Source organism: Cavia porcellus, unplaced genomic scaffold (assembly GCF_034190915.1).
Source record: "Cavia porcellus strain 051 isolate PalLab524CR breed Dunkin Hartley unplaced genomic scaffold, mCavPor4.1 scaffold_6, whole genome shotgun sequence".
In the NCBI taxonomy this organism is placed as follows: Eukaryota; Metazoa; Chordata; class Mammalia; order Rodentia; family Caviidae; genus Cavia; species Cavia porcellus.
This window is the reverse complement of record NW_026947489.1, coordinates 2,537,090-3,575,000: the sequence shown is the minus strand read 5'-3', so window position 1 is coordinate 3,575,000 and position 1,037,911 is coordinate 2,537,090. Positions and strand designations below refer to the sequence as shown.

Sequence of the window (1,037,911 nt, the reverse complement as noted above, 5' to 3'; positions counted from 1 at the left end):
GACCTCGCCGTGTGTTTTCAGCTGAGCGGGCTCTTCCCTAACGGGGACTTCCATGGACAGAATCAAAGTCCTTAGTTTTATGCAAGATGCTTCTTTTAGCTTCTCTGTACGTTTTTCTTTACATTTCCAAGATGAGACGCAGGCCTCATACACACCAGGCAAGCGCTCTACCACTAAACTGGTCCCCAGCCTCTGTTCCCTATTTCTCCTGCCTCCTTCAAGGCATTCAGAAGGGCAGGGCTGGCAACAGTGTTGACGCCAGAGACAGGAAGGCTCTTCTGCCCTTAATGAAGCCCCTGCTGGCTGACAGGTTCCCCTCTTAGGACTTCTCTGCCTTAGCCCACTCCAGTCATGAATATTGAAGTGATACAAATAATACAAATATTGCTCATTTATTTACAATAATAACTCTGTACCTCTTCTCGTTCCCTGAATCTTAGCGTGTGTTTTTATCGGAGCCTTTCCAAAGCCAGCTGGGGGAACACAGGCCAGGAGGCCATGGCTCAGCCTCTTCTTGCCTTCCTCAAACGTGGAGATGCTACTTGGCCATTTCCTGAGTTTTAGGGATGAAGCCTGAATTCAGTTCAAACCCCTGAATCTCTAGAGCTCCTGAGAAAGACGAAATATGGAGCAGTTTTCCTCATACATTCTAAGGAAGGAGAAAGAAAAATAATTTACAGTAAATCAAACAGAATCGCAGCAGGGCATTAATACCTAGTACCATTTTGAGCTCTTTGTCCTAAATTCTTGCTTATTTACTTTGAAGTTGACTCATGAAACGGCTCAATAATTAATAGCTGGTGTTTCTTTCTTAGGGGCTATGATGATGTTCTCATAAGAATTTGGAAGTCAGGGAAATACCATTCCCCTCCCAATTTCACCCCTCTCAGCACATACGAGGCCAACAATGGTACCAGAAAAGCAGCCACCAGTCTAAACCACCATTGCAAATGATGGTTTTCCAGGAGCCAGGGATACAGCTCAGGGGCACAGCGCCTGCCTGGCAGGCGTGAGGTCGTGAGTTCAATTCCCGCTACCAAAGGGGGGAAAAAAAAAAAAAAAGAATTGATTTTCCAGTTAAGCACTAGGAGATATCATGGTGCAAAAACTAGGCTGGGTGAGCACCTTAGCAAATTGATTAGTGCTCATGACAAATCCAAAGAGAGAGACAAAGAGGCCAGCACCAGAGAGAAGAAGTCCGAAATACAAGCAGAATCAGGAGAGGGCTGGAATGGGCGGGCTCTCCAGCCCTCCCAAGCAGTCTTCACAAGACCACTCCATCCCTTTTGATCTCTCCTCTCACTCATCAGATAACACTCTCATCCTGGTCTGCTTCTCGGGAGGAGGATTACAGAGGGGACAAGCTGGCCATGTGGACGGCTCTGCCTTCTCTGCCGACAAGCTCTTCCCTTAAGTTAATCAGTTCACATCCCGATACCTCCTTCAGGCCCCTGGAATGAGGGTTCCCAGCACTGAGCAAGCAGAGTGTGCACAATAAACCCAACTGCAGAGTGGAGGGACATTGTGGCAATGTCCTGCCCAAGTCCCTGCCCTTCCTGCTCTTTGGAAACTTATTTTACAAGATAGTAAGACAGCAAGTGAGTGAGACAGACAAGCCAGCATGCAGAGACTGCGGAGAAAAAGCCAGAAAGAGAATAAAGAGACAAAACCAGAGGGAGAAACTGTGAGAGAGAGAGACAGAGACAGAGAGAGACAGAGAGACAGAGAGAGACAAGAGACAGAGACAGAGACAGAGACAGAGAAAGAAAGGCATGGGGCTGGAGGAGGGAAACAGACTTTACAGAGAGAAAAGAGAGACGGGAGGATTTGAAGAGAAATATCTAGGCATCACCCCCAAGGTGGCTGTGGCCCTCAGTCCCATCCGGAAGGCAGACTCGGAGGCAGGACCCAGACGTGCCCTTGGGCTAACCACCTCTCCTGAACCCTGGGTGCTGCAGGCAAAGGGGCAGCTGGCCTGGTGTGCCTCCTCCCCGATGAAGCTGAAGCTCGCAGGACTGGACTCAGTGGGAGAGGCCTGTGCCTGGAATTCCTTTCAGGGGAAGCCCAGGGGCGTTCACAGGCTTCTCCTCGAAGAATGAGACAGTCTCATGAGGAAGGCCAGCAGTGTGGGTCCGCGGAGGCTGCCTGTGGGGTGTTCGTGGGGTGGTCTTCCCAGGAGAGGTGGGAACCAGCCGCAGAGCTCCAGCATTCACCACCGCAGTCTCTGGGAATGCAACAAACCTTCCACCTGGCCCCACGGGACGTGGGAGCGTCTTCTGACATGTTCTAAATAACAAAAGTACAAATACAAACTCTTTTCCAAGGGGATGTTTTACTCTAAATCGCTCCTGAGGCCCCACCCATGGGCCAAAGTGGTTACGCTGTCCACTAACATGTTTTGCTCTGACCCCACTGGGATAAGAGCTGGCTGACATCTGTGCTTCTAAAACATCCTCCTAAACTTTCCAAACAAAACAGCGAGAAGGCAGTGAGCCTTCCAGTAGGCGCTCACCTACTCCTGAGAATTCACAAGTGCAGAACAGCGTTTTGCTCTGCTGGGGTGAGCCCTGTGATGTGCTGTCTGTTATGCGTTCACCCTGTCTGTCCTCACCTCGCTCCTCCTCCCCACTTTTAAATTTAGGTTTGACCCATTTATGCTATTTGCATGTTGGGTCCACTTCAATTTTTTTTTTTTTTTTTTTGGAAAGAAATACCTGGAATTGGTGATGAGCACACAAGTTTAAGACACATAACAATTTAAACAAGCAGGGTCCAAGACCACCCAGAGCTAGAAGGCATTCTGTCCATGGGTCCCCAGCTTTCAGGAATGGGGATGAGTGAGCAGCCCAGCCCCTGACTGAGGTCATCGCTTTCCCCGCCAGGCTGGGTCCCCACTTGGGGCTGACTGCAAGCTTCCCGCCCCCTTCACATCCAGAAAATTAACCCCCATCATAGCCAGGTCCACTTCCTCAGCCTCCTCCCTCTCTGCCTTCCACAACACAGTGTGAGTTTATTTCATGCGCCCACTTAGTCAGAGGATGGCTGGTCCGGATGCTGGTGGGAGGACAGTCTTTGAACAGGACGAGCTGTTGAACCACAGAACTGAGCACAGCAGACTATGTTCCATACGGTAGAGGGGCCTTGCCCAATCACTGAAGACATCAAAAGGAAAGGCTGGAGTACCCTAAAGAGGAGACTGCTTCGTGCCCAGAAAGAGGTCGCCTTTGGACTCAGGCTACGGCATCATTTTCCCCTGGTCTCAGCCTGCCAGCCTTCAGAATTTAGGCCTGCCAGCCTCCACAGTCATATGAGCCAACTCCTTAAAAACCTGCCCATCTTAGTCTCTCTCTGTCTCTTCCTCTTTCCTTCCTTCCCCCCTCCCTTTCTCTCCCTCTCTCTCCATATCTGTCTCAATACAGCTGACTCCTCCCAAGAATCAACCGCTTACACGCTACCACCCCGTGCCACAGCTGCCTTCCAGCCTGGTCCCATAATTAACTGATCCTTCTATACGTAGCAGTTGGATTTGGGTGTATATCAAAAACCACACCTGGGTACACTGACACTCACTGCTTAACAGGTCATCTGTCATGGAAGATGCTGGCTTTTCATGGAAAACACACCCGCACTGGCACGGTGATTACAAGGCAAGTTTAGGTGGTTATGTTAATGGCACACCAAGTCATTGAGGGGCAGCTCACTTACGTCACAGACTCCACATGACCCAAATTCTTCCTAAAACCAGTCATGCAAATATTCAGCAAGGAGGCAGGACTCTTCTCACCAGCAACAGCTCCACTGCAGTTCTCTCCTCTGCAGCTGGCAGGCAGGCAGGGGAGGCTGACTCCTCCTTGCTGAGACCCCCTGGGAGGGTCCTCATCACACCAGACTCCCAAACAGGACACTCGCCTCCAGCCACAGTCCCATCTTATCCCTCATGGTGCTTGCTAGGAAGGTAGAGTCAAACCCATGTCTTTTCTCTTAATAGCCATCAATGCATTTTTATAAAAGTTAACCTTCCTTATGATTTCAAGTTGCCTTTTTAAATGCCTGCTTTCCTGCAGACCTGATTTCAAATCTCTTTCCTAGTACTCATTGCATATGTCTGTAAGATGCCTTATATATTTTGGATGCAAATCTACCATCCACCGGCATACCTAATATTAGATGTCTTGGGTCTAATTATCCTGGGTTCATCCTTTATTTGGTTCAGAACTTTGACTTAAAATGAATTAAGATAAAAGAATGATATATTTGCCTCCTGTGTCCTTACTCAAATAGAAAAATCAATATAAGTTTCTAAATGCCTATTATTCCTCTCAAAATTGAATTGTTAAAAACATAAATAATATCTAACTTGATGTGCTGCCTTCCCTGTATGGTTAAAGGAGCACATTGTCACATCCAAGTGGCTGCACCCTACCGTAAGCTGTGTCCTGTTGACTCTGGACCTGTGTTAAGCAAATGTGACGTCAGAAGCTCCGAGAAGTCATTTTGGTCCCAACTCTCATAAAGCATAGATTAATGCCCTCGTTTATGTCTTCCAGAAGCAGGATGCACAAAAGTTTTCACATTCAGAAGCAGAAACCACAATCTTATATTAGTTCTAATTAGCATTAAACATCTCCGGACTTGCAACCTTGGAAACATCTCGATGATGTAAAAAAATATTTTTTATAAAATTATCGTATCATTGGAGAAATAACCTCAAAATGACTTGCTACCTTTCTTCTGTCCTCCCTGAACACTTTCCAAGTCTGCTTTTCCTGAGGAAGCTTACTAAGTTGTTGATTCTAATTTCTTACCCTTACTTTGTCCTTTTATCGTCTGGTACCAGCGTCTGATCTTTAGTTTCCTCCACTTCCCTGCCATCTTGCTGCAGCAGTAGTGACTCAGCAGAATGAAAGGCAACTTTCACACTCACATTCACGACATCCGGGTGAGTGTTTCAGTATGTCCTCCTCCCTCCCACTCCCAGGGCAACTGTCCCCTCTCGCGGTTATTTTGGGGAAACGAGTCCAGGCAGGTTTCCATAAGCTTCTCCGTCAGTTGCTGGCAAACAGAGCAACTCTGGTCATGGGGAAGGATAGCGTAAAGGCACCATGGAGGAGATTAGTGCCTGTGACCTGCTTCTGCTGAGTACCACACCAGAACTCCCCAGAAGGGAAGGAACAGAAACCCAGAGCCCAGAAATGCAGGTAAACAGTCCCAGCCGGTCCCCTTATGGGTCACATCCCTTAAGGCTTTGTGTATTTGAGAAAACAACGTATTTTATCCATAAGAGGTCATGTTCCCTGATGCCTGAGGGGCCAGAAATGTTGCCAGTGAGTGGGAGGACACAGTACAGAGGGGCTGCCACTGTCCAGTCAGAGCCATCCTCTCCCAGAAGCACCTGCAGGGACCCTGGGGAGATGGGACACCAGCCTGCACCCTGCTGAGCAGCTCTCAGCATGGTGCTACCAACACCTGATGATGTAACCTGTGAGCTGGTCTTTGATGTGGTTTTGACAGACTCAGTCAGGCAGCAAAGTGCAGCACTGCTGGGCCCTGCAAGCCCCCAGGCAGTAGGCTTGCTGTGTGCTAGGTGTGAGGCCTGCAATTCTGCCTCTGATTCAGAAAAGCCTTCCAGGCCAGCATGGGGAAAGCTGCTGAAATAGTCCCCTTGGTTGGCCAGCAACACCTTACTCCCGTCTGAGCCTCCTCTGCCAAGAGGGCCACTCTACAATACAGTAAACACAGTGGTACATGTGAGCAAAGCCTTTCTCAGACACCTGAGGGCTGGTTTTCGTTCAAGATCAAGTTCCTACCCAGAGTTTCTGAGCTCCCCTTGTCACTGAGTGTCTTGTTCACTTATCTTCCACTGATGAGACAAAACCCCAAACCCCAAAGTTAAAGGAGGAAAGGTTTACTTAGCTCACATTTTATAGAGGTTTCTGTCCACAATCAGCTGGCCTAAGGAGGGGTGATGTGGCAGAGGGACAACTGGTCATAGTGGCAGAGGACAGCAAAATCAGTCCCTAGGGCTGGTGTAGTACTCACATACTTAATCCCAGCATTGGACCATGAATTAATCACAGGCTCTAGATTCAGTCTCATCAGAAAAACCTGCCTTCCATGACCACATGAGGCTTTCTTTGGGGGAGACATCCAGACACAAACCATAACATTGGGTTTCCCAGTAGGAAACAGCACCCTGAGGTGAATGGGGGAAAGGTTGCACGAAGCTTCTGTTAAATTAGTCTCCCCCCCACCGTGGTCTTCATCAGCCTCTAGCCCATTTCTGTTACATCCTACCTACTTCAATCACTGGGTCAAATGGACAAGGCTGGAAACTTCCCATTGACCTCTAAACACAAAATTGGTTGCCACAGGAGAGAAGTCTGAAGTCTGGTCTATATGAAATGTCCTCCTGCTATATCCCCTGGGGCCAAGGAAACAAGGAAGCCAGATACACAACATGTACTTAGACTCCAGGAAAAAATCTTTACTAGCCTCTCCACCAAACACCTGAAAGCCGTGACAAAGCTACTTGAAGTTGCACATTCATGTAACAATGAGCATGCTGCATGTCACCTGTGGACAGCTCTAGAAAGGCAGGGACAGTGCTGTGACACTTTCATGGGGCCACAGCCTTTATGACTGAGGTTTAGGGCGGGGTGTGTAGTTCAGGGGCAAAGTTCATGCACAGGGACCTAGGTTCAACTCCTATTACTGCAGGGGGGGGGGGAGGAAGACTTAGAAAATGTCTCAGTGAGACATTCAAGTTTAAATTATATAGCTATTTATTGAGTGAGTGGCTTCAAGCTCTCTGAATCCTTCATAAAGACTATATAGGAGGCTCAACCTGCCTAACAGGATGAAAACCGACACTAAACAGAAAATCTGAGGCCTCCACACTGTCACCCACATCTGGTCTGGTGGTCATGGGGTAGGAACAGACAGATGCAGCTAGAGACATACAAGGAATTATCATTGATGGGAAGACAAAGGCAGCAGGACTTCTGTCCTCCCATCTTTGTGTCACGGTCTTCAATTCCTCTCTCATCAGTCCACCCAGTCTCACAGATCTGCACACCACATGGTTTCCAGTCACTTTCCTCTCCTTCCCACCATGGGTCATATGGGTTGTTCTCATCATCCCTGTGTGGATGAGCGCATGCCACTTCCTGACCAATCCATCCTCCTCATGTGTTGGGACTTTTTATCTAGGGCACATATCACTTTTAGAGTTCCACATTTCCTACAGAAAACTACAAACACATTTAGATGTGTACTGGGTATTACTTGGTGTCTCCAGAGAAATGAAACCACATACCAGAGACAGATGCACACAAAGATATTTATTATGAGGCACTGGCTCACAGGATTACAGAACCTGAGAAACTCTAAGATCTATAGTTGATGATATTACTCCAGACTGAATCCAAAGGCTTCAGCAGCAGAAAGTCAATAGTGTGATTTTCACTGCACAAGGTAGAGGCTTAAGACCCAGTATTTTAAGGAGCACCAGTATTTTAAGACAGCAGACCCATGTCTCAGCTCAAGCAGTGAGGCAAGAGCACCCTCTCACTAACAGGATGGAGTCAGAATTCCTGCTCTGTTCGGGCCTGCAACTGACTGAATGAGGGTCGGCCATCCTGTGGGGCAGAGAGGAGAACAGGGAAGGGTGTGTTCTGCTTTATGCAGTCTACTATTCAAATGTTTGCGGAGTCTCAAATGACCCTTACAGGCCAAGGCAGAATAAAGTATGACCAAATACCTGGTCACCCCATGGCCCAGTCAAACTGACACATAAAATCCACCCTCGCTGCAGGATTCATAAGAACTCTTACAATTTGCCCCAAATATAATGTTCTTCTATCAGACCAAATACACAACTTATAAGAGGACATTGAAAATTAAAGTACAAGAGGCCATGTTCAAAAATTATTATAAATTTTTAAGCCATAAAGCACAGAATATCAACCCAAGTGTAGGTGTGCTTCCAAACGTGGCTGCACACCCTTAAGGATGGCACTTTTATTCAGTCTTACCAATGCACTGCTCCAATTACGACAAAAACTTGGTCACCATTAGCACCATCTCTCTCTCACACACACCGATGTCGGTTCTGCAGTGCTCTCCACACATTGTTATTCCTCAGCCCGCCGGGCTCCAAGGCTGACGGGCTCTGCAAAGCTGTGACCACCCCTCGGTACCCAGGGCCTCCACGAGGACGGCACTCCCCGCTCAGAGAATTCGGGGCTTACCCACTCCCCATCCCCACACTGGGCTCCCAATGTGTGGGGCTCTTCATTTTTCCACTAAACTTCAAGCTTCCTGGGCACAGAGACCCTGATTTATTCAGTAGGGTGTCCTGGTACTTCACAAGCTAGCCTGTATTACCATTCATAAATAGGTTCTGCTGTGTGTGTGTGTGTGTGTGTGTGTGTGTGTGTGTGTGTGTGTGTAGTACTGGGGACTGGGGATTAAACCCAAGACCTGTGCACTGAGCAATGTCCCCCAATTTTTAATTTTTATTTTTGGAATCAAGATTTCTTAAATCACTAACTTCCCCAGGCTGGTTAGAATTTAGGGTCCTCCTGACTCAGCCTTACAGAAGTACAGTTCATGTATCAGCCAACATAGGATTTCATGGCAAACAATGGTAACTAGTAGAGAGCTTTGTCATGGGTCTGGCAGCTTGTTCAAAGTATGCTGAACTCAGTGATGACTTATGTCCTCAACAACCATCCATAACCAGCCGGCCAGTGCCTGACTGAAGTCCTATATGACCTCCCCCGAATGCAACAATTTCTTCACCATTCCCCCTGAGATCACAGTCTCTCTTGGTGGTGAGGGGATTGATAAGGGGATCTTCCACAACCTCCCTGCCTGTGTCACTTCCCCTCTTCTCTGCCCGTGTCCAGGGTCCTCCTGCAAAAAGGAGGATCTGAGGTGCTCCTCTTGGGGCTGCTTCCGAGAGCTGAACTCAGACAATGAACATCAGGGCTGCAGAACCTGGAGATGCAGGGAAGCTGACTAATCCCCCGAGAAACAGTGATGAATGGAGGAAGGCGTGAGTGACTGATGAGTGGAGCAGCACAAGGTTCGGGAATATGATCCCCATTTATGCAATTTGCAAGAAAACATAAATTTTGACCTATTTTCTTTATTTATGAAAACATTTTATTATGCGACACCATATATATAAGTTTAGAGCATATAATTTAGAAGGACCACTAGGCAATATTTAGTAACAAACAGCTGAGATTATGTTAAATTCTTCAGAGGAAGGATTGGGACACAAATCCAACCTGGGCAAACTCAGTGATTTAGTGAGACTCCACTTACAATTAAAAACTAAAGGCAGGCTGGTGCTTCAGCTCAGTGCAAAGGCCCTAGGTTCAACAGCCACGACCACCCAGGTCTTAAATTATAAAAGGCAGCTAGTGACAGTAGGAGCAGATGTCTACTTTGGCAAAATTCCTCTTCTGAATGATCCACAAGGTTCTGCTGGTGGCCAGGTACAGGACAGGGTTCACCGTGATCTCCGAAAGTACGGTGGTCCTTGGGTTTCTAAAATAAGAATGATTGCCCCCCAAAAGAAAGAACATCAGCTACTTTGAAAGAAAGGAAGCACAAGCAGAAGTTTTCACCAAGTGAGACGCAGGCATCACCGGTGTTTTCCAGGGTTCCTTACCTCTGCTGCAGCTGAGAACACCCAGGCTCATCTGGAAAAGTGCCTGCACCAGCACACAGCACAGCACAAACTCTGCTCCAGCAGCAAGCGGCTCCAAAGCCCACACAGCCACCATCAGAAGGCAAAAGTAGATGTGGACAGCTTCAAAACCTTCAGAAGCTCACGCTTGGGCTTCAGTGTTTTTTTTTTCTGTATGCTGGAACAGAACCAGCACCTTGAGATGCATCCCCTTCACCAGGGTAACCGGAGAGCCTCATCATCCAGGAGTTCACTGGAAATCGACCCCAAAGCAAAGGGTTGTCACAAAGTTAGGGCCACGCACAGCAGCTGTGCTGAACCCTGGCTCTGCCTGGGTTGTGCCCAGGAAAGGAACTGACCCCCAGAGCAACAGCCTCATTCTGTGCCACACTGGCACCATACCGAGGTAGCATAGCCAGGCCTGCGATCCCCAAGCTGGCGGAAGAGTCCCAATTCTCACAAAGTCTGCTCTGCGAAGGACCATCTTGTAAAGCTGTCTGAGGGCTGTGCTTCTCCAGGAAGCCCGAGTCCTTGCATCAACAGGAGCTGCGTCATGGCAAGTGCAGTGGTGCAACCAGCTGCTCAGCACCAGAGGCACAGTCCTGATGAGCACGCTGCTCTCCGCCTGCTCTGCACACCACGCCACCCTGCCCAAGGGGCGCAGCGCGACCTCGCACTGCTCTCAGACTCTGTCCGGGACCCTGTCCTGACCCTCGTCCTTCACCCGGTCCCTCCGCCTCCCCCTGCACTCTGATGAGAATGGAAGGCACGGGGACATGCTGTGCTTTGTCCTCCACACTAACATTCATAGTGTGGACAGGACAGGTATCACAGCCAGATCTCGAGATAAGATGACAGGTGTATGTGGGATTTGGAATTCAGTGAAGACTGCTCAATGGCAAAGTGCCTTATGAACTCAAGAGCTCCATCACAGGAGTAGCTACCTGCTTTGTTATAAAGAAAAAAAATCCCTGTTCCTCCAAGGGGAAAAGCTAACAGGGACAGTTTAGCAGAAGGCCCCAAACTCAGAGAAGAGGCCGCTGTCGGCATCACGGATCTTCACTCCGTTTTCTTTAGCCTCGTCCGCTCCGCTGCCTCCACCTCCCCCATCCTCCCTCCTCTCCCCTTCCCCCGCCTCCTTTCTTCCCCAGTATTTCTCAGAATGACGAAAAGTTACACCACGTGAAATACACATAATCACTGCATCCTGCTTTCCTTGATTTTACTTTTCATCTACTTGTAAAAGTCTGACTGACAAGAGAAAACTATGTCACACTCGCATTTTTCACTCTGACGTGCTTTTGGGGCCCTGCAGGACGTCTGATCCTGTGTAAGTACACCTGCTGGTTGAGCACTTTAATACATTTTTCTGTGACGAATTTTTTCCTCATCATTAGAGTGTGTACTTAAATAGAAGCCATGCTTCAAACCAAGGAAATACCTAGAATAAACATACATTATTTTAATTTTTAATGGGTCAAAAATTACTGAATCTTAACAAGAACTTTCATCATTTCAACAAATTATTTCTTTGTTCAGTGGCCTGATCCATTACTGAGAAAGATGTCTTGCCTGTAAGACATACTTTCTTTGGTCAGAAAGTAAAACTGAACTGGAAACACCATTTTTCTCTATTATGTAATGACTACAAGGCTGGTAATTTGAATAGAAAGCACAGACTTGGTGATTAATTATCAAATACTAAAACAGGGTATCATTTAAAAGCAAAGGCGAATGTGTCCAGTGCTTACTTTTTCTCTTATGCTCCCAGTTATCCAAGTGTTGGCTGGGCTTTACCTCGGCCCGCCGGCCACACACTCACCTAGAGAGGTGAAACGGATGTTGGTCATACCCTAAGCACTGCCGTGCCCCCTGGCCATCCACCACTCACCAGCTCTGCAGACCCAGCCCTTCCCACGCCAAGCCTCAGTCCGCACGTGGTGCTCATGTAAAGTGCTGGCTTAAAACCACGCAGGGATCCTTTCATGGAATAAGCTACTGTGATTCTAAGCCCATGCTGGGCCCACTGTAGTTTGTTTTCATTTTGTGCATCTTTGGTTGGGGTGGAGCATGAAAAAACCAGAGATGTGAAAGACTCTTCAGTCTTAAAAAGCCAGTAAATAGTGAGAGCCTTAAAATGTGCCACTGAGCTCATTTGTGGAGTTTCTGGGATCCAGTTCCCCAGTTACTGCTCGTTTTGGTCACAATGTAACCACATCACAAACATTCACCACACCCATTCTATGGGTTGGTAATGGTGCCGTTACTTACTAAGAAATTCTGACACGTAAATTGAGGCCCTGAGGGTTGGTACAGCTGCAGACCTTGTTAATGTAAAGAATCCTAAGATGGTTATAGTGACCTTTAAACTGTCTTGCTATCCACTACCTTAGGGTCTGATGAAGTTAAAGTTAAAACGATTGTAAAACTTCAGTCATAAAAACGGGACTCACTGAAGTCCCATTTCTGGTGTCAGTTCTAAAGCAGGAATTGCACTTCTATTATCATGTTTCTTTTAAAATTATCATAGGGGTTTTCAACTCATATTTGCTCTCACAACACACCTATCCAGGAGGAGAAAGTACCGAACTCCATGCCGCAGGTTCAGTGGCTTTAACTGCCGCACTGATCCAGGACGGCTCATGCCAGAAGCAAGCTCTTTTGGGCTCCGGGTGGCCCAGTCTCGGTCTCTGCCGCCTTGACTTCCCACGATCTCCAGCCCAGACTTATCATGACGCCTCATGATGGAAAACAGGAGACCAAGCACGTGTCCAGCCTCAGCACTCTGCACACTGAACCTCCCCTAGCAGTGCTCAACACAGTCTAACATGGAGCAGCACCACAGCCCTGCGATGTGGTTCTTCTTTGTACCAAGCTGAGAAACGAGAGGGTAAACGCAAGTTCTTACAGAAAATGAAAGGGGAAACTGAACGTGTCATGCAAAGGTATTTATAAAGACTTAGGGACAAAGGCACTGGGGAGAAAAACTAACAGCTTCAATCTACACGAGTAAAAAGACACTGACCTCTTAAACATCACGAAGGCTACATCATGAACCAAGTGCAAATTATCCTCAACCCTGGCATGTTGACATGCCCTAAGCTTTGGGACAAAATTGTGACCAGGGGGAGACAAACAAAGAAGAGAGATAAAAGGAACAGGAATTCTGATTTCTGGTATGGAGAGTTACACAAAACCCATTATGCAAACAGGCATGACTGCCCCAGAACCAACACAAGGGTTCCGGCCAAGGTGCTGGCCAGCCGTGTTTGCTCTAAAGACCTCTATCTGCCTCTGCCTCTCTCTGTCTCTGTCTCTGTCTCTGTTTCTGATTCTCTCTGTCTCTGACTCTCTCTGTCTCTGTCTTTCTGTTTCTGACTCTGTCTCTGACTCTCTCTGTCTCTCTCTGTCTCTGTCTTTCTCTGTCTCTGACTCTGTCTCTCTGTCTCTGTCTTTCTCTGTTTATGACTCTCTCTGTCTCTGTCTCTCTCTGTCTCTGTCTCTGCCTTTCTCTGTTTATGACTCTCTCTGTCTCTGTCTTTCTCTGTTTCTGACTCTGTCTCTGACTCTCTCTGTCTCTCTCTGTCTCTGTCTTTCTCTGTCTCTGACTCTGTCTCTCTGTCTCTGTCTTTCTCTGTTTATGACTCTCTCTGTCTCTGTCTCTCTCTGTCTCTGTCTCTGTCTCTGTTTCTGATTCTCTCTGTCTCTGACTCTCTCTGTCTCTGTCTTTCTGTTTCTGACTCTGTCTCTGACTCTCTCTGTCTCTCTCTGTCTCTGTCTTTCTCTGTCTCTGACTCTGTCTCTCTGTCTCTGTCTTTCTCTGTTTATGACTCTCTCTGTCTCTGTCTCTCTCTGTCTCTGTCTCTGCCTTTCTCTGTTTATGACTCTCTCTGTCTCTGTCTTTCTCTGTTTCTGACTCTGTCTCTGACTCTCTCTGTCTCTCTCTGTCTCTGTCTTTCTCTGTCTCTGACTCTGTCTCTCTGTCTCTGTCTTTCTCTGTTTATGACTCTCTCTGTCTCTGTCTCTCTCTGTCTCTGTCTCTGCCTTTCTCTGTTTATGACTCTCTCTGTCTCTGTCTCTCTGTCTCTGACTCTCTCTGTCTCTGTCTTTCTCTGTTTCTGACTCTGTCTCTGACTCTCTCTGTCTCTCTCTGTCTCTGTCTTTCTCTGTCTCTGACTCTGTCTCTCTGTCTCTGTCTTTCTCTGTTTATGACTCTCTCTGTATTTGTCTCTCTCTGTCTCTGACTCTGTCTCTGTCTTTCTCTGTTTCTGACTCTGTCTCTGACTCTCTCTGTCTCTCTCTGTCTCTGTCTTTCTCTGTCTCTGACTCTGTCTCTCTGTCTCTGTCTTTCTCTGTTTATGACTCTCTCTGTCTCTGTCTCTCTCTGTCTCTGTCTCTGCCTTTCTCTGTTTATGACTCTCTCTGTCTCTGTCTCTCTGTCTCTGACTCTCTCTGTCTCTGACTCTCTCTGTCTCTGTCTCTCTGTCTCTGACTCTCTCTGTCTCTGTCTTTCTCTGTCTCTGACTCTGTCTCTCTGTCTCTGTCTTTCTCTGTTTATGACTCTCTCTGTCTCTGTCTCTCTCTGTCTCTTTCTCTGTCTCTGACTCTCTCTGTCTCTGTCTCTCTCTGTCTCTATCTCTGTCTCTCCGTCTGTCTCTGTCTTTGACTCTCTCTGTCCCTCTCTCTCTCCTTCTGTCTCTGGACTTCAGCAGGGCCCAGCCCCTCTGCCCCATCTACCATCATCCTCCTGCCCTCTTCGTTGTCTTTCCCCAGGTGCCCTCCTCCCCACACTCCCTACCCTTTCGCTTTCTCTTCCATCCTTTTTCAGAATGTTTTCAGCACTGATTAAACAGCAGCCTCCTCAGCAGACACCGAGGCGCTCTCGATCACGCCATCTTGACCCTCTCCCTCTTGTGTCCTCTCACACCGCCTTGGGGTTCTCTTGCACTCATCCACTTGTCCTTATTTTCTCCTCTAGTTTTATTAATATTCCGCTCTGTCAGGGTTCATATCCAGGGTTCCTGTGATCTATCACCAACTTTCATCCCTAGCCCTGTTTTTACTTTTAATCGACAAATATCTGTATGTATTTATGGGATAGAATCTGATTATTTGATACATGTAAACCATGTGTAATGATCAAATTAGAATCATTGCCTTCTCAAACATTTATTTCTGTGCATCAGCCCCCTTCAAACTCTTCTCTTGAACTTATTTTGAAACAGATAATAAGCTTTTGGAGACTGTAATTGCCTAACTACACAATACCATTGTATCTCCTTGCCGTTGTTATAATAAATACTTGAGATGGGTCAGTTTATAGGGAGGAAAGGTTATTTCGGCTCATTCTTTGGTGGATTCAATCCAAGATCCAATAAGGATCACACCAAGGAGGAAACACAAGTGGAAACAAAACTCAGGCTGGGAAGAGAAACAGAAATGCAAGAAACCAGAATGCCACTGTCCCCTTGGAGCCCATGCCACCCATGATCTAAGCACCTCTCGCTAGGTCCTACTCCCTTAAAAAGTTTCCATTACCTGCAAAGAGCACAAGCCAGGAGCCAAGCTTGTCATACAAGGACCTTGTAGAAACACTGGAAATGCAAACCATAGAAGACAACAGCATGAAGGCTTCCTGTCTATCTGTACCTTGATGCCCTTTATCCAAAACCCTGAATTTATCGCCCTTCACCCTCATCCCAGGCTCGAGTTAGCTCCACTTCTACGGAATCTGCTTTTCATTTTATGCAAGTTTTGCCACAGCGTGGAGTCAAGCTGATTTAGATACCTATGTTACCAATGGGGCAGCAGAGAGCAAAGCACAAAGCCACAGAAGGGGAGAGGAACAAAAAGTCAGAACAATCAAAGTGAAAAGGATTAGGGGACTTGGAGTGGAGTGGTGGGATCCCAAAAACAAAGCCACCCCAGGCACAGTGGCCCCAGCAGGGATCACTTCCATTCCCCACATCCGCTGTGCACACAGCAATAGCCTCAGCCAGGCCAGCAAGCACTCAGGCTGCAGAGGAGAGATCAGGAGTAAATGACCCGTGGCTAAGAGACTGCTTCAGGTTCTTCAGGGGAAGGGATGAAGGAAGCGGAATCTAATCACAGTTTGTTTAATGACCTAATCTCTATGAAAATGGAATTACAAGGAATCAGGTTACTTATCTCTTTTTCCCTTGGAGTTCTGCTCCTCTACTTAATTAATTTCCCGCAGGCTGATATCAAGACCCAATTTTTAGGATGAAGGCCTTTTGAAATTCTCAACAAGTTGAAAGAGGAAACAAATAAACTGGCCTTGCTAGTGACCTGAAATCTTCCCCACAACACTCCTCCTTAGGTGAATACTGTCATCCACCAGTGACAGCATCTCTGTCCCGCAAACACTTGGGTACATCCTTCAGTTTTAGCATCTTTAATAAAAATGTATTGCATGTGCCATATTTATTATAAGTAACCTGCTTGTTGGTGCCACACACACAAGGTCACGTATTGCTTTAAGTGGCTTTGATTAGAACTTACTGATTCTTCTAATAGTTTCTGTAAGTCAGTTCATGGTAAGTTGGGTTAAAGGGAACATAATCATAAAAAATTGGAGTTGGAAATGAGCCAAAGAAACACTGATTGCAGCCTCCAGTCTCTGCTGGAATAGCATCTACAAGGGTCTATTCCATATCCACCAGCTTCACGTCCCAAGTGTCTTGTTTGCCTTCCAGACACAAATCAATCTAGGGAGGAGATCTCCTCCTCTCAGAGACAATTTCTCCTCTAGATAGGAGACAATCTGGATAACATACATAAGCACGGGTGCCAGGCCACAGGGAGCGAGCACAAGAGGAAGACAATAGCAGATAAGTGACCTCCTCCTTCGTGGCAGTGGAAGCCTTTGCCAATACACAGTTCCTTGAGACACCGTGGAGCTCTCCTTATGTTTCTGTGAAACCCATAAGTGTTTTATAAAAGGATAATTCCTCCTAATAAAAGTTTGTTTCCTGGCCCTCCAAACTGTAGCCCACTCAGAAAAGTCAAGTGTCTCACTCTACTTTGGAGGTAGAGACAGCACCAAGTCACAAGGACCGGGTCTGTAACTTTTGCACTCAAAGCTCCTAAAGGCTTATGCTTCACATCATCTACAGCAACTATTATGGGGGGGGGTCCATGAATATTTATGCACTTCCCGGGTTTATGTACAACAATATGAGCAGCTTTTTCGAAGAAGGCAGAAAAAGAAGCCGGCTGGTCTCTCCGTGGTGTTTACATCTCTGTAATGCAATAGTATAAATGCAAATAATTTCAGGTGCTTCAAGAGTCACAGCCAGATGTGATCAAGGGAAGAAATCCCATTTTAATTAAACTATTTCTAATGTTTCCAACTGAGTAAAGGTCACTTGTTAGGAGAGAGAACAAAAAACAGGAGAGGAGACTACAGAGATGTGGAGGATCCGGGCATGAGAGGAGACGGGAAGCAGGAGGGGGAGGGGAAGTGTAAAAGATCAAGACTGGGTGAGTGTGTGTACTGCTCCTCATAGGGAACACATTTATTATGTGTTCAGAAGCATATGCTAATAAAAAGGGGGAACGTTCTTCCTCTGCAGGTCAAAGAATTCACAGTAACACCTTGGTTCATAAGTGGTTTTGTTTGCGATCAATGTGGTTTGCAAATGAAAGCAGTTGTGTTTGTTTCTGTTTGCAGCATTGGCTGACCAGCAGGGCCACCACCATCCTTCCTGCAAAAACCCAGGCATCACCATCTTTCCCCAAACCATGGACCATATGAAGTTCTTATCCACAGTAGATATTAACTTTAAGAGCCGTAGCTCCCGTGATGACTCGGAGGGGAACACAGTAGGTTCTCTCTGCCCCTGCAGGTTCTACATCCTTGGATTCAACAGATCACAGATGGAAATCAGTTGGAAAAAAAAAATGTGTCTGTAAAGAACATTGACAGCCCTTTTTTTTTTTCATTGCTTCTTATCCAGTATAAAAACTATTTACATTGTGGTTGGTCTTGTAAGTATCCTAGAGGTAGATGTGTATGGTGGGTCTACGCAAACACTGTAGGACTTTACATGTGGGACTTGAGATTCCATAGATGTTGGTATCTCTGGAGGAGGCCAGGAACCAATTCTTGGTAGACACTGCAGGAGGAAATTTGCATGCAAAATTGAGAGTTCAACAAGATCATAACTATAAAAGGAGGCATCGTTTGAGCTCCCTGGCTCCCATGCCTTTCAAATTTTAAGGAATTAATGTCACTTGCACCTGACCAAAATGAATCAGTGCAGAGAAACTAGTGGGAATGGGTGTTCTGCTGGAAACAGCGTTTGTACATTGTTTGATTTGATGCTCATCACAATCGGGAGAAGAACACAGGCGTCAGGAACTGTGTTCCAAGGTGAGCAAACCCGAGGCAGCGACGATTGAGTCCTGATTCCGAGTTGATAATGCAGAGCCCCATGTGGTCCCAGGGTCCAGCACAGTCTCAGACACTTTCAGGAGTTTGAAACAGGAATAAGAAGTGTGAAAATGAGATAGAAATAAGCTGATCCTGCGAGAACATGCTGAACACACAGGCACTCTGGGTGCCCTGGTTAGTCCGGGATTCCTATCACAAGAGAGCTGTGCTTCATGATCCTGGAGGAAGACAGCCCAAAACCTGCCAGGGACTTCTGTAAAGACAGAGCTTGAAAGCAAACACTTCTGTTCTCCCAAGAAAAACAGCAGGATGAATAAAAAACCAATAATTCCTATCAGTTCCAACCAAAAACTAAGGCCATAGGACGAACCACTGCCCTGAAACCTGGAGAGAGAGACAGCTGGATACAGAGAGTCTTAGCTTAGTAATGGCAGAAACTGCTCAGGAACCAGAAACTGCCTGGAACATCAAATGGTGGTGACTTATTGCTGGAGGTTGGCCATGGCCTCCCCAAGAGTTAAGAGCTTCTGGGGAGCAGCCTTCAGAGAGCCCCACCCCAGCAAGGCGTGCAACTGCCAGAGGACCCCTCAAGTCCTCAGGTATGAAAAAGGCACCATTAGTATCCCGTGCTGTCAGCAGGCAGAGGGACGTACACCGAGGGTGGCCTCGACCCCTTAATGAAGGCCATTCAGCAAAGACGAGTACTTTACCAGAGCCTAACCGATAGGCGGGGACGGAAGCACCCAACTGCAAAACCCTCGCACCTTCCTGTCTCCCTAAGAAGCACTGCTCCGGTGACACCAGTCCACACCCTAGCAGGGCTGCTGTGTGACAGTGGGGTCTGCCACACGTCTGGGACTCCATTTAGGAAGCAACCTGCCAAGCAGGCAGCACACAGGACAGTCCAGCCAGGCAGGTGGGAGTAAGAGAATTTCTTTATCTCACCTGGGAAAAACAGCAAGACTCTGTTTAAAAAATGATTAGGGAAATAAAAAGAGCTGAGGAGACAAAAGCAGGGGCACTGGATATCTATTCTGGTATCTATAACTGCAGCAAACAGTAAACACAGCTGAATCCAAGTCAGAAAAACACAGAATCTCACCGGCAGGCTGGTTTATGTTCATTCCTTTTACTTGGCCATGTCTGGCTTTCAACCCAAAATTACAAGACACACTGAAAGGTACAAGGCACAGGCTTCAGGAACAAACCAAGTGTCAGAATCAGATGCAGCAGAAATACTGGAATTATGACAGGGAATTTAAAATAACTATGATTAAATGCTGAGGATACTAATGGAAAAACTGGAAAACATTCAAGAAGAAGATTGGAAATATGAGCCTAGAAATGGAAAGTCCACATAAGAATCAAAATTCCAGAAACCAAAAATACCTTAATAGAGATAAAGACTGCCTTTGATAGGCTTCCATTCTAGACACAGTAGGAGAATGAAACAGCAAGTTTTAAAATGTGTCAGTAGAAATTTTCAGACAGAAAAAGAAGTAGAAAATGAATGAAGCACTTCAAGAACCACTGAACAATTACAAAAGGTTTGATATATGTGTAATGGTAATACCAGAAGAAAGAAACGAACTTTAGAAATACTGAACGTAATCATGGCTCAGAATTTTTCAAAATTAATGACACTGAACTAGAGAAAGAGGACACTCAGAGAAAACCAAGCAGAATAAACAGTAAATAACAGTAACATCTAGGCAGTATGTCATACTGCAAGGGCAGAAAACCAAGAACTAGAAAAGATCTTGAAAGAAGGGGGAAATCACCTAATCTATGGAGGGAAAATGATGAGAATTTAGATGACAATTTTGTCTTCAGAAACCATGAGAACAAAAAAATGTTAAAAGAAGTATCTGAAGCATTTGAATTATTAAAAGAATCGATAACCTAGAATTCCCTACTCAGCAAAAATGTCCTTCAGCACCAAAGGAGAAGCAGACTTTCACAACAAACAGACACTGACCAAATTTGCCAGGAGACCTGTTTAGCAAGAAACGTGAAAGAAATCCTTTAGGGAGGAAATACAGATCAGCAACTGAGACCTACAGAGAGAAAAAAGCATTACAAAGCAATTACATGATAACCTAAAACGTTGTATTTTATTTTTATTTTACTTACCCAATGGCTATCTGTTCAAAACAATAAAAGCATTGGAAGATGTAGCAAAGGCAGCTTGTGAGATAAGTGAAATAAACACCACCTCCTGGATGCTCTGTCTGAATCCTGGGAACAGCAGACCGCAGAGACCCTTCTTCTTGATATTGAGACAATAAATCTAAAGGACCCGTCTCCGGGCACTGAAAAGCAATTTTATCTTTTCTCAATGCTTATGGAGACGCCTTAAAAAGTACTGTAGTAATGCTATATGAGAAATTGAAAAACAGAACAATGTTAATTATTTTTCCCCAAAGAAGAAATTTTGGACTCTGTGACAGTGAGTTTCTTGCAGAACTTGGTGGACTGTAAAGTTACAGATGACTTCTCTCTCTCTCTCTGTCCCTGCTCCAATTCCTCTCTGAAGTAAACGGTGCAGTAGCCAGCGCTCTGACACGGGTCACTCATCTCAACTATTTTATTGACAGTCAACAATTTTCATGCTTTCTGTTCAGCATTTTATACACCTCTTCCCCATGCGAACTTCACATGCCCTGTTGCACTATTACAGTTATTAGTGCCATTTGAACAATGAGTAAACTCAGGCTGAAGGGTATGGGGCTAGAAAGATGCAAGCTCCCACCCCAGTCTTCAGGACCTGCAATCCTTTGTCCCTTAGAGGCAAAGGTACTATGCATGGTACCTCACCTCACGTGCAGCCAAACGGGTGTAGGTGCAGCACACCTGCACACACTCTGACCTTTAGCCCCTATCAGCAGTCACCTGAGGCCACACAAGGTTTATCATACACAGTGCTGGGCAACCTCCTCTCCTCTCCTCTCAGCAGCAGCCAGCACCTGCATTACCTCAGCAGCAGCCTGCATTACCAGTGTACCACCTGCTCACTGGGCACACTGAAGGGGACCCTGGCAAAGTAACCTGGGGCACACACAGAGCCACTGGGAGGACCTGAATGTGACCGTGGGCAGGAGACATGGATGTCAAGACTAGCTGGCTGACGTCCACTGGATTGTCTCTGACACCACACAGCTGCGCTCAGACAGGAGCCAACGGGCCCTGAATTTAAGGGGACATTGCTGAAAGTGATAAAATTAAACTGGGGACATACAGCAAAAGAGTGTGAGATGAGACTGGATCACATGGGTAAAGCACGTTCATATCCAAACCCACTCCCTGTGACGTGCAATATATTCTGGCTACTTCTAGCTCCACGTAGTCCCGAGGTCCTCAGACCCCAGATATTCCGGAAGGCACCAATGCATGGGAAGCAACACTTCACTCTCTTTCAAGCAACAGGGTGGGAAAGGATTTCCAGAGAAGTAGATTCTGAGGCTTCCATGATGGAAAATGCTAGAAGTGTAAGCTTTTCCTGACTCTTAATAAAATTTCCCTTTTAAATTCCTTGGAAATTCACATGCTTTTTAAAAAGTCACACTAATATATTTCTACTTGACAACAAACACTTAGAAAAGAGGAACCACCTGTTCAGTAGCCAGTGTCTCAACCCTAAGGACCTTCCTGCCCTGTGGATAGCGACCTTTCCTCTCCTCACCCCTACCCTGGTCTTCCAAGCACTTCTCACCTGGGGAAGCGAGGTCAGTCCTTGGACAGCACCAGCAGCAGGCCCACCTACACTGGCCTCACTTGCTTCTACCCAGGATGTCCCTGTTTCTCTAGCCCAGTTTCTGACAGGTATATGCTGAGAGTCTCTTTCCTAGGGTTAGAAAAGGAGAGGGATATCTCAGAACAAACATTTTTTTGAGTCATCAGCCTAAAGATCATAGGAGCCCGAGCAGAAGAGAACCAAGCCGAACTGCAGGCTTGAGAATCACACACGTGCAACTCAACATCACTGTTTCTCCAAGCACGGCTCAGGGCCTTTCCCATTTGAGGTGTCATCAAATGTTTTTATTTTTCCCAAGATCTAAGAAAGAATTTAGAAATCATCTGGCATTGTGACTCACGCCACCTCCTGCGATCCCTTGGAGCTGACGGAGGATCCCAGGCTCCTCGGCTCAGCAGCCTTCATGAATCACCTTCAGCAAAAGAAACCCAACAGCCCTTCATAGTCTGCAGAAAAGACAGATGCGAAGGAAGCTGCCAGGTTAACCTCTCCAGCTGCCAAAGAAATGTCAACTGATTACGCCCCTGGAGGAAAGGGGGACAGATGGACTGACATGACTGATGGCATTAGCCCATTTGCCATTAGGAATCAGAAGCCAGGGGCACTGCAACGGTACAGACCTCATGATACACAGTATCAGCGTTGGGTGGTATTTCAGCTTGTTTCCTGCTGGAAGACGCATTTAGTCTTTACTGCATATTCTCCATGCTTCTGTGCCCTTCCAGTGATACCCAAGCAAACTCTATTAGAACTCAGCTGATCACACACTGTACATCTCAGTTGGGGACTCACATTAGAACATGTGTGTGGGTCCCTGCATGCTGATATAAAATGACTTCGTGATGAGGTGCCTAGAACAAGGAAAGCAGGAGGGAGTCTTGCAATGTCAGAAGGATAAAAATAGGGCAAAATATGAAAAAAATGACAGAAAAGTGCATATCTGAGAGAGGAGATGAAATAAAATGTAAAGAGAGGCATCGGCAGAGGAGCAGAGGGGGCAGGAGAAGAGAGCCTGTCTGGGAGCATCATCATCTTTCCCCTGGGGCCCCCCAGGGCCCTTCCTGCTTGCTCTTGTGAAACTTCATCTGTTAAAATGCTAGTTTTGAGGACTGAAAGAAACAAAGCTGATACAGCAAACGATTCAACAGCCGCAACAATTAAAAAAAAAATGATGTCTTTTAGTGAGCTCTGTTGAACCTCTAAGTATATGGCATGATTGTCAAATTTAGATTAAGTGATTAGAACTTCAGTGAAACTATGAGAAAAAGGTATGCCACTCCCCACATAGTGTGATGCACTTCTGAGTTTACATTAAGCCAGTATTTCATGAGTGGAAAAAATAGACACAAAAGTCAATTATGAAGCCAAAATGAAGGTACTGAGGAGTATTTTTCAGCTTAAAATGAAACTTCCGGGGATGGCAAAGATACTGTCCTGACCATAACAGGGCTCACAGGCAGGAGGCAGAGCACACGGCAGTCCCTGACTCAGAGACAGGCAGGAAACGAACCTCTGCTGGGCCAAGCCCCATCCCTACCCATCACCAGGAGTGATCTACACGGGAAGAGGGTTTCTAAGACCCTCCACTGTGCCCCAAAACAAAGCATGCGAGCACTTACAGGACAAAGATGCCTAGCACACAGCAAGTGAAAGTTACAATGTCTGGCGTCCAAACAGAGATTGCAAAGCATATGAAGAAGCACAAAGATGCAATGCAAGATAAAGAAATGTACCAGCAAATTAGAATGGACCCAATACTCCAGAACTTCAGAAAATGTTAGAGGTTAGCAGACATGGAAATTTGAAAAGTTAGCACAAACTCTGTCCTTTGTGCTCAAAAAGTTGCTAGAAGCATAAAAGGTATTTTGAAAATATTAGGATTGGATTACTAGAAATGAAAACTCCAGTGTCTGAGATGACGAATACACAGGATGATGGATGCAGCTCACTGTAGAGCAGTGCCACTGAATTCTCAGCACTACAAAGACAGGGACGGGGAAAGAGACAGAAAAAAGGAAAGGAAAGAAAGGGGAACTAAAAAGGGAGAGAGAAAGGAAGGGAAGGAGAACACAGAAGGAGCCACCGAAGTTTAGACATTGCAGGAGAAAAGATCAGCACATTTGAAGACAGAGCAATAAAACCACACAAAACAAAACGGCAGAAATGGAGAGAAAAAGGCAAAAAGAAAATGGGCTATGTGAACTGAATGAAAACGGAAACACGTGTCAAAATTGTGGACTATTACTAAAGAAGAAAATTTATAATTACTGATGGGCTTTTATAGTAAAGAAAGTTAAATTAATGTTCTTAGCTACTATCTTATAAAAGTGGAAAAAAACAAAGTTGGAGAAAAGGGTAAAATTATACACAAACTAAGTAGAAGAAAGAAAATAATAAAGGTCAGGCTAGAAATCAATAAAATAAGAAACAAAAGCAATATAGGAAAATCAATGAAACTAAAAGTCGGTTCTTTGGAAAGATCAATAAAACTTTACCATTCTGAAAAAGGGGGAAAAAGACGACAAAGTTACCGACTCCAGGAATAAGAGAAGTGACATCACAGTGTCCTTGTATTAAAAAGGAAACAAAGAAAATGCTAACTTTAGGCTGATGCTCTCTCCAGTGCCAGGCAATGGACAAATTCTTCAATGACAGGAGACACTGACCGTAGCCAAGAGGCCTTCCCAACCAGCCAGCTTTCCAGGCAGGAGAAAGACGGAGAGGAAAGGGTAGGAGGGAAGAGGAGGGGGACACCCAGGACAGGAAAAGATAACAGTCTCTTTATTTACAGACCACACACAAAGCCAAGGGATCTATAAAAAGCTACTAGAAAATAAACACGTTTAACAAGATTGCAGTATACAAGATCAATGCACAAAAACCAATTTTATTTCTATATACTAGCAATAAACACTGAGAAAAAACCAATGGGATCTACAAAAAAAAAAAAAGCCGCATGAACCAGTAAATAAATTTTAAAAGACTGGAAGATACAAATTCAATAATAAAGACTAACTTTATTTCTATATTCCTTTGATGAACAAATAAAAATTACCATTCACACAATCCATTTAGGACAGCACACAGAAGTAAACAGAGATGACCATGACAAAAGATGTAGAAAACCTAAACAATGCAAACTACCAAATATTTCTGAGAGAAATGCTAACAGATACAATGAATCAGAAGCACAACATGTTCCTGAGCTGGAAAACTCAGTATTGTTAAAATGTCAATTCCACTTCTACTTCAAAATGATTCCAGTGAAAAATCATAATAGGCTTTAAAAATAGAGAAATGGACACACATATCCTAAAATTCAGATTTAAATGAAAAGGGTCTAAAGAACCAAAATAACTCTTTAGAAACGATAAAACTGTAAGACTAATACTGCTTCTCCTCAAAAATTATTCTAAAGCTACAGTAATTATGATATTGTGGGCACTGGCATAAAAATAAACAGAGCAATGAACAGAATTGGGTCTGCAAATAGACCTGAGCTCATATCAACATCTGATTTTGACAAAGGTAATTAAATGGAGAAGGAACTTTTTAAGAAACAGTGTCAGAATACTTCAACGTCCATATATGCGCTGACAAAATAATTTGTACACAAAAGAATATTTTCAATTTATACATTCTATTATATACAAACAAGAGTTAAAATATGTGAAGACAGATTTTGACCAATTGTGAACATTAAAAGTATAAAATGTCATACGTAAATGTAGGAGAAAAGCTCTATGACTTTAGATTGCACAAAATTTTCTTTGATAAAATAGCAAAGTTTAAAAACCCCATTTTTAAAAAAACTGACTTCACTTCATCATAATGAAAACCTTCAGTCTGCTGGAATATACTAGTACATTGCTTCAGGATGGGAGAAAATGTTTTTGCAAAGCCTGTTTCTCATAAAGAGCTTAAATCCAAATATGGAAGGAACTCTTTAAATTTCAATGATAAAACAAACAGCTCCATCAGGTAATAGGCTAATGGTGTGAGCAGATTTCACCGAAGACAACACACATGTCAGGGCTACACCTGTGCATGGTGGAAGGTATGTTCAGCATGCAGGAGGCACCACAATAAAATAGATCAGTGGAATTTTAAAACACATTCAGCAAATAATCACTTCTGGAAATGGCCTGTCTTGGCCACCCAGTTTGCTACATTAAAATACTACAAACTCTGTCCTTAGAAATGCAGACATTTATCCCTTGCAGTTCTGGAGGGTAAGAATTTCAAAATCAAGGCTCCAGCAGACTCAGTGTCTCTGCGAGAACACTTCCTCAGCCTCAGAGGGCCATCTTGGTGCTGTAACATCACACTGTGTAAGGCGAGGAGATCTCTCTTGGACAGGGGCACCAAGTCTACCCAAAGGCAAAGCCTCTTGGCACCATCACACTGGAGGTTAAGATCTCACAAGTCAACTTCAAAGAGTCACACACATATCCTTCATCAGATAAATGGATAAACTAACTCTGGTAAACTCATACAGTGGAACACTATTTAGCAATGAACATAGTGAATCGTTGATACACACTCAAACATGTACAAATCTCTAAAAGGACACAGCAAAAAATCCAGAGAGAAACAAGAATGCACTTTACCTGATTTTACACACACGCAACATTCTAGAACACTCCCAGCAATGCAGAGGAGATGCAGGAGGGAGCTGGGAGCAGTAGGAGGAAACTCTGGAAATCATGGACAGATTCATTTCTTTGATCGTGGCAATCCCCACAGTGTATACATGAAAACTCCCATGTTATCATTTAAACATATGTAGTGCAGATACATCCACAGTGTCTCTAACAAGTTGTTGAAAACACAAAAGAATACTTACGTTTGTTTTTACATTTAAGGTGTTAAGCAGAGAATGCCTCATTTCACTCAATATTAGTGGATTTCAACAAAAGGCAGTTCCAGTGCTGCCAAACTTTATTAAGACAGTCTTGGCAAAACAAAAAACAAAAAAAGTGAGCCAGGCACCACCCCTGAAGCAACATCCTCTATTGGGAGAAGCATTGGTTTGTGAGATATGACAGTGTACAACTGTAATTGAAGCCCTCTGGGAGGCTGAGGCAGGAAGATCACAAGTTTGAGGCCTGTCTGGGCAACTTGGAAACTTAGCAACACTATCTCAAAATATATGAATAAAGGAATACATAAGAAAAAAACTTCCTCGTAAAAGTCTTACAAAAGCCTAAAATAACTTCTTAGAAATTCATACTTAGCTGTTTTTATCAAAAACCAAGTAACATTTATTATCCAGGGCCTTGGAATTCAACTTCAGTTTGGTGCTGTTTTCTGTTTCTCCTTATTTCATGGCATGATACGCTTCGTTAGTGTGACTGTGAGGGGTAGAAGTGTGGAGGGAGAGGAGGAATCCAGCCTGAGAAGCCGTGCTGAAACATAAACGTGCTAGACGGAGGAAACACCAGGACAGGTGGAGATGGGGGTTCCTCCTTAGAAACATCCACAGACTGAAGGCGAAACAAGAAGTGGGGTGCACAATGGCACAAGTGTGAAAAGATTCCAACGGAACTGTTCAGGATGCCACAGGATCGCAGGGTGGTCTCTGCTGAGGTCAGGGAGGCTTTGTGGAGAAGGAGACATGCACAGACTGCAGATGGGGTTTCCCAAAAGAAACAAAGTGTCCTCCAACTTCTCTTCAATTACTGTCTCAGTCAGTTTTCTATCACTATAACAAAATACCTGAGACTAGGTAATTTATAAATAACAGAGATTTATTTAGCTCACACTTCCAGAGACTGGGAAACCCAAGTGTACGGTGCCTACAACAGACAAAAGCCATCTTCCTGCACTGACCAGGGTGCTGCAGAGGGCATCACACAGAGGAAGTGAGCCAGCTTGTGTTCCTTTTCTTCTTTGCTAAATCCACCAATGCCATCATGGGATCCCCACTCTCATGATCTCATCTACTCCTAACCTCATCAAAGCCTCGCGTTCGAGTCTCATTCAAATGGCTTTGGAGATCCTGTATCTAACATCTGAACGTTGGGTAGTCACATGCAAACCACAGCAGGGAGCTTTGCGGTTGGTCCTGAAGAGAGATTATATTGTTGGTGGGGAAGCTAGATGGTGAGAGCAGAACCAGCAAACTAGTTGGGACACATTCCAAAGGTCCAGGTAAGAAACGGCATGGAGCTGAATTAAAACAGTGGCTTTTAGGATGGAAAAGAGGGTAGAAACTTCAGAAGTATTTAGGACACTGAGTCACTCAGAGTGAATGGCCATTCTCAGTCCAGGCTGAGAAATAGCCAGAGTCCAAGGATGAGACTGGGCTTCTGCCTCAGAAACTCCGTGGTTCCAGGAAGGAGGCGATGCCTTTCCAATGAGAAACCATCGGTTTGAAATGTTCAGGGCACTGACCACCAGACCAGTGCTCTTACCTTCGGGGCCCCTGCCACGAACTAACATTGCAATGTTGCAAGGAGGTCCCACACAGCACAAAGGTTGCCGCACGGAGCAACAGGTGGCCTTGGGGGACTTCAGCATGAGGAGTTTCATCTTAAGGTTTAAGACAGAAGTTACATGGGAAAGTCAAAGAGGAAAGTAAGAAAAATGACAGAATGCATAAGCACACTAGAACATTCGAGAAAATTCTTAGAACACCAAGTTTCTTCCTGAAAGTGCTCTGAGAAAAGAGATGGCTGTGTCCTTCCAGAATGTTCATCTAAACAGGGAGAACAACAGACAGTTCCCTGTGACAGGTCCAAAACACATAGCAGCCTTTGAGATGCACACATCATGGGTCGTGGCTCAGCTGGCTCCTTAAGAAAGGACAATGCCTAAAGAAATAAGGGACCTACAGATGGCTCTGACTAACTACCATACAGAAGGCTTGTTTGCTAATTCCTACTAACACAAGTGCAGATCCGCACTGGAAAAGCCTTGATGTAGAAGAGAACACAACACATCCATGTGTGTGATCCTGCCAGTAATTTCTGGCCAAACTAAAGAGGTGGCTGGGTTTCAAATTCCAACTCCACCTTACGCAATTAAAACTTGCTACCACTGGTATTACATATTTTGATGGTTTGTTCTATGTTCCTAAGTAAAATTAAACTACTGACCATTCTCTTTTCTGACAGAAGTAAAAGATCACATGGAACTCATTGAGTTTCATAAAACAACTTAAAGAGTTTACATATAAAAAGTTAGTTTATATATTAAAAATAATCCATTCTAAGAATACTATTAGGGGCTGGAGATTTAGCTCAGCAGCATAAGCACCTGCTTTGCAAGCAGGCAGTCGTGAGTTCGATCCCCAGTACTGATAAAAAGGAAAAAGACAAAAAAAAAAAAAAAAAAAAAAGAATACTATTAAATTTTTTTTTACTAAACATATAGTCAAGCAACCATCATCACCACAAACCAATGTTAGGAAATTTCCAGAATCCCAACAATTCCCTTCATGCATATTTGCCTTTCTCAACTGCGTCAACTGTCAACCCAGAACCAGGCAAGTCCCGATCTGCTATCTCTATATAGACATTCGCCTTTTCTATAAAAATGGAATCATAGGAAATGTAGGCTTTTGTGTCTGTCTTCTTTCACTTAGCACAATGTTCCCAGGGTCCTTCAGTGAACTGCTTGTGTATCCTTTTGTTGCCAAAGAGCATAATGTCATACATAGAAACCACGTGCTGTTTGCCCATCCATCGGCTGAAGGGCGTGTGGTTGCTTCCAGATTTGGGCAGTTACAAACAATGCTTCTGTGAACACAGGCCTGCCTTTGAGTGGACATAATGTCTTCACTTCTAGAGAGAAAATACTTACAAGTGGAAATGCTCCGTCCGATGGCGACGCCACACGTAAACTCCAGGGCATTGCTGAGCTGCTGTCCACCGTGTCTACTGTTTTACCCTCCTGCCAACAGCACAGGGAGTTCAAGGTTTCCAGCTGTCTGTCCACCAGTGGTGTCGCCAAGCTTTTGGGGGGCATCCAATGCCAACGGTTTACTTGCTCCTCCACCGGGTTACTGGTTTTATCATCCTGAGCTGTGAGTGTCCCCTCCACATAAATTCTTTATCAGACATAAACTTTTAAGTATTTTCTCCCAGATGATGATGGCAGCCCTCATACTTCAGAGACTGAGTCACGAAGACTGCACACTCAAGGCCAACCCCGGGCAACTTAGAGTCCCTTTCTCAAAATAGAAATTAAAAAGAAAGACCAGGGATATGGCCAGCATGCCCGGGCCTTCGTCCCCTGAACTGGGGGTTGAATGACACTTTCTCTGTTAGATTTCTGCCTCTTAGTAAGTGACACTTTGATTTTCCTTGCATTCCTCAGCTCTCCTGGGAGACATTTCCTGTCATCCCCTTTCATCTAAAGTGGAATTATGTTTCAAGAGCTCTGGTCATAGCCTGGAAGTATCTTATAACTTTTGGTGTATTCTATTAAGTTCAAGGAAATCTATTCCGGAACAAATCTAAATCATCACAGAGTTACTATCTCTCACAAATGCATTGCACTATGCATGCATCTGGAATGATGCTATCCTACTACTTTAAATGCGAAAGGCCAAAAAAAGTATCCTTTTTTATTTTAAAGATGTTTTTGAGCATATTCTGTACATGGAATAAAAACCTCCTTTATCATACAAATGTTCACAGATGTTGGGACTAGAAACACCCATACATTCCCTGAGCAACAGATTTTATTTCCTTAAGATATCACAGCACATCATGATGCTTCCCTTGTCTGCTGAGTCCCTGACCTCTGGAATGATGCTAATATGCAGTCATTTTTACGGCTACCTGAAAGATGTTCTAACTCCGAGGTTGCCTCTCATCAATTTTCGACTCACTTCAGTTTCCTTAGGATGAAGAAGTTCCACTGTGTTTGCTTGAAAGAACTTTGGTTCTTATCCAATTTGCTAATACTACCTCCCACACCTCACGCCCTCCACATCCTTCCAGGCTGTGAGGCGCAGAGCCGCTGAACACCACAGTGCCTGCCAGAGGAGCCATGAGGGATGCAGAGAAACCCTAAGCTCCATTCTTGAACTATTCAAGCTGCCACGAGCACAGAGACTGTCTCTCCTTCCTGCGGTGGCAGTGAGCGACATGAACCTCCTGCTCTGCTGAATTTCTAGTAAGGGAAAGCATAGCTCAAAAGTAAACAAATTGATTAAATAATGCAATCTTAGCATTTGTCAGTTGAAGAAAATAACAGCAAAATGAGGAGTAGTTCAGGGTGGGGGAGCAGCTGACTTTAAAGAGGAGGTATGTGAATATGGAGGCAGGTGGGTTGGAACAGGGACAGACTGTGCTGGAGCCCAGAAGTGAAAGACCTCGGGACAGACACATCTGCACACAGTGCAACTGCAGAAAGAGTGGCAGCCTGGAGAAGCCCAGGAGGAGCCCAGCAGAGGCCGAGGCCAGGGCAGTGGGAGCAGAACGAGGGACATGCAGGCTGGGAGGACATTCTAGTCCAACAGTATCCTAAAAGGAACAGAACTGTGGGCTTCAGCGGCCACAAGAGAGGCAAGAAGACAAGTTAGAGGGGCCCAGAAGACAGAAGGGCCGTGGTAAGGACAGAAGAGGCAGCAGCAGGAGAGGACCTGATCTATCCAGACACCATGAGCAGAGCTCCGTAGGGTACCCCGAGGACACAGACTACCAGAAGGAGGGCAGAAGCCAGCAGCTCTCCAGTGGTGTGCTCGCCATGTTATACTTGTGCTCACTGAGTCTCCAAACTGTAAATCTGGCCCCCAGGAGACTGTCATGTGCCCCACTAATGGCCACGTGACTTTCTGTCACCATAACAGAACACCTGACATACAGGATTTGGAAGAGAGGTGTCCTCTGGCTGGCAGTTTCACGGGTTTCAGAGCATTGCTGGCTGGGTCCGCTGTTACGGGTGCACTGGAGCACAGAGGGCAGTGGACAGGAAAGCTGCTTACTTTATGGTGACCGGAACGTAGTGCTGCTGAGCTTTCTCTATCCTCCATTCTTATTCTTCCAGGGTAGGTGTCTCCCCTCATCCACTGGCCCCCACCAACCAGCTCCGCAAACTTCTTCACAGACACACTCTAGCACCTCAGACATGCCCCACAGTGCACCGGACTAGGTTCTGAGGCATCACTAACCAGCCAAGCGGACGGTCAAGAGTAACCACCTGTGAGCTGCTGTCGTCAGCATGCAGATGGTACCGAAAGACAGGAGGGGTAGAGAGAAACCAGGCATCATGGACACTGCGCCCATACATTGGCCTTGGGCCACAGTGCAGCACCATCGCCAACCGCTCAGCAGCACAGGGCGAGCCCTGCAGCTGGGCCAGGATGTGACTGAGGGTAGGTGAAGACTGCAGGCTGGTGCTGACATCCCAAGCCATGCCAGGGCACAGGGGAGGCCAGAGAAAGGGACAAGGCCCTGAGGGGAGCCAGGAGTCCACTGGGGAGCTCCAGGGATGGCTAGAGACCAAGAAAAGGCTGCTCCTTAGGAAGCTGGAGTAGGCACCATGGGCCACGGTGAACCAATCCTGAGGGCAGAAGCTGGAAAAACTCGCATCCACTCGGCACTGGTTTATGTGCTGGGCAGAGCAGCGACGTGTGAGAGGGTTGGGATGGCAGGAGTGTGCAAAGGAAGGGGTGGTGGTGAGCGACAGCGCAGTGGCCATCCATTGCAAACCTCTGACTCCTTCACGATGGAAAGTGTAAGGCCATCTGCAGAGAATATAGCACAGAGAAAACAGCGATGCTCCAGGTAGCCAGGTGGGACAGCGCAGAGATATGCAGGGTGTGGACTGGGGGGGCCTGACCAGCAGTGCTGGTGGCCTGCCGCTGTGCAAAGTTAGTGACATCTGCTGGCTCCAAAATGTCAGGGTCAGAATAAAGGCACGAGGTGGGTCACTGGAATGATCTGCCTGGGCACTGTGGGGGGCTGCAGAAGATGTCAGAGTGCACATCCAAAAGGGTCAGTGAGACCAGCCAGCATGGAGTCTTGGCCACTTCAGGGCAGGGGACACGGGCACCAGACAATGAGAGGGCCTGGGAGAGGCTGGCCATGTTCTGACTCCACAGGAGTCCGGGTGGAGAGCTACACACACCCCTGCTAGACCTGAGCGCCAGCTGTTGGATCCTCCTGCTAGGGGCCATTATCATGGGTACTGTGGCCTCTGCACAGCAGGTCAGCTGGGCCAGAACAGAAGGGAGGGAGGGAGGGAGGGAGAGGCAGAAGATGGAAGGGAAGTTCACCTGGGAGAGCCTCACAGCAGGGGAGCCTGGGACCCACGTGACAAGGTGACAAGGTGGGAAGGGCTTCCTGAGGTCATCTGCTTTGGGGGGGCGGGTGAGCTGACCACTCTGCCAGAGGATCTGGCCAGAGGGAAACTTCAGCAAAGACCAGGAGAGCAGACTTGGCATTCCGTTCCAGCAGGTGGAGAAGTCAGTGGTGGAGGATGTGTGGAATCACTAGGTGTCACCGGGAAAAATGGTGAATGTTCAAAGTTGTTTCTAATTTGTTACAATCAAAGACTCAGTGCTGTGACTGCCCTAACGCACGTCTCTCACTCCGAGCACATTCATCCTCACTGGTGTTGCTTTCTGCAGCACTTCTGGAAGGCACTTTTGTATTGTCAGGTGCGCTGACCTAGCTGTCCTTCTGTCCTGAATTAACACAAAACATTTACTTTTCATGATGCTTCTGGCTTTGGGGAAGAGCCAGAAGTTGCAGGGTGCCAGGTCCAGTGGATAAGGTGCACAAAAACACTGCGATGTTTTTACGAGCCTGCTTTTGGTTAGGTGTCACTCACGGCAGCTTTCACTGAAATATCTGTATCCTACCTCATAAAGATATTCACGAAACAGGACGCCTGAGATGGCATCAGAAAGCTGTGAGGATGATGGGACAAGTGTATGCTGAATGGGGAGGGAGGTTTGGAAGGAAATTTTTAACAACATATGTGTCTTTCACTGTAATAAATTCTTTTTGTTTAGACACACACTGTATATTCTGATCACACCTCATACCTAGCTGTGTAACCTACCACTTACTTAAGCCCCAAAGCTTTAGTTTTCCCTATTGTGTAAAGAGAATCAGGAAAGTCCCAAACTTTAGGGTTGTGAGAAGGGAGGAAAATGATACATCTAAACTGCTTAGTACACTCGCTGAAAAACAATCCCCCCCCCTTTTTTTTTTATTGATACTGGGGATCGAACTCACGACCACATGCTTGCAAGGCAGGCGCTTATGCCGCTGAGCTAAATTCCCAGCCCCAGCAATCCCTCTTTAATTTAATATCATCGTTATCACCTTTATAATTACTAGACATGAACTGAGGACTGTCATTAACACATGGAAGTTTGATAAACACTAGTTGGATGCAAATCTGAATCTTGCAGAACACTAAGTTCTGAGAGGACACACCAAGAACAGAGAAAAGAAGCTGCCGTCTGCCTCACGGTGATAAAACACACCACTAAGAAGCAGACTGCGAGCTTGACCTGATGGCGCAGGACAGAACTCCCAGCTACTCAGGAGGCTGCAGTAGGAGGATCACAAGTCCAAAGCCTGTCTGAGTAAGTGAGATCCTGTCTAAAACACAAAACTTTTTAAAAGGCTAAAGGAGTGGCCCTGTGGGAGAAGGCTGTCCCAGCATCATGCATAAGGACCTGGGTTCTGACCCCAGGTTTCAACCCACCATGCATCACAGCCACATTCAACTAGCTCAGAAGTACAACCTCATGCCCCTATTGCATCACAGAAAAGCAAGGAGCATGTGAGAAATGTACAAAGCCACATAGCAACTAAGCACACAAAGCAAAGTACCAGATAGATACACAGGCGTACGTGCCAAGTGCTTGTGCCCAGGGCAGAGACAAGAGAGCAGATGGGCCAATGCAAGGCTGACGGGAGGTCCCTTGGAGAGTCAGTGGCAGCCAGCCTGAGGGTGTGGCACATAATAGCTGGGGGAGAGTTTCGCTATGCTGGACCAGCAGAGTTCCACTATGGTCGCATCATCTGACACAGACAGGATGCAGAGGTGGGAACCAGGCTGGTTATAGAAGGTATCAGAAAAGTCTGAAAAAGGCAAAAAAAAAAAAAAAACAGTCGTTTGAGGGGAAGAGCCAGAAGTTGCTGGATGCAACTGATAAGTCAGCCTCGCATATCTGCAGTGTTCTGGAAAGGCTCTCTAAGAACCAAGCAGGAACCGAGCAGCAAACAGGAGGGTTAGCAGAGAACTTTTCCTTCCCGGAGATGTGTGTGGGATGTGCTACATCCCCAAAGACAGAGGCAAGAAGCCCACACAATGTAATAAGACTTGCACGAAGATGCCAAGTTATGACCATAAGTCCTCAAGTGCCAAGTCAGGAACTAGGAGGATATGACTTAGACTTTGGTAATTATGTTGAACAAATTATGAAATAAGACCCAGTTATACCTCAATTCTCCTAGCAGTCCAACACACACAGAATGAGTTCTTGAGATAAAAAATATAAACATCAAAATGATAGAAATGCTACTCTTGTCCAGGGGGTGGTTGTTGAGTCCAATGATGAGATAATGTACCTAACGGTAAACAGGTTACTCTGCTGTCTTTGTTGCATACATTCTCTGATGCCTCCTGTGCAGAACTGGCTTCTTTCTTAACAAACCACTAAACACCAGCTCGGCATTTGGACATTCTTTACTACAACTCATTTATAATGTATAGAATTTAATCTCGACATTCCACAGACTAACTTTCCACACTGGCTACTTCTTTTAGATACAAAAATCAAAATGTGCAGGGAACAAACCACAGTAAAAACACAAACCACAATAAAACCAGACACTGGGTTTGCAATGGGATGGAAAGCTGAACTGTGTAGGAATTTCCCACATCTCCTAAGTGAACACGCCTGACTCAGACTACGCAGCAGCTAATCAATATCCTGACTTATGGGGAGGAAACTGTAAAGTCTCAGATTAAAAATCTTACTTTGTTACTTCTCTCTGATTTCTGTGACAAAGTACCTGACACCCAAAATTAAGGAAGGAAAGGTTTATTTAGCTCACAGTGTGTGGAGTTTTCAGTCCATACTCGGCTGGCTCCAAGGCAGAGTGGCGCAGGGCTGAGGGCAACGCTCATGGTGTTCAGTAAAGAACAAAAGCAAGAAGAGTAAAAAGGGGGGAGCATGCAGAGAACTCTCTGTCCCTTATATTATATGTAGGCCACTTGCCCTATGGTGGGTACAGCACTCACATCCATGTTCCCAGTATTGGACCATGTATCAATTGCAAATTCTATAAGCCTGCTCCCAAGACTCTTATGAGGCTTTGGGGGGACATCCAGACACAAATCATAACAAACATGTTAAGACTGGCCAGGTGCAGTGGCACACAGCTGTAATCTCAGCATTCAGGAGGCTGAGGCAGGAGGATCATTGCAAGTTCCAGAACCACCTAGGCTACAAAGTTGCTCAAGGCCAACCTGAACTACATAGTGAAACCTTGCCTCAAAAAGACAGAAGGCCCAGAGGGAACCAACTGCAAAATTGCTTTCAGCAGCTTCACAAAAGATAGTCATCTCTTTCCATGGAGAGTGGTTATTGGATATGAGGGACTATGTGCCCGGGCTGCAGGTAGAACCTGCCATGAATAATGAAAAGAGCATGACCATCACAGCAGGGAAGAGAATGACCTCAGTAACACTGATGATGCCACACTTACAGCCCCACTCCTAGTCAGCCTGTCTCCAGCTGCTCTCCCACTCGTCCATCTACCTCCAAGTAGCCCCCAAAACTAAGGCCTCCTGTCTCCATTTTACCATGCAGGAACTAACCTAGCCACTCACCACTCAGATTTCTATGTTGGTTGGTGTGAATACACTGTGATGCTTCCTTCATAAGAGAATCACCCCACAGCACATTTCTCAGAACTGCAATTCGTTATTAAGTGGCGCATGACAACACTTCATCCTCATAACTGCCAAGGAAGAATTTTTGCTCAGGAACTTGAGCAACTATGTGTCCAAGGTCCCCAAGTAGATGAGATGAAATCACCCCTCCAATGTCTAAGTCCGGAATCTGCAAACCATCTCTGCTGCTTCTCACAGCCCACCCCACAGCAACAGGCAGATCTCTTCTTCCCTGAGGCTTCTTGCTGAGCTCCCTGCCACCTTGTGATCATCAAGATTATCCAGCTGTCTGGAAGACCAGCCCTCCTCCCTCTCTCCATCCACCCGGCTCACTGGGACAGGCCAGCTGTGAAGGCACCCACTCCAGTCTTTGAAGCTCCTGATGACTCCGCAGTGTGGGTCAGAAGCAAAGCTCCGACCACACAGCCTTGCTTGCTGGTTACTGCTCATGCCCATTCTAGTAACAAACGGGGAACTCCAAGGTGTAATGCTGTCATAATCTGCTTCCTGTTACCATGACCCAGATGCCAGAGACTGGAAATTTATAGGGAATAGGAGTTCATTTAGCTCACAGTTCTGGAGGCTGGGGAGTCCAAGGGCAGGGCATCAGCATTGGCTAAGCCACCAGGGAGGGCTTTCCTGCTGCATCGTGCCATGACAGAGGGCATCACCAGTGAGCAGTGCTCGTGTGCTCAATGGGCCGGGCTTCTGACTTAAAGCCCCAGTGACACCATGAGGCCTCCACTGTTGGGACTCATCAGATCCTAATGACCTCATGAAAGTGCCTCCTTCAAATACTATTGACATATAAACTCAAGACTTAGCCACAAACTTTTAGGGACACACAAACCACAGCAGATGCCACCCCAATTTTTCCTTTGTTTAAATCATGTCTACTCAATAGGGCTTAAAGATGGCCTTTCAGATCTGCTACTTGAAAGCACTCTTACCCTACAGAAAAGCCCAGCTCCCTTGTACACCATGCCTTAGGCTTCTCCTTTGACCCCTATCTTGTTTTCCCCATTTTAATTGCTTTCTCCTGTTAGAGCACTGATGCGCTGCATCTGACTATCACCAGCGTTTGTCCTTTCCCAATGAGAACCCAACAGACTTCCACAGAATCTCCACATTCAGATCAAATATCTTAAAGCAATTTGCATCTCAGATCTTTACACTTCTAGCGATGCTCATAAGACCCACATCAACAGTGCAAACAGCTTTCCAACCAAAGATCAATATGGTGCTCGATATTAGGGTTTACTTTTTCATTAATATATTTATCTACACAGACTCTCCAGCTGTTAGAAATAATCTACTTTTCTTTCTTGGCAGGAGCCTTTGGATGCTTGTAGCTACCTCAAATATTCAGAACACAACCTACCATCTGTTACCTCCATGAGGCAGCCAGAGTGATTCCAGAAAACTCCACCTTGATCCCATCACTCCTGAAGCTGGACACCTCAGAGCTTCTCCTGAGTGCACTCCTGGGTGTGACTCACAACCCGATGTGACCTGGTCTGGCATGTATCTCCCAGCATCCCGACCTATGCGACAGCTGCCTGCCCACTTTTACCCTTGAGCAGCCCGCACAAACTCTGCACTGCCTGAGATGCCCTCTCTATCCCTCGGTCATCTCGTTGTGGCCCTCATCCTAAAGCATGGCGCGAGCACATCCTGAGCTCTGGATGGACACCTACACCCTATCAGACCTAATCTGAGCTTTTCCTGCTGCATTCACAATAGTACAGGGTCTCTCCTGCCTTTCCTCTGTGTGGGAGTCATTTGGTACAAGCTAGGAACATGCTAGGACTCCACGGGATTTTGGTGCACAGAGGAAGGACCAACCAAAGAGCGGAGGAATAATTCCATTCACAGTGGACCATTCCAGAAAGCCACACTCCCTCACAGGTATGTCTTTCTTTCCAGAAAGTTATGTTGGTATCCTCGCAAACAGAATGTGCTCCATTTAAATTTCACACTTCAAATTAGGCATAAATCATTATATGAAAAATCTATGGCATGATGGTTCAAATATTGGTCAAAATGAAGATTTTAATACTCAAATTTTATTCACCCTTTAATATAGTCCATTTTGGAACATCTGTGTATAAAAGCAGAGTTTTAAATATTCAGCTCCAAATGACTGACAGCAAAGTGAGCAGATACTGATCATCATCCTAACACAGCGTTTTAAAATGTCTCAACGTGTGGACACACTAACTCCTGCACTGTGAGTTACTGCCCCATATCAACTGTTGTTCTGTCCTGAGTGACACCCAGCCCTCAGTGTGGAGGCAGCTCCTCCCTGATGGTTAGCTTCAACTACGAAACTCACAAAGCAACCCAAAGGAAGGGAAAGGTTTAAATCTAAAAATTAGCCAAATAGTTGATACAATGACCAAAACTGCCACTTCCCCATTCTGACTGATCACTAGAATCTGGATCGGCTTCTACTGGTCTTTCTTTTTCTCCTGGCTACATGGTCAGACTCCCTTCTTACAGCATGGCAGACCCTGGTCTGAAATGACAGTGGGCTGGAGATTCAAGGGCACTGTGGCCGAGAAAGACGTTGTCATCTCAGAGACTCCCGACACCGCAAGAGAGGTCAGTAAATACAACACTGTCTGATACCCTCTCCACTCCCCACCAAACGAATGAGACTGTACTTAAACCACAGTCTTTTCTCTTGAGACATGAGGCATTCTTGCATTCATGAACTATCACATTATTCCTTTTCAAACCTTCTTTACACACACACACACACACACACACACACACACACACACACAGTATCTGAGGTCCTCCCAGTTACTATCAAAGGATGAAAGAATCCTCAGCATGGAAACTGGAATAGAAAATTCTTGGGGGAAACACACATGAGCCCCAGCATAGGGAAACTCATTTGATGAACCATGTCTGCTTATCAAAAGTATTAAAAGTGGGGCTGGGGGTTTAGCTCAGCGGCATAAGTGCCTGCCTTGCAAGCAGGCAGTCGTGAGTTCGATCCCTGGTACCTATAAAAACAAAAAAGACCAAAAAAAAGTATTAAAAGCATTTAATCACTGAACCAAATAGAGCACTCAGAAGTACATACACACAAGATCCCAGCATGGGAAAAACAACCCAACATTTCAAATGTGAGTCACCACCACGACATTCTACAAAGCTTTCATTCCCCCATCCACCCTAAGGCCTTGGCACCTGGCCTTAGGGTGGACTCCCAGGCACCTGGAGGTGCTCCAGCTGCAGGATGGGAAGGTGCTGCTGGACTCAGAGGGGAAGACCAGAGAGGCCAGGCCTCTGTAAGAGAGCAGAATTCACCACTGTGAAGTACGCCTCATTAACAATAGGATGGTTACTTTGAGAAACTGCAGATGCAGAAGTTTTGGGAACAGAGCAGAAGTGACCTTATCCTATGGGAAACTAAAATCTACAACAACCACCACCACATCACCAAAAACCCATTTGAGGGTGTCTCCCTCCAGATCGGGAAGACAGGAGGATTCTACATCACAAGGGGCTCTCGCTATGGGAGGGCACCAGCTTAAACCTTTGTAACACAGCTTACTTTTCCACAAGTGCCCCCAGCACCCTTCCTGACAATTAGTTGGTGATGGTGCCCAAGCCTAAATTCCAAGGCCTCACTGCAAGCCTTACCCGGTCTTCTGATCACTGCCCTCTTGTGCATGAGGTATACACACTATGAAACCTCCGCTTTTCTTGTTTGTCTTCTGTCACAGGGCTCTATCAAAACTAAGAACTATAAAAACAGAAATTATTTTGCCTTTCTGGTATTTCTGACCTAGGGAAAAAAGCTTGCAACATCAAAATAAAGAGCTGGGCATGCTGTTGTGTAGGATTCAAATCCCAGCACTCTGGGAGGCTGAGGTAGGATGACTGTAAGCCAAACCCAGCCTAGGCAATTTAGCACTTTAGTGAGACTCAATCTGACAAAACTGTTTTTGTTAAAGGCTGGGGTATATAGCTCGGTGTGAAGAAGGCCTTGGGTTCAATCAGCAGGACCACAAAATAAATTTTTAAAATACGCCCCTTACTCAAGCATCCGCCTGCCGGCTGCCATCAGCCTGATTACATGAGGCTCCCAGGTCACTGAGCGCTTCCTGATGCAGTCCTGCACCGATTTTCTAACTGTAGCCCCCCCCAACCTGTTTTTCATCTCTCCAATGCTGCTTAGAAAAGAGCTTTGCTTCCTTACGTTTTTAAGCAGTCGCCACCTCTCTTATGCAAATAACCCCACATCCCTCACCTCACTTAATTCCGCTTTCTTTGTCCCTGTGCTCCGACAGTCTGCTCCAACTAGAACAGAAATCTTCAGTGCAGACAGCTCAAAAGAATTACCCAGATAGCTTCTGAACAGGTTGGAGCCTATTCAGCTGGGCTGGAGTCTGTGTTACTGGAATTCCCCCCTTAGAGCGTTTTGGGAACTGAGAAACTAACCAACAGAGTACCACTGTAATGTCAGGGCCACTGTTTAGGTTGCTAATATCAAGGAAAACAAAAGTAAAACAGAGCAGCATTGTGTCTCAGTTATTTTTTTCTCATTGCTGAGACAAAATACTCAAAGTCACAAGAGGAAAGGATTGTTGTAGCTCATACGTGCAGAGCTCCCAGTTGGCTAGCTCACGGCAGGGTGGGGTGGCAGAGGTGACCACAGAGGAACAACAGCTTGTGACCTAGCAGCCTGGCAGAAAGCAGCCAGTGCGAAGCAGCAAGCAGCCTCTGGCGTCCCTCACATACTTCTCAGGCTATAGATCCTTAGCGAGGGCAGCATTCACCCCCGACGTGGGCTTTCCAGTGTCCACACCTAGAACCAGCCAGCCAATCAGTGGACTAATTCAATTACCACACACACTTAATCCCAGTGTCACCTTCTCCGAATGCAACCATCTCTGAAAAGCCCCACCAATGCCCACAGAGGCCTTGAGAGGTCTCGCAGATGCCCGGTTCTGAGCATTCAAAATAAGAAACTTCACCTGCAATCCTTAGCCACAGCCTACCTGAATTCAGCTGACCCGAACTGGGTTGAGCACTCAGTCACCTCCACTGACAGCTGCTCTTTGGGACACACTACTCCCTGCTACACTCCTGCACAACAGACCAGTTCCCCAAATACCAGGAGACGCAAGCTGTACCCAGCCTGTTCTTCCAAGACACTTGGACGTTCACCAGCACAGGCAGGACAAAAATTCCTAACAAGTGTGCAATTCCACCCCCCTTGGGATTTGAGGCTGTAAATACAGCCAGCGCTTTGTGAACCCTGGAGCACATTTTTACTTGAATGTGTTTTCTCAGATTGCAGTCCTCATTAGCTCCAAAGAAATGTGGCTTCCTTTATTCTCTACTACGTCGGTTTTTATTTGGGGGGAATGTTTACAAGAGACAAAATCTGAGAAGCCTTTGTGGACCCTGAGGCATTCCAGCTGGTGATTCTTCGGGCTGAGGTCTTGGTGAAACAGGACACAGGTAGAAAATAAATCAGGTAATGTGCTGTGGAAGAGCCAAGCTGGCCTCCCCAGATTTATTTGTGATTTCAGTTGAAAGGGAAAATCCCAAGGGCGTCTATTCACTGAGTTTCCATTAACTGTCCCTCCCCTGATCTAGCAGAACTTCCATGGGGCAGCCATCATCATCTCGCCATACTGCTCATCAACACGCTTGATTTGCAAAGGGCAAAGGAAGACCCAAGGCAAAGAGGTCCACTCAGGAATGCGATGTCCACCTGCAGAAAGTTGCAAGACCCAAGGTCCTGGACTTCTCCTAATAACTCTTCTGTACACTCAGATTCCGATCCACTGGACCCAAAAGGCTCACCTGGGATGCTGTGAGCCAATTAGCCCCGTGGACCCTCCAGTTCCCTCAGTGGTGTCTGCTCACCAGCCATGGTTACTGCCTTTAAGTGGCTCATCTTTGCCGCAGGGACTTCATCCTGTGTGGTACTTTATCATTCTTCTCCCAGGACAGCGGCTTCATTTTCATAATAACACAAAAGCTCTGGAACTAAAACAGAGTAGCTTCCAAAACATAACTCACAAGGACCTATGTCCTTCCCTTGAGGTTCCAGTTCCCTGCCCATGACAGGGAAGGGATACAGGGAAGTGAGAGGAAGTCCACAGAGAGCAGAGAAAGCGTCTAGGACAATTCTCCTCCCTTGCAGAAGAAATCTGTCCAGCTAATGTTATCATTGTGATCTTCTCAAAAGCACAGTAAAAAATTAGGTGAGCTTTGACCAATCCTAAGCATCTGTTTAACCTCCTTATCGAGCCTTTTCAATGCCGTGTCCCACTTTGCTGTAGACCTTCCCCTCAATCCACCCCACGAAGCACGGGCCGTCTTAGAATCCACCCCCTCCAGGTGGCTATTTTCACACCAAGAAATTCCACGTTTTGAAACTCATCTGCCATAATTTTGCCACAGAGTGGCTACTCCGATTTAATTTAAGCAAATAATTACCTCCCCGCAGAGCAACAAGGACAGCATGTATCTGTGCATGAAGAATCTGAGTTGCACTCTTATGGTGTGAAGCAGAGTGTGCAGATGTGGACACAATCCTGGGCTTAACTATTGTCACTGTGCCCATGAAGTCTCCTAGACGTTCCAATTCACTGACCACAGCGGTCTGAAATGTTGGCCGGAGACCTTTGAGATTTAGCTGGGAAAGTGATGTAGGTCACCAGGAGCAGGAGGAGCACACCACTAAACATAGAAGCCTGTGTGGGGAGAGCGGTGTCGCTGCTGACTCATGCCAGCATTTATTTCCTGATGCTCCATGGATTTTTCTTTTTGCAGAGAAAAGAAATTGCTCAAAAGACTGATATAAAACTATTGGACTTTTCCTGAATTTCTTTTCAATAAAGAAGAATGTCACAACACCTTGTTAAACTCTTGCACCCTTGAAAAATGACTAAATCCTATGGCAGGGTTCCTGGGCACCTTGGACACCCCCATCCCATCTCATCTGCTGCTACAGCGCACAAGCCATCACCCTGATAGCCAACAAGTTGTGCGCCCTATATTCCTTGTATTCCCTTTTCTGTATGTATGCAAAGGTCTTCATGTGGAACACACTTCTGCCAAGAAACATTCTACCTTCTGCCTGGGAATATTCTCATTTTCCTAAAATGCCACCCACTCCAAAATCCCACCCTTACCATGCCAAATAAAATTCACACTAAAATGGCCCCTCACCATCTAAGCTAGCATGGTCTGCTGGGGCTCGTGTCTAGATGTCGCCCCAAACCCTTATGCTGGGACTAATTCACGGTGCAGTGCCAGGAATAAGGCCATGAGTGCTACCTGCACTAACGGCAGAGGCTTGTCACTTGCCTGCTGCCTTTGCTGTCTCCCTGCCATGACTGTTTCTTCTCTGTGATACCCACTGCCTGCCACCCTGCCTTGGAGCCAGCTAAGTATAGACTGAAACCTCGGCAAATTGTGAGCTAAATAAACCTTTCCTCCTTTAACTCTGGGCACCAGATATTTTGTCTCGGCAACAAGGCAGCTAACTACAAAGTGGTCCGTGGTATGCTTAACCATGTGATGCACATACTATGCTGAGCTGAGCCGAGCTTGCCGTGACCTGCCCACTGCAGTCAGCGGAGGACAGAGGCACCTTCTCCTCTTTTGTGGCTACTGTGCTTCTCACTGTGTCTAGCGGGAGAATCCAGCAGGTATCTGCACAAAAAGTCGGTTCATGGGAAAAGTCACCTTCTTCCCTCAGACACATGCAAGTAAATCATAAGCTGGTGAGGAGTTTCAACCCAGCAGGGACTTTCCAGAGAAGCTGAAGAAGTCTTTACTTCAACTGCTGTTCCAAGCCTGATGGAAGTTGTTCAGAAAAAAGCTCACCATACCAAAGAAAATAAAGGCAAGTTTTCACCTCACAGCAACGTTGGTAATTATTCTCACATATGAATTCTAATTTATTTTTTAACTCTTTATTTTGAAATAATTTCAGGCTTAGGAAAATAGTGTAAGGACTTCCCATGTATCAGTGGGTCTGGATCTGCAAATGTTAGCAACCTATACACACTGCAATAAAATGATCAAAACCAACAAACTGAAAAAACCACTCTATTATTAAGAAACTTACAGATCTTACTCAAATTCGTCTGTCAGTCTACGTTCCCTTTTTAGACCACAATCCAAACTGGGATCACACATCTAATAACCTTTTTGAATCGTGGACATCTCCTTAGTGGTTCTTTGACTGTAATGATCTTGACACTTTTGAAGATTACAGGCAAGGTATCTTGTGAAATAGCCACAATCTGGGTTGATCTAAAAATATTACATGGAAAATTCTAGAAAGAATTCCAAAGCTTTAAACTGCTTTTTCTTACAATACTCTTACAATCGCTCTACTCTGTCACTAAGCATGGCTGCTAGTCTCTAGCTGTCTAACATATAAACTGGGATTTACCACAGGTATACAGTCATGCACAGGAGAAAGCAGAGTCTAAACAGGGCTCAGCACTGTGGCTGTGGCACCCACCGTGGTCCTGGAGGACATCCCTGCATCTTCAGACTGCCCTGACCCCCAGGCTAGAGCCTGGTCACTGTGACAGCCTCCAACGGGCCTTTGGCTTGGTGTGTGGGCAGCAAGCCTTGGTACCCTCGTTCTTACGCCTCTGCCCTCTGCTCTGGTCTCACTTTCTCTCACACCTCCCTCCTTGGGGACCTGCAGACCTGCCAAGACCAGGAAGCACCACAGAGCACTTCGTGATCACCCGTGCACCTCCACCCACCCACCGTCCTTCGCACACCGTGCTGGACAGAGGCATTAATGGTTGCGGTCCTTGGTTGCCACAGCCCTTCACACAACTGCTATAGGAGAAACCATCAGACCAGCTAACACAGGAGTTCTTCAAGCCTTCAGCCAGGCCCTATGATCCCCTGCGTGTGGCAGGGCACACTTTCTGCTTTCTCCAGATGTCTCTTCTCCCACACATGGGGCACTCAGCCCCTGCTCACACTGGACACAAGCCCTCCACCGAGCCGCACTCCCGGCCCCACGCCCTCTCCTCCTGTGCTCTCCCCACCCTCCCTCCAGGGTCTGTGTGGCTTAGCCCCTCCTGGCCCCCACAGCACTGCTCAGCTCTCACTGCCAGCAGGGCTCCCCTGACTACGCTGGGCCTCATCCCTCCTGCTCCACTGCCCACACCACTGCTCAGCAGGCTCAGGAAACGAGCTGTGTGCTTGCAGTATGGGTCTCCCCAGACCGCCAGCTCTGCCATGGCAGGAGTGCCCTGCTGTGCACAAAAAGACTTCAGCACCTAGAACCAGCGTGCTGCACGGGTGCTCACTGGGCACTGTCAAATGGGTGCTGGACACACAAATGGCAGAAGTATTGTCTCCATTCAGTGTCAGCCCCTTTGTCCAGTTTCGCCTTACACAGTTTCAGTTACTTGTGGTCAACAGGGCTCTGAAAATACTAAATGGTAAACTTCAGAAATAAACAGTTTATAAATGTTTTGTTTTGCTGTGTTGTAGTTTGGGGTTTGGTTTTGGTTTTGGCTTTGTTATTTTGAGAGAGGGTCTCATATGTAGCCCAGATTCAGGGAGTCCTTGAACTTAATTGGTAGTCCAGGCTGGCTTTGAACTTGGAATCCTCCTACCTCAGCCTCCTAACTGCTAGGATTAAGGTACAAATCAAAGTCTTCCAAAATTTGTAAATTTTAATCTACAATCCACTCTGAGTCACATGAAAACCATCTTACATCATCTTAATGCATCCAGCCTGAGACGTAAATCACCCTCTGTCCAGCGTATCCACACTCTATATACCATCCACCCAGTGTTAGTCACTAGTCAACTATCTTGGTCATCACATTAAGTAGGACAGTGGCTGGGCGTTCCTGTTCAAGTACCCTTCATTTTATTCACTGATGACTTTAAAACATGAGAGCAGTGACACCAGCAATTCAAACAGTATACCAAGGAGCAGCCATGAAATTTCTTTAAGGCTGAGCATGGGGCACATGCCTATAATGCCAGCACTCTGGGAGGCTGAGGCAGGGAGATCTTTAGTTTGAACCCAGCGTGGGCAATTTAGAGACTTATTTGAAAAACTGTCTTAAAATAAAAAAGAGGTAGGGATTAAACTCAGTGCTAAGAGCCTGGGTTAGATCTTCAGTACCACATAAAGAGACAACAAGAGAAAAAGAACATGAGAGAAAGAGGAGAGAGAGAGAGAGAGAGAGAGAGAGAGAGAGAGAGAGAGAGAGACAGAGACAGAGAGAGAGAGACAGAGACAGAGACAGAGAGACAGAGAGAGACAGAGGGAGAGAGACAGAGAGAGAGAAAGAGAGAGGCCATCCATCTACCTTTTGCTGGCTGTGCACTATGGAACAAATTACCCCCTCAAGTCTCAGCTTCCTCATCTATAAAACAGTATTGCTACTAAAACAATTTTTTCCTAGGCAAAAAAAATAGCTTCACATATCCAGGTGCTTATAAATAATAAATAAATAAATTTTATCAAGAAAATAAGAAAAACCTAGGCTCAACTTTTAGCCTGCTGACTCTAATCCTTGCATCTGCTGTTGTGAAATCTCTTTTATTTTCAGCAATGTGAATTAATACAATCTCGCTCGCTCTCTCACAACCAAATCAATGACACTCTTTCCACTCAGAGGTTATGCGTGTAATTGACATTGATTTCACAGTTTTATGTGTTAAAAATGAGACCACTTGCTGGACATATGTGACTATTAAATAAAGTGAAGGAAATCACCAAGAATAAAGGTAAAAGACGTGAGGAAAACAAACCAGCAGACACATACAAACAAGTACTACTTACTGCAATGAACACTTCAACTGAAATGTTTAAGACTTTTCTCCCACCAGTGAAAGAATTACGTGCACCTGTTGGGATACCCTTAACGAAACCTAGAGTTGAAAATCCCTTTGGAAACCTGGCTGGCTCCTCAGGCGTCAGTCTCAGTGCATGCAGAGGGGTTTGGGCTCACTGGCTCCTGCTGGGGGCAGATTAGGAAGCAGGGACTGGGGCACCAACGCACATGAGTGTGCAAGCCAGTGCCCCCTGGGGGTCAAAACCAGGCCTGCTCTGGATCCTCCTTGGAAACTCAGTAGAGGCCAGGACACAGAACATCTAAGGTAATGTATGCATTCCGTAAGTTTGTATTTGTAGTTTAGGGTAGTAACCACAAAGCGTTGGTCAACATTTGGCAAACAAACACCAGAGAGACACACGGGAGACAATGAACAGGAAACACAGACACGGGCATGCTTACTTCTAAAAGATGAAACAAAGTTCTTTGCCTCCTCAATCAAGGGGGCTAAAATGAGGGATTAATGATGTTGTGTATTAACTATGTAATCAAAATCATGCAATAAATCTCCTGATTCTAAAGAGTAACATCAAGTTTAACAGTGCATAAGATAAAATCAAGTTTTGCTGGATCGACCAGTTGACAGACAGAGTGATGAGTGGATGGGAAGAGAGACACATATACACACACACATATACATACATACACACATACACATACAGACATACATACACACATGCAGACATTCACACATACAGACAGACATATACATAGATACATACATACATATACATAGATACACACATACACATACATTCACACATACATACACACACATACATATATACACATATATATATTCACACATGCAGACATACATACACATACACACATACACACATGCAGATATACACATATACACACATATACACACATACACACTCACATGCAGACATTCACATATACATACATAGACACACATATACACATCTTCACATGCACACAGACATATACATACACAGATACACATGCACACATACACACATATACATATATACACATATACACACTACATACATGCACACAAATATCAAACCCATGGTTCTTTCTAAAATTCAACTTCGAGAATAATTTTTTATAATTCAATTTCCTGAATTATTCAGTAACACAGATAATTTCATCATCTTTGCAGATCTTTTAAAAATTGTACAAGTTACTTAATGAAAGGTATGTGCAGAAAACTTAGCAAGGGTCACATCCATGGTGAAAACTTTTCATCTAAAGTGGGAGCCAGACAAGAACTCACGGCACGGCCACACCCACCCAACACGGCACTGCAGGTTCCAGCCAGAACAAGGAACATTTCTTTCCCCAGAAAAATAAATAAATAATAAATGGCATCCAAATTTGAAAGGAAGAGGTAAAAGTATCACAGCTAGCAGACCTTGAACAGAGAAAATCTCAAAGAATACACACACATACAGTCTATTAAAATTAATCAAGGAACTCACCCATGTGCCAAAATACAAAGTTAACACACACACACACAAAAACAGGTGACTTTCTAGGAATTAGCAGTGAATAATCTGAGTAAAGAATTATAGTCATAACTTCATTTACAACATCAATAATACTTGGAAATGAACCAAGAAGTGAAAGACTTTGCAAAATAAAAACAATGGCTCATTGCTAGAAAAAAACTTAAGGGACACATCAGTGGAGAGAGCTCTCATCCTGATGGAGCAGAAGACTTGTTATTGCTAAGATGTAACTTGTTATTACTTCCGATGTAACCCACAGTTCAGAGCAGTCCCTGGCAAAGTCACAAAGACAATTTTTGCAGAAATAGAAAATACCTCCTAAAAATTCATATTAATTCCCAAGGGACTTCAAATAAGCAAAACACATTTGATAAAGAGGAAAAGTAGACTCACATCTCTTGCTTTCAAAATTTCCTACAAAGAAACAATAATTAAAACAACAGGGAACTGCCATACAGCAGACATACAAAGCAGTGTAAGAGGGGCTTAGACATGGACCCTGGTTTACATGGCCAAATGGTTTTTGACAAGGTTGCCAAGATCATTCAATGGGGAAAAGATGGGATTCTTCAACAAATATTGCTGGGGAAACCGAATAGCCACATGCAGCAGGATATAGATAGCCTCTCATCAACAACATATACTTGAAAAGTCATTCAAAATGGACCCAGGATCACAATGTGTAGACCTATACCATGACACTCAGAGAAAACAGCAGGAGATCTCTGTATCCCACACTTGTAGCAACATCACTGACAGTCACTAACATATTAAAGTGATCCAGTGTCCATCAAAAGATGAACAGGTAGATACAGCCAGGCTGTGCAGTGCAATATTCAACCTTAAAGAGGGAAGACATTCTGATGCAGGTTGTAACATGCATGAGTCTTAAGGACATCGAGCTAAATAAAAAAAAAAAAAAAAAAAAAAAAAACAAGTCCTAGAAAATATGCCTGCATGTAGATGAGAAACCTAGAGGACTCAAAATCACACTAAACAGGAGAACAGTGGTTTCTACGAGCTGGGAGAGGAGAACAGAAGTTATTACTGAATAGGTACAGAGACTGTTTCATAAGATGAAAAGCGCTAACTACATAAATGCACAGTGTTATGAATGTGTTTAATACCACTGAACTGCACGCTTAAAAATGGTCAACATGATAAATTTTACACTTTATCAACTTAAAAAACCTTCTGAAAATAAGCCACTTATATAAGGCAGTATCTTCGGTGAAATTACATAAAGTTATTCTCCTAGAAGCATAAAAGAGGAATGTACTTTTCCAAAACCATGACAAAATTATGTCATAATTTATGGTTCTTTTTTTTAATCTGAGTGAAGGGAATTTCTCTTTCCCATCAGCCTGTAGGGGAGGAAATAATAAAACATGATAGAAACTGCTGTCCTGAAGTCCTCTACGGGCGCCTTTCATGTGCAGCCCAGCGTCACCCTGGAGCCTCTGCATGGTGAGACCCTGAGCAGGGGAGGCTAGTGCTGGCTATCATGTGGTGGGCCGCTGAGGGCCGCACTGGGCCAGGTGCACAGGGCAGTTTTGTGACCCACAGCAAGACAGTGATTAAGCTGCTCAAGGGTCTCTCCCATGAGCACCCTTGTTATTTGCGGGCTGTGCTGGCAGGATGGGTCTGCGGGTGAGTCCAACGTGTCTCTACATCTGTGTTACAGGATGGGGCTCTGGAGGGGAAGGGCAGCCAGCAAGCCAGCAGAGAATGCAGACCCGACAAATGCATAGAGAAAGGAGAACAGACGTTGGAGGGGAGGAGGACAGGCCTCGAGATGCCGCGTGGAGGGGGCGCATATCAAACACAGACACCCTGTCGGGTTCCATCTGTGTCTCCAGGAAGGATGGCAACGGGCAAAGAGCAGCCTTTCCCTTGGGGCTTAACACGCTTGATTTTCTCTTAGCCTCTTGAGTCACCACTGGACCTCCAAGGACAACACTGCCCTCTGCAAAGCCCAGACCCACTCCCAGGCAGGAGAGAAGCCCTGCATGTCTGCTCCCACCAACACAGCTCGGCCCTGAGCCCGCCCCTGGTGATGCTGTGCAGAGCACTGACTGCAGCACATCCTCTGTCTGTGCGGCTCTGAGCCTCCAAAAGGCTGCTCTCTCCTGCCTGCCTGCCGAGAAGACTCCACCCAAAGCAGAAGGCAGCACGAAGCAGGGCCAAGCACAACGTGGCAAAGGAGAGGGGTGCAAAGTTAGTCACTGCAGTTATTTGGAATGAGATGAGCTGGGTTTCTTTGGCTATGCACATGAAAATATTTTCTTCAAAATAAAAACTAAAGCTAAAAGTGAATTCTGCAAGCCAAAAGGACAAGATTCTTCTGGTTGGTTCTTATGTCCTGCTAATGTGTGCTTAATAAGTGGATGCTACACAGGAGGTGGGGAAAAGACTGTGGAAAGTCAGAAAAGTAACAAAGTAAACCACACACACACAAAAAAGAACTGGACTTTTCTATACTCTACTCCTGTGAAAGTCAGTATTTTTATTTATTGCACGTTTTCTTGTATGGATGGATGGGTGAGTGGAATGAGTGGATGTGTGGATGAATGAATGGACGGGTGGATGTGTGGATGGATGGGTGGAAGAATGGATAGATAGGTGGATGGATGGATGAATGGGTGGATAGATGGGTGGGTGGATGGATGGATGGATGGATGGATGGATGGATGGATGGATGGGTGGATGGGTGGGTGGGTGTATGGATGAGTGTATGGATGGGCATATGGGTGGACAGATGAGAGGACATATGGGTGGACAGGTGGGTAGATGAACAGGTGGGTAGGTGGACGGATGGATGGATGGACAGATGGATGGGTGAATAGATGAGTGGATACATGGGTGGATGGATGGGTGGGTAGGTGTATTGGTGTATGGGTGGGTGGACAGATGGATGGATAGACATAGACGGGTGGGTGGGTGGACAGGTGGATGGGTGGATGGATATGTTACAGGTATACAGTAAGTAAGGTGTATGGATGGGCGGATGGGTGGATGGATGGGAGGACAGATGGGTGGACAGGTAGGTAGGTGGACAGATGGATGGATGGATGGATGGGTGAGTAGATGAGTGGATAGATGGGTGGATGGATGGATAGATGGGTAGATGGATGGATGGGTTGGTGGATGGATGGGTGGGTAGGTGTATGGGTGGATGGGTGGGTGGACAGGTGGATGGGTGGATGGATATGTTACAGGTATACAGTAAGTCTCTGGCTTACTAATATTCCAGCTGCCAACTTTCACAGATGTACTTTGTAAGACTCACTTTGTCAGACTTAGGAACAAACGTGACTTACGAACACTCTCCCAGAAAACGTGTTTGTAAATTGGGGGGTTATTATATCCTAATATTATTATAAAATCATTTTCATATGTAATGTTCATACAATTTGATATCCTAAATTTTACTTACCACTATATGATCAGTCTCTCATTAGGAAATAGTTCTTAAGATATTAACTTTATTGCCATATAATATTCTACATTTCAATTTGTACATTATTTATCGTCCACTTAAGTTTGTTGCTACCTTTTTGCTACTTAAATGATAAGACGTGCGCGTGAGTCTTTGCTAAGCTTCTGCACACTTCGTTGTGTAGACTCCAAAAAGAGAAATCACTAGACAAAGGAAGGTAACTTTTTAAGTTACTGACAAATTGTACAGATCTGTCATTCTACTATGATGGGGAGAGAGTTGTCCCTGCCCCTCGTCTCCACTGAGAATTCCAATTCCTTTTCAAGCCCAAATTTAAAAAAAATACATGATATAAAAGGTTGGCAGGGAACGAGCACTAAGCCTGCAGCCAGTCTGACCCTGTCCCCCTCCCTCCCTGACCCTGGCTGGGCTTAGTGTCCCCACCTTCTGTCCCTCCTGTAGAATTCCTCCCCAGCAGCATGGAACTGGACGGCTACAAGCTGAATCTCGGTCCCAAGCGACAGATGCTCGCTGGATCTCTGCCATTTCCTGACTCTGCTGATCACACCTAAGAGTTCAATGTGTTTACTCACAGAGCGGTTAGCTGTGCCCTTTAATAGTGCACAGCAGATGATGTAATAGAGGAGAGGACAGGTCCTGCCATACCTGACCCATCAATAGCCAACAAGGGGAGGCAGAGCCTAGGACATGTTGGCAATACCTCCCTGATAATATGCCTTACTTAGTTGGCTTTTCTTTTTCTTTGTTTGTTTTGAGATGGTGTATTGTTACATTGCCCAAGCTAGACTTGAATTCTTAGGCTCAAGGAATCCTCTTGCCTCAGCTTTCTCTACAACAGGGAACCATAGGCACAGGCTTTATTTGAATTTTAACAGCACTTTGTCAGGTAATTATTACAGATCTGAGATCAAGGAAGTGACACAAAGGCCAAAGGACACTCAGCTCATCAGCGTCCAGTGTCATTTGCTTCACCTGTCCCAGCACGGCTGAGGCTGGCAGGCAGACAGGGCACGTCCATCCAGCCCTACCCAACCAGCACCATCCTGTGCCTTGGGGTCTCTCACCACTCCGCATCACACATCTATGTAGCACCCACAGACACCTACAGAGCGGTCCTCGAACAGCTACAGTGCTCGCCACAGAAGTCGGACTCTGCACAAGGGATTCTGGTGTCTGCTTGTGACAGAAAGTGTAGGTTTTTAAACATCAAGACGACTGTATCCTGACTGACAGAATCACGTACCTACTGAAGCTGGTTCATCTGATATTGCTGGTACAGAATAGAAATCTATTAGAAGTCAGTAGGAGTTCAATCAATATTTGCTGAATGAATTAATGCATTAATGAATTCTCTTTTCTGTCCAAAGAGATTGTCAGGTTACAATGACGAGCTCAAGTTTTTCTCTGTGCCCAGGTATTTTTAGGTACTCAATACTTGGTTTGCCTAGATAGTAAGTTTGGGAAACTAAAATACAGTAAATTATTTATCAGGAGAAGACCGAAAGGAATTTATAAGGGTTGGGTATCGCTCAGTTATAGGACACTTGCCAAGTACATGTAAAGCCATGGGTTTGATTCCCTGTACATAATTAAAAGAAAGAAGGAAGGAAGGAGGGATGGACAGAGGGAAGGAGGGAGGGAGAGGAAAGGAAAGAAAGAGGGAAGGAGGGAGGAAAGGATTATAAAATAGAAATAAGCAAAATGGGACAAAAATAGAAATTATCTCTTCAGAAAGTAAAGGGGACACATAGAGCTGTCTTCTAAGCCAACACTAATCCACACCGTGTGCCCTCTCCCCTCGCTTGCAAGACTGCTCATTTGTCTCGGTCTCCACGATTTCCTCTTATTTTTAACCGTCTTCCTGGCAGTCTGTTTTGGTGGCTTCATTCTTGCTCAAACACCACCCAGAACTTCCTCGGGCGGCCGATGCTTCCCATGCCCTGTCTTGCCGTCCCCACTCGAGCGGGTCCCAGGTTGAGCTGGTGAGAGGGGAGTCACAGGTGGGCTCCACTGTGCAGTAGCGGGCAGCCCAGCAGCAGAACACACCCAGGGGGCCCTGACAGAGCCATGAGGGGAGAGTTAATACGAATGTGGGGCTCAGGGCCAAAAAGGGCAGGAGGAGCCCCCAGGGGCGGCACAGTGCAGGAAGACAGGCGATCTCAAGCAAAGGATGGGCGCTGGGGAGGAGACCTGATTCCTGGCAGGAGAGCGGACCCAAGGTGAGGTAGGAGCAGGCTGAGTGTGACTCCCACAGCAGCCCCAAACTGCAGTCCCCTCCTCAGTCCGTGTCCCAGTGCCCTGTGGTACCCAGGTTCTAGACACACCCTGCTGTGCCCACGTCCCCCCAAGACTGGAGTTCTGCTTCCCCGTGTTTGAGCCCCAGGGAGCTGAGCTGCACCTGTGGAGCGCACGTGCTCTCTCAGACAAGAGGACACGCCTAGTTGGTGGTGGCTCTGTGTGGTGTCACCACACCTGCCCGGCTCACTGCCGCTCTCCCTGGCATGGCGCTAGCACCACTCTGATGCTCAGATTCTCCTGGTCATGTTCCTAGGCTCCCCAACATACACGGGTGTCCTCAGAAGTCCCGAGAAGCAGGACAGCAGCAGTGGACAGAACCAAGGTGAAACAGATTCCAGGTCTGAGTTCCAGGTAGGACAACAACACTAACAGTGCCTCGGTTTGTTCACCCATAAACTGGGATGACGATGTTGACACTTACCCCTGAGGACAGGGGTGGGGCCGGGCGATGGGGAGGGCATCTGCAGGTGAACTCCTACCTCACACAAGTACCCTGCGCACTGTACACCGCAAAGCTTTTATGGCTTATTTCTTCATCTTTTATTCACTGCAGTATAAAGACCAATGTCAGAGTGGAAAATATTCAGATCTTCAGGGAGTTGAACTGAGTTTCCTTATCCATGATGTACGCTTGCTTTCAGTGATTTCTGCATATTCTTTATAAAGAAAGAAAAGGTGGAGCATGGCAGCCTTGCCCTGAGCAGAAGTGCTATCACTGAGTATCTACAAGCACAAGGCCCACTGCTATCCACTGTCCAGTATTTCTCTCTGTTAGAAAGTGAGCTCCTCTTAGCTGACCCTCTAATAGATACATGCATATATTTCTGTGTATATTAGTGTCCTGAATCCTATCCCCTCTGGTCAACCCCAGAAGAGTTAAGTCACACACACAGCATAAATCTGTGATGGGCAGCCTTCCTGGCCTTTTCCAACTCCCGTGCTATATTTCCCCATGTGCAGTTTACATCCACAGTCTGCTCAGTGTTCTCCAAACACATACAGACCTAGACCGCCTCACATGCATGTAAAGAGCTTGCTCTTTGGTCTCACCGTACCCCACTCTCTGAAAGCACCTTTGCTTATTTAACCTGCCTCCCGTACCACCGGGATTTGGGTAACTTTCTCTCTAGTTACGCGCCATAGTAATTATTGTTTTTGTTTCTGTTGTGTAAAAGTTTACCAAAGCTCTATAGATCTAAATTCTGGGGTTAAGCGTTTTTAATATGAGCTATCTGCTGCACTAAACCGACTCCTACAGACTGCACCGTCCTCCGTGCCCACGAGGTATTTTTCAGCAGCAGGACTGCCTGTAGCTTTACCAGTGCAGGTGAAAGTGTCAGTCCTCATGCTTGCACTGGTGTTTCTCTGAGCACATCACCAACACTAATGCCCTTCTGCCACCACTACCGATGTTTCTCCCTGGTTTGCCTATGGGGCTTTCAACAGGACAAGATCAGCTTTTTACTATGTGTGTATTGACCCATTGCTGTAGATGCTGACCACTTTAACCAAATTTTTAATTTCAACTGTTCTTTTTATACTCTCTGATCTTGGTCAATTGTTTAAAAATGCTTCATCTTCTATTCTAGGGTTATAGATATTCACAAAAGGGTCCAAATAGTCTCCTATATTTTCCCATGAGCCCTTTTACAATGCATAAAACCTTCATCTGTTGAGTATTTACTTCAAATAGACTATTCTTTTATCTCAGAGTTTGAAACACAGTATTTGTTAACTACCTAAATTCCTATACCAGAGAGAGAGAGAGAGAGAGAGAGAGAGAGAGAGAGAGAGAGAGAGAGAGAGTAAGTGTTCCCGGACTCTCTTCCACTGATTTGCCCCATCCCTGCTGTGAAATATCTGCTGTCATTTTTAATACTTCTTTTAACATAGCTCCAAGGAGAATTCATCAGTAAACCTTTTCTCCCAAGGATTAATTGTTATTCTCATTCATTTATTATGCCACGTAATCTTTATCACTTTATCAAGTTCCTGTCACATGGTAGGGTTCCAGTTCGGACTATATTTTAGTTATATAGATTAATTTGGGGGTGATGAACATTAGACAATGTTAAGCCTTCTGTTCAGTCCTTTTATTGTCCCTGAACTTTATGTTCCTCATGAAAACAGGACATTGGAAGAGGATGGTCTCAGTTTCTTTTGCCTCTCTACTCAGCCCGTAGTCCTCTGTCCACAGCTCCCAAATCTAGTGCAGAATTTTCAGGCTTGAGTTGAAACTGAACCCAGATACGACATGATCTGGAGCGATCGGCATGATCCAGCTCTTCGGTGAGGTGCAGCCAGTGCTGTTCAAACGTGTAAGCCCTCCCTATATACATGCTTGGTTATTGGGATGTCCTAACATAAACATTTTCTAATTCAGAAGGGTGATGAGTACACCTAGGTGTTCCCATAAGTCTTCAGATCAGCGAACAGTCTATGCTGAAACAATGGAAATCTAAAATATGGCAGAGTGAGCATTATACCAGTTTTTTGTCTGTTTTGTACTGAGCAAACATGTGGCACAACACTCTTGGCAGGAGAAGGTCATTTCCTGGCACAACAGTGATCCCCTCACCCCATCTGTCAGACTCGCTCTCTGGATAAACATTTACACGTCTCACTCGCACTTCTGTGATCCAAAAGGCGACCAACTCCGAGTCCAACGGGGCAGACCCTAGCACTGGTGAGCGCTCACACAGGCACCCACAGCATTTGTGCACTGTGGGCATTCGTCCTGAAGAAGCACTCTCGTGTTTCTCTAATACAAATTCCCTTCTCTCTCTCTCTACTGAAGAGAAGAAAGAATAAATCTCTAGATGGGGAAGCTGGGGGGAGCGGGTGAGTCCAGTCACTAAAAAGTAAAGTCCTATGCTCTTAATTCCCTTCCTAGAGTGACTGGGGCTATTTCATCCACCAAAATACGAGCTTATGCTGATAACCTAAACAGAAGCTATTTTTTACAGGTTGACGTTTCCTGAATGCACAATCTAGATGAGTTGCTATGAAATTCAGTACATATCAGGGCTTCTTAAGTCAAGTAACTACATTGATACTAACACCAAACATAAAATTCTCAGATATCCCACTGATATTATTAGATGACTCATATGGTTATTTAACTGTTTTTGTAACTACCATTTCTTTTCTCCTTCTTTTTGTGCTTTTTAATTTAAATCATCTTTCCTTTCAGAAATAAATATAGTGGTAAATTACAGTGAAAATTATTTTCAACTTATCAATAAAAACAAAAACTTTCATTAAAACAATATCAGATTCATGGCAGTAAAGCTCTTATTTCCAAATTACATCTTCTTGCTAAATTTCACTTTCTATTTACATGTGCATGTTTGTAAATGTGTGTAAATATGTCTTCAGGATCATTACTTTTTATTTTGAAACAAAAATAGTTTCAGGGGAAGTCATGAAATAAACACACAGGGAGGGTTCAGGGACCCTTCACTTAGACACCCCACGTAGAGACATATTGCATCATTTAAGTACAGAAAAACTGTACTTAAGAAACTGACACTGGTGCCTCATTCAGATTTTATCAGCTTCACTCATGTTTGTTTGTGTGTATGTCAGAGGTGGGGTATAGAATCCCATAACTATAATCAAGCCTCCCTCCTACAACTCTGCATACTCACACCCACCACCACACTTGCCCCTGGTAGTCTAACCACTGAAGATCAGAAATTTGTCTTCTCTATCCATGTAGCTTCGTAATTGCTCTGGAAACAAAATGCAGTGCATAAACTTTTGAGATTTGGCTTTCACTAAGACATTTCCATGACATCCATCATGGCTGATGCATGCATCAGTGTTCCCTGCTCTCTAGGTTGAAAGGTGAGGAGGTACCACAGGTGCTTAACAATTCCTCTCCTCCAGGGCATATGGCTTAGCTTCAAGTTGTGACTAGTAAAAGTGAAGAGGCTATGAACATTCACTTACAGCATTCATCGTTATGTTGTTTTCAGTCCTTAGGCCAAAATGCAATTTTATAAAAATCTACCAATTTATCTTCCAGAGTAACCATGCCATTTTACAATTACACCAACTATTCAATTCAGCAGTGTATAGATTGATACAATTTCTCCACGTTCTAGCCAGCATTGGTCAGTGTATTTTTTTTATTATAATCACCCTGACAGATGTTCAGCACTACAGTATCTCACTGTGGATTGATCTGCATTTTCCTAATCGAACTCATGTTAAACAGCTCACGTGTTTATTTGCCATCAGCATGGACACTTATCTAGAAAATGTCAGCTAACATTTTCTGACCATTTTCTCCTGCTTATCTTCAACTCAAACTCCTCAGGACTGAGTATCAAAATCAAGGCCTTGCAAACGCTCGCCGAGTGCTCTACCACTGAGCTACATCCCCAGCCCTCCCTGCCCACTGGCTGCTTGGACCGTTTATTACTGCTGAATTTTGATATTTGTTCATATAAGCCAGGACAGCTTTGTGATCCACAGGTACTTTTTCCTGAGTAAATAGCTCATTATTTTATCTTCTTCAAAATCTTGTGCAAATTTTGCATGAAATGTTTTGATTCTAATGAGATCCAACCTATCAGTTTTCTTTTATGACACCTCCTTTTGATGTTAAAGCTAAAAATTCTTTTTTCTGTCTCCACCATGCAATGATATCCTTTTATGTTTTCTTCCACTTTTATATATATTTTTAAATTTTTAAAATTTATTTAGTAGAAAAAAGATATAGAAAAGAAAAATAAAAGCAAGAGTCAAACAACAACAAACCCAAAACAGTAACAGTAAAATTTTATAGATTTTCAAAACAAGATGATAGGAATTTAACAATGGTTGTAATGTTGCATATGCTTATCTTCAAAAAGATTGCTCAGATTACCAGATATAGACATGTAAAACTGATCTGATCATAAAATGAACTGTTATTTTCCAAGAACTAATACAATTAGTAGTACAGAGAAAGACATAAATTTGTATACATAAGTAGCTAAAATGACTACTTTTATATTTTATACTGCCGTCCACCTGTGTATGTCTGAGACTTTGGTCAAAGTTCCTTTGCTTCCTCACTAGTGTTGAAAAGACTAACTTATGCTCTACTGAACTGCTTTGCAATCTTTGTTAAAAATGGGGTGGGCCAAGCTGGGGATGCAGCTCAGTGGTGGAGTGCTTGCCTTACACTAGGTTCACTCTCTAGTATCCCAAAAATTTTTTAAAAAGGAAAAAAGGAGGAAATTGGCAGGGCCTATTTGCGCAGGTCTGTTTGTGGATTCACTGTCCTCTTCTGTTCTCTGGACCCATCCCTCCCTCAATAACACACTGTCTTGATTTCTCTGACCCCATGGAGCAGAAGCACTGGGGAGGGTCCCCACACACTGTATTCCTTCCTGGAGATCAGATCACACTAGCCGCACCTGTGACCTTCCATGTAAGTTTTAGAATATTTTTGCCAAAGTCTACAAAATACCTGGTGGCATTTTTCATAAGCTTTTGCATAAAACTGCTAAATTAACTGAGGAAGAACTGAGACCTTAACAACGACCAGTCTCCCAATTGGTCCCAATGGGAGATTTCTCCTTTTAGTTAGATCATTTGCCATTTCTTTCACTGGTATTTTGTAATTTTCAGTACACAAGTTCTGTATCGATTTTATTAATTTATACCTAAATATTTCATTTGTTTGAGTTATTAGCAATGTTTTTTCAGGTATCTATATTTGTGTTAACATATAGATGTGGCTGGTTATTCTGTTGATGTTGGATCTTATAATCTTGCTGACTTCACTTATTTTAGGAATGTTATATAAATTCTTTGAGATACTCTGTGTTGATGATTATCTGCAAATAATTCTTCTTTCCCAGTCTGAATGCCCTTTAATTATTTTTCTCGCTTTTCCAAAGGAGCTAAAGTAAAAAGGTAAGGGTGGAGATCTCTGTCTCCCAAACGATCTTAGGGGAAAGTAGCCAGTCATGCTCAGGTAAGCCTGGCGATAGCTACCAGGTTTGGGCAGATTCCTTTTATAAGTTGAAGAAATTATATTAGCTTGCTGAGAACATTCATCACGAATGGGTACGGCCTTTTCTGTTTCTGCGATCTTTCTTCTTTATGGGTATCAGGGAGATACACTGTTTGGTTTTCACTTGCTGACCCAGCCTTGCATGCCTGGTGTAAGTCACGTTGGGTCAGAGTCCATGCCTCTGCTGAGATGGCACTGAGTGTGGTCCACACGTGCTTTTGTTCAGGATTTTGGGGTCAGAGTTCTTAGGAGATTCTGTTCCTTGGTTTCCTTTCGGGAACTATCTGCTTATGAGTTTCCTATCGATGTGATACTGTTTCATAAAACGAGTGGGAAACTGCCTCCTTCTCCTCTGTTTTCTAGAGAGATTGCATATAACTAGTGCTAATTCTTTAGATGTAGTTTAGAATTCTCCAGTGAAATTATCTGGGCCCAGAGATTTCTTTTTTGGGGAACTTCTAATTACAAATTCAATTTCTTCAGTCATTAATGGATTGTTTTGATTATCTATTTTATGTTGGGGAGTATTTTAGCAATTTGTGATTTTTAAGGAATCACAAGTTCCTGAATTACATGTGTAAAGTTCTTCATGGCATGCTCTTATTGTCTTCAAATCATTCTATCTCATGACAGTTCCTGTTCCTTCCATATATCTGGCAATTTCTATCTTCTTTTTGGCATTTTTATACAAAATTTATCAAGCTAACTTTTATCTGGTTGACGTTCTCTGCTTTTCTTGCTTCTTTCACGTGTGTCTGTGTCTGTGTGTCTGTGTGCTCTGCCAAGCAATAGCCCCAAGCCCCCCAATTCCACTTATCCCTCCTCTTAGCTTTACCATATCCTTACATTTTCTTGGTTTCTGTTTATTTTCTTCTTTGCTTTCCAGTCTTTGAAAACTCACATTTGAGTTTCTGTTTTTTATATAAGCATTTACAGCCGTAGTTTCCTCATTAGCAGGGATAACCCATATCCCTCCAATTCTCATAGGCTGTATTCTTATTTTTGTGGAGTATTACAGATCTTTTATTTTCTCTGGGAACTCCTCTCTGACCCATACATCATTTAAATGTTCATTATTTAGTTTCCACATATGGAAATCTTTCCAATTGTCTTCCTGCTATTGATTTCTAAGTTCATCCTTTTCTGGTTGGAAAACAAACCACATGATATTAAGTCTTTTAAACGTAAAGAGGTTTGTTTAATGACTCAGAGCATGGCTCCTCTTGAGGAATCCTTTAAGACAACTGCAAAAGAACTGTGTGCTGCTGTGATTGTGCGGGGTGCTCTGATTCGGTCAGCTGATCACAGAGGTCAGCTCTTCTCTGTCTTGGGGGTACACCCTCCTGCTTCCACTGTGTGGAGGGTGAGAGGTCAGCTCCTGGCCTGTCCTTGCTGAAATCTCTAGGAAGCATTAGCTGGAACTCTTTATTATTGGCCAGAATAAAAAATTCATTTAAAACGTTTTGTAAGTTACTATCAATTTTTATTTTCCATCTTCTTTTCTCCTCTGTCTCTGTGTTTTTAAATTTATTCCTATTAGCATCTTCACCAGAAAGAAGGCAGAGAAATAGAAAGAAAATTCAAATCAGCCCATTTCACTACTCACTAGCAGCTCTGGAAGATGTTCAATGAAGGAAAAAGTGAAGCTACTTACTAAAACGAGGTTTTCAATAACTCTAGGGTGTTAATTATCTATTCAACCCAAACCCTCAATTAGCAGGCAGGGAACACTGAGATGCTGAACTCACTATATTGCCCAGGCAGGCCTTGAACTTGCAGCAATCCTCCTGCAACAGCCTCCCACGTGCTGGGATTACAGGCATGTTCCACCACATACAGCAAACTATTGATTTCAGATTGAAAAGTTAACACAAAGAGCTCATTCATAATAAAATGGCTCTACTACATTGAAAAAAACCAGGTTTCTGCTGGAGTTAGTTTTGTGAACTGGTGCACTCCGAGGGCAGATATACAGTAACCCATGAAAGCCAGCAACGCGGGCGGGAGAACGACAGGGTCAAAGTGATGCGGTTCTAACAAGTGAGTAAGGAAAGCACACTTTGCTCACAATTAGGACTATTAGAACTCAGAACTATCAAGCATTGAAAAGTCTACTGGGCTGGTTCCAGTGGTACACACCTAGATCCAGCCCGCTAAGAGGCAGAGGCAAAAGCAATAGAAATTTGAGCTCAGTCTGGGCAGTTTGGGCAATTTAACAACAGCAAGACCGTGTCTTAAATAATGAAAAAAGGACTAGGGATGTGGCTGACTGCTTAGACTCGGAGTTCAGTCTCCAGGCCCACACACACAAAAGGAAAGTTATAAAATGGAAAAAGCTTATTTATTTCAAATTTAATCATGATACTGACTTATGATATAAACATATATTTATTTTCCTTAAGCTTCTCAAAAAACAACATAGCACTAGGGCCTTTTTCAGCTCTAAAATTATGTGCTATAAAATGCACTTAGCATCTAGAATAGTGCAAGCTTTAGATTTTCTTAATCTTTCTGGATTATAAAAGATTCAAGAACCACAACTGATGCTGCTCATACAATGCGTTTTCCCAAGAGTTCTCCATAATCTGAGCTTTTGTATTTTTTTATTTTATGGTGCTTAGGGGCAAAAACGGTTTGCAAGTGATCTAGAATTCATAGGATTCCTTTCTTTAACAAAGCACACTTTACAATTCATATTAATCAAATATTTAAAATAAAATAACCTTTTAAACAGCAACTGGCAAGAATCTCATTGTGGAAATTCGAACCAGGAATGCACAGGAATGTGTCCAGTGTATGGAAGCTGCAGTGTTCCAAAGTCTGTGGTCTCCAAACCTTGGCCCCGGTCCCGACAGTAATAACACAGCAGCCATCTGATTGCCTTCCATTCAAAAAAGAGCTCTCCAGACAGGTCGTGAGAGCAAGGATCTTCCACTAACCACCTCCGGCTCCTCCTCCTCCTCCTGATTTGGAGGGTGTTTGACTCTGAATTTTCATGCTATTCCAATATTTTCTGAGCGGAAAGTATCATATTTTTGGGTGCCCTGTGCTGCTGCTGAGTCAGCACTGGAGCAGATGAATTTTGGCCAGAGCACAAATCCTACCCATCCTGGTCTGGTGTATTCTTTTTCTTGCTCCTTTCAGATCTTTATTTTTCAGGAATCAAAGCTAAGCTCTTGCACCACAGTCAACTACAAATCCTGTCTCCATTCCTAATTTTCATAAGGCTACAGGACATGACTTCCAGCGACTCTGTACGGCAAAAAGGAGCAGGGGATGCAATGAATAGGCGCGGTTAGCTGAGATGCCACCCAGCTCCTCCCAAGAGATAAGTGCCTTTTGAAAGTGTGCTTTGGAACATCTTCTTTTACAAACTTGGAAGCTTAGTATTACTGACCTCGCAGGAGACCCTTTTCTGAAGCCGGCTCTTATCCTGCCTTTCTGCTTTTGCTTTCGAGAGGGTTGCACAAGGCACAGCGAGCGGTCCCTGGACAGCTTCCTGCCAACTTGAGGCAACTGCACATGCATGCTACCATCACCTACTCTCTGCGAGGAAGGGATTTTACTTATATATTTTTAAACTGACATATAAAAATTGTCAATAAATCACTACTTAAAATCTATGCTGAACTGGTTCCAGTACCCAGTTAGTTTTGCTAGTTTTGCTATGAGGATCCCCATAGCAAAATCTTCAGATGTGCAATCACTTGTGTAAGAGGGTGAGTGTTTGCACAAAAGTTACGCACACCCTCCTAGATCCTCTAGGTCAACTCTGGATGACTCACCATACCTAGCATGGTGTCCATGCAATGGAAATACAGTAGTTGTTAAATTATATTGGCTTTTGTTTGTATCCTTTTTTTATTCTTATACTCACTTCTACAAAACTTTTTTGAGTATTTCCAATCCATACCTTTGAATCTGCCCATGCACAGCTGTGGATAAGGAGAACCAACTCCATTTACAATGTATAGCATTATATCTTGAGGTATGTGCAAAATGTGAAGTGCCTAAATAAAGCTAATAATGCATCTATCACCTCACACTCTATTTTTGGGTGAGGACGTGTAAAATCACTCCTGGCAGTTGTTAAATGTACAGCATATTATTACTAACCACAATCACCACGAGGTACAATGGGCCTCCAGGAAAGCTGTCTAACTGATACTGCACTCTGGGCCAATCCCAGCTAGATGCACTATTTCTCTGGGTGATGATTTCCTTGGCAACTTGGTCTTTTTCAGCTTCTGACTATCTCTTCCAGCACAATATCATCATTCTTAATACTCAGTGCTTAAAGTATCTATTTTGTTGTTGTTGTGGTTGTTTTTCTGGCATTTTCTCTAAAGGAAACCTGAATCTCCCTTGTATGGTGAATACTCTGCTGCCTGCTGAGAATCTCAGTCTTCTCTGCTCTCAGCTAAATTGTGAGTCATGTAGGCAGTAGAGCTGGATGCACTGTTCCATAGTCAAAGGGCATGTTTCCCGGACTGCTGAGCTGGTTCTTATCTGTGGGGGACCACCCAGATGACTCTCCTCGAACACAGGGCAGTTACCTCCACTTGGGCTAAACCGGGCCCTGTCTCCATGTAGTGGTGTGTACAGAGCTGGCTGAGCCATGTCCTTTGCCCTTCAATTCACTCTAAGCAGTGTAATAGGGCTGGCTGAGCTGATGTGTAACCTTTGAAGCTAAGCAACAGTTGCCGTTTCCCTGCCCCATGACTTCCAAAACATGGTTGAGCAGGACAGGCTGAAGGACCATGGCTCCAAGGCTGTCAACCTGGACCAGCCTTGGGAATGAGGCTATGACTTCCCAGAGCAGAAGAGCTGCACATCAGAGCAGAAGCACTGGCCCCAAAACATGGTGCTACCTCAGGTGTGTTATGCAGGTCGGTCTTTCTGTACATCCTTCTCTCTGCACATTGCAGAGGCGCTTGTAGGCCTCCTACCAGCCTGGCTCATGGTACTCACATAATTCCTGCCATTCCCACAGGCTCACATCCTCACTCGATCCATTCACCTCTTCACAAATTAATAAAATCCAGATTAGGCCCTGGGTCAGGCCTTTGGTTCCAGTGAACACTCAGCTGGGTCGGACCTAGGCCCCCTTGGCTCCCCATAACTATAAATATGTCTTAGTGTCTTTTTCTCATCTTGGGTTGCACTGGAAGTTGTAAATTGGGATTAGTTTACTACAATTCCAATAAAGTTTCCATGGCATTAAAAATACAAAACTCCCAGATGGAGTTTTTGCCATGTTTATGCCAGTTTCTGGGCATTAATGCCCACTACATGACTATATTGCCCATCAAACATGGCACATCAAGCAGGCACTACAGAGCTGTCAGAGGCACCTGTCCTGGAAGCAGGACAAGAAATGAAGTGGCAATAATGTGGACGAGAAACCAGAGCACAGGAGAACCACAGATAAAAGACAGGTGATGTGTCACTGCACTAGAGGGCTCCAAACTAGGGCAATGGAGAAAACAGATGAGATTTCAGTGCATGGTCAAAACGACTGGGCAAGCCTGGGTGAATGATTTAGGTGGAAAAAAGAAATGAAAATCATTTTTGAAATGAATGACAAGGGAAGGCACAGGTGAACAACCAGGGCAACAGGGAAGGTAAAGGCAAGGGCTGCAGGTGGGTGTCCGTCCCAGGAAGTGTCTAGAAATGCAGGGCTTGGGAAGGTGGCGGTGGAAAGGAACTCAACAGCTAAGGGCAGTGGGCCTTGATAATGTCTCCTTAGCACAGTTACTTCCTGCTTTCCACGTCAAAACCAAAGAAAGGGACCTAATGCAGACCAAGGCAAGAGGTGAAGCGGGCAGAGAAAAGCAAAAGTACAGAGGACAGACAAGAGGAAGGAAATCAGAGAGCAGGAAAAGGAAATCTCTGCCCAGGCTGGGGCAAGTCAGGATATAAGGTGGAGAAGGGAGCCAGCGCTTTGAACCTTCTGAGAAAACGAAACCTGAGTTCAACAACTATCCAGAGAGATCCAAGCTGGGGATTTAGCTCAGCGGCATAAGCACCTGCCATGCAAGGCACGGTCATCCAGGTTACCCATTAAAAAAAAAAAAAAGTAAGATCCAAAGTTACAGCAGAGGCTTTAAAGACTGACAAATTCTGCATGGTAAAGACAATGAGATGAAGCGATACCTTTACAGTGGGTGCTCTCTGCGGTCAAGGATCACCATTTCCTAGCAGGTGGGTGGGCAATTCCTCCCACCAGGCTTCCTCTGAAGCCTGGAAGAGCTTCCTAGGCCATGCCTCTGGGGCTAGTGAACCCGAAAATGGGCTTTTTTCTGTGTTCAGGATAAGAGATGGAGCCAGCTGCTGAGGATGAGTTGAACTAAAACTTACAACAGAGCTGAAGGAACAGTAAGGGCGGACAAAGAGAAACAGATGAGCACCCTAGAAAAAAGGGTCTTCTGGAGCAGAACAGCACTGTCGGCTCACAGGGTGGCCTAGATGTAAAGTAGAAAGGAGGGGGGATGGGAGGGTGCTGTTGCTGGGCACGATGGAAGGGTTAAGATCCCAGGTAGCGAGGAAAAGGGCTGCCCATTCATCTCATAATCAATGTGGAAAAATCCAGCTCCATCCAAATTCCCTTTCCAATTAAATGTTAACAGCCACTTAACATTTTTCTCTCTGCATCAGTAGACCAAATTCTGGATCATATTAAAGGATGTCTGACTTTTTATTTTCTAATTAACTACATGGAAAATTGTCCCTTAAAATGTTATTCATGTAGGCAAAGGAAGCTACTGGTTCATTAAATAATACCTCCCATTAACCAGGAGTCTCACTTGAGTCACTCTCCCTGCACGTGACAAGGACCGTGATAATGAGACCACCCTAACCCTTTGCCCTTCCGAGGTGACTTAATGGTAGCAGGCTCCTCTCAGCGCCAGGCCCAGGTCCTCGTCTCTCTGCATCTTCACCATCTGTCCCTGCCTACCCCAACACCCAGAGACTCGGGGCTCAGCCAAATTGCTGAGATTAAGTACAATAATAAATTGAAATTACGAGGTCTTGGTGGATTCTGGTCATCCAGCTAAAAATGACCTGTTGGGCCTCAGAACTCCTAATAATATTCTTTTCCAACTTCTTAGGCCTGATGTCAGAGGAAATGCTCATCTTCTTGTGTAAAATGTATCTGGGGAATTGGCATTAATTCTAGTTCATACAAAACAGTGACTTCTGCCTGTGAATTCTTTTGCTTACACTTAGCTGAATACCAAACATAAAGTAAAATACAGTCAATTTTAATACAGAGCCAAATCAAATTTTCTTATTGTCAATGAGACTGTGTTAGACAAAGGAAAATCAGTAATACTTTGGGAGGCTTGGCGTGGTGGCACACTCCTGTGATCATAACAGTCTGGGAAGCTAAGGCAGAAAGATGACAGGCTGGCCTCAAAATTTAAAAACCTAACATCCTGGGGATAGAACTCAGGGCAAAGGCCTTGGCTTCAATTGCTGTACCTCAAAAAAACAAAAACAAAAACAAAACAAAACAAAAAGAACAGTTTGTGGTTTAATTCTTTTTGGCTTTAAATGCTATTTTGTATACTACAGTTCTCTATTTGCCAAGAAAAAATTCATTCTAGAACTATAGAACATTTTTCGACAATCCAGTAGAAACCCACAAGGTGAAAGGTGTTTTCTTGAAAGATTCTTAGTTACATGTTTCCAAACTGTGAAAATTCATACCATTTCCTTTAGTAATTCTATATAATTAAAAATATCTCAAGGAAATGAACGATACTAGTACAATGATTTTTACACAAGGACATTCATTCAAATATTACGCAGTCTATCAAATCACAGCAATGAGCTACATATCCAACAGCAGAAAAATACTAGGTAGAACATTTTGCTTCTCCATTCAAGAGAGTACTGTGAAGCTCTTAAAATATCTTTAAAGTATATTTAATAGCCTAGGAAGATCCTATCCTATATAGCTACACTAGAAAGTGTGAATGACAGCAACTTGCATACGTAGTACACGAATAATGGTACACACATATTACACATGCATGGAAAACTAAAAGAAATATATCCAAGGGTACTTTTCTACATATATTCTAAAATTTTCTTGGTGGGAAATCTTTTTAAAATTTTGGTGAATAATAAACACACTTTTATAAAAGTTTTAGGGTGCAACAATGTGCAAAGTTAATAAGCAGTCCAGTCAGGTGGAGCTTGTTTTCCTAATCCAGCCCTCAGAGTCCAGTCCTCAGCATCCAGTCCTCAATGTCCAGCCCTCAGAGTCCAGTCCTCAGCATCCAGTCCTCAATGTCCAGCCCTCAGAGTCCAGTCCTCAGCGCCCAGTCCTCAGTGTCCAGTGCTCCACGCCCAGTCCTCACAGAGAAGTTTCTACAGCTGATTCCACGCTATGGGATCTGGGAATCTATTGTATCTGTGTAAAGACCCACAGACATGCTGACTGCTCAGCTTAAAGCCCAGTTAGACAGCACCTCTGCCTCCCTCCCTCCTGATTTCCCTCCTTGCATGACACCTGAAGCAAGCACACTCCAAGGCACCCTGCACTGTCAGGGAACATCCAGGCATTTCAGCACAAGGGCCACACAGACCTCATTCCTTGCAGGATCCTGTGTACCTGAATTGGCTGTCAGCGGGATGGTGGAGTCGGGTGGGCTCCATCTTAGGCAGCCAAATGCCCCCAGGAGTTCCGTTTGTGTCTAAGGTAGCCATAAGAAGAACAGAACCAAACAGAATCGAACCCTATGCATAGCACAAATGCATTCGATCAGCCTTGTGTGACCACCAGACCTGTATCTGTGGACTCATTCAAACATGGATGGAAAATACTGAGGAAGAAAACACATCTGTAACCAAACAGGTAGAGACTTTCCTCCTGCCATTATTTTATAAACACTACAGTATAACAAGTATTTGTGGGCCACCTGCACTATTTTGGACATGATAGGTAATCTAAGCAAGAGAAGGATGTGTCCAGGGTAGAGACACATTACATGGTTTAACACCACAGGTGTTGGTATCTGCAGGGCATTGGAGCTAATGCCCCATCACACTGATGTACAACTCTGCGTCCATTTTCTCATTAATGCATGGCAAGATACCCCGGGATTCCAAGTATTAAGTAAACAAAACTTTTAATTGTGATGATTTTACCTTTCTCCCCCGTTTTTCCCCCCAGTATTAGGGTCTGAGTGTGGGTGAGCTTCTTCCACAGGTTGATACATGCGTACTGAGAGATGTGGGGTCTTGAGAGGTGACCAGGTCCCTAGTGGGTGGAATCACGCCCTTGGATCAGGTCCCTCCCCCATGTGCAGACACAGACAGAAGGCTCCATCTGTAAGCCAGATGGAATCTGGCACCAGAATAGAATGTGCCAGTGCTTTGATCTGACTCCTTTGCCTCTAGACCTGTGAGAAATAAATTTCTGCTGTTTAAAAGCCACTCAGTTGATGGTGTTTTCTTACAGCAGCCTACATGGACAAAGAGAAAGCCCCATTCATTTTTCTCTCAAACTGCTTTTCAGAACACTGTCAACAACGACGGAAGATGCAAGCATCCACCAGCTGCCTGGCAGCTTCTCCCCCTTATTCATCCGACTATCACTACAGCCATGGCCGCGTCTGCCACGAGCCGATAAGGACTCTGCACGCTTTCCTTGGCCACCCACTCGTTGCTCACTCAGACCGGGGCCATCACGACTTTCTTTAGTCGGAGGTGACAGAAGCACGGGGTGAACCCCTGTGCTTAAACACAGCAACATGGAAACCCCAGGCTGGACTCTCGATGCAGGGCATTCCCCTGCTCACAAGCGCAGTCCCACTACCCTGGTGATGACAAACCTTTCAGAAACCAGTGCCCAAACTGCGAAGTGCCCACACTGCAATGAAACCTGAATACTGAGGGTTTAGCCTAGAAAAACAAAACCCATGCATTAGTGGCTCTTGTGTTAAAAAGAAACCAACATGCGTGCCAGAGGTGCATCACCCCTGAGCTCGTCAGTCTCTCAAGTCTACCTGTTCAGAATGAAAGACAGCAGCAGCACCAGAGCACAGGCGTCTGCACAGAGCAAAGTATCCAAAGAGCTGTGTCCTAAAGATGCCAAGAGATAATTTCCAAGTATATGAGTTATTTTGAAATTCAGAAAAAGTGCATCTCTTTGTCTCCTTTTAGCTAGTTCCAATGTTAATCAAGATGAAGCCTAGAATTTTAAAAATTGAAGCATATTCCCAATTTTGAACTAAGCCAGTTAGAATAAATATAAATCACTAAGATTTCACTCTGAAGCACCGAAAACAATGTCTTTCATATACATTCTCAAACCCTTATACACCCGTTTTCTATCTTCCCAACAGACTCTACTATTAAAAGAATGGAATTCTGTCCTGTTTTGTTGTATTTCTTAGTTTTGTCTTATGACCAGTATTGATTTCATAATTTGCATTATAATGGAGGTAGCTACACAAGACTTCTCCGCGGACTTGCGATCCAGAAACATTCACACTTATCAGATAAAAGACACTGAAATAGTTCATTAACAGGGAGCCTGACTGCTGCTCCCGCGGTTGGCTGAGTGGCAGCTTCTATTTATACTGCAGCGTGAGTTCTCCGCTGCACGGTATTGCATAACCGAGTGTAGACTTGGGCAGAGGTGGCCGATGAGGAAACTGGGTGTCAGTTAACAGACGCCTGCTTTCCTCGCGGGCTCTGCTTACAAGTTCCATCTATTTTCTTCTCAAGGATGTAGAAAAAGAAAAGTTACCTTTAATTGTTTTAGGACGAGAGGATAAAAGGAAACAAATGCTGAAGCCAGCCGTCCTGTGAGGTATCCCATGGAGAGAGAAGCTAGTAGGTAAAACTATCCTCTCTCATCTCCTGATGGGAGGTAAATGTCATCCAGGGTGTCCTGTGAGGAACCAGCAGGGCGTCTGTCCCTCACTGACCTTTCCTCTTATCTCAGTGAACCAGCTCTGGCCTGTGATCTCTCCCTCTCACTGACTCCCAGACAGTGCTCTGCGTGGATGGGCTAACTCAGTCTCCATGGAAAAGATTTCCTTTGTCAATGTCTAAATGTTGCACACAGTAGCCGCATCCCTTGTGCTTCTGAGGGAAACAGGAACCTTGATTAATATATATGTGTGACTACCATGGCAGACAAATTATTTCAAGTATTAAATTAGTGAATTAGTTATTTACTCTCATTAGGCTGCTAAATATTCCTCCAACCAGCTATTAAACGCCATTGTTATCAGGATTTTATCTACAGTAGGAAAGAAAAATATGAGCTAAACACTCTGAAAATTATTATTATTACTACTACTACTACAAGGGATCACTGACTGCTTCTAAATTTAGGGTACACTATACATTTTGACCAATATCATCTTGTGTAGGCTGTTCCCTAATTATGTAAGAATTTGCTTATCCACATTTTCTTCCTAGAATAAAACTAAACAATTTTACTTTTCTATTTGCATATTGTTAGTACAGGCACACTAAAATCCTCACCCCAAGAGCCCACAGTGGTTAACTTGCTTGATTTTATGTATATGAAATTCTTTTTCACTAAGACTAAGAATCAACAAAAAAGGAATAGTGTGTTAAAACTTAATTTTTTTGTAGAAATGCTACAAGTTGCAAACTCTAAAATCTAAGCTTGTGATTATCCTCTTTAATTGCAGATTTTTCATTCCAAATTAGCCAAATATGACAATATAATGACAACGACTAAGATTATATCTTCCCATTTGAACGGGGTTATGAATTCAATGTTAGAATCATGCAATTTCATGAAAATACTGAAATGCCATGGAAGATTCAAAATGGTTCATGAATAAAATTTTATAGAATTTTTAAACCTCTGAATATGTACAGCTTGGTATCCACCAACATTAACTCAGATATCTCCAGGGTAAGTGGGTCTCCCCAAGTGGTTAGGGAAAGACTGTGCTCTGAATCCCAAAGAAGTATTGTAATACTTCAACGCAGGTTTCACTCATCCGTTAATAATCCCACATTCACATGAAAAAAAAAGCACTATTGTTTGCAACCTGCATGTCAATGAACATGGGTGAATATTTAAATTCCGGTTGATCATGCACTGTGGGGCTCACAATAAATGGCACAGGTAGGCTGAGAAAACACTGGGTTCCGGTTCCATGTTGGCCGTGATTTGAGTGCCAGATCAGAGTGGCTCAGAGCCACTGACCAACACTTGGATAATTAATTAAGCCACAGGCAGTGTCAAATGACAAAAACCAGCAGTCTGTGGAAGGCCAAGGGAAGGGCCCCTTATGTCTCAAAATGCTCTGTGAGTCTGAGAAACCCAGAAATCTAAACCAGAAGGCAACTTAGAGAACATCCACTTCAACGCCCTTAATCAAAGACAGTCGAATGGAGACCACAGAGAACGAATGACGTACCAAGTCCATAGAAACCTGTCCCTGCAATCTAGGACTCTGACAACCAACTTTCCACTGCAGAAAGCAATCTTGTAAGTTAACCTCTCTGGTCTCTAAGGACAAAAATGCCCCGCAGTACAGAGAAATTTGCCTACGTAATTAAAATTTCAAACAATGCATGATGATAAAGTAAAATATCAAGCATGGAGAGTCACTTTTTAATAATAAAATAACGATAAGCTTGATAGCAATATCGTCTAATGCTAACCAAGCATGCATAGGAGAAAAGGGAAGAGATCAATTAGACAGAAGAGCCTGAAACCTTCCTTTGCTCCTCCTCCCCACCCCAGTGGTACCGCTGACATCAAGACGTTCTAGCCCTGAGTCAACTCTCTAGGTTCTAAATCTGCCTTTTCAAATTTTTCTGTGTTTCTTAATGCCCAAAACAAACAGAGAGCTATCACAGTCAGTCACAATTCCTAAATCTGTTTGCCTTTCTAAGCCCACTTTGCTGTACTTACTTATAATTTCACAGGTCTGCAGGGGGCCTCCGAGCAGTCCTGGGCCAGCACCACGCTTTCCAGAATGGAGCAGAAAACGCACATCTGTCCTCTGAGCTCCTGTTACTGCACATGGTCTTCACGGAATCGCACATGAACGCGCTCTTCATAGAATCCCACGGAATCACTCATACGAGGAATTTTGAGGTAAGTTTCTCCAGGAGATGTTCAGTATTTTTCCTGCAAGGAGGCTTCATCCAAACAGCATGGGATGTCACACATAAATATTATAAATGATGGCATATATTACCTCCATCCATGTTGTGCTGCTGTTGCAAAATACCTGAGACTCAGTGAAGTACACAGAACAAAGAGCTTTTCCTGCAGTTGTGGCAGCTTGAAAATCCAAGAATGAGGGAAGCTGCGGCTCGATGTGTTGCATTTAGGGGGAAAAGCAAGGGAGGGAGGAGGAGGAGAGAGGAGAGGATTGCAGGGGAGGAGAGCAGGTACGCAGCACTGGAATATGCCTGCTAGCCTCACTCAGCCCCAAGAAGGACTCCCCAGGCTTCCAAGGCAGCTAGCTAGAAACACTGGTCAAGCCCAGCACCCTCAAGGAGCCACATTCCTCACAATCAATCTGTTGGTGCGGAGGCGTAGCTCAGGGCAAAGAGCTTGCACTGGGCTCTGGGTTCAGTCTCCAGCTCGGTGAGTAATAATTATATTAATCTGTTCTTGGCCAGGAGTCTTGTTCACCCTCTCCTCCTCAGCACACGTATCTTTGTCACTGTATAAATTATTCTTGTAATACAAGAAAAGGAGACTTAAAACACACAGACCTCCCCTTAATGATACAGTCTGCTACTGTAAAGCAGAATCTTTGCACGTTTTAAAATCAGTCTACTACAAATGCCTAATTTTTACTTTCAGAAAGTATCACCCACCCCAATGTCAACTAGGAGATTATCAAACTTTCACTTTCTATACTGTCAGTATTGTCATTAAAAGAGGATTTACTATCCAGCGATTTTTTTCAATTTATTATAATTTTCAGAAACTGGAGAAGCTAAAGACCACTCTGCCTCAGTATTTGAGGCCTGCATTATTTCTAAACTGTGCTCTCCAGGTAACCTGATTAAGAAACAGAGGTAAAGCTCGGTGGTAGAGCACTTAGCTTTCATGCACAAGCACTGGTTCAATCCTCAGTATCACACACACACACACACACACACACACACACACACACACACACCCATAAATAGGTATACAGACAGATATGTACTCCCCATAGCCCAAACAATCTCCAATCAAATATATCTGAAAATAGTGAGTTATTCAACATTTTCCTATGAAGATTTATAAATCCATGAACATATTAAAGGGTTTGACAATTCTTGCACTCAGGAAACATTTTCTGTGTTCAGCATGATAGCCAATATCACTTCGGCATAAGTACTATGATTATGGCACCACACCAACACTGTAGATCGCTTCTTTTATGTAAGCACTGTTTTACTAGCCTGTGCTATAAGAACTGGCATTCTCTTGGAGAATTTTGTACCCATGGCCAAAACCAAAACAACAAAAAGATGATTTAGAAATGAAAACTCATTCAATGGCACCATCAAATAACCCCTGCACCGTAATTTATCTGTACAGTGTTTAAGAGTATTGAAAACAAATTTCGCACATGAGCCCTGGTCATCTGGTGGTGGTCTCCAGCCTTTTCCATGTGCTGCTTTGGAAGGGCAAAGCAGTTAGCAGGCTCACCAGGTATCTGCAGATCCTGTGCTTCTCAACAAACAACAGTGAGAAATGACGGACAGCTCTGTGGCTTCCAAGAACTCCAACACCCTGAGAGGAGTTCTCTGTCCACAGTTTTGGAGCCATAGATCTAGACAATAGCGATGACTCTTTCTGCCATAACTTGGAATTTTCTTCTGTGATGAAGTCAGAGGATAGTCATGTTTAAAGTTATGATTACTTTTAAAAGCTAAACCCAAATAAGGGAATCACGGCAATAAAATAAGTCAAAAACACACCTTTAACACAAGAATCACTCATTCCACAATTCATTTACTGAATCTTTATCAGCATGTCCTCCATGGCAAGCACTGAGCTTGGTGAACATTCTAGTCTACCTTTACCATGATACAGAGACTTTTCTCTCAGTTGGTTATTTAGAGTCAGTATGGCTGGCAAAAATCAATAATGTTACAAGAAATTACCCAAAAGACTGTTGCTTACTCTCTTTTCAGTTTGGATACATTCACTTGTAAAAACACACACACACACACACACACACACACACACACAATGCACACACACACACACAATGGAATGATGGGTGAAATGGAATATTCATTTCTTCTAGTCAACTGTGAAGTAATACTCAAAAAATTAAGTTTTAAAAGAACAAATGTCACTACAGACATGTATCAAACACAATCAGAGCTATGTATCTTTAAACCAACAACTTTCCCATCCTTTCAAGCCAATTATTTTTCATGTCATGAGTCATAGCATATGAATTTTGCAAACATTTTACACAAAAGGAATTCTATTACTGTAGAACTGTGGTAAAATATGAAGATGATGTAATCAACAGAATATATATGCCCTTTCAAACTAAATAAAATATAAATTGGAGTTTTAATAAAGTATGGCATTCTTATGTCCTAATTTTGCTATTCATTTGAGTAAAAATGTTAGGATCACACATATTAAACTTTCAATTGTTTGAATGCTTTTGTGTGATGCTCAATTAGGTGGAAACATACAAAGGAATGCAACAGTTATGTTTACAAATGGACTATGTTTCTTGATGTGGTTCCCTAGCTACCATGGAATAAGGAAAATACAGAGGCTAACACTGTCTTGAATCGATGACACAGAGCAAATCACCAAGAAATCTTAAACTTGTTTTGCCAAATTTTGCAGCTCGATAATTTTAACTGCCAACATAAATGGTACGGTGTCCTGGAAAACTGGCAAATAACTGGCTGTTACCACAGTGTCACTGCTGAGTGGCCAGTGGAAAGGGGAGTGTGGACCCTAATGAATCTATACAAAAAGAGCAACAAGACTTGCCTCTAAGAGAGATCTTCCACAAACGAGAAGGGGATGGAAAGCTGGAGGAAGGGGGAAGGAGGACAGGAGGGGGGGTGTAAAAACATATGTGATGCACACGTACCAGTCACTAACAGTGAACATTGTCATCATGTCCGGCAAACTTGTACTAATAAAACGAAACAAAAACTCCCCCATACTGCAGTATGGAAAGGCTCAACCCACATATGCTTTACAAACTGATGCAAAACCTTAAGTGTAAAAACACACCAAGTACTTGTGTTAGAATATCCACACCAAGCCTTACACAGGCTGAATTTTCTCAGGGCTGCAATCTTTTACTCTTCTCTCTGTTTTGAAATTCAGCATAAAACCTCCCCAGTGAAGGAGATGACGGCTACAGAATATTTTACAGCTGATGGCATTATAGTGGCTACAATTATACAAATGCTGATTGAACTACGTAAGTCTTCTGAGGTAAAAAACTATAGACACCATTTTTAGCCAGTAAGATTTTTTCCCAGTAACAAGTCCAAACTCTGAGTTATAAAAATATCGCATTGCAAATTTATGTATCTGTTTATATACTTACATATACATTTATCTTTGCTTTATGTTTCTTTTTCAAGAAATACCTGTAGGCACCTACTAAGTATTACAAAAAGTTACAAGGACTGTTCACTGACACTGCTGTGCCTTATGGAACATCTAGTCTAACTGGGACAGAGCAGAGGTAAGTCTGAGCAAACAAACATGCCCAAACAGTATTTCAAACTGTGATGGGCATTATAAGGAAACATTAAATTCCATGGAAAAGTAGAAATGGAAGATATAACTTACAGAGTGATGATCATAGAAAAAGATAAAAACCCTTGAATCTCTCACACAGCATCCTTGTCAGACTCTAGAGAGACAAGGTGCGAAGATCAAAAACAGCCCGAGTCCCAGCCTCGTCATCTACGGAGTGAGAGCATCGCGCTATTTCTGACTCTTGTTTTCTCATCTGAGAAGCACAGATGCAGTTAGTGCCTGTAATACGTACTTCCCCAGGCTGAATATCCGGCTTGATGATGAAGTAGGGCATAATACTTGAAACATGTTAAAAATTACAAGATGGTGTAAAATTCTGTTATTAACTGCCTACATTTCACTTGAATATGCATGATAAAACAATTTAAAAGATTTCAAATGTTTGGTAGGTTTCATTTGGTACTTGATTCTAAACATTTGGTATTTTTCCAAATCCAATAGGCAGCATGCATAATAAGACACAGAATCACACGCCCACAAGGATCCTGACACCCAAAGCAGAAGACCTGTCACAGTCACCAGACTACAGAAAAATCTAAATAATGAATCCATATTGCTTTACTTGTAAAAATCGTGAAACCTACAGTCCTAGATCTGAAGCTTTCCAAGACAGACAACCAGGAATATCACACACTGGCCATTGACATCTCTGCATTTCTTAAGTGTCTGCACCCAAGTAATTAAAATAAAACCACTCCCTGCATTAACATCTTTGCTACTATTCATTTAAACAAGCATCAGATTTACAATGTCCCTTCATTTGACAAGTGACCCAAGAAGCAACAGCTATTTTTGTAACTTCTTTTAATTACAGTCATCTAAGGAAATATAAACAGTGTATTTTGCCTTTGGAAAAAACAAACGTTGGAGCTAAAGAAAGAAGCTGGTAGTAACTTATCAGCTGAAACTGAATTTCCTACGAGATGTGATTATTCTTTAACCATAGATAAGTAAGGAAATTTGCACCATTAAATCAGACTAAATTCTTACTGAGTATCTTCTATATACAACATACCATACTGCAATATCCCTGAGCCTGAACACACTCAGGGAAGAAGCCATTCACAACAGAACAATGAGCATAAGTTCCATTTTTTAAAACATGTAACAACATAAGCTTTCTAACCTCCCTACGGGGAAAGGCAAAAAGCACTTGCTTTAGGCTCTCTGTACCATTTGTTCTAATATTAAACACAAGGCTCTCTTCATAAAGAGTGTATTATGTAAGGTATTATGGTGATCCATCTCTGAACTTCATTATATGCTTTTTTTATCAGTGCCCTCATTGATGCCTGATCATAACTTATGCATGAAACGTACTGCCAGTGAAAAGTAATGTCCTCAATAAACAGCCTTCGCTCCCCCATGCAGCAGCCTGGAACCCCACACTGACACACTGTGTTTTAGACTTTTATCCCTAGTGCCTCCTGTGCAAGCAGTTCTCCAACCCCCAACTAGGTCAGCAAAACAGTCTTCCTTTCTGCTGAGTCATCCCCCAACTTGCTTAGTAATACAAAACATGAGCACATTTTCTACCTTTAAAACTGCTAATCACAATTCGTGTGCAGACTCTGCGTACAGCCCATGCCTCCCTGGAACTAATGGGCGGAGGATGGCTCAGTGCGTTTACCGCAATCTTCTAGAGCTGAACGTTGTGGGATGAGGCTTTGCCATTAGTCTGTGCACACACCATGAGCAACTGAGACCCTGCAACTGATTACTGAGGATTAAGTGACTTGTAGAAGGACAGATGCTACTACAGACTAGGAAACAGAACCCACAGACTCCAGTGCAAGGCTCTTTTTGAGGGCACTCTCTGGTCTCCTGGGATCTGCTTTTCCTGCCTGGAAACTTAGCAGGGTCGAGGGCATGCCCTGGGGCCCCGATCATGCACTGATGGCAAAGAAGCCTCTGGACTCTACATGGAGCATGGAGCAAGGGAGTTTGATTGGCGCTTTTTTATTTAAGCCTAAAAGATGAATTCTCCAGCCTCTGATCCTATTTAGAATTACTCTATTTAGAATCACTGCTCTTTCCCTGTCTTCTGAAAAGACAAGCTATAGCACAAATGCATGTGTGCATAGTTTGTGCATGAATAAGTTTGTATCCATACAACAATGATGCACCTCCAGGCTGATTCTCAAAGTGACTAAACCGTCTACACACCATGCCTACTTCACACCTATACATAAAAAGTGGGATCTGTGAGAATAAAGTGTAACAAACCAGAAAGGAACACAACAGAACCAATGCAATGCGTGGATAATAGCTATAATAACTAACAGTATTACACTTTACACAAAATAATGCTAATAGAGCAAAACAGTTAATAATTTATGATTTACATGCATGAAATCGAGAAAAAGTAATCCTATAGTTACATTTTCCTCAGTATTGAGTTAATTTTAATGGAGTAATTAAATATAAAGTAATAGCAAAGTGCAACTTAAATCACAGGAATTAGTATTAACATTATTAGGGTTTAAATCTAGTTTTATGTCCTCAATACTTTATAATTAATGAAGAAAAAAGTAAGTATGTGTTTTTTCTGCTCTGAATTAACAAATCAAATGACTCACTCTAATAAGGAAAAAAGAGCTCATTTTGAAATACTGTTTAAGTTTTTATTTTTAAGTATTTCTTATGCTTCCTACATTTTCCTTAATTTTTATACCTTTATCCATCTCCGTCAGCATGTCTTACATATCGAGACCACGACCAACCACCAACATTATGACTCAAATACTAATTTTCAGCAGATAACATCCTCGTATGTATACAGTCTCACTTAATCTATGAAATAAATTTCCTTAGTTGAAAAACTCTTCATAATTTTAAAATATTAGCTTAAATTTGAAAACAAGAACTACGGAAACAAGAAGTTATATACAATAAAAAGGTTTTTTTAAAAAAATTGCTGTCAGGTAAACCAACTGAAAAGGAGCACATGAGAAAAACTTGTAAGATTTAGAAAACAATGGAAATGCAGTAGAGCTGCACTATCCATGAAGCAAACCATGCCAAAAGCAGTGTTATATGCAGTGTTACGATATTCAACTCCGTTCTTAGTTTCTAGAGAACATCAGGAGAAGGAATGTGGTACACATGCATATGCATGATTTATCTATTTTCTACTGGAAGTCAGAAGCACTCTGTAGAATGTTACATGCACTATCAACAGATAAACATTGCACCTTATGGCTGCATACAGAAAAAGCAGCAGTTGGTTGTAGTGTCTGCTCCTGTCCTTCAGCCATCCCCCCACCACACAGAAGTCTCAAGAAGCATACGTGTATTTCCCCTGAACTAGATACACTTTCAACATGTCGCTTTCAAAGTTGTGTGAATTTATTTTTAATTTCACTCAATGTATACTTAATCTCAAAATTGTATCTGTGCATACTACAATTGAAGCCCAGTGGTAATCGGTTTGCCCCAATGCAAGCAAAAGACACTGTGCTCAATCCTCAGCACAGACATAAAAGGAAAAGCGTGTGTGAGTGTGTGTGTGTGTGTGTGTGTGTGTGTGTGAATGTGTGTGCGTGCATGCATGTGTGTCTGCAAACTTTAGAAGAAAATTTCAAGGCATGACCTTCCATGATCATTTATTTCCAATTTTCTTCTCTTAAACTTAGCCCTCGGGCTGGGGGTTTAGCTCATAAGTGTCTGATGGGCAAGTGCAAGGTCATGAGTTTGATCCTCGGCATGGAAAACAAACAAACGTTAGCCATCTTGATTCTTGCCATTATTTCTCTGCCTACGTTTTGGCTGAAAATTTCATCCTAAAGCATGTCTCAAATCTTGTCAATCACATGCTTAAAAACATTTGCCATTTACTACAGGATCTTTGTTTTCTAGAAGCTAGTGCCTGAGGTCTTTGGCACCATGGAGGAGAGTCTAAATGTTCATGCTTCACATTCTGATCCACCCATCCATGTAGCTATACGTTTGCTGTTTTCTTTAACTCATAGTGATGCCTTCCACATATGGCAGAATTCTCTTTCATCCAACTTAAATATACTCCCTTTATGAAGCTTTCTATAACAAAATCACTCCTCCCCCACTCTGGCTTCTCCCCTGCACTCTCCCTCTCCCCGCCCCTCCTGTGCGCTCTTTACTCTGCTCCCCTCACGCGACTTCCCCTGTTCTACCTTTGGGTATGGCCATTTGACACATCTCTGCTAATACTTACAATGCCCTTTAAGCAAGACCGCATCTTAGATAGTAACTACTCCTGTATTGGTAACTGACAACACTCAGTTTTATGGAGTGGTGAAGTATTAAGGAAGCTCCTCTATGACGTTTATTATATTCAAACGACACGGTCCAATGGTGGCTCTAACCTGACACTCAAGTTTTCTATGCTTTTCCTAAAGAATATGACCCTGAAAGTGATACTTAATGATGAATACATTTGGGTTTCCTTCAATAATAGGCCAAATCTTGTATCTATTATTGCAAACAAATATATTAAGGAGAATCTGAGTTTTCTAGAGCATGATCTGTTGACTAATCTATTTCTGGAATCAAGAGGACATTTTAAATGGCGGTCAGCCACATTTGTCCAAAAGCCTTCAATCTCCAGTTCTATTAATTCCCAATTTTTATTTATAATAAATTATGTTTAGAGAGCCAGAAAAATACTACCACAAGAGCTTAAAAGTGCATACAAGCATAGCATGGCTATTTCATGTGTGGTTACGATGAGGGTATATACTTAAAGACTGATCAACCATGACCTGAATCTTTAAGTTTTCTCTCTATTATTCAGTCCAGAAAAAAAGTGTGACATCTTAACTCATAGCTCTTGAACTATTGCAAGTATTGAAAAAGATGTTATATGTACTGACTAAATGATGTCAAAATAATGATACTAAATTAAAAGTAAACAAAATATACAATGGTCTACAATAACACCTCTCTCTTCTCTTGGTTATATTAATACTGCACAGAATTCTTAAAGAGCTACTCATATACTTTCTCTTCCATTTAACACCCAATGTACTGATTTTTTGATGTAAGAACTCGCTAATCATTTAGCTTCTTTATTAAATTGTCTTCTCCAGAGAATCTGAAGTTCCAATTGAGAAAAATTACAGACAACAAATCTTGACTATATTAACCAGTTCTCTTAAGGCCATGAAACATGCCCTAATGTGGGCAAAATTATTTTTATAAAATGATAAGTGAAACAGACCTCATTTTACTTTTTAATGTAAGGTAATATTGCATTATTTCTGTGTTTCTTGCTAATACTTTTACTGTTACACAACCTTGCTACAGAAAGATCTAAAGTGATACATTTTAAAAGTATATTTAAAAAATTCACAAGTTGTATAAGTTTTAGGTCAGGGATAAAATATTATGAAAATACCTTGGTGTGATCAACGGTTTCTTCCAGCAAAATTTCTTCCAGCAATATATATATATATATATATATATATATATATATATATATATAACTGTGATATAAGAACTAAACTCTAGCTTATTTGTGTATGTCTGTATTTGTATAACTTGTTCCAACATTTCTTAAAATACTATCCACAAAATACTTGATTCAAAACAGTTTGAAACACCATTTATATACGAAGGCCTCAAGAGTCCACTTCAACCCAGTTGGTTCCGAATCCCTGACCGTGAAACATCAGAGAGCAGGCGTTTAGAACAAGTTTGCCCACGTGATTCTGATGCACCCCACAGTTGAGAAATCAACCAACCGTATGTATCTGAAAACCATACCTCATTGTGCTGTTAATGCTGTATGTTCAAAAGAAGTCACCAAATGATTCCTTCCAAAAAATACGGATTCCAAATGCTCATCCTCAGTGGAAAAGTCAAATCTGTTTCTAAATCTCCTGCTAATTCAGCTCAATTAACAATAAAGAGGTCCATTATCTCGTTTTTTCAGGAGCCCTAAAAGGCTGACAGCAAATGAGCGCGGCACCCTGTCCGCACCTCGAGCTCCTGACCTCCGCCCTCCACGGGTCGGCATATGGAACCCCAACAGCACTCACAGGAGCCCCAAGTGACACTCAGCGCGGGCCCTGGACTCTCCAGCCCAGGGGACCGCCTGCAGAGCTGCCCTCCAGCCCCGAGCCGCGCGGTCCCGTCAGCACCTCGGACAGCGCCCGCCGGAAAGCGGGGCGCGGAATCTGGGAACCCCGGGCGCCGCGGAAACGGACCGAGACGCCTCGGAAGGCACAGGCCAGCGCACCCCGGTCCCCCTCCAGCTGCCAGCGTCTCTTTCCAAATTGCAGCCAAAGAAACCGCAAGGCCCTCTTACCTGGAACGGAGACCCACCCCACCGCTCGCCTCTCTCGGCTCCGGCGCCTGTTGCTAGGGCGGCGAGACCGCGCTCGGGAGCCTGGGGACCTGGGGACGCCACGGAAGAGCCGCGGACGCGGGCGGCGGGGCAGCGGCGGGGCGGCCCGGGACCTCGGGGGGCGCGCGCCCTGCGCCCCGCGGCGGGGAGGAGGGGGCGGCGCGCCGAGGCCAGTCCGGGCGCTCCGCGCTGCGGCCCGAGGCCCGGCGCCTTCCAAGGCCTCGGCGCGGTGCACGCTCGCGAGCCGGCGCGGGGCGGGGGCGCGGGGCCGGGAGGGCAGCACTCACCATGTTGACTTCGGAGACCATGTCGATGCTGGCGATGTCGATGTTCATCCCCACGCAGACCGGGGGACCTGCGGAGCACACCGCACGGGGTCAGCGGGCCCCGCGCCCCCGCCCGCCGCCGCCGCCGCAGCCCGGACGCGGCCCGCTCCCTCCTCCGCCCAGGCCGCCGGCGCCGCGGGGCGCGGAGCCCGCAGCGGCCGCGCGCACCCCACTCACCCCCGAAGTCGGGTCTCAGGCGGATGTCGTAGCCTTTCAGCAGCTTGTCCACCGTCTCCTTCACGAAGGACATGTTCCCGGGGTCGTTCACGCTGGGGAGGGCAGGCGCGAAGCGGGTCAGGTGCGGCTCGCCCCGCGCCCCTCGCCGCGCGCCCCTCACCGCGCGCCCCGCGCCCGCCCGGCCGCCCACCCGCGACCCTACCTCTGGGCGCAGCACACCACCGCCACCAGCACCGGGGCCGAGAAGATGCCGAAAAGCCTCCCTCCCGCAAAGCCCCACATCCCTCCGCCGCGCCCCGGCACGGGGGAGGGGGCGCCCCGCCGCCGTCGCGACCCGCAGCCGCGGCTGCTCCTGGTGCTCCCGCCGCCGCCGCCGCCGCGCTGGCCCGGAGCGGAGGGGGAGGGGCGAGGGAGGGCGGCCGGGGCGGAGCCAGCGCGCACCCCGCCTCCTCCGGCCCCGACTCAGCCTCGGCCCCGAGCGCGGAGGCCGCTGCGGCGGGCCGGCACACTGCGGGCCGAGGCCGGGCTGCGAGCTCGGCTCCGGGGTCCCGCGCCGACGGAGAGACTGGGCTGCGGCCGGCGGCGGTGCGGGGGGACACAGCGAGCCCCGAGCCGGGCCGAGCCTCCCGGCGCCCGACCCCCGCCCAGCCCCGCGCAGCCCGAGCCCGCCGGGGACCGCGCTGCGCCGCGCGCCCCAGAGTCCTCGCCTTACCTGCGGGGACTCGAGCCCCGGGTCCCCAGGGCCCAGCACAGCCAGATGGGCAGCAGAAAGGCCGGGAGCCCCGAGCACATGGCGCCGGCTGCGGCTCCGGCCTGGCCTGGGTGGGATCTGTTCCTCCCCCGCAGCAGCGAGCGTTCAAATGGCGATGTGGGGATCCCCGCCCCCACCCCACACGCACCCGGGGCTTCCCCGCGGACCCAGCCTCCAGCCCCTGCGTGGCTGCCCCATTATTTATTCATAAATATGACCGTGGAAGAAAATGGGCTCCTGAAACTATTCCTCTCCTGCCATCCTTTCTGCTTATATAAATACAGCTGCAGTTCGTGATGAAGACACAGCCGAGACTGCACGTTGTTATCAATAAACCCGCGTCCAAATCAGACGCAGAGACGTCGTTCTGGGAAGGAGAAGGCCCCTTTCTGGAGAGCTGGAACTGTCCGTGGTCCTTAAAAAGGCACAGATCTTCGTGTTCCTAGGACAGGCCTGCGTCCTTCGGACTTAACGGAAGCTCACTGGCTTGCTGGGCCAGAAACCGACCGGTGCGCATCGATGCCCACCACTCCCTGCGTGTCCGTGGTGCGCCAGGATCCGCCTTCTCACCCACGGCCACAGGTTGTATATTTTTTTAGTGGCTGAACCTTACTGAAATTCTCTGTACTTAAGACTTTTATCAGCCAGGGTGATGGTTATGCAATACTACTGTAATCATCCAACAGAACTCAAAAATCAAACTAATTTTCAAGTTTTATAGACTTCTTCAGGACTTACTGAATGGTTAATGATAGATGACTTTTCAGGGTCCACTCGTTTTTTTAAACAAACCTTTCTCTCATAGAGACCTTATACAGGTAAAAAGCTAAATTTAGATCTTTATTATCAAACTATCATGTTTATGTGCATTCATTTTAAGTATCTTTGCCTTTTCTAAAAATCAGCAATTTTATTTTCGGAACAGTAAATGTGACTGCAGTGCCTAAAAGGTTGAGAGATAAATATAACTCCCTAATTATTTTCTGGAAAAGTCTATTCATGACTGCTTTGAAGTCTGCATCCTGTTAATGTACAATGGAAGTGTCAGTGAAGTGATATCTCTATTCTCTCTCTCTCTCTCTCTCTCTCTCTCTCTCTCTCTCTCTCTCTCTCACACACACACACACACACACCAACACAGGGGCCATAATGTAATCTGTTTCTCCCACTTCTTTGAGAGAAATGCCCTGTGGGGCATCCTGGCTATCAAGAATAAGGCATTTGAATAAAGCCAACAAAGTGGCCAGAATTTCCCCCCTGCTACTATTTCACATGTTCTAAAACCTGAAAGAACACACTACACTGTCCTATCATTGTCCAGCAGGCACACCTAAATGTCCACCTCTCCTGGGCATTTAGTCTGTCTTTTCCCCATGGTACTGAGGATCAAATCCAGGGCCTTCATACTGAGTTATATTCCAACCTTTTTTTTTTTTTTTAACTTTGAGATAGGCTCCCAATAAGTTGCCTAGGTTGGGCTTAATCTTACAACCCTGCCTCCGCCTCCTAGAGTTTTGGGGTCACAGGTGTGCACCTTGGCCTTTCTTATTACCCAGCTGCCACCCCACACCCATTTCTCCAAGAGCCTGACCAGCACTGCATGGGAACAGTCCTCCTCCCTGCCCACTGCCCAGGCTGTTTGCCCCTCACTTCCCACTTGCAGCCTCTCATCTGAAAAAGAGATGGACCCTGCCAGAGAGCAAGCTTAGTAACCACACACGTGGAATGTTAAGTCTTCCGGACAAGAAAAATCCACAGTAAGTCCGTGGATGGACAGCTCTCCTTTGATGGCCTCCTGAGAAACGTTCCAGGATGCAGTAGTTGCTGGACTGTCCAGGATAGCCCTGTAAGGTGGGTCCATCGGGGATGTCCGTGCTCAGCTTTGGCCTACAAGTCACAAGCATTCCGATCTGCTCTTTCCCTACCTCAGTCCATTTCTGCTTCAGTCTCCTTTTCATATTACTCAAGAGTGTCATCTGCGTTGCCTCAGGATACGTTTTCTAGGTACCATAGGCTAAAAAAGTCTCACTTAAAGCCAGTCCTCCTTAAACAGAAAAGCAAAATAAAAGAGAAGGACTCACATATGCATACTGCCTATCCTACGCCAACACCTCAACAAAGGCTAGACCTGGAGCGCGTCTCCTTCCAGCGCACAGCCCCTCGCAGTGTGACACAAACCTCGGCTACTTGCCTGTCTTCATAGGTGGTGATATGCAGTCACTAATTCAACAGGAAATTACTACTTCAGTTCTTGTTTTCACCAGAAAAACTCTACCATGGATACACTTTCACCACACCAAAAAAATGAGATAAACACCATTTTCTTGGTCATAGAATGGTTTTGTGTAGGGGCTCTGGCTAGTTCTCCAGAAATACAGTAATTGGTATTAAAGACCGAGACCAGGCTGGCCCTGTAACAAAGGCCTGTGATCTCAACTACTTAGTAGGCTGAGCCTGGAGGATCACAAGTTCAAGGCCAGCTGGGGTAGCTTATGGAGAACCTATCTCAAACTGAAAGGGGCTGGGGCTGGGGTGCAGATGTAGAGCGACTGCTTAACCTGCAAAGGCCCTGAGTTTGCTCCCCAGTGCCCATGATAGAAGGTGAGCCCAGCCCTCCTCCTGGTCCAGCTTCCTGTGTGCCACACAAGCCTTTCCTCATACATTCTGTCCTTGTTCTGATGCCATCCATCCGAGATTCTCGCCAGAGCTGAGCCAACAACAGTGTCTTGGCTTCTCCAGAATGCTGAGCAAGGTAAGCCTTTTTTCTGCATAAAGGATTCCAAGGGCGTTTGTAATAGTGGCAGAAAATGGACTAACACAGGAGCTCCAAAGTAGGGGGAGGAAGGAAACAGCAGGAGTCACCACGTGGTCTTGTTTCCCAGCCCGTGTTTGTCCACTTGGGCTGGCCCAAATGCCTGTCACCGAACTGGGACTTGTTTAATTATGGTTGCCTCTCACACACTCCTTTGTGACACTCTGCTCCTGTGTCACCTCCAGTTCCAGGTAGACGCTGACCTACACTCTTTTATTATAGATAGATCTGAGTTTCTGCCTGCATTATTCACTCCACATGGTAGAATTGAGCAATGTGTACTATGTTGCAAATGGCTTCTTTGATTCAGGCAAGTTCCGAGACTTCACTGTGTCACTGCAGAGCCATTGTCTTCATTTCACTGCTGAGCCGTGATCTATCATATGGTTATTCCCTAAATCATTTATCCATCCACTCACTAATGCATTTCCCTAGTTAAACGATTACAGGCAGAGGTATGTATGTTATTATCTTTGTATAGGCAAATGATTTCTCTTTTCTTGGTAGATACCAAGGAGACATCTGGCTGAATAAACATTTCAAAATAGTTGGAAGATTTCACATTTCACCAGCAGTGACGTCAAATGCTGTCTGCCCTCTGCCCTCTCTCCCCACTGTGAAATGCAATATCTCAATATGGTTTCATTTGCATTCACCTGTGACATGGAGGCAAGCCAGTGAGGGTGCATCACTGGTAAACTGGCTACTCATCTGCTCTTCTGGAAGATGTAATATTTTTTGCACATTGTTAGTTACATTATCTATGGTTTTATTAGATGCAAATATTTATTTGTATATTTATTAGATGCAAATATTCTATATTTGGAATAAAAGTCCTGTGTTCAGAAACATATGATGGAATACTTTCTCCAAATCTGTAGCTTCCCTGTTTCATTCTCTAAATAATTTCAAAGAAAACAAAAGTTTAACTTTTTCTTTTGGGTTAAAGTTTTGTTATTCTATCAAAAAAATCTTTGCCTAATCAGAAGTTGAGATTTTTTTCATGCTTTTGCTCAAAATCAGCCTCCATATTTAGATTTGTGATCTACTTTAGCTCTTACTGTGAGTCTGGATCAAGGATCTTTTCTTCCATGTGGATGCCTAGCTGCTGAAGCGTGATGTATTGAAGGTATTTTTCTCTTCTCCACTGAGTTATCCTTACAGTGTTTTGAAAATCTATTGATCTTTTATGTGTGGGTGTATTTTTATACTATTTATTATTTTCCATTGTCCTATATTTATATCTTTGCACTAATTCATACTGCTTTGATTAATACAAGTATAAATAAACATTAAAGTTAAATAACATAATTCATATAACTGCTCTTTTAAAAAATCACTTTGACTATTGAAAATTGTTTTTGCATTTTATATATAGTTTAGAATAACTATTTTGGTTTCTCTGAGAAAACATGTTGGGGCTGTAAGTTATGTTATATTTGCTCTATAAATTAATTTAGGAGAAATTAACAATATTGAACCTTCCAAGTTACAAAAATTCCATATCCCTCCATTAATTTATATCATCTTTAATTCTTTTCAGATATATTACATAGTTTTCAGTGTAGAGATTCTGCATTAGACTCACTACATTGTAATCCTGTTTTAAGTGCTGTTTTCAATATTTCATTTTCAAATTGTATTTGCTAATGTATAGAACTATGACTGATATATATTGTCATTGCATCCTACAAATTTGTTTGGTGGGCTTATTACCTTTATAGAATTATGCCTTATCCAAGAGACTTCAAGGTGTCTTTAGAGATAGCTAGTTTTATTTCCTTGTCACCTAATTCTCTGAGTTTTTCAAATTTTTTTTTCTTTATTCACAGTTCTGGTTGGAACTTCCAGTGCTATAGAGAGTACAAGTCACCAGAGTGGCGATTTTCCTTGTTTCAATTTTAGGGAAAATGGCACACTTTCCTTTCCTGTCTTTAATAGCTAAACCCAATGCTAACATCTCCCTCTTAATATTTTTCTCTGCTCTCTTTCCTCTTTACTTTTCCCATTTTTTCACCTCCTGGAAAAATTTAGTCCTGAAACAAGACAGTAAATGAAATACTTGGCATGACGCACGGAATGTCAGCGCTCTGGCTCTGGCGTGGGGGTTCAGGAGCCACAGAAAGTGGCAGGAGATGGAGCTTCACATGGAGTTGGAGGGCGTAGGAAGGCTGCATGTTGGGTGAAAGGCTTGGTTGAAAGTCACAGCCAAAGAGAAGCAAGGCGGAAGGGAAAGGAAGGCCCAACACAAGTGTCAGAGCCCGCAGGAAGTGAGGTCAGCATTGATGAGGGCAGAGACACCTGGTGAGAAATCAGAGTTAAAGTGAAGAGGATGCGGGTGCAGGCCAAAAAATCAGAGTTTCCGAAGATAAAGAGAGCGTCAGTGTGTGGAAGCCTGAAAATCCACCGCTGAGAAGACTGAGCCCAAGCAAGTGGAGGAGGAAGAAGAGCAAGAGGAGGCAGAGGGACAGAGGAGAACTAAGGCAAATGCTTCTTGGCCAGGGCGCATCCACCTGGAATGTGAGGATGGAGCCAGGCCACATCAGAAAGGCACCCGCCGATGGGCCCAGAGGGGCCCTGTAATGGAAGCATGAGGGTGCGTCCCGATGGCACAGCACCTGCCCAGGAAGAAGAAGCTCAAGGAAAGAGGCGGGAATTCATGCGCTAAGGAGGCCAGAGTGGGGAGTCAGAGCCTGGGGAGGGGAAAGAAAGACTGCAGGGAACGCGGTGGGATAGCAAGAAGAGGCGGGGTATGTGATGGAGGACTGGTCAAAGAAGTAAACACATGTGTTGAGGGTAATGAAAACTAGTTTCTCTCTATTGCAAATGAGTGTCACACAAAGGACTTATATCCAGAACACATAAAGAACTGAAAAACATCAGGCCCCTCAAATTCAAAGACCCGCTCCAAAAATGGGCATCTCAGATGAACACACAGTTCTCAGATGAAGGTACACAAATAGCAAATAAATACGTGGAGAAATGTTCACTATCACTGGGCATTCGAGAAATGCAAATTAAAACAGCATTGAGATTTCATCTCACCCTGGAAAGAATAGCCACCATCAAGAAATCAGCTGATAACAAATGTTGGCAAGGCTGCAGGGAAAAAGGACACTGCTCCACTGTTGGCGGGAGTGTAGACTGGTGCAGCCACGGTGGAAATCAGTGTGGAGATTCCTCAGAAGACTAGGGTTGGAAGTTCCATTCAGTCCAGCTATTCCCTCCTGGATGTTTTCCCAGAAAAACTGAAAAGATCATGTCACAGTGATATATATGCACCCGTGTTCACAGCAGCACAACTTGTAATAGCTAAATCTTGGAAACAACCAAGATGCCCATCAACCCTGCAGAGTGGATGAAAAAGATGTGGTATTTTATACAATGGAATATTACTCAGCTATAAAAAGGATGCTCTTGAGGCCTTCATGGGTAAATGGAGACAACCCGAGACTCTCCTCATTAGTGAAATAAATAAGAATCACATTTGTAAATATCACATTGTCTCTTTAGTATAAAAAAGTAATGAAAACTGAAGGAGTAATAAGATCTGAAATGTGTAATAGCTATTGTAAAAACAAAAGAGAAGGAAAGTGCTCTAAAGGCTAGAACTGCATGTATGTGTAAGTGTGTAAGATAGCCAACATATTAGTAAGTTTGTGTTGGATCACTGAACAGGACGGTTTGCACTCTCATTACTTGACTGTCCACTTTCTATGCTTTAATTTTGCAATTTGAACAATTATTTCTAAGATGACAATATGTAACTTGTCAACTAGTGATTTCTTAGCCTTTTGTCTGTTTTGCTTTTTTTCTTTCAATAAAAAAATGAGTGTCATAAATATGAAAAGAGAAAATAATTCCTGTGGTATGAGAGTGTGATTTAATGTATCAGTGTGATGTTTGCAAAACATATTCATGTATGTAAATATGCACATACATATATATATGCATGCATACGTGTGTGCGTGTGCATACAATCACCCCATGTTGTCAGGAAGTTAGTTTCAGGGCCTTGGATGGTACCAAAATCTCTAGACGCTCAAGTCCCTCATATGAAAAGTTTAGTATTTGAAGCTATGCCCTATACATTCTCCATATACTTTAAATCTTTTTGAAATTATTTAATGTCTAACACAATGCAAATGCTATGAAAATGAGTGATATTCCATAATGTTTAAGAAGTAGTGATAACCGTTTCATATAAATCAATCTTTAAAAATGTTTCTATATGAAATAATGCATATCAGAGCTGAAATAAGTGAGGAAGTAGAAGACTAATGCAGAGAATCAATGAAACAGCTTTCGCACTTTGAAAAGGTAAGCAGAGCAGATAAACCGTCAGCCAAACCAAACCAAATAAGGGGCCAGGAGACTCTGCTAACTAAGTTACAGCTGGAGAGGGGAGGGGAAAAGAGTCCCCGGAGATCTAGCCAGTCAGTAGGGACTATTTTGAAAACGTAGCACAATAAATTAGAAAATCTGGAAGAAATGGAGAAATTCTTAGACACTTACGACCTACCAAAATTGAGCGAGGAGAATATTTATATTTTAAAGGTAAATAAAATGTTTATTAAAAGATACGTTACAAAATATTCTGTTTTTCTCTTCCAAGTCGACATGATATCAGAAATATCCCTGGAATACACTTATATTAATGAATTCAGACCAGCTTCTGATGATTACCATTTTCTTCAGTAAATATTTTTCTTCGAAGTGTCTTTTTAACAACACAGTTGAGAATTTTAGAAGTTCATCAGCTTATGGTTTCCAGAATATAGTTTTATTTTATTTAAGAGGAAAAAACACAGAAAAGAAAAACAAAAAGCAAAAGAGATAAATAATAACAACAACAGGAAACTCAAAACAGTAACAGTATAGGTTCAAGAGGGTATTTTCCAAAACAGATTAATAACAACAATGACTAAAAAGTGTCCCAAACAGAAAACCCAGCACTGGGACAAATTTACTGATGAAGTTTGTGGGACATTTAAAGAAGAATTAGAACAAATTTTCTTCAACTATTCCATGAAACAGAAGGAAGGTCTAAACTCAATCTATGAAGCTAGTATCAAAAGCCTGACACAAAATCCAGATCAAGATTAAAATACAAACATTCCTACCGTCCAATATCATTGGTGAACATAGATGCAAAAAGCCTCAATAGTTTCTTTTTTTTTTTTTTTTTCATTTTATTAGTACAAGTTGGCAGCCCATGCAGTTTGCAAGCATCTTGGGGCGTGGGCTCCTGTACAGACCACAGCTTGTTCCCTTTTAAATCCCTCTTTCCCTTTGCCCCCCTCCCCTTGCTCTGCCAATTCCCCTCCCATGTTTCTCTGTCTCATGCTATGGCATGTAACGTGTGCACCAACTGTGGCTCTGGGGCTCCTGGAGACACATGTGTTTATTCTACTTACTTGCCCTTCCCTCCTCACATCCTGCCCTTTTTCTCTTGGGCCACTTTCTTATTATAAAAGATCCACCCTCTTTTATTCATCCTTTATTATTCCTTTTGCTTGTATTTTGCCTTGCTCGAGTGGAGGACACCATACAGTATTTCAGCTTGTGTGTCTGGTTCATTTCTCTTCCATAGAGAGAAAATTCAGCCACACATTTAAAGGACCACATATCACTATCAAATATCAAATGGATTTCATTCCAAGGATGAGGTGGTTCAACATACACAAGTGAAACTTACTAAGCCACATAAATGAAATAAAAAATAACAATCATGTGATCATTTCAGTCGATGCAGAAAAAATATTCAGCAAAATTCAACATTACTTCATTTAAGAAAAAAGCCTTGACAAAATTATGTAGAGAAAATTCTTACTACAATATTACAGGGGCTATTTATAGCAAACTCACATTCAACATCATACTAAATGTGAAAAACTTGAAGGCATTTCCTGTAAAATCAAGAACATTGTTCAATGTATTATTTGAAGGTTTAGCCTGACCAGTTAGGCAGGAAGAAGAAATAAAAGGATACAAATATGAAAGCAAACAGTCAAATCATGCCTGTTTTAGAAGATCATAAAAACTCCACCAGAACATTTTTGGATCTGATAAACAAAATCAGCAAATTGACAGGATACAAAATTAACATGAAACTCAACAGCTCTTCGATCTACGAACAATGAACTTACTGAGAAATACATCAGGAAAACAATTCTACTCTGACTCACTTCAAGAAATACCTAAAAGTAAACATAATCAAGAAGGAAAAGATTTCTACAGTAAGAATTACAGAACTCTGAAGAAAGAAAATAGTAAGACAGTAGAAGACAGAAAGGACTCCCATGTGAGAAGAAAATTGTGTTAACTGTCATATTACCACAAGCATTCTACAGGTCTAGTGCAGTCCCATGAAAATACGGAAGACACTGTTCAAAGAACCAGGAAAAAAGTCCTAACATTCCTAAGGAAACACAAATCCATAAAAGTGGAAGGAATTCTAACAAAAATAGCAACACTAGAGGCATCGCAACTGTGGGTTTCAGAATTACTACTTAACCACAGTACCCAAAGCAAAATGATTATTCATTACGCATTGAAAAATGTTTTAAAAGTTAATTAATTAGTAGAAAAGTTAATTAGTTAATTAGTAAAGTTAATTAATTAATTAGTTAATTGGTACCTGTGTGAAAACACGTGTATAGACCAATAGAGTAAAAAAGGTAACAAACCCACACATCTACAGCCATTTAATTCATGGCAAACATGCAAAAAACATACATTGGAGAAACATTCCCAGCGTAGCTCCCCCTCTCCACACTGCTTTGCAGAACAAGAGAACAGTCATCTAGCTGAGCCCCCATGTCCTCCCTCCCCCACTCTTCCCACTCTCCGTAACAACTATCAAACGTTCTGGTCAACACTCTCTAAAATTGCACACATGACAAAGAACGGATGACATGTGTCTCTCTTGCTGACTTATTTCCCTAAATCTAATATCCTCCAGCTCCATCCGGTTGGCTGCAGATGACAGGAAAATATTCATTTGTAGTGGAGCGATAGTCCAAAATTTTATATACACGCCACATCTCCTCTCTCTGTCCACCCACTGACGGACATCTATGCTAACTCCATAGCACAGCCATTGTGGGTGCTACAGCAAGAAATAGGAACACGCAGGTGTCTTTCACGGTCTTTTCTTTTCTTTCCTTTTTATTTTATTATTTGCTTACTTTTGGTGGTGCTGGAATTGAACCTGGGAACCTTGTCCTGAGCAGTATTCCAAGCCTCCTGTTTCCTTTATGTTGAGAAACAGTTTCACTAAGCTGCCCCTTTGAGACTTGAATGTGTGACCCCTTGCCTCAGTTTCCCTGAGGCGATGCTGGGTGACAAGGGGCACGACCTTGCCTGCTGCGGCTGGCTTTTCTGCTAAGCTGGCATCACCTCCTCTGCGTGCATACCAGAAGCCGTGCAGCTGTGTCCTTTTAGAACTATTCCCGATTCCCTGAGAAGCCTCGCAGTGGTCCCTGCGGTGGCCTTGCTAATTTATATTAGCTCAGTCAGGGACAGCTCCCTCTCCCCGCATCTCCCACAGCGATACTTAGACTTTGCCTTTCCCTTGTTGATTTTCTGTTTATTGTGCCATCAGTTACCGAGACAGGAGCGCTGAGGTCCTTGCATAGCATGGTATTTGTCTGTTCTGTGAGCTTTGGCTACCTATCTATTGTATGTTTGTGCAGGGTTACTATAACATACAGGATCATTATATCTTTCTCATGAATGGTCTCTGTTGTTATTTTGAAATGTCTTTGTTCCTTGCTGATGGTGTTCCTTGCCTGAAGTTTGTTTTTCTTATTTTAAAATAAATACCCAGCTCTTTTCTGATAACATGTTCTTTTGCTGCCAACTATCTGCTCATAATTCAAATCTTTCTTGTGAATTAATTTAGTCAGCTCATTCTTTACTTAGTCTGAGAGTGTTTGCCTTTTAACTGGAATGCTTAATTCAAAATTGTTTAGCAGATATTTAACATAATCCACACATTTAGTTCTTTTAAAATTTCCGATGACTATGACAAAAAGTTCAGTGGAAACATCCAGGATTCATTTCAGTTTATTTAAATACAGTTTATTTACCCCAATATATCCAAATTGTATTTCAGTTTGTAACCAGTATAGAAACAGGAGTTAAAATTTCTCACGCTTCACATTCAAAATCGACTACTGTATTCTTGACATATGTACCTCTTAATTTGGGACAAGAGCATTTCAGAAAATCAATTTTTCATCACATTCAATTTTTTCATTATTATGGGATTACCAAGAACACCTTTTGAAAAGTATTTACCGAATGGCTTACAGCATTCATCTCTAAGTAGCCAATTTACGGTCAAATGCTATAATACCACTTATTAGTGGAGGTAAATACCTGACAGCAGAACAATTCCAGCATCCCTAAAATGTGTGACATTTCCTCAGTTCATATTTGCACACTGTAAATACCGTGATGCATTGGGATCGCTATAAATTCCCCTTAAGCAACGCTTTAACAGGCAGAAGCTACCACAGATTTGCCATTTCTAGCACTCATCACTCTAGGAAAATCTACATTTCTCTCTGGGTATCGCTTTTGTTTTGCCTAAGAAACTATCACCGTCTTCTAGTGCATGTCTGTTGGTCACAAACTGTCTGACCTTTGATTGTCTAAAACTCTTTAGTTACGAGGTTTTTTGGGCCAGATATTAAAAGCTAAATTAACATTTTTGGTTTCATACTTTAAAAACAGTACTGCATTGTTTTCTGGTTTACGTATTCCAATGGGAAGTTAGCAAAGTTTCTTATCTTTGTTCTCATGTGAACAATATCTTTACATGCACTTCTCAGTTTCTTCCAAAGTTCCCACCTGTATCACGCTCACCTTCAAGATCATTAGGCTGTTTCCAGGTGCAATTTTCTTTTGCTTTATCCTTACGATTCAGCGAGGTTCAAACCTATGTGTCTATTGCTTTTATCTTATTTAAATAGATTTTCAATAACAGTTTAAAAAATATTTTCATCCCCTCTTCTGGGATTCCAGTTGCAAACACGCTTGCTACTCTCATATGCTCGTGGAGCCCTGAATTTCTCTGTCTCTGTTTCTATCTCTGTCTCTGTCTCTCTGTCTCTCTGTCTCTCTGTCTCTCTGTCTCTGTCTCTCTGTCTCTCTCTCTCTCTCTCTCTCTCTCTCTCTCTCTCTCTCTCTCTCCCCCCCAATCCCTCCTTGTGTCTCTCTCCCATGTTCCCACTGTGTTTAGTTTGGATCATTTGTGTTATCACGTTTTTAACTTTTCTTGTATGTTCATCTGAAACGTCTAATTTGCTTTTATTGATGTCAATAGAATTATCACTTTGCAAATAGTATTTCAGTTCCAAAAATATCATTTTTCATATATTTCATTATTCCCTTCATTGTGTTCATTTTTCTTTAAATTCTTGAGCTATTAGGGTCTTTTACATTTTCTTGTATATTTATTTAACCTAACTCCAGTTTGTGGGATGATTTATGATTTGTGGGGTGAGGTTTAGGGCAATTTTTCCTTATTCATGGCATACTAGTAATTCTTGTGTGGATTCTAAAGGCTGTGAATTCTTTGGTATTTGGTGTTAGATTTTGTTACATTGTTTTAAAGAATTTTTGTCTTCATTCTATCAGATATGTCCTGTGCATTTTATCTTTTCAAGGGTACTTTAAAAACTTCCCTAAGGAAAGATCTGAAGTAGCATTTAATGAACAGCTAGTTTAGCCATAGTACTAAGAATTACCTTTCTAGGGCACCTATAACCTAACTACCACCAGTGCTTGAGAAATACCCCCTTAACTCTGGACTGTCACCAGGTGCTGGCTAAGATCTGAAAATCATACAGCTCGCAGGTCCCCGGTAGCTCTTTGTTTATCTCTATGGATACGCAGCCTGCACACATAGTACAGCTGGGCACCATCAGTACCTGCAAGGAAGAACATGCTCCTGAAGCTCTCCTTGCAGAGCACCCTCCTCCCTCCTTCTATTATCTCAAATCTAAGTTGCTATAATTTCTAAGATCTCTCTCTCTCTCTCTCTCTCTCTCTCTCTCTCTCTCTCTCTCTCTTTCTTTCTCGGGTGTTAGTAAATGTCTATAAAATCAGAACTCTAAGAGGCTGAGACAGGAGGGTCCCAGTGTGAGCAGTGTAGTGGGTTAATGAGACCATGCCTCCACATCAAACAGAAACAAAATCTAGAGACGCAGCTCCGCGCAGTGCATCGGGTTCAGTCCCCAGGACAGCCATGGAGAGAGGCGAGGCACTGCTACCTCAGTGCACACGTAAGTTTACTAACAAAATATTTCCACAGCAGAAATACATTTAAACTCATAGTAAAATCCCCACAAAAAACTGTTATAAAATTTTGTCCTAGGGAGCCTGAGGATATACCTTAGCAGAAGAACACATGCTAAGCTTTGAGTTCACTCCCCAACAGCAAAATTAACTAATTGAAATAATCTTGTCGAAGACTAGTATTTCCTAGATGTCAGTGGAAAAACAGTATAACAATGACATATTGAAATTAATTTTTGATTAACTGAAGAAACAGACACAAGACTTGCAGGAGCACAAAACATTTTTTAGCCAATAAATAAATTATTATCTTCCTAAACTTGAAATCTTTTGCTACTAAAGGATACCAGAAGGGTGATTAAGGTTTTAATTTTATCAGAAATGCTAAATGGACAGATTTTAAGTTGATAATGATATAATATGTATTTCCAAGATATTATTTTAGATTGTAACATATTCAGTAACAATGGTCTTAAAATCTATCAATCAACCCTTTATTTTAAAATCATTGTTAATTTCTTTTAAGATTGATATCATGGTCCTCTTTTTTTTCCTCTTATATCTTTCTTTTAATGAATTGTCTTCCTAACCTGGTTGCATAACAGGGATAAACAGACCTAGATTAGATTAGATGACTGAAAACTCCTATGAATCAGGTACAATGAGAGACATAGATCAAATTAAAATTTCTGTCTTAATGTTTTAAGACAATATGGATACGATATTGATACCTATCCAGGTACAAACCCAATGTAGGGTTGTATTTCAATGAGTAAAAGAAATTACAACCAGAGGTAAAAATGGGAATAACCAGAATGATCTCAACACGTGGGAACTCAAGAGTAGGAGCAGCCTGCAGACTCTCCCTGTGGAGCTCACTGAAATATATGTTATAACATATTACACATGTATCTCAAGTATATGATGCAGAGTTTAATACATAAATTATAAACACTGGAGTTCCACATTACACAACGCAGTACTAATGTATTGTGAAAGATGGAACTTTTTATAGGTTCTTAATATATGTATACACAGGTGCAGTTTAATTCATCATACATATATGATCGAACTGTTCTCCTAAGCTTCACAATTCATTATTCTTAATATATATAGTATGGAACGTTAAAGTACATGTATATACTATATAGGCAAATACTTTTTATGTAATGTGTAGTTTTTATTTAGAAGCAAGTCTGAAGATTTATGTCAGATTTTTCTCCTCTTTGGATTTTACATATCCATGGAAGTAGAGCAATTGATTTTTGAAGACTATCTAATGCTAGACACAGGTCCCCTAAGTAGAGAAGTGCAGCGTGAATTTGTGGTTCAGCATGTGAAATTGCACCTCTTTCCCTTCGGGGTGCGAGGTTTCTGGTGAGAAGTGCACTCTAGCTCTTACCCTCGGGGAAGGTATCTCCTTGCCGATTTCCCTCCACGTGCTGCTGTTTGAGATTTTTCTGTTTCTCGTTCTCTGATATTTGAACATGCTACTTTAGGTATAGTTGATGAGGTTTTTGTCTGGTTTTGGTTTTATCATTTTACTTTTATTTATCCTCCGAGCCTCCTGGATCAGTTATCTGGGCCCATCATTAATTTTGGAAACTTCTCAGACATTTTTAAATATTTCTTCTGCTTTCTTCTCTTTTTCATTTTGTCCCGGTTTTGAATTGTGCACGTGTCACGAGTTGGGATAAAACTCAGGTAAAATCTTTCTCTCCGGAGAGGGCTTGTTAAAGAGAAACCTCGGAGTATGTCATCATAATTAATTTTTCCCTTCTCTTGCTAGACCAGCGGGGAATGCGTCTGCTCCATGAGACCCTAGTGGCAATTTTGTAGATAAAATCCACGAAAGCGCGGGCCACCTCCAAGGACTGCCGTCGCTGGGCCTTTGCTCTCCTCACAGCCTCCCTCTCCCGCAAACTTTGGGTTGATGGCTCTGAGCACCTGCACTGGCCAGCGCATCTCCATCAGCACTCTGTCCCTTTTTCTCCAGATGACTGGGTGACTCGCTCTTGACCACAGATGCCTGCTGGACCTAAAACAGGTGAGATTTTCTTGTTGGATACACACCTGCCATGACTCCTTGACATGCCAGGGATTGTCTCCGTGACTTCTTTCCTGATTGTCCTCTATGACTGACAGGAAGAGAGATTTGGCTCGGGGTCTTAACCCAGTGATCTGTCTCCAAAGGACACAGCACAGGGGACAGGGGAGGAAAAGCTGCTCATCTCACGGGGCCAGAGAGAGAAGTGAAGCCAGGAGCTGCACGTCATGGGCCAGGCCACGGGCACCGCCTCAGAACCGCGGGTCAGCCACTGGCTCTGGATCCAGCCCCCTTCTGTGAGCCCCAAATCTGATCATGCGAGGCCTTGGGGAGATGGTCCGGATCCCAGCCATGACGGGGCTACCTCAGAAGCTTTAAGATACCGTTCAGAGACATCTATCACTTGGCTTGTATTCCCTTAAAGTAGGCTTCTTACATTTTTATATAGTAATGTAGTTTCAAGTCAAGCTCATAATTAAAATTTTTGATACAAATCATTTATCTAGAAGCATGTATTGCTGTGTTTGGGGGTGTGTCATTAAAACTAAGCTTCCAAAATATGCTATATCACTATGATTATTTAGTGTTTCTACAAAGTGTCCATTATGTACTGTTTCAGTGATCTATGCATGATTGAATTTTAAAATCTTTGCCATCTTACTATAACTGAAACACAAGAAATACAATTGAAGGGCTAGGATTTAGTCAGTGGGGCTTAGTCTAGCATGTGTGAGGTCCTGGGTATGATCTGAAGCACTATAAAATACGTACATATATACATACACATGTAAGTAAGAAATGAGGGCAGAATATTGTATATGAAAACCAGTTATTACCAATGTATACTGTTCCTCTATCTTATACAGTCTTTCCCTTATTTAATGTTTTGTGCTTGAAAAATCATAAGTATCGTTGTGGAAAATTTAAAAAAAGAATATAAGACTGTCTTCATTTCCAACACAAAATAATGGCACTATCATTTTAGTGAATATCCTTGATTTTGAAAAAATATGTAGTATTCTTAATAAAACATGATTTTATAATGATTTGGGAATATGGGGTTTTGTAATTGGCTTCATCACAAACTAAAGAATATAATGTTAACGTATCTCTAAGAACGAATGCACTTCAGAACCATGACTGATACTCACGTAGTAACCCTTGAACAGCAATGTGCTTGCCTGACTCTCACAGTTAGATTTACCATCCATTCAGGTTTTTCCCTGTAGCAGACACCGTGGTGTCATGACTGTGTTACTTTTGTCTCGTATACTTGTTTGCTTGAGATGAAGTTTTGAAAGTGGCACGGTGAGTTCAAGTTCAAAGGATCCTCCTCTTGCTGGCGCTCAGAACACACTGACAACACTCCAAGGATGCTGACAGCTGCCCCTCTCCAGGCAGTATGCGTGTGGGTATTTTGTGCACCCTGGAACCACAGGCTGGATCCAATGAGAGGACACTTTTTATCAGTGTATACCTGTGTCTCAATACGCTTACATAGCCATGTACTGTCAGGAGAATGTGTTTGTACTTTCTATATTCTTTTTAAATTGTACTTTTAACTTCTTTTGTTAATTATATTAATTTATCCATTCATTTAAGCATTTATTATTGCATGAATTTTACACAAACATTTCTCCACATACTCATATTCTATTTATATTTAGTTTGTGAATTGCTATTCACGTGCTCATATTTCTGTTGATGAGTTTGTATTGCCTACTGATTTGTAAGAACCTTTTAAGACAGTTCAGTCCTTATAGTACAGTAGCTGAATAGCTCATGGGAGATGCTAATATTTTACTATGCTGGTCCTGATGTCCAGCACTGACTGGTTCCTCTCTCCGCGGCCTGCTGTGACCCCTCCTACATCCACTACCACTGCACTTAGGGAGTACCTTGCTAACTCCAGGCAGCACATGCCGAAAATGAGATTAACAGGGGTGACATTGGGGTGCCCACTGAATTCCTTAAAAGTGGTTCTCCTCATCGCTGAAGTACACCTTTTTCTCTGATGCTCAGTATCTGAAATATTTATATTCATGCTCTCATCACGCAGTTTATCTGGACTGAAGTAACTGCTTTGAGACAGAGTCCTGGCCCTGTTCAGGCTGACCTCAAACTCGTGGCGACTGTAGTGTTACAAGTGATGTTATTCCAAGTAACCCACTCTGTTTTGCAATCTGCTTTTCACTGTTTTTATTTTGGATAATTGTATGCATTATTTCCAAGATCATTCATTGTTTATCTAAAAAATAACAAATATATAGACATTTTGGAAATCAGTAATCCACAGCATATTATTATAGTTCTGATTTCTGTTTTGCTTCTCTGATAATGATGACATAGTGTTATATTGCTTGCTTTTTCCTTTTATAAGTACTGGGGATCGAACTCACAGACACGCACTTGCAAGCACTGGTGTTATGCTGCTGAGCTAAATCCCTAGCCCCTGATGTAGTGTTATAAAGATAAATAATAATGTAAGGAGAAATTGACACACCCACACAATTTGGGAGATTACTCATACATCTATCAGAATAATTAAGAATTTAGGCCATTTAAAATAACTAATATATTTTGGAGAGTAAAAACCCTAATATAATCATATATATAAGTTACTTACATGTATGTAAGTGACATAATACTTACAAATACCCACAGACCAATTACAGAGATTGGCTATGTATTATGCAAAAGGATATATACTAATTTTTAGGAAGAGAAATAAATAAATGTGCACTAACCAATGTGCATTATAGATTAACAACTAAATGACAGCCAAAATAGCTCTCCACCTAAAAATTTAATCACTGGATGATACAAAAACTAAAATAATCAAATATTAATTTAAAAAGACACTGTCAGAAAATTTCACTCTCAAACAACCTCACTTACATGACAATTTTTGAATTTAATCCATTCATTGGACAAAGATGACGGTATGAAATTTGAGGACTAAGGAAGTATTCAGGTCACACTGTTTTGCATTGGCAAGTTGCTTTCCAAAGTGATTGTGCCTACTTATACAACATAATTCATTACACATTGCTTATGATAATCTACCCTAACTTTGCCCAGGTCACGTGCTCTCCAGTACCACAGACAGTTTCCCGGTGACTTTCATCACTGTCACTCACGGCATCAGCGGAATTTAATTTTTACAAACACACTGTATTGGAATGAGTAACACATTACTGTTCGGTGTGCACACATTTTAGCATTTATTAAATGCAATAACTCATACATGCTTGTTAAGATTTTTAAAATGTTTTGTGGACTGACAATTTATATCTTTGCCCATTTTGATACAAAAGGAAATTGTGTTTGTGGGTATGTATTTTATATACTTTTATTTATGGCTTACTGAAGGCTGCACGTACTTATAATTGGGGCTTATGTTTCCACAGTTTTCATACAGACATTGTACTTTTCAGTGCAGCAAATACATCAGTCTTCTCTTTTATAGTGTGTGCTTCTTTTTTCACAGATCTGCTTTAAGAAACTCACCTTTTCTTTGTTATCAAGACATTCTCATGCAGTTTGCGTTTTGTTCATGAACTCTCTGCCTATCCCTATGTCCCCAAGAGTTCTACCAACCTTGTTCTCCAGTAAATTTAGTGTTTCTGTTCTAATATTTATATCTGCGATCCATTTAGACTTTAGTTTTGTGCATGGTGATAGGCACGGGTCTAGTTTCAGTCTTCGGCATGTCAAGAGCCAGTTTTTCCAACACAACTTATTGAAGAGGCTGTCCTTCTTTCAGTGACTATGTTTAGTACCTTTGTCAAATGTCAGGTGGCTGAGTGTCTTTGTAGTTGTACTTGCGTCTTCTAACCTGTTCCATTGATCTTCAGGTCTATTTCTTTACCAGTACCATGCTGATTTTATCACAATGGCTTTGTAGTACAATTTCAAGTCAGGAACTGAGATGTCTCTTGTCTTGCTTTTGTTGCCCAAAATCATCTTTGCTATTATAGGTCTCTTCTGGTTCCAAATGAATTTTAGGAGTGTTTTCTCTAGTTAATGGTATTTTGATTGAGATTGCATTAAATCTGTGTAACAGTTTTGGGAGTATGGCCATTTTCACAATGTTGGTTCTTCCTAGCCAAGAGCAAAGAATATCCTTTCTAATATTTTTTTCTAATATCCTCTTCAATATCCTTTTTTAGTGCAGCATAATTTACAGCATATAGGTCTTTTACAATCTTGGTTAGGTTGATTCCTAAGTATCTCATTTTTCAGATGCTATTGTGAAAGGCGATATTTCCATAATTTCTCTCTTAGGGAGTTTTTTGTTTGTGTACAGGAATGCTATTTATTTTTGAATGTTGACTTTGTATCCAGCTACATTGCTGAATTTGTTTATTACCTCAGGTAGTCTTTTAATGGAGTTTTTTGGGTGTTCTATATAGTGTATCATGCCAACTGAAAATTGATAATTTAATTTCTTTCTTTCCTATCTTTATTCCTTTTATGTTTGTCTCTTGTCTGATTTCCTTGGCTAGTATTTACAGAACTATATTGAATAGGAGTGGTGATAGTGGACATCCTGGTCTTCCCCCTGATTTTAGAGTGAAAGCTTTCAGTTTTTGTCCATTTAGTATAATGTTGGCTGTTGTTCTGTTATAAATGGCCTTTATGAAATTGAGGTAGATATTGTGTATTCTAAGTTTCTGAAGGGTTTTTATGATAAATGCAAACTGCATGGGAAACACTTTAAAGAATCAACAACTGGGACCTTATATTTTTAAAATGTTTTTGCACTTCCAAAGAAATCACCAACACAGTGAAAAGAAAACACACAGAATGGGAAAAAATTTTAACCAGCAACCCCTCAGGCAAAGGACTTATACCCAAAACATATAAAGAATTTAAAAACCATCAGGCCCCTCAAATTCAAAGACTCTCTCCAAAAATGGGCATCTGAGAAGAACATACAGTTCTCAGATGAAGATACACAAATGGCAAATAAATACATGAAATGTTCACCATCACTGGTCATTTGAGAAATACAAATTAAAACAGCACTGAGATTTCATCTCACTCCAGAAAGAATGCCTGTCATCAAGAAATCAACTGATAACAAGTGTTGGTGAGGCTGTGGGGAAAAAAAGAACACTGCTACTCTGTTGGTGGGAGTGCAGACTGGTGCAACCACTGTGAAAATCAGTATGGATATTCCTCAACTAGGATTAGAAGTTCCATTCAACCCAGCTGTTCCCTTCCTAGGTATTTTCCCAGAAAAACTTAAAAGGTCATGTTACAGAGATATATATGTTTATGGCAGAACAATTTATAATAGCTAAATCTTGGAAACAACCAAAATGCCCATCAACCGCAGAGTGAAAAAGATGTGGTACTTTATACAATAAAATATTACTCAGCTATAAAAAGGATGATATTGAGGCCTTTATAGGTAAATGGAGGCAACTGGAAACTATCATCATAAGTACAATAAATAAGAATCATATTTATAAATTCACATGTGTCTCTAGTGTAAAAAGTAAAACCGTAGGAGTGATAAAACCCAAAATGTATAATTGCTATTGTAAAAAAGAAAGGGAAGTGCTCTAAAGGATGTAACTGCGTGTATCTTTAAGTGTGTAAGATAGATGAGCACATTACTAAGTTTTTGTTGGATCATTGAACAGAATTGTTTGCGTTCTCACTGTTTGATTGTCCACTTTCTGTGCTTTAATTTTGTAACTTGAACAACTATTTTTAAGATGACAGAATGTAATTTATCAACTACTGATTTCTTAGCATTAATTTCTTTTGAAATTCTGTGTTGCTTCTATTCTTTTTTCTGTTTTGCTTTTTTTCTTTAAATAAAAAAATAAAAAAATAAAAAGAGACATTCTGCTTTGTTTTTGTGCATTTAGGTTTTACAGCTTATTTCCTCATTTTATCCCTGTGATCCATCTAGTGCTAATTCTGTGCAACTGTGTGAGATCATGCTCAACATCCGGGTTCTCCTTGTCTATTGAGAGTTGTTCTGATTCATGTGCCAGTAAATCTAAATTTCCTATCTGTTTTGTAACTGTAGCTTTAATTTTTTTCTGATTTTTTGTTGCTAGGGAATTAAAATATTCTGGAGCTAGAATTCTCAAGTTTGAATCACCGAAGCTTGCTTGCTATTATTAATGCATCAGTTTATACATAAGAGTTTTAATTCATCATCTTATTTCCCTTTTTCTTGAATTTCTGTCCATTATCTTATTGTGCAAGGTAGGAAATCTACTAATTTGCAAAATACAAGTACTGGTCAAATTCTACGTTTTTTTATTTAAAGAGAATAAAACGGAAAAAAGGGGTAGAAATAATACAGAATTTCAGAAAAATAAACAGTAGGAAATCACTAGTTGATAAGTTACATATTGTCATCTTAGAACTAGTCATTCAAGTTAAAAAATTAAAGCATACAAATTGATATTCAAATAAAGACACTGCAAGCAGTTCTGCTCAGTGATCCAACAAAGACTTAGTAATATGGTTATCAGTCCTACACACTTTTTTTTTATCTTAAAGAGGGTAAGATTAAACATGTCAAAACAGAACAAAACAGTTCATAATGAAACAATTTAAAGAAACACAGATTTCGAAGCAAGTCCACTGGAGATCTTCACTGTGTATCTTATTGTTTCTAGTTTTCTTCCAAATAGTTGTCCCCATCTTCACACACTGTGAATATATACTGAACATTATAGAACTAATCAAATCATTACAGGATGATGAAGACGTTTTAGGTCTTCAAGACTGACATTGGGGAAGTCAGTAACGACTACCATAATGTCTCTCATCACTTCGTAGTAGCTGTCCTTATCTTTACGTATGCTGAAACTGAACATAACAGGCTAGACTAATACCACTCTGAACAGTGAATAATAGTATTGCTAGATTTTAATTCATAATGCTACAGAATTAACATTGGGTTTCTTAGTGTCTCTTCTTCTTTAGAGTATCTGTTCATTACATTTTGAGCTGTAGCTTTGCCATTGTCCCGTGGAGACTGGTGTAAATTTGTTCTGGTTAGATTCAGTGGGTAAATGTGATGCCTTCACTACCAACTTTTAAGTTTGTTTCAGGATGAAGTTAATTGGATTTTCTCCTAGGTCTTGTTGAGCTTCATTATTGAGAGATATTTCTGGGGTCTATGAAACACCTCATGTATTCAAAGCATCTTCTTCACTCTGGATTTTGGAAACTCAAATTGTTGTTGCTCCTGTGTGATCTTGAAGGGTTTGTCTTTGCCTAAGTGCACAGATTCGTGCCCCATCCATGTGTGGACTGACATCAGCCCAAGACCCGCATACCGCTGAGCCATACTTCTGGAGCTCTGATTATGTGCCTGGTCAGAGCATCCGCTCCCTGCCCCCGAGCTCACAAGCCATCGCAGTCACTTTAGATCCCTTTCTGGAAGATCGCTTTGTGCAGAAAGCTCAGTGATCACAGGGTCCTCTCTTGAGCCATGGCTCCCCCAAGATCATAGAGGCCCTCAGTGGACTGTGCAGACAGCTGCTCCTGGGCTGGGAGCGCCCCCTGCACATCCGCCACATGCTCCTGAGTGACTGTGTGGGCTGACACAGGGAGACTGGATGCAGACTCTCAGCACATGCCATGTGCCGCTGTGGCTCGCTTCCCAATGTTCTTAAGTAGGACTAATTCTGGACTAAACAGAACTGATATTTTCAAACTTCCTGCTCCAAAATCTATAGGTGAACAAGTGGAGAAAAAAAATACAATAATCACAAATGTTTTTGCTTCACCCGAACGGCATATGCATATGAACACTGGAATTAGAAGGAAGCAGATACTTTGAGAGTAAAATGCACTTCTGGAGAGCTGGGACCAGACTCTCCTGGGCCTTGTCATGATGTGTCAGACACAGACAAGCTATGAATGGAGGAAAGGCTGTTTTTCTCACGGCTGCAGTTTCTCGGTTTGAGGAAACTGCAGCTTTTCTCATTCCAGGATCTTGGTAAGGGAAACTGCCAGGAGTGTGGTACCAGGGGGCAACAGCAACAATAAAGGTGCATAAGCTGAAAGTCACCTGATGTCCTTCCTTTCCAGTTAGTGCAAAAAGACGCAGGTGACGGGCGCATGGCTGAGCATCTCCCCTGCAGGAGCGCTCACTAAAATGCCCGTTTCTGTCTTCTCCTGGTGGCCCTCTGCACTGTGCCCCACTGCAACCCTAGGAGAAATGACCAGGCAGAACCTTCCCGGACCAGTCACTCTGCTGTGGTTGCTGCTGGACACAGATGACGCGGAAGCACTGGACAGGAGAAGCGTAAATGCAAAGTTCTGCGAGTCTGTGCTAGGGTTTATAACTATCATGCATACATTTACTTCTTCCAACTAAATGCAAGCACCAGTATCTGATATTGACTCCTTCAGTCCAGGTGGTATAATATGAAAGTTATATGTTCTTCATTTCTGCTCTGGGCACAACTAACTGGAATTACACCACAATAAATTAAAATTCTACCCTTATGTGGATAGAGGTTTTGCAACAGATACCAATGTGTCTTAAGAACCAAAGATATATGGCATTGTGTGACAGGTTTTGAAGGCAAAGAAATTCAATGTAAGCTCAAGATCTATTTGGTTTTCTCTCTGGATACATTGGTTCTCTAGGTATTCCACTTCAGCTCGGAGCTGTTCATTAACATTCTGCTTACAAGGCTTAGTTAAGCTCTGTAATTGGATTCTGTCCTGGGGAAGCTGGTTCAGCGATTGTGTTCTTAGGAACTTGGCACACATGAGTCCCTTTGCCTGTTGTCACTTTCGTTTTGAAGATTGGCATTGCCCATTCCTGCCATGGCATTCCTTCGGTCACAGTGCCTTTGGGTTTCCTGATATCTGGCTTTTTTCTTATTTTATGAATGGTTTTTATGTGAAGTCATTAGGATTGTCCCCAGAGAGAGGGAATTAGACTATTTTGATAGTAATAAAAGCCACAATAACAACTTATCTGTAAGAATGCATTTTATGAAGAGCACAGTGTGCAGAGCAGCTATGTGGAATATTGTAACATCAGTGTAGGCACTAAAAGTGTGGCAACAATTGAATCACCAAATTCCTCCTCCTCAATCCACATTTCCTGAGCATGACACGGTGACAACTGCCATCTTCTGTACAGTGGCTTCTGACCATGATCTCCAGAATTGTTTACCTTCAATCCTTGAGCTACGGTCTACTGCTGGGCGTGCTCGGTGCTGACAGCACTGTGCTAGGTGGACCCCGACCTGCCCAGGGAGCAGCAAAGCAGCTAAAGGAGGACTTGCTGAGACACCAAGTAAAGACGTGCATTGACACTTGTCACCCAGCAGAAGACCTGTCGCGATGCAAACACTGCTTTAGTGAGCATGAACCTTGACACTGATGGCCATACCCAAAAGGGAAACTGAGCTCTCAGCAAATTAGAGGCCAGGCTCTTGCAGCAACAGGGCACTTCTGTGGTCTGGAATCAAGCCCAAGAGCATTAAAATTCTGCAAGCTCAAACAATACCGAGCAGGGTGAAGTCTTCCTCTTCTTAGCATTTTCCATTTAGTTCTCAAAGTAATTCCATCAATGAACCATGTGGAAGGATGATATTGGACAAGTTTCACTCTTTCATTAATTTTTTACACACAATCACACACAAGAAAATAAAAAGCACAGCATGAGCCCTTTATTACTGGAAAGAACACATGTCAGTATATCACTCAAATCTGGAAACAGCTTCCTAGTGGACCCACATTTGTTAAAAATAGCTAGATGGTCTTCTAAGAAAGCCTTAATTTAACTGATACCAATCAGATAATAGTTATCCAAATCCCAAATCAATAAAAAGCTATTTTAGTATCCAGACACATAAATCATTCAGTAAAATACTTTTAGTATTCAAAATATAGCAGCCTACTTTTCCACTGTCAGCTATGAATGAGCTTTCAGGAGACCAATCCTCCTACTTAGAGCATGCAGAGAAGAGAAAATGTATGTGTGTGTGTGTGTGTGTGTGTGTCTGTGTGCACTCATGTGTGTGAGCATGCATGCGTGTGTGTGTGTGTGTGTGTGTGTGTGTGTGTGTGTGTGTGTGTGCATGTGTTTGAAGAGCTATTATTATGTCTAGGACTTCAGGGTCCAAAACCCTCAAAAGTGAATGAAGGAATCTGCAGAGCCTACAGTCTATGCGAGATTTTTCTGTTTCATTCATAGGTATTTCTTTAGGTCTGGGGCTGAACCCAGACCTTTTACTGAGCTATAACCTCAGCTCTTTCTTTCTTTCTTTCTTTCTTTCTTTCTTTCTTTCTTTCTTTCTTTCTTTCTTTCTTTTTCTTTCTTTCTTTCTTTCTTTCTTTCTTTCTTTCTTTCTTTCTTCCTTCCTTTCTTTCTTTTCTTTCAATTTTGAGACAGTCTCCCTAAGTTGCTAAGATTCCAGGTTGGATTTGCGTCTGTAATCCTCCTACCTCAGCCTCCTGAGTAAGTGGACCACAGCCACATTCTGCTATGCCTGGTCTGTCCACCGTTGGGCATGGCCCCAGGAAACTTCCAAATGCCTGGATATGCATCTTGATGTCAATAAATAAAGGGCTCAGGGGACATTAGAATGTTGTCCGAAGTGTTAGCAGGCTATTCATGGGGTGAGGGTGTGGCAAATACTGCCTGCATTTTTCTCAAAGCTAATCTTGGGAGCTGTTATGAAAATATTCAGTTCCTCAATTATTGGACGCAACGCATCTAGGATACCTGCCATGCTCTGTATTCCACAGTTTCCCTGGAGTTCTCAGGCCCAGTTAGCTACTGTGGTAACTGACAATGATATAAATTTTATTAGCTACTTTGCTTGTCATCACCAGTGCCCCTTGCATCCTCCAAATACATTACTTTTACCCTGATGTTTATCCCACTGTCTGCTTTAAGGCTGCCTAGTGGACGATTCATATGCTCTAGGAGGCAAAGGCTGCGGAGGTGAACAGAAAGCTGCTGCTGGGGGGCTGCAAAGAGCTCCCAGACATCGCACGGGGCTAATGAGATTTAAATAACTTGAGGGTCAGGATGACAAAGCAGCCAGCACCTGAGAGGCCAAGAGGGCTCGAGAACAGGAGAAGCACAGAAAAGTGATTCCAAGGACTTGGCCTGTTATTCACCTGCAGCACTCAGCGGTTCCCATGCAGGACAGGCCAAGAGGCAGAGAAACCACGCACAGAGCAAGTCCTGACAGGCTGAAGGCTAGGGAGAGCTGCCAGGGCTCTTAGTGCCCCAGGAGACAACATGGTGAGGGCGGAGCCAGGGAGAGGTGGAGATGCCCAGATCAGTGCGCTTGCGTTCACTGATGACCCTGGAGGAATGCAAACCAACAGAAAAGGAGACCCAGAAAGAGCAAAGACAAGGGAACTCAGCTGCGAGCTTGATTGTGGGAGCTGGATGGGAGGCTGTATGCTACCCTCCCGCTTCCTGCAGCAATCTAACAGATAGCCTCTGTGGTAGAAGCAATGTCAAATAGAAAATTTGCCACATTTAACACATTTACATTGTCTTCTTCCTAGGCAGAAGATTTTATCTAGTGTTGTGCTAACATGTTAGCCACAAGCCACATACGATCATTTATGTTTCAATATGTTGAAAGTCAATAAAATTAAACATTTGCATGTATCTAGTAGCTACCACATTAGACAGCATACATACTGAGATCTCCATTATCATGGAAAGTTTTATTGAACAAAATTGATCTGAAAATTTTACATTTAAAGAAACGTATCTAGCATTATCCAAAATTAGAAGCCATTCCAAGACCTATAACCAGTAAAAATAGTGATGAAAATGTGACAGTGGTGAACCTATGTAGGAGTTTAAGTCAAACAAACTTTAATATGCTGAAAGCATAGATTGATAAAGTAGAGAAGGATTTCAGAGAATTGAAATGTATACAAGAGAATTCAGTGGAAATTCAGGAACTGAAGAATTACAAAGATAAGTTAAGAATGCTAAATATGGGTCAAATAGCAGATGGAATGAAACGAAGAGGGAAATAGTTGCCAAGAAAATGCATCCGGAGGAAGGAGCCAGATGGGAGCACTGAGGGAAAAAACACAAGTACGAGAAAAGCAGAACAGACAAGACGTAAGACCAGGGCAAGATGGACGTCAGGGATGGTAACTGGGTCCTAGACACAGGAGAAACATGACTGTGGGGAGGCAGTGCGTGAGGAGGTGACGGCTGAAACCTTTCCAGAATCAGAAAAGAACTAAGCCATAGAATCACAAAATCTATAAAGGTCAATCAAAACAAAAGGCAAGCATACTGAGGCTTCAGAGTAAAACTTCTGGAAGTCAGACCGAAGAAAAACCTGCAAACACACCCTCAGAATGGACCGATCACAAAGGAGCAGTGAGACTGAGGGCGATTCTCATCAGGAACAGGGAAAAAAAGTGAAGAGACATCTTTAAAATAACGAACGGAGAGGCCAGAGATGTAGCTCCGTGGGGCCGCACCTACCTGGAGACCATGAGGTTCTGAGTTCAATTCCTAGGACTCAGAAAGAAAGAAAGAAAGAAAGAAAGAAAGAAAGAAAGAAAGAAAGAAAGAAAGAAAGAAAGAAAGAGAGTGCCAACAATGAAGTCTACACTCATGGGAAAATTCTTCACGTTGAGGAAAATCAAAATATATCAGACTATAACAAAAATAAAACTTAGAGAAATTGCACTAAGAGTTGTAATAAAAAGATCTTTCAGCAGACAGAAAATAACTGTTAAAAGAAACATGTTCATAGGAAAGAATTAAGAACCTCATCAATGGTAGATACGTTAAACCAAACGTGTACGGAATGCATAAAACATACTAATAAAACTAACACAATAATTTATGAAATTTAAGATGTAGATTTAAAATTAATGATAATTGCCTAGGAAGTAGAAAATAATATTTTGTATTAGATTATAAAGAATTTCTATTGTCATTTTTATGATAATAAAAGAATAGTATAACTGAATACCTATTTGATCATTTGCATAATGATGAAGTAGAGATAAATCCAATACATTTTTCGTATTTATTTTTTATTTTTCTCTTTATATTTTGACTTTCTCATATAAAATGTATTATGTTCAAGCTTGTGTATCTCATTAATTTCACTTAACTTTATATCAAAGTGCATCTGTTTTCCTACAAACAACTCAAATTTATTCTTCTTTATGGCAAAGTAGGATTCCAATGTGCACAAATACCACATTTCTTTTTCATCTGTTGATGGACACAGAGTTCACTTCCAAGATTTAGCTCTTATGAAACGTGCTACTATAAACACTATGATATAATGTCTCAATCTAACAAATCAATATTTAGAAGAGCTACTGGAGGAAAACTACAAAATTACAACTTTGATGAAATACCAAAGAAGATCTCACTAAGTGGAGATTGTCTTACAAACAGGAAAATTGTCAAGATGTTATTTAGAGCTATAGATTCAACAAAATACTAACCAAAATCTTAGCAGGTTATTTTATAAATATTGAGAAACTTGAAGACTACTTGGAGAGGAAAAGGAGAGGAGCACAATCAGAGGACCAACAGTGAGAACTTTGAATCCACAGAAATCAAGACTGTAGCTTTGGAGGGAAAATAGATTAAGTAGATACAGGGAACAGAATATAAAATAGGCTATAAATAGACCCACTCAAATGAGCAAGTGTGGTCCACTGATTTTTAATTAAAGAGCAAAGATATTTCAATGGAAAAACATAGTCTTTTCCATAAATGCTGCTGAAATAATTGACATTCGCATGCAAAACATAATTCTTACACCTTTGCAAACATTAACTCAGAATGGATCATAGATCTAAATGTGTAATGAAAATATACAAACTTCTACAAGAGAGGAAGAAGTATAGAAGACCTGATATTTAGTGTGGACTTTTTAGCTATACACAAAAAGCACACTCCATGAAGAAGAAAAATGTAATTTGGATTTCACTGAAGTTAAATGCTTCAGGCCCATGAAAGACATTGCTAAGAAAATGAAAAGACACAGCACAAATTGAGAAAAAAAAATCTTTGCAAAAGTGTATTTTGTAAAGTTCCGATATCCATAATATTAAAATGTCTTTAATTTCAAAAGCAGGAAAATAAATGCCCAATGAAACATGGGCAAAAGTCTTGCACAGCTGTCTCACCAAAGAAGATATACAGATAGCAGCTAAGCACATTAAAAGGTGTTCAGTGCTAAGTATTCTCAGAGAATTGTAAATTAAAATGATAATGAGTGGTCACTGCAGATCTCCTAGGGTGGTGAGATCCAAACCCTGAGAACCCTCAGTGCTGGCAGCACATGGGCCAGCAGAAGCTCTGGCTCGTGACAGGTTGAAATGTGCAGTAGTCCTGTCATGGTGGGAGACAGATTGGTTGGTTTGTTTTTTTTTTTACAAAACAGAACATAATCTTATCACTGTAGCCAGCAGTCACTTTCTTTTGAGTTCTGAACTTAGGACCATGCAAAATTCTGCACAAGAACATATATGGTAGCTTTCTCCATAACTACCAAAGCTTGAAAGCAGCTAAGATGCCCTTTACTGTGTGAATGCCTAAAACAAGCGGGTATATCCGTATGACGGAAGGGTATTCAGAGGTAAAAAGGGATGAGAAGCCATGGTAGAAAAAGACACGTGACACCTTAAAGCTCAGGGAACGAACCCAGTCTAAGTGGTAAAAACCGCAATTCAGAGTACAGGCGAATGACATTCTGAAACAGGCAACACGATTAAAGTAGTAAAAAGACCAGTTTGTTTGACAGGGTCAGAGAGGGAGAAGGACAGATGAGGAGAACTGGGATGCGCAATGGTTACTCACTACGCTAAGAGTGGTAGACAGAGGTCAATCCACATTTGTCAAAACTCGTAAAATAGATGACCACGAAGCGAACCCTGATGCAAACTGAGGACTTCGGTCAGTAATCAGTAATAAAACCCAGAGCAACATCATGAGTGCACAGAGAGGGGACATTTGCTCCACCAAGCGTGTTACTGACATCAGTGCACGTAAACAGTGGCCTGGGCACTCTGGGATCCTTTCATCAAGGAACGAGCTGGCTGAAGGCAGATGTGGGTACTGACAGGCACTGGCCTGCCTCAGTGTAAGAAGAGGCATCCAGTCCGACCTTCATCTCTGGATTAGCAGTGAAGTATTTCCTGATATTCACATGCCAAATTTTAACAGTCTGTTAGCAACAAGAGAGAGTCTTGGTCATCTCGTCCTGCTAAGGCACAGCCTCTTCTAGAGAGGAGCAGTGAGAAATGCAGATCATTCACATTGATCACAGCCTCTAGAATAACTGCAGCTGGAGGGGGTGACTTGACCAAACATCCCTTGTGGTGCATCTCCCCAGAGGTCGTGGTCATTAAGGATCCTCCAGAGCCTAAGCTAGACTCGATTTAGTGGGAGAAGCAAGTGGGGCTCTGTGGTGCAGAACACAGCTGCGGGTGTAACTGGCACTGCTGGTCCTTGGTGCTCAGGTGCAGCTGGGAACAGGTGCGGCCTTCAGAAGCCTGCACAGGTGCTACTGTCCTGCAAGTTCCCGGGCCACTGCGCCCCTCACCAGGCAGGCCGTGGTGCAGCTGTGTCTCCTTGGTTCTAGGTGGGTGCTTTTCAGCCTGCAGTTCACGTCACAGAGCCCGCTGGACCGGTAGAGCCATCCTGGAAACACGCTTTTTGTCATCTTCCTCGCCTGTGGCTTCCTGCTCCTTCACCCTCCCAGCCTTCATCTTGGGAAGAGTCTGGCTTCTGGGACCCATCCAGGGAGGCTGGGGAGGGGAGTCTGCTGTGGGGTGAGGAAAAGCTCCCGCGGTGACCTAACACTGGAATTCTGAGCTGGCTAGTGATTTCGTGGGTTGTTTAGTTGGGATACTGGTGCACTGTAATTATGACTGCACAAATTTTAATAAAGTACAGGTTTAATTGCACCCATGTCCTTTCATCATAAGAACTTGCGCTAAGCAACTATTTAAACGAGTAAATAAAATTATATATATGCTGTAAATAATGAAGTAGGTTTAAAATCTATTTGATAATGTATTTATTGAATTATGATTAATATAAATTATTTTATTGTTGGATTGTTCAGTTAGCTATAGATTATATAACAGATTATTATTATAGATTATTAATTTTACAAAAGATATGAAATTATTACTTCAGTTTATAATGCAATAATTAGAATCTAAGTATATGGAAAAGTGAGAGAGAGGAAAGGAAGGAAAAAGAGAAGGAAAAAAGAAAGAAAATGCTTAGCACTTTACAGAGAAGTTTCAAACATTAACGAATAGACCAGCAGAGGACGAACTTTGTCTTATATGCAAACTGATTGGTTCAAAAACTGGGCATGGTTCAAAAGCTGGAGAAGCAACATTTGAGAGGCTGTGTTGTAACTTAGTCTTTTAAAATTAAACAGAATTGTTAGATGGTTAGTTTCCTTTAAAAAATGTGACTTCAGAAGATTTGCTGCAAGATTTTGTTGTCGGAGTCATTTCTTGCCCAGAGAATATCAGTTTGAAAACATGATTTTATACATAGCGCACTATGTAGCTATTTCCCCCGACAATCTACAGTGGGTGGAGACCTGTAGTAAATGTAAATAATGTGTATTTTCTTTTCCCAAGTCCTCTACTGAGCATTTGTGTAATAACGGAAACCTAAAATGTCTGGGATAGATGTCTTTCCAAATATGTAAAACATCCTGAGGCTTCTTCCAGTGCCAAACTACTCAGAGGAAGACAGAGGAAGTCCAGCATCAGAGGCCCAGTTAGACTCAATAAAAATTTCATTTTAAATTATGGAAAAATATAAGCTAAGCTAAGGTGACACTTACACAATTATTATGTTTATTTTCTACATAACCCTTACAATGATTTTGACAGATGTTTGAAATACACATAAAAAAGGGGAAGTTAAATTAGAAGGTCACATTATAATGACAATACTTTTAGCATTGGTAAAAGACATAAATATTAATCAGAAAATACAGGTGTATCACAGACTCACCTAGTTTCATAAATAGCATAAAGTTTTCCATGTTCCTTGACTGCATTCCTGAAAAACATGCAAAGAAGGATAAAAAGTAAGCATCAAAATTATAGTTAAGTTCTGAAATTCCTTTGATAACCATATTGCCAAGTTGTGTTTATTTGATAAAATACTAAATACTTCCACTAGAATTTTACCAAATCCAAAACACAATATTAAAGAAATGTGCACACAGTTTTGAAATTAACACATATAACATGTAGACTCTGGTTCCTGCTTCGAGTGGAACTAAACTTGTACTGAACCACTGGTTAAATTCTAGGGAACAAGACAGAAAAACAAATAATAAAGAGGCATAATTCAAACAGTGACAGAGTCAGTGAAAAAATAAATTTATTTCCTTGTATATCTCTTTGCTTGATTTTATTTTTGATCTTTTGTTGAAATTTGCCATTGAGACTCTGCTAGATTATTTTAGCTAATTTTCTCTCCACTATTCAGACTGAATATACAGATGTCAACCATCTACCATGTATCAAAGCCCATTTTTGCAGATTTAAGTTATTTTAAGTATTTTACTCTGTGATGCTATTATAAATGGAATTTAAATTTCATTTTAAATTGTTCATTTTTATAGCACAGAGTTACAATTGATTTTTATCTTGTTTCTTGCAACCTTACTAAACTGGTTTACTAGTTCTAATCTGTTTTAGTCATAATCTGCATAATTGTATATATAATTATAATCTGTAATATATAATTTAATTAACACATATACTATCGTCTCATCTACAAATTGAGTTTATTTGGGTACTCTCCGATCTGTGTGCCCTGTGTTTCTTTTCCTGGCGTATTGCTGTCACTTGGACCATGCTTGAGTAGAAGTGTCAATAGCAGATATTCTTGTTTTACTTCTAATCCTAGAGTAAAGATGAACAATCTTTCATCATTAAATATGATGTTATCTGTAACACTTGTAAATTTTCTTTGTCAAGTTCAAAATTTGGCTGATATTACTGTTTTGTAAAGGTTTGTTTAAATCATGAAAGTGTGTTGAATTTCTTCACATGCTTTTTCTGCAACTATTGAGATGATTAAATGTGTTTTGTGCCTAATTCTGTTAATGTTATATATTAAGTGGATAAAGTTTCTGTGACAAACACAAATGCACTCTGGTGTATGATTCTTTTCCTATGTTGTATTGGGTTTGCTAGCATTTGATTGAGGACCTTCACTTCTATGTTTATATGGGATTTTCATTTATAGTTTTTTCCTCATGCTAAATCTTATCTGGTTTTTATATCAGGTTAACACCGATTTCATTGCATGAATTGGGAAGTGTTCTCTTATTGTGTGTGTGTGTGTGTGTGTGTGTGTGTGTGTAAGGTATTGTGAAAGATTGGTGTAAATTAGAAAAAATTTACTTACAGTCTCTTGATTCTTAACTGATAATTTCGATTACTGATTCAATGTCTTTATGTGTATAGATATAATCAGATTTTATGTTTCTTCTTAAATTGGTCTTGATGGTTCGTGTCTATACAGGACTTTTCATCTCTTCTAACTTGCCAACATACTGATCTTCCCAAGATTCCCTTAATGATCATTTTTGTTTGTGTAAGGTCAGGACTACTTTCCTTACTTTCATTCCCAACTTTAGCAATTTTAATCTTTTATTTAGGGGCCATCTGAGTAAAGTTTTACCATTTTGTTGGACTTTTTAAAGAACCAGCATTTGGTCTCATTGATTTTTCTTCACAGTTTTTCCATTCTTTCTTCATTTAATTGTTATTATTTCCTTCCATCTGCTTGTTGTGAATTTGGTTATTTCTTTCTTGTTTCTTAAGGCTAAAGGTCATCTTACTGGTTTGTCTTTCTTTTCTAAGATACTTTTACCTTTAGATCTTCCTCTCTACTGGTCCATATATTTTATCATGTTTTTTCATTTACATTTGTTTATTGTATTCTTGTTATTTTTTCTTTGACTTTGACCCATTGGCTATTTAGATATATATATATATATATATATATATATATATATATATATATATTTCTAAATAAATGGCTTAACTTCCAATATGTGTTAATTTACAAATTTCCTCCTGGTTTGAGTCCCTATTTTATTTTAGCTAGACTCTTCATGTAATTTTAAACTTCTCAAATTCTTGTTTTGGTTTGTGAGCTAATGTGTGGTTTATCCTGCAAAAATGCTGTTCACTACAGTGTGTCCCACATTTATTGAGTGAAGCATCTTATAGCTCTCTGCTAAGGCTAGATGGCTTATTCTGATGTCTAAACTTCCATTCCCTTAGTGATGTTTCTAGCCCTATTATCAGTTACGGAGAGGAAGGTATTGAAGTCTTTGTCAGTTATTACTGAATTTCATGTTACTAAATCTTTTTTACTTTTATTAGTCCACATTTGCTGTACATAATGATTACAGCCACGGTAGGAGATTGGTACATGTACACGACACATTTCAATATCCCTCTCAGCCCTACCGCTCTTTATTTTTCTTCATCAAATTCATTCATTTACCTTATAAGAACTTATAAAGAACTTACCATGTACACAGATTGAAAACCAGGCTAGTAGGCCTAAAAACACATAAAACATGCAAAACAATTGCACTGGATTAAGGTTCACTTTCAGAAACATTATCCCCACTGAATGACACTAACTTTTTTCTTTTGCTTTTTTCCCTAGTATCTGTCTTTTATTTCATCTATATCCATATATGTATATCTATCTTTGAGAGAGTGTGTGTGTGTGTTTCTCATAAAAGAGAAAATGTGATTTTTAAGCTTGAGTCCCTGAGTTATTCCACTTAACAGTATAGTTTCAAAGGTACATATGTTTTTCGACAAATGACTCACATATATCTTTTTTATGACAGAACATTACTCCATGGAATGATGATCCCCAAAAATGATACACACTCCAGGAAAAGAAAAACTTGTATAAATACTTCAATCCTAAATGTACTGGGGATAAAATGAGATTAATACAAGGTGTTTCTGCCCTCTACAATTACAGAGGTGCGCAAAGTGTTAGGGTGTTTGGGTGTCTCAGTTACTTTTCTTGTTGCTGAGACAAAATACTCAACACCCCACAAGTTAATGGAGGAAAGGTTTATTTGACTCCATTTTATAGAGGTTTCGGTCTATAATTATCTGGCCCCAAGGCGGTGTGGCTTCATAGAGAACAGCTCCTGCCAGCCAGAAGGGAGCAAAACAAACAAGGAAGAGGAAAGACAGCCTCTTTCTGTGTCTTATATTTCACAAAGGCCACCTGAATTAGGGAGGGGCCAAACCAACCTGATTAGTAATCACCCACCCCTAGTCCTAGCACTGCATCATGAAGCAGTCACAGTCTAGATTGAGTCACCTCTGAAAACTCCATTAATGACTGCATGAGACTGTGGGGGACATCTAGAGACAAATCATAACATCAGGTCACCTTGGTCAAAGTGTCCACTGAGTTTGCTGCACATGCATCTTCAATTTCTTCTCTAAGAGCCAGCAGTGAGTATTCTGCAATATGTGACATCCCTAGGGTCCCCACAGATAAAATTCAGCAGGTGTTAAATCAGGGGAACATGCAAGGAACTCAACTACAGCAAGGGACTTAGACATTAGTCACTTGTGTTGCTACTACAGCAAATGGCATAAACCTCAGTCTCAAGAGGTACAATTAACCACTAAGGAACGTAAGAGCATTTTAATGTGACATCTCCAATTTGAGGATATCAGTTAATAAACTATGATGGAGACGTGAGTTTGGAACAGAATCTCTCTGACAGTTTCACGAATCCATGATAAGTTTGAGAAATACGGCTGCACGCATAGTATACATCATAGAAAATCTGGTAAACCTCGCACAGCCACAAATACTGCTTTCTCCACGCTAGGGCTGGAACAGTTGCCACCCACACTCACCACAGAAGTTGGCCGCACAATGTGCGAGAGACACAGGCACAAACAGGACAAGCACAGAGCGCATTCCTAAGAGACCTAAGTGGGACGTTGACATCCCAGGATTGCTCCGTGCAATCGGTGAAGACGATTCTGACTGAAGAATCCAGCTTTGTGAGTGTGGGATGCAAATGTGAGGAATTTGTGAGGAGGAGTGTGATCTGATAAAGTGGAATATAAGCTAAATGAACAGTGAACCAGCACAACTGTGTTTACAGGGCTCCAAGAAATCCTAACACACGTATAGACAGGGCAGTCAGCTCAGCAAGCATTCATGTCTGCTGTGGAACCTCAGTAAGAAGCGTAACGGGACAATTTTCTTTGCAGGTACCGTTAAACATCAAGCATATCTAGACATGCTGCACACGTCCATCTTACACATGCCTGCCATGAACTTTATGGAAACGATGAACTTTTCTTTCACCAAGAAGGTACACACCCCACGGTCATGAAGCTGTGTGAGCTTATCCGGAGGAGAGTTTGCAAGATGCAGTGAGGATGAGGAGGGGCAGTTAGTCCCTGCTCATTCCCCTGATCTAACACCCGCTGCCCTTCATCTGTGGAAGACGCTAAGGGACACTGTGTACTACACTGCCTGCCCTTAGAAAACAAAACGAAAATGCCTGTGCAGCAATCTCAGTGGACACTGAGACCAAGGTTCCCAGGCACCAGTTTGCAGTACTAATAAAGGACTGGAAGCTAATTTGTATTAATCTCATGATGCCTCAGTAAATTTAGTATTAAAATATTTATACAACTCCTTCCTTTCCTGCAGTGTGTATACATTTTTTGACAGATTCTGTATATAAATACTACATTTTTAATCCATTCATCTGTTGACGGACACACAGGTTGTTTCCAAGATTCAGCTATTGTGAACTGCATGGCTATAAAGGCAAATGTGCATACTGGAAGATGAATAGAAGAGCAATAAGTGGGCCAAATGGAATCTCTGCTTTTGGATTTATGAATGAGCTCCATAGTGATTTCCATAGTGGTTGTATCCATTTGCAGTCCTGCGAACAATGGAGAAGTGTTCCTTCTCTCCACAGCCTCACCAGCATTTGTTGTTGTTGACTTTTTAATTGTAGTCTTTCCTTCTGGAATGAGAAGGAATCTCAGCGTTTTTGGATTTTCAATTCTCAAATGGTGTTGAACATTTTTCCATGTATTTATTGGCCATTTGTATTTCTTTCTCTAAGACTTGTCTATTCATTTCAGATGTCCATTTTTAACTGTCTTTAATTTTTTTAATTTTTTATATATTCTGCATGTTAATCCTTTGTCTGAGAAGCAGTTGGCAAGAACTTTTTCCTGTTCTGTAGGTTGTTTTTCACTATTTTAGTGGTTTCCTTTGCTATGAAAGAAATTTTGTTTTAGATGCAATTACATTAATAATGTTTTATCTTTTGAATTACTTGGCTCACTTACAAAACATCTTATTCCAAATGTTTCCCTTAAATGTCTGTTTTCCTGATGCTCTATTTTTTTTACTGATTACATTTTACATCATGTATGTTTTTTATGCTTTTGGTTTCAAATGAATCCTTTATTTCCAAGAAGTTTCTCTTAATAGACAACAGGTAGTTGACTCACATTTATCTGTCCTGCCAAGCCTGAGTTTTCTTTGGGGTGTGCATCCGTGAATATCTGTGCAGTGCTTGCCGCAGTGGGATTTACCTCTGCCTTTTGCTATTTTTTATGACTTTTACACCAGTTATTTTTTGTTCTGGTTTTACACCAGTTTTAAACCAATAACTGGTTTTACACCAATAACTGGTTTTATTTTTTGAATGCAGGCTTGTGTAGTGTATAAACACTTGAGTGTAGCACTTGAATTTTCTTTTCCTTTGTTTTCATTTTTCAAATTAAAATTTTTGCAGCTTCAGAATTAATGTACAACTGTCTTACCTAGATTGAATTAATATCAACTTAATTGTAATAATATTTTTAAAATAAATCTCCATAACTGCATTTCCTCCTTCTTCTTTTGTCCTACTTTTGTTATTCAAATGATTTCTTACATATTTTGTGTTCTTTATTATAGATTTATAATCATTGCTTAATGCAATTTTAAAAGCCAGGCCACAAAATGTGTACAAGAAAAGTTTATATCGCCTTTCGTACACATGTGTATATGTCTTATGTTACTAATATTCATTTCCTCAGATTTTTAATTACTTTCTAATGTTCTTTCATTTAATTCTATGAAATTAGCTTTCATGTCTTTTGTAGCATGGGTTTGCCACTGATAGGGTTTCTCAATTTTAATTTTTTTGAGATGTTTTAATTTTTCTTCATATCTGAAAGGTATGCTAGATATTGAACCCTTGAGATTCCTTTCTTTGATTCTGTTGAAAATGTCACCCCATTTCCTCGTAACCTTCATGGCTTCTGATGATAAAGCAGCTATTAATTTTACCAACTTTCCTTCGAACAGTATGTGTTCTGTTCCTTTCACTACTTTCAACATTCACTTGTTGGACGTGATTCCTTTACAGATGATGGCGATGAATTTAGGTGTGGAACTTTTCGAGTTTATTCTACTTAATTTGTTGAACTTTTTGTATGTATTAATACCTTAAAGTGAAATTGTGAAGTCTTATGCCATTATTTCTTCATACTTTCTACTCTTTTTTATTTCTTCTTCCGAGATTCCAGTTCTGCGTCTGTTGGTACCCTTGATTAGGTCTTATGTATCTTCCACATTGTTTTCCTTTGTCGCCAGTGTTTTCCTTCTTGTTCCTTACAGCAGTTGTCTTAGAGACTTTTTTCTTTCCTGAGACAAAATACATGACACTAAAGTAAAAGCCGGAAAGGTTTACATAGCTCACAGTTTGTGGTAGTTTCAGTCCTTAATCGGCTGGCTCCAAGCAGGGTGGATGGAAGGCAGGAATCACAGAGAAGAAACAGGAGGCAGCAAAACCAGGGGCCTTAACAGCATCTCCTGCCCCTTTTATATTACCCAGGCTACTTAGGGCAGGTGGCACTCACGGCCTTGATCCTGGTGCCCGTGAGTCTAGCACTGCACCATGAATCAATCCGTGTCACACAATCGAGATCCAGCCACCTCTGAAAACGTCCCACCTATGACTCATGATGCTTCGGGAGGACTTCTACACTTACAAGTCATAATAATGATTAACCTCGGTTGCTTTATCGTCAAGTTTGATAACCCTTAAACTCAAATGTATAGTCAATTTTTTCAATTGTACTTTTGGATTCAAAATTTTGTTTATTAAATGTATAGTACATTTTTCAGTTGCACTTTTTGACTTTTAAGGACTAATTCCTACATCTGTACTTTATCAGATGGGACATAGTTCTCATACTTTCTTTTACTATTTTCAAAGGTATTTCCATTAGTTCTATGAACATATTTTAAAGGACTTTGTAGTAAGTCCTGCTCCTCTAACTTTGACATATCTTTTTCAGGGAAAAACTTTTAACTATTTCTTTTTCTTGTATATTGTACACATGTTTTGTTTACTTCTTATCTTTTTTAAATTTTTCAAAAGTGGCTATTTAAATAATGTAGTATGTAACATCTAGATATCATATTTTTCACTTCACCACAATTTTATGTTATTTTTCTTTGTCTTAGCGAATTATCAAACCATAAAGTCTATTTTCTGTGGCCAGTGCAATCCCTACTGAGTTAAATCAATGATTAGTTAAACCTTACGGAGACATTTATTAAAATTCCTGGAATGAAACATTTCCTGTTTTTCCCAAGTGACTTTGTGTCTTAGGCTCTTCTTCCACCAACATATGGTGTTGTACTTTGCATTTCCTGAAAGCGAGTCAGAAGCAAAGCGTACCCAGGGCTGGGGGATCCCTGTAGAAGCCAGCCCTGAGCACGCTCGCACACTTGTGCATAAATGCAATCTTCATTTTTCCAGGAACACACCAGAGCTTTCTAGAATTCTTATGGGCACCCCATTCCCCAGTTCTTTTACTCTAAGTTTTTAGGTTAACCTCATATTTTCCCCACAGTAACAAGTAGTGATGGAGTAACTTAATTCCCTATAACTTTTCCACAAAATCCCTCAGCGAAAAGGGGTCTTCCTGGACCCCCACTATCCACAGCCTTCCCAGAAGGTTCTTCCGGAGAACCCCAAATTGGTCAGAATACGCTGTTACTTTTCCTTTGCTGTCACGGAATATATGACATAAATGAACCTTAAGGAGAAGCTTCATCTCACCACTGGCTGACTACTGCTTCCTGCGCATGGCGAGGCTGACACTTCAGGGCAGGGGAAGGCTGCACACTCTGTGGTGTCCAGGAGGAGTGGAGGGGACCGGGGCCTAGCAAACCCCTTCCACTCATGCTCCCAGCCTCCTGCTTGCTCCACCACCAGGCTGCAACCCTAGGGGCCCACCGGGTATGTGGTCAGTGAGTCAGTGGGTGAAACCATTGATCAAGTTAGCACCGGTGGTCCAGTCTCCTGTTAAAAGCCCACCTCTGCACATAGCAGCCTTTACAAATTTTGGGCCCAAAATTTAGCAAGCGTTTATCTGGGAAGAAGACGCTGGACAAGTTCAAACCTCACTCCTGCTCTTCAGCTGCCTGCTGGGCTCTTTGCTTCCCAGGGTGCCGCAGGGCTGAAGAGCCTGAGGTGAAAACTGAGCACGCCAGAGTGCCACACCCTGTGCTGCTCCTCCCCGTGTTCTGCTGTGTTTCCTCAATCAGTGCTCGCAGAATCGCTGTTCTCGGTCATCTTACAGAGCTCTGAACAAGCTGATCCTGAGCATTTCCCATTTGGTCACTGCTTTGATCAAGAGATCATTTTTGGACATCCTTACGTTGCCAGTTTCACTGATGTCGCCCCAGTGATAGTGAAGGATGCTACAAAAGCAATCAATTACATGAAGATTCGGTCTTTAAGTTAGGGCCGTCTGGTTTGTTATGTGGTCTGTTCTTTTGTCTGAAAAATAATCGGCTAAAATTTTTCCCACTCTTTATTATGTTGATCATTTTCTTTGCTGTGCAAAAGCTTTTTAATAACATGACACCCAAATTGTTGAATCTTTGTAATATTTCCTGAAAGATCAGGGTTTTATTCATGAAGTCTTTGCCTACACCTCTGACTTCAACAATTCTACCTATTCTCTATTCCATCAGATTTAGTGTTTCAGTTTTAATACTTAGATCTTTGATTCCTTTTGATTTTAGTTTAGTGCATGGTGACAGACATGAGTCTAGTTTTAGCCTTCAGAATGCGGAAAGACAGTTTTTCCAGCGCTATTTATTAAAGAGGCTGTCTTTCTTCTGAAATGAATACACACTTCGCAGATGAGGAAATTGAAACAGCAAATAAATATATGAAAAAAATTTGAACATCACTGTTCATTCTAGAGATGCAAATTAAAACAATGCTGAGATTCCATCTCACTGCAGAAATTATCAAAAAAATCAATTAATAATAAATCTGGTGGGGCTGTGGCAGGGCGGGGTAGGAACCTTTCTCCACGTCGGTAGGACTGTAGACTGCTGCAACCACTGGAAATCAGTGTGGAGAGTCCTCAAAAAAACCCCTAAAACTAGCACAACTATTCCCTTGTTGGTGTCTTCACAGAAGAAGTAACGGTATCATACCAAAGCAATGTATGTTCCTTCCATATTTACAGCAGCACAGTGTATAACAGCTAAGTCTTGGAAGCAACTCAAATGTCCATCAACCAATTAATGGACAAAAAAAGATTTTTTAAATTACACAATTGGTACTACACAGCCATAAAAGAGGATAAGCTTGAGATATTTACAGCTAAATGGACCTTAACACCATGCTCTTCACTGAAAGAAATGTGGACACACATGTGTAAATATCACATTGCTTCTTTGGTGTGAGAAACAGAAAGTGGAAACAAGAAGCAAAGTGCTCAAAGTGTTCAAACAGGAAGGGGAACTAGGGAGGAGGAGGGAAGAAGGAAGGAATGGAAAAGGAAAAAATGAGAAATAAAGGGTAAAATGGAAGCAAAGTATTGTAAATAAGGAAGGGAAGAGAGGTTGAAGGGAGGGGAGGAAAATGGGGAAAAGGGAGGAATCAATATACATTAGCACAAACTCCCAGTGATGAATGTGATCATTACGTATGTCTAAACTGTATCAACAAACTTTTTAAAAAGCAATTAAATGAATGAATGATGATTTTTAGCAAATGGTGCTGCAGCAATTGGAGTTCCAGGAACGCAAGAAATAAATATTGCCTGACTTTCTAGCATGTTATAAATAAGAGCGGGTCATTAACTTGGGTTTCAAATACAGGGCAATAAACCCTTTGGAAGAAAACCTATCGGATCCTAGGAATCTACTGCGATGAGATGGCTACTGGATAGGACAAAAAAGGCACAGCCCAGACCAGGAGGCTCTGCTGGGTTGGTTTGTGTCAGGATTGAAAGTTCTTGACCACTACGGCCCCAGCTGGGATGGGGAGCTGATGGAAGACAGGCTACAGATGGGGTGGGGCACAGCGCTGCCAACCTCCAGTCTGCTGGACTCTGACACCTGCTCTGAGTGGAAAACTCGCAGGACTCAGCAGGACAGATTTCACCAGTGCAGTGAGATGGCCGGAGACAGGAAGTGACGTTTTGCTAAGCAGGACGGGTCCCCGAGTGACAAGTGTGCCCCGGAATATGCTGGAGATGACTGGTGGGAGAGAGGCAGAGTGGAATTACAATGGAAAGGGAGCACTGATCAGAGCAGCTGAAGGAGAAACCTGACAGCATCAGAGTCTGGAAAAGATGCCAAGAAGCTTGAGCACTCAGGCACTTGTGACGGAAATGTACTAAAATTTGGTCCCAGAAAACATGTTGGGAGTTTATAAAACATGAAAATGGGTACCTACCCTAGAGTCTGGCGGTTGTACTTTGAGGGGTTTACTGCAGAGTGGCCAGGGTCTGCACACAACATTTAGAGCAAACTTACTCATTTAGGAAATTAAAATGATCTAAAAGCTCTTCAATACATGAATGTTTAAAGAAACTTCAGGTAATCCATGCCGTGGAATATTACCCAGCAAAAGGAAAGGATGAACTACTTAGATACGCACTTCTGAAGTGTGCTGGAAAACTGGTAGGTGTGAATTTAGTTATTTACTAGTTTATTATGTGATAGACACATTTTTATTTACTATAGAAATAAGCAAAATACTATAAATCAATATAAATTCATAAAAATAGTATAGGCAAACAAAACAGATCTAAACTTTATATTATATGAAGTCATAGAAAATATAAAATAATATGATATTTCCATGAACCAACTTGAAAACATTTTAATTATTGTTGCTAAATGTTTGGTAATATAAACATTTAATGCATTATGGTGATAAATGTCAACTTTTACATGCCTATTTTAGCCTCAAGAAGTTTTATGCACTTTAAACCAGTCATTACAAATGCAAGGACCCATTTGCAAAAACGCTATGAAGTAATTTCCAATCATAAAACACCATAATGATATTTATTTAATTTTTTTACTAATAGAATATTAGAAATAGTGTGTGTCCAACGATGCTGAATTGGTTAAGCTATAGTAACAGACTACAGGGGAACATTAAGAAAGCAAGCATCTAATTTATTTGAATAACATTGATAGCATAAGAATGCCCGGGATATTGTGCTAAATTACATCATAATACAAAACTCTGCCCACATATGTTCAGTAAATAGGTAAAATTTACACAGTGTACACACTTTGTATTGAAAACAGAAGTCGAATTTTGTAGTACCCAAATACATATACCATTTCTTCGTAACGAGTGGAGGACAAACTATAGATGTATGTTCAAAGTGAAGTTATCTTTCAGAAGTTAAAACATACTCATAACTGTAAATATAATGCAAACTCAGAAAAATAAAAACAAGGGGATATGTGCTATACCATAGCGATATAAAATAAAGTGAGTATAGCCCAAAGCAAGCATCTCAGCAGTCCCGCTGCTATTTATTTTTCTTGGAACCTGTGGCATCTTTAGTGGTATGGGACAATCAACTGTGATTTCAGAACGAACAGATCTCAAGGACTGCCATAAAATTGCCCTGAAGTAATGTAGCTTCTGATCCTCAGACTGGTTTCCTTTTGTATTTCCCTTTGAGGCTCTGAAACTTTCTTAATCTTCTCCGTGATGAGGAACCTTTTTTCTTTCTTCCTTTTTTTTTCTTGCTAGGAAAAATATCTTTGGAGTAAATGGCTGGCAAATTGAATTTCTCTGCCTAGCAAAGTCCTTTCCGTGCAATCAACTGTGATGTAAGGGGAGCTGCCTGAAAAGTCCAGCATCACCAGCAATAGTCACAGAAAAGACATGGGATCCATCTTGGAATAGAAATATTTGTTGTAAAATCAAATGAGAGCTGATTGCAAGGAAATTGCTGTGGTCAATCAAATGCGTATGCATGTGCTTTGACTCATGTAAAGTCCCTGCTGCTACCCTCCACCGTGAGAGGCCTCCCTCTACAAGACCTTTGTTTTTAAGATCACTAACTCGGTGGAGTTCAGTGTACACTTAGCATGTATGAATTTTACAGTAATGGTCCAGCCTGCAAATCTAATTGTATTTGTTTCAAATCAACGTTTCACCCTAAGGCCCTGCCTGTCCACAAATGCTTTCCCCTGTCTCCATGATCTCCTCTGTGAGCAACACATGGCAGAGCTACTTTCTTTGCATCAGCACCAGGAGCTGGTAGTTTGTTGGTTTTCCTCAGTTTTTGTTTTTGTTTTAATTTTAGCCAATCTAATAGATGTGCAATCATGCCCATTGTACGTCACCGTGTACTTCTGTAATGACTGATGATGTGGACCCCTTTCATGTATCTTCACAGGCAGAATGTCAGTTCAGATTATTTGCAGATTTTAAAAAATGTGGTTGTTTTCATATATATAACTCTCAGAAATTCTTTACATGTTTTGATACACACTGTATAATAACTTCTTGTGCCTGACATGTGATTTTATAATATTTCGTCCTACTTTATGGCTTGTCTTATTTTCATGATGACTTTGCCTGAGCAAGCATATTTTTACTGAATGTCAATTTATCAATTTTTCTTTTATAAATCTTGCTTTTAATATTTTATTTAAAATTTGTATTTTCCCAAAACCAAATTCACACAGGTTTTCTTCTCCCTCCTAAAAATTTAATGTTTTACCTTTACACCCATGATCAGTTGAATTAATTTGGTGCACAGTATGAATATATCAAAGTTTTTAATACAGCGGTGCATCGGTTTATACATGCTTTGGCTTGTGAACAATTTGGTTTGCAAATTAGAGTGTTTGGCAAAATTTTGCTTTTGCTTGCACACGCTACATGGAGTGAAAAACAAAGCCCAGGCCCCCTTTCTTACCAAACACCAAATCAAACCAACCAACCAAACATGGCCCTCTTTCCCAAAATCATGGAACAAGTACCGCTATATATGTATAAATACATATACCATACATGTATATGAAAAAGTTAATATTTGTAGTATCCAAATCCATATACCATTCCTTCATAATGAATGTGTATTATATATTTACTGGACTGTATATGTACACATATACAGTATTCTATTACAGCACTATTTTTGGAAAATGCTATTCTTCCGCAGTTGAATTCTTTCCACATTTTTCTCATAGATGAATTGATCTGACTTGTGTTAATGTATTTCTAGACTCTCTATTCTATTTTGTTGATCTATGTGCAGAAACTTTTCTTGATTCCACACTTTCGATTATCATAGCTTTATTGTAAACCTTGTAATCAAGTGAATTTCCAAATTTGATCTGTATAAAAATAATATATATTGGCCTTTTTTATAAGATCATTCTAAATTCTTTCTGAGAACTTCTGTGTGGATCTCTTTGAACTGCACATAGTTTATCACATGGTACAGAAAGGGTTTGTTTTTATTCATGTAGCATTAGTCTTGGTGTGTTAGTGATTCCACGACAACATAAATAAAGGTAATGGGAAGGGACTTCTCAGCTGCGTTTCTGTTTTGGGGTAGAAACAGTCCGTTTGCCCTTGAGATTGTTGGTAGCTACTATTCTTTTTTAAATAACCTGGTAGGATGAAGGAAGTGCTCTCCTGTCATTAGTTGGCTAAGAGTTGTCTGCTTGTTTGTTTTATGCATATATAATTCATGGAACAGAAATCAAGCTGATATTAGCTGGGGCTTTTCACAGACACCTTGATCAAGGTGAAGAAGTTTCCATCCAAGCTGAATTTGTTTTTAAAACATGAATGTTGAATTTTTAAAAAGATTTAGTTATAACTATCGAGATGAACATGTGCTTTTTCTTGTTCATTATTTGTAATGTTTTATTAAATCCATTAAATTTTGCTGTCTTTATTGTCAATGCTTTTCAACTTTGTCTAATGTTTTCTTTCTGCATCTGAGATGACTGTATGATTTTCTCTCTATCCTATTAATACACAAATTTCATTTATTGATATTTAAATGTTGAACTAGATTCTGTCATTGGGGTAAAAAACAATAAGATGGGAACAAAAAATGGTTTTCAATCATCCTTGATTTTATTTTCTAATATTTTCTGAAAATTTTCATATTTAAACTATTTGGAGATAGGACTCCATGATTTTCTTTTAGTACTATTACTTGGCTTTTGTATATTGCATTCTGGCATGAAATTAATGTGATTTGGAAAGTATTTCCTTTTCTATTTACTAGCAAAAGATTTGTGAAGTTGTTTATTTAGTCCTTAAATGTTTGTAGACTCTGCCAATGAAAATATCAGGCCCTGGATTTTTTTTTTTTTAACTTAAGGATTTGAACTAAGGAATCAATTTCTCGAATTGAGACAGAACTACTTTTGTATACATTTCTCTTTGAGCATGCTTTGATGCTTTTATCATTATAATAATTATTTAATTTAACCTGGTCTGGTGAGTTGATGAACATAAAGCTATTACTGCCATTCTCTGTTATTCATCTAGTATCTGCAGAGAAAAAACAGCCCCCTGCATCTGCTATCATTGGTTATTGGTTGTTAGTGTTCCATAGACAGTGATTCAGCCAAGTTGTTTGATAGCGTTAATTAAATTCCTAAAAATCTTCTATTTTGTTGTTTTACGCAAAGAAGAGCACTGAAGTCACAGGTACAATTGTAGATGTGCTTCTGTCACTTTTGTCCTATCAGCTGGGCTTCATGTGCTTTGATTCTCAACAGTAGGCACACACACATTGTTAGGATTGCTGTAGCTGCTTGGAGACATGTGTATCCCTCTTGATTTAAGCGTGCATCTGTTTATCCTTAACAAGCTCCTAATTCTTGCATCTTGCTGTTAACATAGCTAGTACGGATTTCCTTCAGTTAATAATTACATAGGATAGCTTGCACGGTTCTTTAGCTTTTTATCTGTATATACCTATGTAGGCACACAGATGTGTCATGCTTTATTTTGATGTGGTCTGAATCTATTTCTTTTAATGTTGTGTTTAAGTCATCAAAGCTTACTATGATTATTGCTATGGCCCATTTAAAGCCCATATTTGCTAGTGTTTCCTATTTCTTCTCATTTTTTGTCTACATGTTCTGCCTTTTCTCTTGTTTTTGATCATGTTAATATTTATTGTATCTTCTTTATTGATGATATTTATACCTGTTCTAAATTTTTATAACTTACTCTAGAGTTTTCCATACATATTTTAATGCCCATGGTACCTCTGCGTCTGGTACCCGTTACACATTTACAATATATTTCCAATTTGGTTTTCACATCCCTCACGTTATTACTGCTTAAATTTTTACTTTTTTCATAGGCTCTACACATTCTACATATTTAACTTTGCTTGATTTAAGCAATCATTCACCTTCTAGAACAATTTGAAAAGCAGAATACAATTATAGTCTTATGTCACTTTCATTTATTTCCAGGACTCCTAATTTATTTGTGCATATTAATTTCTGTCTGGTATTAGATTCCTGTGCCTGACAAACTTTCTTACATTTCTTTCAATTGCTCTGTCTGTAGTAAACTTTTGTATTTTTTATTTATCCAAAAAGTCTTTGTAGTTATGACTATTTTAATATTTTTCTTCAGTACACAATAGTTGACTAGTTTTCCTTTGTCCATCTTTTCTTTTGTTCTTCTCTCCTCCATTTTCTCTTCCTGCATTTCTTTCTCTCTTTCTCTCTCTCATTTGTTCTTGCTTTTTGCTTTGCTTTGCTGTCTTTTCTTCCTTCCTCTTCTTTCACTTTGAAGTGTCCCTCCATCTTCCTTTAGCTGCCGTCTCCGACGTTTACGCTGCCTAATCTTTGTTCCTCTGAATCTGACTTTTTTCCTAAAACTTTTAAAGACGTTCTTCTTAATCTATTTCGCTTGTTACTTTGCTTTTAATAGGCATGGTTGTTTGCTTTTATTTTATTTCCACCTAACAATCGCTGCGCTTCTGAGTTCTTCATTTTGGTGTTTTTCTTTTTCTATTTTAAAAAGAAAAAAAAAGATGCTCTCTCTTCTATACTGTAATTTTCTGTAGTATGTTGGATTCATTACAGATGAAAGCAGAAAATGTGGGAGGATATTATCATATCGTAATTAGTGTTTGCTCATCTATTTGGACATAGCAAATTAAAATTTATGAAAATTAAAATAACTTCATTTCCACTCAGCTACATATTTCTGTTTTTATTTAGTTCTTCTTTTATATATACATCATTCCATGAATTCTGATTATATTCATAAGCATCCTTAAACTTACAGAGTGCTAATGTTTACTGTCTTCCTAATTATATGCTAATGTGAAGATTATTCCGTTTATACTTTTACCTGTTCCTGATGGTTTATAAGACTATTATTACAACACATGTTAATGAAATCTACAGCCATGCTTGTAAACTGCAAAATTAAATTCCAGTATTTACTTCAGCTTACATTTTTAGACTATATATACAAATGTGTGTGTGAGAAAATACAGCAGTTGAAAATATATTTTTACTTGAAAATAATGATAACCTTTCATTTTTTTCCTGACTGATTGCTTAGGCAATAGCATTCAAAATAATACTAAAGGACCTGAGGACACCTTTCATGGGGAAATATGAAAACGTCAATTTCAGCCAGGCCTGGGCATGGACCTGTAATCACGGCTCCCTGAGACACTGAGGCATATCACAAATTTGAGCCAAGCCTGGACAGTTAGGTAACATAGCCAGTCCATGTCAGAAAATAAAAAGTTGAGCTGGAGATCTTTCTACTTTCTGATATCTTCTTCTGTCGCCTTCTTCAGAGTACTGTCATTTTCAGTGGAGAGTTCTTTTACTTCCTTTGTTAGGCTGATTCTTAACTATTCCAATTTTTAATGGCATTGTAAAAGGTGTTGCTTCCCTAATTTCTTTCTCAGTGAGTCTGTTATTTGTGTACACGAATGCTATTGATTCTTGAGTGCTGACTTTGAATCCTGCTACACTATTGAATTTGGTTATTAAATCTAGAATTCTCTTGGTGGAGTTTTGGGGGTCTTCTATGTAAAGTGCCGTATCATCTACAAATAAAGATAATTTCATTGTTTCTTTGTCTGTTTTTATTCTTTTTATTTCTTTCTGTTTAATTACTCTGAATAACATTTCTTGAACTATACTGAATAGTGGTGATAGTTGACCCTCTTCTCTCATTTCTGATTTTACAGTGAAGGTTTTCAGTTTTTTACTATTTAGTGCAATGTTGCCTGTTGGTTTTTCATCTATGTCTGTTATCAGATTGAAAAAAGACCTATTGTAGTTTTGTGTCAAGTTCTTATCATGAATGGGTGCCAGATTGTATCAGATGCTTTTTCTGCATCTATTGAGATGATTATGTTATATTATCCTTGGATCTGTTAATATGGTGTATTACATTTATTGATTTGCATACGTTGAACTATTTCTGCATACCTGGGACAAATCCCACTTGATTATATTATGTAATCTTCTTGATGGTTTGCTGCACCCTGTTTGCCGGTATCTTATTGGGGATTTTTGCATCTACGTTTATTAGAGATTGGTCTGTAGATCTCTTGTTTTAGCTGATTTCCTCTCTGGTTTTGTTATCAGGGTATTGCTTGCTTCCATGAATGACTTTGGGAGTACTGTTTCCCTTTTGATTCATTAAAGAGTTTGAGGAATACTGGCATTAGATCTTCTCAAGATATTCCTCAGTCTGGGGTAGGAAGAATAAACAGTGAAAATGGCCATACTCCCAAAATTGTTTTACAGACTTAATGCGATCCCAATCAAAATATCAAAATATTAGACATTAGGGAAGACATCCTAAAGCTTGTTCATGACCAGAAAGGATTTAGAAAAGCAAAAGTAATTCTGACCAACAAACGAAAAGCAGAAGTATCACAGTTCCTGATTTTAAATTATACTGCAAAGTTACTGTGAGAAGGAAAAAGCCTGACATGGTACTGGCAGAAGAAGAAAGAGGAGGAGGAGGATAAGGAGGAGGAAGAAGAGGAAGAGGAAGAGGAGGAGGAAGAAGAGGAGGGTGGAGGGGAGAGGAAAGGAAAGGGGCAGGGGAAAGAAAAGCAGAAAGTGAGGGGGAAGGAGAAGGAAAAAAACAGACCCAAGGATCAAAAGAACAGAAAATGAAGAAAGAACTCCCTGCGCACTCAGCCGCCTTACCCTTGACAAGGGGCCAGACATCCTCACGGGAAGAAAGACAGCCTCTTTAATAAACGGCGCTGGGAAAATTGGCTGTTTATATATGGGGACTAAAACTAGACCAGTGTTTCTCACCATGCACTAAGCTAAGATCAAAAGGGATCAAAGATCTAAACATTAAAACAGAAACACCAAATATGCTGAAAGAGACAATAGGCAGAACTCTTGAAGACATGGGTGTGAGCAGAGACTTCATAAACAAAAGCCTGACCTCACTGAAAATACTATAAAGAATCAATAATTAGATTCTTGTCTTATTAAAAAGTTTTGCACAGCAAAAGCAAACATCAAGAGACAAAGAGACAACCCACAGAGTAGGAAAAGGTTTTAGCCAATTGTTCCTCGAAGAATTAATATTTAGATCCTATAAAGAACTGAAAAAATTAGGCCTTCCTCATTTAAAGAACTGATACAAAAATGAGCATCTGAAATGAATACACACTTCTCACATGAAGAAGTATGAATGGCAAATAGATGTATGAAAATGTGTTCAACATCACTGGTCATTCAAGAGATGTAGACTGAAACGTGGCTGAGATTTCATCTCACTCCAGAAAGAAAGGCTGTTATTAAGAAACCGATAATGAATGCTGGTGGAGCTGTGGGGAAAAACCCTTCTCCTCTGTGGCTGGAAGTGTAGACTGGTTCCAAGACTGTGAAAATCCCTTTAGAGGTTCCTCAAAAAAGTAAACTGGATCACATGTTTAAGTATCACATTGTTTCTCTTGTGTGTGAAACGGAATGAACCAAATAGGTAACAGATACTGGAAATTAGGAAGAAAACGTTCAAATGTGACGGGGACATAGGCGGGAGTAGGTGAAAGGCAACGGAGGAAAAAGGGAAAAAAGAACAGAGAAAAAAGGAAAAATAAAAGTATAGAAGGAAAAAATGGAAACAAAACTTGAGGAAGAAGGGCTGAAGGGCAGGTAGAGGAATGGGGAGAAGAGTCAAACTATGTCACGTCCAGTTACAAACTCCCGAAGATGCATGTAATCAGCATAGATTGGAAGTGTATGTAGAAGATTAATTTTAAAAAGAAGAAGAGCCAGATTTACTCTTGTCATTAAAACTCAATTCTCTCAAGAACCACATTAATTCCTCCTGAGGATGGGGCCCAGGGCCCTTTCACCTCTCTCGGGTTCCCAGCATCACCACGATGGGGCAAAGCTTCTGGCCCTGGGCCTTTGGGGAGCACCATGACATCTGAACCACAGCCCTGGATAACAGTGCCGGCATGGAAAGACACCTCGATCCAATAAAAACTGATGTGGTGGCACACATGCTGCAGGCCAGGCCCTGACCAGGAGCGGAAGCCAACGTGGAGCCCAGAAGACACTGTCCTTTGTTTAGCACTGGGCAGTGGTGGCTATTTCTGGGCAGTGGTGCCAGGACACCACTCTGCAGGATGCTCAGGCCTTGTGAAGCACCGCAGAGAAATCCTGCAGAGGAATTTCGTGACATGAGTGTGAAATTCAGCCTCCTGGAAAGAAAAAAGCCAGCAGCTTTGGGTGACGAGTGGTGTTAAGGAGAAGAGCATTGGCTTATTTTTGCCCTCAATTGTCACGGTCAAAACAGGAGCAAATGTTCTGCCTGCAGTCACTTCCCAGGAAGTTTATGCTTTAGGAGAATCAGTATCTTGTTGACAGTCATCACTTTTGGGGTGACCTGCAGAGTTTAGCGAGGTCAAGGGGTTAGGTCAAGGGTTGCTTGCCAGACACGTCAAGCCCAGAAGCGTAAGTTAATTCCTCAGTGAAATGATGTAAAACTTGTAACACTCAAATCCGAATTCCTCCCCAGATTCCCCTGCTGACTCTGAGCTCCCCCAATGTGGTCTTCTACGGTGATGCCATGAGCCCCATGGCCCCCTGACTGAGAGAGCCATGACAGTTTACAAAAAAAAGTACCAGAAAAATTGTAATAAAATCTCTTTCTGGGAGGAAGCAAGCTGATGAGTAGAGCAGAGGAACAGTTTTGTTACAGAAACAGATGCTGGATGGGATCTAAGACCTATTTGTGAGATCTTAAAAAATCAATAAAGTTCTTTCATTGATCAAAGAAAGACCTCTTACATATTCATATGGAACCTACAGTATGTTGCAGCAAGGTTTTTAAAAATATACCACGTAACTCTAAGCCAAGTCAGAATGGAGTAAGCACTACAAAAGAAGTGTGCATGCCAAGGGAATGCAGTCTCCTGCTAAATTTGTTCATTTTTAGTTAAACAGTTCACAGTCATAGGCTGTAGAGCTGTACTTGCTAACTATGGTTAAAATCCCCAGTTTGTCACTGTCGTGGAGATATCCGCAGTTTGAGCACTTCTACAGCACACCCTGCCCTTCTCCAAGGAGACTTACCACCCGTTACCTTTGTTAGCTTTGGGTTCTGTTTGGATTGGATGCTTTCCAGACTTCAGGATTTTGAATTACTGTCATCTTTTGAAATAATGTGATGCAAATTAAAACACCAGCATAAATTAAAGTGCTTCTTAAATGCTTAGCAAAAATTAACATCTAAGAGCCAAAGCTAAAAGGAAACATAATGATTCCTCCTAACACAAGTAAAGAAGCCTTCTATTACACACTCAACGTATGAGACTGCCTTAAAGCAACTATAATAAGACTCTCCAATCAGATTCTTCAGAACCTTCTGCCAGAAACAGACTTGGCTTTTGGGAGCGAATTGGGCACACGCTGAGAGATTAGGTAGGTTTGGGTCCCAGCCTTGACAGTTACTTTAGTAGTTGAGTGATAACAGGCTTTTGATTTAGGCTTTTGAACCTTTCACCTCTAAATGTCAGCACCTCAGAGCAAAAGGCGGGAAGTCAGGGAGACAATGTATGAAGCTCCGTGGTGTGTGAAGACAGCTTCCTGCACAGCACGTGTGCCTGGCAACTGACACTGTGGCCTGGCCACCCTTTTCCTTTTAATTTTGAACTTTGGTCATTTAGTGGGCTGGGGTCCCTCAGCAGGGCTCCCCTGCATGATGCCCTAACTCACGGTCGACCACACACACAGTCCAGAGGGGAAAGGGCCACGCTGCAGTGTGCTGATGCTAGACTGCTGGGTTTGATGGGTCAGGTATGCATCGTGGGGTTTTATTTATGGTGCTTTACACTTACGGTAGTTTCTAGGAAGTGCCCCAGCAGAGGCTGAGGCAACTATGAGGCTTTCTCAAAAGTGAAGAAAGTGTAAGTAGGGTTGACAGAAATGAAGGCGGAGAAGAAGACAGCCACTGAAGAGCACGGCCAGAGAGTGCTTCTGTCTACCTGGAGCTTAACCTTCTGGGAACTCAGGAATCCAGGGTGAAGGTATTCTGGAATGTTCTACCCAGGGCGGGTCTGGGCGAGGTATTTATGAGAGCCGCTCAATGAGGGGTGATTCTAACTCACCTCCACCCGACCTGAGAGCTCAAGAGTAGGGCTTGTGACCGGGACATGTCCTCAGGCAAAGCCACCGGGCAGCTGTTGGTGAGAACAGCCTGGAGCAGGGCAGGACGCTCCCAGCATCAACTACAGATTTCCTTCTTACGTTTCTTTGTAACATGGCTTTCTAGTAGGTCTTCTACTACTTAGGAGACTTACCACCTTTTTTAGGATGCTAGTCGGTTCATATAAACATTTTTCCCAAGCCCTGTGTATGAGCAGCAGAAAGTCCAATGTAGTCAATTTCTGAACCTTCTTTTTCCTGGGATCTCACGAGGCTCAATTTGGGCTTTGTTGCTGCCTGTCCTTGTTGGTGTGGATCCTTGTCCTTTGGAAAGGAGATCTTCTTCGGGGATCCCAGCATGGTTTAGTACTGTACCCCTATTAATGTCCCTGCATAAATCATACCCCTCTCTTCTGCATTTGTCAAGCCCTCTGCGTTGGTAACGTTTCCTTGCTTTACTAAATTCCTGACACACAGGTTAAAGGAGGAGAGGTTTTTTGCCTGGCAGCATTAGCGGTTTCAGTTCATAGTTGTCTGGTTCCAAGACAGAGCAGAAACTTCACGAGGAGTGAGGAAGGAAGCAAAGAGGGTCAGGGAAGAAGAAGGATTTGTCTTTTCAGTCCTGACCACAGTGGCCCGGTGCTTCCCTCTAGGCTTCACTTGCCAATGTCACACCTGGCTGTAAACCCGTGAGTAGACTAATCCAGTGGCCTCCCAAAAGTTCCATCACCTCCTGTGGTCCTGTCCCCTCCCCAGAGGCCCATCCAGGAGCAGTGAGGCTTTGGGGAGCATCTGCATTCAGACCATCGCGCCCTCCCTGCTGGGAGTCTCAGGAAGGCCTCCACAGGCTCTGCTGAAAATGTTTCCAGGGACTGCTCTACCCCCATCCACACCCTGGCTGTCTCACTTGCTTTATTTGGTTTTCAGGACTGTTCTTGGGGAGATAAAGAGCACAAATAACAAAAGCAGCAAACCCACGAAACTAGTGTGCTTTTATTACCACAAGCTCCCTGTTTGGGGGCTTATTTCGGTAAGATTCATTTTTTACTGGAGAGTGTTCATTGACATTTTCATGAATTTTTATAACTTCTTCATTTTGTAGTGCTCCTGCAGTGGCTCTGATATGCCCGTGTTCTGTTCTTAATATTGATTATGTTTCTTGTTTTTTCAGTCTTGTTGGAATCTCACCAAAAATGTTATGATTTTTTGACTGTTTCTTGAAGAAGCAATTTCTGACTTTGTTAATTACTTTTATGTGTTTGTTTTATATTTATTTAATGTTATTATATTTTTAATATTCATGCGTTCTGCTTCTTAAAAGTGTATTTTTCTTTGTCTAATTTCTTGGGATGAATATTTGATACATGACTTCTCAGGCACTTTTCCAGTATAAGTATTTATGCATACACATTTTCACCTAATAATTTTTAGGTTTTATTATATACTTGCTTCAAATTTTTAAAAAATATGATTTCTTCTTTGGTCAATGGTTTAATATTCAATCTGACAGAAATTAATTTTATATTCATCTTTTCTAGTTGGTTTTGAAATGAATTGCATTTTGGTTAAGGGGCATATTTTGTATTAGTTTAGTCCTTTGAAATTCATTAAGGTAAATTTCAGTATTCAAATATAATAATCAGGTAATGGAATGTTGTAAATATTTTACATGACCTTGCAAAGAGCATGTGTTCCACAAATGTTCTATATTTGATCGTAAAGCACATCTCATTAATCATCATGCTTACATTTTCTATGGTCCCCCTGAAAAAAAATTTTAAAGACAAATAAATAACAATAAAATAAAGTTTCAAAATAGGTTGGTAGGAGACTAACAATAACTAATACATAGCATATTGTTGTCTTCTAGTAGTTGTTCAGAGTACAAGATTACAGGCATGCTATCTTGTGCAAACAACATTAGCTCAAACATTTCTTTTGAATGAACTAAGGGAAACTAGCTGTATAACTATCTTCACTATGTTGTGTGTAAATACGTATATTTTTTCTTCTTTCCTTTCTCCTTCTCCATCACAGTTTGTCTTTCCTTTTGAACAGTTTCTTCCCAATTCATAATATCTGTTGTATATTTTGGATCTAGTTTACTTGTTCAGTTGCTCACACCAGGGAGACAACATGATGTTTACACACATGAGTGATTTATTTCACTTACAAGTGTGGTCCCAAGTTACATCCATTTACCTATAACACCCTCCAGTTTATGCTGCTTTATGTCAGAAAAGGATCTCATTATAAATAAAACAAATCGTCACATCTTTTTTATTCATTCCTCGGTTGATGGCATTTGGGTTGTTTGCAAGATTTAGCTGTTACAAATCATGCTGCTATAAACAAGAGTACATATATTTTGATGTGGTACAGTGTCTTTAATACTTAGAAAATACCCAGAAGGGAGATAACTGGGTCAGATGAGACCACTAATCCTACTTTGTTGAGGAATGTCTACACTGATTTCCATCAGTCTACACTCCCACCACCAGTACCATAGATAATGTGTCTGAATGTGTTTGGAGTTCTTTCTACATCTTCTAATCCATTCTGTTGATCCTTGGGTCTGTGTATTTTGCCACTGCCATGCTGGGTATGTTTATCATAGTACCTTTGTAGTATAATTTCAGATCAAGGATGATGATGTCTTCTGCCTTATCTTTGTTGGCCAGAATTCCTTTTGCTACTCAAATAGCTTCTAGGACTGTTTTCTCAAGATCTGTGAGGTATGCTGCTGGTGTGTCGATCAGGATTGCATTCAATCTGTATAATGGTTTTGAAGTGTGGCCAATTTCAATAAATAGGTTCTGCCTACCCAAGAACAAGGAATTTCTTTCCATTTTCTGATATCCTCTTCAATTTTCTTTTTCTGCTTATTACAGTTTTCACTGTAAGGGTTTTTACTTCTTACTTAGATTGATTCTTAAGTATTCCATTTTTCTTGATATTATTGTGAAAGTTCTGAATTTCTTGCTCGGTTTGATATTAACGTACCATTCATGATGCTATTGCTTCTTGAGTGCTGACTTTGTATCCAGCTATACTACTGAATTTGGTTATTGAATCTAGAACTGTTTTGGTGGAGTTTTTGGAGTCTTCCATGTAGAATATCATTTCATCCACAAACAAAGATTATTTCACTTTTTCTTTTCCTATCTTTATTCTGTTGCTTTCTCTTGTGTAAGTATCCTGGATAACAATTTCAGAGCTGTACTGAACTATATTTCTCTTGTTCCTGATTTTACATTCAAAGTCTTTAGTTTTTGACCACTTATTATGATGTTGGATGCTGGTTTTTCATCTATGGCTTTTATCAGATTGAGATAAAGATCTTCTATTCCAATTTTCTGTTGGGTTCTTATCATGAATGGGTGTTGGACTGTATTGTATGTTTTTTCTGCATCTTTTGAGATGATCATGTGATTTTTGTCTTTGGCTCTGTTGATGAGGTGCTTTACATTTATTGATTTGCACAAATCAAAGCATTCCTGCTTTGGAATGGATCCTACTTAGTTGTGGTGCATAATCTTCTTGATGATTTGCTGCATCCTGTTTGCCAGTGTCTTATCAGGATCTTTATATCTATTTTTAATAAGGAGGTTGGCCTTTAGTTCCATTTGTTGGCTAGAGCCTAGTTTTGGTATCAGGGCAATGTATACTTCCAGGGCAATGTTTGCTTCCCTTTCAATTTCCTTGAAGAGTTTGAGAAGTTATGGCATTAGTTTTTCTCTGAATTTATTATAAAATTTAGCAGTGAATCTGTCAGGACATGGGTTTTTCTTTGCTGGTAGTTTTTAAATACTTTAATTAATTAGTTTGTTGATAGTTTTTAATTGATTTAATTGATGCTGGGTTATTTAGAAGTTTTGTATCTTTTTGGTTCAGCTTTGGTAATTCACAGGTATCTAGGGATCTGTCCATGTTTTCAGTGTTTTCCATTTATTAGAGTACAAGTTCTCAAATTGATAATCTGGATTTCTGCAAGGTCTCTTACAATTTTACCTTTTTAATTCCTAATTGCATGGATTTAAGACCCTATCCTTTTTGATCAGGTTGGATATGGGTTTGTCCATTTAACCTTTAAAAGAACTAACTTTTTGTTGTGTTTTTGAGCAGGGCCTTGCTACATAGTTCAGGCTGGCCTTGCATCCCCTGTGATCCTCCTGCCACTGCATTCTGGGATACAGGCATGCACTAAATGCTAAGAACTAAGTTCTGATTTATTGATTCTTTGCATTGTTTTCTTACCTCAATAAGTTAACTTCTACTCTGATATTCAGAATGTCCTCTTTTATATGTGCTTTGGGTTTAACTTGGTCTTCTTTTTCTAAAAGCTTGAGTTCAACATAAGTTTATATATTTGAGCTCATCTGTTTTTCTGATGTGACACTCTCTCACAGTGAATTTCCCTGTAAGTTTCTCTCATAAAACTGCGTTCATTGCATCCAGTATGTTGCATTGGCAATATTGTTTAATTGCAAAAACTGTCTAATTTCTTTTTTATCTGTGACCCTCATTAGTTGGTAAGAAAGGCGTTATTTAAATTCCATGTGTTCGTGCAGTTTTTGTGATTTCTTTTCCCATTGATGTCCAATTTCCTTGCACTATGATCTAATAATATGCATTGGATAATTTCAGATCATTTGCATTTACTTAAGCACGTTCTATGAGCCAGTATGCAGTCTATCCTGGAGAAAGTTCTGTGTGCAGCTGAGAAGAATATGTATTGTATTGTTTTAGGGTGGAACATTTGTTCAAAGATTTGATTCAGCTATAATATTTCTTTGTTGACTTTTTGTCTAGTTGATCTTTTTGTGACTGTGGGATATTGAAGGCACTTATTACAATTGTTTTAGTGTGTATTTGATTTTCACATCCCTCAGTGTTTGTTTTATATAGTTGAGTATGCAGGTATTTGCTGTATATGTATTTATGATTATTATTTCTTCTTCTTCTTGGATTGATCCCGTAACAAGTAGATAGTGACCTTCTTTTTCTCTCTTTTTTGGTCTTGACTTGACATCCAATTTGTCTGCAAATAGAATAGCCACCCTGCTTTCTTCTGCTTTCCTGCCACATGAAATATTGTTTTCTATCCTTTTATTTCAGTGTGTAAATTACTGTTTTAATTAACTGTGTTTCTTGTGTGCAGCATGTTGTTGGATCTTGTTTCTTGGTCCATTCTTCCAGGCTTTCTTTTGATTGGTGAATTGAGGCCATTGCTTTGGTGGTTATGACTGATATCATTGACACCCTTGTCATGTTGTTTTCCTGTTGTTGGATCCCTTTCATTCCCCTCTGTTTAATTGCTTTCCTTGTCTGATGGACTCATGGAATTGTTGTCTTCATGGTGTCCTTCTAGCAGAGCCTTCCAAACTTTTTGGAGTGTTTGTTTGGTGGTAGTGAATGTCTTCAGGTGTTCTTTATCATGCAAGTATCATGTTTCTCCAATTTTGAAAGACAGTTTTATAAGGAACATAAATCTGGGTTGGAGGTTATTTTCTTTTAAGTCTTAAAATACTTCAATCCAAACTCCCCTTGACTTAACAGTTTGTGTTGAGTAGTCTCTTGTGTTTCTGATAGGGTTTCCTTTGTAGGTTATTTGTTTCTTTTCTCTAACAACAGTTTTGTTTTGTTTTGTTTTGCTTGAGATAGGATTTCACTATGTAATCCAGGCTGGTCTTGAACTCATGGAAATCCTCCTGCCTCAGCCTCTGGAATGCAGAGATTACAGATGTGCACCTCCATCTAGTAGTTTTTAACATACAGTTCTTGCATTGAATTTCTGGAATTTTGATTATTTTATGCCCTGTGGTAGATTTTGTTTTTCTGAATGTGGCTTATTGGAAATCTGTATGCCTCACTTATCTATATGTCAGAGTCTTTTTTCATGCTTGGGAAGTTTTTATGTCATTACTTCTGGGAACATGTTTTTTTTTTTTTTTTTTTTAAATATCTTTTTTGCTGTCTTCTGATTTTGCAGTGATTCTGATAAATCTTATGTTGCTTTGCTTTGGATCATCTAGCAGCCAATGAATTGATTTTTCATGGTACCTTGCTATTTTGAAGAAGTCTTTCATTTATGATCACTAACAACAAACCTGTCTTCTAGATCTGATATTCTGTCCTCACATTTGTTGAATCTGCGGCGCATACTTTCAATAGAATTTTAAATCATCTGGCTATTTTTTAATACGTTTCATAGAAGCTAGTCTATTATTCTGAGTATTCATAGTTTTCATTAATTTCCTATTCTACTCTATTTGTATCAATATCTACTAGAAAGTCACTAGCCATGCCCTTTATGGTGGGCATAATCTATCTGTGAAATTATTTCACAGATTTGTTTGTTTCTAGAGACACATTTACCTGCTTTGTTACTTCTAATGATACCATTTCAGAAAGTTCAGCTGGATGGCTTTTGATTTTTCCACCTCCAGGCCCTCTAGATTTGCTTTAGGTGAGCTGGAGGCCTGGGGATGCATCTTGCTTTTGTGTCTTCTCATTTCTTTCTTTTTTAAAATTTGTATTCTGCATTGGTGCTTGTATATTGCTTATGGAAAAGTAGCTTTCTCAGTATATTGAGACCTCCTTAAGAAATGACTAATTTTTTAAAATGTCTTCTTGACGTAGATGGCTTTTGGCTTTGGAGTTGATCCCAATATCCTGCCTCTCCAATTTACTAGGGATGAAAATTGCTGCCTATTTAGCCTAACACCCAGTTATTTGTACTGGACTATGATATTGTCTATAACCCCAGACACTCTTTTTATTGGTATATAAAGAAAAACACTGATCACAACATCGGTGTCATCTTAATGAAGAAGTATAGTCAATAATAACAATAGCATCGATCACAGTCTAGAGAACCACAAACTATGATAACTGTTAATTTACCACCTATAAGTGTAGGTACAAGAGTCATAGTTATATAAATCTAAACCAAAGCAGAAAATTATATACTGTAGAAGTCCCTTCAACAGAGTAATTTTGTCTGCGTGGGAAAAATTTTAAATGGATAAGAGAAAAAGAATAGAGAAACAAAAGAAGAGGAAGAGATTAGAGGCAAAACTGAAGGATGAAGGAAACCTTACCCAAAATTTGGGAAAATGATGAAGAAGACAAGAAAGAAAGAAAGAAAGAAAGAAAGAAAGAAAGAAAGAAAGAACAAGAACTAAACAAAACAAAAACAATGTTTGCACTTATGAGAGAAAAAATATGACCAAGAAAAACAAGATAATGAGAGTTGAGAGAAAAAGAAGTCTATAGCTTTCTTTTGGGATATACAGTCTTACGGTAGTGTCCAGGTCAGCCTCTGTCTCTGCTGTCACCGGTAAATAAAGGAGGCAGGCAGAGCCCAGATCTGTGCTGGATGACCACAGCCAGCCTGCAGTGGTATTAGTGCAGTGCTCATTCTGGGCACTCAACCCCACAGACATTCAGTCTGCAACACCCTGGGTGTCTCTGGCTGTCCTGAGCTCAGCTCCCTGACCTGTCTGTGTTCTGCAATTGTGCCTCAACCAGTCACTGGGACCCTTGAGATGAAGCCCCATGGCTGCTCCGAGTCCCAGGTTCATACCCTCTGCTGGGAACCAAAGTCGCTCATGTTGGAGCTGACAGCATTCACTGCTCCATTCTTCTTGTACCATTCCCCCTGAAGCCTCTGGACTCACCCTCTCCTACCGTGCCTCTGTGGATTTAACCTCTTCTCTCATGCTCCACACTGAGTCAGAGAGAAAGTGCACTTTATTCCCTCCTTTATTGAGCTGAAGTCTCTTCACCTTCCCTGTGGGCTGCAAGTCTCCCTTCTGATCCTCCCTCGGTCACAGGGATCCACCTCCATCCTTTTCTTCCCCAAATTGTTTATTCCAGTGTCTGGATTTCAAATCTCAGAGAGGCTGATTTGCTGCTGTTCACCACTCTAAGATCTTTCTAGAAGTCTCTACTTCTTCTTTATAGAATGTCCAGCTCCAGGTATGTTTTTGTAGCCACAGAAAATGAACTAACTCTCACTTAACTATTTCTTTAGCTACATTAAACTATTTCTCTGTGTGTGTGTGTGTGTGTGTGTGTGTGTGTGTAAATGCATACTCTACTAGACCTGGATATTTAATTCCCCTATTATTCACTCTGTTTTATAATTGCCCTGAAACCTTGTTCACCTTGCTCACCTGTGTTATCTGTGAAATTATACATGTCTTCACTTCTTTGCAATGACTAGTTTCACCTATCGAAAGTGACTTATAATGTCTTCAGGAAGTGTTCCTGGCCACTTATTTGACCTTGATGCTTTTTTATTCTTTACACCCTTTAGTTTTGCTAACACTATTAACACCATAGTTGTGTTAGTTTCCCATGTCTGAGACACAATACCTGACACCCACAACTTAACATAGGAGATACTCAATTTGGCTAATGTTTCAGGAGGTTTGGTCCTTGTTTGCCTGGTTCTAAGGGAGAAATGTCATGCCAAAGGGGCCCCATTACATTCATGGCAGTCAGTAAACAGAAAAAGAGAAGTCTGAGACAAAAAGAAGCCTGGCATCATAGCTGATATGCAAGATCATGTGACCCACTTGAAGGCAGGAAGAAGTGTCCTTTTTTGGTTGTTTTGTTTTGTTTTGATACAGGGTCTCATTATGTAGTCCAGGCTTCCCTTCAACTCACTATGGAGTGTGGGCTGGCCTCAAACTCAGAGCAATCCTCCTGTCTCAGCCTCCCTAGTGCAGAGCAGCTGTGGGCCACTATGTCCAGCAGGCAAAACGTATTTTATTAGTGCCTTGGGAATTTCTTCAGCCAGTCAAGCTGATGCAATTAAGATTAACTGCAACAATATAGCACAACATTTTATCCTGCATCGCTTCCTGGATTACACGTAGGAAGAGCCTCACTGTTCCCATCATGATGTCTATGTGAATATACATAAAACCTGAAAATCTGACCCGATGACAGTAAAAATTCAGTGCATCACACACGATGGTGACTATTCCATCGTGAAGGAAGGAGATCCTGTGATTGGGTGATTTGAGGAAGAATGGCTGGAGGGAAAATAAGCCAGACACAGAACAGGCAAATACTGCACGTTGTCTCTCAGAGCTTAGTGCTGAAACAGTTATTCTCAAAGTAGACAAGAGCAGTGTCGTAATTACCAGCAATTGGTGGAGGGAAGGGGTGGGGCATGCGATAACAGGTACCAAGCACAGACAGGAGGAGTAAGTTCTGCTTCCATGCATCACAGCGCGCTGACTGTAGCTTACAACAGCCTACTGTGTACTTTAGGACTCCATGAAGAGGGGAGCTAGAAGGCTCCAAGTATTCATAAATTTTAGGGATTAATAAATGGAAATGCAAATCATCTTGATTTGATCAGTATACACACACGTGCATAAAGGTTTTTTCTTTTGCAATAAGACTAATCAATGGGTCTGTGCTCACTTATATCCTAAATGTGTATTTTTTAGCTTGAAAACCCTTAATCCATGCATTCTTTCTCTGTAAAAGTTATCTTCACATTATAGGAAGTAGGGGCTGGAGATTTAGCTCACTGGCATAAGCGCCTGCCTTGGAAGCAGGCAGTCGTGAGTTTGATCCCTGGTACCGATAAAAACGAAAAAGACAAAAAAAAAAAAAAAAAAAAAGCAAAACAAAACATTACAGGAAGTAAGTCTTACAAATATGTAATTTCACAACTTTATGTAATTCATGAGTGAAAAATGAACTCTTGCAGGAAAATTTCAGCTTAATGCTAATCCTTGACCTCTCTAGGATTCATACCTGGGCACTTCTAAAGTTTAAATCAGGCAAGGGCTGCTGTGTGCCCTTCTTTCCAGGCAACACGGAATCCCATGAAGTATGTCATGTGAAGAACAGAGTGACAAAGTTGGGTGGCGGTCACAGGCTCATTGCCTTTAGACCCTACTTCTCTGACCACAAGCCTGAGCACACAAGATGTGTACCAAGTATGCCCAAGAGTGGACCTCGGGGCCATGCACTATCAGAACGTCCCTGGCATGGAGGAGGCAGGGTGACTTCACAGACTGGGCACCAGTGAGTGCTGGAAATGAGCCAAGACGGAATCAGAGAGGGCCGCGCCAGGACGAGGGTGGAAAATGCCAGTGATGTGCTTGGGAGGGGACCATGCAAGTCTCCAGACTGAGGACACCAGGGTTCACGTCCACAGTCAGAGCTCAGTTCTTGGTGAAGTTCTCTGGGACACTGCTGTGCTGCCGAGTGGGAGGAGCTTGTAGACATGTGGAGGGCGGCTTGCATTCTTGCAGTGATATGTCTTTATTGTGACTTTTCACTTTTTCGAGAACATACAAGTAAGCATTCATTTTAGTTAGTTCCCTCTATATTATTAACATCTTACTATTTACATATTATTAATATTATATTACATTATAAGGCATTACTACTTCTAATCATAAGAGTGTAAATAAAAGTTCGCCAAGAGAAAATAGATTACTAAATAGAAGCTTAATTAAATGCCAAGCTACTGTAAGTGTGGTCAGTATCGTGTTGTCTTTTCCTCTAACCTGTCTCATAGCCTTGGAGTCTATACTTTATTTCAGCATTCCATTTCCTTTACAGCATGGGGCTAGCAATGTCCCCCAAACAGCAATACCCTGGCCAACCAGTGGACGTTCCAAACAATTGCTACTGCAACCTCTGGTCTCATAATTTTATGAAAACCGTTATATTTTCCAGCAGATAACTTCATGGCTTCTTCAAGATTATGGTCATATGTAATTATTTTCAATCTTAAGTAAATGAATGGATAGCTTTTCAAAGAAAAGAATAAAGAAGAATTAAAACAATGATGCAACCACGTTTTCACATGAAGCGTGCTCTTTTTGAGCCTCCCAACCAGATAACCAGCCTTTGTCTGTCTATGTGAAGCGTTTGCAAATTGCAATATTCCGAGCGCTATGGTTTTCAAACACACTTAGTCACCAGCTGGCTTACATAGAGAGGAGGGGGCCATGTCTTAGACCACAGGGAATGTCCACAGACACTGAGAGCCACGGCCAGCCTACTTCAAGAGGCGTTCTAACAAAGCAGAGTGACCTAGAAGACCCACAGGACTCTGACCCATTCTCCCCGCTGAGGCACTCACCACCAGGGGCCACCACCGTTTTCTCATTTCATTGTTGATTTTGTGCCCTTTCTCACTGGCTCTTTGTTTGTTTTTATGCCTTCGTCATTTCACCAAAAACTTTGAGATGACCACATTAGGCCCTGAATTCTCATATAAATTCACATCTAAAGTTGACTATCTTTACTTCAGAAGTAAACATTTTAACACTATGTCACTGTGCTCACAATGTGCACTCTCTTTACCTGACCTGATTGATTAGGTTTTTCCAGATAAAAACAAATGAACATTGGAAAATAAAGAACCTTTAAACAGACGGGTAACATAAATGGAGCACACATGTATATTGTATGTACATTTGCAGAGGCAAATTTCTGGGAAAGGCAGCTAATTATGCAGTGAAAACACATGTCGAAAGCCAAGCTGATACTTTGCATTTGTTCAAAACTCTCCTAACCCTTTTATTGTCCTCTATTTTTTCTATCTCGGAAGTATTTACAAGATGTATGGGAATTTGGAAATTTTCCTAATCACCATTGCACATGGTTTGCAATTTTAAAATATTTTTCCATGGAACAGAAAGTAGTCCTTTACAGAGTAGTCATTAAATAAAATATGTATTTTCATTCATAAGCTAAATATTTTATAACATATTTACTCATTTTTGTTGCAATTATATTAAAGGAGTTATGTTAGAATTATAGTTTCCTACAATTCTGTGACCTCTGATCCAATCCAAGATATATCTAGATCAAGTATTCCTTGGCTGAAACCCGTGGGATGAGAAGTGCACTGGATTTTGACTTTTGTTTTTTAGATTTTGGAATATTTCCATATACATAAGGAGTTATCTTGAGGATAATATTCAAGTCTACACAAATTCATTTGTTTAATATATACCTATTTAACATATACATATCTTGAGGATTTTTACAAAATGTTTTAACAATTTTGCACACAAAATTAAGTTTTATCACACAGAACTTCCTACCTGTGTATGTCTGTGCTCAGACAATATTGAATCTTGGATTTCAGATTTTCGCTTTTCAGATACTCATCATGCTAACACCTATATAATTCTTTGACAGAACAGACAGTCTGTGTCTAGGAATAGCACCAAAGAAAATGTTGATCTCTGTATAAAGTAGAAACTTAGAGGTGTTTGGGTTTTTTCAATGTCTCTTTTCCTAATTTAAATTAATGTATGTTTTAGTCCAACCAGAAGCAAATTGAATCTGTGTGCTATCGGTGAACTGTCGGGTCAAAGTAGGGTGAAAAATTGCAGTGGGTTTGGGGCAGGCCAGACTGCACACAGCAGAGCGGGTCTGGGGGTCACAGCTGCAGAACACACGAGCCTGGCGTCTGTCACCGGTCTCAGGGCTTGTTGGGTATTCTTTTTTTTTTATTATTTTATTTAAAGAAAGACTGAACAAAATAGAAAATGGGTAGAAATAATACATACTTTCAAAGAAAAATTAAACAGTAAAAAATCACCTTTGATGTTTACATATTGTCCTCTTACAAATAGTTGTTCAAAGGGGCTGAGGATTTAGCTCAGCGGCATAAGCGCCTGCCTTGCAAGCAGGCAGTCGTGAGTTCGATCCCTGGTACCGATAAAAATGAAAAAGACAAAAAAAAATTGTTGTTCAAGATACAAAAGTAGAACACAGAAAGTGGGATTGTTGGGTGATCTTAAGACTTGGAGTGTTGAGACAGCATTAAACTACAACGAAACAGCAAGTTATCGGAGCTCATTCTTGTTAGCCAATGCCTAGATCCACAAAGGTTTTATTACCCTGAATCCTAACACAAGTCCTCCGTTGTAAAAATTTCTACGTACTCCAAGATGAAACGATCACTGGGTGTGAACAGGCTGTTTGTAAGAATGTCCTCACATTCATGTACTGCTTTGTATCTGTCAAAAGGCTTTCTTATTTATCTAACTACATTTTATCCTCTAGCCAGTTTTGATGATCAGATCTGCCTTCTATTTTCACAGAGCAGGTAGTGAAGCTTTAGGGACACCAAGGTTCTGAGATTAATTATAGGGTAGGAGGAGAGTTCCACTTAAAATCTAGGTTACTGCTTGCAAATTCGCACCTGTGCCTCACCCCAATGACTTCTTTGAACTGCATGTAATACAACGCTACCTAATTTTTTGTTTGAGACTGAATCTTGCTGTGTTACCCAGGCTGACCTCGGCCTTCTGGGTAGCATATGTCACCATGCCTGGCTTAATGTCACCTAAAATAACATACCTCCCAGGCTCCTGATATCCAAAATACATCCTACATTTTCAGGTACTTCAAATAAACTAGTAAAAATAAATACTGAACATTTTATAGAAACTATGAGTATTGTCAAAGCTCTGTCGGTTTGTCAAGGTCTGTAAATCCTTGTCTACCTCATCTGTTGAGACTCAGGCTGACTCCCATCCCACAGTCCTGTAGATAGATTTTTCTTTTTGTACCAGGGATTGAACTCATGACCTTGTGCTTGCCAGGTAGATGCTTGTGCTGCTGAGCTAAATCCCCAGCTCTAGATTTCATTTGTTTTAATTTTGTAGTTTATTACTTCAGTGGGTCTGTTAGTTGGACTTTGTTGAAAAGCAACAAGATTCAGTGCCACCAGATGTATTTTCTTTAATGCAACAGTAAAGAAAGTGTTCGGGTCTATTTCCCTAGAGCATAATCTTCATGAATGTGGTTCCTGCCTTTGAAATTGCCTTCCCGAGGTAATCAGAGGCAGCTTACCCTATCTTCCCATGGCAATTCAGGTAAATGGCATATTTTACACATCTCCAGGCAGGAGGTAGACAGGACAAATTCCGGGGAGGAGGCCCCAAGGCCAGAGAGAAAAAGAGGAAGCTTGCTCTCCATAAACCACAGAGTGCCTGTTTCTGTCACCACAGCCAGGAAAAACAAGAGGGCGTGTGTGCTGTAGGCCTTTTGGGAGAAGGTACCAAGAGAAGATAGATCTCCAGGAACCAGAGAACCTCTGAGGATTAAGCCATGTCTGGAAATTCGTGCATGATAGAAGGTCCTAAACAGCCAAAGTGACCCCAACTCAGCTCCTCGTTCACCCTGTGGTTTTGACCCCTCTTCAGCTGTGAGCCCCATGACATCCTCAGAGATTCACATAGGAACAAAATCTACTCCTCCAAGAGAAAGGAGGAAGCTTGTCCCTGAGGACTGAAACACAGTGCTGCCCCCCTGCAGAGATCAGGGTAGGCGGCCTGACACCTGGCGAAGAGTCTGCTGACCTTGAACTTTGCTGGTAAGTCTGCTCTTTCCCTTCTCCTTCTGTCTATCCTGCTCCATTCTTTTCTCTGGATACCAAGCACCTAGGACAGTTACCACAAGCAGAAGTCTCACACACGTGCTGTGTTGCAGCACAGGCTGCCTGGTTTCACACCTGAAATGCTAACTGCAAGCGTTAAAAAGATAAAGCTAGAATTTAAGTGGGGCTTACCTGGGCTCCAGTGTGTTTAGCCCTTAAGGCACCAGCGGCTGAAATGTAAAGAGCCAACCAGCCAGTGAGGAGAAGCAGAAGAGGGTCAGACCGCGGAGCCCCAAGCAGTTCCCAGGCTCTGGCAGCCCCTGTGTTTGCTCTCCTTTCCTGCCCTTGTCCCTGCAGCACAAACAAGACTCTTGTCCCTACGGCAAGTTCAGACTCTGAAACCCAAGCGTGCTGGCTTCAGACAGAAAATGGGAGGCTTTGAGAAAGTTTTGGGGCTCTTTGGGGAAGAACCAGCGATCGGCCCAAGGATGTAGACGTGGACTGCACATTAGGTCTGGATGCACTTAAGAACAGAGATCTCTCCACATGGCATTTTTCAGCTCAAAGTTTTAATGGTCTGTTCCGCCCTACTTTTTCTTATCATTCTTACATATTTATGTGACTATTTTTTGAACGTAGCAGTGGAATCCACTGGAGAATGCAGAAGCAGAAGTGGCTGCTAGCACTAACCTCTGTAAGATAAGAGGCACAGGCTGGGGAGAAGCCGCCTGCAGTAGACATTCACAGATGTAGAAGAATGCCGTGAGCAACACGGAAGTGCTTGTTAAACAGTCATAAGCGTTCATATGGATGTAAAGTCACAGGGCTGCACACGGCACAAACCCTAAGTGTACACGGGGATGCTGCGCAGCTAGCAACGCAAATATTCCTGGCGGTGGCTGTGTTCCTCCCCATCACTAATGCGTTCACCTCAAAAGAGACCTCTGTGGTGATATGTAAAATTCCATGGCATTATGCTTGTTTCTAACTTTATATAAGTGATATGAAATAGTAAATTTTTTGTGCCTCACATTTGTTTAGATTTTTGCAGGTTGTTACCAGATAGTCATCCATTAATTTTCAAATGCTCTATAGTATTTCATTGGATGAAAATGTAATGTATTAATCCATCTGATTATGAGTGGCTATTTAAATTGATAACAGATTAAGAACAGAGTGGTACTTGGTTCACTCAGTTCTATGATTCTGTTCACAAACTGCACTGGACAAAATCAAGTCAAATTTCCCCCAAATGTCAACACTGAATCAAATGAATTTGATTCTGTTCTCATCCAACTGAGTCTGTGACCAGAATTGTGGAAAAAATCAGTCCTTTGGGGTACATGAGTATGGGGTTATACCACACACCTAGTATGGAAAATCCAGGTTCATAGTATATATGCTTTTGCAACCTTAGTGGATAACTAATTAAGATACTCTTCAAGTGGCTTCACAAATTTATATTCCATGAACAAATAAGAATACCAATTGTTCTGCACCCTTGCCAATACTTAGGATGAGCAGTCCAGTCATTCTCCTGGATATGAGATAATTCTTAGCAGCTATGGTGGCACACACATGTAATCCCAGCACTTGAGAGGCTGAGGCAGGAAAATCACTGTGAGTTTGAGTCCAGCCTGGGGTACAAAGTAAGTTCAAGGCCAGCCTGAACTGTGTATAGTGAGACCTTTACCTCAAATGAGAAAAAGAAAAGAAATATTCTCACTGTACTATAACGTGTGTTTCTAGTAGCACAACCTGAATTATTTTTCCATTTATTTATAACCCTATTCATAAGGTAAACTGTCCAGGACTTTGTCTTCTAATTTTCAGTTAGGCTTTGTATCAGTTTGTCCTCATAAAATTTTGAAAGTGATATTTTTTTCATATTGGAGATTGGATCCAGGGACTTTACACTGAAATACATCCTCGGCCCTCAGAATCTTTATTTTATTTTGAGACAAGGTCTTACTAGTTCACTAAATTGTCTTGGCTGGGTGTGAACTATTACTGATCCTCCTGCCTCTGCCTTGCAGAGTGCTGAGATTACAGGTGCATAACACCACACCTGGCCACCAAGGAACTCTTAATGTTCCCTGGAAGATCATAAAATACCTGTTTTATGTCTTCCTAAAATATTTGGCAGAATTTAGGCCTAGAGTTTTCTTTGTCAGTTTTAATTATGGATTCCGTTGTGCTATTAGTAATGAATTCAATATTTATCATTTTAATATATCAGTTATGGGAAGTATGCTTTTTAAGGGACTTGTCACATAATAATCAAATTTTGTCATATAATTGCTCACTTAACTGTCAAGTTTTGGCATACAATTTTTATAATGTTCTCTTATGATGTTTTAATGATTACCCTTTCTCTTAATAATACCAATTCATTGTATCTTTGCTTCATTTCATGATCAGTCTTGTCAGAGGTGGATCATTTTTATTTTTCGTCTCACATCTTTTGACTTTATTGACTTTTACTACTGGACATTTTAGAATTATTTCTCCTCTTTTTAATATGCACTTTTAAACTCTCTTTGTGTTTAATTTGCCCTGGTTTTTAGCCCTTCTTGATTTTCAGGATTTTTTCTGTTTTTATATAATTTTAAATCCTCAAAGCACAGTTTCAGGAGTCTGCTAACATATGGGTGTGGCAGTTTTAAAAAATCATTTAAAATGGCCCTGGGAGTGTTTGCTGGCTTAGGAATTGTTGAGACTGTTTTATCTTGCTTGGCCTTGTTTTTCAGGGTTTGTTTTGTTTTGTTTTGTTTTCATTAGTAGGTATTAGACCTTCACACTCAGATACAGCACCAGTGCACTTTAATATTTTATTTTGGTACAACGTTTCTCTAAGTCGCTGAGTTGTCCAGGCTGGCTGGAACTCACCATTCCTCTGCCTCAGCCTCCTTGATGGCTGGGTTTGCAGGTTCCAGCCACCATCCCAATGCTACAAGTATGTTTTCAAGTTTCCACATATTATTTTAGGTGGGACAATGATTGTAGAATTTCATTTTCTTTTTAGTTTCAAAGATTTTGATAATTTATGCATCAGTTGTGTTATTAGTAATGCAGTTAATGTTTATCTTTTTAATGTATCAGTTATGGAAAATATTCTCTTTAAAGAACCTGTCACATGATAATTAAATGTGGGCATACAACTTGAGTTAAATTTTTAAAGACAGCCTTAATTTAGAATGATTATATCTTCTTAGTAAATTATGAGATGTCTCTTTTTAGCTCCAGAAATACTTTGCTTAAAAGCCCACTTTATCTGATATGAATATAGCTACAAGATTTTCTTTTGGTTAGTGTCTATATGGCCTCTCTTTTTAATTTTATGAGTTCTTATTTCTAGAATTTCATTGAAATGACAAAGGAGAAAGGAAGAACCATACAGGATGATACAGTTTATTCTCTGGGACTGACAGATAGTCCTCAGCTGCAAATGGTCATTTTCTTACTTCTGCTTCTAAATTACATATTGAGTGTGGTAGGAAGCTTAAACACCATTGCTCTCACCTGCTGGGTTCCCATCTCAAGACCCCAGTGTATTTCCTCCTTTGTAATTTCTCCTCCTTTGAAATTGCATCCACAACTGCTTGCATTCCCAGATTCCTCCTCACCAGAGAAAAGACAATTTCCTATAATGATTGTGCATCTCAAGGTTTTTTAAAAACATATTCTTGGAAGTACAGAATTTTTCTTTTGCCTGTTGTGTCCATGACTGCTGTGTTGCCATCTGCAAACCTCTGCATTATTCATTCAGCATGAGCAGCAAAGTTTCCACCAGCTGGTCCTGAGTTCCTGGGGAACCGGATTCCCTCCGCTGATGCTGGGTCTCAACTTGGATTTCTGTGCTTCAAATATCAATATTTCAGTTGTGATGTTTCTCTAGTCCTACAGCTTTGTTTTTTTTTTTAAGAGAAAAAAATAAAATAAAACAACGATAAGGAACTTCACTGACAATATATAGAAAATTAACAATGATTAATATATTGCATATTGTTGTCCTCAAAGTAGTTGCTCAGATTACAAGATACAGGCATGCAAAAGTGATCAAACAATATGAGCACAAATCATTCTCTCCAATGAACTAAAAGAAATTAGTAGTATACCTATCTTAACTATTTCTTTTCCCTTCCTTTTTTTTCTCCTTTCCCTCATTCCAATTGTTCTTTCCTTTTGAGCAATTTGTCTTTCCCAATATCTGCTGTAGATCTGGGATCTTACTTACTCTTTCCATTTCTTACAAAAGGGATTAATATGATTACATATGCAAGTCTCATTTACTCAGAAGGGGAATAGCTGGGTCAAAAGGAACCTCTAATCCTAGTTTTTTGAGGAATCTGCATACTGATTTCCACAGTGATTCTGAATGCCCACCAACTGTGAAGAAGGGTCCTTTTACCCCACAACCCCTCCAGCACTTGTCATTGGTTGATTTCCTGATGGTAGTCTTTTTTCTGGGGCGAGGTGGACTCTCAGTGCTGTTTCAATTTGCATTTCTTGAATGAGCAGTGATGTTGAACATATGTTCATATATTTATTTTCCATTTGTATTTCTTCATCTGGGAAGTGTGTATTTATCTCAGATGCCCATTTTTGGATTGGATCTTGGAATTTGAGGGACCTGATTTACTTTCAATTATTTATATTCTAGGTAGAAGTCCTTTCTATGAGGTACAGTTAGCTAAATTTTTCCCAACTTGTGAGATTTTTTTCACTCTGTTGATGGTATCTTTTGATGTGTAAAAATCTTTTAATAATATGAGACCTCAATTGTTGATTCTTTGATGGACTTCTCATGCAGTTTGGTTTTCGTTCATGAAGTATCTACCTACCTGTGTCTTCAAGATTTCTACCTATTTTGTCTTCTAGTAGATTTAGTGTTTCTGTTTTAATATTACAGTATTTGATCAATTTTGCATGGTGATAGACATGGATCTACCTTTAGTCTTTGGCATGTGGAAAGCAAGTTTTTCCAGGCTATTTATTAAAGAGGCTCTCTTTATTCTTCTGAACATGTTTGGCCCCTTTGTCAAAGACAAAATGACAGCGTATCTTTATAGTTGTGTCTGCATCTTCTAATCCATTCCACTGAACCTCAGGTCTGCTTTTTGTCAGTGCCACGCTGATTCTATCACAGTGGCTTTGCAGTATAATTTCAAGTCATGGATTGTGATGACTCTGCCTTATCTTTGTTGCTCAGGATTGCCTTTGCTAGTCTATGTCTCTTATGTTTCCAAAAGAATTTTATGAATATTTTCTCTAGATGTGTGAGATATGCTAATGGTATTTTGATTTGGGGTTGCATTAAATCTGCATAACAATTTTGGGAGTATGGCCATTTTTACAATGTTGGTTCTTCCTCTCCATGAACAAGGAACATCTTTCCATTTTCTGAAAGCCTCTTGATCTCTTTTTTCAGCTTACTGCAGTTTTCAATGTGTAGATCTCTTACTTACTTTCTTTGTTAGATTGATTCCTAAGTATTTCATTTTTTAGGTGCTATCAGGAAGGATATGTTTTCCCTAATTTCTCTCTCAGTGAGTTTGTTGTTTGTGTACAGGAATGCTATTGATTTTTTGTGTTAACTTTGTATTCAGCTATGTGACTGAATATGGTTATAAATGCTAGAAGTATCTTGGTGTAGTTTTGGGGATATTCTATGTAGAGTATCATACTGTCTACAAATAATGATAATTTAACTTCTTCCTTTTCTATCCTTATTCCTTTTATTTTGCTCTCTTTAATTGCTCTGGCTAATATTTCCTGAACCACATTGAATAGGAGTGGTGATAGTGGACATCCTTGTGTTTTTCGTGATTTTAGAGTGAAAGCTTGCAGTGTTTGTCCCTTTAGTATGATATCAGCTGTTGGTTTTTCAACACTGGCTTTTACCAGGTTGAGGTAATGACCATTTATTCAGATTTTCTCTAGCGTTTTTATCATGAATGGATGCTGGACTGTAATAGATGCTTTTTCTGCATCTATGAGATGATTGTGTGGTTTTTGTCTTTGGATCTGTTGATATGGTATACTACATTTATGGATTTGCATATGTTGAAGCATTCCTGCATACCTGGGATGGATTCTACTTGGTTATGGTGTATAATCCTCTTAATGACTTGCTGTACCCAGTCTCAATTGCATTAATGTCTGCTTTGATCTTTATAATTTCCTACCTTGCATGGGCTTTGGGCTTGACTTGCTCTTCTTTCTTTAGAATCTTGAGGCGCAGCATTAGGTTGTTTATTGTGCTCATTCTATTCTCCTGATGTGAGAATTCACTGCTCTAAATTTCCTTCTTAGGACTGTTTTCATTGCACCCCATAAAATGCAGCAAGCTGTGTTTGCATTTTTATTGTAGATATTTTAAAATTTCTTTCTTAATTCTGTGACCCATCAGTTGTTCAGAAAAATCTTACTTAATTTTCATGTATTTATGGAGTTTTTGCAGTTTCTTTTGACATTTATTTCCAATTTCATTGCACTATGCTCTGATAATATGCATGGGATAATTCCAATTCCTTTGCGTTTACTTAAACATGTTCTGTGGGCTAATATATGGTCTATTTTAGAGATGATCCATGCACAGCTGAGAAGAATGTGTATTCTGATGTTAGGTAGAACACTGTACACAACTTCTAAGTCCACTAATTCATGGCTTTAGTTCTATTCTATTATTTCTTTGCTAATTGTTTTGTCTAGTTGATTTAACTCTTTGTGACAATGGGATAGTAACGTTCCCTGTTACAACTGTGTTATTGCTTATTTGATTTTTCATGTCTATTAATATTTATCTTATATAGTTGGGTGCTCTCATATTTGGTGCATAATGTTTATGATCGCTATCTCTTCCTCTTGAAGTTTTCCCCTAACAAGCCTGTGTGACCTGAGAGAGAGAGGGGCAGAGACTCACACAGCTCTTGCCAGCCACACCATCCATGTGACCTCTTTTGATCTTTTGACCTCTTTTGATCATTCTTGGTTTGAAGTTCACATTGTCTTCCAACAGAATAACTACCCTGCTTTTTCTAGGTTTCTGTGCATGGAGTATTGTTTTACATTCTTTGACTTTTACTCTGTGAATTTCTTTTTTAGTTGAAAGTGTTTCTTGTATGTGGCATATTGTTGGATCTTATTTCTTGTTTCATTCTGCCAGTCTGTTACTTTCAATTGGTGAACTGAGGCCATTTACATTAATAGTTATTACTGATATGCTTTGATTTATCTTTGTCTTACTACTTTTGTGCTATTGGTTCCATACTTTTTCACTCTATTTAATTACTTGCCCTGCTTGATGATTTGTTTCTGTTATTGTTCTTGGAATTGTAATTTTTATCACTGTCTTGAATATCTTTCATCCTTTGTGGTGTTAGTTTGGTGGTTATGAATTTTTTCAGTTGTTCTTTGTTATGGATATCTTGTTTCTCCATCAATTTTGAAAGACTGCTTTGAAGGTTACATCAATCTGGATTGGAAATTGTTTTCTTTTAGGACTTTAAATACTTCACTCCAACATCTTCTTGACTTGAGGGTTTGAGTTGAGCAGTCTACCATGAATCTGATGGGCTTACCTTTATAGGTAATATGTTTCTTTTCTCTAACAGATTTTAATATTCTGTTCTTGTGCTGAATTTATGGGACCTTGATTATTATATATCTGGGTGCAGATTTATCTTGGTTATGGCTAATTGAACTTCAACATGCTTTACTTATCTGTATGTCAGGTTCTTTTACCATGTTTGGGAAATTTTCTATTACTGCTGCAAATAGTGTTTTTATATAATTTGGGTTGATTCCTGTTTTTTTATTGACACCAATTATTATAGTATTACTTTTCTTTGTGTTACCTTGCAGCTGCTAAATTGTTATTTCCTGATGCTATCTTATTTTCAAGAGAGTTTTCATGATTGCTAGCTGTGATGCTGTCTTCAAGGTCTAAAAGTCTGTCGTTAGCTTCATTCAAGTGATTTTGTTAGCTTTCAATGGAATGTTTAACTTGCTGGATGTCTATATGAACCCATTTCATGCGTTCTATTTTTCCCTATATTGATGATTCCTGGTTTCAATCCTCTTCCTATCACCGTCTGTTTTTTATCCTCTCTGCCTTACATTTGCTGAGCGATTCCTTTGTAACTGTTAATGTTTCTTTTTTTTCCCAAGAAATTATTTCTGATCTGATTTTTCTACAGCCTCATGGATTTGTTTCTTTACTTCAGTTGCTATCATTTCAGATATTTCAAGTGTTTCCAACTTCTTCTTCTGTGTCAGTGCTTCCTGAACTTGTTCTGGGTGGGCTGGAAGTCTGATACTGCATTTTGCTTCTTTGTCTTGTCATTTTCTATTTAAAAATTTGTTTTGTTTTATGTTTCTTGTTTTTGTAATAGGTAGCTGTATCGGTAGTATCAAGGCTTCTTTAGGAAACATCTGTTCTTCAGAAATGTCTTCCATGTATAGGATTCACGTCTGTCCCAAGATCCTACCTTCCCAATTAATTAGAAGTGGATGTCAGTATCTGTTTGACTCAGGCCCCAGTCTTTTGTAGACTGTGATGAAGTTATTACCCTGAGATGCCTAGTATTGTTACAGAAGGGAGAACAACTAGTTACAACAGGTATGACATCCTAGTTAAACTAGTAAAATTAACAATAACAACAGCATCAAGTACAACTTAGTAACTTACAAACTTGTAGTTACTGATTTTTTACTTTAGACAACAGGAGCAAAGTCTATAGTTATGTAACAGAACCGATCATAAATTAGGAGTTTTCATGCAAAATACTTCCACTTAGTAGAGTGGTTTTACCCTGTGGGGGGGAAATTTAGGGAGGATAGTGTACGAAACAAAGACAACCGGCAAGGAAGGAGAAGCAGGGTGGAGGACAAAGGATGGTTATGCAACTTTTCGGAAACAGAGAAGGAGGTAGTCAAGGTAGAGTGATGGAATATTTAAGGGGTTTCTGACCTTGGTCTCTGGGTTTGGGGTTGGGATTAGTCCTCTGTGGCTGGAGTTCTCCCTAGTCATTTAGGGAAAAAGGGAAAAGAGAAAGGGAAACAAATAAAAAAGGAAAAAGAGAAAGAACCGATGGCTGTTCCTGCAGTGAGCGGGAGAGGCCAGATGCCTGAATCAGCTCTGGATCCCTCTGGCAGGGATTCAGTGTTGCACGGAATATTTGCATGCCTGTAGGTCCGCCTTTCTGTCATGTGTGCCTTATCCAGGGTCCTATTGTGTCCCTGTCATTTCCACAGGTCTCTGGGCTACTCCTGTCCCCCGCAGCGCTGTCCAAGGTCAATGGAGGGAGAGAGGGGCAGAGACTCACACAGCTCTTGCCGGCCACACCATCCATGTGACCTCTCTTTATCCATCCTTTCAAATTTCTAGATCCTTGTTTATGTTGTGTATTTCTTTTGACAGGATACATGGAAGTTATCCTTAGTTTCTCTGGTGTGTTAGTTGATTTCCATGTGTCCTAAAGTACTAAGTTTAAAACAAGAAATAATTTTTACTATTTTCCAGACAAACATTGATAAATTTAAGATCTGAATATCACTCTTTCCCCCTCAAGTCAGCTATGACCCTTTTTTGGTTGTTTTTGTTTTGTTTCTTGTTTTTTTGGGGGGGCAGACTTTTGGGGTGGCTGAGTCAAGGTCTTGCTATGTAGTTCAGGCTGTCCTTGAGCCCACTATGAAGACCAGGCTGGCCTTCACTTCAAAGCAATCCTCCTGCCTCAGACTCCCTAGTGCTAGAAGTGTAGGAGTGCACCACCACACCCAGCGACCTACGACCAGGAAATGTGATCCCCATCCATAATTATTCCTTTCAATTTGTAAAAATATAGACATATGATATAATAAGCAACATGACTTGCATTTGAATATGATCATGGCTCTGCTTCTACCCTGCTTTCTCTTGAGTTATATGAGTTTCTTGCATTTCTACTTCATAGCTAAAACCTGATCGTTCACAAACTTTACATAGTAACAACTAGTTGGAGCTCATAAAACCCAGCTGATTTGGTATAAATTCCTGGCTCAGTGTTAAAATACGGATACATGTATTAAACACCAGGTTTTGTCTTTGTTAATTTTATAACAGCAAAAAGAGAAAAAGTAAATTCATAGCGCAATCACCATTAAAAAATATGAATCTAAAATAAACACTTCTGTTTCAGAAGTATGATCGAGTTTTATAAATGACTACCTGAAAAATGAAAGTAAATCAAGGACCAAGTATCACAAGCCAGGTTAGGTAGGTAAGAAACTACATAGGTAAGTTAGAAAGTAAGTGAAATTCTAACGTATCACGAGAGCCAGTGAACTACAAGAGATGAGTTGTTACTTAGAACAACACAATGGACCCAAGGCAGGTGGGGGCTCAACACGACATTCCGAGATGGACTGAGAGTGTAAGCATCCGCAAACTTAATGATAAGAGGCCCGAATGAGGCTTCTTTCCAGCAGAGGAAAGGTTTGCGAAAATCGTTTTCGCAGTATCTTCTGGAGAAAAACAATAACTGTCCTAAAAGAGAGGAAGAGGGGGAGAAGAGGAGGAGCAAGCAAAGAAAAAGAAAGAGGAGGAGGCAGTCAGGAGTAATAAGAAGCATAATTTATTATGAAAATGGGCCGTATGACTGCTCTGAAGTTTGGTCAACTTTCCCCTACCTCTTGATAATAAAAATAAAACCCAAAACTACAAAAAATCAGGATAATGTAAACACAATCTGGTAACTCCAACATATTCAGGGAAAAAAAGCAAATCCTCACTTGTAAATGGCATTCTCAGCTACAGCCTGAAGGGCTTAACAAGATAAACACACAATTATTCAACCCAAGAAAATCTGAAACCGTGAGAGAGACACTCACTGAGAGAAGAGGCAGACCCAGCAGAAGCTTAGATATTAGACTACTCAGACAGGTGTATAAAGTCACCATGCAAGAATAACTATGTACTCTGAAATAAAAACCATGTAGGAAGATATGTATTCAGTGATAGAATAAAAAATCAGAAAGGGATTATCAAAGTGACAAAGCAGATTTATCAAGGAAACCAAACACAACTTTTAGAAAATAAATGTCTTGGTTAAAACTAAATTCTTATGCATGACTTAAATAAATGAAATAGCAAGAGGGAACATTAGCAACTGACAAATAAAAATAAATGTCCCGCAGGAAAGCAAGTAGTAGAAATTATGCAGGTTTAAGAAAAATGGATGGCAGACTGAGAAGTCATAATCTTCGCTCATTAATATTCTGAAACAAAAAAATCAGATAGAACAAGGGAGAGGCATAGATTTTTCTAAGTTTATTTCAAAACACAAAAGTTATTGATAAAAGCAAAACCATAGAACACATTCTATATAGAAAAAATTCTATATTCTTAACAGCTTTTAATTACTAAGAAAATCATTGAAATAGGTGAGGAGGAGAGGAACTTAAAACAAAATAAAGAGGAAGTTAACACCGAACCCTAGAAAGGGTGGAAAACCCTCTCAAAACAGCAGCTATGCCTTTTCTATGCCTAGGATCTAACATGTCTTCTGAAGTCTCATTCTGTTGAATGCTTGGTCCCAGTGAAGCAAGGTTCAAAGATGGGGATTCTGGTAGGTGATGAGATTGTAGAGTGTCTAATATCCTCAGGAACTAACTTTTGATGGCCTTGTAATTTGGTGTCATGATTGCAGGAGGCAGAAACTTAGGAAGCAGGACCAGCTGTAAGGTAGGGACAGTGGCTGGGTGACTTGGGCTACTGTATCATGACTTGTCCCTGGTCCCTTCCTTTCTGGCTCTTCTTGGTTCTTTGCTGCCATCAGGCGAGACGCTTTACTCCGCCAGGCCCCCCTTTCATGATGCTTCTGCTTGACCACAGGCCTAAAGCAGTGGAGCCAACCGTGGGCTGACACCTCTGACACTACACGCCTACATGTGTCTTTCCTCCAGTCAGCTGAGTTATGTTTCATTGTCACAGCAAACAAGAATGAGCACAGACCCCAACTAAAGCTAATTTTCAACAAGTGCTCACCTAAGGGATTTTACAGATTGGAAGAAACCTCCAAGCCAAGCAAAAATAGAGACTCTTTCACTTCAGCCGTACATGTGCAGGCTAGGAAGTCAAAAGACTGAATTTTATAAGAGAAAAGAAATATAAAATGTAAAAAGTTTGTGAGGACAAAATAGTGAGAACGTTTTTAAAGAATTTGTATAAAAATTGCAATAACAGTCTAAATCACAGTATTATTAAAGTGAAAGATTTAAAAACAATGAATAGAAATGGCATGTATGTCTCACAGACAGTGACAGGTACTTACATTTCAAAAAGCACTTAATTTGAGAAAGGGTTGGATTTTGATTAAATTCCTTTAAAATTTGAATGGAAAAGCACATAAAGAATAGAGAGAACTTCTTCAAAGCATTAGGCAAAAGTATATCTAATCAGGGAAAAGGAAGAAAGGAAGAAAAAATGCATAAAAGCAGAACAAGTAAACACACCAAAATGAGAAAAAAATATAAAAATAAATTCAAATACATAGCTAGCCATTATCACTGCAAGTAAAGTAATAATCGGTTGTCAGAGAAATACTTCTGCAAAAAGTTACAGAGAAATATCTTAGACTTTATAGGAAATTTTCTGTCCTATTCATGCAAATTTTCCATGCAAGAAAAGTCCATCCACAGACAATACAAATTAATGGTTGTCTTCCAGCAACACTGAGCCATAAAGTAAGCATTAGTGTAGATTCAGACACTGGGCTGCGACTGGCTGGCTCCTGGCCCAAGCTCACAACTAAAGAGGCTGGGGGCGAGGCGGGTGTATTTTCCTTCACCAGGCAGATTTAACAGCCCACTGAAAACCCGCACTAGTTAACTGAGACGGAAGAAAGAAAGAAAGAAAGAAAGAAAGAAAGAAAGAAAGAAAGAAAGAAGAAAGAAAGAAAGAAAGAAAGAAAGAAAGAAAGAAAGAAAGAGAAAGAGAGCGAAACCTATACAGATTGCGAAGAAAAACCTCTTTATTAAAATGTGATGCGGCTCACACCTTTTTTATTGTCAGTAGTACAGATTGAGCAACCCCAATACAAAAATCACAAATTCCAACATCTGAAACATTTGAGCACACACCTTGACAATATAAGCAGAAAATTCCACAGCCTAAGACATTTTTCATGTATAAAATTATTATTTAAAATGCACATATATGAATTGTGCTTCATAGTAGGTGTTTGTGTCTCTCTCTTGTTTTTTTTAATCGGTACCAGGGATCGAACTCATGACCATATACTTGTAAGGCAGGCACTTACGCCGCTGAGCTAAGTCCCCAGCCCTAATTGTGTATGAAATATAAACGAATTTTAGGTTTATCGTGGGAAGTTTTCCACATCCACATCCCCAAGACATCTATATTCTCTTAAAAAATACAGATCTTAAATATTTCTGTCCACTGCATTTTGGATAAGAGACAATCTACCTGTGTTCTACGGTATGGTAGTGCTAATGGTTTAATATCTGAAGTATGTTAGAGCTGTTTCTAGATTCAGTTATTATACTTTTTGTGAAAATTTCTGATCTGTTCGTGGGCATATTTCTGAATTCTCTACACTGTTCTGGTCACCTACTTGGCTGCTTTTCCACCAAAGCCACTTTGCCCTGTTACCATACCCTTACGGTAGGTCTTAAAATTATACTACAAACATTCCCTTTTTAGTTTTTCTTTGAAACTTGTTTTAGCTATTTAAATGTTTCTGCTTTTCCATGTGTATTTTTTCCAGATTTGAAATTTTTAAAATTAATTAATTTTATTGGTACAGTTTAGGTATAATGATTATCTTCATCATAGGGAACTTGCACCTGTGCATGATAGATCCTGATTCTCCTTTTTTCCCACTCTCCTCCCTTCAGCCCCGCTTCCCCTCCTGATTTACTAGCTGTTTTCACCTCCCCCTTTTCTTCTTTTCTTTTCCTCCTTTCCCCCCTCCTTGTGCATTTTAGGGTAAGTTTATCTACTTCTACAAAAATCTTTCTGGTTATTTTTAAATTGCACTATGCCTTGTATCAGTTTGAGAATGACATATCTGGTACATGGACACATATCTCTTTCTGATGTATCGGTGGTTTGTTCTTTTCATCATGCAATTCCTAGGTATTTGTTAGAGTTTTACACATGTAATTCATTTTTCTTTAGTGGTTGCAAATGGTACTAAGTATATTTTTAGTTTGGTTTTCCACATATTCATTGTTAGAACATAAAAATACCTTGTGAACACATTGCCTATTATTAGGGATACATTCTTGAGGATTCCTTGTCATTTTCCATGTTGGTGGTACTCACATCACGTGGGCATGTATGGAGAGTCTTATTCTTTTCAATTTGTACTTTTTTTCTTTTCTTGCCTTATTACTCTTACTATAATTACTAGTGTTACATTTTTGTTGAATAATTGGTGAGCTAGATATCCTGCCTTTTTACTGCTCTTAAGGGTAAGAATTCTGTCTTTAAACATTAATCATGATATTATATATGGGGGATTTTCTTTGCTGTTAAGTCTTTATAAAGTTGCAGAAGTTTTCTTCTATCCTCACTTTGCTAAGAATACCTGAATGGACATTGAGTTGATCAATAGACTAACAGGACATGAAAAGTTTATTGATATGTACTCAGATTCCACACTGTAACTGGTATATAAGAAATTACCAATTATACACTGGGAAAATATGTGATGAGAACATTTAAAATACAGAAGGTACCTAATGATGATTAGCTTGTCTTAACGTTTCACAGTGTGTATTATACCAAATGTCACACTGTATACTTTACATGTACTGCTTCTTGCTTGTGAGTTATACCTTAAGAAATCTAGGCGGGGGGGAGAAACTACCAGCTGGGGTGTTTTGGTATAGCATTCAAGAACACTGACATGTAGCTTATTACAATCTTCCTTCTTTTCCAACTGTGTATTTGTGTACAGCTGTCTTGGGGTCTGTGCCTAGATCCTCAATCTCCAAACGGGTGCACAGCGAAGGCCCAAAGGAATGAGACAAGTGACATGATCTTCAGGGCTCCAGGAGGACTAAAATCCTCTGCAGAGCTTCTAACTGCTGGCCTGCTGACCAACTGACCCTGGGCAGCCCGTATTTAATCAGAACAAGCAAGGAGTTGAGTGGAAACTCAGAACGCAGGAAACCTGAGCAGGATTTTGGGAGAAGGTCAAGGACTCCTTCCGTGCTAATTAAGGAAAACTATCCCAGGAGTCTCCAGGTGGCCTCAGTTGTGGCCTATCTTGCCCTCTGAGGTCTGCTTGTTCTCAGGTCAGCGATGCCCGGGCCAGGCCACAGCCCTGCACATGTATTCAGCTTCAAAGGCTTTGGCACAGCTGGATGATTTTAAACAACTGAAAGAACACTTTGCAGCATATCGAATGCAGTAGATATGTAAGTCCAGCTCTTTTCTATTAGATTTCCTTTTATGAAAGTTTCAAAAATGTAAAATAGTATCATTTGTCTAAGATTCACAATAACAATAACACAATATTTTGCAATAATATAATTGCAAAAGCATAATCGATCATTTTTAGACAAAAATTTTTAAACTTTGATTTTAATTTCTAATATATTTAACTTAAGCTAGATACTTTACAAAGAAAGAAGGCTTCATTCCTTCGTAGTTCTGTAAATTGAAAAGCACGCTGCTTAACTTCTGTTCAACTGTGCCGAGACTCTTCTGGCTGCATCGTAACAGGCTGGCTGGTGTCACAATGATGGAGCGAGGAGAAACGACCCTTCAGGAGCCAGGCTTGAGCTTTTGGAAAGAACCTGCTCCTAGGGGAATTAGAGGCCCACAAGAAGCACATTAACTCCTTCTGGGTGTGCCGCAAAGACTGCTCCCCTTCCACTGGGCCCCCTTCTTAAAGGCCCCACCACCTCTCCAGTCACACACTGAGCACAGGTTTCCCACAGGCGACCCCGGGGAGGAACCTGAGGCTATATCTAAATCACCATGGCTCATTCACCTCATTGCCATTATTTTCTTGCAATCATGTTTGTTTTATTTATTTTGCAAGTTTTCATATTATATTCACCTAAATAAAAAAAACATGAGAAGCATTGAGGACATAAATATTAGCAATACATGTGAAAACATCATGTTAAAAAGTAACAAATGCTTGAGAGGACAGAGCTGGGAGACTGGGACAGCAAGCCAGTGCACCGTAACTAATGACCCTGTGTCAAGGAAAGAGAGGAGAACGGAAGCCAGTTACTGCACAATAAAGGAGAAGTGGGAGGTGGGCGGAAAGGAGGCTGAGAGAGAGCTGTATGACCAAAATATGTAATAGCCACATATGATAATGTCACAATGAAGTCCAGTATTTCATAAAATTAATATGCATTTATACAAATGCATAATAAGATTTCTTTTGTGATTCAGCTCACTGAAAATAATGATTCATCACAGTCAAACAAGACAAATGCAGGAGATTTTCCTGAATATCAAAGGTAAATGAAGTGGTGGGCAGTTATCTATAGTGGGGGAAATAAGGTTTTATACAGATTTCCCTGTTGTAAAAGGTCCAGTACAGAAGACGAGTGAAGCATACTTGTAAAATTAAAAATATGGGCTCGTCATGGCGGGAATCAGCCATCCCTTTATAAATAACTAAACACTGTGCAAACAGTTTGCAGAAACATGGTCTCTGTGAGCAGAAAACCTAGAAAGTGGGCCTGATGTTCATTCCCAACTTCTGCAGAGAAGTGGAACGCCACTGACTGCCTGGAATGAAGGACCAATGTCAGGGTCGGGAAACGTAAGACACATGGGTCACCAGACAAAAGGGGCAGTGTACCTAGCAACTGCAGAAATCTTCACCGACGCGCCCAACACCGCTGATGAAAACAAAGTCAATCTCCTCCTGGAGCTGAGTAAAGACAAGCAGGGAGCTGAGATGAACAGTTCCCAAAGCTCGCCCTGCTGGGAGACACCTCTTTGTTGAACACCTTGGCTACCCAATGGAGGCACCCGAGGGAACAGGATCTTTGTAGTGGGTTAACCTAGTCCTACAGTAAAGCTAGGCTAAGCCTGGATAAGCTTGAAAACAAGCCTCAAAAGCAACATTTTAATCCTGGCTAATTTAAATTCCTGCCAGCACTAGAATACAATATTCTTTGAAGAAAGACAACCAAATGCAGACACTCAATAACAGGAAATTTATTGAGATATAACGTGAGGCAAAAGATTAGCAGATGTGACCAGAAGCAGAAAACCGTAAGCCTCAGTCTGAAGAAAAACCAGCTGCACAATAGAAACAAAGTCAGAAAGTGATACAATCAGCAGAGAAAGAGTTTAAGACAGGTACGGTAAATAAGGTCTTAGATTTAAATGAATATTAAAATGAGAAGGTCAGAAAAGACAAAAAGAGGCATTTCTGGAGGTGGAAAATGTGGTGTCTGAAGTTAAAGGTACACTGAGTAAGGCCGCACCCTCCCATACACTGCCAATAACAGTGAGGAGAAGACAGATGAGAGGGCCCGGAAGGAAGCCTGGAGAACACCAGGTGAACCAGACGAAGCGACAGGGCCGCCGGAACAGAAGAGGGATAAAGTAACATTTAAAGAAATCATGAATAAAATTTGATGAAAACTATAAGCCAACATACCCAAGGCTCAAAAAAATCCAATATAAATGGGGAGAAAAAACTATCAATGTATATAGAATTTAAATGTCAAAAACTTGTGATAGAGAAAATCTTAAAATCAGACAGGGAAAAAAGATGTACAGAGAAGTAGAGACAACAGGATTCTTGTTATTAGAAACAAGTCAGAAGACAGTGCTAAAAATGCAGTAAATGTTTGCAGCACATCTGCAAAAATATCTGTCCATCTAGAAAGATAAAGCAATACATCTTCCCAAAATGAAGATAAATAAGAACTTTCTAGCGAAACAAAAGGTTATAATATTTATTACAAATGACCTGTGATTTAAGACTGATAAACCAATTCTGCAAACAGAATTAAAATGATACCCAGTGGAAAGCTTCTCTCATTTTGAAAGTCTATTTAAGAAATAATTAATCATTACAGTAAAAAGTAATTGATGAATTTAGTTGGCATGTGACAACAGCAAATAGGACCTGAAAGAACAATGCAAGTACCTCACTGTAAGATTCATACATTACACTTCATAATAGAATTTATAATTGCAGTCTATGCTTGTGTATTTGTATTCTCTACATATTGAAATCTAAAACCATGTTATAGTAGCTACTTTGAAGTTCTTGTTAGTTTCAGCATGCCGTGCACAAAACAGTACACTGCTAATTAAAGGTAGACTATAGGATGTCTATGTTAAACACAAGTCATCTTTAAAGGAAATAAAAAAGGTATAACTAATTGGCTGATAATGGAGATAAAGTGGAATCCAAAAATATTTTAAATCTTTTAAAAGTCTCGATTGTCTGCAATTTTCAAGTTACACAAAAATGAGGTTCGGCATAGACTACATTGTTCTGAGGAGCCCAGGCCCAGTATAACTGGGTGAGGGTTAGGCAAGAGGTTTGAATCTGTGTGTCTGTCTGTCTGTCTGTCTGTCTCTTTCTGTGCATGTGGATGCACCCATGCCTGCATTTAAAGAACATCCTGAAATGTGGCAACAATCACTCACCCCTGCGTTTAGGTAGAATTGTTTTCAAATCTGTTTCTTTTAAAATAATGTCAGTCATTACAGCACGTTTGTCAGCTGGGCACAGTGATGCAGACCTATAATCCCAGCATTCTAAAGGACGAGGTGGGGATGCAGTATGGTGCCAGTAGGTCTCATTCCTGGGTCTGTCATCTCTATGTAAACTCTAATTTGTGACTAATTTGACAGCTTTAATTTAAATATCAGGAAAATTAAAGGCACAGTTGTGACATTAAAACATCCATAGTGTACTTTTGTTAACAGCATGTGTTTTATGAACAGAGCTTAGTGTACCTTGTACCTTCCTGCCTTTGTTCCAAATCTTGCTGCCAACTTTTCAGGTATTTTCTGGACACGTCATTTTTTTCAGGGTCTAAATTCACTGCCATGTTTTCCTGGAATTCTCCCAGTGCTTCCAGTCAGACTGGGCCTTTCTTTTTAAGAACTGAGCCCTTCTTTTTTTTCCATCTGGGCAGAACACAAGTGCTTTGAATGCATGTGAATTAATAGTTACTCATTTATCAATTTATCATTAATGAAGTAACTCGCTTACTGAATGTCTACAGTGGGCTGGCCGCAGGTGTGCCTGTGAGGTCCACCTCGACTTTCAGTTTAGCTCTCCTCCGGCCGGATGCCAGGAAGGTTCTTCTCCAGATGCCAAATCTGTTTGTTCCGGGTTCCCTACCTCTCACCTGCGGAGCTCCATCTCCTGATTCCACATTTCCTGGCTTCCCACCTGGGCCCCCACACCTGGCTCACTTTATCTCTTGCCACGTTCACTTTGTACTTGATTTCTTCCTAAATACAAAACTACACCAGACCCTCGAATGTGCTTCCCTCTGCACGTGTGTACGCTCAGCTTAGAACACCTTGGGCCAGGGTCTCAGGGAGAATGCTGCCCCCTTTTTCCTTCTGAGGTATAACTGGCAAGTCAAATGTCCACCTTGATAGACACACCTGTGTGTAACACGCTCATTGCCTCGTGCAGTTACTATCATTTTTGTGCATGTAATGAGTGCTCTTAAAATCAACCATCTTGGCAAATTGCAAGCATTCGGTACAGCATTGTTAATTATAGTCACAGTGCAATACCCTGCTCCCCAGAACTCGGACATCCTGCATGACTGAAAATTTGTATTCTTTGTCTAACATCGCCCCTTTTCACCCTGATTCCAACCTCCAGCCAGCAACTACCACGTGATCTCATTTGGAAGAATGGCCGTAGCTCTAGCTATGCACAGATACAGATACACATGCAGGCACACACACACACTGGTATCTTTTCACGGTGTGCACGCTACCACTGAACTACTGAGCTGCATGCCCTGTTCCCACTTCTGAAAATATATCTAAAGGAAATAAAATCCCCGTGGTCACATATGCAAGCTGTGAAAGCCACCGACCCTTCCGTTGATGTCTGAAGGGGTGAAGACAGCATGTGCATTGGAGTGTTATTTAGCCTTAGCAAGAAGAAAGTCCTGCCATTGCAAGGACGAGTGCAGGCCGGAGGGTACTGAGCTTGGTGAGCCGAGCCGAGCTCCAGAGCAGAGACCACAGGGCCCCATTGACGCGAGGACTGCGGAGCGTCCGCGCTCTCCCTCCCTTCCCAGCCTCCCCGGCCACCTGAGCCTTCCAGCTGGAAAGGAAACGGTCTTGACTGGTCCGGCGCTGGGGTTTTGTGGAGCTGGGGCGCCCTCTACTGTTTCCCCGCATTACAACTACGTCGCTTAATTTCATTCAATAAAAGTGAAAATGCTAATGGCGCAAAAGGGAATTCCGCGGCTAGACCATGATTTCTCAGCACAGAGAGGGAATTCCACATCTAAGCAAGAACGCCCGAAGCGGCAGCGGCGTGGTTTTAGCAATGCGCGCTTCCAGAAGGTTCAGGGCTGCACTGTTTCTCCGCCCCTCGGTCAGTCCGTCTACGTCCACCTTGAGGCTGGATTATAGGTTACATAAACATTATGAGGCGACCCTGGGATACCACTTCATGCTTCAACACAGTTTTAAAGAATCAACTTGTTAAGGGGGGAAAGAGGGAGGCATACAAAGAATTCAGGCGTTCTATGTACTATGCATGTGTCAGCTCCTCAAGAAATGTAACCATTGCGTGCTGCAAACAAGCACTAATAAAAATAAAAACAAAAGCTTCGTTTTTATTTGTAAGATAAAGTGTTAACATGAGGCTGTTAAAATTGAAAAATAAAAATTTAAAAGTAATCTGTCAAAAGGATATATTTACTTACCAGTATTTTCCCATTAAAATTAACATCCATAACTCGCACAAATGCGAAAGTGATTCCTTTTTTCCCGCAAAAATCGGTGCTAGATGATTTTGTGCAACAATCTGTAAAGCTTTAAATTCACTATTTGAATCTTTTAATTCATACTGTGCTGTTTAGCCCAAAAAGGCCAGCTATATTTAGTGTTTCTGAGATTCCAACATCCAATAGGTGCAAAGCAGATGAAGCCCATCACAAAATCATCCATTCTTTCTACTGTAATGCTTCTGACTGTTACGTTACTTATGCACCACAGTGACAATACACCTGACATAAACAATTCATAAAAAAGGCAGTTCGGGAAGTGGCTTGGTCTTGATGCCACTGGGCCAGTGATGAGTACATGGCAGTGCGTAATTTGCTCACCTAACCGCCACCCAGAAGCAGACAGATAGAGAGAAGGGGCAAGGTCCACTGTTCCCTTCCAGGGCACAGGCCAGTCACCACTAGCGCCCCCACATGGGTTCGATACTTGCAAAACCCCAAACTGTGAAGGACTCCATCTTCCTGATGCATCTTTTGGGAATGCAGATAATAAAGTGTGTCAGTGTATCAATCTGGAGCCAGAGGCCTCGCACACCGACATCTTATTAACAGTCCACAAAGAACCACTAGAATCCGGATTATTTAATACTACAGCCAAAAGTATAGCCGGGGTAACAGTTCCTGTATATTAGCACAGTTACACAGATGCATGTCCTGTTTCTAGAATACATTACAATTTCTTACTGGGGGAAAATTTCAAAATCTCTGGAATGTGCCAAAATACCAGTAGGTAGTTTAGATGCAGAATACTCTGCGTTAGACATCACTGGAAAACGGGGGGGCTTTGTACACCTGAAAAATAAGTATCTTTGCTAGAGGGGTGTTGGCGATTTGGCTTCCCTCGTCTTCGCTGTTACAAAGACACCACAAGCAGTGTGGGCTCCCAAAAGGTGTGGGGCGACGGTATAAGGATCAAGTTCTCCGGAACGTTTCCCCTGGTGTTGCCACCACCAGCCAGAGCACCCCTCAGGTGAGCCACAGCACAACACTGACATGAAGGGATGTTGTGCGTGCGTTGGCATCCGTTTCTCTAGAGTTTGCAGGGGACCTCGCTTATACCCAGGTGTCCCTAGCCGCTCCCTCCCCCCCTCAGGAAGGACACCACTGACAGAGGAGACAGACGTGGTGACAAATGAAACCCTCTGTGCATTCCGGTAACTGGAGGCAGTGTTAGGACTCTGGGACGCACTGAGGGACCCCCACCCTGGACCCCAAACTTACTTCCAGGTCTGCAAACCCCACTGGCCCCGGGCCACCACTGACACCACGCCTTCTGGCCAACACTCAAATTTCGGAAGAGCCCACCGCGTGCTGCAGCTGGGGAAGGGCTCCCTCCTAGGCTCCAGCTCTACGCTGCCTTTTCCTCTCAAAACAGTGGATTAGTGGCCACTCGGGAGCCAAACAGAAAGGCTTTCCCCACGTGAGCTTCTCCCTGAGAAGAGTAAGAGCCTCGGGCACCCCGGGGTGCTGCGAGGGCACCGGTACTGCGGGCACCTGGCCGCCCTAGGAACGCAGTGCTCTCCACGCTGCCAGGCCTGCGTCTCTGTCGCGGGCTGCTGCCTGCGGGCGCAACCCTGCCCTCTCTGCCCCAGAGTGGGTGCGTGGTGACCCCAAAGCGCACCGAATATGCGTCCGGGGCCCTGGAGAAACTTCAGCTGCAGCACCGGGGTGGGCTGAGCCGCAGGCCTGCGCGCTCCCCCGCGCCCAGCCAGGCCGCGGCGGCTCGGTGCGCATCTGGCGGCCCCTGCTGGAGCTGCGCTGCAGAGCTGCGCCGCGCGGCCGGCCACGTGCGCCTGGGTGAGAGCCAGCGCGCCCGCGGGGTCTGCGGCGGGGCGGGGGGCGTGGGGCGGGGGCCGCGGGGCGGGGCGCGGGGCGCGGGGCTGCGGGGCGCGGCCGGAGCTCCCCACCCGGCGCAGCGAGTCCGCGCCCGGGCGTGGGGCGGTGACGCGAGCGGGCGCGGGGAGGAGGAGGCGCCTCGCCGACGGCTCGGCCGCGGTCGGCGCGGGGACCTCGCGGGTCCACGCTGCTCGGGCGCCCGGGCCCGGGGCGCACCGCCACCGAGCGGCAGCCGCAGCGCAAACTTTCCCCGGCGACTGCGGGAGCGGCCACGGCGGAGGGCGGGAGACCTGGAGCGCAGCCCTGCGGGGCAGGGCACGGCGGACCCCGCGGCACCGGTAGGAGTCGGCTGGGAGCTCTGCCGCTGCCGCGCGGGGCGGGAGCGGTCGCCCCCCAGAGGATCCGTGCCCGCGCGGGGTCCCGGCGGCGCTCGCGGGTGGGCGCGGGCCCGCCGGGGTGTCGCGCGCGTGTCGCGCGGGCAGCTCGAGGCCAGGGACTCGGAGGTGTCGCTGCACCGCACGCTGGCGGCCGCGGAGGAGGTGCCACCCGGCGGTCCAGGACCGGCTCGGCGCGGCGAGAACGGTGTGGCGAGGGGCGCGGGAGGGCGGCGGCCCGGGCCGCGCGCCGTGGGCAGGGCAGGTGCGGGCCGGCTGCGGCTCCGCAGTGCCACCGCGCCCCACCTGCCTGGCGCTGGCCTGGCCTCCGAGCCACAGCGCGGTCGGTCCCGGGACCCTGGGCTCGTGGCCGGCCCTGCGGGTCACCGCTTGGCTGGGGGGCGGCAGGCGCAGGGCTCCTGCAGGCAGCGCCGCGTGCTCGCCACCCCGGTCCGGGGACGAGCCCGGGGAGCGCTGGCGAGCACCGCATGGCAGGCGCGCTGCCCTGCTCCGGAGTTGCGGAGGTCCCCGGCTTGGGAGGGGGGAGTACCTGTTGTGTGTGTCCCCCGTCTGGAGTTTTGGGGGGTGTCCCCTGAAAAACGTTGGCTTGCGAACTCCCGGTGGTTGTGTATCCGGAGCACCTCTCTGAGTTATGCGCACGTTGAGGAATATGTGTCTGCTCTAAGCTTAGAGACCAGGATGGTGTCTGCCTGAATTTCAGATGCTTTCATTAGGGCCCAGCCCAGAACCAGGAGCTTCCCAAAAGCCGTGGTTCAGTCGCTGGGTCCTGGAGGCAGGACGCGGAGAGTGTGCTCAGCCAAGGCAGCTGTTCTGTGCGCGCGATCCTGTGTAAGACGTGTTTCTCAAACGTGCCTTTTTCTCTCTCTTTCCACCTGCTTTCTCGCAACACCTTGCAGCACAAGAGATAGCGTGTTGGCAGTGAACGAGGGGCACATACTTCAGAAAGGTAAATTGATTCCACTTGTGGATTTGACACACACAAAATACAGCTGCTCAGATAAGGTCGGGCATTTATTTTAATAATTGGTCTAATGGGTCATTTAATAATGTACTAAAAAGTGAAATACTGTCTGAGACCTGGGGGAAAAAATCCGAATGATTCTGCACTCTGAGTAAATGTAAAATCGAGCTGGAGGGTAACTTTAGTTACACCCCATCTTACAGCCCCAGGAGGTGGTAGAAAACACCGGGTATGGTATGTGTCCCTGCCAGGCAGCGGTAACCAGCTGCCTTGTCTTTGTTAACTGTCTCCTAGTAGCAGTGTGACTTCATTCCGGTGTAGCGACACAAAAACGTTCAGGTTCATAGACTGTCCCCCCTTGTGTGCTTTCCAGCTTCCAGATTAAGTTGGACAGAGGAACAGTGATTCTGCCACATTCATCTGCCTCGACTCTCATTCTTACTGGGAATGGACAATGGAATGTTCTCTAGCTTTATCATGATCAAACATCTCCTCCTCTTTTGTATTTCCATGAACTTATCCAGTCACTTTGGGTAAGTTTGCCTCTGTGCTTTTATTTTACAATTTAGGGTTCCTGGTGCCTTTGCGAAACTTGAGGGAGCAAACCATCAATTCGGAGAGCCCCTGCTGGCACTCTGCAGACCGTGCCCTCGTGTTGGTTGTAAATGAGTGATGTTGTCTTGCTTGTGACCCTCACTTTTTTCCTGACGAAGGCTGCTTCTGGTGTGGGGTCTCTGGTATGAGCTGGAGAGAAGAGGCAGATTGTGTTTTCAGAAACATATCCGGGAGGCACTTCAGAGCCAGCTGCGTTTCTCCTGTGTGGGTTAAAACAAACTTTGGGAGTTTGCTGGCACAAAGGGTACCCGCTGTTGGTTGACAGGGTGGTGTGCAGCATTCTGAGAGCCCTCCTCGGTTCCCCTGGGTGGTGAATTTGCTTTTAAAGTCAGGTTCATGTTATGCACATGCCACTGAAGAGGACTGGGCAGCCAAGGGAATGGAACTGTCCAGCTAAGCACAGATGCAGGGATCAGCTACACACACCCAAGGGTCTGCGGACACCCCTGGGGTGCTGGTGTTGCTGTTTCCATTAACTCCTTCCATTTTGGCCTTTAGTATCCATGTGCGGGGCCTAACCGCTCCCCTCCCCTGAACAAACCGGGGATAAACAGCATTCTGTGTACAGTTCTTCAGAGGCTGACACTCTTCTGCTTCCCTTCTCTCCCACTTGTTCTGGAAAATCAAAAGATTGAAATTCGAAACTAAGGGAATATAGTGAAAGAATTCAATTCCAGGACCCAAGTTGCCAGATTCTTCGTTCTGTAAAGACAGGTGTCGGGTGGTGCGGTGCCACCTGCTTGGCAGTGAGTCACAAGGGCTGGAGAACAGACAGTGGTTCTGGTATGGCCTGGCGAGGCCCTTCCATCTTGAAAGCAGAAGCAACCCTTCCCCATGGAGGCGCTGATGTTTTTGATCTGTCATAGGGACACTTCTGACACTTCCAGATTTGAGCAAGGGAAGAGAGACTGTGTGTGTGTGTGTGTGTGTGTGTGTGTGTGTGTGTGTGTGTATGTGGGCGCGCGCATGCGTGCGTATGTGTGTGTGTGATGTAGGACTTCCCAGAGTGGCCAGAGAGCACAAGCGTGAGCCCCTAGGGGCACTGTGTCCAGCAGATGTAAGGACCATGCCTGTCCCTCACCGTCATGAGCCAGTCTGTGAGATGCATGGGGCATCCCCTGAGTACTCCTTGGATTGGATGTTCCCAGCTTGCCTGCCATTTCTTTATCAACTGAAGGTCTCCCTTTCCTCGTTTTCTCCAGCCATTAAATCCTGTAAGTGACGGTGTTCGCTGTGTTCTGATTGGAAGCTGTGTGTGTTAGTGCCATCCCACAGGGTAGTGGGGTTGCAGACTAATGTGTTGCCTAGTACGTTTGTTTACTGATACGCTGGGTGTGTTTAGTGATGCTCCAGCAGTGAGGAAGGTGCTAGGAGTGCAGACATGCAACTCTTTATGATACTTTAGTGAGCATACATTATTGTGCATTTACATGGAATAGGCAAGAAACTGTGACACTTTGTGGTAGACACAAGTCTAAAATCAGAGTGACGGATGAGGGAGGTGTAACCACAAAGGACAGTTGTTGCACTTTACTTCTTATTTAATCCTGTAGCCTTCTGAAGTCCTGTTCAGCATGTGGAGAAAATTGTTAGTCTCTGGAAGAAAACACTGAGCAAGTGGTAGGGGACCCATCACTCTTTCCAGAAAGTTAATGTTGTAGCTGTAAATATTTAGGTATGGAAATTTTAGTTTTTATAGCCCAACATAACGCAGTACCTACTGACTGTAAAAACTATGTGGTATTCAGTAAAATGTATGACAAAAAAAACGCATTTAATGCTACAAAGGTATCCATCCTCCAGGACTTGCAGTTTGCCTTTCCCTGTTCTGTGCATGTTTGTACTATCTACTCGCTCTGTCATTGAACCTTTAGCATCACAAACTCTCCCATCTGTATGATTTCAAAACAGACGTCTTATTAGAGACGTGAATGGATTTTTATTTGCTGTTTTCCTAATTTGAGGCATTTGTGACGTTTGTGATTGTATGCTACAAGTTTTCTGGTTGTGAACATGCGTGGCCTTCAGAGAGTTAAAGTGTGTGAGGCTATTTCTGTAAAAAGATTCTGCTATAAGTGGAATTTCACGTCAGAAGCTTTGAGTGCTTTGAAACTCTTGATCCTGCATTCCAGCTGCTTCTGATAAAGCAGTTTTAGTAACGTGAGAAGCCAAGCTGCACACACTGCCCAGCTGAGCCTGCTTCTTCACAGCCACAAAAGACTCATGAACGATATCAAGTCTCCTCTCTTTCTCTTCCTGTGTGAGGCTCTTCCCATTTGAACATTGCCTAAACATACATTAGAATAATTTTGTCAAAGCCTAAAGCAAGTGTCATAACATTAGTTACCACAACTCAGGGTACCTAATTTTATACTACGTGTTTTAGGTTAATTAGAACACAAACCTATGAGCTGGGCACTATCAGCCACGTTTTCCAGCTGGGGCAAGTGGGATTGGGTGAATAGCTAACTTGAGAGGTTGACAAGTTGAACAGCTGCTCGGATTCATTACTCAGCAGACTCAACCCTGTCACACTGCCTGGTTATTTCTTACCCTCCCTTATTCAAGTAAAATCGGTTTTCAGTAGATGAACCAACATTTGGGAAGGGTATGATGAGATTGTTTTTAAATGGATGAAAGATCTTTATTTCTGAGAATGGGATACAAAAGGCAGAGGAGGAAGAGGGGAAGAGAAAGGGTGAGAATGGGCTGGGGCTGATGCCAGCTCAGGGGCCCCAGATACCAATTAGCAAAGTCCAGACAGGGGACGGGACGAGAAGAGAAAGCCCCCCAACTAGGAAGAGCAGAAAAGGAGGGCTGTGCGCGTCCCCGCCCCAGCCAGGTGCCAGCTCCTGACGGTGTGATTTTGAAAGGTGTTTCCTGCTTCAGGGTAGAGAGAATTTTTTTCTACTCTTGAGATTAGAGAGGATAAAGGGATTCAGTAAGTCCTAATTTTTTTCTCTTAAAGGAGAGTGACAGAGGCCCTAACTTGAACATGAGGGTATTACTGGAGTAGCACCTGTGGTACCAGAGACCAGAGAGCCCACTGCAGGGGGAATGGAGAGCTGAGTAACTGCAGGGGGATGCCGCTTACTAGAAGTGAGGTAGGAAAAGAAGAAAGTGGCCGTGGGTCAGCTCTGGGACGTGTTTAAGTTGAAGTGCAGTGTTGGTGGACGGTGTGTGTTTGGCAGCCAGGAAATGCGTTTGTGACAAGGTGCAATTGCTTTAAAATTTTTTTTAAATCTCAAATCATACTGTTACATTCTGAGGCCACAATGGAATAAAACCAGAAATCAATAATAAGAGAAATTATAAAAATGTGGAAATAGAACAACATGTTTTGAATGGCCAATGAGTAATTAAACAAAATTAAAAGGCAAAAAGTTCTTCAATGCAAAATAGTAATGAGTATTTCAAAATGTGTGAGATGCAGCATAAATTGCTTTAAAATATTGTAAGGATTGTCTTTTCTTTCTCCCAGTCTTGTTCTAAATTTGATCAGTAACTAAAGGTACTATTGATACCTTTAAAATTTTACTATTGAACTTGAATTACGGAACGGAGCATGAGTCAAGCATCCCGCAGAACACAGGGTTATTTTGACAGCCAGCCTCGTGGAATGGTCCACTTGGAGATGTAAGATGATTTAAGTCATTATTATTTTAATGAAACCAGTAAACCAAAGTACCTGTGGAGCAAAGCTAGCTCAGGAATAATATTGGAATCAATGTAATATCCAAATATATAATTAGAAGTTTAAATGGGATTAATTTGTCATTCAGAAAGTCACACATTACCAGGCTTGATGGATCAGTACTCATTTCAGGATATATCAAGTCTAGCAGAAGTTAAAGTCTGATTCCATTCATTTCAATGTACTAGAGATTTATGTTGAGAAAAATGTGTGTTGGGCTTGGATTACATGAGGGCCATAATTCGAATAGGCTTTGGAAAACAGCATTTTGTCACTGGCAGTTAGGAGAAGCATGTTCTCGTGGAAGTCGCTTGCGAATGTGCACAGGGAAGGTTATTCTGTGTTTACAGAGTGTGCCAGCTGGGGCTCAGGTGTCTTTAGGGAGCCCTTTTCATACATGAACTCAAGGACAGTTGCCTTCTCTTAACTGGAGCAGAGAGTACATTGTGTCTGAATCACGCAGGCACTCACCGTGCCTTAAATGGGAGGTTCTCTCTTGTGTCCCCACAGGACAAATTCTTCCTACTCTTAGCTGCAGGGTCAGGAGGCCCAGGACATAGAGTCATTATGGCAATTATGAAAACACTCCGAAGCTGCACTGAAGCAGTTAGCAAGGACAGGAGCGATGGCTTATCTAGATCCAGGCTTTAGCGACAGTCACAGATCGCGGAACAGCATGTAGGTGACCACCTTTTTTAAAGGCTGTAAAGTACTTCCGCTGTGTGCTTCAGGAGGGAAACTTTCAGTGTGTCCATCACGCCAGTGGACATGAGCGTTGCTCAGAGGGGTGGCAGTTGAGCACAGCTCTTGGGAGCATCGACTGGCAACCAGCTCTGAGATGAGTCACTGCCTCACTTCAAGGGGGAGAAGAATGTGAGCTTCCAGCTTTTACAAAGATTCAGCAGCGTCAGATGCCTGTTTTAATTGGTGTTGAGTTTCAGAGGAAAAGAGTAGCACTAAAGCAAAAAGGTATCTCATCCTAAAACTCATGGCAACACGAATTAGCAGCAGGCACGTGGTGCATCCCTGTAACTTTCAGAATGCATTTTTAAATGTAGTTTTCAACTTTCACAAAGTTCTTTCATTTTGTGCATTTAAAAACCACTAATTAAAATTAAACCTCTAATTAAAAAGCCTGTCCAACTTCAGCCATCAGAAAGTAGTAGAATCAGGAATCCACTTCAGGGGTGCCAAACAGGGCTAATGTTTCTACAGCAAAGCATTCTCCAGAATGCCTTAATATTTGTGGACCTCTACAATTGGAAGCATGGGAGAAATCTATGTTTTGGAAACAAAATAATACATTAATCTAGATAACACTACCATGGAAATAGTCTGAATAAAACCAAGATGTGGTTTATGAAATATGAACCAGAGGGAAGGATTCATAGCCTTGGCCAAGTAAGACCTGTTATGAAGCAGGCTTAGACGTTCAATGAAATCTCCATTCTACATGCATTTAGTTATTTACTTTAAAATCAGAAGATGGAATCTAAAAGTTCTTGCAGCACAGGACCAGTTAATTTGCAGTGGGAACAGAACTGTGGCCATCACCCCACACACAGTTGGTTCCTGTTTCAAGACTGCTGGGGGATTCTTGGGTGGTGTGAGTGTTACTTTGACAGAGGTGAGCCAGCCTCGACTCTGTTGCTATGTGCTCTGTGTGTGATGTAGAAGCTACTGAACATAGCTGCTGCTCCATTTCTCGATCTCAGAATGGGATAATGGTGGGTCCTAGGGCACAGGGCTAGTGTGGGCATCCATTACTCGACCATGCTAGTGCTTAAAGAGGCTCAGGAGTATATGTGGGGTAGTGACGGTGTGCTCCTGTGTGTGCTGAGAACGTATCAGTCATCTTTCTGAGAGTTATGACCAAGAGACCCCTTGATGTGTACTAGAGCCTAGCAGTGTCCATAATTTGAACCACATCTGCCAAGTGTCCTTTGCATGGACATCAGGGGGATATTGTCCTCCTGGCACTGCAGCATGTTTGGAGTCTTTGTCATGTGCTGTCCTAAGTGCTGAGGCTCCACCAGGCAGAATGGATGGAGCCTGCCTTCGAGAAGATACATCCTTGTGTGCAAGAGACAGTAGCAAACACCTAAGTACTGAGTTGTGCCGATTGCTATGAAGTATAATCCAGGGTAGGAGACAGTGAATGGGCTGGCGGGAGATGCTGTTGCAGGAACCCGAGGGAAGTGAGGATGTGGAGCATCAGCGTTCACAGAGAAGACTCGCCAGGCAGGAGAAGTGCCAGGGGGTGTGCAGTGCTGTGTGAGGGGTTATGGGGCTGTCAGGGAGGGAGTCAGGGATGACAGTCGAGGGGAGATGGATGGGTAGCATAAACACAGAGAAAAGAGTGCAGTGGCTTGGATGGTGAAGGACCTCGAAGCCATTCTTGGTAGTCTCAGCTGACTCTTGTCTTGAAAGCAGAAGAGGCCTACTGAGTGGTATCTCGTTGTTTTTGACACTGCGTCTTGCCCTTTTGCCCAGGCTGTTCTTGAACTTCCAAAGTCAAGCAGTCATTTGACTCAGCCTCCTGAGTAGCTGAGCCTCCTCAGGACTGCATCACTTCGTGAGGCCAGGCTCACAGAGTGGTTCTGAGTGTAGTAGGAGTAACGGGATTCAGTTTTTTTAGGGAGGGGGTTCCATTTTGCTGCAGCAGTGATGCGGCTTATCTTTTAGTGCTCGTGTTGCATGCGGAGTGAGTAGAATTGAATGGAATCTGGGGAAGGTAGAGAGGGCAATGGGAGCAGCAGTGCAGTGAAGCAGTCTCCAGCAGAAATTGTTGATGGGTGGATATGGACATGAGCAAAAAAGATAAACCAAGAATGACCCCCAGATTCCACCGAGTACTTCACCTTAAAACCTGGGGGGTTTGATTATCTATCATGAAGCTAGAGAAAACAGTAGGAAAAAGAGATTTAGGAAGAGAAGATCATGAGTGCATTATGAGCATGGTGAGTCCTTTGAGGTGTCAGCTATGTGAAGGGGGCAGCCAGCCAGGTCTGTGTCCGAGGGACCGCAGAGGCCTGGAGGTCAGAAAGAGACTGGGCTGGATGCCTGGACTTGAGATTCTTCCATGGTGGGTGGGAAATCCTGAAAGCCCCCAGGTGAGTGCAGATAGAAAGGAAAAGAGGTCCCTGAACTGTGCTCTGGGTCAGGAAGACGAGAGGGGAGCAAGATGAGAGAGAGAGAGAGAGAGAGAGAGAGAGAGAGACAGAGAGAGAGAGACAGAGAGAGAGAGACAGAGAGACAGAGACAGAGAGACAGAGACAGAGACAGAGAGACAGAGACAGAGACAAAGACAGAGAGGAGAGACAGACAGACAGAGAGGCGGCTGAGGGAACAAGCAGCAGAGCCCTGAGGCCAAGTGGGGAACAGTCGCCTCACAGATCCATTCAGAGGAGGCTGCAGGACTGACCTTTGGATCTGGCAGTGTGGAGTTCATTGGGGCCTCCACAAAAGAGATTTGTTTCAGATGGAGGGATTAGGAGCTGGGCAGGAGCAGAAGGGAGAGGATGGAGGCGAGGCAGCAGAGATTTCTAACATAGGTAATTCTTCCAATGGGTTTTGACGGGCAGAGGAGCAAAGAGAACAGCATAACTGGAGGAGAATATGGGGAGAATTCAAGAATTGTGAAGACTGGAGCTGTTACAGCAGATGCATCTGTTAACGCTGTGACAGAGAAATTAGGGACACCATCGGAAGAAGATCAGGACAGTGCAGGCACTGCGCCATCACGTATGGGGAGGGCCACCCACTGTGGCTGGGGAGAGGGAAGGGACTGAGCCTGTGAACCTGGGCAGGCAAGATGGGGGAATATGGCCACAGGACCAGAGGACTGGGGTTCTATCCTGTGGTCTACAAGTTCTAGGTCAGGTACCAATGTCGACGTGGGGAACCTGCATGAAAGCCGCAATCCGAAATAGACTTGAGCTTGATCTGGCCAACTGGAGAGCAGGAAATGGGGAACCTCAATATGGGGCCCAAGAGAATGGGAGGAGTCTGAGAGCTCTGCCTGAACACTTCCTGTCCAGGACTTTAGCCATATATAACATGTTTCAAATTCATGTCTCCATCTAAGTGGGTCCTCATTTGGAAAGTTGGGATCGATATTCGTTGTCCAGGTAATGACCATCATGTTTTTTTTTTATGTGCTGTTGTTCATTTAAACATGGCTTACAGAAGCACTTGAGGAAAAAATTACAAAATGGTGCCATTTATTTTATTTGTTTTTTACAGTGGTGCCAGTTAGAGAGACCTCTGTAATGACCTTAAGTAACAAACAAATAAAATCAAGATACATTTCTCAGAAGGAATCCAATAGCCAGGAAAGAATGCACTTTCAAAACACAGAGCAGGAGGATGGAACCAATCCTGTTGCCTCCCTAAAGTAATTTCACATTGACACTGTCTGCAGTTGCCTTTATTGATTCCATTTTAGGTAAACCAAGAATGGTTGTTGATGTCAGCAGAGATTATATCACAAATAAATTCATCATGCCCTGTCTTCACTAGTGAGTGCCAAGTGTGGGGAAACTGTATCTAGAAGATTTTCCTTCCCCAGAAATGAGATAACTTGTACCATTCAAATACCATAATAAGTGATATCGTGCCACTACTTAGTAGAGTCAAACAGGCTTAAAGATGGAATCTACAATCTACTACAACACTTATTACAGATCAGAACCTTCGTGGGTAAATAGATGACCAGTGTAGAATCTACACCAATAGATAGTTGGTGCTCGATAAGTTGCTCAAGAAGAATGATACCTTTAGATCTTACAACTCCTTGGAACTCCTCTCTCAGAGTGCATTTGGGCCTTGTCATCCAAGGAACATTGGTTCTAGGAGTCCCTCTCCTTATCAGGCCACAATGCTGAAGTCACTTTTATAAAACAGTACAGTGCTTGCTTGAAACTTGGGCTTGTCCTCCTACACACTTTGTGCCATCTCTAGATTGCTCATGTGACTCTATGGAAATAGTCACTATACTGTGTTGGTCTGGAGAGTAGTGATGAGGAAAAACAGCCTGAATCGTTTTAGTAGAGATGCCCTTGCTTTGTGGAATCTTTTCTGTCAGTGGTTGGTTGAATCTGAAGACGGAGAATCTGCAGATCCAGAGGGCCAGTGGTAATGAATTAAGTCTACAACAGGGCTCGTCCTGTGTGGGTAACTGACTGATTTTGGAGTTAGTTTCCTCTGAATTTCCTCTTACAGTATACTGAATTCTCTCCTTCCTTTTCATCCCTCCGCATGTGGCACACACCTGGGAGATAGAGGTGGCAAGATCACTGGGGTCTAGGAGTTCGAGGCCAAACTGGGTAACACACTGATACCACATTTTAGGGAGAGAGAAGCAGAGGGCCAGAAGGAGACTCAGCCAGTGCCATCCACCCACCCCGCATCCTACACCATCTATTGCAACCTGAGTAACTGATTCCTGTTACTCCACCTTGGCCTCTCCCAAACCTACCATTCACTAGTGATCTGAGGGTCTCAGGAAAGGGTTTGAGGGTCCCCGTTAGCTTCAGGGATAGTCTAAAATCATAACACAACATGCAGAACCTCTTATGGCTTGATCTTTGCCTCTCTGCACCAGCACATGTTGTGATGCTGAGCTCAAATCCAGGGCTGTCACGTGTGGGGCAAATGGCTGACCTCCCCTGCCCTGTGTTGTCCTTTTCACCAGTCTCCTGCATCGTCCACAAACAACACAGTTTCCTGGGTCAGGCCTCTGTTCACAACAGCCTTCAGCACCCCTTTCTTTGACCTGACACCCAGTCTTCATGTTGGAAAACTCTGGTTAGTGCTTTTTTCCTCTGAACCCAGGAAAAGCTCAAGTTTTCTCCCTTTTGGGGTTAGATAGTGTTTTGCACAGTGACACTGGATTCATGCGCCTACCATGTTGTATTGAAATTTTCTGGAAACACAACTGACACTGGCAGAAGGCAGTCATGTCTTAGTGGGGACATCTTTGCTGCCTCATCCTCCTTGTTCTCACCTTGGGACTAGACTGGGAGTTCCCAGTATAAGCTCTGAGCCTAACGCTAGGGCCATTTTGCAAATGGCGGAGAGGGGCCCTGGGAGGCACGCTGGAGAGTGGCTCTCTGGGCTGACTTTTCTTTTCCAGCTCAACCCTGAGCTTGTACTTTCCAAGACAGTGGCACTGGAAGGTTAATAGAGAGCATGGGTGGGGTTTAAAACTGGACTTCCTTCCCCTCCCACCACCCAGATCAATGAAAACCAAGTTCAGAAATCAGGAAGAGGCCAAGTGCTGGACATGGACCTACAGGATTTAATGTTTGCCCTGGAGGGTTTCAGTCCTGCTTTGGTTCCATTTGTTTCTATCCTATTTCTATTCCTTTATAGCTCTCTATTTCTCCCTTTAGGAATGTTGATCCTGTTCCATTGTAGATCAACAGTATTTACAATTGCTAATTTTTCAGGGACACACATGTAAGAGTTTGCTTTGAGTCACAGAGGAGACTTTGGACTTAGACTTTTCAGTAATGTTGAAAGTGTTAAGACTTTGGCAACTCCTAAAGGTGAACTAAATGCTTTTTGTAGAGGGATAGGCATGTCTTTTGGGACTCAGGAAGGGAAAGTTCAGTTTAGAGCTCGAATGCCTCACAAAAGATTTACGTGTTCAAAGGTGGGGTTTTGGAAGGTGATGATATCATTGGGATCTAGAAATTCATAGCTGCCATAGGGCCTCCCTCACTCTGTTTCCTGGCTGCGCCAGCATACGCAGCTTTCCTCACTGTCCCCTTCTGTCGTGTTGTTCAGCAGGCTGCAGACTGAAGCCTCCAAAAACTGCGAGCTCAAATAGACCTCTCCTCCTTTGAATTGTGGGTGTTGGATGTTTTGTTCCAGCTTTGAGAAAGTGATCAATACAAAGGCTGTTGTCAGTAATGCCTGATCGAGTCTCAGCTCACAAAATTCCACTCCCAGAGAGCCGAGCCTTGAGTTCGTCTTTGAAGCAGGGAGCTGAAGGCAGGCAGAGCTCCTGGCAGTCCTCTGTAGGGTTTAGAGGAGCTGGGTGGTAGTGAGTGTGTGTTCCAGGAGGAGAAGGCCTTTTTAGTTCCTCCAGGAGCGCTCATATTTTCTCAGTCAGGGTGGTCCAGTGTGTCACATGCTTTGCAAGTGCTTGTGATGAGACAGACAGGCTTTACCTCAGAGACAAACCTGAAGGGTGGTGCCCTGTGACAGGCACTGCAAGGTCCCCTGACATTTGTGGGGTCCTCTGAAGGGAGGCTCTACCGGGGGCTAAAGAAACATAGCACTGTGTTCTGTGATAAAGCAAGAGTCTTCTTCCTGGTGCCTGTAATGGGGATGTATTTCATAGCCACACTGCAGATGTATTATTTTGGAAGTTGATCCATGGATGTGGAGCGCTTTGTAGAAAAAAAAAAATTTTGCGCATTGTTGTGGAATCTGTTCCTTCCTTCTTAGTGCCTAACTACAGTCAGCACGATAAAGAAAACACTGTAGAACCCCAGCCATGGCCTCTATCATACAGGGGCCCACAGAAAAACAAAAAAGGCTCCAATGGCAGGACAGGGTCGATGTGGAAATTTCTCCATAAACAGTGTGTTTATGTGCAAATAGTTGCAGATGTGTTTAGTCTCTTTAAAAGTCAACACTAAGTGGAAGCTGAGCTTTGAGATGCTTCAGCGTTGCCCAGCCCATTGCCATCAGAGAGGATTGGCGTGTTTGTGAAGGGGGATTCAGAACCAAGTGGGACTGTGACGCTGGGAGCTAGCGGAGCAGGGAGCCTTTGTCTTCACTCTCAGAAACAGTAAAAAGCGGGGTACAGAGACACCATTTAACCGTGGTCCATAGGGTCAGTAAGCCTGGGTCTTCTAATACCAAGAATGTGCAGATCAAATGTAATGTAAGAACATTTTCACAACAGATAATGGAATAGCTTAGAAAATGTTCCTTGAAACATTAAGATATGGTAGTGCTGTACTAACCACAAGGGATATATTCTAGATCTCCAGGAGATTCCTAAAATGATGAATAATATCAAGTCCCTTGAATTCAGTGTCTTTCCCGATACATAATTCCCATGACAAAGTTTAATTTATAAATTAGATACACTCAGGTAGAGGTTCCAAACTTTTTGAGCATTAGGAATAGCTTTTTGGAAGACAATTTTTCATGCACCAAGGAGGCAATGCATTACATTCATTGTATACTTTATTGCTGTTAGTATTACATTTGGATATGTAATGAACTACACCTCACTGTAAAGCAGAATCAGTAGAAACCTTGAGGTTATTTTCCTGAAACCAAGTAGTCCCATCTGAGGGTGATGAGAGCCAGTGACACTAGAAGTGTTTGTTTAGTCTACTTCATAATCATGTTTCTGGTTGCTGTCACTGCACAAAACATTGCTTTACAAAGACAGGAAGCTGTAAATGGAAGCAGGCTCTTCAGTGCATTTGTGGCAATCTCTGTATTCCACCTTGATTTTATCCCAGAATAGATGGTACAGGAGGTTATCGCAAACAAACTTTGAAGACTAGTGCCATTCTCAAACTTAAGCAGTCAATCCTCTTTTTGTACAGTGTTTGGTAAAAATGGATTGGTCACAGATCCATTCCTTCTCAGTTCAGAGGTCTTTTGTGTTTGGAAAGTAGTGCTCAGATTTTTAGAAAGCTGGTATAGGTGATCATGAACCAGCTGGGAGAAAGCAGTGTTTCAAAAATCTGCTAATACTTGAAATTGGCTAAAATCCTGGTATTCATTCATCACCCCATAATTCCAGTTTGGCACTAAATGCGGCCACTTTAGCTACCAACTTGAACACAGCTGTTATTCTCCCCTGAGATGACAGATTGAGCTCGCTGAACATGTTGAATGTGTCACATAAGCAAGGTTGGTGACCCATTCTGTGTTACTGAAACGTGCTGGCAGTAGTGAGAGTGTTCGTAAAGGTATCTGTGGAGTCTCTGCCATGATCCACCTTTAGAAACCCACCTCACCTCTGTGTATAAGTGATGTGCGTTGCTCTGCATCCATCTCCCACAGTGCTGCACACACACAGGAGGAGTTAAGAACAGATATTTAATATGACTTGTAATTTAACTTATGTCCTGCAAAACATTGTTAAGTTTAGGTGGCATTTCATGGCTAGGCAGAATTTCTCTTTGTGTGACACAGTGCATAGACTCACATTCAGATGTAACCTCATTAACCTGAGCAGTGAATCCAGAAAGATGCCCCTTCACCACAGCCACTCTATCCAGAAACATCAGCACAGAATGACCAGTTCCATTTTCCTGATATATAATCATTCAAAGACTTGAATAGTTCTGTAGCTCTGGTGTGTGTTGACAACAGAAGGGCATAGAACGTGTCCCAATGCCTGTCTGCCTGAAAAATACGTCACACAGAAAGAAGCCTCTTGCCTTTTTGCTGATGCTGGTAAACTCAACCTAGGTTGCATACCGTAGTTTCTCCTTAGTCCTCTCTAACAAGTGTGCCACAGTATCTCCTGCTCTTTTAGACACTTTTGGTGATAGCCAGAGGGGAACATGTGCCATCTTTTGAACATCAGCATCTCCTAAAAGTTCATGACAAATATCCTTGGCAGCAGGTAGGACCAACGCTTTTCCAATGACAAAGGGCTTCTTAGCTTTAACAATCCAGTTAGCCACTAAGAAGGATGCTATCACTGCAGGCACAGTTGATGAAGTGTTGGCCTTTTGTAACTACTTCTGTTCTTCACATTCATTTGCTTTTCCTCTGACAAAATCCAAAGGCTTGGTTTTTAGTGCAGGGCTTTTGGTCTACACACGGCAAAGCAATCTGAAGGTTTTGTGGCTGCACTGAATAGCTGATGGTCACTTGGTACACTCGGACAGCTTAGAGGATGTGAATCCCCTGTTACAGCAAACTGATGTGCATAGGACACTTGGTGTATTCTTTTAAATGCAGCTTTCTTTTTGTTGCTAGTATTAGAGTTTTCTGCTTTTCATGATTGGGTCTTTCCCCCTTTTCAAAGCTTTCCAGTGACATTTGCTCTTTACTCATTTTGGCTCGGGTTAGCTGGTGGGCTGCCAAACAGTGACTGCGACAGTGTGGGAAAGAGGCCCAAACTGAAGTGGGAAATACAATGATGGTAGGAAATGTGGAGACTAAAGTAAGTGTTGAATGCTGACTGAAAACCTGTCATCAGATGTAGCTTCTCACTTGTTACTGGTAAAATTCTGCAAGCCATTGATTTTTATGACTAAGGCAGTCAAACCTCTCCATCAAGGTTAAGCTGTATCTGCCACTGCTCCCTAGTGCTAACATCACTGCCTCCGCTCCACCTCAGATGTCCAGGCCTTGGATCCTCATAAGGAGTGCACAACCCACATCTTTCACATGTACAGTTCACAGCAAGATTTGTGCTCTACGAGAACCCATGGGCCCTGCTGATCTGCCAGGAAGTGGAGCTCAGGCAGGGATGCACAGTCTATGAAAACAACTGTAAATACAGACACTTGTTTCCCCATCTGTCATCTCTACCTGCAGGGCTTAAGACTAACAACCACAGTAATAAAACAGAAAAATTATAGCCATATACTATAATAATATAATACTATAATAAGATGTCACTTCTCTTGAACTTTGGGATAGAATATTCTGTAAATAAAGTTCCTTGAAGACAGCACTGTGATCCATGCCCACCTGTCTAATAATTTAGAAAGCAACAGAGGGACTCACGGACAGGTAGTATATAAAGTACGGAAACACTGGACAAGGGGCGGCTCATATCCTGTGGACAGGTCTGTGTCAGATTTCATAACACTTAATAACACAAAACTTAAACCATTTAAATCATTTATTTCTAGAATTTTCCATGTAATCTTTTTGTAGAACAGTTGCTCTAGATAACTGAAACACCAAAAACTGAAGCCATACGTAAAGGACTACTCTGATTTTTCTACTAGTGTGTGTTCTTTCATCTCCATTTCTAAGTTAAAGAGGCAGCAAAGACCTTCCAAAAATTAGGCATCCGGACATGACCTTAAATTGGGTAATGAAACTCTTGGCCATTGTGAACACCATGAGAAAAGCTCCACAAGGCCAGACTTGGTTTATCCATCGATACACAACTGAGCAAGCACAGATTTAATGTTCTCTCGTATGTGGCCCTCGATGGTACCAAGGTTGTGTGAGGTTTAGTTCTTTTTCTTTCTGAAGGGTAAAACAAAAAAAGGATTTTAAATAAAATCGTATGTCTGTGGACCCTGAACCCAGGACTGAATTTCGGCTTGTTAGAGTTTCCACTTTATGGGTTTTAATGGCAATGTGAAATTAGATCAAAAGAAATTTATCCCCTCTCGCCCAAAAGACAGTCGCTTTAGGCCAGTAAAGAATTGATGTGTTTAGATGCAATCAATAAAAATGACCAATTTTCAAGAACTGGGTGGAGTAGGGACACATCAATTCTGACCTCAGCATCCCACAGCGGATGGATGGAGAGCAGCTCTCGGCTCTGATTTCACCCCTGAAGAGAAAGTGCTTAAGCAGATCTGGACTTCACAACCAGGCAGTTCAAGAAGGCACCAAGAATCACTTGTTCTCTCCGAGCGCCAAAGAGCTGGCTTTCTTGGAAGCCACAGTTGGCTTTCCGTGCAGGAAGTCTTCCTTGAGCCCCTGCAGCCAAGCCCAGTTTATAGGTCAAGAGACGTTTGCCAGTGAGGGTGTCTGCAAGGAGCAGAGGTTGGTTTTGTGCTCTTCAGCTGTGTCCCTGCCTTCTGGGCTGGTAAATCTCCCTTCAACAGCTTTCTGTGTTCTCATCTGCTCAGTGCAGATGTTAAGGTGAGGAACAGGGTGTGCCTGCTGCCCCACCCCACTCTCAGGTCTTGGAATTGGTCATTTTCTTTGAGTGCATCTAGCAGACAAGTCTGCTTTCCAGCTACTCCATCTTTAGTAAGCTTTTGCAGCCTGCATAACTTCACTCTATTGAATACGCTCGGGATATTCTTCTGGTTTCTTTCCTAAACTTTCAGTCAGTCTGCTCTTCCAAGTGCTTATACGGTGACTGTGACATGTTGGTCACACAGAACGTGGTCATCAGCTGTCAGAGAAGGATGCCCGAAGACATGACACTCTGATAAGTTATAATCATCTCTTCCTAAAAAAAGGCTTCCATTCCAGCTAAGGGTACAAAGGGTTGGAGCACATGGCCTTACTTTTAACTTAGGCAAAGACTTTCCCTATTTCTCTTCACACTGCAGCCCCACTACAGGTGGGTCCCTTGTGACGTGCAGATTGGGCTTTCCTAAAGTCTCCTGGGAGTGGGTTAGACTCTGCTAGTTCATGTGCTGTGGCTACCTCGTTTCAAAAACAATAAAACATTCATAATAAATAGTTACCTTGTCATAGATTATAATACTGTCGAAATCAAGACTTTCTAGTGACTTAGAATGCTGAGGTAGAGTGGATTACTTTACCCAAACAATATATGTTTATTTTAATTTTTAAAAAAACCTTTTGAAATATCAAGCTAATAAAATCCTGATGGCTTTGCAAAATATAAAAAACTAAACAGTTCTCAGAATCAGGGGGTGGACAGATTTTGAGTGGGAGATTTGAGGTGGGTTGGTGAACATTTGGCCTGGAGCAGAGCTGAGACTGTTCAAGCTCTAAGGCTGGTGGAGGCACAGGGTGACCTGGCAGTCTAGGGGTCCCTTGCCCTCCCCCTAAGACGAGTCTCTGTGTGATTCCCAGTTTCATGTCCTAGGAAGAATTTCGAGGAAGCAAAGCAGGTTTAACTCTTCTTTTGTTTCCCTTCCACAAAGCTTGTCACAGATGCCAACCAGTTCTGGAAAAGACGAGACCAATGACAACATCACCATATTCACCAGGATCCTGGACGGGCTGCTGGATGGCTACGACAACAGGCTGCGGCCCGGGCTGGGTGGTGAGTGTCTCCCCAGCCCAGACAGCGGGAGCCAGGGCTCTCGGATGCCGTGACTCAGACCTCCCTGGAAGGGCTGTGCCGCCAGGACGAGGAGCTGCTGCCGCTCCGTGCCTGGCACGAGCCCTGCATCCTTCACCATTTTCCCATGGCAGTGAGCTTGGGGGAAGTGGTCTCCCTAAAGTATCCCAAATAATGCAACACCCAAATAATCTTGACATCGGTTCTGGCTCATTTACAGAGGAACCAGCTCTTAGGCAGATTAGAGCTGATAGTACGCAATGTTAGGGGGTAATATGGAATTAATCTTATATTGTTGTATTCACGCAGATCATTTCTTAGATGGGCATGGTTTGATGCCACAGTCCTTTGTACCTGTAACAGTCATGGTTAACTTTCCGCTATGGCCACAGATGCACTGAGTACAGTAGTCAGCCTTTAGCTGCAGGGGCTGTGCAGGTGTCATGCACAAATCTACCTTTGCTATTTTGTCTTCTACATGCCCAACGATGATAAACCCTACTTTATAAACCAGGCACAGCAAGCGACTAACAATAATTAACAGTAAAGTAGAAAAATTCTAACACCACAGGGTAAATCTCTGGCTTAACACGAGTTCCATTCCAGGAGAATATTCCTAAATCTGATTCATTCCTAAGACCAGCAAAGTGAGTCTGATAAATCTTTGACACAAGTATATAAAGTAAAGCACCAAGAGGCCAAACACACACAAATGCTGTAAATAAGCAATTGTTATAAGCGCAGTAAGCACCAGCAGCACAACTGTGACAGTGTCTGGCAGGCACAGAAGCACAGATGCACATCTGCCAACATTCCCAATGCGAGGTCTGCTCCCACCTGTGAAATATTGCCACTCACATGTTCCTAAGCCAGGGACTTCCTGTACTGTAAGACAGCTTTGAACTAATGACTTCTAGAATTTTCAGTGGAATATTTTCAGGGCTTGCTCACAGTGAGTAAAAAGGGTGATGGAGAAAGGGCAGCAAAGCCCACTGTCCTTGTGGAAGTTGATAAAAAATAAATGATAGGGGCTGGGGATTTAGCTCAGCAGCATAAGTGCCTGCCTTCCGTGCAAGTGTGCGGTCATGAGTTCGATCCCTGGTACCAATAAAAACAAAAAAAAAAAAAAAAAGTGGGAAAATAAACTGATGGAGCTGGTGCTTGCAGAGCACAGCAGGCAGGTGTGGCTTACCTTGGTGCTGCAAGCTCCGTGAGCTCCAGGGTGCAGTGTAGGTATGGAGCGTTTGACCTGCCTCGCAAATACAGGTCAAGTGATTTTCTTATGTTTGCATTTTTAACACAGTGGTTCTTTTACAGCACAAATTGCCATTCTGTGTCTTTCAGCCAGAACAGTTCCCCTAGGCTCCTCAGCACGCCTCACTCCCCCCTCCCACTATTCCTGTTTGCAGATGTGCACACAGAAGGGTCCTGGTGTGGGGGTCTGCCTCGCTCTCACACACTCCTGTCACGCAGGGAGCTGCCTCACAGCCCTGTGATACAGCAGACAGCCTGCTGGGCACCCGCATCGCAGGGCTCCCAGAGCCCACCACAGCAGACACATGGCTTCAGGTGTACAGACATGCCCGGGGCAGGTTAGACAGTGGCCCCACGGGAGGCTCCAGGACATGAGACTGGCTGAGTGCTGTGCCCAGGACACCACCAGCAGGTGGCTCAGGGTCACTCAGTGTAGCTGTCCCTATATTCTGGAGATGGTCTCTACACAAGAACACAAAGAGTTCCGAGACTTCAATGATGTCCAACAAAATTTCCCTCACCTGAAGTATTGGCCACTTTTACCTTTTATATATTTCTAGTAATTTGAATTCAAATAGCAGTCTCCCATAATAGCAATTTCTAACAGCTTAAAATGACATAACGGAGAAGAGGCTCTTTCTTCTCCACCACTCCTAAAGCACACACACTGAGGACATGTTTTTAAGGGTTCTTTCCCAGAGGACACACAGAATCACCAGGTTTTGGTTTTGCTTTTTGGTGTGTTGGGAATTGGACCCAGCACCATATGCGTGCTAGGTAACCATGCAGTCACCAAGCCACATCCCAGCCCCGTGACTGCAGTTCTGTTATAGACCCTCCCACATGGGCCTCTCTCATCCTGAGCTGTCCACCTCTTCCAGGCCTGTTTGTGGGAGGGCACAGCTGAGCACGGTAGGCTGGCAGAGAGGGAAGCTGAAGCTTGGCCGGGGGTATAGCTCAGCGGCATGAGCACCTGCCTGGCAAGCACCAGGTCTAAGTTCCACTCACAGTGCAAAAGAAAACCTGAAGCTTGGCTGTTCTTCCCATGGCCAGCACTGACTCAAGCCTAGAGGGAGCCTCGTCTCTTTCCTTAACTGACCGTGCTTTATGTAGGTTATAGGTGGAGCAGCTTGGTTCCACTGGGTTCGGGATCAAGTCCTCCAAACTTATCAGGCCCATCCCAGTGCCCCAGCTGGCTGGTGGCCTAAGCATGTCGCAGGCACGTGGTAACCAGTGCGTGTGTTTCAGAGCGGATCACGCAGGTGCGGACGGACATCTACGTCACCAGCTTCGGCCCGGTGTCAGACACAGAGATGGTAGGTGCTGGGTGGCCCACGGGAATCACTCCAAAAGGCCATTCGGCGTGGCCACGGGCCCTCCGACTCAGGTGTTGCCTCCCTGTGCGTTAGGAATACACCATCGACGTGTTCTTCCGGCAGAGCTGGAAGGACGAGAGGCTGCGGTTCAAGGGCCCCATGCAGCGCCTCCCCCTCAACAACCTGCTTGCCAGCAAGATCTGGACCCCGGACACCTTCTTCCACAACGGGAAGAAGTCTATCGCGCACAACATGACCACACCCAACAAGCTGCTGCGGCTGGAGGACGATGGCACGCTGCTCTACACCATGCGGTGAGTGAGCCCGGGCTGGCGCTGGGGCTGGGCAGGCGTGAGGCCACAGGACGGACTGGGACCTGGCTGGCCCCAGGGGCCTAGGGACACGCTGGTCCTGAGATGGGTTCAGAAATAAGTGTGTGTGCATATGTGCATGCGTGTGCACCTGTGTGCCCTGTGACCTCTGCACTGCTGCTCCTATAGAGTCGTCCCTTGGGTTGCCGTAAAAGCACAGGTGTTAGTTTAGTTATGTGCACTTTTGGAGTTAGTGATCATGCAATATAGGGAAAACTTACTTTACAAAAATGTCTTTTTGGGAAACTGAGAAGAACCTTCTTTGTTGGAGTTATACAAGGTTTTCAAGTTTTAAAACCCATTTTTATATACTTTGAGTACGTTTCAGGGCTGAGGTTAAATTTTATATTTCAAATCTAAAATATTCATTAGTCAGTTTTTCTCTGAATTATTCATTGTTCTTTAGTAAATCGATACATTGACCAAGGAGAAAGGCTCCTTTATAGCTTTTCAAAGTTTCCATGGTGGGCTTCAGTAGGCTTCAGAAAAATATTTTCAAAATTATTTAAAACCCACTAAAATCAACTTCTTTTAAAAAGCACATGCATTTATGTAGGTATTAATGGAATTTCTCTTGCTACAGTTTTTCACAGTAAATTTTACATTTCAAAGATAAAATCATAGTGGACCTAACACCAATGCCTTCTCCTTTGGAGATTGTGTACCTAACACGTGTCCTGGAGGACACTGTGGCATGTGCTGTCCCAGACTCGCCTTTAAGCAGGAGCCAGGGTGAGCGAGCCCCTCCCACAGGCAGCACCACAAGGAGTTCCTCGTGCCTGGCTTCCCCTTCTGGGGAGCCTCAGCGAGTTTTCCCCGTGGACTGACTCGTGGACATGGGATCGGTGTCCTCGAGCTGTGCCCTCTCAGGCAGGGAAACGTGGGAAAGCTGGGAGACGGTGCCAGAGTTGACAGTACCACCCCGGCCATGGTGGTGCAAGAGGAAACGTTAAGAAACCATGTGTGTCTCGGCCCCCTGTAAGACAGAGGCTCAGGCCCTGAAGCATCCTGGGGACCCAACGGCTGGCGCCCTTTACTGACACAGTTACTGTCCGAATCTATCTTGCTCATAAGATAAAAACCTGGTCCCCAGTGGATTGTGGTCCTGATTATTATCACCAAGGGATCCTGGTTAGGCCCCACAACCTAAAGATACAATGTGAAGCATGCAGTTTTATTTCTAGAAGGCACAAGAGCGCCAACCTCTGGTGCATCCCTGCTGCAGAGGAGTCAGGAGCAGGATCATTGTTTAGAACTGAGAGGAGCGGGGTGTGGGGCAAGCTCAGTGCTGGAGTGCTTCCCTAACACTGGTGAGGCCCCGGGCTCAATCGCAGGACTGCAAAAAGAAAAAAGAACTAAAGATGAAAACAAACCAGAATAGGAGTAGGTAGGAGAGAGGCCTCTGCCAAGCACAGACATGAACTTCAGTCCTCCCCCGGCCCTGCCAGACAGGTGGCACCATGACCACAAACGCCCAGCAAGAGGCGGCGCTGTGGCTTCATAGCCCAGATCCACGGCTAGCACAGGGGCAGCAGCCAGAGCTGAGTTCCGAGCCCAGTGATGTGCTGGTTGAATATATTGGACTTAGACACTGGAAGACAGGCAGTTACACTGCAGTAGCCTTTTTAGTGTCTTTCCTGAGTGTCCTGCCCACCCGAAAGGAAGCCCTGAGAGATGAGAGGTGAGAACAAGAGCGATTTGTCGGCACCCATGGGTGTTTGAGAAGAAGTTGCTAATGAGTTTCTTCTTCAGTCGGTACAACATTTGGGAAGTAAAAGAGAGTTGCTCTGCAAAATTGGATGAATTTCAATGAGATAGAGCTATCGCTCAAGGCAGCAGCATTGTATTGATTTAGCAAAGATGGGAAAAGAGCAGTTCCAACTCCTGGAGAAACCACAGTCACACGCGAGTGGTGTTCTGATGCCGTACCCCATCGTGGGGCATTTTGGTGGCACTGGGCCACTCCAGTCAAGCCTGGTGCTGTTGGGAGCGTGAGTGTCCCCCGGCCTCACGTGGGGAAGGCTCACATGTCTTGCCGTGGCACCTGCGGCCCCGTGGAAAGTCTCCAGCCCGCTGCCAGCGTGCCCTTGGAGAAGACTGGGCCCCAGTCTGCCCTTTTTATCTCTTTTGTTCCCTGGCCATGAGCTGAGCTGTTTAACTCTGTCACATGTCTGGACTCCTCATGCAGCCAAAGCAGTGGGGCCAGCTGCCCATGCACATGAGACCTCCAGGGTGTGACCTTGAAAATGCTTTTCTCTGTAAGGGTTTTTTTTTTTTTCTTTCAGGTATTTGTTATAGTAATTGAAAACTGACAACTTACAAACCACTGTAAATGTTGATCCAGTAATTCTTAGGTGTCATCTGTCTTAAGGAAATCTCTAGGAAAAATTAACTCTTTTTAGGCACAAAGGTGCCTAAGACCTTATCTTATGATGCCAAACCTTGGAAGAAATATAAAAAATTGATAAAGTTTTCAAGTAGCTTGTATTCTTTTTTAGCTTTGTGCCTAATTAAAACGATGAAGGTACAAAGTTTGGAACTAGGATTTAAAATTGAACAAACACCTGGAAATGCTTGAAAACACTTTAGTCACTATTATTTTTTAATAACTTCAAACACAATCTTAAAAGGTAAAAACAAAAAGTAACTCCAAAGAAGTGATTGTGTCAGGTAGAATTTTTAATATAAAATCCTCATCGAGGCCCAGAAACCCTTTAAATTAATACTGATAGGTGCATACTTTGGCCGGTGGGCCTCTTTCTGTGGGTGACTCAGAAGCTGAGAGCAGTGAGCAGGTGATGCCATGTGTCCCCCAGATGTTAGTACACTGTCTGGCACATTCTGGACCCAATCAAGAATACTAGTTTCTGGAACTCCCTGGTACCATGGAGTCATCCTTGCTAAGACTTAGGGATAAAATTCAGGACTTCTCAGGGGGAGCTTGAAGCTGACCCCAAACATTTCCCACTGGGTCCTGGGGAGATGGCATTTGGGGCTGGGTGTGACTCAGTGAAAAAGCACAGGCCCTCCAGGGACTCCTGCACTGACAAGAGGTAACATCTGTGCACACCACTGTGAGCTGTAACTGCCTGTCCCGAGGACTCTGGCTCGGCACCCCTATTTCTCTCAGAGTCGGGGGCTGCTGCTGCTTAGCCTTGCCAGAGAGGGTCAGACTGCGTTTTGCTGCCCTGGGGAAGGGCTGAATCCAAAAGTCCAGGTGTAGTTTCTGCACAATATCTGTCCCTTTCACATCGAGGTAAAGTCAAGCACCAGGAGGCAGGGATATCTGACTGAACACACTCTCCGAGCAGAGTCTGAGCGAGCAGAACAATCCTTCTACACAGGCATTCTGGGGCCTGTTAGGAGGGTGGTCCGGTCACTTCTACAGGAGCCTCAGCACAGCAACCTTCCCTGGCCAGGCCTCCTTTCCAGAGGTGTAAAGGAAGAGGTGCTGATGGGCTTTAGTCGCCAGTTTCTCCACTGCAGCAGAACACACAGCGTGGGGTAGGGCAGTAGCAGGTCCTGGATGAATGCATGACTGTCTCCGTGGCCAGCATTCACAACTGTTTTTGTTCTGAGTAAACCTATTGGTAATCCTTGCACAGCAGTCGGTCCTGATTCCCAGCCAAAAAGCGCCTGCAGTGCATGGTGGGCCACACCTCTCCGGGGGCATGCCAACTCTTGTGAGATACTGGCCTTTCTGAGCAAGTGAGCCAGGAGGCAGCAGCACCCCCCCCCCAGTGGTGACATGGTGAGCACTGCCATAGGGCACATTTCCCAACGCTGGACCCTGGCAGGGGAGCAGGTCCCTTCTCAGTGGGAAGGAATGTTAGCTTTTCTGTCACTGGAACACTCACCACTTAAAGGAGGCTTAGTTTGGCTCATGACTTCGGAGGGTTCAGTCAGCAGCCTGCTGGGTCCAAGGTGGGGCATCGTGGTGGAAGGGCATGGTGAAACAAAGCTCCCTGGCAACGGAGAAGCAGAGCAGGGAGACAGTTCCAGAGCAGAAGGGAGCAGGAACCAGATACCAAGATCATACCCAGAGGGCCAGTGAAGTTGACAGAAGGGCTGGAAGTCATAACTCGCAAGCAGGGACCTAGAGAAGGCAGTCTGTGCTGCAACCACCCACTTCTCCTGTCTCAGGAAACCTGGTGGCACTTCCACCTTCCATCCCTTCATCCCTGCCTGTGTGACACAGAGAACGGGAAACGCATCTTAGAGTGTCACTGGGTCAGTCATCAGTCACTAGAGAAGCAGGTGTAACGTAAGGTGTAAATACACGAGAATTCGTAAGGTAGGCGTACTGTGCCGCCTGCAGAGTTGGGCGTGGTAGAGGGCTGTTCTCACACTGGAGATCCGAAGGATCCAGTCAGGAGTCAAAGGCTGGAACTCACTGCAGTCCTTTTTGCGTCCGTCACAGGAGGTTGCAGGGACTGTGATGGAAGTCCGAGGAAGGGTTCTGCCGGGAGCCAGGAGACAGACTTCCAAGGCAAAGGAAGACACTAGCTCCTCCAAGCACAGAAGCAAGCCTTCCTTGTTGTGCCCTTTTAAAAATACATTCGGGCTACAAGCCCAACAGTGGGTGCCACTCACACCCCAGGTTGGTCTGTCTTTAGTAAATCATTCAGTGTCCAGCCCAGAACTGTGCCAATCCTATCACTTGGGCATTTCTTACTCCAGTTGACATGACAGTCACCTGTCACAGTTTCTCCACGGTAACAGAGCGCACAGCATGGCGCACAGTGGCAGAAGACAGGACGGGGCACAGACCTGCTCTCCACCACTTCGCCCCGTGCTTGTGCCCTGTGCTGAGTCATGTTGAGAAAGGCAGGTCTTGTGGCCACTCTGTTCAGAGTTTCACCACGAGGTAGAAATGTCCTGCTTTGCGCTGAGGAACCAGCGTGGTGGAGATGGGCAGACATGGGGCCAGCCTGACTCAGGCTCAGCCTCTCGGTGCTGGTTAGCAGTCAGGAGTCCTTGATCGTTTACATTAATCTCCTTTGTTGTTTATTTTTTCCTTTTCTTTCAAAGCAGTAGAGCTGTAGTTTTGAAGACATTCACCTGCTACTAAATGCACACATATTCCTAGAAGGGCCGCTGGAGGGCAGAAAGGGCATGGTTTTGTACGGTGACTGGCTCCATTCCTTAAATGACTGCATTGGAGGAAGTTTTATGTCTTGTATATTTGATTTATAGATCGTTGGACTTGAAGGAAACAATACACACATGCGTAGCAGTTTTCACTAGATACGAGTGGGCCTATAGAGACACAAGCATATCTGTCCATACTTACACATACCAGTGTCTAATTGAAAACTACCTTCATAAACCCGGCAGATCCACTCCTCAATTTGTACGTTAGCACTTCTTTTCTAATGACAGGAAATAAAATGTACTTTAAATTTGGAAACCTGGTAAGTCATAAAGTATAATATCCAGAAAGTGATCAGCATTAATCTTTTGATGTGGATCATGTGTATGTGTCTGTTTGTACATGTAAATAAGCACATATATGTATTTTTGCATCTCAAAAATAAAAATTAAGAAGTGCTGGGGATGTAGTTCCATGAGAAGAGCTTAGTTTCGCCTTCCTGTACTGCAAGGAAAGTGTACAGGAGAATGCAGATGTGTTGCTTATACATCCAGTGCCACTTCACGTGAGGGACCGAGCTCACATCTGCAGATTCTGGGGTCCACAGGGCAACCTGGAACCAGGGTCTGCAGACACTGGCAGGGACAGAGCTTCATGCAGTCCCAAAGCAGCCATTCAAGACAGCGGGCAGAAAGGAAGCCCTTTCCCTAGCCAGGCCATCTCTCCGCTCCTGGACCTCCGCTGGAGGGGTTTGAAGGGAGACCTCGAATCTCTCCTTCACAGGCGTGCTCAGTGCTGTGGTTCCGGCCAGCTTTATACAGATTCACCTCCCCAGACTGCGCGTGCAGGGTGTGCGTGAGGCTTTGAAACCCACGGCTCTCACGTTTGGCTGGAAAGCATGGCGGGCATTGCTGGGGGTCTGTTGAGAGGGCACCCCTTCTGCAGAGCTGACCTCCGTTTCAGTCTCATCCGTACATTTGAACTGCTGGGCGCACATCTCACAAAGGGCCACCTTGTCCTCAGGGATGAGAGGATTCCAGCGAGTTTTGCTTTCTAAGGTCCTGGCCCCTCAAAGGATGTGACCCCCCAAACGCACACACACAGTCCCAGGTTAGGAAGAAGCAGGACTCCTGCTGTTACTCCTGTTTAGCTGGCATCTTGGCTTTTCTGCTCAGGCAGGGACCTTCTTAGAGAGGGACACCCATATGCAAAGGGCCACCTTCAGAGTTCTTGGTGGTCTCAGAACAGGGGGCGATGAGAAACCCAGGGTGCTTGAGCCTCAGTTGTAGGTGTCCAGTTTCAGTTGCAGGTGCTCAGCCTTGAGCCACATACACAGCATAAAGTCCAGGCACTCAGTTATGTCTAAAGGGAAATCACTTGACTGACCTCCCAAGTAGCTTGCATAAACATAATTGGCCCTTATTACGTAACAGGTGTCTCAGAAGTAGAAATTCATTGATGCTGCAGAATTGCACAACATCCTGAGAAACTGTTACCATTATTACTCTGACTCATAGACGAGACCATTGAAGTAGGTGAAACTGAATACACAGCAAGTCATCCATTAATAAAACCCACATGCCCGCATGCACCAGCCTGTCCCTTTAATAAAACCCCCAGTGAACCCACAACAGGAAGCCTAGCACGGTTTAAATAGTCACCACTAGGAGGCAGCAGCCCCGCTCTCAAGGAAGGAAACAGCCCAGAGAGGTAAGGAGCACCTTGCTGAAGCCCAGCACTTTCAGGAAAAATGAGGTGCTGAGTTTTTGGAGAGCTCCTGGGAGCCCATGGAAGCCTGTCCTTAGTCCAAGCCCTCTCAGGCGTGATGACAGCTGGCGTCTGCCCCCAGGCCTGGACCCCAGGCTGCGATGCACCTTCACTGGCTGCAGAGAAAGTTCCCCCTGCCTTCCTGTGCAGGGCAGCACAGAAGCTGCCTTGTGGTCCCACTGAGAATGCGGCCTCTGACAGCGGAGAGGATCGCCTGTCCTATGCACGCGCTGCATCTGCGAGGCTGGATGACCCTCACCACCAGCCAGTGCTGGAGAACAGGAAATGCAGAGGAGCCTCTGTCTCTCAGTAGCTGGCCGGGGAGTGGGCTGCCTGTGTTCACCCCTGCAGAATGAGGAGGCATTCTCCTGACACTGATGAAGAGAGAAGACCCCACAGTGTCCTCAGGCCTCAGCTGCTCCCTGAGCAGGCTGGAATCCTGAGGTGGTTGTCACTGGCCTTTTTCTCATAATCTTGCTGTCTGACATAGTAGCTAGACATCAGTAAGGTTAAAAATTACAGGAAGTTGGTAGCTCAGTCCCCAGGTTACTCGCTGTGTTTTCAGCAGTCATGTAACTAGCTGTGTATGGTCGCTTCCACATGGGATAGCACATTTACAGGACATTGATGTCACCGCACAAAGTTCATCTGAAACTCCAGCCTGATCTCAGGGTCAGCAGCACTGCTTCAGGGCTCCATTTTTCCTGTACCAACCCCGGAGAAGAGTTAGCCACACGCACTCACACTGACCAGCAGTAGCCAGCCCTGGGTGGCCTGGCCGCGTCACACAGGAGCTCCCCCAGAGGTGATGGTTAGAAAGCTGCATCTTTCAATTTGACTGAAGTTCTACAGTATTTGCAGGAAAGTTAATTCGCAGGTTCCACAATCTTAATGATGGCGATTATCTTAGAAGTGCGAGTGATTATTACCAAGACGTATAATATACATCAGTGTTGAGCTTTGCTTTTCCAGTGGAGGTCAGTCTTCCCCCACAGTGCTTCCCACAGTATTAATAAGGTCAGTTGATTATATATATTAATGGTTTTCCCCTGAGCATTAACACATGGAGAAGACAGAGAGCATGGGTAGACTAATAGAGGGGCCCTCAAGTTATGAGGGGTCAGAAAATGTTTCTCGGAAAAACTTGCTTTGTCTGCATAGTGGGACGGTCGCGGTGACATTGGCCAGGTAAGGGAGAGGTTGCTTGAGTGTCCAAGGGGGTAAGAAGCTGGTGTGGAGTGAAGTATGTCCTCATGGACTGAGTTTGGACCGAGGAATCTGCCACCTTAGGAGCAGTGGCCTGGAGGAATCCAGGTTGCAGGAGGAGTATCAAGCGCTCAGGGTGAAGACCTCCTCCAGCAAGAGAGGACCGGATGCCCGGGGCTGGCGGGCAGGAACCAAGTCCGCTCTGCGACACCTTGGAGCATGCCTGACTGGACTTGTTGGCTCAGGTGTGTGTGACAGGTGTCGTAACAGTCCTCATGTCTTCTCGCAAAGGGCACCTCTCCCTAAGAGAATGACTCCAAGGAGTGGTGGGTGAGCGGGAACTTCTGGGAGGCGCCAGGGCTTTCCTGAGAGCATGGGCGAAAAGCTGACTTCTGCTTTAAGCATGTCACACCTCTGTGGGCTCTGAAATAGCTACATGAAGGTATCACGCATGGACAAAGCTACAGTCCAGCTGGACACTGAGACCCCACTCTTGGCCACTGCATGTACTGCTCAGCCTCCTGCTGGTCAGTTGCAGAGTTGAGCAGTGGCATCTGCAGGTGATCTGCTGCCCACGCAGCAGCAGGGTACACTCCTGTCTTTCCTGGCAGTATGGTGGTGAGTGCACTCTTAGGGACGTCCTGTGTCCACTGTACTCTGTCAGCCCCCAGTACATGACAGGTTTTCCCTTCTCATACCCAGCCTGTCCCCTCACTTGGACCTGTGGTTGAAATTGAGAGTCATGCTTGAGGACACTGGTGGTAGGGTAGGTGCTCTGTGTAAGACAGTGTGCATTTGTGTGTGTAGCTGTGTGAGTGCGTGTGGGGAGCCATTATGTGTATAGGTGTGTGTGTAGCTGACTGCATGTGTGAATGGGTTGCTAGTCACGTGTATGACCCACACAGACGTGGGTGTTAGTGTGAGAGCCCGCGGCTTGAGTAACGTCTGTTGGGAATCAGCTGCTGATCTTACCTGAGCTCCTCCCTGCACGATGAGTTATGGTGCTTCTGTCTTGCTGCTTTCAGGCTTCTCTCCACTGTTGGCTTCTGACTGTTTTGATTGTAGTTTACCTCCATGTGAATCTTAGATGTTAGATTCACCTCCCGCCTAACATTTGGCACATGGGCAAGCCATTCATGTTGTCCAGGTTCCTGCTGGTTACAGGATACCTTACGCCTGGAACTTAGAGAGGAGGTTCAGTATGGCTCACAGATCTGGGTCTCTCACTTTGTAACCAGCCAGCTCCAAGGTGACAAAATCACAGAGGAATGGTAGAGCAAAGTCCACTGGACAGAGAGCGTGGTAAGGAGGGACCTGGAGGTAAACACCCCCGGGGACGGTGCGGTGACTGCCTTCTCCATCCAGCCCCGCCTCTTAACAGCACATTCTGTGCAATCCACCAGTAAGTGTTATCATCCCCTTGATCTGATCACCTCTGGAAGAGTCTTCATCCAGGAAAGGTGACAAGGCTGAGTCGCCCAGATCATGTCTTCAAAAATCCCTTCACGTCTTTCTCCTTTCTCTGACATCCTGGGACTCTCATTAGACTTCATTTGGTGCTATTGTTGATTTCCTAGAAGTTTCTTACAGTTATTTCATTTTTATTCATTCTTGTGCTTCCTGTGCCTCAGACTGAATCATTTTCTTTGAATTACTGTCACATCTAATGGCTTTTTGTTTCAATCTTCTATTGAAAGTCTTTCGAAAAATTTTGGCTACAGTTGATTCTTTTACTCTAGAATTTCTCTTTGGTTTTTTTCCTCCTCTAAATTCTCTCCCTTTATTGATTTTCTGTGTTTGTTGAGACCTTTCCCCTAGATTCCCTTGCTTTCTGTATCGACTTACTGTGTTTTCTAGGAAGTACAGTGTCTACCAGTTTTTGTTTTTTTTTTTTTTTTTTTGAAAATGCCCTTCTTAATTTTGAACTTAAAGTAGACATTTTGATGATTATAACGTGACTCTTTGGAAATTCTGTCCTCCCCGTCTGATGCTTGCTGTGAGTGTCATATACTGAGTTGATCTTGTAAGTACTGAGGTGCTGATCGTGGGCCACTGTTTCTTTAGCTTAGTGGTCAGCGAGTTATCTGACGGATTTTAAATGCTTTAAGCCAACACTCACCCCCCAGAAACCTCATCCAAAAATCCATGTTTGCCTTCACAGTCCGTGCTCAGGGCGAGCTCCTCGGCGCTCACCCGGACAGTGTGCAGCCCTGGCATGCATTCCACTTCCTGCTGCTGTGCACTCTGTGACCATTCCGAGACTGAGGACCTTGGCTTTCTGGGGTCTTTTCTCCATATGCGTCCAGGCTTTTACAATTCCTTGGAATTCAGGGCGCTCTGCAGCCCTCATCTCCCCCAGATCTTTTTCTCCAGTCTCTGCTCTTTCCTTGCTTCTTCGGCCTGTTGATGGCTCACCCCAGCTCTGGCTGGCTGTGACAATACATTTACCCTTAACCAAATCGAACGCATTGTGGTAAATTTCCAATGCAAGTAAACCATAGGTAAGCCCTTGAAGTAAGCCTTCAGGCCCCAGACGGTCACAGGAAGTAGTGAGCAGTCTTTGAGAATAAGATCTGTGCTGGTCCCAGTACCAGCCACGCGCACAAGGAATGGGATCATCATTGCCAGATGATGGGGAGCTGGGGGTGGTGACAGGGGAGGGTGAGCTGCCACAGGCGGCTCTTACTGAAATTAAGAGGTTTTTTGCCTTTTTAGCATCCCACTAGTTTTTGTAAAGTTTTTAACAGATTCTCGAATGCCAGAAGATGTTGATGAGGATCATTTTTGCCAGTTGGTCTATTCTCATGGATGGTCAGACTTTTAGAGTTCTCTAATCTACCAATTTTGTGGACACCTTTACTTCTGCCCTACAAATTTTAAAACATCTACAGTGTGCCTCAGTTTTACTATATATCTTATTCTAGTGTTTCAATACATAAAGCAATACTGTAAGATGAATTTAATAAGCTCTTTAATAAGGAATTCTGGGCACCAGAATTTTAAGTAATAGAAGCCGGATCTGTTTGATTTTGCTAAGTCGACGATCTGGCTTCCTCCGCATTATATTACTGGTCACCTTGTACTCTATACTTAAAGAAATGCTTGAGCTTCTTAAACTTTGAATTTCATTTTAAGAAAGAAATTCCTTAGCATCTGTGTACTGTCCTCTTTTGCAGTAATTTTTTTATCATTCAGGCTTACGTTTATTTTTCCACATTGATCTCTTTATGTTTATCACTGGGTATATGAACACACATAAAAATATTCTTTGTATCCATCATTACAGTGTCTTCTTTATAAAAGTGAGTGTTAAAAAGAATAGATCAGTAAACTTTAGAGCCTAGGAATATGATCTAAACTTTAATTAAAAATTATCAGATTTAAGTGACTTCCCCAACATAAATACAGACTGCTGACATCTTTCCCACAGCTGAAGGAGAATAAAAATACTAATAAACAGTACTAAGTTTAGGGAAAATTTTAGTCAAGTATAATTCTGTTGTGTTCATGTGTGTCTTCATTTTACTCAAGCATACAAATGAATAAATTAGCTGTCAAACAACTCATGAAATCTGGAACTGTAACTTTTAAAACTTGAAATGATTTCTAAAAGGAAGACAGTTATCTCAGTAAAAGATTTTCAGCATAATAGTTTATACTTTTATAAACTAAACAATCATTTTAATGTAACTGCATTGGAAAGACGTTAAAATGTCAGGTTATACCCTATTTCTTTTAGTTTTGCAAGGTTGCCCTCCATTCACTGAATTTAAGTCCTATTATTGTAAAAAAGGTCAGTGTGCGTTTGCTTCCTCAGCTCTCTGTTGCTCACCAGCCCCCCCACCCCACTGCAGAGCCCCTGCTGTATGTAGTCTCATCTCCTCTTTATCACAGACCGACCGAAGCCCTGCTGGGGTTTGGCTGGGGCCAGGGTTAATTTGAAGGTAAAGAGCTAGGCCTGCAGCTCTGATCTGGATCAGACAACTACGGGGACCCAGAGCTGTTGCTGAACACACCCCGTGTACCCCACAATCAGCAGAGACAGGAGTCCGGCAGCCTTGAGAGGCCCCTCTTCTTTACTCAGCAGTGGAGAGTCAGCAAAGCTGGGCTCTGTGTGGTTGACTGAACTTTAGAATCATGTTTTGCTCAATGTTGCAAATTGTAGTTTCCCTGGACAGTGGGCACTGCCTAACAGGTACACAAGTAAGGACATGGCACAGTATGTTAGTGATTGCTTACGAGGAAATATATACACTAGGCTTCTTGTCTTCAGAGAGTAAGCGGAGATGTCTCCCCTGAATGTAGGAGTACAGAGGAGAAATTCCAGGATTCAAATGTTGGCATCAGAAAGAACTCCGGGAGAGATTTCCAGAGGAGGAGCAGAGCTAAGTGTATTCCTAGCAGTAGTGATTTATATCTTATGCACAACTAAGTCAGTCTCTGTCTGTCTGTCTCTCTCTGTATCATAAGAAGTAGAAAGAAACTCTAGCATGTCTCAAGTTCATCATTGCACCAGTTTTCTATTTTTGCTCTAACAGATTATTATCAGACGTGTGCTGGTGTGAAACAACACAGTTATTCACAAAGTTATTAAAATGAGGAGGCCATGAACCCAGCAAATCCACACTGCCTGGAGAAGATCTAGCCGTGAACACATTCCCGTCTAGAGCAGCAGGTCTGGGTTCCTTGGACCCGGGCTCCTACCTGCGGCTTCAGGCTAGCAGCAGAGGCTAGCCGCCCTCTGTTTGCATCACCTTCTGATCCTGTGTTTAATCGGAGTTCTTTTCTTTCATATAAAAACCCTTGTTGCATTTGGTGACCTCCCCTTGCTAAGACTCTTATTAGAAACTACAATGACCTTTTTTCTGAGTAAGATACCACTAGAGGGAGCCATTGTATTTTTGCGGGCCATGGCTTAGACTCTGCTGTGGTCTGTAGGATTTACCATTATTATTCCATATAACTGTAGACACAGTTCAGCCAAGCCTTCTGTCACTGTATGGCAGAGAGCTTCTCTTCTGCAGCTCTCAGGTCCTTGCTGTGCATCTGTGTATCACCAGCAGGACCTTCAGTGTCCATATTCCTGCTCCGGTGTGGCTCTGGGCGTTTCCCTGCTCCCTGAGATAATCTAGGGTTTTCCTTCCTCTCCCTCACTTCCTTGGGAGCCCTCACCCTTAAGTCATCACTAGCACCCATGTTTCTGTTAACGGTGTGTTTGGGCTACTGTTCACTGCCAGAGACAAAGCCATTTCCACATTTTCAGGAATTTGTCATAATCAGACTTCTCTTCAAGGGGCCAAATTTATATTCATTTCTATTGGTGCTATAGCAGATCGTTACAGACTTAGCAGAGTTTCTTTTGTCTTATAGTTCTGGGGTCAGGAACACAAAACAGGTCTCAGAGGCTGAGCTCAATCATGCCAGAAGCCTCCTCTTTAATCTCCAGAGGAGAAACCTTTCCTGCGTACTCCAGTCTGTAGAGGACCCTGCACCCCCCGATTCACAGCCTCCTCCTGCTTATGATGATAGAGCCTCTTCTCCATCATTAGCGCTGCATCTGACAACCCTTGCCTTTTTTTTTTTTTACAAGGACTCTTATTAAAATCTTGGATCCACACGGATAACCCAAGGTTATCACCCCATTTTGGAAATCTTAATTTTTAAGTCACATCTGCAAAGCCTGTTTGACACAGAACTAACATAATCACAGGTTTGGGAGCTTCCTTGATGAGTTCACTGATGGGCTTTTAGCTGACTGTGATAGTGGGAGTGAAGCCCGCTGTGAAGAGGTGGCTCACTGGAAGTGTAGCCCCCAGGGGGGCACCGTTACAGTCTTCCTCCTCCCCTGAGCCTCCTCTACTTCCTGCCTGCCCTGCCACGAGCATTTTCTCCTTCTGGCTCTACGTCCTGCCTTGGAGCCAGCCGATTGGACTGGATCCTCTACAAAGCCAAAGTAAGCCTTTGCTCCTTAGAGTTGTGTGTGTCAGGTATTGAACCTCAGCAGCAAGAGAAGTAGCTCGCACATTTATGAGGCTGTTCCCTTGTCTGCCACCGTCACACTTCCCATGGCATTGCTGCAGTTTTGTGGGGTAGTAAGGAAGTCTCAAATCTGAAGAGAACGTTGACTAGAAACACTCAGACTTTAATTAATTACCTCACAGCCTCTGCATGAGAACATCTAGGGCTATTTACCTCTTTTCTCCATACATACCATATTTTTAGACCATAAAGACAATTGTGATCATTTTTCTGTTTCAAGTGGAAACACTGGGCCACACAACTGGGTGAAAGTTTATGAAGATCACACAATAAATGGCAAAGCTATTGTAGAATTTGGTTGTTTGAACTATTCAGCATCTTTTCTACCTGTGAGCCACTGCTTTTGGTCAAGCAGAGTCTTCTAATGAGTTTAAGATTCTAAAACTTAATTAGGGTGATTCAAACCCTTTTTAGAGTACTGATCTTACCACGGTTTCTTTGTTTGTTTGTTTGGTTTGGTTTGGTATCAGGAAGTGAACTCAGGACCTCGCACTTGCCAGGCAGCACTTTGAAACTGAACTCTATGCCCGTTCCTCATGTTCTTTACCCTAATATGGAGAAGTTGATCAGAAATGGGGCATTATAGCCTAATAAGTTAATGGTTTGTCTCAACAGAAATTGAAAGTAGAACATAAATTGGAATCTCAGAAAGATACCCCTGTATCTGCCATGACTTCAGTGAACTGCTGCCAGAGGCAAGATTCCGAACCTTTTGGGCTTCCCTTTCTTTATCTATTTAAAGGTAGAGGTTCTCAGTGGACGGCCAGGGCTGGCTCTGTGAGCTGTGACGGTCCACCATCCCTGAGGGCTTTGAGCTCCAGTCTGTGTGAAGGAAGTGGGTTGCACATCAGTGCACTCTGCATTTCAAAGACCAAAGGGCCCCTCTTATCTAGAGACATCAGCACAGGCCTTTGTTAGGATATTTAAAGGCATCAAAAGTTTAAATTTTATTACTGAGGCTGAAACATTTGCTATTGTGGGATTTATCTGAGTATTTCTTTCATTTCCTACAGAGGAGACGCTATCATAGATGAAATGTACCTATCTGCCATGTGTAACTGGAATTCCAAAGAACTCTATAGAAACGAAGGATTACCAGTGGGGTTCTAGTGCTAACATGTATTGAGATGCTAAGTATAGAAATCTGTTTTCCCATGTTTGTACTGGAATCCTTTTTAGTCTTTTTTGTAGCTCCAACTAAGAGCTGTGTCGTTGGTGTTGCACATTGTCCAGGCCCCGTTCCTCCTCTCTGCACATCACACACACACACACACACACACACACACAGAGACACACGCACACTCCCATGATATGCCAAAAGCAGACTCCTTAGTGTAGAATTCTGTCGGAACGTTTACCTTTACACATTAGTGCAAAGATTTTCCAGAGTCAGGAAACTGCCTATCTGAACAGTCACAATGAAGTCCACCCTAGGAGGTGGGGCCCTGGTACCCTTACAAATGCACAGTCTTGGCCAAAAAAGGGGAGAGAAACTGAGGCTGCATATGGTGCCCAAGGAAGAGGACCAGGCTTTCCGCATGGGGCGTCACTCTGCACAAGCAAGGGAAGTTCTGAGTCAGATGTCACAGTGGCTGTGTGGGCAGAGTCCTGAGGGAGGAAATCAAAGAGGACATCAGAAGATAGAAAGACAGGGCCTGTCTCTGGTTAGGTCACACTCCTCAAACTGGTATATAGATTTAATGCAACTCCCAGAAAAACACCAACAACATCCCTCACAGGACTATAGCAAACTATGTCGGAGTTCAGCTGGAACCGAAGAGACCCCAGAACAGCAAAAGCAAACCTGAGTTATGAGAACAAACTAGGAAACACCACAAACCTGGACTTCCAGTCATGGACATAGCTGTGGTGATAAAACAGTGTGATATTGGCACAAAAACAGATATGCCCACAAATAGGGCAAAATAGAGGTGACAGGAACAACCCAGACACATTCAGCTGTAGGATATTTGACAAAGGGGCCAAAAAAGTTGTAGTGGGGGAAAAGATTGCCTCTTTAATACATGGTAAAGAGCAAACTGGTTCTCCACCTGCAGAAGATCCAAGCTAGAACCATGTGTCTCCCTGTGTGCTACACTAAAGTCAAAATGGTCCAGAGATGTAATAGAAACAGAAACATTTAACCTTATAAAAGATAAAATAGGCAAAACTCTCGAAAATGTAGGTAGAGGCACCGACTTAATGAGCAGAATCCCCAGCTGATTCTGTTGGAGTATAAACCACATAGTGGAGTACAGGCACTATGGAAATCAGTGCAGAGATTCCTTACAAAGCTGGAACTAGAAATATCATTCCATCCAGCTACCCCTCTGCTCCCTGAAGTTCGTTTGGCTGGAGAGCCTCCTCCATGACCTCAGTACAGCATGGTCTGGCCAGTGCAGCCCAGTGGCCGTGGAGTTGCGATGGTCAGGGTCAGTAACTCTTAGGTGGGTGTACAGAATCTCACACCACCTCCCTACCATCTGGCCATTTAGGTGTCGCCTTACAGTGCATTCATGTCAGTACTGAATGTGGTACTCTGTCACACCGTCAGTTCTTGTGTTGCATTCAGTTTCTGCCATCAGGAGAGCTGTAACTGCAGGCTCTCACAAGCAGGGTGGCCAGCCCCAGGGACAGAGTTGCCTTGTTTGGAGAGGCATGCACCAGCAGTGCCACACCCCCAACATCAGGGTTAAACACCCACTGCTGGGTCGGTACTGCTGTGGGCTTGTGTCTGGAAGTCCCAGCCTGGTGCTTTGCTGAGGGCCTGTTTGATCTCCTTGAAAGCATTTTGTTATTCTTGTTCCCATAATAGAGGATCTTGTCACTCTCTCCCACCTTGGTGACTTCATAAAGGGATTCTACCAAAACTGAGAAATTAGGTGTCCAAATTCTACACAAGCCTGTGGCCCCAAGGAGCTGCGGGATCTGGCCTTGAGGTGCTGGTACAGGGCCTGAGCAAGCTGCCTACCTCCCCTCCGCCTCTCAGATCCAGGTGGATTAGAGCCTCTTTGACAATATTTTCTTTTCCTCTGGAAGAAACATCAGCGTCAGGGTGCACCTCTAACTGTTGTAACTTTTTCTTTCTCTCCTGGTCTTAGACCCTTACAGCTCTGATCTTGACTGGCTGCCAACAGGCTTTCTAGCAACTTGACTCTATTCTTAGCAGCAGCAGAAAACAGAGAGGAGCAGGTTAACCCTGTGATTGTAGCATAAACATTTACTATCCTTAAGCAATATTTTAAGTCTATTAATGCAACAAAAATACCAATTTAAATTGGAAGCCACAAGTAAATTTATCCATTAGCTAAGCTTTGTAACCTGATTTTTCTTCTCCTCCCCCAAGAGAACTTTTCTCAAGAGATGGAGGGACTGAGCTCCCGCTTTAGTCTTTGGGGTAAACAGCAGGTTTTGAACACCTTTTTGGCACCTTTTTCATCTTCTCCTTGTGTAGCTTCCCCTGCTGCTCCAGGACCCAGGTCCTCCTCGACTGACCCCAGCTCCTAGTGAGCAGAACCGCAGGTCCCGGGGTGCTGGGGCCTGCAGGCTGGGGGCAGGAGCCCCAGAGGCTCCTGTGTGGAGGAGGGGACTGGAGGTGAATACTTCTGTTTCTTACTAAGCCTCTGAGTTTTCAGGGGAAAGAGGATCATGGGTCCTTGTTGCCAATTTAGGGAGTCACTTATATCCTCTTGAGACCAGGGTCTTTATCAGTAACAAATTTAATTCAGTAAAGCTTGTCTTCATCGGGTCTGAACTTTGACCAGAAGACAGAGCAAGGATGGATGTCAAGATCAAGTGAAACAAGAATACTTTATCCTTGGGGCTGTCCTTTTGTCGGGTTGTCATTCTGAATCCTTCAGTCTGAGAGAACAGTCAGGATAGTTTGCTCCCGAAGCCCCTTAATTCCCTCAGACTGGGAGCCATATTCATTTCTCCATCTGTTAGTCCCAAAGCGCAGTCTCCGAGGTGTGCCAGGATACCTTGCCTGTGGTTGCTTCTGATTTCACCCGAAATCATCTCAGCCTCCCCCAAGGTTGCAGTCTCACCCAAGACCGTTCTGGGACAGGGGCAGAATAACTCAGTCACCACAGCGGCGGCTTTTATCACCCTGTTCCTGCACGGGGTTGCCTGGTCATCCAGTACCCTTTGCCTCTTTCAGACCCTTTCCTTGGGGAAGCCTCTCTGTTGCCCGTCTCGTTCATAGGCAGTCCCTCAGCGATACCAGCCTGCTGCTCGGACCCAGCTCCCAGTGCCCAGCACCTTAAATTACAATTTTGCTTTTAAGGAACCTTACTGGGGCAACTCTAACCCTGGAAGGTTATCCAACTCCCCTCCTGCCTCTTGGGGGCAGGGTTACCAGAATGAACACAGTCTGACAGCCTGTGCTCCCCATGCCAGTTCCTGAGCCTCATGAGGGTCTGCTGTGCATCGGAGTTTTGCCTGGCTTGCTGGGAGTGCCCGTCTCCTGCTGAATCAAACAGCCCACTTTTGCTGGGCAGGTTTGCATCTCTGAGGCTGTGAGGTCACACCCAGGTGACAAAGGAAGTGGACTGCACCGTCTCTGACTACTCTCTAGGTCCTGAACAAGAACCTAAACTGTGGTACGATTTGGGCAGAGAGAGGCGGGACATAGAGGACTTTCCTGGGAAGTAAGGTTTATTTTGCTGCTGTGGGGCTCTGTGGGTTACCAATAGCCTGAACCTGAGCGTGGCAGGCCTGTGCCTGTTACACAATTTTAGTGTCTTCACGAAATCACGCTGTCATACTATAGCTTGGTTCGGTACAAGCTGTGTTACAGAACAGTGCCCGCACCACCCAGTGCACAAGTGGGAACTAACTGAGCCATGCTGTCCTTTTTGATTCTAGGAAGGCTCCTCCCTCGATGCATTCCCGCGGCAGAGGCCTGGCCTCTCTCCTCCAGGGAAAGGCTCGCCTCAAGTCCACTAAGTGTCTTCTGCTAGGCTCCGGCCCTTAATGGCCCTGTCAGTCCCATACTCCACACTGGGGACCAGTCTCCTAGCACATGGACCTCTGGGGCCAACACCCAAGGCCCTGCAGCCTGTGGCAGCACCCCCGTGTGGCCACTGCACAAGTGCACTTGCTTCTTACAGTGCATGGCCCCAGCTGTGTGCCCAGCAGCAGATCCTGTGGGACCCTCTGCCGCCATGGGCCTGGCAGCCTGGGCTGCATTGCCAGCTCCACTGCAGTCTGAGCCTGATTCCTCACTCAGAGCCCGGCTTTCCTGCTCCCTCGCCTGGGGCGGTCAGACCTTGCTGTGCCTCTGTGCATGTGTCAGTGCAGCCCCTGTCACCTTCCTACTGTGCTTGGTAATGATGAGGGGAGGTGACCCGTGCTATTATTATTCGAATTAAAAACTATTAAGTTTGAGCCAGTGCACTGGCTGTTGTCAAACAGACTGGCTCTTCAGTTTCACATCAGCCTTACACAGTGAGTATAGCCAGGTTCTGATAAAATTTTCACATTTACCCTACATTTATAGACTATAGAGCCTGTGTTACAGACTATAGAGCTTACATTACAGACTATACATTGCAGACTTACATTACAGACTATAGAACCTACGTTATAGACTATAGAGCTTGTAGACTATGTGAGGACATGCATGTCTTTTTAGCTTTTTTAGCTTTTTAGATGATGGTTAAAAGTCAGGCAACAAAAAATAAATTAACTTGACTGGCATCTGAGATAGTTTCCTAAGCAGTAATCTGTGTCCGGGCACGCGCAGGTCAAACCACAGATCTCCAGAGTGTTTCTGGCTGTTAGCCCCACATCTCAGTGACACTCTTCTCCTGTGTAGAAGCTTCGTGGAATTGAGTCCCAGTGTTCTAGGAAATTTGGGGTAATTAGTTACAGTAAGTATTGACATGGCTTTCAGGGACAAGATGGTTGCTCGGCAGATGGCCAGTCAGTAAGTCACCTAAAGATCTCCTGTTTTTCAGCTTGACGATCTCCGCTGAGTGTCCCATGCAACTTGAAGACTTTCCGATGGATGCCCACGCTTGCCCCCTGAAATTCGGCAGCTGTAAGTTATCTTCCCAAGGAACACAGGCTGTTCTTTGGGGATCAGTTCCACATTGTTTCAGGAGAATTTGCTTCGTATGATGTGATGCAACCTCTTTGAGAAGCCTGGGGAGTGGTTTGTCCTCCCCTCACTGGGGTCTTTGTGTCTAAAATGATAGCAGGAGTGCCTGCTTGGTGTGAATCACAGATCAAGAGAGACCGAAATGATGCACAGGAGCCCCAGAATAATCTAGAATGCTCCCCTGTTGAGGGTTTCTCCTCAGATCCTCACCCGCCAAGTCTCCCCTTTTTCTCACAGCTCAGAAGACCTGCGGGTCTCTGCAGTCCTCTCCACCTTGTGGTCCCCCAATTTTCTATACAGACTGAGCCCATATCTACCTCTGCTGCATTGCAGTCATCAGGGTGTTGACTCACTTCTTCTAGAATGTGACAGATGACCTTGTCTGTCATGTTCGTGGTCACGCTTATCCAGAACATTCAGCACATGAAAAGCTTGTGTCCCTTGGGCAGATTGTTCACATCAAAGCACATGAAGTATTCACTCACCCTGTCCTAGTGCCACCCCTGGATTTCAGCCACCCCAGGCAGAGGTGGTCACAGCGCCCCGGGGAGTGTTGGTGCATTATCTTCCTGGGGATTTTTTGTTTGGAGAAGGATTGTGATTGGTCTTTTCTTCTTTCTTTCCTATTTATTTTTTTTTTCATGCTGTATTACCCTGCCTTTCCTCCCCTCTGCTTCCAGGACCTCAGCACTCTAGGCAGGTACCCTATCACGGATCTACATTCCCCACGCTTTTTATTTTGTATTTTGAGGCAGAACTCACAAAGTCACCTAGGCTGGATTTCAATTTGCGATCCTCTTCCCTTGCCCTCTCACATAGCTGAGATTACAAGCTGAAGTTGTCATTTTGAAAAATAAAATGCATTTTTGAATTAAGCATGAGCTCAACGTAGGTCTGAATCCTGGCTATCCTGTTCCTTCACTGAGCAACTTTGGGCAAGGTAGTTAGCCTCTGAAAGCTTCTTTGAAAAGTTTGAAAATATTCTCCCACTTCCTGCTGGCCTGCAGGGTTTCTGATTAAAAATCCACTGTGGTCCTTCAGACATGCGTATAACTGAACAAGTCATTTTTCTCTTGCACTTTTCAGATTTCCCTCTTTGTCTTTGAAATTTGATAATTTGTTTATAATGTGTCTCGGTGTGAATTTCTTTGAGCTTTGCTTCTTTTGGATCCTGTCTGGATGTGATTGTGCATTTCCTTCTCCATCCAGAAATTTTCAGCTGCTGTTGGATTCATTCATTAAAATTGTCAGTTTAGTTGTTACTGATCACCATTATATCTGTTTAGTTTTCCACATTTTTGTTGAAGTTTCAGTTTTCTTGGGCTCCCCAGACTTCTGAGCACCTTTACAGTGGTTATCTTGAATAGGGGGTCAGATGAACTCCAAGACTACCGTGACTCTTCAGTTTATAAACTTGATTCTGTCCACATTTGCCAGCATACGAGATTTACCTATATTTTGGAGATGTATTTGCTTGTTTCCTTGTTTTCAGTAAGAAAAAAAGATGTTACAACCCAATTTTTCTACATTAAACTATCTTGACTTAAATCCACAGCAAGCTGCAGTTAAATCATTTGTCACATTCAAAGCGAAGATGCTCATCCAATTGGATTTCCTCACTTTCTACACTCAGATATGAAATGAGACTGATACCGTATAAATCAGCAGGAACACTTCCGCAGTTCCATAGAGATTTTGAGCTGTCATACCAAATTTCTGTGTGCCTGCTTGATATTTTAATGATGGGTTTGATTCAATTCTGATGTCGATTATTGATGAATATTTGCTTTTAGTATCATTGCTGTAATATTCAAAATCACTAGAGGAATTTTCTTTATATATTATGCTTGTATACCATTTTCTAAGAACTAGAAAACTATACAGATCTTGCTTTTTTTTCAATTTCCATGATTCTTTTCAGGGTAGATTAATTTTAAGAGAAGAAATACTATTCAACTACATGCTTTTCTTTCTTCTTTTAATTTTTGTATTTACTAAAAATAGAAGTTTGACCAACTTGTTCACTTACACCTTCGGCATCTGAGCACACAGGCCAAGTGCAGTAGTATAATGAGTTTGAAATCACACCGTTCCACAGTTCTCTGCTCTTAGGAGACCAAGGAATGCAATTATGTGTCCTGATTCTCATGCCCCACATACTCTGGTTTTGTCGATGCAGAAGTGAATTAACAGACATTCTTATTATTGTGGCCTCCCTGCTCAAGAATTTTCAAGTGAATGTTGGAATTGCCCCTAATTTATTGAGGATATTTACTAATCTAAGAGGAAATTCCTTAAAAATAATGACGTGGCTTCTGTATGGAAGTAAGTGATTAAGAACATCAAAACTGTTTGGAAAAGAAAGAAAATTAGACTTCCTTTTTTCATTTACTTGTGAGGCCATTCATTCATTACTAGATAAGACATGAGGTTACATCTGTGTTCGTGAAAATGTCCCAGGTGGCGGCTTCCTGGTGGGCTTCCAGCGGGAGGCCCTGCAGGCACCAGAGGTCAGGGCCATCGCAGTGAGTGGCCAGTCCAGTCGGACTTGGGCAGCTGTGACTCTGCTGCTGCAGTCTTCGTTCCAAGACTCTCAGTGGCTCAGCACGAGCACAGCCAATGCGGGGCCCAGGTCACTGAGAGCCTGAAGCGCCTGTGTCACCTTCCGTGACACCACAGAAACAGCGCAGGTTTCTCTGTGCTGTGCCTGAGTTCAGATTGTCCCAGAGGCACTGATGACTCAGGTGACTTTGCTTCACATCCCGCCTCCATCTCTCATGTGTTGAAGTCTGGGCCAAAGGTTTCTGTGTGGGGAGCTGCAGCCTTTGGGTGCCTGGGCCTTACAATAGAGGCCTCGAGTGGCATCAGTGCCCTTAGAAGAGGACCCGAAGAGCTTCCTGTTCCTCGGGAGGACCCTAGTGCGCTATGATGATGACTATTTAAGACGCTTTGAGTGTTGTCTTAGTCTGTTTGGACTGCTAAAGCAGAGCACCATAAATTAGGTTATTTAGAAGCAACATCTAGTTTTCCTCACAGTTTTGGGATCTGTGCCAGGTTGAAGTGCCAGCATGTTCTGTGTCCATCGGAGACCATCTTTCTTCTCATGGAGGACTGGTGTGGTGCTGTCATTTCAAATGCAAGTCACCTCCCGGACCTTTTTATAAAGGCACTCATTCCACATTCCTGATTCCCTCCACAAGGCTCACTTCTTAACACCCTCACAGAGGGATCAAGTTTCCACCCTGGTTCTAGAGGGCTCTGTCCACAGCAGATGTGCCAAGCTCCGAGAGCCCTGTGCTGTAGCTCAAGCCGTGATCTCCCACAGAGCTCGTGATGCACACAGCCAGTCACTGAGCTGCCTCTGTTTGGGTAGCTAACATCCCCTTTGATTCACAAACCAGCAACCTCATCAGGAGGTTATGTTCAGAACTGAAACTGGTAAGGTCCCAGTGGAAGGAATCATGAATAGAAATGACGGCAAAACATGAAGGAATAATGGTTTGTTAGTCAAGGTGCTGAACAAAATGGGCCACTGAAACGAGCCAGTCTCAGAAACACTGCTGCTGTCTGTAACCTGCAAACGGGCAAAGGGAGACGTTGGTAAGAGTGTGCATCGCTTCAGTCTAACCCAGGGCTGAGAGTCCATGGGGTGCTGTACTTCCTGGTCTCTACAGTGTAGTCAGATTGTGCACTGTGTTTCACATTGCCAAAATTGCCGTTTATTGTCCTCATCACAAAAAAATTACAAGTTAGTGAGATGATAGATGTATTAATTATCTTGATTCTTTCTTTAAAGGACACATAAGGGGAAGCTTCACATCCTTTTCCATACATTTACACAATTATTCTCTGTCTGTTAGAAATACATTTTTAAAAAGAGGAAGCCTGGTTTAGGGAATGGCAGGATGGCATTAGAAAGTACAAGGCAGAGTGGGCGATGCTTTTGGAACACAAGGCAGATTACTGAAATACAGCGAGTGGAGGTGACACCAGGAGCGTGGACCCCATCAGACCAGGGGAAGAGAGGAGCTGAGAGCGGTGGGGCCAGATGCACAGGGTGAAAAAAGAGAGCACTCACAGGCATCCGTGATTTTGAGCCTGTGTAACTGGGAAATTCCGTCTCCAGGAGGACTTTGGAGTAACCCAAAGGAGGAGCTGCTGGTTTGAAGGTCGATCAGTGAACCGGGGTTAGGAAATGAAGGACGGGGTTTCCGTGCGCGGTGGGCGCCTGCCTTGCTTCCGCTCCTGTTAGGAGGCAGAACAGCCTTCAGCCTTTCTGCTGAACGCAGGACAGCCCTTTCCTTCTTCTCCAGTCAGGCCTCACTAAAGTCCAGAAACATGCAAGGCACCAGCGCTTTGAGTCTTTTCCGTAGGTTCCCTGTGATTCACCTGGGCCTGCGCTGAGGGCTGCAGATGGGCCTCGTGCTGGCAGATTTGAATCCGCTGCTGTAATTGTTAAGAGGACAGACGTGGTGTCCTTTCATCTACCTCCGATGGCTCACTTGTCTCTCAGTGCTTTCTGGACAAAGCCAAGGGAGTGCCAAGCCCTCTCAATCTGCTGTTACCTGTTGAACTTAGAGCAGGGATGCTGGCACCCAGGAGACCATGTGAGATGCCTTATCTATAGAAAGGCATCAGGCAGAGCTTTCTTATCTGTATTGTGCAGTTGATGTGTCGGGTATTGACTTACTTTCCAGCCCACGGTCACAAAGGTGATGTGTGATAGGTCTCCTGAGATAGTTACCGTGCTGGCTCCTGGTTTTCGAAGGGAAAGGCTAGAGATGCCTTTAGAGGAACTTAAATCCTCGTACATTTTCCAGCCATAGCTACCCTGATTGCTGCTACATTCTAGTCTGTGCTTCTTCAATGTCATATGCAGTTAACACCTACTAAAGTGACCCGACAGCTGGCAGTTCTCATGTGTCCCTGCACTGCCTGAGAGAGGAAACTAATCACCATTTTCACAGACTGGATCTGCTTTAGACCAATAATTAAAACAGGAGTTCAAGCTGCAGATGAAGGGCAGAAGGAGAGTGCAGGCTTAGCCTGTGCCAGGATCTGTGTTTCATGCCCAGATCCAGAAAGGAAGACAGAAAGTAAATTCTAGTAGGAAAGTCTTTCATATTGTGCTCACTGAGACACTTGGATGTGGGTGCTATTTCCCCAAGTTACAGAGGGCAAAATAGAGGCTCAAAGAGCTAAGAGGTTGGTCTAGGTTGCTCTGGTAGTAAATGTTGGAATCATTTCAGTCATCGACTCTGAATGGCCATGAAACTAAGGGCTTGTTTCCCCTGTCCCCAACCTCCTCCTGAGGATTTGCAAGCCTGGAAGAGATCAGTGTCAGTACAGGGCAAGTGGTCTCGAGGGAAAGGGTGATGAATCCCAGACAGTCAGAGTGACAAGTGTCCAGCCTTCTCTTTGGCCCTGCTATTGGATGGTCAGAGGCAGCTAGGTGTTCTGCTTTATAGAGCTCCAAATCAGGCAGAAGGTAGCACGGTAAGCAGCTGCAGGAAGCAGGAGGGTTTCCTGCTGCGGGGAAGGGGAGCTGGGAAGACACAGAGCAGGTGCACAGGGCCTGGGCCACGCAGCAGAAGTGGGGGCGTCTCCCCTGCCCCCAGAGGACGAGGCCTTGTCCCTTCCTGCCTGCTGGCTCCACACTCCCAGCCTGGCCGGGCTCCAGGGTGGCTGCTCTGCACAGAGCCGCGTCTGAGTTACCCAAGCCGTGCATCACTCAGGGTTCTGAAGCATTACATGGGTGGAAGGAAAGATCTCAGTGTCACTGACATGGACCTGGGGAGCAGGAGAGGACCAGAGTGTGCCCGCTGGTACCGGTGGCCACAGGATCAGAAAGCCGCTTGCTGGGGTAAAGCGGGGTAAAACCATGTCACTCCATGGTGCCTTCGCCCCAGAGACATTCAGGGAAGGGGATCTCTACGGGATGCACTCATCAGGGCAGAGCCGGTGTTGCACATGTGAAGTGCGTTTCTGTCTCACCTCACACTTGAAAACAGAAGGGAGGGGCGGAAAGTCACTCCATGTCCTCTCATAAGTACGACTTCCAGGGCCCCTCAGCAGCTGCTGTCACAGGAGCCGCCCCACTCCTATCTGTTAGCATCTCATTCAGGGGCAGATCAATTGGGGTCTTACTGCTAATTTTCATGCTTCTGACCCCATCTGGACTCAGGTTCTAAGTTGATGTCCACGTGGCCATGTCTTGGGACAAGATACACTGTTTCTGAAAGAGCGTCATACATCTGAGTAGGGAGTGTCTGCCAACAGTTGGTTACCATGGTTTGGGTCTTGATTGTTCCCAAGGACCCATGTGTGAAGACTTGGTTTCCAGCCCTGCGCTATTGAGGAGTGCTCGAACTTGTATGAGGTGGATCCTGCAGAAAGGAGGGGCCCTCGCCGGGGCCTGCCTGAAGGGAGATTAGAGCAGACTGCTCTGTGTCTCTGCTTCCCGGCTACTGAGAGGTTAAAGTCCTGGCACCTGCTCCCACTGTGATGCACTGTGCCGCCACAGGCCCCAGCAACCCTGGGTGGACACTTCGGAAACCACGAGCAAAAGCAGGCCTGTATTCCTGGTTCACGGTTACCTCATGGATTTGGTCACAGTGACTGCTGACGGATTAACACAGTGTGCATGATGCTTGTGGGGGATCTGATTTTGCCTTATTGGAAGATAGTTCCACACAGAGGACTGGAACGTGAGGAGACCATCGTGTCCGTGGGAAGAAGACTGGTTGAATGTTGTGCCTCCCCAGTCTACAGCCTATGTCTGTAGGTCGACTGGTTTCCAACAGAAATCTCATAAAGCTTTAAAATAAAGTAAAAGAATCCTAAGAACTGGACTCTAACCTGCATGAACAAAGGGCCAAGTGCAGCCAGGAGCCCTGCAGAGGAGAAGGTGCCCCTCACTGCTCTGGCTGTGGATGGTCTGACGCCGTCTTTACACTGAAGATGGGCAGAGGGGCCAGGGGAGAGGGCGGCATTCATGATGCGCCCTTACCTGGCCTGCCTGGGAGCTGGGTGGGCAACCTGAGGCTACTGTGGTCGCACCGAGTGTGGGAAATTGACATAGGAGCCATAAATACAGAGACACGCTTGAGGTCCAGGTGACTGAGACCACAGCTGTGAAACACAGCGAGTTAAAATTCGTGCGGCTCACGTGTCCTAGAGAATTGGGCGTGAGTCTGAAAGTCCGGTAGATACATCAGTATTAAAGTTACCGTTTATCTCTGTCCCCAGTAGCACCGTAATGAAACATTTGAAGCAGATATTTATAACACATACAGCAAAACACTGTACCTATAATCTATAATGGATCAGAATCTGTAACAGAAACACACCAATCTGACAGGTGTAAAAAACACAAACAGGTTTTGCAGAGAGGAAAATAAGCAAAGACAAACAATAGATTGCTCAGTGATGCCTGCCCAGGATACGAAACCAGAAAGCAACACAGTTAGGTGCCACCGTGGAAGGGGAGGTGGAGAGCTTTGGGTGAGCTGTGCACTGGCGGGGGGGGGGGGGCTCCCTATATACTGCTTATTTTATTGCTTTTCAGCTGTTACGAACACTTATCATAGAACAAGAATTCAAGTAGCAATGTAGTAAAGCTCTTGGTTGCTCCTGTGGTCGTTTTTCTGGTTTCTTCCTGCTGAGACCCGGGATGCACAGGAGCTGTGGGTTTCCCTCTGACACCAGAGCCTGGCTGCAGTAGGTGCTGTCCCTAGCGTGGGCTGGCCCCGCTCCCTCAGAGGCCCAGAGCAGCTGTCTCCTGAGGAACAGTGTCCCGGAGCCTGTCTCTCGCAGGTTGATTTCTACTCGGTGGTGGGACATAGGCTTCAGTAATCTCGAGTCAGTGTCTGCCCCCCTCCAGCGTGGTGGGTGAGCTCTCAGGGGAAACTGAGGACAGGACCTGAGGGACAGCTGGACAGCGGGATCCTAGGGAACTATACTTGTATAAGTGGCCTGGCTGGATCCTCTGGCCAACCCGTGGCCGCTATCTGCAGCCTGTGACACGGCCTCCAGGAGAGCACATTTCTTCTGCCCACTCACTGCATGTGACTATCCTCCGCTGTTCCTTTCTCATCTCTTTAAACTCTGGAGGACCCTGCAGCACCCTGGGAAGCCATGCCCCATCCTCTTCCCTGGCACTCAAGAGGAGATGTCACAGCCTGTTTCTCAGGTGGCCCAGGTGTGCAGGGCCCTCCCTGTGACCAGGGTCTTTGTAGCCTCTGCCTGCCCAGCCTCTCTGAGCAGACTGCCAACTTCTCCCCTCTGACACAGGACTGCTGCTGTGTCACCAGAAGCCAAACCCCGGGCCCTGGCCACCCTACTCAGTGTAAGATCCTGCATTCTTCCTTGTCGGATGAACTTGAAAACAGAAATGTACCCTTGAGTTCTCTTCTCCACCTCTGCCCACCATCCCATCTTCCATTTCTGGCCCTTTTCCATCTCTGTTTTCTGTCCCACCTAGCCAGGGTGCTTCTTTGATGGCTGCCTTAGAATAGGTCCTCGGTTGCTTATACCCTCAATTGCTGTCTGAGTCTCAGAGGAGAAGTCACAGACCTCCAGCATCTTCAGGCCAGATTTTCTCTGACCTTTATCCCAGCCATCCCCAGCACATCCCTGCCGGGACCTTTGTGCCTGCAGCTCCCTCTGTGAGATCAGCTTTCTTTTGAGGGCCACACGGCCTGTGCCTGCACACCGTGATAGATCACTGACTCAGACCTCCTGAGCGAGGCCTTCTTGGAAATGTGTCTCTTGCCCTTCTTGGCTGACATTTTTTCATTGTGCTGCCACCATATTTATTTTGTTTCTAGTGTGATAGCTGTTTCTTCTCTCGAATGTGGATTTCTTGTGACTCCTGCTTGTCCTGCATCCTGCCTGTTCTAGTTCTCTGTTCCGACAGTGACAACTTTTCCAAATCTACCTGCTGATTTGCTTCTGCTGTCTCTCAGTTCTAACAGCTCGGAGTCAGGGGGCCTGGCTGAGTTCTCAGGTCCATGGCTTGAGAGACAGATCATAGTGGTCTGGGCTGCATGGGCTGCGTTCTGCTCGCTCCACGGGCTCGGGGTGAATCTCCCCAGGCTCATGCATGTTTGGCCTGGGTTTCAGTTCCATGCACTTCCAGAGTAGGGTGTTTGTTATGCCCTTGTGGCTGTCGCCTGGGGATGTCTCACCTCTGGGAAGCCAGCCACTCTCCTGGGCTCCTGACTCCTTTCCCCAGCCTCCGCAGCCAGCCCCTGCCAGTCAGGTTCTTTTCCTGTGCTTTAAATCACTGCAGCTCCTCCAGCTGGAGCGAGATCTTTGTGATTAGATCGGGTCCACTGGGATAATCCCGGATAATCTTAGGGTTTTAAGGGAGGACACCTACATCCCATCTGCAGTCCTTTGCCACAGAAGGCAACAATTTCACAGTTGTGACGCCAGGGGGCGCAGGTACTCCCACCCCGTCACCCTCCAGCTGGACAGCTCTGCCAGCTGCAGAGGTTCTTTAGACTCCAGACTTCCCAGACAGCTGGTACTGTGCCCCGCCCCGGGTCATAACCATTCACATGGTTACGTGATTGTGAGCCAGTTGCTTGTGGGTGGACTGCGTGGGCAGTGAGGGAACGAGGCGCTGATGCGTTAGTCTCACAAAACAAGGTCCAATACCCACTGGTTTTGTTTCTGTCTTTTTAGGTGTCATAATAAAACACTTTGAAAATAAAGGCATTTTTTGTTACAAATATATTATACGACATCATTTATGTGGTTCCCAAGACAGTTCCTTACTGTGCAGCATGGTCCAGGCCAGCCGTAAAGCGAGACCCCCATGGATACAGTGATGACCTTGGTCAGCACTCCACACAGATGTGTCACTGTGAATAACACTGGGTCATGGCAGGGCCCTTGGTGTCGCATTCACAGGAAAGAGCAGGGCACAGACCGTAAGTGGCTTGCAGAGTCAGAGCTGACGGAGCAGGCATGCTGGGCTCAGAACAGGGCTTTCCCCAGCTGTGCTGACAGAGAAAACCCCCCGCAGCACAGAGACAGGCTCCTGCGTCCAGACCATTTCTGGGGGAAGGGCCGGAACTGCAGCGGCCTCTGTCCTGGCCTGACCCCGCACGCACTTGACTTTCCAAACTTCCCCTCCACACGTGTGGGTCTTCCGGGCCCACACTGACTCCTGCCTGTGCCCTTTCCGCCCCTCCCGGCAGATGCATACCCTAACTCCGAAGTCGTCTACGTCTGGACCAACGGCTCCACCAAGTCTGTGGTGGTGGCCGAAGACGGCTCCAGACTGAACCAGTACCACCTCATGGGGCAGACGGTGGGTACCGAGAACATCAGCACCAGCACGGGTAAGCACCTACATGGGCAGGGGCCCTTGGGGGACTCGGGCTCCATGTCCCCTGGCGGAGGGGACACTGGCCACAGACAGAGCACGCTGGCCAGCTGCAGTCCCTTAGCGGTGCAGCTGCCGTGCTTCGGGGCTGTCCGTGCAGCTGCTCACAAAGCTACCAGCTGCAGCTGCCGGGAGTCCAAGGGGGAGGCCCTGTTTCGTCTGCAGAGCATCTGCAGCATTAGGAACAGGCCCTGCCCCAGGCCTGTGAGCTGCTTATGTAACTGTCTGCCCACTCACAGGGGGGCCAGGCCAGCTCTGCAGGAAAGCAGCTGCTCTCAGGTTGGCATTCAGAGTCTTCCTGGGGCTGACTTTGGAAAGCACCTCTGAGCAGCATGGAAAGAGTAGCTGAGTCAGTACAGAGAAAGAAGCCGGCGCTCGCGGTCCCAAACATGGGGCAGCCTGAACCCAGAAGGGCGCCACAAGCCTGGCTTGCCTGATCAGTGCCAGGGCTCCCAGGGCGCAGCATGCATTGACCTCTGGGGCCTTCAGGCTGTGTGATCAGACATTTCCTGGCTGCTGGTCACCAGGTGGTGGGAGTGAGGCTCTAGGCTGCAAAAGTTTTCAGTTGTAGCAGGGCAGAAAAGCCTAGAGGGATAGAGGGAGCCCTGATTGCAGAGTGAGACCTAAGCCTCGGAGGGCATCATCCTCAGGGAGCTGCTGGTGGGAAACGTTCACCCTGGCAGCCGGCAGGATGCGCATTTGCTCAGGGCACAGCTTGCTCTGCAGGTACAGAGTGTGGAGCTGCAGGGTCAGGCCCTGCCCAGCTGTGCGCCCTGTGCACTGGGCATCCTGTGGGCCATCAGAGAGCCTGGGGGATGGGGTCAGCAGCGGGCCACACTGCTGCATGGAAAGGAAGCAGAAACTGGCCTGGTTTTATGGAAATGAGTGGAAATGCTTTAGGGCAAAAGTCTGGAGTGAAGAATTTGGTGGCCACAGTACGGCACTGTGGGCAGTTACTTTTTTGGGGCTCTTTTGGAGGTTTCCATGCCTGTTTACACCCTAAGAACACCTGTTCCAAACATTATCTGATTTCCTAGTTCCATTTCCAGAGGAGCGCAGGAAGAATGGAGAGAATGGTTTGGGGCCCACCTGTGAGGCAGTAGCCTGGTGTTTCACACTTCCCAGCGTTAAAGAGGGCAGTGTTGGTTCATCCTTAAAGATCTGATTGTTGGTATGGAGCCACTGGGGCCTGTTTCTCCCTGCCCCACTGGAGCCTTCTGGGAACCACTCCCATCGCTCTGTCCTGCCCAGGGGTATGCTAAACACCCCCATCCCCACCCCACACCGCCTCTCAGGCCTGCTGAGAATGTGGGATTCCTTTTGCAAAAAGGCAGGCTTTTCCACCCAGGCTCACAGCTTCTTGGACTCTGATGTGTGACATGTGGTAAGCGAAGATACACAGGGGCATCCGCAGCCAACCTTGCTGAGCTGTGAACTTTAACGGCACTGGGGCTGTCGTCAGCCTCCAGAGGCCCAGCGCTGTCCATGCAGCGGTAGACCACTCCCACCTGAGGTCTGCCTTACTGAAAACCCCAAGCTGCTTCTCCCCAGCTTGGCTACAGTGCACACAGGACAGAGCTGAGGAGCGCTGTCCTGACATCAGAGCAGCCTTGTCATTTCCCCAGGGAGGTGCACCTCCCAGCAGCAGGGAGATGCCAGCAGGCCTCGCCCCATCACACCAGCAGCCTGCCCGCCCAGCTCCTTACCAGTTAACCATCAGGACAGCGTTGTTCTCAGCAAAGAACGGGAGGTCTCCACTCGCCTTCCACACGGCCAGGCAAATCCAGAGAAGGCACTGGGACATGGCCAGGAGCTGTCCCAATTGTAGACACTAGAGAGTGCCTTCTCTGCTGGGCAGCCGCTGGATGGGCTGCCAGTGTTAGGGTCCTGTGCTGCTGTTTCTCACCCTCCGATGGGCAGGACAAGAGCAGATCTCAGGGTGCGGGGCCGCCCCACTGCCCTGGAGCTTCCCCCACTGGGCAATAGGAAGGAGCTCTCCACTCACAACAGAGCACTGAGGTATTCTGAGTTCTGTGTGCGAAGATAAATCCTGAAATCCTGATTGCAGAGCAGGCAGGGGGCACAGAGATTGTGAGCAGGGATTAGCCAACACACAAATCTGATTTTCCCTGAGAAGAGCAGCCATCAGGGAGGCTCTAAGAGACTGTCCAGAGACTCACAAAGGGATGGTTGAGAAATTCACGCGTCTTGCTCTGTCCTTTCTCTAACTAACATAATTCAAATAAGGGCGTGTGTGAAGGATAGGCGATGCCTCCTCTGCCTGGAGCAGGACTCCGGAGACACGGGGCCCTGACATGTGTTGCTGGCTTGTCTGCAGGCGAATACACGATTATGACGGCTCATTTTCACCTGAAGCGGAAGATCGGCTACTTCGTCATCCAGACATACCTCCCCTGCATAATGACAGTGATCTTGTCCCAGGTGTCCTTTTGGCTAAACAGAGAATCTGTCCCGGCCAGAACAGTTTTTGGTGAGTGTCCCCAACCCAGGCCCAGACAGCGGTGTTTCGTGATTGATCCTAATCACACACAAAGTGATAAAGCTCGTTGCCACACTGCAGTGCAGACCTTAAATGTCCAGGAGACTTCTGCATTAGAGGCTTGATCTCCAGCTCTGGGGACTGTTGTTTTGTCTTGTGTTTTGAAACAGAGCCTCGCTGTGTAATGCAGGCTGGCCTTTAACTCGCTTACAGAGCCCAGGTGGCCTTGAACCCATGGCGATCCTCCTGTCTCAGTCTCCCAAGTGCTGGGAGAGCGCTGGGGATTTTGAAAGATGGGAGGACCTCTAGGATGTAGAGCAGAAACAGTTAGATTGCCAGGTTTGCCACTGAAAGGGGCACTGGGATCTGGGCCTCTCCTCTTTCTGTCACACGAGGGCGGGCAGCTTGCTGCTCCACAGGCCACCTGCCAGGCAGTGCTGCCTCGAGGCTCAGAAGCACAGGGTCAACTTGCTTGGTCTGAGACCCACAAAAGAGTGAGACAAAATAAACCTCTCTTGTTCTCAAGTTGTTTGCCTCAGCTAATTTACTACAGTGACAAAAACCTGCCTAATGCAGTCATCAGCTCCCAGTGGTGCCTACCCATTTTTTGATGTGGGAACCAAATTAACCAGTTAGTTAAACATTTAAATTTTGGAGTAGGAGATAGGATTTTACCCTGAATGAGCACTGGGAATGCTGTGCGGTTTACTTGATAATTCTCTCCATTCTGAAAACCTTTCCCTGGGAATCTTTCTTGTAAGGTTTGAAATTGCCGACACATGCTTGTCTTATGTGAGATTTCACTAAAGTACTTTTGCAATGCTTGTAGCTACTTTGAAAGTGGTGCAGTGGTTTTTTTGGGAAATGTGTGTATCACTTGAAAATTAACTACCAAATAGCAGTCAGTACATTGTATAGGATAATGTTGAATTAAATACCTACACAGTCACCCCTGTATCCACAAGTTCTGCATCCTCAGATTCCACCAACCCACACTGGCTGAAAAAATTGAATTTGTAATGAAATGTACAGACCATTGTTCTTGTCACTATTGCTTAAGGTCCATTATAGGCAATACATTATTGCCTATAATAAGTATTTTCATGGCATTTGCATTGTTTTAGATGTTATAAGTCATGCAGAGATGATTTATGTTGAACAATAGAATGCATATAAATTATATGCAAATAATCTTTGCTATTTTTATACTTGATCATCCATAGGTTTTAGATTCCATGGGGTTCCTGGAACCAATCTCCATGGACTGTGAAGGGCAAGCGCATGTACTGAGACCCTGGAACAACATTACTTATGCCCCTCAGATACTAATTCCAGAAAACTCTTAACTTTGAGGGCATCTGGGCATGGGGAAGTGGACGTGATGTGGTTGGGCATCATTGACCTTCTTACATGTACTGCTTTAGTCAGCTTTCCCTTACTATAACAAAATACCTGAGACAACTGATTAAAAAGACAAAATGCTTGTCTTAACCCATGGTTTGAAGCTTTCAGTTTAAGGTCAGTTGTTCTTGTTACCTTGAGACCTGTGGTGAGGCAGCACAATATGGTGGGAATATTTAGGAAAACTCTTCACCCCGTGGCCAAGAAGAGACAAAAAGGGAGAGATGGGGATGGGAGGCAGGGTCCTAATATCCCTCCAGGAGCAGGTCCCCAGTGACTGCGAGCATGTCCTGGAGGTCCCACCACCTCCCAGCAGCACCGTGGTCAGGGCCGGCCCTCCAACGTTCAGCCAAACCACAGTGCTCATCCATTCAGCTCAGAAGGAGATGGAAAGGCTGCAGCTCAGTGTGGATCCTCTCAGCTTCCTGTGCCATAGCTCTTCTTATTGCAGTTTTCTCTCTAAAGGAGGGAGACATTTGCATGCATTTCATTTTAAAAATTCCCCACAGTGTGCAAGAAGCCCCAAAAGACTGGGACTTTATAGGTGAAGGCTGGGAGCCTCCACTACCAACAACACGCCCACCCCACATGCCCCCAATTGGACTCCAGGACTCTTAGGAAGATGTGGACATTGGCTCAGGGCAGAGAAGTCCCTGCTAATGAAGGACCTCATACAATGTTCAGGGGGATTTACTGGGCAAGTGATATATTATAGCCAGGGTTCCCAAGGGAAGCAAGTTAATACAGGACTTCTATAGGATTATTTGATAATAGTCACCCAAAGAAGCAAATGCAGAAGAGTGAAGGAGATTTGTCACATGCTAGAGGCCCAAAGAATCCAGCGGAGGGCCTGGATCCCATACCAATGTCCCACACAAGTCCAGCTTAAGACCTAGAGCTCACAGCAGTGTCCTCCATGAGACCAGCTGGAGACCTAGAGCCTATGACAATGTCTCATGCAAGTCTGTATCAAGCATTTTCACTGGGCAGGCACAAAGGTCAGTGGTGGAAGCTAGAAAGTCTCCACCAGCCAGGTGAAGGGTTTGTGCAGACAGGAGGAGAGATCTGCACTGGAACCGACACTCAGGGAATAGATCAGGGCTCCTCCAAAAAACTGCAGCCATCCTCAGGGACCACGTGGTCCAGAGCTCCGCTGCTGATGAGAACAGCCAAGCTCATGCCAGGAAAGCCACAACAACAAGCTTCTCCAGGAGAGTCAACAGCACCAACCCTTCCTCTCCAGGTTCTCGTTTTGTTTTTGCCAGCAGTCCTTGGGTGGGCCTTCCACACCCAGCACCATGCTTACTCAGTTCAGCTGGGGTTACAGGGTGACTGTTAGTTAATCCACCACATGGTGGAAAATATATGAAAATTGTGTTATAGTCTGTTTCCTGTTGGAGGTCGTGGTGCATGTTAGGCTGTTAAGGACCCAAGAAGATGGGAGAGGCCTATTTAAGGTCATGACAGAACTCACATGCACAGTGATGGCTGGATTCCTGAACAACAAAACAAAACCAACCAAATCACATTGTGAACTGATGGCTCCTCAAGTCTTAATTCCACACACGGTTCCATGTTCAGTGAGCGTATACAAATGCATTTGAAGGATGGGATGGCATGAAAGCTGTGGCCTGGTGATGTCCCATCCTTTGGTTCTATACTGTGGCTTTCATAATAGAATCCCTCTTCCAGGGCGTCCTAGACAGCAGAAGTTTATGGCTCGCAGTTTGGAAGGCTGGGAGTCCAAGATCAGGATGCAGGAAGCAAAGCTCCTCCTGAGGGCTGAGGGGAATGTGGTCCTGGCCCCTCTCCGTGGTGCTGACACCTCTCTGGCTCTTGCCTGAATAACTCTAGTACTTACATATGTTGACCTGTGTGTAAGACTTTCTCCAGATTTCCCCCTTTTTGAAGAACAGTAATCCTATGATGGCTTACCACACAGTGGCTTCATTTTAACTCAAATACTTGTGTAAAAGAGTCCACAGTGTGAGGCTAAGAATTCAGTATATGCACATTCAGTACGTTCTCCTTCCCAGCTGACCCACCGTGGGTGTGTGACACCCACATGCCCCGCACGGGTGCACGGGTAGAGACAGAATGATGGGTGAAGAGGCAGCGTGCCCACCAGGGAGCTGACTGGACTAAGAGTCCAGGGACCTGACTCCAAAGATGCTTGTCCCCTCTAGCATGGGGTGGATGCTTGCTAAGCATCTTTAAATCCTCGAACTCCTTTCTGAAAAAGAACACACTTCAAAACGCAACTTAGGTCAAAGCCTGACAGTTAGTAGATGCCCCAGAAGTGGCCCATAACCTCCAGTGCTAAGGCGGCATCCCTCCCCCAAAAACCTGACCTTTCTTTGTGGCCACTGCAGCATTTCCATGGCGGCACAGCTGCCCAGCAGGCTGGGTTAAAGTAAGCGGGCCTCTCTGTGTCTCATCTGCTCTGCTGAGGGTGTTGCACTGGGACCCAGGGCTCTCTTGACCATTGCCCCTCTCCACCCCTCCCTGTTTGCACTTGCAGGGGTGACCACAGTGCTGACCATGACAACACTCAGCATCAGCGCTCGCAACTCCCTGCCCAAAGTGGCCTATGCCACCGCCATGGACTGGTTCATCGCTGTGTGCTATGCGTTCGTGTTCTCTGCTCTGATTGAGTTTGCCACAGTCAACTATTTCACGAAGAGAGGCTGGGCTTGGGATGGCAAGAAGGCCTTGGAGGCAGCCAAGATTAAGGTACTGGCCTTATTTTTCTCCTTTTTTCTTTCTGGTTCCCTTGCCTGAGAAAATGCACCTGATTCTGTGTCCACATAGGAGACAAAGATTCCTCCCTCCTGTCTCTCCCCAGTCTCAGAGTGATCCCTTCCCTTATAATGGAGGTTATCATAGGTGCTTAATTACAACAGGTCGCTCATGTAGTTTATTTTTAGTTACCAACTTCATTCAAGCGAAAGGTCTGCTGCTGTGTGAATGGCCTGAGCTTGTTTACATTCAAAGCTATTATTTTTGCATGCATAATTCCTACTTACTCAGGGATGACTTAACCAGGGTTTTAGTCATGGTTTCCTGTCCTGCACATTCAGTGCCACCTCCTTATGCAGTATGTCCTCTATGGGGCAGCACTCGTCGCTATGAGAACACAGGGTTCACTGGACGCCTTCCACCAGCAAAGCCACCTTGTCTGCTAAGTGATCTGGCTCACTTTGTCAAGAATTATTTGTCAGGTGTTTGTCACATGATTTGTGGCCAGATAGATCTAACATTTGAGGCCAAAAGAGTTGTACAAGATTCCAACCTGAAACATTTCTTTAGGGAAGTGCTCACTTAATCACCCCCATCTGGATCTGATGTGCCTGTCTCAGGGTCTGATGCTTGCAGTGCATAGATCCTGTCTGGGGGTGTTTTGGGAAGCTGGGGAAACACGAATGACCCAACTAGAAGTGGACAACTTATGGCACTGTGGGCAGACATTTGTGGGGAAAAGGTGCTCTCAGACTGTCAGGATGCTCCCCTGAAGGACATGGACTTGGTCTTGCAGACAGGAAACCAAGGGGGGATATTTATAGGAAGGAGAAAGCGCGTTGTCTGGGGCAACAGGCTTCCCAGCACCCAGCTGAGTGTTGCTGGATGGGAAATGCTAGGCATTGCTTTAATCTTCTGTGGCCTCCTGATGGTAGAGATGATCAAACCTGAAGCAGGAGAGCTGCTGCGAAGTCACTGGGCTGACTGAAGCTGCCAGGAGTGTGCGTGCCTGGGAGTCTAGGAGGGAAGGGAAGCCCAGGGTGAATGGAGACGTGGAAATGCTGCTGGACGGTGTTTCTGGGCACTGTTGTTGGCAGTGTCGCCATTACTGCCACCTTCACACTCAGTTTGCAGTTGTTGCTGTCTGAAGACCCTCAATCTGAAAGGAGCCCGGGATCAGAAGGAGGTGCTGCTCTGTTTCCTGGAAGGCTGAGGGCAACACAGTCTGTCGCTCATGGGCAGTCGGTGTGAATGAGTGAACCTCCTCTTAATGTGCTTATGTGCTCATTAAAGGACCACGAATCAGAAGTAGGAAGAACTTGAAATCTAGACTGTGTTCGCCACTTTTCCATGTTAGGATTTTCAAAAGAACTGCCTTCACTGTGTCTGTGGTAGGAGCAGTTTTGGGAGCCAGCACTTGGGGGAGCGAAGGGCTAGGAAGCCAGGTCAGACAGGGGAAGATGTTGCACAGTGAGCGGGTTCCCAGGAGGTCTCAGCAAGCCTCTGGGGCTGTGGCCGGGTTGTGCTGCTCTGCCTCACTGGCCCTCACTGGCCCTCACTGGCCCTCACTGGTCCAGCTTTCCAAGAAGGATGCAGACAGGAGCAGGAAACACTCTGGAGCAAGGCTGACCCTGCAGGAGGTGACAGCCGGCTTCACGGCTGAGCAGCGGCCCCTTTCTGGAAAGGGTCCAGGGACATGGACTCATGTCCTCTGTGGGGCATAAGATTGCCTGAGCCCTGTGTTTCTGGCTGCTGCTCCTCATTCCCAATGGAAAACCCTGTTATGGCCAGGTCATGCCGTCAGCTCCCTGTATCTATGGGTTCCCTCTCCTTGGATTCAACCTTCTCTGGAGCAAAATTACTTTAGAATCAAAACTGCCATCTGTGCTAAACACATAACAGCCTTTGTGTTATCATGGTTTCCTAAACAATTCAGTAGAACAACTGTTTACATGGCACAGACCTTCATGGAGAGATGATGGAATACAGGAAGGTGTGTAGCGGTTGTAGACAAATGCTCCTCTGATTTCTAGACGGGACGTGGGTTTTTGAGGTGCTCAGAGCCAGTTCCTCAGAGACACTGATGGACCACAGTGTCTTCTGAGCCTCTTTCCCTGGCTGCTACCAGAGAAGGAAACTTCTCACAGACCCAGGTCTTGTGTATTTCTTTTTTCTGGCCGAAGGCACAGGGCTCGTGTGATGTCAAGTGTTGCTAACGGGCACCTGCTTCTGATGTGTGCTCTGACCTCCTTCCTGAGACCCCAGAGGTTCCCATGTTCCCCACACCTGGACCAGCATTTCCTCCACCTCTCTCCACCTGAGGCCCCTCACACCTTCGCTTATCCTGTCATTTCCAAAGTTTGAATGGTTGGTGTGTTTTCTTTCCATTACATATTTTTCAAATTTTATTGGTGAGATTATATTTCTTTGTTAGTGAAACAGAGTTTTTCCAAACATTTGGTTGGAACTATTTTCAAAACATGTAACAGTGTTTAATTACTTTTTACAGTGAGCACCTATCCATAGTGAGCATTTTACTACGGTTACACTGTCACCCTCTATCTGTCATCTCCATCATCCATCCGTCTTGTCCCACTCAGCAATCCAGCTTAGGGTTTTTTTTTTATTTTAAAGGGAATAAAACAACAATAACATGAAACAAAATGTCGAGAACTCAATATTGGATTTCAGAACTAAGAGAGCAGGAACTCTACTATGTTACTATATTGTATATTGTTATCCTCGAAATAGATGCTTAGATTACTGGCTTTAGACTTTCCAAGTCAATCAAACAGTACAAGTTTTAGGATGTTTCTTTACTTCCGTTGATAGCATCTCGGTCTGTGTTCCTCCTAGTCAGCTGGGGAGGAGGTTGCCCCCTCTCCCAGTCTGCACCCCAGCTGGCTCATGGGCATGGAAGGGCCTCCCTCCTGGCTCTCCCCTGCAGGCAGCTGGGCCTCCACTGGTTTCCATCTTATTTTTTGAAGCATTTCAAAATGAATTCCAGATGGCAGTATTCCTGTGAAATGGATATATCAAATAGAATTTAACATTAGTTTACTGTTTTACTTTCCTGAAGTAACATTTATAGAGCGTGAAATGTGCAAATATTCTGGCTCCTGTTGCTGTATTTGGCAAAAATGTATACCTGTGTGCACTAAATATTCATCAAGCTAGAGAACATCATCCAGAAAGCTTATTAAGCTTTCTCCCACCCAACTGCTGCCCTCAGATCTCCAAATGTAACTGCTGTTCCCATTTTTCCCGTTATAAATTGTCTTGCCTGTTGTAGCATTTTGTAGTCATGAAAAATAAAAACATGTGTTTTCAAAAAACAAGAATGTTCGTAACTGCCAAACCCGTAACAGTGCAGCATGAGACAATCCAGGTGTCCTTTAAGAGGATATGAGTGTCAATGCCTTGGTGAGCAAAGCACAGTCACCCACGAAGGGCGTGAGGGCCTGGTGCCATCCAGAGCACAGACAATTTGTAAAGACACCCTGCTACAAACCGGTGATAGTGTGGGATTCTTTTTCTCGTTCCTGGGAACTGAACCCAGGGCCTTCAGGGTGAGCTACATTCTCTATTGTAAGACAAGGTTTCCCTTCTTTGACCCAACCTGGGGAGGCAGTCACCTGTCCTCTCCCAGGTCTGAGCTGAGGTTTATCTCTTTTGAGAGGTGGATTTTTAGATCTCTGAAGCAACTGGGGCGTTGCTCTCACATCACATTCTTATTACATTTTGCAGAAAAAGGAGCGTGAACTCAAACTAAATAAATATAATGCTTATACCACTGGGAAGATGACGCACCCTCCAAACATCCCAAAGGAGCAGACCCCAGCAGGGACCGCAAATGCGTCCGCTGTCCCCGTCAAGTCTTCCGAAGAGAAGACGCCTGAGAGCAAAAAGACTTACAACAGCATCAGCAAGATCGACAAAATGTCCCGAATTGTGTTTCCAGTCTTGTTTGGCACTTTCAACCTAGTTTACTGGGCAACGTATCTGAACAGGGAGCCGGTGATCAAAGGGGCTGCCTCTTCCAAGTAGGCCACTGGCGGCCCCGCAGGAGGAGAGGCTGAGTGCAGAAGGACTCTCCAGACCTGGGCACTTTCTTTCAGCAAAGTTTTTGCATGTTTACTAATACATACCAATAATACTGACTTGATGTTTGTACGTGTGACTCCAGGTGTTTCCCAGATGTCCCCTTGATAAATAAAGCAAAGGACTTTATAGAAAACCCGGAGGCTGTGACACTGACACTCCGATGTTCAGAATCCTGACACCGATAGTTTACAAACAAGATATGTCTATTTTTAACTGTTCAAAGTGTTGCCTAATGATGTTTTTATACTTTGAATGTCATTTCATACAGAGTTTCCCAGCAGATCAATATTTTACAAAATGCTCCACGAGTATTCCTTGACCAACTACTGTAGGAAACAAAGATCAGAGAGAGCACATTTTTCATTCAAAGGAAACAATGGACATTTATATCCAATATCAATTGCCTTTGATAATTCTTACTATTCTGAAGTCAGAAAAGTACCGTATGAACTGACATTAAGACATAGAATGGGCTGCATTTATGGGGACATTAATAGCAGATCTACATAGTATATTAGAGTAGCGCATCAAGTATTTTTCCCAAGGAACAATTTAATTGCTTCAAAATTCTTTCCTTTTTTGGGAAAATAAATTTATTTCCCACCCACCCTAACCCTTGCACTAACTGAACAGTGTCCAAGGAAGAAAAGAAGTTGTTAAAACAGCACCGATTTCATGCCCTTCGCAGCCCCTGGCTGCTGGGCCTCTGTCCCTGGAACCTTGGGCCCCTCTTGCTGCCTCCGGCTAGTAGAGCTTCAGTGGTGAGAAATTGCAACTCAGTTCTTCTCCATTTGATTTCTTCATATGTATTTCATTGTTGACTTACTGCTCTGTTAGCTTTTGTATATGAATCTTTAATGTTCATTAAAAAATAAACAATGGATTGATCTTCAGAGTATACATCATTTTCTGAAATTCAGATTTTAGTGGACGCATTTCCTAAACTGCTGCAAAGGAAAAGTGTTGTGAAGTTGTTTGAGGAAAGAATTAAAACATTCTGGGTTCTTATCTCCTGTGGAAAACTCCTGCAGAGACCACAGCGCAGGCTCGGGTCCACTCAGATGCTCTCCATCATGTTCCGCCTGGGCTGGCTGGGCTCCTCTCCTCAGAGAAGTCCTCCCTGTGTGTGTGCCCAGGAGGTGCTGGCACTGCCTGCTTGGAGCTCTGTTACCCTCTGCTAGCTGTTTGTGATCAGTAATGCAGAGTACTGAAATTGGGTCATCAGTTTCTTGTCTGAATAAAAAAATGTGAAAGAAACAGACCCTGCCCCTTTGTAGCTCACTTGAATTCCAGATTCACACTGGGAGTCATGACTGTTCAGCAGCAGTGCCAAAACTAGGCCTGTCTAGGTTGGCCAGGTGCGAGAATTCCATTGTCCCCGCTGGAACTGGCTTTGGGGTCTCACAGACAGCACAGTGAACTGAGAGGGTGCTCTGAAGTGCTTCACAGGAAGCATTTTCCTCTGGGGATACAGATGGATTTGTAGAACACACTGTGTGTGCTGTATTGCGCCTCCACATAAAAGTCACCAAAACAAAAGGGAAACCGAGGGCTCCATAGGAAGCTCTGCTCTCACGTCTCTTGTGCATCTTCGTGGTTTAGCTTTGCCAGGTAGTGTGAAGCCAAAGATACTGCACGCTGAGCCCCAGCGGAACACGCATAACACCCTCCGGGACATCGCTGTCTTGATGGAACGTGACACCTTCCTCATTGGGGCGGGACTTGACATGTTCTAGCTTTTGCTACAGAAAGTCTTCGCTAAGCCCCAGTTTGGAGACATTGCCCCCTGAATTACCATGCAATGAAAATTTTAATCTGGGGAACATATTGCAAAAAATATCTCTCGTCTCTGCTGATTTTGTATTGCAGCTACATCAGTGCTGGCTGTTTATAATGAAAATATAGTAATCACCACAGAGAACATGAGAACAAGGAAAATTAAAAATTCCAAAAATATTTTTAAAAGAGAAGTTGGGCACACGTGCATGGGGTAGGTCTTCTGACAGTCTCTGAACAAGTCTCTGACATTCTGGGTTGTGCTTCCAAGGTCAGGTGGGGTGATGGGTTCACTTCTCCAGGAGCCTTGGCACAGCGACCTGCCCCCAGCCAGGCTTCCTGTCTAGGGGTGCAAAGGACGAGATGCCGGACCCCCAGATGGGCTTCTTCTCTGAGTATAACTCTCAGTGCTGCTTGTACAGCAGGTGGTCCCAACGCCCCGCCAACCAGCTGTGTCTCGGGGAGTGCACCACAGTGCACAGCACACTGGTGGGCAGCTGAGCAGGAGATGCTGGCAGCCTTTCCCTTCCCTCTCTCACGCAGTGAGATCACGGGTTGAGCACCACCTTGGGGGATTCTCCTGGCCTGGAGGCCCCTGCAGGGGGGCAAGCCCCTCTTAGGGAGCGCAGTAGAAACCACAGCAGGTGAGTAAGAACTTGCCAGAGGCAGGCTCCACGGGAACCCTCAGTTCTGCCTCTTCCATCCCTGTCCCTCTGCTCGTGCCCCTGTGGTAGAAAGAGCCGGAGCACATCCCACAATGGCGCCACGGTCTGCATCGCAGCAGAAGAGCGGAACACAGTGGGGAACGTGGCACCCACTCTGCCTCTGAGCTCTGTGCTGGGTCTCTCTGAGGAAGGCAGGTCTCAGGTGGCAGGAAGTGGCCCTCCCACAGTGCGCTTCGGTGTCTGTCAGTTGCCCAGGTGACCTCTACTTTACCTCTGTGCCTGCTGCAGTTCCTGGTACTTCTGTCCCTTAGAAACGCTCAGTCACTGTGGCGCACAGCTGGTCACTGAGATGCACATCGTAAGGACCCATCAAAGAGAGCCAGGTACGCTGGTGCTGGTTCTTGCTTACAAAGCCCCTACAATCTCCCCCGCTGAGCCTTTGGGGCCAGTGCTCATGGCCATTAAATAAATCTGCCTCCTAATCCTGGGTGATGGCTCAGTGTTTCTGTTTGCTGCTGCACTTATGATGGTTACCACTCCATTTAGAGTCTCACCATGAACTTGGGAAGTACTGCTTTGAATTGAAGAAATTTGTGCTGAAAACAGGGGCTTTTAAAGTCTTATTTAAGTTTGAATACTATCAGTAATCAAAAGTTCTTGGTCATTTTACATTCATCTCGTACAACATTTCCTGGTTTTTGTTGGTTTGGTTTGGATTTTTTGTGTTGTTTTTATTTTATTTATTGTTTTCCTATGGTGGTAGTGCTGTGGATAAAAATGTTCTTTTTAAGAACTGTAAATATGCAGTTTCCGTGAATGACTACTGGACGGCAGCAATACCTCGTTTTTATTCAGTGTTGGTTGGATTCTTTCCTCGAGTGCACCTTAAAAATTTACATGAAAGAAATTATGTATGTCATACAGTTTCAATTTATGGATAATTGTACTTGAAAATAATGCACATCTAGAAGTTGGGACTCAGAGGTGTGTGTGTGTGTGTGTACAAGGACATTTATCAATACATACACACAATCATTTCCTGTTAAAAAATTAACTAACAGACCTGTTCTTTCTGTTTTTGAGGTAATGCTTATCTTACAATGAAAAGAAACAAAATAGTAAAAATTTGGAAACGTGGGAAACCACATAGTGTAATATCAGATAAAGAGAATCAGTATTTTCTGCCAGTTCTCTGGTAACATCATACCAGTTCCAGCCCACTGGGGTGAATGCTGAGATCGTGTCTGCTCCTTCTTCCTCACACTTTGTACATGAACATGAATTATCAGCCCATGCTCTTCAGCGAGCTGCAATTAGCTGCTCGTGAGTGGTAACAGTATGTGTAACTGACTTCATGTCAGCTCTGTCCTTCCCCTAGGGCAAAGGCTTCCAAGTCCCCTTGTTACCTATTCAGTTGGAGCAGGACACGGGGCCACCCTGCACCCCACTGCCCTTGGCTCAGTGCCACGCTCACTCTCCCTCGTCTCCGCACTGTCCACCCAGACTCTCCCGGGGTGCCCCTTGCATCTGCCTCCCCCGGCTTGCCACCTTCTGTCTTGGTTCTCCGTCCTCTGGTCTTCCCAACACCATGAGATGGTCTCGATCCGAGCATTTGCAGATGACACCTGATCTTCTAGTACTCCTTGATCAGTGTCCAGGGAAAGGCACCGTGACTTGATCTTGGATTCTGTGTCAGCCTACAGCAATCAGCTGGATTCCACACCCTTGCATTCCAGCAAAGTCTGATCAAAAATAGTCTTTAAGTTGCATCTGTGTTGACTATGTCTTGGTTACTTTTTTCTTGCTGCTGGGACAAAATACCCTCAAAATTAGGGAAGGAAAGCTTTAGTTAGCTTGTAGTTTTTGGAGTTCTCTGTATACTCAGTTGGTTTCAAGGCAGAGTGGCGTGGCTAATGGGCAACAGTTTATGCTGGCTGCAAGGGACGAGTGAAAAGGCAAAACGGTGGAAAGCCCACCTCCTTCCCTGCCTTACGTGCGGGCTCCCCGCCCCTGGGTGGGTGCAGCACTCACACCACCAATCCCAGTGCTAGACAACACACCAATCACAAACGCTAGATTCAGCCGCCTCCATGACTGCATGAGCCTGGGGGACACCCAGACGCAAACCATAACAGGTATGTAGAGACATCTTGTCATTATTCCCTAAACAATGCAGTGCAACACTTATGCCAGAGTATTTACACTGTGTTAGGAATTAGAAGTCATTTACGGTTGATTTCAAGTAGATGGGAGAATGGTGAAAGGCCGTGTGCAAATTCTATGCCATTTCACCTGAGGGACCAAGCACACGTCTGCAGATTCTGGGGTCCACAGGGCATCCTGGAACCAGTCTCTGCAGACACTGGCAGGGACGGAGCTCCACGCAGTCCCAAAGCAGCCACTCAAGGGAGCAGGCTGTGCAGCAGTGGAAGACAGAGGCGGAAAGGAAGCCCTTTCCCTAGCCAGGCCATTTCCCTGCTCCTCGACCTCCGCTGGAGGGGTTTGAAGGGAGACCCCAAATCTCTCCTTCACAGGGGTGCTCAGTGCCACGGTTCCTGCCAGCTTTATACAGACTCACCTCCCAAACAGCGTGTGCAGGGTGTGTGTGAGGCTTTGAAACCCACGGCTCTGCACATTTGGCTGGAAAGCATGGCCGGCATTGCTGGGGGTCTGTGGGGAAGGCTCCTCTTCTGCAGAGCTGGCCGTTGTGTCAGTCTCATCTGTCTGGACATGTGAACTGCTGGGCACACATCTCACAAAGGGCCGCCTCGTCCTCAGGGATGAGACGATTCCAGCGCAGTTTTGTTTACTTACGCCCTGAAGCTTTAAATACTGTGACTGTCTTTTATCTTGCTGAACAAGTGTTCAGGTTCTTTCAGGGAAGTTAGCACTTTCCTCCCTGGCATCTTGAGACTCCCCTCCCCCCAGGCCTGTGTGCAAAGAGTTGCAAAGTTCTTCAAGGTTCTGGGACTCTGGGATGAGAGGGAGGACATTGCTGACGGCCCCAGGATGTTTGAGTCTCAGCTGCAGCTGTTTCCAGCCATTAGCTGCACGCATAACAAAGACTCTGTCCGGCCTGAGTGACCTGCCAAAAGCATATTTTGGCCATTGTTACTTCAAAAGTAGAAACTCATTGACAGGCCAAAAAAATTGCTGCCTTTATTATCCAGATTCATAGATGATCCCAGTGAAAGCGAAACTGAATATGCAGGAAATCATCAGTAAAGTCCAAAATTTCATAAAACCCCCAGTGAACCCACAACAGGAAGCTGGGCATCCTTTTCAGCCAAGCGCGGTTTAAATAGTCACCACTAGGTGGCAGCAGCCCCGCTCTCAAGGAAGGAAACATCTCAGAGGGCAGGAGCACCTTGCTGAAGCCCAGGCTTCACCCAGCACTTTCAGGAAAAAACGGGGTACTGAAGAGCTCCTGGGAGCCCATGGAAGCCCGTCCTTAGTCCAAGCCCTCTCAGGTGTGATGACAGCTGGCATCTGCCCCCAGGCCTGGAGCCCAGGCTGCGATGCACCTTCACGGGCTGCGGGGAAAGTCCCCCCCTGCCTTCCTGTGCAGGCAAGCACAGAAGCAGCCCTGTGGTCTCACTGAGAATGCGGCCTGTGACAGCGGAGAGGATCGCCTGTCCTGTGCACACGCGCTGCATCTGCGAGGCTGGATGACCCTCACCACCAGCCCAGTGCTGGAGAACAGGAAATGCAGAGGAGCCTCTGTCTCTCAGTAGCTGGCCGGGGAGTGGGCTGCCTGTGTTCACCCCTGCAGAATGAGGAGGCATTCTCCTGACACTGATGGAGAGAGAAGACCCCGCAGTGTCCTCAGGCCTCAGCTGCTCCCTGAGCAGGCAGAATCCTGAGGTGTTGTCACTGGCCTTTTTGTCTTCTAATCTTGCTGTCTGACATAGTAGCCACTAGACATCGACAACATTTAAAAAGTGAAATTTAAAAAGTTGAATAGCTTGGTCAGCCGGCAATACCCGGGCATGTCCTGCCTTCTGGTCACCCAGCATCTCTGCCTGCCTTTACCTGTGTTTTAGCGGTGGCTGGTTGGATGTCTGTTCCCGCGTAGGTGCTCTGAGAGTGTGTATATGCGTGTAGTTGTGTCTGTTGAGAGACGTATGTGGTGTAGGCATAGGAGTGTGAGTGCGTGTATACGAGTGTGAGTTTGTAGATACATATCCGTGTGAGTGTAACTGTGTGAAATATACATAGAAGTGTGGACGTGCTAGTGAATGTGGGAGAGTGGCGTGTGTGTGTGTGTGTGTGGGTGCACGTGTGGGGTGAGACATGGACTTTATTTTTCTGACTAAAATGCTTTGTTTGATGAGAAATCTGGCTGAGGGCGGGGATCTGTGGAAGCAGCCCTCCCTATGTGTCCATTTCTTTATGGAAGTCGAGGTCTTGGGGTTCGGGCTGCATTAGCTGCCCCCCAACACTCAGCTCTCTGCTCCCTCCTTCATTCATTACAGGCCCAGGCATAAAGCTTGCGTTGGCTTCCCTCTGTGGAACTAAACCCTGTTTGACCCCGGGTTCACAGAGACAGTGGAGGCACCTTGGAAACGCAGGGCTGGTGAGGGCAAGGAGACACGTGCTCTGGAAGTGATGCCAAGCAGAGACTGGCGGAGGTAGGGAAGCTGGGGGGGCTGCCACGGTGCTCTGGACGCAGGACCAACACATGCAGAACTGTCCTTAGGAACCGTCTGGAGTCAGGAGCATGCACTGGAGTCGCCTGTGGGCTGGACAGGGCCCTAGTAGGTGGACAAGGAGGAATTCTGTGTCAAAGCTACTGACTGTTTGGAATTGTAGGAAAGTCCCTGAGGCTGTTCTGACCACCCTGCTAGGCCACACAGTGCCCTACACAGGTGGACCTCTGCCTCGGCCACCTACCTATTTGGGGGCTGGAATCACAGGGTCAGAGGGCAGAGTCCCGCTGTCCTGAGGGGCAGGCAGCGCAGGGCCCGAAACAGGGAAGAGGTGCATGGAGGACAGAGAGCCCTACTTGTCACAGCTAAGGTGTTCACCAGAAGAAGGCAGACAGAAGCCGTGTGGGGCAGGTCTGGAAGCTCTGGAAGCCTGATTGCCTGAACACGTTTGAGTCTGTTTAGTCTGCAGTAGGGATGGAGCCTGGATCACATACCTGCTGGGCAAGGCTCTGCCATGCAGCCAACCGCATCCCCGGCCCAGAGCGCATGCATGTCCTCCCGAAAGGCCAGCGGAGCTTCTGGGACATAGACCCTTCCACATGGCTGACCCCTAGTTCTGCCCCTGGGCAGCTGATGTCTCCACGTATAGCCTCTACCCTCACCCACACAATGAGGGTGGCCACTGTCGGCGTCTCTTTGAGCTGGTGGAGGCTTTGGAGTCGGTCAGGTGAACCCCTGTGTGACCCCCAGGATGCCTGTTTCCTGCACCCCCATACACTCAGCACCACGTGACCCTCTCACCGCCTCAGAAGGCCGTACCCTCTTTGCCACCTGTTTATAAAGGCCAGTCCGACACTATCCAGGACCCTCTGCACAGGCTCGGTTTCCTTCAAAGTCCCTGAAACCCTGGCCTTCATCACTGTCAGTTACTTAAACTAATTTCTGCACACTCTGGTCAGCAGGCTCCTTTCTCTCTCTTTGGCAATGTTATTCTTAATCTTTCAGAGGAATGGATCCTGGGTTCCCCCCTAAAAAGGATGTGGGGCACAGGTTTTTGCCCTGTTTTGCAGAGGGTTAGACTGAGACCCAGGGCTTCTCCCAAGCCCTGTAGACACTGAGGCACAGCTGGTTCAAAGTGCTTTGCCTCTGAGTGTCAGGCACGGGCTCCTTTTGGAGAAACCCTTCGTCTCCATGGGTCATGTCTCTGTATTTTCCTGTGCAGCAGTCTTCTTCCCGGGAGACCGGCCACCAGCATCCTCCGGCTCGGTCACCCCAGCCTCCAGTTTTTGTCTACAGCTCACTTTGTTTTGCATCATCCAGGGGCCTAAGGCTGATCTGAAGGTATTTTTCTTCTCTTTTAGAATGCTGGCTTGTCCCTGGGTACCTGTGTTCGTGTTGCCCCTGAAGAACTAAAACTGTGTTGGTTTCTCTGCCCAGGAACTAGGAAAAAAGGTGACTTATTAAAGCTACCTTTTTAAATGCATCTGATGACGTAGATAAAATAGGAGTTTTTTCTTGTGAATTTAAATTTTCTAATATTTTAAATATCACTGTGCAACAATCACAGTCTAGTGGGAACTCCTGGACTCACTGTTCACTTGTTTGTTTGTCATTTTGGGTCAGAGCCCAAAGCCTCCAGGTGAGGCGCATGTGAAGCAGATTGTTGTTTATGACTGAATTCTGTTGAGTACAAACTCCTAAATCCGAAGCCCTTAGCACCACAGAATGTGTCTGCATCTGGAAATAGGGCTTTCAAGAGTACTTCAGTAAACCTGAGGTCTTAGGAGTGGGCCCTTATCGAGCTCACCTAACGCCCTCCTATGAGGGGGACCAGGACACAGACACACACAAACGGGCACCACGAGTGGGGCTCAGGGTGCAGCAGCCACACAGAGTCCTTGGATAAACCAAGCCTGCAGATGCCTGCGCCACAGCGCTTCTGCTCCAGAACTGCGCATGTGGAGTTCAGAGCTGCAAACCACTCACTCTGACCATGGGAGCTTGTCACAGAAACCCCAGGTAACACACCGGTACCAAAGAGAACCTACAGTGCGGCTCAGAACAGGAGCCGTAGCCCAGGAGGGTGGGTTGGATCTGCTTCATATCCAAGGTGCCGTTCCATGTCCTTACAAACCTGATGGGAGCCCAGGTCGCTGGTGGGTAAAGCTGAAGTTTCAGAGTGCATGTGTCTGATTTGTTGGTGGTGTGTAAATGGAGCCCCGCTCCTCTCAGGCTACTGCCCCCACATCCTCAGCCTCTAAGTCCTTAATGCTAAGGAGAGCGCTGCCCAGTGCTGCTGTCGCGTCTGCCCTGTGCTCAGTTCCTCCTCTGCAAGTGTCCAGTTCTTTGATGCACTAACTCGCCTGGCCTGGAGCAGTCAGCACTGTTTGTAAAACGTGGACACTGTCCTCGGGATCAGCTGACCCACAGAGGGGCTTTTTGATGCCCCTTTCATCACACTGTTTTCTAAAAAACCATGCAGCTCCTCTGGATTGGGAGCCTTTGGGCCCTGTACTCTGAGCTCTGTAATTTAAAGAATGTACTTCTTCCGCAGAAAATCTGCATAGTTCTAGAATATTTGCCCACTAACTTGGTGGGGAAGATAGACTGTTACAGTGAACTCTCAGTAGAAAAGAGAGCATGTTATGGATTTAAAACTGCTGGTCAGCTTAACACCTGAATTAGATCAGCATGGTGCTGAGTATAGATGGCCCACCTGAGGAAAGTTGCCAGCATAAATAGAGACATGGAGAGGAAGAGCTGGGTGTTGTAAGTTCTCCTACATGTTGCTGTTTCCAGCCATTGATTCTCCTGCTAACTTCGGAATCCAGCCATTATCTCTGGAGGAGCTTGGGACCTTGTCAGTGACTATAGCTGTGTTCACTTTGGGGGAGCTCTGGTCCTTGCTTTGAGCATCATTTCCTAGCTCTGGAGGGGAAGATGTGTGCCATTTAATGTCCAGGAAAAGCTTGTCATGCTGGCTTTCTGGCATGTACTCGACTGTTCTCATTGTCAGAGGAGCTCAGGACCTCTGTGTCACTGAGGATGGCTGTGGTACTTTTCAGGATAGCCCTGGTCTTTGCTGTGAGTGTGACTTCTCAGCTCCAGTGTAGAACCCTCATCCCACCAGCACAGCTCCTTCACCCCACTGGCATAGACTTTCTAGCTTCCACCGCTGACCTTTGGGCCTTCCCAGTGCGGATCTGTAAAGGAGAGTGGTGTGAGTCCTTCTCATGGGCTCTAGACCTCCAGCTGGACTCGTGGGAGGCACTGTCATGGGCTCTAGGCCTTCATCTGGACTCATGCAGGACATTGCTGTGGGATCCAGGCCCTTGGCTGAACGTTCTGGGTCTTTAGTGTTGTGGATAGATTTCCACACTCTTTGTGTTTAACTCTGGGTGACTGTCTTGGTTATTTTTTAGTTGTTGCTGATACAAAATACCTGAAGCCCAAAGTAGAGAAAGGAAAGGTTTATTTCTTACAGTTTTTGGAGGTTTCAGTCCACACTCAGTTGGCTCTAAGACAGGCAGGCATGGCTGGGCTGCAGTTCATGGCAGCCGTAAACAGCAAGCAGGAACCAGCAAAGAGCAAGACACACCTTCTTCCTGCCATTACATCACATCCTGGCTCCACCCATTTGTGGGTTGAGCACTAACACCATTAATCCAAGCACTAAACAATGAACGAATAGCAAATGCACAATTCAAACTCATGAGGCCTGGGGGACACAGACATAAACCATGACAGTGAGCATCATAAGTAATATTGTAAATCCTGGGTCCTGCTTGTCATTGTTCTCCTCACAGCCCCTGACTTCAGCAGAGCACTGTGAAATGTGCAGTGGAAAGAGGAGTACGGTGGGCCCACAGTAGTGAAAGGTGAAAGGGATGGTCCTGCTTGGCAGAGAGGCACAAAGGCGAGGTCCAGTCTGAGTACAGACAACCGTCTCCTCTGCCGGTGAGTCCAGTCCATCAGAAGAGGCACCCTGGCCTGTGGGGACCCGGAGCAGCGCCCTGAGGAGGCCGGCCCTGGCTGTTCTCTGGGCATCTCTTAGCACACTGCAAGTTCTGTTTCTCCCCCACATCTGTCCACACACCCTTTCTAGGAACCCCTAAGGAAGAACGTGAGGCCAGCATTTGAAAGATCCTGGGTTCTTAAAGAAAAACTCACGAAGAAGAGTGATAAATAACAATCCCACATGGGTGTGTCCTTCAGGTCGCTCAGAAGTCTGGGAGAAGGGACTCGGAGATGTCTCTTTCATCAAATGCCAGCTGGTTACATTTTGTCGGTCCATTTCTTGACTCTGTTTTCTCCAGTTGATCTGTTGTGTCAGCAGTTTTATACCATCTGATTACTGTGACTTTGTAAGAAGACGGGAAATTTGATACTGTCAGTTGTACAGTTTTGTTCTCCTTTAATATTGTGGTAGATATTCAGGGTCTTTTTCCTCTCCAGAAACTCTTACAAAGATTTTCTAAAACAGCTTGTTTCAATTTGGGAGGGACTGGTAGTATCTAACCTTCCTGTAGGTGAACATTGAATTTTTCTTCATTACCTTAGTTCGTTGATTTCTTTCATCAGTGTTTCCTTCCACTCAGGTATATCAGGTCCATCTTTGGTTAGATTTAAACTTAGACATGTCACACTTGAATGCTAATACAAGTGGTTTTGTGTCTAACTTAAAATTGATTTTTAAAGTATCTATATATAAAAAAGTGAGTGATTTTCATATATCAATCTTGTATCTACCAAAGTTACTTTATTTGGTTAGTAGTTTCAGAAGTTTTAAAAATTGTTGATTATTGTTTTTCATTTCCTACTTCATCATTTTGCCTCTGTTAGGGACAATTTTATTTATTTCCCCTCAATCTATATTTCTTTTAATTCTTTTTTCTATCCTTTGCATTATCCAGGTTTTCTAGTATGATTTGAAAAATACTGAAGGTGCTGAAGGTGCTTTGTACCAGATCTGAGTAAGCAAATTTTGAATTTATCCCAGTTAAGTATATACACTAGCTATAAAATAGTCATATATTTTTTTTCATCAAATGGAAGAAACTCCCCTAAAATTTTTTTATTAGCGTAAGTTTCTGTGAAACAAGGAACAACTTCTGGGTGGTGTCCTATTTCCCCCTCACACATTGATATGGTCCTATAGTTTGTCTTCTTTAGCCTCCAGTCCTGTGGTCTATTGTATTGTAAACCCGAATAATTAGTTCAGTCATCCACGTACTGCAATCCTCTTTTTAGTTTTCCTCACAATCCAAAAGGTTATATTTGTAATCCCATTGAGACGTCATTGGAATCCCAGACCGTCAATTCCAATCTACCACCACTAATGCAGCCCATGGCAAGAATAAAAATACCAAGACATGTTCCAAGTTAAGGGCAGCCAAGGGGACCTAAGTCCAATCCGTGAGAGGACATGCGGACAAAGGCCTTGATCCTAGGCCTCTCCCAGAATTTATTATCTTGTGAAGAAGCGGGGTGGCTCAGGGGTGAGTGACAGCGAGGATGTTGGGAATTACTGAGTAACTTGAGATGGCTGGCCTGGTATAAGATTGGCATCTCTGCAAATTGCAGGAATAAAGATATGCAGAAGGATCAATTTACATAATTCAGTTAAGGAAGCAGTGGAATTGTTTTGGAGGGCTAGCTCTTCAGTTTCTAATAGCCAAACTCTTGTGCCCTGCGGAGTCATAGCCTCTTATCTTGAGGCTCATACCCATTTGACATTCCTGGAGCTATTTGCTCTAACATCTCCCCAGCTCAATCCTGTCCTGTGGAGAGCACCATGCGAGGAAACAGGACTGTCTGTTGGCTACAGAGATTGCATATTAGCACCTCGGCTAGCCTTATTTGCAATGCTTAGAGCCAATTGAAGAGAGAAGGAAATACCCTAGCCAGCCTTTTACATATCAGCGTAAGGAAATGAGTCCCAGATAATCAAAGTCACAATAATTGTTTTGGATTCAAAGAGAGTCACTGGAGTTGTCTCCCACACTATTGTATTTACTTTGAATGCTTCTTGAGTGATTGTTTATTTTGGCTTCCTTTTTTGGGGGGAGGGAGGTGTACCAGGGATCGAACTCACGACTTTGTGCTTACCAGGCAAGTACTTATGCCGCTGAGCTAAATCCCCAGTCCTTAGTGACTGTCTATTTTGAATATATTAATTTCTCATTGATTTTGAAGGAGAGTTCTACTAAAAGTAGAAACTGAAGGTTGGTAGGTTTTTTTTTTTTCCTTGCGATGTGTTTACAACTGAATTCCACTGTCCCTGGCTCCAGTAATCTTTGGTGGAAATCAGATGTTCATCTTGTCCAAGCTCCTTCTTGCACAGTTACTTTTGTGTTCCTGCTGTCAGGATCCTGTCTTCATGTTTGGGTTTTGACTAGTCAATAGGTGTACTTTAGCCTGACTCTCTGGGTTTAATCCTAGTAGGAATTAATTGAGCATATTAGATTTGAGATTTACCTCTTCCTCTTAACCAAGGCCAGGGACAATTAAGATGAGCAGGCCCAGCATTTCTGTTCACTACATCTCTGCTTCTTTACCCTTTTTCACCTGTTCTGGGGCGTGCACTATGCTCCTCCGACTGGACAATTTCATGTGACTTGACAATTTTTTTCAATCTGATATTGAAATCATCCAATATTTAACTTTATTGTTTAACCTATAGAGTTAATATATGACTCTTGTAATTTCTGTCACTTTATTGGTATTTTGTTTATTGAGACATTGTGCTACAGGCTTTCTCTAACTTTGTGCATGATTTACTTTAGCACTTTGGTGTTTGAGATAGCTGATATAATGCATTTTAGAAGAAGGCTAAAGTGTCTGCATCCCTCAGGGACAGTTTCTGTTATTTCTCTCTTGTTTACCTTATATGTGGTATTGTTTTTCATTGCATGCATCTTATTTTTTAATTAAAACTTAAAATACAATTATGTGATAATTTTGGAAATTATATCCTCTTATTTTCAGAGTGTTTATTGTTGTACACTTGTTTTAGATGCTTTTTTAAAGAAAAAACAAAATCAAGAAGCAAACAATTAAAAACAATAACAAAAGCAAAATGATGACAACAACAACAAAAACAATGGTGATCTAGGATTTCAAAACAAGATGATAGGAATTTAACAATGTTGTTATAGTGCATATTGTTATCCTTACAGTAATTGCCCAGGCCACCAGACACAAGCATGCAAGATGATCAAATAATATAATTTTTTTGAGTAGTTTCTTTCCCTTTTACTATATCTATGTTAGTTTTGGATCCTATTTATTCTTTCAGTTTCTTACACTAGCAAGAAAATATGGTGCTTATACATACAAGTGTGTTTATTTCACTTAAGAGTATGGTTTCTGTTGCATCCATTTACCTACAAAAGCCTTGAGTTTATCATTATTTATAGCTGAGTAGTACTTCATTATAAAAATGCCAGTTTGTTATCCATTCATCAGTTGATGAGCATTTTGGCTGTTTCCAAGATTTAACTGTTACAAATTGTGTCACTACAAACATGGGTGCACATGTATCGCAGTGATACCTTTAATTATTTTGGGAAAATACCAATAAGAGAAATAGTTGGATTAAATGGAACCCACAGTCCTAGTTTTTTGAGGAATCTGCACACTGATTTCCACAGTGGTTGTCCCAGTCTACATTCCACCAACAATGGAGAAGTGTTCCTTTTTCCCCACAGCCCCATCAATGTATATTATTGTTTAATTTCTTGATGTTAGCCATTTTCTCTGATGTGAGATGGTATCTAATTTGCATTTGTCTAATGACTAATGATGTTGAACATTTTTTCATATATTTATTTGCCATTTGTATTTCTTCATCAAAGAATTGCATATTCAGCTCAGATACCCATTTTTGGATGGAGTCTTTAAATTTGGGAAGGGGGGCTAATTTTTTTTTTAATTCTTTCTACAATCTAGATAAGAGTCCTTTGAGAGACAACTAAAAAAGTCGTTTCCAATCTATGGGTATTCTTTTCACTCTGTTGATAATTTCTTTTGATGTGAAAAAACTTTAATAAGATGATGCAGTTGTTCATTCTTTGAAGTACGTCCCCTGCGGTTTGGTTTTTGTTCATGATTTCTACCTACTTTGTTTTCCAGTAGGTTTAGTGTTTTTTTCCTTAATACTTAATCTTTGATCCATTTTGACTTTAATTTAATGCATGGTGATAGACGTGGGTTTAGTTTAAGTCATTGGCACGTAGAAAGCCAATTTTTCTAACACCACCTATTAAAAAGGACTTCCAGTTAAAATGTTTGGCCTGTTTGTTAAATATAAGGTGGTGAGTGTGTTTGTAGTTGTGTCTGTATCTTCTGTTCTGTTGCATTGACTCTCAGGTCTATTTTTTTCCAGTACCATGCTGATTTTATTATAGCAACTTTGTAGTATAATTTCACATCTGAGATTATGATGCTTCCTGCCTTGCCTTTGTTACCCAGGATTGCCTTTGCTATTCTAGAATAAAATAGAAATAAATCTCTTATGATTAAATAGAAATCTCTTAGGATTAAAATAGAAAAAAATCTCTTATGATTGTCTTATGATTCCATGTGAGTTTTATGAATGTTTTCCCTAGATATGTGAGGTATGCTAACAATATTTTGATGGAATTGCATTAAATCTATATAACAATTTGGGGAGTACAGCCATTTTCACAATGTTGGTTGTCTCTATCCATGATCGAGGGATATCTTTCCATTTTCTGAATTCTTCTTCAATTTCTTTTTTCAGAGTACTGTAATTTTCAATGTATAAATCTTTTACTTCCTTTGTTAACTTGATTCCTAATTATTTCATTTTTTAAATGCTATTGTGAAGAGTGTGGTTTCCCTAATTGGTCTTTCAGTGAGCTTGTTATTTGTGTACAGGAATGCTATTGATTTTTAGTATTGAATTTATACCCAGATATGCTGCTGAATTTGCCTATTTATCCTAGAAATCTATTGGTGTAGTTTTTGCGGTCTCCTATGTAGACTATCATGTCATCTGCAAATGATGATAATTTAACTTCCTCCTTTCTTATCTTTATTCCTTTTATTTCTCTCTCTTGTCCAATTGCTCTGGCTAATATTTCCAAAACTATATCAAACAGGAGTGTTGATCGTAGGCATCCTTGTCTTGTTCTTGATTTTAGAGTGAAAGCTTTCAGGTTTTAAGCATTTAGCATGATATGGGCTGTTGGTTTGTCATAGATGGCTCTTACCAGATTAAGGCAAAAAACATATATTCTGATTTTCTCTAGGGCTTTTACTATGAATGAGTGTTGGACTTTATCAAAAGCTTTTTAAGTGAAATAAATCAGACTCACATTTGTAAGTATCATATTGTCTCCTTAGTGTAAAAAATACTGAAAAAATAATAAGATCTAAAATGTACAATAGATAGTGTAATAATGAGAGGGAAAGAAAGTGCTCAAAAGGAAAGAACAACTGGTCAGGGGAAAGGAGAAAAGGAATAGGGAGAAGATTGTATGTATATAGGTGTGTATATGTATATATATATATATTCACACACACATATATATGATAGATAGCTATACTGCTAATCTGTTAGTTCATCTAAAAGAACAGTTTGTGCTTTCATTGTTTGATTGTCCATTTTTTATGTCTAAATCTTATAACCTGAACAATTACTTCTAAGATAACAATATGCAATATATTGGTGATAATTTCCTATTGTTTGAAACTCTGTACCATTTCTATCCTCTTTTCTATTTTGATTTTTTAAAATAAAAAAAATCTGAAAAATATTTTTCTGTATCTATTGAGATGATCATGTGATTTTTGTCTTTTGTTCTGTTAATATGATGTATTACATTTATTGATTTGCCTATGTGGAACCATCCCTGCATTCCTGGGGTGAATCTCACTTGGTCGTGGTATGTGGTTTTCTTGGTGATTTGCTGCATTCTGTTTGCTAATATTTTGTTGAGGATTTTTGCATCTATGTTCATTAGAAACACTGGCCTGTAATTGTCTTTTTTGTTGGATCTTTCTCTGGTTTTGGCATCAGGGCAATATTTCCCTCCCAAATGAATTAGGGATAGTTACTTCCCTTTTAATTTTATTAAAGATGTGGAGGAATATTGGTATTACATCACCTCTAAATTCTTTTATAAATCAGGTGTGAATCCATCATGACCTGGAGGTTTTTTGTTGGTAAGTTTTTAATTACATTTTCAATTTCATAAACTGATTTTAGGTTATTCAGAAGTTTTGTATCTTCTTGATCCAGTTTTGGTAATTCATATGTTTCTAGAAACCTATCCATTTGTTCTGTGTTTTCAATCCTATGAGAGTAAAAGTTTTCAAAGTAGGCATTCATGATAGTCTGAGTTTTCACAGGATCTATAGTGATTTCACCACTTTTATTCTTTATTGCATGAATTTCAGCTTTTTGTTTCCTTTTTTAATAAGGTTGTCTAGGAGTTTATCAATAGTATTTATTCTTCCAAAGAACAAACTTTTCAATTAATTCTTTGTATTGTTTTCTTAATCTCAATTGCATTAATTTCTGCTCTGCTCTTCTTTATAATTTCCTCTCTTCTTTAGACTTTGACTTTTGCTTATTGTTCTTTTTCTAGAAGTTGGAAGTGCAGCATTAGGTTGTTTATTTGTGCTCTTTTGTTTTCCTGATATGAGTCTTTACCAGTATAAATTTCCCTCTGAGGACTGCTTTCATTGCATCCCACAGGTTCTGCTAAGTTGTATTTGCATTTCCTTTTGATTGTATATACTGTTTAATTTCTTCTTTAATTTCCTCTGTGACTCACTGGTTGTTGTGTATGATGCTTTTCTAAATTCCCATGTGTTTATGGAGCTTTTGCTGATTCTTTTGTCATTAATTTCCAATTTCATTGCACTGTGGTCGGATAATATAATTTCAATTCCTTTTCATTTACTTAAGCATATTCTGTGGGTTAGTATGTGATTCATTTTAGAGAATGTCCCATGCACAGCTGGGAAGAATGTGTATTCTGATGATGTTGGGTAGAATAATCTGTACATGTACTAAGACCATTGTTCGTAAGTTTGATTCAGTTTTGTTGTTTCTTTGATGATTTTTTGTCTAGTTGATCTGTCTGTTTGTGACGGTAGGGTGGTAAGGTCCCCCATTATAGTTGTGTTATTACTTATTTGATTTTTCATGTCTATTAATATTTGTCTTATATAGTTGTATGCTCTCATTTTTGATGCATATATGTTTCTTACCTCTTCCTTTTGAAGTTTTCCCCTAACAAGTATGTAGTGACCTTCTTTATCTCTTTTGATCATTCTTGGTTTGAAGTTCACCTTGTCTGCAAACAGAAAAGCTGCCCCTGCATTTTTCTAGGTTCCTGCCACACACAGTATGGTTTTCCATCCTTTGACTTTCAGGCTACAAATTTCCTTTTGAGTTAAATTTTATTCTTGTATACAGAATATTGCTGGATTTTGCTTTTTGACCCACTCTGCCAGTCTGTTTCTTTTGATTGGCGAATTGAGGCCATTTATGTTAATAATTATAACTGACATGTATTGGCTTATCTTTGTTATGTTACCTTTCTGCTGTTGGTTCTCTACCTTTCCCCTCTGTTTAATTGGTTGTCCTGATTGCTGGCTTCTTTCTGTTGTTGTTCTTGAAATTGTGGTCATTTTATCTCTTTCTAGAATCCCTCTCAGTCCTTTTTGTAGGGTTGGTTGGGTGGTCACAGAGTTCTTTTGTTGTTTGTCATGAAAGTATCTTATTTCTCCATTGATTCTGAAAGACAATTTTTGCAGAGTACATCAGTCTGGGTTGGAAGTTGTTTTCTTTTAGGATTTGAAACACTTCGTTTGAAACTCTTTCTGACATGAAGGTTTGTGTTGAGAAGTCCACCATGATTCTGATAGATTTTCTTTTATCTACCAGCCTCTAATATGCTGTTCTTGTGCTGAATTTCTGGCATGTTGATTATTATATGTCTGGGTATAGATGTATTTTGGTTATGGCTATTTGAAGTTTATATGCCTTGCTGACCTATTTGTTAGGTTCTTTTGCTGTGTTTGGGAAGTTTTCTTCTATTATTTGTGCAAACAGTCTTTTTATGTCATTTGTGTTGTGTACTTTTTCATTGATTTTTCATTGATTTTCATCAGATTTATATTGTTTCTCTCTGCATCATCCTGCAACTGTTGAATTGTATATCCTGATTCCTTGGTTTTTTTTTTTTTTTTTTTTTGTCTTTTTCCTTTTTATCGGTATTGGGGATCGAACTCACGACTGCCTGCTTGCAAGGCAGGCAGTTATGCCGCTGAGGTAAATCCCCAGCCCCCTATTCCTTGTTATTTTTAAGAGATCTTTCCTTTCATGGTCACTAGCCACAATCTTGTCTTTAAAGTCTGTCTTCAATTTCATTTATGCAGTTTTGCCAGCATTCAATGAAACTTTTGATTTGCCGGATATTTCCTTCAATCTGTTTCCTATATTCTAATTGTTTCCTGTATTATTCATGCAAAGTTTCCATTGTTTTCCTCTGCTCTTATATTTCTTTATCTATGTCTTCTTTGGATATACTCACCAGTTCTTTCATTATGTTTATTATTTGTGTTTTTACTTGAGAGATTATATCTGATCTGATTTTCTTTACAGTTTCCTGGAGTGTTTCTTACTTCTGTTGCTATCATTTCAGAAATTTCAGGTGTTTGATTTCCAAATTTATCCATGTTTATATTTCTGGCAGTTGATCTGAATGGGTTGGAAGTTTGAGATGGTTCTTTTGCTTTGGCATTTTCCTGTATTACTCTGATCACCTGATTGCCAAGTCCTACTTGCTTCCTGCACTGGCAGCCACCTGGCAGCTAGCCTCACTGAGGGCTGCTGATGGCTACTGGTCTCTGGGCTCAGACTCCCAGTCCTTATCAGCTTCAGAGGTGGTTTATGCATGTAGGCAGGTCACTGGATGTACCTTCTCAGTCCCAATGAGCCTCACCTATAGTTCTGGGTGTGAGTGGGTCACATGGCATAACTTTCCAGTCCCTGAGGGTCTCACTGTGGGATTGCAGATAACTGTGAGTCCCTGTGCACAGACTCCTGGTCCCCAAAGGCAGCCGAGATCTTGTTTTAGATGTTAATATGTGCATGGTTGATGAGACTTTAAAGCTAATTTTGCAAGTTCCATACTTTGTCACACTAGCCACTGTTTCTTTTGCTTAGTGGTTAGCTAGGTATCTAACAGAGTGTGAAATGCTTTGAATAGAAATCAGACTAACTCTACCCCATAAAAACTGAAAAACCAAATCAAACTTTGTCCCTATTTTTGTAGGTAGTCCGTGTGCATGTTGAACACTCCTTCAGCATTTGCCCAAGTAGCTAACAGCTTTGCACGGACTTCACTTCCTGCCTGAGTAGCTCTGAAGGCTATAAACACATGAGAGTTTTGGTCTTCTTAGGTCTTGTCTTAGATGGCACTCAGTGTTCTTAAATCCCCTGTAATACATGGGAATTCGATAGCCCTCACTCTTTGGTGGATCTTTTCTGTACTGTCTTCTTTCCTCACTGGATCTGTCTATTGTTTGTTTATCACATGCTGCAGGGGACTGTGGGAAACACATTTGCCTCTAGCCGTTTCAAATAAATACCACTAGGAAACCACCTCCGCATGGGAAGCCTTTGATACGAGAAAAACACGGGTACATCTGTGAGGTGATCGCTTAGAGACAACGCTCAGACACATCAGAATAACTGATGACCATTCTTTGAGGATAAGGACGTCATCAGTCATTTTCTCGCCCCTGGCACTAGGAATGTGACTGTCAGTGTCAAGGCTTATGGTAGAACTGGTGAGCGGGGAATGGAAACAGGCCATTCTTACTGAAATTCAGACACATACTCGTTTATTTAGCAACCAGTATTATTTGTAAAATTTTTAAATGACTCCAAAATTCCAAAAAGAAAGTCAGATGATAATTTTGCTAAATCATCATTGTTTCATGAACAGACAGACATTCGGAGTTCTCTAACTTACCAGTTTTGCTGATACCACCTTTACTACTTTGCCTGGCACGACTGTGTTAGAATTTTTAAAACCTGTGTGTTTTTACTACGAATGTTATGTTGGTATGCCAGTTCCTACGACAGTGCAGCAGGTTATGCTTTCTAGTCTCCTGCACAGGGAAATCGTAACTTTAGAGTTTTGAGTACTGACACTGAGTCTGTTTGATTCCCCCGACTTCTCCATCCACTTTCCTGTACATTACACTCACGACTCTTCATGCTTTCTGTTTACAGAAATAGCTGAATCTCTGTAGATAAACTTTGAACTTCTTTTTAACAAAGAACTATTTTGTATATGTGTGTTGCTTTTCTTTTGCATAAATTTAGTATTGTTCTGTTACGTGTTTATGTTTCCACATTTGATCTACTAAGGTTTAATCATTTCATAGTATTGTAGTCAGGAGTTGTGAGAACAATTAGAATCAGGACATGGAGGTTATATTATTGTTTTATGATGATCACCCAGAGTTAACACAAGAAAATGCAGGAAATCTGTCCACAATACCAAAGACATAGAATATTCAGCCAAGGGCCTGAATCCCACAGCAATGTCCCATATGAGTTCAAATGAAAACCCAAGCCCATGACAATGCCTCCCACGAGTCCAACTGGAGGTCCAGAGCCCACAAGAAGGACTCCCGCCAGTCTCTTTTATGGATCTATCCTGGGAAGGCCCAAAGATCAGTGGTGGAGGCCAGAAAGTCTATGCCAGCTGGGTGAAGGAGCTGTGCTGGTGGGATGAGGGCTCTAGTCTGGAGCTGAGAAGTGACACAGCTAAGACCAGGGCTGTTCTGAAAAGCACCACAGCCATCCTCAGCAACATGGAAGCCCCAAGCTCTTCCTCCAACAAGCACAGCCGAGTACATGCCAGGAAGCCAGTGTGACGAGTTCATTCTGCAGACTGAGCACATGTCTTCCTCTCCAGAGCCAGGAAGCAATGCTCGATGTGAGGACCAGAGCTTCTCCAGGAGAACCAATGGCTCAGACAGCAACATGCAGGAGAACCCACAATGCGTCAACACATTGATGCTTCAACACATCTCCTTCTCTTTTCACGTCTCCACCTATGCTGGAAGCTTTCCTCAGGTGGAGCATCTGTGCTCAGTGCCATGCTGATGTAATCTAGCTGGTGTTAAGTTGACTACTAGTTCTTAATCCATAACACTTGGTATATGAATACACATTAGAAACTGAATAAAATATTTCCACAAAATATGTTTGGATTCAATGTACACTGCTTATGACTTAGCAACATTTATATTCAACAAAGTTTTGTTTTATGTAGTTAATTGGGCTTTAGAATGCATTTTTCTTCACATCATAATGGTATTTTCTTGAGAAAAGTGAACATTATAAAAACAAAGTCATATTCATGAAAAAAGATCAATAAAGTTTATGCTCTTTGGATTAAGAAATATGCAAGTTTTTCAAAATTGTCGAATTTATGCTGGAGTTTTTAGCTTAAAAAGGAATTACTAACATTTTCTTTCCACAGCTAATGGGGAGTAAAAACAATAATCAGTAGTGGAAAACTTGGTGAAAAATTTTAGCTCAGAATAATTTTGTGATTGATCATTACATTTCAGCATCAAAGTGGATCAGTTAAACTTAAAAACTTACAAATCCTTTAACTGAAGCTTGAATAAGATATAAAACTTAATTCAGTTTTAAAAGGAGGCGAGTTATGTTATCTCTGTAAGAGATTTTAAACGGCATTGAGTTCTACAATTGCATAAACTAAAACATAAATAATTTTAATATAACTGCATTGGAAAGTGTCCTGGCCTGCAGGTAAGTCCGTGGAGACCCTAGAGGGGAAGTGGCGGTGAAAGGGAACAAGAGGGGCAAAGAATGGAGACAAGTCAGAAGCCCGATCTAGTCTCGTTTATTTAAGGAAAGAGTAAGAAATATATAAGGTATTGGGGAGGAGGGAGTTGGGTTCTGAGAAGTCAGCAGGTAACTTAGCAACTGGCAAGACTGGTTATAGGTTAAATCAAATTTTCAGATTTCCTGCACACCGGCTGATTAACATAATCCCTGACTAGGACACACAAGCTAGGCAAGGCGCTGCTTAACTACCAAACTTAACTGCTGGAGGGAGTTAAGATGGTGCAGCCTGCAGATATAAGGTGGCAGCCAATTACAGGGCTTCCCACAGGAAAGACTTTAAATTTTCGGATTACGCCCTGTGCTCTGTTGTTTTTACAAAGTGCCCTTTACTGAGTTTAAGTCCTGTTGTGTTTAAATAGGTCAGTGTGCATTTGATTCCTCCAGCTCTCCACTGCTTCCCCCCACAGCCCCACTGCAGAGGCCTGCTGAATTTAATGTCTCATCTTTTCTTTATCACAGACAAATTGGATTTGGTGGGCACCAAGGTTAATTCAAAGTTTGAGGTCCCCTACTAAACAGGGGAAGAGGTAGGCCTGCAGCTCTGGTCTAGATCAAACACAACTGCAGGGGATCCAGAGCTGTCACAGCAAAACACACCTGTGCACCCACAGTCAGCAGAGGGGCGGGAACCTGCCTGGCCAGCAGAGGCACTGGGCTCCAGGAGGCCTGTTCCTGCCTTATCACACTCAACAGAGTTTAAGTTTTATGTAGTTAGTTGACTTTTAGAAGGTATTTTTCTTCAAAATATCATTGTGAGTTATAGTTAGGATTCCAGGAAAGTTGTCAGTGCCTGGCAGTTACACAAATGAAGCACATGACACTGCAGGTTCATGATTGTTTATAAGACAATAAATGCACTTATGCCTTGTCTTCAATGCACAACTTGAGGTATTTTGTTTTTGTGTCTGTTTTCCAAGAGTAGAAGAATAGAGGTGAAAGTAGCAACAGGTTAGGATTTTGCCATCAGGCAGAATGAGGGGAGCTCTGCAGATACCCAAATCCTTGGGCACTCGAGTCTTTTATATAAAATGACATAGCAATGCATATAACATGCACAAAATCCTTTCCTATTCTTCAAGCACTTCTAGATCACCTCTAAAATGAAATAAAATGCAAACACTCTGCTGATATCAGGCTCTAAACTACAGGTTTAAGAGAAAAGACTGATTCAGAGGAAGAATTAATCCAGATGCCAGCCCTCACACTGCCCAGCTTCCCTGCTCAATACTTTCCTATTAAGAGAAACATTGCATAATCTGACTTTTAATGAATAAGCACCTTTAATTAATTAGACATGTAAGGGAAATGTTTATGATTCCAGTACTGTAATATGCTCAGGTAGCTGTGGGAAGGTGAGGACCACCCAGCTGTGCGGTGGATGGCGGCCACCAGAGGCACCTTGTGGGGGAGAGGGACAGTTTTTCCAGAGCTATAGAGATGCTGGCCAGAGCCTGCTGTCGCTCCAGCACTGTCTCGCTTCTCTAACTCTGCTCAGTTGCCACACATCAATATCAATATATATACATCTATATTCAAAACTATTCAAGGCCTCTTCCACATGTTCAGCAATTTGTTACAGCTGTACCTCCCTTAAAGGGACTGAAATCTCACCACAAGTACCTCTGAGTTCCTGGACAGAGTCCTCTGGTGAGTTTAGGGTTCTAAATCTTAATTAGGATTATACCAAAGCATCTTGCATTGTTGCGTTTAATTACAACACATCCTCTTCCCTATCCTAAAATTAGGATGTTGTTCAGAGTGGGACATTATCCTCCAAAATTGGAAGCGAAACTAAAACTTCAGACAAATACCCCCGTATCTGCCATGACTTCAGTGAACTGTTGCCAGAGGCAGGTTTCCCAGCCTTTTGGGCTTCCCTTTCTTTACCTAAAGGTGCAGGTCCTCAGTGGATGACCCGGCTGGCTCTCTGAGCTGTGACAGTCCACCATCCCCGAGGGCTCTGAGCTCAGGTCTGTGTGAAGGAAGTGGGTTGCACATCAGTGCACTCTGCATTTCAAAGACCTGTGGATAGAAGGGCCCCTCTCATCTAGAGACATCAGCACAGCCTTTGTTGGGATATTTAAAGGCATCAAAAGTTTATATTTCTGAGGCTGAAACATTTGCTATTGTGGGATTTATCTGAGTAATTCTTTCATTTCCTAGAGAAGAGACACTACCACAGGTAAAATGTACTTTTCTGAAGTTTGGAAATTTATTCTAAAGAGCTCTATAGAAATGAAGAATAATCAGTGTGGCTCTTTATTGTGATGGTAATTGTTGAAATCACTGTCTTTGTAATGGTTTTACAAGAACTGTTTCTAGTCTTTTTTCTGCAGATCCAGCTAAGTGCTGTCTACCCTTTTCTTTTTTTTTTTTTTTTTTTTTTTTTTTTTTTTTTTTTTTTTTTTTTGCATATTTCCACTCACCACATGACAAAGACACAGGTGCGCACACACACACACACACACACACACACTTCCAGAATATGCCAAACACAGACTCCTTGCCACATGCTTCTGTCAGAAGGCCAACTTTACATGTTGTTGGTGCAGGGATTTTGCAAAGATCTGCAACTTCCAGGTCTCGGTGAAACCCACCATATCGGATGGGTGCTCCGATCTGATCACAGACTCATGGAAGAAACCAGGAAAGGACAGAGTGCCAACGCGTGGGTTTTCCTGGTGGGAGACATCACTTTGATGAGGTGACTATGTGGACTGAAGCAGAATATCAGTCCAGAAGAAAGGATAGAGGAGGTCCCCATGATTCACCAGTGCCAGGAACTCTGGGCAGAGCTGGGTTCCAGGCAGCTGACAGAACCAGCAGCAAGCAGTGTTTTCTGAGGGCAGGAGCAGCAGTTCGGGAAGCTGGCAGATGAGAGCGTTGGAGAGCAGGCCTTCCGCTGGAGGCACCGTCCCCTGGTGATGGGAAGGGAAACTCATCCTGAGGGCGGTGATGGAGCCCATCGCTGACTGGGGACATCAGTGTGGCCGCTGGCTCCGGCAGGGTGACTGAGCCTTCTCTCTCCCTCACACCCCTGACTGCTCTGGGATCAGCTCTGGAGTGTTCCGGCTGTGCCTGAGTCCTTAAACTCAGGATTTGGGACAGAAACCCACACAAGGGACTCCTGGCAGACTTTTCCATATGCTGATTTTCACATTTATAATCTGGTTCTCCTCCCGTAGCTTTGCATATGGCTCCTATTTCTCTATTAAAATTTTGTTTCTTATACACAATCTAGGTATTCTGAGCTCAAAATGTGATTTTGTCCTCTAGAACATATTTGAGTTATTTAAATTCTCTGTTCATTATCCTTTTGTTTAACAAATTGGTGAAGTGGACTAAAACCGTACAAAGTCAGATTTTCTTTGTTTTGGCTACTACTAGTCTCAGACTGCTTTTTCACCCTCTCTTTCTTTCCTTTGCATCAAAGGATCAACCCCCCAGGCCCTGTGCTACTGAAACAGGTTCCCGGCCCCATTACATAATAACAGGACCCTGATATGCTCCCCAGGTGGGACTGGAACTTGAAATCTTTTGCCTCAGCCCCCTAAAGTGCAGGTGGTGCAGGTGCATGGCATTGTACCTGGCTGGGTGTGGTTTTGAGTCCTTATTTTCCTAATTATGACCTACAACTCTCTGTGCTCCTTACTCATTTCATATCTCTTAAAATATGCTTTGTTGTTTCATGATTTTAGACATCTCCTGCAGATTATTAATGCTATAAAACATGTAACATAATAATGGCTCGCTGCTTGTTACCGTAGAGATACCTACAACCATGACAGAGTTTAAAATTAAGCCTCTCAAAGTCATAACTGTGTAGAGATTTTCATGGTGGGGAAAGTGCCTCTGCTCTAATACTTGATAAAACATGGAGTGCATATTATACGTGAAAAATGAAAGTACATGTACAGGTAGGAAACACTACACTGAACGTATGAAGTGTGTCATGAGTGGGATGGTGCCTGTCTGCCATTTTCTTCTTCAGCTTTTTCTCCATTTATAATACTGTATGCGTTACGTCGAACACCGTTTAGAAACCATCTCCCTGCATACACTGACACGCACTGGTCCATCCGCGTGCTCAGGCCTCTGTGACTCCCAGCCCTCGGCCCCTGTCCCTGGAGCAGAGCCAGCGGAGCTTCCTCTCCTTGGTTTGCACATGTCTTCATCCCACCGATATGCATTTCAGCTTCACCCGGAGAACATGGACGGTGACGACTCTCACCGCCCAACGTAATAGCAGCAGAGTTCCCTGTTTCAACAGGAGGACGTGGTGAGGCAAAAGTGAATGTGTTTGCATCTTGGCTCTCACCCTGGGTCCGCGGGCAACACTGGACTTAACATAAGGAGGTGCTGACAGTGGCAGCGTTATGACTCTGGGCGATTGGCTGTGAAACTAGAATTACAGCATCCGTTGGAAGTATAACGTTTTATGTAGCTTCATTTTGTTTTAAAGAATGGAAAGAAAAAGAAGAAACAAAAGATTCACGTTATTGTTTCTATCTCTGTGTCGCAATCCTCACGTGCTCATGGCTGGGCATGTGGGACGGTGACCTAGTCACAGTAGGGCTGCTGGGGAGAGACGGGTCTGGTCCGAAGAGCTGCGTCACATCACGGCAGAGGGACAGGAAGGGCTGCGTCCCTCCCCACTGCTTCGCTTTGCTGGCTGCCTGCTGGCTGCCATGCCCCGCAGCTTTCCTCTGCCCAGAGTCCCTGCCATCCTGTCCCCTCCCAAGTCTGCTGAATGTGGACAGAGGCATGTGAACCACGAGCCAAAGTGCACCTCTCTGCTCCTTCAAGGTGAAGGTTTCAGGTATTTTGTCCCAGCAACCAGCAAAGTGACTAAGACAGCCGATTGTAAAGTTAGAAGTTTACCTACTTAGTGATGTGCCTGCAGAGACATGCGAGCTGGAGCTCATCTGAGTCCTTCTTCTGTCTCTGTGACAAAGCCCCAGGCAGCCCAGCCTGCCCGGCCTCGGGGAGGTCTCATGACCACGGCATCTTAGCGGCCCCAGCACATGTGGGGTGAGAAGATCACTTGTTGAGGTGGAAACCAAGAGAATCAGAGTCAGCCCTGCTTTGTTTGTTTGTTTGTTTGTTTGTTTGTTTGTTTTGATGACTGCCTCTCTTGTGGGAATTAAGAGGAATCCAGGATAACTATGTTCACCTTTCCTGAAGGTGGTGTTCAGGTCTAAGTGTCTTCTGCTAGGCTCCGGGCCTTAATGACCCAGTCAGTCACATACTCCACACTGGGGACCAGTCTCCTAGCACATGGACCTCTGGGGCCAACACCCAAGGCCCTGCAGCCTGCGGCAGCACCCCAGTGTGGCCACTGCACAAGTGCACTTGCTTCTTACAATGCGTGGCCCCAGCTGTGTGCCCAGCAGCGGATCCTGTGGGACCCTCTGCAGCCGTGGGCCTGGCAGCCTGGGCTGCATTGCCAGCTCCACTGCAGTCTGAGCCTGATTCCTCACTCAGAGCCCGGCTTTCCTGCTCCCTCGCCTGGGGCGGTCAGGACAGCAGACCTCGCTGTGCCTCTGTGCGTGTGTGAGTCACTGCAGGTGAAGCACTCGGTGAGCCCCTGTCACCTTCCTACTGTGCTTGGTAATGATGAGGGGGAGGTGACCCATGCTGCTATTATTTAGAAGACTAGGCTTGAATTAAAAAGTAATAATAAGGAACCCTTGTACACATCTGGTAAGAATGTGAACTAGTACCACTATAATGGAGACCAGTATGGCAAGTTCTCAAAGACCTAAAATTAGAAATTTCATCCAGCTGTCCTCTTTCTGAATGTCTTTTCCAAAGGGCTTTAAATGTCATACTACAGAGATACGTCCATACCAATGTTTATAGCTGCACAGCTAGTAATACCTAAGTCCTGGCAGCAGCCATGTGTGCATCAATAGACAATTGAATAAAGGAAGATAGTAGGAGAGAGAAAGAGGGAGAATGGAATACTACTCAGCTATAAAGAAGGACAGAAGAAGACGTGCAGTATAGTGCATGCACCTGAGAGATGCAATGCTGCATTAAATAAGCCATAAACAACGTAAGTGTGTATGATATCTCTCATATGAGTAAGGCATGGGTACAAACAGTTTAATAAAGGGCGGTTAGAACGAGACAGGAGAATGGCTCTCTTGAAAATAGGAAAGGGGGTTGGACCGAGCCGCAGGACCCCACTCCAGCCTTGCTGACCACCCTGTCTCACCGAAAGGGCACACCGCAGCTGCCCGCCTGGAAGAGTGAGTTGGGCTGAGCCACAGGACCCCATTCCGGCCTTGCCTGCAACCTTCTTTTGACCTGGAGAGCACCATCACTACTGCCACCACCTGGAGGACGGAGCAGCCCTGCTGAGGAGGTTTGAGCCATATGCCTGAAATACCTGAAATAATAGTAACCAAAATAAAGAAGCAACTCTAGGAAGTCTTAAAGGAATTCAAACTAGAAATAATCTCTCAGGTAAAAGAAGAAATGAAGGAGATGCTGAACATATCTAAAGAAGACACAGTTAAAAAAATGGAGGAACTAAACAAAAAGATAGAATCCCGGGATGAACAGTATAAGAAACAAACAGGATACATAAAGCATATGCAAAGACATATACAAGAAATCAAAAATTCCATTGAAAGCTGTAAAAACCACCGCAATGAATGTGAAGATAGAATTTCAGACCTCAAAGACAAGATTGCAGTCAGTAAACAGGAAAGATCTTTTAAAAATAACAAGAAATCAGGAAATAACAATTCAACACCTGCAAGATGACACAAAGAAAAACAACATAAGGTTGATAGGGATAAGTGAAAAAAAGGGGACAACATAAAGGACGTCAAGAGGATATTTAGAGAAGTAATAGCTGAAAATTTCCCAGACATGAGATTGTAAACTGATATCAGGATTAATGTAGCATAAAGAACTCCAAATAGCCATAACCAAAATAAAACTACACCCAGACATATAATAATCACCATTCCACAAATCAAACAACAGAATAGAATATTAAAAGCTGTCAGAGAGAAAAGACAGATCACCTATAAAGAAAAACCTATCAGAATCACAGCAGACTTCTCAGCACAAACAATAAAGTCAAGAAGAACATGGAGTGAAGTATTTTAGATTCTAAAGGAAAATGATTTCCAACCTAGACTGATGTACCCTGCAAAACTGTCCTTCAAAATCGATGGAGAAATAAGATACTTCCATGACAAAGAACAGCTGAAGAACTTCATGATCACCAAGCCAACCCTGCAAAGAATACTGAAAGAGAGTTTAGATACACTTAGGAAAAAATGACTAAACAAAGCAGACAATTAAACAGAACAGAAAGATAAAGATGCAACAGCAGAAAGATCAACATGTCAACAATAAACCAACATATAAGTTATAACCACTAATGTAAATGGTCTCCATGCACCAATTAAAAGAAACACACTGGCAGAATAGATCAAGAAACAAAATACAACCATATGCGGTCTACAAGAAACCTATCTAACCCAAAACGATACTCACAGACTGAAAGTCAAAGGATGGAAAACAACACTTCATGCAACAGGAACCTGAAAAAAACAGTGGGGGCAGCTATTCTGTTTGCAAACAATATGAACTTCAAACCAATAAAGGTCAAAAGACACAAAGAAGGTCACTACACACTGGTTAGGGGAAAACTTCAAGAGGAAGAGATAACTATCTTAAATAATATGCACCAAATTCCAGAGCACCCAGTTATATAAAACAAGTATTAACAGAAATGAAAAACCAAATTAGTAGTAATGCAATTATAACAGGAGACTTTAATACACCATTGACACCAATGGACAGATCAATCAGACAGAAAATCAGCAAAGAAACAAAGGAACTGAATCACACCTGTGAACAAACGGGCTTGATAGTCCCAACAACAACAGAATACACATTCTTTTCAGCAGTATAGGGGTCATTCTCTATAATAGATGATATATTAACTCACAGAATATATTTAAATAAATGCAAAAGAGTTGATACTATCCCTTGCATGTTATTGGATCATAGCACTATGAAATTAGAAATTAATGATAAAAGATACTGCAAAAATCCCACAAACACTTGGAAACTGAATAATACAGTCTTGAGTAATCAGTGGGTCACAGGGGAAATTAAAGAAGAAATTAAACAATACCTACAAACAAATGAAAACACAAATACAACTTACTGGAATCTGTGGGATGCAATGAAAGCTGTCAGAGGGAAATTTATTGCACTGAGTTCCCACATCAGGAAAACAGAACGAATACAAATAAACAACCTGATGTTACACCTCAAACATCTAGAAAAAGAAGAGCAAGTCAAGCCCAAAGCCAAAAGAGAGGAAATTATAAAAATCAGAGCCGAAATTATAAAAATCAGTGCAACAGAGACTAAGAAAACAATCCAAAAAATCAATGAACCAAAGAGTTGGTTCTTTGAAAGAATAAATAAAATCGATAAGCCCCTAGCCAACCTTATTAAGGGAAGAAAAAGCTCAAATTCATGCAATAAGAAATGAAAAAGATGAAATCACTACAAACACTATAGAAATACAGAAGATCATCAACACTTGTTTTGAAAACCTCTACTCTCAAAGGTTTGATAACACAGAAGAAATAGATTCCTAGAAGCATACGAAGTACCAAAGCTAGGTCAAGAAGATGTAAAACTGCTGAATAACCCAATTTCTATTAATGAAATTGAAAATATAATTAAGTCCTTATTACAAAGAAGAGCCCAGGCCCAGATGGATTCACTGCAGAATTCTACAAGAAATACAAAGAAAACCTAATGCCGACACTCCTCAAACTCTTCAATGAAATTGAAAGGGAAGCAATCCTTCCTAAGTCATTCCTGGAAGCAAATATTACTCCAGTACCAAAACCTGAGAAGGACCCAACTGAAAAAGAGAACTACAGACGAATCTCTCTAATGAATACAGATGTAAAAATACTCAATATAATATTGGCAAATAGGATGGCAGCAAATCATCAAGAAGATTATACACTATGACCAAGTGGGATTCATTCCAGGCATACAGGCATGGTTCAACATATGTAAATCAATAAATGCAATCCACCACATCAATAGAGCCAAAATAAGAATCACATGATCATTTCTATAGATGCAGAAAAAGCTTTTGATAAGATCCAACATTCATTTATGATAAGAATCTTGCAGAAAATTGGAATAGATGTTCTTTACCTCAATATAATAAAGGCTGTCTATGACAAACCAACAGCCAGTATCATACTAAATGGCCAAAAATTGAAGGCCTTTACTTTAAAATCAGGCACAAGACAAGGATGTCCCTTATCACCACTCCTATATAGTACTGGAAATACTAGCCAGAGCAATTGGACAAGAGAGAGAAATAAAAGGGGTAAAGATAGGAAAAGAAGAAGTTAAATTGTCATTATTTGCAGATGACATGATACTCTACATAGAAGACCCCCAAGACTCCATTGAAAGACTCTTAGATATAATAAATAAATACAGCAAACTGGTTGGATACAAAATCAATACTCAAAAATCAATAACATTCCTCTACACTAACAACAAAATCACAAAGAGAGAAATAAGAGAAGCCACACTCTTCATACTAGCAACCAAAAAAATGAAATATTTATGAATTACTCTCACGAAAGAAGTGAAAGACCTATACAGGGAAAATTATAATACACTGAAAAAATAAATTGAAGATGATCTCAGAAAATGGAAAGACATCCCTTGCTCATGGATAGGAAGAATAAATATTGTGAAAATGGCCATTCTCCCAAAAATGTTATACAGATTCAAAGCAATCCCAATAAAAACACCATCAACATACCTCATAGATATCGAGAAATCACTCCTAAAATTCATCTGAAGCATGAAAAGACCTAGAATAGCAAAGACAGTTCTAAGCAGCAAAGGCAAGGCAGGAGGCATAACAATCCCTGACTTGAAGTTACATTACAAAGCAACTGTAGTAAAATCAACATGGTACTGGAATCAAAACAGAGCCAAATATCAATGGAATAGATTAGAAGATACAACCACAACTACAAACACACTCAATCACCTTATCTTTGATAAAGGGGCCAAATAGGTTCACTGGAAGAACAACAGACTCTTTAATAAATGTTGTTGGAAAAACTGGCTCTCCTTATGCCAAAAACTAAAATTAGACCCATGCTTATCACCGTATACTAAATTAAAATCTAAATGGATCAAAGATCTGAATATTAAAACAGAAACACTTAATCTATTGGAAGACAAATTGGGTAAAAACCTTGAAGACATAGGGGTAGGTAGAGAATTCATGAACAGGACTCAAACCACACGGGAAATACTTCCCAGAATCAATAATTGGGATTACCTCTTATTAAAAAGTTTCTGCACATCAAAAGAAATCTCCAGCATAGTGAAAAGAAAACCCACAAACTGGGAAAAAATCTTAGTGAGCTGCCCCTCAGACAAAGGACTTCTGTCTAAAACATATAAAGAACTAAAAACAATCAGACCCCCAAAATTCAAAGGTCAGAACATTTTTGGACCCCCCAATCCAAAAATGGGCATCTGAGATGAATACACACTTCTCAGATGAAGAAATACAAATGGCAAATAAATACATGAAAAAATGTTCATCATCATTAGTCATTAGAGAAATGCAAATTAAAACCACACTGAGATTTCATCTCACTCCTGAAAGAATGGCCAAGATCAAGAAAACCACCAACAACAAATGCTGGAGAGGCTGTGGGGGAAAAGGAACTCTCCTACACTGTTGGTGGGAGTGTAGACTAGTGCAACCAATGTGGAGGTCAGTCTGGAGATTTCTCAGAAAGCTGGGATTGGAATCCCCATTTGACCCAGCTATTCCACTTCTAGGCGTATTCTCAGAAGAATTGAAAGACTCATACCACAGGGATATATGTACACCCATGTTAATAGCAGCACAATTTGTAATAGCCAGAACTTGGAATCAACCAAAGTGTCCATCAACTGAGGAATGGATAAAAAAGTTGTGGTATTTTTATACAATGGAGTATTACTCAGCTATAAAGAAGGATCACATTGAGACATTTATAAATAAATGGACGCAGCTTGAGACCATACTCATAAGTGAAATAAATCAAACTCACATGTATAAATACCGAAGTTTCCCTAGTGTAAGAAATGATAAGGGTACATAAAAGTATGTGGTAATCATGATTCCCAATTATATTGGTTTGAAGCCATATAATGTTTTCATTCATTAATAGGAATGGTTTTAATCTGGGTTGTTCGATTTCATTGTGTGTGATAGTACAAATAGCTATTTTGAAGAAAACTAGACATCATAATAGCTAGTGCTGATTTAATATCATCTGGTTTTGAAGTCCCATCAAGCTATTGTTCATCTGTTTCCATTGGTTTTAACATGTTGTATCTTATTGTATTTTAATATATGTGATAGTATAAACAAAAATTTTTATAGGCAAAGAGATAATATAGAAACTGTTGTTCATTTTCTGTTAGCTGGTTCTAAATACCCTGTAATACTTTCATTCTCTTGAATGGTTTCACACTGTCTTGATATGTTTGATGCTATAGTATACAAAGTTAGACTCAAATATTTCAAGGAAAGAGACACTATGGTAATACTATTATGTCAGGTTATCTGGTGGTGAAACACAATGATGCTTAAATTGTTCTGTTCTGACCTGTGTTGTTCTGTTGTTATGTCCTCTTTTATCTCAATCTCCCCTTTTTTTCCTTTTTTAAAAAAAATTAATTTTTTATTATTTTTTAATTAAGGGAAAAATAAATTAAGAAATAGTGGTATATATTATAGTAACTTTTTTGTTTTCCTATAACCTGATTTGAACCTCTGTATTGCTCTCCCCATCTTGTTTTGACTGATTTTACTCTATTCTGTTTTGTTTGATAGTATCAGGTTTGAGCGTGTAGGCAACCACTTTGAAGGCAATAAGATTCACTATGATGACCATTATGGTTTGACTATTATCTTCTTTTGAGGTCCTGTAAGATCTCCGATGTTTAGGTTTTATTGGTTTTGTTCTGTACTGTTTTGTTCAATTCTATTATACCTGATGATATAGGCAAGTCTTTTTAAGATAGCAAGAAGCATAATGGTAACCATTGTTGATCACCTGTTATTTTGTTTTTACATCATGTACTATGTCCATCCTTTTGTTCTAACTGACTCTGTTTTGTTATGTCACATTTGGTGTTATTCTCGTCAAAAAAAGTAATAAGAACTGTGGGAGTATTAAAACCCAAAATGTGTAATTGTTATTGTAAAATAGAGGAAAAAAAGTGATCTAAAGGATATAACTGCATGTATATTTAAGTGTGTAAGATAGAAAACCATATTATTAATTTTTTGTTGGGTCATTGAACAGAACTGTTTGCAGTCTCACTGTTGGAATGTCTACTTTATATGCTTTAATTTCGTAATTTGAACAACTATCTCTAAGATTACAATATGTAATCTATTAACTAGTAATTTGTTACTGTATTTTTTTCTTGAAATTCTGTATTACTTGTACCCTTTTACTGTTTTGTTTTTTTCTCTTTAAATAAAAAAAATACATTTTAATTTATAAAAAAAAGAAAATGGGAAAGGGTTCAAGGGCCTGAGGGTGAGGGGTGAGAAGGAAAGAAGGTGAAGTCATGGGGTAAAAATATTCCGTGTACGTCAGCCTGATTACCTCAGTGAATATAAACATACGCCACAAAGATGAGCTGAGATTGCTATCCACAAGGATAATGAGGAGCAAAGGTGAGTTAGAGAAACAGGGCAGGGACAGAAGTAAGGAAGGGGATTATAAAAAGGTACAGCTGTATTATGTGCACGCGCTGTCTTCCAAGGATGACTTTAAACTGCGTGCACTGCAGACTTGTGCTCATAAGATAAGGGTTTGAAACCTCGGAGGAAATGCCAGGCCTGCACGGCTCGCTGGCTCCTGGAACTCAGGCTGCTTCCTCCAGTTTCACATCGGGCCACAGCAGTCACTGCAGCCAGCTTCCGGTGAAGACTGCACATTGGCCTGACATTTACATTTCTGGGCTTACAAACCTCTTTAGAATATGCGTGTACTTTCAGCCTTGATGTCAAGGAAAGTTGATTAGGTGGTGAGCAAGGGACAGGAATCAAAGCCTAAATAACTTGAAAGGTGTCCTAAATAGTTTTTCATGTAGTGACATATAAACATACACACACACACTCACACCCCTACAGAGTGGATCCAACTTTAGCCTTGTTTATGAAGGATACTCATCCACCCCACCAACTTACAGAATTTAATCAAAGCATTTTAGGCAATTTTGCAAATTCTAAATGACTCATTGACTGGCTAGCAAAAAACTTTGTTCCAGAAAGCTTGACAGTTTCATCTCCAGTTTTCCAGCCTGACAATCTCTGCTTAGCACCCCACGCAACCTGAAGACTTCCTGATGGGCGCCATGCTTGCCCTCTGAAATTTGGCAGCTTTAAGTTATTTTCCCAAGTTCATGGATATTCTTTGGGAATCAATGCCATGTTCGTTAGAAGATCTCGGGCTCTGTCTATAAATAAGTGTGCCTTGGTTATTATTCTCTTTTCTGCAACAAAACCCTGATGCCCAAAATTAAGGGAGGAAACATTATTTAGCTCCCAGTTTGTGGAGGTTTCAGTGCATAGTCAGCTGGCGCCCAGGCAGGGTGACAGAAGACAGAGAAAGCAACAAGAGCAAAACGGGGAGAATGAGCCTGGTTTCCTCTCTTACACTGTATGCAGGCTGCCCGCCCTGGGGCAGGTGCAGCATGCACACCATCGCTGTGCCCTGCTCTTGCACACGCTCAGGGTGTTTACAAATGGAGGGCCCTGGCCCCCGGCTGAGTCACTTAAACTGTGGTCTATACCTGAGGGTGCAGAACTGCTGAGTTAGTGGCTTGGTTAAACTTCTAACCTTCTCACGTTGACACAGTGAATCTACTATAACAAAGCATAATTGTTGTCCTGGCTTATTGTGAGCTTCCTCACAATGGGCATTCTGAACACGCTTTCAGATAAATCACGTCGTTCTGTTTCACTAGGGTAAGTTTGGAGGGATTTATTTTTTTCCTTATTTTCAAACATATTTTCTGTCTTTATGTTCCACTCATTGTATTGGTGTTCCTGTATAAGAAAGTATCTCCTCTGTGTTAGTCAGCCTTCTGTTACCATAAGAAAATGCCCAAGATAATTAACTTATAAACAGAAAAGGTTAACTTTGGCTCACACTTCCGGAAGTTCCTGTTTACAACTGGATCACTTTGTGATTCTGCTATTGCAGTGAGGGAACACAAGGTGGCAGCAGTGTGCAGCAAAGCAAAACAAACAAACAAAAAAAACGATTACTATCATAAGGCAGAGGAAACAAAAAAGGACGTGACTGATCTCACAATCTCTTTGAGGGTTCATCCTAGTGACCTGAGGACCTTCGAACCAGCCCCGCTTCTCAAATTTCCCATTACTTCCGGTCCCCCATGCTGTGCACCAAGCCTTTAGAACACCCACTGAGATGGGGCTGGGATTGTTGGACAGGACTCCGGGGGATGAACAGGAAAGCAGCTGGCTGGTGACGTTTCTTGACCTGTCCTTGTTCACTGATTGGTGGCCCTAGTGATCTCTATAGCCTTATGGGAGACGCACCAGCTAAAGTTATAAAGTATTATGTGTTTACATTGGCCATTATCAAAAGAAACAACTCAGTAAGTAAGATGTTGGTTTGAAGATGCCTGTGCAGATGTTTATGTGGCTATGACAGTTGATTGTTATCAGCTTCATGGTCTCTTGGATCTATTCATGGCTCCAGATGCCTGGTCTCCCAGGTTGTAAAATGGGGATTACTTACGGTAACAATAGACTTCTGTTCAGACCTCTGTTGGTACTAGAAACTTGTGGGAGTCACATTGCACTAAAGGTCAATAAGTTGGATAGAAGCTTCTTGTGCATTAGATAAGGGTGATTGACTAAAGAGGGTATTTTATTCAAAGTGGAAATTCAGATTATTGCAAGAATGTCATGATTGTCACGATACAATAATATGTATGATTAAGCTTGATTCCTGATTTACTGTGTAAACTATGTAACTGTTAACACTCTGTAGGTATTCAAATGTTAAAGCATCCACAGACAGTAGAAAATAGGTTTCATTTAATGTTCTAAGGTGCTTCATGTTTGGACAAGATGGTAATGTTAAGCTCACTGTCTCTCATACACGTATTGTTATCAGTCTTTTCTTCAGGATGTTCAACCACTGAGGTTTGAGACCAAATATTAGACAGATGGATGGCCAAAAGGAAAGCCAATATTTTGGCCCCAGCCCTTCAAGGTCAGTGGGGACCCAGGACATAAAGAACCTCTGCTTGGTCATCCTGAGACACTCAGTGAGTCCCTGGACTTCTGATCAAGAAGACTGAGACCACAGAGGAAAATGATTTTTGATGTATGGTGTGCCTACGGGAGTCACTAGGAGAAAAATCTCGCAAGCTTTCATGAAGAGCAACTTGGTCGGGCAGTGGCCGTGACTCCTCCAGATGGCTGATGCTGAGAAAAGAGCCAAGAGGTGCTGTGCACGGTTCTAAGATAACCCCTGAGGAGCCCTGACTGACCTCAACAGGAAGTAAGAACCTGATTCTGTTTAATGCAGGTCTCACCTTAGCTTGGTCTTGAACCTCCTGCAGAAAACTGTGGCCTCCACAGGTACAGTGCCGTGTAAACTGTGGCTGTGGGGGAAGCTGGGATCACTGACACCCTCTGACGATCGCTGGCCATGCTGGTGACTGATACTGTTACTCCGAGTTTAAATTGTGGGAGTTCTCCTAACACAGCTCCTCCAGCTTCAGCTGGCCACCCATCCTGCATATCAACAAAACAAAAAAGAGGGATATATTGGGGCCTTTGAAGCAGAGCTGTGATGTGGCCCAGCATGGCTGACCTGAGAATGAGGAGACACCTCAGGGGGCAGGACAGGCCCCAGAGGAGGCCACCTGGAAGCCTTTCTGCATAGTTTCCCTTAATTCGCATCATCTGCTGTTCTGAGGGGTCCTTGAACCCCTCCCAAGGCCCTGACCAGGTTTCCTATGTTTTCCACTCAACTCCTTGCTGTTCTGATTAAACACGGGCTGCCCAGGATCAGTCATTAGGCCGGCCAGCAGAGGCACAAGCTCTGCAGAGGATTTTCGTCCTCCTGGAGCCCTAAAGACCAAGCCAGGGGCTTGTCTCGTTCCTTTGGGAGTTCTCGGTGCACCTGTCTGGGGGATTGGGGATCCAGGCACAGACCCAGGTGGTAAGTAGTGTAATGGAAAGGGGCACTTGTTCCCATGGGTGACTATGGCATTATTTCTTGGGATAAAGAATCAGCTACATATCCCTAAGGATTGTTACTTGGGAATTACTGGCTCACATCCATTTGTTTGTTTGTCTTTTTTGAGACAGGGTCTCTCTATGCAGTTCAGGCTGGCCTTGGGTTCACTTTGTAGTCCAGGCTGGTCTTGAACTCGCAACGATCCTCCTGCCTCAGCTTCATGAGCGCTGGGATAACAGGAGTGAACCAATCACACTCTCCTTGGCTCACATTCTTGAAGGAAGATTAGTTATTAATATCTCCAGAATGAAATTAATTGTACAATTTAAAAGTATGCCTTTTTAAATAAGTTTTGCTTTGATTTGACGCTGAAATTCAGAGTTTTTATTTTTTTTTTCATACTATGGGGCTTCTGTGGTCACTGGTTACATACGTTTCCATTGATGTGATGATGTGATATCTAGATTTAATGTAAATGGTGTTCAGGGAAGGCAGTTCAAAAAGCAATTTCCATAAAGAAAAATATGTGATAACCTAATTTTTTTCATTAAATTATCTTCACTTGACAGCCACAACCAACTACAGTTAAATCATTTTGTACATTCAAGTTTAAAATACTCGGCTGATAGAATCTCTTCCCTTTCTACATTCAGTGACACTAAAAACTCAGTATTATATAAACAAAGTAAAACCACGGGGAGCATTTGTTGAACTCAGTACAAATTTTGAGCTGTCATGTCAGATTTCTTTTCACATGGCAGCCCGATTATTGGAAGATGGGTTTGATTTGGTTCATATGTGGATCACTTAGGAATATTTGCTGCTAATTTCATTACAATAACAGTCAAACCATTGGAAAGATGTCATTTATATGAATATTTGTAGACGCTTGACCAAGAGCTGCAGAACTTACGGTAATCACCTTTTTCCTTTTTTCTTTGTTCGATTGACTCAGGTCGGGACATACTGAGTTTAAGACAAGACACGCTCAGACACTACATGCTCCGGTTTCTTGTCTTTCAGTTTTTAGATTTGCTAAAAATAGATGCTTGGGCCACTTGTTCTCTTACACTGTGGGCCTCTGAGCACACAGAGGCCAAATGTGATAGCGTAATGAGTTTCAAATTACCCAATTTAACAGTTCTCTGCGGTTAGGAGACAAAGGGATGCACATACGTGCCGTTATTCTAGCGCACTGCATGCTCTGGTTTCTCCAATGCAGAACTAAATTAGCAGATATTTGTCTTATTGCTGCCTCCACTTTCAAGAATTCGAACGAACATCAAAATTAGTTTTAGCTTATGAGGAACGTTTCCTAAGCTATGAAGAAATTTCTTAAAGTGTGACTTCTATTTGAAATCTAGTACATGAAAACATCAAAACTATATGAAAAAGAAAAAAATTTCTAGGTTTATATTTGTTTCATTTGTGACATGCTGCATTAAATATTAAATTCAGTGAAGAGCTAATATCGGAACTTATGGAAATACATAACAAATTAAACTTAGAGCCAAGAGACCTCTTAGGAGCTTTTTATAGGGGCAGTGATCACCTTTGTGTGCGCTCCGTCCACAAGGCTAAATCAACTCCTAAAAGGTCATTTCTTAAAGCTCTGACACATAGGATCAGGTTTCCATGCACGAGTGTTGTAGAAATGTCCACATTCAGTCCACAGCAGCTGGGCCACACCAAGAGCTGTGATCTTCCATGGAACTGATGACGGATACATCTGGATAGCTGGGCTAAATATCTTTGTGTAGCTGGAATCCACTGGGTTCACAGACAAGAAAACTCAACACTGGCCACTAGAGAAGTGCACATTAAAGCACTGAGATACCATCTTCTCCAGACAGAATGGCCACCATCAAGAGATTGGCCAGTAACAAACTCCAGTGAGGATGTGGGATGGCGAGGAGCCTTCTACACGGTGGGAGTGTAAACTGGCACAGCCACCGTGGAAATCGGTGTGGAGAGGCTATATAAAATTATAAATAGAAATTCCTTTTGATCCCCTTCTATGCATCTTCCTGAAGGTGCTAACGGCCTCATATTATAGTGATAACTGCACACCCATGTTTATAGCACACAGTTCATCATAGCTAACTCTTGAAATGGTCTATCAGCAGATGAATACATAAAGAAAATGGGACACACACACACACACACACACACACACACACAAAGGAGTACTACGCTGCTAGAAAGAAAATAGACTTGAGGCATCTGTAGGCAAATGAACGCATCTTGAAATAAATCACAGACGTAAGTTTCTCTTATGTGAGAAACTCAAATTATGAATGAAGAGACAAAAACCAGCAGGAACCAAGGAGATCTTTCTCAGATGAGAAGGGGAGAATGAGATGGCAGGAAGGAAGATAAAGATGATAGTGAAAAAGGCAAAAAAATGGAAATAGAACTTTTGCAAATTATCAGGGCATCAAAAGTTAGAAGTGCAGGAAGGGGCGGTGGGTAGCCGTGTTACACACATGTACACACTCCCACCATGGTATGATCGCACTGTACTGCAGCCCGTAATAAATCAGTGGGAAGAACACTCATCATGGGGCCAGTGTTTTAAACTGAACCTGATAGAATCTGAAGAGAAAAAGGCACCGTGGGAACAAGGGCGCGCTGTAAGGACTTATATTTAGTCAAAGTGCTGAACAGTAAGAGAAGCCTCCCAGGAATAAGCCAGTCTCAGGATAACCAGTGGTGTCTGCCCTCACTTACAGCGTGGGTTCCCATGGAAATGAGGAGGGTTTGTGCGGAGGCTGCCGGTCAACAGGGAGGAGCAGGGCACGGGAGAGGTTGGCTACAGGGCACAAAGCATCAGTCACAGGACGAAGTTATGGTCTGCCGCTGGCATGGGGTGCACTGTTGGTCATGAAGGGTGTTTCACAGTTGCCAAAATGGATTTTACCATTTTCGTCATAAGAGATGTAACCTGAGATGTTGTACTGTGTCTTTCTACAACGTGCACATAAATTAAAGCAGTATATTATATTTCACATATATGCAGCATTACCTGTCAATTACGAATACACTTTAGGGTTCTGCTGTACCCTTTGTCTTGCCCTATTGTTGTGATTTTGCCAGCTGGATTTAAAAGAAGCGTACTGAATTGGGGCACAGTGGTACATTACTGTAATCCCAGCGCTCTGGGAAACTCAGGCAGGAGGTCCAGGCGTTTGAGCTCAGCTCAGGGGACATGTTGACTTAGCAAGAAACTAAAATATAAAATATTTTTTTAAAGGTACTGAGGATGTAGCTCAGTATGGGGCATGTGGGTCCCAGGGAAAAGCAGAACTCTGTTTCAAAATAAAATATTTTTTTAAAGGTACTGAGGATGTAGCTCAGTATGAGGGCCTGGTATTCAATCCCAAGTACTAAAAGTAAATAAATAGTAAACTAAAAATTGTGACCGGAATATTGGGTACCTAATAGGCCATCAGAGATGCCAGGCCTGCAGAAGTGTGCTTCGCACAGGTGTCTAATCTGTATCATGTCATTCATGTGTCAGGCGTTGTTCTCTAGCCCAGGAGACGGCAGATGGTCACACAGGGGATGTGTGGCAGGTCATCGCCCAGGCGATGTGTGATAATTATTGTGCTGGTTTCCATCCTGGTTTGGAAAAGAGAAGGCTAGAGATTGCAAAGTTCTCAGATCGCAGAGGGTCCAAGTGCCTTTTCCATTCCAAACTGCACTTCTTAGACGTCACATGCAGCGCAGCGGAGAACTCAGACCTTATCCTGAGCAGTGGCCGTTCCTGCGCAGTGTTGTTGCGCAGTCTGTCAGGTAAGGCTGACCACCATCTTCAAAAATTGGCTCTGCTTTAGAATAAAAAGCTAAACATGAGTAACATGAGTTTCAGGCTGGAGATGTTGCTTACAGATAGAGTGTGTGATTACCATGTAAAAAGCAACAAATACAAGTGGGGGGATGTTTTCCGGAGATTGAATATAACACCCCAAATCCTCCTCAACCTGTAGACATAATTATTATAGCTGCTATTTTTCAAGCACCTAGTGTGTGCAGAATATATATTGAATTCTTAATATTTGTGTAAATTCTTTGACCTCATGAAACAGGTGTGATTTTCAACAAATCATGGAGGACAAAGTGGAGGCTTAGAGCGCTGAGAGACTGGGACAGGTGGCCCTGATACTGAACGTCAGAACCATTTTTCATTTCACTTCTGGCCCCTTAGCTAAGGGCCTGCTTCCCCTCACCCCTCCGCCTAAGGATTTGAAGGGTAGGAGAGGAGAGACAGTGTCACTCAGGAGACGCGGTCTCAGGGGAGGCGGTGTGAATCCCAAATCAGTGTGAGCCACGTGTGTCCGGCCTTCTTCCTGGCTTTGCTGAGATGGTCAGGGAAAGCGGGGCAGAACCTGGTTTCCCTGTTCTGCTGCCCCAGCTAAAACGCTGAACGCACCATCACTGACACAAAGTGGGGTTTAGCGCTGATCAGTGAATGCCCAGGCTGAAGCAGTCAGGAGCCGCAACTTCTTCCCGTCCTTAAACTGACAGAGAGCAGAGCTCAGCGGTGTGAACTGAGGCTCCAGAGGTGCTAGAGGCCACCTTGCCTTTCCTTTTCTTCCTTAGCAGATTTCTCACTGAGTGGTCAGTGCATGAGTGAAGCGCCGTTGCCTGTCCCATGCCCCCTTAGCGGAACGCACTGATGCCCAGGCTCTGTAGCAACTGGAGCTGTGCCATCATGATGACTCTGGGCCCCCACCTCTGAGTTCCTCTGTGAGTCTCCGGATTCATCTTCTGCACCTGGTCATATTCCAAGGGTTGCAGGGCCCCTGTTACTTCTCCTGGCCAAAGCTGGCTCCCAGGCCTGTGGGGACAGGGAAGTGGAAAGGGGGTTGTTTGTGACCCCTGCAGCCCCTCCTTTGGGGACACTGCCCACTGTGAAGCAGCTGCAGGAAGCAGAGGGTTCCCTGCTGCAGGGAAGGGGAGCTGGGAAGACACAGAGCAGGGGCACAGGGCCTGGGCCATGCAGCAGGAAGTGGGGGCGTCTCCTCCCCCCACCAGAGGACAAGGCCTTGTCCCTTCCCCTCTGCTGGCTCCACACTCCCAGCCTGGCTGGGCTCCAGGGTGGTGCTCTGCACAGAGCCCTGTCTGAGTTACCCTTGCGGCACAGCACTCGACGTTTTGAAGCACTACACTAGTGGAAGGAAAAATCTCGGTGTCACTGACATGGACCTGGGGATCAGGAGAGGACCAGAGTGTTCCCCGTGGATATCCGTGACCACAGGAGCAGAAAGCCGCTTGCCAGGGTAAGGCCGCGTCACTCCATGGTGCCCCCCCCCCCCCCGACACGTGGCTCCCCAAGGGAGGAGATCTAAGCAGAGATACTTGCTATGGTTTTCAGGTCTGCTTTGCTTTGTTTTGCTTTGTAGTGGGTATGAGCCGAGGTCCTCCATCCCTGACTTGATTCAGGTCTGGAAGGTTCCCCAACCACACATGCATGAAGGCTCTTTTTCCAGAGGTGGGGCCTGGTGGAGGCAGTAGGTCAGTTGGGTACGTTCCTGGACATACCCTGAGGATTCTGACTGTGACTCCTGGCCTTCACGGGGTGAAATTATTCTATCACTGCTCCCATTGTGCTGCCACAGCCCCCAGAAGAACCAAGACAACATGGAATAGCTCCTCTGAGACCATTAGCAGAAATGAGTGTTCGTCCTGACGCAATGGTAGATTGACTGTGTCAGCTTGAGTTTAGAAGATTAACTAAACTGGCTCAGCAGTTTTACACCACACCCTAAGGCATGGAAGACCCGTCCTCGGCAGCTCATCACCTGGATGGTGCACAGGGAGCTGGAGGACACATCTGCTTCTGCTCTTGGAAGAGCTCCAGGCTTACTCTCCCGGCTTCCGAGGCAGACTCCTCGGCTTCCACTGTGGACTCCATAGCAGACCCATCGGCCTCCTGACAGGGACCTGCATGGGACACTGCGGTGAGCTCCAGACCTCGGACTGAACCCCTCGGCCTCCGGTTTGCAGGCCCCTCTACCCACTCTTCTTCCAACCCTGGAGCTGACCAGCACAAGCCAATCTTGTCATTTCTTACACATTTGTATATCTTGTGTTATATCTATTTTCTCTAGTAAACCACTACTGATACCCCCAGTAAGTTGCCTGTCTCAGGGATTTGGTCACAGTGACTGAAAGCTGACTGACATAACGTTCAAGATGCTGATGTAGGATACAATACTACCTTATTAGAGATATTTCAATACAAAGACTTAAACACATGAAGAGGCACAGCATCTCATGGTGAAACACTCAGTCTTCCCAGTCCACCACCTACATCTGTAGACCCACTGGTTTCCAATAGAAATCTCAGAACAGTTGAAAAAGAAAATCCTCAAACTTGTGTTCTTATATGTATCTGGATGAACAAAGGGCCAAGTGCAGCCAGGAGCCCTGCAGAGGAGAAGGTGCCCCTCACTGCTCTGGCTGTGGATGTTCTGACGCCGTCTTTACACTGAAGATGGGCAGAGGGGCCAGGGGAGAGGGCGGCATTCATGATGCGCCCTTACCTGGCCCTGCCTGGGAGCCGGGTGGGCAACCTGAGGCTACTGTGGTCACACCGAGTGTGGGAAATTGACATAGGAGCCATAAATACAGAGACGCACTTGAGCTCCAGGTGACTGAGACCACAGCTGTGAAACACAGTGAGTTAAAATTCGTGCGGCTCACGTGTCCTAGGGAATTGGGCGTGAGTCTGAAAGTCCGGTAGATACATCAGTATTAAAGTTACCGTTTATCTCTGTCCCCAGTAGCACCGTAATGAAACATTTGAAGCAGATATTTATAACACATACAGCAAAACACTGTACCTATAATCTATAATGGATCAGAATCTGTAACAGAAACATAACAATCGAAAGGGTGTAAAAAACACAAACAGATTTTGCAGAGAGGAAAATAAGCAAAGACAAAGAATAGATTGCTCAGTGATGCCTGCCCAGGATACAAAACTAGAAAGCAACACAATGAGGTGCCACCGTGGAAGGGGAAGTGGAGAGCTTTGGGTGAGCTGTGCACGGGGGGGGGGGGGGCTCCCTATATACTGCTTATTTCATTGCTTGTCAGTCGTTGTGAGTACTTGCTTCTTGTCAAACAAGAATGAGAGCAGTAAAGTGCTTTAGCCAAGTAACCACAGTTTGTCCTACTGCTCTTCCTTCTTCCTGTGATCCTTTCCCAGGCTTCTCTCTGGTGGCACTAGGCACCGTCCCCAGAGGTGCCCAGAGCACGTGTCCTCCCGAGCGACACTTCCCTGAGCCCCTGTTCTCTGCCCAGCCCTCTCCCTGATGGTTGGCTTCTCTCAGGGGTGGTGAGTGCTCTTACCAACCTGGATTCCAGTTGCTCTTTGGAGCTGCTCTTCTGCCGGTGTCCCAGGCTGCTGTGTGGCAGGTGCAGGCTCGCAGGGCAAACCGTGGGCATGTGCCTGTCTCCCTGCAGGACCTAAAGGGACAGCTGCAGCACACAGGCCTGTGGAACTTCTGCTGCCTCAGCGGCCTGGTTGGGTCTCTGGCCAGCCCTTGGCTGACAGAGCCCTCCCCGCAGCTGCTCACAGAGCTGCCAGCTGAAGCTTCCAGGGGCTTCAAGAAGAAGGCCAGGCTTCATCTGCAGTGCATCTGCCACCTTGGGTACAGGCGCTGCCCCAGGCCTGTGACCTGCTTATGTAACACCCTGCCCACTCGCAGAGATGCCAGGCTGGCTCTGCAGGTGAAGCAGACGCTTCCTGCACATCGTCTCGGCTGCCTACCCCCGGCATCCTGCTCTGCATATTCAAAGCTCTCCCTGGGGCTGGATCTGGGAAAACACCACTGAGTGGCACAGAGGGAGGAGCTGAATTGGTACAGAGAAGGAAGCAGATGCTCTGAATCCCAAACTAGGGGCTGCCTGAGCCTGGCTTTCCTGATACAGCACATGGGGTTCCAGGGCACAGCACGTGTTTGACCTCTGGGGCCTCAGGCTGTGTGATCAGACATCGCCTGCCTGGTGGTCACCAGTTAGCAGGACTGAGGACTTAAGGCTGCAAACGTTTTCCACGGCAGCAGAGGAGGAAAGCCTGCAGGGCTGGAGGGAGCCCTGATTGCGGAGTGAGCCCTAAGCCTCCGAGGGCGTGCTCGGGGGAGGCCTTGGTCACATCGTTATTGTGAGAAACGTTCACCCTGGCAGCTGGCAGGATGCACGTGAGGCTCGGGGCACAGCCTGCTGTGTGTGCACGGATGCCCAGATCGGGCAGGACCTGCACATTCAGTGCCACTTCACGGTGAAGTGTGTCCTCTGCAGGGTGGCACTCATGTTGTTATGAGAACACAGGACTCACTGGGCATGGTCCATCAGTCACACCCACCCAATCCGCTGACCGACCTGGCTCACTCAAGCCGGTGCGTGAACCACAGTGGGAAGCATTGCTGTGTCCGAAACGATTCTTCAACAGTGTTTAGCAGGTGATTTGTGCCCAAATCTAAGGGAACACATGAGGCCAAAAGAGTTGCAGAAGTGTAGAAGCTGAATGTTTCTTTTCTTTTGGGAAATGATAATGATGCATGTGAACGGAAAATAAGCCTATGATGCATTGCTGATCACAGAACAAATAAGCAAATCGTGAGCTGACCTCACAACAGTAAAGACTGGAAACAGCCCTGCTATCCATGAATAGGGGACACACAGTGATGCAGGATCACAAATGCCACTGAGCAGTAAAAGGAATGGGTTCTGATAGTCCTTTCTCCCTTCCTCCTGGGACTCTTCCCAGGGCTGCTCTCGAGAGGCCCTTATGGATAGATATATTGTGCTCTCTATCAGTGCATTTAAAGGTAAATAAATTAAGATTGCTCCCTCAGGGAAGGGAAATCTTACTGCATCTACTCTAAGTTCTTGCAAAATGTGAAGCATTACTATCAATAATGACCCTGGATCAGGTCATGTTCCCTGTCTGCTAGCTCTGTGGACTTCTAGACTTAGAAGTTTGTGGAGATGGTAAACCTCCTCTTCTGGGGGTGATCTGGGTTTCTCTGTCCCTGATATGTGGTACAGCTTCAGGCATCTAAAGTGACCAAACCATTGTCTGCACATGGGATGTCTTAGCGTTCTTATTATAATTTGCAGTAAGAGGAATCTAAGCTCATACTAAGTCAACAAGTACTTTTAGTACTGGGAAGATGACCCATCTGCCAACCATTCCAAAGAAACAGATCATAGCAGGGACCCCAAGTGCATCTTCTGTCTCTGTGATTCCTTCGGAAGAGAAGGTTTCTGAAGGTAGAGAGACTTAAGGCAGCATTAGCAAAACCGACAAAACATCCACATTTTCTCTGACAAGTTCGGGGTAGTTTACCAGGCAGCTTATCTGAGTAGGGAGCTGATGTTTAGAGTAGCTGCCTCTCCCTAGTAGGCCTCTGTCCTCCCACACTTCAAAGCAGCCGCCTTCCAGCGAAATGGTACTAGGAAGAGACTGAGTCCAGACCTCCATGTGTTTGGGCCCTATCCCTGAGGCAATGTTGCACGTTTCACCATATGTGCCAACAATATTGCCTTGATGTTTCTTTATGCGAATTTAGGTAGTTCAAAGATGTCCCACAGATTAAAAAGCAAACAACTTTATAGAAAACCAGAGGGCAGTGACTCTGATGCTCAGATGGTCCTTGACTTAGCACTGAGAGCTTACAAGCAAGACAGTACATTTTTAACTGTTACTTTGTAACGTTTTTAATACTTTGAATGTTATTTCATACACATTTGCTGTTATGGTTTGTGTCTGGATGTTCCCCAAAGCCTCATGGGGGAGGCTTTTCAGAGGAGGCTGAGTCCAGGGTTTGTGACTGGCTCATTGTCTGTTGCTGGAATTGTGATGTGGGTGCTGCACCTGCTCCAGAGTGGGCAGCCTGCAGGCAGTGTAAAGCTGGGAAGGGGACTTCCTTCCCTATTGCTCTTGTTGGTTTTGCTGTCCTCTGATGCCATGAACTGTTGCCCTGTGCCATGCCACCCTGCCTGGGACTGAAACCTCTACAAGCTGTGAACTAAATAAGCTGTTCCTTCCTTATTTTTGAGGTTGTGTATTTTGTCTCAGCAATGAGACAAAAGTAACCAACACAGTTGCCCACCAGTTAAACGTTTTAGGAAATATTCCATGAGTTTTAGTTGATCAAAAATTGCAAAAAACAAACAGAGACAACACATTTCTCAATAAAAGGAAACTGGACACATGTCTAAAATTAATTGTATTTGATAATGCTTACTATTTTGAAGTTATAAAAATAATGTATGAAGTGACATGAAGAAATAGAATGTGCAGACCCTCAAGGAGACAAATTTATTAACAGGAGCATATGGCATGTGAGATTGGCAGATCAATATTTCCCTAACAAAAATGTTAGTTGCTTAAACAATTTTTTAGAAAAAGAAATTTATTTCCTTCCCCTCGAACTGAATAATGATCAAGAAAAGAAAGAAACATTAAAAAGTTATTTGATTACATTCTCAGCCCTTGGCCCACACATTCCTCCCTTGGAAACCCCGACCACACTTCTTGCCACCAACCAAAGACATTCAGTGATGAGAAATGTAATTCAATTATTGTCCTTTCTACTTCTCATAGGTTTGTCATGATTGTTTTATAGTTCTCCTAGCTTTGGCATATGAATCTTGAATTTTCATTAAAAATAAAAGATGAACTGACCTTGTGGGCATGTATTATTTTTAATTCATATTTTGGTAGGCCTATTTTCTAAAATGACACAAAGGAAACCTATTATGAAATTATAAAACAACAACAAAAAAAAAGCAATGACACTTTTACTCTGAGTCTCCTTCTGCTCCAATCCAATGCAGTAGAGTAGAACTTGAAGATGAAGTTTTTTCAGAACACAGTGAGGGTACACAGGTTCAATCAGAAACTCCTCCAATCATGTGCCTCATCGTGTGATAGCTTTGTCTCTACTTGATGGAATCTTCTCTGAGCATATGTCCAAGTGAGTGTGGCCATGGGCTTGGTGACTGCTCGGTCCAATCTCCATTACTTTTCCTTAGCTGTGTCTGGTATATCCATGAAAGGCACTTCAGTTGGGTTATTTACTAGTGTTTGAGTAAACATCACTGTATATGACAGGAACAAGTTCTGCCCCTGCAAGACTCATGTGGAATTAATTCCAGACGCGGAACAGGAGACTTACGACTGTTGCCCTACAATATCTTAGTTATGCCTGTCTAAATTGGCCATGTACCCTGGTTCTCTTCAAGCGTAAGGATTCCACCACTCCCACAAATACAGGAAACAACAAAATACCTGTGCACAGAATGTCATGTGTGTGCTCTGTCACACCAAAAGATAAGTCACCAAAACAGAGCACACTGAAGCTCCTACTACTGTTTACTGTTTTCTTTTAGTCTTTACAGTTCAGCTTTTCACTGTAGTTTGGAGGAAAACATGTTTATAGTTGTTGTCCCAGTGACCGTATATATGAGCACCCATCTTGAACCTCTCTGTCCTGACTGAAAATGATGCCTTCATTATGAGATTCTAGTGATTTTCACGTCAGGCTCTAGTTTTTGTTACAGGAAATCCTCCCTGCATCCAGTTTGGAGATACGCCTACTAGGTTACCATAATATTGAACCTTTAATGAGGTGAATATTTAGCAAAAATGATCCTGTTCATTATTTTCCTCTCTAATTTTGTATTGCAAATTAGTGTTTGCTATTTTCAATGCAAACATAATAAAGAATCATCTTGGGGAAAATGATTACAAGTAAAGAAATAAAATTCTGAAAATAATTAGAATGGTAGTGCCCTACATTTGGAGTCATTGTATTTAATGTATCTTTGGATATCTGCACAAATAGAATATTCTCAGTGTAACTTCTGTACTTAGGTAGGAATCTAAGGGCCTATCTAGTGTGAGCCTTGGCTAACATTGGCCTAACAGTGTGTGTCTGCACACAGTAATTAGTTTCAGATGCTGCTGGAGTAACTCTGAATAACAGTCAGTATTCTCTCTTTAGGACTGGAAAGAGGTTGGAAATCTTTTGACCTATTGCCATGTAAATGCCTTTGAAATAGTGGTTTAGATCACCGATGGGACCAGTTATGGGAATTAGATACAGTAAGTGGGGAAACTATTTTACAAATAAAAATATGGCAACTCACAGAGGTTGATCCACTGGCTCAAAATTTTATCACAAGCTTGCAAAAAAGATGGACTCTGGACTCAGGGCTCATAGCTTCTGAGTGAGAGTATACAACACCGTGCAGTCACTTCCTGATGAATTTTACCCAGAGCAGACAGTAACCTGACACAGAAAATCCTGCCTCTAAGACTTGGTTGAATGATTATCTATTAAGAATGCCCTAGAGAAAAAACTCTTGCACTGAGAACATGACCTTTAATGTCATCTCCTCTTGAGTAAAATCTGTGCTTCTGTAAGGGTGATCTTGGAAAGCAGTGTTGATAGGAAGAACTGTGCCAGGTTGCACTCTCTTCCATCAGAGAGAGGCTGGGGAGGGCCTGCTGGACTGGAACCCAGTGTGCTGACGTGACTGCCCTTTCGAGAGAATGGATGTGGGTGATTATAGTGGCTGAGTCCGAGGGATACACCTCCGGGGAAACCCTAATGGACTATGACACTGAGTCTTTAATCAACATTAACTTGTATTGTAAGAAATAGTTTCATATCCAAGAGAATCTTGTCTGGAAGAAATTGGAAATGCCACGATTTTCTCCATCAAAACTGTATTTGAAATATTTAAAAATAAGTCTTTACATCTTTCTGTACAAGACCAGCACATCTGATAGAATCAATTTCACTAGCAAACATGGTATTTGATTATGAATTTCTCCGACACTCCAGATATTTACTAGATTTTCAGGATGGAAGCAAATGATTTTGAAGTGTGCAGAAAGGTTCATTGTGTTGAAGTTTGTATGATTATCTGTTTTTCACTGTCATTTTCAATGCCTATTTCAACTCTCAACTGTATTTTTTGAAATAAGTATAGGTTCTTTATGGAAACTTGCGATTCAAACATATTTACTGTCCAGAATTTCTATGATATAAAAATTGGAAGGAGTATTCAGAAAAAAAAGTATTCTGAAGAAATGAGTTCACTTAGCTTTTCTGAGTTCAACGTGAAAGACAAAGAATCCAAGGATCAGACATTGTACTCTGCAATGTGAGAATTGAAAAAGAAACTCTGAAATGAGCTCTAATTGACCCAATACACCAGTTTAAACTCCGTCAGTACTACCTCCTTACCATGCTGCTGCCACTGCCTCCCTAGCGGGCCAAAAGGCAGGCGCTCCCTGGACTAAGCAGCTGGAGAGTGAGAAATGGGGGGGGGGGGGCTCGGCATGGTGCAACCCGTCAAGTATGGATTCCGGTGATACTTCATCCTAGTCCAAGAAAGTATCTTAAGCGCAATACAATATAAGTGCCAGAGATTTTTAAAAAAATAAACAACCATAGTTGACCTAGCAGTGGGAACATAATCTTACCAGGCCTCTGTAAGGTGTGAACCTTGAACCAGGGTCACCACACACACTGTCACCCAGCTGAGACTGAGACCCTCAGCAAGTCTTTCCCCACAAGAAGTCATCAAAACATGGCAAGACTGGTGACAGTAACCATTTTAGAACTCTTAGAATGTAATGGAAAGGATGAAACACATTGTTTATTGAAAAAACTCTATATTGACTACACGAAGGACACTGAAGCCTATATCATTTTAAGTTGGAGATGCTGTACTGTCATCTGCTTATTTGACACAGTGTTATGGAGACCAGAAGCCTTGCTCCATCAGAAGGAACTAATTTGATCTGGAAACCTGAAAAAAGAAGAATATATATATATATATATATATATATATATATATATATATATATGAGAGAGAGAGAGAGAGAGAGAGAGAGAGAGAGAGAGCGCTTCAAAATCTTGTCACTCTGTGGCCTGATTTGAAATTCTATGGAATAAGCTTATTCCTAGGATATGCTGATAATAATTGCAATCAGCATCAACCACAGAAGTCACTACTTCAGCAGCTCATGCATTGATACCAGTTGGGGCAAGAGAGACGGAGGCCAGCCAGAACGGTAAAAGGAACACTTAGGGAGTCAGACCTAGTCTGTAGCGGGCTGTGAAAGCCTCTAAGGTGCCTCTGTGGATCTGGAAGTCTGTGTGAACGTGCAAGGCAGTGGAGATAAGGGTCCCTAACTGGGGCTGACTAAGCAAGCCTGGACCCTGCAGGGAAGCCGAGAGAAGGAGACCTGCAGGATCCGGTGGGATCTCTCTCCTTCTCCCCTTTCTCCAGCTATTCCCCTCCCACTCCCCTCCCCTCCCCCTCCCCCTCCCCTGCCCCTCCCCCGTCCCCCTCCCCTCCCCTCCCTCTCTGTATCACTCTGGAAAGCCTCATTTCCGCTTTGAAAACCTTCTGCAAAACTGAGTCAGGCCAACAAAGGCAACCTCCTCCATTGTAAGTTAACAGACTATTTACTTCTGCAAGTTCCTTTCTTAGCAACACTTAAATTAGTGTTTAATTGAGTAATTGGGGCCTGCATCCGAGCCAAATGACAAATCAATACAGCAATCTACCCCTCACCAGCTTGGCACCCACACACGTATCCTTAATCTGTCTCCAAATGAAGACGATAATTAAATCAGAGTTTTGCTAACATTTTACGAATGACATACCAAAAGCAAGCTAGCGTGTTTCTAAGAGGGGAGCACAGCGCCTCTGAGGACGGCTGTTCTTTATTGTTGCAGTGTGTACTGTTTACGTCCCTGGTGTGGTGTTGCTGTGTGCCCTGGCTCTTCTGGATTCTTTTCCATCCCCTTTCCTCCCTCCTTCCCTGTCCTTCAGCCTCTAGATGCACTTGGTTTGGTGTCTGAGAGAGGGTCTCACTGGCCTGGAACTGGGGATCCTCTTGCCTCAGCCTCCTGAGTACTAGGATTATGGTATGAGCCACCATACCTGGCTGGTGACATTCATTTTTATTCTTTGATATGTTGTAATTTAAACACTAGCTCTAAACATCATTACCGTGCTTTACACTAGATGATAGGATGAGAGAAGAAAATAATAGTTTCTGAATACACAAACATTCTATGCCAAAATAATGAGAATATTCTTATCATTATTCCAACCTCATTTCTGACACCGGCCCCCAGGTCGAGGCCAGATAATGGGAGACTTTCTTTCTCTCATCACATGATATTTCCTTTGTGTCCGCAAGCTTTTCAGCTGCTCATGGTTCTTTACCTGATGGGATGAACCAAAGTTCTATTCCTGAAAAGTACGGATGATAAGTAGTCCTGCCCGACTCCAGTGTTCCTGATTGCAGCGTTCCAGTGGCTTTAATCAGAGGATAGGAAAATGCTGAGCCGCTAAACGTTTCCTGCATTTCACGCGGTGGCTCTCTTCTCCCTTCTGTGGCTGCCTTGTTTTTCCGTGGTGTCAGGAAGAACCACCCAGTGACCACTGATTTAGGCCATGGGAAGCCCAGGTGGCTGGGCAGGCAGAGTATGAGGGTGACAGGATGGCAGTGCTAGTGACACGCTGACGTGGGAAGAAGTGTGTGGCCAGGTGTGTCAGATACGTGTGTCCTTGTGACTGCTCAGTAATAGGTGACTTTAGCAGGGAAGGATTTTTGTAATTAAGTAGGCAGGATGATCTATTCCGTGGCCTCTCCTCAGGCCGTTTCCTCAGGAGCCACTGTTCTTGACGAGTGGGTTCATGAGCAAAGTGGTCATGGTGGCGGGGCAAGAGATCATCGAGTCCCAGCTCTGCAGATCTCCATTGCCAACATCGGCCTGGCTGCGGTCACTGCTGAGTGCCTGATCCACCAGCAGCAGGGACCAGCAAGGTGCCAAATGTCTCTATTGTATAAAAATACAAATTCCTTAACTTTGAGGACAAAATATAAATATATGACAGAAAAATCTGCAAAGGATATAGAAATATAATTAGCTAAAATCTAAAATGATCCTAAAACATCTTGAATATTCTATATTACTCATAATAAACATGCAAATTAAGACTACCTTGAAATATCATTTCTCAGTGCTTATTTTAAAATTTAAAACATAAATGTAGGTTACCCACAACATAACAGTGTATGACATTTAAAATTTAATACAGAATGAACTTGAAATCTTACCTATTGACAAAGCTATGGAAAAATATCATCTTTTATTGATAATGAGAATGGAAAATGGAGAACGTTTTCCTTGGAAAGCAAATTTGGCATCTTGTGCCTTAACCACACAAGTACCCTTTGCCCTAAGAACCCCACGTCTAGCACTTTACCTTGAACACATCTCCAACAGTGTGAAACTAGGCATGCCCGTGTTATATGATACAGCATGATATGAATTTGCAGCATACAGGGACTCCTGAAATGCCTCAATTCAGTGAGATGCTTTAAAAATTATGCTTATACAAAATAGAGCGTTATGTACTCTTGCAAAAATAATCATGGCTGTATTGATGGGTGCATTTCTGAGACACATTTGAAAAAATGAGAGCAACAGTATGCAAATTTCCATATAGAATGCAAGATTTTATATCAGAGTAAAAGAAAAATGAAAAACTGTAAAAGGAAAATGAAGAAATTATTGGAATTTATTATATAGAGAAGGGGTGTGTGTGTGTGTGTGTGTGTGTGTGTGTGTGTGTGTGTTTTAGAAAAAAGTGGAAGAGGTGTAATGGAATGAAGCTTCAAGTGTTACTCCATTTTGTCAATTTGAAATTGAGCCAGTATTTTATGTATTCAAAATAAAATTATAAATCTAAGTAATGGAGGAAACTCATAAAACTGAATGCAAATAGAAAAAAATGAAGTTAGCTTCAATTTCAACTAACAGCATCACCCTACTTGAGAAGAAAAAGAAAGCTTAAATTAAGTCAAGTAACCTTGGGGCACAGTATTTTAATAATCTTTTGTATTCTTAGACCAAAGAGGAAAATGAAGAATCTGAAAAAAATATCCTGAACTCAGTGTTGAGGTCTTGAAATTTTCACTGTGTCACATTCACTTAAATCTGCACATTGTATGCATTGGAGGCTTGGAAAACAACATTAATTTCACTGAGAACTGGCAATTTCGCTGTAGCAGGCAGTTACAAACAGGAAACCTGCAAAATCATAAAAGCAATCCCGTAGATAGTATCATAGCAGTAATTATCACATGTATAATCTACTTCTGTTTTCCAAAAAGTCTTTAGTCGGTCAATGATGCTTCAGAGCAATAAAATCGTGTTCTCCAAATATTATGCTTTGTAATAATAAACCAGCAAAAGGTTTTGAATTCAAGGGCTGAGCAAAAGAATTTCTGAGTGAGTGTGAGAAATCACACTCGGGAAACAGTGGGTTGGGAACTCTGGATGAAGGGCGCGCTAACCGGGTCCTGGTAATCACGTCACAGTTTATGTACGCTCATTAAATCACCACATTATGTCCTTTAAATAAATGGTTTTATTTGTGTGTTCCACCTCAAATAAAACTGAAAATATTTTACATTTTTAAAGAATTTTAAAAACTGAAAAAAAATCTCAAAAATATCGTAAAAGCAGAAGAACCTCCCACGGTCTACACCTTGATGACTTGAGGATAACATTAAATAACTGCATTAGAATAAACAATGTGGAATCATTTATCAGAGAATAACATGCACCAAAAATAGAAGGACGTCCTCTGTCTCTTGATAGGGTGATCAACATTGCTAAAATCACCACGTTACCAATATTTATTACAAGCTCTATTAATAGATCAACAGCATTCTTCATTGAACAAAAACAACGACAAAAAGGCCTACACACGTGCGCACACACATAAGCACACACGCACACCCCATGCAGGAGGGCGCTGCACAGGGGCACACACTGCCCCACACACTGCTCACCCGGTATGCTGGGCAGGGAAGAGGCAGCTGTTTTTCCCTGGGTCTGGCAAGGTTGCTCTGGGCAATAGTCCAGCAGCTGGCAGAGGCACTTCTGCTCCCAAAAGCCAGAGGCAGGCGCGTGGTGCCTTGTCCGGCCTGCTCCGCTGCTTTCAGTTTCTCTGAATTCTGGGTCACACCTCTCCTGCTGCGCCTGGTGGGGATTCACCTCTGCCTGGGCCCACTGCCTCTCTTTAGCACCAATTCAGTGATGCCAACCCAGGCAGCATCTTCTCTCTTGCTGTTTGATGATTGTTGTCATTTTCTGTCTCCCTGGAGCCTGGGGTGTCCCTAGGTTCTGTGGACGTGGCTGAGACATAAAGACATCTGCGGGAGAGGTGATGAACACCTCTGCGCTGGCGGCCTTCTGGTCACGTATTAGCATAGGAAAGCCAGCGGAGAGAAGGTGTGAACACAGCCATATCGCTTACCCCAGGTCCGCTCAGGCTGTGAGGTGCACAGAGGTCTGCAGGGGTGTCTGCCCAGCCACAGCCTGCGGGCAGGACACTGGTGTGAAGGGCGAGATGGCCTCATGGCCCCGGCAGGCCCTGCACCCCGGGGGAAAACCTTGAGTTCTCAGAGTCAGACCGTGACCCACATGGAGGGGAGCTGCAGAGATGTTCTGGGTTCATCCTGTAACGACTCTGTGAAGGTTTTATTTCTATTTTTATTTGGATTTTGTGGTTTTTGATTCCTTGTTTCTTTGCTTGATTTGGGTCATCTTTGCTGTGATGGGTTTTTTCTGCTTTCATTTTTAAAATTCCTTTTTCTGGTTGTTGCTTCTTTATTGGTATTGTTTTGTTACTATACTTCATTCTTCAAGGTTTTCTCCTTTGACTCGTTCCTTTTTTACTGCTGAGTTTCTATGTTGTTTACTCCATTTCTCCCTAATTTTTCTCCTCTCCCTCACCTCTCACCTTCTTGCCTTTCCCCGCCTCCTCTCTAGCTATCTAAGAGCACAGAGGGACCTGTATAAATGTAGTAGAGGAGCAGAGTTAACCAGGGCTCTAACTCGATGGTATGATTCAAGGGCATGCCACAGTGAACCTTAACAAAACACACTTAGGAGACCCAAACAAGACTGCCTATAAATGTATTAACAGGTTCCCAGAATTTCACAACCTCGTCAATCCGACCGTACTTCCACCCATTGCACGTCTCCTCCTGCCTACACAAATATTTTCTTATACCCCTGAAAACTAGACCTTTTCCCCAGCTGTAAAAATAATCTCAGCAGAGTCCAGCTTCCTGACTAACATTTGTCTCGCTCTTTTCTAACTGATGGACCCCGATCTTTGCCTCTTCCTCTCTCCCTTCCCAACCTCTTCACACCCCAGAAACCACAGTGAGCAGTGCAGTATGATTGTAAGGGATATTGACAGAAAGGTGACGTTATCAAAGCATGTTTTAATGTCTGTGATGATTGATGTGTGTTGGATCTATTGATGCTGTTAACACCAATAGAAATTTTTCTCCTCATAGCACAGTGACCGGTTCCAACCCACTTAACCTGAATAGGCTGAAGTGGCAAATAATACCTCATGATCAAGAAAGCTAAGAACACAACAGCGGTAAACAAAAGTTAACTAAAAAGTCCTCATACGAGCTACAAGTTCTCTTCACTATATTTGATTTCAAACCTCATTGTGTACACACACACACACACACACACACACACACACACACACACACACAGAGCCTGAAAAACCAACAAAACAATGCAGCAAAATGCCTCTGAAGATTTCTTCCCAAGCGGATCCCAGGAGTTTCTATGGAGAATAAATCAAACACCAGAAAGCACAATTGTGCTAAATGATCAAAGGTTAAGCTAAGAAACAACTCAGTTAGATCAAAGATAGCATAACCTGAAAGTTAGCAAGCAAACTGATCCATATGTTTAAGGGAGAAAGAACCAAAAGGAAAACCTTGGAAAAGCTGACTAAAGGGTTCAAAATGTGCATGACAAATCTACCAAAGTAACAGGCTCCATGAAAAGGTCCCAAACAGAAATACTGGAGATAAAGAATTCTACTGAGTTAATAAGAAGCAGAATGACCAATGTGAAGATAAGTTTTCAAAATTCAAGAACAAAATGGAATCACATAATATACTCAGAGAAATCCTAAGAGAAAAAAAAATGTATCTAGCAACTATCAAATGATGCTAAGAATACTAACTTAAGGATAACTGGAGTTAGAGAGAAATTAGAGGACAACACACACAAAATTTTAAAAAAATATGTTTACAGAAATCATAAAGAAGACTTTCCAAGTATGGAACAACAACTCAGCATACAGGTAAGTGAGGCTTATAGAACACCAAATGGCTATGATGCAAAAGGTTCTCCCCACGACGTATCAGAGTGAAAATTCCAGAAGTCCAGTGCAGACAAAGAATCTTAAAAGCTCTCAGAGAAAGCAAAGCATCACGTATAAAGGTAAACCCATTAGGATCACAGTAGACTTCTCAACACACACTTAAAGGACGGAAGAGCATTAGCCGAAGTGTTTCAAACCTTAAGAAAAAGCAGCTTCCAAATAACACTCAGATATCCTGCAAAACTGTCTTTCAAAACTGATGGAGAAATACAGTCTTTCCACAATAAAGAACACCTTCTTAGATTCTGATCACCAAACCAACACTCAGTAAAATACTCAGTAATATTGTAGGAAGAGACAATGAAGCCAACAAACTCAAAAAGTCAGAACGAATACATCAAGGAAGTTGAGTAAACAAAGAAAAACAAACAAATGAATGAAAAATGGAAAAAATAAAGGGGTCAACAATAGAAAGAAAGCTCAAAGACAATGACAAATCAATGACTTCCAGTAACAACTCCCAGCTCAGCGGGGAGCAGCTGAGTGGTACAAGTGCCTGTCTGGCAAGTACAAGGTGCTGAGTTTGATTTCCGGTACCAAAAACTAAAAATCTATGCATGTAACTTCGAATGTGATGACCTCAACCCCTCATTTAAAGACAAATGTTGGCAGTCTGGTTCAAAAAGCAAAACTCAGCAAGCTGCGGCACTCGGGAGATCTACTCCCAAAGGAAATTCACAGACTTAAAAATCAAAGGATGAAAAACAAAGTCCAGCACTAGGACTGTGAATGCAAGCAGGAGTAACAAAGTTAACTTCTTACTTTCTCAGACAAAGCAAACATTAAGGTAAAATTGATCAGGGAACACAAATGAGGCCACTACATATTGATGAAGAGAAAAATTCAATAGGAAAAGGTGATTGTAAAGATACACACACTAAATATTGTGCACCTAACATCATAAAAATTATTGGACATAAAAGGAAAGGAAGAAGCCAAATGATCATTGTTTGCAAATGATCTTTTAAATAGAACACCTAAAGTTTTCACTAAAAGATTCCTGGAATTAACAGTCAAATTTAGCAATGTAGCAAGATAAAAATCAGCACACAAGTATCAATAACCTCCCCTACACCCATAATGAACCCATCATTCACAAGAAAATTTAAATACATAGGGATTAACCTATCAAAGAAATAAAAGATTCTTACATATAAAACAGTATCCTGAAAAGGAGCCCAGAGAGGACATCAGAAAATAGAAAGACATCTTCTGTCCTACTAGGCAGAATCAACATTGTCAAATGGCTAAATATCCTTAAGTGACACATAGATTTAAAGCAGTCACACTCAAAATGCAACAGAAGTCCTCACAAAACTAGAGAAAACTCATTTGGAACCACAAAAGGCCCTAAACACCAAAAGTAATATTGGACAACAACAGTAAAGCAAGAAACATCAAAATCTCAGATTTAAAGTTATAGTACAAGGCTACAGTAATGAAACAGCATAGCAGTGGCATACATCAGACAATGCAGGAGAACAGAAGACAGAAAAATTACCTTAGGCGCATTTAGCTTTCTGATCTTTGACCAAAGGGCCTGAAACATATACTAGAGGTAACAGCCATATAGAAGAGTCAAACTAGATCCATGTCCTTCACTGTGCACTAAACTAAAATCAAAATGGATCAAGCATCTAAACATTAGAAGAGAAACAATCTGCTAGAAGATAAAGTAGGTAAAACTCAAGATGTGGGGTATGCAAGGACTTTCTGAACAGATTCCCAGTTGCACAAGAAATAGCAAGAACTGAGAAAGGAGGTTATATCAAATTAAAAAGCTTCTGCACAGCAAAGGAAGCAATGAACAGAGTAGAGAGACAACCTACAGAATGGGAAAATATTTCACTGGACAGAGGGCTAATCTCTAGACTATATAAAGAATTCAAAAAAACCAGATTTCCCAAAATATAAGGATCAGTCAGAAATGAATAGCACTTCCCAAAAGAGGTATAAATACTTGAAGAAATGTTCAACCTCTCTATTAAAGAAATGTAAATTAAAACAACAATGAGATTTCATCTTACTTCAGAAAGAATGGCCATTATCAAAATACTAAATAGTAAAAATGTTTGCATGGATGTTAGGGAAAATGTAAGCTACATTATTAGTAGAAATGTAAATTAGTAAAGCCACTATGAAAATCAGTATGGATGGTCCTCAAAAAAATATAAATTATACTTAAGTCAGCTATTCCTCTTGGAAGTATCTTTTTGAAAGAGTAAAAGTCATCATATTACAATGATACATGCACATCCATGCACAATTCGTAATAGCTAAATCTTGGAAGCACCTGTATTTCCATTAACTATGAATGGATAAAGAAAGTGTGGTGTTATAGGTCATGAATTACTGTTTTTCCATAAAGAAGGATAAATTGAGGCATCTGAAGGAAAGTGGATGCACCTTGAGACCATAATAATGAAATAAATCAGACACACAAGCTTAAATTTTGAACAGTATCTCTTACATGGGAAATAAGAGGTATAAATAAAGACTGAAATAAGAGCTAATAGGAAACAGGTTGATAGACCTTTTGCAAATGAGACAGGGATCAAGAGATGGAGGAAGAGGATGAGAGTAAAGGGACCTAAAAATAATCAATAGGTGTCACATCCATGTACCAGATTCCCACGATAAATGTAATCATTATGTACCAAAGTATGTTCTATTAAAAAAGAATCAATAAGAAGGATAGTATCTAATTAAAAAGCTTTTGCACTGCAATGAAAACCATCAACAGGGGAAACATCAGAATGGGAAAATATTTTTGCCAAGTACTCCTGATAGAGGACTAGTACCTTGTATATATAAAAAACTAAAAACATTACCCCCGCAAACAAATGACCTAGTTGTAAAAGGGACAAATGAACTGAATAGATACTTCTCAAAAAGAAAAGGTGAAAAGGGCCCATGAAACATGGTGAAGGGTTTGGTGCCACTGGTAATTAGGGAAATTCAAATCAAAACAAAATCTGAGACTCCATCTTATTCTAGTCATGATGGAATAATTACTCAGGAACACAAAGAGCTAGAGTAGGAGGTTCAGGTCTGTAATGCCAGCGCTATGGTAGACATGACAGGAGGGCTCCAAATTTTAGCCCAGTCTAGCCACTCACTGAGTTTGTAAGAGTTTGTCTCAGAATAAAAAGTAAAAAGGGCTGTCAGTGTAGGTCAGTAAGGAGGCTTGGGTTCATCTCTCAGTACCACAAAAAGCAGAATACACAAAACAGAAAAAGCTTATGAAGATACAGGGAAAGAGGAACCCTTCTGCACTGTTGGGAAGGTAAGAATTACAGTGACTGTGGAGATCGGAAGGACGGGGTCTCCTCAAATAACCAAAAATTAAAGTTTCCTCTCTCTCCTGGGTATGTTTGTTGAAAAACTTGAAAGACGTCATGTCACAGGGATCCATGTTTACCCACGTTAGCAGCAGCATAATTCACAAAAGCCACTCTCTAGAAGCAGACTAGATGCCGATCAATAGATGGATGGATAAAGAAAAATTAAGCATCAACGTAATGAACACCAGTGTTATTTAACTATCGAGAAGAATAAAACTATATCATTTATAACAAACTAGGCTCCTTTGCTGTCATAGGGAACTTGGGAATAACTATAAATAATTGTGCAAATATAAATTATACAGAATAAACATGCACCAAATAATATGCAATCAATAAATATTTAAAATCCGCTGGATAAAACAATAAACCATGAGTCCACACTGAATATAACACCAGGAAGAGGTAATGCGCCTTTTCAGGACGAAGCAACTAATTAATGCAGGGGAACATTAGATGTAGAAAATCACCATTGTACAGACAGCGGGCGAGAACTACCACTGCACTTTAAAACTAAAATAGGTAAGCATTCTCAAATAATTTCTCCAAAGAGTAGTTAACAGCTTCCACATTAAAAAAGTGACTGTAAAGGAGAGAGCTGGCAGATTCCAACTCAACTAAAGGCTCAGTGTGACCCAAGACGGGGCCAATCAACATTGTGCACACTCTAGTGTGATTTGCAGACCAAAGCAGAGTCACGTTTAAGTCACGTTTCTGCCAAAAATCCCAACCCGGACCCAAGAATGAGAAGATGGCTGACAAACTCTACGGAGGTCCATTCCATAGAAAACTGTACACGGACACTGCTGCTGTGCAGAGGACCACGGAAGGGCTCCACACTAGAAACAGAATCCGGGGACACAGCAGCTAATGAGCTGTTTGACCTGGGTGGAATCTTGAAATGGATGAAGGTGTATCTGGAATAATATGGAAATCCGTGCTGTCAGCTGTGCATTATCTGAAGTTTGTGGTAATTACTCACAAATGTCTTTGAAAGCTTATGAGTAGCTATGACAGAATAGTTAAAATTTTGTGCAAAGAACAGCAAAAACATGACTTGTTAAATTTAAAATACTAATAATGTTATATGTTAAGAACGATTAAGACCATAGGAATTTTGAAGTATTGTGTTAATTCAAGTGTAGACAATTAGGAAAAAAAGAACCAAATCCCAGAAAAAGATGCAGTCATATTGGGTCACCTGTCAATTCAGTAGTCACAGGATAGTGACCACTATAATTTTAAATAATCATGCTAGATCACTTCATTATCTTTATGAAAACAACCACTGACTTATATTCAAATAATATACTAAAACCACTTACAAACTGGACTTAGTCTTAAAATTTTGGAAGAAAATATAACAGACATAGACTATTATGAGACCTTTGGATAGGCAGTGGCTGGCTAAATAGGACCAGAGCAGTAGTGCTCATCAAACACACTACTGGGAGAAGACCAGGAGTCACAGTTTGGACCGGAGCATCCCCAAAGGCCCCCGTGTCACAGCTGGTGGAGCCAGGGTGAGGTTTTAGGTCACTGGGACTCTGTCTCAAGAGGACCCTGGAGCAGCGACCCTCCCTTTCTGCACCTCTGGGCCACACCTAGGGAGCAGATTTGCTCATCAGCTTTTCCCTTCCTGACATGCACAGCAGTGGGGTCCATGGACCATGGATGGGACCTTGACACTGTGCCAATGTCAACCTTTTATACCTGATTCATCTCTGGTATTTGTCACAGTAGCAGAAAGCCAAGTAACACACAGGGCAAACAACTTACCGAAAGAAGATACTCATCAGAGGCACATTGAAGGGACTCACATCAAAATGCACAAAGAGTTTCTCCAAATAAAAGGCAGGTAGACTAAGCAGGCAAAGGTAAAAATTCACTTGCACATTGAGTGTAGCTTACGGGAAGGCAGGAAAAGACTTAAATGACCCTTTATGTAAGACACTATGGCGCTTGGCTGGTAAGAATTTGAAAGCAGTCTGCTGAAATCTAAATGAGAATGGATACCAGAGTGACTGTTACTGGAAGAAATGGCCAGGACACATTTTATCAAGGCTGTTTGTGGAACTCAGACACAGCCGCAGCGCGGCTCTGAGATGAGGATGCTTGGGAAATCGCCTTGGCAATATTATGAAGGAACATACGTGCTCCTTGTGACTTCCAGCCTGATAAGCAAGACAAATGAGCACATATGCCCACGAAACACACACACATGTGCATGTTCATGCCAGCACTATTCGTAAGATGTCAAAGTTTCAAACAAGAAAACATCCACTGGCAAAAAGGTTAGTGTTGAGTAATGCACTCAACTGACTAAAAAGTGCATCAATAAACAAATAACAAACACCTACTCTAGGAGCATTGTGTGTACCCTTGACGTGTGTACTACTGGGGAAGAAAAACCCATAAAGTAGCACATGCTGTGTACTCTTCTGCATTTGCTAAGGTGGCAGAGCGGGCGGAATCAGTGTGTTATGGGAAAAGACGGAATAGTAGTTCCATTATGCCAGGACCGATTTCGAAGATTGCCCAGCCAAGGGGAGGGGCCCAGGGAAAGAGTTCAGTGTCACAACCCAGATGACACACACATTCTCCTCACATATTTATTGTACACATCTGTAGAAACAATCATTGGACCATACTTTGAAGATTTCTGTATGTGTCTGATCCCTCTGTAATGATTTTTTTATTACAGGTACGAAAAGGTGCTTTTAAAAAATACATAAAAGTATAAAACCTGATAATTCAGAAGTAGAGTTCTTGGAGTGGGGAAGATTTTATAAAACTGAAGTTGAGAAAGTCGGCTGAGGTGATGGTGCAGTTCGCTGAGCACCGGGGCTGTTCCACTGCTCTGCCTGTAGGAGGTGACAGGGGCTCTGAGAGGCATTCTGAGAGAGATTTCCCCGGGAATCCACAGAGGATCCCAGGGCCCGCATGCCAATCTCCTGGCTCCAGGGCCGTTCCCCGTGGCCTGCAGAAATCCGGCTCAGCGACTTGGGCAGCCTGGTGTGCCCAGGCCTTGCAGGAAGGTCTAGCACACACTCGGAGCGCATGCAGCATGCTCAGTCTGAAGTGTAAGTGCTCTCAGGTGGTCCCCCAACACTTCTCTCTTACACTTAGGCACCAACCCGTGGTCTGCTCCTTTTCACTGCATTTTATTTTCCTTTCTGCACTGCACAGCAGGGAGCTTGGGACCCATGACCCCAGCGCAGCCCGCAACTTCCCTGGCACAGTACTCAAGGTGGAGAGAGGCAGAAGGGAGGCTGGGCACTGCTCCTGTTTGGCAGAGCATCCCGTAGGTCAACCTGGGCGAGGAAGGAAACATCAAAGCCTGGTAGCTTCTCCTTTGAAGATTCTGACCTTGAATTTTGCTTTCACACTTATGCCCAGAAAGCTAGCTTTGAGTCAGTAAGCTCAAACAGGAAAATCTTTTTCCAGACTGCACTATGGGGAGGGGGCTTCCTAAGGTAAACCGTGTAGGTCTACCATGCTGCCAGCTAAGTCCATAAGTGCGGCAAAGCATTCCAAGTCCTGAAGGAGGTCATGCCGCATCCTACGTAATCAGAGCATGTTGAACTGTACAAGAAAGGAAAGGCGACAACACAGAGATGTAAAAAGGTATCCATCTGCTTTTCTATTGACTGGGACGTGAAAGGTAAATAATAAAAAATACCAGGACACTTCACATTACACTGATATTTCACAAAAGCACTCAAGTCCCAGTCCGTTTCTATTATAAACAACTTGTAAGTATTTATACTCACTCAGAAAATAGGGACAGCGAGGAGCAGTGTAAGATTTTGCTTAAAGAACCAATGAATGGCTGCAGACCTCACTCAGAGATACCACACGTCACAGTGGGTGAGACTGAGACTCAGGCTGACAGCCGGGGGTTTCCTCCAGTCCTCAGTGGGCCGGCAGTGTGATCATTCACCGGTAAAATGGGAATATGTTGACAGTGAAACTCTGGGAAGCTGAAACAAGAGGATCACAGGTTCAAGTCCCATCTCAGCAGCTTAGCAAGACCCTGTCTCAAAATTAGAAAACAGAGCTTTGCATAGAGCGGGGAGGAGTAGCATTAGTCTTGACCCCTCTTACAGGATTACTGTCTGGTGGTGACTTTTACCTGTGTTCCTATGACCATGTTAAATGTGGAAGCACAAAGGAATTCTGTGCTTGCAGGTTTCTCACAGTGCAATGAAAACATATGTGGGATTTGACATCCAAGGTGCCCTCCATTCCTGTGGGCTCTGCCTCCTCAGAACCAACTAACCCTCAATGGGAAGGGTTTTCCTAAAAAAAATGCTTCTCTGTTGTCTCCTAATGATACAATTACTGACACAGCATTTACATTGCATTCAATGTTGCATGTGACCCCAAAGTGATCTAAAGTGCCGGGGAGGAAGTTTGCAGAAACAAGAGCCATTTTATACAAGACCCTTTAATTTAGGTGTCCCCAGGATACCGCAACAGGTCCCTTAGAGGACACTGAGGCTGACTGTATGTGTTGGCTGCTTTTCGCTCATTGCTAATACAAAATACCCAACACCTGAAGTTAAAGGGAGAAAGGCTTATTTCACTCCCAGTTTGTGGAGGTTTCAGTCCATAATCTTCTGGCTCCAGGGCAGGGTGGCTCAGCAGAGGGCCATCAGTCAGTGCCAAACAGAAGGTACCAAAGGAACAAGGGGAAGACACATCTCTTTCTGTCCCTTTCATGTATCCAGTCTACCCAGAATAGGGCGGTGCCAATCCACTCAGAAGACTGATGTAGCAATCACTCACCCTTAACCCTAGCACCTTTTACCCTAGAATTGCACCTTGAAACAATCACACAGTCTAGAGTCAGCCTCCTCTGAAAAAGCCCCACCTAGACTTCAAGAGGCTTTGGGCAGACATCTAGACACAAGCCAAGCTCCCTGTTACTACAAGCAATAAAGAAACACCCAACTGAGGCTCGCAGTGCTGAGTTCTATGGTGAGAAGAATGAGAAACTGTGGAAGGCCCCAGTCTCCTGAAGCTTGAGGTGCGTCTCCATAGCTGACTCGGCCTGTGCCCAGAAGCAGGAGACCGTGGGTTAGGAGGAGGTCCTCCACAGAACCTCACAGAAGGGCTGTGACCATTCTGAGTAGGTAACCTGTCCATGAGGGAAAGGACGGTGAGAGACAGGCACATCCCCTTCTTAGGGAGCGGGCACAATCTCCCCTCTGCTACCTGGGCTCCTCCTGCACCTTCAGTGAAATGATTGTTACCTGGCACCACACCACCCCAACAGCAGTGCTCCAGGACAGAGTGGAGCTCTCCCTCCCCCTGCGCTGGGCACCACAGCTTCCATTCTGAAGAAGCCCCCCCCCCACCTTCCAGAACACTCCCTGCCCCCCCTAGACTGCTCTGCAGCCCTGTAGCAATCAGGGGCCCTGTGCTTGGACCAATGCAGGGCCTGGAGCCCATATACAAGCAGTCCTGAGTGCCCTGTGCTGTGGCATACACTCTGATCAGGCTGGGGGTTTAGCTCAGCGACTCAAGCACTTGCCTGGTTAAGCCCGAGTTCATGATTTCGATCCCGGGACCCCCCCCCCCCAAAAAAAAAGTCCACCTCAGTGTTCTTACTGACTTGCTCCTGATTTATTTCCCAAGTAGTGTGGGTTCCAAATGTCCCATAGAGGTCTACAGGACCTCCTGGTGGTGCTTACCGCCAGTCTTGGCCAGAGTGGTGGGGCTGTTCACACCGAGGGCAGCGGGCAGCGGCTAAGCCCGGGCATCCCCAGCTGTGAACAGCAGGGCTGCTCCATGGCCACCTTGGTGCTGGGGGATTCCACAGTAGGGGGAACACCGGAGAGCCCAGGCTTCTGTTCCGGGTATTTTATGAACAAAGGGACAGTATTAAAGCAACAGTGGTCCCGCTTCTCTACGATTGCATTAATAGTGAAAATATTACCTATTTTTTAAAGAAATATTTTTTGTCTAGAAAAGGAAACTTCCAGCCAACTGCCTGTGTTGCTAGTGTAATATTTTCAGCTCTCTGGAGGACCTTGAGGAGCAGGTACAGGTGTCCTATCTAGTGCCCTGGACACCCCGATGAACGCCAGGGCCAGGTCTCCTTCTTCCCATGTCCCCTCTCCTCCATCCCCGCCCTTCCCCTCCCTCCTCGCCGTGTCTCCATCTCTTTCTCTCTTTCTGACTGTGGATCTTTCCCTCCTTCCTTTAACGCTGATTTTCTCCCCGCTGCTGATTGCTCTTAGTTTCTCCCTTCCGGAGAGGAAAACACGGAGGGCGCTCGCTGGGCCCGCCGGCGCCTTTCCGGCGCGGATCTGCGTGGCGGCGCCCCGCGGCCCCCGCTGCACCCCGCGTCCCCTGCTGCTGCCCTGCGGGCCGAGGGGCGCCCGCCCGGGCGGGGCGCTGCCGCGCGGGGCCGGCAGGAGGCGCGCGCGCTCCGGGCTGGCGGGGAAGTTCGAACCGGGCTGGCCGCGGCTCCCGCGGGATCCCCAGCCCCCGCCCGAGCCCCGCCCCCGGCTCCCCCTCCGAGCCCGTTCGGCTCTCGGCGCGGCCCGCGCTCGCGCTCGCGGTCGCGCGTGGGACCCGCGTCTCCTCGCCGCCCGCCGGACGCCGCGCCCCGCCCGCGGTGGGCGCTGCCGGCGGGGGAGCGCGCGTGGGCGCGGGCTGCGCGTCGGGGTCCCCCGAGCCCGGCCCCTCCGTGGACACGCGCGGCGCGGTGCGGGGGAGCCGCAGACGCGGCCCTCGGGGCGCGGGGCGCACGTGGGGCTCCGGGGCTCCGAGCGGCTGTGCGGCCGGCGGCGCCCCTCGGCGGGGTCGCGGGAAGCCGGGACGAGGCGCCCCCGGCGCGGCGCCGCGCTGCAGGACCATGGCCCCGAAGCTGCTGCTCCTGCTGTGCCTCCTCTCGGGCTTGCACGCGCGGTGAGTGGCGCAGGGGCCCCGCGGGAGGCCGGAGCCCAGAGGGCGGCGGGCGCTGTCCGCCCCGCGGTCCCGAGCCGAGCAGGGGTGGGCACCGGGAGCACAGGCTTCCCGCTCACCTGCACCCGGGCTCCCGCCTAAGGGACAGACAGACAGGGCCCCACCTGTGCTAGGGGAGGCTGCAGCCTCCCTGCGGTGGGGGGGGGGGGCGGGCGCGGGGCTCTGAGAGGGGTGGTGGGCTCTCCTGACACTTCAGGACCCGGTGGGTTTACGAAGGGCTGAAAATCATGAATGTAGGGTAGTGGCTGTATTTCATGTTTCCTGAACAGTCTCTTACTTACACCCCAGAAGTTACACACACGCACACACAGACACACACACACTCACACACACCGATCGATCTACATCTCCATGGAATCCATCTCTGGCTATTCCCAGGACCCAGGCATCCTGGTTTCCCAGCTGCTCAGTTGAGACCAGATCAAAGAATAGCCCGGGCTGGAGGCAGCAGAGGGAGTTGGGGGAGGTGAATATCCTGCTTCCCTGAAAGGACTCTGACCCCAGATCTTACACACACACACACACACACACACACACCCTGCGACCAGCCTCTTCACATGAACACACACACATCTGACCCCACGAGGCAAGCATGCTAACAGGGCTAGTCAGGCTCCTGCCCTGGGAGAGGGCATGGTGGTGATGGTGCACATCTGTGAGGTCAGTGCTTTGGGCAGCCGAGAAAGAGGACCAAAGTCAAGTCCTCCTGGACAACTGACTCAGACCAAGACTGTCACGAGATACAGAAAAGGGGCTGGTGGTGGAGCCCAGTGGTCTACTCTCCCCCCTGCCCCCCGCATTTCTTCCTGGTAAGAAATGATGTCACCCTTTAGGACCTTAACCTTCTTCTCAAACAGTAGCAACCTCAGACTTAGAAGCCTCCAGGAGCCGTGGAAAGGGCCCTGGAGGACAGAAGGGCAAGAAGGGTTAAAACCTGTTGCTCTCAACACCACTGGAGGTTCCTGGGATGCTTAGTTCCAGCTCACAGGCCAGACCTCTGGCTGGAGCTTGCCTGCTGCCCTGGTGAAGCAGATTAATTACCTCCAAGCTTTCTGCCCCTACCCCAGCGGAACCTCAGCACACCCCTGTCCTCCGCATGTGGCCCCCTTTCCTGGGTCTGGGAATCTGAGCATAAGGGAGCATCCCCATGGGCAGGGAGCCCTGCGGCTGTCCAGAGGTCTTTGTTTGCGTTCCTATTGTAAAACACCAAAGAGCTAAGAAGACCCACTACCAAAGGCCAGGACCTGTGGCTGGGTCCCCTGCTCCTACTGTATCTGACACTAGTGCTTCTAAGGAAGAAAACCCTGGGCCTCCCCTCCACGCCACGCGGCTTTGCTGAGTTGATAGTGTGAAAGCCAGTTGTGCTGGTGACTCAGAGATGGTTCTGAATGAGGCAGGGCCACTGGGCCCAGCAGCCAGAGTTTCTGCCTGTGAGGGAGGGAGCTGGTAGAAAGATGGGAGTGTGTGTTTTGAGCTTGCTGGAGCCTGAGGTAGCTGTGTTAGGAAGCAGGCAGCACGGGCAGGAGGTCCAGCCTGGGGTCACGGTTTGTGTGAACTTTCTCTTGCTGCTAACTGCATGGAGGAGCCTGCAGTTTAGGGTTAATCACCTCTGTAGATCTGTGTTTACTGAGGTTCTCAAAGGATGCTCCACGGGAAGATGTTGCAGTGTCTCCCTGGAAGAGGTCAGCTTGTGGTCAAGTTTGTGGGATTCCCCAGTGGACGTAAAGTCTCCTCAGCAAAGGCAGATGTGCCCATTTTAATATGCTCTCTCTCCAGGGTCCGAGCTGTGGAAATCATGGTTGTATACCAGCTGAAAAAATGCAGACGTTATAGTAATGGGAAAGTCTTTGTTCTTTGAATGGGTTTGAGAGAAGTGTGAAATCATCTGACGCCCAGTTTCATCTCTGAGAACTGTTACTCACTCTGAGAGGCCTCTCAGTTCATTCTGGAATGCTGTCCTGGCGGACAAGAGCCTTGGAAAAGCTCTTCCAGTTAGGGCTTGTGGGTAACTTACTCCCATTGGAGTGAGGGGCTTCCCCCCCAGACACCCAGAGAAATGCTTCCCCTCAAGTCACACTTGGGTATTTTTGATGGATTAAAGATGCTCAGCTACTTTCTGAGATTTATTAGCTTCTTTAATGTTTGAAACGTCAGACTTTATCTCTTTCTGGATGAAGAAGAGGCATAGAGCATGAAAATAGTGTCTGAGATTTGAGCAGTTGTTTGACAGTGACAATACATCACTGGTTTATTTTTAAGAAAAAGCTAATTGCAGTAATAGTGCCTAGGACACAACAATACAAGCAACAGAATGCTCCCAGCGATTCTGTGTAACCCACGTAGGATTTAGGAGAAGAGAAGAATCCGTTTTAGCATCTTCCTTTGCTTCCCGAGGGAGAATTCACTTTCCTTGTTGTATGGATCTTCCTGTGGGGCTGATGTCTGGTGCTAGCAATGCAAGCCTTCTGATGCATCTTCACAGCATAGTGAGAAACACAGAGCCTGCAGCTGAGAGGCAGGAATATCCCTGCCTCCCTGTGCCCGTGGTCCACCCCTCAGTGACAGAGTGGGGGCTGGGTACTCTCTACAGGGGCACAGAAAACCTGTCACTTTTTCTGTCTCTGTTTTCCCTCCTCACCTCCTGCCCTGGGTGCTCAGGAGGGAGGGAGTGCGATTTCAGGAAAATGCTCACCACTAGAGGGAGAATTAGACCCAGTGTAAACAATGCCTGGGATTGGACCAGCTCAAAGTAATTTTTAGAATCTAAGGCTGTGCCTAGAGAGGATGGCAGGCATCAGTGAGTGTGCCCACCCTGTGCACATGTGGCTCTTGGGGCAAGAGAAAGTCACAGGGCCTGGGACTATGGTCTGGTTCCCTGGTGCTCGGGAGCAGAGGTCAAGAAAAGGGGCAGAGAGGGGAAGAGGAGGAAAGAAGGAAGAGAGGAGGGAGAGAAACTGAGGCCAGAGGGAGGGAGAGCGTGGGGGACCGCGAGGGTGCTGGAGCATGGTGGCTGAGTTGGTCACCACAATCTTATGGCAGCTGGAAAAATGCAAATGTTATGGTACTTGTATTGCTGTGTCTTTCTCCTCTGAAAAAGGCTTTGTTCTTTGAAGGAGTTTTGCAGAAGTGTGAGACAATCTGATTTCCAGTTTCATCTTTCAGAAGTGTTACTCGTTCTGAGAGGTATCCTGAGATTGAAGATTTCCCCGGTCCTGGGCAATGCTTGGTCCCCAGTCATTTATCAAAATGCTTCAAACACCTGTGTTCTTCGTTTTTGTAAGGTGGCAATACTAACATTCCTGATGCTGCTCCTGCTAACATATTTTAGAGCAGTGTCTACAATTTTGTTATTTGTAAAAATTCAGTTTTACAAATAGTGAATTCAGCAAATCACTTATTGAACGTATAACTCACATTTGTTTATGGATTTCTACTGATGGTAAATGGTCTGTGTGAATAGAAGCCACAGGAATGTGTAGTCGCTGTGGATGATTAATTTGACCTCCTAGTTGAGACACACTGAATAAATAGAATTACAGCTTAGCAGCAGCCTGGGACGAAAAGCCCCAGTGGAGAAGTCAATCTGCAGGCCTGTGCTCTGCACTCACGGTGACAGTGTCATGTACATGTCACAGCCAGACCTCCACACCTGTGGGTTCTGCATTTGCAGATTCTACCAACTGTGCAAAGAAATACCTGGAAAAATTGTGCCGAACACGAACAGACTTTTTTTCTTGTTGTTGTTCTTCAGGTAGTATTGTGTGATGACGCTGTGTGTAGCATTTACAGTGTACCAGGTACCAGGCATCTAAAGATGGGTTAATGTGTCCATGAAGGTCAAAAAGGAAATGCTCAGTCATTTCATTTGGTTGACTTCAGCGTCTTCAGGTTTTGGTACCCGTGAAAGTGGGTTGTGGAACCAAGTAAGCAAAGAGAACTGTATTTAATCCAGGTTTAGACTGTTTGACCACTGCTCTCTCTAGTCCGTGTTACAGCTGGTATATGTATGTCCATAGTGTATATATATATATATATACTATATGTATATATAGTATATCATATACATATACTATGTAACATATGAGGAGGTGCACATAAATATATATACGTGCTTCTGACAATTTAAATGAAGTGTGTGGACTGAACTTTAAAATGCTTGTATAATTTTATCAATTTTATGCTCATTATATCTCATTTAGAGAATCCCCAAAACTACCTTTAGAAAACATATGTCCCGGGGCACAGATTTGCTGACATGGCCCTGACATTTTGGCTCCTGTTTGGGAATTTGGATATAAATGACCTCACGTCTGTTCCGCACAAATAGTACCATTTTTGATTCTTGTTTTCCTTCTGTGAAAAGAGTGTCCTAAAGTCCTGCACACTGACAAGCTAGAATGGAGGTGTTTGGTTTGGTTTGTGACTTTCTTGCCTGGCCAATGGTGATCCACCTGCAAGTAGATTCTTCTTCCAGAAAGCAGGACACTCTGTTTTCTAGGCCTGACAGACTGTGGGTCACCTCCAGGCTCTCCAGTGAAACACTCCTGTCTGTGAGTGTCACTAGCAGGGCCCGTTCTGTATTCAGCAATGCGTGAAACCTTTTTCGAGATGTCCAAGCTTTCACTGGGACCTGCTTATTAAAAACCTAAAAGCTAGTTTGAGGCCAGTCTAGAACATAGTGAGACTCTGTCTCAAGAAGAAACAAAAACACCCCCCAAATCAAAACTGCTCTGTTAAGAGTATACTAAAGAGATTTTAGGTCTTAATGACCATATTGGCCTTCAACAGGTGAATCCAGCAGTGTTGACTCAGCCGGTGAAATTGCCACAGGGTGTTCCCCAGTCACAGCTACCACCTTCACCGATGTCCTGTGCATGAGTGCGGGTCAAGCAGGCATCCTGAGAATGTCCATGTCTGTGTGCACCCCCAGACTCCACTCTGCAGGAGGCACGGGTTAGACCCAGACATTTCCAGTGAGTCCATTCTGCAAATTCTGCTGTCACCTTCAGCTAGGGAGCGGGAACAACAGGAGAAAGTAAACCGTGGCAAACCCCTAGAAGGCGTGTGCCTCCATCCCGGTGGTTTCCAGGGTGTACCCAGAGTGGCTCTCTGATCTGACGAGGATTTCCGTGTCCCAGGGTTCTGTGGCTTAACTTGCTCAGGGAATGATCTGTGACAATGAATGAAAACATTACACCACGGTTGTGGCAGCTTCATTCTTCCTGCCTGGTTCTTCTTGAGTGTTTCGTTTTATTTTTAAATTTTAGATTCAAAGCATGTAGATTTGTGCTTAGGGTCACGGGAACTTTCTGCTCATTTCAGGGCTTCTCCCGTGGCTGCTCCAGGGCCATCGCTGCATCTTTATGTCGCTTTCTGTGTCGTGATACAGGTCCAGCAAGGTGGAAGAGGATGAATATGAAGATTCTTCATCGAATCAGAAGTGGGTCTTGGCTCCAAAATCTCAAGACACCGATGTGACCCTTATTCTCAACAAACTGCTCAGAGAATACGATAAAAAGCTGCGGCCGGATATTGGAAGTGAGTGTGGCTCGTTATTCCAGTAGAAAAAATGTTATGGTGATATATTTTTGAAGTATTTGTTTTTAAATAATTATGAATTTAGAAAGTCTTGCAATGATAGAGCAGAGACACAGCTCCTAGCTTCAGTATGGTGGTGAATCCAGGAGGTTGAGTGGGTATGGGGTGTGTGTGTGTGCAGTGGTGTCACCTTTTGTCGCTTGTGAGCTGGTGTGATATCTACAGTGAAGGTCCTCAGCTATTTTATGCTCCTAGAGATCCCTCTGGCCGTCTTCTTCCAGTCACAGTGATTCTCTTCCCCAGCTTCCTGACATCGCCCTGGTCTGCTCACTCTGCCATGTAGAGAACATTACGTGTGGAATCCTCCACTGTGGAAAGCCACGGCTTTTCATTTAGCAGAGTGGGGTAGAGGGTCAGAGAGGCCATGTGTGTGCCGGTGGTGTTTCTCAGGTTGAAGTTTTCATGTGCACACGTAGCCCAGCTCATCACTCACCTGTCAGGGGCATCTTGGTTGTTTCCACCTTTGCCTGTACACATAACATGATGATATTCACATGTGTACAGGTATTTCTGTGTCTGCATAAAATTTTCTTCTCCAGGATATATGCCCAGGACTACCACTGCTAGAATGGATGTTTCAAAGTTTTGTTTTCCAAGATCTTTTTTGTAAATATAAAAGTCCAAACTGAGGTAATTTGTGGGGTGATGGGATGTTTCAATGTGTGTATATATTACATGATGTTTAAAGCAGAGTCAATTTACCTTTATCTTCATTTATTTTTTCTTCATGGTGAGAATATTCAAAGACCTTTATTCCAAACTGGGCGTGGTGGCATGCGCCTGTGATTCCAGCACCCAGGAGGATGAGGCAGGAGGATCACTGAGGCCAGCCTGGGCTACGTAGTGAGCTCAAGGCCGGTTTGGCCTACATAGCGAGACCCTATCTCAAAAAAAATTACTTCTTGTAAAATCCTTTCAAAATATATGGCAGATCGTTTTTATCTCTTCCCACTCACCTTCTCTCTGCCATCTCCAGCCGTACCGTCTTTTCTCTCCCCTACTGTGTATCACCATTCTGCTCTCAACTTGTTTTTTCAGGGAACTGTCAAACTCTTTTCTAAGTGCCTGTAACATTTTCTATTTGCAGCCAGCAATTTCTGAGCAGCTCAGTTCTCTCTGTTCTCACCAGCTATTGGTAGAATCATTATGCTTTTATGTTAGCAACTGTAATTAGTAAATGCTTAATAGACTGACAGCATATGGTACTGCCCTGATAGTGGTAGTGATACTCTTTATTGTTTGTCATCAGTATATCCTTGTCATTGAAACATCTCTACCCTAGTGACTTTTCTCTTGTTGCTGAGACAAAATACCCAAGTCCTGAAATGAAGGGAGGAAAGGTCTACTTCGTTCTCAGTTTGTGGAGGTTTCAGTCTGTAATCAGCTGGCTCCAAGGCAGGGTGGTGTGGCCCAAGGGCAACCCTCCCAGGAAGCAGGGGACAGCAAAGCAACAGGAGCAAAAGGGCTGGAGATCAAGCTGCTTACCCTCCCTAATATTGTAAGCAGGCTCTGAGCCTTCAGGCGAGTCAGCGCTTGCAGTGTCTCTGTGCCCTCCTCTTGCACAGGCTGAGGGCCCTGGCCCTGTCTGAGTCCCCTAGTTAAACTTGTGACCTTCTCAGATCAACACAGTGAACAACACGGTGGAGAGGTATGGACTTCTTTACAGCCAGGATGCAGAGTGCTGAACTACTTAGTTAAGACTGTGGACTTCTCAAGTTGTCTCAATGAACCAGCCATAACAACCTCTCTATGTTATGAGCCCTTCCACAAGTTGGATTGCTTTGTTTGTCTTGTTTCATATTTTACTGCTCAGTATGACGAATTTGCTGTACATTCTGGATGAGTCTTTGTCAGGTCTCTAGCTTGTCAGTTTATCCTTTCAATAAGAGCTTTCACAGGGAAAGTTTTTATTACTGATGAAGACCAGTTACTTATTTTCCTTTTATGGAGGATGGTTTTGGTGTAATCTCTAAGAACATTTTAAGGCATTCTAATTTCTGGTGATTTTCTTCTAAAAGTTTCATAACTTTATATTTTACATTCTAAATCACCATGAAGTTAATTTTATATAAAATCAGAGTGTGGGAATTGTGATCCATATTCCTTCCCCCATTTCCAAGTCCATCCCCACAAGCTACTGAAGTGAAAAAGTCCTCTATTGAATTCTGTTTATTTAGTTTTCAGAAATTCATTATCTTGACTAACATGGGGTACTCTTGATTCTGTGTCATTTGTCTGTGTGTCCATCTCTCTGTCTCTATTCCATTTGATTACTGTAGCTATATATAATTCTTGAAATTAGAGTTATTGAGGATCCTTATTCTTCTTAACTCTTAGTTCATTGTTTTCATATATAAATTTTAGAAAAATGTTATCTGTGTCTAAAAGGAGAAAATCTTAGCCAGGCATGGTGGTGTGTGCCTGTAATCACAGGTTTTGGGAGACTAAGGCAGGAGGACGGCCAGGAGTTTGAGGCCTGCCTAGACTACATACTTAATGAGTTCAAGACCATCTTGGACCATACAGCGAGACCCTGTCTCAGAAGATGACAAATCAATAGATAAAACCTTGTGGGGACATTGGTGGGAATGATATTATCGCTATGTCAGTTTGGAAAGAACTGGACATATATACTATGTTGATTTTGCCAATCCATGGACATAATATGTCTCTCATATATTTAGAGATTTCTTTAATGTCTTACGTAAGTAACTTCTAGCGGTTAACATTTGAATCCTGAAAATATTTCGAAGTATTATCATTTGAATGGTACTTTTTTTTTTTTTTTTTTTGGTTGTTGTTTTGTTTTGTACCTGGAATTGAACTCAGGATCTAGCTACTCACCAGGCAGGCACTATGCCACTGAGCTATATTCCTGGTCTGGTACTGTATTTTTAATTTTTTTTTAAATCAGTACCGGGAATCGAACTCACAAGCATGCACTTGCAAGTGCAGGTGCTGAGCTAAATCCCCAGCCCATGTATTTTAGTTTTCATGTGTTCACTGTTATTATACAGAGACAGAATTGACTTTTGTGTGCCGATGTGTTTTTTGACTAGGAATTTTAATAGTTTTGGAAGTATTTTTTTTTCAGATAGATTTCTGAAGATATTTTGTGTTTAGCATCATGTCACCTACGAAAAGGAGAACTGTATTTCTTCCTTTCTGATTTTTTCTTCTCTCTCCTAGTGCAGTGGCTAGCCTGCTGGCGAGGGGCAGTGGTGTGAGTGAACATCTTTGTTTTGTTTGGATCTACAGACAGGGTGTTCTGTGTTCCATCATAAGGATGATGTGAGCTGGAGGTGTTCTGCATAGATTTTTATTCTTGTGGAAAACTTGCTTTCATTTCTAGTTTCTAAGGGACTTCTTAAAATCACCCATAAGCACTGAATTCTGCCAAATATTTTACTGCATCAATTGGTATAATTATGAGGTTTTTTTCTTTTGCTTAATATGGTTAATTGCATTGATGTATGTTTTGCATATTGAACCCCAGTCTTGTCCCTAGTGTTAACTCTACTTGATTGTGTCTACCAATGTGTGTTTTTAAAAATTGTCTTTTATTTATTGCAGAATTCACTTTGTGAGTACTTTGCTAAAGATTTTTTTTTTTTTGTATCTGTACATGAGGACTACTAGACTAACATTTTCTTTTCCTTTTCTTTCTTCTCTGTTCTTTTCCCACTGTCTTTTTTTTGGTATTGGTGTCAGGTACCACCAGCATCGTAAGATGAGCTAGGAAGTGCCCCTTCATCTTTTGTTTTATGAACCAGAACATGGATTGTATGAGAATTGTGTGACTTCTTCAAATGTTTGATGGAATTATCCAGTGATACCTTCTGGGCCAGGAGTTTCCTTTTTGGGGGAGTTCTTGAAAATTACAAACTCATTGGTCTAATGAATATAGATGTACTCAAAGGATCAATTTCATATTAAGTAAATTGTGATTTTTTTGTTTTTCAAAGAATTATTCCATGTCTCTTAAGTGGTCAAATTTGTGCATGTAGAGTTGTGACAGCCCCTTACAATCTTTTGAAAATCTGCAGGGCCTTTAGTAACCCCCTTGTTTTACTTGTGATGCTGGGACTGTGGGTCATCTGCCTTTTTACTTTATTAGTCTTGTTAGAGGGTTATTACTCTAATCTTCTCAAACACCAACTTTTTGCTTCATTATTTTTCTCCACTGATTTTTGGTATCAGTTCCACTGTGTTTGGATCTCTTTATCATCTTTTTTGTTTTCTTTGCTTTGGCTTTATTTTGGGTTTCTTCCTGCAGTAGAATTTAGATTCTTGATTGGAGACTATTTTTGTGGAAGCATTTGGTGCTCTGAATTGCCCTCTCGGCACGTTTTAACTCCATCCCACAAATTTTGATCTGCCCTGTTTCTATTTCCATTTAGTTTAATGTATTTTTTTGTTTCCCTTAAGATTTTTTTCATTAACCCTTGGATTATTGAGAAGTATATTTTTCATTTTCAAGTGGCTGGAAATTTTCTTTTTCCTGCTTTTGATTTCTAGTTTCCTGATGTTGTGATTCAAGAACATACTGTTTGTCAGTTAAGCTCTTGCAGCTTGGGAATGTCTGATTGATAGCCCTGGATAGTGTCAGGTTTAGGAGGTGTCCAGGGGCCTTTGAAAAGAAAGTCTATCCTTGTGCTGTTGGGTGGATGAGAGCCTCTCATTTGTTAGTGTAGCTGAGTTCTTTATATCCTGTTGTTTCTTGCCTAGATTTCTCGTTTGTCTTAACGGATTGACAATGGATACACTGAAAATAGATTTTGATCCAAGGCAAGAGTGGTGTGCCTGGCGGGGACAGGGGTGTTACAGTTGTGGGTACAGGCCTGCTCTGTGCTCACAGGAATGGTAAGAGGATATGGGGGCAGCGCAGGCGTGGGGTTTTCCATAGGATGCCCCCAGACTACGGTTTGCTTCTTTGCCTTTGAGCTCTGCTAAATATGTAGCCCAGCTGCTTGACAACCTTCAGCCTGCCTCACCCGCACTGTTTCTAGGTGCCCATTTACCTGTTGGAGATCTACCCAGCAGGCTTAGAATTTCAAAGTCCTGTGGTTAGAGTGGAGGAGTTTATAGATGTACTTCCAGTGTAGGGCTCAGAGATCATGTTATCTTTCTCTGCCTTAGTTGTTGCTTCTGTGCAGTGAATGAGAGGGCCACATGACTGCTCAGGTCCCTTCGGATTTAAGGTATTTATTCTGTAAGGGTACATTTAAATGACCATTGCACAAGGTTCATAGATGTAATTGTCACCCATTTGCCCCATGATAATTAGATGAGTCTGTTCAGCATGAAGAGTTTGAAGCAGTTGTGTAATTACATGGAAAAAGATGGCTTAGAAAATACTGCTGATTTCCTTACTGTTAGATACTCTGGTGGACCTTAAAAATAATAAGAATGGCTCTTTTTGCTTGTGAGCAAATTTAGCCCAGGGGGGGACTTTGCATGTCAAGGGCTAGGATTCAGTGAAGCATCTTCCATTCTGGGGTCATCACGTTTGACCTCTGTGCTGTGAAACTGGACTTGGATAGAAAGTTGGATGACCTCAGCCTCTACATCATATGTCTCTGCCCTATAGTGTGATCACTAACCACTGTGCTATTTATAGAAAATGCAAGACAAGCCTATTAAAATCAGAGCAAACCCCTCTGTATGTATGTATGTATGTATGTATGCATACATACAACAGAACACTTGGACTGTGGTGTACCAGTGTTCTGTCAAGTACAGCAAGCAAACTGGATTCATAGTGCAAAATTATAGTGACACCCCCTTTTCATAGGGAAGATATTCCAAGGCCCCCAATGGGTACCTAAAACAAGGCATAGTACTAAACTTAGAATGTTCTATGCTTTTTCTTCTACATATATATACCTAAGGTATTAAACTTTATGTATAAATTAAGACACAGAGATTGACGGTAATAGTATACACTTATAGAAATATATTGTAATAAAATTAATGTGAATGTATCTAGTTATTTTCACACTGACTGACCACAGGTGGCTGAAACTTGTGAAAGGCAAATCATTGGTTAATGGAGGTCTATGTATTTTCCCATTGTGTACATAAAGAACTGGGTTTCCAAATAAATTAACACATGTGCCCACTAAGCATGTATGTTTGTTTTGAAATAGGAAGCTCTTCCAGAGCATCCTGTCCCTTGGTCCTCAAAAGTCATGTTCTCACAGGAAAAGAATTTTGTGCTTTCTGAGTGAAGTGATTTTTTAAAAAAATTAGATAAAAGCTCTGACTTTACACATTCCATTCTGGACATTGGCATGAAACCTGAGATGGCTCAAGATGGGTATTTCTGTGATATTTAAACACTAGATAGAGTTTGGCAGAATCTAGTAACTTGGTGATACTCAAGTAGAGAACAGTAACTGTCTAAGAATAGTAACCTGGTAAAACACTGAATTAGACACTGTTTTCTTTCATGGCTCAGAAGAATTCTGCTTTAAAGTGAATTTGCCTGAAAAATCTGAATTCTTTAAGAAAATCTGGCCTACTTCCATAATCCTTTTGAGTTCTGTATCAGTCAGTGCTACCTAGAGAAGCCCATTCAATGCAAGATCTACAAATATATAAGAATTTACAAGGTAGCTTTACAGTGGCTGCCCACAGAGTCAGATGTGGAAGAGTGCAGAAATTCTGTCTGTTCACTGGGGAGCTGAAGGGTCTGGGGGAGCCCTGGAAGACAGTGCAGGGTCCTGTGTGAGTCCATATCTGGAGGCTGCAGTGTCTGCTTGAAGGCCAGAGTCTGTGCTGGAAGCCAGGAGACAATGTCCAAGGTGAAGGCAAAGGCAGGAGCTCCTCCAGTGAAACAGAAGTGACTTCCTCCTTCATTCCCCTTGTATGCCATTCTGGCAGCAGTCCTGCCCAGAGTGGGTCTTCCAAACTCAGAACTATGCGGAGCCTATCTAAACGGGCTTTTCATACTCAAAGTAATGCAGCCAATTACCTTTTTTTTTTTTTTTTTTTTTTTTGTCTTTTTCATTTTTGTCGGTACCAGGGATCGAACTCACGACTGCCTGCTTGCAAGGCAGGCACTTATGCCACTGAGCTAAATACCCAGCCCCTCGCAGCCAATTACCTGTGACAGGTCCCCATTGAGGTACAGTGCGGTGAAGTTTATTCAGGTGCAGCACAAGCATTTACCATGGCTTTATAGCTCCTGTGGGTTTGTTTGGTCACAGCCTCCCCACTTCCTCCCACGGCTGGCGAGTCAGCCAGTGCATCCTGGTTGTTCGTTCTGCACCGGTCCTGAGCTGGCTTCTAGTAAAGCTGGGAGTCACACTTGGGTTTGCTGATGGCGAGGGACAGGAAGAGGTGATCTCCAGACAGCATTTGAGAGTGGATGTTGGAAATCCCTTTGGGGCAGACTGAGGTTATTCACGTGAAATCTGTGAGCATTCTGGGATAAAGTCATGGCCCCTTAGAATGATACAGAGAGGCAAGCCATTATTTTGACCTGGCCTTTTTCTGAACTTCTCTTCCACACATTCTGAATCAAATCTAGGAGACCGCAGCTCCTGATTTTGTTGCAGTTGTGGTGGGTTTGGCCTTTTCCTCCCACTTCCACAGTGAGCTCTCCGGCACCTTCTCCAAGCCTACATGTGATCTTTCAGGAGGATCCTTCCATCCTGGCATTTTCTTCCCTCCCTTCCCAACAGAGTGAATCTTATGTGTCTCTCCAGCAGTAGTCATTTCACCTTTAAAACAGGACTGGAAAATTTTGCAGAATTGCCTTGAGTGTGATGTGAGCACAGAAGGGTGTCTGCTATGTTATTGCTTATTTTCCACAGTCCACAGCTGAGAAAAGGTCCTCTCTTTACTCATGGACAGTCCCCACTTCCTAACCTTACGTGTATGCGTGTGTGTTGCAGTCTTCCAGCACATGTGGTCCAACTATAGCCTCAAGATCGAACATAAAAAATGCATTAAATATCTCCCCGTGGTTACTGGTAACAACAAGCAGATGGAACTGCACTGACTGCTTATGTTATGTGGAAGAAATGTATCTGTATGGGATCCACTAGTTTCCATTCTACAAATTGCGATAATTATGTTTTAAAAATTCAGACTCCTTTCTTAGCTAGTATCTTCCTTCGACTTGTAAGTTGTGAATGTTTCTCTTTTAGTTCTCTGCAATTATGCATTACTTTAAGGAATTCTGAAGCCATATCCATTTGTGTTTCAGGGCTGTGCTGGATGTCGTTTTTCTCCGGAATAGGTCTTGTGATCTAGGAAAGGCTGAGTGAGGATAAAGTTTTAAATTAAGAGGCTCAGAGAAAAGAGCAGAAATGGCCAAAGTGTTTTCCTCTCCTGTCAGTGTTTCAAGAATTTTGAACCACTCTCCTGAATATAGATTATTAAATCCTGAATAAGGATTATTACTATAGATTATAGACTCCTTCCTTGTCATCTGCAAAGTCGTACATGACCTTGTTGGGGAAAAATACAAAGTGATGGGTTGATTTTTAAAGGTGAATGGACATTCTGATGACATGGATGGAAGCCTAGAAATGATGGATGGATTCGTTTAATTCAGGAAAATGTCTGAGTGATCTTCTCTTGGCTCTCTCCGTGGGAGAGGACTCAATACTCTGCTCGCCCTCTCCAGGTGTTCCCACATCTGAGCCTATTTCCCAGGAAAGAGATAGAGGGTCATAGCTGGGTCCTGTTGTCTTTCCACACATACTTTTTTTGGGGTATGCTGAGTCCTGTCCCCTCTCTGCGACTGGATGGGGTCAGTCAGTGAATGGTACAGTGTCTACCTTATGTCTTTATCCATTCCAGCAGCTTGTAAGGTTTGAGCCCCCCATGTGCCCAGAATCGCTGCCTGTGGGTTTGTGAGGTATCTCTTGCTTCAGAGCCCTGTTTGTCCATTCGCCCTGGGCCATGGCAATGTATAAACTGAGGCACATCCCTTATCCCCTTGGCGGATGGGGAAAGCAAATCGATCACTGAGCTCTGTTGACAGTAGGCAGCAGAAGGGGTGCCGGGCAGCCCACTGGCCTTAATGCCAGCTCTTTCAGGCCCAGCCCCCTCAGAAAACCATGGGAGACTGTCCTGGCTTCTTTTAGTGAGTGGAACTGCCTTGTCCTTCCTGGCCTGAGGCCACCACTGCTTTGACTTCTCAGAGGATCTCTAACTAGTTATCCCAGAAACCTTGAAGTATAGTTGTTCTTAACTTCTGATTCATGCAGCAGCTCAGTCTTACACGATTGACATCTTCCCCAAGTGACTCCTGATTAACCATTCAAATACGGTAGGTGCCACTCTGGATTTCTTCTCAAACTGCAGCTGCGGTACGGAAGGAGGCACTTTCAGGGGAACATCTTGCACTATGTTTGCAGTTTACAACAGTCGTGGGCTTTTCTCGAGGCTAACAGTGCTGGCCCAGGTTGTGTTTTCTCTCTGTGTCTACTGAGCCTCTGCAGGCTTGCCTTGTGTTCGTGGAGACAGGACCCAGCCCCGGGAACTGGGGTTCACTTTTCAGACGTTTCCAAACCTTTCTGTGCATGGCCTGCAGTTTCTCCAGGTCCTCTGTGATTTCTAGTTTTCTTGTAGCTCTCTGTTGATTCCTGGGGCTTCTTCCTTGTCTCTTTGCTAAGTGGTTGCTTTCCTGGTGTCTCACCTCCAGCTCCTGGAGCGACTGTGATATACTTTAACTCTCTGAATTCACTGCTTTTTAAAGGAAAAGCCCACATTTGCAGAATCTTCTGGCAAGGAAACTCTGTGGAGATTGTATTTATCCAGAGATTTGGGTGCTTTAAGGTCATTTCTGATGGCAGCTATTGGGGTTCTATATGCCTTGTTTGCTACTGAGCAAATTCTCTTCCTAAACTTGGAAAATTTTTATGCAATGATTTTTGTCAGTACAGTTTGAATACTTTTTGTGCTGTCTTTTGATATTTCTTCAATTCCTGTAATTCTTAGCTTAGTTTTCTTTGAGTCAGCTAGCAACTGTTGTCTCTACTTTCCATGGTCTCTTGCTTTCAAGATATTCCTCAGCATGGTGTGTGTTCTCCTGTACCAGCCCCCTCTTCTGGTTCTGAAACTCTCTCCTCATACTGGTCATTTTTGCTGACTACAGTTTCAGACCAAATTTTTCTGTCCTGTGTTACTCTTTGCTATCTTCTCATGGGTAGCCAGTTCTTTGGTCAAATGGTCATTCGTGTCTCACGTCATTTTTGTTAGTCATCCAATGCTTTTTGATTTGTGTGTCCTCTAAAAGCTCACTGCCTGCTGTATCAGTTGACTTCCTTATCTGTTTCATTACATCATCTTTGAACTTGTGGGACTGCTTATTGGTCTGTTTGTTGTGTTTCTGTTGTACCCCTTCATACATTTCAGCTGTTTGTTCTGATTTTTTCTCTCTCTCCATCAGTTCCAGTGGGATCAGCTTCTTGCAGGTAAGAATTTTTGGAGGCAGAAAGTTTTATTGCCCTGTTTCCTCCTTTCTATTTCTGTGGTGTGTGTGTGTGTGTGTGTGTGTGTGTGTGTGTGTGTGTGTGTGTGTTCGGAGTGTGCACATGGCATGCTGAGGGGTGAGGATCAATGAGAGTAGGAAATCTCTGTCACCATTACAGACATGTCTTTAGTAAATGTCTGCTTCTAGATGATGACATTGGCTTGTGTTATGGCTTACATCTGCTGTCTCCCCATAGCCTCATGGCCTGGTAGGTGGGGTTTTAGGAGTGACTGGATCATGAGTGATACTGGTTTAGTTCACTGATTGGTTAATGTAGCTCTGGGTATGGATGATGGATTTACTGAGGAGGGAAGACCCGCCCTGGTGTAGGTGGTATCGACCAATAGGCTCGTGGCCTAGATGAATGAAAAGGGAAAGGAAAAGGAAGTGTAGCTTCCTGGCTGCCATGGTCTCTGCCTTCTGCTCTGCCTTGGAACCAGCTGACTATGGACTGAAACATGTACAAACTCTGGGGCAAACTAAAACTTTCCTCCTTTAAATTGTGGTATCAGGTATTGTGTCTCAGCAGTGAGAAAGGAACTGAGGTGGCTTTGGTTGTGTTTTGGTAGTTGTACCTGTCTTAACTTACTCAGCATGGTAGGATTAGACCTGGTTGCCGTGTTTCAGGGAGAGAACCAATAACAATTTGTCAGCATTTACAGAGCCTGCCATGTATCAACCATGTAATTAAACCTGTTTTAACAACTTCACCCTTTTTTCAATGACTCGGAAAGACTCTGTATGTTACAACTGGCAGGCAGATGGATTGTTTAGGGTGGTGGGAGGAAAAGGAAGAGGGTAGATCAGAAAGAAGAGAAGGGAAAAAGAGATGATGAAAGAGAGAAAAGAGAGTGAACTTTGCTGGTAATGTTTTCATAGCCAGCTTACAGGACTCCCGGAGCAGAGATTTGAGAGAATACTTGTGGGAGGCGTGGAGGGGACAGGGAGGGAGGGAGGGGAGTATAATCGGAGATTAAAGGAAGCTGAAAGGAGGTTGGAACCTATTCGTATGCTGGCAGTGAGCTTGTGTTTGAGTCCTCTGCACACAGTGAGGGTTCCCCGGACTCACTCATGAAAGGTGCTATGTGGATTGACTGATTCACATTCTACTTTTGCGTATACAGACATTCCCCATAGGTGTGTAAAAAAACAAAGAGCTAAGTTCCTAAAACACCAGTTTAAAGCATCTTCTCAGTTCTGTTTAATCTTCAGTCTTGATTCAACCAGTGAGTTCTTCCCCCTCCATTACATGGAGAAAGTGATTCATACAGGGGTCTCCCCGCCCCACAGGAAGTCACCGACAGAGTCCAAAGGTGCCTTTCTCCTCCTTTCCCAGCTCACCGAGCCATCCTCCTCCAGGATGATTCATTCTCTTGCTGGGCAGTGAATGAAGGAGCTTCAGGGTGGATAACCTCTGAGCACTCCTGTCCCTGTGCTGAGTGCCAGGCTGGGCACACCTTCAGGTGGCCCCTGTGGGCATGGCTAGTGGAGGCTTTGGCTTTCAGTTGAGTCAGAGGGGGAGCGTGCGGGAGTTGGGGCTGTACCCAGGGTTTTGCTGGAAGGGCCTTTTGATCTCTCCTCTTTTCCTCTTTCCACAGTGCCTGCGCCTCTGTGCCCTTTTCTCTGAGGCTCTGGCCAGTGCAGTGGCTGCCCTCTGGCTAAGCTGTGTCACCCTAGCTCTTTCTTCCACCGCCCACTCTGCACTCCACACAGCTCCCTTTCCTGTGCGAGTGCTGGTGCCTGACACGTGTGTGCTTCCCAGTGTTTGGCTGAGGGCATGGGGAGCCGTGGGTGACTGGTGGGCAGGGTGCTCTGACGACAGCCAGTGCCTGCCCTGGTTCTGCTGCACCTGCTTTTCTCCCTGCTTTCCTGGGCCCACCTCATGACCCCTTGTGCCACCCTTCTCTGATGTCCACCTCTGGGTCCCCAGTCAGTGCCTTGCCTTTATTCTGTGCACTTCCAAAGGTCGATGATGTTCACTGCCTCTGTCCTTGGGGTGATGCCCTGACTTCCAGTTTCTCGGGTGCCCTGGTCTGTGAGTGTTGAGCTCCCTGGGCTCCCTCTGTGAGGAGACAAAGACTGGGCGCAGAGCCTGTTCCAGGGTGTGGCTTGTGCTGCATTTGGGCTTCCCCCTAAGAAGGCTGAGTCCAGTCTGGGTGGTGGGTTCACAACCCCTGAAGTTCAGTAAGGCAAGGGGTGCTGTGCTGCTTCCCTTTCTGACCCTGACACTGGCCTTGTTCCGCTGAGTTCCCCTCAGGAGGGTTTTCCATATCTGCTTCCCGGGGGCCTCCTCTGCACTCCCATCCGCACGTCTCCCTCCTCAAGCATCTGTAGTCAATCTCCCTTCAGCTCAGTGTGGAGTGCGAAGACCAGGGAAGGCGGGACAGTGTGTAACTGCAGTCCCCCGGGGCAGAGGACTGGGACCTGGGCCTCCTGGTCGGCTGTGGGTGCCCACACCTGCCCCACTGGGACACAGGAAGAGGGCCACAGAGCTTCTTGTCCTCAGGCTTATTGGAATGGGCATGACACTGGGCACTAACTTAAATGCATTCAGGTGACATGGACGCACGTCCAATAGGCAGGGTGGGAGGCGTTCCCTCCCACTCCAGGTCCTGTTCCCAGATGCGTAAGGGAGAGAGAAAATACCCTGCCACTGGGATCATGACTGCCACTTTTAGTAGGTCAGGGGTAAGGTTTCTTGCAGATAATATATGCAAAACAGCAGAGAACACTAACAAATACATGTTAAAGTTTTTTTCATTGTTATTTCTATTTTGTTTCCAGAGAAAGGATCTTATTATATATGTTAGGCTGGCCAAGAACTTGAGATCATCCTGCCTCAGCCTCCTGAGTAGCTGGGAATATACAGCCACCTATTTTAAATTTTTAAGTGGGAACATAAACATTATATTTATTTTTTGGAGTTACTGTGTGCTGTTTTGATGCATATGCACACCATGTAGTATACAAATCATGGTAAACATATGTCTCTTCAGATGTTTATCATTTCTTTGTGGGAAAAAGTATTTACAAATCTTTCTTTTAGTTTTCTGAAATCTATAGTCACTATTTTATCTCCTGATGTATCACAGCGTTGGGAAATTACTTCTAAGTGTGACTTAGTAAGTACCCACTGGTCACCTTTCCCCAGCCCTTCCCCACTGCTCTCCCTGGCCACTGGTAACCTCCATTCTGTTCCCAACCTCCCTGAGGTCAGTGTTTTCACATCCCGTGTATCGGTGAGGTATGGTCTTCAAGCATTTCGCTTGCTGTGGCTGTTTGATGTCTTTTGGTAGAAAATTCTAACCCATTGGTGCTGCCACGGAACTGTAGGATGAACATTTATGGACTGCAGGTCACAGGTGTGACACAAGAGAGAGGACTGGATTACAGTGGCCACAGCTGGTCCTGGTGTCTGTCAGTGTCTTACTGCAGGGGTTTGAGAGTTCCAGTTGAACCCTCCATTTAGATATTACCGTGTGTTAAGGAAGGACTGTCCGAATACTCAAATGTACTAAGTATTATGATTGATAATGAATATGGACTACTGTCCCTCCTCCTGATTGTTCCTGCATTTTAAGGATCTGTGTCCAAAGAAGAGGGAGTTGGAAATGGCGCATGGGGCGTTGGCATCCTTCAGTCCAGGGCTCACCGTCTATCTGCTCCAGGACTGCTCACAATGGTCGGCTGATCTCTGCCTACCTGTCCTAGTCACTTTCTTTGTCACTGTGATAAACTATCTGACACCCACAACTTAGTGGAAATGTTTATTTTGGCAAACAGTTTTGGAGGATTCAGTTCGTAATCTGCTGGCTGCGAGTCAGAAAGAGCCTGCTGGAAGGTCCTGGCTGAGGACAGCTGTTCACCCACATCAGCCAGGAAGCAGAGACTGAAGGGAGGAGGAGGAGGACACACACCCTTCCGGTCACCGCTCCAGTGGTGACCATGTTATCTCACTGACCTCATTTCTAATGGCACATTCCACTCTGAACCCGTCGGTGGATTAGTCCACTCATGAGCAGAGCACTGTTATGGTTGTGACTAGATGTCCCCCCAAAGCCTCAAGCCATCATCAGGAGGTGGCTGGATCTAGAGTGTGCAATGCCAGGATTAAGGGTGCTGGGATTAAAGGTGTGGACTAAGGGTGTGACCTGCTGGGTCAGTTCACTGACTGGGCTGGCACCATTCTAACACCAGCAATCTGTGTACGGAAAAAGAAACAGGGTTGTTGGCCCCTTTTTGCTCTTGCTGTTTTTGCTGTCTTCTGCCTGAACTAGTGCCCCTCTGCCCTGTGTCACCCTGCCTTGGGGCAGTCGGTTATGGACTGAAACCTCTACACACTGTGAGTGAAATAAATCTTTTCTCTTTTAAATTGGGTGTTGGAGATTTTGTCTCAGGAATGAGAAAAGGAAATACCTCCCCCACAAAATCACTTTACAAAACCCAGGCTTTGAACACATGAGCCTTTTTTAGGTGCATTCTAGATCTAACCATAACGCTATGCCAATTCCAAACAACCTTTGTTTTCTCAATACACGTTAGGTGACCCTGTACCTGTAGCTTAGCCTCTCTAGTCTTCCCCCAGATCCACAGTGTAGCGGGCAGACCAGTGAGTTGTCTCTATCCAGAAATTACAATAGATCCAGAAAATAATTCAAATGTATTCACTTTACACTCAGAACAGATGTAGGAGGAGAGGAAACAGACATTCTTAATTGCTGTGCTTGAAGTAAAAGCTATTACTGTGGAGGTAGTTAACTGATTCTCCCACAAAGTTAATTCAAATGCAGAAGGGAGGTGGAGAACAAATTTTGTGGAGAAATTATATGTCTCCTCTAAAGAGACTAATTAGGCATTCAGGGCCTCAAGGCTAAGATCTGAGCTCCAGGCTTGTTGTCAGGTGACCCTTCCCCCACCCATGTCCTCACCTCTGCGGGGGAGCCCTGGGGTCTTACTGTGGTCTGCACCCCTGCTGACAAGGCTTTGGCGGAGCCTCCAGCAGTGCAGATCCCTCCGAATCTGTGTGGGATGTTTTTCTTACAAGGATGTATGAGGCGGTTTCAATGCACAAGGCCCCTGCATCTGTATCCATCGCTATCTGTGTATCTATAGCTCTATCTTGGTAAATCACTGAAACCACATGACCCCTAGGTATGATCTAGTGGCTGGTCTGACTCGAATGTTCCCTTAAGTTCTTGGAATAACAAATGATTGGTTTCCCATGTTTATCTCTTACTCCTCCAGGAATTAAGGAAAATAGCTGAGAGTGTATTACAGTGTTTTGGGGAGCAAGGGTCCAGTCTCAAATAACAGGGTTTTTTACCCATTACAAGCAGTTTTACTGGGAAAAGCCCTAGGTGTCTAACCCGCACCCCAGCCCTGTTGTAAAAATCACACGCACAGCTGATGGCTCCAGCCCGCAGCGAGGTGGAGGCTGGTCAGGAGCCTTCCTGCTGCTCTCCAGACCTCAGTGTTGTGGCTTCTGCTCCGTGTGGCTCACGTGAGCTGGACGTGTGCCTCAGCTGCTCCGCTGTCACAAGCATTGATTGTATCTTCTCCTGAGCTTTTGGCCCAGCTGTCTGCATCTCCTCACTGTGTGATTAACACGTGGGTGTACAGTACCTCACTGCACACAGGGTTCAGGTGTTTGTTCTCCTAATCACTGAAGAGGGACCAGTGCAGATGCTGGCATTGTGGTTCCTGGAATGCTGTGTTTGGAGGACCCTAAGGGGAATTTACACCCGCAGCTCACACGCTTGGCACTGCATCAGAATGGCCTGGCTGCTTTTTAAAATTCAGAACCCAGGGCCAAACACCAAGCCCTAGTGCTTTGGAATGTGTATTATTTTTTCCAATTTACCGATTTTCACTGTGGTGGATTTTATTATCATTGTTCTTCTTACTTTTGGGCTTAATTTGCTCTTCTTCCTTTTTTGTAAGAGAGAAGATGAAGTTATTGACTTGAGACTTTAGTTTCTAACTTTAGTGTAGTATTGATGTCCTTTATGCTTTTACTTTAGTAGCAATTCACAGATTTCAGTGTATTTCTTTCACTTGCATGAACTGAAAACTACTATTTACTTTTTTATTTCTGTTTTTGGCTCCTGGGTTACTTAGATGTGTGCTATTCATTTATCTAACATTGAAGGGTATATCAGATGTCTTTATGTTTTTTGATTTTTAATTTGATAATGCTGTGGTCAGAGAACATACTTTTGATCAATTGAATACTTATAAATATATTGAGATCTGTTTTATGTCAGAGTATGACTTACTATGGTAGACACTAGAGAAGAATGTGCATTTTATTGCTGTTACTTGGGGTGTTCCATAAAGCAGAACCAGTAGGTAAGTTTGTTCCCATTTTCTTTTCATCCTTCTGTTAGAGCATCCTTGCTGCATTTGTCATGTATTTGATTAGTTTTTGAGAATGAGCTATTCAAATTTCTGGCTATAACTGTGCTCTGGTTTTTCCTTTTTTCCTGGAACTGTTCGAGTCATTAATTGTGAAGTATTGTTACTGGGGGTAAATGCATCTGGGATTTTGATTGTCTGACCGCTTTATCATTGTAAAATGAATGTCTTTATTCCTGGCAGTATTCTGTGCTGAAAATCAGTTTTCTTTGTTCTGGCTTTCTCCTGACTAGTGTTAGTATGATGTAGGTCTTTCCATCTTTTTGCCTTAAGCCTATGTTGCCGTTATATTTGAAGTGTGTTTCTGTGAGGACCATCTGCCTTTACATGGGCGTCTCTAAACCATTTGCATTTGCTGTGATTATTGATGTAGTATAGTTTGCATCTTGTCACTTTGTTTTCTCCCGGTCATGTCTCTTTGTTGTTCCTTTTTTCTTTTTATGGTTCCACTTTATTATGTGGTAGCAAAATTTTATTACTAATTTTTATTAGCAATAATGTGTAATTTTGTTATTTTAGCGGTGATATTAAAGATTTATTATATACATCTTTACCCTATTACACTTGCCTTTGAATAATGTTATGTCATTTCATTCAAACATAAAAACATTGCAAATGTGTGTTCCTGTGTCTTCCTGCCTTCCCTGAGATACTGGTCCTTTATATGACTAAAATAATCGCAGATCCTATATTCTGTTGGTCTTGATTTTGTTTAGTACCTTCAAGGATGCATACATATTATATGCACGTGTACATATTTTAAGGATACATAGGGATACACATATGTGCGTATATAAAGGTATACACACGTGCATCGTTCCCATCTCTGCTGCTTCCTTCCTATATAGAAATCTACATTTCCATTTTATCATTTCCATCTACCCAGAAGAATTCTTCTAAATTTTTTTGGGATTGTCCATGTTGGTTATTTCAGTGTTCGTATGTCTGAAAATATTTTGCTTCCTTTTTTTAACATCCTCATCAAAATATAATTAATGCATCATTAAATGCATCCAGCCAGCATACAGATCAGGATTTTCCGTGTACTCACAAAGCTGTACAGTTAGAGTGTTTCTGTCACCCTGAAAGGAGATTAGTTCTGCTTAGCTAGCGGTCATGCTCTGTTGTTCTGACCCCCCCCCCCTTTCTGGCCTTTGGTAATGAATAATCTAACGTCTGTCTCTGTAGATTTGCCTGTTCTGGATTTTGCATGTAGATGGAAACATGGCAAACATGGATTTTTGTGAATGATGTCTCTTACTTAACATCATGTGTTCAAGATTCACCTATGTGATAGAATGGTTCAGCGCATCATTCTTTTTTATTGCCAAGTAATACTCTGTTGTATGGCCGTCTGTTCTGTGCCTTCATCAGTTGATAGTGAAATTCAGTCAGACATGTTGATTATTTTCACCTTTGCGTGTTCTGACTAATACTGGGAATATGCGTGTATCAGTTTTGTGTGTATGGTGCTTTCATTTACCTTCAGTGTGCACGTAGTTATAGAATTGTTCTTATTTAGAAGTGTGTTGGTTATTCTCCACATATTTGTTGATTTCCCAAATTTGGGGATTTTTTTTGAAAAACAATCTAATTTCTTTAATGATTATACGAGTTAATTTCTTTTAATATTTGTAGCTTTCTGCTACTTTTAGTTCTATTAATTTTAAGTTATTTTAGCTTAATTTCAACTCAGTGTAGAAATTTACTCTGAACAGCTCTATTACCGTATCCCCTTGTGTGCTGCTGTACGTGTTACAATTATGCGTTGTAGACCTAAACATTTCTTTATGACTATTATTTTATACAATCATGTGGTACTTGCCATTTAAGTGACGTGCTTGTTGATCATTTCTAGTTCCTGTCGTTCTTCTTTTGAGGGAACAGTTAGGGCCGCTGTCTCCTGCGGTGTTCTCTGTCCTCACCTACCTCCTTTGAGCTCTAGCTGGTAAATACATTATTTGCAGTTTTGCTATTGGTAGGCATATTTAATTAAATATATTTTATTAACTATTATTACAGGGTCCAGAATGCAATTGCATACATAGTTTTATATAATTGCTTTTCAGACTGGTTAAAAAGGAAAGGGATGGGTTATGGCTTGGTGGCTAAGTGAGTGTGTTCTTAGCATGCAGAGGGCAATGGCTTTGGTCCACAGCACCCCAACAAAAAGACAACAAACAAGGCAAGAGAAGACACATGCGATTATACTATGCTTTGTAAGTACCTACTTGGTTGTCTTAATTAAGGCTCTTTGAGTTTTCGTTGTTTTTTATTTGATCAACTGTCTGTGACCTCTTCCTTTAACCTAAAGAACTGTGCTTTCATGAAAGGTGGGTCTGGTGCAGTAAATCTCTCCATTCTTGTTTGTCTGGAATCTGTATTTTACCCTTGTTTTTGATTCGTTACTGTGAATATGCTGGCCTTTTTGTTCCTGATTAAATCAGTTGTTAATCTAATTAAGATTACTTTGTTCATAATAAATTGTGTCTCTTGTTTGCAAGATTTTTTTCTTTGTATTTGAATTTTATCATTTGGGTATCATTTGGGTAGACAGTTGTGTCTACATGTGAATTCTTTTGTTTCCTCCTATCTGGAGTTTGATATGTTTCTTAAATCTACAGGTTAATGTTTTTCATCTAGTTTTATTTCCTTGAGTATATTTTCTACCTCTTTTCCTAACTCGTTTATTTCTGGTATACCCATGATGCACAGATTGATACTTTAATGATACATTCAATCTCTAAAAATCTGTTAATGTTCCTCATTATTTTCCTTCTTCAGGTTGCATTTCTCCATTGGTTATTTGATACTTCATAAATTTTTTATTCTACTGGCTCAAAATCTACTGTTGAGCCTGCCCTGTTTTCTTTTTTTCATTGTGCTTTTCCACACTATATTTCCTGTTTGGCTCTTTGCTTTGATTCCTATCACTATTGATAGTGTTTGTTTTATAGCACTTTATTACCGTACCTTCCCTTAGCATGTTAGATGTGGTTTTCTTGGGTTATTTAATTTGTAGTGAGTTTCTTGAAGTCTTTATCTTTTAAGGCCAACATGGGGTAACTCACAGGTTGTTTCTTTTGCCTCCTATTTTTTAAAATTTATTTGTATTTCATATACACATATAAATATATTTATTTCAATTTCATATATATGTTCCATGGATATATTTTCATTAACACCATCATACATAATGATAATGTGTTAGCTTTGCTGAAGTAGAAAACACTATGAGAATTGCAAAAGCCTCTTTCTGGGTAGGTCTCTGAGGCATGATCCTGGTCTCTGCCCTTGCACTGTGGCACTGTCCCCTGCTTGCTTCCCAGCCGTCGTGACTAACATCTTTGCTATGCCGCGCCGCCCTTCTGCCATGCGGACCGTAGGCCCAATGTCTACCCCTGGTGCATTAAATGTGGGTGTCAGGTATTTTGGGAAAGCTTACTAACACAGAAACCTGGCGCCAGAGAAATGCGGCTGTTGCTGGGATTGTACTTAACACGTGATTTAAGCCTTTGGAACTGGTTTGCAGCAGGTTGGAACGATTTGGCAGAGTAAACTAAAGAGGTGCTAGAGTGCTGTACAGAGAGCCTGATGGGTGATTCTGGTCAGAGTTTAGAGGACCAGACTGCTGACAAATTTAGACAGTACAAACTGGGGTCAGGAGGTTCTACTTGGGAATGAAGATTCTGTTGGCAAATGGATCAGGGGCCATGCATGTTACATATTGGCAAGCAAAACAAAACAAAACAAAACACTTTTACATTTTGTCCGTATCCTGGGATTTTGTGGGAATCTGAGATTAAGGAAAACGGAATAATTAATCTAGTGGAAGACTTTTCAAGCCAGCCCGGAATGCAGGCAGTGGGATGATAACTGCTGGCTTCTTTGAGCCAGATTCATAATGCAAATTGAGCAAAACATAGAGCAGAGATCATTGAAAAACTGCAATTTTATTCCCAAAGGAGCCATTTATAAAATTGTGGCCCAAAGCACTGTGCATTTCTGCTTTCAGGATGGGGACCATTAGAAAGATATAAGTATTTTGAAATGCGGCAAGAGAGATGTTTGAGAGCATTTTAGGTATATAAAGACCCCACCCATCCGAGGCTCAAGAGTGCAGGAATGCAGATGTGTCACCTGAGAAGGATTCCCTGCTTGAGAAGAGCTTCCTGGGAATAGGTTCCCTGGGACTCACTGTGCTTATCTCCCAGGTACTCATCCCTGCCACCAGGATCCGAGGGAAACTGGCCTGTACTTCCAATGACAACAGACACTGTCGTCATCTACCTGATGCTGGTTTTACCAGGATGTGGAGTTCGTGTATTATAGGCTCACGGAGGAGTCCATCAGATTTCAAATGAAGGCCTAGGAGGCTAGAAGGAGACACTGAGAGGACACTGGGTAATGCTGTGGAGATGAAGCCCAGGGTGCACTGGAGACTCCAGGAGGCTGGAGAGTACCAGGAACACGCAACATGTGCCAAAAAAGCTGCAGGCCACGCGTGGATCCAGCTGTGAGAGGCTACGTATGGGCCACACCACCAAGTGTGTGGGCTACAGCCAGCATGTCCATGGTGGCCGGGCTGCCTGCGCCCTCTGAAATTCCCATCTCATCACTCTGTCCCTGAAGGCCAGAAATGGAGCTATAGAACTTCATGTGTGCTCTGCTGTATTTTAGTTCTGTTCTTCTCTAGGCCCCATTTCTACCTTTTAGAATGGTAAGGTTACCTTGTGCCATTGTATTTGGGATTAGATAGCTTCTTGTTTTTATGGAGGTTCACAGCTAAGATTTTTCTTTGAGTCTCAGAAGAGAATGACTTAGAGTTTTGAAAACTATTGGAACTCTTGAAGGATCGAATAGAGAATTAGTGTATTTCTACTAATTGTGTGCCTACTAGTTGTGTACAAGGGAGTTGTAACATTATTTGAAATGTGAACTTGATACTGTTTTTGTTTGGAGATCAGGTACGGCTTGAGGTGGTATGTGTAACTGTCAAGCTGTAAGGGGTGCACTGTGACCATCAATTGTGACACGTCAACTGTCTGGATCAAGAAGTGCCTAGGGAATTAGCAAAGCCTCTGTCTGCATAGAGGAGGCCTTGCCTATGGTACTGGGTGTGGTTCTGGCTCCTTCCACCCTGCTGTTTTTCTCCTTTGCTTCCCAGCCACTGAAACTAAGAATGTTTGTTCCACCAGCACTTGTGCTGTAATCTTTCTGCCTTGGAGTCAGCCACCCACGGGCTTAATCTTCTAACGCTGTGAGCCACATTGAGCCTCTCCTTTAAACTCTGGGTTTCTCAGTGTTGGGAAAAGGTATAGATACATAAAATACAGCCTACATGTGTGTGCACGTGTGTATTTTTTTCAACTTGGCACATCAGTAATAATATCATGGTAACTCTAGATAACAGTTTTCTACTCTCATAGAATTCATGTTGCTTTTACTTGGTCTCTCTTTTATTATTTTTAAATTTATTTGACCACCTCTAGAGAAGTTTACTTCCAAGTAGGGAACCGCTAATATCTCTGTTCATATTTTTTACCCTTCTGTTGTCTTTCAGCATAGCTAATGCTATGCCTAGCATGATCTGCTTACTGGTGAATGCATGTCTTTAGTCCCCTTAACCACTTAGATTTTTCCCTCCATCCAGGTGTGTGTGTGTGTTTCAGAGTCTACCATCGCAGTTCATTAATTTTACATTTTCTCCATGTTCAGCAGGGACCAGTTGCTTCCGTGTTGCTTCTCTGTCACTCTTAGACTGGTGTAGCCCTGGTCACACACATCTTCTTAGATTACAAGGCTTCAAGTGCTTTTGTTTAAGGCCTTTTATCCTGAGAAGTTGCTGCTTGGTTAGAGTTATTTAACTTTCAGCTACATTTCAGACTGTCAGCTTCATCTCATTAATTCAGGGAATCAACTAACTCTTCCCGGGTGACTTGCTGTGAGCCTCAGGTGAGAACTGGGGCAGTTGTTAATTTGACTTGTTTCCATCCCTGGTAGTTCCTAGTCTCAATTCCAGTATGCTGAAACCCATAATTTCCGATATTTCCTTGCATTTTGTTTAGTTTCATATGAAGAACCAAGTCTGGCTCTGGTTACTCCACCTTGGGTGGGAACACAAGTAGTCATCTTGCTAGCTAAATTTGATGTTGGAAGCTAATTCTCTGTAGGCTCACTTTTGTAGACATTGGATTTCTTCTGGACACTTGGTTTCAGTAGCTACCAATTAATTTAGCAATGTCTTTTTAGCCAGATTTTACTGGAACGCTGTTAAGTCATATTGCAAGCAGGGATCTGTACTTAACAGTGCTACTTATACTAGCTTGATTTTCGCATCTTTGCATCCCAAAATGAAATGTGAACAGAAGAGCAGAGCTTCACACAACCTGCAGGCTGCAGATGGCTTGGGTAAGAATCATTCTTCTTCTTGAGAAGTAATTATTCAGACAACTCCATAGAGAGTAATCGTTTCTTAATGTATTTGTTTTTTATTTTGGAGTTTTATTTGCTTACATCTGTTCAGTAACATTTTACTCTGCACTTTTATGTCTGACACCTATATATGTCTACCATGAATTTATGTCTAACACTAAGAGAAAAAGCATCTTCTGTGTAGCTATACAGTTACAAAATTATCTTAGCACATGTTTCTTGCATTGGCATACCTCGGGCTTTTCTTGAGCTCCTGAAACTTTCAGATCCTCTTTGTGAGCAGTATTACGGTTAGTTACTGGAATGCTGGAAAATTCTAGGTGGAAGTCACAGGGGGCAGTGGAGGATGCCAAAGAAGGGTGGTCATCTGCATGTGATAAGGACTAAGCCAGGCACTTTCTTGGGGGAGGTCATGGGAGGAGAGTAGACTCTTCCACGGAGGTCATCCCAGTCTGGAACCTGACTCACAGAGATGAGTTTGCTGGGTGGGGCACTGTGCAAAATTCCTCCAGCAAGAAGCAGGAGGTCAGCATGTGTGATTGGACTGGTGGCCAAGGGCAGCAGTGCTACGGAGTCCCTGGATGTGGAGAGGGTGGCACACTGGGAAGTGCTGCAGACTCACATGGCCCGAGTCTTGAAGACATGGTGGAGGTTTGGGTCTTGTCCTTAGCTTTTCTTGGAACAGATGCTGGCCTTTGAGAAGTGTGAGCACCAGTACTGTTGAGATACATGAAGCTATATTAGTACAAATCTCAGACAATCTCAAGTCAACTCTTATTTCCCTATTTAAATTTAGAAAAAAAACCATCACAGTGACCAGCTACTGGTGACTCTGATGGTTAAGCTCAGCTGATTGGCCTGGAAGCCATCCAGGGGACTGGTAAAGCACACTCGTGAGTGGGCCATGAAGGCATGACTTTGGGTCCTGTGTCTGATGCCTGGCCCTGCCTGCGTGGGCTGCTACCCTGCTGTCCTTCCTGGTCACCACAAACTGTGCAATTTTACCTGTCCATGTCCTTCTTCTATGAGGTTTCTGCCTTGGAGCCAGTTGCTGGGACCAGGACCCCTGAAACTGTGGCGGATAAGCCATGTCCTTAAGTTGGGAGTGTTCAGTATTTGGTTTCAGCCATGGGCAAGCTACCAAATACAGTGATGCACAGGTGATATTAGGCTTTTAAAAATCATAAACTCTAGGCCTTCCACGTCTCTCCATTCCTCAGAGATTTGTTTACACAGTAGCAGTGAATTTGGTTGATACCAAGTTCTTGTTCAGAAGTCATACAGTGTCACCTCTATCATAGTCTTCCTTAAACCAAGTCACAAGGTCGATGTGGATCAAGTAGACTGCTGATGGGTGTTGTGGCGACCGTCAGTGTACCAACATAGGTTTCCTAATTTGGATTTGATCAATGAATGGAAACTTCCCATACAAGCTGCCTTCTACCAGCACATTATGAGAATGAGCATCTCCAGAAACCTACCAGCTATTTCCATTTTTAGTTCAAAACCTTGAGTGTAATAAGCAGGAGTAGCAGTGAGAGAGGATGACATTTGGTCTTCTAAATAGTAACCGGTCTTTCCAAATAAGTGATTTTGAGTTTTATACAGAGATGCATTTTCAAAAGGAAAAATCTTGGAAAAGGTTTGTTCAGTAAATGATATCCATTGTTTGTAATTTATTTCTGGAGAGTAATGGAAAGTATCTCTAAACATAGCACAGCTATGTGACACTTTTAGCAATTTGAAGTTAGCCTCAGGTAATCCCAGAATATGAACCATTTAAAGGTAATTTAGCTAAATAATTATATTTTAAGTACATTAACAGAAAAATTGCACCCAGAATCAGACTAAAAGTGCACGAGTAAGTTTCAACTTGTTAGAATACATTATAGCATCTATATGTGCTTCGGTGTTTAGCCTCTGTGTGTTCTGCGGTTGGATAAATGTGCATGCTAGAAAACAGTGACTAAGTTGTTTTTCTGCATTGAAGTTTAATTCACTTACCACAAAATATATCATGTTAAATTAGATAATTCAGTGGTGTTTTAGTATAATCAAAATTTGTGCAAACATCACCACCATCAAATTGTACAACATCTGTATAAGTCTGAGGGGAAATCTACTAGAAGTCACTTCCTATTTTTCTATTGCTGTTACCTCTGGCAACCACTAATCAACCCTCTGTCACTATAAATTTGTCTGTTCTCCACACTTAATATAAATGAGATATGTAATTTGATATGTGGACATCTCTTCCATAGTGAGTTCATAATTTCATATTCTGAAAATTTGGATTAAACATTCAGGGAAATCATTGTAATTGCTCAAAGAACATGCACATATGCTAAATTTGAATTCCAAAGACACAATAAATTTGTTTTTTCAAATACTGATGACATAATAATTTTGGAATTATTATCATTCAGAGGCTAGTCAAGAGGAATCTGGTATCCAGTGGCCTCGATTCATCTGTGCTAGTTTTGGCAGGCCTTGCTGGTGTCTATAAATAAAAACAATTAATCTGATTGTTTAGTTAAATTATCATATTAATTGCCTGATTCTTGGGTGGTGGCAGCTTTTATTTCATTTTTTATTTTTTCATTTCTCTTTTTTGAATTCTTCTTTCGCCACATCCTATCAATCATTTGCAAAGAGGCACACACAGATTTTTCTCACGTTGGAAGGAAAAGAAAGGAGGAAAATTAATGCAAGAAATGTTATCAGTAGAGCAGTATCTTGTTGACTTTCAGGTGTTGCTCTGAGCTGATGATACTGGCATCACTGCTCAGTGGTGACACTCAGATGATGGCATCATGAGTTCCAGCTGGCCTTTCCAGCAGCATTTGGCAAAAAGTTGGATCACAGGAAAATCTAGGATCAGTTTCTGTTCTCAGTGCAGCTATGGATCCCTTGGTATGTGGAACACTCCCAAAACAGAGAGGTGGGACTGGAAGGGAGGAGAATCAAGTTATAACCAAAACTGCTCACAGAAGATCCCTTCTCATAGGTCACTCTTGAGCTGCCTTGGGCATCTCCACTCAGACACCCACTGACTGGTGTGAGGCTACTGTAGGTTGGCACAAACAGCCCATAATTTTAGAGACCGAATACTGATAGAAAACCTTAAGAAATGTTCCATCAGTGTTGCCAGAGGTAGTGTTGGTTTACTTTTGGAGTCTATTCTCTTTTTCTGTCTGGGTTTTACTCCTTCCTAAGATAGATATGTAAATCAAAATGTACTAGTTATGTGATTCTATTTGTGTTTCTTCAAGGCATCAGGAAGACCAAAAAAATTATTGGGTTCAATAAGTATGTACATGTGTACACACTATTGACCCTCTGCATCTAATGGTTCAGCATTTCTAGATTCAACCAAGCATAGATTGAGAATTTGAGAAAACAATTATTTCTGTGGTAAACAAACATACAGTTTGAGAAAACAGTTATTTCTGTGGTAAACAAATACAAGTTTTTTTTTCTCATTGTTACTTGCTTATAACATATTGACATACCATTTACATTATTTCATGTATTATAAATTATCTAGAGATGATTTAAAGTATATAGGAGTATTTGTGTAAGTTATATGAAACTATTATGCCATTTGTGTAAAGGACTTGAAGTTTTGAAGATGTTAGTATTTATAGCAGGTCTAGAAACTAATACTCTTCCTATAAATGAGGAAAATACATATTTACATATGTAAGTATATAAATACACAAAAATTGTAGCCATATAGATGAACAAATTTGGGGAAGCCAATGAAGGATATAGTATGTATTTCAACTTCTATGTGCTTTGGTGTTATGGATTAAAAACTGGTGGTCAATTTAGTATTTGAATTAAATCAGCATGGTGCTGAGCGTAGATGTTCCACGTGAGAAAAGTTACTAGCATAAATAGAGATGTAGAGAAGGAGAAGCGAGGCATTGTGGTTTCTCCCATGTGTTACTATTTGAGCCATTGGTTTTCCTGGTGGAGCTTGTCATGACTAGCTTCCTCAGTGTGAGTCAACCATTGTCATTGGATGAGCTCGGGATCTTGTTGGTGAGAGTGGCTGTGATTCACTTTGGGGGAGCTCTGGTCCTTACATTGAGCATTGCTTCCTGGCTCTGGAGGGGAAGATGGGTGCCTTTTAATCTCCAGGACAAACTTGTCATGCTGGCTTTGTGGCATGTACTCAACTATTCTTATCATTGGAGGAGCTCAGGGTCTCTGTGTCTGTGCTGAGGATGGCTGTGGTGCTTTTCAGGACAGCCCTGGTCTTTGTTTTGAACATGACTTCTTGGCTCCAGTGTAGAACCCTCATCTTACCAGCACAGCTCCTTCCACCTGATGGCATAGAGTTTCTAGCTTTCACCACTGACCTTTGGGCTTTCTGGGCACAGATCCGTAAAAGAGACTGGTGTGAGTCCTTTTTATGGGCTCTGGACCTCCAGTTGGACTCGTGGGTGGCATTGTCATGGGCTCTGGGTCTTTAGTTGGACTCATGTAAGATATTGCTGTGGGCTTCAGGCCCTTGGCTAAATATTCTATGTCTTCAGTGTTATGGACATATTTCCTGCATTTTCTTGTGTTAAACTCTGGGTGACCATCATAAAATAATATTATAAATTCTGTGTCCTGATTCTAATTGTTCTCCTTACAACCCCCAACTACAATTGATTTGCCTATGACTTCATTTAGTGAACCTACTGCTAAGACCATCATCATGTTATAAATGTCAGTAAATACTAATTGGTATTGATCTTGAAATTAAGACAGTCCCCATCCAAAAGGCAAAGTGCATGGTCTAACAATCAAGACAAGTCCCATTTTAAGACTCTTATGTTCCAAACATGCATCATGTGTTTAGAATTGGAGCTAGATCAGAAAGGGCAATCATGAAGGGTTGGTCATGCCCCACTGATTTATTACAGGCATGCACTCACACAGAATTAAACATTTCCCTGGATATATACCTCATTTTTAGGATGGGGGTCCTATATTTTCCTTCTGACACCATGAATTGTCCCTCTACCTTCCTGTTCTGTTTTGGAGCCAGCTGATTATGGACTGAAACCTCCACAAGCTGTGAGCTAAATATAGCTTTCCTTCCTTAACTTTGAGGATTGGGTATTTTGTCTCAACAAGGAGAAAAAAGTAACTAAAATAGTATTTAGTACTAGGAGTGGGGTCATTGCTGTGACTATAGGTGACTGTGTGGTTTAAGAGTCTTTAGAAATGGCTTGTGGGAAGCAATTGGAAAGGTTCAGACATGCCAGCTGAAAGAGTAGAGCTTGTACATCTTAGACTGTAGGGAAGATTATAGTCAAATGTCAGAAGACCAATAGGCTGATACAAATCTGGCAGGTAAAGACCAAGTTCAGGAGGTCTCTGGTAGGATGGAGGACTTTATTTGCTGTTAGCCTTCAAATGATGTATATTATGGCTTGGCAGAAAGTTTTTCTGTATTTTTCTTGTGTCCAGAGATGTTGTCTGAGACTGAGATTATAGATAATGGACTAGTTAAATTGGCAGAAGAAATTTCAAGGAAGTCATATTGATGGCTATTGTTATGGGCTTTTAGTCAGATTTATGTTGAGAATAAAAAGAAAAGAGCACAGCAGAATGATTTAAAACCTGACTTTTGCTAAAAAGGAAGCTCTAGTACCATTGTGGACTGCAAAGGTAGAGCAGAAAAGATCTTTATTGCTAAGAAAGAATATAAATGATGGCCTGGGGGTATCATAAGGAGCAGCACTATTCTAAAATAGCCTCAAAATTGCAAAAGTGAAAGACTAATTTGAGAAGAAAGCCATGGAGCACCATATTCCAAAATGGTGGTGAGTGCACCCAATTTCCAAAATGGTGACAGCATAGAGAATTTATTACTCAGAATTAGATTCTGAACAGTCATAAATCCTACTGGAATCCTACTCCCAAGAGAGAAGAAAGCCTGAGAGCAGACCTTTGTGTCATCAATATGACACAGGTTTTAGTTACATGAAGAATGCAAGTGTTGTGGGATCAGCCAAGCATCCACCCAGATTTTAGAAGAAAGCCGGGGAGGCTACACAGTGTGTCCCTAAGAGGGCAGTGTGTGAAGCTGTGAGGGTGAAGCTAGTGGTGATGTGGAGACAACAGAAGTTTGGAAGAGCCAGGAAAATGGATCCTCTGAGGAAAACTGCAAGGAGGGAGCAGAACAGGCCCAAGAGAGAAGCTGTGGGAGCTACAAGCACCAAATGTACCATAGGAGTGGAGCCATTCAAGCTCTTTGGAGTTCACTGCTTTCCACAGATTACGATGCTGCACATGAAACTACAGGATTTAATGTTTGTCCTGTTAGATTTTGGACTTGCTTATGTCCCCTTCCTTTGTAACTTTTAGAATGGAAATATTTATCTTGTGTCACTGAATGCTGGAAGTGTTTAACTTTCTTTTCTTTGTGCAGAGGCTCACAACTAAGAGTTTACCTTACATCTTGGAGGAGACTTGGGACTTGTACTTTTCAGCAATGTTGAAACTGTTAGGACTCTGGTAACTCTTAGAGATGGACTAAATGCCTTTCACATAAAGTAATGTGCATGATTCTTTGGAGGGCCAGGGGTGGACTGCTATGGTTTGTATCTGGTTGTCCCTCCAAATCCCCATGTGGTCACGGGGGTCAGTCTTTTTGGAGGCAGTGAATCTAATGTTTGTGACTATTTCATTGTCTAGTGCTAGGATTGTATGTGTGACTGCTATGTCAGTCCTAGGGCATGTGGCCTGCATATACTATAAGGGAGAAAAAGAAGCTTCCTCTGCCTTCTTTGTGCTTGTTGCTTCTGCCACCATGAACTGTTGCCCCTCTACTGTGCCATCTGGCCTTGGAGCCAGCTGATTATGGACTAAAACCTCCACAAACTGTGAGCTAAATGAACCTTTCCTTCTTCAACTTTGGATGTTGAATATTTTGTCTCAGAAATGAGAGAAAAGTAACTAAGCCTGCATTTTTCCCATGCATACACAGTATCAATTAATCAAAATCAAAGAAGCCACCTCATGCTAGTTGTATTACACAGCTGCTCTTGCTTTCTAACTTACTGAGCTGCCTGCTTCTTAATTTTTATTAGTTCTCAGTTCAAAAACACATTTGATGCACTAATCTTTTTCTGAAAAATGCTCTATAACAATGTGTAGTTTTAGTGAGTGTATCAGTTTTTACTTTGTTCTGTACTCAAACTTACCTGTTTTATTTTCTTTCCTTCACTTGAGGAGTCTCTTAAGCAGCATATACAATTTCTGTGTTTTCCCTAATATGATAGCTTATTGTAGTATGTATGTCCATAATGATCTATTTGAAATAGTGACTGATACCTGCATATACCACTTCTTTTTACATTCTTCTCTCCTTGGAAATCTAGGCTTTTATATAGTATCATTTATTAATGATTTGAAGAATTTCCTTGATTAATTTTTATAGTAGAAATCTGATAGAGATGAAGTCCAAGTTTTATTGTGTCTGAATATATTTATTTCATCTTGATTTTTGAAGGACTTTTTTGAGTGTAAAGTTGGAGGCTAGTATTTTTTCAACATTTAAAAAATCTTGCATCATTGGTTTTTGATCTCTGTTTTTTAGTGAGTTATTAGATATCATTTTGATCGTTTTCTTTTTTATGCTGTGTAGCTTTTGGGCTATTCTTAAGGTTTTTTTTTTATCACTTTGATAATTATATACCCATATGTGGTTTTGTTTATGTTTATTCTTAGAATTTAAAGAATTACTTGCTCTGTACTTTATGTCTTCCATTAGTTCTTGACTATTATTACTTCAAAATTTTTTATTTCAATATCTGTTTTTCTGACTCAAATTAAACTTTATAACTTATAGATGTAACTGAAACATATGCTTATTCAAAAGCAATTACAGACAACTTTTAAAAATACAGGGTAGAATGGCTCTATTGTAGTGGACTCTTTTATCCAAGGTAGGCGTCTGTTTATACTATCCTCACTTTTTAGCTCAGTATTGGTATTACTTCTTCATACCATCACTCTCAAAACTTGTTTGATATCTGTTTCACCCATTATTACTTAAGCTCTACGAAAGTCGGGATCTCATAGCTGGATTGTGATCTTTTTCAGACACCTGAACTCTGGCTATCTCCATAGTCATCTGCTAAATTATGTGTTGAGTGATTGAAGATTAACAAGTGGGAAGGAAAGGATAAAGTTTACCACCTTTAGAAAGGAGGTGCACTAGTCAGCTTTCTGTTACTATAACAAATGCCTGAGGCAGTCAACTTGTAAGAGCAAAGTTTTATTTTGGCTTCTGGCTTTAGTGGTTCTAGCTTATGATCAGGTGACCTGCTGCTTTTAGGCCTCTAGTAGGGTGCTGGATGGCAGTGGTGGGCAGTATATGATGGAACAAAAGTGCTCACCTTATGGGTGAACACAGCGAGAGAGAGAGAGGGGAAGAGACCTCTCTAGTGCATGGTTAGCACTGCCCCATTGAACTAAAGATCTTTAATTTGGCTCCACCTCTAAAGTTTCCACCTCCAGCATTATTCCAAGCTGGGGACCAAGACTAAACACATGGGTCATGGGGGAGATCTAAGGTGCAAATGTCAGCATGAGGCTGTTAAAAGGCAAAGATTAATAAGACTCATCAATTAGATAGTAAGTTTAATAATTGTATGAAAATACCGTATCTCTCTTATCCATTCTGTGATAAATGGGAAAGTTATGCCTGCTTTTTTTATGGTTTCCTGTTGCATGTAATATTGGCTAGTTGAAGTGTTGAAGTTTTGTATGGCACACTTATCTGCATGTAAGGTCATTTTCCCATGCCTGGGAATTTCTCTGTTATTACTTCTGTAAATAGTCTCTATGTCGTTTGTTTTGACTTCTGCTTTCGATTTTTTTTTTTAAATCGGTACCAGGGATGGAACTTGCGACTGCCTGCTTACAAGACAGGTGCTTATGCCGCTGAGCTAAATCCCCAGCCCCCTTTTTAATTTTTTTTTTAATTTTTAAAAAATTTTTATTTTTTTGACTCTTGTTTTCTTGCTGACACCTATTAGTCTTAAATTATTTTTCTTTGTGTCATCTTGTAGCTGTTGAATTATTTCCTGGTTCCTTGTTATTTTTAAGAGATCTTTCCTTTCAGGACTTCTAGCTGCTATCCTGTCTGTAAGGTCTGAAAGTCTATCTTCAGTCTCTTTCAAGTGATTTTGTCAGCTTTCAATGGAGTTTTTAATTTCCTGGATATCTTTTTGAATCTGTTTCATGCATTGTAATTCTTTCCTGTGTTGTTCATTGAAGGTTTCCATCATTTTCCTGTGCTCTTCTTTTTTTTTTAAATCTGTGTCTTTGTTAGATATGCTCAAGCAATTCTTTTATTATGTTTGTCAATTCTGCTTTTACCTGAGGTATTTCTGACTTGATTTCTTTTAAGTCTCATGAAGTTGTTTCTTCACTTTAGCTGCTGTCCTTTCAGAGATCTGAGGTGTGTGACTTCCATTTTCTTCCATGTTGCTGTTTCCCAGCCTTGTTCTGTTTGGGCTGAGATCTGACATTGCCTTTTGCTCCTTTGACTTGACTCAACACATCAGTTCTAAGGCACTTCCCACACTGGCTCCCCTCTGCAGTGTATGGCAATGGGCCAGGCACCTGGGTTTCTCTGAATCCAGGTTCCCAGGGAGGCAGTGGGCCCTGGGACAAGACTCCCCAGAGCTGCATGCCTACACTGAGGCTTCCCTGATGGCCATGGGTGTGTGATGTGGGGCTGCTTCTTCTGTCAACCTGTGTGTGTACATGAGGGCCTCCCCGTAGTGGCAGGCACACAGGGGTGTGTCTGCATGGTTCTCCCAACCCAAGCTGGTTGTGTGGGGGAAGCAAGTGCGTCTGATGGCCTGTGGGTGCACAGGGCATATCTGTCTGTTTCTCCCCATCCATGCTAGTTACTTGACGGAAGCAAGCCTCCTGATGGCAGTGTAGGCACAGGAGAGCATCTGGCTGTTCCTCCCTGCCCAGTTGTTTATCTGAGGGAAATAAGCATCCAGATAGTAGCAGGCATGCAGGGGCTCATCTGGCTGTTTCTCCCTGCTCACCTGGCTGCCCACAGGAGGCAAGCCTTCTGATTAAACTGACAATATCTTGAATTCAGTTGCATATAATAGCTCAATTCATATAAAAGTGTTCCCTACATTTTATGCTATTTATAATGTAAATGATCTGTTTGTCAACATAGTTTAATAGGTATTTTTTGTGCTTTTGTTTCTTAAAATTTTATACTTACTTTAAAGGTGATTTGTATACCTGTATTACAGCCCTGTGATACTCAACATTTATCTATGTACTAACCTTGAAGGAGTTTTGTGTCTTTATTTGGTCTCTTACTGCTGTTCAGTGTCATGCTGCTTCTGTTTGAAGGATTCTTTTCAGTGTATGGGTCTAGTGTCCTTAGTGGTGAAGTCCATTAAGATTTGTTTACCTGTGAGTAGCTCTTAATTTTTGAAGGACAGATCTTACTGGTTACAATGTACTCAGTCAGGGGTGGGAATATAGCTCAGTAACACAGTGCCTTCCTGGAAAGTGTGAGATTGTGAATTTGATTCCTGGTACAAAAAACAAACAGAAAACCCAAGGACGTGTGCCTTAGCACCTCTGTCTTAGTGCACTGGATCAGGATGTTGTCTTTCAGTACTTTGAATATATCATCGAGCTGTGTGTCAACTGTTTCAGCCACAGTTTCTGCTCCGCAATTCACTGACAAGCTGAAAGGTACCCTTGGTACACAGTGGATCATTTTTTCTTTCATCTTTCAAGCTTCTCTTTATGACTTTTTACACTTTCTTTATGACATGTCTCTTTAGGTTTCTTTAGGTGGGCCTTATTCACAGCTTTTTAATCTTCCAAAGACTGAGCATGCCCATTTCTGGGCTCATGTAAGTAAGTTTTCAGCCCGGTCCTCACCTAAGCTCCTGCTAGCTTCCTCCTTTTCTTCCTCTTCCGCAGTGCCCTGTGATGTGCTGTTCATCCTGACACTGTCCTGTAGGTCCCTTAGGCTGCTGTCACTCTTTTCATTCTATCTTTTAGCACCTTATATTGGTAATTTCAAAGTGCTGTCTTTGAATTTGCTGATTCTTTCTTCTGCCTGGTTCAATCAACTTCTGGTGAATCTCTCCACTTTGTTATTGTATTTTGCAGCTCCAGTATTTCTCTTTGCTTTTGATTCTTAGTTCTTGCGTCTTTTCTGATACTGTGATTTTCCTGATTTCATTTGCTTTTCTGTGCTTTTCTAAATGGTAACTGATGATCCTTATCGCAGTTATTTTGGATATTTTTCCTTGTAACTTACATACCCCCGTTTCTTTAGAACCAGCTTAGGACGTTCAGTTTATTCACTTGATTACACCATGTTTCTTTGTATGTCTTGTTATCTTTTTCTGGAAATATGGCATTTGAAGAAAATCAGTGATGGAGTTTTTGTGGGCTCTTTTATACAGGAAAGACTTTGTTAGGGCTGAATATTGAATCTTTGCATTATAAGCTGTGATCTTATGACCCTTCTCCCTCCCAGGCACCACTGTAAGATCATTTGCCGAGTGCTTCATTGACATTAACATAATTCACCTAAAAGAGAATCTACCAAAAAGGTTAATTTTCCTTTGTTCCCTGGCAGGCCAGGGATTTAGCTCAGTGGCATAAGTGCCTACCTGGCAAACACATGGTTGAGAGTTCAATCCCTGGTTCTGCAAAAAAAAAATAAAATAAAATAAAAAAGAATCCTTTGTTCCTGTGTGTGTGTGTGTGTGTGTGTGTGTGTGTGTGATTGTGTGTGTGATTGTGTGTATTCTAAACTTCTAACTCTTAAGCTCTTTTTGTTTCAATGCATTTTGTACTTTCCACTTCAGGTAGTTAAAGCTTTCTTTTTGTATGTTCTTTTAATTTAATGAGATTTAAGAGCTCTAGCTGCCAAAAGTCTAATATATCCTGCAGAACATCCTGAAAAGTTCCTTGGAAAAGTAGGTGCCTAAGTGGCTGGCTTTACAAAGCCTTCTGTGTGGCATAATCACAGGTTTTGCAGTGTCTGGAGGCAGAACATGTTGTTAAATCCAGTGAAGCTAAAAAATGATGCTAAAGAATGAGCTGAAGTGTCATAGATGTTAGTAAAGCTTAGTCTAAAAGGAATACTGCTCTTAGGAGATTCAGGTACTATGCGTATAGTGTGTAGAATTGTGTTCGGGTCTTTTCCAAAGTGCAACAGCTCTTTGAAGCTCACATGACTTAGCTGTTCTGACACAGGTTAGGGGAGTTGATTCAAGTCAAAGTCATTGCTTAGGTTTTAGGTGACTGAATACACAATTTTCAAGGGGATGGAGTGCTTAGAGCACAATTCATAGTTCCACACGAAGAGGGTGGAGTCCATTTGTGAATGGTCAGTCATTTAGCAAAGCTGAAGGTGGCTCCCTTGAAATGACTGCAGATGCAACTCTCGTTTGCATAGAAACTCTTACGGTTTTGTTTATATTCCTCCCCGACAGAAATAGTCTGACATTGGCTCTTTCCTCTCTTCTGTTGGCTCCTGAGTGGTGATAAAGGGAATGTCCTTTTCTCAGAGGGCATCAGCTCTCTGGCTTGTGAACTGCCTGATTGCTAGTTCTGATCATTTCTTCCAAAAATGGATAAACTGATTTCTTTGAAAGATAAGTGAGCCTGTTTAACAAACACTGCACAATGCAGCCAGCACAACGTCTGACTGTGTAAGTGTTATACCCTGTACTTGAGATAGTAATTCCTTAAATGAAGGATTCACCACCACTAGGCTATGGACTGCAGCAGGAAGCCTTTCCCTGGATTTATAGCTGCTCCCCAGCATGCACATCAGCAGCCTGAATTCCAACTCCTGTCAGATCCTGGTGGCATTACAGATTCTCATAGGAGCACGAACCCTCCTGGGAACTGTGTGTGCCAGGAATCTCAGTTGCATTTCTTGTGAGAATAGGAGTAACAAATCTTACCAAAATGCAATAATAATACAGATAATGGGCACAATATACGCAATGCACTCGAATCATCCTGAAAACACTCCCTCTCCTCCATTTGTGGAAAAATTGTCTTCCATGAAACTCATCCCTGGTGTCCAAAAAGATGGAGATTGCTCTTTTGACTCACTGGACTGCATTCTGAGTCACAGGATTTTAACTCTGTGATGTATGTGTGTATTTGTGTCTTCAAGTCATAGTAAAAATAAGGAGAAGTGTTTCTTATTTTCCTTTGGAGCATCAGCTCACTAGAATCTTGCTTTTAGTTGCTTTGATTTGGCACCATAGCTAGACAGGCATCTCAGGGACATCAGTGATGTTGCTCATCACACATTTAGATTTATAGCCAAAATTTGACATTAAATGATTGAGGCGGTGTTTATATTTTCTCTCATATTTTTGCCATAAAATAAATTTAACTGTTACAAACTATCTTTAGAGTCATTTGCCATTAGCAATGTGCATTGGATAAATTTTCCTAGAAGTTCATGCAATTAAAGATATTTCATCCTTTGGGGATTTTGAAAGTAAGTCAAGCCCAGTTTCCACCACGTGTAGACATCCCAGGAGAAATTCCCGCTACCTCCCAAGCAAGATTTCAGGTGTGGTGCGTGAGTCATTAAGTAGGGCCCTGAACTACGTTCTCTCTGTCTGTCTGGCAGAGTATTAACACACCTGTTTCTGTCTCCACAGTAAAACCAACTGTAATTGACGTGGACATTTACGTTAACAGCATTGGGCCTGTGTCATCCATCAACATGGTAAGGAGCTGCTTTATTTTCTACTCTGATGGTTGGTGCACCCCTTCTCGCCTCCGTTCTCACTGTGGATTTCTATAGGCCCGAAGCTCACAGTTCACTTCTTACACTGCAGCACTTGTTGGTAGTGAAGTGGTCCTTAAAATGAAGAGGTAAAGCTTGTGACAGAACAGTGTGAAATTCTTTTGGTGGCTAAGAACTGTCCTGACCCCACCTTCTCCTCATGGGTGTTCATAGCACTTAGGTTTCGGAGACAGGATTGTGGGCAGTTGATTTTCCCTGACCTTGTTATTAGGAATGAATGTCAGTGACAGTTTGCTATTTTTAGTTCTTTTATTCAAATCCAAGAGATGTACTTTTAGTGTTTCTTAGAAAAGGATTCAAGATTTCCCGGCTTCTACATTTGTCTTCTGTTTGAACTCTGAGGGTAAATCCATTGCAACTTTTTGCTTCTGGAAAAATATAGAAACAAATACATGCCTTCCCTGAATCTGAGTGTTTCCGCAGGCTTAAAGACAGTTTAAACTTTAGAATTACTTTAGTGAGAAAGACTTCGTTCCTATGGCAGGTGCTTTGCTCCCAAGCCAGCGGTAGCGTGTTGGCCTGGGACCTCCATGCGATGGTGCATCTTGCTGTGAGGAGCCCCGGATTCCCAGGTTCCCCAGCAGGGGCTGTCACGAGTGCTGCTCCTACCACAGCGGCCTCCCTTTCCCTCACTGCTGTGTTTCACACGTGAGTTTGGGGAATGTGTGAGAACAAGTAGGAAACTGCCAAAATGCTAACTTGTGTGTCTTCTTTTTAGTGATCCGTGGATGGAAATATCCTCTCCAAAATTAGTAGCAGAATCATTTCTTTTCACTGCCAGACTTCAAAAGTTGTCTTTCTTTCCGTTTGATGCTATGAGAATTCCATGTAGGGGTAAAAGATATTTATGAGTGACTGTGTTAAAAACAACCATCTCAAGGGTGGGCGTGTCTACCTTAGTGACAGAGCGTATGCTTAGCATATGCAGGTCCATGGTTTGAGCACCCCAAAACCAACACCACCAAAAGCCCACTGTCTGCATGGCATTCACACTCTGGGATGCAGGGGTGAAATGAACAGAGGAGCAGAACTTCGCACAACCTGCAGGCTGCAGATAGCTTGTGTGAGAATCACTCCTTTTCTTGAGAAGTAATTATTCAGACGACTCCTTAGAGAGTAATCGTTTCTTAATGTATTTGTTTTTTATTTTGGAGTTTTATTTGCTTACATCTGTTCTGTAACATTTTACTCTGCACTTTTATGTCTGACACCAATATATGTCTACCATTCATTTATGTCTAACACTAAGAGAAGCTGTATAGTTACAAAATTATCTTAGCACATGTTTCTTGCATTGGCATACCTCGGGCTTTCTTGAGCTCCTGAAACTTACAGATCCTCTTTGTGAGCAGTATTACGGTTAGTTACTGGAATGCTGGAAAATTCTAGGTGGAAGTCAGAGGGGGCTGTGGTGGGTGCCAAGGAAGAGTGGTCATCCACAGGTGATAAGCCAGGCACTTTCTTGGGGGAGGTCATGGGAGGAGAATAGACTCTTCCACGGAGGTCATCCCAGTCTGGAACCTGACTCACAGAGTGGAGTTTGCTGGGTGGGGCAGTGTGCAAAATTCCCCCAGCAAGAAGCAGGAGGTCAGCATGTGTGCTTGGACTGGTGGCCAAGGGCAGCAGTGCTACGGAGTCCCTGGATGTGGAGAGGGGGCACACTGGGAAGTGCTGCAGACTCACATGGCCCGAGTCTTGAAGACATGGTGGAGGTTTGGGTCTTCTCCTTAGCTTTTCTTGGAACAGATGCTGGCCTTTGAGAAGTGTGAGCACCAGTACTGTTGAGATACATGAAGCTATATTAGTACAAATCTCAGACAATCTCAAGTCAACTCTTCTTCCCCTGCTTAAATCTAGAAAAAACCATCACAGTGACCAGCTACTGGTGACTCTGATGGTTAAGCTCAGCTGATTGGCCTGGAAGCCATCCAGGGGACTGGTAAAGCACACTTGTGAGTGGGCCATGGAGGCATGACTTTGGGTCCTGTGTCTGATGCCTGGCCCTACCTGCGTGGGCTGTTACCCTCTGTCCTTCCTGGTCACCACAAACTGTGCAGTTTTGCCTGTCCATGCCCTTCTTCTATGAGGTTTCTGCCTTGGAGCCTGTTGCTGGGACCAGGACCCCTGAAACTGTGGCGGATAAGCCATGTCCTTAAGTTGGGAGTGTTCAGTATTTGGTTTCAGCCATGGGCAAGCTACCAAATACAGTGATGCACAGGTGATATTAGGCTTTTAAAAATCATAAACACCGGCCCTTCCAACAAATGGCAAGGAGTGACTTTAATCCAAATGGCCTGAGGCACTGTAAGCCCTTCAGCACCAAAGAATATTCTGTGAGCTTCTGATGCACACACATCCAAAGCAGATGCAGCAAGTCATCAGGGCTGGGTTTTTAAATAGAGATTGGAGCATGAAAGTTTCAATTAAAATACTTATTTAAAAAGAAATTAGGTTGAAGGTCCTGAAATTCCATTTAGCTCCAATGTTTTACTTCCCAGACTCTTTCTCTATGATGGGGAAAGAGTGGGCCAGTCAACGTGCTTGCCTATTGTGAGGCTGAAGTAGCTGTTTGGGAAACACCAGATCAGCATAGCAGCTTGGTTCCTTTCAGGAGTGACACGTTATCATCAGTTTTCAGCAGAGCTGAAGTTGTTCTAGGTCCATTCTGTGTCTAGTTTCATGAGGAAAAGAATACATATACTAATCTTATTCAGCTTAGAGTAACAAAGCGGCGTGAAGGGGCTTGTTTAAAGGAATAAACACACATTTAATAAATAATTCCTATGTTCTTTGTGGGTGACTCTGTCTCTCTTCGTTCATCCACAAAATATGCTGTCAGACACTGGGCTGTGTGAGGCCGAGACACCCTGAACTGTGTGGTGTTCTGGTCTGGAGACGCAGCTCCACGGATGCATCAGATGTCTAGAGCTCAGTGCTGCACAGAGCTGTCCAGCCCCGACAGGGAGGATCTTGGGGACGCTCTGGGAGGTCCCCAGAACTGCAGAGGCACAGACCTCCGTACTGCTGTTGAAGGCTGAGGATTTCTTACCTCTGTGCTCAGAAGTCAGAATGTTAGAGGGCTGCTCACAGTGCTGGGCTTTTCACATGCACCCACTGTGGCTGTGAAGCCAAATGACACAGTTTAAGAAATGTAAATCATCAAAAGTGAAGCTTGGACCTTACAACAACAGAGAAAGAATTCAAAAGTCAAGGGCTGACTGTAAGTGGGTATTGGGATTGGATGAGCTATGAAAAACAAACAAACCAAAAAGAATGAAAGAATAAATTACTGTGTGAAGAATATATTATAGAAACAAGCACCTTTTAGAGATGAGGTGATTTTTATTGGGTTTTGGCCATAAAGCTAGTATCTCATAAGATTCTATTTCTCCCCAAACAGCCAATTAACAATCAATAAATGAGGAAAGCCAATGGCCATTTCCTCATATTCCCTCTCTATCCCAGCTTTTTATTGACATCATTAATCCTGAAGATTCAGTTTTAGACCTTCTTCATGTTAAATGAAAATGGAATTGCATTTCAATCCACTGTGTCATAGATTGACTTTGTTTTCTTCACCTTTAGTGCTTTGCAGTAATTTTAGTTACCCAGGCACGGGCCAGATGGGATATAGAGGACAGTCATTTACAGAAAGCTTTACTATCATTCTCCGTCGGCATCTTTGTGACATACCTATGTGTTCAGAGCTCCCGTAGAAATCCTCCATGGTTTGTTTCAGGGTGGCACAGACTGCTTGCAGGTTAGCTCAGAACTTTGTCCTTTAAATATTTACTTTAATCTGTCTTTTAGGAAAGGAAAGAAAAAAATTATGCTCCAGTACTAATTCTGTGCTGTCAACCTCATCTAATTTTTGTGAGATTCTAGTGGCGAATGTATTAGTTGTTGCTCGTGTTTATGGCAGGTTAACTGACGCTTGCTGAGATCTCGGAATGAAGATTCTTGCATGACCCTTTCCCTTGGTGGCACACTGGGCCTTGGAGCCCAGTCCGTGTGCGGTATAGCAGCTGGATGTATCAGCAGAGCTGCTGCTCTTGCTAAGCATTTGAGATGGAAAGACCAGCATGAGGCCAGTGTTGGGATTGCTGTGCATTAACAATTTAGTGAACTAATAGATTTCATTTGATGAGTCTTTAAGTTGGAACAGAAAGTACAGAGGATTTGTCTGCCTTTCTTCTCCATATGTGTGACATGCACACACACACTTTCCCCTTTTTAGCATCTTTGCATTTATGTGATGTTTCTGTTACGATCAGTAAACCTGCCTTTACACATCATTGACCTGGAAGCTCATAGTTTACATTGGAATACTTTCATGGTGTTAGGAATTCTGTGTGTTTGACAAATATAAAGGACATGTGTCCACCACTATAGTGTCATATGGTATGGTCCCCTGTCCTGGAAACCTAGACAGATGCCAAGCAGCCATGTCCCGATTAAGGCCTGGAGAACCGTGGAATGTCAACTTCACTCCAGAAAGGCTGGTGATTTCTGGAGGAGATCTTTTGCTGTGTAGAACTTTCCTGATGGCACCTAAGCAGTTTTGGTTGTCTTTGCATTTGTTCTGCCTAAGGTTCATTGCAACTTTTGTATTTTGATTACATGTATTATGTTTGAAAAATGTTGTTCATTTCATTTCTTTTTGATGGACTTATAATAATTATATATATTTATGAGGTACAATGAGGTGGTATATTCATGTATACATTGTGGAACTATCAAAGAAGGGTAACTAGTGTATCTGTGACCTTAAATGTTTATGGCGAGCACATTCGTAGTAGTCAGGATATGGAATCAACTTCAATTAGCCTGAGTGTCCATCAGTGGATGAACACATAAGAAAACATGGTATACATGTACACTAGAGTAGTATTCAGCACAAAAAGGATGAAATTCAATCGTTTGTGAGAACATAAAGCTGGTGGACCTGATGTGAAGTGAAATAAGCCAGGAACAGAAAGACACATACCGCCTGCCTACATTGTTAGGTGGAATTTTGAAAGGTTAATCCTTTTTTATCAGTACATTTGCAGCAAATAATGATTGCAGTATTGTGGCAGGCAGATGCTTGCAGTACATCTTAATTCTTTTTCTTCCTTTATTTTTATCACTACATTTTTCCTTCTTCCTTCAAACCATTGGTCCTCTTCCCACTTGTAAAAGCCATATTTATCATTTTTTCATCTCCTTCCCCCCATATTCATATATGTATCAGTTTCTCATATAAAAAATTATGTAGTACTTAAGCTTGGGTGGCTGACCTGTTTCCTGCAACATTATGGTCTCAGGTTGTATCCATTTACACATGAATGGCTCAGGGTTGTCTTTATTTCTTTATGGCAAAGTAGTACGCCACTGTGTATAGACACTACATTTCCTTTTTTCATCTCTTGATGTGCATATCGGCTGTTTTGAGCATTTAGCTATTATGACTTAAGTTGCAATAAACATGTACTATTTAAGGAAGATAGGAAAAATTGATTTTGTAGGATAGCAGTTGCCAGGACTGAGAGGAGAGAAGGGAAGGGAAGGGTGATAGCTCCCCAACAGGCACAGGACACAGGTCAGTAAGAAGACTGAGCTCTGGCTTTTTGCTGCACAGCAGGGTGCAAACTGAAATAATGCATCGTACCTTTCACAATAGTTGAAAGAAGGAACTTTGAATGTTCTCATCACAGAGAAATGGCTATTATTTCTTATATTGCTTCCATATCATTTTCTCTCTTGTTCACTCCAGGCCAGGAAGGTCTGCCTCATTTTTAAGCTTAGATAGAAAAAAACCATTTTATTCTAAGAATGCAAGGAAGTAAATGGGGGTAGACACCCAGATAAATTTTCCTGGGAGATCTTTTGCTCTCAGAAATTCCCTAATTTCCTTTAGATCGCTGAAGATGAAAGAGCTTCCTGGAGCCCATCATTTCCAGTTTTTCCTTAAGAATTATGAGACTTTGGGCTTGCTTCCCTCAGGGAACCAGCATGGGCAAGGACAAACAGCCAGCCATGCTGGCACCTGCAGCTGATGCTTGTTTCCTGCAGGCAGCCACTGTGGGCCAGGGGAATCTGACGAACACATCCCTATACACCTTCCACCACTGGGGAAGTCCCAGGTGTAGCCACACAGGCTGAGAAAAGAAGCAGCCCCGCCACCATGCAACCATGGCCACTGGAGAAACTTTGGTGTAGCCTCATGGGTGTGGAGAAACCAAGCCCATGCCCTACTTCATCCCTGCGAACAGAGAATCCCAGGTTGCAGGCCCACTCCCTGCACTGTGGATGGGTAGCCAGCATGGGAAGCACCTGGGACCCCACAACCCACTCATGCAGAAGAACCCAGGAAAATGTCAAGATGAAGGGGCAAAAGACAATCTCTGGGCTCCAGCCCACACAGAACAAGTCCAGAAGACTTAGACACGGAAGACAGTGGAAGTCACACCCTGAGATTCCTGGGATGATGGCCGCTGAAGTAGGAAAACTACTTCACGAGGCTGTAAAATAAATCAGAGCAGAAATAACACCGCAAGTCAAAGAAGTGATAAACATAAGAAAAGGGTTGCTGAGCAATCCAAAGACTAGATTTAAACAATAGGAGCATAGGAGAATGAGGGAAATCTTGAATGAACATGTATAGAAGACTTGGAATGCATGAAACAGACTCAGAGACATATCTAGGAAATTAAAAGCCCCATTGAATGGTGGTAAAACTGCTTGACAGAGACTTTCAGGTCTTGAAGACAGGATGACAGGTAGAGATCATGAAAGGAAAGATCTCTTAAAAATAACAAGGAGCCAGGAAATAACAATTCAGTGGCAGCAAGATGACACAAAGAAAATAACTTAAGAGTAATTGTTGTCACCAAAAAGCAGGAGTCAACACAAATGACATCAAGAGACAATTTACAGAAGTAATAGCAGAGAACTTCCCAGGTATGGGAAAAGGGAATGAAATACAGGTAAGGGAGGCATGGAAAACTCCAAATAACCAGAACCAAAATAAATCTACACCTAAATATATAATAATCAAGATCCCAGAAATTCAGCACCAGAACAGAATATTAAAAGCTGTTAGAGAAAAGAGACAGATCATCTATAAATGAAAACCAATCAGAATCACAGCAGACTTGTCAACACAAACCATCAAGTCAAGAAGAGTTTGGAGTTAAGTGATTCAAATCCTGAAAGAAAACCACTTCCATCCCAGATTGATCTACCCTGCAAAAATGTTTTTCAAAACTGATGGAAAAATAAGATACTTCCATGATAAAGAACGGCTAGAGGAATTCATGAATACCAAACCAACCCAACAAAGACCACTGAAAGATATTCTAGAGAGACATAGTTCCAGGAAGAGCAGCAGAGGGAGATGCCAAACAGGGCAGACAGTTGAATGAAGGGCAGAAGTGAGGGGTTCAACAGCAGGAGGACGGCACTGCAGAGATGAACCAGTGCATCCTGGTTGTAACTATTAATGTAGATGACTTCAGCTCACCAATCAAAAGAAACATAAGGAGAACAGATCAAGAAATGTGATGCATCTATATGATGTATACAAGAAACACATCAGAAAGAAATTCACAGACTGAAAATCAAAGGAGAGAAAACAATGTTACATGCAACAGGAAACTAGAAATAAGCAGGAATAGCTTGCTTATCAACTGCAGAATAGATAAGAGAGATACAATATTTTCATATAATGGAAAATCACTCAGCTATAAACAGGGAAAGTCTCAAGGCTCTTACAGATATATGGATGCAACTTGAGATGATGCTCATGGGTGAAATGGGTCAGGCTCATATGGGTGAAGATCGGTTCATCTCCTAGTGTAAAAACTGAAGGCATTAGTGGGATCCAAAATGTACAATAGATACTATGAAAGTGATAAGGGAGGAAACATTTAAAAAGGGAAATTGCTAACCATTGTTAATTTCTTATTATCTTGTTTGAATTCCTGTATCATTTTCATTGTTTTGTTAGGCTTTTGTTCTGTCATGCTTTGATTTCAGTAGTCTAAGAACACTGAAGTACGTGTGATAATAACACAGGAGACCTTCGTTAGCAGCCTCCCTTCAGTTGCATGAGTAGCTTATTTTTCTTTGCATCTTGAACCTTTCCACTTCAGCTGGGTTTGTCACAACCCATTTTTCACAGCACCAGCAGTATTATGCGCCTCCGGAAAGGACTTCTTTCTGTTGCATAAAGGAGACCTTTTTCTTTTTTTTAAATTTTTAAAAAATTTTATTTAAAGAGAAAAAACAGAAAAAGGGTAGAAATAATACATAATTTTAAAAAATAAACTAAAAATCCCTAGTTGATAAATTACATATTGTGCTCTTAGAAATAGCTGTTCAAGTTACAGAAATAAAGCACACAAAGTGGACATTCAAACAGTGAGACTGCAAACCGTTCTGTTCAATGATCCAACAAAAACTTAGTAATATGGTCATCAATCCTGCACACTTAAACATACATGCAGTTATATCCTTTAGAGCACTTTCTTTTCCTCTCTTTTTTATAGTAGCAATTACACATTTTGGGTTTTATTATTCCTACAGTTCTTATTACTTTTTACACTAGAGATACAATGTGATATTTATAAATATGATTCTTATTTATTTCAGTAATGAGGATTGTCTCAAGTTGTCTCCATTTGCCTATGAAGGCCTCAAGATTATCCTTTTTATAGCTGGGCAATATTCTATTGTATAAAAATACCACATCTTTTTCATCCACTCTGTGGTTGATGGGCATTTTGGTTGTTTCCAAGATTTAGCTATTACAAATTGTGCTGCTATGAACATGGGTGCACATGTATCACTGTGATATAACCTTTTCAGGTTTTCTGGGAAAATACCCAGGAGAGGAACAGCTGGGTTGAATTGTACTTCCAATCCTAGTCTTCTAAGAATTCTCCCTACCGATTTCTATAGTGGTTGCACCAGTCTACACTCCCACCAACAGAGGAGCACTGTTCCTTTTTCCCCGAAGTCTCACCAACATTTACTAGCAGTTGATTTCTTGTTGGTAGCCATTCTTTCTGGATTGAGATGAAATCTCAATGCTGTTTTAATTTGCATTTCTTGAATGATCAGTGATGATGAATATTTCTTCGTGTATTTATTTGCCATTTGTATATCTTCATTTGAGAACTGTGTGTTCATCTCAGATGCCCATTTTTGGAGAGGTTCTTTGAATTTGGGGGGCTTGATATTTTCAATTCTCTGTATGTTCTGGTTGTAAGTACTTTGTCTGAGGGGTTGCTAGCTAAAATTCTTTCCCATTCTGTGGGGTTTTTTTTTTTTCACTCTGTTGGTGATTTCTTTTGAAGTGCAGAAACTTTTTCAATAATATGAGATCCCAGTTGTTGATTCTTTGAAATGTTTCCTGTTCAGTTTGCATTTTGTTCATGAATTCCCTGCCTACCCCTATGTCTCCAAGATTTCTACCTACCGTGTCCTCCAGTAGATTTAGTGTTTCTGTTTCAGTATTTAGGTCTTTGAACCATTTAGACTTTAGTTTTGTGCATGGTGATAGGCATGGGTCTAGTTTCAGTCTCTGGCATGTGGAAAGCCAAATTTTCCAACACCATTAGCAAAGAGACTATCCTTCTTCCAGTGAACATGTTTAACCCCTTTGTCTAATATCAGCTGGCTGAGTGATTCCTTTTTCTTGAAGGTAAGTTGGATTAGGACTTCCTGTTGAAATGTCTGTAGACTCTCTTCTCTCTCATGCTTGCAGAGACTGGCTTGCACAGAGGCAGAGTCAAGCATGGTTTTCTCTGCCCAGAGTGCTCAGCAGCTGTGGGAATAGGGCAAGGAAGCTTGAGTGAACATGCCAAGGCTTTGCTGTAGGGGCTGAGACACTGTGACAGGGGCTTGCGGATGACAGGTCATGTGTACCTTTTCGAGAAATCTCTATAGTAGCAGCGCTGAGGGTGAAAGTGGAGGGTGGCGGGAGGCACAGAGGAAGTCGTGAAATTTCTGGGCCAGAGTTGGAGAGCTCCACTTCTAAACAATGGTGAAGATTTGAGAAATGTGACTGCCAAGACACAAATGCCTGTACACATTAAGAAGGAGAGAAGTCAAGGGTGACTCACTTCCTAAGAGTGTCTTTTAGTCCAGTATATATTATTAAGCCCTCACTGTATGTCAGATGGTGAATTGCGTGATGGGAACACAGTAGTGAACAGACCATAAAAGGTCAGCGTATTTATGAGATCTCAGCACTTGTGGGGTAAGAGAAGCAATAAGCAAACATGCACAACATTATGTGGATGGTTCCAGGAAGAAACTAAACATGAGGCTGTGATCGCACCATAAAGATTTCCTTATGGGATTTGGAGAAGGGAGGAGAGGGGAGGGAACCTTGATGAAAATTCATATGTGTCAGAACCCACAAGGACTTCATAGACCACAGAATGTGACTGCGTTTTACTCTCAGTTCAAGAGGAAACCCGGAGAAGGTGTTAACAGGTAGTTTGTGCAGTGTGCTTTAGACTTAAAGTAACACCGCCCCTGACTATGCAAAGGACTGAAACTCCGGCCTTGCCCCAGGTCCTGCAAGGCAGCAGACTGCATCTGTGAATCCTATGGATGAAATATTTTATAGTTTGGGTTCTGCCCCCCAATCCCAGTTCATATGTTGAAATCAAATTCTTCCGTATCTTAGAATGTAACTTTATCTGGAAATAGGATTGTGACAGATGTAATTTAATTAAGATGAGGTCATACTGGGGTTGAGTAGGCGTCCACTCAGTGTGACCAAGTGTCCTTATGAAAGAGGGCAGTCCAGACCCAGGTATGCACAGTGGAAGGGTGAAGAGTGGGAGCATGGGTGAAGACCTTGGGGAGCAGCATCCAAGAGACAGGGAACCCAAAGATGGCCTGCAAACTGCCAGGCGCTGGGGGAGGGCCTGGGCAGATTCTCCCTCACCGTGCTCATGATACCTTGGTCTTGCGCTGTGGTCTGGAACCTTGGTCTGGAACTGTGAGCCATGTATTTATTACCGCAGTCCTGGTACTAATAGCCCTGTATTTGCAAGGTGTGCCGAGTTCGAGAAGGCTGCTGCTTCGTGCACGTAACTGCCTCACTGCTGGCCTGGGAGGCTGCAGCTGCCTCCCCACATTTCCTTCTCAGGACCCAGGGTCGAAGCTGGACTAGGTGCTGCAGAGCAGCATGTGGTGTCTGTTTGTGGAGCTGCTTGGAGGTTTCATGAGCTCTCAGTTGAATTCTAGTTCATGCTGTATGTCCTAGTTTCATGATTATCTCAGATCAGTTCAGAGAATTATGACGAAATATCTCAGATTGGGAATGGCATAGGTAGCAGACATGCATCACTTACAGTTCTGGAGTCCACGGTCAGGGAGCTGGCACATTCAGCCTCAGGTGAGGACCTGCGCTCTGTCTTAATCCAGTGCCTTCCAAGTGTTCTTGTACAGTAGGAAAGGCAAAGCAGCTCCGTCACCTTGACAGGAAGGGCAGTCATAGCATTCATGAGTGGGGAGGCCTCATAACCTAGTCACTTCCAAAAGACCCTGCCTCTTACCAGAGTCCTACTAAGAATTAGGATCCAACCTATGAGTATTGGGGTGGCACTAACACCGGACCACAGCAGACTCTGAGTTGGGGACTATGGTCACACCTTATGGTTAGGAGCCTAAGAAATGCCTCCGCAACATCTGCTGAAGGAGGACTTGAAGCCAGGGCCCAAGTCTATCACCATCTGGCCCAACAGTACAGGCGTCTGAGATGCAGCTCCATTCACCTGCTCTGCCGATCTCTGGAGGTACAGGGATGACAGGGCGAGACACCAGGTGCAGCTGTGGTTAAGAGCGGGGAGAAGGCAGCGTGAATGTGCCTCCCAGGAGGAGCCACTGGTGGTCACTCTGCGCCCTGTTTCATCTTAAAGTGAGGTCTTTGAGGATCATGTGTCCCCCATGATGTCCCCCATGTCACAGAAAGCAGCATGCATTACAGTACCCTAAACTGTTGTGGTGGGCTGAAAAGGACACTCCCATTTGGTCTGTAACCTCTGCCTTCCGATCCGTGTGTTCCACAGAATTTAGTCTCTCTCAGTCCTCAGTCTGCACAGATGTGTGATTTAAGACTGGCTTCCAGGAATGGGGTGGATGGTGTGAAGCGCCTAAAAAGCTGAGCAGCTTTACGGAATTGAAGTGGGGTGACCCTTGCTAGGGGTGTAAGTTGGAGGGCAGGAGTGTCGCCACCTCTGACACCAACACATCCTGCCATCTGAACAGCTCCAGGCACATAGCAGTGTCCACACAGGCTGCTAGAAGCTCCCGCCTGTGCCCTGTGAGTGTAGCTTTGAGAAGCCCAGAGGCTCACACCGCTGTTCAGTCTTGGTCCCTCTGGTAATAGCTGCTATCGGTCAGGCTGGACACATGCCCCTCATAACAGGGCTCAGTAGGTGCTTGTGTATACACGTGTCCTCCTCACCTCACCGTGTGGTTTGGAGGGAGACTCAACAATGCAGGCAAGAAAACAGAAGGAAATACAGGCACCTGGCGCTCTGTTCTCACCCACTGAATCCCTTCAGGCTGCTAGAATAAGTTTCTGGAAATGATGCCACAGTTGAGTACGTGTCAGTTAAATATGGAATTTTTCTCTCAGAGCTGCTTTGCTGTGACTAAAGATTATTTTTCTGCCGAAGCATCTGATATCTTGGCATTTAGGGGTAGAAATGATCACAAACAATTTCAGTTACGGGTTATGGGTATAAGTTATATTAGGTTGTGTTGGGGTCTGTGCCTGATCCCCAAGCCCCCAAATGGGTGCATGGCAAAGGCCCAAAGGAACCAGACAAGCAGCACAGTCTTTAGTGCTCCAGGAGGACTAAAATCCTCTGCAGAGCTTGTAACTCTGCTGGCCAACTGACTGACTGATCCTGGGCAGCCCGTGTTTAATCAGAACAAGCAAGGAGTTGAGTGAAAATGCAGGAAACCTGAGCAGGATCTTGGGAGGGGTTCAGGGACCCCTCAAAGCAACAGATGATGCTAATTAAGGAAAACTATGCAGAAAGTGTCCAGGTGGCCTCAGCTGTGGCCTGTCTCGCCCCTGACGTCTCCTGGTTCTCAGGTCAGCAGTGCCTGGCCCTGCCCATGTATTCAGCTTCAACGGCTCCAACAAGGTCTTATAGGAATTTTCCCTGTTAAACAGAATCCACTAAGCATGGTATAAATAAGAGTTATTTTATTTATTTGTGGTACTGGGGATCGAACTGATAACCTCACACTTGCCAGGCAGGTGCTCAAGTAAGAGTTACTTGCTCAAGGATTCATACTCAGTTCCGGTGTCCTGTGGCAAGGCTTGTCCCTCCCCCCACTGATGTTTGGCCAAGCACAGAATCCTTGCTGCACTGAGCTTGAGATGTGGGAGCTGGGCTGTGGGGTTGCCTGATCCCTACACACTGGGAGTCTTTCACTAAATAAGTGAACAGAAGAGCAGACGACCAGACAGCCAGGCAACAGCTGTCTTGCTGCCCAGCACCATGCTCAGCAGGTATGGGCCAGGGACCACTGCAGGGGAAAGCTGAATCCAATGACCTGGATTCCATGAAAGAGGGAGATGTTGGATAGATGTCAAAAGGACCAAATCTACTGTGTAGCTCAACTTAAGTTAAATGTGGTGTTTAGTCACACACACACACACACACACACACACACACACACACACACCTCCAGGAAGCGCTGGATGTCCTGTGTCAGCTGTTTGTAGACTAAAGGAGGCAAAAGTACACTCTCAATGCCTGTTTTAAAGTCAGTGTCAGGTCTTGTCGGGAGGGGACACTGCCATCACATTTACCTCCAGGAGCCCCGATTGTGAGGCCTGGGGTCCAAGCTGTCACGGAATCTGATAGTGGAGCCCGTTAGACTTATTCAGCCACGTGTGTGTCCAGTCTTCCCGGGAAGTTCTTCCTCACAGAGACACTGGCTTCTCTTTCCGCTTCGCAGTCCTCACTCTGTTCCCGTGGTTCTCCTTCCCTTGTCTTTGCCAGTTTTGCTTTGATCTTCCATTGGCCCCACTGCCCCACGTCTTCACGCCGAGAGCTGTCCTGCGGCTCGGCATGGCGGAGCAGGGCTGGCCCAGGAAGAGGAGGCGCTTACCTTGGCAGGAGCAATCCTGTGGATGCAGCTGCATCTGTTGCATTTCATGCCACTGAAGGGTCCTTGCAATTGTGCTAGGAGACAGAGCTGGGCGGATTTACTGCCTGGACCTTTGCTGTCCTGAGGCAGAGCTGACTACTGTGGGGTCACTTGCGGCTGTTTGAGGAGACTGAGGTGCGGGGTGGGGCTGGGATTGCTGGAGAGGAGAAACACGCCCCTGTTCTAGAACCTCTCCCCTCTTCCAGGCAGACTGTCCTGTGATTGCATGAGCCCTTAACACAAAAGGGAAATGCCATTTCCTAATGCCGAAGAAACACTTTTAAAATTTTCTAATGACAATTAATTTTGCCAATGATTTGCAATCACTCACCTTGTTTCTTGACTCTCTAATCAGCTGAAGCCTTCCCTTTCTGAATACTGCTGTCTAAAGATGGATTCATCCTTGGAGGTAGATAGGGAAATGAAAAAGAATTGGAATTATCAAAGAAAGTATTAAAATACTGTTTTTCTTTTTTCGTCTGTAAAGTTACAAGTTAGAAATCTTAAAAGTATTTGAATAAAGAAAGCTATTAAAGTTTAAATACTGAAAAGTAATTTGCATGAGATAAAAATGTGGCCATGTGAAGTCAGTTCCCCTTTCTTTATCTAAAATTGTTTTGAATAACTGTTCTCATGAGTGTGACCCTGTTTCTGTGAGGAGTGGGCCTTTCCCTTCTCTCTACGAGGGTCTTGTGGGTGACACTTCAGACGCCCTGTAGTTCTCCCAATATGGAATATTCAAGCAGCACTTGAAGGCTGTACTTACTGAACCTCCCTTTACCCCTACCAACTGGCGATGATGAATAGGCTAACGCTGCTGGCATAAAAGGAAGCTCTTATGTATGTCATTCACAATACTCCTGAGTTAAAACGTGCTATAATTTTGGGAACAGCATTGTAATGCAGTGGTAGAGATTTGCCTGGCATGTGTGAGGTCCTAGGTTCAATCTTCAGCGTGAAAAAGAAGGAAAGAAATTGGAAAATTCCATAATTTTAGCATCTTTTGAGTTTTTGAATGTGTGCTTGTTAATCTACACTGTTTCACCCTAAGCTGTCCACTTCTCTCTGCATTCTTTCTAGAGCTTTTGTGTCTATCAGGAAACAGTCACAAATTAACTGAGTGTCACAAGTCACTTAAGTAAACTTTCCCTTCTGGATTTTCCTCTTTTAACATTATTTTTTAACAAAGCAGCATCACAAACATGTACAGGTGCGCTTTCCGCCACTGTAACAAATAGCTGAGAAGTTTCTCTTATAGAAGGAAAGATTTGTTTTGGTTCACAGTTTCAGAGGTCTCAGCCCACAGTCATTTTGCTCTGTGGCTTCTGGGCTTGGTGAGGAGGCCCAGGGTACAGCACTGGGCTCCACCTCCTAGCGGCCAAGAAGTAAAGTGAGAGTGAGGAAGGGGCTGAGCCAGTGTCCTCCTCTGGGACCTGGCTCTCATGACCTCTTGTTCTCTCACCAGACCCCATCTCTTTAAAGGCTGCATCTCCTCTCAGTAGTGCCATAAGTTGGTGGCCAAACACCCAACACATAGCCTTTGGGGGACATTTTGGATCCAAATCAAAATATCTTATAAATATTGTATGTTGATCCAAAATAAGGTTAATAAAAACAAATGAACCAAGTGACGGTCATTTGGAATTATCTTTGATGGACTGCCTTTACTTTCCACAAATGTTTCATTAGCAAGTGTATTGGCTAATGAATTTTAATCTGCATCCATTTTTTACTCTAATTTGATCCCTAACTTCCCATAAAGACAGCAACACATGAAGTCCTATGAATGTGGATCCCAGCAGAGAGGCCGTTACTGCCCCCTTCCTGGTGGGGTGTCCTGGTACCCAAATTGGGAAGGAATGACTTTGACAGGTCTTCATAGGAATGAAGGAAGGACCACATCCCTCAGAGCTGCCTTAGTGAAGGAGCTACTTTGAAGACCACATGTGTGAGGAGACATAGCACAGTGATGACCCAACTTGACATGGGGCATTTTCCAAATGGGTCCACTCTGTGCTCCACGGTCATCATCTCTCCATTGGATGAGACAGTTTCAGCATAGACCCTCTATCCCATCCCTGCTGTCAGCTCTAAAACTTACAATAGACTCAAGTATTCAAAGCAGATGAATGTCGAAGCTTCGCTGATGCAAGCTGGAGTAGGGAGCTGGAACTTTGTCTGGACACCTTGGGGAGCCTTTAGCTCCTAGGTCTTTGGCATGGGACCTAGTCTGCCGACCTCTGACCAGCATACACTCCCTGACTGCCAGTATATGTCCATCCTGCCTTGACATGGCTGCTTGGCCACTTTCTAGAGAGGGTGAAGGGAACCTGTCAGCCCTCTGGTCAAAATACTATGAGGAAGCCTCATTGTCCCTTTGGTAAGGCCCTGTGGCTTCAGCTGCCGCACTCTCCCTGGACATCATCCCTAGATCCTCTTCTTCCTCACCTTGTGTCTGTCACATCCCAAGTCTTCCCCACCGTGGGACTCCTCCTCATGGCTGCTGCTCACACCTTTAGTGCTCCTGGTGTTTCCAGGCAAGGCTCCAAAGCCCATGTCGTGTGTATCATTACCTCAGCAGCACACTTGGAACTTTGTCTCTTGGCTGGTGTCCATCTGTTTGTCTGGATAGCTCTTGTGGGCCTCGAGTTCTCAATCAGACACTCTCTTGAGAGACTTTCTCATTGGCCTAGCTTGAGATCCTCACCCAGCATCACCATGAGGCCTTGTGCAGACATGTTCTAGACACTCAGCAGGTGTCAGTGCCCCGTGATGGTTTCTAGGCTTTGTGTTGTGTTAGATTGGCTAGGAAGCTGTGCAGGGCAAGGACCCTGCACTTGTTTGCCAGTTACTGGCTCAAAGATTAGCCCCAGGCAGTCGTTCTTGACTACATTTTATTTTAGCTGAACATATCTAACTTTCTCCTGATCCATTTTCTCTCTGAAAGCTCTTCCCCACGTGGAAAAATTATTTCCATCTTTCCAGCCTAGTAGGTCTCTACTGAGAAGCCCTGGCAAGAGTTTTCATTCGATTAATTTTGGTGGGGCACTCATTGCTTTACAGGATTTTCTCTGTTGCTTTGATGTCAGTGTGTATTTGTCAGTCTGATTAGAGTATGCACTTAAGTTTTGTTGTAGACATGGTATCTGCCCCATGCCCTGAAAGACCACACCAAACCAAAATGGAGTCACTAATTTTCCGTGTAATCAAACTGAACTCTGAAATGAGCTAGTTTCCAAAAGACAGCACATTTACGGGCGCCCAGTCGGAAGGGTTTACTTGGCTTGACTGACTCCTGCCCTTTGGGGACTTGGCGGCTTGGAGCCAAGACTGACCCTGTGGTTATCTCATGACCTGCATGGGAGTGTTTGCAGGATCTCTCCCATGGCTGTTGCCGAGATTCATTACTGGGCTACTAAACTAAGAGCTACAGTTCCTAGCAGGACTTTCCTGACCTCCCTAACTTGTCTCCTGCCGTGTGGGCCTCCCCAAGGGAATATCTGGTTTTGTCACAGAGAGGGAGGGAGATAAGGAAGTGTCTTAGACTGTTTTATGTTACCTCATCAGAGACTGGGTTATTTACATGGACCAGAGGTTTATTTCTCATAGTTCTGAAGGATGGAGAGTCTGTTGTCAAGGGACCTGTGTGTGGCAAGGGGCCTTTCTTGTTAAATCATCCCATGACAGCAGATGGAAGGTGGAAGCACAAAAATGTCTTTCTACTTGGCAGAAGGGGAGAGAAGGAAGGGTAAAGAGGGAAACAAGTTTGTCCTTTTATCAGGAACTCACTCTGTTTCCATTCCCCACATCCCAAGAGAAAGGGTGAAGGCCATGCCCTCATGACCTAAGTACTTTTTAATGGTCCCAGCTTTCAACATTGTTTCATTGGAAATGCCAAATCCTGCAGTTTAGTTTATTTTGGCTAATGGTTTGGTCTACACTTTTCTAATCCTGAGCCATAAATGATATATCAGAAAGGAATAGAGAGAAGAGGGATTGGGGACCAGAATATATCCTTTCAAGTCATCCCCCCCATTGACGTGTCCCTTCCAGCCAGGCCCCACCTCTGAACACAGACTTTGAGGAGAAAGTTTCATAAAAATTTCATGCTGCTAAAAGGCCCATTGCCGTCTCCTGAAAATTGGATTTAGTTCATCTCTGAGAGTCACCGAGGTCTCAACAGTTTCAGCCTTGCTGAAGTCAAAGTCCTCTGTGAGATGGAAGGCAAATTCTAAGCTATAAGCTCCAAAGCAAGAATGAAATTCTGCAGTGCAAACATTAAATTCTGTAGCTGCATCTCTTGCCCCCCAGGCATGTTGTGTAAGACCTGAATTCCAAATGGTTCAGACAGCTTTAACCCAGTGGTCTTGATGGTTGCAGCCTACCTGGCTTCTCTCTTGGCTGGGATCTGCTCATTGCTTGTGGCTGCTCTCTGTGAATAATGTACATTTCTGGCATCTTTAGCTTTATTCTCATCATCACATATTACCCTCTCAGGAGCACATTTCCTCGCCTCCCAGGCTTCCCTTTTAAGTCTGGATACAAACCTCCATGACTCCACAACTCTTTGCGTGCTTGAAAAACCATCTCACTTCAATGATAGTAGGATGTGCTGCCACCTTGAGCGGTAGTCTGTTCCCCTTGGATCATGACTGCAGAGGCCTCTGAGTGCCTTGATGGCTAAGTGCAGTGAAATGAATTCCAAAAAATCAATTCCCTAGGTGGCCTTTTTGAAGCAAAAGATTCTGAGTTTCAGTTCTCAAATTACCAGCTTACATTTTGTATCTCTGAGCCTGTGAAGGGTGGGATCTTGAAGATTACTAAGATGCCTTCAAGCTATTTTTTCCTTTGTTTTGATGCCAAGTACTTGACTTTTTAAAAACCACTGACAATTTACCCAGCATCATTTGGGCAGCATGCTTGTTTACATACTGGCTATCCCAGTGTCACTTGGGCAGATGTTTTAACTCGTTGATTGTTTTAGTAGATAAACTTGGTAAAATTGTCATTTTATATTTCCTCTCATCTTATAAAAATTAACAAAAAATATGAAATACGTAGTCATCAGGATTTAAATTTTTAGATGTCATGGTTTATACATTTAGCGATTATCTAACACATGAACATTGCAAAGGTCACAGTCAAACCCTAGCAGCGATATTTTATAATCTAATTTGGGACCTGGTATCTCATTATTTTGGCCCTACTCTTTCTGTGAGGAGCATAGAGATACAGCCACACATGATGAAAGCATCCTGGTACTCGTTCCAGGAGAGGTGGAGATATATTCTTTTTTCTAGTTTCTTTTTTTGGGGCAAAAATCAGACATGGTCTCTGGAAACATGGTGGTAAAGCTGTGAAGCTAAGAATCACAATCACTGAAGTGGATTATTATAGAAGTTGAGGTGGGCCAGGTATGGTGATGCACACCTATAACCCAGAAACTGAGGTAGGAAGATCACAAATTTGAACTCAACTTGAGCAACTTAACTAACTTACAAAACCCTTTCTTAGATTTAAAAAGATGGGGGAAGTAACTCATGAGGAGGATCTAGGGTTCAGTTCCCAGTATTGCCAATAACAAAAAGAAGGAGAGGGAGGTAGAGAAAAGTAACTAGAAAAAATGAGTTATTTGTAGAAATGGAACAAGAAGTCTTGGAGTATGTTATCTGGAACTTTAGATTCAGTCAGAAGGAATTGGGGTCTGTACCTACACTCCCAAGCCCCCAGATGGTGCACAGCAAAGGCTCAAAGGAATAAGACACAAGGCATGGTCTTTAGGGCTGCAGGAGGACTGAGATCCTCTGCAGAGCTCATAACTCTGCTAGCCGGCCTATCTACTGATTCTGGGTGGCCTGTATTTAATCAGAATAAGCAAGGAGTTTAATGGAAAACACAGGAAACCTGAGCAGGATCTTGGGAAGGGTTCAATGACCCCTCAGAGCAACAAACGAAGCTAATTAAGGAAAACTATCCAGAAAGTCTCCAGGTGGCCTCAGCTGAGGCCTATCTTGTCCCCTGAGGTCTCCTCATTCTCAGGTCAGCCATGCCCAGGTCACGCCACAGCTCTGCATGTGTATTCAGCTTCAACGGATCCAACACAGAGGCCCTTTCTGGATCTGTTGGTGAACCTGTGCATATTGCAGGGGTGAGCAGAGGTTAGCTTGGGGTCTGCCGTGCAGGAGAGAAGGGGAGGTACAAAGGGTTTGTGGTACATGCTGCTTGGCCCAGTTTGTGCTGGGGCTGCTTGAGACCCCAGAAACCAAGACAAGGATGAAATGCCCCCTGGCTGTGACCAGGATAATGGATTCAAGAAAGCAGGTTTCTTACGCTCCATCTTTATTGATTTGCACACTAATAGGGTCACTTCAGCCCTCTTCTGTCTCTGGAGTGTATCTAGTGTCTACTGTGAGACACACTGTCTAGAATAAATGAAATGATATATGCTTTGGCAACAATCAATTTAAGCAGCTTTCAGCTATGGCAGAAAACCATAAATCTGTGGAAGTTGCTGGATATCAGTGGGGTCAGCAACTGTGCTGTTTTGCTCTATTAAATGCAGATATGCAGGGCTGGGGATTTTGCTGTGGTGCAGCACCTGCCTGGTAAGCCTGAGGTCCTGAGTTCAGTTTCTGGTGACCTGTCCCTGCACCCCAAATGGAGATACACATTCTGTGAAGGACAAAGAGAAAGGCCCCGAGGACCTAGTGAGTTCCCCATTATGCCAATATACACATAATTATCTCACAAAGCCATGATGTCAGTGTTTCCACCATATTTTCAGAGACAGGGAATCAAGTGCAGTGAGCCAGCGCCCCAGATTTATTGTGGGTCTCTTGGCTCAAAAGGCAGTGTATTTTCTTTGAGGGGCTTCATTTATTTTGCAACAAAAATGAGGGTACTGTTGTGGATTGTTTAAATGTCCCCTCAAAGCCTCACGCAGTCATGGAGGTGGCTGAGTCTAGGGTTTGTGATTGGTTCTGTGTCTACTGCTAGGATTGGTGGTGTGGGTACTGCACCTGCCCAGAGGCGGGGAGCCAGCTTATGATCTAAGGGAGGAAAAGAGGTGTCTTTCCCCTTCTTTTGCCCTTTCACTGTTGTTGCTTATGGCCATCATGAATGATTGCCCCTCAACCATGGTGCCCTGCCTTGGAGCCAGCTAAGTGTGGACTGAAACCTTCAAATAAACTGTCAGATAAATAAACCTTTCCTTGATTCACTTTGGACATCAGGTATTTTGTCTCAACAATGATAGAAAACTAGCCAAGACAGAATTTGGGATCAGTGGATTAGGGTTGTTGCTGACTGTACCTGACCGTGTGGTTCAGGAGCCTTTGGGAATGGCTTGTAGGACAGGTTTGGGAAGGTTTGGAGACGTCACCCGAAAGAGTTGTGCTGGAACACCTTAGAGCTATTCTGCATGGGAGATTATGGTCACAACTCAGAAGATCAGAAGGTTAGTAGAAAGCGTGCTAGTAAAGACCAGGCTCTAGAGGTTTCTTCTTGGAAGAAAAACCTGCAAGGATTGAGCAGAGTGGGCCTAAGAGAGAAGCCCTGAGGGCTAAAACCCCCAGAAATGCCACGGGGGTGGAGTCACTCAAGGCTTTTGGAGCTCACAACCAGATTGCTTCAGAGGCTAACTCCAGGACTTGATGTACATGAGTGTTTGGGGGGCCAGGGGTGGAATGTTGTGGTTTATTTAAATGCCCCTACACACAGCCTCATGCAGTCATGGAGGTGGCTGAGTCTAGCGTTTGTGATTGGTTCTTTGTCTAGTGCTGAGATTGGCAATGTGGGTGCTGTACCCGCCTAGGAGCAGGGAGCCAGCATGTGACACAAGGCAGGGAAGGAGGCATGCTTTTCTCTTTTGCCTTTTTTGCTCATGTTGCTTGCACCTACATGAACGGCTGCCCCTCAGCCATGCCACCCTCCCTGGGAGTCAGCTAAGTGTGGACTGAAACCTCCAAAAACCTTTCATGCTTCACTGTGGGAGTCAGATAAAAGTAACCAAGACAGGTACTGATGGACTAGTCACCTCCACGTGAGTGGAGAAGTACTGGCTTATGTTTGCTGTGCCGGAGAAGGCGGTGGGTGTGGGGTGGGCACTGAAGAGAGTTCCTGCTTCAGAGGAAGATGTTCTGAGAGTGTGAAGGGAGCAGGAAGCTTACCTCTGAGTCCTTAGACCTTTCAGTTTATTCGGTCTCCTTCCTCATTCTTGCGTTCTCTAGCAACATGAAAACAGCCAGGAATCTTCCCTCCCTGTGTTCAATCTCTGTGCTCACCGAGCAGTCTTATCATCCAAATGTGTGTGCCTCCTGCTTCTCCCAACTTTTCTTCTTCCTTTGCAGGAGAATGTGGATTTGTCACACTTCTTTTGACTTTTAATATATTGGTAGAAAATTATTTGTATTCCGATTTTTCAAATTCCTGGTGTGTTGGTGTTTCGTCGCTCTCGGAAATGTAGTGTAGTGTTTGGAGTTCTGAAAATAGCCACATGCCTTTAAAATAGCACGCCAGCCTCGGAGTGGAGAGCTCTGTGTCTCTCGGCTTCCTCTTTGTGGAGGTAGAATGTGATGAGGCATATCTACAAACACAGAGTAATTTGATGTTTACAGGCAAAATAGTGGCCCTGTGAGAGTGCCACTGTGGCCATCCATCATTTCTGTTCTGTCTGTTTATCACTTATTTAAAGTCTTTTTTGGCAACTCTCTTCTTTAATACTAGAGACAATGAAAGATGGTGTTGGATGGGGTCTGCAGTGGGACCATATGGCATCAGCTGCTTACTCATCTTGCTGTTGCATAATTTTTCATGTTCGCTTCCTCTCCAGAGGTGAACCCCACCACATGCACTTTAAATCCAACGTGGTTATTATCTTGGGGCTGCTGTGTCCAGAGGGAATGTTCTGATTAAGGGTTTTGTATGCAGTGAGACTTCCCTGTCGATTGTTACTTTTTGGCATTATTGAGAAATAAAAAGTCTTGGGATTCGCTTATGTCTGGTTTTGTAAGCACTGCGTGTCAGTCTCCCAGGACTCCTCATTATCTGTGGAATCACTGAAGTCCGTGTCTGCCTTCATTACCGGGATTCTTGGCCCCAACTGTCATTCTCATTTAAAAAGCCGGGCCTACAGCATGGCGTAGAGGGAATCCGAAGTTCATATCATAATTAATTACAATTTTAAATATGTGCTCGTGAATCTCAGCTCTCATATCTACTGGGTAAACTTCAGCCAAAACACAAGATCCTTTTGTGTCAATGTTCTGTTTATTGAATAGGGCAAAGGAATTTTATATTATTTACACATTTCTGACAAAGCACAGTTTTAGTTTTTCACATTTGCACTTTGAAAGCCTGTGTGAAATGGTCAGTTTTCGGTTCCTGAGGGTGATGTTAAGGCTGTGCTGATGACACTCGATGGAGGTGGTACTGCCCTTGCTCTTGAGAGAGGCGCCTTGAGTCGGTTTCTGAGCTAAGAGCAGAGTCAGAATGCATTATTTCTGTCTGGGGGACAATCCTTAATTGTGCACTTTATCTTTATTTCAGTCTATTAGTTTATAATTGGAGGTCATTTCTCTAAATGTTTTGAGACCAGATGAGGATTTAATTTGTGAAATAACTGAATTACAGAAAATGAGAAAATGGGGTGAGGAGGGGTCTGAGAAAACTTGTGAAGAAAAGCTTGTTTATGTCTTGTAAAATTTTCTGACATGCAGCCCATGAGGAAGGCAGCTGTGGCTCAGGGATTGGGAGAGGGGCTCCTCTGTCTGCTGTAGCCTGGGAGGAGGCTCAGTGAAAGCCCCCATGGAGGAAGGGACAGAGGCATCATGCCCTGCCACTGTCCCCAGAAGTCGGGTTTAGGTCCTGGGAGGGCATGGATGTCCACTTTCTCTCTACCTAGGAGATACCACTAACCTGTTTCCCAGGCCACCTCACTCTCTGATCTTGAACGTCTGGCCCTACACCAGTAGGTACTGCAATCACTTGAGGAACATTCTTTGATTCCAGGTACCAGGATGTAGCAGACTTGTGAGCAGATGCCTAGGCATGATATGTCCCAAGATGGGGCTCATATGGTCCTTGCTGGGCAACTGGGCTGAGAGCCGAGGAGCCTTCAGCCCCAGAAGCTAGGCCTCATTCCCTCCAGGGAGGCTGCAATGAAGGCAGTTGGAGTTCTCACTTCTCTCTAATTTTTGACCTAGTCTTTGAGGGATTTTGCTGTCTGAGGAACATGCAGATTTCAGTTTCCTGAGCTGACCATTCTCTCTAATCATACAAAATTATGGAATTCTAATATTTCTGTAATGGAATTATACCCTCCCTCCCCATGGGAGGAAAGGCATTGTAATTCTTCTCTACAGAGAAATCATATAAAGACTATCTTTTGGCCCTCTCGATTGAGTCCCTTTTATAACGATTGAGCCCTATGACAGACAAGTCAAGTGTGGGTTAATGAGACAACACTTCAGGAGCTGCTGTGTGTCCCCATGTGTGTTAGAGAAGACATGGGCTTCTCCTCCCTATCCTGAAATGGGCTGGAAATGGAAAGGAAGCAAGTCTTTTTGGTAGAAAAAGTTTTAAATTTAATGTGTGACATAGTTAACTATGATGCCTATATATGTGGAGTTGTTTAATTGAGATGTAGTCTCTTTGGTGAATATGGATCCAGATGGTACCCATTTGTTCTCTGATGACACTTATTAGCTCTAATGGAAAATCATATTATTTCCTAGATGAAAGAATGGGTTTGCTTTGAGCTGTTTCCCTCTTATTCTGATTTCACACCTGGAAATCTGCCCCTTGGCCCTAGATCCATGACAGTGACCCCACACCATTTGTACCTCTGCTGCCTTCAGTGAGACCGGCTTGTCCTCTGAGGGCACAGCTGTAACCTTTCATGGTCCAGCTGACCACAGCTTGCTCTCTTTACCTTGCTGTGAAGACCCCTTCTTCTGGGCGACATCTTTCCGGCCTCTTGATAGAGGATGAAACGGCATCTGAGATGGCTCAGAAACACATCTGTGGGTTTCCCCAGTAGTAAAACTGTCACTGGACAAAGAGAACTAGATTTCCTCCAACAATTAAGTACAGTAATATGGGCACAGCTTCATTACAGCTCCAAGATCTGGGCTTCCTGGAGTTTGTTATTTTCATATTAAGGTATATTATTTCTAAATGGACAACATTACATTATTTTATAAGATTTTTCTATTTATAACTTTTTATTTTATATACTATCTTGTTGCTTATTTTAATGTTATAAACCTATTTATAATTACAATGGAATTACTTATAATTGTAATACACTATTGCTATTAATTATATGTATTAAGTGTTACAGTTGATTCCTATTGGTTTTACCTAACTAGTATGCTTACAATGTAATATTCAGTATAATGGTTTTACTCTTATAAATTTAATTCATTATGAATAGATTCAATGAATTTTAAACTTATGTGAGGAAACTGAGAGATCACCCACCATATATGGTGAGAAGAACATAAATGCTGTCGAATTTGTGTGTTTAGCTGTTGAGTGACTTTTGCATATAAATGTGCAAACTTGATTTGAAACGGAGCACACTGAGTGGTCAGGTGCAGCGTGGAATTGTGTGTGTCAGTTATGTGAAATTAAGGACTTAAGCATGTGGCCTGTGTGTCGGTTTTTGTTGAAATTATGCCCCCCTAAAATAATCTGTCCATAAATATTCATCAAAAGATAAACTATCATGAATTACTTTTTAAAAATGAGTTAGGACAAACGCTGTTTTCTTTCTGTGTGTGTGGTGCTGGGATCAGGCCTGGATGCTATTCATGTTAAGCAGGTGCTCTGCCTCTGAGCTGCACCCCAGCCCTATTGCCCCGAGTAGTGAGTGCTCCTCCAGACTTGTGTGTGAGATCCTAACCAGGATGACGTTAGCGTGTGGGTCATCTTACAAGATGATTAAGTCTGAAGGTGGCACTCTCAGGAGCCGGAATCCTGAAGACTCCAGAGAGTGGTCTTGTCCTTCTCACCGAATGCAGACACAGCAGGAGGAAGCATCCATGAGCCGTAAGTCCTCTTCTGACACTGTAGCTGTTGCCAGCTTGGTAGTGGACTGCCTGGCCTCCAGAACCATATGGAATCAGTTTCTGTTGTCACTAAGCCATCCAGTTTATGGTACTATGTCTGAGAGGCCTGAAAACCCTGAGGTGTATGTCATTTAACCTGAGGTCCCTTGCTAAGAGAGGTGAGGACAGATAGAAATGACGCATTGTTTCCCTGACCCATGGTTGTGAAGCTCCTGACCTGAACCATTCCTACTGTGTCTCCGGAAAGCTCTGAGTTGTGCTGATCACAGTGCTGCTGTCTGTCTCCTTTTTTTGGTACCGGGAATCCACCTCAGAACCTTATGCTTGCCAGGTAGGCGCTGTGCCACCACGCTATATCCCTGGCCCCTGGTTGTCTCCAGAGGAAGTATCTCTCTTCCGTGCCTCACATAGAGAACAGATCATGAAGAAAGGATTCAGCCTTCACTCGGTGGCACTGAGAACACGGAGGCCTTGTGATGTGGACAGAGGGAAAACAGTTTGGCGTGGTGTGATCCAGTTGGGAACCTGTTTAGTCTCAGAGGACTTAAGCATGTGGCCTGTCATTCTTCCTGGGACCTCTGGATAAAGCATCCAGTGCCTGTCTTGCTAATGGGAGACCGTGCCCCTTTGCTGCTTATGCAGTGTTAGAAATCTAATATCCAGACAAAATTAGGAGGCCAAGAAGACTCAGAAAAGGATTAGAAAATGAGGAAAATATCAGTGACTACCTATGGTGATAATTTAGAATGTCTAGATAAATTTGGCAACTTGAGGAAAAGATGAATTACAAAACTTAGATCAGGAGAAGAGGTAAATGACAATATGGGGAAAGTCACAAGGTTATCAAGAACTTCCCCCTTAGAAAGGTGTTGGAACCAAGTTTCAGAGTTTCCTCGGGATGGGTTCTCCTGGGGCTGTGAAGCTTGGTGCGGCGCTGCAGGGAGGGCGGCCGTGTCTCCGCTGTCCTGTGGAGCTATCGTGACGGATCCTGAAGCCCAGCAAGAACGGCCAAGCACTGTGGATGGTCTAATGCATGAACCAGAGCGGTCTCAATTTGAAAGGTGCTGAGAAGTTCTCTGAGGATGTCAGGAATTATATAAGGGTTTCAGTGGAAGGAGAAGGGGTGGCCTGCGACCCATGACGGTGGTGAGACCAAGGAGGAATCACGCAGTGATTGAGATCAGCTCTTAAATCCCAGGCCCCAGCCCTGTCCAGGGCGACCTGAGAGCCTCCCTGGTGGGGTGAGCGTCCACCTAAAAGCAGCAGCCTCAAACCTGAGAATGAGGCTGAAAAGTTACAGCTCAGGGGCCAAAGGCAGTGGGGGCTTGGGTTTTTAAAATCATCTTTCAATTCTGAATCTTATTTTTAAAGTACCATTCAAAAACTGCAATACTAGCATGACAGGTCCTGACAGGTCCCCTAAAATAAAACTCATGACAGAGAAAATGTGTCTCAGGAAGCCCCCGTACTTCCTCTGTGCCCCCACAGGGGCGAGCTCGCTGGCCCTTGCTGCAGAGGCACACCCAGCGCCTGCCTGTGTAGCAGAGCATCTCCCTGGGTGCTAAGGGCACTCGCTGAACAAAGAATTGTAAACCTTAGGAAACTCAGTTTTAAAGAACTTGCTATGTTACTGTATTATTTAGGAAGCTGAATGGAGACAGTGAAAAGCTTAGATAATGCCACAGGTTATCAAAAGTTGAGCACAGAAGGCTGGGGATTTAGCCTGCCTGGCAAGTGTGACTTTGCAAGTTCGATTCCCGGTACCAAAAAAAGGAAAAAAGAAGAATAAATTAAGCAGAAGTAAAAAATTCTTAACTGTAAAGGGAAAAAGAAGAAGGGGAAAGAGATGCAGAGGAGGAGAAAGACAGAAAGCAGGAGAAAGAGGAAAAAGAAAACCACTGATCCCACAAACACAGAACAATGAAAGTTTTAAAAGAGGACAAGGAAAAAAATCACAACTACAAAATGAACATAGAAAGTAATGATCAAACCAGTGATCAAAGACCATCATTCATTTAAAACTATGAAGGGCGCTCTCTGTGGGCCGGTGGTGGTAAGCACTGCACTGAGAATTAACATCAGAAGTTCAGCCTGCGGGTTGGTTAAGGAGCTTTGGAAGTATGGGGCATCACAAGGAGGTTGTGGGGAGTGGGAGGTGTCTGCCAGCCCGGGCAGGGGATCGGTGGTATGTGGAGATCCCTTTTTGGATAGACGCTGTTTCTGGGAAGCCTCTAGGTCCTGCCCCTTAGCACTTCCTGTCTGGGATAAGCAGGAAGTCGTGAAAGCCCAGCGCAGGGCACCTACTGCACACAGAAACCACAGGCCACGCGGTGGCAGAGGCGGTGGGTGAGAGATTTCACCAGAGCTGTCACTGATTTCACAGCAGATGAAACTCGTGGTGCAGCAGGTTTTCAGGTGTGGTTCTGGAACATTCTTCTGGACTTCTTTGATTTCCCCTAAGACCCAGACTTCAGCCTGAGAGAGCCTTGTACCTGTCACCCATTCCTCTGTGTGCAGTGTGTGTTCACACCTCGTTAGGAAAACATGTTACAGTAATGATGTCTGATCCCCTTTTCTGAACGTGCTACAGTAATGATGTCTGGTCCCCCTTTCTGGCCTCTGTGCCTTTCTTCCCTTCTTGTCTCAAGGTTGGAATGAAGAGGCAGCATTTTGAACAGACATTGTGCTCATTGTCTACGTAGAAAACAAACCCGCCAACAAGTGTCTGGAAGTCCTCCGGTGTAATACTTGATTCATTTCATTCTCTTTTTGTGTGTGATCAGGGGTTTTTCTCTTGCAGTCCAGGGTATTGAAACTCCTGCTTGGGCATCATACTTGCCAGGCAGGTACTCTGCCATTGGGTCTCATCCCTTACCCCAAATACCCATTTTTAGCTTGTCCTAAGGGTGCTTGTTCCCACTTAGGAACACCAAACCAAATCCTTCAGGCTATGGTACTCCAAGTGGCCAGGACCTTCAGTGAAGATATTTACTAACTGGGCCCTTTGCTGTAGTCTGGTCAGGACCGATGTTCTAAGCCACATGGTCTTATAAAGATTCAAACATTTCTGCTTTTGTAACTTCAGTAGATGATGTTTTAAATCCAGTTAACATGATGGCTTCAATGACTGTGGTTTGTTATGCTTTCGGTTTTTAAGAGAAAACAGCAAATGACCTATAAGTGCAGTGATACCTCAGGTGACAAACTTAATCCTTTCCATGATTCTGGTCACAAACCAAATCAAATTTGATGGTTAGATTGTGTTGACCTCATGTGGAAATTTGATTTGGTTCAGGATCAATTCAGTTTGCTACCAGAAACAGAAAGAATTAGGTTCATGAGCTGAGCTATTACTGAGCGTCTGTTATTTATTAAAACAAAAGGGATTTAAGGCATCTTAGAGTCATCTGAGGTTTGTTCAATTCCCTTTGCCATGGGGCTTCTGTGTGGCTGTCCAGTCTTAGATATTGGGTCTGCAATTACTGTAAATCCTTGGGCAGAAAGCCCTGGAGGTGGAGAAGGTGCTTATTGGTCCTGAGATCACCTCAGGTGTCTCTCTGCACACGCCCTTCACTCCCTTCCGTGTGTAAAATGTGTCACTTAAGATGAAGGTCCCATGTTCTTATCAGTGGGAAACTTACTGGGTGGTCAGGTAATAGCATCCATATCATTCAGGACGTTTGCCTTTCAGTCTAAACATTGTAGAGCCAAGATTACTTGCTCACAGGTTCCAGAGATGAAGGAACAAAGGAAGTCTTTTTAGAACAACAGTCCTTGCCCTCAGCAACCCCCCCCACCCCCCACCCCCCGTAGCACCAGAGGGCTTTTGCTCTGGCCTGTGTAGTGCGATTTGTTGCATAATACAAGACTGCGGGCATCTACTGTCAATCGGTTTACTTATTTATGCTTATGGAGAATATTTCTCCAAGCAGAAGGGGCATGCCGGTTTTCACAAGCAGTTGCACGGCAAGGCCATGGGCTTCCTGCCAAGCAGCAGCTAACTGTCCGGTGTGTGTAGCCCGCCTTTGAATTTGAAATCCTGCCTTTGGTTTCCCATGATGACTCACCATGATAAGACCTCCAACCGTGCAGATCTTAGATATGCAGAAATGGAATGAGAGAAATGCTGATTTCTCCCAGGAAGTCCAGGTGTACAGGTTGCACCTGCCCCTGAGCGTGGTGCCCATGCCAGGGAGTCCATGCCCAGCTTTCTCTACAGTGCTGTGCTCAGTAGAATGACTGGTGGCAGTGACTTAGCAATATGACGGAGGGGAGAGACCTCTGAGCGTGCTTTTGTCTTTCAGTTTCGGAGGCTCGGATTTCAAAACCTGATGGGTGAAATCGCAGTGTTCTCAGTCATTGGCGTCTTGTCCCACCGTGCCCAGCCTGTCCAGGAGCAAAAACCTGTTGAGCGGAAAGCGCTGTGTCATGCTCACCCTGAAGACACAGAGTGTCTGGAGTTTGGGAAATTAATTTACAGATCCCCTCCTTCTCCCTACTTGTCGGATGCTGGCTGTTGTGTTGATGTATTGCAGTCTGTGAAAGAACTTTCATATCCAAAAGGAGTGAGATCAGTGTGTGGAAGAGACAGGCACCCTGCCCTGCTTGCTGTAGGGCAGTCCTAGTGCCCAGACTGGGAAATCAACTTGTGTGTCAGGCAGCTCCTGAGTGGATAAAGGTGTGTGACCGTGTACCTGTGGGGTTCCACTCAGCCGAGAAAGGACAGCATTCTCTCACGTTCTGCAATATGGACCCAGAGGATATTAAGTTAGGTGGAATAAGCCAAGACCCGAAAGACACATGCCACATGATCTCACTTAAATGTGGAATCTTAAAACAACTGAAAAGTACATTTTAAAATTCAAATTGCCATGTTAGAAACTAATACCATTTTGTAAACATAGGGAGATTAGAGATGCTCTGTCCAAATGTTCTGAAGTTCTTATGACGAATGCAATCATTTAGAATATAGAACCGCTGTTGACCTCATCAGAAATGGTGATTACAACCAGGCAGGGTAGTACATGGCTGTCATCCAGAGCTCCTGTAGCAGGACGTGGTCATGCTGAGTACCTCTGAAGAAAGATAATGTTTTCTTCTAGCTTTTACCTCTAGAATATGAGTAAACAGATAATGTCATGTTAATTGTATACTCCCAGCACTCCTGTAGCTCAAGCAGGAAAATCATTACGTTTGAGTGCAGGTTGGACTTTGTCTAAAAAAAAAAGGTAGAGGTCTGGATATGTGGATTAGAAACTTGTGGTTAGCATTCAGCCATACTATACCTATACCATTTTGGGTAAAGTAAATTACCTCTTTAGCTGCTTTTATACTGGTACATATTTTTGGAAACTTTTATAGGCTACGTGCAACTATTGTAATACACACACACACATCCAGATTTACAAAGTGTCCATACAAAGGATTGTTGGACTGTGTGGACACTATAAAAAGGACTTCTAGCCCTAGACTGGAAAATTAGGAAATGATAACCTGCTATATAATGAGAGGCTCAAAATAATTCAGGGATTTAAAGAGTATAGAAATTCCTTATGTGGAAACTCAGAAGTGGATGGTCCTGGGTGCTAGGCTTTTCTGATCTCCTCTGCCATGAAGGACACAGGCTGCAGGAGGCACTGTCCTTTCCACTGTGGGGCTGCAAAGATTACTGGGTTGCCAGGAAGGAACTGCAAGCGTGGTTTCCTGCCCCAGGCCTGGAGGATGCACCCTGGAAGAACTGAGTGGAGGTCACAGCCAGCTGCTGGGGGTTCCTAGCAGACCAGAGTCCTGTGTGGAAGTGCCTCCTTCTCCCTGGCAACCCTACTGTTACGGGAAAATGGAATTTGGTGTCAGAGTGGAGTCTCCATCACTGTCGGGTTATTTTATAGGCCACATCCAAGTTATGAGAATACTGTGTTGACCTTTAGTTTCTAAATTGCCACTGATAACTGTGAACAAATGAAGCTTTACTGCCATTTGAAAACTTTGGCCAGTAAACATAGAATCAGACACTTGTTTCCAAACCAATATGGAACACTGTTTTGCAACAATTCCTATACCCAGGTTTCCCAGCACCCCTTCACCTGCTGTCTGCACACGTGGCGATGCTGTTCCCGAGGTGACAGTGCAGAGTCCAAGTGCCACCCCACCTGGAAGGGCTGAATCCCTGCATGTCTTCCTTGGCAGTGTTCACATGCTGTCCAGGTATTTAGAGCTATGACACGAAAATATGGTGGCTATTTTCAGACCACCCAGATCTCTTTGGAAGGTGACCCTGACAGAGAATCTTCCCAGCAAACCCTCCATGTCTTTGGTTTGGCTGAAGGAGTCAGCTGGCTGCTTATGTTACTATGAGTCCTCAGAAGATGAAAATTCTCTGATGTCAATCAGCATCTGGATAACAACTGCATCCTTCATTTGCCCAGTTAGGAAATTGAAAGCACTTTTCAGATGCCCTTTTCTACTCCTAACTTAAGTCCCCGAGAGAGAAGACCTGTGTTTCAACACAGTGTGGTCCGGTAAATGACCAAGAGGGAGAGAATTGGCAGCCACTTGCCCTTGAGACGCTGTGTAAAGGTGACGTTAGATTAGTGGACCACTAGGTGGTGCCACGGAGAATATTACCAGATAGCTATGCCCAGTCACCAGGACTTTGCAGAGATTGGCACCTTGCTTAAGTGGCACCTGGGCTTCATTGTAGCAAGACGGTGTCATGCTGAGTACCTTCGAAGAAAAATAATGTTTTCTTCTGGCTTTTATCTCTGGGATATGAGTAAACAGATAATGTCATATTAATTACAACTTTTAAGTCGTAACATTATCAGCAATATGACCATAAACCAAGAGGTGAAAAAATGGCAGAAACATTGTCTTTTAACGTGTACTTTATGTGCTCTTAAGGGGGATTTAAAATTCAGGTGGTTTGTAAATGCCTTTATCAAATCACTTGTGGCCAGCAGCTTTCCCGGGAAGCAGACCGTGTGTCCGCCTCGTGCCCTCCACACACAGAAGGCCTCTTCTTTCTGGCACTAGAGACGTGGGTGGCACCTGTTTGAATTCATAATGCGGCCTGTCGGTGTCACTGCTCAAGGTCAGCCCGGCCCCCGAGCAGGGCTGAGGCTGCACTGTGCCTGCTGGTGCATTAGCCACGGCCTACTCCTCAGGAAGAGGTCCTGAGACCGATTAGGATGCGGACTGTGTCTTGCCATGTGTTACAAAACCGTCCCTTCCCGTGAGGTCTCTCTTCACTCTGCCTCTGAAGGTTCATGAGACAGACTTCTGCGGTGCCAGTGGGCACAGTTTCAATAGCTGGTATAACGTGGCTCATTTGAGTGCGTGGTGGAAGGAGGATGATAGAGAACACACGTGCTGAGTCCTTCACCCCAAAGTAGCAGGCGTCCTGTGCTGAGAAGCACTGGTCTGTGCTGCGGGCTTCGAGGAAGGAGCTGAGTCTTTCTCGGCTGCTCTGCTCTGCCGGTGCCTCTGAATATTCTGTGTGACTGGCAATCGCTGTGGAGCCTTCTCTTCTCTGAGGAGAGGACGGCAGCATAAATCTAGTTTTTATATTTCTCTGGGGCTCTTCTGTAGCTTCCTGGCAGTTGTTATTATGGTTGCATTGTCTCTTCTGTTTGGTACTAAGAGGACTTTGTGTTTCTAGGGAAACCGCTGAAAACCATGGAATGCTCTGTATTTTTCTCAATAAGGCGATATGCACAGCCTCTGTGCAGCTCAAAGGACTGAAATCCTGAATAGAACATTCCGGATTTAACGGATGAGAAGGTTGTAACATGAAGGAGGAGTGTACTAAGGGTGGGGAACTTGCCATGGCTCTCCTGTGTTTAACATTTTCTTCTCTCAGTAAAGGCAGATATATAGAAAATACGTCTACGTGGGCAGGAAGTGAACCACCAATTTGCCGAGCCCTTGCTGGGTGTGTTTAGGGATGATGAGAGCTCTCACCGGCTGCGTGTTTGTGTGTTACTGGGATGGGGCTCAGTTTATTCCTTCATTAAGGAAGTGCAGTGGTTTGGTCTCACCCATAGGTTCAGTTGGGTGGATTCTGAACACGGCTCAGCAAGCTGATCAGACTTTTTAATGTGTTGTGACAAAACCATGATCCACTATGGTGATATTCTTTTCCTTTTTTGGTTAAAATTAAATGTCAGATTTTGCCATTTAATTAGAAAACAAACTTCTCAGCTGGATAAATACCCTTCAGATTACGATCATAATTCTTGCGGGTTCAGTCCAGCACTTATTAGTAATGTTCTTACATGCCAGGCAGAAGCATAAAGATTTATGATCAGTGCCTGTTTCACTGAAAGTGCTCAAGTTGATTTATAGAACCAGAGTCTTTATCTCCTTCTGTCCTTCTCCACCCAAACCAAAACAAAACAAAACAAAAAACAATCAACCCCCTTCCTGCCACCTAAAATGCCAGCTCTGACCCTGGCTTAGTCGATAACCTGGAATAAATTGCATTCCTGCAGCAAGCCAGTTTCTGAAGTGGATCTCAGCCTGGAGGAAGCCGCACACAGTTCTGCCCCTTGTGAGAAGTCTCACTGCACGTCTCTGAGAAGCGTCACCTGCTTCTGCTTCGGCATCTCTATTTTGTCTTATCCTTGTTACAGAACTTTCCTCTCAGGAGGCTGGACTTTGCCTCCATTGTGTCTCTGCCCACTCTGTATTTTGTCTCCTGGTTTCTTGTGAACCAAATCGAGTCCATTCCTGGCAGACTGCTGTGGAAGTTAATTGTCACGATCCCTGAGTCCTGCTTTCTTCTGTGCCCTTCCAGGTGTGCTCAGACCCTCATCATGGGAGAAGCTTTAATTTCTGTCCCTAAGGGGAGACTGAAGTGCCACAGTAGGGGTTCTTGCATGCTCTCTGTGAGGCACGTGTTATTACCTTTGTAATATGCAGTAACTGGTGCCTGTTTTTCCCTGTGGTTTCCAGAGGAAAATTCTCTTATGGCTGTGTGCTTTGTACTTGGCAAATGGAAAGGTTTAACAAGTGAGTGAATGGGTGTTACTTGGGGAAGGAATGGAGGCACGCCTTTGGTTCTTCTTTATTAACCATACGACACAGTTCTCAGAAAGACCTTGGCTTTGCTTTTCAGTTGGAGATTTGAGCTAATACACAGTGGAGAGTGGATCCATCAAAAACCTTCTTCTAGACGTGCATCTATCCTGAACTCATAGGAAGCCGCTCAGTTATTATTGTGGGAATGGCGGCATTCTTAGAATTTCTAAGAATATGTGAGTTTTCTCTGGTTGGTTGGACCTGGTGAGAATCCATTTCCTTTCATTTTCTAGGTCCCCTGAAAAGCAGTTTTCAGTAACAGATGGGTGTTTCCTCCTTCCATTCATGTCTTTCTATGAGTTTGAGCAAACCATTTTACCAGGAAACTGAGGACAACTGAGATCATCTTTATCCATTTTGTGTGATTTTATTAGATACAAGGTTTTTATTTCCAAAGAAGTCACAAGAAAAGAGGGCAAAACAGAACCTAGCTGTCTTCCCAGCAGTAATCCGGAGTCTCTGGGGTCTGCTTGTCGCTGTTTCCAGCCAAAATTGCCCCAGTAGGCTACAGTGCTTTGCGTGCTTCTTTTAGAAAACATTAGAAAAATAACCTCCACCTTCTTTTAGCTTTTATCTCCACTGGATTCTTCTGTGGGGAATTTAACTAGAGAGCCACAACCTTGTATGGACTTCAGTTTTCATAGAGAGAAAATTCTGGTCAATTTAGATATGTCACCTCAGGTTTATGCTTTAAAAGGAAAGAATGTTCTGTGCAGGGTAGTGGCATTTGCCTCCTGTTTCCAGAAAATGATGAATTTTGCGGGATCGTACTCCTGTATTATTGCTCAACAGTAGCTGACATAAATGAGCTGACGTGGCATTGGCTATTTGCAGGGATTAAAAAATTAGATGGCTTAAACATCCTTTGTTTATTCATATTCATATTTCAAGTATTCCCAGGAATTTCCTTTCCTTTTCTCTAAGCCCTGACAGGGTTAGCGTCTCTTACTGTGACCCACAGCTATGTTTACACAAACCTTGTTTAGCACCTACCATGCATCTTGTGAACACCGAGATGCTGCTGGTTTGGGATTCCACCTCCCGCATGTCTGTGGGACCCAGGTGGAGTCTGACGGGTGTGTGTGAGTGCTGAGGTGGACCACTGCTCGGCAGCTGCTACCGAATGATCTAAAGGGACAATTGTGTCAAACCGAGGTGAAAGACAAAAGGGAGAGGGGCAAAGGGAGGAAAAGGAAAGAAGAAGAAAATCCCCTCGCTGATATTTTGAAATAATTGGAATTGTTTGTGGGATGCTAAGTCATGCTTTATGTGACACACTGCCTCACTCTGCTTTGCACTCTGCTGCTGAATGCATGCAGGGTGTGTCTCACCTGAGCACTGCTGGCTGGGGAAGCCGGTCCGCCCATCCTGACATGCTGCCGTAGCTTGGAACACTTTGCAGTGCTGAGTCCAGGGTGCGATTGGATTTCATTGACAAACACACTGCACACTGCTGGCCTTTGCCTCTCTTTTCTAGGTTAGGGTGTGTTTTTCTTCCCATGACAAGGTGAGGGGCATGCTAGTTATACTGAATGCCTATTTTCTAGATATATCAATGCTGTCACACATATAGCCAGATATAGATATTTACTCTGAGCTTTGGCTGTTATGGGTATCCTAGAATTCATATGTTTTATTCAGGAATCTGAGAGAGGTTTTCCGGTGAGCAGTGATAACTTTTTCTTTTGGAATTGTGGAAATAAAGAAAAGCAGTCTCAATATTTCTTTCTGGTGTTTTTTTTTTCCTCACACCAGTGCAAGCTCACAAGTTCTTTTCTGTCCATTGATCAGCCATTGGGGCTGGGAGGCAAACCAGGTCATGTCCTACAAAACCAGGACAGTATTCAGTGCTGCAAGAGATGGTATGAAGTGGGCATTAAAAAGAATTTACCAAGATTACAATAAGGAGAGACAAGTTTATTCAGATCAGAGTACACTGTCATGGAGACAGTGGGCAGGTTTCAAAAGAGGATTACGTACCCTGGGGAAGGCAGGAAGCCTTTATGGGCTTCTTTTGAGCCTAAATATAGCTGAGGAGCACAGGCATGTGAAGAGAATGTTAGAGAAGCTGGCCCCAGGTGATCTTTCTTCTTCCAGCCAGTGAGGTAAGTCAGCCTAGCAACAGGGCTGGTGATGCATGTGGGTGTTCACCCAAGACCCAGGTGAGGAAAGACCCAAGGTAAGACCCACGTGACTGTGGCTCTCACGCCTGTCTACCTGGCCACTGACCCGAGGGCCTCAGTTTGGTACTAATCACGGGCAGAGTCTTCTGGACAGGCTTGCTTAACAAGGCCAGTTGTTTCACCAGAGTCAGTAAGGGAGCAAGTGACCTGTGACATACTGTCATCCTGTCCCTCTCCTATGTGTTGTTGGGTAGAAGCAAGGGCCAGACCCTGCCACTCTAAGGGAAGCTGTCATACAATATGTGTAGACTGAGAGCTAGGTGTGATTTCAGCATTTCTCTTAAGACTTCCTGTGTATGACTGTGTGACTTTTTACGTGTGACTTTTTACAACAGTGATTATTATCCTTGTCCCATAGACAAAAATAAAATTCAGATCAATTAGTAACTGGTATAGAACAAGTTCTAGTTTAGTGTCTGGTGTGATGAGTTTAGGAGTGTGTGTGGGGTGGTGTGTGGGAGTAAATGAGAGGATACTTAAAAGGTGAGTCGGAGGAGGTAAACCTGAAGGACAGGCTGTGGTGGGCTTGCAGGATGCTCCAGGGTGCTGCTGAAGCTTTATTCTGCGGTCACTAGAGAAGGTGCAGGGAGAAGGACTGAGAACAGCACTTACCTTCCCCAGCGTGTCCACAGTGATGGTCTCGTCACACCTCATGGCTTGTGTTCAGAGCTGAAGTAGAAGAATAATTTGCAAATACCAGCATATAGGCCTGAAATATAAACTTCAAGTGAAATATGAAGACGATTTTTGAAAAATATTTTAAAAGTTCGCTTACATGTTATCACCTTCTATTTTTTAGAGCAATGTAACTAACCATTAAGAATTCTTTAAATTATGTGAAAGTTATTTTTGCAGAGAGGCTTTCCACCATCAAGCAAAACATTTCACAGTGTTAGTGAGGTCTATTTATACGAATTTTAAAGCATGTTAAAACACTTTAAACAAATCCTGTTTACTTCTAAGTGGTGAGGTGTGCAGGCTGTTTCTTTTTTTATTTTTATTTTGAAGGTAGTGTAGGCTATTTCTTGATGGAGATATGCATCCATCAAGAGGAAAGAAACAGAATGTGGGTTGTTTTGCGGTTCAGCACCAAGGACAGCGCCCACCTCATTGTAAGCTCTCACTACTGGGATGGTGGAGTAAGTAAGTTACAAGGGTCCCCAGTCTAGTGCAAAGGTGAAGGCAGACTCTGAGAGATGGAAACCTTGGGAAGCCAGCAGAGAATGTTTTCTGTAGTATCCTGTGAGAAATCCATTCCATTGGAATAATTCGTTAGACCTGAGTGAATGAAATAATAGAAAACAAACTACAAAGATGTTTCAAGTCATGTTTTGAAGAAGTTTCTGTAAAGCAATGTAACAGGGAAAAGTGAGCTCTCCTGGAAGGGTTTTTAGGAAGAGGTGCATATTCTGTGGAAGTGCCAGCATGGTTTCCTGGTAGTGGTGATGGTTGTGCCCCGAAGGACAGGTCTTCTGCTGCATTGTGAGGGTGTCAGGGGTTGCAGTGCAGAACAAGAAGATGCAGATCCTTCTGCAGGCAGCTGATGCTAGATGTGTACACTCTCGTCTGTCATCTGCTGGGACCTTTGACAGGAACAGGAACGAGTCTCCGAGGAGAAGCCCCCTTAGTGTTTCCTCACGTGTCGAGTTTCTCTGCGTTCCTGAAGATTTATTTTTGGTCTTGAAGACCTCTTCATGGCCTGAGCTTGCTGGTTTCCAGGTCCCATGTGGCTCACAGCTTGTGTTCAGTTTTCTTGTCATTGCCTTCAGCAGCAGCACTGGAACTGACCACATTGCTTTCCTCGATCACAGGATGTGCCTTGTAGACTTTCTTCATCCAGTCCTCTGGGGGAGGCACAAAAGTGGTGCCCCCAGAACATCTCTTTCCAATGCCTGAAAACTGAGGATGCTAATGTATTTATGAAGGGACCTTTGCTGATGGAATTTAGTAATAGCCCTTGACCATCCTGGATTATATGTGGGCCCTAAATCCAATGGTAAGTATGCTTATAAAAGAGAGGCAGAGGGGGATTTAGGCAGACAAAAAGGAGTTTATGATAGAGTGTAAAGTGACATTAGCAGCTACCAAAGGCTGAAAGAAGGCAGGAAGCATCGTCACCTCAAGCCTTAGGAGAGAGAATGGCCTTGCCAACAACCTGCTTGAGGACCATATGGGTCTAGCAGAACTGTGAAGAAGAAAAAGTTGTTGCTTTTAGTCGCTGACTTTGTGGTATTTTGTCATGGCTGCCACAGGAAGCTAAAGTACCTTCCGTATTGATGAATGAAAAAACTGGTTCCCAAGAGCCCAGGTGGCCTTCTCAGTCCTGAGGCTCCCCATGGGTAGTCCGCAAGAAGCCCCTTGAGCTTCGAAGAATCAGCTGCAGCTCTGCATCCGTGGAATTTATCTTCCTCTTCCTTTTCCCAGAGCAGGTCATGGCTGAGTCAAAGCAGCAGGAGGTTTTAGCCTGGCGGTGTCTGGGCGTGAGAAGAGCAGCCTCCCTGGAGCAAGAGTTGCTGGAAGGCACCCTCATCCCCAGCCTCCACAGCCACCCCTGGGTGCTGCTGGGTTTGGGGTGTGGATTTCCGTGCTGTGAGTTTCTAATTGTACTGGTATCTCTGTTTTATAAGCCCCATCTTCCGATAACAATGAAGACCAAAGACGCATGTGACCCATGGTCTCACGGAGCCGCACACTGGTTACTGAGATCCTTCCACCCTGTGCATTTTCCAGAGCAGTTGGACTTCGATTCTTTCATTATTTTTTTCTCTTCTCTCCTGTCCTATTCCAGGGCACATTATCGTTTGAAATCCAAGACCAATGGGAACTAATTTGCAAACACTCTTGTGGCTTAATTGATTGCTTCCTGTGCTGACCTTTGTGGGAAGGAGGCAGCCAGCAGGAAAACGAGCATCCTTTCCAGATCCTCCCCAAGACGCCTTTGCCATCACCCTGTCAATTTCTAGGATGTGTTGAGAAAATTGGGTAAAAATTGAAGAAACCGCATTCTGTGATGGCAAGTGATTTTCCAGCCTCTGTAATGACCACCTGCGTTCTCCTCTTACTCAGTTGTGAATCACTTCAGAAATCAAAGGAAAGCATTTTTCTGTCTGCTCTTACATAGAGTTTAAGGCTGAGTCTGGCAAGGATGGAACAGAAGGAAAACCTTCAGTACAGGGCAGGGTAGACAGCAGTTCCAGCGTCTGGCAGTCCTGCAGACCCTGGGGTGGGCCCAGAAGAACTGGGCACGCCCACCTCTGCACAGGCTGGTGAGGCCTCCCCTCTCGGTAGTGAGGTGGGGTCGTTTCTGGGGCTGACATGTGTGATATGTGCCACTTTCATATTTCCTTGAGAATTCCTCGATCCAGGCCTGGCCCCATGGCTTTTCCTTGTCTGATCATCACTTTTGCGTGCCTGCCCGCCTGGGCCCATTCCTTGTATACCTGTCTGGTGTTCTGCAGCTTTGATCTACACTGCTCTTCCAGGAGGCCTATGGCACTGTTGGGAGACAGTGTAGGGAGACAGGAGGTGGGGCCTGGTGGAAGGTTTTAGGTCCTTTGGCCAGTGCCCTTGTTAAAGGGGCCTTAGCAATCCCTGTCTCTTGTGCTCACTCTGCCACAGCCCTGTGATGAGAGGAATGGGTTAGCTGTTAGCTGCCACCATGACAGGCTGCCACCATGACAGGGTCCAGAAGCAGCAGAGACCACGGTCACAGATGGAGACCTCTGAAGCCGGGAGCCAAAATGAGCCTTTCCCCTTTATAAGGAGATGAGCTCAGCTACCTGGGCTCCATTATTGTCATAGCAATGGGACGCGACCTGGCAACTGTTTCTCGGTGAGACTGACATCTGGATCAGCTGAGTAAAGAAGCTGCTCTTCCCCTGTGAGTGGGCACATCCTGTAAGCTGAGCTCTTGCCTGGAACAAAAGGCTGGCCCCGCCCCAGGCTGCTCCTCTCCCAAGATTCAGCTGTGTGGGTTCTCAGGCATTAGAAACCAGACTGGAATGCACCACCAGCTCGCCTGGGTCTGCTGGTTTGCTGCCCTTCCTAAGTGTGTGAGGCACCTTTCTGTGATCTCTGTCTCTCTGTCTCTCTCAATCTCTGTCTCTGTCTCTGTCTTTCTGTCCATCTGTCTCTGTATGTCTCTGTCTGTCTGTCTGTCTCTCTGTCTCTGTCTCTGTCTGTCTGTCTCTCTCTGTCTCTCTGTCTGTCTCTGTCTCTGTCTCTGTCTCTCTCTCTCCATCTTCCTGGTTCTGCTTCTCTGGAAAGCCCTAGCACACTGTATTTCGCCTTCTCTTGGAGCTTTGTCCTTTACCTACTGCCGTCACCTGCTTTGTGTTGCTCTAACCGAGTAGCTGCCAATCAGTGATCTGTGACGTACAGTGATTTCTTCTGCTGCCCAGGGGGAAGCCCAGGAGCGTGGCGCCAGCCTCTGGCAAGGGTCTTTGATTACACCACCGCCTGGCAGGTGGCAGCTAGGAAGCTACCACCTGAGGGAGAAACATGGGCCCAGCTCACCTTTCCACAGAGGTCTCCCCCAAGACAGCGAACCTGCCCATGTTTGCCTTAACCAGCGCTCCAGGGTGGTGGCCTCGGGTTTTTCTGTGCCTTAGAGATCACACCTTACAGTGGCCATTATATGTCAATGCGAGTATTTGAGAGAGCATTCAAACTGTAGCACAGACTTTTCCCAGTATTTCTCGCTTCAGAAAATCCAGCTCTTCTCAACATATTTTTATAAAAGGAAAAGTATACTGTAACCAAGTCATCTTAAACAGAGGGTGAAAACCGCGGTGGGGAGACTAGAATGCATGGCATGCGTTGAATTCCGGGCACCGCCCGGGGTCTGGTCACCTGTGTGGGAGAGGACAGTAGCAGTGTCTGAGAGATCACTGCTGCCAGCCTGCAAGGTGGTTATGGTTGAGTGTCTCTTCCTTGAGGCACATAATGAGGCCTCACATGAGCTGGTCGTATAAAGAGGGTGGGTAGAAAAAAGTCCTCTAAAGATGTCCATTCCCGAATCTCAGAATGTGACCTTATTTAGAAATCGGGGCATCATTGAAATAACTGGATATGGTGAGGTCACACTGTGTGAACCATTAACCCATTGTGGTTTGTGTCCCGATAAGAAGGGGAGACGAGACAGAGTCAGACTGGGGTGAACACCCTACATCAGTAGAGGGGAAGAGAAGGTTGCTGGGAACACCAGGCCTACGAGAAAGGCGTGGCCCACTTCTCACACGCGCCCCTGAAAGTTCGGGCCCACAAACACCTTGATTTTAGCCACAGGCAAGGCCAGGTGTGACCATAGCCCTGGCCGTGGTCAGGGGTGTGTTCAGGGGTACCTGCCGTGAACAGTGAGGTGTTCTTCAGCCCAGAGCTGGTAGCTGCTAAAAGAAATTGCAAGTGTGAGAGCAGAAAAGGAAGCTCTTACAAAGGAAAGACACAACAAAACTAAACAAAGGAAGCAGTTCTCAGAGACTTCGAAAGCCAACAGATACTTACGAAAATTAAGTGGATGTACAGTACAGTGGGAGCTGGGTAGCAAGGAGTGTGGACAAGCAGGCTGTCCTTATGAGGTCTGCACAGAAGCTGTAAAGAGGGGAGCCAGGAGGTGCCCAGTAGGCTGTGTGCTGTGACTTCACTGCAGGGCTGGCCTGACTGTTCGAAGCCGCTGAGATGAATGGGGGCAGAAGGGTAGTGGATCTATTTCATGAAGGGACTGTAAGAGACCTTGGCAGCGAGCTCCATGTCTCAGCAGTGAGATTCAGCCTTGGCCACTGCTATTCCTAGTCATTATTTCCAAGAAGGAACATTGCCATCATCTTGTTTAAAAGCAAGATAAATTGATTGTAGAGCCCCCAACACTGTCTTTAATCAGCCCAAGAAATGGTTCATGCAGCCTCAGAAAAAGCATTGCAAAGACTGGAATGGCAAGGGAGAATTAAATAAAAACCACCTCATCCTCTCTGGTTACTACTCTTCTCTTGATCCTGTTTTCTGAAAATAATTTCTGGTTCACCATTAGCATGCAAAAATGGAGCTTTTGAGAGGCTGGCTTTAGGCTAAGCATCAAACCCTAGGATCAGATGAAACGCCAGTTGGGATGTCAGCAATTTAAAGGAATCAAGTCATTCTAGAAGAAAGCGGTCCTTCTGTGAATAAAGGGATCGTCTCTGAAAGCTTGACAACTCCCTGGCAGCCTACGTGCTACACAAGTAACCAGGAAGCATTATCATTTCTTACTGTTGGGGAATGTCCAGTTCTCCTCTTGTGGTTCTCTATCAAATGTATGACAAATTATTGTAAACTGTAGTCACCCTGCCATGCTGTAGGATACTAGTACTTATTCTGTCTGATAGTGTTTGGAACCTGTTCACCAACCTCGCTATTCACTTCCCCTCCCCTCCTAGTCTCTAGTGGCCTGATTCTGTTCTCTTCTTCTGTGGAATCAACTTTTTTCACCTGCACATACCAGTGGGATCACGCAGTTCCTTGGTTATTTACCATAATTTCCTCTATTTCCATCTTTTTTGGCACAGAGGATTTCCTTCTTTTATACTAATATTCCATTGTGTGTTTGTATCATGTTTTCTCTATATGTTCATTTGAAATGATAGAATATTAAAGGTTGGTTGCTAACCACATTAGCCACAATTGTGCTCTTTTGTGTGTCTGCATCCATTATAGGGTGACTTTTTAAAAATTCTCTCATTGGAGAAGAGAGTCTCTTATCCACTCTTTGGCATTCAGCATGGCTTTTGTGACCAACAGGAAGAGGTGGTAGTTACCACCGTTAACCGGAGAGGCCAAAGGTCTTGTGATTTCCATTTTGCTTGCTTGAAGCCCTGCTCAACGGTCATGGGAACCAGGCCTGCTGGCCTGCTGGAGGAGCCTGCAACCTCATGGAGCCCCGAGGGCTGTCCCAGTCTGGCTGCCCCACGTGGGGGCTGGAGGCACACAGCTAAGTGGGCTCAGCTGAGATGAGCTGGCCTGACTCATACCAGCAGGTCCACCCTTGACCTGTGGATTCAAGAGCAGTCATGAATGGTACTGTTTAAGCCTCTAAGTGTTGGTTACAGCAGGCCTGACAGATACGGGTGCTTTTCCGATGACCATGTACTTGCAAACTGTGAGACAGGCCCAGAAGGTGAGAAGGGTGTGGGGCACATAGTGACGCAACCGCGGTCTCTTTCCTCTGATGTATGGTTGGAGGATTGAACTGCCTGGTCAGGCTGCTTTGTAGCATCCTGGTAGAATCGGTGGTTTCCTTAACTATGAGATATTTATTAAGAATTCATTTTGGACGGGGGATGTAGCTCACTGGTAAAGCATCTGGGTAGTATGCACGGGGCTGTGGTTCAGTCCTCAGCACTGCCAAATAAAATGCATTTTAAATGAATTGCATAGTAAATCATTTACTCTAATATACACATTACAAATATATTTATTGATCCAGAACCATACTCACTAGTGTTTTTGGCCACCACAACTCTGCCGTATGAAGGGGCCAGGAAAGGCTCCCTCCTGGGTGAATATCAGTACTCAGAGAATATCCATCCATCGCAGGAAAGCCTTCTGCTCTGTGGACTGAGAGGGAAAGAAATTGGAGTACACCCGAGTGACGGGGCAGCACCAGGGTCCTCCCCATCGTGCTGTGGTACCAACAGAACTGTTTCCCAGGGCCAGTGTCTCATAGCCTGTGACTGAATTCACGTGCTAGGGCCATGACCCCACTTACCTGGGGAGACATTTTTCCAATGTTTATAGCTTCACTGCATGTGTTAAGTAGATTTTTAATACTAAAGAAGGCCCTTGGAACTACATTTGCTGGTATGGTAGGTTCCTCCGGTGGCCCTTAACTGGGTACCTTCCATTGAATCACTGTCTAATCGCCAGTGAGTGTTCTCTTGGAGAGCTAGAGAGTGCTGACATTAGAGACTTCATCTGAACGCATTCTGGTAGCTGTCAGTGGTCAGGTGAGGCAGGCACTTCACACAGACACCGAGCTGTCCTCGCATGAGATGCTCAGCTCTCTCCGTTTTAACGACTGTGAAAATCCTTTGAGTCCCATGCTGGCTGAGCCCAGCCCTGACAGGGCTCTGTGCTGCTGCCTAGCCCTCCTCTAGGATGGCAGGAGAGACCTCTCTGCCCACACAGGTAAAGTGCAGCGACACAAAACACTGAGAAAATAAAGTAGGGCATTTGACCTCTAGCCTGAAATCCTGATAACTTTTCAAATGGAGTTTGGGACCTTACCCTGCTTCTAGTCAAAGGAGACAAAAAAGTTACAGGTCTAATTATAAAAGAAAGACTCGGGTCTATTTGGGTATCTGACCTATGATGCATCTGAGGATGCATGACCAAATTTCCCGAATAATGAAACAAAAAATTTTTACGGGCAAAGTTTCAGGTCGCGAATATTTAAGAGGAACCCTAATGAATGGGTGCCTTGCATTAAAAGGAGCGGATATGAAGGCCCTGGCACAGGGCAAGTACAGCCCCTGCTGGGGCCCTGGAGTGCAGAAATGTGTCCTAGGGAATTTACATCAAGGCAAGGCAGAGCCGCAGGGCCGTTACTTTGTGGGCAGAAAATGTGATTTATGTGGACTGGATAAGAAAGAAATGTTTATTTAGCTTTTAGGCCACATGATGAGAAATAATTCTCAGAAGCCAAAAGATGCCTTACAAAGTTTTCTGCAATAAAAACTATAGTAGACCTTGGGCTTGGAGCCAAAAGACCTGTTCCTTGTCCTCTGTTTCTTGTAAGTTCTCCCCTGTAGGATCTGAGTTGCTCTGAGCTCCCTGCATCTCTGGTCTCTTTGAAACAAGCTCCTCACTGCTGTAGGTTTTCTCCATTAATCATTTTTCATGCTGTGAAAAGACCATGTGTGTGTGTGTGTGTGTGTTATAGTGTTCTTTAGATTTTATTATTATAATTTATGGTATTAGGTAAGATCAAACCAGCCTAAGCCAACTGAAATCTACTTTTTGTGTTTTTGATGTACTTTAACAAAGTGAGCTTGTTAACATAATATAAACAAGGCAGAAAGCATGGAGGACAGATGCTATTACTAGAATAACCACATGAGCAAATCAACTTCCCCGTAAACAGTTGCTAAGACCATTTCTCCTGAAATTATTCAGAAAGGAAACTTCATGAGCTACAACATTTTAGTTGTCTGAACTCAGGGGTGCTAAAATTTGATTCACTGAAAAATAAGAGCCGCTGACCATTTTCAAGAAATTCTTACCCCAAGTAAATATGTAGACGTGAAAGGGTCTATCTTCCAATAGATTACAGAGTTTCAGGTCTCATGCACAAGATCAGTTTACGCTGTATGCGGCATATGCACTTTCAGGATCTGTGAGCAGAGGTTGAGTGTTTGTTTCTACACTTACTTTTCATGATATCTGTTTAACAGTCATCAGTATTTAACACAGTGTGAAAGCAAGCTGCAGTCTTTAAATGTTCACAATCCATCTACGGTTGAAAATCTTTTATCTAAAATGCTAGTGATCAGAAGCATTTTGGATTTCAGACTTTTTGGATTTTGGAATACTTGCACATACATAATCTGATAACTGTGAGGTATCTTTGTGTTGGAACCCGAGCCAATTCATACGTATCTTGTACGTATTGTGCCCTACACCGGAATGTGAAGGTAATTTTATGCTTTCACACATTTTAAATGACTGTGTTTCATTTTACAGTGTAGAATTTTCCACTTGCATCATCCTGTTGGCATTCGATATGTTTTGCACTTTGGAGCATTTCATCTTCGTGATTTTGGGATTAGTGATGCATAAACTGTACTAATTACTTGTATGTTATATTGATTACAGCAAAGATAGGTGGACATGAATTTTGTTCGCTACCTGGGCTGAGAGTGTTAATGGAGAGGCCGAGCTGTCCCCCAGCCCTGGGTTCCAGTAAGAGCATATTTTATCCCACCAGTTCCCAGCTCTTCTTCAACTGAAAACTGTCCAGATAAACTTACCTTGCTGAAGATTCTTCTTCTCTAAGTTCAAACTCAACTGTTATCTCGTGCGTGCCCTTTTTGGATTATCCTCTATGTTTATAAGTTCCTAGGGGCCGCTGTGCCTTTCTTAGACCTTTGGTTGCAACTTGCTCTCTTTTCCTTAGTTTTCCAGGAATGATTCTCATTTTCTGAACAGGATGAAATGCTGCGTGTCTGGCCTGCACTGCGCCTAGCTGTGTCTCCCGAGTCTGACTGGGAAAGGAGGTCCATGCTGCCCTGACCCTGTGTTGAGACAGTGGCATACAATCCAGGGTACCTTGGCCTGCAGTTTGTCATGAGAAAAACAAGCAGACCCCTAGCAGCCTGGGTCAGTGCACTAGATGCAGGTGCTGCAGGGGAGCCTGGGCCTGGCTGACATGAGATTCCCAGAGAGGCTTCCGTGGAGCATAAGTTTCACCTGATAAATGCACATCGGTCAGTTAAATATGTCTGCCTTAGATTATAGAAGCCAGAAGCAGAGGGTCCCTCACTCAGTGAAGCTGTGTCCTGACAGACCTCTTCTCAATTGAAAACCCTGTATTTTGAAAATATGTTTGCTAACCCTGACCTCCGGAGTGTCGCAGCTCAGCAGCCATGTGCTGGCAGGGTAGTGGTCATTGTTCCTGATGGCTGTGCAAGTACCCGGGGCTGCTACTCGTGGGCATGGTCCAGCACCCTGAACACACTGTGGACCTCATAGGGCTTATCTAGGAAATTCAGAGGGTGGGCCCCACTGAAAGCCTCTGAGTTCCTACTCACACTGTCATAAAGTAAGCAAAAAAGTAAATTTAAACCTCAGAAGTCAGGGGGCATCTGTAATTTTGAGCACAGTGGAAGAGAGCAAGCCTTCGTCACTGGAGCAGATGCTGAGCTGATATTGGCTGGACACCCCCACCGTTTGTGGAGCATGAGGCAGGAGCACCTCCAAAATGCTGCCATTGCTTGCTCTGCAGAGTGCGAATGACCCGGAATGTGACTCCTGACGCAGGGCCAATGTCTTTTCAATTGTTCGTTTCATTACACAGAACTTGGAGCCTCTAACCTGTCTGGTACTTTTATGATAATTGAAGGATCGTTAATCTCAGCTATTCATAGAAGTGATTTTTGGCAGAATTTGTCAAGAACAGTTTCAAGGTTATTTCCTGTCCTGCAGGTGCAATTTTGGCTGAGGATAGGACACGCCACACCAGTGATTTCATTTGTAGTCTGGATTGAGCGTGGTCAGTACCACATTTTCCTGGGAGCCAAAGGCAGCCCTGGGGATGAGACTGGTCCATCCCCGTGGGTGTCGTGGCTCTGCACTGTAAACTTGTTAGGTTTGTTTGCCTCAGATGGTTTTAAGGCTGGTTTGGTTCTGCAAGACCTTAGATCTCCTTTTGTGTAAGGTTAATCGATCCGCCTGACTCTGCTTCACTGATGCAGAACGTCCTGTAGCAAGGGTATTCGTGCTGGGTTTTAGCTAGTATATTATTAATTGTGTTCCTTGTTATTGAGCAAAAATCAGTTGGAAATGAACATACTTACGCATCTACCCTCGTGTACACATCTCTGTAGGTGACAGTACATAGAAAGGCACCTGCCAATTTCTAGGTCAGGACATTTACATTTGTACTGTCAAATCCAGTTGAAGGTACTGAAAAGTTGTCTCTTGAGTTTCTCCCATTACAGACATTGCTGTTTTCCTCTCACTGGTTTACAAATCTCACCTTGGAGTTTACAACTCCAAATGGTACCAGATACTCTGACATCTTTTACACAGGGAGATTTTGTCAGTCTGTGAGAGCAGTCTTCAGGCCGAGAAGTGGTGGAGCGTGGTGGTGCAGACTCCCGTGATGTGATCAGAGCGCATTCCACCAGCTCATGAGCGAGAACGTAGCCTCTTTCATCCCCATCCTTCCTCACTTAAAAATAAAAATAATAGTCCATTCCTCCATGATTGTTCTGATAACTAAAATTCACTCCTATATGAAAGTCACATAGCAGAGTGCTCGGCATATGACTACATGCATGATTAACATTAGGTTCAGTACAGGTCTTTGTTAAGATCCCCACTCTGGCTTTCTGTTAAGGACCTCAGACCTCTGCCCTTTCTGTTTATAGTGAGGGGAGGGCCAATGACAGTTCTCACAGCTGCAAGGGTTAGTGCTGATTCCTCATTGTTCCTTTGAAACCCAGCCCCTGAGATCACAAGAGCATGACCAAAGTGTTGTGGAGGAAAATGATATTTCAAGCGAGGGCTGTTGGGGTCTAAAGATTTCATAGCACCAACCATCTTCTTAGACAGCAGACTTCTCTCATATTTGCAAGTTGCTTGCTCTAGACAGCAGTGTTTTCCAGACCCAACCGGGGTAATAGAGGATAGTGCTGTGGTGTATTTGTGGTGTGACCACACGGGTGGAACTGGCCTTCCATAGTTCTAAGATAAATTTTCTGGCTCTGGGGAGAAGCAGCCCAGGTACTTGGGACTCAGAGAGCACAAGTGCGTGGAAGGAGTTTTGCAGTGCATAAAGAGCCTGCTCATCATGATGGAGCTGAGCTAAATTCATTCATCACTCTGGGTTTAGTTCTGTACTCAAAAAGTAATTTAAAATCCAGCATGAAGGTTGTTTCCTGATCACAAGAGTAGCAAATGTTTATTTTTGATAAGACTCTTACATATCACTATTTATATATTTATGACAACGCATACACAAAACGCACACACACACCTATCCACACCAGTATACATGGTTCAGCGCACTTCTGCTTAAGACACTCATCAGTAGCTTTGAGAGTACCCCTGTAGCCGTTTCTTTTCCCTTTTTATGACCACATGTGAGAGCTTCAGCCTGTTTGTGATCTCTGTGTAGTCATCTCTGATCTGCATATTTTCTTCTATCACCAGGGCAAGTTGTTGGAATCAAATTTACACCCAAATCACATCTGCATCTGAGCCTCAAGGTTCACGTGCATAGTTTCTTGCCACAGATTTGGGAGATACAGGCTTTCTCCTTTAAAATGATTTTAAGTATTTGGTGATGTGCTCCTGCATGATGGTGTCCCACAGTGGACATCTTTCCTTCTGGAAACATGTTTGGCATCTCTCACAGTTTAATGATTTGTGAGACCTTTCTGCAATTCTCATCTCGATGGCTTTACTCATCTCTTTCTAGCAGAGACCAGTGCCAGTGCAGGAGGAGGGGAACATGGATCACCTCATCTGCTTCTCATCCTCTTGCTAAGCTCAGGGTTTTGAGCCTCATGCAACTACTGTTTGGGAATTCAGCCTCCTTCCTGTGGGTCCTCCAGGGCTTGCCCAGGGGAAGAGACCCCAGCACCCTGCAGCCTGCCCTTACCAGCTCCTCCTGACACCAGGGCCGCCAGCCAGGAAGGACATGTATTCCTCTCAGCTCTGTCTCTTCTGTCATCTTCCATCTGCATCTCTACCAGCCCCAGCTTTCAGACAAGCTGCTGCTACCTGCTCTGCATTCTGAGACCGAGCTCCTTCTAGGCTTAAGCTTTTCCTACTGGCCCTATGTGTCCTTTTTAGGTGCCCATGACAGCTCTTCAATTTTCAGCAATTCAGGTTGACCTGGATTATCACGTCTGATAAACAGCCACCATATGGTCAGCTTAGCAGGCTGTAGATCCTTATATTCAGAAATGCTCCAATTCATTACATACGCTTCCCAGCAAAATACCAACAAGCAGCTCCTGCTGAATTATGACAAATCGTTTCTGTTATTTCACAGTCAGCAGTAGACATCATCCTGTAAAGCGGGGTTCTGGTTTCCGTGTGTTTTTCCTTCATGTTTGTTGTGCAGTTGACCAAATGCTTATGGAGCCCGGCCTTGTGGAAGCTCTGGGCTCAGTGCTACCCTTCAGCAGTTCCTAGTCTGGCAGGGAGCTAAGATGCGCTCAGCAGCATCTGGTGAGCCAGGAAGTCATTGTGCTGGTGTTGCTTTTGGGAGGTGGGCAGTAATTGGCTCTTTCTGTGGGGAGATTCAGGGTGGCTACTCACCTTTGTTCACACAGTTTTTGACGACTTGTGCTTGGGGCCTGGTGTTCCTGGGCTGTGAGCCCAAACTGTCCAAAGACGAGGATTCACAGACCAGGTGTGAAATTAAAATGGCTTTTAGGCTTTGATTGTCAGGAGCTGACAGATTACTATGAGATGCGAATTGCTCTTTGTAATTGTGCTTCTGAATTATGGGCCCACTTTGCCAGCTATCAGCACATTGAACAAGTGTTAGATGCTCTCCGCCTCCTTGGGGTATTTGTTTTTTACTTTGGGTCCCTCTTTGTTCTCTCTCTGGATTAGAACACTTAGAATCTTCACGCTAGTATGCTTTTTGTGTAAACCTGAGGACTCCAACCTCCTACCAGTACATAAAGATGGAAATGCAGGAGGCTCGGGAAGGCCAGAGTAGTGGGGGAAATGGCTCTAGCAAAGTCACGGGGGAGGAAAGAAAGAGGAGGGGGAGGAGCCTGAGGACCAGCTCCCTTCTTTCACGGTTTACTGCAAAGAACAGAAAGCTGTTATGCTGTTACTTTCCCTCCCTCCTCCTCTTCCTCCCTTTATTTTCTCCTCTCTGTCTCGCTGTCTCTGTCCCTCTCTCCCACCCTCCCTCTCTCTGTATCTCACTTTCCTTCTGTCCTTTACTCTTCCTGCATTCTTTCTTTCCTTCAGATCTCTACTTTAAATTAAAAACTCCTCTGCACGCCCTGTTCATCTTACAGCAGGGATTCTTAACTGAAGCTCCCCGCCCCGCCCCGCCCCACCGCCCCTCTAAGTTCTGGACATGTGGCCCCATCTGGAGACATTTGGGTGTTGCAGCCTGGGGAAGGGCATCATGGCAGAAGCCAGGCAAGTGGCCACACATCCCGCAGTGTGCAGGAAAGGTCCCCTGTGAACACGAGAGTTACCTGGCCCCACATGACAACAGCATCAAGATGTTTTGGAATGCTGCTCCGGAAATAAGGACACTCTGGAGAAAGGGCATCTCGATAATACGGCAATGTATTCTTCTATGAGCTAAACATTCTTTCCTTCTCAGCGCTCTAATTTTTCAAATCAGACATGTAATAAGGCATGGGATTTTAAAAAGAAAGAGAAAAAGTCTTAAGTGACAAGAGGAAAAGGTTAGGTTTCAGTAATTTGGAGTGGTCACAGTTTTAGCATTTCAAATCTTTTCTGAAATATTGTCTGTCAATAAGAGAAGATTTAATCTTTGAAACAGTAGCGAGTGTTAAAATGCTAGGCCTAGTTGTGAAGACACTCTCCTTCCCCGTCTTTAACCTGACTTAGCCACCTGCAAGAGCAGCTACTCTGTTTTTAAATAGGAAACTGCAGCATTGCAGCCTCCTTTGCACTCTGGGTCCTGCCTGTGTTCACAGGTAGTCACGCTATTGACAAGCCCAGGAGAAACCAGTGAAACCGCCTTTGATAATGACGCAGAACTATTTCTGGCGAACGTTTCCTTTCATTGTTTTGGATTTTTTTGAGAACTTTAAAACCTTGGTCCTGTGAGTGGGTTTATGCAGGAAATCTTACTCATATTTCTAATTCCTCCTCCTCCTCAGCAAATTGGAGAGATTTAAAGCCACTCAGATGCACTGCGTGACCGTAGCCCTGGGTGATTCACCCCACAGTGCCCTGCATGCTCTCCGGGAGTCTCAGAGCCTCGCTGCCCGCCTCTCCGTGATGTATCATACCTGTGCCCACACTGCCCTGGCTCGACAACCCTCATCTCAGGACGCTCTCCCCTTTCCTCTCGTGCTCGTAAAGTCACTTAAGGTGGATTTATTGCTTGCTGGTTAAGTCCTTTACAGCCAGAGGCCTCACGGCACTCGGGCATAGTTAAAGTAGGAGCATCTGGACTGCGGCCCTGGGCACTCCTCTGCCTGTTGGCACAGACCAGGCGGGGGTGGCCCTGCAGCAGAGTGAAGAGGCCGCAGAGCCGTGGCGATAAATGCCAGTGCACAGGGAGCCTGGAGGATACGGGAAAACGAATTGCTTCTCTTTAGGCCTTTATTTCTGTACTTTTGTGTAATTTTTACACATTCTTTGTAAGAACTGTACAATAAAACACTGTATTAAAGCCAGTTAATGTCCCCTTCCATTCTCTGTTCCGTTCCACCCACCTGAGGTGGCCAATAGCTAGAGCGTGGGGTGTACTCACCCACAGTTGTCTACTTGCTCTTATAAAAATCTTCAAATATAGCATTATACCCATGTTAAATGATTACCTTTTGAAAGACTTTTAAATATCTGTTTCCCACGGTGAGAACTTTCTATAACGACTAGTGGGAAGGTAAACGAATACTTAGGTTATGACAAAGGCCAGCACAGCCAGAGCCCTGTGGAGCTGCACTGCCCTGTATTTGAAAATTTGAGAGTTTAGGTAATTTTTGCAATATTATACACAGAACTAGAGGCCACCAGAAATGAAATGTCCATTGCCTCATGGTGGCTAAAGAAGAGACTCTTCTAAAGAAACGTGAACTCACTGGAGAAATAACTTATGTTAGCTACCATTTATAGGATATGTAGGTTATATCTGTTCTACCTAACAATGACTCCAGTAATATTAGATTCGTGGGATAGCACATTTTCTATTTTGTCGCTCATGGTAATTGATTAAATCAGAGGTGGAGATGAAAATATACTAATCGGAGCTGGCAAAGCACTACTGCTTTCCAGAAGCTTTGCAGAATCAACAGGGAGGGGGGAGAAACAAAGGAGGAAAAATGTTGGAAATACGTTATGAACACGTACCAATTTCCTACAGTGCATGCAATCTTTATATACTATATACATGTACTAATGAGAGTTTTAAAAAACAGAAAAAAGAAAGAATTATAAGTAAAACTCAGTAGTGGCCCGGTGATTTCTTAAGGGATCAAAGGTAGAGCTCTCATATTCCATGACACTCTCTTATGGAAATACACTCAAAGGACCTGAGATCAGCGCCTCATGAAGATGCTTGCACTCTATTGATTGCGGCAGCAGTCACAGTGGACGCGACGAGGAGGCGGCACGACGGGTCCATCACTGGACGAGTGCAGAAAGGAATTGTACCTCTTGCCTACACAGCAGAATATCACCGACTCTTACAGGAAAGAGACTTTGCCATTCGTCACAAGTTGTATAGCCTGGAAGACAATTTGCTAAGTGAGATAAGCCAGGCTCAGAAAGAAAAAAATCACCTAATTTATCCATGTAATCTAAAAATAAAAGCCAAATATATAGAAGCAGAGAATAAAGTAATCATTACCAGGGAAACAATACTAAATGCAAGAGCAGAGCTAGGTCCAACTGGAGATGGAAAACACAGAGAAAAGTAGTAAAACAAAATTCATAATTAAACAAAATCAGTACAGTTGATAAGCCTTTGCAGATACAGTCAAAAAGAGATCATGATGGAAACTGCCATTTTCAGTAGTGAAATGAGGGAATTCCAATATTAATCTGCAACTGTTGAGGCCATCAGAAAGCACTGTAGACATATTTATGCTCATAAATTCAACAAAGTGAAGAAATGGGCCAGTTCCGCTAAAAGTACCAGCCCTTAAGACTCCACCAGAGTTAAATAGAGAAACAAACGCCCCAGAGCCATTAAGAAAATTTGATTTGTAATTACATTCTTCCCCCAAAAGAGATAGCCTCCATCAGCTATGGCACATGCTTTAGAGACTGAGTGCCTAGACCGCACCCCAGAACCCACTTATTTCTTGCCAAGGACCAGCACTGCCCCTGTATGCACATTATCTCACATCAGGCTGCTGGGGCGATGCTGGGGTGATGCTGGGGCGACCTGAGTCCTGCGATGACAAAGGGCTCTGCATGCCGCAGGTTCGCCACCACTGGCCTAAAATGACTTCACTGCAAAGTTCTGTACAGGCTCTTCAACTTCTTACAGATTTTCTAGAACATACAAGTACTGTCATATTATCTCCAGCGATTTTGTAAGAGACATTTAATTTTGGGAAAGGCTAGATTTACAAAAAAGGCACAAGAATAGTACAGTCAGTTTGCTCCTATTTACTGCATACCTGGTTTCTCCTGTTGCTAACCTCTGTTGATGTGAACAGGACATCTTTTTCACAAGAAATGAGGCAGCATTGATATATTACTAACTCAGGTCTAAGCATTCTATCCCCTTACGGAATACAGAAAGCAGTGAGCTATGCTGTTTTGTGTTCTGGGATTCATTTAGGCGGCTACAGAATGTTTAGTTGTCATGTCTCTCTTGTGAGTTAGTTTGTTTCTTTTTAATTTTTTCTTGTCCTTCATTGCTGGCACTACATGAAGCTCCAGGATTATTTTGTGTACTCCCTAACCCTACCCTGGAAACCCCCTCCCCACTGTTTTTCTGAGGAGTTACGGCTCATTTAGCTGGAGAAAGGTATTCAAAAACAGTATCTGCTGTGAGGTGTGGTCATTGCGAAGTGAGTGTCACTGCTTTAGGTTTTCTCAGCTGAAAGATGGAAGAAATTGTGTGTGCATAGTGACCTGTGCATCCAGCCCTCTCTTACATGGACATCTACACGCGTACCTGTGTGTGTCTACCTAGGAGGATGTTTGACCTTGTGTATTACTGTTGGGTCTTGCAGCCTGATTATATTTGTTTATTTATTTCAAGAAATGTTTTTGTAGAGTTTGTAAATTCAAGACTTTTTTTTTTACGTAAACATTAATTTTGTAAACTGCAAATAAAGACAGGTATTCTTCCCTTCCTACCTGTATAACTTTTGTTCCTTTTGTTGTCCTGTTTTGCTGGGTCTTCCAGTAAAAGGAAGTGAGAAGTTACATCCTTTCCTTGTTCTCATTTTTTGGGGGAAAACATTTCAAGCTTTACCATTAAATTTGATTTGGGGTATATGTTTTTCATATTTCTTTTATTAAAAATGTTCCTATTTCTAATTTCTTATCGCTTTTATCATGAATGGGTATTCTGTATAGACAGTTGTTTTCCCTGCATCAATGGATAGAATAATATTTTTTCTTTCTTTATCTGTTCGTATGGTGAGTATCTTTGATTTTTGACTGCTGGACCAACTTTACATTTTAAGAATGACTTTCACTTGGGTGTGATGACATTTAATTATTCCTGGATATAATTTGTTAAGATTTAAAAAATATTTTAGGGTCTGTCTTTATGAAAACCGTGGACTTCTAATTTTATTGCAGTTGCTTCATTAGGTTTGGGAAGGAGAGGAATGCTGGCCTCAAAAAATGAGTTGTAAATGTTCCCTGTTTCCATTTACTGAAAGAGTTGAGAGCGTTTGTGTGATTTCTCCTTTATGAATTGGTGGGATTGCCAAGGAAATAATCTGGGCTTGGTTTCTTTTGTGGGTGGTGTTTAAGGTGGTGCTTAGTTATTAACTCCAATTGTATCATAAACTTAGGACTATTTAGATTGTCTGTTTCTCACTGAGTACTGCAATGGTAGTTAATAACATCAGAAGCATTGCCTCAGTTCATCAGTTACCAAGTCATGGATAGTGAACTTCACATAACAGTCTTGGTTCTGAGGCACTGATCCTCCCTTCAGTTCTGATATTATTAATTCAGGTCTTCTCTTCTTTATTCTTTGTGGAATTGATTAGAAATTCATCAGTTTTATTCAATTTTTCAAAGAATAAAGTTTCACTAACGTTGATTTTCTCTGTGACTTGATTTCATTAGTTTCTGCTCTGATTCCTCAGCTCCTTCCATTGCTTGCTTTAGACCTGGTTTTTTCTTCAATCACTAACTCGCCAATGTGGGCTGTTTTGCTTTTAGCCTTACTGGAGCTATTACTTTTTGGCAAATTTTAGTTTGCTTTCACTAGTTACATTACTTTTAAATTTCCCTCAAGATCTTTTCTGTGAGCCATGGTTTTTTGCAAAGTAATTGTTTAATTTGGAAATATTTGGGGATTTCTCAATTATCTTTCAGTTCCTGATTTCTAGTTGAATTCCACCACCACTGAGAACAGGCTTTTCCTGATTTCTGTTTTTGCAAATGTGTCAGTGGTGCACTGTGGTCCAGGGCAGGGTCGGTTGTGGAGAACATTGTGTGAGATTCAGAAGAATGCTGTGTTTAATGTTGAATGCCACATTCCATGACTGTGAATCAGATCACACTGATGGGTGGCGCTGTCCCAGTCTTTCATAGCCTTTCTGTGTTCTACTGTATGATCTGCTGATTTATCATGAGGAGCTGGAATTAGGATTGAATCCAACCATAACAGTGGATTTGTGTATTTTCCTTTATTTCTTTCAGTTTTTCCCTTATGTATTTTAACACTTTCTATTTCGTTTTCTGCACATTTAAGATTTTTATGTTCTATAGAAGACTGAGTTTTTACCACAATGGATTGACTCCTTTTATTTCTAATAATCTATTTTTCCTGAAACCTGATTTTCTGAAATTAAAGGAGCAACTGTAGCTTCCGTGTGATTAATGTTAGCATGGTATGTATTTTATGTATGTATTTAATGCTAGCATGGTATGTATTTAATGTTATGTATATATTTAATGTTAGCATGGTATGTATTTAATGTTAGCATGGTATGTATTTAATGTTAGCATGGTATGTATTTAATGTTAGCATGGTATGTATTTTAAATAGTGTAAGAGAAAGCTCATAAGGAGTTCATTAGTTTTTTTTCTCTGCCAGATTTTTTCACTTATTACAAATATTTTCCTATGCAATTATTTTTCTTATAAAACATTTGTCTTCATATGAGCACAAAATTGCATTGTACTTACATAATGGACTTTATTTAAATACTTTGGTTAGGCATTTAGATTTCTGAAAATTAAGGTTGAAGAGGATAGACTTTTTCAGAAGTCTATCTTGGGAATATGTATGTTTTTTTTTTGTCTTTTTGAGACAGGGTCTCACTAAGCAGTTCAGGCTGGCCTTGAGCTCACTTTGTAGCCCAGGCTGGTTTTGAACTCGCAATGATTCTCCTGCCTCAGCCTCTGAGTGCTGGGACGACAGGTGTGAGCCACCACGCCCAGTTTGGGAATATGTATTTTTTTCTTAGTTAATGTATTTTTTTTTGTCTTTTTCATTTTTTATAGGTACTGGGGATCGAACTCATGACTGCCTGCTTGCAAGGCAGGTGCTTATGCTGCTGAGTTAAATCCCCAGCCCCCAGTTAATGTATTTTTAATAGTCAGGTTTCTAGAAGAAAATACAGTGTTGACATTTATTCTTTCTTTCACTAAGTACATTTTCCTATGTTATTAATATCTTAAGGTCTAGTTCATTTGCTACCATTCATAAAGCAATATTGATATATTTTCTTATCTAAATTTATAGTTTATATTGGGGTCATTCTTTATATTGTGTAGTCGATGAATTTCATCAAGGACATGACAACAGTTGTGCACCTCTGTTACGGTGTTAACAGAATAGTTTTATTGCTACCAAAATCTTCTCCACCTTTTTTCTCTACTCTCCCTCTACACTCCTGGGAGCCACTGTTCTTTTTTATTGTCGTCTTCATTTTGTGTTCATTTGAATTTTTATTGCACTGAGTCCTTATAGTTATATAATGTTTTTCTTATAGACAACATTTAGTGGGGATTTTCTGTTTTAATATCCATTTGACCATTTCAGTCTATTGATTATTGTGCCTATAGAACATTGACATTTAAAGTGATTGTTGACGTGCTGGATGTACATCTATCTTTTAAGTTTTCTATTATTGCATTTGCTACCTGTTATGGTTTGTGTTTGGATGTCTCCCTCAAAGCCTCATGCAGTCATGGAGGTGACTGAACCTAACATTTGTGATTGGCTCATTGTCTGGCCTGGGATTGCTGATGTGAGTGCTGCACCCTCCCAGGAGTGGGTAGCTGGCATAAATTTAAGGGAGGGAAGGAGGTGCGCTTTCTCTCTTTGTTTTGCTCTTGGTGTATACTCCAGTTGCCATGAAGGGCTGCCCTTTAGCCATACCACCCTGCTTTGGAGCCAGCTGAGTATGGACTGAAACCTCCACAAGCTGTAAGCTAAATAAACTTTTCCTTCCTTCATTTTGGTTGTTGGGAATTTTGTCCCAACAATTAGAGAAAAGTAACCAAGACACTACCCTTTCTGCCTTCTTTCACCTAAGTAAACATTTTATAAGATTTCTATTTATCTCCTTTTTTGTGGTACTGGGGATTGAACTTGGAACCTCATGCTTGTCAGCCACTTGTATAGGCGCTTACACCACTGAGCTACAACCTCAGCCCTTATCTCCTTCTTATATATCATTTGTACTTATTTCTAGTATTTAATAGTTGCCCTCGTATTTACAATGAACATTTCTAAATAATGTAAATGTGACAGTACTTCAAACATATACCAGATACCTAATAATAGAACATTCAAGTTTTACCTTCCTAGGCCTCATAGTGTCATTAATTTTCTGTATGCTAAACATTATTACTCGGTGCATTATTTTTTCAAAGTTATATATTAGAATAATTAAAATAATGAAAACATTATTTGTATTCATGATTGTTACCTGATTGTGTCACCTTGAGTAAGCAAACCCAACTGAACTGGACCAGCATAGCTCTGGATGTGGAAGACCAGCCCTCTGGAAGAATGGTATGACAGGGAAATGAAGAGGAAGGATTGATTGTGTTTCTTCAGGGGAGCTCCAGGCTTCGCCTTCACCTTGGATGTTGTTTCCTGGTTTCCAACCCAGAGCTGTCAACCTTCTGGCACCAGCTCCTTGGCCTCCTGATGCAGACTTGTGTGGGACACTGCAGTGGGCTTCAGGCCTTCAACTGGGTCCTTCGGCTGTTGAGTGTGCAGATGGCCCTTGCACACCCTTCTACATCTGACTCTGGGTGTCCATTGCAAGCCAATCTTGTAAATCTTTATATAATTATGTGTGTGTGTGTGTGTGTGTGTGTGTATCTTGCATTAAGTCTGTTTCTCTAATAAGTAGTAACTGGTACAGTATTTTACCTATAGGTGCTTCTTTAAGGCTCTCCTTTGATTATCTAGATCTGAATTTCTGACCTATATAACTTGTTTACCTGTGAAGTTTTTAAAAATGTTTCTTGTAGAGAAGATGTGCTGGCAATAAATTCCTTTATTTTTTGTTCAGCTGTAAAGTATTGTTTCATCACTTTGAAAAGATAATTTCATTGGACCTACACTTTTATGCGATAAGACTATTATTTTCTTTCAGTACTTGAAATATTTCACTTAAGTCTCTTCTTATTTGCATGGTTCCTAATGCACTGTGATTCTCTACTCCTCTCTAGGTGTGTTATGTTCGCCTCCACCCACTAGTCTTGACTTTTTCCAGTATTTTCCATTTGCCTTTGGTTTTTGCAGTTTTGGGAGGAATGTCAAGGTTTGCCTTTTGGTATTTGTCCTGCTTGGCCTTCATTGAACTTCCTAGATCTGTGATTTTGTGTTTTTCACTAATTTCTAGAGGGTGTTTTTGCCATTATTTAAATATTCTTTGTGCTTTGTTCTCTCTCCTAATGTTCAAGTAATACTTGTATTATATTGATAAATGGTATTACCTCATGTTTCTTGGATATTGTCCTCAGGGTTTTCATCTACCCTTCCACCAGTCTGTACTTACCTGTGTTCCACTTCACTGATCTTTCCTCCCTCGTGGAACTATTCTAAGAGGTTTTCAAAGAATTCTTAATTCTTTTATTTGTGTGGGGACCCCTGCCTTGAAGTTACTTTTGACTCATTTTTAGTGCTTCCATTTTGCGTATAGTCTTGCGTTTTGTCTGCTTTTCCCATTGGGTCCTTAACATGTTAATCACAGTGATTTCAGATTCCCTCGTTCTCAGGGGATACTTTCCAAGACCCCCACTGGGCGCCTGACATCATGAATAGTACCAAAGTCTGTATGTGCTGTGTTTTTATATGTATCTGCATAACTATGAGAAAGCATAACTTATGTTAGGCTCAATAAGTGACGAGCAATAATAAATAATAATAAAATACAGCTTGTATAACTGTACGCTGTAGTAGAAGTTATGTAGATGTCTCTCTCTGTTTCTCTCCCTCACTGCTTCTCTCTCTCTCTCTCTCCCACTCTCTCTCTCTCTCTCATTACATACACCTCCTTCTGGGAGACTGTGGGATGATTCAGTGCCTGTGTGATAACATGCACTGAGGTGAGTGGTGTAGGAATTGTAACAGTGTAAGGCTACTACCTAAGGATTACTTGAACACAAGCACTGGGATTCTTGGACAGTTGGGACAGTGGATCCAATGACTAAAACAGCTACTAAATGACTGTCTTTTATGTGCGTAGCATAAATAGTAGCTACCTATTGGATCATGGATGATAGATAACTCGTGGTGGGGAGGGGTCAGGTCAAGTTTTTGTCATGCAACTAAAATGGCCTAGTATGTAAAATTTATGAATTGTTTATCTCTTAGTTACTTTTTACTCATTGCTGATACAAAATACCTGATGCCAAAAGTTGGGAAAGGAAGGGTTTATTTCTTACAGTTTTTGGAGATTTCAGTCCATACTCGGTTGGCTCCAGTGGCATGGCAGGGCTGCAGCTCATGGTGGCTGCAAACAGCAAGGCAGAAACCGGCAAAAAAGTGAGACGCGCCTTCTTCCGGCCATTACATCACTTCCTGGCTCCACCCCTAGGCCAGTGTAGCACTCACACCCCCAATCCAAGTGCTAGACAATGAACCAATCACAGATGCATAATGCATGAGGCCTGGGGGCCACCTACATAAACCATGACAGTTTACTTCTGGAATTTTCTGTTGCTTTTTTTGGACCACTTTTTACCAAGGATAACAGCTGTTGAGAGGGCGAGAGGGAGTGTCACAACCAGAGCTTGAAGCCCTCAAGTGTCCCTGTTTTACTGTCCTCTTTGGCTGGGGCCCTGCTGTGCGCTGCCCTAGGGAGGCGTCTTCTTTCCTGTGCTGTTTCCATCTTTAGGCTGGGGCTGTCTCCAGGGGAATTCTGTGTGGGGTTACAGAGTGTGTGGTATGCGTTTGATTTCTTCTTCTCCTTAAAACTGGCCGTTGGGTCCTTGCCCCAGCTCCCCTGTGGTGGTCGCCCCACTGGTTTCCCTGTGCTGTCCTGCCATCATCTGGCAGAGCAGGCTCTGTGACAGGCTCGCTCTGTGCACACCCCTGGGGATCCAGAGAGGGGTTGGTGTGGTGTCTTTACCCTGGGAATCTGGCGAGGCTCCTAGCAGAAGCCTGCGATGCCTGGGGTGTCTTGCCTGGCACGAATGCCTCTTACACCCTCACACTTACAGGCTCCTGGGCTTTCTCCTTCCCAAGCCAGCCCACAGTGGCCTCCTGCAAAGCACAGGCCACGGCTTCTGCATTTCCTGGCCTCTGTGGCCTCTCTCCATGCACACAGGTTCTCTTGATAGTACTCTCAGGATGTCCCCACACCTCTGAGTCTTAGGGTGACAGCTTTGCCTATGGCCTACTCCTGATGGATCCAAGAAAGGTGTTCATTGTGAGTTTGTCCTGGTTTTCTTTATTGTAAAACAGGACTAACAATTCCAAATATCTCCAATAAGTGCAAAATATCAGTGTCCGTTTTCAGTTAAAAACCTTTTGGCTACCTCGTGTAATTAGCATTTTCTTCTATCATGCACTTTTTATGAGAACAGAGATTTGACTTTTTTTTTGTGGGCTTCTTACCAATTAGTTAACTGAACCCCTGTGAGCAATTAGTTAACTCATGTACTAGTTCAGATCATTATGGTTTATGTGAGAGCTTTTTTATTACTCTACTTTATTTATAGTCAGTAATCCCCGACAACATGGACTCTCTGTCCTTTAGTGCTAAGATTAAAGCCTTGAAATATCTTTTTGATATGTTTTCTCTGACTTTACATACTTGACTTTCTACAATCCAGATAACTTCTAGAGGGAATCTTTATGTGAGAATATTTTCTCTAGTATTTATCAGCTCTTTGTTTTCATAATCATTGATTTTATATTCCTCAGCTTTATCATTCATTCTGTTGGGACTGCTGTCATTTTAATGTGTCCCTCAAAAGTTCTTGTGAAAGAATTTACTGCTCAAATTCTTATGTCAGTGGTATGGAGGTTAATGAGGTCTACTTGAGCTTCTGAGCTGCACCCACCATGGTGCTAGCGGCTTTGTGAGAAGAGGAAGCACGAGCTAGGACATTTGTTCTGTCTCCTTGAGTGGCATCATCAGCTGGGGAAGAATACTGCCAGAAGGCTGTACCACATGGATGGGGTTTGAGCTCCAGAGCTGTGAGCTGAATAAATGTCTGTCTAGTAAATTACCCATTCTGTGGTCTTTAGTTCTAATAGCAGGACACAGACAAAGATATGGACTATCTGATTTTTTTCTTGATATAATATTTTATGCCTCTAAGATTATTAATGATAGTTTATTTTGTGGGATTTCTCTGTGCATTGATTATGTTTTCTCCAAGATCTCTTTTCCTCCTGCTTGTTTTGATTTGTTTTCTTTTTGTGCATGTTAATTTTTGTTGTTGTTTTTAAATTCTCTGGTGACCCCTTCTGGTCTCCTTATAGTCCGTGTGTCAAATGTATGCAAGTCATATCATTGCTGACAGCACCAAGCCGGAGATCCTAGGAAGTGCATGGAGGAACCACAGACAAGTGTGCCTGTGCCAAGTGGAGGCTGGGTGTTCCTGCTGCGACCCAGCAGTTTTTGAGCCTTGCCCCCTTGGACTCCTGCTTCCCACTCTGACAAAGGAGTCCCTCTGGTACTCATTTTCAAGTGGAGACAGTTTATTAAGATTGAAGTCTGATCTGGGATATAGTAATCTACATTATTGAAACACAGTAACAGAGGATATGATACTTCTATAAAATTCTTTTAATTATTTGCTTTGATATCCTGACATACAATTCGTAGATGGATAAATGCTTGTTTTTCTCACTTTATTTATCATTTTGAAAGATGATAAGAAAGGAACTTCTTATTTTTCAAAGATAAAGTATACATTTAAAATATCTTTCTAAGAATAAGAGATAAGTATACGTGATATATTTCAATTCATTGCATTTATTTTTGGAAAAACACCCTTTAGTTGATTGAAGATCTTCAAATTTTCTTCTAAGATTTTGTTAATAGATTCTTTGCATTCTGTTATGCCAAGATGTTCTGGGCTTATCTTGTACATTTATTTTTGTACAAATAGAATGATAATTTACAAATGTGCTTGGTTTCCTTCATTGGTAAATCTAGAGGCTACTATGTGGACTTTAGGGTGACTCATTCCCACTACATTGTACATTATTTCTAACATTTTCAGTAAAATGATCTGGTGATATGTATTTTTAAGGTAAATGCATCATAAATTCACAGTTAGAACTATTCAGTGTCTCTTAACATGGTCAAATTTATGCTGTAATTCTCTCTCTCCCGTGGTGAAAGACCTCAATCTCTGACTTAATTCTTCATTTGCTTTATTCACAACATATATAACAGTATCCATAAACAGAACCAAGAAATAGTTTTCTTTTTTATTTTGAAGAGTTTTTCAGTTTTCTAAAATCATTATTTATTAAGTTTATTGTATAATTTAGTTATGTGTGGTGATCACATTTGTCATGTGAAGCTTGTATTTCCACATGATATATCTTAGTCTTTTTTTCCCATCCCCCTCCCCTCCCTTCAATCTCTCTTTCTCTCCTTGTTTACAAAGCTTTGTTTCCATTTTATCCTTTTTTTTTTTGTCTTTTTCATTTTTACCGGTACCAGGGATCGAACTCACGACTGCCTGCTTGCAAGGCAGGCGCTTATGCCGCTGAGCTAAATCTCCAGCCACTCATTTTATCCTTTTTTCCCTCGTTTTTTCTTTCCCCTTCCTCTCGGCCCATTCACCGTTTCTTTTTTTTTTTTTTTTTCCTTCACCTTTTCTTTTTAACAATTTCTTCCTGTTTCACAATCATTATTTTAGTTCTTATTACATTTTCAGTTTCTCACACTAGAGGAGCAATGCAGTATTTACAGGTCTGTTTTATTTATTTCACTTCAGTATATGGTTTCAAGGTGTATTCATTTACCTAGAAAGGTCCCAGGTTTATCCTTTATGGCTGAGTGTACTCCACTCCGGTGTATGAAAACACCACATCTGGGGCTGGGGATTTAGCTCAGCGGCATAAGCGCCTGCCTTGCGAGCAGGCAGTCGTGAGTTTGATCCCTGGTACCGATAAAAAGGAAAAAGACAAAAAACAAACAAACAAACAAACAAAAACACCACATCTTTTTAAAATCCAGTCATTGTTTGGTGGGCATTTGGGTTATTTCCAGGATTTAGCTGTTATCAACTGTGTCGCTATAAATATGGGTGCACATATATTGCTGTGATATGATGCTTTTAATTCTTTTGGAAAGATAACCAGAAGGGGAATAGCTGGGTCAAATGGAAGCTGTCATTTCGGTCTTTTGAGGAATCTCTACACTGATTTCCACACTGGTTGCACCAGTCTGTACTCCCACCAGCAGTGGAGAAGGCTTCTGTTATCCCCACATCCTCTCCAGCATTTGTTAGGGTTGTTTTCTTGATGGCAGCCATTCTTTCTGGAATGAGATGGAATCTCAGTGTTGTTTTAATTTGTATCTCTTGAATGATCAGCCAGTTGTTCTTCAGACAAAAGACTAATATCTAGGGCATATAAAGATTTGAAAGGTAAATTTTAATTTTAAATATAGCTATAAAATTAGCTGAGAATATGATCAGTAATTCTGTTATAAACTTCTAGAATAGCTTTACCTCAGGATTGAAGATAATGATTAAAAATTGAAAGCAGATGATAAAGTTAATTGAACACTAAAAAGTACGTAGTTTTTAAGGGAATATTTATACAAAACTATCACTCTGTCAATGAAAATGTACCATCACACAGAAAGCACAGATGTAATTAACATTCACAGGTTTCATTGTAGAGAAATTTATTATCAACATTATACTAGATGAGTACATTATTGTTTCTTTGAATCCTGGAAATTTTTTTTAATAAGTGCCAGTAACTTCCCTGATGTTAAAATTTGTCTTTCATTTGCTTCTTTATCACAACCAGAACATATGGTAGTACTTTGGTTCATGATCTTAATTCTCTCCTTGATTCTGTTTGCAATTTGAATCATGGGACAAATTCTGTAGCCAGAATTATGGAAGGAATTAAGTCATTAATGGAGGTAGCAACAAGCCGAAAAAAAAATGAGCTAACCTGGTCTGTTACTTTTTGCAAGTAGACTGCACTTTTTTACTATAGTGCTAGTTAGGCAGGATTCTCTTGCCAAGAACCCTCAGAGAACCCACAATATCCAAGCTTACAAAACTATAGGTTATTGCAGGAATGGGATTCAATAGAACAAAAACACTAAAGAAATAATATCTGTTGCAGTCTGCTCACAGGTCCAGTGCAAGTCCCATTTGACATATGGAACAAGTCCTCAGATCAGGAACCCCTGGGGTACACAGAACTCTTGGGACCACGGGGATCCAGAAGAGAAGTTGGTCAGGATTGTTTTTGTTTTTTTCATGTTTATAGTCATATGAGCATTCTCAAACATCCAACCCCAATAGCAGATATTTAATTTCTCACTTTTGTAATTTGCAGCTCATCAGTCTCATCAATGAACAATACTGAAAGATCAGTTCACGCCACCCTAAACCTTTCTGATCTGTGTTTACAGTTTCCTTTATCAATCATCATGGTGCATTCTTTGATGACACGTTAATGTTATGAATGAACATTTCTTCTTTCAGAGAAGTGTCTAGGGATAATGTTAAAATCAATCTCTACAACATACTTCTGGATTTCATTTTATTCCACCATGTCTTCTAGAAAACATTTATTTTAATCAGTATTTCAAAAAATATTTCACACATTTATAAACAGAATACAACTTTCAAAATTCTCTATATTTATTTCAAAGCAATGATATAAAAATCTTAAAAACAGGATTTGGTGATATTTTTCAACAAAAACTAAATGTGGATAATTACATGATAAAGAAAAGACTTGCTAAGGACCTGTCATAGTAGCAAAAAATAGACCAGGGCACAGTTGTGCTTTTAAATATGAAGTGTCCCAAAAGACTTCTCTATTGAGGGCTGGGTCCACAGTGCTGCAGTGGCAGCACTAAAAGAGAAAATGGGACCACGAGGCCACTGATTCTCATTAGCTCAGTGGGCCATGCAGAGGAAGAACCTGGTTGGCACAAGCGGGTCACTGGGGACATTGTCTCCAAGGTTTATCTGTTCTTGGGTGTTTTCCTTTTTGTACTGCATTCTGGATTTGGGGAGGTACACAGTTGTCCTCTACCACCCTCTTCTGCCATGGTGTTTCTGTCTTGTAACCAGCTGACCATGAACTGGACCCATAGAAGTGTGAGCCAAATACAGCTTACATATTTTATCATAAAAAAACTAGCAAAACAGAACTGAGCCCACCTCCAAATATAACAAGGGAAAGCAGAATTCTATAGCCAAAGAGCAACGACGAGGGGATCAACAGATGGAAAAATAAGAGGCAGTCTGTGGGTTAAGGCAAATTGTGTTAGGCTGACCTAACAGGTTTTTCCTGAAATCTGGTCAAGGTGCTCACAATCATCCAGTGGGTAGTGAAAGATGAGGGGTTGGTATGGCTATTAAACAAAGGTGGTGGACACTGGGCTATCTGATTTACCAACATTTGTGCTAAATTGGGCTTTTTGAAGACATGCTTAAAAACTGAGGTTAAACACTAGCTGGAATTTGGTTCAAAAAGAGAATCTGTTGCTATTCTTTATTCCCCCTTCACGTTTACAGTATGCTAGGCACTGTTTTCCTCGTGTATGCCCAGGATGTGTTGTGCATCACTGGTCACTGCTCCTTGGTGGGCAGATGCACCAGAGAGGGAGATGGTGTCCGGAGCACAGCCTCAAAGGTGCTGCTGCTTTGATCTTCAGCATCTCAGCTCTATGAGAAACAAGTTTCTATCACTTATAGATTTCTCAGTCTCGAGCACTTTGTTGTAGAAGCACAAATAGACTAAGATGCTCTTTAATCCCCACCATGACTCAATGGGACACATGCTGTTATTATTCTGATTTGTGAGAAAAACCAGTGGTTGAAGGAAGTTAAGCTTAGCTGAAGGTCACAAAATCATAAAGGAAATAGAATTTAAACCAAGATGGTTTGGCTCTAGAGCCCAAAGTCATTGCTTTCCACCTTGAACTTCCTTGGTTTGGGGAATCTTACGTTATTGAAGTGTTTTCCTTGAAACTTTATCCTTTCTAATTCTTACATTTGCAATATCTTTCCCTTCCCTTTCTGCTGTGAGTTTAAGCTTTGGGTTCTAGAATTAGAATTTTCTGTGAATCATAACAGCAATCAAGATTTCTTAGATGCAAATACCAGAAGACCCTGGAGAAGTGGGGTCTCTCTCCATGCTGAGTTGTTTGTTTCATCCTTGCTTTTCTCCAGGGTGCAGAGAATGGACCCGCGACCATTTTGTGGCGGGATTAGGCCCAAGAAACTCTTTGAATTGCTCAGTAATTGAAACCAAGGTGTTCACACATGAACTCCTTCTAAAAAAAAATCATAGACTTGTTTGCAGATTTCTTAGAGGGGAAGCTTTCTTTGCTTAAAAACAATCCATTTTATGTCCAGGGCTACTCAGATGATTAGAAAGATTTATTGATCCACTAATGTCATTTGTGACCTCTGGAATGATTCAGACTAAGCCTAATTCTTTATTAGCTCTCTCATTAATAAAAGGCAATCTTATGATACCTGATAAGTACTACTGTTTGCCCTGTTTAGGGTCTAAGGAAGCTGCTCTGAATGTGTGTCTGAGCTATGTCCTCATGTGGAGGCTCAGCTCCTGAAGAGTGTGCTTCTAAAACCACTGTTTACTAACAGAATCCCCAGCCTCATGGTTTCTTGATTGAGGCTCTTGGCTTCTTGCTACATGTCAACTGGAGACTGCCCACAGCTCCCGTAGGATGCCTTAGTTCCCAGAGTTGCCCGATCCCTAGAGGACCCTCAGTTCCTTGTCACTTGGAGAATCACTAGCGCCCGACTGCCAGTAAAGCAGAATCTTACGGGATGGAATGGAATTATGAAAGAGACATCCATCACTGTGTCGTGTTTTACTGGTGGGACGCGAGCCACAGACAGGTTCTGTTCCTACCAAGAAGAGTACGGGTCTGTGAATACCAGAAGGTGGTGCCCTGGAGGAGGGAGGGCTGCCTGTGAGTGTACTTGTGAAACTTAATGTTTAAACACGCGAATTCATTTCTACCATTTAAATATTAGGACGTGTTACTGAAAATGTCTGTTTCTATAAGAATGCGTCACCCCAGGTTTGTGTTTCTGTGGTGAGGATCAGTGTGGCCGAAGAATAGCCACCGCTTTGAATGAGCCAGTGGCTTCTCAGTCCCTCGGAGTCCTTTCATGCTGTTACTGTGTGTTGCCAGTTATCCTGAAGGTGCTGCTTGTCGCTTTTCCTGTGCTTAGGTGGTTGAATCCTGGTTGCCAGCCTCTTGGCGTTGGAGTTTTGTGACTTCTGACATACGTGTGAGAGGCTACTTCATTCCTTTCTTCAGTGTTCCCTGTCCTCTCTCTCTGCTGTCAGTACTTGTAGGATTCTGGGCAACAGGTGTGTCAACAGTTGTGTAGGAAATACTGAGGTATTTGATCTTTGGCCACTGGAAGCAGGGTCCAGCTGCCCTGTTAATTGCTGCTTGTTAGTTGGTGTCCTTATAGTGGCTCTCTGTGGCCAGGCTGCCTGTTGTCATACTAGGTTGGTTAACGCTCACTTCTAAAGGAATGTATTCAGGTGGATTGAGTTCTAGGAACTTGCTTAAAGTCTCAAGCTTGTTTGTATGTGTTTAATACGTATAAATAGACACTCACTGTGGTCAAAGTTGGCATGAACTTTTAACTTCACATGAAATGTGGCATAGCAGGACTGGGGATTTAGCTCATTGGCATAAGCACCTGCCGGACAGGCTGAGGTCTTGAGTTCAGTCCCCATTACCCCCTCCCCCCAAAAGTGGTTTAGGATCATCTGTTGTCAATGTCTCAGTACTTGTGGAAAGCTCTGCTCCTTTGTAAAACTGCCTTTTTTCTCAAGCTGTGTCAACCTTGGTTGATTTTAAATAGCAGAGTAAATAATTTGGTGCCTTGATTAGTGAAATTCGGACAGTGCTTCCATGGGGAAAGAATGTCACTAGTTTTTGTAGTAAATTTTCACTTTACTCATGGTCTCTAGCTAGCAAAACTCTTTTAGGGTGGCATTCATACCACATCATACTGTCCCGTTGCAATGCAGACTTGAACTTCGTGCTAACAGCTGGATAAGAACTCTAATGTCTGCTTACCGTAAGGGCTGGTTAACTTTCTTAAACTACCAAATGGATTTCCATGTTTAGCTCCACTTTGGATTTCCTGTGTTTCCATTTCATCTTTGAATCTGAAATGAGATGTTCATGATAGCTTTAAAGTAGATGTTCTTAGATTCCAGACACTTTTCTCCATGGAGGCTGCTGAGATTTGTCTCTTGGCTTCCAAGTCAGAATGATAAAGGCTGGCTCAGCTTTCCTTTGGAGATGCTTGTTGGAGTTACATCATCTCTAATTTCCCTTTAAGCAGATGGCACTTAAGTTATTTATTCAGTAGCTATAGACATAACTACTGAAAAGATCTAGGGTTGTGACTGTAAAGCCACCCATGCCGTAGCAGTGTGCACCACGGTAAGCACGGGGCCACCTACTGTTCTGTGTCCTCTGTGTGTCTAGGAAGGTGATACAGCTTGCCCATGCGCACGAAGCCAGGACTTAGTTTATCCAGGATCTGAAGCGAGGTAGTTTGAATTCACTCTGGTATTTCTGTAACTTTAAAATGTACAGAATAAAGACCTGCCTTAGCTATATGCTATTGCACCAACACTATGTGCCAGAAACCTTACTGTTTTGTATGTGGTACTCAGTATGACCGTAAGAACAGTGACTAAAATAAAATGTTTATTACTGTCGTCTTCAGTGGGTGAAGAAATTGAAGCACAGGCAGGCCATGTGACTTGTTCAAGGTCCCACTGGGAGAAGTGGGTTCAAACCCAGCATTTGCACTGTTAACCACAGTACTCTCACTCATTTACTGTGTAGGGGAGTTTACTCATTCATATGACCCTACTCAGATTTAGTCTAAAAGAAAATCAATACAGAAAGAAAGCAAAAATGAGATCATTTCAGGGAATGTTTTCTCTTACAGTGTGCAGACGCAGACAGCCTGTGGCCCGAACAGGGCTGCTCTATGCATGACAGGCTGATTTAACTACCCGGGGAAAAGCTCAGTACCGAGTGTCAGGGGCCTTGGTGCTGAAAGGTGGCTGTCTGGCAGCAGGTGGGTATAACAAGGCTCAGAGGAGGCAGTGGGAGAAGCCAAGGGCTGTGCTGTGGATATTGTGTCCCTCACAGCCCATGGGTTGGAGGCCCCATCTGTGGCCACACTGGGAAGGGAAGCAGTGGCCTGGAGGGAGGGAGTTAGGTCCCTGGGCATTTCCTTCAGGGGAAAGTGGGCCCAGCCCCTCCTTCTGCCTCTGCTTCCTTTTATCTGACGTTCAGTGAGCAGCTTCCTCCCCCACTGCTTTCCCATTCTGTGCTGCTTCATCACGGCCCCAAAAGCCACCTGACCGAGAGCTACAGCCCATGAATCTGCGAGTCAAAGCTAAATGTTCTGTTTTTACTGTGGATTGTTTCAGTATTTCTTTTTACAGAAAAAAAAAAAAAAAGCCTAGCACAGAGGGGTCATTGTGGGATGACGGAGGTCCCTGTGGCACTGAAGAAGTTACGGGAGGTGTTCTTTGACCTTTCATCTATCCACCCATTCATTCATTCACCTGCCGTTAACACAGCTTGGCTGAAGCTTCCCTGTTGACGGACATAAAGCGCCTTAGGAAACATTTTCACTGGCATGAATTAAAATCCAGGCTGCTATCGGTGGCATATTTGAGATATTTAAAGCATCAGTGAGTAAACTACCCCTCAGCAGTTTGACTCACATAAGACCATAGTGAAATGCCCTGTTTTTATGTATTTTATGAGCTTTGGAATAAATCATGAAGTCCAGTGATTTCTACTGAGATGCCATCCACACTTTTGGATGCTATAAAGCTGTAGATTTCATATTAAACACAAAATGGGATCATTGACCTAACCGTGGTACGAAATCACATTCCCTCACTTGTGTCTAGTTTGCCAGAGCTTCATCTCCAGGGATCCTCCGCAGCCTTGTGAGGTCTCAGGACATTCATTTCTTCCCTCAGGATGGGAGGTTGTGGTTAGAATGGACCGAAATCCTGGAACCTTGTTTTCTGGCTCCACATCAAAGCTGCACCTGGCTAGACTGGATCTGGAGCAAAGCCATTTTTCCATGCAACAAGATCAATAGCCTTGCTGCATGATGTGATCCGGGCTATGGAGGGAGAAATGGGCCTAACCCGATATCACCTTAACCCATTCATTGCTAAAGTCTTGTCATTCCTGATTAATTATCATGGGCTGTTCTCTCTGACTGAAAGGAACCTTTCTCAGAACCGTGGTAATCTATTAGCCTTCCAGTATGTACTAAGCCTCTGGGTGTCTCGGTTGACAGCCCTGGTAGTGAAGAAGGGTAGAGAGAAAGCACCAGGAAGCATGAGGTAGGAACAGTTTGGGGGGGATTCACTGGATAAACTTGGGTCCCAGCACCAGCCTCCTGCTTGCCCAGGGGGATCTGGGAGCTCTGCCCCTGCCTCGGAAAAGCTGTTTGTATTCCTGTGAAAGAATGTATTGTGTTTGAAAGTTTTCTGGACCCTTTTTTCTCTTTTTCAGCAGTGCTGCTAAGATTACCTGTTTGATGCTTTCTAATTACATTTTCATTCTAATTATAAGTATCCCTGTCTAAAAATCTCAATGCATTCCAGAAGTAGTCTTCATGCTTGCTTACTGCTCAGTGTGGGCTTATTTTCCACAAATGTTCATAAGATACGCGCTTTTAATGACAGCAGCCAGCTATATTTCCAAAAACGCTCCACTTGATTGTTACCTTTTTCATCCCAGTGAGATTCAGTGTGGTGATACTCCAAAGCAGTTTTTAGGGGAATAAAAAGAAATGAATGAAATTTGCCACTCATTTTTACAGCCATTGTTTGACAAGAAAAGGGGATTCAAAGAGAGGTGAAGAAATAGCCTTGTTAGCTGGAGTGCTGTGCTCCTGAGAAAGAAGCTGAGTCTCTGTAAAGCATGGTGACAGTGGACATCATCACACTGCGTGGGTCTTACAGCTGTGAGGCTGGGCCGGGTGCCGTGTCCTGGGGCCTGCTAAGGACCGCCGTGTGCACCAAATGCAGCCTCAGCCTCTTCTTCCAGTTGGATGGTCCTTCACAGAATGAAGGTAAGTCGTGATAAAATATTTTAGGAGCCTCAAAATGTGTGTTAGAATAAAAGAAAGAAGCGCTATAAACATGCAGAAGTTATAATTAGAGTCTAGAGTGAAATTAGATGGAACTTCTCTTAGGACAGATCCATTAAAATACTATCACATAGGTACAGCAACCAGCAACTTGATGTAGGGCCAATGAATAGAAAATTAGGAGAATAAAGCTTGTTAGCTCATATTAAATTTACTATATATGTAAAAGATCTTGTTGGATCTGCATAAATATCTTAGAGATAAATATTACTGTACAATCTACAGATGAGAAAACTACGCCAGAGAGGCTACATGACTAATTCACAGACAGAGGGTTCTCAATCAGGCCTTGTCTGAGTTGGTGAATCCACCTTAACATTTAACTTAAAATCCACTGAAGTACATTTACTCATCAAACTTTCATGTTGATTATTGTAGTAATTCTGTTATTATTTTCAGAGTACTTCCCAGGCCTCCAATTTCTGACCACTTTTAGGATTACACTTCCCGACTCTGGTTGGATCTGACTGGGCGTGGCCACCTAGAGGAGGAGTTCCATAGAAAGGATGGCACTCAGCCATAGGCCCAAGCACTGAGTGGATCATGAGGTCTTTGTAAGCTATCTTGCTTTCTGCCACAGTGAGTCTTCTTTCCACGGTGAAACCAGTCCGCAGTAAGGATAGCAGCGCTGAAACCTTACCCACCTGCTGTGAATACCCCAGAGGCATGTTCAAACAACAGTGATTGTTTTAGGTCACTGAAACTGTGCACTGTCTTTGCTGTAACCTAACCTAGCCCATTGTGACAGATTCAGAAATCAGCACTAGGAGTGGATGACATAATAAGTAAGAAGTGAATGTGCCTTTATTTTAGGGCTGACAGTTTCAGTGAGGAGAGAAGCTGCGGACACTGTGGTTGAGTACAGTGATGGGTGATTCAGATTTGATGTCGATAACTCTGAATGGATATCAGACACCTGCCGGCCTCCTGGATGGGGAAAGGCTGGAGAGCATGGTCCTAGGCTATGTCTCTTAGGATTAGCTGCTGCTAACAGACTATTGAAAGAAAAACAAACTCTCTTTGTTTCCACAGATGTGAGAAACCTAGAGCAGTCCAATTCATGGAGATAGCAGAATGGTCGTTTCCAGGGACTGAGAGAAGGGACGATAATGTTTAGTGGACAGAAACGTTTCAGTCTGGAAAAATGAAAAAGCTTTAGGATGGATGATGGTGATAGATGTGTAATGTTATGGTTTATATTTAAAATGCCTCCCCAAAAGATGGTGTGATCAGCGGGGGGTGGGGGGGTGTGGCGCCTTTCCGGTGGGAACGGGATTAGATCTGAGGGGTTCTGATTTCATCTGTGGATTCATCCACTGTTGGACTCCTTGTTTGATGTCATTATTGTGAAGCATAGAAACTTTAAATAGTAAATTTTTCTTTTTGGCACCAGGGATCAAACTCATGACCTCACACTTGCCAGGAGGCACTTACATCACTGAGCTAAATTCCCAGCCCCTAGATAGTAAATTTAGGGTAATTTCAATTAAAAAGACCATGAAGGGAGAACAGATAGCTGGTAACTTACTTTTTCTCCTCTCTGCTCTCTAGCATGTGACAAGGCAAGTTGCTGGCCACACGCAAACTAGGACGTGTGCACCCTTGTAGACAGCAAAACATTTGCTGGCACCTTGATCTTGAGCTTCCAGTGAGCAATGTTTATTTTTTAAGCAATAAGACGAAGAGAAATATGCGGAGGAGAAAAAGAAAGGCTTAAACTGCTACAGCACAAAATTAAAATGTCTTTACTCCAAAGTAAAACAAGCAGTTATTTGTAAGTAAAGTATAAGGCAGGCTAGAGATTCCAGAGTTGAAGAGCTTGACTTTTGAATTGGTGCCATGCACGGGCAGCTGTGGGACATCCAGGCCCCCCAGCCTTTCTGTGGGAGAAGAGAACAAGAAGCCGCCAAGAAGCCAGCCCTTCCTGTGCATCGGTGCCTTGCATGGCCACTAGGGGCAGCCAGATGCCAGCTCCTTCTGGTGCCAGGCTGGGAAACAAGAGCTACTGCCTCCCTCCCCCTGCCTTAAGTGACTGACTGATCTGGAGAAACACAGTCTGTGATGATGGCTGTTGAGGCGGAGTACAATTTAATGCTCATAGTGTTTAGTGTTTCACTGACTTTGCAGGTCTAAAGCCAGAGTTCTCATCATCTATTCAGAACTATGTGCAGCGTAGGGAAATAGCTAGGAGAGATCTCCTTTGGAGGGCCCTGGCCATTGTTGATTCCCTGTTGTCTTGTTTAAAATCTTGTATCATTTTCATTGTTTTGTTAGGTTGGGTTTTGTTTTGTCATGTTTTCGTACCCAGGGGCCTGGGCAGCTATTTCAAAGATAAGATAGAGTATGGCAGCCATCTTGGACTTACCGATATCTTGTTTTAAAGTCCTTTACTGCACTCATTGTTTTGTTTTTATTGGTTCTATTCTGTTCTGTTTGTTTGATTTTTACTATGTCTGAAGGTATCTGCAGCTATTTTGAAGACCGCAGGAGGCATTATGATAACCATTGTTGATTTCTTATTGTTTTGAAGTCCTGTGTCACTTACACTGGTTTGTTTTGTTTGGCTTTATTCTGTTTTGTTTTGCTTGGTTTTATTCTCTTTAAAATAAAATATAAAATAAAAGATTCAGAAAACTTCTCTGCACAGGGAGAGGACTAGGAAAGCTGCCCAGACTCTGTGTTGCTCAATTCAGAAGGACCAAGAAAGATAATGGAAAAACATGCTCCCTACCTTTAAGGACAGAGAGGAGACCCATGCACTCTGGACAGGGACCCTAACAGAAGCAGTAGGCCTTCGCAGTGTGAGCCGTTCTCAGGGCAGGGCACACACCAATCACCACCACCTGCCTGAATTCACTGTAGCTGCCCCGTTGGCGAACACAGGGCAGGTGACTGGTGTGCTTAGCGCTGAGTGTCCCAATGCAGACAGACCTCGTCTGGGACCTGGAGACTGCTCAGCATTGTAGAGAAGTGTTGCAGCTCTGAGGTTGAAACAGGAGCTACAGCTCTGGGCCGCCTCCTCTGGGCAGGAGGATGAGTGTGTTTTCCCTGCACGACATAAGGAAGCCCCTGGTAAAGTGTCATTGTCTCTCTCTCTTCTGAGTCCATGGCAGGATTCTGTTTCTTGGATTCATACTGCATTAGGGTCCATGTGGTCAAACCACAATGGATGCCGCCTGTGCAGGTCTTTTTTGGTTGTCCGCTCCTCACAGCCTACTTTTCCTTTGCTCTGGGAAGCAGCCTGCAAGCTGGTGGTGCCCAGGCAGTGTGGACCCCAGAGGTGAACACGTGTGCAACCAGGCAGGTCCTGCAGAGAGATGCGGGCAAGAGGAGGCCTGGGCAGCTGGGCAGCCTGGTGTGCAGCATCCCTGGCCCTGGCAGCCGTCGTCCACCATGCGCATTCCCCCAGTGTAGGGTACGTGGGAAGGTAGGTCTCCTTTCTGCCAGAAGCCACAGCTTCTATGAGTGGGAAGCTTGCTGGAGTCACTTAGACAGTGGCTTCTGTCTGTAACTGGATGTTTCACTCAGCGTACCGTCATCCATGTTGTCCAGGGCCTGGAAATTCTTTCCGTGTTTAATGGTTCTTCTGAATGTCTGAATCACATACTTTTTGTACGCATTCTGCTGTCCTGGGACACTTGAGCGGCTCCTCTCCTGACTTTTGTTCCTGTGGATAAGTCTGCTCACTGACACATGAGCTCAAAGATCTGCCTGCTCTCAGGGTGCTTTCTATCAGTTCTTTTGCGTGGAAATGATAAATCCTATGGTAGCTTTATTTTGCAGTGTTGAGAAATCTCTCTGCTGTTTTCTGTAGTCTCCGTGGCATCTTACATTTCTATCAACAGCCTGAAAAGGGTTCAGTTGCTCCACATTTTGCCCTCAGATCTTTCTTCATAATAACTATCCTAATGGGCACAAAGTGCTATCTATTTGTGCTGTGATTTCTATTACCTTTATAACTAGCAGTGCTAAGTAATTGTATATTTATTTACTGGCCATGTGAAGAAATACTTTTCCAAGTCCTTTGCCTGCTGTGCTTTTTGTGTGTGATCAGTTATAGTTTTTAAATATTTTGGATGTTAATTCATTGTCATGTATATGTTATTGTGACTTACAAATATTTTCTCTTCCTCTGTAGCTAGCCCTTTGATTCTGATAGTGTTCTTGAGTGTTTTGGGGTCTGTGTGAGTGTGTGTGTTAGGCATCGAACCCAGGGCTTTACTCTTAGCTACATTCTCAGCCCGCCTATTTATTTGCTTGTTTATTTGTTTATTTACTTAATATTGAAACAAAGTCTTGCTGAGTTGCTCAGGATGGGCTCAAATTTGCAAACTTCCTGCTTTGGAGCTCCAGAGTGCTAGGACTGCAGTGTGTCCCACCACACCTAGTTTAATAATATATTTCGATGCGCAAACATCTTTAATTTTGGCGTAGTTCAGTGTACGCATCTTTTCCCTTGTGGATGTCTATGCTACCTTGTCATGTTCCAGACAGTATTGTCTAGTCCAGTGTCATGAAGCCACTTCTCATGTTTTTAGTGGTTTCAGCACATACTGTGTTGTTAGTTCTGATTATGTGTTTGTCATCTTTAGAGCATTTTAAAGTGTAAGTTCATGTTATCTATGAAAAGAGAATTTTGTTCTTTCCTTTTTAGGTTGTGTGCTTCCTAAACAAGTGATTGTCTCTTGTTCTTCACCCTTTTTCGTTGGTCAGGCTGGACAGTTGGTTTCATTTTGGCAGATCCATGTATGGACGAGGTATATTTTGATCATTTTTACCCCACTGCTCTTACCATCCCCCCTGCCCTCCCTGCGGTCCCCATCAGCAGGGTTCAGTGTGTGACACCCTTGGCTCATATCCGCCCTTCCGCTCCCGTCCTGTGCACGGCCCCTCTCACCCCCTTCTTGGTCTTCAGCCTTTTCCCTTCTCCTTTCTTGTCAGCTGTTGTGGACTCTCGGCCTTCAGGTACAGGTGCAGTGGTTCCTTTCTAAATCCGGCCGGTTTTGCTCAGCCCCACAGTCTTCACATCTGCCCATTTCCTTGCAGGCACAGAGATGGGTTCTGATGGCCGAACCCCATTGTCTGTATTTACCACTTTTCCTTTTCTGTTCGTCTGTTGATGAGCATCCAGGTTGGTTCTACCACTTGGCTGCTGTGAACTTTGCCACAGCACGTGTGGGTAAGCAGGCACCTGTACTGTATGTGGACTTCAGTTGTTTGGGTGTGTACCAAGGAGCAGTGCAGCTGAGTGTGGTGGAGCTCTGTCAGGGTTGAGGAACCTCAGTGCTGATCTGGTGTACCAGTTAGCATTCCCACAGGCAGTGCAGGAGTGTTCCTATCCCCTTTGCCAGAATTTATTGGTTTATTGTTTCCTGTCCTCAATGATAACCATTGAGAATGGAATCCTATTGTAGTTCTGTTTTGCATTTTCCCTTGTATGCATTCTGCATTCTTTTCTTTAATAGTTTCTTTGGCTGAAAATTCTGGCACTGTAGTGAGCAGAATCAGGGAAGTGGGCATCCTTGTCTTGTTAATGATCTTAGAGGAAATGTGTCCAACTCCATTTGAAATAGGCATCTTCATCCTGAGATTTTATGTGTTTTTGTCATAATGTGTTTTGTGTCCAATTCCATTTGATATAAGATGTGTCCAATTCCATTTGAAGTAGGCATCTTCATTCTGAGATTTTAAGTGTTTTTGTCATGATGTATTGATTTGAGTCAAGTGCTTTTGCTGAATCAATAGAAATAGTCATGGACGATTTTCCCTAGTTTTGTTAATGTGGTGTATTACATTGATGGATTTTTATATGCTGATTGTTCCTAACTTTCTAGGAATAAATCTTATTTGCTTATGATCTGTAATGTATTGTTGTAGGCTGTTTTATTAGGATTTCCTTCAGGAGTTTTGCATCAATGTTCATAAACAATATTGGTTTGTAGTTTTCTTTTCTTGCAGGCTCTTTGTATATTTTTGGTATCAGAATAATCATGGCCTAATATAATGAGTTTGGAAGTGTTCCTTCCTCTGGTATTTTAGGGATTGTGAAGAAGATTGATGTAAAATAGATTTTAATGTCTCCTTTTTTACTTCTTATTTTAGTTATTTGTGTTTTCTTTATGTGTAAATCAATGTAGGTAAAAGTTGATTGATTCGGTCGATCTTTTTGAAGAACCAACTCTTAGTGCTGTTGACGTTCTGCTTTAAAAATGTTTTTATTCTGTTTATTTCTACACCGGCCTTCATTGTTTCCTATTTGTTTGTTCAAGGTTCAGTTTGCTTTTCCACGTTCTGGTTACTTAAAGTGTAAACTTAAGTTGTTGATTTATTTTTCTGTTTTGTAATGTGTTTAGAACTAAATTTTTTCTTACTACTGCTTTCTCTGTGTTCCTTAGTATTTTGTATATGATGTTTTCATTTTTATTTGTCTCAACATATTTCCTAATTGTTTTCTTTGACCCACTGGTGATTAGTTTAAAAGTATGGTGCTTAATGTCTGGATTGTTGCGAATTTTTCTGTTTTGTTTCTTTTTTGATTTCTAGTTTTATCTCATTGTTGGGACATTCCCCCCAAAGTAGAAGAATATAAAAATCAATATCGCCATGCTCTAATCATAAAGTCAACCATGTATTATTCCGGAAGATCCTCCAATGATTTACCACATTTATTTTTCCATGGTTCTGGGGATTGAACCCAGGGCCTCCTTGAATTCTAGGCAAGTGCTCTACCTCTGAACTACATTTCCAGTCTCTGCACTCCTATTTATGAGTCCTGGGGTGGTTTCCTGTCGGGAAAGGGTTTTTATTATCCTGATCCTAAGCCAGAAATTACCCATTTCATTTTCCCTTCTAATTAAATATCTTCAGACTAACAAGGGCTATTTGCTTTGCTTACAAATACAAAAAATTCCTTCTGAAATCCAAATACATACCTTCCTAGGGAGAGCTTTGTATATTAATTCCTGTGGCAATGGAATTTTGTTTGTCGGGATTTTTCCTCGACTAGACAATTTGTCACTTTCAAAGGCTGATAGCAAATTGTCACAAGCTAGCAATACAGTTGGCCCTTAACTTGCATATGTTAAGTGATTTTTATTGATGTAAAAATTTAGGCTCTTCTCGTAACACCACTACTTCTTTAGTCGTGAGTCAAGGGGATGATTGCACAGTAACACTTGCTCCTGAGTTTTTGTAATGAACTACTGTACTTCAGTGGGTACCACTGGCTTCCTAAGGAAAATCCATTTCCATCTGTCTGAGCTTGTCCCGGACATCCATTTATTCTTTCAGGAATGTCAAGAGTTGGAAAATGGCTGGGGCTGTGAACTTCATGGTTGGTGTGAGGCCAGAGTTGAAAGGGAACAGCATCAACTTCACGGTCTACCTAATGTCGATGGCAGTGCCACAGGCAGGCTCAGTCTCAGACTTGGGTGGGAGTGAGGGTTCTTTGTCTTTGAAGTATACCAGTGTAGTGGTTGATGGGTTGTGTCAAGTGGAGAAGCTTAGAAGCTTAACTTAATCGGCTCAGCACTCTACACCCCGGGGTGTAGAGGACCCACCCTAAAGTGGCTCCTTGCCTGGGTGGTATAAAAGGGATCAAGGAAGGATGGACTGGCTTCTGTTTTTCGGACTGGCTCCAATCTCCATCTTCAGCTTGGACTTCGTCTCCTGGTTCCAGTGAGGACTTTGGCTTCCACCTTGGGTCCTTGAACCTTCTGGTGTTGACTTGTCAGCCTTCTGTCTCAGAGTCATGGCTTCCTGATATGGGCTTGCATGGGCACTGCAGTGAGCTCCAGATGTGACTGAATCCTTCGGCCTCCAGCGTGCAGACGCCTGCCACACGCTTCCTCATCTGACTCTGGGTGGCTGCCATAAGCCAATCGTAGTCTCTTACGCACTTGTATACATTGTATTGTGTCTGTTCCTTTATTAAAACCTTGTCTAATACAACACTTTTTTGTACTACATTGAAAGGATCTCACCCATCTCTAGTCCTTTGCCCAAGGAGTGCCCCAAGTCACCCTTTCTTGGTCGGGACTGCCAACAGTGACTGTCTGCCAGCTCAGCACTAACCTTTGTTGCTCCATTGCTCTGCTCCTGGACCATGCAAGGTGGTGCCCAGCGACCTGCTCTGGTGCCCACTGCTCATCCCCTTGCCACCTGAGGCTCTAGCTGTGTCTCACTTCTGCTTGGCTTCTCCCTTCGCCTCCCTCCCCTGCAAGAACACAGTGTCCTCCCGAGGCTGACCAGGATGCGCATCATCTTGGTTTTGAAGGCCTCTGCTTCCTGTGGCTCCGGGACTTCTGCTGCTCGTGCTGGCTTCGTCTTCCATGAGGTGTAACTGCACCCCTCGTTCACACTGTTCACTCCAAAACTGTTTTCCAGAAGCTTGTGTACACAACAAAAGACCCATGTTCTGTAAAAAATCACAACTTTATAGGAGCTACAGATTGTTCTGAGGCTTGTGTTACACTTCTAAAACTGGACTTCACGAGTATGTTAATAAAGTCCCTTTCTTGTATCTTACTGGATTTTATTATATGTGATAGTATAAACAAAATTTTTTATGGACAAGGAGATAATATATAAACCATTGTTCATTTTCTGTTAGTTGGTTCTAAATAGCCTGTAATACTTCCATTCTCTTGAATGGTTTTACACTGTCATGTTGTGTTTGACGCTATAATATACGAAGTTATACTCAAATATTTCAAGGAAAGAGACATTACGGTAGCTACTGTTATGTCGGGTTATTTTGTGGTGAAACACTATGTTGCTTAAATTGTTCTGTTCTGATCTGTGTTATTATATTGCTGTGTCATTTTTTATCTTAATCTCCTTCTTTTTAAAATTTTTTAATTAAAAAAATAAAGTCTCCACATGAGAGTTAACGTTCAAGGTGTGTTGAGGATAGCAGTGACCATGAGGAATAAACAAACACCACACATAGCTGGGCAGGACCCTCCTTTGACAGGTTTTCATCTAAAGCTGAGTCATCTTGGTCTGCTTAGCACTACACACACACACACACACACACACACACACACACAGAGAGAGAGAGAGAGAGAGAGAGAGAGAGAGAGAGAGAGACAGTGTGTAGTACCAGCTGCCCAGAGCTTAGACACACTTGAGGATCGTTTGGATGAATCAGATGGTCCATGTGTCACAGCACACTAGTTGTGTAAGTCAGGGCACATGTTAGTTACTTCTCAGCAGAACTTCAGTTTTTTTTTTTTTAGGGGGGGGGGTTAAAGAGCTGAAGGACTGAAGTTCCATTCTGTACCCAGAGCCGATGCTCAGTGAGCCTCATTTCCTCTCTTTTCGGTAGGTGTGAGTTGTGAAGAGCTGGTAGCACCCTGGGGTGGGTTGCAGGGAGTCTACAAACATCTAACATTCTGAAGCACTAGCCATGGGCTTCTCCGCTCCTTATCCTCCTCCATTCTGTGTGGAAAGGATGCTGTGATCATGGGCTACACATGAACATGGTGATCATAGCCTACCCTTCTTAAAGGTGTGCAAAGTTGTTTTTGTCAGAATGACTTGGCGCCAGAGAATCATTTAGACTGGTCAAGAGGCAAAGTTAGGAAATGGGTTGGAATGTGATATGAAGCTGAGATGTACACGCTTCTGACGAGTGGTTTTCAGAACTGTTCTACTGTGTGTTCTAATAGCCGTGAACTGTACTGCGCACACCTCTGAGCGGCTTCAGAGAAAGTGTAGCTGTTAATTTTATGGACTTGGATGTGACTGAACTTAACCTATGTGTTGCATTTGCATCACTAGCTTTTGGCTCATGTGTGGGAGCCCCGGTGCTGGTGCTCACAGGCTGGGGTCAGCTGTGACGGTGCTAACAGCTCCTCAGATACATGACCTGTTGTTTAGTGATCACTGCAAAACCGACTCATTTGGATGGGGACAGATGGCTGTAGATTCTTTAAAATATTTTAAATTGGCATTTTCCAATTGGCTTTAAGAAGTTTCCTGAATTTCTGAAATTTTATTGTAAGGATGAATTTTTTCTTCTTCTTTTTCTTTTTTTTTTTTTTTTTTTCACTAGTGGTCTGGAGTATTTTAGGGAATCTTTTGTATATTACATACCGTATTAGTCAAGATTCTCTAGACAGAAACTAATTGATACATATCCGAGGGCAGACAGACAAGGAAGTGGGATGGAGGGAAGATACAAGGTTTTAAGGCAAGCACAGAGTCATGGAGGGTGAGAAATCCTGTACTAGGTCACCTTGGCTTGAAGATCCAGGGAAGCAGGGCATGTAGCTTGGTCCAAGTTTGCAGGCATCAGCATGAACGAAGCTGATGGTGTCACTTTGAGTCTGAGACTGACAGCCTGAGAACATGGTGGAGTGGGGCAGTGAGGAGGCACCAAAGGATGCAGAATTATGTCCAAGGACAGGAGTGGTGGCCCGGCTTCTGGAGAAAGAGGAGGAGGAAGAAGAGGAGGAGGAGCAGGTGGAGGAGGAGGAGGAGGAGGAAGAGGAGGAGGAGGAAGAGGAGGAGAAGGAAGAGAGGAAGAGGAGAAGGAGGAGGAGGAGGAAGAGGAGGAGGAGCAGGAGGAGGAGGAAGAGGTGGAGGAGGAAGAGGAGGAGAAGGAAGAGAGAAAGAGGAGGAGGAGGAGGAGGAGGAGGAGGAGGAGGAGGAGGAGGAGGAGGAGGAGAGGGGGAGAGAATGGATTTGCTTTTCCTCTGCCTTTTGTTCTGTCCACTTCGGCTGATTAGATGGTGCCCTATCATAAGTGGTGGAGATGCGTCTTCCCCACAGAAATTATGTTTATTCAAGTATTGTTTAATCCATCACTCTGAAATTAATTATCACAGCAACTTATTGTTCTGGAGACTCTTTGTGTTAATATCCCATTATGTTTTGACCTCCCTTTCTAGTACTGACATTCACTGAGAATTGGCCCAACCCACTAATTGCTTTAGCTTTTCCTTTTTGTTTTAACACCTGGGAAATTTTCCCAACTTTAATTTTCAAATTTGTACTAAACTTTTATAGTTTTTTCTTATTCTGTCAAATAAATCATTCTCTTCTTAGCATATGTTCTTTTAAAATGTGTCTTCCTGTTTCATGGATGCACCACTTATCTCTTTAAGGATGTTAAGAATAGTCATTTCAGAATTTTTCCATGGGTCATGTTATTTGCTCAGCTGTTTCTGTTTTGTTGTTCTGGTTCCCTGTTCAAAGAGCGAGGCATTAAAATGCCTGTGTGCTTGTAGGAGAGAAGAGCAGACCATAGTGTTTTACCGTAGGCGGCTGGGGCGCAGTTATAATGTAGACACTCACTCACGAGGTGGTAAACATAGATATTTCAGGATCAGTAGAGGCCTCTGACCAAGCTGCTGTTCTGCTGTTTGACCCCGACAGTTGTCTACAGCCGGGCTGCAGATGAGCCCTGAGTCAGAGAAACTGGCTCTGCCTTAAGGCACCCTGGGCCAGTTCACGCTCATTCCCTGCAGGCCCGCTCTGCAGAGCCTTCCTGTATTCTGGTAACGCCCTGAACTGTGCTCACTCAGCACAGGCCCTCTCCCAAGAACCCTTTATACTACGGGAATTCCCTGGACTGTGCTTCTGGTGTGAGAGCCCCCTCCCTGGCTCCTGGAGTTTTGCTATTCTTTCAGGACTGGCCTGTCTGTCCATGTGTGACTCAGTGTATGTAACCAGTATGTAACATTTGGTCATTGCTTTGTACCTCCCGCTTCTGATTCCATGTAGACTAAACTCCTTCCTGATTCAGGACTGTTGCTTGAGAGGAATCTTCCCTGCAACAGTCCACTGGCATGAAAATCCAACATTCCGCTGGTGTAAGGATTAAATGCTTCTTATTTCTCCAGTCCAAAGTCTTCCTTTTGCTTTGGTTTGGCTTGGCTTGGTTTGGGAAATTTCCCGCAACAAGGTCTTTGGGGTTCCGTCACATCTTTTCACTGGGACCTCAAACTGTAAGCATTTGTACGATTACTTTCCTTGGTGTTGCTTGGTTGTTCTGTATCCAGAGAAATGTAGGCTTAGGCATCCTGCCTTGGGAGAGTGTCTTGTGGACCGGTAGTGGGTATGCATTTTGCTTCTCATATCTAAGGTTGTGAAGGAATGTACTTCTGTAGTTTTTATTGGTCCTGTAAAACGTTCTACTCTGAGTTGCAGCTCTCTTACATGCAGTATAAATTTGGATCCTAGCTCTTTGTCTAGTAAATTACTGTGCTCTGAATGGATGATAAGAAACCTCTTATCTTCATATAGACAATTATAAATGGTTGCATCCCAGACTAGACAGTAGGTTAAGTGGTAGGACACCAGGAGACCAGGTTGTCTGCCTTCCTAGGCGTTTAAGTTGGAAGGGGGAATGAACCAGAGGCATTCAGGACATCTCCAGGGCTCTCTGGCTTCTTGAAAATTGTGTTCCATACCAAAAGACTGGAGCTGGGGACTGGGGATTTAGCTCAGCGGCACAAGCGCCTGCCTTTCAAGCAGGCAGTCATGAGTTCCATCCCCAGTACTGATAAAAAAGAAAAAGACAAAAAAAAAAAAAAAAAAAAGATTGGAGCTGAGATTCAGGTGTACTGCGTATGTGAAAAGACTTTTTCAGAAGGTGTGCAGGCCACTACCTCCTTTCTGTTTATCAGCAGAGAAAAAGAATTTTCCTTGTTCCTCCTTGATCAGGTATCGAGCACTCAATGAAAGCACAGTTCGAAAAGGGTACAGTAGAGTCATAACTCGCTGTGAAGCATTTAATAAGAAAGCTGTCTCTGATCCTGAACAACAGGGTGTGCACCCCATAAAGAGACGGGGATACTTCAGCGGAAACCTGTATTCCTCTCCTAAGACCAGCTTTCACCAATCTGCAGCCTGCCATGAGCTAGCTTATTCCTTCTGCTCCATATTCGGCCATCCCTTATCCACTTTTACCATTTCATTCTGTCTTCAACATTTGAATACGGTTAAGATATCTCTGGCTTCCTTAGAGTTTGTAATCTCATTTCTTTTCTTGATAGTTTTTGAGGAAGGAAGTGAATAATTTGAACTTATGATCAGTATTCTGCAATTTATAATCTCATAAGAAATTTCTAGATGCTGAGTTCATTGTATAAAATCCGTATGGCTTTCTTATTTCTTGGTGATTCATTACTCATTAGTTTTCTCCCCTGATAAACATTCTGTCATATGTGAGTCACGTCATGGACAACTCAAGTGCCTCTGTTGCCTGTGACTTCCCACCTGGATCATCGGACCCATGTGTGGGTGCTCAGTGTTCCAGGTGAGCCCGTCTGTCCTGCAGACTCGTGTGTGTGATCACTTCCCTCACTGTTTCATGGCCTCAGAAAAGGTTAATTGGTTTTCACAGGAAGAAGCAACAACAGTGCCTTCAGTCATGACTAGTCGTCAGTTATTCTCACAGGTTAAAATTCTTTTTATTTATCAAAAGAATTTTATTAAAGAGCCTTTCATGCTGTTAGATAAGAGCTGAGGAAATGATACATCCTGGTGACAGCGTGATATTTCACTACGGCATTTGGATAATGGCATGAAAAGCTATGAGTGCATCTCTTCTGTAGACCTGAGAAAAGACTGGTGTGTTAAGGCTTGAAGACTGCTTTGGGGAGAGTGACCATAACAGTGATGTAAAAGGCTAAATGACTCACTGTGAAATAGCTGCACCTAGGAAAACAATTCAGTAGGGGACTTAGGCTAGACTGATTCATGCCCCTCCCTTCCTTTCCCTCCGCGTCTCCGGTCCCTTCCCTTCTCTCCCCCTCCCCTCCCTTCCCTTCCCCTCCTTCCTCTCCCTCTCTCTGTCCCGCTCACTACTTCACAGGACTGCGGATGGAGCTCAGGGCTTCATGCATGCTAGGCAACTGCTCTCCATCCACTGCCTCCCCAGTCCCCCTGACTTTATTTGATGGCTTGGAGACACGGTCTCACTAAGTGGTTCAAACTAAGCTTGAACTTGCGCTGCTCTTGTCCCAGCTGCCAAGTAGCCGGACTTCCAGATGTGTTTCACTGTGTCTGGCTTGAAGTTAGATTCTTTTTAAAACACATTGATGAGGTGCCTCGCTCTTAGTTAATTCATAAATGTATTGAATTTAAACTTTGCTGTGATGAAATATATAGAACTCCATCATGTGGAGAAATAACTAAAGAAGGGAAAAATTATTTCCTAAAAGAATCTGCAATTTACATTTCAATATGACCTGGAGGCATGCCACTAACAGGGCTTTTGGAATATTAAGATCTCTAAAATATTGTAGGGAGAATGGTGAAATAAGGACCTTCAAAATTATATTCCTCCATAAACCATTGGAAATACTGACAAAACTGTCTACTCTGATTCTTCAGAAATACAGAGAAATTAGCCAGAATTTTATGATAACGTGATTAACATTCACTCAAGTAAAATGGCCCAGTCTTGATAAGTACCCCAAGACTGTGGCATTATAACTTGCTCTGGTCTCATTTTTCCCTCTCTAGCAGTGTGATATCCTCAAGCCCTCCTCCCCCAAATCATGGTGAAAATCAACAGCTTAGTAGCTATTAAAGGAGACAGATGCATTTGCAGTTACTTTAAAGATTCCCAGGGAATTGTCATAATTCTAACTCTGGTAGTTCCTAAGAAGCTATTGTTCACAGTGCATGGCTTTATTTTACCTACTTTAGGGCTTTTCCAGGGCAAATATCCAATTTTATAACAGTATTTATTTAAAAACTGTTGTTTGACATAGTACCTGCCTGAGATCAATCAAAAGATGGGGCAAACAAATCTACTGAAATGTTTAAAATCAAGAGAATGAGATGTCCATAAAGAAGCTTTGCACAAAGAGAGCCTATTCTTGGGAATATAGAAGGTTATACGTAGATATGGATATTTGCAGGGGTTTGAGAATGCTCAGTGCTGTATGCGTGAAATGCTCTAAGATGGCCCTGCACTCTCACCTGAGGCTGGCCTTGGGTCTCTCTCTACCTGTGCAGACGGAAGTGGAGGTGACATTGTAACCTGTGACATAGAACGATGCCGCCAGCGTGCCTGCAAGCACTATGGCAAGGGCTTTGTGGACCTTCCTGTCCAGACACTGCACAGAGACATGTCAGTGGTCAACCAGGGCAAAGAAAATAAACTTTATGGAATTAGTTCAGGAAAGCCACTAAGCAAACAGCAGTAAACACAGCAATGAAACATAGATACACAAACCATGGAAAGAAAGAGTCTGCTTCCCAGATTTGGTGCATTATATTTTTTTAAATATCCTGTTTCAAACAACTAATTATAAGACAAATAAAGTCCTATTCAAGGAAAAAAATCAGTCATGGAAATAAATGGTTTTGGAGGAAGTCCAGGAAGTAGGCTTTAAATAAGCTGCTTTAAAATTTGTTCAAAAATAAAAAACCTAAAAGAAAGCATGTAGAAAGATCTAAGTAATGTCAAAAAGGTGCTAAAGTGTATCAAAAAAGAATAAAAACAAAACTCTGAAGTTGGAAAATATATTTGTAACGGAAAATTCACTGAAAGCATTCAACAGCAAATTTAACTGGCAGAAGGCATCAATAAACATAAAAATAAGCCAATCAAGATTATACAGCCCGAGCTTTAAAGAAAGAAAATAAAGTCTCAGTAATCTGTGACACAGCACATACACCTAACAGGAATACCAGAAAAAGAAATACAAACCTGCATGGCTTCACTCATGAAACTACTGAACGCTCAAAGAAGAATTACACATGATTGTTTCAGAAGCTCTTCCAAAAGCTTGACGAGAAGGGAGAAGTGCTTCTACTCACCCCAAACGGCAGTGTTGTCTTGACAACAGAACTAGACAAAGACACTAGAAGAAAGGGAAACAGCAGATTAATTCGGTCCCCCATGAATTTGTCAGCTTTCCGTTGCTGGGCACAATGCCTGAGAGCCACAGTTAAGGGAAGACAAGTTTGATTGGTTCCTGGTTTAGTCCATGATCTGTTGCTTTAAGGCAGAAATATCATGGAGTAAGTGTGCAGTGGAACAAGGATGGTTCACGGTGATCAAGAAGCAGAGCGAGACTGCGGCCCTTGGTGGGGGGGGGGAACCAGCAGCAGCTCCTGAGATCTGCGCCATGTTGGAACTTAGGACGCTGTAAAACCAAACAGCCAGCCTGCCTCCCTGCTAAGCAGTAGTGAACCTACTGATGCACGGCCTAGAGTCAAACATCCCACCTACCCTACTCCCTTTTTCTGTCCCCCCACTTTAGTAAATGGGAACCAGAAATCTGAGCGTCTCCTGGGAGGTTGACCATAGCAAATAAGACGGACATCCTTCTACCATCTCTTTGAAGGCAAATATTTTTATTACTGTTTTGCTCTATTCTGCTTAATGGTTCTACTCTATTAAAAATTCTGTTTTGATAAGTTCTATAATGTTCTGTATTTCGTCTCATTTTGATATACATGATTGAAAGAAAAACTATTATAAAGATAACGAAATATACTGTGATACCTATTATTGTTATTCCGGTAACCTGCTGTGAAATTCTGTACCAGTGATCTTAGATGGCTTTATTCTGTCTTGTTCTGTTGTATTTTACCACTTTCAAAATAAAATTAAAAAAAAAAAAAAAAAAAGAAGAAGCAGAACGAGAGGAGTTCCAGAAAGAAGGAAGCTGCAAAGGACCAGGCATAGACACTGTCTTAGTTACTTTTTACTTGTTGCTGAGACAAAATACCTGAAGCCCAAAGTTGGGAAAGGAAAGGTTTATTTCTTACGGCTTTTGGAGGTTTCAGTCCACACTCAGTTGGCTCCAAGGCAGGCGGGCATGGCTGGGCCGCAGTTCATGGCTACTGCAAACAGCAAGCAGGAACCGGCAAAGAGCAAGACACACCTTCTTCCTGCCATTACATCACATCCTGCTCTACCCCTATGTGGGTGTAGCACTCACACCCCCAATCCAAGCCCTGGACGACGATCAACCATCACAAATGCATAATGCAACCGCATGAGGCCTGGGGGCCACAGACATAAACCATGACAGAGTGGAGGCCACATACCTCCACAGCCCCCCACCCCCAGCCGGAAGTGTGCTCTGTCAGTGCCTGCTGTGTGCCCCAAGGCCAACCAAGGTGAAGCTGCACCCTGACTCCCATGCCTTTTGAATATCTGTGCAGATATCTCAACAAAGTCTTAACAGTTTGAATGCAGCAAAATTCAGATTAATTATATAGTATCTACTAATGATCAAGCAGGATTCATTTTAACAATGGAAGAATGGCTCAATATATAAAACATTTTATGTAATATTCCATCTCCAAAGAATAAAGACAAAAACCCCATTATTATCTCATTATATGCAGAAAAGGAATTTTACAATACAAGCATTCTTAGATTTTTTAAAAGTCCAACAAATTAGGAACAGAAGAAACATTCTTTTTAAAATGTTTAATGTAATGCAAGTAGATGTTGATAGAAAAATATAAAACACTTTTCTTAACTACAATGAAAAATAAAATTTCATAACAAAATACTTGCAGGATAACTAGTTAATATACTGTGTATCATGATCCAAGAGTTGTCACAATGTTACTTAGAGTACAAATCATAAAAAAGTCGATTCTGTCTTACAAAGAAACAAATAAAGACCAAAACTCTTTTCAGTGAACCAGAGAAACTAGCAGTATAAATGAACAAATTAGCATTTATTTTAAGTTTTTAAAACAGTGGAATAGTTAATTTGGGGAGTTATTTGAGCTTCTACCAACTTCTTCATTTATTCTCTCTGTCTCTCATTTTCTCTCCCTCTACAGAGAGTGAGAGAGTTTCTCATGAAAGATAAACCACACAGTATTTAAGCTTGTGTGTCTGACTTAATTCACCTAACATGTTCTAAGTTGTATCCATTTGCCAATAAATGCCTTGTTTCTTTTTTTTTTATGGCAGAGTACTCCATTATTAGTACCACAGCTTTGTATCTGTTTATCTGTTGATGAAAAGATACACTGTTTCCAAGATTTAGCTATTATAAATTGTGCTGCTGTCAACATGGGTGTGCATGTTTCTCTGTAATGTGATGACTTTAACTCCTTTGGGAAGATATTTAGAAGGGGAATAGCTGGGTCAAATAGAACTTGTGTTTCTGGTGTTTTGAGGCAGTGCACACTGATTCCCGCGGTGGTTGTACCAGCTTCCATTCCTCCCAGCTGTGTAAAAGAGTTCCTTTCCCCACATCCTTGCCGACATTTATTATGACTTGATTTTTTCAGTGATAGTTACTCTGTGGGTTAAGGTGCTATCTCAGTGTAGTTTTAATTTTCATTTCTGTAATGGCCAACGATGCTGAAGGTTTTTTCATGTGTTCATTTGTACTTCTTCTGAGCAGTGTGTTTTCATTCAGTGGCCCATTTTTTGACTGGCTCTTTTATTTTGGGGACCCTAATTATTGTAGTTCTTGGTCTAGTCTCAGTGTTAGTCCTTTGTCTAATGAATAGCTTGCAAAATTTTTTTCTTCTACTCTGTAGATTGCATTTTTACGCTGTTGATTGTTTCCTATAGGATTCAGTAGCTTTTTACTTTCGTATGCTCCCATTTGTTGATTCTTGGTATTATTTTTTTTAATACTGGGGTTCTGTTCTGAAAGTCCTTGCCTGTGTCTTCAAGGGTTTTATCTATTTTATCTTCCAGCAGATTGTTTCTGCTTTACCATTTAGATCTTTGATCCATTTTAATTTTAGCCTACACTAAGTCTTCTGAATGTGGGTAGCCAATTTTCCCAGGACCATTTACCATGATTTGTTTGTTTGGTAGGGGGGATTGAACTCATGACCTTGTGCTTACCAGACAGGCACTTGTCCCACTGACCTAAATCCATGGTACCTCAGCATCATTTGTTAAAGAGGTCGTATTTCCTCTAGTATGCATCTGTCACCCCTTGTCAGAGATCAAATAGCTGAACGTGCCTGGGATTGTTTCTGCTTCCTCTCTTCTGGGGATGGACAAGGAACTCTTAAACCCAATAATATTCTTTGTGATAAAACAGTGAGAGCTACACCCTGACATCAGGAGCCATTTATATTCCACATTATGTAGATACTGATGAGTACAATTTGACATTTATTTATAACAAAAATAAAGCAAGGCATATCAGTCAAAGAAAGGAAACAATATTTAATTGCATGTGATGTGCTTTTGTGTAGAAAATCCAAGGAATCAACTAGGAGAAAAATCAGAACTAAGGAGTTCCCCAAAGTGGTAGACTACAGGAGGTACAGGGGTACCTCGGTTCACCATCTTACTTGTTCACAACTCTGACCACAAATTGAACTGGTCGTATATGAAATCAAATTTCCCCTAAGGCTCAATGTAAATAAGGTGATTCCAAGTCTGAAACACCTATAATTTTTAACTACAAAAATGTGGAACAAAATACTTTTCAGTATGAAAAAAAGAGCACTAACCTTGATTGAGGCAGCTTCTGGCGTGGAAGACAGGAAGGAGGGCAGGGAGGAAGAGTCCTCCTCCAGGAGGACGTCAGGGAGCTAGCTCTTAGCTGCAGGAAAAATTCTAATGAAAAATCCCTCCAGTCACTTTGTTTTCTTGTGCTGCATAACAGAATGAGAGACCACATTATGTGTGGGTCATCAGATCAAACACTATTCGTCGTTACAGTTATGTGGGGATGGTGCGTCTCAAGGAAGCCCCTGCACTCATTCTGTTTTCCGTAACGGATCTGATCACATCCCTGCTAGCCTCCTCACACCCTCCTCTTCCTCGGTGCCTGCTCCTCCAGCACTTCCTGCTGCTCTCTCTGGAGTTCAGCGAGTTCTTCCATCATCAGCTCCTCCTTATGGCCCTCAACAAGCTCCCCTGTGTCTGCACCTTCAATGTCCAGGCCTGTACTCTTGCCCAGGGACACAGTTTCCTGCATCACCTGTGCACGGGACCCTTCAAAGTCCTGTTCAGTGACACAGTCTGGCACTGTTTCCTCCAGGCTGAGCTTAAGGTCTGATAGGTGACATCTCCCTCGGCTTTGTCAGTGAGCTTGATGCAGTGGAGGACACTGAAGTGTTTCTTCCAGAACTCGTCAGAGTCGAGGGTGTCTCTTCAGTGATACTGAAACACCTGGTGAAGGGCACCTTTGCGAACAGCTTCTTGAAGTGGCAGGTTGCTTGCTGGTCCGTGGGCTGCAGAAGAGGCGTCATGTTGTGCGGGAAGGAACTTGGCCTCTCTGAAGTCACACTCAACGTCCATATCATCCACTGAGGCTGGTGGGTGTGCTAGGCTAGTGTCCATGAGAAGAAGGCACACTTCAGGCAGGGGGTTATCAGAAAGGTATTTCTTAATGGTGGGTACAAACACCTTTTGTACCCATTCTATGCCTTGTGACTCAGACTTCTGCACTGACCCTCCATGCGACAGGCCTTTGTCTTTGTCCACTTTCTGTTCCTTGAGTACATGAGAGGTCTGGGAGTGATATACCGGTTGTAGCTTAATCTTCAGATCAGTGCTTGTGTCTGTGCATAGAGAAAGGGTCGATCTGACCTCTAGGGTGTGCCCCCGCCATGCCTTTTCCCACTGAATGGTACAGGTTATGCTCAGCATCTTCTTCCAGGAGAGCCCTGTTTCTTCACAACTCAACACTTTTGCCAGTGTATCCTCTGCCTTCATGAATTCTTAGAATTGTTGCTTGGGGACTTCTGCATTGACCTATCTAGGACTGAAAGCTTCACCACATCTTCTTATACTGTGGATGCCACTTCTTTTGTCGAATTTATCAAACCACTGTCCACCGGTTTTAAATCTGTCACTTGTTGTGCTTGTAGAGGGCTTTCCCTGGGGTAGAGCACCGTGCACTATTCACACATCATAGTTTCCCTAGGGCTATCGCCTGCCAGCCGTTTCTCATTTAAACACACTGACAGACGGTCTTCCACTTCCTCCAGCACTTGTGCGCCCTGCTTAGTTACCACTGTTACTCCTATGCCACATCAGCTTTTAGACAGCATCTTTGTTCTTCCAAAAGTCAAGATTTTCAGCTTCTCCATCTTGTACTCTGAGGTCAGATCAGTCACATAAATACTGTGTTCACACTTTTCTGCAGTTTTCTTCTTGAATTCAATATTTATTTTCTTTCTCTTTTTAAAAATTTTATTTAAAAGGAAAAAGAGAAAAAACAAAACAAAACAAAGCAGTGTAAGGGTACAAGTAATACAGAACTACAGAAAAAAAAAACAGTAAGAAATCACCAGTTAATAGATTACATATTATCATCTTAGAGATAGTTGCTCAAATCACAGTATCAAAGCATACAAAGTGGACATTCAAACAGTGAGACTGCAAACAGTTGTGTTCAATGATCCAACCAAAAACATTAATATGGTCAGCTATTTAACACCTCTAAACACACTTGCTGTTGTATCTTTTAGAGCACTTTTTTTCCTTCTCTTTTTTTACAACAAAATTTACACATTTTGGGTTTTATTACTCCTTAGTTCTTATTACTTTTTTGGCGGGGGAGAGAATAAAGTCAAATATGGCAAAACAAAGCTGTCAGTCAAAACCAAGGATAGACATAGCACATGATATAAAAACAGAGTACAAGCTTATCAACAATGGTTACCATAATGTCTCTTGTTTCCTTAAAAAGAATTGTCTATCTCATTAGGTATTATAAAGTTGAACAAAACAGTAGAGAACAAGACCAATAAAACTTAAGCATTGTAAACATTACAGGACTTCCAAAGGAGACAATAGTCAAACCAGAATGGGCATCTTAGTGAATCTTATTGCCTTCAAAGTAGTTGCCTATACCCTCAAACTTGATATTATCACACAGAATGGAACAGAGTCTAATCAGTCAAAACAAGGTAGTGGGAGTATTACAGGACTTCAAAACAAGTTAATAGGAAATCAAAAAAAGTTACTATTATATATCCTGCTAATTTTTTAAAATTTTCCCCTTAATTAAAAAAACCATAAAAATAACTAAATAATTTTTTTAATGAATAAGGGAGCGATTGAGATAAAAGAGGACATAACAATATAACAATACAGGTCAAAGCATGACCGTTTCAGCAACCTAGGGCATCACCACCAAATAACCCGACTTAAGCTATAAAGAAGGATCACATTGAGATATTTATCAATAAATGGGTGCAGCTTGAGACCATACTCATAAGTGAAATAAATCAATCTCGCATGTGTGAATACTGAATAATTTCCCTAATGTAAGTAATGATTCAAATGTATAAAAATATGTGGTAATCATGATTCCCCATTATGTGGCCTTGAAGCCTTATAAAGTCTTCATTTATTAATTAGAAAGGCTTTATTCTGGGTTTCTTGATATGGAAATATTTGAAGCTATAGTATATGAAGTTTTATTCAAATATTTAAAGGAAAAAGATAGACACTATTTATTTTCTTTCAAACCTTCTTGTTAATTGTTATGGTTTGTGTCTAGGTGACCCCCCAAGCCTCAGGTAGTCATGGAGGTGGCTGAATCTAGCATTTGTGATTGGTTTGTTATCTAGCACTAGGATTGGTGGTGTGAATGCTGCACCCGCCCAGGGCAGGGCTGGCATGCAATGTAAGGGTGGGGAGAAGGCATGTGTTTTGCTCTTTTGCCCTTTTAGCTCTTGTGGTTTGGGGCCACAGTGAACAGCTGCCCCTCAACCACACCACCCTGCCTTGGAGCCAGCTGAGTATGGGCTGAAACCTCCAAAACTGTAAGAAATAAACCTTTTCTTCCCTAAGTTTGGGTGTCAGGTATTTTTGTCTCAGCAACAAGAAAAAAGTAACAAGATGTTACCTTTTTACTTTACCCTGTTTACTTTCCTTGTTGCTCTGCACATTCTTATCACCTTCATTACTACGCTGTATTTTCTTTTTATCATCACTCTTGCTCTGCACTTAACCATGCTGGATTTTATAATACTACACAGTACAGTGTGTGTTAAAAATATTTGCAGAAAGTTTGCACAGGTCTGCAGCGTGATCTCAACTAGAGGAAGCCACAACTGCGTGTCAGAGCAAGGAAAATGGCCCCGCTCATGTTCACGCAGGAAAGTGGGGGCTCTGGTCATGTTCATCATCTGATGTAAGTTCCGCAAATGGAAGCAAATTTTACTGACTACTTCTGTTGATGGACCAAGTTGTTTGTGAACAGAAGTGCTCATGAACTGAGGAATTACTTTTTCTGAAAGTGCATTTTCGATGAACAATCTGAAATTAAGAAAATAATTTCATTTTACAATATTTTCAAATATAATTAGGAATAAATTTAACACAAATGGAATCATTTTTGCTGTGAACTGTGAAATATTATAAAACTTTAAAGTTATAAATAAATAGAATGGAAATGTACCAAAAATCAACCTTTGAACCGAATGTAACCATGATTAACCTCTTACTTTATTTTTTTTTCCTTGAGAAATTAACGAGCTGCTACAAAAATTTGCAGGGAAATCTAAGCACTTCAGAACACTGAGGACGTTCTTTATAAGAAGAAAGTTAGAGGACTTCCAATATCACTTCTTCTGAATCTACTGCACAACTGCAGTAATTAGGACAGTGTGGCCCAGAGACAGGATTGACATGTATGTAATTGGAATAGGACTGAGCATCTAGAAATAAATTCTTGCATTTTTAGCCAGCTGGGTTTTTTGTAGTTCATTATGTAGGGTTAGGGTAAACTATCATCTTTCTATCCTATCGTTAAAGAATATTTTTAGGGGGCTATTACAAACTTAAATTTATAAAGTTACTTTCCAAGCCCAGAAAGCAGGCACAAATTTGCTGCCTACCTCCATAAATACATAAGAAATTTTGATGTGTAAATTGAATTCCAGCACAAAATTATGCTACATTATACAAAAATATAATTGCTAGGTCATTGATGTAAATCTAAAATATGAAAAATTTTTAATTTGTGCTTTTTTGCCTTTTAAAATATAGGTGAAATATTGATTTGCATGCTTTTTCAATACTTTGGAGAACTGAGGCTTCCAGATATCTCCAGTGTAAGTGTAAATAGATAACTAAATTTTCTAATATATTTTCATAATATGCAGTTATTTTTAAAAATTTTGTTATGAAAGATACATTTTAGCAATGACCCATCTCTAGATGATAATATTATTAGGCATTCTTGCTTATTTTCCTTATGTACCTGTTCTAATTTTTATTTTATTGATACATGTTGTAAACATGTACAGTACATGTACTATAAGTACATAATGATTACATTCACGTGGAGAGCTGGTACATGTAAATAACACACCCTAATTCTTTACAGTCACTTTTCCCTTTTTTACCCTTCCTGCTTCCCTCTCTCCTACACATTGTAAAGGCTTTAATCTATGTCAAAATTCTACGACTTTTATCACATGTTTCAATAGTACATATTAGTTATCAACAGTGAGTTTCTTTCTGGTGGATTTATGCATGCATCTATACGTTCATTATTCTCACCCTCATCACCTTCCTTTGTCTTTTATTCTATTTCCACCTGGTCCCCTTCTACAGTGGACTCCCTTTACCTTTTTTGTTACAGCTAAATAATATTCACGTATACAGTATATAAAATATATGTGTGTATGTACAGTATATGTCACATTTTTAATCCACTCACCTGTTGATAGGCACCTAGACTGTTTATGTAGCTTAGCTGTATCAATTGTACTAAACATGCACTCATCCCTGCAGTGAATGTCCAGTTTCCTGCAAGGTTTTATGGTGCACAGAAAAAAAGGGAGAGCAAGAGACAAAATGGCAATGTAATGGGGAACTGGGGTGAACGTTGTTCATGGGGAGCAAGAGGCCACGAGGCAGCCAGAATCTTGGCATCTACTGATTGAGGAAAAAAAGTGATGGGGGAAAGGTGATTGGAGGCTCAGAGGGTGGTGACAGCCTTATGCTAATCAGGGTTTTATGTTGATGTGGACAGTGGGAGAAATGACAGGTTATTAGGGAGTTTCCACATACCAGTCTGGCTCAAAGGGCAGGACAAAGATGATGTCAGACATCCCCTAGACTCAGTTTATAATCTGTGGTTCCCGACATTTTCGCCTTTCTGTTTTTGTAAATGCAGCAGTTTAAACATTGTGATTTGAGATTGGCCAGGTCTAGGTGTTATTAGGGTTAGTGCCCCCTGAGGCAGGCTAAGAACATAAATGAAAGACAAAGCATGATGATATAATCAATCCAGTGCAGAATGCAAGATGAACCTCGTGGGCGCAGTCTTCTCGGTGGGTCTGGAGATTACCTTGCTCTAAGGCCATCCACGCAGGTCTTTTATGACCTGTTAATATACAAGCATGTCCTCATGCCCCTGTTATTAATTGTATGGGCCATCTCGTTTTCTTTTTGGACATCTTTTTATAGGTTTTGTGTCCTAGCTAAGCTCGTCAACTTGCCCTTTTGCTAGTGAGGCTTTGATAGAGTGTGTTTACTTCTTGCAAGTGGGTTTTTAAAAAACATTGTTTGGAAGCATGATAATATCTAATTTTTTTCTGAGTAGCTGTATTCTACCTTTTTGTTTTTATAATTTCACTTTGAAAGAAAGGTGAATATGTAGATATAGTTTCTTGTTTGTTTTGTTTGTTTTGAAAACTGGACTTTTAGTGTCCAATTATAGTCTTTGACTATAACTGTCTTTTGTGTTGGACTGTACAACACAGCCCTGTCTAATTGTGCACAATGTCTATAACTAACTTAGTTGCCTATAATATATTTTCCTCTGAACAGCTGTCCCTGGCTGTGGGTTAGGGGAGAATGGGTGTAGATTCCATCTTAACTGCTTTGAACTGAGAGGGGTCAGTGGAAGTGAAGACCCCGGTCAGGAGCCTTCTCCAGAGAGTTGACCTTTTGGGCCTCAGATAGAAATCATGTTGTACTTTAGCAGTTATAAACTTTTACAGATTTTATTGTACTTTATTCTTAATAACGCTTAACAGTGGTCAATTACTGGTATAGCTGTGAACTGACAGAAGGAATTAGTAATTGGAGTCCCCTCCTATATCTATTTTATTATTATGATTTTATTTTATATATAGCTTGGTTATACTCTTCCGATGGATGTTCAAGACCAACTTAAACTGAGACCCATATTAATTAAAATTAATCCCTTGCTATTTATCAAAGTCTGTTAAGTTTATCTTAGAGCCACATGTGGAGCCTCTCAGTTCTGTCAGCATCAGCAATCAGGATGCATCCTGGCCTTTGGGTGACCAGTTGCTTTCTATGAATGCACGGGAGATTTTTCCCTCTAGTGACCCTCCTTTGATAACTGTTTGCTGTGTTCCTAGCGGGGCCAGAGATTTCCTTGGTGAGGAAGTTGGGTGACTCACCAGAGTTGTAGAATGTCACAGAGAAGGTACCTTCATGTCCTGCATCCTCGATGATCCTGCGGGCCCAGGGCCAGGACATTGGCTGTCCTGTTAGCTCAGTTACCTTTCTAGCTCTGTTGCTGAACTTCAGTTCAATCTCAGTTGTTGAGCACTGAGAAGAGAAGATCAGTGACATTAGTATTGCATTGGAGTGAGCTCCATTATTATAATTTTATCTCGATATCAAGCATTTAAAAATATGTAGTGTAACCAGAAGACTGGTGTTTCTTACCAACCGTTGTCCTAGGTGAATCCCTAATTTGTTATCCTTTAATGGGATGTCATTGAAGAAATTTGTGCTGTTGTCTAGACTGTTTAATGTCTAAGCATCTCTAAGTGTAGTAACACATGTGTAACGAAAGCATCACAGAAGCCTGTTTCTAAAACATTATTTTTTGACAGGTGGTTGCATGTTGATGTGACATATCTCTTATTATAAGTAGCTGGGGCACAAGAGAAAGGCTTAACCTAAAAAAACCTAGAAGAAAAAACTTACCACTAAAAGCAATCCCAGTTTTAAACTTAAGATCTGTATATCTGGAAGGCATCAATACATTTACTAAACCACAAGATTAGCAGTAATGAATTATCATTGCCATATGAAAACTTTTGTTTCTTAATTTAGTTTTGTACCAAGAAAATTTTTTAATGAGAAAACCATATTTTTTTATTTATAGAAAATTTATTCTTTTGATGATGGCCAATGGAAACAGATCACAATAATTTTTAACAAGTTTATGGATGTATCTCTGTCCCCCAAGGCTGTGGGAACTGCAGGTACCCCTCTTCATGAACAAGGGCTGGAATAAGTTTTTCCAGGCAGCTGCTGCCTTTTTCAGCAAGGGGGCTCCCCAACCCAAGGGGTCTCTATTTAACTCTCTCAACAATTTTTGATGACCTATGGGAACCAGATCGTATCAATTAACAAATTATTTTTACCACTGAAAGATTCTCAAGTCATTGTACACAGACAACAATGTGCATTACATTCATAAAACCAGTGTTAACACCATTTTGGCCAGGTGGCAACTTGGGTGGAAGCATGACTTTGATTTTGATTGTGTTCATCTATATACAAATTACAGACAAATGTTTCAAAAATCCAAAAATGCAAGAAGAAGAAAAAAAATTTGAGCTCAAATACATCAGCTTCTTACAGTTTAGACAAACAGATAAACAGATATGCTTGAGACAATTGATTTAAAATCAAAATGCACTCAAGCAGATTTGGCAATTTGAATTATAATAATTATTTTTACAGTTTTTAGTTTGTAATTATAAATAGACTAGTCAGAACTTTCTGTAGGTCAGTTAGCAGAGATCTCCTATAATAAGAATAAGAAGGAATAAAAACCTTTTATTATCAGTCTGCTTGGCAATGCATTATATTTGTATTTTATTTTGTCTGTTAGGAGTTTTGTCATTTCTGTGCCCTCTTCCTTCAGAGCCTCTGGCTCTGTCATCTCCATACCTTCTGTCACCTATTTGGATGTTTGTATTCTTCTAACAGCATTTGTGGGACCCCTCTCTGTAAAACTTAACATAGTTTGGGCTAATGTTGACTCCAGATATCCCAGTGGAAGGGATCCCAGTGTTAAGCGTTTCTCCACCGCTGCCTCTCCTGTAGCTGGGATGCAGCTGTGCACCACCATGCCCAGTCCAGCTGAAGGAAGGAGGGAAGGGAAGCTGCTTCCCTACAACTCAGCTTGTCACTAGCCTACTGCAGCAGGCACAGGTCTCACACTGTTACCACCTCTGTTGCTGCTGCCTCTAAAGACAATTATGCCATCGTCTTGGGCATGCTGTGTCAGTTTGTAAAAATTCTGGAGGTATGGGCCAAGAAAGAACATCTCCTCGAGTCTCATTAGTATATTGTTTGCTGTACTATATCTGCAAAGGTCCCTGCTGGAAGCAAATGTGTTAACTGCATCCATATCCTGTGGCAGTCTCCATTTGCCTGACTTCTTAGGAATTATGAACACAGAGGAATTTCATGGGCTAGCAGTGTTTTCGGTATCTCTTTTTATTTGTTTTGACACCAGTGATTTTAATATTTGTAAGTTTCCCTTATCTGGAGACCACTGATTAACCCATACTGACTCAGTAACTTTGCATTGAGTTTCTTTTTCCTAGTCTTCTCATGCCCTAACAAGTGCAACAAAACCAAAACCAGCTTTTCCTTATTAGTTGTTTTTTTCTGTGGCTGGTTTCAGATTAATAGTCTGATGGCTAGACTGCAAGGGGATCATCAGAAAGTGAACAAGATTTCAGGAAGAAAATCTGTTGGGAGTGATAAATTCTCCCCTACCCTGCATGGTATGGAGGTTTTTACCCACACATTTACAGACTTCTAGGTCTAGAGTTCCTGCCTGCAGCAACCAAGGATTGTACTTAATTATATCTTGGAGCATTTTGATGGCACTACTACTGAGTAATGTGTATTTTGGATTTTTGAAAAGAGATTTTAAAGAAAGATATTGACCCACGTTTTAATCTCAGTGAATTTTTCTACTCCTGTTGAGAGGTTTTACCTTGGCTCCGTGTTGGAAGTTTCTGAAATCCTGACATCAGGTTGATTCTAACACTCCCAGTAAATCCATCAAGCAGCCCAGAACACTGTGGATTACACTGTAGTTATTGGGGGCCCCTGCAGAGAGTCCCCAGTTTCCTACAAGATGTGATGGTGCACGACAAAGAGAAAGAGTAAGAGGCAAAATGGTGATATAACAGGGAAGGGGCGAGCAGTTGTTCGTGGGGAAAGAGAGGCGTGAGGCACTCAGAACCTCGGCATCTGTTTGCTGGTGAATACTGAGGGATAATTAGATGGCTCAGGTGTAGGTGATCGTTTTACACTAATGAGGGTCTTTATGTTGATGAGGACGTAGGGAGAGGTGGCAGGTTACCAGAGCTTACACTTTCCAGTCTGGATCAAAGGGCAGGGCGAGGATGACTTTAGACAGCCCCTAGACTCAGCTTATGATCTGTGGCCCCTAAGACGTATGTAAGGATCCCAGTATGACATGGACTTTCATTCTTTGGGGGATGTACTGAGGTCGGCGTGGCTGAGTCAGATGGTGCCCCACCTTTAGGTTTGTGATGGACTTCCAGACTGATTCCCATAACGCCAGGTGTTTGTTGACAGAAGTCCAAGCCAGTTCAATGGAGTAGAGAATTACTTGGCTTCAGTCTTCTTTGAAGAGAATAGTAGCAGAACGTGCCCTATAGGTTGGCATGAGGCCCTAACGTGTATCCTCAGCGGTCACCCAGTTTGTTACTGACGGAGTGCAGGTGAGCGACCTGAGTTTCTCAACCTATTCTTCCACCTCAGCCCATTTCTCCGAGCGTCTCTTCAGTAGCACAGCAATGAAGTCAGTGCTGGCTTGGAACAGGCATGCAAGACAAGCTGGGTTTTAGTCACGCTGTTGAATCACCTGCAGGTCTCAGAAGGAAAAGCTTAGCAGTGACTTTTTCTGGGATTTAGGTGATGATTAAGAAAGCCTGCAAAGCATCACACAGTCTTACTGGCTTTCTCAACATTCTTGAGATGGATTTTCCAGTTCAGTTTTTTTGCTTAAGTGTAATTATGGGTCATTATGTGATGGTAAGAGATAATTCTGAGAGATTCCTGTACGTTTGCCCACTTTGTCTGTAAAGTAAGATCTTATAAATGGCACCACCAGGATACTGACATTGATGCAGGAAAGTTGTATTTCATTCCCTCTACCACAGACGCCCTCACATTGCCTCTGCTAGTCCCTGCTTAACAGACCACTAATCTCTATTTTGTATCTGTAATTTTGTCCATTCCGCAGTATTTTTCAAAGGGGTGACACTGAATGCCATCCTTTGAGTTTCTCTTTCCACTCAACATAATTTTCTGGAGATTGATGCAGATTCCTGTATATGTATGTTTTGTTTTATTGATGGGTGGGAGACCATGTTATTATAATCAAAATAATAGCTCCCCTTAAAAAGATGTTCATTTCCTAACCGCTGAGCCTTTTAATACCTTTATTTCACATGGCAAAGACGGATTTCAAACCGTGATTAAACTAAGATGGGGAGAAGTTGGTAGATGACCTGCAGTGATGTATGTAATCGGAGGTCCTTCCAAAGCCAAGAAGCTGACGCGGTGAAGGAGGAGATGGGAAAAATCCAACGGAGCGGGAGGGACTGTGTGTGAGGAGGACTCCGCCTGCGGCTGCTGTCTTTGAAGCCTGAGAGCGAAGACTAGCATTCAGTGAATTCCGAGGGCTTCGAAAAGCGGAAGACTTTGGAGTGTTTGTTGGTATTTACTGTTGGGTTTATGTTCGTCCATGCTGAGCGTGGACGGTGAGCAGACAGCTCTGGATTCAGATCGGTTTGGCCATCACTTCCTGTGTGACACTGGGTGTTTGCTTCTGATTTAGTTTTGTTGCTGTCATGAAATAATCGAGGCAGGTGAACTCACTGTTTTGGAGGAAGTCCAAACAGCGTGGTGAGGCTCTGTGTGGATACGATATCAGAAATGCTGGAGAAAGGGTGACGTTTCAAAACGGGAAAGCAGAGGAGGGCCAGACTCAGACTTTTATACAACTTGCTCTTGTAAGAACTCACTGCAGGACACCAGTATTCTCTTCCTGGGCAGTGACCCCAGAGACCAAAGACCTCTCACTAGAGTCCATCCTTGTAGGTTTTGTCAAGGCCACATCACACTGGAAACCAAGCTCCCAGTGCATCACCCTTTGGGGAGAGATCATATCCAAACTGTACCCCTGGGTGGGTCCTATAATTTACTACATTCCCATGTCCTTACACACAAACTGGGGACAATAATATAGCCTTTCCTGCTTTATAATAGCACCTGTTCTTAGGCAGGCATATTATGGGGTGAGAGTATGTGTACTTACCTTTTTAATCATAGTGGAGTATCACAACACACAAGGTTGAATATATAACGATGTATTGGGATATAAGAATTCCTCATGTTTGATGATGACCCCCCTGATTTTCTGCAATAAACTATCTTACTAAATATAAATGACATTATCTGCTTCTTCCATGTGTGGTCACCCACAGTGCATGGAGTCCCTTCTACTCTTTGCTGAATAAAACAGGAGTTCATCTCACCAGCACTTACTAAGCATCTGCCTTGAGCAAGCAGGCTGTGACTTCTCTGCCTTCTGAGTGTGTCTCTGTCATGGTGATTCTTGAGGTCTGCAGGCAGGCAGGAGTGTCAAGAGGCAGGTGAAATGGGAAATACAGCCATGAAGAGGAAGACCAAGGTTCCCGTTCCATTTGGGGCTGCCTGGAGAGAAGCAGAAGGAAAATACACTGAAGCCACAAATGAAACACTCGAGGTACTGTAGAGTGGGAGAAGGGTCTCAGGGAGCAGTGGCTTCTCACCTCTGCCGCTGCAGACTGAGTACATGTGAATCCCCCTGAAAGTATTGTGCAATTTAACATTTTCATGTAGGGGGATACCCCTAATAGTAATCTGCTTGGAGGATGGCCTTTTGTTTCTGACTAATTTGAATGGCATTGTTCTTACCCATATATTCTTCCTCCACACAGTGCCCAAAACACTTTACGTCCTCAAATAGAAGGTCATGTTGGTCTTGAACTCACCTGTGGTTTCCCTTTAAAGTTTCCAGTTTTCTTATGACACCTGCCACAGACTTTCTTCATTTAATTTCCCATTGTTTTCCTTCTTCCCCTCTTTCTCTTCTTCGTCCTTCTCTTCTGGGTCCTGTTCTTTCTCTCCCTCTCCTCCTTTCCACTTTTGGGACCCGTGTTCTTCACAGTAATTTAATTGTCATAATTTAAAGAAAAACAACCTAGACATGCTGGTACATTCCTGTAACCCTGTGTCTTGGGAGGCTGAGGCAGGAGGATTGCTGTGAGTTGGAGGCCAACCTGGACTAGTGAGACCCTGTCTCAAAACAAGTCAACAAACAAATACACAAACAAACTACACTAAAAGAGTTAAAAAGAAATTTGGGCTGCATAGTGCTGCAGGCTGCCTGGACCTGAGTCTACTCCACCCCTTCACAAATTCCCGCCTCTTCTCCCCACATTCCTAGTATGTGAAAACCTCTTAGTTATTTATGGTGGAACATGTAGATGCCCAAGGAGAAACTCGGAATTTAGTTCTCTAACATGATTCACTCTCCTTCAAGTCCTCACGCCCTCCTTCTTCCCAGTTATAAAACGACATTTTGTTAAATGTATGGTCCTTGCTTAACAAAACGTTATAATTATGGAATTACGGAAGCCCACAGAATAGCTGAATGCTTGCATTTAGGAGGACAGAGGTCTGAGTTGTTTGGCCAGAAGGTGATTACATTAGATTTTTAAAGATCAATGATTGACACCCCGCGCTGCTGGGTTCCGGTGGAGACTGGCAGAGCCGTGACGTCCTCTCCATGAGTCTAACCACTTCTGGTGCCTGCTGTGCTGAGTCTTCAGGGCTTTCCCTCTGCCACCTCCGAGCGCTTCCTGCCCAGGGGCTGCAGCCCTGGAGGTGCCCCCACCAGCAGTCACCTGGGCCCACCCTTCTGTCCTGTGTCCCCGTGCTGCTCCCTGGGTCTGGTCTTCTCGGCCTCAGTCTTTCTGTTTCAGTGGGGCTCCCTGATGAATTTCGCATGCAGGGATGTTTTTGAAACCTCAGATGTGTTCCTTTTGCCCTCCTTGGTTGGAAATGATTTCCCCACGAACTGCACAAACGTTTACCTACTTCTGGTACAGATTTATGCTTTGCTTGTGGACCAGCTCTCTGCTGTTCTTACTTAGGTGCCTTTGGGACCATCTCTTGCTGAGTTCCTGTGATTTTTCACTACAATTAAGCGAGCATAATATCTTCTAGCATGCTGTGATGAGGGTTTCTTGTTCTGTTTTGCTTTGCTTTGCTTGGTGCTAGGGACTGAATGCAGTGACTACTGCATGCGGAGCACATGCTCTGCTGTGGAGCCATGCACTCAGCCCAGAGAAGCTGTGCATTTGTGGTTTTGTGCTGCTGGGGCTCAAAGCAGGGCCTTGCGTGTGCTAGGTAAGCCCTGTCTGCTTAGCTGTATCCCCAGCCCTCAATGCATTTCATTTCATTCTAGTTTAGTTTTTATTCTGAGGCAGAGTTCCAGGTTATGGCTGTGTATCATCACACCCCATCTCTTAAACATTTAAATAGTTACGGCCTCTTAACCTTCTCATCCCTCCTGACAGCCCAGCTATTGGACCTGTGTTTGGAAGGTGAGAGAGCGCTCACGGGGCTACATGGGGGCTGTGAGGTTCCCTATGATCTCAGCAAGTTCCAAGCCCTGTGCTAGAGTCACCCAGGTCACCTTTTTCACCACGCCTGGTCTCCAATGAGCTCTGCTGAACACCACCTCCTTCCCTGGGAGACGCACTCTGCCCCTAAATTAAACACAAGCTCACCCCCATCCCTGTTCCCTTCCACACCCCACCCCACTACTGCCTTATTCTGTAGCCAAACTGAAGAACGTTAGTTTTCCAAATATCTCGGATTTTGCAAACCTGTGTTGCCATCTGTGTGAAGGCAAACTTTGCCTAGTAAGTGGCCTTGTTCTCTTGCCCTGCCCATGAGGAGCAGAGCTCATGGCCGGCTGCACCCTGGAGGCCTCTGGTTGCGTCTTTTGCCCAGGGTGCTCCCCCGTGGGGAAGGGACTGGCCCCTTCCTTCCTTCCTTACGGCACCTGCCTAGCTACTTGGCAACGCTTCAGGTGTGAGCTGCTCTTCGATGCAGTCCCTGGAGGAACAGAAAGAAGGAAACACCAGGAGGAGCCACATTCGTGCCACCAAGCAAAGTTTGTTGTCTCTGAGCATAGAAGAAATCAAGTAGTTTGACTTGCCAATATCCCAAAATGAGTTTCCATTTTGAACATTTGCAAAAGTAAAGAAAAACTGAAAGAATAGTAAAATATACATCAATTAACCCTTCACCTAGTTTAACTAATTGTGGTCGGTGTTTTTTTTTTTTTTTTTTTTTTTGCAAAACACCAGTTCCATATTTATGTTCACATATAACATAACTTTAAGATGAAATATACTTATGTTTTAATAAGCCAGTCATCTCTTTTGCTCTGAACACACACACACACACACACTCACCTGATTTGGTAATTCTTTGAAACTGCAGATATCATAAAAAGCCAGCCCAGAATATTTCGCATGTGCCATCTAAGGGGGAAAACATTTTCTTAGGTACTCATTATACCAATAAATCAAAGTTATCATTTAGTGTCCAGTCTTTCTCCATTATATTTGAAATGCCTTTTATAGCTGTGTTCCCGTAATCCAGGAATCAAAGGTTACACTTTGATGTTTTACTTACATCTTTTCATGGCTTTGATCTAAGTTGGCACCTTCCTCTTTGATTCATGAATTTATTTTTGAGGATTCTAGGCCTGTTATTTGACAGAATGATCCCACATTCTGGAATACCTTGACTAGATTTGTGTTGGACATTTTTGGGGTGAAAATTTAGTTTGAACGTAAATATCAAATGTTGCATTGGTTGCTCTTGTGAAGGAGTCTTGGCATCACACTGTTTATGCATTCGTTATCTCCTTGTAGAGGATGGGAGCGGCAGTAACATATGTGGGCCTCTTTCTCTGAATGGGAAGTGACATCTCTATGTCACATGTGAAGTGTCAGAAACACAGTCGTCACTCAAGGTAGAAATTACTTTAGGCCATGACTTTCTTCAGACTGTTCTTGCGTATTTCCTTCAAAGACGCCTAGAATGGCAAAAGTGCTTCTTAGTATTTTCTCTACAACACTTTACAAAGTAGAATTCAGAGTTTGAGGAAGTAGAAACCAGTGCTGTTGAGCTAAGTCATTAGGGGAAACTAACTTCCTCTTAGGTGATTATTTTCTCCTGTCTGGTATGAGGCAGGTGGAGTGGGGCTTAATAATATGACTGATAGCATTTTTGTCTACAACCAGACTCTCAGTGTTCTCTCTCCGGTAACGGGATCTAGCTTCTTTTTCATTTTCCTCCGTTTTTGTTGTAGTAGTGCACGTTTGTAGTTCATGATGCTCGCAGACCTTGTGGAGAGTTGGTACAGGGACACAACACGTCTTCTTTTTCCATTCCCTTCCCCACCCCTGTCTTCATCCATCTGTTCCTCTTCCCATCTGAAAAAGGTCTGGCCCTGTCATCTGTCTTTTATTTTGGGTTTGGCTCCCCAGTTGTCTGCCGAGAGCCGTCCTGAGCGCCCCCCGCCCCCGCAGCACAGTTGTCTCCTTTGTGAGGGCTTCATGACCATAGCACCCCTGGCCCCGCACCTGTGCACATTCTGTGCTCTCACATTTCTCCATGTTTGAGTATAACAGCCCAGATTCTAATCTGTTATGCTTTTCCACCATAATAATCTTCAGATATTTGAAGACAATTCTGTGTCTGGAGGGTTTCTTCTCCAGTTTTAATATCGTAAGCTTTTTCTATTCCTCCCCTTTCCCCTGAGTTCGTTCTTTCTGCTTGCTTTCTTCTGAAAATGTACGCTCCCATATTCCTGTCTCTGTCTCTCAGTTTTTTTCACAGATAATGATGTAGGTTACCAACACACAATGGACAAGTGAAAACCAAGGCAGGTTGCTTATCACTCAGTCAGCAAGATGAGGACAGGATGGTCCAGGATGACCAACCCAGGGAGATGGTGGCACATCTGCCACGCCTACTGCAAGGGAGGTGTTTGGAAGACCCAGAGAACAAAAAGGCAGCTTGGTAGTGGAGGAATGAGCATTTTCTAGGGAGGATGAGCAGGGCATAAGTCCATGTGTGAGGAACTGTAAGAAAACCCTCAAAGCTACAGAATTGAAAAATGTAGTATGGCAGGAGACCAGGATGGAGAAGGCAGAGAGGGAACAGTGTGGGTCTTATGAGTCTGTCTGTATGGTTCAGTCATGTCTGCAGGCAGTGGAAAGCTTCCAGAATGCTGCTTTCAAAAGGTGCTTCATGAGAAATGTTCTTTCTACGTAGAATGTAGGGATCTACATAGGATGTAGTGCACATTCTCAACCAATAGTCACACATATTGAAGTGGGAAAAAATCAAATTGAAGTAAATTTCGCTTTCTTTCAGCTCTTTCTTTTCTGAAAGTTTAGCTGACTGCAAGATATTAGTAATTCCATTTTACCATTGCTTTTTCTCTTTTAAAAAATCTTAAGAAACGTCCTAACATTGGCAGTCCTGTCTTGGAGCTTTAGAGCCATGAGCAGGAAGAGTAAAGGCCTGTCTGTCTCCTCCATCCAGGCAGGAACTATCTTTGGAGGCTTTCTTGAGGGCAAGACAAGAGCCTGCAGGGGGCTCCCTACTTGCCTCCTGGCATGGTCTATGCCTTGGGTCATTGTGAGGGATGATATCTCTCAGCTCCGTGCACTGCATTCACCCAAGGCACCAGCCAGCCCTGGCCGTGCCTGCGATACCTCAGAACCCTGATGGGTGCTGATATTGGAGTGCTAAAGCACAGGACTCCTGCCATGTCTTGGGGAATGAAGATACTCAACCAATAGATCATGTAAATAAAGTTATATTTTTATCCAGTGCAGCAAAGAAAGCCCTTATGCTCAGGGTGTGCACCTCAGGGTGAAGACAAGGAACTGCTTTCCTCAGCATGTTTTTAAAAGCGAGGCAGGGTGACTCTCAGCCTGAAAGCCATTCCCATAGCACCTGTTGGGACCGACAGTGGAAGCTACTCTGTGCAGGAAGTCTAACTCAAAGGAAGCTTCATTCTCTGATGGCTTCCCTAACCCAGGGAGCATAACACAGTTTCTTATCATAAAGTTTCATAAACATGGATGTGTCCAACCCATTTGTACTACTTAGAATATTTCTATTGATGAATGACTCATGTTAATTTTATGAGTTTATCATCTTAAATAATAAGCATTTAATAGGATATCACAAAATAAACTACAACGTTTTTAATGTTTTTGTTTATTAAAAAAACCAAAATTCTCAACACTGACTGGTTTTTGGTGTACAAAGTCTAAAAAGAACAGAAATTTTTATATGAACTACAGTGAAGACACCAATGGTGCTCTACCAAAAAACCCTGTCTTCAGTGAGCACACCTGAGGCAGCCTTCACACTTGGCAAGAGCACATTCCATACATGTGTGTTGCTCATACTGACAGCATGGGTTTTGCTTTCCTGGCATTTCTGTGGGACATACTTGACATTTCACTGGTCTCACTGTTCTGTCAAGAGGTTCTTATTACATTATGCAATCTTTAGTTAATAGGAACATAAAAATCACAGTATTAACTTAATTATATGTCTTGTGCATTTAGAATAAACATCAACATTTTCACATCACCTGTGTACTTGCTCACAAAACCTAAGCAATAACATTAGAAATAAAAACCTATGTGAGCTACAGTGCAAACATAGAAACTACCACAGAAATAATCTTTGCTTCACTTGTCACATCCCAGGCACTCTTCACCCATGAAAACTACATGTTCCATGCACATGTCTCATGTACACTGACAGCATGTGTGCTTATCTTTCCTTTACTGTGTGGCAGGCTATTCTTGTTACCTCTCTTTTTCTGTTTTGTTAGGAACTTCCTACTATGTTTCATAACTTGCATTTAGCAGAGAAATAAAAATCAATAAAATAAAATATCAAAAATGTAATGAGTGCTTAGAATAGACATCAGCATTTTCACATGAGAAGTGTACCTAAATGATAACATCAGAAATAAAAACTTACGTAAACTACAATGAAAATACAAATCAAACCCTACAACAAAATGCTCTTCACTTCACTTGTCACATCCAAGGCAATCTTCACACATGAAAATTGCATGTTCCTTACAGATGTATTGCTTACATAGATAGCACACATGTTTTATTTTCCTGCCTTTCTGGTAGGGCACAGTTGACATCTGTGTTGTTTTCCTTTTGTCATAGTAGGTCTTTGGGATACTGTGCCCACCTGTTTATATGTCAGTTCGCCAAAGTGGTCCAGTTTTTTGCGTAGTACCTGGACAGAAACATTTTGTTTTTCCTCTGCTGCAAATGATCTTCTGTGAGCCCCAGTCCCAATACTTCAACAGTGTGGTATTTTGCACTTGCTACTTTCATTGTAAACTATCAAAACTTTGGCCAATGCTTTGTGTTTTGAGTAACATCCTAGTTGCTGCATAACTCACCAACATCTACTCCAGCTCTGGTATTGTTGTAGACAGTTCCTATCTCAGACTTCTGCTTTGTAGAGGTTTCCCGTGAGTGTTTCTATCATGGTGCAGCATCAACATCAGCAGTACCAGTTTGTGTTTCTTTGCCATATGCAAGGCGAAAGTAAATACTTCTGAAATCCAGAGATTGTATTATACAATCCTCTACTTTGAAGTTGCAACATTTCATTTGGAATTATGCTTTGTTCCTGTGTACAGTTCCTGCTCTAGTCAACTTGTGCTGTTAGCAAACATAACGTCAGTTGGAAACTGGTAAACCAATTATTCAATGTCACATTCTGATAAGCAGCAAATCTGTTCACAGTATCACTGTTTTTACTGTGCAAGTAAAGATCTGCTGGCTGAGTTCCAAGATAGATTTCCAAGCTGAAAGCATAATAAGTCTACAGATCTACAAGGGCCTAAATTTTTATGCCATATTGTGACCAATTACTTTCCCATAATTCTTCTACATTCCTGTGGTTACCATGAGAAAACCCTGCTAAGTGCATCGGACCTATGAATGCTTTCAGTTCAGCTAGTCAGGTGTCATAACAAATATATTTTTGAATATGACCATTGGTCCATAGAAAACACTTTACTTGTATTTCAGCCATTATGTATTTCACTTTGCAGCATTTGTCTGTTACAATTTCCAGCACTGATTGACAGTGCTGGCATTTTGTCTAATACATTTCACCTCTGCCAAGACCCTCACTACATTTTTGGACCTAGTTCTAACATTAGGTCATTCCATTTGGTTGCATGGCAATTTCACAACATTTCAGGTAGTCAATACCTACTTACATTGCTGTTTGCTTCACCATCTGAATCAAAGTCTGCATTTCCTGTGTCTATATCAATTGATTCTTGTTCCATTTCACTGCTATAGGAACTTCAGCTTATGTGGCCAATGGCAAAGTCATCATCATCATCATCATCCACCCACATCACTCTGCAGTTATGAAAACATGTACTTTACTGGAATGGGTCATCTTTAGCATTCATGCATGAGTAATTTGATGATTCACTTTTGATCTCCTGCAAATCTGGTTTTTCATTTGCCATTGTACTGAAATTTTTTCTATCAGAAAAAAATTTTTAAAAAACCTTTTTAAAAACAAATCTTAGAATGATGTGGGTATATAATAGCATCTGTGATTCTCAGGTGAACAGACACCAAACCTGTTTGATGGAGCACCATTGCAGTGAAAATCCTTGCTGTACACTTCTGCAAACTTGCACACCTTTGCCTTTCATTGTAGCAAGTGGGTAAATACAGAGATCGCTTCCTGTATCCCTCAGGCAAAGGTACTAAGATACACATCCAGCTACTATTATGCTAAACACACACAGTAGAAAAATAATGTGTTTTTGCAGCGCAGTGTTACACTCTTTGGGGTAGGTCAGTATGAGCTGCATGAATTCTGCTACATGTAGTATTATAGTTATATAAAAAAGTTGAACAGCATGCATGCACACTCATGTTTTGAGATCTGTCAGGTCCTGGCCTAGATCCCCAATCTCCAAAACAAGTGTACAGCGAAGGCTTAAATAAAATGAGACAAGTGGTATGACTTTAGGGCCCCAGGAGGGTCAAAACCCTTTAGCTGAGCTCGAGACTCTGAGGGCTAAAGCAAAGACTTTTCTGGACCGCCCATATTTATTAGGTCCAAAACAAAGGGTGGGGAAACTGACGAAAGCATGGGAAATGAGCTGGATCTTGGGAGTCATTTCAAAGACTTCTCCAAGTAGTAAATTACACCAATTTAGGAGAACTGTCTTATCTACAGGATGGCATTTATGGTAGGATGGAGACTGCAGGAGTGAGATGCCTGCAGCTGCAGTCTCTATTTACTTAATTAGTGTTGGAGCCTAGGTGCCTTCAGCAGTGGCCTTAACTTGCCCTTTGAGGTATCTATGGCCTCACAGGCCACTATAGGCCTCAGACAGGACCAATAATTCATAGAGATTCACTTACTATGAATCAGCTCCCATCCCCAGACAAGGGGCTGAGGCCCTGGACAGACTCACAAATAAGCATAGAGAGCCAATTACTTAATTTTATATCCTGCTCAGAGCTGCTTCATAATGGTCTCCAACAGAGATCTGTGTCAGTATATTGCCCAGGGTGGCCCAAGTGACCCTGTAGCCTCAGCTTCCCGAGTTGCTAAGGTTGCAGGTGGACACCATGACACGTAGCTTGCTCAGCTCAGGTCTTCTGCATCAATTCTTCATTCATGCCAAGCAACTGCTGTCTTCTTAGTTTTCTTTACAAGACCTTGTATAATTTGCAGCTCTGCTGCTATGTTTAATTGCAGCTGGCAGGGAAAGCATCTGTCTACAGACACCATTCTGTGACCATTGTGTCTCTCTCTGTCTTGCTGTATTGCTGAAGTAAGATCCACAGCTATCCCTCAGAAGATTCTAGGATCCATGGGGATTGGTTAAAGGACTCCCATGGATCCTAGAATCTTCTGATGCTGAAGTCCCTCATATGGAATGCTGTCATATTTGCACAGCCTCCTCATACAGCTCCAAAAGCATGGTGGTGGCCATGCTCAGCGCAGAGCCACAGTGCATACACCGTGCGTGTAATGCACATGGTGTGGGCTGGCACCAACCTGCTCTAGGTAAGCCAACAAGTGAGGCTGGCTGGCCACGAGCATACAGTGACAGCAGGTAGTTATGAATGGCCTGGTCAGTCTCCTCAAGGACATTCACACAGAACTCCATGTAGTGGATGGCCTGGCTTACCTGCTGGGCCTCACCACCCTGGCCATAGTTCACCAAAGCGGGGATGAGCTGCAGGGCATCCAGCTGCCTGCCCATCTCGATCCAGGCATCTACCAGCTGGCGAGGGATGTGACGGATGAGGATGGGTGAGAACTTGTAGAAGAGCTGGGGGTTACGGTGGTGGGCAAGCATGGCCAAGGCTTCCTCAGAGGCCTCATGCTGGCAGTGGCATGCCACCACCTGTTCATAGTTCTGCATGATCACAGCAAGGTCCACCTAGATATGATATGTCATTCTAGCAGCCTGAATGGACTAGAACCACCTGTATGCTCTCCTCTATGGCTGTTAAAGAGAACAATGCAGCTACAACTTCCTTTGTATTATGGCTTCAAGTACTTACTGCCCCTTATTAATGTGTCCATTGCATTCAGTATGTTGAGTACCCAGATCTCATAAAATATAATCCATCAGCAAATGATAATGGTAAAACATTGCATGCCAGTAAGGGGCAGGTTCATGATTTTAAAGCAAGAACTGGGGTTCATAGCGTAATGAAGCACGGTGAAGCAATCAGTGCTGATAAAAGAACTACTGAAAAGTATCCTACTCAGAGCAGTAACTCAGAGAAATAACTTTTGCTCTCTGTGATGAAACTGCCTTTTTCTGGAAGAAAATGCCCAAGAGAACATACATTACCCAGAAAGAGAAGAAAACGTCAGACCACAAGCCTACGAACCATAGCTAACCTTATTGTTATACGCCAATGCGAGTGGTGACCTCAGGATAAAGCCTCTGTTTATCCCTCTGAGACCCCTAAGAAAACCTAAAGTCATGAAGGATAGGTTAGAGTCATGTGAGATGTAACACAAAAGCCTGGGTTATAGGAGTACTTCTTGAGCGGATCAGGGAGGCTTTCTGTCCTACTGTTAAGAAACACCTAAAGGACAGGGGTTTACCATTCAAGCCTCTCCTCAACATGGACCTTGGTCCTGCTCACTCACAGAACTTGGGAGAAGAGCTGGCTGAAGAATTCCCAGGGCTCTCAGTTGAGTGTCTCCCACCTAATACAACTCCTGTACTGCGCCCATGGACCGGCAGGTTAGAGCTAAATTTAAGAAGCTGTGCATCAAGGATCTGCTCCTGAAGTGCTGCCAGATCATCTCAGATACACATGAAACCCTTAAAGAGCGCTGGAGGATCATCACAACACCCTTTCCTGCATGGGTTGAGAAATCCTGGTACAGTGTCTCTCTGAGGACACTGAAATTTGCCTGGAAGAAAGTGTCGCCTAGACTTGCACAGGACAGAGACTGAGAAAGCTGTGCGGAGGAGCCTGAGCCTTCAGGGGACCCTGGGGTTGATGACACGGTCCCTACAGCAGAGTCACAGGCCTGCAGTGGTGCTGTTGAGGCAAAGGAACTGTCTACAGAGGAGCTTCCTCAACTTCTGGCTGAGTAACAGAGAATGGCAGCTGAGGCCCCTGGCGTAGTGGTGCGTGCTGCGGTCACAGTGCTCCTGAGGCTGAGGCAGGAGGTCTTAAATTTAAGAGCAGCCTTGGCTGCCAATCGAGACCTCTCACAAACAAACAGGGAAGTGTGCTGTTAGATGTACCTAGAGAGGTAGGCTGCGGACACATTTTCCAGGGCTGATGGATCTAAGTGTTATGGGAAACCATTGGAAGGAGGGACCTTGTAGTGGAGATTTGGCGGAAGTTGTGCGCCAGATTCCTTCCACTTGGGCATTGTTCACTAGAGACACTGAAGCTGGTGTCCCGAGTTGCACGTGCCTCCTTTGATAGCCCTTCTCCCCTCTAGCCTGTCTTGGTGATTCTGCCATAGCGAACACTGCAGACTGGGCAGCTTGACGAACAGACATTTATTTTAGTTCTGGAGACCTAAGAAAATCACAAATTATTGAAATGGGAGATAATTTTAAACCTTGAAATCAGTTAAGATAGTGCATAGATATACATAGAGGCTAAGGTAGTATATAGAGGACTGTGCACAAAATATGACAGTGTATGGGATAATGTTGGTCAACATGCGTAGACTTCTCACAGAGATAATAATAAACTGCAGAACAACAGGACAACATCTTTGAAGTACTGTGGTATAAAAGAGGAGAAAAGCATCTTAATAATTACAAAATTCTGTCCAGGGAAAACATCTTTTAGAAATGAAGAGAAATTCAGTTCAAGCTAACAGAAAAGTGTGCCACCTGAAAGCCATCTACAGAAGTATCACAAAACTCAGGCACTGCTGTGACTTTCTCCCACTTTAACTTTTTTTCAAAATACAGTTGTCTGTTTAAAGAAAAAATAACAACAAGCTATGTGGCGTTTATGACCAAATGAAAAAACTTGACAACGATAGGACAGAAGCTGGAGGAGAATCAAAGGTATGCTGTTGCAAGCTTTCTATATAATACAGTGCGCAGATTCTCCCAAAAGTCATCATTAAACATAACAGAAACATAAAGCTTACTAAAATTCAGTGGAGGGCTGATACTAGCCCGTCAGTACCAAGCATGCACAAGGCCCTGGCTTTGCTCCTAAACACCACAAAATGCATACGCACAATGGAATATCAAAAAAAAACATTGATCCAAGTGAAGAAAAAATATGACAGGGAATAAAAGACAGATGAAACAACAAAATAAATAAGATGAAGGGCAAACAGAAACACATTGGTAATCACATCAAGTTCACATGGACCAATGCTGCAATAAGAAATGCCAACACATCAGGTTTTCGGTGGAGGTATTAGTATTCTTCATGGAAATGCTACAGTGGAGGTGTATTACCTCAATTAGGCAAAGAAAGTGACAACATGTATGCAAGAAACATGATCTCACTTTGAAACTGTTAGCATTTTTCTTAGTTATGCGAGTGTTTAAAATGAGAAGACTGATGTAAAAATGTGCCAATTACAAGTGTATTATTTATGTGTCCCCAAATAGATTTGAATCTCTCATCTCAGGCAATTTTCACATTGAAAATACATAATTACTACTTTCAAGTCTGTCCCTTCCAGATTAGGCTTTTAGCTGTGCTCCTTAGCTGACTCAGACCACTTGTCGAGTGCCAGGGCAGCAGGGAGTGGGGTACCCTCCCGTGCTGGGGAGAGGGAAGATGGGAGACAAGGGCCAGAGTGCTGAGGCCTTCATGCTTGGTTGTCACACAGCTCCGTGGCGGAGGCTTGATGTCAGAGCCAGGGCATCAACACTTCTGCTGAAACCGAGTTCACATCATGGTCTTAGAATCCAAGACACTGGCTTTGAGTATCTGCTTCACATTTTAACTCAGGAAGCCTTTTCAGTTAATGACCCATTTACAATGAAATGGAAATCATTTTTCTTTCCCATAGGCTGCAAGTGTAAAAGGAACAGCCCGCACGTAGGTGTTCCAGTCCGGCCCCCACTGCCAGCAGAAATGCTCGGCGCTGTGTGATGCCCTCGCTTTTCCCCCCAGCTGTGTGTGTACACTGTGTATAGAGAGAGAAGGGCGGGACAGAGGTAGACAGAGCACATCAACCATTACTACGTAATGCAAAGAAAACCTTTATTGCTTTCTAGTCCAGCAACTTTTTTGGGGGTGAGTTTGTGTGCTTAGTCTTAGATACTTTGCTGTGGTTTTTAGGTCAACCAAAGTACTTGTGTCTTAACAGTACTTGAGACAGGCACTGTTATTTTGGGTACAGTGAGGAAATGAATATAAACCAGAACCTTCCCTTCCAGTGAGTCCAGAGGAGAAGCATGTGTAAAGTCCGTGCCGAATAAAATAAAAACATGATGTGGACGTGTAGGGCCGTGCAGATAGGGCTGTGAGAAAAGACTGGTGCCAAGTGTCCCTGGGGTCCTGGGACTGAGCAGTGCTTGGAAAATCCTGTATGGCTCCTTAGTTCTCAGCATGATTGTCACCCGGGGCTTCCTTGGCTCTAGGGTCTCTCTGGCATGTTGGGGTTGGGTTACACACTGACCCCCATGGTCCTCTCCTACTTTGAAACCTGTTGCTCGGGTCTCTTAGCATCCTGTGTGTGACTTAAATTATTCATTTCCATATCATCATCCTGCACTTTTGCATATTAAACTTTTCTCTGATATGCTCCTCTTGATGGCTTTCACTCATCCATTCCGAAAATTATTCACTGACCTTCCCCGTTCTCTGGCTATGCTGACAGGCTGGACTTCACTGTCTGCATGAAACCTTCAGACATCCATCTGCAGACCCAATTCAGGCAGGCCAGAGCCCTAACTGCATCCTTTCTATTCCAGTTCATGGTGACTGCAACTCCATTTCCCCAGGCAGAGTTTAACCCTACTCATTTCTGGGTGCCGCCTGCTTTCCTGGAACCTGGGGATGTCCATGGTACTCCAAACCTTAGACTTAGTGGTAGCAGCAGCACCCAGGTCTGCACCTGGAAGGAGGTGGGGGACACAGGCTTTGTTTAGTCAAACTGTGGTCTCGGGACTGACCATAGTACAGCAACATTAGACAATGCATGCAGCCACCCTGCATGCACCATGATGCCAGACTGTCAGCTGTTATTTGTACTCCAGCATTGTTGGTGTGTGTGTGTGTGTGTGCGTGCACGTGTGTGTATGCATGCTGCATTTTACTCGTCCATCTGTGAATACACCTCAAGAAACCCACTTTCTCCTTGTAAAATTCACCCTGCAATGAGGAGAGCAACCCTCCATCAAATGGTCAGGTCATCTCTGTGACAGGGCCTCTTAGCACTCCATCCTGAATGTCTGTAATCATTTTCTGGCTCTAAAGTTGATATGGCAGGGCTTCCTTCTTGCTGCGTTTAACCACCTATTTAATTTCAAAATGCTCTCAAGTTCATCCTGTTTATTGATGCAGGGAAATGTTGTTCGCAATTAGGCTACCATTTGCAGCACAAGAGAACTGTCTGCATTCTAGCAGGGCTGCAGTGCTGGGAGGGATGACCCAAATCTGCGTATCCATTATACACATTGCTCAGTTGACAGTTCCAAGTCATGGGGTTATGGTTAGATATACATTTACTGAGATATGATATATACATAAATATAAAATACATATACACATGTTATATATACATGTATGTATATCTGAGAGAGAGTGAATGAGAGAGAGAGAGAAGAGAGAGGGGAGCTTGGTTGGAATTTTAAATAGCAAGTAGCTTGCCTTGCTCCAAAGTTCAGTTTATTTTTACTTGTAGTTAATTATAAATATGTGTATTTGATGGCTTTTTTCTAACAATAACATTAATCAATAGTTCATTATGTAAAAACACATTCAACACCAAAGATGACGATATGATAGAACCCTTGTGTAATAAACTACTGAAATATTTTAGAATAGGGCCATTACCCAATTCAGTACTTGGAAGATTTCTCACATTCTTTGTTATTTTGCATGGTGAAATACTTTAATGTGACTCCAACTCTTCATTATTTTGCCTCTAAATATCTGAGAATCCATTGTTAAAAATAATGGACTTTCAAAGTCTAACAACAATACTACTATGTAAACAACAAAAGTAATAGTACTTTTCTGTCACCTTGCAAGAGCAGTCCACCTGCATAGTTGTGTAGTGGTTTTGTGCAGATCTGGTCACGTGGTTTGTTTAAGCCATTTCCACATGTCTGCAGTTGTCTTTGATTTAGGGGCTTTGACTGACTGAAATCATTTTTCTGCATTGTTTCTCTTAGTGTCTTACATGTAACTTACCTGTGTCCCGCATTTCCTCCATCTCCTTTATTGAATTCCATTACAGTATGTTTCTCCCTCTTTTAATAGCCAGAGATCTTTATTACAAGTCGACTTTTCCTCTCCAGTTCGAGCTATTTGCATTAGCTGAGACACTGCTGCATAGGAAAGGGACAGTAGGTGCTGAAATCTCTCCATTAATTGACAAATCACACAACAGATGGTGCTCTGGAAACCTCTAATACTCTCTGCTCCCTCACTGAATATCATTACAGACTCATGGATCCTTATACATTTGATGCATTTCAATCAACTTTAGCCACTCTCGATTCTTCTCTGAGAATCAGACTTTACTGTCTTTCACAAGGCAGCCTCCCATGAATTTTGACATAAGTTTCTTGGTCCTCAGGTATCAAATCCTGTTGTAGGATCTCTTTAAATTTCTTTCCTAAGTCCTGCAGTTGTTCAGTCCCCAAAGGATCTCTGCCCAGTCTATGGACATTAGCTTTTAGGAAGTTCCATCTAGTATAGGGATTGCTATTAGGTTGCCATGGTTTCTAGAGTCTTCTGTTGTTCAGAGCTCGGAAATACAGAGTTTAAAGAAAACAATCTAAACCAAGCCCATAAAAATGGGAAATTAGCTTATTCATAATTTGGCCATATTCAGAGGGCAGCTACTTCATCCCCATGGGAAGCACAGATGCACTCCAGCCTGGAGAAGAAGTAGAAGAAAAGCCAGGAAATATCCAGACACGGATGTGGCCAGGGTTGGCCCCCCGGCTGGGATGGCAGACCTCTTCCTGAGTCACTCATTCTCTCTAGACCGCTGGGGCTCATACACTCAGGCTCCTCTGCTTGCTGCTGACCAAACCAAAGGAAAAGAATTCACTCAAGAATTCACTCGAAGCTGGTTCCAAGGAGATGGAGAGGCCCATTTTCTGGAAACCACCACTTTATTGTGTACAAGATGTGTTAGGGTTTTTATAGCAAGGAGCACTGGGGCGGGGGACACAGTGAGACAGTAGACATGTCCAGACACATTGTGTCCCTTCCTGGACCCATACCTTCTCTTCCCTGTGGAAATGGAGCCAGACCTTGACCCTCTGGTGCCGGTGGGGTGGCAGTGACATAGGACCTCCAAATACTGTAAGGGGAATATTTTAACTCTGAGCTTGCTAGATGTCTGATCTGCCACATTTGTGTTCCCCCAAGTTGAAGAATGAATTCTAAGGGACAAAGGAGCTTAAGAGTAGGAAATATTTACTGATAGGGAGAGAAACAGTTCCTGAGAGGCAGACAGGGTCTTGAGAGTATTGTGGAGGACCTCACTTTTCAGGGGAAGTATTATAGAGCATGTAGGGGTAACTATGTGGGTACAACCTGGATTAAAGTTATAATCAGTTAATAGGATTTTAAGTCTAGTTCCTTAGGTAACGTGGATGCAGTGGGGGAAACAAGTCATGTAACAAGTCCGTGTGGAAAGAACAAAGAGCCCTTCAGGAAGGGATGAGTCTGAGTCTTAATTACTCACTGGGGTGACTCATGTCCCACTACACTTTGTTAGACCAGGTGTCACCACTACTTTAGGCCCGGTCATTTTGACTTTATCTTGATGCCTGGCCTCCTGCAGATGTGCCTCTGACCATAGTTTGAGTTTTCATGTCTGCCCTGACTCTCTTGAGATCCCAGCCCTATCTGCCTGCCTATAATATTTCTACCTACCTTAGCTGTCTGCAGTGCCAGCATCTGAGTATTCTGCCTGGACTTGGAGAAATAGGTGGCCTTTTGTGCCCCAAGACTGAAGAAGCTTGGAGGAATCACTCATCTATTAAGGAAAAAGTCATTTTTAAAAATTACATGTTGTGGTGCTGGTTGCACAGGCAGCAGGAGGAAGCTGGAGCGGTGCCCTGGGTTGGGGTAGAGGAGAGGAGCATGTCTCGTTGGAGGCTGTGGGCCTGCACTGAAAGCCCAGAGATGGATGCCAAGGCAGTGGAGGAGCCGAGCTCCTCTGAAGAAGGAGAAGCCGACTTGACTTTGCTTTCTTTTGCTATCAGGCCACAAGCCTGTTGGGTTTTTCCACCTACACACAGGGTGGGTCCAGTGAGTGCATCTTTCTGACATACCTACAACTCTGCAAAACTAATGATCCAGGAGTTTCCTATCAACACAGTAGTTAACTGTTACTCAGGCCATCTCCAAAAGTCAATCCTATTTTTGAAGATCTTCCCCAGTTTTGTGCTGTGCAGCCTCCATCTGCAGTGTGGAATCCACAAGGACTTCCCCAAAGCTTGCTGTTCATTCTGATCCCTTGCCTGGTGTGGGGGGCAGATATTTATGGGGCACCATGCTCCAGCTTGCTTGCCTACCACCCAGATGCTCTGAGGGTAATCCCTTAGGGCTTAGTGTAAGTCCTGGAGCCACAGCATCAACATGTTGTGTTGTGTTAGGGATGAGAGATTCCCTGACTTCTTTGGTTTTTGTTGTTTTGCTTTCGTTGGGTTTTGCTACTGTCCAAGGATTGTAGGATCCCTTCTCCTGTGTTGAATTTGCAGTAGAAATTTGGGGAATTCCAGAAAAGTTGTAGCTATCCTGATTCCACTTTTCAGTAATACCTTTAAAAAGCACCCAAGATTAATTACAAACTAGAAATAAACCTGTCATGGAAACATTACAGGAATGTCAATAAAATAGAGAAAATAAAACAAAGGAAATGGCAGAAAACTGTGCCGGGGTCTTGACAGTTCGGGTTCCCTCTGGGGATTGTCCTTTGGGCTTTATTCTTCTTTCTTCACAATCTGTTCTACCCTTTATGCTCAGAATAACTCTTTTGTCGCTTTAACCTTTGCTGCTTCACCTGGAACTACTACTTACAGTGGAAGAAAAGAGTCCTTGTCCCTTGTGCTAAGCGGCCTGCAGAGCCTCTCCGGCTGGCCTGGCGCAGGCTGCCTGGGGTACGTTATTCACCAGAGAAGACTTGCAGAGTCTACTGTGCGTACTGAAAAGGCGTGGGCATCCAGCTGGTGCAGGAGCACTCATTCTGGTGTACTGAAAACAGCAATCAGCAAAAAATGCATTTTGAAATGTTTAACTGTAAATTAGTATTATTTCTATTTATTTTTTAACTTGAAGAGTTCATACAACCTGGACCACTTCACTATGTTTTATAAATTGCTCATAGAAAGAAGTAGAGTCAGCATTTCCCAAGCTCGCTGGACCACTCAGCACCCCCACTCTTTAACTTCCATTTTGAGAATTTCACGTCTTGCTCGGTTTATGTCCCAAAGGACCGCTAAGGCAGTGCTGGAGAAAAGGCGGCTTGACTAATCTAGCACAAGATCTTTGGGTTTATTATTTTAGGCTTGAAAAGTCCTCTTTCAGTTGAGTGTTAGTTCATTTATTGAATTGTTCTGATTTCTACCTACAAAAGTCCTGATTTCTGACCTCATGACACGGAGAATGAAAGTTGAGGTTTTGAATCCAAATGTAATCTATTTAATAAATAGTTTTCTATAAAATCTGTATCTCAACATTTAAAGCTTAAAAGTTTTGTCTATGATTGATATATAATATTTGTGCAGTTTCAGGTATAAAAGTTTATGTTTAGGTTTACTAGACATTGTATAATGGTCAAATTATTATAGACAGGTAAGTTAGATAAAAAATTATAGGCATTCAGACAAGGCTAGGCACTTGAGGGGGACAGTACAGGGGACATTACACCTGTGGCTAGAGGCTCATCTGTTGAAGACCAGATGAACGTCAAGATACAGACAGAATGACCAGGCTTACAAGCCTCCCTAGGTGACAAGATAGGTGGTGTTACCTGGTCTAATAAAGTCGACATAAACATCAGTCACCGTGGTGCATTCCAGGACCTGAGGTCTTTATTCTTTTCATGTACACTTGCTATGTAACCTCCTTCCCCATTGGATCAACATTACTTACAGGGCTATACTTGTGACCTTATTGATCAGTTTTGACCCTCGTTATACCCACCTCATGATTTTATAACCAGTTTGTTGCGGTTTTAATCTGTAAAACTTTCTCTGTGAAGTGAGGGAGGGTGGGGGGCAACCCATGTTTAGGTCCCCTCCTGTCTGTCAGGAGCTATCTCTCAACTAACTTTTCCTACTCAATGTTCTTGTTCCTTAGAATTCATTCTTCGATTTTGGGGAACACGAACTCAGAATATCTGACATCTAGCAAGTTGGGAGTTGTGTTATTTCCCCTGTATCAAAATCATAGCAATTAGCATACCCAACATGCCAGTCATTTCTCACTTCTTTGGGGTGGGAACATTCAGAAATCTCTCTCTTCTGGCTGTTTTAAAATACATAAGACATTATTATTAACCTTACTCATTCTGTGCAAAAGAGCAATAGACCTTACTTGTCCGAACAGTAAGACCTTACTTGTCCGAAACTTTGTACCTGTTGCAGTTGGGGTTGGAGACAGTTTGAGCAGACTCCCGCTAAGACAGCCTGCACACCTAGGTCACCTGGCCAGTGAAGACCAACCAAGAGATACTGTCTTCAGAGAATCTAGAAACAGTGTTCCTCGTGCTATCCAATGTCAAATGCCCAAAATCCTTCATTTTAGATTTACCCCCCACCCAGGGAGAGAAAAACAGGAAATGGTTCTCTTACCTAATATCCCCTTGTTTCCTGAAAGGTGCATCTAGAATCTTGTTTGGGGAAAGATCTGTGTAACAGAGGTATTTTCATGTCAATGGCTACACTGTAACCCATGAGGGGGAAGCCCATGTTCCAGATGTGTGGTCATCATGCTTAAGGGATCATGCAGATGCTATAACTCACTAAGATTTTTGTCTCGGTGTCTAATTCTGTTCCTTGTGTGCTGATGCACTGTCACGTGTACGCAGTACATGTGATAGCAACGTGCAGCTTACCGCATCTATCTGGAGGTAGCAGTTCTTTTTTCCTGATGTATGGTGCATCAGTGGAAACTGGTCATTAATTCACATAACACATACTTTTTAAGTATGTACCTGCTGTGTGTAAGTATTGTTTCAAGTGTTTAGTAAAATGCATTGTACCAAAAATGATTGTTTTTTAGGTAAATAGCAGGTTGCTCCCCCCAATACAAAACCATGAGTGTTGGGGAGATCCAGAAATACACAGTTCATCCTGGAGGAGTGAAAGGGGAGGAATAGTCTTAAAAAAACAGCAGAAGATATAGCTAATAGTGTATCAGAAATTAAAACCCTTATTATTTGCATCACTCTGCTTGGATGGAACTTGATGTGTCCTGGTTTGTAAACAAGCACAAGATCTGAGGGCACAGACAGCTGTCCTGAAGATATCAGGACATAGCACAGTGGTCATCTTCAGTTTCCTATTAACTCAATCAGGATCCCTGTATGACTTACACTGTTGTATCATGACTGATCTTAGTTAAATCTGACTTGTTTGATTGCTGCTTATTATTGACAGATTTTATTCAAAACTGTTAGGTTGCTGGTATCAAGTTGAGGAGTATAGACCACTATACTGAAAATGACAGTGATTCACTATGATATCCATTCTGATTTGATTACTACTCTACACTATCTACAAAGTTGTATTTCTATTAATTCTGTTATGTACTGATATATTCAATTATACTTTATCTGATATAACCAATTCTGTTGATGATAACAAGAAGCAGCACAGTGACCATGGTAGAACTCCTTATATAGCAGTTTTATATGTCTTTTTAGTTTTATGTGTCTATAGGAATATATTTAGTTCTGTCCTGCTTTGTTCTATTTCTCCTTCTAATATAGAAAGGATAGAAATACATGTTAAGACTCATGTTTGCATAAAACCTGTAAACAGTTTATGAGAACTGATATGATGGCACATGATGAAATGAACAAACACTCTGAAGGAAAGAAAGGGACACTGCAGTACCCAGTGCTGATTCTAGAGTGTTATGATGTGAAACCCAGCAATATTATTAATCTTTGTTCAGAAGGATTTTAATCTAATAACTTTTGTTTGGCCTCAACGTAAATGAAGATATGGATAAATGCGTACATGTCGAAGTGTATAGGATTGATAGCCATATTACTTAGTTTTCATTGGATAGTTGAACAGAACTGTTTGTGGTCTCCCTGGTTAAATTCCCATTTATATGTTCCACTTTTGTATCTTGAACAACTATTTGTGGGGGGACAATATGTATACATTAACTAGTGATTTATTACTGTTTATTTCTTTTCTTTGAAAGTATGTACTATTTCTGCCCATTTTGTATTTTGTTTAAATAATAAAAATGATAGTTTTAAAATCATAAAGGCATATCGGAGATATCTCTAGATATTTTTGTTTACTGCCCAACTTGGCCAGATACTTTGCAGTCTTCCCATCCAGCGTTATACATAACAAACCATAGTGCATTTCCCAAAATTACCAAAGTGTTCCCTAGTACAGTGTTTCCACTGTAAAATGCAGTTGAATGCAGTGAAAAATAAGTAGCTCCTATGAAGAGCAGGAAGCAGAAAACAACAAGGTAATGTGGACAGGTGTTAGAATGTTTGAAGGAGCAGGAAGTACGGGCACCAAGGCTTGCTCTGTCACATGTTACCTCTGCTCAGTTCTCCAGTTGATTTTTTTTTTTTTTTTTTTTTGTCTTTTTCGGTACCAGGGATTCATGAATTCATGACTGCCTGCTTGTGAGGCAGGCGCTTATGTCTGCTGAGCTAAATCCCCAGCCCCTTCTCTAGTTGATTTTTGTGCTGGATGCTTTGTGCTAGAACACAGACTGCTGCCTGGAGAGGAAGGGGATGGGGATGGGATGTATATCCTCGTCTTAATCATAGCAGGCTGCTAGTTCAGTTTTTAGGTTTCAAAGTTACAGAATGTCAGATGCTGTGGACCCTAGAAGTTATCCCCAGATACTCCAAAACTTGACAGTCTGGTCTGTAAATTATGCAGGTTTGCCTGAGCTGTATTATTTTTCTTAGATAACATTTAGGAGCAAGTACCCAGGAATCAAACAAATCTTGCTTGAATCTGGCTGTTCCAAGTGAAAGCTGACAGTCTTCGGCTGAAACATCCCTGGGCTTCTGTTCCGGTCTCTGTAGTGAAGTAGGGATTCCTGCTCCCAGGGTGGGCCTGGGAGTTGGATGAGGTATCACCAAAGGGGCACTTAGCTGAAGGCTGTACTTAGAAGAGCAGCCCATATGACTGCCAGCAAAAGACATTTGTGGTAATGTCAAGTGGCCCCTTGGACACGCTGTACGCCAGCTAAATGAGCAGCTGCTGGGAATCAGAAGGGTCCTGCTGGCGCCGGGCAGTATGAGAGCTCAGGAGCCTAACAAATAGAGTGTCCACTTGGTGGAAAGGAGCTGCTGCCAGCTCAGGTGGCTGTGAGCGCTAGTGTTTACTGGAAACCTACAAAATCATGCTTTGTTAGCTAGAGATGTGCTCCTAGGGTCAGGTCGAGCTGCACAGAGTGAAACTTGATCAAGAAAATACAGCTTTTATGGGTTTTTTAAAAAGTTTTTAATAAATTATGAATTCATTCTCTCAGGAAGAGCCTTGGGTGTGGTTTCCTTTAAATGCTCCATGTCTGCCTTCTGAAATAATCCATAGAAGACCATGTTTTCTATCTTTTTCTTTGCTGACAATCAGCTGAGGGAGGAGTTAGACTTTTTAATGGATGACAAACAGGATGCATTTTCCCCTAGCCTATATCTGACCATGTTTCTGGTTTATGTTTCTGAATGATAAGAAATTTAAAAACAAAGTTGTCTGACCCCTCTTGGGGCCCCAGACAGACAGGAGGAGAAGGGGAACTGAAGCGGCGGGCGGGGCTCTTCAGGTCTCCTCCAGACGTGCCGGTGGGGAGAGGACAGGGGAGTGCAGGAAGGAGCCATTGAGCCCTGCACCTGAGGACAATGTGGTGGTGGGCGGTGAGGGGAAGCCAGCAGGCAGGGACACAGACTCCAGGCTCACATCCATTCACACGTGTCATCAACGCAGGCTTTATCCTGAAGTAAGGGAAGAAGGGTTAGAAATGGCTCCGCCCTTAGGAAACAGTTGAAGTGTGTTTTGTTTGACTACTGGTGCATATATTACTTTATTCTTCGGTTTCCTTACAGCACAAATGCTGGAGATTCAAAGTAGTGCATGAACATATTTCCAGGGCAGAGGCTTCCTGCTCAAAAGGGAGGAGTTCTCCCGTCAGCCACCTGCGGCATCCTGCTGCTGTCCATGCCAGCTCAGATAAGAACTGGGGTATCAGCGAGGTGATGTCAATGCGAGCTTCATGAATGTGTTTTGTGTGCATGTATGTGTATTTTACTCTGCAGTCTTCCGAGAGACTTCCCTATGCATGGTTATTCATTTACCTGCCATTCATTGCTCTATGTCAGGCTCTTTGTCATTGTAGGGGGGAATATTTTTTTTCTGTCCATCTTTGAAGCTCTCTGCTGCTCGCTGTGGACGCTAACAGGAGACAAGTTAACAGGAGAAAAACAAACACAAGCTCATGTAATCACATACTCCATGTATGTCTGGGTGATACACAGGGAGTGGTTTCTCCAAAAAATGACCCCAGTTTAAAGGTTTATTTTGAGGCAGACCTTTGAGTCGCAGGTCCAGTTTACTTATTGGTTATAGGACTATTTCCATGTTGACTTAGTGAAGGTTAATTTTGGCAGTTTACAGAATTTGAGGAACTAGTCCATATCCCTTCCTTTCCTGCAGTGGTCAGATTTCTGTTACTGTGGCAAACTAAGATGAGGAGTGCAAGAGGAGGAGTAATGTAATTCCATTCATGCTTTCAGAGCAGTGATCGCTTGGTTCTGCTGGGCACGGAATGCATGGAGAGTGAAGCTGCCACCTCATGGTGGCTGGAAGCAAAGACAGAGAGAAGAGGGGAACTTGGGCCCTTAGGGTCCTTCAAGGGCATCACCCTATGGACCAAATTTCTATCCAGTAAGCCTGGGCTCCTGAAGTTGCTGCACGAGGCTACTGACCAAGCCTTTAGTACATGACATTTACTGAGAACCCAGTAAGTGAAATGAGTTTCATGGTCTCCTCTTATTAGGTGCAAGATCTATAGGAACAGCTTCCATTTTATTCCTGGTATTAGCGATGGGTGCTTTCTCTTTTTCATCATCATTAGTAGAGATAAGGTATTTGTATTTCTGTTGATACAAAGAACCAATTTTGGTGTTTACTCTTTTATCTGTTATTCTCCTGTTTTTTTAACTTCCTCTTTTTGTCTGATTTTGTTTGTTTTGCTTGTTTTGAGTTAATGTTGTTACCCTTTTCCAAGTTTCTTGATTAAGCAATTTAGCTTGTTTATTTGAGTCATTTCTTTTCTGTATTTAGTGCTATGAATTTTCATCTCAGTGCAGCTTTAGCTGAATCTCGTATACTTTGACATGTTGTATTTTGATTTCACTGATTCTGCTCTCTTTATTTTTAATTCTTCAGAAGGGCTGGGGTATTGCTCAGTGGTAGAATTCCTGCATAGCATCAGCAGGCCTTGCATTCAAACCTCAACACTATTGTCTTTCCCCCAAGCAGTCCCACCTCTGTGTGTCTGCTCTCTGCCCAATCTGCTCACCTGTGGCCCCCAAGAACCCCAGCCTGGATGGACCCAAGGTATAGTGCTGACCTTGGTGCTTCTGTGCCTGAACTGCATGATGTCTACTGTATTTGTGTAAGCTCCTTCCTGGGAAACAAAGGGCTCTTGTTTCTGATATGTGCATCACATTGCCTCTCATTTTTTCTCTTTTTAAAGCGAAAATTATTGTATTCAGAGAAAGTCTGATTATTTTACTTAATAGTAATTCTTACCAGACTCCTCTCTGCAAGGCTCTGTGTTATGTCCTGAAATACATGAATCAGAGAGGCCAGAGACACATAAAGAAGATCAGTCCCTGGGCTCTGCTTGTGTCTGCCCTGGGGTCAAATCTCAGCACTTCAGGGTCCTGGGGCTCTGGGTCAGAGTTCCTCATCCTGAAATGTGGACGGAATGCTGAGGATTGTGAGAAGCCTGAAGGTCATAGGTAGGTGTGTTCCTTGTGAAGCACTGAGCACAGCAGGCATAAAAATATGGTTGCTGCTGCTGCTGCTGCTGCTGCTGCTGCTGCTGGGTTTTTAGTGTAAGTGTGGTTTTAAAAAGTGAGACTCGGGAAGTTGAGATGTGCATCCTGAGAGCATGCAGCTATTAAATAGTAAAAATGTGAGTCAGAGTCTCCAACGCTGGCCATTCAGGTTGGGAGAGCAGGAGGTAGGATGATCTTCTGGGTTCTCCCAGACATCCGCTTACATGAAAACTCTAGAGAGACAGCCATGCACGTCCCACTTAAGCCTCTGAGTGTGAGCTGCCTGCTTCCACCTGATCAGTTTTCAGGAGGAAAGTTGCTGCTTTGATCACTGTGTGAGCAAGCGGTGAATTTCTTAGAAAAACTTCATGAGAAGAGTACCAGTGACGTTCTTGGGAGTGAATAAGCAGCCTCTCTGTTTACTTTGGCTGCTGTTGATCTCGAAGTGAGTTTCCATGATCTCTAAGTGCCATGCCAGAGAGGGAGGGAGTGCACATCAAGGCCACTGCCACTGGGAAACAGAACCACTTGGGCTTGGGGAGGCATCAGCCACATAGGAGTACACATCAAACGTGCACTGTTTGTAAAATTTCACAAAAGAAGTTCCAGGATAAACAGAGCCAGAGGGTGTTGGAACAAACTATGGAGCTGGAGAACACAACTAATGTTCCCTAAATGTCAGAGAGATGAACAAGCAAATATTCCATATGAGCATCGATAGGCCACTGGCAGAGTTCCCTGTGAGATGGCCAGTGGAGTGTAGGGAGTGTTCCTCAGGTAGGACAGGATGAGTAGGAGGGAGAAAATAGAGAGAGAGAGAGAGAGAGAGAGAGAGAGAGAGAGAGAGAGAGAGAAAAGAAGGGGAAAAAGCAAGCAAGCAGCAAGCAGAGAAGAAAAGACAGGAAGAGAACAAAGAGAAGGATTGAGAGCGAAATCAGAAGAGGTAGAGAAAGAGAAGGAGGAAGAAAAGAAGAGGACCTTAAGAAAATGAAAGGATGGCGGGAACAAAGGAGATAAGGGAAGAAAACAAGAGGGGGGAACAGGAATGTAGTGATGAGAAGAATGGAAGGCTCCACAAAGGACTCTAACCTCATACTGTGAGAGATGCCTTTGGCTGTAAAGCAAGGATCAGTGTGTTTCTGCCGCTGTGTGACCTGGGAGTTCCCTGGCCCAGGACCAGGGGCTGAGCACAAGGCCTGTGGCTTTGTGGTCTGTCGTCCCTCCCTCTAAAGTGGTGTCTGGAACCTAGCAGGCCAAATAGCTATTTGTTGAGTGAGAAAATTAATGTGTGGTGCAGGGAACTTGAATTTAATCTTGAGGTCATTTGGAAGTCACAGAACAAGGAAGCTAATGCTGTCTGATTGGGCATTTTAGGGATAACTCAGAGGGGTGCTGGCCTAATACACATCACCCATTTGTAGACAAAATAAACTGATCATGATGGAGCACGGAACATAATCCCAGCGCTGGGAGGCAAGAGCATCCTAAGTTCATCTGGGGCAATTTAGAGACTTAGCAAGATACTGTCCCAGAAAGGAAGGAAGGCAAAAGTGAGGCATGGAGAAGATAAGAAATCCACCCCAGGCTTGTAGTTCGGTGCTTGAGCCTGTTTTTATCATGCGTGTACCCCAGGACCTATCCCCTAAAATGAAATGCACCCTAAGCCACAGAGCCATGGCATCCTTAGGCCTGCCTGACCTCCGTGTTGCCAATGCAGATGGAAGCCCAGTGTTTTGGGTTGGGACACACTGTGCTAGCTGTGACTAGAACAGAGATCTCTGCCCCTTTGGGATTTAGGGACCATGTCTGTTACAGATCTGGCCCATTTTCCCTCGCCCACCCACAGTCTCCACATGCTCTCTAAAACAGGTGGAGAATGAGTTTTGGGGAACACAGCAGTGTGGTGACGTGAAGGATGAGGAGCAGCCAGTGCAGGGGAGCAGTCTTCCTCCTGTTCCCAGGCTCAGGGACACCTGTAGTTCCCTTAGAAATGTCCTCTTCCAGTTCAAGCCACATACAGAGGCTCTGTGAAACGAATGGGAAGAAAAGTTCATTACTCTTAAAAGAGTAATACTCACGAACACATTTTCCCACGCAGGAGACCTTGACCTTTTGAAAACCCATGAGTGTGCACACGTGCTCTTCACTAATCCTGACACAGTAACAGAGTCGCAGTTCCACAGCATTGTGCACTGTGACAGAGGCCACTTATGCTTCCCCGATGACAGCAAAGGAGGGGGTCCATGCCAGACTTAGTGCTGGCTCTGGAGAATACACCATCACCAATGGGAAGCCCACAGGTGATAACAGGTGGCACATTGAACTCCTGGTGTTTCAGAACTCAGGGCTCAGCTGGGAGGAACACCCGATGTAGACCCAGAAGAGACTCTTGTGGGACTCAGCATCATTGCCAAGAAACTGTGTTGTGGCCCTGCATGGTGGGGCCAATACAGGGTCCAGAGTGAGGCTTCAGGAGTATTTTTTCCTTTTTCCGCTCCACACCAGTCTCCAAATTCCAAAGACACAATTAAGCCACCTCCTTAAGGATCATTTCCCTGTTTGCCAGAAAGCAGCAACAAAAGAAGGGCTGGAAAGATAACAGAACCTGTCTTAACAAAGAAAGGAAGACTTTGTTGTTGCTTTGGGAGCTGCAGATGGAGAAGTTACGGAGGTAGGCGAGCCAGGAGGACAAACAGTAGCCAAACAGGGCTGGGATGCCTGGAAGACTGATAGTTTACAAGTAGCAGTGTCCGAGGGGACCTCTGGGATGTAACTGTGTCACAGCTCTGTTTACCACATTGTGTGAGTCAGTTTTCATCACTGAGACCACATACGTGAGAAATCAACCCCAAAGTGTATTTGGCTTACGGTTTCAGAGGCTTCAGTGCATGGTTATTGGAGTCCATTGCTGGGACGGAGATTGAGACAGTGATCATGGCAGAAGGATGTGTGGAGGAGTGATCCTTACCTCCCAGCATCCAGAAGGCAGCGGGAAATCCAGCTGATGGGTGGGCAGGCAGGGAATGTGGTCTCCAAGATCATGCAACCATGACCCACACCCTTCTGTGGGGGTCTCCCGCCATGCCGTGCCATCACATTGTGATCTCATCAGTGGCTTCATGAGTGAAGCCAGTCATCTTCTGAATACTTCATGAGACACAAGAGGCATTTTACATGTAAGTCATGACACATACTTTGTATCTTTCTTCTTCTTTCATTGTTTTGTGACCATTTAAAATGATCTCTTTAAAATCACTTTATAATTTTTTTAATCTGTATTTTAATGCTGTTGGGCAGGGAAATTGACTTTTTGAACCTGATGTGTGGCGAAGTTATATGTCTGGCTTGAAGACTTGAGTCAGGAATCCCTATGGAGGAGGCTTCTGAAGCTTCTCAGAATCAACAGGAAGGGACCTAGAACAGCCGTTACAGAACAGAACAGAGCAGGAGGTGATGCCATTTGTTTCCACACACTCATCTTTTATCACATAGATGCATCCTACAAGAGCATGTCATGTGTTTTCTATTTTGGTGCTGAAGGCTGCACCCAGGATTTCGGCCTGCTGTGCACACACCTCGCCTCTGAGATGCACCCAAGACTGTCCTTTAAAAATATGCCATAGCATTTATTCTTCAAAAATTTCCCAGACAGATTTGACCATGAATCCAGCTCAAGTCCGATTCAAATCCAGTCACACCCTGGTTTTTGTTTTGCTTATTTTTGTGGAAAGTACCTGGCTCTTGATTGTACAGCTTCTGAAAACCTTGGTCGCTGACGTTGAGCCATCACTGAGGAGCTGTGAAAGGGTTCACAGGCTTTGCAGGTGAGGGGAGACCCTTGCCCTCTCTACAAAGGCTGGGAAAGTTCGTTGAGAACTTCAGAGAGACCAGAGCTCCTTCTTTGCCCATCCTTGCTATGAGGAGGAGAAAAAGTGAGAACTTTAAAGTCCAGATGCTGCAGTGAGATGCTGGAGAATTGTGTTGCTCCCCATCTATACTAGTAACACTGATATTGTAGGTAAATAGGTACTCCCAGGTAGATGGACAGATGTCAAGTTTGTGTTTTGTGTTTATTCTTTGTTTTCTTTTTGTCCTAGATAACTCTACTAGGTTTGTAGCAAATTCTTAGTCCATGTCAGCTTCCTCCAATATGCTTTTTAAAGGAAGAGCTGACAATTTTACACAGCTCCTTGCAGGGAGAGGTCAGGAGCTTGCAAGTCTCTTGGCAAGGTGACAAGGGACCCTGGCACATGGTGACCTTGAATCTCTGGTTTCCCCTGCTCAAGCTCATTGCAAACTGCTCCTTCTGACTTTGCTGCCATCATAAATGCTACTGCAAGCTGGGCAGGACCCTGGCAGGACTGAACCTGAAAGAGTGGTACCTCAGTTTACCTCATCCTGCCCTTTCCGTTTACTGTTGTCCTTGTCTTAGGGAAGGCCAGTCCTTGTGAACTTCACAGTATATTCCTTAATACCAGGGTTAGAGGGAGCGGTTGGTCACCCCCTGAAGAGCCATCCTTGCCTTCCAACCGTCCTTGTGCTTTCACGTGATTGGAGTTCCTTGTGTCCTATGGTTCATTGTAAAAGAGTCTTCTAATCTCTTTCTGTACATCTCTTTCTGCACGAATTTTAAGCACGCCCATTATTATTAAAAGGTTCTGTTCTTTTCTTACGTGTCCTCATGTTGTAGCACACATTTGTGCCCTACATGGTGATGCACATCTGTAATCTCCATACTTGGGAAGCTGAGGCAGGAGGACTGCTGTGAGTTCATACACAGTGAGTTCAAGGCTGACCTGAACTACAGAGTGAGAACCTGTTTCCAAAAAACAAATCAAAACAAAACAACAATGATGACAACAAAACACATTTGCATAATTCACATGGGAGAATGGGAAGAGTCATCACGGTGTGACTCAGGCGGCAAAGACCAAGGATTCTGAGTCACTTGGGTCAAGTGTAGGGCTCAGTGAATGGCCTGTGACCAACACAGAGAGCAGTGAGGAGCTCTCTGCAGGAGCAGAACCTGCTGTTTCTCTCGCCTGGGCAGAGGCTCTGTTGAGCCAGTCCCCCTCCAGCTGCTCTTTGGCACTGGTGAATATCACATGTCTTTGCATAGGATTAGCCGTGCAAATTAAAAAAGATTTGTGTTTATTCTGAGCAGAGCTAAGGGCCCCGGAGGACATGAGACCATGGCCTCGGCTGCTTTTCCATGTTGCTTAGTGAGCGGAGGGACCCGGCTGGGAAAAGCCTGTGCTACATCCAGGAGATTATGAGCCGGTCTTTGCCACACTGTTGCTCCAGTGGGACGTTTCTCATTGGCAGCAAGGTGCCAGTCACATCGACTGAAGCCGGCTGCCCTGTGAGTGGCGAGGGCAGGAGGCCGGGGCTGACTCTGAGAGCACTGCAGGTGAGGGGGTGCCGGCCCCTCTGCACGAGCTGGTTGAAATGCAAAGCTGTGGAGTCTGTTATCCATTATGGACAAAGATTAAACTGAACTAAATTTTAAGAGAGAAAGAGAAGGTTCTCCAGCAAGCTGAAATCCTCAAGACAGTAAACAGCAGAGCGAAGCTGCAAGTCCAGGCCTGCCTCCGCAGAGCACAAGGGCTGTCCTGCAGTCACTTGGAGTCAGAGGGAGGAGGTGTCATAGCTCCGTCCATCTGTAAGGCAGAGTCACTGCCTAGTGTGGGCCAAGTGGGGGCTCCTTGATGTCCGGGGCTCCCGCACTGTGTTTGATGTTACCCCATCCGTGCATATTCAGAGCAAACCCGCCTCACGCCTCCAGAATATCCTTCTGAGGCTCGATTCTGGGCTCCAGTTTGCCAAGGGCGTTAAGGTTGAGCTCTTGCTATCAGTGACACCTCTTGTGTTTCCACCCGCGTGCCCTTCTAGTCATTACGCTTGCAATGCTCTTTGCCCATTCATTTTAGTGAAGGAATTTTTAAGTACCTGCTCTGGCTCTCAGCGACATTATCAGTAAGCAGATTGAACTCAGTCACTCAGCGATGTGAGAGGCTGAAGCCCAGTTCCGCTTACCCACCCATGAGCATCATGATCTGAGCCGCAGGGCCCCTGCTGGGGGCTCCCGGCCCTACCCAAGACCATGATGGCCCTCCTGGGTAGACTCTTGTTTGTGTAAACTGAAGAGCTCATCCCGCCCAACTGGGAGCCTCCTAGAAGCCAACTCCAGGAAGAGACTTGGCAAAGTGTTGCATGTAGTATCTGCCTAGAGCACGTGGCGCTTGTATCTGTAGAAGAGTTACACACACCAGGTGTCATGGTATCTTTGCGCTCTGACTTGATAGTCAGTGTCACACTTAGTTTCCATTATTATCACAGAATACCTGAGATAATGCAAAAGAAAGTGAAACAGGTTTTTTGGCTCAGGGTGTTGTAGATTTCAGCCTGTGGTCTGTTGGCCACACTGCCTTTGGCCTGTGTTGAGTTGGTTCATGATGGCAGAGAGCACCTGCTCTAAAAGCTGCTCATCTCATGCGGCCTGGAAGTGCCAGACTGAAAGCAGAAGAGGCCTGGTTGGCACTAACCCTCCTAGGAGGACATAGCCCCTGACCCCTAACTCTACCCCGCCGGGCCTCGCCTCCCAAAGCTTCCGCAGGCCTCCAGTGGTGTCACCCAGGGATCCATCCACCTGTATGAGTGATGAAAGAGAAAGCCAGGCTTTTTGTTCCATATACATATGGATTCGTTATGCAGGGAGAAGACCCAGATGGCTTTCTTTTCCTGACGTGATCTACGGGGCACTCCCTCTGGGGCATTCGCTATAGGACAGACTCTGAGTGCATCACCGAGAGGCTTCTCCTCCCAGTAGGCAGAGTGACTCTGCCTCTCCCGTGCGGGTGCTGGGAAGAGGATGAGCAGTGGATGCACCCCATGATGTGGGGGAGAGTGGGGTGCCAGGGCCCGGGCCAGCTCTTAGGAGTGAACTGCACAGGGGCGTTCACCACTCTTCGGCTGTCCTGGACTCTGTGACAGGCAGCCTGGCCTCTTCCTCGTCCTGGGAGCAGGAAGCCCTTCGGTCTCCAGTCAGGGCAGTGATGGGGCCCTGCAGTTTGAGCAATAAAAGGCAGATGCAGAGCAGAAGCTCTGGGAGTCTTCTGCCTCCCCTTGGTTTGTAAAGCACTTCCTTCCGGTGGATATTACCAACTGAAAAGGAGGTTGAGAACGCCTTCCAGGGTATCAGTCTTTACTAACTCTGACTGAACGTAGGGACTTTCCTGGCTGCTCACCAGCACTGGAGGGATTCCGTCAGAGAGGATGAGTACTTTTGCCTGTGGTCAAACGAGTGGCAGTACCTTGCATGTGAGACATCTTCTAAGCTTTCTCTTGGGTGAACCTCAATATTTTTCCTTTTCTCTCTTTTTTCGTCATATTTTACTGAACAAATATTGAGGTGTACTTAATGAATCTCATCCATGGAGAAAAATTGCTCAGGCTTACAGGATTAAGGAGAATCAGAAAGTGTCATAACTGAGGTGGTCTTTCATTAAATAGATGACTTAAAATCACACACGGTGTGTGAGGGACTGAGGGAGATCTGCCTCCTGAGCCATGCACAAGTCCGAGGGTCCCTCCTTCAGCTGCTGTGGCCCCTGAGCTCCACAGTGGGCTTGGCCTGCTTGAAGAAGGACTCGCCCTGTTGCTGTTTGCCCAGGAAAGTCTGAAGTGCTGTCAGTTTCTGGTGCATTGTTAGTTTATGTTACTTCACCTTGCGTCTTTCCCTCACAAAGCAGATCAGTGACCACGTGACTGTAAAGAGAGTGAGGAAATGAGAAACAAAAACAAACACACGGAGTGTGGTGTGGCTGTTCACTTTTAGGCTCGAGTCCACAGAAATTAGCTATTTTAAATGATACTTTTCTTAGGGTGACCTCTCAGAAGGCCCCGGAGGGCACAGAGACTCCCCATCTGTGCAGGGTTGCTGGGAGGCGGAGGGGATGGGCCCCCACGTACTCAGCTGCCAAACCTTCCACGGAAATCACATTTCCCGTTGCCTCTGTAATTTTCACTTTGTTTCAGCCAGGTACTTCTTTTCTCAAATGCTTAGATGAACCTTAATCATTCTTCTGGTGGCTGGACAGAGGTAGAGTTTCAGTCTCCGGAAAATGGTTCTTTTCCCGAATTCTCAAGCTCTGAGGACAGCAAAATGACCTTGCCTTCCAGATGGCCATTAAGGCCGAGGAAAGCAGTGTCTGTTTCCAGCTTCTTTTGTGAGGAAGGCCGTGCGCTAGGAGTTGTTTTCTTTCTTTCTTTTTAATGATTGTACCCAAATGGAATTCATGACTTAAAATCCATTGTCTTTGGGGGTAGCAGGTAGTGTGGTTTTCCTGTTACAGGTGGATCTGTGCATTCTTTTAAAAAAATACCCGTAATATAACCTTTTGGTCCTTAAATGCAGATTTCCCTCAAGCTCTCTCACTTGCTCATTTTTTTCTTGGAGCGCTTAGCTAATCCCAAGTATCCAGCACAAACTTCACCCACATTCTTCCCAGACTGCTCTCGCTTTTTGAGTGCTGCACTGGGAACACACTTCCTTCCAACTGTGGGAGGTGGTAGTCCAGTCCACCTGCACATCCTTGGTACTGGCCTTGCCTTTTCCTGGCCGTGTTAGCCGTGTTGAGGCAGTGGTGCACACATGTAAGGTGGTAGTAACAGAGGAAGCTGTTTCAGAAATTATACCCAAAGTACTTAGAGGGATCTTTGAGGCTGGGTGTGGTGGCGCACTCCTGTAATCCTGCACTCAGGTAGCTCACAAGTGCAAGGCCAGCCTGGATATATAGTGAGACTGTGTCTTTAAAAAAGACAAAAAAGAAGGGGCTGGGGATTTAGCTCAGCGGCATATGCACCTGCCTTGCAAGCAGGCGGTCGTGAGTTCGATCCCCGGTACCGATAAAATAAAAAAAAATTTAAAAAATTAAAAAGAGTACCTGGAAGATCATTAATCCCACATAGGTATAAGCTCTAATTATCGTTGACGTGATTCGTACCAGACTCAGCTCTTTCTTTGGTTGTCAATGCTGGAACTCCCTACAAAAAGATTTGAAAGCAAATCCTTTATTTCTAAAGGTGAATTAGCAGAGGATGTGGTCTTTACAGCTTGAGAACTTGGATTCAGTACATGAGACATGGGTGTCTGCTGAGTTCTTGAGGGTAAAACCATGAACTGAAAACAGTTGTCAAAGGAAGGAATACTCAAACCGAAAGGACAGAAGCGCTCTGCCTCTGAGTGTGGAGGATGGGAAGGCCCTCGCGAAGTGCTGGATTCTTGTGTTGAGTCCCACGCTCCCTATGAACTGGACAAGTCAGCGCCTGAAGTTCCCTGGTGCTGGTTGTGGCCTGAGTGCTGTTGCTGGGGAGCTGCTTGGCTGAAGCCCAGGGCACTGACCGTGGGGGCTGCCCTGGTCACACAGAGTGGCCTGGAGGCACTTCTCTATACAGCCTCATTTCAGGTTACTTGGTTACTTAAGAGCTAGCAGCAACCAAGCTGAAAGACTTTTTCTCCGCTCTCTTCACCATCTTGTTCTTATTTACTTTCTTGAGCTTAGGATTGAAGTAACTGAAATTCATGATTCATTCTTTTTAAAAGCCTGAAAAGTGAGGCTGTGAATAATTTAAACAAGCAACTTCCATTTGTACATTCATAGCACTTTTTATAATCCAATATTAATGTGGGTGGACTTTATAAAATTCTGTTACGAACAATGAAGTTGTTTTATTTATTCTGTGAAAACTTGAGAGCAGTTCATAGCTAAAATACCTTTTCGTACTAAAGTGATAGAAATGAATTACATAAAATTGGACTGCGGTAAATAACTTTAAAAAGTTCATAGTCTTACTCCCATAATACAGCTCTTTTGGCATGGTAGTTTTAAATATTTTAAATTTTTATTGCCACATGGTAATTGCACAAATTCATGATGGACAGTGGTGATGCTCAGTACACGGGCACATTGTGTAGTGACCCAGTCAGGCTTTGGTGAGCACACTCCTCACCTCAAACGTTTGCCGTTGCTTTGTGGCGGTAACATCTTCAGGCCACCTTGCAGTAGGTCATCTAGTAGTATTAACGGTGACCCTGTTGTGTCAGAGAACACTAGAACGCATTCTCCTGTCTCACTGTGGCTTTGGGCCATTGGCTCGTCTCCTCCCTGCCTCCTCTCAGCCTTCCCAGCCTTCAGTAAGCACTGTTCTCGCCCCTGAGATCATCTTTTCCAGATTTCACATACAAGACATCCTGCTGTACTTGTCTTGTGCCTGGCTTATTTTGCCCAGTGTAATATCCTCCAGGCTTATTCATGTTGCAATGAACGGCAGCATTTCCTTTTTCATGGCAGAATCATATTCCATATATATATATATATGTGTGTGTGTATATATCATATTTCTTTATCCATTCATCGTGTGATAGACCTTTAGGTCAATTCTGTCTCCTGGCTGTTGTGAACAGTGCTGCACAATCGTGGGAATGCAACTCTCTCTAACATATTGATTTATTTGCTGTTGGATACATACGTACCCAGAAGGGGCAGTGCTGGATCATATTGTGGTTCCATTTTTGATTTTTGAATAATCTCTATACTGTTTTCCAGAATGTCTTTAGTAAATTACATTGTCACCAGTTGTGTTCAAGGACTCTTTTCTCCTCACTTCTTTGCCAGCATTTATTTTTTACCTATATAATGTTTACATACTACTAAATGTATGTGTGTGTATCTGTATAGAGAAAGAGACAGAGAGAGATCAAGATTGAGAGAGACACACACACAAAAACTTAGATCAGCTGATTTATCGATCTGCAGGTAGGCATCTTATGGTTTGAGTTTTAAGTCTCCCAGACTAACCGCTCGGTTGCTAACTGGCTTATGGAAGTGTCTGGATTGCTGGATTAATTATGGTGAGGTCATAACTTGGCAGGGTTATAGGTGACAGGCACGGGGACGGCCTGGCCAGGGGTGGCTCAGTCGGTGACCTTGGGGCCTGGTCTGGTTCGCACCGCTGTACTGACTCCTTCCCTGCTCACTGGCTGCCGTGAGGAGGTGGGCACCTTTCCTCCCCACGCACATCCCTGAGCCCACGGCAAGAGTGCCCCTGACTGTGGGGTGAAACGGCCAAAACTGTGGGCCAGAATAAGCCTCCCTCCCTGAGGTGCTTTCTCACAGATTTTGTCACATGGACAACATGACCCGCACAGGAAGAGACACTCAGTAAATTACCGTGAGCCTCGGGGTCTGGCTGCCTCCTCACGCTAGGCGCCGAGTGGGACCTGTGGGACCCACGCCCTCCTTCAGAGCAGTCCTCCTGCTTTCTTCCCAGGTTACAGGACTCCTGCCACCATCGTTTCCACGTGAGATCTGTGTCCTTAGACAAAGGCCCAGCACCTACCTGAGTTTAGAACTAAACTGTTCTTAAAACTTGACATCTGCTCAGGTCTATTCCATGCCCCAATGTTGCTGGACGTGGGAGGGCGCAGGGGAGAAGCACAGCGTCCTGGAGCTACACTCGCTCAGGGCACCGCCCCCTTTGGCTTGTCCCCACTGGCAGCATGGGGCATGGTTACCATGGCACTGGCTGAGGAAAGGATCTGGCCTCCTGTGTTTGCTTCTCTTGGTGGTGTGTGTGTTTGCTGAAACCTAGAGAATAAAAGAAAAAAATCAGGTTGTGTCCAAGGTGTTAAACTCACATCTGTATCTTAACTTATGTAAGTGCAGGTTCACTGTCGTAAGAACCTGAGGTTCTCAGTACTGTTAACCCATTGAAAGTGGCTATTAAATCCTGTAAATTAGGCACAGTTTTCCTGCTGCTAGCAGCCACCTAAGGAGTGGGCACGGTGAGCTTCCTTTCCCCTGTCCCACCGCTCAGTGCTCGCCAGTTGTAGCACTGCATTGCGGTGTCAGAGCTCAGAGTGACACCGCGTGAGGACGGTGCTTCCCTGTCTCGGTCGCCCTGCCTGAATGTGACTGGACTAGGTTTTAACAGTGCTTTATTCTGAAGCCCTTTCTGGCCCCGGCAAGCATCCACATAAAAATGGTTTATGGTAAGAATACATTTGATCCCTTTAGGTATTCAGTGTGAAAAGAAACTGTTAAGAAAACTGACAGCCTCAGTGAGTTTTCAGTACCTAGAAGGGAAACATCCTCCCATGCCGTGGATTTAGGGTGGTTTTTAGCGTATTCCACATAGCGTTTTAACAGTGCTGTTCACTGCTCATCCAGTCTCTTTGGCCATTCGTGGGGCAGAGCCTTCCATAACCCTTTTGATGGAAGGCTGTTCAGCTGACCCTGTTTCCTTCCAGTGAAGCTGTGAATCACCAGCTGCCTGTGGCCTGAGCTCCTTGTGAGAATGATAAGGTCAGTCTTTGTCCCCTAGGAAGTCCTCTCACTCTTCCGCCTTAATGAAGAACAAGGCTTCTTCTGCTTCAAGGCTGTGTTCACCCTCCCTGCTATAGTTTGGGTCTTCCATGTTCCCCAAAGGCCCATGTGTGAAAGACTTGGTCCCCAGCCTGTGACGCCACAGGAGGACATAGAAGCCTTCAGTGCAGGGCCTGCGGGGAGGAAGTCAGGTCACTAAGTGTGTGTGCGTGAGGGTATATGGAGACAGCGGCCCCAAGCCCCAACTGTCTGACCACCAGAGTGAGCAGCTTTGCTGCCATGCTGTGCTGGCTCGCCACAGGCCCAAACCTAGCCAGCCATGAACTAAACATCTGAAGCCGTGAGCCACAAGAAATCTTTCCCTGTATAAGTGATTTATCTCAGGTATTTTGTCACCATGACACAAAGCTTGCAAACCCAATTATATTTGCTTATTTATTCATAATCCAGTGTTTTATTTTCCTGACCAGAAGGTCTTAATTTGGTTATTCTCAGTTCTCACACCTAGTCTGCAGACTTTTATGGTTTTAGTTCAGAACAACAGGTTTGTGTGAAAGCCCTCTCTTTCTTCCCTCTCCTGACAGCAGGCCCATACTCTGTAGTTCACGTGGTGGCTTCCAGGACACCGCTCTGGGGACAGCAAAGTTAAAGTCAAAGGCTCTATTTGGAGAAGAAGCTTCTCTGGTCTTGTATTTTAGTTTTCTTCTATTATCAGATTACGTAGTCTGAAAATTGTGCCTGTAATGCCTAAACTAATTTACTTCTAGTTGAAGATCATTGTGAAATTAGTTTCTCACTTGTGTCCTAGTAATCAAAACCATGACCCTGATTTGAAAGTGGTCCCATCCCTCACCCTTCAACCTGTGTCCCATCCCAAAGGCTGAAGATGCCCCTGTGGGAGCCTCCGTTTGTTACCCACTGCCCTGCGAGAGGGCTGATTCTACTTCATAACACGCCACAAAGGCTGTGCTGCAGTTTTGCAATGTGTCACGGGAAACGCATTTGGAGTCGCCAATTGCACACTGACAGGTGTGATCCTCCTGCTCTGGTCATGTAGACATTCTTCACCAGAAAATGTGTCCAGAGGAACTTGGTGCTTGCTAAGAAGAGGGTGAGGGACTTTTTGGGTCGGAAGGACCTTCTGCATGAGAAAACTCCAGTGGCTGCAGCTTCTAGGCCAATAGGAACACAGCTAAGAGATCCAGAATTTGCAACATGGCTGGCCAGTTGGGTGCAAGATGTGGAATTTGTGACCACTTTTATGGTTTATTCAGGACCTGGAAACAAATACTGGAAGAGCAGCACAGACACGGTTAGTTCTGGGTCCGTGCCCAGTGGGTAGAGTCTAAGAGGACAGGAGATGGGTGATGCTGGGGGACAGTGGGTGGGTGGGGTGTCCTGAGAGGAGGACAGGGGGCCAGAAGGTGTGTCCACAAAGGCGCACCACAGGAGGCGCACATCAGGGTGCACATCAGAGCCACTCGTTCACACATGTGGGGTGTTAGGGAAGGTCCTGCAGTGTCACAGAGGTGGATGACTTGTGCTTATGTGCTCAGGCAAGGTAATGTGGGATCACGGTGAGTTTGATCACTGCAGCCTTGGCATCCAGCTGCCCAGGCGTAGCCTCAGTGAACTTACTCACAGCCTGTCGGGGAGTGGGGTCCATGCTGACACGGGAAAGGCGTGCCCTCGGTGAGCTGGCTGCGTGCAGGAGGGTGAGTCCACGTACTGCTGTTGCTGAGCCGAGCCACTGCATCAGCACGGACGGTATAGACTGTCCTCCGGATGTGCTCCCTGGGAGACACTGGCTGTTGCTTCCTGTATAGGGCCCTGTGCAGGGCACTTTGGTTCCATTTCAGACAGGATGAAGTCTGCAATTTATGGAGAGACAGAGCTGTTATAGTTTTCTCTCACAGTGGTCTCTGCCTCCATCCTATGTGAGGACAGAAGGATTCTCACAGATACATGGCCAAGCCATTTCTCTTGCCCTTTTGGTCATTGCACCTATTCTTTTTTTTTTTTAATTCCTTAGAAAAAACAGGGCCCAGAGAGAGTTGGTCTGGGACCCACAGTTACTCAGTACCACAGAAGATCCTAGAACCAAGGCCTCTGCTTCCTAAAGCAGCGCTGTTTATCCCCTAAGACCTTCTCATTCTGCTTTAATGAACATCAGTTCCAAAATGGAAAGAAAGAAAGGAAGGAAGGAAGGAAAAGAAGTAAAGAGAAAGGAAGGGAGGAGAGGGGAGGGGAGAAAGGAAGGAAAGAAGGATAGAAAAAAGCAAGCAAGAGAGGAAGGAAGGTAGGACAAAGAAAGACACAGACAGACAGACAGACAGTGAGGGAAAAGAAGAAAGTTGCATTTAAGGTGCTTGTTAGCTTCTGTAAGGTGTTGGTTTCAGTCTCAGGTATCAAGTTCATCAAGAGAAATTAGCAAAAATTAGTAATCATGTAAGTAAGAGATTAAAATACCCATATAATTGTCTAGAAAACTCAATTACTATTTCACAAGGAAATAAGTGTATTCAATTTTATCAAATATTTGCTAGAGAAACCTTGTATCTCAGCTTTTTTTGAAAAATCAATGTATCATGCTGAGACAACTATTTGAGTTCTGTCCTAATTATGTTCTCATTGGTAGCACAAAATATGCGTCACCCACAGGTTGAAGGAGGAAAGGTTTATTTTGGCTTACAGTTTGTGGAGGTTTCAGTCCATAGTTGGCTGGCTCCAAGGCAGGGTGGCATGGCAGAGGGGCACTGCAGATAGGCAGCAGGCAGCGGAGCAGGAGGCTTCACTTCCCTTTTACTGCATGCAAGCTACAGGCTATTGTTTGGTACCACCCACACCCAGTGTGGCACTTTCACACCCAGAACTACACTAAACCTATTTAGTGGGCAATCTGGTTATCACATACCCCTAATCCAGTGTCAGGTGCGCACAATCTAGCCCATCTCCCGAAGTGCGTGTGAGGCTGTAAGGGCACATCTAGATAGATGCCATGGTGCCAGCCTGTCGGACTGTTATTCCTCATAACCTTGGTAGATCAGACGGAGCTGCTGGCTTTTTTCACTTGCAAATGTATTTGGTTCAAGTATGTTTCATTCTCTAACTATGTGCTGTGAAGCGTTGAGCACTTAGAAATGTTAACGGAAATAGGTTCAGTGTCCTTCACAGATAACTGAAACCTTTGGGACAAATTAAATGTCTATTGTTGTGTGGAATTCTGACTTTGCTAGGGATCAAATGGGACCTATAGAATGGATCAGAAAGCTGGTGTAATGCTAACTGTCTGAATTTGCTAGCCTACACATCACAGCTTATTTGCACACATTTGGGTTATCTGCTATCAGAATGTTGCTGTAGACTAGAGAAAGGGCATGGAGAAAGCAGCCTGTATGTGTTCAGTGTCCACTATGTGCAGTAATTCAGAGCCACCCTTCGGACTTGCTGTCTTTGGACATTGATTTTTTATTGTAGTATTTTTCCTCCAGAAATACTCATTTCACATAGAAAATGAAGTGTATTTATAGCTTCTATATATTCGTTTAGTTTCATGTGCTCTCTTCTGTGCTATTTGCTGAAAATTTTTGGTAAATGGGTTTCCTCTGCTTCATTTTTCCCTTTAATAGTGAAGAAAATTGTCATCGTACACTTTTTGAAATAGCTGCCATTTGAGGATGGGAAATGCTTCCATCTGTGGTCTTCTTATTAACTCATTTCTGCCTTTGCTATTAAACCACCAAATGGCTTAACTCTGAAAAAAAAGTCTTAAAAGTGCCCTACAAGTAAGTTTTAGCCATGCGTGGTAGTGTTCACCTGTGGTTGCACACTTTGGGGGGCTTAGGCAGGAGGAGCACGAGTTTGAGTGTGGCTCCCAACTTGAGTAACTCAGGGAGACCCTGTCTCAAAATGAGGGGAAAAACCAAAAGCCTTGGGGATGTAGCCTAAGGTGGAGGCCTTGGGTGCAACTAGCACCTCAGTTAGTAAAGCCACAAGTTACACAGCTGCTTGTGTCAGGTCACTGGTGCAGGACGCAGCCTTAGCGTCTGTCTTCAGTGTGCTAGGCAGCAGGGGCTGAGTGGTGACCCTCTTGGTCTGTATTGGTCCTCTGAAGAGTGAATATGGCCTTTTAAGTATATGTTTAGCGACTGGGCCAAATTTAAAACATTAAACATATGTATATTTTTCTGTAATATTAATGAGAACTCAAGAAAATATGTATATTGTACATTTTAATGTTCTCTATGAAATACCAAATGTCTAAGGCTCAGACTTATGTTTTTGAGTTCGTAAACAATGATGTGTACATGTATTTGTATGAATGAGCTAGGAATGTTAAAAGTTATTCTTATGTTTTAAAATATCTTCCTAAGTTTATATTTTCTTCTCATTTTACATCTTCAAAGACAGTGCTGTACTATAAAATGATACTCTGTAGTTCAATGCTACCGATATTCAGTAGAATAATATCTGTCATGGTTTATGTCTGTGTCCCCCAGGCCTCATGAGTTTGCAAGGTGTATTTGTGATTGGTTCTTTGTCTAGTGCTTGGATTGATGATGTCAGTGCTCCACCCACCTGGGGGTGGAGCCAGGATGTGATGTAATGGCAGGAAGAAGGTGTATCTCGCTCTTTGCCAGTTCCCGTTTGCTGTTTGCAGCCACCATGAACTGCAGCCCAGCCATGCCCACCTGCCTTGGAGCCAACTGAGTGTGGACTGAAACCTCCAAAAACTGTAAGAAATAAACCTTTCCTTTCCCAGCTTGGGCATCAAGTATTTTGTCTCAGCGATGAGTAAAAAGTAACTAAGACAATATCATTATTGTGAATAATGATCTTTGATTCTTTGTGATCATGGATTCTTTGAAAAGTCTTACCCAGAGGTGTCCAGAACCAGAAAGCAGGATCCTTTCTTGGTAACTTTGGAGATTCCTTGACCAGCAAATTTTTTTTCTTTTCTTTTCTTTCTGAAACATTCTTTGAGACTCATCTGCTACAAGTTTTGTGGAATGGTGAGAGAGAGGAGGAAGACTTGGTGCAATTCCAGGATTTTAGATTTTAAGAATGTTAGCAGCCAGATTCTAAATGTTACTGAATTAGCTGCTATAATTCTTGAATGTGAGTTTGAAAACCCAAATGTGATAACTTTTTTTCCCAAATGTCTTTCATAGAAAACAATCAGAGGCTCGTCATTTTTGCCATCCTCACATATCACTAATATTCTGGCTGTGGACACGAAAATAGGAGGTTTAAGCTTAATGTGATGTTTGTTTTTCTTAATTAATTTCTTGATATGATACTACTTCTGCCTTGGGTGGCAGGCACAGTCAGCATTGTATTCACTCTTCCATAGTTATGTGAAGAAACTCGTGAGCTTTGCAAAGTATATTGCATTTTTAAAACTCAGGATAAATTCTTTGTATGTCTAAACCCATCTAAATCACAGATAGGAGAACTGTAATGCTACTCTTGGTTTCCTGAGGTGCCTAAAAGTTCCTCATAAGAAATGTAATTTTTATTCAGGTAAATAATAAAGCTAACTGCATGATAAATTGTGTTAGACCTTTATAGTTCACAGAGGTAAATTTTTAATATGTGAAAATGATCTATGGGAAGCGGGAAATGTTAAATATTTTATTCTAATAATTGCACTATATTAAGTACAGTAAAATCTACTTTCATTGAAGGAAAAAAGTATGCCATAATTCAAGCTTTGCTGTTAGAACTTGTGCCTAGCTACCGTTCGCAAAATTAAGATAATTCATTAAAATAAAGGAGGGGGTCTGACTCCTATTGAGTCCAACGGACCTGTGAGTGTTCTGAGCCCAGCATTTTTTCCGGGCATTCACCTAATCCGTTAGCAGCTTCTTCTGGGCAGAACTGGAGAACCAATGTTCACCTTTTGCTTGATGTCTGTGCTGTTAGTTTTAGGCGTCCCCTTTAAGTTTCTGAGGATTTTATTTAACCAAAATTCCTCTGCAAGAGAAAGACAAGTGTGTCAGTCGGTCTGTCAGTTTTCATACCATAGCTGGATGCTGCATGGACTGCACGGCTTGTACAACAAGCATGCATTTTTCACAGTACTGGAGTCTAAAAATCCAAGTCCAGGGCATCCACATGGTCGGGTTCCTGATGGGGGCTCGCTTACAGATTTCTAGATGATTGCCTGTTACATTTCCACGTGGAAGACAGATCACCAGGAGATGTCTCCTTGCTCTTACGAGGCATTAATCTTAGCATGAGCACCCCCCCCCCTTACCTAATGATGGCCCTGGATCCCCACCTCTAGGTCCTCTCGTTTTCATAGTGTGTATATGTGCTATTTATGTTCTTAGATGCTACAAGTTGAATTCAGGGATTTAGATGTGCTAAGCACACTTGGTACCATTGGGCCGTATACCCAGCCAACATGCAAATTGTAGTGGGCACGTGACATTCACAGAGTACGTGTGAATGAGGGAACTCACTTCCCCGTCATCTTGGTGTGCAATACGTCATACGCCTATACAAACCAACAGGGAGCCTGGACCAAGTGGCTAATTAAAAGAGAACAGATTTTAGGGCTGCGGGTGTAGCTCACAGTAGATCACTCGCCTCGCACAAAAGAAGGAGTTCCAGGATTCACTCCCCACTACCACAAAAAGTCAAATGAGCAAAACAAAACAGGTTTGACGTCCCCACTCAGGTCTTTTCTGTTTGCTACAACTCGTGAAGCTGTCAGATACAGCGGGAAGTTTGGGTTCTGTGTCGACTGTCACATTTTACACCTGCTGCCGATGAGTAAAGTTATTTCAATTTACAATATGACTTCTTTCTCTTACCAACCAAACTTTGAAAATAAGCACACGGGGTGTGAGGAAGAGCTCCAGTTTTCTTTGCTTTATTCCCATTTAGTCCAGCGAGATTCAGATCAAAATTTTTAATTGGGTAAAAGGGCAGCCAAAGGTCATTGAGAACCAGCAACTTCTGTTCTGGCTAATTCTACTCTCCTTTGTTCTGTCAGTTTTGTGTGACATTTGACTAATGGAATAATGGATTGAAAAATTAGTACTTTAAAAAGTGAACTAAAACAAACCTGTAGGCACAGAACCAGTTGCCACCTTCTGCCCAGGTGACGCCCCGCTGCATGCTTAGTGGGCCAGCAGGTGCTTCTGCAGCCACAGGAGCCAAGCGGGTCCCAGCCCTGCCATTCATTATGCTGAGTGAGCTCTGGATCTGTCCTGAGCCTTTCTGGCCCTGGGCCCTCTCGTCTGTAAAGCAGACATGGTATTAACCCAGTACCTCCTTCCTAGGCATATGGTGATAGTGCAGTGTTTTAGTGGGTGTTACGCTTAGTCCCCTGGCTGAGGCGGCTGTGAGGGTTCATTTCTATCACTGTCCTCTCTCTCTTCCTCCTTTTGCCCCCATTCCACCCTCAAACTTCTTCGCTGACATTAATATGGGGAGGGAGGAACTGCATCCCGAATGCGTCGGAGCTCGGAGCTCTGAGGTGCTGGTCCTGGGCCCACATGCTCGAGATAAGTATCTTTTGGCTACTGAATCAGTGTGAATTTTAGAGGACTTAAAAATATGGTCAGTTGTGACTTCACTGCATTGAGCTGTGGTAGCATCTCTTGCTTATTTCTGACCTGTGTGCAGGGGACCTCTCTTGGGTGATGCCATGACTGAGCAGCACAGGTGTGCATCTGAGTAATCGATGCATGGTCAAGGAGTTCACCCAAGAATCTGAAAGGCACTCTCTTGATTCCGGGAGACCAGCACACGGAGCATCTACAAGAGCAGCATGACTCAGCCCTCATCCCTGACCCCCAAGCAGCAGCCGAGGCGACCCACACAAGTAGGGAGTACTGTCTGGTCTGTTGGGAGGCTGAAACGCTCTGCTCTGAGGGTGCACCTTTCAAATGATGCTCTTCTTGCCTGTTTGCTGGACAGGGAGCCTGTTTTGGTCCCCTCCCTAACTGTCCAATGGAGTAGGAAACGCCCTTCATAGCCTTCAGGAATGTGTTCTGAGAGGGCTCTGCTGGAGGGCCCAAGCATTCTTGAAGTTTTTTGTTGTTTATTTCATCTTAGAAACTTACAAAAACATTCAGTTCTAGTTTAAACTCTTTGTGCATCTGTCATAAGAAGTAAAATGCAATGTCTCCTAGACACCAGTGTAATAACTCTTAGATCTTAGAAAGTTTGATGCTCTGGAAATAGGTGTACCTGTCGCTTCTGCCCCTGTGCGGGAGCCCTGCTTGTTCATTCTTGAAAGACATGAATGCAGAGATGGGCTTTCACAGCCCAGCTGCAACTCTGCAGATTCCCTGAGATGGCCAGGGGTGATTGCTAGGTTATCATTCTGTGATCCTGGCATTTATCCCCCAGGACTCAGTGTATTTGTGAGATTATGTACTTATCTTTATAAATCAGAGTTCAATTTAGACTGGCTTCTTAAAGCCAATGTGTGGGAAGTTGGGGTGTGGGTGGAAGTTTTGTCTTCCTGAAGCTGGCTTTGGAGGAAAAAATAACACAGTCATTTACATGGATTGTGTGTGGCAAGGGAAAACAGCAGGGTGAAGATTTCGTCAGTTCTATATCTCTCTGGATTAATGTAAATAGCCAAAGAAGGAAGAGAGAGTTTAGTCATTAATTAGCACAAAGACAAAGAGCTGGAAACTCCGACCTTTGGTAGCTTTGGAAAGCAGTATCGACGAGCATTTCTCACACACCACATGCTCCAGTGTCCGTGTGCGTACACTTAGATGGGAAGTCCCTCTGGGGTCGTGTGGGATGTATGCTTGCACTCAGGCCCTCTTGGATGACCCTACTTTGCCTCATCTCATGGCATTTCTTGGTGTTTATCTTACATTTTCTGTGAATCGCTTTAAGGCTCCTTTGGACTAACCATAAAGCATATCCTAGATGCAGGGTAAGGCTCAGCTTATGTCAGGCATGAAGCTGTGGAGAAGAGAAAACTTTCTCTCTGCTCTCTGGAGATTCCATAACTGAGTCCAAAGAATACATGGACAATAGACAGATGAACAGAAGAAAAACCATTTTAACTACTTGTTCAAGCAGTTCCTACTTTTCCGGTTTTCTGTAATGTTGAGATGCTATGTCTTGGGGGTAGCAGATCCTGAATCTTATGTTGGATTCAGGTTTGGATCATTGCTAAAATTTTTTACCAGTGTAAGTTTGCAATACATAATAAATACCTTCACTATGGGGAAGTCACTGTGACATCTTGGTCCTTTTTTACTTCCCTTTACCCCCCCCCCCATCTCCCTTCAGGGTTGTTAAATGTTCCCTTCGGCCCTTGTGCTAATAATGGCTTTGTCACCACTGATGCATGGTGCTCTTGGGAAGTGGTGGGACCTTTAGGATGTAGGGCCTGGTGAGGGAAATTCAGTCATCTGGCGAGCCTTCTAAGGAGATACTGGGACCCTGGCCTTCCCACTTGTGCTGAGTCCTGGCCACCATGAGATGCATAGGTCTCCTCCACCATGCTCTCCTGCCATGACCTGCTGTAACCAGGGTACGCGGTCAACCCCCCATGGACTGAAACCTCGAAACCATTGAGCTTAGGCTGGCTGGATCTTGTCTGATGGGATAACTGGGAGCACACAAATTGCATTTCTTGAATTAGAATTTTAGTGTAATAAATAAGATGTTTAGCCTCAAAATTTCAATGACCCAACCCATACAAAACCTTTCCCTTAGGTTGTGAGCTTAAGTTGTAGCAAGTAGATGTTGCCCAGTTCATTTCTCTCTGCCTCTGAGACCAGCTCTCTCAAATTATCCCTCGTAAGCACTGCTGGTCCTTCTGATAAGCTGTTTGTCTGTAAATGGGAATAATTTGCCACAAGTCAGCACCCTAATTCCTGACCTCTGGGTTCTGCCCTATGAAAACAAGGTACAGTTCATGGGCTAATTGGAAAGGAACAGAGGACGCAGGTATTTTACCTCTCTGAAAATCCTAGTGTTTCCTGTTATGCTATCTCCTTATCTTGACATGAAGAGAAGAGCAGCAGTGCTCGATTAACCAAACGGGGAATATTTCTAGTGTTATGTAAACCCTGATTCCCAACGAGTGGGAGGCCGCCTGACCAGGCAAAGAGGCTCCTGCAGGTTTTCGCAAGCATCATGCCCTGAAGAACAGTAACAGGAGGGTCACCCTTCAAATGCCCTTCACATCAGGATGCATTTGGAGAACTGCAGGAACTTTCACAGGGAAGGGAAGGAAAGAAAATGGAAGGAACAGAGAACAAAGAAGAAAGGCTGTGGAAGGGATCAGCGCTCAGGCTCACGGACTCTACAACCTCGTGTGGAGGTGTCCTTTGAGCATCAGCGTGTTAGCCCTTCATAGTGGGGTGCCCCCTCCCCACCCCGCCCCAACCACTTAAATGTCACCCAGCCAAACCTTTGTCTGAGGTGCCTCACCCTTCAAAGAAAACAAGGTCTGGCGTTTGGAAACAAAATGAAGCCTGAAGAACCACAGCGTGTCCCTCTTCCTCCATTTCCCCTCTTGCGCTGTGGGCTGGTACAGGGATAAACAGCCCACCTCAGAAACTCCCCGAGGGGTCTGAAAACTTGGGCATTTCATGATAGAGGAAACTCTCAGAATTGGATTAACAGTTTCTGTGTCCTTTCTCAATGTCTATCCAGTCTCGTGGAGTCTTTTTGTTGTTGTTGTGGATAACTTACCTTTCCATCTGTTCCATGGCTGCCCTTCATTTTGCTAATTTCTAGACCTGTAATGCAGTGTTTTCATGGAATCATGGACTTCCCAGTGGAAATGCAGGCCTTTTGGGTCAATGCAGGTGATGTTGGTCCTTGTGGTCGAGGATTAGTAGCTCGGAATACTTATGCAGATGTCATCATCTGTATCTTAAATGTCCCTCAAATAATTACATATTGGAAGAATCATCCCCAGGCTGTGGTGCTCTTGGAGGAGGTGAGACCCCATTTTGCTTCTCTATTGCCACTGAGGGGTACAGACCTCTTCTATATTCTCCTGCTATGATGAATGTTGTCACCATAGACCTAAAACAGCAGAGCCCTCTAACTATGGACTGCAGCTCCCAAAACCATGAGCCAGATAAACCTTTTTACTTATCACAGGCCTTTTGTCGTAGTAATAGAAAACTGACTTACAGGGGAATTTCTTCTGTGTGTGTTCTATTTTTCCTGCCGTACCCTCCATGAATATGCATACACTTTACCACAGCACACATAGTCCCTTTGCAAGGTTCCTCCCAAATAGGCTCTTGATTTTGGGAGAATGTCTGTTATATAAAATTGACAGTGTAATGTTGCATTTTTTAAAAGGTGGAAGTTAAGTGTTTTAAAAGCAAATGTTTATCACAAAGCTTCCTAAAGAGTTCATGGCTACAGGTGCAGCCACAGCTCTAAGCCGTGGTATGTGGGTTCTCCTGGTACCCCGAGATGCTGGCAGCCAGTCCCCCCCCCTCGTTCCCACACAGGGTTGCACTTCTGCTCCGTTCCTGCTCTCGCCTTACTGGTGAGCTGAAGGGAGGGGAGGGTGGAAAAGCTCTTCTCTGCCAGGGCATCTGCTCTTACGAGGCTTCCTACTGTAGTATGTTCTGAGAATTTCCTGAGAAGTAACAGAAATGTCTTCCTCTGAATTAAAAGGAAGCTGGCAAACCAAAGAATGACTCAGACTAGTCGGCTTGGTGAATCACTGAGTTGCTAAGGGCTTGTTACAGAGCAGGGCATGGCTTCCGGGAGGCTGCATTCTGAAGTCACTCTCCTCTGCCTGCCCAGCTACGGTTTAAATATGCCTGCAAGCTAAACACTAAAAACTGAAGGAAAAACAAAGAATTCATGGGGAAAATTATGAGGTATGTGGACTTCATTCCCATCCTTATCAGGAATGCCACCCATCTCAGCAAGCACTATCAACCGGCAGTGACAGATGACCTCAGTCTGTTGTAGCCTGGCATGCAGCTGGCCAGGGTCTGCCTCAGAACTGAACAGCAGACGGCGTACAGTGGTGGCGCTCTGTCTCTGGTTGGAGAATTGTTCTCCCCATAAAAGAGCAAGAGGAAAAGCACCCTTCATCCTTCGAAGGTTCACCAAACTGAATTGGCAAAGGGTGGGTTACTAGGATAAAAAGGTACAGTATATAACTGTATTAATGTGCACAGTACTAACAGTCGCAGCGCTGTAGCCACACAGGAAGTAGAGTCTCTCGAAGGACCCAGTGAGTGAGGCTTAAATAATTCTCAGTTCCAGAGGAGTAGAGACCTGGGTACGCAGAAATACCTTGGAGCACGGTAAAGTCAAGCTCTGGGAGCGGTGGCAGGAAGAATGCCTGCTGGCACAAAGCTTGTCATTACACAGAGTAAGTCTTTCAAGGTAGCCTCTCAGGGAGTTTCCAAGAAGAATACATGAAAATTCCATCCTGAGCATGGAGACTTGTAGTCTATTAACCTTTCCTAGTCATTTGATGATATTTCTAGGGAGAGGTATTTAAGATAATTTCCTCTGCTTTGGAAGAAGCTTTTCTTTCTTTTTTTTTAGTATGAACTCAAAAAATCTTTAATGCAGCAAAGAATATGGAATGCTTCATGAATTTGCGTATCATCCTTGCTCAGGGGCCACGCTGATCTTCTCTGTATCGTTCCAACTGTAATATATGTGCTGCTGAAGCAAACACAAAGCTTTTATTAAAGAAGTCAGAAATGGGAATTCCCTGAGAGTGAGAGACAGAAACAAGTCAAGGTCTGAGGGGCCCTGATTCTGGGGCGGCTTCCAAGCCCTCTCACCATGTCCCAGCTCCAGGCTTTGGGGCATCCTCTTCTGAGTTCCAGCTCTCAAGTCTTCTTATGCAAATTGTATGTTAAATGACAGCTGACACTGTGTTTATCTAGCAGTTCATAGCCCGAGTAGCTTCTGCCACGTAGAAGGTGCTCCCCAAGTATGTAATAGACTGGATAATTGCTAAGCTGAATGATTTTGCAGGCTTTTCAGAAGAGTTATAAACCGACATATATCAGGAAAGCTAATGATACACTGAAATACCGCATTGCACAGTGAGAGTTGACACCTTCCTAATGATAGCACTGGGTGTAAAGGGGCACCATTCAAATGCACACAGCCCTTCCTGGCTCTAGTCCTGCACGGTGGAGGATGGAGGGACCCTGATCTAGAGGGGAGAAACAATTTTACTCTCCACTGTTCACAAGCTCTTAGCTAGGACTGCCTGTAATGAGAGGATAAAATGAAAGCCTCTCAACGTATCTACCTCATGTATACATGGGCAGCAAAGTGGAGAAGCGTGATCTCAAGGAGATTGCAAAGAAATGTAGATTTCAGACTTCAGGACCATTGTCCTGTCCTATGAAACAAAAAAGAGTGACATTGGAAGGCTGGCTAGGATGAGGACACCAGGAGAAAGGTGGACACAAGGAAGGTTTTGCTCTGCAGATTTAACTTAGTCCTTTTCTTTGATGTGAATTTCTAAACATTTAGTCCTCTGTCTGTTCTTGATACAAAGAAGGATAATCTGGCCAGGGAGACTTCCTTTATAGATGTGAATTTCGCTTAGAGTAGGGTAACTTTTCAGGGCTTTCCCTATGTCTACAATGGCTCAAAGTAATCCTCATGTGGAAAAGTCATGTTTGGCATAAAATGCTGGTCTCCTCCAGTCATACTTTGGGATGCTGTACCCTTAGCCCTGTCAGCTTATGGTGAAAACTCAGAAGACTTCTCTGTAAACCACTTCTTGTGTTCACAGACGCCTCTCAGCAGAAAGCATGCTGATTTCTGTGGGGGCTCCAGTGTCCTTAGCTGCAGGAAGCAAGTCTCCTAGTCCTCAGGGTCTCTGCTTAATATTTTTATATACAACCACAGCAATGGCAATGATGACCGTGAAGCAGGATCAGGTGCCTCTGATGCATTTCCCCAAGTTTACATTCCAATTTCATTGTTTCATCAACTGAATGCAAATGAGGAAAATTCCAGGGAAAGCCTAGAGATGCCAGGAGCGGTGAGCCTCTTTCACATGTTTATCACGTCTCGCAAGAGGCATTAAGAGATGTGCTGTTTAAATTCCTAGTAAATGCTAGCAACGTTTCAGGACACTGTTATGAATGAGAATTTAAAGAGGTCAGATAGGTGACTTCAAATTTTTAAAAATAGCAAACTTATTCCTGAAGTCCTGCAAATTATAACTGGGGAAACATCTCTCTTATTTCTCTAAAGCTTTAAAAACATCTTAACCTTGGCCTGGCAGGATCAAGGTATCACCCAGATTAGGAATTTAGCTGGGCCTTGCAGCCAGAGGTAGAGGGGCCTTAATCTGCCCCAGAAATGCAAGGAAAACACCCCCCCCCCAATGAGAGGCAGCAACATGAATATGATAGCAAAAATCATTCGGAGTTCAAGAAGCAAATTGTGTCACAGAATAAGTATAAAGTAATATACTGATGCCTTAAGTATAGTTTTAATCACTGTTAACAAATTACTTTATAGACACGTATCCATAACATAGAACTCTGATATGGTATCTCACAGTAAGGGTCAGCATGGGTGACCACTTGGCCGATACTTTTTCTGTGTTTGTACTTAGGACACCAGTACCTGTTCTGCTGATTTTTCAACCAAGGAGATGCATTGTGCATCTACAAAGTCAGAGCCACAATAGCACCTCATTTATAGAGTGTCTGTAAGGATTAGGAAAAGTGTATGGGTCTACAAATGTCTCATTACATTTAGGCTCACTCTGCTTATGTTGTGCAGGACCAATGGGATGCAGCCACACTGCTGTTCTGTCCTACAGGAAAGAAGGAAGGGTGTAAGAAGAGTTAACTGGCAACCTAGACCAGTGCAATGCGGGGCCCTACTGTGACAGGAGCACCCCAAAGATCTGGGCCCAGCAGTGGTGGTAGATTTGCTATCTTTCCTTCATGTTAATTCTGTATGGCACTTGTGATAGGTGAGAATCCAGGGATTAAGATTTGTGCTTTGAAAGGGAGTTGTAACAGAACCTACCACTGTGTGACATCTGAAGTTGATAGAGGCTGGGAGAGACTGCTGTCTGACCATGGGCTGCAGAATGTCACGGCTCACAGCAATGGCGGCTCCTTCCGCTGCCCAGGTCTCCCGTCCGCCTCCCCTCAGCGTGCCCAGGCTGGAGACCCTGGCAGCAGTAGCTCCTCCTCACACCTGTTCGTTTATGTTAGGGAGGCGACGTGGGGTGATATGGAAGATACTGTGAGGTCACAAACGTTTGAATGAGGATCTGACTGCTTCTGTGAGTTTCCCTTTCTTTATCTAATCAGGGAAAAAGCAAGGGAAAAGAGTAAAGGCCTGAACCCTTTGATGTGTTCTCTTTCTTAATTGCAGGTCGTTTGGACATTTTTTAATCACCACAGTGTTAGTTTCCCATGGCTAGGCAAACTCTTTCCTCGAATTAACAGCTGTGTGCCTCGTTTACCTGAACTTTGGAGAGACTCTGTATGACTGCTGTGCTCTCCCGCTTGGGTTAGGGGTGCTGCAGGTCCTTCTCCATGTCGTCATTGTCAAGATCATAATCCCCAGACAAAAGCTACCATTTGGAATGTAGAGGAATAGTAACTAAGTGTTGATTCTTTCGAAAGAACATGAGATTATCAGTAAAATCCCATTTTGTTTCAGTGAGCACATAGTACACCAGCAGTGGAGGTGTGGCCTTCCCCACAAAGGGCAAGTATTTTCTGAAGGGTCAGGAAGGTCTCGCGAGCCCAGAGAAATGTCCTGTCCAGGTTCCTGTCGGTGTCGCTCCCGGCCGGCAGGAAGAACACACGACAAGATCTGGCAGTGGCTGGGCTTTCTTTATTTTCCCTCTCCGTACAGTCTGCCCCGGGATTCTTCCCGGCCGAAGCCTCTACCGGTCCGCTCCCCGCGGCTCCTTTCCTGCTTCTCTCTCTACAGTCTGTCCCGAAGCCTCTACCGGTCCGCTCTCCGTGGCTCCTTTCGTGCTTCTCTCTCTACAGTCTGTCCTGAAGCCTCTACCGGTCCGCTCTCCGTGGCTCCTTCCGTGCTTCTTCTCTTGTGGCGGGAGAGGCACTCACTTTTATAGGGTTACAGTGGCCAATCAGTTCAAAGCGCGCGATGCGGGCTGATTGGCTAACATCAGTTGTTGCTAGGCAGACTATCTTACAGAGCGGGTTGTTTACCAAGCAGGAAGCAGGAGATAAGCGCCATCTTAGCACACTCGATGGGAGGGGTAATCTAGCTCAGGCTTTGCTCCTTCTTACAGGCATCACGTCCGCCAAGTAAGGCGACCGGGCTCGGCTGCGGCTCCCAACAGGTTCCCAGTCCGGTCTGCCTGCCATGAGAGATGCAGTCTTTGCTCCTGATTGGTTGATTGCAGGTCATGGATCATGGGCGGACTCACTGGTGAACGGGGCTACATATTTCTAAGCCTTTGAAAGAAGATCTGCCTGTGCAAGGGGTGTGAGAGTTTAGTTGGTTCTTCTAGAACCAGAGAACACTCACCCACAGTCAGCAGATGGCCACTGGGCTCCATTTTGTACATAAGCTCAGTGATTCACTAGATCTTTGTTAAAGTTTCTGAGTTCTTCAGCAATGAAAGAACTTTATAAAGTTTAGGACCACCTTTGCATCTTTGAGCTTCATATATTAAAACACTTGTATATTTTTAAACATGGTTAAATTTATTGGCTACTTAAAAATGTTTGTCTAACAGTAATGTAAAGCATTTATTTAAATAATGAGTATTACACATTCATAATATTTTTCAAGACTCACATATCTTAAGAGAAAAATTTTACACAGTTGTATAGAACACTTTTTAAGTCTGAAGGATGAAAAATATACTCATCTGCTTAAGTATATGCATTTTTTACCAGTTTTCTAAAGATGTTCTCAGTTCTCTTTAAAAACTAAATGATAGTTTAGTTTCTTTTATATAAGAATCTTCAGTGCCTCCTGGTTTCACACAGATGTGTATCTACGATCGCTTAATATTGTGAAGTAGCACTGTTGTATGTGCTTGAGCGTACAGCTAATTGTACTGTGATAAATTACCAGAGCATTATCATTCTGCGAATGATGGTTATGCAGTCAGTGTTGAATTTAATCATTTAGCAACAAGGCTTTGAAAGTGTGTGAGATGCCTGATAAAGTAGTGCTATCAATTGTTTAATAAAGTTCCTGAGGTTTAAACTCAGAGCAGCCCCTGGGGCCTCCGGTTTGCTGTCACCTTGTGCCCCTGCTGCCCATCCTTGCTTTTGTTATCCATACGGCCATTCCGTAATGTTAAAAGGTGAACTGGCACATCTTCTTGCTGGCAAGACCCAGGGGCGGAGCTGCTGCACGTGGGACCTCAGATCGCCTGAGAAGGACGCAGGCTCCCGGGTCCCCAGTGCCAGAGGCTAGGCGTGGTGATACAGATGACAAGAACCTTTTTTCTTATGAAATTTTTCAAGTGACTATTTCAATCTATAACAAGTTATATGATCTGAGGAAATTATTTCATTATTAGTTAATATAAAACATTTCATGCCATTTTGTACAATGTGTATGAAATGTTGCTGTTTTCTTCAAAATTATTTAAATAAATCATTTCTAATATTCCTGACTGTGTAGTACCCTCTGTTTATCTGAGGTTTGGCTTTGCACAGTTTTGTTACTCATGATCAACTGTGGTCTGGAAATTTTAAATGGATTAAATTTCCAGAAATAAATAACTTGTCAGTTTTTACAAGTTTCCATTATAGTATTTCATAATATAAAAGTTCTATTTCATTACTAGTTATTAAACTCCTACTGTGTGTACTGTACAGATTGGACTTTATCATAGGTAGGAATATATAGAAAAGTAGGAGACAGGGATGTAGCTCAGTGGCGGAGTGCTTACCTAGTTTTAATCCTTGATGGCCCTGGTCTCATTCCTTAATACTCCAGAAAATAGATAGAAAGAAAGACAGAAAGAGAGAGGGGGAGAGAGGGGAGGGGAAGGAGGGGAAGGAGGAGGAGAGAAGAGGAGAGGCGAGGGAGATGGAGACTGGGGGTGGGGAGAGAGAGAGCGCGCTACGATAAAAGTGCATGCAGGATCACTCCATGTACGCTGAGGTCTTAGAATGTATTCCTCAAAGACCAGAGAGTCACTGTATTCTCAGTATTTTAAAATGTAAAAGTGAATTATGACTTAATTATATCAATGATGAACAATGCATATGAGTCTACTCTTAGGTGCCAAATACTTTCCAGGTAGATCCTCCCATTTTAAATATCTCTTTTAGATCTGGTGAATAATTTTAAGGACTATATAAGCATATTTATGCTGTTTTCATAAAATAATATGTAAAGATCGTGTTTCAGCACCACATGAAACATGGTTAATTGACATTTTGGTATCAGTGTGAGTTTCCCAGATAATGGTGATTTATTTATTTTGTTTTATTTTATTTTATTTGTTTTGTTTTTATCGCTTTTGTCCCTAGTGATTTAACCAAAGGCCTGAAGTGGGGACACCTTGCCCCCTTTAACCTATTCACTGTAGATAATGAAACCTTTCATCAGGTAAAGTTTTTACTTGTATTCTGCTAAAAGCTGAGATGTTCTTAGTCTTGCTGTAATTGATCCGAGCTCAGTGGAGCTCTATGCCCTTGCATCTCCATCAAATCCTGCCTGCCTCCTCCTCCTCCCTCCTCAGGTGGCCTTTTAGGTCACTACAGACATCCTAGGCATCTATAGGAAATGATGCGAAAATAAGCTTTACTTTTGGTGCTAGGAATTGGAACCCGGATTTTTGTGCATTCCAGGCAAGTGCCATATTGATGAGCTATACCCTAACCACTAAAATATTTTTTTCATCACACAGTAAAATAATTGGATTAGCTATTCCTAAACAGACAAAGATGAATTGCTTTTAAAAGTCTTTTCAAGATCAACAAATGCATGCATATTAAACTTAAGTGGAAGTTGGAGTCATAAGAGGTCATTTGTGAGGAGGCTTTTGTATCAGTATGAGCCTGAGTTGGAATTCTTAATCTGCTGCATAGAAAGATGGCATTCCTGTGTTTCCTCCTGTCTTGTTACAACCTTTTCTTGTCAAGCTTAGACTTTCAGCAACACTTTCCAGAAGCTACAGACAGTAGTAAGAGATTTATAGCAATAATGAACTTATTTCCGCCCTTATTTGGATAAAGAAATAATACCGCTTTACAGAAAGTGTGCTGTCTGTGTGATTGAATGTCATACAATCTCCAGTGACAGGTAGGAATTTATGAATTTCCTCACATCTTCTCATTGGCAAGTGAACTAGGTGTTTGGTGCCAGAAACGCATTTTAGTTAAGAAGGTTTGGATGCTGCATCCGAAGAGCTCACTTTCCATGTAAATGTTTTCTTTTCTGTACTATTTAATTCTTGACATGCTTCAGCCACTCTTCTCCTGCATAGCTGGTGTTCCACAAACACCCCCAGATTAAATTAGACATCTGTCTTTCTCGGGGTGGTTAATCTAGGAAATTCATATTTCTTTTCCCTCCCATCTATGTGCTTTAAATTCCTTTTATTTTCATTTTTCCTTACAAGTATAATTGAATTGTTAAACATTTTAAAAAAGGCCACATATGGGGCTAGGGATTTAGCTCAGCGGCATAAGCACCTGCCTTGCAAATGTGCAGTCGTGAGTTCAACCCCCGGTACAAAAAAGAAAAGAAGCCACGTAATTGTGCATGTTTATGGATGCCATGTGGTTTCCATACGTGTATATTAAGGTCTCCTTTCGGCAGGAGCTGAAACTGATTCATACTAGCGCTAGCCATTCTCTGCACCCATTAGAGATGACTTTGGACAGTAGCAACAGAGGCTTGGGGCATAATGACACGAGATGTGACTCTCCTGGGGAGCTTGCGGTTCAGAGTCGGTTCAGAGCCAGCAGGGCAGCTTCATCAGTTCAGTAGAGTCACAGGGTCCCCACTGCAGTTTTGCTCTACCATGAGTTGCTTCCATTTTTCCAGCGGAAGAGCTGTGCCTTGCCTGAGTGAACTGCCCCCCAGCAGGACAGGTACCGTGAGCCTGGAAGACTAGGAGAATGACTTATTGACTCCTAAGAGTCCTGCACTTAGACTAAGCCAAGCAGCAGAGGTGACCAGGAAGCGCCGCTGTCTCAGTTCCACATATTTGGTAGGGTTCCCCAAAAGGGAACTGGGGGAAGAAGATGAACGAGAGCCAATTGCCTGTCTTGTTTTTTGAGAAGTTAGTTTAATTGCTTTGAGCTTAGAATAATGCATAATTTTTTAAAAATCTTCATATTGTGATTAAGATAAGTTGTCTCTAGCCAATATATTAATTAACTCTGTAATCCATTGAGGTCTTACCTGGGTGGTCCCTAATTTACATAGAAATTAAAATTTACTTTGGTTTAAGAAAGGCACTCAAGGACTGGAGCTGTAGCTCAGCAGTGCAGCGCCTGTTTGGCAAGCATGAGGCCCAGGTTTGTTTACGGGTACCATATTAAAAAAAAGAACAACAAGAAGAAAAGAAATGTAGTGTAGAAATGCACTCAAAATCTCATTTCCTGTGAAAGGATTTATTGCTAGTAATCCCAATCAGACCAGAGATACTTTGAGAGTCTACTGTATTTGTCAAACCAATGTTCAGATTACTTCCTGTTCAGTTAAAACGGAATGTTGATGTATGTCAGATCTTCATTTGCAGAACAGGATTATTACCAGTGCAGTTAGCCTAACATTTCCTAAGAAGCACAGAAAGTGTCTCAATAGAAAAAAATGCCTGGATGACGAATATTTAATTTGGTATAATTTTCTCTTTGATAACTACCACATTACTCTCAGTAATTAAAAATGAGCAATCTTACAAGTCTCTCAGAGACCTTAGCACATAAATATTGGTTGGGTTATAAATATTAATTAAAAGAATCAATGAATGAATTGAGGCACTTCAAACTGGTGTTTAATTTATTTATGACTATATTACTATTTCTCCTCAACATCCATTAAGAAATGATAGTCAGCTGTGCGATTCCTTGGAGGAGCGAGCGGGGAAAACTGTGGTGAATGGAGGCATTTTGAACTCTGCTGGCAAGGACAGGCATCAGTGCCAATCACATCATCTCCACAAGCGTTTCCTGTATCTGGGATGAGTTGTATCCATGGGAAAATTCTAGTCTTGCAGGTAATAGAGGAGTAAACACCCCATAAGCTGAGTGTATGTTTTCTATTCAGATGCAAGAAGAGTAAGCACCCTAAGTCACTGTTGTTCAAAATAGAATCAAAAGTGTTGTTTTTAATTTGGACTTCACCTTATCAAAGGGAGATTTGTGTTTGTGGAGAAAAGGGAGGCTTCAGTGGTCCCTGGATCGGAGGCTCTTGCTGTGCTGTCACTCACTAGAAGCAGCTTACTAAAATCTGGTGACTGTTATGGCTTATGTTTGAATGGCCCCTCAAGCCTCATACAGTCATGGAGGCGGCTAAATCTAGCGTTTGTGATTGGTTGGTTGTCTAGTGCTGGGATTGATGGTGTAAGTCTGCACCCACCCAGAGGTGGTAGCTGGCATTCTGTAAAAGAGAGGGAAGCAGGGATGATTTGCCCTTATTACCCTTTTCGGTCTCGTCACTTGCGACTGCCATGAATAGCTGCCCCTTAACCACGCCACCCTGCCTTGGAACCAGCTGAGTATGGACTGAAACCTCCAAAAACTGTAAGCTATATAAACTTTTCCTTTCATCATTTTGGGCATCAGATATTTTGTCTGAACAATGAGAGAAAAGTAAACAAGGCAGTGATTGGTTAGGAGAACATATTTGGCTTTAACTAGTTGTTCTTCAGTTAAAATTAGAGGCCAAAACATGGAATCTGGCCATTGTGATTTTTGCAGTGCTGAGAATGAAACCTGTGTCTCACGCGTACCACGCACGCACTCTAAGACGCCAGGTTGCATCCTTATCCTCAGCACTGGCAGTTTTCCCCAACAGTTGTGCAAACAGCTTGGGCTGGTTGTGCACAGGTTGGGATTTGGCTGAATGGGAGATGGTTCTGCAAAGATGATGGATCACAGCTCTGTTTTTATATGCGCTCATACCTTTAATATCATTTATTTAAAAAATCTTATATCTTCTGAAATATCTCGCCAAATAATTTTATGGAAAAAAGAACCCCAATTATAGATTCGTAAGTGGAAGTTTGTGAATCTCACACACTTGACATTTATTTGCTATGAGTATTTATTTATTTGACTTTGTTTAATCTGACAGTGATAGATGGGGTAAGGTAATTGGAAAGAAAAACATGTGTCGTAGTGATTGTGTGTGGGGAATTTGAATATGGCTTTGGGTGCGGGACATTTAAAATCCAAAGTGTCACACAGGAAGAAGCTAGAAGAAGCTGAGTGCAAAGACAAGATGAAGTCACCAGGGCCCCACGCGGTGGCCGGCTGGAGCTGACCCTGAGCTCCTGAGGTCTGGGATGTTCGTCCAGCTGAGCCCCACATGGAGAATGTGGAGGAGCTGAGGACACGAGAGCCTCTGTAACTTGACTTAGCCGTAGCGTAGATGGGTCTGCCGCGTTCCCCCCTGGGTGCCAAGCTACTTTGCTGAAGATGTACAAACAGATTGTAATGTCTGTAATGTTACTGAGCTAGAATCCTTTAAAGAAGTGCTACCCTGTCAGTTCGTCTGTCAAAGTGAAGTTATGTTATCATTTTTCTACGTTAGTGTGTGTGTGTGTGTGTGTGTGTGTGTGTGTGTGTGTGTGTGTGTGTTTTAGAACTTCCACAGGCTCGTTGCTCCCTTGGAGAAGTCATGTAAAATCTGGGGACTTTTCGTCCTCCGTAGTACCTGCCATCTGTCATGTGAGAAAGGACAAATGAGTCTGCTCCTCAGTCCATTGGCACATGCAGGAAGACACTGCGTGCTCCGCAGAGCAGAGGCCCGCACAGGCGAACTCTCCTGCTCCTTTGCCATGGTGTAGATGACAAGGAGCGGGACCATGGGGAGGTGAGACCTGGACCGAAGTGCGTCAGCTACAGGCTGGGAGCAGGTTCCCAGAAGGAAGAGCCACAAGGTGGTGATGAGGTCAGGCGAGTGGAAGGCATTTGTAGCTGTAGCCAGCTTGGGGGGCTGAAGCAGGAGGGTCACCTGAGCCCAGGAGTTCCAGGCTAGACTGGGAAACATGAGACCCTGGATCAAGATGAAAGGAAGGAAAGAGAAAGAAGGAGGGAGGGAGGAGAGGGGAGAAAAGAAGCAGAAAACAGAACAACAAATGGTCACCAGACCTTCCTAACTGACATTTTCCAAGGGGCCGCTTTCTCACTTACCAAAGTCTTCATCAGACAGTGTGATCTAAATGAAGTAACACTGATGTGAACTGTACCAAAAACCCCTAGTGTTAACTGTCATTGACTGGTCTGGCTTATATGAGCAAATATACTGATTAATTTTGATATTCTTGAAAATCATTAAATGAAAATTGTATCTTCCTAGAAGTTGTCTCCCAAAGACTGCCAAATATGCACTGGCTAGCCAAGGATCAGATGCTCTGATGGCTTCTCTCTCTCTCTCTCTCCCTCTCTCTCTCTCTGTCTGTCTGTCTTTCTCTCTCTCTCCTTCCCTCCCTCCCTTCTTCCCCCCTTTCTTTCCCTCTGTCTCTTTCCCTGTCATAAATATATAAATATATTTAGGAAAGTTTAACTCAAAGGTGATGTGTTAAACCCTTTAAAAAAATGAGGCGGAATACATAGAAATATTGATGATGTAATCTTTGCAAGAAGTTGCTCTTTACATACATGCCTATTTGGCTTCCAAATCGAAATCGATGTCCAAGACACACAGACTCACCTAGTATAAACTCACTGTGATTTTCTAATGACTACCTTTTGTTTGCTGATGTAGAACTCACTAATATATTTTTTGACAGAAGGTTTCTTTGAGGAAGGCTGCCTAGAGAGGCTTCCTTAGCTTTTGTGTGTGTACAAAAGTAGTGTACACATCACTTTTTAGAAGCTTGGTTGAAGTGATACCCAGTTTCAGCAAATGTTCTAATACAGGCATAACTCTGGCTCTTATCCTCAGGATTTCTAACCTAGCATTATTAGTTGCCTTGAATTAAGATAACTACAGAGCTAATTAGATAAATATGGTGATTATCATGATCTTATCATTAAGCAGCAATTTTCAAAGGCCTTCCATGAAAGCAAATTTCTTCTGGTTTTATAAATATTGAAAGACAGCAATATGACAAAACTGTGTGATCTGAGTATAAGAATCTAGCCAGCAGTACAGTACTGGGATTTACAAATATTCCTTTTGCATGTGATTGGCTTCCGTGTATGTATTTGTCTCAGTTCATTTTCGGCTGCTATAATCATGTCTTCCAACCTGCAAAATTCATAAGGAACAGAAAGTCGTCACCCCATAATTGTGGGGGTTGGGAAGCTCAAGATAATGGGACCGAAGTCTGGGGAGGGTCTTGTTCCTGCATGGTGACTCGGGAGAAGGCAGAAGGGCCAGCGAAGGAGAGGAGAAGCAAAGGAAGGGGCTAGACACGCGGTGCTTAAGGCGCCCGCCCGGTTCCCCAGCAGCTGCTGTGGCTGCAGTCGTCTGGACATGAAGGCAGAACCCCTGACCCAGACGCCTCGCACTGAGTCCCTCCCTCCCAGCATTATCTCCCTAGTTACCACTTCCAGCATGTGCGCTTGGGCGACATAGAGCACAGCAATACTTACTTGAAAACGGACGTCATCCATGCGTACTCCACTCCGCGGTCTTAGAGTATCTCACAGGCACCATCTTCCGCCAGTGCTGGAGCCGCCCCACTCGCACCCTCCACCCCTCTACGTGGTGGTCTGGGGATCGAATCACCCCCACAGCTCCACGTCCCCAGCGTGCGAGCCCTGCTCAGGCTGCTGCTGCTGGTTGCATTGTCCCTCTGCCTTTCTAGGACTCTTTTCTTTAAATCATGCCTGGCTCTGGTGTGGATTCGGCCGTGTTGTCTGGACACTGCTGCTGGCCTCTGTGTATCCCCCAGTGACCCAGAAGGCTCAGTCTTAGCCTTAAGCCCTTGGTAGGGTGGGGCCTGGTGGGAGGAAGTTGGGTCAAGGGGAGTATCCTCAAGGGGAGTGTGGGGGTGCCGGCCCTCTTCTCACTTCCTCTTTGGTGTGAGCTCCTCCATGACGGGCTGTGTGGTCTCAGGCCCAGAGTGGCAGAGGCGGGCAATCACAGACAGGAGCCATGTGCCAAAGTCGAGTTCTTTCTGTGCTAAGTTGGTCTCAGACAGTTTGCACAGTGAAGGGAAACTAGTGTACCACATACTGCAAAAAAAACCACCACCTTCCTTCTTGTCCTGAGGAGAATTCTGCTGCAGCTCCACCAGGAGAAGGAGAAAAGTATGTATTTTTACAGGTAGAAAAGAACCACCCGAAAGCCTTCGTAGCAGAATATAAGCCCATGACCAGTGACAGCGTCTGACTCAGGGAGGAAGCAGAGACCGCAGTGACCGAGCTGTTTCCACCCACTTGCTTCCCATTCACTGCGGAAGGGGTCTCCAGACGTTTGGGAAGCAGCTGCGGCCTCAGTTTCTGGCTCTCGATCATCACTGTGGTCCTCCAGGCAGCACCTGAGTCATCCGCAGGCACCCTCTCCACACACAGGTGCAGCTCCAAATTCTATTTCTGTGTCCCTACTTTGAAATTCTGCCTGTTCCTCAAGAAGCAGGTGCCTTGGAAGGGCTCCCTGACGGTCCCATTTCCGTGGGGTCCCTGGTACCCTCTCTGTTCATCACCACGGGTTTGTTTCCAGTGTGACTCTAGGCTGGTGGCCCAGCTCGCCCTCGGGTGGGTCTGGGCTCCTACCCAGCCGTGACCCTCGTGTGAAGACCTTAGTAAATGCTGTGCAGGGATTGGATTATTGCTCATTCCGCTGGTATAAAATGAGTGAGGCAAAACATTCCAGAAAGTAGTGTATACATCAAATAAAGAGTATAACAAAAAATCACACGTAATTCTCAACATACATAGTGATGTAAGATGAATAGTGTCAGACACAGCTATGCTACCAAGTCTCTGTTAGTTCATCAAAAAGAGCAGTTTGTGCTGTCATGGTTTGATTGTTTGATCATTTTTCATGCCTAGATCTTGTAACCTGAACAATGATTTCTAAGATAACAATATGCAATATACTGTCAATTTTTTTACTATTTCTTAAATTCTACATTATTTCCAAAATTTTTTCTGTTTTGCTTTTTTAATAAAGATGAAGTCTCTGAAATGGGCACTTGAGATAGTGTGTGGCCTTTGTAACACTAAGAATAAGTTAAAATACACCAGTGACCCGTGGAGCATTTGGTGATTCTAAGAATGACGTGAACATTGAAGTCCTTTTTCCCGGTGCTAGGGATGGAACGTGTAAGCCTGTTTCTGTGTCAGGCAGGCGCTCTCTCACTGAGTTACCCCTCAGACCTGAAAGGGAACTGTTCTAAGTGGAAGAAAGTAAGGAAGGACGGGGCTTCTGCAGCTCAGGAGGAAAGGAGAGGCATGGTCCTGAGGCACCTTGCTTTGTGGCCGTGAAGGAGGGTGTCACATAGGAGGGCTTCTGGACCTACACCTGAGGGCTGAAGGAAAGTCCAGGTCTGTGAGGCGGTCAGGGAAGGAGGACAGCGTTTGCGTAGGTGGTTCTAACACTGCATGCTGTTAACCCACAGGGGACAGTCAGCACACATGACAAATGTGAGGGCTGGAAAAATGACAAGACTCAGAAAATCTTTCATGTAACACACCCTGAGAGTGGGCCACGAGAAACACGTGACTGGGGGTGTCCTGGTCTAGAGAGACTCCTGCATCCAACCCTGGCTTCTTTGGGGTCACAGCCAGCCTCCTGGAGACTTCTGCTCAGTGCCTCAGGCTCGGGAGAGCCCCAGGGACCTGTACCAGGCCACCTTGACAAAACTCAGACCACAGCAGCATGAACGCATCACAGTTGAGTTGCTTTCACGGAGGTGGATGCGCCCACATTTCTGTACGTGGTCCAGCTCAAGGTTGTTCATACCACAGCCCCAGCGCCTGTCCTGCTCATGGCCTCGTCTCTCCTATCCCAGCTCTTGTGGGCCAGTAGGCAGAGTGGCCAGGCCTCAGGTCACAGGGAAGTCTTCTGCCTGCCATCCACCTTAGTGCCTTAAGCCAGGTTAGCCTGGCCGTGGAAACTGCATCCTCATCTGAAGTTTCATGCCCAAAGCAGGGCACAGCCTCTGAGTGCCCGTTAGTGGGGCTGGACATGGAGAAAGGCTTGACCCGCAAGGCAGGTGTTCTTGACAGAGAATGAAGTGGCTCTGGGACCTGATTTGTGGTGGTAGCAGGCAGGTGACAGAAAGCCACTCACCTGCGGAGAGGCAGTGCGTGTAGCTTTTGCAGCCTGCTTTTGTCTCTTTCCTCACAGTTCAAGTCAAGCGCAAGGTGGTGTCTTAGGTGACCCTTGACTCTCACATGAGACCGGGTCAGTTTCATCAGTGGAACTCGGGCACCACTTCAGACCTCCAGGGAGCCCAGTGTCCCCTGATGCGGGCAGCTGCCCCCACATGGAGCACCTGCACTGCAGGGCTGAGTGTTGCGTGCTTCACTGCCACACACATGAGGTGGCTTTTCTGTGTCTTTGTCCCTGGCTGGGTTAGGGAAGGAGATGCTGTGTCCAGAGCCCCTTCAGCAGGGTGGAGAGGGAGCCCAGTCTTGCATGTGGGCTAACAAGGGAAAGACCTATCTAATAAATGGAAGAAGAGGCTTGGAAGAACATGGCTTGCTTCAAATCACCCCAGCCCCGTCAATCCAAGCTTCAAACCCTCTTCTCACACACTAGAGGGGAGACAGCAGAAGGAAATCAGTGGTGTTTCCCTTAGCAAGTTGTCCAGCAAAGAGCTTCTTCATAATTTGACTGGGTCTATTAAAAAATTGTATTTTCATAATTTGTGGCCCGGCGTGTTGGTGTGTTGGGAGCCGCGTCTGTGATAGCTCGCCTTGCGCGGCGGACGTGCGGCCTGTGGTAAAGAGCAAAGCCTGAGGTAGATTGCCCCTCCCATCGAGCACGTTAGTTTCCTGCTTACCGCGTAAACAACCCGCTCAACAATATAGTCTGCCTGGCAACTGATGATGTTAGCCAATCAGCTTGCCTTGCTTACTTTAACATGATTGGACACTGTACCCATATATATACCGGTGCCACCCCTGGGCGGAAGTAGAAGCCAGGTAGAAGCCCAGAAGTAAAAGCCCAAAAGGAGCCGCGGAGAGCGGACCGGTAGAGGCTTTGGGGCAGACTGAAGCACAAAAGGAGCCGCGGGGAGCGGACCAGAGGAGGCTTCAGCTGGGAGAACCCAGGGCAGGCTGTACGGAGAAGGAAAATAAAAAAAAAAGGTTGTCCACTACCAGACTTTGTCGTGTGTCCTTCCTGCCGGCCGGGAGCGGACATCGACATTGGTGCATGCCTATAATCCCAGCACTCAGGAGACTGAAGCAGGAGGATCACCTGCTCTGAGTTCCAGGTCAGGCAGGGTTATATGGCAAGACCTTGTCTCAAACAAAACAAAAACAAAATGAAACAAAACAAAACAAAACAAAACAACCAACATAATTTGTGAAGGTTGATTGAGTGGTGTGTTGCAGGTGAGAAAGTGGGTGCCTCACGCCTCATCTCTTGGTTTATGGGACCCTCAAAGGTGCTGAAGACGGCAGGTTGGCGGGGGCAGCTACCTGGCATATACACCCTGGGGCAGGTGTAGGAGGTGTCTGCCTGTGCACATTTCTGTCCTTTTTTGAATCCCCCACTGCATGGCTCTGTCCTTGCTCCCAGAAAGAGCACCTGTGGGAGAGATGCATGGTTCTTTAAAATGACACATGCTCTCTCCGTCCCCCAACACCTGTGTCTCCACTGTGTGCTCTCCGTGGCTATATGGGGTGGTTAGGAATAGGCAGAGAGAGGCCACAGTACCCACTGGGTCTTGCCTTTGGTCTCCTCTGCTTTCTGCCTTATCTTCCACCCTCTGATGTGGTCCACTCTGGGCAGCATTACAGCAAGGACACTGTACTGCCCACTGAGCTGGCCTGGAGAGCCAGGGCTCTGTGCTGGGCCCCTCGCTCTGCAGAGCTGCAGTCCACACTGACTGTCTTTGGCTGGCTCCCCAGCCCTGGCCTTGGGCTGGCAGTCGTTCTGTGCCGCTGCCAGCTCCTTGTCTCCACGCTGGGCTGTTCCCATCTGGGCTGTGGTGATTGCTGTGCCTAGTGTAGGCTGTGCGTCCTATGAATTGTCATTGCCTGGGTTGGTCAGGCTGTACCTGCTCTCATCCTGTCCCTTGCCAGGGAGCACTGCTGACATCCACGTCCAAGGCAAACGTGTTGGGCCTCTGAGGCCTCTGTACATCACCTCTGAATGCCAGGATTCTGTCCTGAGACAGATTGCAGACACCTACAGGGCTGCCTGGGCCTTCCCCGTGGATGGGAAGTGGTGCTCTGGGAGGGAAGGGACCGCCACACCACAGGGGTTGTCCTGGGCAGAGTCAGGTAGATACTAAGTCTGAGAGAGCTTTCAGAGATGGATCAAACTCATCATCTTGTAGATCAGGGGACTCAGGACTGGGAAATGTCTATGAGCTTTTTAAAATAAATGATAGCACAGCATCCTGATCAGTGGTTTAAGTTTTTAAACTGTAAAAGTTGATTTGTCTCCAAAAATGGTTTTGTCTTTCTCTGACGATGTTTACGTGACCTGTGACAATGCGCTATGCATCCGCCTGCTTTTACTGAAGAGAAGAGCCCTGGCCCAACCCGAATGTGGTTATTCAGATGATTTCCAGGTGGGGACAGGTGGCATCTCCTCCTCAGGCCTCAGCCTGTGTGGACACACACATGCCGAATGCCTGCCATGGCAGGCTCACTGAACCAGCATGGAGGTGCTGAGGTGCTCTCTGTGGAGCTGGCAGGTTCTGGAGATACTTGTGGAGGCTGTGACGGCATCAGGCAGAGACTCCCAAGGAGAAGCTGGAGTAAAGGCTCATTCCAAACTCCAGGTCCGGTCTTTTACAGAGTGACAGCTTGCGGCATTTATGGAAACTGATTCACCACAGAGCAGACTTCTCAGAGCAGCGCCCTGCAGGGAGCCGCTTGGCTCTGGGATCTGAGAGGCTAAATTGCACTGTAGTTTTGCCCCTGCCCTGCCGGATCTTCTGTCCTTGAGAGGGAAGCTTCCTCTACTTCCCTCCCCTCGCTCCCCACCTGCTGGTGGATCTGTCTGTTACCAGCTTTGAGAGTCTGAAAGCCGAAGAGGGAGAAATCTCAGTGGGGTGAAGCTTGCACGGGGGTTTCTGTCACCCTGAGGACTTATCAGTTGTGCTCTTTGCTGTAAAGTGGGCTTTTGAAGGCAGGCGCCTCCCTCTGGCTTGAGCCTTCTCTGGGAAGTTCCCAGCACAAGGGGAGAGTAGCCCCTTGGGGCTTAGTGCAGCAAGAGTCCTGTCTGCTGGCAGTTCCCAGGAGGTGGCCTCAAGTGAAAGACCAGAAACTTCAGTTTTGGTTTTGAGGACAAACCTGTGACTTGGGACTGAATCATCCCAAGCCATGAGTTTCATTCAACCTTTCCTCCTTGAAATATTGTAGCTGTTGGGAGTTGTGTTGAACAACAAGAAAGCTAAAAACTACAAGCGCCCAGGATGGACCAACAGCAGATTTGCCCTGCCAGGCTTCTGTGCCAGTAGTGAAGAGGAGAACCTTGTTGCCAGGATGTGGCACTGTCATCCACATGGCTCATCATCTGAACAGGCCTTGGACAGCAGACACCTGCAGATGTAACCCTGCCTTACTCCTCCCAGAGCTGACTCACCCTCAGGAATGTCCTGTGAAACACACAGTCCTGAGCTCTGTGCTACAGAGGATATATTTTACTCATATCACTGATTCTCCAGTAGACTTTCAGTCTTTCGAAAATGCAGGCAAACAAAGAATCAGATTCTCTAAAGAATAATTTTTGGAGGAGGCAAAATAGTAGAACATGACAGTGAAAACACACATGCTGTAATAAACTATGAGCATATTCAAGGATGCTGCCTGCACGGGAAGGAGCCGTGAACGTGGGGGTGCAGATAGCTCCTTTCTTTTCCTTTGTTCATGTAATCTAGTGGTGGGATTGGTGAACACCACAGCAGTGTTTTGAAAGTTTTAAGGGTCTTCCATACTGTTTCCCGTAAGTCTGTACTAATTTATATTCTCACAAGCAGTGTGCATGTCTCTCTCCTCCCACATCCCCTCCAACACTTGCCATCCTTTGTCTTTTCGATTCTAGGCATTCTAACAGATGTGCACTGATAGTTCATTGTGACTTCAATTTGCGTTCCTTGATGATTGGTGATAGCAAGCATTTTTCATATAGCTTTGACCCTGTGCAAGTTTCCCTGGAGTACTGTCTGGGAAGTCAAATCATTGAATTTTTTCTGCTGTTGAGATTTTCTTGTATTGCATATAGATATATTCTTATCAGATGTATTGCCAATATTTTCTACCATTTCATAGGTTGTCTCTTCACTGTTTTGATTTTCTCCTGGATTCCCTAGAAGCATTTTAGGTTGATCAATCCCATTTGTCTGTCTTCACTTTTGATGGGGTTGTTTGCTAGGTCTGTCATAACATAGTGCCCCAGACCAGGTAGTTAAGTAATGGAAAGTTATTGTCTCAATGCTGGAAGCTGGAAGTCCAAGATTAAACTGTCTACAAGGTTGGTTTCCCCGGGCCCACTCCCAGGGCTTTGGATGGCTGCCTTTTCATTGTGTCTTCCCTGGCTGCTTCTCTGGGCAGGTACTCCTGGTTTCTCTTCCTCTTCTTAAAAGTACACCAGTCCTGTCGGGACAGGGCCCCACCATTATGATTTCACTTAACATTAATTATCTCTTCAAAAGCAGTTTTTTGTCACATTGGGAGTTAGGGCTTCAACATACAGATTTTTTGAGGGGAAAACAATCCATATCATGTGAAGATAAAAGAAAGTTATGCACAGTTTTCCTCTTTCTGGTGAAGAAAAAGTGAAATAAATCAAATTGTAAGAACAGCCATGACTCCAGAGAATAGGGAAAATGATGCAGGATGTGGTGATTAGGGATCCAAGGTGACCCTGAGTGGCAGGGCAGGAAGCAGCCAGTCCACTGGAGCACGGTCGTAAAGGCAGAGCCAGGGCTTTCAGATTCTTTCCTCTCCACACTTCCCATGTTACAGTAGCAGACAACGATCCAGGTTCCAACTGTTCGCATCTCTGCTTGAGTAATGAGGACAGTGTGTGTCCTCAAGGGTAGACAAAGGTCATATGCATCCGATGAGAGGAGCTGAGCACCGCAGGTTTAAAGGGGCCCTCTCAGTAGCTGTCATCTGGTTTTGCTATTGAAGGTCAGAGTTGGAGGTGGTGGCTCCTTTCCCAGTGGCCCTGGGTGTATTTATCAAGAGCAGTCTCCATGTGGCTGGGTGTTAAGAATGCTACTTTCAAAGCAAGGATGGAACTGGAGATCCTGATCCTTACTGGGTCTTGGGGATTCCACTGTATGGCTCCTCATCCCGTTTTAAGTGAGTGGTTTCTTTTCCAATCTAGTTGGACAGTTTTGAAGCACTACCTGGCAACCTTTCTCGTGACCTCCCCCAGTCGTCTCACCCGTCTCCCCTCTGAGTCCCTAAGAGGTTTGCAGGTTTACATGCTCCCTTGTTAACTTCCTGAAGCGGGATGCTGTCTTTACTTGAGGTAGATACTGTCTTTAACAGTTTAGGAACTGAGAACTCATACATGAAGCAAAAGATAATCTGTGGTGTAGAATAAATCTACTCAGTAAAGGTTCTTTTGAACTTTAAATTTGCAATTTTTTTTAAAAATTTAAAATCTCCAAAGTTACAATATGAGAAAATCACTTCCAGTTTGTAGGCTCTTTCTCTTGATGCTGCCTAGTGCCATCTTCTACACAAAAGAAATTTGTTTTCTGGACTGATCACTGTATCTGGCACCCATGAGAGCCTCTAGTTTTAAATGAGCTGAACTCTCATTCCCATCCTAGTGAAGGATAAATAAATTCCTTTTTGGAAATGGAAACATCAGAACCCACTCCTCTCAGAAACAGAGGCTGTCACACATACTGCAAAAAGGCTTTGTCTCAGCAGCAATGATAAAGTGACACCCATCATAAACTTTTCCAAAAGAATATCAATGGGAAATTTACTGCCACAAAGGAATGAAAGTGATGTGAATTCAGCACTGAAATGCAGTGTCATACCCGAGTCCTATTTTCCCGAGTTGAGTGACACATTCATCTCAGTCCCAGCGTTCAGTCATCTGTAAACTGTTAAGATCCAGGAACATTAACCTACTGTACAGGCACTGTTTTGCTGAAATCACCAAGTCCTAATTCCCTGTAGCCATTCATTCTAGACAAAAGCGATGCTGCGACTGATACTGGGTATTCCCCACATGAGAGATCTGAACTTGTCAAATCCTTCCTCAAACAAGCAGATGACGCCTGTAGTTAGTCATTTTAGGAGCAGATGGGAATGTCTGATTCACAGATGGAACCCAAAATATTTAAAATGTTCATTGTTTTCTATTGATTTGTGGGAATAATTTTTATTTTAAACTTATAACCCCAAACTGCTATGCCTCAGACTTGATCTCTGCTAAGTTAATTTTGTTCTGATAGGGTTTTAGGTGCATGTTTGTGAATCCTTTTCCTGGGTGGTCCATGCTAGGTGCTGAGAGAGTGGGCTGCATCCCCCGTGAGCAGCGAGGTGGTGGAGATACTGTCGTTTAGAGAGCTGCATTTTAAAAAGGGGCTGGAAGGACGAGCCCCGTGTTCTGAGGATACACAACAGGACGAGTTCCCATGAAGTGGCAGGAAGAGTGAGTCTCCTCAAACACTTAGAAGCCAGGAACAGAGGATGGGCGGAGCTCCACTCAGGAAGAAGGAAGATCTAGAGGCGGTGACATAGGCACCAGGGATCTGCGGACACCACCTACTGCTTCTAGAGCCGAGCTGACACCTATTCCTAGGGCCAGGCAGAAAGGCCCGAGGTACGTGAGGTTGAGGAGTCATCAAGCGAGGCTCGGGAGCTGTGCCCGGAGGAGGGAAGGCTGGGAGCTGTAGATGGGCGGTCCATGAACACCTGTGCAGAGTGGCACAGCGGAAGCCTGCTGGGCTCACGAACACCTGTGCATTTTATGGAGCAAAGACTGAGAGAAGAGGAGTGGTGAGCACAAGTCCATTCTCAGGTGCACGCATAGCAAATGTTTCACCCTGGTCCGAAGCTTTCCTTGGCCCCTCTAGCTGTGCCTTCTGCAGAGCAGCACCTTTGACTTTAAGGAAGTGTGGTGTGTGTGTTTTTACTGTGTCTATCCATTTCACATGGATCTCCTTGAAACCCATCTCAGAATCCACGCTCAGGAAGGTGTTCTCCTGTGTTATTTTCTGGGAGCTTTAGAAGTTATGTACTTTGGTGAGAAGTCCATTTGGGGGTAATTTGTATGTGTTGTGATCTTTCTTTCTTTCTGGGTCTGGATAGCCAAACACAACACCATTTGTTGAAAATATTATACACCATTTTTGGATCTTTTGGCAAAACAATCAGTGATGCAGATTCTCTGTCTTGTTCTGTTGTCCAGTTTGTCGGGCTTCACCACACTGTCTGGATTACTGTAGCTTTCCAGTGAACCTTGAAACTAGATAACTCTTGAACTTGCCTTTCTTCTTTTAAACTTATTTTGGTCACTATAAGTGCTTTACATTTCCACTTGAATTTTAGAAACAATTTGTCAAATGTATGCACATGGCACTGTGGATCAAACCCAGGGGAGCACTAAGGCTGAGCTGCCCCAGACCCCTACTTGAAACAGGGTCTTCTCCCTAAGTTATCCAGATGTGAATTGAACTTGTGATGCTTCTGCCTCAGCCTCCCACAGTGCTGAAATGACAAGTGTGTGCCTTTGGACACAACTCTGTTGTCACTTTCTCAAGGATGTACTGCCGGGGTTTAGATTAGGATGCATCAAGTCTACTGGCGTGGAGAAATAACACCTGAATCTTGTTTATAACACACAGACATACCTCATTTATTTCTTCATTTATTCAGATTTTTAAAATCTCTATCTGGAAGGTTTTTGTACTGTCAGTGTAATTGTATTTCACTTATATCTGAGATATAATGTGTTGCAGTACTGGGGACTGAAGCTAGAGGCTTCTCACTGACTACAGCCCTAGCTTTTTAAAATTTATTTTTATTTTGACACAGGTCTCACTAGGTCACCAAGTTGCCTTGATGGGCTCGGATTGTCCTCCCGCCTCAGTATCCCAGGGCTCAGAAATTATAAGTATACAGCACAATTTCTGGCTGTATTTCGTATTTTTAAGTGGCTAGTATACCAAAATACAATTTCCTTTTCAGATTGACCTTACATCATGCAATCTTGCCAGTGCTCTTTTACAAAGGCTTCTGCAGTTTCTGCCCAGTTGTGTATCTTCCGTACCTCGGATGGTTATTGTAATCACTGGAACTTGCAGTACACAAGTTCAACAGAAACAGTGTGATTGGCTGCCTTTGTATCCTTCCTGAGGTGAGAAGGGAAGCATCTAGATTTTGGCCATGAAGCGTGGGGTTAGCTCATAGTTTTATGGATAACACTTATCTAATTAAAGAATTATATTTGTAGTTTACTGAGAGGGTTTTTAAAATTCAGGAATAGATAGCTTTTGGCAAATTTTTTATGTGCATCTGCTGATATGATTATATGATCTGTTTTGAGGCTTAAAATACAGAAATATCTCTAACAAAACGTAAAGACCTTGAAAGAGATGCATGTGGATGCCTGGCAATTGAATTCTTTTCTCTCTCCTTAAAATGTGAATGCTGATTGAGTCTGGGGCGTCCCTGCCCCAGCTTTTTTCCGCAGAGCCTGTTGGCATTGGTCATGAAGTCTTCATTACCCTACACAGAAACCACAGCCAGACAGACTGAGGAAGTGGACCCTTTAGGGAGGACACACTTTGCAGTCCCTGCCCAATACTGGAGCTTGTAAGGGGGTGCAGTACCTCAGATTGATCTTCTGAAAAGGTCGGAGGCCAGGAGCCCTACCTAGAAAAAATGGCAGAGGAAATGCAAGAGGTGGGTTGACAGTCACCGGTGAGGAGGAATTCTGTTATAGACACCTAGGTACGGGGAAGTGGTAGCCTGTGGGAACTCGGTTCTGTCCGTCCTCTTGCCTGGGGAGCAGAGCAGACCAGAGAACAGAAGGGAAAGTCTCTTCCGGAAGGTCAGAGCCCTGCCCCCGGCCCTGCCCATTGCAGCTGCTTCCAATGACTTCCCTTCCTGAATGGGTCTCCAGCCTTTGGGGTTTTACCTGCTCTACCAGAACTGCCTGTGTCTCCTCATCTCTCCCTCCTGTAATCTGCTCCAGTGCATTCACTGCTTGTGGCTGGTGACCATCAGAGAGCCAGAGTGGAGGGTTCTGAGGCCCAGGCACATCCTCCTGAAGGCCTCTGCACAAGGGAAGGTGGGAAGCAGGGAGGAGAAGGCCAGGTCTGTGCAGCAGGGAAGGAACTCGAAATACTACTGCAGCCTTCTGGGACCCGCTGAGCAGGGAGTGCGTGTGTGCATCTGGGGGTGCAGCGGAAGCATGCACCCTTACGGTGTGTAGTGGGGTCACCAGCATCTAAAAGATCAAGAGCTGGCAGAGGGCAGGGGACATGCATGCAGGCACGAGGGATGCTCAGGGAGCTGTTGTATGTTTAGGCTTGTCAACAGAAACTGGTCCTTTCCATCACATAACCACTTTTGAGGTATACATCTAGTGTTACTAAGGGTGCTGCATTCATGTAAGGATCCTGTGTGCAATGTGTTCAGACTGAACCTCTAAACTCCTGAAAGGAGTGGTTTGGTTTTGGTTTTGTAAGTCCTGATACTAACTCAGGGCTGAATCATCCACCTTAACACTGGAGCACTGCAGACCACAAGAAGCCCTCACCCCAGCCACCCCAATGGAGGGGAACTGGGGCCCTGGAGGAGGGGTGCTTCACAGAGATTGCATCTTTCCTCTTGCTCAAGAAGTTACACAGAAAGTTTCTCAAAAACATCTGTGATAGTTCTGCTGCTCAGAGATCCAAAATAGAATAAGAGCAAGTAGATTTTAGACACTGCACGTTTGGGGTGGGTGGGGTAATTTCTCTGTATTAACTCAGGGCCTTCACACTGAGCTATATTTCCTGCCCTTTTTATTTGGAGACAGGAGGGTCACCCTAAGTTGCTAAATTGCCCAGGTTGGGCTGCAATTTGCAATTCTCCTGCCTCCACCTCTCAGCAGAGTGCTGGGATTACAGGTATGTGTCACCACGCACTTCTGACATTTCAGTTTTTGATCATGAACTAATAATAATAAAGCAATTTAACAAAGTAACTACCGAAATGAATATTCTATAAAATCTGTTGAAAGATTTGTCTCAAGGACCAGGTAGTGAGTATTTGATTCATCTCAGCTACTGACCTCTGACTGCAGGTACCGAAGCAGCGGAGACCACATGCAGCCATGCGTGTGGCTTCCCCTAGAAATCTGTTTATAGAAACTGGCAGTGAGATAGGTTTGACCCTCAGGCCACAGTCTGCCGATTCTTGTTCTACAACAATGATGAAAATCTGATAAAGAATGAGAATGGGAGACTGATAGAGTATTATGTCTTCTGTCTGAAAATGGAATTTTCTTGGGATGCTTGTTTGATATGTGGAAGCTTTGTTGCTTTATTAACTGTAGATACTTTAGTAAATTGTACTTCACATACATCCTTTGTTGATGTAAATTGGATAACAAGGTGTAACTTACACTGCCATAATGAAATCCAATCTTCAGGAACTCAGCAGTGGGTTTTTATTTCCTTTCATGTAGTGGTCCTGACTTGAACTGTCAGGTCTGTGGGTTGACTGTTCCTCACTGTCACTCCAACACTCAGTTTCCTTCTGTGCTTTGATTCTTTAGACCTAAGAACATTGTCACATACTACTTAGTGAAGCTAGGCCACGTCTTTCTGTGCCTCTGGTGGTAGCAGAAGAAAGGGGCGGTGGCTCCTGGCACAGGGTTGCACAGTTTCGATCCTTCTCCATGGCGGGACTCAGGTAGTCTGCACACACTCCCGGCCGAGAAACAGGAAGTGGAGTCAGTCTGGAACCGGCTGCAGGTGCAGTCACTGCAGAGAGTGGGTGTTCTCAAGGGTCACGGCGAACCTGCCAAGAGAGAACACTGAGGGCCACTTAAACCTAGGGCCAGTGTCTACCTGGCTGCCTGCTGCACCTTGGTGCCCGGCTCACAGGAGCAGTGCGGTGCACATGCTCCATTCAGTGATGAGCATTGCCCCAGACAACCCTAATGCTACGTTCTCCAGGTTCAGCTGTTTAGTGGGTTTGTTGTCTGCTGATGTGTAAGAGCAACAGCTGACAGCAACAAACACATAAGATCTTAGTTTCTGAGGGGCAGGGATTCATGAGGAGCTAAATGGGGTGACTGTAGCTCAGCATTAGTCCAGGGACTGCAGTTGAATTCCTGCTGGAGATCAGCTGACGAGGAGCCTCATCCAGGCTCCCTCAGTGCTTGTTGGTAGGAAGCCTCGGGTCTTCACCACGTGTTCCCCTCTGTGGTCACCTGAGCTCCTCAGGTGGTGGCAGCCTGCTTGCTCTAGTAGGAGCAGTCCTAGAGAGAGCGAGTTTGAGATGGGAGCTGCAGTCTTGTGACCTAGTCTTGGGAGAGGCATGCATCACGGCTGCAGTGGTCTACCAGACACCTCGACCAGGCTTGTTACAATGGGGGAGGTGCCGTAAGGCATCAGGTGATAAAAGACAGTGACCACTGAGGCCATCTCAGTTTCTACCAGATGCTCCTGGTCACATGTCAAAAGCGCCACACCTCACCTCGGGTCCCGAAGACCCGATAAATACCGTGCTATTCCTTGGGTCAGACATATGGAGTGTGAGGAACATTTGCATGCAAAAATATTTGTGAAGCAGTGACTTGAAATATTGATGTTTGTCATACGATTTTAGCACTTCTTGAGGTCTTTGATACACTCACATTCCTTGTGAATCTCAGTGTGATAGGAGCTTGTGATGGGCCTTATACCCTAGTGTTATTAGATCATAGGACACCTTTCTCATGAAACCTCTATTGATGGTTCATAGATGTTATTTTACAGAGGAATGCTGCTCTAGATGAAGATAATGAACACTACAGAACACAAGCCCACCAAGTGTATAAAGTTGAGGGCATAGTAATTATCAGCAGTGAAAAATCACATGCCATTATGTGATGTATGTGTTGTGGCCCTGGCCTTCAAATGCTCCCACACTCTTCCAGTGGAGCGTTTCCAACAGTGCCTTTCTTACCGTCCTCCCTTCATATAAGTGCATGATACTTTACTCTTAACGTCTGAACAAAAATAATTTGTCTTACCTAGCACAGCACTGTAATTACTCATGACAAATAGCATTTCATTAAAATACAAATTAGCCTTAAAGGTCTCTCACATAAATATTATACTTTGCATGTACACCTTTGAATAAAATTAGAAGGCTTGTGGCAGACGTGAGGGGAAGAACCATGGAATTGCCCTGTGTTTATGAACTGAAGTCTAAGGAGGGCAGAAGGATGAATTAGAGCTTTAACAAGCTTACCATTTCCTGAGCATCAAGCCATAATGTGCGACAGCAACATAGCGAATATGTTTAACCGTGACCCCTGGAATTAGGGACAGTAAACCATATGACGGTGCCGATGATGTGTGCATAAGGATTTCAGCCATGCATGTTACTGTCAGACACCAGCCAGAGTTATAGTCTATTATGTGTTCCCAGATTGTCCATCAGTAACTAAGTTTTTTATTTATGTTCATGTTTCTTTGCAAATCTGCCAATTATTTCTTTGAGTTACAGCAGCAATTTTACCCACTTTGGATGGTGAGACCAGCTTTCATGTAACAAATGCTTTAAATATCCTAAAATAACCAAATTTTTAGTATCTCAACTGTTTTGTGAGGTAGGCCTTGGTCACTGATCCTACTAAGACAGGACCTACATGAACTACGTGGAGAAAGTGATTTTATGCGCAGTATTCAGAATAGTGCAGCTCCTTGCTTGGGATAACTGCTTTCCAAAGCCTAGTTCTTCCTACCAGCTCACTCAAGTCTTTTCCCACTGGCCCGGGGCTGGATATCTGGTAGTTTCCAGTTGTGGTAGTCAGGGATTGTGTGGAGAAAAACTAGAACAATTAGAATTAGAAATTAGGACACAGAATTTATAATACTATTTTACAATGATCACCCAGAGTTAAATACTGAAAGTGCAGGAAATCTGTCCACAACACTAAAGACCCAGAATATTCAACCAAAGGCCTAGATCCCATAGCCATGTCCTACGTGAGTCCAGATGAAGACCTAGAGCCCATGACAATGCTTCCCAGAAGTCCAACTGGAGGTCTAGAGCCCACAACAAGCACTCACACCAGTCTGTTTTGCAGATACATGCTGGGAAGGCCCAAAGGTCAGCAGTGGAAGCTAGAAAGTCTATGCCAGTGGGGTGAAGGAGCTGTGCTGGTAGCTTGAGGGTTCTACACTGGAGCCGAGAAGTCACGCTCATAAGTCATGCTCATAAAGCCCAGGGTTGTCCTGAAAAGCACCACAGCAATCCTCAGTGACATGGAGGTCCCAAGCTCCTCTGATTATTACCACAGTGGAGTACAAGCCAGAAAGCCAGCATGACGAGTTTGTATTAGAGATTAAACGGCACATATCTCCCCCTCTTGAGCCAGGAACCGATGCTCGATGTAAGGATCAGAGCTCCCCCAAGTGAACAACAACCACTTTCACCAATAAGGTCCCAGCTCCTCTGATGACAATGGTGGAACTCACACTGGGGAAGTTAGTCATGACAAGCTCCTCCAGGAGAACCAGCAGCTCAACAGTAGCACATAGGAGAACCCACAACACCTCACTCCGCCATGTCTCTATTTATGCTGGCAACTTTCCTCAGGTGGAACATCTACGTGTAGCACCATGCTGATTTAATTCAGCTGGTGCTAAGTGGACCACCAGTTTTTAGTCCATAACACCAGTGTTCACCAGTCTTCCATCTTTTTTTTTTTAGTTAATAGATTACATATTGTCATCTTAGAAACAGTTGTCCAAATTACAAAATTAAAGCATACAAAGTGGACATTCATATAGTGAGACTGCAGACAGTTCTGTTCAATGATCCAGCAAAAACTCAGTAATATGATCTTCTGTCCTACACACTTAAATATACATGCAGTTGTATCCTTTAGACCCCTTTCTTTTCCTCTCTTTTTTACAATAACAATTACACTTTTTGGGTTTTATTACTCCCACAGTTCTTATTACGTTTTTTGGAAGAGAATAAAACCAAATGTGACAAAACAAAACACAGTCAGTTAGAACAGAAGGATGGACAAGTACATGATGCAAAAATAGAATACCAGGTGATCAAAAGTGGTTACCATTATGCCTCTTGCTATCTTAAAAAGAGTTGCCTATATCATCAGGTATAATAGAATTGAACAAAATAGTACAGAACAAGACCTACAAAACCTACACCAGTCTTCCATCTTTTGAAGCAGATGAAAATTGAAAACGTGTATTCTTATAAAAGCTGTCAGGCTAATGAGCTACTTGCCAGGTGTTGGCATCCTTTCTTGACAAATGGATAAACCTTGATCAATCAAAATAAGGTCACCAAGAGAAAAGTGATAATTAGCTGCTGATTTCTGAAAGGAAGGCTGTTCAGGAGGCTTCTGATGTCATTTAATAATGAAAACAAATGGCAGTGAGGGCAGAGGTGTGGGAGGAAGAAGAGAGACTAGGACTGGAGTGGTGGAGACCTTAAACTGATTGACAGTGACCTTGAGCATTTTGCGTTTTATTACTCCCACATTTCTTATTAATTTTTTTTTGAAGAGAATAAAACCAAATGTGACAAAACAAAACAGAGTCAGTTAGAACAGAAGGATGGACATAGTACATGATGTAAAAACAGAATACCAGGTGATCAACAGTAGTTACTATAATACCTCTTGCTACCTTAAAAAGAATTGCCTATATCATCAGGTATAATAAAATTGAACAAAACAGTACAGAACAAAATTGATGGACTGCAAAAGAAGATAATAGTCAAACCAGAATGGGCATCATAGTGAATCTTATTGCCTTCAAAGTAGTTGCCTATACCCTCAAACTTGATACTATCAAACAATACAGAATAGAGTAAAATCAGGTGAGAGCAATACAGGGCTTCAAATCAAGTTAATAGGAGGAAATTTTAAAAATTACTATAATATATCCTATTAATTTATTTTTCCCTTAATTAAAAAATAATTAAATAAATTTTTTAAAAGTGGAGAATGAGATAAAAGAGGACATAACAACACAGGTCAGAACAGAACAATTTAAGCAGCATAGTGTTTTACCACAAGATAGCCCGACATAACAGTAGTTACCATAGTGTCTCTTTCCTTGAAAAATTTGAGTATAACTTCGTATACTATAGCATCAAACATATCAAGACAGGGTAAAACCATTCAAGAGAATGAAAGTATTACAGGGTATTTAGAACCAGCTAACAGAAAACAAACAATGGTTTCTAAGGAAGTTTAAATTGTTCACCAAGTGCTCACTGCTCTGGACCCGTGCAGAGGGGATGGAGTGGGTCCCCCGACCATCTGAAGCAGGACTGTGACTCCTGGGTGTGTTGTCATCACCTGTTATACATTTGCTTTTCATTCTAGGAGATTTTATAGATTATATAATCTCTAAATTTTACCTATTGATGGCAAATCTTCTCAGTAGACACTCATTTTGAACTCTCAAGATGTAAGCAAGGCTAGGCTGATGTACCAAGAAATATAATGTGAGAGCAGAAAAGTCCGATCTAGGAATTATCTTCTGCAACACTGACTCAGTGAGAGCAGTGTGATGCTGTCTTAATCACAGCATCTTGACAAGGGAAGCACAGCTTACACAGTGGGTGAGCATTTCGGATGAGCAAAAAGACAAAGGCTCATAATTGGGGCTGTGAGCCCTGTTTTATTCTGCCTGTGTAGATGTCATTGGAATCATGTGTTTCAGTGGGGTGGAGGAAGTATTTCCATCCTATGCCATTTTTCTTCATAACCAAAACAGAAACAGAAGTTTGGTTGATTGGTTGTCTAGGAAGTTTGTTTTCTGTTAAGAGGAAAGAGAAGGAAGAAAAGATTGCAGCTCAAAAATGAATGATGCTCTGGGTGGGGAAGGCCAGGGCATAGCAGAAAGAGCTGGGCTGGCATCTTCAACTCTCAGGAAGGAGACGTCTTTAGAAAGGCTGAGGGAGATAACAGTCCCCTGTGGGCCACGCAAGAAACCAGAGAAGAGTCTTGCAATTTTTGTCTTACTTTTCCTTGATGAAGTCTAAAGAAGAGTTCACTGAGAAAGAAGCAGAGAAAATGGAACCTTTCTGAAGATTTCTGTCATACAAAAGAGTGACAAGTGACCACCTGTTGTTTTCCAGTCTTCTTGTCTGTATCCGCGTTGTGTTTCTTCCTAATCACCGTGTGACATTGCAGGGCCCCGTGGACATTCAGATACAAACTGATTTGTGTTGTGCAATTATGAAGACAGAGACTATAATTAGTTACCCTAAATTCCTTGATGACTTCTGAGAATCAATGGTGCCTAAGTGGAGGAGATTAATAGCCGTAATTAGTGGAATCAGTACAGAACTATTCCTGGACTTTCATTGTTCTAGGACACAAAACATATAATCATAGAATGATCCACTGATAGCTGGACATTGGTTCCTGTAATGGATTTGGCCTTTCTTCCTGCCTTTTCTCATTTTCTGCTTCATAACAGATTACCATATACTTTGACCTTATTTTAGACTACCGTGATTTTGAATAATTGCATTTTAAATTTACTTTTGTAAAAAATAAAGAGGGAGAAACTTAGAGGTCATTGAACCGTCATTTTTATTTTGACTGTTTATTTTGAGATACTAGAGATTAAGAGAGAACTGCCCGAGTGGAACAGGCCTTCCTGGGTAACATTTAACCCTCTCCACTGGGAACAATGTCTAGCATAACTAGTACAATATCAAAGTCAGGCCATTGACACTGGTGCCATTTAAAAACCTGATTCAGATTTTCCCAGTTCTTTGTGCATTCACTGTGTGCCTGGGTGTCAACGATGCATTTTTATGATGCATGTTGGCTCTTGGAGCCACCATATTGAAGGCACAAAACTACTCCACTGACTGGAAGATCTAGGAGGAGCAGCCCCTAAACTGATTGTTGATAGCCACACCTATCCCTCCTGCAGCCTTAACACCTGAAAACCATTACCGTGTTGTTTGAGAATATTTTATGAATCAAAGCATGCTGTATCTATTACCTTTTGAGAGTGCCTAACTTCACTCAGACTAATTCTCTTGAGATCTATCCAAGTGGTTTATATCAGTGGTTTATTCTTTTTTTAATTTCTGAACTGTATTTCTTGGTATAAATATACATGGTTTGGTTAACCATTCACTCCTCCATAGGTATTTGGATTACCGTATTTTTGATCATGAGAAAGAAAAGCTTCCTGCACAGTTTTGCATAGGCATTGGTTTAAATTTCTCTGACAAAAGCCCAAGAGTGTGACTGCGGGATAATATGTCAAGGGAATGTTTAGTTTAATTGTTTAGAAGAAACTAGCAAACTCCTACAAGGCTGTACCGTCCTATGTCCTCAGGAGCAAAGCTCAAGGCGTGTGTTTTCCTGGCAGGATCTTGATGCTTGTATTGTTTTTTATTTTAGCTTCTGTAGTAGGTTTCTTGGTGTCTCATTGTTGCTTTAGTTTACCATTCTTTTAGGTAAATTAAGTCCAATGTCTCTGTATATTATCTATTTGTACTTCCTCTTCTGGGAAATCTCTGTCTGTTTGACCCATTAGCTGAGTAGTTTTTCACTCTTAAATTTCCAGAGTTCTTCCTGTGTTTGTAAATACGCATTCTTTTTCAAATCCATAAATATGTCTTTTCAGTTTGTAGGTTGTCTTTTCTTTCTTTTTAAAATCATTAGGGTTTCTTGTTTGTTTGTTTTGTTTTGAGGCTGGGTCTTGCTGTGTCTGTCGGGCTGACTTTGGAGCCTCTGTGCAGCCTAGGTGGCCTCCCACTAGTGAGGATCCTCCTGCCTCACTTTCCGAAATCCTGAGATGACACATGTGCACCTTAATATGTATTTTTTAAATCTTTAATAGAGTTCTGAAGAGCAAAACTTTCAATTTTGAAGTATAATGCATTGACTTTTAGATGGATTGGAATGTTTTCCCTATTGGAGATTGAACCCAGGGCTTCTCGGCACTGAGTTGCTCTCCAGACCTTTTCACTTTGACATGGGGCCTTGTCGAGTCGCCCGGGCTGGGCTGGAACTTGGATCTTCCTGCCCCATCCTCCCAGGGGACCACTGGCTGGATTTGTGTGCATGGGTCATGAATAAGAGCTCTGACATTACTTTACATTTTGAAGGATTTCTTCTAAAATTTTTCTCAGTTTTAGGGGTTTGCTTTTTTAAAAATGTGAGATTAATGTCCGTTTTCCCCAGGGATATTCTACTGCTCCACCAACATAAACTGAGGACTGTCCTTCCTCAAGTGACTAGCATACATGCGATCAAAAATCAGCCTCCTTTTATGTTGCTTTCTGGATTCTCTATTCGGCTCCACTGATCTGTTTTTCTGCTACTTTACCAGGTACACACTACACTCAGCTGATTGCTGTAGTCACATAGTAACAGAGTGATTCCACTTTATTTTTCATTTTTAAAAATTGCTGTAGCTATTATGGCTTGGCTTTCCTTATACACTTAGAATAAGTGTTTTTATGCCCGTGGAATTTTTATGGCCACTGCATTAAACATGCAAGCCAAGTTGGAGAACACTGGTGTCTGAGCCATGGAGTAGCCTGTGTGAATGTAACGTGTCTCCTGCGTCTTCAGGTCTTTGACCTTCTCAGCCTTGTGAGGGTTGGCTCTGGAGTCTCCCTCGAGACTCCTGTGCTCAGAGGAGAGCTCTGGGTGGTGACGGGTCATGGGAGCTGCATTCCTCCATGCATTCGCCTGCCTGCTGACACATTCTTAGCGGACTTGCTTTCAGGAGCAGGGTCTGGTCAGAGGCATCACTGGGGTGACTTGGGGGGTGCATCTTCCTTCTGACTCCTCCCTTCTCTCTCTGCCTACTGGCAGCCCTGAGTAGCTCTCCTGCCCGGTTGCCCTTCTGCCATGCCCTTCCTGACTGCTGTGGGCTGTGGCGTAAGCCAAAATAGACCTCTGTCCTTTAAGATGTGCTGTTACATATTGTGTGTCAGCAATGTCTAAAGTGTCTTATGCCCTCAGCATACGGGTCTTATGGCTAGGTTTATGTTGTATGTTTTATATTGCACAATGATTAGGAATTATACTGTGTGTATGATTTGTACCACTTTCTTGAAAAAAGAATTATCCTGGTCCATGGTGCATAATTCTTTTTAAATATTCCTGATTTGCTTGGTTCATATTTTATTATTTTTGCATTGTGATTATGAAGGAGATTGGTGTTTCCCTTTTGTACTGCCCTGCACGGATTTGCAGTCAGGCAACACGTAGTTTGTAAGTGTTCTGTCCACTTCTGTTATCCTGAATCGATAAAATAAAACTTGACTCTAGCCTTTTAAGGGTCAGGCAGAATTTCCTGAAACACATAAGCCTGGAGATTTTTTTGCTGAGGAAATTTAGGCTTCAGATTCTAGTATTTGTGATTATAAGGCCACTTGATTGCTTTAACACAGGCTGGGTTTTGGCAGTGTGCTTTTGGAAGAAACCATCCATTTCCATAGATCGTTGAGTTTATGTGCGTGGCGTTCTTTATGCTTGTGCCTTATTATCCTCTATAATGACACAAATATTTCAGTCCTGGTATGGGTAATTTGTGTCCTATTGCTTCTTTTGTTGGTTTTCTTTGTTATTTTTCAATTTTATTGATTTTCTTCAAAGAATAACAATTTTCCTCTAACGATTTTCTCTATTGCTTTTTTTCTGATTTCATAGATTTCTGCTATTATCTTTACTTACTTTTTTGGAAATATTTTGCTAGTCTTTTGTTAATTTCTTAGATGGATACACCTTTTCTCTTTAATCTAAATATTTTATGCTATTACCTTTTCAGACTGCTTCAGCTTCATCCCACAAATTTTGACATTATCTTTTATTTTAACGCAGCTGAATGTGGTTTGGATTTTTCTTTGTTCTTTACTTTGACCCACGATTATTTCAATGTATGTTTTATACTTTCTACAATCAGAAGGTTTTTCGCTCTTTCTGGTATTGCATTTGAAGGCCGGGGACCTCTTTCCCCAGGCACAGTGCCTGCCTGGTATTGCTTTTCAGTTTAAATCTGCTAAGCTCAGAAAGAAGACTGTATGATGTCAAACATTTTGAATTTGCTAAAGTTTGTTTTATGGTTGAGGAGATGATTTAGGTAGGTGAAAGTTTGATAACTGCTTGAAAAAAACTTCTTCTCTTGGTGGTGGCAGAGAGTTCTGCAAATTCCAGGTCAACTCTTTTGGGTGATCGTGGTGTTTAATCTTTTTTATGTCCTTATCTTTGATTAATTCTTCTGTCGACATTGAAGAGTGAGTAGGAAAGCCTGCACTGTAATGTGGGTTAATCCCTTTCTCCTTTCAGTTTGGTCATTGTTTGGTCTCAATTTAAACTCTATTTCGCTTGTACTGTGTACACACTTAAGGTGCTGGGCCTCCTTGATAGGCTGGACATTTTATCAGTCAGTAATGTTCCTGTCTCTCATAGGTTTCTTTGCTCCGAATGTGCTTGTTTTTGATGGTCCTAGGGAGTGAACCCAAACCCAGATTCTTTGCACTGAACTGTCTATCCCGGCGGTTTAGTTTTCTTTTTCTTTTCTTTTCTTTTTTTTTTTTTTTTTTTTTTTTTTTTTTTTTTTGAGACAGGGCCCTACTAAGTCACTAGTTCTCAGCTGGGCTTGAACTTGTGCTCCTCCTGTCTCAGCCTCTCCAGGTACTGGGATTACAGGTGTGTATCACGTGGCCAGCTTGCTTCGATCACTGTGCCTACCTTATAGCAAAACTGAAAGGGAAGTCATGTCTGTTATATTTGCCCATGGGACCCCACACAGAGGAGGTGTTTCGTATTATTGAGCAGCAGTGGAAATCGGGGTTCCAGCCCTCACCGACACCATCCTGGTGGGGTACAGGGACTTGCTATGATTTTGAATATGTCCACGAAGTTTCACCTGTAGGAAACTTAGTTCCCAATGCAAGTGTTGAAAGGGGGGACACTCAGAAGATACACAGGTGAGTGCTGTTGCCACAGGAACGTTTGGCAAGTGGGTTCCTGCTAAATGGGCATTGAGTACCCTCTGGTCATTCTGCCTTTGGCCATCAGATGGTGTGACACAAAGGCCCTGATCTTTCTGGCCACCAGAGCTATAGAATGTGCAACCCCATCTTTACAAATCACCTGGTCACGGGTGGTCCGTGGCCACAGCAAGGTAGGCCAGGACAGACCGCTCTGCCTACTGGGACTCCCACTTGGCCTCTGCTGGCACACGGAAGGGACGGGGGCACTTTTCTCCATCAGATGCTGGTGAATGTGTTGGGCAGGGAATTCGACTTTCCCTTTCTCAGCTTGGAGGTCCAATATTTTTTAACTGTATTTAGTAAGAGAGATAAAGAAGAGAAGTACTTTTCATCCTGTTCAGAACTAGAAGTTCTCTGTCACACCGATTTTGTGGTCTCAGAAAATTAGAAGCCAGATTAAGCAGGGCACATGAATAGAAGCACAAAGATTCTCCTGGTGTTAGCTGCTGGGTTTGTGGAACGTCAGCCACTTTATTTAATGCTGTGATTTATGTAAACACATTTAGAAACAAGCTTAGGATGTGCTTCCTTGGGAATTAATATTTGTCAAAATCTAGCATTGAAGTTTAATATTCTCAAATATTTGCCAAGTAGCCCTACAAATAGAATTGCACTCAAGTTTGTTCATGTACATGAAAAGATAAGGAAATAAAGGTAAAGTAGTCTGCGTGTACTATGTATATACTAGCAGCCTCTGGATGTTTCTCTCTCTTTCTGCCTGTCTCTCTCTCTCTCTCTCTCTCTCTCTGTCTCTCTCTTTCTCTCTCTCTCTGTCTTTTGTCTCTCTCTCTCTCTCACACACATATAAGCACATACCAGGCAGTGCCAGAGGAAAAAGCACCTTTTCTCTTTCTCTGTTGGGAGATTGTGGGCAGAGTGGGTAGCACAAAACAAACTAGCAACTTGGAAAAAGCTGGAAAATCTCCAGCCATCACCTACCTTTGGCAGGAGTTTCTGTGGGGACAGCATGGTGCTCATCGCTGGCCTCCAGACTGTAGAATCTGACTAATGATGTGCAGGAAGGGGGCTACTCTCTCTCTCTATGGTGCTGCAGTCCAGAATGGAGACTGCTCAGGAAAGAATCAGTTGTTATGGAAATCACAAAGACAGTGAGTGTGTTTGTTTTCCTGCTCAGTAGGTAACCTCCACGTGTTGAAAGCAGGGTTACATGTAGTTAGGGAGGAATCGCAGTCCTTTTATTCTGAAGTCTTCATGCTTTTCTTGTGTTTGCTCTCATGGCTTCTTTTACTCTGCTGACAATGGAGAGTCTTTGTATTAATTCTTAAAGTACTGGGAGCTGTAGTTGCCTTCAAGATTTTTGTCATGGGTAAATGACAGGGTAAATTGACCCGTTTCTCTCTACCCAACTCTGTCCAGGTAAATTCGCGAATTTTACAAGACAAAAATTGTTTTAGAATGTATTTGCTATAATGTGATAGCTGTGTTTTCCAACTTCTTTGCACAAATGTGTGTGTGTTTCTTGTTTGCCCAACAGAATCACCTTATCTCTAATACCGTGCAAAAGGGATAAGGCAGGAGACAGACTTTGTATCTTGTATCAGGAAACAGCAGAGAAAGCACTAAACTTCCTAATACTTCATTGTTACACCAGAAAAATGGTGTTACATCTTCCTGACAAAATGTCGCAGCTTATTGGAATTTTTTAAATGTCTAAAATTCTAACATCGTGCTTTGAATTGTGAGAGGCATTTACTAAACTGGGAGCTGCGGTGAAGCTCAGCGATAGCCCACCTCTGTACTCGTACTGGGGTCGGCGCTCAGGACGGCCACCACCACCACTGCCAGCACCATAAGGGACACTGACAGCAGCAACACAGGATGGAGCAAGTAAGGAAGCCAAGTACGCCATGGCCTGGTGAGCCTGTGAGCCTCACGGTGACGCAGTACCGCGATCTGTCCCCTAATCCTGATCGGCGGCTCCCCTTCTGATGCCAGAGGCAGTGCCCTTCGGAAGGAGCAGGCCTGCAGCCCTCTTTTCCTGGTCCTGCTTATGACTACAAAGCTTTCCCTCGTTGGGAAAAGTGATGGAGTTTCAAGGCAGGTGGATGCCTTCATCCCGACCCCCGTACGCCAGGCGGGTCACACCTGGCAGGAGGTGACTTGTGTCAGGGGCTCCGCCTCACTTCTTAAGAGCAGTTCTGACCTCTCCACGGCTGCGTCTACTGTGTCACTGTGCTGGACCTGTCTGCGGGCAGCCTGCAGTACTCAGAACGCAGCTGGTTCGGCTTCCTAGCAGTTACCCAGTGCTCGGGCCATGGTCGGTTCAGGATGAATTAATAAAGTAGGTTGGGGTTTTAGTTGGCTTAGGACTCATTCACTAAAATAAGTACTCCAAAGAGACCAGAGAGAATAAAACTAATTTTCTATTTACAAATCAGGTAAAAGGGCAGGGTGAAATCAGTTTTTTACATTCAGCTTTCATGCATTCACTCATCAAGCATTTCCTGAAAGTTCCATGAAATAAGATGGATGCAGCATTGATTTCTTGTATCCAGAGCATGATTTAACTTGCTTTTGGGGGGTTAAGTCTTTGCTGAAGGTCGTTATCTCTAGACCATTTTTTTTCTCCATGTCTGACTGCTCTGTTCTATTTGGGGAACTTTTGACAGCTTCATAATTCTCCACGCAAGAGTGGGTACAGGAACACGGCTTCTTCAGACTGGGCCTGCAGATGGGGACAGCGACAAAGGGAAGTCTGTCCAGTGTGGGGAGGAAATAGTGTTAGCAGAGAGCATCTGCTTAGTAGTGGGGAAGAGTCATGTTGGAACTGAATCACTCTGCTAATTAGAGGAATCAAACACCAGTGATTCTGGGTAGAAGCAGTACAGTTTGTATTTTCAGTGTTTGGGAAATTTTACCAGAAACATCAGTCACTGCAGTCCTGAGAGTTTCAATGCTTTTGGTAGAAGCTCTGAAATAACTAATGAAAAATATAAAACCTCATGTCACATCAAGTATTAACTATATTATAAGGAGCACCTTACCTTGCAAAGAGCAGGAATGCGTCACACTGCCTTTTAACCAGGGCTCAGTTATCCACAGAAGGCCAGTCCTGCCTCTTTGGCTTACCCTGCCCACCCGCCGCCCCACCTTGCCGCTGTCTTAGTGAATTCCAGGTCTGGTCCTCTTTTCCCTGGACAACAGCTCCTGGCTTCAGACCCAGGTGCTCTCGCCCACACACTCATTCCTCTGTGACAATCCAGACCGCAGATGGAACAGAACGCAGACTGCACTGCTCCACGGCGGAGAAGCCCTGAGCAGAACGTTCCACTGTGTAAAGCAGGCTTTCTAGAAATGGATTAAGTCTTCCAGGTCGAGGGAATTGTGCACCACTTCTGTATCTCCATGATCTTTCTGCCTGTGGAGTCCACCAACTTCTGAATCCCCCATCGTGACGGGAGAGGTTGCTGTGCACCCGTCCGCCCTCCTCTGTGTATGCTTCACCCTGTCTGCTCCTTGCATATTTCACGCCATGGCCTTCTTGGCGGCAGATTAGTCCCCTTTATCCAGGTGTAGTAGCCATTTTGTTCCTGATAATTGTCTTTGTGGTGGAGTCTGTCTTATCCTGCACTAAGGAAAGATGTTCAGTCTCTCTATTTAGTTGCCTTGCGGCAAAGCTGGATACTTCTTCAAGGAAGCTGCCATTTGAACCTGTGCTCTGGGGAGGCTATAGAGCCTTGTCGTGAAGTGGTGCTCATTGCTGCAGCTGCCACAGCTCCCTCTGCAGGCCTGTCTTAGAGACGGTGCGGGCTTGCCAGGGCTCACTGTGAGTGCTCAGTGTGCATGTCAGGGACCCAAAGCCCGCCCCTCTGACCCTGCAACTCCCAGGGCCCTCTCTGTGCCTCAAGCCCAGCAGTGTGAACTGAAGCGGCCAAAGCTGAGTACCTTCACCTGCTCCAAGTGTTACAGAGATGAATCTGGAAGCTGGCAAGGGGGTGCTGAGAATGCCACCCACCTGGTGGCAGGGGTAATGCATGTTACAGGCTTTGCCCGATGCCTCCAGGAGAAGTGGCTGCTTCAGCCATCACTGACTTTGTCATCTCTTGAAGTAGTGTTGTTTTAAGTTATATGATGCAATTGTCCATGGATTAAGAAACCATGAAAGTGAATCAATAGGCAAAGACAGGAAGAATGTATTGCAGAAAAGTGTTAGGAGGATAAAAAACTGTTTTCCCATATCAAAAATTAAAAATATTATTCTCATCAAATATAAATAAATGAGAAATTGAATCCAGTAAAATAATTTTATTTCTGGGCTGGGGATCAAACCTAGGTCCTTGTAGTTGCTATGCAAATGCTCTACCACTGAGCTCCCTGAGCCTCAGGCTTGCAAACTCGAATTTTAAATAGCACTTATGAGTGTTTTAGGCTGAGAAATTTTAATCCTGAAGTGAGGAAAAATGTTTTTAGAAGGATCATGGGTTAGACTGAATATAGTCATCAATAAACAGCTTTTTGTTCTATTAATGATCCAACACAGAGCCAGGGTCTGGAGGTAAATTTATATGATTTCACAGAGTTCTTGACCCTAGAAATTCAAATTACTTCTTCCTGTGAGTAACAGAAAATAGTTTAACCCTGTCTCTAGAAATTGCTGTTCGGGAGATTTATTATATTAAAAATAGAGTGAAAATCTGGTTAGCTGACATGTATGGGAAATATTTACAAAACTTGTGTTTAATATGTTACTGGTAAAAATAGAATTATTGAGTCAACACAGTTAGAAAAAAGATTTGGTTAAAAAGTCTTTGTCACCAATTTATTTGAATATATAAACAGCGGGGTATAGTTTTAAGGTTGTAACCAGCACAGGACAGGGAAGAAAATGGGGTCTCCGTGGGTGGAGGACAGGGACCACGGGTGCTAAGGGCAGAGTTAGAGAAGGCCCTTCACCTGATCTTTTAGTGATTTTGCGTCTGGAACACCTCTGATAAAATGGTTCAAAGTCAGGGGACACCAGGGTAAGTATCTTAGTTGTTTTTTTCTCTATAAAGATTTTGGTGATACGCTGTAAATAGAGTCATTAAGTCTCTTACTCCTTATTGAAACTAATACCCCATTTAACTTTGAACAAATACACACTTTCAGATTTGTTTGAGCATCAATAAAATGATGTGTTCTTTCCTATGACATGCATTTTTCATTTTTTTTTTTTTCACTTTTAGAACACTCTCCCATCTGAGCTTCTTGGTCTGATACAGAGATTTCACAACTTTTGTGTTCACCTGCTGCTGAAATGAAACGTCAGGGAGTTAGTAAGAGCCTCTCTGTACCAGCTTTTCTGGTGTCCCCAGGAGCTGCTGCTCAGGATTAAACGTGCCACGGGCCACCAGTGAGGGCTCCCCCTACCCACAGGCCCTGGTGACCATTCACACAGTGTGTTGCATTTGTAAATCAAATAATACACAAAAGATCATCTCAGAAGTCACTGATGCTGGCTCAGCCATAGTGAGGCCAGTTTGACAACTTCAGTTAAACACTGACTATTTTCGAAACTCATTTCCAAGAGTTTTGTGATAGAAATGAAAGTTTGCTCTACCAGGAGCTTTATGACTGCGTATGCCTTCATCTTATCAGGCTGAGAAGTTTTCTCTCCAAATAGGTTCTCAAAAACAAGAGGAAGGTTAATCTATAAGGTGGAAAATAGTAAAAAGAAATGTTAAATGATGTAGAATACTAAAGAAAATTACTAGGGGAAGATGCATAAAAACAGACATGCCTAGATTTCCTAGAAGGAAGCAAAACTGACAAATTACTTTGGAGAACAATCAGGTAGAAATCATTTTGAAATAAACTAAATATTTATATTTTATCCTTTTACAACTGCACTTTCAATTGCTGAAATGTTTTAAATTTTGATTTGCCTTAATATGTACTAGGAATGAGGAAGGATTCTTACTTCAACTGAGGATAGCCCTGTTTTTCTGCCTTACGATGTTGATTTGAATCCTGAGTCAACCTCACATTCCTGGTTTAATATCGGTTTGTTCAGGAGATTTGTTGTTTGTATCAATGTTTGCATCTTTGTCTGTGGATGGCGGGATAATCTACCCCACTTCCCACGTACACAGCCTCATATACAGAATGTGTGAATATGCTACTTTGCCTAAAAATAAAGGTGTCTGTGGAGCCGATGAAAGATTTTGAGGTGCAATCATCCAGGGTGTCTCTAAACTAATCAAACCATCCTTGTCCGAGGGGGAGGCAGAGGTTCTAAGTCAGAGCAGAGCTGATGAGAGAAGGGGCAGTTGAGCGTTTTGGAGAGAGGCGCCGAGAATGGATCTCTAGAAACTCCAGGAGACAAGGAAGTGGCTTCCCCCAAACCACAGGAGCACGGCTCTGCTATCCTCTTTAGTAGATTTGTATTGTTTTACACCACTGAGTTTGCAGCATTGGCTACCACAACCATAAAAATTAACTCAGTATTTTCAACTGTATTGGCACTTTTTGTGCGTTTTCTTTGTTTTGTTTATTGGTAGCATTTCAGGGAGTTTAAAGTCGGAGGACTTTCTGAGTATTTTTTCTTTTCTTTCATGAGTACACGCATTTTATGGTCCCCTTGGAAATTGGTGCATATATTTAACAGTTTGTTTCCTTTTTAATGCCCTCCCCTCCCCTTCCTCTTTCTCAAGTTCCCCCTTCCCCCTTTTTCACTCCTGTCGATATTATTGATCTTAGTTCATGTTGATGGCATGTAACGTCCACATTCACTGAGGCTCTTGGGACCCCAGGCGTGGCGTATCTTCACTCTGTGTATTTCCCCATTCCTTCCCCCTCCCCCTCGCCCTTGGTCCCCTGGATGCCTTCCGTCTGCAAGAGTCTTTTTTCCCTGTGTCTTTTTTCCCCTTCTATCCATCCTTTGCTTTCTGTTAGTTTGTATGGTAAGAGACTAGGATTCAGTTTCAATCTTCGGCACACAGATAGCCAGTCTTCCCAGCACCACTGCGGTGCTTTTTTCCAGTCATGCTTTTGACTCTTTTGTCAAAGATGAAATAGCTGAATGTGTCCGGTGATGTTTATGGATGTTTACGTCTTTTCTATTCCACTGATCACATACCTGGTTTTGTTCCAGAACCATGCCGTTTTTATCTCTGTTGATTCTTAGTATTGCTTGAAGTCTGGTATCGTACAGTTTCATGCTTTGCTCTTCTTGCCCCAAATTGCTTTTGCTATCTGGGTGTCTTCTGGCTCCATATGAATTTTAAGATTGTTTTTTGTTTTTGCTTTTCATTGATTTTTTTTTTTTTTTTTGATGCCTGGTATTGAACTCACAACCTTGCACTTGCCAGGCAAGTGCTTGTGCTGCTGAGCTAAACCCCCATCCCGTAGGACTGTTTTCTTTAGTTCTGTAGTATGCTGTTAGTATTTTGATTGGGATTGCATTGCACATATTTAACAGTTTTGGGGATATGGCCATTTTGAAAGTGTTGGTTTTAATGATCCAGGAGCAAGGCAAATCTTTCCGTTCTCTGATGTCCTCTTGTCTTGTGACTCGGTTTCAGCAGAAATTTATCTATACTAATTATCAGTAAAGAGTGTCTTACAACTAGCTGGGCCCATATGTGTGTTTTTCCTTCAGGTGAGGATAAGGGAGGGGAAGGCAAAAATTAGATGTTTTATGACAATGTTAGGTTTTTTAGTTTAAAGTAGTGGCTTCATGGTTTTAATTTATTCTTACATCAGGTTGATCACTAAGTTTTGCGGGAATTTACCATTTCACCTGAAACTTTAAACTGACCCTCGCTAGACGGTACTCTCACATGCTTCTGTTTGGCTTAACACACACACTGTGGCTACACTCCTTTCCCTTCCCTGCATTGTGTTTTTTCCATGCCTCTTGGTCTGTCAGTCTTCTTGAAGCTATTTTAGTTTTACTGGGTACCTTTTAAAATCTGCTCTGTCTTTTCTCTAGCTTTAAGTATAATTTATACACAGTAAAATTTGCTGTTACTGAGTATGCAGTTTATCAATCTTTAAACAACCATGCATTCATGCACCTACCATCATAAGCATAATGCTGTGGATTTCCAGTGCTTGAATATTTCCATCATTCTGGAAAATATTCTTGTCGTTTGTATAGTCAGTTTCCTCCACTGACCCCTGTGGTAACCAGTGATGTGCTTTTGACTGCATATTTGGGCTTTTTCCAGAATTTCATCTTAATGGAATAATGCAGTATATATATAGTAATTTATACTAGACAGGTTTTATCTCATGTCATGTTTGAAGACTTACTCATGTTGTTGTGGATGCCAATAGTCAACTTCTTTTTATTTTTAACACTTCATGATATATACTATAACTTGTTTATCCACTCACCACTTGTATATTCTGATTAATTTTAGTGTTGGGTTATTATAATTAATGATTCTTGAAGATGTGCAAACAGCTTTTTATGAACATACTTTTATTTGAAGAAAGGTGGGTGAATACCTAGGTTTAAATAATACTGAGCTTACATAAGAAGTATAAAGTCAACTTAAGACACCAACAAATTATTTCCTAGTTGAATGTACCCTTTGGTATCTGTAGTAGCAACATCGAAGATTTCTAGCTGCTCCGTGTCTTCAGTAACTGTTATTCTCATCAGTCTTTTAGTCTTAGTCATTCTTGTAAGTTTGGAGTAGATCTTGGTTTGAGTTTTCTGTTTCCCTCATAAATAATGGCTTTGAACGCACGCATGCATGTGAGTGTATGTGTGTGTATAAGGGAGTACTAAGTTATATTCCTAGACATTTTAATTCTATTTAGCAACAGAGACTCACTAAGTGGCCTGGTCTGGCCTCAAATGTGTGATTCCGCTGCTTCAGTGTCCTGAGGAGCTGACAGTGTAGGCATGTGATATGGTGCCTGGTTACTTTGAGTATCTTTGATAGATGTGGGCATAAGTTGGCAATTTTGATTTTTTTTGTAATTCCTTTTGAAATTCGTTCACATTTTTTTACTTTGGGTGATAGTTTTAGTATTATTAAACTATAACTTTATTTTTAACTGTTTTATGAATAATAATTTGTAATATTACGCTGTTGGATCCAGAAATTAAACTATGTATTCAGAAATTTTTGTATCTACTTTCAGTTAATGTTGTATTGCTCATGCAAAATATAAAACCTTAGAAATGTATATGCTCTTATACTTCTCTCCTATGATTTATGCTTTAGTTCTGATATGTAGTAAACCTGTATAGATAGTATATATGTAGAGGTATAATTTTTGTTGAAATATGTTATATGTTTTTAAAGAAATTATGCAGAAAACTTTAAAATGTAAGTGAATTCATTTACACAACTTCTTACAAGCTCTTCCAAGTTTTCATGTAATATGTTCCTTAAGCTTGTTAATTTATCATTTCTTATAATCCAATTCTGTTCATGGTAATCATTTTATTATCTGAAAAGTTCTTTGTTATGCACTAATTTTTAAGGATACTTTCATTACATGTAGAATTCATGGGCGACAGCTTTCTCTCAGCACTTGAAAGATATCCCGCCATCTTCTTGGGTCCATATGCTTGAGGTTAAATCAGTATCTTTTATTTTTAATGTGTGGTATCTTTTATTTTTTGCTGTGTTCAATGTTTTTATTCATATCTTTTTTTAAATCTTACTTCCTAATACTTTAAAAGATGGGGTCTTCCATGCTGCCAGTGCTGGCTCCACACTGTTAGGCTGAAGTCACTTCCTGCCTGTCCTCCCAGGTCGTTGGGACAGCAGGTAGATGGTAAACTTTTTATCTGTGTGCTTTGCAGGTTGATACTGACGTGGCTACACAGGGTCTTCTCTGCATTTGTCGCATGTGGGCTTTCCTGTGCGTGTTTAAATCTGTGACATTTCCCCTTGATTCAGTATTGAGGATATGTGTACACTGCCTTGAAACTTTTTGTCCCATTCTGCCTCTCCTTGTATCCTGAGACTCCAGTTGTATAATGGTGAGGGTATAACAAGGCTGAGAGTCTTACATTTTTACTTGACTTTCTTCGAGTGGAGTATTCTGTCTTCAAGCTTACTTTACCTTGTGTGTTACTCCCTTAAGCCTCTGTTCAGTGCAGAATCTCACAAAACAATTGTAGCACAAATGTATGGAGCGTGGTCAATGACACTCAAGATGAAAATAAATAATAATAACTGTTCATAAGCATGGTGCACAATTTGATAAAGTTGTATCACCTAGAAGTAGGCTGTCATGCCACTGTAGCACATACTAGAATCAATCAAATAAGTGAATGAGTGGTAGAGGGTAGAAGTAAAGCTTTTCCTGGTTGGGGTGAAAATTTACCAGTAAATGAAGGGAGGAGACTGGGATCGTCTGTATGGTAATGATTTGGATGAGGCGATATCATATGAATTTATGTTCAGCTTCACATAGATACAGATGCTTACAAATTGATGTGTGTGTGTGTGTGTGTGTGTGTGTGTGTGTGTCTCTGTCTGTCTGTCTGTGTGTGTGATCCTGATAGTAGAACCAACAGATAGATGGTGGACACTTGTGCACGGCAAGAAAACACCTCCAAGTGTAAGTCCAATAGTAAAAGACACAGTGGCTGTATCTATTGAAGATAACAAGAGTATCTGCCCAGGAGAGGTCCCTGCCCACTGAACCGGAACATGGCATGCACACAAAAGTAGTGTTAGGATAACAGGAAAATAAAAACACACAGATAACTCAGCTTTTAAAAGAAGTGCACCCCAATTTGGGTGCCTCCCATCAAGTCTCTAGATAAGATTGATGGAAATGATTGACGGGGTGCTGAGTTGTCTCGGGGGCTTTATATGCACATGCCTGTTCCAGAATCCACTGACCAAACTTTTATACATGAGAGTCATTCTATGTATAGATGTATCAGGTGAGGCAAAGATCACTGCAGGTGATAGCACAAGATCTAAACCAAGAATATGCTCTGGCCTGACACTGCATGATATTTTCAGGTTCTTTATTATTAATTGTTTCTCTTAATTTGTTTTATTTTTGTTTTTTTAAGACAGGATCTCTATTTGCAGATTAGTCTGGCCTTGAACTTGTGGCAGTCCTCCTTCCTCAGCATCTTGAGTGCTGGGATACACATGAATTCTTCTTCTTTTAGAACAATGCCCAAACTCAGGTGGGCAGATGAGGCAATTGTACTGCCTGTACTATATGTACAGGCCTAGTCCCCACACTAAGATAATTTCTTTGTTCTTTTAGCGCAAATGACTTGGAAAGTGACAATGCAGAAGCGATAACATACTCAGTATTCACATATTAATTTACTGTACTAGTTTTCAATAATGAGAACCAGGGATCCTTGGAGAAGTGGCTGCTTCTACCTATGGGAGTATGGAGTACTATGTAGTTCTGAAGACAAGGAAGTACAAAAACAAATGAGGAAATACCGTGATAGACGACTGCAGAGCTAACTTAAATAGCTCCTAATTGCCGAAGTGGAACAATTTGAGCCACAAAATAAATACAGAATGTTGAAGTGTATGAGCCAAGATATAAAGTAATTAATGACCGTGTATCTTTATAAATAAAAGATAGATTAAAGAAGTATGAAGAAGAGGCACATCTTCCTTGGAGAAGAGTTCTGCATATCTTGCATAGGTAGTCTGGCTATGGAGCTTAAGTGGCTCCTCCCCTCCAACAACACACACATTTAAATGTGGGGTGAACAGTAAAGTTTTCATCCAAGGAAATTACACATAAAAGAGGCAAAAAGTAAGTGTAGAGTGGGGAACCAGAAAATAGATTCTCATCCAGGTATCAAGACTAACGTCATCAGTGAGCAGTCCTGTGGCCAGTGTGTACCTTTCACATGACATCGGTGACGGTGGCCTTGACCTCTGTGTCTTCCCTCTCCAATCCTCACCATCCATATAATCATGAGGAAAACAGCGGTGACGCTGATGGTGGTGGTGGGGTGGGTGGGTGGGTGGAATACACCGGAAGCTAATTCCACAAAACTTCATCATTTGTACTTCCATAAACCATTAAAGTCATGAAAAACATGAAATCTGAGGAAATTATCACAAGGAGGAGGAACTTAAGGGGGTATGAAGACTCTAAAACTGCTTTAAAACTTTTAAAAATATTTATGTGCTAATAAAATAAAATTTAAAACATTTTTAAAACCTTGTGCAGTGAAATACATGAGTCCTTACAACAACACGCATTTCTCTGTTTCCTTGTAACAGGTCATTATTTGCAGGCAATTTTATACATGAGATTTAAAAGTGTACATATATTTTATGTTTGTATCCCACATGTATACATAGACATTTTAACCAAGCTATTTGTACTAAAAATTGCTAAGATATACAAGAATTTTCATAACTGACTGTTTTAAAGTTACACATAACTCGTGCTTATGAAGGTAAAATAGTAATTTTAAAGAGCTTGCATTCCTGGGTAGTATGACTTTGTATGAAACTACATATTATTTATATTTTAGGGGGTTAGTTTTAATTCACTATAGGTTGTTATGAATCTTAATGCTTTGCATGTTAAATATCTATGCTACACTTGGATAAAAATTAGTGTAACTTTTACTTTTATGCTAAACATTAATCATTAAAACCATCTTTTTCTATGTTTTCTCCCCCCATGTGATTGGTTCCCAATGAAATCCACCAATATGGTGGAAGATCTACTTAATTTAAAACCAATTTTGTGATGATTTGTGTCTGAATGTCCCTCCAAAGCCTCATGCAGTCATGGAGCATGGGCGTTTTGGATGCAGCTGACTGTATAGGTTTGGATTTTTTTCATGGTCCAGTGCTGGGATTAAGGCTGTGAGCCCCACACTGGTCCTAGGGCAGGTAGCCTGCACACAATGTAAGGGACAGAAAGAGGTTTGTCTATCTCCTCTCGTTCAATGGTTTTGCTGTCTTCTGCCCACCATGAATTGTTGTCTTCTGTGAAGCCATTCTGCTTTGGAGCCAGCAAATTATGGACAGAAACTTCTACAAATGGTGAGCCAGATAAACTTTTCGTCTTTTAATTGTGGGTGTGGGTATTATAGGTGTTGGGTATTTTGTCTCAGCAATGAGAAAAGTAATTAAGACAAGTTTTCATTTAATTTCAAAGATGAAAAAACTGAACTAAAATAGCATATCCGCTTTCCGAAAGTTTCTTACTGAATAGAAACATTTCACAAAAAGTATCTAATCATTATTCAGTGTACTCAATTTTTGCCAAAATCACTGAGCTATTTTGAAATGAATTGAAGTACAAACAAATGTCATTTCATTTGACTGATTAATGTGTACCCACTCTCCGTTAAACCAGCCCCACTGAGGGACAAGCCTGGTGTTTTTCTGCTTTGTTGCAGAAGTAGAATAAGATGTGTGTAAGAGACAGGCTTGGAGTGGTGCTGCGAGGCCACCAGCCTTCAGATGGAGCTGGCTACATGACTTTGTTTTCCCAGTAATCATCACGTCAGTTAGCCACAAGAAGGAGCGTGTCCTGAGAAGCAGAGATGGGAGGAAGCCACAGTGTGGAAGCAACTTTCCTCGAGTTGTTACCATGACTACGCGACACAGACTATTTCTATCTCAGCAGCAAATAGAAGTGCTTTCAGAAAGGGGACAAAGGGAAATCAGACTATTTCCATAGCAACAGAAGGATCTGCTGTGGAGAGGCTACACTTTTTTTCTACGTAGTAATATTGATATTAGGCATTAATTTTTCGGGAGTAGATCTAGAAAACCCTGACCCTGAATCAGTGACTTAAAGGATAAGACATAAAAAAAAATGCCTTCACTGGACATTCCTCTGGGGTTCGGGGTTGGTGGTGTGAATTTGGATGGCTGCCACTTTTTGAAGTGAAGGGATTACTGGCTGCTACTAATTTGCCATTTATTCACTGCAGAATTCAGAAGAAATTTCCTCGGCTTGCTTCTGCCAAAGACAGTGTCAGGTTAATGGGTGTGTGACACAGAATAAGTGTACATTAAAGAAGCAGTGTGGGAGGAACTGGATTCCGAGCGTGTTAAAGGAGTCTGGATAGAAATGCAACACTGCGTAGCAAAGATGTACTTAATTGAAAAGACCAGCTTTAAATTACATAAACGATGCTGAAGTGGAGGCATGTTTATGGGGAGCAGACTTTGGAAAGAACAGGGAGAAAGGAGCAAAGAGAGGGTAAAATTAGAGTTTAAAGGTAATTTAGGGTTATACCTAATACTCAGTTTGCAAATGAAGTGTTGTAAGATGTTCATTCCTGTACATGCTACTATTATGCCAGGTACTTCTCCAAGTACTTGAAACACATCATCTATTTACACAAACAAAAGTCCCTGTGTGGGGGACTGCATTCTCAAGGGAAACCACACCGAATGAAAAGTAAAGACAGTAAGAATATGTGAGGGAGACCAGTGCTTATAATAAAGCAAAGCAAGTGGGATTTAAGGCTGGTGAGTGAGATTGCTATTCACAATAAGGTGTTTTACTAGAGAAACCGACATAACCCAGAATATAGAAATGTTTAAGAACTTACAAAATTGGCTTTAGTGGCCATCCACAGAGTCAGATGAGAAAAGTGCAGAAAGCGTCTGCACACTGGAGATAAAGGGTTCAGAACAATCTGGAGCTCACTGCAGTGTGCCCCATGAGTCTGTGGCAGGAGGCCAGTGGGTGCTAGAAGCCTGAAGAGTTTATGCTGAAAGACTGAAGGATCTGCCCCTGAACCCAGAGTCTGCACTGGAAGCCAGAAGAGGACGTCCAAGGTGAAGGGAGAGCTCGAGCTCCTCTGAAGAAACAGAAGCAGATCTGTCCTTCGTTTCCCCTTTATACCATCCAGGCAACAGGCTGCCCTAGGATGGGTTCCCTACGGTGTGGAATCGCAGAGCCGGTTAAGCTTCCCTTAACTAAACTTCTCAAGTTGGCACAATCACTCAGCCATCACACAGGGAATCAGAGGGGAGCTGTGAGGCAGGCAAATTTCCAGGGAGTCAGAAGTGCCAAAATTTGGAAGATGTGCATCCCAGTGGAAGGAAGACTATCTTTGGCAAAAATCTTGTGGCCAGATCGTAGAACGCCCAGATGGAAACCGGACCCTGTGCTCAGATGCTGTGGCCTGCTTTGTCTTCCACCTCAACGTAGTTGCCTTCCAACCTACTTTTCCTGCTCAAGGACTTGTGCTTGGACAGTGTGACCTTCAGCCTGAACTTGGAACTTAGAAATTTAAATTCTCTGGATCTATCTGAGACTCACTGGGTCAGCACACTGGAGGTGTGGACAATATTGCCTCTGATTAACAGGTCCCTCGGGCCTGTTTTGAGACTTCCTTCTGTCAACACAGAGCACATTTCCTTCAGTGATCTCCCTCACTTCTGATTCAGGGGTATAAAATCTCTCCTAAGGAGCCCAAGTTTGCCAATCACTCTTCCAGCCTGCCTGTCACCCAGTTGGGTTGTTCACCAGAATGTAATATGCACAAGTGATTGTGAGGGGTGTGCCCCCAAGAGTCCAATTAAACCAGGATGACTGACCGGAGATGAAGATTTTGCAGGTGCAGGTCCTGGGACATCAGCTTACCCAGTGTCAAGGCAACTGACAGAAGGGTGTCCCAATTGCAGTGAAACAGGATTTTCTAGAACCAGTCTGAAAGCAGAGTCCACCGGTAAGAGACTCACCCAGTGCCAGAGTCTTGGGTCAGTTTTCATGCAAATGGGGGGAAGAATAAGTTTTAATTTACATTTTATTACTGTGTTTTCCTGTTCATTTCTTAGCCTTAGATTTACACTTCATACTGGTGTGAGTAAGCACCTCGATCCCTGTCTTTCTAGTTCCCTCACTTTCTTGGTCTGAAACCTCATCAGCTGTCTTTAAAAGATTTTGACCCATACTGAACCGTGAATCTGTTTTCCATATCCATTTTGAAAACAAGTGCTGGACTTCTGATAACAGTGACTAAGAGCAGAATTAGAACTCCCTGGGAGTAACCACAAAGACTATGCCAAAATATGAAAATTCTACCTGAGACGAGAGAGTTAGCACCATGTGGTTTTGGAAGAGCTGCTAATAGACTGATACCATGAAAGAAACCCCAGATATCCTCATAGAGAAAGAGGAGATTTTTGAAATAGAGGTCTAGGCCCTCTCCTTTTGTATTTGGTAAAACATGAAAACTTTGCTCGGCTGGGAACACCTGGGACACCTGTAGCCTGACTGAGCCACCTCAGACTGCTGCTACTGGGCCCGCCCCTTGGCCCTACATGCCTGGATCACCTGGAACTGCCACTGCCAGCCTGTCCCTCGGCTCAGAATGTCTGGGATGCTCCTGACCACCTCCGCAGGCCCATCCCTTAGGGGAACCCACCCGCCTCCTAGACCTAGTACTGCAGTTGATCTTTGGATCCAACCCCTTCTCCTAGAACCTTGGATTAGAGTGGATTACCGTGCTGGCTGGATGGCAGACTCAGGAACCCCGCACCCAAACAGAATACCTCAGCAGACTCCAGTCAGTGTGGTGAGTTTACCCCTAAAATTGAGGTCTGCAGTGTGTAAATAGGAGTGGAAGAGAAGCTCCCTCCAACTGTAGGACCTTGGCAAGCCTGGTAAGAGAGTAGATAATCCCTCCTCCACACAGAGAACATCAGACAGGTTGAGGAACATGCCAGTAAGACCGCCACCAACTTGGAGAAAATTAAAAGAGCTTATGAGGTCCCCAGTAACACAGAAGGGTCTCAGCTGACACAAACACTATAGACAGGGAGATCTGGGGGCCTGCAACAACCTGAAGACATAGCAACAGCAGGAAATAAGAGTTGACCTACATCAATACTTGTAGGCTAGTTAGCCCAGAGAGAATATAGGACCCACCCAACAGGCCCTGTAGGAGGAATTCAGGTGACTAGCTCTCCTCTTCATTGTGGTACCCAGCAGTTGGTCAAACATCAACCACACATTAGGACCTCAAAATTCACACTACAAACAGTTGAGACTGTTGGGATTGAAAGACCAGATATTTACCCAAAAGGTGAAAATGACAAACAAAAATGCAAAATGCAATCTCAAGCATCTAGTCCATTAGGAGCAAGCACAGGCAACATTGAAATAGAGGACTTTAAAAGTCATACACCAGAAATCTCTGAAAAGATAGCAAATGAAGTAAAGAAACAAATCCATGAGGCTATAGAGGGACTCAAATTAGAAATAATGCCTTACATAAAAACAGAAATAACAACTTTAGTAAATCAGTTGTTCAACATAGCTAGAGAAGAAATAGTTGAAAAAAATTCAGGAGCATGGGAAATTGATTGAAACTTTGGAACAATGCAGAAAACAAGCAGAATCCATGAAAGAAATTCAAAGAGATATCCAAGAAACAAAACAATTCTATGGAAAGCTGGCAGAACCATTTAAATGAAGCTGAGGATAGAATTTCAGACCTTGAGGACAGTATTGCAGATAGCAATCATGAAAAGGTAGAACTTACAAAATAACAAAGCAGCATGAAATGACAATCCAGAAGCTTCAAGATGATGCCAAGAGAAACAATATAATACTAATAGACATCTGTGAAGGTGCAGGAGACAATGCAAATGATACAGGTAAACTATTCACAGAAATAATGGCAGAAAATTTCCCACAAATAGGGAAAAAATCTGATATGCAAATAAGTGAGGCATACCGAATGCCAAACAGTCCCAAACAATATAAATATACACCCAGATATATAATAATTAAGATACCAGACATACAGCATAAAAACAGAATACTAAAAGCTGTTAGAGAAAAGACTCAACTCACCTAGCAAGGAAAGCCTATTATGATCACAGCAGACTTTTCAGCACAAACCTTTCCAGCACAAAACAAGCTTGGAGTGAAATATTTCAAGCCCTAAAAGAGAACAGCTTTCAACCCAGACTGATGTACCCAGAAAAACTGTCTTTCAAATTTAATGGAGAAACAAGACACTACCATTACAAAGAACAATTGTAGGAATTTATGTCCACCAAACCAACCCTAGAAAAAATACTGAGAGACATGCTAGATAGAGATAAAAATGATTACAGTCTCCAGAACAACAACAGAAAGAAACCACCAGGCTGGACAAGAAATTAAGCAAGGGAGAAAACCAGGAAAGCAACATTAGGAACACAACATGGCAAAGTCAAGCCAGTACGTATCAGTGACATCCATAAATGTAAATGGGCTCAATTCACCTATCAAAAGAAACAAGTTGACAGATTGAATCAAGAAACAGGATCCCACAATATGCTGCATACAAGAAACACCTCTGACTCAAAAAGAAACTGACAGATTAAAAGTCCAAGGGTAGAAAACAGTATTCTATGCAACAGGAACCCAGAAAAAAAAAGTGTAGATATTCTGTTTGCAGACAAAGTGAATTTAAAACCTAAAAGGATTAAAAGACATAAACAAGGCCACTATATACTTGTAAGTGGAAAACTACAAGAGGAAGAACTAACAATTATAAATATATATGCACCAAATACAGGAGCACCCAACTATATAAGACCAATACTAATGGACATGAAAAACCAAATACACAAGAACATAATTGTAATAGGAGACCTTAACACCCCACTGTCACAAAGAGATAGATCAACTAGACAAAAAGTCAGCAAAGAACAGAACTGAATCATATCGGTGAATGAATGCACTTAGTGGATGTTTACAGTGTTCCACCTAACTACATCAGAATTTACATTCTTCTCAGCTGCACATGGGACATTCTCCAAAATAGACCATATATTAACCCATGAAGCATTCTTAACGAAATGCAAAGGGACTGAAATTATCCCATGCATGATATCTGATCATAGTGCACTAAAATTGGAAATCAATGGCAAAAAACCTACAAACCATGCATGAAAATTAAATGACAACCGTCTGAATAACCAGTGGGTTAGAGATCAAATTAAAGAAGAGATAAAACAATGTCTACAATACAATGAAAATGCAGATACAGCATACCATAACCTATGGGACACAATGAAAGCAGTCCTAAGAGGGAAATATATGGTAAGAAATAGTCACATCAAAAAAATGTAATGAACATAAATAAATAACCTAATGCTATATCTCAAGCTTCTAGAAAAGGAAGAGCAAGTCAAACCCAAAGCTCATAGAGGAAATTGTAAAGATTACAGCAAAAATTAATGCAATTGAAACAAAAAATACAAAGAATTAACAAATCAAAGAGCTGGTTTTTTGACAGAATAAACAAAACTGATAAACCTCTAGCCAACCTCAACAACAAAAAGAAAGAAAAAATGCATATTCATTCAATAAGGACTGAAAAGAGGGAAATACTTCAGATTTCATGGAAATTCAAAGATCCTGAAGACCTACTTTGAAAATCTCTATACACATAGTGTGGAAAACACAGAAGAAATGGGCAGATTTCTGGAAACATATGAACTTCCAAAGCTCAATCAAGAAAATATAACAATTTTGAATAACCCAATATCAGCCACTGAAATTGAAAATGTGATTTAAAACTTACCAACAAAGAAAAGCCCAGGTCCTGATGGATTCACAGCCGAATTCTACAAGAAATTTAGAGAAGAGTTGTCTCCAGTACTCCTTAAACTCTTCAGTGAAATTGAAAGAGAAGCAGTCCTGCCTAACTCATTCTTGGAGGAAAGTATCACTCTGATACCAAAACCAGAGGAAGACCCAACCAAAAAGGAGAACTATAGACCAGCTTCACTAATGGACATGGATACAAAGATTCTCAATTGTCGGTGTCGCTCCCGGCCGGCAGGAAAGACACACGACAAAGTCTGGCGGTGTGCAACCTTGTCTTTATTTGTCTCCGCGTGGGCCCCGCGAGGCCTCCACTCTGCCACCAGCCCTTTCTCGCCGGTGGACTTTCTCTATCTCTCTCTGTGCTTCTCTCTCGTGGCGGGAGAGGCATTCACTTTTATAGGGTAACAGTGGCCAATCAGTTCAAAGCGCGCGATGCGGGCTGATTGGCTAACATCAGTTGTTGCTAGGCAGACTATTCTATTGCGCGGGCTGCTTACGTCGCCAGGGCAATCAGGGGGCAGGAAGCAGGCGCCAACTTGGCTCACTCGATGGGAGGGGTAATCTAGCTCAGGCTTTGCTCTTACTTACAGGCCTCACGTCCGCCAAGTAAGGCGACCGGGCTGGGCCGCGGCTCCCAACATCTCCCCCTATTTTATTTATTTTGAATGAATGTACGCATCACAGCCCGCCCTGGATTGAGTGCAGAGGCTTAAGCCCTGTGTTGAGGCCCACCGTAGGCCCTTGGCTTGGACCCTGGTCGGCCGTCCCTGGGTCCGCCAAGGCCTTGAGACCCTCGTCCTTTTTCCAGGGCCAGGAGTGAACTGGACGGAACCTGGATGCACATAGGCATGCACTCATGCCCCTCCGTGCGATCCCCTCGGAGAGGCATCTAGATCTGGGCAGATTCTAGTAATCCAGCAGCTTTCGTGCAGTATGGGGTAGGGCCTGGCTTAGGTCGAGTCGTGCTGGGGAGGCACGCTCTTACCCGTCATTGACTCACCCACCCTGCTGTGTGGTGTCAATAGGGAAAGAATGCGGAAGACCCGCCACATCTAGACCCGGTCGTAGGCCAGTCGAGCGAGCCATGTGTAGGCCTGGGGGTCATTGTGCCCATCACGGGCTGCTGCCAGGGCCGCATGGGCAACCAGGCGTACTTGATGCCAGGCCGCCGCAAGGCGCCCATTAATAAATGATGTGACCCATCGGAGCAAGCATGGTCCTATAAGCAGGAGCAAGAACAAGGAGCATAGAGGGCCTAACAAGGGTAGCACATAGGGGAGCAAGTCGTTCCAGGCCCCCAGAAAGGGATTGTCCTGCAGTTCTTTTAGGGCTCATCTTGTTGTTGGGTCTGCGGTTGGCCTCTGGTGGAACAGGCCTGATCTTCAGTTGAGGGACTTGTCGCGTCAACCTCTCTGGGACCCACAGTGGTTCTCATCCCGGTTCCTGCGGAAAAACACAAACCGCGCCTCGGTTCCAGCTAATTACCGGATCCGGGCCCATCCATTGTAATGCCATAGATAACCGCGCCTTTGGAGGCAGGCCTTGGCTTACTCCCCTTTTTTTTTTTTTTTTTTTTATCGGTACCAGGGATCGAACTCGCGATTGCCTGCTTACAAGGCAGGCGCTTATGCCGCTGAGCTAAATCCCCAACCCCTGTTTCCTCGACCGGCATTTCTCTCAGCCTGCTCGGCAGAGAACTCTGCGTACCATGCTCGCCAATCAAGATAACTACCCGAAGGAAGGCACGCCTTGGCCAGCTGCATCCAGTCACCCGGTGTAAGAGGCTGAGAGGCAAGATTCTCTAGCATAGCTATGGTATAAGGAGCTGTGGGCCCGAAGGTCGTGACAGCGCTTTTTAATTCTCTGATCTGTTTTATTTCAAACGGTTCCCAAACATTGCGCCCTTTGCCTGGGGCCATTTGCACAGGGTATACTCCATAAGGACCGTAATCTAGTCCTTGCATCGGTGGATCCCCTCCGGACCATCGTTCACCCCTCCATAGCCACCCATGAAAATACCGTCCGCCCCGCAGCGCGACGTCATAGGATGGCGGCCGCGACAGAGTGGAACGGGGCGTCACTTCCTGTGCCGGCTGAGAGAAGGGAGGGTCCCCTGTAGCAGCCTCTCGGCGGGGAACCGCTTCTGGAAAAGAACTCCAGGGCGGAGCGGATGGCTCTCTATCTCCTCCCCGCCAGAGAGCGCTCGGGGGTCCTTTCTCCTCTCTCTGCTTTTCTCAGGCGGCGCACGCACACAATTCGCGGCGCAACTCGGCATAGGGGTTTTGGGCCTCTCGGCTTCCTGCCCCACCTTCTAGTTCCTCCTCGCTATCTGAGTCGGAGGACTCTAGAGCTTGGGTGTCCTCTATCTTTCCCTGGATCTTCTCCCCCTGGATGGATCCCTCCCGAGAGCATTTCGATTTTGCCTGCTCAAAAGCCTTGCGTGCGTCCATGATTTCCGCGTCTTTAACTGCCGACGGGAACCCCTTCCCCTCCCCTTCAAGGCACGCATGTATCATTTCCCACAGGGGGCGAATAGCCAGCGAAATATCGCCTCCCAATTTTGCCGAGGCGAGGTCCCCGCCTAACTTCTCCCATGACGGCAGGTTTAAATGCCCTGTGGGTAAAAACCAGGGAGCCACCCTATCTACCTCCGCTATGAATAGTTCCAATGTTTTTTGACCTACCCTGAGGTCCCTAGATTTTAAAAGCTTCTTAAGGGCCTTTACCAAGGGCCGCGCCTCCGCGCTCGGTAAATTACCCATCCTTAACCTCCGAGGGTTGTTACTCACCGCGTGTGACTTAGAGAACCCGTCACCTACGCGTGAGCCTGAGGGGAGTCTAAAAGCCCTGTAGGTGCGCGCCACCCAGAGCCCAGGCTTATCCCCCACTCACCTGTCCGGCAGCACCACGCTGGAGCGTTGCACACCACCGAGGGGAGTGATCAGTTCCCTGTATGGGCCACCAGATGTCGGTGTCGCTCCCGGCCGGCAGGAAAGACACACGACAAAGTCTGGCGGTGTGCAACCTTGTCTTTATTTGTCTCCGCGTGGGCCCCGCGAGGCCTCCGCTCTGCCACCAGCCCTTTCTCGCCGGTGGACTTTCTCTATCTCTCTCTGTGCTTCTCTCTCGTGGCGGGAGAGGCATTCACTTTTATAGGGTAACAGTGGCCAATCAGTTCAAAGCGCGCGATGCGGGCTGATTGGCTAACATCAGTTGTTGCTAGGCAGACTATTCTATTGCGCGGGCTGCTTACGTCGCCAGGGCAATCAGGGGGCAGGAAGCAGGCGCCAACTTGGCTCACTCGATGGGAGGGGTAATCTAGCTCAGGCTTTGCTCTTACTTACAGGCCTCACGTCCGCCAAGTAAGGCGACCGGGCTGGGCCGCGGCTCCCAACATCTCCCCCTATTTTATTTATTTTGAATGAATGTACGCATCACAGCCCGCCCTGGATTGAGTGCAGAGGCTTAAGCCCTGTGTTGAGGCCCACCGTAGGCCCTTGGCTTGGACCCTGGTCGGCCGTCCCTGGGTCCGCCAAGGCCTTGAGACCCTCGTCCTTTTTCCAGGGCCAGGAGTGAACTGGACGGAACCTGGATGCACATAGGCATGCACTCATGCCCCTCCGTGCGATCCCCTCGGAGAGGCATCTAGATCTGGGCAGATTCTAGTAATCCAGCAGCTTTCGTGCAGTATGGGGTAGGGCCTGGCTTAGGTCGAGTTGTGCTGGGGAGGCACGCTCTTACCCGTCATTGACTCACCCACCCTGCTGTGTGGTGTCAATAGGGAAAGAATGCGGAAGACCCGCCACATCTAGACCCGGTCGTAGGCCAGTCGAGCGAGCCATGTGTAGGCCTGGGGGTCATTGTGCCCATCACGGGCTGCTGCCAGGGCCGCATGGGCAACCAGGCGTACTTGATGCCAGGCCGCCGCAAGGCGCCCATTAATAAATGATGTGACCCATCGGAGCAAGCATGGTCCTATAAGCAGGAGCAAGAACAAGGAGCATAGAGGGCCTAACAAGGGTAGCACATAGGGGAGCAAGTCGTTCCAGGCCCCCAGAAAGGGATTGTCCTGCAGTTCTTTTAGGGCTCATCTTGTTGTTGGGTCTGCGGTTGGCCTCTGGTGGAACAGGCCTGATCTTCAGTTGAGGGACTTGTCGCGTCAACCTCTCTGGGACCCACAGTGGTTCTCATCCCGGTTCCTGCGGAAAAACACAAACCGCGCCTCGGTTCCAGCTAATTACCGGATCCGGGCCCATCCATTGTAATGCCATAGATAACCGCGCCTTTGGAGGCAGGCCTTGGCTTACTCCCCTTTTTTTTTTTTTTTTTTTTATCGGTACCAGGGATCGAACTCGCGATTGCCTGCTTACAAGGCAGGCGCTTATGCCGCTGAGCTAAATCCCCAACCCCTGTTTCCTCGACCGGCATTTCTCTCAGCCTGCTCGGCAGAGAACTCTGCGTACCATGCTCGCCAATCAAGATAACTACCCGAAGGAAGGCACGCCTTGGCCAGCTGCATCCAGTCACCCGGTGTAAGAGGCTGAGAGGCAAGATTCTCTAGCATAGCTATGGTATAAGGAGCTGTGGGCCCGAAGGTCGTGACAGCGCTTTTTAATTCTCTGATCTGTTTTATTTCAAACGGTTCCCAAACATTGCGCCCTTTGCCTGGGGCCATTTGCACAGGGTATACTCCATAAGGACCGTAATCTAGTCCTTGCATCGGTGGATCCCCTCCGGACCATCGTTCACCCCTCCATAGCCACCCATGAAAATACCGTCCGCCCCGCAGCGCGACGTCATAGGATGGCGGCCGCGACAGAGTGGAACGGGGCGTCACTTCCTGTGCCGGCTGAGAGAAGGGAGGGTCCCCTGTAGCAGCCTCTCGGCGGGGAACCGCTTCTGGAAAAGAACTCCAGGGCGGAGCGGATGGCTCTCTATCTCCTCCCCGCCAGAGAGCGCTCGGGGGTCCTTTCTCCTCTCTCTGCTTTTCTCAGGCGGCGCACGCACACAATTCGCGGCGCAACTCGGCATAGGGGTTTTGGGCCTCTCGGCTTCCTGCCCCACCTTCTAGTTCCTCCTCGCTATCTGAGTCGGAGGACTCTAGAGCTTGGGTGTCCTCTATCTTTCCCTGGATCTTCTCCCCCTGGATGGATCCCTCCCGAGAGCATTTCGATTTTGCCTGCTCAAAAGCCTTGCGTGCGTCCATGATTTCCGCGTCTTTAACTGCCGACGGGAACCCCTTCCCCTCCCCTTCAAGGCACGCATGTATCATTTCCCACAGGGGGCGAATAGCCAGCGAAATATCGCCTCCCAATTTTGCCGAGGCGAGGTCCCCGCCTAACTTCTCCCATGACGGCAGGTTTAAATGCCCTGTGGGTAAAAACCAGGGAGCCACCCTATCTACCTCCGCTATGAATAGTTCCAATGTTTTTTGACCTACCCTGAGGTCCCTAGATTTTAAAAGCTTCTTAAGGGCCTTTACCAAGGGCCGCGCCTCCGCGCTCGGTAAATTACCCATCCTTAACCTCCGAGGGTTGTTACTCACCGCGTGTGACTTAGAGAACCCGTCACCTACGCGTGAGCCTGAGGGGAGTCTAAAAGCCCTGTAGGTGCGCGCCACCCAGAGCCCAGGCTTATCCCCCACTCACCTGTCCGGCAGCACCACGCTGGAGCGTTGCACACCACCGAGGGGAGTGATCAGTTCCCTGTATGGGCCACCAGATGTCGGTGTCGCTCCCGGCCGGCAGGAAAGACACACGACAAAGTCTGGCGGTGTGCAACCTTGTCTTTATTTGTCTCCGCGTGGGCCCCGCGAGGCCTCCGCTCTGCCACCAGCCCTTTCTCGCCGGTGGACTTTCTCTATCTCTCTCTGTGCTTCTCTCTCGTGGCGGGAGAGGCATTCACTTTTATAGGGTAACAGTGGCCAATCAGTTCAAAGCGCGCGATGCGGGCTGATTGGCTAACATCAGTTGTTGCTAGGCAGACTATTCTATTGCGCGGGCTGCTTACGTCGCCAGGGCAATCAGGGGGCAGGAAGCAGGCGCCAACTTGGCTCACTCGATGGGAGGGGTAATCTAGCTCAGGCTTTGCTCTTACTTACAGGCCTCACGTCCGCCAAGTAAGGCGACCGGGCTGGGCCGCGGCTCCCAACACTCAATAAAATATTGGCAAAAAGAATGTAGCAAATTATCAAGAAGATTGTACACCATGATCACATGGGATTTATTCCAGGAATGCAGGGATTGTTCATCATATACAAATCAATAAATGTAATACACCACATCAACAGAGCCAAAAATAAAATCACATGATCATCTCAAGAGATGCAGAAAAAGCTTTTGATAAAATTCAGTACCTTTACATAATAAAAGCCCTACAGAAACTCATAATAGATGGTGTGTACCTCAATCTCATAAAGGCCATCTATGATAAACCAACAGCCAACATTATACTAAATGGACAAAAACTGAAAACCTTCACTCTAAAATCAGGAACAAGACAAAAATGTCCACTATCACCACTCCTATTCAATATAGTTCTGGAAATATTAGCTATAGCAGTCAGACAAGAGGGAGAAATAAAAGGAATAAAAATAGGAAAAGAAGAAGTTAAATTATCATTATATGCAGATAACATGATACTGTACATACAACTCCCCAAAACCTCCATTAAAAGACTATGAGAAGTAATAAACAAATTCAGCAGCATAGCTGGATACAAAGTCAACACTCAAAAATCAATAGCATTCCTGTAAGCAAACAAAAAACTCCCTGAGAGAGAAATTATGGAAATATCACCCTTCACAGTAGCAATTAAAAAAATTAAATACCTAGGAATCAACCTAACCAAAAATGTAAAAGTCCTATATGTTGAAAATTATACTACTCTAGAAAGGGAGATCAAAGAGAATATTAGGAAATGGAAGGTTATTCCTTGCTCTTGGTTAGGAAGAACCAACACTGTGAAAATGGCCATACTCCCATACTATATCTGTTATACAATCAAAACAACGCAATACCAATCAAAATACCATTAACATACCTTACAGATCTAGAAAAAATATTCCTAAAATTCATCTTGAAACAGAAAAAACCTAGAATAGCAAAGGCAATTCTGGGCAACAAAGACAAGACAAGCGGCATCTCAATTCCTAACTTGTAACTATACTACAAAGCCACAGTAATAAAATCAGGATGATACTGGTAAAGAAATAGACCTGAGGACCAATGGAACAGATTAGAAGATAAAAACACTACTACAAAGACACGCAGCCTCCTTATATTTGACAAAGGGGCGAAACATTTTCACTGGAAGGATAACCTCTTTAATAAATGGTGTTGAAAAAATTGGCTTTCCATGTGACAAAGACTAAAACTAGACCATGCCTTTCACCATACACTAAACTAAAGTCAAAATGGATCAAAGATCTAAGTATTAAAATAGAAACACCAAATCTACTGGAGGACAAAGTAGGTAAAAATCTTGGAGACACAGGGGTAGTCAGAAAGTTCATGAATAAAACTCAAACCTCATAGAAAGTACTTCAAAGTATCAGCAACTGGAATCTCATATTATTAAAAAGTTTTTGCACTTCAAAAGAAATCACCAACAAAGTGAAAAGAAAACCCACGGAATGGGAAAGAATTTTACCCAAAGGACTTATATCCAGAACATATAAAGAACTGAAAAACGTCAAGCCCCCAAATTCAAAGACCCTCTCCAAAAATGGGCATCTTAGATGAACACACAGTTCTCAGATGAATACATAAAAATGGCAAATAAATATATGAGGAAGTGTTTACCATTTCATGGTCATTCGTGAAATACAAATAAAACCAGCATTGAGATTTCATGTCACCCCAGAAAGAATGGCTAGCATCAAGAAAACAACTGATAACAAATTTTGGTGAGAATGTGGGGAGAAAGGAACACTGCTCCACAGTTGGTTGGAATGCAGACTGGTGCAACCACTGTGGAAATCAATATAGAGATTCCTCACAAACTAGGATTGGAAGTTCCATTGAACCCAGCTATTCCCTTCCTGGGTATTTTCCCAGAAAAATTGAAAAGATCATGTCACAGTGATATATGTGCAGCCATGCTCATAGCAGCAAAATTTGTGATAGCTAAATTTTGGAAACAACCAAAATGCCCATCAACCACAGAGTGAATGAAAAAAATGTGGTATTTTTATACAATGGAATGCTACTCAGCTATGGATGATCTTGAGGCCTTTATTGGTAAGTGGAGGCAACTTGAGACTATCATCATTAGTGAAATAAACAAGACTCACATTGTCTCTCTAGTGTAAAAAATAATAAAAACTGATGGAATAATGGGATCCAAAGCATATAACAGATATTGTAAAAATGAAAGGGAAGGAAAGTGTTCTAAAGGATATAATGGTATGTGTAGTGTGTAAGACAGATGACCATATTACTGAATTTCTATTAGATCACTGAACATAAGATATTGCACTGTCAATGTTTGAGCGTCTGGCCAGTTTTTATGTTTTGATTTTGTAACTTTAACAACTGTTGTTAAGATGACAATATATAATGTATCAACTAGTGATTTATGATGTTAATTTCTTTTGAAAAAAAAAAACATGAAAACTTCGAGATCCATCCCCTAAAGTCTACAGACAAGGATGAAAGTAGAACAGAATCGGATCTACCCAATACCTAAAAGTAGAATATATAAATGTTGGGAAAAATCAAATACATCTATGGCTATTTCCAGATAAAATAAATGGCTTTTATCTGAAGATTCTGCATTTACAGATTCAGTTAATCTCCTATTAAAAATATTGGGGGAAAATCACATTGTATGATAATAGTATACTTTACATAAGGTATATCAATTCATCTAGATATGGCAAAGCAGACAGGAGCACTGCATAAATTGGATGGGAATACCATGGCATTTTCTGTAAGGGAATTGACTTCGGTAACTGTGAGGGCTCTGTCCCCATGATTACTGGGACAACTGTAACTGTAGATGTAGAGTGGCTCTTGGAATATTCTCTGGGAAGTCCAGCACACTTTCTTCCTGACCATGGACCTGATGGAATGTGGCCTGACAGAATAATCGTTTGATTGAAGGAAATGATACGTTGCATGTGTGTGCATGTGCACACACACACACACACACACACACACACACATGCACACACACTCCTTTAAAGTCTACAAATCTTGTTCAGATGGAGATTCTGCAAATAGAGAATTGTTGATTGTAGAAAACGTGGGCAGTCTGAGTAAAAACAGGTGTCCCTAGTATTTGAGCCACTCTTGTCATTCTTTGTCCGTGCTTCTCCATTCTCATCTTAGGGAAGCCTTACTCAAGGTACGGTGTGCTTAGGAACTCGGACAAGGGTGCTCCTCCTTCTTCAGATGTCAGCTGAGCTTTGCAGTCCAGTGGGGAGGGCTGGCTGCTGATAAGCCTCAGGCAGAGGTGTGGAGAGCTTCGGGGGTTGGTCTGCCTCTGCCTTGGGCAGATCATCTGCAAGTCACAGGATCTGGGGTGCAGACCAGGTCCTCTGCTTCTTCCAAAGCAACTCTGCTTTGTGAGCCAGCACTGGGTTGGGGGCCACCCTGCAGTGTTTGAGGTCCCATGTTCCCTATCGGCAGGCTGTGGCAGCAATGATGAGGCACCAGGATTCAGCCTGCAGTGCCCTGTGAGCAGGGGCTGGTCAGACACACCCTCTGACCTCTCCATTGCTCCCACCTGGAAGATCTGCCTTTCAGGAATACTCAGGACGGTATGTCTTTATGGCTGGAAGTTAGTGACTCTAGAGTAATTCAAATCCACATGGAAAAAAAGCACAAGAACCAGCAAATGCAAATATGTTAATTATAATAATTGAATATTTTTTCTCATTTTCTCTTCATATGCTTAAAAGCAAGTACATAAACAATATGATTATAATGGTGTTATTGTGCTCATAGCATATAGAAATTACTGTAACAATAATAGGACAAAGGATATAGGAGGGAACCAAATTGTATAAGATTCTAAACATTAGTGATGACTTCACTCCCTTGGGGAACAAAAAGAAGCAGAAATGGTGAATAAAATGGTCAATATAGCATATTTTGTGAATACAAATATATAATTGTTTTCTGTTCATCATTTAGATATGAAAAAAGTGAACCTTGGGGTCATCACCTAAATCATCACCATTGGTTTAAACAAACAAGCAGACACATCACTAAAGAAGATATAAAGGAAGCAAAGAGACACCATAAAAGATACTTAGTACCCTCACTAGGTTAGCAAAATGCAGATTAAAACCATAATGAATTACTTTGATCCAAGTATTTAAAATATTTTTATATGGGCTAGTTAAAAAATACTTGCAGCAGCAAAGACAGATAATGATGTGGACTGGTGAAACTTTCTATTTTTAATGAAAATGCAAAATTTTATAACATACTGGGAAACAGTTTGACAGCTTTTTGCAGATTTAAATATGTTCTAAAGTATGACCCAAAGGTCTAATTCTAGATTTTTATGCTAAAAAGATGAAAATTTATTTCCACATAACTCTTGCACATGAATATTTATATATACTTTACTCATAACTGTTAAAAACAATACTACTCAAATGTCCTTCAGTTGGCGAATGGATAACAAACTCTGCTATGTCTCTACACTGAAGTAGAATTTATAAGAACTCTTCGTTCGCATTACTACTTGGACAAATCTCAAATGGAAAAAGCAAAATTCAAAAGGTCACATATCGTATAATACCATTTGCATGATTTTCTCAAATAATGCAAAAAGAAAATCTTGAAAATTACAAGGCTGGGGGCTGGAGATTTAGCTCAGCGGCATAAGCGCCTGCCCTGCAAGTAGGCAGTCGTGAGTTCGATCCCCAGTACCGATAAAAAGGAAAAAGACAAAAAAAAAAAAAAAAATTACAAGACTGGAGAATTTATCAGTGATTGCCAGAAATTATGGGGAGTGTTATGGTTTGTATCTGGGTGTAACCCCAAAGCCTCATGCAGTCATGGGAGCAGGCTTCTGGAGTTTGTGATTGATTGGTGGTCCCGGGCTAAGATTATGGGTGTGAGTGCTACGTCACTCTAAGGTGGGTGTGGCTATATACAATATAAAGAAGCAAGAGGCTTGCAGTGTCTTCCCTCCTCCTTTTGCTCCTGGTGCTTTTGACGTCTTCTGTTGCTATGAACTCTTGCCCCTCTGCCATGTGCCGCTCAGCATTGGAGCAGCTGATTATGTACTGAAACCTCCTCAAACCATGAGCTAAATAAACTTTTGCTTCCTTAATTTTGAGTGTCAGGGACTTTGTCTCAGCAATGAGAGAAAAGTAACCAAGCGAGGTGTGGAAGAAGATGACTACAAAATGACAGGGGAGTTCTTTTCAGTGGTAGAACTATTTTGTGTACTGATTAGGTTGATAATTACACAGATATATACACTTGTTTGATAAAATTCATATACCCTTGTGGGGGAAGATGTAAGTGTATGATAAACATGAAATTTCAAAGAATATTATTTTCAATAGCATCAAAAATATTGAATGCCTAAAAATACCATCTGAATACTATTTCCCTGAAAATTAGACCTGACATCCTTGAGAACTATAGGTCAAAAATGCCCACCACAATAATCCTGTCATCACCTTTCCTGCCATCATAGAGTGGTCACAGAGCAAGAGAATAAATAGTGAGAGGGCTCTTCTGCATGATATTGACCATCACCATGGTGACAACCAACCAGGGTTCACTCAGCTTTATTTTCAGAGAAACATGGTAGTTAACTACAAGCTATTGTTGAGAGAAATTAAAATAAACCTAAACGTTGGTATATTCCATGTTCATGGATTGACTATATTGGAAGGTAATTACCGATGAACTGATTTGACAAGTCAGTGCGATCCTAGGAGAGAAAAAGATGAAGATACAGAATTTATAAGCTGATTCTAAAATGTAATACGCTCACATAACCAGAAGTGGCCTACTGTAATTTTCAGTAAAAATAATGATCACGTAGGACTTGCTTCACTGGACGTGAATATTTATGAGAAAGCGGAAATGGTGAAGACGGGAATTTGTTCAGGGGAATTTGACAAGTCAGTGGAATCTATCAGAGAGCCTAGAGAAGACCCAGGTGGAGCCATGACAGTGGGTTTGTACAGGCAGGGCACTGCAGGGCATGAGGAAACTCCAGCCCCTCAGTAAATGCTGATGGAATCAGTGAGTATCCACAAGAGAAGACAGGAGGATCAGGTCCCCAGTTCACAAAAAACCCAGCTGTCATGAGTCACAGGTTCAAATATGAAAGTCAAAATAGTAGAAATTCTGAACTTCAAACAATGGAGCTATCTCCATAGATTCTGACAGGTAAGATTATTTTATGCCAATAGAAAAAATACTAAAATTCATAGAGAATTATGAAACACAATGATAACCTACACACTCTTGAAAAAAGAAAGCAGTACACTTCCTGATTTAAAAATGTATTATAAAGCAACAACAATTAAAATAGTATAACACTGGCATAAAAACAGACATAGAATAAAAAGCCCAGAAATCAGTCCATACATACATGTAGCAAGCTGACCTTCACTAAGAGTACCAGGAATACAGGGGGGATGAAAGAACCCTTATTTTATTTACACTGTGCACAAACATCAACTCCAAATAGATTACAGTCTTAAATATAAGACCTGAAAATGTAAAAATCCCATAAAAATCTTCCTGACTGGTCTTGGCAGTGATTTCATGCATGTAACACAAAAGCACCAGCAATAGAAGCAAAAGTGGACAAGTAGCATTATATCAAACTAAAAAGTTTCCTCAACAAATCACACATGAAGTGGGGGGAAATATTTCCAACTGTCTATAATAAACTCCTTTAACTCAGTAGCGTAACACAGCTTTTTTTTGCTTATTAGTATGTGTGTATAGTACATAACATTTTGATACATGAATGTAGCGCATTTTAATTCCCCTTTTTATCCCTTATCGTTTCCTTCCCTCCCTTTCCACATTTGATCCTCTCCTTTGAGAAGGATCTGTCTCCCTGCTTCCTATTATCTATCATTTATTTTGCTTTTCATTTTTAATCTGGGCTTTCTGTTTAAGAGAAAGATGTGATATTTAAACTTGTTTGTCTGATTTATTTCACTTAACTTTATAGTCGCAAGGTGCATCCATTTTCCTACAAGTGATTCAAGTGTATCTCTCTTTATGGCACAGTCGTGCTCCATGTGTGTAAACAGCACACTTTATTTGCCTCTTCGTGCCATTGGAGTGCTTCTGATATTTAGCTATTATGGATATTGATGCTATAAACATGGTTATGCATGAATCTCTACAGTACGATGTCTTTGACTTCTTTGTAAAGATACCTAGGAAAGGAATAGCTGGATCAAGTGGAATTTCTAGTTTTAGATTTTGAGAAATCTCCATCGTAATTTCCATAGTGGCTGTACTGTTCACATCCCACCAGCAAGGCTGAAGGGTTCCTTTTCCTCCTCAAAGCATCTCTAGCATTTGTCACTGATTTCTTGATGATGGACATTCTTTCTGGAGTAAGATGGAATCTTGGTTTAATTTGCGTTTCTCGAATGACCAGCAGTGTTGAGCATTTCTTAATGTGTTTATTAACCATTTGTGTTTCTGTGAAGTGTCTTCATTGAGCTTGCCCATCTTTGAGTATTTATTTTAGGGATTTATTCTTTAAAACTTCTTTAAGTATTCTACATACGAGTCCTCTGAATCAGTGGCAAAAAATTTTACCCACTCTGTAGGTTGTCATTTCACTCTGTTGGTGGTTTCTTTTGCCACGCAGAAGCTTTTAAATTTAATCTAATCCCATTTGTTCTTTCTTGGAACTATTTCCTGTGCATCTAGGATTCTGTTCAGAAAGTACTTGCATATGCCTGTGATTTCAAGAGTTTTACCTATCTTTTCTTCCAGCAAGTTAAGTGTTTCTGGTTTAATGTTTAGTTCTTTGATCCATTCTGATTTTAGTTTAGTACATGGGGAGAGATATATTCTACATGCAGTCTGACATATGGACAGCCATTTTTCATGGCATTTAATAAAAAGGCTGTCTTTCCTGCAGTGTGTTTTTGGCCCTTTTGTCAAAGATTAAATAGTGGAACGAACCTGGAGTTGTTTCTCATCCTCTCATCCTCTGTTCTGTTCCGCAGATCTTCATGCGTGTTTTTGTGCTGATTGCATGTTGTTTTGTCACATGACTTTGTAATAGGACTTCGAGTCTGGGATTGTAATGATTTCCGCTTTGGTCTCTTTACCCAGGATTGCTCTTTCTATTCTGATTCTTTTCTGGTTCCATGTGAATTGTAGAATTTGCTTATTTTTCATGTATATGTGACCATTTCAGGAGGAAGACATGGCTTACCACACGCTGGTTTATTTGGAGACATTTGAAAAAATTATTATACAGAGATATAAGCATTGTCATTAGTGTTTTAGTCCTCAGCAGTGGGAAAATTGGAACCTGAGTGGCATTCTTCCTCTTGTGGTAAGAGATACAAACAACATTACTTATATGTCCACTGAAGAAATCCTACACTGCAAAAAAAAATGGTAATACTTATCATTTTGTAGGATGTATTCAGATATATGTTAGCCTTTCTTAGATGTATGTGATTTTCTGTGAAGTCCATATGTAGGCTTTGAAAGTGTGTGTTTACTCTGAGCTCTGTTTTCCCAGGCCTGCTCTTTTGCAGTTCGTATTACTTTACTGCACACTTTGGAAACCTTTAAGTCCTGATTTTTGTGCATGTAGCATTTCACAGTCTTACATATCAACTGTGGTGAGTTCTTATTGAAAATGTTTGCTTAATACACCTTGACAACGTCAAGTATTATTCTTCTGTTATAATTGTAAAGTACATTCCATTATTCTACTTTGTAATCAAATGGTATTTTTGACAAAAATTTTAAAATGTGGAAATGGTCCGGGGCTGTCTTCTAGCTGAATGGAATGTGAACCTTTTCACTGACATCATTTCATTTTCCCCCATTTGGGTAGAAAATGGGGAGGCTAACTCACAAGACTGACAGGTTAAAGAAAGGATACTTGGAAATCAGTAAGTGCACAATAAATGTGGACTGCTTATGTTTTTAGATACCTAATATTGCAATCCAGTATTGCATTTTTGTTTTTCAGTCGTGTAATATTTTTTGAGAAAGATTGTCTCTGTCACTTTCCCTGTCCCTGGGATAAAATAACCAACACCCACAGCTTCAAGGAGTATAATTTGCCTCACAGTTACAGTTCCTGATCAGCCAGCTCCAAGGCAGAAATGCCTGATAGGAGGACCCGCCTGGGAGGACATCATAGTGTCAAGCGGAGGGAGAAGGGAGCCCTCGGGAGGTGGGTACCCCATGACCTACCTCCATGCAGACCATCCCCTAACACAAGGGTTTTAGGCAGGCGTAGTATCTAGCATGACATACGATTTCCATATACACAGACAATCAAACGAGGACTGTGGTTTTATGAAATGATGTTTTTCATCTCTACTATTTTATATGAGAAAGTGTGAATTTTATTAGACTTTTTTATTCAAGTTAATAGCCTTTCTTAAATATGTTTGGGAAACCTGAAAATTTTAACTAGAACAAAATTAACAGTTATAGAAATACATTCCTATGATGTGAAATGTAGTTTGCACACCAAGCATATCCTCTTGCTGCTGACTTTCAGCCCTCAGTTCATACAGTTTATGTAGTCTTGATTTATTTTCTGTGAACTTTCTAGCTCGCAGAAATGAATTTTGGAGCATTTCTGAACCTCTCTTCATTTTTATAATTACTGTCCTGGTCTTTTTCTCCTGTTTCTGCTGTCCTCTTTTTAGTAAGGGCCAGCTCACGTTCTTTCTGTGTTCTTAGCCCTGCATTGTGACCCTGGTCCTTCCCCCTTCATAGGGGTCTACGTAAGAGGTCTTGTCTTTAGAGCTTTTGCAGAGAGTTTGTGCCACCTGCAGTGCTCCACTGGGAGCTGGCTTTGTAAGCTGGAGTGACAGCCTTAGCTCCCCCTCTGCAGAAGTGCCTCAAGCTATTGCTGTTTGTATCTGCATGTTCTTGTACTGTCAGAGTACCCAGTCTACTGTCTACTGCAAGTCTCCTGTCACCGTTCCCAGAGTCAACAGGTGTTTGTTTCTTTCTCCATTTCATTGGCCAAACTCAGCCAAACTTCTTCACAGTCACATTGTGCTCTCCAAGAAGCCTCACAAAGTCCTTTCGACAACTGGCCAGTGTCACAAGACAAAGCCAAGGACCCCTGTGTTCAGCCCAGCTGTTTAACAAAGGAACATTTTAATCCAAAGCAAAAATATGATTTGGCAATAACTACAATAGGGTATGATCACCAAATGTGACATTTCATACTGGCATCCATCGTAAAACAAAGAATTTGATAAAAGCTTAAATTATTTTCTCCTGAAAAGCTCAAACAGAACTTAAAAGAAAGTGATTGAAAAGTCTTCTCAAGAAATCACGCATAATATTCCTGATTTAGAGACTGGGCATGAAGGGAGTCCATGGGCATTTCTTGTCATGTTTTTTGCTCAGAGCATTAAACCTAGCAATATTAAATCTGATAACACAGAATCCAGAAATGTAACTCAGCAGAGTGCAACTTTGGCCTGTGCAAGAACCTAGATTCAGTCCTTGGAACAAAACAAAACAAGACAAAGCCTCGCAATGTGTCTAACACTCTCCATGTTAAGACAACAAAAAAGAGAAAGAAAACAATACACAGTATGAAATCCTTGGCAAACAGAAAGAGCTCAAGCCAATTTTCTTGTCACCAGGACAAAATTCCTAATATCCACAGGAGCCAATTTTCCTATTCAAAAACAGCAAATAACACAATAAAAATCATGCTTATATAAAGCTTACCTAATGCAAGTTCCTTTACCAAGCACTATTAAAGCACCAGACCTTCTGAAACTCTCCTGATTTCTTTTGGAGGAGTAGATGTTGCCGGTTAAGCACAGGTGGTAATGTGTTCGTGGTCCCTGGAGGGTAGACAGCTGGAGCCCAGGTTTCACTTCTTATTGTAGGTTTTGTGTCATATCACAGCCGCTCCTTGGACCATGCTGTATTCTTTGAAATGCGGTTTAGAAACCAAGTAATTTCTAGAGGGTTTTATTGGAACTAAATATTCTTAATGTTCTTGCCTTGGCTGTTGGGGCTTCTTCCTTCTGAGTCCTGTGAATGTATCTGGGGATATCTGTGGCGGTGTAAGCAGATGGCATTAGTGTGGACAGGAAGGGACTCGTACAAAGAAAATCAGTTACTGTTCTGAGTATGAGTGGAATCCATCTCATGGGAAAAATAATCGTGAAAGTTGTCTCCTACTGACATTTTGTTTCCTTGAACTTCTCAGAACTTGTATTTCATGAAAAACATGCCATAAAAAGGTTTTATTTTGGAAGGAGGATATACTAGCAAAGAGATGAATAATTCTTTGAGAAGAAATTTTTAATGGTTGACACATGTGTCAACTTGAGAAATTTAGAAGTTTAAGTGACTCAGCAGGGAGCCAGGGTCCCTACTTTTAAACATCCTCAGCCTGTGCAAGGGGAGGGCAGGGAGATGGTGTCAGTGCTGCACCAGCCCCAGGGGAGGCAGCCTGCTTGCAGTGTAAGGGAAGGAGGAGGCTTGCTCTCCAGCCCTTTTTGCTTATCTTGATTTTGCTGTCTGTCTTCTGCCGCCCTGAGCCGTTGCCCCTCATTACGTCACCCCGCCTTGGAGCAGATGATTACGGACTGAAACCTCCACAAACTGAGCTAAACCTTTCCTTCCTGTTGAGTGTTGGGTATTTCTGTTCCTGGAAATAGAACAAAGAACAGTGTTTGTGTAATGGAAGCCTGTGTCTCAGCAACAAGAGAAAAGTAACCAAGACAGAATCCCTGTACTGTATTAAACAAATAACTAAGGAATATGTATAATACACATAGATACACGTGTGCAGATATCTCTAAGTGTATGTAAATAAACTTTCAAGTTGATCTTTAAATGATGACTTTATGAGGACTAAATAATTTCTTAAAGATAAATGTAAACTAGAAGATAGGGATTTAGCTCAGTGGCATAAGTGCCTGCCTGGCAAGTGCGAGGTCATGAGTTCAATCCCCAGTACCAAAAAAAAAAAAAAAAAAAAAAGGTAAACTAGAGTTTGGAATATAATTGAGAATGAATAATTATTTTTCCCACAAATTTGCCCTGAAAACATTTGACATGGGTAGGTTTTTGGCTTCTGTTTTTTCATTTCTTCTTTTTAAAATCAAAACCACAGATGCTATACCCCTGATCTGCATCTCTAACCCTTTCTAATTGTTTTTTTTATTTATTTTGAGACCAGAGTCTAAGTTGCCCCGTCTGACCTCCAACCTGTGATCTGCCTGCCTTAGCTTTTCGACGTTCTCCACCCAGGCCTGGTGCATACAGCATTGTGAAAACATCCGGATTTTCATCACCCGTGGATGGTGAGGCTGCTCAGGGCCCAGGCAGCCTGACTCCGGGGCTGAGTTTCAGCTGTGATACAAAGAGAGAGAAAGCCCAAGGAAGAGCAGGCGCAGCGAACTCTGGAGCTCTTCTTTGGGAAAAAGAACACAAGTGCAGCCAACTTTCCGGGGGCGATCGGACCAGAGCCCGAGGCTCTTTGGGCGCCTTGAGCTTTTGCTTGTGCCATGGCCTTTGCAGAATGCTGGTCACCAAAGGGAAGTAGCTTTCGAAGCACTTCCTCCTCTTTCCAGTTGTTCCAGGTTTGCCACGCTTGGAGAGCTCCTGGAGAATCCCTCAGTCCTGATCTTTAAAAGCTTTTTTTGAGTACCGGAGTCACAGTCAAGGGCAGTCACTGCACATGCTGCTTCTATTATCTGGTGGAGCAGGGGACTCTGTAGCCCTCTTTTGAGATTTTCTTTAAAGATAAGAGTGCCTGCTTGGTATATAGTGGCCAAGGGATAGGAAATGAAAATCACTTCTTTACCATTCTCTTTTCATTCACGTTTGACACAAGACCATTAACCGCCTAGCAGGTGTTTGTGGTCTCTTTCAGTGAGGACATGGTTATATTTTTTGCTGTGACTGCATTCTCTTAGGCTTGTTTCCACCATAACCCCGACTACTTTAAGCAGAGATTCTTTCCCAGTGACATTTTTCTCTTTTGAATCTGATCTGTTCCTGGAAGTAGAACAAAGAACAGTGTTTGGGTAATGGAAGCCTGTGTTCTCTCAAGTGGGACTAATGATGCTCTTCCAGTCCATTCAGGAACCTCAAACAATTTTGCTAAATACCAGTAAAACCCTTAGACATTTATGTAAGAATCCAACAGGAGTATCTCAGTATTCTGGTGGGTATGAATTACATTTTTCTTTCACCATGAAAATAAAAAAGTGCCATAAAGGAGATGAATTGAGAGCTAATATTTGTTTGCAGTGCTGAGGATGCAGTGCAGGGCCTTGTGCATGTTAGGTGAGCTCTTTATCACTGATTATTGTGTCCCAGCCTCCTAATAGATGCTATTTAAAGAACAGTGTAGACACTACCTCAGTTGTACCTAGGTTTGCAATACACTTAAACAGTAGGTTAAGGATGTGAAAGTCACAAACCATGACACTCGAATGCTGCAGGAAAGGGAGGCAGAGATGAAAGCCACGTAGCATATGCAACGCCTGCTGCGTAGTGTGACCACTTCGCTTGCTGCATCCTGCCCTGGGGTTTGTGTCATTCTTTAGGATTATGAGCAGACAGAGCAGTCACCTGGGGTCTCTGAACTGGGATGATTCTATGAGGGTGACTTCACTCATTTGTCTGGAAATGGGCTTGGAATCAGCTCAGCTTGGGCTGTAATCTTGACGGTGCTGTCTCCTACAGTCTGGGTTAATCTTCATTTTGGTTGTTGGATCATGGTTTTCAGGAACATGAAGCTCTGTCCCTGTCATGCTGCTGTTAAATTTGCTGCTCAGTTGCATGGCCATGTGTAGAGTCTCTGCAAGGGTTTAGCCAAAGCCATGGACAGAGGAAGGAGAAACATTATGGCTATTTTAGAGCTAACTTGTCAGAGCATGCTGCACACTTTAATGCAGGATCGCCCGCCACTCAAAAGTGCAACTGATGTGCACATTGAGATTCTGTATAGCAGATTTCCACTTGTAGTATATTTGAAATAGATAAGTTTTTGAGACAGTTTAGTGACTATCCAGACAGTGAAAGTTTCGGCAGCAAGAACAGGCAAATTTTGAAATGAAAAAACTTGAAAGTACAGACGAACTATATTTGAGGACAAATGTCATGAAAGGTTTGGATCACTTTGTACTTTATCTGTGATATGTTCAACCTGCTTTCTTCAGACTTTTCCTTCAATGTGATGTAAAGTGTTTTTTTTAATTAGAAAAAATAAGCAAAATAAAACAAAATAAAGCCAATCAAAGCAAGGCAGTGTAAGTGACACAGGATTTCAAAACAAGTTAATAGGAAATCAACAAAGGCTATGCCATAATGCCTCTTGCTGCCTTCAAAATAGCTACCCATACCATCAGACATGTTAAAATCAAACAGAACAGAATAGAACCAATAAAGACAAAACAATGAATGTATTACAGGTCTTAAATCCAAAATGGCCACCATAATATGTCCTGTTATCTTTGAAATAGCTGCCCATGCCATCAAATATAGCAAAATCAAACAAGATAAAACCCAACCAAAAAGACCCAATGCGAATAATACCAGATTTTGAAACAGTGGGGAATTAACAATGGCCACCACCTTCAGAAGGAGATCCCCCATAGATGCTACACTGCATATTGTTATCCTTTAAACAGATGACCAGACTGTGGGCTTTAGGCCTGAAAAGTGAATGAAATACTAAACACTACAGCATTAAGTTGCATTTTCCTCAACAGCTATCCCCTCAGCCTGTGTTTCTCCACATCAGCTGGTCATTTATGGGGTTAGTGGTGAGGATAAATGTGGGCTCTTCTCATCTCTCTGCCCACGTGCTGGAAGGGGCTAGCCCTCCCCAATCAGCTGCACATGGTGCCAACTCACAGCAGGTGTTGGCTTCTTGTGCACTTCTTGTTCTCCTCCCTACAGTGTACAAATGGCGCCAACTCACAGGAGAAGGCTGCTGTCTGCCTATCCCCCAGTCAGCCCGCGCATGGTGCCGACTCACAGGAGGTCTATTGGTCTCTCCTTGGGCTGCCTTAAAATTACTACAGACCGCGTTGCTTATGCAACAGACATTCCTTTTCTTATGGTTTGAAACTGGAAGTCTGAGATCAATGTGTTGGTAAAGTTGGTTTTGGGGTCTTCAGCCCTTGGCTGGTAGATGCCCATAATTTTTTGTGTTTTCACATGGTCTGTTCTCTGTCTCTGTCTCTGTCTCTTGTTTCTCTCTCTCTCTCTCTCTCTCTCTCTCTCTCTCTCTCTCTCTCTCTCTGTGTGTGTGTGTGTGTGTGTGTGTAAATTTGTTCTTATATGGACAATTAGGTTAGATTAGGACCAAATCCAGTGGCCTTATTTTAATTTAATTATCCTTTCAAAACCTGATTTCCACAATCCAGTCACATTCTGACACACTGGGCAGTGGGGCACCAACATATAAATTTTAGGGGGACATGATTCAGCCAATTACTAGCCAGCTGGGCTTTCCTGCACCCTTTTCTGCCTGCATATTGCTGATGAACCAGCTCTTTCTGGTTGGAGGGGAACTGGGGACACAGATTTTTCCCTTTGACTAAATGAGCATTCATACAGCAGACAGACTCCAGAAGCAGGAATGAATCAGAAATGAGTTCATGGTGGCCCTCACTATCCACAGGAATGCGTAGGTTTGCTTTCCAGAGTGAGCAAAGAAACTATGAGTGGACACAGAGTAGAGTTCCAGAAATGTGCTGGTTCCGGGGAGCCAGGCTCTTTCTGACTTGGAAGAGGAGGCCCAGCAGTGTCATCATGTCACTGGTCAGGCAGTGCCCATGGCTCTGAGCCAGCTGTCCAGAGGGCTGAGTTCTGTGCATTGGGGTGCACATCCTTTGGTAGTGCTCAGAGCTTCCACACACGGGTCAGGGCCATCATTTAAAAGCATTAGGCAGACAGCAAGTTCCTCCTTTCCGTTGTGTAAGAAGAATCAGCTCTCAGTCAGACTACAGAATCATGGGTTATCACAGGCTGCTTTGTAGTGAAAGTGTGTGATCTTGGTTCATCAGTGGGCACTTTTGTGTCTGTGGAAATTGAGTGTGCTTAGCCAGAGTAGATTTCTTGATAGAGACCAAAAGGAGAGTTTGCACCAGAAGAGGAATCATAGTCCATGTTACCATTCTCTATCCTGAAGATATTAATTGTGAGACACATCAAATAGAAAAATAGGGCCCCGGCAGATGGAGAACAGTAGTGTTTAAACACTGCATAAAGAGGGAAGGCTGTGGGAGGTTACACAGACGCCTCAGGAAGACGGGAGGAGGACAGGCAGGCTGCACAAAGCGACTCTTGGTGAGAGGGCTGCATGGTGTGGTGAGAGGGCTGCATGGCACAGAGGAGCAGGCAGGACAACGCTGTGTGCAGGGGCATACCATGTGTGCCACACCGTGGCTGAGGTCTCAGGTTTGCTTGTGGGACGGTGGGATGGACAGGCTATAAAGCCAGATCCTTGGTGACCTGCGTATCCGTGTGAAGAAGTTTAAGCCTGTGTTAATACTCAGAGTAGCCTTTATGCCTTTCCTTTCTGAGGGACTGGTGGTGGTGAAACCCAGACATAGACAGCATCACTGACCGACACCCCAGTTCCCCCAGCCCCATTACACTTTTTACATCCAGGGGAACTTTGACCATGTGCGCTGAATCGCTTAGTCCTGATCTGAAGAATTTAAAGTGGAAGCCACCAGTGAGGGTGAATACCAGAGAAAGGACAGCTGCTCAAGGGAGAGAACACTGAGAAGGGAGATGGTCAAGGAGGGTGGACGGTCCCCAGGCTGGCCCGCCTGTCCTTGCATGGATCCACTCCCGCCTCTGCCTCTGCAGCCACCCACCACGGAGGCTGTCCCCACAGCCTTTCCAAGGACTTGGGGTGGACGGAGCTGAGGGAGAGGGGAGATGTGGCCTTCTCACTCCAGCAAGGTCTCCGTTTTGTTTTATTTTGAAACTGACCTTGAACTCAGTTCTAGCCTCAGATTGCTGGTGATCTTTCTGCCTCGGCCTCCCAAGTGCTGGGATTACAGGCATTAGGAACCATGGCCGGCCAATAGCTATAATTTTTAGACTTTCCTCATGGGTCCTGCGGTGACCTTTGCCCGGTGACAGATCCCTGGCCAGCCCTGGAGCAGTGTGCCCACTGTGGCAGAAGGAGGCCCTGGTTCCTGCCGCGTCCAGGCAGCAGTCACTGGTTCCTCACAACCTGCTCATCTCAAAGGGGCCTCTCCTTTCTACTGGCTGAGAGACGCACCCTCCCCTCTCACCTTCTAGCTGCTGTGTGAGTGTCTAACGCACCAAGCTGCCCCTTGCACTAAGCCCAGGTGCTGGGCCCCAGGCTCCCAAGTCTGTTGTTTCTTTGCTATGGTGAGAATCAAAACAATGGCCTTGAGCAAATTTATTTATTTATTTATTTATTTATTTTTTTTATTTAAGGAGAAAAGAAAAGAAAGAAAAAAAAAAACAGTGAAGGGGTACAAGTTACACAGATTTACAGAAGAAAAAAATGCGCAGTAGGAAATCACTAGTTAATGGATTACATATTGCCATCTTAGAAATAATTGTTCCAGTCACAAAATTAAAGCTTGTAGAGTGGACATTCCAACAATGATACTGCAAATTTAGCAAGCTCCTGTCACTGTTAGATCTTAGCCCGATTTCGAAATTTCAGTTTGGAGACAGGATCTGAGTAAATGGACCAGATTGGCCTCAGTTTGTGGCCCTGGCCCTCCTGCTTCTGCCTTCCGCTGGGATTACAGAAGTGGCCTACACATGGTTCCCAGCCTTATCCCTACCCAGGGATAAGGGCCCGGGGGAGAGTGGGTTGGGGAACCTCAGGGAGGCAGGAGCCTTGGAGCCTGGTGGAAGGTTCCCTGGGAGCAGCCAGCAGGAAAACCCAGGATGTCCAGTGTGGCCGTCCCAGGCCCCAGGAAGACTGTGGGGCCACTGTGAAAGCCTTGTCGCCTAGGACTGATTTTAGGAAATTACAGATCTGAGGAGAGAAAGCCATAAACAAAACTAGATAATGCTTTCCGATTTCATGAGGAAGGAATTACAGACCTTGGCCATATTTAATGGGCACGAGTGTTTGACTATGTTTTTTATATAAAGAATTATTAACTGCAGCGTTTTTTGTTTTTGAGATGGAGTGAGGGCCTGACCCTGGCCACCTGTGTGCTGGGCCTGCCCTTCCCTGGCGAGCCGCCCCTCAGCTGTGGGCTTCCATTACATCTGACCCTAGCGGTGCGCTGCAGAGCCAGGACCAGAGGGCCGAGCTGTGTCCCCCAGGCATCTGTGTCTCCAGCGGCCCAGACTCCAAACCCTGCAGTAATCTGTTATTTTTTTCCTGCTTGGCCCTCTTTGGCAATGGAAGGGAGAAAAGTGTGAGGAACTAATTTTCAGATTTTTAGAGTTAACATGAGTATTATTATTAAGAAGCTCGGTTCTTGCTCCGTCTTGTCAGAATGCTCTGCAGCAATCCCTGGCGTCTTTAGGGAAACGAAGCTTTCCTGTGACTAACAGGGCTGCAGCCTGTCACCAGCATGGCTGTGGAATGGGGTGTGCAGCCCTGCACATTTTTCACCTGTTACATTTATTAGCCTTTCAGACACACTAATTTCATTGCCATTTATGAGTTATATAAAATGTTGTTTATTTTTAGACAGACATTGTGAGAGTGACTTTTTTTCCTTCTGCAGAAAAGGATGATTAATGCCATTACAAAAAAAAGTTGATGAGAGAAAGGAAATTATTTCCCTGTGGGTGGGAAGTGTTTCTCTAACATTAGTCAGGGTAGACACAACAGAACATCCACACACTGCGTGGTCTCAGGTTTCTGACCACGGTATCTGAGGCAGGCTGTCTGATCTGTGGGGAGCAGACTCCCCTGCCTGGGGCACCGCAGGACGCTCCCCTCTGTCTCAGGAAAGTGGGACAACTCCTGCCCCCGCAGCCTTGCTCTGAGGCACTTCCCAGCTGCTTCATGCAGGTGTCAAGCACGGTAACTTCCTTGCAGTGGTGGAAGGTGGAACACACGGAGGGGTCAGCCAGTCGTGTCCTTGGAAAACTAAGACACAGAAACGAGATGGAAATGAGTCGGTTTCAACAGTGGAAGGCTCACTCCAGGCAGGAGTAAGGAAACATCCTTGCATTCAACCCAACAAGTGCTCCTTTTGCAGATGAGGAAGCTGAGGCCAAGAAGGGAAACTCAGTGTCACAGGGCTTGCACACAGGGTTCCCCATGTCCAGTGGCCTCCTTTCTTTCCCCTGTAGTGAAATCAGACCCTGGGTTTCAGCTGCAGCCCCTCCCAGCCACACCCAAGAGGTAGATTCTGACTGCAGAAGTTAGAACAACTGGAACCGAATAGCTTCGTCAGTGACTGGAAGGAAAGGGCAGGAAGGTGCAGGACATGCAGGAAGGAGAGCGAAGGGCGCTGCTGGCCTCAGGCAGCCTTTCCTGCGGGAAGCCTTTGGGTGGCCGCGTTCCCTCTGCTGGGGAGGGGGTGTCGTGCCTGTTTCTAGACCTCGGTCTCCCTGCTGTGAGGAAGAGCCAGGACTCTGTCTCCACGGTCCCAGTGTCTGGGCAGAAGGTGCTGTGCCTTCCAGAAGCCGTGGGCAATGCATCCTACTTGGTTATCCCAATTCCAACCTCCATTTTTCAGGAGAGGCACAAATGGTACCTTCACGGAGACCAGAAGGAGAAGAAAAGGCAAAGAGGATGCAGCACTGCTGTCACTGTGTCTGTTATTTACAGGTGAAAGGACTTATCTCACCGGTCAGGTTTTAGTTAGGATCCCAGAATTCAGAATAGTTAAGCATATTGAGAAACTTTGGCAAAATTCATCTAATTTTCTGAGCTTCTATTTTCCTGGTATAATACTGAGGTTCAACAGACAGATTGGGAAAAGTTGAACAACTTTCGATGGTTCCTATAGTGCACTGATTAGGGTGTTTTCATTCCCTGATGCCACTGATCTCATTGGCAAGGCTCAGACATGCGTCGGGCCACACTGTCACCCTTTTATGGTTGCTTATCCAGAAAACAAGTGTGAGCGGAGAAGAATGAACTCTTCTAAATAGCCATGTATGCTACCTTAACAGTCTCACACACCGAATTTTATTAAAAGTGCTGGGTTTTGACAAATAAATCATCACTGTTATGCCAAATCCTGCCATTAGGATGGAAGAGGGATGACGCATGCCTGTAACTCCGGCTCTTGGGAGGCCAAGGTGGAAAGGTTGTGAATTCTAAGGCAGCTTCGGAGACAGTGAGTTTCAGGCTGCTATGGACAGTGTGGTCCATAATACCATGTATCAAAGGGGAAAGAAGGAGAAGAAGGATGCGGCTATGATGGGGCCCCTGGGAGGCAGATGCAGGAGGATTACCATCTCCAGGGCAGCCTGAACTACATGCGGATGTGCTGTCAGAGAGAGACGGACAGACAGACAGAGGGACAGAGAGGATGGAGGAGGAGCAGGACAAGGAAGAGGAAGAGGAGAAATGGCTGCTGGCCTTACCAAGTCCTTTCTACAGGCAGGTGCTGTGCTCGCCTGTGGCTGCTAGCATGGCTCCCTCTGCCTCACCGCACACACGTCATGTTCTAAGATTTCCTGTCTCTTGAGCCCCCGTTCTGCAGTTTCCTCCTTCCCCATCTGTCACCACACCAGTGGGACAGGCTGGGATCGCAGCCACTCCAGGTAACAGGGCCAGGCCGTGGGTCTAGTGTGTGTTGTCAGGGACTCTGCTCCACATAGGCGGTCTCATCACAAAAAGCGCAAGTGAGTTCCACTCCAGCTCTTTGTAATCCCTGCCACACGTACGCACACTCTTCTCCTTGTTGTTCACCTTATTAATGGGGTGCTCACATCCGGAACAGAGTGATTCTAGCAGGTGCCTGCAAGGAGAGCTGCGAGACTCAGCATCAGCTCCAGTGACCACCATGATCCAAACCAGCTCCTAAATAGCATCTCCTTTTCCCTCATCAAGAAAATGTTTCTCGGGGCTGGGAATTTAGCTCAGCGGCATAAGTGCCTGCCTTGCAAGTATGCGGTCGTGAGTTCGATCCCTGGTACCAATAAAAACTAAAAAGACAAGAAAGAAAATGTTTTTCTCTTCTTGAAGGAGAGGCAACTCAGAAAGTCACCCTATCCTAGCCTCAAGGTCAGGGTAGTGTACAAATGCATACACAGTTGGGCTTCTCTATCCGTGGTTTCCCCGCTCCAGTTTCGACCATCTGTTATGGAGCAAATACATGGGAACCATCCCAGGAAGTTCCAGAAGAAACAAAATTTGCACTTCCTGTACACTAACCATGATGCCACACCCACACAGGGAAGCGATCTGTGGATGGAATCTGCCCTGGCCTCTGTGGGCCTTAGTATCTCCAGACTTGTTCAAACAGAGTTGTTCATCCGGGTTCATTCGTCTATTGTATGGTTAAGCGTGTGATTGCTGGATCTTTACAGAACATGGCAGATGTTTTTGACCATTCCATAAACAATAAAATGCAGCAAATATTTACATACCATTCCATTGCACTTAGTATCATGGGGTATCCGTGAAGTTTAGGGAAGGATTTCGGTAGCCTGTGCCATTTTATATAAGGAGGTAGAGCATCTGCACATTTTGGCAATTGTTGGGATTCTGGAACCAGTCCCTGGGTTTACTGGAGGATGACCACACATGCCCACATGCCTTGATCAAAACACCGTCTGTACATGACTCCCTGCGTTCTGCTGACCTGTACCCTCCGAGGAACAGGTAACTACACCCCTGTCCTCCCTCCATGTGCTGTGTGTACCTAGGCTGGGATGGAGTTGGGGTGCACTGTCGCTGGTTTTAACAGCTGTGGTACCTGGGAAGATCCTGAGTGGGCTCCCACAGTAATTCTGTTTCCTAGGCAAGTCTTCTGTTCCCTCTCTGACTCCTAACAATAAACAATTTTGGTATTTTAAGAGGGCATTGGAAAATCAGCCTCCTTTGGAGGCAGGGTGTTGTTTATCAAAGACACAGCAGAGTCTCATGTCCTCCCTTGTCCTTCTGACCTACGGTTCTGTCCATCTGCAGCTGTCTTCTCAGCGTGACTCTGAGTTCCTGTACCTGTCTTTGCTGTTGTAGGTGCCCGCACCCTGCTTTCACCTTCCCTGTTTCTCTCTTAAACAAAAGGGGCCATTGTTTCCAGGATCCTGTCCAAGACCAACCTCAGCAGATTCCCGGCTTCCATATGTAAATGGCTGAGTGTTTGCCTGAGAACTCTGCAGTCTCCCATGTAGAACGTACGTTCTGTATAAGTTGTTATACTGTGTTGTTTAGGGGATAATGACAAGCAAAAGTCTGTACATATTCAGCACAGATCTAATTTTTTAAAATACATTTTCCATCTGGAGTTGGTTGACTCCATTGATGTAGACCCTGAGGATCAGAGAGCTGACTGCATGGGAAACTTGGCCCTGCCAGCTTTGATGGGACTGCAGCACCTTCATTTTTTTCTTGAGTGCTACTTTCATAATTAAAGATTTTATAGGGTGATAGCTTAATCCATTTACAGGTTGGTGATGGCTGACTTTTTTCTGCAGAGCTGCTGAAATAGGCGTTGGGCACTGCTGGCAGCTCTAATAAGCCTTTCCTGATGGGATGACAAGGCTTTGCCTCTCCCAACCCTCTCGGGCTCCGAGTTGGATTTCTCTTTCTCTTTTCTTTTATAATTGCTTTCAAAGTGCCTAATTCCATTATGAGAAATTTCTTTCCTTGATAACTTTCCAAGCGCAGCCATTAGCAGTCAGCACATTGCTAGTTAACATTCCTTTTCAGTTTCTGCTGAAAGAGCTCCATGCTCGTTTGACATATGTTCTGCCTTGTCACAGGTGTTGGGTTTGCCGAGCCTTTCACCATGCATGACACCAGCCTGCAGGCCAGTTGTGTGTCCATCAGTAAATGCAGAGTTGAGTAACAGAGAATGAGGTCTGTGGACCTGAACACACGTGTGTCTGCACGCACACACCAACACACAGTTCTTCTCAGACCCTCCTTCTAGGTGTAGCTGTAGTTTTGGAGTCAATTAAGGAGAGGTACATACACATTTTGGAAGACACTCGAAGAACAGAAACCACTAATCTGCAAATTTGAACTTCTGAGGTGGCCGCTGTGGTGATATCTTTCTTATCACTGAGACACAATACCGGATGCCCACACGTTTAAGGTTGGAAAGGTTTATTTTGGCTCACAGTTTGTGGAGGTTTCAGTCCATAATCCATTGGCTGCAAAACAAAGCAGCATGGCAGAGGGAAAGCAGCACATGGACTGTCAGCAGAAAACAGAGAAGGATAAAAAGAGAAAGGAAGGTGACAGCCCTTCCAGGCCATGCAGCAGTGACACCTCCTGCAACCAGGCTTCACCTCCAACCCCACAGTATAACCTCGCCAGGGGAGGAATCCACTGCTTAGTGTCACACCCCATGAGCATCCTCCTGTGAGCACATGAGACTTCAGGGGGTCATCCAGGCAGAAACCCTAACAGCTGAGTATCACACACCTCTCTATATGGGGAAGAGCCACACTGATTCCAGGCGTGGATAGAAGTTCTTGGGTAACCTGCTCCCTGAGATGACCCCCGGGTTGCTCTCTCCCTGGCTACTCAAATACTTGTGCAACATCAGCTTCTCGGCACCACAGTTTCTCTTCCACTGAATACTTGAATGCTATCTTAGTTCAGTTCCTTTAGCCATAATACAGTACTTGAGACTAGGTCACTCAAAATTAGATCAGAGTTTTCTTTGGCTCACAGTTCTGGAGCCATCTAGGCCAAGAGGTGGTGGTGCTGGCACCCTCTCAGCCCCACCCTTAACTGTAGTTAGCACCCAAAGGCCCCAACTTTGAATGTGCACAGTATATGAATTTGGGTTCCTAGCTCATGCAGCTTTATGAGTAGCTGCCTTTTGTTCTCTTAAACAGAGCCCTAAGTGATAAGTTAGCCATATTTTCTGCATAATGCATGTGACTTCTGGACCCCATCTATTTCTGAGCTATCTGTTTCTGCAAGGCCTTTCTTCCCTGGCTAGAATGCAAGCTCTGTGAGGCCAAGAGTTTTCTTTCTCACATGCTGCTGAGCTGCTGCTGGTTTGCAGGCCCTGGCAGAGTCAGTGCAATAAACAACAATGAGTGAACCCATCAGTAAAACAGTGCGAGTTGCATCATAAATCTGTCTGTTGTAATACTTAGGAAGGTTCTTTAACTGGAAACTCAGCAATAAGGAAGTTGATGGGAATTCCCGATCGTTCCTGAATTCTGTAATCCTGAAGTATCTCACACGTAGTGGGAGCTATGAAAATATTAGAAATACTGAAGTCTCTAGGGATCAGTCTCTCCATTCTTCGTATCCTGGATAATCCTTTACACTGAGGTGAGAGAGTAGTCTCAGAGGTGGGCCCATCTGGAGATAGTCTCTAGGTCCTTCTGTGATATCAACCATTATCTGATGGCCACTGCAGTGTCCTCTTGGCACTGCAGGCCTGTAGCCTTCAGGGCTATGCTTTTGCCTCTGTCACTGGAAGGCCTGCACCTGTCTGTGGGGTCAGCAGCTGGCTGGAGCACTGTCCTCTCTGTACCGCGGTTCTGTGCTCTTGCTTGATTTACTGACTTTTCTGGTATTTGGTTGTATTATTTGCGCTCTTCTGAATAACAATAACTATTATTATATAAGCTACTATTATAGATCACTGTGCTCATGCTATATAGTAGAGTTTGGTGTTTAATTACTTCCCTTTGCTTGATAACACATTAGGAGGTAGACGTGATTTCCCTGGTTTTACAGAGCACAGGCGCTCACAGACTGCACTGCTCATCAGGGCTGGCACTGGGGGGGAACAGTCTGCTGCCTCATTCAGCTCCTCCTCCTGCTTTCTGGAACCTAGCATTATATTCCATTGCATGTTTTTAAACTGCTGACCTAGCATGTTGGCTCTCATCTGTGTCACACCAGGCAGCGTCTCAATCCCTAACAACAGGAGGAGTGACAGGTGGGCGTGCAAACACGGAGGAACCCAGACTTGGGACAAAGAAAATGAAGTGTGTGGAAGGAACTCACTAATAGAACTGCCGTGCCTCTTCTTTGCTGTGTTTCAGGAATACCAAATCGATATATTTTTTGCTCAGACCTGGACTGACAGTCGCCTTCGGTTCAACAGCACCATGAAAATACTTACTCTGAATAGCAACATGGTGGGCTTGATATGGATCCCAGACACAATCTTCCGCAATTCTAAAACTGCAGAGGCCCACTGGATCACCACCCCCAATCAGCTCCTCCGAATCTGGAACGATGGGAAAATTCTTTACACTTTAAGGTAAGATGCCACATGGTGGTTCTTTAAAAGTTTTAATCGACATATAACATTTATGCATGCCTACCAAGTGCAGTGTGAGGACACAGTGCATGGACACAATGCATATTGATCAGAGCAGGATGGTTGGTGTTTGTATGTCCACCAGTGGCTCTCATTTCCACATGATGTTTGGAATTTTTGGACTCCTCTAGTAATTTTGAAATGCATCATAAATTATAGACTATTACACTATAAAACGAATTCCTGCTGTGTATGTGGCTCTTTATTATGGTCTAATTTTAGATCCTTAATTTAAATTACTATTGCCATGAGACCCTAGTTTTAGCTCAAAGTTATACCCTTTTTCGTGTTTGACATACTAGATAGCATCCTAAAAGCATTTGTTCTGGTGCCACCTGTGTGAAAATGAAAGCAGGTAGATAATCTGTGACAAGTGCGAAACCATCCGTTGGTCAGAATTTATTTCTGCAGGAAGACAGTTTTGAAGTCATCTTTCTTATATTTTATATATTTAGCCCCTTGTGTCCACTCAGCTGGGAACACAGAGAAGGGCTTGAGTCTGATCTAACATATGAGCAATTGTCAAACTGACATTGTCCAGCATGCACAAGACCCTGAATTTCATCCCTAGTGCTGCAAAAGGGATGTAAAACAAATCTGAGATCACAGGGGCAGCAGGTGCAATGGGCACATCCCTAGCTGAAGTGGGACTGCTGTGCAGGTCCCCCTGAAGGTGGGGTGGTCCTCGCAGAAACCCAAGGAAGTGGCAAATTGTGCTTCAGAGGAATCGCTTGAGTTACCAGAATCCCTGCAGCGGATTGGCGGGAGCAGAGCTCCCCACCTAGCTGAACCTTGGCAGCCTAACTGAGCGGAAGCACACTGCACACTGCACCGCACCACTGATCCTCCTCTCTGGAAGCCATGCCACCTGTCCAGTGCCAGGCCCAGGATGGCGTCCAGTGGCATGGAACTCCAGAGAGCACTTCCCGGCTCACCCCAAAGCGCTGTGCGCTGCCTGTCTGTGTTCCTGTCTCCAGAGGCACATGCACCCTCCCTTGCCTTGAGGCTGCGTGTCCCCATCCTGCCCTTTCTGCCTGCACCTGGCCTCTGTCACGTCCCATTTTCCCCTTGGTGAGGCTCATCCATCCCTGGGACTCAAGGGCAGACTCCTGTGTGCCAGAAAAGCCTTCTAAACTCCAGGTTCCTGGAGCTGCATTCCTGTTCCTGCAGGCTGAGAGGCGTTTTGAACTCAGCCTGGCTCAGGGGCTGTCACACTTCCTTGCTTCTGCTCAGTGTCCTCCCAGCTCCTGGAGGCCCCCCAAGCTCCCTGCAGCGCTCTTTTTTCCTCATCCCACACACAGGGCCAAGAATTTTTAATTACAGGCGCTCATGGTCCTGAGCAATCTGTGGCTCCCCATGTCCAGCAAGTGTCCAGAGCATTAATGTAAATACAGACACCGTCAAAATCAGCCAAGCTAGGAGAACAGTAAAGTTCAGGGAAATAATAATTTTGCCCACAGGGAACAACAACAATAATAATAATTTTTTAAAAGCTACAGCAGGGAGGTTGGCCGTGAAATACACTGAGTGAGCTGGGATCTGTGACAGGTGTGTCACTGGTCCTAGAGCAACCAAAACAAGATTCTGAAGTGAAGCTGACCTCACAAAACCTGCGTGAAGAACAGAGATGCAGCTGGTCCTGGGATTCTCAGTAGGAATCCTGTCTCTAGCTTTGGAAGGGTACAGTGGACTCACTTAGTAGGGCCATGGCCTGCTGCTCGAAGGCCAGGGCATTGTCCAAGCAGGACGTCCCTTACCCCATCCAAGTGGGTTGATTTTGGCATAACACCCATTTAGACAAACATGCCAGTTTCAAAGGGAGGAATATTTCATTAAACAGATTGAAAACAACAACTTATTAAACAACAGTTGGTTTATTTCCTCCTCTCTGACTTGGCTTGGATTTTAGGCACAGTTGGAATTTTACTAATTGGAGTTCTGTCTACTACTGATAGTTAAAAGCAACACAAAATAAACAATTGAAAAGCAACCAAGTGGCCGCACTGAGTTAAGGCGGTGCCCAGGACGGACCCAGCTTCCGGGCCTGCCTGCCCTCCCACTTGCTGCCTTGCGGGACCTTAGCCACCCTGCGGCCCGCCCAGGTGCCTAGGCCGCGCTGTTGTCCCCGGAGTGACTGTGGCTCTCCTGCAGGCTCACCATCAATGCCGAGTGCCAGCTGCAGCTGCACAACTTCCCCATGGACGAGCACTCCTGCCCGCTGATCTTCTCCAGCTGTGAGTACCAGCCTGGGGTCCAATGCTGGGTGGGGTCCACGGCCCTGCGCTGGCTGCTGGGAGAATCACCTGATGGGAGATGGTGGCGCTAAACAGCCACCATGGTTTTAGAGTTGGTGACCTGGGTACTTTTACACTAGAGTTTGTTACATAGGCCTCGTGTTTCACACAGCTGTGGCAGAATGCTCAGCAGCTTAGCTGTGCACGGTAATGCGCACAAAGTCAGAAATTCATGATCACTTGATGAGCTAAAGGCTTCCGTGCTAATGAGCCCTAAATATTTGGAAGTACACAAAAATCATTTTGTGTATTTTTATGTTTATTATTTTAAGGACAGATGATCTGTCTTCTATACAAGAAGATAAAACATTTCCCTTTAAGTAGATTATATTGTCTCATGGAATTATTCCAAGATAAAATTTTTACAGTATTTTATCTTCAAATGTTTTATTACCAATAAATTATTAAATTTATCATAGCTAGCAATCTTCTGTAAATTCTTAAAGAGAATATCTAATATTAAATGCAAGAGTAGGTATAAAGTGCAATATCAAATATCAAATTTATTTGCCTAGAAAGCTTTCAGTAAAGGTCAGTATGGAAATATATCTGTTGAATTGAAAAAGGTTCATTTAAATGTATTAATCACAAGTACTTCCGAATGAGACATAAAAATTCAATTAACTTTACTCGGTCTTTTAAAAATTATGTGCAGAACATTAGAAATAAACTTAGTGAAAGTCAGACATCTTTATGAAACAAGGAATGACCACATGTGACAGCTCACTCTAGGTTAAGAAAGAACACAATGGAAAGCAAAATGTCACTTGCTGATCTAGCCGAGGTAAAAATATTCTTATATACAGAACAGTTTAATTACTTGAATCTTATATATGTTGACAGCACCAATGGTGAATAACTATCAAGGGGACACAAGTGTCGCTAAACTTTTATGTGGAGTCAATTGATCTGGGTTTTCTTTCTTTATTTAAAAGTTACACAACTAGCTAGGGATTTAGCTCAGCAGCATAAGCACCTGCCTGGCAAGTGCGAGGTCATGAGTTTGATCCCTGGTACACAAAAAAGTTATACAACTGACCGTCTTATCTAGTGTTTTGTGTGTTAGTTTGGGGTGTGTGTGCAGGATGTTTTTGACTCATTTGTACATTCATAGTTCATTGATGAATCCGAGTAGTTCATTGGTTACCCAAGTTACTGAGTGTGTAGCTTCGGTGATTGGAATTTCGTTATTGGATATTTAGTTCTGTTGCTTTTCTAATCTTTAATGCAATCTTGCCAGTCACCATATTTCCAATGACATCTTTTATTTAAATGTTCAGAAATACTGATGTCTTTGCGGGAAGGATCTGCACAATTCGTTGCTCAGCTACTCACTAGTTTGACCTCATGTTTCCTGAGACTTCCTTCTGGCTGAGTCTCACATCTAAGGGAACTTCTTAGAATAGCTTGTTCTACCCCTCCTGATGACTGTTATCACCTCATTATTGTTTTTTTTATTCTAATTTATCAAACTAAGTAGCGCTAACAGTTTACCAGAGCCACTGCCACAGTACCTGGAGTTTCAACTCACTGATACTCAGTGTGAAGTTGATGCATTAATTTCTTTTTAAATCCCCATTATTGAAGTATAAATGTTATGCAGTAAAATTCAGTGAATCCAATGAAGAAAGTTCAATGAACATTGCATATGCCTGTGTAAACAGCAGTACATGCAAGACTTAGACGGTGCCCATCACCTCTAGATTGCTCTCTTCTGCAGCTTTTTTGAGGAAAGATCCTGGGGACGGAACGCAAGGCCTGGCATGTCCTAAGCACCCCTTCTACCCCTGAGCTACACCCCTAGTCCCTCTGTCACATCTCTGCAAGCAATTACCATACCCTTTGTCATGGTAATCGCTGATTTCTCTCTGTTACCACAGATTAATGGTGTCTTTTAGAATTCTGCATTTCATGCCTGACTTCCCTCACTGAGCAGAATGTCTTGAGATTCACTCCTGTTGGCACACATACCAGTAGTTGATTTTTCTATCACTTTAAATGAAAGTCTACGCCTGGAACCTGGGCCATATAGATGGTGTGAATTTCAGCTACATCCGTGCCTTTGTGACACAGCTTGGTGGTTACACACTCTTAGGGTGGAAAAGTAATATTTTGCCTTTACATTGTCTCCATAGCCAAGGCTGATCAGGGCATCTCCTTTTAAGGAGAGCTTCTTATCAATACCGCCATCCTAGGAACCAGGCCTGGTCCTCGTCCTATGCTTTGCTTGTGGGGATGCTTATGGGGAGCCAAGGCTCGGCAGCAGAGCCTGGCACAGCCCTTGTGTGCCAATGCAGATGCCCTGCTTGAAATTCTTACCTCTTCAGCCCTGATGGTTTCCTTCACTCCATCATAATTTAAAAATATGCTTAAATATTTCACAACCCCTTTTAAGTTCTCTGTTCTTGACACTGATTAGCTGCATGTGAGATGTGCAATCTTGCTCTAAAGAAAAGAGATTGTAAATTTGAGAATTTAAAGTAATTTAAATCCTTAAAGAGAACTCATATAACAAGCATCAGTGAGGTAAATACTACCTAAAATCGTAGCTATCAATAATGCCTTTCTGGACTTGGTTGGCTTTAGCGTGGAATCTAATCTTAGGAAAATGGTCTGTGAGAAAAAGTTCACTTACATCCACACCTCTGGTGTGCTATGGTAGTAGGGTTAGCACAGTGAATGTAAAACCCAGGTCAGAAAGAGTCTCATATACAGTGTCAAAGGGGGCACTTTTAACTACATGCAAACCTAAGCTCAGTTGTCTGGAAATCAGATAATACAGTAATCACAGATTTTTGGCAAAAACATAAAAGAAGTATTGTAAGAGCAAAGCTGGATATTGGCCACCACCCACCACTAGATGGGTCAAAATTGCAAACACTGAAAACTTCACATCTGTGAGCCTGTGGGACCACGGGACTTCTCATTCATTACTGCTGGGAATGAGAAATAGTATAGCTACTGTGAAGGCCCCCTGGGTAATTTCTGACAAAATTAAATGTATTTTCACCTTATGAATCAGAATTTTGATTCACTCTTTGGTGTTTCTCCAAATGAACTAAATTTATACAGAAACCTGTTGTAGCAGCTTTCTTCATAAATGCCCACATTTGGAAGCAACCATGATGTCCCCTGTAAGCGACTGAGTCATTTTCCTCATGGCTGGGACAAAAGCTGCTGCACTTGAAGGAGTAGCGGTTCATGTTAGAGACTGGGTCGTCGGCTGGCTGCAGGGCAGAAGCTGCCTGGGGAAAGGGCCTGCCTTACGGGCAGGGGATGATCACACATCACAGTGGTCAGGAGGCAGAGAGGGAGGGAGGGACTGGGCAGGGAGGTCCACTCTTGGAGGTCACGCCCTCAGTGACAGCCTCCATCCACCAGGGCCTGCTCCTCACAGCACCGTTAGCCTCTCAGTGATCCATTCAGCTTTAAAGGCCTTGTCCCTGGGCTCGTGAGGCTCTTGGGGGACGTCTAATATAAGCCTGGACGGCAGGTGACTGGAGGAGTGAACTGTGGGAGTCTAGCTATGCCAATATTATTTAGCACTGAAAATGAGCTATGAAACCACATGGAGGGAACTTCTGTGCATATTCTAAGTCAAAGAAATCGAACTGAAAAGTCAACATACTTTGGATTCCAACTTCAGGACATTCTGAAGGGGACAAAAGTGAGGATACAGTAAAGAAATTGGTGACTTTTAGGAGTTAAGGCAGGGAGAGGTGAACAAGTGGGAAATAGAAGGTCTTTAAGAGAGTAAAGGTACTCTTCCTGGTGCTGGAGTCATGGATGTGTGACCCTGTGTATTTATTTGGGTGGTGTGAGGGACGCACCAAGCATGAGCCCTAATGTAAACCACGGGCAAAGGCTGGACGATGTGTCTAAGTGGGGTCACTGAGTATGGTGATCACACTGCTCTCGTGGGGCTGTGGACAGCTGGGAAGGCTGTGAATGGAAGAAGGAAAGGTGCATGGGAACTCTGTGCTTTCTGCTCAAACTTCACAGTGTGCCTAGAGCAGCTTTTAAAGAATCCAGTCAAAAAAATCTTGCAGTAGAGCAGTACGAGTCTATTCAAGTCATAACTGAGAATGCCCTGCGGAGCCATTCTATGAAATAAAAATTAACTGGGAATCCCCAAGTATAACACTGTGCATTAAAATATGAATTTACCAAGCTACTTTACATGTATGAAATTCATTCATCTGTGTAGGATTATCTTTTTAATAAATGAGAATAATGGCACTTTATGAAAACATGTCTTTATAATTTAGAGCTATGAAGCACAATTATATCTGTATCAGCTCAATGTGTAATTTGTGTCTACACTGTGGATTTGTGTTATCAGGAAAATGCTGGTCATGATACTGATGAGCAATTGAGAATGCAGTGGAGTTTCTGTCTTGCATGGTACTTTTTAGTTAAATATAATCAGAAGCTTATGTTTTTCCATTTAAAAATTGAAACAATGCAAAATTGAACAACTATTTTCTGTCATACAAATAAAAGCTGGGGAAACTTCCCAGCATGTATAGAAAGATTTAGCATGATCACTGAAGTGATGGTAACATCTTTTTACTTCATAGACAGCTATTTCTCAGGGTAAAAGCTTCACACAATGAGCTAGGATTAAATGTCATTTTTGTGCAAATGTGTGTGGTAGTAAATTCCCTAGCAGAATGCTTTTACCTGAGTAGGCTGACTGTCTGGCAGAGTTGCACAAGCAAATATCTCAAACAATGAAAAATACATAAAATTTTCCAGTATATGCACATATGCACAGTGATAAGGTGATGACATTTGCTATGTAGCATGTTTGTTATTATTGTTAATTAATTGGTTTTGGACCTGGAGATCAAACCCAGGCTTTGCTTGAGAAATTGCCTACAATTCATGTGTGTGTGTGTGTGTGTGTGTGTGTGTGTGTGTAAAATTTCTGATTTATTTGATAACTCTTAATTGAATTCTTTGGAAAACAAAGTATTTTCGATAGCCACACAATTTTATATTCCTAGTTTTTCACCATCTTCATCAAAACTTGGTCTTTTTTCCTTTTTATTGCTAATCGCCATCTTAATGGCTATGATGCTGTATCTTGTGCTTTTGAGGAGTGTTTCCTTAATACTAAGGTTGTTCTAATACTTGCAACTGCAAAGATATTCTCATGCATAGCGTGACTTTAGATACATCATGCTAATTGAAATAAGCTTTCTTTAAAAAAGAAGACAAACCAGAGAAGATACCCATATAGCAAAAGCAAACCTGGGCAACAAGGGCAAAGGAGGAGAAATCACAGTCTTCAATTTCAAGTAATATTGCAAAGCCACAGTGATAAAACAGCGTAAACACTAGGCGTGCAGGTCAGTGCAGTGGAGCAGAGGAAGCAGAAACAGCCCCAGGCACATTCAATCACGTGGTCTTCCACAAAGAGACAAAAACCGCTCACCCAGGAAGTATAACCTCGGTAATAAACGTTGCTGGGAAAACTGGCTGTGCACATGCAGAAGATTAAATCTAGACCCACGTATCTCACTACCACTAAAATAAAGTCAAAGTGGATGACAGACCTGGGTACTAAGATGAAACAGTCTGATGGAATATAAAATAGGTGAAATTTTTGAGAACACAGGCACAGGAAAGGACTTTTTGAACAGAATCTCAGTTGCAGAGGAAGTAACATCAAGAATCAACAATGAAATCATATCAGATTCAAAGATTTAATTTTAGTTTTTATAGGAGTCCCATTTGGAAAAGTATAAACAGAATATCAATTTTACCATTATATATAATGCCATCTGCCCAGCACATGATCATTTCAGTATGGAATTAATATGAGAAGGTACTTGAAATATCGTACAAGTAGGTCCTGTCATAGCATTTGTGCTATTTATAGCCGTGAACACCCGCAATCCACATGCCTGCTCCCTGCCAGGCGGCTCAGCAAGGTGCAGCTGGTGTCGCAGGCTGGCCGCGAGGGCCGTCTGCGGGGAGCCCTGTGCGCTGTTCTTCACATTGAGGGCACTTTCCACGTGGTGTGCCCGCGTGTGGTTTGCTCAGTCATCTGTCTTTAGCTCATGCCACTGTCGGGAAAGTCTGGACCTTCAAACAAGCCGCCCAGCTTCAAATCTGTGCTTCTTTTGACACCAGTGACATCTGTAATTCCTCTTTTCCCATTGTTTTGCTTTATTTTGACACCTTTCTTTTTCTTAATTAAGTTTATTGGTACATTTTAGATACACATAGGGATCACATTCGTGGTGGAGAATTTGTGTCTGTACATGACAATCTTGATTCTTCTTGTATGCCCCTTTCTCTCCACTGCTGTCAACACCTTCCCCTCATTTACAGGAGGTTGTTTCCAGTTTCCCCTCCTTTTCTCATTTTCTTTCTTTTCCCTTCCTTCCTTCCTTTCCCCTCCCCCTTCTCCAGTTCCCTTTCCGTTTGAACGCTTTCTTCATTTTTTCATAATATCTATTAAAATTTTTGTTATTTACACTTTCTCACACTAGAAAAACAATGAGATATTTACACATGTATGTCCAATATGTTACACTTAGAGTATGGTCTCAGAGTGCCTCCATTTACCTAGAAATGTCTCAAGTTTATGCTTCTTTATGGCTGGATAATACTCTATTACATATTTTTTAAAAACACGTCTTCTTTATCTATTCATTGGTTGATGGGCATTTGGGCTGTTTCCAAGATTCAGCTATTACAAACTGTGCCATGATAAACATGGGTGGCATATGTCACACCCATGTGTGGTACTGTACTTTTACTTCTTTAGGAAAAATACCAAGAAGGGTAATAGCTGGGTGAAATGGGACCTCTAGTTTTGGATTTTTGAGGAATCTCTGCACTGATTTACACAGGGGTTGCACTCAGCTATGCTCCCATCAACAGTGGAAAAGTGTTCCTTGTCCCACAACCCCGCCAACATTAGTGTTTGGTTGCTGAGTTGGTGGTAGCCATTCTTTCTGGACCAAGATGGGATCTTAGTGTTGTTTTAATTTTCATTTCTTGAATGAACAGAGTTGTTGAAGAACATTTTTTCATATATTTATTTACTGTTTTTATTTCTTCATCTGGGAAGTGTCTATTCATTTCAGATGTTTATTTTTGGATTGGGGAGTATCTGATTGGGGGTGTCTGATTTTTTAAAATTTCTTTATGACCATGTTGGAACTTAGGACACTGGGAAACCAAGCAACCAACTCAGCTGCCTGGTAAGTGGCTGTGGTGTGGCAGGCTGTGGCCCCTCCAGGGAGAGAACCACCAGCATCTCCTGAGATCCATGCCCTGTTGGAACTTAGAGCACCGGGAAACCAAGCAACCAGCCCGCCTCCCCGCTAAGCAGTAGTGAACCTACCGGTGCACAGGCTGAGAGTCAAACATCCCACTTCCTCTGCCCCTCGTTAGCAGGTGGAAACCAGAGATCTGAGCATCTCTTGGGAGGTTGACCATATGCAATACAGCAAAGAAGGGGGATTTCCTTCTACCATCTCTTTGAAGGCAAATATTTTACTGCTCTTTTGCTTTATTCTGATTAATGGTACTGCTGTATTCAATATTCTGTTTTGATAAGTTCTATAATGTTCTGTATTTCATTTTATTTTGCTATACGTGATTGAAAGAACAACTATTGTGAAGATAACAAGATACACTGTGATACTTATTACTGTTATCCCGGTAACCTGCTGTGAAGTTCTGTACCAATTTCACTACACTGTCTCAATCGGCTTTGTTCTGTCTTGTTCTGTTGTATTTTACTACCTTCAAAAGAAAAAAAAACTGTAAAATTTCTTTATATATTCTAGATATTAGTCCTTTGTCCGAGGAACAGCTGGCAAAAATGTTTTCCACTGTGTGGGTTATCTCTTTATTCTTTTTGTGATTTATTTTGCTATGCAAATCTTTTTTAATAAGGTAAAATCCTAGTTTTTGATTTTTTGTAATGCTTCTCATGTGATCAGGGTTTTGTTCATAAAATCTTTGCCTACTCCTACATCAAGAGTTCTATCTATTTTTTCTTCCAGCATATCGTTTCCATTTTAATATTTAGATGTTTGATCCATTTCTATTTTAGCTTAGTGCACTGAGAGAGATGGACCTAGTTTTAATCTTTTGCTTATAGAGAGCCAGTTTTCCAGCACCATTTATTAAAGAGGCTGTCTTTCTCCCAGTGAAGGTGTTTGGCCCCTTTGTCAAAGATCAGGTGGCTGAGTGTGTTTGGAGTTGTTTCTGCATCTGCTAATCTGTTTCCGTGGTCTGCAGATCTGTTTTTTGGGTCAATGCCTTGTTTTTATCACAGTAGCTTAAATTACCTGTATATGAAGGTGATATTATACTCTACCCAGAAGACCCAAAACTCCACCAAAATACCTCTAGATTTAATGGCCAAGTTTAGTTGTGGAGCTGGGTAAAATTCAACACTGAGAAATCAATAGCACTCCTATACATAAATAACAAACTCACTGAGAAAGAAAGTAAGAAAACTGTGTCCTTAATAGCACTGATAAAAAAATGAAATATTTAGCAATCAGTCTAACAAGGAAGTAATAGATCTTTATATAGAAATCTCCAGTACTCTGAAAGAAGAGATTGAAGAAGATATCAGAAAAGAGAAAGACATCCTTTGTTTTTGGGTAGAAAGAACCAACACTGAACATGGCCATACTCCCCAAATTGTAGACTTAATGCAATCCCAATAAACTTACCAATGGTATATATCACAGAAGTAGATGGAACAATCCTAAATTTCATTTGGAACCAGAAGACACCTAGAATAGCAAAACAATTTTGGGCAACAAAGGCAAGGCAAAAGGCATCATAATTCCTGAAATTGAAATACAAAACTATTGCTTTAACAGCCAACACCTTTCCTGATAGTTGCCCTATACCTTTATTCTCTCAGCCCTACATCTGAAACACAGCCATCTGACCAATCTTGACTTTTAAAAGTCTACAGATGTTGACAGAAATGTGCACATGATATGCATATGTGCAACTAAATCTCATACACAGAAAATAAACCTCATGATTCATACAGCTCCAAATTACCCAGATGCCTTTGTGAAGCCTCTGCCTATATATTTTTAAGAACACAGGCTAAAGGCTTTTGGGAAATTGTGTCCTAGTGTAATAGTATGTTTTTATGTTCTCTGCATCATAAAGAGGAAGATACTTTATGTGATCTTAAGGTACTAATTAGAGTCATCCATCTTCTCCAGTGGGTGGATTCTAAGACTTCCCTGCTTCCCACATGAAAATCTGTGTATTTGTAAGCACCTTACATAGCATGCTATGTATAGTGTCTGCATCTAACCTGTGTGCGTCTTCCTTTAGACTTTGAATTCTCTCTGCAGTAATTTTAATTCCTAGTACATTGCCTACCCGTGGCTTTATTCACATGGATTCAGCCTAGTGCTCAGTAGAAGGCAAATTCAACTTGTGCTTTTTGAAACTTTCTAGAATTTCTGTTTTCCAAACATTTTTGAATTGCTGTTGCTGAATCTGCAGTGGTAGAACCCTGGAGATGTAACCCGTAGACAGACATGTCAGACCACCTATAATTTAGCACAACATAGAATGAGGGAGAATTAAAACTAAGCGTCATTCATTGTTTTCTGATCCTCATGGAGATCATGCACTTCTACCCGCACTGCTCAGGCTTGCCGTGTCTGCCACGCAAGCTTCACTCGCTGGTGAGGACACTCAGAGGCTGAGCCCTGTCTGTGGTGAGGAAGGGCAATCAGACGCCAGTTGCTTTTACTGCTTGTGTTCCAAGATGTTCCTGAAACTCAGTGTGCAGACAACGTAGCACACAGTGGAGAGACTCTGGTCGTTTGCTTATTTCTCCTTCGGGGTTGCCCCAAGAGTATCCTTTATTTCTCTTTTAAAACACATTTGCCACCCTGAGATACCAGCCCAAATGTAAGATGATCAGGTTTTCCCACTGTGACAGCTCTGTGGCCTCAAGTTGAGGGCATTCTTGCTGACCTTGAGTTGGGCCCTGGATCACCATATTCTCAGCTCTCCATGGCCACAGGAATGTCTTGAGGAATGTTAAAACGATACTTGACCCCCCCCCCAGGAGGGTCATAGTCCAGATTACATGCCCAGGGATGACAGAAAGGGACCAGCTGTGTTTCATGGTCAGTTTTGTCCCCTCAAGGCAGGGAGGCAGGCTGAAGAGGACAGGAAGCCAGGGTTCAGCCTGGAACCGGGCTCCAGCAACGACCCTATTCCCTGTGCGGAGATGCAAGCAAACCAGCTAAGGTTTATTTCTAGGAGCCACTAATTCCTGTCTTCTCCTCGTGTGTACTAAGCCAAATGTTTTCAGACCTGGAGAGAGAAAGAACTAAGGGCCCCTGATTCGTTGAGATGCTTTATAACAGAACTTTTGAGTTGAACCCAGCCCAGGGAAAAACCTTCTTGTTCCCTGCTGCTGCCCCAGTGCGTCCACCTGCCAAGCGGAGCTTAGCCAGGGGCCTCTGCCCACACCTTTTCCCTGTAAGAAGAGGAACACAGTGCTCCTTGAAAGTCCTTTGTCCCTTTTAGAGCAAAAGGGTGCTGAGGAACCAGTGGCCCGTGTTCCCCTGAAGCAAATATTCAGGCGTGAGACTTCCAAAAGGAAGCCCACCTTCCAAGGAGAGGCAAAGCCACCGTCCCTGCCTGCCCGACTCAGGAGCTCCAAAGCCCCAGCTGCTCACGAGTCTCTTGCATTCCATGTTTCAGAGGCTGCTGGAGTGAGCTTTTCAGCGGGCAAGGAGACAGCCAAAGCCCACATCCTGGACTTGCAGGGGAGAGTGAAGATGGTTCCAGGTTTCCCCGTGCCCTCTCCCTGTCTGTCTGTCTGTCTGTCTGTCTGTCTGTGTCTCTGTATCTCTGCCTCTGTCTTTTCTCTCTGCCTCTCTCTCTCTGTCTCTGTCTGTATGTCTGTCTGTCTGTCTCTCTCTCTCTCTCCTCCTCTCTCTGTCTGTCTCTCTGCCTCTCTCCTGTCTCTCTGTCTCTGCGTCTCTGTCTCTCTCTCTCTCTCTCTCTCTCTGTCTGTCTCTCTCTCTCTCTCTCTCTCTCTCTCTCTCTGCCTCTTTGTCTCTCTCTCTGTCTTTCTGACATGGAAAGATGAAGTGCAGTCAGAGAAGATCAGTGCAAAGTGAAAGTACTTTATCATGGATATCGCATGGGTATCATGAGCATGTGGCTCAAAGCCACTCTTTGTACAGTGCAGGAACACAGCTGAGTCTGAGCTGTGGTCCTGTTTTGTGGGGCAGAGGTCAACCCTAGACTGAGTGGATATTGGGCTTGTTGCTGAGGGTGTGGTCTTGTGGGCTGCTAGGGGAAGTTGGGTAGGCACAGACATGGCAACCTGCACCTGGAGAGGTGGTGCCATTTGCACAGAGATGGGTGTCAGCTTTGAGCCAAAACTGCTTGAGAACTTCTTGCTTGTATCCAGGCAGAGGCTGGTTTTTCTACTTTGTACAAAGGGCCCAGGTCTTTACATTAACCCTGCCTAAGATCCCATCTGTCCCTACCTTGGCCCATGCCTTGCCCATCTGGTATGGGACTGCCAGATATAGGGGGCGAAGCTGGACAGCTGCGTATGATCCCCTCTGTGAGCAGCACTAGAGTTGACAGCAGAAAGGACCAGGTGAGCTGAGGATCAGTGGAACAGAATAGACAATGCAGAAATAACTCAAACACATTCAGCCACCTGACCTTTGACAAAGGGACCAAGCACTTCACTGGAATTAAAAGGAAGGCTCGTTAGTACATGGTGCTGCGAAAACTGGCTTTCTGTATGCCATATCTGTATCTAACCATCGCCATGCGCTAAACTAAGGTAGAAGCAGATTAAAGATCTAATATTAAAACAGAGACATTTAACATGATGGAAGATAAATGGGTAAAATAGGCAAAGACTTTATGAACAAAACCACGACCCCATGGGAAATATTGCAGCTGTGATCTCATGAGACTAAAATGCCAACAGTGAAGAAACAACCCACAGAATGGGAAAAAAATTTTTTTACCAGCTTTCCTCAAGGACCAATATCTAAAATATAGGAAAAACTAAGAAAAAAAATCAGACCCCTCAAATTTAAAGACCCAATACAAAATGGATATTTGAAATGGATGGATACTTTTCAAATGAAGAAGTACAAATAGCAAGAAAATATGTGAAAAAATGTTTAACATTACTGGTCATTTGAGAAATGCAAATTAAAACAATGCTAAGATGTCATCTCACTTCAGAAATCAGCCAAAAACAAATACTGGCAGGGCCGTGGGGAGGGAATATAAATTTTTCCGCTGTTAGTGGTAGTATAAACTGGTTGAACCGATACAGAAATGAGCATGGAGATTACTCAGAAATCTAAAACTAGAGTTTCATTTGATCCAGCTATTCCACTTCTTGGTATGTTGTTCCCCAAAGAATTAAAAGCATCACATTACAGAGATATATGGATGCCAGAATTCATAGCAGCACAAATTGTAATAGATAAATCTTGTAAACTGCCCAGATGCCCATTAAGGGATGAATGGATTAAAAAATGTGGTATCTATACAATTAGATACTTTCCAGCCTTAAAAAAAGACAAACGAGACATTTCTAGATACATGGACGTACCTTGAGACCATACTTTCAAGTGACATAAAGCAGACATGCATGTGTAAATATCACATTGTTTCTCTGTGTAAGAAGCCAAAAGTGTAAAAAAGGACCAACACATACAACAGGATGGTTGACGGATGCTAGGAAGTAGGAAGAAAATGTTCAGTGAGAAGGGGACTGAGTGGGTGGGGGGAGGAAGAAATGGACGCACAGCTTTTGTAAATAAGCAGGAGAAGGGCAGGGGGAAAAAAGACTCAAGATAATTATGTCCAGGTACAAATTCTTGGTAATGAATGTGATCATTATTTATACCAAAAAGAGTACAATAAAATTAATTTTTAAAAAAAGGAAAATAAAGGCCCAGGTGGGGTTTGGGATCCTTTCCCACAGCAGCTCTCATTCTCACATTGGCTGGAAATTATTTAAATGCTGAACCACTGCTACACAGGACTGCGCTGACGCCTTCTGCCCCGTCCTGCAGGTGCTGCGTTTCATTCCGGCATCGGGAGAAGTAATGTGCTCAGACAGGTTACAAGCCTGGTCTTGCTAAGAGAGGCAAAGTGCAGCAAAGACTGCGAACCCCGCTCTGCACTGCTGAGCCAGCCCTGGGCGTGCTGTAATGACTGCTGCCTGTGAGCATCCTGCCCCTTCCTTCAGCGCCCCACACGATGGGGGGTGGGAGGACACTGCCAGGCAGGATGGAGGTGACTCGGAAGGGCGCCCTTGCAGCATTCCTAGTGTTATCACACAGCAACTGAGCGGGCCGCTAGGACGAAGAACATTCTCCACTTCTGTAAATCCTCCAGCCGTGCTCTCCACATTTGCAAGTGGGACATGGCAGCAAGTTAGACACGATGGAGGGGGCTCCAGGCTCGCCCTCTGTAGAGTCCAGCTCCGGGGAGTCAGGGGTGCAGCCATCATGGCTGCACGGGCAGGGGGCCTGGGGAGAGGGGTACAGATCTCTGAATCCCAGGGCAGTGCTGTGCTGCAGCAGCCACACTGCCCAAGGAGGGACTTCTGGGGTAGAGAAAACAGGGGGGCTCATTGACCCTTCGGGAAATGTGCTCCCCTTCAGGAGAATCTGCTCCGGGAGAGTCTGCTCTGCAGCAGGCCTGTGACTACAGTGTAAGCCTTCCGTGTAAACACCAAGGGTGGGGGGTGGAAAATGAAAGAGGGGTGTGGCCAGGACCCCATAAGACGCAGGATTTGAAAGAGCCACTGGTGGTTCCTGGAATTACTAAACCGTATTATAAATATTACAAGATTAACAAGCTCAGGAAACCTTCGTGGCACTTACACCATGAGACTTGTATGCGTGATCTCTGTCTTTGCTGAGGTGCGGGGAGTTGTGCCTTTCTGATTTTCTCTTGACTGAGAAAGGGGGGATCTTTCTTCTCTTGTGTGGCTGCCATCACGGCACCGGGAGTTGGGCCCTCCTTGGCCAGTGCCAGCTCCGGTGGAGGTGGAGCCATGGGTCCAGGGTGTCGGGATTCTAGACTGAAGCAGCTATGCTGTGTGGAGGAGGGGACTGGAGGTGAATCCTCTTTTCTTGTTAAGGCCTCAGGTTTTTAGGGGAAAGGGGGCAACTGGTCTCAGTCACCAGCACAGGGTGTGATCTATCTCCTCCTGGGATCCCGGCCAAGCATTATTAACAGATCTACAGCTGACGTACCCAGTTCCTGAGCTGTCCGAGCTTCGTCCAGATGGATGGGGCAAGGATGGGGCTTTGTACTTCACCACATTAGCTTTTGGGTTTCATCTGTGGGGTGTCACCCCACATCCTTAAGATCAATCCAAGGCAACTATCAGGGATATTTTGTTTTGTTCCCTGAGCCCTGGGTCCCCTAACGTCCTAAGTGGGAAACACATTTGTTTTCCGCTCTGTCTGTCCCAAAAGCCCAAGGCTGAATCTCCAGTGCACAGAGATGACTGCCAACAGTCAGTGTAAGGAAGTTGGCTAGGATGCCTGGGATCCCTGCAGCAACCCCAAGCTCTTGGCTAACTGTCTCCTCATCTAGTGAGCCCTCAGAAGGCCATCCCTCCCCAAACGCTGTCCAATCTCTGTTACAGAAGAGCTGGGGTTTTCTGGGAGTCAGTTTAGCACCATAAGCGCCTGAATGTCCTTTTCAAACATGCCCTGGAGGGGAACTGGTTCACTCTGCTTCCCACCTGTTTCCTGCCTCTCACAGACAACTTGCACACACAAGAGAAGGAAGAAGGAGGAGGGGTTTAGTGGGAAGAAGGGCCTCACGCTGGCTTCTTCCATCTCAGCGCTCTCTCTTTGTGGAGATATTTCGTGCACCCCTGGGCGCCCAGGGGCCTGTGTTCCCCCTTAGTGTACGAGGGCTGCTGCAGAACTTGTGGATCACGGCTTGGCACTGGCCTCGGCCTTGCCCCTTCATGCTGTCCGCCTCGTTGTCATGCAAACACAGAACACCAACGCCTGGCCAGTGCCGTGGGGTGCAGCTCTCTACCTTGCGGGCCTGCTCAGACAACTCTGGCACTGCAGTCCGCCACCCAGTTCCTGAGAGCTGTGGTCTCAGTTCCAGGGAAACTCACTCAGGAGGTGATCAGTCTCCCTTCTGCCTCTTTAAAGGCAAACTGTCGAACTGAACTTGGGTCTTACCAGTCTGGTAAGGGGTGACACTCCCTGCACTGCTTCCCGGGCTTGTTGGTTCTGCTGGGCATCTGGAGCTCTTGTTCTGGTACATTGGGAAGGGCCAACCTCCCCATGGGTCAAACAGTCCTCAGGAGCCAGGCGAGATGGCATCTCCCTGCACTCCGAGGTTCACACTCCAGTGACAAAGGAGGTGGAAACACACTGTTACCAAATCACAGCTAGAAGCCTCCAGAAACGCTGCCGGATTTTCCTGTAGAGACGTGGATACCATACCGAGGCCTTTTTCCCAGAAAGCAGATTTATTCACGCTGGCACTGACTCAGCATATTCTTACCAAAAGCCTGAGCGCCAAACGTGGCATAGTGGCACCTTTTATACCATGTCCGTGTCTTTATCTCCCTTATATGGGCACACACTAGCATTTGACAGCCTGGTGGACCTACACTAGCATTCTACAGTCTGGGTATTGTTTATATGACAGAGGTGCATCAAAACCACACATGCATGCACATCACTACATTGTCCAAGTTTCCACCTCAGCACTTCAGGGAAAGCCCTACCACACTACTTTAAATTTTTTCATGGAAAAGTGTTTTTTGACTTTCTAATTCTTTATTTTTATTGTTTTCTGTTTGCCCTGCTGTAAGTCTTGATAGCAAGCATTATTTTGTGAAGTAAAAGTAGGTGAACTCCAGCTGTGTTGTGTGTTTTTGTTTTTTGCTATAAATAGTACATGCATAGAATAAAAGTTTTTAAAGCTTTAAAAACCAAACTGACGCTGGGAACCTAGACCCCCTCTCCACGGGGGACTGCTCGGGGAGCTCCGTGCTGGAAGTGAAGGGTCCTAACTCTCTCACATGCATTCGGGACACCCCAGGCACTGCTCATCCCACACAGCCACACAACCATGAGCTCGTTTGCTTCTAAAAGTGATGTTGGAGTCTGACATTTTCCCCAACAGCTTTCCTAGCTGAGAAAACTGAACGGAGATGTGAGGTCATCCACTAGTCTCATCCAGGACAAGGACAGCACCTGGGTTTGCACAGACAGAGTGATCCTTGACTCCGCTCTTGATAAATTCAGCACAGTGCTCCTACAAGGCTCTTGATTATTATTATCACCATTATTGTTATCATCGCTGGAAGAGGACGACTGAAGCAAAAATTAAAACCCGCCTCTCTTGCCACAAAATAACGCATTTTATTGGGGCACAGCTCTGCTTCGGTAAGCCATTTGGGATGAAAATTTTAAAAATATGTGGGACAGTTTATCTCTGACAGCTTTGTCAGCTGAAACCATGTTGGAGCTGGAGAAATTCTTAGGCAAGTGTCACTGCCATCGCAGTGATGTTAGAGATGTCTGAAAGCTGGCTGGTTTGCAGTTTGAAAGGCAATCCTCCATTTTCCCAAGGTAATTACATAATTTGGAAGAAGCGTAAATGCCAGTTAGCAGATCTCGGTGTCAGCACACCCGGTTATACTGAGCACATTAAACCAGATCCCCACCCTCATCTCCATCACTCAGCGTGATGCAGACCCAGTGCTGTGTGGGAGCCAGGGTGAGAGGAGGGTCCCTATTCTGTGCATGCACTTGTAGTCAATCTCCCAGAAGCCCCCTCCCCATTCTTTCCCCCACTTAGCAGCCCTTTTAGCAGATGCAAAAAGTGAGACTTAACAGAATGTTCTAGTGTCCTGTGTACTGTTCTAGTGTCTAGTGCCCTGGTAAGTGACAGTAGGAACTCAGCTCTTGCTTGTCAGAGTTTCTGTTCATTATGCAGCCTGTATCTGAGGACAAGTGCTAGCCAAGGAGAACAAGTGTCAAAGCAAATGACCTCTTCTAGACTTTTCTAAACATGTGTTCTTTACAGTCTCTAGCCATACTCTGGCCATATCCCCTCCACAGAATGGATGAGAATCAAGGGCCAGCGTGCAGGACAGCTCACTGCCTTCCTGAGGGCACAGGCTCTGCAAATTCTCAGAGGTAACTAAGGGTACGATGCACAGGTCAGAAGAGGAGCCTGCACATTGTCCCTCCAAGCGTTGTGGCTGTGGTTTGTAAGCAGTGTATTAAATGACATCTTTTGAATGTGCTTTACCCTATTCTTTGTCCTTTCTCATGGGTGAGCCATGGTGCAGAGGCCACTTCCTGAATCCTAACTCACAAGGTTCTGCCTGAACAAATGAGCCCTGGATATGGACATTTGGTTTGCTCTGCCCTGGAATCTGAGCTCTTGAGCAGGCTCGCCTAGCAATACCATACACACCAGTCTGGGATTGCTTGAGAAAAGCAGTGCGCACAGGAGCGTAACCCAGTGTTGAGAGTCACCTGTCAGCGCAGAATCTACACAAACACTTCTAAAACCCCGCCTGTCTCCTCCAGCACCTCTCCTTGCTTCACAGCTGCTCCAGGGATACTGGATTTCTGGGGCCCCTAGCTGGCCTGACCTTGCGGTGGATGGGGGAATGAAGGGAGGGGCTGAGAGCTGAGAGCTTAGCTTTCCGTGATTCGGGGAAACCACAGTACACGCTGTTTCATTGGGGTGAGAAAGTCACGGAGGGTGGAGGACCCCATGTCTGTCTTGCAGGGCTTGGGGTCTCACAGTGAACAAAAGCCTCTCAGGGGTGCTTCTTGCTGTCGGTTTCACAGCATGAAGTGATGGAAATCTGTAAACCAGATAGTTTCCCCGCTGGGCTGTTGAAGCCATAATATAATCAGAAAGAATGTCTATCAATGCATTTTGACTATAAATAGCTCTCTGTCTTGTACACTTAATCAATAGTTTTGAAAATTTTGGTCTTCCTGCTCTTTGGAGCTTTGGGAGCTTGCCTTCTGTGGACTCCTACATTTCTTGCTCACCGTAGGTCCTCAGTAGATATTTACTCTGTGTTGGTGGCTAGGGGAGATCATCGTACTAGGAGCTGAAGGTCAGGCAGCTCACACTGTGCCTCCTTTTGACGACTGCCATCCGAATAAGCAGATCTTCAGCTCATTAAGAGAACGGTGCTGTGACTGACTTGGAATGCCACACAACTACAGGCTCCTGAGTCACATCTCAAAGGACGCACCGGAGTGAAAAATAACAAAGACCTGGCTGAGGTTCAGTTTGGGTTGTTGGCAGTCTCTGGGAATAGAGTCCCCATGGCTTCGCGACAGGGTGTTGCCCGGACAGGGTGTACAGGAGACACAGGCAGTGTTCACATTTGCCCAGTAGCCCCCTATCACATTTTAGACACATGTCCTCTCTTTAAGTGACCAAGTTTTGGAAAAAATAATCGTACAACCTATTTTTTTTTTTTTAAACTATGCCAGCAAGAGATAGGGTGCGACTTCAGAAAGTACAAACTTTAGAGCTTAAATAAAAGTAAAGGTTGCTGATCATGGTGAGTACTTTATTCCAAAGTTCTATAAGTGTACTGGACACATATTTCATATTACTGGGAATGTATTTTCAGAGAAAAGCTGAAGAGCATGAGGGTTTTAGGGCATCATGCTAGAAATCACAGGATCTGTTCTGGTAGCCTGAGAGCATCATGAATTTCTCCAGTAGGTGGACTTGCTCTGAATGAATATGCATATGTGTGCTGGTATATACGGGTGATGGAGATCGTGAAGCCAATGCCCAGGCCTTCTTTAAGTGAAGAATTTCCACAATAATCTTAATTTTTAGCAAGCCAGATGGATGACTTGTTTTTCATTTTTATAGTTATGGTACAGACTGTGAAAGTCAGTACAATAAGTTTTGCTGTTTGGTGTGTCTCTTACCAGGCCCATTCTGTTATCCAGACTTCTAAGGTGTTTTATTGTAGCGAAAGCTAGGTATTGGTCTGAGCTGAGTAGTTTAAACCCCCTTTCAATTTAGCTCTGTTAAACGCTGTGAAGCTTTATTAGCACATATAATATTTATAATGAGGTTATTTGGACCATTACATCAGCTTCTTAAGCATTTATTAAACAAGTTCAAACACATGTTGGGGTACTACTTTATAGTGCAGGCTTATTAATTAAATAGAAAGTTGAGGCATCTGGGTGTGGCAGTGCACAGCTGTAATCCCGGCAGTTGGAAGGCTGAGGCCAGAGGATTCGTTGTGAGTTCGAGGCCACCCTAGGCTATATAGTGAAACCCTTTCCTAAAGAAGGAAAATAAAACAAAACTAAAAAAAAAAAAAAAAAAAAAAAAAATGAGGGTTGAAAACTCATTCTTCTTAAATTCGAATTTGAATCTTGGGTTTACCATTTCATAGCTGAGAAAATACGTTCACTGAGCAAGATGACAAAGTCTCCGTAAACCTTGGATTCATGTTTCTCTCCTCATTTCTTCCAACTCTGCCCCTGTGTTCGCTGTTCCTTTGCTGGCTATAGACGTGTTACGGATGGTTTTGTCTTCCTGGAGGATGAACACTGCTCTCACTGTGTAGTGTCACTATCTACCCTGAGCAAGTCCTTGTTCTGGTGTCTGCTTGGTGTGAAGCTAACAGAGCTACTCTGATTTAATGTTAATTAATGCTAATGTGGTGTGTTGCTCTCCATCCTTCCCATTTTAATGAGTGTTTGCATTTGAAGTGAGTTTCTTGAAAACATCATAGAGTTGCAACTCCTTGTTTTAAACTCACCCAGCCAATCTCTTTTATTTGTGCATTTAGAGCATTTACCTTAACAGGATTACTGGTGTGGATGAGTGAATGTCTGTCACATTTGTAATTGTTTTATATTAGTTGAATCTGTTTGTTTCCTCTCCTTTTTATCTGTATTCTCTGATTTCAGTGGAGCATTTTATGTGATTTGATCTTAATTTCTCTTAGTGTATAAATTATACTTTTTTAAAAAAAGTTAAACACTATGGCACATGGCTGTAGTCTCATCACTGTGGGAGGCTGAGGCAGGAGAACTCAAAGTTCAGTTCTCTCTTGGGCAATTTACTGAGACTGTCTCAGAATAAAAACACAGATCATGAACCTCGGACACAGCTCAGTGATAGAGCACCCTCTGGTTTGATCTCCAGTCCCACAAAAATAGGGGAAGCTTCTTTAAAATTCATGCTTTATGTTTTTAACAAAACAAAATCCACTACAAATAATAACACACTGCTTCAAGTGCAACATAGGAACCTAAACAGAGAATTTCTGATTCTTTTATCCCGACCCTTTTCAATGTCGCTGTTCTCAGTTCTGCATTCTTTATGTTATGGTCATGTTGTTACCTTCACTTCTTTAAACAACAACCTTTTATAATACGTAAGAAAAACAAAACAAAACAAAAGATATTTTCAGTTTCTTCTCTAGGGTGCGCCTTCCTGTATGGGATCTGAGCTTCTGACTGATTATTTTTCTTCTGCCTTGTTTCAGCATTTCTTGTAACATTTTCTGTTATGGCTTGTTTGTAGAAGAACTGCTTGTCCTTCAGTGTTAAAGGATAACTTCTCTGGATTCTGAATTCCAGGTTGCTGTCTTACTTTTTCTCTGAGTGCTTCACTTATTCTGCAGCCCGGTGCTCTCCTCCTCCACGGAGTTTCCTGACCAGAAGTGTTTCTAAAAGGTTGACATTTACTCCCTCTATGTCCTAGCTTTTCCCGAAACTGACTGTCTCGGGCTGTTCTGCAGCTGGATATAACTTTTGTATGTGGCATTTTAAAATGTTTTTATATTTCTGTTCATTTGTTTCCACCCTTGTGTTCTCGGAACTTTGTTTTGTGGTTTCCTGTGTTTAATGCTGGAAGAGGCTTACCGTTAATTTCCCGCTTCAGCTTGTCCCTTTTCTCTCCCCCTTTTGATACCTGAATTATGTGTATGTTGCATATTTCGTAACTTCCCTATGGCTCTCGGTGTGCTGACCCTTATGTTTGTTCCTCCTTGCCATTTGCTCACCAAGTTTGCGCTGACCCTTGGGTGCTCCCCAGTCTTCCCTTAGCTCCGACAGGTCTCTGCTGAGCCCGGCCAAGTATTCCTCAGTCCCCTGCAGCATGTTTCGTTAGCATTATTTTCATTTAACTCCTTGCTATTTGCAGTTCCCTGCTTACATTGTCTACCTATTCTTGCACATCATCTCTGCTTCCCATTAGGACCCTTGACGTATTAAGTGTAAGTATTTTAGATTCCTTACCTGATAATTACAACATCTGTGGCATAAGTAACATTATTCCAATGATGGCTTTGTCATGTTGATTATTTTTATTTGTGTTTTTTCTTGTGTCATGCTTCATGTATTTTCCTTGATTGTATTATTTTAACGGTAATAGTTATTATATTTATGAGGTATGATCTGATATTTTGATCTGTGTATACATTATAGAATGGTTCAGTCAAGTTTGTTGACACTACATCAAGTCACTAAGCAATCTTGGTGGTGTAGTGAAAGCATTAAAAATTATAGCTGTAGCAATTTTGAGATATACATTCCATTATTACTATGACCTGTGGCCACTGTGCAATTAGGTCTTTTGAAAAGTGTTGGTTAATAGGTACCAAGGTGAGTAGCTCTTGGGTATGAAAATACACATTGACCTGGCTGGGAGTTGGGCTTTGTTTAATGTTTGCTGTATCTTTAGCCGCTAGAGGCTCAAAATTCCTCCCCCGTACTCCCTCTTGACTCCCTGTGGAAATGGGCGTCCCAAGCACTCCTCCAAGACAGTCTACGCCTTGCAGCTCTTTTGGCTTTAATCTGCGTTATTAGACCAGAGCCCTGCTCAGATAATGGCTAAGGGTCGGCCATGAGACGCTTTGTAGAATCTTAGGATTACAGTAGTCTGTTGATATTCACAGGTCGTGGATTCGAGGAAGCCCATGGGTACCAAGATTTGAAGATGCTCCAGTCCTGTGTGTCTAATGGTGCAGTATTTGCACAGAACCCATGCAGTTCTCTCCCATCCCCTAAATTATCTCTAGAGCTCGTCTCTAGAATGGTCATTATATGCTTGTTATGATGGAAATACCACAAATGTAGCTGTTATGTCCATATTTAGGAGATAATTAAAAGGAAGATCAGTACAGATGCACTATTTGAAAGTATTTTCTTTCTGTTGTGGCTGACCCTGTGGATGTGGAGCCCCTGGTGCTGTGGGCTAACTGCACACCTCAGTGTTGCAGTGGGGCTGTTCCCTGGGCTCCAGCGTGTTCCTCCAGATTCCATCCTTTTCTTCCTTTATCCCTATCTCCTTCCATGGCTGGATGCCCATCCCGTTTCCTGGAATCCCTGATCCCTGTCCTCTGTCCCTTTCAGAGGCAGAAAGGTAGAGAAAGGGGGATAAGGTCTGACAAAATCTGTTCCCTTGTCGTTGGGTCTCTGTTATGACAGGCGCTCTGGGTATGTTTCATAGTGATGAATGTCAGCCTAAAACAGAGAAAGGAACTTTCTTGGATGTTCACTTTGAGAGCCTTTTAGGGTTCCTGGGCATAAAGTCTGTGAAGGTGATAAGGGACCCCCTGAAGATATCACACTAGAAGTTGGTCACTGTCTTCTTAGCCCCCAGAAATTCATCCACATTATTATTTCAGTTTTCCAGCTACTTTTTAATTCGTGCAGCTTCTGCTCCAGGTGGCTGCTTCTCCACTGTGACCTCCTCTGGAGGGCAGTCTCTTCAGTGTTCAGGGTGGCAGTTTGCTCCAGGATCACCTTATGAGTGCAACACAAGTGACCTCATCGTCAGTCCAGATTTTTGCCTTCTAAGGACCAGCAGGACCACGTTGAGGGCTTCTCACTTTGGAGTGAACATCAGAAGTCCTTTGCATGCTGCCTTATCATTGATGCTTAAGAGGTGGGAGGTTTCAGTGGCATGTGTAACTGAAACGGGTAACCAGGGAGGTCAAGAGATGTCCTGTGCTATGTCACTGCTGGACAGAGTGGTCTCCATGCTGGTCTGGTGGAAGTTTCAGATTGTGTTATGGGTTAGGCATAAAATACCCTCCAAAAGTCTTGAGTGGTCCGAGGTGGGGCTTTGGGGAGGTGATCTGACCATGGGGGTGCGGTGCTCATCAGTGGGTGAATCCATCAATATGCTCACGTGCCTTAGAAGATGGACCTGACTGGATGTTTTGAGAAAGATTAATAAGTAGCAGAATTCAGGGAGAACTGGGGAGGAAAGTGTCTGAGTGCAGTCCTCTATTCTGGGAGAACACTTTCAACCAGGTAATTTATAAACAGTTCTGGGAACTCAGAAATTTAAGATCAAGGAACTTGTGGGCCTGGTGCTTATGAGAGCTTTGTGCGATTCAGAGGTTGTGTCTTCTTTGCAGTGTCCTCACATAGCTGGTGACAAACAAAGCTGAGACAGTTTTTAAAACTCCCTCAGACCTCTTTCTGAGAGCAGTCATCCCATTCTGGAGGGCTGGCTTTAAAGGCAGCCGCCGGTGCCAAGCTTTGCTTCCTCACCCACAGCGCTGAGTGGAGGCCACCGCCTGGATTTCAGAGGTGCACACGTTCAGATCACGGTGAGGGAGCCGCGCTGGGCAGGCTGGGCACAGGGTTAGTGTCTGCCGTGGGAGTGGAGGGGAACAGTGTGCGGAGAACTGTGAGGAACAGTGAACAGGGAGGGAGGACGCTGAGGAAGAGGAAGGAGCTGAAATGCACCCAGCATGCCAAGTGTGTGTGACTGGAGGATAGTGAGAGATTGCTGATGACCAGATGTTACACACACACGTGCACACGCGCACACACACACAGTTGTGGAAGGGTGCATCTCCCTCCCTTGCTGCTTCATCCTTCCCTGCTTCCTGGCTGCCGTGCATGAGCCACTGTCCTTTGCTGAGGCTTTCCACCATGCTGTTTCTGCCCTGGGGACAAGCTGGCTGTGGACTGAACTGTGAGCTAAAATAAATCCCTCCTGCTTTGAGTTCAGGTGCCGGTATTGTGTCTCAGCAGCAAGATAAAATCTAGGAAGAATGTATTTAACTCACACAGAGTAAGCCATAGCATGCAGTCCTCAGCTAGCCTTTCCAACAGGACATCCTCAAAGCTGTCAGGTAGGCCACCTGCTTGAAGTCGCCCAGCCTGGGGCCCCCCTGCTGAGGCCTGTGACCCGCTTTCTCCTTAGCAGCCTCCCCAGGGCATTTCTCATTGTGTGCCTGGGATAATAACAGAGTCCTGCCTGCGTCCACAGCCATGTGAAAAGCTTTCTGCAGCTCACTGTTTATCAGGTAAGAGAGAAAAGGACTGAGAGAATCAGAAGGTTGTGAATTGTAGGTACACACATTTCAGCAGCCCAGTAATGCTGCTTCTTCCTCTGGGACACCTGTTCTTTTGGACTCTCCGCATCATTACAAACCATGTTTATCCCTCTATGTGTACATAACTGAATTTTTTGTGAACTTAATTTCTTTTTAGTCTTTTTTTTTATTTTTTATTTTTTTTGGTACTGGGGATCGACTCACGATGTCATGCTTGCCGGGCAGGAGCTTATCCCACTGAGCTAAATCCCCAGCCCCTTAATTTCTTTCTTTCAGGGACTACAAAAACAAAACAATATGAAATAGTCTTTTCCTTAGTACTTTAGGCAACATAAACAGTAACTGAAAGACTGGACTGGGATTGCAATGTTACCCTTTGTACACAAAAGCCACAGAAATGACCGTGCACTCCGTACACTTCCCCACACACTCACGTGCCCATCATATAGGGCTTCCAGGTCTATCTGCATCCCAGGCAGTTAAAGGTTTCAGGCCCGAAGGCATCTTGCAGGCCACCTCATCCAAGAATTTCATTCCATGTGTGAGGACACGAGGCCCAGGGCTGTTCCGTGTCCCTCTGTGGAGCTGAGGTGGGAACTACAGCCTCTGACTTCCGGCCCCACATCGTTTCCACGGTTTGCCTTTACACCAGAGGAAAACCCGTACCAATAAGCATTGAAAGGGAACCCAGCAACTCTCAGTACGATTCTGCTGAAAATGGATTGCCAATAACTAAGACTGAAAACATCAAATGTAAGTTGACACAAGGATCCTGCCTACCTGGAGGTTGAGTGCAGTAGGAGACGGGACATTGTCATGGTTTGAGCAGGTCTGCTCCCTGCTAAGCTCATATCTAAATCTGACTCCCAAAGTCGTGTGCTGAGAGGTGTTTGGGAGGTATTAGTGCAGCTCTCACGGACCTGGGTCGGGTCTGTCAGTGTGAGTCCCTGCTGTCTTGGGAGAAGATGAGTTATGTGCGTGGGCTGTTACAGGGTGAAGCTGCTCCTCCCGTCCTGTCTCTCCTTCTTCCTACCATGTTGTGGTGCAGTGTGAGGCCCTCATCGGCAGCAGGCCAGTGGCGGTACATGCCGTGATCTTGGATCTCTGTCACTTACAAATCACTTCATCTTGTGTGCTCATTATGGCAGCAGAAAATGAACTAAGACCGACAGATACGTCAAGATGGGAAAGAGGTGACTGGCTGCCCAGTGAATTGTAGGAACCCCATCATGCCCACACTGAGGGTCTCTGGAGGCAGATTTTGTCCACTCACATGTTAACAACATCTCCAGGTGGAGCCGCACAGCCTCCGGAGAGAAAGGACAGACAGATAAGGAAGGATACAGCGCCCGTCAAGGGCTGGGGGGAACTCTGCAACCAGCAGACACCAGAGACTTCTCCTGGGGAGGTGCTAGGTGGGAGGGTTCAGCTTTATGGCATCAAGTGGGCAGAGTCCCCACAGGAGTTTACATGCCCCCGCCCAACTCTGGGGCTGAAACACACGGGTAGTGACAAGCCAGGTGTCCATTCTTGTGTGTTTGTGTTTTTTACCGTAGATCTTTTCAGGACTCTGGCTACAGAGGGACTCTTCCAAACTGTCCAACCATCTCCGTCTCATTGCCTCTCTTCCTGCTGTAACTCAAGGCAGACGGAAAAAGACAGCTAAAGACGGATGTGTTCATGTTTGACGCCCTTACTGCTGTGTATGGGGAACTCCTTCCCAATTTTTCTTACTCATTTAGCTGAAATTAAGAAAAATGATTCTTGAAGTCCCACAAAACTGTAAATCTAAGGTGAGCCAACCAGCCTGATCATCTTCTAATTAGTAATAAAACTCCAAGAATGAGAAGTTGAGGTGACGGTGAATGTGGTTTGGATCAGGAGCTGGGCCACCTGCTGTTCTTATGGTTCACTGTGGGCCCACAAGCCTGAGAATCTGTGCCCACTTGCAGTGACCATGAGGGTCTTGCTGAGGCCGGCCATTCACATCTTCCAGCAAATGCTGGCCCATGCCTCTTGTCATCACCTGGGCTCGTGCGCCAGAGTGCTCGGCTATGTCCCAGTGCTCACCCTCCGCTGCACTGATCACATAAGTCAAATGCCTTTTATGGCCTGCAAAGCTTCTTGCCTCCTTCCAGACACTCTTGGTTCCTCTGGGGCCCCACCATGCTGCACCCTCGGGCCATACACACACCAAGCGCCCCACCACAGAAGCTTGCCGCAGCTCTTCTCTTCCCCCAGATGGAAACGTAGTTTTTTCACTGTCTTCAGGTCTTTGCTGCAAAGCCACCATATACAAGGGGACTGTGCAGCTTATGCTAGGCAGGTTGATGGCTGTCCCCCGCCCAGTCAGACTTTCCTTCCCTTCCTCTGAGACACCATTCGTGTCCTTATGCTGTGTCCTTTCTCACCTCGCCACCCCACAGACACCAGGAGGGCCAGAGGGTTTTCTCTCTGTACTGCACTTTGGACCCCAGGGCAGGTCCTAGCACTTTCAACAGGAGAAGGGAGGGAGAGAGGAGAAGATGCCTGATGACGCTGAAGTTAGGTTGCTCTGGCTCACTCCAGATCCTGTGTGACTGTGGATAGTTCTCTGAATCTTTCCAAAGCTTAGTTTCATGACCTTAGAAATAAGGGAGCTCACAGGTTCACTAAGTCTTATAGAATGGTGAGCTAGCTCTTGAAATCTAGGCGTGGCTTATTTTTCTGCAGTTATCACAATAACGGGAACAACTCAAATCCCTGCCTATCACTTTTTTCTCCTCAGAAAAGCAAAAGGAATCCATTGGAAAGCTATGGTCACCATAACCTGCCTCCTTTCTAATTATGGAAGGCAAATCGTTTCCAAATATTCTGACTGCAGTTCACGAATCTGCCTTTGCCCAGGACTTACACTGCTTTGGAGCAGCAAGAATGCTTTGAAACCACAGAATTAGGTGGAAGGGACCGTGTGCCACCGCGTGTAAACACCTCTTTGCGGCCAGATACTCCCCAAGGGTCCAAAGAAGGACAGAGGCAATTATCTGTGCCAGAAAGAGTCTTTAAAAATGTTGATGCCTTTTCTCATATACCGTGGGTGTGAGCAGCAGTGTGCCCAAGTCGAGGCTCTGTTGTGGAAATTTAACACCCAGGGTTACTGTGGGGCTCTGGCCTGTGTGTGAGTGTCACACATGCATTTATGAGGCGATCTCGATATCTACTGTAGTTTTATGGAAAGTCTAACTCTTGGACACGGTTTCCAAGGGTCAGTGGCGGCAGCTGCTGTAGAGGCACCATGTATGTAGTGCGGGGCCCAGGTAACACATATCCACATTGCAGGACTTTCTGGAATGAACTTTTTTTTTTTTTTTTTTTTTTGGTACCAGGGATTGAACTCAAGACTTCGCATTTGCCAAGCAGGCACTTACTAAAACCCTGGCCCTTGGAATGAAGTTTCAGTGCTGGGATACTCTGTGTCTGTACCCAGGCCTTTTGTGGTGTGTTGTTTCTGATTCTAATCAGAACATCTTTGAGACAGAAAGAACATGGCTCACAATGGGGCAGGACAGCGGAACACAGTGTCAGGTGGCCAGCGTTTGGCCACCTTACACAGGGAAGACTGTCTCTGCTGGCTAAACTGACAGCAGCCTCTTTGTCTCCCGAGCTGTGTCTCATATCCCACACCAGCTGGGAGGAAGCTGCTTCATGACCCCGAGTCTCTGGTAAATTGGACCTGTCTCTGGTACACAAATGAGCAGGCCTCAGGCAGAGGAAGAGCCGCAGAGAATGTGTGTACAGCTCAGCAGCGGACCCCTCCCTTCTGTTAGGCTTGGCTCTGTTTATCCTGGTTTTCCAAGACCCTGAGAGGTATCGCTAGGTTATTTGCGATTTCTCATTTTTTTAATGTAGGCCCTCATAGCTATAAACTTTCTTGTTAGAACTACCAAGAATTCTGGTGTGTTGTATTTCCATTTTCCTTTGATTTTATAATTTTCAAAAATCTCTTCCTGGTATCTTCAATGAGCCACAAGTAGTTCAGAAATAATTTGCTTAATCTCCACGTGTCCGTATAGTTTCTGTCATTTCTCTTACTATTGATTTCTACCTTTATTCCATTATAGTCTGATAAAATGCAAAGTTATTTCATTTTTTGGTATTTGGTAAGCCTCCTTTGTAACCCCCCATATAATCCATTTTGTAAAACTTTCAATTTACTTCTGAGAAGAATGTGTGTTCAGTAGTAGTTGTATTAATTATTGAATATTCTGGGGCTGGGGATTTAGCTCAGTGGCATAAGCACCTGCCTTGCAAGCAGGTGGTCATGAGTTCAATCCCCGGTACCGATAAAAAACATTATTGAATATTCTGCATACATCAGGTAAATCCACTTGATTGATGGTGTACTTTGTTGATTTTTTTCTCTCATTTTTATCTATTGGTGAGTGTGGCATGTTCACTATCTTTGTTTTGGGATCTACATGCTCCTTTTTATGGAGTAGCATTTGTTTTATGAAATTGTGTGCACCAACACTCAGGATCTGTGTTCACAATTTTGTAACCTCTTGGTGGCTTACTCCCTTTACCAGTGGCTTTTTTTGTTGGTCTCATCTTACAAATTTTATCTTGAAGTCTGTTTTGTCAGGTAGGATGATAGTGACTTCTCCTTTCATGTCTGGATTCCATTTGCACAAGCTTTTGTCTTCTATGCTTTCCTTTTTCAGTCTGTGCACACCTTTACTAATAAGGTGTGCTTTTTGAAAGAGCACAGAATTGGGTCCTATGTTTTAACCCAATATTTCAGTCTATCATTTAATTGGAGAATTGAGACCATCCAGAGTTATTACAGAAAAGGAGGTACTAATTTCTGCATTTTGCTGTTTTTCTAATGCTTGATTCTTTCCTAATTCTCAATAGTGCATCTTTGCTTCCTCTCTGTGCAGAGGATTTCTGTAAGTATCTTCTGCAATGCTGGCATACTAGTCATGAATTTCTTCAGTTTATTCTTACCTTTGAAGGTTTTTATTTCTTCAGTTTTGAAGGGTAACTTTGCTGGATACAGCCATCTAGATTGGTACTATTTTCTTTTAGGACTTGAAGTACACTGTTTAATGGCCTTCTGGGCTCCAGGATTTCTGTAGTGAAGTCTAAAGTTATTCTGGTGGGTTTGCCTTTGTATGTAACCTTGTACTCCCCTCACATGGCTCTCATTTCTCTTCTCCTGTTCTGTACTCTTGCCATTTTTTAACTACAGTATGATGTGAGGAGGTTTATCCTGGTTCCTTACTGACTGTTGCTCTAACGGCCTCCTGTATCTAGTACAATGTAAACTGTCAGTGGGTATTAGAATTTTCATGATAAAGTCCTTTCTTTTCTTGGAAGTTTAAAATTGCCATAATAAAATGTAAAAACAAATGATCCCAAGAGGAAAATGTTACCTCGTATTTTAGATTTCTTTCTGTAGGGGATTCCATTGGGATTCACTCTTACAAAAACTGCTACCTTTCATTGTGTTCATGTGCATTCTGTTCTCAGGTGAAGCTGTCTCTTAATGTACACTCCTAATCATGCATTTCTGTTGAGCAATTCAATCTCTTAAAGTACCTTGGTCGTCAATGGAATATACACTAGCATCTATCTTGGTTAATTTTTTCTCATTGCTGAGACAAAATACCTGGCACCCAAAATGAAGGAAGGAAAGATTTATTTAATTCACAGTTTGTTGAGGTTTCAGTCCATAATCAGCTGGCTCCAAGGAAGGGTTAGCCCAGCACAGGGTTAAACTTCAAGCTACCAAAAGACAGCAGCAAAAGCATAAAGGGAGTGAACAGGCCTCCTTTGCTCCCTTATATTGCAGACAGGCTGCCCCGCACCCGTAACCAGGATAGATGTAGCACGCACAGCACCTGGGGCCTCCTCTTGCACAGACTGATGATGTTTCCAAAATAAGAATCCTGGTTCCTTGCTGAATCACTTTGTTAAACTTCTAAACTCCTCAAATTGGCACAATGTATCAACCATAACAACCTCCATGAAATACGAATATGTAAACTGACATAAAATATAGAGCTTTCAGTCCAGGAATGTACAAACACAGCAAAAATACTCTCTTATTCAAGCCACTTAAAATTTTTGAACTCCCCCAAATTTTAATTATGTAGGTTACCACTTTCCATACTTATTATAGTATTAGAAATTGAAATTTATGCACTGAAATATACATGTGTTCATTTAAAATAATGTAAAGCTTATTTGAGTAAGCTGTCTATAAAATAGGTATTTAAAAATAATTTGGTGAGAACGGTGACACAAATTTATGTTTTGCAAATATCTTTGATGTGTGGTTCAATCAAGGGCATGATTTTGCTTGGTCTGTTCCACACCTGTTCTGTCATGCTATTTAATTTTGGCAGAAGAAATCCGGCCGGAGACAGATAAGCAGTTTGGAAATGGGTGAGCATATTACATTTTTCAGATAATAGTGACCACTGTTTCTTAACATGACACCAAACTTACTAGTTGCTTCTTAAATTTTAGTTACAATGTGGACCGTGGTATCACATTTATTCATACTTTGCTTTCTTGCAATCCATTCATCTGTCCAACACTTGGACTATATCTTTACCCCTGCCTGACTTTGTGACATAGTGCCATGGTCCTTTGAAAAAAATATTAGTTTACCGAATTATGTGCATCATTTAACTGTGGACAGAAGTTGGCATTTGTTAATATCTTCACCAATCTTCTTAACTAGGGGTTTAAGGACTAGGAGTCCATGAAGCCTGTGACGATGAGGGTAAGTTCTACAGGCTCCCTGTTTCCTCTTAACGTCTCTGATCTTACTATTGGCAACAACAGAAGTGACAGATTTCATTTGTTTTCTAGAAAATCCAAGTCTGAAAATAACCGTAGCTTACTACTCTTACAAGTAGAAATCCTATTTCACGAGGAAACCTCTGTCCTTCAGTCCCCTGGCTCAGGGACGGTGCTCGGCTGCCTTAGTCCCGTGCCACGTAGTGCTCTGAGTGGCTCTCTCAGGAGACCTGCGGTGAGGTCATGCTCCAGGAGTTCGTTTCTCATAGTTCTGGAGTCTTCAGGTCCAAGATACGGCCTGCATCTGGGGAAGACCTTTTTAATGCATCTGCCCATGGCAGAAGGTAGGAGGAGAACAGGTGACTGACCCGGCAGCCAGCCCTTGGTATTGGCATTAATCCGTTCCAGAGAACCTAAGCACCTTTTCACGTCCGCTTCCCGACACTGTTGCTTGGGGGATGAAGTCTCAGGCACGTTTTGGGGGGCAGGGAAACATGTGAACTGCAGCAAACATGGGTTCATTCTAAGCCATTTGATGAGGCTGTCTGAGAGCTGTGCTGTAGGAGGGACTGTCTTCCTGGCTCTGAAATATATTTCAGTAAAACACTCAATAAAGGTAGAGAAGTCTACTAAGAAACAGCGGGAAGAGGGCAGTTAGGCCGCGGAGAGACTAGACATGACACCCTTATCTTTTCTGCCTGGAGGTCTAACACAGCTCCTTTATCCTATTATTCCCAGCAAGTTCCACCAAAATCCAGAAAGGAAAACAGAGCAGGAGTGCAGGGTCTGTGATAAATGAGAGGCGGATGAGTATTTAAAGATTGCCATGCGAAAGGATTTGACCCCTGCTCCAACAAATGTCTCGTTACATCACAGTGGGGGGAATAGAAATTAACTTGCAAATCTGATAAACATAGGGAACCATCGTAGCTGTTGATAAGCATGTGATGTTTACTTGCGTTTAGTCTGTCTTAGTTGGGGATGCATACGGAAGAACATGTGAATGCAGTAGCATTGTATTTGGAGTTTGCAAGGATGGCAGGTGGGCAGCATGCAGCTAAAGCAAGGCTGGCCGCGAGCTGGTGGCTGAGAAGCTGGATGACCGTGCACAGAGGACATGGGGACCTGGCTGCGCCACTCTCTCTGCTTTGGGAGGTAGTTGAAGACTTGCGTATTGCAGTGTGTTTATCACAGACAAACAGACACCGCGTGTATCTCAAGGGCTACTGTCAGGAAGTATTGGGAGACACATAAGCCGGGATTCTGATTTCCCTCTTGACGCACACGGTGGCTTAGGAGGGCTGAGATGCTGCTTGCTGCGGGAACTTGCTGGTTTGAGCAGCCCAGCATTTTGGGCTGGCAGCATGCAGGGCAGCTTCTCTCACCTGACATGATTGCAAAATCTAGATGTCCTGGAGTTGAAATCTGCTTTGAATGGGCTGAGGCAGGCGGGGTAGAAACCTCTGTGGTGGTTAGGTTAAGGATTGCAGTAAGGGCCCGGGATAGACCTGAGCGGCACAAGCTTCTGCCTGGCAAACACAAGGTCCTGAGTTCAATTTCTAGTACAACAAACCAAACAAAAAGAGCACTACAGCAACAACCTTTGGTGGCAGGCGTGCCCTGCAGGCTCCTTGTGTGGACACTGATATTTGGAGGTGAGGACCCAGTATGTACAGCCTGCAGGGGGAAAGCTGAGGTGTCCTCCTCATGGTGCCCTAGCCAGCTGGTGCAGAGCTGGGTGGGATTGGGTCAGCTGTGGGGTCACCTGCCCAGAGGGTCACCTGTGCTGTGAGCATTCAGCTTGCTCACAGGCAGAACTGCCTTCTGTAAAGGGCCATGGCCTTAAAAGCATGACGCATTGCTTACTTTGCTCACTGTTCCATGGGCCCTCAAGCTGTTGCTACTGTTGTGTGTATTTAGGGATTTTTTGGTCTTTTTTCCCCAGTATGTTCACTTTTCATCAGATTTCAGTATTTTCCATAATAACCTGTAACTGAAGTTTCAATTAATGAGAAGAGTTCAGTTACTTTTTGAAAATCACCAAATTAAACATAAAAGAAAGCTAGGATAAAACAATAAAATTATAGCAGCCAGGTATTCTAAACTCTGATCTGAATCTGAGAAACAAATATTTGCAATACTCTCATGGCTGAAAGCATAATAAAACAAAATCTAGAGTAAAGCGCCTCTGTGGTAGACACAGTGAGTAAACCTGTTCCAGTCTAAATGTTGCTGCGAAACTTTCTATGAAGTTTCAGTAGGCAAATAGCATGTTGGAGATTTTGAACATTTAATAGATATGTTCCATCTTCATGCATTTTAAACCACATCCAAGTCTTTCTTTTCTGTAACGCGGTTTCAAAACAAAAGTGTATGTAAACTAGAGAATCAGGGCAAGATTATCTGAACATCTTTTTAAACCGGCAAGCTCTTGCTTAGCTCTGAATCATATTATTTTCATATGTGTTCTTCTTGAAACTTATATTTTCCTTTTTTTTTTTTTTTTTTTTGAGTGATGACTGCATGCCAGACCATTTGCTGAGGTCTGGGGATGAAGTTAAGCTGTAGATCTTCTGGGAATGGGGCGTTTCCAGGACCTAGTGTGCTGGTTCAAAAGTGCTGCATCTTGGGGAACAAATGCTGAGGTGCAGGCAGACAGTAAGAACAGGGAGAGCTGAGTCCATCTCTCGGCAGAGGCAGCCTTGGCCAGAGCAGGGAGCTTCTCCAAGTGCCTCATCAGAGGCAGCCCGTGGAAAACCCACTGAAATCCACTCGCGGTTGACAGGACTCAGCAGACCTTGGGAGTGGTGCTGCTCTGTCTGGGGAGTTGGCTCCAAGAATAAACAGAAAGGAGAAGTCCTAGCATGTCATTGTCTCAAACCAGAAGAGCTTGCATTTCTTCACCTAAATACTAAGTGGCCCTGGACTCAGCGCCCCGTCCATCAGCTGGGAGATATTTCACCTAGGAACCCCCAAGCCAGCAGAAACACTGTTTTAGTCTATTTTCTGGTGCCAAGAACAGCATGCCACCAACTAGGCGAGTTCTAAGAAGGAAGGATTGTTCAGGCTCAGTTGGGAAGGTCGGGGTTCTCATCTGGTAATGACCTTTGACTGACAGAGACCCAAGATAACAGAGGGCACCACAGGGCAAGAGATAGTGTGTGTGTGTGTGTGTGTGTGTGTGTGTTTAATCTCCTCTGGTCTCTCTCTCTCTCTCTCTCTCTCTCTCTCTCTCTCTCTCTCTCTCTCTCTCTCTGTTATAAAGCCTTCCGAATACAGTCATGCAGACCTCATCCTCAGGATATTGTTGAAGCCCAATCACCTCCACAAGGCCTCATCCAAACACCACAATCAGATCAAGTTTCTGCCCTCTTACCACCTCACAATGGGGATTGAAGTTCAATACGTGAAACATGGTCCTAGTGTAGCGGTCACCCTGGGCAGGGTGTGGTCTTGCTTTGATGAGCCCGTATGAGACCCAGACCTGGATGAGATACCCTTCACCCCTAACCTTCCACGCTGTATCTGGGATATTGCCTTGTGCGCGTCTCGTGGGAAGAATGCAGTACCACGCACATACACGTGTGCACACACACTCACCCTCCACCATTCCCACGGCAGTGGCAATGTAAGCTGTGGCAGAAATCCTTTCCTGCTGACACGGGACCCCTGCTGCAGACGACCCCCCCAGAGTCCACAGGTTTCTGCAGCAGTGCTAACATCTTGTCTGGTTCTGGCTGCTGTGTGGGCCATGGGTTAGGAGACTGCAGTTCCAGCATGCAAAGACTTAGTTTTCTTGTTGAGGCTGATGTCACTGGCACTGTGTGACTGTGACATTAAATCACTATGGAAATGCCAGAGCGCAGTGCTTGGCGAAGAATGAGATTTAGTGCTCGTGGTTGGGTATGACTGTGGCCTGCAGCCTTCTCGGCTGACAGGAGCACTTGAAAGCAGGGTCCTTCCTGCCCACTGGCCAGGCTGCAGGGCTTTGAAAGAGTATGTCTATGGGGCCCCAGCCAATGGGTTCATTAGAACACCTGGGGGCAACCCCGTCCACTGGCCCCAGGAGATCTTTCCAGGTGTCCTCCATCGCTGGTACAGGTAACTGTTCTGGTCTGGCTGTGGTTCATGTGCCAGAAGTGTGGCTCCCAGGAGAGTGACATTGGTAGAGTGGAACTGCTCAGAGGTGGGGCTAATGTACAGGGTGTGGAGGCACCGTCTGCAGGATGGGTGAACGTATCATCATGTAGTGCCTGGTTAATTTCTAAGTGACTGTCATATAAAGTGAGTTGTCATATAAAGCACGAGCCTGACCGAGTCCCTCTAGTCTTCTGTCTCACCATGTACTCTTGCCCGTGTGCCCTGTCGCCACTGCAGTGCCCTCTCCTGTTAGACCCTGACCAGAGGCTCAACAGATGGGGCCACATAACTGGACTTTCAGCCTCTAAAATGGTGGTAAGTGAATCTCCTGTTCATACAGTATTCAGTATTGGGTCCTTTATTACAGCGACATAAGGTGAACTAATGTAGTCCCTCAGGGTGTGACTGGACACCTGGACAGTACAGTGTCTTGAGATTTTGAATAACATCCTTGCCGGGCAATGCTAACTCTCTGAAACCTGGGACTGGCTCAGGGTTCTGTCCAAATACCACACTACTCACAAGGAGAGGATGGAAGGGGTATCATGGTTTTTCAGGGTGAATTTCTATAAAATGAGTTTAGCAACCAGTAAATTTAGTGTGTAAACTATTTGGTCTGCTTATCACCCCTGCAGCTCCCCTGCAGAAGACAGAGTTCATCTTCAGGCTGAGAGCCAGTGTCTGTCTGTACGTATGGGGGAAAGGGTCGCAGGAAGACGCGCCATCCTTTGGGAGTGAGTGATCAGCAGTGTGCAGGGCTGAGCTGCTTCTCGGCCTTTTGGCTAAGATCAAGTGTAGTATCTGCTCTTATCAGTTTAATATCTGATACGTCCTCTATCCGAGGGTAGCATGTTAAATGGATTTTTGGAGCTGGGAGATGGAACAGGGACTTGCTCCATCCACTCCATGCATCATCCTGATACTGCAGTACCTCCACGAGTGAAAAACAATACGCAAGGCTGAGAGTGCTGCATGTCCTCCAGCTAACTGTTCTCACAGGAGTGCCACTCGCTTTGGGTTGTGTTTCTGAATCCAGCTATCAGCAAAAATCAGGCTAACCGAAGATGATGTGTCAATTAGGCCACTTTCCGGGGCACCCATTCAATCTGACATTTTAACATTTCAAGAATCCTTGTCTTTAAACATTAAGACTTACTTACACTGATGTTCAGTAACTCCTTGGAGGATAATCTGACAACATACATTTTACCCACTGAGAGAAAAGACCAAGTTCAAAAAATGAATATGCATCCAGATGTTTTACACACACACACACACACACACACACACACACACGCACGCACGCACCATTTTCTGATTCTGCCCTCCCTGTTTTTGGTGATGGTGCCCCTGCATGTTAACCATTTTAAATGACTTACTACTTGTCAGGTAACTTTAGTGCTGGCTCAGATGATCTTCCATGCTACTGACTGCCTGTCAGGACCTCAAACTGGCTCAGTTAAAATATACAGACTACTGTAAGCACGGGAGCAAAAAAGTGAAATTGCACGCTGCTATCATCCTTCTCTTGTTCTCCTTCATCAGCAGTACCTACAAACTGATGTTGTGATAGTGACAGAATTAGGTTACCACGTGGAATCTAGAAGGCCGTTTACACCAGGAAGAATTTTTGTACCCCACAAGTACCTAGCAGGATTCACCTCTGAGGTTCAAGCATAGAAATAAAGATAACATTGAGGTTTGAATCAGGCCCTGATGTTATCCTTTGGAAAATATAAAAAGTGAAAATAAAAATGTGACCTCATAAATCTGCAAAAGCAGAGACTTTCAAAAGACTAATTTTTGGCTAAGAAGCAAGTATAAATTGATTAATGCTTCTCTTAATTGTTACCTTTCTTGTGTTCTTCATTAATACATGTTTTCCAGGCATGATTATATTCATCTTAATTCATGTTTTTTGCATTAAGAGTGTACCATTTTGAGTTTTTCTAGTATTTTAAAACACAAAACGTGTATGTGTGGCTTCCCTTTTTGGAAATTCACCACATAGCAGGCAGTGGGATTTGCACCACGGACACCTTGCTCTGCATGCCATGACATCTGCTGGAGGCTCTGACTTAATACCAACATCATGTGAGGTTTAAATTGTCACTTTCCACCAGCTGGAGCTCACCCATCCACGTGGACTCTACAGTTAGACATCAGGGCTTCAGATGAGCCTCTCTCCAAGCAGTGCAGAAGCCATTCGAAGCTGCTAAGCTCCCACACATTACACGCTGGTGTTCAGGACTTCCAGGTACAGGAACTACACAGGAGGAAAACAAGTGATCATACTGATCAGACAACAGCTTCGCAAAATAACGTGACACTGCGTAGTTCTACGAATTTTAGAAAACATTTGCAGTGACTTCAGCTCAAAGGGCTGATGAACCAGTACACAACACACTGGCAGTCTGTGTCTTCCTGAGCTCCTGGTGCTAATTCCAGCCACCACCACCACTTCTTTACCTTTGCCTTATTTGAGGGAAGATAACCCCACACCATCATTCTTTGAAACTTCACAATCAAGGGCATCATTTCATCTGACATGGGGACCCTGGCCGCCTCCTCACAGGATAAAGTCAATAGGGAGACTCTAGGATCTCCTAGAAAATCTGGATAGGATGCCTGCATATCAGAAGGTGGGGAACATTCAGGGAGGCAGTTGTCTTCTACCAAGAAGTCCTGTGCAATAAGATCACAAGTCCAGTTCAGGCACAGGGCATCACCAAAGTTCAAAACTATAGCCAAAAGGACGGAGCATATGCAGAGGGAAAGAAACTACTTGGCAATCTCTGAAAGTGGACTGTGCGGGAGAGCTCCCTGGAGACCATGCTGGAGATTGATCTCAGGAGTTCATCACCCCTCAGGGCACTGAGCAAGGCAGGATTAGGCAGAGCAGAAGCCAGGAACAGTGACAGCCCAGAGTCAAGGCAGTGAGGCCAGCTCTTAGTAACCTCATGGGCAGGTCATGGGTGCAGGGGCCTGATCGACCTAACTAACCCTAACTGTGGATGAGCCTTTCAGAAAGGCACAGGTCAGCCATGAGGTCTCTGACAGATCTGGCTCAGCCCGTTTCTAAGACCTGTGTCTGCTTTGACATGAACTCATCCAGGCGGGCAGCTCCTAGATGGGAGGGAAGACTTTCTATGGGTGTCCATTGTGATGAAACAGGTGGTCTGACTGGGAGCCAGGCAGGCCAGGCAGAGATGGCCATCCCCTCCGGTGCTGCAGGAAGTCCCTAAGCAGTGTCTGTAAAGGTGCCTGTGAATACCCATGCAACACATGAAGAAGGCGCTTCGGAAGAGCCGTGTGACAAAAGCAGAGGCAGCCAAACTAGAAGAGGGGTAGATGGTGAAACTTTCCATAGACAGAGATGAAAGTAACCCAAGGCTTCTTACCTGAGAGTGGTCATTGCCAAAGCAGTGGTCTGGAAAGATGGGTCATCTTCTGTTCCTGGAGTTTGTTCAGATCTGAGAGTGATGGAGGAGGAGCTAGCATCACTCACTAGGCAGGGGTGACCTCCTGCAATCACGCTGTGACAACTTGATCAAGTGGCGAACAAGACAGCTAGTAGCAAAGCCAAAATCACAGTGTTTAGAAAAAGACAGAAAAGAGAGGATGTCTGCGGAAGGCTGAGATGGGGAGGGCTCCAGCAGCAGACTCACAGGGCGTGTTTAGTTATCACCCCCACCCCGTGACCGAGTCCTGACTCTGAGCCAATCACAGGGCTCCGGGTGTGCTGCCAGAGGCCTTGCACCCTGGCAGGACAGGCACGCTGCTGGGGCTGTCTGCGCTCTCTGCCTGACCGAGCCCCCGTCTCCCGGGGAAGCACTCACTGTCCCCTTCCCTTCCTTAACCAGTCTCCCTCCTGGAAATGGCATTTTCTTCTATCTCTGCCACTTCAGTAACTGTGCAGCTCTCAGTAATCCTTGTAGGCATTAAACCCCTGACATGACTGAAGTAGGGGAAGTTACTCTGTCTTTGAAATTTGAGACACAAGCAAATGCAGGAGACCCGAAAGACTGGGGTGGTGTTTGTCTTCAGGGTCATCCCTTTTGGCCCGGAGGTATCCGAACTGATGGGTACAGAGATAGTGACTCCATGACCCACACTGGTATTTCTTTAGAAGACCGGAGAATCAATGTTTACAGCCAAAAGGGAATTGAACAGTGGTAGGTGGCAGTCCCCACCTAAGCACAACAATGAAGTCACTGTGTCAACCTTAATAATAAATAATAATAATACAAATAATAAATCAGGGAGGTTAGGGGAGCCAGTTCTCACACGGGATGCCTGATGGTATCTATCACAAAGATTGCCAGGATCACAGTTTTGTACAAAGACCCCCAGAACCTTACAAAAAGTCCTCCTCCTGCCTGGAGACTGTTCAACCTCAAATTGATGTCACCGGCCCGTATTATGTCACTGGCTGTGTTTGACATCAGCTCTGTTGCTGCAACAAAATCCCTGAGAAAAATAACTCACAAGAGGAGGGGTTCATTCCGGCTTATGATTTCAGATGTCTCCATCTGTGGTCTGCTGGCTCCATTGTTTCAGGGCGTCATGGCGGAAGGGCAGGGTACAGCAGAGATGCTGTCCTTATGGAGCCGAGGGCCAGGTGGAGATGGGAAGAGAAGATGAGAGAGAAGGAGTGAGAGGAGGAGTAGAAAAAGAGAAAGACAGGCTGACGGGCTGGCTGGAGAGCCTAGGGATCAGGGGTAAAACGCAGCCCCCAAGGATCTGCGACCTGCTCCCTTCCATGGAGCCTCACTTCCTATCAACCCCCCAAAGCCCATAACATTACGAACCACAATGGATTGACCCACAGGTGCTGTCAGAATCCACATGGTCTCTTCTTTCCCCAAAAGCCTGCCTGTGTGTGGCAGCTCTGGGACACGAGTCCCAGCACCTAAGTCTCTGGGGAACGTGCCACAGAGACACTGCAGTGGCCAAGGGCCGGTGACATCATTGAGGTTGAACAGTCTCCAGGCAGGAGGAGGAGGAGGACTTTTTGTAAGATTCTGGGGGTTTTTGTACAAAACTGTGATCCTGGCAGTCTTTGTGATAGATACCATCAGGCATCCTGTGTGAGAACTGGTCCCCCTGACCTCCCAGGTTTATTATTTTTATTATTATTATTTATTATTAAGGTTGACACAGTGACACAGTTTCAGAATGCCTCATTTTTGCTTTTAAACATTTCCCCTTGCCGTAACCTTTCATGATGTGTTCATCATTTACTTTGGCCTGTGTACTCCTATCATATTCTGCCATCGAATGCCTGCAAATATCATCATTCTCTGGAGAAATTCTCTGGTAGCGTTGGCCACGGCGGAATCACAGTGTGTGTACACAGTTGGGCATGAAGTTTGTCCACAGTGGTCTCTTGGGCATTTTAGAAACCAGGTTTTTCTCTCATATTAAGCTTGCGTTGTGGAAAAGGTCTTTTGGTTTTAAGTAGACCAAGACAGAAACTAAACGCAAAAAGTTGCTTCAAATCAGAGGAATCGGGTTTTTGCCTCTGAAATTTAGCTCGCAGGCACATGGGTAAATGATGCGCCCACTGGGTTGGCTGTGCTGCCTGGGGCATGAACACGACCTCCAAGTGCAGCTCGAAGGCCTGTGGTCCCGAGGTGGCGCAGTCTGACTCTGGTTAATGACGGGAAACTGTGACCTGCCTGGACAGTAGGTGTCCAGTCACAGGAGGTAACAGTGTGCTCTGGAGACACAACAGGTATAGCACACTGAGATGCACTGGGAATGGAGATGCTGTTCAGGCACATGCGGAAAGTTACGGCTTCATTCAGATAAGGCGTTGCATGCATGGTCCCTGTTGGATGAGGTGTGTGGATTTCCTATCCACGGTTCAGCGTTAACACTAAGAACTGTTTCCTCACCAATTGCAAAAAAGCAGCAGCGAGATGGAGCTCGGAATGTTTGCAGAAGTTTTTGGTCAGTTTTCCTGGAGTGTGATTTGGTTTGAGTAGAGTTTTTTTTTTTTTCCCATGTAAATTTTTTTAAAATTTTATTTTAAAGGGAATAAAACTAAACATAACAAAACATCAAAGCAGATCAGAAGAAAACAATGTAAGTGACACGGATTTCAAAGCAAGCCAACAAGAGATCATCACTGGCTATCACATTGTCTCTTGTTTTCTTCTAAATAGTTGTCCATATTCACTGTATTTATTGAGTATTTTGTGTCTTATGTACTCTTACCATTTCTTACACTAGGAAGACTACATGGTATTTACAAATGTGAGTTTGATTTACTTCACTTATGAGTATGGTATCAAGCTGCACCCATTTATTTATAAGTATCTCAGTGTGATCATTCTTTATAGCTGAGTAATACTCCATTGTATAAAAATACCACATCTTTTTTATCCAATCTTCACTTGAGAGGCACTTAGGTTGTTTCCAAGATATGGCTGTTAAAAATTGTGCTGGCTATTGGTTTGTCATAGATGGCTTTTATCATATTGAGGTAAAGACCATCTGTTCCAATTTTCTGTAAGTTTCTTATCCTGAAAAAGTGTTGGACCTTATCAAAAGATTTTTCTGCATCTATAGAAATGATCATGTTCTTATTTTTGGCTGTGTTGATATGGTGGATTACATTTATTGATTTGTGTATGTTGAACCATCTCTGCATTCCTGGGATGAATCCCACTTGCTCATGGTGTATAATCTTCTTGATGATTTGCTGCATTCTGTTTGCCAATATTTTATTGAGAATTTTTGCATCTATGTTCATTAAAGAGACTGGCCACTGGCCTGTAGTTCTTTTTTTTTTTTTTTTTTTTGGTTGGGTCTTTCTCAGCTTTTGGTATTAGAGTAATATTTGCTTCCAGGAATGAGTTAGGGAGAATTGCTTCCCTTTCAATTTCATTGAAGAGATTGAGGAGTATCAGAATTAAATCTTCTTTGTATTTCTTGAAGAATTCTATAGTGAATCCGTCTGAACCTGGGCTTTTCTTTGTTGGTAAAGATTTAATTATGTTTTCAATTTGTTAATTGAAATTGGGTTATTCAGCAGTTTTACATCTTCTTGACCCAGCTTTGGTAATTCATATGTTTCTAGGAATCTGTCCATTTCTTCTGTGTTATCAAGCTTATGAGAGTGGAGGTTTTCAAAATATGTATTGATGATCTTTTGTGTTTCCACAGGGTCTGTATTGATGTCACCCTTTTCATTCCTTATTGCATGAATTTGAGTTTTTTCTTTCCTTTTTGTGTAGGATTGGCTAGAGACTTGTCCATTTTATTTATTCTTTCAAAGAACCAACTCTGATGGATTGATTCTTTGTATTGTTTTCTTGGTCTATATTGCATTGATTTCTGCTTTAACCTTTATAATTTCCTCCCTTCTTTTGGCTTTGGGCTTGACTTGCTCTTCTTTTTCTAGATGTTTGAAGTATAGCATCAGGTTGTTTGTGTTCATTCTATTTTCCTGATGTGGAAATTCATCACAATAAATTTTTTTCTGAGGACTGCTTTCATTGTGTCCTACAGGTTCTGGTAAGATGTATTTGTATTTTCGTTTGCTTGTAGATATTGTTGAATTTCTTCTTTAATTTCCTCTGTGACCACTGATTGCTCAGGAGTGTATTACTAAATTTACATGTATTTATGGGGTTTTTGTAGTTTCTTTTGTCATTAGTTTCTAGTTTCATGGCACTATGATCTGATAACATGCATGGGATAATTTCAGTTCTTTTACCTTTACTTAAGCTTATTCTGTGGGCTCATATACGGTCTATTTTAGAGGGCTCATATACAGTCTATTTTAGAGACTGTTCGATGTGCTGCTGAGAAGAATGTATATTCTGATGTTGGATGAAGCACTCTGTATATGTCCACTTGTCCACAGGTGTTCAGTTCTGTTATTTCTTTGCTGATTTTCTGTCTAATTGTCTGTCCCTTTGTGTCAATGGTGTGTTGAGGTCTCCTGTTATAATTGTGTTATCGCTTATTTGATTTTTCATTTCTGTTAATATTTGTTTTGTATAACTGTGTGCTCCTGAATTTGGTGCATATATATTCAAGATTGTTATCTTTCCTCTTGGAGTTTTCCCCTAACTAGTATGTAGTGACCTTATTTTTCTCTCTGGATAGTTCTTGGTTTGAAGTTCACATTGTCTGCAAACAGATTAACTACCCCAGCTTTTTTGAGGGAGAGGGATCCTGTTGCATGAAGTATTATTTTCTATCCTTAGACTTTCAGTCTGTGAGTTTCCTTTTGAGTTAGATGGGTTTCTTGTATACAGCATATGGTTGGATGTTGTTTCTTGATCCATTCTGCCAGTCTGTTTCTTTTAATTGGTGAATTGAGGCCATTTACATTAATGGTTATAACTGATATATATTGGTTTACTTTTGACATGTTATCTATCTGCTGTTGATTCTTTACCTTTCCACTCAGTTTAGTTGTTTGCCTTGCTTAGTGGTTTTTTCCTATATGTATCTAGAATGTCTTTCAGTATTCTTTGCAGGGTTGGTTTGATGATCATGAAGTTCTTAAACTGTTCTTTGTCACGGAAGTATCTTATTTCTCCATCTGTTTTGAAGGACAGTTTTGCAGGGCACATCAGTCTGGGTTGGAAGTCATTTCCTTGAGGATCTGAAATACTTCACTCCATGCTCTTCTTGACTAAATTGTTTGTGTTGAGAAGTCTGCTGTGATTCTGATAGGCTTTCCTTTATAAGTAAACTGTCTCTTTTCTCTAGCAGCTTTTAGTATTCTATTATTATGTTGGATTTCAAGGATGTTGATATTATATTTGTAGGTATAGTTTTATTTTGGCTATGGTTATTTGGACTTCTATATGCTTCACTGATCTGTATTTCAGTTTCCATTCTCATGTTTGGGAAATTTTCAGCTATTACTTCTGTAAATAGCCTCTTGCTATCATTTGTGTTGGCACCTTCCTTTTCAATCTTATATTGCTTTTCTTTGCATCATCTTGCAGCTGTTGAATTACTTCCTGATTCCTTGTTATTTTTAAAAGATCTTTCCTTTCACATTCACTAGCTGCATCTTGTCCTTGATGTCTGAAATTCTGTCTTCACTTTTGTTGAGGTGGTTTTGCCGCCTTTCAATGGAATTTTGGATTTCTTGTATATCTCTTTGAATCTGCTTCATGCATTCTGTTTGTTTCTTGTATTGTTCATTCAAGGTTTCCATATTTTTGCATTGTTTTGCTAATTTTTAAACTATGTCTTCAGCATTTCTTTCATACCATTTATCATTTCTTCTTTTACCTGGGAGATTATTTCTGATCTGAGTTCTTTTATAGCTTCCCAGAGTTTTTTTTTTTTTTTTTTTACTTCCTTTGTTATAATTTCAGGCATTTTAGATGTATGGCTTACATTTTCTTCTCTGTCCACGTCTCCTAGGCTTGCTTGGATTGGGCTGAAAGTTTGAGATTGCATCTTGCTCTTTTGTTTTGTTATTTTCCTGTATTTCTGGATTTCAAGCGATGTTCCAAAGCTTCCCCATGTGCTGGGAATTACCTGGCCCACTTTTGGCTCCTGGGGCAGACTGCAGGCAACTGCTAGCCACTTGCAGGTCACTGGGCATGGCTCATTTAGGCCTTCGGGGACCTCTCATATGTCCTCTGGTGATTTGGGATGCGGGGTGTGGTCTTACTGGCCAGGAGCAAAGTTCCAAAGCCTACCCTGCACTGGGAATCAACTTGCACACATTCAGCTCCCCAGACTGAATGGAGGTCCCTCTTGAGTAGAGTTTGAAGGCGATCTTTTTTACAACATGACCATAGCAAAGTCATTTAGCGTATTTTTAGTACGTTCACCAATCTACGCAAAGGTAACCATAATATAGTAACATAGCTGGCAAAAAATAGCCAGCAGAGGATAAACAAAATGTGAATATTTTCCTGGGAATATTGCTGTTTATGACACAGGTATTACCACTTTTATCTTTTATTTTGTATTAATTTCACACTTAAAGGAAAATTGTAACACTAGGACAAAGAATTTCTGTACCCTTTTAAGATATTTTACCACATTTCCTAAATTGTTCTCTCGTTTTCATTCTGCAGACACAGAGACACAAAGTTTTTGTTTTTGTTTTGCTGTCCATATGAGAGGAAGATGAACATACATTTCATATTTCTACTTCCCCTTAAATACTTCAATATTTATTTTCCAAAAGCCGGAACATTATTTTATGTAATCATAGTATACTTAAAACAATAGGGAAATTATATTGATAGGATACAATATCTAATCGATAAGCCATATTTAAATTCTACTGTTCACCTTAGTGGTGACATTTATAGCTAAGACCTGCAAGTACGCAGGAATTACTTTCTCTGGTTCAAGATCCAGCAGAGGTCAACAGCAGTATTTTGCTATTCCTTTGAGTGACCTTCACTATGCACTGGTTTTTCGGTCGTGTTAAGTTGCAGGTGTTTCTGCAGTGAAAAGCTGAGTTGTTTGTGGTAGGTGCCAGTGGTGCTGCTCTCGGTCAGAGTTTGGCTACACGCACTGAGTAGGGGCACCGCAGAGGAGATGTTCACCTCTGGACCCCTGGCCATGGCCTGCCTCTAACTGGCCATGTTAGCTCTGATGGCTTGTTCAGACAAGCTGCCAATTGCCTTCCACTGTAAGTTAATGGAAGATCACACAGGAGGAGCCCCAGGACTCAGGGAGGACAGACAGGGAGACAGTGAAGCCTTGCTGTGACTGTAGACAGTCCCGAGATTCTGCCCTCGGCTAGAGTGAAACCTAGAACCCACCCTCCATCCCGCCCTCACTGCCTTGACCATGACTCGGTCCTCATCCTGTGTATCTGCAGCCCCTCTGCTTATGTGATGCCTCTGCCTCCAAACTGGGAGAGCTCCTTGGCTGGCCACTGTCAGCCAGATTGCCTGCCCCATAGTGGGGGGACTGAGGGTGCCCTGAGGGGACCAAGGGGGACCCCACGTGTGTCCCCCTGCCTACTTGGCAGAAACCTCACATCTGTAGCTTCTGTTCCCCCTTCATGATGTAGTGAGGCCCCTGCCTTTGGACTGCTGTCCCTGTGTGGGCTTCCCAACCTTGGCCTGGAAATCTCTTCCCCCACCCAGGGCTCTGTGCGACCTCCTTCCTCCACAAGGACACCCTGTGGCCTTCCCATCCAATAGCCACATTGCTGCATCTTCCTCTCACCACCCTTAGGAGCTACTTGTTCCAGATTTTTGTTTTAGTCATCTGAATGGAAGACACTGACCTCCCTGCTCCACCTCCAGGACAGTATTCTTAACCTATCCTGGATGGACAAAAGGCTGAGAACAGGAAGCCAGTATACCAGTAAAGTGTGTGGTGTCCACCATTCAGAAACAGTAGCTCCATTTATTCAAGATAATTGACTAGCGTTTGCTGGAAGTGCTCATGCGCTTTTCTTCTGAAAAGGTGTCTTTGAGGGTCTATAACTCTTACACTTCTCTTCACACATTGCCTGGGTCCTTGCACAGGAAGATGGAGGCAGAAACAAGACAGACACAGAGAGGGGAAGAGAGACGAGCTCAGGATCACAGGATCAGAGAGAAACTGTACTTCCAAACATCCTTTGAAAAGCTCTAAAAATATCATGGCAAAACTATAATTTTATATACTAATGTAGGGCTACTTTTCTAAATTTGACATGGCTCATCAGTATGTAAATGTCAGCAGCTAATCATGCCTTATTCATACTACCTTCCGTGTGCTGTGTGACCCTCACCAGTTAACCGTGGTGCACTGCCACGGTTTTTTCTCCTATTTACTCACGCAAAGAAGTCCAGGTGATGAGTGAGTAAACAGCTCTGCCCTGTAATGAGGATGTTTTCATGGGAGGAGAGGAGAAGGGGGAGCAGATCTCAGGGCAGGCCCTTCTATTAGATCTCCTCTCTTCTCCTCCTTCTCCCCACCTCTTCCCTCCCCTCTACACCCCTCTTCTTTCTCTCTCTCTTCCCTCTTTCCCTCATTCTGTCCCAGCCCCCCCCCGTCCTGCTTGAGGTCATGCGGGGTGAGCCCAGGCCCACTCTGCGACAGATGCATCCCCTCTCAGTCACTGTAAATGACCAACAGGAACACAGGAGAGGGAACACACGTGACTGTTTCAGTGTCTGGGAGCTTTACAGGAGGGACACTGAGTATGGCCTCAGTGGGAGGGCCCCAGGAGAATCTGCTTTGTTGGGGCCTGAAAGGTCCCTAAAGGCCGTGTTACAGCTCAGTCCCCAGCAGGGCACTCTTGGGAAACAGTGGAAACGGTAAGCGGGGGGCCTCCTGGGAGGCCTTTTGGTCCCTGAGGCCGTGCCCTCGATGGGGTCTGTGGGGCGCCCCTCTTTCCACTGCCTCTAAGCTGAGTGGGTTTTCTCTGTCACTAGCTACCTGCTCTAATGGCCGCCTAATCATAGGCTTGGCCCTGCTGCTGATCAGTGCTGACACTTCAAAACTCTGAGACAAAAGAAATCTCTTCTCTCCAGGAAATCTTTCTTTTTAAATCAGGAATCCAAATCAGGACCTTGCCCTTGCCAGGCAGGCGCTGTGCAGCTGAGTGAAATCCCTGGCTGATCTCTTCCCTTTATAAATCGACCTTCTCTGATGTCTTTGTAGAGATAGAAAGCTAACACAGGGACAGAGGAGAAGACACGGAGTGGAAGGCTCCCTGAGAGGTGAACTGAGTGCTCCACTGGTGAAGCACAAGATTGTGGGAGCCCAAAATAACACAGTGACCTTTGATAGGCAGACACAGTTCAGTTAATAAATATCTGTGTCTCCTGAGCTTTTAGTTCATATTCTTTTCTTTAAAAATATTTTATGTTTGCTTCCCTCTGGCATTAATTTTTTTATTATATTTTTCCTTGCTTATGTATAATATTAAAAATTGACTAAATATCTTAATCTTATAATAAGGGCTCCAAAGTTTTCTAAATTGTATGAAGTTTTAGGGCTCATTTTATCTGACATCAAGTAGCTCTACACCATAAACATGCAGAGTATCAGTTAACAGAAAGTTCTTGATAAACCAGATTTGTTCAGCAAAGTAACCTGGTGCTAAAAGAATACAAGACAAGGAGATTTCCCAGTCCAGGGTCACAAGTAAAAGCTTTAAGTCAGTAAGTTTAAGGAGCATAACCAGGAAGGTTGCCCAGCAAAAGGCTCTGGTGGGAGGTGGGCTAACACCTGTGTAAAAGTTGCCAGTGTGGCCAGTTGTGCCTCAAGGGGATAGTGTAGCTCTTCTGCCCATCGAGAGGGAGTCTAGGAGTAGCTCTGAGGGCAGAGCGTGCGCCCTCCAAATGTGAAGCTGCTACAGAACATGAGGAAAACTTGTTAGGAGTTGATATTGGAAACATCTCCGGTTCTCTTCTGATGCCATGGGAAGCCCCAGTGGGCCAATCCCTCTGCCTCTTCCCCTTCAGAGAGGCTGTTAGATGCTGCATGGAAATGTAGGGGGCAGTGGCTGCATTTCCTCTGAGCACCTCCTCGCCTGAATGCTCTCATGGAATTCAGCATCAGGTGCCTTGGAGGAACTAAACGTTGAGGTTTAGTTAATGCTGCTGATCACTTCAGGCCCCCACCTCCGCGTCTTTGAGCCTGAGTGATCTCGAGGTGTGTTGAGCTTTGGTGCTCATTTAAGATCAAATGAGGCGTTTAGCAAAGTGAAGAGGGAATCTGCTAAGTAGAAACAATGCACGGTCTTCCAGACGCGCTCTGGCCAGACGGACAGGCTCTGCACTGTCCTCAGACAGCATGGTGCGTCATAAACGTTCTGCACGGGTTTTCCTCGTTTGTGCTGTCCAAATCTTAAAGGATTTTTGTCGTTTCTCTTCCAATACCAGCAGCACAGCCTAAGACCGCGGACCACACTGTGTCCAGGACAGTCAGGCTGATGGCCACAGGAGGCGCTGTGATGTGGGCCTGTTTCTGCCTCAGGATCCCTGGAAATCACTTAGAAGAGGACTAGGTGTCTCCCGCTTCATTAGCAGCTTGTTAATGCAGGCACGGGGTCTTCCATCAGCTGTGTTTCAACCAAGCAGGCTCACGGGTAATTATAATCCCATGGATAGTGATTGGGAAAGGCAGTGGAGTGGGCACAAGGCACATTATTTCCTGACACATTTGATAATGTCGCTGTCTGGTTTCCCAAGCACTGAGATGCTGGCAGTGTTTATTGGAACTGCACAGGTTGTTTTCACAGGACTCACAAAACTGGGTGCAGATCCACGTCTACACTACGTGAACAGGTTAATTCTCCCCACTGCAGAGCCACACTGCTGCTCTCCTGTGCTGCTTCTCAACCAAGAGGTCAGATAATAGAGAAAATCACATATACAAACACAACGCTGTCTGCTTTTGAGTTCTGGGTGACTCAGTGGCTTCATTTGTCTACACAATTGCATGATTCTCTCATATTAACCAGCTTTTATGGCTGGTCAACCACGATTTATCATGTTCTATAAAACTCTAACAGAACTAGAAACACAGGATTTTTTTGTGGAATAATATTCTAACTGGTCCACAGTAGTCAATGTGTTTGACCCAGGACTAAGATAAACCAGTAACCATTAGTAAAAATATGTCACTATTTTTCTGTCTCTCTTTCCCTGAGACAGTGACCATTTTAGAAAATAGTGTCACTTTTTACAATTATATCTACAGTTTCCCAGTTGTGAATTACTCACTGGGCTCTTTTATCCTATGTAGGAAGATACATGTAAATTCATAACATTCTGGGTAGTAGTCTACAAAGCAAGTGTAACTTAAAAAATAAATCAGATCTTTTAAAAGAAAAATCTGAACCTCATCTTACTCTATTCTTTGTAGGTTATTGTAACGGTAGTGGTGATATAACATTGATAATAATGCAAATAGGCTGGGGAATTAGCTCAGCAGCACAAGTGCCTGCCTGGCAAGTGTGAGGTTGAGAGTTTGATCCCCAGTACTATTACTACTAATAATAATAATGATAAGGCAAATCCCAACAGAAGGCACCGCTTATCGCTAAGATGAACCAACTCCTCAGAGCAGTAACTATTAGGTGTGAGAGGCGAGCTGTGAGGGAGACTTTCCTTTGGGATTTCTCACCGTTTTGTTTATGTCCAGTATGTTTGTGTATTTGTGAGGACACATGGAGGGATGACCTATTTCCCTAAGTCTTAGTTCATAAGGTTGCTTAAAGTGAGCTTGTATAATAACATTTTACTGCAAAATATTTTCAAGACATGCAAAATAAGGCTAAACACACCAGAGTATCACACTGATACCTTAAAAGAGTGGGGAACAAATGTGATGGGGAATGTGAAATTTAATAATAGACATCTCGATGGTTAAGAGGATCATTTCGCTCCAGATCATTTTTTAACCAGGAGAAAGTGGTTCAGTGTCTCAGTGTGGATAATAATGGCTTTTCAGCATATGCCACTCAGCTTTAATATTGTAGTTAACCTGGAACATGTCAGTTATATTTTATTGTTAATAATAACCTAAACTGTTGTACAAAGTTGTCTTCAAATATTAGCTCAAAGATGAGCTTTTATGGAAAACATACTGATATTAATTAGAGTTGATTTTTTTATTTTAAGAAAAATCATTAGCTAAAATAATACCAAGATTTTAGCTAGAAAATGATGTTTTTAATGTGTTTTTCCTTCTTCTATCCTTATAACCTACTTTGATCGACAACCACACTTTATTCATAAAATGAGTTTCTTACATCCTTTGTCTACATCCTAAGATGTGCTTCTTACTTTTACTTTTATTAGCTGATTGACAAAAACTTAAAAATTGTATATATTGCTGGGGTAGTATATAATGTTTTGACATGCATAACCAACTTGAAATATATGCTTCTGAATTATATATTTTTAAAGTATTTCAAAAAGTTAAAGAATGATTCGTAAGAATAAAATACACCTACTAGAAAGTTTAACCAACTCATTGAAGAACTAAGTGATCAATAAGATACCAACTGCAGGTGTAAGGTCATTTGAAGAACTAGTCATTTATAGAACATTTTATAAAGAAACATTAGAAAACATTTTGGATGCAAAATTAGTAAATTACTACAGGAAAATAAATTATGTTCTCAGGGTTATCTTCTTTTATCAATCAGAAGTTATTTACATCTTAACAAAAAGAAAACATGGTAGTAGTCACTTCCCTATGGCTACTGAGACCCTGATCAGTCACCGTGGCAGCGTTTGTCAAAAGGGGCTTCAACCCTAAGCTGCTGTGAATCAGTACTCACAGTGAGCAGTTACACAAATGCTCATTCAGTAACTAAATTGCATCGGAACCTGAGCGTTTTCAGCTGCTAGCATTTTATTCGGTGTTTGTTTTTGTTAACTTTTGGTATTAGCAAAAAAATAATGTCTCTGTCATAGGAATTTATGATTAAAACGTGGGTAGCTTTATGTATAAACTCAAATCACAATGAACACATCAGGAAAAGCAAACCTCATCACCAGCATCCCCCTCCTGGCCAGGTCAGCTCATTCTTTTGATTTTTTTCTTAAATGTGATCATGTGCTGAACACGTCTCTGGGTGACATTAATATGCTTCCATCTAATGTCTTCTCATTTGTTTTCATGTCTCTGATGAGTAATCCAGAGCCTCTTGCGTGCCTCAGAATCCATGAAGGCATTGTAGTTATCCTTGTTGAAAAGAGCTCAATCTGCTGTAGTATACACTTGTGTATCAGTACACAGATGCCTCTTGATTTACTACGGAAGCTTGGTAAACCCGTCTTAGGTTCAGAACCCTGCATGTTGAATGTAGGGTATGCAACCTACATATGAATGCCATCCCCCGCTGACTGCGGCGTTGTCTGAAAACTGTGGCTTTCTGCTATTGCTGGGCCTCAAGAGGTTACACTGTACCCCTTAGGGCTAGCTCCAGGAAAAAGGCTTGAACTCAAGCATGGTTCTGCTGAATGTGCATCATCTTCGCAGCACTATAAAGTTGAAAAATCATCAATTTATGACCATCTGTCTTTGTTTTTTCAAATTTAAGGGCCCATCTAACTAACATTGCTTAATATTTGCCTGATTTTAAGTTTATTCCTGTTGATAAGCAGTTTACTCACACAGCGCAGTTATATTGACTTATGTATTATGTGGTCCTAGGGTGGGTTTGCCCAGGAGCAGGAACCAGGTATGAAAAAAGAGCTTTTGACTTAAATTTTCTTACTGTAAGGGTGGGGCTGAAGACTTCCACGCTCATACATACAGACCAGACACAGGAAATCATGCCTCTTATTTTTCCTGACACATTCTGATGAGGATTCAAGCTAGTGATTTCAGCTTTTTCTCCCCAAAACACATGTAACTAGATGTAATCGGTGAGAGAAAGGAAGTTTGAGATCTCTTTCAGAGTTTGGAATTTGTGTGGAGAAGTGTGATTTGTTTATGATTTTCTAATTGGGTATATTTGGCTTCCTGTCCCTCTGCATCCCAATTAAAAGAGTATGAAGAAGTGTTTGATATTTTAGAGCATAGTTTATCAGATATCTGTTGTAGTTATTATGACTGCATCTGTATTCTCCATTGAAACTTGGGTTGCTTTGATAAAACTTTCTTAAAAATTAAACAACTGTTAGCTGGGACCTTGTGACGCCTCGATGTTCCACGCCATGTCAGTTGTTCGGTGCCTCCCATGGGATAGACACACTTCCAGGGGCTGGAAATGCAACATGAAAATGTCTGCATTTTCAATATGTTCGTGCCATATTCCATGTTAAAAAATACTCAGTAGACAAGCATTTACAGTATGGACTAAGCTCACAGAGACCAGACAGATGTACAGAAATCAGGTAATGCAAATAGAGATATCAGTGAAAGGACGGTGACTTGTATAAATGAGGGCAGTAACAGGAGCCCTCAAGGTACAGGAAAAAACAAGGGTAATGACCTTAAGGCAGGACATACTCAGAATATTAAAAAGCTAGATGCACCATGTGTCTTTCACTTAGACTAAGGCGGAAGATGTTGGAGAGTTTTTAGCAGAACAGAAGCATCCTCTGCTTCAGGCTTTAGCAGCCTTTCCCAGAGAGTGGCATGGAAAATAAGATGGAGGACACATGCAGGGAGACTGAGAGAAGGAAGAGGTGATGGCTGTTGTGTTTAGTGTGTATCAACACGACGAGGTACACTTTGGAGTTAATGTGGAGGGTCGCAGTCAAAGCACAAGCACATTGAAATATTTTATAAATTATCCTCAGCCTATGTGTTTAAGATGTGTATTCACAGGACTTGATCTAGCCCCAGGGTATCTCATTATGTACATGCTAATATTCCAAAAATATGAAATCCAAAACACATTCAGTTCTTCAAATTGATTAAGAGACACTCAACTCACATACATCTAAAGTGTGGGACCTAAAGTCTAGTCATCCAGCAATGGGAAACACCCAGTACACAGGAATCCACTGCACGTAGCACAGACAAGGGCTCAGACTTCCGGAATCTGCAGGTTTTCTTGACTGATGCAAATAAGATGTCACAGACCGCAAGTCTCTAAGAATGTTTGGATCTAGCATAAGCACAGGAAATGAGACCCAGTGATGGCATTAAATAAGATGAGTCAAACATCAGTCTCACAAAACCCACCTATGGAAGGAAAAAGTAAAAGAGAACATTTGAATAAGAGGAATTTTACAAGCACTAAAAGAAAAGTGAAATTCACACACACACACACACACACACACACACACACACACACCTAAGAAAAGGAAGAAAAAAGAAGGAATTTGCCCAGAACAGTAGTTTAATTCATATTTTAGGTGAATGAACTGAATGTTTAGAAGAAGTCACAGTGCCCTGATGCCTGGCTCTAATTAATTATTTAGCAATGTTCTGTGCTTCCCATCATCAGCGCAAGTTTGAATTTTGGATTAATGTTCTATACTCAGAAATGAAGGAGAATAAAGAAGTCTTATTGGCAATACATGTTACAGAAATACCTCTTAATTTTTTTAACCTTTACTATGTACCAAACTCTGCCCTGGAAACTTTCTGTAGGTGCCATGTGATCCTAATATTAACTTTAAACACAGGGCCCATTTTCATTTTTTATATTAATGTATTAGATTACTTCTGTTAGTTTTTAAGAGTTTAATTATATATTCTGATTGAAATAAAACTGCTATGCCATAAAATTCACAGATCTTAAGTATTCAGTTTAATATATTTTGACACATGCATGTCTTTGTAAGAAATATTTAAAATATACAGAATATTCCTATTTTGCCCAAAATGCTCCCCCTGCCCCTTTATGAACCAAACATATCATTTTATTCTGCTAGTTTGATATCTCGAAGCCTTGCTGACATTGGAAGGAACTTGACCTTCCTGCCCCCCATTAATTAGCCCATTCCTACGAAACCAGCCCCTCAAAAACAGCCTTTCTGAGAATGTGGAGAAAAAGAAAATTGTCCGTTGCTGCTAGGGACATAAATTAGTGCAACGACGAGCAGTGTGGAGGGTCCTGAAACACTGAGGACAGATCCTGTGGGAGGAAATCGCCGTGTCCACAGACACCTGTCCCGCACATGTTCAGTGCAGCATGTTCACTCGTTACATCCACACATGGCTGAGGGTGTATCCAGCCAGAGGATCCTGAAACAACGCCATGGGTGGTCAAATGGATGGCATTAAAGGACATCATGTGGAGGGAGAAAAGCCAGACACAGCTGGACCACATGACCTCTCTCATACGTGAAATAAAAAAAAATGTCAACCTGGAAATAGAATGGTGATTCCTAAAGAGAGTGTCCATGCAATGTGGGATTGGCAGAAAAAGGGAGATTTACTCGAGTTTTATATATATATATATATATATATATATATATATATATATGACAAAATATATATAAGACTATATATATATATATATATATATATATATATATATATGAGACAAAACACCTGATGTCCAAAGTTGAGAAAGGAAAGGTTTATTTCTTACAGTTTTTGGAGGTTTCAGTCCATACTCAGTTGGCTCCAAGGCAGGGTGGCATGGCGGGGCCGGAGTTCATGGTGGCTGCAAACAACAAGGTGGAAACCAACAAGAGCAAGACACACCTTCTTCCTGCCATTACCTGGTATGCTGGCTTCACTCCTAGGTAGGTGTAGCACTGACACCATCAATCCAAGCTAGACAATGCACCAGTCACAGATGCATAATGCAAACACATGGCTTGAGGGGTCACTGACATAAACCATGACAATGTGCCTTTCAGAAGTAAGCCAACCAATCTGCAGTCCGCCGACTATTCTTTTATAAATCCTGTAGCCTCTTCTGTACCCCTAATCCCCTCAGAACCAGCTTACAACAAACCACTGACAGCGCTTTGCCGCAGGATCTGCTGCGAGTAATGAAACTATCCATCCTAGAAGTGCTTCTCCTGCCTCGCCTGGTTCTTCCTAGGAAACCACAGTAAGGACTGTTGCCTACATCACCAAGCCTACCTCTACTTCCTGCTTCTCTGTGGGCCCCCAGGGGGTGGCATCCCCTCCTCTTGGGAATCAAGATGAACAAAATGTGTGTACAGTGACAGTCTCCTCCCAGTTGGCCTCTGAATAACAATAATATTTGCACTTTATGCTCAAATCCCTCCAAGCTCAAGGCAACCACATTGTGCTAACACCATGAATGACCGTTTCCTCTGTCTCTGTAACAATCTGACAGCCAAGTGTGTAGCTGCAGATCTCTCTCTGTTTGCCCTAAGGGGTTTGTTAAATGTGAACATACAGATTAAAGTTTCCATCAAATTTTGCAGGTTTTAAACCGCTATTTTTCAAAGATGTTTTCTGTTCTACCATTCCAAGTATGTTGGAGTGATAAATGAGATCTAGGCCTCTGAGGCTGTTTATTCTTCTCCGTTCTTTTTTCCCCTGGTGTCTTTAAGATGGATCGTCTTTATTAAATTGTCATTCAGTTCATTGATTCCTTCTTCTGCCAGTTTAAGTCTGCTTCTGAGTCCCTCTTGTGAATTTTGTATTACATTTCTTTTCCTTTCCAATACAGAATTTCCCTGTGGCATATTTTTATAGTTTGGTTGCATATTAATGTGCTGTAGTTGAGATACCATCAGCAGTGTACTTCCCTTTAATTCTGTAAATGTAATTTCCTTATTTTCTTTAAGCACACTGATTACATCTTTGTACTCTTCATCTGCTAAGTCTGATATCTGGATCTACAAAAAGTGTTTCTGTTGACTGATGTTTCCCTGTGTGCGAATCACACATTCCTGTTTCTCTTAAAGTTTTATAAATTGTTTCAACAACTCGAAGTTTAGGAAATAAGGTACAGCAAGTCTGCTCTGATCCCCCAGGTTTTATTGCCATGGCAGCTTTCACTTGTTAACTTTCCAGGGATGGCTTTGTGGCATCAGGTAGCCGGCACACACAACAGCTCATTTCCCCTTACTTTTCCCCTCAAGTTTTCTTCCTTTTATTTCTAAGTTGTATGTTGGTTTAAATGCCTGGAGCAAGTCAGGTTTAAGTCTTTTACTTTTGGATATTTTAAACTGAGGCAGTCCAGACATCCGCCTTGAGTTCAGCCAGAAACTGGTCTTTCCCGTGACCCTTGCAGCATGTTCTGAGGGGTTGCTGAGCTACGAGAATCTCAGCAGGACCCTCTTCTTGCTGTCTCTTTCCATAGATCTCAGATTATAAATTCCTGCATGGTCTGCTAATCTCACAGAAATGTTGCCCTTTCATGAATTTTTGTCACTATACACTAAAACTATACACTATTTCTTTTTTCAGAAGTAGACCAAGTTTAATATATACTGTTTTGTATTTATGTCCTGCCTTCTTCAAGATAAACTATATAGTTTTTTCAAAGGCTTTTGAGAATTAATTTTTTGAGCCCACACTGTAGCCCACTATGTAGCCACTATGTAGCCCACACTGGCCTCGAACTCATGGCAGTCCTCCTGGCTCAACCTCCAAAGTGCTGTTATCACAGGTGGTATGTACCACCATGCCCAGCTTCTTGAGATTTTTACGTGAGATTTTTTAAGAAATTCTTTTCAATGAGATTTTCCCAAACTCTGTTTCCAAAAAAACACTGGTACTAATGGAATGTCCCACTGTCAGGGCAGAACTTAAATGTGTGTCATTCATGGAGCGGGGGCTGTGTATGAGCCAGCCTGGCCTATACCAACACTCAAAAGATGATCCAGAAAAAACCCCTCTCAGCTTCTCCTGTGTCCTTTGGACAACATCTACACACTTATAGCTTTTTAAAACTTCATTAGTTTATCATTGCTTTGTTGAGAAAGGGCTGACCAAGATCCACATCCACAGATTATTTTGTTCTTAGAGTTAAGAAAAATAGGTTCATGTAGTCTGTATGTATGTGTCTGTGTGTGTGCGTGTGTGCATGAGTGTGTGTGTGTGTGTGTGTGTGTGTGTGTGTGTATCAGCATCTCTGGCCATTAGAGAAAAGCAAATTAAAACAATGCTGAGGTTTCGTCTTCAGAAAGAATGGCAATCATTAAGAAATTAAACAATAACAAACCCTGGCAGGGCTGTAGTGAAAAAGGAACCCTCCTACCTTAGCGGCAGGAATATAACTAGTCCCGCTGTTATGGAAATCAGCATGGAGAATCCACCAAGAACTGAAATGAGAAATTCCACATGGCTCAGATGATCTCCCCAGTCCTCCTCAAAGAGTTTAAGGCCATACTGCAGTGAAGCAATGCATACCAGTGTTTATAGCCGTACAGCTTTAATAGATAAGTCCTGGAAACAGCCTGTACTCCAATCAACAGATTGTTGGATAAACTACTGTGCTATACGGAGTGGCAGATGAGAGACTGGGCATGGTGACGCATGCCTGTAATTCCAACACTCAGAAGGCTGAGGCAGGAGGATTGCCAATGGTTCAAGGCCAGCCTGGGCTACCTAGTGAGGTCAAGGTCAGCCTGAACTACACAGCAAAACCTTGTCTCAAAACAAAACAAAATTGAAAAAGACAGAGGGGAAACCTGACAAACTTGATACATTTATAGGAAAATGGATGCATTTTCAGTATATTTTCTGGAAAATATGATGTTGAGTGAAATACACCAAACATCCAGGCTTAAATACCATGTGATACCTCTCATTTGATGCAAAGTACAAAAAGGGAATAATAAAGCATGGATAGGAGGGGATGAGGGGTGACTCTCTTACAGTAGGGAAGTGGTCCAGGGGGTAAGTGTGAGGGTGAGGAGGGGAAGGGAAATGGGGAGAACAGTAGGCCGCGCACAGGGACCTCGTGACCCCAATTAACATGTGCTACAATTAGCCGGGCGTGGTGGAGGCTGAGGGAGGAGGATCATTGCGAGTTCAAGACCAGCCTGGGCTACAAAGTGAGCTCAAGGCCAGCCTGAACTGCATAGCGAGACCCTGTCTCAAAAAGACCAAAAAAAAAAGAGCTACAATTAATGATAACAGTAATGAAAGATGGGATAGGGGGTTTGGAGGAGGAGTGAGGGCCAGGGAGTGGAGGGGAGAGAATTTTAGAAATGAGAAACAAGGTATGGTCTGTACCTGTACCTACTTCCCCAGATGATTGTAAACTGCATAAACTGCAAACATGTACTAAAGAAATAAAAAATAAAATCAAGTAAAAATGAACTTGAGAAAAATCTACCCTGTGGATACACTCATGTCACTTCTCCATGACAAATCCATAGCCTTGTTCTCCATTCCAGATGAAAGACCCTGGTGTCACAGTTCATAGTCAGGTAACTCCCTTAGATCTGTGCCATCAGGGCCGTATATTGACATCGGTCACTATCATTTTATCCTTTTAAGAATTATATATCCCTCCTCCTTTTGAAGAGTAATACATAAGTATAACCACAGAACGTAAAGTCTGTTGCAGTGGCTTTTATCCACTCTGAATGAACGCCAGGCATTTGCCATCACACCAGGGTTGCTTCCTTTGGTTAGCTGAGTGGGCTGCTGCTCATGGATTGATTGTGGTTTTTATGTCCTTTGACTCATTGGATGCACTTTGTTTCTTTCAGTTTTTAGCTAATACAAGGAAAGCTGCTGGGAAAATATGTACACAAGGCTTCATTTACTGTGCGTTCCTCCGTGATACATATTGAGTTGTTGAGTCGTACTATGTAGAGTATGTTTAATTTTATAAGAAACTGCCAGATAACCTTTAGCTGAGTCTCTTTACAGTCTTCCTTTCCTAAAGGCAAATGTGCACTTGTTCTGTATCCTTCTGGACGTGGTGTCCCCTACTGTTTTGAAACATGGTCGTCGTTTTAATTTCAGTTTCCCTGATGACTAGTTCTATTAGTGTGTGCCTGCTACTTACCCACCCTGCATACATCTTATTTGATATGTTTGTCTAATTTCTAAGTACACTTCTTACTATTGAGTGTGGAGATTTCTTTACATATTTTGGCTACAAATAATTTGTTCTATATATGATTTGCAAATATTTTCTTTCTCTCAATCTCAAGATTACATTTTCTTTCTGATAGTTTTTCACAGGAACGAAATTTTAAATTTTGGTTAAATCCAGTCTGTCATTTTAAAAATGGTTTGCATCAAACCTAAGAACCCTCCAGTTAACTCTGTCACGAAGATTTGTTTCCTGTACTCTTTCATGAAATTGCTATAGTTTTATGTTTTACAGATAAACTTATTTCACTGAATTATTTTTGCATCTTGATGTGAAATCAGCAGGCCACACCTGTGTAGCCTGTTCAGCGCCCTTCTAGTCCGCCCTACTTGGTTCCCCCACGAGAACACCTGAGTGATCAGGGATTGCGCACATTCTAGTTCACTTCCCAGCGCTCTTCTGTTCTTCTGGCCGCCTCCCTCCTGTGCCATTTGGCTGTGTCTAGGACTCCGTGTACAGAGGTACAGCATTTATTCTCCAATTTCCTCTTAGAGTAGAGGAAGTCATGAATCAAGTTTGCACGGTTGCTTGCTTTGTGTCCCCTGGGTCCTCTACCAGCTCCTGTGCCCATTGCCACACACGTCAGTGGGGAATGAGCCGCCCTCTGCTAGAGGTAGTGTGGGGTTGGTGGTCTCTTCCTGTGCAATGCGCCGCTCACGTCCCTGCAGACACTGTGGGAAGGTGAGGAGCATGGCTTTGTTCATGGTTTTTGCCCGCAAGAATAGGCCAAAGGTTTCCATTCTGCAAGACTGCCCTCTTCATTGGCTTTTGAACAGGCGATACACTGCATGTGTGTGCACGCACGTGTGTCTGTATATCTGTGTGTATATCTGTGTGTATATCTGTGTTTATGTATCTGTGTCACTTGCATTTCCAAGTTATAGGCTGCTTGATTTTCCATGCGACGTATATCAATGTATATCAATCATAAGTCTTTTCCTACAGATGAACATTTAGACTGTCTTCAGTTCCAATTTTTAAACTATCATGAGATAATAAAATAACATTATTGTGATTTTTAGATCATGTATTTCCCTTTTTCATATGTAAATTCCTAACGTAAACTCTGGATCACAGGGTATCTATGTCTTGTTGGAAGATACGTATTTGATTTTACAAACAGTTGAAAGTTTATTTGACATTTATGTCCATATCTCTATGGATATCTGTCTGTTGTCTGCCTGTCTATCTGGCTGTATGCAGTATAGTGCATTTATTTTCTATGAGTTTCCTTGAGCTCAGGGAAGATCTCAAAAAAGCCTCCACACCTCCACGCACTCCAGAGCAGAGCCAGCGCTCGGCAGTGCCTGGGAGAATGGACTGCAGTCACCAAGGGCTGAGTGTTCTGGGAAGCTGTGCTAACACCTCAGCCTGAGACGGGTGGCTGTGATTTCTTTCAGCACCTGAAACTTGGATAATGGGGATGCAGGAAGGGACAACCAGCAAACATGGAGTCCAGAAAACGCCATCGCCTGCATGTGAGGATTCCGAGAACATATACTTGTGCACACACCAGAGGGCCTGAGAATATTCAGTAGCTCTCGGGAAGACTTGACAGGTTATTCCATCCCTAAGTCAACAGTGGGTTGTATAAAAAGAAGAAAGCAAATGCCTGGAGAATTAAATATATTATGCTTTATATTAAAATAATACATATTTTCAAAGCTAAGAGTCATTGAAAGGACAAATTAGCGATTAGACAAATTATGATGCAGTCTGGTATGTTGGGCTGAAGAATGCTTGCAAAACTCAGAGAAACAAAGGAAGGCCAGTGAAAGAGACAGGAAATACAGACTGTGATGGGTTTGGGGAGAAACTGGACTCGGGTTTGACATTTGCCCCCGTATGAAGGACAAGGTACAGGATGCAGTAAAGAGTAGGAGCTCAGTGGGCAGGAGACACGGGCCTGTAAGGGGAGCCGAGGCAGGAGGGTGGCCCCAAGTTCAAGGCCAATCAGGGCTACAGTGTGTTCAAGGCCAGCCTGAACTACACAGTGAGACCTCATCTCAGAAAAAATAAAGTGCTCTCATACATCATTATTAAAAACACAAATAGAAAAAGGGTAAAAAGATGTGTTGGCTTGCTTTCCTTCACTATAACAAGTGTCTTTAATTTCATAACAAATAAACTTTAAAAAGATTTTGGCTCCTAATTTCAGAGGTTCCAGTTCATGGTTGCTTTGCCCTATTGCACATGGTGGTGGGGTGTGCGTGGCAGAGGAAGCTGCTCACCTCATAGTGTCTGGAAAGCAAGCAAAAGAGAAGCAGCATGGGTCCACCCGCAGTGGCTACCGTTTCCCATTAGGCCCTGGCCCCACAGGCTGGGAGCCAGGCTTTGAACACATGGCCCTTTGGAGAACGCCTGCCCAACCCACAGCAAAGGACATGCTAGGCCCATCTTTGCTCGGCGGTGTTATTCACGGTCATAGCACAAAGGCTAAGTGGTGTTTTCTGTGCAGAATGCTGCAGAATGATTCATCTTACCACATAAGGTATTTACATAAGCAGCCTGCACTTCCAAAGATTCCGTGTCTGCCTTCAGCCCCGTGTGGAAAGTGGTTCCCGCTTGGAGGAGAGTGGAGGTGACAAGGGAAGGAAAGAAGGGAGGCAGGAACAGAAGAGGAGAAAGGGACACTCTGGGCTTCATCTTCTCCTCCACCTGGCTCGGATTTTTCCAGTTACATAGTCTCATAAACTCTCTTAAATTTTTGCTCAGTTTTTTAATTTGATTTTATGATTTATAACTGAAAGAATTCTAACATAGCTCTTAGACAGTGCAGTCCCAGTAGTCAGTACCCAAAACATAAACACACATTAGAGTAGGGAAGTGTGCTTGTGATGTGAGCAAGATATCCACACCAAGGACTAAACAAGTCTGTAGAAAACATAGAAGTTCAGTTCACCTTGATTTCTTTCAAAACCGAAGATGTTGATGGAAACAGCAGAGAATTGTTGTTTTAAAGTATAAGATTAGCAAAAATTAAATTGGCGAACATATGTCAAAAAGCTTTGCAATGCCATTTGGCAGTCATTTGAAAGTAACTTGGAATTGAGTGCAAGTTTAATTTAAGCCTGCAATCCCATTTTAGTGAGAAAGTTTTCCTTGTACAACAGAGAACAGGTCAGATGCTCATATAAATAAAACCACATTCAGCCAAATCTCATCTATTTTCTGTCAGAAGGGTTATTTTAATACACAATGTGTGTTATTGGTATGAATGTACCCACAGAAAAATGGTCCCCGTTGCCTAAATTCCATCGCTGAATATATGTGCCTGATCTTGTAAAGTAATGCCCTCTTTCTTCTGACCTGCCCCACAATCTACCTCTGACTAGAAAATTATGGGTATCAATAGCACATTACAGAATAATAATTAGCCACATATACCCAGAGCAAGCTGCTCAAGCTACACCTCAGGCTAGCAGATCAAATTATATTTGGTGCAAAAATGCTCAACAACCAGCAAAATGCTTCTTTTCCTTTAACAAACATAAAATAGTGAAATAATTGAAAAGAACATGTTTTGATATATTCTCTGTTATGTTTGAATTTAAAGGCAATATAAAATACGGAGGCATAAAACTGCCTGCTGGGCATAAAATTGTCATAAAGTTAAGGAAATAAGCAAATAATTATTAGAGAACAAAGAATGTGATCTATTGCTCTTCTTATACTAACTTTTTATGTGCCGGGAATCTATTAAAGAATGTGTACAAATATAAATGTCAGTGTTCGAGGAATAAATTTACAGTGATGCTCCCACTGAGACATTTGCTATCTTTATTGTTTTAACTTTTTAAAAATCAAATGCACATCTTAGTAAGATCAAATAAGAAAAAAAATATTAAGCAATAAATTCTTCAGTAAAATAATACTTTGGGAATATTAATATCTTGCTTCTTTGGTATAGCATTGAAAACTGGGGAAACAAGCCACTATTGTTTAACATTAGTTGCCCTGTAGAGATTAAATTTGACCTCACCAGAAATACATTATAATTTGGAATATACTATATGTGTTAAAAATGAATAAACCACAAAATGAAGTTTGATACATGATTTTACTTGGATTGATCTAATAGATATTCTTAGTAGAATACTATCTAACAGTTTGTTGCTCACCACAAGTACAATGAATCCATAGTGACCTACAGTGAAGATGTAGCTCAATGACTGTGCTCCTCCCTGGCAGTCCTCATGCTGACCCCAGGGAGCCCTGGTGACCCTGCTGGAACTTTGCTGTGTCCCGGTACCTCCCTACCCCTTTGCTCCTTTCTGCTGGTGTCCTGGGGTGAGTGAGGTCTCAATCTTTTGCCTTTTGGACATTCCAATAAAATGAGCTGATTCCCACGGCAGACATCTGGGGACAATCTGAAGAGTCTTCACCACTTCTAGAAAGTCTATGGTATTCTGCCCAAAGGACATAGTCAGAAGTCCTCCAGGTAGCAAAAGATCCAGTACAGAAGTGCAACTGTGTGGTCACAGAATTTCTCAGCAGCCTTTGTAGACTGAGGATCGTGTGAGGATCCTTATGTGCCAGATCTCCAGGATACCTATTAACGCTTTACACGTAACGTTACACATTTATCAAAGTCCATAAACCAGTACCGATATATATTTATTATAGCACCCACACATTATCCAGAATTCAGTGGTTTTTACCTTTTGAGCTCTCTGTGCTCTGTGATTCCATCCATGACCACATGACATTCCATTCCCTGCTGGCTAATTTCTTAGCCTATGTATTTTTGATGTAGAATGTACCACCAGGGGAAAGTGGAAAATATTTTCCAATCATGTTTACCAGTGCATTAATGTGTTTTTAGGATTATAACTGGATGTATTTTTTCTTGATTTTTAAGGAGAAAATTCAGGGCTGTGTTTAATCTCACATCTTAATAATAAAGGAATGTGCCCCATATGAAGTAAGGTGGTAGGTGGTCTGGCTGTCCACACCCCCTAGATCTAGTCCTTGTAGGAATGGGATGGATATATTCAGGAAGTAACGACATCAAGTTGTATCGCTTGAGTTTCATGTCCAGTAACTTTGTGTACTACTTTACTTGGTTTTGGTTTCTGGGCTTTATATCTATTAACAACAGGAGCAAGTGAGTGATGGCCTGTCCATACACGTTATAGACAATGAAATGTCCCAAGAAATCGAAGTCTTGACTAATGACAGTGTGACTCAGTGATGAGCATGTGGGACCTGGAGCCACCAAGCATCACCTGCTCACGTTGCCATGGCATTTTTCTGATCACTGCTTTCACAGTCAGATTAGAGAAACTCAAGGAGAAAACAAGTCCTGTTTAGTCAGAGAATGGGATAGTAGTTACATGAATTTAATGTTAAACGATTTTTGTGTGTTTTCTCCCAAATTTTCTCTGGGATTTAACAGCTTTCTTTGAAACTTCTCTGATTATTCAGTTTAGGTATTTCATACATTTTTCTAAAGGAATTTTTTTCTTTACTTTCTCACAGTGTATCTGCAAGAATCATTTAGGCTAAGGAACACAGAAATTCCAAGTAAATACTTCTATTTTTTAATTCTGTTTTTAATTGGAGAAGGCAAATGCTTTTTAAAAAATAAAAAATGTCAATGAAAATAAAATGGCGAATGTTTTCTCATCTCTTTTCCAAACTTCCTGGAGGGACAGCAGGCACAGAGCAGACTACCACAGTAAGACCAGTGTCTATCTTTCCTGTTCTGCAGGATATGTGTGTGCTGACCCTTTACATCCAGAATCAAAACTAGCTTTAAAATTTTGACTCAGAAGTTACTTATTTCACTAATTTATGCATTTATTTCATACATCCAGTGAACACTATGGAAGAAGTACATGAAAGCTATCTTAATGATATTAGTCATCAAAAATCTCAATTTCTAGAGTATGAATGGCTTGTGTCTTGGTGACTTTTCTTGCTACTAAGACAAAATATCCAACACCCAGAGTTAAAGAGAGAAAGTTGTATTTGGCCCACAGTTTGTGGAGGTTTCAGTTCATAATCAACTGGCTCCAAGGCAGGGTGTCACATGGCAAAGGGGCACCAGATCAGGGCAGCAAAAGACAGAAAAAACAAGGGAGAGAGAGACAAGCATCTTCCATCCCCTTGTATTGTGCGAGGCTTCCCCCTCTAGAGTGGGGGGCAGCACTCATACCCTTCACCAAGCACCCTTAATCCCAGAATTGCACTATGAATCAATCACACGCTCTAGATTCAGCTGCCACCAACAAATCTATGACTGCATGGGGCTTTGGAGGGACATCTAGGCACAAATCATAACAGCATGTTCAACACAGAACAAAAAAATAAGGATGTATGTGTAGATGACATGTGAATCCATGTCATTTCAATTTTGAGTGCTAGTCCTCCACAGTGGCAAAATAATCTATTCTTCACTGAGTACTTAGCACACACTTGCTGCAGAACAGGGGGAATACATTGTCCACTCGAAGCCTATACCATACAGTGTGAAGTGCACTAAAAAAATAGCAAAATTATTTATGCCCCAGATTTCCATTAAATGTTTTGTAATTTGGTTAAAAGAACTTGGTCCCAAGTGCAGTTTTGCTAATAAGCTGTTAAATTATAAGAATTTAAGTGAATCAATAAGAGACAACCCTTGGTTTTTTACCTAAAGATACAAAAGATGAGAAAACACTCATCAGGTTTGGAAATATATGAACTGAGCTTGGATGGAATTTCATCAGCTATCATGTTTATTACACGCACATATGAGTTTATCAGCCGAGTTTTATTTACAACAGTGACGTTTCCTTTGTTTGACCTGAAATTCATTTGAACAATCTAGATTTCAAGTTTACTCTCCCTCGCACTGTCTCTGATTTTATCACTAGGGGAAGCTAGGGGAAAACTAGCTTGTCCATGATGATAATTTTATAATACTTTGATTTTCTCACTTGAAGACGTGAACAGTGCTCTGGAAATAGATTTTGAGGGATTATTAAAACCCAAACATACCCACAATGGCATGGCTCTACCATCTTACAAAATCACTTGCAACTGTCTCCTAAACTTCAATGTGTACCTGCACTATAATCCAGCACTCCTATGCCTGCCTTTTGAAGAGAAATGAGTACAAATGCCTACCAAGAATGCTCAAGAAAATTCAGTGCATTTTGTTTAAAGTACTTAATGACCATCAGTAGAAAAATGATCATAATAAATTCATATAATTAAATACTTTTGGACAATAAAAAAGCTTGAAGTACTGATAAATGCAACCGCATGATAGATTACACAGACAAAGACCACATAAACAAAGGAGAGAGGGAAGTGTGGTGACAAAGATAATGTCCACTGGACCTATCTACCAGGTCGTATGTAATTCTGGTTTCAGAAAAGTCTTTTTGTTTCAAGGTAAATGTGAAACATAGCAAGTATATTGGATTTTTGGTTTATTTCCTAGCTCGTTAATATTTTAAATTTTCTATTATTGTTTAAATTTGCAAAGGTTCACAGAATTAACTTCCTCTATGAGTTTGTGTTCTGTCTTCAACTTCTTCCTTCAGTAGCTTTTTTTAAAACAAAATTTCCAATGTATTGCTGTGTAGGAATTACATGAAATTTCCTTTATATTAAGGAAGACATTTGCTAAGATTACTGCTTCTCAGGTGCCTATTTTATCTTCTGGTTTTCAAAAAATAGCTTGCAAATATCATTAGCCAAAAGCTACATTTTTCATCTAACTGTTGAGAAAGCTCTCACATGAAAACATTTGTTCTAATACAGTTTTTAAAAATCTTCAGCAGTATTTCCTAAGCTCACCAATATTTACTGACAAGGAAATGCACTTTAATTTGTTGCCAAGTGGTGTTCCAGAAATTACAACAGCTATTTCACAGAAGCAGAAAGAACAAGTTTTCCAAAACAGCATGGTGCATGTTTTATTCCATGAGGATCGCTTTTATACCAGACAGCCGTAGTTTGGATTCTTGCAGCCCTTCCTTCCTTTATTCTGCCCACTTTAAGGATCTCGATTCTAGCATGGTCCCCCATGATAACACTCTTCGGGTATTTTCTTATAAAATTCAACAGAGATCACAGTATGTGAAGTGACATTTGTATAGCAGGTGTTAACTAGCCCGAAACCATATTGGTTTCACTAACAAGGGGATGAAAGGTGTCTTTTTAAAAGATTGTATTTAGTCAAACATACAGTAAAAGATAGACATCATAAATAGGTAAGCTGATGGACTTTCGTATATAGTCTCCATTCGTGTATTCATATATTTTCTGAGCTAAACTCAGATTAAGCTATGAAATCCTGCTCGCACCCAAGGGAACTGCCTGATCCCCGCCCAGCCCACGCATCCTTTCTGCACTGCCCTTCATCCCTAGGTAACAAGCGTTCTGACTTCTGCCATCCTTCATGACTTTTACCTGTTGTTAAAGTTTTTACCTATTGTACCATTTTTTATTTCCTATTTCTGATACTTTCTGTCTTAGGCAGATCAAGCTGCTGTAACAAAATACCCTGGATTGGCCTGCCTAACTTGCTATTTATTGCTCCCTGTCTGTAGCCTGTAGAGCCAATATCAAGGCACCAACTGCCTATGATCCTGGAAGAGTCTGCTTTCTGGTCCAGTTTTCTAGCTGTACCTTTCCATGTCACAGAGGGAGACCTACCATGCCTTGCCTTCCTGAGCCAAGAATTCCATCATGAGGGCTCTAGTGTAATGATTTAAAGAATCCATCTCTATCACAGTGGAGATTAGGGCTTCAGCTTAGGAATAGGAAGGCAGGGGTCACAGATATTCAATTCATAGCATTCTGGACATTATGAATTGAAATATTGCTTCCACAAATCTGTTGTTCCATTCTCCATGTAAGATACATTTTACCTTAGTGGTTGGTTATTTGTCCCAGTCATGAAGAAACAGGTTTATTGCTACAATACTGCCTGACCATGTGATTCAGAAGCCTTTGGAAATGATTTGTGGGAAATTTTTGAGAAGGTTTGAAAGTGCCTGCTGGTTAAGCTGCCCTAGAATGTTGTAAGCTCAGTTTGATCAGGGATTCTGGAAAGAGGTCAGAAGACCAATAATGCTTATAAAAAGACAGATGATAAAAGTCAAGCTCAGAATGTCAGGCAGAAATTTCATCTGTGTTTTGCTGCAGAGAACCTGAGACTTTGCAGGAGACTGAGATTAGGGGTCACAGACTTGTGTCAGAGTGGAAATTTCAGGGAAGCCCACTGTTGGGTCTGTAGCTTGGTATTGTTGATGTATTTTAGCTAAATCTATATGGAGAATCACGAGCAAATGGCAAAGCTGAGTGATTTTGAAAGCTTTCAGTTTCCCCAGAAAAGGAGGATTTGCCAAGTTGAAGCAGAGGAGAGCTTAATTCCTGAAAAGATTAACATTAAAAAGAAATCATGCACTTCACATCAGAACAATAAGAAAAATGACTCAAATTCATGTCACAAATCCTTGAGTCCCCACATATCACAGGCTCAAGGGTACAAGGCTCTCATTTGAGAAGTGAGCCCCAGGGTGCCATCCCCAAGAAGGGCCCCCTAAGCACTTGGTTCCCTGAGATTCCACTGTGAGTGCTTAGCTGTCTAAGCCTCAGAGCGCTCTGCAGCCGCGATGCAAAAGCTGCTGGCACTTGCTAGAGCTGGATCGAGCCCTGACTCCGTCCACACGGCACTGGTTTTATGAGTGTGTAGAATGTGTGACTTGTGGAGTCATGAAGGCTCCTATACATTTCAGGAAAAGTTTTGGGAGGCCAGGAAGTGCGTGAATGGAGACTCTAGGGAGTTGGAGTAGCCTGGAACGTGGGTCATCTGAGAAAAGCTGCAGGGCTCCAGCAGAGCTACCCTGGAAGCACAGCCATATGAGCTGTGAGCCCTGGCACTGCCACCGGGGAGGGCCACCCAAGCCATGTGGCCCTGCTGGGTTTCACTCTCACTCGGGTTCCACACCTTTCTATCCCCTGTTCCTCCCTTTTGGATTTCAGGGCTGAAACTGTTACATCTTTGATGAGTCTTAGAGATGAACTAAAAATGTATTTTCTATAAAAATATGTCATGAGGTTTTATGAGGTTGGGGAAAATTTTATGGTTTGTACGTAGATGTCTCCCCAGAGCCTCATGCAGTCATATGCAAGACTGTTGAATGGTGATTGAGCCGTGGGGGTGCTATCCTAAATGAGATGTGAGGTGTGGGCTGGTTGGAGTGGGCATGACCCTGGGGTGGTGGTCAGGAAGAGTGTCTCACCCCCCAGCTCCTCCTTTCTCTTTCTCCTTCTTGGCCTTGAGGCGAGCAGCCTTCTTGAGGTGAGCAGCCTTCTTCTGCCAAGTCCCTTCCACTATGTCACTGACCATGCAAGGACGCAGGGTATAAAACGCTAGCCAAAATAAACCTGTCCTCTTGTAAGCCGAGTTTATTAAGTGTTGGTCCAAGTGGTTAGAAAACTAACTGCATTACTTCGTGCAGAAAGATAGTTCAATTAAGCTATCAGAAATGTAAATTCTTCTTGTTCTTTATTCTGCCAGCTAATGTTTATTGTTGAGCACCTTTTGTGTATAATTTATATCTCTGTTTTGTGAGTCTCCATTTAATGAGACCTGGGAACTTTTAGATACTTGCAAACTCATTCTGAAATTTAGATGAAAAAGAAGTGTATCTAATGTGATTTTGGGAAATAAGATATAAAGATGTCAAATATTCATAAGAAAATATGCCCCAAATAAGCATTAGAGAATTACAAAGTGAAACTACTTTGAGATACTAATATACACAGATCAGAATGCTTTTTGAATAATGACATACCAAGCATTTGGGAGGATCTGGAATAACTAGCACTCTTATATGTTTCCCATGTCATGAAAAATGCTACAGCTACTTTGGAAAACTTTATCAGTTTACATGAAAGTAAGAAAAAGCCAATCATGTTACCAACTTTGCACTTCTAGGAAATAAAAATGTATAAAACTTGTATTCATACACACATACACACATGCATGCACGCACACACTCACAAACTTGTACCTGAAAAAGTTAAAGCTGTTTTATTAATTTGAAAGCAACCCATATTTTCTTCAACTGTTTAACAAACTAATGTATGTCCGTGTACAGAGTCAGGGACTTTTAACAAAGCATAAGCTGATGTTTCATGCAATAAAATACTCAAATCTTGAGGAAAAGGAAGTTCGATCAAAAGGCTACCTATTTTAAGATTTTAGTTATATTATTTTGAGAAAGGGATAATAGTGAGATGAGAGAAGAGATTCCTGGTTCCCCGGGGTTGGGACGTGATGGACGAGGGTGAGAATTCGGTTGATAGAATGGTAGCAAAGGGGAGTTTGGAGTTTGGAGTTTGTTGTAATTGTGGGTGCAGGACTATGCATTTGTGACTTTCAGTAGAATTGTGCACTCAAAGGTATATTCTCACCAAATACAATTTTTAAAAACTGAACCATGATGTAGGAGGAAAAGTGAAATTCATATATGACAAATGGATCCAAACTAGTGCAAGTGAGGCGTACACCCAGGCTGACAGAGCCCGGGAGCCCGCATGCGGCCTGACCAGTGCTGACCATGCTGTGTGGCCACGCGCAGTAAGCAGAAGACGCAGGCGGCCGCAGGTTCACTGTTGGTCATCACGGTGGCCATTATAGCTTCTAAGAAAACGATGACCACAAAAACGCTGTGACAGCGTTACCACACCTAGATCTTATTTCCTGTGTATCTTCCGATTCATCACGCCTGGTAGCTTTCAGACAACATTCACCAACATTCGGTTGTACCCTACGTCGTTAATGTTGTTGTAGACTGTCTTACAACCTCTCTGTCTCGTTCCCCTCTGTTCCGATCTTTTGCATCACGCTGCACTTCCCCTGACATGGAGAAGATACTTTCCTCTGATTTGTCAACCTGTCTTGCTCTTAAAATTTTCTCTGCTGTTGCTCATCGATGTCCTTTCCTCTTCCTGCACTGTCTTCCGTCTCCTGCCTTAACTGACAGGGATTGGCAAGTACGTAATTAAAGTAGATGTTCGTGCAGGTATTTGCTTTTGGTATTTGCAGTATCAAACTTAATCCTCACCTAAGTATCAAAGGTTCTTGTTTTTCTGAAAATTTACTATTTGGTTACCTTTCCTTTATCAAAATAAAATAACTGAGGCTGCTCACTTTCCAAATAAAAAAGGTTTACTTAGGTCCTAGTTTTGCTTTTCAAGGGCAGAGTGATACTTTCTGCTAAGCAAAAGGAGAGCCTCCTGGCAAATGGCATCGGCATGGGAGGACCATGTGCAAGAGAGGTTGTCACAGAGCAGGACAGGAGGCGGACAGTGCTCCCCTTCCGGCCTCACGCTCTCCCTTTGCGTCCGTGTGCACGTGCAGTGCGGGACAGTTCCGCTCCCCCGGGAAGTGCCTGTGTGCATCACATCTGGGTCGCTGTCATCCCTCGACCTCTTCCGCCTTCCCCTCCCCTCCTCCTCCCACTAGTCTTCTTCCCCGTCTCCAAAACATCGGCCTTCCTGTTTTCCCCATCTCTGTTTTACTCTTTGTTTACCTTTTGGCTTCTCAAATCAGGACAAGCGTGCAGCATTTTCTGTGTCTGGCTCATTTAACTTAAAATTATGGCCTCCAGATCCCTCCATTTTCCTGCAAATGACATGATTTCTTTCATTCTGGCTGAATAAAATTCTATTTATACTGTATCCATTCATCTATTGATGGACATCTAGACTGTGTCCAGGGCTTAGCTGCTGTGAATTGCACTGCTATAAAAATGAGTCCCCATGTCTCATTTTTTAAATTTTTATTTTTTATTAGTGCATGTTTGGCCCACATAATGGTCATATTCATCATAGAAAACTTGTACATGTGTAAATATGTCATAACTCTTCTTTTTCTCCCATTCCTCTCTCCTTCCTCCAACCCTTCATCCCTTCCCCATTTTAGTATGATGTTTCTGACTATTTTGAGAATAAACTCAGAGAGTAGCTGGGTCAGTGGGATTTCTAATTTCAGTATTTTGAGGGCTCTCTAGTGTTTTCATGGTGGTTACTGGTCTGCACTCCCACCACCAGTGCAAGGGGCTTCTTGTTTACTTACACCCTTGCCAACATTTGTTTTTTGACTCCTGAATAATGGGAATTCTTACTTGAGTAAGATGGAATCTCAGTGTTGTTTTGATTTGCATTTATCTAATGGCTAAAGATAATAAGCATTTTTCCATGTACTTATTGGCCACTTGTACTTCTTTTGAGAAGTATCTATTATTTTCCCACTTATGATTGGGTCATTTTTTAGCAGGTTATTTTTTTTTAGTTCTTTGTATATACTGGATATTAGCCCTCTATCAGAAGAACAGTAAAAATGTTCTCCCATTCTGTAGGTCGTGTCTTGCTTGTGTTGTTTCCTTTGCTGTGCAGAAGCTTTCAATTAGATTTTAAGTATCATTCCTTGTACTAATGTTCTGTTCAGGATGGCACTACCTGTACCTATAACTTCAAGTGTTTATGTTATCCTCAAAGTTTCTGTTTTTATATCTCAGTCCTTGATCATTTTTATTTGATTGGAATACAAGGTGAGAGATACAGATCTAGTTTCCTTCTTCTGCACATGAATAACCAGTTTTCCCAGAACCTTTTGTTGAAGAGGCTGTCTTTTCTCCAGCATGTATTTTTGGCCCTTTTTAAAAAGCAGACTATTAAAGGTTCTTCTTCTGTGAGAATTTACTGGGATCCCATGAGAACTACTTTTCCCTTTCTAATGGCAACGTCTGCTGTGATCTCCCATTGTGTGTTCCGCCCCAGCACCTCACGGAGAACCATGCTTCCAGCGCTTGAACCTGAGAAAAACCACACCTAACAGTTCTGCTGGATTTATCGCTTATAAATGGGGTACAGAGCCTTTGTATCTGTGTCATTCTTAAGGACCAGTCAAAGCATTTAGAGAGGTGCCTGGGACTGACCACTCGAAGGACAGCAGTTTCTGAAAGGCAGCGCATCTGTAGTACCTGGAAGTTAAGATGGAATGTTCTGCCTTAGTTTATAAAGTCTTAGGGGAACGTGTTTGCAGTACATCATGGTTATTCTCGTGGTGCTGAGCAGGTACAGGCACATAGCACCTCTTAGCTCCTCCCTCCCCTTTCACCCCTCCACCCCTTCCCCTTCCCCGTCCCGGCATGTTTTAGAAATTTGTAATTTAAGATGATGTTTCAAGTCATATTATAATTTTTTAGAGGCTGGAGTTGAAGAAATAGGTATTGTTTTATTGGCCTCCCAAACTATACTGGTTTATTTTTATATGAAATGTGACATTTTAATGTGTATTTATTGAACAGCTGCCATCTTGAATATATATATTTATTTATACATATTTGTATGTGTATATTTGAGTGCATATTATGGTTAAAATAAACAGCAAAGGAAATATATACATATATATGTATATATATATATATATATATATATATATATATATATATTTTATATATACATCTTGATTTTTAGGAAAGAATTTGGTCTGAAAAATTCTAAACAGTTGCTGATTTCCTCCAGCACAGAATGGCAGCAGGGTGTAAGATAAAGCCTCAGGATCTGAGAAGCATACCTGTGTGTCTGGGAAGGGAAAAGACACGTGTGCATATGTGCCATCATGCACTCTCTGAGGCACTGTGTAAGCAGGCTGTGAGCAGCGGTGGCCTGCCAGGGTGGGCCTGACTGCAGGCTCTCAGAGGAGGGGCCGAGGAGCCACAGTAATGACGGCGGTGCCTGTGAGGTCAGAGGTGGGTCAGAAAGGCAGGCAGGCCCAGAAGCGCTGCAGGGCAGAGCCTGCGAACAGGCGGCAGGATGGTTAGGCAGGGCCTGGCCCTTCACCTGCCAGCAAGGCAGGCACCTGCTGCTGCCTCCGAGAGCTGGACCTTCCCGTTTGACGCTGGCCTTTCCTGCCGTTACAGAACTCTGTGTCTATACAGGAATGCGCTCAATAGCTGCACGGATGACATGGGCTCTGCTTTGCCACACTTTATTATTGATTACCTGACGCTTCAGGAAGCTGAGTTAACAGCAGTGGCTTTCTACCTGTCACTTCCACTGCGGCCATTTCTGAAGTTCAGGAAGAGCCTGAGACCAAGGTGGCTGTGATTACGCTAAGGTGGAGAACAGTGGACGTCAGTCCGGTGCCCTGAAATACAGGAAAGCAGAGGAGAGGCCCTGGAGTGGTTGCAGAAAGGACAAGTGCCGTGCCTGCCCGAGTGAGTCGCCACTGTGCTTAATGCGCCTGATGATGGTTTCCACTCTGCGTGGTTAATCAGTATTCAAGGCCCTTTGTCAATCACATAGCAACGGTCTCTTTGTAATCCCTTCAGTTCCTCTAGGTATACCTAGCAACCTTTGTTCAAACACAGTGCATTTTCAATTAATATATCAGAAGACGCAGCTTAAGCTCTGACATTTGCCGAAGCCTTTCACAGGAAGCATTGTGTCTGGAGAGACTGCCTCCTGCACTTGACCTCAGGACCCACGGAGAAAGGAGGAGGGAGAGCCTTTTATTTCAGAGTTGACTTAAGCTTGACTCTGTTCTTCCTGCTTGGCAGGCTGGCTCTGTGCGTTTGGTCCATTTTCTTAAATGTCCTCAATTTTCTACGTCAAGACTATTAAAGTTATTTCCTCCGGGTGATGACAGTGGGCCACATCATCGTCGCACAGAGACAGGAAAGGTCGGAAGTGAGTCAGAAGTCAAATACCCTGCACCACTCACAAGACCCTTGTGACCCTTGTGCAGAACAGCGGCTGTGGCTGGCTGTCTGGTGAAACAGCTGCTCGGTCACACCTTCACACCTGACCTTCCTGTAGGTGGCGACACCAGTGGCTGTTACTTATGTACTCCATAGTTTCAAGGATACATGTAAAATTTGCATCGCATCGTTTTATTAGTGGAATGTTTTTCTTTTTTAAAAAATTTTATTTAAAAGGAAAAAGAGAAAAAACAAAACAAAGCAGTGTAAGGGTACAATTAATACAGAACTACAAAAAAAAGTAAGAAATCACCAGTTAATAGATTACAATTATCATCTTAGAGTCAGTTGCTCAAATCACAGTTATCAAAGCATACAAAGTGGACATTCAAACAGTGAGACTGCAAACAGTTGTGCTCAATGATCCAACCAAAAACATTAATATGGGCATCTATTTAACACCCCCTAAACACACTTGCAGTTGTATACTTTAGAGCACTTTTTTTCCTCTCTTTTTTACAACAAAATTTACACATTTTGGGTTTTACTACTCCTTAGTTCTTATTACTTTTTTTGGAAGAGATTAAAGTCAAATATGGCAAAACAAAGCTGTCAGTCAAAACCAAGGATAGACATAGCACATGATGCAAAAACAGAGTACAACTTTATCGACAATGGTTACCATAATGCCTCTTGCTTCCTTAAAAAGAATTGTCTATCTCATTAGGTATTATAAAGTTGAACAAAACAGTAGAGAACAAGACCAATAAAACCTAAACCTTGTAAACACTGCAGGACTTCCAAAGAAGATAATAGTCAAACCAGAATGGGCGTCATAGTGTGTCTTATTGCCTTCAAAGTAGTTGCCTATACCTTCAAAATTGATACTATCATACAGAATGGAACAGAGTCTAATCAGTCAAAACAAGATAGTGGGAGTATTACAGGACTTCAAATCAAGTTAATAGGAAATCAAATAAGTTACTATAATATATCCTGCTAATTTTTTTATTTTTCCCTTAATTAAAAAAATCATAAAAAATAACTAAATAATTTTTTTAATGAATAAGGAAGAGATTGAGATAAAAGAGGACATAACATCTTAACAGTACAGGTCAAAGCATGACAGTTTCAGCAACCTAGTGCTTCACCACCAAATAACCCGGTTTACTAGTAGTTACCATAGTGTCTTTTTCCTTGAAATATGTGAACATAACTTCATATACTATAGCTTCAAACATATCAAGTCAGTGTAAAACCATTCAAGTGGATGAAAGCATTGTAGGGCTTTTAGAACCAACTAACAGAAAATAAACAATGGTTTCTATATTATCTCTTTGCCTATAACAATTTTTGTTTGTACTATTACATATAATAAAATCCAGCAAGATACATCATGATAAACCAATGGAGACAGAAGAGTCATAGTTTGGTGGGGCTTCAAAACAAGATGATAGTAAATCAGCACTAGCTATCATGATGACTTATTTTCTTCAAAATAGCTGTTCATTTCATCACAGGCAATAATATCAAGCAGCCCAGAATAAAGCCTTTCCAATTAATAAGTGAAAACTTTATAAGGCTTCAAGGCCACATAATGGGGAATCATGATTACCACATACTTTTATATATTTGAGTCATTACTTACATTAGGGAAACTATTCGGTATTCACACATACGAGATTGATTTATTTCACTTATGAGTATGGTCTCAAGCTGCGCCCATTTATTGATAAATATCTCAATGTGATCCTTCTTTATAGCTGAGTAACACTCCATTGTATAAAAATACCACACAGTTTTTATCCATTCCTCAATTGATGGACACTTCGGTTGTTTCCAAGATCTAGTGATTACAAATTGTGCTGCTATAAACATGGGTGCACATAGATCACTGTGGTATGATGCTTTCAGTTCTTCTGGGAATATGCCTAGAAGTAGAATAGCTGGAACAAATGGGACTTCCAATCTCAGCTTTTTGAGAAATCTCCAGACTGACCTCCACAATGGTTGCACCAGTCTACACTCCCACCAACAGTGCAGGAGAGTTCGTTTTTCCCCACAGCCTCTCCAGCCTTTGTTGTAGATGGTTTTCTTGATCCTGGCCATTCTTTCAGGAGTGAGATGGAATCTCAGTGTGGTTTTAATTTGCATTTCTCTAATGAGTAATGATGATGAATATTTTTTCATGTACTTATTTGCCATTTGTATTTCTTCATCGGAGAAGTGTGTATTCATCTCAGATGCCCATTTTTGGATTGGATCTTTGAATTTTGGGGGTCTGATTTTTTTAATTCTTTGTATATTTTAGACCAAAGTCTTGGTTTGAGGAGCAGTTCACTAAGATTTTTTCCAGTTTGTGGGTTTTCTTTTCACTATGCTGGGGATTTCTTTTGACATGCAGAAACTTTTTTTTTTCTTTTTATTTTATTTTTTTTATTTAAGAGGAAAAAGAGAAAAACACAAAACAAACCAAAGCGGCGTAAGGGTACACGCAATACAGAACTACAAAACAAAACAAAACGAAACAAAACAAAAAACCATAACAGTAAGAAATTACCTGCTAGTAGATTACACACTATTTTCTTGAAAATAGTTCCTCAAATCACAGTTTCAAAGAACACAAGGTAGACATTCAAACAGGGAGACTGCAAACAGCTGTGTTCAATGTTCCAAAAACATTGATAAAGTCAGCTATTTAACACCCCCAAACACACTTGCTGTTATATCTGTTAGAGCTCTTTTTCTTTTTTTTTTTTCCCTCTCTTTTTTACAACAAAATTTACACATCTTGGATTTTATTACTCCTTAGTGCTTATTACTTTCTTTGGGGGGGGTAAGAATACAGTCAAATATGGCAAAACAAATCTGTCAGTCAATACCAAGGATAGACATAGCACATGGTGTAGAACAGAGTACAAGTTTATCAACAATGGTTATCAACGTTGTCCCTTGTTTCCTTAAAAAGAATTGTCTATCTTATTAGATATTATAAAGTTGGACAAAACAGTAGAGAACAAGACCAATAAAACTTAGGCATTGTAAACATTACAGGACTTCCAAAGAAGACAATAGTCAAACCAGAATGGGTATCTTAGTGAATCTTATTGTCTTCAAAGTAGTTGCCTATGTCTTCAAACTTGATACTATCATATAGAATGGAACAGAGTCTAATCAGTCAAAACAAGATCGTGGGAGTACTACAGGACTTCAAAACAAGTTAATAGGAAATCGAAAAGAGTTACTATTTATATATCCTAATTTTTTGGAATTTTTTCTTTAATTAAGACAAACATAAGAAATGACTAAATAATTTTTTTGAAACAATAAGGGGGAGATTGAGATAAAACAGGACATAACAATATAACAATAGAGGTCACAGCATGACTGTTTCAATAACCTAGTACTTCACCACCTTATAACCTGACTTAATAGTAGTTACCATAGTGTCTTTTTCCTTGAAATATTTGGGTAAAACTTCATATACTCTAGCTTCAAATATTTTCATATCAAGAAGCCCAGAATAAAGCCTTTCTAATTAATGAGTGAAAACTTTATAAGGCTTCAAGGCCACCATGATCCCAGTTATTTATTCTGGGAAGTATTTCTCGTGTGGTTTGATTCCTGTTCATGAATTCTCTACCTACTCCTATGTCTTCAAGGTTTCTAACCCAATTTGTCTTCCAATATATGTAGTATTTCTGTTTTAATATTCAGATCTTGGATCCATTTAGATTTTAATTTAGTACACGGTGATAGGCATGGGTCTAGCTTTAGTTTTTGGCGTATGGAGAGCCAGTGTTTCCAACACCATTTATTAAAGAGACTGTCATTCTTCCAGTGAACCTCTTTGGCTCCTTTATCAAAGATAAGGTGGTTGAGTGGGTTTGTAGTTGTGGTTATATCTTCTAATCTATTCCATTGATCTTTGGCTCTGTTTTGATTCCAGTACCATGTTGATTTTACTACAGTTGCTTTGTAGTATAACTTCAGGTCAGGGATTGTGATGCCTCCTGCTTTGTGTTTGTTGTTTAGAACTGTCTTTGCTATTCTAGGTCTCTTCTTGCTCCAGATGAATTTTAGGAGTGATTTCTCTAGATCTATGAGAGATGTTGATGGGATTGCATTGAATCTATAAGAGTTTTGGGAGAATGGCCATTTTCACAATATTTATTCTTCCTATCCATGAGCAAAGGATGTCTTTTCATTTTCTGAGATCATCTTTAAGTGTATTATAATTTTCCCTGTATAGGTCTTTCACTTCTTTCATAAGAGTAATTCCTAAATATTTCTTTTTTTTTTTTTTTGGTTGCTAGTGTGAAGGGTGTGGTTTCGCTTATTTCTCTCTCTGTGATTTTGTTGTTAGTGTATAGGAATGCTATTGATTTTTGAGTATTTATTTTGTATCAAGCTACATTACTGAATTTATTTATTATATCAGTGAAGTTTGGAGGGTCTTCTATGTAGAGTATCATGTCATCTGCAAACAATGATAATTTAACTTCTTCTTTTCCTGTCTTTACCCCTTTTATTTCCCTCTCTTGTCTAATTGTTCTGGCTAGTATTTCTAGTACTATATTAAATAGGAGTGGTGATAAAGAACATTCTTGTCTTGTGCCTGATTTTAAAGTAAAGGCCTTCAATTTTTGGCCATTTAGTATGATACTGGCTGTATGATACTGGCTGTTGGTTTGTCGTAGATGGATTATATTGAGGTAGATGTCGTAGATTATATTGAGGTAAAGACCATCTATTCCAATTTTTTGTAAAGTTCTTATGATGAATGAATGTTGGACCTTATCAAAAGCTTTTTCTGCGTCTATAGAAATGATCATGTGATTCTTACTTTTGGCTTTATTGATATGATGGATTACATTTATTGATTTATGTATGTTGGGATTAATCCCTGCATGCCTGGGATTAATCCCACTTGGTCATGGTGTATAATCTTCTTGATGATTTGCTGCATCCTATTTGCCAATATTTTAGTGAGGATTTTTGCATCTCTGTTCATTAGGGAGATTGGCCTGTATTTCTCTTTTTTTAATTGGGTCTTTCTGAGGTTTTGGTACTAGAGTAATATTTGCTTCCAGGAATGACTTAGGAAGGGTTGCTTCCCTTTCAAGTTCATTGAAAGTTTGAGTAGTGTCAGCATTAGGTCTTCTTTGTATTTCTTGTAGAATACTGCAGTGAATCCGTCTCGGCCTGGGTTCTTCTTTGTAGGTAAGGACTTAATTACATTTTCAATTTCATTAATAGAAATTGGGTTAGTCAGCAGTTTTACATCCTCTTGACCTAGCTTTGGTACTTCATATGTTTCTAGGAATCTGTCGATTTCTTCTGTGTTATCAAACCTTTGAGAGTAGAGGTTTTCAAAATAGGTGTTGATAATCTTCTGTATTTCTATAGAGTCTGTAGTGATTTCACCTTTTTCATTTCTTATTGCATGGATTTGAGCCTTTTCTTCCCTTTTTTAATGATGTTCACTAGGGGCTTATCAATTTTATTTATTCTTTTAAAGAACCAATTCTTTGATTCATTGATTCTTTGGATTGTTTTCTTAGTCTCTATTGCATTGATTTCTGCTGATTTTTATATTTTCCTCTCTTCTTTTGGCTTTGGGCTTGACTTGTTCTTCTTTTTCTAGATGTTTGAGGTGTAGCATCAGGTTATTTATTTGTATTCGTTCTGTTTTCCTGATGTGGGAACTCAGTGCAATAAATTTTCCTCTGAGGACAGCTTTCATTGCATCCCACAGATTCCAGTAAGTTGTATTTATATTTTCATTTTCTTGTAGGTATTGTTTAATTTCTTCTTTAATTTCCCCCTGTCACCCACTGATTACTTAAGAGTGTGTTATTCAGTTTCCATGTGTTTGTGGTTTTTTTGCAGTATCATTTATCATTAATTTCTAATTTCAAAGTGCTATGATCCGATAACATGCATGGGATAATTTCAACTCTTTTACATTTATTTGAATATGTTCTGTTAGCTAATAATATGCTCTATTTTAGAGAATGACCCATGTACTGCTGAGAAGAATGTACATTCTGATATTGTTGGATGGAACACTCCGTATATGTCTATCAAGTCCATTTGTTCACATGTGTGATTCAGTTCTGTTATTTCTTTGCTGATTTTCTGTCTGGTTGATCTGTCCCTTGGTTTAAATGGTGTGTTAAAGTCTCCTGTTACAATTGTGTTACTGATAATTTGATTTTTCATTTCTGTTAATACTTTTTTTATATAACTGGGTGCTCTGGAATTTGGTGCATGTATATTTAAGATAGTTATGTCTTCCTCTTGAAATTTTCCCCTAATGAGTATGTAGTGACCTTCTTTGTCTCTTCTGATCATTATTGGTTTAAAGTTCACATTGTCTGCAAACAGAATGGCTACTCCTTTTTTTGAGGGGTTCCTGTTGTGTGAAGTATTGTTTTCCATCCTTTGACTTTCAGTCTGTGAGTATCCTTTTGGGTTAGATGGGTTTCTTGTAGACAGCATATGGTTGGATTTTGTTTCTTGATCCATTCTCCCAGTCTGTTTCTTTTAATTGGTGCACTGAGACCATTTACATTAATGGTTGTAACTGTTATATGTTGGTTTATTGTTGACATGTTATCTTTCTGCTGTTGCATCTTTATCTTTCTGTTCTGTTTAATTATCTGCTATGCTTAGTGGTTTTTCCCTAAGTGTATCTAAACTGTCTTTCAATAATTTTTGCAGGGTTGGCTTGGTGATCCTGAAGTTCTTCAGCTGTTCTTTGTCATGGAAGTATATTTCACCATTGATTTTGAAGAACAATTTTGCAGGGTACATCAGTCTACATTGGAAATCATTTTCCTTTAGAATCTGGAATACTTCACTCCATGCTCTTCTTGACTTCATTGTTTGTGCTGAGAAGTCTACTGTGATTCTGATAGGTTTTCCTTTATAAGTGATTAGTCTTTATCTCTCTGACAGCTTTTAATAATCTATTCTTGTGTTGGATTTCTGGTATGATTATTATATGTCTGGGTGTAGTTTTATTTTGGTTATGACTATTTGGAGTTCTATATGCTTCACTGATCCTGATGTCGGTTTCTGATCTCATGTTTGGGAAATTTTCAGCTATTACTTCTTTAAATATGCTCTTGGTGTCCTTTATATCATCCCCTTCTTTTTCATTAATCCCTATCAATCCTATGTTGTTTTTCTTTGTGTCATCTTGCAGTTGTTGAATTATTTCCTGATTCTTGGTTGTTTTTAAAAGATCTTTCCTTTCCTGTTCACTAGCTGCAATCTTGTCTTCAAGGTCTGAAATTCTATCTTCACTTTCATTGAGGTGGTTTTTACAGCTTTCAGTGGAATTTTTGATTTCTTGTATATCTCTGTTGCATCTGCTTTATGTATTGTGTTTGTTTCTTATATTGCTCATCCAGGGGTTCTATCTTTTTGTTTAGTTCCTCCATTTTTTTAACTGTGTTTTCTTTAGATATATTCAGCATCTCTTTCATTTCTTTTATCATTTCTTCTTTTACCTGGGTGATTATGTCTAGTTTGAATTCCTTTGAAGCTTTCCAGAGTTGCTTGTTTATTTTAGTTGCTATTATGTCTGATGCTTAAGGTTTATGGCATATATTTTCTTTTATATACATCGCTCCTAAGGTTTCTTGGGATGGGCTCGAGATTTGAGATTGTAATTTGGTCTTTCGTTTTGTCATTTTCCTATATTTCTGTGTTTCAAGTGTTATTCTAAGGCTTCCTCAGGGTCTGTTGGAAATCCTCTTCTATGCCTTCAGCTCTTGGGACTCTGGCTCCCAGTTCCCCCAGGCTGCTGGACCTCTGGAACCAGTGGCGCTTGCCTGCTTGCTTAGAACTCCACAATCCTCCAAGCACAACCAGGAACCAGGAGGTGGATGCAGGTGCCCCAGACCCACTGAGCTGTTCCAGTGCACCCAGAAAGTGCGAGCGTCCCAAAGAAGCTGAACTTGGGGGAAAGTGTGTGGGGCACTTACCCCAGGCCACCGGGCCTCTGGAACCGGTGGCGCTGACCTGCTTGCTTAAAACTCCATAGTCTTCCAAGCACGTGGGGAGGTGGATACAGGCGCCCCAGACCTGCCTAGCTGTTCCAGTGCACCTGGAAGGTGCGAGGGTCCCAAACAAGCTGGACTCAGGGGAAAGTGCACAGGGCACTTACCCCAGGACACTGGGCCTCTGGAACCAGTTAAAACATAAGCTTTAAAGAGCAACCTGAAGTTTTACTACTATTAATGTAAGTTTATCAAGTTTGAAATTGGTGACCTTTAAATAGGTATCAATCTGAGTTTTCTTCTATTTTCTTTTGTAATTTTTTTTTCATTGTTTATTTGTAGATTTTAGATTACCAGCACAGTTTGTAATAGTTAAATCTTGGAGACAACCCAAATTCCCATCAGCCAATGAATGGTAAAGATGTGTTTTTTGTTAATGCAATGGAGTACTACTCTTCATTACTGGAGACTTTCATGGGTGAATGAGTGTAACTTGAGACCATGTTCTTAAGTGAAATAAATCGGACTCATGTGTGAATGGTACATCATCTCCCTTGTGTGAGAAACTGAAAAAGTAAATGGGAGCCAAAATGCACGATGTATATTGTGAAATGGGAAGAAAGTGTTCAAAAGGAAAGGGGAACTAAGGTGGGGGAAGAGGGATGGAAGGGAAAAGGAAATAAAAATGATTAAAAACAGGATAAAATGGGATCAAACTGTTTTTAAATGTACAATACAGAGTTCTACACAATTTTAGTAAATATTAGTAAAACTGGTGATGTGTATCTCTGATGACCAAACAACTCTGTTGTTAGACAAATAAGAGAAAAATCTTTCATTTATGTACCAAAGATAGATTTTTATAAATTGCTTATTGTAGTACTTCTTGTACCACCAAAGAATTGATAGTAACATAAATATCCATTTATAGGGAATGGACAACGTTGATTTTACTTAGGGTGTATGTATTGTGTCTGACTTTTACTGTTTCATATATTAACATTTCAATTCCAATCAAACAACATTCAGGTGTATGTACACTGTATGCACATAGATACATGGACATGGATGTACAGGGAAATAGCGCTTTCTGCCAGGAAGTCCTGGAAACAGGGGCACCCAGCAGGAAGGAGCACAACCAGACCTTGATCTTGTTCTCTAAACTTAAAAAATATTAAATCTACAAATTAAATTATATAACCTTGATAAATATGAGTAAGAGAGTACATAAAATACAAATTATAAGAGTTTGTATTTATCGATCAATATTAAATCAATTTTTTAAAATAAAAAATGCAAGTATCCATTGAGAAACACACGATTCTAGGATTGAGCCAAGGGAGATTCAAAAGCATCCTGGAACATCTTATAATAATCTAAAGTGAAAAGCTCCTAATAACCTAAATTCTTGGGAGCCAATTGGAAAAGTTCCTAATTACTAACCAGTTTAAACAATGAAATAAATAATAGAATTTATTGATTTTTTTGGTCCACATAATAGTATAGACATGAGTCCCTCCTGATATAAGTGGTTGAATTCTTAAGTAAATGTGGAAGGGACCATTTCTTCTTTATTACAGATGCATTCAGAATAACTTAGATGGGTTTCCTTGCCCAGAAGTGGGTATTGATCCCATCCTGACTCCGTTGCTGAGACACAATGCATGACACCCAAAATCAAAGGAGAGGTTTACTTTGGCTCATGTTTTTAGTCCACAGTTATCTGGGTGTAAGGCAGGACAGTGGAAGCAACTGGGAAAAGGAAAGCTGTTGATGCCGTCCGTGGCAGCCAGATGCGGAGAGAAGCGGGGCCAGGCAGAGATCCACTCTTACAGGCCAGGCTCCCGCTGACGCACCCCCAGCCAGGCCCTACTTCCTAACAGCTCCCCATTACCTGTTCACCTTCCAAAAGCCCTGCCTTTCAATGCATGAGGCTTGGGGGAAACATTTCAAATCTAAACCGTACCATTCTGCCCTGTGACCCCAAAAGACTCACGTCTACCTCTTTATGCAAATTGTATTGAGTTCAACTCTTTAAGAGTTGCCAGAATTTTTATAGTCCGGCATTGCTGAAAACTCCAGGTCCAAAGTCTCCTGAAGACATGACCCAAACTCTTATTCTTAGTCTCTGTAACTTTGGAGGTAATGTACTTCATATCAGGGAAAACTGGGACTTCAAATGGCTTTTTGCTCCTGATTTTTAATGTGAACCTGGCTAGCTAACACCCACCAACAGAACCCTTGCCACAGCCTCAACTTAGGCTGTAATGTTCTCCACCACATTAGTTAGTCTTCTACCTTCACTTCAGTCTCATACAAAGTCTCAGAACATGAACAAAGTGTACAGAATGTTTCCTAGTGCATGAAGCACATGGTTTAAAGTCCCACTGCCAGTGTAGTCCATGCTCCCAAGTGAAACCTCAGGCTGACCCTTACCTTCTGCATTTCTGGCAGCATGCAGAGCTCAGATAAGTACTGCGCATCATGGTCAGCTCACACATGAAGCTTTGAGAAGCCATTCCAGATGTAAACCACACCACCAACCGTGCGTGAGCGCAGACTGGACATGTCTTTCTTCCAAACAATGTAATAGGGTGAAGTGGAAATAACTACCATGGGGAAACCTAACAAACATTACAGTGGACCCGGACTTAGGAACTCAATCCGATTGTGAGGGCTGTTTGTAACTCAAGTTGGTTATAAGTCAAGACTATTTTTCCGTAAGAAATAATAGAAATGCCACGCGATGTGTCCCGAGCCTTCCAAGGCACCACTCAGCTAACCTTTTCACAGTAAAACGGTTGTATGATACACAGAATTTATCAGAAACGTGAATAATTTTCCTAGTGTATTCACCACACAGTTACAAAATATTCCTGGTTTATCAGAAAAGACAATTTCATACTGTGCTCACCTCTCCAGTTGACATCTTTGGCTTGCAGGAAGGGAGGGTAAACTAGAAGCTGGTTATTGTTTGGAGGGAGAGTCCCCTCCCATGAGGACATCAGGACTCCGGCTCTCTGGTGCCCTTTCCCTTCTAGGGAGTCTGCAGCCTGCCAGTACCTGCTTCTGGCTCACCAGGTCTCAGCCTTTTCAGAATCAAAATCTGCTCTGAGGTTGACTGTTTCTGTCTTTTATTTACCACTGTTTGTTTCTATTGTGATTGCTTTTTTATCTTCCCTGTCTTCCTTAGCTTCTTTTCTAACTTTGTAGGGGCCATTTTGATAGCAGTAATGATAACAATAAAGCATTGACAGACTCACTTCCACAAACCGCTTTTCCGGGCTGAGACTGATGCTTACATACACTTACATCTGCTTTTCTGGCATCATCTTTGTTTACAACTTCACAAGCAGCCAGGGTTTGGTTTGTAACTCAGGACAGGTCGTTAAAACTAAAGTCCCGTCACAGCGATGACCGGTCATCACTTGAGGTTCCACTTGTGTGTCAAGGTCTATTAAATTGTATTTCCAGTAGTAAGTCCCACTGATCACAGGATGGGATGTGTTTGTAGTGTGATCCCCAATAATCATCCCAATTTAACCATTAAAAAGTTACTGGGCAAAACAAAATTGAGTGATAATTAATGAAACAACTGAGAAGTATCTTCAAAACGTTCAAGGTCATCACAGCGAACAAAGACTAAGAAATTGATACAAATCACAGGAAACCAAGAGGCATTATATAATGGCATCCTGGAGAGTATTCTGGAGCAGACAGTGGGCAGGAGATGAAAACCAGGTAAATCTGGAGTAGTAAATAATAGTGGACCAGAGTAGCTCCTTCCTCTTCCCAGGGTACTGTTACAAGATTAACAACAGGAGAAGAAGAACAAGGGCTGTATGGAAATATTCTGTATTTGAAACTTTTCTGTAAATGTAAACTTATTCTAAAGAAAATGTTTGTCTTAGTTACTCTTTTCTCGCTGAGACAAAATACCAAATACCCAAAATTAAAGAAGGAAAGGTTTACTTAATTCACAGTTTGCAGAAGTTTCAGTTCATAATCAGCTGGCTCCAAGGCAGGGTGTGCAGCAGAGTGGCAGCAGTGGAAGACAGAAAGAATGGCAGGAGCAAAAAGGGGTAAGAACGAGCCTCTTTTCCTCCTTTATATTCCTTTATATTTTATGCAGGCTGCTCAACCTACAGGAAGTGTAACATTCACCACATTATCTAGATGCCTCCTCTTGCACAGGCTGAGGATGTTCACAAGGTGAGGACCTTCGGCTCCCAGTTGAGTCACTTAGTTAAACTTCCAAACTTCGCAAGTTGACACAATGAATCAACTATTACAGTGTTTATTATTAAGTCATGTGTTACCTTCCACAGTCATTAAAACAGCCACGTCTAGAACACTGACCACAGCACTGAGGATGTGGAACAGCTGGGGCACTCACTGGTTGCCACACTCACTGGTGGCTGGAGGGAGTGTAAAATGGCACAGCCACTTTGGGGACAGTTGGCAGTTTCTAACAAAACTAAACATATTCTTACAGTACATCCAGAATTTTTATGCCTTGCTTTATCCAAAACTTAAAACAGAGGTGCACAAAAACTTGAACAGAGGTGGGTATAGCAGCTTTCTTTATAATTTTCAAATTTTGAAAGTTACCTAGGTAGGTTTTCTCAGTAAATAAATGAGTAAACTGTCATAGATCGGGAGAGTAAAGCCAATAGTATTAACTTTTTGTTCCGCCATTAAAAAATACGCACTAGCAAGAGCTGGGAAGCCGTGGAGAAACTATAGAAACGTAAAGAAGGCAGTTCCCGAAGGCTGTATGAAGTTTGTTTCCAACTCTGACATTTTAGAAAAGGCAAAACTAGAGACAGTAAAAAGATCAGTGTTTTGAAGGGGTCAGAGGAGGAAACGATGAATTTCAATCCTGCGCGGTTACTCTGTGTGTTATGATGGGTGCCGGGTATTATGAGTTTGTCCAAGCCATCTAATGTACACACCCCAGAATGTGACTACAGACTTTAGTGATAATGGTGTGTCAGTGAGGGTCCAAAGGTCCCAATTTACTGGGAGATCTTGATAATAGGGAAGCTATGCTTTAGTTGGTGAAAGGGGCTGCTAAGGAGGAACAGCGATTTTTCTTCCCTACGATAAAACCGTAAGACACTTTTAGGTTTCATAAATCAGACGGCTTCTCAGAGCAGAACCTGAGTTATTAAGATAATTAAATGAACTTCCCCACAATGGGAACTTTTCCAGACGGCACTCCCAAAGGGCCTTTGTCTGTGCAGTGGGCAGGCTTTGTCTCTCCTTCAGATGGATGCCTCCCTTGGCGTCCAGACCACTGGTCTCTCCTTGGTTTCTCCCCCTTCCTGCAGTGATAGTGGCTTCCCCTGGCTCTTTCTCGGGCTCTCTACTCTCTCACTTCCTCTCATGGGCCCCTTACTGCTCAGCTAGCTGGGGCACGCTTTGTGAGAACACAGTCAGCTCATGTCTTTCCTATATAAACGTACACTATGTGCTCAGCTCGTGCCCACACCTGCATTTCCACTGCAGCTCCACTCATCCCATGTGAGTAAACCCTGGGGGTGCCTCCAAATCAACACAGCTGGAACCTCACTCATGAGTACCGGCCACCCTCCAGCCTTGGCCCCCTCCCGAAAATCCTCCTCTGCCCCTGCCCCTCATCTCTGCAAGAACACCCTCCATACTCACTTCCAGATGATTATCCATCCTGTGGTTCCTACTGCCACACTTTCTGGGCTGTTGCAGCCCTGAAAATGAGACATTTCAGCTGTGGGCGTAATGAGGCAGGGCACTGAGAGAGCTCTGACAGAACCGACAGGACTCACGGAGTGGTAGACACAGATCCCCCCAGTGATCAGTGTCCACTTGTATATTGTTTCAGTCCATGGGGCAGGTTTTTGTTGGACAAGGAAAAGCTACAGAAGCAAAAGCAATGGTCCAAAAGGAGGCATAAACTTCACACAGGCCTTTCCAAGTTCTCTGTGCTTCCCTGATGCTTGTGTCACAGCTGAACCCGCCCGTGGCTGGGTTAAAACCATCAGTCCATTTAGGGGCTCAGCTACTATCAGCTTCCCAAAGCAGTTTGGCGGTGCAGTAGTCCAGCTTCATCCAGGAGGTGGGCCCTCCCTCCATAACACTGACCCTTGGGATAGACAAAAGGCAGAACTTCCTTACTTCCAGTTCAGTGATAGAATCCTGCAATGCGGACCAGCCAGAGAATGCCTGTGGTCACGTGCCGCAAGCTGGAGTTTTAAAGACAAGGGGATGGGATTAGCTGGGTGTTACTATTTTACTCATTCCTTTGATGCACAGGTGCTGCCCTAGGCTGTCTCTAACCCTAACCCTAACCCTAACCCTCCAGGGAAATTAGGGTGGATACATTGTGGCTCAAGAGGTTTTGAGGATCCAATAAAGGAAGTGTTTTTGGTTTAGCAGCTGCTTAAGAAGGAAACTGGTTGACTTCTAGCCAGAGCCTTGAATTTGTGCCCAGATAGCATTGTTTTAATCTTCTTTTTTTATTTTAAAACAAAACAAAAATAGAAATAATACAGAATTTCAAAAGAAAGTAATAAATTCACTGTAGGTAATACATTGTTCATTTAGAAGTAGTTGTTGAGATTACAAGATTTAGGCATGAAACAAATGATTAGTCCAACAATGAAAGCACAAACTGCTCTTTTTGAGGAACTTCGACATTAGTAGCTTTATACATGTGCACCTATATACAGATAATCCTTTCCCTTCTTCCTTGTCTCCTCTCCCTTACCCCAGCTGTTCTCTCCTTATGAGCTCTTTCTTTCCCTTTCATGCTCACTATCAATCATACATTTTGGATCTTATTACTCTTTCATTTTTTTACACTACACATTTTTTATACTACTTTTTTTACACTAGGGAGACAATACAATATTTACACATGCTACTTTGATTTATTTCACTCATAATTATGGTCCCAAGTTGCATCCATTTACCTAGGAAAGCCTCATTTATTCTTCTTTATAACTGAGTAATATACTCCACTGTATAAAAATACCGCATCTTTTTTATCCATTCCACAGTTAATGGGCATTTGGGTTGATTCCAAGATTTAGCTATTACAAATATGTGCTGCTATAAACATGGGTGCACATGTATCACTGTGGTATCAAGCTTTTAATTCTAGAAAGATACCCAGAAGGGGAGTAGCTGGGTCAAATGGGAACTCTAATCCTATCTTTTTGAGGGTTGCACCAGGTTGCACAGTGTTTGCACTGGGCTACACTCCCACCAACAGTGGGGAAGGGTTCCTTTCTCCCCACGGCCCCTCCAGCATTTGTCATTTGGTTGACTTCTTGATAATGGCCAATTTTTCTGGAGATGAAATCTCTGGGTTTTTTTTTTTTTTTTCAACTTGCAACTCTCAAAAGACCAGTTATGTTGAACATATTTTATATGTCATTTGTATTTCTTTATCTGAGACATGTATTCATCTCAGATGCCAGTTTTTGGATTGGATCATTGAATTAGGGGAAATCTGAAATTTTCAGTTCTTTATATGTTCTAGATAGAAGTGCTTTGTCTGAGGGACAATTGGCTAAAGCGTTTTGCTACCCTGTGGGTTGTGTTTCCACTCCGTTGATTTCTTTTGATTTACAAAGTTTTTTAATCAGATGAAATCCAAGTGGTACTTGTGCCACTGAGCTAAACCCCCAACTCTCCTTTCCAATTAATTAAGAATGAGATGTTGGTTTCAGTTTGGCTCAGTCCCCAGTCCTTTGGTGTTGGAGTGTGTGAAGTTATTGCCCCAGAACTTCCCAGTATTGTTACAGAAGTCAAAACTTTAACTGATTACAACAGATACGACATCCTAGCTAAAGTACTATAATTAGCACTGACAATAGCATCAAACACATTTTAGAGACTCGCAAACTGAAACCTATTCATTTTGTATCTTTAACCATGTAAGCAAAATGTACAGTTACGTAACACAACCAATCATAAATGGGGAGCTTGTATACAAAGTGTTTCCCATTGGTAAAGAGGTTTTACCCTGTGATGGGCAAGGTTAAGAAGGATAGTAGGTAGAACAGAGATAACCGAAAAGAAGTAAAATAGAAGCCAATCTGGAAGAAGAAGGATGATGACACGAGATTTGGGGAACTACGGAAGAGTGCAGAAGAGAAAGAATGAAGGAGGAAGCAAGAGATTATTGAACAGAAAAACTGGAAAAGCGATTCTCTCATATGAAAACGTAATCAAGTGTAGAGAGGTAAATTGAGGAAAGGGGAAAAGAAGATGAATAGATTAGAACAAAAACAGGTAAAAGACAAAAATTGGAAAGCAACCTATCGAAAAAAAGAAGAAAAGTAAAATAAAATTTGGAAAAAGCTTTTGGAGTCCAGCTGGAGTCCAGAACTACTGGATAACGCTGCCGGGCTGTCGTGGTGTTTGTACTGGATTGGGGCTGACCTTGGCCTCCTGATGCGGGCTGGGGCGGTCTTCAGCCAGTGAGTGCTCTCTGTGTGTCCCTGGGCAGCCTGTTTCCCAGCGTGGCCTGTGTCTCGGCGTCACTCCCCAGGTGCTGTGCTGTTTTCAGACCGAGACGGGCTGTTCCCGTGCCGTGCACCTTTCACTCCTCCTGGTCCTTGCTCGGCCTTCTGCGTTCCTCCTCCACCCGCAGGTCTCTGTCCTCTCGGGTCACCTGCTGCAGGTGGGGTGGGAAGCTGTGATGTGGTCTGGTCCTCTGCTCCTGCTGCTGCAGTCCCAGGCTGCTCAGTCCCAATTCTGCCTCCTCTGCTTGGGTGGGGAGCTAACTATTCATTTGTTGCTTTACAAATTCCCCTGCCACTGTCCCCTCCTATGCCATAGCCTGTGATTTCCTCAGGTAAGATGGGGTGCCGTGGGGTGCCTTTCTGCTCTCACTCCGGACAGCATGGAGACAGCTCAGAGGTGCACAGTCCTGAGGTGCAGGGCTGTTTAATGCCCCACACATCTCTAACTTTAGGTCACGAGGGACGAGTACACTGTCTCGGTTGCTACACATCCTGGAGTGTTTAATCCTGTTCCTGGCAGTTTCAGTGAGCCCTTTGGTGCAACCTAATGCAGGGATGTTCTAGCTTGATAGCACTGACTAAAACTTTGTATACGAGGTGAATTAAGAGTTGTAAGAATAGATATCCTTCCTTTGTTTCTGATATTGGTAAGAAGGCATTTATTGTTTTACATTAAAGTTGTAGATGAAGCATTCTGTAAATGTTGTTTATTAAGATGTGGATGGCTTTTTCTGTTCCTAATGTTGCAAAAATTTTTGTGACAACTCAGTGGGTGTTACTTTTTGTCAAAAGCATTTATTTTCTGAATTAATTGGTATGATAATGTGTTTTTTCTCTCAGCTAATTTAAAAATGTAGATAATCCTGGTTGGTTTTGAAATGGTGAACTGTTGCTAGAATAAACCGACTTTGTTGTATTGTATGTTTCTTTTGACGTGTTTCTTGATTTAGTTTGCTAATCAAATCACTTGACATTTCTGTTCATGAAAAATATTTTGTATTTTCCATTTTTTTGTATAGGTTTTCATTTGGCTTAGTATTTAAATGATACTGACCTTATAAAATACCTACCTTAATATATTTTCTGAAAGATATTATTAGAATTGGTCCTAATGCTTGATAATATTCCATTAAATTCATCAGATGATGGTAAGGGTTTTTTTTCGAAATGCTTTCAAAATTATGAGTTTAATTGAAGTAAAAAAAAGTGGCATTCAAATTACTTATTGGCTGAGTGTTGACAGTTTTTTCTTGCAAATTCAAGACACTGTCTAGTATCCTTTTATTGAAACTAGACTATAATATTTCTTGTGGAGAGGTTTGTGGTGACATATTCTCTCAACTTTATACAGGAGTGATTCACTTTTACTTTATGTTTCCAAGATATTTTGCTGACTATAGCTTTCCTGGTTGGCAGTGTTTGTCTTCTGCGTTTCGAACATGCCGCCCTTTCATGCTGGCCACCATAGCGTCTGCGGGGAAGTCAGCTGTTCATCGCAATTTGATTTTCGTCTGCTCTTTTCAAGAATTGCTCTTAGGTCTTTACCTTTCACCGGTTTGACTTCAACAAGTTAAGGTCTCTTTGGATTTATTCGTTTATCCTCCTTGGGGTTCACTGAACTTCGGGGATGTCAGTTAAGACTGTGTCAAGGAAGTTTTTGATTTTTGTTCCTTTGCATAGTTTCACCATTTCTTCTCTCATTTTGGAGTTCAGCATATACACATGGTTTTACATATGAGAGTGCCCTGGAAGTCTCTGGCTTCATTTTCCCACATACTTTTTGAAATCATCTTCAGATTGAATAATCTTACTACATTTATTAAATTCACCTGCTTCTTCCACAAGCTTCAATCTTTTCTGAGATTCATGTTGCTTTTTAAAGGAGCCTGTCTTACAGACTCCAAGACCATGTCCACTTTACCAAAGTCTCATTCTCCCTGGTATTCTCTCCAGGATATTCGTTAGCCTCTGGTATCAAGTCATGTCACACTTCAGCAGCAGGCACATGAAGTCAGGTGTGTCGAGGTGTTTTGGAGAAACACTGTGAATAGGCCAGTTTTTACTGAGCAAAGTCTGTGTCAAGTAAAGAAAGACCCTGCACACCCCGAAATGGAGCTTCCATGGAGTCCCTGACACATTAAACAGGCAGGCGATTCTTTGGAGACTTTAACACACCCGGCTCCTGCTGCTTGTTGCTAGACTGCTGCTGGATTGCATAGTTGCCGTGGTTGTTCACTTTCAGATTAAGAATGAAGAATGAGGATTTGTCAATTTAAAAAAGAAACTGCCGTTTGCTTGTGCTCCTGAGATTCAGCCGTGTTTTTCTTGAATGAACACTGCTTGGATTGTTGCAAGTCTCTAGTTCATGTTAAGAGTTCATAGTATTCCCACTTGAATATTTTGTGGGTGCTGGTACCAGTAATCTTCATGCTTTCATTCGGAAGCAGGTTTGGGGAGGTTTTTTACTTAGCTGTTGCAGAACCAAACCAGTCGCCAAACCCTTCATTTTTAACCAATATGAGTCTATATTTATAGGAAGTTTCTTCTACAACATGTAGTTATAACTGTGTATTTTTAAAATACACTCACACAATCTCTGCTTTTCAACTGGTGGGCTTAGAATCTTTTAAAGTGATTTTATATAGTTTAACACATAACACCATCTAGACTTTTTATCATTTTTTGTTGATTTTTCTTTCTTACCTCTTTTCTGCCCTAGTTTTAACGTAACCTTTTATTTTTTCCCACTTAGCATGTAGTGTCTCCTTGCTTCTTCAGTTTTTAGGTGGTTTCCATGTAATTAACAATACATTAGTAGGTAAACTAAGTTCACTCAGAGATGACATCAAGCCACGTAACATATAATGAATATGCCTTTTAACAGAATAGTCTCAATGTCTCTCTCCTCTTCCTTATACCTCTGATATCTAATTACCCAGTACTTTATTTCTTTAGCTGCTTTAGACCATTTTTTTGTATCTGCGAAGAATAATAAATTAAATTTTTATTTATTGGTCATTTATTATTTTTCCAGTGCTTTTTATTTATGTAAATTCAATCTTGCCAATACCATTTTCTTTTATTTAAAGAACTTCTAACATTTTTCTGGGCAGTCTTGCTAGGTCTGTATCTCTAGGTTTTTGCTTGTGAATCAATGTTTCTTCTTCACTTTTTTGTCATATAATTTTTAACTAGTTTTTTTTTATTTGAGATTACTTTAGATTCAGACACAGCTATAGAAAATCGTATGCAGAGTCTCCGTGCACCTGTTCCTCATTTTCCCCAGTGTGAAGCGTACAGCAGCATCACACAGCACCAAGCCACTGACTCTATATCAGGGTTCAGAGGTGCCCATCATCACAGGAACCCTGGTGCTGTTCCTGCTGATCCACGTTTGCTTCCAGCTGTTCTTAACCCTGGCAAGCCCTGAGTTCTTCTTTATTTCTACAGTTTTGCCATTTAAAAGATACATAAATGATACGTATAGAATGCAGTTGTTTTAGATTACTGTCGATCCGCGTAATTATCTGATATGCATACAAATTTTTGTGTGATTCTGCCTAAAGTATGTATTACCATTTGTGCAGCACATGCAGTGAGCTGAGCTCCTGAGCTGATGTAGGTTGTTTAGATGAGGAGGGGAAAGCATTCGATTCTCTTTGAGCCTCTCACATGCTTGAATGGGGAAAGGGAAGGAATGAGCTCTGGGGTGCAGGGTAGACATCCTTGAGCAAATCACTTCTCCAGTGCTCTGGGTTGGCTTTAGCTTCCTTCATGTGTACAGCTCGGTTAAGGACGAGGATTTTGTACCATGAATCTTTCTCAAAGGTAAAGGCAAATTGTGACCTCCCTTAAGGAAACAAAATTAAAGTGTCCTTTTTCATAGTATATATTACTCTAAATTCAAACTTGCATGTCCAGTTACAAATTATATATTTGCACCCTTTGCAAAAGAATCTCACAGAAGGGAAAGCATTTTCTTTGAATCCTGTTCATTGCAAGTCGCTGTGAAAATGAACATAATTAACTGGTGTTATTTTTAATGTTTTGTCCAAATTTGTTTTGTATTAATGTTTTCAAGTCGAGGCAAAGTGAAAACATTCGTGATCCCTTGAGACAAATAGCAAATGAGCCAATATATACCTTAGAAATCATACCTTGCCCATCTTTGCAAAAGTGTTTTAGATAATATTGTACACTTATAGGAGATTTGTGTTTACAATAATTGATGATTGAAGTATCCTCATTAAAGTAATTAGAATGAGCCCATCATATCATTTTATGTTAGTCCTATAGTCCTCATATTTGCTATTAATTGAGGCAAAAATTCTAGGTGAGTGATGGCTCTCAAAACAACCTAGAAGGAATTCTTCTGAGGAACATTTCCTTCCAAGTCTAAAAAAGACCCACACGTTGCCTTTCCTAATGCTTCGTGTGAGAGGAACTTGATATGTTTTAACACATGTTTAGAGATGTGGAGGCCAGTGGAAATTTAGGGATTGGAGAAATGTTGGTAGAGAGGAAGGGAGTTATTCGTCCTAGCCCATTACAACCCTGAAATTCTTTGGCCTGCTCTGCATTGTACTAATTGCTTAGCATTAGTTGCTAATTGCTTAGCGGCACGTTTGTGCCGCGTCTGTTTGGCTTCATAGAGAGAAGACTCGTGAGAAGGCAGGAGCTGCGTCAGAGGGTGATCACCCACTACTCCGATGGGTGGCTTAGACGTGCTCAAGTCCAGATCCTGTGTTTTCAGATCATTTTCCTGCCTCACGTTTTTCAAAAGCTTGTGCATCCTCTCCAACTGAACCCTCTCCCCGCAGCATTTGAAAATAGGTAGCAAAATCTTCAAAATGACAGCAGTTCCCCTTTTTTTACTTCATTCAAGATTTTTCTTTGTCTTTGATTTTCTGCAGTTGGAAAACGATATATCTACATATAATTTGTCTTGGCATTTATTCTACTCGGGGCTCTCTGAACTTCCTGGGTTTGGGTGGGATGTTTGAAGATGGCTGTCCTCTCCACAGTGCATGTTGGAGCTCATTCCCCATCATAGTTATTGAGAGGGCAGAAATTTAACCTGCTCTAAGGCTTAACAGCATCACAGCAGATTAAGTTTGGGAGTGATTAAGATTAGACAAACTCATCATTCTGGAGACCCCTAGATGGACTCCTGGTGGCCTTCAAGGAGAGAGAACTGCAGGGTCCATTCTGGTAGAGAGCTGGGTGGGAATGGGATGCAGATTCCTGTGCTCCTCTGGGCCTGTCAGCCCCTGTTCCAAGAGTGAAGTACAAGGACACCAGGACAGAGCACAGCTGGTGCCCTAAAGACCTATGTAGCTCTCACTGCAGCTGCCCACTGGACAAGCCCAGGCCTTGGAGCACTGGAGAACTGTGCTCTTTCTGCACTTGGATGATTTGATGGCTGGGCTTCCGCTCCTGAGCCTCTGCTCTGCTAGCTGACAGCCTCCAGATATAACCCTTCCACCTAACCAAAGTCCTCACTAGGCCACTGAGGACCTGTAGCAGGCATGACATGGTGAAAAGAAAGGCAACCCCAGAACACCGAGAAGAGCCATTGCCTCAAGAACCTGACAGCCCTGGTCTAGGCAGAAAAGTTAGGCCACCACACACACACACACACACACACACACACACACACACACACACTGTCCCCATCTCTTGCCATGTGATGCCTTGTATTACCTTGTTATTTTGCCAGCAAGATGGGCATCACCTGATGTAGTCCCTGGATCTTGCATCTCTAGAACTGTGTGGCACAATTAACCTTATTTCTTTATAGCACCAAGTCTGAGGTTTCTGCTATTAGCAAGAGACTGTATTGTGTCTAGTATTAATTTTAGAGAAATGCTCAGTCATTATTGCTTAAAGTATTTCTTCTTTTCCTGTTTCTTTGCATAGTCTCACTATATGTAAACTTTTGCAGCAACCCAGTAGTTTCTAGACATTCTATTAGATTATTAGTATTGTTTTCTCTTTGCTTTTCAGATTTGGAATTTTCTATATGGAAGCTGAGCTTTTATTCCTCAATTATGTCCATTCTACTAATGAGCCAATTAAAGGCATTCATTTCTGTTACAGCATCTAAATCATATATATATATATATATATATATATATATATATGTATATATATACACTTTACATGTGTTATATGTGTATTATATGTATATATAATGTGTATTATATGTGTATGTAATTTATATGTATAAATTATGTATATGTATATATAATTTATATGTGTATAATTTGGTTCTTTCTTGGACTTTCCATCTTCTGCCTGTAAGGCCCCTTTGTTCTTCCATGTTGTCCAATAGAATCCTTAGCAAGTAATCAGAGTTGTTCTAAAGTCCTTGTCTAATAGTCCCAACCCCCTGCTATCTGTGTCTTTACAAGCTTTTCCTTCTCATCGGTGTGCCTTGTAACTTTTTCCTGGTAGCCAGATCTGATGAACCGGATAAAAGGCACTGGCAGTGGGCTTTTTGCAGTGTGGTGGTAAGGCGGGTTCTCTAGTCTTGTGGTTAGGAATTAATCTTTCTGTTTGCCGCTCCTAATATGATCTTAATGTGAGCTCCACTCATCCCTTTCCGGTGCACAGCAGAGCTGTATGTGAGCGTGAGTTAGATGCTTCCCTTTCTCTCAAATCAGGGGTTCCCCTAAAGCCCCCAGGGCTAGGCAGTGCTCACCCTCTCTGAAGACAGGCTTGTTAGGAAGAACAGTGCTTTAGCCTACTTCTCTATGGCTCCCTTTCTTCTCCTGCCCAACGTAGGAAGGCTTTTCACTCACATTCACGGTAATAATTTGGCTGAACTTCTGCAGGCAAAACTCAAAACGATGAGGACTCCCCAGCGATCATGTCCCTTGGGATTTTTATCTTTCAGAACCTTCCACGCCGAGCCTCAGTGGATTCCGTCAATTATAGCTCAGTTTTCTCTACCCTAGTGCAGATCCCTGCAGAAGGTCAAATTTTTTCTTTTCTTTTCTAGTACATCATGATTCTCTGTATTTAAGAGTTAGTCTCTCCATTTGGGGAGGCAGCAGTTTGCTGTGTGATTTCACTTTCTCTCTCTCTCTCTCTCTCTCTCTCTCTCTCTGTCTCTCTGTCTCCGTCTCTGTCTCTCTGTCTCTGTCTCTGTCTCTCTGTCTCTGTCTCTCTGTCTCTCTCTGTCTCTCTCTCTCTCTCTGTCTCTCTCTCTGTCTCTCTGTCTCTCTGTCTCTGTCTCTCTGTCTCTCTGTCTCTGTCTCTCTCTCTGTCTCTCTCTCTCTGTCTCTCTCTCTCTCTGTCTCTCTCTCTCTGTCTCTCTCTCTGTCTCTCTCTCTCTCTCTCTCTGTCTCTCCATCTCTCATTCTCTCTCTCTCTCTCTCTCTCTCTCTCTCTCTCTCTCTCTCCTTGCTGGGGGTCGAAATCACTCACAGCCTTGCACTTGCCAGACTTGATTTCACTTCTCTTGTGGACCTGACAAGCATTGTTGATTTTCAGGATTTTTTCATCATTTTACTTCTGTTCACAATTCTCTTTTATAGACGTGTATCTTAATGATGGGCTATGCATGTTTTGAGCTGCTGACCACAAGGAAACATTGGAAATGAATTCAAATACTATAAAAGGTGATTACTAAATAATTATATTCAGCCACTTAAGAGAATTCCCTGAAGCAGTGATTGTCAAATAGAGTCAGTGCAGTGCTCCCAGAGGACACATGGAAACGTCTGGAAACGGTTCTGTGCTGGGGCAGTAACGCCCACCTAACTGGCTGCTCCTCTTCAGCAGTCTTCCATCACTAAGAATCCCTCCCCTCAGTTCCCTAGGCCCCCAGGACATCGCTCTTCTCTTTTGTGTTCATTTCCCTGCATTCAGTTGGTCCTGAGTATCCTCAGAGTCTTTCTGGGCAGTGTGCTCCTTCCTTTTCCAATTCGGAATACTCCTTTATTACCGTTACTGTCATGATCTCATGCTGTGTCTCTACTCTGTGCTCTCTTCTCAATGCAGAGCAGTCTTTGTTTTCCTTCTTCTCCATGGCTTGGGGCTTGGAAGTAGCTTTCTCTCAAGCCCAGCAGGCACTCAGCACTGAAGCACTGTGTGTTATGGGCAGGGTGTGGGCTTGACCAGATGCGGTCACCTTAACTGCCTCCTCATTCCTCTGGCTGGTGTTGTGGCTCCCTTGAACCTCGGTTCTTGCCTCCTATTCAACTTATCCGATTTCCTGTGATGCTTTGGAGAGGATGAGACAATATGGCATGCAGGGAATGTCGTCTATGCGCCAGATGCTCAGGCAGTGAGCTGTGCGCCCTCCTGCCCTTCTTCCGCTGTGCTGGTGTATTAGTTTCTTCCTCGTCGCCGGGACAGAATACTCAATACCTACAAGTTACAGGGGAAAAGGTTTATTTCAGGTCACAGTCTCCAGACGTCTCAGGGTGTAGTTGGCTGGCGAGAGGACCAGCAGTTCCTGATGTGGTAGGCAGGAGCAGGGACATGTAATACCCTTCCAGGCCACACCGGTGACCAGCTTCTTTCCAGCAGACTTCACCTGTCAGCATCACACCCAGCTATAAGGCCATCAGTAGACTAATCCAGTGTCACACATCCAACCCCCGCCACGAGCACATGAGGGTCAGAGGGGACATCTGGCGTATGACAGTTTACTCCCACCCTGTTTCTCAGGTCATCTTAGTTTGGCCAGCCTTGGAGGGAGACAGGCTCCCTTCCACCTTTAGCGGGTCACTCTGCATCTTATGCTTGACATTAAGGTTCTTTCCTCTCCAGGAGTGTCTTTTGGTCCCATTTCTGCCACACCTCATTTGTCCTAGTTAATGGACTTCAAGTCTCTACACTGATACTCCCTAAGGTCCCTCCTATTCTTGGTGGCTTCTACTGCAATGCATGCCCCACCCAACAAAAGGTACTTAAGATCATTAACTAAATAAAGGGAAAGACCTTAAATAGAGCAGGGCGTGATGAATTGGAGCGGGTCCATTCCTATAGAATACTCTGGGCTCCTCTGTTGGGGGCCAGGGCCCTCTAGGAAGGCTGCTTTACATGTCCCTTTCCCTGCCATCAGTCTAGGTTGGAAATCATTTTCCTTTAGGATCTGAAATACTTCACTCCATGCTCTTCTTGACTTTATTGTTTGTGCTGAGAAGTCTGCTGTGATTCTAATAGGTTTTCCTTTATAAGTGATCTGTCTTTTCTCTCTGACAGCTCACTCCAGGCAGCAGTCAAAGTTGGGGTCTTGACCACTGTCCCCTGCTTGACTGTGGTCCATCCTTCACCTTCTGACTGAGCCTTGTCACACCACGAATTGCCTGTGTCAGTCACTGTACCACAGAGTGTAGCAGTGACTGGAAGCCTTGACCTTGGGAAAATGGGAGCTCAAATCCCGCCTCCTCCATTGCTTCTCTGACTCTTTTCCTAAGCGCCTACGTGTTTGACACACTGCCCACAGCAGTGGAGTCAGCCAACTCCATGGCGCAGCCAAATACTGTGTGGGCACCAGGCTGCCAGACCTCAGCATCCTCAGCTGGGCAGTAAAGATGCCCAGCTGGGGCAGAAGGCTCAGCACATGGCACAGTCTCTAAGTGAGTCTTGCCTGAGATCCTGTGGCCTGGGATGATGGACCTCGCTTCCACCATGACAGAGTCACCTGCTGCCCCAGGTGCATGCTAACAGGTGCGATCGTTCACCTGCGCACCACAGTGAGCACCAAACATGTCTCCGTCCCCAGTGAGCTTTCAGAGAAAAAGTGTGCTCAGGAATATGGGAGTAAACACATGCATAATAATTTTTTAAAATGTGACTCTTACAAAAAATACAATATTTTCTTTTTTAACTGGTGTGTGTGAAGGAGCTATTCTGGAGTAACTACTGTACAGATTGCATCAAGTTAAACCGAGTTTCACCACACTGTCAGTTTATGTTTTGAAAATAATTAAATCATTTAAGTCTGAACTCCTAGTCTGCAGGAAGGGACTGCAGGTAGTGGTTACCATGACAACTAGGGACTTCACTGGAAGCTGGTGGGCCAGCAGCTCAAGTCCAGGGCTGATCGCAGCAGAATATTCTGCTGAAATGGTGACCGCACTGCAGCTCCTGCAGTGAGCAGAGACAGCGGACCTTTCCTAATGCACAGAAGTCTCACGGCGCTGCAATTAGTTTTCCACCACCCCATCAGCCATAGCGTGGTGAGTCTTCACCTTTGAGAACAAAGAGTGGCTCGTTCAGTCCTCAGCTGCTTTGCTTCCTGTGTAAACACGAGGTGCCTTTGCACCCCCCGCTTCGTTCAGCTCAGAGCTGCCTCTGTGCCTTTTCACAGATTTGCACACCTGACCGGTGCCCTGCTTTCAGAGCCTCACACTTCTCTTTCACGGCTCCAGCCTGGGGATGTGTCGACGTTTGGTTCTTCTTCCCCTGGCTTTTCTGCTCTGTACGTTCTTCCTTTTGAGCTTTCCCAGTCATGTTCTGCTGAGTTAATGAACCTGGAGGAATAAGTGGCTTACCGTGGCTTCTGTGTCTTGACCTTCACCCTTTACCCTTCCAGCTCACAGTTCCCTATGCTTGAAAGAAGGGGTCCAGGTCGCTGCATCAAACAAGGAAACCTCCTAGCACATCATTATACGCACGGTAGCATGACAGACTGAGGGGTTCAGAGTTTCAGGTAACTGCTCTGTAGCCACATGATGGCTGCATGTAGGCAAATTTGCCTAGTTTACTGTTGTTATTTCCACCAAGGAGAACATGCAAATGTGAGTTAAGGAAAAGTGGCTGCCGGAGAGGCGGCAAGGCTTCGGACCTGTTGCACAGCCGTGTAGTACGAGCAGTTCAGAAGCTGCTCTGGACTTTGATCCCTGGCATTTTGAACTGTGATGTGCCAGGTATTTCAGTTCTGACAAAATTGGCTGGACCCTTGCTGACAAACATGCACAGGAGAGAACTGAAGAGCAAAGTGTCCTTCGTGTATTTTAAAACACTCTAAGACTCACATATTTTAGCTGGTATTTTTTTTAAGTTCCCAAAGAAAATCTGTTTCCAGTTAAACACTGAGGTGTTACCATTTTGGATATAAATGCCGTGGCTGTCAGGAATATCAGCATATGGTTTTAAAACCCTGAAGCTTCCATTTTTCACAAAAGAAATAATACCTTAGTTCAGCACGGTACCCCATAGATGGTAGATACAAGCTTATAAATCCATTTTTTCCTTAGAGTATTCCTTCCCTTGCATCCTTTGTTCTTCTCCAAGTACATGTTCATCTAACTTACTGAAGCAAAGTGAAAGGACAAAATTAAATTTAAAAAAAAAATACGATAAATCTCACTTATGAAGGATAGGAAATGGTTTCAGTGGTGGCTCAGTCATAGAGCAGTTGCCTAGTAGGTGCATGACCGGAATCCAGTCTCCAGCATTACAATGAAGGCAGGCAAAAGAAAAATGAATGACACAAGCCTGACTTAGAGGAACATGTACTGCGTCATTTCATTTATCTCTTTTGTATATGATATCTAGAAAAATGAAACTCATAGAAACGGAGACTAGAATAGTTACCAGGATCTGGAAGGAGGGAGAAATGCAGAGATGTTGGTTTAAAAGTACAGTATCAGTTATAAAAGATAAGGTCCCCAGATCTGTTATACACCATGGCTACTCTAGCTAGCACTGCACTGTACACTTGAAATCTGCTGAGACTGGATTTTAAGTCTTCTCAGTATGAAATACTAAAAGGTAAAGCTATATGAAGCGAACAATATGTTCACTAGGTTATCTATAAATATTTCAAAGCAAGCCCAAATTTAATATATCATACTTACATTTACATCATTGTATAAGTATGTACATTTAATTTCTCAATTATATATTAATAGACTTAATGTTATTAAGTGAGGTCAATATTAAGAGATTGGTAATTATAAAAGATATGCAAGCATGATCATTTGATTACATTTACAGTTTCTCACATTTTCTTTGGCATACTGTAGGACCAAAAGAAAATGAAATATTTGAAAAGCTGTGTCAAGTAAATACATAAAAAAGAAACAATTATGTGCAACAAGTGAAAATGCTGAGCGTCTTATTGATGTTTGTGCTTCTTTATGGCGTTTTCTCGGTCCTGCACATTTAGGAGCTTTTTTTCCCATTTTAATTTAAAAAACAAGAACCTAGTAAGTATGAAACATGTATTGTTATTAAGCAAGTATATGAGTTTTTCAGGTTATTAAATTTGGGCTTTTTGTGTTTCAATGTTATAATAAAATATAAAATTGAGCATATTCTTATATGCGTTGACTATGTTACACATTTTATATGTGCTCTAGACAGTTCCTCTGCACTCAGTGTGCCTACGCCAGACAGACGGTTGGGCACCTGTGCTGTCGATGGTCGTCTCTGTCGTCCATCCATCTGTGCCCCTCTACTTACCTTGAATGTTCTGAGGACCCTGAAACGCTATGTGCCTAGTTGCATCCTCCCACACTGGTCTTTATCAGTCATGCCTTCTCTCTTTTGAGGCATTCAATGGCCAATGTTGTAATCAATAATGTGACAGAAATCAGTGAGTTTAACGAGTAGACCAGGCTGGCTTTAGTCCTGTTTGGAGGAGTCTTGAGACCGTGTCCCCGGGTTTGCTAATTCGCTGGAAAGATGCACAGAAAAAGGAGCAGACAGTGCTGATGGCTGAGGCTCATGATAATAGTAAAAGGATACAGCGTAAAATGACGGGAGAAAATAGGGTCCCTGTAGCAGAGTTCCATACCATCAGGCGTAGGTGTTCTCTGGCCTAGGTTAGGTAGGAACCCTCACACTCTAACACGAGTGAAATGTCTCTGGGGGAGCCCATGTGAATATAGGCGTGGGCTTTCATGAGGGCTGCCTGGGAAGACAGACCCTCTCTGTGACCATCTGTGATGACTTGGTTTCCAGACCCAAACAGTAACGCCAGGCATGGATCATCTGTCTTGATGTTTGTGTAAAGCAGACCTGACAGACTGCTTTAGCATGGTTCAATGTTCCAGATGGAAAAAAAGACATCATTAGTAATTACGATAAAACCTACAGGCAGCCACATTCTTAGAGCTTGGCCGTGGTCAGTTCAATAATGATTTCAGTCTTCCTTGATGACTGCCAGTACAAGGCTGATAGATTTGCTTTGCAAACTCTGTGATTGCAATAGAATAAGTCATTTATAAGTCAGCAGTCAATTCCAGGGTTAGGGTTAGGTAAAAGGATGTTTTCCATTTCTGATGTAAAAATCTGGACTCCACATTTCATTAAATGTGAAAATGTGAGCAAGTAATTTGTTGTACCAACATCCCTGGTTTCGTATCTGTAAAAATGTATTAATATTAGTAGAAAAGTTGAAGAGTTGTGTCGTTTATGCTGATATAACAAAATACCCAAGACTGGGTACTTTATAAAGAACACATTATTTCTCACAGTGCTGGAGGATAGAAAGTTCAAGATCAAGGTTTGAAAGGCTCAGTTTCTCATGAAATCTGCCTGAAAGAATCTCTAGTAAAATCTGTGGACCTCCAGACTCAGGCAAGCATCCTAGTGTCATTGCTGAGAGGAGGAGACACTGTCCTCACCAGTCCCGGGGAGACGCATCCCCGAGCCTTGGGCTGGGTGACTCCCGGCCCCTGCCAGCAGGGTCCCTCCCTCTCCTGATTCAGTCTGTGTCTGTTTGCTGGAATAAACTATAACCATGAGCTTGGTATGGTGCCTGAGATTTCTGTCTTGGTTGTGAATTGTGAACTTGGGGATTCCTGAATTTATGGTCAGTGTCAGGAGGGAAGGAGTCTCTGTAGGTGTGAGGGTAAGTGAAGGGTAAAATACAATTATGTAAAGGCTAAAATCTGTTTATTTCCTGCACTGGAAACTCTACATTTGTTAGTGAAAAAATGAGGTATTTCAAAGGCTCTTGTCTTCCCGTCTCTTCTCATAAAACGAAGTTGTGGTTGTGAGATTGCTATGAAAGCTTAGACCTGAAGTGAACTATTTTTAGAAAATTAAATGTAACTCTGCTCCCAATTTTCTTCTTTTGTGGCATTTATACTTGCTAAGCAAATAAGAAAGTATTTACTGTTTTCAGAGAACTTGAGACCAAAGTGTGAAGAAGCCGATAGATCTCTGATAAGTAAGCCTCACCTCTGGCAACACCAGTGATAGCGAATAATATAAAATATTCACCTCGAGCACAGGGTCAGTTTTTCCCAATTTGAATACTGAACTCAATTATTCAGTTGTCCCTAAAGTCCTGTCCCGTACAGTACAGTCTCCAGAATTTCTGCAAGAAACTGGGGACATCTGAACCCCAGTGCAGCCGACATAGCCTCCTGAGAGGAAAGATGTAGGTGATCACAAGATTGAAGGTTGGAACAAACAGAAGCAAAGCCCTCGCTCTTGACCTGCGCACCTCATAAGTCATGCCTTGTTTTGTAAACCGTATTTATTAAGTGTCCTAAGCTTGGTTTGCCCATACAAGTGGACATGAGAAGGAAAAAGAAACTTCAGTATTGAAAGCATTAGCTTTTCAGGAGGCTGGTGGCCAAGCTGAGGGTATATAAGGTAATCCTGCAGAGAATCCAGTCACAGCCTATAACTCAACCAAAACCAAGCACTAAGTAATAGAAAATGCAATTGAAGACAGACTTCCCCAGGGGCTTCTCTGCTACTTCTCTGGGTGTAGCTTATAATACTCAGTCCTTTGGGCCCCATAGATTTTTCCGGGATCACCTGGAGTCAAGCCTGTAACATTAGCATTTCAAGACAAAACATTTTTGGGGCTGGGGATTTAGCTCAGCGGCATAAGCGCCTGCCTTGCAAGCAGGCAGTCATGAGTTTGATCCCCGGTACTGATAAAAAAAGAAAAAGACAAAAAAAAATGACATTTTTTTAAGAGCTCTGAAAGACAAACAAACATCTGAATGTTTGGGGTTCATCTGCAAAAGAATTAAAATTTTAGTGTATCAACACTCTTGTGGGAAAGGATTCAAACGTGATAGTAAATACTCATCAGTTATAATCGGGGTTGTAAGAGAATAGATTTAATACAAGACACATAATTTATAGGATTATTTTATAATATTCACTCCAACTCAAAGGCAGAAGAGTGAAGAGATCTGTCCAGGCCCTAGACACCCAGAGAATCCAGCTGAGGGCCTGGATCCCAAGGCAATAGCTCACGCAAGTCCAGCTGCAGGCCTAGAGCCCAGGATAATGTCTCATGCAAGTCTGTATGGAGGATGTGTGCTGGAAGGCCGAGAGGTCAGTGGTAAAAGCTAGAAAGTCTGCACCAGTGGGGTGAGGGTTCTGTGCCAGCAGGCTGAGGGATCTGCCCTGGAGCCAGGAAGCGGCACTCAAGGTAAAGACCAGAGCTCCTGGGAAGAGAACTGCCGCCGTCCTCAGTGAGCATGCGGACGGACCTGAGTTTCTCCAATGATGAGAACAGCTGAGTTCGTATCAGGAAGTGCAGTGTGACAAGCTTCTCCAGAGAATCAGTCCCCACCTCCCCTTCCAGTTATCCTTCTATGCTGTTGGAAGCGATCCTCAGGTGGGCCCTCCACACCCACCACCACACTGATTCAGTTCAGCTGGGTGTTAGAAGTTGACCCTCGGTTAATCCACCACATCAGTATAAGGTCTATAATATGATGCATACAACATCATCTTGTAATTACATTTCACAATCATTGAATTTTAATCCTTTGGTATTTAATATGCAATAGTTGTAAATGCTTCATTTTAATTTCTCTGCATTTACTTGCTCTATATACAAGTGTATTTAATAGCTGCATTAATCATTTGAATGACATATTTTTCTGTCCGTTTTGCAGATAAGGAGCCTGAATCTGTTTTGTGTAGTTATAACAAATACCCATTCTTAGATATTACATAAAGAAAAGGTTTATTGGGCTCACAATTCTGGTGGCTGGGAAATTCAGACAGTGTGGTGGTGGCATCTGGTTTCTTCACAAGGTAGCAGATGGTATCACATGGTAGGAGTGAGAGTGAGAGTGAGAAGCCATGGTGTGAGAGGAACCAGAGGGGGGACCAGAGTCAACCATGAGTAACAGCCTGCTCCCAGGGGTCTGACGTTCCCCTGCACCAGGAGCTGCACCCGCTGAGAGCAGCACTAAACTCCTCCGAGGTCATTGCTCAGACACGTTCTTGTTGGTCCCACTTCTCAAGGATGCCCTCACCTTTCAGTCTGTTACATCGGGACCGGGTCTCCAACACTAGAACCTCTGGGAGACGAGTCCGTTCCACCTCACAGCAGAATATACACTTTCACGTCATTAACACTAGTCTGGCTGTTAATCTCCATTCAAGCCCTGCTTTACCCATTTAAACCAGATATCTGACTTTTTCTAAGCCACTCAGAAAGTACCAATGCGTCTCTGTTCATCACTATAACAAAATACCTGATAACTCATTTATAAAAAGTTCGACTTGTCTTGTAGATTTGGAGATTCCTGCCCTAGCATCTGGGAGATCTATTTCCCTGGACCTCTGGTCTGCACGCTGAATGTCAGTGGGACGGAGCACATGATCAAACATACTGCTCTATTCAGGACCAAGAAGCCAGAGTGAGGAAGGGTAGGAGCCAGGGCCCTCACCCAGAGTGACCTGAGGGACACATTAGTCCTCCCCTTTAAAAAGTTCTCCACTTCCCCATAAGGCTGCCCTGGGTACCAAGGCTTCAACAAAGGGGTCTTTTAGGGACAGTTTTACAAACTATAGCAGAAGATGACAGTACCTTCTGCATACGGCTGTAATGAGGTTTAAGCAAAAGTACAGGAAAAAGATTGCTTCACATCAGCCTAAAACAGAGGAGGTGTGTGATTATGTTTATATTATTTTTGTTATTATTAATACCAAGCATATCAAAGTGCCTGGCCATAGATCTGTGTCTAGTAAACTTCATTTACAAGATTTAAAACTCCAACTTTATGTCCAGCTCTCATTTCATCATTTCCTTCAGAAAGCAAGTTCTTGCATGAACAAATCAGGTCCAAATGCAATGATTCGGTGCTTCATTACAATTTAATTTCTCTCTTCAATATGATGGCAAAGAAACTCTGCTCATTTGCTTTTGATTTCCTCCTCTCTTAGCCTTTGCATGCTAATATGTCCCCAAATACTTTCCTAAAGCAAGATATATCTACCCTATTTTCTGGAGTAGCTTGTCAAATTCAACTTCTGTAAAATTTTAAAGACTCGAGCAGTGAACACTTAAAATATGTGTTGTAGGATGGTGAGTGGGTCTTCCATCTGAAAAAGAAGCCCACATCAGAAAACCAAGTCACGCCACTATCACATACATGGCTCTCACAAATTATGAAACCGTAGCCAACATGCGTGTTTAAGAGTACTGCCTTGTGATTCACGACAAAGAAATACTGCCAAGGATGACTGCTACCCCGGCTGGGTTGTTCCCGAGGTAGAACTGCTTGATGAAATAAAAGCTGAAATTTCACTACACTCTGTTTCTGTGTGAATGGTTAATTGGGTAGACAAGGGAAGGAAGCAGCCTTAAGATGAAGCCGAACATGATCTTATAGTCATTAATTTTCTTTAAAAAAATTTTGTCTTGTGTAATTTTCAAAAATAAAATATTTAAGAATATGAATCTTCTTTGTATGGAGGTTGAACCTACAAGTTTAAACTATTGCTTCCTAATTGATGCACCCGATGAGAATAATCAAGGGCAAACCCATAAGGAAGGATCCTGGCTTTGTCACGTTCAGGGCCAGTTTTTCTGGTGAACAGCTAGAAGGGTTTGTGGTAATAGGTGTCTTGGGGAATAAACTGACACAATAATCTGAAGCTCTAGGAAAAGGGGGTCAATTTAAATTGGTGTCATTTGCATATGACTTTCCTACAGCTAAAGTAGCTGCGCACTCACTATGTTGTCTAAACTACCCCGTGTTTGCAACTTAGGAAAATCACATCTCCATCTGTGAAGCCAAGCTTTCTGCCATGTTTAAACATTCCATAGTGGATTCAAAAAGACATAGCTCTGCTCCCAGACATAGGTAGGATTCATTCAAACATAGGAATGATAGATTTCACTGAGTGTCTTAAATCATTTAGTTCAATATGGCAACATTAATATCCAAGAGTAAGAATTATATGGTGGCATTAAGAGTTCCAAAGCAAAATACAACTTTAAAATTTGGAGGTAACTCATTCATATTACTGTATATTTAGAAATAGTAGGAACGGAGATCCTTTTGACTAACATTTTTATTTTTTGGATGAAGATCATCTCTCCAAGTTAGACGTTGGGTGGGTTTTTGTCGAGGTGAGCCCTAGAAGTCAGCAGCTTGGTTTGGGCTAAGTATCCAAGCCTTAGTATTATTAGATGTGCAACCTAGTGTCCCAGGGGATCGTTTAGAAATAACAACTTTACCGAGAAATGATTCAAGCACCATAAAGTTGATCATTTTAATGTATTCATTTCAGCAGAGAATTATGTTACTGACAGGACTACTTGGCTTTAAAATATTTTATCTTATCCAGAATAAACATTTTCAGTTGCTTCCCATTTTCTTTTCTCAGTTTATGGCAGCCACTTTGCGTACTTGGATCCGCTTCTGCTGGATATTGCATATAAACAAATAATATAGTATGTGGCCTTTGTGTCTGGCTTTACTCACTGAGGACAATGTTTTCCTGGTTTGTACAAAGCATGGCAATTCCTTTTGATTGTCAAGAAATTTCCTATCGTATGGACCTACCACAGTGTGATGATACAGTCCTTGATTAACAGACCTTGTATTGACTGGTTATACTGTAACAAATTAGCTAGGTAATTAGAAAGCGTGGGGCTTCTTTAGATGGGAGATATGGAGGCTAAACTTCCAAACAGCATAGCGTCATCTAGGGAGGGCCCTGCTGGCTGTTTTACTTACTGTGAGTGGCACCACAAAGCAGAGACACACATGACAGCACATGGCCAGACAGGAAGCCAGAGAGGAATCCAAGGGTCAGGCTCACTGGAACCAACTCAGGGATCCGCGAGATCTGTATCAGTGCCTTTGGGGAGCACACCCACAAGTGACCGGAGAATTGCACATCAGGTTGCATGTGGTTCTGCCACGCCAGGGCCAAGCTTTTGATGACACCCCTTTGGGGCCACACAACATCCAGACTGTGGAAGACCAAAGAAGATAGTTTTCACTTTTTGTGTGTTTTTAGTAATTCTCCTGTGAAAATTCAAGTACAGGTCTTAATTTCTGTCTTTAGTACTCTCGGACATATACATGACAGGAATTGCTGGGTGATAGAGGGAAACTGTGTCTACATTTTGAAGAAATATGAAGCAGTTTCCCACATGACTTCACCAATTTGCAATCCCGCCAGCGACGTAGGGGGTTCCAAGCTCATCACACTGTCACCAGCATTTCAGTGCTGATCTTTCAGTGTTCTGCGTGTCAGCCATTCTCGTGGGTATGTACTAGTATCACAAGGTGACTAGTTTCCATTTCTCTAATGACTAAGGAAGTTGGACATCCTTTCAGGTACTTGTCATGCCTTTGAATATCTTCCCTGGAGATAGATCTACTCAGATCTTTTGCTCATTTCTTCATTGAGTTTTCTTTGGACTTTTGAATTTTAATATTTCATTTAATATTCTGGATGCAGGTCTCTTCCTGTATTATATAGTGTATAAATATTTTCTTGCATTCTGCAAGTTGCCTTTCCACTTAATTTTGGTATCCTTAGTATTACACAAGAAACCTAAAATTTTACAAGATCTGATTTACCTTTTTTTCTTTCATTGTTTTTGCTTTTGATGTATTACCTAAGAGACTGAAACTTTATTTCTGAGTTTACTTCAAAGCTCTGATGTGTGAAACGTGACCCACTTAAAATTAAGCTGCATGTGTGGCAAGAGGAAGGACTCTAACTGCGTTCTTTTAATGCACCTGTGCAGCTGTCCCAGCATCACTCGTGGAAATGAGCATTCTTTCTCCTAATTCACAATCTTGGCAGCCTCGCCAAAACCATTTGACCGGAAGAAAGAGTTTTCCTACTGTATTTTTTTTTCTATTTCTTTTGTCCATATGTCTCTTAAGGCATCAGCATACTACTTTGACTTCTGAAGCTTTTTAGTTAAGTTTTGGAATTGAGATGTGCAAGATGTTCAGAATTCCTTTTCAAGATTGTTTTAGCTCTTCTGGGTCCTCTGAATTCTCATCTGAATTTTAGAATAGGATTAACAGTATCAGAAAAATGCCATCCTGGAGTTTTAAAAATGGACTTGTTTGTGTAATTTCCCTTTTATTGAACAGAAATACAATTTATTTCTTTATATCAAATTTGTGCAATGCAACTTTATTGAACTTCCTTATTATTTCTGATAGATTTTCTGTGGCTTCCTGTAATTTCTCTATATTATGCTGTCTGTATAGTATATCTGTAAATAAAGACTCTTTAATTAATGCCTGTCCAATTCAGATGTGTCTGTCCATTCTCATGCTTAATTGCCTTGTGTAAAAACTGCTGTTCAATTTTAAACATGAAGGATGGGCTTTCCAGTCCTCAATGTGCTGTTAGCCCTAAGTTTTTGTTGACACTTTTTACCAGTTTGAGGAAGATATGTCCTAGTCCATATTTCTTGCCTGCTTTTATCATAAAAGCATGCTTGTTTTGCTAAGTGCTTTTCTGCAGTGATTCAGAAGACAATGCTCTTTTGTGTTCTTTATTGATATCTCTGGCCAACAGCCTTGGAGCGCCCACTTCAGAGTACTGTTGTTCTCCTGTTTTCCCTTGACATTTTTGTATATTTGGGTGTGTGTTGTTTACCTCATACATTTGTGAATTTTCCAAGTATATTTCCATTTTTAATCTTTGAGAGCATATTGTGCATAACTTTCAGTTTATCAAGGCTTGTTTTGCAGTCCATTCTGTGACTTCTCCTGGAGAGTACTCCATGTGTGTACTTGCAGTTTTTTGTTTGCTGGTATTTTATAAATCTGTATCTGTTAGGCTCATTAACATCTTCCTTAAAACAGCACAATTCCAGTAGATATTGAGTTATTTTTAGTAGAGTATAAAAATCATTATTTTAATATAGCTTTTCCCCCAAACCATCTTCATGCTATTAATTTTATGTAGATTATTGCCTATACAGTATAAGTCCATGAACACATTTATATAATTATTGATTTGTGTAGCTTATTTGAAAAAAGTGTTTCAAACAAAATATATTTCTACTGTCGTGTGTGGTTACCCACGTGGCTAGCCACTCTGCTGCTCCGTGTTTTACTGTGAGGATTCAAATCATCATCGCTTCTGCAAAGGGCCTCAGGGTGGGGAAATAGTAATTCTCAGAAGGCTCACGAACTAACCGGGCCATATTCTTTGTTTTTCCTACAGATCACACTTTCTTGACAGTAAATTTCCTAAATTTTGCATCTTTTACAATCTAGCTATACAGAGAAATTTTTGTGTCATGAAATCCTGTTGTCTGTTTCTTCAGTGTCAGTCTCTCTATGCCTGTCTGTCTGTCTGCTTGTCTGTGCCTCCGCCTCTGTCCCTGCCTCTGTCTCTCTGGCTCTCATTGTCATTCTTTTGTCCTGTTTACTGTTGTCAGCAAGAGAAAAGCAGACTGTGCCTTCAGTGCCTTTCCTGGAAATCCCTTTCCTGGATATACAGACTCCTGTTTACAATTCCTGGTTCTAGGGAACCCTAACATATAATTTCATTCAGCTTTCTGCCGCTGTCTAACAAGAAATCCTTTTTCTCCTCTTTGAAAACTGTGTTACTTTTTCCTTCTTAGTCCTCTCCATCAATGCCTCTATTAGCAGTAGGTCTCTGATAATTTAAGGATTTGCTAAGGCGGTACTGGTGTTTCCCAAGATGCTTCTCCCTTCCTTTCAGCCCCAGTAACGGTCACTTTGGTGATTACATTTCTATTCCAATCTTTGCAGGAAATTCTGTGTCTTTTCTGTCATGGGTCTCAAAATGTTCCTCTGCCCCAAAGCCAAAACCCCATTTCTAGATACCAACGCTTGGCGAGTTCCCCATTGTTGCTATGACAAACCACCAAAAGCCCAGTGATTGAAAATAGCCCGACATTGTTATCTTAAGGTTCTTGTAGTCAGGAGTCTCGGATGGGCCTTACTGTACTGAATTAAGGCACCCCGAGTCTGTGCTCCTCTCAGATTCCAGCCTCAGCTCCCTTCCTCTCAGGAGCTGTGCGTACACCTCAGCCATGAAGGCATCACTGCGGCCTCGCCTCCATCCTTCTGAGTCTGGCCTTCTCATCTGCTGTGTTTACAGTGAGCCCACAGATCTAGGGTGTTTTCCTCATCTGGGAACCCTCCATGACATCAGAAAGCCCTTTTACCAGCTAAGGCAACATACGCTTGGGTCCCAGGAATTGGGGTGTGGGCACGCTGGGGGGCCACTGTTCATTCTACCAGAACTCCCGGTTACACGGAAAGTCCTGTGGGTCAGGGCTTCCTGGTGACCTCCCAACATGTCCACCATTCTCATTGCTCTAAACTGCTGGTTTTCACAGCTCAGGTGTCTGAGAAGCTCTTGGGAGGTGAGGCCTCTCCCAGGGAGACACACCTCACAGCTCTCTGTTTCCTACTGAGCTGCAGGCCTTTGTCTGCAGGTATTCTCCTCAGGTTGCTCAAGTCTGAGCTAATACCCAGAGTCTGAAAGGCTGATTTCCGTTGTTTATGCCAGTGTTCTTATCTATGTGTGAGAGCAGATTTTCAGAAGTTCTTACCTATCTTCCTCTCTGATGATTTCACTTAAACCTAATTAATTAGTCTATCAAAGGATTCCCCCAATTCGACAGGCACCGTATACCGTCTCTGACTTTAGGGGAACCACTGCATACGTTTGGTTTTACTTTGTGTGGCAGAACTCCGCTCTGTCACTGCAGAAGCAGTTACTGAGCAAAAACAAAGTAGGGGATGTAGCAGTCCTCAGGTGCTCCTGGGTCTGCGGAAGCTGATTCAGAAATTACTGGAGAGCAACGTTAGTAAGTCGATTACCAGACTCCAGATTTCCTTAAACGGATGAATTCAGGCTGACCTGTGCCTTTTGTACAAACACAAAAATCCTGAGATTAATAATCTTTTAGTGAACGCTTATTTCCTACCACACAATTCGATGGCTCTCTCCCTGTAGGACTTCCTCTGAGCCTTTTTATTTATAGCATTTTTCTTTGTTAGCATCCATTCAGTGCTGCTGTGATCTGACCCAAGAAATACATTTGTGTAGCAAATTGCGTGCAGTTGATTTTTGGCTTGACTGAATAAGCATGAAAATTGCTCCTGTGACACTGTAGTTCACACACATTCTAAGCAGAATAATGCATTGCATATTTATGCAGATGTGTGCAGCAGATCCATTGTAATGGCTTAAATCTGTGTGTGTGGCTAGGAAAAAGATGGGAACAGTGAGCATTTCTGGGGTAATCATTGTGTTAAATAAAATGATAAATAACTTCTCATTTGAGTACCAGTAGAAGCACAGAATGTAGCAACGTGTTAACTAGGGAGGTCTGTATTGTACTATCACCTGAGTTTCATCTCGTTAGCCTTTTGTTTTCCTTTACAATATGCAGCAAACAGTGATGGATTTGAAAAACTCCATCCTTTACATGAAATAGCTCATGATATATAAGATGTTTTATATGTAACAGCAAACAAAACAGCTCGTGATAAATTATACATTGTATGCATAACTAGCAAATACAGAGTGGAGAATAACCTTACTCTGTTGAATATTTCTTAAAACAAAAACAAACAGATGATACAGCTTAACCAAATAAAGTAGAAGTCTGGAAATCACAGCAGTCCCCCCTCATCCCATCAGAGCCAGCTTCGCGGGTCACTGAGGGTAGCGGACCCCTGGCCCAGCAAGGTGGAGGTGAGTCCTGTCTCCACTCATCCACCACCCCTCTTTGGAGAGCCTCTGAAGTCCAGGTGAGGGTCCTGACTGGGTCCACCTGCACATTTATTTCAGTCTCCTTTCTGCTTCTATCAATTCTGTTTTTCTCTGTAGTAGAGTTTGGCGGGCTTCTTTTGTAAAGGGCAGAGTAGTAATATTTTAGCTCTAGAGAGGGGGGAAATGATCTCTCAGCTCCTCAACTCTTGTCATTCTAGAGCATAGACTGTTTGCAAATAAGCAAATGTGCATGGCAGCGTTTTGGCAATGCTTCATTCTCTAAAGTGGGTGAGGACCAGATTTTGCCTACAGCCACAGTGTGTTGGCGCCTGTCCTGGGATCTGAGCTGTCCACTACCTCTGGATACTTCTGTTTATTCATCATCTGTCCTTCCCCACCAGAATAAAGATGCTCAATAAATCTGTGAGTGTGTGAGGAATAGGTAAAGGCATCCATGGAGCACTGAATTGTCCATGCTGGTCTGTTTTCACCCTGGGTCTGTTGAGTGCTTTCAGTTTATAGTCTTGAACACTTCACCTAGACCAACTAAAGCAAAGTGATCATTCTAAACCAAGACACACACAGGCTAGAGTCCAGGGCCGCAGACTTCAGGCCTCTGCACCATCCACTGGGTAGAGGGCTGCAGGGCTGGAAGGGTCTCAGTGAGAGGTAGATGTAAGAATCAACAGGTACTTACGCCACAGGATTGAAGGCTGCCCTCAGTGCGGGTCAGAGCGACCAGGAACTCTCTGGGCTCCCAGTATGGACTGGACAGAGCAAGAGGGAGAACAGATAGAGGAGAGAGCATCACAGGGATGGGGGAAACTGAGGCGGGGGGCGGGTATAGCCTCGTCATATTCATTTCACTGTTCAAGCATGGCTCATCACCAAATAGCTTTTTAATTTGTCACACACATAGTAGACTTTTAATACAGCAACTGCCTGAAATTTTGAGAGAAAAATCGTAAGTTTTAACTGAATCTGCTCACGTGATCCGATTTATTTGGTTTATAGGGCAAAATAGAGTGTTTGTTTCAACATTACAGAACACAGAACCTCTACATGTATCTCTGGCTAATAAATGAAGTCAATTATATTTTGTGTTGGGTTTTGGGGATGTTTTCGTTATTAGATGAGCGGTAGAGTGATTAACTTAAAGTGGGGGAAAAGGCCTCTTTACTTTACTTTTTAAAATTTTTCTACTTTCAACTTCCCTGTAAGCCTCACCTGAGTTTTCACTTTGAATGGAGGCACTTTATACAACTCATTTCTTTGTTTTGCAAATATTTGTACAGTGTTCATTGTGTCTAGGTCCCCAGCAAACACTAGACATGCAACATAAAAAGGTTGTCCCTGGCCCCTGCCACCCATTCTGGGAACACACGCAGGATGGGTGGGTCCCTCACAGAGCGGGCACACTGCTGCATTCAGGAGGGGGCGCTGCGTGAGGCAGCTGGCTGGGGAGGAGGGTGCTCAAACCCGGAGCAGGCAGGAGAGAAGCTCAGGCGAAATCCGCGTGGACGGGGCCCTGGAAACAGAAGAGCTTCGGGGCCCCAAGACGCAGCACTGAAGGAGGTATTGCCTACTGTTTCCCCAGAAGGGTCAGCATCCAGTTTGGCACATTAGGTCAGAAGCCATTCAGACTCTGTTAACCTCAAAATAGTGATGGAGTTCTTAATTGTCACTTGAATTTTTTACTTCTGAAACACTTAGCACTCCCTGGATACCTATTCAGCATTTTCTCAGCAGCTACATTTAAAGCCACTTGCTAATACTTTTATGTGAATCTCATGTTTTTTCTAAGCCTTTTTATTAAAAAGTAAATAACGTTTTCAGTGCCTGGCCTCACTGTCTCAGAGATGGTACTCAAAGCCCGTAATACCTCCGAAGTCAGAGTCAGCATGGGACTCGTACACGGTGAATCCCACTCTGACCCACTCACCCACATCTGCTTTGGATGAGGCAGGGTGCCGCTTTGGTCCCGCAGGCCCATGGGTGGGGAAACAGGCCTGCACTTGCCGCTGTCTCCTGCAGGGAGGTGAGTGGCTAAGCAGCTACCCCTGCTCTCTGGCCGTCCTTGTGCTTGGAGTAACTTCAGAAGATGAATCGCCCCAGGAGGGAGCTGCACTTTTCTCAAAATGCAGTCACCAACTTATGGTAGCTGAACGTGCGGCTCAGCTTTAAGTGAAACAGCTGCTCACGTTCAGTAAAAACCATATATTGAATTGTGAGTTGGGGTCTTCTTCTCTAATGAACAAATGCAGGTGACAGTCTCTGGACGCTGGGCAGTGGTGGTGAGCTGTGACCACATGGTTGCCGGGGAGGTAACTAACACTCTCCAGTGTACCATGTGGCTGAGCTCCAGTGTCCAGGAGGTTGTGTGTTTTCATTGAATTTTTGAGCTATGACAGTTTCAACTTTTGATGCTTTGTCAGAATCTAACTTCACTGTAAGTCAGAAGCATCTGTATTCACTATTTAACATAAAATACCATCTGCATGTTAAAACTTGTTGTACATAGCTGCGTATCTGCGCTCTCCCTGGTGGCTATTTCTGGTCAGGCAGGAGGGAGCACTTCCAAACTGAGTGCTGGAATTACAGACCAAGGGCTCAGAGCAAGCTCTGAACACAACCGGAATCTGTTGGAGAAAACCCAGGTCTAAATCTGCTGAGAGAAAAGGTAAACAGGAAAAGCCTATTTGTGCTTGTTAGCTCTCTCTCCTGATCCCAGTGAAAGGGCCTCCTCCAGGGTCAGACCAGCTGCCTTGTTCCCCCTGAGCTGGGCTCAGAGCCAACAGGCACTCACTCATCCAAACAAGAGATGAATCACAATCCTTTTTCAAGCCAGGGCCCTCAGGGTGCGCAGCGCCGGAGGACAGGCTCAAGACAGTCTGAGAAAAATTGCATTTTGTGAAAAACACGTAAATCTGAACAAAAGGGATGAGGGCAGTGGATGGTGCTAGAGAAAAGCTATCCCTGGAAACACTCGATTATATGGTTGAATTGGACCAAGGCTTTATAAGCCTCTCATTTCCCAGTACATGGTGTAGTGTTTAAAATAAGAAATCAAAATGTAGATAATCTTACTAAAGATTCACATTAATGATCTGTCCCCTGCCACACAGATGTGACCTCAGAGTCATTCCTTACACAGCTTTCCTGCCAAGCACTTTCAGCCTGTTAGCGTGATACGCAGTTTTGGGTTGACACTGAAAACACCGTTATCATTGGGTTAAGCGCTCACGGTGAGGTCTGTGATGCTGCCAGAAAACGGGCAGTATCGGGTGGGGAGTCGCTGTAGGACTCAGCTTCCCTCGGATCCTGTGCTGACCATAGTCTTCAGTATGGTCTTCCTGAAAACATCATACACAACACACAGAGCAGTTTCGGCCTCCGTGTCTGCAGTCACGTTCCGTACGTCTCTCTCTGCCATCACGACCTGAATGGGGATCTCCCATTTCCTACTTCAGATTGCTAGGTTTGCTTGATTGCATCGCTGTGTCCCCAGGCCTTCTCCAATTCCCATAGTTCTCTTGTTTCTGGTCATACACTCGGGGCACTGTGACGTTCTCAAGTCTCTACATACCCTACTTCCTTCAGTCGGTGACATGTAAAATGTTGCTGTATATCGATAATGTGTGCCTGTTACCTGTGTGAACATCACTAATCCGAACGCTGTGATTAAATTGTCTCCTTCTGTCACACTTCTCTCATCATCTCAGCCCCATTTTGGGCATCCTCGCATTGCAGGGCTTCAAAATGCAAAACTCTTAAAACACGACTTCTGCCCATTTTCTGTCCGCAACAATCAACTATTTCTCTGCACATTCCCTGATGGCTTAATGCCTTGGTTATCTGAAAAGCAAACCAGCTGAAATCTTCCAGCATCATAAATGGAAACAAATAATGGAAGATACTATCAAGCCGTCAGCCTTCTTTCTGGTAAGAAACGCTCCCTATCTTTTATGACCCCTGAGGTTCACGCATGTGTTTGAGGCCACCGTTGGTGTTGCTCTTTCTCCACCGAGCTGGCCTTCTGGCCCCATGTGTCCTTCTTGCTGATGCTCCTCCCTGGCTGCACCATCTGAACTGGAAGGCAGCTGATTCCATCAGGAGTATCAAAATCCGTCTGTGGGTGCCACATCTCTTTGCTGGATACTAACAGGCCCCAGATAATCAGTATTAATACAACAGTAATGCTGATGCAGGGTTTTTCTTACACCAGGCGTGATTCAACCAACTTACCCATTGTTATAAGCTAATCCTTATCCCAAACCCAAGGATCATGCATTTTTAATATTATTCTTTACATTATAGTAAAAGAAGATGAGATGAGAAATTTGTCCGGTGCCCAAAGCAAGTGTGGATATAGAGGTACTCCTTAAGGAAACACAAATTTAATATGGTCAAGACCAGACTGTGGTCACCCAATTAATTGTTTCATTGTTAGAGTCATTTTAAAACAGAAGTGACTGTGGAGACTGTGAGGTCAAAGAGTAAAACATAAATTTTACACAGCAAAGGCATGAGAGTAGGTCATTTGTCCTCATGCACAGAAGCTTAGCTGGTAAGCTGCCCTTGTCACCAGGAGATGTACTTCTGCCTGCCGTTTCAGCCCAGCACGTGCCACCTCTCCACCCCAGCACCCCACCTTAGCCACCCAAGGGAGAAACACATGTTTCGGGGGTTTTGTTTTCCTTTTTAATCATAATATAAGGTATGTCAAGACATGGAAGATACTTTTAATTTGTTTTGAGCATTTGTTTCGAGTGTCCACTTTGCATGGCTTCTGACATAGCTATCACTGCAATTTGCTTTTTCAGAGAAGTGAGAAACCTCAGCACAGGTTTACAAAGGTAGGCTTGAACCTTTCGTGGGGAATGCATTGTGTCTCTGGCTTTATCGTGTTAAGACATATGGCAGGTATTCCATTGCTGTGGTGTAGACTTAGCAGGTAAATCGCAGGTCATCTTAAGAAACAGTCTTGTTTCTTCATGCTCTGTGTGGGAAAGCAGCCCTCAGAGATTCCTGTTCCGTGTCCCTGAACTTCCAACCGCAAAACCATCGGTTATTCACCATGGATCCTCCCAGGACAAAGTGCCATCAATGATGTCTCCTGGCATTGGAAAACAATTTCCTAAAGAACCTGCCTTTTGTTTCATTCATTCTGAGAAGTATCAAAATCTGACCCAGAAAATCCTGGGAGTCTTCTGACTTCAGAACGGGTGAAAGCCAGGAGGGCGCAACACGGCCACCAGTGCCCTCTTGCCTTGTGCTTCCTGCCGTCTGCCTGTGACTTCCTGAGAGGAAGCAGCATGGCCACTCGGTCTACAGCAGTAGGTCCCCTAAGGCATTCTCAGCTGTCATCCTTTTAAAGTTTGCCACCAAGCATAGAAACCACAGGGGTAAAGACACTTGAAGAAACTTTGCTACTACAAGATTACAGTGGTCCTCCCTCAGACCGGGACGTCCATCCTGAGAACACGGTGGGTGATGAAAACACACATACTCTCAAGCCGCAGGACATTTTTCTCCATAAGTGTATGGCTGTTACAAAATCCAGTTTCACATAAAGGAAAGACTGACTTTTCCTTGGTGTGTAAGAATTTCCATTGTCCTTGATTCTGTGCCTTGGTGCCATCTGTAAGTAGAACAGCACTGACTTGCACACAGACGTTCTGATGTCACAACACTTGACCTGATGGTCCAAATGACGCTGAGTGACAAAGAGCACACATTCACACAAGGGGATGAGCCAACCGTCTTCCAGGTCGGCTATGCTGTAAGCTTTCATCAAATTATTTCTGAAATATTCCATTTATTGTGTTTAAGACTAAACTTGATTCTAACCGAAACCCCAGAAAGCAAAGCCTCAGATAAGGACTGCTGTGCTCACCCTATCCACAAAGGCGGGGAGCATAACTCAGCATTTTACAAACTGTTTTGCCACAGACCCTACATTTTTAGCCTTACATTTGCAAAACTCTTGGCCCAAAGGGTGAAGCTCACACGGCAAAGCCTGGCCAAGACAACCCACTCCCCACTGAATCTCCCCTGCATGACGCAGAGCATCCTGAGCAAAGAGTGACTGCCCAGTAAGTCTTAGGGCGATTTCATAGCGATTGTGCAAGGCATGGCTCCCAGTTCAGCTGCTTGTCCCAGTGAGATCAGCTCCTTTCCAGCATGGTGACTCGTGGCCGTCACTGTCTGTGCATGCCCCCTCCCAGGTGCTCCTCTCAGAAAGGCGGTCCACACAAAGGGAGTATCGAGGAGACGGCTGCAGGGGCCACGAGAGCAATGGAGCACATTCTTGTGCATATGCGAATGTATGTGCTACAGCTTTGCTTTTCCTGTGGGTGTGCCACCAGGAGAGAGACCAACATGTCCTAATCAAGGTGTCTAATCAAGCCATCTGTGACGCACTCAGGCCCCCTGGAAGCTAGATGGTGCATGTAGCTCCCTCACACAAAATGTGTGAGGTAACAGAGTGAGCCTTTCCATATATTCAGCCTTGACTTTTCGTTTTCTTCTTCTTCCAAGGACATTCCCATCACTTTTCTCAATCTCCTGTTCTACAGCATGGCTCCTTTATAGAGAAAGATAGGCACAGTGAGGCTCTAAATCCTAGTACTTTTTATATTTCGGAGAAATAGAAGGAAATAAAATAAATACAGTCGTTTCGAGTGGCAGACCACATCATGTCAGTGAGCCTGTGCATCAAATCAAGGCCGAGCTGTCAAACGTCAGAGCCACAAGGCTTTTCTGTGTGCTGCCCTAGCATATATGAATGTGTGTGCCACAGCTTTGCTTTTCCTGTGGGCAGCGCTGTCCGCACTGGCCAGAGCCCGGCCGCCCACAGGAAGTCTCTGGGTGCTGCACTGTGCCTGCCTCCAAATCCATCTTCGAATCCCCAGGGCTTCAGACTGTGGCTATTTGGAGGTGTGACCATTAAAGAGGTAAGCGAGCCTAAAATGAGATTGTACGTGGGCTGTGACCCAAAAGGTTGGTGTCCTTGTACAAAGAGCACATTAGGAGACAGACAGACATGCAGGGAAAGCCTCATAAGGACGTAGAGGAGAAAGGCTCCTGCAAGTCAAGGAGAGACATTTGGATTTTGGTGAGGTAGGGCTAAGGAGTCCATTTCTCACAGCTTTTACTAAACTCATGATCATTAATCAATGAATTAGAATTTTGCCACTAAACCATCAGCTTCTGAAGGAGGATTTGTTTTCTTGCCTGGAAGATATAAAAACCTTCACTGATGAGTACTTTGTTGCTGAGAAATGCAATCGTCTGGATCCTCAGCGAGTCCCAGTCTCCCTGTGGTGGGAGCTCTCCTTGCATGTTCATGGCTGTGGCTGAGCATTAGGGTGGCTAAGACAGTGAAGTCTGTGGCATCAGTTGATGCCTTATGAAACGTTTCCTTGTAGCACTGTACTGTTTGACAGCACCTTGCCTACAGTAGAACTCCTTTCACATTGGGCCTCTGCCTTATCAGCTAAGCAGTTAACTAACCAATCAGTAGGTGTGTAGGGCTCTAAATCCTTTGTGGCTGTCTCAACAGCATCTGCAGCATCTTAACTGGGGTTGGGTTCCATCTCAAGAAATCACTTTCTAAAGCAATATCTTGCCCCTGTGTTGCAGTGTGAGACTGCCACAGAGGAGTCACATCCTCAGCCTCCATGTTTAGTTCTCTTTCTGTTTCCATCACTTCTGTGATTGAGTCCTCTGATGAATTTTTGAATCCTTCAAAGTCATTATGAGGGTTTGAATCAACTTCTGAACTGTTAATATTGATATCTCAGCCTTCTCTTATGAATCAAAAGTGCTTTTGGTGGCATCTAGACTGTCTTCACCAAGATCTATGAGAGAAATTGCTGTCCGTGGCAGCTGATCTCATGAGATGAATTTCTTAAATATAGTATGTTATAAACTTGAAATTGTAATAACTCCTTAGTCCCTGGGCTATAGAATGGATGTCACCTCAGCAGGCACAAGAACAGCACCAATCTCACCGCACATCTCCATCAGAGTGCTTGCGTGACCGGACGCATTTCCAGAGGGCAGAAATATGCCCACATGAGTCTACTTCTGATCACCAGGTCTCAACAGCAGACTTACGCTATTCACTAAGCTGTGCTGTGAACATGTGTGCTGTAATCTGGGCTTTATCCCACTTTTAGAGAGCAGGCAGAGTAAATTTAGCATAATTATTGAGGTGCCTAAAATTCCTTGGAATGCTGAGTGAGCATGGGCTTCAGCCTGAAATTATTTTATTAATCTCTCTAAGAAGAGAGTCGGTCTGTTCTTTGAAACTTGGAAGCCAGGCACGGAGTTTTCCTTGTGAGTTCTTCCAGTAGAAGGGTCCCTCAGCTGTGTCAGTGGAATGTCCTGGGGATAGTGTACAGCATCTTCTGCATCAGCACCTGCTGCCTGTTCCTGCACTTTGATGCCATAGAGATGGTTTCTTTCCCTAAATCTGATGAAATAACCTCTGTTAGTGTCAGACTTCTGCATTTTCCCTGCTCCTACAGAACCGAAATGGTGTGGGATATCACTCTGCGTTAGGCTTTGGCTTGAGAAGATGTTTGGATGGTGTGCTCTTCTGTTCAGACCACTCAACTTTTCTGTATCTGCTTAAGTTTGTTTTTTTAACCATCATCCTTATCATTTGTGTATTCACTCCAGGAGCACTTTTAACTGCCCTTGAAATTTTCTTTGCCTTTACAAGACTGCACGGTGCAAGAGTCTTGGCTTTCAGGCTGCCCTGTCTTTCAACATGTCTTCCTCGCTGAGGTTGATCATCGCTAGATGTTCACTCAGCGTGAGAGCTTTGTGGCTCCTCCTCTCACCTGAACACTTAGACACCACTGACAGTTGGGGAGGCTCACGGGGAGGAGAAGGCTGGTGGGTGGGGCAGTCAGAACACACGTTTACCAACTGAGCTCGCACTCGACCTGAAGATGAGTCCTGGTTCACAAAACAGTTACTGTAGTAACATCAAAGGTCACTAATCATGGATCACCAAAACAGATGTGATTATGGTGACAGTGTTTGAAATATTACGACAGTTATCAAAATGTGGCGTAGAGACATGAAATGAGACTTGCTCATTCAGGGTTGCGGCAACACTTCATTTAAAAAAAAAAAAAAAAAGATCCCCCCCCCCCCCAGCGTCTGCTAGGTGCAATATGTGAGGTACAGTCAACTGGGACGTGCTGTGCTGTTGCCCTCTCCTCCTAGGAAATAGCTAAGCTTGGCTTTGTGAGGTGATACGGTTAAGGCTCAGAGTGGGCACACTGCCGAGTGACAGCTTCACTGAAAGCCAAGCCCAGGGCTCTGATGACCTGGTGCCGGGCCTTGGGATGCAGTGGAGCTCTGTGACACGGTGCCTCCTCTGACATGCCGGGCAGGAAAGGCCCCTCGAGAGGCAGCTGTCGGCACTGTGGATGGTTGTTGATGCCTCGTGGAAGACATACGCCTTTGAAGGCACATGGTCCCCTGGAAGCTGCTCCTGACAGCTCTGCACATTTTGTGACAGCAGTCGTGTGACATGGATGGTTCTGGGCTTAGCAGTGGGGCATGGCCAGTGGCAGCTCCCGAGGAGAAAGCATCTGTCTTCTAACTGCTCCTGCAGATCCGTGCATGCTGTTCACACTCCCCCGTGCACGGTCCTCCAAGCACACTTTCCCGCTGACAGTGGCACGAATTATCTCTCAGGGGCTGCAAGAGCCCATAGCCCTCTCTGCACCTATGAGGACCAAGTGACAGTGAGTGCCGGTGCTCCCAGAGCTGTGAGCTGACTGACCCAGGGAGTCAGTCCTGCAGCTGGGGCCTCGCAGTTCATGTGACCCACGCTGTCTGTGAAGAGCCTTTCTGGATTCACTTCTGCTTCAACACTTGCTCCGGGGCCTGCTTGCTGCTGCTGAACTTGACAGGGCTCATTTTGCTAGTTTACACACACATACACAGACATACACACACACACACACACACACACACACACACACACACACACACACACGGTATTGTAGCTGGGATGACCATGAGTGTACAGATCGTGTTACTGGAAACTGATGCCTTAGATCAGACTCGTCCAGAACCAGACTCTATGACACATGTGCGTGCCCTGTCGTGCTTGGGCCATGGAGAAGCAGTGGCCTAGGAGCCCTGCTAGAGAAGCCGGGAGGGAGGCAGGGATGATCGGGTGCCTGACTACGCAGTCTACGGAGAAACTCGGGGCAGCCTCACTCTGGGGCCCTGGGGTCTCCTACTGCAGCATCGAGCGGCCACTCCACAGTCGCCCAGCTGTGGTCAGTCCTTTACCTTCCAGCAGCCCCACAAGTAAGCACAGTGGCTGGAAGGTCGCAGGAATGGGCGGTGGCAGGGGATTAGGCTGCAGGTGGTGACGGGGCAGGGTGGAGCAGCTCATGCAGAGGGCTGGCCAGCGATACCTGCACAGGAGGGACTGTCCCCACTAAGAACATGGAGCATGGTGGGGGAAACGCTTAAACTCTCTCAGTAGGATTCATTGATAGCTTCATTAAGTTCATAGTAAAAATTTAAACTTTTAAATATCTAAAAAAGATATCTTTTAAGTTTTTCTCATAATAGTTGAGCGTTACATGAAAAGAAAATCGTTTTTATTTAGAGATATTTATTTATTATTTATTATCAGTTTTACTTCTATTTCCAAGGCTTAATTCTTCCTGTCTTAGAATTTTAGATGGCTGGACCCGTAAATGCAAACTTTATTTGTTTAGTGCCTGAAATCAAACTCGGGACCTTGCACTTGCCCGGCAGGCGCTGTGCTGCTGAGCTGCCTCCCAGCCCAGTGTAAACTGTTTGGAACTTGGCTTTTCCACCACTAGCATATTGTTTTTGAAATTTGTTAGTGCTTATAAAAGGAATCTATTCCCTTTTTATACTGAGCGATGATCTGCAGAACAGATGTCAGAGCAGGGTTGTCTGAGCTTTGAGTCTGAGGATTGAAACAGAAAGGAGATGGTGAGCTGCCTGAGTGTTACTGTGCATTCTCTTTGGTAGATACCTGGGAAGATTATCCAGTCATATGCAAAGGTGAACTTAGTCTTAATTTTTTTATTGTCGTTTTAGAAATAGTTGTTCAAATTACAAAATTAAAGCATACAAAGTGGACATTCAAACAGTGAGATTGCAAACAGTTCTGATCCAACAAAAACTTAGTAATATGGTTTTCTGTCTTATACACTTAAACATACATGCAGTTATATCCTTTAAAGCACTTTCTTTTCCTCTCTTTTTTACAATAACAATTACACAGTTTTATTACTCCCACAGTTCTTATTACTTTTTTTGAAGAGAATAAAACCAAATGTGACAAAACAAAACAGAGTCAGTTAGAACAGAAGGATGGACATAGTACATGATGTAAAAACAGAATACCAGGTGATCAACAATGGTTACCATTATACCTCTTGCTATCTTAAAAAGACTTGCCTATATCATCAGGTATAATAGAATTGAACAAAACAGTACAGAACAAAACCAATAAAACCTAAACATTTCAGACATTACAGGACTTCAAAAGAAGATTAATAGTCAAACCATAATGGTCATCATAGTGAATCTTACTGCCTTCAAAGTAGTTGCCTATACCCTCAAACTTGATACTATCAAACAAAACAGAGTAGAGTAAAATCAGTCAAAACAAGATGGTGAGAGCAATACAGGGGTTCAAATCAGGTTAATAGGAAAACAAAAAGTTACTATAATATATCCCACTATTTTTTAATTTATTTTTTACCTTAATTAAAAAAATAATAAATTAATGGTTTTTTTTTTAAAAAGGGGAGATTGAGATAAAAGAGGACATAACAACAAAACAACACAGGTCAGAACAGAACAATTTAAGCAACATAGTGTTTCACCACCAGATAACCTGACATAATAGTATTACCGTAGTGTCTCTCCTTGAAATATTTGAGTATAACTTCCTATACTATAGCATCAAACATATCAAGACAGTATGAAACCATTCAAGAGGATGAAAGTATTACAGGGTATTTAGAACCAGCTAACGAAAACGAACAACGGTTTCTATATTATCTCTTTGCCTATAAAAAATTTTGTTTATCTTATCACATATATTAAAATCCAATAAGATACAACATGTTAAAACCAATGGAAACAGAAGAACAACAGCTTGATGGGACTTCAACAGTTTGCAAAGTGACACTCTTTTGCTTTCCCGCCAGGAGAATGTGAAAGTCCCAGTTGTTCACTTAGTATTGCTGACCATTTAATTAGAGCCATTCAAGAAGCCGGTGATGATTTCCCTTCTCAGTTTGCACCGGTGTCTGTCAAGCAGACACATGTAAATTGGGGTTATTAGCTTGCTGAGATTTTCCTTGAGGATTAGTGGCTTATGTATTTTATGGTAAGTAAGCTTATCCTATTTTAAAGAAGGAAAAATCATATCCTTGTTTATTTATTGAAGATTTAAATCTTTAGCTTTTACATGCAAAGCTATATTAAATTATACTAAACAATTTCAAGTTAAGTTTTGGATATTGTGTAAGGTAAGAATGACAGCTCATATTTGTTAAAAAGATTATTCATTCCTCCATTAACTTATCTTGGTGCCTCTGTTGCACCTCAAAAAATACCATTAAAAAGGAAAATAAGATGCACAGAACAAAAGCCAGTATTTATAGATTATATACTCTGATGAAGGACGGATATATATATATATATATATATATATATAATAAGCTTTAAAACATTTTAAAATAGTTTAAAGTACTAAGATTAAAACAGATATGTCAGTAAAATGGCATATAAATGGTCGATAAATACATGAAAAGATGCTTAACACCCATACACTAAAATATAAATAAGAAACACAAATCGATGCCTTTTATTTCTTACATAAAGGAAATGACCTAATACACATGGAGAAGATAGCAGTGTTTATTGAAACCAGAATACAAAGCAGACAACAGAAAGAGCACGGGGAATTTTAACAATAGAATTTTTAGAAAATTACCTTTATTTTTAGATACCTTCATATGTTTTTATCAATAATCTTTAATAGATTTTAACTTTGTTAAGAAACAAAATCACAAAATTGCTAGAACTAGTAGAATACACAATCAGAATTAAGAGCTCAATGGGTGTTTGATGCAGTGCTATGGCAGGTGTCTGGCCGTCCTCCCGAGCCTCACACGGTCACAGGTAGGGCTTTTCAGAGTCACCTGGATCCACAGTGTGTGGTGCTGCGATAAAATTTGTGATTATGAGATCAAGGGTGTGTGATTACTAAATTAGTCCACTGGTTGGTTTGGCACAGTTCTGGGAGGATTAAAGGTGCCCTGCCTGGGTGTAAGTGCTGCCCGCCCCAAGGGCATAGAGCCTGGATAGACTGTAAGGGACGGAAAGAGGCCTGGTGTCATCATTTGCTGCTGCTGCGTCACTGCTGGCTTCCTGTGCTCGCCATGAACCGTCTCTCCTCTGTGATTCCTCTGCCTTGAAGCCCTCTGACTATGTACTGAAACCTCCATAAACTGCGAGCTAAAAGACACCTTTCATAATTTAAATGTGCGTGTTGGGTATTTTGTCTCAGCAATGAATAACTAAAGCAGGTAACTAAAATAAGCAGATTGTATGCAGTTGCATAAAATAACATTGAAGTGGGATATAGCTTATGAGAAAAGATACTCAGAATTAATCACTTAGAGCCAAAGCTAGAACAAGCAGTGGAAGAAATCAATCCTCCAAGTACTTGGAGTCTGAAAAGGAAAGCAGAGGAACAGGCCAGAGCCAGGATTTGAAACAGCAGTGGCTGAGGATCTTCCATAACTGAAGGAATTCGTAAAGCCACAGATTAAACAATCCAGCCAGTAAAACTGCTGTGTGCCTGTGGAATCCACACGTAGACAGATCGTAACAAAAGAAGAAACCTTTCAAAAAGGAAGCTTTGGAAGCAGTTAGAGAAGATCGCAGCTTCTTTTAGAACAGAGATTAGACTGACAGCTGACTTCTTGATAGAAAAAGGAAAGCACAGTGCAATCAAAATCTTCCAAGTGACAAAAGTTTCTGAAAATGTACACATACATACATTTTTATTTATTTGTCTGTGGATTGAGCTCAGGGCCTTTGCACGGATCTTTCACAGTTTCCCAGATAGGACTCAAACTTCCCATCCTGCTTCTTTAGCTTCCTAAGGTTCTGAATTACCAGACATACACCACCATGCCTGGCAAAAACCTAGAATTTGATAGCAAGCAAATGATCCTACAAAAACAAAGTAAAAAAAACTTTCTGGAAAATAATAACCAAGAAAATGTATCATCTGCATACCTGAACAAAAATATTTTGAGCTGAACACAAGAAATTATCCTAGAAATAAGCATTAAAATGTAAAAGATCATGCAAAAGAGTGTGTATTTTGGGAAATGGGAAATGTAATTAATATTGACTGTAATAATGCACTATGTAAATTTAAGGGAGTAAAGACTTGGATGCTCAAGTATAACACTATATAAAATGATCAGGAGTGAATGGGTTTAAGTGGTCCTGTAGTCTTTTTATTACCCAAAAATAATGAAACCACAGTAAGTCTCATCAATTCTAGACAAACCAAGGTGGCTTATAGTAATTTATAAGATAACTTATAAAGGAATAAAAGGAATTTTATGACTTCCAAGTTAAAAGAAGAGGGCAGTACACGTATAAAATCATCTGTTTAAAAGGATGAAAGAACTCTGCAAGGCTGAGATAGGAAGACTGCAAGGTCAAATCCAGCCTGAGCCACCAAGTGACTTAGCAAGACCTCGCCTCAAAAAACGGGGGGGAAAAGGGGGAGCGGGGGTAGGGAAGTAGCTCAATGAAAGGCCCTGGGCTGGCTCCACAGTACTGAATTTTCGGAACATTTACTGCCGCTGTACAGAAGCACAGGTCCCTTCTGTGTGTCCGTCCTCACGCCTAAACTCTTGCGCACGTCTCTCCCTCCTCTCAGTGGCCCTCCCCAGGGATTCCTTAGGATGTTTTATAATAAACAAGATCATCTTTCTTTGCATACAGCTAGCTTTACATCTTTTTAACTATCTGAATGCCATCTATTTTATTTCATTGCCTGAGTGGCCCCACCTGCCTGTAAAATACTAAATAGAATTGATAAGAGTGGCCATCCTTGCCTTGCTACTGATATTAACGCATTCAGTCTAAGAAAATGCCTTCTTTTTTAATTAAGTGTTTCTATCCTGTGGAACACAGACTTTTTGAGAATCTTTTTCTGCGTCTTCTGAAAGGGTCCTGTGTTTCCTGCTCTGTAGTCTATCAGTATGGTGTATGACATTCACTTTAGGGTGTTAGTTATCCATTGGTAGAAGGTGTCACCCCACACCGAGTGCCTTGTGAAGACCCAGGAGCTCAGAGCCTGGCAGCCCCTCTGTCTGGGGTGCTGTGACCGTGTTGTCTGCTCAGGCTGACACCAGGGTCTCCAATTGTATTCTCACTCAGAATTTGGGGTCCTAACGACTGAGTCTTACGGGCAGAATCCTGCTTCTTTTGATTTTAAAACTTAAGTCCTCTTTTCTCATGGCTGTCAGCTGGGGTAAATCTCAGAGCTTTTAGATTCTGCTGTGAGGTTCTAGATCTGTGACCTCCTCCATACGCCAGCAGCAGAGACTCTCTGCTGGGTGAAATCTCGTTCCAGTGTGTCTGACTTCTATTCTGTGAATATGCGGAGAAAATTCTGCTTTTGAAGGCTCCTGTGATTCTGTTAGTGCACCTCATCATGTCCCTGCCCAAGGTCAACCGACGGATGAGTAATCAGAGGGATAACACAGGCTGTGGAACACGGGCCCAGAATTCTTGGAACCTAGCAGGCTCGCACCTCCACAGAGGAACCGGGTGCTCTAGAACATCTCTAAAGTTACACGAGATGCAAAAGCTAAGCAGACCTTTCCATGATGTTCCACACCGTGTCACTTTCCTAGCTTCCTCCGTGTGTGTGTACATTGAGCCCTCATATAGGCCCACTGCTTTCCTGGGGTTCAGAGGGTCTGCCTCCTCAAGAGAATCATCCTAGGATTGGCCAAGTCCTCCCATCCATGAGAACAGAAACAATCTGAAACCTTCACCTGACAGCCCTCCTAAAGCACAGAAGAGCCATACAAATAAGCACGTAGGTTATGGTGGGATTGAAATAATTCCATGTGAGGTTCTTGCCATGGAGAGTAAGTAGCCAACTTTTAAATAATACAGAATAGTCTGTTTGAGCCACCGAGGTTTGAGTTACTTGCTTATTATTTATATACCTATGCCCTTCACCACTGATATGAACATGGAAATGTTTCAAAGCTTTCGTACCTGGTCAGAGCCCAGACTGCAGTTCCGGATGGCTTGCCTTTTCTTCCCAGAGTGGCAAAGGCCTTGCCTGCACTGAGTGAGCCATGAGGTGCTCCCTTAGGGGAAGCCCATTAGGGTGAATGTCACTGGACTCCAGATCAGCCACGCTTCTGCTGGGTGTTCTGTGGCCTCCACACAAGCTGCCTCAGGCAACTCTTGCTTCTCGGAAGCTCAGTGTCCTTGTCTCATTTACTGAAGCAGGATGAAAGGCCACTGCAGGACTAGCTTGTACTGAAGGTCCAGGCAGGACATTTGCACTCCGAAGCTGCACCCATGTGGCCAGAATCCCATTCAGCAGTGAGACTGTCCTCTCAACTAGAAATCTAGTGTGTGTCCTGGGCGTGAGGCAGCTTAGCAAACACAGGGCATGAGGTGGTTTAACGGGTAGATACAAATGCCTGTCAGTGGTGCCCGGGGAGGGTCTTCAATCTAGCCATGCCAGGGGCAGGGCTTGCCGTGCTAAGTGGGTATAAAGCCCACAGAGTCCCTGGGAGACAGCCAATATCTGGGGAGATGGAAGGGCCTGGAGACATGCGTGGTAGCTTGTTCCAGGGAGAATCAGTTATGATATGGCAGGATTCCAATCAGGGGCTGGTGTGGCCGTGCCAGGACACCCCTGGCAAATGTCAACCTTGGGTCCAAGAAGGGGAGATGCTAGTAGAAGCTGTTCCTCCCGTGCGTTTGCTGCCTTCTGCCTAGTTCCCTGCCAGCTCTCCCTCGCGCAGCTGTCATGCCCGGATGGACACATCTCTCTTTGCTTTATCCCACAGCATGCTATTTTCCAGCGTAGCCACATTTTTCTGTAAGAAGCACTTAAAAGGCATTAATTGGCACTCAGCAACAAGCTGTCCAGAAAAAAAGCACTGTAAGTATTTGGGAAAGTGAAGTGCTCTGAAAAAGGAAAAGTGGTAGGTTTTTAGAGTCTGGAGACTACGAAAGAAGGCCTCAGCTTGCTTCTTCATGTCCCAAGCGGTACTGGAGGTCACACAGTGCCGGATTCCGAGCACCATTATTGTAGGTGCCTCACCTCCTCCTCCTCCTCCCACAGTCCTGTGGGATCCTCATTTATCACGGCCCGAAGGCCACTTTTGCCAATCTTTCTCCTCCTGGATTCCTGCTGTAGAGACACAGTGAAGCACTCAGTATCTAGTGACTGTGCCTCTCTGTGGTCACGTTCCTAACCCCGTCTGGAGGCCCATTCTCACCAACCTCTTAAGCACAGTCACCCCCAAAGCCGGCATTTCCAATAGCATCACGCTGGGGACGAGGGATGAAGTGCGGTGCAGTCCAGGACGGTGGTGTGAGTCCACAATGCACAATACACTGGATTCATTTTGGGGGGCTGTAGTACAAAGTGCCACAGATTAGATGGCCATCTTAAAGTTTCCAAGAGAACAGATTCAACGCAGGACACAGAAACTCACAAGAGTTGTTTATCATACTTGTGCAGAGTCGTGTGTAGAAGAGTGTGAGAGATCTGTCTAGAGACGTGAGGAACCAGCAGAAGACCTGGATCCCATGGCAATGTCCATATGAATGGAGGATGAGGAATCCCTGATAGAAGACCAAAAACTGGAGAAGCTGGAAAGCCCCAGGGCTAGCACCGAGGGCTAGCACCGTGGGCGCAGGGAATCTCTGCGCCTGAAATGAAAGGCCAATGCTGGAGCTGAAGAATCTGCACCAAGAACCAGGAGACGATGCCCAAGGGGAAAGACCAGAGCTCCTGCCCAGAGAACAGCCATCCTTGGCGAAGGCGGGGCTCAGCCAAGGAGAACAGCTGAGCTTCTCCAAAGGAAATCGGTGCAAAGCCCACCCCTCCTGTTCCCCTTTCGTACCCAGAACCACGCTAACTCAGTTCAGCTGGACATTCCCGCGTACGTGGACCATGCATTGACCACCACGTACAGCAGAAGCTCCTTGTCTGTTTGTTCTGAAGCCCGGAACGATAACGTCACGGTGCTGGTGGATCGGTTCCTCTGTCCCAGGCCCACTCCTTTGCTTACAGATGGTCATCCTCGCCCTGTTTTCCATACTGTCTTCTCCCACATGTGTCTCTGCTTCCCACTCCCCTTTTTACAAGAACACTGCCATTTTGTATTAATGCTCCTCTTAATGACTTCATTTTAATTTGATTCCCTTAAAAAAAAAAAAACCTACTTCCAAACAAGGCCCCATTCATTGGTAGGATATATAATATTTAGGAGGAAAGAAATCAAACTGTAAACCCTAAAATCCACGCATCCTTTTTATAACAGTGATGCCCTCTCTTGCCTATCTATATTTTAAATATCTATAAAATGTAGTCTACTTGAACACAAATTTTGTTAAAGTTTAAGACTGAAATGATGTGTCACAATGAGGAAAGTGATGTATAATAAGTGCATAAGCATTGCACTCAGCAAACATTTGACAGGGTTGCATTCGGGGTTGCACGGGGAGGAGGGTCATCCCTCCGTGGGATCACTGCAGATTCCACAGCCACAGCCACGGAGCAGGGCAGGAGCCCTGACCTGGTGGACTCAATACCACCAGCAGCTTTGACTGGGTAAAGTGACCGGACAAAATGATGAGGAATTCATGGTTAGTTTCAAAACAGACTTCACTAGAATTTTTTGTCTGTTTATACATCAGGTGTATTTCTGAGACAATCAGTTCATAATGTCACTGTGCAAAAAGAGGATTTTAAAAAAAAAAAACTTATAAATAAACAGAGACCGTTTTTGCCTGTTTTTAACCCACCACAGCGTCCTGTGTGTTTATAAGTTGTATAGAACAAGTAATATTATAGCGCATGCCTGTGATTCCAGCATTCTTGGAGGCTGAAGCAGGAGGATCATGGGTTCAAGCCTAGTGGCAACCTTAGCAACTTAGCAAGAGTGTCTCAAAATAAAAAATAAAGTAGCTCTGGGGATATGGCTAAGTACAGAGACCTGAAATCAGTCCCCTGTGCCAGAAAAGAGAAAGTTGTGTGGGAGGCAGGACCACTATCTCCCGAGCTGTGTCCAGTAACAGCTGTGTCCCCAGCCATTGTGACAGCCCCATGGTCCTGATCATCCCTTTGAGGACTATTGTCTGGTCCTAGGGGTCAGGTCTAATTCTATGGGACTACTGGACTCTGGATGAAATTTTACAGCACACTTAATGAAACTTTTTCTACCTGGGTAAAAGTCATTACATTTTAACAGGGGTTATTGTCAACTTATTTATGTCTTTAGAGGGGAATAGTGCTTAAAATAGTAACATGGCACCCTGTTGTCAATTTGCAATCCTGAGTTGTCCTCCAAATTACTGCTAATTAGAGACAAGAGAATGGAACCCAGTTATGGGTGACGTGGATAGACCTGACCGCCTCACCTGGAAGCCTTTATACAGTGGGAAATAGGGTGTATCTGAGGAGTTTTAATCAGCAAAATCACATAGTTAGGTTTTTAAGGGGAAAATCTGAAGTGTTCAAGTGGACAGAATGCACACTAATAAAGACAAACCCTGTGAAGTGTAGAAGAGCCGGGGAGAATCTGGAGTGTGGCAGGAACCGGGAGTGAGCAGGTGGAGGCCAGAGCAGATCTACCCGTCGCGATAACGAAGGGATGAATCGGGGTGGTGTGTATTCTTTGCCTCTGTGTCTGGGAAAATCGTAATTGTTTTTTACCAAAGGAAAGTGATAATGACAAGAAATAGGGTTATGTCAAGAGAGAATAGATCTGGGCTTAGACGCATTTGGAACCGGTGCCCATAAATTTCTCCGATGCCAGCAGCATCCATCGGACCTGGACTTCAGGTGATCGGGGATGGTTTAGGCCTGGAAAGCAGCATTTCAAGGCAAGTGGAAGATGCCGCCGTGGAAGAGCACATGGAAGAAGCACTTGTAAATGCAGCTCATTTTCATCTGAATACAAGTTATGACATAATTGTCCTCATAAGTATGCCACAAAAATACAGTCTGAGTGCACTTCCAAGCACTCGAATTTGATGATGCTGTATTATATGTTCTGAAGAACCCTGATTCAAGTCAATTTGGCAAGTGACGACTGTGTGCTACATAATCCCTGTCAGAAAAGTGGGGCACAGAGAAGGCGGGGTTGCTGTGAGGCCGGCTGATGCGGTCTGTGTACCCAGATTCCCGAGGTAGATATTCAGGGCATACCTGGTGATTGAAGGGATTGCTCTCCGGGAGCCTGCAGAACCGCAGAAAACGTGGAAAACAGAACTGCAAAACAGGCAGACAGCCTAGGAGTGCAAGTACACACCCTGACAGACACACTCGTAAAGTTATTGGTAAACAAATCAAAGCCCTTGAAAAGCAGCTGCTTCATCTATGGCCTAGAGGTTTGCGTGCCTTTCCCCGTTCTTCCAGATAGGCTGAGGAAACACCTAACCTGTACAATTCAGTGCATTGGATGCCTGTCTTTGAAGTACTGTGCTTGGCACCCCCGGAGGTGTGTGCCTTGTACCAAATGCACTCGGGGCAGCAGGGTGGCCTCTGTCCTTTGCTTTCATGCTAGTCCTTCATTCCTGCCCAGATTCTGCCCGTCAACCAGGTCTCTCAGCATACAGCAGGCAAATTAAGGAACGTTCCGGAGCTGCAGCCTTGCCAGCTGCGCTCTGCCTGGGAGGCTTGCGCTGGAACATTACAGGTCAGGCCGCCTGTCAGTCACCAGAGACCTCTCCACGGCCCGCCTCCCTCATAGGCGCTGCTGCAGGCTGACTGCAACTAGCAAAAGCCCAGCTTCGCAGACTTCGTGGTAGGCGTCATCCAAGTCAGATGAGCCGCCCTTCTGAGACAGGCTGATGAAGCCCACAGGTGAAACAGTATTCTACTGGAAAATACAAGATAGTCAGTCCTCGAAAATAAGGAAATACTAAAAATAAAAAGAAGTGTGTACGTGTTTGCTGTTTAGATAAGCCAGGAAAAATGTTAGTCTCTTTATTTTGAGGTTCCTTCCTGTTGTGCAAAGTGAATCAGACAGTGTGGTTTGTAATAGAGAAAAGCAAAATGAGAAATGTTTAATGACTGTGTTGGCGTCAGTATCGAGAATGAGTCTGCCTGTGACTGGTACAGGAAGAGTCACCAAAGTGCCAGCGCGGCTGCGGGGCTGGTGGCCGTGAGGGTCTACACCGGGCATGCTGAAACACCTACAACACAGTGAGGTGTCTTCTCGTCATCAGGGCAATTCGTGGGTAGTTCAGTGTGGAATAATTTATGTTCCCAAATGCTTGCTAAACTCAGTAAAGAACGGAACACTTCTTTTAAAGGAGCTTGGGAACTAGTTTTATTTGTTTGTTTTACTTTTTTTCTATAGCTACACATATGTCAGTCTTTTTAAATACCCAAAATATTTGAACCATGTTTGTGCAACTCACCCTGCTATGAGGCATTTTATGCAGGAGAAAGGCTGGCTGGATATTTAGTTTGTAAATGGAGAATGTGAATAAATTCTGCCTGCTCCAGGACACAGCCATCTCCTAGCAGACACACCCCCTTGGAGTAATCTTCACAGGCCTGACAAAAAAGAATGCCTTTGGCAACTGCTCCTACTGCCATGCTTACCTTTAGTCTATGGATATGCTGCTTTAAGTCTGTGTTTGTTTGTGTTTTGTTTTGTTTTGTTTTGTTTTGTTTTGTTTTGTTTTGAGACAGGGTCTCCCTATGTAGTTGAAGCTTTGAACTCACTAAGTAGCCCAGCATGGCCTCAACTCACTGGGATCCTCCTGCCTCAGCCTCCCAAGTGCTGGGATTATAGGCATGCACCACCACATAGGGTAGATATGTTACTTTAAACTATGTAAATACAAAAATGAGAATTGCAGGTCAGTGTCGTGTAGATGTAAAAATCCCCACAAAATACAGTACTAGCAAAATGAATTCACCACCATGTAAAAGGATCATACACTATAGTCAAGAAGGAGTGATCCCTGGGATTTCAGGGTGGTTTAGCAAAACATTTCCTAACAATGTGAGACCCTGCTTTGAAAGAATGAAAGAAGAAATCATACAGTCATTTCAGCAAATACAGAGAAAGCATTTGGCACAATTCCATACCCTGTCGTGAAGAAAACTTGCAAGGTCAGCTATGCTGGGAGTGCACCTCAGTTCAGTGAAGGTCACAGTACATGCACAGTTAACCTTGCAGATGATTTTCTGCAGTACTGGAGATTAAACCTAGGGGCTTCACACCGAACTGCATCCTCAGCATATGCATTAGAATGGGACTGAATTGCTCCCAATTGCTCAGGCTTGTAAACACATATAATTTCTATATACAAATTATACCTCGATACAGCCGGAAAAATCTGAAAGCATGTGTTAATCATAGACACAGGAGTAGAATAATTAACTAAGTCCTGGGGTTAAAGCATCTCTACTTAATGGTCTTAGCTACCTTTGAAATCTCATAAAACCTCTCAAAAGATTTTTAGTTTGCATTCTATTGAGACATAATCTCTTTGCTTCTTTATCAGATGCAATATGATAGTTCAACTCATGCACAGTGTCAAGTGAACCCTCAGGGTGACCTCCTGCTCTCTGACATTTCTCTGTGTCAGGTTGGGTCAAAGTCCTGTTGAGCTGTATCACCGATTGCTGTGATCAGCAGTCACCCGACCATGATTTGAGGATTTACCTAGCTGTGTCTCTGGTGTGTCTAACTCCATGATACGACTTCTCCTATGCCTTTAATATTTGCACAAGAATTCTATATCCTTCTCCAAGCACTTGAGAAAAATGTAACACGTGTAGTGTGGCATGGCCCTTCAGGGATTCTGTAACCTGTTCCTGAGCTGGACAGAAATGAGAGAGAAAACCCTGCTGCATTTCACAGCCGTGCCTGACCTCACTGTGGCATGCATGTGGGCTGGATCTGGACTGGGTCTATGACAGTTATTTGTGTTTGGTAAGTGCCTCCCACAGCCCTGTGTGGAGGGCCTGGCCCTGGCCCATGGTAGACGGGAGGTGGTGAGACTTTTCAGAGGGAGGCCCCAGCAGAGGGTCTTCAGGTCCTGCAGTGTGGCCTGGCCCCTTCCTTCCTCACTCCCTCTTTCTCTTCCTGTTCCTGAGGTGAGTGGCTTTCCTCCACCCCCACCAGGGATCTGAGAGCAATGGGTCTCCCTGATGTGGACCAGAACCGCTGCCAGTGTGAGCCACAGTGAACCTCTTCCCCTTTGCTGATCTCAGGCGTTTGGTATCATAACAGGAAGCAAACACAGCCTCTGAACACAGAAAGTTGAGTTACAGACCTCTAACAACCTGGGTTCTACGTGGAAGAACTTTGTGAAAGGCAGTTGATTACTCAGGACGGCTCGTTGGTGTTTCTCGAGCTCGGGAAGGACCCACAGCTCCTTATGGTTCACAGATCCTGTGCCACCCAAACCCCAGGCCTGATATGACTGAGAGAGGATCCAGACAGGTGAAACCCACCCACCCGATGGCAGTGCCGCTGCCGGGTGCACAGGGGCTACTGAACTAGGAGCTGCGGCACGGCATTTGGTTTGGCCCTTAGCAGATCATGCTCATCCACAGGAAAAGGCTCATTTTTTTGCCTCTTGAAAGAAGCTTTTGTGTCACATAGATGAAGTGGAAAATTGGAAACCATAGTCCCTGCAGCAAGCTATAATGCGTTCAGCCAATTCTGCACTGAGTCTTACATTAAACCATAATGCCTGGAATGTTACCTGGTCATGATTAATCTGTTCTCTGTCTCCTCGGGCTGTTAGCTCTAAGTGCATTCTTCTTACTTCAATAAACATGGGCGTCTCTCCCATTTACTGTGGCACCAAAGGTAGTTCAGTAAACATTTTCCATTATCATTTTAATAATGTTCTTCCTGAAGCCTGAAACTGTCGAAAGATAATTTTCTTTTCATTGGAGACATTTTCCCTTATCAGACTCTTAAACTTGGAAGGTCTTATGAGGTGATAGACTGATGCTGTTCCCAGTTATCACCAGCTTGTGGCCAGCAGAATCTAGACGTAAAGTAGTCGGGGAACTAACTCAGCCCCACAGCTGCAGAGCACTCCTCGGGCCTCACACTGTGTGTGTGTGCTGTTCACTTGCAGGCAGGTGTGTAGTTTGTGAGCAGGACTGATATTATATGGGGGGTCAGTGTATGTGGATTGCTGTCTGCATGGTTGGGATGGTCATGTAATGTGGAGGTGTGTGTGTGTGTGTGTTTGTGTGTGTGTTTATCGTATGTGTATGTAAGTGCCTGTAGGATCTATCTCTGTGTGTGTATAGTGTGTCATTTGGGTATGGGTATATCTGTGGGTGTGTTTGTGTGTATCTGAATGTGATGTGTGGTATGCAAATGTGATATGTGACACACATGTGAAGTGTGTATGTACAGTGTGTTGTGTGTGTTCACAACTGTGGTGTGATATGTAGCGTAATGTTTCCGTGCATGTATGGTATATGTGTGGATGGTACATCTACGGTACATGAGTGGGCTGTGTGGTGTGTGACTAGGTTAGGTGGTATGTATGTGCAGCACATATGTACAAATGGGTGTGCTGTGCATGTGCAATGTGTGTGTGTGTGTGTGTGTGTGTGTGCATGGTTTGTGAGTGGTGTGTAGGAACCCAATCTGATGTGTTTCATCTCCAGCTCTGGGAATACTGAGACTCTCTCACTGTTGCTCCTCTGCCACTGTCCCAGATAGAGCAGAAGTCTCATCATGGGCACTAGGACTTGAAGAGACCTGTGGGTGAGAAGCCACAGTCTGAGAACCCATCTAACCGCCATGACACTGGGACCTGCCCGTGTGTCTCTAGACGTGAGCTCCTGTCCTGAGCTCTGGCAGCTCAGGACAACCATGCTGTCATGGCCATGGCTCTCTGTCATCCCCTGGTCTTGCAGATGACTAAATTTTCCCACTCACCACGAGCAGCTCCTGATGTCTTCTGCTGGCCTTCCTTCTGTCACCTCCCCACCCAGGCCATCCTGTCTACTCCTCTGAATGGTTAGAAACCAGGCCTCTGTAGATTTCAAGAACCACAGGAAAATGCTTGGTTATAACACCTATGGAGAGAAAAGTGTGAATGTCAGTGGCTGAGCTCTGAGCATACTTTAGTGACCAACTCGGTGTACAGGAGAGTAGGTGAATTCCCTAGCGTTTATCAAGGGCCCTGGGAGAGCCTTTGCATGTCAAAATCAGGCATTGGAGCTGCCGAGATTGTAGCACTTGTTTGACCCAAATTAAGTTCACTTCTTATTGTGCATTGTAAAAGACCAAGAGTCCATTGGTAGGTAGAGGCTGCAAACATTAAGAATTCTTTTCTCCCCCCCAGAACAAAAAAGAAGGAAAGTTTTCCAGTAACCAGTCAGGCCTGAGGAGCTGATGGAGTGTTTTGGGATTTGGACGCTGCATGAGGTCATAGCAGGGAAAAGTGGTGTACTGCACTGTGGGTGGAAGTGTCCTCTGGTCCCCTGATCTGAGCACTCAAGGGCCCAGAAGGGAGCCAGCTGAGGAGGGATCGTTGCCCAGGGCCCTTCCCAAGAAGTCGGCTGACGGAGCTGTGGAGCTGAGGGCTTCACAGGGTCCATCTGTACCTGCAGCAGCAGTAGAAGGGGCTTCTGCCCCAAGCATCTGTAGTAGCATCGAGGGAACAGGGAGCCAGCCTCAAGGTGGCTTCCTCCTCTCCTTACCCCTTCGCACCATGGGCCCCTCGGAAGGACCAGAGCTGGCCGGGAACAGAGGTATGAAAGTCAGAGAGGAGAGGCCCACAGGCACTCAGTCTGCCTCTCTACCTTTGTGATGCCTATGGCTGGGTGCGGGTAGAGGATGAGGAGTCACAGAATTCAACAGGGCAAGGGAATTGCACCGAGGGACTTGAAATGACCATAATACTGCAAGAGCTGTCCATGGTCCTCTAGGGACACAGTGTAGATTTCAGGTGCTAAAGAAAAGAGGTGTCTTTTAACCCATTTCCTGTTGCTGTGACAGCCTGGATAATTTATAAAGAAAAGAAATGCTCAGTATTGTGGATCCTGGGAAGTCTAGAATCATGTAGCATCTGGGGAGCATTCGGTTGCTGTGCCACCCCGTGGCAGGAGGTGAGGCTGAGCGGCACCAGGCAGAGACCTTGTCACCGCGTTAGCCCCTGACGCTCCCTCCTGCCCTAGGCCTGCTTCTCTGCACTGCTGCACGGGGACCCCATTTCCAGCTCGTGCTTCTGGAGAATACACTCCAGCAGAGCAGATGCGTTTCCTTTTTAACTGTGTTCCACAGGAAGGAGACTGGGAAGAGATTTCAGATAACTAGGTGGCTGACTAGCATTCAGGTTCTGGCTTTTGTCCTCAGAAATATCATCTTCAGAGTTTCATCTGGCCCAACAGGTACCCGTTTTATCTGCCCATATTCGTTTTAATCTTTGCTCACTGACAATCTCTTGGAATGTGTTTCTTGAGATAAGCAATAGTTTAAGTCAGCCACAGGGACAGATTTTAAATAAAGGGATTCATGCTACTTGTAGAGGAATATCTATAATTAGGCATGGATGCGTTTCCTGGTCTGTGTTTAAGGTGACTCTCTCAGTTCTAGACTTGCCTGTTGTAACGTGGCCTGCCTCCCCCGAGTCTGCAGCTTTGGTTTGGCAGACAGACTGCCTCTCTCTGGCATGGCCTGTGCTCACTGTTTTCCAGACAGTGGCGTGAGTAGTGATCGCCTCTTCCTCTGCCTGTCAAGGCACCTGCTCAGTGACTCCTAACCACAGTCAGAAATCACCAGCTTTCAATGAGAGGGTCGTCCTGTCTCCGGACCATTAAACGGGGCACCCTGGGCCCAGGCCTTGGGGCTTCCCCTGGATCCATTAATGGTGGAGCCTTGAAGAAGAGACAGAAGGAGCACTGTGGCAATCTTCCTTTACTCCTTTGTCATGAGCTGGGGTCAGCGCAGACACAAACCCCATCCATTCCGGTCACTGCCTAGTGCCGAGCCTTTTGGTGCATGCTGGATGCTGGGCACACAAGGTGCATGCACTTCTGGGCATGCAGGGGCACGTGCTTCTGGGCACCGTGTTTATGGAAAGCAAGGCAGCTCACCACAGCCCACCGGAAAGCAGCTTTGGGGAGCAATGTCTCTCTGTTCCTCTAAATGCGGCTTAGTGACGTGCGATGAGACACTGCTCCAGCCCTGCGAACCTTGTTACTGTTCATGCTGTTTATCTTCATTATGCTGAGGAAAAGCCATGTGTTTAATAATAGTACTTTTTGACAAGTGACACGTATTTGTCTAGCCAATTCTCACTCTGATTGAAATACTCTAAATGGTTTAATTCAATAGAAACCTAGTTAGTGGGAATGTAATCATCTTCCCCTGAAATCCTGTCCCCATCGCATGCTCATCAAGTCCACAGAGGCGCCCCACAGCTGGCTGCGGGGGAGGAGATGCAGCTCAGTCTCATTTCCAGGCTGAGAAGCAATCAGTGCCTGTGGCTGCGCTGGGTCCTGGATTGGGTGGCATAAAATGTGCCCCTTAGGGAAGTAAGTGAATTGAGCAGGGCTCACTTCATCCTTGTGACTTTGGCGAAAAATAACCAAATGGGAAATAACCCAGTCTTATTTTCCAGAGGTAATTTTTTTTAATGTTAGCTGAATTAGATGCAAATTGCCTCCAGCGAGGGATGCCATAATGATGGCCTAATCTGTCCAGGGCCTTTTAATTTGACCCCCTGGCTCATGTGGCACTGGGCGTGGCAGGGTGGATCTCTGCAAGGAAGCAGTCTTCCCAGCACCTCTGTTCGAAGGCTTAGCCCTCTCTGCAGAGGTGTCTGTGCCGCCCTCCCTCTCCTCACGTTCTGCACCGCACGCACCGTGCCCAGTTCTTCCAGCGTCATCTCCTGCAAGGCTTTTTTCCCTGCTGTCTTTTCCCAAATTGGTTCCTTTTAACTTTCATACACCATTGGTGAGCATGAAAATTAGTGCAGCTATTGTAGAAAATTATATAGAGACTCCTCAGAAATGTTAGAGATATAACTACCTGTGATCCGCAATTATGTGCATATACAAACTGAAATCATTATGTTGAGAAGACGCCTAAATGCATATGTTTATAGCAGCATTGTCTGCAACATCCAAGAAAGGGAATCAACCCTGGTGTCCATCCGTGAATTAATGGACAAGATCTGTATATATGTGTCCACACAAACTGGGAGACACGCAAACATGGTGGCATGTTATTCAAATATAGAGCATAATGGAATCTAGGTCCACAAAAACAAATACCAAAAGGTGTCACTGATATGTGAAGCTTAAGTTGATCGCTTAGAAGTAGAGTACTGTGACTACCACAGCCTGGGAAGGAGGTGAGGGGAAGGAGGAGAAAGGGTAGTTAATGAGGATAAGGGCAGCATGGGGTAGAAGTAACTTCTAATGCATTGCAGCACGGTAGGTTAACCACAGCTGGCACCAGCTCATTGGCTATTTTAGGGTTACTGGTAGAGAAGATTTTGGGTGTTTCCAGAAGAAAGAAATGATTGATGCATGGGGTTATGGATATGTAGTGAATCATGAATTATCCCATGATAACAAAGAACACACCACACCCTATAAATATTAGCAATGATGTTTCAACAAAATATTTAAAAACACCTCTTCAGTACACATTCATGGACCTCAAAAGCCTCTGTTTCTTAGCCTCTGTCTCAACAATTCTAGCTGTAAAGTGCAGTGCCTTAGAAAACTGTTGTCTCTCAAACGTCATTCTCCTGGGGAGAAGGGACCCTGCGCAGCCGGTCCCCACCAGGAGGAACTTGTCTTCCTCTGCCCGTCCCATATCCCACATCCCACATCAGGACTGTGTCCCCAGAACACCACTGGGACCACATGTTATGTTCTTGCCATGGTGGCTTGTGCACCTGATGGACCAAAAGTGACAACTAATTTTCCAAAAGGAAAGAATTTTCTGGAGGGTTGCATCACCCAAAAGATGTTCCATTCCACATAGACCAAAATATCCTCATGGCTAGAAACAGCATGCTGGTTTGAACTTGTGAAAATCTAAATGGGCAGATCTTATGGTATGTGTTTTTATACTGACGAGAAAAAAGTCTATTAACATATCAGTGTATATTTGCAAAGGAGTTACAATAATGTAACTTATATCATCAAACCTGACAAATATTTTTTAAAAGGAAAATGGAAAAATTACAAGTAGCATAGTAAAATTTGAATGATCAGATTAGCTTCATTTATTAAATTTCTCAGATGGCTAACTGGTATACATTTTATTTTGTTATGATTTTAGAGTTTTGCTCTCTCACTTTTATTGTATCAAGTGTCGGAAGTCACTATTTTCTCAGAGTGAAACTTGTACTTTTGCACGAATTTCTTATTGGTCCCTTCTGGGTTTTGAGGACTGAGGGACGAGTGGTTGTGGTTTCCCAAAGCATGTCATGGGAGCCCCTGAATCTCTGAATCAGGGTCCACCCAGGGACCCTGATAGCCACAGCTTCCTTTATGAAGACTGAGTTTGCCTGAAGCCTGACCTCTGCTTAAATGGAGGCCTTGTACTGCTGTTAGGGAAATTAGGCTTATGATGCTTAATTTATGAGCAGAAGCACCTTACAGTTGCTAATATTGCTCACAAGAAATCAGTGTTTCAAGGCTGACATTTGTTTGGCGAGTTGTCTCCTAAACAATTTAAACAGTGCAGGACAGTCTTCTGGTTCTTCTCCTGCTCGTGTCACCTGCACCTGTTCTCAGCCATGAATCACTTTCTGTCTCTTCCTCTAGGTCTACTTTTGCACATGCAAACATAGACAAACCTGCACACGCATGTGCATGCATACCTCATGTGCCCAATGCCATCTGGATCACCACATTTCATTAAGTGCTGTGGGCAGACCCCCCACCTGGTGTCTGCCATGCCACCTCATTCCTCAGTGGTTGCATCACCATGAAGAATGGGTGGAACATCAGTGCCGCCGTACTTCAGGTTGCTTACAGTGGCACTGCAGTGGCATCGGTGCACATGGGCATTGGTTGCATTCCACGTTGCTGGCATGGTGAAAGTAAATCCCAGACTTAAGAACATTGGACTTGCGCACTTTCGCAGGTGTGAATGGACCTCACACTAGAAACACTCACAGATGTGAACACTCCCTAGACTCACCCTGTCAGATGTACAAAGGACTTTGATTTATAAAACGTCCTCTCAGAATGGAACTTGTTCCTAAGTGGGGAGTTAACTGTGTGTCTGTCATATAATTCACAAATCTATTTTTTCATTATTTATATGAGATATCTTGGGAATCAACACAACTCTAAGTATGAAATTCATCTATATTCCATATATACCTTATTATACAGAGAACCTGAAGGTAATTTTACATAGTATTTTTATATCAACACCACACTTTTATTATGTTGTTGAGTATAACAGAGGTTTCTTTTGAGTATCATACATTAATTGCACATCAATCAATATAATTTTAATGGGATTCAATGTGCCATTTCAGCATACAACATGCATAGATAGAATCCAACCTTCTTTTATTGACAGGGGATGCTGTCTGCCCTGTGCATGTACACACACATGCACACACACACACACACACACACACACACACACACACACACATACACACACAATCATTCTTCTCAACTTCTAGTTACCACTACTATACAGTGAATTTTGCTTCCACATATGCAGGAGAATAATTTTGTGCTCAAAACAAAGTCTTGTGGTGTGGAATTTTCCACTTGTGCAGTCATGTCAACACTTAAAAAGTTTTGATTTTGGATTTTTGGACAAGGGGCACAATATACAAAAGCAGTACATAAAAGATTGATTTTTCGCCACTTTAGTCAACACTGGATGTTTTGTTATCCGGTCTGAAGTCAGTGAGGTCTGAAGCTGAGTTTCTGTTTTGTTAAGATTTGCCTACCGTGAGAAAGTGCACCCCACTTGTCACTGTGCCACGGCCTGGACTCTCGGCGCGCCTGGCTTCCCTCTGCTCAGGAGCCAGTTGCAGCCCCTTCAGCCGTCTGTCCTAATCTGCAGCCTTCACTGTCTTTTCTGGGTGGTCTCCCTTGCTCTTTCTGGGGCTCTAGGAGCCTGACCTGCTCGCAGCCGTGGTGCTGGCTGCACCCCCAGGCTTCTCCGGGTCTTCCTCGCCTCCTTCAAGGGTCTTATCAACAAGAATCTTCAGGTTGTGCCAGGGCCCAGCCTGCCCTTCCCGCTCCACCTCTCACCCTCCTCCCCTCTCTCCAAACATTTCCCTCTCTTTGGGCTTGTTCTTGCCTACAGCATAGTCAGCCAGGCCAGCAGGGACTCTGCCACATGCCTGGTGCTTCTGAAGCACCCCGGGGAGCCACCACAGCATAATGGGACATAAGCAAAAACAGACTGATGAGTAAACCAAAACTCTAAATTTGGAAGGAAATTCAGTAACAGATAACAGATCAGAAGGATAAAGATTAAATAGAAATATCTAAAATTATGGAGGAAAGCAATGATATCATTTTAAAACTATAAAGGGAACATATGAGAAATTTAGAACAATATATTGAAAACGAGGAACTATATACTGTATATTATATAAACATGACACTCTTGCAAAGAACTAATGTCCCAGGGTGACCTAAGGATCGGAAAGCAATGAAATCGCAGTGTTACTTTAATTTGCATCTCTCAAATGATCTATGATGTTGAACAGTTTTCCATATATTTCTTTGCCATTTTTATTTTTTTATCTGCAAAGTGTATGTTCATCTCCGATGTCCATTTTTGGATTGGGTCTTCAGATCTGGTGGATCTGATTTTTTAAATTCTTTATATGTTCTAGATAGAAGTCTTTTGTCTGAAGGATAAGGGGCTATATTTTTTTTCAATTCTGTGGGTTGTCTTTTCACTCTGTTGGTGATTTCTTTTGATGTGAAAAAGCTTTTTAATAAAGTAAAACCCCATTTGTTGATTCTTTGTAGTATTTCCCATACAGTATCAATTTGTTCATGAAGTCTCTGCTTCCACCTGTGTCTTGAAGATTTCTACCTATTTTCTTTTCCAGTAGAGTTAGTGTTTCTGTTTTAATATTTAGATCTTTGATCCATTTTAACTTTAGTTTAGTGCATGGTGATAGACACGAGTCTAGTTTTTAGTCTTTGGAAAGCCAAAGTCATGTGGAAAGCCAGTTTTTCGAGCACCATTTATTAAAGACACTATCTTTCTTCCAATGAGCACATTTGGCCCCCTTATCAAAGATAAGGTGGCTGTGTATGTTTGGAGTTGCATCTGCATCTTCTATTCTGTTCCACTGATCCTCAGGTCTGTGTTTTTGTTTGTTTTTGTTTTTCTGCCAGTGTTATATTGATTTTATCACAGTAGCTTTGTAATATAATATTCATGTTAGGAATTATGATACCCCTAGACAAAATTCCTCTTGCTATTGTAGTCTCTTCTGTTTCCAAATAAGATTTAGGAATGTTTTCTCTAGTTCTAGGAGATACGCTGGTGTTATTTTGATTGGAACTTATTAATTTTTATAACAATTTGGGGAGTAGGCCTTTTCACTATGTTGATTTTTCCTACTCAAGATTAAGGGCTATCTTTCCATTTTATGATATCCTTTTTGATCTCTTTCTTTGGGATATTGTGATTTTCTTTTTTTTTATTTTATTTAAGGAGAAAAAGAAAAAAAAACAGAAAAAGGGTACAAGTTATACAGAATTTCAGAAAGAATAAACAGGAAATCACTAGTTAATAGATTACATATTGTTATCTTAGGAATAGTTGTTCAAGTTACAAAATTAAAGCATATAAAGTGGACTTTCAAACAGAGACTGCAAACAGTTTTGTTCAATGATCCAACAAAACTCAGTAATATGGTTTCTATCTTATACACTTAAATATATATGCAGTTATATCCTTTAGAGCACTTTCTTTTCCTTTCTTTTGTACAATGACAATTACACATTTTGGGTTTTATCACTCCCACAGTTCTTATTACTTTTTTTGAAGAGAGTAAAACCAAATGCGACATATCAGAACAGAGTCAGTCAAATCAAAAGGATGGACATCCTAGATACTGTAAAATCTTTTACTTTGTTTGCTACCTTGGTTCCTAAGTATTTCATGGTTTTTTTATGCTATTATGAAGGGTGTGGTTTCCCTAATTTCTCTCTGTGTGAGTTTTTTGCTTGTGTACACCAATGCTATTTATCTCTGAGTGTTAATTTGTATGCAGCTACATTACTGAATTTGGTCATTAAAGCTAGATGTGTTTTGGTGGAATTTTTAGGGTCTTCTGTGTAGAGTATCACTGAATGAAGATAGGATAGAATATCAGATCTTAAATACAGAATTGCGAGTATTCATGAAAAGAAAGATATCTTGAAAACAGCAAGCAATCATGAGAAAATCAACAGCTGCAAGATGAAGCAAAAAGAACATAAATTGATTGGGTCAGTGATTGCAGTCCATTAAAAATTCTTCACAGAACAAAAAATCTTGGCAAGAAACTTCCCCCAAATGGATAAAGACTTTAACATACAAATAAATGAAACATACAGAACTCCAAGCAGTCATGACCAAAATAACTACCCAAAGACATACAATACTCGATTTCCAGAAATTAAGCACAAGAACAAAAAATTAAAAGCAGTTAAAGATAAGAAACAACTCACCTATAAAAGTCCATCAAAATCACAGCAGACTTTTCAGCATGAACCCTCAAATCACAGAGAGCTTGGAGTCAGGTGTTTCAAGTTCTAAAAAAACAAAAAAACTCCAACCCAGGTTTATGTATCCTGCAAAACTACCTTTCAAAATTGATGGAGAAATAAGATACTTCCATGACAAAGAGCAGATAAGGAAATTCATGACCACCAAACCAGCTCTTCAGAATGCTCTGAAATATATTAGAAAGAGAAAATGAAGACCACAATCATAAGAATACCAACAGAAAGAAGCCACTAGGCAAGGCAAGTAATTAAATGGAGGGGAAAAATAGGGAACCAACAACAAGAAGATAATATGAGAAAGATATAGCAACATACGTCTATTGTAGCTATCAAGGTAAATGCTCTCAACTCACCAATCAAAAGAAAAAACTGATAGAATGGATATAGAGTTAAGATATAACAATATGCAGCATTTAATAAATATATTTAACTCAAAAGGAAACTCATAGACTGAAAGGATGAAAAACAATATTCCATGTTATAGCATCCCAGAGAAAACCTGGAGTAGATTTTCTATTTACAGACAATGTGAACTTTACACCAAGACTTATAAAAAGAGACAAAGAGTGTCACTAAATACTTGTTAAGGCTACAAGAAGAGATAACAATCATAAATATACATGCACCAAGCGATGGTGCATAAAACTACACAAAGTAAATATTAATGAACGTGAAAAATCAAATAAGCAGTAATTCAGCTGTCATGGGAGACCTTAATACCCTACTCTTACAATTAGATAAATCAACCAGGCAAAACAACAACAACAAAAAAATACCAGAATTAAACCAAAACTGAGAAGAAAAATACTTAGTAGATGTCTGCAGGGTGTTCCACCCCACAGCATCAGAACACACATGCCTCCCAGCTGCACATTCTCCAAAATAGACCACACATTAGCCCATAAAACATGTTTAAGCAAATGCAAAGGAATTGAAATTATCCCATGCATATTATCTGACCATAGTGCAATGAAATTGGAAATTAACAGCAAAAGAAACCATTAAAACTACATAAACATAAACATATGGAAATTAAGAAACACCTTCCTGAACAACCACTGGGTCACAGAGGAAATCAAACAGTATCTACAATTAAACAAAAATGTTGGTACAACCTGAAGAACTTATGGGATGGGGTAAAAGCAGTCATATGAGGGAAATTTATAGAGTTGAATTCTCACATCAGGAAAACAGAGCAAGCTCAGATAAACAACTTAATGTTGAACCTCAAGTTCCTAGAAAAGGAATAACAAACCAAACCCAAAGCTCATACAAGAAAAGAAATTGTAAGGATCAGAGCTGAAATTAATGCAACTGAGACCAGGAAAACAATGCAAAGAACCAATGAATCGCAGAGATTGTTCTTAAAAAGATTAAATAAAATGGATAAATCTCCATGGAACCTTATCAAAAAGGGGAAATAAAAAACTCAAATTCAAGCAAGCAGATATAAAAACTGTGAACCAACAATGCATCCTGTGGAAATCCAGAATATCATCAATTCTTACTTCAAGAACCTATACTCTACGATGGAAAACAGAAAGAAAATGGATAGATTCCCGGACACATAAGAAGTACTGAATCAAGAAGATGTAAGTATTTTAAATAACTTGATACCAGTTAATGAAATTGAAAACGTAATTAAAAATCTACCAACAAAACTGAGCCCAGGCCCTGATGGATTTGCTGTTGAATTTTATGAGAAATTTAGAGAAGACCTAATGCCACTAATGCTGAAACTCTTCAAGGAACTAAAAAGGAAGCAATAGTTCCAAAATTATTCCTGGAAACAAGCATTACACCAGAGAAGGACCCAACCAGAAAAGAAAACCACAGACCGGCTCCCTAATGAATACACGTACACAAATCCTCAACACGAGTTTTGGAAGGAATAAACCATATCAAACCATAGCACAGGGTAGTCAGTGGGGATAGAGTTGGAGGATGCTTTGTGTTGGAATGGAGGTTGACCAGAGTGGTGGACTCTTATCTCATGGTAAGGTAACACTATTGGGAGGGAGATTTTAATCTCTTTGGATAAGATAGTTACTGGGGGTCAATAAGTAGTCTGAGGGACTTTCTGGAACAGCAGTATCCTATATATTGACTACAGTGTGGGCTGTGTGGACATAATTATATAAATCCATCAAGATTAGTACTTCTGTGATGTGGTCCTGCAGATTATGTCAATAAAAATACTGTTAGTTGAGGGTCTTACTCTGTTCTTCATACAGTATCAGATTCATTCTATCAAGTTTTGAAGAAACCCATGTTTTTTATGCTAATTAAAATTAGAACATTGGGATAACACTTTATTCTGGTGTTAAATTCTGCTGTCCCATGGTGTAGAGAATTTTCAAGTAACCTTTGTGCCTGAGTGTGAAAGGCATGCCCTCTACTAACTTCCTATCGAATGAACCCGAAGGGACTCTAACTAACATGCTTCTGGTAACTCTAAACAGGAGCTGTTTTAAAATGCCATATTGAAACTCCAGGAATGATTCTGCATTAGAAGCTCTTTCAAAATAATTTGTTAAATGAACACATTGAAAATTTAAAAATGTAATTCTGTATCCTATTTCAACAAATGTTCAAAATGTATATTAAAGGGAGAAATATTGGAGGCCAGACAAGTAACGGGCACTAGGGATATTGTCACAGCTTCTGTGACATATGGAAGAAATAAAAATAAATGCCAGGAATATTAGAAAAATCAGAAATATTATTTCCAGATGATATGATCTTGTTTATAAACAAATAATACATAAGTTTAAAATGACTACAAGATATACAGGTTTTGAAGTGGGCTTGAATGACAATGAGTAGGTAGAATTTAACAGCTTGTATATGCATTTCCAGTATTAGTATAAAAACATACGTGAATAACATACACGAGATCAAAAAAGGAAAGCAAAAGCGCACTTACACAGCCTAAGAAATTTAACAATGAAAGCACACGACATGTGGATGAAATTATTAAAATTCTAATTTCTTCAAGAAAGGCGTGCAAACCTAAAAAGAGATTTGGCCTTGCAGAGATATCTATCCTTCTGTGACACAGTTGGCATTTCAGCTATTTCCAACCAGATGCAGTTGGCGTGAGCTTTTCTGTGTAATTGTTATTTGCCACGTGAACTGGAGAACCAGTCTTAGTTTCACCGGTGAGCCGGAAGCACATGACTTTGAAGATCAAAGGTCAAAGCCCTGATCCTCAGTTGCAGAGGCTTCATCCTCCACTGTGGGAAGGGGAAGGGACCCAAGAGCCCGCTCTTTAAGCCACACCATGCAGCCTTCCCAGGCTGCTCCTCACCTTGTGAGGGTTAGGTGGTGTGGCTCCCTGTAGGGAGGGAGACAAAGTTAACTTGGGTGCCCCGTACAGGAGTCAGAGGTGTCAGATTCACCTTCCCAGGATCCTTGAGATGAGGAGCTTAATTTACATAACTGGCAAGGTGGTGAAGTTCTGGGGGACTTAGGAGCCACCCAGCAGTCACGGAGCAGGTGAGTGTTCCGCAGAGGGGCACTCAGCAGGGATGAACAAGGCTGCTGTGTCACCCCGAAGATGGTGGCACGCAGCCCATACCGTGCCCTCCAGCCTGTCTGCCCCAATGGAGCCCACCACACTTACCCCGTTTGGGGGGATCCACGGACAAGGCAATTCTCCTGAGAACGACCAGAAAGAGTAAGTGTAACCACAGCTAGGCTGTGTTTTCACATTTTTATTAAAGATGTGGCACACCGAAAGGTAAAATAAAAATAAACTCAAGCCAGAAGTCTCCGGTGGCCCTTCCCCACCCACCTGCCTGGCCGCTGTTCCTCAAGGGAAGCAGTTTGAACACGTTGAACAGCACTAACTGAGGCCCGCTGTGCAGCATCCGTGCCGTAGACATTCCTGGCATGGTAGAAAGGGATGAGCAGGTTGTCAGCACTTGGAAGCCAGAAGACTTTGTGCAAAACCTGCATCTCTACCTTTTTTGGAAAGTACCATGAATTGATGACTAGGCAGACTTTCGCAGGCGGGCACTGCTGTGGACAGAGCTGTCCTTGAGGGTTGCCTGGGCCCTGCCCCATGATTCCAGGTTACCCATGCCACACTCATTTACCCACCGTGCTTCCTTCCACAGGCACTGAATTTGAAAATTAACTTCCAAATGATAGCTTTCAAAACTGAATCTCCATGGAAAATACATTTTTCTTTCCAAAACTAGGGCACGTATGTACACACCCTGAAAATAATGCAAAATAATATTTCCTAAGATGATATACAATGCTTTCCAATATGTTCTTTTTTCATTCTGTTTCATTTAAAAATGCTAGACATGATCTATTACACCCATTCCAGTGGCTTGGTGCTTCAGAAACAGTGTTCTAGATCATAGCCCTATTATGTTTTAAAAGGATAAAGTCCCAAGTGATTTAGTGCCTTGTTTAATATCTAGAAACCAGGTAAACAATACACTGAGGCTATAAAACAATTCATGGATCTTGTATTGTAGTAAAGAAGCATTTAACGCTGGACCATAGAGTTGAAAAACGTACAAGTGAGTTTCAAGGACGGCTGGGATGGTTTCTAAATCACGGGCATAGGGTTGTACCACCTACCAGATGATTGCAAAACTCAGTAGACCCTTGAGTATTATGTATCCCCTACCACATCTCTGAAACCCCAGGTCCTCTCTACCCTGCACAGGGAAGCTCTGGGAATCTGTGTGATATTGACATTGGGAAAATCAACTTCTTCATAGTGTCAGGAAGATTATCATGCTTGGCCCTGTGACCAACTGCAGGCCAGAAATTAATCATATTTATGAAAGCAATATTTATTGGCTTTCTTGCATATAAACAAAAGTACATTTGCATCAGCGTCCAATGCATCAGTGCTTAAGTCGATGCTTTCCTGTCTTCTGCCTGCATATTTCTCAAAGTAGGTCAGGTGCAACCCTGAAGGAAGCTGGCACTTAACTCTCATCATGCAAAGTAAAGAGCATTTCGCTCTTGTAAGAGGCTCCTTGAGTGTAATTCTCCAGGCTCACGCTCTTGACCTTCTGTACCCTAAGCTGAAAGCAGACGGAGAGGAGAGACACAGGGACATACTCAGTGTCAGCACTGAACTCACCTGCTGTTCTCCGCTCTGAGCAAACCGGATTGGGAGAGCCACCCAGGGTCTGGCACAAAACAGGAATGTCTCAATACAGTATTTTGAGTAAGGAAATGTGATTTTATCAGCCCAATAAACTGACCACAAGCACTAGCTCAGCAATGACTGTGACCTGGAACACCAGGCACCTTATATAGTGTCTGGGTCAGCTGTGGCTGTTCCACATAATCCCACTAAGTGGCTTAAGTAACCAGCATTCATCCCCTCACAGTTCTGGAGGCTGAGGATTCCCCACCCATAGGTGTCAATAGATTCCAGGTCTGATGCAGACTCTTCCTGTGTCCTTATCAGGGCAGGTGGTGAAAACAGGGGTGAATTATTTTATTGTATTTTTATATTTATTTATTTTGTCTTTTTGAGACAAGGTTTCACTATGCAGTGCAGGCTGGCCTTGAACTCACAGCAATCATCCTGCCTCAGCCTCCGGAGGAGGCTTTTTTTATGAGGGCAGTAGTCCTATCATAAGGGCTCCACACTCTTGACCTAACTGCACCCCAAAGGCCCACCTCTTACTGTCCCATCACGACTGTGCATCTTGCTGGGGACTCAGATATCCCATCTGCAGCGTATCGTTGTGTACAATTCTCAGTCCTAGGCCCTGCTGGAGGGAGGAGTCTCATCTGCATTTTAGCACAGTTCACAAAGGCAGCCTGAGATTGGAAAGGGTCTTCCATGTCCCAGGTGGTGGAAGACTTGCAGTTGTGAGTAAATGGGCTCATGGGGCTGCAGACAGGCTGTGAGTGTTAGCTCTGGTGTTTTGGGAATGCATATACTTTTATTTTGAGAAATCTTCTGAGCTTGGGATAGCTGTTTAATTTGCTAAATATAGGTTCAGGTTTATTTTTGGTAGATTAAAGAAGGCATTGAAGCCTGGTTTGCCAGTTACTCAGCAGCTGCTTTTGTATTTGTGAAAGAACGTTTTAAAGTAAACAACAGACACTCCGTAGACACTGCTGATGAACATGTGCTCTGCAGTTCCGTGTCACACAGTCACTATGGACGGAACCCTGGACCTGTACTGTTTCACCAGTTCCGTTTCTATACTTGGCTTGTGTGAGTCAGTGTTAATTAAGGTATAACGGGGCATTTGGTTGAGATTTCAAGTTTCGTTTTAGCAGTTAAAGCTCCTTCTACTCCTGCAGACAAACGAGGCCACTTTTCCCATGGAATTTCCCCCACCTTGGGTTTGCTGACTGTTCTCCAGATGGCACGTACAGTTTCCACTTTCCCTTACTTCCTCTAAGCTGGGGGTTCACGCCAGAGCCCTGATTGGTGTCAGGCTCAAGGCTGTGATAAGAATGCATGCAGTCACTTCCTCCTTGCCACAGCAAAGATCCTGGCACCCACAGCTAAGGAAAGAGAGGTCTATTTTGGCTCACGGTTTATAGGTCTTAGAACACAGGCGGCTGCCCCAAGCCAGCGTGGAAAGGCCCAAGGCGGCGTGAAGGAGAGCTGTTTGTGGTGTGGCAAAGAGATCAGAAGAGGGGCTGAGACAGAGAAGAAACCCTTCTGGGCTGAGGCCGCGTGACCTCCTGTGTGACCAGCTCTCCCCTCCTGACAGCAAGCCAGTTACGACTGTGCCCAGAATCCAGTGCACTGCAGACACACAGGCTTCCAGGCGGAGGCGGAGGCCTGTGCACTTCTGCCTGCCCCAGGGCAAAGGTGTGGAGGGTCTGGTCCACACGCTTGTCTCCTTGGAGACAGAGCAACCTGGAGGTTGGCAGGAGCTGTGCCCTCTGCGTCCCTCGGGGCTGTGATGTGACTGAATCTCAAAGCCATCTTTCTGCCTTCATTTCTTAGGGGTTTGTCTGTTCTTTAAAAATCAATATTTAGCCCAAAATTCAATCCACCATGAAAGAGAGGAAATGCTGAATTCTTTCCTCTTATTTAGGAGATTTCAGTGTCATTTTTTTTTTTGGTACCAACCACCTTCCAGCTCCTCACCTGTGAAGTATAAAGCCCAGTGCCTGTTTATTGAGGTAGTGGTCCATATTTTTCTTCAGTTGATTATTAGTCATAGGTTTTACTTAGTTCATTTTCCTGGTGGATTTTTGGTCTTATTTTTTCTTATACGTAGAAGTGATTCGTTAGTCTTTCTCTGTGTGGTTAATAGCTTTTCCCCCAATTGTTCCTGGGCAGATTTGCTTCCCTTTTTGGGTTCTTTGTGATTGTTTTTGTCATGTTGCTTTTTAAATCATTTTTATGCTGATAAATTTATAAAGATTGATTTCTTCTGGATTTTGAATCATCTTAAAGTTTTTTGAGGGGGCTGGGGATTTAGCTCAGCGGCATAAGCACCTGCCATGCAAGCAGGCGGTCATGAGTTTGATCCCCGGTACCGATAAAAATGAAAAAGACAAAAAAAAAAAAAAAGTTTTTGAAATGCAGTGTTATTGAAAATGGATATTTCTTTCACATTTCTTCCTGTTTGTCTTCCATGTGTATCTCTCACACATCTCATGTATTGTATAGAAATGGTGTTGTAAACCCTCCCCAAAAAACACCCCCAAGATGAAAAATGGGGCAAGATGACATCATTTTAAACAGAAGTGCTTTTATTTTAGCTGGCCCAGTGACACAGTGCAGACGGAATTTGCAAGCTGTGCAACTGAGTTAGAATTTTGACTGATTTTATAGTTCATTTATGATTAGGTCATTGACCATTAAGTACATCATCACTGATGAGAAACAGAAACAAGGTGGGCCTTTATTCCCCTTTGCTTGAGGTCAGAGGCATTTCACAGTGGGTGGTTAGCTAACTCATAACCCTAGGTCTGCCAATTCCAGGGACATTTGTCTCTCTAAAGGAAATAATGGTTGACACAACATCATTTGTCTCTTACAAGGGGAACAAAAGTTGACACAGCAAACAGGTTACTAAGATGATGCATACAAAACACTATGGCGATGCCTCAGTTAATTTATAACTAATTTATAACAATGTGGTTGGTGCTCCAGGTACATGGTACTAGGGCGATAAGCATAGAGCATGACAAAGGGAACCAGATTTATTTATTTCTCAGGTGGCTTCCAGTGAGCATGACTTCTCCTTCTGTTACGAAATCAAGTTACTGTTTCTCATTATAGGCCAAACTCTAGAGAATTTGCATCTGCCGTTTTTTTGCTCTACACTGATGCCCAATGGTGGTTAGTATAGAGGCTTTATAATAGTTAATAACATGCAAAAAGCTAGGCTCCCCATTGTTTGTCTCCTGGCCACTTGGATTGTTCTTTCAAATAAAATTGATAATAAATTTGTCCAGAAGCAGAAAAAACTAACACTATTGAAATCAATATAATTTAACTTGGAGGAAACCAGCCTTTTCTGTTGCCGAGTTTCCCTCTACAAGAATATGAAATGTGGCTATCATGGTGGTGCATGTCTGGAATCCTGGTACTCAGGAGGCTGAGGCAGGAGGATTGCTGGAAGTTTGAAACCATCCTGGGCTACACAGTGTTTGAGTCCAAGGATGGCCTGAGTTACATAGCAAAACTCTGTCTTAAAACAAACAAACAAACAACTGAAAACAGAGAAAGAGAGAACATAAAATTCTATTTATTTAATCTATTTTGGCTCAGGAGTAACTTATGAACTTCCTTTTGTAGAATTTATATACTTTTAAATATGCTAGGTATTTTATGATACATTTTAAAATTATTTGTTCCAGTTTTTCCATTAAATGTGTTTTTTCTTTTTCTTTTTCCCTTTTATACAGTTCAGGCTGGCTTTCAACTCCCTTTATAGCCCAGGCTGGCCTCAGACGCCCAGCAATCTTCCTGCCTCAGCCTCTTGAGTGCCGAGATTGCAGGCGTGCGCCACCACAGTTGGCTTTTTTTGTCTTTTGTATGCATAAGCATACTTCCTTTCTGATATGTGTACCTCTGATTATTTGACCAGGAATCCATTAAAATTCTACTATAATAATAAATAGTAGCAGAAATAAGGAATATTAACTTATTTTCAATTTTTAAAGGACAGGAAATTTTCTTTTTTCCCACTAAATTAATGGGTTTTTAGGATCTCCATGAAATATCCTTTAAATTCTAGCTTATTGAATGTTTTTAACACAGATGCACAGTACACTGCATTGTAGCAGCTGCCTGCTGCCTGCAGTAGAAATGAAGACCAGGCAGGCATACACACGGACTGCTCCTCTTTCATTCCTGCCGACCTGTTCTAAGCTGTAATGTATGACGGATTCTGTTGACTGACATCTTACGTTTGGTTTTGCAACAACACTTGCAGATGAAGTTGCCTCTCTGTGCATTCCTTGTCGGGTGTGTATCATTCTCTCACTCCTATAAAAGGCTAATTAGGGGGTTTTCCTCCGTTTCCTCTCCCTGGACTGACTGAGACAGCACCGTGGTGTCTGATTATTCAGGGTTTGGAATGGAGCCATCTGAGCTGGGTGGTTTCTCTCATTTTCTCTCACGTGTTCTTTCTGTGCAAGCTATTTTTCTGCCGTAAGATCTAAGTTACTTTGAAAAGAAATTTGAAACTGTGGAAAAAATAGAAGCACTGCTCTCTTTGAGAATTAAACTTGAAGAGTGAAATGTTTTGCAGAGCAATCATCGTGAAATGATGGCCTTTTAATTTGATTGTGTTAGAAGGAAACTGACTTTCCTGACAAACTGGAGAAGCTACTGAGACTGCGGACAGTTACTACTAACTCATTGCTGTTTTTACTTAATCTATTTACTATCAAGTAGATTAAGTTAGTTGTATAGTTGTTACTGTTCTTGTTCTGATGCCTAGTTTCTAGTATTTTGTTATTAAGAAAAAAAAAATGAAATGACTTTCTCTTAGACTTCTCTCTCTGCATATTCCTTTCTCTCCTTACTGCAGAGGTGCTTTCAGGCCCAGCTCGGCTCACAGCGCTCACACATTTCCCGCCATTCTCCAGCTGTTCTCATCCTCAAGCCCCTCCCTTCTTCATGAATTAGTAAAATCTGGGCTGGGCCCTGGGGTGAGCCTTTGTTTTGGTGAACCACTGTCTTGGCTGGACTTAGGATCCCCTTGACTCCCCATTACTATAAATATGTCCCAGTGTTTTTATGCTCTCTGTGGGTTGCACTGGAAGTGGTGGATTGGAAGTAACTTGTTGAGTTCCCATAATTTTCCATGCGATTACTCACATAACTTCCCAGACAAAGATAAGGGCTGGGAAGAACTCTAGAGTGAGGAGGTCAATAGTTGGTTCAAAGAAATGACTTCCTGAAATATGTAGCTTCTGCTGTGTGGTGACACAGAGCAGGAATTGGCAGGATGACCCTCAGATCATATCAGACTCCTGATGACCCGTTTTTGCCGTGACTCTGGAGGTAAACATTTCGGTCTCTTACTGAAGAATAAGTGGAAATGCTACAAAACTGGAAACACTTCCCATTTACAGGCAGGTAAAGCAAGTGAGATCAAAGATACATAAGATTGGGGCTGGGGATTTAGCTCAGCGGCATAAGTGCCTGCCTTGCAAGCAGGCAGTCATGAGTTTGATCCCTGGTACCAATAAAAAGGAAAAAGAAAAAAAAATACGTAAGATTTATCTTGGCTCCCAAAATAATGTGATTATGGTTAGGCTTGTAATTTTCCTGGGATTCATTAATGAATATTATTCAGACACTGATAACTTATTTACCCAGTGTTAGGTACTTCATTATATGAACAAACATGAAATAAACTAATAGATAGCTAGATAGATGGTAGATAGACATAGGGTAAAATCTTTTTGTCTGTCTTAGATTTTTCATAGTATTTTCCAACTTCACAACTTAAAGACCATCTTGCTTTCTGACCATGGCGAGGGCAACTTTAAGAACACTGCGCCACGGTGGGATGGACAGATGGACAGATGGACAGACAGGGTGGAGAATCCTCTCGGTGACCCCAGCACAGGTGCTTCTCCTGAAAAAGCTGGCAAGTAGGATTTGCTTGCTTTCCTCGGTCTCCAGCTCTCTGACTCTGTCTCTGTCAGACACCCACGCACAAACACGCCAGTCAGGAAAGAAGGTCTGCAGTAACCAGGCTCAGGATGACCAGTAAATTAGCTACATGAAGGAGCCTCCAGGAGAGCCCACCGCGGCGGTGGGTGCCTGAGTCTTTGCCAGCCTGTGAACAGAGAATGTCTCACCTTGGACCAAATGCATAAATAAACAAGTCATGAAACAATTCAATCAAATCTTGGCAACATTTACCTAAATATTTTAAGAAAATAGAACTTAACTGTGAACACAAAGATAGAAAAGTGAGTGATGGGTTTCATATAAACTTTTTAGTTTAGTATATCAAACATGCAACTGAAAAGTCAGGAATGAGGAAGGAAATGGGCCGGGAAGCCCTCGGTCCTGTGCAGGATCCCTGCCAGAAGCTGCAGTCCTGTCCTGAGCTCTGAAGGGCCCGGCAAGCAGCTGCTTGGTTCCATCCAGAAGCTTTGTGAGCTCACTGCCAAGGGTGGGGCTCATCCCTGGCTGTGGCGCTTTCTAGGTATAAGGGATGTTTCCTAAAATGCCCCAAAGATTAAAACTGCTCATAGCAGACCTTTGGGACATATATGGATGATAAGGTGTTTGGTAAAGCACTGACAATCCTTACTAATGTTCTCTAGAAAGAGCTAGTGTTAGCCACATCTCAAAAAAGATGCAAATATTAGACACTTTGGAAAGAAGTCACTTAGTGTGCTCCATGGCAGAATATGGTTTTTGTTTTGATTTTGTTTGGTTTTTTGTAGTACTAGGGAGTGAGCCCAGGGCCTTGAGCATGCTAAGCAACTGCTATACCACTGAGCTACATCCCCAGCCCTACAGTATGAATTTTTGAGAAAACTATGTTAAAGAACATGGATTTGGGAAACATAAAAATGTGATGAGCAAAAGCAGCCCGATGCAACCCCCAGGTGAGGGGAAGGCACTAGAGCCCTGCACAAGGGAGGCTCCTTTGGCAGCTTCAGGGGCATGTGTTTCAGGGCCTTGGGTCCCAGTTTGCTCTTCTGTGGAATGGGGACAGGAGAGCCTATGCCAGTTCCTGGAGAGAGAACTTTGGGGTCCTCATGAGGCACAGTGGTGGCTGGGATAGGTTGATGGGAATGAAGATGGCAATGATTCTGGCGGTGATGGTGATGGTGATGATGCTAACAGTGATGATGGTGAGCTTGTTAGGTGCCTTGTTTGGGGGGGTGGAATACCTAACATACAGAACCTAAGGGAGGAAAAGTGTGTTTTAACTCAGTTTCAGAGGTTTCAGTCATGATCAGCAGCTCCAAGGCAGAGGCAGTGTCATGGAAGGGCATGGCAGGGCAACGCTGCTGTCCTCCAGGTAGCTAGGAAACAGAGGAAGAAGTAAAGAGCCAATGAGGAAGCAGCTGGGAGCAAGACACGCCCCTCACAGTGCCTCAGGACCCCTTTCCTCCCGGGCCCGCCCCTCCCAGCTCATTAACCAATCAGTGCGTCACTCCATCAGCACACTCAGTGCCCTTGGGATCCAGGCACCTCCCTAGCCCCTGCCTCTGAGCGATACTATGCAGGAGATCCAGCCCTCTGTGCCAGGATCTTCAGTGGACACTTCATGTTTAATCCATAATAGTGATGATAGCAAACGCCGGAGGGAAAGGTCAGGAATTAAAGGGAATCTTGTAGCTAATCATTGGCTGGCCACTTACTTGTAATGAACCAAGTATCAACACAGGTGGGCAGGCTTAAAATGAAAATAATCAACAAAAAAGAGTTACCAAGAACTTTGCACAGCGCATGGAATACAGCGTCCGCAAAGTTAGTCCAAGTGATTATGTAGAAAGTAAACAAGAAGAAAACAACAAGAACAAAAAACTCAGCAACGACAACAAACCCTGGATGGGAAGAAGATGTATAATATCACACTTTTCATAATATTTCACCCAAAATGTCTGGTTCCCAAGAAAAAGTTTAAAAACTAGAAAGAAACAAAAAACTATGCCACTTGGGGTAGGGGGGAGCCTGGAGTGGAAATTATCATTGAAGAATCCCAGATGTTGAATTAGGAAAAGGCTTTAAATCAGCTAGTTTAGGTACATTCAAAGAACTACAGGAAATTATGGCTTAAAAAAATTATGGCTTAAAGAAAATTAAAACCACTGGGTCTCACCACATGAAGGGTAAGTATCTGTGGAAAGACAGACATTTTGACTAAGAACTCAGCAGAAGCTCTGGGGTGGAATCCACAGTAACTGGGGGAGGAGGCACCAGCCGGGTAGGCGGCAGTCTGAGCCGCACAGCAGCGCTCAGCAAATCTGAGGACATGATCATATGGGTTGCCCAGCAAGAGGAACGAAACGAAAAATGGGTGAAGAAGAGTGTACAGAGACTCCTGTGCTCATGCGACATTATGACGAGTGCCAGCAGACACAGACACATCATGAAACCCTTGGAGGAAGAGCAGAGCAACAGGGCCAAAATTGTTCAAAGAAAAAATGGCCAAAATTTTGATTTAAAAATCCTATAAAGTCAGAAGCTTAAGACACTCCAGTGAATTTGAAATAATTGACAACTATGCGATTATAGGTGTCAAATTAAGAATGTTAAGTAAAGACAAAAAACAGTTTTGAAAATAGCAGGACCAGAAGAAGGTCCACTACCGAGGGGCTGCAGCGTAACTAACAGTGGATTTCTCCTCAAAAGCCATACGACTCCCAGGTGACATCTTCAAAGCACTGAGCAAAAATGTTTTCAGCCACTCACTCTAATCTTTCTTTCAGAACTCCAGAAGAGAGTATCAAAAGTCATGCAACGTCCACATCAAAATGTGCGTGGGTATTAAGAGCAGGCCATTCACAGCTGACCAAAGAGAAGAAACCAAGATGTGCCTCAGTATGTGAACGGTGAAGGGAATGTGGCCCATTCAGATAATAGCATGCTATTCAGCACTAACAGGAAATGAGCATCCAAGCCATGAAGGCCACGGAGCAAGCTTAAATGCATGTTACTAATAAACCAATCTGAAATATACTCCTCATCCTTTATGATTTCAGCTGTGTAACACTCTAGAAAGGCAAAATTATGGAGAAAATAAAAGCACCAGTGATTCCCAGGAGTACAGGGGGGAGGTGGGGTGAAAAGGTGAGACAGGATAGGTGGAGGATGTGGTGTTACAGAGGTAGATAAGGATCTCGGTGCCTTTGTCCACACCCAGTAGAACCCAGCACAAACCAGTGAGTGCAGTGATGCATCACGGGGGCTCATTGTGGTGATCCAGGTCCGCTCCCTTGGGAGGCCACGGTGTGTGGGGCAGGGGTGTGTGGCCGTCTCTGAACCTGCCTTTCATTTCTCTGTGTACCTGCGGTGGCTCCAAAACATGCGATCAATTTTTAAAAGGAATTCTGCCAACAGTAATGATGCATGAGACTGTGAACATCTTTAATCAAGCAGAACTGTGATTTACAAGGGGTTAAAATGGAAATTTCACATTATGTGTATGTTACCACAATGAAAGTTGCTGCAAGAAAAGAAGCAATGAGCTTCAAAATAAGGGAAAGTATTTGCAGACTTGTATATCTGATAAAGAACTTCAACCCCAAATACATAAATACTTCTTAAACGTCAACAATATAAAGACAACCTAATATAAAAATGAGCCATAAATCTGAACAAGCATCTCACCAATAAAGCATACATATTGCCAACAAAACTATGATAATGTGCTAAATATTTTCAGTTATTAGGGAAATGCAAATTAAAACAAGATACACACTTCACACCCATTAGATTTATTATGATTAAAAAGATATACTAATAAGTATTGGACAGAAGGAAGAGAAACAAACCCCCACACACTGCTGGTAGGATTTTAAGGTACATTCACTTTTAAAATAATCTAGCAATCCCTCAAAATGCAAGTGTAGAATTACCCAAGAACACTAATCACATGTTAGCTCTAAATCTTCTACATAAATGTTAATAATAGCATTATTTGGAATGGAGTCAACAAAAATGTTTAGCAGCTGATAAAATATAGTGTATCTATTAAACAGAAGACTATGTGGCCATAGATAGAAATGAAGTGTCAAAAAGTGCTACAGTATAAATGAACCTTGAACACATTATTCTGAGAAAAAGAAGCCAGTCACAGAATATTACATATTGTATGATTCCATTTATGTAAAATATTCAAAACAGGCAAATCTAAGAGACAGAAAATGAATGACTGGTTCCTTAGGACTAGATAAGACAAGAAGTGGGTATATGGAAGGGAAACTGAAAAATGAGTCTAGGATTTCATTTTGGGATGATAAAAAATTTGCAAATTTAGATTATGTTGATAGTTTCACCACAAGAATGCATTAAAAAGCACTTAAGTGTGCATATTAAATGTAATAAATTTATGTATTTGAATTGCATCTCAGTGAGGTTATTTTAAAACGAATTGAAAAGAAATGTAGCATAAATACCCTTTCTAATTATGTCAGCCTACTGAGAATGTAAATCAAATGGGATGACGGCTAAAAGCCAAGTCAGATGTTTCACGATTTCATAGAAAAGCTTCCGGCTCAGCCTGAAGCTCAACACTGTCAAATCAGGGTAGCGACGGTGTCCCTGTTACGCTGATGACAGTCTCACAGGGCAACGCATCATCATAAAGCAGGGTGCCTGCCTGTGATCTGTATCAGTCTTTGAATGACATTATCAAGCCGACACTGTCAGGCCAAGAGGAGAGAACAATCAACAGGGAAGAGTGTGGTTAAGAGTTTCACAAACTGCTCCAAATGTTTACTCTTCCGTGTTCAGCCGCTCTATTGACATGTTTGCAAAGGCACGTGTGCATGGTGCAGATTGTGTTATACGCAGGATAATCCATCAAGTGTGTCAGGTATCACTGTCTGTGTGGATCAGCAAAGGCTGCTATGTGCCGGATGACATCCTGGGCCCTAGGTCTGCCCTTAGGATCCAGACACGTTGCCTATAGGACAGTGCAAAGAAGGCAGATGCCCCAGGTCAGCCCTCCAGAAGAGTAAAGGGTGCAGTTCCAGGCGTGGCTCTGAAGTCTAAGCACAGCTGAGGAAGCAGACCCTGGGCCAGTGTCTGGCTTAGACTTAGGGACTCATGAGCTCGTGGTGCCAGCTGAGATGCCCTGGCTATATGCACGTCCCCACTGGACCTCCAGCAGCAGACGCACCAGGGTCTCTCCTCCTGAAGTCACTGACAGTGTGGGAACTGGTCTCTGGAAGAGGCCAGAGTTTGTTCATCAAAAGTGGAAATTGATACACAGTAGCACTGTCTCAGTCAGGTGTCTGGTCCTATAACAAAACTGAATAATTGATACAGAGCAAAGAGTTTCTCTCACGGTCCTGGAGGTCTAGGAGCATGGCCCCAGCGTTGGTTTGGCCTCTAGTAAAGTCCTCACGCTTCTTTATATCCGACTGAAAAAGTGGAAAAAGAGGAGGACCATGAGGAAGGAGTGTGCTGTACGAAACCCAGAGGGCATCTGCTTTATAACAACCGGCTCTTGGGGTGATCCATCCTGTCCTTGATTCCAATTCACTGCTGCGAACCTAATCCCCTCTCCAGGGCATGTGCCCAGTCTCCAGGAAGGACATAGTCTGTTCCTGAGGACGTGGCCCCTTCTGTCCCCACCCCTCCCCAGGTAGCTGTCATAACTTCCCAGCACCTCTCAGTGCAGCTACCCTGCAGACAGGCTTCCAGCACATGGCCTTGGAAGACACGTGGCATCCCAGCAGGACAAGTACCAAGCCAGCTGACTCCTTGAGTCCTGAGGGAAAGTCTTATTATGGTCGTCACTCCTGACATCGGTGGCACTGACCTCTAGGGAAGGGTGGGAGGTGTGAAGAGCATAGGCCAGAGAGTGAAAAGGGCCTGTGTCCAGCAGACGCTGACCAGCACATCCCCTCTGGGTGGTGCGGCAGCAGGTGCAGCTCAAGGCTTCTGGTAAAATAAACGGATCTGCAGTCCCTACTCCCGCAGGCACCCAGACCCGGCCAGGCTTGCCCACGGCAGGATTAAGAAACCTCTACCTCTGGTTTGTGGTTTCCAGGTCTCCGAGGAGCCTTTGGAGAACCATCACGGCCTAAGATTTCAAGTCCTACTAAAGATCAGAATTGCAACTTTTACTTTAACAGTTTATCCACTGTGTCTCCAAGTGCTGTATTTGTTCTGTGTTGTAGACGGCTACCCCAAGGAAGAGATGATTTACAGATGGAGGAAAAACTCAGTGGAAGCAGCTGACCAGAAATCGTGGCGGCTCTACCAGTTTGACTTCATGGGCCTCAGAAACACCACCGAAACCGTGACGACGTCTGCAGGTAGGCAGGGGCTGCGGCTGCGCTCGGAAGACATTGTTTGAAAGCTTTTTCTCCCTGAGGTCTAAGGCTATGTATAGTTATAGCACTGAGGGGAAGTTTCTTCATGTATATTCTTTTAACAATCATAATAGAGCAACCCTGATACACAAGTGACATTTGGAATAAAACCTCTGAGCCAGAAGTAAAAATATTTTTAAAACATTTCAATTTACATATGGGATTAATTAGAATTAATTTATTTTTTAATTGACTGCATTATGTCTATAAACTTAGGTTTATGAAAGATTACTCACTACTGACTATATTTATAAGCAAATTATGTATATATACAAATTTTACTACTGGTGTGAGCTCTATAACTTCCCACATATAGCTGAAAATTTTACTGAAAATTCACAAATAAAGACATCCAATGTGAAATATCCTTCAAATTTTAATTTCTAGTTTGTTCCTGTTTTTATTCTTCTTTTTCTTCTATCCTAGGCCTTATGTTAACTTTTTAATTTCTTTTTCAGCAGATTGAAAGCAATAATTAGCTACAAATTGATTTTATCGAATGATCATTTACACATATAATAAAGCATATAATTAGATGAAAATGATACTTTGCCTGTTACTATATTATTATAAGACCTAAATATATTTTATCATGTATCAATATGTGAATATTTTTCATTTTGCTTTATGTTTTTGTCTTTTAAAAATATATGTATTCTTATGGTCAATCATTTCGCAAAAAAAAAAAAATACATATATTCTTATGGTCCATTATTTTGCAACTGATTTTACTCCAGCAGTGTGTGGTGTAGATGGGGACTGGAGTCACCTTCTACAGATCTTCCCAGTTGTGCATATGCAGAACTTGTTACCTTTAAATTTCTGTAACAATTTATTGCAGTGAGGACTATATTGCAATGTCAGTTTTTGTAACTAATTATAAGTAGGTTTAGATGGTGCCCCAAATTGTTGATAAAATTGCAAAACAGAGAGTCATTTATGCATCAAGGAGGACCCTGAAAAAGCTACCTGATCAAATAAGAAAAGCCAAAGATTCCCTATGAGTGTCATGGTGGCAAAAATGAGAAATGGGATCTGTGTCCAAATTTTAAACAATGATAAGATTCAAAGAATAAAAGCATCATTCACTGAAATGAAGGGAGGAGGCAGCGTCAAGGGAGGTGTTCCGGCAAAGCACTGTCCCCAGTCTGAGTGCCCCACATGAGCCGTCCAATTCTGTGTCCTGAGAGGCTGGAAGACCCCAGCGGCCCTGGCCGCCCACGGGGCCTGCTAAACGTGAGGGTTGATTTAGCATCTAAACGCCACATGTAGAGATTCCTCCTCCTTTCCTGCTGCCATCTGCAAGAGGATGTTAAACAAAGGAAATGTAAAGACAAGCTGGGCCTGACTGCATCCAGGGTTTTGAAACTAAAGAGGCACTAGCCTTGGATCAGCTGAGGGAGCTGAGGTGACCGTGGGAACGAGGGTATCTAAGTGCTCTTCACCCACAGAGACATTAGCATGAATCCAAGTTTACACTCTGAATATCTTACAACCACACTTGTGTATAGTATGTGTAATACCCAAAGCCCTGTTTTGTCTGACTCTACTTGTAAGGTAAACATCCTTTGATAATTTTTAAAAATCTGGCTCCTGTGTTCGGGACTGAAGGAGTGTGTGGCTAGCCACCGGTGAGCCTGTAATCACATTAACACAGCAGTTCTGACAGGAGGAGAAAGCTCCCTTGTGTGGCCGAACTAGAACTGCAATATGTGTTTACAGAACAGTAAAGCATGCAGCTGGCTACTTAGGTTAGACAGATTCCCATTCAACTTACAAGACAAACGGTTCCCTTTGGCTCACGATTTCAGGGTTCCAGTCCCCAGTCTGGGCTGTGTGAGACAGCTCGTCAGGGCAGAAGCGACAGAGCAAAGCTGCTTTCTTCAGGACTGGGAAGTGAAAATGAGAGGAGGAAAGAGGGGGGATCCTTGTTCCCTCCCAGACCACAGGAGTCCTGCCACTGAGCCCACCTTTCGGGGTTCTGCAGCCACCCGATAGCACCACTCTGGGGAACGGACCATCCACGTGTGGTTCTCAGGGAGCGTCCAGGTGCAAGCCGTCACACTCTTAGGGTGTTCTGCCGTTCAGTAATCATATTCTTAATGCAGTCATAACTCCAAGTATGAAAAGTAAACAGACAAATCCTGCCAAATTCACCTACTGGGAGAAAACCGTTGTTACTCATAACCTGAATATCAGTGCAATTCGCATAAATTTCTTATCGTAAAATGAATTTCCTGCTAACATTCATAGCTTCACATCGTCTTTATAAGATCCCTCAAAGAAGCCTTATAAATGTCATTTTTTAATCTGGGGGCACTGATCCTACTTCTTACTAAGGGGATTCCCAGATCAGCCCCCTCCCTGCTAGAAAGTTAGTTAATATGACATATCACATCTAACTGATCTGGAAAAGAGGTGCTGAGAATCCATTACTACCCTAAAGCAGCTTCATCATAACTATCAAGCTTTGTCTTGTTGACAAGCTTTTTCATAATCTTTTTAAAGGAAATAGGACATTTTTATGATACCCATCCTTTTATTCACTTATCCAGGGTTCCATTTGCAGAGGAAAAGCTTACACCTCTTGCTATGATGAAATATTGCCAAAAGGAGCATCAAAGATGAACGAAATATTTTCCATGTTTAGCTGTGCAACATTTCTGTGGAATCGAGTTAAAGTATGTTAGGAGAATGATAATTACAACCCACACACGCAAGAAATCAGGCTGCACCTGCCACTGGGGTGGGCTGTTTTGTGTGTGTTTTTCTGGCCACATTCCCCGTAAAGTAGGTGTCACCAGTTAAGACTGTATAATGAGTCTTAGCAATTGCTTGCTAAGCTTAGCTGACGTTTTAGTAAAGCAGAGGTGCTATCATGCTTGGGGTTCTGTTATCATTTTAGATCCCTGTCTTTCTGTAGAAAAATGTTTTAAATGTCCTACACTGTAAAACTGTAAGTGAAGGCAATGATATATGGTTTCCCCTTGACATCATCAGGGGATTGGTTCCGGGACCCCACGGATGCTCCCATCCACGGCCACGCACATCCTTCGGGATGCAACACTGCTTATACTCCACGCACACCCTGCTTTAAACTGCCTCTGTGTTATTCATAATACTGAATGCAGAATAAATTTAAGGTGAATAGGTGTTATACTTCACTGTTTCTGTGGTGTTGTTTGCTAACCTATATTACATAAAATAGAAGTAATGTTCCCTCCTAGGCCACATGAATCCTTCCACTGAGCCCACCTTTCCAGGTTCTGCAGCCACCCAATAGCCCCACTCTGGAGAACGGAACATCCACATGTGGTTCTCAAGGAGCATCCAAGTGCACGCTGTCACACTCTTAGGGTATTCTGCCGTTCAGTAACTATATTCTTAATATGGTTATATCAGTCACCTTCCCACTGCTGACACAAAATACCCAACACCTGCAGTATGACAGAGAAGGAGTTTCTTTTGGCCCATGGTTTCAGCCCATGGTTGGCTGTCTCCAAAGCAAAACACCATGGCAGGGTGGCCTGGTGGAGGAAAGGTCTTCAGCCATGAGAGCCAGGACACAGAGAGGGGAGCAGAGGAGCCAGGCACAGGAAGCAGCCCTTAGGTCCCACCTCCAGTGACCTGCCTCCTCTGATAGACCTCACTGCCCAACAACATGTTCAAGCACGAACTCACCAGTGGATGCGTAGAGCACCCTCATGAAGCAGTCGCTTCCAGAAGCCCCATTTCTGAACACATGAGACTTTGAGGGGGGCATTTGAGATCAAAACCATAACACCCCCTCTCTGTGCTCCAAAGGCTCATGTCTATCTTAGTATAGAGACAATCTCTGACTCAACTCAGTTTAATTACATTGTTGAAAAGTTCAAGCCTAAAGTCTTCTCTTAATACAAATTCTTTAGCTCTGAACCTCTGTAAAAATCAAAAAGAAAGATATTTTCAACATACCATGGCTCAGGGTAAGCACTTTCAGTCTAAAAGGGAGGACAGAAAAGAATTGGACCAAAGCAAAACTAAAGTCCAGCAGGGTAAATATTAAATCTTGTAGCTCCACTTCCAGCATCCAGAGCAGGCTGGTAGGAGATGTGAACTCAGCCTATGGCCTTGCAACCCACATGGGTTGGACTGCTTCCACACACCGCCCATGCGTGATTTTCCTCAGCAGACTCTTCACCTTCCTGGCATCTTCAGCTTCTTGGGCTCTCCACTGGACCTGGGGCTCCCTCACAGCTTCATGCATCAAAATGTCAGGGGCTCCACACCTGGATTTTTTGAGATATCTGGATGGAGACTTGTGTGACCCCACAACTCTCGCCTCCAAAACCTGATGCCAAGGTCAGCCAAGGTCAGCCACCAATAGAAGTAGTATCTGGGTCCCCTTGGACCATCGCTCCAGTAGCTTCTGAACATGTGCGTGGTGGACTCTAGGAACACTTTCCTAGACAGCTTTGTGTAAGCTTGTATGATCTTCAATTTGTCTTCTCACAGCAAAGGGTTATACCTTTACAGCTGTGGGCCTGTAATAGGTGGGGTCTTGAAGATTCATGAGATGCCTTCAAGCCATTTTTCCTATTGTTCTAGTGAAAAGTATTTGGTTCCTTCTTAATGCTAACCCTTTCAGCAAACATACTGTCTATGGCCCTACTTTGTAGGTGCTGTCTTTCTAGTCAAAGTGCAAATTTTTTTTCAAACCATTGAAGTCGGCTTTTTATTCCTGCTTCTCACTGTGGATCTGGCTTTTTATTTTTATTTTTATTTTTTTTAATTTTGAAAGTAGTAAAATACAACAGAACAAGACAGAATAAAGCCAACTGAGACCATATAGTGAAACTGGTACAGAATTTCACAACAGGTTATCAGGATAACAGTAATAGGAATCACAGTGTATTTCATTATCTTTACAATAGTTGTTCTTTCAATCACATATATCAAAGTAAAATGAAAAATAGAACATTATAGAACTTATCAAAACAGAGTATTTAATAGAGCAGTACCATTAATCAGAATAAAGCAAACTAATAAAAATATTTGCCTTCAAAGAAATGGTAAAAGGAAATCCCCTTTATTTGCTATGGTCAACCTCCCAAGAGATGCTGAGATTTCTGGTTCCCATTTGCTAATGGGGGGACAGGGAAGGGGAGTAGGGGAAGTGGGATGTTTGACTCGAGGCCATGCACCAGTAGGTTCACTATTGCTTAGCTGGGAGGCAGGCTGATTGCTTGGTTTCCCAGCATCCTAAGTTCCAACATGGCGCAGATCTCAGGAGACACCGGTAGTTCTCCCCCTGGAAGGGCTTCTGCCACACCACAGCTGCTTACCAGGGAGGGGAGCAGCTTGCTTCATTTCCCAGGGTCCTAAGTTCCTACATGACGCAAATCTCAGGAGATGCTTGTGGTTCCCTCCTGGAAGGGCCGCAATCTGCTACACTGCAGCCACTTACCAGGGAGGCGAGCTAGTACCATGCCATAGCCTAGATGCTGGACTGTCTGAAAATTTCCTCCATCAAGTTGATTAGCCCACCACCTCTAAATTCAGCCTCACAGAGTGTCTTGTACAATCAGTGACATGTAGACAAGTGTTTGCCAGAATGTGACAGCTGTGGTCTTTGGTCTGGGTTCTAATACAGATCTCTTTATCATCTGGAACCCTGTAAATGTGGCAATGACTGTCTATATTTCTGTCGGCATTCTGATCTTCTTGAAATCTGACTAGAGTTTCCAATCAATCTTGGTTTATTCCACTCGAAGGCTCTCCTAGCTGGCATCACCAAACTTTCCAGAACCCTCCCAATTCAGTTCCAGCATGGTCAACTATTACATTTACAACAATGTCCCAAGATCTTAGTCACTTACCCTTCACCAGGACTTTCCCTTCACTGCAGCTTCAAGAAAGAAAGGTTTATTTTGGCTCCATACTTAAGTAGTTCCAGGACAGAAATAGCACAAAGCAGCGTGGTAGAAGAAAGGTGCTCAACATGGGGGAAATTAGAAAGCAGAGAGAAAGAATGGAGGAGCCAGGAACAAGAATACACCCTTAAGTTAGGCCCCAGGAAAGCACCTCTTCTGAGCAGCCCCCACCTCTTCCTGGCACATTCACCACCAGCTCAGCAGTAGATGAGCAGAGCCCCACTGTGCTCGGCCACCTGACAATGGTGCCCGTCCACCCCCATGAACAGGTGAGACTCGGAGGATCATTTTAGAGCTAAACCATAACAAAGGCACAACACTTTTCTTTTTTATTGGTGTATTTGTTTTTTAAAATTTTATTCTAAAGAGCAAAAAGAATAAAAACAATGTTACAAAATTTCAAAACAAGATAGTGGGAGATAACAAAGTTAATATGTTGCTTATTGTATTTGCTCAGATTACAAGATATAGGCATGGAATATTGATCAAACAATATAAGCACAAACCATTTTTGCAGTGAAGTAATAGAAATTACTAATATAATTGCCTTAACTGTCTTGCAGACAATGTGAACTTCAAACCAAGAATGATCAAAAGAGATAAAGAAGGTCACTACATACTTGTTAGTCGAAAATTTGAGGGAAAAATATAACAATTATAAATATATTTGTACCAAATATGAGTGCACCCAACTGTATAAGACAATAACAGACATGAAAAATCAATGTTCATTTAGGGATATTGATACAGAGTTACGGGGAAGCTTAATACCCCATGGTCACAAGTTGAAAGGTCAATCAGACAAAAATTCAGTAAAGAAATATCAGAACTGATCCAAACCTGTGAACAAATAAACCTAACAGATGCTTACAGAGTGTTCCACCCCACCTCAGCAGAATACACATTCTCCTCAGCTGCACATGGTTGTTCTCTAAAATAGACCATATACCAGCCCACAAACATGCTTTAAGTAAATGAAAAAGAATTAAAATTATCCCATGTATATTATCAGATCATAGTGTAGTAAAACTGGAAATTAGTGGTGAAAGAAACTCCAAAAACTACATAAGTACATGGAAATTCAATAACACCCTCTTGAACAACCAGTGAATCACAGATGAAATTAAAAAAATTAAACAATATCTACAACTAAATGAGAATGCAGACACAACATACCAGAACTTATCAGATGCATTATAAGCAGTTTTAAAAGAGAAATTTACAGTGATGAATTCTCACATCAGGAAAATAGAAGTAGCACAAATACACAACCTAATGTTGCACCTCAATCTTCTAGAAACAGGAAAACAAGACAAGCCCAAAGCCCTTACAAAGATGGAAACTGTAAATATCAGAGCAGAAGCTAATGCGACAGAGACTAAGAAAACAACACCAAAAATTAATTAATTGAAGAGTTGGTTCTTTGAATGAATAAATTAAATTTATAAACCGTTAGCCAGCTTTATCACAAAAAGGAAAGAAAAGACTCAAATTCATATACTGAGGAATGCGAGATGTGAAATCACTACAGTTCCTGTGAAAATGCAGAAGATCATCAATACCTACCTTGAGAATCTTTACTGTCATGGAGTGGAAAACACAGAAGAAGTAGACAGATTTTTAGATATTTATGAATTACCAAAACTGAATCAATTAGATATAAAAATTCTGAATAACCCAGTATCAGTTGATGAGATTGAAAACATAATTAAAAACTTATCAGCATAGAAAATCCCAGGTCCTGACTCACTGCTGAATTCTACAAGAAGTTTAGAGATTTAATGCTGACACTCCTCAAACTCTTCAATGAAATTTAAAGGGAAGCATTTCTCCCTTAACTCATTCCTGCGGGCAAGTATTACCATGATACCAAAAACCAGAGAAAGGCCCAACAAAAAAGAGAACTACAGGCCAATATCCCTAAATTAACATACATGCGTAACTCTTCAATAAATTATTAGCAAACAGAATGCAACAAATCACTGAGAAGATTATGCACCCTGACCCAAGAGATTCATCCCAGGAAAGCAGGGATGGTTCAGCATACACAAACCAATGCATTCCAAACACCATGTCAACAGAGCCAAAGACAAAAATCGCATGATCTTCTCCATGATGCAGAAAAAGATTTTGACAAAGTCCAACACTCATTAATGATAAAAAAAACTTACAGAAAATCATAATAGATGGTCTGTACCTTAATCTGATAAAAGCCACCCATGACAAATCAGTAACCAACATCATATTAAATAGACAAAAACTGACAGTTTTCACTGTAAAATCAGGAACAAGACAAGGATGTCTACTATCACCACTCCTATTAAAACAGTTCTAGAAATGTTAGCCAGAACAATTAGACAAGAGAGAGAAATAAAAGGAATAAGGATAGGAAAAGGAAGAAGTTAAATTATAATTATTCACAGATGACATGATACTCTACATAGATGACCCCAGAAACTCCATCAAAAGACTTCTAGATTGATAACCAAATTCAGTAGCCCTAGCTGGATACAAAGTTAACACTCAAAAATAAATGACATGCCTGTACACAAACAACAAACTCACTGAGAGAGGAATTAGGGAAACCACATCCTTCACTATAGCATCCAAAAACATTAAACACTTAGAAATAAATCTAACCAAAAATAAATAAAAAAATCTAACAAAGATAGTAAAGAATCTATATATTGAAAATTATAGTATCTGAAGAGATATCAAGAGGCGATCAGAAAAATGGAAATATATCCCTTGCTTGTGGATAGAAAGAACCAACATAGCAAAAATTGTCATACAGATTTAGTGCAATCCCAATCAAAATACATTACTGTACCTCACAGAACTAGAGAAAATTTTCCTAAAATTCATCTGGAACCAGAAGTGACCCAGTCTAGCAAAGGCAGTACTGGGCAACAAAATCAAGACAGGAGGCATCACAATCAATCCCTGACATAAAATTATACTACAGAGCTACTCTGATAATATCAGCATGATACTAGCAAAAAGTAACAGACTTGAGGAACAGTGGAACAGATTAGAAGATGAAGATGTAACTACACTCAGCCACCTTACCTTTGACAAAGGAGCCAAACACGTTACTGGTTGAAAGAAAGCCTCTTTAACAAATGGTACTGCAAACTGAATCTCTATATGCTGACGACTAAAACTAGACCATATCTGTCACCGTGTGCTAAACTATAGTTAAAATGGATCCAAAATCTAACTATTAAAAACACTAAATCTACTGAAAAGGAAAGTACATAGAAATCTTGAAGACATAAGGGTAAGTAAAGACTTCATGAACCACACCTAAACTGCATGGGAAGTGCTTCAAATAATCAGCAACTGAGATCTCATCTTATTAAAAAGCTTTTGCACAGCAAAAGAAATTGCACAGTGAAAAGACAACCCACGGAGTAAGAAAAAGTGATAGCCAATTGTCCCTCAGACAGAGGACTTCTATCTAGAACATATAAAGAATTGAAACGACTCACATTTCCCCCAGATTTAAAGATCCAGCTATTTCCCCTCTGTGTATCTTCCCAGAAGAACAAGAAGCATTATACCACAGCAATGTAGACACACCCATGTTTACAACACCATTCCTAACAGCTAAATCTCAGAAGCAATCCAAATGCCCATCAACCAAAGACTGGATAAAAAAATACGTGGTATATTTATAAAATGGAGTATTACTCAGTCTTAAAGAAGGCTAAACGAGAAGAATGAAATGAGACCATGCTTCTAAGTGAAATAAATCATGCTGACATGTGTAAGCATCGTATCATCTCCCCAGTGTGAGAAACTGAAAGAGTAAATAAAGCCTAAAATCTGCAATAGATATTGTAAAATGGGAAGAAATTGTTCAAAAGGAAAAAGGAACTATGATGGGTGGATGGGAAAGGCCAGTAGGGAAGAGGGAGTAAAATACAAGTCCGTGCGTTGGTGTCTCTGAGTTCCTTGTAAAGGAAGTTCGTGCTAACATCGGTTGGAGAACTTTTCATGCCCTTACCATATTCCCTAAGGTAACATGTGACTTGTTGACTATTATTGTTTTCCCATTATTTTGTTATGAAATTTTGTTTTACCTTTTCTCCATAAATTTTTTTAAAAAGGCTTCTGGATGTTTAAGGCTAATCCATTTCCTTACCATGTCAAGGCAGCCCAAAATGTCCATCTGAACCTGAGTCCGTTGCCTAAAATAATGTGAGCAGAGCCTATTCTTTGTTCGGGTTGTTAAGCCATCCACAGCGAGCTTTGTGAGATGGAGCCGGGTACAGGAGCTGATTTCGCAGTGGGCACAGTCTGGCAGCCTGCGTGAGGCTTGAGATGAGATGTCCCCAGAGAGACCCCTGCCATCTGCTGGCCAGGTGAGTGCAGGCAGCCGCCTGAGGCCCAGGAGGAGGGCGGCAGTGACTTTCCTCCTGGAGCCTTTCTCCTTGCCAGGCCTCAGAGAGGCTCCCTGGGAGAGCTGAGCTGTCGCAGTCAAGCCCCAGGAGAAGGCTGCCCTGCCATGGCTGGAGCAGACACTGAGCAGCTTGATTCACGCATGGGATGCTTCTGAGTGGATTTCAAGCTTTCAATTTGCCAGCCACTGCAGTTACGGCCATAAAACCCCAAATCATTCTGAGTATGAAGTTTAGGTCATATCAGCGTTCAACACTCCAACCAATTAAAAAAATATATTGTCCTTGACTTCCCACGGAGAGCAAGCGCGTGAGGGAGGAACATGGTGCCGTGCTGAGACCCCACACGTGTGCAGCACCAGCTTTGTGACCTCGAGCCACGTCCAGGCCCATCTGCACACTTTTCAGAGAGCAGAGGACATTTGCTTTCTCTTTCATGTAGCTGCTGTGCATTTGTGTGAACTCATGTGCCACACACGAGTTGCCATCCACAAATAGAAATTTATGTACTATCATTGCCTTAATGCACTTCCTGTGAGGGAGAATTGAGATCATACATATTGGCTCTCTGTGGTCAATAGTCCATTAAATCGGTGGCTAGCATTTTATTCATTGAGACATGCTTACACACACAGCTAGGATGAAGTTTATATCTTTTTTTGACAGCAGGTCCTTATTAGCATATCTTACAATGTTGATTATTTCTAGTTTATAATGTCTGCTTAATTATAAAGGTTGATTTAGTTTCTACAGCAATGTACTGTATTTAAGTGATCATTCATACAAGATATCACAGCAGTACATTTTTTGAACAATATACACACATCACTCTAATTTGAACCTGTTATTTTTAAAAATGGGCTTATAATTGGGACTTCTAAAATTATGGGGGGAAAATTAAAGCTCTAGATTAGCAACATGCATGTATGTATGCAAACACAGTTTTCAACCAAGTGCTTTTAAGGTTTACAGGTGACTAGTTCACCAGTATCAAAATAAACACATTCAAATACCCAAATTTTAAAGTTAAGGCTAATATATTCATTTCACATTCATATGCACAAGCATAAAACCTTCCATTTTAAATATGTAGTAATCAGGGTCTGAATACGCTATGCCATGTATACACAGTATCTCAGTTTCTAACTGTAGAATTATTCAGGCTTGTGACCCTGTCACAGAGTTTACTAGAGAGGTAAAAATAAGCATTTTGCTATTCAGCCACACTTACAGACAATCTGGTTCCCATAGTGTGCCAGGTAAGCAATGCGACACACCGACTTACGATACAGTATTTCAAAAAGCAGCAGCCTGTCGGAAGGCAGTGATGCACTCAAACAGAAGCAGCCCAGTTTCCCAGAAAGTTGTCTTAACATTTTTGGAAATGTACTCAATTTAGCAAATTATTTTCATGTGTTTCCCTGTGCAGAATACCTAATTTTTTGATGTTCTGAAAATATTTGAATATGTGATGCTCAGTGTTCCCTATTTGAATGTGAACCCATCATTCAATGTTCATTTCCATATTCTGTAATGTCACTTCATTTAAGAAAATTTGAAACATCGCTCTAATGTTATTTTTATATTTTATCATTAGGCATTTCTTATTCTTACATGTAAAAATGTAATTTCGTATAACAAACCATGGAAATCCAGACTACCAGGAATTACTTGATAACTCTACGTATGAAAAGATTATCAAATTACTGAATCGTTCAGGGAAAAAAGTTGGTAGCAATATATAATATGCTTTTCTGTAATGAAATTTATATCTTGACTGTGAATAGAAATGTATGTTTAAAATAGCTCCTGTAGAAGAAAGTCTAAAAGTAGTTTCTTCTTGACTTTTTTTTATCATATTTGTCTGAATTCAGTCTGGGTAATAAATCAGTCTGGGTTTTAGTCATCATTCTAAAAGTAGCGACAGTGTCTTTGTTCCCAAGATTGAGTGAAAAATCTTTCCAGCCCATTGTGAGTCTCGCTCCGTCTCTAATTCAGAGAGAAGATATGGGGAAACTTCTGCTCAGTCTAGGGAACCACTAGGAAGCTTGAAACCGTGTCTGGAGAAATCTGTTCTTTTTAAAGTCAATTCCGTCTGCCATGAGTTCTTAAGTATAACACTTATATATAACACTATATATTAGAGTATTTTATGGTTATCATTTGGTTCTCCTCCTATGTAAATATCGGAGATTTCAGGCAGAGTCTAGCAACACACCCAGTATGAGCTAAATCTGAGTTTAGCCTCTTGTATTTTGTTTTGTTTTGTCTTTTTGAGACAGCGTCTCGCTATGCAGTTCAGGCTGGCCTTGAACTCACTTTGTAGCCCAGGCTGGTCTTGAACTTACAGCTATCCTGCCTCAGCTTCCTGAATACTAGGATTAGGAGAGTGCACCACTGTTGTCAGAAAAGGTTGTTTCTAGGAAAGGAGAATGTGGGACCCTTTCTTGTTGGGTGTTTTTTGTATTGTTTTATTTTGTTCCTTTTCTGGTACCTGGAATGAACTCACAAGCTCACGCTTCCCAGGCAGGTACTGTGTCCCTGAGCTAAGTCCGCAGCCCTTCAGCCTCTTGTTGAAGGCCACTGACGTTTCCATGGCACCACTGCTGGAAAGAGCTGACTTTATTCCTGAAGCTGGCCCTGCTTCAGCAGGTCTTACTTTTCCTAGTCCAGTGTTGGACTGTGATTTTTAAAATGTCGTTGGTGTATTCATTGGCATGAATGATGTTTACTGTTTTTCCATGGTGGATTGCCACCAAGTGTTCCATCATAAGAAATGTCTTAAGTCTGTCCTGACACAAACAGTGTGATCGTTTGCAGTCACTGTGCTAGTTTGGATCTTTACCATGAAGGCCTGCTTGTTCTAAGGCTCAGTCCCCAAGGAGTTGCACCTGGGAGGTGACAGGACCCTTGAGAGCTGGGGTCTCTGCGAGATGCTTAGCTCACTAGTGGTTTCCTGAAGGCGATCAGGGGACCCTGGCCCCTTCCTTTCTTTTGCACCCTGGGAATGAGGTGAGCAGTTTTCTTCTACTCCACGCTGCCACTGTGATGTGCTGCCTCACCACGGACTGAAGCAAGAGAGCCGAGCAAGTATGAATTGCATGCTCTGAAACTATTGCCAAGATAAACCTTTCCTGTTTACCAGCTGATTATCCCAGGGGTGTGTCATAGTACGGGAAGCTGCCTACTAAAGTTATCTGTAAAATTAATTGTGTTGTTAATAATATTTAAGACTCTGGCAAGTGTTTCTCTAGAATAGTCCCATTTTGAGATACTCTCAGACGTTCATCACTTTACCTATGCCTTTGATGCTGCTCCAGTCCTTAAGGTGTTAGGCTACTGTCTCATCATACAGAGGGCAAACTGAGATGTAAAGGTGTCTTTGCTCATGCAAACCAATGTCAAGTAATCCCGGACTGGCTTCAAAGTAGCTACATGGTGCTTCTGTTGAGTGCAGCATTCCAGAATATGCTAGGAGAGACCTGTACCCAGTGAAAGCAGCACCTGGAGCACTTGTCTCTGGCCAACCCCAGTCCTCCCAGACTCTTCTCACTGACCCAGTTAACTTTTAGTCATCTCTCGCCTCGTAAGCACTCCAGGAAGCCACTTTTCAGAATGTCTCCCCCGCTCCAAAGCCAGGTTAAAGTAGGCAGCGGTCACGCTGTCATTCCCTGACTTTTCCTCATGAAGACCATCATGCTGCATTGCGCTCTGAAAAGGGCACCCAGTGCAGAAGCTGAGAATGTGGACGCTGGGGCCACCCTCCAGGGCTTGAATTCCAGTCCTGCCTGGCGTGTCATCTTGGACGTGTTATGTTACCTCCCTGAGACTCAGCTTCTTCTTCTGCAACATGAGGGTGACAGTTCTAGTGACGGCCTCACAGACAAGGACGTTGTCAATATTATTTGAGCTTGAAAGCAGCCAGGAATCACTGAGCAGCACTGATTTTATGTTTCACAGTAAATTCACTGATTGGAACTCCAGGGAATAAGGCAAAATAATTAGCTCAAATGAAACACTTGAATATTTGGAAGAGAAAATGATGCTTAAAATTGTTCAGCAAATGAGTCTTAAAAAATAAATATAAAACTTTGAAAACATTTACTTGACAGAAATATCAATGTGGGGTAGGGATATGAAGGAGTGTTTTGATATTTTCAGTAGTACTGCTTGACCGTGTTCACAGTTCCATGACTTAAATTTAATCAAGGACTAGTTTTATCTTCTTTGTACTTGGCATGTGAATGCAAATGCAATGACTGAAATTTGCAAAACAGACCAAACAGATTGGAGTTAGTGCTCTGCTGTGTGAGCTTACAGACCTGCCCACACGTGCAGTTTACCATGTTATTGTATTCTCTGAAACCAGCGCTTTCTGCAGGACCCACATAGCGTTTTGCAGACTAGATGCCCAGGTAGGAAATTAATTCCTGGGGGGGGAGGGTCACTTGGAGAATCAAGCGCTTAAATATTAAGTAGTTAATACCGATCCAACTCAGCTGGAGGAGTTTGGTGTGTCTTCCGTTTTTATCTGCAGGGAGGAAAGGAGCCCCTCTTCATGGCTGGTGGGAGTGTAAACTAGGTTAAAACCCACTATGGAAATCAGTATGGGGATTCCTCAACAAACAAAGTGAGAATTCCACTCACCCAACCACCTATCCCTCCCTGAGTGTCTTCCAGAGAGAGCTGAGGACATCATATTACGGGGACCCACGCATTCCTGTTTTTGTAGCAGCACAAGGCATAATAGCTAGGTCTCGGACGCAGCCTCTGTGTCCACTGATGGATGAACGGAAAATGAAAATGTGTTTTACACACAGTGGAGAACTCCAGTGCCATAAAGAAGGATGGACGTGGGCACCTGTGGGGCAGTGCATGTGCCGTGGGGCCATCACAGTCAGTGAAACAAATCAGACACACAAGCCTAAATGTCACCTGAGTAAGCCTCTAGGAGAAACCCAAAATATAAATAAAGAACAAAGTAAAAGGTAGACAGTAGGAAACAAGGAGGGAGGAAAAGCATCTAGTGAAGACTGTCACAGAAGTAAGAATCACAGGGACCTTCAGGAGTCCCTCTGTCTCATTTCCAGTGCGTGGGCATAGGTGGTGATCCGTATGCTTGTAAATTCTCTTCTAGCTGTTCTACATACAAAACTACCGTTATTTTATTCTCTAAGATATTTTGTAGCAGTGTTATCTATTACTCGTGTAATTTTGTTTTTCAGGGCCTCACTATCAAACTGTGTTGGAGGAATTCATTGCTCTTCTGTTCCCAAAGCCTTTGTTTTATCAATAAGTAAAGCTCTGGAGGCTTGGGCTTTACACAGAATTGCATAATGTCATGATTAGCCCATTTGTCAGCACTAATTATGCTGAACCTAGAATGAAATTCCTTCTATAAAAACAGCTAGCAAGCCCACAATTTTAATGGGAACTTAGAGGTGCCGACTTGACTAAGAATTCAGCATGCACCTTAAGTATGTCTTAAGGAGAAAGGACACATTCCAGCAGCTTATTTTTCTTCTACAGTAAACTCATAGATGAAAAAGTTTCTTTTTAAAGTCATGCTTTGGCCGGGGTTTAGGTCGCAATGGAAGCATCTGAAGTTGGTATGAATTTAATGCCATGAGCTAAAAAATCCTACAGCCCGTGGTGAGCCTTTCCACCACACAGTCAGCGCTGGGCTGAGGGTGAGGGCGAGTCCAGCCCTGGCAAAGCTAATAAACGTGAATAACCCATGCCACTTGTTAAAGTAGATGCTAGAATGATTTCTTCGGAATAAATTTTCAAAAGAAGACTTGGGTTCAATGAAATGGTACTGTTTGTTTCATAAATAAATTTGTTTCCCCAAAGGAGAATGGCTGTTCCTCAAGTCGTAGATTCACATTGTTTCTGCACTGAAGGGAGCACCTCGGATGGAAATACAGCTGTGCGCCCCCCTCACGCCTGCCGAGCAGTTGTGTTTGGCTCCACACCTGCTGTTTGACGTGTGTGACATCCAGGAGAGTCTGTCTTCAACTCACAAACCGTGCAGCAGGCCCTGAGAAAGTGAGCAAACTTCAGGGATAAGAGCACTGAGGGAGAATTAGTTTTTTTGATCTAAGAAAACTCATAATACAATACTAGGTAAAAAACAGTTGTATACATCGTCTGTTACTCTTCATGTGTGGTGCACACTGAAATCAAATGTAACAAAATCATAATGGTAGTTTTTCTTTGTATATAACACTTTCCTTTTCTAAGTTATTAGTGCATACTTAAAGTAGAGTTGAAAGTATTTTAACTAAAAAATTAGAGAAAGCTATATGGAATTAAATTTTGAAAACTCCATCCCTCCTTGAGCATAAATATCTTGATATACAGTATGTGTTCACAATATTTTGTTTTACTGTGATGCTCCCTATTATTACACAATAGATTTGATACCATGTGTTTAAAAACATAGTGGAAAAAGTGTACCTAGTGTAAAAAAAACAAAAGTAGAAAAAATACAAAGAGAAGCCTGTAAAAACTGATGTATATTATATCTTCTGGTGAAAACAACAGTTAATATCAAATGGACAGGAGTACTTACATCATCAAAATGGCCGTGTTACCCAGAATGACACACAGACTGAACAAAATCCCCATCAAAAACCTTCAGCTCTTTGCACAGAACTAGAAGAAATGATTGTAAGGTTTATATGGATCCAGAAGAGAGACTCACAGTAGCCAAAGCAATCCTCCATGCTCAGCCTTGTCTTCCACCTGCAGAAATCCTTTCTGCTGCCCATGCATGTGTTGGTATTTTTATATCCTGATTTGTTTGAGGCCTTTTCATGGACTAATTCTTACTCGTGTTTATATTGTCTTGGTTAGTCCTCCCAGCTCTTATGTCTTCTTTAAGCTTGCTGACTATTTTATCAAGTAAGTCCTGTGTCTGTTTGGTTACACCTTCTCCGAGCTCACTGAACATCTTATTGGTCCATTATTCACTTGTTTTCTTGCCCCTTTATAATGCTCATTCTTCTCTTTTCTTGGTGTTTTGAGACAGGGTCTCGCTATGCAGCTCATGCTGGCCGGGAGCTGACTAAGTAGCCCAGGCTGGCCTCGGACTTGTGGCAGTTCTGCTGTGTGAGCCTTCCCGGCGCTGGGATTACAGGCTGCTCCTCCACACTCAGCCCTTCACACGTGTGGTCCTTTGATTTTCTACTTCCTCCCTAAAAGTGCTTGTGGGATCACCTTTGGGGAAGTTAAAAATATTTGAAAGCATCTTGTTGCCTGTTTTCTCATGTTTCTGGTGTGTGCACATGTGTGTATGTGTGTATGTGTATGTGTGTGTGTGTGAATGTGTGCATACACGCTGAGGGTTGAGTGTCAGAGTCAAGTGGAAAAACTGTTGGTATTATGAAGGACTCTTAGTTAATACCTGCTTTCCAGTGATGTGACCTTGTATTTGGTTGCTCTGATATTTATAGACTTCTTCAGCCTGCTTGACTCAGTAGAAATGCACCCCGTCGCTGCGTTGTAAGGCAGAAATCCTTACTTTACATCGATTACATCGACATCAGTAGACCCAGCCATGTTCCCGGACAGCCCGATGTAAAGTACACTAAAACTCATTGTAACGGTTTCACCCTGGTGTTGGTAGCCCACAAAGACTGATACACTACTGCTACTGGCAGGTAGGTTGGGAGTTGCTGAGTAGGGGAAGGAAAGATGCAGAGAAAAAAGAAGGGCATGGATCAGAAAGAAGAGAAACAGGAGATAATAAATGAAAGAGAGAGTTCAAACTACATCGGCATGATTCCTTTTATAACTGGAATGGAGCCTGGCAGAGAAGAGGAGTGAGAGAATATGTGTAGAGGAGACCCCAGGTGAGGGCTGTGTAGTTGGAGGTGGAGGCTGGGAGGAGGCGGGAGCCCTCAATGTGCTCAGAACAGGCCTGTGTTTGAACTCTCCACCTGCAGTCCTGGGGGGGGGGTGCCCAGGAAATGTGCTATTTAGATTAAAACACTGGCTAACTCTTTTTCTCCCTACACACACACAGACACCTTTGACATATTTTCTGGAAGATAGGAGGAAAGGAAAAGGAGGAGAATAAAGGAATGAGAGAAAGAGAAGACAAAAGAAAAATCAAACAAAAGAAAAACAACACTAAAAACCAAAACCAAACAAACAAAAGCCCTCACAGTTACATTGCAAAGATTCTTGCGGTCCTGTTCATACCCGTCTGACTTTGCCACTGGACTCTTCCAGCCACACTCACACTCACGGAGAGAGTTTAATTTGCAGGAAGAGCTGTACGAATTTCTGGATCCGGCTCTTTCCTGCGCCTCTGTTTTCTCTAGGACCTCACTGTATCCACAAGGCACTGTTCCTCTTCACTATTCACCAGAAGAAAATCCTTTCTGGGGTTGGGGCTAGCTGGAGGTCCTTGCCTTTGCTGTGACCAGAAACCTTCAGCTTAGTGGGGGAGAAGGGACAGTGCTTTAGGGCCTGCAGCAGGTCTTCCCCAGTGTCTGGAAGGCCTCTCGGACTGCCCTCTTCCCTGCACGATGAACTCGGCAGCAGCTTCCGTGATCTCTCTCTAAAAGTCTGCAGGTCAGCGCAGGGCAGCAGGTCCTCTGTCCCCTTGCCCATTGTGTTCTGTGGTCTGCTGTGACTGACTCAGTGGTGCCTTAAAGCTGGCAGCACCCAGCTGTGTTAGCAGGGGTGAGTGGTAGGCCAGCCTCCCGTGGCATGGCACCCTCGTGTTTGGGCAGACAGCACAAGCCTGATTATGGTGCTTCCTCCCGGGTCTCTGTTTGCAGCTCTCAATCCAGGTGCAGGCAGGGTCTCGCCCTCCCCAGCGTCCCATTGGCACCTGGTGCGGAATACTTCCCTGCTTTCAGTTTCTCTGGTGCCCTGATCTACAAACATCTCCTCTGCTGTACTCCTTTTGTTTGTGAGGAGGGCGGAAAGGTCAGGAGCCTGCTGGGGGCCCGGCCCCACTGTAGTGATGGCTCCCTCTTGGGGCAGGAAGTCCTCTCCAAGTTGGTGTGTATTGTAGTCCCGTTCTGGGGCCAAGGGGTGCCTCAATCCAAGGATGGCCTGGCCTTCCTCCCTACCCCGTACTGCATTCAGTCCGGTGGGTTTCTCCTTTGGCTGGCTTCCTCTATCTTGCTTTCTTTGCCTCTTCCGTTTCTGGGCCCTTGTGTTTCCTGATGCAGGTACTCAGAGCCTCCCCCAGGAGCCGCTGCCTCTCTTGGGCCATGATGAATTAGCCACCGTGAAGCTTACTCTGATCACGTTCTGACACATGCCAGGATTCATGGAAGGAAGTTAGGTTGCTTCCCAGGATTGGCTGTCTCCTAAAAGTCAAAACCAACTGTGCCACCCCGGCAGAGCTCCAGGGACAGCCCTCTCTGCTTGCAGCCCTTTGGGTGATGTTTCTGGCGTGGCACTGTCCTCAGGCAGGTCCGCCCGTCTCTCCTGCAGGATTGGTGAGATCGAGCCTCACTCAGAAGTGGTCTGTGTCAAAATAGTGTTCTTTTCAAACGTGGAGAGTTCTCTGAGAAATAAACTGGGACTGAGGATTTCTTTTTGGAGAATTTTTAAATTATGAATTTAATTTGCTTATTGGTTATGGACTGTTCAAATGATTTACTTCACATTGGGTGAGTACAGTAACTTGCAGTTGCCTAGACATTGGTTTATTTCACTCAAATGGCCACATTTATGTTTCTGAAATTGTTTATAGTGTTTCCTAATTATTCCACTGAAACTTCCAAAGTCTCCAGTGCCCTGCTGCATTCCTGACGTTGGTAAATTTTTTTCCTGCCCTCCAACTTCCCTCACCCAAATTTCCTAAGGGTTGAATTTTGTTATTTTTTCCCAGAATCATCTCTTTGTTTCTTTGGGGTTTTTAAATTCATTCTATTGTTGTTTTCTTAGATTTCTATTCTTTGGTTCCCTTGTTTTACTTGGTTTCACTTTAATCTTGCTCTTTTTCTGTATAGCATTTTGAAATGAAAGCTTACATTATTGATTTCAGACTTTATTTTTCCTAATGTGTGCATTTGGGCTATAAATTTCTCCTTAAGCACTGTTTCAGCTGATCCTCATAAATTTTAATATCTTTTCATTTGGCTTGGTACATTTTTGTTTCGTTGGAGACTTGCGCTTTGATTCATAGATCCTCACAAGCCTGGAGTGTCGGGTGAACCCTTCTCCTATTGATTTCTGCCTTGATTGATGGTGACCAGAGAACAGTGTGATTCTGGTTCTTTTAATTTGTTGCGGCTTGTGTGGCCCAGCTTGTGGTGCGCCCTGGGAAATGTTCCTTAGCCCTCAGTGGTGATGTGTGTCTTGCTGCTGTTGAGCAGAGTTTCTGGGGTGCTGAAGAGATCCTGTCCTGTGGTGGCACTTTGGATTCCACATCCTTACTGAATTCTGTCTATTTATGCTATCAATTGTTGAGAGTGTTTAAGTCCACAATTACAGTAATGGAACTGTCTATTTCTCCTTTAAATTCTACCAGATTCTGTTTATGTATGTTGCCATCTTATTGTTTGGCCTGGTAGTTTGCTCCTTTTGTGTTTTGAGACAGGCTTTTATTGTGTTGCCCAGGGAGAATCATTCCTACTGCCCTGCCTTCCAGAGTGCTGAAATTACAGGCATGCACTACCCTTTATCACCTTTAATTCCATCTTGATTAAGCTGTAGATTTTGATATAACAAGCAGCTTTATTGAATATAATTGACTACGCACCTCGCCTATCTGTGTTCTGTTCAGCTTCTCTCGTCAGTGCGTGTGTGTATAGATCTGCGGGTTTCACTTTCCTGATGGCTTAACACTTTCATCTTTGAAAAATTCTGTTAATTATTTCCAATTTTCTGTTCAGAGTCAACCTTGTCTGTTATTAGGATAGGCTTTTCAGTTTTCTTGTGGCTATTGTTTGTGTTATACCTTTTTGCATCTTTTTAAAAATACATTTGTATCTTTGAGTCTAAGCATATCTTTTGCCAATACCAGGTGGCTATATTTTGTGTGTCCAGCAGTCTTGGCTTTTTGATTGATATACTCAATTTTTTAACATCTAATGCTGCTATTAGTATAGCTGGCTGATACCGCACGGTATATATGCACCACGTTTTCTTTATCCTGCGTCCTTTGATGAACTTGTGGGGTTTTCACCTTTGGGCTATCAGGGATCGTGGTACTAAGAACACAGATACACAGGCATCTCTTTGAGATACTCTTTTGAATATTTGTATACAATATATTTAGGATAATATTAGAAAACTTCATATTTGCTTCAGTCTTTAAACACAATTTGGGAAAAACATGAGAGAAAGGAAAGTGTGTCATACTTTTTCTGATGCCCTCTCCTGTCAGAAGTTGACTCCATTCACTGAGATTTAATTTAGCTTATTGGACATTTTGGTTTTTAAATTTCCACCTGAGCCTCCCTCCTCGTCTCCTCCATTTCCTTGCTGAGGTTTACTTTCTGTCTGCTGTCTCCAGCATATCTCTAATCACTTAATAAAGCTTTCTTTGATGACTGCATTAAAAATCCATGTCAAATTCTCACATATTTGTTACTTTGGTGTTGGCATCTGTTAGTTGTCTTTCCTAACTAAAACAGCAATCTTTCCCTTATTTCCTATAGCAAGGGATTTTTTGGTGAACCTGGACATTTTTGGATAAAATCTGTGTTATCTGGCCTATTCTGACACAGCCTTGGTAGAGGAAGGGGGACACGTCTTCATTACTGTCAGCGGGGGTCAAAGTCCGGGTCACCCACCTAACCTGCCGTGACACCAGGGTCAGTAGCCCTTGACATTCCCGCAGGGGAGGGACTGGTTTCCCCACCAGGCCCCTGCTGCACCACCCTGCTGTCATGTGCCTCCCCCCAGCGCTGTACCAGGAGGGTTTATATCACCTGGCAGGGATGGACGTCCTGGGTCCACCATGACGTCTATTATACACCCTAGTGGGAGGCTGGGTGGCCACAGCATCACATAGCAGTGATGTGAGGTGGGCTGCCTGGTGAGGCTTTTGCTGGTGTGAGTCAAGTAGTGACCTCAGGTTCCTTTTCTTACAGGGGCAGCCTTGCAAGAGCTCAGTGGCACAACCGCAAACCGCCATTCTTATGTGGCTGGCTGGGATTAAGCGGTTACCACCCAGAAGTAGTCTGTCGCTAGTCTTCTTCGGCTGCCTGTTTCCTTCTCTTTGGCTAAAGAAAGGTCTGCTGCTGGTGTTGCTGTTATTTGTCTGCACGTGGTCATATTTTCGGGTTGCCGGCTTGTCAGCCTCTGGTCTGAGTTATGTGGCAAAAAGACAGAGTTAGCCAAAATGCCACTTCTCATGCACAGTTTCGCTAGCTGGTTTGCGTCCTCTTTCCACATTGCAGCCTCATTATGACTATTCTGTTGCGGTCGGGTGCCACCTGACATTCTGGCCAAAAATAGACCAGGTGCACGGTGGCCGTCCTGAAGCACTATAGCGTCTGCTGATGCTGCCCTGTCCTGGTTTGTATGAGACACTCCGGTGTGTGCAATAGACCACGTTACTAACGGCGGTTGTAGAACATAGCCCGTTGTTAAGGACGTGTTGCTGTACCTAAGGGGTTGGTTTGTAGTTGCCGCTACCACAGGGCAGAGGGTGAGGTGTGTGTTCTCCATCTGCACGGCAGCACCTGTCCCGAGAATTGGCAGAAGAGGAGCTGAGCCTGAAGCTAACGCTGGAGTCAGTAAGGACGACAGATAACTGCCAGAAGGAAAAGCAGGTGATGGCTCTTGTGGTACAGACAGTGCTCACACTTTGTGTTGAGATAAAGTGTTCCTGCTTCAGCCATTAAGTCAGAGTCACAGGACGGGTGATGTCTGATGTTGCTGTCCAGCAGAATGCATCTGTTAAGAAGGAAAACACGTTTTCTTTGTCGCCTGGGGTCCAGCGCACGGTTTCTTGCTGGGACCAGCAAGTGGGGCCTAGGCAAGGAATCCTGCCCCAGGAATTGCGCCCTGGTCTGGGGGAACTCTCTTTGTTGCCTGGGGATCTGCCTGCAGCTTCCTGCTGGAACCAGGGAGTCGAGTAGGCACAGAATCCCACCCTAGTCTAGGGGAACTCTCTTTGTCACCTGCCGGGCCCAGCCTGTCAGGCCTAGGCATGGTCTGGGGGAACTCTCTCCCTCACTTGGAACAACACTAGATGCTCGAAAAAATAGGAAAATGACAAAATGAAAGACCAAAATGCAACATCAAACATCCAGCCCATCCCAAGAAAGCCTAGGAACCACATGCATAGAAGAAAACACATTCCACATACTTGAAATACCTGAAATAATAGTAACTAACATAAAGAACTAACTCTGGGAAACCTTAAAGGAATTCAAACTAGAAATAATTTCTCAGGTAAAAGAAGAAATGATAAAAGAAATGAAGGAGATGCTGAACATATTTAAGGAAGACACAGTTAAAAAATTGGAGGACCTAAACAAAAAGATGGAATCCCTGGATGAACAATACAAGAAACAAACAATACATAAAGCAGATGCAAAGAGATATACAGGAAATCAAAAACTCCATTGAAAGTTGTAAAAACCGCCTCAATGAATGTGAAGATAGAACCTCAGACCTCGAAGACAAGATTGCAGCTAGCAAACAGGAAAGGAAAGATCTTTTAAAAATAACAAGAAATCAGGAAATAACAATTCAACACCTGCAAGACAATGCAAAGCGGAACAACATAAGGTTGATAGGGATGAATGAAAAAGAAGGGGACAACATAAAGGATGTAAGAGGATATTTAGAGAAGTAATAGCTGAAAAGTTCCCAAACATGAGATTGGAAACTGATATCAAGATCAATGAAGCATATAGAACTCCAAATAGCCATAACCAAAATAAATCTACACCCAGACATATAATAATGAACATTCCAGAAATTGAACAAAAGAATAGAATATTAAAAGCTGTCAGAGAGAAAAGACAGATCACCTAAAAAGGAAAACCTATCAGAATCACAACAGACTTCTCAGCATAAGCAGTAAAGTCAAGAAGAGCATGGAGTGAAGTATTCCAGATTCTAAAGCAAAATGATTTCCAACCTAGGCTGATGTACCCTGCAAAACTCTCCTTCAAAATTGATGGAGAGATAAGATACTTAAATGACAAAGAACAGCTGAAAAACTTCATGATCACCAAGCCAACCCTGCAAAGAATACTGAAAGACAGCCTACATACATTTAGGAAAAAACCACTAAACAAAGCAGACAGTTAAACAGAGCAGAAAGATAAAGATGCAACAGCAAAAAGATAACATGTCAACAACAAACCAATATATAACAGTTATAAACATTAAGGTAAATGGTCTCAACGCACCAATTAAAAGAAACAGACTGGCAGAATGGATCAAGAAACAGAATCCAACCAATATGCTGTCTACAAGAAACCCATCTAATCCAAAAGGATACTCACAGACTAAAAGTCAAAGGATGGAAAACAATACTTCATGCAACAGGAACCCCCCAAAAAAGCAGGGGTAGCTATTCTGTTTGCAGATAACCTGAATTTCAAACCAATAATGATCAGAAAGGATAAAGAAGGAAACTACATACTGGTTAGGGGAAAACTTCAAGAGGAAGAGATAACTATCTTAAATATATATGCACCAAACTCCAGAGCACCCTGTTATAAAACAAGTACTAACAGAAATGAAAAACCAAATTAGTAGTAACACAATTATAACAGGAGATCTTAAAACACCATTGACACCAATGGACAGATCGACTTGACAGAAAATCAACAAAGAAATAAAAGAACTGAATCGCACCTGTGAACAAATGGACTTAATAGACATACAGAGAGTATATCACCCAACAACAACAGAATACACATTCTTCTCAGCAGTACATGGGTCCTTCTCTAAAACAGATCATATATTAATTAACAGAACATATTTAAATAAATGCAAAATGGTCGAAATTATCCCTCGCATGCTATCGGACCATAGCGCTGTGAAATTAGAAATTAATGATAAAAGATACTGGAGAAATCCCACAAACACAGGGAAACTGAATAACACACTCTTGAGTAATCAGTGGGTCACAGAGAAAATTAAAGAAGAAATTAAACAATACCTACAAACAAATGAAAACACAAATACAACTTACCGGAATCTGTGGGATGGAATGAAAGCTGTCCTCAGAGGAAAATTTATTGCACTGAGTTCCCACATTAGGAAAACAGAACGAATACAAATAAACAACCTGATGTTACACCTCAAACATCTAGAAAAAGAAGAGCAGGTCAAGCCCAAAGCCAAAAGAAGAGAGGAAATTATAAAAATCAGAGCAGAAATCAATGCAATAGAGACCAAAAGAACAATCAAAAAAATCAACGAATCAAAGAGCTGGTTCTTTGAAAGAATAAATAAAATCGACAAACCCCTAGCCAACCTTATTAAAAAAAGAGAAGAAAAAGTTCAAATTCATGCAATAAGGAGTGAAAGAGGTGAAATTACTACAGACCCTATAGAAATACAGAAGATCATCAACACCTATTTCAAAAACCTCTACTCTCAAAGGTTTGATAACACAGAGGAAAAAGACAGATTCCTAGAAGCATACGAAGTACCAAAGCTAGGTCATGAATATGTAAAACTACTGAATAACCCAATTTCTATTAATGAAATTGAAAACGTAATTAAATCTTTACCTACAAAGAAGAGCCCAGGCCCAGATGGATTCACTGCAGAATTCTACAAGAAATACAAAGAGGACCTAATGCCAACACTCCTCAAACTCTTCAATGAAATTGAAAGGGAAGCAATCCTTTGTAAATCGTTCCTAGAAGCAAATATTACTGTAGTACCAAAACCAGAGAAGGACCCAGCTGAAAAAGAGAACTACAGACCAATCTCCCTAATGAACACAGATGCAAAGATCCTCAATAAAATATTGGCAAATAGGATGCAGCAAATCATCAAGAAGATCATACACCCCGACCAAGTGGGATTCATCCCAGGCATGCAGGGATGATTCAACATACGTAAATCAATAAATGTAATCCACCATATCAATAAAGCCAAAAGTAAGAATCACATGATCATTTCTATAGATGCAGAGAAAGCCTTTGATAAAGTCCAACATTCATTCATGATAAGAATCTTACAGAAAATTGGAATAGATGGCCTTTACCTCAATAAAATTAAGGCCAACTATGACAAACCAACAGCCAATATCATACTAAATGGCCAAAAATTGGAGGCCTTTGCTTTAAAATCAGGCACAAGACAAGGATGTCCCTTATCACAACTCCTATTTAATATCGTACTGGAAATACTGGTCAGAGCAGTTAGACAAGAGAGAGAAATAAAAGGGGTAAAGATAGGAAAAGAAGAAGTTAAATTATCATTATTTGCAGATGACATGATACTCTATATAGAAGATCCCCAAAATTCCATTGAAAGACTCCTAAATATAATAAATAAATTCAGTAATGTAGCTGGATACAGAATCAATACTCAAAAATCAATAGCATTCCTCTACACTAATCACAGAGAGAAATCACAGAGAGAAATAAGAGAGGCAACACCCTTCACACTAGCAACCAAAAAAATGAAATATTTAGGAATCACTCTCAGGAAAGAAGTGAAAGACCTATACAGGGAAAATTGTAATACACTGAAAAAGGAAATTGAAGATGATCTCAGAAAATGGAAAGACATCCCTTGCTCATGGATAGGAAGAATAAATATCGTGAAAAAATGGCCATTCTCCCAAAACGTTTATATAGATTCAATGCAATCCTGACAAAAATACCATCAACATACCTCATTGAACTTGAGAAATCACTCCTAAAATTCATCTGGAGCAAAAAGAGACCTAGAATAGCAAGACCATTTCTAAGCAGCAAAGGCAAGGCAGGAGGCATCACAATCCCTCACTTGAAGTTATACTACAAGGTAACTGTAGTAAAATCAACATGGTGCTGGAACCAAAACAGAGCTGAAGATCAGTGGAATAAATTAGAAGATACAGCCACAACTACAAACACACTCAACCACCTTATCTTTGATAAAACGGCCAAGCAGGTTCACTGGAATAATGACAGTCTCTTTAATAAATGGTGTTGGAAAAACTGGCTCTCCATATGCCGAAAACTAAAAGTAGACCCATACCTATCACCATGTACTAAAATAAAATCTAAATGGATCAAAGATCTTAATATTAAAACAGAAACACTAAATCTATTGGAAGACAAATTGGGTAAAAACCTTGAAGACATAGGAGTAGGTAAAGAATTCATGAACAAGACTCAAACCGCACAGGAAATACTTAGCAGAGTCAATAACTGGGATCGCCTCTTATTAAAAAGTTTCTGCACATCAAAAGAAATCTCCAACATAGTGAAAAGAAAACCCACAAACTGGGAAAAAATCTTAGTGAACTGCCCCTCAGACAAAGGACTTCTGTCTAAAACATACAAAGAATTTAAAAGAAATCAGACCCCCAAAATTCAAAGACCCAATCCAAAAATGGGCATCTGAGATGAATAAACAATTTTCAGATGAAGAAATTCAAATGGAAAATAAATACATGAAAAAATGCTCACCATCATTGGTCATTAGAGAAATGCAAATTAAAACCACACTGAGATTTTATCTCACTCCTGAAAGAATGGCCAAGATCAAGAAAACCACCAACAACAAATGCTGGAGAGGCTGTGGGGAAAAAGGAACTCTCCTACACTGTTGGTGGGAGTGTAGACTAGTACAACCATTGTGGAGGTCAGTCTGGAGATTTCTCAAAAACCTGGGACTGGAAGACCCATTTGATCTAGCTAGGCATATTCCCAGAAGAACTGAAAGCATCATACCACAGTGATATATGTGCATCCATGTTTATAGCAGCACAATTTGTAATAGCCAGATCTTGGAAACAACCTAAGTGTCCACCACCTGAGGAATGGATAAAAAAGTTGTGGTATTTTTATACAATGGAGTAATACTCAGCTATAAAGAATGATCACATTGAGATATTTATAAATAAATGGGTGCAGCTTGAGACCATACTCATAAGTGAAATAAATCAAACTCACATGTATAATTACCAAATAGTTTCCCTAGTGTAAGAAATGATAAGAATGCATAAAATTATATGGTAAACATGATTCCTAATCATATTGGTTTTAATCCATATAATGTTATCCCTCATTAATTGCATTGGTTTTAACCTGGGTTGTTCGATTTTAGTATCGGTAATAGTACAAATAGCTATTCTGAAGAAAACAACACATCATAAAAGCTAGTGCTGGTTTAATATCGTCTTGTTTTGAAGTCCCATCAAGCTATTGTACATCTGTTTCCACTGGTTTTAACATGTGGTATCTTGCTATATTTTACTATATGCGATAGTATAAACAAAATTTTTTACATGCAAAGAGATAATATAGAAACCATTGTTCGTTTTCTGTTAACTGGTTCTAAATACCCTGTAATTTCTTCATTCTCCTGAATAGCTTCAGACTGACTTGATATGCTTGATGCTATAGTATATGAAGTTATACTCAAATAATTCAAGGAAAGAGGCACTATGGTGACTACTATTATGTTAGATTATCTGGGGATGAAACACAGTGATGCTTAAATAGTTCGGTTCTGACCTGTGTTGTTCTAATACAATGTCCTCTTTTACCTCAATCCCATCCTTTTTTTAAAATTAATCTATTTTTTTCTTACTTTTTTTTTCAATTAAGGGAAAACTAAATTAAAAAATAGCGGGACATATTACAGTAACTTTTTTGTTTTCCTATTAACCTGATTTGAACTTCAGTATTGCTCTCCCCATCTTGTTCTGTCTGATTATTCTATATTCTGTTTTGTTTGACAGTATCAAGTTTGAGGGTATAGGCAACCACTTTGAAGGCAATAAGATACACTATGATGCCCATTATGGTTTGACTATTATCTTTTTCTGAAGTCCTGTAAGGTCTCCAGTGTAGGTTTTATTGGTCTTGTTCTGTACTGTTTTGATCAATTCTATTATACCTGACGATATAGGCAGCTTTTTAAAAAAATAGCAAGAGGCACAATGGTAACCATTTTAGATCACCTGATATTCTATTTTTACATCATGTACTATGCCCGTCCTTTTGTTCTAACCGACTCTGTTTTGTTTAGCCACGTTAGGTTTTATTCTCTCCAAAAAATGATAAGAATTGTGGGAGTAAAAAAACCCAAAAAGTGTAATTGTTATTAAAAAGAGAGGAAAGGAAGGTGGTCTAAGGGATATAACTGCAAGTATGTTTGTGTAGGGTGGAAATCCATATTACTGAACTTTTGTTGGATCATTGATCGGCATTGTGTACAATCTCATTGTATGAATGTTCACTTTACATGCTTTAATTTTATAATTTGGACAACTATTTCAAAGATGACAATATGTAACCTCTTAACTAGTGATACCTTCTGTATTTTTTTCCTTGAAATTCTGTATTATTTGTACCCTTTTACTACTTTGTTTGGTTTTTTTATTTCCTTTCTTTTTTTTCTCTTTAAATAGTAATTTAAAAAAAAAAAAAAAGGAAAACACCAGGTCTGTGTGTGCCTGGCTGCCTCGGCCGCCCCAGCCCTCGTCAGTGGTACGGGGCAGCTCTCAGGGCCAGCAGCCCCTTTCTCTGACTCAGAGACACTTCGAGGCCCCTATTCCCTGTTAGTGTCGCCCCTGGTCCTGAAGCTGAGCACACCAGGTCCCTGCTCTGTGCCCCATCAGCTCTGCCTCCGGGCTGTGTTTGTCCCCCCTGGCCGCCTTTGTCGCCCCCTGGCAGCTTGCTACAGTGGCTGCTGGTTGATGTGGCCGGCAGTCCATTCCAGGCTCTTCCTGTCGCATTGAAAGAACTGGGCAGGACAGTTGATAGACATGGAAATTACGCATTTATTTAGGGTAAAAGAAGAAAACAAAGAAATGCAAAAGATGAGCTCAAGAAGAAAAAGTGCACCGCAGGAGAAAGAGGAGAAGGGTGTTCCCTGCACCCAGGGCCCACTGCGGGAGCAAAAGGGCACTGCCAGGAAGTCTAAAGTCTTCTGATTGTAGACCCAGCTGTGCCATCTGAAACCGCCCTAATCTCATGCTGGACGAATGAGGTCAGCGTTGTCCGGTTGGCACCAGGGCCTGCATCTCGTGAGCAGCAGGTCGGCTCTGTTGCCCCTGCTCTGCCCCGCTGGCCTCCCCACCTCGTCCTCATGCTAATTATCACTTACGGTGCTGTTTTCCACATTGTGAGTTTCTACACGTGTTAAAATGATTTTTAAATCATATTTTCCAAAGTTGCTTTCTGTGCATTGATATTTAAGTGAAAGCAGGGACTCTTGCTGTCAGATAGAATATTCCCTTCCTGGGCAGAGTATGTAGCTCAGCAGCAAGCGCCTGCCTGGCAAGTGTGAGGCCTTGAGTTCCATTCCCAGGAAAAAAAGAACATGCCTTTCTCCTCTGTGTTCTTCCCTTGAGCCAACTGTTACTTTAGTGGACTTCAGCTATTTCTTCCATGAGAGACCGTGGTGGCTGTATTCCAAGGTGTCTTTGTTTAAGGATGTCCACATAGACCTTGATTCTTTAATTATATTGTCAGTGAGTTACAGTTGCTTCTAAGAATTTGGCAGACATTGTTCCATTGTCTTCTGGCCTTGTCTATGGATTTGGAGAGCTCTGTGGTCAATCTCGTTTCCTCTCAAAAATAACTCACATTATAATGAATCTCTAAGCTTTCCATTTTTAAAATTAAGGCAATTTTATATTTAAGCACAAAACCTTAAAGGTATAAAGGAGTAAGTTTTTTGGCATTCAGAAAGTGTGATTAGTTTAATGGACGAATCAAGCATTCTTCAGTTACAGCAAATTTTCTCTTATCGTATCTTTGGATGTATTCTGTCTTTCATGTCAGTATTTCCTGCCTCTTGAACACCAAGTAAATCTGTGGCGGGTCACCTTCTTTGACTGTCCTGTCTTTGTCACACCTCCCGTGGCTTTGCTTTGATCTTATCTGTTTGCTGCAGACACTGCAGGTTCCTTAGGTCCATTGTTTAAGCCTTACAGCCTCTGTGCTCGTGGTGAAGGTGACCGTGCTGTGACAAGCTTCTGGTTATCAATTTGCCTGCTGAAGTCTGCAGTCAGGTTTGCTTTCCAGCTCTTTGGTGGTTAATCACATCGTTTTTAATTACTATCAACTGATTTTAATTTTGAATGCTACTGTGTAAACAGACTCAAGGAAATCACTTTGCTTTGTTCCTAGTTATTTTTTTTCCAATATTACGCCTTGATTTATCATTTATTTCCTTTCTCCATGCCTTCCTGCCTCGTGCTTTCCTGCCTTCCTTTCGTCTTTTCTCTGTTCTGTCCCGGGCATGGAGAACCTCTGTCACTCCCTTCTCTCGGGCTCTGTCACTAGTGCGTGTTCGTGTTAAACTGTGCTGTGCCTCCCTTCCCAGGGCAAGCCTAACTTCTGAGGAGAGAGTGGGGACCTCCTCTTTCCCTTCTGAACCCTGTGTTTCTTTCTGATTTCAGAGCGTCATTGCCACAGACGACGCCTGTTTTGTGTGCTTTCGTGTTCTATCTTGTCCTTCATTTTGGTTACTCTGGCCATTTCCCACTTGAATCCCACTTCTCCAGGTTGATGTTGGTTAGCTTTGGCTCCAGCACTGGTTACCTGAGTCATCTGCCAACGGAGGAAAGATGCCCGAGTCTTCATGCTGGTCACGGTCAGTTTGCATGGCTCTCTCCTCTGGCTTTTCTAGACTCCTACGAAAGTAGCACCTTTTTGTCCTACGACTGGGCATAGCTTCCTGTTTGACTACAATTTAGTGAAAAGCTTCTTACATATTAGTATTTCCTTATTCAGCAAATCTAGTCTGTTGTATGGATGCTAAGGATGTTGCTTTCAGCATCTCAAGATAACTAATATCACAACCACACAGTGAAGCGATTCTCAGAAATTCTCAGATTTAATTTGGTGCAAAGATGTGAGATTTATTCTAAGATATTGAAAACTCCAGTTTTATGGAGTGTTTACTTGTTCCCATTTAAACACTAATTGATCTGAGATAGAAAATTTCCCTGAAGGAACCTCGGGGAGCCCAAGAGACACAGACTTCGTCATGCTCGCTTGTTCATTAAGACGCTGCGATATTGAAACAGTAGTTTTCAATCTAGATAAAAATTACTGACTGTGAATAACACAGTCATTGGTGAGAGGAGCACTCAATTAAAAACATCCGACTCCAGCCTAAGAATTGAGGTTGGATTTGTCTCCAGAACGAACTCCCTTTGATAAAAGCCATTGTTTTGATGGAAACGTTTGTTTCTGAGTGAGAAGCAGGATGGCTCTAGGAATATTTGGCAGGCAGGGAGGATTAACATCCGCTAAGGGTATAACCCTTGTTGAAGCAATTAGATGCAAATCACCAATTCCAATCTGTCCTCACTGTGAAAAGTGCCCAGACGGACACGGAAGTGTCTGTGGCATCAGCACATTCTGCACACCAAGCTAACGTGCACTGACATCCTGACTAGCGCTGCATTTGTGAGCTCGGTCCAGGTCCATTCTGCCAACAACTACAAAACACAGAGACACTGTTATCATCCCCATTTCGCAGGTGAGGAAGGTAGAACACAAGGAGTCGAAAGCCTACCTTGAGACAGTGCAGTCCCCACACTGTGCTCCTAAATAGCAGGCCACACTGCTTCTCTGTGACACAGGAGTGTGCGACAGTCAGATGGCTGTGTCGCCCATTCCACGGGGGACCCGGACAGCCCTGACCTCTGGCTGTGACCTAGGAAATGGGTCTTCCCGCCAGCACTTTCTTTTCAAACAAGTCTTCTGTGGTTATTTGCTGTCCGCACCCCGCCTTACAAACCAGGGATCTACTGTTGCCCACACACTGCTGCAGTCAGATCTGTGTGCTCTGCAGGGTCCGGTGTGGCCCTTTGCTGAGGTCCTCCTTGTCCCTGCAACTGACCTTACACACCAGAGGCGTACCTTTCTCATATTGACAACTACCCTGAAACTTGATAGTGTGTAACATTTAATTTAACAAAGATAGAGATGGGTCTCCAGGACCCGTCAGAAAGTTGGCAAGTGCTGAGAAGAAGCCAGACAGAGAGAAAGGAATGGAGACCTGAGTCTACAGTAGCTCCTTCCTGGGCAAGCGCTTGGCTGTAGTCTAAAGCAGCAGTCCGGATTTGCATCCATTATCAGCCGACACTTACTGATTTGGTGTAACTAATGTCTCTTGCTGCGAGCTCAGGATGCAACAGCTAGGAAGCACAAAGCCAGCCTGCAGGGAGCCCGTGGTCTAGGGGGAAGACAGACGTAAGTCCTGCTGTGTTGCAGAGAGGTGCAAACGCACAACTGTGTGGGCAGAGGAAAGACGAGGGCACGCTTCCTGTGGGCCAATGTGAAGCGAGAGTCCGCCGCTGAAGTCAGGAAGTGGACCTTGCGGACAGCGTGGATCTGACCCAGTAGCCAGGCTGCATGAGGAAGGCCCCAGGCAGAAGGAGGTGCAGTGCGTCCCTTCCCTGGAGGGCTCCGTGTCTGGGACATGTGGAGCAGGGAAGCAGAGCAAGCCAGAAGACCACGAGTAACAGCTCCTCTCTCTGTGATGGGCTACTGGGCCCCCCAGGCCAGCAGAGAGGAGCTGGCCAGAGGGTGACTCCAGAGGGTGACCGGGAATGAGCGGAGGAGGGGCGCAGCATGCAAGCAAGGGGGATTCTGAGGGCAAGGCCTCTGTGTGGAGCTGGGCCCAGCGTCAGTTTGGTTCGGCTTTGAGCAGGCAGGAGGGAGAGACTAGGGGTTCTGCTACAGGTTTCTCTCTGGGGTACTATCCCGGAGCCTCCTCCAAGTGGATGGGTAAGTGACGTGTCCTGAGAAACACTCGCCTTTGGAAGAGGACACTTTTTCACTGCCCAGCACGCTGCACCCCTTGTGGAAGCATCTCAGGGCACTGATTTCAGGGAGTCTGAGCCCGCAGCCAGGGAGCGGGGCGCAGCGGCAGGGGTGTAGTGCCACAGTCACCAACAGGGCAGGGCTCTGAAACAAAGGTCAGTCACGTCCAGCGTGAGGGAGGGTCTGACCCGTACACCACAGAGAGCAGGAGATTAGAACAAAGAGGCTAATTAATGTGACGCATAGCAGGAACTGCAATCACTGCGAACTTTACTAAGTTCGTTTTTATTCAGTATTTACACTTAGTATCATTTTTGCTTTATTGGCAATAGTTTGCAAATTACATTTCGATTTCTTCCTTGATCTGCTGTTTTATTTTACAATGGTTATTTGTTGAAGGTCAGTTTTAAGAAGGAATACAGAGAATCCTTTACCCAATTTTCCCAATGGTGATGTTTGAAGAAAACCAGGGAGGAGAGGAGGAGGAGGAGGAGGAGGAAGAACAAGAGAAGGAGCAGGAGGAGGAGGAAGGGGAGAAAGGTGCCTCACAGCCAGGGTACAGGCATGAGTCCAGACAAGACGGAAAGCACCTGTGTGCCCACCGAGTCCCTTAGAGTCCCGACCGAGTCCCTTAGAGTCCCCACCGAGTCCCTTAGAGTCCCCACCGAGTCCCTTAGAGTCCCCGCCCCTCTCTGCCTTTGTCTTCTGAGCTTCTGTTATTCTACGTCCATTCTCACAGTCTCATTTCAGGAATGCACTATAAATAGAATTCCACACAATGGAACACTTTGGCCATTAATTGTTTTAACGTGGCATGATTTCTGGAGATTCATCCCAGTTATTCAGCGGACAATAGCACGCTCCTTTTTATTACTGAGTAGCATTCCACAGCATGGATGTAGCAAGGTTTATTCAGGAAACCTGAACTGTTTCTAGACACTGGCTACCTTCAGGTAAACTACTATAAGCTGAGTGTATCCGCTTTTGTGTAAATGTAAGCTTTCATGTTTCTGGGGAAACGCCCAGCAGAGCAATTGCTGGGTCACACAGTGGTTATATATTTGGCTGTTGTTTTTGAAAACACTGGGAACCAAAAATGGTTGTGCAGTTTTGCATTCCACTCAGCAGAGCGAATGCTGCAGTCGCTCTGGGTTCTCAGCAGTGATTTTGCAACAATGTTTCATTCTAGCCCCTCTGATAGATGTATCGTGATTTGTTACTCACTAATGACATTAATGATATTGAGTATCATTACATATGCTATGTACCGTTTCCCTAGTGAAATATTCATGCTTTGGTCATTGTATGACTAAATTTTTTTTGAGTTTTTTATAATTAGATATAATCCTTTTCAGATATTTGGTGTACATTTTATTGCACTGAGTCTCTTGTATTTATCCTCTTAGCAAGATCTTCCACAAAGAAAAATTCATTTTTTTGATTAACTTAATATTAGAATAAATGTATCCATTCAACAAACTCTGATTTACCAATTCTTGTCTTTCTCTATGTTGGCTTTTAATCATCGGGAGCGAGAACTCTCTGGCTACACAATTGACCCATATTCTCTGTCTTCACTAAAAGCTCTACTGTTCTAGGTTTTGTGCTTTAACTTGTCTCCACTTTCGTTATCGTACAGCGTGAAATTTAAATCAAAGTTCTTTCCCTTGTTGCTGTTCATGTTTTTACCTGTGTTTTTATCTATGTACGTCCAACTGTCCCAGCACGGTTTGTTGAAAAAGGCAGCTGCTCCCCACTGAGTCTCTTTTGCCCTGTAGTCAAAAACCAAATCGATATGAAAATTACTCATGTGATCATGACACGCTGTGCCCTGCAGGTGTGTGTACTTACATGCCCACTACACATTAATACATTATGTGAGGTACGTTTGTGTAGGTCTGTTTCTGAACTCCCGGTTAGGGTCCACTAACCACCCGTCCATCCTTTACCACACGGTTTTGATTACTGTAGTCTCAAAAGCTGGTAGACATTGTCTTTCCATTTCTATCTTCTTTTTAAAAGTGTTTTTTCTACTTTGTCTTTCCATATAAATTTCATAATATCTTTTGTATGCCTACAAAAGTCTTGCAGAGAACTATAGAAATTATATAAAAACTGCACATTTCCTTTGTCAAAGATAAGGTGGCTACATGTGGAATTGTTCTGTGTCTTGTATCCTGCTTCACGGATCGTCAAGCTGTTTTGTTGTTGTTGTTGTTTTATTCTTTCCATTACCATGCTGATTTTATCACAGTAGCTTTGTAATATAATTTCATGTCAGGGATTATGATGCCCCTGACTTCCCTTTATTGCCCAGAATTACTTTTATTCTAGGTCTCTTCTGGTTCCAAATGAATTTTAGGAATATTTCCTATAATTCTGTGAGGTATGTTCATGGTATTTTGATCAGGATTACATTAAATCTGTATAACTATTTTGGGAATATGTATAACTATTTTCACTATGTTGGTTCTTCCTATTCTTGAGCAAGGGATATCCTTCAACGTCTGTTATCCTCTTTGATCTCTTTTAGTGTATAGATCTTTTACTTCTTTTGCCAGATTGGTTCCTAGGTATTTTTTTGGGATGTTATTGTCAAGAGTATGTCAAGTTTCTGCAATTTCTCTCTAATGTGGGTTCATTGCTTGTGTACATGATTGCTATTGATTTTTGAGTGCTGACTTTGTAGCCAGCTACATTACTAAACTTAGTTATTAAATCTAGAAGTCATTTGGTACAGTTTTGGGGACCATTTGTATAAAGTATTGTGTCATCTGAAAATAATGATAATTTAATTTTTTCCTTTCCTATTCTTATGTCTTTTATTTCTCTCAATTGCTCTGGCTAATGTTTCCTGAACTACATTGAATAAGAATGGTGACAATAGACATCCCTGACTTGCTCCTGGTTTTAAAGCTAAAGCTTTCAGTTTTTAACAATTTAGTATGATGTTGGCTGTTGGCTTGTCATAGTTGGCGTTTATCAGATTGAGGTAAAAAACATCTTTTCTAATTTTTTTTGTAAAATTTTTATCATGAATAAGGGTTGGAGTTTGTCAAATGCTTTTTATGCACCCACTGAGATAATCATTTGATTTTTAATCTTTGACTCTGTTGATACGGTGTGTTACATTTATTGATTTGCATATGTGGAACCCTTCCTGCATCCTGGAATGAACCCCACTTGGTCATGGTGTATAATCTTCTTGATGATTTGGTACATTTTGTTTGCCAGTGTCTTGCTGAGGATTGTTGTATCAGTGTTCATTAAGGAGATTGGCCTGTAGTTTTCTTTTGTGGTCCAGCTCTTCTCTGATTTTGGAATCAGGGTAATACTGGCTTCCAGGAAGTATGGCTTCCGTTTCAGTTTCCTTAAAGAGTTTCAGCATTCGTATCATTAGTTCTCCTCTAAATTTTTGTGCAACCCTCAGCCTCCCGAGTGCTGGGATTACAGGTCAGCTTTCGCTACAAAAGATACCCCATTGTCTTTCATATTTTGATAATAAGACATAAACACAACCTCTTCACCTGGTATTATGTCTTTTAACAACTGAGGAAAAAATCATTCTTAATTCCTGCTCTAACCTTTGGAAGAATGATTTTCAAAGCACAAATGAGGAAAGGGAAGAGAAACCGGGTTTATGCAACCAGTGACTATACAGCAAAACTAAAGTCATAATGAGAGAGATGGATTGTGCAGCCAGCACAATTCAGAGCTGGGTGGCAAAGGTCACATCCGCATCTCACAGGTAAGGACACGGACAAGAAGAGGCTAGGGAATCGGGAATTAAGTCAGGCCCATCTGCACCGACTTCATGGGAGAGAGAAGCTGGGCTCTTAGTTGGCCCTGGAGTGGCAGGGTGAGGTGTCCACCCGGGCCCTGTTCCCAACCTCACTCCCACAACTACAATACAGGAAATAGCTGAGTTACACGGCCGTGTAAGCCGTGACTGGGTAAAACATGATTCACAGAGCCGGGTGTGGTGGCACAGGCCCCGGACCCCAGCACTCAGGAGGTCGAGGCATGAGAATTGCCATGAGCTGTCAGCCTGAGACCCTATCTCACAAAACCAAACAAAGCAAAGCTAAGTTATAGAAAGCATTTAGAGCCCGTGTAATAGTGCATGCCTGTGATGCCAGCACTCTGGGAGGCTGAGGCAGGAAGACCGCAAGATTGGAGCAGCCCAGTGGAACCCTACCACAAAATAAAAGATTAAAAAGGGCCAGGGATGTAGATGGGTTGTAAAGGTCCTGATTCAGTGGGCGAGGATGGGGGTGGGGAGAATTTAGGTATGTGTCCATTCAAAGTATTGTCCAACAAAAACTCTGCTTTTAAAAGACACGCAAATTTCCAGGGTCTGCCGTGCTGGACGGAAACCAGCCAAACAGCCAGAGCTGCACACAGGAACTCCTGGCAGTAGACGTGACAGATGCTGGGACACGCGCAATGACGGCAGGGGACAGTGCACTGTGGGGAGCCTGGCTTCCTTCCTTCCATAGACCCAAACTACCGCCTGACAGAGTCAGCTCTAAACCCCTCCAGGGCTGCCAAGTGAGGCCCAGGGCACGGCAGTCCCTGAGCTGGGGGAAAACGCGGAGTCCCAGATCCCACGCAGGCCGAGCAGAGGCTGCAGGGAACCCGGAGAGACGGTGCACGCTGGCCCCGAGCCTCCTCACCCAGCACCTCGTGTCCTCCCACAGAAGATCATGCTCTGTAAAACAGGATGAAATGAAGCAGACGTAGTGGTGAAATAAAAACCAGAGCCTGGCTATTCACTGTGTTTCAGCACAGCCAGCGCCGCGTGCTGAGTGTCCCAGCACAAGAAAGAGCAAATGCTTGAGACGATAGGCCAGTTACCCTGTCTGACCGTGCACTGAAATGTCAACCTGTACCTCATAAATATGTACAAACACATCTCCAACAAAAATAAAAATGTACTCGCTAAAAACTGAATAAATCCAGGCATGGTGGCACATTCCTGTAACCCCAAACTTCTTATAGGAGGCTGAAGCAAAAGGGTACAAGTTGGAGTCCAGCCTGCGCAGCTTAGTGACCCAGCGAAGCTCTGTCTCAAAATCTTTCTAAAAGGGCTGGAGATGAGCTCAGTGATCACTGCCTTCAAGTATGATCTCTCTGCGAAGAAAACAGGGATGGAAAGGGTAAAAATGACTTGCCTATGATCCCACACCTTTCTCAAAGCAGGGCCGAAACTTGTAAGGCCAAATGTGTAGTTTTGAATTCAGGTAACGGTTCCAACACCAGGCGTAAAACTCAGAGGCGGAGTGAGAGCTTGTCTAGCAGCCCGAGGCCCTGGGCTTGTCTGACACCCAGAAATGCAGAAGGAAACACACAAGTACCAATTCTACCCCATAAGGAGACCGTCAACCACCTAACACACAGGATCAGACTCACAGGGTTCCCAGGGCCCTGCGCAAACCCCGCCCCTCCAATAGTGGTTCTGGGACCTGCACAAGGACTAAGAAACCACCATGTTCCCTCAGGTTAGTATTTCTGAACCAAAACAAACAAAAAAAGTCACCAACAAGACATAGTTGTATGCACACGAGGTCTCAGGCCTGACCAGCTTAGCAAGACCCTACCTCAAAACTGTTTTCCTCCCTAATTGCTTGAATTTAGTATCTTTAATAAATGGCACTGGCAAAATAGACCCATGCCTCGCACCATGCACTAAATTAAAGTCAAAATGAGCCAACAATCTAAATATTAAAACACAGACACTAAATCTACGAAAATAAAAAATAGGTAAAAATCTTGAAGACAAAAGTATAGGCAGAGACTTCATGAAGAAAACTCAGGCTCTGATGGGAAATACTGCAGAATCAACAAACGAAATCTCCCCTTATTAAAAACGTAAAATTAAATTTAAAACTTTTGCACAATGAAAGAAATCACCAAGAGTGAAAGACACACAGAATGGGAAAAAAAAATTTAGCCATTTGTCCTTCAAAAGACTTATATGTACAACATAGAACTGAAAAAATCAGGCCCCCAAATTCAAGGACCCAGTCCGAAAATGGGCATCTGAGATGAATGCATACTTCTCAGATGAAGACATACACGCAGCATGAAAGAAATGATAAACATAATTGGTCATCTAAGAGATGCAAATTAAAAAACACTGAGATTCTGTCTAACCCCATAAAGAATAGCCATTATCAAGAAATCAACAATAACAAATGCTGGTGGGCTCTGGGGAAAAAGAACCCTTCTCCACTATTGGTGGAAGTGTTGACTGCTGCAACCCCTGTAAATGAGTGTGGAGACCCCTCAAAACACTAGGATGACAGGTCCCATTCAACCCAGCTATCCGTCTTCTTTCCAGAAGAATTAGAAACATTACACCGCAGCCATATATGTGCACCCATGTTTGTAGCAGCATAATTGTAATAGCCAAATAGATTTTGGAAGCAGCAAAATGCCCATCAACTGCCACTAACACCCAGTAAGGAAATAAAGGACACAGTTCTACAGCCACAAGGCAGGAAATTCCATCAATAGTCTGAATTCTGAAGGATCTTAGAAATGTATTTTCTTATTTAGAGCCTCTGCACAAGAATTCAGCCCTACCAGGATAGTAACACCTGCAACAGAGAATCCAGCACTGCCATGCCTGGAGAGCTGTTAGATACTGTTCGTTTTCTTAAACGACTTAAACTTTAATTTGTTGTTATGCAACAATATAAAACTAATAGGTTGACTTTATTGATCTTGTCGAGGAAGCAGGCTTTATTTTAGTGAATATTTTTATTGGCTTCTAAATATCATTGTTTTCTTCTGTAACCTTCGTTTTTAACTCTCCTGATTGCATTGTTTTATATTTGCTTTCCTTTTTAGACTTGTTTCAGGTGATAGCTTAGATTGCTGGTTGCAGATATATCCCTTTGCAGTAGAAGCCTTTAATGCTGCGATACTCCATCTGAGCAGTATTTCACTTGTAGTTACTCACATCAGACACATTTTGATAGGTTGTATTTTATTCCACTCAGAATATTTTTAAAATTCCTCTGATACTCCTCAACCTATGTAAAACTAGAAATGTGGATTATTTTTAAAATATTTGAGAATTTTCCAGATGTCTTTGTGTCACTGATTTTTAGTTTACATTCCTTTAGGGGCTTCCTTTGTATGACTCATTTTCTTCTAAATTTATTAAGCTTTGGTTTTGATCCCAGAATATGTTCGACTTTGCTGACTATTTCATGTGTTTTTGAGAAGAACATTTACTCTGGTGTTTTGTGGAGAAAAATGTTTTATAATTTTAAATCATGTCAAATCAGTTGATATTGTTCACATTATCTGTATAGTTACATATTTTTAGGTTATTTGTTCTTTCAATTACATAGCAAAGACTGTTAAATTTTCCAAGTGTATTTATAGTTTTGTTTCTCTTCCCAAATCTATTATTTTTGTGTCATGATTTTTGCATCTCGTTTGGTAAGGATTAAAGACTGTCACACTCTCAGGGAGAGATCGCACCTCTATCATTACATAACTCTTCTTTTTATTCCTGGAACATTCTATGTTCTGAGTCTATTTTGCTTCAAATTGACAAAGAGATTCAAGTTTTTGCTTTTGATTAGTGTTACATGGTATTGATTTCACTTTTCACTATTTCTTTTTAACTTTCAATCTAATCATGCATTCATATTTAAAGTGATTTTAAATGTAGTACACATTTGATTTTTTCCAAGCTGAGAATCATACTTATGTAACAGTGTGCTTAGACCACTATTATATAAAGTAATTGTATTATATAAAGTAATTGAGAAGATTGGAATAAAATATATCTTCTTGCCAGTTTTTTATGTGCTCTTAAATTTTTACTGTTTCCTTTTTCAGGGCACCTAATAAACAGTTTTAACCTTGCATTTTATATATTCACTTGACTTATAATTTATAACCATTTATAAACTTTATTGATTATGCAAGGGTTTATGATATATTAAAATCTGAGTTGGCCTCCAAATAGTATTACACTGATATATATATATATATATATATATATATATATATATATTTGTTTTTAGTTTGAAGAGAATAAAACCAAATGACACAAAATGAAAGAGTCAGTTAAAACAAAAGGATAGACATAGTACATGACTTAAAAACAAAGGTGATCAACAGTGGTCACCATAATATCTTTTGTTATCTTCAAAAGAACTACCTATATCATCAGGCATAATAAAATTGAACAAAACAGTACAGAACAAAACCAATAAAAGCAAAACATTGGAGACATTATAGGACTTCAAAAGAAAGTAATAGTCAAACCAAAATGGGTATCATAGTGAATCTTATTGTCTTCAAAGTAGTTGCCTGTACTCTCAGACTTGATGCTATCAAACAAAACAGATTTGAAGAAAATCAGTCAAAACAAGACAGTGAAAGCAATACAGGGCTTCAAATCAAGTTAAGATGAAATTTAAAATGGTTATCTTAGTATATCCTGCTATCTTTGGAATAGCTGTCCATGCCGTTCAATCTAGTACTAGTAGACAAACTGGAACAGAATAAAACCAAACTATACAAAGTGATGGAAACAATATGGGTTTCAATCATGATACAATATTAATAATGTCCTCTATCTTCCCTTTGTAGACAATTCCTCCCCTTTCACTTTCAGAGGGTCATTGTACATTTTGTATTCCACTAACTCCTTTAGTTTTTAGATTAGGGAAGCAATGCATTATTTACCTAAGTGATTCTGGACCTTTTTACCCCTGAGCTTAATCTCAAGTTGTGTCCATTTACCTACAAGAGCCTCAAGGTTTTCTTTCTTTATAACTGAGTAGTTTTCCATTGAATAACAGTGTCAATGCTTTCTAACCAATCTCAGCTGATGGTCGAGCTATCCCGTTGTTGCTGGTTCCCTGTTGCATAGAGCATTCTTTCCTCATCATTGATTTTCAGTCTATCAGTTCTCTTTCAGGTTAATTTTATTTCTTACATAGAGCATCTTGATAGACCCAATCTCCTGATCTTCTCTGCCTGTGTTTCTTTTTATTGGTGAATCGAGGCCATCCATATCAGTGATTATGGCCCACCTTCTCTGCCTCATCTCTGCCATGCAATTTTCCTGTCATTGTTTGCCTACTTTTCCCCTTCGTTCCACTGTCTGCCCCATTCAGTGAGCCCCCTCTGTCACTGATTCTGAAGCCATGGTCTTTTTTTCTCTCTCTCTCTAGAATGTCCTTCAGTATTTTCTGTAGGGTTGGATTGGTGGTCATGAACTTCCCCAGGTCCTCTTTGTCATGGATGCATCTTGTTTCTCCATTAATTTTGAGAGATAGTTTTTCAGGTACATCAATCTGGGTTGGAGGCTATTTTCTTTCAGGACTTGGAATACTTCATTCCAAGCTCTTCTTGATTTGATGGCTTGTGTTGAGAAGTCTGTCATGCTTCTGATGGGTTTTCCTTTATAGGTGATCTGTTTCTTTTCTCTGAGAGCTTTTAGCATTCTGTTCCTGTGCTGAATTTCTGGGATCTTGAGTATTATATGTCTGAGTGTAGATCTATTTTGATGGTAGCTGGCTGGAGTTCTGAATGCCTCATATAACTGGATATCATTTCCTTTTCCTATGCTTGAGAAGTTTTCTTTAATTATTTCTGTAAATAGCCTTTGTATTTGATTTGTGTTTACTCCTGCTTCTTCACCCACATCTTTTATTCTTAAGTTTAGATCCTCTTGTCATCTTCTAGCCTTTGTATTGTTACTTCCTGGTTCCTTGTTATTTTTAAGAGATCTTTCTTTTCATGATCAGAAGCTGCAACCCTGCCTTCAAGGTTTGATAGTGTATCTTTAATTTCTTTCAAGTAGTTTTACCATCTTTCAATGGAGTTTTTAATTTCCTGGTAATCTCTTTGAATCTGTTTCATGTATTCTAAGTTTTTTATATCCTTCATTGAAGGTTTCCCTCCTTTTTCTATGCTCCTCTATTCTTCCATCTGTGTCTTCTTTAGCAATTCTTTTATTATTTTTTTATATCTCCCTTTACTTGTATTAATGTTTCTGTTTTAAGTTCGTTTATAGCTTCATGCAGTTGTTTCTTTATGTCAGATGCTGTTACTTCAGAAATTGCAGGTGTGCAACTCCTGGTCTCTTCCATCTCCTGGGCCAGCACTGCTTGGGTTGGAGGCCAGAGACTGCCTTTTGCTTCTTCCTCCTGTCATGTTCCTGGTTTTTCCAGACAAGTGAGTAGTGAGGTCCCTAGAACTTCCTGTATTGGTTATAATTATTCTGAAGCATTGTGACCAGGGATTTCTGCTGTTTCCTGCTTTTCCCATTCTGTTGGTGACTACTAGAGTATAAGCAGGGTTAGGGCAGTGTAGTGCCTCCCTCCTGAGCTGGTTAGCCACAGGGAGTCTTCACCAAGTTAGTGTGTGCTGGACAGCGGGGGTTGGTTAGGGACAGCTTTAGGGAAACCTCGGCAGTGGCTATTGAACCATGCACGGGGGAGGGGGCCTCAGAGCAAGCAATTTCTACCAGTCTGCTCCAAGCTAGAAGTGGCTGAATGAAGTCAGCTGGAGGTCCAGGTTCATCCTGCCCAACTCCCAAATGGTACCCTGCCAATCGCCACTCCCACGGGATGACTGAGTCCCCACATCACCGCCAGCCAGCACAGTTCACTGGTCTGCCACTCCCTCTGCCACTGTGTCTCCTCACCGAGGCCTCTGGGCTTGGCAGCCACCAGCTTCACTGTGACCCTGCACGCGCCTCTAGCACAGTGGGACCAGCTCCAGTGAAAGCACTGCCAGCTACCACCTTCTGTTTAAGTTTTCCTTTTTTCTTTTTTATTCTCTCTGTGGGCTTCAGTTCTCACTTTCGTCTCTTCCTAGGCCAAGGGTACCCATTTCTTTCCTTCTTGTCTTCTCCAGGATGCTATATCCCAACATCTGGGCTGTTTCTCTCAGAGAGGCTGTTTACTCTGCTGCTTACTGTTCCACCATCTCCCCAGACTGTAAAAGCTTTTTAACAGTAGAGTCTCAGTTGCTTCATATATCTCTTACACATTTGTTATTATTACAGTTTTTCTTGTGCTATACACATAAAATATATTGCCATGTATTTTTCTTTAAGTAGTTATATTTTACAGTCAAGGAAATTAAAGAATAGTTGCCTCTGTCTATTGCTTTCCCAACATTTTTGATTTCTCCAAATGGATGCAATTTTATGAATGAGTCATTCTTTATTTTTCAAGAAATTCCTTTCCACTTATTGAGTAGATCTAATGCCAATAAATTTCCCACAGATTGTATCTGGCAAAATTTTCATGGCGTTTTTGCTTTTGAGACATATATTTATTGAAGTTCATTGTTAACAGTATTTTTATTTGAAAGATTTAATGGTTTTGTTCTATTGTCTTCTTCATTACATGATTTCTGAAAAAGAAAAGTCTGCAGTTTTGCAGGTCTTGCAGACAAGATCCATCTTTTCATTCTAACTGCCTTCAAAGTGTTCTCTTTGTATCTGATTTCAGAAATTTTAATATGATATATTTGTGTTGTAGCTGTTTTGCTTGTTTGGTTTTTATCCTGCCAAGTGTTTGAACTTCTTGGCTCTGTACTTTAATGTTAGTCATAGCTTTGCAAAATTCTCAGTGACCGTTTCTTCACATATCTCATTCCCTGTTTATTCCGCTTGGATTTTAACTGTACATAGGTTAGACAAGGTGTTACTTTTCCACAGCTCTTAATTTCTCTTCTGATTTTTTAAGTCATGTTTCACTTTGTGTTTCAGGCTGAATAATTCGTATGTGTATGCTATAAAGCCTACATGTTTTTTGGCCTTTAATCACTGCACTGATATGTCCTTCACAGAAATGCTTTATCTCTTACTATTTTTTGGATGTTTTGAATTTTATTAGATTACTTCTTAAATTTTCACTGATCTGATTAAATCACCTATTTGGCCTTGCATGTTATCTCCCTTCTCCATTAGGAACTTTAACATATAAATAATTATATGAAATATCATCTTTCATATTTGTTTTTGTTGTTCTGCCTATGTGGACTGCTGTTCTCTGTTTATTGTGTGTCCCAGAATTTCATTTAGAAACTAAATATATTTTGTTCAATAGGAGACACTGAGGTGAATGTTTTGTATGCTTGGAGATGAGCTTGGCTTTCATTCTGTTGGGCCTTGAGTGTGGAAGATTTTGACTTGTCAGCTGGAAATTTGGCCAGCTTTTTACCACTAGCCCGAAGGCTTGACTTCTGACCTTCCCTTTAAACTCTTGCTGCTTCCGCCTCCTGCCTTGTGCCCACCTTAACTACACTATTACCCTCACTCTGCTCGTTAGTATGCTGGGACTGGATAAAAAGACAACGAGTAGAATCTGATATTTTGACTAAGATCCATTCATAGGCAGGGTTTCTGAATGTGGTTCTTGTGGTCTCTACTGGTTAGCATTGCCTGGAGGAACAGAATCAGTACAGACAATTTTATCAGGAGGCTGACAGATTTGCTTTTAGAATTGGAGGCTAGGTAGCCTCCACAATGAGGCTGCATGTCAGAGAGCCCGAGTATCCAATAGCAGTCCAAGAACCTGGAAGTCTCAGAAGAGAACGGACAAGAATGCAGCTCCAGTCAGAGGCCAAAGAGCTGAGAAGTCACTAGTGTGAGTCTATGTCAGAAGTCTGAAGGCAGAGTCCCATATCCACAGGTGATGGCGGCAGGCAAAGCCACACCTGCTGCAGTGGGTCACAGCCTGGAAGCTGCTGGCTGGCTCCCTCCTCCCACTCTGTGTTCTAAGCCTGCTGAACGGTGCGGCCCACAGTAAGGAATAACTTTTGCCATCAGTTGCCTTCTTTCTCCAGAATGGGAATTTATTTGTCCTTGCATCATTGATGGTTTCAATAAAATGTGCAATCACTGGAGGCAAATGGATAGATTGCACCAATGAGCCAGGACTTGATAACTCATTGTCACAGGGAAGCTTAATGCAATGACAGCAGCCTCTCTGGGATTTAGCACAGGAGAAGAGAGTGGTTCCCCCAGGCAAGAAGAGGAACACATAGACATGAGCCTCCATTTCAGGAAATGCCTCGCTCAGACATAGGTAAACTATAAAAACATTTGCCTCAGAGATGTTTGAGATTTACAAAATTTTTGGTTTTTAAAAAAATCTGTAAAAAAACTGCTTGTCTCTGATTCGTGCTATTTTAAAAATTTAAATAAGCTTTTTCTTTTAGAACAGTTTTAGATTTATAGGGAAGTTGCAAAGAATTCCTATGCCTCTCATGCCTATTTCTCTTTTCATTACTATAGTATGTTTGCAAAATAAATGATTTAATGTTGACACATTATTGTTACATTTTATGGTAACTGTATTTCCCTCATTTTTCTCCATAATATCCTTTTTGTCAAGAATCCCGTATAGGATATAAACTTACATTTAGGCCTTGGAGCTCAGTAAACTTTTAGGGCTGTACGCGTGTCTCAGGCTGCGGTTTGGGGAAACACGAGAGCCTTGAGGATCCTGCAGAGCTGTATGATGACCACACTTCTCCGCCATCGAGGGTGGTTTGAGAGCTCCCAGCGGGAACCCAGTGGGAACCCAGAGGAAAAGCGTGTCAGTGTCTTGGTGACACCCACTCGCCGCCTCGGTCTGCGGCCCTCAGGAGCGTCTCACCCGTGTGAGTTTATCTTCACCCTTCACCACTTTTTTGAAATTACTGCGTGAGTGTTTGAACTAGTTATGACTCCGCACAGCTTCTATTCTGGGTGAGCCTGCCTTGAGTGCTGTGTCTCTCCGGAGGTGCTTGGATCGGCAGGTGTCTGGCGTTCCCTCCAATCCCATTTTTCTGTTGGATTAAAAAATGATTTTTCATTTATATATTTTTCTTGTAAGATGGGAGAAACAACTTCCTGGTTCTTTATCGTTTGGAGCTGAACTGGGAGTCCCTGCCATTCTCCTACACTGGCCGCCCGTGCTCCTGAACCTTCACAGGATTCTGTGCCGAGAGGAGATGCTCTGGATAATAAAATCTCGATGCCAGGAGGGAGTGGCTGCGTGTTAAAGGTGAATTTTAGGTGGACTGGTCACATGCATTACACAGGGATGCATATGGAGGAAAAACACCGCACTTACATTTGTTAAATGAAACTTTATTTTAAAAGATTATAAAGTAGAGCTTAGTGATCCTAGAAAAGTAATTATTCTAAGGCCTGTTCCGTCTGTTCGTTGGGATAAAATCATTTTAGCTAATTAATTTTTACATAATTAGGATACTTCGATTTCACCAAGACTTAATTATTTTTGCAATTATCACTTTATGGGTAGGCATAATTATGGACATGAAATGAAACTGATTTTAATAAGAATAGCTCCATATATCAAGATATGTAATACTTTTAAAGCTTTTATTTTAGTGATCATAAAAAGTGAATGACCAGGCTATGGATATGAACTCAACATTTTATGGATAGAAATACATATGTGATCCTCCCTTTTCAAATGGTGTAATATGGGTTAGTAATTATATTTTTATCACGTGTTCTCTTCTGAAAACAGTGGAATACCCCCCAAAAAAAGGTTAACAAAAAAGGAAAAAAGAAAATAAAAGTAGGAAATAATCACGTTTAAATAAATTTTTTTAAACACCACAAATACACAAGTGCACCTATCTTCATAGTTATGTGTGTGTGTGTGTGTGTGTGTGTGTGTGTGTGTGTGTGTGTTCGCATGTGTATGTGCCCGAGATCAAACCTGGGGCCTCTCAAATGCTATGTACACCACCTACCCCTGAGCTACACTCACGTCCCTCTAAAATCATTTTGTAAACTGCAAAGTTTTGCAAAAATAGGTGAACTCATATAGGAATTCTTAATCCACAGTTGTATTTACCCAGGGAAAAATCAGTTCTGAGATGCACAGTTCTGAGAAAGCTAACAGAATATTCAGCAGTTGCAGCAGTGTACAGAATATTCAGCAAGCAGTAATGCAGGGTCTACAGGAGATGAGAAGCACCCCCCAAGAAATGGGCAGAGCATTTGCCCTCATGGAAGTTGCAAAGAAATAGCTAGTAAACAAAAAAATGTAAATGTGCATGTAGGTGCTATAGAGAGAAATAAAGCAGGAAAGGAGGGAATGGGCCCCCGTTGTTTGTAGGGAACCATCTTCACTTCAAAAGATGAATCATACCGTAAGGGGATCGTATTTGGGCAAAGGTGTGGGTGGGCAGCGCAGAGGTCTGAGCAGAGGGTGCCTGAGAGGAAGAAGAGGACCCAGGGGGTGAGGTTCACTGATTGAGGGGAGCCCACACCACGGAGGAACTCCTAGCTCTGGGCCGAAGTGTCATTCTGAATCTAGGAGAAGGCAGCTGGAGAGGACTTGGCCAGGGCTGCTCTTACTTCTGTTTTGAAAGAATTTGGGGCTGGGCACATAGCTCGATGGCTGCTGCTCCTCACGCTCCAGGGCCCAGGTTCAGGACCCAGGTTCAATGCCCAGAGTCGCGAAAGAAAGAAAGAGCATTTAGGAGAATTGTGTCGGCCGCTCCGTGGAGAATCCTACAGGAGGTCAAGTTAGGTAATCACTGTGACAGAGGAGAAGGCCTGGGTACACTAGAGAAGGTAAAATGTGGTTAAAATGTGAATATGCACTTACGGACTCTAGTGGATTGCATAAAGTGACAGGAAGAACAGAGTCAAGGGTGGCTCTGAAACGGTAGCTCTTGTCTGTGCTTTATTTTATAGTGACGTATGTTAGCATGGATGATTTATAAAGGCCAGAAATTACGTCCTCACAGTTCTCAGGATCGGTAAATTCCAGATGAAAGCGCCAGCGCTCTGGGAGTCTGGAGAGGCCTCTTCCTAGTGGTGCTTGCTTGCTGATTCTGGGTGGGGGAAGGCGACCTCGCTCCTGCCAACCTCCTGCCAGCTCCCCAGCCCATCCCGTGGGGTGGCACCCTGGTGCCCTGACCGCCTCTCCAGTGACCCCACTTCCTATAGAATCAGTGTTGGTATGTATCAGCTGTGTGAATCCGTCTCCACCTGATCCTCTGCTTCCCCGGCTCTGTGCCTCGCTCCAGGCTCCTTCCCCTCTGCACGAGGTCTGTCTCCTTACTTCACATAATCCGGCTTTTATTTTGCCCTTTAAATTATTCTTTGATTCCTCACCACGAGAACACATGACGCCTGGTTGCTCTGCCTGTTGACCTCCCTTGGTGCTGTGGGCTCACGGTGCACCTGTCACCCGCACAGGACTCAGAGTAGTCCTTACCGAGCGCTGCCGCCTGAGTTTTCTCCGTGGTTCATCCCTCCCTGGGCGCAGAGGTCGTTCTGAGACTCAGCTTCTGCAAATGTCTGTATGCGTGCACTACCCTAACGTGGGGACCTAACTCTGGGGACGCTCTGGGAGAGGGAGACGGGCCACGGGGAGCTTCCGTTTTCAGTCCTCTGAGAGGTCCCCAGGCTGCTCTCCCCGGCGGTTTTACTGGTTACATCACCACTAACCATGTAGATGCGTCCCCTTCCTTCCCCAGGACCTCGTCAGCGTCCTCCTGAACCACTTCCCCTCATTTACAAGACTTTGTTTCCATTTCTCAGCTTCTCTGTTTCCCCTCCCCCAGGTCTCCTTCCCAGCTGAGCATTTTCTTCATGTTTCATAATATCCTGTATAAATTCTGGTTCTTATTTACACTTTTGGCTTCTCACACCAGAGAATCAATGTGATATTTACATGTGTTCAATTTGTTTCACTTAAAAATATGGTCAAGGTCTGTCCATTTATCTAGAAATGTCTCAAGTTTATCCTTCTTTATGTCTGAATAGTATCCCAGTACAGAAAAATCTAAAATCCTCTTCATGCACTGGTCGGTGGGCTTCTGGGCTGTTTCCAAGATTTGGCTGTTAGCAGCTATGCTGCTATAGAAGTGGTATGCATACGTCACTATGGCGTGATGCTTTTAATTGTTTCGGGAAGACCCCAAGAAGGGGAATAGCTGGCTCAAATGGAATCTCTAGTTTTACTTTTTGATGTCTCCATACTGTTTTCCACAGTGCTTTCACAAGTCTACACTCTCACCAACAGTGAGAAGGGTTCCTTTTTACCCATTCAGCCAGCATTTGCTATTGGTTGATTTCTTGACAAAAGCCATTCTTTCTAGAGTGAGGTGGAATCTGAATTTAAGTTTAAATTTGCATCTCTTGAAAGACCCGTGATGATGAACAGTTTCTCATATATTTATTCACGTTTGTATTTCTTTATCTGAGAAGTGTGTGCACTTCACATGTACATTTTTGGGTTAGGTCTTTAAATTTGGGGAGTCCGAGTTTAATTTTTACATATGCTAGATATTAGTCCCTTGTCTGAGGAACAGCTAGCAAAAACTTTTGCCCCTCAGTGGCTTGTTTCTTTGCTCTGTTGGTGATTTCTTCGCTGTGCAAAAGCTTTTTAACAAGCTGTAACCCCAGGTATTGATTATTTCTATTGTTTTCCATACACCTGTCTTCAAGAGTTCTGCTATTCTCTTTTCCAGTATATTTAGTGTTTTTGTTTTAGTATTTAGATCTTTGATCTACTTTGAGTTTAGATTAGTACATGATTATATATCTGGGTCTAGTTTTAGTCTTCAGCATGTGGAAAACCAGTTTTTCCATTTACTAAAAAAAGCTATCTTTCTTCCAGTGAGCATGTTTGGACCCTTTGTCAAAGATAAGATAGCTGAGTGTGTTTGTAGTTGTGTCTGCATCTTCTAATCTGTTCCATTGATCCTTGGGTCTGTTACATTTCTTTGTGTTTTGTTTTGTTTTGCCAGTACCATCTTGTTTTTATAATAGTAGTTTTGTAGTATAATTTTAAGTCATGGATTGTGATGCCTCCGCCTTGACTTTGAAGTTCAGAATTTCTTTTTTTTTTCTTTTTTCTTTTTTGCTAATCTAGCTCTCATCTAGTTCCAAATGAATTTAACAAATGTTTTTCCTAGTTCGTTGAGGTACACTTATGATATTTACATTGGGATTGCATTAAATCTATATAATAATTTTGGGAATATGGTCATTTTCAATATGGTGATTGTTCTTACCCAAGAACAAGAGACCTCTCCAGTTTCTGATATCCTATTCAGTCTCCTTTTGCAGAGTGCTGTTATTTTCAGTGTAAATATCTTTCACTTCCTTAGTTAGATTGATTCCTAAGTATTTCATTTTCTTTGATGCTATTATGAAAGACCTGGTTTCTTTAATTTCTCTCTCAGTGAATCGTGTATAGGAATACTACTAATTTTTGAGCATTGATCTTGTATCTAACTATGTGAATGAATTTGGTTATTAAATCTAGAAGTCCTTTTGTGGCTTTCATGTGGAGTATTATGTCATCTGCGAATAATGATAATTTAACTTCTTCCTTTTCTATTCTTAATCCTTTTATTTCTGTCTCTCATCTAATTTCTCTGGCTAATGTTTCCTGAACTACATTGAATAGGAGTAGTGCTGGTGGATGTCCTTGTCTTGCTCCTGATTTTAGAATGCAAGCTTTCAATTTTTGTCCATTTAATATGATGTTGACTATTAGTTTGTCATAAATGGCTTTTGTCAGATTGACATAAAGACCATCCATTCCATTTTTCTGTAGAATTTTTTAAATCATAAATATTAGACTTTGTCAAATGCTTTTTATGCATCTTTTGAGATAGTCATTTGATTCTCACCATTGATATGGTGAGTTACATATTCACCATATCAAAGTAACAGGATTATTCTGTTGATATGGTGTATTACATTTATTGATCTGTGTATGCTGAGCTATCTCTGCATCTTTGGGGTGAATCCTAGTTGGTCATGTTATATACTCCTGATAATTTGCTGCAATCTGTTTGCCAGTATCTTACTGTAGATTTTTGCATCTATATTCATTAGCGAGATTGGCCTGTAGTTCTTTTTTTGGTTGGATCCTTCTCTGGTTTTGACGTCAGGGTAATACTTCCTTTCAAGAATGACTTGTTTCCCTTTGTACTTCATTAAGAGTTGAGGAGTAAGGGCATTAATCTTCTCTAAATTTCTTGTAGAATTCAGCAGTGACTCCATCAGGGCCCACACCTCTCTTTGTTGGTAAATTTTTTACTATGTCTTCAATTTTATTGATTGATATGGTTTATTTAAAATTTTTATATCTTCTTGATTCATCATTCACAGATATCTATGATTCTGCATTTCTTCTATGTTTTCTTTCTTATGAGCATATAAGTCCTCAAAGTTGATATTGGTGACATTCTGAATTTTACAGGATCTGTTTTGATTTCACCCTTTTCATTCCTAATTACATAGATGCAAATATTCTCTTTCCTCTTTTGGATAAGGTTGGCTAAGCTTTCAAGGAACCTACTGCTTGATTCACTGACTGTTTATATCATTTTCTTAGTCTCCTGCATTAACTGCTGCTCTGGTCTTTGTAATCTCCTCCCTCTTATGAGCTTTGTGCTGGACTTGTTCTTCTTTTTCCTCCTAGAAGTATAAAGTTCAACATTTGATTCTTTATTTAAGCTCGTACCGCTTGCTTGATGCGAGAATTAACTGCTTTAAATTTTCCTATTAGAACAGCTTTTAATGTGTCCCAGAGTTTCCAATATGTTGTATCTGCATCATCATTTACTTGGAGGTACTGTTTAAATTCTCCTTTAATTTCATCTGTGACTCACTGGTTGTATGGAAAAGAAACTGACATACAAATAAGTGAGACGCATAGAACTCCAGTCAGCCATGACCACAGTAAATCTATACCAAGCACATAATAATCAACATTCCAGAAATTTAGCACAAAGAAGGAATATTAAAAGCTATTAGAGAAAACAAATAAATCATCTAAAATGATACCCCATCAGGATCACAGCAGATTTCTCACTACAAACCCTTAAGTCATGGAGAGATTGAAGTACTACAAGTCATTAAAGAAAACCTCCAACCCAGACTGATGTACCCTGAAAAACTATCTTTCAAAATCATGGAGAAACAAGATACTTCTTGACAAAGAACAACTGAAGAAATTTGTGATCTCCAAATCAGCTCTACAGAATGTTCTTAAGGATATTTTCAAAAGTGATTATGAAGATCAAAGTCCTAAGAATCCAATCCCATGATAACATTCCCAGGCTCGTGGGGAATAATTCGGTACTACAAAGAAATGAACCTAAAGAACAAAATGGCAGATATGTAAATGGCACAAAAAGTGTACAACCATATAACTAATGTTCCTGGGAAAGCAAATAGAACACAATACTGAAAGGCAATATAGAAAAAAATCCTGAAATAAAAGAACACAAGAATCTAGAGACCATGTTCCAGAAAAACAGGACATAAGATGGGTTAAATGTATTTTGATCAAGAAGACACAGAAAAAAATCTAAAATTAGAACATTATCATCAAGATGTTTGCCTTTGTTCAACACAGCATGGGAGGTTCTTGCCTGTGTAAATTTAAGACTTTTATACAGAAAACCTGAAAAGATCTGTAGAAAACTGTTATTAAAATTAACAAGATTTTAGTCCAATAGTTTTATATAAAGTCAATAGTAAAAATGCATTTTTCTATAACAGCAATAAAGAGGTATATCAAGTGCTTTAAATAGAAATTTATATAACATATTTATATTTAGACAATGTTCTGTGCATTAGAAATATACATATCAAGAATTAAATCTGGGGCTGGGGATTTAGCTCAGTGGCATAAGCGCCTGCCTTGCAAGCAGGCAGTTGTGAGTTCGATCCCTGGTACTGATAAAAAGGAAAAAGACAAAAAAAAAAAAAAAAAAAGAATTAAATCTAACAAGAGACAGTAAGACTGTCTGGGAAGAAGTTTGATTTTTCTTTGAAAAATACACGAATTGAAACAGGTGAAACCTCACAAGGACCAAAGCTGTCCTTTTCTTAAGAGCTCTTTCAGGTAGTTCACAGGATAACACGTTCCAATAAAATACTAACAGTGTGTAAGTGTGTATAGATGGACTCTTCAGATTGATTCTGCACTGAGACTCAAGACTAGCAAATTGTGTCTGCGAAGAGCACTCGGGCTGCAGGCTGCCCCACAAGCGGTCACTGCCGTTGTAGTTTTCTACCTCCCTGGAGCAAGCTACCGCCACTCCACTGGGGTGAAGCACACCCGTGTGGTGCAGCAGTTCTGAGGCCAGGTGTGGCTCCGCTGGGCCTTCTGTTCAGACTCGCACAGGCTGCCTCACTCTCATCCTGGAGGCGAGCCTGGCGTGCCTGGGGGTCTCTTTCCTTCTCAGGTTGCAGTCAGAATTCAGCATGATTTGCAGCTGTAGTGCTCGTGGTGGCTGGCTTCTTCGGGTGGAGGAGGGCGTGTGTCTTCAGGAAAGGTCCCGCTCTCAGGTTCCATCAGAGCCACTAGGGCGAGCTCCCTTTGTGTTAATTTTAAATCAATAGATTCGGTGTAATAATCACATTTGCACAATGCACATAACCTTTCCCTTATAAAGTAACATAGTAACAGGAGCGTCCTGTGCTGTTCCGTGGGTTAAAATGAAGCCCGTGGTTTCTGGTCAGGGCAGGAGGATGGAGTTATAGGAGCCTGTAGCTAGTTGGGGCTCACCCCGCTTGTGTCTCCCGTGCTTGCAGCAGCTGAGATCATGTGGCAGGAGTGTAGGAATCAGTGTGTATAAATAGATCCTTGCAAAGATGAGCACGTGGATAAAAGTCAGGAATTGTAGAGACAGCAATACTTTCATTGTGACCATGAATCACAAAATGTTTAAAATTTGATTAGGAGAAGAATTAGTTGCATATCAGGACAAGTGGAACAAGGGAGCAAAATGTGCCTAAGAAGACTTGATGACCATGGCCAAGGCAACAGATGCTCAAGGATGACCCTAACTGATAAATTCAGTTTCCGTAAAATTAATTTTTTAGTGGGTGCCATCGACAAAATAAAAAGACATCAAGGGAAAACCTGAAGAATAAAGCAGGAAAGATGAGGCGTTTTCTGTGCTCAGCACTGCTGACCATTGTCTGCTAGTTAGAAGAGCTTGGCAGGCTTTAAATGACGCAGAGTAAGCAGCAGCGTTGTGAGTGGGAAGCGCCAGTGAATCCCGGAGGAGGGGGGCTGGCACCAGGCACTTTCATCCTGGTAGAAGTGGGTCTGTGGCTCCCACTGCTTCCACCCCCACAAGATGGTACATTCTGGTCTCTAAAGCAAGCCACGTTATATTGGAGTGTTCTATAAAAGCTTTCTCTTAATTTTCTGGGAAGATCACTTCCTTAAGCAGAATTATATTTTCCAAAATAAAATAATTTTTACAGGCAGATTTTAAAACAGGAACCTAGAATTTTAAAATGGAAAATTTTCTCAGATATCTGTTATTTTATGAACATGGTCCAAAGGCTGAATCTATCAGCTGAGGGGAGAAGGATGCAAAGGGTGCAAAGAGAAGGTGGGAGATAAAATCTCAGCAGCTGGTAACCATTTTTAAAACCCTTCTCATCACCATCCCTTTGCATACTAATTTATTATCTATCCACTGATTTGTTAAAATGTTTTTACAAACATAAAACTTAGTGAAATAGGGGAAAATGTCTTTAAACGAGCCAAGTCCTGTGATTCTGCAGTGCTGCATGCATTCTTAATACTTTTAGAAGTTTACTTGGAGTAATTTTACTTTCTCTGGCAAGCATGTACATAAGCCTCAGGGTGTATTCAAATAGTGCAACGAGAAAATCACACATATTTCCATGGTGCTTCCAGGTCTTCCGCTGTCTCTGTCGAGCAAACTATCTGTGAACAGAGCCATCTTCTCTGGAAACTTCTGTCTCCCACACCGCCCTGGGGCTGCCACTGTATCTCGTGGCTTTTCCAAGCTGAAGTCCACGTGTCCAGTAATGGGCACTCACCCAACCTAACCCATCGTAGTGTCCCGCACTGGTTTGCTCTAACTCTGGCTTGTCTGAGATTGACCCTGTCAGAGCCTACCAAAGGTTGAGAACTTGATCAAAGACAGAAAACGTATGTCCATCGCTTTGTGATGGTAAGAACTACCAGATAAGGAACTTATGCATGAAGGGATGAACAAAGGACGCAAGGGAAACAGACTAAGAGAAAAGGAAAGTCTAACTGTTCCGCTGCAGTGTTTCCAAGAACTTCTGTAACTTCCCAGCTACCCTCAATCTGGGGCAAATTGTTATTAACATATTCAATGCTAAAAAGCAATTTTGAAGTTGAGTATCTGTCCAATAAAATAAATAAAACAAGTATTTGAGATTTTTGAAACCTTGCTTCAGCTCCAGCCTCCCCTCTGGAATGTCTACAGGATTCCAGGGGCACTTTGCAGCCTCCCCTCCGTCCCTGGTAGCTCTGCGCACACCAGGAACCAGCACTGGAGCTTTGCCTGGTGCTGACCCTTCCTCCACTCTGGTAAGGCTGTGCATGTGTGCGCCTGTGCTCCCACCATAGCAGCTGTGGGGGCGACAGCTGTCCTCCTCTTGCCAGGTGCTCAGCTCCAGGACAGGCAGAGCCTTTTCATGGTGCCCAGGGTCCAGGTGGACCCCTGAGCTAGGCAGATGTGTAGGCTGATCCCAGGTGTGACGCAGCCCGTTTCCTTGGTGGGGAAAAAGCAGATGGATTTGGTGAGCTGAACGAGCATCTGCTTTGTTACCGTCCATCTGTTACTTACCGGTACTTACAGCAGCAATAATTGCAGAAATTACTCCAGTCTTTGAATGTTTCATTTGAGTTATCTCCATTACTCTATTTATTATATTTTATTTTTGTGTTTGCTTTTCCTATAATTTGGACTGTAATTATATGTAAAAGTTCGAAGGGATTTTTAAATAAAATTATTCAATAACATTTCTCCACTAAACAATTTATCTTTGGCATTCATTTTATTCAAAACAAAATATTTTCATGGCTTTTATTGCTTTAGATTAATCATCTTGATTCCTTTGTGCTGAAATGCTTAAAAATTTAAATCTTTATTGGAAAATGACCTCAAAGTTGATGTTTCTATCATCAATCCTGAATGCAACAAAGCATTGCATCCTGAAAAGCATTTCTAATTTATTTAGAATCATTATTGCCATGGAGCCTGAGTTAATCCCCTTGTCAATGTTCTGAACAAAATTGGAGCCGCAGTGATGTTCTTTTCACTCAGCAAATGCTAATTGATTGCTTATCACGAGGCAAAAACATTAAGAGGGACATAGTTCATCACCCAAATGACTGATTTATTTGAAGACGGATATGATATTAATCATTTGTATGCATTGCAAATGTTGAGAGTGAATTCAGAAAGGACTTCCTGGATAACTAAGGGATTTGTAAGTTGATATTAAAGACATGTAGGAGATACTTAACTGCAAGGATGAGGAAAAAGAGAGAGTTGTAGATAGGAGAGGATGTAGAGGTGGTCTATGGGAAGGGCCTCGGCCAGTCTGAGGACCTGGGTTGACAAAATGCTAGTCCTATAGAAGGTGGAAAGGCAGAACGGTGTGGACTACAGGAAAAGTATGACCACTGTACGAGGACACGAGGTTATTGGTGGGGTGTAAAGGAAATAATGATATCTGTAATTTAATAATGAACTTTTCAGTGGCGGGACATGGAATGGTCTGGAACAGAGACGGACTGGCTGTTGGGAGACACCCTTGGGCCTCTGCTAGGTGACAGTACCTTGGACTAGGTGGGAAAAGGATTTGAGAGCAGTGCAGCAGGTGCAACCACTAAGGAAAGAACAGGAGGAGGCAAAGGTGGCCCTGGCTTTTCCAGGTGAGCAAGAGAAAGACCCGAATGGAAAGCAGACATGCATGAGTGTTCAGTGTTGACAACATGAGCTTCCTGGGCTGCAAAGCCCGAGTCCAGGGTCTGAAGATTAGAAGGTCCAGATGAGGAAGACAAGAGACAAAATCTCAGCCAAAAGTAGCCTTAAAAATAATTGAATATTTTAGAAGGTTATGTACAATTCATTAAGCCTATGCCTTCCTCTAGATTCCCAGAGAAAATTAGAAGGTCTCCAGAAATATCTACCTGGCTTCTAACTCCCGTGTGGCATGGCTTTGGCTTTAGTAGGAGAGAAGACAATGTTTTGAAATAATTTCCTCTTTTTATTTCTGATTTGGGACAGCCCAAATGCTGGACTTATAAAAGGATAAAATAAGTGAATAATAAAATATAAAGTGCAAAATTAGTAAGCTGAAATTTCTGATATTGTAAAATAAAAATATAAAATCATTATACAAATTTATATATGATAGGGTATTATTGGAAAAATCCATAATATGGCTCAGGATCTGTTTGAGGGTTGAGTCTACATTACCCCTGATTGTAATCATGCAATGCACAGACGAAGTCTGGTAATAACAGTCTCAGCCTGTTATGGAATAGACATGCATGTCTACCAGTCTGTCAACTCATGTTTGCTTCTGTGCCCTGCACAGGGTGTAATAAAATGCCTTGCAAAGACCGGGGGTACTGTAAAAGTTCAATTGAAGACCACCACCATTGTAATCTTTTTTTTTTACTCGATATTGCTATAGTTGTACATTTTTTTCAAGTCATTCATTTTGCAAAATAAGTGAATTATAAATTGTTATTAACTATAAGTGATTTCCCTGAACTATTTTAACCCAAGAAAGCTGGCTGAAATTGGCAGCATTCTCTTGCAGGTGACTACGTAGTCATGACGATCTACTTCGAGCTAAGTAGAAGAATGGGTTACTTCACCATTCAGACGTACATCCCCTGCATCCTCACCGTGGTCTTATCCTGGGTGTCATTTTGGATCAAAAAAGATGCTACACCAGCAAGAACTGCATTAGGTAAGTTTCCAAAACTGTCTTCCATAATTTTAATGTGTAATTTTAATGCAGAAGAATTCATAAAAATATCTTCAATTAAAGAGTCAGTCCAAATACAATGATTTAACTTGAGAGCCACTTAAACTTTTAAATTTTTTTTTATTTTAAAGAGAATAAAACAAAACAGAACAAAGCAGATCAGAGCAAAACAATGCACATAACACAGAATTTCAGAACAAGACAACAAGGAATCAACAGTGGCTACCATAATGTCTCTTGTTTTCTTCAAAATAGTTATCCATACCATCATACATATTGAAATCAAATTATTGAGAACAGACTAAAACCAATCAAAACCAAGAATGAAAGCATTATTGCACTTCAAAACAAATGACAGGAAATAATCAATGGCTACCATAGTGTCTGATTTTCTTCAGTGTAGCTGTTTATACCATCACACATAATAAAATCAATTCTTGTAAACTCTTTAGGTGAAGTTCTAGGCATCTATAAGCCTAAAAATATGTTTTAAATTTTTTAAGTATCCAAATGAGGTTGTTCTTTCTAACAACAGAATTCCATGGGTGCTATTTATGGTGACTTAGGAAATCACAAGAAATCAATTGCATTAGCTGATACTAAGCTTTAAGGTTGATGTCACCAGAAAAATGCTGCTGTGTCTTGGAACTCAAAAAACTGATTATGTCAGTATATATAAGGAAACAATTTGATGCAGGCCTTTGAGCACTGGAAACACAATCTTTGTAAAATATTCTGTCAAAAAAGCTCCCTGCTGTGTTACAACTTGGGCAGCAAACAAGAAAAATGGCCATTCTTTTCAGAAGTAATCACACATCTTGCTCGGTCTTTTCATGAGTTTTTTTGTGACCCTCGTATTCCTCTTAACAAAACCCGAAATTGCAGTAGCTTTAGAATTGTTTAAAAGCTTATTTCAGTTTTAGTGAGAATTTTTCTTTATTTTCCATGTTTTGTGACACTGATAATGAGATGAGACCGAATATAGATGTTGTTTTTCCCAAAATATTTTCTTCAGGAAAGAACAGGCTGTCTGAATTCCAAATCCTTGTGAAGTCCCTCATATCACCTTGTGCTTTTCTGTGTTTGAGTTTTTTAAGCTTTGACACTACGTACATTTGCCAGAGATTAGTCAGCCTGAAGTGTACTCTGCCAATATTCATTTGCATTGTGATGGAAAATGTATGCTAGAACTGGTAAGTCACAGGCAACGAGATCAACACAAGTTTAGTGAGTCCTCCACGGATGTGCGTCTTTATAAGCAGAACCTTGAGAGTTCAGTTTGATGCAATACACAGCTCTGCTTGCACTACTTCTGTTGTGTGGCCAAGTGGACAGATAGAACAGAATTATGTCACGCTGTCAGACAGTGTTCCCAGAGTGTGGCGGAACTTTACTGATACAATCATATTTAATGAGACGCTAGGCCTAGAAATAAAGAGGCACTTTACAACGCCTTTAAGTAGAGTTTGAACCACGTCATGACGAGATCAAGGACTGTAGCTGATAAAATAGCTGTCGTAGGAAAGCAATCAATGTACTGTTTAAAATATAATGTGTACAGTAGTAAGCATATAGTGAAAATTATAATACAGTCCAAGAAGCAAGAAGACATTCCCCATGATAAAATGGTAATTGAAAAAGACAACTTTGACATTAAATTAGCAGACATAAAACTTTTAAAACAGATATTATAACAATGTCCATGGCTTTAAAGAAAGATATAACCTTAATGAGTCAGGAGATAAATTTTCTCAATAGAGAAGATGTGTAGTATGTGAACTGGAAGAGACAATAGCAGCTTCGGATTGAGGACGGCAGGAGAAAACCTTTGTAAATGTAAAGATTATCACATAAAATACATCTGACGTGAAACGGGAAGGGTAACATTTTTAAAAAGTGAATAGAGTCTCAGGAAACTGCTTTATACGATGAATAATTATTACATAACTGTAAGAACTTTTCCCAACACGAGAAGATAAAAAGAATGAGGCTGAAAGATTATGAAGAAACAAAGCAAAAAATATTCAAATTTATTAAAAACCACAAACCTGTAAATTATGTTAGTGAAATTTAAGCAGGTGAAATACAAGGAAAATCATTTTAATCCAAGTGTGGAAAGCAAGGAAACAAAAACTCTTGAGTGCAGGACCAAAACTACTGTTGAGAGCCCGTCACTCCTGTGCAGTCATGGAGACCATAGCATCTCAAATTCTATCCTTAAACTACGGACATTTAAGGAAAACCACCTACCACTCAAAGTCCTGTACCCCTCCAAGTTATGCATACTTCTAACATCTTGTTAGAAGAAAAACAATTTAATAAAACAAAAATTGAGAGAATTATCACAGAAATCTGAAACCACAAAAAATATCAATGCAAGTTAATTAGCTAATTGCAATAAATCAGACAGAAAATTAAACATCGAATACCAATATCTAGTCAATAAATGTTCTGTTACAAAGAAAGAAAGCAAAGATACCTGCTTAATGTATGTGTGTGCATACACAAGCTTAGTAACAAACAGAGAAGAAACACAGCGGTTGCAGGCCTCGTTTCTGTAACTGGTCACGCGGTCGCAGTGGGTGTTTTTAACTGCCTGCTTCCTCTGCCCTGTCTGTGTCTCCTTGGCCTTCAGCAGCCTCCCGCAGACCTTGGTCCTTCCCTTGGCAGTCACACTTTTATTCTCAAAGCTTCCGAGGCGTTTAACGACCTGCTGGATTGAGTTGTGGGAAATTAATGAGACCAGAGGGACTTTTCTGGAGGACTTTAGTGGCTACCGTTCCAGACACTAAAAATGTGCAGAACCAAGTGGGGCCCTGCACCCAGGAGAGGTACTTTTCACATGATTTGTGGCAACAGCAAGTAGAGGTACAGAAGTGACACAAAGGCAGTCAGTGGTCCTAGCAGCTGGCCCTCTCTCAGCCACGACAGAAAACACATCCTGCCATATCAGGGTGCAGGGTGCTGTGAAGCCTGTTCGTAACCCCAGGTGTTAGTTTTATCTGTGATGGTACCCAGGGTTGCCCTGTAAGAGAGGAGACTTCCCAGAGAGAACCACCTGGAGGGTCCCCTTATCGATGAGGAAAGCATGGACCACAGAGAGAAAACGCAAGGCCACCTTCCTGAGGAAGGGGTGCCCGAGGAGCTGCTTGCCAGGGCTGGAACATTTTTCAGAGAGAGACAGAAGCTAAATTTCTCTCCAGAGTTCTGCTTTAGTAGTTTCCCGTTGACCTTGATATTAATGACAGCATGGTGATATCAGGAGACACCCTAAGGGGTCTCCTGCCCTCCAAGTGTAGTTTCCCTTCTCTCCACTGTATGGTCCAGTCTTCTCTTGGCCATCATGGTCAGTGGCCTTGCCCATCCAGTCACCCCTTTTCTGCTTGCTGACTCAGAAGCATGGTGGGTCTGAAATAACCAAGGGAAAGTCTCAGCTTCCATTTCGGTGGAATCGTTGTCGAGCTTGCATGCTCCTGGTACAAACCTTGCCACTTCTAGCACTGAGATTTCTGGGAGAACAGAGAATGAGGTCAAGGGAACTGAAAGCAAAGGGTTGCTGTGGGTCACTGGAGGGGACAGTCGGGGCACCATCCCTGCTTCTGCTCCTCGGTGTGCATCCCCAGACACTCTCAGAGCCTGACCACTCTGCTCGGCGAGTCTGACTCAGGATGACTTACCACAGCTAAGAAGCACACCCAGAACTGAAGATTTTAATGTATTTCCAAGGCAGTCCTACTTTACTCTCAGGTTTGCTTTCTATGGTTTCAGCAGCCTATAGTTGACTGCAGTCTGAAAATAGTAAATGGAAAATTCCAGAAATAACAATTTGTGAGTTTTGATTTTCAGCCCATTCTGAGCAGTGCAATGAAACCGTCCATTTCACCCCACCAGGAGTGTGAGGCAGCCCTTTGTCCAGCAGATTCTTGCTTTACACGGTGCTCAGCCCATCACAGTGAGCAGATCAGCTGTCACGATATTGCAGTACTTGTGCTCAGGAAGCCCTCATTTACTTAACAATAGCCTTACCGTGCAAAAGGTGGGGTGCTGGCAGTTTGGATGTGCCAAAGAGAAGCCACAAAGGGCTTCCTTTAAAAGGCAAATGTCATAAGTAAAGAAGAAAACTGGTCCGCTGGGATGCTTGCTGGTGTCAGTCCGCTCACCCATCTTACCAGGAAGCACCTCCTCACACCATCACAAGCAGAGGAAGGCTGAGCACCGTGCAGCAGAGGTGTCACGAGAGACAGAGGACGGTCCCAGGACTTAGCACAGTGTATTGTTATAATTGTTCTATTATCTTTTCAACTCCTTTATTGTGCTCATTTATAAAGCAAGATTTATCGTATGAAGTGTGGTCATAAAATATGATGAATGATTATTTGTTTTCAAAAAAGTCTTTGCAGTAAAAGATGCTTTGTCATTAAGCCCTCTAAAAATACTCCTCTTCAGTCTCAACACACCTGTCCCATCGTGCCTGCCATTTCCTGGAGCAGTTCTAGGAGTCATTTCTCATGAGTGTGTGTAATTGTACTGTCAGGCTCCTTGATTCCTGAATTGACTGCAAGTATTTACCTTCATGGTCTTTTTGTCTTCAGGGAGGGGCCAGGAGCAGATGGTGCCATATCCAGTGAATTCAGTATCCAAGGACAACCTGTAATATTTTACCCCCTTTCTGCTGGATGGCACTCAGCAGCAGCGGTCGCCACATGTTCTGTCACCTCATAAAGACATTTGCAGATGTGTATACGGGGAGTGTGGTATGCATAGGACATGGTATGCATTCACAGAGTCCCAGAAGGCAGCCCGCATGTACGAGAGACTCTGTATCAATAGTGCACACACCAAAGCTTCAGCAGAGGCATGGGGGATCTGAGCAGTATTGTTTGTGTTCCTATTTGGCATTTTGAAACCCAACACTTAAAAATATGTCACATAAACTCACTTCAGCCACCTACAGCCATGCACACAAAATAATCATTGTGCATCGATGAAAAGGCTAAAACTGTGAGTTTACTGGTGAAAGTCAAATCAATATTGATTACCAATAGCACTATGGCTAAATTGATTACCAATTGTCATTCAAAGCAAAAAAAAATCCACTTACAGCCCAGGTATGCTGACTGCTCTGCTGGACAACAAGCAGAGACCGCAAGATCCAGTTTTGCTCTTAAAATCACACAATCTAAAAGATCTAGTTTTGCTTTTAAAGATCACACTGCCTCTTCACAGAGCCAAGCATGGAAAGACAGATGCAGTGCACTGTCACGAGGCGAAAGACAAGGGCGAGCGAGACACACGGACGTGAGGGGATCGCACAGACGGGAGATGCTCAGTGTAGGCTCTGTCTGGGTGCCGTCAGGAAAGCAGCTCGGAAGAGCAGTGCTGGAGCCCACCGGGCAGGGGAGGTTACACACCGGAGAGGGCGGGCGAAGCAGGAAGAAAGGAGGTGATGTAGGGGGAGAAATAGGTGAGATGGGGAAACGCGCACCGTCCCTGGGAGGACTGCGAGCTGCATTTTCATTTTAAAAATATTACAAGACAAAATGATGAATGATAAGTGAATCACTAAACAAACTAAAAAGGAGTCACTTAGATACAGCTGCACCTTAATCTGTGACAGTCGTGAGTTGAAAATGTCTTAAAACAAAATGCCCCTCATACACCTGCCCTGCTGAACGTCCAGCCGGCAGCACCGTGCACTGGAGAGTGAGAGCGTCATTCACTTCCCCCTGTGGTCACAGGGCTGCTGGCCGGCCAAGGCTCCTGCTGCCACTCGCCATTGAGAGAGAGAATCACTGACCCAGAAAAATTCCCAAACTTCCAACTGTAGTTTCTGCTGAACGCATATTGACTTCAGATCATTAAAGAAGAAAAATTTAAGTTGAATGGGCCCGAGAACGTCAGCACTTCCCTGTAATTGTAAAGTCTAGTATCAGAAATTTTACTGAAGCCTTGCTTACAAATTAGACGTTAAAATTAAAAGTAGCTGCCAGGTTGGTGGCGTGAAGGTGTAATCCCAGCACTCAGGAGGCGGAGAAAGCAGGTGGCCAGGAGTTCCAGGCAAGACCCCGCATCAAAAAAACAAAAGTAAAATTAAATTTAGAAATAACTGACCGAAGGAGTCACATCCGTGTGCCAGGTTAGATAAGGGGCTGTCGGGAAGCTTTTGGGTTCCTCATGGTGGCTGTGTCCCCCGTGCAGGCATCACCACTGTGCTCACCATGACCACGCTCAGCACCATTGCCAGGAACTCCTTGCCACGGGTGTCCTACGTGACGGCCATGGACCTCTTCGTGACCGTGTGCTTCCTGTTCGTCTTTGCCGCCCTGATGGAATATGCCACCCTCAACTACTACTCCAGCTGCAGGAAACCAGCCACGACAAAGAAAAAAACATCAGTGAGTAGCAGAGTTAGCAAGGGCTCCCTGGAAAGTGACTGAGAGGTTCGTTTAAAATAAAGGTGTTTAAATTATGTTCGCCTGGATACCGTAGAACACGTGATATAAACAATTCAACAAGACTTTCAAACACTGCGCTGTGTTTCTGGAGATGTGCATGTCCCCTCACTGTCCCTCCAGTGCCAGCCTCTGCTAGCCTGGATTGGTTTAGGAGTACCTGAAAGATCGCTTCCTAACTAGAGTGTTCTGGGATAGAGACCCACAGCAGCTCTCTAATTCTTTTCTTTTCTTGCAGTTGTTACATCCAGAGTCTTCAAGATGGATTCATGAGCGCATCAGCCTACAGACACCCTCAGTATGTATAGCCCTACCCACACCAGTATTTCTGGGAACTTTCCTAAACTTAAGACTGCGTGTTTTGGTAGGCATGAATCGAAGGCACAAATGTGTTTCCTACTACTTTAAGAAAAACCACCTTGGAACATTTGCAAAATGCAGGAGAAAATTACTCGTAATCCTTATACATTGAGGTTGGTGTATGGCCTACATATACGTATTTCTAACTTGTTTCCGGGCATTCAAATAATATATACTCATGTGTTGAAAAGAACTAAATTGTCATCTATGTAGTTTTCTCTAGCCTCTTGGATAACTAAAAACACGTACTTTGGTTTCTGTGTCGTAAATACTCCATAGGATGATTATCATGATGGGATTGTGTGCTCATACAAGAAGCCTAGGCCACCGTGGCTGGATACCGGGCTTATCCAGAATGTTTCCCTGATGTGTGCATTTTTACTGCTGCCGCTTTTCATGTCCCTGTGGCAGTCTGCTTAGTTATAAACTCCTAGAACAGAGTGAGGGGGGCAAAGGGGTTGTGTGGTCCTTGCCAATGGCGGCCCTGCAGCCCCCACTCCCCAGCACCCTGCTGTACCCCACCCCCTTGCTGCACGGCTGGCACTGAGAACTCTTGGCCTTGGGATCAGGGACCGGCAGAATGCACACCTGTGGACTTACCTTGCTGAGTCTGAGTACTGTTAAAGTTTAATACTTTCTCTTGTTTATTTCTGATTCATAGTTCTATTTTTGTGAGCTGCTTCGCAGGGTCTTGAATGTTTTGTTAGTATAGTAAAGTAGCAATGTGTCCATTATTCATGTGGCTTATCAATTCCTATTACACCTTAGAGAACACCTATAATTTATATGGCCACATGTGGAGTATACTGGGGATGTTGCCTTATGGCTGTGTGTGTCCCCTGTGTCACAGGCAATCATGTCGTTGTCCTTTCTTTTGCCTTTTCTGCACACTTGTCCTGAGTTGCACATTACCAAGTCCGTCAGCCTTTTTGGTCGCGGCTTCTGCTCTCACTTCTGCTGGGGAAGGTCCTCCTCCTGCTCCTCCTGCTCCTCCTGCTCCTCCTGCTCCTCCTGCTCCTCCTGCTCCTCCTGCTCCTCCTGCTCCTCCTGCTTCTCCTCCTCCTCCTCCTGCTCCTCCTGCTCCTCCTGCTTCTCCTCCTGCTCCTGCTCCTCCTGCTTCTCCTCCTCCTCCTGCTCCTCCTGCTCCTCCCCCTCCTCCTGCTTCTCTTCCCCCTCCTCCTTTCCCTCCTCCTTTTCTTCCCTCTCTTCCTCCTCCTCACAGGGAGGTAGCAGTCTTCACACTGTGTCAGGTATATCTACTTATGTTATGCTCACTACACCTGAGGTTGTAAGTTTAAGGTAAAAATGTAGTTTTTAAAAAATAGAGAAATGTATCTTTAAATCACAGGCAGGAATTGCCACTTCCATCATACAACAAGTTTCGTGTGTAATTATGAGTTTTGTTCCTTTATACCAACCAGCTCACTAATTATGCTATTTTATGCCCATGCGTACAGCACAAGTGACATTCTGATGGTTCATCAGTGCCATATTTCATGCATTTATGCGTGTTTTAGAAGCAAACTCTAGTCCTCTGTCCACCACAGTGTGTGTCATGGTGCATGGCAGAAGGTTAGAGGGCGAGCGAGCCTGACAGGTGTAGGAAGCCATCTCACGCATCCTGACAGCCTCAGGTGGAAACAGAGGCAGGGCTGCCAGATGAGGAATGCAAACTGGAACTAATGGCCTCAGGCCAAGAGCACATTCGCCCTTGTGGCCTGTGAGCCTGGAGTTGTAGAGATGATGTTGCCTAAAGAAAGGAAAATAACTCCCAACACAGACAAAAAAGGATTCTATAAACTAGAAAAAAAGTTTCTTAAAAGACTTAAAAACTTCTTAAAAGTTTAATGATCTTGAAGAAGGTGCAATAAAAAACAATTCACAGACAAAGGGTGCCCAGCCAGGTGAAAACACAGAGGTGTTTGGACAGAGATGGACTGCAGTGTAGCACCTCCCACTAAAAAGCAGCTCTCCAGCTGGTGAGGAGAACTGCCGCCCTCTCAACCCTCCCTCTCGTTCATCACCAGCAGCAGCACCCAAAAAGCAGAATGAGCAGCTTCCCGGGAAAGGGCGGCACAGAGCCAGGCTCCACAGCCACGTGTGCAGCTTGGGGAAGTTGGCCCTGCTACTCTGTGCTCTACTCTAATGCAAAATTAATGTAGCAGAGCCCAGGAAGTGTCGTCTCCAGAGAGGTCGCAGAGTGTCCTGATACACATTGGGGACGGAGAAGCAGGCAGGGGCCCACTTGACCAAAGATGATTTGGGGGAAGCGGTCATTAAGACCTCTATCTTGCACATAGCTTGTAATATTAATGAAAGTGGCCAGAATTCCTATAAACAGTTTAAACAGAGTTGTAGAGCTGTTTAAGTTTTTATCCTAACTTTTATTTCAACCCCAAAAAATAGAATTCACTTCATTTCCAACCACTAAACTTTTAAAACACAGAACTCTCTTGAATATGCTATTTTATTGTGGTTCAGTGGCCGTGGCTTTAGTTCCCTAGATGAAGAAGTGAGAGAGCTTTCTCTTAGCTGTGGCTTCGCCTGCAGCCTCCTCTAGCCGTCCTTCAGTTCTCTGGAGATGTGTCCCCACCCTGCAGGGCCCTCAAGCCGCCTGGTCATCATTGCCTCCTGAGGCTGCCCTGGTCATCATTGCCTCCTGAGGCTGCCCTGCTTTGGTGTGACCGTCCAGTCCCACAGTGTACTCCCCGGAGCAGGGGCTGCCCGTGCCCAGGACTGCAGATGGCTGGGAAGACACCTGGCAGAGGCTGCAATGCACGCATGAAGGAAAACTTCTCACGTGATCATTATCCCATAAAGGCAGTTTTCCTCACAGATGCTTATGAAACCATGCAAGACTCTTCAGACGCACTGGGGTGAAGGCAGAGAGCACCCCAACTGGTGATTTCACATCCACTTATTTTCAAGATTCGTTAGCGTAGGGGAACCTCCTTCTTCTCAGAGTCTTAGGGACCACAGGACTCCCAGTTCTGCTCATTCCCAAGACTTGTGGAGGGCAGGAAACAGCATGTGGTGACACCCCTCCTGTCACAGGATAAGTGGCCACACTTAGGAGGAGTAGGCAGGGCCCAGGGCCGGTGGCCTGGTCTACAGCATCTTCCTTTAGGTCAGGAATCACACCTGGTTTTCCCTGATACAAAGCTGCGCCACAAGACTGAGAGTGGTCACTTTGGACACTGGAAATTTCAGCCTTCCCGCCCTGACCTATGACTCCACATAGCCACAAACACAGTCAAATCAAAATCCAAAAAGAGAAGGCCCAGCAGTCATGTTCCCAGCCCCCAGGCGAAGCAGGAGGAGAGTCTCTCGTGAGGCTTCCTGACAGTTCTGAGTGGCCCTTTCCCAGCACAGTGCTGAGCCAGGGCAAAGGAACAGCCCAGTTGGTCACCCCTGAGGTGGACAGCTGTGTCCACCTCTCCTCCGATGTTGGATTCCAGGCCTCTGTGGGTCTTCCTGCCTCTGTTCAGCCAGCATAAGTGAATCTGAAGCAGGCAGGCAAATAAGCTTTTGCATGCTTTCTGTTATTCAGTCAAATTTAAGATCATAACCTCTTAACGGGGCTCAGTCTAATACATGGATCCCAGTTACCGGGGGAACTTGGCAAACTCTGAAAAACTGCTGAGCTTAAGACACGTCTCGAGGTTAGAAAGGACGCCTCTCATGTGAGTCGTTCACTCCTTTACCTGCCACACACCAGCTTTCCCATGTCAGGAAGGCAGCTTAGGAAGCCAGAAAGCACATATTCCCATCATACACGCCGGAGGGTACCTCTCTTAGGATGAAAAGCTATGTTCAACTCCCTGTACTGAAAGCTGTCTTTTTTACCCAAACTACGTAAAACAGAGTATTTCCTCCTCATTCCTATGTGCTATATTTTTACTACATATTAATTTTTTAAAATACCACATTTATTCTTCCACAATTTAATACATGAACTGCTTCACATTTTAGAATATTTTATATGTACATATTTTTTACAACCAAAAGAAAAGTAGGAAGAATAGAGCTCTGACATGGCTGATACATATTTGGAAACATGGCCAGCTTCCTTCACTCGCACAGTTATGACCTGGCAAACACAAGGCTGGAGTTGCAGCCTGGTGCTCTTTGCTGAAGCTGCCCCTTGGGGGCCGCCTCTGACCTCCCTGAGGAGTTGCACGGTGGACGTGTCCATCCGTCCGCCCCCTCTGCAGCAGGTGACACATGTCTACTGCTCACTGTCCCCTTGGGCTGTTTTCGGTGCATTTCCTGATGACTTTTGTGCTATTCTTTTCGCCTGCAGACCTATTCTCTCCTTGACATGAGGCCACCACCCCCTGCGATGCTCTCGTTAAATAACTCCGTGTACTGGCAAGAGTTCGAGGACACCTGTCTCTACGAGTGTCTGGACGGCAAAGACTGTCAGAGCTTCTTCTGCTGCTACGAAGAATGCAAGTCGGGATCGTGGAGAAAAGGGCGGATCCACATAGACATCGCAGAGCTGGACTCCTACTCCCGGGTCTTCTTTCCCACGTCGTTTCTGCTCTTTAACCTGGTCTATTGGGTTGGATACTTGTATCTCTAAGTGCCGCCCTCAGTGAGAGTGCAAAGCTCTTGGTCCACATTCTTTACCTTCTGTCATCCTCAAGACTAGTAGTGATCAAAATTGGAGTCTCAAAAAAAGAACGCTGCTTGGTTGATCTTCAGTTATGAATGACCTTTCAGCACCACAGGATGTATCTGGGAAATATTCCTACTGTATATTACACACACATTAATTGAACTTTAAAGTGGTATTCTTGCTAATCCTATTGAATCTGTAGCTTGGTGATATTTGTTGGTATTGGAATGGTTTTCGTAGTGAAACAGCTGCCAGTTAGCTTTGCAAAGAAATCCGTAGAACAGGCAAGCAAATATTAGAGCGACTCTGTTGGGGCCCCCTCCCTTATGTGTCTCTCCTGTGCACCGTTGGCTTCAGCACCCACTTGTATGAACCATTCCCAGCAGAGATGCACTCACGCTGGCCTCCGCCTGGGCACCAGGTGCAGGGTTCCGGTGCCATCTGCAGGGAGCCTTGGTCCTGTTTCTTTTCTCTGGAGCCTCTTTTGCTCTGGCACCAAGTTCCCTTCCCCAACAACCTCACCCTAGGTCTGGGAAGAGTGTGCACATGTCTACAAGTGTCCACTAGGGAAAAAAATTCTAATATTGCTGAAGTCAAAGATACTGATTATCCGTGGACTCCAGGAGGTAACTACTTTCCTCCAGACTACTCAGAGTCAACCGTATTTGAATGCTGGGTTTCTGGATTAGTTCAACTTTAATTCAATATTTCCTCTGAAGAGTTATGTTTTACTAGATCAAAATTTAACCCCAAAGTATGTATCTAGCTTATGTTGTTATGGTTCAGTAATTAATTTCATCTGGAAAGGAGAGATACAACATGTACAAGCCTTTGCTTTGAGAAATCATATTCCAGAGTATGAAAGAAATCAGGTAGAATTTCAAATTTTTCTTAATAAATATTAATTTTCAAGTTAAACCAATTTTAGATGCAGACAATGCAGGTAATGGCTGTCACCAGTTATACATTTTGATGAGCAGAAAACATTTTGTACTAGCAAAATCCCAAAGAAAAAAAATTCCCCAATATACTTTGATATTTTTATAATACAAATCCAATTTGTTTCATAATATTAGTTCGTTGTTATAACTAGAAGTAAATATGTACTTCATATGAATCTTTTGAAGCTTCTATTCAGCAGTAGAAAGGGGAAAGTCCTACCAGGTAGTTAATAATGTTTTTGGCATTATTAAAAGTTTCGTATTAGCATCTCTTTGCTTCCCAATTTTCTCATATCAAAAACCAAATTGATTATATTGAAAACTATTCGTTTTTCAATTATCTAGTGCATACTAACATTACTAAAATAAGTGAAATGTTATATAGGGGAAGTGTATAAAAACACTGATTCAAACAATTTATTGGAGGTATACCAGAGAAGAAGAGTGGAAGGTTCCAGAAAAACTGAAATTAACATTTTGACATTGTTGTATATCGAGTGGATGTGAAAATATTAGTATACCACTAATCAGTTTTCAAGGATCAGATTTACTCAGTGTGAGACATCCAATCTCATTGTGTGATTTTTTTTCTTGTCAACTGTGTCTTCTGGTTTGGTAGTTGCTATACAAGCCACAAGCCAAATGGATATATTTAGCAACTTCAGTTTAAAAAATAAAATAATACTTGTAGAGAAATAGGTTGAAAATAATGGCTTGAGTGAGCTGTCTCCTGTACTGGAGAATTCCCCATCTGGTACCTAGTCTGTCCCTTAGGCATGATGGACTGGCCCACCTGTGGCAGACTTCATCTGGATGTCCCACCAGAAGGAACACCTGTCACACTACGGAGTACCAAGCATAGAGGGCAGGTGACACAGACACAGCTTTCAGCATGGGACATTTATAACATAATTTATGAAGAATTTTAACCTGTTACATTTTAAAAGAAGTTCTAGAAAGAAAATTTGCTAGTAAAATTCTCTTTGAAAAGAGAACAAAAGCATTTTTATAGCACAGATCTGGTTGCATGTTACCCTAAAAATGATTCTATGGGTCCCTCTTCTTGCAGAGCCTCTCGGTATTCGGGTGTCACTGACAATTCCCACGCACCTGTAGGAAAGGACGTGGAGGATGAGGTGCACCAAGAGCCTCTGTTTCTGTGTCCCGCCTCTCTCTACCTGACCTCAGCCACCGCTTGGTGAAAACAGTCGTTCATGGTGTCTGTAACATGAGGGAAAGCCTTTATCTCAAAAAGTATAAGAGATGTTCACTCGGTGGAGAATAAAATAGATGCCTGGCTATTTAGCAATCTACCCACCACAAAGTCCGAGTAGAAAGAACCGAAACCCCCAAGAGCAGGCCAGTACCGTTTCTCTGCATACTGATGTCCTCTCCATCAGTCTCGACTGCTGAGATGAATCTGTTCCGTCCACAGTGCAGGAGAGATACGCGTGTCTTGCTCAGGTGCAGAGCTCAGGGGCTTTGAAAGCTGGCTCCTGTTTACTTCTGGAGGAGGAAGGAGAAGGGGTGGGGCAGACAGCGGGAGACGCGCCCCCTTCATTGGCAGCACTCCTTGCCTGGGCGCCTGGTCATGGGGGCATGTGTGGGCACTCAGGCCCAATCTCTTCCATGCAGCTCTACGCAGCTCGCTTTGCGTGTAGAATTGGGGGACACCTGGGGTGGAAGACGTCTGAGGGATCTTGAAGGTGCTGCAGTGTTCCCCAGTTTCAGAAATACTCTAAATCAAGATGATGACTCCACGTTTTGATAATGATGCCAAATTTTTGAACACTGTGGATCATTCCTAAAACTGTGACTGTCTCTCTTTTAAACTTCATCCTGGGTGAGGGAGAAAAGAAAAACTAAAAAGTGTCTGACACGTTAGTGCAATTTAGCAGAAAATTCTAGGCTCCTCGGAGCTGGGAAGTTTCAGTACCACCTCCCAGAACAAGGACTCCCCAGATGCTGAAAAAGGAGGGCAGGGTTCCGGGCATTCACTGCACCCAGCCAGTACTGCCCGATACGTCTGAAGTATGCCTTAAAAACAAAAGCTCAAACAATACAAAGATTTTCCATCTCCTGCAACCAGCTCTTTCATTTATGCGTAGATAAAAATAGGATTTCATCTCTTTATATTGTAAATGATATTTCCCTTAATTTTACATCAACTCAGTTAAGTGCAGAATTTTTGTGGATTCTTTGATTAAAGAAATGGTTGTCCTCAGTGACAAAGCATTTCCATGATGTACTCAGTCACCTAGTCCTTGAGATGGGATCTGAGCAGCCACATCGAATAATTCTCCTGGAATAGTTCACTGCAGTGTAAGAAAGGCTTCAGCCACGATGCCTTGCAGCTCTGCAAATGTCATGGGGGGAACCAGTCACCCCACTTGATACTAACTAGCGCTTGCCACAACCTGGAAGCAACACCACTCTCTTTGAAAGGGCTAGAACACAAAACAAAACCTCCCTTTCCTTGGTTATGTTTATCTCAGATGCCAAACTGAAAACTTCTTGTGATTTCCTTAAAGACTTGAAGAATTACAACTGTCTCCAGCCATCATGCCAATCATTCTGCAAGTTAGTTAGTTCAGAGCTTACAAACTGATCCCTCTGCATTCACTCTGGTCTGACAGCTGAGTGCTTTTTCTGAAAGTTACTACACATGTAAGAACATACCTTCAATGTCTAGTTAAAAATGGTGAATCGCTGGAGATAAACAACATCTTACATAGGGGCCAGGGATTTAGCTCAGTGGCATAAGCACCTGCCTGGCAAGTGCAAGGTCATCAGCTCCATCCCTGGTACCAAAACAAAACAAAACAAAAATCACAAAACAGAACCTTATGTAAATAAATATACACTGAAATATGGAACTCCATTATACTGATAAATTATCCATTTGGGTTTTAGAACACTATCCCTTTAAAAAATATTCACAAAGGTATCTGGAAATAATAGAAGACAGATTAAGATTACACACTAAATGTTCAATTCACCATTTTTTGCTGCGCCCACTTCAAATTGAGGAAGTGCATCATCCCATAAATTTCCTGCTCTCAGTTTGGCCCGGCAGAAACATTCAGGCTTGCAGAGCTGAGCAGGAGCTTTACATTTGTGTTTCACATCTGATAGATCCCAAAAAGTAAAAAATAACAAACAGTTTGGGATACATAAGCCACATGTCTGATCTATTATTAAATTTAGCTTTTACTATAAAAATAGATTTCTTTTATCATAGGGAGAAAAAATCTAGTCCTGGGATGGTATATTTTGCTCTTTTCCAAATATTCAGAATTTTGTTTTTTCTTAACAAAATACAGTCTGCCCTGTGTATCTGCAGGTTCTGAGTCTAGGATTTAAACCAACGAAGAGTGGAATTGTTTTTAAGTTGATCCTGTACTGAACAGGTACAGATTCTGCCCCCTTGCCATTATTCACTAAATGGCTACTTGCACAGCATTGGCATATGTTACCTATGCCAATGTTGGCATACGTAAGTCATTTGAAGATGATAAAGCACTTAGAAGTATCGTGTGGGTTCTGTGAAAACACTGCTCCATTTTTATTATGGGGCTAGAGTGTCCCTGGATTTCACTCCACAGTACTCCTGGAACCAGTCCCTGCAGACTCGGAGGGGAAACTAATATTCACATTTCTCACAACAGCCTTAGACCAGGCTTCTCCTGCTGCCTCTCTGGTTGAAGTTCCTTCAGGAGCTGGTAGCTTGGTTATTTCAACCCCCAAGTTACTAGACTTCTCAAAATGACAGTCTTGCCATTGACCACTTTTTCACAAAAAAGATTAAAGTCCTAATTTGTCATCAAAAATTTTTACAATGCACATCAATTTTGAGAGTACGCTCCCAACTTATCTAAGGGAAGATAATTTTAATGTCACTTTATAGACATTGCAGTAATCAAAATGGACAGAGAAAGGATGAAGGCAAGAGGAGAGGCCGCCGAACACAGGTTGAGCTTCTCGGCTGAGTTCTGGTTCCTTGGGCACACAGACACATTGTTCCCAACAAGGCCTTCCACGATGGCTGGGATGGACCATTGAGGTTCCCATTTTGATTAACAGACTTCTTAATCAGCAGGAAAACCAGCCTCTCCACCTGCCTAGAGGACCATTTTGGAAGCTGAAGTTCGTTCCCTAGTCTAGGGAGATCTGTGGGAAGGAGAGTGCTTGGCTTTAGATTTATAAAAGATTTACTGCAACCATCAGAAAGTCTTCACCCACTGCCAAAGCCGATTTTCAGAAATAAAATATGAGAGCTTTGACTTGGCTAGTATGAATGATAACCGATTTTGGTCAAATATTGTTCATGTTTAGAACAGGGAGGATATTTTGATCACTGACAGAAGGTCCCCCAATACACAGAACACTCTGATAAAGAGGTCAGAGCATCGAGACCCCTGTCCGGCCCCCATGTCCTCTCAGCTGTCAGGTGACTGTCACAGCAATTGGGCGCTTGGTTTCCAGGGTGGGGACTGGCAAGACACAGACAGGCTTTTAAAAAACAGTGTCTTAACTGGTTTTTGATGTATCCAAAAGATAAATAATGTGGCGGAAAGTCCTCATACTTTGCTGACTGAAATTCCAAGTTTTCAGCCAGATGTGGCAGAGTCTCTAATGGAATAAGACAGGCTTGTGCCTCCACACCAGGGTCATCACGTCCAGTCCCTTCTTACCCGAACCACTGACACAACGCAAGGGTTAATGTTTCCTCCAAGCTACAACAAACATTCAAGGAAGCAACAGGAACGCTTTACTTCAGTTTCAATAGGAAACAGATCCCAGCCCAAAGTCTTCTTGCCTAAAACGTTTTCAGACCTGCTTCTTCCCCAGAATTCTGTCTCCTCTGCCTGCTCAGCAGCACCTGAATCATCACATCTCACAAACATTGGTTTCTCGGTGACTTCATCCTCCTCATCCTCAGTGGATTTTCCAGTCCTTTTCTTAGAAACAACATCAGAATTTACTTAGAAATGTTTTTGCCCTAAGTTAATTGCGTCTTTGGAAACCAAATTTTGTTACCTAAAAGAACAGTCATTATGCTGCTTTTCGTATCATTCTGTTCTGGCTTTAGTTCGCAGTGGTTTATCTTGGCTTCTTTAGTTTGAGTAGAAATAGACACTGAATAATATGTAGCAGTGAAGTTTATACTGTTTACTATTACATCATCTGAGTTTAGAACAACTATTTTATTAAAGCAGTCTGAGAGACACTTTCAATTACTCTGGACCTTTACTATGGCTAATTTTGTGCTGGTGAAAAATGTTTACATGCTACTCTGTTTGTACAATTACCCACTTTCTTTATGGACAGCTCCAGACTGAGCAGAGGTTCTCTGTCACGGTGTGTGTTCTGTGGAGGATCCTAAGAGGGTCCTGTGTGCAGGGTGGGACCTGCATCTGGACTGGACCAAGGGGCCATATTTCGTTTACATGCAGTGATGTGTGCATTTGTGTCTGTGTGTACCGTGGTAAACTGGGTAACTTATTACTGTGTGCACTGCTCTACGCATCACCCCAAATTTAGCTGAAACCAGTAGAAAGGAGCACAGTTTCCTAGTGATAAAATATTAGCTTACTAAGCCTCTGGCAAAGGCAAAAAGAAAGGAGGGAGAGAAAGAGGGAGAAAGAGCCCGAGAACGTGACCATCTTTACATTTCCTGAAGATGAGGGATCACATTCTTACTTCAAGAAAAAGTCAGTCTGGAATCCAAACCAGCCTTGTTTGGAGCCCGGCTTGGCGCCCGCGCTTTCCTTTGAGTCCCGTCTGACCCTTTGGGTCCTTGGTCTGCAGCAGTGATGACCGGAAGTGGACAGCGCTGTGGCTCAGCAGCCGCAGGGCAGTGGCAGGTGGGACTCGCTCCGCGGGGTGCAGGACAGCAGAGAGGCCACCGCCGGGTGGGCAGGAAGGCGGGGGTGCCAGGGATCTGGAATCAGCCCCGGCCCGGGCGTAGACCTTCGGCCGCAAACCCGCTGGCCCGGGGCCCTGCTGCCCACCTCACGGAGGACGGTCCGGAGAAGCAGGGCGCCCTGCGCCCCTTGTGCCTTGGCGACGCCCTGTCCCCGCGCCCTGGGTGGCGCCTGCCCTGCCCGGAGCCAGCTGGGCCTGCAGCCCGGTCGCCTTCTGCATTTGTATTCGGATTCCTACGTTTGTACTTCTGATACAATAAACGCACCTGTTGTCAGAAACCTGGCCGAGCCCTTCTTTCTGGCCTGGGCGCGGGCTGGGGCAAGGCGGGTGATCTGCGAGCCCTTCTGGGTGGAAGGGTGCAGTGCCAAGGCCCCTGTCACATGCACACCCCAGGGCACCCCACGCAGGCCCAGTCTGGACTGAGTACCACCTAAAGGCTGGAGGTGGGCTCCTGCCTCTACCTCTGCTAAACCCTAGGAACAGAGACCTTCACCCCACCCATGTGAGGTGGGTGCCCACGGCCCCTGCCAACCATGCAAGGCCTCACTTGAGGTGCGAAAGTGAATTAAAGGGCGTGTTCTGGGTTGTGTCCAGCCCGTCAGCGCCCAGGGAGCCCAGGCCTGGGCACCCTAAAATGCCTCAGGACGGCTCCCAGGAGAAGGGGTGGCAGCCGCACTGCCCGGCAGGCCGGGCTTCAGATGCAGGCCGGGCTGAATACACTGACCGCCGCGGACAGCAGACGCTGGAGGACTTCAGGTCTGCACCTTGGCTTTTTGCACTGGGCATAGTTTACCAAACAAAGGAACAACACAAAACAAAACAACTACTATTTCAGGTCTCCTGCCGCACCCGCTGTGACCTCTACAGTCCGGCTCCACTTCAGGGCTGTGTGAAGGGTCCAGGATTAGGAGACGTCCCCTGCTGCTTCTGCCTGCTTCTCTAGGACCCTAACAGGGGCCTCTCCCCTCTCTACACGGTGGTGGGTTTGCAGATGCAGGCTGAAGGCAAGAGTACTATTCGGGGCATTCTCCATCATGACTTCCTTGGTCACTTCCATCTGTGAAGGCTGCATACTCATTGATCCGCTCACCATATTAGAATTGGGATGTTGTCCCTGATTGAGTATTTTTGGCAGTCAAGCCAAAGTGGTGCAGGAGAAAGGAGACAAGTAGGGAGAGGCCTTTACTGAGCAGATGGGAGAGCTTCATAGGGGTCCAGCAGCTCTCAACAAGTGGCACTGCTTTTTCAGTTCTGGCTGGGGAAGGAGTTTGGAGGAATGACATATCAACTGCTGATCTGAAGGAGCATCTGCCGCGTAAAACAGGAGGCAGAAAGATTTACTGGGGCTGGGGTTGGAGGCCTGGATGGTTGTGGAGTCTTGGGATTGAGAGGGCCCAGCACACGCAGCAAAAGGGAGCGGGAGATTTATCTCTGGAATGAGGAGAACACAGAAATTACTCTGGGAGAGATAAATTTCCTCTGGGTCCGGTGCCCAGCTGGGCGGATGTCATGTTATGTTACAGACAGCTGAGGCCCAGGCTGGCAGGACCTATCAGTCCCTGGTTTCTGATCAAAGCTGAAGGACCTTCCAGAAATGAATCTTAATAACTGCTAGCATCTCCTGAGGACTGATTGTGCACACATTAGATCCATTCTGCCCTTGAAGTGCTTGTGATGGAAGCACCAGTTTTGTAACCATTTTCGATGACAAAGCTGAGGCTGGTCCTATACTATAGACCTAGCAAAATGCAGAGCAAAGGCTGAAAGGCTATAAATAAGACTTCAAAGTGTTCAAAAACTCCTGTCTTTGCCTTTCCTACTGTCTAGTCAGTCTCTTCAAACCTTGACTCTGTAGCACACAGCAGAGGCGATGCTTTTAGTATGATAGACATTCAATTCATTTAAAACCACTTCTGTTTGGGAAAGGACTTCACTGTCAAAAGGCTATCTTTAAAATGTGCTTAATGGCACTCCGAGTTCAGCCTGTCTGGCAAGGACCCATGTAAATCAATAATAGCCACTCTGAGCTAAAAGCCGGCACAGAGGATGCGCTCTTTCACTTGGGTGCTTGATTTGTGAGTTAGCGACCGAGACTTTCTTCTGCATAAAGAGGAGTGGTAGTGACCACGGCCACACCCGTGACCTCACGGCAAGTCCAGAGACTCCACAGAGTGGCAGTGGGACTCTGCCGCATGCCAGATGCTGCTTCTGTTCTTGAACAATCCTTCATGCCTTCCCCTGGAGCACCAGCCTCCCAGGCGACACTGGTGTCAAGCACGAGACCATGCCCTATTCCCCCAGGCCCCAAGCAGTCAAGCTCAGAAGGAGCAGCAAGGTCTCTTTCCTGTGCAGACAGCAGGGATTCGCAAGAAGGTTGCATGGTAATCAACGCACAGGGTAATTTATTTTAAGGGGTTGGAACCAAAAGGGATCATCTTTAAAGCTGATATGACTGTATTTATATATAAAGAAATTAAATATCACCAGGGGTTTGTGTTCCAGATAATTATCAACAGTTATTAAAGTAAAATAACTATTGAAACAAGATTTGCAGGGACCTACTCATCAAAGAAGTTGAGATTCAACAGTTTACTAATGCCACATAGAACATGAGCATCTTCGGAAGCTGAGAACACTGACGAAGTGGATCATGTGCATCCCATCTGGCTGCCATCTAACCCTGGCAGGAGAACCTGGGAGCCCCCATCCCCTGAAGACTGAGAAAACGGTTAGCGAGGAGTGCAGCGCCCCAGAGCTCATGGCAGGCTGCAGGTGGTGGTGGGGAATGTTGCTGTAGATGTGGGGTCCCCAGTCGCACTGGGAACCATGAAATCCAAGAGTAGGGCTCGTGGCACGGTTTCACCTTCAGAAACAGTGGGTTAAGGCCTGAGAAGAAATCAAAACACTGTGATCTGGAGAGGAGGACTCTGTCGGAGGCAGAGCCACCCTGTGAGACGCCAGCTGCCTCAGAGCTGGGTCCACTGCACTGTGTCCCTCGCACCCTTGAGCTGCTGGGGGGCAGCTCTGCTCTTCCCCTTTCAATCGGAGAGGAAAGTCGTTCAGATGGGAGCCCTCCTAGCCTCTCTCCAGGCCAGGTGCGCACTTAGGGTGCTGTGTCATTGCTGCGGCAGGCCGTGCAGCAGCTGCCCTGCCAGGCCAGTTAGCCCAGCATTTCAGCCGTTCTCATAGATTTTTCAGTAGCCTAGAAACAAGTGATTTTGTTAGATCAAATACCAATCTGTGGTCCAATCAATAGTGCATAAACACACTCAAACTTTCTAATCAATTTAAGCCATATTTTTAAATAGCTCTTGTAAAGGGATGACATGGCAAAAGTAATACATGTCAGAGGAGCTTAGGTGTTAACAAAGGCTTATTTATTTATCAAAAAGAAGGTTGTGAAGTTTCTGGACACTCGCCTTTGATCTGTCCCCCTCACCCTCCTTGGCGACACCTCTCTCTTCAGTTATGGAATAAAGCATAAATCTCCTGCTGTGCCACCAACTACAGAGCAGAAAACCACTGCTGTTGAGTGAAATAGCAAATGTGGGCATCCCCAGCTAAATGCAGGCTCCGGTCTTCTTGTTAAGTGTAACAAAATTTTAAGCAACTTATTTATGCACATAGCAGGTCATGAATTGGGCAAAACAGAAGTAGCTCAGGTGTTTCAGTGAGGAAATGTAGAGAGAAGGCTTTTGCAGGACAGAAAGTGGGGCAAGGCCCCACCAAAAGAGTGCAGAGAGGGCCCCTTCTCAGAACAAAGAAAGGCAGCGTTGCCATTAGCTCCTAGATATAGTGTGCAGTTCTGTACAGCTCTGTGGTATAGACTGTCCCCAGTCAGGCTTGAGCTGGTCAGTGTGTTACCCTTTAAGGAAGATAAAGACACAAACATTGCATAAAAGGCAAAAGTCTGCCTTGATCTGGGTTCAGCCTTTTGAGTTTTAGTCCACTGGGCCCATGCCAGCACAAATAAAGTTGCTTCCTGGGAAAGATAAGCCTTGGTGTCCCATCTCTCTTTGCAAAAGTGAAGCAGAAACACTTGACTGATGAGTGACAGGTGCCTTATTTCTGTTAGGAAGCTCCCAGTTACTTCATTATGTTAGTCGGCAGATTCTCATTCTCTGCCTTGAGCTCTCTTTTGCTTTAATATGGGCCTGATGAGAAAGGACAAGTTAAATTCACACATCAGAGGGGGCGAGGTCGCACATGAGGCTGACTGGCTCCGGCTGCCGAGGACCCTGCAGTCCTCCTCTCCATCTTCATTTGCACGGCTGCTCCAGGGTTCATGCTGCCCAGAGGGAGCACTGGACATCTTTAGAGCAAGGTGCAAAAATTTACAGATCACCAGTGACAGAAAGTGAAGTTTTAAAAGGCTTTAACGCCTACGCATTTTCCTCCAAGGGAGAAAAATAACTGAATAAGCCAAACAGGTGAGAAAATGTAAGACTGAAGGAAATCACTTTCCAGCAAAGAAAAATTCTTCTTAAAATGGAAAACTTTAGAAACCAGACATCTGCAATTTCCCATCCATGACAATGCCAGTCATTCCTAACTCCTGCTTCCCTAACTGGGCTGTTGATAGCCCTGACACCTGCACTGTCCTAACATTAGATCACCACGTGGCTTGTCCGGAGATTCTGATGTACGAGGTTGGGGTAGCACCCAAGAATGTGCATTTGTAAGCATGTGGCTAAATAAAGGAAGATGCAGCATCTAATAGATCCTCACTAGTCCCTCCTTCAAAATAGGGAGAGGGCAGAAAGGATATAAATTCACCCATTAAGTAGATATATATTTAAATTAAGAAGCATTTTGAAATTTGATTGAAGTTATAATCCATAAAGCAAATAAGCCCTCAAACCTCAGCAACTGAACATAACCCCAGCTGTCTCCCCACCTGGCCACAGAGACCTGCTTCCATCTGCTGTGCTGAGCCTGGGTATCTCCTCTGGTGTGGCTCTCCTGTCTCTGCTGTGCATCCAATGACTGGAAAGGAGAATGGTGAGAAGATGTCTCACTGTGGAGGAGATGTCTACAGCAAGGTTGGGAGTGGCGTGTATTCCGCGAGGAATCTGGGCACATTCAGCCAACTGCAGAGGAGGCTGAAAAGTGTGGGACAGCTACATGCTGAGAAGAGGACACGGGTTTTGGTGAGTGACAGCCTAGTCCAGGAAGGTGAACAAAAATGAAAATGTCAATCTCTGCAGTGCAGATATCAAGAAGCAATATCAGAAATACCTGAAGCCAAGAAGCATATGGCATGGCCCTGGTGGGCCAGCAGCAGCCGGAGCAGACGCAGGTGGAGCCCAGCCCAACGCTGCTGGGTGGAAGGTAGGTGACAGGCACTGGTCTCCCTGACACCGTCTCCGAATAGTTTAGTCCTGAGGTGACTTTAAAGGTCAATGGTGTATAAAAGGCTCCAACTTCAATGAAAAATGTCCAGATGTCTCTACATATCATCTTACACTGAACAGTAAAAGAAATAATTATTTCACAGGTGACATGCTGGCATTTTTTAAGTTTAGGTTTGATGATTCCTGTGTACTTCTAAAGTTCCAAGCCCCAATTGTCATCTTTTAAAATTCTATTGCACAGGGAACACAGATATCACAACCCCTATGATGACTTAATCTGATATTTGAAATTGAAATAAAATTCAGATCTGCTTCTGTGTTTCCATCACCTGCACCAACAGGCTGAGAAGCCCCAGTGATGACTGGGACGTTGGTAGTTGATTGGATCAAGATCAATAGAATAAAAAAATCGCATGCCTGTGAGCATGGACGCTGTCTAGCGTCCACTCGGATGCCCAGTTCTGCTAGGCAGCACTCATAGGATTGCAGATCTGCGGTGTTTCCTTATGGAAAATCCTCGCCAACCATCAAATGGCGAGCTCAGTGACAGGGGCATTGCCACCAACACCACGAGATGCAGAAGGAAGACTCTATATGAAGGCAAGAAAACATCGGTCATCCCAGGGGACAGCAGAAAGGTGCCTGGCACCTTTAATATCTTCCCTAAGGCAGACAGCTTTTTTTGTTTGTTTTTTTATTTTTGTTTTTATTTTTGAAATATGCACCAAGCATGTTCTCTAGGGGAAAAATCACTATCTTTAATATTGCAATTCTTCCTTAATACACAAATAAGGTAAAAAAGTAAATTAAAAAATAAAAATAAATAAAAAGTCACCAATAGTCCATTGCATGAAGCCAACAGGTGATAAATCTTTTCTATCCATGTTGATAGAACTAGTTTCATGATCCTCAGCGCTTTCTTTCCTATCTGTTTTGTGAACAGCAAGGAAAGAGAATGTATAAAGAGGAAGAGAAATGAAAATTTTCATTAAAACCAAGACAGCGAGGGCTAATACCACACACCGTGACCAGGACCAGTGTGCCCAGGGCAGTAACACAGTCAGAAACTGAATTCCCAGGATCACCTATGTTCCAAGACCTCGAAAAACTTAAGAAAAATCCCAGTGTCTCTCGGGTGCACTGACCTACATTCTTATGACCACAACTTGTCACTGGCCCATGGATATCCAGGAGCAACAGGAGGCATGTCCCCGGGTCTCAACGCAAAGTTCAAAGAGGCTCCTGCGGGCCCTCCCACTTTACCATGTGGTTCAGTGAGGAGAGGGTAAGGATTTTCAGCAGAATTTTACCATTAGTATTATCTATGCAGAGGTGAAATGTCTATTTATTTTTATGTTTCTCTCCAAACATAAAGCTAATTAGATATTACGCAACAAAAGCAAGGCACACAATTTGGAAACAGGAAAGTCACTGACACATTCTGCAGAGCTGTCTTGTGAAAGAGACAGACAAGTGCTCGTGTGACTGTCCCTGTCGCCAGCCCTAGGAACATCCTGCCTTTCTTTGCTTCCAACTTGCGGGCTTGGTGGTAAAGGCAAACACTAGTGAAGGCCTCTGCAGTGAGAGCTCTGCCAGCCCTGGCATGAATTCTAACAGCACAAGGCCATCGCCAGTGTGACCACAGAGCCCCTGAGATGCCCAGGTACAACAGTTTAGCACAACCACGATGCATTTGTTCCATGCAGTCTGATGTCTTTTCTCCAGCCAAAACCTGGTGACCGACCCCTGAACGGTGTTCTGGATCAGTCACTCCTGAAAGCTTGCAAGTGTCAACACTTGCTGCTTTTCCACAGTGCAAGGGTTCCACCACCACGTCTCCACAGGGCAAAGCATTGTCACCAGACAACTGTACAGAATGCTTAATGTCTTAGCTTTGTGTTTGAGGAGAAAATTAAAAATTAAAATTTTCTGGGCCAGGGGTTTAGCTCAGTGGCATTAAGTGCCTGCTTGGCAAACGCGAGGTCATGAGTTCGATCCCCGACACCAAAAACGAAACAAAAAAATTAAAATTTTAAAACAACCTACATTGCAAAGGTATCAGGCATGTGTCCTCGTAACCACACTCCTGGGGAGTTTCTTCCCTCTGGAATGCTGCGTAGCCCTGTGAAGTAACACGGTGACAATGGTGACACCCAGGGCATCATCCTGCATCCTGAGCCTGCAGTAACCATCTGGGAAGTGCTCTAGATCCAGCTCAAGCTCCAGATCCCCAAGGAGGAGACACCCTCCTAGCCAGCCCATGCTCTGATCTGCCCCCTGGCTTCCTGTCTTAACCACAGCAGAACCGTATCTCCTCAGCTGGCTCTCACTGGGACACCTGGTGGCTCAGCCCCAGGGACCAGTGCCCACAGTGATAGAGGGGAGCAAAACTCCTGGCCTGCTAGATGTCCGGTGCAAGTTTGTGTTCTCTAAAATCAAAGAATGAATTTTAGGGACAACAGAGGTTAAGAGAAGACTATACTTATTGAGAGAAAGAAAGCTTCTGTCTGAGAGAGACAGAAGGGGTCCAGAGTGGGTTGCCAAAGACTCTGTGTTTCTAGGGACTTTTATAAAGCAAAATCACAAGGTGAGGCGACTCCAAAGTGGGAAAAAAGGGAACTCACAAGGTGGGCATGAGGCAGGACAGAACTGTGGCCAGCCAATAAGATTAACTGCTCAGGTAAAATGGATTAAATCAGGACAAATGGGGAAGCGAGTCACGCATGCAGAACAGTTCTCTTCCTGCGGGGCCTGGGATGGTGACTCCTGGCTTCCTCAGGGTGATAGAGACCTGGTTAGAATAGCGATCCCTGAAGCTTTTGCTTAGGAACTCTGTGGGTGCATTTGCTTTATCTTGTCTTGAGGCCTCGCCCACGGTGGGAGGTGTCTGTCTCCCCCACAGTTGCCGGACATCAGGTCTTCTGCACTGGCTTCCTCAGGACTCAGCCCTGTCTGACCCCTATAATATTTCTACCTAACTCAGCTGCCTGCAACAGCAGTGCCCCTCAGTGCCTTGTCTGAGCCCACTCCAGCCTCTTCACACACTTTGGCCTTTTGTTTTGGGGAAGCTGAGCTCAGTTCCCATCGGACTTCCCTAATCTACGGTTCTTGTGAATAAAATCTATCCTCACTGCTTAATTAGTCTCTAGCTTTTGAAATCAAGTCCTTAAAACAGACTGTGCTATGTACTTCACTGGACAAAAATTGCTTTTATTCCTAGTGTATCTATCATGAACCATTCTGTTATATGTGATGCCATCCCAGGGTCTTTATGCTGGCCAAGGAAAGAATAATACAAAATTTTTATAACAATAAAAACCAGAAGGTAACTAGAATGTTCATTTCTAAAAAGTAAGTGATAAATAACCTTTAAGAAACAATAAAAATTTGAAACCTGGCAAGCACAAGCGCTTCCCTGACCTACCGGTTCCTCTCTTGATAAGCCGATGGTAAGCGGACAATGTAGAAACTCATCAATGCACGGGGCACATAGAACTCAAGAACGTCAAGACTGGAGAACTGGGCACCCCATGCTGGTGGAGCTGCACTCTCCAACACTGCCCTGCATGTGGGAAAGGATTGGACCGTGTTATTCCCAGCCTAGGAAAAGATCAAGACTCAAACACAAAGACTGTATCTACTGAATGCATGCGGCTTTTGCATAATTAGAAATTGAAGAAGCTTAAATCAAACCGCCTTAAGTCAAAGGATCCTAAATCAGGGACCCTGTGCGTTTATCCTCGGCCCGTAGGAGGCTGGTGATGAAGATGAAAGACCAAGAAATCCTGAGAGGAAAGCTCTGCTGGGAGAAGCCTCCCCCCCAAGCCTGTGCAGGACCAGTGGGGCCTCTACCACCTCCAGAGGGAGAGGAACAGCCAATCAGAACAGGCCCAGCATGCCAAGGCCAGGCTCAGCATGGCCAAGGGGTAGGTGGTGGGAGGCTGGTGCCCTCTGCTGCTAGGAGACCGGAGCCCTCAGCCAGTCGCCGCACGGTGGATGGACGTGTCAGCAGCACTGCTCATCCCCAACATCCCTCATCTGTACGGCTGTCAGGACAAATTCAATCTCACCATCTCAGGGAAGCTCCAGTGACCTTTGCTCATCAAAGGTGCCCAGTGAGTCCTTGTCACAAGCTCTCCATGAAGACTTTTGGGGAAGCCTTTCACTCCTAATTGCCTTGTGTTACCGTAAGATCAGTCCTGGTTTACATCTTGCCTATGCTATTGTCTGGTCAAAAAAATATGCATGGAGCATAGAGAATAATGAATTCATTACACAAAGCAACTGAAGAAATAGATGGGCTAGAGATTAGCCCTACCCCTGAGAATACAAAGTAAGAAGATGCAACACTTTGGTAGTTACTGCTTTTTAAAATTCTTCCCTATACACAAGGTGTTCATAGAAATAGCCAGAAGTTGAGAACTACCCACATACACACCAAGAGGAGAATAAGCCGTGCGCCCACTCGGTGCAGTATTATTCCACTTCAACGGGAGGAAGTGCTACCCTGTGCCATGGCGCAGGCGACCTGAGGACAGCGTGCTGAGCAACATGAACCAGCTACGAGAGGAAAGCAAGGCACAGCCTGCACTGCCCCAGGACTGAGCCTGGGCCTTCGCACTGAGCAGGAACCCCAGTCCTGTTAAAAAGAGGAATTGGCGTGTGTTATGGGGAGGCATCAATTCCCCACCAACATGGGCTGCAAACGTATTAATTTTAAAAACTTTCAAATCTCAAGACTATTTTCAGACAGGGTTTCACCAATTCCTAGGGTGGGCTCAGTTCTCCTGCCTCAGCCTCCCAGAGCCCAAGCACTTCAAGACTGCCTTTGTGCTGAACATGTAGACAGACTCTTACATCACTACTTTAACCATCCAGTATTACAATTACTTTCGAGGATTTTGCACCCTACTGAGTATCACAAGTCACCTAGAGATGGCTTGTTTAAATCAGAAAATATCCAGGTTCTCAGCAGATACCAAACCATTTTATACAAGAGGCCTGAGCAGCCACAGGACCTTGCAGAGCAGGGGACAAGGCATCGGGGAAGCTGGCCTGGCCCCAAAGAGGGCAGAAAAGGCTTTCTGTCACTATTCTCCACAAAGCCCCAGGCTTCCCCACCCTTGCAAAGTGCAAACCGCACCTCTGGCCAGTGTCTGAGAAGATCACCCAAACCTACTTTCTTGCCTCTAACTTACATGGATAATAAGTCAAGGAGAAGACGATGCTGGTCCCGTGGAGTGTACGACTCTGCTAACACTTGCTGAGCCTTCTGCAGAGAGCAGCTCCATGGGTGCTGAACGCCATCTGAGCCAGACAAAATAAAGGGAAAGCTATCTGCACAGCCAGCCTTCAAGACGGTCGTGGCCCACATTCCCTGGTACCACTCAGCTCTGCCTCTGAGAGGCCCATGGAGTCATCTCCTGGATGGTGACAGGGACGACCCTGGGCCTCTGGTCTTCTGAAACCATCCTTCAGGACTCCCAGACTCAAGAACCTCATGTGGCCATGTGTGCGGCCACACGGCACTGGACCTCTCACACGTACATGAACCCTTTCCTTCCCAGATTTAGGGCACAGAGATGAACCAGAAAGCGGAAGCCCTGAGGGGAGCTTGGAAACTACATGCTCGCCCTTTGCACATGCACAAAGTGGATGGAGCTGGTCCTATCCGCCAGAGCTCTCCAGCCCCAGCCCCGGGCAGGAGGGAGGCTCTTGGGAAGCTGCTTCGGGGAAATTTAGCATAAGCCACTGACAATGATTTATATTCTGGAAGTAGTCCAGCCAGCCTGTGACTGACCATCCCCTCCAAGGTTTCTTAGTGGATCACTCTGCAGCCCAACTATGTCACAGGAGATTCCTGCGAGGCATCAGGATAGTCACAGGTGTCACCCACCTCCTGCTTGGAGCCTCCTTAGTTGGAAAACTTAGATGATCAAAAAGACTCCCTAAACCACATGGAATGAAATGCAGTCATTATGCCAATTCTCCTGCAACAGAAGACACCAAATCCAGTTTCAGTAAACCATGCCCGTCCCGGTTCTAGGCCCTTCCACGTCCATGGCATCCACATACATAAACCTTCCCACGGTATTTTACAGGGAAGGAAGCAGGGGACACTGCAGCCTGTCTCAAGCGCACCACGTACACTACTCCTCCTTTCATTGCAGAGGTGGGGTGGACACGTGTGTGGCCTTGATGTGTGTCCGGAAGCACTGTGCTCCCCATGCGTCTGGTCCAGGGGATGCACATTTGAGGAGTACTTACTGTAAACTATACAACAGCAAACAAAAGAGAAATTTTGCCTTAGTATATCTTCTATGGGCCAATGGAGGATAAATGAGTGCTCCGAGCTCCTGTCTGACATTAATTTTTGGGATCCTTACTTTGACCTCATGAGGTAATGTCCATTACACCCCTGATGCGGGACACTGACATGAGCCGCACATCGGTTAGATCCACTCGAGACCGCATGGACAGGGAAGGACGGGGCAGGAGTCACAACCCAACACTAAAGTACGGGACCCATGCTGTCTGTCATCCAGGTGTGCCATTAACAGATCCCTTTTGTATAATCCCGATAACCAAAATAAATTCACTTAAAAAATTAAATTTGGCTCCTGAAGGAATTGCCTTCCTCGGTTAGTGGCAGAGAACTAACCTCGGCAGATAAAACAGACGGGCGTCATATTTTTCACACACAACGAGCAGTCTGGGGCTCCAGGGCTAGGACAGCACCGTCAAAGTAGTGCCAGGGATCCATCTCTTTCCCTGTCTGCTCAGTCTCCCTCTGGGTAGAGTTCGTACACACCGGTCTCGCCTCGTTCTGGTTGGTTTTTCATAGCATGGATTAACCGTAAGCATTAGAGGGGTTAGTGTGGTATTTCCCGCATGCACCAAGCGGGACCTGACCCAATCCAGCTACCTTCCTCCCTCCTCCCAATCTCTGGTGACCCCCAGTGTACTTTTGGGTGACATCTGTAGCTTCCATAGATGACGCGAACCTGCAAACCTGACCCCCGAGTGTGACTTATTTCACTTACACAGTGTCCTCTGGCGCCATCCGTTCTGCTGCAAATGCAAGGATTCCGTTCTTACTGGTGACTGAGGAACACTCTCTTGTGACTGCACCCTGCAGTTTCTTTTTTAATTTAATTAAGTCTGTCGGTAAAGTTCGGGTACACGCAACGATCACATTGGTCACAGGGGACTTGGGATCACGCTGGTTTGTCTCTTTCCCCTCCAGGCCCCTCCCCTCCCTTCGTTTCCATTTTTCTTCCTCATTTTTTCTTTTCCCTCCCTTCCTTTCTCCCTCCTCACTCCCTAGTTCCTTTTGAGAAATTTCTTCCCATTTCACCATATCTCTTGTACGCTTTGGTTCCTGTTCATTTACAGTTTTGATTTCTCACATCAGTGGGAAAATGGGGTATATACAATGTGTGCCTGATTTATTTCACTTAAGAGTATGATCTCAAGGTCCATCTATTTAGCCGTAAATGTCTCAGGTTTAACCTTTGTTTGTGGCATTATATTTTTTTAAAAAACACATCTTTTTCATCCATTCATTGGTTGATGGGCATTTGGGTTTCTTCCAAGATTTAGCTGTCACAAATTGTGCTGCTATAAACATGGGTGCGCATATGTCGCGGTGGTACAATGCTTTTAATTCTTTTGGGAAAATACCAAGAAGGGAAGTGGCTGGGTCAAATGGAACCTGCAGTCCTAGTTTTCTGAGAAAACTCCACACTGATTTCCACAGTGGTTGCACAGTCTACACTCCCACAACAGAGGAGAAGGCTTCCTTTTCCCCCGCAGCCCCTCCAGCGTTTGTCACTAATTGATTGCTTGGTAGCAGCCATTCTCTCCTGGGTGAGGAAGCATCGCAGTGTTGCCTCATTTCACGTCTCTCAAATGACCAGCGATGCTGCACATTTTTCATGTATCTATTTGCTATTTGTACTTCTTCATCTGAGAAGAGTGTATTCATCTTAATGCCCATTTTTGGATTGGGTCACTGAATTTAGATGATTTGATTTTTTTTTCAGTTCTTTCTATGTTCTAGATATTAGTCCTTTGTCTGAAGTACAACTACCTAAAAATTTTTTCCCACTCTGTCGATTGTCTTTTCACTCTGTTGGAGATTTCTTTTGCTGTTCAAAAGCTTTTTTAATAAGATGAAATGAAAGTTGTTAATTGTTAGGGGCGAAACACTCTTACTGGAAGAAAGAGCCTCTTTTATAAGTGGTGTTGGAAAAACTGATTTGACACGTGAAGACCAAATCCAACTACTTCCTCCCTTCTCCCAGTCTCTAGACTAAAACTAGACTCATGTCTATCACCATGCACTAAACGAAATCAAATGAATCAAAGACCTAAATATTAAGACAGAAACACTAACTGTGCTGGAAGAGAGTAACACTCTTGAAGACAGAGGGCAGGCAGAGACTTTGTGCACCTCGAGTCCTGTGTCTGGCCTCCCACTGGTGGACACCAGGCTGGCTCCAGATCTCAGCTGTGAATAATGCCACGGTAAACAAAGGTGAGCTTCTTCACCTTCCATTCCAGGGAGCAGAAAGGGAAAGCCCTGCTAGCAACTGGATGTGCCCCTTTGTGGTTGGGTGAAAATTACATGTATTTTAACTTTGGTGATAATGTTAATTGTGTTGATACTTTTAATATTAAGCTCCTCGGATAATAACCTTAATGGTTTTATTTACTAATCCTCTGAGATATTTGCGGATAACTTAGCACATTCTTTATGAACAAATTTTGGATCTGTGAATACAGACGGTTTTATTTCTTTGTTTCTAGCATGTGTCCATTTTATTGACTTTGCTTGCCTTACTGAGCTACTTAGAATCCTTTAGCAGGTGGTGTGTGATGCAAAGGGCAAAATTACCTTGTTCTAGATATTAGAGAAGAAAAATTTAGTCTCTCACCATTTTTATATCTAATTGTTGTTTCTTAAAATATTCTGCCTTATAGTAGTGAATACTTTTTCATGATTCCACTTCGTATGTTTTTAGTTACTTTTCACATTGCTAAGACAAAATCCCTGGCACCTACAATTGAAGAAGGAAAACTATTTCAGCTCATAGTCTGTAGAGGCTTCCGTCCCTAGTCAGCTAGCTCCAAAGCCGGGGCATGGCACAAGGGTACCACAGTCCAGGGAAGAGCAGGTCGGCGGCAGAGAGCGGCAGCAGCCAGTGCTCTGGCTTCCCTCTGCCTCTGTACTGCGGGCAGGCTGTGAGCCTGCGGTCGGTACCACCCACACCCAGGATGCGGCTTCCATTATCCACACCCCAGGGCCATGTCACACCCCCACCCACAGTAACCGCCCACCTATGGCCACACGAGGCCTTGGGGGGACAGCTGGATACAGGCCATGACAAGATATAGTGAGCTTTCGTTTTTGAAATACCGCTTTAGTGTTTGCCCTAAGTATCTTGAACTACTTCTCATGTGATCTAAGGAACTTTACAGCAATGTAGTAGAGATTCCACTCTCCTGGCCTTTCGTTTTATACTCTAATGTATGCTATGAATGCAAAATACACTGCTACTACCTGTGCTCCAAATGGTTGTCTTTGACATCAATTAAATATAGAGGGAAAATGGACCTTAATTATTCCATTCCCAGTAATTTAATGGTGTAGACCTACCTTTGGTTCTGATACCACTTTCCTCCTGCCTGAAAATATTCAAAAGTAGGTCAGTGAATTATCAATTCATTCCCCCTCCCCCTCTCCCTTTCTGCCCCTGTCCCTCCCTCCTTCCTCCCCTCTCACCCTTTCTCCCTCTCTCTCTCTGCTGGAGATCCCCCATGAGTAGCGGTGGGACCCACAGACGTCCTCCCTCTCAGCTGTGTTCCCAGCTTTGCAGACCTTTTATACTCACTCAACTGTGAGGCAGTCACCTTCCAGGGCCGGTGCCGGCCCCAAACCTGCTCTTCTCCTGCCTCCGTCAGCCTCCCAGGAGCTAAATCCCTAGCCACGGGCCACCGAGCCCAGCCGAATTCTGTTTTTGTCCGTGTGACATGTAGTCTTTATTTTTTTCTTCGTTTGGGAACTATTTTTGCAGCACACAGAATTCTGGGTGGACAGTGTTTGCTGTCAGCACTGTAAAGTCATCATTCTGTCTTCTGCTTTTTATGATTTCTAGTAAGTGGCTCTTAAATTATTTCCCTTGTTCCTCTGAGGTGGTGTATATGATCCATCCTCTATATCTAACGTTTTATCTTTTCGATACTGTCATATAAATAATCTCCCGCATGCCCTGTGGGTATTTCCCAGCCTGATTATCCGCCCATCTATTGACGGACATTTGGACAGTTTCCAGTTTTCAACTATTACAAATAAAGCTGTCGTGAATATTCAGGTGCAGACTTTGTGTGAACATAAATTTTCATTTCTGCACCCTAGAGTAGGATTGGCTGACTATGATAGGTTTATCTTTAAATTTGTAAGACACTGACAAGCGCTTTTCCAGAATGCTCGCGGCCGTTCCGTTTTCGCCTGCCACTTGTGAAAGTCCCACCCGCTACATTCCAGTCAGTCCTATCTGTTGCGGGCTCTTTTATTCCCACTGTCCTAAATGGCATGTCATGGTTTCTCATTACGGTTCTTAATTCCCATTTCCTTAATGCTTAATCCTATTTAACAGCTGTTCATATGCTCATTTGCCATAATTGCATCCTCTTTGGTGCAATGTCTGTTCTAGTTCTTTGCCCTGTTTTTTAAAATTGGATTATGTGTTTTCATATGGTTGAGCATTGAGAGTTCTTTATATATTTTGGATACAAACCCTTTGTAAAATCAATGATACATAAATATATTCTCCCAGTGCACGGCTCACACTCCTGCTGTTAACATTCTTTATAAAGAGCATAAGATTCTAGTTCATTACAGTCCACTGTGTCATTTTTTCTTTTATTGATCATGCTTTTGATTTTATCTCTAAGAATTTTTACATGCATGATTTTCTCTTATTTTTTTTTTCCTTAGAAGTATTATAGTGTGAGATTCTACATTTCCATCTTTGATCCATTTTTAGTTAATTTTCTTTATGGTGCAAGGTGAGAGCTTCAGGCCCTTCACTCTTTTTTGTGTAAGGTTGCTAAATTGCTCCAATACTGTACACTGATTCCATGCATTGTGGGTTTCTGTTGTTCGGCTGAAATATCTGAGGGTAATCTTAGACGGTTGCTTCTCTCCAGGTAAATTTGCTTTGATATTTTTATTTAGGCTGTGAGCTGATTAAACTTTGCTTACCTTTGTTCAGTTCTCATTAGTTGAATATTTCCTTGTACAGTTTCTTTGTATGTTTACTGATTTGCCTTCACTGAAATTCTTGAGTCTGCGGCTTGATGCCATTCATGAGGTATTTTTTGCTGCCATATGCTGGGACCTCAACTTTGCTGCTGTACAGACCAAACACGCATTTCAGATTTTGTCTGTCTTGGCTATTCCCAGTACACCTTTCCCCCACTTTGTACAGCTTAAAGTGATCTTTGTGTTTCTGTACAGCCACATCTTGGCCCAGCTTCTGTTTTCTATTTACTTCTTATGTTTCTAATCTGTGTAAACACATGCTAACTTCACATCCAGAAACATCATTTCATTCTTGTTGACAACATAACTCTTCAGCAAAAGTCTCCATTTTGCTGTCTACTCTTTCGAGATTTAGGAGAGTTTGAGTGTGTCTTCCAGACTCATCCCTTGGAAACTGACACCCTAATGAAACAGTGCTGAAAGATGAGCCTGCAAGAGGTGACTAGGCCACAAAGTACCACCCCATGCAAGGCCATTATCTTGGGTGTGGGCCATCTTAAAAGAGGGTGGGGTGCAGCACGTGATGCCTGCTCCACCGTATGACCACGCAGCAGAAAAGCCCTCAGCATCCACGTTGGATCCACCCCCTCCAGAACTGTCAGCCAAACACACATCCATTATTTATAACTTACTCGGCCAGTGGCACCCTCTGACAGTAGCAGAAAAGGGACTGACTGTATTAATCAATAAAATTACTTCAGGAGCCTGTCCGAGAACTCTGAGATCTGTGTCAGAGAACCTGGGGCCTTCTACTGTGTGTTTGGTTTGTCCTGCTTCTTGTCATACCTACTAGTACCAGATTAAATGACAAAAAGTCTGTATGGGGAGCTACGGCAGCTCTGATAAGGTCATCTTTCCGTGATTCACTCGTCCTCCACAAGTAACTGGTATCAAACAGACCTGATAGCCCAGGCCACGGGTCAAAGTCCTAATTGTTGGCCAACATTTGTTTCATTCCCAATTCTCAAGTGAAGCATTTCAAAAGACATGCAGAGAATCAAGAGCGTATCTGTGCAAAGAGCACTAAATGTTATCTTTTCTCTCCATTGAGAATCAGCAAATGACTTTAAGAAATCCACAGAGCAGAATGCAGTGCTTATATCTAGAGGGCCTTCCTTATGGGACTTTAGACACTCAAGTTCTGGCTGCCTTGGTCAACCTGACCTATGAGGCTCTGTCTCCATAGCAAGGAGGTTTGGAGGTTTCCTGATTTCTGGAAGTTCTTCACTACCCCGTGTCCAGATTCTATCTCCGAGTACAATGCTATGTCATTTCAACATGCTCATCTTTCCCCAGAATCCTAGGACTTCAGCTCTGGCTTCCTCAGTGTCTCTATGTATATATAAATCAATTTTGTTTCTTTGTGTGCATGGTTGGATTCAATTTGCTAGCATTTTTAAGGATGTTTTACGTTTATGCTCCTAATAGGTGTTAATACTCCTTTCCACAATGTCACAAACTTGCTTTCCTTCATTGGTCAGGCCTGCCTTGCAAGAGCAGAACCAAGAGTGACTTGATATTAATTTTATGGTAGTGAATTATAACTCAGGATCTTCTTCAATAGGAGACCTGGTGCCAGGGCAGAGCAGAGTTTGAAATGACAACACCAAATGTTCCCAGCTTCCCAGAAAGGAAGTTAGGGGTCAGCCCAGAATCAATGCTAAAATTATGCTCCACTCTAAGGTAGAAACTGCTTCAGAGGAATTGATGATTTTGTTTGTTTTTTTCTATCAAAAACATTATGTTGCCATGTGGTTGAATTCACTCAATAGCCATTTAGAGAGTGCCCCTTCAAGTCCACTGTACTTTAAATTAACCACTAAAAATCCACTTTGGATATTGGCACTGTTCTTCTATTTTTGTAGGGAGCCACTGAAGCTGGAGATTGATCCCATGTGTGGGGCTAAAGCAAAGTGAGCCCTGAAAACACAGAGAGCCCAAAACAAGCCATGTAAACAGGCTGCTCCAGCTCAAAGAACCGGGTGCTAGGCAGTGGGGTTGGGATTGGCATGCTTCTTTGGAGGTATAAATCCAGATGCTGCAGTGGTTGAGCAGTTCCTGCCTCCCCTCGGGAGGGTCAGGGCTCCAGCTACCCCAGCTTTGGCTCTGCTTTATTTTCTCACCCTCTCACGGCCCTTCCTTCACCCCCAGAACCTCAAGGGCCACGTGGCTTGCAGCACATTTTCATCAGTTATCCTTGACTAAAGGAGCATTTTATTTTCTTACTTTGGAATTTAAGGTTTTCTGTAGCCCAATTTGATCTGACTTCAAAAATTTTAATTTCTATGTAATCCATTTTTATATGGTCTAAATTTCAATCAAACAAAATATCAATTGTTTTGGTTACTTTTCTCTTGTTGCTGAGCAAATACCTGACACCCAAAATTAGGAAGGAAAGGTTTATATCTTACAGTTCTTGGAGGTATCAGTCCATACTCAGCTGGCTGCAGAGCAGTGTGGTATGGCTGGGGGGCAGCCGTTCACGGCCACTGCAAACAGCAAGGTGTGAACCAGCAAGAGAGAAAAGCCACCCTTCTTCCCGCCCTTACACTGTATCCTGCCTCCACCCCTGGGTGGGCGCAGCACTCAGACCACCAGTCCCAGCACCAGACAACAAACCAATCACGAACAGCAGACTCAGCCCTGTGCATAATTACATGAAGCTTAAGTGGGGACCACCTGAGCACACTGTAACATCCCCCACCGGCCCTGCAAAGACTCATGTGCATCCTTAATACTAAAGGCATTTAGTCCATCTGCAAGAGGTGCCAAAGTCCTAACCGATTCAGCATTGCTGGAGAGTCCAGGTCCCAAGTCTCCTCCAAGATCTATGACACATTCTTAACTGTAACCCTTGTACAAGTGAGACAAGGACGATTTGGAGCTCAAAGATTCAAATTCCCAGCTCCAGACACAGATGAGAAATTTAAAAGTTTCTCAGTGTGTCCTGAAAGAAAATCTCTTTTAACTGCAAGGCTGAGACTGCAGGAACCCAGACACAGCCCCTCATAATCCCACTGGCTGAACCGCAGCGTTAGTTTAGTGCGCAGCCTTGAAGGGTACCCGAAGCAAAGGTGAGGGCCCTGAACGGACAGGAATGGGACCCAGAACTGAGACAGAGACGTGTGGGAGGATCCTGAGCAAGCTGAGGAAGGTGCGTTTCTAGATGCTAATGAGATTATTTTGTCAGAGGAAGACTGCTGGGCTTCTGCCTGGGACTCTTCAGCCTTCATCATAGATTCTTTAGTGTTCTGTCGCAGACCCATCGGCCTCCTCATATGGACTTGCACGGGACACAGGCAGTCCTTGGGCTGGACCTTCAGCCTCCAGTGTGCAGACGCTCTCTGTACACTCTCTTATCTGATTCAGTGGCTGACTACTGTAAGCCGATCTTGTAATTTCTTATTCAGTTGTGTATCTTGTGTTGTATCTGTTTCTCTAGTAAATCCTGACTGATACAGTCTCCCAACATGTATGTCTCCACTTTCACGGTTTCCCTACCCTGGAAAGTATTTTATCAATTGTTTAACTCCTGCCCATACTTCAAGAATCTACCAACATGGACCAAATTAGGATTCCCCCTGTTGTAGTCAGGGGTTGTGAGAAAAATTACAATCAGGACATGGAATTTATAATACTATTTTTGATGATCACCCAAAGTTAACACAAGAAACTGAAGGAAATCTGTCCACAACACCAAAGACAGAATATTCAGCCAAGGGCCTGGATCCCACATGAGTCCAGATAAAGACCTAGAGCCCATGACAGTGCCTCCCACAAGACCAACTGGAGGTCCAGAGCCCACAAGAAAAACACAAACCAGTCTGTATTATGGATTCGTGTTGGGAAGGCCCAAAGGTCAGTGGTGGAAGGTAGAAAGTCCGTGCCAGCAGGGTGAAGGAGCTGTGCTGGTAGGTTGAGGGTTCTACACTGGAGCCAAGAAGTCACACTCAAAACAAAGACCAGGGCTGTCCTGAAAAGTACCTCAGTCATCCTCAGCAACACAGAGGTCCTGAGCGCCTCTGATGATAAGAACAGTTGAGTACATCCAGAAAGCCAGCATGATGAGTTTGTCCTGGAGATTAAACAGCACGTGTCTTGCCTCCCGGAGCCAGGAAGCAGTGCTGTATGTAAGGACCAGAGCTCCCCCAAAGTGAACCACAGCCGCTCACCAACAAGGTCATGAGCTCCTCCAATGACAATGGTCAAACTCACACTGGGGAAGATGAGCTCCTCCAGGAGAACCAACGGCTCAAACAGCAACCTGTCTCAGTGTCTCAGTGCCTCACTCCTGTTCTCTATGTATCTATTTATGCTGGCAGCTTTCCTCAGGTGGAACAGCTACGCTCAGCACCATGGTGACTTAAATCCACTGGTGTTAAGTTGACCACCAGTTTTTAATCCATAACACCGCCCCCCAAATAGTGTCATCAGCACAATTCTGAAAATAATTCTGCTTGGACAATGTGTGCATACTTCCTACTACACATCGTCACTGTTTAGCCATCTTCTGCTGAAAGCACCTCCAAACCTTGGAGAGCAAACCACCCCAGTCCTCTAGAGAGCCCAAGCATTTTCAAACTCATCATCAGATCGCTGCTGCTACCAACCAGGTATTTTGAAAACACATAAAAAAGTTCCTGGTTTTGTGTTGCAGAGCTACGTGCTGAGCAGAGTCCCATGGCCCAAGATAGGGTTATCTAGAGCAGCTCCTCATTCTGAACTCAGCTCCCCTTTCCTAGGCCAGGGATGGACCACGCAAAGGGCTCCTCCACATGAGCCTCTGGTGGCATTAAGAGCCACTTCCCGCCCTTTACTTTGTCCCTGTACTGATTGGACTGAAGTCTTGAGTCCTGCAGGGATCGGGTTTCTGTAGGTGGGAACTCTCTGAGTGGAGAAATAAGTCCTACAGGGCTCATCAGGTGTGAGGTCCGGGATGGGCATTCTGGGAACGAAGAGCCTGAACTTGATCCGTCTTTGTCTGTTCAGAAGCCAGCTGGCCCAATTCAGAATGGTCCTGCTGTCCATTCACCGTCCAAGGAGATATTTAAGATCTGAATCTCTACTAAGGAATGCCAGAAAGCCAAGAAATGAAACACATGCAAAACACAGTGCTGGCTGTTACTGTGTCTGTGGTATCTCCCATGTGGTTTCTTTTCCTCCCAAAACTCCGTGTGTTTTCCCCTGGCTTAGGAGGACCACCCAGCTAAGTCCCGCTTTTAGAGCGTCCCAGGCCCTGAGCCTGTGGTTGGGGTGATGCTGCTGAGCTAGAATTGTGTTGGTACAAGAAGGCAGCGACTTGTTCTTCATTCATTTTAGCCACCAGGAGATCCTGAGGTCCAAAGCACCCACGGTTCATCCTCGCCCCTCCTTCCTTTTCATTAAGGTTCTGAGAGCAGGAGAGAGAGAAATGAGAAGAATCTCACCCGAGGAGACTCTGCCGGAGAATCATAATAAAGGCTCATTCTGGGCCTCAGCCGTCACATTATTTGTAGAAAGATCTGATTTCTGGCGCAGTCTTCTTATTTTCTGTTAATTTCTCATGGGAAGGCCAGACTGGCAGTTCAGTGTTACAGATAAAATTGAGGATTCCTGCAGCAAATTTCTCATTTACCAAACCCATTTCACTGGTGTCTAAAAATGCCTGACCTTGACTCCTGAGTGCAGCCAGGAGCCGTGCTGAGGGCCGCCCCAGCCTTGCGCAGGTCAGCGGGAGGGGCCTGGTGATGTCCCTGTGCACAGACAGGAATCAGAAAAGGAACCAGGACTCAGCCCCCAGAAGTGTTTGCCAGGTGGTGATCCTGGACTCTTGTTTAGTCTTTCTGAGTTCAGTGTCCTCACGGTAAAAGAGATCTAGGGTTCAGAGAGATGTCAGGGACAGAAAGAGTTAGCATGGGAATGTTCAGCACCTCCTGCCACAGAAAATTATCGACACTGCCCTAATCTCCTTTGTCTCTATCATGCCCAGGCACTATTCCTTTGTCTCCACGGTGCTTCCTTGGTACCCTGAGAGGGCTGAGTGGGGTCATGAATGGTGGTCAGAGAGTCTTCCATGCTGCCTCTCGGGGCGCTAATGGTGCTCCAGTCCAACTCCTGCCCACTGTGTGTGGGCGGGGACAGGGTGCTGGGATGCAGGAGCACACGGTTCCTCTGAGGAACACAGAGAGGCATGTGTGAGTTCCTCGGACAGGGCAGTGCTCTAAGATGGTGCTTCTGTGTGTTTGCCTGTGATAGCACCAGGTGCCAATTCCTGGATCTACGTGATCAGGCGTTAGATCTTTATTTGCTGAGCACGCATCCCCTGGTGCTTGTGCCAGATAGGTACTCTGCCATGCCTGAGAGCTAGGGGAACCACTGCTGACAGTGGGAGCCACTTCTGTGATGGGGCACATGGAGGGCACCCAGGTCATGAGTGACCTGGGCTGAGAGAGAACAAGATGAGTATGAGACAGTTCAAAGGCAGGACCGTGACCTCCACAGCTCGGCTCTTTCCAGAATCAGTCACCTGGCATCGCCATAATATTTTTTTTACGTCACCAACTAAACACGCATCTTCAGGGATTTTTCTCTTTCTTTTCCATCAGTGGGGATTGAACCCGGGGTTCACGCTGAGCTATATCTCCAGCCCCTTCTTACTTTTATTTTGATGTAGTCTCTGGCTAAGCTGTCTCAGTGGGACTCAAACTTTTGATCCTCCTATCTCAGCCCCCAGACGACTGGGATTATAGGCATGTGCCACTGCACTCCGCCCTGACCAGGCAGTTTTCACAGCCATGCTTTGATGGAGTTCCTTGCTACTCTTTGAAGATAAGGGAAGGAAATGCCAGATGTCAAGATATGTCCCATTAGAGAGCCAGGATATTTTTAACACCTATAGTCCATTACAGTTGGCATCCCATAGTGAGCACACAGTGCAGATGAGACGTGTGCTAACATTTCCGCACACGCAAGCTATGCCGGCAGGACTAGCCAGACAGGGAATGAGCCCGGCTCTCAGAAGCTTCCTCCTGCCCACCCTCAAATACTTCTTAACAGTAACTGCTGATCCGATTTTCTCACGTTAAGTCCTTCTTTCACTCAGGAAAAATATTCATCTTGTTGGTCTATCATTAGTTCCTTTTAATATGGACACACCACGGCTTGTTTATCCATTCACTTTGTGGGCATTTAGGTAGTGTCCAGTTCTAAACCACTGCACATTCAGCCTTTGTGAACATGAGTGCTCCAATCTTTGCCTACACCTAAGACTTATTGTGTGTGTAACTGGGATTGAACTCGCGACCTCATGCTTGCCAGGCAGTCACTTATGCCACTGAGCTAATCCCCAGCCCCACCTAAGACTTTTGTTCTCTGTGTAAGTAACTAGCAGACATCATGGACATACATGCATATCCATGTTAATAGTACCATGACTCGTAATAGCTGGATGAACAGACAGGAAAATGGAATTCACAATGGAGTATTACTCAGCCATAAAGAAGTGTAAACTTGAGTCATCTGAAGGAAAACGGATGCACCTTGAGACTGTAATGCTAAGCGAAATAAATTGGGCACAGACGGTAAGCTCAGAGTGTAAATAATTCAGAGAGCAAAGTGAGTGACAGATGATGGGAAACGGAGAGACAGACTTTGTGGAGCCGAGCAGAGGATCTGGAGATGGAGCCAGAGGGAAGGAGAAAGAGGAGGGGAAATGGCGGTGGAAAGGACCCAGCTGAGAACAAATCACACAATGAACACACTCACTCTGCGCCACAAACATACACCAATAAAAATTAAAAGTAAGTAAAGATGTTCAGTGAAATAGCTTCAATAGGGTCCAGGACACCAGGACAGGTGAATGCTTACATTTTGAAGCAGCTGCTAAACTCCCTAATAACTGAACTGTTTTACATTTCTGTCCACAGGGAATGGGAGAGCCTCACTGCCTGCTAACCCTTGGCACACTTGGTATTTTCAGCGCCTTTTACCTTTCACGTGTGTCCAGTTTTTACCTCATTTTTAATTTATTATTATACAGTGGGTCCCTTTATCCCTGGAAATTTTCCTTATTCCTGGTATTTCCTGGTAAATTTACTTTAACATTTTGTCGAGATTAGCAGAGAGCTAAAAGTTTACTTACTCTGTATTTATTCTGCAGGTAGACTGTGTGTTGGTTCCGTGTCCACTGTGGTGACTTGTACACACATCACCGCATATGTGTCCACGAGGGCTTGTCAGATACAACCGTGAAGCGGGAAATCCTCCTTAGAGCACCCGCCCCCCTGGGCAGCACCAATGGCATCCCCTTGGTTTAAGAAATCCACCTCCTTCTGGAGTGCCTGCATCAGCCCCTTCCTTTGTCTGGAGGACTGTGAATATCTCTGCAAGCAGGGAGGGATCGCAGGTTCCTGAGGCACCTCGGCCTGTGGTGAGTGCTCAGCACACTCAGCCCAAATCTCAGACTGTTCCGGACCCCCCAGACTTCCGGGTGCAGTGAAGTGGAGCAGTGGGTTAGAGGCCACTACATCCGCCTCCCCATCCCGGCTGCGCTTGGAGGTCTGCTGAGCTTCCGATGGGTGGGTGGGCCCACACTATCCCCCGAGCCCAGCCTGTTTTGCTGCCGCGCCTAGCCATCGGTATGCAGAGGAGAAGCTGGGTGGATCTGGGGTGCCTGCATCCGCCTCTCCGTGTGTCAGGAGGTCTGTGGATATCTCAGCCCAGACTGTTTGGGTCCCTCCAGGCTTCCAGGTGCAGTGAAGGGGAGCGGTGGGTTTGAGGCCTCTACATCTGCCTCCCCATCCAGGTTGCACTTGGAGAACTGCTGAGCTCCCGACGGGTGGGCGGGCCCACACTATCCTCCCCCCCCCCCCAGCCCAGCCTGTTTTGCTGCCACGCCTAGCCATCCCTGTGCAGGGGAGGAGCTGGGCGGATCTGGGGTGCCTGTATTGGTCTCTCTGTGTGTCTGGAGGACTGTGGATATCTCTGCAAGCAGGGAGGGATCACAGGCTCCTGAGGCACCGCAGCCTGTGGTGAGTACCCTAACCCGGCTGTGATTGAAGAGCTGTGGAGCTTCCAAGGGGCAGGTGGGCACACAGTGTCCCTGAGGCCCAGCTTGTCTGGAACTGTGGAGTTCTGAGCAGGCAGAGGAGGGCCATTGGTTCTGCAGGCCCAATGGCTTGGGGTAGTGTGGTGCCAGAGTCTCAGTAGCTGCAAACATAGAAGGGGATTTTCAAGAGATCCTGAGGAAGCTTTCAAATAACACTTGAAACACAGAAATATAGGAAAATGACAAAACGAAAGACCAAATTACAACCTCAAACCTCCAGCCCATCTCAAGAAACCCTAGGAGGAATGTATTTAGAAGAAAATATATCCCATCCACCTCATATATCGGACACAATAGCTACTGAAATTGACAAGCAACTCCAGGAAGCTTTAAAGAAATTCAAACTCGAAAAATATCCCAGATAAAAGAAGAAATGATAAAAGAAATGAAAGAGATTCTAAATATACCTAAAGAAAACACAGATAAAAAATTGGAGGAACTAAACAAAAAGATAGAATCCCTAGACGAGCAATATAAGAAACAAACAGAATACATAATGCAGATGCACAGAGATATACAGGAAATTAAAAACTCCACTGAAAGTTGTAAGAACCGCCTTAATGAAAGTGAAGATAGAATTTCAGACCTTGAAGACAGGATTGCAGCTAGTGAACAGGAAAGGAAAGATCTTTTAAAAATAACAAGGAATCAGGAAACAACAATTGAACAACTGCAAGACGATGCAAAGAAGAATAACATAAGAATGATAGGAATTAATGAAAAAGAAGGAGACAACATAAAGGATATCAAGAGGATATTTAGAGAAGTAATAGCTGAAAATTTCCCAAGCATGAGATCAAAAACTGACATCAGGATCAGTGAAGCATATAGAACTCCAAATAGTCATAACCAAAATAAAACTACACTCAGACATATAATAATCACCATCCCAGAAATCCAACACAAGAATAGATTATTAAAAGCTGTCAGAGAGAAAAGACAGATCACTTATAAAGGAAAACCTACCAGAATCACAGCAGACTTCTCATCACAAACAATAAAGTCAAGAAGAGCATGAAATGAAGTATTCCAGATCCTAAAGGAAAATGATTTCCAACCTAGACTGATATATCCTGCAAAACTATCATTCAAAATAGATGGTGAAATACGATACTTCCATGACAAAGAACAGCTGAAGAACTTCATGAACACCAAACCAACCCTGCAAAAAATATTGAAAGACAGTTTAGATACACAAAGGAAAAAACCACTAAGCAAAACAAATAATTAAACAGGACAGAAAGATTAAGATGCAACAGCAGAGAGATAAGATTCCTACAATTAACCAGCATTTAACAGTAATAACCATTAATGTAAATGGTCTCAATGCACCAATCAAAAGAAACAGACTAGCAGAATGGATCAAGAAACAAAATCCAACCATATGCTGTTTACAGGAAACCCATCTAACCCAGAAGGATACTCACAGACTGAAAGTCAAAGGATGGAAAACAATTCTTCATGCAGCAGGAATCCAAAAAAAGGCAGGAGTAGCCATTCTGTTTGCAGACAACGTGAACTTTAAACCAACAATGAAAATAAAGGACAAAGAAGGTCACTACATACTCGTAAGGGGAAAACTCCAAGAGGAAGAGATAACTATCTTAAATATATATGCACCAAACTCCAGAGCACCCAGTTATATAAAACAATTATTAACAGAAATGAAAACTCAAATTATCAGTAACACAATTGTAACAGGAGACCTTAATACGCCATTGACACCAAGGGACAGATCAACCAGACAGAAAATGAGCAAAGAAATAACAGAAGTGAATCATACCTGTGAACAAATGGATTTGATAGACATATACAGAATGTTCCACCCAACAACATCAGAATACACATTCTTCTCAGCAGTACATGGATCATTTTCTAAAATAGACCATGTATTAGCTCACAGAACATATTTAAACAAGTGCAAAAGAGCTGAAATCATCCCTTGCATGTTATCGGATCATAGCGCTCTGAAATTAGAAATTAATGATAAAAGATACTGCAAAAATCCCGCAAACACATGGAAACTGAATAACACACTCTTGAGTAATCAGTGGGTCACAGAAGAAATTAAAGAAGAAATTAAACAATACCTAAAAGAAAATGAAAATGCAGATACAACTTACCGGAATCTGTGGGATACAATGAAAGCCGTCCTGAGAGGAAAATTTATTGCACTGAGTTCCCACATCAGGAAAACAGAACGAATACAAATAAATAAATTGATGCTACACCTCAAACAGCTAGAAAAAGAAGAGCAAGTCAAGCCCAAAGCCAAAAGAAGAGAGGAAATTATAAAAATCAGAGCAGAAATCAATGCAATAGAGACTAAGAAAACAATCCAAAGAATCAACGAATCAAAGAGTTGGTTCTTTGAAAGAATAAATAAAATCGATAAGCCCCTAGCCAACCTTATTTTAAAAAGGGAAGAAAAAGCTCAAATTCATGCAATAAGAAATGAAAAAGGAGAAATCACTACAGACCCAAAAGAAATACAGAAGATCATCAACACCTATTTCGAAAACCTCTACTCTCAAAAGTTTGATAACACAGAAGAAATAGACAGATTCTTAGAAGCATATGAAATGCCAAAGCTAGATCAAGAGGATGTAAAAATGTTGAATAACCCAATCTCTGTTAATGAAATTGAAAATGTAATTAAGTCCTTACTCACCAAGAAGAGCCCAGGCCCAGATGGATTCACTGCAGAATTCTACAAGAAATACAAAGAAGACCTTATGCCGACACTCCTCAAACTATTCAATGAAATTAAAAGGGAAGAAATCCTTCCTAAGTCATTCCTGGAAGCAAATATTACTCTAGTACCAAAACCTGAGAAAGACCCAACTATAAAAGAGAACTATAGACTGATCTCCCTAATGAACACAGATGCAAAAATCCTCAATAAAATATTGGCAAATAGGATCCAGCAAATCATCAAGAAGATTATACACCATGACCAAGTGGGATTCATCCCAGGAATGCAAGGATGGTTCAACATATGCAAATCAATAAATGTAATCCACCATATCAATAAAGCCAAAAATAAGAATCACATGATCATTTCTATAGATGCAGAAAAAGCCTTCGATAAGGTCCAACATTTATTCATGATAAAAACTTTACAGAAAATTGGAATAGATGGTCTTTACCTCAATATAATAAAGGCCATTTATGACAAACCAACAGCCAGCATCATACTAAATGGCCAAAAATTGAAAGCCTTTACTTTAAAATCAGGCACAAGACAAGGATGTCCTCTATCACCACTCCTATTTAATATAGTACTGGAAGTACTAGCCAGAGCAATTAGGCAAGAAAGACAAATAAAAGGGGTAAAGATAGGAAAAGAAGAAGTTAAGTTATCATTGTTTGCAGATGACATGATACTCTACATAGAAGAGCCCCTAAGCTCCATTGAAAGACTCTTAGATACAATAAATAAATTCAGTAATGTGGCTGGATACAAAATCAATACTCAGAAATCAATAGCATTCCTATACACAAACAACAAAATCACAGAGAGGGAAATAAGAGAAACTGGACTATTCACATTAGCAAGCAACAAAATGAAATATTTAGGAATCACTCTTACGAAAGAAATGAAAGACTTATACAGTGAAAATTATAATACACTGAAAAAGGAAATTGAAGATGATCTCAGAAAATGGAAAGACATCCCTTGTTCATGGATAGGAAGAACAAACATTGTGATGATGGCCATTCTCCCAGAACTCTTATACAGATTCAATGCAATCCCAATAGAAATACCATCAACATACCTTATAGATCTAGAGAAATCACTCCTAAATTTCATCTGGAACCAGAAGAGACCTAGAATCACAAAGGCAATTCTAAGCAGCAAAGACAAAGCAGGAGGCATCACAATCCCTGACTTGAAGTTATACTACAAAGCAACAGTAGTAAAATCAACATGGTATTGGAATCAAAACAGAGCTGAAGATCAATGGAATAGATTAGACGATACAACCACAACTACAAACACACTCAACCACCTTATCTTTGATAAAGGAGCCAAGTAGGTTCACTGGAAGAACGACAGTCTCTTTAATAAATGGTGCTGGAAAAACTGGCTCTCCATTTGCCGAAAACTAAAGCTAGACCCATGTCTATCACCATGTACTAAATTAAAATCTAAATGGGTCAAAGATCTGAATATTAAAACAGAAACACTAAATCTATTGGAAGACAAATTGGGTAGAAACCTTGGAGACATAGGAGTAGGTAGAGAATTCATGAACAGGACTCAAACCACACGGGAAATACTTCCCAGAATCAATAACTGGGACCACTTCTTATTAAAAAGTTTCTGCATGTCAAAAGAAATCTCCAGCATAGTGAAAAGAAAATCCACAAACTGGGAAAAGATTTTAGTGAACTCTCTCTCAGACAAGGGACTCTTGTCTAAAACATGTAAAGAATTAAAAAAACTCAGACCTCCAAAATTCAAAGATCCAATCCAAAAATGGGCATCTGAGATGAATACGCAATTCTCAGATGAAGAAATGCAAATGGCAGATAAATACATGAAAAAATGCTCATCATCATTGGTCATTAGAGAAATGCAAATTAAAACCACACTGAGATACCATCTCACTTCTGAAAGAATGGCCAGGATCAACAACAAATGCTGGAGAGGCTGTGTGGAAAAAGGAACTCTCCTGCACTGTTGGTGGGAGTGTAGACTGGTACAGCCTTTGTGGAGGTATGTCTGGAGATTTCTCAAAAAGTTGGGATTGGAAATCCCATTTATTCCAGCTATTCCACTTCTAGGCATATTGCCAGAAGAACTGAAAGCATCATACCACAGTGATATATGTGCACCTATGTTTATAGCAGCACAATTTGTAATCGCCAGATCTTGGAAACAACCCAAGTGTCCATCAACTGAGGAATGGATAAAAAAGTTGTGGTATTTCTATACAATGGAGTATTATTCAGCTATAAAGAAGGATCACATTGAGATATTTATCAATAAATGGGCGCAGCTTGAGACCATACTCATAAGTGAAATAAATCAATCTCGCATGTATGAATACCGAATAGTTTCCCTAATGTAAGTAATGATTCAAATACATAAAAATATGTGGTAATCATGATTCCCCATTATGTGGCCTTGAAGCCTTATAAAATTTTCACTTATTAATTAGAAAGGCTTTATTCTGGGCTTCTTGATATGGAAATATTTGAAGCTATAGTATATGAAGTTTTACCCAAATATTTCAAGGAAAAAGACAGACACTATGGTAACTACTATTAAGTCGGGTTATAAGGTGGTGAAGCACGAGGTTGCTGAAACAGTCATGCTTTGACCTCTATTGTTATATTGTTATGTCCTGTTTTAACTCAATCTCTCCCTTATTCTTTAAAAAAATTATTTAGTTATTTCTCATGTTTGTTTTAATTAAGGGGAAAAATTAAAAATTAGGATATATAATAGTAACTCTTTTTGATTTCCTATTAATTTGTTTTGAAGTCCTGTAATACTCCCACGATCTTGTTTTGACTGATTAGACTCTGTTCCATTCTGTGCGATAGTATCTAGTTTGAGGCTATAGGCAACTACTTTGAAGGCGGTAAGATTCACTAAGATGCCCATTGTGGTTTGACTATTGTCTCCTTTGGAAGTCCTGTAATGTTTACAATGCCTAAGTTTTATTGGTCTTGTTCTCTACTGTTTTGTCCAACTTTATAATATCTAATGAGATAGACAATTCTTTTTAAGGAAACAATAGACAACGTTGATAACCATTGTTGATAACCTTGTACTCTGTTCTACATCATGTGCTATGTCTATCCTTGATTTTGACTGACATCTTTGTTTTGCCATATTTGACTTTATTCTCTCCCCCCCCAAAAAAGTAATAAGAACTAAGGAGTAATAAAATCCAAAATGTGTAAATTTTGTTGTAAAAAAGAGAGGGGGAAAAAAAAGAGCTCTAACGGATATAACAGCACGTGTGTTTAGGGGTGTTAAATAGCTGACTATATTAATGTTTTTGGATCATTGAACACAGCTGTTTGCAGTCTCTCTGTTTGAATGTCCACTTTGTATTCTTTGATCCTGTGATGTGAGCAACTATTTCCAAGATGATAATATGTAATCTATTAACAGGTGATTTGTTACTGTTATTTTTTTTCTTTGTAGTTCTGTATTATGTGTACCCTTACACCGCTTTGTTTTGTTTTGTGTTTTTCTCTTTTTCCTCTTAAATAAAATTAAAAAAAAAAAAAAAAAAGAAATCCACCTCCTGGATGCTCTGCTGTCCTGTTCAGTGTGCAGCGATGCATGCAAATGCCTCAGGGAGCCAAGAAAAATGAGTCAACTTATTTCCCATTCACTCGACTCCAGTTCTTTTTCCATTGACTTTATCTTATAAATACAGACTTGCAATTAGGAAACTGTCAGACACGTGTTCCATTCGAATGTGATTGGAGAAGTGAACCCTTGTGAGGTCAGACTGTCAGTTCTTGCAGAAGGCACCCAAAGGTGAGTACATGGGCCAAGCAGAGAGGGGTCCCGTGTTGCTGTACAACCTCTGCACTGAGCTGGTCTGCTTGCACCACAGATGCGTGACACAGCACAAAAGGCCTGAGTCTCCGCCCCGTGCTGCCACCTGAAGCTCTGCTCTGTCCCACTCTGCATGGCGCCGAGGCACTGGAGCCCTCTTGGCGCTGAAGGTCTATGTTATTGCGTTGCTCTGTGGAGGTAAACCACTCTTTCCCTTTCAAACAAGAATAGTACTTGTTATACATGGAGATTTTTGTAAGCGGATCATACAGTGACCTCCACTGCCGTCTCCACCGCATCCCCACAGTGTGTTCTGGAGCACGGCTTTATTTTAACAGTATTTTACAGACAAGGAAATTGAGGCACAGGAATTGAGCCCCCTCTAGGAGCTCATCACCCCCAAATGGCACAGAGGGTGCCCCTTCCCATCAGGGAGCAGGCAGGTCTGGTCTGTGCTCCCCTCGGCCGTCTCCCAAGACAGGTGAGTGCTGAGGGGAAGCCCAGGTGTGGACACAGGTGTGGGCAGCTGCTTTACAATTCAGGCTTTGTCCCCCTGTGGCTTGTTTCCTGGCCCCCTTTCCTGGTGGATTTTCATCTGGGACAGCCCCTGCTATCGCACTCTGCCCTGCAAATGTCAGCTGCTCCGGGGGAATTCTGTTAGGCTGAGACCCTGCTCTTCACAGAGTGCTGGCAGCCCTATTTCTCACAGCACTGTCCCTTTCACAGTGTCCCCACCGTCACTTAGGGGGTGGCTCATCTGCCCCCTCCCCGCCTCTCCACCGCCAGCTCCTCGCAGTTCCCAGCTGTGTGCTGAGAATCCCCTTGCATCCTTCAGGTCTTTGCTCAGATGTCCCCTGCCTGTGATCCCAAATCATGCCACTTAAAATTGAACCCGGGGCTGCAGTGTAAAGTGAAGTAAGCCAGGCACACCACAAATCCCTGTCCATGACCTCGCTCCTACAGGGGACCTTGAGAAATGGTCTCATAAAAGGCACACACTGGGTCCGGGGTGGAGGAGGAGGAGACACGGGGCAAAGTGGCTCAATGGCACGATGACACTGGGAGACAGGAGGACACTGTTCCTGGTTCCGCTGCACAGCAAGGTGATTATAGTTCCTGCATCTTTCAAAACCGCTAGGAGTGAGATTTTGAATGTCAGGGTAAAGAAACACTATGTGTCAGGAGGCCAGTGTGGTAATTACCTGATATGACCATGAGACAGTGCATGGCCTCATGGGGAGCCTGTTTGGCTTGAGCAGTCTGCTCGTGACCCTCGGCCCTCAGCAATTCCCACCCATCCTCTCTGCAGCTCACTCTCTGCTTCATGTTCTTAAGCAACCATATCCAACCTAGGACTCTCATCAGCACCATGGTGACCACTGCCGTTCTGCTGACATACTTAGTCCGCCCTGAGTAAAGACAGTTTGGGGTTCCCACAGCTGTACCGGGGCAGATGTGGAGGAGTCTGTGCTTGCTTCCAGCACTGTGCTCCAGGGACATGGAGCTTATGCTTGAGCACCCAGTGTCCTCCTAACAGGGGTCCCTTGGCATACTGCTCCCTCTTTCATCCACCTCACCAAAGTCTGGACCTTAATTGGGCCCCTTTCAGACCCTAGCAGCCAAGAGGAGCTGAGATTTAATCTTCACCACCACCCTGTGTGATCCAGTTGGAGACGGAGGCCACGAATGTCTTCCGCAGCTAAGAGTGCAAGGTGAGTCTTCCCCTGAGCTCCAGCGTTCCCTTCCCCACATCATTCAGGTTTCTTCAGAGACAGATGGAAAGGGATACGTGGGGAGAAAGTGGGAGGAAGGAGAGAGAGAGGGAGGGAGGGGAAGGGAGAGGGAGAGGGTAGAAATAGGGAAAGAGAGAAGAGAGAGGATTAGGGGAGAGAGGAAGGAGGGAAGGAAAGAAAGAAAGAGAGAGAGAGACAGAGACAGAGAGAGAGAGACAAAGAGAAAGAAAGAAAGAGAGAGAGAGAAAGAAAGAGAGAGAGAGAGAAAGAAAGAAAGGAAGGAAGGAAGGAAGGAAGGAAGGAAGGAAGGAAGGAAGAAAGAAAAGAAAAGAAAAGAAAAGAAAAGAAAAGAAAGGAAATCCAGCCTGCTCCTCAGCCCTCTGGGGGAGGTGGCGTGTGCCTGCCCGGGCTCCGGGGCTGGTGGGTGCCGTCCCAGCTGGAAGCAGCACAGGAGACAAGCTCTTCACCACCACCAAGTGTCTCCAGATCTTCTCCTATTTCCCTCTGTAGACTGAGATGAGCCCAAGATACTGGCGGACCAAAGGAAGAAAGAAAAGAAGGAGGAAAAGCCAAGCTTTGAATTTAAAAAGCACTTGAGTCTCAGTAGTTTGTGCTTAAAAAATAAAACGCCAGTTACATAAGTTATCAACACTCTAAAAGGCTCGCCAGAAATAAAGACATCACTTTAGATGGGCCTTCCAATTTGCCACAATAAAACAAACACTCATGTCCCCAGCCAACCCTAAAATGACCCACATGCCAATGAGGGGGCTGGAAACGTCGACAGGGCACACAGAACACGGTCACCTGCCATCTGTACCCTCCCCCGTCTCCTCTTTCTGTCACCTTCTGCCAATGTGTTCTGTTTAATTTTTGAACATTTGAATCTGTGTCTCTGCTTGGCAGCATGAGTAGCCCGGGAACCCACAGTGATAAGATTAAGTTTTACTGCTGCAAGATTAATTCCACTGTTGATTTGCAGTCTCGTGTTTATTTGAATTAATCCCAATGCTTTTCTCATGTGTAAGAGAAAAATTCCCCCTTCCTACTTCAAAAGGAGGTAATACATACAGCAATTAGAAAGCATAAGCCACTCTTTAAAAGTTGAACCACAAATATGATGTAAATGAGTCACTAAATGTCTTTAATCCCATCTGAGTACAAAACTGATACTTTTAAAAAAAATATGTGAGGGCAATAATTTGGATGTTCCTGGAAAGAACTAAAGAAATAAGAATAGCTTTTATCTTTGAAGTTTCCTCTGTAAAATGTTGGAGGTGCTGCCCCTATTAAACCTCTATATTACTTATTCCATTTCCCAAAATAGACTCATTTTATTTACTGAAGTTCTACATCAACTAACTACTTAGAATCAGTTTTAGATGCATTGCTGATGTCAGCTGTGTTTAGCTACATAAATTTTTATTTAATCAGTCAATTATGAGTATGTTTTCAAAACCTAGTTGTTATGACAAACATCTTTTAAATAAAAATATATAAATCTTATTAATATAGAGGATATATTAAATAAAATTTATGTCATGCCTATGTAATGTATTGCAATCTTACTTATGTAAAATTGTTTCTGCTACAGTCTACAATTTGTGTTTTAGAATTCCAGCAATTGAATGAGAGTGTTTCCTGTTGCAATCTGCACCATTTCCTGTGAAGGAGCAGTGTAGTACGTGCAGCTGCTCCCCAGATCAAGGACTTAAGATCAAACAAAAAGGAAAGCAGATACGAACTTTTACAATGACACAGCAAAAAATGCAGCTATTTCAATTTTTACAAATTATGCAAAGATCACAGAATTTTTATTTTCCAAAAGACATTGATAACTGTAAAACCCAAAGACCTTATCCTGAAACTTGAAGACAGGAAAAATAACCTTTCAGAATCGACACATCCTGTAAAGTTGTGGAATACAAACGCAGTATGCAAAAAATCTCAAGGGTGCAAAAAAGTCAAACTTTCTTTTGAGAAGAGAGTTTCTGGCGCCCCTGCCAGGAAAGGTCTCTAGGAAATGTGCTCCCCGGGTTCATTTCATTATGCTCGACCATTATGCACTCAGGGACCGCTGCAGCAATGGTCCGAGGGAGCCTGCTTACTGCTTCCTCTGACAGCAGACCTTCTCATTCTCCCTGTTTTATGGGCGTGCAAAATGCAAGAGTTGTGGGGTCAGGGTAGCTTTCAGCCAGATCTCAAAGGAAGACCTAGAACCCCTGAAAGGACAGTGCAGAAGGCTATGGGAGTGAGGGTTAAGGTGCAGAAGACCCCAGGAAGCCAGAGGTGGGGGAAATGTGGAGGGCCTGCCAAGGAGAGCTGCAAGCTGTGAACAGAGCCACCCTACGCGAGAAGCCCTGTGGGACTCAACTAACAAGGCACCAGGCTTTAGGAACTCAATTTTACCAGCATGTTCCCTGGGTGCTGGACAGGGAGCCACAGGATTTTATGTTTGCTCTGCTGGTTTTCAGTGTTACTTTGGTCCAATTCTTTTCTCGTTATTTCTCCTTTTTGAAATGTGTATCCTGTGCCATTGTATTTTGGTATTATGTAATTTTAAAAAGTTGTACAGAAGTTCACAAGTAAGAGTTTGCCATGAGTCTCAGAAGAGACTCAGACTTGAACTTTTGAAAAACTCTGAAACTTTTGAGACTTTGGGGAAGAGATTATGACATTCTTGGTTGCATGCAGGAAAGGTGTATCATGTAAGACAGAATTATGACTTTATTTGGAAGTTAAGTATACTGTAAGAAAATGTTTCTGGATGTGAAGTTGACAAGGGGTGTTTTTATGACCATTGATCCTGATATCTTAACTTCAGTGAATTAAGGAATGGCAACAAATTGTAGAGTACATGTCTGAGTGTGTCTAGGTGGGTCCTGGAGGCATGGTCTCGGGTACCATTATAGGGACCCTGCCTGTTGCTTCCTGGGACCGCTCTCACACTCTGCCTCCCGGACACTGTGAACTAGGCAGCTTTGCACAGGCATACTTTGCTGGCATGATGTTCTTGTCTTGGAACCAGATGACTATGAAGTGAATTTCCTTATTTAGTAAGCTAAATTAAGTCACCCATACTTTAAGGTGTATCAGGTATTTGTCCAGCAACAGGACAGCTAATATAGGGACAATCGATTTTGTTCATACCTTTAAGTAACTCAGCATTTAGCTTTATTTTTCTCTGCTGTTTATCTGTTTTCTGAGTCACAGATTTATGGATTTTTTCTTTCTGCTAATTAGGCTTTATTGTTCTCTTCTTTTCATAGCTTTTTGAAGAACATTATACATAGTTCGTAACTTTTGTTTTCTAATACTGTGTAAAGCTGTAATTTTCTCTCTGAATACTGTGCTAAGCCTATCCATATAGTTTTTGATTTATTTTTATTACCACTCAGTTGAAAATATTGTCTAATTTCTTTTGTGGTTTTGTTCTACATTCCTTGACAGCTAATGTTCACTGATTCATAATCTAATTCCACAGTGGGCACAGAAGATATCTTCAAGATCTCAGTCCTTCTGCCTCTACCAAGTCTATCGTGATGAACCATAAGAATTTGAGAATAACGTGCATTCTCAGCTTAGGAGTTTAGCATTTCATAAAAATTCAAATCAGTGAAGGGAGTTGTTTGTGTTCTTCATATTTATGTTTCTCTTCATTGTTCCATTGGTTTTGCAAGTTACTAAGAGAAGATGTTAAATTTTCTGCTGTAAGTTTGGGTTGGAGCCTTTTCCTTTCATTTCTATCAGCTTTTGCTCAAAGGATCTTGAAGTTCTGTATGCATGTGGTGGCACCTGCCTGTACCGTGAGGACTGTGAGTGCCTGAAGCAGGAGGATTGCAAGTTTGAGCTCAGTCTGGAAAAATAAGTGACTTAATGAGACCCTGCCTCAAAAAAAAAAAAAAAAAAGAGAGAGAGAGATCTGGGGAATGTAAAGATATAGCTTAGAGGAAAGGCCCTACATTCAATTCCCAGCACATATATTTATAATTTTGCTATATCTTCTTGATAAATTGAGTCTTTTAGCACTATGAGGTATTTCTTTATCTTGGTAATATTACTTGCCTTGAGATATTTTATTTGATTTCAAAATAGCCATACCAAGTTTTTTGAGCTTTTAGTTTGCTTGGTACAGCTTTTTTGCAGCTACTTAAACATAAAAGAGAGTGGAAGCAAATGGAATTGTAACAGGAATAGCTTGAGAGTGAATGATAGTGAGCCAGAAGACATCATTTGTGAGGGGTGGAGGGGAGCTATCACTGTGGATATAGAACAGTGGGCTGTCCCACCTAGGAACAGGAAAGACCGACTAGAAACTTCCAAGGAGGGGAGGAGGTGTTAGCCAGAATTATCAACAAAGGAAAGAACACCACACCCTGGGGACAGAAGTCCAGGGGAAAAGCTGGCTCCATTTCATGTTTACAATAGGGAAAGCAAAGTTCTCATGGGAGAAAGTCTTCACTCTAACAAAAAAAGTGAAGAAAACTCCTGTTATAGTCAGGGTTTGCAAGGAAAATAATTTAATACAAAATACATAATTTACAGAATTATTTTATAATAGTCACCAAAAGAGCCAAATGCAAAAAAGTACAGGAAATCTGTCCACACACTAAATATTTGAAGGATCCAGCAGAGGGCCTGGATCCCATGGCAATGTCCTGCATGAGTCCAGCTGAAGATCTAGAGCCCATGACAATGTCTCATGCAAGTCTGTGTCATGGATCTGCTCTTGGAAGGCCCTAACATCAGTGGTGGAAGCAAGAAAGTCTGTGCCAGCAGGCTGAGGGATCTGCACTGGAGCCAGGAAGTGACAAAGTAGGGACCGGAACTCCCCCAAAGAGAACCACAGCCATCCTCGGTGACAATGAGGTCCCAGGCTCCTCCAATGATAACAGCCAAGTTCGTATCAGGCAAAAAGCTTGACAAGCTCCTCCAGGAGTACCCATGGCAACAGGAGAATCAACACCACCACTTCTTTCTCTCCAGGTCTCCTTTCTATGTTGGCAACAGTGCTCAGGTAGGCCATCCACAGCCAGAACTATGCTGATTCAGTTCAGTTGGTGTTACAAGCTGACCAACAGCTGTCAGTTCACCATGACTCCCAGGGAACAGCTTGGATAAATGAGGCAAGACACTGACCGAACAGGAAACCCAAGACACAGTGGCAGGGGTTGAGGGCATACGGGGGATACAGAAGCTGTGTGTCATGAGGTGCTGGGAGAAAGGAGTCCTGGCCTTTCTGTGCAGCTCTAGTCAGCAAGGATGAAGAACAGGTGGGACATGGAAGCCACTTAGAACCTGGAGGATCCTCATGGCTTCTGCTGAGAAAGCCTTGCACTGAGAAGCCCTCATTCTGACCCTTCACAGTTTACCTTGGCCTGCCATCCTCATTTTGAAGGTCAATTTGTCTGATTTCTGTGTTTCTCATTAGCTTGTCAGCACCTTAAAAACAGACGCTTCTGTTTGTCACAATTATGTTCCCTTACCCAGTTCCATGTCTAATAAGAAGTGCAGAGGGAGATTAGGGTTGAGCCAAACCTGGTAGGTAACTGGCCAGCAGGTGTCAAAGCCGCTGGCTGACAGGTCGAGGGAGACATTTCCTAAAAGGAGAGCACACATACAGATCACAGGGAGCAAATGGTCTCCCCACTCCTGAGCACAGAGCCCAGAACCCCTCAGAGAGCAGTAGTCTCAATCCACCATTTGAATCTGGTTTGCAGAGCCAATCAGAAGATATTTTTTTCAATTATGCAACTGTATATGGGGACTAGCAATATCAAAAGAGGTTGCTTCTGATCCTCCCTTTACATCTGGTAGGAAGCCACATGAGTCTCTCCACAAGACAGCTATATGTGGCAGGACTCCACGTGAGTTTCTGATTGGACAGATGTTCCAGTGCCTTTTTTCCATGAGAGAGAAGCCAACCTGGGAATTCTAGATTTTAAAAAGGCCTTTTCCTATATCCTTGGGCTGCCATGAAACTTCTCACTGGTCTTCTCTTGTCCGGTAGGAGGTGCCTCTTTTCTACCTTAATAAATGTACATCTTCGCTGCCTTTGCTGTGTGTTATATCCAGTTCATTGTTCAGGGCACCAAGAATTTAGAAATAAGCTCCAGGGTAGCAGGAGGAGATACTCAAATGATTGTTGGAACCTTATCAAGTGAATGCTATGGTCTATTAGGCAGTTAATGCCTACTATCATGTAAACTATCTTAATATGATGTTATTACAATGATTATTTAAATATTTATTAGCCTTAGAAATCCATAATTTTACTTGTGAAGCTTTATTCTCTAAAGAAGTCTAAATATCTTAATAGTTGTTAAAAGATTATTTAAAAATAGAAATAACTAGCTAAAATTCCCTCCAAGAGGAATCTACCTACCACATTATAATAAGGTAACAGCATTGGTATATGAAATAGGGGATTTTTTACTTACAGTTGATTGTAATGCCCACTTCCCTCTGTCCCTGGACAGAGCCTGAGAGGCCCCTGAAACAGAGTGACTCACATCATCCTTGGAGCAGGTTGCAGGTTTACTGGCTCCCATCATAATAAAAAAATTTTAGGACAAGCAAGAAAGAGACATAAAAGGACTTATTAGGCAGAAATTTGAAAACACAGTCTCAAAAAATAGAATGCAGACATGAAGGGAGAGAGAGAGAGGGAAACTCTATGACCTTGAACTGTGCATCCTCCTGGGCGCCTTGGAGGTGGGAACATGTAAAACTTGTAAATCTGTAGAAAGAGATAATTCCATTTACAGATGAAAGGCAGCAGGTCTTTCTGCAGGGAAACGTGACCACCCCTTCTTAGGTGTCAGTCTTCACAGGGTTGTGGCAGTAGTCCATCTGACAGTCCAGAAGGGACAGTCTATTCACAGGTGAGAATGCCAGGTAAAAGGGATGCATCAGGTCCACTTGCAGGTGGGAGTATGGCCCAGGCTTACCGTGTCTTTACTGGTCAGGTACCCTGTCAGCCTTCGGGATGCCTCGTGAAGAGCAGAGAGCTCGGGGATCATCCCAGGAGAGAACCCTCTTTCTCCCCAACCCTCATTCTTTTCTGTTCAAGCTCTGTGGAAGAGATTCGCTATCTGTGCAGACTTTTCCTAGTTGGTCTTCATGGTCTCCGTGGATAGGCTCCAGCAGAGCTTCCCTTGAGGACAGATGTGGCTGAGTTCTAACAGTTGGGATGCAGGAAAAGAGATGTGCACTGATTTTACTAATAGCCAATGACACCTGTTACTATTACTCTCTCCTCCTACTGACACAGGGCCAGACCATTCCCTATTTACCCCATCAGGTCCATCCTCCGCCCTGCTACTCTGTGCTGAGGGTGCTGTGTGGCTGACATCCAAAATGCTAAGGGTTAGCACAGACAGATGATAGATGATCTGATCTTGCTTGACAGGTCATCTGGCAAGGCCACAGTCCTCTGTGGTCACAGTTGCTGTTGGATAGCCCTTTGCAAAGTTCTTCACACCTTCCTCTTGTCACATTAAGCTGAGATGGTCTGTGTTCCAAGTGGTACTATTTTGGGGTATACTCCCAACATTGTCATCCCTGTTGGTGACTGAATTCTGCTTGCTCCTCCATGAACTGCCCTTCTAGATTCTTGGTGAGTGTCGCCAGCTTCTTGCCAGCATCTTGGTGTGTGAAGAGAGCTACAAACACACTCAGAATGGAACTTGAGAATTGGGCTGTTCTCATCTCCATCTTTGAAGCATGATCACAGCTCGTCTTTACTGGAGAAAAGATGGTGCTGGTGACCCACAGTGGGCAACAGGGGACCCTGGAGAAGCCTGGGCTGGGTCAGGCGCAACAATCCAGGCTTATAGTGGCAACTGTGATGTGCAAGTGCATGCAAGTGTGCATGTTTGCACCACTGATACACACCATAGAGAATGCCCAACAGAAGAGCAAAAGTAGTTCCACATGAACAATGGGTGTTGAGACTGAGTCCTACTTAACCCTGTATAGTTCTCTTAGCAGTATGATTCTGCTGCACTGGTTTATGTCTTATTTATCTACACTGAGGATTAAACCTAGGGTTTTTTCACTTTGCTCTAATCCCAAACCCTAAAATTTCTTGGGTGTTTGTTAGTTTGCTTGTTTTAGCAAAGGAGAGGTTTTTGGGTTTTCTTTGCTTTTTTCTAAGTCAGTGAGTTTCCCAGGCTGGCCTTGATTGTAATCCTCCTGCCTCAGCCTGCCAGCATGCTGGAATTACACATGTAAAATGTTCTTCTGACAAAATTGCAGCAACAGGCAAGCATGCCTCCTGAAGTGTGCAAAGCCAAATGCATATTCAGTGAGAATGTTTGAACTTCAGAATGAAGGATAGAGCTAACTCCATGGAGCGTAAATAATCAGAAAAACAGAATAAATTCATAGCAAGCCATGAAAGGAGGCTGCCATCAGGGTTGAGAGCTGGCGGAGACCCCATGGACCCTGGCATCCTCAGCTGGGCTCTACATCCCACAGAACGGCAGACTCATGCCCGCCAGGACCCTGGACAGCTCTACCTTCCTGGTGTCAGGCTTCACCTTAGGCTCAGGCCAGCCTTACAGGGCTGGTTTCTGCCAGAATCTAAAAAGAGCTCTTCCTGTGAAATCTGCTGTCAGAGTTAAAATGTCAGCCACATGTCACAACAGAAGTGACTCAGTGCCAGATTTCTTAATGTCAAGCATAATCGCAGACACCACCTACCCTCTCACATACGTCCAGGGAAGCTACACAAGGGAACCACAACAATATCAGTAGCAGTACTGACGACTGCAGGAAAATGTGATCCACCCAAGCATCTTGAGATTAAGAAAGTTGAGACTTCAGTGAGGTTGATTGGTGCAGTAGAAGTGGACTCTGAAGTTCCATGCATGCTGGGAAAGGTCCACAGTCCCAGACAAACTGAAGGCAGAGCATCTCGTCCCCACTAAAGGGTCTCTCAGCTCACAGGAGTAGGAGAGGATACTTCTGGGGAGTGTGCACATGCCACATGAGCATCGGGAGAAGGTTCAGCCTGGTGCCCAGGATGCTGCAGTGTTTGAGCCGTAAGACAATGCTAAGCAGTGTGTGGGGATGGGCATAGCCCAGGCCAGAGGGTGACTGTATCTTCAGATCAGTCTGTGGCAGAGTCCACTTACTCCCGTCTGTGCAGAGAGATGGCACTGTGCCTCTGCTGGGCAAATTTGAACAAGAATGACTTACGGATGCTATGCAAGGCAAGACTTCCAAAAGCCTTATCTGGTTCCCCCAGAGATGAGTGGTGAGAGCTAAGGGTCAGCAGAGAAGATAGAGCAGAGTCGAGGGAGAAGCCAGAGTGTAAGTGGGAGCAGAGGGAGAGAAGTGTGAGGGTTTGGAAGGGCTCAACAACAAAGTGTGCCCATGAACACAGGGAAGGGCAAACGTAGGAAGAGAACACTGATCCCGATAGTAAGGGTGGGCAAGGCACACGCCCCTCCGAGTGCACAGTGGGGGTGGAGAGCCCCGGGCAGATATAGATACAGAAAGCAGGTGCACAAGAGCAATGCACTTGGTGTGCAAATCTCACCCCAGTAAATGATTTGGGGTTTGCAGGGTAGGAAAAGACACTCAGCACTCTCAGTACTTCCCTTTAGGGAGAGCTGATGCTGGAAATGGATCACATTGGGGTGTAAGCCCTGAGGCCAGCCCTGAGAACACAGAGAGCCCAAAGCGAGCCAGGTAAACAAGCTGCTCCAGCTCCAAGAAGGCAGGGGGCCAGGCCAGCCAGGCAGGCAAGCTGCTGGGCAGAGGGGTTGAAAATGACATCCTCCTCCTCCTGAGTGTGTAAGTAAAGGTGCTGCAGGGGCTGAGCAGCTCCTCCTCTCCCATCAGGACGGAGGGCCCCGCCTGGCCTCAGCCTTCGTCTCTTCGCTTTCTCTTCCTGTCTCTGTCCTTCCCCTGGAACATGGAGCGCGGCACGGGTCGCGGCTCTTCACTCCCACACCAGACGTGGCGCTGTCTCCCATGCCACGCCCTGGCACTCAGGCTGCGTGTGCTGCAGGCTAACTTGATTCTGATACTACCTACTGTGACAGTTTCAGAGTCTCACAGAACTGCCCTACTGCAGATGCCACAAGGCAGAGACAGCCTCTGTCTCACATGACTGCAATCAGAGGTGCCCACATGTGAACACTACCATGTCGACTCGCTGAACTCAGAAAAACACACCTCAGTGCTAGTAATTTGTTGTGAGGGACACTATTAAGAGGCATATGACAGAGAACCAGGTAAAGATGACAAGGTTCAGCGGGATGTCAAGGGCAAGAGTCTCTCTCCACACGAGGTTGGGTTGCACTCTCTTCCCAGCTCACAGATATTTTGGACACTGATACCAGAACACTGTGGTCTAGGAGGCTTACAGAGATCTCATTGTGTAGGCATCAGTTATTAACCATCAGTTATTAACTCAGCCCCCATACTCTCTCTCTAGAGCAATTAAGCTGAAAGTTGTAATCATGGTTGGCTCTTTCTAGTGAGCTGTCCTTCAAGAATTGATTCATTAGACAAAACATGCTCCTATCACCCCAGAAATTCCCAGGGATTTAGGAGATAAAGTTGCATGGACTGGGGGGGGGTAGAGAGAAAGAAAGAAAGGAAGGAGAAAGAAAGAAAGAAAGAAAGAAAGAAAGAAAGAAAGAAAGAAAGAAAGAAAGAAAATATAATTTTCTCCTAATATCCTTATTTACAGAGTATTAGGAGATTTTATGTCAGAAAATCAGAGATCAATATACATTTTAAATTTTATTTCATTATTCAATGTACATTTATAGTGAAAAAAAAAGAAAAGAAAACTCAGTGGCTGATGGTAGAGAAGAGGGTATTTAGAGTATTCTGAGACCAAAAATGCAGGTTTTGGCTGCATGGCCTCTTCCATCACTAAACACCCAAGTTATGTTTCTAATACAAAACAAAAGACATATACTATGGGCATGGGTGGCAGTTTCCTGACTTTTCTTGCCATGAACTAACTGTGTGTGCTCCTGTAATTAACTGTATCCAGGAATACACACCCTCAGGTTTCTTCTAAAGGATGTCTCCAAGGAGCAGAGCTGTTTCTCTCCTTTTGGAGAACTCAGTTGAAGGGTAGGTATTGAAATCCCACAGAACATTCTCAAAACTGTCAAACAGGTGCAACTAAACACTGCTTCTCCCAGGACTCACTGAGTTGATGAATCTGATTCAAGATTGTGGTCAACACTTTTTCTCCAGAGAGTTGTTACTGAAAATTAAAACAACTTTCTTTGATCCAAAGTTAAAAAACAGACAAACAAACAAAAAATGCTTTCCCCAGAGGCTCAAGAAGCTTTAACTGGATTCACTCAGGAAGCTAACGTAACCACCGCCGTGCATCCGCCGAGTTACACGTGCAACGAGGTTTCAGCAGCTAACACTGAATTAACAAGCAGGCTCCCTGGGGCCTGGCACTGTCTGGCCATGGAAGTTGGGTTAGAGGGGCTCAGATGCGGTGCTTCTGTAAGGACACGCAGACTTACACAGGAAACAAATGAACCTCGCAGTGAACATTTCCATCCAGAACCTGAGGCTTACATTTTTAACAGTCTGTCAGAAGTGTGATTTTCTGATGAGGGAAACCAGATGATGAGACAGAAAAAGCAATAAAAGCATGTCCACTCTTGGTCATTCCATGAGAATTTGTCATTGCTGACTACAGTTGCAAAGCAGCTCACAGATGTCAGGTCTTGTCAAGCCAGCGAGAACACTGGGGTTGGCTGTGTTCCTACTGTCTGTCCCACTGAGTAGACTGATGGACTGTGACAGAAGAGGAGGAGGTCCTTCACTCCTCCGTATTTCCAGAACTCCCTGAGGTGCCTCAGACTGCCATGCGCCCTGTGTCTCACTGCTCTGTCTCATGTATGGTCTAGCACATCTGTCAGAGTGGAGCCCCTTAAAATACTCTCTCGGAGCAATGCTACCACCTAGATTAAAAACAACAGTTTTTTCTATTCTGTTGTATGTTGTTTGTTGAATTCATGGGTCCAATGACTTTCTGGGGATCATACTTCGATGTTCCCCTGGGAAGAGAAAGGCACCCTGACTCTGGCCATGTATAAGCTGGGAGTGCAAAGCTAAGCATCCAGGGAATGCTGGGAATTTTTGCTGCTGGATACAAGGAAGAATTGCAGTCCTACACAGCTATCAGAATGGCAAAAACGAGCTCCTGACGCTGCTGCTGAAGTGGAGGAACAGGACCATTTGCATTTGGAGAAGGAAGTGTAAGTGACTGCCATGCTGGAAAAGTCTGGATTTTGTTGGAAGTGAATATGGACAGTTGATTGGTGTGTGTCAGCGGGTGTTACCGTCAGCTCAGAACTGTTGCAGACTGCAAAAGCCATCTTTTGATTTTCTATTGCTTTCATTGTATAGAGTCTTATACATTTTTGGTCTCCAAGTATGTTAAACTGGGATGTGTGTGTCAGTTTAATTGCATGCATGTTCCCCGTTTATATCAGTACCTGTGCCGTGGCCGCCGTGGATATGCGCTGCCACTCCCATGAGGGTCAGGAGGAGGAGGACACCCACGGTGGTCGTGGGGGAGGCAGCAGCACGAGGCAGGGCCACGCTCTTACCTGAACAACCACTAACCTGGCGTCCTGGTCCCATCTTTCTGCTCTCCTAACACAGGGCCACCCGGCCTCCCCTGGGGGTGTCTCTATGTTGCCTAAGCCACTAGGAAACTTTAGCCTGACCCTTGGTGAGCAAGCTCCAGAACCAGAAGGGTGCTGTCTCAGCTGGCAAGGGCTGCTGCAGGTGAAGCGGCTTTGGGGCGGGGAGTGGGTTTCCCCGGAGGCTGGCAAGCCTGTGCTGAGGGGCAGCCCTCTCGCCGTGTCCTCACAGAATGCAGGACTCCGGAACTCGTGGGAATTCCATCAGTCACTGACCCGACTGGGAACGCAGGTCCCCCGAGGCCCCACTTCATCACCGCCGCACTTCTGGTTGGTGCCAGGATGCAAACTGAGGGGGAGACACAAGCATGCAGCCTGCTGTAGGTGTCACAGTGTCACCACAGGCAGGTGTCTCACAGACCGCAGCTGGTGTGGGACCGCACATGGGGGCAGAGTTGATTAGCAACCTCCCAGTGCCGGAGCAGCACCTGACAGGCCAACAGCACAGAAGTCCTGCGGTGGCCGGAGACACTGCTCAGGGGACTTCACTGTGCCACATCCAGTGACACCGAGCATCCTTGGAGCGGCAGGCACCTGTTCCTGGGGTCGGCTCTGTGGATCGGCCCTCCCTGTTAGCTGGGCGAGGACTCTGCCCCAGCACCACAGAGAAGCCTGAACTCACCCTGACCGGGAAGGAGGGGTCATTACCAGCTGGTTAGTCACTCTTTCTCACTGTCAGGCTGGGTGCTGTCTGGGCATGGCCACACAGGGGCACTTGGGGACACAGACAGTACCAGGGTTGTGGGGGACACACAGTGTGGGACAGCAGGTGACCTGACCATGGTTCCCGTGAGGAGGTGATGGGCTTGTTTGATGATGCTATGCTGATGGGCACTGAAGGCCACGGCCCAGGGTGAGAGGACCATGCCTGCCCCAGGAGACGTTCACTCCAGGGAGCCCAGCTGTGGGAGCAAGGGTGACAGGTCGTTGTGTCCCTCCTGATTTTACTAGCTGCCAAGGCAGCACATACATCAATTCTAGAACTTGCCCCACACTCACATCTCTCAGGCTTAATTATAAAGTTATCTGTGTGTACAAAGAAGCGCATTTGAAACCAGTTTTATGCAATTCTATTTGAAGTACTCTAGAATTTAGTGAAACACCAATATCGCTAAACGTTCATATTTCATGAGCATTTCATTGGCAATAGAAAAGCAGTTCAGCTTCAGCTCTCTGCACTCCCGAAGCCTGGGGATCAAGGGAACAGCTGATTACAGAGCACTCAGAGCCATCTCACTGCCCACGCCTGGGGGGCAGAGGGCCTGAGGCAGTCCCCTGGGCAGGCTGGGAGGACCCCGTCAAAGCTCCAGACACACCCATGACACAGCCTGCTCTGGGCCACCTCCCCGTCCTGGAGAATGGGGCGGGAGCACAGAAGAGAGGCTGCAGGATGACCATCTTCACGTCTCAACAGAGCAGGGCCAGTGAGAACAAGACAGACGTGCTCCTCAACAAGAACTTCGGGTCTGCTGTGTTTTGTGGTTCTGTGGGCCAGGCATTGAACCCAGGACTGTACATGTGCCGAGTCAGTGCTCTCCGTGAGCCTCACCCCAGTGCAGGTGCTAAGATCCCAATGTGAGCCAAAGACAGTCGCCTTCCCTTAGAGCTAAGTCAGGAGGCGCCACCCGTGTTCCCTCGGGCCTCAGGCTGGACACCCCATCTGAAAGACGGCTTGGAGGCAGTGACTGAGAAATACTGTGGAAGTTGTAATTTTTAAAGTGAAAGACACATCACCATTAATGTCCTTCAAATTACTTCCCCTCACTTCAAACACCTACCCCACTGCTGTCGCCACTTGCTGAAGCGGTTCTGGAGTTTCCTTCTTGAATGTCTTCCGTGGCACTGTCATGGCTGCTTCAGTGTCCTGAGCTGGTTCAAAACATCTACCTTTCGTGGTCATTTTGACTTTGCAGAAATCGCATGCTGCCAGATCCAGTGAAGAAGGTGGCGGAGGATACACCATCACGTGTTTACCAGGTGCCTCTCCTCATAGAGACGAGAAAGAAATCAGCCAGAAGTGCTTTGGAAAGTGGCAGGAACAATGGGGTAAGTATGTTTGGGGGGAGCATTTTAAGGGGGATTTATGGCAGCAGTTGGATGAGTCTTTTTGGAGGAGGAGGCGTGCAGTCGAGTGGGAGAAGTGCCAGGGAAGTGGACTGCAGTGAGGGAAGGTGGCGTCCTGCCTTAGGCTGTCTGAAGGAGAAGAAAAATCAAGATGAGGCTCTAGGAGGCCTCAGGCTAGAAAGGAGAGCAGACGGGTGGGAACCTTCACTGGTGCCCGGGAGACAGGTGTAGCGTGGGCACAGCCAAGGGCAAGGGAAGAGAGCTCTGAGCAGGAGCTCGGGGCTGTCCATGGCCTGCGTGCTGGCGGTCAGGTGTTAAGTCAGCAGTCAGTGGCAAAGCGCAGGGCTCCAACATGATGGCCGCCTTTTTCTGGGCCAGGAATCCTCTTCCCCATCACTGGGGCTCTCAACCCTCCTTATTGCCAACTGCATCGGATGCCTGGGAACAAGAGGAGGAAACCAAGGCTGTGGTGCTGTAGAGAGCTCGGGGCTCTGCCCCGGCCTCTCTTCCTATCTGTAAAGGGAGGGCTGGGCACGAAGCCCAAGCTGGTGTCCAGCCGTCTCTGCCTGAGCAGTGCAGGGCTCGCTGGGCCGGATTCCTGGAAAGGTTTTCTGAGTTGAGAACATGACCTTCACATGTGATTCACTGTTTTCTTTTAAAATGAATTTTAAGAGAGGCTTATCTTCCTTTTTGACACAGCACAGTCCGTTATAACAAATAATCACACCATGCTTTCTATTCTAGTGCTATACTCACAAAGCAGAAAGTTTACAAGGAGTTCACAGAAGTATAAGAAGAAGTTTATAAAAGGCTAATGAGACGCTCAAGCAGGAAACAGGCAGAAACAGCAGTGCTGTTGCTGTGAACAGAGCCAGGGCACGCTGTCCGCCCAGGGACATGTCTGTGGCCACCTGGAAAGATAGGCATTTTCTGCTGTGTCCAGGCGTGAGTGTCCCCTTGCCCGGCTCACTGTCACTGCCCTCTGTCCTACCTTTCAGGTAGCCGGATCTTTCATTGCTATATCTGTTGTTTTAGCTTCTGGCCTTGTCTTCCAGGACGAGCCCTCTTTGCAGGGCTCCTGTTTCCTGTTGAGAATAAACTACTTGCTTGCAAGCACAGTGTGCAAACCCAACCACCCAGAGCCCACACCCAGCATGGCCATTGTCCACCTGATCTCATCAACCCAGGTCCAGGCATCAAAGGACAAGAGACAGCTGCAGCCCCTCCAAGCCTGCTAAATCATCTGACCTGCTCAGTCCTAAGCTTGCTCACCGAGGCTCTCCCCAAAAGTCATGAGAAAGGCTCTCCCCTAAATTTTAAATTTCCTTCTCCTGCTGGCTCCTGGTCAAAGCCAGGGTTTCCCCCAAGGCTGAGTGGTGTGGCACAGTGCTGACGTCTTCCTGGGTCCCCCAGTCCTCCTGCCTCTGTGGTCTCACAGGCACAGAGGATCTGCACTGATGTGGCATGGACATGCTCCCAAACTTCAGGGCTGGTCAGCAGTCCTCATGAATGACGCATCCACCTCCTAAACTGCTGCATCTATCATTCCTACTTGGTGACCTAAGGACTTGTTCTCCAGTCCTGTTTTGGCAAATATGATGTTCTCCACCACCCATGTCTCTTGGGATGGAGAAAGCAGTGCACCCTGCTTGGGTTCTGAAGCCACGTGAATGTCACCTGCTCTCCATGTGGTGAAGACTACTGTGTGCTTCCCATCTTGCCAGGACCATGAGTGTTTACTGTAGATGGAAGTGGTTCTGTTCTTCAGTGATTTGAAAGACAAAGGAAATATTCTCATCTTTTTCAAATACCTGTGCTCTTATAAGATCCCTGGGCTGAGTTGAGCTGCTGCACAAACATGGCACTGCCAGGACCACATCTGTCATACCCAACATACATGTCTTTCCCCAACACAGCAGTGTGTGCACACAGCTGAGATTCTTGGAGAGGGAAAGAAACCGTGCACAAAGAATCAACCCTCAGGAGGATCGAGTCCAAGACCCCTTGTGGTTACCAAAACCTGGCAATATGAAAGGCCTTTCCATGGTGCTGCCTACAAATACATCACCAGGTTGCCAAGGCTGGGTTTGAACTTGTATTTCTCCTGTCTCAGCCTCCTGACTGCTGACACCAAGGGTATGTGACAGCACGCCTGGCTATCGGAGTGTTTACTAACAGAATTGAGTTGAATTTCTGGACTCTATGGTGCTGATCTGCACAGTTAGAGGAGGAGCTCTCCATGTTCCTAGAATAGAAAACAGCACCATGGATCACAATCAGATGCAAGGCCAGGGCAAGGCCTGAGCTTTAACTCAGGATTATAAAGAGGTTCCTTCTCCTTAACTGATTCTGTAAATATGACCTAACACTAACAGAATTTCAGTTAGATTCCTTGAGAAACTGAAAGCACTTACATTAAAATTATGTGGAAGAATAAAAATCCTGGAAGAGCCCAGTGAACTCTGAAAATGCAGTTGCAAAGCGTGCAGGTGAACACTGTGATATTAAATTTTCAGTTCGGAGCTTCTGTTTCCATTTTGAATTCTGAGTGTTTATCAGAACCTGCATCTAAAAAATCCTCTTAGGTTCACAGGAAAACTTTTGCGTCATAAAAGTGTATATTCCCGCCATGGTGCCTTTCGGATTCTCCTGAGAAGCAGATTTATTTGTCTTCAGAAAAAAAGCCTTTGTAGCCTTGGGCCAAGTGGACAAACAGGATAGAAACACAATAACAATGTGCAGTGTGGCAAGCAGTGATACCTCCCCTATTTTATGTTCCATCTTGAGTAGCCACAAAATTAATTCTCAAAGGTATTTCATGACACCTGTTCTTAATGAAAAACAGAAGGAGGAGGTGGCTTCCATTTCCAAAGCGACGGCTGGAGTTTGTGTTTCAGAGCTGGAACTGCAATCAGAATACTGGGGGACAGTTCTGTGGTCTGAGACCACACCTCATTCTCCACGGAAAATCAGTGTGGAAGCATAAAGGAAACCTCAGAGATTTCTCCCCTTTGTGCAACAATTTATCAAAACACATGTACAGAATAAATGCCATCACCAAGCATGTGTGTGTGTGTGTGTGTGTGTGTGTGTGTGTGTGTGTGTGAGAGAGAGAGAGAGAGAGAGACAGAGAGACAGAGAGAGGGAGAGAGAGACAGAGAGAGAGACAGCGAGAGAGACAGAGAGAGAAGGACAGAGAGAGAGAGAGAGGGAGGGAAGGAGAGGGAGGGAGAGAGGGAGAGAATGGCATCACTCCTCCCATTCATCTGCACTCATCCACCCACCACAGCCAAGAGGCACCAGCAGAGATGTCAGCTAGAGACTCCTCCTGGATTCACTGCCTCCTCCTGTGTAACCAGAGTCACTGGAGGGAAATGAATCAGTCCCTTGGCATCACAGTCGTTCCTGGAGAGCTCGGTATGTGTGGCACCCAAGGAATATTAAATACGTGTCAGACTTGGTTCTGACTTAGAGAGCTGGTCTTAGGCAGTGTGACTGAAATACACAATGACAGTTTAAATTTTTATAAACATTGCAGAGAAAGACGTATTTGCCATTAATGCCCCTCCTCGAGATGCTCCTCTGCTCTGAGCACTATTATCCCACCGCTCCTGCTACTCGTGGAGTGTGTGTCTCTGAGGTCTGATCAAGGCTCCCATAGACGCAGCTGCTGAGAGCCATCCAGCAGAAAGGCTAGCTCTCAAAAACACTACCGTGTGTCCTCGTTCTCCTCCTGTGCCCAACCTGGCACCTCGCAGCTTTTTGCTCTTCTCCTTGCAACTTGTGGCTCTTCCCACAGTCAACACGACCATGAAAAGGTAAATGTTTTATATCAACTCGGGACATTGAGGCAGCAGCCACCACCGTGCAGCTAAAGACACTCACAAAGCCCGCTCCAGAAAGTGGCTGCCCCACATGATAACCGTGCTCAAGCCAGGGAGGAGTATTCCAAAGGAGACTAATGGCACTGTGTCCTTAACTGTAATAATTCATTTGAATTCAAACATTCATTTGTTAATCACTCCTCATCAATAGAATTGTTATTTGCAACCCCTGCCAAAAGGTGATGTGTGGCCTTGCTCATGCACTGAGATCTGTAAGGCCCAAAGAGTGTGTCAGTCATGGTTCCAGGGTAGCTGCTAGGAAGACCTTTGAAAAATAATTACTAATTCTCCATGCAACCCCAAGGTGCTGAATCACAGTATGGAGAACAGAGCACCATAACACAAATGCCTAGGTTTCATTAATACCCACACCGACATGACAAGAGCTACTAAGACAACCTGACAAAGGAAAAAGGCAGAATCATAAAAATGGCTCGTTGAGTAATTACAAACAGGCTGAAAACACAGAAAGCCTTAACCAGGAAACAGAAGATGTAAGGAAGAACCAAACGGAAGTTTAAAGCTGAAAACATAACCACCAAAACAAGCAGTTCAGTGAGTGAATTCTGCAGGAAGACAGAGAGGACAGGGAGGAATCAGAGAACCTAAAGACTGAAGAGCACAATTGCTCAAGAGAAGCACAAAGAGAAATAGAGGAAAACAAACCGCTGTCTCTGCCTGTGGGAGGGCCCACGTCATGGGAATACCTCCACTGCTGAGTGGGGTGCAAGCGAGGACTCCCGCTTATTCTCCACCAACACTGTGTTTTGGGAGGTGGGGAGTCCATTTTCAGTTGTCAAAGCAGTAGACTGGCTCCTGAAGTGGTCTTCTTTTGGACAACCGCCCTGGTGGGAATGAGTGGGGTACCCCATTATACCCTCTTGAAGGTGGAGATTTAGGCTGCCCATGAGGTGTTTGCTGCATGGGTTGACAGAAAGAGGGCCATATTGTTTGTTGTGTTTGGCTGGGTTAGGACGTATATTGTCTAAACATCTCTGTGTGGCTAAGCTGCCCTTCTCCTGGCTACAGACAGTTCACTTTTTTATGGCTTTTTTTTTGTTGTTGTCTCCATGTTGAGGGAGATTTAAGAGTCACTGGCTTCTCTAGGATTCAAGCTGGGATACAAGATGTAATAAAGAAAAGTCATGAACTTATCATCATCTTGTTTTCTCATGTTCCTTAACTGGCTTGGCTTCTTCTCTTAAAGAGTTTTCTGCCATATGTTATATTTAGCAAAACAGGAAAAAGTACATCCACTCCATTTTCTTGGCAGTGGGACTTAAAATGCTTTTTAAAAATTCAGAGGGAAGCTGGGAAGATGGCAGCTTGATAGTTAGCAGGGTAGAGAGCCTCTCTGAAAAAAACAACTCAGACACTAGAATTTAACACCATGAAGACCAGATGAAAGGAGAGGGATTCTCACAACCCAGGAAGAAACTGAGGAAAAAGAAAAAGAAAATTAAGAAAGGAAGGAAGGAAAAACATGGATGAAAGGCTGGAACCAGACTCACATTCAATGGGTCTGGACCCACACTATGCTGGGCGTGCCTAGTCGTGCTGAAGTTACAGTTGCCAAAATTGGGGTTGGTGAGCGCGGGGCCCTTGGCGGGAGGATGTGGCACAATGGAAAGCAGAACCAACATGGAGAGCTCCATTAAACCGTGGTGAATGCTAGGAGTTGGGTCACATGGTGGGGATGACCGGCTGGATGACATACAGGATGGGCCTGAACCCAGAACCACAGTGACATCAGTCAGCTGCTCCTGGCCCAGAGAGGACTGGTGGGATCTGCTTGGGCTGAGTCACAGCCCTGGTCAGGAACTAATAGCCAGAGACGAAACTGTCCCAAACCCGTGATGTTCACACAATACAGACTAACATGCCGAAGATACTCACTGGTTGACTGGCTCAGAGGAGAGGGACCATCCCAAATCATCCCTGTGTGCACCTCAGATAACAGCAAACTGGAGAAGGAAGCAATCCCCCAGCCAGCATGCTTCAGAAAAACCTAAAGCAATATGGAAAGAGCCTGAGACCTCCACCATATACCTGTCTGAAATAAACCAGAAACATGACAAGAGAAAGGAACAAGGGAAAGCCTTCATCTGCTGACCCAGGGAAAATAAGTCCAGGAGAAGTAAATACAGAAAAGATCGAGGGCAGCAATCACATAATATCGGACACAGCATCGGCAGACATAAAGAAATACTTCAGTCATTGGGGCTGGGAATTTAGCTCAGGGGCATAAGTGCCTGGCAAGTGCAAGGTTGTGAGTTCAATCCCCAGCACAAACAAAAAAAAAAAAAAAGGAAATACTTTCATGACCTCATAGATGGACTTAAAACTGAAATTCTAATTCAAGTGAGGCAAGATATAAAAAGATTAATAAAAGAAATGCTAAGCACCTCTCAGGAAGACACAAATGGAAAAGTGGAGGAATCCAGAAGAGGGAGAGAAACCTTTGATGAGAATATAAACAGAATCTAGAATACATGAAACAGATCCAAACAGATTACCAAGAAATTAAAAACTCCATGGAAAGCTGGCAAAATTCCTTGACAGAAACTAAAGTTAGATTTTCAAAACTTGAAGATAGATTTGCAATGTGTGATAGTGAAAGAAAAGACCTCTTAAAAATAACGAGGAACCAGGAAGTAACAATACAAAGGCTAGAAGACTACAAGAGGATCTGTAACTTAAGAATAAAATTGTCAGCAAAGAAGCAGGAATAAACACAAACAAATTACAAAGACTATTCACAGAAATAATTAAGGAAAACTTCCCAAGCATAGGGAAAAGGAAATGATATCCAGATAAATGAGGCATACAGAACTCCAACCAGCTACAACCAAAACAGAGCTACACCCAGGCATATAATAGTCAAGATCCCAGAAACTCATCACAAGAACAGAATATTAAAAGTGGTCAGAGAAAAGAAACAGATCACCTACAAAGGAAAGCCCATCAAAATCAACAAGAGTTTGGAGCAAGTATTCCATGCTCTGAAAGAAAATAACCTCCAACCCAGATTGATGAACCCTGCAAAACTGTCTCTCAAAACTAATAGACAGAGAAGATGTTTCCATGACAAAGAAGAACTGTGGGAGTTCATGACCACAAATCTAGCCCTACAAAAAATACTGAAGGACATTCTAGAAAGAGAGAAAAAAAGTCACCAGGATTCCAGCAACAGTGGCAGAGAGACCTCAATGAACAGGGCAGACCGTGGAATGAAGGAGAAAAGTGGACAAGCAACAGCAGAAAAATAGCATAGCAGAGATGAGGCAGAGAAGACTGGCTATAACACGGATGGCCTTGATAAAAGAAACAGGCAGAGTAGATCAGGAGATAGGGTCCACTGAGATGCTCTGAATAGGGAAATATAATCTACCTGAACCGAAAGTCAAAGATGAGAAAACAGTGTTGTATGTGACAGGAAACCAGAGAGAAATAGGGGCAGCTCGTCCAGCAGCTGCAGATAGGTTGAAAAGTCATGACATTTTTGTGAGGGGAGAACAACTCAGCTATGAAGAGGAAAAACCTTGAGGCTTTGGTAGTAAAGGAATACAGCTCAAGATCAAGCTCAGGGGTGAAAAGGTTCGGCACCACTTGGGTTGATAATGGCTTGCCCCCCTAATCTAAAAACTGGGGGAGTTGGTGGGACCCAAAATGTACAAAGTACCCTGAGAAAGGGAAAGGGGAGGAACTGTCTAAAAAAGGAAGGCAGAGGACATTGTTAATAGTGTATCAGGATTTAAAAGTCAACAGTAGACTTATTATTCTGTTTAGTTTGATTTTATTTTGTTCCGGTCTGTCTACTCATACTAGATTTGAGGGCACAGACAGCTATCCCAAAAATAGCAGGTTGTACCATGGTAACTATCCTTAATTTCCTATTAACTTAAACTGAAACCCTGTATTATTTACATTGCCTTACTACAGCTGATCTTATTTGAATCTGGTTTGTTAGATCGCTGTTTTGTCTTGACTGATTTTATTTGAATTTGGTATGTTTCATAGTCTCAAGTCTAAGAGTAGAGGCAACTGCTCTGAAGATGACAAGATACAATAGGGTACGCATTCCGGCTTGATTATTAACTGCTTTTGAAGTCCTATAATACCTCAAATGTTGTGTTTTTATTAATATTGCTATATAGTGCTATGTTCAATTATAGTATGCCTGATATAGACAATTCTATTGAAAATAATAAGAGACAACATAGTAACTACTGTAGATCACCTAATATTGTGGTTTTATATGTCTTTTTCGTATCATGTTCTAGAAATTTGTTTTGCTGTCTTTTGATCTGTTTTTCCCTATAATACACAAAGGATAGGTATACATATAGAGATTCATGCATTTGTAGAACTTCTAAACAGTTTACGAGAATAGATTATATAATGCATGATGTAATGAACAGATACTATGAAGATAAAGAGACACTAAGATACCCAGTGCTAATTCTGTAGCATTATGATATAAAATCTAGCAATACTATTATTCTCCGTCCAGAGTGATATTAAGTCTATTTTCTTTTGTTTAATTTCAACATATGTAAAGATATGGACAGCTATTTTGAAGAGATATTATAGCAGCCATTGTTGACTTCCCTACTGTCTGGTCTTAAAGACCTAAAATGCCTTCATCATCTGTTCTGATCACTTCTAAACTATTTTGTTTTGTATGTATTCACTGTGTGTGAATGTGGACAACTATTTGGAAGAAAGCAAGAGACAATATGATAGACAGTGAAGATCTCCGTTTGAAATCTGTGTTTCTTAAAACGTTTTCTTATGATCTGTTTTGTTATGTTTAATTTTACCCTCTTTAAAATATAAACAAGAAAATGACAACAAAAATTCAGATTCCCTAACACAAACATTTCCCGGGCAGCCTCTTCTAGTGGGTTTTCTCTCTTCTCTCATCCCGAGTGTCTTTGCCTACCAACAAGAACTCTTTGTGGGTTTTTCTTTATGTCATAGCAGCAATAGATCATTTTATCCAATTCCAAACACAAATAAAGGACGTGAGTGCTAATTATATACATAGCCCTACCCCTGGTACTTCCATGTCCTGAGGCTAGCTGGAGGATATACCTCTTTTTCACCTTTGAAAACTACCATTCTTAAGGCTTCCCGTTCCATTCAGAATTCAAGTTTGTATTTATCAGAGCAAACATGAATCATACTTATCCGAGAAGCACTAAGTGGGGAACCTCAATTTAAGAACAGATGATTATTGGACTGTGTCATAGTTTATGTCGGTGGCCCCCAGGCCTCATGCATTTGCATTGTGCATTTGTGGTTGGTTCATTGTCTAGCACTTGGATTGGGGGTGTGAGTGCTACACTGGCCTAGGGGTGGAGCCAGGATGTGATGTAATGGCAGGAAGAAGGTGTGTTTCACTCTTTTGCGGGTTTCTGCCTTGCTGTTTGCAGCCACCTTGAGCTGCGGCCCTGCCATGCCACCCTGCTTTGCAGCCAACTGAGTGTGGACTGAAACCTCCAAAAACTGTAAGAAATAAACCTTTCCTTTCCCAACTTTTGGCATCAGGTATTTTGTCTCACCAACCTGTAAAAAGTAACTAAGACAGGCTGCAAATATCAAATAGGAGAAAACACTGTCTAATATTAATTTCCTGACAATTTAAACCCATGCAATATTTTAGGTTAACTCAGTGTTTTTATGACCCATACTGTCTGACTTATAGTTTGTCTGATGTACAGTTTATGGCTTGAAAGGGTCTCACAAATGCTGTGACCTCATCCAGGTTGAGGCATTGTCATCATACCTGTTGAATAGAGGACACCATCCAATCTCAGATCACAGGAGCTCATGACCCTGTGGTGGGAGGTCCCGTACAGAGTTGAGCCTGGACTGGGCACTTCTTGCCTGCTCCCAGGACTTCAGACGTCTCCACCTCACTTACCTCCATCTGCAGTGTGTAAGGCTCCAAACCAAATCAACTTCTTTCTCAGATATCTACTCCCATCAGTGGTTCCCAACTGAGGACAATTTTGCCCTCTAGAGGAAATGTCCAGAGACATGTGGTTGTCAGGGGGAAGCAGCCTGCTAGCATGGAGGGTGATAGGAGCCAGGCTGCTGCTGAAGAGCTTATACTGCACCGCACACCTCCAATCACAAAGAAATACCTGGTCCCAGATGGCAGAGGGAAAGCTGAAACACTCTGGCGTGCACACATCTCCAGAGCCTGTGTGTGAGGGCTGCTCTCAGGTAAATGATACACATGAGTTAACCAGATTTCTAAATACTTTTTGTGTAATACTATTGAAGTCTCCAAACAAGGACGGCATAGCCATCTACGTTTGGGGAGCCCGTATGTTCCTTCTTGAAGATTTGCACTGCTTTTGAACATGAAGCAGACAGGTAAAAGTGCTCTAAGTCTCTGGCTACTTCTTATTTGTTTAAGACATTTCCCAAAATAATCGTCCGTTGGAGTCTTTGTCTCCCTGCCTTTTGTTCTGTGCAGTACATATTAGCATCCAAATGACCTTCTGGAAATACTTCAACTAGAGACTTCTCAAGAGAGTGGCCATTATCAGTACTTAGTTATTTTAAGAAAATTTTTATTTTAACACCTTTAGGAACAAAAGAAATGCTAAAATAGAAGATAAAATCGTCACATACAGAAAGTCTATTCATTTCATTCTAAACTTCCATTACAGCACTATGTTAAAAGAAACCACCTAATGACCTCTAATGTTATTTTTCATTATAAAGAAAAAGTATTCACTGACCCACAGTAGGAGCCTAAGAAAGTTGCATGCGTTTTTATCACTGTGAAACCGAAATATCACAGCGTGAGGGTGTGGAGAGAGGGATCTTCCTCCCATCATGAGCATCATGGTCCTGATAAACCACAGGATGGAAACCTCAAAGCAAAGCCCTAGTTATATATTGATTTTCAAATATTTGATGTAACAATGACTTAGCATAGCCCAGAGAAGTAACAGAAACTTGAAATCACTCACAATTACAGAATTCAAAGGGATCTCTTCTTTATCAAACATTTTCATGTTTGCACACAAGAAATAAAAGTTTTACATTAATCTCTGATTATAGCTGTATTCTTTCTTTTTATGTTAAACTAAACAACCTGTTGATAAATAATACCATTTTTGGAGTTGGCTAATTATTATAAAAGTCCAATCATCATTTAATGCCTATGTAGTGTTCTAGTGTGTTGTTAATTGCAAGTAACCTGTGACTCTCAAATGCTCTCTCTTCATCCTATTCATTATCACAAAACTTCAGTTAATACCTAACTCTTTTTAGAATTAGTTCAGTAGTTTCTTTCAGAACCAATATCCTGATAGATACATATTTCACATAATGTTTATGTGTTAAAATATCGTGTTCACATTGTTAATGTTGTATTTTGAATGTTGTATGTTTAATCTTTGTCATTCTGATGAATAAAGACTAATATTCAATTGTTTTATATTTGCCTTTGCCTGCTTATGAATAAATGAATACTTTTATCGCATCTATTCTGCTGATACACAAAACAGACTCTGGAAAAGATAGCTGTAAACACATACTCAGTTCTGTATTCGGTAGCTCATTTTAGAGATAAGCAATGATTGGAATTTTTGTGGCAATTTTTTCATTGTGAAAACTTTGGTTCAATTGGAAAAGGACAGAACTTCAGGTGACACAAAATCATAGCTTTTTTTACTCAAATCTTCCAGGAATTATCTCCTGACTTCCGAGGTAGAAGCACAATGAAGGACAGCCCACAAGGTGCCATGGATAATATCCGCTCTCTACCATCTAGCAGGGCATTGCATCTTGAGTTTCACTCACTCTCAGTGTTCAAACATTAGTAATAAGACTGCTATGGACAGAGCCAAAGCCAAAGTGATCTCTATAAAATTAATAGAAATAAATTTAATAGAAATAAAATTAATAGAAATAAATTTATTTTTATATTTTAATATTATGTATTAATATATATTATATATTAATAAATATAATTTATATTAATTAATATATAATAATTATATTATAAATTAATAAATATAATTTAATATTATTAGTTAATAACATTAAATTATATATTAATAAGCAATATGTTTATTTATATAATTAATTATATTTTACTGTGATAGATTTAAGTAATCATAGTTTAAATTTCTCATTATACTGCAGGACAAAAAGCCATTTCTCCACTCCTGGGTCACTATATTAAAGACCTGTGACACACCAGTCATTTGCTATAAACCCACTCTTATAGAATGTCACATTCTTTTTGATGCTTGGTAGCTAGTGAGTTAGAAAATATATTAAAGTAACATGTTTTCTGGAAAGGATTATCTTTTATGGATTATTGCCTTGGGCACATTTCAGGACAAATTAATCTTCAACTATGGAAAAAGTAAATATTTTGACATGTACAACAGATTTAAACGTATAAGGAAGTGCCTTTTAAAGATAATTTTTAAACATTATTATGAACCTGGATCATTAACAATTAACTGTTTTGAGTAGCTAGCTTTTCTCTTTATTATACTGGATCTAAAACAAGGTGACATACCTGTTGTAGTGCATGATTTTACGGGGCTTTTGTGAAATTAGAAGGGGAAAAACTAACATTCTGATTTTAATTCATCCTAAGTTAGGAATAATTGCCAAATAGGATTTAATGGAATTTAAGGCCTGAGTAAATTAATAACTGAAATTTAAATAGAGTTGTTACATGGTATGAGTATAGCAAACTAAAAAATTGTTTTTAAAACATAATTATAAGAAATATATTCTCCATTATTCTGATTTGGTGTATCCTTTAATTTTTATGAACCTTTTTTAATTTAAAAGGATGTAATTAGAAACCAATGAATAGACAGACTCATACTGGTTACCTAATGCTACACCTTCCTCAAAATAAAAGTATACTGAGCATTAAGGAGCACAAGGACCACCACTCAGTCCTGAGCTTTGGCAGGAACTGAGAGAGCGCTGCAGACTGAGACAGTCCCCGTGCAGAGAAATGAGCATGAAAGCCCAAAGACTCTCTGGGTATAATTTCTGTACTTTTCATGTATGGATGAAATTATATTTATAAAAACAGTGAACACCACATAAAAAAGAGTTCATAGTCTTATTTCAAGTAGAATACAACCTAGAAGTGCTGGATCCCCCCAAAGTAATTTTTAGTGGTATAAGAAATTACTGTTATATTTTAATGTTATGAATATTTATGCACCAAGTAACACAGCCATCACCAATGCAGAGCAAAAACTGCAGGGGCTGCAGGGAGGCGTAGATAGAAACAGAGGACAAGTAGACTTCCCCACGCCATGCCTGGAACACTGCAGACAAAGTAGATAAAAACAGTAACACAAGATATGAGCAATGTAATTTCGCATCAGATTTTATAGGTAATGGGTGCACCTTGAGACCATACTCTTTAAGCGACATAAATCCAGCTTGCACGTGTAAATACTGTATTGTCTCCCTAGCATAAAAAACTGAACTAAGTTAGATACAAAATGTCTGATTGACATTGTGAAAGGGAAAGGGAAGGAAACTTCTCAAAAAGAAAGAATAAAGGAAAGGGGAAAGGAAAAAGGGAAGAAGGGAGCAGACTTTATACAGATAACCCTATTTCTCTGAAATAACTATACCTATAATCTCTGTAAGCTCATCAAAAAGAGCAGCTTGTGCTTTCATTGATTGATTGTTTTTTTATGCCTGTTTCTTGTAATCTGAACTACTGCTTTGAAGAGATCAATACATTAACCATTGTTAATCTCCTATTATTTTGTTTTGGAATTCTGTATGCTTTCATTCTAAAATTAAAAAAAAAATTATACCCAGATATGAGAAAGTACAAGTTCTTCTTAAACAGCCGAGCAATAGATAGTAACTATTTGAGGCCATGATAGGACACCACTGCTGTCACACCAAGGAGGTCACGGATAATGCAAAATGAATACGACCCTATTCCAATATACTTTAACTTACGAACCCTGAAATTTGACTTTATGTACTTTTCATATGTAATAAAAACTATCTTTTTAATTTTTCTAATAATTTAAAAATATATAAGTTATATTTGGCTCCCAAGTCATATAAAACAAGCAGAAGATTGTGTTGGCCTGAGGTTTGACTCTTAAAATATTAAAAAGAATCAATAAACTCAATAAAACAGAAATTTATGAAATACTGCTACTTGCTTCTCAGAATAACACTAAAATTTACAGCATGCTCCAGTGGTGCAATCGGTTAGCGTGTGGTACTTATACAACACTAAAATTTACGAGAAAATGTGAAGGGGTATTCACATAAAACATGGGAAGCAAAAGCTTTTGTTAAACATTGGTTTAGAAAAATATAAACACAAATCAAAATTATATTTACTACAAAACATAAGTTCAAAACTAATGATAGTAAAACACTAACATAGGATCATGCAACAATCATTAAAATGTTTAAAAACTAGCAACCTTAATATATATATATATATATATATATATATATATATATATTTCCAGGAGAGGTGATATTTAAAAAAATCAATGCTTAGTTAAAAAGAGGAGACAGAAAGAAAAAGAGAGGAAAAAAGAAATAAGAGTTTTGCAAAGGTGGAAATACAAATACGAAAATGGAAAAACTGGAGTAATAACCTCTTCAAATGTTTTCACATTTACAGAAACCAGTTAGGACAGAAATAAATTTAATTATATAAAAAGACTCAGCTGTAAGAAACAGGCTTCAAAAATTAAGAAAATAAATATACCCTATATTAACAACACACAAAGAAGAAATGGATTAAATATATACTTTTGGCAGGCCTGACTTCAAAGCAGAAAGAATAAAAATAAGCAATATCCTAGCTCTGACAGTCAGCTCTGAGACAGCAATGCTAAATATTTGCACGTCCAACAACACTTATCCCATACACAGCAAAAACCGGTAGGGCTAGGAAGAGAGATAGGCGAGTCTGTTTCCTCTTGAGAGGACTTCACTGTTCATCCATCACTGATAAAGGAGCCAGGGAGAAAATCAGGAAGGCTGGGGATGACCTGAAGCACCTCCATGAAGGTGATGCAAACCCCAGGATTTGCATCTGGCAAGAGGAGAGCACGTGTTGTCCTCAAGCACAGCGAACGTTTACCATGACAGGCGCCTTCTGAGCCTCCAATAAACCTTAGCAAATTTAAAAGCCTACAAGCTACGTAAACCACATGCTCAGATCACAACAGAATTGAGCTGAAAATCAACAAGCAAGAGATGCAACCATCTTCAAATATTCAGAAATCAAAAGCACACTTCAGCAACCCATAGGATAAGAAAGAAGCTTTAAGAAAACTAAATTTTAATTTTTTTTATTGGTACCAGGGATCAAACTCACGACTGTGTGCTTCAAGGCAGGTGCTTATGCTGCTGAGCTAAATCCCCAGCCCATAAATTTTAATTTTTAACTAAATGCAAATAAAATTCTCATGAACACTTATGGGATATAGTGAAAGCAACATTTAAAGAACAATCTAAAAACTAATATAAAAAATAGAACCAAATTAGTGCAATAATCAACGAAATTGCAAATTCAGATTAAATGAATGAAATAAACTGCTTTTTAAAAATCTGTAATATTGAGCTGAGGTTAACTAACTGGTAGAGCATTTTCTCGGTTCAATCTCCAGTGAAAGAGAGAGAGCGAGAGAGAGAGAGAGAGAAAGAGGACAGACAGACGGACTTCTGATAGGGGTAACCAAGAAAATGGGAAGACACTGCATGCTGATACAGAAGTGAAAGGATTATCACTATGGATTCAATGGACAGTAAAATAACAAGAAGATTCATCAATTTGATGGGTGTGAATTTGATAAATTCTGTAAAATACACAAAACTCAGTGACACAAAAAGATCTGACATAAAGAAATTTAATTAGCCAATAAAAATCTTTCAAAGAAACAACTAGACCCAGATTCCTTTTCTAGTGAATGTTAACTACACATTTAAAGAAGAAAAAATACAAAATTTCCCCAATTTCTCTCAGAAAATAATTTAAAAATTAGCAATTCAATTTTTAAAAACTGTTTATTCAAGTAAAATGAATGTAATCATTATGTTCTGCAAACTTACTAATTATTAACGTTTTTTTAATTACATAAGAAAATAATCATCAAAAAATCAAATAATAATAAAATGCCAATTAATTTTTTTTATTTTAAAGAAAAAGAACTCTTCTATATCATTGCTAGGAATACAAACCAGGACCAGCACTATGGAAATGAGTAGGGAGATTCTTCAGAGAACTGACTAGAAATTCCGTTTGGTCCAGCTCCTCCCTTCTCGGACTCGTCCTGAAACAGTGACGACCTCGCATGACTGTGACACCTGCATTTCCGTGTTTAAGGCAGCACAGTCATAGTAACTAAACCTGGGAAGTGGCCTCTATGTCCACCAACAGGCGAATGGGTAAGGAAATGTGGTGTTCATGCACTATGGAAGCCAAGTGGAGGAAAACGGATGCACCTTTAGACCACGATGATAAATGAAATAACTCAGACATGCAAGCTTTTTACACCTTCTGTGGGATACCCAAATTACAAATGAGGAGCAAAACCAAAGACAGAATTAGAGAGAGAGAGAGAGAGAGAGAGAGAGAGAGAGAGATCTTTCTCAAATGGGAAGGGGAGGAAGGATGAGGGGAAAATGAAATTAAGATGTGTTACATGCAAGTACCATCTGCATATAGGAATGTAAACATTATGTACTGCAACTATGTACTAATTTTCAAAAACCCTTTATTCCCTGCAACAAGAGAAAATTATAGTTCAGCCTCTAAGACACAAAACTCCTTAATGGATGTTGTTTAGTCAAGGTTTACAAGGGAATACATTTAACACAGGATGCAAAATTTATAGGATTATTTTGTAGCATGTACCCAAAGAGACAAATGTAGAAGAGCACAGGAGATCTGTCCATGCACTAGAGACCTAATGTACCCAGCTGAGGACCTGGATCCCATGGCAATGTCCTGCATGAGTCCAGCTGAAGACCTAGAGCCCATGACTATGTCCTCCACAAGTACAACTGGAGGCCCAGAGATCACGACAATGTCTTGTCGAGTATGCATCAAGAATCTGTACCTGGAAGGCCCAAAGGTCAGTGGTAGAAACTAAAAAGTCTGTGCCAGTGTGATGAAGGATCTGTGCTAGCAGCTGAGGGACCTGCACTGGAGCCAGGAAGCGATTCTCAAGATAAGGATCAGCGCTCCCCCAAAGAGAACCACAGCCATCCTCAGTGACAGCGAGGACCCAAGATGCTCCCACGATGAGAACAGCTGAGTTCACATCAAGAAAACTAGCATGACAAGCTTCTCTAGGAGAATCAATAGCACAACACCTTCTCTTTTTGTTGTTGGCAACAACCCTCAGGTGGGCCCTCCACACCCAGAACCACGCTGACTCAGTTCTGCTGGGTTGCAAGTTCAGTTGCAAGTTGACCATTAGTCAGTCCACCACAATTAGCAACACAAGTCAAATCAACAAACTATTTTTTTTTTTTAATTTTTATTTAAGGAGAAAAGAAAAGAAAGAAAAAAAAACAGTGAAGGGGTACAAGTTATACAGATTTACAGAATAAAAAAATGCGCAGTAGGAAATCACTAGTTAATGGATTACATATTGCCATCTTAGAAATAATTGTTCAAGTCACAAAATTAAAGCTTGTACAACAAACTATTAAGAAGATAACACATCAAACCAAGTGAAATTCCCTCGCAATTTGTTTGCACATGTGCAAGTTAATTAATGCTATAGGACTGGTTATGTGTGGAGGACCACCAGGATGGCTCCCTTGAAAGAAGAGCATTTGTCTCCATTTTGGCCGTTTTAAACCTGGCCTTGACACCAGGCTAGGATACTAATTATTCCCCTCAATTGGCTTTAAGCACTGCAGAGGGGTCTGGCCGAGGTGCTGATGTGCAGTCTTTGAAGCAGAATGACAGCTCAGGGATGCCCCACCAACAGCTCCCAACCAGCAGGTGTGCGTTAGGCTGTGATGTCCTGCTGTCCCCTGAGACTAAGGCTCAAAGGACCCTTGAGGTCTCAGGGCACGAAAATGAGACATCAAAGCTGAGAAACCATCCCCAAACACAGATGCTTCCTCCAGAGTGTTACGCTGGTGACTCTTTCAGAGGTGCTGCTGTCCCTCCTACCGCCGGCTCCCAGCACTCAGGGACTTCCCACCACCCTCACAGCCACTCGTCCCCGAGCCACTCCCCTCTTCACCAGTCAGTAAAACCTGCAGTCAGCCCGGGGTCGTGACCGTGGCTCTGGCTAGCCATGGTTCTAATGGGCTTAGAACCCCCTTTATCCCCACCACTATAGGTGTGTATTTATCTCTTTATTCTCACCATGGTTGCAAAAGAAGCGTAGGTTAGAATTACTTATTGGAATTCCAGGAGCTTCTTCCAGCGATTACAAATATAGACTCCTCCAGGCCACAATGAGGCCGGCAGAGAGGGGCAGGGAAGAGTATATAAAATTATGATCACATTAATAAATCCGTAAAAGGTATTCAAGAAAAATGAGTATCTTTTTCTGATCGAAATTATCAATTAAGGAGAACCAGAATGATAAAGATCATTCTGAGCAATAACTTCTACGTAGTACCATTCTTAATGTCAAACATGGACTAATTTAGAATTTGAAACAAACATTATAATGCAAAAAGACATCCTTAAATATTTCACAAAGAAGGTACAGAAGCTATGTACACAGAACTGCACACACTAGCAAAGATAAAGATGCAGATAAATGAAAATACAGTCTTGAAAATATTTAATACTTTAAGATGCTAACACTCCTCCACGAGGCCTACTAATTCAGCCAAATGCCCTCTGAGCCCCATCCTTCTCTTTGTTCTGTGTAAATCAGCAACCTGATTATACAACTGTATAGAAAAGCAAAGGACCGAGAGTGACCAGCACTATCCTAAAAGGGAATAACCGTGGAGGGCTGGGACAAGCTGACGGAATTTTTATAAAGTTACACTTACCAAGGCAGCGTGATTTTGGGGAAAGGGCAAACAGGTCCCTGGAGCAGGAAAGAGCTTAGGCACTGGGCCACAGAAACCTCGCCAGGCGATTTCTGAGAGCAGAGTACAGGTACCCAGTGGAGAAAAGGCGTCTGTTCTCAAACTCTGTTGCATTGCAGTAGCACAGATGTGCCACACAAAAGGTGAAACTTGGCAATAGCCAAATGTCTCACATAAACATTTACTCAAAGTTGGTCCTAGACCTAAAATTAAAGTGGAAAACTATACAACGTTTAGAAGAACACTAGGAAATTTTGTAAGGCTGTGGTTTTTGTGGTGAGGTTTTAGACAGGACAGCGTCTGAAGGAAAATGTCACTAGTGGGATTTTAGTATAATTTAAAACTTTTGGTTTTTGAAAGGCAATGTTAAAATAATGGAAAGAGAGGCCATAGACTGACTAAGAGAGAGTATTTTTAAGGCTTACTCTGGCTCAAATACAGAATATAAAACGAATGTTAGAAAGTCAACTAAGTGAATAAGTAACCTAGTTAAAATCTAGGTAAAATATCTTAGCAAACAACACAAACGTGAAGATGGGGAACATGCAGATGGAAAGAACCCCATGTCACTTCCCCATACAGAAATGTAAACTGAAACATCAATGAGGTTCTCCTACACATCTAAGGTAATAATAGTTAGAATCCAAAATACGCTGACATTGTGAGTCACTGGTGAGGATTCGGAGCCACAGAAGCGCTCGGGCAGCACTGATGAGCCTGTGAATGGTCCAGCCCTCACAAGGCTGCACCAGGTTTTACCACTGAATCCAGCAACCGCAGTCCACACGAAGAAACCTACGCAGCGACGCCTGGATGTCTTTACTCATGATGGCCAAACGTAGGAATTATCAAGTGGATAAAGAAACCATAGTAAGACACATGGAAATGTCTGTGTGGTATGCACAACTGAAAAACACTATTCTATGATCAAAAAGAAAAGATCTAGTAACCTATGCAAGAAAAAACAGAACTTAGTGGTATAAAGAGTGAATTTTTATGTATGCAAAAGAAAGCAAAGATTGGAAACACCCAAATGAAATGCAAAATGTAATAAAAGAATCTAATTCCATTTAAAGTGTACGCCATTGCCTCACTGAAGAGGGTGTGGGGAAGCATTGCTGACTAAAGTAACTTTGAGAATAAGTGGAGATTATAAGACAAATCAAATAGATTTCCATAAGCTTGGCCCATATTTGGCAAAGCTATTCTCATGGCAGTGCACGTTAACACATGTGAAACCGTCACACACTGGGCTTCCCCTATCGATAGCCCTCACACTTTCAGACTGAATCAACAGCAAATCAAAATTTTAAAACTCTGCGCCAGTACTTAGCATGCACAGTTATTTTCTGGTCATTATTCCCACGTAACTCAGTGTAGTAACTATGTAGCCCTTGCATTGCGTTAGGTAGGTATTGTGAGTGCCCTACAGATGATGTAAAGTACTCAACCAGAGGATATGTGTATGTTCTACACACTTGAGCATCCCTGGATCCCGACTCCTGTAAAGGTCCAGAAGGACCGCTTGTGGACACTCTCGGATCACGGCACTCACACACCGGAGCTGAATAAGGAAGAATGGGCCTGGCGGGCGGCTGGAGTCAGGGCTGCCCTGTGGGTGTGGGAAATAGCAGACGGCGAAGACAGCCTCCCAGGGGTCGTGCAGACTGGGTTAGAGTGGCGGCTTCAGTATGACCCTAAAGTTACTTACAATGGATCCAATTATAAAAGTAAATATACAGAGATGGCAGTGTACTCACCTTTTTGGGTTTTTTTTGGGGGGGGGTTCTGGGGATCAAACTCACGACCTCACACTCGCTAGCCAGGTTCTGCACCTCCTGAGCTACGTCCCCAGCCCTCCAACCTTCCCTCTGAGATTCATCTGCTGAGCAAGCGGGGAGGCAGCACCCCAGCAGCAGCAAGCACACTGGCACCTGGACTCCCCTGTCAACACGTTTGTGATGAAACCTCCTGAGACGCTCAGAGAAGTGGATAAAGCTAGGGCTGGGGCAGGAGATGCACCAGACGGGCCTGGAGTGAAGGCTGCATAGCACGTCTGTTAGCCACAACGGCAATGAGTTAGAGAAACCAGAAACCAACCCAGTGTCTCTCTTTACCCCTCCCCACCGTGAGGAGCAGCTGTCGCACACCTGCCTCACCCCAGCTCTGTGCCTCCCATCCTGCAGGGTCAGCTGCAGGGCCTTCGTCTCCTCCCGGAGTGTTCTGATTCCTCCTTCCGGGTCTCTGAAATTAGAGACCTCAGAATCCCCGCCAGGTCACTGGAGGAGTGGGGCTGAGGTGGGGTCTCCTGACATGGCAGGAATTGGCATGGGGTACTGCAGGCTGAGAGCAGGCACAGGTGCAGAGGCGGGGCTCAGTGCCCAGCACACACGGCACACACACAACACACATGCTACACATAACAACACAGCAGAACACCTACAGTGTGACACACGACACACACAACACAGCATGACACATACAACATGACATACACCACACATAGAACACAACACACAACACAGCACAGCACAACACATACAACATGATGCACACACAACACAAAAACATAACAACACAGCATGACATATACAACATACAACATGCATGACACACACAATACAGCATGACACATACAACATGACATACACATCACACAATACACACAACACAACACACATAGCACACACTACATACTACACACAACACAGTACACCACACAAACAACATATACTACACACAACATAACACACACAACACAACACAGCACAACACATACAATGTGACACACAACATACAACACAACACAATACAGCATGACATATACAATATGACATACACTACACACAACACACATATACAACACCCAACAAGACACACAACATGACACACACAATATGCACAACACACTACATACAATACAACATGACATGCACAACACACAACATGACACACGACACACAATAAAAAGACACAACATGACACACACAACACATATACAACACATGCACAGCATACACAACACACACAATAAACACACATAAAACAACACAATACACAACATGACACACACATACAACATACACAGCACAACACAACACAACCCTAAACACAACACATACTATGGACAACAACAAAACACACACAACATGACACATGACACAGCACACAACACAACATACATAATAAACACACAATAAGACAATACAACACACACAGTATGACACAACATACAACATACACACACTATGCACAACACAACACATACCCTAAACACAACACATACTATGGACAACAACAAAACACACAACACAACATGACACACAACACACATAAACACAAACACACATGAAAAACAACACACACAAAACATACAATAAACAAACACAATACATACATACAACACACAGAACACACACAACCCACAACACAACTCTACACATGACACACAACACAACACAGACTACACAAAACACACATACAACACAGCACACACAACATGCACATAAAACACATAACATACAAAACACACATACAACTCACACAACACACAACACAATGCACACACTACACATTACACACTAACAACACACAACAAACATTAAACACACAACTACATGACACACACACTACACACAAACCACACACACAACATACAACACACACATAAAATACACAACACAACACACATATACAACATACAGAATACAACACACATACTAAAACACAGCACAACACATACAGCACACACTCTAAACACAACACATTATGGACAACAACAAAACACAACACACGCAATAAGCATACAACACAACATAACATGGCACACACAACACAACACACACAATAAACACACACAGTATAACACAACATGGTACACACAACATGACACACAACACATACTGTGCACAACACACACCGCACAACACAACACACACCCTTAACACAACATGCACTATGGACAACAACAAAACACGTAAAACAACATGACACACAACACACACAACGGGCACACCATATGCACACAAACACATACACATATAAAATAACACACACCAAACACACAAGAAATGCACACAAACAACACATATAACACACACAACACAACACACATAACACAACACACAAACAACACACACAACACATACTATGCACAATGCACACATACAGCACACAACACACAGCATGACATACACAACACACAATACATAAAACAACACACACAACACATACTATGCACAATGCACACATACAGCACACAACACACAGCATGACATACACAATACACAATACACACAAACACACACAACACAACCTGCAAATACATACAACACAAAATACACAAAACAACACATGATACACATACAACACAATATACACCACACAACAATAGAAACACAATACACACACAACACATAACACAACAACACAGCATTACATAACACAACAAAATACAAAATACACACAAAACTGATACAACACACACATAACACAACAACACAACACACACCAAACACAAGAACACAACAAAACACACAACATACACAGAACAACACACACACAAACACATAGGCACACACAACACATACACATACAACACACAAACACCACACTCAACACAGCACACACAAAGAGCACACAACAAACATGCACACATCACATATGCACATAATACAACACATACATGCACACAGACAATGCACAACACATACACACCACTCAAAACACAATGCAACACATACAATACAGAACATATGCAGAGACACACCCAACATACACAGAGACACATAGGCACAAACACAACACACACAACACAAACAACACACACAGACATAACACACACAAAACAGACACATAATACTAATACAGATACACATACAACACACAAAACACACAATACAACACAAACAGCACACAACAAATACATGTACACACAATACATACAAGAACAACACACACACAATGCACAACCCACAATAAACATGCAAAACACACAACACAAACACACATACGACACACACCAACAACACACAAAACACAGCATATAACACACACCACAAACACAACACACAGAGACACAACATATACACAAAAGCACACACACAACATATACAACACACACTACACACACAACACACATCCTAAACACAACATACAAAACAAAAAACACAACGCACAAAACACACACATAACACAACACACACAACAAAACATGACACACACAACAAAACTAACATAATGCACACAAGACAACATACACAACAATAGAACATTATACACAATACACACAAAACACATATAATACAAAAAACACACAAAAACACAATACAACAACGTAATACAACACACAAGACAACAAACACAGCACACACAATACACACACAACACAACACACATATAAAACAAACTACACACAACACAACAAAACAACATGACACAAACAACATACAACACAGAACACACACAAAATAACACAAACATAATACACACACAAAACACAAAAACATAAAAAACACACAACACAATACACACAAAACACATACAACAAACACATAATACAACATACATAACACAACACAATATACACAGAACACAACACACACAAAACACAGAACCTAATGCACAATAAACTCAAAAAATACACACAACACACACTTCACACAAAATACATTACACAAAAACAACACACATAACACCACACACAACACACAAAATGCATACAACACACACAACATTACACACAACACACCCGACAACACAAACACAACATGCATACTGCACACACAATACAACATAAAAAACACACTCTACAATGCAATACAACAACATGCAAAACACACACTACAACATATTACACACACAATACAACGCACAAAACACATACAATAAACACATAACCCAATTCATACATAACACAACCCAAGCAACAACATGCTATATACACAACATAACTCACACAACATAACACACACAAACAACACACAATATGCAAAATACAAACACAAAATATACAACTCACAACACACACACGAAATACAACACACACTAAACACACACTTCATTGCACAACACACACCACAGACAACCCAATACACACAACACCACATATATACAACACAACACACACACTATGCACAATTCACAAACATACAACACACACAACATGCAACACAATGTTCCACAACACAACATACAACACAAAAAACAAACAATACATACACCACACACATAACACAACACACAAATGCAACAACACAACATAACATACACAATGTAACACACACAAGACACACAATGGGACACACAAAACACACACGGCAACACAACACATAAAATAACACACTATACACAACACACAACACAACAAAGCAACAATATGACACACACAACATGCAACCTGACCCACACAACACAACACACATAACACCATGCATAATACACACAAAACACATAACACAATGTACATACTACATTCAACAAACACACTACACACAAACACACAACATGACACAACACAGAGAACACAACACATGACACACAACATGACACACATGATACACCCACAACACAACATGACACAACACACAAGGATTCAACACACATAGAACACACTACACACAGCACACACAACCCAATAACACGTGACCAACACAACACACACAACAGACCCACAACACAACACACAAAAAGCACATACTACCCCCAACAAACACAGACAACACAGATAACACAACACACACAATACGCATAAACACACAACAGAACATGATACATACAACACAACACACAACTACCAACAGCACACAGAGAGATATATGCAGACAACACAGAGTTACACACAACACAAAGAACATACCACATGCAGACAAAACACACACAACATGACAACATACAGCATACACAGTAGCACACAGCAAACACAATACACGTAAAACAACAAAAACAACACACATAGCACAACATACACTACACAAAACACAGCACACACAAAAATCAAAACACCACACCAATACAAAACAACAATAAAAACACACAATGCACACAACAAACACAACACATGCAAAAAACACAACACATGCAAAAAGCACACATGCAAAACACACAACACAATCAACACATAGACAACACACACAAAAACACACACAACACACAATGTACAAAAAACAGCACATACAACCAACACAACACACACAACACAACACATACCAAAAAACACACATGCACACACACATCACACATAAAACACACACAACAAAACACCACACATGCAGAGACATACACAATACATAGGCACACACAGCACACAAAAACACAACATGTATAACACCACAAACAATAAAACATGCAACATACAATACAACACAGTGCACACAAGACACAACATACAATACAGCCACAGAGACACATACACAACACATACCAACATACAACACAAAACAAACAGCCCACAACAGAGTACACACAACACATGCAAAACCCACAACACACAGAACACAAAAACAACACACATGCAGAGACACAACATACACAACACACAAAACACATGGAATTCATACACACACCACAAACACAACAGACACACAAAACACAACATACTCAGGGACACACACAACACATACAAAAACACAAACACATACAACACAGCACATACAGCACTCATGCAACACACACAACAGAAACATACAAACACAACACAAACAAAACACACGACACACATGCAGAGACATACACAACACATACAGACACACACATATAAAACAACCCACAACACACACATACAAAACATGCACAACCACAACACACAACACAACACACCAACACAGCACACAACACAACACACAAAACAAACAAATAACACACACAACACAAAACACACAACACACACAACACAAAACAAATGCAACAACACACACAAAAACACACGCTACAACACAAACAAAACACATAATATACACACAGAGAGATACAACATACACAACATAACACACAAATAAACATACAACACACAATACAAACACAGAGACACATGCACAACACAACATACACAACACAACACACAACATGCAAAACACACAGACATACAACACATACACAAACACACACCAGCATACATACAACACAACACAACATGACATAGACAACACAACACACACAAACACACAAATACACAACACATATACAAACACACACAACACAACACAACACAACATACACAACACGACACACAAAACAAAGCACAGAGACACACAACATACACACAAACATACAACACACAGGCACACAGAACACACACAATGCATAAACACAACACACACAAACAATACACAGAGACACAAAAACACACAACACATATAACACTGAGACATACAATAGAAACACACAACACATACAACACACACACATACACAATACACACGCACCCACACAACATACAACACACACATCGCAACAAACATGTGCACAACACAAACACACAAAGAGACATACAACACACACAAACAAACACACAATACACACAGACACACAAATACACACAGCACAATACAAAACAACAGGCACAATATACATACACAACACATGACATACACAACACACAACACATACAGAGCATACACACAACACAGCACACACACAACACACATGCACACAGCACACAATGCACACACACACACACTTAAAACACTCCACAATCTCTTTCTGAAAGTAGCAGGTCCATTAGGAAGGAAACACGCACAGCGTACCTAAACTCCAGGTCGCCTCCACTACTGTGCAGGGAATGTGAGCACATGCACAGCTTGCGGTTGTGAAGAGAATCCAGCGTTCCCAGGTGCGGGGCAGGCACGCCCACCGCTGGACTGTGCGGTGGGGAACAGTGAGACCCTTCCCATCGACTCATTCATCGTTTTGTTAGGAATATATTAATAATTTACTCTGTGCAATACACTAGTAATGAATGAATCGATAATAAACAATATTACAACATAATTTCTGTCCTTAAATAATTCACTGGATAAGGAAAACAGATGCATGAAAATGAGGTGAAATCACCATGACCAGTGCACTCAAAAATGCTCTATGCCTCCTGTTTCTTGAAGAAATCTTTATTAAATATTTATTCCTTCGAATAAAAATTCTAAGCCTTTCGAAGTTTCCAAATTATTCAAGGCAATAGTGAAAACAAAGACTTGAAGTGTCCAAGAAACATGCATTTGGTAAATAGTACGTGTCTCTAAAGCAACCACCTTCGGAAAACCCCGGCTAAAAGCTATCCTTGCTTTCTGTTTACATGGGTTGAATAGTGATTCAATTTCAAATGATTACATTAAAAGCTAAACAAAATTCAGTCAGCAAATGTCTATACTAATTGGCAAAGGAAACCATCCCGTTTCAAGATGACCCCTTCTGTAGTTTCTCGCTGGCATTGTTTGCATCTGTGTCTTCCCGAAGGCCCGCCCTTGTGCTCAGGGCCTGGTCCTCAGCTCGGCACAGGCAGGGGTGGCACCTGAGGGGTGCAGAGCGGATGCTGGCCACAGTCTCTTCCCCTCTTTCACTTCTAGCCGCCCCGAGGCGCCCCTGTTCCCACTCCACCACGAGGTGCCGCCTCACCAGAGCCCGAAGGGACAGGCCAACCCACAAGCGACAGAAACCACCTGCACTGTGAGCCCAGGAAACCTCCTCTGCTTTTCTGCTGGTTCCATGAGCTGCTTGTTGCGGGAATAAAACGCTACCACACTGCTTCATCCAGGATCTCGGCTTCTCTCACGGTGCAGCTTCTGTCCTATCAGCAAAGCTGCCTTGTGAGCTGCTTCAAAATACCTAAATAACTCATGGGGATTATTTGAAATAATTTTAAAAACACAGCTCAGGAATCTCAGCCCTTCATCCATCTCCTTCAAGATACGGGATGCGTTCTCCAGCAGTCAGGAGACCGCAGCCATGACTCGCAGGATCTCACAGCCCACAGCAAAGCAAGCATCTCCAGCCTCCTCACGGACATCCCACATGTCCCTAGCTCACGTGCAACTCCAGTCACCAACTGTCCGGGCTGAGGAGGGGCCGCCACGAAGATCACTGTACTCCTGCACCCTGTGTCCGTCAGTTTCTCTGGGAAACTTTTTGAAAGAGAGTGGAGAAGCTCATTTTCTTTCTTCTATGTCTTCAGATGCAAAAATGTAGCAAAACATTTTTTAATCCAAGAGGCAATAAAAAACCAACACATTTGCAAATACACAGACAACATAGCCACTCTCTGCACTGCAGTGTAGTGTAACATCAATTACTAATGGCTACTGAGTGTCTCAAAAGGGCCAACAGAAAATACCCAGGCAGTCTTTGACAGTACGGTGGGAGGCCCTTCTTCATGGACAACTGACTAGTGCCGTGGTGAAAATGTCCAGGGGGTTTCTACGGGTCATCACTACACTGATGGAAATGGGCCTCAGCCTAACAGGAGTCTCCTCAGCGCCGCGATGAGCAAGCCACCTTCCTCACTGGGACAAGCATGGCACCATTAACATGCTGGCCCATCTTTGCCATCCTATGGCTCTCTGTTTCCTGTATTTCTTTGTGGAAAATTCCAGTTGCAATGAAGATAGAATAGGGTGACAGATTTGTATATGGGTGATGTTCCACACAGTGCCTTAATCCATAGAACAGACTTCTAGTGTCTGACATTAAGTATGTGACATTCCACGAGTCTAGCTTGTTTTTAGATACCAAGATTTAAAGCTTCTGAAAATCAGCCCTTGTTTTCACTAGAAATTAATTAGCCGTGTTACTTCTTTAACGGTAGTGAAATTGGACCTGTAGAAATTTTATTATGACACATTAATGGAGAGAGCCCTTAGCAGCCGCAGTGGAACAGAATCTAGGATGAGGGTGCTCGGTATCTCCTTACCCAGGGGCAGTCAAGAAGAGGAGTGAGAAAGAAATCTAATTGCAGATCTGTTCTAGAAACAGTTTAATTGCAGTTCTGTTTTAGAAACAATTTTCTCCTTCTCTGGCCTTCCCTAGTACAGCAAGCAGAACAGCCCATAATCAGACATATTATACCCAGCAATCACAAAGGGATTCACATTTTCATAAAAATGGGAACTAGAAATTCCATCTGCTAACAGGAAAAAAAACACCAGTGGAAGTTTTCATCTTCCTGTGGGTGAGGAATCAAAATTTCATACGCAATAAATTCAATTCTAAATCGAAGAGATCTTGAGCCTAGGTTTTTAGCACTTGTCTAGTTCAAGATTTGCAAAGAGAGAAATTGGCACACAGGCTAGTTTCACTGGCTGATCATTTAGATTTCTGGCAAAATCAAATGGAAACCACCCTCTAAGACAACTTCCACAATTCAAGAAAAACAACCTCTACACCATCCAAAACAAAGCGGCCAGAAACTACTCAAGGAGACGAGCAGGAGAATTCACACTCTGGAAGGAGAAAATAATCTATAGAAATAACAAAATGTGTTGGGTTAAAAGAGGTGAGGAATATGACAGATTGCGTCTTTATCTGGAAAGTTTCATTTAATATGTTTCCCCATAGATTCCATTGTCAGGTCTAGGGAGTTAAAAACTATTATCTATTTAATAAACATTGCTTTTTAGTCCGGAGAGGGGAAGAGTTAAGGAATATTTGAGATCAAAAACTATAGCATACACAGTTTCCATGTTCTGGAAATTCCTTTAAAGTGATAAAGAAACCAAGACACAAAAATCACACGTTGTACCTTTAGTAAGGACAAACCTGGCAACCATGAAACAGGATGACAAGCACCCCGAGGCGAAGGGGCAGGTGGACGTGTGTGCAGAGGGGACAGCAGCAGATGCCCGGACTGTGGAGCTGCAGAGGGGTCTGCAGAGTGCGTGTTCTGGTCGTGAGGGTCAAGTGCTAAACCCACGTCTGACTGCTGCTCTCCAAGTAGAGGACATTGTAGAGCTCGGCTGGACCCTCGTCAGACAGCAGATGTTATGACTTCAATCTAAAATATTCCTCAGATCTCATCTGCTCAGAACAAGGCTTCTGGAGTGTGTTTTATTGTCCCTGGTTCCCCCTTCTCTCTCCGCTTCCTGGTGGACACGGGATGGCAGCTTTCCTCCATCAGGTCCTTCCTGTCTGCTGCTTTTGCCTTGGAGCCCACTGGCTACAGATTTAACCCACCAGAACCATGAGCATTTTGGCCTCCCTGCAAACTGCAGATATGGGGCACTTTGTCTCATAGACAGGACAGCTGACTAACACAGCAGGAGAGCAACGTGGCTTCACAGGATCAGAAAGAATAAAGACTTATTCAGTACCTCAGTGGTCTATCACCTGTTTCTGTTGAGCAAGATGAAATTCATACAATATTTGAAGGAGAAGGGGAGGGAGGGAGGGAGGACAATCTGTAAAGCTGGAGCATGATCCTGTTTCCCCACTGCATGTGCACTCAGGAGTAGCCAGGTCTAGAGACGGGGGCTTTCCCTGCATATGAGCTCACACAAGACCTAGAAGCGATCTCTGCAGAGTTCTACAGGAAAAATCAAGCGTAACTGATGGGAGAAAGTAGGCCAGTGGATGTCAGTTTTAAAATCTCACTGGAAAAGTGTTCCCACAGAGCTGATAAAACTCTGAAAAATGAACTCTTCTAAAGTTTAAAAACAGGGTGAATTAATTATCGCTATGTTGGGAGAACACAAAAAAGTTCAGAGAAGAAATGGCAACAGAGCAGAAGGATATGTACTGTAAGCTGACAGTGCTCATTAAAGAAGTTTAAGAAAGAAAGCGAACTTATCATAGAATGGGAAATAAAATGGCGAATGAACAAACAGAGGCACTGCTAAGGCAGAGAAGGGCTTGGCTGCACACAGCCTTAGGGAAAGCTGAGCCTGCCCCACTTGGACACAGCTCGCTAGCCACAACCGTGCTGATAGCTGATGAGACAAAACAACAAGAGTAGAGCCTGTAACAGAGCCGAGGGTGCCCAAGGACCCGCGTGTCAAAGGCTTCATGCCCAACTTGGCACTGCTGGGAGGTGGTAGAGACCCAGAAGGCAGGAAGGCGAGAGGCCTTCGGTACCCACCGCAGGGCCTGGGTGGGGGATTGGCGCCCTTTCCTCTCCACCATCTCTCTGTCCCCAGCTATGGAGAAGGGTTGTGTGGGGTCACGCAGTCCTATGAGACTGTCTCACCATGGCCCCAAAAGCTTCACTGTGGACCATAACTCCCATAGCCATGAGCCAAAATAAATTTCATCTTTGTAGGTTGATTACCTCAGACACTTCATTTTGGCAAGGGACAGCTGACCAACACAGGGGTCTGAGCAGCACCAAGGGTTTCCTGTCTGATTCCTGATAGGGGAGAGTGCAACTCCTGACACAGAGGAAAGAAATGACAGATTAAAGATTAAATATGTTCATAAATGGAGTCATCAAGAAGAAAATCAACTATGAAGTAGGACAAATAAGACATAATTTAAAAGAAATAAAGTATACATGCCCAAATTAAGATGGACATTTTGTCCAGGAAAATTATAATCTAGAAAAGGTACAGTTAAGGGTCTAAGACCTCAAAAATAAGAATCCTTTCAACAGAGAGGCTGAGAGAAACAAAATATTTGCATAACAACCTTCTAAGAGAAGGGAGACTCCAGGGACTTCGGGTGCTGCCTTCTACAACAGTAGAGGAGAGTCCAGAAATTTCTCTAACATTTGCAAGAAAAATACAACCCAAACAGTTGATATCCAGTCAACTGTTTTTCAAACATAAAGATAAACTATCCACAGGGAATGGTTATTTCTTTGATTACTTTTTAAACATCACACTAAGGAATATCTTGAAATTTAAGTGTAAAGAAAGAGGGTGGGTATTGAAAATATTTATAGCACTAAAATTAAAAACAAATATAACCATGCATCAGTTCATAGTGGAATTATACTCTGAGAAATGTGTCATTGACAATTTTGTCATAATAGCAAATACTTACACGAAGATGATTCGACATCATTGCAACACACAATATTTTGAGACCATGTCTTAGTTTCTTTGTCATTGATGGAAAAAAATACCCAACATTCACAAGGAAAAGGGGGTGTTGTAGTCAGGGGTTGCACACAGAGAACAATTCAGGTCAGGACATGGAGTTTATAATATTTTTATAATGGTCACTGAAAGTTAACACAGGAGAATGCAGGAAATCTATCCGCAACACCAACAACATAGATTATTTAGTCAAGAGCCTAAACCCCATGGCAATGTCCCACATGAGTCCAGATAAAAACCCAGAGCTCAGGACAATACCTCCACGAGTCCAACTGGAAGTCCAGAGCCCACAAGGACTCACGCCAGTCTCTTTTACGGATTCGTGCCGGGAAGACCCAAGGGTCAGCGGTGGAAGCCAGAAAGTCCATGCCAGCAGGATGAAGGAGCTGTGCTAGTGGGATGAGGATTCTACACTGGAGCCGAGAAGTCACACTCACAACAAAGAGTGGGGCTGTCCTGAATGGAACCACAGCTGTCCTCAGCGACACGGAGGCCCCGAGCTTCTCCGACGACAAGCACAGTCGGGAACGTGCCAGGAAGCAGCGTGACGAGTTTACCCTGGAGACCAGGCAGCACATGTCTTCCCCTCCGGAGCCAGGAAGCAATGCTCGATGTGAAGACCAAAGCTTCTCCAGGAGAACCAACAGCTCAGACAGCAACTTGTAGGAGAACTAACAATGCCTCCATAACGCCTCAATCCCTCTCACACCTCTCTTCTTCTCCACCTATTTATCCTGGCAACCCTTCTCAGGTGGAGCATCTTCTCTCAATGCATGCTGATGTAATCCAGCTGGCGTTAAGTTGACCACTAGTTATCAAACCATAACAATCCACCCCTGGTCAACTTAATAACCACACGCATTACCTTAAACTATAGTCCTTAGTGGCAGATTTGTTACATTAATAAAACAATTACATATATACAGAATTCTTTTTACACTTAACTCCTGCATCAAAACAAACACATTTAAAAGGGTGACCAACGTTCAACATTAAAACACAATACTTTGACAAATGAACTGGGTTACAAACATATAAAACATTAAAATCACACTAAAAGAACAATTATAATTACAGTCCTTGCTTCCCATTAACTTTAACATGGCATGGCAAGACTCAAATATAAGAACCTCCTGCAATTCAAATATACTCTTGATTTTTCCATTATCCTATTCTAAACAACCATGTTCTCTGTTTCATCTTTACAACCCACAGTTCCAATGGAGACTTCTTCTTGGACAAGTGTTTTAAATTACTCTACTGGCCCTTGCTCTAAATTTCAAAATACATCTGGTCGAAAGTTCTCTAAAATAACCATCCATGCTACCATCCCAAAAGTAGACTGCACTGAAATTCTTCTGCCACCCAGGTAATATCTCTAAAGACAAACAAGAAGACCAACTTTCATCTAAAGCACAATATACTACCTGGACTCCAGCAGACATTGCAGTCTTTCTCAACAGAAGCCTCCCAAGCTTCATCCTAATTGACAGCATTTCCATCAGTACTGTGATCTTCCAGGTTCCGACCAGAGTCTCCAAAATAATACAGCACACAGGGGCTGTCTCTTTGGCCAGTCTCTCAAATATTTTCAAATTAATTTCTAAGGCTCTCAAGTCACATGGCCAGGCAACATAACAGCAATGACCCCACTCTCGGTACCAATTTCTGTCTTAGTTACTTTATGCTCATTGCTGAGACAAAATACCTGAAGTCCAAAGCTGGGAAAGGAAAGGTTTATTTCTTACAGTTTTTAGAGGTTTCAGTCCACACTCAGTTGTCTCCAAGACAGGCAGGCATGGCTGGGCTGCAGTTCATGGAGTTTATTTAGTTCAGTTTGTACAGGTTTCAGTTCTAGCCGCTGGCTCCAAGGCAGGGTGGCATGGCAGGAAGCCATGCAGCGGAAACAGTCGTGCTAAGGCAAGCGCCAGCTGGCCCAGCCTTCCTTTCCCTTTCATTCCATTCTGAAGACAAGCTGGTGGGTTGTTGCCACTCACACCTGGGGTGGCTCTTACCATTATCCACAGAACTATGTTAAACCAGTAGTGCGCTAATACAACATCACACCCCCACAATCCAGGCACTCCCAAAAACCCTACCTGTGAGAAGGTGAAGCTTTGAGGGGACATGCAGATATGAGCCATAGGAGACCCCTGTTGTGTACGTGGTGTGTCACTGATGTGTCATTTTGTGGACATGATTGTATAGATTCTATAGTTACAGGGATAAAAGATACTGCAAAAATCACACAAACACATGGAAACTGAATAACACATTCTTGAGTAGTCAGTGGGTCACAGGGGAAATTAAGAAATTAAACAATACCTACAAGCAAACAAAAATACAAATACAACTTACGGGAGTCTGTGGGATGCAATGAAAGCTGTCCTCAGAGGAAAATTTATTGCACTGAGTTCCTACATAAGGAAAACAGAACGAATAAAATAAATAACCTGATGCTATACCTCAAACATCTAGAAAAAGAAGAGTAAATCAAGCCCAAAGCCAAAAGAAAGGAGGAAATTATAAAAATCAGAGCAGAAATTAATGCAATAGGGACTAAGAAAACAATCCAAAGAATCAATGAATCAAAGAGTTGGTTCTTTAAAAGAATAAATAAAATTGCTAAGTCCCTAGAAAACCTTATTTTAAAAAGGTAAGAAAAAGCTCAAATTCATGCAATAAGGAATGAGAAAGGCAAAATCACTACAGACTCTAGAAATACAGAAGATCATTAACGCCTATTTTGAAAACCTCTACTCTCAAAGGTTTGATAACACAGAAGAAATAGACAGATCCCTAAAAACATATGAAGTACCAAAGCTAGGTCAAGAAGATGTAAAACTGCTGAATAACTCAATTTCTATTAGTGAAATTGAAAATGTAATTAAGTCCTTACCTACAAAGAAGAGCCCAGGCCCAGATAGATTCACTGCGGAATTCTATAAGAAATACAAAGAAGACTTAATGCCAACACTCCTCAAACTCTTCAGTGAAATTAAAAGGGAAGAAATCCTCCCTAAGTCATTCCTGGAAGCAAATATTACTCTAGTACCAAAACCTGAGAAACACCCAACTAAAAAAGAAAACTACAGGCCAATCTCCCTAATGAACACAGATGCAAAACTCCTCAATAAAATATTGGCAAATAGGATGCAGCAAATCATCAAGAAGATTATACACCATGACCAAATGGGATACATCCCAGGCATGCAGGGATGGTTCAACATACATAAATCAATAAATGTAATCCACCATATCAATAAAGCCAAAAGTAAGAATCACATGATCATTTATATAGATGCAGAAAAAGCTTTTGATAAGGTCCAACATTCATTCATGATAAGAACCTTACAGAAAATTGGAATAGATGGTCTTTACCTCATAGATAAAGGCCATCTATGACAAACCAACAGCCAGTATCATGCTAAATGGCAAAAAACTGAAGGCCTTTACCTTAAAATCAGGCACAAGACAAGGATGTTCTTTATCACCACTCCTATTTAATATAGTAATGGAAATACTAGCCAGAGCAATTAGACACAAGAGAGAAATAAAAAGGGTAAAGACAGGAAAACAAGAAGCTGAATTATCATTATTTGTGGATGACATGATGTTCTACATAGAAGACTCCCAAAACTCCATTGAAAGACTCCTAGATATAACAAATAAATTCAGAAATGTAGCTGGATACAAAATCAATACTCAAAAATCAATAGCATTTCTATACACTAACCACAAAATCACAGAGAAATAAAAAAGCCACACCCTTCACACTAGCAACCAAAAATGAAATATTTAGGAATTATTCTCACAAAAGAGGTGAAAGATCTATATAGGGAAAATTATAACACACTGAAAAAAGAAATTGAAGAGGATCTCAGGAAATGGAAAGACATCCCTTGCTCATTGATAGGAAGAATAAATATTGTGAAAATGGCCATTCTCCCAAACCTGCTTGTTTGGGAAAATGGCCATTTTCACAATATTTATTCAATGCAATCCCAATAAAAATTCCATCAACACACCTCATAGATCTAGAGAAACTACTCCTAAAATTCATCTGGAACCAGAAGAGAACTAGAATAGCAAAGGCGGTTCTAAGCAGCAAAGGCAAAGCAGGAGGCATCACAATCACTGACTTGAAGTTATACTACAAAGCAACTGCAGTAAAATCAACGTGGTATTGGAATCAAAACAGAGCTAAACATCAATGGAATAGATTAGAAGATACAACCACAGCTATAAACATACTCAACCACCTTATCTTTGATAAAGGGGCCAAACATACTCACTTGGAAGTACCACAGTCTCTTTAATAAATGGTGTTGGAAAAACCGGCTCTCCATATGCCGAAAACTAAAACTAGACCTATGCCTATCATCATGTACTAAAATAAAATCTAAATGAATCACAGATCTAAATATTAAAACAGAAACACTAAATCTATTGGAAGACAAATTGGGTAAAAAACCTTGAAGACATAGGAGTAGGTAGAGAATTCATGAACAGGACTCAAACCGCACGGGAAATGCTTCCCAGAATCAATAACTGGGATCACCTCTTATTAAAAAGTTTCTGCACGTCAAAAGAAATCTCCAGCATAGTGAAAAGAAAACCCACAAACTGGGAAAAAATCTTAGTGAACTGCCCCTCAGACAAAGGACTTCTGTCTAAAACATATAAAGAACTAAAAAAAATCAGACCCCCAGAATTCAAAGATCCAATCCAAAAATGGGCATCTGAGATGAATACACACTTCTCAGATGAAGAAATACAAATGGCAAATAAGTACATGAAAAAATATTCATCATCATTACTCATTAGAGAAATGCAAATTAAAACCACACTGAGATTCCATCTCACTCCTGAAAGAATGGCCAGGATCAAGAAAACCACCAACAACAAATGCTGGAGAGGCTGTGGGGAAAAAGGAACTCTCCTGCACTGTTGGTGGGAGTGTAGACTGGTACAATCTTTGTGGAGGTCAGTCTGGAGATTTCTTAAAAAGCTGGGATTAGAAGTCCCATTTGTTCCAGCTATTCCACTTCTAGGCATATTCCTAGAAGAAATAAAAACATCATACCACAGTAGTATATGTGCACCCATGTTTATAGCAATGGAGTACCACTCAGCTATAAAGAATGTTAACATTGAGATATTTATAAATAAATGGACACAGCTTGAGACCATACTCATAAGCAACATAAATGAAACTCACATGTATAAATACCGAATAGGTTCCCTAGTATAAGAAATGGTAAGAATAAGAATACATACAAGTATGTGGTGATCATGATTCCCCATTATATATATTGCTTTGAAGCCTTATAATGTTTTCACTCATTAGTTAGAATGGTTTTATTCTAGGTTTTTTTATTTTATTGTCTGTGATGGTATGAACAGCTATTTTCAAGAAAACAGCTAGTAGCTAGTAATGATTTAATATCATCTTGTTTTGAAGTCCCACCAAGCTTTTGTTCTTCTGTCTCCATTGGTTTTATCATGTTGCATCTTATTGGATATTATTATATGTGATCGTATAAACAAAATTTTTTATAGACAAGGAGATAATATAGATACCATTGTTCATTTTCTGTTAGTTGGTTCTGAATACCCTGTAATATTTTCATTCTCTTAAGTGGTTTTACACTATCTTGTTATGTTTGATACTGTGGTATATGAAGGTATACTCAAATATTTCAAGGAAAGAGACACTATGGTAACTACTGTTATGTCGGGCTGTCTAGTGGTGAAACACTATGTTGCTTCAATTGTTCTGTTCTGACCTGTGTTGTTATGTCCTCTTTTATCTTAATCTTTTTTTAAAAATAAAAAAATCAGCTGATAAATGGGTAGAAGTATAAATGGATAGAAGTAGAAATACAGCTCAGAGTACAAAACAGCAAATGATTTTTGAACTAACAAAAACAATTACGAGAATAAAGGAAGAAATTTATATGCCATTTCTGAAGGAGTATTTCTCAACCAATGAGAACATCTGCTTAAATGATATCTTGTCTTAGGTGGAGATATTTCTGATAATCATAAATATTCTGCCCACTATTTGCATTACCAGACAGGACAAGAAATGCATGTAGTCTGCAATGCGTGTGCAGTCACAGAGTGACAAATGTTTCTGTCCACAGAAGCCAGAAGGACTCACACTTAAAACACCAGATTAAAGAAGAGACAGCTTAACAATAGCAAACAAAGTAATAATTATAAACCAATGGTGCACATCCGTGGAAAAACTAAAGTTAAAAAATAAAACATTAAGAGAAAAAGCATAGGCCGATATAATAGGCAAATATAGTAGATGTAGTTTATTTTAAAAGCTTGAGTGCAGTTAAGAACACTTAAAAGAAAAACAAGTCTCTACAATGCTAACTATGCAGCTCACAGTAAAAATCTAACAGTCATGCACCAAACAACATCCATTAATATTCATAAACCAAAAAGTGGGAAGGTATAAATAGAAACAGGAAACAAACACTTTAAGAATAGGAGACTGCATTTTGTCTCTCTCAGTCAAGTAGATTAACAACAAAAGGTAATTAGGAAGATCTAAACAAGACAATTAGTAGAGTAGTTGTAATTCTACCTGGTGAATGCTCCAGTCCTAGGCACAAAATAAACTTGGTTTTCAAATGCTCAGAAATTTGTCAGGAAATATGCAAATAGGAAGCCACAGAAAACCAACTTCAATACATTCCCAAAGTAGCAAAAACAAATTTTTTCTGATCAGAACACAATTAAAAGAGAACTAAACTGCCTAATAAGCTCCTCCAAAAAAAGAGATCTTTATCAACAGGGAAAACTTTCCTTTAAGCTATTGTGGATGGAAAAATAAAAGCAAATCCAAAATTTCAGAATACATAAAAGACAGTAATACTGAAAATGAGAAGTTGAGTCTACAAAATTAAGTTAAAGAAATAATAAAAGTTTCAGAGTAAGAGCTCGTGGCGGGGGGGGGGAGAATGATACACGTAACAATTGATTTCTTGAAAACTACAGAAGCTATGAGACAATTGAATAATTTCCATAAAATACTTAAAGAAAAATAACCAATAAGTAAAAATTCTATGCTGTTAAAATCTTCTTCTGAAACACAAAATATAAAGACATTTTATGAGTGAAAACTGATCACTGGCAGCTCGCACCAGGAAGTAAACGACCCTGGAGGCTGATGGAGGATAACGGTTACTGACCTGTAGGAAGGAAGGAATTGCACTGAAATAGTAAACAACGAGATACATATATATATATATATGTATCTCGTTGTTTACTATATATACATATTTACTATATATACATATTACATGTTTACTATATATACATATATATATGTATACAGACACACACACACACACACACACATATATATATATGATGATAGATTTTTTCCTTCACGTTTTCTTAAAAGATCACTGAGCAATTTGCAAACAGATTAATACCATCTTGGGGCTGGCTTCTAATGAGGGTTGAATGGAAAGAAACACTAAGAAGACCAGAAACTAAGAGCATGACAAGAAAGTAAAGGGAATCTTCCTGTTCCGCAGTCGCTGCCCCCTGAGACGGAGGAAGCAGGTACAAACTGGGCCTGAGCACCCAGCCGGGGAGGTGACACAGAGGAGGGGAGGGTCCCAGGGTAAGGGGAGACCTGCTGTGTGACACCGACCTTAGCCACAGATGAGCCCTTGGGAACAAATGCAGATGTGTACAGAGCTAAGAAGCAGAAAGACAGATTAGCCAACTGGGATAAAAAAGTAACAGTACAGGAGTAAAAAGAGAAGGGAAACTAAAGAGCAAAAGGTGAAATAACTGGACGGTCATTCTGCAGAATTTGCCTCGGTCCGGCTGGTCCACTGCGTCGTCGCCTGTGGATGCTGAGACTTTGGGTCCCGGGACCAGGGCGCTAGTGCCTTCCCGTGCTGGGCTGTTCCATGGCGAAGCCTCGCTCCTGACCCCAGTGTCAGCCTGGTCCTGGGCTGGGGTGCAGTCTGCTGCTCCCCACTGGTGCACACAGTGATTCTCCTCATGAGCGTCCTGAGGTCCTGGCAGGAGACGCCTGGAGTGTAGGCTGGTGTCTTGTTCCCTCCTCAAGCACTGCCCACCAGCTCGGTATTTGTCTGCAGTTATTATTGTTGCTATTATTACTATTATTATTAATGTGGATTCTGGAGAGTGAACCCAGTTTCTCACACTGAGCTACATTCTTAGCTTTCTTTTTTTGAAAAAATAATTTTATTTTAAAGAGGGTAAAATTAAACAGAACAAAACAGATCATAAGGAAACAATTTTAAAAAACACAAATTTCAAAGCAAGACCACTGGACATCTTCACTGTCTATCATATTGTCTCGTTTTCTTCCAAATAGTTGTCCACATCTTCACACACAGTGAATACATACTGAACAATATAGCACTAAACTAATCAAAACAGGATGATGAAGGCATTTTAGGTCTTCAAGACCAGAGAGTAGGGAAATCAATATGGCTGCCATAATGTCTCTCGTTCTCTTCGAAATATCTTTATGTATGTTGAAATTAAACATAAGAGACTAGACTAAAATCACTCTGAACAGTGAATAATAGTATTGCTAGATTTTATATCATAATGCTACAGAATTAGCACTGGGTATCTTAGCATCTCTTCTTCAGAGTATCTGTTCATTACACTGTGCATTATATAATCTGTTTCTGTAAACTCTTTAGAAATTCTACACATGTGTGAATCTCTACATGTATATCGATCCTTTCTGTATTATAGGGAAAAAACAGATCAAAACAAGTCAACCAAGGAAATTCCTAGAAAAACATGAAATGAAAAAGACATATAAAACCACAATATTAGGTGACCTACAGTGGTTACTGTGCTGTCTCTTGTAATTTTCAATAGAATTGTCTGCATCATCGGGCATACTACAGTTGAACATAGCATTACATAGCAATTTTAATAAAAACGACATTGGAGGGGCTGGGGAATTTAGCTCAGCAGCATAAGCACCTGCCTTGCAAGCAGGCGGTCGTGAGTTCGATCCCTTGTACCGATAAAAGGAAAAAGAAAAAAAAAGTGTAAAAAGAACACGACATTGGAGACATTGTAGGACTTCAAAAGCAGTTAATGATCAGACCGGAATAGGTACCTTATTACATCTTGTCATCTTCAGAGTAGTTGCCTCTACTCTTAGACTATCAAGCATACCAAATTCAAATAAAATCAGTCAAGACAAAACAGCGATCTAACAAACCAGCTTCAAATAAGATCAGTCATAGTAAGACAGTGTAAGTAATAACGGGCTTCAGTTTAACTTAATAGAAAATTAAGGATAGTTACCGTAGTATATCCTGCTATTTTGGGGATAGCTGTCTGTGCCCTCAAATCTAGTATGAATAGACATACTAGAACAGAATAAAATCAAACTAAACAGAGCGATAAGTCTAATGTGGCTTTTAAATCCTGATACACTATTAACAATGTCCTCTGCCTTCCTTTTTTAGACAGTTCCTCTCCTTCCCCTTTCTTAGGGTGCTTTGTATATTTTGGGTCCCATTAACTCCTTTAGTTTTTAGGTCAGGGGACCACCCGCTATCTACCTAAGTGGTGCTGAGCCTTTTTACCCCTGAGCTTGGTCTTGAGCTGTATTCCTTTACCTGGCATTTTCCTTCCTTCTAGCTGAGTAGTTCTCCACTGCATAAAAGGGTCACGACTTTCCAACCTATCTGCGGCTGCTGGACGAGTTGTCCCTATTTCTCTCATTCCCTGTCACATAGAGCATCGTTTTCTCATCTTTGACTTTCCGTTTATTAACCCTCTTTCAGGTTGAGTATATTTCCTATTCAGAGCATCTTGATGGATTCTATCTCCTGATCTACTCTGCCTGTGTTTCTTTTTGTTAGTGTATCAAGGCCATCTATATTAGAGATTATAGCCAACCTTCTCTGCCTCATCTCTGCTATTCTATTTTTCTGTTCTACTCTATTATTTGTCCACTTTTCTCCTTCATTCCACTGTCTGCCCTGTTCATTGAGGCCTCTCTGCCACTGTTGGTGGAATCCTGGTATTTTTTTCTATCTCTCTCTAGAATGTCCTTCAGTATTTTTTGTAGGGTTGGATTGGTGGTCACGAACTCTCACAGTTCCTCTTTGTCATGGAAACATCTTGTTTCTCCATTAGTCTTGAGAAAGTTTTTCAAGGTATGTCACTCTGGATTGGAGGTTATTTTCTTTCAGGCTTGGACTACTTCACTCCAAGCTCTTCTTGATTTGATCATTTGTGTCGAGAAGTCTGTCATGATTTTGATGGGTTTTCCTTTATAGGTAATGTGTCTTTTCTCTGACTGCTTTTTAGTATTCTCTTCTTGTGATGAATTTCGGGGATCTTGATTATTTTATGTCTGGGTATAGATCTGTTTTAGTTGTAGGTGGCTGGAGTTCTGTATGCCTCATTTTTCTAGATATCATTTCCTTTTCCCTATGCTCGGGAAGTTTTCCTTAATTATTTCTGTGAATAGCGTTTGTAATTTATTTGTGTTTATTCCTGCTTCTTCACTTGTTTTTATTCTTAAGTTATAGATCCTCTTGTCATCTTCTAACCTTTGTATTGTTATTTCCTGGTTCTTTGTTATTTTTAATAGGTCTTTTCTTTCCTGATCACACATTGCAAATCTATCTTCAAATTTTGAAAGGCTAACTTTAGTTTCTGTCAAGGCATTTTTCCAGCTTTCAATGGAGTTTTAAATTTTCTGGTAATCTCTTTGGATCTGTTTCATGTATTCTAGATTTTGTTTTTATTCTTCACCAAAGGTTTCTCTTCTTTTTCTGGGTTCCTCCATCCTTCCATCTGTGTCTTCTTGAGAGGGACTTAGCATTTCTTTTATTAATCTTTTTATATCTTGCCTCACTTGGATTAGAATTTCAGTTTTAAGTTTGTCTATGAGATCATGAAGGTATTTCTTTATGTCCATTGATACTGTGGCTGATACTACATAACTGCTGCCCTGGATCTCTTCTGTAGTTACTTCTTCTGGACTTACTTTCCCAGGGCCAGCAGCTAGAGGTTTTTTCTCATTTCTTTCTCTTGTCATGGTTTCTTTCAGACAGGTGTATGGTGCAGGTCTCAGGCCTCCTCTGTATTGCTTAGGGTTTTTCTGAAGCGTGCTGGCTGGGGGCTTTCTTCCCTCTCTAGTTTGCTGTTATCTGAGGAGCATGCAGGGACGATGCGGTCTGGCCCCTCTCCGCTGAGCCAGTCAACCTGCACATGTCTTCAGCACATTAGTCTGTGCTGTGGCGGATGTCACAGGTTTGGGACAGTTTTCCCTGGCTATTGGGTCCCAGCCAGGGGCGTGACCAGCCCAAGCAGATCCCACCAGTCCTCTTTGGGCCAGAGCTGACTGACTGACACCACTGCAGTTCCGGGTTCAGGCCTGTCCTGCCCAACTCCAATATGTCCTCCAGCCAGCCACACCCGCCACAGGACCCACTTTCCAGCACTCACCGTGAATTAATGCAGCCTCCACCTTGGCTCCACTCTACGCTGCACCGCGTCCTCCTGCCAAGGGCCCCGGACTCACCAACTCCCGTTATTGGTGGCTGTGGCTTCAGTGCGACCGTGAATCACCCGACTCCACATTGTGCCCAGCACAGGGCGGGACTGGTTCCAGTGAGCATGTCTGATTCCAGTGTTTCATCCATAGTTTTCCTCTCTTTCTTTCTTTATCTTTTTCCTCAGTTTCTTCCTGGGTCATGAGAATCCCTCTCCTTTCGTCTGGTCTTCTCCACGGTGTTAAATTCTAGCATCTGGATTGTTTTTCTCAGAGAGGCTCTCTACCCTGCTACCTATCAACCATCCTGCTACCTACCGCCATCTTCAAAACTCTTTTTTATTTTTGAAAACTTTTTAAAACAAAGTTTTGAGACAGAATCGCACTCTGTAGCTCAGGCTGGCCCCAAATTCCAGTCCTCCCTGCTGCCTCAGGCATGCCACCGCGCTCAGCAGGAAGTGTTCACACGCTCACGGAGTGCTAAAGATGACTTCCTGACCTCCTATAAAATATACCAGGATAAACAAGAGACTGAAACCCATGGTTCAAAGGTGCTCACCACATTCACAGTGAAAATTAATGCTCACTTTGGAGTCTTAAGAGGTGGGAACAATCTGAAATCTCAGGTTGGACCCCTAGGACCTAACAAGGTTATGGGGCTTCCCGAGGGCAGGCCCAGCCCAGAGGCCCGTGGCTTTGTGAGAAGAGGAGAGACTGAGCCAGCACGGGTTCTGTTTCCCCACCTGCCCCTGGGCCACAGCAAATTCCCTGCCAACAAGGACTTCGCCATCCGGGGACAACTGACCTTGAACTGTCCAGTGCAATAAACCTGCATTCTTTATAAATCCATACCACACAGCTATCACAGAAAACAGACTGACATAAATGGGATATGGTCTCTGACCACAGTTAGCAAACACAAGTGAGATCAAGTTAGGGAGCTAAAAACAGCCCCGTACTTAGAAGTTAAAACACACACAGGCATGTTTCTAAATAAGCCATTCTCCAAAGAACTCACAAGGGACAACTTACTTTAAACTGAGTTATTCTAAAAGAACAACATGTCAGAATTCACAGGACATAGTGTTTGGTGGCTCTGTAGGGTAGAACATGTCTGTGCTTCTCAGAATTTCCTTCCTGCAAGTCTGTCACTAGAGTAGGCTTCATGGCATCTGCAACCTAAGAAACAACTCCCTGTTGTGGGGAGAAGGAAACCATCGGCCCCAGTAGCTCACAGCAGTCTGTCCTGTGCCAGTCACTGGTCCTGAGCAGCCACGGGCCTGCGATGCCCACTTTTATTTGGTGACACTGGCTTCTCTGACTTCCGGGCCAGTGTGTACAGTTCCATGGCAAAGGGCCCTGACTTCTGCGGGACCCAGGCTATGAAGGATAGAAAGAGAGGAACACGCATGGCCTCACGGATTGACACGGGCACCACCATCTAGGCTGCAACTGCAACTTCGCCCACCAGGTGGGTCGGGGACACATCCCAGACCCTGCAGAACAAAGTCACTGAGACAGGCAGGATCTCAAGCCCACTACTGACAGCAGAGCTAGTTCCCAACCAGCACTTGACACGTTAGTGACTTTGAGAAGGACCATCTTCCTCCCAGATGGCTGAGGCCCACTGCTTAGCCTCAGGGTACGGGGACCCTTCTGTGTCCCTGCCGCCCAAGGCAGGTGCCTGCAGTCTAGAAGCCCCTCATGCAATGCACTTGGGAAACACTCAGTTGGTCTGCTTCATGACTTACAAATTAAAATACTATATTTTAGTGAAATTTTTATTCATTGACTAGTAAATCTTCATCTCTTTATGGATTTTTTGGATTTCAGTTCTCTCTCCCTTGCTTGATTCTCCTTAGGGATCACGGACATCTGACCGATTCTGGGGAACCTTCATATACTCTAGTGATAAGGCAGTTTCTGAGACCAGGTGAAAATATTTCCCAAGTTTGTTAGATTTTAAAATGAGTAGTTTTATTGTTGTCTGCCTACAGTAGGTTTTGAGTTCTATGAAGCTTTAAAGAAAATGATGGCTTTGCCCTAGAGGCACAGCACGCTGGGTAACTGCTTCAGAATTTGGAGATTACAATTATTTTGATTCCACAAATACTTTTTTTGTTTTTCCAAAACTATACATTTCTCAAAGTTTTTCTGTCCTGTCAAATGTATGATTCTTCTCTTTTAACCTGAAATTTTACATTTTGCTGTGTTATAAAGTTATCATACTTTTTAGTTTGCAAGGCAGCACACTTACCATTGTATACTGAATTTGTGTCCATATGTTATTAAATGTATGCATTATTAAGTGTTAAGTTCTTATGACAGATTTGCTTCTGGCTCTGTTCTCAGTTATGACAAAAATAAATCACTGTTTACTCCTTCAGTAACACTGAGTGAGCTAAGGACTTGAGGAGCTAAACAAGACTGGGACCTATCACAGTTGTGGAAAAATATGACCCATGTACCATGTATGCCATCAAGATTCCCATGCAACAACATTTAGTGGAGGGACCTGTTCCAGAGCTGAGACTTAAGAGGTCTTTGGCCCTACAAAGCATTTAAACAACTATCCAAATTGCAACCAAACCCTGCTATTTAAATCACAATTATGAGATCTTTATTTGATTTTGGATTTTGATTATAATCTAAATATTCTATGTCAAACAATATTTCCATATCATCTTTATGGAAGCCTAATATACCTTATCTACAAAATATATTTTCTTTTTTTGAGCATATTTAATAAAATAAAATCACTCATTTTAACTTTACAATATTTTATTTTTCCTGGATATTTGTGCCAAATACATTTTATTATTTTGTTCACACAACTAAACACTATGTCTATTTCTCATTATATGTATCATACCCTTTACTCTAATTTGGAAATTTTAGTGTATATTTTAAATATAAAATAGTTTTGTTCGTATTGGGGAGTTGGTACATGCATAGAACATATCTGGATCTTTTTCAGTTCCTGTCTTCTCTCTCTCTCTCTCTCTCTCTCTCTCTCTCTCTCTCTCTATCTCTCCACACTCCCCACAGCCCCCACCGCTGGTGAGGAGGTCCCCTGCTCTGTAGCCTCCATCTTGGCCTTGTGATCTCCTTGAGAAAGGCCATGCAACTAGGGCACAGGCTTCAGGGAGCCTTGAGTGCCCCTCAGAGCTGCAGTGTTCTGAGGCACATATTCACAGAGTTCCTGCCCAGCACAGTGTGACCTCCATGCAGGTGACAGCTGCAGAGACTCACTTCTGCTGCACTAAGAAGCCCAAAAAAGTGGCTAAATTTGCACAGGAGCAGTGAATTGAAATCTGTGCCATGTTTGACAGGAGTTCTGACCCGGCTGGGGTAAGACTTCCCATCTATCACCTCGGGATCACTGGGTTGAGAAACTGCTGTTTGTTTGGGGAAGTTGATTTCATTTCCCAAGCTCCCACCTTTCGACTCAAAGCCCTGAGAATTTCAGGTGGAGTATACGGAAGCAGACTTTAGTTTCTTCTCTATATTCAATTTTTAGGATTCTTTCAGTATCCTACTGAGTGTTTTTTAGCTAAATTACCCTGGTTCTCAAGTGACCCGCCCAGCTCCTACAGAAGTCACATGCAAGGACCTGAGATTCCTGATCACACGGAATCCAGCTAATGCAACCTCTGGCACACTGAGGGCGGAACGTGAGGTATAGAAATGTCACAGTGGTGAGAAGATGTGAAGCAGCTTGTGACACACTCTCATGGAGGACGGAGGTGTCTGTGTCAGCCACTGGTCTGCTGACGGTGGTGCACCACCGTTCAGCTGCTGACCTGGTGCAGAAGTGTAATGAAGCCTCCATCAGAGCACAGCATGCCAGGCTTCCTGCTATGAGCATCACACATTTGCCATTTCTGCCTTTCCGTCATGATCAGCCTATCTGGACATCAGCAGAACTATTCTTGCTGTTCAACATTTAAAAGACTCTTGACATTTGTACCAGCTGACCTTTCCTGAAACACTGAGTTATGTTTTTAAGTCTTTCCTGTGCCAAAATCTTATGCATATGTCAGAAGTTTAGAACAATGCTGAAAAATAGGTAGCACAAGGCTTGCATGCTGTCAGTGTCATCCAGAACCGAAATTCCAAGAACTGAGAACACTCCAGAGCTCTGCGGTTTGTATCTCTGGGCACTTCAAACACTGCCGTGCCTCCGTGCTCTCTCCTGATCACTTTACCCTTACATCTCCCACAGTCACACTGCGCACATCGAGTTTGCTTGGCCATTGATTATTCTATTACCAAGTTCATTACTCAGCGTCTTTTACGAGTCTTACTTTGTGCTATGATGCAGAAGCTCTGCCTTGAAAATCTGCACTGTTACAGAAGCACCTGTCTGCAGTGTCTCCAAGACCCCAAAGAGGCTTACAGCTCACTTATGTTTGTACACTGAGGTGCAACTTAACAGGGAGGGCCTGAAAACCAGAAAGAGCAGGAGATATTTTAGTAAAATGTTGCTTTGTCTTGCTCAGAGCATACAGAACATGTTCTTTACTTTGGTGAATATTTTTTAAAACTCTATTTTGTTATTGTAGCTAAACAATTTGTAATCATTAAAATTCTTGTAATTTTTCTATACTTATCAAAAATTAACAATTTATTTTTGTTTGAAGAGTGACTCTTTTCCTTCTCTTCCAAGCTTCTTGTTAAAAGAAGTGTTTCTGCTAATGAACTCAACAGACATCTGATATTTACATATCTTTTGAGCTGTATAATTTAATATTTGATAATTTGTTCTATTATGATGGTATGTTTTATTATGGTTTATATTTTGTTATGGTGATATGAATTAATTGTAGTTCACCCATACATTTATACTCCCTGAGAATGTGGGCTATAGTTCTATGAAAGAAATAACTTGTCAGTGCTCACTAGCTCATAAAAATGTAGTGTGACACAAGCCTGGTGTGGTAGCTCACATCTGTAATCCCAGCACTTGGGAGGCTGAGGCAGAAGGATTGCTGTGAGTTTGAGGCCAATCTGGTCTACATAGTGAGTTAAGGTCAGTTTGAACTACATAGTGAGACCCTGCCTCAGAAAACAAAAAACAAACAAAGAAAAATAACTTAGTGTGCGAGTTAAACATCTAAATAAATAAATGCATTTATTATCATTGAAAAAACTACAAGAAGACATTGATCAACTAATGTGTTTATTTTACTATGGTCATCAAAGTGTGTTTGCTCATGAACATTTACCTCAACTCTCTTATTGTCTCAAGAAATAGTCTAGTGTGTAAAAGGCTGACTTAATTCAAGATGACACACCACTTTAAACTTATTTGTAGGTCTTATGGCCTCAGTCACTTTGCTCCTGAAAACTTTCTTGATTAGACCAAAGTAAAGATTCTTATGCCCTTCTTCCCTAAAGACACCATTAAAATATTTCACTGCAGTGTGTGTGCCCACAAGCAATACCATCAAGAGAATACTAGCTTTTTCCAATTTAGAACTCAGTCCTTTATGTACGAATAAAAACAAAAACTAATAAATAGCTACTTTAAGAGTATACTGTGAGGAGAACACAGGTGTGACAGAGCTTTTCATAAGCAGCAATGTGATTCTACCTCCCTCAATGATTCACTGAAAACAGATCTTCACAAAACAACCACCTTTTGTAGCAGGGCCCCCAGCCTCCTGCCCATCTGTGTGGGCAAAGCATTGGCTTCCTGCAGGGCTGAAACATCCTTTAAGTCACAGAACAGGGATCATCACCCACAAACATCCCTCCCACCTCATCTCTTCCACTCAGGAGGCAGGGCCTGTGATTTATGCCCTTAATAATCTCGTGTTTGCAACATCGCACAAAGCACGCCATCCTATGTCATCGATATGCAGCTACAAAAAACCCTGCCAGGTCGCATATGCTTGCTTGAATCTACCAAAGATTCTGGAAGATGCCTGTACTTATTTACTATGCCGTACGCAATCATACCTCTTATCTAAGTGTGATATATTCCAAGACCCCCAGTATGTGCTTGAAATCATGGATAATCTCGAATCTTATATATACATGTTTTTCCTTATTTATACAGTTGTTAATCAAGTTTCTATTACTGTAGCAAACACCCATGTGAATCTACTTTAAAAGAGGAAAAATCTACTTTGACTCACAGTTTGGAAGTTGAGTACTGACCTGTTGGCTACACTGCTTTGACCTATGACAGGACAAACCATCCTGGGGGGAGGAGGAGTCCTGCTCACCTCATGATGACAGGAAGCAAAAGAGAGGAAGGGACTGGTGGCCCACGATCCCCCTGAGGCCTCACCTGCACTTATGGATGGGGCCTAACGTGTATCCCCAAGACTTCAAGTGTGCAGAGGTTGGGCCTTCAGAAAGTGAGCAGACCATACAATCTCTAACTCATCAGAGGACTGATCATCCATCGATGAGATTGGCATTTGATAGCTTTATTGGGAGGTGGTAGAGACAGCAGACAGAGCCCCATTGGAGGGAGCAGGTCACGGGTGTCACCCTGGAGTCTCTGTCTGTCCCGGGCCCTTTCTCTTGGGTTTCTCAGACTTTCTGCTTCCTGGCTGCCATGGAGAGATCAGCCTTTGTGGTCACAGTAGAGCCAGCAGCCACAGACTAAAACCATGTGCCAAAGCAGATCTTTGCTCATTTTTCATAGGTCTTTTATCACAGTGACAGAAAATTAGCACAACCTCTGATGACCTAACAATGCCCAGTGACCTCACCTCTCAAGGGTCCATCACCTCCTGATGGTGCTGACCTGGGGACCAAGGCTTCAGCACTTGAGCCTGTCTCTATCTCTGTCTCTCTCTCTGTCTCTGTGTCTCTGTCTCTCTCTCTGTCTCTCTTTCTGTCTCTCTGTCTCTCTCTCTCTGTCTCTCCCCCCCCCCGCCCTTATCTTATGGTACTTAGTGTACTGTAGTTAATTGCAGGCACCTAAAACCATGAAAATCAGGACCATGAACGAGGGCATCCCCTGCACGTAGAAGACCTGGTGCTAAAGACCTGAACCAGAACCCAGCCAATGCACCACTCACGTTCGTTTACTAAGTCTTTGACTGTGTTTTGTCAGATTAAGACTCCACCTTTAAAACTTTGCCCTTAATACAAACACGGCCAAATGGGTTTATTGAGTGCTAGAAATAGACCTTTGCTCAAGAAGAGTAATTGTGCCTCCTCTTCCTCTTCAACTCTTAAAACTGTGATGCCTCTTAACTGTGCAGGTGTTTATGCAGCACTCAATCAGGACAGAGCAGGCTGCCTAGGTGCAGCATCCCAGTCCTCACAGAGGCAGCAGCCGGGGGAGAGGGAAATGACGGCTCTGGGAATGTGCCCAAGCCAGGCCACAGGTGCACAGCGGCTTCACAGCCACTGCTGTCATTTAGACTCACACAAGCCACGGGGTCAAGATACACGTGCCACGCACAGGTGACCACTGGGCAGCTAGGGTTAAGGGACACATCTCTAAAGAGAAAGCTCTCCTAAAGAGAAAGCTCTCTGGCAGGGGCCGAAGGACCTCGGGAGAGGTCCTTGAGGAGACTCCCGTCCAGCTGTGCTGGTGGCGGCACATAAGGAAACGCAGTGCTTGCCGAGCCCCCTGGTCCAGCGGCTGCCAGCTTCTCTCCTCCGGGTGCCCCTTTCTATTGTGATTACTCCAGTTTTGTTGATGGGGGAACAGCAGATGGGAACTGCTGGGATGGAGAGAACAGAGACAAACTCAGTCTCAGCTTCGACTCCCAGCACAGTGTGCCCGTGGTGCCTGCAGCTGCGGGGCTGTGTGTGGCACGGAGGTCTGACTTACTGTTGTCTGATCTAATTAATTTTCCCACATTTCTTAAGATAAAATAAAAAGAATAAAGCTCAAATATTACCTGGGCAATACGTGTTGCTCTGTAAAACTAAACAGCACAATATTATGCAAAAACCAGGTTTGTGGTTGTGTGTGCTCTGCGGTTGCTGCTGTGTTATGAGGCAACGCCGCCTGTGACACTGCAGAGGCCAAAGCCTCGGTTGTCCTCCCTGTGGGGCGCTGCTGCCCTACAGGGCAGAGTGGCTCAGACTCACTCCCAGGGGACAGGGAGACAGGCACCCCGGGTTTGGAGCAGCTGCCGTGCTCCCGGTGATCAGCGTGGCGTTTCTGATTGCCATTGCAAGAAGCACAGTGTGTCAGCCACAGCATCTCTCTTCATTTTTGGTGCTTGTATTTTGAAATCCTAAACCAGAAACAGAGCCTACAATAAGATGTAAATACCCCTGGCTCCTTCTCTCTTTATAATTTTCTGCCTTTGTTTTTAATAACATACTGAATATGGACATAATAACCCGTAGAGCTCACATAATTACTGTCAAACATTTCAAAACCGGTCCGTACTTCACAGCCATCTCTTTAAAACCAGAGACGAAAAAAAAGACAAGAAAGTGACTAATGAGTTTGGATTGTAGGAATTTTCAGAATTACAAATGCCACATTTTTAGCCGGCGTTTTTATTAATCTAACCAACATATCTCACACGCGCTCTGCAGAGGACTAGGAAGCGGTGTCCCCTCAAAGCTCTGGTCCACTGAACACACACCCAGGTCCACCGGGACTTGCATTTCAAAGGGAGTACATGATGTCTCTTCCTAAGATTGCAGAAAATACAAGCACAGTAATACTTGAGCTCACAAAAGCTTCTGTTTGCACGCAAAGAAAAGCGTTTTGCAAAACGTTGCTTCTGTTTACAAACTTCACATTGTGTAACAAATACAACCAAGGCCATCTTTCCCAAAATCATAACGCAAATTAAGTTCACAAGCAGAGGTGCCGCTGTGTCTGACTGATCTTTACCTTTTAAGCAAAGGAAGAGCAATCGTAAGAAGCTGGGGAGGCTGCTGCTCCCACACTCACTGCTTTGCAAAGCGCCCCTCGTTTGCCCCGTCTCTCAGCCAGCTTCCCATCACTGCTACAGATGCCTGTGGTAAGTGGTAAGTCAGTTTACACAGAGGAAAAGCTCACTCTGGCTGTTTCAAGGCTTCCGTCACGGTGGACTGGTCCTGAGGCTGTGGGCATGTGATGAAGCGGCAGAGCCCAGCTGGGGACCGTGGCTGGAGCAAAGTCTCCCAGCTCCTGGCTCCATACGGGAAGAGGGACAGGAAGTGGCTGGAGCCTTGCTCCCCATCCAACGGCCTCCCCAGGGACCCAGGGTCACCCAGAGGCCCCATCTCTTAAAGCTTCTTTATCCTCTCAAGAACTGGGGAGCCACACCCCTAACCGGGGGACTCTGGGGTATTCCAGATCCCGACCGCAGCACTCACTGCCACCCCAGTGCCCAGTGCTGTCTGCTTTCACTGGGTCGAGAATACTGGGGGTGATCCCTGGTTTTAAAATAATACATTAGTAAATAATTAAAGCCAAAGCCTGCCTAACACAGAAGAGAATTTGAAACTATTCTTGAGAAATTATTTTGAGAATTAAAAACTATACAGTTGTTTTATTCAGACTATACAACCGACTGGCATCAGAGAAATAATGGTAATAAACAACGTAAATAAATAATGGTAAAAACAACGTACCTTAAGCACCATAGAAAGATACACCTCACTGTCTTTAGGAAAGTTACTGTCACAAATTAGAAAATAACAGTGCGGGTGAGGATGCAGAGATACTGGAATCCTGCACTTCAGCAGGAATGTGAGACAATGTAGCTGCATATGGCAGTTGCCCAGGAAATTAAAAATAGAGCACAATTCCATTACACTCGCTACATTCTGTATACATCCACGACAAACAGAGTCGGGAACTCAAGGGGATAGTGAACACCCACCTTCTCAGCAGCATAAGTCACAAGCGCTAATGTCCATCAGCTGATAGATGCACAGAATGGGTGCACGCAGAAAATGGAACAGTACTCAGTACAAAGAGGAAGTTTCGTGCAGGCAAAAACACGAGCGCATCTTTAGGCTAAGTGAAACCAGCCAGGCATGAAAGGACAGATACAGCATGCAGAGTCACCAAACCCACAGACAGAGCGTAGAACGTCACTTTCAGAGCTCCGAACATGGGTGGAGGCAGCGTTGCTTAACAATGCCACTAAATTATAGGCATGAAAAGGTGGGAGGTGGTGAATGTTGGGTGTGTCTTACTCCCCACGCTGCCCAAGGGTCTTTAGGAGAAATCAGTCCGTGAATTCTAAAATTTGTGCGGTGGGATGTGAGCTGGAAGGGTTAAAAGTACAACAAAAATTTGGGGAATTAAACAGTGTGGTGCTAATACATACCCTGAGGATCAATCTAACAGGAGAGCTCCAACACAGAATTATGAATCATTCAAGAATTTCATACCGTATAAAATAAAGATGTGGATAAATAATGTGGGAACAAGATAAAATGCAGATGAGAGGAAACAGGAAGATGGACTATGAAGACGGAAAGCCATCTGGAGACGGGGAATGGGAGGGAGGGGACGGAGGTGAAGGGATCAGGATGCAGTGCGTGTGCGCATGAAGTCCCCACGGCGAAGGTGTCCATTATGCGTCACAAGCATGTACTAATTCACAAATAAAACACGAATCGTGAAGGGAAGCGATTGTTCACAGCACAGTTAATTACATCGGCCACACACTTAGGGAAAATGAAGCGAGACCTCTCACTCAGCTCTCTGTAAGAATAATCACAGAAAAATTATGGACCAATGCAAAAATAAAAACAGCCTAGAGGAAAAGGGAGGAGCCAAAACCTAGCTATTCATGATGCACTAGTTTTAGGAGAGCTTGATAAATCTGACTTTTTCAAAATTAAAGTTATGTATGAATGAAGCCACCATGAATAATCAGATTACTCAGAGAACATCTCCGTATAAATAAGGAAAACAAAAGCAATGCAGTAGAAAAGTTTGCCGCAGGAAACCACAGGCTCATTACAGTGGGAAAATGCGCGTGGCCGAGGGACAGGCTGCCGGGCTGACCCTGTGTCTCCAGGAAAGACAAACTGCCCGGGCCGGGTGTCCGGACCCAGCCACAGGCCCCAGACAGGGCACGGAACCAGAGCCTCCCTAGCTCTGTGGAGCGGTACCGCCTGACAGGAGCTGCTCAGTCCTGCCCTGGACAAAGCACAGTGACATAAATGTTCAACCAAAACAATAAACGATCAATGTTCGTGTAGAGGCGACTGCCAAGAGGCGAACTGGTGGGCAAGACAAAGGCACGAACGTGCATGGTGTGTTACAAGAAGGCTTCTTACTGTGGGGACACTATATGGAGGTCCCAGGGTGGGATTTAGGGACAAGAATGCCTGAACCAGAATGGTGAGGGTGAGGGTTATCAGCCTAATCCAAAGCCTCTCACCTCTCACAAGACAGCCGACATGTAACGCGCTGTCACAGTAAGGCAGAGGTATTCGCACAGTGCGGCATTGAGAATATCACAACAGACACAGGAGAACACTCCATCGTTTGTGTCTAACACAGCTGGGCGCAGGTGAGGGTTGGTAAGAGCCTCACGTATATCCTAGGGAAATCTGTTATTCAGCTAAGTGAGGTGCACTGATTTTAAAAAGTAAAATAAAGCAGAACCACGCACTGTAGGTGTAGGTCAATGGCACGACGCTCATCTAGAAAGCACGAAGCCCTGGATTCAATCTCCAACCCTGCACAGGAATAAAGGAATAAAACAAATTAACAAGACCACACGCCAACAGCAAAATCGCCCAAAAGACTGTCTCCAAAGGCTCTTTATTGGTTAGTTCTAAAATTCATGCGGGTTCAGTGATGGAGTGATACTGGTAAGACTGCTCTTTTGCTTTTCTTTTCTTTTCTTTTTTTTCTCCTAATAGCCAGCTTCGGCCCTTTGTGTGGGCAGTTTTGGAAGTAATTCCTTCCTCACTCTGAACAAGGCCTTCAATGGATGGTCCTATCTCGTGGATGCTGAGGGCGGGCTGTGGGGGTGGGACCTCTTCACCTCAGTCAGGGGATTAGAGCCTGCAAAGGGGTCCGGACCCCTAAGTCAGCCTCTGCGACTCTCCTAAAACTAGCGCACCCTTCTGTAACCCAATGTATTCTTTATTCCTTTATGTGATTCTTAAATATGCATAACCAGATTAGTGAACTTTTAAAATATTCCTTCTAAAGGAAAGAAATTAGCAATATATTCTTGATGTTAAAAGGTGTGGCCAAGCTATATGTAGAAGCAGGACAAAGAGGCGAATGGGGATGGGACCAACCCAGTTCCAGAGATCTGAAATCTAGATTTCTAAGAACTAGAGAAAGAAGAAAACCTAAAAGCCAGCTTCACCCTCAGAGGAACAGACAAACTGACTCTGCAGTAGAGCTGGTCAAATCTGGAAAACAGCAAGGTATGGAGGGGGCACAAGCGCATGGCACAGGCTTCACAGCAGAAGGTCACACGCGTGGCTTCACAGCAGAAGGTCACACGTGAGCACATGCGTGCTCTCAGATGTCCTTGACTCTCAATGGAGTTGCGTTCCTGTAAACCCATAAGAGCCAGAAGACATAGTGAGTCATAAATGCATTTAGTAGTCTGACTTACGGAAGCTGGCAGCTTAGCAACGCACACCCTGGAGGGGCTTGGTTGTCTCCTTCCGTGACTGTGTGACTGGCTGGAAGTGATGGCTCACACTGCTGCCTGGAAGAGGACAGCCCAGTCCAAGGTCCGGAAAAATCAAAATTTACAGCGCAGTTTACAGTGAAGGCACTTCACTTTCAAACCATCATAAAACAACAAAACTATAGGTTGAAATATTGTGAGCCAGGGACCTGCGTGTGGAGGGATCATTAGGAGGGATCATTATCTATAGATAGATAGATAGATAGATAGATAGATAGATAGATAGATAGATAGATAATAGATAGGTGATAGATAGATAATAGGTGATAGATCCTGCTTCTACCTAATTCCACACATCACAACTACTTCTGTGCTTTATACCTCTTGAGGGAAGCTCCAGACCTTGATCCTTGCACTGGGCCCAGCACCTGCGTATTTCTAATTAGAAGGGCTGTTTCCTTTTATGCCACAGACACAAAGCAATCTTCTTAGGACAAGAAGCCAAATATGTCACTCGCTAGTGGTCGAATTCAGAAATTTATAGGTGCATTACTCTGAGTCATTCGAATGAAAATGTCCACACTAAAGACAGCTAAACCATGTGATTCACTTCGGAGCTGGTGTGGAAACAGAGATGAAGGGTGATTCTTCACTGGAGTCTCAAAGGATTGACTTAAACACCTTCACCTCCTCTCAACAGCTCTATTCAGTTAGGGGAATTTAATTACCCAATTAAGGACCAAATTATACGTGTACTCTTTTCCCAAAATTAATAAGCATGAAGCCAACTTTGGATCTTAGAGGAAACTGCATTCACATCCAACGAGCCATGGCAGTGATCATTGCTGAATTTTAATTAGTTTTTTCTCTATTAGACGTCCACCCAAGGGGGTTGACTCATACCAAGTTCCTTAGATTTGCTCTGCAGAGAAAAAGTCCTCCTCACAGGAAGAAGGCCCCAAATTTCAAGCACATGAGGCCCTTGAACCTTTGGCCAGAACAGGAAGCTAACCATGCTACTGTGAGACAGCCCATCAGCTCCAAATTAAAGTTGGCAGGAAGATCGATATTCCCCAGCATGGGGCATTCTTCACTGTCACCTGATGGAGAAGAAGGGCCTTTGCAAGCCCTCTTCATTGAGACAACCCCTCCTCCTCCAGGTCACCTGGCGTCTCCTAGCACTCATGGAGACCAGAGTGCTCTGTGCCACGCATGCCACCAGAAGTCTGTGAGTACTCACGAGAGGTGCAAGCATAGCCAGACCTCTCCGAGTATGTCATAATTTCTCAGCATGCTGTTTCCCCCAGCGGCCCCCCACTTCAAGGCTTCACCACCCCATGACTGTCCTCAGTCCGGTGGTGCCCAAGTCCTGCTGCTGAGCTGGAGGCAGGAGGCGATTCATATCAACCCACAGCTACCCTTGCCGGTGCCTCTGCCAACACACCCGCCTGCTGAGGACGGGCCTGCCAGTCGTGCCAACAGGCGTGCCCAGCACTCCAGTGCTGCACAACAGGCAGCTCCGATCCGCACCGTGGAGCACAGCACACCTGGGGAAGAGGACTGTGTTTTTTCACTTTTCAAACCCCAAGGGAAAAGTCAGTGTCAAACACAAGGCTACTGCACCAACAGACAAAGAGTGGAGGGGCACTGGCCCGCGGATACTCTTCAGCCAAACTAGGCCTATCCTGCAACTCTCACACCCCCAAACAATTTTGTGGCTACAAATAGAACCGAATTATCTCCCTTCTTGAGGAATTTCCCCAGACTCCTTTCCTGGCAGCAGAATCTGTTCAGAACCACTTGGAATTCTCTCGCATAGATTGCCCTGATTTTGATTTTTATGTAACAAGACCACAGTCTCCTTTATAGCCATTTTCTCCAAAAGCCTGGGCTCCTTTTGATCAACTACTGCCAATGACTCTGCTCCCTATATCAAAGAAAAGGAATTATATCTAAGCCACTCAAAGCTGTGAGCAGGTGTACATGCCTGCACACACACACACACACACACACACACACACACACACACACGTGCATACATGTAGGGAACCACGTCTGTCTAAGCGAATTTCTAGCTTTTTACATCAATACAGGGGAAATCAGTGTGATTTTTAGCTCACTGTTAAAGGGCAGCGCGACATCCTGACCTTGCATTCCAGCGAGGCCCTCTCTCTTCCTTCCCCCCACTGGACTACCTCTCTGCAGAGGCTGGGGCAGGGCGTGACTTGTCTTTGTATCTTCCAAACTTGGCACAGAGTAGAGCTGGTGACCCTTTGCTGATGTGAACTGATCCAACTCCAATGGGAATCATAAATAAACTACCCTCATGATGCTTTAACATATTTTTATGCCCACAACTGAGTTAAATTATATTAGCCTGTTTAGTAGCCTGATTTCATCCTCTTCCCTTGAGTCTTATACAAGAGGGATGAAACTAAAGCTCACTGGTCTGAGCTCTGCTCCTCCCTCTGTCCCTCTCACCAAGGCTGGGTGGCTGTGCTAGCGTCCACAGTAGGTGAAAACCCAACCGCTCATGAAAAGTGGGCAAAGTGCTTTTCATTTCTAAATGTTTCCATAACCCCAGATGATGAGACCGCACTATTGAGTCTCAGCTTTGTGAAAGAGTACACCTCCTTCAAAGACTTCTGATGGAAACAGCTTACCTACTATAACTGAGTGCAAATCAGGCCTATTAATTGTAACTTAAGTTTTTGAAACATGATTGTGGCCTTCCTCTTCTTTTATAACTAAGAACTTGGGCCAGAGACTTGTGCTTTTATGAACCAGTCCTAGAATAATCTGTAGAGAAAAATCACCAAGAGAAGACTGGAGGTCGCTATGGTTTGAATAGGTTTGCTCCAAGCATTACGAGCTGGGAGCTGAGAGGTGGCCTCAAGGCCACCTCTCTGAGGAATAGTGAGAGGTGACTGGTCATAAACCCCCTTGCGAACAGATGCTGGGCTCCAGGTCTCACAGGAGTAGACAAACTCCCGTGAGGGCTTCCTACGGAGGAGCTGGCTGGCCCGAGTCCTCCTGTCTCCTCCCCTCCCACCACGGGACCTCCCATGTGCTCGATCATGTGCTCCTATCACTGTGGTGGCCTGTGCCATAGGGTCCCCAGTAGAACCTAGAAAGGTGACAGGAAGCCAGCAAGTAGACTTTTCAAGGTGGGGCTGGGGGTCAGAGAGGTGGGGAGAGGAGAGGAAAGGGACTGCAGAGGATCTGGAGGGATACCCATGTACCAGTTTTCCAGCATGAACCCCATTACTCTGTATGAATAACATGTGCTAATAAAACATAGACTAAGCCAGAGGTAGGCCCCAGACATTCTCGCATATTTACAATAAAATGGAAAACTTCAGCTGCCTGAGACTGATTCTGTTCTAATCATTTTCCAAATCTTTCCTCCCATTCCCATTTTCTGTCTGAACCCTGAATTCTTGCTTTTCTCTTAGACAAAGCCGGAACTAATTATCAGGGGTGAGGAATCCCAAATGCTAGAGATTGTGTCAGAAGCACAGCAGCTTACAGAGGTGGTGAGGAGCTAAGTTAGTGGATTTGTATCTGGCCAAAAACATGCTAAGTAAATTATTTAGGCTTAAAACTGGACCTTTTCGGGAACAACTCAACAAAGAGGAATTGAAAATGCCAGCTCCAGGGAGCTAAACAATGCGACAATGTGGAGACTAGATGTTAGGGCATTCGTTTTGTTCATGGATTCCAGAATGGAATCCAGAACAACAAGTCTGTCCTGTAAAAGCTGAAGTCTGCAGGTGTGCACGAGCTGCTGGCTGCAGGTGCCCGACTGCAGCGTGGCTGGCACAGCTTCACTCTGAGCTTCTACAGGTTTCCCGTCAGCACTATTTTTCAGGGAGTATCTGAAAAGGCAAATGTCTCATGTGACCTCCAGGCACCTCAGTGCTATGAGGGGACAGCCCTTAGTCCCATGAACCAGGTTGCTCAAACTGGAAAGACATGCCCCTCTGCCGAGTAATCACCTCTGACACAGCTTGCTTCTTACCTCATCACGGGGCATCTGCTGAGGCACGGCTGGCCAGGAGGGACACTGAGCTCAGCGCCCACCGGCGCTACCAGCCCCTCAGTTCACCTCAGCCGTAACACAGTGCTCTTGTAACACAGCAGACTTCCTCTCTGATATGTGAGGCTGTGTAATCCGCTTCCCACTGCTGTGCCCAAATACCTCACATAGCCAGTTTACGAGGATGAAAGTTCATCCCGCTCACGGCCTCCGAGGTTCCAGTCCGTGATCCCTGGCCCCGTTGCTTTCATCTGTGGCAGCACAGAACACCACATGCAGGGAGCACAGGAGGAGCAGGCCTGCTCCTTTCTGGAAGGAAAGGCAGAGCGGCCAGAAGGGCCAAAGCCCCAGTATCCCTTTGAGGTCACATCTCGAAGGTTTAGCATTCTCTCCACAGACCTCACCTCCCAAACCCCTAGAACAATGGCAGATCCAAACTACAGCAGTAGGCGTGTAACTTCTCCCACACAGAGGCCCTCTGTATCCCCCGTACTGAGCAGGCAACTGATTACCTTAGTGCTGTGATTACTGATGCTGTTGTCCTTAATTCTTTGAAGACTGAGACTCCCAAAGCACAGAGACGTAACGGGGAACACAGAGCTCTGAAGAGTCCTACAGGTCTCAGAGAAATGGGCTTTGTCATAAGGAAAACAAAAGCCAAAACACAGACAATATAACAACAACAATAAAATTTACATAAAGGAGTCTCTTGGTGTATTCAAATAAATATTCAAGGAAAGAATCATACTAGTTTTACATAATCTTGTCTACTAAGTAGAAAAGGAAGAAATTATTTCCTAGTTTATTATACATTACATTAAGATATTAGCTTAATATAAAACTATAAAGCTAGGCGTGATGGCACACACACAATCCCAGCACTCGGGAGGCTGAGGCAGGAAGATTGTTGAGAGTTTGAGACCAGCCTGGGCTACAAAGTGAGCCCAAGACCAGCCTGAACTGTATAGTGAACACCTGTCTCAAAAAGACAAAAAATAAAAATAAAAAAGACCACAAAAGAAGGCATTAGACAATGAACTGGTGAAATTCAAATTATTAGTTAATAATATTGCAACAATGTTAATTTTTTAGCTTTGATAAATATTCGTGGTTATCTAACATGCTAGCATTAAAAGAAGCTTTGTAGAAGGAATAACAAAATTCTTAATCTTCCTTTGCAACTCTTTGTTGAATCTAGAATTATTTCACAACAAAAAGGGTTTAAAATATCCTGTAGGGTAAGTATACCTTATGTAACATAATATCTGAAATACTCTTTTTTAGGAAAAAAAGCAAGGTTAAATCTTAAAAGATTAAACAATCCAAGTAAGACAGAAAAATATTTAAATCCAAGTGTGTCTTACTTTTAAGCCTATACATATAACTCTGCTATTTCATTTCCCTCTAGGAACAAAGCACACCTGTATTTCACAGAACCAAAGAGCTGGAACACTTTACAAAGCTTGCGCATCTCACGGCAGTGGCCAACTTTGTGGTCCTCGCTATGTGGTGCAGCTGGAGCTTGCTCAATGTTGCCTTAGTCTTTAAGAGAACAACAGGACAGAAGAAAAAAGTCAGGGGCACCACTCAGAGCTCTCGGTTCTGGAGCCTGACTGGGTTTCCATGTATTATGCCAGGGACGTGGCTACTCTGGTGAGTAACCTGTTGTGTCATCTCGGTACCAAGTATCTGTGCCAACACCAGTCCAGGCCTGATTGCAAAGGCATTTTTAAAATGGGAGAAGCATTTACATGGGTAGACTCTGAGTAAAGTAGACTCGTCTGCATGATGCGGGTGAGCGCTACCCAACCAGCTGAAGACCCTGAGAAAGAACAGACTGAAGACCTCTGAGGACAGACCTCTGTCTCCGGAGGACCCTGGGCCCAAGAGCAGCAGCATCAGCTCTTCCATGAGGGACCACCTGCCCTGTAGTTACTGCGACCAAATACACCAGCAACCAAGTAGACAGCTCTTTAAAATCCATCTGTTTGTCTACCTGTACACATTAAAATATATAATATATAATATAGATATACTATGACGTGAGTCCAAAAGCACCCCTGAAAGCCTTGTGTATCGAGGTGGGACTTTTGGAAGGTGGCTGGATCATGAGAGCTGTGTATCCTCAGTGGATTAACCCATTAATGGGTTCATAATTTGATGGCATTATTGGGGGGTGATGGAGACTTCAGAGGTGTGACCCAGCTGAAGGTAGCAAAGTATTTGTTGACTAAATTGACTTGCATATTTAAGATGAGTTGAAGATAAACAGTTGAAGCCTAAAGTTAATGGATAAGAGCATGTAAATGTATGCACGTGTGAGGCCAGTGTCCCCTCTTTGTCCCAAGAGTCTACCCTCAAGAAATACTTGAGAGATATTATGCATTTTCCTTTCTGAAAACATGAAGACAGTAGACGAATGTGGAAATAGCAGGTCTAGAGATGTAGCTCAGTGATTATGGCCCTGAGTGGCCCTGAGTTTAATCCTTAATAATAGAAGGAGGGAAGGGGCAGGAAAGAGGAGGAGGGGAGAAAAGGAAATTGGTTGAAATCTAATTCACACCGCGATGCAGAGCAATCAGAAGGTGGTTGAAGATACAATAAACACAAGGATGATGGAAACCAGAGCCACTGCTGCAGTCTTCTCCTCAGGTCAGAGCACCGTTAAAATCCGTGTTCACAGACACTCTGCCTCTCTCGCTGCATTTCATTCAGGTGAATGCATCACAGGCACAAACAACAGCTCACGTTTGGACTACACGACTCGCCGGCTTCATGACTGGACACTGACTTATCCCTCACTGGACTCCACACTCGCTAAAGCCAGGTTCTCTGCAAACCTCCTCCATCACCAGGTGACCAGAGCCCGGCACAGCCTCCGCCACATCCTAAGTGTAAGACAGTATTCAAATAAACGATGATACACAGTTTCAGATTGTGTGCGTTTATCTATATGAATGTGTTTTTAAGTGATGAAACAATCTCACAGTAAAGCATGCCCACTTGGATCACCTGCCCACTGCTAAGCCAATCACACTGGCCGTAGAAAACAGCCACTCTGATTGGCCTGACCAAAGAGGGGTGTGGCACTGTGGTGGTGGCCCCAGCATCTTCAAGGAAAGTCCAGTTTTCCCAAAGGAGATGAAGCACAGATGACAGAGCCCAGGAAAGTTGTCGCAACCTCTGTTGGAGACCACTACGAAGCGGCTTTGAGCAGGATTTAAATTTTACTAATTGGCTTTCTATGTTCATCTGTATGTCCTAGGCCTTGGCCCCTTGCGTGGCGATGGGAGCTGATTCATAGTAAGTGAACCTCTATGAATTACTGGTCCTGGCTGAGTCCTGTAGTGGCCTGTGAGGCCAGAGATGCCTCAAAGGGCAAGATAAGGCCACAGCTGCAGACACTCTGCCTCCAACCCCAATTAACAAGGTAGAGACTGCAGCTGCAAAGATTACACCTACAGTCTCACTTCTACCATGTCTTCATGATAAGACAGTGCTACTGAATTGACTTGATTCCTGACTTGGAGACGTCCTTGAAGTGACTCCCAAGGTCCTGCTCATTGCGTGCACTTTCCTCATTTTCTCCGCCCTTTGTCCTTGGTCCTAATATAAGTGGACTGGTCCAGAGAATCCTTTGTCTTTACCTTCGAAGTCTTGAGCTTAATTAAAGGATTTTAACCCTCCTGGAGCCCTAAAAATCATATAATTTGCCTCTTTTTATTTAACCTCCGTAGTACACTCGTTTGAGAGATGGGAGATCTTTGACAGAACCTGAAAAACCTACCTCTTTGTAGGACCTGAGGAAGACCCTAGCATAATCACCCAGTGTGGCCTAGGTCAATCAGGGAAATGAGGTGAGCGTGCAGAGGATAAGTTGCAGTGGGCCTGCCCCTGGTCTGGACAGGGCGCTGTGTGCCTCTGAGCAGCTCTGCGGCCCTTCCTAGATGTGCACCGGCCTGCAGTGTGTGATGAGGGAGATCGGACTCAGTCCCCACCCTGGACACTGGGCATGCAGCCTGGGGAACCGCGTCATAGGTGGCCTCGTCTCTGTCAAACATCACAGGTCAGCACTCACACACTTAGAGGGTGTCGCCTGCCGTCCGTCTGTACAGCTGCAGCTTGGCCTGTCCCTCCAGGATTGCAGCCCTGTGCAGCACGGTGCTGCCACAGAGCCCTGACACCACAGTGAGGGCACATGTGTTCACACACACCCACAGAGAAGGCTCAGCGCGGACACGGCACGGAGGAACCCAGAAGCATGCATCTGAGCCTGTGGGGAGTAAGTGCAAAGCCCAGGGCGTTGACGGGGACCCTTTTAGAGCAGTACTGTGGCGTCTTGCTGTAGGCTCCCATCACTGGCTTAGGACACCGCTGCAGGCCTTGTGCACTGTACATTTAGGCTCTGTGGGTTTAAAATTTACTTTAATGATAAGTTAAACTAGCCAGGTATGGAGGTCCAGGGCTGTAGCCTCAGCTGTCTGGGAAGCTGAGGCAAGAGGATCGCACACTTGAGCCCAGGCTGGGCAATTTAGAGGCTTAGTGAGACTCTGACTTAAGATGAAAATAAACACAAGGGCTTGGATGTAGCTTAGTGTGAAGGTTTGGAGTTCAATCCCCAGTACTGCCAAATAATAATAAAATAAAATAAAAATGATTCTTGTTGTTAAAAGCACTTTTACTAACTGTAACTCTTTGCACTATAAAATTTCAAATTTTTTGAGTCTTTTGTAATAACACTTAAGACACATACTGTTGAGCTGTATAACTATTTTCTTTATATCTTGATTCTGGGAGCTTTTTTCTATTTTTTATTTTTAAAACTTTTTTGTTAAAAATCAAGATACAAGACTTCCAGGAGAACATCGTGGATAGATAACAGCGGCTATGGAGGCTCTCTGAGATAGCCAGCTTAGATTCCAGTAATGGTGTGGTGTGAGGAATCCTAAGCAGGGGGAGATACACTCTGCTGACCCAGGAACGAACTAAGCTGAGAGAAACCAACTGGAAATGCAATTCCAGTGCTATGACTGGAACAGCTAAAGTCTTAGTGCTGAAGCTGGAACCCGCACCTCTGGAAACCACAGCTTGAATTTCCTGCTGCCACTGTTGCATCTGAATCGGCACAGCAGGGAAAGAGACACGAAAGCTCTGAGAGTGGGAATTAGAGAACTGAACTGAGAGCAAAGCTGGTGGGGAGCTCTGCATTGACCTGCAGTGAGTGAGAGGAATGGGGACCCTTCCATAGACTAGGAGGTTCCAACAGAGGACATTCTGGGACCAGGCAGACTAGCCAGAACAGGACGCTGCAGTGACTTCCCCTCTCAAGGACACATATTCCCCTCTCAAGAGGGATTGGTGGGGAGTGCTTGACCTGGGTGATGCCATGGACTAAGACCCGGTAGGCTAGCCCAAACCAGGTCCCTGCACATGGCAGTGCACCCTAATGCAGTGAAGCCTTCAGCAGGTTGACTTACCTGGAGGGGAAGGCCCAGCATAGGCTTCCCAGGTCTGTGTCTCCCTAGTACACTGCAGTGGGCAGGAACACCTAGCCAGCGCGATTCAAACAAACTGTAACCAACAAAGAAAGAAATTGGACCTCCTATATACACTTGTATGGAAGGAACAAAAAGTATGGGAAGAGGGAGCAACAAGAAAAGGCCCTCGGTCCCCAATCCTGAGAACACTGATCCAGGAAAGATAAATGCAAAGGAGAATGAAGACAAAACTTGCGATATCAGACCCAGCACCAATACACACAAAGAGATATCTCTAGGACCTCATAGACGAGTTCAAAAGTGAAGTATTTAATGAAGTAAAGCAAGATATAAGTAGAATAGTTAATGAAATGCTAAGCACCTCCCAAGAGAAAACAGATGGTGGCATGGAAGAACAGAAAAAAAGGGGAGAATTGTTTGATGGAGAAAATAGAGAAAATGTAGAATAAATGAAGCAGGTTCAAAGAGTTTACCAGGAAACTAAAAACTGTATTGAAAGTTGGCATAACAGCTTGAAAGAAACTAAGGATAAGCTGAGTGGAGGGACCCTGTAACAGCCCCGCCAGCCACCTCTCCCACCCTAGGAGCATACCACAGCTGACCGCCGAAGGGGAGAGCACAGCTGAGCAGAGGGACCCCATTCTAGCCCCACCTGCCGCCTCTCCTGCCCCAGGAGTGCATCGCAGCTGCCCACCGGAAGGAGGGAGCTGGGCTGAGCCACAGGAACCTGCTCCAGCCTTGCCTGTGACCTTCTTTTGGCCTGGAGAGCACCAGCACTACTGCCACTACCTGGAGGAGGCAGCAGCCCTGCTGAGGAGGTTTGAGGCCTACCTAGGCCATAGGGGGACCCTCTTTCAGCCTGGCGAGCTTTGACACCCAATGAGCTGGATGATTACACAATATCCAATCCCTGGGAGAGTATGAGATACTTGCTCTAGGGGGTTGGAGGCCCAATGTGCTTGTAGCCACACTAGATTGGGCTTAGCAGGATTTTGGATTGCCTGGATCACACCAGGTGGCCTTCTTTCCCTCAGGGGAGCTTTGCTACCAGAAGGGGAAACTGTGCAGCTTGAGGAGGCTTTCAGTCTGAAAGAGCCTGGCAATCCTATTTTAATCCAGGGGCTCCACTGCCCAAGGAGGGAGCTACACTGCCAGAGGAGTCCCAGGAGCCCAGGACATAAGAGACAATTTCCAACACACCCAGGGGAAACTCTGGAACAACACTTGAAACATGGAAATATAGGAAAACACAAAAGACCAAAATGCAATCTCAGACATCCAGCCCATCCCAAGAAAGCCTAGGAGCCATGTACATAGAAGAAAATATATGCCATATACCTGAAATACCTGAAACAATAGTAACCAAAATAAAGAAGCAACTCCGGGAAGCTTTAAAGAAATTCAAACAAGAAATAATCTCTCAGGTAAAAGAAGAAATGATAAAAGAAATGAAGGAGATGCTGAACATATCTAAAGAACACACAGTTAAAAAATTGGAGGAAATAAACAAAAAGATAGAATCCCTGAATGAACAATATAAGAAACAAACAGAATATATAAAACATGCAAAGAGATATACAGCAAATAAAAAATTCCACTGAAAGTTGTAAAAACTGCCTCAATGAATGCGAAGATAGAATTTTGGACCTTGAAGACAAGATTGCAGCCAGTCAATAGGAAAGGAAAGATCTTCTATAAATAACAAGAAATCAAGAAATAACAATTCAACACATGCAAGATGATGCAAAGAAAAACAACATAAGGTTGATAAGGATAAATGAAAAAGAAAGGAACAGCATAAAGGATGTTAAGAGGACATTTAGAGAAGTAATAGCTGAAAATTTCCCAAACATGAATTGGAAACTGATATCAGGATCAATGAAGCATATAGAACTCCAAATAGCCATAACCACAATAAAACTACACCCAGACATATAATAATCACCATCCCAGAAACTGAAAAAAAGAATAGAATTTTAAAAGCTGTCAGAGAGAAAAGACAGATCACCTATAAAGGAAAAGCTATCAGAATCACAGCAGACTTCTGAGCACAGACAATAAAGTCAAGAACAGCATGGAGAGAAGTATTTCAGACCCTAAAGGAAAATGATTTCCAACCTAGACTGATGTACCCTGAAAAACTGTCCTTCAAAATCAATGGAGAAATAAGATACTTTCATGACAAAGAACAGCTGAAGAACTTAATGATCAGCAAGCCAATACTGCAAAAAATACTGAAAGACAGTTTAGATACACTTCGGAAAAAACCACTAAACAAAGCAGACAATTAAACAGAACAGAAAGATAAAGATGCAACAGCAGAAAGATAACATTTCAACAACAAACCAGTATATAACAGTTATAATCATCCTTGTCAATGGTCTCAATGCACCAATTAAAAGAAACAAACTGGCAGAACGGATCAAGAAACAAAATCCAACCATATGCTGTCTACAAGAAACCCATCTAACCCAAAAGGATACCCACAGACTGAAAGTCAAAGGATGGAAAACAATACTTCATGCAACAGGAACCCAAAAAAAGTGAGGCTAGCTATTCTGTTTGCAGACAATGTGAACTTCAAACCAATAATGATCAGAAGAGATAAAGAAGGTCACTACATACTGGTTAGGGGAAAACTTCAAAAGGAAGAGATAATCATCTTAAACATATATGCACCAAATTCCAGAGCAACCAGTTATAGAAAACAAGTATTAACAGAAATAAAAAATCAAATTAGCAGTAATACAATTATAACAGGAGATTTTACCACACCATTGACACCAATGGACAGATCAACCAGATAGTAAATCAGCAAAGAAATAAAAGAACTGAATCACACCTATGAACAAATGTACTTGATAGACATACACAGAGCATTCCATCCAACAACAACAGAATACACATTCTTCTCAGCAGTACATGGGTCATTCTCTAAAATAGACCATATATTAACTCACAGAACATATTTAAGTAAATGCAGAAGAGTTGAAATTATCCTTTCCATGTTTTTGGATCATAGCACTATGAAATTAGAAATTAATGATAAAAGATACTGTAAAAATCACACAAAAACATGAAAACTGAATAACACACTCTTGAGTAATCAGGGGGTCACAGGGGAAATTAAAGAAGAAACTAAACAATACCTACAAACAAATACAACATACCAGAATCTGTGGGATGCAAAGAAGCTGTCCACAGAGGAAAATTTATTGCAGAGTTCCCACATCAGGAAAACAGAATGAATACAAATAAATAACCTGATGTTACACCTCAAACATATAGAAAAAGAAGAGCAAGTCAAGCCCAAAGCCAAAAGAAGAGAGGAAATAATAAAAATCAGAGCAGAAAACAATGTAATAGAGACTAAGAAAACAATCCAAAATATCAATGACTCACAGAGTTGGTTCTTTGAAAGAATAAATATAATCAACAAGCCCCTAGCCAACCTTCTTTTAAAAAGGGAAGAAAAAGCTCAAATTCATGCAATAAGAAATGAAAAAGGTGAAATCACTACAGACCCAATAGAAATACAGAAGATCATCAACACCTATTTTGAAAACTCTACTCTCAAAGGTTTGATAACACAGAAGAAATAGATTCCTAGAAGCATATGAAGTACCAAAGCTAGGTCAAGAAGATGTAAAACTGCTGAATAACCCAATTTCTATTAATGAAATTGAAAACTTAATTAAGTCCTTACCTACAGAGAAGAGCCCACGCCCAAACGAATTCACTGCAGAATTCTACAAGAAATACAAAGAAGACCTAATGCCGACAGTCCTCAAACTCTTCTATGAAACTCAAAGGGAAGCAATCCTTCCTAAGTCATTCCTAGAAGCAAATATTACTCTAGTACCAAAACCTGAGAAAGATCCAATGAAAAAGAGAACTACAGAACAATCTCCCTAATGAACACAGATGCAAAAAACCTCAATAAAATATTGGCAAATAGGATGCAGCAAATCACCAAGAAGATTATACACCATGACCAAGTGGGATTCATCCCAGGTATGCAGGGATGGTTGAACATACATAAATCAAAAAATGTAATACACCATATTAATAGAGTCAAAAGTAAGAATCACATGATCGTTTCTATAGATGCAGAAAAAGCTTTTGATAAAGCCCAACATTCATTTATGATAAGAACCTTGCAGAAAATTGGAATAGATGGTCTTTACCTCAATATAATAAAGGTCATTTATGGCAAACCAACAGCCAGTATCATACTGAATGGCCAAAAATTGAAGGCCTTTAACTTTAAAATCAGGCACAAGACAAGGATGTCCTTTATCACCACTCCTATTTAATATAGTACTGGAAATACTAGCCAGAGCAATTAGACAAGAGAGACAAATAAAAGGCATAAAGATAGGAAAAGAAGAAGTTAAATTATCATTATTTGCAGATTATATGATACTCTACATAGAAGACCCCCCAAAACTCCATTGAAAGACTCCTAGATATAATAAATAAATTCAGCAATGTGGTTGGATACAAAATCAATACTCAAAATCAATAGCATTCCTATACTAACAACAAAATCACAGAGAGAGAAATAAGAGAAGCCACACCCTTCACACTAGCAACCAAATAAATGAAATATTTAGGAATTATTCTCATGAAAGAAGTGAAAGACCTATACAGGGAAAATTATAATACACTGAAAAATGAAATTGAAGATGATCTCAGAAAATGGAAAGACATCCCTTGCTCATGGATAGGAAGAATAAATATTGTGAAAATGGCCATTTCCCCAAAACTGTTATACAGATTCAATGCAATCCCAATAAAAATACCATCAACATACCTCATAGATCTTGAGAAATCACTCCTAAAATTCATCTGGAATGAGAAGAGACCTAGAATAGCAAAGACAGTTCTAAGCAGCAAAGGCAAAAGCAGGAGGCATCACAATCCCTGACTTGAAGTTATACTACAAAGCAACTGTAGTAAAATCAACATGGTACTGGAATCAAAACAGAGCTGAACATCAACGGAATAGATTAGAAGATACAACCACAATCACAAACACACTCAATGACCTTATCTTTGATAAAGGGGCCAAACGTGTCCACTGAAAAAACGACAGTCTCTTTAATAAATGGTGTTGGAAAAACTGGATCTCCACATGCTGAAAACTAAAAGTAGACCCATACCTATCACCATGTACTAAAATAAAATCTAAATGGATGAAAGATCTAAATATTAAAACAGAAACACTAAATCTATTGGAAGACAAATTGGGTAGAAACCTTGAAGACAGGGGTAGGTAGAGAATTCATGAACAAGACTCAAACCGCACGGGAAATACTTCCCAGAGTCAATAACTGGGACCACTTCTTATTAAAAAGTTTCTGCACGTCAAAAGAAATCTCTAACATACTGAAAAGAAAAGCCACAAACTGGGAAAAAATCTTAGTGAACTGCCCCTCAGACAAAGGACTTCTGTCTAAAACATATAAAGAATTTTTAAAAATCAGACCCCCAATATTCAAAGACCCAATCCAAAAATGGGCATCTGAGATGAATAAACAATTCTCAGATGAAGAAATACAAACAGCAAATAAATATATGAAAAAATGTTCATCATCATTAGTCATTAGAGAAATGCAAATTAAAACCACATTGAGATTTCATCTCAGTCCTGAAAGAATGGCCAAGATCAAGAAAACCACCAACAAATGCTGGAGAGGCTGTGGGGAAAAAGGAACTCTCCTGCAGTGTTGATGGGAGTGTGGACTGGTGCAACCTTTGTGGAGGTCAGTCTGGAGATTTCTCAGAAAGCTGGAACTGGAAGCCCCATTTGACCCAGCTATTCCACTAGGCATAATCCCAGAAGAACTGAAAGCATCATACCACAGTGATATATATGCACCCATGTTTATAGCAGCACAATTTGTAATAGCCAGAACTTGGAATCAACCTAAGTGTCCATCAACTGAGGAATGGATAAAAAAAGTTGTGGTATTTTTATACAATGGAGTACTACTCAGCTATAAAGAATGATCACATTGAGACATTTATAAATAAATGGATGCAGCTTGAGACCATACTCATAAGTGAAACAAACTCAAACTCACATGTATAAATACCAAATATTTTCCCTCGTGTAAGAAACGATAAGAATACATAAAAGTACATGGTAATCATGATTCCCAGTCATACTGGTTTGAAGCCATATAATGTTTTCACTCCTTAATTGGAATGGTTTTAATCTGGGTTGTTTGATTTTATTGTCTGTGATAGTACAAATAGCTATTTTGAAGAAAATAAGACAGCGTAATATATCATCCTGTGTAATCATGATTCCCAGTCATACTGGTTTGAAGCCATATAATGTTTTCACTCATTAATTGGAATGGTTTTAATCTAGGTTGTTTGATTTTATTGTCTGTGATAGTACAAATAGCTATTTTGAAGAAAAAAACACAGCGTAATATATCATCCTGTTTTGAAGTCCCATCAAGTTGTTGTTCTTCTGTTTCCATTGGTTTTAACATGCTATATCTTATTATATTTTAATATATGTGATAGTATAAACAAAAATTTTTATAGGCAAACAGATAATACAGAAACCATTGTTCGGTTTCTGTTAGCTGGTTCTAAATACCCTGTAATACTTTCATTCTCTTGAATGGTTTCACACTGTCTTGATAAGTTTGATGCTATAGTATACGAAGTTATACTCAAATATTTCAAGGAAAGACACACTATGGTAACTACTATTATGTCAGGCTATCTGGTGTTGAAACACAATGATGCTTAAATTGTTTGGTTCTGACCTGTGTTGTTCTATTAATATGTCCTCTTTTATCTCAATCTCCCCCTTTTTTTCTTTTTTTAAAAATTAATTTATTTCTTATTATTTTTTAATTAAGGGAAAACAAAAATAGCAGGATATATGATAGTAACTTTTTTGTTTTCCTATTAATCTGATTTGAACCCCTGTATTGTTCTACACATCTTGTTCTGACTGATTTTACTATATTCTGTTTTGTTTAATAGTATCAAGTTTGAGGGTGTAGGCAACCACTTTGAAGGCAACAAGATATTCTATGATGCCCATTATGGTTTGACTATTATCTTCTTTGGAAGTCCTGTAAGGAATTCAATGTGGGTTTTATTGGTCTTGTTCTGTACTGTTTTGTTCAATTCTATTATACCAGATGTTACAGGCAACTCTTTTTAAGATAGCAAGAGGCATAATGGTAACCATTGTTGATCACCTGGTATTCTCTTTTTGCATTATATACTGTGTCCATCCTCCTGTTCTAACTGACTCTGTTTTGCTTTGTCACATTGGGTTTGTTTTGTTTTGTTTTGTTTGTTTTTCCTCTTCAAAGAAAAAGTTATAAGAACTGTGGGAGTAATAAAACCCAAAATGTATAATGGTTATCGTAAAAAAGAGAGGAAAGAAAGTGATCTAAAGGCTATAACTGCATGTATATTTAAGTGTGTAGGATAGAAAACCGTATTACTGAGTTTTTGTTGGATCATTAAACAGAACTGTCTGCAATCTCACTGCATTAATGTCCACTTTGTATGCTTTAATTTTGTAATCTGGACAACTGTTTCTAGGATGACAATGTGTAGTCTATTAACTAGTGATTTCTTACTGTATATTTTTTCTCTTGAAATTCTGTATTACTTGTACCCTTTTACTTTTTTGTTTTGTTTTTCTCTTCAAATAAAAACAAAAAGAAACTAAGGATAGATAATCTGAACTGGAGGACAGATTTGTAATGTGGGAGCATGAAAGGAAAAACTTCTTAAAAAAATAGCAAGGAAACAAGCAGTAACAATACAAAGCCTAGAAGATGATAAGAGGATTTATAACTTAAGAATTAAGAATGTAAAGGAAAAAGCAGAGATACAAACAAATGAAATGCAAAGGCTATTCACAGAAATAATCAAGGAGAACTTCCTTAATATTGGAAAAGGTAAAGATACTCAGATGTATGAGGCATACAGGACCCCAGACACCTACAACCCAAACACCTACAACCCACCTACACCCAGGTATATAATAATCAAAATTCCAGAAATCCAGTATAAGAACAGAATATTAAAAGTCGTCAGAGACAAGAAACAGATCACTTACAAGGGAACACTCATCAGAATTACAGCAGACTTCTCGGCACAAACCATCAAATCACGAAGAGTGTGGGGGGAAATAATTCAAGCTTTGAAAGACAATAACCTGCAGCCAAGATTGATATATCCTGCACAACTGTCCCTAGAAATTAATGGAGAAACAAGATGCTTCCAGGATAAAGAGGAACTAGGGGAATTTGCAACCACCAATTCATCTCTACAGAGAATACTGCAGGACATTCTGAAAAAGAAAAATACCAAGATACCAGAAACAGTGGCAGAGAGGCCACAATGAATGGAGCAGAAAGTGAAATGAAGAAGACAGACTGAAAGCTAATGACAGAAAAATAGCTCAACAGAAATGAGGCAGAGAAGGTTGAATGGTAGGAACAGCTATTTTGGAGAAAACAAGACATCATAATAGCTACTGCTGATTTAATATCCTCTTGTTTTGAAGTCCCATCAAGCTTTTGTTCTTCTGTCTCCATCGGTCTTAACATGTTGTATCTTATTGGATTTTATTATATGTGATTATATAAACAAAGACTTTTTATATACAAGGAGATTTATACAGAAACCATTGTTCATTTTCTGTTAGTTGGTTCTAAATACCCTGTAATACTGTCACTCTCTTGAGTGGTTTTACAATTGTCTTGATATGTTTGATGCTACCGTATGTGAAGTTATACTCACATATTTCAAGGCAAGAGACACTATGTTACCATGTACTTTTGCACTTTTATGTCGGCATATCTTGTGGTGAAACACCATTTTGCTTAAATGGCTATGTTCTGACCTGTGCTGTTTTGTTGTTATGTCCTTTTTTATCTTAATCTCTTTTTTTATTATTTTTTTATTTTTATTTTTTAATTAGGGGAAAAATAAAAAATAGCAGGATATATTATAGTAACCCACTTTGATTTCCTATTAACTTGATTTGTATTGCTCTCACCGTCTTGTTTTGACTGATTATACTCTATTGTTTTGCTTGATAGTTCCAAGTTTGAGCGTATAGGCAACAACTGTGAAGACAATAAGATTCACTATGATGCCCATTCTGGTTTGACTATTATCTTCTTTTGTAGTCTTGTAATGTCTCCAATGTTTTGGTTTTGTTGGCTTTGTTCTTTACTATTTTGTTCAATTTTATTATAACTGATGATATAGGCAATTCTTTTTAAGATAGAAAGAGGCAGTATGGTAACCATTGTTGATCACCTGGTATTCTGTTTTTACATTATGTACTATGTCCATCATTTTGATTTGACTGACTCTGTTTTGTTATGTTACATTTGTTTTTATTCTCTTCAAAAAAAAAAGTGATAAGAACTGTGGGAGTAATAAAACCCAAAATGTGTAATTGTCATTGTAAGAAAGAGAGGAAAAGAAAGTGCTCTAAACAATGTAACTGCATGTATATTTAAGTGTATAAGATAGATAATGATATTACTTAGTTTTGTTGGATCATTGAACAGAACTGTTTGCAGTCTCACTGTTTGAATGTCCACTTTATATGCTTTAATTTTGTAACTTGAACTACTATTTCTAAGATGACAATATGTAATCTACTAACTAGTGATTTCCGTTTTTTTTTTTAATTCTGTATAACTTGTATCCTTTTTCTGTTTTTTTTTTCTTTTTCTCCTTAAATAAAATTTTTTTTAAAAGTTATTAGGTTAATGAACAGTATCTCAAGGTCTTATTTTTAGTCTTAAAAGTTTGAAAATTGCAAAAAAAAAAAAAATCAAGATACAGGGCCGGGGATTTAGCTCAGCAGTGTACATGCCCGCCTGGCAAGCACAAGATGGTGAGTTCCATTCCTAGTACCAAAAAAAAAATCAAGACCCAGGCTCCACGTTAGCCTCATCCTGACCGGGGTCAGGCTCACTAAGGTCACTGTGCCCTGTTCCACGCTGCGGCCCACTGGAAGGCTTTTCAGAACAGTAACGTGCAAGGAGCCGTCATCTCCTGTGACAGCCAGGCCTCCTTCAGAAATGGCTCCTGAGGGACCTGCTAGGCCTCTTGTTCAGTTACCTTTTTACATAGAAGTAGAAATTAAAATCTCTAAAGTCATAGTAATGATTTATTAGAGTGTGATAAATACATAAACCAGGTTTTAGGTCCTAACCACAATTCACGTGCCCTGCTTCTATATGACTGGTGGTGCAGGGGTTTGTTTGCACAGACCTTGCCACAAACGCGAGAATAACACATCACGCTATGAGGTAACAATGACTGTAATGTCCCAGAGTGACAGAAGCTTTCAGCTTCGTTACAGTTTTACTGGACCGCAGGCACGTATGTGCTGGACATTGATGAAAGATCATCAGGCAATGCACGGCTGCCTGTGTCTGCATCCGCAGCCGCGTCTCAGCTGACGGCACTGCTGGACCAAAGGCACCCGTGAGAAGTGCCTGGGATCCCGCCTTCTGCGGTGTTCATCGCTGCCGTCTGACCTAAGTGGAACGTGGTCCCTGACGCTGCTCTTGGCACTGAAAAGCCTTTATCTTCAAGAGGCACATTCACCACGGCAGGGCCCTGGTGTCCTCTGCTGAAGGCAGGGCCACTTGAGGACTTGGATGCGCAGCTCACCATCCTGCTGGACAGCTTCCTGGCTCAGGTTTCACTGAGGCACTGTCTTAAGAAAATAACTGAGTGGGCTTATAATTATGTTTTAAAAGTTTCATCATGTCAACTGTGAGTTAAGGAGAAGAGTAAAAGTATGGACAGGGCAGTGGTTCAGAAGGAAGACGGCAGATCTGTGACAGTTCTCCGATGACGGGAGAATTGCAGTCATGAAGCATGAGTTAGGTCACAGCATCCTCGCAAATCCCAATCACTGGGGGAAATGATTAGCGCTCTATCTTCTTTGTCAGAGAAGCTCTTCTGCGTCTGCATCTCAAATATTATTTCTTTAGCTTTTCTACTCTACCAATTAATCATCAACACTCCTCACACAGGAGCTGGGCACCACTGAGAATCAGTATCACCATTTCAGGAATCTTTCAGCGAAATCCAGACTAGGGCTCCCGAGGTGCACGAGCACACCAGCGGGGTCCATTAGTGGACTTCAGAAGACAATCACATTGTTATCAACCATCTTTCTCCTTCTCCACCTGCTGTGAGTTTGTTGTCGGGGGTTAGGGTCCGGTGACTGCCAGGAAAGGGCACATGGGCTGCCCGGCTAAACAGAAGCCTTCAGCCTAGCGAGCCCTTCCTCGCCTGCGTGCCATGGAACATCGTGAGCGTCTCCAGCCCTGGTAACGTCCACACATGCCAGAGTGAACTGCTGCTGCCCAGTGCGCCTCAAACCACTTTCAGTTTTGCAAACCATACAATATCCTGATGTTCAGGGCCCGCATAAAAAGGAAACCCCCACGTTATATCATGGAGAAAATGAAAACAAAAAAGGCAAAGAGTATCTGCATTGTAGGACAGGTCATGCAATCCGTGAGCGAGTCGTGTGCTCACGGCCCCCTGCTCACACTGTGGCGATGCTAAGCAGGAGAGGAGCACTCCATCTGTGCCGTCACTGGTCATGTTTTTTGTGCCTTATCAACCCCGTTTTCAGTGAATCCTCACCAACAGCACACAGCGGAGACACGTACTGCAAGCACATTTACAGACGAGAAAGCACTGCAGAGAGCAAGAAATGGGAAGCGGCAGCCCCACCCCTGGGAGCCGTGAGGCCTAAACTCAGGTCCGGGCGTCTCTGTCCCCAGAGACGGGGATCTCAGGCCCTCCGCTCCACAGCTCTCCAGCTGTTCCAGGAAGTCGTAGGTGGTTGTTGGGAGTAGAACATTTTATGCTCTCAATGTTAGAAATATCATCTTACACACTTGCCTGACATTAACCAGAAAGGACACAATGAAATGTATTCTAATGCATCAATAAAGGACGGAGAGGCAGAGGGAAAGTTTGGTTCACGTTGCATCAGAATTAGCATTGATTGTCTAACCCATGAGTGGGACTGTGTGCTCATTAGGCAAATTGTTTTCTACAAGGTTTTAGTAGCCAAGTGCCCTGGCACCAGACTCTCCAACCAAAAACATGAGAGAAAGCCAGAGAGAGACAGCACGTTGGCTCTGCCCATCCTCAGCTCCCCTGCGCCTTGCTGTTGGAAGCAAAGCTCTCCATGTGGAGGTAAACAAAGACCATCCAATGAGAACAGCAGAAGCTATTTATGCTAAGCTCCCTAGAACAAGGGAAGCAGCCATCAGCGCTCATGCTTGGCTGAGTCTCAAAAGCAAGCAGGGAAATGAGCCTGAGAGTGCACAGGGAGGGAAAGGAAGGTTCTCGGGGTGCCAGGATCACAGGCCACTAGCATGAGGATGCTGAGCCAGCTCGCAGCGTGGCCTCTTTGGTCAGCCTTCTCCAACTCTCCATGAGTTGCTGCGTGGTGGGTGAAAGTCAGGGCGGGGGCAGCCCAGGTCCCAGGTGCACCGATTACCACAGAGGCTACGTTTGTTGTTCAGACCTGGGTGCTGCCTGGACTATAGCGTTCTACGTGAGCTGACATTGTAATCGCAGATGATGTCTTATACTTCGAGATCAGGCCTGGGGCTGGAGGGTACACATAATGGGAAGGAGAGGGCTCACCCTGGAAGTCAGAAGACAAGATCCAAGCAACTATTAAAATGAACCAAGCACATGCAGACAAGCCCACGGTCACACACGCACCCGCACTCAGGCACACGGGCACACACACTCCTCCTTCCCCTGCAGGAGAGCCCGTTTCCCATCAGGAGGTCTCCTGTGGAAGACCTGCCGCTAACCAAGGCAGAAGGGGCTGCCTTCTCCCAGCTTCACCCCCGTATGTGCAGGGCACTTTCGCCGTGGAAGACTCTGGACACTGCTCAGCATCGGCCTCCCTTCCCCCTCAGTGCCGTAGTCAATGAAGGGATTTCACAGAACTATCCCTCTCTGTAAAAATGGGACTGGGATCATACAGTCAAATCCTATAATTAAAGCTGTTTCTAACTCAGTTTTCCCATCAATCTAATGGCAGATAGATGATGGTGGTGGTGGTGGTGGTGGAGGTGAGAGATGACGTCAGAACTGCTCAGGCACTTGGTAAACGTTTGGGGCTCACTCAGTTAAATTCCAGGTGTGCTGACTCTTTCCTTCTCGGCACTTTGAAGCCTCAGCCTCTGTGGCAGCCTCCATTGCTCAAGCTGGAAGAGGACCCTCACCAGCACCCCGCTCTCCAGCTGCACCCTGCAGATGTGAGAATGCACTATGGAGTTTGCGAGTGCCCGGTCTGTGACAGTCACTATGCGGACCGATGGACTGAGGCGCCCTTCGTCGCCCATGTCCTTGCTGTGTTCCCCGACCCTTGCTCCATTATTTGGCCTTGTAGCTCACTTAGGTGTGTGAGGTGTTTGCAGATGAATGCAGCAGAGCTCAGATATGTGTCAGTCTAGTGCGGCCTGCAGATCCCAAACTTGGATTCAGACCAGGCGCTGCTCTCTGCCCAGAGTCCGGCGTGGCTCCTGCTCACAGCAGTGCTGGGCACCAGCGTTCTGCTGAGGCCTCAGCCCCATTCCTCCCTGTGATCCCTGCTGTTTCTAGCCCCGCATGAGGCTCCTCAATGCAGCCTTTATCAATACCACAGCAGCCAGGTGTGCCCCGTGCTCCTTACCACATGCACGAAAGGACCACAGGCACAGTGGGACCCTACGAACAGGTGCACAAAGTGTTCAAAGCCGGAAAGGAATTGCACAGCCTGTGGTCTAGCCAGGAATCAAGGCCATTTCCATAACAAGCTTCATCCTCTGGAAAATACAGATAAACATGAATTGGCTAACACGGATTTCTGCTCCAATGTAGTCACCCTGAGTTACAGAAAAATTATGCCATGTCTGGGCCCTTATAAGCCTAGTGCATTTATGAGCCTTCAGTAGGAAGAGTATTGTGCACAGCGAGCCTCACTCACAGAAAGGGCGAGTCCCACACAGGACACACGGCGGGGCTCCAGAGTGGGCCGGTGAGCAGCACCTGCAGAGGTCAGGGGTTTACACTACTTGTGGGTCGCCCCAGCTTCCTGCAGAGGGAAGGCTTTGCATTCGTTTCCATCCCAGTCTCTGGAGGGGGCTGAAGTAGCTGCCTAGAAATTCTCCAGGACTTAAATGGAAACGGTGGATCCCACAAATGTGCACATGCATATGTATGCACACCATACACATGTGCACATGTGTACATAAATGCACACATGCAGTACACATGTACAGTACACACACATGTAATAAATGTACACCTGCACATGCTACACCCACACCACACCCCATATGCACCTCTCTTCTGGCCTCATGGCTTTTTACATTACTGTTTTGCAGAATGTTTATATGTAATCACCTGGCACCATCCTGTCCTTTAGAAATAACTCTGGGATGAGCCTTGGCAGCTCTGGAGTGCTGTGGGCGGCTTCCCAGCAACTTGAGGAAGCATCGGAGATGGAAATGGCTCTTCCACTGCAGAGAGGGCTGCTTACACTTCCCAGCAGTCACTTCCATTGTGAAAAAAAAAAAAAAAAAAATAGCAGAGTCCCCTTTCCAGCTGATCAAGTTACTTTCCTTTTCCTAAGCTAAGGAGTACATTTAGGACACTACACGGTCACTGGCTGGCTAAATTACTGGTTTGGCACGTTTTAGGGGAAGCAGAGCACATTCCTAAGGGTTAGCCCACCTCTTGCTAAGACAGGGCGTTGGCTCGGCTGCAGTGAGCCTTTGTGGGAACCCTGCATAATCACAGGAGGAGGGCCCCTGACCCGTCGGCACGGCCAGCCCGCGCTCGACCTCATACTTTTGTCCGCTTTGGAGCCTTCTGGCCTAAATTCTACCATGTCTAATGTCAAATGCGTCACATACAAGTTTTATCTTCACTTGCCCTACCATATTTTAATCTCTGTTTCTGGATCTGTCTCTGTCTTTCTCTCCTTCCTTCCTTCACCAAACACATACACACACTTGGATTTTACTTCATTAATCAAGCTGAAAATTTGTTTGTTTCATCAACTGTTAGTTCATTCATATTTTCTGACATCAAATGATCAATATACTTGCTGTTAGTTCTGTCACATCAGCCTATTGCTTCTTATTTCTTATCTTCTAAGGCAAGTTAGTACTTTTCCCACAAAAATTTTACATGCTTGTGAAAATTAAAACTTGGAGAAAATAATTTCATAAAAGTATAAAAAGAGGGGCTGGGGATACAGCTCAGCAGCACAGCACCTACTTGGCGACCGTGAAGTCCTGAGTTTGATTCCGAGTACCAAAAAAAATTATGTATATATAATAGTCAAGCAGTGAGCCATCTGTGTGTCTCTGGAGATCTAATTTCCATGTGCCTTTACTGAGGAGCTTTTCTCTAGTCTGGGGCTCACAAGAAACTGAACCTGGAGCCCAGAGATGTGGGAGGCCTCCCCAACTCTGAGCTCATAGTGATGAACAGAGGCAGGAGGTGGGGTGAACTCCTCCCCAGGCTTGCTTAGTGTTCTGTAGATTACGAATACCTGGCAAAGATCACAGATGGGCATTCCTATTCCCTGGGGCTCATGTCAATAACATGACAAGTCAGAGACTCCTGGGGAGCTGACAGGAGCACTAGGGCTCCCACGGAGTCAGGCTTGTGTGGCCTGGTCTGTGCAGAAACCTCATGCACCCCAGGAACCCCATTCTCAGCACTGTACGAGGGGGGACCGCCATGCTCACAGATGTGGGAGGCTCAGCACCCACATCTCAGCACCCAGGTGCAGCATGAGCCAGGAAAATCCTGCTCGCTGCTCCGATCCAGTGTGCGGGTAAGAATCATCCACACAATGGGTTTCTACTGTCCCTGGTACTACGGTCTCAATACCTTGGTCAATAGCAGTAACTGTTATTTCCTTTCAGTCACTGAACTGCAAATTTCATCTCTGTTGTATATCCTTACCCCAGTATAGCAAAGAACTCTTGTAAAAATGAAATAGCATAATGTCTCAATCTGAAAGGAAAATTAAAAATTTAAATAAAGCTTGCAAAGGATGCCTGCCAAGACCAGGCAGACATGTATGTGTCTGGACAAGCCTGATGGCAACAGAACATTCCTTCCTTTATGTAAGCTGTTTAACAGATGGCCTTAAAATGTAACCTGAAATGTTCCTTTGTGTAACCTTTCTTTACTGCCTTTGTGTAACTGATGGCCTTGCAATGTAACTTAAAATGTAACAGGACAGTTCTCCCTCTATAACCCATGCTATGCATAGCTGATGGTCTTGCAATGTAACCTGAAACGTTTAACTTCCTTAGTAACCCATGATGTCACCCAACTCTCCAATCATATTGTGCCAAATCTACCTTTGTACCTCCCTGCTTGTTCTCTCCATAAAAGCCCTGGAACTCCAGGCTGACTCTAGGAGAGATCCCAGTCAAGCCCACTGGTGTAATAGATAAACCCCCTTGGTGCTGTTTCTTCCTGTGTTTGGTCCATTTTCTGAACAAAGCCCCTTGTAAAGGCTGTTCACCTTCACAAGCTACCCTCATGAATGCACTCTGCTCTCTTCTGTAGAACGTTCTGGGGACTCGGACTCTGAGAAGCTGCATGGTTCTGAACGGGCAGCCTTGCAGCAGGTGCACAAAGCTGCCCCCCGGCAGCTAACAGAGGTGATGAGCCCACTGCCAGCCCCATCCATCAAAGGAGCAAGTTGGCTCTTATTTGCTGAAGGAGCTTCTGACAGTAACACTGAGCCTGCTACACACTCAGCAGACACCAAATGAACCTGCAGCAGTGCAGGACCCTTGCAAAGGCTTACCCTGTACATTCCCCGCATTCCCGTGGAGATGAGCATGCAAACCCATCTTTCTCTCAGCAGCTAGTGACAAGGAGGCAGCACAGCACACCCGAGACTCGCAGTCACCCTGGGATTCCAGATCTCCTTAGGGCTCTCAGTAGCTAACGCCAGGCACATTCCCACAGGACAGGACTGCTGAATGAAGACGTGGCTGTCTGTCCTCCTGGGATTCAGGCCGAGGCCAGGGATACCTCTTGGCTCTGTGTGGCCAACACTGGCCCTCCACGGCTTCCAAAATTCCTGCGTTACCTCTTAGAGGCATCACAAGTCTCGGATCTTAGACCTCCAGGCCCTTTGTCCCCATGAGGCCCAGGGCCTATGTGGGTGCTTTGCTCTGAGAAGCCCCACACATTCAAGGGCTAAAGAATAAGTGTGCCCACATATGCTGAGGTCACAGGGCCTGCACTGTGGAGAGCTGCGCATGGGCTTGGGGAAACCCAGGCCTTCCCACTCCCGGGTGACTCCACCTTTCACTCCCTGAGACACCCACTGCCCACCCAGACAGAGAGCGGCTACGAGAGGCCGGTGCCACCCAGCGCTGCCCAAGAGCACAGCTGCTGACTCGCATATCTCGTGTCTGCTTCACGGGCTGTGTGACGAGAACAGCAAGGACGTCAACACCAGTACGGTCCCGCTACAGCACGCGCTAACCTCCCCAGTGCAAAGGAGTGGAATGCAGGTCCGGTCACGTAGACCGCTTCACTTGTGAACCTAGGTTTCCTGGAGCAGCCTAATTATGACCGAGTCCTGGTCCCCTTCTTCCCCCACTCTGGGTAATCACAGCTGCATCCTGAGGGTGACAGTGGTTGAGTTGGCACCTGACGGCTTGGAATTCGTGCTGCTGATGAGCAGTGGAAACCTTGCCTCCACTTTCTACTGACTAAGCAAAAGACAGATGCAAGTAGGCTTGTTCTGGGGCTCACAAAAAGTGCTGACATCCTGAGCTGGATCTCCAGAACATTATTAACAGTTACCAGTGGCAAAATCAGGATCCTCATATTCATAAAATGAACTCGTAGTAAGGAGTTTAACTCATTGCTAACAAGGAAGCGAGTAACATGTTGTGGCCAGTTATAACAAATGAGAATCAAGAGCAGACACATGTACAGGTCAGACATAACGGACAGAAACGAGCAAAGGGGCCCAAGCAGCCTCCGAGCTTCTGCGGTTACAGATGGGCTGTGTTCTGCACTGCTATCAGTCCTCCAAGTGTGCTGAGCTGTGAAATAGTTCTCCTAGGACCAGAATCAAATACCATAAACAAGACAGATCTCCCAAGTACATCAGAGTCAATAGGCAGCACACAGTGCAGCAGTCCTGGGGTCCGGCTGGCGGCCCCCAAGCGGCCTGTGTCTATGATAGGCTCTGAGGTTGGGAGTCTGTGCCATTTTGTTTTTAAACAGTCCCCCAGGTCACTTAGATGCATGCAAATGTTAGGAGAAAACCTGAAATTTATATTCTCTGCACTTTTTCTGCCTCTTTCCCTCTGTGACCACACTGCTCCCCAAGGCCAGGTGTGTAATAATTGCCAACAGTAATGGAAAAGACCTCCGGAGTAGTGTCCCACTGTTGAACTCAATCTGATCTCTGGCGTCACCTCTGCTGAAGGTTCACAAGCAGATTAAGGCACATCTCTGCAGAAGTCCACTTCGAAAACCAAAACACCCTCGGGATGCTAAACTCTTGTCAATAACACGAGCAACTAATATTTAAAGTGGCAAGTGAAAGACAGAAAATATCATTTTCCTCAGCTCATGTAAACTCATCACTGGGACAGTCTTTCAATGAAAGATTATTAGGAGCAAAAGAAGCAAGTTTCTTAAGCACACAATGCACATTGCATAAGACAAAAGCAACTCAAAGCAACGGCGTAATTCATATGAGCACTTCACCAAAGAGCAATAAATTTTAGTGAAGAAACATGACACAGGGAAAGCAGTCTCCAGCTTCAGAGGCTGGAGGACAGTGAGAGGGGACATACACGGAAAGAAACCCTGCACACAGACGCTCTGGCACTGATGCTTGGCTGACAAGCAAGCGTTGCAGGGGATTTGACAGCCTGTCTTTCAGCAGGAGGAGGGCAAGAAGTCTTTCCGCCTCTGAGCCTCTGAACAGCAGAGAAAGCAGAGCGCACTGTGCCTCTGCTGTGCTCAGCACAACAGTCCTTGACGTTGCGGGAGAAATTTCGGTTTCCTTCACTTACTCTGGAATGCGCCCTTTGTAGATATTATCTCGTGAGATGATTTGAACTCACCACCGAAGTGGTTGCTGTGCTGTTGTTAGTGCAACTGTAAGTTACAGATGACGAAAGGGGGCAGGTGGAAGTGTAAATGTGTAACAGCACCTTCAGCGTAGAGACCGTTGAGTGACTTGGGCTTATTTAGCTTGCGGTTCTCCTGGGCGGGGAAGGGCTCCTGAGAAGATGTCTTTGTGCCGGGGTGAGGAGAAGGAAGAGGGGAGGTGCAGGAAGCCCAGAGATGAGCCTTTCATCCTGCTCCTCGGAACACAACCAACCAACCTCTCTCTCGGGGAGACAGTGCCCTTCTTCTCTCATCCTCTAATTGTGCATAAAAGGAAAATGGCAGAGCGGATGAAACCACTCCACCAAATAGCAGCGAAGCCTCTCCACGCGTGTGCAGTCAGAGGAAGGCGGCACCTAAGAGCAGATCAAAGCCACACAGCGAGTCTCACACACCACCTGCCTGTCAGGTCATTTGATCATCAAAGACCAAAAGACTAAAGACGCTGCAGGCTTTTAGCTATAAGTCTGTTTTTCAAAACAACTGCTCTTTTGAAAACTATGTCTTAAAGTGACCTTTGGCTCAGACAGTGATCCAGAAGGAAAAGAAAGAAAGAGAGAGAGAGAGAGAGAGAGAGAAGTAGGGAAGGAAGGAAGGAAGGAAGGAAAGAAAGAAAGAAAGAAAGAAAGAAAGAAAGAAAGAAAGAAAGAAAGAAAGAAAGTCAGTCACGTAGTAAAGGAACACCCAGTATCCAAACTTACACCTCCTTTGAGAAATCAGGAAAGATTATCAGCAAATCAGGCTACGGAGTCCTCCTCAAAGCCTCAGTTCTCCCAGGAAGAAATGAGGCCCCATGGGAAAGAGGCCATCAGTACAGGATGTTTTGTGCTAAAGACAACAGAGAGGAAGGTGAGGTGTTTCCAGCAAGCACTGGACAGGCTTCTATTGGAATCATCAGAATTTATGATAGCTGGACCTGCAAGCTGATCTTTATCCCATAGGACTGTTGAATAGGCTGTCCTAATCCTTCTATAGAAATAAAAACCTTGATTTAGTTCAAATTTTAGAATTTTTTTTTTTTTTTTTTTTTGAGATTGGCTGTTACTACATTGCCCAAGCTGGCCTCAAACTCTTTGGCTCAAGCAATGTTTCTGTCCCAGCCTCCCAAATACGGCCGTAGTTACGTACCACACATCCGGCTAAAATTCAGATATTTGCAAGTAGAAGGCTCAGAGCTCTGGTACATTAAATGTGCTGGGTCTTCAGTGCCTTCTTCTCCAATCTGAGCCAAAGGTGTATGTTTAGTGGGCACCATGAGCACTTCTAATGAGTGGTGGTAACCAAAGAGGCTTGAGGGACCTTTACCTGGATCCTACCTGTTTCCTGCTTCCTGCCCTGCCCCTCCCCCCAGTTGTAGGAATTGGGCAAGGGCGGGCAGGCTGGCCCTGAAGACAAACGGGGCCACAGCAGCAGGGAGGCTGTGATGCACTGTTCACTAGAAGAGCTGCCCAATAGCATCTTTTCTCAGACCAACATTAGCGAGCTCCAGTTGTAACCCAGCCCTGCCCCAGGCCCTTGCATATGGTGAATCCAGTGTCCTTGCCAACAGAGACAGGATCATTTCCCACTACCACATTCCTGCTCCCTTTGAGGTCCCTGGACACCACAGATGGAACAGCCCTCCCCAGGCCCTGAACCTGCCAGCCCCTGGGTGGACTTCCCAGGATGCAAAGTGGTGAGAAATCAATTTCTAGTCTTATAAATTACCCACTCTAAGGGATTTTGTTATAGCAGCACAAAAAGATTAAGACAGCAATACAATACCCTTGAGCTTTTGTTATTTGTGGGCTCAATATCTGCAAATTCACTTACTTGTACAACGTATGTATAGACCCCAAAATCAATACTCAAAGCTCTTCCGCGGTCATTTGTGGTCATGTGCAGAGTGATAAATATTTGCACTGCCTGCTGCACATGTTCCCAGCTGACACTGAATGCAGCAAGGCTGCCTGGGATTTCATACCACAAATAAGTGGGATCCAAACTTAGCCCTGGAGTCCTAGCCGATGTCCCTAAGTGTGGGGCTGTAACACGCCTTGTGGGAAATAATGCATTACATAAAGCTCATTAAGGCATGGGTGCAGTGCTGCTGCCCAAAGGTCAATGTTAATGAATCAACGATACATACTAAATAGAGCCTTTAGCAGAAAGTCCATAAAATAAGAGCACACACTAGTTGGCTGACAAAATATCCTGGCCCAAGGCCGCCGGAACTGACCCTGTGTATCACACCACTGGGCTCCTCAAATGCACTGCTCCTAATATCGCAGACTATAACCACCGTGAGTAATGCCAGGGGCCCACAGCATGCCTCCTCGCAGCCTTTGTGGACACCACTGCTCTGGGAGTTTCCGGTAACACGGGTTTCTAACTGTGCATTTCTGGGGTAACCGCAGGTTTCTAACTGACCAACTACAGCGCCTGCTCTTTGGGAGGGAGGAGTTTTAAATGAGGTGATGAGGAATTTAGACATAAAGTAGTTAGAAATGAGGAACCACTCTCAAATCAGCAGCAGAGGTCATTTTGATCCTTCGACATCTGCTCTGTGAAAGAGTCCCCAGGGGAGAGAGGAGAAAGCATTCCTGCAGCTTGGCTTCTTCAGAGCTCTTGACTGGAAGGTTAACCTTACACATTCACAGCAGCTAAGTTACTTCCAAGAAATTCGGGTTAGGGATAAAATCTACTTTGGCCTCCCGCTTTCCCCAGGACTGGAATTTTCATAGAAACAAAATTACTGGCAAAAAGCTAAAGTTGAGGATATAAGCCACTACGTAGACCTCCATCCCCACGTACTGGTTCTGCAGTGCCATAGTCCAGGCTGGCAGAACTGTGCAAAACTCACCCACACAACCCCTGGCTTAGGGGCCATTTGTGCCCTCAGTTTTAGGCCCTCTACCTGCCAGTCTGTTTGTACCTGTTTCTCTCTATCCCTTCCCAGAACACTCTGTTCCACAGATACGGTTTTAACTCTTAGCAGTAATTTAACAAATAACATTACCATCTTGGTGTGGTGGCGTTTCCCTGTAATCCCAGCACTCAGGAGGATGAGGCAGGAGGATTGCCACAAGTTCAAGGTCTGTGAGTTCAAAGCCAGCCTGAACCATGTAGCAAGGCCCTGCCTCCAAAAATAAAACCAACATTGCCTCCCATCCCCACCTCTACCCAGCACCCATTGCTTTTGCCTAAAGGGCTGCTCCAACACCATGAAGAATGTTGCTACACAGATATAATAAGCAATGGCAATGTTGGAATCACAGTGAGAATTAGATCAGTTTTCTATTTATACACTCTGTATGAAATCCCATCTAAGCAGCTTGATCCCAATTCTCAACAGACAAAATAATGTCAGTAGCTGTCAATTTCCACCTAGATTTTTACAGTGGAAGTTTAAAAACATTTTTATTGAACATATTTTTTAAATTACCTGCCTTTACATCTGATCCTATTATGCTTAGCATTTGCTCCAAAGGAACTAGAGCCATTCAGGGTTTTAAAATGTCAGATTGATCTGTACTCCTGTTTATAAAGGAGGAACATAGGTAATATTTTGTAGATGGGAAAAGAAAGAGCAACTAGACATGTTTACATTTGTCAAGATAGCAAAGGCAAAGATACCAACATTTGTTGAATGTAATTTGAAGGCCATGTGGATCCAAATCTCACTGCTCTGTGGGTCCTATCCGTGTTTACAATCCAGGCAGATTCAAATGAAATCATTCAAACCACGGTTTGTTTCACAGATTATGTCCACAACAAGCTTACTTTTCACAGTACTTTAAGTAATCTCCCATTAGTGCCATTCAGTCTTAGCCGAAAGGAAAATTAGAAGGTGAATGTAAGCATTATTTCCCCACAGGCTGACAAGCAGACTCAATAAATGTCTGGAAAATGCAATGGGTTTGCACAGCAAATATGAGTGAAGACCAAACCTGAAACTCCCTCTGAAGCTACCCAGCCATCAAAGTTGACAGAGACCGCTTTCTCACATACACTCTGGGGAGAAATCTTGCTTCAGGTAGAAAAAAAAAACAATCTTAATTTCCTGTTTACCCTCTCGTGCTGCCCTGCAGTGGCCTCTAAGACAGACAGACAGTGTAGTGCCCTCTCCAGCCCCCTGAGGGGCTCTCTGCACACGGTTCAGTTGTTTTAGATGCAAGTCTTAGTCACACGTAAACTATGACATTCAGAGCAGTCACTCAACCACAGAACTAGCGCATACTGCAATGGGTTTCCAGGACACGGGTGCCTCTGCTCCCACCTGCTATAGAGGGCAATGTGGCTGCCCCAGGAGGCTAGCCCATGGTGTGTGACTCTCCCACTCAGGCCCAGCTATTAACAATACCTATCCTAATGGAGGAAAGGTAAGGTCAACAGCCGCAAAGCCCTCGGGGTTGGGAGTGACCTGGAAGGCCTGGTGGGCTTGGTGGAGCCTCAAGGTAGTTGGAGGGCGGGAGCAGTAGGGTCTAAAGTAAGTTTAGCCATGGATCTCTTTGCTACAGTAAAGGGCCAAATCACAACACATTTAAGTTTATAAGCCTTATTTGGTTTGTGATTCTAGAACCAGGCAGCCATCCAGACTGCACCACATGTACAGGTTAGATTCATTTCCAGGGAAAAAGATGTGATGTAAAAAACAATGTAAGCTGGGCCCACTGGGGCATGCTGGTAATCCCAGCACATGGGAAACTGAGGCAAGGGGATGGCTGTGAGTCCAAGGCCAGCCTGGGCTATATAGTGAGTTCAAAGCTAGCCTGATGTGCTGTCTCCAAAAAACAAGAAACAAAACCAAAAACCTGAGCAGCTGCAGTCATCACATGCCTTGAAGGGTATGATGAGGGCTTTTCCTTACCTGGGCAGTCTGGTCCACAGCAGCCTGGGATTAGCTGAAGCTCCACCTCTGTAGTTGTCCTAGACCTGGATACCTATTACAAGAACATATTCTCGAATTAGTTTGTACTTTGTCCTACTTACTAAGGTTGAAGCTTGATAACTAGAGGCAGCTTTGAGCCAAATTTAAAGTACATATGGAGACAACTTTAGGACAAAATTACTAAATTCAACAGCTCAAATGAAAGCAAATGCAGAAGCCCAACACATAAAACACATTGTTTGTTATAGTCATGGGTTGTACACAGAGAACAATTCAGGTCAGGACATGGAGTTTATAATATTTTTATAATGGTCACCGGAAGTTAACACAGGAGAATGCAGGAAATCTATCCGAAACACCAACGACATAGATTATTTAGTCAAGAGCCTAAACCCCACGGCAATGTCCCACATGAGTCCAGATAAAAACCCAGAGCTCAGGACAATGCCTCCACGAGTCCAACTGGAAGTCCAGGGCCCACAAGGACTCACGCCAGTCTCTTTTACAGATTCGTGCCAGGAAGACCCAAGGGTCAGCGGTGGAAGCCAGAAAGTCTATGCCAGCAGGATGAAGGAGCTGTGCTAGTGGGATGAGGGTTCTACACTGGAGCCGAGAAATCACACACACAACAAAAAGCTAGGCTGTCCTGAAAGGAACCACAGCTGTCCTCAGCGACAGGGAGGCCTTGAGCTCCTCCGACGACAAGCACAGTCGGGTATGTGCCAGGAAGCAGCGTGAGGAATTCATCCTGGAGACCAGGCATCACATGTCTTCCCCTCCAGAGCCAGGAAGCAATGCTCGATGTGAAGATCAAAGCTTCTCCAGGAGAACCAACAGCTCAGAAAGTAACTTGTAGGAGAACCAACAATGACTCCATAACGCCTCAATCCCTCTCAACACCTCTCTTCTTCTCCACCTATTTATCCTGGCAACCCTCCTCAGGTGGAGCATCTTCTCTCAATGCATGCTGATGTAATCCAGCTGGTGTTAAGTTGACTACTAGTTATCAAACCATAACACTGTTTTAATAAGAGCAACAGTGGAATGGAAGGTAATAGCACACAGGGTGACTAATGAAGCCTGGACAATATTTCTACTAGGACATAAAGTGATCTTGGGCCTCTCCTACATCCCTAAAAGTTTGCTCTTTAGCCTTTTACTGATCACTTGAGTCTGATAGTCTTTCCTTTCTTGGTCAGCCCAGGAATTCAATTCTGCCCCTCTTCTGGAAAGTGTCAACACCTCCCCTGTCATCTATTTGATAACACGAAGTGGCTGGACACCACTGTAGCAGAAAATGCCACCTCGACCTCACCCCCTACCAGTACAATTCAGTTTGTTAGTTGCCCCTATAATAGTTTCCACTCCAGATCCAGTTGCTCCTGTCTCTTAAAAATGGCAGTCATTATAATGCATAGTTGGTCATTATAATGCATATTATATAAGCCAATCCCATTAACAAGCCATTGTGCCTCCTTACTTCCTATTTGCTTATCCAATATAAACCCTAGGCCACTAGTGATCAGGACCTAATATTCTGGGAATGATCCATCCCAGTCAATGCCCACTGACATAAATCAATCTATATTGAGAAGATCTTGATCAACCCTTATTAGTTCAGGCCATCCTCAAAGGAAGGAGATTGGAATTTTTAACCTCTGAGTGCCTGCCAACCAAATATGTGAGTGAAGCATGGACAGTGTAAGCAATAGGCTGCTCCGTCTGCGCACCAAGACTGGGAAGCACTGGTCATGGTGGCTGATAGTGGCCCTCATCTACAGTTCCATGGTGATATCATATGGCATAACAGAGGCACCACACCCTCTTTAGCTAAATTGTGCCTAAATTTCCTGGAGGGGTACAGCTGGGTGGACATCTGAATGGTCTCTCTCTGAGGGGGACCCACCTTTTGTCTGCTGTACTATCATTCAAGGGTACACAACACACACCATTGGAAAATAAAATGGGAACTAATCAGTTAAAACCTACAATCCTTGACTGCAGGAAAAGGGGCTTTTATGGAGTTAAAAATGAAAACAGACCACTTCCTGCAACTTAAAGAAAAGGAATAAAAGGCCTAGTCTTCCTGAAAATTCCACCTTGGCACTCTCATTGGCTGCTACAGTCACTGTCAACACCTACAGCTTCACTTCCCACCCCCAGCTTGCCTACTTCAAACCAACTGGGCCAGTTTCAGTTATTGCTTTCATTCAGTCACAGAGGACCCCCCCGCCCCCACCAACATGCCTATCCTGATCAGATAGCATCAAATGCCCACCTGAGGTGACCATCAGCAATGCCTTCTGAGTTCCACATTTTGACTGAGGAAAATTGGACTGTGAGCCCTAACAAATGAGCTGTCAGGCCAGAGTAGGTAGGACAGACCGAGCTCTATTACATTGGGCACCCAGGAGAGCCATGATCAAAAGTCAGGGACAGACCTGTGACTTTCCTGGTAAACAATGGAACAGAACTCTCTGCCTTCAAAAGTTCTCTCTGTCAGAAAGTTAGCATTACCAGGGCAACTGGGACTTTTACCTCTCACCTTTTACCTTCTTCCAGGCACAAACTTGCAGCCTGCGTGGACATCTCCTTCATACCAAGCCAGTTAGTCCTGCTCATTTTGACTTTGACTATTCCCCAAGAAAAAGATAATGCCTGCATCAGCCTGAGACAGATAATGACAATCTTAACATTCTAAAAACTCTCCTTCCAGAGGTATAAACTAAAAACTCACCTTCAGGCCTGACCATCAACCATGCCACCTTACTTCAAGTGCTACTGCTGTCAGATGCCACGGAAAGCACAAGCAGGCATCCAGCCACACATCAGCCTAATGAACTGTTAATCACCTGGGCAAGATCTCTATGCTGTCAGCAACACAAGAAAAAGGCCTCCCTCTGCTATCAAGCTGCTCCTATAAGCCCTTTCAACTGTCAAAATCCTCAAATAAAAGGCCAGCTCACTTGGACTCAATCACCAGAAGGGGTTGAAAACTCTTGCACCTTGGCTCTGCACCGTTGTGCCCACCTGCCAACATGAGAAAGCTGTCAGCAACTCCTTTTGACTCTATTTAATACTAAAAAATGCTGCCACATTTTAGACAGGCCCCAAGCCTGGTTAAATCCAAAAGTTCCTGGTGCTTGTCCTCTCCCTGAGCACATCCGAACTGGGATTATAAGGCAGCAAAGGACCATAAAGCCCTTAAATCAGTCCTGCACTGCTTTTCTAGCAAACCTCAAAGAGGGAGGCAAAAAGCCAATAACTCTGTCTAAAGTTACTGGAGTTACCCACTAGAGCCTCCACTGAAAAGAAATTCTGCCAAAACAGATCCTGTAAAATTCATGAACACTTTATGAAATATCAATTCTTGAATATTTTATCAAACATAAATGCTTAAGTGACTTGCCTGCCTCCTGGGTCATAATCAGACTCTCTCACACTCAGGTCCACTGTCCCAGACTTAATATTAATTCTGATTGCATTCTGGAAGGAAAAACAACCTACACCAGCCTGAAATGCCTGATAATCCTAACCTGAGAATTTCAGAAGACTCGTTTCCAGCAGTATGAACAAAGGACTCACCGATGGTGCTTGCTATCAATCTTAACCCTTTGGTAATCACGCTCTGTCCCAAGGCAACCCCCAGCTGCCTCAATTGATACACCTCTCCCGCCTGCCAAGCCAAGATCTCCAGACTGCCAGTGTCACTGTAATTCCCTTCCAATGCGTTGTCTCAACTTTCTGCCACCCACAGTCTGGTGGTTCTCCCTCCTGGACCTAAGAATGCCTTCTTCTGCCTTTGACTGGCTCCTATCAGCCAGCCCTACTTTTCAACTAACCCAGACTCAACCTCTCAGAGTTTCAAAAATGTGTCCCCTCTTTAAAAAGCACTTCTACTTAATAACACTTCCAAGTTTCCTGCTCAAAAGGCACAAAAGCTCTGTTACAATGTCTGGCAAAAACTAATTAAAAAATCTCCATAAACTTCTTAAAGCTGTTGGTTTCTATAAAATTTAAATCCTTAAGTTCCTCAGCCTGTCAGCCCCTGGAAGCCCCTGGTGGCATCAAATACCTAGATTCGGTCACTAAGGCTGCCTCACCTGCAGACAAAACCTTACTGTCTGGGTGCCACACCCACATGCTGTATTGGAATAAACTGTTCTAAAAAATGGGCCCCAAGACAAATGCTAGGCACACCCTGTCTGTGGATAAAAATAGCTCTGTTAAAGTCAGATAGGCTAAATATGCTATGGTCACCTTGGGCAAAACTATTCTGACCAAAAGCCTCCTGCAGAGATGACCTGCACAACAAACTGTTGTTTAGAAATCTGCTACCAATGATGATTATTATCCAGTCCAGAGGTTTAAGCCCCTCTGTGGATCCAACTGACTGAAACACCAAACCTAATCAGAAACATTTTACCCATATTCCCAGAAGATCAGAGTCAGACCTGCCCCCACTATTTGTTCTGCAAGCTCAAGCTGCAGCACTGGCACCTGTCCCCCTGCAGCCAGGTCAGGCTTCAGCACCTGTGTCACTGGCCCAACCTCCCATTTCCTACTCATACTAAAAGGACAACAAAAATCTGTAGGATCCTGCTGTAAAAAAAAAAATCATCCCTAAATACGGCCTACCCTCAATCACTGTCAGCAACAACAGACCTGCATGTAAAGCAAAGGTAAATCAAAGGTGAATTAAATAAAAACTACATACAGCTTGTAACCAGTTTTTAAAACCAGCCATATCTGTAAGCATTCCTGCACACATCTTTTGCCCAGGTACATATTAACATCCACTACAGTTTCTTACATCCACTAAAAAATTTATCTGGACAGTTCCTGTGAGGCTTACTCTTATAAAAACAGTGCACGCATGACTGAAGCCCAACAACATTATTCTCTCTTCGTTTTTGTACCTTTCAGGCTGCTCACCCCAGTCCTTGCTTGCCTGCCCTGCTGCTAGCTGTGCTTTTGATTAATTAACCTGGATTCTGCTTACCCAGATCTTGCTTTCCTGCCCCCTGCTAGCTGTTTGTCTATGGATGTTTGCCCCAAAAATAAAACAAATACTTAACCAAAATTTAATGTCTCCAAAATACATTAAACACTCTTCTAAATCAGATTAATTCCCTAATTACCTTGCCAGAGTAATATTACAAAGCAAACAGTCCTGAATTATATTTGGGACTTATCTCAAAAAATCACATAATATATCCAACAAAAGTTTTCCATAGAAACTAAAAGAGAGGGGAAATGTAATGAAAATGCACCTCCCAACCAGTATACTCCAGTTTCTTAGTTGCCCAGGTAACAGTTCCTGCTCCAGATCCAGTTGTTCCTGTCTCGTAGAAACAGCTGGTCACTGGGATGCATGGCTGGTCACTATGATGCACCCTGTATAAACCAATGCCCAATTGACAAGCCATTCTGCCTCTGTACTTACTATTTGCTTACCACCAGAGATCCAGGCCTAATATTCTGGAAATAATCCCAGCCAATGCCTGTTGATGTAAATAAATCTGCCTCCAAATCCTGGGTCTTGTTTCGAAGTTTCTGTTTGCCATTGCAGCGTTGATGCAGCTTCTCCAAGTCACAGCCCATTGCATCCGGCTCAGCTCTCAAAATTCTCTGGATGAAGGATGGCAGAGGATTGTCGGGGTCGCTCCTGGCCAGCAGGAAAGACACACGACAAAGTCTGGCGGTGTGCAACCTTGCCTTTATTTGTCTCCGCGTGGGCCCCGCGAGGCCTCCACTCTGCCACCAGCCCTTTCTCGCTGGTAGACTTTTTCTATCTCTCTCGTGTTTCCTGTCTCGTGGCGGGAGAGGCATTCACTTTTATAGGGTGACAGTGGCCAATCAGTTCAAAGCGCGCGATGCGGGCTGATTGGCTAACATCAGTTGTTGCTAGGCAGACTATCTTACAGAGCGGGTTGTTTAAGTCGCCAGCGCAATCAGGGGGCAGGAAGCAGGCGCCAACTTGACTCACTCGATGGGAGGGGCAATCTAGCTCAGGCTCCGCTCCCACCCACAGGCCCTACGTCCGCCAAGTAAGGCGACCGGTGTCGGCGGCTCCCAACAGAGGATGAAGAAATAAAAACAAGAGTCAGAAAACAGAAAGCTGAGATCAAGTGGAACCCTCTCTCCTGGTAGGAGAAAGGAACTGCGGCAGGACTGCAGTGCATTTGTTTACACACTCAGCTGATAGATGTCACTTGACACCCCTCTGCCTAGCGACCTGTTTGCTTGGATTGCCTCAGGCTCTCCATGTTCTCAGAGCTGGAACAACTTATTCACATGGCTTGTCTTGGAAGCTCCACACATATGACCCATCTCCAGTTCCAACTGCTCCTCACAGCAGGCTGGATACAAGGGAACTAAGACCACCCACCTAGAGGTGGGTGGGAAGGAAGAAAATGCACAGAATGTGATCTCAGGAACACAGCAACACACATTTATAATTCATGGTGGAAGGGGCCTCCTCTTATAAGGCCAGTGATTCCATTCATAAGCACCCCTTCCACATACCCTAATCCCACCTTCTCATACCCTAATTTCACATATGCACTGAAGGAGGACAACAAATTTTCAGGTCATAGTTTCCCTTAGAGTTTGGAGCCTCATTCCTGGGGGCAATAGTTTTATGAAATATGATAAACAATGAAGAGTCATGAGCAACATAGTTGTTCATCAATATCGCAATTCTGAGACCGTACCCAGGTCTCAGGCAATCCCTGGTAGTGCCCTGTCTCTGCCACGTCTCCTCCATACCTCCCTCTCTGTTACACCACAAACTCCTCCTGGTCTATGATCTCACCTTCTCTGCTGGAGACTTCTGAGCACTGTGCATACTTCCACCACCCTCCAGGCATCTGTGTGCTGCCACCCAGACTGGCATCTAGGATGCATGGATGAAACAAAACAGACAACCCACTCTGAAGATACTGGCAGGCGAGGGGACACGGTCTCTTCCTTTTGGCCCCAGTCCCTCCTGCCCGTCCTCAAGAGTGCACTGCACCCACTACCTCAGACTGAAAAGACAATCATGTCACCTCCCGTGTCCAGCTGCTCACTATTTCTTAAAACAAGGCCTGGCAGCATTCCCCTTGGCATATGGACTGAAGTCCTGGGGTGCATCCAGGAACGCTCAGTAGGCTTGTCTTCCTGCTCTCAGTCTTGGCACACTGGAGTCAGGCGTTTCCCTGCTGCTGTCACTTCCAGAGCTCAGTATTCCCGAAACCGAGGTAAACCCTTTGCTGTGTCAAAACCGAGGTAAACCCTTTGAGCAACCCTGCCATGTTGACATTTGCTAGGTTGATGACTCTCCCCTAGCTATGGTTTAAGTGTGCCCCCCAGAATTTACATGTTGAAACTGTTGTGCTTTATGCTGTGAGCCCTTAGCTCACGCCTGGCGGGGAGTAGTGTTAATAGCAACACTTGAGGAATGAATTAATTTACCCATGTGTGAAAGCTTTTAAATGTCTGAATCTGGCATATGCAATTACCAGTGTGGTGAGTGAAATTCAAATGTTGTTCTCTATTTGAAGAGCAGAAGCCAACTGCTTTTATTGTCACTCTCAAGGTGGCATGAAATGAATTAGCTGTGTCCATCTTAGGTGACCGGAAGGAGACAGCAGAGTAGGCGGAGACTGGTGCTTAAGCAGAGAGGCAGGCAGGGGGAACTGCCCAGCTCCAGGAACTTCTAGACAGCGGGACACCAGCTCGTCCTCCTGAGCCTCACTGTCAAGGAGCCGAAAACACCCTACTCTTGCATATCCTTTCTCAAGCTGTTTTATTTTTTTGTTTCCCAGTTAGAAGAACAACTCACTATTTTTTAAAAATGAAGGACATGTGTCTTTCAGAGTCTACCAATTCTTCCTAGAATTGAAGTCCTATCAGGTAACAGACACAGAATGCAAATGATGGGCCAGAGCATAACCTACCTCATTGCACAGAGGTGTGGGATGGACAGATGGACATCCATAGTGGGGGTGACATTTTACAAGCACAGACAATGCTCACGTACCATCTCCTTTAAGCTCACAAAGGCCCTGGGGCCAAAGGCTGTTTCCATCATCCTTACTTATATTTTAGAAATTTAAGCCTAGAGAAGTTAGGCGATTTCCTGAAATCTCTCAGATAACATAAGTGGTAGATTCACGACTTGACACTGGTCTCTTGTAATTCAAGTTTGCGGACTTGATCTCCACAGTAGACTACTCATTATGATAGTGAGGTGACCAGGATTCACACAGGGGCATCATGGGTGGGCAGCCCATCCCACTCATGTCTGGCTCTGTAGTTTAAGGACCCTCATAACACTTACCAATGTTAGGTCTTCCCTCTGCTGCACACAGACCAGGGCTGTGTGCCCCTCCGCCTCCAAGTCGGGGCTGTGGTCCTGTGATCCGGTCTGACAGATTCCGTGCTAGCTTGGAGGATGAGCCACATTCTCCAGCAGTGCCCCACATGGAGTCTTCCCCTGACATCGACCAAGGAAGGCATGTAAGTCCTGGATAAGTCACTACAGATCCCAAACAGCTTTTCAACAGTAGTTGAAATAGAGAAGTATTTTTTGTTTCATTAAACCATTGTATTTGGGGCTGTCTGTGGCCACACCACTGCCAATCTGCCACACACTGAACAGCACACGTGAGCTTTCAAACCAATTGTGGCTGCATCATTCTTTCCCAGCTTCCATGTTTTCTTCAGCTTGACCACACGTGATAGCTTGTGTCTAGATGCCACCCTTCTGCAAAATCTCATGCAGCCACAGAGGGCAGGAACTCTTCAGAAGTGCTTGGATCTAGAGGGTGTGGTGTGAGGGTGTGGTGACTAAGTCATTCCCCTGACTGGTTTGACATAGCTCTGGCTAGGATGGGGTGTGAGCACCACACCTGTCCTCAGGAGGCAGCCTGCACAGCATACAAGGGACAGAAAGAGGGCTATGTACTCTCACCTGCTTGATTGCTATTGACCAGCCGTGCCCCTCTGCTCTGCAGCCCTGCCTTGGAGCCAGCAGACTATGAACTGAAACTTTTACAGACTGTGAGCCAAATAAATCATCCCTCCTTTGGGGTGTCAGGTATTTTGTCTCAGCAACAAGAAAAATAATTAAGACATGGCAAGTGTCTACCCAGACCTCAGGGAGAATCCCCAGTGATGATGATCAGATTCATCATTTTTACTCTTAATCCTTGACTTTTAAGTAGAAAAGTTAATTGGAATGAGTGAGGAAACAAGAGGTTTTTAAATGATTTTATCCACTTTTAGAGAGATTAAGAACCAAAGAATAACATAACAGCCAAGTTAATCTCATGAATTCAGGTCTGATGACTAAAGTGTCACTTACCCAAAACAGTGTGGACTGTGGACGGAGCAGGGGAGGAGAGGCATGGGGCAGGTGGTGCAGGCCTACAATCCCTGCTGCTCAGAAGGCTTCCACACGCTAGAACCCAGTCTAAGCAGCTTAGCCCAACTCCAGCTCAAAACAAAAAGAGCTAGGGATGTAGATCAGCAGTGGAGCACCCCTGGGTGTGATCCGAAGCACCGCAAAAGATGAAAACAGTGATGTATGACGTGATATGGCGCCTTGTAACTTAGCAGAAAATACCAACTGCACGTGCATATTTCATGCAGAATGGTCCACAATACACACTTTTCCAAAACCTGCCCACATGTCAGTATTTCCTGTTCCTTGAACACATTTCCATCCTAAAGGAATCAAGTCGCATCTTGCAGGCAGCCTGGGCAAGCCGCTTGAGGGCCTGTCCCTTGTCAGCCACAGACTCTGTCTGAATCCTCCGTCCTGGGCACCTGCTGCTGAGTAGCTGTCTCTGAAATTCTGAGAACTCTGCCCTCGCAAAGAACTTTTTGGAAACCAGAGATGTAACAGCACTCATCTCATAAGGTCTCGTGGCAGGCATTCTTTTTCCTTCCTTGGAGATCTCAACAGCCCTTCATGACTAAATTAACTTTCCAGACAACAAATTTTGCCCTAAGACTTTCCCTCCTTGCTCTTGGACTTTTCCACTCAAGCCCATCAAAAAGTTTAAATGTAGTTGGTCATCTTCACCATAAAGGAGAATGGCTCTAATTTTCTTAAGAAATTGGGAATTGAGTCCAGATTCTTTGCACTGAGCTAATCCCCAGCCTGTCTGTCTATATATCCATCTACCTACCAATATCATTTTGAGACAAGGTCTCACTAGGTCCCTAAATTGCCCAGGCTGGACCCAAACTTGTCATCCTCCTGCCTCAGCCTCCCAGAATGCTGAAATTATAGCCATGCACAATCATACTTGTCTGAGAATGTCTTTTCATGTGTGTTCTGTTCTCTTTCTCTACCAAGCTGAATTCCTTAAAATCAGGAGCTGAATCAAAACATTATATCTGCAAGAGTGGTCAGCTTTGGGGAAAGCCAGAGCTGTCCAGGTGAGAAAACCTGGCTGGAGGCCCATCAACTCCAAGTCTCCTCCCAGCATCACCTGCACCCCTGCCAGTGTGGGGCAACACTGTTGCCTGATCTGTCTGCAAGACAGCAACTCTTTGGAGGATGGAGCTCTAATGAGAAGGAAGCAAAGGAGGCAGGCGGGCTACACCCAACTCCAGCCCAGATCAACTCTGGGGCTACCACCGTGTTCCGTGGAGAGGTCAGCTTCGTACTGCCAGCCCAGACCTTCCCGAGAAGATCAGAACATCTAGCCTGTGGATTGGAGCGGGATGCCACTGGCAGACAAGGACTGGCTAAGTGCAGCCTAGAAACGTAAACCTGTGATTTAGGGGAGGGGCGGAGACAGTAGACCCCTGCCCCTCAGCTGCCACCGGTGAGACGCTGCCACCTGTCCTCCCAGCCTGCCGAGGGACCCTTCCAGTGCCACTGTCATCCTTAGCAAGCTTGGGTTCTACCTCTTCTGCTCCCTTCACTAAGCCCCCAGCTGGCAGCTTTCCCTCATCCTCCCGGACTAGAGGCCACAGAGCACTTTCCTTCCTATTCCGTGCCAGCCAGGTGGAGCATGCTCTCCTTCCCTCTGATTCAATTTAATTTCCCCTTCTCCATTACACAAAAGTACACCTCAGGCTTTGATGTGTGGAACAAGATGTGTCTCATCTTTGATGTGGGTAGCAGCACTTTTATACTTCACAGAGCATCTGGGGGCTGCAGGAAATTAACAGCGACCTTCCGAAAACCACTCATTCCTTACACCTGTCCATACTTCTTCCGCAGGCCATCTGGACTGGTGTTCCTCCTCTCCTTTCTCCCCTTCCGTCTCGTCTCTAACTCCTAATTTAAGTCTACTTCACCAAAACTCTTAATATTTTGCCTGCTTTCATCTCACCCGCATTCCAAGCATCGCCAAGTTTTACTAGGCAAGAATCTTTGTCTGCCGAGGAGGAATTGGGCTACATGTGTGATGGCGAATGTAAGTCCATCTTCTAGCCAGACTTCTGTTTCATCCTGTACATATGAATTGTTTCTGACCCAGTTTATTCAGCCACAAGATCCTTATTCCCACAAACTTTACATCCTGCTTGGCAAAACATTCGGTCTGTACCCAGAAACAGCTGTTTGATCTACTGATGAAGCAGAAGCTGCCACCCAGGACCACCTCTCACCCTAATCTTTAAAACCCTGGAACTTTTTCCCCTCAGGGTGAACATCTCCAACACACAGGCAGGGTGTCGTCCACCAGCTAATAAGGCTTGTTTGCGTTGCTCTCAGCCTCTGTGGCTGATTCTCTGCATTTGCTGAAACACACATGGGGAAAATTCTTCCCACCCATCAGTAACACAAAGGGCTCGTTTCTCATTCAGAAATGCACATGGAAGCACAGACTGAACATGGATGACAGCCAGGTCTCGCCTCAAGGGACTGGCCCTGGCTCATCACTGGAACATTTCTGACCCCTGGGTTAAAAGGCAGCACCTTTACGCAGACACACAGAGGCAGTCCTGGGGAACAGGTGGTGCATCACGGCGCTAGAATAGACACTTCATAGAGTCCTCATTGAGTTTCTGTGCTGGGTCAGAATTCTGTGTGGAAGCAAATAGGAGCCATGAAAAAAAATACTGTTTGCTTCAAAGAGTGTGAGATTCCTGCTCGTATTTAAATACCATTAACTGGATAAAGGACATTTCCAGTTTAAGGATGAGGCTTCACACTGCACAGGAGGCCTCTACCAAGGGTTTAGGTATCGATGTTTTAAAGGCTCAGTTGCTCAGTTCTTTTGCCAAATATCCCCAGTGAAACCACGTTCCCATTTTGAAGTGCAAAGAGCAGCACCATTGCTTGGAGTTGGAGATGCTCGCTAGTTAGTCAGCAGCCAGTTTGGGTAGAGGAGCACTGAACCAGGCTTAAGAGCTCTAAGAGCTCACCTTTCTAGAAGTCATCGGGGGGCAGCTTTGTTTGGAAGGCAGGACGCCACTATCCAAAGGCAGCCCTCTATTGGCTTGTATTGTATCCCAAGTAATGAATCTTCTGATCCAAGTATTACAATCCCCTTTCTAGTCCTCCTCACAATCCAAAAAGTTCTATTTGTAATCCTATTGCGACATTATTGGAAACCCAGCAAACTACTTCCAATGTACCACCACCAACTCAGCCCACAGCAAGAGTAAAGACACCAAGACATACAGAAAGTTCAGGGCAGTCAAGGGGTCCTAAGCCCGTCCAAGTGAGGATGTAGGGACAAAGGCCTTGATCCGAGGCCCCTCCCAGAAGTTACTATCTTGTGAAGAAAGGAGTAGATCAAGGATGGATGACAGTGAAGATGGCAGGAACTACATGAGTAACCTGAGCTGGCTGGCCAGGTGGGGAGAAAAGCATCTCTGCAAAATGCAGGGAGAATGACACAGAAGGATCAGTCTGCTCAATTCAATTAAGGTAGCATTTGATTTGTATTAGGAGGCTGTAGCTTCAGTTTCTGATATGTAGACTTTTGTGCCCTGGGTAGTCACAGCCTCTTACTTTGAGGCTGCACCCAGCTGACGTTCCTGGAGGTGAGGCGCTCTGCCTTCACGCTGTGCTTCAAACCTTTTACAGAGAGCACTATGCGAAGAAACAGGAAGTTGTCAGTTGGCCTAAAAGATTCCTACTGGTACCTTAGCTGGCCTTCTTTGTACAAGAAGGGAGAAGGGAACAGCACAGCCTGCGCTATGCCTATCAGCATATGGAAATGAGACGGTCTAACTAATGTTGCAGCAGGTGGTCACAGTCAAGGTGAGCCACTCAAACTGTCTCCTACAAGCTTGGCCACCAGCTTCAGTGTGAAGGCCTCAGATGACTGTGACTAAAAGCTGAATGTTACCTGGGCAGGAGACTCTGGATTCTACACGTGGCCTACAGGCTTTTGAGTTGTATTTTGATTCAACTTGCCCTTAGGCTGCTAAGCATGGTAAACGGTGGCAGGCTGAGCCTGCAGAATCCCACGCAGCAGTCTGAGAGCCTACATGGGGAAGGGGCTGGGCGCAGGTGGTACCAGGACAGGCAGGCTGAGTGGGGTCCTGGTAAACTGCTCCAGGCTGGAAATGACAAACACAGGCCCAGCGTGAGCTGAAACACACATTGTGACTGAACACCTGGAGACCCTCTTGAATCCTGACCCTGAGAGGAGACACCCAGGAAGAGGGTAGGGCTGGAGGAGACAGTTCAGCTCCTCTAAGTTCCAGCATTAGCCCTGCCACCTGTTGGGGTGCAGCCTCCTGCTATGAATGGATTTCATCTTATCAAATAGTTGAAAAATAGCAAAAGAATATTTATTTTCTGACACATAAAAACCCATGAAACTCCAAGTTGAGTGTCAAATAAAGTTTATAGAACCACAGCCACACCTGCACACTTCCACCCATTAACCCTGGGTGCTTCCAGAGTGCAAGAGCAAGGCCAGTGGTCACCACAGAAACATGCCCAGTGATGCACTATCTCCTGCCATATGGAAACAGGCATCCAGTGCCCACCCTCACATCTTCTGGAAGCTGAGCCTCCACCTTTGTCTACAGCTGGTGAACCTGCCAGGCTCTGAAGAAACAGCCTATGGAGGGGGTGCCCGCACGTGGCCAGGTGAGTGTGCACCATTACAGGCTCTCCTCTCACATGAAACTCAGATGGGAAAGAGAAAAGAAACAGGAAAGGGCCAGCACCCCATCACTAGTCTCATAAGTGTAACTAAATCATGACCAGGACAGGGACGGAGAGTGGCCAGTCTCACATCCCCTGCGCAGGGGCACTGCCAACCAGGGACCACGGCTGGTGCACTGGTAACCAAGGCTAAGTGACCGGGACATAGAAGGTCAGTTCTAGAGGTGCAAGATCGAGGGGAGTGACATGGAGCCAAGGCCAGAGAAGACAAGCACACACGTAGTTCATCTCCACGGTGCACGTTTCCAGAAGGGACTGCAGGCTGCACGCTGATTTCAGGTTTCGGATGATTGCAGTTCCCCGTTGTTTGATCTGCTATTCTGGTGAATCCCAATTTTTACGGCCACTTTATTCTCACATTTTGTTTTCCTCACCTTTACTTGCATTGAAGTAATCTACATTTGTGGTTGGCTTAAAAAGGCTAATTGAAAAATACTCTGCCTTTTAACCCAAGATAAAATAAAGCAATAGGTACGGCTTTAGCAATAGGTTAAAAGGCAGAGTAAAAGACTTAAGACAGCTCTAACATTTTATAGGAAAGAAAAATGAAATGCTTCAAAACCAATCTGTTCAGATGGAATTATTTCTGCTGGTGACTCCCTTCAAAGTGTACATTTTATTTTTATATTTTTAGTCTTTCTAAATGTTGGCAGAAACCTAGTAAGTCATTGCTGCCATTTGGAAATGTCAGTGTCTGTAGCTCAGCTTCCTTGCTCTCAACAGTCATAAATACTAGATCTACACAGACACACACACAGCCACACTCAGGCCACAAACACACACACACACACACACACACACACACACACACATCACACACCAAACACATATATCATCACAGACACACACTGTGCACCACACAACTAGACATGCTTGAACCATGAAGGGATGTAAACACCCCACACACCACACAAACATACACCTATTCACACTGCAATGACACACACACACACACATGCCACACACTACCTACTCCCACTCGTGCTCACACCACACACATCACAAACCGTAATCACACCATTCCACCAAACATATCCCACACATATAACATGCATAAATCACACCACAGACACAGAAGCTCACATGCATACACATCACACTTACAAATATCATCGTATACCCCGGGGATGTAAACCACACACCACATATACAACATCACACACACACATCCTGTGTGCACCCACGTTGTTCACACACTCTCCAGCCAACAACACAGCATAGTCACACGAATGTACATCTTGGTTCTTTTGTGCAGACATTCAGCAAGGCACGATAGCCCAAGCTGCAGATGGGGTTTAGGAGAAATCAGGCTTTCGGGTGGCTGTTATGCCAGGGAGAGAGAAGGTGTTCCCACCACCCACCACGTCCCTGTGACAGCGCGTTTTTTTGTTTCAGCTTTTGAGATGCTAACTGCACACCAACATATCACCTCAAAGGCGGGACACCTGTCTCAAGGCTGGCTGGGGAGACTGCAGCCCCTGCTGGGGTAGCCAGAGATGTCTAGGAAGGTTGCCCAGACCCTGTCTCTACCTAGGTCTCCAGCTGCAGTCTCGCTGTGGGATGAAACAGGGAAGCTCCCATTCAGATGTGGTTTCCTGAGAACTCTGCTGACCAGTAGGCCTGCAGGCGCCTGCCCACAGTACTGGATTTGCCCCTCTCCTGGTGGCCACGCTGCCGTCTGGCCTGTCCCAGTTGATCCATGAGCCTCTCATCCTCTGAAGTGCTCTCACCACATGGAGGCTGCACCCACCCTTTCCCTGTGGATATGAGGCAGCATTCATGGCATTCCACAGGGATCCAATAGACCCAAGTAGGGACTTAGTGTGAGCAGGCAGGGGGTAGGTGCAATGGACAGCCCAGGAGAGGGGCAAGCCCTGCACCTCAGTGTCCAAGGCCTGCAAGTTCCAAATCACCTAGCAAATGTAGTCACTTCCCTACCCTTACCTCTTTCTAGCTGTCTTCTCTCATAAATATCCTGCATAACTTGTACTTATTTCTTATGTATTATGCTCTGCAACAGAATACAACCTCCACAAGGGCAGCATTGCATGTTGTTCTTGCATATGTGCCCAGTACCCAGGACAGTGCTTGGCATTTGGTAGGTACTTAATTAATATTTCCTGACAGAAAGAAAAGAGCATTGTAATAAACTCCATGCCTAGCTGAAAAGCACAGGCCCTGGGAAGCTGAGCCTTCTCCCTAAGCCTTCCCAGCACCTGCCAGTGCTCAAACTCTGGTGCTCCTCTGACAGACCCAGGAGAAGCCAGGTATGAGCTGGTTGTCAAGGTGACACTCCAAGCCACTGAGCACTGGGGCAACTGATATCTCCTGGGGGAAGAGCAGTCAAAGAATTTGCAAGAGCACCACAGAAAATTCACCTTGAAAAATCTCTGGAGAACAGAAATACTGAGAATTGCTTTGGGTTCTTTTGCCCTTTGATGTGTGATGTCTGCATGATATTTTTCTGGTGTCTTAAATATCCCACAGGTGGAGAGCCCGGCTGTGTTTGCCATGTAGTATTTTGAAAAGCCTCAGACCCTGGCATTTGTCTTACACCTCCACCTCTCTTAGAATTAAGACCTCTCTCTCATAGGAAGTCACACACATGGTGAGGCCTCTGGGTTTACACAGCCTGGGAAGGTATATGCTGGACAGCTCCCCCTTGGATGGCCCTTGGATGGCCTTGACCACACATATCCACAGGATGGGCATTGTCTATAAGACCAATGCAGACTGCTTGGTCACGGAAGTATGAGGCCAGAGGACAAACCTGTACATCCACCCCAAAGAAGGAGCCAATGAGTGAGGAGTCCCTGGGGAGATCCTGAGGGAGAGGACCTAGGTGCTGGATGCAGAGTGATCCAGCATCTTGGGCTCCTCTGGTCTTTCCTCCAGACTGTCAAATGGTATCTTCCTCTTCACTCTCCTTTAATCATCCATTCAGTAATGGTCATGCACGACTCTGGGTGCCCAGACAGAAAGAGGAGCCATTGGGTCTCTGCTCTTTCTTAGCTGGCACACAGGTTCAGGGCAGGACCTCAAGGCATTGCCAAAAGCTGCAGTACACTGAGTCAGAGAGACGTGACCAAAGCACTCTGTGGAAGAGGGTGCACCCCTGAGAAAGAACCCACGCAGTGCCTGGGGAGGTCGGGGTGGGAGCTGAACCTCGAGAGAGAGGAGGACCTCACTGTGTCCAGACAGCTGGGGAGGAAGGCCGTGTTTGTTCTTCACCGGGCTGGTGGCGTGACCAGATCAGGTGCAGGCAAAGCTCCATCCTCCAGCTGGTACTGAGGGGCAGTCGCATCCACAGGACGGCCCCTCTGCTGGCAGCCTTCCTGCAGCTGGGACACAATACTCCACCTCCACAACTCCAAGGAGAAGAGTTTTCATTCAGCTCATGGTGTGGGGGAATTCAGTCCACGCTCAGCTGGCTCCGAGTCAGGAATATCAGGGCAGAAAGCAGTAAAGCTGCTCGGTCTAGGAAGGAGTGGAAGCAGGGCAGGGGACAGTGCCAGAGGGGCCAGGGGACCAGATTACAGTGCTCCCAGGAGCCCCCCAGATGTGGGCGGGTCCCGAGGCCACTCAGCTGATACTCCAACCTCACTGCCTTGGCAAGCTGTGTCCCAGAGGCAGAAACCACTCTGCAAGCAACACCAGCTGGGAAAGTCAGAGCCCAGTGACACTCAGTGAGCTGTTTTTTCTCCTGGTACGGGGGAGGCGCAGTTATAAAAATAGTAAAGGCACAGTTGCAGAGTAGTAAACTTACAGACATATTATGACCTGGTGAAAATCAAATAGCAGCCTCTGCCAATGCTCCTGCTGCTCGCCACGTAAGCAGCCTGCTACACTCAGTCAGCCTAGACTGTGTGGGTCCAGCTGCTGTTCTCCTGATAAGGCACTGGCTCAATTCGACCATGTGTTTTCCTTAGTTAAAACAGTATATATTGTCCCCAGCTTGCTTCAAGGTCTCTGGATGGGCCAAAGTGACTCAGTCAAGGACACCCTTAACTTTGTTTGCTCCCCTTGGACTTCTCCCTTCATCCCCAGGATGTCCTACATTGTGGCAAACAATTCCTTTTATCTACTTAAAACTGCTTTCCTGACAGTATGTGGCTTAATTCATGTAACCAATCATGTAATAACTGCCTTGTACTTCCTGCCTGCAAACTGTATTTAAATCAAACTCAAAGCTGACTCCTGGCTGGCGATTTGGATGCTGTTACAGTGCCCCAGACCCCCAGCCTAAGATCAGATTCCTCAGTGCAGAGTCTTCCACTCAGTTTGATGTTGGGTTTTCTGCAACTGTAGGTTTCCTAGTACTTTCTGCATTCCATCACCGAAGCTCTCACAGGGGGCCGCAGGGTGTCACAGAAAGCGCATCCCTGTTCACTCCAGGAGTAGCTCCTGAAATGTACCTTTACCAAGGTCCTAAAGTGGCTGGTGTCAGTGTGACACCGAAATACAAGTGCAGATTACAGCAAATCAGAGCGACCAAATGTAAATACCATTTTTAAATCTAGTCACTAGGGAAGGAAGAGAGACATGGCCAGCCACAAGATGGATAGCCAGATTACGCGTGCCTAGGAAGGGGCTAGGAAGGGGCAGAGAGGTGGGAAACAGGCTAGAGACCGAACACAGCAGAGGGATGGCTCATGGGCAAGTACCCGGCAGGTGAGGACTAGCAAGACGGCCGAGGGCTCTGGGACAGTTGAAGGGGAGCCGACTGTTCCCAGAAGTCATGGCCAGGTGGTTAAGCTCTCTGTGGCTGGCAATCACTGCTCACAAATGGCCACAGAGAAGACTTGTGAAGATAAGTAAGTCACTGGACTTCAGAGCTCAAAGCAATGGCTTGGCTCAGGTTGTTGAGGGAGGGCTGGGAAACAGGGGTGACCCGGCAGCCGCTGCCTGCAGGAGCCGAAGGGAACGACAGCCATGGCAGGGGATGGTGCATCCGGGAGATGGGGGCAGGCTCGGGAGCATCCCGGAGACCAGTGAAGCTGTGCTCCCAGGAGGAAGGAGCTGGTGACCAGCGGAGGTGACAAAGCGGCACCTTGATGACATCCATCTGTAGGAGGGCGAGGCCATTCCTGCATGGGGCGGGGCTGTCTACTTTGATAGTGTAATATTTGCTGTCCAGAGGTTTCTCTATGTACCACTACCCAAGTAAAGATACAGGATTACTCAAAAGTAGGAAGATCTGCACTTCGCACATTCCAGAGAAATGATCAGAGGAGGACTAGAGTGCTCGGGTGTATCCTTCCAGAATCTGTTTTGAAAATATTGAACTATGCTGCATTATTTTTAACCTTCTACATAGAAATTTATAGGGTCCTGTGTGATGTTTTCATACAGGTGTACACAGTACAAAGGTAAGTCACGACAAACCTGCCCCTGAAACATTTGGCGTTTGTTTGTAGTGAAAATATTTAAAATCTTCCTGCTCAAAGATAAAAATGTATTATTGTTTTGTACAGTCACCTACCATGTGATAGGACCCCAAAACTTTTTTAATCCTTGTGACGAGGACTGAAGCCAGGGCTTTGGGCACAACAGAATTTCTTTCTGCTGCCTAGAACTTAGTACCCACTAATCAACATTATTATTCTCTGTCACTTCAGGGTTTTGTTTCCTTTTGTGTCTGTGTGGCCCTGGGACGTGATCCCAGGCCTCGCTCATGGTAGGCAGGTGCCCTACCTCTGAGCTACATTTGCAGCCCCTTTTTATATGTAATTTTGAGGCATTTGTAGGTTTACTGCATTTGTAGGTTGGTCTCAAACTTTTGGCCACCCGGTCTCAGCCTGCAGAGTAACTGCATTACAGGCAGGGATCACCATGCCCTGCACACTACCATTTTCCCACACTCGTGATCACTCGCTGTCGAGACCAACTGCTCTGGAGACACTCTCCCTTTCAGGGCTGCCTGCTGGTTAACAGAAGGCCTGCGATGTGTGACTTCTATTGCTGCATGATGCTGAGCAACCCTTGATCAGAATTCCCTGATCTCAGTATGGCTGTCTTCAGGGGGAAGCGCTTACAAGTGGTGAGGTGGGTCAAAAGAGATAGGTATTGTATGGCACTCAAGGGGATTGTGCCAATTTCATCTCAAAGCACGTCACTGCCCTCTCAGCCACAGAGCATATTGTGCAATTCTTTATTGTCTCTGCCAGTTTCACAAAATAATTGAAAAATGTCTTCCCAGAACAGCTCTAAGAAACATAGGGTGAGCTTATCATTTATTCTTTGCAGAAAGAAAGACACATAAAACAAGAGGCTCAGCGAGATCGAGGACCTCACGTCATGTGACTCCAGAGCGTGAGCCCACCCCAGCCTCGTCCTCCCCACTGTGCCCGGAGCTCGGGGCACGCTAAGGGAGCCTCCGCACACTGGGGATTTGGGTCTTTCAGCACTGACAAGTGCCTCCGAGTTTCCCCCGATGCCGGAAGGGAATTGTGTCTCATCTCTTTACTCTTTTCCTTTTCCTCTTGTACTGCATCTTTATTCTTCCCCCTTCCCCTCAGGCTGCCTGTAGCTTTGATTATTCAAGCTCCTTCCACCTGGGAGAAGCAGTGATGCTGGCATTTATCGTGCTCGCTAGCTGTCAGGCACAGTTCCACATTCACAAGAGAAAGCCTTACTGCTCTATTGGAAGGGGGATTAAATACGTGTTCCCCCCACCCCCTGCAATGATTCCACATTTATGTTTGCTCTTTGTCCATTTATCTTCTCTTGAGAAGATGCTGTCCTGAGCTCCAGCTTCCCAGCTCCTGGGCACAGGTACAGGTCATCTCTGGCCACAGCCACAGGGATCCAAGCTACATTTGTGCATAAGTGATAAACAGAATGCGCTCAAGGCCTGTCCAAGCAGCTGGAGCCCCTGAGAAGTGGAAATGCAAAATAAGCTGAGGATCCTTCTTGTTAAGGATTTTCAATTTTGTCTTGGAGGTAAATTTTTCTCATTGGGGCCCCGAATGCATGTACATGGATAATTGTCATATAGAATAGGGAGACGGTGGAGGTAGGAGGTGGCCTCTAAAGCCTGAGAGAGGCTCCCAGGCAGGGGCTCCTCCAGGCAGAGAGTCAGAGCTCAGCATAGAGAAGCATCCCTCTCCCTCCTCTTCCTTCCAGATTCGGGCCAGGGTACAGGGAGGAGAGCACAGACCTGGAGCTAACTGGAAGCAGGAAGAGAAAGGAATGTTTCTTATTTTACTAGATCACAAGGCCAGGAAGAGAAGGTGGGCACGCCACAGGAGCCTTGCATCAAAATGCTGACTTTGATACTTGGAGTGATGACCACAGGGCCTGGGAGAATTGCAGAGGGAGATCCCTCCAGAGCCTGCATCAGGAGAGAGGCCTCAGTGGTTGCTTTTGCCCTAACGAGCAGCCACAGGCACTCAGGTGTGCAGACCACCATTTTGGAAACAGGGACTGTCCCCTCTAAAGACCGGGGGCAAGGTTAGGCAGCCTCTGAGCCCTTTGGACCTCTCACTGGGGTAACCAGCAATGCTCCTTGGGATAGGCCTGGATAGAGGTGCCTCTGTGGAGGGAGAAGCCTTTAACATGGGCAGAAGAGATACCGAGACCGACGCTCTTGGAATCCTCCAGTGGACACTCTCAGACCCTTCGCACCTGCACCGCCTCCCGTGTGAAATCTCAGGCCTCTCGGAGGGTCGTCAAGGCCAGGCACACAGTCTCTCTCCCCGTGTCCCTTGTCTGCATTTTCCCTGCCAAATGCTTGATGGACACCCAATTTCATCCACGCTGCTTGGAGGATTGAGGTGTCAATACCAGCCACAGTAAAAGGTGTTTTCTGGCTTATTAAGCTGGCATGAGCTGGGCTTCTCTGAGGAGCAGGTGGCCGTTGGCGCTGCTGCTCCCATGGCAACCCTGCCTGTGGCCAATCTGTGGGGCGAACTCTGCGCCCTGCAGTGAAAGAAGCAGGACCAGGGTTAGTAAGTGAAAGAGCAGCTGAGGCTTTCACCGCAGGCAGTGAGTGACAGCCCGTCTTCAAGGATGGTCACCCATGGCCTCGCCCCCAGCCACCTGCTGAAGTCCACAGTCACTTGCGATGACTGCCATGGAGTTGACTGAGAGGAAAAGCTGGTGGGGAGCAAACAGAATGACATTTTGGGCCTAATTAGGGTTGCAACCCAGGAAGACACAAATCAAGCAATCTTGAAAATGTGCTCTAAGGCCGCACAGAACAGCAGCTGTGTTTAGTGCGGTACATGGTGAGGAGGCTGGAAATCGCAGTGCTTGCTGGTCAGAATCACGCCTGGGGCTCGCTCACGAAAATGAAGCTGTCAGAAAGGGACTGAGTGCATCTCCATCTCGGCAGTTTCAGGGAAGTGGTTTTCTGTACAGAGGGCAGCGGGGCTGATGATCTTTCTGGAAACCACAGCTTTGGCTCCCTGGGGTGTGCAGCATGACCACAGGCTGTGCCACGTACCACTGTGGCCGGTTCTGAGATCCAAGTGACAAGAGCCTCCTAACTCTGGCATGAGGGACCCAACCAGTGTTCCTCTGTTTTGATTTCTGCTTTGACAGCAGTCAATAGTTACCTAAAAATGCTCCTGTCTCCCCACTAAAGTAAGTGAATAAACTCTGTGGAGTCAGGTGTAGGGGCACCCTCAGAGGCAGAGGCAAAAGACTGCAAGTTCAAGCCTAGCCTGGGCAACTTAGCAACTTAGACCAAATCTCAAAATAAAAAGAAGCTCAGTGCAAAGGCCCTAGGTCCAATCCCTGGAACCACAAAGGGAAAAGCATGCTGTGTCTGATGTTATTGCAGTTTGTCAAAATTCTTTTCTTCCTACAAGTTTCTGCAGAGGGTTAGTAGAAATATCAGTGACCATCTAGAAACATTCATCCAGATACCAACTTTGATAACTAATTCATGTGTGTGTGTGAGCATTCCTGAGGTAATAAGGACTGAACCCAGACCTCATATATGCCGGGCAAGCTTGCTACATCCATAGCTACATCCATAACCCTTAAAACAGTTTATTGTTTAATTTTAAAATTTTTACTGAGACTGGGTGTCACTAAGCCGCTCAGGCTGGCCTTAACCTTCTATATGTCCTACTACAACTTCATGAATAGCTGGGATTCCAGGCCTGGGCCAGCATACTGGGCTAATTCAGAATAAATTTTAAGTTAGAACAGCCACTGCATTTATTTGCTAGCTGAAAAATGTTTCTTTACTTACTCAAAACTTCCTTGAGGCTCATTCTACCTACATAAATACTCAAATACTGAGTGATAGAATTTTTGGCATGGCTAAAAAGATAAGAAATATGAAATAAAAGTGGCCTCTATTTTAAGAATGTGAGAGAGAATACATGACCTCTGGGGTCTGGTATTTTCTCTGCCTGACACATGGTGTGGGGGCATACATGTAGTTAAGGTTTGGGGTAGTGCCTAGGGGGCATTACTGATGCACAGGTAGCCCACTGGAATTCATTTTGCATGACAGGTAAATTGCTTAGGGGCAGGGAAGATGACCTCAAGATAGAGCCCCTTGGTTCTGCCTCCCAGCCTCCCACTGCTGCAGCTTCCCATCCAGGGCAAAATCCTTTCATTCCCATCTTTTTATTATTAGGAAAAAGGATGAAGTTTATTTTCTTTTACTACTTCCTGCTGAAAGGGGGCACTGTATTGGAGTTTAGGAGGGTCAACGGGATGACAGTTGATGCCCATGTAGAAGCTAGTGCCAGGTGTTTTAACCAGGATAACTTTATCACTGGTGAATGCCCACACATTAGACTGAAAAAACAAAGAGACAAGGTGTTATGAGGAGGTGGGCCACTATCATATTTAAGGACCCAAGTGAGGTAGAGGGAAAGGTGCCTTTGATTTAGATATGTCATTCTATCAGGACCATGTTGAGGTAGAATCATTGCCACGATAAGGTAGAATTCTGAAAAATAAGTGTGGGGTTATGAGAGGTGATTATTTCCCCATCTGAAAGGGTAAAAGTTAAGAGGGTAGGTAGGTAAGACTTGTCTCTGGTATGCATGACATGGGAGTCTTCTATTGAGAGTCTTGTTGTATAAATAATAAAAAATTAGAAACCAAATTGGATAACAAAGCATGACAGCCTGAGAGTTGTGGCTGTGAGGCCTTGGTGAGGTGGAGATGAGTGGGCAAAAGGATGGTTAGATCTAGGGCTGGAAGGGCACCAGTTAGCCTGAGTGATGTGGAACCAGGGTGGCAGTCAGGGAACTTTGACCGCTGTTGAGGTTTCCAAGAAGACCAGGTGTGGGCGGCTCCACCTTGGTTATAGTCCTTGGGATGATTTTATGTAACAGGACTTAGTATATTAGCAGTCTCCCTGGTTGTGGGAAAGGCTTTTATGTATCCTGAAAAAGTATAAACAAAGGTGAGAAGATAAAATTTATCTGTCAGTGTTGACCAGGGTTGTATCTGAGAAATTGGTGAATAGGAAAGGAAGTGGGTGCTATGTGTCCCTGAGGAGAGAGTTTACTAGAGATAACAGGTGTAAGCTGTTGAGACCTCAGAGTGTCTGGGTCAGTCTGCATAAACACAAAGGAATAAAAAGGCATTTTTAAGATTTAGGACAGTAAAGTGAGTGGTGGAGAGAAGGATTTGAGAGCATGGTATAAGGGTTTGGCATCACTGGGTGCACTGGGGTAACAGTACTATTGAGTATCTTACGGTCCTGTACTAGAGGGTAAGACCTATCAAGCTTGAATACCAGGAGAATAGAAGTATTACAGGGTGAATGGGTAGGTTTAAGAAAACCATTGTCTAAAAGGCACTTAATTATAGGTTTAAGTCCCTGTAAATTTTTGGAAGCCATGGGATATTGGGGAACACAAGGAAGAATTGAAGGATCCCTGAGATGAATTAATAATAGGCATGGCATGGCCAGGGCAGGTGAGATTGGAGGTATCTCAAACTTTGGGGTCAACTAGAGAAGAAGTGAGTTTGGAACCTGCATGGAACTGGCCCTATCTGTAAAGGCTGCATAGGTTGGCCATCAATACCCCCTGTAGAGACTGAGGACTTAATATAGTGGCCTGAAAGCTCAGAAAGAACCCTAAGCCAAGTATAGAGAATGTCTTACCTGAGACTTCTAGTAGGACTTGAGGCTCTGAGAAGGACACCCTGAGCCCCATCAGTCTTCAGCAGCAAGTCCAAGCAGATCTGTCAGCAATGAGTCTGGCGGTGATGGCATTTCCTGTGAGGGCAAGGAGTTGGAGGATGGCTTACCCACTCTCTGGTGGCTAGGACAGTCAGTAGCCCTGGGGTAAGGTCCCAAAGGAATGCCAGGATGGAGCACTCTCTTCCCCAGTGTCCTTCTGCTGCATTTGAGGCATGGTCCAGGAGGGACTCAGGCAGCTCCACCTTGTGTCGGTTTACCTGTCTCAGAGCTCCAAGTGTCACTGCTAAAAGATCAGATGGTTATTTTTATCTCTGTTGTTGAAAACATGAAAAGCCATATTAAGAAGGTTTCCCTGTGGAATTTGAGGGCCAAGTTTAGCCTTTTGTCTTGGGATCTGGCCACAGTGGAAGGTATCTGTAGAATCAATTAAGTATGCAGGAGTCAAATACAATCAACAGGGTATTTATGATTATAACTTTAGTAATGGCTTCCCATAAGGAGGAAAAGGTCCAGGGAATTTTAGGAACTGACATTTGTCATATATATGTATCTCTTTATGCTGTTAAAATGTCTAATGCCATCTGATTTTTGGAGGATGGCCTGTTTTATTAACTTTACCTTTTTATTTAGGAGAGATATCAGCAATGGTGTCATTTAATGCCAGCTGAGTACGGTTAATTATGGCTTGGCCGAGGGCTGATCCAGTGCAGGCAGATGGGCTGGGAAAGGCTCAAGCCTGGCCTCGGCCCAGTGTTGGTCCTGTTGCATGCATCATATAACCTTTTTTTTTTTTTTCTGGAAAAGATCTGGTGGATTCCAACAAAAGGAATCCAAAAGGAATTTATAATTACCTCTTAATTTCAGTTGTTGAACTGAATCTAGAAGACTGATTACAGTACAGAACAATATAGGCAGTAAGCTTAACATAGAACATTAAATGGCTATCAACCATGAGTATATTAACATTTGAACACTGAAGAAATTTGTGAAACATCTCTAAGTGTATGTCTGGATCTGAAAGAAAACATTTGTCATCATACATTGCATAAATTTTTGTTTAAAATTATTATTTGACTGGTTTCCTCATGTTGGTCTGATTTGTATCTCTTTGCTGGAACACAAGAAAAAGGCAGCAGAAACAATCCTAATTTTATATTTGAAAGCATGAAGACACCATCAGATCAGCAACAGTGAATTGTCTTGGTCATATGAACTTTAGTTGAGGCATCTCACATAAGGCTATGGGGATTATTGAAGGCTTTAATTGATAAAGAAGGCTGGTAAAATTACCAGGTGGCCACTTCCCTGTTTATCAGTTGAAGTTTGTCTAATGTCTCCTCACCCCAAGAGATTTTCATCAGTTTCAGTACCATTTTGACCAGCTGGCAAAATAGGTGGAAGCATGTTTTTTTTATCTATAACCCAAATAAACCTTGATTAAATGGCTTGAGAATGTAAAAAAGGAAAAAAAAATGTTGAGCTCAAACAAGAAGGAACTGCTGTTTACAGGGCAGGCAAATGGACAAACACGGACAGATATCTGTACAGTATAAATGGACTGAACAAACAACAGATATATCTTTATAAAAATCAGAGTGCACTCAAATGTATTTGGCCAATTTGAACTATATTAAATAAGACTGGTGTGAACCCTTCTGTAAATCAATTAAAGAGATCTCTTGAAATAAGAATCGGCCCCTTTTTTTTCCTGCTTGACTCGTTGTCTCTTTCTCTGTGCTGCCCCTCAGAGTCACGCTTGCACTCGGGGGTGGGGGCTGGAACTGCTTGGGAGACACGTGGAGCACGCAGTGGGGCAGCACATGCAGGGTGGGGGTGGAGCACGCAGGGTGGGGCCCGGAGCTGGGGCGCAGTGCGAGAGCCCAGAGCAGCCTGCGCAGGCTAGGCCGAGCGGCCTTGATGCAATGTGTATGCCCTGCCTGCTCCACCAGTGCAGTCAGCGCAGCCCAACACTGTCCGCGAGGTACCTCCTCCATCCTGGCGGGAAAGGCAGGCTGGCGCGAGGTGCAGGGAGGGACTGAGAAATGGGTGAAGCGGGGAGGAAAGGAGGATGCTGAGAAAGCTGCGGAGTTTGGTGTGTGAGATACAGGGGAAAGGCTGTAAAGAAAGAAGTTATCGCCTAAGTGTGTGGAGGGAGAGGGATCCTGGAGGAGCAGAGGGAGAGAGGGATACATTCTCAAAACAAAGGCCTAAAGATAGAGAGTTCTTGTAAACTTGTCATCAGTGAGATAAGCTATAAATAGGTATGCTTTTTGGGGGACAGGAAGTGGTCCCCAAGATAAGAAAATCCGGCATGAGGCCCAGCCCATGGAGTCACAGTCAGATGAGCCAACAGACCATAATCTAACCAGGTCAGGCCATCACCTGACCTCTTAAACCGACGGTAATCAGTTCCAAAACTCCTGTTCTTGGTCGTCACCAAAAAAGGCACGAGTGGATTTTCCATGGATTAGTAACAGCTCTGCCTCAGGACTGCCCCAAGGGACATGAGAGCATTATCCCAGTCCAATAAGGGAAAGAAAATCTGGCATGGAGCCTGGCCCCACCACAGAGTAATCTTTGGGGACAAGATTGGCTCACCTGCGGTAAATGAATTAGACCGGGTTGTTTGCAAACCAGCAGCGAAAAGTTTAGCAGCTCCTGCGTGTTGACAAGTGACGAGTTAATCCAGTATGCAGTCCAGTCCGTGAACCAGCAGGGGACTCAGACTGGGAGGTCCCAGGAGTCACTGGTCTACCATTCCTGTTCAGGGAACCATCTGATACAATTTTCAGCGGCGCAGCTAAAAAGATAAGAAATATGAAATAAAAGTGGCCTCTATTTTAAGAATGTGGAGAGAGACTCCATGACCTCTGGGGTCTGGCATTTTTTCTGCCTGACACATGGTGTGGGGAGATACATATAGCTTACATTTGGGGTGGTGCCTAAGGGGCATTACTGATGCACAGGCAGCCCACTGGAATTCATTTCGCACCACAGGTAAACTGCTTAGGGGCGGAGAAGATGACCTCAAGATAGAGCCTTTTGGTTCCGCCTCCCAGGCTCGCACAGCTGCAGCTTCCTATCCAGGGCAAAATCCTTTCACTGAGCAAGAAGAAAAAATGAACGTACAGATGCATAGATGCTTTTGAGTGCACTAAAAGAAACAGGCTTACTTTTCAGGTTGTCCCGCCAGAGCTTCAACTGGGAAAGTGGAGGAGTTCTAGAAGTGAGCGGCGGTGGCAGTTACACAACAGTGTGAAGACACTCACCTGCACAGACCTGGGCGTTCACTTAAAAACGGCTAAAGAACGTTTCGGCATGTGACCAGCTCTCCCACCACTGGGCATGCACCAAAAGAAACGGACTCTGCGCACCAGAGACCACCGCACACCATGTCTGTGGGGCACCATTCACCACAAAACCTCCGCCAGGCCCGGTCACAAGTGGGTGGGTCAGGAAACAGTAGGACTTGTGCAAGACGGAGTATAGTCAGCCATAAATCAGAAGGAAATCCCGGAACTTGCAGTAAAATGGGTAGAACTGGAGGACAGCATTTTAAGCAAAATAAAGGAAACACAGAAAAGCAAGTATGTTTTTTCCTCATATGGAAATTGACAGAGTTGACCTGAAAGGCAAATAGTGACTGCTGGAGGCGGGCCGGGCGTTGGACTGGGTCAGAGCAGACTACATTCGTGTATCGGAGAGCACACGGAGCCCTAGAAAGACGCACAATAACACGTGTTAACAAAGATGACACACTGCACACCCCTAGGGCTCAGCAAACACAGAAATGACGCGTGCCCAAGGGAAATGTAAGTGCAAGCCAGCCCGATCTCATCACTGTGTGCTGCATACGCATTGAGTTATTGCACTGGATCTCAGTAGTGTGAAAAAATAATGTTAATTAAAAATTAATATTAGAAAAATTTGAAAATTTTAATATTAGAAAAATTTGATAATTAAAAGTGATTTATCAGCTTGGTCTCCTGACCACCCTGTCTAAACTATTGATACCGCCAGTTAATCTGTACCATGTCATCTTTTTCATTTAGTTCATAAAATGTATCCAAAATAATTTTTAAAATATATCAAAAATAGTTTTATTTTAAAATACACTTAGTATTTAGCACAGTTGTAAAAAGAAGCAAATGCATTTCTTCAGACTTTAACACACTGAAGGCTGAAAGTTTTTCATTTACTTCTAAATTTGGAAACCAAGATTTCTCAGTCGGCCCTGCACGCAGCAGGCATTCGTGTCCCTAATTGCTCTCAGTTGGACCTGATGCCAGCTGTTGGTTTTCCACGCAAAACATTTTCATCTGTGCAGTGTGAAACTTGGAAAGAACAGCACGATGCCCCCACCCTGCGGTGTGGCTTCCGTGGGCATGTGTTGTGGTTGTTATTTTGTTTGTGTTCTTTTCCTGCGGTGCTGGGGGTAGAACCCGGAGCCTCTCGCCTGCTAGCAAGTGCTCCAGCCCCGTGCTAGACCCTCGGTCCCTCCATGCAGCACTTCTTAGGCCCTCTTTCTTTCTCCAGTCACATGTGTGTTAAGTGTAACGCATTTCAGTGAGACCCGCTGAGGCCTCCGAGATACAAAGGTTCCACAATGACAAGGTGTGTCTGGGCACCAGGAGGAGCCCCTCAGCTCTCCACAGCTTCCTGGCCTCCAGCACTCCCTCCTGCCAGGCACTGTCCAGTAAGGTAGGACTCACGGAGGACGGCGCTGACTGACCACAAACACTTGCGCACAGAGCACCAGAGCCTGCCAGGCCCTGGATTCAGCCCAAGCCCCAAGGCAGACACCGTTGGGAAATTTAAACAGAAATCCACCGTCATCCATATCCCTGTTCTTTTGTAAATGATGAAGAATTTACAACTCTCAAGAAAAATCACCACTTGAAAGCTTTTCTGCCCAAGGATGTCATAAATAAAGCAGCTAGAAGCTGGGCGATGTCTTCCTGCTCACAGTTTACCTAACCACTAATCTTACAGAAAACTAATGTTTGCTTTAAGGAATAAGGAAAAATCAGGCCATGGTGCATGAGATACCGCATCCCGGAAGGGACCACTAGGACAGAGCCTCAGTCATACAGCAGTCAGGAGGCCACTGGTGCCAGCTGCTAGTTAGTGATTGCTTTACTCCATCCTGTGCGTATGGTTACAAAATGAATTGTGAGGCCTGAGGGGTTGCTGTTTCACTTATGACTTGCTTTGTACCTGTTGGGGGAAACCATTTGTTCCACGTACAAATGCCAAAAAAAACCTGACTTACAAACTCAGTAAACTAAGCTGAGTTGGTTTGGACTTGAGTTTCAGCCTTTTCTCTGTGGCTGGTTACAGAAACACTCTTCTCTCTCTGACAGTCTGCCTCTTGGCTTATTGGCTTCAAGGGGAAGCAGTCAGATGACTCCCTGGTAAAACTGTGCCCTCTGGTTTCCGGCAGCCTGGGCCCACTGGGCTTGTTCCCATAGGTGACACAAGCCAAGTCTCCAGGTGGGCGCTCCTTGGGTTGGAGACCCATCTGTGTGGGTCTGCATCCTCACCAGCCTTTAGTCCGTGGTGCTGTGCTATTCCATGGTGGGAATGCCTCACAAGGTGTCTGTCTTTTCCACCACGGACAGACACTGGGGTGGTCCCCAGCTGGGGCTGTCACTACAGCGCTACTTTGAACATTCTATACGTCTTCAGAGAAGGTAAGTGCAGTGCTGTTTGTAATATCATTGGATGACAGTTAAGTCCCTAACCCCTACCTTGCCTTCTCTTTCGATGAAAGCTCGGTGTAGATTTTATTTGGATTAGTCTCCTTAGTGCCCCAGACAGCTGTGGCCTGGTTTTATCTTGGTTTCCTAGTTACTGAGGGGAAAAAATGTTTGTGTTGCAATAACATTCCCTTGAGTATATTTCTAGCAGTTCAATATTAGATCTAAATATAAATTTTGAAGCACAGAAGCCAATTTCTAGTAGAATAAATCATACCAAACCATTTAGCCGAGTCATTTGATCAGAACTGTTCCCGGTACTTGATGAGGTCATCCGGATATGCAGCCCCCGGTGGGACCTGGGTAAAGCCATCACTCACACATCCCACTGAGGGCCGCCCACGGGCTGGCATCACCGCTCGCTCGATGGGTATGGGTAATCGGTTAGTTCCACGGCCCCTGCCGGGGAGGGAAGGAGAGTTATGGCGACAGCGCATTCCCGGGTTTGTGCCCGAGATGCCACAGCCCCTCCGCAGGGCACAGCTGTGTCACCACGGTTTTGGAGAAGTTTCCCTCCTTCATTCTGTGCCTGAGCAGCTCAGGCGACTTCTGCCTGGTGCAGACTGGGTGTAGCTTCAGCTTCAGAAATGCAGCCTCCAGGGAGGGAAGCTGCAGGGTTCTTAGGCATAGGAGAGGCAGCACAAAACTGAGAGTGCCCAGGCACCTTGCCCCGGTCAGCGCCCCTTCCTTGGCACGCACCAGCCCAGGGATGCAATCTCAGGACCCCTCCGCCTCTCCTGCCCCTGTGACTCCTCAGGGCCTCCTCCTCCACCTCACCTGTCTGACCAGCAGTCAGAGCAGGCCACCCTCCATGACTCCTTGTTGCAAACTCTGCCCGAGGCCCATTTGAACAGGACTAATGCGTTTTGCTTTGCCCGAGATGGCCCTCGGCATGCTCAGTGCAGCCCCCGCTGCACGCCCCACCACGTCCCCCACTGCTCTCCTCTAACTCACGCCAGCACCTAAGACCTCCCTGCCTTTGGTTTCAGCAGGGCAGAAAAAATCCTTTTATGATATCCTGAATAAATCTGTCATTATCGCTCTAATTTTGCCTGGTGAAATATTTTTTTGATGTAAGATAGAATTTTTATTTTATCACCCTTCTCATAAATCAAACCAAAATATATCTTGGCCTTTTATAGTATAGTATAATTGTCCACAGGAGGAAGAATCATGTTCTTGTTTTCAGAAATAATCATCTCATTAGAAAACTAAGATGCAGCTAAATAAGAAATAAAACATTGACCTTTCTAAAATTGTGCTATATAAAAAAATAAATCTTTGGTTTCTTTCTGTAATATTTTTTGTCTTTTATTTTTAAAAAACGAGGCAAACAAGATACAGAATTTTAAAAAATAGGAAATTAACACTCGTTAATATATTACATATTGTTATCTTGAAAGTAGTTGTTCAAATGCAGCTTTTGAGAGGTTTCATAGCCAAGTCTCCTGAAGGAGACCCCGATACCCTTTATACCCCCACTTATTTCTTTGATCCCTAAGCATCTGAAAAGCTCCATAGCTTTGCACCCAATCTTACTGAACACAGCCCAGCTGCCCCCTGCAGCCCCAGCCTCTCCCTGCATGTTGTGAGGCAGGCAGAGCATCCCAATAAAAATGCCGCTTCTTGAGTGATGATAGCAAAACTGCAGAGGGGACCTTCAGCCCTTGGCAGAAGTCTTGAAAGAATAAGGAAAACTTAGACCAAAGGAAGTTTGGGGTAACCTGCTGCTCTGGCTCTGAAATGGAGGACTGTACAGTCAGTCTGCCTCTGGGACCTAGTCCTACAACCAGGAGGGACTGAACGGCACTCACAGCCTGAAGGAGCCTCTGGAGAGGAACTCGGTACTACCTAATAGCATGAAGTGAGCACGGTGCAACCAGGGCCCACACCTCGATCTGCATACCTTGAGGTAATAAATTTGAATAGCTTAAGCCTCTGGGTTGTGGTAGTTCATTATGGTACAAATAAAAATATTAGTGCATGTATTTTCAGCAAGACTAGTGTTACGGTTTGGGTCTAGATGTCTCCCCAAAGCTTCATGCAATTTTAGATGGGCCCTTTTCGGAGGTGACAGAGTTCAATGTGTGATTGATTGGTGGTGCAATGCGGGGATTAAGGGTGCTGGCTGGGTGCAGTGCTGGGATCAAGGGTGCTAGCTGGGTGACTGTGGGGTCCACTGGTTGGACTGACGCCTCACTAATCCCAGCTGCCTGGATAGCGTATAAAAGGAGCAGAAAGATGCTGTTAAGGTTATTGTTGCGTTTTCTGTCGTCAGCCTGCCATGAACTGTTTCTCCTCTGCAAAGCTACCCTACACTGGAACCAGCTGATTACAAACTGTGAGTTAAATAAACCTTCCCCCTTCTAGCTTGAGTGTTGGCTATTTTGTCCCAGCAAAGAGAAAAGTAACTAAGACAACCAGCAACCAAAACCTGCTGAGAATCATTTGCTCTGTGCTTATAAAACTTGTAATGATCCCCATAAAAGAAAAACTCAAGCACAGATATTTTCTATTCCTAGACTTGAAATGCTTGTAATTCATGGCCATACGCTGGTGTGTGTCTCTCTCATGAGGATTCCTATAGTGCCTTTCTATTCTACTCTTTCATCCACTCGCATGACATTATTGAGCACCTGCTGCATGCAGGGAGTGTGCTGTATAAGGCTGCAATTGCCAGAGAGGTGCGATGCGGCCACAATTGGGTGTCACAGACTAATGAGTGGCTAGCAGTGACAATTCTTTCAACCTCTTATCTTTAAAAAAAATCCTTGACTTTATGGCATTCAGAATCACTTTTGGATTTCTGTACTTTTTAAGACTCCCTTGACCTAGTTCCTACACAACTGAGTCAACACCTCCCCCCCAGCTTCCCTTCATAATTCCTTTTCCAGCAATGTAACTCAAATTTCGGTGTGAATGAGTTCCTCATGGAGGGCTTGGAGGGACCTGGCACATCCTCAGACTTCCTTTTCAGCATATTAGAAGCAGGGGAGGACACAAACAATTTGCAGTTCTAACAATTCCTAAGTGCTCTGAGTCTAAGGTTCTTCTAACCAGAAGAAACTGAACCAGAAAACCACCGATTTACCTATTCAAGTCAATGCCATAGGCAGCCTGATGGCAGCTTCCTCATTACTGAATATGGGGAGACTCTACTTTGTGCACACCATGTATTCCATTTCTGGGTGACAGACACCAGCCTTTTCAATTTATCAATAGATTCCCTAATTGTTTCAGCTGTACACACCACCATCCACCATGATGACTCCATTTTCCCAGAATCCCTTGCAGCTCAGTGAGACTTTGTGACTTCATTTAACCTTAGTTATCTTTTTAAAGGCCTTAAATTCAAATATCATTGCTTAGGAATGAGGTTTTAACATATTAACATTAGGGGGATACAATTCAACCCATAGGTGTACACACATGCACACACACATGTGCACACACGATGGTTGGAATTACAATGGGCCAACTTTTGAAAAGCAACTTAGCAATATTTTAATTAGATCATTTTCCATATAATTGCTGGGTATTCTCCCAGAAGAATACCATTCTATTGCGAGTATTCTTCAAGAATACTCAAACATGGGTTTTGTGACATCTTTCTTTTTGATAACCCAAAACTTGAAAAAATCCAAATGTCTGTTAATGAGCAAACAAATAACAAACTGTCAGGGAACCATTCAGTGAAATACTACTTAGTGGAGAGAAAGAAGGGAGAGAGAAAAGCAAATCTCGCTCTCTACACACATGTACACACACACTCACATATAAACACAAATGAATCTCAGCCCCTGAACTCAGTAAAAACAGTATGTGCTTTACAATATTATTTATATAAAACTTTAATGACAGAAATTAGATCAATGGTTAGTTGCTGAGGGACACAAGGAAAGCTGAGGGCTGAGCATCATGTTTTACTATTCATGTATGTGTGTGTGTGTGGTGCTGGGAACTGAACCCAGGGCCTTGTGCATGCAAGGCAAGAGCTCTGCCCCTGAGCCACATCCTTTTATCCTGATTATGATATTTCACATGTGACATTTGGCCAAACTGCACTTCACACACGCACATCGGCAGGACCTCAATAAAGTCGTAATAAAACGTATACTCTTGCTAACTGTGACATCCGGACAAGCAGCCATCATTTACTTCCCAAAAAGAGGAGAAATCCGGGCTCTGAGGCTGAATCCCTGAGTCCCGTTAAGAAATGCCTCCCTTGGTTTCTGCACAGTGAGAAGGGAGAGGCTAGAGGTGGGCTCACAGTCGCTGGTACCAGTTACTCTCCAGGCACTGTCTGACAATGCCTTCAACAATTACCTGTGCCCTCGGTGAGGCGATCCTGGGAGTTCTGGAGAGTGTAATGTTTTACTTTGAGTTTAGCTCAAAGGCTTATCGGACCTTAAATCCACTTATGAAGGAATGTGTAATGTACTTTCAGTGCATCACATTATAGGCGACACTCCAGAAAACTAAAGGAAAGTAAGCCAAAGTGTGATTTTAGTGAAGACACTAAAATTGGGCCATTTCATAGGAAAAAGTAGCTTTGCCAAGCACTGGCTGCAGTTCACTTCCATGCGAGGTAGATACTATTGTTGTACTGCTTTCAAATAAGATTCCCTATGAAAACTTTTCTGTTCATTACAGTCCATATTTCCAAAGAATATTTGCCACATTCACTGCCTACAGATTCAAACTGCATTAATCTCACTCAAATGAGGATTACGCGGGTGTGGTATCATGTATGTTTTACACAGATCTGTAAGTGGAAGTGGCAGCAATTTTATTCAGTCATAGACTGTATGACTTTAAGGTGTAATTTGCTTATTGTCATGCTTTGAACCCGTAGAATCTTGTCTATTTTTGCTTAAAAAGGTAATACGTGCTGCTTACAGAAAATCGGGGTGGAGGAGGATGCTGCCATCTAAAACTCGTCTTTTAAAAAACCAGGTGGATGCCTTCTCTTGGTAATCTGGTGCCTGTGAAACCAATAATCTAAGATCAAGATAGATATATTTGTTTATATTGCAAAGTATGTTCTAACATGATTTAACTGGCTCTTTCCATTGATACCGTATGGGCAGTGGCCTGTATCATTAAATACCCCTAGTCAGGTTAATTTCTGCCTATATCATTAAGTGTCCTTATTCAGGCTAATTGTGTAGAGTATATGAGTTAAGTATTTATTAAAATACTATATGGACACAAAAAATGTGTGATTTTTCAGTGGCTGAAACCTCCTTCTATGGCTCTGTTATTAGGCTCTGGGGTAAAAAAAATGACTGAAATTCCTGGCAGATCAGTCTTTGCCAATATCCACAGATATTTACCCAAATAAATTCCTGAAATTGAATTGCTCAGCCAGAGATCACGTGCCGAGGTTTTCAGGACCACGAGCCCGCGTGCCCCCGTGCCAGGCCATTTCTGCCTGCACACCCCTCAGCGTTGTGTATGTGCACCTCTTTTTCACAGCCAAGGAGGAAGCCACAACTTCTCAGACGTTCAGAAAAAACTCTGCCCCTGAGCCACGTGCCCAGCCGTCAACAGGCACCTTAATTGAGCGCAGTGGTGGTCACCTATTGGATTAATATTTATGAAAAACCCCAGAACCCTAACGACTGTCTCCCCGCTCCTACCCCATCATTTTTACCTTTATCCTCACCATTTTATTACTTTATCCTATTTTATATTTTTCTCACCCTTATCAGCATCAACATATTACGCCTACATCTGCTCTGCTAATTGTCTCTTTCCCTCTGGCCTTCACTGTCGGGCAGCGAGCACTCGATCTTGTACGCGGTTCCGCCATGTCCCCTTTGCCTGTAAGAATAGCTAACAAATGAACACACACGTGCTCAAATATGTATATTTTACGAGCACAGCTGTGCGTCCCAGGCTCCCTTCTCCTCTCAGAAATCCCGACAAACACTTCCACAAGCTACAGTTTCATGATGGCCCTGACTACAGACAGAAGCACCCGTCAGAGGACAGACAGGAGGACAGCAGCCAATGAAGACAGCAAACCAGAAGAAGGTCAAAGTGGTGGTGTCGCAGGGGACGGTGACATGGCTGTCCTCTGAGGTGCCTCCACCTTCTCATCACGTTGATTTTTCTCTCCACCTGAGCTTCGTATCCCTTTTCATCAGCTCCAACCCAAGAATCCTGTCGTCACGAATAACCCCTCGGCCCCATTAAGGAGGTCCCAAGCTGCTTCCATGTGTGTGTTTGAAGTTTGCCTTGAAGATTCTTCCTTACGCAGTGAAGTGCAATGTATGGTGACACAGGAACAAGTATTAACCCACATTTGTAACGAGAAGCTGAGACTCAGCCACCTGAGAGTGGCCAGCTATTCAAACTATGGTCAAATACCACAGGCGGTTTCTGAAACCAGTCTCTGTACGTCCCTTTGGCTTCCTTAGGTCATTTCCTTTTCCTGCTGCAAACACAGCCTGCCCAGTGGTACGGCAGGGCACTCTGAACCACTGTGAGTGCTGACTGCTACTCTGCTCTAGAAATGGAATTACAGCCCACTAAGATCTGTGAAACTAGATTTGTTGAATTTTTCCTTTTTGCAGCTCAATCTTAACCGGATTTCAGATGGGAAAAGGTTCCCTGAATTGATCGTTAAAAGTCACACTGCACTGCATGGTCTGCAGAAGAACACAGATGCAGAGAATAGGAACCACACGTGTATACGCAGTCAGGGCCCAGCCCTTGCACAGCTCCGTTCTGCCCTGAAGTCTCCTTCTTGTAATGCCTCCTCCTGGAATCCTCCTCCTTCACACAAACCTCCTGTCTGCTGAGCTCTGTGTGGGATTGGACAGGAGTAACAGTTTCCTGAGGCTTCTGTAAGGAGGCAGCATAAACCGAGTGACTTTGGCAGCGCTGGGAGCACCCCAGCTAAGATCCCTGCTTGGAGGGCCCTTCTCTGCCTCAGCACAGATCAGCACACGTTTAAGTCCTCAGTGCTGCTGTAACAAAATGTCCAGCCAGCGCAGCTGAAATAACAGAAATCAATTTCCAGAGACCAGAAGTGTGGGATGGAGATGTTGGCAGGGTTAGTTCCCTTTGAGAGCCGAGAGGGAGAACCCGCTCCATGTCTCTCCGCTATTTCCCGATGGCCTCAAACATCCCTAACTTGTGCATGATGCTTTCCTGTATCCTTACATTGTCTTTAGTCTGTCAGCGTCTCTGTCCAAATGTCTACTTTGCACATGATTCTGGTCCCAGTGGATGAGAGTCCATCCTGATGACCTAATTTTAACCTGATTGCTTCCATGGCAACTTTATCTAAATATAATCACACTCTGAAATATTGGGGGTTAGGACTCCATTATATCTTTTGGGGTGACACAGTTCAGTCCTTCCCAGGGCCTCAGGGAACTTTACACCAATGACGGCAGCCGTAAGACTGCATTCCATTGTCGTCCGCTGGCTACGCTAAGCCCATGAAAACCTCGATCAGAGCACTGAAATCTTAGCTTCTTTTATGCCCCACATGTGCAATCACCAAGCAAAGAGGAAATAGCCTGTTTGAGTTTTAGAGATACCAGACCACCCCTCTCCCCCCAAAAAAACAGCACAACTCTATGAGAGAGGCGTTCAGCCCCAGCTACGTGACTGTCCTTGTCTGTAGGTCTACTACACCTCTCTGGCCCGAGAAGTCTGAAGAGGGCCTGGTGACCAGCATTGCATGCTGCATGCTGCAGGATGGAGGTTGCGGGGCTCTCTCAGCCCTTCACCTCCCACATCTACACCAGCCGGACCCAGGCACCAAGGCTGATTGTTCTTCAGCAGGGCACAGACAAGAAAGGTTCAAAGGCTTTGACTTCACCCCTAGGAAGGAAAGCAAAGCGTCTCCCTGGGGGGAATATTCCAGACTTCCGTCCTCACGGCCTCCTTCCTCGCAGGCTTTGGGGAGAGCAGGGTGAGCACCATCTCTGATTTGGAGGACTCGGCTTTTCACTCCACTTGATCAGAAGGAGGCTAAGGTCTCAAAAGGAGAGTCTGCTAGCTGAGCCCACGGAACGCACACTGGGCAGCGGCTGACGGCTCCTTGCAGAGCTGACACCGGACACTCTACAGTGCCGGCCGTATGCTGTCTCCGCCACGGGTCCTTCTCCTTTTAAATTTTTAAAGAACAATCATTTAAAATGTAAAAGCAGCCTTATTTCCTCCTGCCCTCTCACTGGCAGTGCCTTTACTGCCACATTTCTGCCATCATTCTGTTGCCAGTGTGGCTGTCTCTAGGTAGGATATGGGTTTCTCTACTGTACCCCATGCTCTCTTTTTATGTCTCACTAGAAGTATCACTGACATTCAATTTTTTCTCCAAGCAATCAAGCTTTTTTTAATAGTCTGAAAATTCTCCCCGTCCATCCACTTTCCAATTTCATAGCCACTTCCACACTTTTAGGAATTTATTACAGAAATACACTGCTTTCTGGCTTCCAAAACATGTATCAACTTTTTAATTAATATAACTAGCAATGAACTATTACCATTTTATTTTTACTCTTTTTATTCCTTTCAATCTAAGCTGGCACCATTTCTACTGACATAAAATTCTCCAGAACCTTTGGGTAGCACGTGTGTGTTATGAAACCTCATTCTAGAAGACAGGAGGCTTGCCCACAGTCCTGGGATGGATAATCCCATCTCCATTCCTCATGCAGTTCATTATGGTAATTAACACAGCTAGCTAAGGCACTAGGTTAACATCAAGACCTTAGGAGACCTGTATTCCTTTCTGGTGGCCCTAAGGGAGGATCTGTTTCCTTGCTCATTTAAATTTTTGCAGAATTCAGCTCTTTGAAGACAGCTTCCAACATCTTAGAACCAGCAACTGGAACATGAAGGTCCTGCCTGCTCTCTCTCTCTCTCTCTCTCTCTCTCTCTCTCTCTCTCTCTCTCTCTCTCTCTGTGTGTGTGTGTGTGTGTGTGAAGCAGGATGTTTGAGCACTCTGTTTTTTTTTAAATTTTATTTAAAAGGAAAAAGAGAAAAAAACAAAACAAAACAAAGCTGTGTAAGGGTACAATTAATACAGAACTACAAAAAAAAAACAGTAAGAAATCACCAGTTAATAGATTACAATTATCATTCTAGAGACAGTTGCTCAAGTCACAGTATCAAAGCATACAAAGTGGACATTCAAACAGTGAGATTGCAAACAGTTGTGTTCAATGATCCAACCAAAAACATTAATAGGTCATCTATTTAACACCCCTAAACACACTTGCAGTTGTATAGAGCACTTTTTTTCCCCTCTCTTTTTTACAACAAAATTTACACATTTTGGGTTTTATTACTCCTTAGTTCTTATTACTTTTTGTTGCAAGAGAATAAAGTCAAATATGGCAAAACAAAGCTGTCAGTCAAAACCAAGGATAGACATAGCACATGATGTAAAAACAGAGTACAAGGTTATCGACAATGGTTACCATAATGCCTCTTACTTCCTTAAAAAGAATTGTCTATCTCATTAGGTATTACAAAGTTGAACAAAACAGTAGAGAATAAGACCAATAAAACCTAAACCTTGTAAACACTGTAGGACTTCCAAAGAAGATAATAGTCAAACCAGAATGGGCATCATAGTGAATCTTATTACCTTCAAAGTAGTTGCCTATACCTTCAAAATTGATACTATCACACAGAACAGAACAGAGTCTAATCAGTCAAAACAAGATAATGGGAGTATTACAGGACTTCAAATCAAGTTAATAGGAAATGAAATAAGTTACTATAATATATCCTGCTAACTTTTTTTATTTTTTCCCTTAATTAAAAAAATCATAAAAAATAACTAAATAATTTTTTTAATGAATAAGGAAGAGATTGAGATAAAAGAGGACATAGCATCATAACAGTACAGGTCGAAGCATGACAGTTTCAGCAACCTAGGAGCACTCTGTTTTTAAGAAATCATGTGCCTGGTATAAGGAATCATTTAGGAAGTATTAGGTTTCCTACTACAAAAGGTGCATGCAACATCTCACTGAGCTTTGAACCTAAGTATGGTGCTGATGTGTTTTATAATCCATACTTCAGGCAAAGTACATTTTTAAAGATAGGTGGCATTAGAGTTCTGATAGTACTTCTATTAACAATAATTCTGATACCAATTGTGGGGCATTTTTTTTCTCCAACACCAATGAACTGCCCAACTCTCTGCCAGCAAGATTACAAAGGTTTAAGGAGCCAAGTGTCAAGAATCACAGATAAGCAACAACCACTTGTGCCACGAGGCTTTGGAAACTGAACTGGAAACAGTGTAGAAACTCTCCTGGGACAGTAGACGGAGGGCTTCTCAGACTCAGTCCGTGACCTGTTACTCCCCGAAGGGAACAGTGCGTCCTCTCGCCCTCTCCTCTCTGGATAACGATGTATGGACTGCATCCTTTCCTTACATCCAAGGACTAAATGCACTATGGCAGCAGCGATGGGGAGCCAGGTATTTCCGAGGACAGCAGCAGCCACCAATCCACATCTTACACAAGGACCAGGTCCCCTCAAACACAAACACACAGAAGTCTCCAAAAAGAGTCACTCTCATGACCCAGGAGAAAGCTGCCGGCCCCTCGCCTGTCCCACAGTGTCATAAAGCAAACCCACTCCCCTGTAGAGGGACCAGTCTGAGCTCCCTCGTGCCTGGTCCGCCCCAGCGATTCTCCACAAGCTGGAGCTCTGCCCCGTCTTCTCTCCTCCCCCAGTGAAATCTTTGGCCTATTGGTTCATGCTGCCATGTCGGTTTTAATTTTCATTATCACTGAAGCAAATGCCCATGTGTGTCCTGTATCAAAGCGACGGGAAACAGCAGGAGCAGAGGTGTCCCCGGCCAACACTCGCAACGGAGCACTGGTGCACACAGGGACAAGACGGTTTTAGAACCTCTCCCCTGGAAACTGGCTGCCTCTGAAACCCACGATCTCTCCACGCTTCCCTAATCCGAGCTAATTTTCAAAATCAAAGTTTAGTTTTCTATCATTTGCAAAGAAAGTCATCCTGACTCAATCCCCTTCTTAGGCAGGATGGCATTTGTGACTCCAGTAAACCTGACCTGTGTGACAAAGCTGCCCTCCCGCTGACTGTGCCCTTCAGCGGGTTTTCCATTTGGCTGTAACTTTGCTTTAAATTTCCAACAGTAGCGGTGGCTGTACGTGCAATGCCTTTTTAAATAGTCTCATAAAACACATACTTTGCCATAAAATTATATGTGTAAAACTATTATTAAGCCAGAACAGCAATTTTAGCTATGATGAATATATATAACTTTAAAATTACATGTCTCTTTCAGCAAAGGAGCTGTTGATGATATTTTATTTTGTAGCAGGTGTAGGAATATCACCTACACAGGCTCTGGCCTCCGGCTGCATGTAAACAGAGAAAAAGAACTACAAGGAAATGAAGATATTGTTATGCTAATGGTAAGCTATTTATGGATAGAAATGCTCAACTACATCTCTTTGATCTAATGAAGCATAAAGGAATTACATAAGCATTACGCTCTTTCATATGGCTTTGTATGCCCTAGTGGACGTCCTTGGGGTCCCCTCACACATTCTCAGCCGAGCTGACTGCAGTCAGTCCTGGGCACAGGCAGGCTGGAGGTGGCAGGTGTCTCATGCTTAGGACAGAGAAGGAGGAACCTCTCCAAATAGAATCCTGAGGGCACACATAATTCTGACATGTACGTCCACAACACTTAACCATCAGAAACCCCAGTGTGCGTCACTTTCCCTCATACATTTATCCCATCAAGAAACAAATCCTGGAATCTACTCCGGTACCGCCAAGAGGTTTAATAAGCTTTGCCTCACTTTGACGCATGGTTCAGTACTGGACCGGATCCTGATGGCTGCTTTTGACACAGAGGCTGGCCATGCTAGTGAGGAATGGGCTTGCTTATAAGAAGTCATCTTATTTTAAACACCAACTGGTTGTACACAACCATCGCATTTCATTTCTCCCAAATCAACAGAACTAACGGTTTGCACTGTGCGTGAACATGCATAGCCAGACACTGAAGACTCAGCTAAAAATAAGAGATCCCTAGTCTGGGGGGCCTGAGAGGACAGCCTAGCACGACTGCGTGCCCTAGAGAGGCAGCAGTGAAGGACCCAGGGAGACAACAGGACACTGGTGGCTCCCAGCACTCAACTTCAGCCCTGGGAGCCTGGGCTCTGAGTCATCTGCACGGAAGCAAGCAGAGGTGGCATGGGGGTGACCAGGCGGGACACACCTCGGCCCTTTCTGCTCCATGCTGGACAACCCCACTTCTCCCCAGCGACACTGAACATGGCACAGAGCAGCACTGGTCCCCCGGGCAGGTAGGTCGTGGGCCCCCCGCCACACTCAGCGACAAGCTCTTCTCCCCCTTCAGATGCTTTAGTAAACCAGAAGCTTCCCCACACCCTTTGGAGGTGATAACGTCCAGCACAGGCTGTGAGGTAAACAGTCACTTGATGCCTTTTGCCCGACAGTGTGGGTTTCGCCCACAGTTAGAACTTGGTTTGATCACCATTTATATCCTCAGACTGACCGTACAAGCCTTCTTCGTCTGCTCACTACGGAAATGAGGGCGAAGGGTAATTACAGCTGTGCACCGAAAGGCAAAAGCAGGCAGAGAAGCACTGGGCAGCGGAGCCCTGTAACCCAGAGCCCATTAGCAGTCTCTGTCCTCAAAGACCGGTCAGTCGTTAATGCCTGCATTCATTCAAACAGATCTAACCCGTTAAATTGGCAGAATACCTAGAGGCTTTTGTCTCATCTAGACTGTAGAAAGACAGGAAATATGGTTAAATTCAGAGTTTGGGTTTTTAAAATGCCTTATATTTTCTATTAGGTAAAATATTGTTTTCCCTTTGATAATACAAGATTCTGGCATTGTCCCTGCAGTGAAAACCAGAGGTAGCTTCAAGGGTCACTGCTGGTCTGCCCATTGGCCCCTCCTGCCTGGGTCTCCTGCCCTGTGCAGGGCTGGCTGCCCCCCACTGGCCGGCCTGGCCTAGGTCTTTGCACCCACGTCCTTCCTTCCTAACCAGGGAGCTAACAGTATGGGCCACTGGGTCCTTCTGTGCCTTGCAGGCCGTCCCAGTGCGGTCATCCCTTGGTGTCCCTGGGGGGTGGCAGATCTGCCTCCAGATCTGCCTGCAGGTACCCACATCTGCAGATGCACCAGCCTCCTATGTAAAATGGGGTATTAGTATATATTTAAATTATCTCTAGGTGACTTAGAATACCTAATCCAGTTTACAAGCTATGTTATACTGCATTGTTCAGGGAACAGTGACAAGAGAAAACATCTGTATGTGTTCAGTGTAGACACATTTTCCCACTTCTTCCGAACTCAGTTAGTTTTATCTACGGATACAGAAGTCAAGGGCCCAGAGCTCAGGGACACAGTAAGTCTACCGTACTGCTGTGCATGGACCAAGTTAGTTTGGGGACTTCGTGTGTCCCTGGGACGCAAGAGCCAGGGAAGGAGCCTTCCCTTGCTCCTCAATGCCTGCTGAACCCTGCAAGCTGCCTGCCACATGGGAGCTGTTAGCTGCACATTTATTTAATAATTTTTAACCACTGACAATGAGAACATTCATCAAACTGAACATCTCTATCTTAAATCATCATTTAAAACATTTTATCCACCTCTGACTTCACTGAAGCATTCATACTTTAAAAGTATTGCTTAAAATATTACTAATTAAAAGATATTAATAAGGTTATAAATTTACATGTTATATTCAAAAAACATTAAATTAAAATTATGCATTCCATCTGTCAAAATTTGCATATTCAGAAGATTTTATTTTTGCTTTTGCAATGGCAGATTAAGTTACATGCTTTTCTGGAGAACAATGTAAAAGTTGGACAAATATTTTTGTGAAAATAACAATAAGACCAATAAGAGTTCAAGTGACTGAATCCCCAGAAATAGAGGAGGCCAGTAGGGTGGGTCCAGGGCTTCCTGGTACTTTTTCCCTCAGCTCACCTGAAAATTCTAAAGGCAAAACATGGAGTGGAAGAGCCTGCTGAGCAGACGGGAGGTGCCCTTTAAGGTGCCTCATGGGACACTTACAGGAGTGGGGAGCTAGAGAGAGAAAAGGCAAATCCATCCTGCCGAAAGCACCCTTACGTAAGAACCTGTTACATAACAGTCCCTAGGCGCCTGCTTGTCTCCCCAGCAGGTACTTACAAGGAAGTCTGGCTCGGATACAGAGGAACGGCCTCCCGGATCCCCAGAGAAAGCAAGGGCTGAGTGTGCACCTGCTGAGACACAGAAGCTGCCGCACACAGTGTTTAACCCTGCACCACTACGAGCTTCCTCCCAGGCCCACTCCTGACAGCGCATTAGGGGGAACAGGACAGGAGAATAAGGCTGGACAGAATGAAACGTGCAATGTAAGTATATGTGAATGGCATACTTACGTACAAAATACAAGTTTGCTCAGATGTAGTATCAAATTAACAATCCAATCTAACAAAATCACTAAAAGTCAACAAAGAAACCAATTATTTCTGTTGATGCCAGCAGTAATTAATTAGAAGAGGGAAATTACAAGAATAATTTTTAAAATGGCTTCAGAAAACATCAAATTACTAGGAATTAGTCTCATGAAAGATGTTAACACCCCTCCACAAAAATATCCTAAAAATCATAGTTTTGTGAAATTAAATACAGTTTAAAAGGAAGAAATATGCAATGTTCATGAGTTTGCTTCTTTTTAAATTTGTTTTTAAATTCGATAAAACGCCAATCAAAATCACAACAGATATCCTATAGAAATTAATAAACAGCATCTACATTGTATGATGTTTATTTATGAAAATGGGAAAAAGGTAAACGGTCAAAGAATCCTGAGAAAGAAGGGTAAAATTGGGAGACTTACACAACAGCACCCCTGGGTTAAAACAGTGGTTGCAGTGATTAAAAGAGAAAACATAGTTTGTGGATAGAAAAATATATCGAAAGGGCAGAAGAGTTTAGAAACAAGTGGTCAACAAAATATTCATTCTTTAAAAAGTTACTTTGGCCTCTGTTAAACATGAAAAGTAAACAATACAATTTCTAGATACCATGATAAATTATCATGTTTTTGAGAAGCAGGGAAACATTTCTTATTTAAGACACCACAAGTATTAACCATAAGGAAAGATGCAAAAACTAGACTGCACTAAAACAAGGAATTAATAAAATCCAGATGTGGTAGCACACATCTGTAATCCCGTACTCCGGGAGGCTAAGGCACAGCCCAGGAGTTTGAGGCTACCCTGGGCTGCACGATGACAGCCCCATTTCCAAGACAACAAAAAGCGCTGGGAACAGGTGCTGTGCTCCGTATACCATTAAAACAGCAGCACAGCAGAGGCACTCAGAGATAGAAGAAGATAAATACAAGTCTTACATCCAGAGCACTTGGAAAACTCCTATAAATCAACAGGAAAAAGACAGAAAGAGAATGGACGAGGATTAACAGACACATTACAAAAGAAGCGTTATTAGTCATCAGAAAATGCAAATTAAAACCACAATGCACAGCCGTTACACACCCACCAGCATGTCAGAATGCCTCCTAACCATACCATGCAGCACCAAGCCAGGGAGAAAGTGGAAGCTACCACTACTCTGCAGGGGGGAGTAGAAAAGAGCATAATCACCTGGGGAAACCATCCCCTAACCCTCAGCCTAGAGCACAGAAAGGTCACTGCTATGAATATTCTAGAAGTACAGACCTCTAAAAGAAAATAATATAACACACACACCAACGGTCGTAATTATCCTTTTTCATGTTCATATTTGTTATTAATGGTTGGCACATAATACCTGTCTGTGATATTTCAATACGTGTATACACTGTCGAATGACAAAATCAGGAGTCAGCACATATACCCAAGACTTCAGCATTTAACATGTCTATGTGATGAGATCCGTTAACAAACCTCTTTTCTAGCTATCTTGAAATACATGTAGGACTACAAATGCTGTTGTCATGAAACAGACCACAGCGTACTGGTAACTGAGGCTGGGGAGGAGAGAGGCTAGGGAACCCTGGGCATTCTTGCACAGAAGGAAGACTGGAGTTAACAATAATATGTAGTGTATTTCCTAGCATAATTCCTGACAAGACGTGAAAGTGGGAAACAGGCCACGTTTCCACTAACTATAGAATATGTAAGTCAACCAGCAGATCCACACGGTGGATTATATACCACTGGAACATAACCAGCAAGCCTGGCTACACCCCATTTCTCCCATGAGTCTCACAAAGTTAGGGTGGGTGAAGTAAGGTCAGCATTCCCACAAGTGTCACACGGTACACCTCCACTCCTGAGGGACTCGGACGCGGACCAAACCTGTCTCAGGTGTTGGAAGTCAGCCCCTTGCAGAAAGCACACTGGAGCAGGGTACAGCTGCGCAGCTCTGTGATCCCAGAACTAGGGAGGCTGAGGCAGGGGATTGCTGTGAGTTTGAGACCACCCTGGGCTACAAAGTGAGTTCAAGCCTGAACTGCATAGTGAAACCCTGTCTCAAAAAGACCACAAAAAGAAATAGAGATCCAGCCACGGCCATGCTGGAACCCAGGGACTGCACAAAGCAGCAATTCGCCCGCCCTCTTGGTAAGCGCCTCCCTCAGGGGCAAGCCAGGAGGAGACCCAGTCAGCATCTCCTGTGAGCCTACCGGTGCACAGGCTGGAAATCAAACATCTCAGACCCCCTCGCCCCGTTAGCAACTGGGGACAGAGATCTGAGCATCTCTTGGGAGGATGACTGTATACAATCTAGCAAATTTGGGAGATTTCCTTCTATCTTCTGTTTGAAGGCAAATGTTGTTTTCACTGTTTTGTTTCATTATGATTAATTGTTTTACTCTATTCAATACTCTCTTCTGATTGGTTTTATAATGTTCTGTCTTGGGTTTGATTCCATTATACCTAATTGGCTAGACAACTATGAGATATACTATGGTACCCATTACTGTTATCCCAGTGACCTGCTGTGAAGTTCTGTACCAATTTCACCACATTTTCTCAAATGGCTTTGTTCTGTTGTATTTTACTACCTTCAAAATAAAAAAAAAAGTACATTAGGAGAAACTGGACTTCTGAGTAGCGAGATGTTTGTGAAAATTCACCGTCATGTGTTTATGATTTTCTATATTCATATTATACATATGTGTGCTTATCTTAAAACATTAAGTCATTAGAATTAAATGTGTAGCAGCAACAGAGGCTCTAGCAGAAGAGCTCGCCAACACGGTGCCAATTCCCTCATTCCACAGACCGGCCACCGAGCTCAGACCCAGAACAGCATGTCTGACTGGATCGGTGTCCGCGCAGGGAGAGAACGAGGCTCCCATCACTTCAGAGTCCCTTTTCCTGTAAATCTGAAGTTAGATGCTCTTTTCAGGGCTCCATGTGGGATGAGAATTTGTAAACAATAGCATAGATTTTTAGCTACTCCTTTAAGGTAATTCCTTAAGGAAATTTGCCAGTCCAGACCACCCTTCAAGAAAAAGGCTAAAAGAGCAGAGTCTCTTGATTTGCTCAGTTCCAGTGCTGAGCCATGTTCCACCTGCCCACACAGGGCATGGGCAGTGCCTGAGAAGTGGTTCCGAATTTAAAGTTCCTGGCGAGGCGCCGATGACATGACTGCACTTTGGTCGCTGCACTCACCTATCCATAACCACGTGGGTGATTTACGAGCATCTGATTCTCACGCCTCCGCTGCAGCCTCCCGGGAGGAAAATCTTGTATCTCTGTACCCCCCACCCATTTCTGGCTCTTCCCCCAAATGAAAACAACAATACTTTGAGGCAAATGCTTTGAGTCTATCCAGGACCCTGAGACAGATGTGACAGCACATGAAAAGATGTTAGATTATGTTAAAAACTTCTGTGTCCACTGAACGGACCCTGTGGTTTTGTGTGCTTGTCTGTGTGATGTGTTACATTTATGAAGTTGGGTGTGTGGGACCATCCTTGCATCCCTGGGATAAAGCCTGTTTGGTCCCTACAGGCCACTGAGGAGAATAAAGGGCTGCTATGACCTCAGAGTTGAGCAGGAGATGTCCTCAAGTTGGCATGAAGCGAGTGGCTTGGTACCAGTGAGTCCTCCTGTGGTATGAGCCACCCTTTCCACAGCACCCACTCTCACAACACCTGCAGTGAGTTCCCAGCCTCCCGCCTGGAATACCAGGAGCCAGGAAGGAATAAAAATTGCAAGATATAAAAACAGGGGTACAGCAGGGCCATAGGACACGCCATGCCCTCTGGGGACAAGGACCCAGTACCTCCGGCTAGCCACCACTTTAGTTAGCACCTGCAGGGGGAGGGATGTGCTGCCTTTCCCAGAACGGCATAGAAATAGTGCTATTGAATGGACAGTTTAATATCAAAAAGGAAACAAGTTAAGATCCATCCCCACACCTGGGTACTAATCTGATTGACCAAGCCGAAACGGGGTTTTGGCCTCCTTCCAAGCTGGCCCACTAGGTGGCCAGGGTGAGGAGAGCCTTGGCAGGTGCTATGCCAGTGTTTATAATTCTCAGTCCCCAACACCATGGTTTGGTCCAAATGAGTTACTGGTTGCTTTCTTCTGACGGTGAGAGGAACAAAGTCAGCCAGTCATCTTTGAGGGCCGGTGCTGCATTTAACCCTGATGACAAGGGCAGAGCCTCGGGCCTTATCCAAGTCACATGGGAACATGGGAAAGCCTGGCTCTTTGCAAGGGGCTGTTTCCTGAGGCACAAAATGGGCTTCTCAGTCATCAATGCTTCTAGGAGCACAGGACTCAGGGAAAGCAAGACAGTGTCACCATGAATTGTTTCCAAGGGCTTGTATTCAAAAGTGTCATCTAAATTGTTCTGAGTAAGATACTGTTTGTTACTTAAACCTGATAAATAATCAGTCATGATGCAGAACTCACAGTGACACCAGTAGCATCTTAACCAAGTTCCTTTTTCCAAAGGACCCAGCATGTGGACAGTGATTTGAATGGTTTTCCTGTGGATTTTTTCTTTCAACGAAAATGATGATTTTAAGAAACACCTTGAGGCTGGGCTGAGCTGCTGAAGAGAAGCCTCCGCCTAAAGGCGGACATCACATGGTTTCACTGGCTCACACTGAGCACCCACAAGGAAGAGAATACAGTTCTTGGCTTGGAGAATGAAAACACATATGCTGAGCTGGAGATGGAGTTCAGGCAAGAGCTCAGCGCCACTGATGCAGAGCTGGGCGGGAAAGAAAGACGCTGGCCTCTCAGGCAGAGGGTTGCTGGGAAAACCCAAGCTATGGTGGAGTATGCCGGTCACAGATTGCATGGCAGCCCTAAAGCCGTATGACAAGTACACCTAGGGAAAGGCATTGTGCAAAAGTTGGTCTGGGGCAACCTCGTGGACCTCTACAGGAGGGGACCAGACTGCTCACCCTAATCCGGAGTGTCCCGGAGCGTCCCAGAGTATCCCAGCCCAGGATGGACCCTGAGAGGAGGAAATGAGCATGATGAAGTGGTGGAGGCCGATAAGAATTAGACGCGACGTGTGACCCTGAACTGGGCGGGGTTAACTTTAAAGCTTCTGCACATTGGCTGCAAAGAAAGCAGGACAAAACATTGAGAGAGATCGGCCAGAGAGGAGCAAAGCAGGCAGATCGGCTGGACCCTAACTGGTTTATCGTCGGGCTGTGTCACTGTGAGAATCCTTCCAAGCACCTAAAAGTCTCCCTGTTTATATAACAGACTCTTCAGCAGTACACTGTACACATGTGACTTTAGGAAGGTTGTCTGAGGGCCTTCTGCTGAGTCTGATGCTCGTATGGCTGTGGCCTCGGAGGCTGTGGCCTCGGAGAGGCTCAGGTAAAGTGGGAAAAGCCCGGGAGGGTGGAGGCTGTCTCCTGCTTCTCCTGTACAGAGCTCACAAAGCCGTAAACAAGATCAGAAGTTCATTAGAAAGCTCGCTTTAATTCTTTCCCAGCATAAAGTATCACAGAGCTAGGTAAAGTCTTCGGTCACCTCTGTTGTTCCAGTGTCTTCTGCTGCCTGGCACCGCTCACCTCTCTGCACTCACATACCAGGGAAGGAGCCGGGTACCTGGGCACACAGTGGCACCACTGTCCCAAGGCTGCCATGAGGAGGCACACTACTGTGCCCACCGAGGCTGCAGCCCAGCCTCAGGACACAAGAGTTGGACAAGGCCAAGACCGTAACAAGGATAGGGAACAGAGACTGATACTGCGCCACATTCCCAAGAACAGGGCAGAGTCAGGCGTTACTCCCACCAATTTCAGGGTCTGTGTGAGTGCCAGGTATAACCATCAAAAGGAAGTGCTTTTCCAAGGGCTCTGTTCCCTGTCTCTTGGGCACCAGGCAGGCAGCTCTGTAAAGTCTCCATTGGAAGTTTAGCTCCTGCGGCAACAGCAATGTATCTGGGACACACAAGACATGTGTCTGTTCAGGTCACATGTGATCTGCCAGCTGTGTCAGGAAGCATGGATTGGGCCGTGGTGAGGGCAGCCGCTAAACGCCTACTGTCCGAGGCCAAGCGCTGTCCCACAGGGAGTGGGTCTCACTCAGAGCCCTTGCTCTCCAGGTACGAACGATGTCCCGGAGGCACTCGGCAAATGCCACACTGCTCAGCCCCAAAGGGAGGGCGGCCGACCCTTGTTCTCACCATGTCTTCCCGCAGAGCAGTGTGCCCGTCCCTCTGAATAGCAGCGGCCTGCTCCTCCACCAGGACTCACGCTCAGCCTTGCCCCAGCCATCCCTCTGCGTCTGATCTTTTAGCAACTGCTTCCCTGCAATCCATTTCTCCCCATGAAAGTTCTCATTGATTTTCCACCAACTGCAAGAGCCATAAAAGAGAATGGGAGAATGGGAATGAAATTGAAGGTCAGCAAAGGCGGCTCCCGCAGCTGGCACAGGCTGCTCCCAGAGGAGGTTTGGGCCTGCCTGGTGTCCCTCCATGGAGAAGGGATGCCAGTGACCATCAAAAATAAACACGTGGACAAAATAAGATGAAAATCTGGGTATTTTAGTCTCTCTCTACTCTCACCCCAGGGGAATCTTACATCCAGGCAAAGCCAGAGAAGTAAAAGATTCTCCTTTAAGAAAATTATGAAGCCATCTAAGTAAGATGTGAAGAAGAACAATACAATTTTACAGTGTTTTACTGACTTTGATAGATTGTTTCCAGAACTCTGAAGACAACCCCAACCCATGAGCACCCCTGCATTTACATAGCACAGCAGAATAGTGGCCCAGAGCCCTGCATTCCCTCCATGTGCCTTAAACGATCTCTAGATAACACATAATGTAAGTGTTCTGTACGCAGGTAGTCTATGTTCTCTACGGGATAATTACAAGGGGAACGCTACAGATGTTCAGGGTAGGTACCATGTTTTTCCTGCACATTTCCGATCCTTGGCTGAAATCTGTCACTGTGGAATCTGCAGAAAAAGAGGCCAGTGTGTGTCACGGCAGGCCTGGAACCTCTGCACTGAAGATGACTCAGGTGTGAGTTTTCTGTTACTAGAACAAATGCCAGGGACAGCCCTGAGCAAAGGTTATTTCTGATTCTGTTCTCAGAGTCCACAGCCACTGGGCCCATCGCCTGTGGGCTCGTGGTGAGGAAGCACATCACTGTGGGGGCTGTGGTGGACGAAGCTTCCCAGCTCATGCTGGCCAGGAAACAACAGAGTGGGACAGAAAGGGAGGCCCTGGAGTCCCACAGCACCTTCGGAGGCACACCCCCAATTACCTGGGCCTCACCTCCCAAAGGTTCCACCACCTAAATGTTCACAGGTTGGGTGTCCTCTGGGGCACTCTGAAGATACTGCTATAGCAACCAGAAAACATGTAGAAGACCAACACAGGAAGGCAGGCGAAGGGTGGAGGAGGAAGAAGCTGGTGTGGGAGCTCGGAGCCCAGAGAAGAGAGCCAGCACCGACGTGCTGCTGACAGGGGACAGGCGAAGGACAAGGGTTTCCTGTTATCCAGCTTTTGCAAGGACTTCTGCTGCTGTTTTTGCCTAAAGATGCCAGTGAAGATTTACATTTCAGGTTCAGCTGCCCACAGTGGCTGGTCACGTTCTGTGTGACTGTTACTTTAGTGGAACAGGATGGCAGGGCTCTGTGTTTACACAACTTCAGCTGACAAGGCCAGACAGCCTCCCATGTCCTTGTGGCTGCACTGACAATTGATTAGCTTAGATGCACACTGATCCCAGTGATTGATGCGCCAAGATTAGAACTCCTTGTGCCCTTGAAGGCAGCTCATCACAGAGAAAACCATTCCCTGTTCAAATGACTGGGACTTTCTCTTGGCAGAACAGGACCTCTGTAAGTCACCCCCTGCAACTCTTTACCTGTCCCTCTAAGAGTCTTAGGGACGTCTGCCCTCCTGTGACATGGAGCTTCAGAGCCGGGTGCTGTCCTCACTACGGGAGCCTAAGTAACACCCTTATTTCTTACTCTGTTTTCACCTTTGATGCAGAGTACATTTATCCTGGATGTAACAGGTCCCTCGCTGTACCTCACCCATTTCTCCAGCTCTTTCCCATCACTGCCCAGATCCTCTTTGGCCTGCAGTCCCATGGGATCATGTTGCTCATGCCACAGTGAGAGACTCACAGTGAGTGATTTGGGTGAGTAAATTCTCACCCAAAGTCTCTTCTAATGCAAACTCTTAGCAGTCATCCTAGGTAAAACTCAAAAGAAAGTTAAACACTGCCAACATACAATGGCACAGGGTCAGCATTCCCATTCCGAAGGGGAGACACGGGGACAGAAAGGGACAGAACAAAGTGAGGTATCAGCCCAGCAAACATTACAGGAGTCTAGGGCTTCTCTAGCCAGCATCTCCAAACCTTTCTTAACTTATCCTGCAAACCAGTTCCACGAGCTTCTACATCACATAGTCAGGTACAGAGTCCGAATAATAACCCCACTTGTCTGCTACCAAAGTTTCAGTCAGCTTCTGTCATCACTAAAACACAATGCCAAACACCCACAACTTAAAGGAGGGAAGCGTTATTCTGGCTCATGGTTACAGCCTCTGGCTCCAAGGCAGAAAGGGGAGGGTGGAAGGGTCTGCTTTGGAGGAAAGCTGCTCATGCCATGCCAGCCAGGAACCAGAGAGAGAAGGGAGAGTTGGAAGGAGGGATGTATAATCTGCCAGGCCACCCTCCAACTAACCCACCTCTTCTGACCAGACCTAACCTCAGCTAAGGGGTGGCCCATAACCAAATCGCCTCCCAAGGGACCCACTGATGAACACATGAGGTCTTGAGGGTACTCCAGATCTAAATAGTAACACACGATAACCTACGGTAAGTAACGAAGTGTTTCAAGGAGAGCGAGAGATGCTTGAGAAGAAGAAGTCAAGATACAGTTACTGAGGACCAAGTTTTGTGTGTAATAGGGAACCAGATTACAGGCAAGGTGCTGGAAGCCAAAGAAACCAAAGATGTGAATTTTGGAGAGGTTGGAGGAATATAAGAGAGAGAAGTGGAAGAAATGAGTTATGAGCTTTTAGCCTTAAAGAATGAGAAGAAAAAATTGAAGAGCTAATGAGAGGCAGGAGGTGGGGAGCTAGACTCGAGAATAAACAAAGTGTTAAAGACTGAAGACCAGATCTGCACTGAAGGTACCCATGCCACCTCCGGGCATAGGGGCGTAGACAAGGAGAAAATGTCTTTGGTGAAAGGACCGTGGGCACCTAAGTTCCCATGAGGCCAAGCAAAGAGGACACAGCTGGACCTGGTGGCTCCTTTCCTTCACAGACTGCAGTCAGGGAAGAGTCTCTCCAAGCACAAGGTCATGTGCAAACAGAGCACCTCCGGGATGTTGACTAAGAATAAATTTTAAGATAAGCACAGGTCACATTGCATTCTTCTTATAAAGGGATTTCAAAGACAGCTCATGAATCCAAAGAGCATAGTCCTGTAACCCTTCCAGCTCTTTTGGAGGGGAGAAGGTTGCCACTGCAGAAACACATTCCTTAATCTGTAGGAAGGGCACACCTCTCCTGAGCTGCTGGCAACAGAACTGGGGTTGGAAA

General features: G+C 43.4%; 3 protein-coding genes, 1 long non-coding RNA gene and 2 other non-coding genes across 15 annotated transcripts in view; 4 read left to right on the top strand and 2 right to left on the bottom strand.

Moving 5' to 3' along the window:
• Positions 1–117,432, bottom strand: part of Gabrb3 (gamma-aminobutyric acid type A receptor subunit beta3) — a 236,249-nt gene extending 118,817 nt beyond the window's left edge. The window contains exons 1-3 of one of the 4 annotated variants that reach the window (XM_063249825.1): positions 117,408–117,432; positions 84,476–84,567; positions 84,260–84,327 (exon numbers count right to left, since the gene is read on the bottom strand). In XM_063249825.1, the coding sequence (XP_063105895.1) occupies positions 84,260–84,327; positions 84,476–84,548 (141 nt within the window). In that variant the 5' untranslated portion in view covers positions 84,549–84,567; positions 117,408–117,432. Of the gene's footprint in view, positions 1–73,792; positions 73,919–84,259; positions 84,328–84,475; positions 84,568–84,677; positions 84,868–85,187; positions 85,337–117,407 lie in introns of those variants that run through there. The other 3 variants (XM_063249828.1, XM_063249826.1, XM_063249829.1) reach the window with 3 other exon arrangements.
• Positions 85,362–91,898, top strand: LOC134476344 (uncharacterized). Of its 2 annotated transcripts, none has more exons than XR_010047890.1 (3): positions 85,362–85,808; positions 86,368–87,978; positions 88,546–91,898. It is a non-coding gene; the product is annotated as an uncharacterized LOC134476344 (long non-coding RNA). The 2 variants fall into 2 exon arrangements; XR_010047889.1 differs by having other exon boundaries at positions 85,362–86,044.
• Positions 117,433–176,501: 59,069 nt separating the features above from the next.
• Gabra5 (gamma-aminobutyric acid type A receptor subunit alpha5) lies at positions 176,502–240,450 on the top strand. Of its 4 annotated transcripts, none has more exons than XM_003462085.5 (11): positions 176,502–176,616; positions 177,947–177,996; positions 178,385–178,544; positions 195,130–195,251; positions 197,772–197,839; positions 197,933–198,153; positions 218,275–218,357; positions 228,626–228,769; positions 231,152–231,304; positions 235,236–235,447; positions 239,201–240,450. In XM_003462085.5, exons 3-11 carry the CDS (start codon positions 178,459–178,461, stop codon positions 239,498–239,500), a joined length of 1,389 nt encoding a protein of 462 aa, XP_003462133.2. In that variant the 5' UTR covers positions 176,502–176,616; positions 177,947–177,996; positions 178,385–178,458; the 3' UTR covers positions 239,501–240,450. The 4 variants fall into 4 exon arrangements, with proteins under 4 accessions (XP_003462133.2, XP_063105900.1, XP_005000067.1 ...); XM_063249830.1 differs by lacking the exon at positions 176,502–176,616 and adding an exon at positions 176,788–176,993; XM_005000010.4 differs by lacking the exon at positions 176,502–176,616 and adding an exon at positions 177,085–177,237.
• Positions 240,451–309,340: 68,890 nt separating this feature from the next.
• Positions 309,341–843,620, top strand: Gabrg3 (gamma-aminobutyric acid type A receptor subunit gamma3). Of its 3 annotated transcripts, XM_063249822.1 has the most exons (10): positions 309,346–309,508; positions 314,955–315,103; positions 352,211–352,278; positions 595,008–595,228; positions 597,440–597,522; positions 764,830–764,967; positions 824,870–825,022; positions 831,239–831,435; positions 831,731–831,790; positions 836,156–843,620. In XM_063249822.1, exons 1-10 carry the CDS (start codon positions 309,456–309,458, stop codon positions 836,435–836,437), a joined length of 1,404 nt encoding a protein of 467 aa, XP_063105892.1. In that variant the 5' UTR covers positions 309,346–309,455; the 3' UTR covers positions 836,438–843,620. The 3 variants fall into 3 exon arrangements, with proteins under 3 accessions (XP_063105893.1, XP_063105894.1, XP_063105892.1); XM_063249823.1 differs by lacking the exons at positions 824,870–825,022; positions 831,239–831,435; positions 831,731–831,790; positions 836,156–843,620 and adding an exon at positions 767,580–768,183 and having other exon boundaries at positions 309,341–309,508; XM_063249824.1 differs by lacking the exons at positions 824,870–825,022; positions 831,239–831,435; positions 831,731–831,790; positions 836,156–843,620 and adding an exon at positions 781,193–781,322 and having other exon boundaries at positions 309,342–309,508.
• On the bottom strand, positions 508,303–508,409 carry LOC111753572 (U6 spliceosomal RNA). The gene has a single exon (XR_002788341.1). It is a non-coding gene; the product is annotated as a U6 spliceosomal RNA (small nuclear RNA).
• Positions 633,659–633,849, top strand: LOC111753550 (U2 spliceosomal RNA). The gene has a single exon (XR_002788326.1). It is a non-coding gene; the product is annotated as a U2 spliceosomal RNA (small nuclear RNA).
• Positions 843,621–1,037,911: the final 194,291 nt, after the last annotated feature.

Coding starts and splice junctions, on each gene's coding strand:
- Gabra5 (XM_003462085.5), top strand. CDS start 178,459: ATGGACAATGGAATGTTCTCTAGCTTTATCATGATCAAACATCTCCTC. Junction 195,252..197,771: donor GCTGCGGCCCGGGCTGGGTG/GTGAGTGTCTCC, acceptor CGTGTGTTTCAG/AGCGGATCACGCAGGTGCGG. Junction 231,305..235,235: donor CCCGGCCAGAACAGTTTTTG/GTGAGTGTCCCC, acceptor TTGCACTTGCAG/GGGTGACCACAGTGCTGACC.
- Gabrg3 (XM_063249822.1), top strand. CDS start 309,456: ATGGCCCCGAAGCTGCTGCTCCTGCTGTGCCTCCTCTCGGGCTTGCAC. Junction 352,279..595,007: donor CTGTGTCATCCATCAACATG/GTAAGGAGCTGC, acceptor GCTGTGTTTCAG/GAATACCAAATCGATATATT. Junction 825,023..831,238: donor ACCAGCAAGAACTGCATTAG/GTAAGTTTCCAA, acceptor TCCCCCGTGCAG/GCATCACCACTGTGCTCACC.